Raw genomic sequence first — 1,086,404 nt, 5'->3', positions numbered from 1 at the left:
CTACTACCCAGCAGCTTTAACATTATAGCTTCCATCTAGTACTTGGATGGGAGACCACCAATGAATACCATATGTTGTAAGCTATATTTAAAAGGAAGTAACTGGGAGGTCCACTTTCTGAACATTTTTTATCTAAGAAAACCCTATGAAATTCTTGGGGCCATTGTTGACTGGTTACTTGAACCAGTCAACAAACACAAATTACCTGAACCTTGTATCTGAAGGTAAAGGAGGCAATGAGAGAATCTGCTACTTTGGATTGGATCCTAACTAGAGAGACAAATGAGTCAACGTGCGTAAATTGTGTGGTTCTTGACTGCGAGTGACCAGTGAGAGAAGAAATAGGGAGCCAAATGTAGTCAAAATTGCATCCTGTACTTTAAAAATCTAATTTCAATAAAGCTGGTGGAATATTAGGTGAGATCACGTGGTCTAAAATACTCACAGAAGGGAGTTCATTGTGCATAGGGGTTTCTTCAAGGTGAGATATTGAAGGCAGTTGCAAATATTACAGAGAGGAAAAGAACTGGTCAATGTTGAAAGAAACCCAGGTAGATATATCAAGAACTTTTAAATGTAATTAGATTTAAAAGAGAGGAAGAAACAGAAGGGGAAAATCGTCAAAGAGAAATGTATACATATAGCAGGTACATGTAGGGATAAGTCAGGACAGACTTGCAAGAAAGTTTTAAAAGAATGACATTTTTGTGATTCTGTTCAAAAGTCAGTGAAGGAACAAGGAAATGGAAGTCTACTGCATAAAGATGGTGGTGTAATGTTAACCTGAGATAGATGATCTCTTCACACAGGCTGCCGGAATTGCCACACATTGTGGCAAATCCAGCAACCACTGTCTGGGGGCATGGGGAACCCGTTGCCCCACATCCCACATCACCCATCTTACCAGGAAGCTGATTCCATTGACTTCACAGCTTCCCTCCATTGCTTCCTGTACAACACAGGAAGCCTCCCGCATTGCCACCACAGCGACATACAGCAGCTCCTCTCAAGTTGACCCACCGGAAGTTCATCTTCATCATGAGATGGGAGCCGGTGGGCTGCACAGGTCAACTACGGCTGAATTGGCATATGCTGCCAAAGTAAGCCCCATCGGAAGAGGTCATGAGACACAGCCAAACTGTTCAATACATTCTTTGCCTCAGTCATTACCCAATAAGGAAAACATCATTTTGACTGGTGAAAATAGGACAAATGAGGCAATGAGGGAACTTCAGTCCCAGAACAAGAGATAGCTTTTGTGTTCATGTGATACTGGCTGGAGAGCTACCTCACTTTGGACACTTCCAACATTGGAATATCTCAGGGGTTTTTTTATCATCAAGGCCAAGAATGTGCACAATCCCATTTTAATGAACTAATATGAACAACCATGGCAAAGCAAAAAGCACGTACCCTGGCAAGCATGTGTTTATTTCCAAGAAAAATATGTTCAAACATTAAGATTTCTTTCTGGCACATATTCCACCTCAATGTTGACAATCCTTTTTTTTTCTGGAAATAGTCAAATCATAAAGCATAATGATAAAGACACAAGAGGATTGGCAGATTATTTATTTCCATAGATTTTTATAAAAAATAATTATCAAATACAAAAACAAAAATAGCAGCAGCCTCAATTGTGAAGAAAATACTTCATCAGAAAGTGGGGCAAGATGTTCCCATAGTCCCCTACCAAAGAAATAATTCACTAAGATGGCTTTCATCCAAACTGGTATACTCTGTTAGCAATACTGCGCCATCATCCATATTCCTGTACTCAAATTAACTGTTGCTAATCTTTCAACCCTATTTTAAGAGAATGGGTTTGATTGCTAGAATGTGTGTTTTAAGCAAATGTGGAGATCTTCCAGAAATAGTTAGTTAAAAAGAGCTACTAGTCAGTGATCAATATGTTTCTGAAGCCTGAGAAACTCAAATCTATACTCCATGTTAGAATGTCTATTAAGGTATCGAATTAAGCAACTTGATTGAGGTACAAAAGGCATAACAGAAGTTAACATAGGCCACATTTTCCCAAATATTAGAAATAAAATCATAGTTGAGTACTCTGGACCAGTTGTTTGGGCCATTGGACAACACTGGACCTCTTTTGTGGGATAATTTGACTGCTAAGATCAGCTGGCCCTCCATACAAGCATATTCTTTATCAAGCACAGTAGTTTTGAGTTGAAATAAAAACTAGGTTAATTCTTATGTAAGCATCTAGTCAGGGGGGAAACCCCTTTATGTGCCTTGAAAAGGGTATGTGTGCAAAGTTGGTCTATGAAACTTTTTCATTAATTTGTAATTTCAGCTTCAGGAAAGTCACTGAATCAATGGAGCTGACAAAAATGTTGATTCAACATTCAACAGCTGATTCAACAGATCTATTCTACTTGAGATTATCAATAGGATTCAAACAAAATTTCTTCTTAAGTAGTCCAGTGCAGTTGTGTTCTTCTACCTAAATTTATGAGCATTCAAACTTGCACTGCATCTCCTTCCTCCTCTCCTCTCAACTAGAAGAAACAAAATCAATCACATGAATATACATCCTATTATATGTAGCTGAGGTCTTCTAGCTCCCAATCTAGGAGAATGGGTAATACAGGAACATTTGAGTCTTGCACAAAAGCAGAGATCAGAGCAAAGACATTAGAGAACATGGAGTGCTCCATAGTCTGAATGTGGGATAGTGTTTGCAGTGAAGATTTGCAGACATGAAAAAGGTACATTTGTCCCTTAAAACTACTCTCTTGCCACTTCCGCTTCAATTTATCTCCAAAACCAGAATAAACCTGGGTGAGGCTTTGACAGAAAACACACATAGGCAAAAAACATATTCGCCAAAATTTCCCACTCAATTAGTTCTGCTCTCTCTATATATATATATATTGTATTTCTTATGTTCTAAGACACTATTTTCCTATACAAATATTTCTAATAATTGGATGTATCTTAGAGTCTCAGGTGTATGTTATGTATTTGTGTTGGTCATGATGCTACTGAAATTAGGGTGTGTCTTACAATCAGTGATGTCTCACATTTGAAGAAGTATGGTAGTTCTTCTCTTAGAGCCCTAGGGACATGGCTGTACTTTACATTTCTATAGTAATGTTCCCTCCAGACAAAGATATTCCAGAACTCCATTGGGTAATTTTAAGCTGTGTCCTATTCCAAACTGTTATGACAAAAGTGGCCAGTATTCCCGTGTGTTTGGAGGCAACAGGTTTCCATCTTAGAGCACTTTGCTCACCTTTCAGTGTATTTTACAGCAAGGATGTGCCAACTACTTTGCTCAGTGTGAACTGTGTATCTAAAAACCCAGGGGCTGATTCAGAGTTGTGCTGCACCCTTTCAAAAACCTTAAAAACAAGGCTGCTACAGGAAATAAAGGCTCGTGTATTATCTTCAATTACGGTAAGATACTCCCCTGTGAAAAGACTTTAGAATCTCAGGCCATCAATAAACTTGTTTAAGAAATCCCTTTCCCCACTTCTGCTGGAGGACAAGTGGCCTGGTGCAGGAGGGGAACATAATTTCAACATGACATTGACTCTAGTCATGCTGCCTTCAGCCTGGATGGAGTATGTCAACTGAGCTGCTGGTAAATGACCTGGAAGCTTATCAGACATGACAACCAGTGTGATAAAAGGTCTAGAAGCCGTGTACTATGAGAAACCATTTAGGGAGCAGGATGTCTTGAGGTAAGAAGAAATTGAGAGTTGATATGATAGCCATATTTAAATACCTGAAGGGATTTCATATAGAAGATGGACTGAACTTGTTTTCTGCTGCTCCAGACACTAAAACATGAACAAATGGATTAAAATTAGAATAAAAGTGAGTCTAGCTAGCTATCAAAAAGAACAGTTTTATCGTAAGGATTCTTTATCACTGGAAGATAGTGCCATGGGGTGGACCCCCCCTTTCTTTAGAAGTCCTTAACAGAGGTCAGATGGCCAGCAGTGCTTTTAGTTGTGTATTCCTGCATGGCAGGGGTTGGACTAGATGGCCCTTTCAGTCCTATTCAACTCTACAGATCTATGTTTCTAAGCATATCCTGAAATATGCCACCCCTTAATGTATAATAAATCTGCTGTATGGGCCATCTCAATGTTTTTAATTTTTAGATGTGCAGAATTCTGTTGTAGCATTTAACTTTTGTTAAGTATCACTTTGAAATAGGTGGGGGGGGGGGGGCACATGGACATCAGTACTCAGAAGTGCCTAACATGTACACGTTTATACAATGAGCAGAATCAGGTTGTAAAGCTTTTCCTGGACTGTACTAATTCAGGGTGATATTCTCTGCAGAATTATGGAAACTACAATGCTAGACAGAAAGCTGGGTTAGGATTTGGGGATTGCTCTCTACATTAAGGAAAATTTGGGATAGGAGGAAAGGAGCTGAAGGAACAGTAAACATTCAATCGGCAGCCTGAAATAGTACTGTCTGGGGGAGTGGGATGGAGAGTTCTTAATTCTGTTACCAAAAACAGCCCTTAGATTCTCTCGATATCTGGGAATTTCTTTCATTACAGCCCCCAACATTTTCTAATACACTTTTCCTTCACAGCAGCATGGGTCAGCTTAATGAACAGCAAATAAAAATATAATGTAGATTTGTAATAAAATTACGCTTAAATATTTGCAGACATATTACTTTTATCTACCCTTCTTCCTTACTAAATCAAACCCAAATGGCGAAAGGGAGAATACTGACAATATTCAGAGAAAGGATAAGACGGTTGTAGGTAGCAAACCATTGATACAGTAAACGCAGTGAAGGTGGTCCAGAGGCCTGATTTTGAGCCAGTTTATCAATATTACTGACAAGGCTGTGGAGTAGGCCATTGTGGCTTGTATTTCCATTCTGATGGTCACTCGTTTGAACTGAGAGTGTAAAGGTGATCATTTATTTTCTTGCATGCCTCTCCCTCTCTCTGTCCCTTCCCATGCAGCTTTTCTTCATTGTATAATGATGCCTCTCGAGGCATTTTGTAAAGTCCTTTCTGTTAGCCCTTGAAGTTACTGCTCCTCCTCCTACACAAGCCCTTTAAGTTCCAATTGTGGCCCTGTCAACACAAGCCCTCATGGGTGTTGTTACTGGTTCTCTTCTGCTTCTGGGTCCCGGCAGGTGCACTCGTCTTGGTCACATCCATTAGAAAAAAGGACCACCTGAAGGCATTAAAAAAGAGAGACTTAGAGTACAGGAGCCAAGTTGTCAGAAAATGCCCATTACCCTCCATTATGCACTCATTCCATTCAGTTATATCATGACTTCATCACATGGGATATGTAAAACATTTAGTATAATTGGTTTTCCCTTAAGCTTCGCAAAGCCCCGTTTGAAAATTAAATGGTTGATTTACTTGCTGCCATCATACCCTTCTCCTTCTCCACTCTCTTTAGGATTTATCTGTTTGATCTTCCATCACAAAGTTTCCTCTCACTGTCCCTCCCCACTTTCTTTTTTTAGTCTGTTTTAAGTAATCTTGGAAGTTCAATTTACAGCCCGAAAAACTTACAACAGCATATGTAGAGGGGTTATTTTACAGTGCAGAATTGAGAATAGGAGGGAGGGGAAAATGAAGCTTTAGCTCTCTTATGTCCCTCTCTGCTAGCTTTCTGATAGGCAAAACAAAAGCCTGACAGCAAAACAGGATTTTCAGAGAGGCGATTGAGAAAATGGTAGGTAAGAGTTAAAAAGGACTTTTACAAGAAGGGAGATAAAACAGGAAGAGGGGGATAATACTGAAAGAGAAAGATCAGAGACAGGCACAGGATTTGCATGCTTTGCTGTTTTTCTATGGAATGTTTTAATATGTTTGCAATACCTCCTCAGTCCCAAAATGGTAATGGCAGAAAAAAGGAATCAATCTCAGCTCCTCCTTCCACATCCCAGCTCCTCCTTCCATAGTGACATTATTTACAAACAGGTGAGGGGGAATTCCAATCACATGTTAAATTGGACATTTTTACACATCTCTACGTGGGAATTGAGGAATAAGTCACTGGCCAACCAGCTTAGGAATTGTCAGGAAAACCCACACTTTAGAAGCTGCAAGATATCTCTACCCCACATTTGAGGCTTGTGTTGGGTGAAGGGCACCATCAATTGCAGTTTCTTAAGTGTGCAGAAATGCTGATTTTATTGCATGTGATGAAGTCCTCAGTTACACAACCCAACAAAATAATTCTTCATGTCTTGGTTTTTAGGCCTGTTCTTGGAGTTTCTTGGGACACTGATTGATTAAATTGCATTGGATAGACCACATCAAGCTCTAGTTTGTTAGATAGGGTTATCCTGATTTCCTATGGGTGAGCAGATGAAGATACAGAGCATATGTCATCTGCCAATACTAGAGGTGATAGGGGAAAACTGGTGCCATTTTTAGAATCAGCAGGTTTTCAGACTCTTATACACTGTAAGCAGAAACTAACATAGGTTGTGATGTCATTCCACATCCTGAGAAAAAAATCTACAGACTCTAGTCAAATGCTGCAGAAGCTTCTGCATTTCTTCCTGTGTGTCCATGTATCGCTCTCTTGAGAGCAGATGTGTTTAAGAAGGCCACTTGTGGCTCATCAAAGCCCCCTTTCTGGCCCGTAGCCAACTTGCATTACGTAGGAAGTAATCAATCTTTTTGCTGAATTATCACTTCCCTATAGTCATTTCAAAGCCCCAAAGAAAAGTTGCTTAAAAGGGGAGTTAGCCATGAAAATACAAAATGAATTATGGAGAAAGCAAGGTGCTGGGTGAGTCAGAGAAAGGAAGGGATACGGCCACCAGAATGTAGAAACTTGCCCATTGAAGCTTTACATGCTACATATTCTCTTCCTGTACCTTCCCCTCTTGAGAAGAAATTAGCCTCTAAGGCAGGAATGGAAATTGTATTGCCTTCCAGATTTTATTGATCTATAATTCCCAACAACTCTAGCTAGCATGATGAATAATACTGGGAGTTGCAGTTCAGCAAGTTCTAGAAGGTCAAACAATTCCCACCCACTCTAGCGGAGATGATGTATGCGAGGATAAACAATAGAAAATGTGGAGAAATAGGGGACTGGAGCCAAATTTGGCTAACATGCCTCAAAGTACAAAGATTCTGGGTGTGATTATGTGCAGCCAAAATACTAACTGATTAAAGAAAATGGGTTGGGGGTGGAGATGGCATCACTATACAGATATGTTGGTATCAACCACAGTTAAAATATAAATCAAAGTGTAATTTTAAAAAACCCTCCAAGAACATCTTTCAAACCAAATGGACTAAATTCTACATTATGTGTATCTTGGAAGGACTATGCTGTGTTTTTAAGGCTAATACCATATCGAAAAGAGGAGAGGTACAGTGAAAGCTGTGAAGAAATCTTGCACTCCTTCTCAGTGACATGTCAAGGTAACCTGCTGAGAGTTCATTAAGTGTGATAAGATTCTCAGCACTGGTGTTAGAGTGAGAATAAAATGAGCCATTGATTTTTCTGTAAACATGCCCAATGTGTCTCTGTAAAAAGGTACTCTTTACAAAGCAAACAGTAAGGACAGAAGGGCAAGCTGAACAATCAAAAGCATCAAACACTCCAGGCAAAGTATTAATTTTAATAGTCCAGGCAGCAAGGTAGCTACATCATAGTTTACTACAGAAACTACACAAACAATGCTGCAGCATGCAGAACTTCCCAAGAAAGTGATAGAAAACATCTCATTGTCTTACATGCAGAAAGAAAATTTTGGTGTCCATTCTTCTCACAGACAAATGTGTAGTACATCCTTAAAGAGAGCCTATGTGATTATTCCTGCCCTGCCTTTTGTTTTCACTGATGACCACAAGGTTTAGTGCATGAAGGGAAGCCATGTTCATAATAACAAAGGAGTATCTTTATTGGACCAGCACCCAAAGGGGACACAATAGTGATAGTCTGTTAGCCAACCCCCAAATCTACTGCCCAGTGGAAAACATGGTCTGGAATTTCAATTGAGATCAGAGCACATCCTTGGCTAGAAATGTAAAGCTATTATGATAAAGGTGGTTAATCAGAATCTCACTTACCTTCCTGGAGGAGACTGTGGAAGAGCAGCAATCCCCACCATCATACTGACAGTAGGCTCGGTTATTGTTCGTGTCACACCAGCCATCAGCCTGGAAAGGCTATGAAGAGAATGAAACGGGCATTCAAATAAGAAGAAAGGGGTGGAAGAAAGAGGACAAAAACACTGCAGATTTTGATGACATATTGAAGATAAAAAAAAATATTGTGGCATTGGTTTTTTCCAAAACAGAAAAATTGAAAATTCTCCAGTCTCACATTTATCAAATCTGTCCAATGAAATAGGAATCAATAAAGACATATAGAAGGTATTATGTTAATTAGTACACCACACCATAAAATACAGAAATATGTCAATTGCAAAATCTAATTCAAGGAAAGCAATAGTCCCTCTCTATTCTGCTTTGGTCAGACCTCACATGGAGTACTGTGTCCAGTTCTGGGCACCACGATTCAAAAAGGATATTGACAATCTGAAACATGTCCAGAGGAGGACAACCAAAATGATGAAAGGTTTGAAAACCAAGCCCTATGAGGAACGGTTGAGAGATCTCGGGATGTTTAGCTTAGAGAAAAGAAGGTTGAGAGGGGACATGAAATATTTAAATATTTGAAAGGATGTCGCGTTGAGGAGGGGGAAAGCTTTTCTGCTGCTCTGGAGACTAGGAGTAATAAAACTGCAGGACAAGCTATTCTACCTAAACATTAGGAAGAATTTCCTGATGGTAAGAGTTGTTTGGCAGTGGAATATGCTGCCTCTTTCACTTGAGATTTTTAAGCAAAAGATGCTTAAAATTTATGTATTCCTGCACAGTAGAGGGCTGGAGTTGACAGCCTTTATGGACTCTTCCAACTGTATAATTCTGTTCTATAAAGAGAGATAACCAACTGATACGTTAGCTAACACAAAGTAGCATGCCTTTTAAAAAAACTTAAATGACAATCTATAGAGCATTTAATCAAATTCATTTATTACTTAGATTTCAAATCCAACAGTATGCTGTCGTGCCCCATGAAGGCCACCACTGTTTACCCATCGTTAAGCCCTTTTTACTTAGAGGGATTAATATTTTATGTACAGTTTCTGGGGGTCAGTCTAGACAGGCTCTGCATTTGAAGCCTCCATCATCCTACCCCTTTAAGAATCCTTTTGGGGCTGAACCTCTGGAAAGGCACTTCTGGTTCTTGGAAGAGTCAGCCTTTTCCTGACTGGAAGGTGAAGAGAGAGGAAGGCCAGAAAGTCTACAAAATAGCACATCCAGTCGGAACTGTATGAGCTGTATTCAAGTCCAGTCAGAGTTAAATATTGAGACCATCTTAGAGACAGTTGAACACCATATAAGAAAGAGACAATACAATGAAATAAAGATTCAAGAACCTCAGTTTGTCTATCTCTCAAAGACTTTACCTCTCCTCATAAAGACTTTGTGGTGAGACTCGGGAGGAGAGAAAGTCTAAAATTATTGTCAGTTAATACATTTATGTTTGATTCAACTATATAGTCTCCGATCTGTTCCCTATGCAGCCAGCTCACCTTCCAAGTAGTTAAGATAGCATGGGGGGCAAAACAATGCCAATCATTCACTGCCTTTTATAGACTGCTACACAAATACTAGGCATGTCCCAACACACTGAACCTGAGCTTCAAACCACAAATGAACATGATTTCTGCAAACCCTTTTCCAAAGAAGTTAACATCATAGGAAGAAATGGGGTGGAATGTCTCATTGTTCTCCAGCACAAATTAGTTAGCACGTTATTTCCCAGATCACAGTTTAGCTAGCAGGGGGTGGAGGTAACTGTCAACAATAGCAAAAAAATTTTATATCTTAAATAACCAAGGTGAACAGAAACATTCTAAGGTACTGAAATACATACACATTTAATAGAAATAACTCCCAAGGCTGATCTGGTGAAATTCTTCTAACTATAATGACAATCCGGTGGCATGTCTTAATGGGATTGTGGCCTCAGACAACCCTAGCTCTCTAACTAGGTTAAAGCATATTGTTGCTATTATTATTATTATTATTATTATTATTATTATTAATTATTATTTTAATAAACTTTGTTGAAGTTTTACATATATAATTTAAAAGGAAACTATGATAGTGGGTAAAAATTTGGGGAAAAGTGATAGGGAGATATAGGGGAGGAGAGGAAGAGGAAAAGTGAAAAAACAAGAAAGAAAAAAAGAAAAAAGAATGAGATTTTTGTCTTTAACTGCCGATCTTCCTTCTCGTTGATTTATTTCTTTTACAGTCACTTATTTCCTTTGTTTATATGAGCTACTCTATATCTTTCTTTTCTTCGGCCTGCATTTCTTATTTTTGCATCTATTATTCTATTGGATTCTTCTATCTTTCTCTTTAGGTATATATTCCATCACTAGGTTCCAGTCTGTTTCTTTTTTCCATGTTCCTTGGCATCTTGTCATTAAATATGTGAGTCTGTCCATGTTCTTTATTTCTAGAACCTTGGCGAGCCACTGCTTGATTGATGGTATTTCTTTTAATCTCAATTTCTTCATGTATGTTATTTTTGCCGCTGTAAATAATTTAATAATATTTCTTTGTTTTTGTCAGATTTTTTATTTATTATTCCTAGTAGGTAGGTTTCTGCTTTCATTTCTATTTTTATCTTTAAGATCTTCTCGGCTTCTTTATGTATTCCTTTCCAATATTCTCTTGCTCTCTTACACTGCCTATTATTATTATTATTATTATTATTATTATTATTATTATTATTATTATTATTATTATTATATTAATATTACATTTATTCCCTTCCCACACACACAGTGGGGAGATGAAAGCATATGTATTCAGACACTTCAAAATTTGAACTTTCAATTAAAAAGTATTTCGCCCTTATATTTGCAATGTAGAAGTGCGCAAAAATTCTAACATGCCAAATAATCATAGTAGTGATGGCAGAATTCAGCCTTTTCTTTGACACTTGGGTTTGATGCTTATGCTTCCATTGAAAAATTACAGAAAATTATCATTTATCGTGGCACTGATACTTACAAAGCTACAACAAGCCCTGGTAATTTTTGCAATTATTTAAATGAGACAGATTGAAGTTTTGAAATAGTATGCGTACATACATGACCTCAGGGTAATAGCCATAACACTATCTATCTGCTGATTCCCTGAAGTACTGAAAATAAAGAAAAGATAAGCACCATAGACAGCTCTCCCCACAGAATATGTATTCTCACCTTATTGGTAAAATTATGATTATTTAATTTCAAAATCTAGTCTCCCTGCTATTATCACAAACAATGGCCTATTGTCTCAAATGCTAGTGCAAAATGACTTCCAAACCCACATCTGTGAAGAGGAGATACTTGGGAAGGGGAAAACAGTTTGATCTCATGCTGGATATACACAACCACTAATTGCTTACCTCCGAACCACTTCAAGATGCCAAAAAAGGAGGTCAAAACAATGATAACCCTCAAGAAACACGACAGCTCATGTCAAAAGTTATCTTGAGAATTTAAAAAAGGAAAAACAAGATGAATAAAAATGAGAGCTGGCTAACTGGACTAATTGTTTGGAAGAGAAAGCTGAAGATAACATGCTCCAGACAGTTCAGAGCCACAATTTAACAGTCAGCTATCATCAGTGTAACATGAATTCTATCCTTTGAGTGGCAGCTAATCAGAAGCTGTTCTCTTCAGCTTTATGCTGAAGTGTTAAAACTTTTCCTAGGTGTTCCAACAGTAAACTAAAATAAAATCACATTTAACCTCTTAGTACAAATGGTGTAATGTAAACTCTCTTTCAAGAAGGCTGCTTCAATAGGTAAAGTGCATATAGATATGTGCTACAGTAGAGCCCCAGTTATCCAAGTTAAACGGGAGGACCGTGCCTTGGATTGCTGGATCTCTTGGATAATAGGGAGGCCCGGCCCAGCGCCTTTACTGAAGGGAAGAGGAAAGCCTTCCCTTCAGTAAAGGCCTGACGAGGGCTCGCCCCTTGGGAAGCACCCCGCAGCGATCGCAGAACTCAAGAGAAGGATTGGGAGAGGGAGGGGCACCCCCAGCGGCGCCTTGGATAACCCAGAGCCTCAGTTAACCAGAGCTTGATTAACCAGGGTTCTACTGGTGGCAAAGTGTGTTAAAGCACTGAGCTGCTGAACTTGTGGACCGAAAGGTGCCAGGTTCAAATCCCAGGAGCGGAATGAGCGCCCACTGTTAGCCCAAGCTCCTGCCAACCTAGCAGTTTGAAAACATGCAAATGTGAGTAGATCAATAGGTACTGCTCCGGCAGGAAGGTAACAGCGCTCCATGCAGTCATGCATGACCTTGGAGGTGTCTATGGACAATGCCGGCTCTTCGGTTTAGAAATGGAGATGAGCACCAACCCCCAGAGTCAGTCACGACTGAACTTAACGTCAGGGGAAAACCTTTACCATTTACCTACTGTATTTAGTTATTTTGTTCCTAATAGATCTAGCAACACAAAGGAACAGTATTAAAAGGATAAAATATACTATTCCAATACTCAGAAACTGTTGTTTTCAGGGTAGAATACACTGGCAACAAAGGTCGGAATAGTTAAAGCAATAGTATTCCCCGTAGTAACCTATGGATGTGAGAGCTGGACCATAAGGAAGGCTTTGCCAAGGAAGATAGATGCTTTTGAACTGTGGTGTTGGAGGAAAATTCTGAGAGTGCTTTGGACCATAAGAAGATTCAACCAGTCCATATTCCAGGACATAATGCTCACTGGAGGAAAGGATATTAGAGGTAAAGATGAAGTACTTTGTCCACATAATGAGAAGACAGGAAAGCTTGGAGAAGAGAATGATGCTGAGGAATATGTAAGGAAAAAGGAAGAGTGACTGACCAAGGCAAGATGGATGGATGGTATCCTTGAACTGTCTGGCTTGACCTTGAAGGAGCTGGGAGTGGTGACGGCTGACAGTGAGCTCTGGTGTGAGGTCATGAAGAATCAAAAGCGACTGAATGAATAAACAACAACAAATACTTGTCTAATGCTATTCCAAAGTTTGTATCCATCTTTCCTTTCTTCCTATATTTGTGACCTCATCAGATGGGCTAAATTTGGTGGCATATGCCGGTTCCTCTTCAGTTTTGCCACAGAGCCTACTGGCTCCCATCCCATGATGTACATCTACTTCTGGTGGGGCTCTGCAGAAAAACTGGAGAAGAACCAGTGTACGCTGCCACCATGGCAACATGGGAGGCTTCCCTTGTTGCATAGGGATCAACAGGGGAAGCCAGGCAGCAGACACTTCCCCACGTGGGATGAGGTAATGTTCCCCATATCCCCCACCAGGCATTGCCGAATTTGCCACGATAGTCCTTACATCACCTCTTGTGATCACAACTCCCTGGCCCAACCCACCACTTACCATTAGTTTGATGGATGACTTTATTTTTTTTTACTATTACTAGCTGTGAATCCTGCTGTCACATGTGAAAGTCTATTGCTCACAGCAAACAAATGCCGAAAAATATTTTAAAATAAACTCCATCCCTTCTTCTCACCCTTGTCATGTTCTAGAAACAGGAATTACACAACCTTCCTTTCCTCTTACAGTTGCCAAACAGGTTCTCAGAGATACAGTGTTTCTAAAAGAGGGCTGCCGCTCGTCTACATTATAATCAAACAAAGCATCCTTCTTCTTTCCTCTTTAAAGCCCCAGCTTGCACACAGGTACAACTAGCTCCTCATCTGTAGCAAGGGAGCAAGTAAAGATGTGATGGTTATTATCGTTTTTTTTTCACACAGCTAACCTTAATGGCATTTGCATCTCAAAGTAATATTTATTACAGGCTTAACAGCCCTAATAGACATGTGGGAAAGCTAATAAAGCTACTTTGATCACAAAGTCTGAAAAGAGGAGAAACAGCTGCTAGTGAAAATAAAATAAATTAGGAAAAAGCTTCATTCCTAAAAGCAAACTTTTTATCTTTATCACTCAAGTAGATTACACACCCAGATCCCTTTGCAAACATACTTGATGTGTTTTGTTGTAATAATCTTTTCAATTGTGGATCCAGGGCCTGTCTTAGTCTATTTTTATGCTCCTCTTTATTTAGCATTCATCTCACTGGTGAATGGCTGCAAAAGAGAGTGTGCTTGGCTCGAAGACCTTGAAAGAAAGCTCATTGATTTAGAAGTTCTAATTCACTTCTCGGCAGTTTACAGAATCAGTGTAGTAAATACCAACTGTCACCACATGATGGTGCATTCAAATAATGTACTGAATGCTCCAAACCCGATGTGAAAACTCTGTATGACAGCTTTAGTGCTAAAGGATCTCATTTATTACTTTTTATGTTGAAATGAGTGATTATGAAAACACAGTAATATGATTGTTATAGGGAGGGGGTTGGATTTCACGGTTCTATAAATATAATGGCCCATTAATGAGTGAAAACAATAAAGAAAAAAACCTGCATTTCTACATATCTTGGTTGCCAATTTTTGGTTTTAGTCTGTGCTGCGGATCACTTCTGCACTTTCTGGTGGGGATGTGTATGCAGATCATATAACATGTAAATAGGGTCTTTACCACTTTGGAATTAATTGCATAGCAATAATAGTGAAGCCATGGTGAACCCATGCAATGTTAACAAGCAGTGAAACTTGTCAAAAATACAACTTTCATGAGGTTCACATCTAGTGGGATACTGAAATTGTCATTTTGGATAAGATTAAAATTGTACACATTTCCTAGAACAAGAATAGCTTTACACAAACAGTTGTGAATTATGCACCTAAGATAAAGTGTGAGAAAAGTAGAACAGCAACACAGAGAGAAAAGAGAAATTGAGGGAATTACCAACAGAAGCTTGATGAAAATAATAGAATCATAGAACAGAATCACAGAACTAATGTCATTTCAGGGTATCAAGCTTTTAGCATGGTGATATTGTAGTATTGCTCTGTGGTCGTCTTCCCTTTCTTATTGTGTGCATGGACATTCATGTGCACACACCCACATGCCCAGAAACACACCTCACAACCTCTGAGGATGCCTGTCATAGATGTGGGCAAAACGTCAGGAGAGAATGCTTCTGGACATGGTCATAAAGCTCGGAAAACTCACAGCAACCCAGTGATTCTGGCCACAAAAGCCTTCAACAACACATTGAACACAGACATCATATCCTCCAACATTTCACAGGTGAACATGAGGACATTTGTGGTTAAGAAACATAGGATTGTGGTCCAGGAGAAAAAAGTTATTAATGGAAGAGAACATGCAAGGTAGGAGAGGGCAGAGTACTTTGTTTTTGTCTGAACCTATTAGTAGTAGTAGTAGTAGTAGTAGTAGTAGTAGTAGTGGTAGTAAGCTTTTATTATGGTCAATGACCAGCTCATATCAAGGGTACCCAGTCCCGTACATCCAATCAATCAGCAACAACAATAATAATAACCATTATAAAATCATTAACAAAATTTAAAATCTAGGCTAAAGACCACATACTATTAAGACCCAACTCAGGCCACTTGATCATCCGGGGGGAGTCTGAAGGGAGGGAATGGGGATGGCACCGGGGGTAGGGGGAGCACCCATAACTGTAAATAAAAGTCTATAATTAGGAATATCAGTCTATTTCTGATTTCCCATCTATATAGGTGATGCTTAGATCTTTTGGCCTGAACCTATTGAAAAGAGCAAGACTAACCCTGTACCTCTTCTGTCCCAAAATGGAATTCATTGAATGTAAACTACATTTGTATTTGCGTCAACTGAGGATGAAGGGGGAAAGAGACAGGGAGGTGAAAGAAGCGTGGACATTTTGAAAACAACTGAAAAAGTGGGATTAATTGGAACTGTCCTTGCTTAATCAGAAAAGTTGGAGGGTCTGATGGCCGAAAGTGAGGAAGAGCTGAGGAGCCTTATGACCAAGGTGAAAGAAGAAAGTGCAAAAGCTGGGTTGCAGTTAAACGTCAGGAAAACCAAGATCATGGCAACTACACCTATTGATGACTGACAAATAGGAGGACAAAATGTGGAGGCAGTGACAGACTTTATATTTCTAGGCGCGAAGATCACTGCAGATGCAGACTGCAGCCAGGAAATCAGAAGTTTACTTGTTGGGAGGAGAGCAATGGCCAACCTTGACAAAATAGTGAAGAGCAGAGACCTCACACTGGCAACGAAGGTCCGCATAGTCAAAGCAGTGGTATTCCCCATAGTAACCTATGGATGCGAGAGCTGGACCACAAGGAAGCCTGAGCAAAGGAAGATAAGACACTTTTGAACTTTGGTGCTGGAGGAAAATCCTGAGAGTGCCTTGGACTGCAAGAAGACCAGTCCATCCTAAAGGAAATAATGCCCGGCTGCTCACAGGAGGGAAGGATATTAGAGGCAAAGCTGAAGTATTTTGGCCACATCATGAGGAGACAGGAAAGCTTGGAAAACATCACGATGCTGGGGAAAATGGAAGGAAAAAGGAAGAGAGGCTGACCAAGGGCAAGATTGATGGACGGTATCCTTGAAGTGACTGTTTTGACCTTGAAGGAACTGGGGGCGGTGACGGCCGACAGGGAGCTCTGGTGTGGACTGGTCCATGAGGTCACAAAGAGTCAGAGACGACTAAACGACTCAGCAGCAGCATGATTGATATATATATATATATATATATATATATATATATATATATATATGGCTAAAGTAAGTTGTCAGTTCCATGGACTATGAAACTACTGTTTCTGCTCCACTGACAAGGTGATGTGTGGCAAAGGCAAGGCAACTAGTGATTTATCCCTCTTCTCCACACCTCCCTCAGACTTTCCACATTTCGTGGACAAGACATGTTGAAGAACCATGGCTGGGATGAGACTAAAGGCGCTTCCACACAGGACTAAAATCCATGCTGAAGCAGGTTTAAATAACCTGCTTCAGCATGGGTTTCAGGCCCCATGCCCAAACAAAATCCTGGACCTTCTTGGGGGGGGGGGGGGGAGGTGACTACATTAAAACTGGGATGGCATAAATCCACCTCAATGCCCCTAAATTTCCCCCTAAAATTAAAAAAGATACCTGGCCACAATAAATCCCTCTTCACCCCCCCCCTCCAGTCTCCTCGCACCAGGGGGATGCGAGGAAGGAAGTTATGGTGGCCAGGGACCTTTTCTTTAACATTAGGGGGAATTTGGGCGCTTGGAGTGAGGGTGTGGGCGCCATCCCTTTGGGCTCCAGGAGACCAAAAAGTGCAAGGTGGCAATGGAGACTCACCCCTGGGTCTTTCAGGAAGGCCTAGATCTAATGGGGTATATAATTAATTCAGGACAAACCAAAGAAACCTCTGGTAAAAATTGAGACACATCCCGGTTTTTGGGTCTGTCTGGATGGGCCCTGAGGAGTGGGGAGAGACAACAAGCTGTGGAAAGGATAACCACTTCTCATTCTGTGTTTCCTTACCACAGAATACCCACTCACTTTTGGGCAACAGAGAACATATAATTATTATACCTACTACCACTCAGCAGCTGTTTTTAAGAAGATGTTTTTCAACCACTCAGTAAATTTTTTATGGATGCTCTTTTTTATTAATTGTATATGGTGCTACACAAAATTATTGCATATAGTGCTTTACAAAATTATACAAGCATTCAAACCTTTTTCCATTGGTAACACATGCGAATTTTGTAACTTGAAAGAGTTAATGCATCTCTTCTCTTTCCTCATTTCCCTTATGCAGACCTTTTGAAATCTGCTTGGCCATATACCTTTTCCAAAGCCCCTGGCCTTGATGCCAAACCCACATGCTATGGCCTCCATGTTCCAACTGCCAGCTCCCTGCTAACTTTCCCATGGTAATATGCCAAATACTTCTTCTCTGCTGGAAGCTTATTCAAGTATTTTCTATTGCCTTTCTGTAACAAAGGAAAAAATGGAGGAAGGGAAGGGCAGGGTGGTGGTGGAATGGACACTATGCAAGAAATGACAATTTCAAATTGAGTAGCAATCTATTGATATCTATGAGACCCTACTATCCAATGTTAGATTATAATTTAGGTAGAGATAAGCTGGATCAGTCCAAATGCCGACTTAGGGCAACATTCGGTTTCTACAATGGACAACCAGAAGCATGAAGGAAGCCAATATGGATGCATGGACAGATGCATTCCAACCAGTCTGTAGTAGCAGTTAATATTCAGCAGCCAGTGTTCAATAGCATACTACTTCGGATACTGGAAATAATATACAGCAATCACAACTAGTAGCTATTGCTAGCCTTAACTCACCCACTTGCAGGGGTGCGGGGACAGCATGAAGCCTGTATACTTCAACTGTCCTGATTTTCCCTGGGTGTGGTCTCAGTCAATCCTTTGCCACTTGCTTCTTCAACTGATTTTAAAATGTCTTAGGATCTTATCACATTCAACTGGATAGTTAGGAAAATTTCATGAGAACATAATGAGAACCAGGATCTTGTTGCGCATTGGCAATGAAAATAGTTGGAAAAGAACACTTCTGGATATTGGTCCTCCAAAATAAATGTACAATCCATAAAAATCAACTGAAATGCTACAAATATTATATATTGGCTTCAAAATGCAAAATTATATATAATTTTGCATTTTGAAGCCAATGTGTTTATAAAATACCATTAAGCATTTGAAACATCTTTGTTCAAGATTCTTTTTTTCTTGATGATTTTTTTTTCTTTTTAATGACACCTGCTATTTGCGAGCATAGATCCATGTTCCTGGCAGACAGTGAAAATCTTCCAGTGGTTGATTCAGACATATGAAGGCGAATATAATTTCTACAGGCCAACATTCCACTGGTGACAGATGTACAAGTTAAGTGTGGTTTTCATACACACACGTTTATTTTCAGATATGGCATAAAAGACTATTCTCATTTTTTTCATTTTTTATAGAAAACCACATCCCGAGGCAAGTGGAATGCTCTAGGAGGGCTAGCTATTATGCTTAATAGTAGAAGGCGGAGGGAAACGCAGTTCAGATGATGCTCCGGGTTCCAAATGCAGGTTAAGTGAGAGCACTCTATTCTCTAAGTGAACCCTCCTTTCATTCCCCTTCCAAACTAGAGCTGTTGGAAATAACCTTCTACACTATACTAGTTATTTGTTATGTAAATAATTGAGTTTGCTTACTATATTGTATGTATATATTGGTGTGTATTTTCCCTTAACTATATGTTATTAGAGGTTATGGGAGGGACTACAGATCATGTGACCCTGATCTTAAAATGTTCAGACTGAGACTCCATTTTAGAATGTTAGTTGGAGTCAGATAAGTCAGTAAGCAGTCAGTTGATGCTTGAGTCAGTTGGAAGTTAGACGTCTGAGGTCTGTTGATGTCAGAGCAGGAATATAGTCAATATGCTGCATTGAGATGTTCAGTTAATATAGGAGTTTGTTTGCAGCAGATATATAGTACAGTATACAATGTTCCCTCACTTATTGCTGGGGTTAAGTTCCAAGACCACCCGCAATAAGTGAAAATCCACGAAGTAGGGGCGCTATATTTATTTTAATATTTATACACTATTTTAAGTCTTTATCAACCAACTGTGTGTTGATAAATTGCCTCCTTCTCCTCCAGTTGCTGCTTGTGCTCCTTTTCTCTCCCTTTGGCTTCTCCTTCCTCTCTTCCTTAGGCTGCAAATTGTAATTTTTTTATGATTTATAATATTGTTTTAGAGTTTATTGAAAAACCACAAAACAGCGAATCTGCAAAAAGTGAACTACGAAGTAGTGAGGGAACACTGTATTACAGTCAGTTGAAGTATAGTACAGTTTTAAGTATTATTCAATTAACATGAAACCAATAAGCAATGTACCTGTATGTTAAATACATGAAGTTTGTAGGTAAATCAACTATGTTAACTTTTAACAAAGACTACTTAATTTAGGTCTTTTGAGAGCACGATTTGAAAGCAGTATATTTTATGGGAGAGTAGATGTTAGATGTTCTTTTGGGCAACTGAAATAACACTTCTGAAGATCTGCTATATATTTTGTGCATTAGCATATTTTTGTTCCTAAAAATTCAAAGAGATAACCAGGGATTTCAGTCTAACAAGTGAGAAACCTAAATTGCCTTGCATGAATACTAGTGGATTATTTACCACTAAGGAGAAGGCTACCTCAAGCGAGTTTTTAACTCTTCTCAGGAAGATCATACTTTCCAAAAGGTCATGCCTTTCCAAAGGTTATGATTATTCCAAATAGTGTGAATTCCAATTAATCTCCAAAAGGGCCACCCGTCCAAAAGTCTGGAGATTCCTGGTTTTCCCAAAAAGAGCAGATTGCAACCTCCTATCCCAACTAGGAACCAAGAGCAACAACACCTAGTTGGATGTGATAGCTTCAGCAGCTAGGGAATTGCAAGGAATTTTGCAAGTATTGCATTCAGCCTGCTTGATGTAGGACCTTAGAAAAAATGTCCTTAACTCATTTTGACTGAAAAAAAATGAGTAGCCAGGTTTTCAGACTGCAGCAAGATAGGATACTGAAAAAATACAGTTGCAACTATCAATTGGACTACATGGAGACTTCAAGGGAGGAGCTAAAGAGTGGAAGTACTCTCTGACTTCAGCTCCAAGTGAGAGAGAAAAAATCTGCAGAAAAAAGCTGGTTTTGGGATTCTAAAATTAGCTAAACTGTTTTTTAGGAAAAGGAGAAAGTGATAGTATTATCCACATGTCAGTATTTATCTCAGTGCCTCATAATTCCAATGGGGAGAAATGGACACAGAAAAGACAAATGGCTCGACTGCCATATTTCCCTGCCTGCTGATTTGCCACAGCATATGCTGTGTAAGCCCTAAGAGCCCTCCCTTCCACTGGTTTCATAAATCATTATAAAAGAATGAAGATCGGGAACCTCATTAAATTGAAGACAAACTGACTGGAAGATTGATGAACCCTTAAGGTAATATTAACAATCTTCTCATAAATCTCATAACCTCTGAGGATGCCTGCCATAGATGTGGGTGAAAAGTCAGGAGAGAATGTTTCTGGAACATGGCCATACAGCCCGGAAAACTCAGTGATTCCTACCATGAAAGCCTTCAACAACACAATCTTCTCCATGCTATGAACTATTGCCTCTTAGTCCTCATTATGGAGAACAAAATTACTCATTATTATTAACACTTACTAATACTTGTATAACACAACAAAAATGGAAAGAGGAAATATTCAAGACTATAAAGACAAGAAAAGGTATATGGAAAACAACGGGAAATAGTTTCACATTGCAAGCAGAGATAAAGACATTACAACAACTACAATAATCTATAATGTCCTCTGATGATGATGTCCTTCTGGTTCTTCCAGTTCCTGCTTTCATTTGTGTATGAAGAACACAGAAAGATTTCAGAAATAATTGTTTTATTTTTTAACTTTATTTTACTTTATTACTTTATTTACAAGGATATTCCTCTTTTATAAATGGGTGAATATGAATCCTCCTGTCTTGTTAACAAGCAGATTAACATTCCCAGGGGGTTTCCAGACAAGCCGTTCTCTTTAACCGAATCAGGAAGGAAGATGCTTTCCAGTCTCAATGGAAGGGAGAAGTTATTCTTAAAGGTGATGAACTTTTACCATTTTCTTCATGACAGTAGAGAATATGACACTTAATTATGGGCTGTGCAACCTTTTGGGGCAGTAAGTCCTATCAAGCTCAGGAAGCTGGCCTTTTTAAAGCAAAAAGTATGCAAACCTTCATGTAAAATCAAAATGTCAAAATACAGATTGGATACCTTATTTCTCAGTAGCAGGTGAGTCATACACTCTCAGCCCAGAAAACCTGTGATACTACTATAGGCTGAGTACAACTGTCTTGACGGTACACCACAACAACAGTTTTGTTACAATAAAAATTATCTATTGTACTTCTTGTTAGAATTTTGAAACTCATATTAAAATGTTCAACGCATTTGTGTTGTCACAGCAGGAACAAGAGTTCAAAAAGAGAACACATCTTAGGGCCTCATCACAAAGGCCAGGTGAAGTGTCCTGCTTCACCTGGCTTTGGGGAGAAAAGAATGGGACATCGGGGTGAATCTGTCAATCTGCACACAGCTCCCTCAGTGATGCTTTCCCTATCACACAGGGAAGTGTCACCCTTCTGCGGAGGACCCGAGCTGGCTCCATTGGAGCCAACACAACATGGGAAGCCCCCCATGTTGTGGAGGAAGTCTCCGGTGCCACTTTCACCCCAGTTGGGGGCCGGGCTTCCACCAGAAGACACGCAATGTCATGTGATGGCTGGCATAGGGCTCTATCCAGAAGACATCCTAGAAGCTTTTTAAAGTGAGTGTGATGAGGTAATGTATCAGTACACTGAAGATGAGTAAGTCTAGTATTCTTCAGGAGTCTTTTTATTTTCCAATTAATTTCTAACTCCCACTCAAATTTCCACTCTATTAATTTTGTGGCACAATATAACCACTTCACAGTCAACGTCCATGTTCTAAAAATGGTATCACCTGACAGTTATGGAGCAAATTCACTAAGGCATGGTCCCATGCATTTTAAAAAAACTTAAACAGAGACAGTAGTTTTAGAATATCTCTGCTTTTCAGAACATTTGAAAATTAAAAGTTAGGTAGCACATAGTACCTCCAGGTATGGTATAGCTGATTCAGAAGATGTGATTTCAAATTGTATGCCATAACCATGGCCCAAGGGGATAAATCTGCCCCTTCAGTCTGAAATAGTACTAGCCAGCCATCGATTTTCCACCTCAGTGAAAATTAAGCCTGCATCTCAGGTTTACTTTACAGAACCATATAATCACAGACTCATAGAATCACAGAGCTGGAAGAGACCACAAGAGTTACAGTCCAACCCCTCGCCATGCAGAAACATACAACCAAAGTACCCCCAACAGATGGCCATCCAGCCTCTACTTAAAAATTTCTTGAGAGAGAGAGACTACACTACACAACTTCAAGTCACACAGCTACCGTGATAGTAACATGGGACTCGTAAAACCATAGAGTTGGAAGAAATGGCATGGACCATAAAATCCAACCCCTGCCATGCAGAAAAAGCATAAAGTACCTCTGACAGATGGCCATCCAGCCTCTATTTTAAAAGCTTCCAAAGAAGGAGGACATGTATACCACACTATGCTTCTTGTGATAAAAATGCAATTCCTTTTCATTTAGTAGGATATTAGGAAGGGACAAATGAAATTTCTTTCCAAGATGGATTTGATTCAAATGTTTTCAGCTGGCTATTTCTGGTCTAGTTACCTGTTCCAAGTCTCTGAAGTGGAACAGGCAATAAAGCCAATCCATTCATTCAATCAATAGTCATCCAGGCAAAAGGACACTAACTACTAAACTATATCAGGAACTGTCAACAGCTTGTGAACTTGTTCTCTGTGGTTTCCTTTCATTCTTCTCAAGCAAAGAGGTTCCAGGTCATTCTGTACTCATGCTATTTCCCCCCCCCCCCCCCAAACCCCATTCCACATTAGCTATTTTTGCTACCTGTTTTCCTCATGGTGCCACAGGGACAATCTGCCCCAGCAGTTTCTGTAATATACATTTCCCTTCACCACAAACTGTTTTCCTGATGAGTATTCCACATGCCTTATTCTTTCCCCTCTTGTGCACCACTCTTGCTGTGTCTTAATCTTCACGACATTCAGCTCTTGGTAAAGGGCAAGGATATAAATCTTCATATTCTTCATACAAAAACAAATAGTATCTGTTTCATTCTTCCCAGAGTGTGAGAAACAGAAGGCTTCTGTGTAGTTCCCTTGATGCACTTGCATCTACAATTTCTTTCAGGGTATTATTCTGCTGTCATAAACATTGCAAAATCTAACCGATTGACATTGCAAAATCTAACTGGTCTTATCAATTTAACTGTTATGGATTCATGCTATGAAGAATTCTCAAAACTGTAGTTTCATGATAAGGCAAATAACTGTTAAGATCAGGCCTGCACAACGTGTCAGTAATTAGAGGCCAAAATTAAAATAGGATAAACTTCAGGCTGTAGGTAGGTTTTTAGCACCTCACTTTCCCAGTAAAGGTATAATGAATCATTAAATTATTTTGCAAATAAACCATATCATTAAAAAGGAAATTTCAATTAATTACATTTATTACTTAAGATTTTCACTTATCATGAAATCACATTCGTATTTAAAAATTACTTTGCTAAGGGGTACAAGTTGGAATACATTTTTCAGGTTTTCTTATCTTAAAGTTAGAAGCAAAAAGTCTCCACAGTAACTGCTCATATACAAAAAAAAAAAAAACAACTTGACTGAGTGTCCAACCTTGGAGAGAGTGTCAGACACACATATAACGTGATGGGCCACAGGGCAGTGAGGGAGGGGAAGAAGCTTTCAGTTGTTGCTGCTAATCACATAGTGGGTGTCAGCTGTCTTGGTGTGTGACTTGCACTCACTCTATTCCTGCTCAATTCCAGTAATGACCAAAAACACAGAGAAAGGATAGAAGGATATTTTAGGTATATTTTTAGTGTAACTCCAGATATATATACATACACACATACACACACACACACACACACACACACACACACACACACACACACACACACATACATGCTTTAGATAGTATAGGGAAGGGTTATTTTTTGCTGTCTGTGCCCGTATTCAGATTTCACCTCACTATCTGTCCCTGTGATAATTGGATTTTGAAAATTTTGGCTTGTTGTGGAAACAAGGATTGGTGATAAAGCTTCAGTGGAAACACCTTTCCCCATGATAGCTTTTTTCGGGAGTGAATTTCCCTTCAGAGGGGTAGATTTCTCTCACTTCCTTTTGTTTCACCCCCATTCTTAACTATGAGTCATTTGTAAGTCAGATGTTTGTAATTTGAGTACTGCCTGTACTTGCATTTCCCAAACTCTGGTCAGGAGAGCCAGTCTTGGCTCACTTTCAGGTAGCTTTCAGTGCTATATCATTCTATTATGTTTTTGATTCACTGTCCCAGACCATTTCAGTTGGGCAGATGCTAGCAATAGGTCTCCTCTACATAGACACAGGTTGGGAGAACTGGTCAGAAAGCAAGTTGGTAAGATTCAAGCAACAAAATATTGGAATATGATTCATGAAACATCCCAGAAGATCCTAAAAATAAAATCTGAAAAGAAACCAGAGCTTTACCTATTAGGCATGACAAATTCAGACATGAATTTAAACAAAAACCAGGACATCTTATTCACATACCTTACAACAGCGACTAGAATGGTTTATGCCAAAATATGGAGACAAAAAGAAACCCCATCAAAGGAACAATGGTTGGAAAAAGTTTCAGAAATAAAAGATATGGACAAATTAACTTTTTTATTAAAGAAAGTCACAGGTAAACAAATAAGACTAACGGACTGGAAATACTATGAAGACTATATGCAAGGACTAAATTAATTGTGATAGGAAAGAAAGAGTATTAAAAGAGAAAAAATGAAGAACAGAAGGAGACCAAACATAAGAATTCCAACATAATTCTTATGACGACATAAGATATAGAAGAAATAGATTTAAAGAAGAGAAAATATTCGCGAAGAAGATGAATGGAAGTTAAACATTACCCTCCCCCCTTTTCCCCTTTTCTTATCATTTTCCCCTTTCTGTCTCCCCCTCTTTTTTCTTCTTTTCCTACTTTACTATACAAAGTATTGTTCCCCCACTTTTATTGTATTTTTTTTAAATTGTAAATAAAACATTTTAAAAAAAGAAAGCAAGCTGGTAAGATTCAAAGAGGAAGGGAAAGGATGATAAGGTAAGGGAGAAAACAGATGCCAGATGAACCAAAAAAGCCAGCGGAATGTGAGGAGAAGAGAGAGAAAGAATAGAAGCACAAATGTGAAAACTTAATTGAATCTTTCATTTGTGCCTTCCTTTTGGAGTATAAAAATATTTTATAGAATGAAAAGACAGATGGAAACAGCAGACAAGGATATGCACTTGGGACTGTTAGGGTGGCTTATTGGAGCTGTGACAGCCACAACAACTGTCTCAGAAGAAGAACCCGGAATTATGCAAGGGCACCATGTGTTTCTGTCTGCATGTGAAGGAAGGGTGAAGATATGAAAGAGGATGGGAGAGATAGCGACTGGGGAAGCAGAAAGGGAAAAATTCGTGAAAAGGATCAAAAGCCTTGGGAGGAAATTGGAAAGAGAGAGGGAGGTTTAGTATTTCAAATAATGAATAAAATGAACACTGTCCCCAAGAAATTGCTGTGGTAAAGAATTAAACCATTTTCAAAGTGGCTGAAATTTTCAAGTAGATAAAGATAAATACTAATATAAAAGATATCTGTAATTTTAACTAGGGATGGAATGAATATTCCAAGACTCTTGGTTAGGGGTTAGTTCCTTGAATGCAAAACCTTGATAAAACTCCCCTTAAACACTTTTATCTTTTCCCCTAGTCTTAAAATTGACTCTAAAACTACTCCTTACTGTCTCAGCCCAAATTCATTTATTTGTGCCCCGCCTAACAGTTTCTGCCAACAGAAGGGGGGGGGGGAGGCAGACAAACAAGGAGATTCAACATGGACTATATTCTAATAGCTGATGAAAAAATGACAATATCCAAAACAGGCAAAAGAAGAACAAATAATTCTGCTGTTGACAGCTTGAATGGCATATATGTATGTTTTAATGTAAAATAGAAAATATCAATTACCCAGAATTCTTAAATATTCTGAAATCCAACATTGTTCACATGAGCGACTGAGATAGTTCAATGAACACAATTTTTATTTTATGGACCAAATTATTATAAAATATATTGCATAAAATTACCTTCATGCTATGTGTATATTGTGTGCATAAAACATAAATCAATTTTCTGTTTAGATTTAGGTCTCATTTTCAAGAAACCTCATTATGTTTGCAAGTAGACAATCTGGAGGGGAGACATCCTAAATCCAAAACACTTTGGGGTCAAAGCATTTCATATAAGGGATACTTAATCTGTAGTGTGAACTATTTATTTGTAGAAATATGTGTTATGCCTCTTTTCTAAATATTGACACTTTCATTTATTATTGTCATTTATATTTATTTTAGTGTAGCCCCTGAACTCACAGCAACCCAATTATATAAGGACCAAAACCCTTTGGGTCTTTCACTAAACAGTATAATCATAAAATCTTTTCAATATGAATAAAATGCAACCATCGATAAGCACGTGAATTTGTGGCTCATTGCACTTCTAGCCACAAGAAGAGGCGGGTAGTACATTTATTTATAATGATGATGACTGGGTCAAAACAGCTATGAAAACACAGGCTTGCTGTTTACATAGAAAGCATCTGTAGAAGCCCAATTTGAGTGATAGTCTGGAAATATCTGCTGGGAATGTCAGTTCGATGGACAGTTATCTCAGCAAAGGTTCAATGTACGAATGACTTCTTGTACATGTTTCTGAGTCCCACTCACTATTATAATAATAAATGATAAAACTTTATTTATACTCTGCCACCATCTCCCCATGGGGACTTGGGGCGGCTCATAATGCTACAAAAGTAACAGCGCAAATACATTAACAATATACACAGTTTAAAACACAAGAAGATGATAAAACAGAAGTTAAAACAAAGGTTTATACAACAGTAATAATATCATACAACCACTATTGCTTAGACACAGAGATCAGATAATTATGTCTGCAGCACAAAGCCTAAGTAACATGATCGATGGTAGGGTGGCACAAAACTAAATACTGAATGTTATTACTGAATTTAACCTAATCTGAACCAAAATGCTGCACTTTCCATTCTTCTCTGCATGATGTTACTGAAACAGTTTATTACAGATAGTATCCAACACAAAAAGGCACAAGAATCTAGTCTTTCATGTCTGCTGCTAGTTAAAGATGCACTTGAAAGAAATATTTGAAATTTTCCTAATACATTTTCAAGAAATGGCATTTGTACACCTCAAATCACCTTGTTGTGGAATTTTCAGTTACAAAACATTTTAAAACAGAAAACACTGCATTTCATGCAGAATACAGTTTTATGAACAAAAAATTGTATTTTTGACAAATAAGAGGAGGCTGTACAAATGATTTCTTCAAACACATAAAAACATCCTGTGTGTGTGTGTGGGGGGGGGGGGGGGGGGAATCATCCAGAAAATGAACAACTGCTCTCATCTAGTGAAGAGAAGACTTTAGTTATTCAGTTTTGCATGGAAGAACACAGTAACCAAAGATTTACATCCCTCTACTTGACATGTACACACAGAGATAGAGACAAACACACAAATAGCTTACCTCACAGGAGGCAATGCAGTGAATGGCTTTTGGATCTGGATGCCACTCCAATCTTCCAGTACACACAATACTCTGAAGAGAAGAAAAAGATTGTTTTACCTGACCCCAAAGGCAAGATGTTAGCACACTACTGGATTTAATTTTATTTGCTTAATGTGTTTTTATACCACATTTCAGATATTGTCCCCACTCTCAACCTTTAATCTACTTCTTATGTATTGGAATCGTCCAGTTATGCTTCATGCTATGGGTTCCAAAGTGAAAGAATATATTTTACACTTTGCATTCTTTTCGCTATGTATGCAAAGTGCAAAATATATATCTTCTCATGTGGGGCAATTAAAAGTCTACACCAAACAATTAGAAGTCTACACCAAACAAAACCAGCAAATGTCAGACATAACTCAGTATGTAGATATTATGGCAGACAATATTACTTCAAATATTATCTCCATTAATATGGTTTAGGGGTTTGGAAGTGCATAAAGTAGTCTTCTTTCTGACTTCAGACAAAGAAAACTAGTACATATTCCAAAAATATTCAGTTTTCCTTCAATATTCTACAGGAAATACCTCCAATTTGGGTTAAAATTTTCTTAATACTGGAAAATGTTTTCACTTAGTCATGTTGTCCTCACTCCTTATTGCCATCACTCAAACTATCACATAGCCAAACCCATTGGCTACATGTTATTGTAATATCATCCCATTTACATAGCAATCCCTGCTTGGGCCAGATCACTCAAATGACCGATCCAGAGAACATGAGAAAGTAGCAGCCAGGGTAGAAAAAATGAGCCAAAAAAGACAGAAAAAGATACAAATCTGAATATTCAAAGTATTTTCCTTGGCAAATTTATATTCCACTTAAATTGTTAGCTTCTATCTAAAATCAAAAGAAGACTATTCACAGGAGTACTTGAAGTTGAAGATGATGTATTCCACCCTTCTGTACCCAGACCGATGCAGCTTATGTTAGTTGCCTCATCAGACTATTCTTTGTATAACAGGCACGTCTTGCATATGAACACAGAAACACCATTAAATCTCATAAACAGTCAGGTTCAGATTGAAGATCAATAATGTAAAGAAGAAACAAGGAGATTTTAAAAGGAAAAAAGCATATATTTTGTCACAGTTTTTGGCAACAAACTCTTCTCTGCATACTTGTTTCTGTTCTTCGCTTCTTCCCAGAATGCTTCCACCTCACAAGATTTGGAGAGAATTCCATAAAGAACCAGCACTAGGGAATTCATCACATGGGGGAACTCCCCCCCCCCCAATGCCATTTTGCCAACCTTCATGGTGAAATGGCAGGGTTGAGAGGTGACGCTTTCCCCATCACATGGGGGGAAGCATCACTGAAATGGCACGGATCTGTGCTGGCTCCCATGTTCGAGGGAAGTTTCCTAGAACACTTCCACTCTGGTTGTGGGAAAGGCCTCCGCCAAAAGTCCAGTAACATTGTGTGATGGGCAGCATGCCCATCCGTCACTGGACTGGTGGGAAAGTGTCCTAGGACACTCAAAAAACTCTGTGTGATGAAGTGGTAGACTAACTCCAACTCGAGGTCTTTTTCCATTTCCATGTCTGTTCAATAGCTACCATTTCTCTTTCTGAAGTATTTTTCTTAACAGACCCAATTTAGAAATAACAAAGAAGTTATCAGAGTTGACATATTTTAGCCATCAGCTAGGTGAAACCCAGGATAACATTTTCCAAGTTTGCAGAGTGCAAGAGACTGATAAGAGGGTGAAAACGATGGGAAAGTACCTGTGCTCTTTCCTATAATGTTTGCAGTTTTTTTGAAGCTATTAATGCCTCACCATGCTTCTCTACTGCAGTTCTGATATTCAATTTTTTTTTTGTTTCCACAAGATACTGATTTGTGGAATAAATGAGCAAAAAAGAAATGAATGAAATCCATTTGAGTTGTCAGCAGCAGCAACTTATGCAACAAATGGGAGGGTATCTGAAATCATGGAAGGAGGTGGTTTCAGCTTATTCCATGAACCCCCAGTGTAAATGAGATAAATGCTTCCTCTACTGACCACTGGGATAAGGGTAACCAATCAGGCACCATTCTTTAAACTGAAGGGCCTTTATATTTTAAAAGCCTCATGTTTCTGAAGTAAATGATTGTATTTACATCCAAATAAAAATTACAGATTTAATTAGAAATTGCTGACTGACATATGATTGGTGTCATCATTACATTTTTATTACTTTCTGATGAAACATTGTTATAGACTGGAGAATATTCTGTTGTCAACTTCTCAGCCCAATTTTTGGAATTGAGGCCAATGTCACATTTGGCATGCAAGACATAGCATGTGATCTTATTCAAGCTGGTAGTTCTGTGAGAATATCTTTGTGTATAATTTACAGTATAGTCAGCAAGGAAAAGGCTACAGCCTGAGACAAGTGGCAAATGCTCTGGAATGTATGTAAATAAAAAAAGAAGATAAGCTTATCCACAACTGTACACTAGGTACTAGATATCAGATGGCACTAGGAAGAGGCATTAAACACTAATATGAAGTGTGGTCACTAGAAGAAATATCATCAGACAAAGGGACAGACGGTGACAAGGTAAGGGATAAGCAATAAGATAAAGAGCTTTGCTGATTGGTGAACAGATAGCTGGCTGATAAGAAAAAGATATCCTTAAAAAATTGGGAATGCTGTTAGATCTGTATACATTTATCAACCAGATGAGAAAGGATACCTGAATGGATTATAGCCTAAATTGTTTTGTTAAAAGGATTATTAATATGATACAATGGACAGAATTATGTACAAGGGAAAGCTGTTATGAAATTATGAAAGAACCTGAGGACGATGATGATAATGATTATGGATAAGATATTTATATTAATAGCTTACAAGGGTTACCATATGTATTTTTGAATAAGTTGATCTCCTGTATAAGTTAAAGGCAAGTTTGGGCGACAAAATTATGGATTTTTTAGAAGGTATTAAAAGTGATTCTAGTTATTTGGCTTAATTACATCATGAGTTGGACACTCTACTGACCTGAAGCTGATAGATGTGACCACAGAGAGAAAATAGAATTAACTGACAGGTGGCAACAACCTTCAGTCCCTCTAGCTAAGAGATAGAGGTGGGGAAGCACACTTACTTAAACATGCTGAATTGCAAACCCACAGGCCTTTCCACTCCCTTGAGCCTTGTTTTGAGTTTTCACAGAATTAGGGTCCTAACCAGTGGCATGATTAACATGATGACAGTGGCTTCTCAATCTGTTGCAGCCTTCTTCCGCCTTCACAGCCATTGCAACATGTACCATGTTATCTTCCACCTGATCTGCCACTGAGGTCTTCCTCCACACATTAAAAAAACTCTCACACAGGTGTCTTCCAAGAAAAATAACCCTTGGAAAGCCATCATACCCAGACAATGAGGAATTGCCTAAGTAAGTTTTCTGAGCATATCTCATTTTCCGCATGCCCATTCATTTGCACTTCACTTAGCACCCCCTCCTCTTTTATAGAATCATAGAGTTGGAAGAGACCTCACGGGGCATCCAGTCCAACCCCCCTGCCAAGAAGCAGAAAAATCACATTCAAAGCCATCCAGCCTCTGCTTAAAAACCTCCAAAGAAGGAGCTTCCACCATACTCCGAGGCAGAGAGTTCCACTGCTGAACAGCTTTCCTTACGGTGAGGAAGTTCTTCCTAATGTTCAGGTGGAATCTCCTTTCCTGTAGTTTAAAGACATTGTTCAATGTCTTCATCTCCAGGGCAGCAGAAAACAAGCTTGCTCCCTCCTTCCTATGAGTTCCCCTCAAATATTTATACATGACTATCATGTCTCCTCTCAGCCTTCTCTTCTGCAGGCTAAACATACCCAGCTCTTTCAGCCGCTCCTGAAAGGGCATGGTTTCCAGACCCTTGATCATTTTAGTTGCCCTCTGGACACATTCCAGCTTGTCAACATCTCCCTTAAATTGCAGTGCCCAGAATTGGACACAGTATTCCAGGTGTGGTCTGACCAAGGCAGAATAGAGGGGTAGCATGATTTCCCTGGATCTAGACATTGTACTCCTATTGATGCAGGCCAAAATCCCATTGGCTTTTTTTTTTGAACTGGTGGTGTAGGTTGGGGAGAAAAACATGCTCTGCTAATTTTACAAGCATGAATCCCATTGCCTTTTTTTGCTGCCACATCACATTGTTGGCTCATGTTCACCTTGCTGTCCACGAGGACTACTGCTGTCAAGCCAGTCTCCTGTTCTGCAACTTTGCATTTCATTTTTTTCTGCCTAAGTGGAGTATCTTGCATTTGTCCCTGTTGAACTTCATTTTGTTAGTTTCAGCCTCTCTCTAATCTGTGAAAATCATTTTGAATTCTGCTCCTGTCTTCTGGAGTATTGGCTATCCCTTCCAATTTGGTGTCATCTGCAAACTTGATGATCATGACTTCTAACCTTTCATCTAAGACTAAGTCATTAATAAAGATTTCCTTGCTCCTAATTTTTAAAACTGTGTACTCCTGCCAAAACTGAGCTGAAGGGATTGAAAAGTACATCTGCTCATTTAAGAACTAAAAGCTTTATAACACATTTGATTGATGGAGAACAGAGGAGACTAAAGAGATTTTTTTTAACGTAACCAATAAACGTAAGTCTCAAGTTGAGGGAACTCCTCCCCCACTTTACCTGGACTCTGATGGGCTTCAATCTATGTTCCATGGTATCAGCAGTGACATTTTCAGGTAGCAGCACAGGATCTCTTGGAAGCATCAGACAAGAAGGGGTGCATACAGCCCCTGGAGTGGGAGAGAAAAGGCAGTAAATGATGTTTTCCTCTTCAAACCTTTGAGAAAATCTTAGGTATCATGGACCCCTATACAGGCAGTCCCTAAGTTAAGATCAAGGTAAGAACAGATAAGAACAGGTGTGCTCAGCTGCAGTATTTTAAATGAATTCTTGGAATCTTCCAGCATATACTACTTGAAAATGAACTGTAATCAGCAGTGGAAGACAAATTTCCAACAGCTTGTATACAACTATTGCTTCCCTAAGTAGAATTGTGTCTATGGTATGGATAAAAAGCAATTAAGAGATGGCTGGATAAGTCAACCTCATCTATAAATCAAGACAGGGTCGAGGGCCCAAATTAATCGAAGCATTCCATAAAAAGGGAAAAGTGTGAAGACTGCCTCAGAGAACTAACTGCCCCAGCTGCCGCCACCACCGTTTTCTCATCCACGCATTCAAAAAGGCTGTTACCACTCTATCTAGAGAAGGAGACAGATTTTTTTTTGATGGGAGTAAAGATACAGTATTAACTCTTACCCCCCAAAAAAGGAACTATCATGCCCATGAAAGGAAACACCAAAGAGCCACTGCCACCATTTTCTCACCCAGGCATTCAAAAAGGCCAGAAGTGGTGCCACAGGATAGAGAGTTCTGGGATCAGTACTTCTATTAGGTTCTTATGAAAATGGACTAAGATCTAACCTTTCACCATTCTACTAAGAGAAGAAGATGGTCCCAGTTTTTGAGAATAGGGGAGGTATAATACTTACACTGACACACTGGTAAGTCAACCCAGGTTTATGGGATTGATTTGCACTAAATCTTCTAGACATGTACACAAATGTAAACAGCTGTCATTTTGGAGAAATTCTATGAAGGACAATTAAAATCTATACATTCTCTGCATGATTGTCTTTTCTGGAGATAGAACTTGTTAGAACTAGTAAACCGAATAAACTAATACAGTCTCTGCAAGAACTACCCTGTTTCCCCTAAAATAAGACATCCCCAGAAAATAAGACCTAGTAGAGGTTTTGCTGAATTGCTAAATATAAGGCCTCCCCCGAAAGTAAGACCTAGCAAAGTTTTTGTTTGGAAGCATGCCCAACGAACAGAACACCAGAGCACGCAGGATCGGTAAATGTACGTACCATAGAGTGTTGTGCATGGAAATATTGGTAGTAACAAGAAATTCTTGATAGGATTCACAGTTTGTCTGGTTATGCTGGTTTGTGATGACAACTACTGTACAGTATAGAATAAATGTTCATTTTTTTGGTTCAACAATAAATGTGAATTCTTCTTCATGGAAAAATAAGACATCCCCTGAAAATAAGACCTAGCGCATCTTTGGGAGCAAAAATTAATATAAGACACTGTCTTATTTTCAGAGAAACACGGTATGGGTACTGAACTGCAATTTTAAGTTATGTCAATTGCAACCCTACATTGAAAGTATGAACTTTATTACGGTGCCATTTAAAAACAGGGTTTTTTTATTTAGGGTCAAAATATTTCATATTTTTAAAAATCCATGTCTACACACATAAGAAGATCAACACATCGGATTTGTCCCTCTTTCATTCTTCCTGAAGTGTTGTTCTCAGTAGACTAAAGCACTTTTCTCCCTTTTTTTGAGGATTTTTTTGGAGCTACAGGGTTTTCCTTAGCTACTAGCTACCAGCCAAGGGAAATCCTGTAGCTGCAAAGCTGTCCATGTGCCTGACAGCAAGAGCTACAAAACCTCAGTTAGCTGCCACCAACTGAGGGAGGCCTTGTAGCTCTTGCTGACAGGTATAAGGGCAAGCTCTCACTGGCAGGCGTGTGGGCAAGTGCATCTCGCAGCTCCAAGGGCAGGCGCGTGGACAGGTGAGTGCAACTATTATGTGATGAGGACAATTTTACCAATTTTGGCACCCCAAAAATGGGAATGCAACTTATATGTGATGGTAACCATTATGCAGTGAAAACACGATTATTTGCCTCCTTTTCTGAAAACTCTTATTTTGCCTTTATGGCAACATAAAGCTAAAAGGAAATGTGAAATGTTTAAATATATTTAATCATTGCCGACTAATTAATGTTCTTTTAATCTGGGCAACACTAACAGGCTTAAGTGAGATGAGGAGTTTTGTTAGAGGACAAGAAATAAAAAGTTGGAGAAGATGAAGGAAGGAGGATGACACTTACCAATTCCATAACCTTGCTCACATTTGTACTCCAATGAGTTGAGCTCTTGGGGTGGTGAACATTCTCCTTTTAGCTCTTCACACAATTTAAATTCCTCTGACCACAAACCATCCTTAGTGCAAAGGACAGGAGGCTGAAGCAAAACAAGAACAGAGCAATTAATGAAAACTAAATGCAATGATACTAATAATCAACTACCCAAAACGACTCCCACTAAAATTTCACAAGTGCTCTGCTCTGATTTTGGGGTTGCCAGTATATTTTTTGGAACCAGTGGTGTAGGTTGGGGAGAAAAACATGCTCTGCTACTTTTACAAGCATGAATGGAAGGGTGGAGGGAACATAGTAGAATTCTACTATGCCGGTTCTGAACTTCAAATGTCTTAACTGGAATAGAACTCTATGGATAGGTGTGTTCTTCCAATTCATACTCCTTACAAATTATTAGAAGTGTAGGATCAGTGATAGCAACTAATCCAGATGAATCAATGAACAGAATAATTATATGTTTTGTATATCTATGGTGCAAGAAAGTAGGAAAAGTAAAACAAAGACAATTTCTCATTCCCTGTGTTCCTGTAGAGGCCTGGATACTTGCAATCTGCCTACTACAGATAAGCCAAAATTCACTAGATATCAGCAAAGACGGCAAATGTTGACAGCCAAAATCCTGCAGAACTGAATCAGTAATCACTATACATTCCCTTCAACAGAAATCTTAGAGCCTCTCAGCTAGTTGGAGCTGGCCACATTACTAAATAGCTGTTACCTTCTTGATCTGTGGGCTGCAGCTGATGACACACTGGCTGTCAAGCTCAAAGCCATTGGTGCAAGTGTACATTCCCTCAAAGACGGCTGGGGGTGGCTTACACACCACAGGAACACAGCTGCCTTCCTCCCAGAAGCCACTTTCAAGACACTGGATATTTAACAGCTTTCTGGATAGGGAATGGTTAAAAACATGATAAAACTCCAGTCACTTCACTGTATATCTATATTGGAATGCTTTCAAATGGTCCCATCAATTGCCCAGCTTGTGATCAATGGTAAATGTTACTAGTACAAGAAGTCTGCAATGGGAAGTTACTGTGGAGGCAGCTACTGCCTCTGCTTTGAACCCAGCCAAAGTGCAGGAGGCGTGCAGCTATTTTTGAAAGTTCAGGAGGTTGTGGAGGCATTCTGGGGGGAAGTGACTAATGGAGTGCCACAGGGCCCAGGTATATAAAACATCTTTATCAGTGACTGAGGCCCCATCTAAACTGACCATTTAAATCAGTGTGAATTTGGATCAGCCTACAGGAGGCCACAAAAAAGAACAGGGTGAGAAATAATTAGTAAAGAGAAGAAAGAGTCGCCAAGACATGATAAACTATCAACAAGAAACCAATGGGAGCAGGTAAAAATGGAGGACAACAGCGATTTCACAGGCAGGAGTACAGAAAGAGCCAAGGAAGGCAAGATGGTATCTGGGGCAAGAGAAAAACAACATGACACAACAAAGCTAGAGATGAGAAAAATTGTAAATAATGGACTATCTAAAACAACTAAAACCAGAATCCAAACTGACCTAGCTAAGGAGATAAGACTGCTGCAAGAAAAAATGAAGAAAATTGCTGGTAGACCCAAGTAAAACAGCAGGAGAAGCTTTGAATTAAGTCATAGGATCTCATCACACTAGTGTATCTATCCACTTTAAACCATGTTGCTGCCTCCTGTAGAAATCTGGGGTTTGTACTTTAGAAAGGGACATTTAAACTGCTCAGCCAGATAGGTCCTGGGCCTCTCTAAACTACAACCTCTAAACAATTTTCAAGAAGGGATTAAACAACTGCAAAACAAGATGGAATATCAACTAAATATCTAAATATCCATATTGGAATATCAACAAATTGCCAATGGGATTTTGGCCTGCATAAATAGGAGTATAGTGTCTAGATCCAGGGAAGTCATGTAACCCTTCTACTCTGCCTTGGTCAGACCACACCTGGAATATTGTGTCCAATTCTGGGCACCGCAATTGAAGGGAGATGTTGACAAGCTGGAAAGTGTCCAGAGGAGGGCGACTAAAACGATCAAGGGTCTGGAGAACAAGCCGTATGAAGAGCTGCTTAAAGAGCTGGGCATGTTTAGCCTGCAGAGGAAATGGCAGAGAGGAGACATGATAGCCATGTATAAATATGTGAGGGGAAGTCATAGGGAGGAGGGAGAAAGCTTGTTTTCTGCTGCCCTGGAGACTAGGATGTGGAACAATGGCTTCAAACTACAGAAAAGGAGATTCCATCTGAACATTAGGAAGAACTTCCTGTTAGAGCTATTTGGCATTGGAACTCTCTGCCCCAGACTGTGGTGGAGGCTCCTTCTTTGGGAGGAGATACAAGGACATACTGAGAAATTAAAATAGCATAAAAAACAAGGAGCAAGCAAACATGGGCAGAATTATGCCAAAGAACTAGAATTCCTAGAAACATAAAACACATTCTGCCCTAACATATTTTTAAATGAATTTAGCGACAAAAATACAAAATTGCTCTCCAATGCTCTTAAAAAGAAATTTGCTAAAATAATGTAAGTGCTATTAAAATTCAAAACAATAACCACATTTTGAATCCAAGCAAAATAAGTAATACTTTCAAAGTTTTTTTATGCTGAGCTATATTCCTCAGATATAGATATGGGTATGAAAGTTAATGGCTTTAAAAGGGAACTATCTATTAAATACATTTAAAATGTTCATAGGGATCCACTGTATGTCCCAATAACTATTGAGGAAATAGAAATAAATAAAAAATATCTTCCCTCAGAGAGCCGTTATTTTAGGGGAAAGGCAGAAGAAGAATATTAGAAAACCTTGGTTTGAAGAAAATGAAAAATTCTGTTCAGAAAGATGGTGTCAGTGTTAACAGGCACCTTTGTTCCCAGGAGAAGGGGGGAGATGGCCAGGGAGCATATGGCAACTTCCAATTGACCTTTGTGGTTTTGAGCCAATCCTTTGGGATTCCCCAAAAAGCCCACCAAGGGTAGTGAAGTTTAATCAACTGGTTCGCTGGGAGGAGGCAGACTGTCCAAGGGGAACGTCAATCCACCTTCCTCTCCCCGTATAAAATCATATTGCTCTATTGTCACAATTGGAATTTTGGCAGTCATGAATCAAGTTATTTGCCAGTGAAAATAGGCACTGACAGTTGTAAAGTGGTTCCCAGTCAGGGCTTTCCTGGCCAAAGATGTGGTACGGCCCAGTACACCCAGCCAAGGAAGTCACAGTGCATCATATTATGGTTTATCCTGAGAGAGACTATGGCTGGGGTGTCCCAGCTGTTGTCTCAAGATAAAAGGTATTATTCCCAATGGCCAGCAGAATTGTAAACCTGGTCAATTTCTATCAGAGCTTATAAAAGTTAATATTTTAGACTGCTAAGTGATTAGAAGAACTGTGGTACAAATAATTAAGGTTTACAAATTCTGGCTTATATCCAAATCAAAATAAAAACTTGCGGGAAAGAAGTTAATTTTAGAAGTCATTGTTCCTCCTCCTCCACTCTTCTTCAACCTCAGAGCTCGTAACTCTGTCCATCCCAGTCCTGGCCTCCCATTTGTGGCCCCACCCACCTCCCCCTCCCAGCCCTGCCTCTTGGACTGGGGAGAGGCTCAGCCCCGCCCTCTTGAGCAGAAACCACGCCCCACCCCTCTAAGCCACGCCCCCCTTTCCAAGGAGGCGCTGAGTAATATTTTTTCTGGAAAGGTGGCAGTAGGCCAAATAAATTTAGGAACCACTGTTTTAAACTGAAACACAGGAAGTGTCATAGGATGCTTGTGCCCCCGTTGAGCCATGGAGCCCCACCAGAAGTGAGCCTGTGTCGTCTGATGGGTGGCATGGGGCTCCGTGGCTGAACTGTGGTGAAAACATTCTACAACTCTGCTGAAGATTTGTCTGATGAAGTCGTAAGACTACACCTTGCCAACTTTCTGTAACAGCTCATTTTTACTTTCCTAACCTTCCTAACTGCAACACTTTTTTTCAGCCCTCTCTTCAAGAAGTCAGAGAATTTCAGAACTTAAAAGTCAAATAAGAGCAGCAACCATTCACAAAGCATATTGAGGCCCTAAACATTGTAAGAGAAGAAGATGAATTATTGAGCTTTTCTGAACTCACAACAGGCATGGAAAAATTCGGCCCTCCAGGTGATTTGGATGTCAACTCCCACAATTCATAACAGCCTATTGGCTGTTAGGAATTGTATGAGTTGACATCCGAAACACTTGGAGGGCCAAAGTTTTTCCATGCCTGGTCTATAACCTCATTTGTGAAGTTTGACACCATGAACTGCCATGGCCCACTGCTATGAAATCCTGGGATTTTTAGTCAGGTGAAATGTATTGTTTTACAGAGAAGGCAAAGACTCTTGAAAAAGTACAAGCGCTGAGCTATGGCAGTCAAGGTGGCATCAAGATGCATCTATGTACTATGTTGTGAACTGCTTTGAGTCCACCTAGGGGTGAGAAAAGCGGTATATAAATAAATAAATAAATAAATAATGTAGATGCATCCTTGGTGTGATCTAAAGCAGGTTTGAGATTTCACTTTCCACTTATATTCTTGCAAGACTAACCAAACACTTTTTTAAAGGAAAAAAAATCCAGGTAACTGAAAAATATGCCTATCCTTACCTAACCCGAAGCAGTGTGTATGAGGAAAGGAAAGGCAATATTAATTACCTGCTCGGAGAGCCAGCTCAAAAGCTAATTTACTAAGAGGCACCAGGAAACGATGGAGCAAGAGTTCTTTGGGAGAGAGAGAGGTTTTTACGACTCACTCTAAGCCTTTCTTTGTAACAGAGCCACTACTACTTCTGATTCTACAAAACTGACATTTATTTAGGATTAGTGGCAGGGCCAAAACAAAAACAAAATAAAAATCAAGGGGTTTTTAAAACCACCTGACATTTAAAGGGCAAAATCTGCAAGCCACAAGAAGTTGTAGGAGGCACTGGGAGAGCTGTGTTTGATGAGCAGGACTAATCCTCCCCAAACATACTCTCAATTGACAACTTTTGATGCCAAGGAAGGTGGCAATAATTTAGCCAGAAGCTCACATTATCTGCCCATGGCAGGGAGTTTGAAGATGTGCTTATTCTGGATGGGGGGATTAGTTACTGAGGTACCATCCCAGTCCATCATGTTTTTCACAGTGAATAATCAAAGCATTGAGAGTCAGCATAGTGTAAATGTTTCATAGCTTAACCAAGGCATTGGGATACCAGAGTTTGAATCTCCACTCAGCCATGGAACTCCGCTTGGTCAAGACACACTCTTTCAACTTCAGAAATAGGGAAGGAAAACCCAAACATTAAGAGACATACCTAATTCTTTTTCATATGTAATTACTTTGGACCTATGCCAAGATGGACAGCTTGTGGTCCTCCTGACAAAGCTGCATTACAGTCCCCATCAGGCCCAGCCAGCACTGAAAATGTTGAAGGAAAATGGTAGTAGCAGTAAACAAAAATCTGAAACACCACAAATTCACCATCCCAGGTCTATGACAACATTCTCTTCTTTTGTGATTGGCTTATACAATGTGCAAAATGTGTGAAGATCTTTAACCTATCACAAAATCACAGAGTTGAAAGAGATGATATAGACCATCCAGTCCATCCCCATCATCCAGAAAAAGTACAAAGTACTCTAGATAGATGGCTATCCAGCCTCTGCTTAAAAGCTTCCAGAGAAGGAGTCTCCACCTCACCCCGAGGCAGCAGCAGTTTCTACTGCTGAACAACGCTTACAGTGAAGAATTTCTTCCTAATGCTCAGGTGCAATCTCCCTTCATGTAATTTGAACCCATTGCTCCGAGTCCTAGGTCCCATTTACACTGTCATATAATCCAATTCAAGATCTTTTTCACATGTACTGCTGTTGAGTCAGGTGTCGTCGATCCTGTTGCGGTGCATTTCCCTTACTGCCTCATCTGTTCTGTATCATTGTGTGCTAATTAACTTCAATGTATGCAGATGATTATGAAAATACAAGTATGTGTGAACAAAATATTTCTAATTAAAAATATTTCATGTATCTGTCACTTTCAAAAACACCAGATGGAGATAAAGCCAATCAGGATGGGGATCATGCTGTGATGGGAAGTTTTTAGATACTTCTAAAATAGTTTCCCCAGTTGGTCAGTCCTGGTAACCCCACTTCTGCCTTGGTCATCTTTGGAAGTTTCCCCCATGCATGAATGAGCAGCAGCTTCAGAAGAAGAGGGGAACAGTAAACTGCAAATAAGGAGGCCAGGTTTTAACAGATGACTTGGGCTTGGCATTCCATCCAACATTTAATGGATGAAAATATGGACACATGTGGCCAAGCCACATCAGAATGTTGTCAGGATGACAAAATTATTAATGAGGAAGAACACACAAGCTTGAGGAAGCTGCAGGGCAAAGGCTAGATTTTTCTCTGTCCTGTTTTCTTTCCCCTTCCCCTGCTATTTTTTTTTACTCTGAACTCAGTTTGTTCCAATTGAAGTCAACTGAGAATAAAGGAGGAAAGATGGAGGAAGGGAGAGAAACTGGTACATTTTCAAAGCAACCAAGAAAGAGGGACAAATCAGGACTTTTCCTTGCCAAATTAGGATGGAGTGTGTGTGTGTGTGTGTGTGTGTTAAGGAATAAACTGTTCCCAAAAGTGCATGAGCTCATTTCAAACATCATATCGAAGTGATACCTGACAAATTACGTTTGTCGCATTACATGCTACCAATTCAAAGAACTAAGACTGTAGTTAACCTTAACCCTAAACCTAAAATTACATTCAGAAATGACACAATTCACACACACACACACACACACACACACACACACTACATCCACTGCCCTTTTGCATTACAAATATAGGAGTGATGACAAGTAGAAAACTGAAGTTTTGACATATGGTCTGTTGAGCTAACTGAGAAAAATGAAAGCAGGCAAACAGTTCTAAAACAGGTTTGTTTCTTTACATCAAAGGTGACAGCTAAATTATATTTAGCACAAATATATCATGGATCTGTGTATGTGCATCCAGTTACCACGTGCAGCATTAAAAACATGGTTCAATAGCACTATGAATAAAATTTGAAAAATCTTCTGTTCCTGGTTTGAAAGTATTACTTCCTGTTTAATTGTGCAGAACTTTGAAAGTAGTCGTTATACTCTGGAAACTTCAGTTTTGTTTTTTATCTTTCTATTACCTGAAGCCCGAAAGTTTTTAATTTTCCTTAATGAAAATATGCACAAAAACATCTTAAAGTTTTTTTAGTTTAATAAACCTTTTCCATGTTTTTATAATAGACCCAATTAGAAAATGACATTTATAACCCAGGAACAAAAATTGTGTTACATAGTGTAATTGTAGCAAGCCAACCTATCATGCCACAATGTTTTTCTGGAAGTAGGACTGGGACATCCTGATCCACTGAATCTTTGTCTGAGTCTAATCCTTGCCTGTTTTCAGCCAACTTACACTTGCAGTGACAGCTCAGCTACAATGAAGACTGGCTCATTCAAAGTGCAGAGATGCAACATACGGTAATTAATCACCTGCTAAAGGGGCATGCCCAGAACATTAAGGATATTTCAGGAGAAGTCCTCTGCTAAGATTAGGCAGCTCTCCTTCTTACACAGTTCAAAAGTTAATATTTTGGAGTATAGTGTTCCCTCGCTACTTCGCGGTTCACTTTTCGCTCCCTCGCTGTTTTGTGGTTTTTAAATAAACACTAAAATAATATTATAAATCATAAAAACTTATGATTTACAATGGCGGTGGTCTCAGTTGGGTGCGGGCGGCGCGGCGGAGAAGGAGCCCAAACAGCGAGAGAAGGAGGAGGTGGCACCATGTTCCCTTGCCTCTTTCTTCCCTTCTTCTCTTCCTTCCTCCCTCCTCCCTCCCTCTTTCTACTTCCTTCCTAAGGAGAAGCCTAGTGTCCCTATTTCGTGGATTTTCACTTATTGCAGGTGGTCCTGGAACGTAACCCCAGCGATAAGTGAGGAAACACTGGGCCTTTGCTCTAATAAAATAGTCTGCCTCAGCTAAAATTGTTTTTTGAAACAACATGAAATACTGGATGAATAAATCCGAATTCTCTGTCCTTGTCCATCTGAAGGTTAATGAGATTATACATGTAGCATGTTTTCAGAGGTCCTCTCTGAAGTGGTGAAACTCTAAATGTCTGTTTGTCAGAGTATGTGATGCTGCTTATCACTGTATCCTACATTTAGCTTGCTTTATTGTTTTACTGTTAACTGGAAGATAGGCTCATCTACACTGCCATATAATGCATTTCAACTGAACTGAATTGCATTACATGAATCTACACTGTATACATTGCAGTTCAATAAGTTAAATTTCATTACGAAACTCATTATAAGGCAACTAGCTGTGCCCGGCCATGCGTTGCTGTGGCAAAGTGGTGGTGGTATTGGTTAAAAATTGTTGTGTAATTTTTATTTGATGTTATTTGTATTTTTTAATTAATTTTATTGTAAGTTATCTTTTTATTTATTATATTTTATTATTTTCTTGTATTATTTTTAGTTATTTTCTGTTATTATAGTATTTTATTGTATTAATCTTTTAGTGTTTTTAATTATTTTTTAGTGTTTTTTATTATTTTATTGGGTTGCTAGGAGACCAAGTTGGAGGAGCTTAGCCTTCTAACTGGCAGCAATTGGATAAAAACAATTATTCCTCTCTCTCTAATTAGGACTTTATTTTTCTTTTCTTTTTGTTGTATCAACCTAGAGGCGTGGATGATGGGTTGTGTTCTCAAATTTCGAGGTTGGGGGGCCTGTAGTTTTGTTGTTTTGTCGGTCGCCGTGATGCCATCACTCTTTTATATATATAGATGTAGATGGGGCTATAAACACGACTGCAAAACACAACAGCTGAAATACATATTCTTGAAGATACCCTCTTGTGTGAGAGAGAAACTGCTAACTGCAGGGAATACACATTCTCCTTAGTGTCTGTTTGGACCCTATGATTCATTTCTCTTCTATCAATTGGTGGTAAAATACAGGTTCGATCTCTCTTTGGATAAAATAATCAAGAATCTCAGGGATATCATTTTAAAAAAGTGACTGTGGGGATATACTTGGATTTGTAAAATTGTTTCATCTTTTTGGAAAATAACCTTTGTCCCCATCTTTGCAGATCTCTTTCTGTCTTATGGACTCTTTCATGTTTTGGCTAGAAAGCTGAATATAGGTGTGTGATAATTCATAGTTTTCTACCAGCCTATGGTTTCTCCATGGCTTAATTTCTTGGTTTATTCTAGTTTGTTCTTTGTTGGGGAAAGTCCTCAATTCTAGTTAATTTTTTAATTTTTATGATCTATCTGATTGTGGTATAAAACTGGCAACAGGCTGTGGATGTAGGAGAGGGCAAGAGGTGAGCTGGCTAAGTCAGCTTCTGCTACTTTGCAACTTTAAAAAGTATTGGCAGGGTCTCTAGGATGTGACCCAGCAATTCTAATTCTATTAACATAAATTGTAAAAAGCAGGCTATGTTTACTTTGCAACAAACAAGCAAACAAAGAGGAGGCTTTCATCCTTTCGCCAGACTGCAGCTTTCTGAGTTTGCAGGGCAAAGAATTTGAGTTTACTTGGCACAAACTCTGGAATTATTTTGGTGCAAAAATATGTACAGCATACATTTCCCGTTAACGTTAGGTGGACTCCTGCCAAGCTACACTCTTGATCATCCTAGTTCTCTTCTCATTCACCCACAGGGCCTTTCTGAAGGTTTTCCAGTCCCCACCCTGCTGATTATTTCCATTTTCCATTTTCCTTCTCCACATCCACCTCTTTTATGATCTTACTTCAATCTACTGGACTGTTTGGATAATGCGGGACCTACTGGGGGAAGTGAGGATATGGAGGGATCAAACATCTTTACCACTCTCACTAAGAAATGGAAGGAAGGGATGTCAACATGAAGACTGGCCTTTCAAGAAAAGAGAGGTGGACAACATGTGAGCTGTTCAGGGTGGTTTGTTATTCATGTACCTCCAGTTTCAAAGACTCAGCTCTGTCTCTGTTTTTATTCATGTGAAGTCTGATGTGGGATAGAAATATTGCCAGGAAGCAAAAATATATGCTTCTAGGCTCTCAAGTGTTGGTTTGTCAACTTGCCTTGGGAAATCCTCATACGTCTACAAAAGGAACAGACAGATAGCAAAACATTAGGAATCAGACACCCAAGCAATGGAGAAATGTGACTGATAGGCTACGCTGTAGAAATTTCTGAAGGCACTCACTAGCAGAGTTCCTCTAACTGTGCCTGCAAGGAGAATTCAAAATGTAGGCAGTTGTATTGACTCAAACTAGTTCGGGCAGTTTCCATCAAAACATGTTTTTTAAAAGCTGTGTGTATATTTCTTACAGTCACTTGTCAACTATGGCAACCCCATGAATTTCAAGGGTAAAGAATATACTCAGAGGTGGTCTTGTCAGTTACTACCTCTGAAATATAGCCTACAGCATCTGGCATTCATTATTTGTCTCCCATTCAAGTCTAACCAGAACTGATCCTGCTTGGTTTCCAATATTAGTTGGTATCTTGTGTCTTTAGGATTAATTGCCAATTCAACACATTCTAAATGTGTAAATACACATGGGATGTCTCCAAATAGTATATTTTTGCTGGGACAACATATTTTCTCTCCAACTATTGTAGATATGATAAACAGCTAAGAGGGAAACTGGGCAGATAATCCCTGCCTGTTATAGTTTTATGATGGAATGCAGCAGCATTAGGGCTCATGCTTGAGCACCAAGGAGTCCTGGTGATGGAGGGAAAAGGACCTGGTGGATGCTCTCCTCTAGTAATGTATGTTGACCTTCTGCACAACAGATGCAAATATGTAAGAATGACAAGCAATGCCAATGCAAGATTAGCATTTACGTACTTTTTAGCATTTCTGGGCATTACTATGGGGAGTCTAGAATTCTGTACTCCTTTCAGCCCACAAACCCAAAATGCAGCTTAAAGGTGCTATTCTGCCATTTATATATTTATACGAACTATGATAAATTCAATTAAATTTTAAAACCAATTCCTCCCAGAATGTGAGTTGTTTGAACTAAAATAAAAGAAAAAGAAAGGATGGAAATTTCAGGGCCCTACCAGATACTCTGTGCAGTGAGACACAGAGAGGAAGAGAGGGGAAGATCTTTGTGTCCTTTTGTGCCATATTACCCTTGACTGAGTGGACATTTCTGATGCTTTTCCCACAATGGTGAGAGCAACTTACTTACTCTTTCCAAGCACTTAAGGCCCAATCCTGAAGGAAACATCACTTTGCTCAGCTAAAATGCAGTTGCTCATCCCAACATAGTGAAACAGGCATTCCACTGTACTTGGCCAATCCATCATAAAGGAACATGTATAGAATTGCTGTCCTAAACGGAAAGTCTCTAGATTTTCATAGAATCATAGAATCGTAGAGTTGGAAGAGACCTCATGGGCCATCCAGTCCAATCCCCTGCAAGCAGCAGGAAAATCTCATTCAAAGCACCCCCAACAAATGGCCATCCAGACTCTGCTTAAAAGCCTCCAAGGAAGAAGCCTCCACCACACTCCGGGACAGAGAGTTCCACTGCTGAAGTGAAGCTCTCACAGTGATGAAGTTCTTCCTAATGTTCAGGTGGAATCTCCTTTCCTGTAGTTTGAAGCCATTGTTCCATGTCCTTGTCTTCAGGGCAACAGAAAGCAAGCCTGCTCCCTCCTCCCTATGACTTCCCCTCACGTATTTGTACATGGCTCTCATCAGGTCTCCTCTCAGCCTTCTCTTCTGCAGGCTAAACATGCCCAGCTCTTTAAGCCGCTCCTCATATGGCTTGTTCTCCAGACCCTTAATCATTTTAGTCGCCCTCCTCTGGATGCTTTCCAGCTTGTCAACATCTCCCTTCAACCGTGGTGCCCAGAATTGGGCACAGTATTCCAGGTGTGGTCTGACCAAGGCAGAATAGAGGGATAGCATGACTTCCCTGGGTCTAGACACTATACCCCTATTTATGCAGGCCAAAATCCCATTGGCTTTTTTTGCTGCCACATCACATTGTAGGCTCATGTTTAACTTGTTGTCCACGAGGACTCCAAGATCTTTTTCACATGTACTGCTGTCGACCCAGGAATCCCCCATTCTGTATCTTTGCATTTCATTTTTTTCTGCCTAAGTGAAGTATCTTGCATTTGTCCCTGTTGAACTTCATTTTGTTAGTTTCGGCCCATCTCTCTAATCTGTCAAGATCATTTTGAATTCTGCTCCTGTCTTCTGGAGTATTAGCTATCCCTCCCAATTTGGTGTCATCTGCAAACGTGATGATCGTGCCTTCTAGCCCTTCATCTAAGTCATTAATAAATATGTTGAACAGAACTGGGCCAAGGACAGAATCTTGTGGCACTCCACTTGTGACTTCTTTCCAGGATAAAAATGACGCATTGGTGGGCACCCTTTGGATTCGTTCGCTTAGCCAATTACAGATCCACCTAACCATAGTTTTGTCTAGCCCACATTTGACTAGTTTGTTTGCCAAAAGGTCATGGGGGACCTTGTCGAAGGCCTTACTGAAATCCAGATAGGCTACATCCATGGCATTCCCCGCATCTACCCAGCTTGTAACTCTATTGAAAAAAGAGATCAGATTAGCCTGGCATGATTTGTTTTTGGTAAATCCGTGTTGACTATTAGCAATGACCGCATTTGTTTCCAAGTATTTGCAGACCACTTCCTTAATTATCTTTTCCAGAATCTTGCCTAGTATTGACATGAGGCTAACCAGACGGTAATTGTTTGGGTCATCCTTTTTTCCCTTCTTGAAGATAGGGACCACATTCACCCTCCTCCAATCTACTGGGACTTCTCCCGTTCTCCAAGAACTCTCAAAATGATTGCTAGTGGTTCCGAAAAAACTTCCGCTAGTTCCTTCTTGGGTGTAGTTGATCCAGCCCTGGAGACTTGAATTCATTTAGAGTGGCCAGATATTCCTAGACAACTTGTTTCCCTATTTGGGGTTGGATTTCCCCTAATCCTTTGTCCATTCCATGTTGCTGAGGTTGAGGATGGCTTTCTGTTTGTGAGAAGACTGAGGCAAAGAAGGCATTAAGTTGTTCTGCCTTTTTCCTATCCCCTGCCAGCATTTCCTCATCTTCTCCTCACAGAGGCCCTAGCGCCTCCTTGTTCTCCTTTTTCCTACCGATGTAAGCAAAGAAGCCCTTTTTAATGTTTTTAATGTCTCTGGCAAGCCTGAGCTCATTTTGCGCTTTAGCCTTGCAAACCTTTTCCCTACAGGAGTTGGCTATTCGTTTGAATTCTTCTTTGGTGATTTCTCCCTTTTTCCACTTCTTGTTGCATGTCTTTTTTTAGTCTTAAACCAGTTAGAAGTTCTTTGGACATCCATTCTGGCTTCTTTGCACTTGGATTTTTAAAAAAATTATATGGCTTCAGGTTGACCTAGGTGGCCCTATCCTAGAATTTCATTGCCAAGAATAATTCAGTAAAGTTTCCAATTGCCTTCTTATTAAGCTGAGAGTGTGTGATTTGCCCAAGATCATCCAGCAGAAGTCATGGCTGAATAGGAATTCAAATCCTGTTAGCGCTCGAATCACTATACCATGCTGGCTTTAGAGAGATAGATAGATAGATAGATGTATTGTCTATACTACATCTTTTCACAAACTACAATGGCCAAGATATAGATAAAGCTTTTATATTCAAGGAGCTTAAATTCAAAAAGATCCTGCTTAGGATCTCACCCCTACTATGAATGTAACAAGCATATTACTGTTTCTCAGTATCAGCCACCACCCCATCTAAAATGCAAAGGTAATTTAATAAGCAGCTGCAGGCTTTTTAAAGAAAATGTTGATAAGCATGTTGATAACATGCTGAAAAAGAAGCATCTTCTTCAAAGATGCAAATAAAGGAGAAATGCTAACTTAATGGGAAGTCCTCCAGAAAGGTCTTTTTTGCATTCCACACAGAACAGCGTATTGCCTGCCTTGAAAATAATCAGATTACACATTTTCTATCAATTTCTCCACACCCATTGGGGACCAACCTATAGCTCAGTGGCAGATCAAATGATTTATTTATTTATTTACAACATTTATACCCCACCCTTCTCACCCGATTTGTTGGCTAGTATCAGATCTAAGGAACTTTTCTGCTCAGCTTCAGCATTGGTGAGAGCAGCAGCACTCGCCTGGAAGTAGCATTTCACACCCTCCAACTGTTTAACAGGGATAAATCAATTAATCCTCAGCTATCCCTTTTTTTTTCTGGATACTTTCAAAATGTCGCAGTTTCCTCTTTCCGCCTTGGTTCCCAGCTTACTTTAATTTGCTGCAAATTGTCCAAACTTTAGCAAAAAGCTTCCTTTCTTACCAGCTGGGAATTCTGGATAAGCATTTTTAATCTAAATGGACCTGACGAGGCAATAGGAAGGGAAAGAAGAATAAAGGAAACTGGCTAGGCTGTTTGGATTTTTGTCTAGCATCTTGGAGTTAATTTTAATGGCTACAGGCTTAAGTCACTAATATAGTGAATAACAACATACACATTTGTTAGGGCACTATCCCACTCTGCCCCCCCCCCCCCAATTCTAGACACTTTTAAAAAGAGAGATAATTATGTATGATGGAGCCCTTCTGCAAGGGGACCTCCTCTCCATACCAGTCATAAATCATTACAAAAGTGTCTCAGAAGTCATTGAAAATGGAAGGGAAAGAAGATGATCATCTTCTGAGCTCAGAATTCAGTATATAACTGGAGAAAACAGCCAAAAAAACAACATGTGGGATGGGAGCTGTCGAATTTGCCCCTGTTGAATCAATTCAGTGATGTGGATTAAGGCAGTCCCCTACCAAGCACTGACATTTCTCTCCCAAAATTCTGTTTCATGAGCCTGACATGGTAATTTTTTAAAAAAATGATGTAATCATTAGAAATACCAACATTCGAAAATATCTTTGTTTTGCATGTCTGTACTGCTAGCTTAAGTTTTGGACTTCCACAATGGCGAGTACGGAGATACTAGGAAAGCTTAGTATCCTCCAGAGTGGGGCCTCTTTAAAATAAATGCCTCAGGTCCATTCCAGAACACCAGGACTGGAGGAAGGAGAAAGCCTAGTATGCCCAGAGATTTTGTAGTGAGCAGGAACTGCACTCACTCGTGTGATAAATATGAAAATGGATGATTTCAGGAGAAAAGGCAAGAAAGAACAATGTATAATAAGGAATGACAAATGGAACTACAGTAGAGTCTCGCTTATCCAATGTTCTGGATTATCCAACACAATCTGCCTCTTAGTAGACAATGTTTTTGTAGTCAATGTTTTCAATACATTGTGATGTTTTGGTGCTAAATTCATAAATATAGTAATTACTACATAACGTTACTGTGTATTGAACTGCCTTTTCTGTCAATTTGTTGTGAAACATGATGTTTTGGTACTTAATTTGTAAAATCATAACATAATTTGATGTTTAATAGGCTTTTCCTTAATCCCTCCTTATTATCCAACATTTTCGCTTATCCAACATTCTGCCGGCCCGTTTATGTTGGATAAGTGAGACTCTACTGTATGTGCTTTGTAATGCTACAGGACCAAACGCCATGGTAATATGATACTCCCCCGTTCCCCATATGCAATAATGTCCTTAGTATCTTCTTTCGGTTCTATTGGTGGATTTTTTTTAGCAAGACAGACTGTAGTTGCTGGAATTGTTGAGTATGGCACTGCATAACTATGTGCTTGTAGAGTTTCTATCTGTTAGAACAACGTCAAGCACCTAGATATTGTCAAGAAAAAGGAAGCAACCTTATGGCAATCCAATTGCTGCAATGCAAAATTATTGCCAATTATATCGCACTTTGAAGTAGTTAGCTATCATTGGGAACTGATAATTAGCTATCATTAGGAACTGCAGAAACTAGCAGGCAGAGGTCAATGTGCTAATTTTAAAACACATCTTTGCATAATAGCATACACATTAGTAAGAAGAAAGTAATGTAACTGAACAAATAAACCAAATGAAATGAAGTATTAATTGAACAAAGCTCAAAGAAGACTAAGTTTAACAGTAATGTATAGGGGGAGCTCACATTTGTAAGACAAAATCTCCAGGATGAGTCAAGGTAAATGTTCACCACATAAATCCCCAGGAGCTTTCCCCACAGGTTCCTGATTTGTTTTGCCTCCCCAAGGCATGACACACACACTCAATGACAGTAAATTACTGCTCCCAGAGGTCTCCAGGAATCTTTACATGAAAACAGTCCTCCAATTCCCTCAAACCCTGTAAAAGCTGGATATGGGAATCAAATGCTGCTTACAATTTGATTTTCACCTGAAAATCTGTTCAAGACAGGGTGGTGAAGCCTGCAGCAAGAGTGAAAACTGTCCAGTGCACCGACTACAGTCCCCCAAACTTCTGCTAAGGGCATTTCTTGATAGAAAATGGAGATGAAGGAACTGTGCCTGGATTACATTGTGTTAAGTCAGGAAAAAGGCAGAGTAAGCATATGACTGCTTGTTATTTCCCACTGAACATGTGCTGAAGAAATCATAAGGATATCTGTTAAGGCATTTTCATCCTACAGTTATCCTGTGAAAAAATGCATCTCGAAAGATTCATAACTATTTACTCCCTTATCTTAAACAGAAAATAAAATGTTGAATAGCTGAAAGGACAAGATGGGCACCTGCCCCCAAAATAAGAAGACAATGTGCAGAAGAGGCTGTGCACATACAAAAAGAAAACAAAACCCTATTTGAAAAAAGCAAGTTTAACACAAAAGGGTATTATAGCCAGTGATCCAGATAGACTGAAATGCTTCTGCTGAGAAAAGGGGTATGCCAAGGAAAATATTGACAGGAAAGAAACATTCTTGGTTTTACTCACTTCCTGGGCTTCTCAGCAATTTCTGCTACATAGTATCCAGGTTTACATTCATAGGTGCAGACAGAACCCACATCATGATTCTCTTTCAGGCATTCGGGCACCTTCAACTCAGCATTAGCAACTGGGTGTGGAGTGTCACACTCCAGCTTGCAATACGCCTCTGGAAGTGACCATAGTCCATCGTCTAAGCAGGTCAGCCACTGACTCATTCCTAACTCCAAGCAAGAGAGGGAAAGAAAGAGAAGTAGAGCCTGCTCAGAATAGGGGGGCAGAATTAAATAGGCCAGGAATGGCCAACTGATTGCCCAAGTTTCTCCACATCTTCCCAAACCTTGTACTTCATACTAGATGCAATTTTGCCTGATATTTTCAGGAAGGTGCCAGTAAGGTAAAAGTTCATGTTGCTGCTCTCACTCAGAAACTCCTATGGAAAGGAATCTTTGTGGTCAGCCAGGTGAGAGTGAATTATTGAGAGCATAATGACCCTAACTGAACAGGATATTCCAACTAGTATATTAAAGTTCTATCCACCTACATTCAAGAGCAATCAATCTTGTCCAAAGATTTACCAGTCAATGTCCAGACCCCCCCCCCCCCCCCGCAACAATGGCAGCTAATTTTAAAATAAGGAAGGAGTCTTGTATCACCTTAAAATGAATCAATTCATTACAGCATAAAGTTTCATGGATTCCAGTCCACTTCTGCAGATGCAAGAAGGCTAGCCTTAATAACTAGACATATATACAAATAGGACTGGTGAGGTGAGTGTGTGAAAAGTAACAGAAATCCAAACTATTCCAGCATGATGGTGGGGTGAGAAGTACAGTCAACAATGGTGGTGTAAGGAGCAGTGAAAGGAACACAAGTGTGTTCTAAAATTTAAAAAAAGTTAGACTTAAAGGTGCCACAAAGCTCCTTCCTTTGTTTTCAAATAAACTAAAGACCTAATTGCACTAGAGCATAAATCCACTTTAAATCTGGTTGCTGCCTCCTGCAAATTTACAAGTTGCAGGCTCAGTTCAATCTAACAGTATTTATTAATCTTCCTGGTAGATGCATGTGCAAATATATCATTCATCACTTCAGGGAAGATGGCAGTGTCCCCCCTTCAGACCTTAGCGCAGTAGTTCTCAACCTGTGGGTCCCCAGATGTTTTGGCCTTCAACTCCCAGAAATCCTAACAGCTGGTAAACTGGCTGGGATTTCTGGGAGTTGTAGGCCAAAACATCTGGGGACCCACAGGTTGAAAACCATTGCCTTAGTGCAAAGACCAGAATGCAAAGACATAGACTTTATGTTCTGAGACTCTGGCATGTCATCTAATGCTGCCCTGAGAGATAAAGAATACTCAGCAGCATACCTTGGAGCTTTGCTGGCTTGATGCAGGAAAAGGAACATTGCTTCAGGTAGGTAGTTCCTTTGGGGCAAGAGAACTCAGCATAAAGCACATGTGATGGATCTGGAAACTGGCAGTCGACGGGATCACAAGTCACAGATCTGTCCCATTGCCCAGAGTTACAGGTCAACAGGATATTTTTCTGAGAAAGGAAAAGAAAGCCACTCCTAAATTCTGTTGTTTGCTGGAAGGCTGGCATCGTGGCATAGTGTCTTAAAGGCTGGTATAACACAACAATATCAAATACAAGGAATAGAAAAGGGGCCTAAAAACATGGTGAAAATGTCCTTCAAATCCCTTAAAGGGCTTGGATCCAGGTTATTTAAAGGACTCTCTTTTTCTCTGTGAGGAGCAGCTTAGGGAGCTGAGTATGCTTAGCTTAGAGAAAAGAAAGATGAGAGGGTGTCATAAGGGTAAGCTTGTTTTCTGCTGCTACAAAGCAATGGGTTCAAAATGCAGGAAAGGGGATTCCACTTAAACATTAAGAAGAATTTTCTGATGATAAGAGTTGTTGAGAGATGATAATAAGATGATAAGAGTGTGGTGGAGTCTCCTTCTGTGGTGGTTTTTAAGAAGAGGCTGGACAGCCATCTGGCAGGAGTGCTTTGATTGTGTCTTACTACATTGCAGAATGGGGTTGGACTGAACGGCCCTTGTGGTCTGGTCCAACTCTAGGATTCTGTTTTTCTATGAATTAGACTAGAATGATCATTCACATTAGTCCCATGGATTCAATGGGCCTACTCTAGTTGATATTAACAACTAGATTTAGCCATCAATGTTTTATCAGAGATTAATTGTACCCAATGTATTACTAAATATAAGCTGCATGACAAGGAAACCACCATTTGGCATGAAAACTCTTATTTATTATTGTCCAAGTAAATTCTGCAAATAGCTGTCATTTGTAGAAAGTTGTTCTGTTTCCATCTCCATATTTCAATCATTATTGCCAAAAGTTAAAATATTTTTGGCAAGGAATAAATTGGTAGCTGGAGAAAATGCAAAGGAATGCAAGGGAGTAAGGAGGCAAACAAAAGCCAGGATCATAACCACAGGCAGCTGGACTACAGTCAGCGATCCAGTCCACATATTTATATGGCTGAAGATTTGCATGGCTTCTGAAATGCAACTATTCTTCAGACATTTTAATACACTGATTGAAAACAAATGTTTCAGACAGTGTCCCCCACCTTCCTATCCTGCCATCACTCCTTTCTTCATGCTCCTTCATCTCTTACAGAATGACCTGGGCAGGATTAAGATGGCTGTTAAGGTGGCTCAGGGCCCTTCCAGACAGGCCTGTTATCCTAGGATCTGATCCCAGATTTTCTGTTTTAAACTGGATTATATGAGTCAAAATTTTAAAAACCCTGAATCCTTTTGCTCTAAATTGACTGCTAACATAGAAAGCATGTGATCCCCTTACAAACTGACCAGATTATAACAATTGACTCCCAACTCACCTGTCCTGGACGCAACAATTTCCCATGGTTATCATGGAGTACAAATCCATTTTCACAAGAAATTGTACATTCCATGTGTCCTTGATGGTTGAGAGTGCAGTTGTCAACACTACCATGATGAATATGGGGGAACACACAGCTCCCTTGTTCTCCACATGTGTGTTGGGTGCAGCTGTGGAGAGAGAGAAAGAACCAAAATACAGCTTTGTTCATGGCAGGAAACAGAAAGAGGAGTTATATCCAAAGAGTGAGATGCCAAGATTCCATGAATAATGGTATCAAAATACATTGAAGGTCTAGGAAGGTCAAGAGGGTAGCACTCACCTTTTCTTTCCTCTGGAACAGGTCATTAATTAGAGCAACTAAGGCAATTTCAATGATGTATACTGGCATGAAACAAGACTGAAATTGATCTATATAATTTTTTCTTCCAAGAGCACCTGAAATTGTTCAACCACTATATGCTCAAGCATCTTGTCCAAAAAGGGAATATTTGCAATCTAGTAATAGTTTTCATCTATCTCTGTATCCAGGGAGGCCCTGTTCTGAAGATGGCACCCCACTGCCTCCTTCAATGCAGCAGGTGCCTGGCCTTTGACACAGGACTAATTGACACTCTCCCTGCCAAATTGAAACAATTGGAGTGCAGGTGTCACTTTTCTCATTATGTGGTCATAAAATAATAGATAGTTCTAGTACCAGGAAAACAACAAAACAGTTCTTGAGGTGGGAAACTTCCAAAGGCCTGCCCTAGATCAGCTTACCAATAACTATCCACAATGAAACTTCCATAGATCCAAACCATATGAATGAAAAGAACTTTGCCAAGTTCTGAAGATGAATACAGTGCTGAAATAGGCAAACTTTAGAAGGGGAAGAAGACCTGTAAAACTGGTAAGAAAAGGGCCTACAAAGGGGGAACATTCCTTATACAAAGACATGTTTATGAAGTGAGAAATGATTTCAGGGCAGTGGATAGAAATTCTTTCACTAGCTTAGATTTCCACATAATTCTTTTTAATATATGCTTTGCAAACACATGTGTTTGTCAAATCATTTAGCTACTTAGTGTGTCACTATCAACAACTCTAACACAGACTCGCATATCCCAACCCATTACACACACACACACACACACACACTTGCTGGCATCAAACCAACCCTCTCCTGACATGTAAACACAAAAGTCCTGAACTGTCCAGTTCCTTGACTACATCTAATTGAATTCAGTTCAACAATCCCAGATTAAATGTTTCTTTCCTTGTTCTTCATGTAGGTGTATATTTTTGTTAGGAAGGCCACTTCCTTTTGCCATATATCCTGATGTCCTTTACTTTGGCAGCAAATAACTGCAAATAGCAATCACTATGGCTGGGGCTGCATATAATAGGTCAAGAGGAAGAGCAGGAAGATGAAACTCACTGTGTACTGCCTTGTGGCGAAGCATACATATGAGGGAAGTAGCAGCAGAGTATCTGGTGGGGGGAGGGAGGGCAGATGCATAAACAAGGATGAGAGACAAGAAAAAGAGTGATGGACAGGAATGTCAACAGAGAGACAGACAGGGAAGCCAGAGAGTGACACAGACAAAAGAGGAAATGAATGACTGGAGCTCCTGAACAATGTACAATTTCAGAAAAGCATCAATCTATGACCATGATAAACTGTCAAAGAGCTACGAAAAGAAAGACAGATCAATCAGATTCTGGAAACAGGGCAGCCATGTTGGAAATAATAATGAAACAGATATTGTCAAAATATAGCAGTCCTCCACATTCACTGCGGTTAGGAGTGCACAATGAAAAAACTACATTTAAAAAAGTATTTTTTAAACCAGAGGAAACACTTCTTTTGGGATCTCTAGGTCCTCCAGTGAAACTTTAGGAGCCCTCAGTGGTGTAGTGGGTTAAAGCCTTGTGACTTGACGGTTGGGTTGCTGACCTGAAAGCTGCCAGGTTTGAATCCAACCCGGGGAGAGCACGGATGAGCTCCCGCTATCAGCTCCAACTCCATGCAGGGACATGAGAGAAGCCTCCCACAAGGATGGTAAAAATATCAAAACATCCGGACATCCCCTGGGCAACATCCTTGCAGACGGCCAATTCTCTCACACCAGAAGCTACTTGCAATTTCTCAAGTCACTCCTGACATGAAAAAGTGGAACTCTATGATCCACCTCTGCTGGAAGCTGATGAAAGACTCGTGCCAGAGTATATACAAATATTTAGAGAAGTGTTCTCTCTAGGAACCTCTAGGTCCTCCAACACAACTATATGATAGATGTTGAACACATTGTTGGACCTAGGGATTCCTAAAAAGAATCCAGTGAAATCAGACAAATGGGTTATTCTGCGCCTGTACAAAGCACTCTTAGAACCTTCTACAGCTATAATAATAATAATAACTTTATTTTTGTATCCTGCCACCATCTCCCCGTGGGGACTCGGGGTGGCTTACATGGGGCCAAGCCCGATGACACAATTAAAATAGAGCAAACAAAAATATAATGTACAATTCACAGTATAAAACAGATAAAAACAGCAGTACAGTATATAACAGGAATATTATAAAAGTGGTTAATGATATCAACCAAACACCAGGCACAGTTTATATCGTCTTCATGGGAGGGGAGACTAAGGCAGCAATACAAAATAGGATGATGGCTAAAGTGCATAAAAGATAAGGACCTAATAAGGTGCAGGATAGCTTATCAATACCATCTGGAGCTGGTTATCTAATGACTGTCTCGCCAAAAGCCAAACGGAACATCCAGGTCTTTAGTTCTTTTCTGAAGGTAGATAGGGAGGGAGCTAACCTAATTTACCTCGGGAGGGAGTTCCAGAGCCCGGGGGGGGGCACAGCCAAGAAGGCCCTCTCTCTCGTCCCTCCCCCCAGTCGTAACTGTGAGGAAGACGGAAGCGAGATGAGGGCCTCCTCAGAAGAACTTAGAGATCACGAAGATAGCCAGGTCCCGAACCAAACCCGAACTATAGAGATACAGTTTTTGTGGTAAACCTGTCCACTCTCCAAGCTCATATAAGTAGACATATCACATGAAAACTCCAGTCCTAGGCCACATGTGACAGTAGCCAAAGGGCACTGAAGATAGCAGGACAGAAAGTAGGTAAGATGGGCATGGTTGTATAATTTCACAGATCAACACTTGATGAACCACAATTGCAGGTGGGCAACCTGTCTTTCTTCTTTGCCGTCTCTGAGAATCACACAAATGGGTCACTGAAAAGCTACCAATCTAGGGGGCAGGTGTTATGCCACATAGGAAAACAGACTGAAGTCATACCACACATGAAATGAGACTAGCTCTTCTAAGAGCAATTTCCCTTTGAGTACTACAATCCACTCTGTAATGAGAAACAAAAATCAGGGGCTGTGTCCAGGTAGTAGCATGTTGATGCAAATAGAAGTAGGGTTGATCAACCTGAAGGACACACACCTGCTCACCTATTTAGCAGAAGTAACTCCAAAGAGAAAGGCTGTCACAAGATCTACATGGAGTCACTGACTTGAAAGGTTTCTTCGATCACTGGGAGAGGATAGGTAAGTGGGATAGATAAGATAATCTGTCCTTGAAGCTAGAGCAATTCTGAGTTAGAGGCTGAGGGAGAGGAGCGTGGACTAGGTGATATTGCAAAATGATAGATGCTGTGTCTTGAGCTCACTTTCAGGCTCCAGACCTCAAAGACAATCAAAGGTAGAGTGAAGGACTACTCCCTAAGGGCTGTTAACAGAAGGTTGACCCAAGACAGGCAATCCCCAAGTTACAAACAAGATGGGCTCTGTAGGTTTGTTCTTAAGTTGAATTTGTTTGTAGGTTGGAACAGGCACATTTTTTAAGTATAACTCCAGCCAAAAATATTTATTAGTTTTGGATAACATAGGGAAAGGTTAACACTCCTGTGGTATTTTTTTTTTTTTTTTTTGCTGTCCGTTGCCTTGTTCAGAAGATTTCAACTCATTTCCTGTCCCTCTGATAATTGGATTTTGAAAAACCGGCTTGTTGTGAAAACAAGGATTGGTGACAATGCTTCAGTAGAGACACCTTTTCCCCACGATAACTCTTTCAGGAGTTAATTTCCCTTTCAAAGGGTAGATTTCTCTCACTTTCTGTTGTTTCACCCCTATTCTTAACTATGAATTGTTTGTAGGTCAGATGTTTGTAACTCAGGTATTGCTTGTAAAGACAGTCACTACAGGGTGGTCTGTAGATACCATGGAGATGTGGGGGGCCACCGGTGTCTTTTTCTGCTTGTCTTTCTCCTCCTTTCACTTGTGTTTCTTCTTAGAAACAGATGGCAGCATGGCACAACAAGGCAAGGGGGGGGGGGTTAATAATATTTATATCAAAGAAGTATTTTAAAATCAAGTTATGTATGATTTATTATCAGTAAATATCTGATTTATATACCATTTTATATATTTATATACTCAAGGTTGCAGAAAAGGGGTCATGAGAGGAAAACATTTAAGAAACCCTGCTGTAGATAATATTTCTGAGGAAGAAATGGCCTCAAAAGAAGGCAAAAGCAAACACCATCTGAAAAATCTTGCCATGAAAGCCCTGTGACAGGTTCACTTTAGGGTCACTATAAGTCAGAAGCAACTTGACACAACTTGAAGACACACAACAACAATCTGCAAAGGCTATAGCTAACATTTGAAAATTTGGCTTTAGAAGATCACTTTTAATTAAACTCTCTCAAATTCATTGCCTATGTACGCAGGACACTCATAGTTCTTTCCGTTTCTCCACCAGATCAAAGTTTTGTTAAGCTTTCCCTTTACTCAGTCCATTAGCACAATCCTGACTGCAGCCAATACATTCAATACACATTTATAATTCCTTTATCTAATCTCCTTCAAAAATCCTGCAGTATTAAAGCAGTATTAAGCAAGTCTGTATCCCATCACAATACTTTTTTACATGACAGCTAAGATCAATACATACACAGTTCCTTAATTAAGGGATTAATGGGCAGTTGCTAAAACTCAATTTCTTAGTATATGAGTCATTAATTTTTGATGTCATTAATTCATTTTCTAAACTCTGAGGCCTGAGGTCAAGCAATAGCCTTAAGCAGCACTGTTTTATCTGCTTAATTCTGAGCTATTGCTATGATGCAATTGCATGCAATTACATGGAGTGAGCTTTTTAGATAAAACAAAGTACCCCTTCTTATGTCCCTCTGGAACATACATCAGAAGTTGTTGAGGCATGCAAAAAGGCCTTTTCAGATTCTTAGTGATGAGGCTGCCCATGCATGAGCAGCCAGGACTTTAACATAAAGGAGGAGGATGGAGCCAGCTGGATCAGGAGGCTTTGCAAGCCATATGTGTGCTGGACTCACAGCAAAGTCCTTGGATGCCTTCAGAGCCCCACACTGCACTGCAGTCCTTTCAACTAAGCTAGCACATGAGTGAGAACAGACCACTCTAAAATGAGTTCAGGATCTGACATGTAGCACTACTTACAGTAGGGAGCAATAGCAAGGATGAGTTTACAGGAGGCAAAATGACAACATCAGCCTCCTCCCCCAAAATCAGAATTCTGCTCCTACCCCACCATGAATTTTTCCTCTGTCATCAAATTTCTTTTCTTGTAATAATTTAAAACTTTAGTTGAACTTTAGAAAATATAGTTTAGCCATCCAAAGAAAAGGAGCAGGCAAAGTTAATAAAAGAATGGAAACACAACAAATATAAGAGTTCTAGGTATGAACTATTTTCAGTTTCTTACTCTCTGCTAGAAATTTCAGGACTGATGGAAAATCTCAAAGAAGAAACAATATTCTTATTTGGAGAGCCAATGCCCTCATTTTGTCTCCCCTGCAGCTATGCCCCTGACTACGTATTTACTCTGTATGTGTAAGTTTATATATACTAAATTACATATATGTATAAAGAAAGATGCACTTTATACAGCTCCATGGACAAAAGTAGTTCCATCAGCCAAACTATCCTATCTATCTATCTATCTATCTATCTATCTATCTATCTATCTATCTATCTATCTATCTATCTATCTATTTGACACAGCTATTGCCATTTGTATGGCAGCTTCTTTTCTGCGAATGGATGACATACAGCTGGGGCTTTCTCATCATGATACATTGATCAAAGAAAATGCCAGACTTGTCCAAACTGCCTATCTTACATGACTGGGGAAAAGTCCAAAGGTTATTATAGTTTGATTATAGTTTGTGTAACAGCTTGTCAATACTAAAAATTATACATTTTTTCTGCATGCCCAAATGACCTTCTGGCTTGTATTTTTCAAACAACAGGCTGGTTTTAAGTGAAAGGTAGTGTGGTGATAACAGCAACAACAAGCACAACTCATCACCTAAGCTGCTGTTGAAACTGAATGGATCTGCACCATCAATTTGTGACAGGACAAGAGTGATCATCTGTGTCTTCTATTTTAAGAATTTTAAATCCTACAGATTATCACAGTCCTTCAGACCCAACAATAAATCCATGCTTTATATTTTAACATTTAAAGCATTTGCAGTATGTGTCTGAATTACATAATACTGGTATGTAAACAGGCGCTACATTTTTTTTCTCTGGACAACATATGGGTGACCCATAAAATGTTTAACACCAACTGCACTATTATTAACCAAATACATCCAATGTGCTGTTCTCTGAATGATGAAGAACTTAGACTTCTCTAACTGTCCCAGGTCTCATAGAAAAGAGAACCAAAGATCATGATCCTCCCCCCCCCCCTCAAGTTCTAATTTTAGTGTTCCCTTTGGATGATGTTTTCTGTTCTTGTTGCCAGTGTTCTATGGGAACATGATTCCTTTCTTCCTTTGCAGCATTCTTTCTTGCTCCACAAACAACTCAGTACTGCTTCCATTAAGTGCAAAGCACAAAGGTTTGTGTGGGCAGAGAAAACCACAAACAGACTAACTGCACTGAGAACTGAGAATCTAACATGGCATTCAGTGCAAGGCCTTTCCCTTGTCACAGTTCTAGAATTGCTTGGAAACAGCTCTTGGCATTTAGTGGTGAACACAGAAAAATACAACTCTGATATAGAGAGTCCTTTCCTTGTGTTTCTTTCATTTTGATTTTTCACAATGTAATAGCGCCAAACCTAGCCTTGGGATGTTCCAGTTCAGTAACTCAGCATGTTATTTAGTACTGGCATGTCCGAATTCAATTTTAGTCCAGTCTCAATGGCCCTCAGTCTCACAACTTTTTTATAATAACAGGTTTCCTTTCTGTCATTTCTGCCATGGAATATTACATTCATTTGCATTTAAGTGTCATATTGACATTTTTGAAGCCCACCAACCTTCTTCAAGAAAACATTGACTCATGGATTAATGGTATGCAAAGCAGCATACACCTTTCCTGGGAAAGAAGCTTTCAACCAGAAAAAACATGCCCCTGCTGTTTTGCAGTTTCCTGAATTACATTTGCAACTCTATCCAGAACTTTTGGTTCAGGTCTCTCATCATCTACATAACTGACAACCCTTTCAACATTTGGCTGTGTGGCATGCTGAAATCAACTTTTATTTGACATTTATTATTAGGACATTTGCTTATCTTTTCCAGATTGATTAATGTACAGATTGATTCTCATAGCTGTATTTTCAGTTATGTGCTAGTTCATTAGTTGTCTTTCTTTTTCTTCACAATATTATTTTAAAGAAATCATTCACATGATGCTCTCCTCAATCTCTGGGCAGGTTTCCTGTAGCCTTCTAAAACAGCACAAACTTCTTGGTCATACCTTTCAAACTGCCCATGGCTTGCCCTTTCCCTTGTGTTTCTGTTTTTATATTCCAAGACATCCTCAACCATGATTATTTATTCCTCTAACTTTATCAGCTTTAGCTGCCCAAAAGTCTCTTGATTTCCAACAACTCTGCACTTGGTACCTCTAAAGTCTAGAGCTCGTTCTTGAACTTCGATTGTAGCACCATCAGTCCTTTCCTCTTAAAAGAAGTCTATGCACTCTCAAATATTGTTTCAGGACCTTCCTAAATGTAGCTAAATGTATTGTCTTTGTATCAGTTTGCTCCATACAAAGGAACATTGACTCAAGTAATTTCTGAACGTATGCCTTAAGAACCACAGTTTTTCTCAACAATGTTCAGTGCTTACTTTAATTTTTTTCCTCTTCCTATATCAATCATTAATCTCATTGTTTACTCCAGTATATTTATGTGAGAACTGAAGAGGACTCCTTTATCTTTAATGGTTGTGCAGAAGAGGGAATTTTGGCAACTATTGCTTGTTATCTGGCTGTGTTGAAATTAATATCTGTTGAAATTCTCTCTTCTGTGTAATCATTAGAGCTAGAGGGGTAACTAAACTTACTTTTGGTACATTTGGAGCAATTGTTAATCCTAGAACTTACTCTGAGGCCCCTTCCACACAGCTGTATAAAATCCACATTGAACTGGATTTTATGGCAGTGTGGACTCAGAAAACTCAGTTCAAAGCAGATATTGTGGATTATCTGCCTTGATGTTCTGGGTTATATGGTTGTGTGGAAGGGCCTGAGGTCCCTTCTACATTGATCCCAGATTATCTGATTATCCTGGATTATATGGCAGTGGAAACTCATATAATTCAGTTCAAAGCAGATAACCTGGGATCGGATTCTGGGATATAAAGACAGTGCAGAAAGGGACTGAGCTTCCCGGAAAAAATGTCCAATGTAAGCACTATCAGTCTTTTTCCTTACTACAACAAAAACACACTGTTACACATAGTTTATTGATTTTTAAAAGGATTTTCCTATATTTTATTTCTGATGTAAGAAAAACCAGATCCCGTGTATTCATTCATTAAAAATCTTGTTACCTGAGTCTCTCGCAGCCATGACCCTCATGCTCTGGGAGGCAGTTGCTCGGGCTTGAAGAGTCTAATGGCAAATGTGTCCGCAAAGCCACTGCAGATATGCCCACGGAGATGGAAGAGAAGTTTAGCAAGGCAGAGGTGATTTGGTGGAAAGCAGCATTTTCAGTTACGTTGATGACCAGTGGGTTCTCTTGACACGAAAGTTCATATGTTGCTGAGGAATAAAATAACTAAGTCCAAGTTAAAGTCCTCCTAAATTAGAGTGGCCTCTTGGGTTGGACTGGGATTTTTTCACATTCCTGGAGGGTTTTGTTGTGCAAAAACAAAATGATCAATTTTGGAAAGATATTGCTGCCTGACTCTGCAACCCTTTCGCCCCCTTCTCATACCTTGCATATAACATACTTGTCACTGGAAGGGAAATGTGGACTTAATTTGCGCATCTGATGGCTAAAGCATTGATTTCTGAAGAAATTTCATGGTGGTGGGATGGGTTAATCATAAAGAACACAGTCTCTCTTTAACATCTAGAGCAGTGGTTCTCAACCTGGGGGTCCCCAGGTGTTTTGGCCTACAACTCCCAGAAATCATAGCCAGTTTATCAATTATTAGGATTTCTGGAAGTCGAAGGCCAAAACATCTGGGGACCCACAAATTGAGAGCCACTGATCTAGAGAGAGTGAGGAGTGTGTTCAGAAGGATAGCACGGAATTTGGAGCATGAAAGAGGCTGCAAGAAATCCAGGAATTATTGTATGACCAATCAAGACATGCTCTAGAAAAGACTGTGTAAACTTATTTAAGTTTTCAGCAGACTGTGAAAAAGGATAATTTTCATTCTTTTATAATTCTGGGAACAGATTTTCTGGGAATTCTGTTTCTAATTTTGAGGTGAGTTTTTAAAAGCCCTGCAAATCTTTTCCCATCTAAGAACTTCATTGGTATCTCAGTTTTAGGGATTTTCACCCTTTCAATTCAGGTATTTTCCTGTGGTAGGTAGCATAACAAAAACTGCTAAAATAATGATGTGTCTAAATGTATTTACAGCTCTATATTGACTTCTTCTTTTTTTTTTAAAGGAAACATTTTCAGCACAATCTGAATATCAAGATTGTATGTACTGGAAAAAGCTTCCTCGCATGAACTCATCCAATAGGTGACTGAATATTCAGTAATATTTTTAAAGTCCTCAATGCACCCTAAATGGAGTGGTATGTATGTTCTTCAAGAGTCACATCCACATGGACACAATCCCACAAAGACAAAGTTTGAAAACTGCCATGCTGAAGAATTTTAATCACATATAAAATGCTGAAAAACGTGTTCACTGAAGATGAAAACAGAATAAACAACACTCTACAAGTGGTTATGAAATGTTATGCTCTCCGAGAAAAGAAAAACAACTTTGCAAACAAGGTTGTATGGTTATTTTATGCATTTTGGTTTGCCCAGAAAAGAATCAATCACTCTTTTGTGGGTTTTGTTGTATTTTGCTCTATGGCTAACATAATTCCCTTTGAATATTCTTTCCATAATTGCAAATAAGCAGTGAAAAGCAAAGCAAATGTTATTTGCAAACAGTAGACAGGAGTTTCTATGAAAACCCACTAACATTCCTTCTGCACTCACCAATAAAATGGCTGTGCCCACTGGTGTCTACCAAGTGAACCGTTACAGTAGATGTGGGCTGGTCACTGGTGGATGCGCCAACAGATGCCAGGAAAACAAAAAGCGAGGTCGCTGTGCTGGGTCTGTTGAAGCACACCTGGGCTCCAAGATATAATGAAAGGATGAACATGTTAAGCCAAAACAACAGATAACTCACACACCTCCCAAAGCATTACATTGTCTAACAAACTTTAGAATGTAGACTATTGTTGTCCTTAGCTGCATAATTATTCATTGAACTGGGCAAGCATGTCTGGAAAAAACTTTGTTGCTTGCTATTACTGCTGTGCCTAGCAGCCAAGTTTTTTTTTTTTGTCCTCAAAAACGTCCAACCTTTAAGGGATACATGCAACATAATACAACTCATCCTTCCACATGGCCATATAACCCAGAATATCAAGGCAGAAAATCCCACAATATCTGCTTTGAACTGGGATATCTGAGTCCACACTGCCATATGTTCCAGTTCAAAGCAGATATTGTGGGATTTTCTGCCTTGATATTCTGAGTTATATGGCTATGTGAAAGGGCTCTTAGCCAATCAAATCAGAAAGCAGACGTGGGTCCTCTGGATACTACTGTTCTACAATTTCTGAAAGGCCATACAAATCCCACGTGCATTTTAAGCAATGTCATAGTGCCACTACTGCCAAAATAAAGCCTGCTATTTGGGGACTCATGCCTAAAGAAGCAAAGTGTGCTGATTCATCCACATATAAAGACTATCTCATACATGTGTCTGGGCACCTGTGTTCTAGAGTGCCATCTCTTGGACATTTCCGAAAATGCATATGAGCCATACAGGTTCTCATTTATACTTTTAAATCCTCTCCCTCCCAAACCCTAGCAAAAAGAAATGCATGTTTTAAAAACTTCTGATATAGAAAGAAGGAGCCAGTTTAATGAGCTACTATACTGTGCTTACTAAGAGTTTAGAAATTAAGTATTTGTAGAATATGTTAGAACAAGTGGAGGGGGGAAAATATGACTCATGCTTTATTGGCAAGATAGAAGATGGGCTATAAAAGCATCAAGAAGCTGCATTCCATCAGCTGTATCACTAACTACTTGATATACCCCCGACAATCTTCAGGGCCCTCAGAATTTCCTGCATGTTTTCCATTTATGGCTTGAACAACAACATATGTGTGTTTCTGTGTTACTGTGCCCTGAATTACTTGTTGACCCCATGAATTTAATGGTATTTTCTCAGACAAGGAATATTCAGAGCTGGTTTCCCATTGCTGTTCTCTGAAATATAACATGCAGCATTTTGGTATTCATTGGGATGGCCCTGCTTGGCTTCCAGGATTAGATACGATTTACCAAAGAGTAAGACCCAATGAGCTCAATAGTACATGCATCTACCAGCAGAGTACTTGAGGATCGAGATATTCATAGGGATACAAAGATGCTTGTTTATAAAGCTATTGTCCTCTCAACTCTACTGCACACCTGTGAAATATGAACTGTCTACAAACATCACTCTTAACTTCTGGAATGATTCTATTGGTGTTGCCTTCAAAAAATACTGCAACTCCCTTGGGGAGACAGGCGGACAAATGTCAGTAGGCTGAAAAAAGCAAAGACTTCCAGCAAGGAAGCAATAATTCTCCACCATCAACTTTGCTGGACTGGCTACATTGTCCAAATGCCCAATTCCCATCTTCCAAAGCAATTACTTTACTCTCAGCTCAAAAACAGAAAACAGGATGTAGGTGGACATCAAAAGAGATTTAAAGATGGGCTTAAAACTAACCTTGAAAAAAGGTGGAATAAACACGCAGACTTGAGAAGCCCTTGCCCTTGAGCATCTAACTGGAGGTCAGCTGTTACAAACATTGCTATAGATTTTGAAAAGGCACAAATAGAGCGAGAAAGGGAGAAATGTGCCAAGAGGAAGGTGCATCAAGCAAACCCTTGTCGGGACCACCTGACATCTGGAAATCTCTGTCCTTACTGTGAAAGATAATTGGATCCAGAATTGGTCTCACTTACGAACCTACCGTGAAGACTCTACCCTTGGAAGATAATTATACCTGGCCTCAAGTAATCACCTGTGATTATGATATGTATCCACCAAAATTTCACAGGACTGAGCTGTTTAAAAAAATATTGATTTAATATCTTTTAGCTGTTTTCATGTTTTTTGTATATTTGTGTTATACTATACTAGCCCTGAATCTTGATAGGATGAGGAATAATGTAAAATATTTAAAATAAATAAAATAAAAGGGACAGAGAGAGGAGAAACTGACATCTTTATTGCTTGGCCATAAATAATTTTATGGCTGGAAAATAATAAAGTATGCAAGTAGTGCCAGAAATGAGAGCTTTTAATAAAAACATCTATGAAGGAAGGGAATTGACCACAAAATGCAATAAAATTGGAATGCACTTTTGATCTCTGCTGAAGAGTGGGAAGTGAACCTCACTCAAGTGGTGTAGAAATGACTACTCTTCTCTGTTACTGTAGTTAAGTAGCAAATGTAGGGTAGCTGCCCTAACATTAACAGCAGAGAAAAGCAGAACAGCTCAAAAGAATTAAGAGTGGGAGTGGGAGAAACAAAGCAAAGTTACTGTTTGGAATACGTGCTGGCTGGAGCTATAGTAGAAAGGGGTAACTTGGAAAAGGGGTAGCCTCCACAAAAGCCATGATGACAGATGACTGATTGAAGAATGGAATGGTCAAGCCCTCTTAAATGTGCCGGGATAACTAAATAGAAATGCAGTTATTGGTGTTTTTTTATAGTTGTCAATCTATGTAGTCACAGAATGGCTTTATGTCTGCATAGATTATCTACAGACATTTTCGAGGCTCCCAAATTGGACAGATTGCATTAGGAAATGGGGAAATGCTTTCCCAGTCAATTCCTTCTGCTATCAACAAAAAAATTAAACTAATAGTTGAAAGTCAGCTCCAGAAATATGAAGGCAACACTTCTCTGACAGGCATATTGCTGAGGAAATGTCTGAAAACATATCAGCCCCTTAAGTTGAATGAATCGTGATGCTCACAGAAAGAGGCTAGTTTTCAACTGGTAACACAAATCACTTAGCACTTATCATACTTAGGACTTGCAGAAGGTGAGGGGGTGTCTCCTTAGCAAAGCATATAATCCCCTTTGTTTTAAAAGATGTTTTGTTTTACAAATCTCATCAGATGCTTTAGGTTTTCCCACTCTATCTGCATTCTGTACCATCACACATGCGAGTGCTGTCCCCACCCACACTACATTCTTTTTGAAAATAAAAACAGGAAAAACTTCAATATCAAAAGCCAAGATTACTATGGACCTCATCCCATTGGGGGGGATTTTTAGCCCCCTTTGTCTTTCCCATGCCTTTCTTCCCTTCATTATACCAGCATAACTGTAAAACACTTTGCCATGATCCCCATTTGGCTTTGCTTCCCTCCATTATACTAGTGTTATGTTAAAAAGCTAGCAATAGCACAATTTCTATGAATGAGAAGATGCAGCAAATGATTACATTGATTTATTTAAAAAATGAATCCACATCACTGAAATGATTCAACGTGGGTGAATCTGACAGATCCCATTCCATATGCTTTAATCACTTTTTCTCATTTCCATGCGCATTGGGAGCTCAAAAGATGGTTTCTCCCCATCTCCTGTCCACCCCCCACTCCACACCCCTTCTCTACTACATTTCAGGAATAAAGTGCAACGGATGACAACCAGAAGTATTTTATGTCATATGAAGGACTCAGTGGCTCTTCGTCTCTGAAATGTTTTAAAAGTGTATGGAGATGTAAGAGGACTTGTGTCTGGTGAAGTCCTTATAGAAATAAAAGAAGGGTCTTCATAAACATGTACAGTAGAGTCTCACTTATCCAACACTCGCTTATCCAACGTTCTGGATTATCCAACGCATTTTTGTAGTCAATGTTTTCAATACATCATGATATTTTGGTGCTAAATTCGTAAATACAGTAATTACTACATAGCATTACTGAGTATTGAACTACTTTTTCTGTCAATTTTTTTGTTAAACATGATGTTTTGGTGCTTAATTTGTAAAATCATAACCTCATTTGATGTGTAATAGGCTTTTCCTTAATCCCTCCTTATTATCCAACATATTCGCTTATCCAATGTTCTGCCGGCCCATTTATGTTGGATAAGTGAGACTCTACTGTATCTCCCTTTATGATAATGCTTTTTTTATATTTCAGAATTCTGTAGCTTTATGAAGATGGAGAGCTAGTTGTGCAGAATCAAAAGTGTACATTCTTCTGGTGTAGGCTTCCAGAGATGGAAGCAACAAAGATCTTGACATCCTGTCACCTAACGTCTCTCAATAGTCTTGACTAAAGAAGACCCAATGGATGAACTGAATTTACCTATGTTTTCATTCAACAGTTGATTGGATGGGTGTATTCTAATTGTGAGTATCCAACAGGCTAGTGGCAAGTAACATCAAGAATATCCAGCAGAAGGAAATTCAGGCCAAGGGAGATGAGTGGAGAAGAGACACAATACTTTTTTTGCATTGCATAGAGCTAGCTTGCTGTATATGTCTGATACTAATACATCTCTGCCAATTCAGACTTCATTAGTGTATACATGAAATTTTATTTGACACTTGGTTGTCCAGTCAGTAGTTTTGAAAATACTTTTTGAAATTCTCCATTGTACACCTGAAGTGTCATCTAAACGCAGTCATTCAGTATCAACCTGCTACTAGCCAAAAACAAAACTTTCTTGCACTTTATTTTGAAACAAATGATAAAATAGTCCTCTGAACTACATGCCATGCTCAGAAGATATTCTTAACATCAGATGTCAGGAAAAGATTGTTGCCTCTCTTCCCCCTTTGTGTGATGTCCTACTGAATGAATCTTCTAGTTGTCTGTCAGAATGAGTGACATGAATGGGTGCTGAATGGGTTACTCAAATTCAGTAACAGTATAGAAGGTCCATAATGGTATGTCACTCATTTTTGTCTCATTGTACTTGTAAGCCCTGATGTACTGCAGGAATCATAGCTATAGTGGTTCCAAATGATTTCCGAATTCTACTTCTAGGAGGTGTACTATCACCACCTGTTACATCCATAATTATAGTAGTCAACAGGTCAACATCTTATTTTGACAACTCACAATCTAGCAATATGGCAAGGAGTCATCTAAATTAATTTTCCTACAATAAATGTGTGCCAAGCATCATAAATAGTGGCAAACTGCATACACAAGACACTTCAATGACAATGTAGTTATGGCCATTTAGAAACTATAAAAAGCAGTGACTAGATTCTTTGTTTTACTTACATATATCATCATAAAATTATCAAATAATGTAAGCAGTTTGGCTGGGTTTTCACTGTGTATCATGATTACTTAAAATATGTTTAGGCATAATTGCAACTGTCTTTCACTTGATATATGTTTGTCTAACAAGACACTGGAAACAAGATACTAAGGAAGTATATAAAATGAGAGGAAGATTTATTCAAGGAAGAATCAATTGAAGATTAACTCATAATTTTAGAAAGTGAAGTGGAAGCTGCACTCAGAGCACTAAGAAGAAATAAATCACGAAGAACAGGTGGCATACCAAGAGAGCTGTTTCAAAATACAGAGGCAGAATCCACTTAAAGTATAGCCAAAATCCACCAACAAATAGAAAACAAAATTATCACTAATAAATTGGAAATGCTCAATCTGATCCCCTAAAACTGTTTGACCTTTGGTGAAAAAATATAACAAATAGTAGCACACAAGTCTAATTTTAAAATATGATCAGTTCTATCAGAATGGATATGAATTCAGAGGAACGATCAACAAAGCTACTCTTTGCATGTAGGGAAAATCTAATGAGTGGATTTCATATTTTGACACTCTTTGAGCATTGGTGGCTGAAACAAAACTGTTAAAGATTCACCTTGTAGTTCTACTGTGATCTATGGCTTCACATCTTCCTTCCCAATAAATGCCAATAGCTGTCAAATATGGATATCATTGTAGTTGGTCTACAACTATAGAATGTCCTTTTGTATGGAATCCCTTGGCAATCTGGGATATTTTATGTTTGTTCACAAAACTGTAAAACATTTTTGTCATTTAATTTAATGAGTCACTGGAGTAGCACAGAGAGAAAAATTTGGGTATAGTTGAAATTTTAACTGACACAAAACTGCCCAGACAAGATAGATTCAACTTGGATTCCCTTCATGAATCATCTTTAAATTGGAAAAGGGCCATATTGTAGTCAAGCTTGTTAGGTACTGTCAAACATTTTTAGGAAGGCAGATGCCCAGATTTTTAGTAAAGCAAATGTCATGGACATTTGCAAGGTTTCTCCTAGCATCAACAGGAAGTTCCACACCTTACATCTCCAACTTTATGAAAATTATTTTTAATTCAGCCAGCACTTCATAAGCATACAGCAATTTCATCACCTCCACAGCCTCCATTCTGTTTTGAAAGGAATAACATCATCTTGTCATTGAATAAGTGGATAAAGTTTTGCTGCTGCCTATTTTTTCTTTGCTTTTTTAATTTTAAAGCAGAAGTGTTCAGTCAGGGGTTCTAGAGCCACTGACTATAGTAGGGAAGACAAGGGGTAGTCCTGTTTGGTGCCTTTGAAACACCTCAATTTTATTATGTTGTATAAACATATGACCACATTGAAGCCATTCAATCAAATTACAAAATCAGTTTACATTTTCTTCTGGAACTTGAAATATGAAGTTCCCTTACAAACAATCAATGCTTTCATAGTATCTAGTGATGTAACAACTAGAGGCCTCAATCTGACTTTGCAATTATGATTTACATTCTGTGATGTTCTCACAGCTATCTGTTCAGGAAAAAAAAAACATCCTGGTCAAAGTGAAGGCAGTTAAAGACTAAGATTTAACCTAATTGTCATTATCATTGAAGGAAACTTGATGTTCTTATTTACCCACACAATAAATGCCTCATGAATGTCCTTCCCAGGCTTAGGAATTAGGACTATCTACAGTGATTTTCATAATAGCAGAATTATTCCTCCTCCTAACACATCAATAAAGAAAGCATTTCAAATGAGAGCAAGCAGAGTCTTTAGTTTCCTCAGTTCTAATTCCACCTACATCTGCTTTGCGCCTAGAGACACTTTATTTTTACTTGCCGCTTAGTTGTTTCTCTATTCATGACTATTCTCCATTTATTTGCTTAAGTGCCATAAAGAGAAACTGCTCGGAATCAGCAATACCAAGTTTATGGGCACATTCTCTGGTTGTAAAGCATTGAATTTTGGTTGAGATGATTTATAAACACTTTTATCAATGCCTCTTCTTACAAAACCTCCAAATCAGTTAAAAACAGCAGCCCCCGATGTGCAGTGGGTTAAACCCTGGTGCTGGCAGGACTGCTGACCAATAGGTTGGCAGTTTGAATCCAGGGAGAGTGGGAGCGTTCCCTCTGTTAGCTCCAGCTTCCCATGCAGGGATATGAGAGAAGCCTCCCACAAGAATGGTAAAACATCAAACATCTGGGTGTCCCCTGGGCAATGTCATTGTAGATGGCCAATTCTCTCACACCAGAAATGACTTGCAGTTTCTCAAGTCACTCCTGACATGAAAAAAAAATTAAAAACAAGCAAGATGATTATGTAATAAATCAATTAAAATTAATAAAGTTGAAACACATAAAACTTCTGTAAATTAGAAATAAAATCCTAAAAAGATGCAAGGTCTAACTTTCATTAAAATGTGAATAAAACACTATTTTGATATTGTCGGCTAATGGAGATGCCAAAGCGAACAAGCCTGGGGTGCACATTCCTAGTTGAGGCAGCTTGACTGGGGGCAGGCCTGTAGCGAGGGGAGGGGGGGGGGTTTAGGGGTTCAACCCCCCCCTGAATTTTTTCAGGTTATTAAAAAAAACCTGGTTTACTCATGAATTTTAACTGGTTAACCAAATCCCCATGCTAAATCTATGAGACACAGAACATTAAGAGTCCCTCCAGGCACTATCTCAAGCAGATATTGACAGGTTTGTAGTGGGGGTGGGGGTGCTAGGGGTTCAACCCCCCCCCCCCCGAAATTTTCAAACCCCCCTTTCCCCCCCCCCCCCCCCAATTTTTTTCTGTCTATGGCCCTGACTGGGAGGATGTGAATATGCTGATTGCTGGAGTCATTGCTTTTTTCCAGATATCAGCTAGGGCTTCCACAGACACACCAGCTACATCAGCAGAAAAAGTCCAATGTGAACTTCTATATCTATACCAGGTATGGGCCATGGAGGCCCGGTCACCTTAAAGCTTGGCCTTCCCTCTCAGAATAGTGACAGAAAGGCTAATTAACTCATCAAGCTGAGACTGATCTGCCCCCAAGCATATTTATATCCTGATGGAGAATGTGAAATCCATTTAATCATATAGTTCCATTAATAAAAATAGGGTTTTCACCCATTTGTTACTGCATCATGCAAAAACAATTAGATGGATTTTCACTAAATTTGGGATAGTCTGACATAGAACATAAGCTATCTGGCACATATGAAATTCCTTAGGGGGATCTGAGAGGCATGCCAATTTTATATTTTATTTTTTGACCATAAATGTGGTGCATCATTAAAAGGTGCTGGCAATTTGTATTTTGAAATAACACTTTTGAAAGATTCATCATAATTAAATAAATACAAGCTTTTTATGTTTATCTCTGCATCACACGTAAGTTTCTTGATGAATTTTCTGCCAATTAAGAGGGGATATCTGGGTGTTCTGATTTGAAACATATGCTAATATTACAGAATTCATTTTGGGAAAGCCAAATGAGACCCAATCTTTTTTATAATTTATTAATTGGAACCCATGGTGCAGACAGTAAACATGTGAGAATGTGGAGCTGAAGCTATTAGATCCAAATTTCAAAATCCATTTCTGATCATTTTTGTTGCCAAGAAATTTTCTAGGAATTCTGAGGAAAGTTTTAAAAAGGGCTGCTCTAAGACTAAGAAAAATTTGCACATGACTAGAATCAAATCTTATTCATTTATATTTCTGAGAAATGTGCATATTCTCAAGAACTAGGGTGGTGCCATAGGTTCAGCTTTAATTTCCAACTAGATATCAGGGCTCAACTCGCCACTCAACCACAGGAACCCATGGGATGGCACTGTGCAAGTTATACACTCTCAGCATTAGGGGAAGGCAAAGACGAAACCCCTCTGAACAAATATTACCAATAAAACCTCATGATAAGTTACTATAACCCGGAAAAGACTTGAAGACAAGCTACAATAACAATGCATACTATCTACCCCTTCCACTCCAACTGCTGAGAACCAAAATCACTTACTTTGAGCCAAACTCTGTCATCCAAAAGCATTTTCTCTCTCTCTGGATCTTGAAAAACATCATGGCTCACACAAGGGAACCAAGCCATGTGAGGCTGGTTTTCAAGAATGTCCTGTGGATGAGGACTGCACACCTTGGAAAATGGAATTTTCAGTGTGAGATGGGAAATGGAGCAAGAAAGAGAGATGATCAGGATTGTGGAGAGAAGAAAATTACAGAGTAACAATGGTAACTGAGCAATACTAATAACAAAAAATATTCCACTCAAAATGCCTCCATTCCATTCCAAGGCAACACTAAAGGTTAAGGAATTTCACCAAATATTATAGCATGGTGATGAAATTTTTATTCATATTCAGGAAGTACAGAGCCAACCTGTTTTCCGAAACAATTTAAAGTACTGGTTTTGAGCTATAAAGCCCTATATGGCTTAGGTCCAGGTTATTCGAAGGACTATCTCTCTCTCTCTAGGAACCTGTTAGAAATTTACCATTATTTGGGATGTTCTTCTCTCTGTACCATCACCTACCTGAATGCATTTGATGGGAACAAGGAAGATGGTCTTTTTGGTGGAATACCCTTCCAAAAGATGGCCTCATCCCTGCTTGCCTACTGCAAGCAGGTAAAGATAATTTTTTGCTGCCAGGCATTTGGGGGAGGATGAGGGGCTCACTGCTGGGGAGGTTGTGAGTAGGGTGGGGTGGGGGAAGGTAGTCTATGAATGTAATTTTAATGCCATTTCTTGTATTTTAACTGTGTTTAACATTTGTATCCACCCATAAATGTTTAATTGTTTTTTAAATTTTTCATATTTGCTTTATTTTAAATTTTCATTAGGTGTGTTATATATTAGCCGCCTTGAGAAAAAAATGATAATAAACATATTATTTCTGGATGAAATTTGTTCTGCATAAGGAAGTAAAATTTCCACACAAATGTGGTTTTTTTTTGTTTTGTTTTTTTTGCAGAAGTCAGTTCATCACTGTTTAGAGCAAGATGACATGTTGAATAGACCTGGGAAGATAACAGAGATCTGGGACATGTTCCTGATACAGAAATGAGAGGAAGGTTCCTACACAGGCAAACCCTCTCTCCTCACCCTCACAAGAGGTTCTCCGGTCACCAAGGAAACTGGGCATGCTTTTTCATCCTGGTGAGACGCATAGGCCTCTGATGCCCACTGGTCTGTATAGTCTTGGGGGGTATAGAGGCCACAGTCCACAAAACTGCTGTTTTTCTCAAATGGCTCACAAATGCCATCTCCATCATGGACATAGCACATACTTGGTTCACCTGCAAGATAAAATAAATGTGGGATTGTGAACCCTGTACCAGCAAACTGAATTTCATTCAAAACATTTTGATCCAAGTATAGTTTAGATCCAATGCTGTAACAATACAGATTGGAACCAATATATCAAATATATTTCACTGGTGAAAGCTGGGACACATGTGACCAAATAACATTAGATGGTGGTCAAAAGTTTGTAGCCTTCCACCTATCACTTCAAAGACTCCTACCTAGCATCCTGAATGCCACTAATTTATTATTAGGGCTGCTGCTAATTAGATATCCCATGGCATGGTCTGCACCACACTACATCATACTATCACATTTCTAAATACTTACTAAACAAACTATGACAATCATCTGATTTTCTGTTTATTAATGGTTTAGGAGAAAGTCATATTCCTTCCTATAGTGCTAGGGTTCACAGTCCCATCACATTTGTTATCAAGAGTGGCAGTGAGTAATTTTCATATCAGTGGGATATAGTTAATCTATTCTGGGTTTTAGTCCAAATTTCCTTATCTCACTAATATGGGGGCAACAGATGGCTACTATTGCCATCTACTGGCTTCATCACAATGATACTGATTCAGAGGTGAAATCTAAACATAGAAAATAACCGTGCTTAAAACTAATCAGTCCAAATGAAGCACTTCCCCTGTGCTACCCCACAATTATCAAACTTTTCCTTGCTACCATACTGCTTTTTGTGTGATATTCATTACGAAGTTCAACAAAGTTTGAAATGTTGCATTCAAAAATATATACACAAATACAACAAGTTTGTGACATAATCTGGCTAAGATAAGTAACAGGCATTCAAAAAGAGAGCATGTGATAGCTTTTCTGGTCTCACCAACACAATGGAATCCTTTTTCTTTTTTACAAGTTTTAGAACAACCGTCACCATCTAACAGGTCTCCGTCATCACATTCTTCTGTAAGAGCCCTAGGGAGACAACAAGAACAAAAAGAATGCCAACAATTCTTGGTATTTTTTATATAGCACAATTGAAAAAGAGGAAAAGCTCAGCATACGTCTGGGGAAGCAAAACCTGGCAGCCTCCATGGCTATTATTTTCAGGTGAGAGTTTCCTGAAAAGTCCTTTACCTTTTCTGGTCCCCAAGTGAGATGAAAATAAAAAGAACAAGAGAATGCTGATCTGCTTTGCCAGTGGGTAAATTAATCTAAGCCTGAATACACTTAATGCCTGCACCATGAATCAGTTGAAAATCAGAATACTGGAAAAAATTGTTATGAGACTATTTCATTATCTGATGGCCTTAAAGCCCAATGACTTTTTGCAATGATTAAAATGAGTCAAGGCAGCTCCTATGCTCTAGAACTACAAAATAATTTGATATAGAAATGATAAATGTTGTGATAAATAAAATAAACTGAACTAATGGTTAGCCAAAAACTTGTAGGCTGTATACATTAATATTGTCCATTATTTAAAATATCAAAACTCTAAACCGAGGCCAAATTCCATTCTGCTCAAGCAAAAAGTTCAGATAAGGTTATGTGTTCTGGTTATCATAGCAATTTTCTGGGAGAACTTCTTCACCAGAAAAGAAATTAAAATGTTTCTGCATTTCTTTGCTATAGGCTCATTTTGAACACGTTCTTCTATGAAAACAGAGATTGATAAAAGCATATGGAGAACTATATGAGGAAGTACTGGCTAGTTTTCAAGGAGACAATCTTCTCCAGTTTGAATTTGAAGCTGAGCTGGCGAAGAATTCAGAGACTTAACAATTTCAGCTCTCCTTTGTGGCGAACAGAGAACTCACTTCTCTAATCCTTTGTTTCAAATGTTTTAAGTATTCTCTCTGCTACAACCAAAACTCCAACTTCCCATCAACAATACAAGAATAATAATGCTGAAAGGGTTTGCCAAAGGTGATAATCGCAGAAACTTGTAAAGCAAAGTGAGCCTTATCAGGCAGCATTAGTTCCAAACAAGGAGTTTCCAAAAGCCAAGAGACTGAGAATCCACAAACAGGAGCTAGTTTTTACTCTGTTTTAACAAGAAACAGAGAAAAGGCAGAACCACTCAATACAGGGTGTTTGAAAAAGAACTCCCTAAATGGTGAATAGGGAGCTCTTTTTCAAACACCCTGTATTATCTTTGCCTCAGTCTTCTCCCAAACTTCACCCAACTTGGGGATAATGCAGCCAATGATGAAGTAGGAAAAATACAGCACAGAATAGGTAAAGGGACAGTATAGGCATATCTGGAATCTTGTGTCCTGTTCTGGACAAAATTCAAGGATATTGACAAGCTGGAAATTGTCCAAAGTCAACCAAAATGATAAAAGATCAGGAAACTAAGCCTTATGAGGAATGACTTAGGTAGCTGGATGTGGTTAGCTTGGAGAAAAGAAGGCTGAGAGGGGACATGACAACCATGTTTAAATATGTGAAAGGATTGAGGAAGGGACAAGCGTACTTGTGCTGGTTTAGAGACTAAGGGCCATCCACATTGTGGCAAATCCATGGGCTCCTGGTTGTGGGGGGGGGGGCATTGAGAAGCCATTGCTCTATGTCCCACATTGCGCAAATTAGCTTGCCCCTCATCCCATGGAAGGAAATGTCACCGTCTGGCTTCCCCCTCCCCCGCCCCCATTGCTGGGAAGGCTCCTGTGTTGCTGCCATGGCAGTGTGCACCGCTTCCTCTCCTCTTTCGGCATGAAGCCCACTTGGAATTGCCTGTACATCATCTAATGGGCTCCATGCTGAAAGTGGAGCGGAAGCAGCATATGATAGGCAAATCAGTCCATGTAATGAGGTGTTTTTACATGGAGTAATTAATTCAATTTGCAGGAGAAGAGATTCCACCTAAACAACAGTAAGAGCTGTTTGGCAGTGGAATATGTTGCCTTGAAGCAAGATAGACTCTTCTTTTTTGAAGATGTTTAAGCACAGGCTGCATGGGCATTTGTTGAGAGTGCTTTAGTTGAGTTTTTCCTGCATGGCAGGGAGTTTGAGTGAATGGCTCTTGTGGTCTCTTCCAAATCTATGATTCTATGGTTCTATCTAATAAAATGAATATTAATGATTTGTAAGGATGAAATGATAATCTAGCAGGTTTGATTTCCAATAAAAGTATTAAAATTCCACATGTGTAACCAAATTACACTATATTAATCTTCTGTCTAATTTCAAGGTGCAGTGAATGAACATATAAACTCTTGCATGAGCCACATGTAGAAAACGGAGATTAATTAATGAATAGGGATGTTTGTTGAGTGGCATATTTTACTGAAAGTAAAAAAGCAACAAAGGCATCTAAATGCAAATTTCACTGAAAGCAGCTGGTCCCATATGCATTTAGATATTTCTGAAAGCTCATTCAGTTAGTATTACAATTCCATAAACCGGCCATTCTAGATAAAATAAGGACTTTTGATGTAAATCTCAGATAACTGAGTAGTTAAGGGGGAACTGCAAAGAAAGGAGAAGGGTACCTACATGTTGCAAAGAAAACATTATTAAAGTTTTGCTGATGTTCATGTGATAAGGTGGAAAGAAAGTATAAAAATGATATATGGGACAGTTAAACTGTCCTCTAGAGTTTGGCAAAGATTCTTCTTCAGACTACAGTTGCCTTCAGGCAGTATGACCACAAGTCATGCTACCCAGAGGACTCTAAGATCAATAGTTATACAAAATTTCCCAAGCTCTGATACTAATGCATCATAACAATCACTTTAAAAATGGCAGCAGCAACAACAAAGGCATTGTTACTCACATGTTTATTTTTCCATTACCACAATAGGGAGATCCATGGATATGGAGCAAAGGTGGGGAGGCTTCTCCTACAGTGGCTCCTGCTACAGCTTGTACCTGATATTGATATAGCTGGCCAACTATGACTTCCCTAGAGAAACAAGCAGAATCAGACCTTAAGATAGAGCAAAGAGTGTGCAGCAAAAAGGCATTTTCTGCCTCCAACAATGTTAAAAAAGAAGCTAGAAGCTCAAAAGCTCAGAGAACGTTCTCTAGGGCTTTCCACTTGACCTTACATATGGCCCCAGCTTCTAAGCACTTCACCTTAAGGACTCACTAGGGGCTATGTGATAACACTAGAAATTTAGGTTCTTAGAGCAGTTCCCTTTTAGGCTTCAGGTCTGTGGTTGCTGATGTGCATACTAATAAACAGGCAGATGGATTATGGCTGTGAATCAAACTAAGCATGATATGGACGTTCTGTGTTTGGGATTCTTAAACCCCATTTCTCTGATCCAGAATGGCTGTTTTTTCCCACAAAGATGAAGATATTAGACTCTCTAAACCAGTGGAGCTTAACCTGTGGGTCCCCAGATGTTTTGGCCTTCAACTCTCAGAAATCTAACAGCTAGTAAACTGCTGTGATTTCTGGGAGTTGTAGGACAGAACACATAGGGACCCACAGATTGAGAACCACTGCTCTAAACAGAGCTTACATTGTGCCCAGTGTGACCCAGGAGAAGATGAAAGATATCATTCCCCCATTTATCTGTATTCTCTATAATAAAAATGCAAACATGTTTGTTTATATGATGTGTGTATACTTGTTTGTGTGTATGTATGTACCCACATCCAGAGAGTTCTGTGACTCTGACTGACAACAGATCTGAACCTTGGCATACAGATCCACCAAGACCGGTTTTGAGCACTAGCAGGATTTGGCAGGAACTGACCTTGGATGTTGGTAGCTACCCACAACCAAAGAGCAATGTGAACCCAACTAATGATGGATCTAGACCAAATTTGGCATACATACCCAACCTGACCAACAGAAAATACTAGAGGTATTTTTTTGGTGGGGAAAGGGATGTCCCTGGGTGTTGGTAGTTATAGTCCCCGTGTAAACAAAAAGCACTCTGAACCCAACTGACAATGAATTGGAACTAAACCTGATACACTGATTCAGAAAACTGTATTAGATAGACCATACCAGCCCTAGTTTCTTAGATATATTTGTTATTATTATTTTCTATGGGCGAGCAGATGACGGCTGGTACATGGCATATGTTTTGTATTTCAAAAACTATAGCTAATAGGACAAATTGGTGCCATTTTTGGAATTATCGGGTCAAATATATACAGGAACAGATGCGTTGGCCAGTGGAACTGATAAAGGCCTTTGTCTGTTGCCAGGCAAGGTGATCTTCTCAGGTTTGGAGACACTAAAACTAATGACGAAGAAAACACGTAACATTTTAGAATACGAATACTACAACCTATGCATCCCACCTCAAACCCCTGCATAACGAACCTCCATGATGAGACTAGTGTTCCATTTGTACCCAAGAACATCCTGAGATGGACCAACGATAAGTCATCCAATTAACTAAAATGAGGCCAGAATGCCCTGCATACACAATTGGCGATGATGCAGGCATTTCTTTATAATGCCCAATAAATGTCTACAAAATGTAAACGCAGTTGCGCTGGTTAACTAATAAAAAAAATCAAGCAAGAACTGCAGTAGAAAAATATATTGCAAATAATAATAATAATAATAATAATAATAATAATAATATTTTTGTACCCCGCCACCATCGTCCCGAGTCCCTCTGGGGAGATGGTGGCGGGGTACAAAAATAAAATTATTATTATTATTATTATTATTATTATTACTATTTGTAATATATTTTTGTCTCCAACTGGGAATGTTCCCTTCCAACAGTGTTGGTAAGCAGACTTCTCTAGCACACGTGGGGAACACAAAGGGGGCATTCAATTCCATTGTTCAAACTTCCAAGTTTTTCTTTCAAGCAAAAACACATGATCACTGGGAATATTCTGTTTTCATTGAGCTGTTTTGGATGGACTATTCTTTCTGCCCTGCATATGTTGACCACTGGGCAGATCCTCTGCTATTAAAGTATGGAGCAATTTCCATATGAGGACTTTTAACAGACTTTTAAGCTGAATACTCATCTGACCTTGAAGCAAAGCGGAAGTGGGCAAAATATAGCTCAGGCAAACCTGGTAACCATTTGGGAAGTTTCCCAAAGGCACTCCTGCCTGAGAACAGTGCAAGTGAATTTCAGGAGCAAGTGGGGGCAGGGGGCAGAGAATGTAATGTAAGCATTTTGTCGGTAGCTATTCACTACAAGTAATTTAAAACAAGAAAAATATTTGCTTTAAACACTTACTAGATTTTTCCCTACCAAAATTCAACAATGCAGTAGTGGTAGAGGTGTAGACTACATTGGGTCTTAGAGGAACCCAACTGGACACCATAACCACCAAAGATACCTATACCAAAACTAAAGCAAGAGCAGTGGCTTTGCGCATTTCCACATTCTGGATTACAACACATACGATCCCACATCACTATTTATGCTGACTAATGCTTGTGGGAGCTGCAGTCCACAGCATTTGGAAAGCCACGTGTTCATTAACCCTGGTCTGATGACATCCCTGTAAGTACAAAACTGCATTCATCTTATAGTTTGCTTCCATCAGAACTTGCTTGAGAGACTCCCTTAATATCCTAGAAATTGGCAATAGAAGGAGACCTCCTATCCAAGATTCAGGCAAGCTGCATTAATTTAAAAGAAGAACTTGGACAAAGATATGGCTAACGCATGACATATTTGAAATCTTAGGTGTAATTTTTGTAATTCCATGCATCTTATTATGAGATCACCTTTGTCTTTGGAAAGAAGAACCCAGAGGTTATAGCAAGAAGACCAATCTTAAGAAATGTTTATATTTTATCTATTAGCATTCCCTCTCCAAAATGGTTCTTTGGTAATATTCCATAAAAAATACAATCCAAATGCAATACAAGAACAAAATAAAATAGAACTGAATTTTTAAAAATTGAATCCAAAGCACGATATATAGGAATTCGTTGTGTGATTTAAAAACACATTAGTAAAGAATACATGCAGTTCTATCCACAGCCTATGCTGATTCCAGAGGAACTGAAAAATTAGGTGATTGCTCAAACACCACTTCAATGGATCCAGGCCAAGCTTGCATCTCTTGTAAAGGAGTATAAGGCCAAAAAGAAAGCCATTTCATTTGTATCATTTGTAATGTGTCTACAGTGCTTTAAAACACAGTGATTTTTTTTAAAAAAATTAAAACATCTGTAGACCTCTCAGCATCCAACAGAGACTAAGCTAGTGAAAAGCAAGAATCAGAAACGTGGGATAAAAACCAAATCAAACAGAAGCAGCAATACATGTTCCTGATAGAGGAAACATCTAGAGTCTTACTTTCTAAACAAAATGAAAGAAAAAGAAAAATTCAAAATGACAAAATTGAGGATAGTGCTTGGAAAAGTTACTTTTTTGATTCAATGTGGGATCTGAAGAGTTGCAGTCAACAGAACTAACTTTTCCAAGCTCTAATTTAGAGAAGAGGCATGAGGTCTATCTGTAAGACTTGAAAGCATCAGATTGATCCCTTTACTCACTTGTCCACAAACTTCCGTCCTCGTTGGGTTACTATTGCTGGGGATCCATCCAGAAATGGAGGATCCCGGAGAACCCTGTACCTTACAGGTCTGCAGCTGGAACAAAGCGAACTGTGGGGTTTGGAGATTAGTTGAGCAGCATCTATCTCCATTTTTTCATCAAATGTATAGAGCTTTATGCCAGATACCTTCTTATTTAGATTCAGTTTAACTGTGAGTGGGATATCACAGAATGTGTTCATGGGACCCAGGTGTACAGAGTCCCCATGCTCTGTCAGGATCTCAATATCTGACAGCATCTTGGAGTCTACAGAGAAATTAGTGGTCCATATCCTTAGAGAGTCTGCATACACGGGATGCAGGAAGTGCAATTCCAAAATACACCCGAGTGGCTGGAGGCAAGGGGTGGTCATGCTCATATTGAACAGATTGAATTCAGGGCTCCAGGCCTGCAGACTGGTCTCACAAGGCTGGCTCACATCTGGAGGCCCTGGAGAAAAAAAGAGAATGGGAAAGTCACTATGTTCAGCTGGGCAGCTCACAATCTCTAAGACTAATCTATGCATTCCCCTTTCTCCTTTCACTCCACTCTCCCCAGCACCACTTTCCTGGCAGAGAAACATTTCCACTGTCCCCACACCATTGAGGACAATGCAGTTCTGGCCCACTTTGTTGGAGTGCACACTGAACTTAAGAAAGGCTCTGGGTGAACACATGCTGCTTTATGTGCAAATAAAATCAAAATTCAATCCCAGGCATCTTTTTTCAAACTCTGTAGATACTGAACTTTATCACTTTAGGTTATTCTCTATTTCTGAGCCCCTTTACATGCAATTCCCAATTCCCACGTGACATTTTCCCCCTTTCGTCAGCATCCCATTGGAATCAGTCAGCAAAAGGTCTCAAAAACAAAATGATTGCACACGGGATTCTAACCATGTTTTTTAAAAAAAATTAAAACCATTCTGAGGCATTGCCTTTTTAGTGCGATCATAAAAACAGTATGCATTCCATCAGCTGTGTTGTGACGTCTCCTTTGGGAACATGTCTGGGAACTGACCCTAGGAGTCTTTGTGAAGGAAACAGCCACCATTTCTCATTCGGTGGTTGTTGGAGAAAGACCTCCAAAATCAGCACATCAGTAATTGAGGAACTTACTTGCATTTTTTTCTTAATTTTACTAAAATCTGTGCAATTTCTTCCCTTTGTTGTATCACAACAAAAGGTAGCATTCAGGGAATATGATTACTGCTCAGATACAAGATCTTCTAAAATCATGTTAGAACAATAGTTTGAGACTTCCAGACAATGTCACTGCATAATATTAGGGGGGGAAGTGACATAGGGAGGCATTTGAACAGATTGGGGAGAGACAATCTTCTGTGTGAAGTAGAACCACATACATGATCAAATGTACAACTTTAAAAAAATGGAAATGAAATATGCAAAATATCTTTATTGATGGGATAACAGTTCACAATTTACAATCTCTGTATTAAAGGGCTGGAGCCTTTACCTATTGCTTCCTTTGGAGTCCAATAGCCAGAAGAATCACAGATGAGAGGGGAGGAGGCCTCATGTACATATTGGCTATATGTTCCATCTTCATCACAATCACCACAAAGATTCCCAGATTCTCTAAAAAAAACAGAAAAGGCAGATAGGATATAGGCTCTGCTCACTCCCTTCTATCAATTACTTTGTTTACATAACTAGTTTCAGTGTGAACTATCACGATTTTCTTACATGGCACATTTACCTATTTTAAACTACAAAAGCAAAAATGGCTAATGAAGAGACCAGAAATTTAACCAGGAGAAATTTAATGTTCAAAACAGAAAGAAAAAAAAGCAATATCTTTAAAAACAGCAACAACCCTTTAGGCTGGGTATTTTTATTTATCATATCAAAAGCAAACTGGGGGTACAATTGTAATGTATTTAAAAACACAAAGTTAAAACTTAGCATTATACTAAATGTCTTTGAACAGTAGCTGGCCACTTGGAGTGCTTCTGGTGTTGCTATAAGAAGGTCCTCCATAGTGCATGTGGCAGGGCTCAGACTGCATTGTAGTAGGTGGTCTGTGGATTGCTCTTCTCCACACTCGCATGTCACGGACTCCACTTTGTGGCCTCATTTCTGAAGGTTGGCTCTGCATCTCATGGTGCCAGAGCGCAGTCTGATCAGCACCTTCCAAGTTGCCCAGTTTTCTGAGTGTCCAGGGGGGAGTCTCATTCGGTATCAGCCATGGGTTGATGTTCCGGTTTTTAGCCTGCCACTTTTGGACTCTCACTTGCCTAGGTGTTCCTGCAGATATCCCTGTAGATCTTAGAAAACTATTTCTTGATTTAAGGCATTGGCATGCTGGCTGATATCTGAAAAGGGGGTGGGCTGGAGATGTCACTGACTTGGTCCTTTCATTGCTGGCTGCTACTTCCCAGTGGATGTCAGGTGGCGCAATACTGGCAAAACAGTATAATTTCTTCAGTGGTGTGAGGTGTAGACATCCTGTGATAATGCGGCATGTCTCGTAAAGAGCCACATCCACTGTTTTAATGTGGTGAGATGTATTCCACACTGGGCATGCGTACTCAGCAACAGAGTAGCGAAATCCAAGGGCAGATGTCTTCACTGTATCTGCTTGTGATCCCCAGGTTGTGCCAGTCAGCTTTCCTATGATACTGTTTCTAGCACCCACTTTTTCCTTGATATTCAAGCAGTGCTTCTTGTAGGTCAGAGCACAGTCCAGGGTAACTCCCAAGTATTTTGGTGTGCTGCAATGCTCCAGTGGGAGCATAGCAGCTGAGTGAGGAAGGGGGACTGTTGGAAAGACCCCAGCAATACATCTGCACTTCTTGACCATATTACCTTCTTCAGTTCTACAGGAAATAAAGCACCACTGTCTTTATCAAATAAATGTGTTTTGTTTTCTTGGAAGTGAGCTCTTCTCTCTTCATCCATCCCAGAAAGCCAGAAAGGATTTGAAAGTGTGCATGCAATACACACATATTGCAACTTAAAATCCAAGGGCAATATGGAGTTACAGCTCACTGACATTTAAGGAGGTGGTCTTTTACTGAAAGAGGAAGCATTCCTGCAAGATGTCCAGGACTCGCTGCTTTCCCCCCTTCTACACAAGGAGACCCCCCCATGGAGAGAAGAGGGTTTCCCACCTACTTATTCAAGGAAGGTAAAACATTACACACTTGAACAAATCTGTGATGAAATACAGTGGTGAGAATCAGGTAAAGATATCCAGGGGCACAGGAGACAGCAATCTGTTGCTAGAATGCTATATCATTATCCTGACTAAAAAGGAGCCCTTGTGACCATGTCATGGAGGGGGGGGGGGATAGGGATACATGGTTGTAGTGTATGTGTGGGGGCCATCTGGCAGGAACCCTAAAGGTATCCCCAGGAAACAACAGAATTGATCCAAGTTCTTGGGAAGGGAGGAAATATCTTCTCTCAAAGGGTACAAGTAGATGAGTGTGATTTATGATCCTAGGGACAATTGATTAATCTTTCTATAGGCAATCATAGGGAGAGCTTCCTGTCTTGACATACAGAAAAATGTATAGTAATGGCATAATTTCTCTTTGTTAGCAATGAAGTTCCTTTGGAAAGAAAGGTATTCTTCATTGAATGACAGCTGATATGCCAGGAATCCCAATAATCATATAGCTAAATAGTGTCCTTTTAAAATTATATTTTAATCTTTATTTATTTTAGGTATCAGTTTATTCATTGTGCAATTTTAATTTTTTTTGCTTTGTGTCTCCTTGAGAGAGAAAATGGGATACAAATACTATTACTGCTAATGACAAAAACAACTTGTTATAAGCAGTTCTATGCTTGCTTGTTTCATTACCTTTTGGGTGCACCATTATTCCACCCTTTAAAAACGAAGTAGTAGTACCGGAGTCCCGGTGGCGCAGTGAATTAAACTGCTGAGCTGCTGAACTTGCTGACCAAAAGGTCGCAGGTTTGAATTTGGGGGCGGGTGAGCTCCCACTGTTAACCCCAGCTTCCGCCAACTGAGCAGTTTGAAAACATGCAAATGTTAGTAGATAAATAGGTACCACTCTGGTGGGAAGGTAACAGTGCTCCATGCAGTCATGCTGGCCACATGATCTTGGAGGTGTCTATAGACAACGCTGGCTCTTTGGCTTAGAAATTGAGATGAGTATCAACTCCCAGAATTGGACATGACTAGATCTAATGTCAGGGGAAAAACTTTATATTTATCTAGCGACAAGTTATTGTCATCTCTAAGTACAGATTCACAAGGTTTGGTACATATGATGGATTTTGTTGTCATACGAGAGGTGAATATTATTCACTTACCTTTTGCCTTTACACACATAAGGAACTATGGAGTTTTGCAACTCCCTAGCCAGTGATGGCAGAAAAGAGAACTATTTCAATAATATTGGCAAGGAAGTAAAAAAAGCATCAATCATGCAAAGATGTATCTAATTATAGCATAAGGACCAAAGTCGGGAGTGGGTGTGTTTGTTCTATTTGTAGAGTTTAGGTGGTGAAAGCTTTTTGTGAACAAAGAATTCCTCATCAGCAATGATATACAACATCATTAACATGGGTTTATATCTAATGTTACCTTTTGCAGAAGGACCAAAATCCTTCTGCAACAGCTGTGCAAATAAGTGTCTATCCCTCAACTTGATTCAAAAACAAGGCTCCAAGAGAACAGTTTGCCAACTAGTAAACAGCTGGAAGGGACCACCAGCTCATCTTCACCACCTTCTCTATTTTCTGAAATTCCTGGATTGGAAGCCAAATAAAGCTTTTCCAAGCCAGCTGTGGCATGTTCAAATAAACATCTTTTCCCCCACTGAAACATGTGTGAGTAGTGGAAGAGAGTAGCAGAAGAAACACCACACAGAGACAGAAAGTATGGTCAAAAGCAACTCTATCTAAATAATGCATCTCCCTTGGTAGGTGCTATAAACAAGATATTTGCAAATGGGAAAGTCTTATTTGTGCAGTAACATTACAAAAATATATATACAGAACCACACAATATGTTATGAAATGGCCTCAGGTAGCAAAGAGTGGTTTTCATTTAGAGGCAACAAATTATGTTTTCCCACATAGAATACAAATGCCCCTTTTGTTTTTTATGCCATGATTGAAAGATCAAAAATTTCTACTTCTGTTTTAGATTAACTGTCATTTAGCATTTAGAGGTGACATGATAGCTATGTTTACATCTTTGAAAGGATGTTATAAGGAAGAGGGAGCAGGCTTTTCTTTTCCCTGGAAACTAGGACATGGAACAATGGGTTCAAATTACAGCAAAGGAAATTCCACCTGAAGATTAGAAGAACTTCCTGACCAGAGTTGTTCAATGAACTCTCTGCCTCGGAGACTGGTGGAGGCTCCTTCTCTGGAGGCCTTGAAACAGAGGCTGGATGGCCATCTGTTAGGGGTGATTTGATCGTGCTTTACCTGCATGGCAGAATGCGGTTTGGACTGGATGGCACATGTGGTTTCTTCCAATTCCATCCTTCTGTTATGTCAGAACCTTAAATGCAATTAATCTTAACTAAAGTTTATAGAAACAAGCAATTTTAGTAAACCACAGTTTGAAGCTGTCTTCTTTTCTAAAACCAGGGAGAGGAAGTATCTGCTCCATGTATAGATGAAAATAATATTTGCCATTATTTGTGAAAGATGAGTTTCTTAACACTTGGGTGTCATGGAGCCAAATCCCAGGGCTGGATTTCCAAGCCCTGAATCTGGCTTCATAACATAAAACAACCCTGCAAGCACCTGGCGGGAGAAGATAAAATGAGCCTGGGAACTCAGGGTTGAAAGTATAAACAATTATAATTGATGTAGTGTGTGGGAATGGTAGTAATGGTAGTAATGTGATCCAGAGGGTGGGGTTTGATGATGATATTTGCGTGTACTATTACGTTGCATCAGAAGTGATAAAATTGAATGTATGTAAACATTAGGTCATTCTCGACTTTTCCAAAGTCATGTATTCTTCAATAAAGATTGGATTTGAGAGCAGCTATCTTTGATCTGCGTTCAGACTGGTCCTTTGAAGTGAGCCTGACATTTAAGTCGAGAAACCCGTTCTCACCCTCCTGCGGAATTCGCAGTGAAGTGATAATGAGTGGAGAAGGAGATCAAAGCCCAAATGGAGCAGGGAGGCCTTTGCAAGGGGCCCGGCCGTTGGGAGAAGAGACGCTGCAAGCCATAGCTTCCTCTACGGGGTACCCCAGGCCGGACGGCGTGACCCAGAGGATTCCCAGGGGAGGAAGAGGCGTCTCTGCGGCTGCGGAAACCAGTTGGGGATCTGGAGGAAGCATGCCGGAGACCGTGGCCCTGCGGTTATCCATCCTGGAAACAAATTTATCCAGGCTGTCGGAAACCGTGGGGAGGTTGGTGCCACTATTGGAAGAGAATCTCCAAAAGGATCCCATCCGATATGGCGCCGAGAGAGAGCCAAGTAAAGAAGGAGATTGGAGCCAGAGGGGCCAGCGAGCATCAACGCAGAGTCCCGTGGCGGCAAGGGGCGAGGGAGATGAGGAATATTGGCAGGAGCTGGAGTTCCGAGACAGAATGGCACGCGAAGTGGAGCGCCAGCGAGCTCTGGGAACTCTGAGGCCGCCATCTCCAACAGAGCTCCCAACCCCCCGAATGGGCGTCGGGGTGGAAAGACCACTGGGGCCAGGGATCGGGTCCAGTGGATTAGCAGACGAAGGCGGAGAGGAGCAGGAGATCCAGGAAGAGGAGGAGAATGTGCTGTACGACGAGGGAGGACGAGATGCGGGGGCTACAGCGAGGCCCGTATGCGGATGGGTGGAAGGGCCGACAGCGGCGGCAGAATTTCGGGAGCCGCGCAGAATGACCACCGGAGTGGGGCGCGGCGTGTTCAGAGGGGCCGTCCAAGGAAACCCGATGCAACCCTTCCCCATGCCTCCCAGACAGCACCAACGGGCCGCAGAATGGATGCCAAGGAGGGAAGATCTCAAACTAGAATACGGAGGGGAATCAGCTGAATTGAACTTTTTTCTAATTAGCATCAGAGGATACATGGAAGACAACGCACACACATTCCCCTCCGAAGCAAGCAGGGTTCGAGCCATCGGCAACACACTAAAGAGAGGAGCTGCAAGCTGGTATGTGCAACTACATGCCAGACGCGACCCATGCCTGAGGTCAGTGCCCCGCTTCCTCGCCGCACTGGAAAACCGGTTCAGAGACCGGCTAGAGCAATTGAGGGCTCGAGACCAGCTTAAAGGAATAAAGCAGAGGGACAAAACGGTGCCCGAGTACGCAGAGGAATTCCTCCACCTCGCGGAAAGGGTACCAGAGTGGTCTGAAGTGACCAAAGTGGAAATATTTAAAGAGGGACTACGCCCCGAGGTTTTCAGCTGGGCAGCGCACAGAGATGACCCCGAAACGCTCCAGGGATGGATTCAACTAGCGGGGCGCGTTGAGTCCACCCTGGCCCAAGTGAAGCGCTTCAGGAGCAGCGGCAGCCAGCAAAGACCGGTGGCAAGAGGCCGAGGAGAAACGAGGAAGCAGGAAAGGTCCGGAGGGAGGCCGGGGATTCCCTCCAGAGGAGACGACAACAAACCTAAACCGGGATGCTTTGTGTGTGGGAAGACGGGCCATCGAGCAGCAGATTGTTGGGCACGGAAGGGGGAGCCGCCAAAACCCTCAAAACCCAAGCCAGCAACCGGGAGGCGTGCGGAGGAGGAGGTGCAAGCCCCAGAATCTTCGGAAAAACTGGTGAGTCGGGACAAACGCATGATAGTAGTGCCAATCTGCATCTCGGGGCTAGAGAATCGGGCCACCTGCAAGGCATTCGTGGATTGTGGTTGTTCTAGGAACATTATAACTCCGGAACTAGCAGGAGCGCTGAAGTGCCAGCAGATGGCGCTTGACTCCCCAATTGCATTTTCGCAGCTAGATGGATCAGTTGCTGCTGGGGAAGTATCTACAAAGGAAATACGGGGGGTCCCATGTAAAATAGGCAAATGGGAAGGAAGAATATCCTTTGTGATAGCCCCTATTGCCACATACCACGTAATATTAGGGATACCATGGCTCGAACAGGCTAATCCTGAAGTAGATTGGAGAGGAAAGAGCCTAGCATTTAAAGAACAGCAGACGCAATGGGAGATAAGCAAAATTGCAGAAGAGGAGGACGAGGGAGATGAAGCAGGTGAAATAGACCCACAGCTATTGCCACCTGAATACAGAGACTTTGTGGATGTTTTCAATCAGAAAGAAGCAAGTAAATTACCTCCCAAAAGGAATATAGAAGTAGAAATTGAAATAACCCCAGGAGCAAACTTACCAAAACCAAAAGTGTATCCCATGTCTGTGCAGGAGAAGGAGGAATTGAGGAAATATATTGATAAAAACCTGGCGCGAGGCTTCATTATGCCATCCAATTCTCCTCTCGGGGCCCCAGTGTTATTTAGGAGAAAGAAAGACAACTCCCTAAGATTGTGCATTGATTATCGAAATTTAAATGCAATTACTAAGGACAATAAATACCCTATGCCCTTAGTAAAGGATTTAATTACCGTATTGAAGAAAGGGAGCATATTTACTAAACTGGATTTAATCGAAGCATATCATAAATTAAGAATCAAACCGGAGGATACTTGGAAAACTGCATTTTCCTGCGCATTCGGCCATTTTGAATATAAAATTTTGCCTTTCGGACTAAAAAACGGAGGCGGTTGCTTTATGCAGCTTATAAATGAAATACTACACCCATTGTTGTACAGAGGGGTATTCATATTCCTTGATGATATCTTGATTGTGAGCGAAGATAAGGAAAAGCACGTGAAATTGGTCCGGGAAGTGTTGCAGAGACTAAGAGAAGCAAAGCTGTACGCAAAACTGTCCAAATGTGAATTTAATAAAACTCAAATTGACTTTCTGGGGTATCGGATATCTCCAGAAGGGTTAGCTATGGATCCAGCTAAAGTGTCAGATGTAAAAGAATGGGGAGTGCCTCAAACAAGGAGGCAATTGCAATCATTTCTGGGGTTTGCAAATTTTTATAGATCCTTCATAAAAGGCTTCGCGCAAATAACCGCACCCCTTACTGAACTTTTAAAAACAAAAGGGAAAGGGGAGACAGCAAAAGTAAAAGCTCCTGGCGCCAAACTGAGTTGGACGCCAGAATGCCAAAAGGCATTTGAAACCCTAAAAGAATGCTTCACAGAAGGACCCATCCTAAAACATCCCGATATCAGAAGCCCTTTCATAGTCCATTGCGATGCCTCAGACTGTGCGTACGGGGCAGTACTATTGCAAAAAGATCAAAATGGGAACTTAAAACCCTGTGGATATTTGTCCCGGAAGTTCAACGAAACTGAAAAATGTTGGCCAATATGGGAAAAAGAGGCATTAGCCATATTAAAAGCCTTAGAATGCTGGCGACACTTCCTCGAAGGAAGCGGAATCCCATTTGAAATTTGGTCTGACCATAAGAACCTCCAGTATTTAAAGTCTCCTCGAAAATTGTCCCCCAAACAAATTAGATGGGCGCAATACTTCAGCAGGTTCGATTTCCAATTAAAATTTTTTCAAGGGAAGCAAAATGTCTTGGCAGATGCTCTTTCACGCATGCCTCAACACGAAGGCATAACCACAGCAAAAGAGGGGACAATATTCTCTGATAAACAATGGGGCTTAGCTGTCAGGACAAGAGCGCAAACCCAAAAGGAGAACACGGCTATTGTTGAACTCGACGGGGAAGATAATTAGGGAAAATACACCCAGTATTCCATCGCAGCTTACTGAAAAAGTATATGGGGACTTTGGACAAAATGGACACATAGAGTTAGTGTTTGATTTGTTTCAGGACTATGATGAAAGAAGAACCGGAGAGGAGGACGAAGAAAACGAGGGCGCCATATCATGGAGCCAAATCCCAGGGCTGGATTTCCAAGCCCTGAATCTGGCTTCATAACATAAAACAACCCTGCAAGCACCTGGCGGGAGAAGATAAAATGAGCCTGGGAACTCAGGGTTGAAAGTATAAACAATTATAATTGATGTAGTGTGTGGGAATGGTAGTAATGGTAGTAATGTGATCCAGAGGGTGGGGTTTGATGATGATATTTGCGTGTACTATTACGTTGCATCAGAAGTGATAAAATTGAATGTATGTAAACATTAGGTCATTCTCGACTTTTCCAAAGTCATGTATTCTTCAATAAAGATTGGATTTGAGAGCAGCTATCTTTGATCTGCGTTCAGACTGGTCCTTTGAAGTGAGCCTGACACTTGGGTAGCTTACTCAGGTAGAATAACACACAGGTCAGAATTTTTCTACAGCTTTTACCTGGGACTCACCTGTCCTAGTATTTTAGGAAATTCTTCTGTGCTGTAAGACCTGTTTAACAGCAAAATAAATTGTTCAGGAGGATTGTGGGTTTGCCTTCTTTGGTGGTCTTAAACAGGAAGCTGAATAAGTGTGTATTCCCACACAACAAGCTGTTGGACTAGATAGCATTTGTGGTTCCTAACAACTTTAAGATTCTATGATTTTATGATACTATGAAATGCATGTGGAAATTATATTACTTCATGTGAAAGGTATTTTTAATGCCAAAAACCCTGTTAACAAATATCAATATTTTTGCACATAAAGAAAAAAATTATGTGAGTTTTTGGGGAAAAGTTTACGTGGGGAAATTGTGGTTTTATTCAGAAACAGTTTTTATTTAACCCCCCCCCCCCCTCATTGTTTCAAGAAACCCACATGGGATTTTTGTGCAAAATTTGTACATTTTGCATAAACTAAATTATATCCTTACCAGAAAATAAACTTCTGGAAATTGTTTTGGGGGCTGTGGGGAAGGGGAAAATATAACAGAATTTTGAATACCTGAAACACTGTTTCAAGAAACACAGGTGAGGTTTTCATGGAATATTGCTGGGTTTTCAGCCCCAAAATAGGAATTCTGCAGAAAATATGTGTGGCTATCTGGGGAGTAGTGTTTTTGTCAAATAATGTGGTGTTTGCACACACATACCCCCCCCCCCCCCAACCTTTCAATTAGATAAGTTTGTTTTTGGGCAAAAATGCTGGGTTTTTACAGCAAGCAGAAGTTCTTTACAAAACAGTGGGGATTTGGAACTAGTGTGTTTTGAAAAAAATGGGTTTTCTTTTTACAACACTCCACAATTTTTATTAAAATAAACTCTCCATGTTTATTTCAGCACAGATTTTGGGAATATCAAACTAAAAACTCTCTGTGTGTGTGTGTGTATATATACATATATTTGTTTTCTCCTACAGTGAGGTAGAAATTATAATTGCAAAAATTATTTCTCCTTACATTTGAGGACTAAATAATCACACTTCTACATCCCTGGGCCCATTGCCCTCATTGTCAGAGAAAATCTGAAAAGGATAAATTAGACAACAAGGACATTATTTATTTACATATTAAAATGTATATTCTACTTCATGGCCTTAAAATGTGTTCTCAAGGCCAGTGAAAATATTTTGATTGGCCAAATGAGAACTCCACAGTCCCCTTTTAGCCAAACAAGAATGGAGAACCAAAAATTTTCAATACGGTGGGCAGGAGGAAGATAAAGACTCCGACTGTGAAGGTGATTTGGCTACAATGATTAATGCAACCTCAAATGGAAGGATTTGCTATGTGAAATTTTGGTTGAGTTTATGTTTGTGTATGTGTGTGGAGGCAGTTTACAGGTTGTCATGCCTTGTAGTGCTGCATTAATAAGCCAGGTGATTCAGGGAGATTCTCTCTCTCTCTCTCTCTCTCTCTCTCTCTCTCACACACACACACACACACACACACACACACACAGAGTGAGTTGAGACCACCCTTCTCCCAGTCTCCCCCAAGATTCCTGGGTTACCTTTCATAGACGATGCCACTAAGGGGGGGCAGCCAATGTATGGCGAGAGTATTCTCACTCTGGCCCGCAATCACAGGAGGCATGGGGATAGGAGTGGGCTTTCTGCCCTGAGTCCACTGCTGGTACACCAAATCCAGATAGCAATGCATCCGGGCCACTTGATTTGGTGTGAAGCTGTTAGTGCAGTTATCGTCTATGGGAGAAATAGAGTTCCCAAGTTATGAACAAGTCAGGTTCTGTAGATTTGTTAAGTTAAATTTGTATGTAAATCAGAACAGATACATTTTTAAGTGTAACTCCAGCCAAAAATATATGCATATCAGCTTTGGATAGCATAGGGAACAGTGAACACCCCTGTGGTGTTTGTTTTGCTGCTTATGCCCCAGTTTAGAAAATTACACATCACTTTCTGTCCCTGTGACAATTAGATTTTGAAAAAACTGGTTTTGTGGAAACATGGATTGGTGATAAAGCTTCAGTGGCGGCACCTTTTCCCCATGATAACTCTTTGAGGAGTGAATGTTCCTTCCTAAGAATAGATTTCTCTCACTTCTTGTTCTCTCACCCCATTCTTAACTATGAGTCATTTGTAAGTTGGATGTTTGTAACTTGGGGACTGCCTATATTGACTTCCTTTCTGATGTTAAATATTAGAGATACAAGGGGCATGTGGATAAAAGAATGCTAAAGTAGTATTAAATGGATATCTTACCCAAAAATTGTATCAAACAAAGCTAAAGATAGCAATATTGTTATGACAGAGCCAACCCAGTTCTGAAGACCAGAGGAAGCTATATGCATGAGATCCAGAAAGCTGAGTCAATCAGGCACATGACTGCGCTCAATGCCCCTGACAGAGAGAAGCTGCCAATTCAAATGCAGATTTTTAACATTAAACAATCTATAGTTGCAAATATTAAATATGCAGGTATATAAACTCTTGTTTATATTTCCTTCAGATTTCTCCTTTACAAAAAACAAGATCACTGTCCTTCCTCCATGTTATCTTAACTACTTCGAAGGTGAATTGGCTGCACAGGGAATAGATCAGAGATTATATAGTAGAATCAAACATGAATTTATTAACTGACAAGAATTGTAGACTTTCTCTCCTCCTAAGCCTTACTATGAAGTCTTTATGAGGAGAGGTAAAGTCTTTGAGAGATAGACACAGTTCTGGGCAAACTGAGGCTCCTGAATTTTTATTTCTTCTTATTGTCTCTTTCTTGTGTGGTGTTCAGCTGTTTCTAAGATGGTCTCAATATTTAACTCTGACTGGACTTGAATACAGCTCCAACTGGATATGCTATTTTGTAGACCTTCTGACCTTCCTCTCTCTTCACCTTCCAGTCATGAAAGAGGCTGACTCTTCCAGGAACCAGAAGTGTCTTGCCTGAGCCTCCGCCCTTGAGGGGATTCTTAAAAGGGCAGGATAACAGAGGCTTCAAATGCAAAGAGGCTGCCTAGACTGACTCCCCATGAACTGTACATAAAATATTAATCCCTCTAATTAAAAAGGGATTAACTAGGGGTAAACGTGGGGCACAATAGTCACCTTTTCCATCATGCATTTCCTTATATCTTATGCACCTTTAATCTTTATATATAACTATCAGGGTTGATGTGAAAAGCCTCACCATTGATTCCTACAGATCTGATTACTGGTGAAAATATAGGAAGTATAGAAATTTCAATACTATACATGGGCACTTGCCATGAGGATGGAGAACACTTGTCAGGTTAGCAAAATACAAAAGGCCAACACTTATTTGTTATTTTTTAATTTGAATTTTTTTTTTAATTTCAGCAGCAAACCATGAAGTCAGGGTTTTTTAAAAATAAAAATTGTGATCCATTTGGAGACATAAAGCACAAGAAAAAGCTTAGATCTACATATGGTCCATGGGATTTATTCTGCTTAGCTCTAGCATATAAAGAAATAAAGCAAGGTGTTTGATATCCTCTTGGCAATCTGACTGTGATGTCTCAGGGACCTTTGACCCATGATCCCGCAGCCATCATAGATCAAACTGAAGAGGATATGGGTTTTTTCCCATCTCAGCAAGATTCTGTTCCATTCCAGATGTCCCCTGTTGACATTTTGGTGCCAAAGCCAATTATGGACGCCCTAGAAACAGAGCCTGGTTCCCTGGAAAGTGTTGTGTTTGATAGGAAGTCCTTTCTCAAAACACATCGCTCCCATAAGGAGTTTCTGAGACGAAGTGCAAGATTAGCGGAGAGAGACGATTATAATTAAACTGTTTCCCTTGGGAAGTTTCGGGGAGGCAGGCATGTTGAAACAGCTACTTTCTCTGGGAACAATTGGGGAGTTAAACACCTGTTGGGGGAACTCTTGAATATCCATAAAAGTTCTGCACTGAGCTCTCCCTATCGTGGTGTCAACGTAACTAATCAAAGAAAAACATCGTCCCTTGTTTCCGAGCTCCTAAGCGGCCTTTCGGTACGCTTACTCAAGAGTAGACCGGGAGTTGCGTTTTCTCTCCTGTTCAAGTTTGGACTGCATTTCAGATCCACCACGAATTACCTTGCCTAGCCTCGAATCCTTGTCTGGACTTTACTTCAAGAATCTCCCAGTGAATCCTTGCTCTTTCCCCACTCAAACTTCCAAAGAGTTTGAGTGTGTTTCGGTTATTGGATTGTAGACTTTGGACTCTAATACTGGACATATAGCTTAATTTATTTGGACTATTTTTGATCTTTCTTATAAGGACAATTGCTTGACTATATACTCTGCATACTTTTGTTTTATTCTTTTATGGCATTAATAAAGATATTAGATTGTTTATTGGCCTCCGTGTTGGTTTCCAGTGCTCACGCAGCCTAGAGGTGTTACACTGACCAAACATAACCAAGCAGCTTAGTAGAAATATGTGTAACTGCATTTTCTACCCTTCATGAGTCTTGCTTACATTTACAAGCAGGATTATAAATTCCTGTGGAACATATATCTATATTTTGTTAGTGTTCAATGATCTCAGTAAAGAGCCGTGAAAACGGAAGGTTCTGTATCTAATATAACAATGTACAAAAAGATACCAGTTTTGTTTCACTTGACTGTGTTCTAAAGTCATGAAGCCTCCACTAAACTCCAGTTCTGAATCTACATAGATCTGAGGCTCACAGCTAAACTTTAGTTCTCTCTTTCCAACAAAGTTGATGGATTGAATGTTTCTCAGACTCTCTTGAACTTCTGAGCAACGGTGTAGCTCTGTTCATGGGAACTTCATATGCCTGGAATGTTGCCCAGATGCAGACTTTGTGAAATTAGGATTACATCTTAAATGTGATGTCAAAGCAACTGCTTTGCCTAAAACTCATTTGTTCCATTCTTTTCATTACGAAGGGCCTCACCTTTGTTGTATCACTATGTCAGTCTGAAGTATATAAGGAGCTTATCAGTAACATTCAAAGTAAATCAGTAATTTATTAAGATATCTGAACAGACTAGAATCTGTTTTTTTATTTTTACTAGCTTTGTTCCTATGACTTTGACAATCGACTAATAAACACAAATAATGGTTTCCCTCATGAACCTACAGTGAGAACCTATACGTACGATTCTCCATTGGGATGAACTGTTGAGCATTTGAGGAGAACATTGTATTTTAAAAGTCATTTTATTTAGTAGAACAAATATAACCACATCAGTAACTTCTTTAAGAATTTTGTCAAAAATGCCTCTTTAAAAAAGTAACATGACCACTTTCACTTTTAAATAAGATTTTCAAGCACTGAATGCAGGTGAAGAAAAAACTGAGATGTTAACTTTCTATGTCTGACTGCCTTTAAAGACTCAGAAGTAGAGCTGATAAGGAAAATTGGAGGAAGGCACAGTTCTGCCTCCATTTTTGAGGGATAGATGCACAGTCCTATCAACGGAAGTAGTTGGGTTGGCATTCTACAAGATAGGGCACAGAACTCAACAGAGCAAAACATCCCACTTATGCAGGCTCTCCCTCTGACCTAAATCATAGAATCATAAAACTGGAAGAGACCATAAGGATTATCCAGTTCAACCCCCTGCCATGCTTTGAGGCTTTATCCGAACTTCCTCAATGTACTAAAAGTCTATTTCTACAGCATAAATACTGCTGTGTTGGTCAAACATTAAATGCTTTTTTCCCTGGGGATAAAATTCATACACCTCCTGTGATGAAGATGAAATTTCCATTAAAAAATGTGAAGATTTCTGGGCTCAGATAAAGCTGGGAAAATATTTTAAAAAGCACAACATTCATTGAAATATGTATATGTATACACACACTGGGTTACAGTGAAAGTTTGATGCACATTTCCTTGTTGCTTGCCATTGGATCCCATCTTCATGTTGATACATTTGCTTACAAGGTCATTAAAACATTGTTAGTTTTGTGGCTATGCAAATAAGATCTGTTTATGAGGACAAGGTTTAAGGTAGTCATTAACAAAGATACAGACAACTCCCCAAAGCAGTGGTGCCCTTTTTACAGTTTCCTCTGAGAGGATCTCTCTCACAGAAAATGTCACAATTCTCTCAAGTGTAGTTTGTTACCTTGTCCCACATCTGCCTTGCAGAGATTTTCAAGAGAAGACTAAGCAGATAGGTAGGCAAACTAATAGAGACAGGTGTTCATAGCAAAGTTTAAAATCCTAGATAGACAAGAATCAAATATTAGGAGCTCTCCTTTTCCACATGTTCATTTAAATCTTATATAGTCCTTTCTCTACATCCCATCAGCAACAAAGTTCTGGCTGGTGAGCAAAAAATAGAGAATTTTCCCAATGGTGCTTCCTTCTTTACCTGACAGCCTTTTATTTCTTTTTAGGATTTTCAGTTACAGTTATGATCTCCAATCCTAGCAAAATAATTGGCTGAAGTAATTTCACAACTAGGTGATTTTTTTTCTGTAAATGGGGAGATTCAGAGAATGCAGTTTTTAAAATTAATACAACACCAAGGGCCGTGGTACAGATAAGCTCTTTCTCCTGCTGAGCCTTTATGCTTGGAAAAGTGACCACTAATACCTATAGCCCCCAAATGATTACAATTATTACTTGATTCCTTAGAATTTTTTAGCATTTGGAATTTATGAAATCTGAAAATATAATAAATATTATGCCCTCAGGTTAATGAGAACTTCCAAATATTGCCTTTATGGTTTTCTCTAAACCTATCACTGAAATCATTGAGGCAGGTAGAAACTATTGTGTCTATGGAGGTATTTTCATCATATTAGGGTTTCTAAATGTCTATAGGCCCACTGGTGCCAAGTCCAGAACATATTAAACACATTTATTACCTGTGTAACTCATGTAATTCTTGAAGGGTGTTCCAGAAAAGTGGGTTTGGCCACATATGTCATTGTTGGGATCTGGATCCCGACAGAGTTTGCTTTTAGGAGTAGGTGCTGTGTCAGCACAAAGGTCTCCAGTCTCCATAGATGGTGTTGTTTCTCGACATGGGTCATCACAGGAATCCTTTTCATCCACCCCCTTGAAGACATGGTAGAGTCCCAATACATGTCCTACTTCATGGATCAAAGTATTTGTATGACCTGGCACACCATAGTAAACTGGATTGAGAACCACGCCACCTGAAATTGCAGATACATTCAATGTCATTCAAAAGAAATTGGAGGATGCCTGGAATTCTGATCACTACAAACTTTTGCAAAGGCAACTACTTCTTGGAAAGTTCTCTTTCCAGAAGAGGACCTGAGCAAATTAACAGGTGAGGAAAATAATCCACCTTATAACAAAACCTATTTAAATCTGCTTATCTAGTTGAGTCTCACACCATGTGGAAGATAAGCTATCCAAGAAAGCTCCCCTACTTTTGGAGAAGCATGCTAGATTTCTACTTGCCAGCAGATCTACGCATAAATGGCCTGAGGTAACTATATCTGCATACAACAACAACAACAACAACAACAGCAACAGCAACAGCAACAGCAACAACACTTTGTTTATATCCGCACCATCTCCCCATGGGGACTCAGGGTGGCTAAGAATCTGAATTGGAGTCTTTCTCAGCTAACAACCCTTCTCCTGGCAATGATTTTCAGCTATGTGCTGAATTTTCTTACTGAAGAATACCAATTCTAGCAAACTGGAGGTATGCATGGGGAATTCTGTTCTTGATCTTTGTTTGTGGGTAATAGGAGACCTCTCAAGGGGGTGAAAGGACAGAGCAGGTAGCTTGCCTCCCTTCATCTCTGAAAAGGATTGGATGATCCAAAAGCAATCCAAAGTCACCTGTTGTTTACTTGATATGCAGAAAATGCAAGACAAAGTGAGAAAGAGAAGAGTCCTCACAATGTCATTTGACTGCAATTCCACTCAGCATTAGCCAGCACAGCTAGTGCAGATGAATGTTGTGACATGCAGTTCATCATCATTCTAGAAGACGGTACTTTGCCTGTCCTTGCTTTAGAGCAGTGGTTACCAACCTTTGGTCCTCCAGCTCCCACAATTCCTAACAGCTAAACTGGCTGGAATTTCTGAGAGATGAAGTCCAAAATACAAAGAGGACCAAAGGTTGGGAACCACAGCTGTAAAAGTATAACACCCATCACAGTGCTACTATTATGACCCAAGAAACTGAACATCTCACACCACTTCTACATTGCCATATAAAATCCAGATTATCTGCTTTGAACTAGATTATATGGCAGTGTAGACTGATATAATCCAGTTTAAATCAGGGAATGTGGATTATCAGATTTGATAATCTGAATTATATGGCAATTTTGAAGTGGCCTCAGAGGCTACGGCACAACTAGGCAATGAGAGGCACAACAAGCATCTGCTCTAAATCTTCTTATAGAACATGCAGTAGGGCTCAAGCTGACACAGTAATTTCAGGCATTGGTGGCTGGGGGATGGCATGTCAATAGGACAGTGAATTTACTTCATGGTTTAATTCACAAATTAAATGATGCTGAACAGTATCCAACTGATCCAAAGTGGTGAAAATACAATCAGCATACTGGATTGCTTCTTGAAATTATTCCAACTGTGGGGTGGATTCAACACCCATCTTACAGTGGCAAATTAATCAGTGACCACCACTTATTGCAAGGATGAAAATGTGAAGGATAAATATTGTTATTTAGCTTTCAGAAGCCAGGTTCTTAGCTCTCTATTTCAGAACAGAATAGGCATAAGTATTTTAAGTGTTAAGTATTTTGAAACTTTTTTCCGTTGTGACAAAACATGCCACAGCTGGTACAGATATTTTCCCCTTTCAAAAGAACATTAAATAAGGCACAATATACTTCCATGAGGGCATTATGGAAGGAAATGATCCCAGATCTTGCTATGAGCATGTTGGCAAAATAATGTAAGGAATCTGCTCAAGTGGACTAAAAATCAAAACACTCTCAAAGCAAACAAAAATGCTCCACACATAAAAAGGGACTGCAAAAATGGACAGATACAATTGCCTTTACCCTTGATGAGGTAGGTTTCACTTCTGCAAGTTTCTGGAATTAACTTTCTTTGCTTTTTCTAAAAAAAAAAGCCTAGCATAGATATCCTTGGGTTTTTTTTGTAAACCACAATTATTTCATAATATTTAATCATGTTTAAACTAAAACTTTTTGACAGTTCAAAATGATCAGGCTATTTCCTCTTTAAGGCTACGATTTTCATTTTACATGCAAAATTCTAAATGGGGAATTCTCTAACCAAAAAGCCAAATTTAAGGCAAGGAAACGGAACCTAAGCCTGATTCCTCAGCCAAACCCCAGTCTGACGTAGCAGACTCCCTTGCTGAAAGCAAAGGGGAGGAATGCAAGTGAGTGAAGAATGAAAACCCTGCTAATAGCTAAGTTAATGGGATGTTACAGCAAAGTCATAATCCCAGTGTGTCAACCACTAACAACAAACAACAAAGTGAGCCTGATTGCTGAGGACACAAGGGGTTCCATCTTTAAGGAGAAACATGAAACCCTTCATACTGGAGAAAATATGATAGAAAAAGCCACTGCTGAGAAGTATCTTGGCAACTGGGCACCTAGTCCTCTCAATCTCTGAGACTGCTAGCCTATTTTAAAAACAAGCAAGGACATAAAAAGTGCATCTGATTGGGGGGGGGGGGGGAGTAGCCTACTTTCCCGCCAAGATCCTTCTCAAAGTTTTAGTAAATGGCTCAAATTGTTTAACCCAAATCAAGATCTGTGGGAAAACAGAAAAGTCCATTTGAATGCCTCCAGTGCTGGAAAGCACCCATTTTGGGTACCAAGGTCTTAATGCTCCCATTGGGCTTACACACAGATTCTTCTGCCCTTTCACCTATCAGTTTTCACCCAAACCTCTTAAGTCACTGGCAAGTGGCTTCATACAGGGCAGGACCTTCACTTCAGATATAAAAATTAAGAAGAGTGGAGTGACTCCACAAAGGCGTCTGAACAAACTAATCATCCTAACTTCTCAAAGGCCAACACTTGGGCACAACTCCAATAACAAAATAAAGGAAAACAGTATTACCACATAGGAACTTAGACTTTCATAAAAAGCTCAGCAGGTTACAAATCCTTGGGCAGAATTTCACCACATCAAGACAAATTGATCTCCTAAACTTTTGGATCTAGCCAAAGTAGAAAGGTCAACTCTGATGACTACAATAATGAGTTACCTCAATGTGAGTTGCCTCATGAAGCAAATTATCCTCAACTGGATCACCTGACAAAGATATTCAGCACTGATGATGGAAATGGAGAGAAGATGGGGGGGAATGAAGGTAGTTATACTTATTTCACAGACTGTTGACTGACCAAGGAATTGGCAGAGAAAGAGATAAGGCCAAAGATGTGAAGCACTTGACCAGTTGGGACAGCAGAGGGTGCTATAGATATATTGTTCATCAGTTAGGGAGGCCCAAAGTCAATATAGCACTGAACAATTCTAAGGTGAAACAGGGACTTAAATATAATATCTTAAACACACAAACAAACAAAATATTTTCAGGAGTTCTTTTATCCACATAGCAAGGTGGAATTCAGAAGTATATTCTGCCAGATGAATTGATACCTCTAAGAAAGAGGTAGGAAAGCTGTTTGGATTATAAGCCATCGGTAATTATTTGGGAAATGTAACATTCAAATAAAACATCACAAGCAGGAAAAAGAGAATATTTATAGATGTGTGGGAGGAGGGGGGCAGTGGGGTGGCAAAACAATGATGATTAGAATTTATATGCTTCCTTTCTTCCAATTATAAGATTCAAGGTGACTGATTACATACAGGTTCAAAACTATCCAAAAGCTTTAATATATATAAATACAAGCTATTTTAAAAGCATTCAAGTTAAAAACATTAAATTTATAATACACAATACACAAATCATGAAAACAGCATTGTTTCTAAAATGACAGCTTTTAGGAGGAGAGCAAGGAAGGAGCCTTTCTGGCCTCTTACGGAGGGAGTTCCAAAGCCTGGGAACATCCAATGAGAAGGCCCTCCCTTCCTTCCCAACAAAGGAACGTGAGAATGTTGTGGGACAGAGAGAAGAACCTCTCCAAAAGATCTCAGAATCCAATGAGCCTATACATGGAAATCATTGTGCCTTCCAGTCATTTCTGAAAGGGAGATACCACCTTTACTAGCACCTTGAATTGTGCCCAGAAACAGACCAGTAACTAGTGATCCTATTTCAACAAGGGGGTTAGCCCAAATTGACAATCTAACTAGTTTTTGGAGAATGGAAAAAAGACAAAACACTGAGATAGACATTCCTAGCTAATGAGTGACCAATCATAGCTTTGAAACCGATAAGTGCTCCAACACAAAAATGGATTATTTTCACAGTTCACTTGAAAAACAGACTGACTCTCAATTTATTGATCACAAAGGGGCAGAAATTAGGATGGCTGCAATAGTTCTTTGTTAAATTAAGGGTGAAGTGCCTCCACCTCCCTCATCCTTTAAAAAAAACCTGGGCATATCTTTTATCAAGCTTTTCATCAACATTTCATGGAGTATCCAAAAACCAGGCAAAATATTGTTGGTCCTGGAGGAATTCAACATTCCACAGGCCAACAGTTGGTGATCCTTGCCAAAATAAGTCCCCCACAAACTGTCAGCAAACACTGCTAACACATTTCTTTTACTTCCCCATGGAATGAAAATGACAACTTTGGTCATTATATTAAATACTTGGAAGTACCTCTGATTATATGAAAATCATGCTTTTTTCCCTACTCAGCATCTAGCAATACCCCTGAAGTCAATATGACTTCCCTGCAAATAGACACTTTCCTCAACATTCATGGGGCACTGAAAATTGATCTCCATACTGTTACTCAGCATTTACATGAATGTTTATGTACATGAATGATCTATATCAGCAGGAGAGGCGGGGGAAGGATGTAATCATGTAAAAGCAACCAGAAGACTTATTTATCATATTTTTGAATTGAAAAGAGAATTTACTGTCTATCATCAGTTTCATGGATGAAATTAGACTGAAATGTTTTCACAGCAGACCCACTAGATAGGGTTTCCCCAATCAAGATTGCATCCAGACTCGCTTACCCAGGTGGCTGAGGGCATCTTTGTCCCATGGCCAGGTACCAGCACCTGCCAGCTCCTCCTGCACAGAGGTGGCAAAGTAAACATTGAGGAAGTGGGTGCTATTCAGCTGCAGTGCCTCCTTCAGCTCTTTCACACTCATGTATGCCCTGCAGAAAGTGTGAAAGGAAAAATGGTGAAGTTAACAATGTCAAAGAAGATGCATGTTTAGCATTTATATAGTTCTTTTCATAGGTACACAGTCTGAAGGCAGAACATGCATGAGGTCCCAGGTTCTGTCCCTGATATTTATACTTGAAAAGGATCTTTCCTCGGAGCTAATCTGAAAGATCTCTACTTACCAATGTGTGCAGCTAGTTGCCATTCAGAACAAATATAGCATACTAGGTGGACCAACCATATTTGTTCCTATACAACAGCTTCTTAGCAAGGCATTTCAGGCTTATATGTGATACTGTTCAAAGCTAGATATTACCTGAGAGCAGACCCAGTGATCTAGGATATCCCACCTCCATGGAGCAAAGTGGATGGTTGGAAAAAAATACATCAGGCAAATGTTCTCAGAGCTAGAACAAATTAACTTCTAAGAACAACAGTCTATATTAAATATTATTTACTTCACTTAGAGCCTACAAAATCTGGTTGCATCCCAAGCAGTTAAATGCCACCGCTCCCATATTCCCAAGGGATGTATCTTTTCGGGCCTGACAGACACCTTCCTACTTGTGGATTTTAAAGTTAGTAAGTTCTGGGAAGAAAGTAAAATTGGTAGTAGTTTCCCAAGTGTCCTGGAAGCCATATTTGGGAAGATGGATATGTCCCAACACTACCTATTATCTTGCACAGGATGGAGAATCTAGAAATAGAGAAATGTCCAATCATAGTTGCACAAATAACTATGTGCCTCTGTAGGTAAAAAGAGGCAGAGATAGCTATTTTCAGTAGTTCTCTGTTGAAATCCTTCTTTATATCTTCTACTGTGGTTCTTCATCAGCAATAGATTGATATTCTCAGACTTGCTTTCATACCTGCTCTCCCCCCCCCCCTCTCTCTCGTAATCATGGAACTAGTAGTAGAAGACCCCATCTTACTTCTCTCCCAGGATATGACTCCTTTACACTTGGCAATTGGTAGTGGACTGCATGAGGTGACTGCATAAAAACAAACTGCATTTTGAGTGTATGTAAAGATTGCATTTGTGGAGTGTGATCTGTGACAGAAATATGTACATATACAAACCACCACTACATATGGTTTCTTGAAGTGATGAAATGGTAAAATGGAAAAGTACAAGACACAATACTGGGCAGACAAATAAAATGTGATTCACAGAAGAAGAAAACTTACTCAACAGTCTACTACTTGGTAGACTCTAGTTTTAAATGTTTCAAAATCTACATTTATCTAAGAATTACCACTCCAATGCCTTTTTAAGTAATTCAAATTTCACAGACTGAGGTTAGTCATGTTTGAAGGGATATTCCTGCTGCCTCTCTTGAGGAGACATTTTTTCCAATTGCCGCCTGCAGGTCCCTTGACATTAGTAAAATGTCTACTCCTCTATGACTTTAATTTCATTGCAAATTAACCCAGGATTTTTTCCATACTACTTAGACCAAGCAGAGTTGTGCTGATCCAAAAAAGAAAGCAGCTAAGCGAGAGGGGAGAAGTATTCTTTAACTACAATGTAAGAGCAACTTGCAGACATCCACTCATAAACACACACCCCCCCCAAACACACACACACACACACACACAAAGAGACCAAATGACTATGTCAAGTCTGGATTGGATAGCTCCCTTGGGCGTCTTCTCTTGCTGGTGTCTCCACTGGTGTTTTTATCTGCCATAAACAAGTATCTGTGCCAATATTATATATCAGTCTCTTCCTCAAATTTAGTTCTCATCCCTCATGCCTTCTGGATGTGTCTCCCACCCACCCATCCCCAAGAGTACTAAACAAGGGATTCCATGGCAGATTATCTGTGTATTAATAGGAGGTTGGAATACTCTGATTCACCATTACATTGAGAGACAAACAATAAGAAGAGAAGCAAGTTTATTTCCATAACATGTGCAAGATAACACCAGTGGGAACCTATTAAGTGTGCAAACCCCTTTAAAATATAGAGCCATATAGAATAAGTCTACCAATCAAGACAAGATGTAAGTAAGGTATTCATCATCATGGTCAGATAAGCCATCCCTTAGAGTGGTTACAGCTGGTGCACAAGTTTTAACCATAAAACATGCACCCAGTAAGAGCTATGGTGCCACTAGTCATGTTCAGGAATAAATATAGATACATATTCAAGTTGTGAACCTTCATGTTCAGGAAACCAACACCATCCAGAATGGGCTGATTCCTAATATTTGGCCCATCTTTCAACTGAGTAGGAGCACAACTTGTTTCATTTGGATTAAGTTTGCATTTATTTGCCCTTACACAGTTCATTAGTGACATGAGACACTGATTCAGTCCTGAAATAGCTTCCTTTAATTTAGATGGAAAGGGAATATGCAGTTGGAAATAATCAGACCTGAAAACTCCAGACTGGCCAGTCCTTTGCCAGCTCCCTTTCCACCCTGACCACTGTATCACATCCTATTTTCCCTCTTAAGGTTGTGGAATGAAGGTGCTGCCCACTTCACTATAAGATTCCATCCATTCTCCCCACATTCCAATTCCCTAAGCAAGAGCAAGAGCAGAGTAAAGTAGACCAATTTTGTGTAAGATAGCTCTGAGGGAGTTTTTGTGAGAGATGCACTGCAAAAAAAAAATCCATTGTGGAATACAGTATTGAAAGTTATGGAACCAAAAGACAAAAACGGATCTTTAAGTACAAAAAAACCCATTTAATCTCAGGGGTGCTTGGGCAATGAAGAACCATCACCAGGGTTTCAACTATGTCAGACATCCTGGAGAACTACAGATGTGCTAATACACACTTGCAATTGCTGCTATTATGTCTGGGCATTGTTGCTTTTTGTTTAGTCCACAAACTGAACACAGCTTGTCAGGTCTCATCCTCTGATACCAATGCACCAGTCTCCTCCAAGACATACCCCATTCCCCTTTCACCTGCTTCTCCATAGCCCTCTTTGTCCCACTTCTTGGCTGTTTCCCATGGATCAGCTGAGAAGTGGGATGTCCTGTTTTGCTGATACCTGGAAGACAGTTAAGAAGGAAGGCAGGATAGGTGAGAAATCCTAAGCTGCTGATCTGAAAAATGCACACTTAACTCATGAAGGTCTCGTTTGGTATAAGCTGCTCCATCACATTTTGCTTCCAGCTGGATGATCCACATGACAAAAAGAAGTTCAACTCAAAAAAAGCCTGCAATAAGTCAAGTTTTTTGCAGTATCCACCAGAAAACTGTCATCACTAGCTTCGTGTTTAGTGGAGTGTCTATTTTTGTTATACCTGCTGAGGAATAAGTAGCTCTTAGTTTTTTACAAGACTTTACTGGGAGTTTTAAAAAATGCAAGCTGAGGCTCTCCAGGTTCCCCTTCCCAGAGAGGAGTGTCAATATGTGACATTGGCACCCAACCCAACATATATTCCAAAGGGACAAACTCCTCAACAGTAGGTGTTTTCCTGATTTGCAGAACAACAACTCCTTCAATAATGTCAGGGCAACAGTTTTGGTTTTGGAACTATTAATGACTGCTAACAAAAGCCCCTTCCACACTGCCCCTATATCTGATCCCAAATCATCTCTTATCCCAGATTGTCTTGGAGTGGAGACCCATATAATCCAATTTAAAGCCAATAATACTTTTGCACATGTGGTGACTGCAGCAAACTGGCCCTGACCAGAGTGGACATTCATATTGACTTCATGTCTGGTTAGACCACCACAAGAAATGTTTGATTCCTTGACACCAGTCAAGCTGGCTAATTTGAGAACTCTGAATTTATCAGAGAATGCCTATCATAGATGGTTTAGAAAAATGCAAAATCAGTCTGGATTGCATCAAAGTGCAGTGGCTAAGGAACTGAGAGCTAGTGGGCTGAAGTGGTTTAAACCAGCTGTGAGAAGTACTATATGGGTAGCAGAGCAAGTAATGCTGGAACAGTTCATTAATATTCTGCTGCTGGAAGCTCGAAATTGGATGCAGTGGTGTAGGATGGATATGCTGGAGGCTGCAGTGGTGCTGATGGGGGCTTTTGTAGGGGTAGACGCAGAGAGAAAACCAACTCAACCGGAACATCACAAGAGCACCTTGAGAACAAACTGGTAGTCAAGGAGTAAGGGGCTGCCAAGAGCCAAGGGGTTTTGAGAGACAGCCCACACTTCCCAGTTATACATCCAGGATACCAGGATGGGGCCATAGACTCTAGGACTCACCCTATCAGCTTTCAAGAGTGCCAGAAGGTAATGGAATTGGGACTTCTTCTCCGCTTGTATATTATAAATGTGGGCAAGGAGGATATGTGTGCCAGGATTGTCCAGTTATGGAATATGAGCTGGCAAATGCATGGGTGGCTTCTCAGGTAAGACCCTGTCCCCAAGCAGAATGGGTGGTGCTAGCAGAGCTGGATGGGGACAAAGTGACAGTGCTGGGGGATATTGGATGTGGGAGAACATTAGTACATAAAGCCACAAGCCCACCCTTGCGGGAAATTCCTATGGTTAAATATATACATGGGCATGTGAAGCTATATAGGGCTGCACTGGCTGTGATAAAAGTAGCAGGGAAGAGTAAACACCTTAAAATGGGAGTGGTACCAGGACAATCAAAAGGAGCTGTATTGAGGCAAGACTAGCCACATCTAGCTAATCTAATGACCACAGCATGTCTAGAGGAGTGGGAGGAAAGCTCCCATAGTGATAATTTCCTCATAGGGGATGTGGCCAATGTAGCACAAGCAGAGTTAGTAACCTGGCAACAATATGATTCCTCCTTGACCTATGTATTAGGTCAGGCTCAGGTCCATGGAACTGCTGACTCTGAATAATTATAATTATACTTATTTTATTATCATAGAAATCATATAAAACACCCATATAAAATGTATTTCTACAAAATACATATATTAAAATACACAGAACAATATAGTGAATATAGGGAAAGCAAGATGTGAGTTTAAAATTCATGATTAAAACTAACTGACATGCCAGAAGAGAACTTCAGATGTGTTTTAAATCCTGAAATTTCATTTAGGTATCAGGTCTCTTCTGGCAGGTCATTCCACAGTCTTGGGACGGCTGAAGAAAAGGTTCTCTGGGTGCTGGTTGCCAGTTGGAAGTTTGGAGTAGCCGCCCCACAGAGGACCAAAGTATTTGGGGCAGATTGTACAGAAGAAGGTAATCCTTTAAGTAACTTGGACCCCAATCATGTATATCCCTAATCTGAAATGGCAGGACATCTACTGAGTTTTGGATAATCAGTGACTTCTCAGCAACAATTCTATACCCAATCCATTAAAAAAGTTCCTGTTGCAGTTAGCCAATCTCAACAGTACACCTTCTGCCACTTCTGTCCACTCCTGCTATGTACAATGTCTGGCTCTGAATGGGCAGATAAGTGGGTTAGGAGAGAATGGGTACAAATCATGCAAGTGGCTAGGGAGAGTTTAGTGGTTGCATGTGGAAGCGTTTTGCTAAAGGGAGTGGCAGATAAGGATGCTGCCACTTTGAAAAGCCTGTTGGTCATGCTATTGACGCAAAGCTGCTGCTGCTCTTCATGATCCAGTGGCTCAGGAAAGGGCAGGATCTTCTTCCTATTACATTCCTCTTGCCACCATCTCTTCTTCCTCTTCCTGCCCTGGAAGCCTTCCAGAGTAGCCTGATGTCTCACTTGTCTGAAGCCTAGAACTTTTACTGTCCATCATGACAGTGGCATCATGTGTTTTGCATTCACAGCAACTTGCTAGTGACACCACTACTAAGACAAAATATAGGCCTGGGACTGCAACATCATTTTCTTATTTTTAATATCTTTTCCCTGATAAGGAAGCCAGGAGAGCTTTGAATGCTTATAGGATATGTTTTGTGCACTTTGGTTGGCCAATAAAGGTATACTTCTTTTGTGGTTTTCAGATTTTGTTTTGTTCAGAAACCAAATGGTCTATTTTAAGAGCATTTGTTATGGTCACAGGGAAACTTTTCATTTTTATTGCCATGTGCCCAGGATGTTTTTTACTTCTTAATAGCTGGAGTGTGCTTGGGGGGGCGGGGGGGCAATCTATTGACATTAGAATCCTAGCTGTGGAAGGAAGGATTGTTTCCCCTCCTGAGATGCTGTCATTCTACTGAGACACATAATTGCTTATATGTGTTTTCTTAGGCAAAAAAAAAAAAAAATACACGGGGAGAGGTTTTGACAGTTCCTTATTTCCAGACATTGTATTCAAGGTTAAATAGTAACCAGGTATTGCATTTGAGATCAAAAAGGATCCGACGCCTTTACGACATTTAGGCCACTATCACTGCCCATGTTGAGTATTAAATAGATTTCTTTCAAGCAGACATGCTTGCTAATATACAATTTAACTAATTTTTCATTTGGTCCAGAATCAGCTTGTGGTCTCATGAAAACCCCTGCAGAAGAATCTAGAGAATCTGTGGGGCAGTGAGGGAAATCATTGCCCCATGCCCCACATCATCCACTGCACAACTTTCTCCATCACATAGGGGAAAGTGTTGCTGCCCAGCTTCCCCCCGTTCTATCTAGTGAGAACCTGGGAAGCTTCCCATGTTCTCTGGGCAGTGTCCTAAGACACTGCCAGGATGCTTCCGATACAGAGCCCCACCGGCTGTAGCCTTGTGTTGTATGATGGGCTCCATTGAAGAAACATACTGAAAGCATCCTAGGATGCTGTCCAAAGATAACGTGATAAGGTCCCTAGTGATTCTTCTCAGCCTTTGCCAGAAATTAGACAACAGATAACAGCATGTGTCCAGATGCAGACCTTGGGTCCAGAATATTTACTAAAGCTGAGATCATACATTGTATTAAAAAGGGAGCTCAAAGCACATTCTTCCAGTATGCTGCCAGCCCTTCCTTCACAGATGGACTGATAAAGACAAACATAACAGCACAACATGCTTCTACAAGATGTCAGCCTTAGCCCTTCTCAGCTGCTCCATCTGGGAAAAATTTAAAAAGCAACCAGAGGCAAAAAGCAAGGCTGCCATACCTTTAATTGTCATTTTAAGAAGAAATTTCAAAATAAGAAGTTCCTTCCAGAGACACTGTATTTATTTGGCCGGTATTTGTCTTTGTGAGACTGTGTAAATTATACTAAGATTTGCACTTGGTGCACTGGTGTCCCAAAAAGGACAAAAACGATATAAAATTATTTTTAACTGAGATAGAACAAAAAGTAAATTTGACTATAATTCATAGTCTTGTTGCCAGCCCAGAGTGCTTTCCTGATAGAAGACTGTATAATTTCCAGATGTACAGTGAAAAACTGGGAAAAACCTCCTACCAGTGCAAAACATCTGTTCAAAGGGAAAGGGAGTGAACATCTGGAACAAATTAACAACATGCCTTCTTAGATTTTCTTTCCGACTTCACCTCTGAACTATGATAAGCAATACACTGTGCACATGAATGTACACACATGCAAGCTTGTTTTCTCTCATTCTCTCTCTCCCCCCCCTCTCCCCCCCCCACCCCGCGGCCTCATACAAACACCTTCCCTTTGCTATTCCAGTCATGTTGCACACAATTTTATTCTTTCTTCATAGGAGCTCCACCTCTACTTTTGGCATTGAGTAGAGGAAGCAAGGTATGATGACCAAGTAGAAAGGAACACGCAGCATCCACACCTTCAGATAAATGTATTGAATAGGACATTTCAGAGTACAGCTTTTCTTATGCCACATGATAAGCTAGCCCTGACAAAATCACACAAGTCCTGTTGTCTTTGTAACTGGAAATAACACTCTAATATCCATTTAAGGAATGTTCCATTTGGTGGGAGCACCTTTCTTAAAGACAAAATGCACCAGGCCTTCCCCTCTGCACAATATTCTTTTCTCCACATACTTATGCACCCCTTGTATTTTCCACATCTTATGGGTGGTTAGAAAACAAATGCAGCATTAGAGATAAATTCAGGGTAGAAATGGGACAAAATGGCACGCAGCTAATATTCAAGATCCCCCAACTAGTCCACTTCTAAACCAGATGATGTTTGCTTACTTGTGCCGGCAGGGGCAACATTTAGCTAGAGAAAACAAAGTGAGGGTGCTGAAAGGTTATAAACTCATACAAATGTAGCTACAGTTGAGCAATATTAAACATGCTGGAAGAACTCATCATGGTTCTCACACCATATTTACACATGACAAGCCTTGTTTTGTGCTGAGCACAGTGTGTTGCTTAAGGCACAACCTTCGCAGAAGAAAATTAAATTAACTGTAGCTTGTTTTTCCTATTACTTCCTTCCACTTTGGTCAACTCTTGTTTTAGTGGAGTCAACTGGGGAAACAAATCAGAGGTACATATTACATCAATTCATTGTTTAAACAAGATGAGTTTGTATACCTACAACAAAGCAGAGGTTTTCAGGCTGTGGATTTGTGGGAAAATTTTACTAATTAAGAGTTGTTATCAGAGGCACATGACAAGCCACATTTTGAAAAACTACAACAAGTTTTGCTCCTGACATGTAAATAAGGGCACAGTTAATCTCAAGTCCAGTAGTTGGGATACTCATGCCTTTGCCCTATGAGCAGACTAGTTGATAGAAAAACTCTTTCTCTTACTTCTGCTCACGCTACAACTCAGAAACATTTCTGTTCTTTGATCCTTGTGCTCACCACAGCATAATATGTATCTTGCTACATTATCCTCGCACTTGCCCTTCCATGTGCCAATACCCTCATGACTTTACAAGGAACAGATGGATTAGGCATTCATCAGATGCTTGGATCTCTGAATAACATGATTATTAAGTATGACTTAATTTCTACCCACCCACCAATAAAACCAGATTGATAACAGCTTCCAGACCATCCTCTTTTTTTGCTGTCCTGGGCTCCTCAAATATAGGCGTTTCCAACTATCAAGAAACAGACAGTGCATAAGGCAGCCCACATGGACATGAGTCAGAGGCTGGGCTTGGATGAAGAAGATCCATCTGGTTGTCAACAATTCAAGGATCAATGAAGTGTCGTAGCAGATAACTCAAGCAAGAGTTTGTAATCAAAGAAAGCAACACATAAATCTGGACAGGAGCGCAGGTACAAGAAGGGAAAGAGTGCAGACAAGGGGAGTGATGTTCAACAAGCAAATACAGTAGAGTCTCGCTTATCCAACGTAAACGGGCCGGTAGAACATTGGATAAGCAAATATGTTGGATAATAAGGAGAGATTAAGGAAAAACCTATTAAACATCAAATTAGGTTATGATTTTACAAATTAAGCACCAAAACATCATGTTATACAACAAATTTGACAGAAAAAGTAGTTCAATACACAGTAATGTTATGTTGTAATTACTATATTTACGAATTTAGCACCAAAATATCACGATGTATTGAAAACATTGACTACAAAAATGCATTGGATAATCCAGAATGTTGGATAAGCGAGTGTTGGATAAGTGAGACTCTACTGTAGTACAAAGAAAAAGGCAGGCAAAGAGGTTGGGAAGGAGCAAACCAAATATTAACCAAAATTCCTGTGAGACAAGGTCATAAGACTAATGCCCACTTTACCAGTTTTACAATTCTTTCATATTCAAAATAAAGATAGTAGGGGAAAGTGCCAACTACAGTCAGTCCCAGAGTTACAGACATCTGACTTACAAACAACTCATAGTTAAGAACAGAGGTGAGACAACAGGAAGTCAGAAAAATCTACTCCCAGGAAGGGAAATTCACTCCTGATAGAATTATCATGGGGAAGAGGTGTCTCCACTGAAGCTTTACCACAAATCTTTGTTTTCACAACAAGCCAATTTTTTCAAAATTCAATTATCACAGGAACAGAAAATGAGATAAAATCTTCTGAATAGGGGCACAGACAGCAAAACAAACACCACAGGGGTGTTAATCTTTCCATATGCTATCCAAAGATAGAAAGATCTATCTATAGATATCTATAGATAGATGATAGATAGATAGATATGCCTAGAGTTAACTTAAAAATGTACCTGTTCCAACTTACATACAAATTCAACTTTAAAATAAACCTACAGAACCTATCTGCCTGTATATCCAATATCCATTGCAAGGGCCTAGTAGGATTTACCTTAGTTCATATGTGCATGTCTTGCACACAGACGCACCCCCTACACAGGACTACATTACATATTTATCACTGGACTGCCACCAATCCAGTAATCCAAAGCACCCCTGACATGCTATATACAGTTTCCATGTTATTCCTCAACCCGGTTAACCTTGCAAAGTTGCTCTGAAGATTCAAAAAAGCCCATGTGATATCCTAGGGTACCAGATCATATCTGTACTTGGAAGCTAAGCAGCATACAAGTTAGTACTTGTATGAATAACTAGCTAGACTGAGCTAAAGTTATTCAGTAGACAGACAAAACTCAGAGTATACTGACCAATGGTAGTTCATCATGGAAATAAGGGTCAAGTGGCGAGGGGGGGGGGGGGGTTCAAGGATCTGGCCTGGCCTGGCCTTGTTTAACATATTTATATAAGACTCAGAGGATAGAATGCAGATTATTCTATGATACCAAGTTAGAGGGTAGGGTGTGCAGCTGAAAATGGACCGGGTAGGACTCAGTCGAAGTCTTAACTGGAATGGATCATGAGCAGCTGGATCTTTTGGCTAATGGGGTCGATGAGGCTGAGCGGCAACTCTACCTGAGGCAGATGCCATGGCATGTGGGCAGCCTCGCAAATCAGGCAAGACTGGGTGCCTAATGGTGGCAGCTCCTCCTCTTCTTTCTTCCTGGCAGCCTCCTCCATCTCTTCCCAAAGGCACCCCCCCCCCCAAACTCCAGCCGAGTGCCTGCTTGAGGCAAATAAGGCTGGAGAGAGAGAGGGAGAGAGGGAGGGAGAGAGGGAGAACTTTGCGGGCATTGAAGGAGCCTCTATTCTACCTTCTGGGGCATGATGGGAGTTGAAGTTTCTCTCTCTCTCTCTCTGCGTCTCACATTTCTTTCTCAGCCAATTAGAAGCCTGGTTGACCATGTTCATTCTCCTCCCCTCTTGTGGTGTGTACTGGTTGGGACTTCAATTCCCAGCACCCCCTCTTGTGGGTTTTAAAAAAATGGTATGGTATAAAAACTTTCCAAAAACTCAATGGATTAGTGAAACTTTCTGAAACTTGGCAGGTTTGCAGTTGTAACTATAGCCTACAAATTAGGCAGGTTTCATCTTGACAGCCCTTAAAATGATGAAGAAACGGCCCTCTAAATTTTCCCCATTGGCACCAATGGACCAAATCTCACCAGAACGAAAATTGGATCCCCTTCCTGATTTCAGGAATTTCCCGGAAAATGGAGCCAAAAACAGAACTGAAAACAATACAGCTCTGGGGCATTGTGCACACTTCTATTAGAGGGAATAGCTAATACCTCAGAGGATAGGAACAGGATATGAAATGACCTTGACAGATTGGAGAGTGAGACAAAGCCAATAACAGGGCTAAACATGAAATAACAACATAGAATCATAGAATAATAGAGTTGGAAGAGACCACAAGGGCCAGTCCAACCCTGTCTCGGAGGGTGATGGACATTCAGCCTCTGCTTAAAAACCTACAGAGAAAGAGAGTTAATCACATTCTGAAGAAGCATATTCAGAGACAGCTCTTATAATAAGAAATTATTCCTAATGTTTAGGTGCAATCTTTTCCTGCAATTTGAATCCATTGCTCCATGTTCTTATCTCTAAAGCAGCAGAAAACAAGTGTGTCTGCTCTTCAACGTAACATCCTTTCATATACAGTAGTCTCGCTTATCCAACCTTCGCTCATCCAACATTCTGTATTATCCAACGCAATCTGCCTTTTAGTAGTCAATGTTTTTGTAGTCAATGTTTTCAATACATTGTGATGTTTTGGTGCTAAATTCATAAATACATTAATTACTACATAATGTTACTGCGTATTGAACTACTTTTTCTGTCGATTTGTTGTAAAACATGATATTTTGGTGCTTAACTTGTAAAATCATAATGTAATTTGATGTTTAATAGGAACGGGACGGATGAACAAATAGACGGATGACGACCACATGACTCTCCCCTCCACTCGTGCTCACCCCAGTCTTCTCAATGAGAACACAGGATGCCTCCCATGTTCTTTTTTCAGCATCCTAGCATGCTTGAAGGATGCTGGAAGTATGGGGCCCACCAAAAGTAGCCCAAATTCATCTGATGGGCTGTGGCAGACTCTGTGCTTCTAGTGCCCTGCAAGTGTGCTAGAGTGTTGAAAATTGTAAATGTGATGAGGTCCCTAGTCACTCTACTTCTACTGATGCAGCCTTGAATTGTATTGGGTTTTTTAGCTGCCTTATCACACTGTTGACTGTTCCCAATCCACCTAACAGAAGCATTGTCTAGCCCACATTTTACTAGCTTTTTTGTTAGAATGTCATGGGGGACCTTATCAAAGATCTTACTGAAATCCAGATAGGTTTGCCTTCATCTGCCAAGAATATAATACTACCGAAAAAAAGTGAGAGGAAGAAAGTTCATCTGGCATGATTTATGTTTAGAAACCTGCATTGACTTTTTGTGAGTATAATATTCCTTTCTAAGTGCTTACAGATTATCTCTTTAATAATTGTAATTGTTGGATCCCTTTTCCCCTCCTTTTTGAAGATAGGGACAACATTTGCCTTCCTCTATTCTGCTGGAATGTCTCCTGTTCTCCAGGAGTCTCAAAGAGTTTTACTTTTGGTTCTGAAATTACTTTTGCCAGTTCTTCCAATACCCCCAGATGTTATTCATCTGGCCCTGGAGACTTGAATTCATTTAGATTAGCCAGATATTCCTGTATAGCATCTTTACCTTTTCTGTGCTGCATTTCCCCAGCATCTGCTCCATCCACCCCAAGTGGAACATGATTAACCTTTTGGGACAAGACTAAGGCAAAGAATGTCATGGGATTCTCACATGTGGAATCTCACATGATTATTACTCATACATTTCTGTAATCCCCGCAGGTATTTCATCATTCTCCTCTCAGTCATTCCCCGGGTGTTTATCACATGTCCATCAGAACTGTATTTTACACATAGATTAAATGTTAAGGCATTTCTATTCAACAAAGAAGGTGTTGATAAGTTCTGCCTTTTCTCTGTTTTCTGTCAACATTTCACCATCACCTGTACGTGGGCCCTACCATTTCCTTGTTATTCCTTTTGCTATGGACATAACAAAAAAAAAATCCACCCTTTTATTGTTTTTTTTTTTTACCTCTCTAGCATGCTGGAGCTCATTCTGCACTTTGGCTCCTTTAACTTTCTCCCTATACATGCTATTTGTTTGAATTCCTCTTTGGTGATGTCTACCTTTTCCCCTTTAAATCTTAGCTCAATTGAAAGTTCCTTAGGCATCCATTCTGGGTTCTTTACGCACCTTCTATTTTTCCTTTTCATTGGAACTCTTTGAAATTGTGCCTCGAATATATCTCTTTTCAGAAACTCCTATCCATCATAAATTCTTTTCTCTCTTAGTATTCCTGACCATGAGATCACATTCATATGGTAGTCAGGGATAGTTAGTTAGACCTGCATTCTGGACTGTAAAAAAGCTGACTTCAGAAAACAAGAATGTGATATCATGGACTTTTTTACAGTCCAGAATACAGGTCTAACTATGCATGACTACCCTTTTCCACTACATAGCAAACTCTAGAAGAACATGGTCACTCTCACCTAAGGAACCTGCCACTTCTATGCTATTTATAAGGTCATCACTATTAGTTAGGATCAGATCTAAAGTAGCTGATCCCCTTGTTGTCTCTTTCACATTCTGAACAATGAAACTTTCTGCAAAAGTAAGGAATTTGTTGGAACTGATACTTTTGGAAGAGTTTATATTCCAACAAATATAAGGATAGTTAAACGTTCCCATTACTACTACATTTCTCCTTTCTAAATAAATAAATGTTTTGAACAACATTTATTTCTAACAGAAACATATGCAATCAAGAACAATGAAACACTATAAATATATACTACACCAGTTACTAACCATATTAGCAACCTCAAACACAACTCAGCAACTTAATCTGGTTCATCAAAGAGGAAGGTCTTGATCCCCTTATAAAAATGGGTTGGATACTCCTCCACCTAGAAAACCAAGGACAGCTGCAGAGCAAGATCTTGAAAGGCTCACAGCCTTTCAGAACTTTATGCATCAGTGGACCACATCTAAGCAAGAAAAATGAAATGTACCAATATGGATTACACTTGATGTGGAAGCAGGTGCCTTGAAGGCACATACACAAACTCCCCTGAGCTTCTTGAAACTAAATTGGGACAAAATGTTTTGTTAATAATCATAGCAATAATGATTCCAAAGGTGGTGTGCACCTTAGATTTGATAGTGCATTACATTCATTGGCTTGGGGAAGGGTTAACTATCTTATTTTATTTATTTATTTATTTATTTATTTATTTATTTATTTATTTATTTATTTATTATATTTCTACTCCACTCCTCTCAACCCGAAGGGAACTCAGACCAGCTTATAGTTATGGGAAAATTCAATGCTGTATAACAAAATACAAATACAAGACAATAAGCAATAAAACAGATAAAACATATACATACAATTAGAACAGAGTAAAAACATAGTTTCTAACCCAGTCGTTGTTTGTGCTGCTTCATTTAAGCCAAATTCCAAATCTTACTTCTGAGAGAGGCAGAAGAAGAGGTGTGTGTGTGCGGGGGGGGGGGGGGGGGGGGGGATCCAGCCACAACAGCTCTGACAGCCCCCACCATTTTCTCCTCAGTTTTGGCCAGACTGCTGTTTACATCTGGATGAGCTAAGCACCACTTCTACTGCCTCTGCAACTGACCCATACATTTAGCAAAAAAGACTCATGCAGACAAGTTGACTTCTGGGTTTCTTCACACACTCTCCTCATACCACAGGAAAGAATGCACTACAAAATCAATTTGAAACATTAAAACATATTGTGCATGCAGAGGAAATTCTAAAGAAAAATTCCAAGAAAATTATTTTTGAGAAAACCAAAACTTCAAAAATGGGTTATGTCTTACATTCAATGGCACCTTAGATTCAGAAATGTGGTAATAACAACCAATGCATTTGTATTCATGTGACAGTAAGATAGAACTTTAAATTTTCAGCGGCATAAAAGTATATTGTTTTCCTCGATTGATAAATCTAGCCCAATCTGCATCTGATTGTTCTGTCTCTCTGGGGCTTGTTTTGTTTGCTACTTTAAAAGGCGGGGGGTGCTTGTAGACAAAATCAATCACACAAGCAGTAATACCTTGGAAATGGAACTTAATAGATTTTTGAAAGGGCAGTCTATTGACCCACTAGACCTTAATGGCTCAAAAGCCGCATGAGTCTGGCACACAGTCTCACCAGGAGACAGTTTATAAATCCACACAAATGGAATCAGGTAGTAAAAATCCTTTTAAGTGGCAGGAACTCCTAAAACACAGCAGAGAATTTCCAGCATTAGAGCCATTGGTATTTACATTAGACTCTCTCATGGTTGCCTGCCTAAGATACTGAATGGAATGGGAAATCAACAGGGAGCCAGCCTTTTCAGGCTGCGAATGAAGAAAATGACCTCACCAGAAAGCCAAGAAGCCAGGATCCTGAAAGGTTCTGTTTTTTGTTGTGTACCTTCAAGTTGTTTCTGATTTCTGATATCACAGTGATTTCTTGGCAATATTTATTCAAGGGCAGAATGTGGTATCATTGCCTTCCTCTGAAGCTGAAAGTGGGACTTGCCCAAGATCACCTGGTGGGTTTCTGTTCAACCTGATGTCTCCCTTCCATTCCTGGGTGGAACAGACACTTACAGCATAAAGTTAGAGGGAAGAGTCAGAATCCATAAGTAAATGAAGTAACACATACCATTAGGTCCTCCTCCTCTTCCCCATGGATCATGGTGGGCTGCTCCCTGGGGACTGCAACAATGGTGCCCCACTCCTCCATCCCCTCCCCCAAATATTCAGTTTTTCCACACAGCAGAGGAGCTATGCTCATAACACCTGCAAAAGTAGAGGGACAGCTGTATATGCAAATACAGGTATTTCAAAATCTGAAAAAATCCCAAATACACCTGGTACCAAGGATTTCAGATAAGGGATGCACAAGTTTCCTTCTCCCTCCCTGATTTTTTTTCTCTTTTGCTTTGAGAGTCTAAACAAGCTTGGAATACAGGTGGGACATTTGGAGTTTAAATGTTCCAGGCACTGAAAAAAACCAAAGTATTTCTACCTTACTAGCTCTCATAGTTTACAGCAGGAATAAAAAAAATAACGCATTTTGAGAAATGGGAGAGACTTCAAGACCTTGCACATTGCATGTTTTTTGGATGATTTCAATTCTACCAAAAACTGAAGGTAAAAGGCTAAATGTGTTCCATCCATCTATCACTGACTCACTCAGAGGCATGTGAGCTTGTTAAGATTTGGGGACTGCATTTCTAGGAATTTGGAATAATCATTCCTCACACAACTCTCAGTCATTAAAGTCTGTCTCTTGATCTTAGGATAATGCAATCATTTCCCATTGCCTGACAACAGCATTAAAACATTTTAAAATTAAAAATGCAGTAATCTATGCTATGAAAATTATTGCAAGAGTTTGGATCATTTGCAAAGTGAATTACCAAGGAAGAATTTTACATCCATGAGTGCATACTGGCTGTTTATGAGAAATACTGAGAAAAACAGAATGTAGTCATTGAGACACAGCCTCTCAAAACATCCTTTCATATGTGATGATGAGCAAGAGGTAGAAGTTTAAAATGAATAAAACTTGAAGGTAAACACAAAAGGCTGACAGACAAGATCAACAAGCCAGGCGTGAGTAAAGGAGGGAAGAGCAGTAGGCTACAGTATTAGGTGGACTTTCACTGGCTCCAAGCAGAACACCACTATATCTCTGGGAACTTCCTTCTGCAGTCTCAAGTTTCTTACCACAAACATTTGTAGATCGCAAACCCAGAAATCATTTATTCCAGAAAAATAAAATGATAATATTATTTTATCTCTCAAAATAGCATTTAATATAAAAAGTAGAAGATCTGGATGTTCCAATCTATAAGCAATCATTTGCGTTTTAATGTCAACCATTTTGCCATTGCATATCTCTGGCAATAAAAGCTTTTCTCTCCTCTTTTTTTTAAAATCCAAATACAGTAGAGTCTCACTTATCCAACACTCGCTTATCCAACGTTCTGGATTATCCAACGCATTTTTGTAGTCAATGTTTTCAATACATCATGATATTTTGGTGCTAAATTCATAAATACAGTGATTACAACGTAGCATTACTGCATATTGAACTACTTTTTCTGTCAAATTTGTTGTATAACATGATGTTTTGGTGCTTAATTTGTAAAATCATAACCTAATTTTATCTTTAATAGGTTTCTCCTTAATCTCTCCTTATTATCCAACATATTCACTTATCCAACGTTCTGCCGGCCTGTTTATGTTGGATAAGTGAGACTCTACTGTATTCACTTTATACCCAGTGCTCTCTTGCTCTTCTGAACAGGAGCAGGCAATGTCTATGTGCTATCTGTCAATTATGGCAATACCTTGTAGTTCAGAGCTTTCTTAGGCTAGGAATATACAGAGGTGGCTTTACTACAGTTCCTTTCTCTGAAATATAGCCTAAAGCACCTAGTATTTGTTGGCAGGATATTCTATCCAAGTATTAGCCAGGACTGACCCTGCTTAGCTTGACACGATACTCAGTACTGACAATTTATTTGGGAGTATTGTAATATGAGATTCACATTTTAAACTTGCCATCAGATTATTATTTAAATAGTTAAAATTAAAAATCCAATGCTACTCCACTTCCCACAGTATTGCCCTTGGCAGCTCAGGGTATCTGACATTGGGAATTCTTTCTCCCTTGGCCTCTTTTGGTCTTGTAAGGACTGCAGGGCATTGGAGACTCCACTTCCAGGGCCTCCAGTCTTTCCCCCACCCCTGAACATGAACAATCCTATTTCCTAAAATAATGCCATGCCTTAGCCAAAGAAAACTGAAAACAATATACTCATTTAACAACACTAACAATTTCAAAGTTATTGGCCAGCTGATATCCTAACTGAATCATTCTGGAAAGATTTTCTACTAGAGCCAAAGGAATCCCAAAAACTTCCCTTGCTGACATTAATCTTTATTTTTGGATCTTAGTGGGGCCCAAGGCTAGGAGAGGGATGAGTTCAAAATCAACAACACCAGGAAGGAGATTCCTTTGTCAATCTTTGGGGGAAAACTGCACTCACACAAAAAAACCAAAAAGCCCTGCATTCACAGACATGCCTCGAAGCAAGCCTTTTTGAACAGTGTCAGCTTGTGTTTCCCATGTCAGCAGGGTGGTGAATCTATACTTAGTCTGAACTTCAATGGAGCCATCTGATGGTATGAATCCTATCCCTCTGCGCCCCCCCCCCCCCAAAAAAAAAATCTGCTTAAAAATTCAGAATTTTAAGCATGGGTTTGAATCTCGAACAGTTTCAAAAAGTCTCAATATTCAGTGGCAATGCCCATGAACAACTGCTTATGAACTATATCCATACTGCAGGCCAAAAAGTAATTGAACAGTTATTCCTGTGGGCACCAAGCTATGCGGTGGTTCAGTGGTCTTAAATATGGAATGAAAACTCTTTTGATAATTTTAGGCTTATATCTATAAGATATTAGTTGACCAAGGATCACCAGAAGGTTGAACCTCTTCCTGTCTTTGATAAAAACAGCACTGCAGCAATCAAGGCCCTTCATCAGGAAGAAAAGGAATTCCTGCTGCAGTGTTTGCCTTCCCTCTGCCTTCCCTTTTCTTTTCAATCATAACTATTAGATTGCGAGGCTGTCAACAGATACTTTGACTTCTAATATCTGCAAAAAGGAGTGACTTTAGAGGGCATTTTTAAAGTTAAAATATATCTAACAAGCAGAAAACATAAAACAGCTTTTAGCCACGCAAAGAAATACCAGCATGGAGGGATGATGATACAATTTTAATTACTAGCTAAAAGTATTTCAGAAGACTCCAAATATGTAGACCCAGAATCCATCCTGACTTACCGTTGTGGAGAATCTGGGTCAAAGCAAGTCTTTCTTACATTGGTTACTTTGGGGTTACAACAGTCTCCATCATCAAAGTTGTGGAACATATTGTTGCATTCCATGTTGCAAACCCCATCCCGACGCTGCCAAGAATAGCAGCGCCCCGGCCGACGGCAGTCTCCACCATCATAACCGGTTAGAGGGTGCTTGCATTCTGGGTTACAAAATTCATTGGCAATCTTGCCAGGGTCACAATTCATTAGGACCACACGGTGGCGGAGCAAAGAACTGCGCACTTTGTGCACATGGAGTTGCCAAGTGATATTATAGTGGCTAAAGGCTTCACTGAGCACTCGGTGCTGGTGAGTAATCTGCTCCTGGCTGACAGTAGGATGGAGACCATCATCGTCATAAATGTTAACAACACGGTAACGTACTACCTTCTCATTCCGCAGTGGCCAGTGGTTGTTGTAGTGAGAAATCAGCTCCACATTATCACAGGCAGTCTGTCCACATAGTGGGGGTGTTAGTGGTGACAAAACTGGGGGCTCTAGAAGGTGAAATGACTCCACCAGGGGATATGCCCCATTCTGGAAGTGTACCCACTGTTGCTCCAAGTGACTGAACCTCACATTAAGCAGTATAGCAGCTTCATACTCTTCAGCCTTTCTTAGGAAGGCCCTCTGGAGCTTCTCCTGGGGTAGAGCAATACCCCAAAGGGTTAACGATGTGAGGTGGCCACGGAAGTTATGCCCACCTGAGTTGTCACCACCCAGAATCAAGGTGCGACAAGAAGCCATGAAGCGACTGTGAAGGTCACCCCACTGCTGGGTACTGCGAGCCACCCGCTCTCCATTCAGGTAGAGCAACATCTGGTGCCCATCATAAGTGGCAGCCACATGAACCCATGCATTGAGCTGGTAGCGATGGTATGCCAATATGGTAGAGGCCTTCTTGATCCGGTCTGTCCGAAGTGAAAAGAAGAAGCGAGCATTCTTTTTCCTAGGCTCCTGTGAAGTGATTCCCAATGTCCATCCCCTGTCACTGGTAATGTGGGAACAATTGTCAAACACACCTGAAAAGAAGGAGTAAAAGAAAGGTAGAGAAGGGTAAAATATGGAGTAATGCAATGCTAATAGAAAGATGACAACATCCCCCTCCTCAACAAAACACATACTTAAAGTGAACTCACAGTAGACATTTAAACTGGCAGTAAGCTAGGCAGAACTTTCCTCAAATAATCCTGAAAATTAGAAATTTGTAAACATGTTGAGAGGTCAAACTGCACATTACATTTATTTATTTACCACATTTATATCTTACCCTTCTCACCCTGCAGGGGACTCAGAGCGGCTTACAAATTATATGTACATACAATATATTATATTATTAGCATAGCACAATATTAGCATTATATATTACTATATTGTACTATACCACTATACTACAATATTATTAGTAATATTACATGTAATATATAATATATAATTAATATTATCGTATTGTTTTATTATTAGTAGTAGTAGTATTATATTGTATGACATTATAATATTATTATCAATATTATATGCATATACAATATATTATATTATTAGTATAGCACAATATTAGTACTGTATTATATAGTACTATATTGTTGCTGGGGGGAGGGGCCCCCAACTGATGGCACAGGAGACAAGATGGCACTGTCTTCCCAGCTTCCCCTCTTCGCTCTGGCCCCAGAGCAGCAGTTGGTGCTGGGGGGAGGGACTCCCAACTGATGGCACAATAATAGTTTACATTAACTCTATACATTTGAATTGCCCCTCTGTTTTTTACTTTCTCATTTGCCATTCAGGAATAGACAAATAAGGCATTCCTGAAAGATGCTAATCCAAACTCTATTTAAAGACCTCCTAAGGCGGAGAGTCTACTGTTCTCCAAGGCAGCCTGTTCCACTGTGAAACGGCTGTTACAGTACAAACCTTCTTGCAAATGTTTAGGTGGAATCACTTTTCTTGCCACTTGGAACCATGGATTCCTGTTTTAGTCTCTAGAACAGCAGAAAACAAAACTTGTTCCTTCCTCCACATGTTAGTCCTTCAGATATTTACAATATGTCATATCTCAGCCTTGCCTTCTCCATGTTGAACATACCCAGCACCTTAAGTCATTCCTTAAAAGGCTTTGTTTCCAGAATTTTTATCATTTTGATCATTCCTCCCTGAATGTGTTACAGATTGTTGATACACTTCTTAAATTGTGGTGCCCAGAATTGGGCACAATATTCTAAGTGAGGTCTGACTAAAGCAGAACAGACTGGCACTACTACTTTCTTGGTGTGGACATTATATTCCTTTTGATTCAATCCAGAAGTTCCTTGGCTTTTTTGGATGCTACATTAAACTGTTGGGTCACATTTATCTTGTAATCTGCTAAGACTCCTTGCTCCTTTTCGCACCAATTGGTTTCATGCCAGGTGTCATATATATATAGCTGTATTTGATTTTTCTTGCCTAAATGTAGACTTCACATTTATTCCAGCTCTCCAATCTGTCAAGGTCATTTAAAATTAGCTACTCCCCCTCACTAGAGGTGCATTGATACTGCAGATTTAATGCAGTTTGACATCACTTTAACTGCAACGGCTCAATGCTGTGGAATCCTAGGAGTTGTCATTTTGCAAGGTCTTTTGACTTCTCTGTCAAAGAGTGCTGGTTCCTGGATTCCATAGCATTAAGCCATTGGCAGTTAAAGTGTTATAAAACTGTATTTATAGCGTAGATACACCCTTAATGTAATCTGCAACTTGGATAAGCCTGCCTTTTATACCATCATCTGAGTTTATCTAAAATGTTAAACAAAACCATGCTGAGAATGACCTTGAGGCACCCCGCTCAGCATTTCTCTCCATGATAAAGAATGACTATTGGTGAGTATGGTTTGTCTGTGTCAACCAATTTATCCACTTCACTGTTGAACTGTTTAGCCAATGGCTCATCAGTTTATCTACAAGAATATAATGGAAGCCTTTGTCAAAAACCTTTCTCACGTCAAAAAAATGCTACATTCACAACACTCCCCTGATCTGCCACAGCACCCCCCCCACCCCACCCCCTTCAACCTGTTTGATCTGAACAGAGATCAATAGCAACATGAATGGACTATTGTGGGGGGCTGAGCTAAAGCCAAGCAGTAGTTGCCATTTTGAGGGGATTTTTGAAGGGAAAAAAAAAACTAATCAGAACAATCCTGTCTGGTCATCAGTGTAATGTAGGCCACCCTATGCTAACAGTGGTGCCATCAATGGAGACTTATGGGAACTCACAAATGGCAGGTCCCCCACAGCATCATCAGAGATTTTACAAGATTTTCCAAAGAAAAAGGAAGGCTTTGCTTGTATTGTGTGGTGAACAGGAAATAACAGGGTCACTTTGTAAACGTACTCTCATAAATTTTCTTTTCTTAGATTGAGTTCTGTAAGAAAACTGGTCTCTAAAAATGTATGGCAAAAGCCACAAAAATATGCCAGTTCAGGGGTGGGGGGGAGGGAGGGAGGGAGAGGAGAGGAGAGAGGGAGGGAGGGTGACCCTCTATTTAAATATCCAGACTAATTCTGAAAGTTTACTTAGAATGTTTCTTTTTTAAAAAAAAAAGTGTGAAAAAGTGAATGTGGAGTATAGTGGGATGGGTAAAACTGATGTCTCCCATCCAAGTATTAAGCATGGCTGACACTGGCTTGCTGTGAGCTTTTCGGGCTGTATGGCCATGTTCCAGTAGCAGTCTCTCCTGATGTTTCACCTGCATCTGTACCTGCCATCATCAGTTGGCTGACACTGTTTAGTATCCAAGATCAGATGACATCTAGTGCCTTACATATACGTTGTCTCTAGCCCAGGACTTTCCAAATTTCTGGTGTAGCCAAGGCACACATGTTCTGAATGATAACTGAAGACACATTTCAGTCTCACATCAAATTAAATTTCTGTTTCAAGTATTCTTTTTAGATCCCATAGGATTGTCTCCCTTTAGAGAGAACTCACCATTAGTTTGTGTGAGTCACCATTCACAGTAAAATTTGGAAATGTCGAACTTCCAGATTCTTCCAACTAAAGTGGACACTAGCCAAGATGCTAGGGGATTTTGGAAATTCTAGCCCCCAAAGTAATTTTTCCATAATCTGGTTCTTGGCATGCACTTGATTGAAAGGAAACAATCCTGATCAATGACTTATGCTGAAACAGCACACTGTCTCCTCAGAAAATGGCTTTCTAGTATCTAGAAGGACTGTGAGATAGCCATATACTCCAATGCAGACACAGCAAACATTACTGAGATAGTCACCATTGCAATGGCTGGAAAGGAACAATCCAGAGGTAATCGAGATACTTTTCTGTGGACAAATGCACTGGGTTCCCAGAAGACTTTTGTCACTAGTGTTTTATTTATTTATCCCAGTCTCCATTTTGGTCATTCTTCACCTGGACTTCTGAAGAGGTTGCTACTAGACTGGGCTTTTGAAGAGACATGGAATTGCTCCATATTCTGGGCAGCCTGTGCTGGGATGACAGCCTCTTGTCACACTGCATTGGGAATTAGAACCTGCATTGACGAGGCTTGCTGACCATCGTGTTCCCAACCAGAGGAGCTATCCAGACAGTTGGTGCTGATTGAGCAACGAAGCCCCCAAAGGAGTATCACAGCAGAGGGCTCAAGCCAGCCACTCTTGGTCTCACTCCTGCCTATATTTCTTCTGACAGCCTTATTATTTACTTTTCAGCAGAACAACTGTTTGTTTGGTTGCTGGAAGAGGTGGGTATATCCTAAAAATGTGGAGAATCATATATTCTGCACCAGGACACAGATATATTGCAGATTAAGTACCTGAATGCACTTTGCAGAGAGCCAACATAGTGTAGTGTTTGAATGCTAGACTCTTGGAAGACCAGTGTTCAAATCCCCACTCAGCCATGGAAATCCACTGGGTGGCTTTGGACAAGGCACACTCTGTCAGTTTCAGAAGAACTCAATGGCAAACTCCCTCTGAACAAATCTTGTTCAGAACCTTCCTGCCAACTCTTAAATTTCCATACTTTCTTACTACCAAGCACTCTGGGACCGCAACTGGGAGCTTCATGGAATGAAAGTGCATTCTGGTCTAGTTAGGGCAAGGCATACTAAGGTTCCAGGAATGAAAAGATAACGATAGGCAACACTGGCTCCTGCAGCTAGTGAGCAGTATGGAGACTTTAAATCCTCTAATTAATAATGTGCCCTTCAGTATTTAACTAATTAGCAGAACAAATGCCCTCAGCAGAGCTAATAAACTGTCTGAAACTTCAGTCTTCCAGCTAGCACACAAGAATTTTAAAAGTATTTTTTAAAATAATTTTTAAAAGTAATTTTCTTAAACACTTTCATGAATATTATTACCAGTCTGATCCAACATTGACCACAGGGCAGGCTACAGTGTTAAGTGCTTACAGAAATTAAACTCAAAAAGCAAAATCCACAACAATTTCCTCAGATTCATTAACAAGGGAAGGTACATCTGGAAATCTATACATTCCAGAACATTCTCCCTACCTGCCTTCCATACTTACACAAAGCATATCATGCTAAAAAGTAAATTAGAGGCTGGTGCCATCCCTCAATGCAAATTAATCTCTTCAGATCTTCTAGAATGTAGTGATTGGATGGAGGGATAACCGGGGATCCACATACTTTGGCTGACATTGGTAACCAACATGTATGATTTCCAGAGCTTCACTTTATCCCCAAAAGTCAAAGCACAAGCAGAAATCCTGCCTAGGGCATCTTGAAAGCTAAGTGTGAAAAGAGAAAACCCCAACCCCACTCTCAAGATCCCAACTTAAAGGGACATCATTCATATAATCCTACAGGACATCCTAAGCTCTTAGAACCCTTCAGAAGGAAAGCACTTCTCAGGAAAAGACTAACATACTCACCCCATTTCCAAGCTTAGAAGTATAACTGAATGCTGTTTTGTTGTATCTTATGCTTCAGGGGAAAGTTATTTTCCCTACTTATCTATCTTTTTAAATTTTTTAGTATTTTATTGTGTACTGTGTATATGAAAAAAGAAAAAAAACATACATAAAGAGAGGGGGAAAGTAAAGAATTATAACAAAACATTGTACAGCAGTCAAATGCAAATCATATACTAGTTATTAATAACTATACAATTATCACTTTTTAACAAACCCATAGCCCTCTTAGCCTTCACCTGTGAACCCACCACCAAGACCTCTAACACCACTCAACATGGATCTCATATCTCTCAAGAATCTACCCTTGTATCTTGTTTTAATAAATTCCCTTTGTGTCTGCTTTAAAATCTACCCTTTTTTTCCAGATAGCCAAATGCCAGTCTCCATTTATTTGCAAATTCCTAATTATTTCCTCCCCTAATACTATTTGTTAGCTTGTCCATTTAAATATACTTTAACAGTTTATCTCTCCAATCTTTAACGAATAACTCTTTTCCCCCCTTCCAGGATTTTGCTATTATAAATCTTGCAGTGACAAAGCTGTATTGTCAAATTTCTTCGTCTCCTTCACTGATTCTCTTTCTGAATAGTCCCAAAAAGCACATTTCTGGGTTTTTCTTAATCTTTTGGTGATGATATTATTTGTTTCTATAACTACTTTTTTCCACACAAAAAAGTACTATATTGCAAGTCCACCAGACACGAAACAAAAAACCTTTCTGCATCCTGTACTTCCAGCATTCCCCTCATCAAGTTTTATCTATTTTAGGGTTATATAGTTTCTATAAAACATTGTATACATATTTTCTCGAATTGATCCAGCTATTGAAAATTTAAACCCTCTTTTCTAGAAATGCTCCCAGTTCTTCAAATCAATATTTCTCCCCAAATCCTTGGCCCATAAAATCATCAGTTTTATTTGATTGCATTCTAAGATATATTCTAAAATGTATTTATATAGCCTGGATATTAAGCCTTTTGTTACCCTTCTTAAAGATGCTCTCTAACACCGATTTGAGTATTGAGACTAACTAGTCATGTACAATCATGAACCTACAGGGAATACCTAATTAAAGAAAAAAGAGCAGTGGAAACTCAAAGGGAGAGAGGAGTTAAGAATAAATTATTGGTTTTGTTTCTATCATTTACATGATAGATTTATGAAAGATGCGAGGGTAGGGTTTTCAACTCCCCTATTTACCTCTGCAGCCAGGAAAATTGAAGTTTATTCACATTCTCCATATAATAAGGTACTTGCATCTGTGAAGGAAGTGAATGAAACCATAGAGCCCTAAAAAGACCCAGATTCTATGATCATAACTGTGTATTGATTTTTAAAATCTTGGAGTAGGGACCTACTATTCTCACTTAATAACAAAAAATAAATGAACAGATTTCCTTACATGTTGAATTTGGAGGCTTATCTTAACCACATGCTTTTGCGTGTTTTGTTTCCTGTGAACAATAGTGTGAGTTTTTTCCATTCTAATTTTCTTTTTCCTCAGGCTCACAAACTACCACTACTATAGCAGGCACATGAAAAAGATTGATAAGAAAAAAAGACAATCTTAAGAACAGCAAAGCTATTAGCATATCTTTGCCATCACACAAATCCCACCAGAGGTGTAAGCATTTCACTCTCCAGATAGTCTCAATATCAGCTCTCAGAGATCCCAGCCAAAATGACCAAATATTAAGAAAACAAGACAAGTGCAGTCAGAACCAAAACTTTCCACTTCTGTTTTAGCAGTAGCCACCCTCAAGTTTTCTCAGTCAGCATGAACACTGTAGAAGCTATATCAATATTCCATGGGGAGAACCAGTTTCTCTCAGAAGTCCACAAAAAGTCTGATCCAAGGATTTCTAGGGCATCTCTTCTCATAAGTCGTGCATCACAGACTCACATTTGTTCAAAGGCCAAACATTTTTCTTGACTATGAGCTTGTTTATACTAACCATGAAAATGATTTTTTTCTCCTCTCCTAATTATTCAGAGCATACAATTTTGCATATTAAGGCCCCTTCCAAACAGGCCCTATATCCCAGGATGTGATTCCAGGTTTTTTGTTCATCCCAGATTATCTGGCAGCATGGACTCATATAATCCAGTTTAAAACAGAAAACTTGGGATCAGATCCTGGGATATAGAGCCTGTCTGGAAGGGCCCTATATCTCATCACTAGCACCTGCTCAGTAATGTTCTCAGAGAACCTCAATATTCTGGGCTGCATTTGGCACTGACAAATATGCTCCCTGCTGTTGCTTCATTTCTTCACATGTGCCCACTACTATGCTAAACTTCACACAACTAGAGGCCCAGCAACTACTCCTCTGGAAAAGCTGAGAACCTTTTCTGGGCCCCTGTGTCAGAAGACTAGCCAGCAAGTGGGAATAGACCCAGGAATGTGTCTGAAGCTGGGAACAGAGAGTTCCACTCCAGCACCAGTTTTAAATGAGCAAGTAGTTCCCATGGTCAGGAAGCCAATACGTGGAGCCATCAACTGAGGAACAGGTAAACAGGAAATGGAGGCAAAGGAAGCAACAGCTGGTGGATTCAGCCAATGGGGTAGATTTATAGCTCACAACGATGAAGATAAAGCCAAAAGTGGAGGAGATGGTTTTCCTTCTCAAATATAGACATAAGTTTCAAAGTTCTTCTCATTCACATGCTTTCCTTCCTTCCATATCACCTGTTCATGCTTGCCTTAGCTAAATCCTCTTTGACTTTCACAACTCACTCTATGCAGCGCTATCTTTGAAGAGTTTTCAGAAATTTCAGCTCATCCAAATTGCTCAGGGCAGTTCCACACAGCTGAACAAAATCCCACATTTTCTGCTTTGAACTGGAATATATGGCAGTGTGGACTCAGGGCCCTTCCAGACAACCCTATATCACAGAATATCAAGGCAGAAAATCCCACATTATCTGAGTGTGGACTCAGATAACACAGTTCAAAGCAGATATTGTGGGATTTTCTGCCTTGATATTCTGGGATATAGGGCTGTGTGGAAGGGCTATCAGGCCCCTTCCACATAGCTGAATAAAATCCCACATTTTCTGCTTTGAACTGGAAAATATGGCAGTGTGGACTCAGATAACCCAGTTCAAAGCAGATATTGTGGGATTTTCTGTCTTGATATTCTGGGTTATATGGCTGTGTGGAAGGGCCCTCAGTCAGACTAAACATATTAGTAGTGCATACAATCCCCATTCAGAAACAGCTTCACTAGCAACTGGTGTGTTTTCATGCACAAATCATAGTCCTGGTTAAGTCTTATAAAGTCCTATACATAGCAGGCCTTCATTATATAAATGATCATATTTTCTCAAATGAGGCAGCTCTGGCTTTAAGACCTTCACAGGTCCATCCACTATTCTCAAAGGTACATCTAGTGGACATGCAAGAGAGGACATTCTCATATTCTGGGATCCTCTTTCAAGACAGTCTGGACAGGGTTCCTTCAGGGTGCACTTCTTGCAGCAGGTGAGGACAGGCCTTATGCCAATAGAGAAAGGATTTTTGATAACTGTACTTCTTTTTTTTTGTTTTAAAGATGTTTTTAAAATTTCCATTGATAGGTGAACAATATTTAAATTTTGCGTGTTCTATTGATTGTTTTACCTTTATCTCTATTAATTTTGTGAGCCACCTTGAGTCCCAGAGATGGGGAAAAGATAACATATAAATGCATAATTCATAACAATAACCCATTGAAACCTTTCACTTTTCTCTCTCCCAATCCCTCCAGGCCAACTCTCACTTCGGGCTCTTCCATACAGCCATATAACCCAGAATATCAAGGCAGAAAATCCCACGATATCTGCTTTGAACTGGGTTATCTGAGTCCACACTGCCATATATTCCAGTTCAAAGCATAAAATGTGGGATTTTATTCAGCTGTGTGGAAGGGGCCTACTTTTCCCTCTTTCTCTCTGTAACCCACTTCTCTGCCTGCCTTGCTTTCAGAGAAATTTGTGTATTTCTCTTCATCCATATTCACATCTTTTCCTATTCACACTATTATTTTGTAATTGCATTTACATGTATCTCAATTGAGTTGAAAGCAGTGAGGTAGTCCTGGTGAAAATGGTGTGACTGGTCTAGTGTCACCCAATGAGTTTCAAAGGTCAGTGAGCACATCAACCTGAGCCTCCCATACTTTCATCCTACTCTCTGACCACTGCAAATGCAGTCTAGCCATATTCACTTCCCATATGGCTTTCCTCCTGAGTTGGTGGGTGAGAGAGAGGGCACGCAGTGGGCTGCCAGGGACAAACAGAGCACTTTGTTCCCCCATTGGAAGCTTTCTTTCTTTCTGTGCTTCTTTCTCTCAGCATGCAGCATGAAACACAATAGGCTGCAGCTGAAGAAAGAGAATGGTTTTTACCTCAAGTGGCAGACTATTGTGTTTCTATGCCGAGCTTTGAGAGAAGGCTTCCTTTCAACAACAACAAAAACAGGAACAGAATGCCTATTAATTTACAGGGGTGGCAAGGGACAATACAAGGAGGTGAGGATGCCAGCAGGACAAGAAGAGCCTGCAAAATTTTCTTTCTATGACTAGAATTCTAAAAATCCTTCTGCCAGCATATGGCATTAAATGTAAACACAACAAAAGAACAAAACCCTTTCCAAGGTCTGTCCATGAATTGCATCCAGCCCACAGACTGGGCATCCCTTAATCCAACTTTAACATCTTCAGAGAAGACATGCTGATGGTTTGCTTCTTTGTGGAGACACAGGCAGAGGATTGTAGCACTCTCTTTTACATATTTTTTCCAGGAAAACATACCCAGACAACTCATAGGCAGAGTCTGGCCTTCTAACAAATATTTCCCAATTTAGAGAGACCATTGGTTTAGAACTCTTTGAGCTGTATGATATTTACTGTGCTGAATCTGTAAACATAAAATTATTGCAGGAATAAAAAAGGCTGGCTGAACAATTTTGGGAGAAATTATCTTTAAGATAATCAGTCTTTAATGCTAAACCTTAAGAACCTTTGTTGGACAGATTTAAAAAAATTATCACTGAATCCAGTGGTGTCAAATTTGTGGCCCTCTGGGTATTTTGGACTACCAGAATTCTTGGCCATTGGACAAGCTGGCTAGGGCTCTTGGGAGTTGAAGGCCTAAACATCTAGAGGGACACAAGTTTGACACTTTGGAATTAATCCCTTTTCAAGAGAATAACCATTTACAGGCCATTGGTGCTGCCTTACCTAATTCATCTAACACCGTTCCTTTCCCATCAGTTTTCCATTATCATATCTATCAGGTTGGTTTTCTCAGCACTCCACCTGTTTCCAGGACACTGTGGTAATTACTTTTGCAGATGGAAATAGGAATGAGAGAACTGGTCTCTGGCATAAGATGTAGTGGTTGGTCCCTGCTTCTGATCTGGATAATTTATGTTTGCAATTTTAAGAAAGCCAAAAATCTCTCCCTCCCCACCCCCTTAAAAGAATTTTTTTAAAAGGAGATCAAATGTGGTTTGAATTACTGTTACTGGTGCTGTTCTCTACATCATACATTTTAAGGGATGGGCTAAACTCCTACCAGATCTAAGTGTATTATTCCACTTGTATGATTCCCTGGATGGGATCTTGTTGACTTTCCAAGCTTCACTGTCAGAAGGCCTCTTTGCCATATGTGAGAGAGTTTTAACAGTTGTGCAAAGGAGAATTTCTGCAGGTGAAGAATTTGTGGCATGTAAACAGTAAAGCATACTATATAAAATTATTGTAATTTTCTGGTCATAAAAACCATGGGAACATGGCTTCTATGACCAGAAAGTTACAATAGTTTTATATAGAATTAAATATAGAATTATATTGTTTACATGGATGGTCTCCAAAACAGCTGTCCTGAAAAGAAAACTAAACCAATCTGTCTTTGCACTGAACCTGCAAGTATGGCACTTTCCTAATCATTCTGACTTCAGGTAGAGTGATCCTTCTCAACCTGGTGCCATTCAGATATTCTGGGTTACAGCCCCCAGGATTCTTAGGCCCCTTCCAAACAGCTGAATAAAATCCCACATTTTTTGCTTTGAACTGGAATATGTGGCCGTGTGCTCTCAGATAATCCAGTTCAAGGCAGATATAGTGGGATTTTCTGCCCTGATATTCTGGGTTATATGGCTGTGTGGAAGGGCCCTTTGACACTAACCATGCTAATTGGGCTGGTGGGTGTTGAAATTCAGAACATTTTAAGAACACCAGATTGAGAAAGGCTAAAGTAGGAAACTCAAGTGTTCACAACTTTCTTTTGAATTACTCGTGATTGCTGCTGTTTCTTTGTCTAAATGTCTGATATGTATAAGTTGTAAACATGCATCCTATGGAAGCATAGAACAGAATGACTTTGCCAAGTATTTGTAAGTTGAATGTTGCAATTATGTCTGATTTTTAATCAATAAATATAAGGGAAACAATCTCAAAGTTCTCAGTAGTAGTGCATAACATTATTAAGATTTACCTTTATACCTTTCATGGGAATGTCCAACAATGTGGGAGTTCTGGAACATGATTGCTGAATACTGCCAGGAATTTCTCCCCATTAAACCCAAGAAAATTGTTAAAACAATTTGTCTTCATAATTTTAAACCCAATGAACCTGGATTCTTATATAAAGAACTTCATAAATATCTGTATACATGGCAAACTCCCACGCAGTCTTCTAAAGAACAGTTAATAGATAAAACATGAAGGATCGCAAACGTGTATGACCTTATCCTGCAGGTAGAATAAGCAAGGATCCCCAACTCCAAGGGTTTCTGGGTGAAATTGATTTTATAGATCAATTTCACTTTGGTTTCAATTCTGGTTATGGGACAGAGGCAGCTTTGATCACCTTGGTGGATGACCTACACTGAGAACTGAACAAGGGGAGTGTGTCACTGTTGGTGCTACTGGCTTTCAGCACCATTGACCATGGTATCTTTCTGGGCCACCTTGTTGAATTGGGACTTGGAGGCACTTTGTACTGTGTTTCACAGTTTTCTATTCCTTCCTGGAGGGGTAAACCCAGAAGGTGGTGCTGAGGGACTCCAGCTAGAGTACATGGCTGTTGACCTGTTTTATCCCCCATGTTATTTAACATATACCTGAAACTGCTGAGAGAGGTCATTCAGAATTTTAGGGTGCGGTGCCATCAAGAAATGAGATCAGAGAATAAAGATTCAGCCTGTGCTAATGAGATTACACTCCTCCTGAAGACCCATAGTTTGGGTGTACTCCTGGACTCAGTCTTGAACCGAGAGGCCCGGATTTCTGCAATGGCCAGGAGTGTCTTCACACATTTAAAACTTGTGCAACAACGGTGCCTGTTCCTTGAGATGACAGGTCTGGCTACAGTGATACACGTCTTAGTTACATCCCATTTGGGTTACTATAACATGCTCTACTTGTGGCTGTCTTTGAAGAGTGTTTGGAAACTTTGGCTGGCCTAAAGAGCTGTGGCCAGGCAGTTAATCAGGCGCCAGTCTGTTTCCAGACACAATTCACCTTTAAAGTCTTATATGGCTCAGATCCAGGATCTTTGGCAAATCATATCTCCTGGTACAAATCTGTTTGGGCTCTGAGATTATCAGAAGAGAGACTCCACCAACTGTCCTTGCGCAGGCTGCCCCTGGGCTCCAGAACTCTCTTCCCAGAGAGGCTAGAATGTCCCTCTCCATGTTACCCTTCTATCTGCAAACTAAAATCTTTTTATTCAGGCAGGTCTTTAAGACAAAATATTTTGAAAAAATCAGCCAGGAGGTGCTGCATACTGTTTTAATTATTTTTAGGTTCAATGGCTTTATGTTATTTTACCTGATTTATTTTCACAATTCTAGGTTTAATTCTGCTTTTAATATGTATACATTGTAGATGTTTTAATTTAATTGCTTTTATTGTTATGAGTCATTCTGTGGAAATGAGAGGAATGTGGGATCTAAAGGCATATAAGTAATCATCATCATCATCTCCTGTATGGAATCCTTTCAATGAACTACCAAAGAAGATGACCTTATATTTTCTGTGATCTCGCACACATCCAAATTGTGATCTGTGAGTGTCTCCTGGCTGGATCAGTTTATTCAACTTGTCCCAAAAGTTCATATTTAATGTCCTAGGGAAATTATTTTCCTCTCAATTAACAATGGGGTTGAAATCGTTACATGTGTTCATCCCATTTATTTCTATTTTTAATCTTATTTCAAAAATTCAACCCTGTGCTTTAAAAACTGGACCCTAAATTGAACAGCTCACTTTCACAAAGTCCTAGATTTTGGAGTGCTGACCTCACATTCATTCATTCATTCTGGCCAGTGTCTGAGGCGATTTTTAAATTGTCTTGGCCAACAAAATCCTTATTAGACTTTCTCCTGTGTCACCAGGAATAATACTTAGTCAGTGTATTAATACTAGCTATTTATCAGGATCCCTTTCAGACATATACACATATTGATCATTACATGTGATGTCCGATACATATGAAAATTGCTGCATGGACCTGAATCTCTTGATAGCTTGCAATAATCTTTGCTCCAGTAGTTCCAGAAAAGCAAATGTGATGCAGACAGGACAACTCTTTTTTATAGGACTGGCTACTGAAGTTGCTGTGGAAGCCCAAAGACCTGACAAGTAATAATCAAGTGGGAACCTCTCAAACCCTTCCCAGGTTTGGAAACAGGGAATCCTGTCTGATAAAGTATTCCATGTTACTTGAAAATCCACAGACCTTGGTCAGAAGAGTCCACATACCATGCACGCCCATATTACATTAGTTACATTAGACCACGTGGCTCAAGGCCTGTGAGCCAAATCCAGCCTTTATGTTATTTTACATGTGCCTCTAGATTGGTAGTTCTCAATCTGTGGGTTTGTTTTTTTTTTTTTCCTGTCAGGAGCAACCGGAGTTGCTTCTGGAGTGAGAGAATTGGCCGTCTGCAAGGACGTTGCCCAGGGGACGCCCGGATGTTTTTGATGTTTTTACCATCCTTGTGGGAGGCTTCTCTCATGTCCCCGCATGGAGCTGGAGCTGATAGAGGGAGCTCATCCACACTCTCCCCAGGTGGGATTCGAAACCTGGCAGCTTTCAGGTCAGCAACCCAACCTTCAAGTCACTTAGTCCACTACGCCATCTGGGGGCTCCAATCTGTGGGTACCCAGATGTTTTGGCCTTCCAGAAATCCTAACAGCTGGTAAACTGGCTGGGGAAACACCTGGGGACCCACAGTTTGAGAGCCACTGCTCTAGATGCTGGACTCCTGTATTCCTCATCATTAGACATCATGACTAGAGCCGATAGGAACTGAGATACAGTGATATCTGGAAGGCTGCAGTTTGTTCTGTTTATTCAGGAGAGTAGAGTTTGAATGTAGATACTTTTTTTCCATGTCAGGAGCGACTTGAAAAACTGCAAGTCGCTTCTGGTGTGAGAGAATTGTCAGTCTGCAAGGAAATTGCCCATGGGACACCCTGATGTTTTGATGTTTTACCATCCTTGTGGGAGGCTTCTCTCAGGTCCCTGCATGGGAAGCTGGAATTGACAGAGGGAGCTCATGCATGCTCTCCCTGGATTTGAATTGGCAACCTTCAGGTTGGCAACCCAATTTTCAGGTTAGCAGTTTAACCTATTGCGCCACCAGGGGCCCCTTTGTAGATACAATGCTTTGTAGATACAATACTTGTGCATGTCTGACTTTGCAGTGTCCTTTGATCTGTCCCCATCCTCAGAACCACAAGTGCTGTTGCCTTGCAAGTTCCATTATCCACAGTCCGCATGGCGGATAACACTATGTAACATGTGTTGTCGAAGACTTTCAAGGCTGGAGTCACAAGGTTGCTGTGAGTTTTCTGGAATGCTTGCTCCAGAAGCATTTCTTCCTGACATTTCACCTGCATCTATGGCAGACATTCTCAGAGGTAAATGAGGTCTGTTGGAAACTAGTCAAGAGGGGTTTATATATCTGTGGAATGTTCAGGGTGGGAGAAAGAACTCTTGCCTATTTGAGGCAGGTGTGAATGTTTCAATTGGTCACCTTGATTAGCAATGAATAGCCTTTCAGCTTCAAGGTCTAGCTGCTTACTGCCTGGGGGAATCCTTTATTGGGAGGTGGCCCTGATTGATTCATGTCTGGAATTCCCCTGTTTTCAGAATGTTGTTCTTTATTTACTGTCCTGATTTTAGAGGGTTTTTTAAAAAATATTAGCAGGTTTTGTTCATTTTTCATGATTTTCTCCTTTCTAATGAAATTGTCCACATGCTTGTGGATTTCAATGGCTTCTCTATGTAACATGATTTTTGTTCCTGGGTTATATATGTCATTTCCTAATTGGTTCTAGCTTAAAAACATGGAAAAAGTTTATTAAACTGCAAAAACTTTGTTTTTGCAGGACACCCTGCAGAACATTTTGATATAGGTTTGCAATGAATATTTTATTTATTTATTATTTAAGAAATGTATACTCCACCTTTCTCTGAGCACAGACCCAAGATGGTTACAACAGAATAAAAACATACAATCCAAAAGTTAAAACTACCCATTAAAACATAAATATTTGAAACAGCAAACACAATTAAAACTTTGTGAACATTAAAACCAAGATTTTTTTATTGTGTCAGAAGCAACTTGAGATCATACTGCAAGTCTCTTTTGGTGTAAAAATCCAGATTGGTGTAAAAATTCCGCTACCACTTGTTTGGCTTAATTAAACACTTTCACAAAAAGGAATGTCTTTACACCTTTCCGGAATGCCATTAAAGAATTTCTCCTAGAGCAGGGGTCCCCAACCTAAGGCCCGGGGGCCACATGCAGCCCATGGAAGCCATTTATCCGCCCCCCACGGCAGTGGCTCCCTCCTCCTTCGCTGAGGAAAGTGCATGTGGCATGAAGGAGGAGGGAAAGAAGCACGCCTTTGCTACCTCCTACCATGCCTGGTGCGCGGCTTCCAAAGCTTTACTGCTTTATAATGGTATTTTAATTATTATTTAATTAATTATGAATTATTAAGGGGTACTTTGCTAGTGCTTTTGGTGCACAAAGGCAGAAGGGGGTTGGACTAAATGGCCCAAGGGGCCTCTTCCAACCCTCTTTATTATTTTTATTATGCTTATGATTATTATTAACATTGAGGCTGTATTTGTTCTTGTTTTTTTTTACTTCAAAATAAGATATATGTAGTGTGCATGGGAATTTGTTCATAGTTTTGTTTTGTTTTTTAAACTATAGTCTCGCCCTCCAATGGACTGAGGGACCGTGAACTGGTCCTCTGTTTAAAAAGTTTGGAGACCCCTGTCCTAGAGTCTTAACCAATTCAATGTAGTTTGTGGCTGCCACAAAAATGAAATTTCTGGAGTATAACAACTACTTTAAAAGTAAGTACTGCATGATTAAACAGGAAATAAAACTTTCAAACCAGGAACAATTTTTTCCCCCAAAAGTGATAGGAGTTGTCGTGGAACAACATATGGGGACCCAAACTGGGTAAAAACTAAACAGCACCAACCAGCTATGTAAAAAAAAAAAAAGTTGGCGTTCTGTGTCCATGGATTTTTCATCCATGACTTCAATGGTCCTTTGGAGACAACCATAAGGCTGGTGTAGCCCTCAATGAAAATGAGTGGGACACCCCTGAATTAGACTGTTTCTATTTGCTAATACCTCCCATTTGCATTGCTATTATGGGATTATCATAAGGAAGTATTGTTCCTTTAAGACATTATGGGAATCACCTGTTCAGAGGTTCAGGGTGGCCTCTCCATAAGCGTGTAAGGCAGGATTGCCAGGATAATTATTCCCAGGTCCTCACTCTTGTGCCCAATCTCTCTACATCACAGTCTCTGAAACCACCCTATGTAACCTACTCTGGGCTCAAAATGACTAGAAGACGAGCTTTAAAGGAATAGCAGCCCCCCAAAGAGAAGCGTCGGGACGTGTCCTGTTTCTCAAGCGCACACAATCGCTGCACACAAATGAGGAGGACGGGGAGAGGCTCTCTTGCCGGCTAGCCAGCAGATCTGCCTTGGCTCACAATTAGAGGATCTGGCCAAGGTGCTGAACCTGATTCCCGAACAGATCCCAGCCCCGGAGTACTTCCTTCAAAGTTTGGACTAAAATCACACAGGAGAGTCGCCCTTCACTACGGTTCTCCCTGTGGGGTCTGAGTAACCCACTCCCCCTGTTTTCCTTCCTTCAGAAAGCCTACAACAGGCACTGTTGGTTTTCTGAATTGGAAGAAGGTTCTCAAAAGTTGAAAGGTGGCTATATAGGGACATTCGGAGGGAACAGTCCGTTGAGAAATGAAAAACAACATGTGAGACTCTTAGATTAGAAAGACTGCTTGAGGTGGAGTTTGTTACTTGTTTTAGGTCTGTGGTTTATATTAAGAAAAATGTTTTATTTTTGCAAGGGGGATAGGGTCCTTTGGTTTTGAGAACTCTGTTGTGAGTTGTTTTATGTCTGTGTTTTATATTATTTATTTTAGCAAGGGGGATATGATTCTTTTGTCTTGTAAAATCTGTTTCTAGTAGTTTTAGGTCCGCGTTTTGATATGAAGAAGAAAAAAAAGGTATGCTGTATTTCTTTCAGAAGGATATGCTGCCTTTTGTGCTGTGAAATCTGTCTCAGATTTGACTCTGACTCAAATAAATTAAATGACAAGGCCAACACAACTAAATTTATTCAGACAGTAAGAAGTTAATGAATAAGGCACAATTCAGCATATGTCCTTATTAAACAGTCTAGAATATCACTAGAAGTCTATAGGTGTTTCTTTAGGGGTTGTACAATAGCAATTAGAATGTGGAAGGTGCTTTGTTTTGTCATTTTACATATATAATGTGTATTGGGCATGGCATTTAATGTCGTACTATGATGTACAATGACAAGAAAAGTGATTCTGGAGTATTGTGTGATTTCCAGGCTGTAGGGTTTGGGGGAGAATAGACTCTGGACAATGGGATTTGCAGTAACTTCATCCACATCCTGAAACTACTGAAAACTTTATCACCCATGGATATAGAGCATGGATCCCTCATGACACACTATGTTCTGCAGAGGTTTGGGGGAGGATGGATCATGGATGATGGGAATCAAAGTACCTTCACCCACATGCAGAAACTAATGAAAACTTTATCAGCCATGGATATTGACCAAACTTGTCACACAGACACACACACACACACACACATACACACTTTATGTCCTGCAAAGATTTGGGAGATATTGGACCACACATGATGGGATGTGCAGTACCTTCACCCACATCTGCCGTCAGTTATGGATATGGACCAAACATGGCACAAACGTGGCTCATCCCATCCCATGACACACATTATGTCCTGTAGAGGTTTGGAGGAGGATGAACCCTGGACAATGGGATTTGCAATACCTTCATCCACATCCAGAAACCATCAAAAACCTTGTCAGCCATGGATATGGCCCAAACTTGGCACACAGACTGCCCCCCCCCCCCCCAATATGACCTATTTTAGATCCTGGTAAGGTTTGGGGGAGGATGGACCTTGGTCAATGGGATTTGCAGAACTTTCACACACATCCAGGAACTACTGAAAACCCCATCAATTATGCATATGGACCAAGCTTGGCACACAGGAGCCTCTCCCATACCATGACACACTTTATATCCTGCAGAAATTTGGGCCGGGGGGGGGGGGGGAATGGACCACATCTGCAAAACCCATGGATCTGAGGACATGTTGAATGGCTCCATTCACAGCATCCAAAAACATACAATGCCTTTTTCAAATGACAGGGGTGTGGTGGGGTACAAGCTAGTTAATAATAATAATAATAATAATAATAATAATAATAATAATAATGGGTTGCTGCGAGTTTTTTTGGATTGTATGGCCATGTTCCAGAAGCGTTCTCTCCTGACGTTTCACTCACATCTATGTCAGGCATCATCAGAGGTTGTGAGGTATATTGGAAATCTAAGCAAGGGAAGTATATATATCTGTGGAAGGTCCAGGGTGGGAGAAAGAACTCTTGTTTGTTGGAAGCAAGTGTGAATGTTGTAATGAATCACCTTGATTAGCATTTAATGGCCTTGCAGCTTCAAGACTTGGCTGATTCCTGCCTGGGGGAATCCTTTGTTGGGAGGTGTTAGCTGTCCCTGATTGTTTTATGTCTGGAATTCCCATTTTCAGAGTATTGCTCTTTATTTACTGTCCTGATTTTAGAGTTTTTATTTAATACTGGTAGCCAGTAATACTCACAACCTCTGAGGATGCCTGCCATAGATATGGGAGAAACATCAGGAGATAATGCTTCTGGAACATGGCCCTACAGTACGGAAAACTCACAGCAAACCAGTGATTCCAGCCATGGAAGCCTTCGAAAACACAACAGTAGGTTTTGGCGGTGGCCAGGGGAGCTTTTGCACAATTAAAACTTGTGCGCCAGTTGTGCCTATACCTTGGGAAGTCAGACTTGGCCACAGTAGTCCACAAATAGATTACTGCAATGCACTCTATGTGGGGTTTCCTTTGAAGACTGCTCAGAGGCTCCAAATGGTCCAACGGAAGGCAGCCAGATTGCTCACTGGAGCAGCGGACAGGGAGCATACAACCCCCGTGTTACGTCAGGTCCACTGGCTGCCAATCTGCTACCAAGCACAATTCAAAGTGATGGCTTTAGCCCATAAAGCCCTAAACAGTTCTGGCCCAGCTTTCCTGTCCAAACATATATCTCTCCACGAACCATCACAGAGTTTGCGATCATCTGGGGAGGCCCTGCTCTTCGTCCCACCTTCTGCACAGGCACATTTGGTGGGGACGAGAGACAGGGCCTTCTCAGTGGTGGCTTTTCGGCTATGGAACTCCCCAGGGATATTAGATCAGCCCCCTCCCTCTTGAGCTTCTGTAAAAGAGTAAAAATGTCACTCTGTGACCAAGCCTTTGGTGAATCTGTGCAATAAACAAATATGGATTGACTGACGTGTATTGGCTATAGGAAAGGTCTGGATTATGCTTGGAGATTATACGATTCTTTGTGATTGTTTAGTTTTAAAGGTCTCATTGTTTAACTCTATTTTATCATCCCAGTTTGTCTATTTTTAATTTGTGTTGTTTATAGGCATCAAATTGCTGCCAAGAGGTAAAGCCACCTTGAGTCCCCTTCGGGATGGAAAAAGTCGGGATAGAAATATTGTAAATAAATAAATACTTTATTTATAATCCAGGAGCCCCCGGTGTCGCAGCAAGTTAAACTGCTGAGCTACTGAACTTGCTGACTGGAAGGTCGCAGGTTCGAATCCGGGGAGCAGCATGAGTTCCTGCTATTATCCCTAGATTCTGCCAATCTAGCAGTTCGAAAACATGCAAATGTGAGTAGATCAATAGGTACTGCCCCAGTGTGCCAGCCACACAACCTTGGAGGTGTCTACGGACAATGCCGGTTTAGCAATGGAGATGAGCAGCAACCCCCAAAGTCAGACAGGACTAGACGTAATGCCAGGGGAAAACCTTTACCTTATTTATAACTTGCCCTATCACCGTAAGGGGACTCAGGGCGGTTATATATTCCTAAGGGGTGCAATTTGTAGAGGGTTATGGGTCCCTTTCGTTCCCTCTCTCCTCCTCGATGGCAGCCCCCCCCCCCCCCCCGTCCTTCTTACCTGCGATGATGGCTGGGTTGCTCTGCCCGCCTTCAGGTCTGAGCCAGGCTTCCACTGTGAACGTCCCGCGAGGCAGCTCAGCCAGGGCGCCCGGGCGGAGAAGCAGCTGCTCCCTCCGGCCGGAGAAATATAAGGCGAGGGCAGAGGAGGAGGAAGAGGGACGCAATGTGGGGTTCCGGGCGCGCCTCCGCCGCCAAGGAGGCCACGACGACACCCCGGTGCCCATTGCCGCTCGCGGGTAAGAGGCGTAAGGGTTGGGCGGGCGCGCCCCCGTGGCCTTGGTCCCGCCCAGCAAGCAGCGCTGGTCTCCGGCGAGGGGCTCGGAGCCCCGCAACGCCGCCAAAAGCAGCAGCAGCAGCACTGAGGCCGCCGGACAGAGCCCTCCTCGCCGCATCCTCAGGCGAAAGAGCCGCCTCCTTCTTCTTCCTCTTCTGCTTGTTCTTCTTCAGGGGGTCCCCATCCTTCGCACGGGCGCGCCGTCGAGTCTTCGCCTCTTTCCCCCTTTCCCTCAGGAGCTCACCTCTGAGGAGAAGCGCTCCCTCGCGCCTTTATTGGATTGAGGAGGACGGGAGACGGGGAAGCGGCTCATACATTCTGCCCAGCCCTAAGCCACGCCCCCTCCCCCTTCCCCCCCCCTCCCCTCGCGCTCTTCTTTGATCCCTCGCCTTTCCCGCCCAGAGGTGCTTCCCTGCGAGGAAGAGGCGGGAAGAGCCACTCTCACTCACTCTCCCCCCCCCCCCCCCGGCTTTGTAGCCTTTTTCTCCCTGCGCGCGCCCCACCACGCGCGAGGGACTTTGCTAAGGACGCGCTGCGAGCCGAAGTTGGGAGGTCTTTTCTGAAGCAGCACGCGCCCACTTCGGACAGGGAGGGAGGGAGGGAGGAGCACAGGTGCACGTGCTCTTTCGCCACCGCAGCCGCTTCAAAGGACTGGAGCAGGAGTCCTCAAACTTTTTAAGTGGAGGGCCGATTCACAGTCCCTCAGACTGCTGGGGGGGCGGACTATGATGAAATAGTAAAAAAATTAGGATTGTTTTTGTGTGCCTTCAAGTCATTTCAGACTTAGGTCAACCCTGGTGGCATGGTGTGTTAAAAGTGCTGAGCTGCGGAACTTCCGGACCAAAAGGTCCCAGGTTCAAATTCCGGGAGCGGAATGAGCACCCGTTGTTAGCCCCAGCTGCTGCCAACCTAGCAGTTCGAAAACATGAAAATGTGAGTAGATCAATAGGTACTGCTCTGGCGGGAAGGTAACGGCACTCCATGCAGTCATGTCGGCCACATGACCTTGGAGGTGACTACGGACAATGCCGGCTCTTTGGCTTAGAAATGGAAATGAGCACCAACCCCCAGAGTCAGTCATGACTGGACTTAACGTCAGGGGAAACCTTTACCTTTTAAGTCTAAAGTTTAGGACAGAGGCCAGGTAAATGACCTTGGAGGGACTTAGTTTAGGGACCCCTGACCTAGACGATCTCATAAGACCATCGGTAAGGAAAGGGACCCTCAAAGGCCATCTAGACGGTCTCATAGGACCATAGGTAAGGAAAGTGACTTCCAAAAGCCATCTAGATGGTCTCATAAGGCCGTAGCTAAGCAAAGAGACCTCCGAAGACCATCTAGATGGTCTCATAAGACCATCGGTAAGGAAAGGGACCCGCAAAGCCCATCTAGATGATCTTGTTAGGCCATCAGAAGACCATAGATAAGGAAAGGGACCCTCAAAGACCATCTAGATGGTTTCATAAGACCATAGGTAAGGAAAGGGGTCCCCAAAGGCCATCTAGACAATCTCATAAAACCATAGGTAAGGAAAGGGACACTCAAAGGCCATCTAGACGGTCTCATAGGACCATAGGTAAGGAAAGTGGCCTCTAAAAGCCATCTAGGTGGTCTCAGAAGGCCATAGCTAAGCAAAGAGACCTTCAAAGACCATCTAGACGATCTCATAAGGCCATAGATAAGCAAAGAGACCAGATAGGTCTAAAGTTTAGAACACGGGCCAGGTAAATGACCCACAGGCCTTAGTTTGGGGACCTCTGGCCTGGAGGAAGGGCAGAGGCAAGCCTGTAGCCAAGGGGGCGGTTTAGGGGCCATACAGAAAAAATTCAGGGGGGAGGGTTGAAACTTTTTTAAGGGATTCATGAAGTAACGCAAAATAATTCAGAAATCTGGCTGCATAAATAAACTTCAGAGGACACTCATGGGGATTTGGTTAATCAGTTAAAATTCATGAGTAAACCAGTTTTTTAAAAAATTGATATAAATACAAACAAGCTATTTGTCTCCTTTACGACTGCCACGAGGATATGCCTAGCCAAACTATGGAAAGCCCAAGAAATCCCCTCCACCAAAAAATGGATATTAAGAATTCTAGATATCTGAAATATGGACTCATTGACACAAATGTTAGCGCAGAATAGACCACATGGACAAGCGACAGATTGGAACAAATTAAGACTATACTTGAAGAATGGGAAAATAGAACTCTACTAAAGATGGACTCAAAACAATCCTTGGACAGATAGATTACAAAGTCCAATGTTAGCAAATGAAAAAGATTAGGAAAACATGATCTGCAACTCAGGAAATCTGGAAGTACGACATATCTAATTATATAACTCTTTTTCTTTCTTTGTTTGTTTCCTGTCCCCCCCCCCCCCCCCCGGCCCTTTTCCCTAGGGATAGTTTTTTACCTATGTTTACTCCGACTATCTCTTTCTATAAATTGTTCCACCACTTTTATTGTAACTTTAAAATCAAAAAATAAAATTTAAAAAATGGAAAAATTATCCGGGAGGGTGAACTCCTCCCCCCCCCCCCCCCGCCCTTGGCTACAGCCCTGGGTTCAAACCACCCCCCCAAAAAAATTTAGGTCGAAAAGACCTGGTTTGCTTGTGAATTGTAACTGCCCTGTTAACAATACCCCCCATGCCAAGTCTATGAGAAGCAAAAATTAGAGTCCCTCCAGAACTACAAGCACTATCTCAACCAAATTTGGATTATTCACACTATCAATAATAATAATAATAATAATAATAATAATAATAATAATAATAATAAAACTGTGTTTATATACCGCTCCATTTCCCCGAGAGGACTCAGTGTGGTTTCCAACATGAATAGAAAAAGCATTCATGTGTCAAAAAATCATACAACAAAGTTAAGCATAGTAAACATAATAAACAACATCATAAGACAGAACCCAAAACAATTATATTAAAAAGAGACAGTTACAAATCCCAATCAATATACAGTGTTCCCTCACTACTTTGCGGTTCACTTTTCGCGGATTCGCTGTTTTGCAGTTTTTCAATAAACTCTAAAAGACTATTATAAATCATAAAACATTACAATTTACATCCTAAGGAAGGGAGGAATGAAAAGCTGAAGGGAAAGAAAAGGAGCCCAAGCAGCAACAGGAGAAGGAGGTGATTTATCAACACACGGTTTGTTGATAAAGATTTAAAATAGTGTATAACTACCAAAATAATGTATAAACATTAAAATAAATATAGCGTCCCTACTTCGCGGATTTTCACTTATTGCGGGTGCTCCTGGAACCAAACCCCAGCAATAAGTGAGGGAACACTGTACTCCATCAAGTACCAGTAAATAAGACTTTGAGTTAGACATTGTCCATTATAAGGAGTAGGTAAAGACAGTATCATAGGACCAGGGAGTGGATAAAGTGCAGAGCAGGGTCATTGGTTGACCAACCAACTAATCTTGTGCAAAAACCTGCAGGAACCACCAGGTTTTCAGTTCCCAGAAGAAAGAGGACAAAGTGGTCCTTGCCTGTTCTCTCTGGGGAGGGTTCTTCAGAGCCGGGGGGGCCGCCACCGAGAAGGCCCGCTCCCTCCTCCCCACTAGCCACAGCAATCAGAGCCGGCCCTAGGTATTTTTCCAGTGTAGGCGAACAGAATTTTGGCGCCCCCCCCCCCCCCAAACCAATAACTGAAAAAGAAAAGCGTTGGATAAACGAAAATGTTGGATAATAAGGAAGGATTAAGGAAAAGCCTATTAAATATCAAATTACATTATGATTTTACAAATTAAGCACAAAAACATCATGTTTCACAACAAATCAATAGAAAAAGCAGTTCAATACTTGGTCATGTTATGTAGGAATTACTATATTTGCGAATTTAGCACTAAACATTGAACAGGGATATAGGGCAGTGTGGACTTAGATAACCCAGATAGCCCTCAGTATTAAAAAAAACCCTCTAAAATCAGGACAATAAATAAAGAACACACTCTGAAAACAGAAGAAATCCAGACAGTAGACAATCAGGGACAGCTAACACCTCCCAAAAAAAATATTCTCCCAGGCAAGAAGAAGCCAAGCCTTGAAGCCACAGGGCCATTAAATGCTAATCAAGGTGATTAATTACAACATTCACACCTGCTTCAAAGAAGAGTTCTTTCTCCCACCCTGGACCTTCTACAGATATATAAACCCCACTTACCTAGCTTCCAAGTTCCCACAGACCTCACAATCTCTGAAGGCCCCAAAGGTGGGCTCGCGTGGTGCGAAGGCGAGTTTGCGCTGGACAGAAGGCCCAGCGCAGCCGCCGGGAGGCCCGAAGGAGAAAGAGGCGGAGAGTGGCGCCCTCCTCCCAGGACAATGGTGCCCCCCGGGACGATGGCGCGACAGGCGAGTGCCTAGTTTGCCTTATGGTTGGACCGCCTCTGACAGCAATGGAAGCGAAAGGAGCACCTCCCCGGCTGATCTTAAATCCCACACTGGTGTTTTAGACCAAAAGTGGGCAACAGCGACCACATTGTCCGTAGCTTTAAACAACTGCTCCACCGTACATGAGGCAGGACATTGTGGACAAGCATACGTATGAGGAGTTGTTTGTTCTGCTCCACAGTCACACAAGGTGGAAGATTCCTCCAGGTAGTGCCATCTTGCCAAGTTGTCTTTTGATCTGCCCACTCCACTTCTAAGTCTATTTAGGGACTTCCAAGTTGCCCATTCTTGGTTTGCCCCTGGAGACAGATCCTCATGGGGGGCCATCAAGTTGGAATTGCCTGGTTTATCTGCCCAGAGAGACACTCTTGCTGTTGCTGGAGGAACATTAAGAGAAGTAGTGGTTCTCAAGAAGCTTTTCCTTGATTTGAGTCTAGTGGGAGGAGGCTGATAGTCATGCAGTGGGTGGCTTTCACAATGTTCAACCTTATTTCTCTCACAGTTAGCAGCAACTTCCTGTCGCACATCAGGGGGGGGGGGGGGCAATGCCAGCTAACTTGTAGAGTTTATCAACAGGTGTAGGTTTAAGGCATCCTGTGATTATTCTGCATGTTTCGTTCAGTGCTATGTCCACCTGCTTTGCATGGGCAGACTTGTGCCAAACAGGACAGGCGTATTCTGCAGTTGAGAAAGACAAGGCCAGGGCTGATGTTCTTATTACTTGTGGGTCTGCACCCCATGCACTCCCAGTCAGTTTCCGCAGGATGTTATTGCATGCAGCTACTTTGTGCTTGGTGTTCATGCAGTGTTTCCTATATGTTAGTGTTTGATCTAAGGTGACACCAAGATATTTAGGATGGAAATAGTGTTTGAGCTCTTGGCCTTCCCAAGTAACTTTCAGTTTCCTGTTGGCTTCATGGTTACGTAGGTGGAAAGCACACAGTTGTGTTTTGGCAGGGTATTGGAGTGACTGTGCTGTAGTGGTTCTGGTCATACTTCTCAGGCAAGTTCCAGATGATGACAGTTGGGAATAGATGCTCCTCAGAAAAGGAACTGCTATGTGGTATCCCACATTCTATCCCCAATGCTCTTTAATATTTAAATGAAATCACTGGGAGAGATAATTGATAGGCATGGGGCAGGGTGGAAAAAGGAAGGAAAAAGGTACCCTAAAAGGTTTTTGTTTTTTGCAAAGTAGAAGAATTATGAGCTAGCTTACAACCAAACCTTCCTGTTTGGGGAGCAAAAGGAAATGCTGGAAATTGCCCAAAAAAGTTTATTTTGACTCCTCCCCCAATTTCTCCTCCCACAAATTGGATGATTCTAATCTGAGAGCAACGAGTGCTACTTCATTCGAAATTTGGCAAAACATCTGGGGTTTGGAGAAAAATCCATTTTCTCACCTCTTCCTGATACGTTGGAAAAAAATGTTGCCCTCCACGTTTAAAAGACTCAAAAACTGCACTTTAACCAGTGTCTTGTATTAATTTTTGCTCCCAAAGATGCGCTAAGTCTTATTTTCAGGAGAAGTCTTATTTTTCCATGAAGAAGATGTCACGTTTATTGTTGAACAAAAAATGAACATTTATTATATACTGTACAGTAGTTGTCATCACAAACCAGCATAACCAGACAAACTGTGAATCCTATCAAGAATTTCTTGTTACTACCATTATTTCCATGTACATTAATCTATGGTACGTATATTTACCGATCCTGCATGCTCTGGTGTTCTGTTCGGCAGGCATGCTTCCAAACAAAAACTTTGTTAGGTCTTACGTTTCGGGGGAGGCCTTATATTTAGCAATTCAGCAAAAGATCTACTAGGTCTTATTTTCAGGGGATGTCTTATTTTCGGAAAAACAGGGTAGTAGGACTCAATGGAGCAATGGGTTGAAATGGCAGGAAAAGGAAATTCCAGTTGAGCATTAGGCAGAACATTCTGAGGAAAGAGCTGTTTGACAGCGGAACTGTCTCAGAGTGTTGTTGTGTGTTTTCCAGGCTGTCTGGCCATGTTCCAGAAGTATTTTCTCCTGACATTTCACCCACATCTATGGCAGGCATCCTCAAAGGTTGTGAGGTATACTGGAAAAACGAAGCAAGGAAGGTTTATATATCTGTAGAAGGTCCAGGATGGGAGAAAGAACACCTGTCTATTGGAGGCCAGTGTGAATGTTGTAATTAATCATTTTGATTAGCATTAATGGCCTCCTTGCCAGCTTCATGTCCTGGCTTCTTCCTGCCTGGGGGAATCCTTTGTCCAGAGGAGTTAGCTGCCCCTGATTGGTTCATGCTTCTGTTTTCTGACTGTTGTTCTTTATTTACTGTTCTGATTTTAGAGTTTGTTTGTTTTTTAAATACTGGTAGCCAGATTTTAAGGAGCCCCGGTGGCGAAGTGTGTTAAAGCACTGAGCTGCTGAACTTGCAGACTGAAAGGTTCCAGGTTCAAACCCTGGGAGTGGCGTGAGCGGCCGCTGTTATCTCCAGCTTCTGCCAACCTAGCAGTTCGAAAACATGCCAATGTGAGATTAATAGATACCGCTCCAGTGGGAAGGTAACGGTGCTTCATGCAATCATGACCTTGGAGGTGTCTATGAACAATGCTGGCTCTTTGGCTTAGAAATGGAGATGAGCACCAACCCCCAGAGTCAGACATGACTGGACTTAACGTCAGGGGAAACCTTTACCTTTACTAGAAGGTCCAGGGTGGGAGAAAGAATGGCTGTCTATTGGAGGCCAGTGTGAATGTTGTAATTAATGTTGTAATTAGGCTGGGCTGTGGCGCAGGCTGGAAAGCCTGGGAGAATCTTTTGTTCGGAGGAGTTAGCTGCCCCTGATTGATTCATGTCTGGAATTCTTCTGTTTTCTGAGTGTTGTTTTTTATTTACTGTTCTGATTTTAGAGTTTTTTAAATACTGTTAGCCAGAGTTTGTCCATTTTAATTTCCTTTCTGTTGAAATTGTCCCCATGTTTGTGGATTTCAATGGCTTCTCTGTGTAGTCTGACATGATAGTTGTTAAAATGGTCCAGCATTTCTGTGTTCTCAAATAATATACTGTGTCCAGGTTGGTTCATCAGGTACTCAGAGTGTGGAGAAGACTCCTTCCTTGGAGGCTTGCTTTTAAACAGCGACTGGATGGGGGTGCTTTGATTGTGCTTTTCCTGCAGGGCAACATAGGGTTGGACTGGATGGCCCGTGTGGTCTCTCTCTTCCAACTCGCTCTGTGACTCAGAACCCAAGCTGGCTCTTTCCCCAGCTCAACATGCAGCTCCCTTGTCCTTGTTTGCCCCGCCGTGTGGTGGGGCCTGCCTCTCCCCCGCCTGTTTACCCAGCGTTTCCTCTCGGGGCTTTTTTCTCCAGGGGTTGGTCTGCCCCGCGTTGAAGCTCTGCCTCGCCTCTCTCTTGGCTTTTTCCTGATATCTCAGGAAACCCGCCTGAAACCTAGTCGCTTCGAGGGGCTGGTTTCCCCGCTTCCCTTTTGAAAGCTTCTCCGCGAGAAGAGTCCTCCCAGGCCCACCTTTTCCCTGGCAGACGGGCTCCCTGACCCGCTTGGAAGGGGGAGAGGAGGGGGTTGTATTGGTAGGGCTTCCAAGGAGAAGGGAGGAAAAGTCATTCTCACCCAGGGCCCTTCCAGACAGGCCCTGTATCCCAGGATCCGATCCCAAATGTTCTGTTTATCCCAGATTATCTGGCAGTGAAGACTCCTATAATCCAGTTTAAAGCAGAAAATTTGGGATCAGATCCTGGGATAGAGAGCCTGTCTGGAAAGGCCTCTAGGATCATTCAACTAGAGCAGGGGTCCTCAAACTTTTTAAACCGAGGGCCAGTCCACAATCCTTCAGACTGTTGAGGGGTCGGATTATCATTTGAAAAAAAAAAATACAAACAAATTCCGATGCACACTGCACATGTCTTATTTGTAGTGCAAAAACAACAACAATAACAAGAACAATGAAAGAACAATACAATATTTAAAAATAAAAACAATTTTAACAAACATACATTTATCAGGATTTCAATGGGAAGTGTGGCCCTGCTTCTGGCCAATGAGATAGTCAAGTTAATTAGGGTTGTTGTTGTTGTTGTGTGCCTTCAAGTCATGTCAGACTTTGGGTGAGCCTAAGTCTAAAATTTATTTATCTATTATTTATTTATTTACTGCATTTATTTACTACATTTGTATCACACCCTTCTCACCCCAAAGGGGACTCAGAGTGGCTTACAAATTATATGTACATACAATATATTATATTATTAGCATAGCACAATATTAGCATTATATATTACTTTATTGAACTATACCACTATACTGTAATATTATGAGTAATATTATATGTAATATAGAATATATAATTAATATTATTATGTGGTATTATTATTAGTGTTATATTGTATTACATTATAATATTATCAATATTATATGTATATACAATATATTATATTATAAAACTGAGGGCGGGGGCCAGGTAAATGAGCTCGGAGGGCCGCATCCAGCCCCCGGGCCTTAGTTTGGGGACCCCTGAACTAGAGAGACCGCAAAGGCCATCCTTGCACCATCAAATCAGCCCCTATAAATGGCCATCCAGGGTCTGTTTCAAAGCCACCAAAGAAGGAGATTCCACCACAATATGAAGTAAAGAGTTCCGCTGCTGAAATGCTCTTACAGTCAGGACATTCTTTCTAATGTTCAAGTGGAATCTTCTTTCCTGTCATTTGAACCCATTGCTCCATTGGGTCCCAGGGCCCTTCCGTATACAGTAGAGTCTCACTTATCCAACCCCTACGCCATCAACTCCACTGGACTGGCCACATTGTCCGAATGCCCGATCACTGTCTCCCAAAGCAGTTACTCTACTCCGAACTCAAGAACGGGAAACGTAATGTTGGTGGGCAGGAAAAGAGATTTAAAGATGGGCTGAAAGCCAACCTTAAAAACTGTGGCATAGACACTGAGAACTGGGAAGCCCTGGCCCTTGAGCACTCCAATTGGAGGTCAGCTGTGTCCAGCAGTGCTGCGGAGTTCGAAGAGGCACGAATGGAGGGCTTAAGGGAGAAATGTGCCAAGAGGAAGGAGCATCAAGCTAACCCCAACCGGGACTGCCTTCCACCTGGAAACCGATGTCCTCACTGTGGGAGAATATGCGGGTCAAGAATAGGTCTCTTCAGCCACCTAAGAACACACACCCAAGACACCAAGGATGGAAGACAATCGTCCTCGAGCTACGGATCGCCTAAGTAAGTAAGTAAGTACTTATCCAACACTCGCTTATCCAACATTCTGGATTATCCAGCGCATTTTTGTAGTCAACGTTTTCAATATATCGTGATATTTTGGTGCTAAATTCGTAAATACAGTCATTACTACAAAGCATTACTGTGTATTGAACTGCTTTTTCTGTCAATTTTGTTGTATAACATGATGTTTTGGTGCTTAATTTGTAAAATCATAACCTAATTTAATGTTTAATAGGTTTTTGCTTAATCTCTCCTTATTATCCAACATATTCGCTTATCCAACGTTCTGCCGGCCCGTTTATGTTGGATAAGCAAGACTCTACTGTAACTCAATAGAGAATGGACTCCCTGACGTACCAAAACACAAGACCACTACAAACAGTAGTACAGTAGAGTCTCACTTATCCAAGATAAACGGGCCGGCAGAACATCAGATAAGCGAAAATCTTGGATAATAAGGAGGGCTTAAGAAAAAGCCTATTAAACATAAAATTACATTATGATTTTACAAATTAAGCACCAAAATATCATGTTTTACAAGAAATTGACAGAAAAAGCGAGAAGATGGAAGCTGAGAGTGGTGACATTAATGCCATTAACAAAATCCAAATTTAAAATTTACCATGGACAAGCTACTGGTTTCACTTACCCTTGCCCCCCGTTCAAACCTTACCTTAAGGGAATAATTAATTTTAATCTTTTTATTCTTTATTTGCTCAACTACCTAGGCCTGCAGGCCAGGATGCTTTGTATCTATACATGGTTTTATTGTATGTGTACGTTTTGTATGTTTCACATGTTTTGATATGATCAAAATTGACTAATCAATAAAGAGTTGTTGTTGTTGACAGAAAAAGCAGTTCAATACACAGTAATGTTATGTAGTAATTACTGTATTTACGAATTTAGCACCAAAACATTGCAACATTTACTACAAAAACAATGACTACTAAAAGGCAGACTGCCTTGGATAATACAGAACCTTGGATAAGTGAAGCTTGGATAAGTGAGACTCTACTGTATATCAATAACAATGTTTTTTTAACCCAATATTAATAAACATATACAGTAAAACATTAATCTGTTATATACATGAAGTCTTACAACAATTATAGCCTTCTGGCAGGCAAAATGTATGTTCATTCAATAAGAGTCTCAAATAAGCAACCCTATATGATTTGCAAGAGGTTTCTCTTTGAGGGTGCAGAGTCCTTACTCTCTTGTAGAAAGAAGTTTGGAAGTTAGTAGAATCCCAAAATCTATAAGTAGGTAATTCTCTACTGAGACTAATATGTGGAGCTTCCACTTCCTGGAGAAGGATTTCCACGTAGAGGATTTCCAATTCCCAGACTGGTTTAGACTATCAAAAGTCTTCCTCAAGTGGAAAAATATGAAAGTCACAGAATTCAATGGACATCAAGTTCTCCATATAACCCTGAAGAGCAAGGCAGATCATCCACAATACCGGCTTTGAACTGGATTATATGGCAGTCCACACTGCCATATAATCCAGTTCAATGTGGATTTGATACAGCCGTGTGGAAGGAGCCTAGTCTCCAGGGCAGCAGAAAACAAGCCTGCTTCCGCCTCCTTATGACTTCCTTTTAAACATGGCGATGATATGTCCTCTCTGAACCTTTTGTTCTCCTGGGGAGAATATAGTTTATCTGCTAGCCTATTTACCAGGATAAACAGCACTGGACAAATACCACGTAGATGGAAAATTGTATGTCCCATTGAAAAGAAAGATGGGAGGAATGAGCCTCAAAACTATCATACACTTAGCTCGCTCAACATCGCTTTAATGCTATATGCTCAACACCTAATTCTTAAAAGGACAGACTGGTTGCTACAAGAAAAACAATATATACATAAAGAACAGGCAGGGTTCAGAAGTGGATATAGCACTATAGATCAATGCTTCACACTAAGGTCCCTTCCACACAACTGTCTAAAATTCACATTAAACTGGATATATGATAGTGTGGACTCAGATAATCCAGTTCAAAGCAGATATTGTGGATTATCTGCCTTGATATTCTGGGTTATATGGCTGTTTGGAAAGGCCATAAATCATATAATAAAGAAATATACTAAGGGAAAGAACAATCATGTTTTTGCTCCTTTCATTGATCTTTTGCTCCTTTCATTGATCTTTGACTCCATAGTTAATCTAGCAGTTCAGGCCCCTTCCACACATCTGAATAAAATCCAACATCATCTGCTTTGAACTGGAATATATGGCCGTGTGGACTCAGATAACCCAGTTCAAAGCAGATATTGTGAGATTTTCTGCCTTGATATTCTGGGTTATATGGCTGTGTGGGCCCTCATCCTCAGGCTGAATCTACACTGCCCTATATCCCAGGATCTGATCCCAGGTTTTCATCTTTAAACTGGATTATATGAGTTCGCACTGCCAGATAATCTGGGATAAACTGAAATCCTGGGATCCAATCTTGGGATATAGGGCCTGTCAGAAAGAGCCCGCATACACACAAAGTCCCTTCAGGTGGTTCTTCATCAGACCTTATTATAGGAATAACACTTTCCAATTATTATTATTATTATTATTATTATTATTATTATTATTATTATTATTATTATTATTAGCCACTTCTCCTCATGGCTCAAGGTGAGTTACAAAACCATTAAAATACATAAACACAGCAAAAGAAACTACAAATACACACACTAAAATGTACCTCCATAAAAGTTACATACCAAAATATATCTCTATGTAATACATATTAAAATAGACAAAACAGAGATTGAACAAAGGACATGCATTAAAATTCATTTTTATGTTTAAAGTCTGTCTGGGTAGGCTGGCTGGAAGAGACAGATCTTCACTTGTGTCTTAAATTCCAACAGCTGATTTAGCTGTCAGAGCTCTACTGGCAGGTTGTTCCACAGCCTTGGGATAGCTGATGAAAAGATCCTCTGATGGTGGTTGCCAGTTGGGTTCTGGCTGGTTGGAGCAGAAGCCCCCCAAAGGACCTCAGTGTTCTGGGCAGATTGTATGGAAATGTAAGGCTTTAAAGGTCAAAACCAACACTTGGTACTTTGCCCAAAACTAATTGGCAGCCAGTGGAGTGACTTTAGGATAGGTGTGATATGTTCACTCTGGCTGTTGTATTTTGAACCAACTGGAGTTTCCAAACTTGGTACAAAAGTAGCCCAATGTAAAGTGCATTGCAGAAGTTCAACCTTGAGGTTACCAGTGCATGCACTATCATCTTAAGGTCCTCCAAATCTTGGAAGGGGTGCAGCTTGCGGATCAGCCAAAGCTGAAAGTAAGCACTCCTGACTGTCACATCTACCTGGGCTCACATTTGCAGAGACTGATCCAAGAGTACTGCCAAGCTCCTGAAGTCTGCACTTTCAGAATTGGTTGACACACTTCTACCCCCAGATTAGGACCCTTGATGACAAGCAGCTCTGTTTTGTCTGGATTCAGTTTCAATTTGTTTTTCCTCATCCAGCCCATTACCTCCTCCAGGCATTCCTTCAGAGGAGACACGCTATCCTTAGCTGAAGCTGTTTTGGAAGGCATGGAGAAATATATTTGAGTGACATCAACATACTGATAACATTCCACTCAATGCCTGCGGAGGATCTCTCCAAGTGGCTTCATGTAAATATTAAAGAGCATTGGGGATAGAATGGCACCTTTTTTTGAGAAATATTAATCCTCAAGCAGCACCACCTGTCTGAGATGTATGACTGGAACCACTGCAACACAGTGCCTCAGATTCCAAAACCCTCCAGCCATTCCAGAAGGATACCATGGTCAATGTCATCAAATACTGCTGAGAGGTCTAAAAGTGCCAAAAGAGACACAACACCCTTGTCAGTGTTAAGACAGAGATCATCCACTAAGGTGGCCATAGCAGTCTCAACTCCATATCCTGCTCTGAAGCCAGTTTGAAATGGGTCAAGGAGGTGTGTGTCATCCAAAACTGCCTGGAGGTGGGGGGCAACTGCCTTCTCAGTCACCTTGCCCTAAAAAAGGAGGTTAGACACTGGTCTGTAATTATTTTTTTATTTTTTTATTTTTTGTATATATATGAAATAAAACAGACAATAAAAAAGAAAAGAAAAAAGATATCATCTGTAATTAACATTCTTTCAGATATTTAAATCGTGTCTCCTCTCCACAACAAGGCTAAACAAACAAAGCTCTTTATGCCACTCCTGGAGGGCAATTCTCTCTTTTAAAGCCAGTGTCCCTGTCCCCTTTCAAATCAAGAACCCTAGACCCAAGCATATGCCATGCTGAAACCAACAAGTCATCCAGGTGAATAAGGAGAAACACTTAGCAAAACATGGCTGTGACATCACCTGAAGTGTACAGAGCATCAACAGATGTCTAAACTCATCCACTCTCTGAGCCTCACACTCCTATTTGCAACATGGGATCATCATATTGCCCTCAAACACTGGAATCCCGTGTCACAATGGATATGAAGCAGTGCTAATGTTCTGTGGTGCTATCCATGGTGACTGGATATAAACTGAAGGTTTCCTACAGTTCTTACTCAGCCTCACACGAATACCGATGACCGTCAGAGAACATGAGCTATTTTCATGACTGCTCCTAAAATCTTCTTTCCCATAATTTGAACCCATTGCTTCATTGAGTCCCAGTCTCCAGGGATTTGCGGAGTAGAGAGTGATCCAGGCATTTCCACACACATGAAACTTAAATCAACATTTTCATGTTTTCTCCTCTATGGTGTGTATGTAAAGCCTTCAGAGCCAGACATGTACCTCTGATTTCATCAAAATCAGCATCTTGTCTCTCATTACATGCCCAGCTACAAAGAGCAAGAAAGAGTAGCATCTTGTTGTGAAAGAGTCCTGGGCTATGTGGGAAAGCTCTCTTGGCCAGGCCGGTGGTTTGGTTTCTAAATGGATCTGTTTTGTTTTCTGCAAACCATCAAAAACATTCAGGAGTGAAGCATGCCAGACTTACTCTTATCATCACTTATACAAAATGCTTTCTGTCTTCAAGGCACAGATTCTTCGTTTGCAAAAATAAATTAGTAAAGATTTGTCTCTTCCAAATTGCTTGGCAGGACAAAGTCCATCAAGATAGCAAAGAATTCTGCATGTCGGGGTTGGAACTTTCCATAAATAATTTAAGAATCATAAGAAAGAATGCAAGATCTGAGATGCCATTTTTGGACTCTCAGTATCCATATATAGAATAACACATCCTTGTGTTTTGTCTGCTTTTGCACTGTACCAACATTCTTGTGTAAGAAGGTATATCAAACCCAAACTACAATTTTACAAAAGAGAGTAGTACATTTCTCGTGAAATGAAGTATGACTTGTTTGCCTTATATTTTATTCCTGATCTCATATTGTTAGTCATCATCTTTCTCTTAGTCGCCATCTTTCACCACAAGAAACAAGGACAGTTAGATCTCATCTGACATATGGCTGGGTTTCTTGCATATGCATTTGAGTGCAATATCAAGAGATGACTAACACAGGTCCACAGACTACTGCAGGTGGGCATCACATTACATTTAAATCTTCTATAAAGCTTCAAGCACAATGCTTTCTCACATATCAATCTCTAAATCATAATAAGTAGAAAAACAGCCTATAGATTTGGCTTTTTGAGTCAAAAACATGGTTGTAGTTTGTGGCATACCAAACAGTTTGATATCTTTTATCTTCCATACACATAATAAAAATGAAAATATGTATGTATGTGTGTTGATCTGCCTTTACACAATAAATTTTTTTTTTACTAAAAAGCTTCTTAAGACACTGTCATAAACATACAACACAGCTTTATTGATTTTCCTTTAGTCCCGATGCATTTTGACATGCAAGGGGTGGGGGCTGTGCATTACTCAAATAGCAAAACAATTTGGAGACACACACAAAACTATAATGCCATTAGATGAGGTCAATTCAAGCTGTAAATGATAGCTTTTATAGGAAACTGTGCTACAAACCATACATGGCAATATAATTTATTACATTTCTATTCTGGCTAGAAGAAAAAAGATTTCTGGATAGTTCACTAAGTAATAATTAAAACCATGCAGTATAAAAATAATACAAATCAAAATTAATGGCTTAAAACAACAAAATTAAACTACTATAAAATTCCAGCACATAATCTAGGACAGCGCACTATTTTTAAAGATTGAACTGACCCCTCCTAGTGAGGATTTGTAAAAGAGGCACCATGGTATAAAATGAGTTGACTGGAAAAGCATGTGTCAACAGCTGATTGGCTGAGCCAGCCAGGAGCCAGAATTCCAATTGGCTGCTATGTCTAGCATGGTGCTGAGACAAACGGTTTTAACTGTCACTTTCATCTCGGAGTGTGAGGAGAGTAGCGGACTGAAAATGGTCAGGAAGGAAATGGATGCCATAATCTTCGAAGCCTGATTATTTATAAGGCAAATGAGGCATATTTAAAGACTATGTAAAGGGACTGTTTATTCCCTCTGTTCTCTGTGTGAATTCAGAGAGACTGCTGTATATATATTGTTGTGCTGTTTGATCTTTCGAACTGAAGTAAAGATACTGTTACTTGTTACACAAGCCTGAGTGACACTTTATTATACTGCAGGGTTTATCTTGATTCAGAAACTGTGGTAAAGCTTCTATTTATTTATTTCTACAACCTTCAACACTCCTCCCAAATAGAATAAGAAAATTTTCACCAAGTGCTCAAAAGACCACAATGTAGATGCCTCTCCATGGAGGGCATTGCACAACTAGGATGCCTCCACTAATAATGCCATCATCCTAATGCCACAGTAGCCACATCCCTTCTTTTATTAATACTAGTTCTTAGAGGAGGGCTTATGAAGCCTGAATCAATACAATTTAAGCCTTTGAATGTTAACTATCATTTTGAATTAGGCTTCAAATCAGTACACATCTGGCATAATATGACTGTATACACTAACTTCTCGATTCAAAACCAGCAGAAGTTTCCAGATCATTTTCAAAGACAGGCACATGTGTTGCAGTACCATCTCCACATCTGTCCCACTCAGTCCAACTGCTGCTGCAGATATGACAGGAGCCTAGATGAGAGTTTCAGAGTGTGTGTATGAGGAGAATGTTGTTCATTCTCATGTGGGTGTGTGCTGTGCTGCCTCTGCAATGTGTGTAAGCACTTTAGCAGCTGCAACAACTCGGGGAAGTAGTTTCGTCCACTGCTTTAGCTTTGCTACCAGAAATTGCTTTTGTTTCTATTTATCTTTAGGTAGCCTGCACACTGCACAACATCTAATAGCGTGATTGGTATGATACAAGATGTTCAGAGCCACTGTGACTATGGGCCCTTCCACACAGACCCATAACCCAAAATATCAAGGCAGAAAATCCCACAATATCTGCTTTGAACTGGATTATCTGAGTCCACACTCAGATAATGTGGGATTTTCTGCCTTGATATTCTGGGTTATATGGCTGTATGGAAGGGCCCTCTGTGTGCCTCAAGTAAGAGGAAAACATCCAAGTGTGTGCCTCAAAGGGGGAAATATCCTCTAAAATCAGATCTTTCAGTATAAAGCCCTCTAGAATACATTTAAAATCAATCATATGGGTAGATGATTGACATATTAAAAGTCCCACCATCTGATCTGAGTCGGACACTGATTGAAAATGCCCATTCAGGACCCTATATCCCAGAATATCAAGGCAGAAAATAATAATAATAATAATAATAATAATAATAATAATAATAATAATAATAATAATAATATATTTATAACCCGCCTCCATCTCCCCGAGGGGACTCTGAGTGGTTCACATGGGGACCGAGCCCAAAAACCAAACAGACAAAAGCAGAACACAATAACAGCATATATAATTAAAACAATTAACAAAAAAAATAAACATTCATAAAATACATCAGCAGGTATCAGAACAAAAAGTGGAACTATTAAAAATTGAAGGGAAGGGAGACATGTGCAAAAACGTAAGGTAATAAAATTAAGGATAGGAATAAAGTGCTGGAGATTAGGGCAGTAAACAATTAAGATCGGGTGGTGATAAAAACTGACCTACACAATATCTGGGATTTTATTCAGCTGTGTGGAAGGGGCCTCATCCACATGAATTTAATTGGGTGGGGGAGAGATAAAAAAATGTATGTCTCCTTCAACTTGATTACATCACTATCCAAATTCCTGGATAGTCTCACCCAGTGGATTCGTTTAGATGTTGAAAAGCCAGGATTGCTGTTTTTAAATGAGTCCTCTGGAGCCCTCCATAGAATAACTGCAAAGGAACTTATTCCTCAACATTACCTTCATGAAATAGCCACCCAAGCAGGGACAGAACTGGTAGAATGCAGTAACCCCAACCCAGATAAACCTATCAAGAAGGATACATCAGTGGTATCAAAACACCTGAAAAGTCTAGGAGACTGAACAGGATCACATCCTCCCTGTCCTGTCCTAAGGAAGTCTAAGTAGCTTCCATTCAAAAAATCAGTTTCTTGAGTGAAATACATCTAGATGCTCAGTTTACTCAGTGTGTGAGAACAAGCTTGTGAAAATCATTCCCCTCCCACAAAAAAAATAATAATTAGCAAATCAACAAGTGAGACCTATATTCCTAAGGTCACTGATGTCTCTTATTCCATTTTCACCATCCCACCCATTTGCCTACATACACACCCCACCTCTCTCCTTGTCCCCTCTTTATAGCCACTTTTAGTTTCCATGTGGAGAGAAAGGTAAAAAATAAAGGTTTCGCCTGACGTTAACTTCAGTCATGTCTGACTCTGGGGGTTGGTGCTCATCTCCATTTCTAAGCCGAAGAGCCGGCGTTGTCAGTAGACACCTCCAAGGTCATGTGGCCGGCATGACTGCATGGAGCGCCGTTACCTTCCCGCCAGAGCGGTACCTATTGATCTACTCACATTGGCATGTTTTCGAACTGCTAGTTTGGCAGAAGTTGGAGCAACAGCAGGCACTCACTCCGCTCCCGGGGTTTGAACCTGGGACCTTTCGGTCTGCAAGTTCAGCAGCTCAGTGCTTTAACACACTTCGCCAACGGGGCTCCGTGGAGAGAAAAGTTAGAGTATAAATAAACATAATAATAATAATAATAATAATAATAATAATAATAATAATAATAATTACCATCCCTTCTTATTCCTGCTCGCCATGTCTCATCCCATTCCAGTTCATTCCACCACACTTTGTTGTTTATTCATTTAGTCACTTCCAACTCTTCATGTCCTCATGGACCATCCCATGCCATAGCTCCCTGCCGGCCATCACCATCCCCAGCTCCTTCAAGGTCAAGCCAATCACTTCAAGGATACCATCCATCCATCTTGCCCTTGGTCAGCTCCTCTTCATTTTTCCTTCTATTTTCCCCAGCATCACCATCCTCTCCAAGCTTTCCTGACTTCTCATTATGTGGTCAAAGTACTTCAAGGTAAGTTCAAAATACCCGCAACAAGGTAACAATCCTTTGCAGGAGTCCACCACACATTGAAAAAAGCCAGGATTTTCAAATAACTTTACAGAAGTTGTTGTATGAATAAGGAGGAAAAGGTCTTCCCTCCTCAGTCACCTGGAGCCTGGTGAGCACAGTCCTCCTTCCTACCTGAATGAGTGAATGGGTGAGTGAGTATTATAGTCTAATAAGCAGACTCTCAATTCTCTCAGCATATAAATTCTCTCTCTCTCTCTCTCTCTCTCTCTCTCTCTCTCTCTCTCTCTCTCTCTCTCTCTCTCTCTCTCTCTCATTCACACACACACGCATAACACGAGATGGAGAAGCTGTGGGGTTTCAGAGGGAAAAGATAACAGAAGCAGGCAAGGGAGCTCAATGAGGAAGCCCTATTCAAGCCAACCAACAAGAGTTTAGGTGGGTGATCAGAATGGCACAAACACAAGAAAGGCTGTTGGTTAATATGAAAAGATGCACGCTGAGAAGAAGAAAAAAATGTAGTCTCTGCAATAATGCGACCTAAAATGATTTGATACAGTGAACAAGGAACCATGGTAGCAAACTCTTTTATACCATTATGACTTCAGGTGGAGAACATGTGCAACTGTCAATAGCAAAATCTTAGTTTGGATTAAAATAGGTTATTGTGACGTTAATAGGATCAAACCAGGTCAGGGCACTGTACACTGGAACTGAGATATAGTCCCTAGTGTGTATTCAGCCAAAGAGGACTTAGTTGGTTCTGCCAAGTAGCTGAACACTCTCTCCGTATTAGATTTTAAAGTACATAAATGACCAGGTTCGACACACCAGTGGTTAGTCATCATGAACTTTGTCTCCAATTGAAAATAATCCAATAAAGCTAGCCAGTAGATTTTCTAGAATCCTCTACTAATGGGATTATTTTAATGACGAAGAGCAGGTTTATTGCTAGAGTGATTCTTAAGTGATTCATAAACTTGCCCCAGTGTGCTACCAAGGTTCCACAGTCCCAATCGCTGTATTGCTCCATCGTGTTTTTTCATTTTTTTTAATATCTTTCTTGTATACTGACCTTTTATGACTGTTTTTATCAATATTGTTGTTTATCATTGATTGTTTGTTTTATTGCATTGTTCACTTTTATATTGTTACGTCCGGGCTTGGCCCCATGTAAGCCGCCCCGAGTCCCTCCGGGGAGATGGGGGGGAGGTATAAGAATAAAGTTGTTATTATTATTATTATTATTATTATTATTATTATTATTATTATTATCCCCCCTTATATATTAATAGCTGTGAACCAGTTAGAAAAGCTCCACTGAACAATACCAAGAACATGTATGGTAGCCTCTTACTTTATCAGAAGAGATGTTTTTACCATCCTTGTAGGAGTCTTGACACGAAAAAAAAAATCAAAACAGATTCCAATAATGAACATCAAAGTGTTTTGATCAGAGACAGTGCGAGTCTTTTCCAATAATGTTCTAGCCATCTCTCTATTGACATGACTTGGTCATCCCAGCCTCATGGATAAGAAGGAAATAAGTGGCAGCTTGCAATTCACTACCACTGAAAGAGGACAAACCAATGATATATCCAGAATTCTTGTTCTCAGAGAATCCTAATCATTCAGCCTCAGAAAAAGAGGCTTCTGACTTAGGCCCCTTCCACACAGCTGAATAACATTCCACTTTATTTATTTATTTACAGTATTTATATTTCTCCCTTCTCACCCCGAAAGGGACTCAGGGAGGATCACAATGCACAAATACATGGCAAACATTCAAGGCTATTAGACATACAACATATATAGACAGACATAGACAGACACAGAGGCAATTCCAGCTTCTGGCTTCATGAGGGTATGCTCAATTCCGGCCACAGGGGGAGCTGCTGCTTCATCGTCCACTTGTGACACCGAATCCTTGATAGAGTACTTCCTCATTCTTCCGCACACTTCTGGAAGGTTTTATGGTGTCGTAAATTAGTTAAATTAGCCTCTCTGCATAAAGCGGTATCTAAATTTCCTATTCAGCAGATGCAACTGTCTTTCAGGATGCATAGGTCAACAGCAAGCTATTTAATGGTTGGAAGCTCACTCTGATCTGGGCTGTCTTCAAACTCATGACCTCTTGGTCAGTAGTGATTTATTGCAGCTGGCTACTAACCAGCTGCACCACAGCCCAGTGGAATATATGGCAGTATGGACTCAGATAACCCAGTTCAAAGGAGATATTGTGGGATTTTCTGCCTTGATATTCTGGGTTATATGGCAGCAGCCAGCCAGAGTTCCAATAAATTGTTGATGTGCTAAGAAAAGAATTGACTGATACTTTAGTAAGTAAATCTCAGTGCTAGGCTAGGAAGAAATCCCCAAATGGAAGTCCTATTAGTTAATATGACAAATAGCTGTTGTGGCTTTATAAAACATTTTTGTCAAAACTTTTTTTAAATCCCTAAAATCAGTAGATGTATGAATATTTCTGAAAGTTGGGGGAAATGTTCCCCTATTATCTTGTATCATTTCAAACAAAATTCAAGGAGATAACTCTTGCAGTTTTTTTAAAGTTTATAAAAACTTTGGAAATTCCCCAAAAATCCATGGATACATGAAATGTTCTGAAACTTGGTGGGCTAACAGTGGTAAATGTGGTCTACCACTGTAGCAAGTTTCACCCCAATAGTTGTAAAAATGAGGAAGAAAGAAGCCCCTAAAATTTCCCCACTTGCACAATACTATAACGAAAAAGTAACTCAATTTTATTTCTCTGAGTATAGTAATGAAATTTTCATTAACAATACTTTAGAAACACTTTAGAAATGAAATGCCGGAACCCCCTAATTCTGTAACGAGTTTTGAAACTTTTTTTCATGGATTGCACAGCCCTAGCAGGCATTACTGGGATTGGAATTAATTGGTTAACTTGGCATCTTTTGGAAAAGATTTGTGTGTGTATTAGGTCAGCAAGCCCTTGACTACTTGCTTTGTCCTAGCAGTCATAAAACATATTTCTAGATGTTATTAAAATTCAATATTTTTATCTGTTTTACTGTACAGTTGTTGATGAAGTTTGTCATCGCATACACTCAGTAAGAATCCGTGTTGCCCAGCAACAGCAACATTAGAGACGCTGCCTGTTCCGACTGGTGGAATGGGGGCCCTGGAAGGGGAAGGACAGGCCTGCTTAGCTTCCCAGAGTCAGATTGCTGATGCATTGGGATCTGTTCACCACACATTCTCTTTCAAGTTGTAGTTGCCTTTTTGTTTGTCTGTCTCAGGGTGCTTCCAGACAGCACTAAATTAGGGGTTTTAAACAGGGGCAAAAATCCCAGGACTTCAGAAGAGGTCCACATACAGACCTGTTAGTCCTGAGATTTCTGCTTCGGTTGTCCAAACTTTCTGCTTTGTTCCGAGATTTAGAGGCTCCCAAGGTGGCCACCACGAGACTTCCGCTGGAAACCTCGGCAGCTTTTTTTTAAAAAAAGTCACGGGATGCGGATATACGGATATGTGGATCTCTGCAAAAGTTCTGTTCTTTGTCCTGGCCAGAAAAACTGTGCCCTCCAGACGTTTCATGAAATATCTGCCACACAAACAAACCTAATGGGATAGGACCACTTCTGCCCAAGTCAGCACCACACAATGAAACAGGAACCCACACATTCAAGCCAGGAACAGAACTTTGTCATTATCGACTATTTTTACAGCCTGGCAGGCTGGCCATCTGTCCAGACAGATTTGGTTGTGTACTTGTGGCATCGAACAATAGGGTGTTGTTCCTGGGTTATACATGGCTGTTCCTATTAGCTAACTGCATGACCTTGGCTCTCGGTATTTCCATTTGTCTCCAGCACATCCATGTCCCAACAGCTAGTAGCAAGTTTTTGCCATTTTCTAAACTGTATCCAATCCATGGTGTCAGCATACATCCAATGAGGAACCACATGTATAACCTGGCAACATCATCCTATTGTTCCCCAGCACAAGTACTGTACATCATAAAACCTGCCTGCAGAGATGACCATACAACAAGGTTTGACTAACTACAGTAATGACGACATTCTTTCCTGGTTTGAAAGTTTCTGTTCATGTTTCATTGTTTACTACTGAGTGTGAGAGTACTTGTTGCACCCCAGGAACTTCATTTTTCTGCCACAAACTTCATTAAACAGGTGAAGGATGTTTAATGAAGTTCCTCTTTGCCTTCTACTCAAGTGTCACTTTCTTTTTAGGAACTGACCAATCAGGAACAAACATCTAAAACCTGGAAACAAACCCAGATAAAAAAAAAATCCATGATTTCTGATTGTAGGGACATACAGACATTCGAAGATCCAAATATTCAGCTAAAAACCATGATATTTCCACACCTGGAAATCTCACGTTTTTTGCCTTTTGTAGCGATTGCTTCCAGGTTTACAGGGAATGGCATCTGGCCACCCTACTGATTGCTGTGGGAGCTCCTGGGATAAAGGTACTGTCTGGATGGGCTCTCAGTAATTTATAAAACGTAGTTTGAACAGACAATCAATATATGCAGATACAAGAGATGTACTAGGTAATATTCATGTTCAAAACAAAACTCACCAGATTTTTCAACTCTGTTTTCTGTTTTAAAAAATCAGCCCCTTTAAATGTGAATCCTTATCCTTGCAAATATTGTGTGAATTCTTACTTATGATTTCTTTTCTTGTTCCATTTCTCACTTTCAGTTTAAGTCTGCTTGGTTTGAGAGAGGTGTAGCAATAATGTTTTCCAAATGTAGCAAAGTTCTATTAATAAAAAGTCCAATGCATTTGCAATGTTCAAAATCAAATCCGTATCTTGACATTACCATGATAAATGTGAATTTTAAAGTATTTCTAAATCATTAGGTCAAGAAAAGGAATACATTTAAGAACAATCTATTAATATGATAGCAGTTAAATTTGAAATTGTTATGAAGATTTCAGTGCTCATAGAATCATAGTTAGGACCTTGTGGGCCATCCAGTCCAAACCCCTGCCAAGAAGCAGGAAAATTACATCCAAAGCACACCCATCCAGCCTCTTTTAAAAGCCTCCAAAGAAAGAGCCTCCAGCACTCTCTGAGGTAGAGAGTTCCACTGCTGAACAACTCTTCCCCATCCTTGCTGTATAAGGATGCAGAGGGCCTTATTCCAAGAAGATAAGGAAAATGAGGAGGGTCTGAGGTAAGCACTCAGAGGCCCCTGCCTCTTAGTTTGCCCATGCCTGATCTAGACACTATACTCCTATTTATGCAGGCCAAAATCCCATTGACTTTTTTAGCTGCCACATGACATTGTTGGCTCATGTTTAACTTCTTGTCCACGAGGACTCTAAGATCTTTTTCACGTGCACTGCTGTCAAATACCTTGACACTGCAATGACAGATGTGAATTTTAAAGTATTTATAGATAATTAGGTCAAGACAAGGAATAAACTTCAGAACGATCTATTACTATGACAGCAGTTAAATTTGTCATTGTTATGAAGATTTCAGCGATAAAGATTAATGTTTTGCTTACAGTATTTTTATTTCAAACAGTACCAGTGATGAGTACCTCTTGAGTGATAGCAGAAGGATTTGTCAATGTTTATATGGCAAGGGAAGAAATATATAATAATAATAAAACTTTATTTATATACTGCTCTGTCTCCCCGAGGGGACTCAGGGCAGTTTCCAAAATAAATGCAAATGCAAATGCAAAACAACATACAATAAAATATAACAAATAATACATCATAGATAAGTAAGGTTTCCCCTGATGTTAATGTCTGACTGACTCTGGGGGTTGGTGCACATCTCCATTTCTAAGCCGAAGAGCCGGCGTTGTCCGTAGACACCTCCAAGGTCATGTGGCCAGCATGACTGCATGGAGCGTCGTTACCTTCCCGCCAGAGCAGTACCTATTGATCTACTCACATTTGCATGTTTTCGAACTGCTAGGTTGGCAGGAGCTGGAGCTAACAGCGGGCGCTCAAGCCACTCCCGGGATTTGAACCTGGGACCTTTCGGTCTGCAAGTTCAGCAGCTCAGCGCTTTAACACACTTCACCACCGGGGCTCCAAACACAGCAATTTCAGTTAAAAAACAATCACAGTCACAGCCTTCGTTACTAAGGAGCGGGTAACATTGATCAGGGCGAGAAACACAGATATAAATAATGTGTAGACAAGATATAAAACAAAGAGGGGTGTCAATTTTGAAGATCACATCAGTCTTGGGTATAAACAGTCTTTTTATGGCTTCCTCAGTTCTTTGGTTCCATTAACCAAATGTATGGACAAGTGGTCTGCCCTAAACTCTGTATGTTACTCTATAGACCATAACACAACAATTATATGTTCCATGTTGATATTTATGACATGATATCTAATGGAGTCATGACATTCTGCTCCTCCACAATCACACCCGCCCCCTAAACTTTATCAACCCTTGTTGAGGTTTAGGCTTATCTGGATATGTGACATAAAAGCCCCAATTAGCAAAGTTGTTCTAATCCTTTAGAATTCACCCATTTGCACTCACTGAAAGAAAAATATGTTCATTTAACAAAATATTGCCAAATGTTATGAAGAATTTTAGAGTCTAAAATTTCTGACACTTCAAAATACTGTTTTCAATCCATTTTTAGTGCAGGTTGGGTGGGATCCCACTAGCTGTTCTCTGGCCCTGACTTGAGCAAAATTGAAATGGTATAAATTTCTATATATCTTTAGCAAGCTTACTTCAACAGTCACATCATTTATCAGTCTTTTGAACTGAAAAGACCCATTATACTTTGAGGCTAATTTTTTGGCAGGTTGTCCATTAAATATTTTGTGGCCAGATAAACTATGGTTTTTGCTAAGGTTTAATGTCCCAAGCAATGGCTCTGACCAATGGTATACTGACCAAGCTTTTTAAATCTGTGGCACGCATTCTGCCACAGTCACAGGATCAGTTTCAGTGATCTCAAGAGTTGGCAAAGTGTGGAGGCTTTTTCCATGCACAATCTCAAAAGTTGAAGGCCACTTGTAGACCATTTCTGTGAATAGCAATAACTCAATCCAGTCATCCTGCTGAAAACTGATACAGCACAAGTACTGTTCCCAAATCTGATTAACCTTTTTTGTCTGCCCATTATTTTTAGGACTTGTTTTGTTCCCAACAATCATACAATACTTTCCAAAATTTAGACACAAAAACGGCCTCTATCCTATATAATTTTTGAGGGATAGCTATGATATTTGTCACAATTTTCAATGAACATTTTCCTTAGCTGGTGGGCATTTGGCAAATTTTTTACATAGAATGAAATGAGATTGCTTTGAAAGCAAATCTGTGATTACCCAAATGACCGTTTTCCCATTGTTTGTGGGAAGATCTAAGATAAAATCCATTCTTATATTATTCAAAGGAATTCTTTCTGGTTTCTAATGGGTTCAGCAATTCTGGAGGTTTGTCCATCATTCTCTTGGACATATCACACACAGGATATTGAGACCTTCACATCCCACTTAAGGGAGAGTCATCAATATTTCTTTCTAATGCAGTGGTTCTCGACAGGCCCACTGGTGGGCTGCGAGACCTAAAATAAGGTCCGTGAGACATGCGGGGAAAATTGGTGGTGGGGGATTCATGTTGCCGTAGGAGGAGAGCAAGAAGAGAGACGGAGAGAGAGAGGGAGAGAAGGAAAGAAGGAAGGAAGGAAGGAAACACCAGCACATTGCCCTCATCCTTGGTCAAAAAAAGGTTGGGAACCACTGTTCTGATGAAATGCAAGGTCTTTACGAAGCCAAGAATGTCCTGTTTCATTGCCATGTAATTGTTGCAAAACCTCCCACTCAGCTTGTCAGGCATGTAAACCATGTTCCCTTTCAACCACATTCTTTTGGTTGGTAAATTCCCCTTTGTGTTCCTGGAACAAGATGTTGGAGTAATTCTTCGATCTAAGTTTTTAGTCTTAGGACCTCATCCCATGAAGGGGGGGGGGGGGGAAGCAGGGGGAATCGTCTTATTACCATAGTGTTTGGTTCTAATCTATTCCATTTTTAAGAAAAACGTATTTTCAATCCCATCACACATAACATATTTTGACCGTTTCTACTGTAATCTTCCACATTCTGAGCTATCACATGGGGAAGTGTAGTTCCCACCCATTCCACATTCTTCTTCTTCTTCTTCTTCTTCTTCTTCTTCTTCTTCTTCTTCTTCTTCTTCTTCTTCTTCTTCTTCTTCTTCTTCCTTTAGGAAAGGGAAAACTGCAGAAGTCTGAAATGTATATCTAAAGGGGGGGATATAGCCACAGCAAAGTGGTGATATATCAAAATTGTGCCATTCCTGACAAAGAAATTAATTAAAAATTAGCATAAAAGTTTCATGAAACAGGAGTACTAGCAAGAAAGAGCATATCTAGGCTCATTTCCAGATTGCCCACATATACTGGACTTTCTGCTTTTAATATATTCAATTTATGCTTTTAATGTTGTTGTTTTTTTTAAAAAAAAACCTCTGGTTTTAATATTTTAATGTTTTACACTCCTTGTCTGTGACTGTTATAATAACATTCATTCATTCTATCCTTGTGTGAGAGAAAAAAGCTAACTTGTCTGGACCTCTGACAAAAGATACACTCAGTTTTATCTCCCCTTAGTTCCTGGGGTCTCTACTTCTCCTCTTCACTGGTTGATTGTTGGGGTGGGAGGCAAAACTGAAATTGGACCCAGGCTAGATCCTTCTCTCCTGTAGCTGCTGTCATTCTTTATTCCCATTGACATGATCAGCTGGCCAGGCATAAATTTCCATCATCTGGCCATTGCCTGTGATACAATACGGTGGATCAGTTTCTCCAACCAGATCTTGCTGTTTGCTTTCAGGGCTTTTGGAACTTTTGTCTGAAAGGACAATGACTTCTTCCCTCTCCTTCTGTATGTTTGCTGAGGTAGAAGACTGGGGAAGATAACCAGTGAGTTCTGACACCCTATCAGGATTTCTGCAGATTAACCATTATGCTCCAAACAAAATGTCATTGATTTGCAGATAGTACATACTAGTTAAAGGTAAAGGTTTCCCCTGACGTTAAGTCCAGTCATGTCTGACTCTGGGGGTTGGTGCTCATCTCCATTTCTAAGCCGAAGAGCTGCCGTTGTCCGTAGACACCTCCAAGGTCATGTGGCCAGCATGACTGCATGGAGCGCCGTTACCTTCCCGCCAGAGTGGTACCTATTGATCTACTCACATTGGCATGTTTTCGAACTGCTAGGTTGGCAGGAGCTGGAGCTAACAGCGGTCGCTCACGCCGCTCCCGGAGCTTGAACCTGGGACCTTTCAGTCTGCAGCTCAGTGCTTTAACGCACTTCGCCACCGGGGCTCCTTAGGGCCAAGGCAAACTACACATTCAAATTTTAAACATATTTTATTTCCTACTTTAAACATATCTTTTAGTATCACTGTAGGTGGAAGAGAAGGAACGGATTTTAGAAGAAAATAAGTAAGAAAGGTTAACATAATCTATTATATGAAAAAATGATATATATCACAATGTGTACGTGGAATACTTATATGAAAAATTAAAGATAATAAATATATTTCAAATAAATATGTTTGAAATATAAAGACACATAAAGATATTTTTAATGTACAAAAAGAACATTTTACCATGTGTGGTGCACATGAACAAAAGCCAAAAAAACATTGGGCAGAAATACAAATGTCATTGCAGAGGATTTGAAAGATTAATATTTTTCTAAAACCATCGCTTTTTCTTTTGGGATTCCTGGCTACAAAGCTGCAGAAGAACTATGGAAGCATTGTTCACTTGTGGCAAGTCAAATTACACACAGATCTGATCCAGAATAATGTGGGGGCAATGCCATCTCAGATGCCTGGGGACACAAGCGCCCCTTCTCATTCTCCATGTAGGGGTGGTCTCCAGGCACAACATGAGTCCTACTGATCAGTCTTTGCCTGCAGTGGCATCAGCTGTGGTGATGAGACTATTGAGGAAGGGAAAGAAAAAGGAAGAGGTGATTTATTTTCTTCCCCTGCTGCCTCCTTGTCGCCCCACCACCCTGGCTGATATCACTGCAAGCAACAGCTGGCTATCAGAACTGATGTCGTAGGACCATGTCTCAGGACCTTATCACATTGGAATATACTCTGTTTCTGAGACTGTTTGAACACGATTCCAAATGGGTCCTATCACATTATGTTTGCTCTAGATTCCGCATTGGGAGGAGCAAGCTTTCCATGGTGTGATGACTCAAAGTGCAGTATTTTTCAAACAGTAAGAACTGTAATAATTGGGTGTGATGGGAAGAGTATGCATCCTATCTCAATACAGTATGTATCCAATCCTTAAAAAATACAGGATGCTTACTGAGATATGTGTGTGTGTATGTGGATTATATCCCAATGTGATAAAGTCCTCAGCCAGAAATTGCTATGGCACAGAGAATGGAAAGGGATGGTCAAGTTGGCAGTTTGACTGGGGCAAACCAGGTCCAGTCCCACTGGACTCCCTTGCACTTCTGCAGCAGTTGGAGGGAGGCTGTGTAAACCAGAGTTTCTCGAATTGTGCTCCTCCAGATTTTTTTGGACTTCAGCTCCCACAATTCCTAACAGGTAAGATGACTGGGATTCCTGGGAGCTGAAGTCCAAGACACCTGGAGGAGCACAGTTTGAGAAAGACTGGTCTAAATCATCTGGCCAATATAGATCTCCCCTTTGTCTCCTCCACCCTCCTTGAGGGCTGCAAGAAGGAAAAGGCAGAGTTTAGTCCCTATTTGCCAACAGAGCCGGCCCTAGGTATTTTTCAAGTGTAGGCGAACAGAATTTTGGCACCCCCCCCCCCCTGAAACCAATAACTGAAAAATAAAAGCGTTGGATAAGTGAAAATGTTGGATAATAAGGAGGGATTAAGGAAAAGCCTATTAAACATCAAATTACATTCGGATTTTACAAATTAAGCACCAAAACATCATGTTTTACAAGAAATCAACAGAAAAAGCAGTCTTGACTGCGCCCCCGTAGGTTTTGCGCCCCATATGACCGCTTAATTCGCCTCATTGTTGGACCTGCTCTGCTTGCCAAGAAAATATTCAGGTCCATCAGTGAGTTACATATGAGTGGAGGGCTCTGTGTTTTAGTCAGAGTGTCAAAGAAGTTATGCAATCATGCCGAGCCTGTTTTAGCAATAGAGTTTGGAATCTGGCTAGGTTCTTTTGAATTCAGATTAGTGTACATTTTGGAAGTAATAAGGTGATGTCATTAACTTGATGCTGAAATGAAGCAACAACCTCATCACATTAAAGCAGAGGAGCATTTCCTCCTCACCTCTCTACACTGCTGGCATAGAGTCCCCTGCCGACCATCACATGACACATGGCTACTTCCAGTGTGGCTCCATGACGTCAGCATGCTAGCAGTGGAGCCCAGACAAGTTGGGTACACCTGGTTCCTCATCCAAAAAAGGCAGTAAAGCCAAAGAAGAATTTTTGGGGGGGGGGGCAGCAAGGGCCAGCGGGGAAACATCATGGGAAGGCAGAAGACAGACCCCAATGGTAGGAAACACAGTCAGGTGACTGCCCCATGATTCCCCCCACTGTGTCCTGCTTTACAAAAGGGCCACCAAATGAGGTCCCTAGTGTCAGTACCAAACAGAGGGGAAGGCATTCCACAACTGAGTAGCCACCGCCAAAATATGAAGGGCTTGCAGGCCTGTTTTTCGCACACAACTAGATTTCCCCCCATGTCATTCAGCAAAAGTTTCAACTGTGGTTCCTTGGTATACACTGGGTTTTTGATGGATGCTTAAGTCCCATTATATATGACAGCATGGTAAAATTGTGTCCCTTATCTCAATGACAAAATTAAAGTCTGCTTTTGTGGATTTAAATATATATATTTTCAAGCTGTGATTTATTGAATCTGTGGATACAGACTCCATAGATACAGAGGACCGAGAATATTGGAACTGTATTACTGAGACTTAATAGCAACAAGCACTTCAGCAGCCCAAGTCTGAATGCTGGGAACAGAGCCAGCACTAGGTATTTTTCAAGTGTAGGCAAACAGAATTTTGGCGCCCCCCCCCCCCCAACCAATCACTGAAAAATAAAAGCATTGGATAAGTGAAAATGTTGGATAATAAGGAGGGATTAAGGAAAAGCCTATTAAACATCAAATTACATTAAGATTTTACAAATTAAGCACCAAAACATCATGTTTTACAAGAAATCAACAGAAAAAGCAGTCTCAACTGCGCCCCCGTATGTTTTGCACCCCAAGCGACCACTTAATTTGCCTCATTGTTGGACCGGCTCTGGCTGGGAAGAGCTTTCAGGTTGTAGGTGGCCTGGAACAAAAATCTATCCGTCCAATGCTTCACTGGGTAAAGTGCCCACCCACCACAATCACCCATTGGTTGACTATTCTGGAAACAAATGATGGCATCAATATAGTGGCCCACTTCCATGTGATACCATACCTGCAGCCTCCAAACAAGGCTGTAGGTGAGTCTTGAGCCCCCATTTTCCCCAAGCCTTCTAACTATTTCTTTGAAATCCTATCTCTATTTTGCATATGCCAACATCTGAGTAAAATATTTATTCAAAGTGTTTTCCTTTTGGCAAAAGCAGAAGCAACCCACTTTATATCCATTATTTGTTCCAAGTACTCCTCAGAGCCAGAAGGAGAAACCTTTACCTTTATCAGTGTTTGTTGTTTCTAGGCATTGAATATTTGCCTTGTGTCTTTGTTTGCTGGAATCCGCCCTGAGTCCCCTCAAGGAGATAGCATGGAATACAAATACATTATTATTATTTTATTATGACACAGCAAACAAGATAGATATGCTGGATTTTGTATCACAAAATCACAAGTCGAACACTTCCCAAGCGTCTAGGACTGTGTGATGTATTATGGAAGTTTATTATTAGCATTATGGAGAATCAAACCAAAACAAAGTCTATACTGGCTTGGTCGTCGCCCAGGATAAAAAGAACTGCGGTGGATGCTGCTGATTCTGGACATCCATCGGCAAGTGGGCTACGGAATCAAAATACAAATGAACAGTCACAGAAGCGGCAGAAATATACAATGCCAGAAAACCGCACTATTATTATTATTATTATTATTATTATTATTATTATTATTATTATTATTATTATTATATCTTGGTACTGTACTATGACACCAGCCTTCTGACCTCATTAACTATGCCGTGTTTTTAATTTTCTCATAACTCTATGTTTATTTGCTTGATACAATTCTGATTTCAGAAAATCAACCTGCAAAGCTGTCTCCTGCTTCAAATAAACTACCAATTCCTTCAGCTAGTGTTGTGCCTCTTTTAATTTTGTCACATCTATTTCATTTTTATGTAATTAAGTTCAAAATTCTTTCAGATTGTTATCCATCTGCTGGACTTGAACACCCATATTTATTTCCCAGTTTGGATCTTCCATACATCATGAATTACTGTATTTACTCATGTATAAGTTGAGGGCAGGTTTTGGGACCAAAATTATGGATTTTTATATGATCTGAGGATAAGTTGAGGGTCATTCTGCAGAAAGCACCAATGCCATCTTAGGAGATCAGTTGCCCTTGACCAACACTGCCATTTTCCCACCCATGCATTGAAAATAGCCAGAGGTTGTGCCATGGCAGAAAGAGTGCTTCTTTTATGTTCCACTCAAATACTCTATTTGAAAATGAAGTGTGTCTAGGACTGTCCTCTCATAAAGCAGCATCCACTATACCCAGCATGCCATTTCACTTGTTGTAGCCATTATTCATCTAGGAAGGTAAAGGCTGGACAGATAATTGATAGGTCATACTTTATCAAGAACTGTATCCCCGTGTTGAGGCTACAATATTATTATTATTGTTATTATTATCATTGACACAACAACATTGTATGACACAGCAAACAAGATAGATATACCTTTTTCTTTTCCACAACTGTGAGGTCTGGTGTGTTGTGTTCCAGAACTTTGTCAGTCTGGATTCGGAAGTCCCACAGTATCTTTGTGTGCTCATTCTCCAATACTTTTGCAGGTTTGTGATCCCACCAGTTCTTTACTGCTGGGAGGTGGTACTTGAGGCATAAGTTCCAATGAATCATTTGGGGCACATAGTTGTGCCTTTGTTTGTATTCTGTCTGTGCGATTTTCTTACAGCAGCTGAGGATATGATCTATTATTATTATTTTATTATGACACAGCAAACAAGATAGATATGCTGGATTTCATATCACAAAATCACAAGTCGAACACTTCCCAAGTGTCTAGGACTGTGTGATGTATTTTCGGATGACGCGTGCAGATCCCAGCAGGGTGGCCTTTTGCAGTTGGCAGATCGTAATTTTGTCAATGTCTATTGTTTCCAAATGCCGGCTGAGATCTTTTGGAATGGCACCCAATGTGCCCATCACCACCAGGACCACCTGCACTGGTTTCTGCCAGAGTCTTTGAAGTTCAATCTTGAGGTCCTGATAGCGGCTGAGTTTTACCTGTTGTTTTTTGTCAATGCGACTGTCACCTGGGAATTATTATTATTATTATTATTATTATTATTATTAACTTTATTTATACCCTGCCTTCCTCCCTGAGAGGACTCAAGGCGGCGTAGAGGGGTAAAGCCTTGTGACCTGAAGGTTGGGTTGCTGACCTGAAAGCTGCCAGGTTCGAATCCCACCCGGGGAGAGCGCGGATGAGTTCCCTCTATCAGCTCCAGCTCCATGCGGGGACATGAGAGAAGCCTCCCACAAGGATGGTAAAAACATCAAAACATCTGGGCATCCCCTGGGCAACATCCTTGCAGACGGCCAATTCTGTCACACCAGAAGCGACTCAGGTTGCTCCTGACACAAAATAAAAAGTGACACAATTTGGAACAAAGCAAATACAAAAAATTAAAAAAGAATTAAACATTATTTTGAAATAAGGGAGCATGACCATACGCCCGAAAAACTCACAGCAACAGATTATTTTGTGTATGAGGTTTAAAATATAGTTAAAATATAATAAATACAATTAAATGCATTTTAAAACCCAATTCCCCCCCCCCCCCAAATTCCCACCTACAACCTCCTCAGCAACATGATCCTTATCTTTCTCCAAAAGCTTGCCTGCAGAAAATGTCTTGACCTGCTTGCGGAAGGCCAGCAGGGATGGGGCCATCCTGGTCTCTCTTGGGAGGGAGTTCCACAATCTGAGGAAAGGCCCTCTCCCATGTTCTCACCAAGCAAGCTCGAGCAGGTCCTAGGACAGAGAGACAGCCTTCCCCATTTGCTCATAAATATCTACCAGGTTCATAGAAAGATGTACAGTCATACAGATAATCTGGACCAGAACTGTATCGGACTTTGTATGTCAAAACCAGCACCAACTGAAATTCGTTCTGTGAAACAGGTCTACACCACAGTTGGGGAAATCATGGTTCTCCAGATGCTGTTGAACTTTAGGTGCTATTTCCTACCTGAAAATTAGGAACACTAGTTGGGGATTTTTGTTGATTGGCATATAAAGTTCCATAGGTTTCCCGTCCCTGGTTTAGATAGTATTTTAAACACATCCATCAACTGAAGGGCATAATGACCCATGTTCCAAATGAATATGAATATCTTTGAAGTACAAGGTTACAGTGAACTTCCCATAGTTTGGCAGGTCACATTGAAAAAGCATATGAACCACCCAGAAAAGCTCTATTCAATACAGATGGAGGGTAAAGAAAACTTACGACTTTCTTTCTGTCATCACCTCTGCAGAATAGGCGATGGAGAAATATTACTTGTTTGCTGTCATTGCCAACATAGAATAGGATTCATGATTTTTTCCCCCTCTGTCCAGCCAAATTAAAAGCTTGGAAAAATTCTGCACTCAGAAATTTGCAGCAAAAACATGGATGGGGAATTTGGGGAGTTGTAGTTCAAAAAACTCCAACAATAACCATTTTTGGCATGCGCATCCTTGGACTTTTTCTAATTAATTTGTAGTATAGAATCCTTTCTGAAAAGCAGCTAGCTTGGGGTGTATCGACACTGTAGAATAATGCACTTTGACACAACTTTGACTGCCATGACTCAATGCTATGGAATCATGGAAGTTGTGTTGTTGTCAGAGCCGGTCCAACAATGAGGCGAATTAAGTGGTCGCTTCGGGTGCAAAACATACGGGGGCGCAGTTGAGACTGCTTTTTCTGTTGATTTCTTGTAAAACATGATGTTTTGGTGCTTAATTTGTAAAATCTTAATGTAATGGGCCTGGGCTGTGGCGCAGGCGGGAGAGCAAGCCAGCTGCAATTAACTGCAATGAATCACTCTGACCAGGAGGTCATGAGTTCGAGGCCCACTCAGAGCCTATGTTTGTTTGTCTTTGTTCTATGTTAAAAGGCATTGAATGTTTGCCTATATGTGTAATGTGATCCGCCCTGAGTCCCCTTCGGGGTGAGAAGGGCGGAATATAAATGCTGTAAATAAATAAATAAATAAATAATGTAATGTTTAATAGGCTTTTCCTTAATCCCTCATTATCCAACATTTTCGCTTATCAAATGCTTTTATTTTTCAGTGATTGGTTTGGGGGAACAAAAAATTCTGTTCGCCTACACTTGAAAAATACCTAGGGCTGGCTCTGGTTGTTGTTCATTTGTTCATTCACTTCCAGCTCTTTGTGACCTCATGGACCAGCCCATACCAAAGCTCCAAAGCTCCCTGTCAGCCGTCGCCACCCCCAGCTCCTAGAAGCTGTGGTTTTACAAAATCTTTAGCCTGCTGTGCCACAGAGTACTAGTGTCTTACAAAACTAAAAATCCCAGGAGTCAATAGCATTGAGCCATATCAGTTAAAGTGATGTGAAACTATAGCAAGCAGCTGGGGGGGGGGGAGTGAGCAGGAGGCAGTTGAGTAAGCAGAGAGTGGGCAAGTGGGGGTGAGCAAGGAGGCAAGTGGGGGGCAGGCAGGGTGGGCAAGAAGGGATGGGTGAGTAAGCAAGTGAACATGGAGCAGGATAGCGGGCAGGTGGGCAAGCGAGAGAGGGGACGGGTGATGGCACACGTGCCAGAAGAGAGGGCTTTGCATGCTCCTTCTGGCATGCATGCCATAGGTTCACCACTACTGGTAAATATAAAACAAAACCATTGTAGATATGTTCTTGCATACACTTTTACTTCACATGGAACAACAAGATGCTTAACAAAATGTCTCTTGGTCTAGTCTCAAAGCTATTTTGATTTGATGCTTCAGAGACTCAACATTCACCAGCTTACACCCTGAACGTGACCCAGAATCCCATACATTTCATTAGGTCTTAGTAGTAGATATATAATTGGTTCCTCAGTGAACACATACATATGCAGAGTGTTCCCTAAAGGTTGAAAAAGTCCAAATTATTAATTTTTTTTGTCTTCAGGCTCTGTCTTGAATATGTGATAAAAATTAAAGCCACTTTTATCTTCTCCCCAGTAAAGGTAAAGGTAAAGGTTTCCCCTGATGTTAAGTCCAGTCATGTCTGACTCTGGGGGTTGGTGCTCATCTCCATTTCTAAGCTTGGGCTGTGGCGCAGGCTGGAGAGCAAGGCACCTGCAACCAGCTGCAATGAATCACTTTGACCAGGAGGTCATGAGTTCGAGGCCCGCTCAGAGCCTATGTTTGTCTTGTCTTTGTTCTATGTTAAAAGGCATTGAATGTTTGCCTATATGTGTAATGTGATCCGCCCTGAGTCCCCTTTGGGGTGAGAAGGGCGGAATATAAATGCTGTAAATAAATAAATAAGCCGAAGAGCCGACGTTGTCCGTAGACACCTCCAAGGTCATGTGGCCGGCATGACTGCATGGAGCGCCGTTACCTTCCCACCGGAGCGGTACCTATTGATCTACTCACATTTGCATGTTTTCAAACTGCTAGGTTGGCAGAAGCTGGAGCTAAGAGTGGGCGCTCACTCCGCTCCCGGGATTTGAACCTGGGACCTTTCGGTCTGCAAGTTCAGCAGCTCAGTGCTTTAACACACTTCGGCACCGGGGCTCCCTAGATTTGGATATATTTTTAAAATCTCAAGATGCAACCCAATTTTTCAGCATGCAGGTCATCTTCTTCACAGTGTTTCCAGGAGAAGGACAAAAATCTTTTAAGAACCACATTCAAGGGATATATGGGAAGAAGTGGCTATTTTCAGAAAAGCTGCTTCCCAGTTTCTATCTGCAAATAAGTACGTGTATGGGTTGTATGTAGGCAAGGGAGCTCAATAGATGCAGCAAGCACATGCTGGCCCCAAGGCAGAAGATATGGTTTGGCCTGCCGATTATTTAAGCAAGAGTGGTTCTACTGCTTTAAAGCAGGAGTTTGTTTACAAAGTGCTTTCCAACCTTGAGTTCTCGCATATCTTTGGACAACATTGCCTATTATCCCAAGGCAGCTAGGTCAGATGTCTAGCTACAATCTGAAATGTTTTAAGTTTCTGCTTAAAACATACAGGTTCCCCCACGCCACTTTTGTTTTTAGGTTGGGTTTTTTTGCTGCTGTTTTTTACTTGGCCGAGACAGTGACATTTCACATTGGGTCAAACACAATTCTTCCTTCCCATCATTCTGAGGCATCAAGTCTGAGACCTTATCTTATTTCCTTTTGGCTCTTTCGTGGAAAAGAAAAAAGTTTCCATGGCATGTATGAAGTAATGCTGGAAGGCCTCATAGCCAGTTCCTTATTAGTGCATCAAGTGCCTGGAAGTCCTCCAGCCCTGTTGGTAATATTTCTTCTAGCATCGTGGAAAGGATTAAGAGGCAAAAAAAAGGCCAAAGAAATATGGCACAACTGGCAAACGTAGGCAAAGAGGAAAAGGGATAGAGTGGTTGCAGTTAATGCTCTGGCTGAATGGAAAGTGACCGCTCAGTGTGGTGTTATGTAACCTTGTGGTAATGGATTAATATGAGTCTCTTTCGTACTGAAAACAGATCTTTCTCACTCTTATAAAGGGCATGTGGGGGCAATGTTAAGGAACTACATGCTGCAAAAGGTGCTTTCTTCACAAAGTGGCTCACTCTCCACCTTTCATCCTTATCCCAATCTCACTCATTCACAGAGGACAGCCCACCTGATATGGTCACAAAAACTGTTGAATTAGAGAGTTAGCCACAGTTGACCTGACAATGGCTTAAATTCCAATTACTACTTATAGCAAGAGTAAAGATCACTGCTTCAGTGTGTCTACTGTGATTAGCCAATGGATTTAGTCCAGTATTCTTACTTTTAATTCTTCTCCCAATTACTTTTCTTTTTCCTTTAACCATTCTCAAGTACCTACAATTCTTCATTAAATATTACACTTCCACTTTCCACTATGAGGGTGTAGTTAGCTCATTTTCCATTGTTTCCATCCCATTTCCAGTTTTCATAATTACTATTTTTCACCACGGAATTGTCGCACCCTGTTTTATTGAGTTCAAAAATAGAATTCCAGCCTTTCATCATGTAATTGCTACATAGTATAATTTTGTTCATCATGCCACCTAAAAGATAAACAAAGCAGCAATGTATTCACCAGTATTTGTCATGCATTGTGAGCTGTGAGCCTGGAATTCTCGGCACGCATGCGTTGTCAGTGTAGAGTTTAGCTAGCATAAAAAAATGCAAACTTAACCATATCATGTGATTTACCCATGGCAGATTCACCGACCCACCCACTCCCCTTGCACCTGTAGCTTGACACTGGGTTGAATGACAACCCAATAGAGAACTCTAAGCATAACGGGAAGTGAAGATGCCATGCAACTTCATTTTCAATAACTGCTCTTCCTGGGATGCATGCCAACGAGAGGAGCCAAAGTCTGCTAATTGGAGTAGTCACTTGAGGGTTGACCAACCTCTTTTAATTTTCCCCAATTTTTAAGAAATACTGGTATATTTTTAATAAAAACCTTCACATAATGGTGTCACCCCTACTTTTTTTTTGCAAAAAAAGTATAAAATCTGAGACAATTATGTGGTGACATACAATATATTTGAAGAGTGTTTTCCACCATATTAAATAATTATCTGCTTATTCAGAAGAGAAATATGTGCAGCCCACAGGCAAAAGGCCGTATGTGGCCCAGACATATGTATGATCTTCTAAAACAGTGGTTTTCAACCTTCTTAATGGCGCAATCCCTTAATACAATCCGTCATGTTGTGGTGACTGCCAACCATGAAATTATTTTTGTCTTTTGTTGATACTTCATAACCGTAATTTTGCTACTGTTGTGAATCATAATGTGAATATTTGATATGCAGGGTGTATTTCCAAATACCCGATACGCCCAAATTTGAATACTGGTGGGGTTGGGGCGGGATTGATTTTGTCATTTTGGAGTTGTAGTTACCGGGATTTATAGATCATCTACAATCAAAGAGCATTCTGAACCACACTAACAATGGAGTTAACCCAAACTTGGCACACAGAATTCCCATGACCAACAGAAAATACTGGAAAGGTTTGGGGGACATTGACCTTGAGTTTGGAGTTGTAGTTCACCTACATCCAGAGAGCACCATGGACTCAAACAATGATGGATTTGGACCAAGCTTTGCTATTTTTTAGTTGGCTGATGTCTTTGCTGACGTCCTCCAAACTAGGTAGTGTCATAAGCTCATCTCTGGTTTGTTGTTGAGGAATATGAGAGATAGCCTCTTCAGCCATGTTTGAACTGTGGTTAAGGAGATGATGATACTGCTCTATCCAATGTAGTGCAATTGATTTTTTGTTCTTTAGAAGTTTGGTTCAATTTGATTAACATAGAGAGTATACGTCATGATTTGTTGGGCTGTTGATGACCTTTGTGACATTAAAGAATCCCCATTCATCATTGACATCTGCAAAGTGCTGGATTTCTTGAGCATTTTTGGTCCACTAGATGTTCTTAAGTTCTCTAGTCCTTCTTTGGACCTCAGCTTTTGCACTAGCGTAAAATTTTTTCTTAGCAGCACAGCTGGTGTCACTCTGCCATATTTGGAAGGCTTTCCTTTTCTTATGGATTAACTTATCTTGTTATCATTTCTATCAAACCAGCCTTGATGTTTCTTAGTTTGGTATCAAATAGTTTCTTCACTGGCTGTGATGATAAAGGTCGTCAAGTTTATTCCAATGTTCTTCAACATTTTCAAGGTGTTCTATGTGTAGATAATCCTTGAGTGCTGTTTGGAGAAGGGTTTGTCTGGAGGGCTCTTGAAGGACATGAGTGTTTATTTAATGCCTTATCTTTCTTCCTTGGAGTCTGTGTTTGGGGGCAATCTTGATGGCCATTATGGAGCAAATTAACCTATGGTCTGTCCAACAGTCATCAGCACCTGTCATGACTTTTATGAAAAGCACATTGCGGCATTCTCTGGCATTTATAATTAGTTACATAGTCTAAGAGGTGCCAATGCTTTGACCGGGATTGCTTCCATGATGTCTTAAGCTCGTTTTTCTGGTGGAAGAGCATGTTGGTCATGACAACATTGTGTTCTGCACATTTGGTGAGAAGCAGGATGCCATTCAAGTTGCTGTTTCTAACCCCATCTTTTCCTATGGTTTCTGGCCACAGGTCAAAATCTCATCCAACGCTTGCATTAAAATTCCCCAGGAGGATTATTTTGTCCTCCTTACGTATCTCCAATAGGATGGTTTCCAGCTGACAGTAAAAAAAATTCCTTGATGTCTTCATCAGTATCTAGTGTTGGTACATGAGCACTTATGATAGTTGCCTGCTGGTTTTTGGCAAGATTAATTTGGAGGGTTGAGAGTCGTTCATTAATGCCAATTGGTGCTTCAGACAGATGCTTCACCAAGTCATTTCTGATAGCCAAGCTGGCTCTGTGTTTTCTTCATTCTTGTTCAAGCAGTCCCTTCCAGAAGAAAGTGTAACTTCCTTTTTCTTCCTTCAGCTGTCCCTCTCCTGATCTCCAGATCTCTTGAAGTGCTGCTATATTGATGTTAAAACATCTCAGCTTCCTTGCAATAATAGCAGTTCTGGGTTCAAAGCATTTGTTGTCTGTATTACCTAAAATGTCCATGCATTTCACATTCCAAAGTTCATTTTTCTTCTTTGGCTCCAAGGTGGTGAGTCCTCTGGATGCGGCAGTCCAGTCAGGGATAAGGGAGGCAGACTATGTTTAGGGCACATTTTCTAGCCCCCTCCCCATATGGGGAGAGCAGAGTGGATCCTAAAAAGTGCTGTTTAGTTGTGGATAAAGCTGGCGGACTACTCAACTGCCTCGGACCTTGAGGTAGAATGACTGAATCCATATCCAACGCCTATGTGCTAGTTGGTGACTAGGGGCTTCCAGATTTCACAGTCCTGCCCCTGTCACCACTCACTGATCACCATGGGACTTTTGTTTGTTTTGTTTTGTTTTTCTTGGAAGATGCCTGTGTGTGAATTTGTGCTTCATCTGGTTCCTCTCCTGTGTCCCTACTTCCCAGGGGTACCCTCCTGGAAGCACATGACTCTGACTGCTTCACCTGCACATTCACTGGAACACACAAGCCCTCTCATCATGACAAGGTGACAATCCACTGCTCTCCAAAAGTGGGTAGTTTGGTGGTTTTAGTGATTATTGAAAAGAGCCTAGTACAGACAGATTATTCTCTGAATGTAAAACTAAGAGAAGAGGAAGGATGCACGGAAACAGAACAGAAGCAAGCAAATCAGCCAATAACTTTGTATTCATCTCGGGCAATTTAGCATGAACATGTGCTCTCCCATCCAATTTCTGTGATGCCAAGCAGTCAACTTAAACCAATGGCTACCCTATTGAGTCAGGCAGAATGTGATGCAGGCAAAATATATACCGTATGTATTGCAACTTAGTGACTACCGGTTCCTTGTTTTGTGGAAATAACGTTACAAAGAAAAATGTTACTCAGTTCTCTCTGTGATTTTAAAATTTCAGACAGTGACTTCAAGTCTTGAGACTGGAACTTAACTCCTGGGCCATTGGATCTGTTTGTGCTTGAATCTGAGCATAATGTTGCTCACAAGAGGACAACAGAATGTTCAGCACCAGCTGCTGACCACAAGACAAAACTTCTGAATTAGCCAGCTTTGTTAAGTATCAGATGATTGTTCCTTTGCAGCCAGCACAGATAGCCTTTCTCCTGAATTGAGAAGGTATTGATTTGCTCAGCCAGAAGCTGCATTGGCTGCAGCAGCTGAAAAAAGCACTTTTCTTAAATCTGGATGTCAATCTTGCCAGTAATTCAGCAAATGCCCCCATAGCCTACTGTCAGATGACATGAAAATAACTTCTCAATCAGTTGGAATGATACAATTTTCTCAGGCAGTAAATTTAGAGAGATGGCAACCTGGTGTGGAAAGAGAACCCTACAGCTCTTGAAACTAGCCTGATGCATGTGATGAAGGATGCTGCTCTATAGAGAAGTAAAATTCAAAGTCCAGTTTGCTTTTGAATATGGAATACAAAGGGAGTGTTCCCTTGTTCCTTGCCTTAGGCACCAAAATACCTCAGGCAATAAAATGTCTCTTTCCTTCCTCTGTTGTTATCCTCAGTTCCGTCAGGCAGAGAGAGATGTCTCTGCATTTGGGGAGATCTGTTATCTGAGCTTATTCCATGCACCAGTTGGTTCAAAACTTTCTGTTAGCAGAAAGAAATTAAACTTGACAACTGAGCGCACTTCCAGACAGCACTAAATCAGCGGTTTTAAACAGGGACTTCAGAAGAGGTCCACATACAGACCTGTTAGTCCTGGGATTTCTGCCTCTGTTGTCCAGACTTGCTGCTTTGTTCCGAGATTTAGAGCCTCCAAAGATGGCTGCCATGGGACTTCCGCGATAAACCTCAGCAGCTTTTTTTTAAGAAGCCTCGGGATGCAGATATATGGATTTTTGCAAAAGTTCCGTTCTTTATCCTGTGCCCCCCAGATGTTTCATGAAGTATCTCCCACACAAACAAACCTCATGGGGTAAGACCACTATTGCCCAAGTCAGCAGTACACAAACAGAAACACACAATTTTAAACCAGAACTTTGTCATTATCAACAATTTTTACAGCCTGTCTGCCTGGCCATCTGTCCAGACAGATTTGGTTGTGTACTTGTGGAATGGAACAATAGAGTGCTGTTCATGGGATATACATGTCTTTTCCTATTAGCCACCTGCATGACTTTGGCTCTCAGTATTTACATTCCTCTCCAGCACATCCATGTCTCAACAGCCAGTACTAGGTTTTTGCCATTTACTCAACTGTACCCATGTTGTCAGAATACACCCAATGAGGAACCACATGTATAATCTGGCAACACATCCTGTTGTTCCCTGGCACAAGTACACCACGAAATCTGTCTGCACAGATGGCCATACAACGAAGTCTGAGTAATTATAGTAACGATGGCATTATGTTCCTGGTTTGAAAGTGACTGTTCCTGTTTCATTGTGTACAACTCAATGTGAAAGTACTTGTTGTACCCCAGGAACTTCATTTTTCTGCCACAAACTTCATCAAACAGGTGAAGGACAAAGTTCCTCTTCCCAGGACAAAGTTTTTGCCTTCTACTCAAGTGTCACCTTCCTTTTAGAAACTAACCAATCAGGAACAAGCATGTGAAATTACCTTCCCCATTTCGGCCCATTTCAGCACATGTTGCACCTTGCCTGGGTTCTATGAATTAGTCTCCAGTGTTACTATTGTATGTTTTATGTTGATTTAAACTATTGTTTTTACTGAAATTGATGTTTTTATTGGATAACTGTTTTATTGCTGTGTTTTGATATTTGATTGTTTTATCGGGCAAGGCCCCATGTAAGCCGCCCCGAGTCCCTTCGGGGAGATGGGGCGGGGTATAAAAATAAAGTTATTATTATTATTATTATTATTATTATTATTATTATTATTATTATTATTATTATTAAAACCTGGGAACAAACCCAGATAAAAAATTCCATGATTTCCTATTGCAGGGACATACAGACATGTGGAGATCCTGGATATTCAGCTAATAATCACAACATTCCTGCACCTGGAAATCTCATGTTTTTTGCCTTTTGTTGCAATTGTTTCTGGGTTTACAGGGAACGGTGTCTGGCCACCCTCCTGATTGTTGCAGGGATAAAGGTACTGCCTGGACAGGAAGTCAGACTCAAGTGGAAGTACAGCAAGAAATTATTATCTTTTTTCCAAACAGCTCAATGGAAGGATCAGGCACTGTCTGGATGGACCCTCAGTGTCTGTGAATTGGGTATTTAAGAAGCTAAGGACACCACTAGTTAAAGAACTAAAATAATCTTTATTAAATAATCTTTATTAATGCTTTTGACACGAAATAAATAAATCTTTATTAAGAGAATTCCATTACTGATAAAAGAGGTACTGGACGTAAGCCTGCACTAAATTCTAAGGAAATGGAAGTGGGAAGGGTGTGAGAAAAGCTTGAGAATACTGGTCTACGTTATACACAATGGGGGCAGAATAGATTAAAGCATTCAAGTTACCCTAAGCTTCCAAACCCTGTCTTTCTGAGGCATTGTTCTTATGCAGAATATTGGTACATTCCAACACTTTCTTCCCACAATGAAACCTATTATTGCTATTATTGGGTATACCTCACAACCTCTGAGGATGCCTGCCATAGATGTAGGCGAAACGTCAGGAGAGAATACTTCTGGAACATGGCCACACAGCCCGAAAGACATACAACAACCCTGTGATCCCGGCCATGAAAGCCTTCGACAACACATTGCTATTATTGTTTATAACAGATCTGTGAGTGTGCACTGTCACTATGGTTCTCACATCTTTTTCTCCGGGTGTTTGGGACCTCGTCTCCCACTCAGTTTAGTCAATGGGCAGGGATTCTTGATGCTGAAGTCCAAAACATTTGAAGAACTAAAGCTTGAGAACCACTGTTCTAGAGTACACACTGATATTGACTGGGAGGCCTGGGAAGACTCAATATTGCCCTTCTCTAGAAGAATGGACTGGTATGGTAGGAGAAGATTTGCTGTAGTTAGCAAGCCTTTGTCAACATTGCAAATCTTTTAACTCACCCACTCCCTAGAAATGCCTAAGGAACCACTGAAGAATGCAACTTGAAAATAGGTGCAATACTCTATTTCTCATACAGACAGAACAGAGGAAAGGGCACAAATCTGTTAGCTGTATCTCATTCCATAGTAGGTATGGAGCTGCACGAACACCTGGGAAATGGGCAGATACCCAGAAAGTAAGAACAGTATGATGTTATTCACTCCACTGAGTTACTTATCAAAGCTAGTAAAGGTAAAGGTTTCCCCTTGACATTAAATCTAGTCAAGTCTGACTCTGGGTGGTGGTGCTCATCTCCATTTCTAAGCCGAAGAGTCGACGTTGTCCATAGACACCTCCTGGGCCAGATTACTAACTGGAGCTAGTTATAGGGAGCACACCACGCCTCTATTAAAGCAGCTCCACTGGCTGCCAATGAGTTTCCGGACCCAATTCAAAGGGCAGGTTATTACCTATAAAGCAATTTACGCTTCGGGTCCAACTTATCATCGAGACCACATCTTTTTCTATGGACCGGCACAGGCTTTAAGATCTACTGGGGAGACCCTTCTCTTGGTCTCACTTCCGTCTCAAACATGGTTGGTGGGGACGAGGGAAAGGGCCTTCTTGGTGGTGACCCCCTGACTCTGGAATGCCCTCCCGAGGGAGATCAGGCTAGCCCCCACCCTCCAAACCTTCCCCACACAATTAAAGACCTGGCCTTTCCAACAAGCCTTCGATCATGTTTAGACTCATAATACATATGAGGACCTGTAGACTCTTTTTTAGCACTTTACAATTCTGAGGCCAAACACTGCTGTTTTATCTACAGCAATTGCTGTATTTTATTGTTTTTACAGGGGGTACTGTGAAATTATGATGTTGTATTGACTGTTTATTGCCTATGTTTTGTTTTGCACTTGTTGTATTTTGTATTTTGAGTCACACCTTGAGTGTTTTATGAACCGCCCTGAGTCCCTCTGGGAGATGGTGGTGGGATATAAATATAATAATAATAATAATAATAATAATAATAATAATAATAATAATAATAATTGCACACAGCAGCTGGATTTCGTTTCACAAAATCACAAGTTGAACGCTTCCCAAGTGTCTAGGACTGTGTGATGTATTTTCGGATGATGCGCGCAGATCCCAGCAGAGTGGCCTTTTGCAGTTGGCAGATCTTAATTTTGCCAATGTCTATTGTTTCCAAATGGCGGCTGAGATCTTTTGGCACGGCACCCAGTGTGCCCATCACCACCGGGACCACCTGCACTGGTTTCTGCCAGAGTCTTTGAAGTTCAGTCTTGAGGTCCTGATAGCAGCTGAGTTTTTCCTGTTGTTTTTCATCAATGCGACTGTCACCTGGGATGGCAACATCAATGATCTAAACATTTTTCTTTCCCACAACTGTGATGTCTGGTGTGTTGTGTTCCAGAACTTTGTCAGTCTGGATTCGGAAATCCCACAGTATCTTCTCCTTCTCCTTCTCCTTCTCCTTATGTCATGTGGCCAGCATGACAGCATGGAGCACCATTACCTTCCTGCTGAAACAGTACCTATTGACCTACTCATATCTTTTAGTTAATTTTGACTTGGTATTAAGTTTATAGTAATGGTTGTTCTATTTTCATTAATGTGTCTTGTTTTGATGTAATTTGTTACATGTTTTTTGTTGGCATTGAATGCTTGCCATATGTGTTGGAACCCATCCTGAGTCTCTTTGGGGGAAAAGGGCAGTTTACATATAAAAAAGTTTTATTATTATATTATATTATTATTACTCACATTTGCATGTTTTCGAACTGCTAGGTTGGCAAAAGCTGGGGCTAACGACAAGAGCTCACCCTGTCCCACAGATTCCGGCAACTTTCCAGTCAGCAAGTTCTGCAGCTTAGCAGTTTAACCCACTGCGCCACCATGGCCTCTTTTACTTATCAAAGGAAGACATTCCCAAATTTAGATTCTTCAGCCTGGCCAGATTCAATGTGTTGTTGTCAACATTATTGCAGGATAGGTTTACAAGTATCTCCCACCATGAGCATATATGCTCATGTGGTATGGAGAATGTCCTTTTACAATGTCACTTCTATCGGAAAGTTCAATCTGTTTTTATTACTCCTATTGTGCAGCAGATCCCTGGTAGAAATGAGGAATATTATCTAAAACATCTCATAGAGGCTGGGGAACCATTGGTCACTTATAGAATTGCTAAGTTTTGTGCGGCAGTTATGACAATAAGGAGGTAGATTGTGGATGATTTTAGGAAATAATGCTTTAACATACTCATTTTATTATCTATTCTCATACATTTTATAAGCGTCATACAAGAAACCATGTAGGTTAACTCCATATGATGGACTTTCAGTTTTTAATGTTTCAAATCTCTGGTCGTAATGTTAGTGCTTTAAAAAAAAACAGCTCTGTTTTTAATGTTTTAAAGCTTTACGCTCCTGGCCTGTGACTAATAATAAAATCCATTCATTATTCCATAGTGTGTGTTCCTGAAATAAACATGCCATTATTATTATTGAGGCCTCTCCTCGCGCTGCATGTGTGTGCCAGTTGACTACTTATGACTCATGAGAGGTGCTGCAGAAAAAAACCACCAGGACCAATATCTGCCAATAGAAAATACTGTCAAAGAAAACACAAAGTCATATGAGGAGATAGATTCTACAGCCTCATGTTGGCACCTGAAAGAGATCTGGGGACCTCACAGTGAGTGGAAATTGAAGCTGCTAATCAAGTTGTTCTAGCTGCGAAAATTACCTGGCTACATATGCTTTACAGAGTGGATATGTTCTAGTTGATTGGCTGGGGAACATCTTGTGCAATGTGAATAATTGCATCTTCTGTTCCAGGGTACCCACTGTACACCAGGAGTTAGCTGTCTCTGGAAGAAATACTATCAGAAGATTGCCTTTCATTAGCAGAATGCAAACCAACGTTAAACACAGTGTGTTGCTTTATGTGTTCCATGGATAAATGCTGGCACTGAAAACAAATTCTGAGACTGAGGCCTGATGAGTCTAAACTAAAACTCACTCCAGCTGTCCTACTGTGGTTAAGTTGCTTTAGTGCCAAAGCATTTCCTTGGGTGGAATGTAGAGAGAGGCATTGTTTAACTTGGGCAGCACAGTGAGACTATTAGATAGATATACCAAATTGGCATTGAACATTCACATTTTTCTCTACCCTCCCATCCTTACCTCCCTATTCATGCAGAAATGTATAACTACGAACTAGAAAAGATAGCCAACCTGGAAATATGCCCTCTTCGAAGCCAGTGTGTACTAATGTAATTGTGTTACAAAAACTTATCATTGGCCATTGGATAGGTAAAGGTAAAGGTTTCCCCTGATGTCAAGTCCAGTCGTGTCCGACTCTGGGGATTGGTACTCATCTCCATTGCTAAGCCGAAGAGCCGGCAATCTCCGTAGACACCTCCAAGGTCATGTGGCCGGCATGACTGCATGGGATGCCATTACCTTCCTGCCGGAGCAGTACCTATTGATTTACTCACATTTTGCATGTTTTCGAACTACTAGGTTAGCAGAAGCTGGAGCTAACAGTGGGCGCTCACTCCGCTCCCTAGATTTGAACCTGGGACCTTTCGGTCTGCAAGTTCAGCAGCACAGCGCTTTAACACTGAGCCACCGGAGGCTCTTGACCATTGGATACAATCCACATTTGTTCTGTGGAAGACCAATTACCAAATTTTGCCATATTGGAAGAACCTGCTCATCAAATCCTTGTGAGACTTAATGTGCAGTTACTGTTTCCACAACTTGCGCAACCCTTTTCCCCTTTGTGAATTAAATCTAACAAACATAAGAACAATTATCTGACTCATGAAACAAATTGATAGATGAAAAACCTTTGAAAAAGACTTACGAGCCAGAAAGTCTGACAAGAGATATGCAGTTGTCTCTCAACATTTGTGGTTTTGACTTCTGCAGATCTAATTATTCCAGGATTTGATTTAAAATATTTTCTCGAGGAATATCTAGGTTCTCCTGTGTGACTCTATAGTCAATTTCCTCCAGTCATGCTGGAAGACCTGGACATTTCTACAGGAATTTCTAAATTCCTTTGTTTGTGGTTTTTCTATTTCACAAAGATGCTGTGTCCCCAACTTCAGTGAATGTGGAGGGCTGACTATTTATTTTATTTATTTACAGTATTTATATTCCGCCCTTCTCACCCCGAAGGGGACTCAGGGCCGATCACATTACACATATAAGGCAAACATTCAATGCCATAACATAGAACAGAGACAGAGACAGACGCAGGCACTGGGCTGGCCTCGAACTCATGACCTCTTGGTCAGAGTGATTTGTTGCAGCTGGCTGCTAACCAGCCTGCGCCACAGCCCGGCCTTACTATGATTGTATTGTGTTGTTAGCCAAGTTCACAGCCAGTGTGTGTGTGTGTGTTACAGTTTCAAACTCACTCCCCTGGAAAATTTCAGGTTAAAAAAAAACTGATTTACTCATGAATTCTAACTGGTTAACCAAATCCCTATACTAAATCTATGAGAAGTGGAAATTTGAGTTCCTCCAGAACTTCAAGCACTATCTCACCCAAATTTTGATAATTTTTTAGCACTATCATTACCCAACTTTCCATGTATTTACATTGCAATAGCAGCAATAGTTGACATACAGGGTGTGACCAAGCTGCCTTGCCAACAGCCAAAGGATTTGGCTAGAGGCAAGCAGCTGACGCCTCCATGTGAGACCAGTTTATGATTCATAGACTGGTGTTTCTCACCAGTCTTGGCAGGTAGGAGGGGTCTGGGCAGGCCCCTCCCTCCTGTTTCAGATGTTCATCCAGCAACCCACTCGCCCACCCTTGACACATTATGTGTGAATGCTGGTCACCCTAGGGGGCTGGGTAGGAATTTTTCCCTCTCCTGGGAGGCGGGGTTGCCTACACCATATTGTGTACATTGAAGGAAGGAGTTTATTTGGGCGGCGCTGTTAACTAAGTTTCCAATGGCAGGAACTGAGGAAATAACATTGTTGGTGTTCACTTTGGCACCCTCAATTTGAGGGTGAAGGGGGATATCTGGAATGGCCCCTCTAAATTTCGGGGCTTGGAGAGGCATCTTGAATTTTTTTTCCTTGGGGCTGGACCAGGGGGTTCCTGCTATCTTGTATAGAGTTCTGGAGCTCAGGATGGAGCGCCCCTGGAATGGCCTTTCAGTAATGACTGTCTGGGCCAGCAAGCCATTAAGTGGACTGCCCCTGGGGTCTGTTAGTGTTTTTGTTAATATAGAATGAAATGTTCAATCTATTGTTTGGATTGTGTGTTTCGTTTCGGCAAGCATTCCAGCAGCCAAGAAGTTAATTGTGGCCAGCCCTGATTGATTGCTGGAAGGGCAAATGGCAAGGACTTCCGTTTGTGCTACGTGACAGGAAGATACATCACAAGCTGCAGAATGCAGAGGAGATGCTTGGTGCACAGTGAACAGACTTTTGAAAGAGATGGTCATGCAAGGTGTGTCAGGATAGCTTTGGACAGTAAGCAATTTAAATATTGTAAATAAAGCTTTCGGTACTGTTGGCTTCAGCAGAGATAAATCAGCGAAGCTGTCATCTTTGTCGGTGACGCTTTCGCCATTTGCAGAGTGGTCTGACGTGGAGAGCTGATTCTGAAACAACTGCATTGGCTACCAATAGAAGATCGGATCTCTTACAAGATACTAATCTTGACATTTAAAGCTCGAAATGGCCAAGGACCATTATATCTTAGGGACCGCCTCATTCCTTTTTTTCATCAGTGGTTACCTCGATCCTCCCAGGAAAATCTCCTATACGTACTGGGCCCTAGGGAGGTACACCTGGAAGCTACAAGGCGTACAGCCTTTTTGACCTATGCTCCAATTCTGTGGAACTCATTGCCTCCATATGTTAGAGCAATGTCGGAGTTGTGACCTTTTGTAAAAGCGCTCAAGACTTGGCTGTTTGGTTGTGCATTTAAGTAAATCAGATCTAATTTGCCAAATAGTAACTGTTGAATGTTTTTATGTTGAATGTTTTTATATTGTGGAATGATATTTTAAATTGTAAGTCGCTCGGAGCACTCTGGTGGAGAGCGACTAATTAAGAAATAAAGTGAAGTGAAGAAGTGAAGTGAAGTGAAGAAGCTGAGGTGGGACCTAGCTCATCAATCAAGTTGGGGTCGCCAATTCCCTGACAGGGTCAGGTGTTCATCCAGAGGTAGACAAGGAGGTAATCATTGGGTAATACCTGTTCCTCCACCATGACCTATTTCTCCAGGTTAGTTTTACTGTACAGGATTGCAGTTTAAATAGGTCAATAAATGTTCCATATTTTGTTGTCTGGTCTCTTATTTCACTGTGTTACTCCAATTGATGCTGTGGATGTTTAATCAATATTTTTGACAGTTGCTGAAGATGATGTAATCTACAGAAACTGACATCAGAATCGGACTTCATGGGTTAAACTCCATAAGAAAAACTTAAGTTTAAATACAATTTACCATGTATTTCAGAGTATACAACAACTATGACGACTAGAACTTGCTTTAAAAGTTGACACTTTAATTTCTCCTAAATTATCAAGTATTTTTTTAATAAATAGGTTCCAGATTAAAGGCATTTTAACATAGTTTCCAAAAAGGTCATAGACCCTGATTTTAGCTATTCTAATTTAAAGCAAAAATATATGTATAAGAGATCTTTCAAAATGCTGTACTCTGATGCTAATCAACATTTTTTGTGAAATTAGAACACCATTATAGATTTTATGTAGTTTAAGTTTTACCCCATTAAATAGCTTTTTATTTTATTTTTTAAAAAACAGAAAGTCATGTCATTTCTCTCTTGCTCTTTCCCCTTTCAGAGCTCTCTCTTACATCCGCCTTCTTGCTCTTCCCACTGGGGTATAAAAAGAAGGCATAAAAGCAGTCGTGGGATATTCCAAACACAGCTTTCTTAGGGACCTTCTACACAGGCCCTAAAAGCTGAGAGAAACCAGGATAAAAGGAGGGGGCTAGATGACTCTTGCCAAAAATGTGCATTGAATTTCATCAATGGCTGAAAATCACAACTTAAAAAATCTAGGATGGGCTGAAAAATATGCATATATACATTACTGTATATCCCTGCACTCAATGGGACTTCATTGCAATACACTGGTGTGGACTGCTCCAGCACATGTGTGCATTTTTAAAAATGCAAAATCAGTGGTGGAATCTATAGATGGAGAAGTTAGGATTTTTTGTATCACTTCAAGGCAGATTTGTAAAAGCAACATCCAGGTAACTTCAGCAACATCTATGGAATATTATAAGTTAAATGTGTACATCTCATTTCTGGACCTTTTCTGCAATCAACTTCAAGAAAGGTTTACAAGACACGGGAAAGTAGTTCAGGAACTGCAAGTATTCCTCCCTATTAATTGTGGCTATTTAAAATCTAACTTGAACAAGTCCACAGAACTTTACAATGAATGTCCTCAAGACAGTGACATAGTGATGAAAGAGTTTGACCTGTGGTGTGGAAAACACCTGCAGAAAAACCATCAAATTCATTGGAAACATATCTTGTCTGCGATAGTTTTTTCCAAATGTCAAGAAACCTCTAGATTCCTGTAACATTGCCAGTTTCAACAGCTACAAATGAAAGGTTGTTTCCAACGCTTAAACATTTAAAAACATACATAAGAAGCACAATGGAACAGGAAAAATTGAGTGTATACCGAAATTTATCGATGGAGCCTGATTTCTGTCAAAAGTTTTCACATGGTGGTATTCTTTTGTAACCACTAAATTACCAATTAAGAGTCATTTTCAGGGTTTTTTTTTAAGACTTGAAACAGTTTGGTGCATCGGTGGAGTTTGTGCATACACACCCCCAAAACATCCTTCCAAATTCAGGCACACCTAGCAAAAAGGATAAGAAACATCTTCCTGTTGCAAAGATAAAAATCAAAACTGTTCTCAGGTATAAGAACAAAAGAAACAGATTTACAAGTGTGATACACAATACTCAAACACCACAAAGGCAAAACAATCCTGCTGTGTTTATTCATTTGTATCAACTGATATCAACTGATGTTGGTGATGTCTATTGATGCACATGTATAATCACATTTGATTTCAATTTGTTGTTTTAAATATTTCCAACCCAGGATTTAAACACACTGTTACAATGTCTCACGGCAAAGCAATCTGTACAAAGCCAGTTAACTTTCACCAGCTTTTTTTACATACACGCAGACACACATGTGCACAAACAGGACTTCCAATTTTCTGACCCATCCCTCTTGGGCTAGTTTTTCTACTGCATGGGATGGATATACAGTAGAGTCTCGCTTATCCAACGTTCTGGATTATCCAACGCATTTTTATAGTCAATGTTTTCAATACATCATGATATTTTGGTGTTAAATTTGTAAATATAGTAATTACTACATAGCATTACTGCATATTGAACTACTTTTTCTGTCAAATTTGTTGTATAATAGGATGTTTTGTGCTTAATTTGTAAAATCATAACCTAATTTGATGTTTAATAGGCTTTTCCTTAATCCCTCCTTATTATCCAACATATTCGCTTATCCAACATTCTGCCGGCCCGTTTATGTTGGATAAGTGAGACTCTACTGTAATAATAATAATAATAATAATAATAATAAGAAGAAGAAGAAGAAGAAGAAAACAAAACTATTTATATGCTGCTCTATCTCCTTTAGAGGACTCAGATTCCCGTTTGCTTAATTCACTGCCTTTTTATCAAATGTCTGCCACTAATTATCAGGCAGCAAAGAAGGATTCAAGCCCAGGAGTAGCCATGGACACTAAATTTAGGACATAATAAAAGAGCAGTATGTGTGTATGTATGTATGTATGTATGTATGTATGTGTGTGTGTGTGTGTGTGTGTGTGTGTGTGTGTGTATGTATGTGTATATATATATATATATATATATATATATATATATATATATATTTTGTTATTATTGATTTTTGTACATCTAGAGAAGGAAAAAAATGCTACTTGGTTGAAGTTAAAAGATGCCCAGCTGCCTTCTCCAACAGGGTCGTGAGCATGTGTTGGGAAGCATTTTGTTCCATTTTTCAAACAATTATGTCTTTTGTGCTTTAAACTTGATAACCTGTAATTTCACTCTTATCATGATTTGAAGAAGGAAGCTAGTTTAAAACCATAACTGATATTAGCTAACTAAATTGTCATTGCTCCCAGTTTGAGTCAGGTTTGGTGGGTATTGTTGGCCTTCTCCAAACCCACCCACCTCTCTAACATTCAACAAATGTCAAATCAGCTATGGGATGTCTGTGTGATTTTTCATTTTGGCAGAATAATTTTGGATGGGGGTGTTATAAAAATCTGGGGACTACACTGGAGAACGATGCCTGGTTTAGGATTTAGATGCCATGCTAGTCTGAACAGAATCAAAACTTTCTAATATCCAACTAGGTATGCAAGAGAAGGGGAAGAAGAAGTGGAGATCTCCCAGAGTGATTGTGGCTGATCTCAAAATGCCAAACCATGGATTATAAGTATAAGCCAATTGGCACATTCATTTAACTTTGGATGAAACCTTATTTTTTCATTTTGGATTAAACCTGAGTTAACGGAGCAGTACAGAAGCAGCCCCGACAATATAAAGAAAAGGCTGCTTAGCTCGTGTTTCAGCAGGGCCTGAAAACCTGCATCTCCCCACCCTCGGCCTCCCTCAAATGAATAAGAGGCAGCTTAGTTTCCATTTGTTATGAATAAACCAACAGATGATGGAGGCTTCAGGCTTGTAAAAATATGCATGCCTATTTCACCTGCCTTTCTAGGTTTTTCTAATTCATGTTAAAAGCATGAATGTGTCTGTCACAGAAAAACAGTCTGTTCTCATGAGTTATTGAAAGAACATGCTGCTCACCCCAGGATAGAAAGCACAAGAGGTACATTGGAAGAATCCCTTCTCAATTGTTACTTTTTCATACAGAGAAACCACAGAGCTGTTGCACTGACCTTTTCTGGAAACAAAAGGCTGTTGAGAACAAACAAGATTCAGTAAGGCAGTTCTAGATGGTCTGCATTGTAGTCTAGGCCACTGCTCCTGAAACTGTGGGTCTCAATCCCAAATAAGCTCCCCTTAACTCAGTGTTGGGGTCCCCAAAAGTTGACAACAAAAAAGCTTCTGAACATGGCTGTTTTGGACATTTACATTTTAAAATTTGTTGTGGAGTGTTGATGCTTCAGCTGTACTTCATATAAAGGAAAATCAGCCTGTTTAGCAACTCCTGCAAATGCTGATTTGTTATCAGCAAATCATTGATTTTATACCTCTTGTATATATACTCAGGGTCACACAAAAGCCTTTTCTCTTTTTCTCTTATTTGAAATCTTAGAATGTCATCATACCACATAGTTATAGTCAGGACCATAGTCAGAGGGATGGGGTTAAGGTTTCACCCCCTCCCCCAAGTGTATCAGGTTTAAAAATCTGGTTTATTCATGAATATTAACTGTTTAACCAATTTATGAGTAAACCAGGTACTTTTTTTAACCTGGCACATTTTGGGGGAGGGGTTGAACTTTTAACACACACACACACACACACACCCCGACTACGGCCCTGGTTATAGTGTTTGACAGTGATTTAGTCTTGCTTTCATTTTAGCCTTTTCACACAAGATCATGGTTCCTGCGTGCTGTTGTACTGTGCAGTTGATAGGAATGCAATTGCTTTCTTGCTTGAAATTATCCTTTAATAATCCCCTTCACACCACAATTCAGTAGCTACTTTGAGCACAGCTATTTCATTCTATTTCATTTTGGAAATGGTGAGGCAGTGGGTGCAACTTGGTTGTCCTTCCTTTGGGGGATTCCAGCAAACTACTTTCCGTGCTTGGACAAGAGGACAAGACTTTTCAAAGAAAAACTGTTTTTTCTATGGTCTGTGCTATTCAAGCCCTTTCCAGACTTGCTCTATTTTTTTTTTAAAAAACATATAAACTGTTTTTCCAATATGTGTTTACTCAAATGCCTCAAGGACGTGCTTGCATTGTATCTTCCTCTCTTGCAAGTCTGCTTTAGTAGGCAAATAGAAATAACCTATTTGCCATCCTTTGCCATTTGAAGAGGATATAATTAGACACAGTAAGTCCAATTTAATACACACATGCACGCGCACGTGCACGCACACAAACACGTACTGTTGGCTGTTATAGTGCAATTTTGGTGCCAGTCTGAACTGTTTGTTTACCATTGAAGTCAATATTCAGGTACCTTTACTGTGTGGGAGTATTTTCTAAAGATCACCATTTATTCTGGACAAGATTTGCCTTTGCCTTTCACCTGAGACTCAGAGAGAATGACTTAGCTCATATATTCCAATTCAAAGCGGATAATCTGGATGATCTGCTTCGATAATGCGGATTATATGGCAGTGTAAGAGGGGCCTTGGATTGTAGGCAAGATAAATCAGGACTTCAAGATTGAACTTCAAAGACTCTGGCAGAAACCAGTTCAGGTGGTCCTGGTGGTGTCGGCACATTGGGTGCCGTGCCAAAAGATCTCAGCCGGCATTTGGAAACAATAGACATTGACAAAATTACGATCTGCCAACTGCAAAAGGCCACCCTACTGGGATCTGCGTGCATCATCTGAAAATACATCACACAATCCTAGATACTTGGGAAGTGTTCAACTTGCGATTTTGTGAAATGAAATCCAGCATATCTATCATGTTTGCTGTGTCATACTATGTCGTTGTGTCAATAATAATAATAATAATATGATGGAAGATGGCAAATGTTATAAAGTAAGAAGAATACACAAGCTAGGAGATGCTCTAGCAGTTTGCTTTTGACTAATCTTACTGGGAAGGGCAAGATCTTGCCCTGTTTTCTCCTCCAGCCAGGTTGAGTGCAAGGAGCCATAGTGGCGCAATGGGATAAACCCTGGTGCCAGTTGAACGGCTGACCTGAAGATCTGAAGTGTGGTGGTTTGAATCTGGAGACAGGGTGAGCTCCCGTCTGTCAGCTCCACCTTCCATGCAGGGACATGAGAGAGCCTCCCACAACATGGTAACATATTCGAGCATCCCCTGGGCAACATCTATGTAAATGGCCTATTCTCTCACACCAAAAGCGACTCTGTTGTATGTTCTCAATTCGCTTCTGACACAATTTTAAAAAACTGAGTGCAAATTCCTTCTACAATTTGAACTTGCAATATGCAGCAATTTAAATGAGCTGTGGATCAAAGGGGAACGAGAGGAGGAGTAGAAGAGAATCTGGGACAATTTAAAAGTATCTGGAAAAAAATGAGAGAGTTAACATCAAAAGATATGTGATACCTGTAGCAGCTTGTGCCTCTTCCAGGGCAATCAAAATCAGCCACCTGAAGCAGCTAGCTCATGGCAGGGCCAGTCCTGAGCTGCTCAGTAGCTCAGCATCAAGCTGTTTTGAGAGATCGTTTTATGGAGTGAAGCCTGGCACACGAATGCAGGCGGTTGCCCTGACCCAAAGCCTTTCCTGGAATCCTCAGGCAGGCTTTTTCAGTCAGGAGCTAATGCATTTTCAAGCTCTATCAGCTATCTATCTCCCAAAAATGTCTACCTTTGTTTGTGCCTGAAGACCACCCTGGTTAGACAGATCCGTAGAGCGCTAAGTGTTGGGTGGCTCCAGCAGCCAGCCACTGTGACCTCATTGCCGATGCGAGCCCTGAGCACTTGATGGGAATGAGCTCGAGGAGCCAAAAAGGCTCTTTGAGTGGTGAAATTATTTTCTCGCACAGCTTAAATCAAGTGATGAAATATTCATAGGGCACTAAAGTGAGTGGACTGGCTGGCGGGCGCTTTCTTATGGGAATATCAATAAGACTGGAGACAGGCTTAATCCAATATTCAAAGTGCGCATTCCCCACTGTCACTCAGGGTTCAGGGTGCTTTTCGGAAACCTTGCTTTTGCCTCCCCTTCCCCTCTCCTCCCTCCCCATTAGAGGAAACAGGTACAGATGGCTGGAAGGGCATCAGGAAAAGGAGGAAAGAAAATGAGGAGGAGAAAGAAATCAGGGCTGCATTAATAGCATACACAGAAGACTGAGAAAACCGAGGGTAAGAAGAGCTTTGCCAGATCCACTTCATCCAGCTTGTTGTTCTAAAAGCAGACATCAGTGTGATCCGGGAAGTTTACAGGCAGAACATCAAGGCTACAGCTCCTGCTGAAACTGGAATCCTTCCCTGTTGATTGCCTCCAAAATTTATTTATTTCTTTTCTTTTTATCTTGTCTTGCTTGAGATGGCATTGAAGACAACTTACAACATGGTTAAAGTGAGATAGAACCCAAAATCTGGTAATTAAAAAAAGTTTAAATACAATTGAACAAACTAACATCTTAAAACACCATTAACAAAAAATGACATAAAACACAACCATGATCTTAAAAAAGCCTCAGGCCCTCCCCATAAAAAGGCCCTTCTGTACAACTCATCATTAAATTTTTGTGTAAATTAAAAGATCTTTACTTGCCAGTGAATGGAGTTCAGAGAGCAAGCTGGGTTAACCTGAAAGGGAGTTCCACAGTCTGGGGCCCCTTCTACACTGCCATATAATCCAATTTATGAAATCAGATAATCCACATAATCTGCTTTGAACTGGATTGTATCAGTCTACACTATCATATAATCCAGTTCAATGAAGATAATCTGGATTTTAGATGGCAGTCTAGAAGAGGCCTGAGGGTGCATCTCCACTGTAGAATTAATGCAGTTTGACACTACTTTAGCTGCCACAGCTGAATGCTATGAAATCAAAGGAACTGTAGTTTCGTGAGATATCAGCATCTGGAAGACATGGCTCAGGACAGTGCAAAACTAAAACTCCCAGGATTCCATAGAATTGAGCCATTGTAGTTAAAAGTGGTGCCAAAGTGCATTAATTCTATAGTCGAAATGCACTCTCACACAGACTCCTATTGAAATATGAAATCTGGATATGAAGGTTTTGTTTAGCTGTTGTGGGATACTGATCCCGCAAACCAATCACTGAAAAATAAAAGCGATGGATATGCGAAAATGTTGGATAATAAGGAGGGATTAAGGAAAAGCCTAAATAAAGAACAACACTCTGAAAACAGGGGAAATCCAGACAGGAAACAATCAAGGCCAGCTAACACCTCCCAACCAAGGATGCCCCAGGGAGGAAGCAGCCAGGCTTTGAATCTGCAAGGCCATTAAATGCTAATCAAGCTGGCCAATTGCAACATTCACACTAGCCTCAGACAAGAGCTCTTTCTCCCACCCTGGACTTTCCACAGGTATATAAACCCCACTTACCTAGCTTCCAACAGAACCTCTGAGGATGCCTGCCATAGATGTGGGTGAAACGTCAGGAGAGAATGCTTCTGGAACATGGCCAGGCAGCCCGGAGACCTGGCCTCGAGGGTGAAGGCCAGAATAGGCCACAGCTGCAGAGGCAGGAAGGCCTCTTACCTGCCGGGGCCTCTGGTGACCCATCCCAAAGCAGGCGGTGGGACCAAGTGGCAAACTGGAGCTGAGATGGGTGGTTGCTTGTGCCATGTGGCCACTTTGCCCCGTCCTGTATCCTTCGAGGATACAGGGCGGGGCCAAGTGGCTGCATGGCGCATGTGCAGTGGTCGGAGAGGGCGCTCCCCCATCCCACTGTTCGGAACGCCTCTAGAGAATGGCACCTTCGGCAACCGCCTAACTCGCCTAACAGTTAAACTGCCCCTGCCTCCTTGCCACTCACGAAGAGTTATGCAAGACTGAAGCTCTGAGGCCTAGCCATGGAAAAGGTGTCAGGAGTGACTTCAGAAACAGCAAACCACTTCTGGTGTGAGACAATTGACTGTCAGCAAGGATGTTACCCAGGGGACACCCAGGTGTTTTACCATCCTGTGGGAGGCTTCTCTTTATATATCTTTGAAAGGTCCAGGATGGGAGAAAGAACTCTTTTCTGCTACAAGCAAGTGTGATAGTTGCAATAGGCCAACTTGATTAGCATTCGATAGCCTGGCTGCTTCAAACCCTGGCTACTTCCTGCCTGGGGGAATCCTTTTTTGGGAGGTGTTAGCTGGCCCTGATTGTTTCATGTCTGGTATTTCACTATTTTCTGAGTGGTGTTCTTTATTTATTGCAAGAAATGTTGCAATTGGGCAACTTGATTAGCATTGAATAGCCTTGCCACTTCTGATGTGAGAGAACTGGCCGTCACCAAGTATGGTGACACCTGCATAGGGGACACTTGCATTTTTACCATCCTATGGGAGACTTCTCTTTATATATCTGTGGAAGGTCCAGGTTGGGAGGTAGAACTCTTTTCTGGGTTTTTTTCATTGAACCAGACTGGGCCACAGCAACACGTGGCCGGGTACAGCTAGTTCTCTTATAAATTTGTCCTTATTCTCTTTTTGAGTCTCTTTGTCACTGAGACAGAAAAGAAGGAGCATGTAAAATTGTGTGATTAAAAAACGCCCACAGATCTGTTTTAGCCAAATAAACAATACAAACAAATTCTTTGATCTGAATCAACATCAACAATAAGCTCATAGTATTTTTAATTTTAATGATTTGTAAAGATTCTTCCAGATGCACACTTTTTCCTTTGCTGCTGAGATTTTTTTTTTTTTGCTTTGTGTAAATTTTAAACATTTTTGTCTCAGCTGAGCAAATGGTTTTTTGGTTCATATATAAAATATGTTGTTAAGCACATCTGTCAACATCTGGAAAAAATAAAATTTTAGACTCCTTTCCCCAATCCACATTCGTCTATCCACATAGCCAATAAAGATGGGCTTGGCTGAATTAATTTTGGATCACATTCCTACAAGTACTTTCCAAACAGAGCTTGGGATGGAGTAGACACCTTTTTGGACTACAGTTCCCAGAATCCCCAGCCAGTATAGTTGCTACGGACTTATAAAACTATAACGTTTCCAAGCTTGGTCCCCAATTCCCCTTTTCCTTTGTGTTCTATGCAAAACTCTCATTGTAAGCACTACGGAGGCTATTTCGATATTTTCAGACTTAAAAGAAGAACAAAGATGTAATTCCTTCTCCTTTTCTTTCTCCCGCACACAACTTACACAATGAGTTACTAATATAATTCAGTCAACATACAGAATTGAGGTTTTACAAGAGACTTGTGGATCAGGCCATCATCTCATTGCTAAACTGCATTGCATAGTTTCAATTGTTCTGTGATGCGGAAAAGCACACTACCTTGAAAAGTCATTTCTTCCTGCAGAGCACAGGGATTTCTAAGCTATTTCTCAGCTGGTAGGCATGATCAAAAAGAGGACTCGTGCCACAGCACTCAGGCCCCATTCATTGATGTGTCTCCAAGATATATCTTAGAAGAAGTTATGGTTCAGGTTATGATCAAGCAAGAGAGGATAAGGATGATCCAAACTAATACAGTCATGTATTTCAGTAGATGTTTGTGAGCCATATCTGGAGAGATACTGGAGGATCCACTTCATTCGTCTTTCTTAATTTTTCTTCATTGCCCATTTCCTTTTTCTAGGTGAGTAATCAGACACTTCAGATGTTCCATCCAGAATGGTTCTCTGTAGATGTGTATTTTCCCACCTTTCACGTGGGAAATGGAACTTGCCAAAATCACATTTTCTAGGCAGTATGGCAGAAAGTATATTATTGTTCTACATAATTTGACCAGATTATAGCAAGCAGTTTTGTGGTGTCATATTTTCTTATTTTGATTGTGATGTATCTGTTCCAGTCCATCCTTGGTGTCAAGGCTGCACAACTAAAACCTGAAATCAAGAACTTGTCTAAACTTGTTTAAAAAAACCATACTTAACTCAAGTCCAGTGCTGATAATGCATGGGTACTTCCAGTTAGTATCCCAATTATTTAGCCTGAAATTTCTTGCATTCTGCACTCCTGGTGGTGCTGTTTAGGGACTTGATCACATGGGCTTTCTTACCCATCCTAGGACACTTTTAGCACAGTTCAAGGATGGAGCCCACCACATCCCATCAAATGACTCACAGCTACTTCTGTACTACAATGGAGCAAGAAGCACCCTATGATGGAGCAAAGAGAACACGGAAGGCTTCCCGTTTTCTCATTGTCAGTAATGGGAACAGTGTGGGGGGAAAACCAAGCAGTGACACTTTCCTCTGTGTGATGGGGAAGGTGTTGCTGAGGATGATGGGGGTGACAGATTCTCCCGCTGCCCCACAGATTTGTCACGATACCCAGCGAATCTCCTGACTGTTGCCTGCATTAGGGCACTTAATGTGATGAGGTCCTAGGGCTTTGTGGAGTTTCAGTTCAGCAGTATCTAGACTGATGGCCACTGATGTATTTCTCTTCTAAATTCAAGTGGTTGGTAATACTATATGAAGCCCTAGGTGGCTTTGGACCTCAATACTTGAGAGAGTGCATCTCTCTTTCTCTTGGTATATATATATTCTTACCTGAGAATATCACCCATCAGTAAGGGAAATATATTTTAGGAAGAGGGTTTTTTTTTTCCTGTGGAGGCACCCTAGTTGTGGAATTCCCTTTCCCTGGAGGCCCAGTTGGCACCAATTTTAAAATCATGTTGGTACCATTCAAGATGGTTTAACCAGTTCTAACTTTTTAAAATGAAAACGTGTTTGAAACACTTAGAAATCTTTTAAATTTTTGTAATAGTTTATTATTTTAAGTTAGTGTTATTGTAAGCAGCCCTGAGATCTTTGGATAAAGGTTGGATATAAATATTGAAACCAACAAACTTCTGCTCCTTTTCTAACATTGAACAAGCTAATGGAAAAACCACTGAAGACTATGCAGAGTAATAAACAGCCTTGTATTGTTAATTTTTTATGTGTTTCCCTTTTTTTGAATATAGCTTTTTGGGAGTCATGTAGTTTCTGCTTTTCTTTAAATACAAACCAAAACTGAACCGGTGCCTGGCTGCTGTGTCGGACTGGATGAGGGCGAACAAATTGAAGTTGAATCCAGACAAGACAGAGGTCCTCCTGGTCAGTCGTAAGGCCGAACAGGGTATAGGGTTACAGCCTGTGCTGGATGGGGTCGCACTCCCCCTGAAGGCACAGGTTCGCAGTTTGGGTGTCCTCCTGGACTCATCGCTGAGCCTGGAACCCCAGGTTTCGGCAGTGGCCAGGGGGGCCTTCGCACAACTCAAACTTGTGCGCCAACTGCGCCCATACCTTAGGAAGCCTGACATGGCCACGGTGGTCCACGCTCTGGTTACATCTCGTTTGGACTATTGCAATGCGCTCTACGTGGGGTTGCCTTCAAAGACTGTTCGGAAGCTGGAACTAGTCCAACGTTCCGCAGCCAGGTTATTAACTGGAGCGCTGTACAGGGAGCATACAACTCCTCTGTTGAAGCAGCTCCACTGGCTGCCTGTTAGCTTCCGGGCACAATTTAAAGTGCTGGCTTTGGCCTACAAAACCTTAAACGGCTCTGGTCCAACTTACCTCTCCGAACGTATCTCCCCCTATGAGCCGCCCCGCAGATTAAGATCTTCCAGTGAGGCCCTGCTCTCGGTCCCGTCGCCGTCACAGGTGCATTTGGCTGGAACGAGGGACAGGGCTTTTTCGGTGGTGGCTCCGCGGCTGTGGAACTCCTTGCCAAGGGAGATTAGGGAAGCCCCCTCACTCATGTCTTTTAGGAAGCAGCTGAAGACCTGGATGTGGGACCAAGCTTTTGGCCCATCCTAAGATACGGTCGATATAATCTGATGTATTCGCTGGATTAATGTGTAATTGAATACAGACTGGCTCTGACTTTTGGCCCAATGCTACTGGCCCTGTTGTAATGGCCACACAGTGCTTACTGTTTTAAATGGGGTATAATATTGGTTTTTAAGTGTGTTTTTACGATCGTTTGTTTTACTATATTTTGTATTATATGGGGCATTAATCTTGCCATTATGTAAGACCGCTCTGGGTCCCCCTGGGGGAGAAGAGCGGTATATAAATTAAATAAATAAATAAATAAATAAATAACTTTTGGGTCATGAGATTAGAATGATGTTCTCAAGGTAATACTGGAGTAATTTCCACAAGGGCAGCATCATAAAGAAGATGAAAGTGGTCCAGCTTAAGAACAGTGCCAGTCTAGTTAAATTGTGTACATTTGGAGCCTTGTAAATGAGGCAGGTAGGCAGAGCAAGTGACATGAATGAAGAAAATATCCCCTCAGTTCTCTCATTTGCCACATAGTATAAATGGCCACAACAACAACAACAACAACAACAACAACAACAACAACTTTATTTTTGTATCCCACCTCCATCTCCCCAAAGGGACTCGGGCGGCTTACATATGGCACAAAGTGTCTAAAACAACACATAAAATGAACACACAGTACAATACAAAATAAAACCACTAGTATATAAAACAACAATTTTAACTCAGAACAGCACAGTTTGTGAAAAAGCTGTTATGATTTTCAAGATGGCATTCTCTTCTCTAAGTGTTGGAAAGACACTTTAACACCTTATTGGAAAGCATTACACTGCCTCAGCTCTTGATGGCTAAACTGCCTTCCAAAGAAATAGACAGGCCCCTTTATTTCTATGACATTAAAGAAAGGATATATAAAAGTGTTTGGATAATATTGATTTTGTAAACCACAAGGAGAGCCCACCCTAAGTCTTGCAGCAATGATTAGGATGCATCCTATAGTCTCCCATGAGTTGGTGACCTGCTTGCCCCAAGCAATCCCTGGACCCTTGGCAAGCTCCATGACAGAAAAGAATATAACAAATGAATCTGTACTTAAGTTAAAGCTGGACTATGATGGGCACTTTTGCTTTCTGTTGTATAAGGCATATAGGCATTGCATGATGAGTGACACGATACCTCGTAAATGCCTTTCCTTTTCAAGATCATTTAGATCCCAAAAGGTGTTCAGTGAAAGCCTTTGCTGTGCTAAACAACCTCTGTGTTTTTGGCAGCTTAGCATAACTGAAGGCATAGCCAAATGCATAGCCCATGGTACATCTTCATACACAATGATACTGCATACATAACTCCACTTCCACAATCTTAAACTGCAAGCAGACATTCTGCATTGGACAAAACGTATGCATGTGTAAGACATCAACAGGATTCTAGCCTGGCGTTAAGGAACGGATGGAGCCCCCGGTGGCGCAATGGATTAAACCAGTGGTTCTCAACCTTCCTAATGCCACGACTCTTAAATACAGTTTCTTGTGTTGAGGTGACCCCCAACTACAAAATTATATTTGTTGCTACTTCATAACTGTAATTTTGCTACTGCTATGAATCGTAATGTAAATGTCTGATATGCAGGATATATTTCCATTTGCTGGAACAAATTTGGCACAAATACCCGATACGCCCAAATTTGAATAATGGTGGGATTTGGGGGCAGATTGATTTTGCCATTTGGGAGTTGTACTTGTTGGATTTATAGTTCGCCTGCAATCAAAGAGTATTCTGAAATCCATCAACGATGGAATTGAACCAAACTTGACACACAGAACCCCCATGAGCAACAGAAAATACTGGAAGGGTTTAGTGAACATTGTCCTTGAGTTTGGGAGTTATAGTTCACCTATATCCAGATAGCACTGTAGCCTCAAACAATGATAGATCTGGACCAAACTTGGCATGAATACTCAATATGCCCAAGTGTGAACACTGGTGGAATTTGGGGAAAATAAACTTTGACATTTGGGGGTTGTAGTTGCTGGGATTTACAGTTGATCTACACTCAAAGAGCCCCTTGAATCCCACCAACAATAGAATTGGGCCAAAGGACAGGAAGAGAGATCTTCCGCCTTCTCTGCCAAAGGGGTCGCCTAAGACCATCAGAAATATGTGTTTTCTGATGGTCTTTCGCAACCCTTCTAAAGCCTCCTTGCGACCCCTCCCAGGGGTCCTGACCTCCAGATTGAGAAATGCTGGGTTAAAGCCTTTTGCTGGCAGGACTGCTGACTTAACGGTCTGAATCCGGGGAGCAGGGTGAGCTCTCATCTTTCAGCTCTAGCTTCCCATGCGGGGACATGAGAGAAGCCTCCCACAGGATGGTAAAACATCTCCTGAGCAACGTCTATGCAGACAGCCAATTCTCTCACACCAGAAGCAACTTGCAGTTTCTCAAGTCGTTTCTGACACGAAAAGAAAGGAATTGATATGGAATTTAGACTATAATTATATGGGGGAATAGCCTGGCAAGCATTATACTAACCAAAATTAATAATCATAGTTCCAAATTAAAGACTCACCAGATGTGAAAACAAAGGGCAGAGACGTTTAATGCATTGTGGCCAAGAATTGATGTATGTGGTTCCCTGCTCAAAAGTATGTACAAGCTTAAAGGATATAGTGTTGTGCAACCACTTTTATAACATTGTCAAGTTTGAATTTTCCCTCCCTTGTCCTCAATTGGCTGAGTTCCAATGATGTGGCTAGAGATCCTCTCCCAGCCAGGCAGGGGAAACTCTGTCGGTGGAGAGGAGTCTTCAGGAAGTGCTGTCATTCCAGGTAAGCAGGGGTCCAGGATGGGGATAATGGGATTATGAAGCTTATGCTTCTGGGAACATGAAAGCTGATCTTTGTAGTATGGTTTGGGTTGGGTAAACAAAAGGAGACTCTCAAGATGTCTATTGAGGTGACTGATCCTTCAGTTGAGCTATTTGAGGAAAAGATAATAATTTCTAGCTGCACCTCCACCTGAGTCTGAGGGCCCAGTCCAGACAGTACCTTTATCCCAGAAGCTCCTGCAGCAATCAGGAGGGTGGCCAGATGCCGTTCCCTGTAAACCCAGAAGCAATCACTACAAGAGGCAAAAAATGCAAGATTTCCAGGTGCGAGAATATCATGGCATTCAATCGAATAACCAGATCTTTGCATGTCTGTATGTCCTTGCAATCAGAAATCACAGAATTTTTTATCTGGGTTTGTTCCCGATTTTAGATGTTTGTTCCTGATTAGTCAGATCCTAAAAAGAAGGTGACACTTGAGTAGAAGGCAAAAACTTTGTCTTAGGAAGAGGAACTTTGTCCTTCACCTGCTTAATGAAGTAGGAAAAATGAAGTTCCTGGGGTGCAACAAGTACTTTCACATTGAGTTGTACACAATGAAACAGAAACAGACACTTTCAAACCAGGAACAGAATGTCATCATTACTGTAATTAGTCAGACCTTGTTTTATGGCCATCTGTGCAGACAGGTTTCATGGTGTACTTGTGCCAGGAAACAACAGAATGATGTTGCTGGGTTATACATGTTGGTTCCTCATTGGGTGTATGTTGACAACACGGGTACAATTGAGTAAATGGCAAAAACTTACTACTGGCTGTTGGGACATAGATGTGCTGGAGTGAAATGTAAATAATGAGAGCCAAGGTCATGCAGGTGGCTAATAGAAACAGCCATGTATAACCCAGGAAGAGCACTTCATTGCCACAAGTACACAACCAAATCTGTCTGGAAAGATGGCCAGGCGGCCAGGCTCTAAAAAGTGTCAATAATGACAAAATTCTGTTCCTGGCTTGAAAGTGTGTGTTCCTGTTTCATCGTGGAGTGCTGACTTGGGTAGAAGTGGTCCTACCCCTTTAGGTTTGTTTGTGTGGCAGATACCTCATGAAACATCTGGAGGACACAGTTTTTCTGGCCAGGACAAAGAACGGAACTTTGCAGAGATCCGCATATCTGTATATCTGCATCCTGGGGCTTAAAAAAAAAACTGCCAAGATTTCTGACAGAAGTCTTGTGACAACCATCTTGGGAGGTTCTAAATCCCGGAACAAAGCAGCAAGTATGGACAACCAAGGCAGAAATCCCAGATCTGTATGAGTTGACCTCTTCTGAAGTCCTGGGATATTTTGCCCCTGTTTAAAACCCGTGATTTAGTGCTGTTTGGAAGCGCCCTGAGAAACATTCCTGAATGATGGCCCTGTTTTGAGTCAGGCAGTTCAGATAGTTTCTTATACTTGGTGTATTTCAGAATAAGGTAGAATAAAAGTATAGTTTATACATTCCATAAATCTATGGAATGGATAGTGTACAGAAAAGTTATATGAAAAATCCTGAACAGCAATTGTAAGTAAGTATGGTAGTTGCTGTTGGGTTTTGTTTTGTTTTGTTTTTTTGTTTTTTGAGAATCAAGCTTTGGATGCTAGTTCAGTCTCCATGTAAGACCTACACAGTGAGTCTTTAGGCCCTATATCCCAGGATCTGATTATAAACTGGATTATATGAGTCCACACTGCCAGATAATCTGGGATAAACAGAAAACTTGGGATCAGATCCTGGGATATAGGGCTTGTCTAGAATGACCATTTGTTTTATGATTATTCCACGCTTAAGAGTTTAGGAAATCCCCTGCTGGGGCCAGTGAAAGGTGACTGATCCTGGTGATTTCCCGCAGAAATAATATACACATTTTGCTATAGATGTACATATAAAACCTTTTGGCTCAGATGTGATGTTCTCTGGTGGCCTTTGCTTGGGTTCCATATATCAGCTTAACTTACCTCACTGGGTTACTGTAAAAGAAAAAACAAGACAATAATTTTACATATGTGAAAAATAAATCAGTGTGCCACATTTATCTTGGGCAAAGGATCAGAGTAACTTCAGAGGTTGCCAGAATGCCAGGCTAGGCCAGGCCAGCGCTCCAAGTGCCTTTGCTGTGTTTGCCTTATACCACCAGCATGGCCCGAGGAAATCAGCCCAGCCTCTTTGGCAGACTCTCGAATGAAATTGCACAAGGTGCATTCCTGTGAAACCGAGTATACTGAAAATGGTGCCAAGTTCACCTCTCACTGAGGTCCAGTTTATTTTGGACAATTTTCATTTGTCATTTCAAAATCCTCATTTGCATGGATCCTCATACTCTGCTTGGTTTGATGTTCAAAAAAGCAAGGTTTAATGTTCAAAAACAAAACAAAAAAATGTGAGAAGGCGTAGAAGAAAGAAAGGGTTCCTTTGGGACAGTGTCAGACACAGTGAAGTCTGGGCTTGTTATACTCTTGCACATTTTCAAATGCTTCTTCGAGGAGGAACGTAACCACTATCCAAGGCCTTTAGTGAAGAGGGGAGCCAAAGTCATTGCTTTTAGGGAGGGAATAGTGGGGCGAGGGAAGAGAAATTTGGAATTAGAAAGAATTTTTACATGTTTGTGAAATGATAGATTTGTTCCATTCGTATGGCCCCATTTCCATATCCGTCTGCAGCTTCCGAGACTGGCACTCATCTGAATGAGCTATTTTGTTTCACCATCCGAATATACAATGCATTTGTCCCATTGGCAGCAATGGGCGGACTGCCCAGGCTCCCCTTCCGCTGAGTTTTAGGGCCAGAGGGGTGAAAATAATCACACATAGAGGGCACATCTACCACCTTCAGCCCTCCAAGGCTTGCAAGGTTTGGGTCATACCCTGAATTTTAGAGATTTTTTTCTTAGCATTTAATGGTGGTGTTGTTAAAGTGCGAAGTATAGAACCCTGCGCAGACAGTCGGTCAATATGACTTAAGCGACGTGCAGTCATTGAATTCTTGACAGCCGAAGGTGTCACCCCAAAGGGGATTCATCAGAGAATGCAAGCTATTTATGGTGATTGTGTTGATGTGAGTACTGTGCGTTGTTGGGCGAGTAAGTTTAAAGATGTTGAGGTGGGAACATCTGACTTGTGTGATAAACAAAGAATTGGATGTCCTGTGACAGCAACCACTGAGTTTCACAAGCAAAAGGTTGACAGATTGATTCAGGACGATCGTCATATCACTCAGAGAGAAATTTCAAGCATAATCAGCATTTTACAAGAATGTGTGGGTCACATTATTACTTTGCTCTGTGCACGATGGGTACCCAAGATGCTGACGCCTGAAATGAAAGTGCACAGACTTGAAATTTGCCAGGAACTCCTCTCACGTTACGAGAATGAAGGTGACGCCTTTCTCCATTCAATTGTGACGGGAGACACAATGTGGGGTACACCATTACAACCTGGAGACGAAGCTTCAATCAATAGAATATTGACCCAAAGACTCGCCCCAAAAAAAGAAATTCAAGACATAGTCCTCAGCTGGAAAAGTCATGGCAACAGTGTTCTGGATGCAGATGGTGTTATCCATGTTGATTTCCTTGAATGTGGAACAACAATAAATTCAGAGTGTTACATCACAATGCTGCGAACTTTGAAACGACGGCTAACAAGGGTCCGAAAGGAAAAGGGAAATGTTTTCCTGCAGCATAACAACGCCAGATCACACACTTCACATGCCACCACAGGAGAACTTCAGATACTGGATCTCACCACCGTACGGCATCCTCCATACAGTCCAGATTTAGCACTGTTGACTTCCATCAATGCCATGTACATAGCATTAGGTGCTATGTACGTGGGCCCTGGGTGATCATAAATACAAACCTTGGGCCCAGCTCTGGTGTCAGGGACAGTGGGGGTTTGGATTTTGGGGTTGACAACGGGATTGAAAGGACTGAAGGGAGAAGACAGCTAAGACGGATAAGGAGCAACCAAGTTAAAAAAGATGGAGCCACAAGGAGGGTACATTCATGGACTGGTGGGAGAGGGATATGAAAAGATAAATACCAAAAAAGGGAAAGAAAGACAAAAAAGGGAAGTTGGGAGAAGTAAAGTGCAGAAAAGATGGAGAGCGGTGAGATGAACTGGTGTCATGTAAGGGGCTGCAGTCAAGATTGAGCACAAAGGAAGGGGGAGGAAGTGTGGCCCAAAGAAGTTTAAGGTAATGGTAAAGGTTTTCCCCTGACATGAAGTCTAGTCATGTCCGACTCTAGGGGTTGGTGCTCATCTCCATTTCTAAGCTGAAGAGCCAGTGTTGTCCATAGATACCTCCAAAGTCATGTGGCCAGCATGACTGCATGGAGCGCCATTGCCTGCCCATCAAAGCGGTATTTATTGATCTACTCACATTTGCATGTTTTTAAACTGCTAGGTTGGCAGAAACTGGGGCTGGGATCTCACCCTGCTTCCCGGATTTGAACCCCTGACCTTTCAGTCAGCAAGTTTAGCACCTCAGCAGTTTAACCCACTGTTAAGTTAAGCTGATTTTAATTTTGTTCCCCAAAAGTACCAAATTGTATTACTCCATCTCGCTCGTTGCTTTCACTCTGATTGGCAATGCATTTCAAAGGCCTCATATGCGTATCTTTCCAAAATCTGAAATCCTGGTAACTAGAAAGAATTTCATGTAAAACTTCATATATTCTTCTGTCAAGCTGTGGGAACACCATTCATTGTATGAAATAAAGCCAATATTAGACAGAATTTCAAGGTGTGAAGGTGACAGCAAAATGTAATCTATACTACGTACACAGAAAAAGATGTGAACAGAAAGATCCCAAAATGTGGCAAAAAGAGATGCACTGGAAGGAAGAAAGGGTGGATGTGTATCAGACTTTTGGCCATGTGTAGTTGTTGATGTGAGTATTTTTGGTCTTGAAACTCCTAGTCTTGGAATGGATCAGACTCTCATAATAATAATTTCAAAAAAAATGTTAAGCATTTGGTCGTCAGGCAATCTGTCACCATTAATAACAAAAGTAGAGGTTCCAGTTGGGGTGGCAGCATGATTATCCCTTCCATTTCATCTCTCCTCTTATTTCAACTCCTCAGTAAGTATGATCCTAATTAGGTATTTGCCATTTGAACTGTCTCTTGTTTTATTTTGTGGTGTCTCCTTCAACATTTCTCCCCACTCTGTGTTAATTTTTCCCTCCTTCTTTGTTCAAGAGATTAGTTTCAGTTTTCACTCAATTTGAGTTCAGACTCAGGAAACAGTTTGTTTAAACTGTAGACATAATTGGAGAAAAATTCTCAGAGAGTATCATGTTAATTAGACCTCAGTTTTGTTTTGTCTCTTTGCTTTCAGCTTAGTTTGGGTTTTTAAGTCTTGAAAAACAGTTGCGTCCACAGCTGTTCTGTATAAACTTAATGGTAGAAGATTTTAAAATAATGAACCCCTTTAGAGATGCTTACACTAACTGGATTTTTAAACCTCTTTTGCTTCATCTGGAAGCTTAGTTTCAATTCTAAAGTTTTTCTTTGGTTGGAATTCAGAGGTGCAAAGCTTGGGAAATCTGAAAGTATCTCCATTCTACCAAATCTACCTTATGCCTCCACCTGCGAAGAATCAGAAGACAAGGACATGGATCAAATGTATATTATGCTACAGGTATGAATGCACAACTTCATGAGCTGAAACTACTTGTGCTATGTATGCAGCCTTTGGTTATTTCTGTTAAGGAAATTTCTTCAATGGGAACATTACTAAGCGCTATACTGAGCCTTGAATTAATAATTTTATTACGATCAACAGACAACACAAGTAGAAGCGAACAAATAATGTTAATAACAAGATTATATAAAAAATAAATATCATTAAAAACAGGTAAAAATTCCCTTAAGTTTATGATGTCATTTTTTTGCTGACAAGCAAGTGCTGCAGTGCAAAAACTGGCCACTTTGTTACCATTAGATTCTGATCTGCCAGCAAATAGTGTATGTAAAACTCATCAGTTCTTCCGGGAATTGTTATACCTTCCCTCTAATAAGGCTGAAGGTAATATATTAAATTTTGCTAGGGTGAATGCGTTTCAGTATTTTGGAAGGGTTAAAATATTAAAATTACTTGCTAACATAAAAGACTGACCACTGTCTCTGATTTTGAGCTATACAGTAGCTCAGTGGTTCTCAGGTGTTTTGGTCTACCCAGGTGTTTTGGTCTACAGCTCTCAGAAATCCCAGTTGTTAGGATTTCTGGAAGTTGAAGGCCAAAACATCTGGGGACCCACAGGTTGAGAACCACTGCAGTAGCTGCACTTACATGGTACTGCAACTCATTATCTATAATTTGCTGGTATATTTCCTTTTTTTCCTTTTGTATATCCCATTGCTAAAATAGTGGTTTGTGAGAACCTTAAATTTAAAACCAAGGTCCTAGAAGACAGAGTTACAGCTCATGGAATGACTATGACGGTTTTGCATAGCCTTGTCTGCCCAGGTGTCTCAGTCAGAGTCTCTCACCTGATGTGTTAGTTTACAGATCACTGAGCTGAAAGGCTTTGGACATTTTCACACACTTTGCAGCCTCTTCACCCCAGGTAAAAGCAAATTCCAATCTTTTGTTGGAGATTCATAGGCAGAGTATAGGTGAGAGCTCACCCCGCTCCACAGATGTGAACTGCCAACCTTTCGAACAGCAAGTTCAGCAGCTCAGCAGCTTAACACACTGCACTATTGGGGGCTCCTATCTGCTCGTATATACAAAACTTATGAATTAGATACGATTTATGATTTTAAAATAAAAATTTGCACACCCCTAGTATTTACCACAGGTTTACCACAGGTTTACTATCCTTGTGCCAGCTGAACTGCTGGTCTGAAGGTAGCTAGTCTGAATCCACAAGACAAGGTGAGCTTCCATCTGTCAGCTCTAGCTTCCCATGCAGGAACATGAGAGAAGCCTCCCAGCAGGATGGTAACACATCCGTGTATTCCCTGGGCAATTTCTCTGTAGACGGCTGATTCTTTCACACCCGAACCAACTTGCAGTATCTTTTCAAGTCGCTTCTGACATGATTTAAAAAAAAACACAGGAAAACCTGTTTTAGGAGGTATCGGTGATAACGTCCTTGGTGTCTGAATGCATTTCTACCTGAAATTTGCCATCTGAGGGCCCTTCCACACAGCCATATAACATAGAATATCAAGGCAGAATAACCCACAATATCTGCTTTGAACAGAAATATCTGAGACCACACTCCCATATATCCCAGGTCAAAGCAGATAATGTGGGATTTTATTCAGCTCTGTGGAAGGGACCTGACTGTCGACTAGAATTTGAAGGAACCTATCAAGTTTCCAGCATTAAACGTGGTTTGAGTCTACTCGGTTTGTTCCATTTCTCTGTATAGGATGCTATCTTTTGCTTTGAATTGGTAAGTAGTGGAGAGAGCTGCAGTGGAACTCAGATGAGGTAATACTTTTTCCTGGCTATATGGAGGAGATAAGTGAATGGTTGAGACAAAGCAAGAATGCTAGCAAGGCAATTAGATTTCAAGTATTGTTACATTAAGTATCCAGCTATATTCTTTGTCTTTGTGGACAAAAGATTTAAAAAATCCGTTCACTGAAACAACAGAATTTTTTCTGACTTGTCGTAAAAACAGGTCTAAGACTCAGTCCCAGGACTAAGGTCACAGTTCTATATCTGTTTGATGAAGTTTTCCACAATCATGCTGATGCAACTTATTGAGAAAGTCTCAACAAAACAGCTACCCAACTCACTCCAGCCTCAGACATCAGCCTAATGTGTATCCATTGCAATCTATGGACTAATATTCTTCCTTTCATTACTTCTTTTATATTATTTGCTTTTCCCTGTATTTTATTTCTTCTTTGATGTCTTCTATTTCTTCTGCTTTATTCATTTTATTGCATTCTAATAATTTAATATTTTTTGAAATATTTTTATTGAAAAAGTTTTCAGGTGTGGGGGATGGGGAAGGGGTAAAAAGGGAAGGAAAAAAGGGAGAGAGAAAAATAATAGATTAAAATGGGGAGAAAAAGAGAGAAAAGAAAATAAAAGAAAAAGAAAAAAAGGAAGAAAAATAGTGCTTCTTTTCTTCTTTATAGTGGGGTAGTGCCAAAAAAAAAAAAAGAATGTCTGTTATACCTGTCTTGTGCTTTACCCTTCTGTATACTATTCATTCTTCTCTCATTTTAGATTATGATATTCAACTTGTTTTCTTTCATCCAGTCTTTAAAAGGGGTCCAGTCAGTTCTATTTCTAATCTTTCCCTGTATTTTGGAAATCAGGGAGGACAATTTGTCCATATTCATGATGTCCATCATCTTTTCAATCCATTCTTCTTTTGTTGCTATTTGTTTCTGGCTCCAACCTCTTGCATATACGATTCTTGCGGCTGTTGTGATGTAGGTAAAGAGTTTGTCTTTATTTAAACTCGTCTAGATTCCTTGTTCCTAGCAAGAAGCATTCCGGTTTTAGGGGGATTTTAGTTTTTCATATTTTTTGGCTTAATTTATGTATTTCTTTCCAGTACAATTTCACTTTGTCACATGACCACCAAAGATGGTGGAAGGTTCTTTCTATTTTGCCACATTTCCAACAGTTGCGTTTAGGTCTTTTGAGATTTTTGCCAGCTTGTGTGGCGTCATATACCACTGTTGTGTGATCTTGATCAAGTTTTCTTTCAGATCGTATGAATATATGTAGTTCATTTTTCTTTTCCAAATTGACTCTCATTCTTCTAAAGTTATTGTTCTACCTATGTTTCTCGCCTAATTTATCATGCACTGTTTGACAGCTTCTCTGTGCTCCATTGGAGTAGTATTTTGTATATTCTTGTTATTGTTTTCTTCCTTTCTTTCATTATCCCATCCTAAGGTGTTACTTCTGTTATGAACCCCGTTATTTTATCTTTTTTGAAGTATTCTTTCATTTGATAGTATTGAAACCATGAAATGTTGCCGAACTTAGTGCCAAATTCCTCCTGAGTAATGAGTTCCTTGTTTTCTCTTTTCAATATGTCCATATAAGTTGGCCAAACATTCCAACCCAATTCTCTTCTTTGGCAAGATACTATGGGTGAGATCCAGAGTGGAGTCTTGCCGTAGAATCTATTTTTGTATTTCTCCCAAATCCTGAGTAGAGCAGACCGAACAAAATGATTCCCGAAGTTCTTCTCAATTATTTTTCTTCTGTACCATAGGTACGCGTGCCAACCGGCCCTTAGGTCAAGGCCTTCTAACATTAGTAGTTTTTTTAATTTTTGAGGGATGTTCAATCTCTAATCCAATCTAGGCCACATGCTTCAAAGTATAATTCCAAAATAGGAAGGCCCATGTCTGCCCTAAAGGTAGGAGATTCTGGAAGTCAAGCAGGGCTCGCTCTGTAGAGTCCTTGAAGGAGAGCCAGCCAAGGCTACCTTTCAGAGGAAGGAAGTGGCAAAGCTCCTCTCTAGTTTTCCTTGTACAAAAGAAACCCTATAAGATCCATGGGGCTGCCATTGAACTGAGAGGTGAATCCCGTCCATAGAGAAACCTGCCAAGTCTGCTTCTCCTGAGGGCTTTCTGTTTCCCTCAAAGGGGGGGGGGGGGGAGAAGGGGGAAAGGAGAAAGGGCAAGGAGGGAGGTTTGCGGGAGAAAGGCTCTGACCATGATGGCCCCTCAAGTGCTGCTGCCTGGCCCCGCTCCTCTGAAGCACACCCACACCCAGGTGAGGATGGACGTGGCTACCTTCCCGCTGAGGATTGCTTGCTGTCACACACACACAGCCGGCGCCTTCCCCGTCCTCCTCCTCTGGGCTCTGACTGACTGAGGAGAGGAAAAGAGAGAGAGGAGAGCCCAGCATAATCCTCAGTAGGAGTCACTGCAGGCAGAACAACAGGAAGAGGAGAAGGGGTAGGAGGAGAGCCCCCTCTTTACGTTGTGAGTAGGATGGAGGGAGAGTTCTGTCACACCAGACGTGGCCTGGCTGCTGTTTCAGGCAATGACTGTCTCCTTGGCAACTGATGGTTGTTTCTTTTTTTCTCTCTCGCAAAGGTGTGTGTGTGGGGGGGGGGACATTTGCACATGCGCTGTTAGGTATTCTCGGTTTTGGGGGTTTTAAGGTCTTTCTGGTTAATTTGTTTAGGTTTTTTCAGTGTTGGTCATACCTTGGATGTGTTTGTGTATTGTGACCAAATTTGGTGGCATTTGGTCCAGTGGTTTTGTTTTTTATTCGGTCCTACAAGCAGACAGTACATACATATAGATATAGATTTATTTTTCGTGTCAAAAGCATTGCATAATAAATAAATTTAAAAGTGATGAAATAAAGGAAATCACAAGCAGCTAAATAGTTTTAGACCAAAAGCGGGCAACAGCGACCGCATTGTCCGTAGCTTTAAACAACTCCTCCTCCGTACATGAGGCAGGACATTGTGGGCAAGCATACATATGCGGAGTTGTTTGTTCTGCTCCACAGTCACACAAGGTGGAGATTTCCTACAAGTAGTGCCACCTTGCCAAGTTGTCTTTTGATCTGCCCACTCCGCTTCTGAGTCTGTTTAGGGATTTCCAAGTTGCCCATTCTTGGTTTGCCCCTGGAGGAAGACCCTCATGGAGGAATTGCCTGGTTTAGCTGCCCAGAGGGACACCCTTGCTGTTGCTGGAGGAACATCAAGAGGAGTGGTGGTTCTCATGAAGCCCTTCCTTGATTTGAGTCTGGTGGGAGGAGGCTGATAGTCATGCAGTGGGTGGCTTTCAAAATGTTCGACCTCATTTCTCTCACAGTTAGTAGCAACTTCTATTTATTTTATCTATTCTGTTTTTCGCCCACCCTTCCCCCTTCTATTGAGGATATGAAACTATTAACAAGATCCCCTTGGATCAAAACATTCATGTCAAATTAATGTATGAACTCTTATCCAAACACTTAAGCTCTCTTATCAAATATGGAGAAATCATAACACATTGGATGTCTGGATATTACATGTGACACTTGAATACGAAATCTGTTGTCTAATAGAATGTAGAAGGGAACTATTTCTCACAAACTGACAAGATTTTCAGAGAATAATAACAATAATTAATGGAAGATTGCAACAAGCAAAATGAGAAAGGAAAAAACAACACTTTGGAATTCTGGAAAAGGCAAACAATCTTTAGAATATCTTGAAAAGCAAAAAAAGGAAGAATTGCATAGTGATATTGCCATTTAGGACAGCTGAATGGGGTTTGAAATATTACAGTTTTACACTAAAGGGGTGTTCACACTGACTATTAAACAATTGAGAATGACAACCTATTTAGACATGAAACGTATTAAATAGGTCCCGTCTGTTAAGCAACTGAAGAGTGGGGAATAGGACCAATTTTGTACCAGTACTGGGCTCTTTTCAGGCTGCTCCCCATTCAGAATATGGTGTCTATGTCCTTACCTGGGAATAATAATAATAATGATAGTTGATATGCCATCATGAGAAATAGCAGAACCAGCTCTCAGGATCATGTTGGATTTCTACTGAAGAATGTACATGCTTCACACTCTTACGTGGCTGTATAATTTTGTTGGTGTGTCTAAGATTGCTCAGTTCCTACAGGAAAGCACATGCGTTTCTAGATCAAAAGTATGGAAACTCTTTGTCAATGTCATAGAATGACCTTTGCAAAATTGCGAGGTTGGATAGGATTGATATCATCAAGTGCAGTAGGTTGGCATTTGGATCATGTAACAGGAGAGCAAGATAACAGGCCAAAGGGAAGAATCAGCCATGTATAATCGAAAGGGATTAAATGTTTGGATGAGACAGAAATATCATAAGACAAAAAACATTTTTTTCACTGGACAGACTAAGCTAAAAAAATATGTGTGTCACTGTTAAAAATATATTAGAAAATAGGATGTATGTATTTAAAATATTCCTATGCAGCATCAGTGGTTCCAGGGCTGTTTACAAAATGTCATTTAAAATGCTAATAATAATAAATCGTTATTTGTCACTATCTCCTCAAAGGGACTCGGGGCGGCTCACAAAAGCACTTCAAGTGCTGCATATAAACAATACATAGGTATAAACAACAGCACATATAAAATCCCACTAATAAAATTGTAAGACTATAAAATTATAAAAAAATCCTAAAGTGCAGTAGAACCTGCGAATAAGCCGGTTATCTGCTGTAACAATCAAAGTGTGGAGCAGTACAATTGGTGGCTCATCAAGCTGACAGTAGATTACACGAGATCAAAGGCCTCTCTGAAGAGCCATGTTTTTAACCTTACCTGAAAGGGCTTGAAGAGTGGGTGCTAATCTAATTTCCTTAGGGAGGGTATTCCAGAACCGGGGAGTCACCACTGAGAAGGCCCTCTCTCTCATCCCCACCAACTGTACTTGAGACAGTGGTGGGACCAAGAGAAGGGCCTCCCCGACAGATCTCATTGCTGGCGCTGGTTTGTAGAAGAAGTGGTCTTGAAGATAGGTTGGACCCGAAGTGTAAAACTCATGTAAAACAACAAGGGACCCTCACAGTTGTTCAATATCTTTGATCATCTAGATTTGTAGAAACCAATCCCCAGCATCTCTGATCACTGGCCATCTGGAGACATTTTGCAAAGCCAATGTGACATACTTATACTGAACTCTTCACCAAGGCCAGGCCACCCTAGAGCAAGCCAGAGATGGAGGTGGCCAAGAGGAATTCCATAGCCTCTTCTCAAGTCACTTTGGAGGAGGAGAAATGTTTCTGTTTCCAGCAAGGAACTAGGGGTCCATACTCACAGAATGCAAGCTGCATTTACTAGTCTGTATATAGATTTTTTTTTTATTGTGTCAGAAGTGACTTGAGAACAGTAAGTTGTTTCTGGTGTGAGAGAATTGGCTGTCTACAGACTCATTGCCCAGGGGATGCCCAGATGTGTTACCATCCTGCTGGGAGGCTTCTCTCATGTCCCCACAAGCTAGAGCTGACAGGCAGGAGCTCACCATGTTTCACGGATTCAAACCAGCAACCTTCAGGTCACCAACCCAATCCTCAGGTCAGCAATTCAGCCGGCACAAGAGTTTAACTCATTGCGCCATCGAATATAGATGAAGACAAATAAATAAGTATCATTTTCACTGCTTAAAACTCCCCACTATCAATTTATTCTACTTTTCCATAAAAAAATATGAGGCAATATATATACATCTGTTTATTCTGCCAGAAGAACTCTAGGAAGTATTTTACATGGAAATGAGTTCTGGTTCACATAGCCACATGCCATTAAATGTATGTGTTCATTTCAATGGGAATTTTCTTAACAAGGAACTGACATGGTTTACTCTAAAGATTAAAAAGACCTGTCAGTCACCTGTAAGATTAATTTATCTCCTAAAAGGGGTAGGAAAACATTGCTTTTAGGATAAAAATGGACACCATCCAGTCAAAGTTGTTATCTTGTCCATTTCAATGTGATTAACTCTCCTAGCACGGAGCTGAGATATCAGGAGTTGGATCTTATCATTGGGTGCACTTTTCAGTTAGCATTTAATAACTGTGCTACCTGAATCCTTCTTTCTTCAATAGCATAATGCAATGTTCTCTCTTCTTCCCTTTCTAGAAAATCGGTGTACAAATAAGGGATTTCTTTCTTTTTGAAAATGGGCTGAAAATGTAGAGGCCACTTTCTCGAGCTAAGACTGCTCTCTTGTGCCCAAAGGCAATATTGCAAATACTCAGTAATGGCTGGCATTCCCATAGTACAAATCTTTGTTGAAAACTAATCCGAACGATCCTTTTGCTACTTTTATATTTTAGTGTAATTACTATTCTCTTTTTGTTACACATTAGTAGTAGTAGTAGTAGTAATAGTAGTAGTAATACTTTATTTATATCCCACCACCATCTCCCAAAAGGGACTCGGGGTGGCTTACAAAGCACGTAGTAGTGCCAGAATACACAAAAAATAGTAAAATACATATAACACATAAAATTATTGTCAGAATGTTGCCTTCTGACTACTTTTGTATTTTACTATAATCTTTGTTTTGTTTGCATTGTTCTAATTTGTTCTAGTTTGCATGTATTCTTCAAAGAATACACTGATGTGTGTGAGCAATGTGAGAGGATACTGTCCCATTGCTACTTCATATTACAGCTGTTTTGTTGGATTAGAATTGGGGAAACCAGGGTTCAAATTACTATTTGATCTTAAAGTCATTGAGTTGGGCATACTAATATCTCACAGCTTCTATTTCTGATAATTCTAGGATATGTTCTTTCAGGAGGAAATTAGGATTATCCGCTAGAGGACTTTAGTCCCTCACCAGTCCACAAATCCCATGATATAGCTATAATAAAGGGAAATCAAATTGTGTAATTATGGCCCCTGGAACAGAGGAGGCAGGGGGTTCAAGGAATTCAGGAATGATCAGTCATACTGTACTGAATTGTAGGGGTGTGCAATTTGGTATTTGGCAATTTGGGATTTGGAAAAATTTGGCGGTCTGGCAGCCAGGTCACCAAAAACAGACCAAGCAGAATCCAGCTGAAGCCTGAACTGGAACGGATCATGAGCAGCTGGATCTTTTGTCTAATGGGGCTATGGGTCTGAGCTGCACTCTTCCTGAGGAGGAGGCCGTAGCGTGTGGAAAGCCTCGTAAATCAAGCAAATGTGAGTGCTTGGCGGTGGTCAGGGCTGGCCCTAGGTAATTTTCAAGTGTAGGCGAACAGAATTTTGCCCCCCCCCCCAAAACCAATCACTGAAAAATAAAAGCGCTGGATAAGCGAAAATGTTGGATAATAAGGAGGGATTAAGGAAAAGTCTATTAAACATCAAATTACATTATGATTTTAAAATTAAGCACCAAAACATCATGTTTTACAACAAATCAACAAAATGCAGTTCAATACATGGTAATGTTATGTAGGAATTATTATATTTGCGAATTTAGCACCAAACATTGAACTCGGATATAGGGCAGTATGGACACAGATAACCCAGTTCAAAGCAGATATTGTGGGTTATTCTGCTTTGATATTCTGAGTTATATGGCTGTGTGGAAGAGCCTTGAGGGTCCTTCCACACAGCTATATAACCCAGAATATCAAGTCAGATAATCCACAATTAAAAGGCCACCAAAAGGGAATCTGGCCCCTGGTATTAAAAAAAAACTCTAAAATCAGGACAGTAAATAAAGAACACCACTCAGAAAACATAGGAATTCCAGACAGGAAACAATCAGGGCCAGATAACACCTCCCAACAATGGATTCCCCCAAACAGGCTTTGAAGTTGCAAAGCCATTCAATGCTAATCAAGGTGGCCACTTACAACATTCACACTTGCCTCAAGGACTGACATTCTACATACATTAGAGTCTCATCCAAGCTAAACGGGCTGGCAGAACCTTGGATAAACAAATATCTTGGATAATAAGGAGGGATTAAGGAAAAGCCTATTAAATGTCACATTTCATTATGATTTTACAAATTAAGCATCAAAACCATGTTTTGCAACAAATCCACAGAAAAAGCAGTTCAATACACCTTAATGGTAATCCACTCGCCCGCCCGTGCCTCGGCTCCTTCGCCACGTCGGAGCCGACAGCACCAGCAACCGGCGTGGTGAAGGAACGAGCAACCGGGTGAAGGGGGAGGGCCTTTGCAGCCCTCCTCCTTCACTTGCCCGCCCGTGCCTCGGCTCCTTCGCTACGCCAGGGCCGGCACCACCAGTGCCCGCCGTAGTGAAGGAGTGAGCGAGCGGGTGAAGGGGAGGGTCTTTGTGGCCCTCCTCCTTCACTCGCCCGCCCATGCCTCGGCTCCTTCGCCACACCAGGGCCGGTACTACCAGTGCCAATGGACCAAATCTTACCAGAACAAAAACAGCTGCCCTCTCCCAATTTTGGGAATTTCCTGGAAAACGAAATTGGGGGGGGGGGGGGGCAGCTGAAAATGGTACTGAAAATTGTGTGATTTTTGGGCATTACACAAACCCCTACTGAATTGTATTAAATTATCAGTTTATTCAGTTTGATGTAGTAAATTAAAACAGCTGTTTTGAGCCCTCCCACAATAGCAAAGATTGTAAGCAATAGCCTGCACACACTTACTTAAAAGTAAGTTACATTGAGCACCTCCAGAAGAAATCTTGGTACAAATAATAATAATAATAATAATAATAATAATAATAATAATAATAATAATAATAACTTTATTTTTATACCCCGTCCCATCTCTCTGAAGGGACTTGGGGCGGCTTACATGGGGCCTCGCCCAATACAACAATCAAATAACAATAACAGAGCAATAACACAATTATCCCAATAAAAACATCAGCATCAGGAAAAAAACAACCATTAAAATCAACATGCAGCCAGGGCCGGCCCCACTCATGCGGCAGCTGACGCCGCCGCCTCGGGCGCAGGCCCGGGGGGGCGCCGTCAGGCTGGGCGGGAGGCGGGGCACCGCCCTGACGGTGCCCCGCCTCCCGCCCAGTGCGCCCTGGCCCGTCTGGCCTGCTTGAAAAGGCCAGACGGGCGAGCGGGAGTAGCGTGGGAGGCGGGGCCAGCTCTGACGCCGCTCCCCCCCCCCGCCCAGCGTGCCTTGGCCCCGCCTCCCACGCTGCGTGGGAGGCAGGGCCAAGGCACGCTGGGCGGGGGGGGAGCGGCGTCAGAGCTGGCCCCGCCTCCCACGCTACTCCCGCTCGCCCGTCTGGCCTTCCTAGAAGGCCAGAAAGCAGCGGAGGTCCCTCCAGGCCGCGATTGCCTGGACCTCCGCTGCTTTCTGGCCTGGTAGGAAAGGCCAGACGGGCGAGCGGGAGTAGCGGAGGCGGAGCCAGCTCTGACGCCGCTCCCCCCCCGCCCAGCGTGCCTTGGCCCCGCCTCCCACGCTGCGTGGGAGGCAGGGCCAAGGCACGCTGGGCGGGGGGGGGAGCGGCGTCAGAGCTGGCTCCGCCTCCCACGCTACTCCCGCTCGCCCGTCTGGCCTTCCTAGAAGGCCAGAAAGCAGCGGAGGTCCCTCCAGGCCGCGATTGCGGCCTGGAGGGACCTCCGCTGCTTTCTGGCCTGGTAGGAAAGGCCAGACGGGCGAGCGGGAGTAGCGGAGGCGGAGCCAGCTCTGACGCCGCTCCCCCCCGCCCAGCGTGCCTTGGCCCTGCCTCGGGAGGCGGGGCCAAGGCACGCTGGGCGGGGGGGGAGCGGCGTCAGAGCTGGCTCCGCCTCCGCTACTCCCGCTCGCCCGTCTGGCCTTTCCTACCAGGCCAGAAAGCAGCGGAGGTCCCTCCAGGCCGCAATCGCGGCCTGGAGGGACCTCCGCTGCTTTCTGGCCTGCTAGGAAGGCCAGACGGGCGAGTGGGAGTAGCGTGGGAGGCGGGGCCAACTCTGGCCCCGCCCCCCCGCCCAGCGTGCCCTGGCCCCGCCTCCCACGCAGCGTGGGAGGCGGGGCCAGGGCACGCTGGGCGGGGGCGGGGCCAACTGTGGCCCCGCCCCCTCACTAATCGCCATGGCCCCGCCTCCCACGCAGCGTGGGAGGCGGGGCCAGGGCGCGGGAGGCGGGGCCGGTGGCGGGGGCGCTTTTCAGCACCCCCGCTTCCCATTAAAAATTATCTCCGGCCGGCCCTGCATGCAGCATACAATGTTAAAAACAGGAGACTAATTCATAGATCCCGGGCAAAGTGCAGAATGTTCCGGAATGGGGAAAGGCAAGGTAATGCATGTAAAAGGCGTAATACTGTAGTAAAGGCTGATAGAAAGATAATGGTTATGTAGTGGTTAGCTAGGACTATGGATCAGAAGATCCGTGCCTGGCGAGTACATTCTAAATCAGAAGGGCCAGGATACAAAAACAACTCACCAGCTTAAAGACACGCCACAGAGATTTTATATAATTCTGCCAAAAGGGATGCAAGTACAAGCAATATGCTTTAAAATGTACAAGCATAAACATACAGAGAAATGTGAGACTTCTTATACAGTATGACAGCTATTCAAACCTCCCACATTCTTTTCTGATAGGCTGAAAAAAGGGCTGATCAGGATCTGTGCCGGCTGGCTGGGAGCTTCACTGACATTACTACTTCCAGGTAGGGGTTTCCTTTGGTGGGGAAATGATGGCTGGGGATTGACCGAGCGAGGGACCAATCAGCTGGTGTGATGTCCCCCTAGGGGGAAGCAATCTGGGAAGGCAATGTCAAAGAAATGTTAATGACCTTTTCATTAGTTCAACTGTCCAGTTCTGTTTTCAATAAAGATATGATCTTCCAAGAAATAAAGGTGTGAGACTCCTGGAATAAAGGAGATTATCTTGGGCCATCTGGGCTTGGTTGTTAAATACGAGTTAATAAATATACATGCTCTTAAGTCTGTTTGCGCAGGGAGCAGTCTCTCAGCCTTGAGTGGACCATATAGCTACACCAACAGTTTTTGGACTTATCTGAGCGGGCACAGGAAGTCACCTATCTTTGTATATATGCGAACAATGGACCCTGTGATTATCTGGCTTGGGAAATGGCCAAAGGGGTTTATCTAGCCTTATTGCTCCCATGATATTTTCTCAGCAGGGTCACAGAGGACTGACTGTCTCTAGGCTACATCTTGCTACATTTTATAAGGTGGTCTATAAATTTGATATAAGAAATAGATACAGTTCATAGTCAAAGGATTTAAGTTACACAGAAATTCATGAAAAATAGATACAATTTCTTGGAGTGTGAGATACAAGTCTTTAGAGCAGGGGTCCCCAAACTTTTTAAACAGGGGGCCAGTTCACGGTCCCTCAGACCGTTGGAGGGCCGGACTATAGTTGAAAAAAAAAACCTCTATAAACAAATTCCTATGCACACTGCACATCTCTTATTTTGAAGTAAAAAAAACCAAACGGGAAGAAATACTGCCTCAATGTTAATCATAATCATAATAAAAATAATAAAGAGGGTTGGAAGAGACACCTTGGGTCATCTTGTCCAACCCCCTTCTACCTTTGTACACCAAAAGCACAAGCAAAGCACCCCTGACAGATAGCCACCCAGCCTCAATGTTGTTAATAATAATAATAATAATCATCATCATCATCATCATCATCATCATTATCATCCATCACACAGTCCTAAATGCCCGGGTTCAACTTGTGATTTTGTGATACGAAATCCAGCATATATATATATAGTTTGCTGTATTATACTGTGTCTTTGTGCCAATAATAATAATAATAATAATAATAATAATAATAATAATAATAAAGAGGATTGGAAAAGACCCCTTGGGCCATTTAGTCCAACCCTCTTTTGCCTTTGTGCACCAAAAGTCCTGGCAAAGCACCCCTTAGTAAATTATTAATTAAATAATAATTAAAATACTATTATAAACAACCAAAGCTTTAGAAGGCGCACAACAGGTGAGGGAGGAGGAGGGAAAGGTGGAGGAGGAAGGAGTCGCTGTCACGGAGGCCGGATAAATGGCTTTGATGGGCCGCATGTGGCCCCCGGGCCTTAGTTTGGGGACCCCTGCTTTAGAGAGTGACGCTGCCTCTGGTCTGCTCCCAATTCCTTGAGCTTTTGAAAGTCCAGAAATGATTTTAAAAATAAGAAAAAAAGTCATATTTATTTCTAAGCCCTTGGAGAACTATACATCTTCTGGGGGAGGTGTACTGTGGCTCAATAATAGTTGGGAGAAATAACCTGAGAAGTAACTTTGTCTTTTTTTGATACATTAACAAATTTTCTAGATGAAGGGAATGCCATGGATGCAGTACGTGTTGATTTCAGTGACATTATCAAGATCTGTGATATTCTCACAAAGAAACTAGTAAAATGAAGGCTAAACAATGCTACTGTTGGTTAGATTAGGAATTAGGTTGACTGGATGAACCAAAAAGGTGCTCCTCCTCATCATGGAGAGAAGTGACCAGAAGGGTGTGCGGAGATGTAGGTGTTTTTATTAATTAAATATATTATATATTATATTATTAACCGCTGCCACCAAATGTAAAGATGTTTATAATGCGACCGCCAGATATAAAAGGGGATTATCCACCTTGCCACCACTATGGGAAGATGTAGACACTAGCTACTCAGAGAGGAGATATTTTAAATTTTGTTTTTCTTCTTTTTTCTTGTTTGCTTTTGATGGTAATATATATGACAGAAGCTGAGATGTTTAAAAGAACAATAACACGTTTATTCAAGCATAAAGCTTAATGGTTACAGTAACTTTCTCTTTAGAGGCACTTTAGTTAACAGTTGCAAAGCTGGAATGAGGTGTTTCAAATTCCTTAAAATGTCACTTCTTTCTTTACTGCTTTAACCTGCAGTCACCCTGTGAATTACAATCACAGATTATCTGTTCCTTATCAGGAGACAGACTACCTTAAAATAAGTCACCAAACCTATTTTAAACTGACTCAAAAATAAGCACTTGAGCCTCCCTGATCCCTTCAACTTAGGGTCAGTCTTCACTGTACCTCATCAGGGCACAGACTAACTGCTTCTTTTTTAAAACTGCACTTCTCCACCAAAACAGCAGTTGGCTCTGCCCACTTCTCCATGGCAACCAACTCTTGAGTGCAGAGTAACTGAAATATTGACCCTTTTAAAACACAATTAAACATGACATCTGTAAACAAAAAAAATCACAGTTCATTACACCTCCCAACCCATAAAGATTATTTTTGACTTTTCAACAACCCAGAATAGTAAAAAATAATATGGATTGCATTTAAAAAATATACAACAATACATGTTAACATACATTTAACATATAATCTTAACATACTATCATGCAACACATAAACCATAAATACAAACCTTCAATGTCGCAAACTTTAATATATTCTGGAAAGTGAATTGGCTGCATTATTGTGTTTACCTTTTACATGTCTGATGTTGAAGGAGTAATCCTGTAATAACAGGCTCCATCGGAGAAGCTTGTTATTGGTTCCCTTGGTGTTATCTAGCCATTTTAATGGGGCATGATCCGTTTGGAGGGTGAACCTCCTCCCCCATAAATAAGGCCGCAGTTTCTGTATAGACCAAACTATGGCCAAACACTCCTTTAATAATAATAATAATAATAATAATAATAATAATAATAACAACAACTTTATTTTTATACCCCGCCCGATCTCCCCGAAGGGACTCGGGGCGGCTTACATAGGGCCTAGCCCGATAAAACAATCAATATCAGTAACACGACTATAAAACAATTATACCAGTAAAACATAGCAATAAAACAATAGTTAAAATCGGCAAGAAGCATATGAAAAACATACAATATTAAAACAGGAGACTAATTCATAAAATCCAGAACAGAATGTGCCGGTAGAAATGGACAATAAAGTGCAAAATAGCATTGGCAACATCTCGAAATGGGGGCTATTATAAAATGGGCAGCTGGATCAGTCCAACATCAAATTAGGTATCAAAGGCCTTTTGGAAGAGCCAGGTTTTTAAGCTCCTACGAAAGGAGAGGAGGGTAGGGGCCTGCCTGATCTCTCTAGGAAGAGAGTTCTAAAGCCGTGGGGCCACGACGGAGAAGGCCCTCTGTCTCGCCCCCACCAACCACAACTGCGAGGGTGGTGGGAGCGAGAGAAGGGCCTCCCCCGACGAGCGAAGAGAACGTGTGGGTTCGTAGGGGGAGATGCGGTCTCTAAGGTAGGTGGGTCCCAAACCTTTTCTATAGTTGACATACTACACTCCCGGGGAAGTAATTTTTTACTCAAAGGATTGGGCGACTTTCCCCTTCTGAATCGACTTAGGACAGCTCCCAAACCAGTATCAGAAGCGTCACAGGTCAAGATAAAAGGTGCGTCAAAATCCGGGGCTTTTAAAACAGAGTTTGACGTAAGGGCTTGTTTCAGTTGTTCCATGGATCTTTGACATTCAGGGGACCAAATCACTTGATTGGGACAGTTTTTCCTGGTGAGATCGGTTAGAGGGGCTGCTAAGGTGCTGAACGATGGTATAAACTTCCGATAATAACCCGCCAAACCAAGGAATGATCTTATTTGCTTCTTGGTTTTTGGTATGGGCCATTGGTGGATAGCCTCAACCTTGGTAGGTTCCGGTCCAATACTCCCACAACCTACTGTATGTCCTAAATACTTGGTTGTACGGTTACCTATCCGGCACTTGGAAGCTTTGATAGACCTGCCTCCTTCAACCGACTCAACACTTTATCTAGGTGCTTCAAATGATCCTCCCAGCTCGCACTATAAATCCCTATATCATTCATGCAAGCCACACAGAAATCTCCCATACCACTAAATACCTTGTCCACTAGATGTTGGAAAGTGGCTGGGCTATTCCTTAACCCAAATGGTAAAACCCTGAACTCATACAGTCCCCCATGAGTTCTAAAAGCTGTCTTTGCCTGGTCCTGAGGTGCCATAGGTACCTGCCAAAATCCCTTAGTTAACTCCAGGCTGCTGATAAACTTAACCCTTCCCATCCTCTCCAACAAATCATCTAACCGTGGCATAGGGTAGGTGTCTGGTTGGGTTACCTTGTTCAGAAGACGATAGTCTACACAGAATATTATAGTGTTATTGGGCTTCTGAACCAAAACAATTGGTGAGGCCCATGGGCTGCTTGATGGTACAATAATACCCATGTCCAGCATTTCTTTCACCTCCTTCTCAATACATTTAATTACCTTGCCTGTAACTCTATATGGAAGGGATGCTATGGGTGGAGTATCACCAGTTAGGATTTGATGATGAATCCCCTGTGCTCTCCCAGGAAGATCAGAAAACAACTTATATTTACTTGATAATTTCTTATTCTGTTTCTGTTGGGTCTGGGACAACTCTTCCTCTATCTTCACTTGATCACTACTTCTATAGGCTTTCCTATTTCCTTCCCAAAAGGAAAAAGTACCTGTTTCCTCCCCCGAAATTACCATATATACATTTGCAGACCTGTTCACATATGGTTTTAACATATTTACATGCACCAGCTTTTCTACATTAAATTGTTCATCAAAAATAGAATAGTTCACGCCGCTGTGTCTTTTGATGACTTTCCATGGTCCAGTCCAGTCCAATTGGAGCTTGTTGGTCTTGGCCGGTGTAAGATACAGGACCTCATCCCCTATATCAAAGTTTTTGCATCTTACAGTTAAATCATACTGAACTTTCTGTCTTTGCTGGGCTGTTGCTAGATGTTCCTTGGAAGTGTTTCTGGCCATCTCCATAGTTGACTGAAGATCTCTTAGGTACTTTGTTACCGAAACCGGTTCTGGTCTTGGACACACCTCCCAGAATTCTCTGACCAGATCAAGCGGTCCTCGCACTCGCCTCCCGTATAACAATTTGAAGGAGCTATGGCCAGTGCTGTCTTGGGGAACTTCCCTGTAGGCAAACAATAACTGCTGGAGCTTGATGTCCCAGTCATGCGGGCTGACTGTAAGACTTAATCATTCTAACCAAAGTCTTATTCAGGTTTTCAACAAGGCCGTTGGTTTGTGGATGATAGGCTGAAGATGTCAGATGCCTTATACCACATAATTCCAGCAATCTCTCCATTAACATGGAAGTGAACTGGGTTCCCAAATCTGATATTAGCTCCTTAAGGTAACCTGTTCTTATCCATATAGAAAGCAGTGCATTGGCTATGGTAGTTGTTTCGATGTTTGAAAGGGCTACAGCCTCAGGATAACGTGTGGCGTAGTCGATCATAGTGAGAATGTATTTGCATCCTCGCCTACTTGGTTTCGGGAGGGGACCGACTATGCCCCCTCTGGAAAAAGGTTCCCCAATTATTGCCATTGGGACTAATGGAGCCTTAGTTTTGTCTCTTCCGGAACTGATTCTCTGGCATGTGTCACAGGATAAGCAGAACCCTTTAATTTGCTGGTACATGCCAGGCCAAAATAAATTTTTGGTGATTCTTTGAGTGGTCCGTTGTGGGCTGTCATGTGCTACCTTCATTAGCTGTTCTCTATACTTCTGAGGTACCACAATCTGCGTATAGGAAGCAGACATCTCTGGGGATTTTTGATTGAAAACCTCCTTGTATAAAACTCCATTTTTAATAATAAACCTAGTGGGCTTCTCTAAGGTTAAATCCTCCTTAGCATTTTGGGCTTGATCAAACAAAGGCTGCAAAGTGTCATCAGACTTTTGCTCCTTCAAGATTTCTCTTTCCCCCTCTATCTTGTCTACTAAATCAGCCACCACAGAACTTGCCTCTGGATTTTCCCCCAAGTTCTGCTGGATAGGCAAACAGACAATTTCTTTAACAGATTTTTCAGTTATACACTTACCCTCATCAATTGTCTTTTGCATCTTTTTAACCTCTCTGGCAAGGTAATTACCAATTAGGCATTTATATGGAATGTCAGAATTGATAGCAAAGTCCCACACACCTTTCCACTTGCCATATTCAACAGATAGGGAGACCATTTTACTTGGAATCATGGGACCCAAACCTTTCAGATTGACATTCCACAGCATTACTGGTCACAGCTGACCTCCAGTTAGAGCTCTCAAAGGCCAGGGCTTCCCAGTTCTTGATGTCTATGCCAGTTTTTAAGGTTGGCTTTAAGCCCATCTTTAAATCTCTTTTCCTGTCCAGCAACATTCCATTTTCTGTACTTGATTTGGGAGTGTAGTAGCTGCTTTGGAAGAGGGTGATTGGGCGTTTGGACAATATGGCCAGTCCAGCGGAGTTGATGGTGTAGGAGCATCTCTTCAGTGCTGGTGGTCTTTGTTTCTTCCAGCATGCTGACATTTGTCCGCCTGTCTTCCCAAGAGATTTGCAGGATTCATCGGAGGCAACTCTGATGGAAACGTTCCAGTAGTTGAGTATTACATCTGTAGACGGTCCACGTTTTGCAGGCGTATAGCAGGGTTGGGAGGGTAGCTTTATAAACAAGCACCTTGGTATCCCTACGGATATCCCGATCCTTAAACACTCTCTGCTTCATTCGGAAAAATGCTGCACTCGCAGAGCTCAGTGTTATATTTCAGTGTCAATGTTGACTTTTGTGGAGAGATGGCTGCCAAGGTAGCGGAAATGGTCAACATTTTCTAATGTTACACCATTAAGCTGTATTCCTGGTATTACAAAGGGATGGGCTGGTGACTGCTGGAAGAGTACTTTGGTTTTCTCCACGTTCAATGAGAGGCCGAGTGTCTCCTATGCTTCTGCATATTAGCCCCAGTTCTGCCAATCTGCTGCTGCTCAGTCGTTTAGTCGTCTCCGACTCTTCGTGACCACATGGACTAGTTCACGCCAGAGCTCCCTGTCGGCCGTCACCGTCTGCCAATCTAGCAGTTCGAAAACATGCAAATGTGAGTAGATCAATAGGTGCTGCTCTGACGAGAAGGTAACATCTCATGCAGTCATGCCGGCCACATGCCCTTGGAGGTCTCTATGGACAACGCCAGCTCTTCGTCTCAGAAATGGAGATGAGCACCAACCCCGAGTCAGACACGACTAAACTTAATGTCAGGGGAAAACCTTTACCTTTACTTATACAGTAGAGTCTCACTTATCCAACATTCTGGATTATCCAACACATTTTTGTAGTCAATGTTTTCAATGCATTGTGATATTTTGGTGCTAAATTCATAAATACAGTAATTACTACATAGCATTAATGTGTAATGAACTACTTTTTCTGTCAAATTTGTTGTATAACATGATGTTTTGGTGCTTAATTTGTAAAATCATAACCTATTTTGATGTTTAATAGGCTTTTTCTTAATCTCTCATTATCCAACATATTCGCTTATCCAACGTTCTGCCGGCCCGTTTACGTTGGATAAGCGAGACTCTACTGTACTTAGAAGCACTGTAGAAGCGAAATGCCAGCGTCCCCTAATTTTGTAAATGACTTTTGAACCATTTTTAACGGATGCCACAGCCCTAAAAAAAACACAAACGTTCCCGCACGCGCTGCCCAAATTTGATAGGCCGCTGAGGTTGCTAGGCTACCGCTGTCTAGTCTTCTTGCGCAGGCGTGTTGACCTTTGCCTGCTCCGTGCGATTACGACGCAAAAAAAAACAAAAACAACAAAGCAGACGGGTTGAAGACGCTGTTGAGGATGCGCATGCGCAGGGCCAGCCCGGAGGAGAGGGGAAGGTGTTTGGAGCCTTCGCCCCGCCCCTTCGGTTTGAGAGCGAGCACAGGGGCCAATCAGGTGCCGCGCACGCGCTCCGGGGCAGGCGCCTGTCCTCCTTCCTCCTCTGAGAGGAAGCTTTCGTGCGGCCCGCTCCCCTCTCGGAGCGCCGGAGCCGGGATGTCGGGGAGCCGGCAGCCGCCCCAGCACTCCGCGGCCGGGCCTCCTCCCCCGGGGTCCTCCTCCCCTTCGGTCACCACCTCGGCCTCTTCGGCCACGGCTGCGGCGGCTCCGGGCGCATCTTCTTCCTCCTCTTCCGCGTCGGTGGGTCTGGGGGCCCCCGCGCGGCCTGTCTTGGTGGCGGCCGCCGCCTCGGGCTCTTCCTCCAGCAGCGCGGGCCTGGCTCGCCTGGCGGGGGGAGGCCGGGCTGGGAGCGGCGGCGCAGGCAGCGCCAATAGCAGCAGTAGCAGCAGCAGGAAGAGGCCGCTGCTGACGCCGCTCTGCAATGGCCTCCTGAACTCCTACGAAGACAAAAGCAACGACTTCGTGTGGTGAGCGAGGGGTGCCGAGGCGGGGAAAGAGAGAGGGGGAGAAAGACCCGGCTTTGGTTACCTAGCTAACAGGGAGACCCCTCTCAGACTCAGACACACCCTTCTTGCAGGTCATTGCTATGCGCCCCACCTTTGGTCCTGTAAGGGTCTTGGACTTCAGCACCCAGAATTCCTCATGATTAGCCAAGCTTCCTGTGGTTTCTGGGAGTTGAAGTCCCAAAGGCCTGGAGCTAAGTCAGGACTTCTCTATTCCCCCCCCCCCCCCCCGTTACTTATTTATCGGGTCAGAAGTGAATTCAGAATACAGTTATAATGTATTTAAAAAACCACCCAATTAAAAACCTGACATTATACTAAATTTCATTTGACCAGAGTGCTTGTGATGTCGCTGTAAGAAGGTCCTCCATTGTGTATGTGACAGGGCTCAGGCTGCATTTTGGCAAGTGGTCCAAAAGCCAAGCCATCCTCTGCCCTGCTCAAAGCCCCTTACATTAAAGGAGACTGACATAAATTAAAAATCATTGTTTTCCATGGGTTCCAATGGTTCTTCACCAAAGCCCATAAGGAGCCCCAGATGGCGTAGTGGATTAAAGCCTTGTGACTTGAAGGTTGGGTTGCTGATCTGAAAGCTGCCAGGTTCGAATCCCACCTGGGGAGAGCGCGGATGAGCTCCCTCTATCAGCTCCAGCTCCATGCGGGGACATGAGAGAAACCTCCCACAAGGATGATAAAAACATCAAAACATCTGGGCGTCCCCTGGGTAATGTCCTTGCAGACGGCCAATTCTCACACCAGAAGTGACTTGCAGTTTCTCAAGTCGCTCCTGACACGAAAAAACAAAACAAAAACAAAAACCCATAGGATACAAAAGTCCACGATCCAGGTTAAAACCATTTCTTTTCATGGGATCCTATGGTCCTGCACCAAAGCCCATAAGGAACAAGTGATCCAGTTTAAACTATTGCTCTCCATGGAGTCTTATGGTTCTGTATCAAAGCTCACGGGATACAAGAGACAGTGATCCAGGTTAAAACCATTCCCGATAGTCGGGCAGTGAAATAAGTTAACAGTTAAGTGGAGGTAACTGTTTTAATGCTTATATATTTATAGCTTATTTAATGTTCCGGCATTGAATGTTTGCTATATATATGTTGTGCTCCGCCCTGAGTCCCTTTCGGGGTGAGAAGGGTGGAATATAAATGTTTAATAAATAAATAAGACGGGAAACTCAGCTCCAATTGTACCTGTTTTTCAGTTGCAAAGATGGGAGTAAAGTGCAATAAGAGGTAGGAGCTCTGAACATGATTGTTGGCCTGTGTTCAGAGTGCCCTTCAGGACATTTTTGCCCCTTTTCCACTCTGGAATGTGATGAGCTCTCTACCTCTCCATGCTAGAAAATAATAATAATAATAATAATAATAATAATAATAATAATAATACTTTATTTATAGACCGCCCTATCTCCCTGGAGGGACTCATTGGTTGAAAAGAGATTGAAATGTCCTATGAGAGGGAAGTCTACTTTCAAGACACTTCTGCTTCTTTTCAACCACAAAGGGCTATGTGTGACAACCAGAAGTAGTTTAACTCATGTGATAAACTCAGTGCCTCTCCATGCTTGAAAAGAAGCTGAAGTGCCTTACAATTGGGAAATTTCTCAATGTGATAAGTTGGATAGAGTTTCAACCAATTCAACATAGTTTGCAGCAGCCACAAAAATGAAATTTCCAGACTATAACAACTACTTTCAAAGTAAGTATTGCACAGAAAATAACACTTCCAAACCAGGAACAGAACATTTTTCAGATGTTACATAGTGTCAAGATATTGGCCTTTAATTGTCTGGATCATCTAGATCAGGGCTTCTTGAACTTTTTAAGCTTTTGACCCTTTCCACCTGAGATTTCTTTTGCACAACCCCAGGTATCTAGGTACATAAAATTGGTATACAAATTAAACATTTGCTGATAACAAATCAAAATTTGCAAGGTTGCTAAACAGGCTAATTTGCCTTTTTGTGAAGTACAGCTGAAGCATTTTCTACAGAGTGGCATAAACACTGCAGATGTGTATAATCTGCATTCTGCACTTTGCCTGGGTTCTATGAATTAGTCTCCTGTTTTAATATTGTATGTTTTATGTCGATTTTAACGATTGTTTTTACTGATATTGATGTTTTTATTGGATAATTGTTTCATTGTTGTGTTTTGATATTTGATTGTTTTATCGGGCAAGGCCCCATGTAAGCCGCCCCTAGTCCCTTCGGGGAGATGGGGCGGGGTATAAAAATAAAGTTGTTGTTGTTGTTGTTGTTGTTGTTGTTATTATTATTATTATAAACGGGTGGCATTCAGAAGCCTTTTACTGTTGGCAAATTTTTCATGATCCTAATATTTAGCCAAGGGGACCTCATTTAAGGACGTGATCCACAGATTTTGAAGTAGTACACTATGGCACTACAGGTCCAAGAGCGAGAGGGCTTTGCCTGGATTCACCCTCAGGACTTCAGGATCGAAGTTACTCTTAAAGGAGAGACTTGGTGGTAGTAGTTGCTTTGGTATGCTTACAGCTCCATTTGTATAGGTAAAGGTAAAGGTTTTCCCCTGACGTAAAGTCCAGTCATGTCCGACTCTGGGGGTTGGTGCTCATCTCCATTTCTAGGCCGAAGAGCCAGCGTTGTCCAGAGACACCTCCAAGGTCATGTGGCCGGCATGACTGCATGGAGCGCCGTTACCTTCTTGCAGGATTGGTACCTATTAATCTACTCACATTTGCATGTTTTCGAACTGCTAGGTTGGCACACGCTAGAGTTAACAGTGGGCACTCACTCCCCTCCCCGGATTCGAACCTGTGACCTTTCGGTCTGCAAGTTCAGCAGCTCAGCGCTTTAATACACTGCACCATTGGGGGCTCCCATTTGTATATATTTCATCAAATACTTTTAATGGACACACCTGATTTTATTTACTGGCAAACATCTTTAGAACTGCAACTTTGACGGGTAGAAAGAGTCTGTAACGTCAGTGTTACCTCATTTTTGTCAAAGCTCATAGCAATATATTAGCTTCAATTGTTGCTTTCTTTAAAGCTGCCTGAGGTTCATGTATTTGACTGGGGATAACTTACTTGCAGCTTATGCCCTCAAAACCAGTACCTATCTTCGTGACCACATGTCTTTTTACGAACTGGCACAGGCTTTGAGATTGATGGGAGGCCCTTCTCAGTCCCACCACCATCTCAAGCGCAATTGATGGGGACGAGAGAGAGGGCCTTCTCTGTAGTGGCCCCTCGGCTCTGGAATACCCTCACAAAATAGATTAGATTAGGCGCCAGCCTTCAGTCCTTCCATTCCAACCTGAAAGCATGGATGTTCAGACAAGCCTTTGACCTTGAGTAGGCTGAATGGTCCCACATGAAGCTGAAACTTGGCACTTTGTGAATTGATGGCAGTTATCTACTATTTTTTTTAAAATTGTATTATTCTGGTTTTATACTGTATGTGTTGTCAAGGGTTGTTGTATAATTTTATGTGACGTATTTTATACCTTTGTACCTTTTTACTTCTTGTATGTTATATGTGCACTCTGGAGTGCCTTGTAAGCCACCCCGAGTCCCTTTGGGGAGATGGTGGCAGGATATAAATAAAGTTTGTTGTTGTTGTTGGTGGTGTTGTTGTTGTTGTTGTTATTAAATGAGCAATGTCACTTGATTTCTTTACACTTGATGCTTTTAAGGACCGGTACGTATTTATTAAAAACATTCCAGGTATATTAAAACTCCTTGCTGTTGGCTCTGTGAAAGGTGCCTCATACATGCTAATTATGGACTATTGTGATTATGAACTAGTAAAATGTGTGTGTGTGACCATGGAACAATAGGAACAGAATAGTGTTCACTGATACTTCTAGTCCTGTTGCATGCCTCTTTTTTTGGATAGGTATTTCCAAATTAGGAAAGTAACCACGTTTACATGTAAAGTGTAAACATTTTTGATGCAGATCCAGTGTCTTTGTCAAGAAGCTGCTATATGCCAGGTAGCCTCAGTTTTATTTGAAATGTTTGGATTCTCGAAGTACATACTTCTCTAGTGTATTAACTGAATCTGTACAAACCATGTTGGAGTGTATAGTTTGGGCTGCAAATACATTTGCTTTGGACTAGTATTCCATTTTCAGAAATGTCACATAAAGGGTGCAAACTGGATGATCATATGCTGGAATGCAGCCAGTTCTCGCTTCCTTTGATAATGATATTGTGTGCAACTTTTTTTTGAAATTATGGCAACTTTAAGGTGAACCTATCACATGGGTTTCTTGGTTAGATTTGTTTACAGGGGGGTTGTTTTTGCCTTCCTCTGAGGCTGGATCTACACTGACCATATAATGCAGTTCAAACTGCATTATATGGCAATGTAGCTCCATCCTGGGAGTGTGTTAGCTTGCTCAAGATAATCCAGTAAATTTCTATGGCTTAATGGGGATACAGACTCCTCAAATCACTGTAGCACACTGGTTCTCACAATCCCTTCTTGGTGTAGCTGAATGCAGTGCATAGGTTTCTAGTTATCCATAGATTTCAATTTTAGGAAAATTGGGGAACTATGGTTACAAGCTTTGCAATCAGCTAAGAAGAGTGTAAACCAACATTATTTTAAGATGCTAGCTCTTTCTTTTCTAGCCTAATTCATAGTATTTCCTGATGAAATATGCCAGTGAATTTTGTATGATTCACAAAATTCAGAAATCCCATCTTTCAAGAACAGCAGCAGCACAGCAGTGCTGTGTAACAGACATTTAACTAGCAGATGTCTAACTTACTATACACAATGTAGCTTTACGTTCTCAACATGTACTGCTGTGTCTCACTTCCATATTGCTTCACCAGCTAGTGTAGGATATTTACCTTACGACACTATTTCAACACTACCACAATCTTCTGGGTGGACTATAAATACATTTTCATTTTGCATTTGGGATAGTTAAATAAGTTCTGCTTTTTTTCTTTTTTTTCTTTCTTTCTTTTTTTTTTTTTTGCAGAATAGCACAGTTTTTAAATACGCCAATAAAAGTTTTAGCCTGTAAATGTTTTTTTCTTCCTTGTGGGGGGCTGGCAAGATTTAGAGAGAGCTGTATTTCAGGGTTGTGTAAAGATGACCGATCTCCCTAGTGACTGTTCTCAGGTTATGGGACGTATTTCCAAGGGAGAATCTAACTAGCTCCCTCTCTGATCGCTTGCCAACAGGCAAAGATATTTTTCTTATGGCATCTTCCACCAACTGCCTCACTGATACAGTTAGAGGATTTACCAGTAGATGAATGATGCAGATCTTCAGTGTTTTAGTTCTGTATATTGTTACTGAGATGTTTTAAGAGATTTTTTTTGAATGTATAAATCAACTGATTCATTTGAATCCATGTTTTAGTATGACCTGCTTAATTTCTACTTTAATATGTATAGCTTATTATGTGTTTGTTGCTTTTTCAGTTTTCTTGGAAACAGACTTGCATTCCACTTATGGAAGACAGGTGGGGTATGAATAAAATACAGTAGAGTCTCACTTATCCAACATAAACGGGCCGGCAGAATGTTGGATAAGTGAATATGTTGGATAATAAGGAGGGATTAAGGAAAAGCCTATTAAACATCAAATTAGGTTATGACTTTACAAATTAAACACCAAAACATCATGTTATACAACAAATTTGACAGAAAAAGTAGTTCAATATGCAGTAATGCTACATAGTAATTACTGTATTTATGAATTTAGCACCAAAATATCACGAAGTATTGAAAACATTGACTACAAAAATGCGTTGGATAATCCAGAATGTTGGATAAGCGAATGTTGGATAAGTGAGACTCTACTGTAAATGCATAAAGAGTCTTCTTATAGGAGTCCTCTTGGTTCCTGTGTGCGGTCTCTCTCCTCTCCAGCTAGCTCAACCACTTGTATGCAGATGTGAGTGCTGGGTTGGTGCTTTAAATACAAAACTAGACTAGACACCATTTGTTTCAGCAACTGGTAATGAAAGATTCGAGGACTCTGACAATTAGTTTTTTAAAGGCTGGTTCTTTAAGTTGCTAACTGTTAATTTTTTTAATGAATATAATAAATATGATACAGAAGTAGTATACAGTTATAATTATGTTTTGCAAAATTAGAAAGTAATTAGAAAGAATTGGCAGAGATCACAGAGATGTTTGTTTCTTTTTTTCCAAAATATTTTTTATTAATTGAGACTAATTACAATATCTTAAAAAGAGAAAGTAGGGTATAGGAGATGTGAGGGTAGGGGAATACTACGCATGTGAACAGACAGAAAAATATTCTTAAAAATAAAAATAAAAAGACTACAAAATTATAAACTCAGTTTTCTAAGGGACTGGGGAAGGAAAGGATATAGAAGAAAAGAAAAAACAAAGAAAAAATTGACGTCCAGTCTTCTCCACTGTGGTCAATATTGTGATTTGTTGATTTTTTATATTATTACTCACCCCTCTTTGGTATCTCTAATAGGTAGCAATTTTTCTCTTTATTTTCAATATGATTCTATTATCAATTTTATATTTTCCTGTTTCATATAGTCTCTTATTGGTATCCAATCTGTTGTTTTCTTATAGCCATCTAAATGTTTACTCAATACAGTAATTGGGTTAGTTTATCTATATTCATCACATCAATTATTTTCAATACCCATTCTTCTTTTGTAGGTATTTGTTTTGTGTGTCAATGTTGGGCATATATTATTCTGGCCGCTGTCACTAAATAATGCAATATTCTATCTTTATTTTTGTCCATTTCTATGTTTATGATTCCCAGTAAGAAGTATTCCAGTTTTAACTGTAATTTTATATCTAACATCTTCTGAATTTCTCCTTGGATTTCGTTCCAGTAATTTTTGGCTATTTTGCAGGTCCACCACATGTGTATAAAAGTTCCTTTATGTTCCAGCATTTGTCTTGAATGTTTGGATAACATTTCACTAACTTCTGTGAAAGAATGTACCATTGGTACATCATTTTGTACCAGTTTTCTTTTAAATCATAGGAATAAGTAAATTTTAATTTTTGATTCCATATCTTTTCCCATTCTTTTATTTTTATTACATGTCCAATATTTACAGCTCATTTGATTATACAGTCTTTTACTAATTCTGTTTCAGTCAACCATTCTAGTAGTTTTTTTAAAAAAATCTTGTGATTAACTTCTTCTCGGTTTTCATTATCTTATCCCAAAAGGTATCTTTCTCTGAAAATACTGTTTCCTTATCTTTATTATAGTATTCTATTACTCGTCTGTATTGGAATCAGGATATATTCTTGTCAATCTGATTAATTTCTTCTTGTGATTTTAAGACAGTATTTCCATTCTGTTCTTTCAGTGTATCCCTTTAAGTCAACTACTTGACCCATTTCCCTATTATATCCTGCTTCAAAGGGAGGTATCCATAACTGAGTCTTTGTGTATAGTCTGTTTTTATATTTTTTCCATTTCTTTATAAGAGCCGACCTTATAAAATAATTTCCAAAATTCTTTTTTACTTTCTTTTTCTCATTCCCAAGATAGGAATGCCATCCCATTCTTAAATCGAATCCTTCCAATATTAAAGATGCTAGTTTCTAAGCTACAAAATATTTGGGTTGTTGTATGTCTTTCGGGCTGTGTGGCCATGTTCCAGAAATATTCTCTCCTGACTGAGAGAATACTTTTGGAACATGGCCACACAGCCCGAAAGACATACAACAACCCTGTGATCCCGGCCATGAAAGCCTTCGACAATACAAAATATTTCATTATTTGGTTCCATCCTCTGCCACACCTTCAACAATTAAAAAACAGAATCCTTGTCAAAGCTACTATGTAATATCACAAGTTTTCTGCAGATCTTTTATACTTAATCAGAATTTGCTTTGCTTGTGGTATCCTTTTTAGGTATTAGGATGAGAGTGCATAAATCAGCTGGCTAGCTTACTGAAGCTGAGCAAGTCTGGGTCAGATCAGTGTTTGGCTGGTAGGCATTTTGGAACACCACAGATTGCACTGAGTTTTGTGATAAAGAGAGCAAAGATGTACTGTATAAATGGTAAAGTGGCTGCTTTCAGGTCTGTGTTCTCCTAGGAAGTGACTTAATTTTTGCAATCACCAAGCTGGTGTTAAGAATCAATGTAGAGTCATGGTTTGAGTGTTGTACTAGGAGACAGAGAGATTAAGCTTTGAATCCCTACTCAGCCAAGTCACATGCTCTCTGTGTCAGGGGCAAACCTACTCTGAACAAAATCTGTAATTGATGTATTCACCTGAGGGTAAACATATATTAGAAATATCTTGATGGCACATAACAAGAACATCATCATTATATTTTACTGGGTGTCTGTCAATCACAAAATTCATTTAAAGATTGTTCTGTGGCTTTCCACCAGTTTCATTTTCAATTTCACATTAAACATTAATTCTTGGAGGAAACACAAACACAGTTTGTGTAGGTACTACTGAGGTACATACTGTAGTTAAGGTAATTCAGTAAATTCTTATATAGTCTCTTAAACCAAATCTCTCTTTTGACTCTCAAGATATAGCCTTTGCTATTGCTACACCATAGATTAGTGTGTTCTCAAACTGGGCTCCTCCAGGTGTTTTGGAATTCAGCTCCCAGAAATCATAGCCAATTTACCAGCTGTTAGGAATTGTGGGAGCTGAAGTCCAAAACATCTGCAGGAGCACAGTTTGAGAAACTCTGGCATAGATTATTCTCTAAGGAATTTGTCTATCCTTTTTAAGGGAGCTGGAAGCATACATACTACCATTAATGTCAGATTTTTTTAATAGAGAGAAAGTTATTTACTCCTAGCAAACATAGGTAGTTATAACATATGGGGTATTAATAATAATAATAATAATAATAAAACTTTATTTATACCCCGCCACCATCTCCCCAACGGGGACTCGGGGCGGCTCACATGGGGCCATGCCCAAGACAATACAATAGACAAAATATAAAAACAACATATCAGAATGCAATTAAACAATGCAACAATAACACTACACAATACAGAACAAAAAAGCAGAACGTAGCATAACATAACAAGGGCGGGCCGCATGGACACAAGGTTAAAAACTCGGGGTAAGAAGAGATAAGAATAAAACCATGGGGAACAGGGTCTACAGAATACATGTTGGGGAGAGAAACACAGGAGGTATAAGGTATATTAAGTTATCTACAGATGAGTAATTAGACAAATAAGATGAAAGAGATAGTTTGAATAACTTCACAAAATCTGGAGATAGCAGTGAACATTTTCAACTTACATATATTCTGAGAGAAGGTATCTGAACGTCACTGCGATTAGTAAAGTATTGTTTCTCAGATATAGCTTCATTGAAGTTGTTTTAGGTGAAAATATTTTGAAGGCTAATATAAGATGCAGTTGCTATTTCCTGTTTTTCCTCCTGACCCTCTCAATGATCAAAATGCACACTTTGTTTATGTCTGAATTTTGATAATGGGGAGGTTCAATGGGGTACAAAACATTTGTGAAATCTTTACAGTATTTAGTTGCTTTTTTAAAAAAGTGTTATACGCTTCCTTAAGCCCCATACTAGGAGAAAAGCAAGATGATAAATAAATAACATCAGAGTTTGCCATAATGATGAAAATATGCTGAAGAAAACTGAAAAGACATGAGAATGCACTGTAGAATTAATGCAGTGTGACACCATTTCAACTGCCATGGCTCAGTGTTTTGGAAACTTGGGAAGTAATTTGGTGAGGCACCAGCACCCTTGATAGAGGCCTGCAATTCCCATGATTCGAAGGTAATGGGCAGGAATCGGGGTTAATTAAATCAGGGCTTGGAGGAAAACATGCAGTGCATGTGCATTGGGGGTGGGGGTTAAGGGAGGCTTTTGTAAAGAAGTTGGAACCTTCCTGTGGAACCACATTGATAAAAGGGGAAGGCAGGGAGTTCACTGTTACAAATGCCTAATGAATTTGGCAAGGTTTCTTTTGACTTCTGCCCGAGAGCTGTGAAGAGTGTATTTGGATACCCAAACATGTTTCCTTACTGGGGTCCTTTAGACTAAATTTGATTAAAGTAGCTCAGTGTGGCCTGTAAGCAGCAAATCAGTATGAAATAATTTTTTTTTAGGTAGGCTCAAGTTGCATTCAGAAATGTAATGTAGGTTCTGTCTTCAGTGTATATAATGTTACTGCAGAATGTGTACAGTGACATATGCTGCTTTAAGACAGAGGCCGGTGTGAAACATAGTCTTTTGCTTTTTAGAAAATATGTCAGAGTGAGTCACTCAGGACTTTTTACAGTTTCTACAATTTAATTTCTTGTATATTTAACTGTCCAGCAGTTTTATTTGCTTCTAGAGGTTTGATCAGTTTTTTACGTTCCATGCATCTATAAAAATGAAGAGAAAACACTTAAACATGAGTTTGTATTATATGAAAATGTAATGTTCTCATGTAACGTTTCAGTTAAAATTGATCAGTATTGTTGTCAGTTCATGTGTGACCATTCTTTCTTCACCTACTTTTACACGTTTTAGAAAAGTTTACTGTGTACCCTTTCCATGTTAGTATTCAAGAAAATCTGCCTTTTATTTATATTCAAAAAACCTCTCTGATTTGGTGCACACTTTTTCTTCCCAGCAAATTTAAGGATGATACTAAAGGAGAAATCACTGTATTAAGGGGTTTTCCCCATTAACCAGGAAACAGTCAGGTCATTATTGGTATATAGGCATATGAAGTTATCTGTGTAATTCCATATTTTATATTAGTTTCTAATGATGGCATTTAATATGTTTCTTACCTACTGTTAATTCAGTTTTTTTTCACTCCTCTTTTCTTAACTAGAAAAATAGGCTGACTATTTTGAACGTATATGTTGTGATATTGAAATGCTTTTTCTTTTTTCCAGCCCTATCTGTTTTGATATGATTGAAGAAGCATACATGACAAAATGTGGACACAGCTTTTGGTAAGATTTCTTCACAAAACTTCCAGTATAAGACTTATTTATTCAGGCAGTCCCCGTGTTACAAATAAGAAAGGGTCTGTAGGTTTGTTTTTAAGTTGAATTTGTATGTAATTCGGAACAGGTACATTATTAAGTGTAACTCCAGCCAAAATATATATTATTTAGCTTTGGTTAGCATAGGGAAGGGTTAACACTTCTGCTGTGTTTGTTTTGCTGTTTGTGCCCTTGTTCAGAAGATTTCACCTCACTTTCTGTGCCTATGACAACTGGATTTTGAAAATTTTGGTTTACTGTGGAAACAAGGATTGGTGAGGAAGCTTCAGTGGAACCCACTGGACAAGATTGACCAATGGTATAACTCCTTATGAAGAAGCTTTGTGTGTTCATTTGTGGAACTGATTGCCTAATTCATACCTTGGCTCAACCTCAGCAGTAATGCTTGTTGTGGCTCTTTGTAATTTTAAATCAGCATATCCTCAGATACGCTTATATATGATCAGCAGTACATTACAAAAAACTATATGTTTGTTGATATTAAGGAGTGCTCTAATTTACTTTTGGATCTGAGAAATTTATATGCATATAAATGTTTCTTCCTTTGAAGTACAGTAATATGAATTGCCATAATACACATCATGTTCGCAAAGTAACAAGATTTGGAATAAAGTTACCTTTTTGGTATAATTTGATACATTGTAATCAGATAATAATTACAGATCTATTTGCTCTATGCTCTCACACACATATAGTTACCAGGAACAGTACTTGAATTTTAAGCAACCTCTGTTTCTTCCAGATTATAAAAAAGTAGGCATCAACATCAACAAGAATAAAACAAAATAATTTTGTCTCCTCTAGGCCTTCATAGCATGAAACAGACATAAGACACTCCTTCTGAAATAAAGAATTGGCAAAAATAAACTATGGCTAAGGATTATAGTGATCTGATACTGTATATAACCTAACATAATATTTTCACTAAGTTTTTCTTTCATAGTTTTTGCAATAATATTTTGAGTCATCATTCTGAAAAGCAAATATTATTTAATCCATTTTCCTAGGAAAAAATGAGAGAAAAGCCCTGAATTTTTCAGATGTTTTTCTGGGCCTTCACACCTCTAGGCATTACAACTGTTTTCTCCAGAATCATATGTATGACGTTGTTGGTAGGTTGCAGACCAGAAATATTTCTGGAAAATATTAATTTTTCCTATGTGGACCTCTGCCTGTATCTGGGTTGTGTTTGGTTTTTGCCCTTTAATTACAGAAGACACTTTGACAACTGAAGATTTTCTTGAGGGAGGAAATATTCCTGATGTTTTCATCCTACAGCAAACCTTTGTATCCCTCCAAAATTATATCACATAGTTTCAATGCTTTTTGCTATGATAGATGGGAATGAAGACTTTTCCATCCCCTCTCCTCTTCAATCCAGCTGGACTGAATGCCTTCTTGACAATTTGATATAACCCAACGTCAATAATAAATTGTACTTTGAATATGAATGATAATGTCTCTCCACACAGTCTCTTCTTTGGCAAGTAGTGTTGTTGTAACTTCGAGGATTAGAACATAAAGTTGAGATCTGTTTTAGGAACCTAAAGCTTTGACCAAGCTCTGCCACGATGTTCTCTCACAGCCTTGCTTTCTCGTGATACATTAGCACAATAATTACATGTGCAACTGAGCTGATAGTCCATTGTGCAGGCTGCCATTATTTTCTGTGGTTCTGATTTGTTTATTTTTTTCATTGAACAGTTATAAATGTATTCATCAAAGCCTGGAGGACAACAATAGATGTCCAAAATGTAATTATGTTGTGGATAACATTGACCATCTTTATCCAAATTTTTTAGGTAAGTCTTCTTACACATTTCGGCTAGAATTTCCATAAGCAGATAGTCAAAAATTGAATAATCTAAATGACTGCTGTCTTATTTGGTACTGTTGTTGACTTTAAATGTAGGATGTGCTTAAAAACATTTTATAATTTAACTGCTAGGGTGGTGGTACATGATGCACTGTTCTTAGGCAATATGTCTGCTCTCACAATACCCTTCAGTATTCATAATGATGTCATAGAAGCAGTGATCCTCTTAGGAATACTTGGGTAGGGTGGTAGGTTTGAGATGGGGTAGAAGGAAACAAGGTTGCTTTTTGTTCTGTGCAAATATCAGTGGGATCACACATTTAGAAGCTCATTTGGTGACCTAAATCACAGATCATCATTGTGATTTGCAGATAGCCAAGAGTAATTCACGCCATTTGTGTAAAATCATTGGTTAACTATAGTCTTAGTGAATCAGTGCAGATTATAGATTACAGTAGAGAAAACTTTATCAATCTGTGTCCTATTTTGGTGGCCAGTTTTGAGACCTGGAATAAATCTTGACAAGAAAAGTGTAGATTGTATTTTTTCTCACACACATTTCGGCACAGGCAGAAATCAGATACATTTTAATGCACTGTGAATGTCTAGAATGTATGTACCCTTTTCTTTAGTACTTAAAAAAGAAGAAAAATACCAGATTTTTACATTATATCAAGATGTTTTAAATGGTTTGGGCCCATTACTATTGTGATGACCCATGGGCCTTGTAGTCCTGCTCATGACATTGTGATGCCTGATGAAGAAGAAAACTTGGGTTTTTTACCTTCCCAGTCAGAACTGGATTCTTCCCAGACAGATTCTTCCCAGCCAGATCTGGGAACCTTGCACCTGCAAGAGGGTTATGTTCCAGAAGTATGTCAAACAAACACTGAGGCTACATCTCCTGTGTTTTCTCGCCATGAGTTTTGCAAACAACAGAGAGGTTTGGAAGCGGCCTCGTGCAGGAGTGCTAGAATAATTGCTAAGAATTTAGCCAATTAAGCCTGCTTTCCATGAGAATCTTTAAGGAGTCAAACATCTGGTCTCAGAGATTAGCTTTCGTTTCTGGTTCCCAGAGAACTGCTCTCGGCGGGAAAGTTAGACTCTATATAGGTGTTTTACCCGCGGAGTAACTTTGCGGAGTCAATTCGTCAGCCTCCGGAGCGAGTTGTGTCTGGACAGCGCGCTCCGATTCAAGCCTCGTTCCTGTTCAAGCCTTGTTCTTGTTTTCAAGCCTTCGCTCCTGTTTCCCAGCCTTGTTTACCTACGGACCTTGCCTCGCCTTTCAGGAATAAACCTTGCCTTGTTTCACGGATTTTACCAAGTAATTCCACGGATCTTGTTCTTGTTCCTTGTTACCTTGTGCCACGATTCAAGCCTTGCTTTCAAGTATCAAGTTAATTCCTAGCCTTGCTCAAGTTCATGGACTAAAGGACCTTGTCATCTCCCCTCACTTTGCCTGGCAAAGTGAGTGTTTCGGTTATTGGATTACAACTTTGGACCTTAATATTTCATATTGGACATTGTTTCTTTGGACTAATTTTGACCTTTCCTGAAAGGTCTGCTTCTGGACTAACTTTTACATTTGCTTTTATTAACTTTATATATTTCCTTAATAAAGATATTAGATAGAATCTGGCCTCTGCGTATGGTTATTGGTGCTCTGTAGCCTGGGTCGTGACAGTTTGACTCCGCCACCCTAAGCACCAATTAACCTCGGCCAGAATGTCTACCGGAGCCGGACCTGGACCGGGCGGCCAGCCGATTACCTACACCATCGACAAGGATGAGGTGGACCGAATCCGTGATAAGCTCAATGCACAGGATGGGGAAATAAAGGGTTTGAAGGAACGCGGAATCCGTCTTCCGGCCATGGCGTTGCCAACCAAGTTTACTGGAGAAGCTTCTAAGGTTCATGTTTTCCGTCGCCAATGTCAAGCTTATCTAGAGGCCCGTGCTGCCGAGTTTCCCCAAGAAGACATCAAGGTGGCGTGGGTTTACAGTCTTCTAGACGGGCCAGCGGCCAACTGGGCGACGGCACTGTTCGACCAAGCCTCTCCACACCTAAGATCAGTGCAACGCTTCTTGGACCACCTTAAGGAGACTTGGGGAATCGAGGACAATTTGGAGGCAGCCGGTCACAAACTCCGCCGCCTCTTCCAAGGAGACAGACCCATGTCTCAGTACATAGCCGAGTTCCGAGTGCTGGCCCACAACACCGGCTGGAACGATGTTGCCCTCAGAGGACAATTTCGGGAGGGTCTCAACATTGAAATGCTGGAGGAAATCTCCAAGGTGGATCCTCCCCAAACGCTTGAAGCACTCATCGATCAATGTTTACGGGCCGAAGTCATGATTGCCAACAGGAAACAGTGGGTACGAGGCCAGAGCGGTAGAGCTGGGGCAAAACCCCCCGCTCCCGCCAGCGTTCAGCCGCGTCCAGTGTGGAGACCCCCACCACCATCCCCATACCCCAGAGGGAGCGAGGAGGTGCCGATGCAGTTGGGCAATGTGCGTCCCAGATTAGATGCCGCCGAGAAGGCCCGCCGCCAACGCCTAAATCTCTGTTGGTATTGCGGAAATGGGGGCCACTTCGCCAGAGAGTGCCCAGCCAAAGGGAAGCCCGCCGCCCGTCTTGCGGCGGCGTCCTCCACGGAGACGATGGTGTCTGAGACGGCTGGCACACAGCCGGCGGGGGAAGCCAACGACCGGGCGTAGAGAGGCTCGCCAACCCGGTCAAGAAACCCATTCAAGAGCCGCCAACCGGGGTCCTGTTCCTTCTAGTGGTCACCTTATGGTCAGCAAAAAAGGGACCCGTCATGATCCACGCCATGATAGACTCAGGAGCTACCAACAATTTCATTGATAGAGAGTATGCCGACTCTCTGGGATTACAATATCATGACTTCAAGAATGCCCGTGTGGTGCAAGCCATCGATGGCCGCCCTCTCAAGACGGGCCCCGTAAGCCAGTGGTCGGAACCCACCAGGATGTGGATAAGGGAACATATGGAAGAAATTTCCTTCTTTGTTACTGAGGTTCCCCATTTCCCTGTGATTTTGGGGATTCCATGGCTGACACTTCACGACCCAAGCATCTCCTGGTCCAACAGAGAACTGCAGTTTGCTTCAAAGTACTGCCAAAACCATTGCCTCGTAGCCAAGGTCTGCCATGCCACAGACACCGAGCCCATTATCACCTTGCCAAAGAAGTACTCCGAGTATTGGGATGTATTCAATGAAAAAGAAGCCGAAAAATTACCCCCACATAGACCTTATGACTGTGCCATTGACTTGGTGGAGGGGGCCCCGATCCCGCGAGGGCATCTCTACTCCCTGACTGAACCAGAGCAAGAAGCTCTCAGGGAATTCATAGAGACAAACCTTCGCAAGGGATTCATCAGACCCTCTCAATCCCCAGCCGCCTCCCCAGTGATGTTTGTGAAGAAGAAGTCAGGGGAATTACGTTTGGTGGTGGACTATAGAGCATTGAACAATATCACTAAGCGGAACAGCTATCCCCTGCCCTTAATCTCGGATCTACTAGACCGACTTCGAGGAGCCAAGGTCTACACCAAGCTGGACCTGCGGGGGGCTTATAATCTAGTTCGCATCAGAGAAGGGGACGAGTGGAAGACCGCCTTCCAGACTAAATTCGGATTATTCGAGTCCCGAGTTATGAATTATGGTTTATGCGGAGCTCCCGCAACGTTCCAGCATTTTGTCAATGACATTTTTCAGGACTATCTAGATCGGTTCTTGATCATCTACCTGGACGATTTTTTGGTGTTTTCTAGATCACAATCAGAACATGAGAACCACGTTAAAATGGTGTTACAACGATTGCGGGATCATGGACTTTATGCCAAGCTGGAAAAATGCGCTTTTGATCTACAAGAGGTAGATTTCCTGGGGTACCGCATCTCGCCTCTAGGGCTCTCCATGGACCCGACAAAAGTTTCAGCAGTATTGGAATGGCGGGCGCCAACCAACAAGAAAGAGGTGCAGCGATTCTTGGGGTTCGCGAACTATTACCGCAAGTTCATTCCAGATTTTGCCCGCTGGTCTGACCCAATCACCAGCTGCATCCGTGGAAAACAGCCCTTCCGCTGGACTGATCAAGCAGAGAAAGGGTTCCAGCAACTAAAGAAATTATTCACATCCCAGCCAATCCTTCAGCATCCAGATCCTGAAACCCTTTTTGTGGTGCAAGCGGACGCCTCTGATGTGGCAATTGGGGCTGTGCTCCTACAACCGGTGGGAGATCACCTTCATCCTTGTGCCTATTATTCTTGTCAACTAACCGCACCAGAGAGGAACTATACCATTTGGGAAAAAGAACTATTAGCCATAAAGGCAGCTTTTGAAACTTGGAGACATTGGCTAGAAGGGGCCAAATTTCCCATTGAAGTCCACACTGATCATCGGAATCTAGAACATCTAAGAACTGCCCGCAAGCTAAATCAGAGGCAGCAACGTTGGGCTTTATTCTTTGAACGTTTCAACTTCCAGATTCATTATGTGACCCCAGCCCAAACCAAACAAGCAGACGCCCTGTCACGTAAACCGGAATACGCTGCAGGACGCAAGGAGACCTTTGAATCCCAACTACTACAACCCGAGAACTTTGCCACGCTCACAGTGGGGAACACCAAATCCACTCCCATTGATTCAACCCCCTCTACTCCAGGACCCATCTGTGCTCAAGAAATCAGGGCTAGTCAGCAAGCAGATGCCTGGGCGCAGGACCAACTTCGTCAAGGTCTGCATTTTCCCTTTTCGCTTAAAGATGGACTGCTTTGCTATAGAAATCATGTTTATATCCCACCCGGACCGGGCAGGGAAAAAGCACTTCGTCTGTGTCATGACTGCAAACCAGCAGGGCATTTCGGACTATTTAAAACCATGCATCTGATCCTAAGAGATTTCTGGTGGCCCAAGATCCGCAAAGATGTGGAAAAATATGTCAACACCTGCCCAGTATGCCAGCGCTCCAAGATAAGAAGGGAGAAGCCCTCAGGGCTTCTACACCCCCTTCCTACCCCATCTCGCCCATGGGAAATAATTTCTGCGGATTTTATCACTGACTTACCACCTTCCTGTGGATTCACCACGATCCTAGTGGTGGTGGACCTTTTCACCAAGTTAGCCCATTTCATTCCCTGTGAAGGCCTTCCCACGGCCCAAGAGACTGCAGATTTATTCCTCCAACATGTTTTCAGACTACATGGATTGCCCAAGAGTTTGGTCACAGACCGTGGATCCCAATTCACCTCTCGTTTCTGGAAGGCACTACAAAAACTATTGGGCATAGACTCTCGTTTATCTTCAGCTCATCATCCCCAAACGGATGGGCAAACGGAGCGCACCAATGCCACTTTGGAACAGTACCTTCGCTGTTATGTAAACTACCAACAGGACAATTGGGCTTCTCTGTTACCACTGTCGGAGTTTGCCTACAACAATGGAGTCCAGGCTTCTACAAAAGAAACGCCGTTCTTTGCAAACTACGGCTTCCATCCACGTTTCTTTCCCCCTGTCATTGAAACTTCAGAAGTTCCCGCAGCAGAGGATTGGCTGCAGGAACTCACAGCGGTGCAACAACTTTTGCTCCAGCAACTGGAACAAGCCAAGGAGGACTATAAACGTCACGCGGACAAACATCGCCAGCCGGGCCCCGAAATCAAGGTAGGAGATCGGGTTTTTCTGTCCACTCGCTTTTTGCCCTCCCATCGCCCTTGCCGGAAGTTAGATGCCCGTTTCATTGGCCCCTATCCAGTGGTGGCGCAATTAAACCCCGTGACTTTCAAACTCCAACTTCCGCGTTCAATGCGCATTCACCCAGTGTTTCACCGCTCCCTGCTCCTTCCGGCGGATGGTGTGCGGCCAGATGTAGACCGGCCGGCCCCCGTCCCTATTTTGGTGGATGGGGAGGACGAGTTCGAGGTTCAGGACATTTTGGATTCTCGCTTTCACCGCCGCCGCCTGCAATATCTCATTGACTGGGTGGGTTTTGGCCCTGAGGAACGCTCTTGGGAAGACGCCTCCACAGTCCATGCTCCTGATCTAACCCGTCGCTTTCATCAGACCTATCCCGCCAAGCCGCGACCTCGCGCCTCGGGGAGAGAGTCCCAGTTTGGGAGGGGGCTTGAGGAGGGGGATAGTGTGATGACCCATGGGCCTTGTAGTCCTGCTCATGACATTGTGATGCCTGATGAAGAAGAAAACTTGGGTTTTTTACCTTCCCAGTCAGAACTGGATTCTTCCCAGACAGATTCTTCCCAGCCAGATCTGGGAACCTTGCACCTGCAAGAGGGTTATGTTCCAGAAGTATGTCAAACAAACACTGAGGCTACATCTCCTGTGTTTTCTCGCCATGAGTTTTGTAAACAACAGAGAGGTTTGGAAGCGGCCTCGTGCAGGAGTGCTAGAATAATTGCTAAGAATTTAGCCAATTAAGCCTGCTTTCCATGAGAATCTTTAAGGAGTCAAACATCTGGTCTCAGAGATTAGCTTTCGTTTCTGGTTCCCAGAGAACTGCTCTCGGCGGGAAAGTTAGACTCTATATAGGTGTTTTACCCGCGGAGTAACTTTGCGGAGTCAATTCGTCAGCCTCCGGAGCGAGTTGTGTCTGGACAGCGCGCTCCGATTCAAGCCTCGTTCCTGTTCAAGCCTTGTTCTTGTTTTCAAGCCTTCGCTCCTGTTTCCCAGCCTTGTTTACCTACGGACCTTGCCTCGCCTTTCAGGAATAAACCTTGCCTTGTTTCACGGATTTTACCAAGTAATTCCACGGATCTTGTTCTTGTTCCTTGTTACCTTGTGCCACGATTCAAGCCTTGCTTTCAAGTATCAAGTTAATTCCTAGCCTTGCTCAAGTTCATGGACTAAAGGACCTTGTCATCTCCCCTCACTTTGCCTGGCAAAGTGAGTGTTTCGGTTATTGGATTACAACTTTGGACCTTAATATTTCATATTGGACATTGTTTCTTTGGACTAATTTTGACCTTTCCTGAAAGGTCTGCTTCTGGACTAACTTTTACATTTGCTTTTATTAACTTTATATATTTCCTTAATAAAGATATTAGATAGAATCTGGCCTCTGCGTATGGTTATTGGTGCTCTGTAGCCTGGGTCGTGACAACTATCAATATGTGACCCACCTCTCAAAAACTGGTTATGACAACTTTTTGAATGTTTCTTGGGACAGCCAAACAAAAGACATGAAGAAATATGTTCACTATGCTTTCCACATATCCATGTGCTGAACACTTTTGTCTAAATTGTGAGATTAAGGTTATATTCCTATAGGTTTATCCTGGATGATGTTCCACTGAAGTCAATATAGTTCAGTTTTGAGTGTATATGTACAGGATATGCACTGTAAGTCATACATACACAACTCCCAGGCGTATGCTTGCAGATGTGTTCCTCCTCTTTAAAGGTATGATGACATGAGTTCGAGAGAGGAATCCCAAATACAAATTCGAGAATTTTCCATTGAGCTGTTGAGCTGTCTGAGTAAAAAATTACCTTCTCTAATCAGAGTGTTGGGGTTAATATAAATAAACTATGTACAACTAAAGCTAGACTTCTGGTTGTCATCCAACCAGATTGTATTAGTGAATTTATTGCATCAGCCATCCTGGCACCTCCTGTACCAATTGTATAGATATGCTTTTAATATAAGCCGTTTTGAGTCTCCTGGTGGAGAGAAAAATTGGATATAAATAAACATAATAATCATAATCATGCATACAGAGTACAATCTACAGACTATAAGATATAAAGCAGGCCTGCGCAACATGCGCCCTGCACAAGCTGTTGGTGTGGCCTACAGAGTGCCACCGCCCCTCCATGCCCCCACTGCTGCATGCCCTTGCTCTCATTGGGGGGGAGGAATAAGAGGTGTGAAAAAGAGGGAAGAAGAAAAGTAAGAAAGACAGGTAGGTAGAAAAAAGAGAGGGAAGGAATTCAGAAAGTAGCATGTAGTAGTTTGAACCTTGGACTATAGCTCTGAATTCACTGGGTGACACTCGATGACTTTAGGCAAGTCACATTCTCACAACCTCATAGGAATATAAAGGCAAATCCTAACTGAATAAATCTTGGCAAGAAAAGTCTAATAGAGTTGTTTTAGAATTGTTCTAAATCTGAAATGACTTGAAGGCACACAACAACAATCCTAACTAATCATTAATTTTACCTTGGAAAATGAGGTGCTAAAACCTTATTTGTGGCCCCAAAGGGTTTAACCTATTTAATTTTGGCTCTTTATGACTGACAACTTGTGCAGGCCTGATATATAGTATAAGACAGAAATCAGCAAGCCTTGTGCATTAGGGAATGTATGTGTTACCAGGAACAAAGAAACAAACTAATACCAGGCAGTATACCTGCTCACGTGTAAGAAGATAAGAAAACATTCCCTAAACATGACCAATAATAAACTCACAGGAGGTGCCAGGATGGCTGATGCAATAAATTCACTAATACAATCTGGTTGGATGACAACCAGAAGTCTAGCTTTAGTTGTACATAGTTTATTTATATTAACCCCAACACTCTGATTAGAGAAGGTAATTTTTTACTCAGACAGCTCAACAGCTCAATGGAAAATTCTCGAATTTGTATTTGGGATTCCTCTCTCGAACTCATGTCATCATACCTTTAAAGAGGAGGAACACATCTGCAAGCATACGCCTGGGAGTTGTGTATGTATGACTTACAGTGCATATCCTGTACATATACACTCAAAACTGAACTATATTGACTTCAGTGGAACATCATCCAGGATAAACCTATAGGAATATAACCTTAATCTCACAATTTAGACAAAAGTGTTCAGCACATGGATATGTGGAAAGCATAGTGAACATATTTCTTCATGTCTTTTGTTTGGCTGTCCCAAGAAACATTCAAAAAGTTGTCATAACCAGTTTTTGAGAGGTGGGTCACATATTGATAGTAATGGGCCCAAACCATTTAAAACATCTTGATATAATGTAAAAATCTGGTATTTTTCTTCTTTTTTAAGTACTAAAGAAAAGGGTACATACATTCTAGACATTCACAGTGCATTAAAATGTATCTGATTTCTGCCTGTGCCGAAATGTGTGTGAGAAAAAATTTAAACTGAAAAGTATATGTTCTTTTTGATCCCTTTCCTAGACAGGAATTTTTCAGACAGTGTTCAGAGATGTTGGATTTTTTCAAACACTTGGCTCCCTCAATAAGTGGTTATCTCTGTGGTCTGTCTATTTACTTCATACCTGCAAACATTTTACACTAGAACAGTGTGAATCTACTGGTAGATATTAGCTTTAATTCTCTTTATTCCTAGCTAGAATAGATCTCTTGAATCAAGTGCTAAATGTTGAATCAACACATAAGTAAATCCTATTGATTCTCTGAATTTACTCATGTTGGTACTTCCACCTCGAGTAAGAACCAGGATAGTATTAATTAGAATTATTTGTTAAGGATTTTGAACCTTGGATGCATGACGTACAACTACCAGTGAGATAAAGTGTTTAGTGCTTTTCACAACCATTTTCCCACAGCTCCAAGAAACCATATTAGCTTTACATGATGTAGGAAAAGTATTTTGGTAGCATTTTGGATACACTTTCATGGGTCTGCCTGTTACTATGTGGCACTATAGCAGTTCCTCACAAGTGAATTGTGTAGTTTCATTCACCACCTTTTCCTTAAAAATCAGGTAGTCCACATGCCCTTGTGATAATGTCATTGTTGCTGTGACAAAGTTTTAATGGTTGAAAAATGTTACTTCAGGCTGTTCAGTAGTTGACTCCATAATAAATGTGACTTTGCCAGTAATTTAAACTTAGCCTTATCAAAAGAATAAATTCAAGATTAGGAAGATTCAGTTGTTTAGTCTTCTCATTAGAACTCAATTCCAAAATAATGTACTTACCGTGTTTCCCCGAAAATAAGACAGTGTCTTATATTAATTTTTGCTCCCAAAGATGTGCTAGGTCTTATTTTCAGGGGATGTCTTATTTTTCTATGAAGAAGAATTCACATTTATTGTTGAACAAAAAATGAACATTTATTATATACTGTACAGTAGTTGTCACCACAAACCAACATAACCAGACAAACTGTGAATCCTATCAAGAATTTCTTGTTACTACCATTATTTCCATGTACAGCTGATATGTACATTTACGAATCCTGCATGCTCTGATGTTCTGTTTGTCAGGCGCTGGGCATGCTTCCAAACAAAAACTTTGCTAGGTCTTACTTTCGGGGGGAGGTCTTATATTTAGCAATTCAGCAAAACTTCTACTAGGACTTATTTTTCGGGAATGTCTTATTTTCAGGGAAACAGGGTATTGACTTTACTTTTTCCCATTCGTTCACTGCTTTTCCCCATTGTTTTTTTAGTGAATGAACTTATTCTTAAACAGAAGCAAAGATTTGACGAAAAGAGATTCAAACTGGACCATTCAGTGAGTAGCACCGTATGTCCCAATTTTCTTACTCTCTTTTTATTACTCGTTTTAAAGGGAATATTTTTAAGTTTGTGTGTGCCTGTGGGTTATGATGATAAGGTTGAAGATGTATATTTCTTTCTTCCAAGCAGTTAAAGGAATATTATAAACACAAAGGACACTGAGGTGCTCTCAAAGACTACCGATTCCTAAAATAGATTATAATTCAGAAGATACTTGGCAGTATGTAATATTATCTTCTTATCAGATCACTAAATAAGAATAATTATAATTATAAAATGTTCCTGTACTACAAATTCTGTGGATTTAAGTAGTTAAAATGGCAATTAAACCTACGCAGACTAACAAGAACAGGGACTGAGGATAGTGGAAAAGGCTAGTGGTTGATCTTGTGTAGGCCCTTCTTTCCATTGTCTTGCCGCAGTGTGCACTTTCCTTTAAAATACAGTCCCTCTGTTTTTCTATGGGATGCAACTTCCCTGTGAAAATAGAAAAACCATGAATGCCTATGGTGGTGATAGGGAATGAGTTGCCACCAGTGTGGTCTCTAAGCGGGGGAAGGAGATCCTGCATGCCATTTCACTTACATTGTGCATCCCGGCTCCTATTCTTCCTCTATGGTACATGTCTCTTTTTCTGGAAAAGAGAAGAAAGGACCAGCAACATGCCTCAGAACAGAAGAAGAAGAGGAAACAAAACCCTGTGGATTAGTCCCTCCTTTTCTTATATGTTGTTGAGTGTCTCTGTTCTCCTAGTATGCTCCTTCATTTTCCTGGTCGAAACAGGCTCACAGCAAACAGGACAAAGAGAGGGAACCAACTGTATATGTGCTTCACTTACCTTGCAGACCAGTTCCTCCTCTTCCTCTATGCTGGATGTTCCTACCCCACTCCCCTCCACTCAGTATTCCTCTTCCTTTGCTTGGGCAGAACAGAGATTCACATAATACAGGAAGCTGGAGAGAGCTGGATCTGTCAGGTAAATACAGTGGTGCAGAGCCAGCTCATTCTCTTTTTTGTATGCGGTATTTCTCTGTTTTGCCTAGAAAAAGAAGGGAGATACCAGATAGAATAGAGATTCCTGGCATGTATGTCTTCTGAAAAACCTCCTTGCTCACCAACCTAGGGAGGCAGCAGGTTTCAAACTCACAAATAATCAAAACTTTGAAACCCATGAAAGTGAAGGGCTGACTGTATATATTTTAGTACATTTTGACGTTTGGGTAGTGAAATCACAAAATTTTGAAATCTGCAGGTTTCAGAATATAATTGCATTTCAGTTTGAATGTTGGCTAAGGCAGTAGAGATTCCATAAATTATAATGAGAACCAGATTACTTTCTCCTCAGTTTGAGACATAAGCCAAACATCAAATGCCATGAGGTAGCAAGCTTAATTATAGTTTTAAATCTAATGTAATATTAAACTCACGGATATAAATATGTTCAAATACTGTTGAATTTAAAATTTCCAAACGCCGTCAAATGGTAGACTCAATTGTTTTAAATCTTAAATGCTATCACATATTGATTCTTGTAATTGCAATTTCCCAGGGGAATTGAACAGGATGGTGAAAAAAACTTTTCGTAATAAAATTATTGTACACTAAAATCATTCTGTTATGAAATTAAGATGGTGATATTCCAAGTTGCAACTGAAATTTGAATGTTGGGTTTCAGTACATGAAGGAATGCAGCTGACGCTAGGGGAAGTTCATGGACCCTCAAAAACAAGTCCTGCATTTGTTCAAGTACGCATTCAGAATACAAAATGGCATAAGGTGGATGAGCCATGTGTTCCCGTTTGTTGTTGCTGTGAGTGGTGCAAAACCAAATGAGCCTTAGGAATTTGTGCAATGTATAAAAGAACTGTAATATTACTTTGGCTCTTTGTTTTTGAATATGACTTGACAATTTGTTTTTCTTTCAGAATGGTCACAGGTGGCAGATATTTCAAGATTTGCTGGGAACAGATCAAGACAACCTTGATTTGGCCAATGTTAACTTAATGTTAGAACTCCTGGTCCAGAAGAAAAAACAGCTGGAAGCAGTAAGTTAGTTTTTTTTCATTCTTAATAAAAAGTCAAAGACACGTTTTGTTTTACTTAATACAGTTCTACTTCAGAGTTGACTTTTCAACGTTTACCTTGCATTGTGTTGCCACAATTTACATAAGTAGTCATTTAATATACCAATTCCATAAACTGTATGCATTTCCAAAAAGAAAAAAATATTGTGTAACATTTTCTCACAAAATTCTCATTTTTACTTGTAAACGTTCTATTATAGGAGTCCCATGCTGCCCAGTTACAGATTTTGATTGAATTCCTGAAGGTTGCCAGGAGAAATAAAAAGGAGGTAGCATATTTTGTTTTATCCTACTACAATAGAAAACATTTGTGTTACACTGTTTTTAATAATGTAGCTTGGAGTATCACTTTGCGTTTTTAAAGAGATGTATTTAGGAGGTAGCCTTGCAGATTTGAATATTTGAATAATGACAGGGATTTTTAGAACACAAATTAGGTGTTTATTTTAACTCTACTGTCAGGAAGAAGATTTTATATAGAATCATAGAATCAGAGCTGGAAAAGACCTTATGGGCCAACCCCCTGCCAAGAAGCAGGAAATCGCATTCAAAGCACCCCTGACAGATGGCCATCCGTCATAGTAAATGAAATTGTTGGAAATTGCATCATCATCATCATCATCATCATTATTATTATTATTATTTAAAAGCTGGAGTTGGGTCCAGAATGCAGTTTAAAAATCATTGCTCACCGGAAATCCCTCTTGCAAATGAAAATTTTTGACAAAGCTCCTACTTCTGACTATTTCCAATTTATAGTTAATATCTTAAATTTCTCCTTGCGGAATGTTGTTTTGTTAGTTTTGGTCTCTCTGAGACCTGAGCACATTCCGAGCCTTAACTTTCCCATTTTCCCCCCACAAGTACTGGCTGTTCATTTGTATTAGTCTCTGGTGATTTTCCATTCTTCTGTTTCTGTTTCAATTTGGATTTAGCAAAAAGACCAGGAAGCAAGAATTGGCGATAAAGCTTCAGTAGAGACACCTTTTCCCCACGATAAATCTACCCCTTCCTAGAGGGTGATTACTCTCACTTTCTGCTTCTCACTCCTGTTTATAACTATGAGTCATTTTTAAGTCAGATGTACGTATCTCAGGGACTGCCTGTATTTACTTAGGTGATCCCTCGTTGTCTGGGTATGATGGCCTTCTGTAGTGTCTTGGCAGTTAGGTACATAGGTGACTGTGGAGCCCTATTCTTGATCCTCATGTTCTTCTACAAAGAGGACATCCGTTTCCAGATGATAGGCAGTCCCAGTCAGGGTTGGCTTGACATGTCTTCCTCTTGGCACGTTTCTCCCTTTTGCCCTCCATTCGTGCCTCTTCGAATTCCATAGCACTGCTAATCACATCTTACATCAAGTTAGAGCGCTCAAGGGCCAGAGCTTCCCAGTTCTCAGCGTCTATGCCACAGTTTTTAAGCTTAGCTTTAAGCCCATCTTTAAATCTTTTTTCCTGTCCACCAACATTCTGTTTTCAGTTCTTGAGTTGGGAGTATAGTAACTGCTCTGGGAGACGGTGATTGTGTACAACATGGCCAGTCCAGTGGAATTGATGACGTAGGATAATTGCTTCAGTGCTGGTGGTCTTTACTTCTTCCAGCATGCTGACATTTGTCCGTCTGTCTTCCCAGGAGATTTGCAGGATTTTTCAGAGGCAATGCTGATGGACATCTGTAGACAGTCCATGTTACCTAGGCATATAACAGGGTTGGGAGGACAATGGATTCATAAACCAGCACCTTGATATCCCTATAGAGGTCCTGTTCCTCAAACGCTCTCTGCTTCATTTGGAAAAATGCTACACTCGCAGAGTTCAGGAGGTTCTGTATTTCAGTGTCAACAGGCATATAGCCGAGGGGGGGGGGGGCTTGAGGGGCTTCAGCCCCCCCCCCCCCCGAAATTCTCAGGGTGGTTCGTGAGAAGGCCTTACATTTATTATTTAAACTGTGTTTATTCATATCATGATCTGATCACCATGCTCAATATATCCGATATGCATGGGAGTATTGGGATAACGATACAAAAGGTTTGCTAGGGTAGATCCCCTCTCACTCAGATCCCCCCCCCCCCCGAACCAAAATCCCAGCCCCCCCACCCCCAAATCCTGGCCACAGGCCTGAGTGTCAATGTTGACCTTTTTGTGGCGAGGTGGCTGCCAAGATAGTGGAAATGGTCAACATTTTCTAATGTTACACTATTAAGCTGTAATTTTGGCATTGCAGAGGGATTGGCTGGTGACTGCTGGAAGAGCACTATGGTTTTCTCAATGTTCAGTGGGAAGCCGAGCTTCTCATATACTTCTGAAAGATGTTTAGAGTGGCTTGTAGGTCTTCTGAATGTGCACAGACTAGGCTATCATCTGCAAATTGGAGTTCTATAATAGATGTTGTTGTAAACCTTGTTTTGGCTTTCAGTCTGCTGAGGTTAAATAGCTTGCCATCTGTCCAATAGTTGATTTCCACCCCGGTGGGAAGCTTCCCATCAACAAGATAAAGATGGAGAATAAGGCTGGGACAATAACACATCCCTGTTTGACACCTGATTCTACCTTAAATTGGTCACTTTGGGAGCCATTGCTGTCCAAGACTGTTGCTGTCATGGAGGAGTGGCTGGATATTCACAAATCTCTCAGGGTATCCGATTTTTTGGAGGATGATCCAGAGACCGTTGTGATTCACTGTGTCAAATGCCTTTGCAAGGTCAATGAATGCCATGTGCAGAGTTTGATTTTGTTCCCTGCATTTTTCTTGGAGCTGTCGTGCAGTAAAGATCATGCCCACTGTTCCTCTGGAGGGACAGAAGCCATTCTGAGATTCTGGGATGGTGTCTTCTGAGACAGGTAGATGGCGGTTTGTAAGGATTCTTGTGAGGATTTTTCTAGTGTAGGTTAAAAGGGAGATACCTCGATAATTTCCACAGTCTGTTCTTTCCACTTTTTGAAAAGGCTGATGATGGTGGCATCCTTGAAGTCTGCTGGGATTTTCTCGGTCACCCACACTTTTTCAATGAGCTCGTGAAATTGTTGTGTCAGCTCAGATCCACCCTCTTTAAAATTTTCAGCAGGGATCCCATCAGGTCCGCTGGCTGGCTTTGTTATTTATTTTTTTTGTTGGCTGATGGCATTGTTGACTTCCTCCAAACTAGGTAGTGCTGCAAGCTCATTTCTGGTTTGTTGTTGCGGGATTAGCGAGAGAGCCTCTTTGGCCAAGTTGGAGCTACAATTCAGGAGGTTGTGGTACTGCTTTTTCTAACGTAGTGCAATTGATTTTTTGTCCTTCAGAAGTTTGGTTCCATCTGATGAGCGTAGAGAGTATATGTCATAATTTATCAATCCGTAAGTGTCCTTTGTGGTTTTAAAAAATCCCTGAGCATTATGGGTATCTGCAAAGTGTTGGATTTTGTCAGACTTGAGTTCTCTGGACCTTCTTTGACCTCAGCTTTTGCACCAGCGTAGATCTTTTTCTTAGCAGCATAGTTGGTGTCTCTTTGCCATATTTGGAAGACTTTCCTTATCAATTACCTTGTTGGATTACTTTATCATTTTCATCAAAGCCGTCTTGATGTTTCTTAGTTTGATAGCCAATGGTTTCTTCACAGGCTAGGAATATGGAGGTCTTCAGTTTGTTCCAATCTTCCTCAGCATTTTCAGGGTGTTCTGTGGCTGGATGATCCTTGAGTTTTGTTTGTAGAAGAGCTCATTTGGAGGGCTCTTGAAGTGCTTGGGTATTCATTTTGCGCCTTATCTTTCTTTCTTGGAGTCTGTGTTTGGGGGTAGTCTTGATGGCCATTGTGAATCGGACTAACCTGTGGTCTGTCTAGCAGACATCAGCGCCTCTCATGGCTTTTTGTGAGAAGCACGTTGTGGCGGTCTCTGGCACATGTTATTACATAGTCTAAGAGGTGCCAATGCTTTGACCAGAAGTGCTTCCATGATGTTTTGAGCTTGTTTTTCTGGTGGAAGAGCGTGGTGGTGATGACAAGGTGGTATTCCGCACATTTGGTGAGAAACAGGATGCCATTTGAGTTGCTGTTTCTAACCCGTCTTTTCCTATGATTCCTGGCCACAGGTCGAAGTCTTGTCCGACTCATTTGTTAAATTCCCCCAGGAGGATGATTTTGTTTTTCTTACATATCTCCGATAGGATGATGTCCAGCTGAAAGTAAAGCTTTTTTTGATATCTTCATCAGCATCTAGTGTTGGTGCATAGGCACTTATGTTTTTGGCAAGGTTAATTTGGAGAATTGAGAGTTGTTCATTAATGCTGATGGGTGCTTCAGACAGGTGCTTCACCAGAACAGTTCTGATAGCAAAGCCAACTCCGTGTAGTCTTCATTCTTCTTCAGGCAGTCCCTTCGAGAAGAAGGTGTGGCCTCCTTTTTCTTCCTTCAGCTGTCCCTCTTCTGCTCCTCAGGTCTCCTGAAGTGTTGTCATGTCAATGTTAAAGTTTCCCAGCCCCCTTGCAATAATAGCAGTCCTGCGTTCGGGGTGTTCACTGTCTGTGTTGTCCAACAATGTCCATACGTTCCATGTTCCAAAGTTCATTTTTCTTCTTTTTGGCCACAGAGTGTTGACCCCTCTAGACGCAGCAGTTCAGTCAGGGATAAGAGAGACAGACTATGTTTAGGGCACCTGTTCTAGCCCCTTCCCAATGTGGGATTAGCAGATTGTACTCTTTTTCTGACCCTAAGGTCCCACCAAATACATTTTTCTGAAAATTCTGGTTAACCTTTCAGCCAAAATCTACCCCAAACCACTACAAAACATGACTGTTGAGAGTTTGCCTTCTATCTTTCATTTCTGTTAGATGTGTGTTCGCTTATTGTAAGTAAGTCATTTTTCTGAGGCATGCATCCTACTTTTCTGTGCCTTGAGGCAAATATGGTGGCCGGAAAGTGAACCTATTAGAAGGGTTTGTTTGGAAAGATTTTTTCAGTGGGATTTGTCACCACTGTCTTCCTCTGAGGCCAAGAGACTATGACTTGCCCAAGGTCACCCAGTAAGTTTCCATGGCTGAATGGGATTTGAACCTGGCCTCCCAGAGTCCTCCACCAGCACTCAGATCATGTTGACACCCTTGGTACTCTTGCAAGTTCTCAAATAAACAGAATAATTATTGCTGAGTGAACTCACTTTCAGTTGAATTAAAGTTAATTATGTTTTCTATTTTCCTAAAAAGAATGAATGGACGAGTTGTTGTTGGCTAGATAATTATTTGGGGGTATAATTGTTTTTAAAATAACTTACAAACCATGACTATTACCATTCAGGATTCAACATCAGAATGTAATAATGTGCAGTCAATTTATTAATGCTTCTTGGATATATTTTCCTTTTGATGATGCTCTTAATGTAGTTTATATTTCCAGTGTGTGTGTCAGTATCCAACGTTTTGTACACAGTGGCATCTGGAATATGTGGTTTAGAATAAATTTATTCTAGTGGTAGTATTGCCATTTCACATTGCTTTAGGTTTATTTTGATCATTTATTTTTTTTCATCCACAGCAACTGGAACAGATCCAGAAAGAGCTGAGTGTTCTGGAAGAAGATATTAAACGGGTGGAGGTAAAGTATTCAGATTTTTCACTTTTGTCTAACTTTCTGGCTATTGGTGAGCTGCTTTGTTAAATTTATGGTGTTTGCTTCAGGAAAGTCGAACGTGAACAGATTAAACTCTCTGTTTAATCTATTCACTTGAATATGTGTTTTTTCTTCCTTTGGGAAAAAACCTTCTGTACCTTCACAATGGCTAGTTAATTTAAATAATCCATTATATGTTTGTGAGTGCTTGGGAACTGCATAATTAAGTCGTTTTCAAGGAAACAGCCATATTAATCTGCTATAGCACAAAAAGGGTGAAAGGGAGTGGGAAGAAAATAATCTAGGAGCACCTTTGAGACAAATAACATATTTTATCATAATATTTTGTGGATATCAGCCCACTTAATCAAATTCAATGATGAAGTGACAGTAGAAGTGCAGGTTTAAAAGATGCATATTGTGATTCTGGCCATAAATCTTCAAAAGAGCTATGTGAGGTCTTTGAAGATTTACAGTTGGTCACAGTGTGTCTTTCTGATTATTGCATTCTATCCTATTTCTACAACTCTTCAAATATGTTTTAAAATCTGTGACTTCAGTATTGCTTCATCAGTGCATCCGAGAAAGTGGATTGATGCTCATGAAAGTTCATGGTAAAATATAAATTAATTAGTCTGAATGTTAATAATAATAATAGCAATAATAATAATAATTTTTATTTCATACCTGCCTCTCCTGCAAATTCCATCAAAAATTCTGAGCTGTAAATGAAATACATAGTCTTATCTCAGAATTCTTGTCTTAAAATAATCTTGCTAGTGGGTTAACATTTAGACTTTTTGAGAAGTAGTAGCTGACTTTCTCTTTTTGGAATGATTTTAATATTTTTTAGAAAATGTTGAGAATGTTTGGTTAAAGTTTCTGAATTAAATTAAAAATTGATTAAAGTAATACGATCTTGAGGGTCCATGTTGTTAATGTGAGATATAAATACTGTAATGTGATTGTGTATATATTCCAGGAAATGAGCGGCTTGTATTCACCTGTCAGTGAAGATAGCACTGTTCCTCAGTTTGAAGCTCCCTCACCTTCACCCAGGTACTCAATCTATCAGCAAAACCTGCCCTACCCCTTATCTTCTCTCCCCTGAATCCAATATTCCACATTTAATGTTTTACTAATGTTTCTGGTAGTAATGATCGTTTGTACATGAGTGATGTTCGATGGATTACATATCCCAGTGTCCTTCATTTGGGATGATAGTTAATACAGTTGGTGACAACATGATATTTGTGTGTGTGTTTGCACATGTATAACAGTGGAGGAGTAGGTGATGAAGGGGTAGAATGCCAGGAAAGAAGGGTCAGAATGACTAGATGCAAAAGAGCATTGGGTGAGTCAAAATAAAACTGATCTATAGGGGTCCTATAGCTGTAACAGTTCTGTGGAAGAGGGAATCTTGCCAGATGCGCAAGACTTTTAAGAGCACTCCATGTTGGAACAATGGGAGAAAATGTGAAATAAAGGACTACAATTCACATTATGTTATAATTTGAAAGAGAATGTCTATAAAATGATGTACTGATGGTATATGACACCCGAAAAGCTCTCTAAGATATATTTAAAAAGCTCCAATATTTTCTGGAAGTGTAAACAACAAGTAGCGTATATGTAAACATGCCAAGAAATATTGGATTCAAATACAGAAAATTTTAGAGGGAAGCATCCAGCTAAAAACAGAGACTTTTCTACTTGGTCTGACTGATAAAAATAACCAGGATAGACTATGGCAATATATGGCCACAGCAGCCAGACTACTATATGTGCAGAAATGGAAGAGTACAATACCAACAACGGAGGAATCTGTATAAATATAAATGTCTGTTCAGAACCTCAAATCTCCTGAAATACTTCACCAATTACTTTGAAATTTTGACACAAAACTTAAGTGTAAGCAAGATATTGTAAAATTGAAACAATAAAAAATTGTAAAAAAAAAAGAAAAAGCACTCCAGTGGGTCTGAGATGCTATCAGGGATGGTCTGTCCATTTTAGTAGTAGTAATCTACCATTAGCAATATTCTTGCCATTGTCTGCTGGTGCAAGTCCCCCAAAATTGGTGTTTTGGGAGAGCATACAGCCAGAACCCAAACCCTTTCCAGTCCTCATGTCCTTAACTTCGTCAAAGCTTTTAGAAAATTATCTTGCCTAGGCTAGCTTGGTTCTGACATATTAAAGGTATTTCTCCTTGCTCCAGAAATTGTTTTTAATCCAAGCAATTTTTTTTTAAAAAATTGCCAGTGCCACAAAAAAAGTCCTGTCCACCGTGCTTCGTATTCTGACTAGTCCAAGCTGGCTAAACCTGGGGGGGTAGGGGGGGCTGGGTGGGGGGGGGGAGAGGATGTAGCACTGCCTCCCACATTTTCAGCTTGACATTGCAGTATTACGTATTTAAAGCTTATCATCCGTGTTTTGTTATACCAGTTTTAAAAACAAATTTTGTTGGTATACTTATGCAGATACTCCTTTTTTTTACAGTAGCATTATTGATTCTACAGAATACAGTCAGCCTCCAGGATTCAGTGGCAGTTCCCAGGTAACAAAAAACAAAAACCTGTGGTATGTGAAGATACGGAACATAAGATTTTTGTTTTTCAGGAGCTTGATCTGGCTACTTTTAATATTTTCAGGGATGTGCCATAGTTTGTTCATGGCTTTTAACCCCTATACAAATTGGTAAAACTGGAAGCATGTAAAGGTCAGAAATGTTGGAGTAGAGTCTGTTCTCAGATCTGTATTCTTGAGATTAACAGTGATCTCCAAGAACTGTTTCTGACTGAATCCTGATGTATGGAGGGAGGGGAGGGTGGATCACCCTTTCTTTCTGCATTATTGTCCCTGATTAAATTGCCATTTCTCAAGCTAATTGTCTTATGGGACACAAATACCATATTTACTTGAGTATAAGGCACCATTAAATGTAGTGTGCACCTCCATTTTGAAAGTGTGCATTACATAAAGGATTTGCCATCGAATGTAATGCGCCATGCCCCTTCACTCAACTGGTCTCACTCTTGAAGCCTTCAAAACCAAGAGGGAGGTTGGTAGTTCCTTGCTTCCTGTTCTCTTGCTTCATCTTCACTGGCACAGCCACTTCTAACTCCTCCTCCTCCTTTGGTTGGACACTCACACAGCAGCCAATTCACCCCACCCAGCTCCATCTCCTTACATCAACGCAGCTTCTTGAGAGCTCATCTGGTAGGCAAGGGGAAGCTGCACTCCTCCATCAAGTCAAACTATTGAGCTCCTGGGTTGAGGCGAGGAGAAGAAGAGGGAGGAGGTGACAACAGTGGCTGCAAGGCACCTGCATCCCTCAGGGCAATGTGAGCGGGAAAGTGAGGTTTGCATGTGTGATTCTAACACATCATCAAATCTAATCTGCACCTCAGTTTTGGTTATATAGTTCGGCACAAAAAGGTATGCATTAGATTTAAGTAAATATGGTATGTACAGTAGAGTCTCACTTATCCAAGCTAAACGGGCCAGCAGAAGCTTGGATAAGCGAATATCTTGGATAATAAGGAGGGATTAAGGAAAAGCCTATTAAACATCAAATTAGGTTATGATTTTACAAATTAAGCACCAAAACTTCATGGTATACAACAAATTTGACAAAAAAATAGTTCAATACGCAGTAATGTTATGTTGTAATTACTGTATTTACGAATTTAGCACCAAAATATCACGATATATTGAAAACATTGACTACAAAAATGGCTTGGATTATCCAGAGGCTTGGATAAGCGAGGCTTGGATTAGTGAGACTCTACTGTATGTGTTTTCCTATAGGACAAATAGCAGCTGGGGGGGGAAATAGGCTTTTTAGTTCAGAAGAAATTAGGTGTCCCCGTGGTGGGAAATACAGTTATGATTCAACTGGGGCTTTCTGTGTTGCTGTTAATCTATTGAAATTCTTTAGCAGATCATCTTGCATTTAATTTGGGTTCAACAGAATACTTTATTGTGGGTAATGAATATCATTCATTTCACACATATAATAATTAACAAGATATGAAAACAAGGGAGTGGACAAATCACGGTAAGATGTGAAAGAAAAGTCATTGTCATGTTAATTTCGTCAAAGACCGGTCATTCCATTAGGTAAAAGCATGAAAGGCAACTCCCAATTTTTTTGTGGTTAAGATGCAAAAGGATCTTCAGTACATCTATGCAAAAGATAGCTTCACTGAAAGTCCACTGAAGGTTCTTTACTCTTAATGTAGTATCATATGTTTGTCTTCTAATGTTGGTTAAGTTTTCTGCGACTGTTTGTATTAACACTGTAACTTAAAGGAATCAAAGGGTTGATCTGATTCTCTATTTTATGTTGGAAGGAAGCATTAGAGTTACATACTGAGCTGAAAGAAGTCTTTAACACTTACCATGAGAGGATGTAATCTTCCTGAATGCTTCTGCTGATTTATATCCATTTTTTCTATCTAAAAAGAGACCCAAAACAGTTAGCAATATTAAAAACAATACAATATACAATTTAAAACCTAAAACATATAAACACTAAAGTAGAATTAAATATAGGTATTAAAATAAATAGTTAAAACTGCTAAAAGTATTAAAAACTGATTAAAATAAATAAAACACTACTTGGCACCCACTGGCATGGTCTTAAAAACTTTCTTTTTAAAAGCTTCCCTGAATAGAAAAGCTTTGGCCTTGTCACCTGAAAGACAGGAAGGAGTGGGGCATTCTGTCTTTGACTAGGTAAGGAGTTTGAGAGTCATAGGGCAGCTACTGAGAGGGCATCCCCACCAAACATGCTTGTTTTGTTGATGAAACTGACATAAGGGCTTCTCCTGAGAATCTCAGAGCCCAAGCAGATTCAGATAGAGAAATACGATCTGCCAAATAGCCTAATTCTGCACCATGTAGGGATTTATAGGTGATAACCTACCCTGTGAATTGTGCCCAGAGCTGTTGCAATGGAGTTGTGTGCTCCATGTAGCCAGCCCTGGTTAGCAATCTGGTCTCAGCTCGTTGGACCTGCAGAGTTTACAAACACTTCAAAGACAACCCCAAGTAGAGTATGTTACAGTAGCACAAACAGGATGTAATTAAAGCATGTACCAACATGGCCAGATCTGATGTCTCAAGGAACGGGCATAGCTGGCACACCAGTTTTAAATGTGCAAAGGCACTCCTGGCCCCACAGAAATCTAGGCCTCCAGGTTCAGTGCCGAGTCTAGGAGAACCTCCAAGCTGTAGACTTGTGTCTTCAGAGGAAGTGTAACCCCATCAAGCACAGGCTGAATCCCTATTCCCTGGTCTTTTTTTGACTGGCCAGCAGCAACTCTGTCATGTTTGGATCAAATTTCAATTTTTTTGCTCTCATCTAGTCCCATTACGACTGAAGTATAGCTTACAATTCTGCAGCATTTGACTGCAATTATTTGCCATAAGAAAAAGTTTTAGCTTATGAAGAAAATTTATAAATAGAAATAGATAAACACCATTTAACTGTATATATAACTCAGAGCTATCTGGGGTTTTAAAAGATAATGCAAATGAGTCTCAGAACTGTTGCTATTGGTTTAAATCTCAGTCCGTATGGATTCAAATAGTTTTTGGAAAACATGCAGATCTTACTGTATTTTCCCCTTCTTATTGGAATCATGTAACATAAAACTGCTAGACTCTTCTGTGAAATTCTTTTGAATTTAATCCTTTGTGTTAGGAGACTGGAAGAATTGTGTTTCTATACCCAACTCTGAACTTACAAAATAAGGTTTGCATTGACAGAAATTTTATGAAGCTGGATATAGGAGCACTTGACTGCCAAATCAGTATTACATTGTTCACACTAGACCTGGTTGAGATTAATGGTTTTGTTATTTTACAAATTTTACAAATGCTAAATAAAAACATGTTAAGGATATGAGCCCCTTTAAATTTCTAGTTCTGAATCTGCATAAAAAGTTCTCAAGTTAACAAATAATACTCTTGAATATATCATTTAAATTAACTGTCATACTTGAAGGTATTTTGAAGTAGAGATATATCAAAAAAGGGGTTCTAGGTCATTTATTTTTAGATCACTATCCTCAGCTTAGAGAGCTGGATGCCATTTCTTTTTTACTGAAACAATGGAGAGCTTAAAAGTTTCTATTTTGTTCATTCATTTGAATACTTAGCACACTGTATGACACTTACCTTCTTAATCATATGTCTGTGGAATTACTATATATCTATTGCATTTCCTACCAACAGAAATGAGTATTACGTGTGAGTAATTCTTGGCCTGTAGATCACATGGGAGAATCAGAAAAGAAATTAGAAATATCACTGTTGGTTTTGACATTTTTCATATCTGAAAATGCATAGCCTTTGTTTGCACATTGGACACTATGTATCTGCTTTTGAAGAATTGTACATGTCTGTGCATTGATTTTACATACTGATTCTCCTCCCTCCACAATTCATTTTAGACTAAAAAACAACCGTGGTATAATAGTACGTTAGCATCAAGGCGAAAGAGGCTTACAGCTCATTTTGAAGATCTGGAGCAATGCTATTTTTCTACCAGGATGACTCGAGTATCAGGTAGAATATATCTTAGCTACTAAATGAGGTGCTATGCCTTTATCATGCTTTCATTTCCTAGTTTCATTGATCCAGAATCCACCATGGCAATTTACCATACACTGAGTATGGTAAACCATTTCCTAAATGAGCAAGAGAAGATACACACAATTGTAACACCACTCTATTTTCTTGTTTTTTTAGTTTGTCTGAATTCTAATATTACTGTTACTTTGATTTTTCTTTCTTGGTTATCACCATCCTCTCTGTTATTGTACACTTTCTTTGATTCCTCCCTCTGGTTTTGTTCCTAGTATTTAACTTCTCTCAAAAACATGTAGCTTTTCCCTTCCCTTTGCCTTCTTTAATATATATCTGTAGTCTGTGGTATCTTCTTCTCTTGCTTTGACTGCTGCAATTTTCCTTTATTCTCTTTTGGTGTTTCTTACATGTTAGGGTCACTCAAAGGTTAATGTGGAATCATCATGGAATAAAAATGTCAAAAAATCCCCAGTTCTATCCTTCATATTTGCCTTTCCACTCCTGCAATTATTCTCCTGTAATTTACATTTACATATAGTAGCTGTCCCTGAATTCCTACTCAAACTATATGTCCCCTTTTGCATTTATTGTACATTTCTTTCTCTTATTTTCAAAATTCTAAGAAATATTTCCCCCTTTTATTTGCTCCTCCTGTAGCACCCTTCACATGGCCCTTGCTTCTATGACTATGTGGTACTCTGATTATCACTGTTTTAAATAATTTTTCTTTAAACTAGGGACAAATCAACCAGATTTATAGAAGCTGCAAATAACTTCAGATCAGAATAAATTCTAGAAGTGTGTGATGTGAGGTCGTTCACAATATATTTTATTCCTATTTTATAGATGGCTTTGAGATTAAATGTATAATATTAAAACTTTAATATTACAGTAGAGTCTCACTTATCCAAGCCTCGCTTATCCAAGGTTCTGGATTATCCAAGCCATTTTTGTAGTCGATGTTTTCAATATATTGTGATATTTTGGTGCTAAATTTGTAAATACAGTAATTACAACATAACATTACTACGTATTGAACTACTTTTTCTGTCAAATTTGTTGTATAACATGATGTTTTGGTGCTTAATTTGTAAAATCATAACCTAATTTGATGTTTAATAGGCTTTTCCTTAATCCCTCCTTATTATCCAAGATATTCGCTTATCCAAGGTTCTGCCAGTCTGTTTAGCTTGGATAAGTGAGACTTTGTAGAAGAAATATAATTGGCTCTTGTTTTGTAAGAAAAATTGCCAGCAGGCAGTTAACATGATAAAAATGGGTGTAACTTCAAATTTGTTTGATTTGCATTTAATTATTACAGTTTTAGATTCATTTTGGGGGGTTGTCCTGATTTGTTTCTTTATAAAAATAGTGGAGTGATAGAATCTCCTCTCCCCCAAATATGCTACTGCTAGTCTTCTTAACTGGTCACATGCATACTGTAAAGCTTGCTTTGTATATGTTATTCAGGTATCCTACTTCTGAATTAAGTTAATACACAGTGGCATATATCAGAACATGAAAAGACATTGATAAATAGCATAAATGACCTTTTCCAACAGAACCTTACTGATTTAAATATTTGTCATTGTATTTAATTGAGATACAAACTGAGAATGATAAGAAATCACTGGTCATTGGAAGAGAACTGAAAGTTTGTGTTTTGTAATATTTGTCTTTTGGTTGTGGTATTAAAATGCTCATTTCTTACTCCCTTATCTAGATGACAGCAGAACCTCAAGTCAGTTGGATGAATTTCAGGAGTGCCTTTCCAAATTCACTCGCTACAATTCTGTCCGACCGCTGGCAACGTTGTCTTACGCTAGTGACCTCTACAATGGATCCAGTATAGTATCCAGGTAATAAGAGGAGTATCATAGAAGTACAAAATATTTTAGTAATGTTAGAAAAACTATACATATATATGTAAAAGTCTTTTACTTGCAGTGCTTATTTAGTTTAAAAACTTTGATTAGATTAATATTGCCCACAGTAACATCATCTTGGTTGGTTTCTAAAGGTTAGTTAATTCACTCCCAATGATTAGTGTGTCCCACCTTTGCTTATATGATTTCTTACCAGTATCCTAATCTAAATTCTGAAACAATTAAGAACTTTTAAATCTGGAAATCTGGTTTGAATCCATTTTATATTACTTAATTTTTCCTGGATTTTGTGTTATAATATATATTAATATCACCAGATAGGCCCTGCAATGAAATATTGTATTATTACATGCTGGGTTTTTTTTAGCAAACCATCTGTGCTCTTTTTATGGTATTCTATCCATATTTTTTGGATTGCAGGTGTTGTTTTCCTAAATATGCTGTTACCTTCCTTTTGTACGTAAATTATGCTTTTTTGCTTGAGGAATATCAGGAGAATACGCGTGGTATTAGGATATATTCTGTTCACATTTCTATTTAATGCTGTATCTGAGTGGTACTAGATTTGTGAATTTCTTGCTCTATCTTGTTGATGGGATCTTGATATTTGTGTAGGTATAAGTACAGCTCCCACTCAGGAATACTTGTTTGAATAACAGAATGGTTCTAAAGTGATATTTTCAACCTTTGCTATCATGGCTGGAATTTTTGGGAGCTGGAGTAAACTTAGAGGACCATAGTTGAGCTCTAAAACATACATTCTATTGGCTTGACAAAGTTAAATTCTTGTACCATGTTCTGGTATATTCTTCTTGTGTTATATGGTTATTTGAGGCTTTCATTGAGGTTATTTATAGTTGTTCAGTGATGACTTAGAAAATAGCTGCATTATGTATGCTTGAGTGAGTTTTAATTTTTCAGAAACACATTTGCATACTTTGATTTTGGGAAGTTAATAAAAGAAAGTTATTGTGCTGCCAGTAGGATTCTTTTATTTAGCTTTAGCTGATAATTTGTAGCTCCTGTTATTTTTGAGATGACATCTCTTATTAAAACAGTTAATGCTTCAAAGGAATCTCCATCTGTAAATATTTATATGACTATTTTAATTTAAACTTAATTTGTAGCCAGTTTAAAAACATACTTCAGAAGCTGATTAAAATTTTGTGGAGGTTATCTTTTTCATTCTGAAGAAATAAGTTTGTGCTTGTTTCTTTGGTTTACCTATTTGCATAAAACTAAAAAAAAATCAAAATCTGACTAAAGTCTTAATGTTTTGCGTGCCATGCTACTGCAGCATACAGCCCAAAAAACTCACAGCAACCCAAAACGGAGACTGTTATACTTTAGACAAATCATGAGAAGATCTGATTCACAAGAAAAGAGTAAGGTAGAAGGCAACCAGAAAAAGAGGATTATTATCTATCTTTTCTAACACACAAAGCTTACTATCTGTGACAAAATGTTGGAATTCCACCTTAAGTATTCCACTTTTCCATTTCTTACATTAGACAGATAACCACCTATACTTTTTAAAGGGGTCTTGATTTGTTTATATATCTGTATCTATATCTATCTATCTATCTATCTATCTATCTATCTATCTATCTATCTATCTATCTATCTATCTATCAATTGCAATGAATAATCTACATAACAAAGTTGTCATTACAAGTGTTGTAGTGGGTCAAATTATATTTTTTGTCAATATAATTTGTATATTCATACATTTTGGAAGTGTATGTGCTGTATCGGTCTGGCTGAATTCATCACAGTATTTGTAGGTCATGCTTCCTACATCAGTATTCACTAAAATATGTTTGATATTTCTAGTTGTTTTAAAAAATCTGTGTTTTTGTTTGTTCCCTTGTTTGTGGTTTTGGTTTTCTGACCTACAAGTAAAAAATGAAATTGATTGGTAGTCATGTTCTTCATTATGTTTTTAAAATAATTGTGACAGTCTATTAGCTTTTAAATGCAAATTAAATGATGATGTAGTGTTGGCAAGTTATTTCTTATTACGAAGCATGTATTGTAACTAATCAAAATGTATGTGACAAAATAGTAGTAACAAATAATAACACAATCTCAGGTAAGAAGGTCTTTTCTAGTAACATGGAATTTTACTAGACATAGTAAAGTTTCTCTTTGAGCAACAGAAGGCTGAGGGTGTAAATTGAATCTCAGTCGATGAATAGCTGGCATGAGTTTAGTTATTGTATAGTGCAATCCATAGGGCAACGAAACAATAGCTGACACAGCATTTCAATTAGGTTTGTGGTACAAATCAATTCTTTGTGGTAGAATAAGTTCCTGGTTGTAAAAACCCTTTCTTTTTTTTGAGACAGAATGAGTTGACAGGCAGCACACTACAAAGCAATCAAGCGCACCATGAAATGCAATTCCACTGGCAACCTTTTAACAAATTAATCCTGAAAGCATACCTTTCTCTTAAATTTTCCCTGAAATGGCACTGAACCATAATCATTGTTATTTCTGCACAGCATTTATCTGTTCAGAAAGGACACCATTCATCTTCTAGAATCATAGCCCAGAGAACAAGTATTTCAACAGAGTTTAACACCCCAGAGTTGTGGGTATCTGCATAAGAAATTATACAACATTTTACATCCTGGACCAATGCTAGCGGTATTGGGATTTGGATCTTTCCAGGATTTATTGGCAAACATTTGTCTCTGGACTCTGCCAGCTCTAGCTAAAGTTTAGGAAAGTTTTATGTTTTGGTTACTCCACAAATGTTTTTGAAAGAATTTTCAGACAGTCTTATGAAGAATCTTGTAGTCTTTTGACACTTTTCACCTTTTAAAGGACACAGGACAGATGTCTTTTTGCCTATATTAGCAACATTTTGCTCATAAGAATTCAGTTCAGTCTTTGTGAAGACTAGAGATGCAAGAGTCATGTCAAATTGCATAGATGAAAGCAGCCATCCACTATTTTTTCTTTGGGCAAAAGTGCAGTTTAGGGGACTAGATGAACTTGATAAGAACTGATGGATATAGGTTCCACATGATTGTTTTAGAGTCCTTTCTGCTTGAGATTTGTTATGTGCTTTTTGGTCATTTCTGACTTATGGTAATCCTGTCATGGAGCATTCTTGGCTAAACTTGTTCAGAGGGGGTTTACCCTTGCCTTCCTTTGAGGCTGAGAGAGTGTGACTTGCCCAAGGTCAGTCAATGGCTGAACAGGGATTTGAACCCTGGTCTCACAGTGACCTATTTAACACTCAAACCTCAACACCAGACTGGTTTTCCTGCTTGAAATAGAAGGGCAAATATACTAGCAGACTATTACACTAACAGAAAGTACATAAAACTAACATACATTAACACACTTTTCCTTTGTAATGTACAGTGGGGGGAAAAGTATTTAGTCAGATACCAATTGTACAAGTTCTCCCACTTAAAAAGATGAGCGAGGCCTGTAATTGACATCATAGGTAGACCTCAACTATGAGAGACAACATGAGAAAACACATCCCGAAAATCACATTGTCTGATTTTTCACGAATTTATTAGCAAATTATGGTGGAAAATAAGTATTTGGTCCATAACAAAAGTTCATCTCAATACTTTGTTATATATCCTTTATTGGCAATGACAGAGGTCAAACGTTTTCTGTAAGTCCTCACAAGGTTGGCACACATTGTTGCTGGTATGTTGGCCCATTCCTCCATGCAGATCTCCTCAAGAGCAGTGATTTAGAGTAAACCAGTGACCAAAGTAAAAACTGCAAAGGGGTATCACATAAACATGCACTGTTATTTATATTAGACATTATGTGCAATATCTTTATGTTTATCTTGCTACCAGTGGCCAAATTACACTCTCAACCCCAACAAAAGGCCACGGCAAACCCTCTTTGCTGATAAAATGCCTAATAGTTTTGCCTTATGGTCTGCATAAGTTAAAATGATTTGAAAGCACACAGCATATTATTTCTTCACTAGTTAAATCTCCTTAACACTCTACTCATTTGTGGGCAGTGTTTTCCTAAAAAGGGGGTATAAGTGGAAAGAATATTTTGCACAAAGCAATTTTTGAGGAATTTTGATGAAAATGTATGTGATAACAGCAAAGTCATAAACCAGCTCCCATTTTCCATTTAAAAACTTACACATGTATTCTTTTCTTATTTCTTCTTGCCTGCCTGCCTGTGATCTTTGTTTCTTAGTATTGAATTTGACCGGGATTGTGACTATTTTGCCATTGCTGGAGTGACCAAGAAGATTAAAGTCTATGAATATGGCACAGTCATTCAGGATGCAGTTGACATTCATTACCCTGAAAATGAAATGACATGCAATTCCAAAATCAGGTATGTATTGCCACTTAATGGTTGTGTGGATATGCCACCCCATGTCCACCCTTGGGAATTTCTTATTGGTCAGCTCAGTGAATTTGGAACACTCAAAGGAACTATTAGATTATGACTATTATAAACAAATCAAAGAGCCCATGCCTCAAGTTCTCATGCGAAAGGTGTGAGTTCTTTTGCTACCGAAAAGAGTTACTCCAGAAACTTCATTTTTGTGGCTGCCACAAACTATATTGAATTGGTTGAGATTCTGTGAGATGTTCATTAAAAACTGTAGCAAAATGTGCTGCAAGATGTCCCACAAAAAAAGTTTTTCCAGTTTAATAAACTTTTCCCCATGATTTTATAATATAACCAGTTAGGAAATAACATTGGTTAGACCACACCTGGAATACTGTGTCCAGTTTTGGGCACCACAGTTAAAGGGAGATGTTGACAAGCTGGAAAGTGTCCAGAGGAGGGCGACTAAAATGATTGAGGGTCTGGAGAACAAGCCCTATGAGGAGCGGCTTAAAGAGCTGGGCATGTTTAGCCTGCAAAAGAGAAGGCTGAGAGGAGACATGACAGCCATGTACAAATATGTGAGGGGAAGTCATAGGGAGGAGGGAGCAAGCTTGTTTTCTGCTGCCCTGCAGACTAGGACACGGAACAATAGCTTCAAACTACAGGAAAGGAGATTCCACCTGAACATCAGGAAGAACTTCCTCACTGTGAGAGCTGTTCGACAGTGGAACTCTCTCCCCCGGGCTGTGGTGGAGGCTCCTTCTTTGGAGGCTTTTAAGCAGAGGCTGGATGGCCATCTGTCGGGGGTGCTTTGAATGCGATTTCTTGCTTCTTAGTGGGGGGTTGGACTGGATGGCCCATGAGGTCTCTTCCAACTCTACTATTTTATGATTCTATGATTTATAAACCCAGGAACAAAAATTGTGTTTATTGTATTATCTTTGTTTTTTTGAAAAACCACAAACCCCTTTCTTCAGTAAATAACATTGAATTTCTCAAAAAGTCTGAAAAACTTTGAGATGTTGTAGAAGTAAAACTTTCCAATTACAGTCCATATAGAACAGTGTTACTTTTGTTGGAGGTACAACCCTCAGACGGAAGTCCTAGTTTTTAGCTTCCTATTATTTATTATTCCTCTGTTGCATCTAAATTCAGTATTGTGAGTTCCAGGAAATGTATTCAGGAGTCGTTTGTGTTGGCTATGGAACAAAATATAGCACATTGCAATATTCACAAAACGCAATATCTTTATTTCACAAAATTCACCATGCAAGCTTTCAAATTTTTACTGGTTTCATCAGGCAAAAATGGTACAAAAATCAAATACAAGACGAAAAGTAATAATGATTGAGTCACACGCCTATGCTTTGTATTAGATCCTGTAGTTCACTTCTTGTTGCAGGGACAGGCCACTCCTGTTCTTGGCCAGGTTTGGACTGTTCTTTTGGTCTGAATCAGTTCTTTTGGGTGTGACACAGGGCTCTGAAATAACTTACTCATGAATTCAAATAAGGGAAAGGGGTTTTCATAGCATCTTTCACTCATTTCAAAACTAGCACATAGCTGGCATTGCCCAGGGGTTGGAGGGGCTGCCACCTGGCTGCTTTCTCCAATTTCTAACTCATGTCCATGTTCACCTGGCCGTCAGAAAAGGCCTCCCTCACAGTGTTTCCATAGCCCTCTGATCGGCTCTCTTTGTTTATTGCTTTTCCCCACGTATGCCTTCCCCAAAGGCTGATTTTGTAGTTCTGACCTCATAATTATTTTAAGTTGGAGAATGAAGGGTACATATGCCATGTTTAGTCCATATCCATCAAACCATTTAGGCACCTTTGTGGCACAAACCAACCAACCAGCAAACATACACACTTAAGATATATTTGAATCCAATTTGTGTGTGTATAAGCCGTCAAGTCAAGTGTTTATAGTAGCTGGGAGTGGCTACTATAATGTGGAAGCTTTTCCCTTATTTTATATATTTATATTTATATTCATTTCTTTATTGAATTTATACCCCACTTTTCTCCTGGAGTGGGATTCATGATTGTTTAATGTATATGTTAAATGTTGTCTGTTTTCAAAGCTGTATTTTCCTGAAATTGCTAAATACCTGAATCAGCCAGTGCATGTTATATGGACAAAATCATATCTTGATGCAAAGGCAGCTTATGTAAAACACCTTCTAGGCTTTTTTGTTGATGTAATGAAAGCAGTTCTGTAAGCTATCTGAATAAATTGTTTTCTAATTAAAATTCACTCCACATTTAGCTGATAAAAGAAAGATCAATAAGTGTGAATTAAGGTGCTTTGTTTATTGTGGTAATTGGATTTAAAATAAAAATTGGTATTAAAAGTTTATGTTGTGTGAAAAACTTAAATAGGCGTTAATGGGCCTCTTAGGAATTAGGTAGTATATTTTTTTAATGTGCTATTCAGATATTTAGATAGTACTCTGGCCTGCATCTTAGCTACACTTGGGCTGTGCAACAAGTTATTTGGCCCTCTTTCTTGGGAGCCCAGCATTTCTTTTTTGGAGAACCTGCATCCTGTCTCCTCTTCCTAATATTCAGACTCCAAGCAACTTCCCTTTCATTGCTTTGACTTCTGTAAAAGGACAGAAAATCTGTAACTGAAATACTGTTCCTTAGAACACAATTCAGTGGTGAGAATGTTTTATCACTTGTTTCTTCCTTCCACTCATGAAGCGGTTGGTGAGAGTGGGAGGAGGAACTTTAAACTTTGGCATAAACTTACAAATCGCCTTTCTGTAGTCAGACTAGCAGTCCATCTGGCCTGTAACTCTCTACTCTGGCTTAAAGTGACTCTCCAAGATTCCAAGTAGTTCTTTACTTTGCCTATTTCTTTGCTGACTGTAGATTCCAGGTAATGCAACTGGATTTTTCTGGATTTTTGCTAAAAAAAAAACAAAAACATACTGCTGAGCAATATCCTTCAATCCTTTTGGTTGTTTCATAGCTCAACCAACCTTAAAAAATCCAGGGAGGTTGTTGGTAACTTCTGTATATTAAAAGTGGATAACTAGACCTTTGGTTTCCCTTTTTAAAGCATAGCAGTGTGAACTCTGTTTTAATTTTCCTAAACTTCATTCTTTTTAAAAAGGTTTCCGAATCAGAAAGAATTCTTGACATAGATCTCAGCTTGTTCTTGGTGTGGACTATGAGAGACAGCTTATACTGTATTCTGATATATCATACTCATTCAGTCTTTTGATGTGTATTCAAATTATTTCAAATTCAGTGATGACCTCAGGTTGTTTTTGAACTATGGCTACTCTTACTTAGGCTTGCCCAAAGTCTGAAATGACTTAAAGGCACACAACAACAACAACAACAATCCTAATTAACTTGACTATCTCATTGGCCAGAAGCAGGCCCACACTTCCCATTGAAATCCTGACAGGTTTATGTTGGTTTAAATTGTTTTTATTTTTAAATATTGTATTGTTCTTTCATTGTTGCTTTTGTTGTTTTTTTGCATTACAAATAAGACATGTGAAGTGTGCATAGGAATTTGTTCGGTTTTTTTTTCCAAATGATAATTCAGCCCCTCAACAGTCTGAGGGGCCATGAACTGGCCCTCCACTTTAAAAGTTTGGGGACCCCTGATCTAGATGCTATACCCCTATTTATGCAGGCCAGAATCCCGTTGGCTTTTTTAGCAGCCGCATCACATTGTTGGCTCATCCTTTAACTTATTGTCCACGAGGACTCCAAGATCTTTTTCACACGTTTTCCTGAAGGTCAGGAGATTTGATCTCACTAGGGAGAGAGTTCCGTAATTGAGGGGCCACCACTGAAAAGGCCCTGTCTCTCATTCCCACCAATCACGTCTGTGAAGGAGGTGGAACTGAGAGCAAGGCCTCCCCAGATGATCATAATCTCCGAGATGGCTCATAGAGGGAGATACGTTCTGATAGATAAGCTGGACCAGAACCATGTAAGGCTTTATAGGCTAAAGCCAGCACTTAGAATTGGATTATATATAAAATTAGTACCATATTTAAAGTCAAAGTTAGAATTATTATTTTAAAAAAGAGAAGTTAGAGCTAGTATACCAATAGGAAGTAACCTTTCACTTCTGTTTACTTAGTGTAATAGGTGTAGTGGCTGTAGTTGTATTTAAAAGAAATTTAAAGGAAATTGTTTTCTTACCTGGGGATTATTTCTCTCTTACAGCTGTATCAGCTGGAGTAGTTACCATAAAAATCTATTGGCCAGCAGTGACTATGAAGGGACCGTCATCTTGTGGGATGGGTTCACAGGGCAGCGGTCAAAAGTCTACCAGGTAAAAACAATGCTGCTTTTCAAATCTCAGAAAACAGCTCTTGGTAATGCAAATTCGTAATGCAAATAGATGTTCACCATGATCCTTGCATCCATTTTGAAAATAATTCTCAGGAATCTGCCTTCTCTAATACTTGTTAGTAGATCTTAAGAACCATCTCCAGAAACATTTTGTACCTTAAGGCTGTTTATTAATAAATACCATTTATCGGTGTAGGGATGAGAGCTATCTAAGACTATGAAGAAACAAATGGCTTTTTGTCCATGTATTCTGATTTCACTAAAAGGATTTCAGCCTTATAAACATACCCCCATGAATCAATAGTAATAAATAGATATAAAATTCAATACAGAAATAATTACAATGCAAGAGATGAAAAAGGGAGTTAATTAGTGCATATCAGTCTGTTTCTTGATATACCTGAAGGGAGGGTTGACTGTAGAAAAGAAGTACTTGTGGGTAGAATTCTAATACGATATATCCATTCCAGGCTTCCTTTTTTTTAAAAAAAAATCTTTTGATTTTTGTTGAAACACCTGTGTAACAAGAATGGACCATACTTTAGAATATTTCCTCAGTTCTTTGACCATCTTGTGTCAGTCATTCCTTGGGTCTTATTTTGCATTAAAAGCTGTTGACCACAACATTTCTACATGAGTGTAATTAATATATGTAGAAAAATACAGTATGATGAAGTTGTTACTAAAGGGTAAATGGGATTCTTCTAGCTTTCAAAAATATTGATATCTAGGGAACAATACTACTTGGAATGTCCTATCAAGAGATTAATATATTCATTTATGAGTAAGATATATGAGTATTTGTTGATTTTCTTCCAGTATAGAAAGACATCCCCGCCAGGGAGCAATAATAAGACAAACTACATTCTTAACAAGAACAATTTGAGCTCTTTGTCTTACAAGACGCAAATAAGTAGTGTTTTTTTAGTGAAGCATTCTTCTAATTCCTTTACTGTCTTCTCTGGGGGCTGCTTTCAAATACCGTAGTACAGAATGCATTTTGTGAGGGAGAGAAAACAATCAGTTTCATTAAGTATATAGTAAATTATTTCATTTTAACTTAATCAAAGCTGCATCATTTTTAATTAATGTATGTCTGAATGGGAAATAGCTTGTGTTGATTTTTTGTTCCCCTCTCTCGAAACAGGAGCATGAGAAAAGATGCTGGAGTGTAGACTTTAATTTGATGGATCCTAAACTCTTGGCTTCAGGTTCTGATGATGCAAAAGGTTTGTTTGTTTCTAGTTATTGCTATTCCAGTATTTCTTAGTAGAATTTGACTCACTTATTCCTGTCTGACGTTTAGTTAGCAGATAGGGAATATTATTTTTGTACCAAGTGTTCAGCTTCTCTTGGTAAGAATTATGATGCAGCTTTGCTTTCTCAGTGATATTTGTTTACATGGAGACAAGTGTTGGAACTACTGCTTTATTCAATGCCAAGAGCCAAGCTACATGCAGTCTCAGAGTTTTTGAGGAAGAGAGGAGCTGTTAATTTCCACATTTCTGCCATTAATTATCCAGAAAGAGGTTTCTGCATTGTAAGTATTTTGATCACCAGTGCTGTGCAGCGTTCAGCATTGCAAAAAAAACCTTTCTGGAAGAACTTACAAGAAAGCTGTTATTGTGGGTCACCCACAACTAGAAGAGATAAATTCTCTCAGAATGAAATGACCGTCTTCTCAATTTCCCAGTAGAAGCCATAGGGATTGATACCAAAATGCCTAACCCTGATACATTGAGGGCTTCCCGAAATTGAACAGACAGACAATTTGTTCCACTGTCACAACCACCACCTTCAGCTACAATTTCCTATCTGCCTTCAAGCCAGTCCAAGTAGCAGTCTCCACTTCAGAATCCACACTGCCTGCTACCTTCATAGCAACAATACCAGCTATTATTTCAGTTGTTTTGATGGTTATCCTAGTTCTGTCAGCTCTTCCATCTCGTCTTCTGTGCCTGCTTTCAAGAAAGGAAGAAACAGATGTTGCCAAAAGTCACAAATTTGGTACTGGTTGAGGCACATTAAGAGAAAAATGCCAGCCCTTCATATTAGATACAGCTAAAATAATGTTTCCTAACTTATGTGGTTTGTCAAGAAATTTGGACTTTATGCCAACTGCATCATGTCTCAGTTACACCCAACTAAATAGATTGATTTTACTGGATTCCAAGGTGATAAAGGCTTGACAGGATTCATCTTTTATGAAACAGATAAAGACAGTCCCATATTACAAACATGTGTCTTACAAATGACTCATAGTTAAGAATAGGGGTGAGAACAGGAGGTGAGAGAAATCTACTCCTAGGAAGGGAAATTCACTCCCTAAAGAATACTGTAATCATGGGGAAAAGGTATCTCCATTGTAGCTTTCTCATCAATCCTTATTTCCACAACAAGCCATATATTTCAAGATCCAGTTATCACAGATACAGAAAGTGGGGTGAAATCTTCTGAACAGGGACACTGACAACAAAACAGACAGGGGTGTTCGTCCTTCCCTATGCTACCCAAAGCTATATATCTGTATGTGTGTGGCTGGAGTTACACTTAAAAATACCTGTTCTGACTTACAAACAAATTCAACTTAATAGCAAACTTACAGAACCTATCTTGATCCTAGGTGATCACTCACGGATGAGTCTGTACTGTGAAATGTTAAATGTTCAGAGGCTGGTTAGTCTTTTGGCATCCACAAGTAACTCAATTTTTCTGGCCAGATGTTTTATACAACCAGAAGTGGTTACTTCCACCATTAGTCTAGAGCAGGCCTGCACAACTTGGCACATGTAGATCATAGGTAATCACTCACAGACGAGTATAATTGTCTTCGGAGGGTAGAGTCATGGCAGTGGCCAATATTTTTTTAAAAAATTTAAAAATCTGCAGGCCACTCTCCCTCCTTGTCTGCCTGATCAAAAGTCAGGCAGTGAAAGGGCCCACCAATGAAAGAGAAGCCTCAAAGGGCGTCACCATGGGCCTCAGAGAAGTTCTTTATTGGCCACATCTGCCCACGGGCTGCATGTTATGCAGGCCTTTTTTAGAGTTAAATTCCCCACCAAGGAGATTGTGAATACATGCAACAATTTCTAGAGCTCTCTCAGTGGACAATGTAAAACAGTTCCATGAAATGCCTTTCAACCAACTTAGTCCAGAAACTGCACTTCCAGTAGACGCATCTCTCATGGTATGTGGAGCTTGCTGCTTTTGTTTGGACATACATGTGAAGTAGTCTTCTTTAATGTAGTAACTACACAAAAATTCAAGACTGGTCTCTGGAGTTAAGATTAGATAGTATTCAACCATCCTGCAGATATGTAGTAGGTCAGTAAACAGGGATGTACTTATGGATGTACCATACCTTTAAACTGCACATTTTCCCTTCATTAGCTGTGTTTTGAAGAGTCACGTATTTCCTTAGAATAAAAATAGAAAAGGCCACATATTTTTTACTGTTATACTCTGTACTTCACTGTAAAGCAATAAAAAGGTTAATATGGCATGTGAATAAGTTCAGAAATCTTCTTTCGTTTGTTTTTCTCCTGTTGTCCCTTAGTGAAGTTGTGGTCAACCAACCTGGACAATTCAGTAGCAAGTATTGAAGCCAAGGCAAATGTGTGCTGTGTGAAATTTAGTCCATCATCAAGGTATCATCTCGCATTTGGTTGTGCAGGTAGGTGGATAAAGTGACATTTTTTATTTTGGACAATATGAACAGGATGAAACAGGGAGAAAAATATCTTCAGTAGTTGAGCTTTGTTGTTTTGGGGTTTTTTCATCTAATTATAAATACAAGGTAAATTAAATTTAAAATGTTCAGTTGCTTCCTAAGTTTTCCTGTATTCCTTCCATCCATATCAGGCTGGCAAGTAAAAAAAAAAGATGAATGCTGTTTTAGCATTCACTCCACATTGCTTTTTAAAATTATCAAAACAAGGAGAAGTCTCCACTTTTCAGTTGTCTGCAATATTAATTACAAAGAAAATATGACAAAAGGCTGACCAAAGAACCGAAATACTTCTCCAGCTAGTTCTTAAGGTATGCCATTCTAGTGGAATTGTCTTATGGGAGAGTTTTCTAGGTTTCTTCAGTGGTAAGCAACATATAAAACACCTAGCCCATGTTCTAGAACTTATGTGGCATATATACTAGTCATGTGCATTCGGGGCAAACCTTGATCCATTGTGTATCCCTGCTTTCGGTGAGGGCCCTGATCCGTTTTGATTGAGCCTCCTGAAATCGGGAGGGTAGATATTTGTTAGTTATCTTTCAGCATCTGTTCAAGACATTTCAGAGGTTTTGGAGATATTTCCATTTTTAGCTTTGTTTTAGTGTGTTTATACTCCTATAGCTTAAGATTGTTTTAAGCTGTTAGTGACCTGTTCAGTGAAAATGTGGGATAGTAATATGTTGAACAATATAAGTCTGTTTTTCAAAAATTCATAATTGATAAATTGGCCATACATGTTTGACCATATTAAGCACTTACTATATGTTCTGGCCCAATCATGTGTAATGTTTGCATATCAGTGATACACCAGCAGGTAACTCTGTGGGAAATGGATTTCAGACTCACATGGGATATTTTCCATTAGCAAAGAGAGAGATTTAGCTGTTTACTTATAGCCTCTTATAATTCTGGATTATTATAATTTTGCATTTTTCCCAAAAACTCTACACCCCTAATAGGATTAAAGATTTCAATAGGAGAAAAGTGCCTTGCTTGAATGAGTTTGCAACTCTGTGTTTTGAGAATGCAAACAGTGCATTGCTGCACAGGGATGACAATTTGAACAAGTGTTATTTAAGATGGAATTTGTAACTCCAATGTAATCATTATAAAATTTGTTCTAGAATGTATGCATCTTGGAACACCTTGTATTTTAAAAATTGAGAAGTGTAATATGTGGAAATTATTTTAACCTAAAATAATTTTTAAAAGATTCAGTCTGTGTGATTCAAACAGTCCTCTTCCAATGATAATGTCACATGCATTATTGCTTCTCACGTTGCTTTGCCCGTTTATTTTCTCTCTAACATTGCCAACAAAAGATAGAAGTAATAAATAATAAAAGCATACAGGGAGTGTTGGCAAAGCACTGAGGGACAAGACTAGTAAATAAAATAGCATCGTTCTGCCTTGACTACAGCAGCTGGGTAGACAAAGCGAAAGCAAGAGAAAGTTACTAAAAGTGCCAAATTGCAGACTACTTCCTTTGCCAGGAAAGATGAACTGTTATCAGCTCATTTTTAATTTTTTCTCCTAAACTGTCTCCAGAAAAGTAGATGCAGAAAAGGTAAATAGATGCAGCAGCCAAGGGAGGTTGGGGTGAAAAAATAAAGACCTATGGGCCTGCACGTTTGCCGGACAGAACTAGGAAAGCAGCCGAGGGAAGCCTCCTAGCTCTTGCACCTTCACCCACCAATGCTCCTGCTCTTTGGAGCTATGGGGACTGCTTCAAAGTGCAGTCTTGTGGTCAGGGGTACAATTTCTATGTGAAGAATTATAAAAGACCAAAGCTGCGACTATTATGCTATGCTGACTTTTATGTGATGAAACACAGTATTTCTAAAGTTCTATGAATCCTTCCTACGCCTAGCACTCAAAACACCTTTGTTGTTCACTTCCTTCTTTCGGTCCCTTGTCATGTTCAGAACATGTTGAACCTCTTTCTATTATAATTAGTTCTTACAACTTTAAAATAACTCCTTTGTTAGATATTCTTTTTCATACAGAAATACAGATTAAAAGCATTGAGGAAAAAGACTTTTTATCTTACATTTCTTTTAATGCCCCAAGCTAAAAATGACAGGAGCAGTTTTATTTTTAACTTTACCCTTGTTCTAAGGGCATAGAATTGGCTTTACAGTGTTCCCTCATTTTTCACGGGGGTTACGTTCAAGGACCACCCGCAATAAGTGAAAATCCATGAAGTAGGGACACTATATTTATTTTAATATTTATACTTTATTTTAGTAGTTAGGTGGCCTTTTTCTCTCTTGCAAGCCTGTTTTGCACTGTAGTTGTTTCAGTTTGGTGAGGCGGGCAGCAATTTGGCAGAAAAGGCTGTAAACCTGCAACTCCCAGGATTCCTGGGGAGCCAGTGAAGCCTTCCTGGAAGAGGGGGCGGGGCAAGAGCGCATGTGCAAAAGACAAGTGCCGCTGTGGCCTAGTCCTCTGTGAGTTGCTTTGTGTTGTTTAATTGGTTAGTTTGATATATAGATACCACTTTTGATTGGATAGCATTAAGTTCCAAGGTATTCTGAGAGTGCCTTGGACCACAAAAAAACTCGCAAATGAGCGAGGGCGCGAAAAAGCGAACCGCGAAGTAGCGAGGGAACACTGTATTCCAAGATAACACATTTTCCAAAGACACCTACAGTGTGGGCGTTTCATGCCTTTTTCACAGGGACAGTAATGAACAGCAAGTCCAAATTTCAACCTCTTACCAGATACATTTTTATGTAAAGAAAAGAAAAAAAAACACAGCTGGGTCAACAAATATTCCAACAAATTGATTCCTTTTCCATATTGTGGTAATGTTTTCAATAAATCGTGATATTTTGGTGCTAAATTCGTAAATACAGTAATTACTACATAACATTATTTTGTATTGAACTACTTTTTCTGTCAAATTTGTTGTATAACATGATGTTTTGGTGCTTAATTTGTAAAATCATAACCTAATTTGATGTTTAATAGGCTTTTCCTTAATCCCTCCTTATTATCCAACATAATTGCATATCCAACATTCTGCCGGCCTGTTTATGTTGGATAAGTGAGACTACTGTATCTCTTATTCCTCCAACTCGCTTCCAAAATATTTATGTGGTGCCACATCTTTTCTTCCTTACGAACCTTTCTCAAAATGCCGTATTTCTCTTGATTTATTTTATAGAGCTTTATTTATAGCTTTTACAACTGTGTAAATTTCAAAAACATTTAGGTAATAAATGTGTGGTGCTAAAAGTTTTGTTGGGAAGGCGACATACTACAATCCTCACTCATTGCTTATTCACCACTGCAGCAGTAGTGTCTTTCACTTTTCATTTTCACATTGCTCTGTTTCTGAGTAAGCTAGTGCTAGAAGACCCTGGAGGAAGCTATGACTTCCTCTGTTCTCTTTCCAGTGACTTTGTTGTGACTTTCTGATAACAACGGTATAGTCAGATGCTTCTTTTTCCCTTGGTCTTTGGTCTGCCATGATGCTGCACATTGACTTATACATGATTATATATGGTAATATCCATATGTAGTTGAAGGTGCTCCAGCCCTAATTTAATGGTCACTATTACTTCTGTAGAAACCTTTCATTGGTGTTAATGAATGTATTCGGTTAAGATGAGAGGCCTCTGTTGAGATGTTATATTGCAGGACACACTCCCCCAATCTGGAAGGTAATTTAGCCTCTTTTCTGGAATGTATAGTAGGGCCTATATAATATGCACCTTTTACTCTCAGTATATTATTATTATTATTATTATATTTATACCCCCCCTTTATTTCCCCAAAGGGGACTCAAAGCGGCTTGATGTAAAAGAATTAGCACAGATTTTAAAATATGCAGATATGCAAACATTAAAACAGAATTAAACACAAACAGCACTAAAAATTCAGTTAAAATCCATCAAAATATATTCAGAGTTAAAACCGCAGCACTCCCTGACTAGATCTTAAACACCTTCTTCTTTAAAAAGCCTGCCTTAATAAATATATAGCACACATTGAGTACAGGGCTGAGGAGGTAAACATTTAATTGAGAAAACAAGAATAAATTGGAAATGAGATGGTAGTTGTTTGATATTAAAGGGACCTCTCGTGTTTCTCGTGATTGTTGTAACCCCTCTTGTATCATTCCTATACGTTATGCCGGGAATGAAGCAACACTGTATCTGACAGATAAGCATTAATGGAAGAGGTTCAATCAGAGCTTATCCTCTAACAAGACTTAACCAGTGTTCAGTGTAAAGGGTAGAATGAATATTGCTTCTTTGATGTGCATGTAGATAGAGTAGTGATTATATAGCCAGCATGTCTCGTTGACTAATAGGAAAGAGGTGATGAAATTGAAGGTTCCTATTTAGTGTTCTGCAATTGAGGGTGGTTAGGCTTTTTGTTACATTTTTGTTTTTGTTTTTTTGCTAATTCCAAGTCTAAAAGCAATGTTGTTTTTTCCTAGTTTAAAAAGTTACTTTTAATAAGAAGCCTATGTGTAAAAAAAACAAAGTCATTGATGTATGAGTAATGTTTAAACTTCATTCCACTTCATTCCCCCTCCCCTAAATGCAAAATTACTGTCACTGGCTGCTATTGCAGATTCCATTAGCGAAAATAATGTCTCACCACTTCAAGAATTCCCAAGGTTGCAGTCATGTTTGAGGGCCTCCTAATCATTGACTCAAAAAAATTGCTTGATGAAATTACACTTCCAGTTACCTGTCTGAACAGATGATGTGTCTGGTGTTTTAATGCTTTGCTACATAGACTTATGCATATCATAGAATCACTGATCCAGGTTTTTTTCTGCCTTCCTCACTGTCCTCCCACTGCTGCTTGTTATCATAGGAAAAACAGTCCTTTATGCACTGTGGCTCAGATTGCAATTTCTTTCGTGTTTATGCTACTTCCATAGTTTATTTCCAATATTTATAAAGGCATTGCAACACTATACATTGATAATTTATAGTGAATGAGTGAAAGATTAGAATAAAATTATTAAATATTTTATAGAATGTTAAGATACTTTCAAGCACAGTTATTCTAATCTTAACAAAATATTAATTGCAAAATTATTTTGTACTAGCAACTTGTATACTTCTTTACCAACCAAAGTGAATGTGTTCTGAGCTTTTGAGTTAAAACTTTCCAGCATTGGGGATACTTCAACATCAAATGTGGGCAAACATATAATTTCAGACAGTCTCTGTTGAATTGTTTTAACAGCACAGTGCTATGCATATTTCATCAAATGTCACACTATGATGACAGGAATTCACTAGTATATGTGTTTAGAATTTCAGGGCAAGCCCGATTGCCTCTAGCACCTATCCTGTGCTCACTTTGGTGTTGTATGAGCTGCTGTGATATCACATTCTAGCTGCAGAACATTATGACTTTTAATTTTGACTACTTAGACATAGAATACTGATGTCCAATGTAATTGCTACGGTATGAATATAGTTTTTGCTTAGATGAGGTTTTAAGCTTTATGGAGTTTCATCTGGGTTTAAACTCACACTCAAGAGTGGATCCTCATTCAGCCAGAGACATGTACAGTTGTAGTACACAAACAGCACAGCTTCCACCCAGTTTTTCCTGTCACACATCTGGACAGCATGGGACTAGGATGGAACTGCTGTGTCAGGCTGAGAAAAGTGAAATAAATACTTCTCCTTGCCTGCCATGTCCCTGCTGCAAAGATTCTAGTTGTATCCCCGCCATTAACAGAAATAAAGTACCAGGGATCGTTGTATACATATAAACTATTGTGTTCACACTTTTACATTTGTCCCTAGATCTCAGTAGCCTGTGAGGTTAAGTCTAAATCTGCATGCTGAGATGTTGAGGGGAGAGTAAATACACTCAGTGCATGAATGTGTGGTGCCTGCCTCCTTCCTCCAGCCTTCACAGGATGTAGCCCTTGGGGCCAAAAATATTTGCATAACTAGTGAAAAGTCCGTGTCCTAGATTTTAGGTACACTTTATGGATCAGCCCTGTGCATAGTGAACATGTTAGACTAAAATCTGACCACTAGATCCGGGGGTCCCCAAACTTAAGGCCTGCAGACTAGATGCGGCCTTCCAAGGTCATTTACCTGCCCCCTGCCCCAGACTTAGGGTTGACCCAAGTCTGAAACGACTTGAAGGTACACAACAACAGTCCCAATTAACCTAACTATCTCATCAACCAAAAGCAGGTCCACACTTCCCATTGAAATACTGGCATGTTTATGTTGGTGAACAGTGTTCTTCATTTTAAATGTTGCATTGTTCTTTCATGTATGTTTTTGCACTACAAATAAGATATGTGCAGTGTGCCTAGGAATTTGTTCATGTTTTCTTCAAACGATAGTCCAGCTCCCCAACACTCTGAGGGACTATGGACTGGCCCTCTGCTTAAAAGGTTCAAGAACCCCATGCACTAGAAGGTGCAGTTTGCAATTTATCTTGAGTTTTAGTGCTATTTATTTTAGAGATCAATCATTGAGGACCCAGAGAAAATTGTCTTTATACTTTCCCAAAAAGAAGATGGCTATTAAGAAGTTGGATGGGGAAAATGTTTGAAAAAAGCAGGGGGTATGATGTGGCATAGCATGGCATGAACAGGAGTAAGAAGTGAAAAAAAGAAGATGGGAAATCCAAGAATCTTGAATGTAGACTTTTGAAAAGATGGAGCAGCATGGACCTAGATTTCACAGGCCTGTAGTAATATCTTGGTAATAGGTCTTCAATCAGAAATTGGGCCACGGTGATGCAATGGATTAAACCCTTGTGTCGGCTGAACTGCTGACCTGAAGGTTGCTGGTTTGAGTCTGCAAGACAGGGTGAGCTCTTCTCTGTCAGCTCTAGCTTGTGACGTCATGAGAGAAGCCTCCCAGCTGGATGGTAACACATCCAGGCATCCCCTGGGCAACATCTCTGCAGACAGCCAGTTCTCTCACACCAGAAGCGACTTGCAGTATGTTCTCAAGTCACTTCTGACATGATAAAATATTAGAAATAATCTTTCATAAATTGAAGTATTATTAATGTTACTAAAGCAATCACAAGCTAAAAGTGTAAAATTCTCTTCTCTTTATCTGACTTGTTAATCAAATCAAATTCCTTAGCTCAAAGTGCAAGGTCTTAGTTCTGTAATAAACAATATGACTCCATATAATATCACATCCCAGAAAACCACTATACTCATGGATTGCTTCTGCTGATTCATTGTAATTAAAATTTGAGTATTATTGCTGTTCTCCTAAGCATTAGGTGAGCATCATACTGTTCTTCCAAATCAGCAGAAATTGAAAGTTTGTGAAGGATTTCAGTATCAAAAGGACAAAGCATTTGAGAAAAGAAAGAACTGAGTACATTATAAGGTTCATTTAGGAAGGATGATGCAGGTGGCAGTCTTTAAATGCTAAAAAGAATTTGAACAAGAACAAAATAACATATGTTCCTGAAAAATAAGTCTACGGGTTAATGCTATAATAATACATTAACCTCTAAACTTATCTGTCCAGCATTATAAATTCATTTCAACAGAGCGTAATTCAAAGGAAGTTATAAAATTAACTTTTATTCTTATAAAGCGGGAGAAAGAGAGTTCTTAAGAACTCTATACACTTGTTGATTGGCTCCCCCCCCCCCCCCCAACATATTTGAAAAGTATTGCATTTCACCTGAAGAAATACTCCCCAAGATTTACATTTGTAAACTGATCTGAACAAATGAAATGAGAAATACTTATCTTGCTGGCAGAACAGTAGAATACTTGTTTGCTTTGCCAGTGTTAATGAAAATGAACATTGTTACCTACCTACAGTAACTGCTTGCCAGCCACATTCACATTCCACAGATTTCCAGTAGTAATCCTCTTTTTAAAAGCTATATTCATGATGGCACCACTGATCACATAAATATACAGTAGACTCTCAGACAAGATAATGGAGAAGCAAGGACAACCACATGCATCCTCGAGCCCTGCCCATCCTGGCTGATAAAGGAAACCAGAGAGGGTTTGGCAGAGTGGGTGAAGGTGGTGGTTAATGCCTCCTTACAAGAAGGCAAAATTTTTGTGGGCCTAAAGGAGGCCCTCATAAAACCACTGTAGAAAGAAATAATCACTGGACCCCACTCTATTAGACAACTTTTGGACAGTTTCCAATCTCCTCTTTTTGGGCAAAGGCCTGAAGCCAGCATGTGGTGGCCTCACAACTCCAAGTATTCTCTGGATCCGGCGCAGTCTGGCTTCAGGTCAGGACATGGAACTGAAACAGCCTTGGTTGCCTTAGTAGATGATCTATGCCAGGAAATGGACAGGCAGAGTGTGTCCCTGTTGGTTCTCTTGGATCTCTCAGTGGCCTTCGATACCATAGACCATGGTATCCTTCTGGGATGCCTCGTGGGAATGGGTCTTGGGGGTACTGCTCTACAGTGGCTCCGGTTCTTCCTGGAGGTCCATTCCCAGAAGATGTTGTTGGGGGACACCTGCTCAGTCCTGCAGCTATTGTCTTGTGGGGTCCCTCAGGGTTCAGTACTGTCCCCCATGTTGTTTAGCATTTACATGAAGCCGTTGGGAGAGATCATCCAGAGTTTTGGAGTTCATTGTCATCTGTACACAGATGACGTACAACTCTGTCATGCCTTTCCACCTGCTACTAAGGAGGCTGTTCAGGTACTGAACCGGTGCTTGGCAGTTGTGACAGTTTGGATGAGGACAAACAAATTGAAATTGAATCCAGGCAAGACAGAGATACTCCTTGTCAGTCAAAAGGCCGAACAGGGTATAGGGTTACAGTCTGTGCTGGATGGGGTTACACTCCTTCTGAAGGCACAGGTTTGTAGCTTGGGAGTGATCCTGGACTCATTGCTGATTCTGGAACTTCAGGTTTCAGTGGTGGCCAGGGGAGCTTTCGCACAATTAAAACTTGTGCACCAGTTGCGCCCATACCTTGAAAAGCCAGACTTGGCCACGGCGGTCCACGCTCTTGTTACATCTTGTATAGACTACTGCAGTGCGCTCTGCGTGGGGTTGCCTTTGAAGAATGTTCAGAAGCTTCAAGTGGCCCAACGGGCAGCAGCCAGATTTCTCACGGGTGGCGTACAGGGAGCATACAACCCCCCTGCTGTTACATCAGCTCCACTGGCTGCCAGTGCTACCAATCACAATTCAAAGTGCTGGCTTTAGCCTTTAAAGCCCAAACTACATTTATCTGGCATCTACTAATCCCCATGGATTCCGGTTTACTGAGAGTCTTCTGTACAGCTAAAAATATTGAGCAGTTACAACAATGAAAAATCCTCTTCTTCATGGTTTTTGTGACTCACACAAATGGGTTAGATGTGTCTATGCAGTACAGTGTTCAGGATATGAGTTTTGATTTAATTTCGATGTACAATGACAATAAAATTATTCTATTCTATTCTGAGTGATCTAATTTTCAGCAGTTATTGTAGTGGGCGTTATAAGTATAGAGTGTATTGTAAGTCAGTTGATGGTACTTTCATTTAAAGTTCCTTGCTGGCATGATGGGAAGACTAATAGGGTAAGCTCAGTGAGGATTCATTATTTTCTTGATCTTATTTGGCACTCATTGTTCCTGGAATTGTCTGAATATTTTGGAATTATTAAAACACAATTCAAGATGGACAAGATTGGTAGGAGCTATGCCAGTTGTGAGCAGCTTCAGACTTTCGTAAATCAATTCGAGATTGATGTGATTTTCTCTCATTTAGCCTGCTTTAAGACCTTGGCTTCCTTAGCAGATAGTACTTTTATCTTGTTCAATGAAAGGTCCATATGGTGTGAGAAAGAGAATCTCTTTCATTAGGAAACATGGCCACCTGTTCAGTCATTAATGAATGTGATGAGCATTATACTTGATGCAGCTGCTTTAAAATTATGTCTTGGGATTAATAAAATCATGATGAAACTTCAGTTGGGCATAGAGAATAGCTGCTGAAATAATCAGTGAACCGGTAGCTAATTTTAGAACTCGCTCATCGTACTGTTCCCTGGATTCTTACTGACCAGACCAGAAATTGATTGATCATATCGACTATACAAACTGGCATGTCGAGCTGTGGTCATGTGCCATCAGGGTTTCGAATGTTTATTGAAGAATTTGGAAAGTTTATTCAAAACTGCAAACAGATGCTTCTGCCCCACTCCACCTTTTCCCTGTCTACAACAATCCAATAGCTTATTCATGTCCTCCCAATGTCATTGGTCCTGTTACACCTTGATGCATGAGATTTCGCCTATTCTGAATATGACTCCTGTTATAAGTACAGTAGAGTCAGTAGAGTCTCACTTATCCAAGCTAAACGGGCCAGCAGAAGCTTGGATAAGCAAATATCTTAGATAATAAGGAGGGATTAAGGAAAAGCCTATAAAACATCAAATTAGCTTATGATTTTACAAGTTAAGCACCAAAACTTCATGTTATACAACAAATTTGACAGAAAAAGTAGTTCAATACGCATTAATGTTATGTAGTAATTACTGTATTTACGATTTTAGCACCAAAATATCATGATATATTGAAAACATTGACTACAAAAATGGCTTGGATTATCCAGAGGCTTGGATAAGCGAGGCTTGGATAAGTGAGACTCTACTGTACTAGGCTTTCTATCTAGAAGGACAAGTGGTTTTCAAATAGAATTCAGTTAATATTTTAAACATAAAACCTACTACTAAAACCATTTCCCATGCTTAATTTTTGTAACAAAAACATAGCCTGTAAAAAAGGAACTAAGGATTTGCTGCCATAAGCTGTAATGATCTAGAGCAGCGGTTCACAAACAATGTTCCATAGATCCCTAGGATTCCACAAAAACGTCGTAGGAATTCCGTGAAAAATCTTGAAAATAAAATTTATAATAGAATTTAAAATCAAACCAAATGAGGCCAACTGTTTCATTAGTCTCCTTAATAACAAATTTGTGCTACAACTGTTGCCATGAGATTTGTAGTTACCGACTGCACATTTCATCATTTTACAAAAAGAGCAATTCACACATAGTTGATTTTTCACATTGAATCCACATTTTTTAATTTTTTCCTTGTACAGTTTTAGGATATTGGGATATTCATAAAACAGACTAAAATTTCCTCAATGTATATAGGAAATTGGGAGATGTATTTGAATTAGCATAAAATGATATAAAAATTATATTTTGAGTATACAAATCAGGGATACAGTTAGGGTACTGGGTCTTCTGCGTCTTCTGGAGAGTTCCATGACCAAAAATAAAATGGGGAACCATTGATCTAGATATGACTTTCCATATGATCCACAGATCTCTTTCTACAAAACATAGGTCTTTTTGCTTATATTCAGCATTTCTGCCCCCTATAGAAATGTCTAATTAAACCTGGCAAAGAAATATGAGTACGGGAGGGTGTTATATACTTTATGGAAGATAACTTTCCAGGATTCTGTTGTCTAGCTTCTGATTTTGGTTTATTTTAATAGAAAATAAAATGTACTGGAAGTTCTGTAGTACATGTGGTAGTAGCACTTTAAGTGCAACTGTGAAATAATTGCTTTGGGGGAGTTATGAGTTGAACTGCTTTTATAATAACAGAAGTGTGTTCTGATTAGGAAGGAAGAATTAGAAACAAGTAGATAAGAGCTTACTTGACCAGGAGCTAGCTGCCCACCACAGTAGTCTTGATACTTGACTAGCAAAACTGTGTCTAGAACAAACTTTGACTTGGATCAATTACTCTGTTCTTCGTAGTAATATTTGATAACCAGACAACTAATAATGTTTACACCTTTCCTTTTTCATATATCCTTCTCCAGATCACTGTGTTCACTACTATGATCTTCGGAACACTAAACAACCAATTATGGTCTTCAAAGGGCATCGCAAAGCTGTTTCATATGCAAAGTTTGTTAGTGGAGAGGAAATAGTATCTGCGTAAGTATTTATGTTTATGCTGGAAGAAGAACTGGAAAAAGTCATTTCAGAACTACAGATAATCATCTTTGAGAATTCTTGGAGAATAGAAGATATCCTGGGTCATTTGGTGCTCCGCTTCGGGGTCTGGCGCGCACACGCATTTTGATCCTGCTCGCCAGACGCATTCTCTTCGGAAAAAGACTGTGTCTGGCAAGCAGGCCAGCAAGCAGGCCCTGAAGTAGAGCTCCAAAGTAGTGCATCTTACTTGGTACTCTGCTTCAGACTGAACGCCAAGCGCATCTTCAATAAATATTACTTGTATACTTATTTATAGTGTGACAGGTAATGCTATTCATAACATCTTATTGAAACATGTTTAATGGACTATTGTATAAACTCTAGAATATATTGTGGTGGTTAGAAAAGACGTATCACAATTCTGTGGTGAAGGCTCCTTCTTTGGAGACTTTTAAACAGAGACTGGATGGTTATCTGTCAGGAGTGCTTTGAATGCAATTTTCCTTCTTTTTGGCAGGGGATTGGACTGGATGACCCACGAGGGTTCTTCCAACTCTATGATTCTGTATGATGATCTTAAGCCACTCTTCTTCCATTTATGAAAATCGTGAAAGCACATGGCCATTCAAATATTGCTAATATTCTGATCATTTCATTCTGTTGTTTTGTTGCAGTGCTGCTTTTGATAGATTTGGATATTCTGTCCTCTGATAATCAAAATAGATTCTCCAAAGAGAGACAGTGAATTTGTGGGTGCAAATCACACTTTTAAAGAACTCCGGCAGATGAATACAATAAAAATAAAACTGCCTTGTTCCATAATGGAATGGGCAGATCATGTTGTAAATCTGCTTTCTGATTCACCCACGGTAGACAGCGATACCTATCAGTGTAATGATTATCTTGCCAATACATGTCTACATATTCTTTAAATACTTTTGACACACCATAGCAATGCATACATAACCCAGAGTTTGTACCTGTCTTTTCTTAGGTCAACAGACAGTCAGCTAAAGCTGTGGAACGTAGGGAAGCCACACTGTTTGCGTTCCTTTAAGGGTCATATCAATGAGAAGAATTTTGTAGGTTTGGCTTCTAATGGAGACTATATTGCCTGTGGTAAGTGACATAGAGAGACCAATAATCTTCTGCATGTTTCAAACATTGATTAAGTTCTGGCTCATTGCTTTGTAGAAAAATTTCTACCAAGTCACAATGAAATGAAATTGTGACTTGCACCCTGTTAAAAAAAAACATAAGCCTTATGGCATCACTGATTACAGACAAACCAACTATGAGTGTTGGCTTATCAAGGCTGCCTGGCTTAGGGAATACAATGTTCCCTCACTTATCACGGGGGTTCCGTTCCAGGACCTCCCACAATAAGTTCAAATCCATGAAGTAGGAACACTATTTTAATTCTAATATTTATATATTATTTTAATAGTTATGTGACCTTTCTCCCAGTTGCAAGCCCCGTGAGCTAATGAACCCTTCCCTACCAGCGCCTGCTGGGTCCTTGCTCCAAGCCCTCCATGTTGCCTTAGCTGCCTCTGCTCCTGTAGCCAGGGAAGAAGGAATGCTGCTCCTGCCAGATGAGTGAGGGTGGGTGGGTGAGAGAGTGAAGGTCGGCGGTGGCAGCAAGAGCCTGGAAAAGGCGGCCAGGTCCGGTTTCTGCCGCTGCTCCAGCCAGGCCATGCTGGGAAACTCTCATGGAGGACTCGGAAGAGGGGATGGGACTCATGGAGGTAAGGGTTCTCTAGCTCCCCAGGGCTTGCAAGGGGGAGAAAGACCACATAATAATAAAATAATGTTTAAATATACCCCAGTTTACCTGCAGAACTGTGAGTCTACGAAAAGGAACCGCAAAGTAGCAAGGGAACACTGTAATAAAGTCATGTACTTGGTATTAGAAATCCAGTGTAGTCAATGCTTCAGACTATTTTTGACCACAGTGTTTTAATGTATTCCTAACAAATACCTATCAACCTGATTAAAAAAATATGGGAGGTTTACAAGCCCAGATGCATTATCCATGAATAGCCCAATCCTCTGCCATGCAGAAAAAGCACAAAGTCCCCCTGGCAGATGGCCATTCAGCCTCTGTTTAAAAGCTTCCAAGGAAGGAGCTTCCAACACATTCCGAGGCAGAGAGTTCCACTGCTGAATAACTCGTACAGTCAAGAAGTTCTTCCTATGCATTCAGGTGGAATCTCCTTTTCTGTAATTTGAACACATTGCTCTGAGTCCAAGTTTCCAGAGCAGCAGAAAACAAGCCTGCTCTCTCTTCCTTATGACAACCTTTCACATATTTATGCATGGCTATAATGTCTCCGCTCAACCTTTTCTTCTGCAGACTAAACATGCCCAGTCCTTTAAGATGATCCTTGTAGGGCATGGTCTCCAGACCTTTGATCATTCTGGTTGCCCTTCTCTGGACATCCTCCAGCTTGTCAAAGTGTTGGTATTTTGGAACACTCTTCTGGAAGATAATCTAAATCATTCAGTCTAATCTCATAGGTCGTCTATTAAGATCTCTTAGCACTTTTATAGCTTGCCATGACATTATTTTCAGTTAGTCTACATTTTCCTTGAACTCTGTTATCTAGAGCAGTTCTTCTTAAACTTTTCCCACTTGCATCCCTCCCCTTCTTGCCCGAGAATATTTTCCATGACCCTGGGTATTAAAGGTAAAGGTTTTCCCCTGACATGAAGTCCAGTCGTGTCTGACTCTGGGGGTTGGTGCTCATCTCCATTTCTAAGCAAAAGAGCCGGCGTTGTCCATAGACACCTCCAAGATCATGTGGCCGGCATGACTGCATGGAGCGCTGTTACCTTCCTGCTGGAGCGGTACCTATTGATCTACTCACATTGGCATGTTTTCAAACTGCTAGGTTGGCAGAAGCTGGGGCTAACAGCAGGCGCTCACTCCGCTCCCTGGATTTGAACCTGCGACCTTTTGGTCCACAAGTTCATGGGTATATAGGTATCTAAATAGGTATACAAATCAAAATTTACTGGTAATAAATCATAAAGAAATATATTTTAAAACAATTATTTGGTATACTTATAATTATACCAAATTTACCATTCATTAAAGATGAAAACAGATTTGAATACTAATGAGATTGATATGTTTGTGGATTTTAAGTAAAAAAAATTAAATCTTAGCTAAATATTGGATACTGCAGGATATAGAGCATCTTACTGGCTGGCATGCTTGGTTTTTAGCCTCAAGTGGCAGAATGTTCTCCTGTTTGATCTCTTTTTCTCTCCTGGATTCATGTAAATGTCTAACACAGCCACTAGGTGGCAGGATGCACAAATTATTCACAACTCCCAGATTCAGGGGACCCATTGGAGGTTGTGATCCACAGTTTAAGAAGTTTTGGGTCATAGCAGAACATAAACACTGCATAGGAACTCATGCCATTACATAATAGCGTAGATATTCTTGGATTGTATGCACCATAAATCTGTATTGTCCTTGAAAGCCAATGCCTTTCACACTTCCTTAATAATTCACTATACTTCCTGAATAATGCATTTCTAGAAGAATTGACGGTAATAAGTTTTAGGTGTGTTATACAACCATGGTCTTACTCATTCCTGCCTTTGAGTTCTCTGTTTCAGCAGTTTATAGAACAGTTAAAACAAATATTTACAGGTCTATGTATATTGTCAACCTGCATCTATATTTTTTTACTTTTGATTATAGGAAGTGAAAATAATTCCCTCTACCTGTACTACAAGGGCCTCTCAAAGACACTACTAACCTTCAAATTCGATACTGTCAAAAGTGTCTTGGATAAGGACCGTAAGGAGGATGATACAAATGAATTTGTCAGTGCTGTGTGCTGGCGGGCACTGCCAGATGGGGTAAACATTTTTTTTCCTGATTTCTCTCCCAGTTGTATATATCTGAAAGATAGTTTTCTTAATACAGCTTTGTCAGGCCATTTATTTGGTTCATCTTGAGTTCAGTGATGAACAGGTACTTGAAATGTCTTATGATACTGAAGATTTCCTTTCAGTTCAGGTAGCGACATCAGTTTGGATAATGTAAGGCAACACAATGGTGACTTCTGTGCAGAATACTAAAGAGTCATATCTGTGGAGGAAGCAAAATGTGTAATTACATATAGCAGTTGTGTAAACATTACTCAACTGCTATATGGGGGGCACTCCTCATTGAAGTAGTAAATCTGTGTATGGGCTTTGCCACTTCAAACAGTTCTCTTGAAAACATTTCACTTGTCATTTGAAATCCTGCCCCCAAATAGTAGCTTCTAAATAGGGAATAAACTCAGGCAAATATGATTAGGAGGAACAGAAACAGTGAAATAACCTCTTCCCCCATGTTTGGTTTCTTTCACTTTTGTTGTAACAAATCTACACCATCAGCCACAGTCACTTTTTCTTAAAGGTTAAAATGTGAAAACTTAATAAGGGCCTTTCTAATGGTGGCATTCTTTTATCATTTCTTTAGTTGTGGTCTGAATGTAATCTAATAAGTGGTACTTGTTTGATGCAGGTTAAAAGCTTTCTATTCTTATTGTTAGCATCATAGGTACTTCAAATGATGCCAGTAACTCTGTTTTGGTTGTTATTTTGTTTTCTTATGTGGTTCTGCAATCTGAATTGTGGTTAAAACAAAAAGGGGTTTAATATTTTAACTGTGCAGCCCACTGTACAGCGGGAAGATCTTAACTACAGTTGAATGATTCCTACAAGAAAGTCTTTGGAGACATTCAGTGGTAGTTCCAAGAGTTTGTTGTAATGGAAATGTCTACCATTTGTAGGATTATGGTGAATGACTTAGTTAAGAATGATGGAATTATTGTGGAGCTGTAAGGGTAAAATATCATATAGGTATTTATTTATTTACATCATTTTTACCTCACCTTTCTTACCCCGCAGGGGACTCAAGGCGGCTTACGAACTCTGGCAAAATTCGATGCCACATGGGCAATAACAATAAAACACCCCATCAAATTATTAAAAAGACATATGAGCAATTAATGTTGAAAAAGCAGTAGAAACAAGATGGAATTTGTGAGATGTCATAATATAAATAGCCAAGTGTCCAATTAGCATTTCCCTGTCACTGCTTTCTGGGGTTGATTTTCTACCTAAGAGTAGAATTGTCAGAACTCTGGTTCTATTTTTTTTCCACAGGATAAGAAACCTAAGTCCTGTGTTTGTTTATCTAACTTTCATGGAATAGATGCAGTTGTATTATAAATCAGCATACTTTCTGGAGAATGCAAGGATTTGTAGTGCAGCAAAGGCTCTGGCCAGAACAACAAAGTCATGCTGCAACCTTATTAGGGGATGGGATGCAGAGAAGGAGGAATCAGATGAACATATTCCAAAACCAAAATCTTTTTTTCTATATTAACATCTAATTGAGGGATAGCTCATCTTATGCTTCTGACTTGCTTGACTTTCTAAAGTTGGTTCTGTTCTAAAATATGATGCTAGAAATCTAGGGTCAGCTCTGTCTACTTAGATGCCAACACATTATTATTATTATTATTATTATTATTATTATTATTATTATTATTGAACATACAAGCAATTTGATTACATAAATTAGGCCAGATACATCAAGAATACTTTTTGGTGATTATATCAAAATCTGATTTGCTTAGAAAATAACTGCTATTGCTAAAAGCCTCTAGTTCATTCCTCTGAGTATGGTAATAATTACCTGCAGTATGAAGTATGTGTTTTGTGATAGAACATAGATCTCTGTGTCAGAATATATGAAATGAAAAAAACAGTAGCCTTTGTTTGGATCTACATTATGCCTATGCCATGATTTAAAATTTCCAGTGGATGGAAACCTAGAGCAGAGCAAAATGTGTCAAATTACGCATTTTCCACTGGCCTACATCTCAGTTTCCTGCCAAATTTGCTTGCTGCAAGTAGATCAGCATGCTTCTCCATGCCCCCAATTTTTCTCCTTGAAAACTAATGGGAGATTATATGGACAGCAAAAATATTGTTCATAAACAAGAATGGCTAACAGAAACACCTTTATGTAACACAATAAGACAGACATACTGCTATACCACAAAAACGAATGTCTCTTGTCCCCAAGCCTGCCCGCATGACAAGCCCATTTCTCTGCCAGGAAGAGCTAAGATTAAAATGTATCATCAACCAATTCTGAAGAATATCGGGGCCATTTCACAAGGCCTGAGATGCAGGTCTTCATTGGCATACACTCTACATTGGAAAGACAGAATGGTCTCTATGCAAGAGGATTAATGGATACAAATTTGACATTAGAAATTGCAGTATCCAAAAACCAGTAGTAGAACATTTACATCTTCTTGGATACACAGTAAATGATTTATAGGTTACAATCCTCGAACAAGGAAATCACAAAGGAAGACTCAAAAGAAAAACGGTTGAATAGAAGTACATTTGTAAATTCCAGTTCATTAGCAGAGGCATGAACAAAGTCAATGGCTTCATGGGACACTACATATACGTATTGATGGAGTTCTTATTTCATATATAACAAATGAAATCGTCTCTGAAAGAAGATAGCCTATATGACCTTCTTAGTTGTTCTAGAACAGAGTTTCTTAAACTTTACTTACCCCTTTCCACCTGAGAAATGTTTATGTGACCCTAGGTATATAGATACCGTATATACTCGAGTATAAGCTGACCTGAATATAAGCCGAGGCACCTAATTTTACCACAAAAAACTGGGAAAACATTGACTCCAGTATAAGCCGAGGGTGGTAAATTTCAGAAATAAAAATAGATACCAATAAAATTACATTAATTGAGGCATCAGTAGGTTAAATGTTTTTGAATATTTACATAAAGCTCAAATTTAAGAGAAGACTGTCCAACTCTGATCAAATCATTATTCGCATCTTATTCAATGTAAATGTGCTTATGTATCCTTTTAATAATAATGGAGTAAAATAATACATGTGATGATAATAATAATAAATACAGGAAAATAATAAATGCAATAATAATAATAATAATAATAATAATAATAATAATAATAATAATAATAATAATAATAATAAATAGGGTAAAATAAATGTAATAGTAGCAACAATAATAGAAAAAAAAAATAAATGTACCATATATTCTCGAGTATAAGCTGACCCAAATATAAGCCAACCAGGACCCTCACCCGAGTATAAGCCGAGGGGGGCTTTTTCAGTCTTTAAAAAAGGGATGAAAAACTAGGCTTATACTCAAGTATATACAGTATATAAAATAGATATAAAAATCAACCATTTACTGGTAATGAATCAGCATTTGCAAAACTTGTTAAACTGTCTGATTTTCCTTTTTCTTTTTTGGAGTACAGCTCAAGCATTTTCTGCAGAGTCCACTGTAAACACTGCACATTGTTCCTAACAGATTTGTGTAAATGGTTAGCATTCAGAAACTTTTTAATGTTGCCAAATTTTTGTGACCCTAGCATTGAATTGTGGGGGGATCCCATTTGGAGTCAGGACTCACCGTTTAAGAAGCCATGTATTAAAAGTATGTTGATTGAGGGCAGAGGGAAAATCTGTGTGCCCTGTTCTAGAAGAAGTATGTTGATTTCAAGGCAGAGAGAGAATCTGTGTTTTATGTTGCATAATACTTGTTTGTTGGGTTTTTTAAAATTGAGTTTATATCCTACCTTTCTTCTTTCACAGAAGCCAGGGCATCTTGCATCCAATTTAAACCACAGTACAGCTTGAAAAGCTATTAGTACAAAAGATTTTTTTAAAATTAAATAAACCATTCTATTAAAGCACAGTGTGAAAACCATTTAAAACACATTTAAAGTGTAATAGAAAAGACAAAAGCACAGCTGCAATAAAAATTCCTTGTGCTACATTAATTATCCTGCCTCAATGAAAACGCTTTTGTCTGCTAGTAGAAAGAGGGGAGAGAAGGCCAACTGAGCCTCTTATAAGGACTGCGGAGAAGGTTCTCATCTGTTTTTCACCAAATCTGCTTCTGGTGGTATTGGTCCAGAGAGAACGTTTTCTCCCTCAAATCTTAAACTCTTGCTGGCTTATATAAGGACATATGTACTCAAACTATACAGGGCTTTCAAGGTTTCATGTGACCAGGTCAAGTTCCGGGTCACATTTTGGACCACTGACATTTCTAGTTTTCGAAGGTAGCCCCATGTTGTGTAGCTTACAATAAACCAGCTTAGGTGTAATCAAGGCATTTGTTAACCTTGGGCAGATCTTAGATTTCTAGAAATGGGCACAACTCGTGTACTAGCATAAGCTGTGCAAATACAAATTGGCCACTGCTGACCTGGGCCTTTTGACTCAGATCTGAATCCAAGAGTACACTAAAGCTCTAAACCTGAGATTTCAGAGGGGGGGAGTATAACCCCATTCAGGAAAGCCAAATCCATATTTCTTTTTTCTTCGTCTTGATTTGCCTAATTGACTGGCTGGGAACACCTCTGAATTATACTTCAGTTTATTCAACATTCTCCAGTCCATTACTCACAGAAGAGGATGATTTAGCACCAAATTTACTTTCTTGGAGTTTAATGGAAAGGAGAGAGAATTGGATGTCATCAGTATATATACTCCCAAACCCTGGATGACCTCTCCTAGTGGTTTTTTGTAGGCATTAAATCAACGTGATGGGACAAAACCAAGGAATGTTGTCAGATGGTATCAGTTTACATAATTAGTAGCCATTGGAGGATTTTAATAGATGATAGCAATTCTATCAGATCCCATTTTTAGTGACATAAAAAATTAAATATTACACAATTTTCATTTATGTGTGCACAGGAATAATTCATATGGACCGTAGAATCGCATGAGAAGTATGCAGAACGTAAATGCTCAGTCTAGGAATGTGAATAAAGTATATTCTCATATTTCTGAAATTTTTCATTTAAAAGAAATCAGGTTTCATCATTTGAAGCTTTAAAAATAAATGACATTCTGATTTTAGAGTTAATCAGATGTATCCAGAAGCTTGTGTGTAACTCTGTGCTACCCATTAAACAACTCCTAAGTGCACTCTTGAGTAGTTCTTAAAAGAAATGTAGCCTTGAGAATCAGGAAGCAAATTGGAATAACATTTACCTGTCTGAAAAATCAATCCAATTGGAATATTGTATAATTAAAGCATTTCTGTTGACTAATATTTCTTCAGATTCAATTTAGCAGAAGAAACCTGAATTAAACAAACTTCCTCTAAATTAACTTAATGGTAAAAATGCCCAAATTGCTCAGAGTATTGCTGATGGTGGTGTTTATATGCATTTGTTCTTGAAGAGAAAATTTTGCATGAGTTAACAATAGTTGTGACCTGATTTAAACTTGCCTCCTTAATTAATTTTCCTCCTCGCTCTTTATTTTCATTAATGTGTGTTTAATTTGACATGGTGCAGTCAGGAGCTTGGAATGAAAAGGGGAATGTAATGTGTGGGTTCTTAATTATGGTTATTAGTGAAAGTGTAAGCTGAATAGACCTCCAGTGCAAGGAATTTTTTTCTCTGTCCTTTCAACCTTCCTAAAGTGAAAATTTGTGTATAAATGAAAGTGGTCATATCAATCAGTAAGCATTTTTTGGATCTGCAAAATTTTGAATTCTGCAATCATTGTTACAGCCAGTTGATGACAATAAAACCACATTCTTTGACTATTAGGACAAGATAATTTTGGTTTTAAATAACCAAATGTGTAGATTTTTTTAAAATGCTATAACCATAGGATGAGTCCATACTTTTCTTCAGGAAGACTTGCTGGATTTACACTGACAGTCCAAAATAATCAAGAAGCAGCATGATGATGATGATGATGATGATGATGATGATGATGATGATGATGATGATGATGATATGTTGTATTTGTTACTTCTTCCTTTGGCTCAAGATGGGGTACAATAAAGTGAAAAACATATCAACATAAAATACATATTTCAAAACAAACTATTATAATAAAAAGGCATCCCATAGACCCAGGGTACAAAGATCAACATAAAGGGGCAAAATAATTATTCAAAGTGGACTGGTTTAGCCTGCAAGAAAAGATAAGGATTGCAACAAAAAGGTTGGATTAGCTCAAATATTTTATCTCTCAGTGTCCACTTAAAGTATTTCTTAATGATTTTTTTACTAAATTTTGACAAATAGGGCTCCCCTGAAATATTGCAGATTGTTACTAACTTAAATGGAAGTTAGCAGGGCTAAGAACTGGAAACCTTCAGTGTTCTGCAGGGGGGTTAATACTTTTTCATTTTGGTTTGGGTTTTTTGTTGTTGTTCGACTGAAGCCATTCTTGTTGTATTATGTATCACTAAAGGATTGGTTGCAACTTTAAATTGGGATATTTTGCAGCTGTTTTGGGGCAAGTTGGAAAATGGGAGAGTGTTATTTTTACTGTCTTTCAAGAAACATCCCAGTTTAGCACAACAGGAAGTCATTCAAATTACAAGGCATACAGCTCCCCAAGTCCATGACTACTTGCAAAAGCTGTTGGGTATTTACGCAGACTGATTCTGTGCCAATTCAGAATCAGATCTGCTTGGGAAAGTATGTAGTGGTTTGAAAAAAGGTAGGCCAGGGGTTTTAGGATTACATAGGATTTCCTGTCTCTACTAATAAAACTTTTGCTTTGCTACTACAATTAGAGTTGATATTCTGCCCTCTAATGAGGATGGTGGTAGAGATTCTCAGATGATTTAACCTTTAATTATTAAATTTCAATACCATCATGTCAATCAGTCAGTTATATAAGCATACCTAATTAACTATCCATTCAGTAAAAATAATACTTCAAGTTAATGCAGTATGTTTAAGAAAATATCCATATAAAGATATTACAAAGAGCAGTAATATTAGGTCTTCACACATCCGTGAGTGAGACACTGTGATTGTATGTCTTGCCCAAAGGTCAATTGCTTTGCCAGTGTTAATGTTAGCAAGAAAATCCTATAATTTCTTTACAGAATTCCAATTGATAAATATATTGACTAAATCTTTGAAAGCAGTATGTAGAATGAAAGCAAGCAGTAGCACCACCTCAACAGTTGCCTCAAAATTTGACTCTATGGTTTGATACAAAACACAGTCTAGCTGTAAAGTTCAAGACATCCTTCCTCATATGATTTTCTCAATTCCTAGCTTCTTATTTACTTGGAAACTAAATCAAGATTTTTAGTTCATAATCTTACTTGTAATCAATCAATCCACTAAATAACATGTAATTAAATTTGACTTAATTTTGGAATATCCATATTTGCAGTCTTATTGAAGGAAGTATGGAAGAACACGAATAAAAAATCATTATTGGAAGGGAAGTGTTTTTTCAAAAAAATAAAAATTTGGCATTGTAGTAAATCTTATATAGGGACATATGTACTCAAACTATACGGGGCATTCAAGGTTTTATGTAACCAGGTCAAGTTCCGGGTCACGTTTTGGACCACTGGCGTTTCTAGTTTCCAAAGGTATCCCCATATTGTGTAGCTTAGGTAATTTGATTCAGATCCTTTGGGAGCAATGACTTCGAAACAGTAACATGTGAACAGATGTACTAGGCAACCTGGTTGGTAGTAGAAATGATATAAACCTCAGGCTTATCTCTGACAAAAGAAAAATAGGGGGAAAATGGCCTAGACACAGCGAAAAGCCAAGAGAATAAGTAAATAAGGCTTTGCAAAAGTTATGAATAATGAAATAGTTCAGAAGTTAATGTATTCTCTAAATGTGTCCTAATAACCTTATTTGTTCCTTTTCTCCAATTGTGCTTACCTGTTCCTCCTAAGTTTGATAGGGGGTTTACTTGTGCTTACCATAGTGAACCCACAGAATAACACATTCACTGGTCCACATAGAGAGGCCAAAGTTCCCAATCCAGGAAAGGATTACCTTATTTACTAGTCATAAGCATTCGGGGCAAACCTTGCTCCGTTTCACATCTTGTCTTTCGGTGAGGGCCCCAATCCATTTTGATTGAGCTTCCTGAAATTGGGAGGGCAGATATTTGTTCTTCCGTCTTCTGTGCCAAAAGATCCATTTTCTTTTGGCCCATTATTGGGGGGGGGGCTTTACCTGGACCTACATGTGCAGGCTTTTGGCCTACGCGCCAAGGCCTGGCAGGGCCTGCAGTTGAGCGCCGGGTATGTAGTGCTCCTTACTCAGCGCTTGGCTGCAGATTCTCTAGCAGACCCTGCGAGGCCTAGGGGTGTAGGCTTTGGGCCTATGCACCTGGGCCTCACAGGGCCTGCAGCCAAGTGCTGAGTAAGGAGCACTATATACCCGGCGCTCAACTGCAGGCCCTGCGAGGCTGGGCCTGTAGGCCCAAAGTCTGCACCCATAGACCCAAAGCGCTGGGTTGCCTGCAGTCCAGTGCTTTGGGTCTATGTCAGTCTGAAAAGTGGGCTTGGAACTAGTACCCGCTCCAGCCTGCCTTTCATATTGAGTTGATTTTTGTTTTAGGAGGGGCCTTCCCATTCCGTGCCATCAGAATGGACGGTACGAAACAGAAACACAAATCAAACTGGCGAGACAAATTTTGGGCCCATGTCTAATATTTACTGGATTCTAATACATACCATTTTGAGCTAAATTATGTCGCCTAAATTAGGGTGCACATTAGATTTGATGGTTGCCAGGGGTGGCTGGCCGCTTGAGTCAACTTCAATGCTTTCCTCTCTCCATGACCCTCATATCAAAAACCATTATTTGGGCTCTTGACTTATAAATGAGCTCAACTTATCCAGGGGGTGTGAGAATGTCTGTATGGAGTTTTCCTACCTTGGTTAATATTTAAGAATCAAACATGTGTCTGTGATGTAGCATTGATGTGTTTCCTTCTTTTGCAGGAGTCTAATGTGCTAATTGCTGCTAACAGCCAAGGTACAATTAAGGTAAAATAATCCATAGTGTTCTTTTAAAAAAGGGGGTTTTAGTAACTGCAATGTTACAAAAAGTTTTTCTAAGAGATCCTGGAAAATGTATGAGTTACCATATTTCTTCAGTTGTAAGGCTCGTGTGCACACACACACACACATCATCCATTTCAACATCAATAAGAAGAAGACAGATATGGGAGATACACCTGTGATTCTAAGACTCATCCCATTTTTAGAGATGTTTAAATAGGAAAAAGTGTGTCTTAGAATTGAAGACTTGGATTTGTTGCACATTGCCAAACTGGAAATCTGCAACATTGAGTAAGGAAAAAGATGAAGAATGTGGGTGGATTGAAATGTTTAATATGCCTAATAGCATGTTGGTGTCTCCCTCTTTCTGTTGATGTGATGCATAAAAGGTTTCATCTTTCATTAATACCTATAGTTTTTCTTTATCCCTTTAAGAAGCAATAGTGTAAGTTTTTCTGCCTTTTCCATCTTCTGTGGTGGCTATTTCCTCTTAATATAAATCATAGCTTCTGTTCTGCCCTTCCACATTCTGTGACACATTCCTTTTCAAATTCCCTTCTTCATCATGGACAATTTTCTGGCCGAAGAATGCATATGCCTCTCCCAAGATCCAGGAAACCATATTGTGAAAATAGCAGCACCTCCTGGTTCTTTCCCATTGTAATATCCTCATTTGTTCACTCCCATGTTTTCTTACCCGCTTGAGTAGGAGACAGGAAGAGTACCTTCTCAATGATGGATAGAGTAAGTTCTAGCTTAGAATCATATAATACTAGAGTTGGAAGAGACTGCAGGCATGGGCAAACTTTTTTGCCTTGGGGCCGCATTGTGGGCCCAACCAAGAGGGCCAGGCTGGGAGGGAGAAGGCCTGTGAAAGGGTGGGGTCGGGCGGGGGCAAAGCAGGGCTCAGGTCCTTCTCAGGTTGTTTTCCTGGTTGCTCACCCATCCTTATGTGGTAAGAAAAATGAGACATGCGGCAACTGCCCCAATCCTCCTCCCTGATCCCCTCCCCCAATCTTTGGACTGTCCTCTGAAATGCTCCAGAGAGCTCTTAGCCACTGTGTGCCTTCCTCGGGCTATCCTCTTAGCCGCTCGTCCCGTCCTTATGCCGGGAGGAGGGTGAGACTTGCAATGGCTGAGAGCTCTCCAGAGCGCTCTCAGCTACTGTGTGCCTTTCTCCCCTGTTCTTCCTTCATAAGGATGTGGTGGGCCACCATTTCCTTATGCTGAGAGGGCAGGGAAAATGAGGAGGGTCTGTGGTCAGTGCCCAGGGGGCCAGTAACCACGTCCAGCCCCCAGGCCTTACTTCTGAAGACTAAACATGCCCAGCTTTTAAGCCACTCCTCATAGGTCATGGTCTCCAGGCCTTTGATCATTTTAGTTACCCTCCTCTGGACACGTTCCAGCTTATCCATATCCCTCTTAAATTGTGTTGCCCAAAATTGGACACAGTATTCCAGGTGAGATCTGACCAAAGCAGGATAGAGAGGCACCATGACTTCCCTCGATCTAGACCAGTGGTTCTCAACCTGGGGTCCCCAGATGTTTTTGGCCTACTACTCCTAGAAATCCCAGCCAGTTTACCAACTGTTAGGATTTCTGGGAGTTAAAGGCCAAAAACACCTGGGGACCCCAGGTTAAGAATTACTGATCTAAATACTATACTCCTTTTAATGCAGCCGCTGCTGCATCACATTTGCGCAGACGTTACTTCAATTGGGATGGTTTAATCTAATTACGAAGACTCAATCCTGACGCTGCCACCAATTGTGATGGTGCTAAAGCCAATTGGGAAGACTCAAGCCAATTGTAATGGTGTCAAAGCAAATTGTAAATGCTGTTTCCACTGCTGAGGGGATTTTTGAATCTTTTAATCCATCTAGATTATATATATATCACCTTTATATGAGGGGAAGGATTACAGGGGGTGATCTTTATTTCAAGATCCCAGCCTCTTCTCTGTAGTTAGGGATTTCTGTGTTGTTGTTCCCTTTCTGAGGTAATTGTAAATATCACTCTTCCCCAATTAGGTGATTTATTAAGGTAACTGCCACCAACGTGAGGCTTTTGAATTATCACCGATGAAATTTGGCTCCACAGACGCAGATGAGATGAAATGAGTCCGTTGTTAACAAAGAACAACAAGTTTATTGCGTACAAAGCTTATGGTTGCAGGTTGATTGATTTACTTATGGAACTTTAGATAAACAAGTGGTTTAATAACTCTTATAACCACCACACCAGTAGTCTCTGGTGTAATTCCACTCTCACTCTCCTACTGATGATATAAATTGTAGTGAACTCTAACCTCAGCTGAGCTCCTTAGTGAACAATGTCCCAACTACAATAAAAGCCTTTAATTTGATCTACTACCAATCAAATTCCTGATAACTAGTCTTTCCCAACTAGAGATCTTGACTAGGCTCCCTTTAGTCTGCCTTGACTAAAGATTTTGGCCAGGCCTGTCTCCTCAGCCCTTCTTGACTGAAAAGCCTCCAGCCACGCACTCCCTGGCTTCTTTTTAAAACTCCCACTTTTTCCTTTTCTTGGCTCCGCCCACTTCTCCCTCTGGTGAGCTAGCCAGCTCCATCTCCTTGGTAACAGCACTACTGTGGATTGAAACAAGATGGCTTCTGTTTCAGCTGCTGTGTCAACTAAACACAAATACATACTCTAACAGTCAAAATCAAACATAATAACTATGACTTCTCCACAACAATGTTGGCTCGTGTTCAGTTAGTTGTCCACTAATATCATTTTCACATCTACTGATGTCAAGCCAGATGTCACTCATTCTGTATCTGTATGTTTAAATGTTTCCGCAATATCCTATACTCCTTGTTGAAATTCATTTTGTTAATTTTAGTCGGCCTCCCTTATCTGTTGGTGTCATTTTGAATTCTGACCCTGTCTTCTGTAGTATTAGCTATCCCTCCCAATTTGGTGTCATCTGCAAACGTGATAAGCACACAGTCTAAAACTTCATCTAAGTCATTAATGAAGATGTTGAATAACACTATCCCAGGGACAAACCCTGCAGCATTCAGTCACTTTTTTCCAGGATGAAGTGGAACAATTGGTGAGCACTCTTTGAGTTTGGTTGTTTAACCAATTTCAGATCTACCTAACAGTAACATTGTCTAGTTCGCATTTGACTAGTTGGTTTTCCAGAAGATCGTGGGGGACCTTGTCAGAGGCCTTAGTGAAATCACAATATGCCACATCCACAGCATTCCCTGCATCTACCAAGCTTGTAACCCTATCAAAGAAAAGAGATAGAATTAGTCTGGCATGACTTGTTTTTAAGAAATCCATGTTGACTCTTGATAAAATTTGGCTCTCTTTCTTGCTCCCATTTTATACATGTAGCCTTCTGAAGAACAAATATGTCTGTAGCTCATTTGCCTCTAAGCTACATGTTTATGGAGAATATGTGTTACCCATATATTAATTGAATTCTTCTTTTCTTTTAACCAGGTCCTGGAATTGGTATGAAAGGTGTTCTGTCTCTCAAGGCTTTTAATACTTGATCCTGCTTTCATCTGGGATTCTCAGTGGGGCACAGAACTGAAGCTAACTTGCTCTTCCTTCTGAGAGCAATCATCTTTCGAAGAGGTTTTTTTTTTTCATTGTGGACACTCTTAGGTTTTCCTGGGACTTGGAATTACCAGTGGAATCAGTACCATCAACATTAACCCCACAGACTTTGCTGCTGCTGACTCTGTTGCTTATCTAATTTTTATGAAAGGGGGGAGGAGAAATGGTTCTTTTAAATAAAAGCAGATATTGAATAAAGAATGATGACACCTCATTGAGCCACATATGGAAATAAGACATATTTTTGTTGATAGGCATGATCCCAGGTTTGCCCTTGTAGCAAGGCTATGTTCAAGAGCTGGTTTGGAGTTATCTCCTTGATTACTACTACTGAGCTTTTTTCTTCATTTCCACCAGAGACGAAGAAACTCACATCACAACTGGAAATCCTTGAGCATGTGTCTTCTAGTCCGAGGCCCTCAAGTAAACTTTATTTTAGCTCTTTGTTTTTATTTGTGAAATGAATTGTGTGTTCAGGCACGTTTCCCACGAAAAAATTGAAGCCCTTTCTACAATCCAATAAGCAATGATTATTTTATCCTGATGTGAAAGGACCACTTCTCAGGACATGCAGACAACTTGATCTCCACCTGCTCCTTGATGTACATCTCTTGCCTACCAACTGAGTAAGAGTGCTGTCTGTGATGCAAACGTGGTGATTGGAAGCAGATCTGACACTACTTAATTATTCCCTTATAGGCCACCAAACTGTCAATAAATAATGACTACTTGTCTCTTTCATTCTGAGTAATGCTGAAATTGTTTGACTGGAGGCAAAAACAAGAATGCCTATACACACACAATCCGATTTGTTCACCCCTAATGACCCCATTCCCCATCTGTGTCACTTGTAGAAGCCAAGCATTTTCCGTGTTGTAATATACTTGGGAAGCACATTATGGTAGCCTTATTTTTTAATAAAACTGCATACAATTAGTTGTACCAGTGGTGAGAATGGGGAAATAAACTGTGATTCCAAATACTCCATATTGTTAATTTGTCATCTGATAAGAAAAGTCTTGTTTGTGGGGAGTGCTTTGCCCTGTTTATATTGAACTCAGGAGCACTACTATTGCCATGTCTTGGAAGAATTTGCATCCTGAAAATATGGGGTTGTAATGTCTAACAATCACTTGATTGTATCAGTCTCCTCCTTGTTATTTATTTTGCATCAACACTCAACATGACACTTTATAATTAAAAAACAGAACAAAAAGATGTTAAGAATGCTATTAATGAGGGAGAAGACAATTTCGTACAAGGATCCATAAATCTGCAATGGCAAACCATAAAAATAAACATTCCCCTTTCTCTTACATAGAGCAGAATACCTCTTTGAATATGTGCATAAAAATGAATGTTGCTTATTACAAGCATTTTAAAAAGTATGCTTTTTGCTTCAGAAATATTGGAACTCACATGCAAATTGAATTCCAACTTCTCTAATTGAACTGCAGGTTAAATGAAAAGGCATCAACATGCAGACACCATGTAGCACCAAAAGCACTCTTCTTGGCCTGCTGTGACTAATATCATTCTGAGAATTACAGCTTTTCTTTTAAAATAGATGTTTTTCAAAGCTGGAAGAGGTTTTTACACATGTGATCTTGTATGCTACCTATTATTCCTCAAAAGAAAAGAAGACCTCTACCTCTCTAGCTGACTTTACTTTTTCTTAGTTTCATTAAAAATTATATCACTGCAATTTTCAATTTGTTTTTCACGATGAATATTTTTGCATCATCATGAGTGAATTATTTTTATTTAACCAAGTGGCTAAAAGATTTGCTCACATCAGAATGGGCAAGGGCTCTACCTCCTTATTGCCACTATCTTAACTTTCTAGTTCAAAAAATAGTAAAAAAAAAAATGCAAGAAAGGCAGTCACATCACCAACCAAGCATTATATAAGGAACCTTTTTAAAAATATTATCAGGTGGGAGGAAATTCTACCATGTTTTAAGAAGTATGAAAAAGCTCCCCTCAATCAGAGCAGATTTGCGTACATGCATACATACCAATATGATAAAATGGCCTCCATAGAAGAGGAACAATTTTTTACAAAATATTTTTATAGAGGCATATGGGGACTTGGATCAGCCACAGATACCCATGAAGGAACATGTGCACATTATAAGTTATGCTTTGCTCACCCCTGTCCATATATCTAATTGATGGGCTTAGAAACTCAGAGTAGGTTTTTTCTTTATTCTGTGTAATTACTGTGGAGGTAGAAATGTTGTAATAAGAAAGACTTTGTGGAAATCTCATGAATTTACTTGATTTAGTATTTGGAGTAGAGATAATGGCGACTTCACTATCACTACCATTTTCTGGATTTTATTTGTTTTTTCACAGTGCTACTTTTAAAATACTCGGTTCTATATACTTTTAATTTTCTTTTTTTTTAAGAACCGTTATGTGTTACCATTAAATATTTTACCAACGGGAACTGAAGGGCTGGGAGAATGCAACTTGTTAATGTACAAAAAGGGTCTGGGAACCTGGATCTTATTTAATTCTGATGATGACGTTGCCAAAAACTCTTGTGAAAAACATTGGTACCAGCCTTATAGAGTACCAGTAGAGTACAGTGTTCCTTCACTTATTGCGGGGGTTAGGTTCCAGGACCACTAGCAATAAGTGAAAATCTGCAAAGTAGGGACACTATATTTATTTTAATATTTGTTCTTTATTTTAGTAGATAAACACTATTTTAAGTCTTTATCAACCAATCGTGTGTTGATAAATCGTCTCCTCCTCCCGTTGCCGCTTGGGCTCCTTTTCTCTCCCTTTGGCTTCTCCTTCTTCCCTTCCTTAGGCTATAAATTGTAATTTTTATGATTTATAATGGTCTTTTAGAGTTTATTGAAAAAACCGTGAAACAGCAAATCCATGAAAAGTGAACCGCAAAGTAGTGAGGGAACACTGTAGCTGTACCTTTGTTCCTTTCTGTTGTTAGCATGAATAGCCTTGGGATGACAACCTACAATTGGCAATATGGTGCTCTCTCCTCTCCCCCCCCCCCCCCCCCCGGGCAAGATGTGAGTGTTAGCCCATGGTTTTAAAGTTGGGAGATGAACATAACATGATCATAGTTCTAAATTTAGTATAATGTTTTTAATGTATTTATTTCTTGGTTGTTTTGCTATATTTATAACCTGCTTTGCCTCCAAGGAGCTGAAAGTACCTTCTCCTGATTTTAATCGTTCTGGGAGACTTCAACATCCATGCTGAGACTGCTCTGTTCAGAGTGGCTCGGAACTTTATGGCCTCCATGACAACCATGCGTCTTTCTCAAGTGATGTCTAGTTCTACTCCTGTTGCTTGGCACACACTGGATCTTGTTTTCTGTGTAGGATAATGATGTGAAGTGGAAGAACTTTCCACGGTTCCATTGTCATGGACTGATCATTATCTCATCAAATTTAGACTCACTGGGAGTCAAAATCTCTGCAAGCATGGGAGACCAATTAAAATGGTCTGTTCCAGGGGGTTGATGATTGGATGGATCAAAGAGGCTGGAGATTATCAAGTCACAAGAGGCCAAAAACTCTTAAAAAAAAAAACAAGGGTAAACACAGCCATAGGTTAGAACATTAATACCAGTCAATGATTAACTGAGTGCATACTATTTAAGAAACAGACACGCCGCCTGTCATAAACATGACTGATGATTAGGACCTATGTCCAAACACACTTGCTGAAATGGGTAAGCTAGCCAATGTCAATAGTCCAATGTCAGAAGTGCTGGATACAAGAGTCCTTAGAAAACAGCAGAATATCCAGAAGCCTGATCCAAAATCAGAAACGCAAAGTACAAACTTCAACATGCCAATTCACAGTTACAGAAGTTGAAGTCAGAAGTCCTTTGGGAACAAACGGGGAAGCAGGACAGTTAGGTCCAAAAGGGTGTTGGACTCAAACCAGATAATTATGAGGTAGGGAGGGGAAGGGAAGGGTTGCTAGCCCCAGCATGTTTCAGCCCACTATGGCGGTAGCAGCAGGGTCCAAGCTCTGCTTCTCCATCGAGTCCTTGGAGGGCAACAACCTGCTTTTAACTAAAAGGGCCCAACAGCTGGCCCTGAGCTACCTCCCTGGAGCCTGGAAGTCACCTTCCCCGCTGGCACTGCCTTTGCACCCTCAGGGCCCCAGCCCACATTGTATGTTGTCCTGGCTGCCACCAGGCTGCTCTTCACAGAGAGCCCCAGTGGCAGCATCATCCCTGCCCTTCTGGGCCTGCCCCACACTCCTCCTTCGCTGTCCCACTTTTGACGGCTGTGCTTTTGGTGGTGTGTGCTTCTGCCACTTCTGCAGTGGGAGAGCAACCAGCCAAACAGTGCCTCCTTCCTGCCACCGTGTGCTTGGAGGGGGAGGAGGGGGAAAGCACAGAGCCACTGATCATGCTTCACGGAGCCCTAAAGCACAGTTTGAAGTCTGCTGCTCTAAAGATATGGGTATGTTTAAGCCTAGTTAAAACCTCCAATTATTATAATATATCTCCTTTGTAAATTGTTGGGCATCTATTCTTGGAAAGCATTGTCCAGATCCTCAGTCTGGCTTGGAAGTCTTGTAGTAGACCCCAACAATGAAATCCCTGTTTTTCTTTCCCCCTTAAATTCTATCCTGTTACTCTCAATCTGGCTTCCAAGGTTAGTATGCAGGACTGTAGCCAAGATTGGGGGGGGGGGGGGGGGAGGGTGTTAGGGATTCAACTCCCTCCCCCCATGAGTAAACCTGGTTTGCTCATGATTTTTAACTGGTTAACCCCCATGAGTGTCCAATTAAGTTTATCTGCCTTGAGTGTCCACTGAAGTTTATCGATGGAGCCTGATTTCTCTATTATTTTGCTTTATGGAACTTCTCTTCATGATTTGCTAAAGAAAAGTTTCAAACACCCCCCCCCCCCAAAAAAAATTCTGGCTATGGCCCTGGTATCATGGACTTCCTCACAAGTGTAAAAATCTTTGATATACAATGTTACTCCACCTCTTTTCCTGTTTGGTCTATTTTTCAAAAGTAGGTTATATCCCTGTATTACAACATAACACGAGACTCATCCTATCAGGTTTCAGTGATACCAATGATAACGTATTTGCTTTGTTGTATTATTTCAGAGTAATAGCAGCACAGCAGTAGTTGGATGGAATCAGTGGAATGCAGAACGAAGAGACACCCAGAGACGTTAATAAAGCTATATACAAGGTTTTACTATATGTAGTAATAATCAAGACAAACAGGCTTGCAGACAATAGACGAACACAGGACTTGACTCTACTCAAAACAGAACAGAACTGAACTGATGCAATCAGTAATGCATACACACTTGTGCCTGGACACTCCCCAGCTCCAGCCACACATCAAGGTCATCACAGCTTCTTAGTAATTAACTCTTTCCAGACTATGGTACACTCTGGATGATGCAATCAGTATGCAATACTGGCAAGACACAAATTTCATTTAAACACTATCTATACACAAATCCTACATTAACATATTAAATCCTCAAGTTCTTGTTTATTTGTGCATTAGTGTAGTAGAGACACCAAAGACTATGGGTCATCCCACCTAGCTGCTTAAAGTTATTTTCCTTTTCTTTATAAAGTTCTTGTTCATTTTTGCCCAATGCTTTCTACAACTGTTGGAGTATTCTCTCCCGATAATCCTTCCTACTCAAATACAGTTTCTCTCTTGCACATAACTGTTTAAAGCCCTCCTGATCAGGTTTATGACACCCTTTGAAATGTATTTTCCCCACTAAAATAGAGGCTTAAAATTTGTGTGCATCTTTCATTCGATGGCACCTTAGAGTCAATGAAATACAGTAAATTTTGAGTCATAATGGCAATATCAATGCATTACAGTGGAACAGAAGACTTGCATATTACCTTAAGGACTAATGCATTTTATTCAGTACAGGTGTTCATGGAGTCAAGCTCAATTCAGTGAACAGTGTAGGTTCAGATGGCAGAAACCTATACACATACTGGGAGGAAGGGGAATGAAAATCCAAATGATGTAAGTGAAATATTTTCCTGTTTGGCTTCCAGCTATGGATTGATAGTGAATCATATGTCATGTAGCTTAAAGGTGAAATCCCCAGACTTGTGGATAGATTAACCAACATTTCATTTATGCTTTTAGTGAATCTATAGGTTTGTATAGACCTACCAAAAATCTCATTACTCTGATAGACCCACCAAAACTTCATTATCCTGATAGATCCTCTTCAAATATGTTGCAAGGGTATATTTTTACTTTAGGCATTTCAAAACTTGCCACTTTTTCATTTATCCCCATTAATGTTTATATACGTCTGCTTTACATGCCTTCTACCACCATGTGGAAAGCCATATTTTAATGCCTCTAGTTTTGGAGGGACTTTATTTTTGCCCAAATACTATTTTCTTCAATAAAATGGTGGAGCTTTACCAATGTATATGTGTGCATTCATAGAACAATAAGTGTTGTTTTCCAAAGACTTTGTGCTTGATGGAATTTTGTTGAATTTTGTATTTGTCAGTGTTTTATGTAATGTTCATTTTTAAGAAGGTTTTGAAATAAAAGTGTTATAGAGGCATTCAAATGAAATGGAAAGCAATTTTACATTCAATTCCATTTCTATTCTCTGTCAAGCTATGTTCAAATTTCATTCTTGGCTTTAATTAGAAATGTAGCACTCCTTGGCCAAAGGGATAACATTTTTAAAGAAGGCAAGTCCTTAATTTACATCTCCTTAATTTCCTTCCCTTCAGGTAAAGGCTTTTATGAAGGTATTGTGCATTGAAGTTACTTGCTCTTGAGATACCATTGAGGTTCTTGCTAGTTTCCCTTTTTGCCTTGTGATTTCTCTTTGAATAGGATCATTAGCTTTTTCTGTTGCTTTCACTAGATATATGCCTGATGCTTAAAGTTTACACCAGCATTAGATATGCTAATGGAAAATAAATATTTGGGAGAGATAGAACTACACCAAATATTGTTCTGATGTTAACATATATGGAAAAATAATCAAAAATAAATTGCCAAACATTTTGTTCCTTTGATGCTATTCACCCTCCATCTGCTCAGATGGCTATTGCTTCTTCATGATTCTACTGTTCCTTATTCCATTGTCTTCTGCCTAATTTGTTTTCATTGCTGTAATATTAGCCATACTTACCATCTTTTAGGCTCCCCCCCCCCCCCCATTCAGCATCATTGTTGTGTCCTGGCTTCAGTGCATTTTTTTTGGCTTCTGGCTTGGCCTCTCTCTTGAATAGTTTTAATTTTCCTGTATTTCTTGATTATTTTTATTTAGTGGGACTGACTGGGAGTTGGGACCATGAGGAATGGGTGGGTGGGGTGCACGCACACGTTTGCAGGCTTGGAGAGTCACCCTTTTAGCTTCTTTTTCTCCTCCCATCCTCTCCTTCAGAAAATACTTCTAAAAGATTATTAATAATAATAGTAATCCCAGCAAACGAAAAGAAAAGCCTCATTCTCAGAACACTACTACCACCTAGTTTCCTCTAGAGTAGAAAGCAGAAACAGCTTTAAGGAAACATTAAACCTGAAGCAGAAAGGCGCGGGGGGGGGGGGGGGGGGAGGTACCACTAGCCAGAGCTTGCACTGCAAATCAAGAGAAAAGAGAGGATTTTAAAAAGGAAGTTCCTCTCCCCTTTCTTTCCTCCCTTGTTTTCCCCTATGTTTTTACTGCTGTATCACCTAAACCTTTTACCCTCCCCACTGTAACCCTCACTTGTAAACCTTGTTTTTATAATGCTTTTGTTTGTTATACACTCCCCCTTTAATAAAATCAATAAAAAAAATTAAAAAGGAAGTCCAGGGTAGGATAGCTTCAGGTCATCGTTCTTCCTTCCCTAGTAAGTGGGAAGCCGCCTTAAAATGCCTTGGAAAGCTGCATGCAGATAGAGAGCGTATGTGCCTGCAGCACCTGTCTTCTGTACAGTAGAAACAGATTTAACAAGCATTAAATCCAGGTCTCCTCTACAGACCATAAGGGAAAGGATCGCAGAAAGAGTGGTATCTTAACTCTGATACTTTTTAATCCAGGTCTTAATGAAAGATATTGTGATGTCTCAGGGACCTTTGCCCCATGACCCCGCAACCATCATAGATCAAACTGAAGAGGATTTGGGCTTTTTTCCATCTCAGCAAGATTCTGTTCCATTCCAGATGTCTCCTGTTGACATTTTCGTGCCAGAGCCAATTAGGGACGCCCTTGAAACAGAGCCTGTTTCTCCGGAAAGCTTGGTGTTTGATAGGAAGGCTTTTCTCAAAACACATTGCTCCCAAAAGCAGTTTTTGAGGCGAAGCGTGAGATTAGCGGAGAGAGACTATTGTGACTAAACCGTTTCCCTTGGGAAGTTTCAGGGAGGCAGGCATGTGGTATGATGTTGAAACAGCTCCGTTCTCTGGGAAGATTTGGGGAGTCAAACACCTGCTTGGGGGGAGTTCTTGAACTTCCATAAAAGTTCTGCACTGAGCTTTCCCTATTGCGGTATCAACGTGGCTATTCATAGAAGAACATCGTCTCTTGTTCCTGAGTTTCCAAGAGGCCCTCCGGTGCGCTTACTCACGAGTAGACTGGGAGTTGCGTTCCACTCCTTGTCAAGTTTGGACTGCATTTCAGATCCACCACGAAATACCTTGCCTAGCCTTGAATCCTTGTTCTGGACTTTACTTCAAGAATCTCCCTGTGAAACCTTGCTCTTTCCCCACTCAAACTTCCAAAGAGTTTGAGTGTGTTTCGGTTATTTGGATTATAGACTTTGGACTCTAATACTGGACATATAACTTCATTATATTGGACTAATTTTGATCTTCTCTAAAAGGTCAACTGCTGGACTATATACTCTGCTTATTTTTGTTTAGAACTTTTATTGCTTTAATAAAGATATTAGGTTGTTTATTGGCCTCTGTGTTGGTTTCCAGTGTTCGCGCTGCTTAGGGGTGTTACAGATATAAGAACAAATGATGCAATTGCCTAAATTGGCTGGAAGGGGAGCCTGAGGACCCCCCCCCACACACACACACACACACACTGCCTCCAATGGGCCGGAACTAGCTGTATTTTCCGGCTGCTGTACAAAAATGGCTATCTGGCTACCCATCCATTTTTGGGAGGCGTGCGAAAATGCACACAGAGGTCTACCGATATCCAGCCAGCAGAAATAGATTGACTGTTCAGCTGAAATGCACGAGCATAATATTTTGTATATACAAAGAAATATTAAGAAACACCGGGCTGGGGGGGGGGGGACACCCATGCAAAAACTTAATCAAAACTCATCTAATACTTTTTCGTTTGAATTCTGTAATGCTTTGACACCAATCAAAGCCAGTTTCATTTTCAGCACAAGTGAGGGAAAGCCAAAAAGGTTTCCATTCCTCTTTAAATTAATGGCCGCTCACCGTGATGAGAGGAAAGAAGCTGGGTGAGACTAGCTTAGTAAGTTGGGATAGAGAGTGAGAGAGCACACAATTCTGGAAAATACAGTTTGGGAATGCAAGGAGCCCTATGGGAGAGAATTCAAAAGGCCCTGCCCTAAACTACATTTCCCAGAATTCTGCTCAACATCAGAAATCCCCGATTAGGATAGGGGAGAGCTATATTCCTTCCATAGCAACAGCCAGACAGCCACACAATTTATAAACTGCAAAGAGGACTGACTGATACTTCAATACTAGTAAGTGAATCTGTGCTGGGCTTAGAAGAAATCCCTAAACTGAAGTTATGTTGGTTAACATGAGAGACATTCAATGAGATAGCTGTTGGGTTTTTTTTAAAAGTTTTTGTCAAAACTTTATAAAAATCCAAAAAAATAGTAGATGTATGCATATTTCTGAAACTTGAGGGGAATGATCTGATACCTTGTGTCATTGTATAGAAAATTCAAGGAAATTGCTCTTGTAGTTTTTTTAAAAATGTTGTTTTGAAAATTCCCCATAAATCCATGGTTGAATGAAATGTTCTGAAACTTCATGGACTAACAGTGGTAAATGTGTTCTATATTTGTAGCAAGTGTCATGCCAATAGCTCTAACAATGAGGGGGGAAGGCACCCCTGAAGTTTCCCCATTGACATAATCAATTACTTAACGAACAATAACTAAAAAGAAGTTAACTCGCTTGACCTTGAAAGAGCTGGAGGTAGCGACGGCCGAAAGGGAGCTCTGGCGTGGGCTGGTCTATGAGGTCACGAAGAGTCGGAAGCGATGGAGCGAATAAACAACAACAAAAATTAACTCATTATAGTTATGATACAGTCCCCATCTAATTTCATAAACACCCCCTACTTTTGTAATGAGCATTGAAACATTTTTTCATTGATCACACAGGCCTAGTGTTTGGGCTTATATTCTATTGTTGAAATGCTATTGCCCTTCAAGTCCTTGAAAAAACAAACAAACATGTTTTCCCATGGAATAAAGAACTGTGAATTCGTTCAGTGTCCCACAGCCTTCGGTGACAGAATTTATATAAACCAAAGATGGCAAATTTTCCTCCAATTCCTTTTTCACTGATTGGTGGTATAGTAAAGCCATGGCTGGAAGGGTTGACATGCCAGGAGTACTTGATTGAAAGGGATAATTCCATCTTCTCATGCGGTGTCACTCTAGATTTCTTTGTTTCCTCTTAAGTTTATTGCAATTTTCACAGTCATTGGAGAAATTGAATTTTCCCAATAATAATAAATACTTATAAGCAATACATGTTGCAAGTGTTTGTGTATGTCCTTATCTTGAAAGGACCTTTAAGACCCATCTGCTTGAAAAATGACCTGCTCCTGGTGGAAAGGAAAATTACTACCGTAAGACCAATTTCGTAATATAGATCAACCCAGCCATCTGTATTGTGGGTTCTGATGGGGGCATAGTGGTAGACCCTGTTATGGTGAGCAGTACTTCAAAATGTACAGTTATACCACTGGCAATTGGAAAATACGTTATCAGTCTATCATTCTATATTACATTTGAATTCCCCTCCCCCCCATAAAAATCCTGCTCATAGATAAGTAGCAGTTTAGTCTAAAACGCTTTGTTTTCTTTTTGGAGTTTTGTTTTCAATGAAGAAGAATTCAGTGATGTGAATCCTGAATTTTAGAAAAGGAGAATAGCCAAAAGGAGAGACTTCAATAATGGAAAGAAATGACACCCACTGAATAGCAGTGTGTAGCCTCCGTGTTTTTAGCTAAATTTGAATAAATAAGGTTTTTTGGATTGTATCATGCCTACTCTTTTAAGATCACCATAATTCAAACTGGCAGTAAAGCAGACCGGAAAAAAGAAAAGAAAGCAAGAGAAAGAATGTATGGTATAAAGTTATCAAGATTCCATGATGATGAATCGACAATGGCTATGGAGTCAGAAATTTACCAGAAAATGAAGTATATTGACAAGAGTTTAATAAATAAGAATCATAATTATAAGGCTTCCCGGAGAGTTATAGAGAGAAGATGAGTGAGTGGTGTGGCTCTATCATATGTCTATAATTTCAGGGTATGGAAGAGAGAAATACCTCAGTACTTCACATTCACTTGGAATTGGGGACACTGATCTCTCATGAAAGCGAAAATAATTTCTAGGTCTTCCAAAACAACTCTATGGTCAACTTCTACTGGAAGACATAGAGATTCTTATAGAGGTGTTCTCTCTGGAAATGTCTAGGTTCTTCAGCACGACAAGAGGATGTTGGCCATAGAGTCACCCAAAAGCATCTAGATCAGGCCTGTACTGAAAGGGGTGATTTGGGAGTCCCCCAATCACTTGAAAATACCGGGCTCTTGCCAAGCTGCTATGAGAACCACTCGGAGCCCAAAGGGTTGAGGACAAACACCTTTATTGTAGCTACAGACAGACAATAGCCTCACGCTGCAGTGAAGCGAGCAAAGATTGTCTGCCCCGAACGAATCTGCCCGGGGTCATATATACCCTACTTGTTTATCACAGTTTAGTTCCTTGGAAAAACCACCAGCACAGTTTGTGGTGGGCAGGCACATCCTGACCTGTACACAACTTCAGGATGTAGCTCACCACGAACTGTAGAACATTTCAACAGGTTAGGCAAAGGTACATGTATTGCATACATTTCTCAGAATCAGCTTCATCACAAGCTTAACCACAACTGATTCTTGCTAAACATACAGGACACATGCTGTTTTGTAACAAGACAGCAAGTTGCAAATTTTAAGATCATTTCTGAAGGAGAGACTAATTAATGATTTCAAACAGACAGGCATCCAACATGGAGTCACTCTGGTTCAGTGACCCCTTCAGTACAACCTGTAGTACTCCAAGTGTTTTGGACTTCAGCTTCCAGAACTGGCTAGGTCTTATGGGAGTAATCTGTGAATAATCTGATTATTCAAGGATTATTCAAATCCATGAGTATTCAAATACATGAATAACACTCTGTAACAAAATTTGAATTTTTTTCTGATTCTGGTTTGAAAGTATTATTTCTTGTTTAATTGTGCGGTATTTACTTTGAAAGTAGTTGTTATACTCCAGAAACTTTGTTTTGGTGGCTGCCACAAACAAATAATAATAATAATAATAATAATAATAATAATAATAATAATAATAATAATATAGTTGCATTGACGAAAAACAACAGGAAAAACTCAGCCACTATCAGGACCTCAAGATTGAACTGCAAAGACTCTGGCAGAAACCAGTGCAGGTGGTCCCGGTGATGATGGGCACACTGGGTGCCGTGCCAAAAGATCTCAGCCGGCATTTGGAAACAATAGACATTGACAAAATCACAATCTGCTAACTGCAAAAGGCCACCCTACTGGGATCTGCACGCATCATCCGAAAATACATCACACAGTCCTAGACACTTGGGAAGTGTTCGACTTGTGATTTTGTGATATGAAATCCAGCATGTCTATCTTGTTTGCTGTGTCATACAATAAAATAATAATAATAATAATAATAATAATACACTATTTATATCCCGCTTTATCTCCCCAGAGGGACTCAGAGTGAGTTACAGTGTACACATATAAGGCAAACATTCAGTGCCTTTTACACAGTGAACAACAACGACATATAATGCACAGACAAAGGTAAAGGCCTTTCCCTTTCATCTCCGGTGTCTGGAGGCAATGCTCAACTCTGGCCATGGGGAGGTACTTTTGTTCCATTTTTCCATGCCGAGGAGCCTGTTGTCTGTAGACATCTCCAATCATGTTTTAACAGCATGTCTGCATGGGACGCCCTTTTACCTTCCCGCCAAGGCAGTACCTATTGATCTACTTGCATTGCATTGCTTTCAAACTGCTAGGTTTGCAGAAGCTGGGGCTAATAGGAGTTCACCCCGATTTGCGGCTTTGAACTGGCAACCTTCTGGACAACAGATTTCCTGCAGCTAGCGGTTTAACCCACTGCACAACCACGGCCCCAATTCAATTATGTATGTTGAATTGGTTGAGACTTGAGATATTCATTGAAAAACTATAGCAAATTGAGCAGCAGAATGTCCTGCAAAAGCAATGTTTTTGCAGTTTAACAAACTTTTTCCATGTTTTGATTATAGAACCAATTGGAAAATGACATTTAGGAACACAAATCAGGTGACATAGTGTAATCAAAGCTTCTAAAGTCAAAATTCCAATTGTGGAAGGATGACTGTAGTTATGTGGGCCATACAGCAAAATGTAAACAAAATATATACAAAACCCATAAATAATATTTGATTGACTTCCATTAACATCGGAAAAGTAATTTCCCTTGAAATCTAGGTTGTCCCTGTCCTGTACAAAACTAACTTTCCTTGCTTAGTCAGAGAACATTCTCAAGTAAATCCCATTACTGTTACATCTGAAAAATATTTGATGTTATCCTGTGGACAGAAACACTAAAATGGAATACATTTCATGGTGGGTGGAACTTTATTAAAAATGAGATAATGAAAGCACAATTTCAAGCCGTTCCAGTGAAGGAGAAAATAGGAGATGTTTAAAGAAATTGAGCTAAGATTGAAAAGGGACATATACAAGAAATGGAAAGAGGAGGGAATCGCCAAAAAGGAATTCAAACAAAGAGCCAACACACATAGGGAGAAATTCAGAAAATCTAAAATGCAGAATGAACTCAGATGTGCTAAAGAGATCAAATACAACAAAAGGGGCTTTTTTGTTAAATCCATAGCAAAAGAGAGGAAATGGTAGGATCACTGCATGGAGAAGATAGCAAAATGCTAACGGGACAGAGAAACGGCAAAACAACTCAATAACTTATTTGCCTTAGTCTTCTCTCAAACTGAAGAAAATGAAGCAAATAATGTAATAGGGGAAATGAAGTGTAAAAGCAGTAAAGAGGTGGTACAGGAATATCTGGCTAATCTAAGGGCGCTTCCAGACAGCACAAAATCATGAGTTTTAAACAGGGGCAAAATATCCCAAGACTTCAGAAGACGTCCACATGCAGACCTGTTAGTCCTGGGATTTCTGCCTCCGTTGTCCAGACTTGCTGCTTTGTTCCAAGATTTTAGAGGTTCCCAAGATGGTCGCCACAGGTATACAGATATGTGGATCACTGCAAAAGTCCCGTTCTTTGTCCCGGCCAGAAAAACTGTGCCCTTCAGACATTTCATGAAGAATCTGCCACACAAACAAACCTAATGGGGTAGGACCACTATTGCCCAAGTCAGCACTGCACAATGAAACAGGAACACACACTTTCAAGCCAGGAACAGAACTTTGTCATTATTGACACTTTTTAGAGCCTGGCTGCCTGGCCATATGTTCAGACAGATTTGATTGTGTACCTCGGTTCTCAGTATTTACTTACATTCCTCTCCAGGAACTTAATTTTTCTGCCACAAACTTCATTAAACAGGTGAAGGATGAAGTTCCTCTTCCCAAGAGAAAGTTTTTGCCTGCTACTCAAGTGTCACCTTCTTTTTAGGAACTTACCAATCAGAAACAAACATCTAAAACTTGGAAACAAACCCAGATAAAAAATTCTGTGATTTCTGATTGCAAGGACATACAGACATGCGAAGGTCCGGATATTCGGTTAAAAACCATGATATTCCCACACCTGAAAATCTCACGTCTTTTGCCTTTTGTAGCAATTGCTTCTGGGTTTACAGGGAACGGTGTCTGGCCACCCTCCTGATTGCTACGGGAGCTCCTGGGGAAAAGGTACTGTCTGGACAGGCCCTAAATGAATTCAATTTTCCAGGACCAGATGAACTATACCCAAGGGTATTTTTTTAAAAAACTGGCAGAAGTAATTCTGCGATCCACCGGCTATTTTAATTTTGTTAAAACTCTGCTGCAATCATAATTTTGCACCATCTTCCATAACCTTTCACAAAAAGTGTTGCAAATTTCTGCTAGTCAGATGGCATAATCTGCATATTTTAATTAAACATGGTATTTTCTGTTGGAAGCAAAGCAGCATCAACACTTGCATATATTAATCAGGGTCAGAGGGGACTCTAGAATGCATGTGTATTTTACAGAATCGCTTTGATATGTATCTTATATGGAACTTCATTTTAATATGTGTGTTTATAGAATTTGTATAGTATTTGTGTGTTTTTGACTGCGCTGTGACCTGCCTCAAACGATTGGGACAGGCAGGTAAGAGATAAAATAATAATAATAATAATAATAATAATAATAATAATAATAATAATAATAATATATTATTATTATTATTATTATTATTATTATTAATGCCCTTTTGTTTTCACCTCTCAGTTTCCTTGATCTGTGCTCTCAAGTCTTTTTGCTACTTTTCTACAAAAGATAGTCTTTTATGTTTTGCAGTTAGATATATACACGTATACATTAAGAATGTGTATATGTGTGTGTTGCAGCAGAGCAAACCCTATGTCTCAGGCAAAATGCAAAAAATAGCCAGAGCAAATAAGAAATTAATACAAATTTATATGAAACACATTTTTGTCAGGGAACGAAGACCTGTTTTTTTGCCTGACTGACATGCAAGTTAACTGTGTCCCACAGTAAAACAATAGTAGGTACTCATAAACACCATGAGTGTTCCTGTGCCTACATTTGAAAACATTTGCCCAGAGGGTTAAACAATGTTAATCCAGCCTAATATTTTAAATGTTATGCATGCATCCTTTGAAGTTGCAATGACCTATTTTGCATGCATAAATGTATATAAATTTCAAACACATTATACATTCAAAGTTCTTTTTTTTCAGGGTGTTTTTAAAGCTATGAATCAGATGCACAACAAAATTACATTCAGTCTATCCAGTGTGGACTTACATGGGTTCCATGAAGTGGTGCTCCAGATATTATGAGAATTGCAACTGGGACAAATCTGTTCCATGGAATTATGGCTATTTAAAATCTGATTTTGAATATCACCAGATGTTCCCTAACGGTAGGAAAACTCACTGAATAGCCACATTTTTGCTATCTGTATTTGCTATCTCTATCTGCTATCTACTCATGTCTGTGAATCAAGTCCGAGAGCCCTGTTCAATGTATATATATGCATTTGTGTGTAGTTCCAGAGTTTTTTCTTCCCCTGGATCTTGGGATTAACTCACACATGAGAATTGCACAACAAGAAAAGCAACAAGAGGCAGGCCCATAGCGAGAAATCAAATTTAGGAGGGGTTGAAACTTTTTCCCCCCGATATGACTTTTTAGGTCTGGCACAAAATCTCAACATGGCCCTGAAATTACCATCATCATGCAAAGTTTCTTCACAGGTAACAGAGATCCTGAATCATTGCTCCCTCTTTAAGCCATTCTTGTTGGCCAAAAAGGACAACAGTTTCCACGATTGGCAGAAGTATCTTTCTGTTTTCTTCCACTTTCTTTTGTCATGACAACGGGCTATATCAAAATGTTTTCCACTGTGAATTAGGAAGAAGTTTTCAGCCAAGCACAAGTTGTTCTGATGGTACTGTTTTTTAGTGTCCATTGTGGACTTGTATTGCATCTTTCCATCACACAAATGGTTTAGCAACCAATGTACCAAGCTTCTGTTGACCAGCTTTACCCCAACTTCTCTTCCAAACACCACACTGTATTTCCAGAGTACACCTTGTACATGAAATGAGTAGGCTAACCAAAGGAATATGTTGAACCATTTGGGTTGAAAACTTAGATGCCTCTTCTTATCCACAGGAAATACATATCCTGGCAATGGAGTCTGTGGATTATGCACTAACTGAACTTTCACTTGCTCTTCTCAAACAGTCTTGTTCATATAAAGTCCAAGGTCTAACAATGACACAGCTTCTTCTCTTTGCTCCTGTTCCATGGTTTCTTTGGCAGGGCTTGGATTAGATGAACCAGTGGGAAACACCTCAGTTTCCACAGTTTTTTCAGTTTTCACCTGCAGTCCAGGTCAAATCCCCCCCGCCCATACACACCCAGTGACTTAGGCTTTGGCTGCTGACTGCGGGTAGACCAACTTGGTCGCTTCCACTATGTCAGTATTGCTGCTATTGCAATGTAAATTGGTGGAAAGTTGGCAATGATAGTGTGAATCATCCAAATTTGGTTGAGATAGTGCTTGTAGTTCTGGAGGGACTCTAATTTTTACTTCTCATATATTTGGCATGGGAATTTGTTTAACCAGTTGAAAAAAAATTTAGCCTGAAAAATTGGGGGAGTGGGAATTGAATCCCTACACTGCCCTTGGCTATGGGCTTGACTAGAGGTATATGTAGATGGAGCATTAAGATCCTGTCAATTAATGTCATATGACACTAATTATGTGTGTATAGTGTTCCCTCACTACTTCGGGGTTCACTTTTTGTGGATTCGCTGTTCCATGGTTTTTCAATAAACTCTAAAAGACTATTATAAATCATAAAAAATTACAATTTACAGCCTATGGAAGGGAGTAAGGAAGGAGAAGCTAAAAGGAGAGAAAAGGAGCCCAAGCAGCAACAGGAGGAGAAGGAGGCGATTTATCAACACATGATTGGTTGATAAACACTTAAAATAGTGTATCTATATATATAAAAGAGTGATGGAATCAGGGCACAGGACAAAACAACAAAACTATAGGTCCCCCAACCTCGAAATCTGACAACACAACCCATCATCCACGGCTCTAGGTTGATACAACAAAAATAAAAGAAAAATGAAGTTCTAATTAGACGGAGAGGAATAATTGTTTTTATCCAATTGCTACCAGTTAGAAGGCTAAGCTCTGCCCACTTGGACTCCTAGCAACCCACTCAGCCCAGGGGACAGGCAGACTTAGGCCTCACTTAGGCCTCTTCCACAGATTATCTAATTTGCACTGGATTATATGGCAGTGTAGACTCAAGGCCCTTCCACACAGCTATATAACCCATTTAAAATCTTATATTATCTGCTTTGAACTGGATTATCTTGACTCCACACTGCCATATAATCCACTTCAGTGTGCATTTTATACAGCTATGAAGAAAGGGCCTCATATAATCCAGTTCTAAGCAGATAATATAAGATTATCAATATACAGTACAGTCTCACCATACTTCGCCACAGCAACGCGTGGCCAGGCACAGCTAGTAACTATGCTAGTAACTGGAGCCTAACCCCAGTGATAAGTGAGGGAACACTGTATAGTAAAATGACTGGGATGACCTGATGGTATTCTCCTATCTGTAGGTTAGAACATCCATCCTGTGCTCATAGGAGAAGCTCTATTAGAGGTTCCCAAACTTATTTGGCTTACCACCCCCTTTTCCAAAAAAAAGCCTCAGTGCCCCTCCTGGAAATCTTCCTTTTTAGTAAACAAACAAAAAAGATCAGTGAGAAACGTGTGCTCTTTTATATTCCTACCTATGTTCTAAAACATAGTAAAGAAATATGGTATTGTAAATAAGACACCTCGAAGCATGAAATTATAAAATTATTTCTTAAAATCAACCATAGTAGCATTCACAATACACACAGAATATAAAATAACAATTCCCAATAAGTAATTCTAATGAGAAGGATGAACTTGGTGCACTACTATCAATTTACGTATTAATGTTCTGCTCTCTTTTTGTCAGCAGGATTCTTAAATTACAGTGATTAGCTATTTGCAAGGTTTCCTTTTTAGTTAGATTTGTGACTACACTGAACCCACATTCCACTAAGCATGATAAAGGAATACAATGTAAAAATTTGAACTATAGACCGTAATTCATGATAAAGCGTAGGCATTTGCTTTTGCAGCCAGAACTGTTGGCCCCATCTTTGAATTTAAATTTAAATTTCTCATTTGTTGTTACTTCTATCAGCTCTTGTCATAATTTTGCAGATTCTTTTGTGTTTGTACTTGAAAAAAGCTCCAAAATCCAATGAGGTAGCTTCAAATTGTTGAGAGCATCCAAATGATGACAATAAGTAAGCAAGTCTTCATCTTTTTTTTCTACTGTTGATACATTTGAAAACTCACTGAATTCCCCTTGTCTTAAAATTTCTTTGTATTGTTTTGCCACAGACATGGAAATAGCAGTTTTTTGTTTTGATTAAATTCAGCTCATTAACTTGGAACCATAGATTTGCTTAATTTATTAAACAAACCTGTCAAATAAGCTATGTCATTTTTCAAGTTGGCTCATAAAGCATCATCTTTGTTTTTATTGTTGTGAGCCACTTTGCATTTCAGTCAAGACATAAAAATGGGATACACATATAATAGTAACAATGACAATTATAATAATATAATTTATATCATCAAAAAGTGCCAGAACAATTTTTTTTATAATAGTCGTGTTATTAGAATAGCACCAATGACAATGGTTTTGGTATAAGATGGCAGAGAACAAACTAAAATGCTAATTACACTAATAAACTGGGTTTTGTTCTTTGTTCAGCGTTAGCTATATATATTTTATATTAAACTAGCTGTGCCCGGTCCGGTTGCTGTGGCGTTGTCTGGTGGTGTTGGTGAGAAATTGTTGAGGTAGTGGTGGTATTGAATGTCTGTTGTATGGTTGTCTTTATGTTTAGTATGCACACTGAAATGGATTATATGGCAGTGTGGAGTCAAGATAATCCAGTTCAAAGCAGATAATATAAGATTCTAAATGGGTTGTATAGCTGTTTGAAAGGGCCTTGAGTCTACACTGCCATATAATCCAGTTAAAATCTGATAATCTGTGGAAGAGGCCTAAGTGAGGTCTAACTGTGCCTGTCCCCTGGGCTGAGTAGGTTGCTAGGAGACCAAGTGGGTGGAGCTTAGCCTTCAAACTGGCAGCAATTGGATAAAAACTATTAATCCTCCTCCTGTAATTAGGACTTTATTTTTCTTTTCTTTTTGTTGTATCAACCTAGAGCCATGAATGATGAGTTGTGTTGTCAAATTTCGAGGTTGGGGGGCCTGTAGTTTTGTTGTTTTGTCCACTGCCCTGATGCCATCACTCTTTTATATATATAGATTGCCAAATATCAAACTAAATTCATCAAAAAAGCAATATATTTTAAAAATAGATCAGTATATAATTAAAAATCAGTTAAAAGTTTTAATTTTGTTTGCCCTTATTTAAATAATTGTTCCTTATTTATCAATTAACTGTTGGAAATAGCAACCTTCTACAAGCCTCCTATGCTAGTTATTTGTTATGTATATAGTTGAGATTGCTTACTGTATTGTATGTATATATTGGTATGCAGTTTTCCCTTAACTCTATATTGTTTAAGGTTGTGGGAGGGACTACAGACCATGTGACCAGATCTGGAACTATTCAGACTGAGACTCCATTTTAGAAGTCAGTACAGTTGAGTATAGTATAGTAGTCAGTATGCATTGTTCAGTCAGTGCAGTATGTGATTGAGTTGGGTATGCTGCAGAAGTCAGTCAATATGCATTAGAAACTAGTTCAGTATAGTATCCATCAAAAGAGAGAGTTAGTCTGTATGCAACAGAAAAGAGACTTAAACAGAATGCTTAAAGAACAGACTGTTTAAACTTTGAACCAATAAGCAATGTACCTGTATGATGAATACATGAAGTTTTGTAAGTAAATCAACCATGTTAACTTTAACAAAGACTACTTTTTTTTTAGTCTCTTGAGAACATGATTTAAAAGCAATATATTTTATGGGAGAGTAGATTTTTGGGGGGCATCTGAAATAACACTTCTGAAGATCTGCTATATATTTTATGCATTGGCATATCTTTGTTCCTAACAGTTCAAAGAGAAAACCAGGAATATCAGTCTAACAACTGAGAAACCTAAATTGCCTTGCATGAATACAGTAGAGTCTCACTTATCCAAGCTAAATGGGCCAGCAGAAGCTTGGATAAGCGAATATCTTGGATAATAAGGAGGGATTAAGGAAAAGCCTATTAAACATCAAATTAGGTTATGATTTTACAAATTAAGCACCAAAACATCATGTTATACAACAAATTTGACAGAAAAAGTAGTTCAATACGCAGTAATGTTATGTTGTAATTACTGTATTTACGAATTTAGCATCAAAATATCATGATATATTGAAAACATTGACTACAAAAATGGCTTGGATAATCCAGAAGCTTGGATAAGCGAGACTCTACTGTATTAGTGGATACATTTACAACTAAGGAGAAGATTGACTCAAGATTGACTCAAGTGAGTTTTTAACTCTTCTCAGGAAGATCATAGTTTACAAAAAGGTTATGATTATTCCAAATAGCTTGAATGCCAATTGTTCTCCAAAAAGGGTCACGATTCCATATGGCTGTGAAGATTCTGGTTTTCCAAAAGGTTACGATCTCTAAAAAGGACATGCCTTTCCAAAATTAATGCATCTGGTTTGATAGCTAGAAATAAATGTGAATGTGAATGATTCAGAGTTTTTAATGATTTTATTCTTCTGTATTATCAATATTATGATAAAATGTAAAAACATACTGACGGTACACTTCAAACAGTAATGTACCAACACAAGCCTGCCATGCTTTTATTATTAGCAAGCACTAGAAGACTCAGAAATGTAAGAAAATGTATAAAATAGTATTGGATGAATTGCTGTTTTATTGAAACAACAATAATACAATTTGTTTTGTATGTGATCTGTAATCCGTAAAGATTGATAGTATCAAATATGAATTAAAGATATAAATACCCATTGCGCTTGCATTATTGTTAACTGCTTGTCTTGTGATTTTGAAACAATGTAAATCACATTTCATGACATGTTGCCTATTTAGAGTTTTGTATTGTAAACACGTCATTATGCGCACTTTATCCTGCATGCTGATGTTTGGACAATGTGTGATATGCTTATCTGCCAAAACTTGCCTGTTAATACCTGTCAGTGGACGGCCACTGAATGGTTATGACATGCATTCTGTGTGTATATTTGGAAAATAAAGTAATCACTACGCCTTTAACTCTATGTTATACAATAGATGAAACACATAGGAATGTTTTTTCAACCTTCTTTTCTTTTTGTGTGATTCCACCTTTTTATATTTATTCACTGCCCTACAATAGCACCACCAGGATCATTTCAGCACTTCCCAGAGGGCAATATCACCCACTTTATAAAGCCTTATGTTAGAGTAAGGGAAAGCTAGCTATGCATGATTACATTTGCACCATGCAAAACATTGGCACAACAAAAATCAGTTTTTAATTGCCCCTTCTACCAGTAAAATAACACACTCATATAACATCTTGCTGGAAGTAAGCACACACAATTCCAAAAAAACAGCTTTATTAGTGCTGCTGTTATCATAAATTTTTCAGAGAGGACATTGCGGACAGCAAGAGTAATAAATGATATATCAAAAATTGATTAAATAGGTTGTGCAGGTGGCATGGCAGAGAGAAGATACTCTAATGAAAAAAATTAGATGATCAACCTGGGGAAAGACAGAAAAGGCGACAAATGAACGTTCAGGAATATGGATTTGTCTGCAAGGACTTTGCTTAAATAACTAGTTTGTCTTGATTATAGCATCCAATGTAAGTTGTCAAAATCCCCATAAAACAATTGAGGTGTTTAAGGAGGAAAATAACAATCATGCAGTTGCATGAAGTTGGAGTCATTTGTGAGCTATTGCTCGGACTATATAATAGGGGTGTGCAAATCTTCATTTGTAATTCGTTTTTCAGATCTATTTCATAAGATTCGTACATATGACTTGATTTTAAGAAATGCTAGGGGCCCCCATGCAAAAAAACTTAAGATTCAAAACATTGACCTATGACTCTCGGATAAATTATGTAAGTTTTATCAATTATCTGGCACTGCTGGTAAAGGTAAAGGTTTTCCCCTGACATTAAGTCCAGTCATGTCCGACTCTGGGGGTTGGGGCTCATCTCCATTTCTAAGCCAAAGAGCTGGCATTGTCTGTGGCTGGCATGACTGCATGGAGCGCCGTTACCTTCCCACAGAAGCTGTACTTATTGATCTACTCACATTTGCATGTTTTCAAACTGCTAGGTTTGCAGAAGCTGGGGCTAACAGCAGGAGCTCACTCCGCTCCCCGTATTCAAACTGCCAACCTTTCAGTCAGCAAGTTCAGCAGCTCAGCGGTTTGACTGCATGGAGTGCCGTTACCTTCCCACAGAAGCGGTACTTATTGATCTACTCACATTTGCAGGTTTCAAACTGCTAGGTTTGCAGAAGCTGGGGCTAATAGCAGGAGCTCACTCCGCCCCCCAGATTAGAACTGCCAACCTTTCAGTCAGCAAGTTCAGCAGCTCAGCAGTTTAATCTGCTGCGCCACCAGGGGCTCCCTGACGCTGCTGACCTGGAGGCAATTCAGCACCTGCATTTTAAAAGTGACTTATCCAACTTTGAGAGAGAAAACCCCAGCCCTGCTGATCTGGAAGCAATGCAGCACTTCTGTTTTAAAAGTAACTTCTCCAACTTGGGGAGGGAAAACCCAAGTGCTTTAACATGGGAAGCGAACGAAATTCTGGGAAATATAGGTTAGGGTGGGTTTTTTGAACAATCTGCCACAGGGGTCCTCGCTTTCCCAAACTTTGTTTCCCAAAATTCTGCTTACCGCCTTGTGCTGCCTCTTCTTCCTCCTCCCCCTTCTCCATGTTCATTCTCTAAAGAGATTTCGAGATTAAAAAAAAGATTGTTAGAAGTTGAATCAACCCTGTGAGGTAGGCAAAGTTGAGAGGCAGTAACTCCAAAGTTTACCTAGTAGGTTACCTGTTGTTGTTGTTGTTTCAAAAGCTGGATGGGCATCTGCTGGTTTGACTGTGTTTTCCCTATCTGATAGAAGGGGGTTGGAGCCTCAGGTGGCTCAGTGTGTTAAAACACATGAACTGCTGAACTTGCAGACTGAAAGGTCACAGGTTCGAATCCGGGGAGCAGAGTGAGCGCCCATTGTTAGCTCCAGCTTCTGCCAACCTAGCAGTTCGAAAACATGCAAATGTGAGTAGATTAATAGGTACCGCTCTGGCGGGAAGGTAACAGCGTTCATGCAGTCATGTCGGCCACATGACCTTGAAGGCGTCTACGGACAATGCTGACTCTTCGGCTTAGAAACGGAGATGAGCACCAACCCCCAGAGTCGGACACGATTGGACTTAACGTCAGGGGAAACCTTTACCTTTTAGAAGGGGGTTGGACCCTCCTTGTGCAATTACTTAATGAAAAGTAATGAAGAATTTGTTATAGCGTTATAGTTACGATACGGACCTCTAACAATATTTTAGAAACAGTTCAGAAACAATTCTCTGTTCCCTCCTAATTTAGTAATGAGTATTGAAACATTTTTTTTCATTGATCGTACAGGCCTACTATATAATATAGGTATGTATTTATAGGGTTACTGCCACGACTCCTTCCATCTCAATGCTCCTCTGGAGTTGAGTGTGTGTGTGACAGGGATCTGTGAGTGAAGGGGCAAATGACATAACTGAACTCCTCTCTGTGCTAGCACAGGGATAGATAATATGTGGCTCACCAGCTTTCCTCTGGGGCTAGAAGAGTGTGACTTACTCAGGGTTACCCATTGAGTTTCCATAGTTGAGTGGGGATTCAGACTTTGGTCTTGAGTCATAGTTCAATTCTCAAATTAGTTCAGTATATCTGTTTTCTACCTCTACCCCAGTGGCGAAGTGTGTTAAAGCACTGAGCTGCTGAACTTGCAGACTGAAAGGTCCCAGGTTCAAATCCCGGGACTGGAGTGAGCACCTGCTGTTAGCTCCAGCTTCTGCCAACCTAGCAGTTCGAAAACATGCCAATGTGAGTAGATCAATAGGTGCCGCTCCAGTGGAAAGGTAACAGCGCTCCATGCAGTCATGCCGGCCACATGACCTTGGAGGTGTCTACGGACAACGTCGGCTCTTCGGCTTAGAAATGGAGATGAGCACCAACCCCCAGAGTCAGACATGACTGGACTTAACGTCAGGGGAAACCTTTACCTTTATCTTACCTACCTCTTTGCTAAAAACCTCCAGATGTATGCACATGCAGAAATAGCATGCTTTAGTCAAGTGTCGCTAGCATGACTGTACAGATATGGGGGTGTGATTGTGGGCTTTATCTAACAAATATGAGCAGTTTAAAAAAACAACAAAAATGCTTTGTTGCATAAGTATTAATATACTGAATTCAACTTCACATAATTTTTAAATGCAGGAAAAACAGGTTTATCAATGTGTATTAATCATAACAAAAGCCTTGAGTATCCATGTATAAAAGCCATAGAGAAGTTGTTCTGACTTTCATGACCTTTCTGTTTATTGCCTCATGGCATGTGATTAAGAATGGTAAAGTCATACAACCAGGGCCATAGCCAGAAAAAAAAATTGGGCGAGGGCGGGTTTGATACTTTTTAAAGTGAATCATGAAGAATAGTTTCATAATGCAAAATAATTTAGGAATCAGGATCCATCAATAAACTTCAGTGGACACTCAGGACAGATAAACTTCAATGGACACTCATGGGGATTTGGTTAACCAGTGAAAATTCATGAATAAACCAAGTTAAAGAAAAACTGATTTTTTTTTGGGGGGGGGGGGGGGGTTGAATCCCTAGCCCCCTCCCCTCCGGCTACAGCCCTGCATACAACCATAAAGTTGGAAAAGACCACACACGCCAACTTGTCTAACCTCCTGCCATGCAGGAACACAGTATAAAAGCACTCCAACAGATTGCCATTCAGCCTCTGATTAAACATCTCAAGAGAAGAAAACTCCATCACAGTCTGAGACAACAGCATATCCCATTGTCGAAGAGCTCTTTCCGCCAAGAAATTCTTCCTAATGTTAAGATGGAACAATTTTCCCTATAATTTGAACCCACTGATCCAAGTCTTATTCTCCAGAGCAGCAGGACACAAGCTTGCACCCTCCAAGATGGTCTTTTGGTCTGTTCCAGCATTAGCTTCTAATGTATGTTTTTAAAAGCTTCTTAGTTACGTTAATGTTCTAAGTGAGCCTGATGGGAGCAACACATAAATGTGTGTCTCTACCGTTAGAGGTTTTTCCAATTTATGTCCTTCCCAGTTTTATGAACTACTCTGTGAGGCCAGAAGGGAGGATCCTACCAACACTAGCAAAGTAATAGAAGCTCAGAGCTATAGATAACAATGCATACTCAATGGCTTTCTTTTGTTCTTCCTATTTCAAGTTCTCCAATAAAACAGAGTGCTTTACAGATAATCAGCAGACATCTAGGCAATGAACTACTGAGCTGGTACATATAACCACCTTTAATATCAAGCTATGGAACAAGTATAATTGACCTATGTAGGTGCTTGGTCTTTATTATTTCTATGTTATAACACTTTACTGCCTGCTTTCCATCATATAGTGGCACTCAAAGTGACTTATAGTTAGAAATAAATGCATTTTACATAATTCTAATAACCCAAATCAGTTAATAAAATTACATAGTAAAATAGTAACCCCAGAAAACAGACATCAAACATGAATTCTTTAACCATTAAAAATGGAAAGTGTCTTTGATGACCGTGACCCCGGCTTTCAAATTGATTTGAACCCGCAGCGGAGAGTTCCGCAGATCCATCACCAAAAGGAACGGAGCGGGACCGCAGCAGACTATTATTAAAAGATCTTTTTTTTTTCTCACTTTCCCCTTCCCTGAACTATGTAACAAATCCCCCAATAAAAGTAGCATTCATTTTTAACAGTAACACTCTCTACCTGGTTATTTTGTGTCTTTCCTTGACTCCTTCTTTTGCACGCAATCTCTCTCTCTATCTAACCCGTCCGTCCCTTTAACTCTGGCTGAGGCTCCTCCGCCATAGATTAATACGGCGGGCGATACAAATTGGCTCATATCTTTATCAAAATTACCCCTAGCACGCTCCTCTTTTAGTCCTAACCCTTCCTAAGGCTCCTGACTCAAGGACCACCAGCGGAACCAAAATCGGTCCAGTTCTCGGCACCTCATCAGCTGACTGTCAAACGGAACCGACTGCTCTTTTCAAGCCAGACTGCTCTCTTCCAGCCTTATCCCAGACTTTCCTCTCCCCGCGACCCGCGGGATGGTTTTAGGAGATCCCTGGTCCCTTTCTGTGAACTGGGGATGGGGGGATCGCTCTCCCGCTGGGGAGACATAGTTCTCCAAGGACCTTCACCCTCTCTACAGCTGCCAGGAGGGTGCCTGGACGGGCGCCCTCCACGTTTCATTCATACCTTCATAATTTTATGAAGGAGAAGAACACTCTTCCCCAGACCTATCCCTGAACTTATGAAATCTTATACTTCCAAAGACTGCAACCCACATGTGCCTCTTCCCCATGCCATCTCTATGAATTCCTTCCACCACAGATGAACTCTTTTCCTCATGTATCCGTGAATTTTCATATTCTATGTACCTGGACACCCTCATGAATCACTGTTGTATGAATTTCTAATCGTTGGGCTAACTTCATGAATTGTGAGATCATGCTGCTAGAACTCCACTTCTATGAATTTCCATATTGGGTTCCCCAGATGTTGTGAACTTCGTTCTTATCAAATGTTTTCAATTGTTTATATCATTCATGATTCCCCTTTATGCAGTGTAACCCACCTCTATGGATTCTCCCTTATTTCCTTGAAATCCATCTATCTGCCTATATGTATTTGTACTCTTTGGGATCCCCGGAAAATATGTATTTTTCCCAGCTGGGTTTATATTCCAACTTTATTTTATTTTTCATTTTATTTCATATAATTGTCAAATCATGAAATCAAATAGGAAATATTTTGAACTCAACATGAACCCCAGATCCTATGACCCAGGCTTCCCTTCCCAAAAACAAAAGGATAATCTGCCACAGCTTAACCCAATCAAATTCAGATTGCATGGACAATATAGGGCTTGAGTCACCGAATTCGGAGTATTGACCTAAAGGTGATTCGCCCTCAAGGCAAACATTGTCATATCTCCTCCAAAAGGAAATCCAGGACACCTCAGGAAGGCGCCCTGCTGAGCCCATCACCACCCATCCCTACTTCCACCTCTGACACCCCAAGGCATATCTGAAATCTGTATACGTGACAGGAACCCTTGATTGCTGTCATTAATCCCTTTAGAATTCGGCCGGGCAGGAATTAATCCGATCTTTCCTGCTCAGTCACTTCATTGTTTCAATAACTCCTGCCTTCTCCTCCCTGATTGGCTCGAGTGGGGACAAAAAGCAGCTCCCTATTGGGCCAGCAGAGCAAGGCGGGAAACGAAAGCCCGCCTCGTTCAACCCTCTAGCCTATCCGCGATCAGATGGGCGGGGGAGCGGGGCGGGAAATTCAAGGGGCTGTCAGACTGAAACACTGTATAAATATGGCTTTATTTTGATTATATGGGACCCTAGTAGACTGAATGATCACTACTAGAGTCCTTTTCAGCTGAATCGCTCAATAAAGACTCCTTGGCGGATTTTCCTTCAACTTTGGCGGACATTCTTCATTTCGGCTTCAGGTTGTATTGCAGCTCATATTTTCCTATTGGCTCCGCCAAGGTCCGTTCTCTCAGGACCGGATCGGGACTCTCCTTAAGGGCCCGATCCCCTAAAGCGCGGTCGACAACATCTTCATGAGACTCCAAAATCGTAAGGAGGCTTCCTGAGGGAATTTCAGAGTTTAGATGCTATGACAGGAAAGATTTTTGACCTTATCAGACAGGGTAAATTTCAGCGGCAACACGGGTTCCTCTTTAGTTTTGTGATGGAGCTCAATGGCTCCCATCCCATGACATACAACTACTTCTGGCAGGGCTCTGTTGCAAGACTAAAGAGGAACTGGAATATGCTGCTGCGGCATTGGAATCAATGGGGAAACTGGGCGCCAGACACTTCACCCTGTGGGATGAAGTAGGAGGGAATGGTGATACATGGGTTCACCACACCAGACACCACTGGATTTGCACCAATATGTGCCAATTCTGGCAGCACATATTATGAGATCCTTTGTCTTGCATTCTCAGTGGCATTCAAGATCCGGCAGCTGTATAGCTCTAGCAAGATTGAGAACTAAAAATAAAAGTCTTGTTTGAGGTATAGAAAAGGATGAATAGCCAAACATCTACATTTGTATAGATTCAAAGTACAGTCAAAGAAAGCACTGAGAATGGAGCAAACATCTATTCACAGACCAAATAATCATAATTGTAGCAATATATGTTACTGCCAAAAATACAGATTTCCTTGAGGTATCAGAATTGGGAAAATTAACTATTCATTGCATCTTCAAATTGATGTTGACTGGGAAGTTGTTTGCAGATGAAAGCAAGCACAACTAATGCTAACAAGAAGTCAGGACTTTATCTTGCAGTACATCAGTGTCATCAAATAAAGGCTTCACAGTAGTAAGGATAAAGAATAAAACCTTTGCAGTTATGATTTCCATGTGCAGTACTTTGTTGCATTACACTAACATGCTGATCTGAGTTTCCAGAAATATCATTCAGCCCAGGGCAATGTCTATGCTACCCTGTTTCCCTGAAAATAAGACATCCCCCGAAAATAAGACCTAGCAAAGTTTTTGTTTGGAAGCATATGTACCATAGTTTGTAGAACATGGAAATAATGATAGTAATAAATTCTGGATAGGATTCACAGTTTGTCTGGTTATGCTGGTTTGAGATGACAACTATTATTGAACAGTATATAATAAATGTTCAATTTTTGTTCAACAATAAATGTAAATTCTTCTTCATGGAAAAATAAGACATCCCCTGAAAATAAGACCTAGCACAACTTTGGGAGCAAAAATTAATATAAGACACTGTCTTATTTTCAGGGAAACAGGGTAGTACCGTAGGCAATACAGTAGAGTCTCACTTATCCAACATAAATGGGCCGGCAGAACGTTGGATAAGCAAAAATGTTGGATAATAAGGAGGGATTAAGGAAAAGCCTATTAGTCATCAAATTACATTATGATTTTACAAAATAAGCACCAAAACATCATGTTTTACAACAAATTGACAGAAATGCAGTTCAATACACAGTAACAGTATGTAGTAACTACTGTATTGGAGCCTCCGGTGGCCTAGGGGATAAAAGCCTCATGACTTGAAGGTTGGGTTGCTGACCTGAAAGCTGCCAAATTCGAATCCCACCCAGGGAGAGTGTGGATGAGCTCCCTCTATCAGCTACAGCTCCATGCGGGGACATGAGAGAAGCCTCCCACAAGGATGGTAAAATATCAAAACATCTAGGCGTCCCCTGGGCAACGTCCTTGCAGACGGCCAATTCTCTCCAGAAGCAACTCCGGTTGCTCCTGACGCAAAAAAAATAAAAATAAAAAAACTACTGTATTTATGAATTTAGCACCAAAACATTGGAATGTATTGAAAACATTGACTATAAAAACATTGACTACTAAAAGGCAGACTGCGTTGGATAATACAGAACATTGGATGAGAGAACGTTGGATAAGAGAGACTCTACTGTAATTCCTTTTCTTCCTGGCTGTTTAAAAATGGCCTTATATTTCTGATGTTTAAAAGTCATCAGATCTAGCCCTGGGCAGGCCAGATTTACTCATGCTAATCCATTGTAAAAGTGAGCTCCTGCATTTTGTAAAATCCAACACATTTTTCACATCATTGCCTCAGCTCCCCTTAAGAAATAGTAGCCAAACTACTGAGTAACCTGTAAAGGACTACATATTTTACTTATGCCAAAGTTTCTCCCTTTTTCTTTCTCAATCCAAAACTTGCTGATATTGATTGAGGAGATGAGCTGAAAACACAATTCCCCACTTTCAATTAATCAGCGGGTTCAAAAATATTTTTAACGGAGAGATGGGAAAAGTTGGCATAAAGAATTCAAAGCTAGAATTCGGTGTCCTTTGGGCAGTAATTTCCAGACTGTAGGCTAGAGCACATCAGTGTGTTCTGAGGGAATTACTAGTGAGCTATGCTCGATAAATTTATGAAATGCTCTTACGGATCTACATTTGCTACCCCAAGAAGGGTCTCTCTGATACACTGCTATATGAGTCCACTTCCTTGTCCTCGTCTTGTAATCAGCTGCCATAGGGCATTCAATTCTAGCTCCACAGTGGCTTTGGAGTGGATCAGTCAGCTCCTCCAAATGCAGAGCCATAGCAGAACAATTTGCCCATAGCGTTTCTACCAACCTATTAAAAGCAAAAGAAAAGCAATTATCCCTTTCGTGAGGAAAAAGCAAAACTTTCTCTTTGACACTGTAGGTGTTTTTTTTTTTAACTCTGGAATGCCTCCCGCCTTTCCATTCCAATTGCATGTTTTGGTAGTTTTAAACTCTAAATTTACTGGCCTTGTAGAAGTTAACCCCAAATAAGAGAGCAAATAGGAACCCCCACCCACCTATGGAAATCTATTGGGTGACCTTGGGCAAGCTGTGATCTTTTAACATCTTTGAGGAAGGCAATAGCAACCCTCTCTGGAATAAATCTTGTCAAGAAAATACTAAGAGAGGGCCACCATAAGCCAGGGTCAACTTGAAGGGATATGACAACAACAATATCAGTAATAAATCAGTGGCAAACTAGTGCTGTTGTGTTGTCGAAGGCTTTCTGTTGAAACTGTGGACAATTTCAATAGAAAGGAGGAAACCATGAGAATGAACAAAATCTGGCTACCAGTATTTTAAAAACTCTAAAATCAGAACAGTAAATAAAGAACAACACTCTGAAAACAGAGGAATTCCAGACATGAATCAATCAGGGGCAGCTAACGACTCTGAACAAAGATTCCCCCAGGCAGGAATGAACCTGGCAAGGCCATTAATGCTAATCAAGGTGATTAATTACAACATTCACACTGGTCTCCAGCAGATAAGAGTTGTTTCTCCTACCCTGGACCTTCCACAGATATATAAACCTCCCTTGCTTAGTTTTCCAATATACCTCACAACCTTTGAGGATGCCTGCCACAGATGTGAGCGAAACGTCAGGAGAGAATGCTTTTGGAACATGGCCATACAGCCCGGAAAAATAGATGTGAGTGAAACATCAGGAAAGAATGCTTTTGGAACATGGCCATACAGCCTGGAAAATGCACAGCATCCTAGTGCTGTTGTATTCAGATGCCATCAATCAATCACATAATTTATAACCACTGTTTTTTCACAAGGCTCACAAGCTAGCCTGTTCTTAATACTGAGATGACAGTAGATCACACTTCTTATTTTTTCTGCAAGGTATGCCTTTTTGACCAAGACATTTCTACGTGATCCTGGTTATATAGGTATATAAAATAAATATACAAATTAAACATTTGGACGATGGAGTAGGGGAAATCCAACCCCAAATAGGGAAACAAATTGTCCAGGAACACCTGGCCACTCTAAACGAATTCAAGTCCCCAGGGCCAGATCAACTACATCCAAGAGTACTGAAGGAACTAGCGGAAGTTATTTCAGAACCACTGGCAATTATCTTCGAGAGTTCATGGAGAACGGGAGAAGTCCCAGCAGATTGGAGGAGGGCAAATATGGTCCCTATCTTCAAGAAGGGAAAAAAGAACGACCCAAACAATTACCGTCCAGTCAGCCTCACGTTCATACCAGGCAAGATTCTGGAAAAGATCATTAAGGAAGTGGTCTGCAAACACTTAGAAACAAATGCAGTCATTGCTAATAGTCAACACGGATTTACCAAAAACAAGTCATGCCAGACTAATCTGATCTTTTTTTTCGATAGAGTTACGAGTTGGGTCGATACAGGGAATGCTGTGGATGTAGCGTACCTGGATTTCAGTAAGGCCTTTGACAAAGTCCCCCACGACCTTCTGGCAAACAAACTAGTAAAATGTGGGCTAGACAAAACTACGGTTAGGTGGATCTGTAATTGGCTAAGCGAACGAACCCAAAGGGTGCTCACCAATCAGGGCCGGCCCCACTAATGCGGCAGCTGACGCCGCCGCCTCGGGCGCAGGCCCGGGGGGGCGGCGTCAGGCTGGGCGGGAGGCGGGGCACCGCCCTGACGGTGCCCCGCCTCCCGCCCAGTGCGCCCTGGCCCGTCTGGCCTGCTAGAAAAGGCCAGACGGGCGAGCGGGAGTAGCGTGGGAGGCGGGGCCAGCTCTGACGCCGCTCCCCCCCCCCCCGCCCAGCGTGCCTTGGCCCTGCCTCCCACGCAGCGTGGGAGGCGGGGCCAAGGCACGCTGGGCGGGGGGGGGGGGAGCGGCGTCAGAGCTGGCCCCGCCTCCCACGCTACTCCCGCTCGCCCGTCTGGCCTTTTGTAGCAGGCCAGACGGGCGAGCGGGGGTAACGTGGGAGGCGGGGCCAGCTCTGACGCCGCCCCCCCGCCCAGCGTGCCCTGGCCCCGCCTCCCACGTTGCGTGGGAGGCAGGGCCAAGGCACGCTGGGCGGGGGGGGGGGGGAGCAGCGTCAGAGCTGGCCCCGCCTCCCACGTTACCCCCGCTCGCCCGTCTGGCCTTTTGTAGCAGGCCAGACTCAGCGGAGGTTCCTCCAGGCCGCAATCGCGGCCTGGAGAAACCTCCGCTGAGTCTGGCCTGCTACAAAAGGCCAGACGGGCGAGCGGGGGTAGCGTGGGAGGCGGGGCCAACTCTGGCCCCGCCCCCCCGCCCAGCGTGCCCTGGCCCCGCCTCCCACGCTGCGTGGGAGGCGGGGCCAGGGCACGGGGGCGGGGCCAACTCTGGCCCCGCCCCCTCACTATTCGCCCTGGCCCCGCCTCCCACGCAGCGTGGGAGGCGGGGCCAGGGCACGCTGGGCGGGGCCAGGGCGCCGGTGGCGGGGGCGCTTTTCAGCACCCCCGCTTTACATCAAAAAATATCTCCGGCCGGCCCTGTCACCAATGCATCGTCTTCATCTTGGAAAGAAGTCATGAGTGGAGTGCCGCAGGGCTCCGTCCTGGGCCCGGTTCTGTTCAATATCTTTATTAACGATTTAGACGAAGGGTTAGAAGGCACAATCATCAAGTTTGCAGATGACACCAAACTGGGAGGGATAGCTAATACTCAAGAAGACAGGAGCAGAATTCAAAACGATCTTGACAGACTAGAGAGATGGGCCGAAACTAACACAATAAAGTTCAACAGGGACAAATGCAAAATACTTCACTTCCGCAGAAAAAATGGAAATTAAAGATAAAGAATGGGGGACGCCTGGCTAGACAGCAGTACATGTGAAAAAGATCTTGGAATCCTCGTGGACAACAAGTTAAACATGAGCCAGCAATGTGATGCGGCTGCTAAGAAAGCCAATGGGATTTTGGCCTGCATCAGTAGGGGAATAGCATCTAGATCCAGGGAAGTCATGCTCCCCCCTCTATTCTGCCTTGGTCAGACCACACCTGGAATACTGTGTCCAATTCTGGGCACCGCAGTTGAAGGGAGATGTTGACAAGCTGGAAAGCGTCCAGAGGAGGGCAACTAAAATGATCAAAGGTCTGGAGAACAAGCCCTATGAGGAGCGGCTTAAAGAACTGGGCATGTTTAGCCTGCAGAAGAGAAGGCTGACAGGAGACATGATAGCCATGTACAAATATGTGAGGGGAAGTCATAGGGAGGAGGGAGGAAGCGTGTTTTCTACTGCCCTGCAGACTAGGACACGGAACAATGGCTTCAAACTACAGGAAAGGAGATTCCACCTGAACATCAGGAAGAACTTCCTCACTGTGAGGGCTGTGAGGGCTGTTCGGCAGTGGAACTCTCTTCCCCAGACTGTGGTGGAGGCTCCTTCTTTGGAGGATTTTAAGCAGAGGCTGGATGGCCATCTGTCAGGGGTTATTTTTGAATGTGATTTCCTGCTTCTTAGCAGGGGGTTGGACTGGATGACCCATGAGGTCTCTTCCAACTCTACTATTCTATGATTCTATGATTTACAGAAAATGAATCATGAAGGAGTTTATTTTGAAACAATTATTTGGTATGCATTTAATTTTATGATGAAAGCAAATTTGCATACTGATGAGATGGATGTGTGGCAAATGCTGCCTATACTTTGCTGCCTGAGCCATCTTACAGAGAGGAAGAGTGAGCAAGGAGAGTAGTGCAGCCGTGCAGTCTGCGGGGTGGAAAGTCAAGGTACACTTCCTTTCTTCTGGTCTAGGGGTACTTTGAAGGGCTCTGAGGTGGGATGACAAATCCGTCAGAGTTATTTGTGTAAACTCTTTGGCAGAACAATGTCTCTTATGTACACAGTTGCTTGCTGGGAAGGACAGAGAATTTCCTGAGAGAAATATGCAATGCAAATGAGGCTTATTTGGAGCTGCAGCCTGTCGTGTTTCTAAGCATGCATCAGGAGCCTGCAAAGAGGGAGGGAGGGAGAGAAGCATTTATTATTATTATTATTATTGCTGTCCTCCTTTCTCTCTGCTTCCATTTCTACCTTAAGAGATTAATGGCGATACTTTGTCTTCTGATATGACTGTGGTTTATGAATTCCCCGACTCAGCCTCATCCTTTAAATTACCTGCCTAATAAAATATGTATTCGGTGATTTCAGGTTATAATTTGATCTACTTAGGAAGAAAAACGGGCTGGGCAGGAGTGATGGAGCAGGTGCTACTATGGATGACTCCCTCCTATTTGTCTCTCCTCTCTTACCTTTCTGAAACTGTGTGTGTGTGCATGCCTTCAAGTTGCCTGTTGACTTTTGGCAATCCCATTAATTTCACTGAGTTGCCTAAGGTTTTCTTAGGCAAGAAATCCTCAGAGGTGGTTTCATCAGTCAACTGGAAAGCTGGGGAAAGCAGCCCCAGTTCTTGCCCCAAATCAGATGCAGAGAGAATGGTGCCTACTATTATTGTATGTACTGCTAAAAAGTATCAATACAGACCTGAAAGTGAATAGGAGTGTTGCAGTGAAAATGAGTTCTGTGGGGTGCATTGTTACATCAGCAGCATGAATAAAAATGTAATTCTGCAGACATCATGTAGAAACACCTACAGGAAGTTTGAATCAGCCAAAAAGTGAAGTTCTTCAACCATCACAGCTATTTAATATTTACAGCTTACATTATGGATATGAGAAGACCCCCATGAATCAGACTAAAAATAGTAATAGTTGTCCATTCCTGATGTTACTAATGGGGTTTCAAGAAAATCCACAAATGCAGGACACAAAGTTAACAACTCTGTCTAACCCCAGCCCCCATTTAATCTGTCCCAACTGATAGCCAGAGTATATTTGTCAAAAGTCAGACGCCAATTAAAGAGCAAAACAGAGTTTATTCAAGAAATAGCCCAAAAACTAGTCACAAACATAAAAGATGGCTTAAAACACTTAACTTTCAGTGTTATTAAGCAGTCCAAACAAAAATATGTTAAAAAACACGCTTTAACAAATAAACCGGATTATTCAAGCAAATAATCTAGATTAAACTAAAGGTTCTTCAATTTGACTCAAAACGTTCTGAGTTGGCTTGGAATAAGCAGCCAAAACAAAGCAAAGACTTGGAAACTCCCCAAAAACTCCCCAAAGTCCCAAACTAGCAATGTAAACTTAAAGTCTCAAACAGGAACCCAAACTGGGCAAAGGTGATTCCCGCTGAGAGCAGCTTGTAAACAAATTTGGAAGCTGGTGCGAAAGAGGAGAACGGTTCCAAGCCGCTGCAGAGACAAACACCAGGCTATGGGATTTAAAGGGGCAGAACAAAGAAACGTCGTCAAACCGGTCCGGAGTCAAAACAGGAGGAGCAGCAATAATCCGCTTCAAGAATGCAGGCAACGCCAGGAGCTCAAGGAACGAAGCGAAGAGACATCGTCGGGTCGGTCCAGGGTCAGGAAAGGAGGCAGCGACAGGGTTGAGAGGCAAGCCAGGAGTCAAGAGCCATAGGAAGACACAAATCAGAGAGCGACGCCGAGAGGCTTTTAGGAGCGGAGAAAGAAGCAGAGTCAAGTTCCAGTCCAAGATCCAGGGATTGTAGTCATCAATTCAAGGTCCACGAAATGGAATGGCACAAAGAGCCAAGGCAACGGAGGCAACAGCAGGTAATGCAAAATAGTAATAACAGTGCAGTCCAGGAAAACCCACACAGTTCCAGCCCTCCGTTGCAGAACAACCCAGATTAACTTACATCTGAAGCAAAGTCCCAGTCCAGTCTTCAGTAACACGTACAGGAGTCCCAGTGGTGCCCAGCAACACCTTGCCACATGCAAAGTGAAGTGGCTAAACATTCCCAATTTATCTCAATCCCCCTGCGCATTCAAACACCAACACCCAAAGAGCAGGTGTCCCCATTCCTTAATCCGAATCAGAACTCCACACAGCTAACGCCTGTGGGTCGGGTGTCCCGAATTCTTCATCAGAATCCCAATCAACCTGCCCACGCCCAGCTCCATGCACACCTGAGGATCCATCCTCACTCCTCCAAGCAGACCAAGTGGGGTCTGCTTCTGAAGATACCCAAGCTTCCCCAGTGTCAGCAGTATCCATGGGCCCCAATTCCTCCACAGGTATCTCCAGTGCCCGTGCCCAGTCAGTGCCCACTTCTTCAGCCACCACCTGTTCCCCAGCATCCATTTCTTCCACAGACTCCCCATCTGAATCTTCCTCAGAAGACTCCCCATCGAGGTCCCTAATTCTCTTTCTGTGCAAATCCTCCAACGAGCCCTCCTTGCGAGGGTTTTTCCTTCCTCTCCTGATCCCACCACTATCATTCACAGTCCCCGAAGGCGCAGTCACAACAATATTACTTTGAAATTGAAATCTTATGCTAGTGCCTTGTACTCAACATTATTCACTTTTGACAATTGCCTTACGTTAAGCAAATGTTTTGAATACAGATCATTGTCGGACTTTGGGTATTACAGTTCCCAGAATCACCTGATCAATATGGCAGTGTGCCTTATAATCCAAAAAGTAAACTTTTCCAAACTTTTCCTTGGTGCCCTCATACAAAAGCTCCTAGGGAATGCTGTTTACATGACAATTGTAGTACTTTACTTTTTTCCTCAAAAGGTAGGGAAGGAATGATGGAAGAAATGACAGGAAAGCAAAGGCAGATTACGAGAGCAAGATGATATTATCAGGACACACGACACAAGCATACCACTCTGACCCAGAAAAATCCTAGAGATGAGGCAAAGCAGTTGCATAACATGTACTCTTTTAAAATCACCCTTAATCTTCCCCATAGAGAGAAAAAGGAATGCTATAGCTTCAAGAGAGGACTGTAGCTGAAAGACTTTATCAATCAAAACATCCCAGAGGGATTTTTAACCTCTACTGTTTTGTTATTTATGAAATGACTATATATCTTCCCCTGGGAGTGTGTTGTACACAATTGGTTATTCTGAGGAGACTATCTTTAGACCTCAATTTTATTCATACAGTCTACAAAATGTTATTCAGTAGCTGGGAAAGAAGCTGAAAGCAAAGACAAGAGATCAATGATTGTTACCGTTTTCTAGTCTTTTCTCTCTTTCATCAGAATAAGTGGTTATGCAAACAGGTAGGAGTCGTATGCAGTTGTATAAAACATCTTTAGAGCTGTAGTGAGTAGTTTCCTGTTTCAGGATTCAAGGAGCAACTAGCAATTACTGGAGCAGACATTTATCTTGAAAAATATGCAGACTGTGGTAGCAACCTTTCCTTGCATCTGTTTTTTACAGTTTAGATGACCATCAGAGTGCGACATCATCCCCTGATGTCATGAAATGCCCAGTTGAATTCCTGGGGAAACATTCACCCATGGCACCTCTGCAGGGAACTAGCCTCTTGCTAGTGGGTGAAAAGGGAGAGGAACAGCACTGATATGGTGCTATGGATTTTGAAGAGGCATGAATACAGAGCAAAAGGAAGAAACAAGCCAAGAGGAAGATATGTCAAGCAAATCCTTGACTGCCTTCCAGTCGGAAATCTATGTCCTAAATGTAAAAGACCACGTGTATCTAGAATAAGGCTTCACCGTCACTTGTGGATCCACCGCTAAGACTCTACTATTGGAAGACAATCATACTTAGCCACGGATGATTGCCCATGATCATGGCACCTCTGAAAAGTAAAATGGAGGAGGATCAACATAGAAACTTCCTCAGTTGGCATTTCCAGGTATTGACTGAGCCCTCGCTAATGGTGGTGGTTCACCTCTGCTTGGGCAACTGTGCCACATGACTTTGCACCTCCTGTCTCCACTTACCAGTACAGTAGAGTTTCACTTATCCAAGCCTCGCTTATCCAATCTCCTGGATTATCCAAGCCATTTTTGTAGTCAATGTTTTCAATATATCGTTATATTTTGGTGCTAAATTCGTAAATACAGTAATTACAACATAACAGTACTACGTATTGAACTACTTTTTCTGTCAAATTTGTTGTATAACATGATGTTTCGGTGCTTAATTTGTAAAATTATAACCTAATTTGATGTTTAATAGGCTTTTCCTTAATCCCTCCTTATTAGCCAAGATATTCGCTTATCCAAGCTTCTGCCAGCCCATTTAGCTTGGATAAGTGAGACTCTACTGTATTTCCAAACAGTGGTAGTGTTCTAGAATTGTTTCAGATTTCTGAGGTGGGACATGGCTAGTGTTGAGGCCTGTGAAGCCTCTGAGGATGAGGATTTTCTGGTTGAGCCTGGTGTTTCTGTAGGGGAAAGCAAAAGTATTTTTTGAGATGATGGGAATGTTTTGGGGGACCAGGCAGTGATTTTCATGAGAATCAGCCAAGGATTGACTGTGAAAGGAATGTGGAGGAGACAGGAGAGTTGCAGATAACCCAGTGTTTACAAATCAGAAGAAATAGTGCAAAACAGAGACAAATCCGGTGTTCCTAGAGACTGAAAGATAAACAAAGGGAACCCAGGTGTGAGAAAGAGTGATGTCATGGGCCAGAAGGAGTATTCTTAAGGAATTGGAGTCAATATTCAGTGGAGAGATCAACGTTGGATTTTCATGTGTCAAGTTGCCTCTCTTGGGTGCTCCGAGTTATGAGTTCAGCTCTTGGGTTTGTATCTTGTTTTCCTGTTTAAGTTCCATGCCTCCTGCTTGGATTACAAACCTTGTTTCAAGTTTCAAGTCTCTCTTATAGTTCTCAAAGAAAACAAGGCTAAGACAAAAATGAATACATTCATCTTCTGAAAGGACAGCCAAGACTCTGGTTACCCAGGATTGTCACCTTTTGCTTTCTGTGCCTTGCACCTTTGTCTTCTTGGAACTGGACACTTGAATCAATCAAGGAATAATCTGCATACCCACATAATCATTCTTTCTGTTTCACGGCCTCCGTGACAGCATCTCTGCAATTGACTGGACCTTTAAAATAACCAATTATCTGTTGTTCTCCTTCCTGTCATGGGGATCCCCTTCTCCTGTCCATGACCAGCCAATCCTCACAGGTCCATTTCTCAGCCAATCAAGAGGAGGAACGGGAAGTCTGAATAGCTGTCAAAACTGTATAAAATGTCTTGTACAGTGAGTTTCACTTATCTAACACTCACTTATCCAAGGTTCTGGATTATCCAACACATTTCTGTAGTCAATGTTTTCAATACATCGTGATATTTTGGTGCTAAATTCGTAAATACAGTAATTACTACATAACATTACTGTATATTGTACTACCTTTTATGTCAAATTTGTTGAATAACATGATGTTTTGGTGCTTAATTTGTGAAATCATAACCTAATTTGATGTTTAATAGGCTTTTCCTTAATCTTTCCTTATTATCCAAGATATTCACTCATCCGACGTTCTGCCGGCCCGTTTACGTTGGATAAGTGAGACTCTACTGTATTTTACTGTGAAGATGTTTTTGTACATTTTTGAGCAGTGACTCTGTACTTGCATCCCTTCTGGCCAGATTGTAATTAACTTCTGTAATTTGCCTTCAATACAGGGGTGTTTTGTCCTGGCTGATCTGGTTTAGTGGAAAATCACCAAGCCTAGACCTTCTTAACCGTGATTCTAGCTGAAATAACTACAAAGTCATACCTACCAAAAAGAATTGACAGTAACACAGTCACAGATCCACATTTCAGTGGTCACCCTGAGGCTCAGGAACCCAATTCAAGATGGGATTAAGTGGTGGGAACAAGGACAGTGTGAGTGGTAGAATTCCAAGGGCTGGAACTGTGGGGCTAGCTTGGGAAAAGGGATCTGTCACAGGTGGCTTTAGAAAAACTGCAGTGCCTCACCCAGTTCCATTGCAATATGGTGATAATAACCAGAGCCTGGATTTGGATTAGGTTTCTCAGAATTCCATAATGATAATACTGGCCAACATACATTTTAGTGCCGTAAATGTTAGACCTGTTTCTGGATATATTTGACCTTATGATTCCAAAAATGGTACCAACTTTCTCCTATCAGCTCTACTTTTTGAGATAAAGAACAAGTGCCATCTACTAGTTGCCATTTATTGACCTATAGAAAATCATGATAAACATATCTAAGAAACTAGAGCTGATGGGTGTATCCAATGCAAATTTCTGAACCATTGCTCCAGGTAAACCCAGGAACAGGCCTAAAAACCAAGACACCGAGATTTTTTTTTTGTTGGGCTGTGTGTAATTGCAGTGGGAATCTGAAACTTTTCAAAGTGTTTATAAAGACTCCTAAGATAATGATGAATATGAAATGCAATTGATATTTTAAATGTTTTTTTTAATATGGCAAGTGTTTGTTTGTGTTGTTTGTTCTATTAAGTATCTTGTGTAGCTGACCTAACACCCATCCTGGGAAATCATCTGGGAAACCACAAGTAGACAGTGCCAAGCTAGATAAGTTGGCACTTTCTGGTGTTGTATGCGTCATTGACTCACTGCCTGGTCTTATCTGTGGTGCCACTGTGTCCTTATGCCTGAAGAATGCATTTATAACTTCACCCATCCGGGATTGTCAATTTTTCATTTCTTAATATTGGATTCAGAATCTGAATGCAGGTTTTAATTGCTCTAATATGCCCTTTAATAATGTGGTAACATTTCAATGAATTGCTCTGGATAATAGCAGGACTAAAAGGGTATGCTGGTACTTTTGGAAATGAATTTATCACACCCTGCTGAATATTGATGGTGCTGTGGGGAATCTTAGTGAAGTCTGAACCTGTTCCTTTCAGCCACCATTTTATATGAAGTCATTGCTTAGAAATGTTACAAAGCTGAGTTTCAGTCATTTAATAGTTTGCAGACATGGTTTCATCTTGGCACGTCCATGGGATGTTGAAATAGAACTCCGTAAAATTAAAAGCAGTTGGTATAATTCATTAGGAGGATCTCCTGCACAAAATCAATTGATCTGCATGATAATTTTGGGACTGTACTTAACATTTACTACTAGGTAAAGGTAAAGGTTTCCCCTGACGTTAAGTCCAGTCATGTCCGACTCGGGGGGTTGGTGCTCATCTCCATTTTACCTTTACTACTTAACATTTACTACTATAAGGCATTAAATACTTCACCTTTCCCCGGAAACAACTGCACAATGTGTTAAAGCGCTGAGCTGCTGAACATGTGGACCAAAAGATTGCAGGTTCGACTCTGGGGAGCAGAGTGAGCGCCCGCTGTTAGCCCCAGCTTCTGCCAACCTAGCAGTTCAAAAACATGCAAATGTAAGTAGATCAATAGGTACCGCTCTGGCGGGAAGGTAACAGTGCTCCATACAGTCATGCCGGCCACATGACCTTGGAGGTGTCTACGGACAACGCCGGTTCTTTGGCTTAGAAATGGAGATGGAGTCAGACACGACTGGACTTAATGTCAGGGGAAACGTTTTACCTTTACCTACCTTTACTACCACTTTTGACTAACACAAATTAATGTTGGCTCTAACAGTGAAAAGGATGTAAATAATGTTAAAGCTAGCTATTTATCTTTTCTTTATTCTTGTGCACCACTAAATTTTCTTGTCCTTAGGTCTGGGTCCTCCCTCAATCTTCTTAAAGGTAAAGGTAAAGGTTTTCCCCTGACATTAAGTCCAGTCGTGACCGACTCTGGGGGTTGGTGCTCATCTCCATTTCTAAGCTGAAGAGCCGGCGTTGTCCATAGACACCTCCAAGGTCATGTGGCCGGCATGACTGCATGGAGCGCCATTACCTTTCCGCCGGAGCAGTACCTATTGATCTACTCACACCGCAATAAGTGAAAATCCACGAAGTAGGGACACTATAGGTAAAGGTAAAGGTTTTTCCTGACGTTAGGTCCAGTCGTGTCCGACTCTGGGGGTTGGTGCTAATCTCCATTTCTAAGCCGAAGAGCCGGCGTTGTCCGTAGACACCTCCAAGGTCATGTGGACAGCATGACTGCATGGAATGTCGTTACCTTCCCACCGGAGCAGTACCTATTGATCTACTCACATTTGCATGTTTTTGAACTGCTAGGTTGGCAGAAGATGGAGCTAACAGCGGGCGCTCACTCCGCTCCCCGGATTCGAACCTGGGACCTTTCGGTCTGCAAGTTCAGCAGCTCAGCGCTTTAACACACTCAGCCACCGGAGGCTCTTCTCAGTCTTCTTACACTGACACTTTAATGCAGTTTAGAAGCAGTTTGGGAAGAACTGGTTTAGCTTTGGAGGTGATAATATTGACAGATCTGGAACTGCTTTGATGCCAGTGGGGTGATTACATTGAACACAGAGCTTTAGCCTCAAACTGCTCTACAGGGCCCCCTTCGTTCCAGGAGAGAGGCACATCAGCACTCTGGAGGCATGCAGGGTTGGAGGATGCGGAGGAGAAAATGACAGGCAGTAATAACAGAGGTAATCAGTTACCCCACCCAGGAGGTCAATTAGTCCCCTACTTCCCAGCCATAATCCTGGGGCACTTTATGGCAGCCCCTGTTCTGGAATCGATCATGTGTTTTAGCAGGAGAGGGTGTCTACAATACACTCCACATTTTGTGAAGCCAATTTCCCCCTGGATCTGGAATACACTGGCTTCTACTACAGCATTATATTTGGCTGAACTTGGACTTTCCTTTCAATGATTTTACAAGTGCATTGTATGCATGCTGCAAGTGTACATTGGCAACAAGCATGTTGTTGCCACTGTGCTTTTAAGTTGTCTCAAAGACACAATATAGTGTCAGTATAGATTGTAAGACTACACAGAGAAGCCATTGAAATCCACAAGCATGTGGACAACTTCAACAGAAAGGAGGAAACCGTGAAAATGAACAAAATCTGACTACCAGTATTAAAAAACTCTAAAATCAAAACGGTAGATGGGAATCAACACTCTCAGGGCAGACGACAGCTAATGACTTAACAAAGGATGCCCCCAGGCAAGAGACAAAACCTTTCCAATGCTAATTAGGGTGATTAACTGAAACATTAATGCTGGCTTCCCAGTGACAAAGGACTCTTGCCACACCCTGGACTCTCCACAGATATATATTTTTTCCTTTCCTTGCCTAGTTTATCCATATCTCACAACCTCTGAGGATGCCTGCCATAGATGTGGGAGAAATGTCAGAAGAGAATACTTCTGGAACATGGCCACACAGCCCGAAAGACATACAACAACCCTCTTAGACTTTTCTTTCTGTAAGACTCTGTCTAGAGCTCCTGGTGGTGCAGTGGGTTAAACCGCTGAGCTGCTGAACTTGCTGACCAAAAGGTCAGCAGTTCGAATCCAGGGAATGGAGTAAGCTTCTGCTATCAGCTCCAGCTTCTGCCAACCTAGCAGTTCGAAAACATGCAAATGTGAGTAGCTCAATAGGTACCACTCTGGCGGGAAGGTAGCAGCACTCCATGCAGTCATGCCAGCCACATGACCTTGGAGGTGTCTACGGACAATGCCGGCTCTTTGGCTTAGCAACAGAGCTGAGCACTAACCCCCAGAGTTGGACACAACTGGACTTAATGTCAGGGGAAAACCTTTACCTAAGACCCTGTCTACACTAGACATCGAAGAACATGGTTTCACTGTGCAGATGTTTACATAGGAAATCCTGGAACCAGTTTGAAGCCCGGATGGTGATTACTCAAATCATAGAGCATTTAAGCACATTAAGGGCTTTTTTCATGCACTTTTGTGTGAGTCTCTTGTCTGGCTGCAACAGGGTGAAGCTAGCTTCAAACTGCATTAAATGATCAGTGTAGATTGGGTCTAACTTCTTTTTCCTCTTCCCACAGTCTGCAAGGCTCATTGCCATCTAAGCCTCTTAATTGTTTTCATCCTCTGCCTTCTCTGTCTATCCATCCTTTCCCCTCGTTGCTCATTCTCCTTTCCTCTTGCTCAAAAAAAATCTCCTGCTCTTTCCACTTACCCTTTTTCAGCCTCTTGTTCCTCACTGCATTGCTCTTTTGCTTCATTGCTCCTAAACACCCCTCTGTCACCCAGTCTTCTCTGTGACATCAAAGCTGCCTAACAAACGTCAGCAACAATCTTGCACCAGCACCTTCATGACCCAATAAATAAATAAGCAGAGCCTTAGTACACACAGTATTACTGTATTGACAACCTGAAATGGCTTTGATAACAAGTGAAATGGAAGTCAATTATTTTATCAAGAAATTAAACACAAATGAACAGAGATGAATGAAACATAAATTTGTTTTTTTTTTAACCAATTTTCAATGTTGAAATTCTGCTCCTCTTCAACTCTGGAAAACTCTGGTCACCTATATTTCCTCTTGTTTGTGAAATCCACCTTTATGAATTATATAAATTATATCCAATCAAACCCTTGGAACTGCAAATCTCAAACCTTGGGACTCGAAATGGGTTAAGATAGCTAATGTATGCAAGCCTGGAGGTGCCCAATCTCACTGATGGGATATCTATTGTGTTTATGTAAACTACAACTGCCTTCCATTGTCAAACCTCTCCCCCATTAGTAAATATGCTTACATGTTCTGGGAAACTTCTTAGCTCCCATTGATGGAATCAGAGCCATCAGCTGATACATGCCAGCAGATTTGCTGCAGGCGAGACCAGCCAATTGTTTCATCAAATAATTTCAATCACCCTTTTGTGTTTTCCGGACTGACTCTTTGTGTTTACCTCGACTGGACATTATGTTAATCACGTGACTATTTGCATTTGATGTCAACACATTCCTGAACTCCCACCTCTCATGGATCTTTAAACAGACTTGGACTTCGAATTTACTAACCGCAACTGTTTCTTTTGCCCTCCAACCGGTGATGTCAGGAGGAATCGCCAGCCAACAGGAGCCCAGATCCAATCCGGGCTGTCTTATCCACCAATCAGGGAAGGGTGCAGGTATTTTGAATTGCTATCAATGTGGATTACATGCTCTGTACTTCTCTGTATGCCTTATGTCAGTTCTTTTTGAGCACAGATTCTGAACTGACATCCTTTCTGGCTGGAAACAATAAAACTTCTGTTTGTTGCTTTCAAATTCAGTTAGTGTCTTGATCTGGCCTTTTGGAAATATCAAAGTGTGCCGGACTTCATACCCATATTTCGCAGTTAGCTGAAATCACTCAACATTATGACAGGGGTGGAGAAATTTGAGAGGTAATTCAGGATATTTGGGGTACATTTCTCTCTCTTAGTTTAGCAAGAGCCAGGATGGTTTGAGCATTAGACTATGGGCAGCTGTACACAGGCATATAATGCAGCTCCAACCAAGAAGAAACATACTAGTTTAAGGGTTGTTGTATGTTTTGTAGTTGTTGTGTTGTATGTGTTGTAGTTAACTGGCATACAAAACATGCAGGGCAAGTAATTGATATGGCTGACTCTGTCATCCACATGTGTTTGTATTTTATCTGCCTGTAGGCACATTAATTTAACACAGGTGAAATGGCTAGAAAAGAAATTCTGTTGATATTGTATGCAGGTGTAAATGCTATGACTCAAATAGTTGTGCCTAATCATACACAAGGGTGGAATTCTAAGCAAGGCTGTGCAGGCAGAATCACATTGGTTTAACCATAACCAAAGTGGCTGTGTTGCTTAGGAAATACTTTGGCAGACTCTTGCATAGACCTGTAATTTGCCACTACTCATGGCTCTGAAAGTACTTGCCACATTTTTGCACATGAAGAGTAACTTTGACGTCACTGTAATTTTAGCCCAAGGAAATGTGGCCTAGGTTTGAAATGCTGTCACCTCATCCACTGTCATCTCAGTTGAATTGGGATTACCACGTCTTGCTGTCTGTGCAGACCAGGCCCAAGGCACAATATAGAAGGAGGGAGTGATTTTAGCAAGGAGTTTGTTTATTTCCCATTACTTATTTTAATATGAGCCATTAACATGTTCTTAGTAGATTAAAGCCTTCATTAATCCAGAGGTAAGGAAAGTAACCCCCCACCACCACTACCACCACTGCCCAGCCTAGTTAAGGATGAGAGAGAGCATGGGAAGTCCTTTACAACATCAATCAGAAAAGCCACATATCCCCCATCGGTGCCACAACAAATATTCAAAATAGCAGAATCATGAAATTAGCTATATTAATTATGCAAATTTGTGCAAACAGATCAATTTCCCAAAATATTAAAATATCAGGCTTTAAGGGGGAAGAGAGGGGCCCTTGATGGCGCAGTGTGTTAAAGCGCTGAGCTGCTGAACTTGCGGACCGAAAGGTGCCAGGTTCAAATCCTAGGAGCGGAATGAGCGCCCACTGTTAGCCCCAGCTCCTGCCAACCTAGCAGTTCGAAAACATGCAAATGTGAGAAGTTTAATAGGTACCGCTCCAGCGGGAAGGTTACGGCGCTCCATACAGTCATACTGGCCACATGACCTGGAGATGTCTATGGACAACGCCGGCTCTTCGGCTTAGAAATGGAGATGAGCACCAACCCCCAGAGTCGAGCACGACTGGACTTAATGTCAGGGGAAACCTTTACCTTTACCTAAGGGGGAAGAGAAGGGGCAAAAAAGCAGATGAATTTTTTCAAAATATTAATTTACTAGGTGAAGTTCAACAAATCTTTTTGTGCTTTTCACAACAACAAATTCTAAAACTCGTTTCAGACTCAAACACATCTTCTTCCCTCTCTGATTCACTACAGTTTGTATAATAAAACAGCCTCACTCATAAACTATTGTTGCATGCCTTCCAGTTGTTTTGGATTTATGGCAGCCCTAAGGTATTATATCACTGGATCTTTTTGACAAAATTTTGTTTGAAGTTGCTCTTTTCAGAGGATGAGGAAAGTGTGATGTGCCCAAAATCGGCCAGATGATTTCCAATGTCTCTAGAGTCTTAGGGCAGTTCTACACTGCTATTTGATGAGGTGTGGGTTCACATCATCCTGTGCATGCAAGCTGATGTGAGCTAACATGGGGTAAATGGATTAATGCGGCTGCACTCCTAGCTAAAAAAACACAGGGAGAAGTCTGGATCCTGCTCCTTCAGGATGTAATCCTGGGGCAATACAGATACCGATCCCAAGTCCTTATGTGGGATTCTGAATCATGTCCCCACATTTATCACATGCTCCCTGGGCTCAGGCAGCCTGGGGAGGTGGGATAGATGTCTTCCTTGTCCTCTAACATCCCACACATTAGCACATTCCCCAATACAGAAAATTGGCACAGGGCTTTGTACAGTAGAGTCTTGCTTATCCAACGTAAATGGGCCGGCAGAACGTTGGATAAGCGAATATGTTGGATAATAAGGAGAGATTAAGGAAAAACCTATTAAACATCAAATTAGGTTATGATTTTACAAATTAAGCACCAAAACATCATGTTATAAAACAAATGTTACTGAAAAAAGTAGTTCATTACATATTAATGCTATGTAGTAATTACTGTATTTATGAATTTAGCACCAAAATATCACGATGTATTGAAAACATTGGCTACAAAAATGTGTTGGATAATCCAGACATTGGATAAGCGAGTGTTGGATAAGTGAGACTCTACTGTACTTTCTGGTTGGTGTCATTTGACTGAGCAAGGCAGTTTGGGAGAAGTGAGCCCCTTCCTTCTCCCCACAAGCTGCCATGCTTAGAGACCTTGCTTTGATATGTGCAAATTTTCTATCTTGGGGAGGAGTGGATTTGAGGTGCTAAGGGGGTAGACTTCTGACCCATTCCCAGCCATGCTGAACTGGTTTCTCCACCTTGGAGGCAATTGACGGCACCCTCTGTGTGTCCATGTCCATAATGCACCCTTAAACTAGTATGTGTTGTCGAAGGCTTTCATGGCCAGGATCACAGGGTTGTTGTATGTTTTCCGGGCTGTATGGCCATGTTCCAGAAGTATTCTCTCCTGACGTTTCACCCACATCTATGGCAGGCATCCTCAGAGGTTTTGAGGTATGGAGAAACTAAGCAAGGAAGGTTTATATATATCTGTGGAAAGTCCAGGTTGTGAGAAGAACTCTTTGTCAGCTGGAAAGCCAGTGTGAATGTTGCAGTTAATCACGTTAATTAGCATTGGAAAGGTTCATCTCCTGGCTATTTCTGCCTGGGGGCATCTTTTGTTCAGAGTCATTAGCTGCCCTTGGAACTCTTCTGTTTTCAGAATGTTGCTTTTTATTTACTGTTCTGATTTTTTTAGTTTTTTTTAATACTGGTAGCCAGATTTTGTTCATTTTCATGGTTTCCTCCTTTCTGTTGAAGTTGTCCACATGCTTGTGAATTTCAATGGCTTCTCTATGTAGTCTGACATGATAGTTGTTGGAGTGGTCAATCATTTCTGTGTTCTCAAATAATATACTGTGTCCAGGTTGGTTCATCAAGTGCTCTGCTATGGCTGATTTCTCTGGTTGAATTAGTCTGCAGTTCTTTCTAATGAATGTTCATGTTCTTTGTAATGAGTCAAAGAACATGAAAGGCACTGCAGACTAACTCAACCAGAGAAATCAGCCATAGCAGAGCACTCAATGAACCTGATATTTTAATATTTTGGAAAATTGATCTGTTTGCACACATTTGCAGCATTTCAAGCCTAGGCCACATTTCCTTGGGCTAAAATTACAGTGACATCGAAGTTACTCTGTATGTGCAAAAATGTGGCAAGTACTTTCAAAGCATGAGTAGTGGCGAATTACAGGTCTATGAAAGAGTCTGCCAAAGTATTTTCTGAGCAACACAGCCACTTTGGTTATGGTTAAACCAATGTGATTCTGCCTACACAGCCTTACTCAGAATTCCACTCTTGTGAGTCATAGCATGTACACCTGCATACAATATCAACAGAATTTATTTTATAGCCATTTCACCTGTGTTAAATTAATGTGCCTACAGGCAGATAAAATACAAACACATGTGGATGACAGAATCAGCCATATCAGTTACTTGCACTGCATGTTTTGTATGCCAGTTAACTAACAACAACTAACAGCAGTAATAATAATATATTACCTGTGGCTTAAAATTCTTTAAACCAGAATTTTGATATTTTGTCCTCCCCCTTTCCTGCTGTTTGTGCAAATAATGCCAAGAAAGCCATCATCATCTTTCACCAAACTCATCAACCATTGGAGTGAAGGTGAGTGGACATTATTACTCAGTAAAAAAAACATTAGATATCTAGTTGCCCTTATGGTCTTTATAGGTCTCAGGATAAGAAGCTTTTTATAGAAAAGGTTATAGTTAAGGCTGTAGCGGGGGGGGGGGGGGGGGTTAAGGGTTCAACACACACAACACCCCTGAAATGTGTCAGGTTTAAAAAAAAAACTGGTTTACTCATGAATTTTAACTGGTTTCTTTTAACCTGACACATTTCAGGGTTTTTTTTTTGTACTTTTAACACCCCCCCCCCCCCCCCCCCCCGCTACGACCCTGGTTATAGTATCAAAATCTGTTGTATCAAGGGGATTGCAGAGTTAAACTGAATGAGCAATGGGAACTAAAGAGATATACTTTCCAGTTCTCTGCAATTATCAAGAAGATTTAAAATGAAAAAACAGTCATGGATGGACAAAATAAGTTAGAATTCAAAGTTAATTTGTGTACTAATAGTGAATCTGTAAATCTATAAAATGTGCAAACATGTGTTAAAATTTGAAATGTAAGAAAAGGTTCAAGGAATGTATGATAAAATGGACTAAGAATTTTGGCTATAATATACAGATGGAAACATATATGGTTGAAAAGACTGAAGTTTACGTTATATTATGTTGTTGAAAAGAATTTCAACAAAATTATGTACTCTTGGTCAACAGAGAAGTTGTTCAGAATTCAAAAAGAGTTTCCAAAGTACAGTAGAGTCTCACTTATCCAACACTCACTTATCCAATGTTCTGGATTATCCAACACATTTTTATAGTCAATGTTTTCAATACATTGTGATATTTTGGTGCTAAATTTGTAAATACAATAATTACTCCATAGCATTACTGCGTATTGAACTACTTTTGCTGTCAAATTTGTTGTATAACATGATGTTTTGCTGCTTAATTTGTAAAATCGTAATCTAATTTGATTTTTAATAGGCTTTCCCTTAAACTCTCCTTATTATCCAACATATTCGCTTATCCAATGTTCTGCCGGCCCATTTATGTTGGATAAGTGAGACTCTACTGTACATTGAAAATGTGAGCAACATGAAGGCACATTTTTAATATGCTAGCTTGGGTACCCTGCATTGCCCAGGTTATTTGAAAAAGTCAGTTTTTAATTGTACAAAATGCGTAAGGTTGTGGGTCAACTACAACTGACATCATGCCAGGTGAACCCCGAGAAACTCCATCAGTAATTATAGTTTGTTATGTTGGGCAAGTTTGCTCTAGATGCATCATCAGTGGGGTTCAGTGTGCTCTCTGGCTGTAGGATAAACTACAATTCCCACTATGGTGAGTCAGTCCCCTCAATCCCCTCCAGTAGGTTGAGTTAGTCATGGGGGTTCTGTGTGCCAAGTTTGGACCAGATCCACCATCGGTGGAAGTCACAGTTTCTCTGGTTGTGGATAAACTATAACTCCCAGAAAGGAAGATCAGTTCCCTCCAAATCTCTCCAGTAATCAAATGTTGGCACATCAGGTATGTGTGCCAAGTTTAGTCCAGATCCATTCGTGTTTGGGTTCACAGTGCTCTCTGGATGTAGGCGAACGACAACTCCCCGGAGTTAATTTCCTCCAAAGACCTCCAGTATTTTTGCTGGTCATGAGGGCTCTGTGTGCCAAGTTTGGTCCAATTCCATCTTTGGTGGAGTTCAGAGTGCTCATTGATTGCAGGTGAACTATAAATCCCAGTAGCTACAACTCTAAAATGTCCAGGCCAATTCCCCATAAAAACCTCCAGTATTCAAATTTGGGCACCTCAGCAAATGAGAGCCCTAAAACCTGGAACCTCAATCAGTGGCTGATTCCAGATAAGAAACTGGGTGAATTGGAAGGCACTGAACAGTCTGCACTCTGGCACCACGAGATGCAGAGCTAACCTTAAGAAATGGGGCTACAAAGTGGAGTCCACGACATGTGAGTATGGAGAAGAGCAAACCACAGACCATTTACTACAATGCAGTCTGTGTCCTGACATATGCACAATGGAGGACCTTCTTACAGTTACATCACAGGCACTCGAAGTGGCCACCTTCTGGTCAAAGGAAATTTTGTCTAATGCCAAGTTTTTAACTTTGTTGTTTTTCTATACATTATAACTATATTCTGAATTTGCTTCTGACACAATAAATACACAAAATCTAGATTTTATATGGCAGTGTTGAAGAGGCCTTTATCTCTAGACCTTGATGGCTTCAACAGAAGTAATTTAAATGCTTAGCTCATATGCCTCTGATTCTGGGCATCAGACTTCAATTGTATTTTTCATGGTTGATGATAATTCAGTGGGTGGTTTTACATTTTCCATCTCCTGGTTTTTGTTACAGTTCCTCTTTCTAATACACATAATTATTATAAAAATTTCTTCCTCACAAATTCAGCTTTTTGACTATCATCTTTTCAAGGCCACTTCTCTGAGGATACTCCAGTTTGGGCTCTATGCATTTTGGCACTAGAGTTTCCCTTGACAAAGCCAAATCTCTCCAAAGCACCCCCCTTCGCCCTCCCCTCTCCTTCCTTCTGGCTGTGGGTGACCTTCAGAAAGTTCAATTGATTGTTTGATGTCAGTCGTGAAGCCTTTTATTATTTTTGTTTTAGCAAGTCCAATGTGGATTTATTGACAGAGTGGAGACCACCCCAGGGCTTTTCCAGCAACCTGAACACAGCGTGTGGAGAAATAATTAGTTGTTGAAGTGTCAGGAACAGATGTCGAGCTGACATCTCCTCTTTGTGGGTGTCAAAGCTGGCCATTCTCTGCTTTACCATAAATTACCACTGCATCCCTGGTGCTATAATTTTGTGTCATTAACATTGGCACTAGCCACCACTGAGAAGGAACATAAAATTTCTCTTTTCCTTTCTCCAGTGCCCTTTGCTACCGTACCTCAATCTCCCCGAGTTGTTATCTGAATTTTATGCATTTTAACTTGGAAACTGACATTAGCTTAACAAAGTTCAAAATTAGTATCAGTGTAATACCTTTATGAGGCCAACTCCAAAAATATTACAAAGCTGACAAGCTGCAAAGATCTCCAGATCTCTTCATCAAGCAAACCTTAAAAAAATATTTTGGGATGGAGGTGAGGAATAGAAATGAGGACGCTGACCTGATATTGAAGGCACGATATCTGCATAATTGGGGCCTTAGCCAAACTCGTTTGCTTCTCTTTCCTTTCCAGCTAGATCTGAGATGATAGTTTCTAATGTTTTCTCACACTGCCATAGCAAAATATTGAAGTATTTGCACCATGCAGAGAATATATAGAGAAAGTGTCGTAGCCAAACATAACACTCTGACAATCATGTGTTTTTTGTCACATCCTCTTTTCCAAATTTTTGCTTAGTCACATTCACATCTTTAAATCTATGGTGGGTGAACCTTGGCTTCAAAAGAGTATATATGAAGAAGACCTAAGGTAAAGGTAAAGGTTTCCCCTGACGTTAAGACCAGTCATATCTGACTCTGGGAGTTGGTGCTCATCTCCATTTCTAAGCTGAAGAGCTGGCTTTGTCCGTAGACTCCTCCAAGGTCATGTGGCCGGCATGACTGCATGGAGCGCCGTTACCTTCCTGCCAGAGCGGTACCTATTGATCTACTCATATTGGCATGTTTTCGAACTGCTAGGTTGGCAGAAGCTGGAGCTAACAGCAGGCACTCACTCCGCTCCCGGGATTTGAACCTGGGACCTTTCAGTCTGCAAGTTCAGCAGCTCAGTGCTTTAACACACTTCGCTACTGGGGATCCATTTATTTATTTACAGTATTTATATTCCGCCCTTCTCACCCCGAAGGGGACTCAGGGCGGATCACATTATACATACAGTAGAGTCTCATTTATCCAACATAAACGGGCCAGCTGAACGTTGGATAAGCAAATATGTTGGATAATAAGGAGGGATTAAGGAAAAGCCTATTTAAAATCAAATTAAATTATGATTTTATAAATTAAGCACCAATATATCATGTTATACAACAAATTTGACAGAAAAAGTAGTTCAAAATGCAATAATGTTATGTTGTAATTACTGTATTTACAAATTTAGCACCAAAATATCATGATATATTGAAAACATTAACTACAAAAATGCGTTGGATAATCCAGAACATTGGATAAGTGGGCGTTGGATAAGTGAGACTCTACTGTATAAGGCAAACATTCAATGCCTTTAACATAGAACAAAGACACGACAAACATAGGCTCCGAGCTGGCCTCGAACTCATGACCTCTTGGTCAGAGTGATTTGTTGCAGCTGCTCACCAGCCTGCGCCACAGCCCGGGCCATAAAGAAGACCTAAGAGCCTGAAAAGCCCACAAGCTAAACATGAGTTAGCAGCAGCCCCTAAAGCCAATGCAGTTCTAGGTTTCATAAGCAGCAGTATTGTGTCTAGATCAGGGGTCCTCAAACTTTTTAAGCAGAGGGCCGGTCCACGATCCTTCAGTCTGTTGAGGGGCCGAATTATCATTTGAAGAAAAAAATGCAAACAAATTCCTATGTACACTGCACACGTGTTATTTGTAGTGCAAAACAACAACAACAACAATAACAACAACAAAAGAACAATACAATATTTAAAAATAAAAACAATTTTAACCAATATGAACCTATCAGGATTTCAGTGGGAAGTGTGGGCCTGCTTCTGGCCAATGAGATAGTCAAGTTAATTCGGACTGTTATTGTTGTGTGTCTTAAAGTCATTTCAAACTTTGGGCGAGTCTAAGTCTAAAACTGAGGGCGGGGGCCAGGTAAATGATCTTGGTAAATGATACGTAGGTGACTGTGAAGCCCTAGTTTTGACCCGCATGTTTTTCCACAGTGAAGACATCAGTTTCCAGGTGGAAGGTGGTCTCAATCAGGGTTGGCTTGATGAGCCTTCCTCTTGGCACATTTCTCCCTTTTGCCCTCCATTCATGCCTCTTCAAATTCCACAGCACTACTGGTTACATTGGACCTCCAGCTAGAGTGCTTAAGGGCCAGGGCTTCCCAGTTCTCGAAGTCTATGCCACCGTTTTTAAGGTTAGCTTTAAGCCCATCTTTAAATTTCTTTTCCTATCCACCAACATTCCATTTTCCATTCTTGAGTTGGGAATATAGTAACTGCTTTGGAAGATGGTGATTGGGCATTCGGACAACGTGGCCAGTCCAGCAGAATTGATGGCAAAGGAGCATGGCTTCAATGCTAATGGTCTTTGCTTCTTCCAGTATGCTAACATTTGTCCACCTGTCTTCCCAAGAGATTTGCAGGATTTTTGGAAGGCAACGCTGGTGGAATCATTCCAGGAGTTGAGTGTGACGTCTGTAGATGGTGCAAGTTTCACAGTTGTATAACAGGGTTAGAAGCTTTATCAACAAGCACCTTGGTATCACTACAGATGTCCCGATCTTCAAACACTCTCTGCTTCATTCGGAAAAATGCTACACTTGCAGAACTTAGGCGGTGTTATATTTCAGTGTCAATGTTGACTTTTGTGGAGAGGTGGCTGCCAAGGTAGCGGAAATGGTCAGCATATTTTAATGTTACACTATTAAGCTGTATTCCTGGCAGGCCTGTAGCGAGGGGGTGGTTTTAGGGGTTCAACCCCCCCCCCCCTGAAATTTTTCAGGTTATAAAAAAAAATCTGGTTTACTCATGAATTTTAACTGGTTAACCAAATCCCCATGCTAAGTCTATGAGACACAAAACATTAAGAGTCCCTCCAGGCACTATCTCAAGCAGATATTGACAGGTTTGTAGCGGGGAGGGGTGTGTGCTAGGGGTTCAACCCCTCCCCCCTGAAATTTTCAAAACCCCTCCTGAAATTTTTTTTCTGGCTACGGCCCTGATTCCTGGCATTGCAAAGAGATTGGTTGATGACTGCTGGAAGAGCATTTTGGTTTTCTTGATGTTCAATGAGAGGTTGAGCTTCTTGTATGCTTCTGCAAAGGTGTATAGAGCGGCTTGTAAATCTTCTTCTGAATGCACACAGACTACATTATCATCAGCATATTGGAGTTCTATAACAAATGATGTTGTCATCTTGGTTTTGGCTTTCAGTCTGCTGAGTAAATAGCTTGCCATCTGTCCGATAGATAATTTCCACTCCAATGGGAAGCTTCCCATCAACAAGATGAAGTATCATAGTGATGAAGATGGAAAATAAGGTTAGGGCAATAACACATCACTGTTTGACACCTGATTCCACCTTAAATGGGTCACTTTGGAAGCCGTTGCTATTGCCATCATGTCATCATAGAGAAGCGCCAGGACATTCACAAATTTGTCAGGGCATTTTTGGAGGATCTTCCAAAGAGCACTGCGATTCAGTGTGTCAAATATCATTGCAAGGCCAATGAATGCCATTGCAAGGTCAATGAATTGCTTTTGTTCCCTGCATTTTTCTTAGAGTTGTTGTGCAGTGAAGAGCATGTCCACTGTTCCTCTGGAGGGTGAAAGCCATTCTGGGATTCTGGGAATGTGTCTTCTGAGACAGGTAGAAGGAGGATTCTTGCAAGGATTTCCCAGTGGAAGTTAGAAGGGAGATACCTCAGTAATTTCTGCAGTCTGTTCTATCCCCCCTTTAAAAAAAAAAAAGGGTGATGATGGTGGCATCCTTGAAGTCTGCTGGGATTTTCTCCATCAGTCACACTTTTTCAATGAGCTGGTGGAGTTGTTGTCACAGCTCAGGCCCACCCTCTTTAGAGATTTCAGCAGGGATCCCATCAGGCCCACTGGCTTTGTTTTGTTGTTGTTGTTGTTGGTTTTTTTTGTTGTTTTTTTGGCTGATGGTGTTGCTGACTTCCTCCAAGCTAGGCACTGCTGCAACCTCATCCCTGGTTTGTTGTTGCAGGATTTGTGAGAGAACCTTTTCGGCCACATTGGAGTTGCGATTCATGAGGTTGTGGTAGTGCTCTTTCCAATGTAGTACGACTGATTTTTTTCGTCCTTCAGAATTTTGGTTTTATTCTAATGAGTGTAGAGGGTATATGCCATGATTTCTTGGTCAGTGTACCATCTTATTATAAGAATGATACTAGAGAGCCTGTCTGCAATTGATTTTATATCTGTTCTTTCCTCACAGCAAGACTCTATTCAACAAGCTCTTTTTTCTAGCAATGAGCTAATCAGGAATTTCAGCAGTCACTCCTTTTTAGCTCTTTCTGATTTGCTCCTTGGATCTTTGTGCCCCGCTCCTTTATTTGTTTGTTTGTTTATCAGCGCATTCAACTGCCGTGGCTTGAATAAATGAAAACTCATGTCAGTGGTGGGCAGGCTGGCTCCTTTTCCTGTATATATTCTAAAGAAGTTACTGTTGATTGCCCCCCACCCACACACTCCTATTCCCAAGACTTGACGAAGTAGATATTAAAAAAGCTGACATTATCAAAGAAGATAAATTATATTAAAGATCAGGGAAAAGCCTTGTTTGTCAGCACTCAAATCTTCATTTTGAATTTCTCACTTTAAATGTGTTCTTTGGAAAGCAGCATGGGTGACTTTTTTAATCAGTCAATCTTGTTTGCATTCTGAAAGTGCCTCTTTTATATCCCCAAGTGATTTGCATAAAGATAACTGATATGATTCAGAGAAGTCTAGAAGAAAAGTGGTGGAGCAAAAGGAAATATTTAAAAGTATTCCAATGAAGTACTTGATTCCAGTGTCTGATTTTAGTCACTTCTAGATAGGTATTGAACCACTAACAGTGTCTTTCATAAACCTGTCTTCCTCTGTTCTTTTCATTTGTGAAGGCATCAGTATTTTTAGCAGAACTGGACTTGAGGACTGTATGAAAACATCTTCCAAATGAAAGCTCAAAAGTTTATGTCTACTTTTTTCTGGCCACTAGGGATTTGCGATCCATTTAAAAATATTTAAAAAGTCATTATAAAACTGGGGGCACTGGCATTTTATTTCTAAAGTGTTTCTAAAGTATAGTAAAGGTAAAGGTTTCCCCTGACGTTAAGTCCAGTCATGTCTGACTCTGGGGGTTGGTGCTCATCTCCATTTCTAAGCCAAAGAGCTGGCGTTGTCCATAGACACCTCCAAGGTGATGTGGCCGGCATGACTGCATGGAGCGCCGTTACCTCCTGCCGGAGCGGTACCTATTGATCTACTCACATTTGCATGTTTTCGAACTGCTAGGTTGGCAGGAGCTGGAGCTAACAGCGGTGCTCAAGCCGCTCCCAGGATTAGTGAAAAATTTGTTACTATAAGGAGAGTAATGAAATTTCATTACAGTAATTGCACATAAATTACTATAATTGGGGACATTTCAGGGGCTCCTTTCTCCCTCATTTTTATGTGTTCTCCCAATGATAGAACACATTTACCACTGTTAGCCCACCAAATCTCAGAACATTTTGCTTATATATGGATTTTTGGGGAATTTTCAATTATAAACTATTATAAAAAAGCAACTACAAGAGCTATCTTTTTGAATTCTCTATACAATGACAGGGGATAACAGGGGATCTTTCCCCAAACTGTCAGAAATATTCATACATCTACTGATTTTAGGGATTTTAAAAAAGTTTTTTTAAAAAAAAAATCCCACAACATCATTCTCATTGAATGTCTCTCATATTAACTAATAGAAACTGATATTAACCAATTCTATATTTTCATAGTATTCCAGAGTTAGAGGGGACCCCAAGAGCCATCTAGTTCAATCCCCTTCTTCTGGGCAGAAGGGCGCCATCAAAACTCTACTGGTCAGATGGCCATCCAGCGTCCAAACTAATTAATATGCTTCCCCTATAGCAGGGGTCCTCAAACTAAGGCCCGGGGGCCGGATGCGGCCCATCGAAGCCATTTATCCGGCCCCCACGGCACAAGGGGTTTGGGCTAAATGACCCAAGAGGTCTCTTCTTCTCTTACAACCATTATTATTATTATTATTATTATTATTATTATTATTATTATTAACATTGAGGCTGGGTGGCCATCTATCAGGGGTGCTTTGCTTGTGCTTTTGCTGCACAAAGGCAGAAGGGGATTGGACTAAAAGGCCCAAGGGGTCTCTTCCAACCCTCTTTATTGTTATTATTTTATTGTATGACACAGCAAACAAGATAGATATGCTGGATTTCATATCACAAAATCACAAGTCAAACACTTCCCAAGTGTCTAGGACTGTGTGATGTATTTTCGGATGATGCGTGCAGATCCCAGTAGGGTGGCCTTTTGCAGTTGGCAGATCGTAATTTTGTCAATGTCTATTGTTTCCAAATGCCGGCTGAGATCTCTTGGCACGGCACCCAGTGTGCCCATCACTACCGGGACCACCTGCACTGGTTTCTGCCAGAGTCTTTGCAATTCAATCTTGAGGTCCTGAGAGCGGCTGAGTTTTTCCTGTTGTTTTTCGTCAATGCGACTGTCACCTGGGATGGCAACATCAATGATCCAAACCTTTTTCTTTTCCACAACTGTGATGTCTGGTGTGTTGTGTTCCAGAACTTGGTCAGTCTGGATTCGGAAGTCCCACAGTATCTTTGCATGTTCATTTTCCAATACTTTTGCAGGTTTGTGATCCCACCAATTCTTTGCTGCTGGGAGGTGGTACTTGAGGCATAAGTTCCAATGAATCATTTGGGCCACATGGTTGTGCCTCTGTTTGTAGTCTGTCTGTGCAATTTTCTTACAGCAGCTGAGGATATGATCAATGGTTTCGTCGGTTTCCTTGCAGAGTCTGCATTTTGGGTCATCAAAATTTATTATTATTATTTTATTATGACACAGCAAACAAGATAGATATGCTGGATTTCATAACACAGAATCACAAGTCGAACACTTCCCAAGTGTCTAGGCTGTGTGATGTATTTTCGGATGATGCGCGCAGATCCCAGAAGGGTGGCCTTTTGCAGCTGGCAGATAGTAATTTTGTCAATGTCTATTGTTTCCAAATGCCGTCTGAGATCTTTTGGCACAGCACCCAATGTGCCCATCACCACCGGGACCACCTGCACTGGTTTCTGCCAGAGTCTTTGAAGTTCAATTTTGAGGTCCTGATAGTGGCTGAGTTTATTATTATTATTATTATTATTATTATTATTATTATTATTATTATTATTATTATTATTGGGGCTGGGTGGCCATCGGTCAGGGGTACTTATTGCTCGGTGGCCAACTATAGTCCGGCCCTCCAACAGTCTGAAGGATCGTGAACTGGCCCCCTGTTTAAAAAGTTTGGGGACCCCTGCCCTATAGTATGGGGTCCATCCATTTAACCCAGCACAGAGATTTACTTACTAGAAGTCCCCATCAGTCCTCCTCTTTGCAGATTCAACCATTCATTGGAACTCTTGCTGGCTGCTGTTAGGGAGGGACAAATATCTCTCTCTCTGCTACTCTGATTGGTGCTTTCTGATGCTGATGCATTCTGGGGAATGTAGTTTAGGGCAGGGCCTTTGGAATTCTCTGTCATGGAGCTTGGTCCTTCCCAAACTACATTTCCCAGAGTTCTGTGCTATCCCTAGCAAACCACTCCCTCTTTTTCCCACTCCTAATGCTGAGACTCCATTGATTTAGATAAAAGGCAAGGCACTAATGCAGCCTTTTGGCTTGGCTTTGCTTCCTTGCACTGAAAAGAAAACTGACAAGATTTGCAAAACTAAAATGAAAAGGTATGGGGTAAGTTTTTATTCTTAAATTTTTGGCACAGGCCATATTGTCTCATAAGTCAAATTTTAACAAATTTTATCCAAATTAATGGCAAACAAAAAAAAATGCTCACCTCTACTCACCACATTTTGAAAGAAGCCAAAGAATGCAAGTTGCTTTCTATAGAGGAAGCAACCCTTTAAGCCCATGACTGAAAATTACCTTATTGCATCAGTGTTTTCTCACTACAGTAAACATTTTACAAATTAGACTAAAACAACAACATAATTATTCCGGTTCAAGTTTAGATCAATATCACACCTCTTCGAACTCTTAATTCTAAGTTGCAAATTTGGCATTTTCTCAACAAAGAAAGAATCCCTTCCTGCCTTCCCACACTTCCATGTTTGCTGACACAATAAGAAATGACAGAACATGGAAAAATTCATAACATTTGCAGAATCTGTAATTGTGACATCTTTGGACAACTAAAACAAGGACGGGAAGGAGTTAATTATAACTTTCTAGCTAATGGTGCCCTAGGTGGCGCAGCGGATTAAACCACTAAGCTGCTGAACTTGCTGACTGAAAGGTCAGCAGTTCAAATTTGGGGAGTGGGATGAGCTCCCGTTGTTAGCCCCAGCTTCTGCCAACCTAATAGTTTGAAAACATGCAAATGTAAGTAGATTAATAGGTACCACTCCGGCGGGCAGGTAATGGCACTCCATGCAATCATGCTAGCCACATGACCTTGGAGGTGTCTACAGACAACGCTGGCTCTTCAGTTTAGAAATGGAGATGCGCACCAGCCCCCAGAGTTGGATATGACTAGACTTAATGTCAGGGGAAAACATTTATATTTACATTAGCATATGGTGAATATAAAATAGTTGCTGTTGAAATAACAGATAGTGGATTTTTACTTTCTGGCAGCATAGGTCGTTAATTATGATATACAGTAAGTACTCTTGCAAGTGGCTTATCTCCTCTTGGAATGTAGAGTATTAATTACAAACTTTATAGTTCAGAGTTATCTTTGGGGATTGTCTAGAAGTATGGACCAGTTGGCAATAAATTGTTTTTAACTCAAGGCTAGCTGACCTTTTCCCTTCCACCCAACACTCCAAATGGAAGAGTCCCGCTTCCAATATCAAAGAAAAAGAAGGGGAAATTCTTTTCCAGTTAGCAAATGGAGACGGTCAATTCTCTCACACCAGAAGGGGCTTGCAGTTTCTCAAGTCGCTCCTGACATTAAAAAAAAAAAACCCAGTTCATCCATGGAGCCCCGCCAGAAGTGTGTATGTAATGAGAAGTGTTGGACTCCGTGGATGAACTGGGGTGAAAGCATCCTATGAAGTTCATCTGCAGCCCAGTGAACAGCTGGTTGATATAAGAAGATGGAATGATCTCCCACTAAGATAAACATGTGCTCATAGGGAACCATTAATATCCAAAAGAAAGCTAGGATAAGCATTCTCTTTGATTTTCTCTGTGGTGGGATTCTTCTGTGTATGGAGGAACATTCTGCCATGAAGACTCTCTGTGATCTTGATAGAGTCTGGACTGATATCTGCTTTCCCATGCTTCTGTTGTCCCTTCCATTGTTCTGGCTATGGATCGGTTTGATAATCTAAGCCTTTCAGGAGCAGACATCTCTTTCATTGTTCTTTTTAAAACAACATGTACATATACAGCATAAGAATCACTGAAAAACAGACACTATTTACTACATGAATATAAATGAGACCTTGGTCTAGGTCTGTTCATTGCCCTTTATGTACTTTTGAACAAGATGCAGCCTTGATGGCATTTCATATAGTATGGAACCTTGTTATAGTATTTTACAACAATATCAAAACCTGACAAAACAGTGATACCTTTATTGGGTCAAACAAAAATGCACAAAATACATCAGACAAGCTTTTGAAACTCTTAATGTGCTCTTCATCAGACAAAGATGTTAAAATCATATCAAAGAAAAATGATAATATTAGAATCGTACATCTAAACTGTGCCTGACACTTCGTTGTTGCTGTTGTTGTTGTTTGGAGGGATATCAACAAATGCAAAGGTTACTCTGCTCTTTGGACAAATGGGCTCTGGGAGACAAACAGTCATAAAATTCAGGCAATGAAATTTCAGCTACATTAGAGACAGAAAAAATAATTTTTTGTTACAGTTTTTGTTATCTCTGGAAGGGAGGTGGAGTCCTGGAGCCAAACTCTAATGCATACCACGGACCCACTCTGTGTTTATGTATGTTCACACACAGAGAGATAACAGGAGTGGCTGCAGACTACTAGCATCTAATATAAAAAAGACAATCTCAGAAGCTAGGCAAAATGTAATTGAACATGTAAAGTTAAAAACCTTGCAAACCTAACGTAAGCAAGTTCTACAGCAGTGGTTCTCAACCTGGAGTTCCCAGATGTTTTTGGCCTTCAACTCCAAGAAATCCTAACAGCTGATAAACTGGCTGGGATTTCTGGGAGTTGTAGGCCAAAAACATCTTGAGACCCCATTGAGAACCACTGTTCTACAGGATCACCTTCTCCTGTACAATAAACCCTGAATACTTATGGGGATTTGGTTAATTGGTTAAAATTCATGAGTAAACCAACTACCACCCTTATATTATATCCAGACCCCACTGCAAGCTTCTTGGCCCCAGCCCTTAATTACTAATTGAAGCAGGCAGGCTGAATGAAAAGCATGCCATATTGTTGTCCTTTTTAAGATGGGATTTCTTGGCATTTCTCATTTTTCAGCTTAGAAATGTTGATAGATGAAACAAAGAGCAACTTGCAGTTGCCATTTTAAGCCTGTGTCATGTCTCCAGCCTGCAGCACTCAGAATAAAAAGCATTAGTGGCTTGTGTTTCAAATCTTATTAACTGAGACAGAGCACAGTCCTTGTAGAGTGACAGGGAACAAGGAGAAAAGAGGCATGGGATACCAAAACTAACAAAGAAAGAGTCTCCCATGAAAAGTCTAACCAAGGGGAAATTCCCTGCACCACAAAAACTATAATAAAAACTCATGCAGATCAGTCGGAGGGCCCTTCCATGCAGCCCTATATCCCAGAATATCAAGGCAGAAAATCCCACCATATCTGCTTTGAACTGGATTATCTGAGTCCACAGTGCCATATATTCCAGTTCAGAGCAGATATTGTGGGATTTCCTGCCTTGATATTCTGGGATGTAGGGCTGTGTGAAAGTGTCTTAAAGTTATTTTCACTTCTTCATGAGTTAAAATAACTAGAAGGTGATATGGGGGGGGGGGGGCTGTGGTGCAGGCTGGTAAACAGCTGCTGCAATAAATCACTCTGACCATGAGGTCATGAGTTCGAGGCCAGCCCGTGGCGGGGTGAGCACCCGTCAATTAAAAATAAAATATAGCCCCTGCTCGTTGCTGACCTAGCAACCCGAAAGATAGTTGCATCTATCAAGTAGGAAATAAGGTACCACTTATAAAAGTGGGGAGGTAAGTTTAACTAATTTACAACGTTGGAATGAGGAAGTGCCATCAGAGTGGATGATGAAGCAGCTGCTCCCCCCTGTGGCCAGAATCGAACATCCCCTCAGGAGAAGGTTAAATTGCCTCTGCGTCTGTCTGTCTGTTGTATCTGTCTTGGTTCAATCTGTTTATGGGCATTGAATGTTTGCCCTATATGTACATAATGTGATCCGCCCGGAGTCCCCTTCGGGGTGAGAAGGGTGGAATATAAATACTGTAAATAAATAAATAAATATGGGAGAGATGAGGAGGCTGGGACTGAGCTTCAGAAGTTACTTTTAAGAAATATAAATATTATGACATGCCCAACTGATATCCCAAACTGAACAGTGAGAGGAGGAGGCTGAGTGACCCAGCTTGCCATCCTACCATAGCTCAATTAGAAATGGCTTCATCACGTCATTGCATTCAGTTTCTTAAAAATAGCTTTCTAAGCTCTACCCTAGAGCATTCTAAAATACTTTTCAGGTTCCAAAATAAACCAGCTTAATACTCAGCAGCTTTCTTTGGATGATGTCATTTAAAAATAAGTGAGATAAAAGAAATACAAGATACTTGTAATGTAGACTGAGGCCATGTGATAGAAATAGCCATATGTTCCATGTATGGAGTTTTGTTATGTGTGTGTGTTTCTGTTGCTCTGCTCAGGTAGGATGTGCAAGGCATCTCCCCCCCACTCCTGGCCCTGTTTGCTTCAGCCACAAACATATAAGGCAGCATAAGAAAAGCTACAGCCCACATCATCCTGTCTGCACAAAGGTGATACTGAAGCCACATTCTTCGCAACATAGTCCCAAAGAATTTCTGAAACAATATTTGTGACAATGTATAGGTCAAAGATCGATGAGAGTCACCTTCTAATAGGTTTTCATGGTGTGGCTAATGCTGGAATTTAAGAAGCTGTTTTATTATTTATTTATTTCCCGTGTCAGGAGCGACTTGAGAAACTGCAAGTCGCTTCTGGAGTGAGAGAATTGGCCGTCTGCAAGGACGTTGCCCAGGGGACGCCCGGATGTTTTGATGTTTTACCATCCTTGTGGGAGGCTTCTCTCATGTCCCCGCATGGAGCTGGAGCTGATAGAGGGAGCTCATCCTCACTCTCCCTGGGTGGGATTCGAACCTGGCAGCCTTCAGGTCAGCAACCCAATCTTCAAGTCACAAGGCACTACTCCACCGAGGGCTCCTGTTTTATGATTAATCAGTCCATATGGCCATTTAGTCTGGTAGCATTCTCCTGGGAGTCTTTCGTAGCACTACCTGGAGATCCCTAGTGGTCTCCCATCCAGGTATTGACCAAACTTGAAACTACCTAACTTGCAAACTGAGTTGAGGTTGGTTCTGATGTGACATGATATGAGGGTTAGCTCAGCGTTTTAATTAATTGACTAAACAAATTCTGTTGGTTCAATAAAGCAAGTGTATATTTTAGAAACTTGCTTTATTGAAAGTTACTTATTTTTATGCAAAAATGACAAACAGTGCCCTGCCTCTCTTTCTCAAAGGAGAACAAAGGACATCCAAATGGGGTTTTATCTTCTGGGTGGTCATTTTACCATAGTAAGTAAAGGTAAAGGTTTTTCCCTGATGTTAGTCCAGTCGTGTCCAACTCTGGGGGTTGGTGCTCATCTCCATTTCTAAGCCAAAGAGCCGGCATTGTCCATAGACACCTCCAAGGTCATGTGGCCGGCATGACTGTATTGGTGCGCTGTTACCTTCCTGCTGGACCAGTACCTATTGATCTACTCATATTTGCATGTTTTTGAACTGCTAGGTTGGCAGCTAACAGCTGATGCTCACTCCGCTCCCCGGATTCGAACCTGCGACCTTTTGGTCTGCAAGTTCAGCAGCTCAGTGCTTTAACACACTGCGCCACCGGGGGCTCCCATTTTACCATAGGCAAATATAAAACACAAATTCCAACATTGTGGGAGCTGAAATCCAAAACACCCGGAGGGCCAAATTTTGCCTATGCCTGCTCTATTGATTGGGGACAAACAGCTGTGCATCACATCTTTTCCCATTGGAAGCAGTAATCTTTTTCTCTCCAACTGCTTCTCATCCTTCTTTCTCATGCTTTCATTCTTATTAAGAAATTAAAACTAGCAAAAATACCTAGCTGTCAGGGCTGCCAATCTAGAGCCAGGTAAAGTTGCAAGCCAGAATATCCAGTCGAAGGGCTGATCAGTCAATTCCTCGTAGTGAGCTGATGGAAAGATAAGCTTGAGCCAGCAATTTTGTAAGACCAGGTAGGAACTTACTGGTTTCTGGGGTTGTTGTATGTTTTCCGGGCTGTATGGCCATGTTCCAGAAGTCTTTTCTCCTGACATTTCGCCCACATCTATGGCAGGCATCCTAAGAGGTTGTGAGGTATGGAGAAACTAAGCAAGGAATACAGATATATATATATATATATATATATATATATATATACACACACACACACACACACACACACACACGCACGCACACACACACATACACACACACACACACACACACACACACACACACACACCTTCGTTGGTTAGTTTCTCCATACCTCACAACCTCTGAGGATGCCTGCCATAGATGTGGGTGAAACGTCAGGAGAGAATACTTCTGGAACATGGCCATATAGCCCAAAAAACATACAACTGCAATGTGATCCTGGCCATGAAAGCCTCCAACAGCTTACTGGTTTCTGTTGTCACATGATTCTCATTGAGTTGGTTGCAGTAGGACTTCCATTGGGCACCAAACAACTGAGGTAGAAAAGACAGGTAGATCCTCCTTTAGCATTCTGCCATGGTGGTGCAGAGAAAAAGGGCACTTCGCTCTTGTTGCTGGTATCACAGCACTGGGATTGACACATATCCACATAGAAGCTGGTAAGAGATTTAGTGCTTCCCTGAAGAAGTCCCCTTCCGGGTGAGAAGGGCAGAATATAAATACTGTAAATAAATAAATAAGCTTGTTTCCCTGCCTTTCAGAAGTACAATAACTAACTACAACAGTTTCCAGACAATGAACAAAATCTGGCTACCAGTATTAAAAAAAACCTCTAAAATCAGAAGAGTAAATAAAAAACAACACTCTGATAACAGAGAAATTCCAGACATGAAACAATCAGGGACAGTTAACACCTCCAAACAAAGGATTCTCCCAGACAGGAAGAAGCCAGGCCTTGAGGCCACAGGGCCATCGAATGCTGATCAAGGTGATTAATTACAACAGTCATACCTGCCTCCAACAAACAAAACTTCTTTCTCCCACCCTGGACCTTCCACAGATACATAAACCTCCCTTGCCTAGTTTCCAACATAACTCACAACCTCTGAGGGTGCCTGCCCCAGATGTGGGCAAAATGTTAGAAGATAAAGCTTCTGGAACGTTGCCATACAGCCCGAAAGACTCACAGCAACCCAGTGATTCTGGCCAAGAAAGCCTTCAACAATACAGTTTCCAAACTACTCAATAAGATATATCTGCATCCTCAAAAGTTGATGGGGCCCAGGAATCTGGTACATGACTTTTGAACATGATAATTCAATTTATTTGTGCCAGAGAATAGTCCTAGAGAATGCCCTCTAAGCTAGAGATGAGGAAAGTGTCCCACCAGTGCAGGACTCCAACAATTTATTTCCATTAACCAAGGTATCTGGGTTTTCTGTGAGTAGAAGACCAACAAATATGGAGTGCCAAAGTTTCCTCCAGTTTGTAAAGCCTCCCTTTCACTCCAGGCATGTTGTAGATTGAATGCATTTGTTTATGCCAGGCCTTCATTGAGATTGTCAGATATTTGGAAAGCCTTTTTTGGGCAGAAGGGGGACTACAATGCCCCAAACCTACCTAGCCAGCCTTGGAGATTCTAGGAGTTCTGGGTTCCAAAACTAGTGTTTCCAAGTTCTAGAAATTCTGGACTTCTCCATGATTCTGCTTTTTGTGTCCCACAGAAATCCTGCATGAACTGGGCATTTCTGAGTGCATGACTGGGAGGAATAAAATATCTACTGTCAGGTACCCTTGACTTGGCCTTTTTGCTTGAGAAGTGATGTCCTGAACTGTGATCATCATCACTGCGATGGCTTCCCCTCTCTGGTGTCACTGCAATAAAGGGTAAGTCTTCCCTGAGGGATATGTTCTGTTCCACCTGCTAAATTTAGCTTTTCCTGTTAGAGGGAAACCAAACAACCATATAAACATAAATTCCTGTCAAAAACTCCTACGCACATACCGTGTGCTGAGCAGCTAGAGAACTTTGAGAACAGAGCTCCAGAAGTCCTTGTTAACCTTTCCTCAGATACTTGAGTGATTCCTATATAACCCCAAACGTACTTCCTTGGGTGTGTCGATCTTTTGAGTTCCTGTTGCCATTCACATGCAGTGGTGGCCAATGCCTTTCACAGCAGCAGCATGGTGAATTTGCTCCAGATTTTAGTATCTATGGCTCTTTCCACACAGCTATATAAAATCTACATTGAATTGGATTATATGGCAGTGTTGGACTCAGTTCAAAACAGATATTGTGGATTGTCTGCCTTGATATTGTGGGTTATATGGCTGTGTGAAAATGCCCTGAAATGCTAAACCTTACTTGCCAAATAGATGCAGCAATTTGGACAGTTCCTGTGAAGTTTGAGTGTGTCCCAGTTCTGGAGGAAAGGGCTTTTACGAATGCTAAGAGAATATGGGACTTAGCTGAATGCGGGCACAGAACTCTCTTGGACAACCTCCAGCTCAAACAGCCTCTCAAACCTGGGTCTTGCCATGATCAGAGGCTCCATAAACCATTTCTTAGATGGAGTGTTACTCTGTCATGGCAGGCAAAAGTATATGGTTGATAGCAATCTTTCAGTTTGGTGGATCACAGGTTGCTCGGGTCTAATGCATTTGAATACTGTAGGCTGTGGCTTGCACCCGGTCTCTATCACTACTCTACTTCTCCCTTCCTAAACCCACAAGCAAAGCATTTACCTTGGGGAAGAGGGATAGTTGGAGAAGCAAAAGTGCTTCTGGGAGGACTTTGTTTAGCTCCCTATTGTTATTTGTAATGGTAAATAAAGCATTTCAAGAGCTTATCTATTCCTCATTTGGAATTTTCCCAGACTAATTAACAACGGTCTTTAATCCTCTCCGTAGTGTCTTTAGCTGACCTTGGAAAATGTATTCCTTCTCTGCCAATAATGTTGGTGTCTCACCAAACTACAGACCTCATCACAAAGGCCCATGGATTCACCACACATTATGGTAAATCCATGGGCTCCAAGCAGGGGAAGTGGAGAACCCATCACTCCATGCCTCACATTGCCTGTCTTACTGTTACCCCCATCTCATGGGAGAAAGTGCCCAGCTTTCTCCCATTGCTGGTAATGGGGCGGGGTGTGTGTGTGGATCCCATGTTGCTGCCGTAGCAGTGTGCCCCATTTCTTCTCCTCTTTCATCATGGAGCTTGGGTGGAGGTCCCTGTGTGTCATCTAATGGGCTCAGTGCTGAAAGTGGAGAGGAAGCGGCGTAAGCTGGGCAAATTGGCCCATCTGATGTGGTAATACAACTCCCATGATTCTATGGCAGTTAAAATGGTGTCAAACTGCATCAGTTCTACATTGTAAATGCACCTTGAGAGTTGTAGTTCAAAAAAAAGGAACATTTCCAACCTTTGGTCTCATGAAGACATTTGGTGATGTAACAGAAGGAATGTCTTATGTTTCTTGAAATTTTTGATTGCCACAGAACCAGCTGCCCAGATGACATGTTCAATCACAGCTGGAAAATTCACTATTGGAATATTCAAAGTTGCCATGTTCAAAACAGAACAATACTTTTGTACTAGCAATTGTGGTAAGAGGGGATAAAATCCTGAAAACACCGCTTCTCTAATTGTAAGATATAAACATTAGAGAAAACAGCAGCTTACAAGACTCTCCTTTTACATGATTCTTAAAAATATGCTATCTCCTGTTCCAGGCTGAATCTGGAATCCCTGAGCAAATAGCAAATGGCTCCTTGCTCCATTTGGAATAGAAATAGTAATGATGGTGATGGTGATGATGACAATAACAACAAAAACAATAACAACAGACTCAAAGTAGCTACCAATGCAGTTTGACATTGTTTTCGTCAAGATTTCTTGGCTTATTGTTAGTGGCCAGCTGAGTCGGTTTAAACCAGGCAGGGCAAACTAAGGCCCGGGGCCCAAATACGGCCCTCTGGGTGATTACCAGAGGCTCTCCTCATTTTCCCTGTCCTCTTGACATAAGGACATGGTGGCTTGCCATGTCCTAATTCCAAAAAGGTAGGGGAATAAGGCACACAGCATCTGAGAGCTCTCTGGAGCGCTCTCAACCACTGTGTGTCTTGCCCTTCTACCGGCATAAGGACGGGGTGAGTGGCCCCATCCTTCTGCCAGGAGGACAGCTCAAGGAAGGCACGTGGTGGCTGAGAGCCTTCCAGAGCACTCTCAGCCACTGCCTGTCTCACCCTACTCCTGGCAGAAAAAATGGCGGGGGGGGGGGGAGTTGAAACCTTTTTTTTAGCAAATCATGAAGAGTAGTTCCATAATGCAAAATAATTTAGAAATCAGGCTCCATCGATAATGGCCCCCCTCCCTCCCAGCCAAGCTCTCCTGGCCGAGCCTGCAGTGTGGTCCCAAGGCAAAAAAAATTTGCCCATGCCTGGTTTAAACCTATACAAGCAATTTGTATATTTTCAGGCATACATTGTTACCTGGCTGGTTTGTGCTAGTTTTTCAGGCACATTAAAGTTACATGCAAGAGCATGTTGATGTGTGCAATGGCCAAGGTGTTTTTATTTGTTTGTATAGCTTGAACTGTTTGAGTCTTTGATTTTGACATGCTCCTTTGTGGACTATCACTGATAAAGGAGACGGGAAGATGAGGAGGAATAAATAAGAAACAAGCAAGCAAAAGAAATAAAGTGATATGAAGAGAGGAGCCAAAGACAGCAGAGAAAAAGAAAAGCCTAGAAGCTGAATGAGATGAGAAAAAGATGGAAGGAAGTGTAGGGACCATAATTCAGTTGCGTGAGGATGTGCGACACTGCTCCTGCTTCAAAGACCAGAAATGACACAGGACCAGGGTTGGAGGAAAATTGGCCACAACTTGTTTATTGATTACAGAAACAGCAGATGGGTTGGCTGCCCTGCATGGGTTCTGGATCCAGAGATCAGTCAGCCCAATGCTGACCAATACCAAAACCGAACCAGAATGCAACCGGGTCAGAGTTAATCCCGCATCCCTGGCAACCACCGTGCACTCCCCCGCCATCCGGTAGGGGGGGGGGAGGCAAACCAGATCCAGGGCCCATGCCAAACGCCACAAAAAGGGGAGTGGGAACCCACTGCCCTTGCTGCCAACCCAAGCTTACTGCAACCAATGAACTACAAAATAGCAATGTCTACCAACCCTTCTTAAAATAGTAAACTATTGCCTATGTAGCTTTGTTGTTCATATGCCCCTCCCTTCCTGTGAGCTGGTGCCTTTCTCCAGGAAGTTCCAAAGGAGAAGAAAGCTCAGAGTAAACAAGTTAGGTCATTGGTATCACTTGTGCCAAGTAGGTGTGGAAGGTGAGGAATATTACTGTATATGCATGTATGTGACTAAGTTTCTGTGTGATCACTACTTGTGTAAGTGTGTGTTAAGAGAAAAACACCTGGTTAATTACAACTCATGGTTGAGTAATTGGAACAATCAGGGCTAACAGGCTTGAGCCACTCCCTGAATGGGGTATATCTGGGAAATGTTTGTAATGTCTTTTGGGGATTTACTGGGGGACTTACTGAATGCTTGCTGAGAGCCTACTATGAAGATGCATGAATTTAATGCAAGAGACTTTATGTGAGTTTTTTGTTGCTGGAAGTTTTATTATGATTTATGACTCTGCTACTTAAGAGTAAATTTTGATTTTCTCTTCCATTTTCGTGGCTTGTTTTTCTTTTGCTCATTGTGGATACAACAAAGGACTGGATAAGTCTGGACAGGACTGCACGCAGTTTGTTTTTCTACAAACCCGTAACAAGGAAGACCCTCAGCCATTGGTCAATTTTAGATAAGCCAAGATATAAATTCTTTGTTTGCTATGCACATGTTGCGATGGCCATTTGCATGGTATGGACCTACTAGAGTGGGTACCTGTGGCTGTTTTGCCTTATCATCAGCTATGATAACAATAAAAGGCTTGTTTTATTGCTCTCCTGGAATTCTCTCCTTTACTTCCCCTCCTGGCTAGTCTCCAACAGAATAGGTGAAGCAAGAAAAGGGGCACACATAGATACAGATATCCTGATTGGATGAGTCCTATACCCTGAGAGCCATATTGTAACTTTAGGTAGAGATGGGACTACCTTCTTTGCCGTGAGCCATCTTTGCATGTCTTGCATGTTGCAGGCATTGCTGCCTCCGTGCACAACTTGCTCAGACATTCCTCTGTGCCAGTGGAATGAATGGATCCATTCCGTTGAGTCACTCGCTGGCAGGCAGCCCGTGTGTTAGCAACAGGAGGTGCCAAGTCTCAATGTATTCACTTGGCTAATGAGCAGAGCGCATGCAATTGTGTGGCTGGAGTGCCACACAATTGCCTCCATTGGCCTGGTTCCTCGGTGCTTGGCTCTGAGCTCTGAAGCGCACTGTGTGTCTTTATCATTGTGGGCTCTATTAGCTTGACACAGAGGGATCTCTGTGCGGGAACATCATTAGCAAGCTCCTAGAATTGCTCCACTCTGATCATCCAGTTAGAACCAATTTTGTCCCCAGTTAAAGCCAGGGGAGTTGCAACTGGTCAGTGAAGAGTTGGCTATGTAAGTTGTGCGCTGATTGAATGTTTTGCCACATCGGAGCCTTATCACACTCCTAGCAGCTTGCTTTTTTTTAAAAAAAGTATTAACAGTTCTTCATGACAGCAAGCAAAAAGTTGAGTGCATTACTGACAATATCAAAACTGCATGAGGGAATACAGATCAGGCATACTTTCCTCAAACTGGTGGTGCTCTCCAGATGAAACCAGGACAGCAAAAGTGGAATTGTAGCATTATAATTGCATAGCATGAATGGGTCTCAGATCCATTGGGCTGTAAGTGCTGTCATCCACAGCCACCACATGCAATGATTGTGTTGTCAGGTGTGATGGGGTTGTCTGACAATCTGGAGGGCGCTGGGTTGGAGAAGACTGGAATAGCCAGGTCAGTAGAATTAACAATGGACCTGCTACCAAATAATATTACCAAGAAACAGCTCCATGCTTTCATTCTGCCCTTTGCTCTATCCTCCTCTCTCCTGTACAATTAAATTAGTGTGCCTTCTGAGGCAAAATTGTACTGTCTCTCTGCCTTGGGAAATTGAACATACCTTCAGGGCAGGCAGAAGAGACTGAAAAACACAACAGCTGGATTGATGCTCATCACATGGAAAGAAACAACTTGGAACAAAACAGGTGGAGGTCCAGAAATGTGGAATGCGTGGCATGCATGCAATACAGTAATGGATTATATCACATCCGAGTGCATGCTGCAATTTTCATATACTTCCTCTTATAAAACATTTCCTGCAAGGAGGGAAGTGTATATCAGGGAGAGCACATTCCACTCTTTTTTTTTTCTTTGTTGCTTTGCAAGCTTTTTAGTTTCAAGAGGGGAATGACCGAAATGCTTAGGAACACCAACGGAAAGGGATTGCCGAGAACACCAAACAGGGAGGGAAAAAGCCCCCTCCTAAAAGCTTACCTTTCACATTAAAACATCTAGGTAATGAACATTTGGCATCGCTCCAGGTTTAATCCAATCAAAAAATTCTGCTTACATTTCAAACTGGACAAAGAGATATGAATCAAAGGAAGCTTTTTTTTTTTACATAACAAGCACTACATTACGCAAATTCAGAGCATAAACCAACACAGCATTCTTATTTGTGTTTGTATTTTGTTGGCCATTTTTGAAGGTTATATAACCAAACATTTTTTCAATATTTACATATGTGGCAGGTTGTACTTCTGGTGATATTTTTTCTCTGTGTTTAAAACACAGTTTTGCCCAAAGTTGTTTAAAAGCTTTTTCTAAGCCAAGGATGGGAATCATATGCTTCCCTAATATTGTTGGTCTGCAACTCCTAGTATTCCTTGCCACTGGCTCTGCTGGCTAAGACTGCCCTACTTTATTTATTTATTTATTTATTTATCGAATGCCTTCTGGGGTGGAATCCAGGATATCCTTCAAACAATGAAAGTACTCTATAAGTGCTAAATCTCATTCTGGTTTGTTGCTCTACTATCCAGGGCTGTATCCTATATGAACTTACAAGGTGGAAGATGCGGCTAAGCTGTCAAAAGATGGGCTCCCTGATACATTTGTTGTTGTTCTATAATCTGCCTTTTCTTTAAGTTAATACCAGGCTTCCTGATACATTTTTATTATCACATTTTATTATTATGTATTATGCATTATTATTATTATTATTATTATTATTATTATTATTATTATTATTACTATTTTATAACCTGCCTCTTCTTGAAGTTAATATTTTTTAACTTCAAGAAGAGGTGGGTTATAAAATATTATTATTATTAATATTTATTTATTTATTTATTATTTAAACTTATATGCCGCCACTCCCCTAGGGCTCGGGGCGGCTTACAAGAAAGGCTAAAATCTAACAATTTAAAAACATCTTTAAAATATCTTTTAAAAACATCTTAAAAACACTCCCCCAGGGCTCGGAATGGCTTACAAAAACAGCTAAAATCTAAGCAATTTAAAAACAGCATAATATAATAATAATAATAATAATAATAATAATAATAATAATAATAATAATAATAATTCTTGAGGGGAGCAAACATTTTCCCTGGAAATTGTCCAGCAATGAATTCATCCCACCCCCCGATGTTGCAGTGTGTCAGCAGAACTGATGACCTGAAGGTTGGGTTGCTGACCTGAAGGTTGCCAGTTTGAATCCAACTGGGGAGAGCGCGAATGAGCTCCCCCTATCAGCTCCAGCTCCATGCGAGGACATGAGAGAAGCCTCCCACAAGGATAGTAAAAACATCAAAACATCCAGGCATCCCCTAGGCAACATCCTTGCAAACAGCCAATTATCTTACTTGCAGTTTCTCAAGTTGCTTCATGACACGAAAAAACAAAACAAAATCTCACTGATGTGATGTCCTTGAGGCAATGTTGCTAATTGCTTCAAGTGGCAACTTACTGCTGTTTTGTCTACAGAGCAGTGTCTGGAACCTCTTCTGGGCTTTGTACATGAGGGATATTGCAGCACATTTTCTCTTGCAATGAAGTGTGAAAATGTAGAGGAGATGAGTTGCAACAGGGCATCATTGCCAAATAGCCCATTGTAAATTTACAAAGCTCTTTGTAAAGATGCCTCTGCAGCAAGGAATGTGGGTGCAGTAGGATGGTTAAGATACTGAGCTATCAATCGGGAATGTTTGATTTTGATTTTTGCAGTGAGCTGAGCCTTGCTGCAAAAACTTACCAAGGCAGATGGGCTTTGAAGTCCTTGTTAGCATCATGGCCAAACCTCCTGAAAAAGAGTTTGCATAAGACCTCTCAAGTTTGGCTTCAGTAAATGTTTTCTTTTGGGAGTTTCTAAAATTCTAAAATTGACGTACATCATACAGCTGTTAAATTATTATTATTATTATTATTATTATTATTATTATTGACACAATGATATAGTCTGACACGGCAAACAAGATAGATATGCTGGATTTTGTATCACAAAATCACAAGTCGAACACTTTCCAAGCGTTTAGGACTGTGTGATGTATTTTCGGATGATGTGCGCAGATCCCAGTAGGGTGGTCTTTTGCAGTTGACAGATCGTAATTTTGTCAATGTCTATTGTTTCCAAATGCCGGCTGAGATCTTTTGGTACAGCACCCAGTGTGCCAATCACCACAGGGACCACCTGTACTGGTTTCTGCCAGAGTCTTTGCAGTTCAATCTTGAGGTCCTGGTAGCGGCTGAGTTTTTCCTGTTGTTTTTTGTCAATCCAACTGTCACCTAGGATGGCGACATCAATAATCCAAACCTTTTTCTTTTCCTCAACTGTGATGTCTGGTGTGTTGTGTTCCAGAACTTTGTCAGTCTGGATTCTAAAGTCCCACAGTATCTTTGCGTGTTAATTTTCCATTATCTTTGTTGTTGTTGTTGTTATTATTGTTATCAACAAAAACAACTTTGTTTATAACCTGCCCTATCTCCCCAAAGGGACTCAGGGCGGTTTCCGACATAGGATGGCAAACATTCAATGTCATAAAATAATACAAAATGAACAAATAGCCCCATAAATAAAATATCTATAACAAATTATAACAGCTCACAAAGTTTAAATAAAGCATCTATTAAACCTACAAAGTAACAACATTAATCAGTTTAAAGACCATTAAAATGGTTAAAATAACAATTGTTATATAAAATATCTGTAGCAAATGTTCTTTGCAAACACAGCAAGCTAAGAGCTAAGTTGTGTCATTCTTCTTCCATTGGAGCTTTCCCAAGGCCCTTCCATAGTGCCATATGACCCAGAATATCAAGGCAGAAAATCCCACAATATTTGCTTTGAACTGGGTTTTCTGAGTCCACAATGCCATATATTCCAGTTCAAAGCAGAAAAGGTGGGATTATATTCAGTTGTGTGGAAGGGGCCCCAGGCACCAATCTTTTTACGTTTGTCTTCTTCCCACTGGAGATCTGATCTTGACCTTTTACATCTCAGATGGGAGGGGGGGGGGTAAGAACTCAGCTATTCCATGTTTCCATGCACACATCTTCCAGTTGGAATGTGAAGCTCACTTGGAGATTCACTTGGAGAACAGCTTCATAGAATCATAGAGTTCAAAGAAACCACAAGGGCCACTCAACCCGCTGCCATGCAGGAAAACACCATCAGATGATCATCCAGCCTCTGCTTAAAAACCTCCAGCGCAGGAGACTCCAAAACCCTGCGAGGTAGCACATTCTATTGCCCAACAGCTTTTACCATCAGGAAGTTCTTCCTAATGTTCAGATCAAATCTCTTACCTGCAATTTGAATCCATTGTTCTGTGTCCTAGTCTCCAGCGCAGCATAAAATAAGATGACCCCCTCCTCAGTGTGACATCCTTTCAAATATATAAACATGGCTATCATGTTTCTCTCTCAGCCTTCTTTTCTTCAAGCTGAACATACCCAGCTCTCTTACCCATTCCTCATAGGGAATGGCTTACAAACCTTTGATCATTTTGGCTTCCCTTCTCTGGACATGTACCAGCTTGTTAATATACTTCTTGAATTGTAGGACGCAGAACTGGATACAGTATCCCAGGCAGAGCTGTAACCAAAGGGGGGAGAGGGGTTCAAAACCCCCCTGAAAAATGTCAGTATTTTTAACCTGGTTTCCTTATGAATTTTAACTGATTAACCAATTCCCATGAGTGTCCACTGAAGTTTATTTGTCTTGAGTGTCCATTGAAGTTTATAGATGTAGCCTGATTTCTAAATTATTTTGCGATATTGAATTACTCTTCATGATTCGCTAAAAAAAAAAAAGGTTTCAACCCCCCGCCCCGAATTTTTTTTCTGGCTATGGCCCTGATCCCAGAGTAGACTTCTTGATCTCAACATTATATTCCTATTGATGTAGCCTAGAATCACATTGGCTTTTTTAGCTGCCGCATCATACTGCTAACTGTTGATCAGCTTGTTGTCTATTAAGACTCCTAAATCCTTTTCGCGTGTACTGTTTTCAGATCAGGTGCCACCCATCCTATACCTGTGCATTTAATTTTTATTGTCCAAGTGTAGTATGGAACATTTCTTCTTGTTGAAATTTATTTTGTTAGTTTTGTCCCAGCAATCTAATTGGTTACAATGTTCCCTCACTACTTAGCGGTTCACTTTTCGCTGTTTTGCGGTTTTCAATAAACTCTAAAAGAATATTATAAATCATAAAAATTTACAACTTACAGCCTAAGGAAGGGAGGAAGGAGAAGCTGAAGGGAGAGAAAAGGAGCCCAAGCGGCAATGGGAGGAGAAGGAGGTGATTTATCAACACAAGATTAGTTGATAAAGACTTAAAATAGTGTATAACTACTGAAATAATGTCTAAATATTAAAATAAATATACTGTCCCTACTTCGTGGATTTTCAATTATTGCGGGTGGTCCTGGAACGAAACCCCCGCGATAAGTGAGGGAACACTGTATATTCATTTTGGATTCAGCTCAGTTAGTTCTGAAGGAAAATCCCTTTTCCCCTGGGAAATGCCAGAACTAAACTGAAATGGCTTGGTTTGGCCCATCTGAATTCAATGCATATCCATGTGGTTCCTACAAAACTTGAGGGCAAGGGAACTAGATTAATTGTCCTCTAAATCAGTGTTTCTTAACCTGGAGATCAGGACCCCTGGGGGGGTCATGAGGAGGTGTCAGAGGGGTCACCAAAGACCATCAGAAAACACATATTTCTGGTGGTCTTAGAACCCCTTTGGCAGAGAAGGCTGAAGATCTCTTCACCTGTTCTTCTCATCCTTTTTGGAAACAGACATCGAATTCTCCCAAATTTTCTGCCAAATTTGGTCCAGATCCATCATTATTTGGATTCACCGTGCTCTCCAAATGTAGGTGAACTACATCTTCCTGAAGTCACAGTCAATTCCTCACAGATCGATCAGTATGTTGGTCATGGGGGTTCTGTGTGGGAAGTTTGGCCCAGTTCTATCATTGGTGGGGTTCAGAATGCTCTTTGATTGTAGGTGACCTATAAATCCCAGCAACTACAATTCCCAAATGACAAAATCAATCCCACCTTCACCAGTATTCAAATTTGGGCATATCGGGTATTTGTGCCAAATTTGGTCCAGTGAATGAAAATACATTCTGCATATCAGATATTTACATTACGATTCATAACAGTAGCAAAATTACACTTATGAAGTAGCATAATTTTATGCGTGGAGGTCACCATAACATGAGGAACTGTATTAAAGGGTTGCGGCATTAGAAAGATTAAGAACCACTGCTCTAAATAATGTTACATCATCAAGAGAGGGCAGTTATCTTCATTCCCATCCTGTGAGCTTTCCAGAGGCTAATGTACGGCCACATAGACCTTTCCTCTACAGAGCAATTAATGGTGTATTTGAGAGTCTCCGTGTACATAAAGTGTCTTACAGTGATAAAAAAAGGAGAAATGGAAAAAATATATTTAGGTCTAGCTTTTAAAATGTTGAGATGATGCTGATGATGCTATCACATTCAAATCATTTCAGAATGTATCGTCTCATAGAATCATAGAACGGGAAGAGATCATAAGGTCCGTCCAGTCCACCTCCCTACCATACAGGAACACACAATCAAAGCACTCTCAACAGATGATCATCCAGGCTTTACTTAAAAACCTCCAGAGAAAGAGACTCCACCAAACTCCAAGACAGTTTATTACACTAGTGAACATCTCTTACCATCAGAAGGTTTTTTCTAATGTTTAGGTGGAATCCTTTCTCCTGCAGATTGAATCCATGTCCTAGTTTCCAGAGAGGCAGAAAACAAATGTGTCCCCTTTTCAGTGTGACATCCTGCCTTGGAAGATGCTCGATGCATAAACAAGGAAGGTGTGAAAAGTTGGCAAAGAGTCGTGTACCGGAACAATATTTCAAAATGTCATTACTCACCACACACGTGATATCAGATATTATGCGATACTGTTCTTCTTTCTTGATCTATCTATGACAATGTAATTCAAATTTAATAAAATATGAGGAAGTGGGGAAAGAGACTTTTGAGAATATATGCACAGGTCTTCCTTCTGTACTACAAGCATTTGTCAGAAGGCCTGTTTAAACATTCAGAAGGATCAGGTTTTGATACATAGAATAATGTTCAGCTGAGGAAAGAGTCCATGATCTCCAACAGGCAGGGTTTTTGAAATATCAACCTGAGAGATGTCACTGTTGGATTCAGCCCCGAGACCCTGACTATTCTTGCCAACGACAAAAACAGCAGATGGACCAGTTAAAGCAGTGGTTCCCAACCTTCCTAATGTCGCGACCCCTTAATACAATTCTTCTGTTGTGGTGACCCCCACCCATAAAATTATTTTTGTTGCTATTTCATAATTGTAATTTTGCTACCGTTATGGATTGTAATGTAAATATCTGAAATGCAGGATGTATTTTCATTCACCTGACCAAATTTGGCACAAATACCCGATACATCCAAATTTGAATACTGGTGGTTGATTTTATCATTTGGGAGTTGTAGTTGCTGGGATTTATAGTTAACCTACAATCAAAGAGCACTCTAAACCCAGACCACAATGGATTTGCACCAAACTTGGCACACTACCAACATGGTTTTACTGTATGTATGGGTAAGTGTGTACATTTTGTGTGTTTCACATGTTTTGATATGGTCAAAATTGACTAATAATAAAGAGTTGTTGTTGTTGAATAGGCTTGTGCATTTTGGCTGAACCTTGTAGAATTGTTGTTGTAGAATACTGGTGGGGTTGGGGGTAGGCTGTTTTTGAATTCTGGGAGTTGTAGTTCATTAACACTCAAGAGAGTACTCTGTATCAAATTGGTGATGGAACTAGTAAACTTTACTAGTTTTTCAAGTAAACTAGTAAACTTGGCACACATACCCATCATGCTAAACTTTCGAGGTTTCGAGGAGACTAACTTCAGAGGCTGGGGATTATAGTTCACCCACATCGACAGAGCAGTGTGCACCCAACTGATGAATCTGGACCAGAGTTGGCACAAATACCCAATATGACCAACTTTGAACACTGATGGGATTTGGGGGGAGGCTGACCTAACATGATGATAATTGTAGTTCTCCCTGCATCCAGAGAAACCTATGACCCTCCACCCCACCCCACCGATGATGGATCTGAACCAAACTTGGCACACAGACTCAACATGGCCAATTGTGAATACTGGTGGGATTTGGGGAGGATTGACCCACGATTTTGGAAGTTGTAGTACACCCACATCCTTATGCTTTTTCCTAATGGGAACATTAATTTAAAAAACAAAAGGAAAGACTGACTTTTTCTAGTAAACAGCGTTACAAATTATCTAAACTGCTTCTGCTCCTCCTCCTGATGCTGCTGGGCCACTCTCAGTTCCATGTCACATTGGTGCTTTCCCCCGACCTTGAAGGGACTCACTGGCAGGAGCCTCCCTCCAGCCTCATGCTCTCTCCCTTTCCTGCGCATGTGCATTGTTCTGCTATGTGCCAAGCACACCTCCTCTCCCCTCCCCACTTGGAGTCTCAGAAACTGCCCTCCCCTTTGCTGAGAGGCTGGCCAATCACAGCAAGAGAAGGGTTTTTGGTGGGAGGATTTGCCTTCCAAAAGAAAGAGAAGGACTGGCGGAGAGATCTTCAGCCTTCTCTGCCAAAGGGGTTCCTAAGATCATCAGAAATATGTGTTTTCTGATGGTCTTTGGTGACTCCTCTGACCCTTCCCCAGGGGTCTTGACCCCCAGATTGAGAAACATTGATTTAGAGGAATCTCTTATGAGCCATGTAAATCTCTCTGGCACAAATAAAAAGTCTGCTTATTGCACTGAGCAGAAAGGACAGGGGGAGGAATATGTGGCTCCCAGAGTTTGCAGGACTGAAGCTCCCATCAGCCCTAGCTGCAAAGCCAATGGGAATGGGAGTTGCAGTCCAGAGATATGTGCAGGGCCACAAGGTGCTCACCCCTGGGGCCTGCTGCATGTCTTTGGCACAGTGTTATTTTGTCCAACTGAAGCATGTATTTTTTGCACCCAAATGACAACATAACAGACATGGGTTCATTTTGTCCAAATGAAGCATGTATTTTTGCACCCTCACCATTCAAAAACAGCCTTTTTGCTTGATTAAGTTAAAGTTGGAATAAGCATAAAGCAGCATTCCCAGGGCCATCTTAACAGTGTTGCAGACCTTTAGGCAAAGCAATGGACTGGGCCCTGCTTACAATACTATTCACAGGAATATAGATGTAAGTTATCAATAAAATAAACCTATAGGATTGTCTTCTTCACTTCACTTTATTTCTTAATTAGTCGCTCTCCACCAGAATGCTCCGAGCAATTTAAAATATCATTCCACAATATAAAAACATTCAACATAAAACATTCAACAGTGACTATTTGGCAAATTAGATCTGATTTACTTAAATGCACAACCAAACAGCCAAGTCTTGAGCGCTTTTACAAAAGGTCGCAACTCCGACATTGCTCTAACATATGGAGGCAATGAGTTCCACAGAATTGGAGCATAGGTCGAAAAGGCTCTACGCCTTGTAGCTTCCAGGTGTACCTCCCTAGGGCCCAGTATGTATAGGAGATTTTCCTGGGAGGATCGAGGTGACCACTGATGGAAAAAAGGAATGAGGCGGTCCCTAAGATATAAGGGTCCTTGGCCATTTCAAGCTCTAAATGTCAGGATCAGTATCTTGTAAGAGATCCGATGTTCTATTGGTAGCCAATGCAGTTGTTTCAGAATCGGTGTAATATGGGATCTTATAGATGATCCCGCTAGCAGCCTGGCCGCCGCATTTTGGACTATTCGGATCTTCTGGGTTTTTGTCTTTGGAAGGCCAGCGTATAAGGCGTTACAATAATCCAACCTAGTGGTGACTGTTGAATAGATTACCTACAATCTTCTGGGAGATGCTTACTCTAACCAGCTAGAAACCTACTAGCAACCATCACCCAGAGGACCTTTTCACTGGTTGTCCCAGGACTGTTGAATGATTTGCTGGAGGGAATCACATAGCTAAATTTATTTATCATGTCAGAAGTGAATTGAGAATACTGTTATAATGGATAAAAAACCCACAAAGTTAAAAACTTGGCATTGTATTAAATTTCCTGTGACCAGAAGCTGGCCCCTTTGAGTGCCTCTGGTGTTGCTGTAAGAAGGTCCTCCATAGTGAATGCAGAAGGGCTCAGTCTGCATTGTAGTAAGTGGTGTGTGGTTTGCCCTTCTCCACACTCACATGTCACTTTGAAGCCCCATTTCTTAATATTGGCTCTGCGTCTCATACCAGAGCATAGTCTGTTCAGCATCTTCCAAATCACCCATTCTTCTGTGTGCCCAGGGAAGTGTTTCTCATCTGGTCTCAACCACTGATTGAAGTTCTGAGTTTTAGCCTGCTATTTTTGGGCTCTTGCTTTGTTGAAAATAGCAACCTTCTACAAGCCTCCTATTTGTTATGTAGATAATGGAGATTGCTTAATATATTGAATGTGTGTATATATTGGTATGCAATTTCCCCTTAACTCTATGTTGTTAGAGGTTGTAGGAGGGACTACAGATCATGTGACCCATGTGACCCTGATCTATTAAAGGCTGTGACTGCGATTGTTTTTTAACAGAAATTGCTGTGTTTTATCTATGATGTATAATTTGTTATATTTTATTGTATGTTGTTTTGTATTTGCATTTGTATTTATTTTGGAAACCGCCCTGAGTCCCCTTGGGGAGATAGAGTGATATATAAATAACATGTTTTATTATTATTATTATTATTATTATTATTATTGGAGAATGTTCAGAGTGAGACTCCATTTTAGAATCCGTTTGAGTTGGAAGTCAGTTAAGTCAGTTGATGTCAGTTAATGAGTCTGTTTGCATCAGAAATCAGTTGAATGTAGTTAATTGATGTATGAAGTCAGTTGAGTATAGTTGAGTTCAGCAGTGGAACTCTCTGCCCCATAATGTGGTGGAGGCTCCTCCTTTGGAGGCATTTAAACAGAGGCTGGATGGCCATCTGTCGGGGGTGCTTTGAATGAGATTTTCCTGCTTCTTGGAAAATCACCCATGAGGTCTCTTCCAACTTTATGATTCTATGAGTATAGTACAGTATGCTGCATTGAGTAGTCAGTTTATATTAAGTCAGTGTTCAGTTTAAACTATCAACCAATAAGAAATGTACTTGTATGCTGAATACATGAAGTTTGAAAGTAAATCAATTATGGAAAGGAGATTCCACCTGAACATTAGGAAGAACTTCCTCACAGTGAGGGCTGTTCGGCAGTGGAACTCTCTACCCTGGACTGTGGTGGAGGCTCCTTCTTTGGAGGCTTTTAAACAGAGGCTGGATGGCCATCTGTCGGGGGTGCTTTGAATGCGATTTCCTGCTTCTTGGCAGGGGGTTGGACTAGATGGCCCATGAGGTCTCTTCCAACTCTACTATTCTATGATTCTATGATTCTATGATTAACTTTTAACAAAGACTACTTTTTTTTCGTCTCTTGAGAGCATGATTTGAATACAATATATTTTATGGGAGAGTAGATGTTAGATGTTCTTTTGGGCTACTGAAATAACACTTCTGAAGATCGGCTATATATTTTATGTATTGGCATATCTTTGTTCCTAACAGTTCAAAGAGATAACCAGGGATATCAGTCTAACAGCTGGGAAGCCTAAATTGCCTTGCATGAATACTAGTGGATATTTCCCACCAAGGAGAAGATGGACTCAAGCGGGTTTTTAATTCTTTTCAGGAAGATCATACTTTATAAAAAGGTTTCACTCTCTAATACGGTCATGCCTTTCCAAATAGTTATTATTATTATTCCAAATAGTGTACATGTCAATGAATCTACAAAAGGGTCACGCTTCCAAAAGCCTATGGAGATTTCTGGTTTTCCAAAATGCCTGCTGAGGTGTTCCTGCGAGTATCTCTGTATATCAATGTTTCTCAACCTGGTGGTCGGGACCCCAGGAGGGGTCGCAAGGGAGTTTCAGAGGGGTCACCCAACGACCATCAGAAAACACATATTTCTGATGGTCTTAGGAACCTAAATCCCTCCAGTATTTTCTATTAACCATGAGGTTTCTGTGTGAGAAGTTTGGCCCAATTCTATCATTGGTGGGTTTCAAGGAGTTCTTTGATTGTAGGTGAATTATAAGTCCCAGCAACTACAACTCCCAAATGTCAAGATCTATTTTTTCCAAACTCCACCTGTGTTCAAATTTGGGTGTATTGAGTATTCATGTCAAGTTTGGTCCAGATCCATCATTGTTTGAAATCCACAGTGCTCTCTGGATGTAGGTGAACTACAACTACCAAACTCAAAGTCAATGCCCACCAAACCCTTTCAGTGTTTTCTGTTCATCATGGGAGTTCTGTGTGCCAAGTTTGGTTCAATTCCATCATTGGTGGAGTTCAGAATGCTCTTTGAGTGTAGGTTAACTATAAATCCCAGCAGCTACAACTACCAAATGACAAAATAAATCCCCCCCCCCCCAAGCCCACCAGTATTCAAATTTGGGCATATCGGGAAGACCTATGAAAGCAACTGACTAGAGACAGTATGAAACATATATAAATATTTGAAATTGATAAAGAAAGAGTCTAATATGAGGACGACAAAATGGGGACAAGACAATATATATTTTATTTTTTAAATAAGGAAAGAGAGTAAAAATATTTGACGTGAACTTAAGGAAGAAGAATGGAAGACAAAACTTTTTCTTTTTCTTCTCCTGTCCCTCCTTTCTCTCCCCCTTGCCTCTCTCCCCTTTTCCCCCTTTTTCCCTCCTTCCCCTCACTTCCCAACCCTTCCAGAATCCTCACCTTTCCTACCTTGAAACCCCAACTTTTTAATATACATATAACTTGAAACTTCTTTAATAAAAATTATAAAATAAAAAATTGGGCATATTGGGTATTTGTGCCAAATTTGGTCCAGTGAATGAAAATACATCCTGCATATCAGATATTTACATTACGATTCATAACAGTAGCGAAATTACAGTTATGAAGTAGCAATGAAAATAATTTTATGGTTGGGGGTCACCACAACAGAAGAACTGTATTAAGGGGTCGCGATATTAGGAAGGTTGAGAATCACTGCTTTAACTGATCCATCTGCTGTTGTCGTTGGCAAGAATAGTCAGGGTCTCAAGGCTGAATCCAACAGTGACACCCCTCAGGTTGATATTTCAAAAACCCTGCATGTTGGAGATTATGGACTCTTTATTGATTTAAGACGATGGCATACTGGCTGACAGAGCCATAGCAAGAAAAAAAATGGGGGGGGGGGGAGGGGTGTGAAACATTTTTTAGTGAATCATGAAGAGTAGTTTCATAATGCAAAATAATTTAGAAATCAGGCTCCATTAATAAACTTCAGTGGACACTAACAGGGATTTGGTTAATCAGTTAAAATTCATGAGTAAACCAGGTTTTTAGGAGCCTCCAGTGGCTCAGAGTATTAATTAATTAATTAATTTACAGTATTTATATTCCGCCCTTCTCACCCCGAAGGGGACTCAGGGCAGATCACATTGCACACATATAAGGCAAACATTCAATGCCATAACATAGAACAGAGACAAAGACAGACGCAGGCATGGGCTGGCCTCAAACTCATGACCTCTTGGTCAGAGTGATTTGTTGCAGCTGGCTGCTATCCAGCCTGCGCCACAGCCCGGCGTGTTAAATCGCTGAGCTGCTGAACTTGCAGACCAAAAGGTCCCAGATTCAAATCCGGGGAGCGGAGTGAGCTCACACTGTTAGCTCCAGCTTCTGCCAACCTAGCAGTTTGAAAACATGCAAATGTGAGTAGATCAATAGGTACCGCTCCGGCGGGAAGGTAATGGCGCTCCATGCAGTCATGCTGGCCACATGACCTTGGAGGTGTCTATGGACAATGCCGGCTCTTCAGTTTAGAAAATGAGATGAGCACCAACTCCCAGAGTTGGACACGACTGGACTTAACATCAGGGGAAACCTTTACCTTTACCTTTTACCAATTTTATGAAAATTCATAAAACTACAGTAGAGTCTCACTTATCCAATGTTCTGGGTTATCCAATGCATTTTTGCAATCAATGTTTTCAATGCATTGTGATATTTTGATGCTAAATTTGTAAATACAGTAATTACTACATGGGATTAATGCGTTATGAACTACTTTTTCTGTCAAATTTGTTGTATAACATGATGTTTGGGTGCTTAATTTGTAAAATCATAACCTAATTTGATGTTTAATAGGCTTTTTCTTAGGTAAAGGTTTTCTCCTGACGTTAAGTCCAGTCATGTCTGACTCTGGGGTTTGGTGCTCATCTCCATTTCTAAGCCGAAGAGCCGGCGGTGTCCGTAGACACCTCCAAGGTCATGTGGCTGGCATGACTGCATGGAGCGCCGTTACCTTCCCGCCAGAGCGGTACCTGTTGATCTACTGTTTTTGAACTGCTAGGTTGGAAGGAGCTGGAGCTAACAGCGGCTGCTCATGCCGCTCCCGGGGTTTGAACCTGGGACCTTTCGGTCTGCAGCTCAGTGCTTTAACGCACTTTGCCACCGGGGCTTTTTCTTAATCTCTCCTTATTATCCAACATATTTGCTTATCCAACATTCTGCCGGCCCGTTTATGTTGGATAAGTGAGACTCTACTGTATTTCATAACTGTAATTTTGCTACTGCTATGAATCATAGTGTAACGATCTGATATGCAGGATGCATTTTCTACAGCCCTGCTGGCTGACACCCGAAGAGAGGATGGGCCGAAGAGAGGATGGGCCGGAGATGTCTTTTCGACTTGCAGAATGTGCTGGGAAGAGAGAGCCTGTTTTCGTACCGGGGTGCCGTTCCCCGTTTGGCCACTAGGTGGCTCTTGGCGGGAGCCTGAAGGTGGGAGAGTCTGCTGCTGCCGTTGGAACTGAAGGGAGAAGGAAGGGCTGAGGGTTGAGGGTCCGCAGCTGCGCCAGGGGGGACTTGCCGCGGGACGAGAGCGGCCAGGCTTCCTCTCCATTGCCCTGCCATCCCATCTCCCCGCCCGCAGCGCTGCTCCTCGCCGGCTGCTCCCTCCTTCCTCCGCCGAAGACGGGCGGGGGTTCGCCTGGCAGAAGAGGACCCAGCCGTCGGGGGCTGCAGCGCCGAAGAGAGGGTCCCTTTTGCTCCCTTGGCTCTGCGAGGAGGACGGGGCTGAGCCCGGCTCTAGTGCTGCTGCTGGCGGTGAGTGAGTCCGGCGTCACTTCTTCCCGGCCCGTTTCAGCACCATGGAGAGCGGCGCCAGGGCTGGGCTGTGCTGTGCTGAGAGCTCCCTTCTGGGACGCTGCCCTTTCTCTAGGGCAGGCGAGACCCATAGAGAAACCTCTTTGGTTTCCCAAGACACTCCTGGGATCCAGAAGGTGGGCTTTGGGGGCGTCGCAGGGCTTTTCCTCGCAGGCGGTTTCATGGCAAGCTGCCCTTTGATAGCAAGGCTTGTTAAGAGCAGGTTAAAGAGAGTCAACTTCCTCCCGGTGCCTGCGGAGAAGGAAGAAACTACTGGGGAAAGTGGGTTCTTGTGATTTTTCCTGGCCATGTTGCAGAAGCATTCTCTCCTGACATTTTGCCCATATCTGTGGCAGGCATCCTCAAAGGTTGTGAGGTATATTGGGAAACTAAGTAAGGAAGGTCCAGGGTGGGAGAGGCCAGTGTGGATGTTGTAATTAATCACCTTGATTAGCATTAATGGCCTCGCCAGCTTCATTCCTGCCTGGGGGAATCCTTTGTTCGGAGGTGTTAGCTGCCCCTGATTGATTCATGTCTGGAATTCCTCTCTTTTCGGAGTGTTGTTCTTTATTTACTGTTCTGATTTTAGTTTTTTTTAATACTGGGGAAAGGTCCCTTTCTTGCTTGCTCTGGGGCCAATCGGAAGCTCTTCATTTGCTAAGCCTCTCTGCTCTCATGTTCCAATCTCTGGCTTTGTTCCTTTGGGCCATTTCTGGGAAAAGGTGTCCTGTTTAGAATCATAGAATCATAGAGTTGGAAGAGACCTCATGGGTCATCCAGTCCAACACCTGCCAAAAAGCAGGACATTGCATTCAAAGCACCCCCGATTACTTTGCACTGACAAATGTAGATTGGACCCTTCTTCTGCTTCTGCTTCTTTCTTACTTTTCCCTGAGTCCCCTCGGAGGACTCGGGGGACTCGGGCAGAATACAAATAAAGTTGATTATTATTATTATTATTATTATTATTATTATTATTATTATTATTATTCTAATCTATCTCAGAGCTTCCTCCTCCTCCTCTCCTTATTCTCCTTCTTCTCCTTCTTTTCCTGCTTCTTCTGATTCTTCCTTATCATCTTTAAGGGGATGTGCATATGCTTTATGTCCCCCCCCCCCCCCCCAATTACTGTCCTTATAACCCTTTGCTGGATGCTACTGAACAGAGGCTGCTGTTCAAGAAAAAAACCACACTGTTGGTCTTGTGAAAGCAGTTTCATTGGTTTTAGGTTATCCGTTTAGGTTTCTGTGAGTTTTTTTGGACTGTGTGGCCATGTTCCAGTAGCATTCTCTCCTAACGTTTCACCTGCACCTATGGCAAGCATCCTCCGAGGTTTGTTCAGAGGTCACAGCAACCCAGTGATTCTGGCCATGAAAGCCTTCAAGAACATATCTGTTTATTTGATTGGCACATCTAGTAACTAGTAGGAGTTTCCCGGATCTATTGGCTTTGCTTGGAAATCGCTTCCACTTGTGGGTTAAATGTATCAGGAAGCCTGATATTAACTTCAGGAAAAGGCAGTTTATAAAATAATAATAATAATAATAATAATAATAATAAGTAATAATAATACCAGCTGATATATTATTACTATTACTATTACTATTATTATAATAATGTAATAACAATAATACAATGTATCAGGAAGCCTGGTATTAACTTCAAGAAGGGGTGGGCTATAAAATAATAATAATAATAATAATAATAAACAATAATAATAGTAATAAGCCACCTCTTCTTGAAGTTAATACCTCTCTTCCCAATACATTATTATTTTTATTATTTAAATTTAAATCCTAATTTGTATGCCTCTGCTTAGGCTGGATCGACATTGTCCTGTGTCCCAGGATCTGATCCCAGGTTATCTGCTTTGAACTGGATTATATGAATCTACACTGCCAGATAATCTCGGATGAGAAAATAATCTGAGATACAGGGCAGTGTAGATCCAGTCTGGGTGAACAGTCTCTTTCCAAAGCCATCCTGATGCTTTAGCCTTCTCCAGCAGACTCCCTTTATCTATATGTATTTTCAGATGGATTAAGTCTCCTCCATAATTCATGGTTATCAGGCCAACAAATTATAAGGATGGTATGACAAAATGCTGATTTGTTTGAAAGTATTTTAAAAAGTGTAAGTTGTCAGAAGTCCTTCACATTTTGTTTGACCTTATGTCTGTGTTATTGAAGTAATCTGATGTGGTTGCAAAATCTGTTTCTTTACCAGAAACAGTAAAAATGATCCTGGTCCTATCTATATCTTTCATTCTGCTTTAGATAGTAGTAGGTAATAGGCTTCTGGATTGCAATTGATTATATAGTTCTTCTTTTTTTACATTTCCACATAACTTTTCTTTCTACCTGAACTGTAGTTATGTGTGTTTCTGAATGTAGATCATACGTTGCATTCTGAAACACATACAGGTAAAATTTAAATTGAAAGAAAAGTTATAAAAAATAACTTGCTGCACTATTCTGTCCCATTCTGAAATGTTTACAGTGACAATTGATATTGCATTCAGGACTTCAGTTGTGGTTCCAGAAGGCAACAGGTATCGTTCACATTGTGGTCACTTTTCTGATGGGCACCACTTTACATTTTATCAGTATTGCTTAATGTATGGGCTAAGTGTTCTCATTTCTGCGAGTGGTTAATACAAAGCAGACAGGGTCTAAGGAACAGCCACTGTATTCATTTGCAGAAAAAAAGGAGAAGTCTGTAATCAAAAGATGAACAAATATATTCTGACATAATCTTCCAGAGCAAGAGAAAGCTAGAGAACATGATTCTGCTCCAGATCAGTAGCTTATGCATAGCGACAGTGTGCATCCTTTAGGGCTTCCTTTTGCTTCTTGGTTCGGGGCACAGCATTTCATCGTCCCTCTCTTTGCTAACTTCTTTTTAAGTTTGTATCTAAGTATCTGAAACAATAGGAACGGTTGCCATGAAAGCATATATTGCAGCAATATTCTGAAAGCCCATAGCTAGTAGAAGTCAGTACAGAAATTGTAATATTTTTAATAAATTGGGATGGTTTTTAGAGAGGGAGGGGGTTGTCACAGTAGAGGAAGGAAAACAGACATGATTATTAGCATTCTTTTCTCAATCAAAAAGTCTGAACTGGAAGCAGAAAACTGGATGCCACAAAGACAGAATTCAAATTTTGAAAGAAGCAATCAGGTTTTTTTCAAAATAAGATAAGATTTATTCATCTGTAGTCATGCAGTAGCTTTCTGGTTGTGCTTCTACAGAACAATAGGTTGAATCCTTGTAATGTCCCATATATTCCTTCTGTGGAATACCTGCTGTGTAGTGTGCGGATGAGTAATTAACTGATATTGATTTGTCTGCTTCATAGAAATGCTTTGTTTACTTAAGATGTACGAGAGTATGTTTTCTCCCATTGTTTGATTCTACTCCTCCTGTCTCAGTATGTTTCTTAAAGTATCTCCTTTCACTGAAATAAGGAAAAATGTGAGAGAGACCTGTTAGAGGTCCTATGCATTAAGCAAGTTGTGCTACATGGAATATTTTGACGTGCTGATTGTCTAATACAGAGATATTTGTCTTTTATGTTATGTGTGTATATTTGTAGTATAGGGTTTTAATTGCTGCAGGCCATTGTGAGATCAATATTTAGCCAGACAGTGGGCTTAAAATATAATGAAGTCGGTAAAGGCAATCAAACTTCCCTGATAGACAGTTTCTTCACCATAGCCAGCATGTATAAAATAGTAAGAAGGGACTTGACAAATTCTGGGGTTGCTTTCTCAATGCACATATGGCAGCCGAAGTGCAATATTCTCAACCAGTTCTCCGCATGTACTGCAGAAACACTTTTTATGCTAATTCATGTTCATATTCATGTGGAATCCATGGCAAAGGTTTCTTGGCCAATCAGCAATATAGGAAAATGTTCTCCTGAAAGCAAAAGTTTGGAAAACTGCTGTTGGTAACATATAGTAATGTGACTCATTCCAAACACATTACTAGGCATTGAAATCCTCTAGGTAAGGAGTAGACTTGTGCTCGGATCTGTATTTAGCCATTTCCTTTGGCCAATCCAGCTTCTTCGATTTGTTCAGGTGCAAGAAATGGCAAGGGCCCACCCATCATGGATTCCCCTCCGTAATGGAACCACCTGGCAGTCAATCTCGGCTCTTCCTCCGCTATTCGGCATCACAGTTTAACTTTTTTATTAATCCCAGCAAACAAAAAGAAAACCCTCATTCCATGAAAACTACTACCACCTAATTACCTCTCTTCTACTAGAAAGTAGAAACAGCTCTAAGAAGGCACTAAAACCAAAGCAGAAAGGATATTGAAGCGTGCCAAGAAAAAAAGAGGGGTTTTTAAAGGAAGTCCAGGGAAGATAGCTCCAGGAGGTCATCGCTTTTCCTTATCTGGAAGTTGGAAGCCTCCTTAAAATGCCTTGGAAATAGTGTGTTGCGGGGTGTAGGCCCGGGAGAGAAAGTACATGCACTTGCCTACAGCACCTCTCCTCTCATCCTCTAGAGTAGAAACAGCTTAAATGCCTAAAATGATGGGAAGGGGAGCTGGGAAATCCCCCCCACTCCCATAATGTACCTGATAGAAAACAAATCTTTCAGCTCCCCAAAGCAAAAACAGATTTCTGCCCTCCTAATTTGGGATGCTCCTGAAAAAATGGATTGGGGCCCCACCAAAACCCGGGACACCAAAACGGATTAATGTTTACATGGACTGCGCAAGCCTAGTAAGGAGTGTAGGGGCCCTGGTGGCGGCGCAGTGTGTTAAAGTGCTGAACTGCTGAACTTGCAGACTGAAAAGTCCCAGGTTCAAATCCCAGGAGCGGAATGAGTGCCCGCTGTTGCTCCAGCTCCTGCCAACCTAGCAGTTCGAAAACATGCCAATGTGAGTAGATCAATAGGTACCACTCTGGTGGGAAGGTAACGGCGTTCCATGCAGTCATGCCGGCCACATGACCTTGGAGGTGTCTACGGACAACGCCGGCTCTTCGGCTTAGAAATGGAGATGAGCACCAACCCTAAGAATCGGACACGACTGGACTTAACGTCAGGGGAAACCTTTACCTTTACATTTTAGTAAGGAGTGTAACATGGAAAAAGCTTGCATAAGTATAGTATGAAATGAAGGATGAGTTCTCAAAAATCCATCCTTCTTTGTATTATAGTGGCCATCAATCTCACCATTGGCACCTTGAGAAACATTCTGAGTCTTTATTTGTTTTAAACTGCTATGGACAACTAGCTCTTGTAGCTTCATTGGGCAGTTCTAAAGCCAACAAGTTGTAAAAAAAAGACCTAGAGGATCATTTTCTGGTATGTATTACTTTGCCCTTTCAGCATCTCTAGTGGGACAATTAAATATCAGCTGTCTCTACCATAGGATATCCAGATATAATAAGAAAAGGTTCCTGAATGTGCTTGTTAAGGAGGCTGCCTAACTGAATTAATGTTAAGATCTTCCCCAGTGGTGAATTCGGAAGATGAACATGTTCTCATCATGGTAACCCCAATAGGCTCATCCCAAGAAGAATCCAGAAATGGTGTACAAGAACAAATGAATTATAGCAGTTATCATCTGCATCAGGACCTTTTTTTTAAAAGGAAGCTAACATAGCTTTGTTTCTTGCTTAAAACTAAGCAACTTCCCAATACTTTCATTGCAACCATGGGATCTTACAACGGTGCAATTGCTGAAGAGATATCTTCCTCCCACAACCCACTTCAGTTATCATGGAGACTTTAATTAAACTTGGCTAGATACAGGCTAGATCAAAGCAGATAATCCAGATTATCATCTTTGAACTGGATTATATGAGTCTACACTGTTGTATCATCCAATTCAAAGCAGATAATCTGGATTTTATATGGCAGTATAGATGGGGCCAAAGAATCCCATAGGGCAGTGGTCCTCAACCTGGGGTCCCCAGATGTTTTTGGCCTACAATTCCCAGCAATCCCAGCCAGTTTACCAGCTGTTAGGATTTCTGGGAGTTTATTTATTTATTTATTTTTATTTACAGTATTTATATTCCGCCCTTCTCACCCCGAAGGGGACTCAGGGCGGATCACATTATATACATGTAGGGCAAACATTCAATGCCCATATACACATAGAACCGAGACAGAGACAGACACAGAGGCAATTTAACCTTCTCCTGAGGTGATGTTCAATTTTGGCCACAGAGGGGAGCAGCTACTTCATCATCCACTGTGACAGCACTTCCTCATTCCAACGTCGTAAATTAGTTAAATTTGCCTCCCCACTTATTAGTGGTACATTATTTCCTACTTGATAGATGCAACTATCTTTCGGGTTGCTAGGTCAGCAATGAGCAGGGACTATTTTTTATTTTGTTAATTGACAGGTGCTCATCCCGCCATGGGCTGGCCTCGAACTCATGATCTCATGGTCAGAGTGATTTATTGCAGCCGGCTGCTCACGCCACAGCCCGAGTTGAAGACTAAAAACATCTGGGGACCCCAGGTTGAAAACCACTGCCAGAGGGGATGGCAGGCAAAGTCAACATCCATGCTAATCACCAATTCCCGATGTTCCAAATTCTACAAGCCCTGATGCACTATTGTGTTGGTCTTACCTCTTTATTTACACACAGAGATTTCTCTCCTGATAGAAAACAGTGCAAGAAGAAATAGTGTCTTAAGACTCCATCTACATTGCCTTATAATGCAGGTTGAAATTGTTTTATATGGTCAGTATAGACTCATATAATGTACTTTTAACTGCTTTACATAAGTCTTTGCTGACTGCACAATGCAGCTTCAAACAGTATAGCTGGGGTCTAAGAGGCTGGCCCCATTTCTTTACGTCAAGTGAAGAGACTTCTCAATTTTACCTGTTTAGTTTTCAGATTCTTGTTGATTGAAAAAGAGGCACGTATGGAAAAGTGGAGGTGCTGAGGATTCTGTGTTATAAATGCCAGAGTCGCACACTCTCACACACTTGGCTATTAGCTGATTGCACTCTTGGCAGGGAACATCTGAGTGTAAGGCAACTCTCAGAAAAAATAGAAATGTTGGCACCAGATGCTCGGTAGTTATGTGTAGACATATATTCAGACTCCCTTCAATCTCATTTTAAAAAATGAGTTTTTTGCAGCAATAGTTGTGGGGGTGGGGGAGACACGTTGTCTCCTAGACTGACAGTCCCAGCAAGGCTGAAAAACATTATATACCCAATGCTTTAATAGAGGAAGCCTCATCTCCTCTTGGCTAGCAGCTATACTTTCTTTTGACATCCTGTAGAGACCTTTTGCTACCTCTGCCACACTTCCCTCCCCTTCCTCCAGTGATCCATCAATATCAGATATTGTAGATCTCCTGTATGAACATTCGTTCCACACAGAAAACCTGATACATGCAAGGCATCTATTTCAGTCCAAGTACTCACTGTGGGAAGCTGCAGTCAACAACCGGCTTCTCACAACCGGCTTTCTGCCCAGAAAGAATTATGCCTGAGTGGTTTGCTTGGAATTTCTGAAATGGAAGTGCAAAGTGGATGCAAAATTACTGTCATGTGTGAAGGGACTCTTAGGCTGGGAGCAAGATGTGAGAAAGAAAAACAATTATCTCCACAGGAATATTGGCTGGCTACTTGCTCCGTTCAGTTTGAGCAGGAAGTTACCTGTATAGACTACAACTCCCAGAATGCACTGCTCAGGATCACAAGAGGATTTTCCCCCCCTGAAAGTTGCAATTCAAAAAATGTAATGTTTCCCCGCAAAAAGGAAAAAAACAGTTATGCAATGAATGATGTCCTGTCGACCCATAACTCTGTGTCTATCTAAAGCTTTAGGTACAGCTTGAATTTCTCCTCTCTGTAATGCTTGGGACCATAAGTATTTTGGATTTCATTTTTTCAAGATTTTGGAACACCTGTATTTGTCTACATGATGAGATCTCATGGAGATGGGACCCAAATCTAAACATGAAAGCCATTTATGTTTCATATATGTTTTTAATTATATTGTGCATGAAACATTTACTGTGTACAATGAATTAGCAGAAAGCAAAGATGTCACTATATCAGCTACCCATTTGGACAATTTTGAATTTTGGAGTATTTCAGATTTTGGAATTCCAGATAAGGGACGTACAATAAGTTTTCTAGGATCATTGGCTCAACATGACAGGAGGAGTGGTTGTTTGGTAGACCACAGTCTATTGTACTAGTAAAACATCCATTGTGTTGTTGAAGGCTTTCATGGCCGGGATCACAGGGTTGTTGTATGACCATGTTCCAGAAGTATTCTCTCCTGACGTTTCTCCCACATCTATGGCAGGCATCCTCAGAGGTTGTGAGGTATCCATTGTTAGGGAGAATTTTCAAGTCTGTCATGATGATGATGATTATTGATGATGATGATGATGATGATGATGATGATGATAATGGTGATGTTGAACTCTTGTGTATCCTTACCTATGGCTTTGTTGCATGGCCACTGGATGTGCTCCACTTTATCAAGGGGCATATGTGTGTGTGTGTGTGGGGGGGGGGACGGGACTGGGTGCCCCATGCCCTGCATTGCCTGGCTCCAGCTGAGGTTGATCAGATGGGGGGAAGCATAGAGTGCACATGGAGCTGCAGCTTTCCCCCATGAATTCCAATGGCAACATGGGAGGCCTCCTGTGTTGCCCTGGCAGCAGCATGCACCAGCTCCACCCTCCTTTACCCACGGAGTCACGCCAGCATTGTCTGATGAGAGTCGGTTGGCTCCATGGGTGACCTGGGTTTAACTGGTACATGCCACCGATTTTAGCTCTGTGTGAAGAGGTCCCTGAAGACTTCTCATTCATGTCATTCTTTTCTAAACTTGGTTCAAACAGGACAGTTATATCTTTCAGGAATGAGCTCCAAATGGAAACTTTACAATATTTACAAACTCACTGATTTTGACCAAAACATCCCTCCAACTTCCTTGCTTTGTTTGTAATGGTCAGTGTTCTTCCTTATTCAGCATATTTTCCAACTCATTAATGATGCTTTATTATTTCTATGCAATTTCATTACTTTTTTCTACACTCCAGCTTCTGTGGCTTGTATATTACAAGTGGTCTTACTAAGAACCTCATCATGTTGACGTCCTGAAACTAGGGAACAGCGGGGGCATTCATTGGGCAGTGGAGCAAATCTGACAGACAACATGGAAAACCATTGCACAACATATCCTCCTTTCCCATTCCATGGAGGGAAGCGTCACTACTCCCCACACTTTCCTCATTCTCCCATGTTCTCAGGGCTCCATCATAGGATGCTTTGAACACGAAGCCAGGACAGAGCTCCGCTGAAAGTGGGCCTGTGTCATGTGATGGACTTTGTTCTTGGTTCCATGTAGAAAATATCCTACGGCAGAGCCCAGACCTTGTGTGATGAGGTCATAAGAGATGGAATGATATACAGGGATACCTGCACTGGTTACCAATTGAGCACCGGATCACTTTCAAAGTGATGGTGCTTACCTTCAAGGCCTTACATGGTCTAGGGCCGATGTACCTGAGGGACCGCCTCACTCCCTACAAACCCCAGAGGTCCCTCCGTTCTGAGGACCAAGACCTGTTGGAAGTCCCCAGTTTTAAGACCTTGCATCTAACAACAACTAGACGTAGAGCCTTTTCAGTAGTGGCGCCATCTCTCTGGAACACCTTGCCACCTGAAGTTCGTGCCTTGCAGGACTTGTTGGCCTTCCGCAGGGCATGTAAGACACATCTGTTTCGACAGGCTTTTGAGTTCTGTTGTTGATGTTTTAAAAGGTGCTTTTAGGATGTTTTAAAGATGTTTTTTAAAGATGTTTTTAAGATGTTTTTTAAATTGTTGATTTTAGCCGGTTTCTTGTAAGCCGCTCCGAGCCCTAGGGGAGTGGCGGCATATAAGTTTGAAAAATAAATAAATAAATAAATATAACTCAGCCTTTTCTTAGCATGTCTGCAAAGACAATTTCTTCCATAGATCACACAAAACAAGTTGTGCCAATGCATCCTATATACCATTCATAAAACAGCTTTTGAAAGCTACTATTTAAGATTACAGATGCCAGAATTCTGTGTGCCATGTGGAAAAAAAAACAACTTTTACAAGTCAGCTTGGAATAGCTTTAAAATCTAGGGCTGAGCTCCTGTGACGTTTTCTTTGGCATCCCTTCCCTCTGAACTCGGTTGACTATCAGAGAATTAGGAACTAAAGACTACCCCTGAGGATTAGGACAGGGTTTCTTTGGCTGTACTTCTCGAACCTTACAAGTATGATATCAATGAAAGCAAAAGGTGTGTTGCCTCTCTACCTGCTATTAGAGAGCTATCTTACTAACAGTCATTGATAGGCCTGTCCAGTATCATTATAGTCAGTACAAACAAACTGATTAGTACATGCAGGCTACCCAAGTGTTGCGACAGCTACAACTTCCTTTGCAGCTCCTGTATCCAAGCAGATGGAAAAATCAAAGAATTGAAAAGGGCCACCCCCTCTTTCAACAATGGCCTATTAGGCAATAGCTTTTCCTTGTACCAAAATCTACTGCTGCATTACAAAATTGTGCCAGGGTCTAAAATGCCGATTCTTATAAATGGCCAGAGGTGCTTCTGCAGCTGCAATCCATGTCATCACCACAAAAGAGATGCCTGCCTACTGATTGTCATGCCTGACAATGCGAAATTAACTTGTGAAGGAAAATTGTCGTCTGTGAACCAGCCCAAGCTTTCTTTAATCAATCCTTTATGTCAAACAGCCTATTCTGCATGTTTGTGCTCAATCCCTCCTTAATTGCCAAAGATAAATGCAAGAAGCAAATGCAGAAAGAGGTATAATTAAGGGAATAACAATGTGCAGTGCTGGGAGCATATTATATAAACCAAGCAAAGACAAAGGCACAGAAGGCACAGACTTGTTGCTAAAATGTCCCAAGAAGTGAGACAATCCTGGAACATGTGGAAATGGAGGCCATGGACAATGATATCCTGCCAATTTAACTCATTTCCACTGTACTTAGAAAGAAAAAAAAACCATTTACATAGAGCTGTTTCTTTTTTTCTCCAGAATATCAGTTTACTTTTTACTGAAGTGGTCAATCAATTTTTGGACTCTATCATTTCAAACTGCAGATCATAGCTTGCATTATTAAATGTTTCCCCATGTGAATAACACATACTACTGCATGCAGAAAACACTACAGAAAACAGAACAGAAAATACATATTTTTAATGCTTGCTTTCTATGTGAAGGGTTTTTCAACAATAGCTTCTGATCTATCTGATGCCAGTCAAATACTTACTTTTATTTTACTTACTTAGGCAATCTCTCATTGTCTGAGGATGATTGTCTTCCAGGTGTAGTGTTCTGGCAGTGGGTATGTAAGTGACTGTGGAGCCCTATTCTTGGCCCGCATGTTCTTCCACAGTGAGGAAATCGGTGTACAGATGGAAGGCGGTCCTGGTCAGGGTTGGCTTGATGCTCCTTCCTCTTGGCATGTTTCTCCCTTTCGCCCTCCATTTGTGCCTCTTCAGATTTCACAGCTAGAGTGCTCAAGGGCCAGGGCTTCCCAGTTCTCAGTGTCTATGCCACAGTTTTTACGGTTGGCTTTAAGCCCATCTTTAAATATCTTTTCCTGTCCACCAACATTCCGTTTTCTATTCTTGAGTTGGCAGTATAGTAACTGCTTTGGGAGATGGTGATCGGATATTTGGACAATGTGGCCAGTCCAGTGGTGCAGGAGCATCGCTTCAATGCTAGTGGTCTTTGCTTCTTCCAGCATGCTGACATTTGTCCACCTGTCTTCCCAAGAGATTTGCAGAATTCTTCGGAGGCAACGCTGGTGGAATCTTTCCAGGAGTTCAGTGTGACGTCTGTAACGGTCCATGTTTCACAGGCATATAGCAGGGTTGGGAGGACAATAGCTTTATAAATAAGCACCTTGGTGTCCCTATGAATGACTTGATCCTCAAACACTCTTTGCTTCAGGGTTGTTGTATGTCTTTCGGGCTGTGTGGCCATGTTCCAGAAGTATTCTCTCCTGACATTTCACCCACATCTATGGCAGGCATCCTCAGAGGTTGTGAGGTATGGATAAACTAAGTAAGGAAAGGAAAGAATATATATCTGTGTAGAGTCCTGGCTTCATTCAGAAAAATACTACACTCGCAGAACTCAGGTGGTGTTTTATTTCAGTGTCAACGTTGACTTTTGTGGAGAGGTGGCTGCCAAGGTAGCGGAAATTGTCAATATTTTCGAGTGTTACACTGATTGGGATGAGGAATCTCTATCTTCCTACTCTGGATCATTAGCCAAAATTTTAAATCTGTCATAAGAATTTATCACACCAATCTATGGATTAATTGAAATCATGTTCTTTAAGCAAATGGAAAAGTACCGTTAATCAAACACTCATTTTCAAACCTGCCTGCAGTTGCACAACACTAGCATTTTGTTCATGCAGAATCCTACATCTTTGCTTCCTACCTATGTTTGACCCAACCAACACATGCAAGTATTTTTCCATTACAGTAGAGTCTCACTTATCCAAGCCTCACTTATCCAAGCCTCTGGATAATCCAAGCCATTTTTGTAGTCAATGTTTTCAATATATCGTGATATTTTGGTGCTAAATTTGTAAACACAGTAATTATAACTTAACATTATTGCGTATTGAACTACTTTTTCTGTCAAATTTGTTGTATAACATGATGTTTTGGTGCTTAATTTGTAAAATCATAACCTAATTTGATGTTTAATAAGCTTTACCTTAATCCCTCCTTATTATCCAAGATATTCGCTTATCCAAGCTTCTGCCGGCCCGTTTAGCTTGGATAAGTGAGACTCTACTGTATATCAGTTATATCTACCTTCCCTCTATCTTGCTGCAACCAAAGAGTTGTGCAATGTTGGTATTCTTGCAAACCTTCATAAGATCAGAACTGAAACAGGACATTATCACACAAGGAGCAGTTACGGAAGAAATGCAATATGGGATTCGTTGATGAATTTCTCTGTCAATGAAAAGAAATGATCCAATCATGATTCAAGCACAATATGACTACAGGTTCCATTGAAAGGTTCTTCTATCCTGCCATAATTGTAGTTTATCAGCCTTGAGTGATAAAGTCCTTAGTATTTCTAGAGCAACCCCTTCCATCTCAAATTCAGTTTTACAGGACTGCTGGAGCATACTGTGACCATAGTTTTATGTTTAGATGTAAGCAAAGACATGATAGTGCTACCAAACCATGGGATTTATTTTTTTCCGGCACTGTGGCTTTAATAAAATTAAATCTTATCTAGTCCAAATGCAAGGGAAACAGGAGCCTGCCAATTGTTCATTCTGATTTCTGGATCAGTGCTGTGGAGCATGAATGCATAAGTAGTAATGTTGCTTTCCTGATTAGCCAAAGAGCAATTTGCAGTCAGGGGAGTGCAGAACAAAGGTGTGGCCAGCATCCATGCTAAGCTTTCTCTGAATCTCATGGGAACTATTCAGAAAGGTGAAGAAATGCTTGCATGTGAACAAAACAATGCCTTTACTGTCATGCCCTTGTAAAAAAGATAATGATTGCAACATGTTTCTGCCTTTTGATTATAATTGGCATGTATATTTAACTTTTGTTGAGGAAGCCCATGGGCACAGTATAGTAGTATACACAAACACAGAAGCAACAGCACAACAATTTTCAGAGTAAACTGGAAAGTAGGTAGTGATGATTAAACCAGATTATGATGATTTAGACAATTTCTTTGAAAGTATCATTAAAATGCCGGCTGATAATTTGAACTTTGCATCTTTTGCTAAACTGGGGCAAACAGCCTTTCTTTTCTTGGTGACTGGTATTCTCTCATTGCCACCACCCTGGTGGCTTACTTTATCAGCCTGAGAATGGTACCATTCCAATACAGTCTATTGCCTGTGGTTTAGAGGGTCAGCCAGCCTACATGGAAGGGAAGTGTGTGCATTCATGATAGCCAGAAATCTTTTATGTTCTTACAGCAAGGTTAGTAGCTTGTCAGGTGGATCACAAGGGTTATCAGCTGACAACTGACGAAGGTCTTGCCGTGATATCTCCTGTGGCACACTTTCATTTCAAAAGCCCCCCAGACACTGAATATAGACGGAGTGGGAGTTAGGTTATACTGCCTTTTTCCAGGTCAGTATTAGTTACTTGCAGAACATGATTTCACTGAAAAGGAGTAGACTGATCCTATCATGAGACAGAGTGAGACAGCTGTTTCAAGCAGTTGGTTAAGAATACTATGAGCGTACAGCAATATGTTTATTATTAGGTTTGATAGTGTTCTATTTGGACTGCTAGAGATTGTGGGAGATGGTGCTTCAAGGGCCAATATGAACTGACATGCTTTGGGGACTGTGTCATGAGTGGGTTGTGTGAGGGTGGGATATCTGTTCTCTTCTTCAGACAGCAACATTCCTTGGCCCAGCCTCAAAAAAGTTAACCTAACACTTTAAGTTCCTTCACGTGGACTTTAAGTTTCTTCCTTTGATCTCCCTGCAAAATATGGTGGCTGAAGAGAATACAGAAGAAGTGACCAGAGATAGTAACAATGAGCAGTCTCTCAAAGCACAGCTCTCTAGTTAGTCCTCAGGACACTGAGCTTTGTAATTATGTTGTGTACAGCTTACATCTTGATAAATACAGTGTTTTAAAAGTAATCCCAGAGTTTCAAATGACAATTTTATGTGATCTTTATTTAAAGACCATAGCTCTTCCCTTTCCCCGCTGTTTCTCCTCCCCTAACACTTCATTTCAGTAGAATGCAAATCATAGCAGTGCTATTCTGGAATATAAGTAGGCAGAGATCTTGTAGTACCGTCAAGACTAACTGAGAACACATCTACACTAAGCACGTTTGTGGAGGATATGGCATCGTTTCCTAGTGTTCTACCCCCCCCCCCCCCCACCATGCTGTTTTGCCAGCCTCCGCAGAGAAAGGGCAGGAATGAGTCACCCCATGCTTGACTCCATTTATTTACTTTGTTTTATACCCCACCCTCTCTACCTCATTGAGGAGCTCAGAGCGGCTAACACTCAGCAACAATTCAATGCCATTCGAATCTAGAACAATAGAAACTCACAATACATATAAATCAAGCACACAGAAATTTGAATGCCTCATATAAAACAACAGTACATGATAAAAACAGTACTAAAAACCAGTTATATTAAGAACCAGCTTGTTGCAGTGACACTTTCCCATCACATGGGGAAAGTGTCAGCAAAGCCACATGGATCCATACTGGCTCCAATGAAGCCTCCCATGTTGCAAGGGAAGTGTCATACAACATTTCCACTCCGGTTGTCTACCAGAAATCCAACGTCATGTGATTTGTGACTTGAGTCACTTCTGGAGTGAGAGAATTGGCCGTCTGCAAGGACGTTGCCCAGGGGATGCCCGGATGTTTTGATGTTTTTACCATCCTTGTGGGAGGCTTCTCTCATGTCCCCGCATGGAGCTGGAGCTGATAGAGGGAGCTCATCCGCGCTCTCCCCGGGTGGGATTTGAACCTGGCAGCCTTCAGGTCAGCCTTCAAGTCACGAGGCTTTAATCCACTATGCCACCGAGGGCCCCTACGTCATGTGATGCCCATCCATCGCTAGACTCGCGGGGAAGCATCCTAGGATGCTAAAACAAACCCTGTGTGATGAAGTGGTAACTAAAATGCTCTTTGAAGATTGGCAATAAAGCCCTCTTCGTTTCACTGAAAGAAATGTGCTGAGGAGGAAGGCTGGGAGAGGCAGAAGAAACCTCTGTGGCATCCTGCAGGAACAAATTCGTGATCAGAAGTAACCAAGGAAAGATAATAGCCAAGGAAGAACATGCCTCTACTTTCATGCTCACTTGTCTGGGCCCAGAAATGAGCAAGAAAGAAAAGGAGAAAGTTGGTGAAGTTTCCCCGCACTTCCTTATGGCTGGATGTCGTTGCCTTTTTGTGTTCCTGGCCAGTGGTTACTACTTATGCACAAGGCATGGCTTACAGGGTATTAAAACTCCAGCTGGTAATGGTACTGGAGTCTGGCTGGCATTTCCATCTTCTTGCTATAGCTAATGAGGCCGGCCTGGTATTGTACAAAACCGTGCCATTTCCAAGCTGGCCTAGCTTGATTTCTGTTTGCATGGCACAAAGGCCTCCCTAATGACATTTTCCTATTTTTTTTATACAAATAGGCAAAGTTGCTCAACACTTCTTCAATAGTAAAATTCATCTGATGGGTGGGAGAGCAAGGAAGGGCAGCTGGTGGCTGGTAGATGCTTTCTTGTTTTTCTATACCTCATTCTCTTCCAGGGTCAGTCAAGGATAGCAAAGTGACCCATAGAATAGGAAACAATCAGTGAATATTATGGTGAATAATATTAGTCATGGAAAAAAAATGTTTTTAAAAAACTAATACATATAATGACTTATGTCAAATATGTGTAAATATCCAGAAAATGCAAACATTGGAGAGAGCAATTTTAGTAGCATGGTTGTTTTGCTGCATGTGATAGTCTGCTAAATAAAAATAACATTCATATATTTAGAGATACCTTTCTGAGGCTGAAGTCTTGTCAACCACTTGTTCTTAGCATGCTCCTACCTGTGAGAATCTGATGAAAACCATAAACCCTCTACTCAGAAAAAAATGTAGTTAAGAGCTATTTTCAAAGTAACAGGATAGAAATGTAAGGCCCGGTTCATGGACATCCTTCTATACACATATAAGAATCTCTGCTAAGTACATGTCCCTGTGGTCAAGCCTACTCAAACTCAAAATAATGCATTCCTGAATTCAATAGGAACTCAATGTATTTATCCATTATAGGAACTTCAATTCTAACTTTTTTTTAAAATAAAATTTTATTAGTTTTCTTAAAATACATCACTACCTCAGTACATTACATATTCTTCTATTCCATACATAATTCATTGCATCAACAATATATGTACATGTATCTTGTATGTTGTTTTGTTCACCTCTGTGCCCACCCCCCTCCGAGCCATTTCAATTTGCATTCTCTTTCCAAAATACCATTTCTTCTTGTGGAGGTAATTTCCCATCTACTTCTTTTAAACCATTTATCCATTATAGTAACTTCAATTCTAACTTTTTAAAACCAACCAAGGTGGTGCACATGTAATTCAAACATAACAATAACCTGTTTCTGTTCAGATTATTGATTGGAATCGAATATATGAAGTAATTCCACTGAGGGACTTTTCATTTCTGAGAATGTGAGGTGATACTTGAGGGGTATATTTAGTGTTGTATATTTGATGTTCCATTTCATACAATCAAATCACAGAATGATGTGCATATTTCACAACCAATTGGTCAGAAAATGCCTACATTTCAGCTGACAACATTAGTAAATATCCAATGATATGGCCCAAGGGCCAATGTCTACTGACCATGCTGAAGCTAAGTAGGTCTGGTTCTAGTTCGTACTTGGATTAAATATCTCTCAGGAATCACGGGAACACTTCATTGAATTCTGTGTTGTAAGCATGGAAGGCAGGGTATGGAGCAGTAATTTACATAAATAAAATTTTGCTGGTTATAGTCAATAAAAAAAAATGGAATGGTTGCTTCTTTAAGCTATAGCACCCACAGTATAGCACCATCCAGCATGGTCATTCTGCAAAGTTTGCTCCAAAATGGCAACTTTTTCAACCTGTGATGCAAATATATTTGCTATGAAGTATTTTAGTCTTAGAATAATAGAATAATAGAGTTGGAAGAGACCACATGGGCCATGTAGTCCAACCTCCTGCCATGCAGGAAAAGTGCTATCAAAGTACCTCTGACAGATGTCCATCCAGCTCTCTAATCTGTTAAGGTCATTTTGAATCTTGTCCTCTGGAGTATTAGCTAACCCTCCTAATTTGATGTCATCTGCAAACTTGATAAACATGCCCTCTAAACCTTCATATAAGTTATTAATAAAGATGTTGAACATTACTGGGCCCAGAACCGAACCCTGTGACACTCCGCTAGTCACTTCTTTCCAGGATGAAGAGGAGCCATTGGTGAGCACTCTTTTGGTTTGGTCACTTAACCAATACACTTAACAGTAGCATTGCCTGGCCCACATTTGACTTGTTTGTTTGCAAGAAGGTCACGGGGGACCTTGTCAAAGACCTTACAGAAATCAAGATATGCTATATCCACAGCATTCCCTGCATCTACGAAGCTTGTAACTCTATTGAGTTGGGCAGCACCTTTTATATGAATTGATAATGTTGTTCTGTGTCCAAGAAAGTCTGGATAATTGCAAATTAATGAACACTTTATCCTGGATTTAGGATCTTTCCTAGAGAAGATAAAGTGCTTGGATCTCGGTAGTTTATCATGAAAAATTGGAAAGGATTCAAAAGGAAAACCATGTTGTTGATACATGGTCTGGAAAGCAATTGGTATCATTGGCTGCAAAAACAGCATCCACTTAGTTAATATGAAAGGAAGTCTAAAAGAGAAGAGAACTTCTCTGTATTTTCCAAGTGTTGTTCACTGTAACTACTTTACTAAGGAGAAGAAGCCATGAGAATGAGCCAATAAAAGCAGTTTCTAGTCCATTTGATTGTCACTGGAAACAAATCAAGGAATTACATGAGTCCTTCATTTTTAGTAATGGCTCAGAGTCAATATTTTTAATCTTGTAGACTGCCTTGAATCCTTTTCTAGAATGGTGAAATACCCTACTGGCTTTCTTTCCCCCTATAATCAGCTGCACATGCTCTGCTACATAGTTCTGGGCTATAGGGGAGAGTTGGTCATTTACCCTCAATCCTCACAAAGCAAACCTTTAATTTCAACTCTAGTACATATATTTCATTTTTCTTGCAGCACTTCCACATTGCTTACCAAAACTTTCCCTCCACATATAAGTGGCTGCTTCTGAGAGAAAGTGGCAGGTGCTTGTCCATTCCAGGCCTCACAAACTGCCTGGAAAGGGCTGTCCAATTTCCTTTCCATCTCAAGTCAGATAGGTTGCTATAATGAGCAAGACCTTCTCTGTAGTAGCAATGTCCCTATAGAATTCTCTCTCTAAAGATTATTGCTTGACACAAATGAGCTGACATTTTGTTAATGGCATATAGCAAGATAATTCATCCTTACACATGTATGTCCCCCTTTTTTGTCTTTAAAATTCATATTCCCTTCCTGCCTCTGTGAAACCCTGATTTACCATAGAATTGCTACAACCTGCCCCCTCCCAAGCCAATGATTTCATGGCTGGTGGAGAGGGGGGGGGGGCTAAGGATTTCATCACATGGAGGGCCTTGATGCGGGGAATGTGTAGGACAGTGGGCCAAATACCCTGTTTCCCCGAAAATAAGACAGGGTCTTATATTAATTTTTGCTCCCAAAGATGCACTAGGTCTTATTTTCAGGGGATGTCTTATTTTTCCATGAAGAACAGCTCACATTTATTGTTGAACAACAAAATGAACATTTATTATATACTGTAAAGTAGTTGTCATCACAAACCTGCATAACCAGAAAACTATGAATCCTATCAAGAATTTCTTGTTACTACCATTATTTACATATACAACAATCTATGGTACCTCTTGCAGTTTAGGTTTCACAAGGTTTCCACGCTGATTTCTCTCTATTCTAGTTTCAATGTAGTCATGAATGATGAATAATATAATATACTATAATAATAATATGATAATATAATAATAAAATAATGATATACAATATATTAATGAGATAATATAATAATAGGATATAATAATAACAGAATATGATAATATGGTATTAATAGGATAATATAATAATGGGATATAATAACAGAATAGCATAATAATATAATAATAATAGGGTAATAGAATAGAATAATAGTATAATAGAATGGAATAGAATGATATAAAATATATTAATAGGATAATATAAAATGGAATATAATAATAACAGAATATGCTAATAAGAATAAAATAATAGAATAGAATAGAATAATAGTATAGAATATAATGATATAAAATATATTAATAGGATAATATAAAGTGGAATATAATAACAGAATAATAATATAATAATATGAAAATATAATATAATAATAATAGAATAATATAATGATATAATAATAGAAAAATATAATAATAACAGAATATGCTAATAAGAATAAAATAATATAATAGAATAGAATAATAGTATAGAATATAATGATATAAAATATATTAATAGGATAATATAAAGTGGAATATAATAATAACAGAATAATAATATAATAATAAAATATAATATAATAATAATAGAATAATATAATGATATAATAATAGAAAAATATAATATAATGATATAAAATATATTAATAGGATAATATAATGGGATATAATAATACTAACAGAATATGATGATAATAATATTATAATAGAATAATAGTATAAAATAATAAGTTTCATGGCATAGGATAGGAATAAGGATGAGAGGAGAATCCCAATACGGTTGTACCTTTAAGAAGCAGAAAGAGCAGGACGAGTGGAAAGGGTGTTCAAGCCCTCTTCCCTCCTTCCCACCCTCCCTTGCCCTGGCTCCAGGAGCCAATCAGAAGCTTTGGGGGCGAAGGGAGCATGGCCAGGACGGAGCCTTGTCTCGGAAGGAAGAAACGGCAGCGCAGCAGCAGCCATGGAGGCTGGGGGACAGGCAAGGCAAGGCCAGCAAGCACTTTCTCTCCCTCCCTCCGGTGTGTATGAGTGCTGCTTCTGCCCTGCAGCCATGCTTCCCAATGGAACTCTGCTGCAGCCTTAGTTGCTAGGTCTTACTTTCAGGGGAGGCCTTATATTTGGCAATCCCCCCAAACCCCTACTAGGTCTTATGTTTTGCGGAGGTCTTATTTTAGGTGAAACACGGTAGTGTGTTATCAGGGTGAATTCATTGTCCAGCACCCCACATCACCCGCTTGCCCATCACTCACCAGAAAGCATACCTTCCTGGCTTGTTCCCATGCTGCCCCCAGCATTTCTAATCTGAACATGGGTAGTCTATCATATCCCATCACATGACGCACAGTTACTTCTGATGGGGCTCCATACTGGCTGTGTTAACATACTGTTTCTAGGATGGGGAACTCTGAACGCAGGTAGTCTCCTGTGTTCAGAGTTCCCCACCCTAGAACATTACGCCAACACAGCCAGCACGGAGCCCCACCAGAATTAGCTCTGCGTCATGTGATGGGGTCTGGCAGGCTCCATGTTGGCTGTGTTGGTGAACTGTTCTAGGGTGGGGAAATCTGGCAATGTGATGAGGCCCTAAGATGATTTTGGCTACATCCCTATAACCAGATGTGAAATTACTACATCATCTGCTGAGACCTCCAGACTTCCGCCGAGGGTCTAATCCTTGTGTGTATGGCTTTGGGGGAAATTGGGGGCCAGAAGCCACTCTAATCCCTCCAATTCTTCACCAGATATGGAATGGTAATAGTAAGAGGCTACAGCAGCTCCATGATAAGTTCAGAGTGGTGCTGAATGGCCAACTGTTCTGTAGATGGGTATGCAAAACCACTAGCTATGCCAATGCATAAGGATTCTGGTCACTGTTCCTCTCTCTTAGTGATTGTAGTGAAGTGGTCTAGAATCAAAAACACTTCTGTGGCATGAATACAACTAAGACCAGTGCCACCTAGTGACTAACCTATATAATTTGTATTATTTACACATCTACCAGTACTTCTGTCTCTCTTTTAGAGGGCACAGGCAAAAGAAGAAACAGATCGTTATGTGTTTATTGATTGCTATATTTACTTCTTTAAAAAGATTTTATGGTTATCATGTTTTATTAATAGCCTGATGCATTTTGGCTTTCATATATTAGATTGGTCTTCTTCAGGGGCTATACTATATATATACATACATACATACAGTAATACATTAGAAATAAAAATTTAGTAAAAGAACAAGACATATTTCCATTTATATATAAAATCCTAATGGTTAACATTAATTTTATCTAATATTTCAAAACATATACATACTGTACAAGTGTGGAAAATCTCTCCATATGACTAGAATAAGAAAAGAAATGGTCTTATAACTCAGCAGATGGTCAGGAAAAGAAGGCGGGGGGGGGGGGTATAGAATCTGTGGTGAAACAACTTTCAAGGACATCTGATGTGATAGAGTGAGAAAGTCGCACCATTTATGAAGCAGGACATTTTCATTATATTAAAGGGAGGAACTCCAGGTTTTCATGATGACCTACTGGTATCAAAGATTTTAATTTCAAGATTTAATCTGTTTATTTTCTCAACAAAGGGTTTTCGTATCATTTTACCACCTTTTCCAACATTTGATACAGACTGTTGAAATTCTACAAATTGACTTGCTCCCCCACCATTGAAATAATGAGACCAGACAGCCATATGGGAATAAGTATGGGCAACTTTATTAAGGTTATCTATTTAACTTTCTTCATGATCTGCAAACAACTTGTTAAGGGGTATAAACTTGCTGTGGGATAAGCTGAGGCAGTGGCCATCCCAGACCTCCTCCTCCTCAGCTAATTTGGGCAAGACACCTGGTCCCTTGAGCACAACCCATCTGCACTGCCATAAAAAATCCAGATTATCTACTTTGAACTGATTATATGTAGACTCATATCATCCAGTTCAAAGCAGGTAATCTGGATTATAAGGCCCACAAAATCATTTGGTCTGTCCCAGCATGGAGAAGGAGGATGCCTCCCCCAGTCTGACTACTTTACACAGTTCCTGTTGTTCCTACAAGCTGCCCCACTTATTCTTCTGTGGGCTGGGTGCCACTTTCTGTCCAAACCTGAGCCACTCCCAGGCTCCTCTCCTTGCACAGGCACATTCTTCCTTTCTTGGTTTTGCTGGCTGAGCCAAAGCAGGTAAGTGTGTACAAATGCAGGTAGCTGCCCATGCCAAAAAATATATATTTTATAATTTATAATAATAAAAAATTATAATTATTTTAAATAAATAAAAAGGTATGACCCGTGAATTATGTGATACATATCCAAATGATTTTTGGCCGAATAAAGGCTCCCCATCCTTCTATTAGTCAAATGTTTTTTGCGTCTTGATGTTTTCTCCACATATATTTTGTATTTACACAGACTGGCATATACAGTGTTCCCTCACTACTTTGCGGTTCACTTTTCGTGGATTCGCTGTTTCACGGTTTTTCAATAAACTCTAAAAGACTATTATAAATCATAAAAATTACAATTTACAGCCTAAGGAAGGGAGGAAGGAGAAGCCAAAGGGAGAGAAAAGGAGCCCAAACGGCAAGGGAAGGAGAAGGAGGCGATTTATCAACACATGATTGGTTGATAAAGACTTAAAATAGTGTATAACTACTAAAATAATGTATAAATATTAAAAAATAGAGTTCTTACTTCGCAGATTTTCACTTATTGTGGGTGGTCCTGGAACCTAACCCCCACAAGAAGTGAGGGAACATTGTACACAGCAACTGTTGTTACATATATATATACTCCAGTGAGTCACAGTATATGTCTGTTTACCAATAAAAATGATAAACTCAGACATTTTAGAACAGGGGGTCCCCAAATTAAGGCCCGTGGGTTGGATGTGGTCCTACAAGGTCATTAACCTGGCCTCCACCGCAAACTTCAGACTTAGGGTTGTTTTAAGGCTCAGACAACACCAATCCTAATTAATTTGACTCATATTAATTAACTTGATTCATGGAGCCCCCAGTAGCACAGTGAGTTAAACCCTTGTGCCGGCATGACTGATGATCTGAAGGTTGGGTTGCTGACCTGAAGGTTGCCGGTTAAAATCCAACTCGGGGAGAGCGTAGATGAGCTCCTTCTATCAGCTCCAGTTCCTTGCAGGGACATGAGAGAAGCCTCCCACAAGGATGATAAAAACATACGGGTATCCCCTGGGCAATATCCTTGCAGACAGCCAATTCTCTCACACCAGAAACGACTTGCAGTTTCTCAAAGCACTTCTAAGGAAAAAAAACTTGACTCCTCAGCCAAAAGCAGGCCCACACTTCGCATTGAAATCCTGATACGTTTATGTTGGTTAAAGTTGTTATTCATTTTAAACATTGTATTGTTCTTTCTTGCGGGTTTTTGCACTACAGATAAGATATTGCGGTGTGCATAGGAATGCGTTCATGCTTTTTTCAAATTAATCCAGACTCCCAACAGTCTGGAAGACCATAAACTGGCCCTTTGTTTAAAAAAATTAAGGACCCCTGTTTTAGGGTTATAATTGCAATAAATGTAGTGGCCATAAGGTTGATGACCTATGGATATTTATGGGTATGTTTTAATTTTGTTCCCCACTGAGTATTCACCACAATGTCTGTAATAATTCAAGTCTTGCAAGATAACTATGGCTTTTTCTAACAAAGTACCAGTGCTGTTTTACATCCTTGTAGTTTTTTTGGTGCTATAACTGTAGGTAAAAGAGAAGTTAAGATGGTTGGTTTGTGCTTTAAGTTGTTTTTATGTAATAATTCTGAACAAGGAATCACATTTGCTTTATTCAAACCATTGGCTACTATACGGAGTGGATAATGCCTTCCTATAAATTGTTTTGATAATGTACATTACTCCTTTTTGGATTTTTCCTCCTGAGAACAATTTCATTGAAATTTTCAGAATTGGCCATAGGGGAGATTGCATGTCATAGTATTAGTATGGGAGTTATAAAAATTTAGAAAGGTTAACATCCATATGACCTTACGTCCTTTTTCAAAGGTCAACACAAGCTCTGTTCTAAGGGCATGATGTGTATGGAGTGCATATGTGTATGCTCATATGCACATGGATCTTCGTTCTGTGTTACAAGCCAGGCTCTTGCTAAAGATTCCCCAACTCCAGTTGATGTGATCCTCCTCTCCCACTGCATCCCATTATCCATCGTGGAAGGCCCCGGTCTCTGTAGCTCTTTATCCATTCTAACATTTTTATGTGACAGAAAGTGTACTGTGGGGAGAAAGAAGGGTGGAATGGGGGGCAGGAGCCAGGAATTTCATTTTCTTCAGCACCTAAATCTAGACCCAAACTGACATATAAGGAACATGAACCATTCCAGCATTTGCTCACAGCAGTTCTCTTTAGAGATTACAGGAGTGGGAGAGGCACTGGGGGTGCTGGGAATCACATTTTGTGCATCCTGAAGCTTTGGATTTCAGAGCAGAGAATGAGAATTCAAGGCAGTCCCACCTACCTATATTCATATAATAAAACGATACTTCTGGCCACTCTCTACGATCACCAGATATCCCATCATACTTTAACAAGCCCAAATAAATGAGGATGGACATCCTTATTAACTTTTCTCTTTGACTTCCTCTCACATAAATTGTTGTTGTTTATTCGTTCAGTCATTTCCGACTCTTTGTGACCTCATGGACCAGCCCACGCCAGAGCTCCCTGACAGCTGTTGCCACCCCCAGCTCCTTGAAGGTATAGCCAGTCACTTCAAGAAAGCAGCACTTGGTCTCATTCCAGAAGACATAATGTGCTTAGAGCTTGTGGAAAATGGATTTAAATAAACCCCTTAAAGTGAAATTTTTGTCTATTTGTTTCACCGAAGACCACATCTTCAATTTCAGGAAAATCCTACCTGTGGGAATGACTTTGTTCTAGAATAAATGAGAGAGAGAGGAAGGTGACGTTTCTGGAAGAAATAGGATTTGGTGTATGGGGAACATGGGCAATGTTGTTGTTGTTTATTCGTTCAGTTGCTTCCGTCTCTTCGTGACCTCATGGACCAGCCCACACCAGGGCTCCCTGTCAGCCGTGGCCACTCCCAGCTCCTTCAAGGTCAAACCATTCACTTCGAGGATACCATCCATCCATCTTGCCCTTGGTCGACCCCTCTTCCTTTTCCCTTCCATTTTCCCCAGCATCGTTCTCTTCTCCAAGCTTTCCTGTCTTCTCATTATTTGGCCGGAGTACTTCATCTTTGCCTCTAATATCCTTCCCTCCAATGAGCAGTTGGTCTTTATTTCTTGGAGTATGGACTGGTTGGATTTTCTTGTGGTCCTCTAACACCACAGTTCAAAAGTGTCTATCTTCCTTTGCTCAGCCTGCCTTATGGTTCAGCTCTCGCATCCATAGGTTATTACAGAGAATACCATTGCTTTAACTATGCAGACCTTTGTTGCCAATGTGATGTCTCCACTCTTCACTATTTTATCAAGGTTGGGCATTGCTCGCCTCCTAAGAAGTAAATGTCTTCTGATTTCCTGGCTGCAGTCTGTGTTTGCAGTAATCTTCATGCCTTGAAATACAAAGTCTGTCACTGCCTCCACGTTTTCTTCCTCTATTTGCCAGTTATCAATCAGTCTGGTTGCCATAATCTTGGTTTATAAGTAAAGAACAATAACAATAATATAATCTATATATATAAAAGAGTGATGGCATCAGGGCAGTGGACAAAACAACAAAACTACAGGCCCCCCAACCTCGAAATTTGACAACACAACCCATCATCCACGGCTCTAGGTTGATATGACAAAAAGAAAAGAAACATAAAGTCCTAATTAGAGGGAGAGCAATAATTGTTTTTATCCAATTGCTGCCAGTTTAGAGGGCTAATCTCTGCCCACTTGGTCTCCTAGCAACCTACTCAGCACAGGGGACAGGCACAAGAGTTTGGAGAGACCCCTAAGGGCCATCCAGCCCAACACATGCACAACGTATAAATATTATACAATACTACACAGGGACATAGACCCCCTCTACCCTCACCACTTTCACAGTGCACAAACAACCAAATGCATACTCAACATAAAGACAACCATACAACAGAATTCAATACCACCACTACCTCAACAAGTTCTCACCAACACCACCAGACAACGCCACAGCAACGTGTGGCCGGGCACAGCTAGTATTATTATAATATAATAAAATATCATTTAACGTAATAATCTTGGTTTATAAGTAAAGTAAATAACTATTATTATTATATTATAATAATATAATATAATATAATATAATATAATATAATATAATATAATACTCTTGGTTTATAAGTAAAGTAAATGACATTATTATTATTATTATATTATAATAATATAATAAGCAAAAGATTATTATTCTACCTAATGAAAAATGTAAAGCACTGGGGATCATCCTGAGAAATGGAGGGGACAAATTCCACTCAATGTTGGTGGCTCTGAGTAGTTTTATCCTCCCTTCGGTGGGGAAAAGTGTGGTGTTTCTTTCTGTAGAGTTCCTGCAGGTCGCAGGCTGTTTCAATGCACACCCCCTTTTCTTTGTAATGATGTCTATTTCACTTGTGGTCTATAATAGGCTGTCTTTGCAGTGAAGCAGAATTTGTATCCCAAATGGATGGAGCTTATGAAAGGAGCAATAAAGCCTCCCATTCAAAGTCACATATATATTTATAGACGTATAAATGAGGTTTAATGCCGTTGAGAAGTCACCGTAAAATAGCAAAAGACTTCATCCAGGTCTATACATCATGTGCAGATCAATGTAGCAGGCGACGCGCTTGCATTTTGGCAGCAGATAATGTGGATGCCTGCCCTTTCTATATAAATGCACACAATGAACAGAGCAAATAGAGCCAGGACAGGGAGAGGGTGAAAGGTTTTTATTGCATACGGTGAAATGAGGATGCGGACGTATCCACCCTACTGAGAGCTTGCAAAATGAGACTTTGGGAGAGGAATCACTTTGAAACAACACAAATTTTAAATGTGAATAACATGAAAGTTCATGTTGCTTTTTGTGATTCTTGAATGTAGCAATTGTATGGCACGAACACAAGACGTGACTTACCTTATTGTGCTCAGACTAAAGTAGGAAGACTTAGAGATAGCGTATGGCTTGTTAAACTTTTTCCTCGCACAACCTCACTTTATCGGATACATTTTTTGCATTACCCCAGACATATAGGTATATAAAATAGGTATACAAATCAAGCATTTAGTTAATAAATAATAAAGTAATTTATTTATTTTATTTACAATTTATTTACAACATTTATACATTGCCCTTTTCACCCGAGGGGACTCAGGGCTGTTTTAAAACAGTTCTTTGCTATACATATAATTCTACCCTTTTTGCATATATGTAAACTTTTTGCATACATGATCCCCCGTGGAGCAGTGGGTTAAACCGGTGAGCTGCTGAACCTGCTGACCAAAAGGCTGGCTATTTGAATCCAGGGAGTGGAGTGAGCTCCCGCTATTAGCCCCAGCTTCTGCCAACCTAGTAGGTCAAAAACACTTCTGCGGGAAGGTAACGGCGCTCCATGCAGTCATGCCAGTGGCCACATGACCTTGGAGGTGTCTACGAACAATGCCGGCTCTTTGGCCTAGAAATGGAGATGAGCACCAACCCTCAGAATTGGACACGACTAGACTTAATGTCAGGGGAAAACCTTTACCTTTACCTAACAAAAGTGAAAATATGTTTGTATGTATTTATCTATGTTTGTGGGCGATTTCCAAGACAGTTCCCACATCCAGAGAACCCTTTGACTCCTGCCAACAACAGAGCTAGATCTCCCATGACCAACAGAACATACTGGAGGGAATTGGGTGGGGGTGATTTACCCAGTCTGACTTGGCCAGGTCCACACCTTGGTTACATCTAGATTGGATTACTGCAATGCGCTTTATGTGGGGCTGCCTTTGAAGACGGACCGGAAATTGCAATTGGTACAAAGATGGGCGACCATGCTGCTACCCTGTTTTCCCGAAAATAAGACATCCCCAGAAAATAAGACCTAGTAGAGGTTTTGCTGAATTGCTAAATATAAGGCTTCCCTTGAAAGTAAGTAAGTAAGACCTAGCAAAGTTTTTGTTTGGAGGCATGCCTGCCAAACAGAATGCCAGAGCTTACAGGATCTGTAAATGTACATACCATAGATTGTTGTACATGGAAATAATGGTAGTAACAAGAAATTCTTGATAGGATTCACAGTTTGTTTGGTTATGTTGGTTTGTGATGACAACTACTATATAATATATAATAAATGTTCATTTTTTTGTTCAACAATTAATGTGAATTCTTCTCCATGGAAAAATAAGACATCACCTGAAAATAAGACCTAGCACATCTTTTGGAGCAAAAATTAATATAAGACACTGTCTTATTTTTGGGGAAACGCAGTAACAGGAGCTAGCTATAGGGAGTGTACAATGCCTCTCCTGAAGCAACTCCACTGGCTGCCGATAACTTACCGGTCCTAATTCAAAGGGCAGGTTATGACCTATAAAGCCCTAAATGGCACAGGTCCTTGCACATGCCTTCCTTCCCTGTAATTTTGTAATAGCCCCACCGTTTAGTCCTGATGCTCCCTATACATTTTATGAATTTTATTTTACTGCTATTGTTTTAATTATATATGCTGTTGTATTGTTTTATCTGTTGATCGGGCTTGATCTCCATGTGAACCACTCCGAGTCCCCTCAGGGAGATGGAAGCGGGTTATAAATAAATTATTATTATTATTATTATTATTATTATTATTATTATTATTATTATTATTATTATTATTATTCCCCTTCATCCAGAAGGACCTGTGGCTTCCACTGATGATGGGGCTGGACCACACTTGACACACATACTTCACTTCACTTCACTTTATTTCTTAATTAGTCGCTCTCCACCAGAGTGCTCCGAGCGACTTACAATTTAAAATATCATTCCATAATATAAAAATATTCAACATAAAAACATTCAACAGTGACTATTTGGCAAATTAGATCTGATTTACTTAAATGCACAACCAAACAGCCAAGTCTTGAGCGCTTTTACAAAAGGTCGCAACTCCAACATTGCTCTAACATATTGAGGCAATGAGTTCCACAGAATTGGAGCATAGGTCGAAAAGGCTCTACGCCTTGTAGCTTCCAGGTGTACCTCCCTAGGGCCCAGTACGTATAGGAGATTTTCCTGGGAGGATTGAGGTGACCACTGATGGAAAAAAGGAATGAGGCGGTCCCTAAGATATAATGGTCCTTGGCCATTTTGAGCTCTAAATGTCAGGATCAGTATCTTGTAAGAGATCCGATGTTCTATTGGTAGCCAAGGCAGTTGTTTCAGAATCGGTATAATGTGGGACTTGACACACATACCCATCATGACCAACTTTAAATACAATAGAGTCTCACTTATCCAACATAAACGGTCCGGCAGAACGTTGGATAACCAAATATGTTGGATAATAAGGAGGGATTAAGGAAAAGCCTATTAAACATCAAATTAGGTTATGATTTTACAAATTAAGCACCAAAACATCATGTTATTCAACACATTTGACAGAAAAAGTAGTTCAATACGCAGTAATGCTATGTAGTAATTACTGTATTTACAAATTTAGCACCAAAATATTACAATGTATTGAAAACATTGACTACAAAAATGCATTGGATAATCCAGAATGTTGGATTAAGCGAGGCTTGGATAAGTGAGACTCTACTGTACTGGTGGGATTTGGTGGCAATGACACATGATGATGATGGGAGTTGTAGTTTACCTACATCATTATGCATTTTCTAATGGGACCAATAATAAAATCCCAAAACAAACAATGACTTTTTCTAATAAACAGCATTACAAATTACCTAACCTGAACCTTGCCGAGTACATAAGCTAGTGAAAAATGAAAGTCAGTTTGGATAATAATGAGATGGATGTGTTTGTTTATTTTTACATAAAGAATTAAATATTGGCTAAATATTTGATACTGCAGGATATAGAGCAACATTTTTCATGCCATGGTTTGTAGCCTGACCGTCAGAATATACTGTTGGTTCCTTTTTTCCTCTTGAATTGGGGTGTTTCTCTTGACCAGTGGGGTGTTTCTGGGGTCTATACATCCAACTTTAAAGGTCCCAGGTTGCAGAGTGAGCCATGTTCATGAAATTGATCCATACCCACCCACCCCCTGTATTTTGTTTGTGTAGATCTGATCTAGGGATGAAAAAGCAAATCCACACAATATCTCCTCTGCTTTGTTGTTCTTGTGTGATATTTTTGAAGTCTTGAAATTCAAATGAAATGAAGAGCACCCTATCAAGAGTTTTACTAAACAAATTTAAAAATGGGAAAATGTGAACCACGTGCTTGGCCCTGCCTCCCAGTGTTGTTTGATCTGCAAAGTGCTTAGAGATCCCTACCTCAGCCCCCTTTGACCAACACAATTTGGCAGAAGTAGAGCTCAACAAACCACAACTAATTTATCATCCACGGTTGGTGGGCTTCCTGTTAGTTTGGGGTTTTTTTATGTGTCAGGAGCAACTTAAGAAACTGCAACTCGCTTCTGGTGTGAGAGAATTGGCCATCTGCAAGGACGTTACCCAGGGGAATCACAGGTTTTTTTGGATGTTTTTACCGTCCTTGTAAAGAGAAGGAAGGCTTCTCTCATGTCCCTGCATGGAGCTGGAGCTGACAGAGGGAGCTCATCTGCACTCTCTCCGGGTTGGATTCGAACCTGGCAGCCTTCAGGTCAGCAACTCAACCTTCAAATCACAAGGCTTTAACCCACTACGCCACCAGCGTAGGTCACAGGGTATGTAACCAAAAGGGAACAAAGCTGGTCCTGCCCTGCCTAGGATATTTTTTTCAGGGGTCCTAGGAGTTGTTGCCCAAAAATGAACTTTTCAGGCTTTGCCCAGCACTCCGTGTAGAGATACAGTTGTCCTATTACTAGCTTATATACAGAATAGAACAATGGTAACAGACAAAATATAATTATTACAGGCGCGTGAGTAATGCACAAATGAAAACTGTTTACAACATTACATCAAACATTATATTCATGCTTGTATGTTTTTTCAGTAACAGATAAGTATATTCAGTGACTGAGTTCAACACTAGTAATAGGACAACTGTATCTTTACACGTATCTATAGATTTCTGTGTACTTCAGTGTTGCCCAGCACTCCCCCAAAGAATGTATTTAGCCCTTCCAGTTTTCAAAATTTGACCTTCTTTCTTAGGATCTTCACTCTTTTCTTGAATTTTCAAGGAAAAATAGTAAAATCTGGGTGACGGGGGGAAAGCCAGCATTCTTTTTCCGTAGCTTGAGAACTTTTACTATATAGTGTATATATGTCCCTCTGAATATTTGGAAAAGGGAATGGGTGGCCAAAGATGTTCTTTCTTGTAGTAAATGGGCATAGCCAAGTTCTTAATCTGAGGCTGGATCTACATTGCCCTATATCCCAGGATCTGATGCCAAATTATCTGCTTTGGATTATATGAATAAGCAGATAATCTGGAATCATACCCTAGGATATAGGACAGTGTAGATCCAATTTGGGCCACAGGCTATCATTTTGTACCTCCACCAGGCCACATTTTCTGTGTCTTGAGATTTGAGTTTGCATGGCTGAGTAGTTATGTTGTGGTATACTGCCGGCCTCTATATCTCCCTGCATCAAGGCTGGAAACTGTTGTTCTTGGGCCCCATCTACACTGCCATATACAATCCAGATTATATGCATTGAACTGGATTATATTAGTCTACACTGCCATATACACACTTCAAAGCTGATAATCTGGATTTTATATGGCAGCATAGAAGGAACCTTGGCCTTCCAAGTACAAATGCTCCCAGACAAGAAGTTGAGGGAACTGTCTGTAGTCTTCAACTCTGAGTTTTTTCCAAGGGTTTGCCAAGGTTCAGCTGTCTCTGTGATGTTGACATGTGATGGACATGTCAACTCATCCTACAAGGAAGCCTCTAGACATCCCATCCCACTCCAGTCTTCCGTGTTTAATTTCTAAAATGTCAGCAGCTGTATTCTAATCTGTCTGGAAATCACAGGTAGCAAGGAAACGTAGTCCCTTCTGGGTTCTTAACTATACAAACATAAGAATGAAATTTCTGATCCCCTCTTTTGATGTAGAAGGAAAAAATTAAGGAATTTTATCTGCTTTTGGTTTTTATTCTGTAACAAAGCAGATAGAATTTTCCCTTCCACACTTTCTCAGCCATTTGGGTTCTCTCGTTAAAAAGCAGAGGCAAAATAATGAAAACCAAATGAGAGCAACAACAAATTTCACAATCTCTCCATGCTTAAATCTCTTCTCGTTTCTCTCCCCAAAGTGCCATTTGATTGGCTTTCCTCAGTGTTGAGCACTTGGCATTCTGTGCATTAACAGAGGGGGCAGGGTGGCCAAGCTCGATACCCTCAAAAGGCCATTCTTATTCCAGATATTGATGCATGGATGGTCAGGCTTCATAATAAAGTTCCTATTGAGTTAGCAGTAAAGCCCTAGTGCTGTCTGAATGTTAGGTACTAACAGGGACTAAGAGCTGCAGCCCTTTTGCCAGCCTCTTCCCCCACATCACCAGACACATAGCCAGTGAGTACAAGCAGACTAGGGCGGCAGGTCTGCTTTTTCCATACTTGACCCTATTCTTTCTTTCCCTCAAGTGAAGGGAATGTCTTAATGATGGGACCCCTTTTTCTTACCCAAAGCAGAAGTTCAAACACACCAAGTGGCCTAATTTTTCCTGGGGACACCAGAGATTGGAATAAGGGCAGTTATTGCCCATTGACTTCCAGAAATTCTCAGATAGTATGAGTACATTCCTGTGTTGCCTGGGGAGTTATGGGTGTTACCATTTTTAAAAATATACCATTCCCAAGGTGAACTCATGACCCCATCATTAATATCCTGCTTGAACGGGTATCTCCTGGAGAATCCTCATTCTGAACCATTTCCTGAGGCAGATGCTATATTTGTCTTTATTTCCCTTGTGGTTGGATCCACGTGTATTGAGCCACTCCTGAGTTAAAGGGAAATAAAGAGACCAATCTGTGTATAATACACTCCTTGGAAAAACGATGTACTATGAGGAGGCTACATGCACCAATGGAGCCCCGGTGGCGAAGTGCATTAAAGCACTGAGCTGGAGACCAAAAGGTCCCAGGTTCAAACCCTGGGAGTGGGGTGAGCTCCCGCTATTAGCCCCAACTTCTGCAAACCTAGCAGTCTGAAAACATGCAAATGTGAGTAGATCGGTATATACTGCTCCAGTGGGAAGGTAACGGCGCTCCATGCAGTCATGCCGGCCACATGACTTTGGAGGTGTCTAAGGACAACGGCGGCTCTTCGGCTTAGAAATGGAGATGAGCACCACACCCCAGAGTCAGACATGACTGGACTTAACGTCAGGGGAAACCTTTACCTTTTTTACATGCACCAAGATGAATTAGCACATTTTCCTGGGCTCAGTATTGTGGGAAGGTAAAGGTAAAGGTTTTTCCCTGACATTAAGTCCAGTCGTGTCTGACTCTGGGGGTTGGTGCTCATCTCTATTTCTAAGCCGAAGAGCCGCCGTTGTCCTTAGACACCTCCAAAGTCATGTGGCCGGCATGACTGCATGGAGCGCTGTTACCTTCCCACTGGAGCAGTACATACCGATCTACTCACATTTGCATGTTTTCAGACTGCTAGGTTTGCAGAAGTTGGGGCTAATAGCGGGAGCTCACCCCACTCCCCGGATTTGAACTGGCAACCTTTCGGTCAGCACGTTCAACAGCTCAGTGATTTAATACACTGCTCCATGGGGGCTCCGTACTGTGGGAAAGGTGTGTGATATTCTGACAAGAAACCATTCTTTTGCCTTGTTTTGTGTGTGTGTGTGTGTGTGTGTCAGGAGCAACCGGAGTTGCTTCTGGAGTGAGAGAATTGGCCGTCTGCAAGGACACTGCCCAGGGGACGCCCGGATGTTTTGATGTTTTTACCATCCTTGTGGGAGGCTTCTCTCATGTCTCCGCATGGAACTGGAGCTGATAGCGGGAGCTCATCCATGCTCTCCCCTTGGTGGGATTCGAACCTGGCAGCCTTCAGGTCAGCAACCCTACCTTCAAGTCACAAGGCTTTTATCCCCTAGGCCACCGGAGGCTCCTGTTTTGCCTTGGTGATGAGCTTGCACTTCACTAGGACCCTGAGCAATCCATAGACACATCCTCCTGCCTCTTGCCCATAGATTTAATATTTGTAGTGCACATTTTTATCTCCTTCCAGTTACCAGGCTAAAACCTGGAGAGTGTTCCTGTGCCTTTAATAGGAATTTCAGCAAATGTAGCTACAAGGAAACAATAATCGCCTCTTATACACACATGCTAAACATACAATAGTCCACTTCGGTTCTCCTATGACCTCATCACACACACACAAAATAAGTGTTCTGACCCAGTTCACTCATGGAGCCCCACGGAGCCCATCAGGCGATGTAGGCTGACTTCCGATGGGACTGTATGGCTGAACTGGAGTGGGAACATGGTAGGATGCTATGCCGTCAACACAGTAGCTTCGCCGTGTTCCATTAGAAGCAATGGAGCTACTGCAAGATTAAGCCACACGAAAACGCTTCCCCACCTGTCATGGGGAAGTGTCAGCTGCTGGCTGGGGCACTAGGATTTCCCTGCTACCACCCCGATTCACCATGGAGTCTGTCAAATAGCAACACTGGACCTCATCCCTGTGATGAGGTCCTGGCTCAGTGGTTCTCAACCTGGGGTTCCCAGATGTTTTGGCCTTCAACTCCCAGAAATCATAACAGCTGGTAAACTGGCTGGGGTTTCTGGGAGTTGTAGGCCAAAAGCATCTGAGGACCCCAGGTTTGCAAACTTTGCAAACCATTTAACTTCCCAACAGAGTGGACATTTGTCAATATTTTCAACTTGCAAAATATTTATTTATTTAGAGCCTCAGATCACTGCTTTGCTGTAGGTCTGATTCTGGCCAGGAGAGGCCAGCACTGGTCCATCTCTGCCCTAACCTTGGTCCTTCACCATTCCAAGGATGAATCCAAGTGTTCTTGGCCATATGCATTCTCCCACTTGTTATCAGAAGAATTGAACCCCTCATATCTTTCCTAGATGCAGAGAATCACAGGAAGGTGCCTGCAGACATATTATAGGTGTGAGGCTCAGAACAATTGCGACCCTAGAAATGGCTAAACCCCAACAGTTTTGCAGAGGTTCTTAATATGTGCCCATGATATCAGAGGGGTGAGGCATGCAAGTGCAAATATGCCCAACAGAATGTGCTCCCATATTAAACACTGCCAGGACTATCTGGAGACATCACTGTTGCTGGAGCTAGAACATCCAGATGGCATGCCTGACGCTACCATTCATTACCATTCACTTCCATGATCCAATGAGAATGGATCCAGGGACTATGCTCTCTTTCTCTGTTCTGCTTGTTTCCTACTCTGCCATCCTTAATTATGTCTAAACCCCAAGTATTGCAATAGCCGCCACACTGTGTTTCACAGCCAGGCCTTCCTGTTGAAAACTGAAACAAATGCCTCTGTGCTTGTCTGTCTGCTTTGATGTTTGGAATGCTTCTGTTTCATGCAAGGAGAGGTCGAGAGGCTATATTTTCCTGAGTGCCTCTTATCTTCGGCACTTCTGTATTTGTGGAGTGACCCACCACACGTCAATGGGCAAGAGTTAATTTTCTTATTAAACATTAAAATCTCTAGATTTACCAGTACGGTCCTTGCTATTGTGATCATGTACATGATTATCCTCTTTCTAGGTTTCTTAGTTATTTCATCTATTGTGAAAAAAGTGGAAAATAACTGAAGGACCGTCCATCCATGAAAATAAGAGAAGCAATGGACAAATTATCTAGAATAATGAAGGGTGCAGAAAGAGTGGGAAAATATTTTAAGGAATATATCTTACAACAGAAAGAGTGGAATATTTTTGCCAACAAATAAAATATGGACAGGGAATTTATGGGAAGAGTGAGTAACTATATAAAAAGAAGGACTCTAAAAGTCTTAAAAGCTTCAAAGTTAGAGAAAATAAGGGAGCAGTAGTAGTCTCTGTGAGCAAAAATGAACATTAAGTACTCAAGTTTTCTTTTCACCAAATGGAAAGCAAGAAGATTGAGAAAGAACCTCTACCTTAAAGGGAAGAAAGGAAGTCTAGACAAGACACTGAAGTAGTGTCTTTATTTTTTATAACTCAACTAATTTGGGTACCCAACGCTGCCCAGGCTATTTGAAAAGGTCAATTTTTAATTGTACAAAATGCATAAAATTGTAGATTAACTATAAGTACATCTTGCCAGGTTAACCCCAAGAAACTCCATCAGTACTTAAACTTTATTATGTTGGGTAAGTTTGCTCTAGATGAATTATCAATGAGGTTCAGCATGCTCTCTTGCTGTAGGGTAAACTACAACTCCCACTATGGCGAGTCAATCCCCTCAAACCCCTCCAGTAGGTTGAGTTAGTCATGGGGTTCTCTGGTTGTGAGTGAACTATAACTCCCAGAAAGGAAGGTCAGTTCCCTCTTAATCCCTCCAGTAATCAAATTTCAGCATATCAGGTATGTGTTCCAAGTTTGGTCCAGATCCATCGGTGTTTGGGTTCACAGTGCTCTCTCGATGTAGGTGAACTACAACTCCCCCAAATTAAAGTTAATTTCTTCCAAAGACTTCCAGTATGTTTCCTGGTCATGGGGGTTCTGTGTGCCAAGTTAGTTCCAGGTCCATCATTGGTGGAATTCAGAGTGCTCTTAGATTGCAGGTGAACTATGCATCCCAGTCCCTACAACTCCTATAAATCATGGTGAATTCTCCCCAAACCTTTTTAGTATGTTCTGTTGCTGATCAATTCATCTGTTTGCTGTGTGCCATAGAAAAGAATAGGAAAGGGTTATGGGAGAGGCAATAGGCGGGATCATGCAAATTCCACACCAATGGAGAGAGTAAGAAACACTGGGATGTCCGTGGTGGAGGAAAAACAGAAAATCTAGGATTAAATTGTCCCCGTATGAAAGCCTTCACTTGGGTGATGGGCAGGATGGTGTTTGTCGAGGACATTGGCAGGACTCTTGGACATTTTCACAGTGCTCACTATAACTTGCAATGTCATTGGAGGGAGGGCCATTGGTGTCTCCTTAGCAGCGGGAGCTATAGTTCTTTGTGGAGGTGGGAGCTTGTCTGTGAAAGTGGACAATCCAGTCACACACATACATACATATTTTCAGTTTTATTATGTACTAGCTTGGGGTCCCGGCGGTGCCCGGGTTATTAGTAGTGGGCATTGAGTTGTTTTGGATATTATGAATGGGCCCATTGATGCAGATCTATGGCCGATGGGGTTTGCAGTAGTTTCTGGATGGGGTGAAGGTACTGGAAATCCCATCGTTTGTGGTCAATCCTCCAAAAAACCTCAGCAGTATATAAGAAGAGTCATGGGGGTGTGTGCCATCTTTGGTACAGATACATGACTGAGGGGGTTAGGAATAGTCTCTGGATGTGGGTGAAGGTACTTCAGATCCTATCATCCATGTTCCATTGTTCACCAAATTCTCCAGGGTTGAAAGTCATAGGGAGTTTGTGTTCCAGGCTTGGTCCTAGTCTGTCATTGGTGGGGGTTGTGTGGTCTGTAAAGCAGGTGATGGTACTGCAAATTCCTTCATACGCGGTCCATCCTTGTCCAAACTGCTCCAGATGCATCTTTTATGGGGGGTTGCAGTGGTCTGTGGGAGTCAGATCCCAGGGCGGAAGTATACACCGCCGCATACATACATACATACATACATACAAACATACATACCCACAAACACTGACTTTTATTACTATATACCTGGTTGGGTACCTGGCGATGCCCGGGTTATTTGAAAAGGGATTTTAATTTTTTTTAATGAATTATCCCATTAATAAAATGCATAAGGTTGTAGATGGACAACATCCACAACATCCTGTGGCGCAGGCTCGTGAGCAGCTTGCTGCAGTAAATCACTCTGACCATGAGGTCATGAGTTCGAGGCCATCCCGTGGCGGCGTGAGCACCTGTCAATTAAAAAAAAATAGCCCCTACTCGTTGCTGACCTAGCAACCCGAAAGATAGTTGCATCTATCAAGTAGGAAATAAGGTACCACTTATAAAGTGGGGAGGCAAATTTAACTAATTTATGACGTTGGAATGAGGAAGTGCCGTCACAGTGGATGATGTCTCGGTTCTGTGTGTATATGGGCATTGAATGTTAGCCATATATGTATATAATGTGATCCGCCCTGAGTCCCCTTCAGGGTGAGAAGGGCGGAATATAAATACCGTAAATAAATAAATAAATACATAAATAAATAATGTTGTCTGAGGGGATGTTCGATTCTGGCCACAGGGGGAACAGCTGCTTCATCATCCACTGTGACAGCACTTCCTCATTCCAACGTCGTAAATTAGTTAAATTTGCCTCCCCACTTTATAAGTGGTAGCTTATTTCCTACTTGATGTGTTTTCTGCTGAAACTTAATAAAAACACTAATCCATAAAATCTCTAGATTTATACATGAGTATTTAGAGTAAATAAAATCTGTTTTTATTTTGTTACTTAAGAAATTCAGAGGAATTGCATCTTGAAGGTGTAATCGTGGTGGGTCAGGGCTTGCTGATCAAGACAATGGCATACATGAAAAAGCTATAGCAAGAAATCAGTGTATCCCATTCAATGTTCACTGTAAATCACACCCTTGGATTAGTTATAGCCATGTAGGAAGTTTTACATATTGTTGCTCCGAGCTCACACCATTTTTTTTAGCCAGAAACATATTAAAACAAAAAAAGATGTATCTCAGAACTCTGGGTGGGCTGGTCCATGTGGTCACGAACGGTTGGAAACAACCGAATGAATAAACAACAATGTTTTTTAATGTCATTATGTGTTAATTTTTAATTTGCAGATATTTTAAGCTTATGTTTTATATGTGTTTTTAAGGCATTGAATAGTTGCCACATGTAAGCCACCTTGAGAGAAAGCCGGGATATAAATAGAGCAAATAAATAAATAAATACATTTTGTAAGTTTAAGGGCTAGAGTTTTGCAAAGCTCTTTTAATTTTAAAATTTTGCCATTTGATGACAGTTACCAAATCTTGAATTAAAACTCATAGTATGCATTACGCTGAGAAACTGAGACTTTTAAAATGTATACAATTTTTATTCAGTTTAAATACCATGTATGACAGGTCGTATGTCAAATATGCCTCTATTATAATCTGTATTAGTTCAATATTTGTACTCATTAACATTCAATTATCTAGTCTACTAACCCACATTACGTGGTTCCAGCCAATCAGCAGCAGGTTATTGAATCATGAGCAATGAACTAATCACTTTGTTGAAGGAGCCGGTTCAAGGAATTAGCATTTTTTTTAGCCGCAGAGCTCTTTTGGAAGGGAAAATTTCTTGTGGAGCTCCAAGAAATGTTTCTATATTTTATTATATTTTTTATATATCAGGCATGGGCAAACTTTTGGACACAGGGGCTGAATTGCATTTTAAAATTTGACAAATGGGCTGGGCAAGTGTCAGATGGATGGAGAATGTTTGTGTGAACTAACTGAAGAAAACATGAAGAAATTCCTATGACACTGCACATATCCCATTTGTTATGGAAGAAGGAAAGGAAGGAAGGAAGGAAGGAAGGAAGGAAGGAAGGAAGGAAGGAAGGAAGGAAGGAAGGAAGGAAGGACAATACACTATTTAAAATGAAGAGCAATTTTAACCAATATAAACTTAACAGTATTTCAGTGGAAGACCCTGGGGCCATCCAGTCCAACTCCCTTCTGCCATGCAGGAAAAGAGTTCTGGAAGCAAAGAGGGTGTGGTAGAAAGGATCTATATGGCAAGGATGGGAAAGAAGGAAAGGAAAGCTAGGAAGGGAGGAAGTGGGAGAGGGAGAGAGAAAGGAAAGAAGGAAGGGGAAGGAAGGAAGGAAGGAAGGAAGGAAGGAAGGAAGGAAGGAAGGAAGGAAGGAAGGAAGGAAGGAGAAGGAAAGAAAGGAGCAACCAGTTGATTCCTTTCCCACTGCTGTGCACTTGGAAGGGAGGAGGGGGTGAGGAGAAGGGAAGTGTGGAGCCCCTGACTGTGTGTCATGGAGCAATAAGGGCTGTGCAGAGCACAGTTTGAGAACCACTGCTCTAGAGAAGTGGTTCCTAACCTATGGATCCCCAGGTGTTTTGGCCTACAGCTTTCAGAAATCCCAGCCAGTTTACCAGCTGTTAGGATTTCTGGCAGTTGAAGGCCAAAACATCTGGGAACCCACAGGTTGAGAACCACTACTCTAGAGGATAAGGCTGAGGAATATGTGACCTGTCAGATCTTGTTGAACCAAACTTTCCATCACTGATAGGAGAGCCAATAGAGAAGGATCCATTTTTGTAACTTTTTATAAACAAAACCAAATCACTGTCTGCTCATTAATACTTTGAAGAAATAACTCATTGGCACTATTTGTTGTTCCTTATTTGATAAATGACAAATTAGTGATGCATAGCCATTGTACCATTCTACAATGGTAGAATCAGGGCCGGTCCAACATGGAGGCCAAAGTAAGTGCCCACTTGTGGTGCATTGTCCCTGGGGGCGCCATTGGGGAGTCCCTGTGGCGGCGGCGGCGGTGGGGACCATCAACTCGCTCACCTCCAAACGAGGAAGGCCTCACTCTTCTTGCAAAGTCTCATGAGGTTTTGTGAGGCCTCGCAAGAAGAGCGAGGTCTCATGAGGTTTCACGAAGTCTCGCGAGAAGAGCGAGCCCTTCCTGGAGGCTTTCCTCTTTCGAAAGCGAGCGAGCTCTTCAGCGGCTGGAGAGTGCGCATGCTGCCCGAAAGGTGGGCCCACGCCTTCCAGGTGGCGTGCGCGCCTCGCCCACAGCCGCTGGCGCCACTGCTGCTGGTAGTTGGGGGGGGGGCGCAATTTCGGGGGGGGGGGGTTGCATGGCTACTAGGGTTCACCTACTAGGCAAAATTACCTAGGTCCGCCTCTGCCTATAATATAGCTTTTGCCTTCTGTGAGGCTTAATGGGATTTTTGATGAAAAGAGTCTAGAATTTCAGTGGCTACTATTAAATAGTAAAAAGCTGGTAATCTGAAAACCCAAAGGCTTGTGCACCTTTTAAGCTATTATAGTGTTATTTTATAAGCTACTCTTTATTGCTATATTATTTGATATTAAAACATTGAGGAGGTCTAGACCACCAACATCTAAAGAGCTTGGTGTTTTCTGCCATTGCTCCAGGGCAGGACAACTGGCCTTTTTGCCAGGGAAAGACATCCCTGCTGCTCTCCCATCTGCCCACATTTGCTGCTGACCTTCTTCAGGGAGTTTTTCACTAGTGGATGCATTTGTTGAAGGACTTTATTGGATGAGATGATTACTTCTTCCCCCCAAATTGTTCCTTTCTCCACCCAAAACAAAAGCAGATGGAAGAATGGGGTAATGAATGTTGTGTTTTTTTGGGCAGAAGAGGGAAATTAAACAAACATCTAAAACTTGACTAGCCTGGCAAAATGAAGTTGCCACCTGAAGATATCCAATTATGCATGCCATAGAAAGCAAATATTTTTTTTATTTGTGATTATCGCATTTTTATTTTCAGAGCTGTAATTGCTGCTTGTGGCTTTTCTGCATGATCTTCCCAAATAACAATGTACTATGCTGACTGTGAGTGGAGAGGGACCCTTTGTTCATCTTCAGGCAGAAGACTATCTTATGGCTTGTCTACACAGACTAAAAAAATCGTAGTCACCTCATAGGTGCTGAGATAGTGACAAATGATGTCCATGACAGTTCTTTGGGCTTTAACCCAGTTCAAAAATCCTTGCTTTTTATCCTGTTGTGTTACAAAAAAACCCAGATTTTTTGACACTTGCCAACCGAAGGGCATTGCAGAGTTGGGAGTGAGATTCGTGATGAACAGAACAAGTTGGTGGGAGATTATCATTCCTGCTTTGTTGTTTATTCATTCAGTCGTTTCCGACTCTTCATGACCTCATGGACCAGCTCAGGCCAGAGCTTTCTCTTGGGTGTCGCCACCCCCAGCTCCTTCAAGGTCAAGCCAGTCATTTCAAGGATAACATCCATCCATCTTGCCCTCGGTCGGCCCCTCTTCCTTTTTTCTTCCATTTTCCCCAGCATCGTTCTCTTCTCCAAACTTTCCTGTTTTCTTGTTATGTGGCCAAAGTACTTCATCTTTGCCTCTAATATCCTTCCCTCCAGTGAGCAGCGGGGCTTTATTTCCTGGAGTATGAACTGGTTGGATCTTCTTGTGGCCCAAGGCAATCTCAGAATTTTCCTCCAACACCACAGTTCAAATGCATCTTCCTTCGCTCAGCCTTCTATATGGTCCAGTTCTCTCATCCATAGGTTATTATGGGGAATACCATTGCTTCATTCCTGCTAGGAAGTGTTTTTTTTCCCTGGGTTGATTTTTTTAAGATTATAACTTAATTGCTTTTTTCCTTTAAGTAAGAAGAAACAAGACTATTCTTGAGAAATACTGGATGAAATATTCCCAATATCATTCCTTGGAGGAATGAATGTGGGAGGGGCTGGGACAGGACTCACTCCAACCTCCAAAATTGCTTGCCATGGAATTTATCTTCCCATCTTTATTAACTGAAATCTACCCTATAAGTGCCTTAAGTAGGTTGTGGAGTAAGATGAAGAACCTTCATCATCCCCACTTCCATCTTCTTTATTATCACTACTGTTGCAAACATTAATGTTCCCAGAATTCTTTGAGGAAAGCCATCACCAATTAGTTGAGATCTACAACTAATTACACCCATTAAAAGTGTTGTAGAAATGAACCATGATGTTAATATTCACTTAAAACCTTGCCCTGGGAAGGCTCCAAGGTGTGCTTTGTGTAGTTTTGCTCATATCCTTTAAGACTAGCAAAATGCTTCAAAAAGTAGAGAAGAAACAGTCATGGAAAATGTAATCATTTTTCAACATAGTCATAATCAAGGCTGAGTAGTGCTGTGCTAAATATTCATCAACTTTTTTTTTCACCAAGAGATACTATTTTGGGAAAGGAGAGCATCCAACAAACAAGGGCATTCTACTTATTTTTGAAAATGGTTTTTCGTTCTAACATCTTTGACTCGTCATCCAACACAACATTTCCCCTAATGGCTTCTTCACCCTGCTACAGGAGATCACATGTCCTCTTAATTCAAGATCTGTCTCTCCAAAAATTACACATGATTTACAGAACTAATAAAGCAAGATGTAAGAGACATCAATATGCATGGTTATAGTCTGGAATGTTCATCTGGTGGTGTATTATGTCATTGCATTGATAAGCAGCAAATATCAGTTATTGAGGACTGCTCGAACTAAAAGCAAGTGGTGGCTCCTATATCAGTAGGGCAAGGGGTTTGTGCTTTGGATTTTAGTCTGAATTTTGAAGAACAGCTTTGATGCCAAACCTCGAGAATAGAGTTCAGCACCTTGGATGTCTCTTTTAAAGTTCAGACCAAACTCATCACCCCACTGACATGGGAGCTACCGGCCTGTAATGCAGTGGTTTCCAGTCAGTGGTCCGTGGACCACCAGTGATCAGCAAAAACTGAAATATGGTCCATGAAACAATTTAAATTTTAAACCTTTATTCATTTGAATAAATCCATTGATACATTGGTGGTGCCAGTGAATAGGACATTGGGCGAGCACAGGAGGCCGGGAGGAGGGCAAGCAATCAATGTCATGTGTCATGTACTCATGCCACCCAGTGTCAGTCAGTCACATGCATTCTTTTGTCTTGCTTGGCCATGTCAGTGATTCTGCTTTGCTGTTTAGTGATTTAATGGCTCCAGTAGTCCTCAATATTCATATTAATTGTTGGAGAGGTTGCAGAAGAAATCCAGGAAGAGCTCATTGAATTTCAAAATGATAGAAACTGCAAGGACGTGTTTGCATCTGATTCTCTTGAGGAATTTTGTTGTAAAAAAGCAAAATTTTATACTAAAATTTGAGGAATCACCTTGCGCTATCTTATTCTCTTCTCCACTATTTATGCCAACAAGGGTTTTCTGCTTGCTGGTAATTAAAAACAAGTCCAGGAATTGATTGAAAGTAAGTGAAGATATATGGGTGTAGCTTTGAGCAATAATATTAGCTCCAGGATTACCCAACTTGTAAAGAAGATGCAAGCTCAAAAGTCACATTGATACAAACTGAATTTAATTTTCTATTAAAAATGTTATTTTTATATTATAATAGTGCTCTTAATTCATGTAACTATTAATTTTAACAAATATGTTAAAAGTTTGATGATGATGATGATGATGATGATGATGATGATGATGATAATAATAAAAAACTTTATTTCTATTCTGCCCTATCTCCCTGAAGGGACTCAGGGCAGATTCCAACAAATAACGGCATACATAAAATTAAAGTTTATTTTTAGATTAACACAGTTTATTATTCTTGAACCTTGTGATCCCTGCTAACAAAAAAAAAAAAATCAAAGCTGTCCCTGGTCAAAAAAGGTTGGGAACCACTGTTGTAATGTTTTATGCTGGCATTTTACATCCTTACATTGTAATGACAGTGCTGGCCAAAGACAATGAAAGATTGGCGAATGAAAATAGGTGAGCATTTTAAATGTCCTGCTAAACCAATCCTGAAAACAAAGGTTATCTTGGGGCAGTGATGGAAAGGAATTTGGCAGTATTTTCCTGCTCCGCAGCCAGCACTTCCAGCTCTGCTCCAAGTGCAGTCAACCTGGAAAAATTCATAGAATCCTCTTCTTCCAATTGACTGACATAGTTTCTGCTAGTGGGATTTTTTGTGTGTGGCTTTCTTGGACAGTTCATCTTCAAAAGCTCCAAGATGACAAAGGTTGGCGTTAAAAGACTGAAGAAGCTGTGTTTAATGAGAACAAGGAGAGGAAAAGCCCCCTAAATGCTTGTTCTGCGCAGCTTGACTGCAGAGCTGTCACAAGCTTTATTTAAGGAAATTGTCTCTTCTGTTTATTCAACTCATTTTCATCTGAAAAGAATCTGCATCTCTGAGCTGCTTCCCCTAAAGCCAGGAAATCCACTCTGCCAGATCTTCCTTCTATTGATTTGCGTGTCAGCAGTTCAAATGGGGTATTTATACTGTGGCTGAACACCTAATAAAAATTTAAATGATAGCTTTGCGAAAAAAAGGGGGTGGATAAGAGATAGAGGCGATGGCTGAGCATTGGCAGGGGGGACTGGTAAAACAGTGATAGTCTACAAAAGACGTGAACACACACATACAGAAAAAATAATATTTTGTAAAGTTTAGAAGAAAAATGGGCCCAACATAGACAATGACATACCCCGGGCAATTTCTCCTCCTCTCCTTTATAACCTGTATCTTGACATCATTGTGCTATATCTTTCCATGTTTCTGCTCTACTTTATTGTCTGACTGTCATTGGTAGAGATATATGGTCATTCTAAAGTCATTAGAATACAACTTAAAGTGTACAATAGACATTATGGCAGGAAAGGAGGTTACACAACATGAAAACTGCCATATTTGGACAGCAGTCTTAAGTTCTCACTCTGCCAGGAAATAGTATCCAGCTCTCTTCATGGCAAATATAGAAAATGACCTCCTAACAAGTGAAACCTTTGAGATATCCAGCTTTAGTATCATGTACAGTAGAGTCTCGCTTATCCAACATAAACGGGCCGGCAGAATGTTGGATAAGCGAATATGTTGGATAATAAGGAGAGATTAAGGAGAAGCCTATTAAACATCAAATTAGGTTATGATTTTACAAATTAAGCACCAAAACATCATGTTATACAACAAATTTGACAGAAAAAGTAGTACAATATGCAGTCGTGCTATTTAGTAATTACTGTATTTACACATTTAGCACTAAAATATCATAATATATTGAAAACATTGACTACAAAAATGCGTTGGATAATCCAGAATGTTGGATAAGCGAGTGTTGGATAAGTGAGACTCTACTGTACTTTGTTTGGCATTTACTCCCCCGAGTTTTAAACAAAGATATTTTCCAAACTGGAGATATTGTGGATTGAACCTGGAACTTTTAACATGTAAAACATGCACTTTATGCTCCTAGGCTATTTTCCATCTCCAAAGGTGGAACAGACACTATATACTACTACTTATCATTTTGTTTAACACATCTTGGCATTTGTAGTTTTGCTGTAGTTGTATTGACCATGGATTTGAGGGTGGAAGTAGAAATGTGTTACTCATAGTATAGAGTTAGAAAGGGCTTCATCATACTGCATTGAGTCCAAGCTCCAGAGCTCAATACAGGAACACCAGCTAGCATCCCAGCAGGTAACTTTTCTCACTCTTTTTGAAGGCAAGCTGAGAAAAAATTCTCTCCACCTCTTTAAGTAATTAGTTCCATTGCCAAACCGCTCTTATTGTGAAGAGATTCTTTCTAAGGTTCGGTGAAAATCTAGCCTTCTGCAACTTCAAACCATTAGCAGACAACAAGCCGACCGCCTCCTCTTTGTGACAGCACTTCAAATATTTAAAGGGTGCAATAATGACTTACCTTAACCAGGCTGAAAAGCCTCAATTACCTCAATGTTTTGTTCTACATATACCTTACCATCCTTGTTGCCCTTCTCTGAGATCACTGCAATTTATCTATATCCTTCTTAAAATGAAGCACCAAGAACTGAAAGAACAGTATGGTTTAGATAAGGTTTTACCAGCACAGAATATAGTGGAACTTTTATCTCCCTCAAATCAGAAACTATGCTTCAAAATGCAGTCTAAAATAGTATTTGCCTTCCTTTGTTGCAAGATCACACTGCTGAGTCCTGTTCCATTTTGGATTAACTAGAATCCTAAAGTCTTTCCTCCACATAGTACTGTTAATCTGAGTACCACTACCCCAATCCTATACATGTGCATTTAGTTTTTGTGGCCTAAATGTAGGCTACAAAACTACTTCTTCCCATTTTGATTATCACTACCCTGTTTCCCCTAAAATAAGACATCCTCAGAAAATAAGACCTAGTAGAGGTTTTGATGAATTGCTAAATATAAGGCCTCCCCTGAAAGTAAGACCTAGCAAAGTTTTTGTTTGGAAGCATGCCCAACGAACAGAACACCAGAGATTGCAGGATCGGTAAATGTATGTACCATAGATAGTTGTACATGGAAATAGTAGTAGTAACAAGAAATTCTTGATAGGATTTCACAGTTTGTCTGGTTATGCTGGTTTGTGATGACAACTACTGTACAGTATATAATAAATGTTCATTTTTTGTTCAACAATAAATGTGAATTTTTCTTCATGGAAAAATAAGACATCCCCTGAAAATAAGACCTAGAGCATCTTTGGGAGCAAAAATTAATATAAGACACTGTCTTATTTTAAGGGAAACACGGTATGTAACAAAATTTAAAATAAAATTCTGTTCCTGGTATGAAAATGTTATTTTCCGTTTAATTGTGCTTTGTACTTTGAAAGTAGTTGTTATACTGCAGAAACTTCATTTTTGTGGCTGCTACAAACTATGTTGAATTGGTTGAGACTCAATGAGATATTCATTAAAAAAACTAAAGCAAAATGTGCTGCGGGATGTCCCACAAAAAACAAGGTTTTTGCAGTTTAAAATACTTTTTCCATGTTTTTATGACAGAACCAATGATGACATTATTTTTATAATACAGGTACAAAAAACTTGCGACATCATGTTATGGGTCAGTTACAGCTTGGTTTCCAGTAGACTTGTGCTTTCAGGGTAAACCTTGCCCCATTTCATGTCTCGGCTTTTGTTGGGAGCCTCCCGAAATCAGGAAGGTAGATATTTTTGGTTTGGGGCTCCGAAAATCAGACTTATGGGTAGGACTTCCTGCCCACTGACTTGCCTTCCTGGGGCACGTTTTAAGGAGGCTTCTGTTCTTACCTGACAAATGCCTTTTCTACTGTATAGTAAGGTGCTCGGCTACAGGCACTGGCAGGCTCATACACTTTCCAGGCCTGCCTGCACACCACACCACACACGCACTCTCCTTGAAAAGAGAGTGCGTGTGTGGTGTGATGTGCAGGTAAGCCTTGAAAGCACTCATGCCTGCCAGTGCCTGCAGCCAAGCACCTTTTACTCTAGTCTAGATTAAGAGGTGCTCAGCTGCAGGCATGCTTTGGGCCTGCCTGCACACCCTGTCACACATACACTTTATTTCCATGGCAAGGAGGCAAGTTCAGCTGCAAACGAAAGCAGGCTTTCATGTCAAGAAGATTTTTGTGCAGGGAGGGGGCTTCCCATTTCCTGCTCCCGAAGAAATGGAATACATGAAAGAAATGGTAGGAACGGTAGGAACAAATTCTGCGCACATGTCTAGTTTCCACTTGAAGTTTATAAATCTTTCCTCAGAATATAGGAGAAGTCTATGAGCCATCCATGGCCATTTCCTTCAGCTAACAGAATGGAAGAAATGCCTGGCTATTCATCAACAGGTTTCAACATAGCCTCAGCTAACTTCCTGCTAACTTCTGGCATTTTACTGCTCCCTCTTCATTTCAGTTGGTTTCTTTTTCAGGATTGTCATATTTGTTGACTGAGGAAAATCCTGCTCAGAGATGAGAAAGGAAGCATTTTCTTTAAAAGGAGATGTTGATAGCATAGCATATTGTTAGAAAGTCCAGTATGCTAAACCATGAATCTTACAGTGCAAGCAGTCACAGCATTGTTCAGAGAGGATCATACTTCGAAAAGTCCATGAAGGCCATCCTGTCTCACCTCCACACATAAAGCACTCCCAACAGATGATCATACACTCTCTGTTTAAAAACCTCCAAAGAAGGAGACCCATCTTATTTTGGGGAAACATATTCCACTGTCAAACAGCTCTAACCATCAGGATGTTCTTTCTAATATTTAGGTGGAATCTTTTTTTCATGCAATTTGAAACTATGGCTCTGTGTCCTAGTCTTTAAAGCAGCAGAAATCAAGCTTGCCCCCTCCTTAATTTGATGTCCTTTCAGATATTTAAACATGGCTTTCAGATTTCTTTTCTCCATGCTAAACATATCTGGTTCCCTCAGTCATTCCTTGTAAGTCTTGGCCTCTAGATACTTGAAAATTTGGTTGCCCTTCTCTGAACACATTTCAACTTGTCAATATTCTTTTTGAAGTGTGGTGTCCAGAACTAGACATAGTATTCCAAGTGAAGTCTGATGAAAGCAGGACACAGTGGGCTTTTTTTTAGCTGCTGAATCACACTGTTAACTCATATTCAGCTTCTGGTCTCCCAAGACTCCTAAATTCCTTCCACATGTACTATTTTCAAGCCAGAACTGTGTGAGTCCCTTGAAAAAAGCAGGCGAGAAGGGCAATAGATGAATGGATCAGTGTTGCTAGTTTCAAGACAACTGTATTTCCATTTCCAATTTCTTCATAGTGCCTTCAACCAAAATGTAGCCTGGTGTAGTCACTGTCTAGCTTGGTGGTTTTGCTCATCCCAGACTCTAAGAGACAGTTCTTCATAAAAGATGATCATGTACACTTGGCTATGATGGGAAAGTGCTGGTGAGGGCTGAATTATGATAGTTTTACATATTTAATATATAACGCATGTTTTGATAACCTTGATTTAATTAGGGAGCTGAGTATGCCTGCCTTGCTTGGCACAAGTCTGCCCATGCGAAGCAGGTGAACATAGCATTGAATGAAACATACAAAATAATCACAGGATGTCTTAAACCTACACCTGTTGATAAACTCTACAAGTTAGCTGGCATTGCCCCCCCCCCCGATGTGCGACAGGACGTTGCTGCTAACTGTGAGAGAAATAAGGTTGATCACTGTGAAAGCCACCCACTGCATGGCTATCAGCCTCCTCCCAGTAGACTCAAATCAAGGAAAAGCTTCATAAGGACCACCACTCCTCTTGACATTCCCCCAGCAACAGCGAGGGCATCCCTCTGGGCAGCTAAGCCAGGAAATCCTAGTTGGATGCCCCCCTCCCCCACGAAGGTCTGCCTCCAGGGGCAAACCAAGAATGGGCAACCTGGAAGCCCCTGAACAGACTCAGAAGTGGAGTGGGCAGATCAAAAGACAACCTGGAAAAATGGCCCAGCCTAAAAGAATCCTCCATCTTGTGCAACTGTAGAGCAGAGCAGACAACTCCGCATCTGTACACTTGTCCACAGTGTCCTGCCTCATGTACAGAGGAAGAATTGTTTGAGGCTACAGGCAATGCGATCACTGTTGCGCCTTTTTGGTCAAAAGATACTTAGTTACTTGTGCTCCTTTTATTTTTTATCCGTTTTATACTAATTTATGCAATGCTTTTGATAATAAATAAATAAATTAGGGAGCAAACTTTTATTCCAAAAAAAGGGGGGGGGATACTCTTATTCTGGAAATATATTTGATGATGAATATTCATCAGCACTTCAGGCCTGAGCCTTTGGCAACAGCAAGCTTGAGGTTTATTTTTCTTGTTTCTTCTTTAATGACTTCATCAGATTCATTGCAGAAGTATTCCATTTTAAAATACATTGTTTCATTTTACAAATCCTATCAGACACTTTATTTTCTCCCATTCTGTCCCATATTCTGAACCATCACACGAGCGAGTGCAGTCCCTGATCACTCCACATTCTTTTCAATATACAAAGCCAACATTACTATGGACCTCATTCCATTTGGGGTGGGGTGGGGGGAAGAAAGTGGGGGAATTTTAAACCACTTTTCCATGATCTGTTTTTCTCATGCCTCCAATTCCTACATTATACCAGTGTTATTATAAACCACTTTGCCACAAACCCCTTCTCCCAGGTTTTCCTTTCCTCCATTATACCAATGTTATGTTAAACAGCTAGCAATAGCACAATTTTGAAAGCCTAGATTACTATGAAGGAGAATGCAGTGAAAGCAAAGTGGTGATATCTTACAATACCGCTATTCCATAGGATTACATTAATTAAGGAATTACTCTTCCAGGTTCATACAGAAGGACTTTGTAAAAGAAGTGGAGCATAGGAGACAACCCATAGGAATGCCTATTTCCACGTCACTGAAACAATTCAACATGGGTGAATCTGACAAATCCCATCCCACGTGTTTTTAATCACTTTTTGTAATTGCAGATGCACTGGGAGCTCAAAAGACAGGTTCACCCCATCTCCTTCCTCCCCCTTTTTACTCGTCTACATTTCAGGTACAAAGGGTAATGGATGACAACTAGAAGCCTGTGAAAGGCTCCATGGCACTTTATCTTGGAAATGCCTTGGAAATTTATGGAAACAGGGGAGGACTTGCAACGAATGAGGTCCTAAGACTTCTCAGGCTGCCTTCCTAGGGGGAACTCATGGCAAAGTTCTCTGCAATACCATTTCCAGATCTTGAGTGGTCTTGAAATCTCGACCTGATTTTCTTTCTGGAAAAAATACTATTTATAAATAGACTTCCAACATGATACTTGACAAAGGATATATCCGTATCTATCTATCTGTAAACTTACCATATCTTTTCAGACAGCAGACAGAGAGGTGTAAATGAAGTTTAGTTTCTGTCCCAGGTTATGCCTCTTTCCCCCACAAAAGCACAGGGCTGTAGCCAAGGGGGGAGGAGTTAGGGGTTCAACCCCCCCCTTGAAATTTTTCAGGTTTAAAAAAACCTGGTTTCCTTATGAATTTTAACTGATTAACCAAATCCGCACGAGTGTCCACTGAAATTTATCTGTCTTGAGTGTCCACTGAAGTTTACCAATGGAGCCTGATTTCTAAATTATTTTGTCTTATGGAACTACTCTTCATGATTTGCTTGAAAAAGGTTCACCCCCCCCCCCCCATTTTTTCTGGCTATGGCCCTGCAAAAGTGTAATGTTTTGTTCTTGGTCCATGCACCACAGCTGGCTGAGTTTCCAAGAACACGGAAAGACTGATAAAACAGTATGATGGTGAGAAGAGCAGTTGGAAACAAAATGCATGACATAACAGCTGGATGAAGCATGCTGGCTAGAAACATAAAATTAAAAATAGTACTGCACAAATTAAAAAAGGAAGTTGTATGCTTAGGGCAAGAGCATTGGTGTAAGGGCACCTGGCTTGGAAAACAATTTAGACATTTAGAGATGTGATTTCTTCTCTACAGCATGTTCTCTACACTAAACCCCTGTGAATTGGGTGGATCCATGTTTAGGCATTTTCCCTTTGATTGGTTAAATTGTGTTTTGGCAGAAGAGAACTGACATATCACTACTCTTTATCTCAATCTAGTACTGGGAGAGTCTGACAGCACTGGGTTAAAAAGCTGGAATGTTTCCTTCAATTACAGTAGAGTCTCACTTATCCAAGCTAAACGGGCCAGCAGAAGCTTGGATAAGCAAATATCTTGGATAATAAGGAGGGATTAAGGAAAAGCCTATTAAACATCAAATTAGGTTATGATTTTACAAATTAAGCACCAACACATCATGTTATACAACAAATTTGACAGAAAAAGTAGTTCAATACGCAGTAATGTTATGTTATAATTACTGTATTTACGAATTTAGCACCAAAATATCACGTTATATTGAAAACATTGACTACAAAAATGGCTTGGATAATCCAGAAGCTTGGATAAGCGAGGCTTGTTTTTGACAACTATTCATGTTTGGTAAATCTAGCTTGCATGAAAGATTGTGATGTTTTACATCACACTGAGACAAATGTGGGTCAGCCGGTGAGTATACAATAAACAGAAACCTGAGAGCAATCAATATATTCTGACAAGTGTGGCCATAGGTTTTACACAGAAAGCATTTAGAGTTGGTAGATCATTCAGTAACAATGGAAGCAATGCGGAGAGGAACTATGTAAAATCTGAACAATCTTCAAAGGCTAGATCTAACATCTCAAAGAATGAGTACACTGTGCATGCAATCCTTAATTAGTAGTAGTAGTAGTAGTGTTATTTATATCCCATTTTATCTTTCCAAATGCATTCCTGGCTACTGCCAAAATGTGAGTTGAATCCAGAAATACACCCAAACTGCATACATGCATCATCAAGAGGACTGTAACCCCAACAAAGACTGAATCCCTATTTCTTGATCTGCTTTTTGACCAATCAGGAGCACCTCTGTCTTGTTTGGATTTCAATGTGTTTACCCTCATCCAGTCCATTATTAGTGACAGACATTGGTTTTGGACCAGGGTTTAGCTGGAAAGGAATAAGAGTTTAATGGCATCTATATATTCATGGCTAAGATTGTTCAACTGAGGCTATCATAGTATGAGACAATATGCACATTAAATAGCAATATGCTTTGTAATGTGAGAGGCACTGGGAAAAGAGAAAGACCACACAATAAATAGATTCAACCAATCAAGGAGGCAACGGTCCTGAATTTACAAGACTTGAACAAGGAAGTTGATGATGGCGGTTCTTAGAGATCCCTTATTCATAGGTTTGCCCACTTGGCATAAGTTGAAGATGATTAAATTGTAGGGGCAAACAATTCTTAGGTTACAATTAGGTTAATTTACTTTCATTCTGTTATAAAGTTGGCCTGGGTACCTTGAGCCAGTTGGTATTTTTGACTTAGCCAACCTCACAGACTTTGTGCTGTAGAAATAGGGTGATTCAGAATGTCTTGAGGATAAAGTTTCAAATGAAGCCAGGACTTTTTTGTTGTTAGAAAAGCAAATTTAGAAGACATATGAGAGAATTATATAGTATATAATTATACTGCAGCTAGATTGCAGAGATGGAAGACAACAACCATCTGATCACAGAAAGATTGGTTAATGAAATGGTATGACTTGGCTGAAATGGGTGCATTAACTATTTCCACCAGAGAAAAAGCATCAAGTAGTATTAATAAGGAGTGGGAAAAGTTAATTATCTTTTTTGCAAAAACAACAGGGAGAATTGTCAACAGTGGGGTTTGATGTTGAGTAGAATCAATTAAGTTGTAAAAGTTTATATAAGATGCCATAGGATACAGAAATTAAGAGATTGTAACATAGCTGTTGGGAGGAAAGTTGGGAGTTATTCTGGGGTTTTTTTTTGTCCCCTTTCATTTTTGTAATTTGTATTTTTTCCCTTTTATATCATTCAAGTATATGTAGTTTTATTTATAAAATTATATATATTTTTAAAAGAAATAGGGTGAGATATATATATATATATACACACACACACACACACACACACACACACACACACACTGTCTTGTCCCTTCTGAGGCCAGCGGTATGGCAAACCTTATTAACCATGGCTGTGGAATTCAAATTCCGTTTATGTAAGTGTATATATAATTCTTACTGTATCATTTTGGCTGATATAATTCTGTAAAGCTGCTGCCAGAAGTAATACCCCTGGGGCCTAACACTTTTCATCCCAGTCCCATCAGTGTTATGAATGCCTGTTTCTTCACACCATTAGCCAATTGCTATTTGCAGAGGCAGCAAATGCACAGTGTACTGACATCATGGCATGGCCTATGCATCCTGTCTTTATAACTGCGTGCTCATCGCACCCCAATCACTGCATGCTTTACGGTGTTTGTGCATAATTCACTATTTTGAATGAAAATAAATATGTTCTTATGTGCCTTCAAGTCATTTTCTGAGCTATGGTGACCCAAAAGTGAAGCTATCATGAGATTTTCTCGGCAAGGTTTATTCATAGGGTGTTTGCGGTTTGCGTTCCACAGAGGCTGAGATAATGTGAGAAAAGGCCACAATTGGTTTGTTGGCAGTGCTATATTCATTATGCAATAGTTGTAACTCAAACATACTGAGAAGCATGTATTATCTACATAGGCAGCTTTAAAAGGTGGCAAGAGAGTTAGAGTAGCACACACTAGGCTTGTGTATTTCTGGTGTATTGCTATCATTTTCTGCTTGCCAGATACCGGAAGCCCCCCATATCCATTTTCAAGCACCTCTCAACAACGGGTGTGCTGCCGAATGAGCGTTTTTGTTCCGCATCTGAAAAAAATGGATATGTTCAGTCCTTTGGCAGCAATGGAGAACTTACAAGGATCCTCTTTCCCCTGAGAGCCTTTTCTTTCTTCCCTTCAAGGGAGCCTGCGTGTCAGCAATGGGGTTAAGAAAGCACCCTATCTAGCCCATTATGGGAGGGGGGATCCCCACAGGTGCCCCTTCCATATCCTTTATTAAGACCTGGATTTTAAAAAGCATCAGAGTTAAAATATTGCTCTTTCTGGATCCTTTACCTTTTGTTTGTAGAAGAGACCAGATTTAATGCTTCTTAAATTTGTTTCTACTCTAGAGGAGAGGCAGGTGCACACTTTCTCTCAGCAGCATCAACCAGCATACCACAGCTTTCCAAGGCATTTTAAGGAGGCCCAGGGAAGGAAGAGTGATGACCTGTACTTCAGTGGAGCTATCTATCTTCCCTGGACTACCTTAAAAATCCTCTCTGTTTTTTTCTACTGAATGCTTGTAATCTCCTTTCTGCTTGCTGGTTTTGCTTCCTTAAAACTGTTTCTACTTTCTACTCTAGAGGAGAGGTAGGCTTCTCTTTTTGTTTGCTGGGATTACTATTATTAATAATAATCATTATGTTTTAAAAGTATTTTCTGAAGAAGAGGAGGGGAAGGAGAAAAAGAAGCTAAAAGAGTGACTCTCCAAACTCCCAAATGTGTGCTCACCCCACCCACCTTCCCTCACGTCCCAACTCCCAGTCAGTCCCACTGAATAAAAAGAATCAGGAAAATAAAGGAAAATTAAAAAGATTCAACTGTGGTGCCAAATAGGAGAGGAGGAGCCAAAATCGGCTCTTGCTTGTTTTCTTGTTGGGTGGGTTCTGGTACGAGGAGGGCCCTTACTGTTTTGAGCACACATAACAAAACAGATAAGCCGAATGGCCAAAGGGACTGGCTAAAAATGGATTTGTGCACATGTCTAGCACACACACACCTTTATTTCAGATCTTTGTAGAGATTTGCGGAAACATATTTTAACTATATACAGTATGTATAATACTCCAAATCTCCACAAAAGTCAGAAATAAAGAGACCAAGGATGAATAATTACTAGTGATACAAAATTAGACAACAGGGGTGTGGTAAGTAGGCACACTAAAAGCATCTGACTCAGCCTGTTATTACCCCCAGATCCATGTATGCATTTTTCCACCTTTTCTTTCTTTGGGAAGGTGGAATTCTTTTGTCTGTCCCTCCTTTGGGTTGAAAATGCCATCAAATATTTTCCATGCCAAGGCTGTGAGAGAACTAACTGGTGAAAAATGAATGAGGTTGCTGTTTTATATAGTCTCTTCTACTTTTAATCATTTAAACTTTTCTGAATAGCACAAAGGGGGAATATCTTGTGCTATGAAATTATCTCCATGAAGCCTTTCTCTTTCAGGGCTGGCAGTTGGCCATAGCCCACTTTCTGATAGGGAAAGTCTGATCTTTGCCTCCAGACAAACCTATTGTTCTGTAAGCTCACTAGGCTTAGCATGCTTACAGAGACTGTGAGATCTCATGGCCTGAGCCTCCAATTTGCACAAGTCATCTCCAGGCAGGCGAAAAGTAGCCTCTGCTTTGTATAAGGATGATTGGTGAACTTCCCTGTGCTGATTTGCCAGCCTACATGGTGATTGGTGGGATAGCAGGACAATCTGCATCCCACCGATTTGCCACAGAGGCTGGCAAATGTCCAGCTGGCAGCAACACTTCCCCATCTCACGTGGGTATGTGTTGCTGTGCAACTTTTCCCCATGGTAGCCCTGTTGTTTCAAATGAAACCCAGAGAGGTTCCCATGTTGGTGGTGCAGCATCCTACCATGCTGCCACCCCAGTTGAGCAATGGAGCCCTGCTGGAAGTGAGACTACGTCATGTGATGGGCAGCGTGGGGCTCGATTGCTTAACTGGGGTGGCAGCATCCTAAGAAGCTAAAAATGGTCATGTGATGAGGTTGAAAAACTCTTGTTCATCTGAAATCATAGAATCGTAGACCTGAAAGAGGCCACAAGGGTATCCAGCCCAACTCCCTGCCATGAAGGAATATATTATTTATTTATTTATTTATTTCCATCCTTTCTGTCCCGCCCTTCTCACCCGAAGGGACTCAGGGCGGCTTACAAAACTGGCCGAATTCGATGCCAATATACAACAATACAAAAGAATAAAAGATAAGCAATTAAAAACAGATTTAAAATAATACAAAATACTTGAGCCATTCATCCACAAAACCTTGTACATAAACCTTAGTCCAGACTGAGTCGAAGCCAACGAAACTTATTCTTTGAACGCTTGCTCGCATAGCCAGGTCTTCACTTTCTTTCAATATACAATCAACTTATAGAGCAGCAGCTTATTATGTTTTCCAAAACTTAATGGAATTGTTACTGCAACTTGCAAAGACTCTCTGGGTTTATGGGATTGGGCTCCCAGTGATTGTAGCACCAGGGCTTATTTGCCACATTGCTCTGCATCCATAGCCTGACTAGAAGCAAGCTTGATTGCTTGTTCCTTCTTCCCTCTCCTTATTTAGGCGAGAGTGCCTTATTTGAGATTTCTGTCTTAATTTCAAAAATGAAAATTGAATGATTTAATTATTTTAGTCACCCTCCTCTGGACACTTTCAATCTTGTCAACATCTTCCTTCATTTGCGGTGCCCAGAACTGAACACATATTCCAGGTGTGGTCTGACCAAGGCAGAATAGAGGGGGTAGCACGACTTCCCTGGATCTAGACACTATACTCCTATTTATGCAGGTCAAAATCCCATTGGCTTTTTTTGCTGCCACATCACAATTGTGGCCTCATGTTTTAGGCTTCCTTAGTAACACTTGAGTTTAACATTTGTTTTGCCTGAGATACTCCCACTTATGAGGCAAAGTATGCCCAACAATGAATGTCTTGGAGAAGGGAGGGTAAACAGATACAGTAATGCCATTCCATGGTGAAGTGAAGCCATTCTACACTGGTGAGTAAATCAGGAGTCAAAGTAATACTTCTAGATGTCCCAAATATAGTTATATATCAACTGAAGACTGGAGAAAATACCTACAGTTTTATACTCCTCTGCACTCTATTATGGTCACAAAGTGTATGAGGATTCAGAATCCTGATTCACTCCCTACATCCTTGAAAAGGAACAGAAAACTAGCCAAAATGCTTTTAAGAAATTGAATAAATCTCCACTTTGTCATCACATATCCCTTAAATCATTTCACTTTCCAACATCCCTCCCCTTAACACCACTCTGAAAAGCACTTATACTCAGGAAAATATCATTTGGAGTTTGTAGGTATAGCTGTTATTGAGATCTGATGAGCCACAAAACATTTGAGGAAAATTGTTTGACAGTGAGCTTTGAAAAAGGTACATTTGTAAACTGGAGAAGTGCTATGCGAAAAAGACACCTTTCATCAGTTTCTTGATACTGCACGGTGAATGATATCTCTACAGGAAAGAAAAGGGAGATGGGAAGTCTGAGTGAATTGATGGTATAGAAAATTGGAATTGGTATTACAGAATGTGTGTATTTTTATGGTTAGGTCCAGAAACTGTATCAACAGATATTTCCATTTTGTGAGGAGTGGGGTGGGTGTGTGGGTGGGAGATAATGTTGGAAAACAGATCAACCTTGACTTGATCCATATATATTGTTTTGCATTTAGAGCATTTTAGAATATAATATGCACACTGTCCAGGGGATCTCAGCCAAAGTGCTCAGCTTCTTTCTAACTGCTGCTATTTCAATCTATTTGGCACATGTAAAGCATACTTTTGGCAAGTGTTTGAATACTCCCTCCTCCTTATGATGTAATTTAGTACATTGGGGGGATTTAAAATGTCTGATTCATCACTGTATCTCTGGGTCAGAATGGAAGGAGTTTTCCCTAGACCTGGGCACGATCAAACCTCAATATTCTTTTGCTTTCCTTCAGCTGAACACCATTATTTTGAGTCATCTATGTCTATTTGCTTTGTTTGCAGAGTATCTGCCAAAATATATTCTGGGTTGTGTCTTGGTTCTTTTCGTTAGATGAAAGAGGCTGCATAAGTGAATGGTTGTAGAATACTAAACTGCGTTCCATGATCTGCAAAAGTTATGGCTTACATAAATATATATTTTCCTTCATGTGTTTGCCTACATGAACTAAGACATGGCCCTAGAAGGCTAACATAGTTAATGGCAGAGTCATATTTAGTAGGTTTGGGCTTGAATCCTGTTTCATCTGTTTCATTCGTGGTTTTGTCCAGTCTCATCCAATTGGATTGCACAGAACAGTACAACCCCACGGGAACAAAAGAAACAGTGAAACAAATTTTAAAAAATGGTAGCCATTTGGTTGGCTGATTTTCGTCACTTGGCTGTAGGCCCTGGCTCACTTTCAAAGACTTGCTGAAACCACCTGGTTTTCAGATAACTGCAGAAGGTGGATAGTCACAGGGCTTGCCTTATCTCTTTGGGGAGAGCATTCCAAAGACGGGGCCAACCATTGAGAAGGCCCTCTCCCTCGTTCCCACCAACCACACTTGAGACGGTGGTGGGAGCGAGTGGAGGACCTCCCCGGAAGATCTAAGAGTCCGCACTGGTACATAGGGGGAGATGCGATCGCGGAGATAGATGGGGCCCAAACTGTTTAGGGCTTTACAGGGCATAACCTGCACCTTGAATTGGACCCGGCAACTTATCAGCAACCAGTGGAGCTGTTTTAATAGGGGTTTTGTACGTACCCTATAATTAGCTTTTTGTCTTATCCAACTATGAAATTCCTCACTTTTAGTGTAAAGCATTTTGTGGCATGGATCCCATACTTGAACCTTCTGTGTGGACTAGTTATTTATATTTGCTGCTGAAACTGAAAGGTGAACTATGCGTGGGACATGTACTAGGTCCTGTAATGAAAGATCAAGAACCACATTATTTTATGAAATAATAGACTTAATTCAGAAGTCCAGGGCTTAGAACAAATATGCAAAAGCTTGGTTTCAGCATCGATACTTTCCATTAAAACATGACAGATTTGGCAAAACCTTCAGCTTGAGACGCTGGAGAACTCGTGTAATTACAGAACTATTTTATGGGCCCCTGGTGGCACAGTGCATTAAAGCGCTGAGCTGCTGAACTTGTGGACCAAAAGGTGCCAGGTTCAAATCCCGGGAGCGAAATGAGCGCCTGCTGTTAGCCCCAGCTCCTGCCAACCTAGCAGTTCGAAAACATGCAAATGTGAGTAGATCAATAGATACCGCTCCGGCGGGAAGGTAATGGCGTTCCATGCAGTCATGCTGGCCACATGACCTTGGAGGTGTCTACGGACAACGCCGGCCCTTCGGCTTAGAAATGGAGATGAGCACCAACCCCCAGAGTCAGTTACGACTGGGAAAACCTTTACCTTTATGTCCTTTAGTATTAAGAGTAGGGATTGAGCAAGTATTCTTAGTATTCTGAGCAAGTATTCTGAATGAATATGGAGAAGAGGTTCCCGGATAACAGTGGGCAGGAGAACAGATCTGGAAAGACCAATTTCTGTTAGTAGATCAGCAGACCTGGGCTAACAGATAGTGTGTGGCTTGTCACAAATTGTCAGAGGCACCTGCTACAGACATCTGGGGAAATAGATGGTTTAGTTAGCAGATCACTCGGTGCTGGAGAGAACAGGAATCAACAAAGTAGACTGCTTCGTCCAAATACTTATGAAAAAGACTAACAAATAGATACTTTTACCTGTCCAAACTCATTTCCCTTTACAAAGCTCTGCAAAGACTAACATCTTCTGGAGAGGCCCTGCTATCGGTCATGACACTGGCACAGACATGTTTGGCGAGGACGAGAGACAGGGCCTTCTCAGTGACTGCCCCTGGGCTAAGGAACTCCCTCCCTGGCGAGATTAGATCAGCCCCCTCCCTCCTGTCCTTCAGAAAGATGGTAAAGACCTGGCTGTTGGACCAAGCCTTTGGAGTAGTGCAATGAGGCAATAATAGGAAACCTACTCTGATGACCTGAGCCAGTATGGTGTCTGTCCTGAGTTGGCTTAAACAGCTGATTTTAAAGTAGATATAATTTATTTTTATGTTTGTGTATATTTATAATTATTTTATGTCCCAGCATGGAGTGTGTGCCATATATATGTTGTGCTCCATCCCGAGTCCCCTTCAGGGTGAGAAGGGTGGAATATAAATACTTCATGGAATCCATTGGAGACACAGATCTGGGATACAGAGAATATTGATGGCCAGATCCAAAGCTTAGTCCGATCTCAAGCAGCTCTAACAAACACACAGCTCTAACTTTTTTTTCATGTCAGGAGCAACCTGAGTTGCTTCTGGTGTGAGAGAATTGGCCGCCTGCAAGGACGGTGCCCAGGGGACGCCCGGATGTTTTTGATGTTTTTACCATCCTTGTGGGAGGCTTCTCTCATGTCCCCGCATGGAGCTGGAGCTGATAGAGAGAGCTCATCCGCACTCTCCCCGGGTGGGATTCGAACCTGGCAGCCTTCAGGTCAGCAACCCAACCCAACCCAACCTTCAAGTTACAAGACTTTAATCCACTAGGCCACGGGGACTCCTACAGCTCCAACTGAGGCTTTGACTTTAATTCCTAGATTCCACATTCCTAATAAAAGAAGTTAAGTTCTTCTAAAAAGCCACCTTATTATTATGCAAAATAGTACAACACTACTAATGTGTCGCTGCAACAAGGTGTATCTAATCTATCTATCCAAAATATATCTGAAATGATACCCATACATTGTGGAAACAGAGCAAATCTGTGCCACGATTGTTTTTACTTGCCTGCCTTGTGTGCAAAATATTGCCGTCGACCTCTGAAGTTTGCCCCATTGATTTTCCACTTAGGAATGCTCGGTATATGAAAACAAAAAAGAGCCCAATAAATAATTATAGGAGGGCACTTTGGAAGTGCCGAGTTGTTCCATTTGCATTACCCAGGGCATGTGACTGGGTGACATAATTATTCTTCATTTGTCTGGCTGCCTAGAATTTGAAAATTGATTGCTTGGTCGATAACAGTGCATTTGAACATGAAACACTGGCTGCTGGCAGAATCAGGAGTGCTGTGTCCCTGGTTACGGTAGGTCTTTAATTAACACACCAAGATCCATTAAGTTAAGAGCTAGCAGCACTCCCCCCCCCCCTAGTATTTGCCTCTATCTGGAAGCAGGCACCCAAAATAACAAAAGAAGAGGTGATGGCCATTCTTTAATAACAGCAGTTTGCGACTTCATGTCTCATCTCTATAAAATCTGAAGGGGGCTTGACAACTGTTTCTTACATCTGCTCCAAAAGAAGAAGGTATATTAGAGTAAGGGATAAGCTAGACTCAGAAGTGTGAGCCTCACATTTTTATTACCACACACAGCCTGATCTAGTATATATCCAAGTTTAGTAGATATTCAGATTTTTTTCATGTCCTGGGGAAGACTGCATAATCATATCTGTTGATTAATGACTTGAGAGCAGAAGAACAGATTTCTAGACATCTATTTCTCTCTATCCTTGTCTTTGTCCAAAGAGCTCCAGGCTTTCCAAACACTTTATGATCTCAACAAACATCTCGGGTTGGTCACGTCCAGTGAGAATAGGCCAGGCCAGTGAGTTTCAAAACTGAGTAAAAAAATTCACATGGGCCTCCCTGGTCCTAAGCACCAAGATCTATATCAAACTAGCTCACAAGAAGGGAAGATGAGGTGGATTTGTTCTGTGGGCATCTGTATAATTTAGCTGATACCACAGGATAGAATCATAGAATCATAGAATCATAGAGTTGGAAGAGACCTCATGGGCCATCCAGTCCAACCCCCTGCCAAAAAGCAGGAAATTATATTCAAAGCACCCCTGACAGATGGCCATCCAGCCTCTGTTTAAAAGCCTCCAAAGAAGGAGCCTTCACCACACTCCACAGCAGAGAGTTCCACTGTTGAACAGGACTCACAATTAGGAATGATGTTCAGGTGGAATCTCCTTTCCTGTAGTTTAAAGCCATTGATCCATGTTCTAGTCTCTAGGGCAGCAGAAAACAAGCTTGCTCCTTCCTCCTTATGACTTCCCCTCACAAGATGAGGAAAGCTCTTCAAATTGCTTGGGTTTCCAATAGATTGCTCAGTTCTAAAGAAGGAATTGGTTATTGATAGACAGGATGGATGCACATACTAAGACTTAATTTCTAATTTGAATAACAAATAATGGATTTCAGTGAGGCCAACTTCAATATTTAACTTCTAAATTACTAGATATAGAACACAAGAATATTACGATCTGGGCTAACATGCAACGTAATATGGAAAATCACATCCTTGCAAAGTTACCATGTTTCCTTTTTCAGGTAGACGGTATCAAGTGCTGAAATTCAATTAGTTTGCTGAAAAGTGTAGTTCAACAAATTTATGCCATCATTAGAGATAGGCACAGGCTTTGTCCTCACCTTCTCCTTTGTTTTGCCACAGCATCATGCAGGGAGTCTCCATCTGCCATGGTCATGGATCATCTACAGAGTGTTTTTTGTGTTTTAGCAAGGCGATCTCGTAGCAGCTTTAAGACTAAGTGGGAGAATGGAGCATAGTATTTTGCAGATTTAAGTCTACTTTATCAGATGGACCTAGACGATGCTACAAGGTCCCTTTGTATACCGGTCCAGAATAACATGACCTTCTCGTTGAATTTTACAACAACTGAAGACAGAGCAAACTCTTAAATAAGTTTTAGGGAGTTCCTTTTCTCCTGATTTGAGAGAGTTACACAACTGTTCTGTCATTCAGTGGGCAGGTGGAAGGAGTTCTTGAACAGCAACTGGACAGCCAGAGTAGGCGTTTTGTGCAAGGAGATACCTCTTTGTGCAATGGCCATAAAACTATATGTCCTGATATGATATATATATGGGGGGCATGTTGGCATATGTCAATCTTGATTTCTTTAGATACCTCCCACTTTTCATAAAATCATAGAATTGGAAGAGACCACATGGCCCATCTAATCCAAACCTCTGACATGCAAGAAATGCACAAACTATCCCTGACATGTATCTACCTAGCCTCTGTTTAAAAGCCCCCAATCCAAGGCTCCATTGGGTGATTCTACACCAGTTGAGGAGCTTCCGCTATACTCCGAAGCAGTGAATTCCACTGTTGAACAGTTCTTACAGTCAGGAAATTCTTCCTAATGTTCATTTGGATTCTCCCTTCCTGTAATTTGAATCCAGTGCTCCAAGTCCTATTTTCCAGAGCAGCGGAAAACAAGCCTGCTCCCTCATCCTTATGACAACTTTAAAAATATTTAAACATGGCTATCATGTCTCCTCTCAACCTGTTCTGTAGGCTAAACATACCTAGCTCTTTAAGCCACTGCTCATAGGGCATAGTTTCCAGATCTTTGATCATTTTAGTCGCCCTCTTGTGGATACGTTCCAGCTCTTAATATCCCTCTTGAATTGTGGTGCCCAGAATTGGGCACAGTTTTCCAGGTGAGGCCTGACCAAGGCAGAATAGAGAGGCACCATGACTTTCCTCAATCTAGACACATTGTAGTCCTTTTGATGCAGCTCAAAATCCCATTGGATTTTTTGGCTGCTCTATCACATTGTGGGCTCATGTTTTACTTGTTATCCACTAAAACTCCAAGATCTTTTTCATATGTACTGTTGTCGAGCCAGGCGTCCCCCATCCTGTATCTTTGGATTTCATTTTTTCTTCCTACATGTAGTATCTTACATTTGTCTTCGTTGAAATTAATTTTGCTAGTTTTTCTCCCAATTAACATGTTAAGGTCATTTTGAATTCTGATTGTGTCTTCTGGAGTATTAGCTATCCCTCCTCTCATTTGAATTGTTCACAATTCTGCTCCTATTATCCCAGCATTTAGAAATCCCTGGGCCTAGTTTTTCATGCAGCCCAAATTCCATGGAAGATGCAGAGTTAGGAACCCAACCCCAAATGCCATTTTGGCACCAAGCATGGTGAAACAGCAGACACACAGGGTGACTCCAGTGCAGCAACGCTTCTCCCACCACATGGGGGATGGATGGTAAGCATCTTAAGACACTTAAATTGGTAAGTGTGATGAGATCCTTAGTGTAGTGCAGGGAAGGAGGAAGGGGTTGGCAGTAACTGAGAGGGAGGGAGAGAGGATAGTGCTGTCGCACCTCAGGTTAGCTTCACCTTGCTAGAGATACCAGGCTGCACACAGAATGTAGTCTTTTGTAGTTTATTAGAAAATAAGGAAGAGATAGATCATAAAGATAAAAGTTTGGTTCCAGAAGATAGTTACAAAAACAAGGCTGTAAGAAACAAATCCATGGAAACATTAGGCATGAAACAAGGTCCTTAAAACAAAGCCAAAGTCCCAGAAACGAGGATACAGCCAGACTACAAAATAACACAGGAAAGCAAACTTGGTTCTTGATTCAAGTGAGAAAATTGCTTTGATGAATTTTTCCCTCTCAACAGACTGTTTTAATAGCATAACATAAAGGCGTTTCTTTGCCCTTTGAACTCCCTCTTATTTGCTATTTAGAGACTTCTGCGCAACCCCTGAAATTCCAGACGACTAGCCCAATCTAGAGATGTGGTCTCATCGCTTTCGCTTTCAAGGCCACAGGGTTCGTTAGTGTTCTCAGACAGATGCTGGGAGCTGCTCTCCCTTTCTGCTTCTTGCACCTGAAAACCATCATCATTAACAGCAGCATTTCTTCCCGTGGGAAAGCCTCCCTGCTCCTCATCTCCCATAGCAGGAACACTCTGCACCTGAATCCCATAATTCCCATCAGAGTGATCTTGAAACTCATCCTGAACCTGAATCCCATCATCTTGAAACTGCATCCCAGAATCCTCAAACTGTATCCCAGAATCCTCATCAAAGTCACACAAAGGCTGAGTCACAACAAGTGCTATAAATTCTGAGATGTTGAAAGTTTCACTCACATCTGACTCTGTTTTTACCCATTTGCAGCCATACGGCCCACAGCATAACACAGCAAGGCATTTGTGCTTCTCCAGGAAAAAAAGGTCCTCAATTTCATAGATCACCAAGAGGTACTGTGCCTAAGAAAGGAAAATTAGCTTATCTATGACGGCCACAATTAGGGGTTGTGCTTTTAACCCAAGCCAGTTTTGAGGTGATTTTGAGTTAGGGAATGACTCAGGAATGGCCCTCAGACCATCCTTGTGTCTTCTTCTTTCTCCCTTAAACAAATGCCAGCTGAAATGCTTAATTTCCTGTCTATTTTGGTAACTTCCTAGAATAGAAACATGAAGCCATATTCTGGAACCCTCAAATGGTTCATCAGATGCAAGTCCATTTGCACCTCTCATCCCCAATCCCCCTTCCATCACTGACCCCTTCTCGGTTTCCACATTTCTAGCACAAGGGCAGTAATTACTACCACAGAAACAGTGATGAATTTGAGGCCAGTAATTAAAATACTTATTGATTGCCTACTTTTTGGTTTCCTATCAGTGGAAACAACCAGGTGGAAAGTGGAATAAACAACCTCAGGAATATAATCAGTAAATGGAGGCTTATTCAATTTACATGGCAGCCCAGAATGTGGAGGAGGGGGAAGGATGACACCCTCATTCATCATGGTGTTAGATGCTCAGACTCTGAAAAGTGATCATTGACCTAATTTTTATTTCTACAAAAAGTACCTGTTGATTGGATGGAGTTCAGGGATATCATGCCGCTACATGTCTGGAAGCCTAGAATCCTTTATTTCTGTGCTCCAGTTTTGTTTGTGACATTGAATTCATTTGCCAGGAAGGGAAAATGTTTGGTCCACACGATGCTTCTGAACTACAATGGCCATTATACTCATCATGCCATCGATAACTAAATACCCAGGATGTTCTGGACAATTTTACGTAACCTTATTGCTCTCAGATAGCATCTTGGCTGTGATGTCGCCAAATTCTGCACGGCTGCGATTAAAATCTGGCAGATGATGATTGAGAGCCAAAAGAACTAAGTATCACCTATAGAATAGAGTTGGGAAAACAGATATAGACGGATATTTATATAATAGGAGTTGAAGTCCAACCATATCTTGAATGCCACACTTTTCCCACCCCAATATAAAAAACATTCTTCACATGGATGCCCCTGAACCAAGTGCAAACATCTTGAAAGATATCCTTGAACTGCCATTTTGCCCATCTGGAAACAAAAAACAAACAAAAAAACCCCCACAAAACATTGAAATAACGGTTTAGTGTTTCTGTCAAGAGAAATGTCTTATAGACTGCTTAGGGCTGGAACGTGAAGCCCTGTCATTTTTCACCTGGATGAATAGCTTTGAGCCACTGATAGACATCTATCAGTGGATATTTCACATGGGATGCAGCTGAGGATAAAGGGATTTGGCAGGAAGGCATGACTTTGTATTGGCGATAAAGGCTATTCCACACATTTCATGTTATTTGATTTCAAATGCTTTCAGCTAATAAGATGTAGTTATATGTATCTTAATCAGGAGTCTTGTACATTCTGGAAAACCTAGAACGCTGGACATGAATGCAGTTGCTTCTCTATACTGTTACCCGCCACCCCCACTAACTGGTTATTGCCTTTAAAATGGGACATGGGGCTACTTTACTATAATGACAAATAACTATTGGTCTTACATGCATTTTACAGTAGAGTCTCACTTATCCAAGCTAAACGGGCCGGCAGAAGCTTGGATAAGCAAATATCTTGGATAATAAGGAGGGATTAAGGAAAAGCCTATTAAACATCAAATTAGGTTATGATTTTACAAATTAAGCACCAAAACATCATGTTATACAACAAATTTGACAGAAAAAGTAGTTCAATACACAGTAATGTTATGTTGTAATTACTGTATTTATAAATTTAGCACCAAAATATCATGATATATTGAAAACATTGACTACAAAAATGGCTTGGATAATCCAGAAACTTGGATAAGCGAGGTTTGGATAAGTGAGACTCTACTGTACTTGTAAATAATACTGGGCAACCTCCTCTAAAGAGAACTATGTTGCTTTATGACTCTCCTATAATAGACCTCTGTTGTGTCCGAGCCAGACTTAGTAATCCTTTGGTAAACTTTATTTCCCAGATGCTGTAGAGGCAAAAGAGACCCCTCTCCCACTGCTGATTTTACTATGTTTGTATTGCAATGTGTTTTAACTGATTTATTGTTTTGTATTTCGGGCTTCTAACCCATGTAGCCGCCCCGAGTCCCTGCCGGGAGATGATGGCGGGGTAGAAAAATAAAGTTACTTACTTACTTACTTACTTACTTACTCAGAAAAGTCAGATAAAATAACTACAAAGAGCAGGAAAGAGGTTAGGAGTGTGGAAGTCATTTGTGGTGGGAGTTAGGTGATGGGATGTGAGAAGAAAAATTCCGTGAGACCCTGAGACACATATATTTTTACTGAAAAGGGAAAACTCTGTGACATCTCTACTTATAAAGCCAGCTGTGCTAGTAACCATTGCCACATCTTATGGCAGCAAATGATCATGTTAAGTATGCAGTTTGTGAAGAAGTGTGGACTGAATCCATTCCCTGCTAATTCCCTTGTCTTATCCCAAATCTAGAAGTGTTTTAAAGTCCTTAGCTAGTGCCTCAAAACTATTTATAATTCTTTGGGCGCTGTCACGTTCTCCTTCCCAAATCGCTTTTTTCCTAAGCCAAACATAGCAGCCTGTAGCTTCAGAGAGCAAGTTCTCCAGTACCTTAGGTAAAGGTAAAGGTTTTCCCCTGACGTTAAGTCCAGTCGTGACCGACTCTGGGGTTGGTGCTCATCTCCATTTCTAAGCCAAAGAGCCGAGCTGGCATTGTCCGTAGACACCTCCAAGGTCATGTGGCCGGCATGACTGCATGGAGCGCTGTTACCTTCCCGCTGGAGCGGTACCTATTGATCTACTCACATTTGCATGTTTTTGAACTGCTAGGTTGGCAGGAGCTGGGGCTAACAGCGGGTGCTCATTCCGCTCGTGGGATTTGAACTTGGGACCTTTCGGTCTGCAAGTTCAGCAGCTAAGCGCTTTAACACACTGCGCCACCACCAGGGGCCCAGTACCTTAGTCATGGTTAATGTTATGCGTTTGTATGGAATTGCTGTTTATTTTGTGTAGTTTCATTCATTTTGTCTCATTTTTGTATTTGTTTCCACTAATGAAAATGAGGCGACAATACAATAGAATTTTTGTCTTGCTAATAAAAAAAATGAAAATTTTCATGCCATTGGCGACAATGGGAGGGCTTCGGAGGCTCACGCCCCGCTCAAATTTAGGGCTAGAGGGGTGAAAATCGCCACACACGGAGAGCATATCGACCCCTTTTAGCCCACCAACTTTTAAAACGTTTGGTTCTTCCCCAATTTCTAGTGATTTTTTTTCAAGGGTTGGGGATTACAAACTCCAAAAATGTATTTGCTTTCAAAAATGTAAAATAAACACCAAAGGAAACGAAGAACCAAGGCAGAGACAGGCAACTGAGCCAGTGAGATAAACGAAGAAGGGAAAGGAAACCCAACAAGGAAAGGACATTTTTTAAAATGACGCAAGCAGCAGCCAGTCAATGTCCCCAACCCCAAACCTCCCAGTCCCAGAAGTGTCCTCACCAGAAAGGCAAGGCACAAAAAAAAGGCAAGCCAAGGCAAGCCCAGCAACAGCAGCAGCCAGCAAGCAACCCAACCAGACCCAGCGCCGAGCAGCAGCAGCAATGGCTCTTTTAGGTGCAGTCCTCCCCTTATATACACTCCCTGCCCTGCCTGCCCAGCCTACTTCAGTGATTCCTTGGCCTCCAACTGTCAAATAAAATGGGCACAGAATTTTGGACACAATATTAGAATAAATCAGTGGGAAGAAATTTGGAACAAAAAACTAAAATTTTCCACAGCAATTGACATACGTGAAAATTAGTATAAAATACAATTTCGGTGGTACTACACACCTGTTAAGATCGCAAAATTTAACAAAAGAATGTCCAATAAATGTTGGAAATGCGAAAAGGAAATTGGCACCTTCTTCCATCAATGGTGGACATATAAAAATGTTCTGGAAAGAGATACACAAAATTTCACAAAAAATATTAAAAATCAATTTCAACCTAACTCCAGATATGTACCTACTTGGCCTAACAAAAGTAAAACTAAATGACAATCAAGACAAAATGTTTTTCCTTATGTGCACGGCGGCAAGACTCGTCCTAGCTAAAGTGTGGAAACGGGAGAAAATACCAGTCTTGGATGATTAGACTCTGAAAATGTTATACTTAATACAGATGGACAGTTTGACACAGAAATTAAGTAATGCAACAAAAAAAAATAGACTGGTCGGGCTTCAAAGAATTTATTCAGAGTAGAGGAACACCACTCATTATAAACTTATCTGACGTATAAACGGTAACAAAAAAAAGGAATAAAAACTGGGATAAATAACAGTTGGAAAACACAAAAAAAGGACAACACCCCAAAGAGGACAATGGGAAGTCACAGTTTTAACTCACGGGATGTGTATGGGGTTTTCTTTTCTTTTCTTTTTCCCTCGTCTTTCTTTCTTTCCTACTTTCCTATACCTTCACAACAAATATTTCCCCCCACTTTTGCTGTAATTATCAATATAACTGCAATAAAAATATTTTTTTTAAAAATAATCAACTTTTCCCCACCTCCTTCTCTGGCGCATGAGGAAGTGAATTGCATGCATTGAGGCCATGTGGCTGAAAATGAAATCAGGCACGATGCCTGTGCCGCTTTCATTATCGTATTGCCTATCGTTTTGTACGAAAATGTCGCCTATCATTTCATGTGGACAAACAGTCGACACAAAACGATAGCATGAAGGAAACTAAGGAAAATTTTTCGCGCACAACTCTACATGGTACCTGCCTTTCTGTGCATCTTTTAAAACTCCTCAATATTCTTCCATGCATAGAAGGGGTAGACCTTGGATCATGTGGTTTTAATATTTATATTAGAATGTTTGTAATGCTTTGTCTTAGTGTTTAAGTGTTGTACATGCCTATGTTTTAATTTATATGTCAGTGTTTAGTTATTATGGTTTTCATTATATATATGTTGTCACTTAATTCTTGTCTTTAATATGTTTAAACCACCTTGAATCCCCCCAAGGGTGAGAAAGGCATTATAGAAATATACTAAATAAATAAATAGACCTTAAACACAATATATCCCAAATGCAGCTATCAGCAATTATGGTAGAGGTTGTTCGGAATCATTTCCTTTTCTATATAATCTCCTAACATGGAAGCTTCCTATTGCAACATTTAGTTGCAGGTCCTATGTGTTCTGAATAATTCAGTGATGTGTTACCTGCCAATATTTTCAACTAATTCCAAGTAACTTATTAATAAATTATGTAGCACCAGTTCTAGATCTGTTCAAAAACTACAGATTGTGTGTGTCATAAAATCTTGTGGCCTAAGGTTTCATCTACATTGTAGAATTCATGCAATTTGACACCATTTTAACTGCCATGGCTCAGTGCTATGGTATAATAGGATTTGTACGTGTTTTGTCTTCTCTGCCAAAGAGCACTGGTACCTCACCAAACTACAACTACCATGATTCTATAGCATTGAGCTAGGGCAGTTAAAGTGATGTCAGACCACATTAATTCTACAGTATAGATGCGCCTCTAGAGATGTGAGTCAAAAGTCATATAATACCTGCCAAGAGCTATGTCTTTCCAAAACAGAGCTGCCAATGTATGTGTCAGTGAATGTGGGTCATTAATAAACCCAAGGATTTTTAAACTTAACATTAGTCTGCCAACTTTTTCTTTCAAACATGCCATCCCCGTGGAAGGGCAAAGCAACCATAACTACAGTAGAACCAAAGAACAACTAGAGTAGAACAAAAGAGCCTTTTTCTAGTCTTTGTTTATCTCTGGAACTTTTCCATTCTGGCAGCTATCTCTTCTTATTCCCTCCTTTAAGCTCTTGGAACAATTAGTCAGTAAAGAGAGATCAGATCAGCTGGAATAGACAACATGGGAATCATTATCTATTTTCTATGGCTGTCTCTAGGGAAACATGGGCATTGTTTTACTTCTGCCTAGCTATGAAGCAGTAATGATACTTAGCATGTGGATACTTAGATGAGAGAAATAATAATAATAATAATAATAATAATAATAATAATAATAATAATAATAATAATAATTGCAAAAGGCCACCCTGCTGGGATCTGCGTGCATCATCTGAAAATACATCACACAGTCCTAGACACTTGGGAAGTGTTCGACTTGTGATTTTGTGATACGAAATCCAGCATATCTATCTTGTTTGCTGTGTCATAAAATAATAATAATAATAATAATAATAATAATAATAATAATAATAATAATAATAATTTATATTCTGCCCTATCTCCCCAAGAGTAGCATTTTACTGGAATTTAATGGGATAACTTAATGTGTCACTAGAGGACCCACAATCAAACTATATATTTCATTAGAAAATAGAGATGAGAAGAATATTTGAAAACATTTGGAAGATCGTAAAAAAAAAAGATAATTGAATGTCAGGAAATGCTAATGGAAAGAATCCTGAATTGATGAGAATTCTTGCAGTTTGAGACTAGTTTTGTACAAAATTCATACATGGTTGTTTTGTGTAGAAAATAGAATTTTCTGCACATACAAAAACTGAACTTGAGGGAAGCTGTTTTGTGTAAAAATTGCACATGATTGTTTTGTACATCAAACAGTATTTTCTGTGCAATAACTGAAGTAGTATTTTGTGTAATATTGATATAAGAAGAGGGAGAGAGAATGAAGAAACCAGATCTATATGAATGATCCCCAAACTATCTAAATCATTAGAGTTGGATTATCTAAATCAGTATACAAGTAGTCCCCAAGTTACAAACAAGATAGGTTCTGTAGGTTTATTACTTTAGGTTTATTGAACTGTAGGTTTATTGAATTAGTTTGTAAGTCAGAATGGGTACATTTTTTCAGTGTAACTCCAGCCAAAAATATATGTATAATAGCTTTGGATAGTATTGGGGAAGGTTAACACCCCTGTGGTGTTTGTTTCTCTGTCTGTGCCCCTGTTCAAAAGATTTCACTTCACTTTCTGTACCTGTAAGAATTGAATTTTGAGACACCTTTTTCCCATGGTAACTCTTTCAGGAGTGAATTTCCCTTCCGAGGGGTAGATTTCTCTCACTTCCTGTTGTCTCACCCCCTTTGTAACTATAAGTCATTTATAAATTGGATGCTTGTAACTCAAGGACTGCCTATAGTTGTCTCTTAAGTGTCAAGGTGTGTCTTTCATAAGCCTGAGAAAATAGAAATTTTCAATGGAGATGACAGTGATTAAATCTTTCCATTGAGCTTTGTTAAGTTCACAGATGATGCTTGATTTGAACTCCAAAAGATCCCTACCATCAGAGGTAATGTTAATATCGAATATTGACATTAATATTGCAAACAACATCTGTAGATCCAAAAATGAGATCCTCTACTCGTTGATGTCCTGATTTTACAGAGCCAGGAAGCACAGAGAACAAGCCATAACATAAACCAAAGTCAATATAACTTCTCATGAAATGTCCCTTTTTCATATGGAAACCTCTCCATATGGAAATATGAGCAGCAGTATTTTCTATCTGCAACCATGTGGGTGTTGTTGGTGAGAATTGAGGATTTTCAGGCACCAGATAATCCCAGATTAAATGGATTGGCATTCCATGCTTCAGAAAATTGGGTGCTCTGGTATCTTATTTTAGAAGCAGACACCCAATAATGGAAGCATCCAAATCAATAAGCAATTAACAGAAAGGTGGAAGATAAGATGCCATAATATTTTCTCAATGATTCATAGAGGCCAAGAGACAGTGGCTGCTAATGCCTGGAGCAATTCTGTTGCTCTAGTTTCTAAAGAGAAAATGGTCCAGCTGAGCTTTGTCTGCACACAATGCTTTGAAAGAAGGGGGAATCACGTGGATCAGCTGACTGGAGTGAAATGGGAAGCTGAAGTTCTGAATCCAGCTTTTATTCTGCCTTCCAAACAAACACTTGAGGATGATGGTCCTCCAGGTGTAGTGTCTTGGCAGTAGATGCGTAGGTGGCTGTGGAGACCTATTCTTGACCTGCATGTTCTTCCACAGTGAAGACATCAGTTTCCAGGCGGAAGGCAGTCCTGCCTTCCTCTTGGCACGTTTCTCCTTTAAGCCCTTCATTTGTGCTTCTTCGAATTCTGCAGCACTGTTGGTAACAGCTGGCCTCCAGTGCTCAAGGGCCAGGGCTTCCCAGTTCTCGGTGTCTATGCCACAGTTTTTAAGGTTGGCTTTGAGCCCATCTTTAAATCTCTTTTCCTTTCCACCAACATTACGTTTCCTGTTCTTGAGTTGGGAGTATAGCAACTGCTTTGGGAGACGGTGATCAGGCATTTGGATGACGTGGTCAGTCCAGCAGAGTTGATGACATAGGAGCATCGCTTCAATCCTGGTGGTCTTTGCTTCTTCCAGCACGCTGACATTTGTCCGCCTGTCTTCCTAAGAGATTATGGGGCCACAGCAGATTTGATGAGAAAATCTAACCCTTCCCCATCCCTGTAGCAATCCCAAGGAAAAATCCTTCTTCTGAAGCAGTTCATTGCTGGAGGTCAAAGTGGAATTTCTGATGAATGCCAGAGTAGGGGCACCCTAATACAAATATTACACTTCATTCATATGAAGACTTTTTTTCTTCATTTTCTTCAGATTAAAACCCCAACATGAGAAGAAAAAGTTAAATTCCTTGCTCAATCTGTTCAGTCTGTTCTGATGCTGTGGAATAATTTTCTTTCCTCACGCACCATGGTAATATCCACATTTTAAAAAGTGCTGCAAATTATATGTGAACTGTAATACTGGGAATGGTTTGGTCCTCAATTCTTATCCCTCCCTTACACAATTCCTATGTGTGCATGAATATGCTGCTGAATACACATGCCCAGTGTGGAATACATCTCACCACGTAAAAACAGTGGATGTGGCTCTTAATGATGCATGCTGCATTATTACAGGATGTCTATACCCCACACCACTGGAGAAATTATACTGTTTAGCTGGCAAAGCGCCACCTGATATCTGCCAGGAGTTAGCAGCCAACAATGAGAGGATCAATGCATTGACATCTCCAGCCCACCCCTTGTTTGGGTATCAACCAGCACACCAATGCCTTAAATGAAGAAATAGTTTTCTAAGATCTACAGAGATTCCACACAGGAACACCTCAGCAAGTGAGAGTCCAAAAGTGGCAGGCTAAAACCCGGAACCTCAATCAGTGGCTGACGCTGGATGAGAGACTCCCTCCTGGACACAAAGAAGACTGGGCGACTTGGAAGGCGCTGAACAGACTGCGCTCTGGCACCATGAGATGCAGAGCCAACCTTAAGAAATGGGGCTACAAAGTGGAGTCTACGACATGCGAGTGTGGAGAAGAGCAAACCACAGACCACCTCTTACAACGCAGTCTGAGCCCTGCCACATGCACAGTGGAGGACCTTCTTATGGCAACACCAGAGGCACTCCAGGTGGCCAGCTACTGGTCAAAGAATATTTAGTATAATGCAAAGTTTTTTTAAAAAAAAACTTTGTGTTTTCAAATACATTACAACTTGTACCCTCGGTTCGCTTCTGATCCGATAAATAAATAAATAAATAAATGTACATGTGTATATCTGACTGCAGGCTGATGCGTATGTACTACATACAGTTAGCGAATGCAACAAGCTCAGCAAACCTTTGGATTGATGGCAGTGTCAAAATACACACAGGGACCTGAGACTTTCATGGTTAGAAATCCTCCTTGTGTGTGACTGTAAATATACATTGGAGGACCATTTATCCTTCATAATTATAGTGCTATGATGATTACATGCTATGGAAATCTGGGATTTGCACTTTAGGGATAGGTCCTTAGAGTTCTCAGCTGAAGAACTCTAGTGTTTTACCAAACACAAACCTAGGGATTTCATAGGATGCAACCAGAACAACTGAAAGTGGAATCTAAGTGCAATATCTGTGTATCACAATCAGAGGTGGAAATCAGCTATGAGAGTAGCTGGGTTGGAAATGTATAGTAGGAGTGTGTGAATTAACAGTTTAATGTATATCCCCTTCTCTCTAAATTTGAGGGACCTTCATGACAAAATGAAATAATTATTTAATGCAGTCTAGTGCCTTCAATCTTAAATCTTGGGGGTCCATGACCACAAAAGGTATTTTAAAGGATGTGCATGGTGAAGAAAACGTTGAAAACCATTGCCCTAAATATAAAAAAATAATGATGCCAAAAATAAAGCACAGATAGGCACAAAGTCAGAACTGATTGACATCTATTTGGGTGGTGGTAGTGGTCTGGTCTGTTGCCCATAAAAGTCTCTTTCTAATGATTGGGGGTAGTGACATGACCATTTTGGGGTCCCAGGCTAGGAGAAAGGAATGTCATAAATTAATGAAAAAGTTATTTCAACACTATTTCAATGTGAGCAATATTGAAGTAATCCAGTCATTTCCACATCTTATGTGGTTTCTAAATAGATTAGCTGTTGGTATGGCATGAAGGATGTAATGTGGTGTAGTCATTTCAGCATTAGGGTTCAAATCCTTACTTAGCCATGGAAGCCTTTTAAGTGATCTTGGGCAAGTCTGTTGTTACACCCCTGGGCAGCGAGAGCACTGAAAACCAACACAGAGGCCAATAACAATATAATATCTTTATTGAAGCAAATAAAGTTCCAAAAGAAAATAAGCAGAAAAGTTGAGCAGGCAATTGACCTTTCAGGAAAGATCAAAATTAGTCCAATAAGTGAAAGTCTTGTGTCCCATATTAAGGTCCAAAGTCCAGAAACCGAAACACACTCAACCTCGGTTTGAGGATTAAGTGGGGAAAAAGAGCAAGGTAGCACAGATGAGTTCTCTGGAGTAAATGTCCAAAAGCAAGATTTCAAGGCAAGGCACAAGCTAAAAGTACTGGAGCTGAAACGCCAAACTGGGGCAAGAAGGTAGACCAACGCCTGGTCTACTCAGGAGTAAGCGCGCCGTCAGACCGCTTGGGATGCAGGAGCTAGAGACGATGATATTTCTCAGTGAGAAGTAACGTTGACACCGCAAAGGAAAGTTCCCAGAGCAATACTTTTATTGAAGTTCATAAGCTCCCCCAAACCAGGTGCCTGACTCCCCAATTATTCCCAAGAGAACTGAGCTTGCCATTGTCACCGCGCCAGGTTCCTGACTCCCTAATTCTTCCCAAGAGAACTAAGCTTAGCCATAGTCACCACGCTCCTCTAATCTGGCGCGTCTCCTCAAGCTTTGTCTCTGCGATCTCTCTGTTTTCAAAAGGGCCCTGCGATCAAACGCTAACTCGTCCAGAGAATCTGGGAGAGCCGGCACTGTTTCAAGGGCATCCTTAATTGGTGCTGGCTCAGCAATGTCAATAGAAGGCATCTGGAAAGGAGTTGAATCTTGCTGACTTGGAAGAAAACCAAAGTCTTCTTCGTCCTGGTCAGCAATAGCCACAGGGTCAGGGGCCAAAGGTGCCTGAGGTATCACATCTGTCTTTCCCAGCCTCAGCCACAACCACTAGTCTTTACAAATCCCATTAAGAAAATCCTGTTAGGTTCACCTATAAATCAGGAAATATTTGAAGGCACACAACAGCAAATGGAAGACAACATACAGCAAAGGAAATACAATACATCAAGGCACCAGATCCCATCTGAACTTAGAAGCTAAGCAGAATCAGCCCTGGTTAGTACTTGGATGGGAAACCGTCAACAAATACCAGGAGCTATAGACTATATTTCAAGGAAGCAATTGACAATACCATCTCTAAGAAATCCGTTAGAAATTCGCAGAGTTTCTATAAATCAGAAGATGACTTGAAAACACATACACAGAGAAGAAAAATGGTCAAAGAGAAATAAATGTAGGTACAGAGAGATATGTGGACAGAGTGGGAAAGAAAGGAGGAGGACAATAAAAGGAAGCAGCTTTACAAAGGCACATTCTCTGCAAAAGGAGTATAAGGTGGGCAGGGATGTCAGTAGCCATGGAGTTCTGCCTTTCAGTCTTTTATGAGCACAATATGCTAACTCTCTGAGTCACATTAGAGTCTGAAATGTATGAGCTGATTCCTGAAGAACAGGTGAAAGGATCACTTCATCTCACAGCAGCAAACTTGACTAGAGAGATGTTGGGAGGTCTGAATCTAACTGGAGGTCTATGTGTTTATGCAATGCCTCATGTGCCCTGTTGGAATGAATGAGTCTAGTAAAAGAAAAAATCCAGTTAGACTGTGCCCTGAAACCCATTCACACACTGACATTCCTACAGCGAATACACACCCAGAAAATGCAGTAGCTTCAGCTCCATTCTATATATACTATTTTCATTCTACTTCGACATACACATAAGATGCTTCACCTAGGACTTCATCACACGGGGGACTCCTTCCCCGGTGCCATTTTGCCAACCTTCATGGCAAAACAACAGGGAAAATGGGTGACTCTGTTACCCCGTGCATCATTTTGTTATGGCAACACTTCCCCACCACTGAAGCCATGTGGATCTGTGTTGGCTCCATCTGAGTCACCACAACACGGGAAGGCTCCTGTGCTGCAAAGGAAGCGTCATACAATGCTTTCATTCAGGTTGTGGGTAGGACCTCTGCCAGAAGTCCAGCGACGCAGTGTGCCCATCCATCACTGGACTGGTGAGAAAGCATCCTAGGACTCTAAAAAGGCCCCATGTGATGAAGTGGTAGGACTGTTATATTGCTGCTTGTATTGCTTCTGTGTGTACTTTGAGTGCATGCATCAGAAAAGCAGAACCTGCCATCTCCCTTTGTACACCAGAAGATAAAACCAAACTGAACAAGCCAAATGGGTTGGTTCCCGATTTGGAAAGGCGAAATGCCTGGACACAATGCAAACAAGCATTTTTCAAATGGTGTGGATGTCAAACATGAGATTATCGTTGCTTCTAAAAATGTTATGTGATGTTTACTTCATGATCAGTAACAAGGACTGTGAAAGCAGGGTGCCTGAATCCTAACTCCTAAATTTAAATTGGGTTCATTGGGACTGATCTGGATTATGTGTAATTTGACTGGATTGTTGTGGATCAGGTACCAGGTTATTTGAAGGACTGTATGTCTCTTTATGAACCTTTTAGAACACTAAGGACCTCATTGCCCTAGAGCAGTGGTTCTCAACCTGGGGTCCTCAAATGCTTTTGGCTTACAACTCTCAGAAATCCCACCCAGTTTACTAGCTGTTAGGATTTCTGGGAGTTGAAAGCCAAAAAAATTTGGGGACCCCAGGTTGAGAACCACTGCACTAGAGCATGGCTCCACATTAAATCCAGTTTCTGCCTCCTGCAGAATTCTGGGGCTTGTAGTTTAGTGGAGGGACCTTTAAACTGCTCAGCCAAACAGGTCCTGAGCCTCACTAAAGTACAAACCCCAGAATTCTGCAGGAGACAACAACTGGATTTAAAGTGGATTTGGGAGGACTGAGCAGTTTTCAAGTGTAGTTTTAAATGTATTTTAATATTTTTATCGGCTCTTTGGCTTAGAAATGGAGATGAGCACCAACCTCCAGAGTCAGACATGACTGGACTTAACGTCAGGGGAAACCTTTACCTTTTAATCTTTTTATATTCCATGATGCAAAGATGTGATTGTTTTTAATGTTACATTCATGTTTTAATGTGTTTGCTCTGTTTTAATTGTATTGCGTCATGTTTGCCGTTACAGTAGAGTCTCGCTTATCCAACATTCTGTATTATCCAACACAGTCTGCCTTTTAGTAGTCAATGTTTTGTAGTCAAGGTTTTCAATACATTGTGATCTTTTGGTGCTAAACTCATAAATACAATAATTACTACATAACGTTACAGTGTATTGAACTGCTTTTTCTGTCGATTTATTGTAAAACATGATGTCTTGGTGCTTAATTTGTAAAATCATAATGTAATTTGATGTTTAATAGGATTTTCCTTAATTCATCCTTATTATTCAACATTTTCACTTATCCAACGTTCTGCCGGCTGATTTATGTTGGATAAGCGAGACTCTACTGTAGCAGTCTTGCTTCTCTATATCGGGAGAAAGGGAGGATAAAAATTAAAGAAGTCAATAAATTAATTAATATTATTGTATTATTTTTATTTACTTTATTTATACCCTGCCTTCTTCCCCAAGGAGACAGGTAATAATTGGATTCATTTCAAGCAATTTCAGCCACTTGGGTAATCTGGACATTGAAAACAAGCACATGAAAGGCAGACCCGGTGCCTTCAAAATGTTGGAAAGTAGCAGCATATACCGAAAACATCAAAGCGAGGGGAAGGGTGTAGGAAAATTAGACTTCTTTTGTTGATTGTTCCAGCTTCCAATGAGACACAAGAATCTTCCTGGCACACAACAATCATTGTAAGGTACTTGCAGGGAGGGATGGTGACAAGTGCACAATCAATTATCTTCCCCTCTCTTCTGCTCTTTAGATCCTTTTCTGCTAGCAGCAGGAACCGTTTGGAAAAAAAAGCTTTAGAGTTTGGTGGCAGTTTTGTATTAGCAGATCTATGGTTTTTCATTCTTCACTCTACCCGTAGGTGATCTTAATTTCTTCTTTTCAAATCCTTTTTCAATACAGTCCCATGCCTTTTCAATCTTTTTATAAGCTTTTTTATTTGAATGAGTCTTAAGTGCTGGTCTCAGTGCAGTTGTAGTACACTATGATACTTGTCTTATTAGGAATATAGCTGTCTGGATTGCGAAGGTAAAGGTAAAGATTTCCCCTGACATTAATTCTAGTCATGTCCGACTCTGGGGGGGGTTGGTGCTCATCTCCATTTCTAAGTTGAAGAGCCGGCATTGTCCGTAGACACCTCCTATGTCATGTGGCCAGCATGACTGCATGGAGTGCCATTACCTTCCTGCAGAAGTGGTACCTATTAATCTACTCACATTTGCATGTTTTCGAACTGTTAGGCTGGCAGAAGCTGGGGCTAATAGCGGGAACTCACTCCCCTCCCCCGATTTGAACCATCAACCTTTTGGTCACCAAGTTCAGTAGCTCAGCGATTTAACCCGCTGTGCCATTATGCCTTTATTTTCATTTGGCTATGTAAAGGAAGAACAAGTACCATAAGGTTCTTACTGTATGGGAAGACTTGAGTGGGAATCTGTTCACACATTGATATCACTAGGATTAGCTTCTCAGGAAACATGTGCAGGATCAGGCAAGCACCCTTCCCAAGCTTCCCTTTTGTTCTTTCATTGGGGTGAACTCATTCATTTCCTACAGATTTCTGAAAGTCTCTGTATTATTGGGGAGTGGCCTAGTGTTGGAGAACTGTAATTTCATGGCCAAACTTGTCATTTCTACCACTCGCCATAATTATTGCTTGGATTTGACTTGCTCTTGCATGTGATCAGATGAACAGACTTTAAGCTTGCAGGATACACTTTCTACTGTAGTTAACTACATGAATACCTTGCTAATAGGGCGATTAGATTCCAGACCTCCACTGTAAAACAAATGTTTTCTTAAAATGAGCCACAGAGCTTTTTGTCTCACTTATCAGGACATGTGAAAACCTAAAAACACATTTGCGGTATCATTTATTAAGTGGTAGGATCTCATGGAAAGAAATGGTTTTTACCTGGATCACTGTCTCTTGTATCCTGTGGGGTTTGATGCAGAACAATGGGATCCCATGGAAAGAAGTGGTTTTAAACTGGTGTCAATCTCCTTTAATGTGAGTGGCTTTGGGCAGGGCAAGGGATCTCTTGGTTTCTGGATATTGTTGTTTCTCCGGATTAAAAAATAATAATATTGACGGTTCGATGAATGTATTGCTAGTGTTGGGGACTGGCCCAGAGGGGAAGTAAAGGAGAGAATTCCAAGAGAGCAATAAAACAAACCTTTTATTGTTATCACAGCTAATGATAAGGCAAACAGCCATACATACCCCAAAGGGCTGTATCATGGAAATGGCCGCCGCAAAAGCATGTTGTAGCAAACAAAGAATATATAGGGTTGTTGTATGTCTTTTGGGCTGTGTGGCCATGTTCCAGAAGTATTCTCTCCTGACATTTTGCCCACATCTATGGCAGGCATCCTCAGAGGTTGTGAGGTATAGATGTGGGCGAAACGTCAGGAGAGAATACTTCTGGAACATGGCCACACAGCCCGAAAGACATACAACAACCCTGTGATCCCGGCCATGAAAGCCTTCGACAACACAAAGAATATATACCTTTGGCTTATCTAAAATTGACCAATGGCTGAGGGTTTTCCTCACCTTCCACGCCCACTTGGCATAAGTGATACCTGTGATCTCACTTGTTGATTTCAAGCTAACTTTTGGTCTTGGAACTTTCTGGAGAAAGGCACCAGCTCACAGGAAGGGAGTGGCATATGCAGAAGTGAAGTTTACTATTTTCTGGCTTATGGTCCCTTCACTAGCTCTTAAGTTTCCACATGTGAGTGTGATGGGGAGGCAGAACTTGATGATATAAGAGGGGTGATTCTTTATGCTAAAAGGATGGTCACCCATGCTTTTTCCTCTCAATGTGATGAGGTTGTTAAGTGTGTGTGTGTGTGGGGGGGGTGTAACTCTTTCTGTTCTTACTATTGTTAAATCATTGGCAATCATAACTCCTTGCTGACTCACCAGAGACTCAGATCTATCTGAGGATTGTGCTGTCTTCCCCTGTGAACTCCGGGCCCACTCAATGGCATTGGTTATAGTGTTGTTTTATGTAATAGCAATCTTTATTTCCATCAAGGCTCTTTTAGCCTCATCCATTGCAGCACACTGCTTGAAAGAAAGAGCTATTGAGTTTCCAGATTATGAAAACAAACATATTCTATCACATACTGACACGCACACAATGAGAAATTAATAGCTGGAGAGATCCTAAGGGGACAGTTTCATCTACTGTAGCTGCCAAAAACCATGTTGCATGGATAGAGTGGTTCTCTGTCCTTTCCTCTGCAGGCAGATTTCTTCCTCACCCCAAGGAATACCATAAGTTCTCTAAAATGGTTACAAAAATGGGTGAATAAGGAAATTCTTTATAAATCAGAAAGAGACAGTGAGGGTATGATAGGTTTTGCTGATGTTAGCCAGAGAGGAGTCCCCTGTGGTGGAGACCATCCTGCTCTGCTGAACAATATATGTTGTAAGCCCATAATCGCAAGTTAATATATGAGTCACAAAGGGTTGTGCTGATGCAGCTTTTCCTGCTGTCAATGTCCATGGAGCCACTGTGCTCACGCTATGCAAAAGTTATTTCATCTCTTGCTTGCCTATCTTCCAGTAAGTATTTCCTCCTTTCCCTGCAGGTCCATGTTCTTGAAACTTGCACTGGCAGGAATAGAGATAAGAAATGCATTTTTGTTTCTAAGGCTCGTTTTGAAGTGCTTGTGCTAAATGTACCTCTGTTTACAATGAAATTTAATGAATGGCACTAGCAAGAGAACAGACAAAGCCAAATTACTTGAACGGAGAAAGCACACAAAGAATGACTTGATTTAGCAAATAATTTTAACTTAGGTAACTATTTACATAAAACAGGCCATTATTTACAGAAAACAGGCCATTTCGTGAGTGCTTTGAGAGAGTATGTAGCCCTGTAATGGAGCCACTCTATAATTCTCAATTAATTCTATTATACAAACAAATCATAGTTGATATTGAAAGGTAAAAAAGAACAAAATATCACTTCAGTTATTTTTCTTCCAAAGAAAGACACAATCCTGCACCTAACGGGAATGGAGGGGCCTCTTACAGGAAGCCAAGACAGCCATTTTCATCCCATACAAGCATCTTTGTAGTTGCAAATTGCTATTGTATTCAACACACTACATCTTGGCTGTTTCATCCCTTCAACCAGAAGGAAACTTGGGCATGTTGAAATCAACCCACCCCCCTGCCCTTTCCCCCACTTGTTTCACTTTGTGTTGTAATAATAATAATAATAATAATAATAATAATAATAATAATAATAATAATAACAACTTTATTTTTATCTCCCCAAAGGGACTCGGGGAGGCTTACATGGAGAACAAAAGACAATAACATAACATGAAACAGCATCATCAACCAACAATCTATAGCCGTAATGAGCACTGAAATATGTATACACACACACACACACACACACATATACTGTATATACTTGAGTATAAGCCTAGTTTTTCAGCCCTTTTTTTAAGACTGAAAAAGCCCCCCTCGGCTTATACTTGAGTGAGGGTCCTGGTTGGCTTATATTTGGGTCAGCTTATACTCGAGAATATATGGTACATTTATTATTTTTCTCTATTATTATTGGTATTATTACATTTATTATTTTTATCTATTATTGTTGCTACTATTACATTTATTTTACTCTGTTTTTATTATTATTATTATTATTATTATTATTATTATTATTAATACATTTATTACTTCACTCTGATATTATTATTATTATTATTGCATTTATTATTTTACTCTTATTATTGTATTATTTTCCTGTATTATTATTATTATTATTATTATTACATGTATTATTTTACTCTATTATTATTAAAAGGATACATAAGCACGTTTACATTGAAGAAGATGAGAATAATGATTTGATCAGAGTTGGACAGTCTTATTTTAAATTTGAGCTTTATGTAAATATTCAAAAACATTTAACCTACTGATGCCTCAATTGATGTAATTTTATTGGTATCTATTTTTATTTCTGAAATTTACCACCCTCGGCTTAGACTGGAGTAAATGTTTTCCCAGTTTTTTGTTGGTAAAATTAGGTGCCTCGGTTTATATTTGGGTCGGCTTATACTCGAGTATATACGGTGTGTGTGTGTGTGTGTGTGTGTGTATTAGGCTTGAGCAAATTTTTCGTTATTTCGTTAAATTCGTTAAAAATTCGTTTCGTAAGCAGTTTTGAATTGATATTGAACCATCTGCTCACTGCCCTTACAAATATTACGAATTTGAATAATAAAAGTACCTTTTTTCGTTTGTTTCTGATGTCTTCGGATGAAGCTGTAGCCCCTCTGAGAGGAGAAGCCATGTTGGCATGCCTAAGGGAGAGGCATGGCCATCGATCTGCTAGCATTTTAAAAAAAATGTTGCTTCAAAAATCCCCAAAAATCAGTGGATGGGTCAAACATTATGAAACTTGATAGGCTAAGAGTAGTTAATTTTTGCTTCCATTCTGGCAAATTTCATCATAATAGCTTTCATAATGCAGGAGAACGAAGCCTCTGAATATTGACCATTAATGAAGGAATTCGCCATAACGAGAGAAAAAACTCCATTTCCCAGAAGCCTTAGCAAGCCAATCAAAGTGGAAGGAAGAAGGACAGGGAGGCGTGGCTATCGATCTGCTAACATTTTAAAAAAATGTTGCTTCAGAAATCCCCAAAAATCAGTGGATGGGTCAAACATTATGAAACTTGATAGGCTAAGAGTACTTAATTTTTGCTTCCATTCTGTCAAATTTCATCATAATAGCTTTCATAATGCAGGAGAACGAAGCCTCTGAATATTGACCATTAATGAAGCAATTCGCCATAACGAGAGAAAAAACTCCATTTCCCAGAAGCCTTAGCAAGCCAATCAAAGTGGAAGGAAGAAGGACAGGGAGGCGTGGCTATCGATCTGCTAACATTTTAAAAAAATGTTGCTTCAGAAATCCCCAAAAATCAGTGGATGGGTCAAACATTATGAAACTTGATAGGCTAAGAGTACTTAATTTTTGCTTCCATTCTGTCAAATTTCATCATAATAGCTTTCAAAATGCAGGAGAACGAAGCCTCTGAATATTGACCATTTATAAAAGCATTGGGCTGAAGCAAACGTTTCTCCAATAGTACTATGCCCACTTGCAAACTACAATTCCCAGGTGTTCCAGGCCCTCTCTCTTCTTAACATTCCCCACCCCCTTTTGTCCTCACTTAGAATCATAGCGTCATTGAACAGTAGAGTTGGAAGAGACCTCGTGGGCCATCCAGCCCAACCCCTTCTGCCAGGCAGGAAGACACCATCCAATCCCTCCCAACAGATGGCCATCCAGCCTCTGCTTAAAAGCCTCCAAAGAAGAAACCTCCACCACAGCCCGGGGAGAGAGTTCCACAGCTGAACAGCTCACAGTGAGGAAGTTCTTCCTAATGTTCAGGTGAAATCTCCTTTCCTGTAGTTTAAAGCCATTGTTCAGTGTCCTAGTCTGCAGGGCAGCAGAAAACAAGCTTGCTCCCTCCTCTCTATGACTTCCCCTCACATATTATACATCATGTCTCCTCTCAGCCTTCTTTTCTGCAGGCTAAACATGCCCAGTTCTTCAAGCCACTCCTCATAGGGCTTGTTCTCCAGACCCTAGATCATTTTAGTTGCCCTCCTCTGACCATCTTGACCAAACTTTCATACAGTATGTGAATTCTTGGAAGGTATGAGAAGTTTAGAGAGAAGGAGGGAGGAAGAGGTTTGAATTTTGGACTCCAATTGTGGCTTGATTCCCCACTCTGCCACCCACTTGGGCAAGTCACACACTCTCAGCCCAGAAAAGCCAATGAAACAGGAAATAGCACTTTCAAACCAGGAACTAATTTCCTTATTCAGAGGCTGATGGCCATCTGTCAGGAAGGATTTGATGGTGTACTATGATTTCTGTTCCTGGGTGATAAATGTCATTTCCTAATTGGTTCTGTCATAGAAACATGGCAAAATCTATGACACTGCCTGAACTTTGTGCAAGCGACATGGATGGAACATATTATGGTTTGGTCCACCAATTTAACAAAGTTTCAGCCACAAAAACAAAGTTTCTGAAGTAGAACAATGACTTTCACAGTAAAGACAACCCAATGAAACAGGAACTAAGACTTTCAAACCAGGAACAGATTTCTGCAATTATTAAAAAATGGTTTATTATAAAAGCTATGAAAATTCGCCAAAAATCAGAGGATAAGGGAAACGTTCCAAAGTTTGGTGAGCTATCAGTGTTAAATGTGTTCTACCACTGTACCAAGTTTGAAGAAGATCACTCAAAAAATGAGGGCGGGAGAGTCCTGTAAAATCTCCCCTCGTGCTGTTTTTTTTGGCCACTGCGCATGCGCGTCCGCCATTAACGAATTAATTTAGAAAATAACGAATTTTCGTTAATTTCGAATTTTGGGGGGGGCAAAATTCGGAATTGACCACAGAAACGAAACGCTGGCGCCCCCTACTTTTGAAACGAGTTTAGAATCAATTTTTTCATGGATCGCTCAAGCCTAGTGTGTATACTAGCTGTGCCCAGCCACGCGTTGCTGTGGCGAAGTATGGTGGTATGGGAAATAAAGTATTGAGGAACTGGTGGCAGTTAAGGTAAAGGGTAAGGGTTATCCCCTGACATTAAGTTCAGTCGCAGCAATTGGATAAAAACAATTATTCCTCTCCCTCTAATTAGGACTTTATTTTTCTTTTCTTTTTGTTGTATCAACCTAGAGTCGTGGATGATGGGTTGTGTTGTCAATTTTTGAGGTTGTGGGGTGTTTAGTTTTGTTGTTTTGTCGGTCGCCGGGATTCCATCACTCTTTTATATATATAGATATATAAACACACACACACACACACATATATATATATAAAGAAGGAAAGACAAACTCTGGAGAGTGGAGGAGTCACTCTGTCGTGTGGTAGGAAACTCCACTGGCTTCCTGCACTATAGAGAGGCCATTGCATGTAGTTCTTCATGTTTTTGAAGCAGCGGCGACAGCTCTAAGCTGTCTAGCTCTACACTGCCCTTTATCCCAGGATCTGATCCCAGATTATCTTCTTATCCCAGATTATCTGGCAATGTAGACTCATATAATCCAGTTCAAAGCAGATAATCCAGGATCAGATCCTGAGATATAGGGCAGTGAACATCCAGCCGCAGAAGCATCAGCATAGCAGTCAAATATTAGCCATGGTATAGTGTGTATACAGGGATTGGTGTTACAATGACCTATGACGTTGCCGAATCTGCCTTACAGAATTCACGACTATTTTAGGATTTGGATGTTATTGAACTACAGCTCCCATAATCCCTCATCATCACCACTGCTGGCAAGGGCTGATGCTCCCCGCTCTTGACCTAAGTTTTCCAACTATGAGGTTATTAAACAAGATCATGCTCTTGTTTCACATGAGAGCACCTGTTCCTAATGGCCTAGAGAAGGAGTAGGCTGCTGGAGATATACTAACATGAGGTACAAAAGGGCTTCTGTGTTGTTTGTAAATGGATGGTTCTGCCAAGATACAGTGCATGTTGTTCTGACAGCAGTGTACAAATCACAGAGACTCCCTGGGAAGGAGGAGAGAACGACCATGCCTCTTTCTGGAAAACTGTCCTACTGCTCAAGCCAGAGGGCTGTAGTCGCCCCCCTCCCCCCCAATGATTTCCCATTAATCATCCTTGTAGCAATTTCACAACCTCTTCCTCAAATGCACATACCGATTTCACTCTGGATAAAATTATGTTCTGCTTCCACAAGCAATTGCTTTTCTAGTGCGGGGGGGGGGGGGGGTTGTGTGTGTGAAAAGAAGGTTCCACCTAAATATTAGAATAACTCCTTTTACTGGAAAAGCTGTAGATTCCTTTAAAGGAATAGATTCCTTTAGAGCAGTGGTTCTCAACCTTCCTAATGCCGTGACTCCTTAACACAGTTTTTCATTTTGTAGTGACCCCCAACCATAAAATTATTTTTGTTGCTACTTCATAACTGTTATGAATTGTAAAGTGAATATCTGATATGCAGGATGTATTTTCGTTCACTGGACCAAACTTGGCACAAATACCCAATATGCCCACATTTGAATACTGGTGGGGTGTGGTGGGGGTTTGATCTTGTCATTTGGGAGTTGTGGTTGCTGAGATTTATAGTTCACCTATGCTCAAAGAGCATTCTGAACTTCACCAGTGATGGAATTGAACCAAACTTGGCACACAGAACCAACATGGCCTACTGTGAATACTGGTGGGATTTGGGGAGGATTGACTTCTTATTTTGGGAGCTGTATTTTACCCACATCCTTATGCATTTTCTAATGAGAGCATTAATGTCGCACCTCAGGTTAGCTTCACCTTGCTATATACACCAAACTGCACACAGGTTGAAGTCTGTTTGGTTTATTAGAAAATAGAAGATAAAAGGTTCTTTAAAAGCAAAAGTAAAATTCCACAAAATGGCTACAAAATAAAGCCATAGAGAATAAATCCAGAAATCACGAGGAATAAACAAGGTCCCAATAGAGCATGGCAAAGTCCCAAGAACATGAACACAAAAGCTGCAAGATAATCCGGGAAAATGAGAGCTTGCTTCTTGGTTGAACGAAAGTTGCTTTGACATAGGTTTGTCTCCAAACACATTGCTTTAATACCCTTTGCAAAGCATGAAAGCATTTCTTTGGCCTCTAGCCTCCCTTTTGTTTGCAATTCTCACACTCCTCTGAACCCTGAATTCCAAACGGTCAGCTCGATCTAAGGAACCTGTTTCGTCAAGGTCAGCCTGCTTGTTAGTTTGCTGAGCCTCATTATCAGATTGAGAACTGTCCTCCTTTTCCAAGTGCATTTGCACCTGGCTAGTTTCAGTATCAACAACATCATTCCTGGCTGTGGGAAAATGAACTAGCACTCCCTGCTCCTCATCTTCTACAACAGGGACATTTTGAACTTGATTGTGAACCTGAATCCCATCATCCTCATCAGAGTCAATCAGAGGTTCCAGCTGAGTCAGAACAATTAACAAAAACAAAAGGAACATGTTTTTTCCCCCTAATAAATAGCATTACATTTTACCTAAGCTGCTTCTGCTCCTCCTTCTGATGCTGCTGGGCCACTCTCAGTCCCACATTGTGTGGGTGCTTTCCCCCTGCCTTGAAGGGACTCTCTCTCCAGCCTTGCACACTTTCCCTCACCCGCACATGTGAATCACACTGCCATGTGCCAAGCATGCCTGCTCTTCCCTCTCCGCTTGGAGTCTCAGATACAGCTCTCCCTTTGGCTGAGAGGCCAGCCAATCACAGCAGGAGGATGGCGGAGGGATCTTCAGCCTTCTCTGCCAAAGCGATTCTTTAGACCATAAGAGATATGTGTTTTCTGATGGTCTTTGGTGACCTCTCTGACACCCCCCTCACGACCCATCCAGGAGTTATGACCCCCAGGTTGAGAAACACTGCTTTAGAGGGTGGACTCCATCTCTGGAGGTCTTTAAACAAGGTATGGATGAGCATCTTTCAGAGATGCTTTACTTCCACAGGGCAGTGAAATATCCTCCTTCTCTGGAGGTTTTAAAGCAAAGACAATGACCACCTGTCAAGGGTGCTTTGATTCTGTTTTCCTGCATTGCAGGGGTTTGGACTTGATGGCCCTTGTGGTCCCTTCCAACTCTAAAATTCTATAAGAATGAGTGGGTGACATGATTGCACTCTTTAAATACCTTTAAAAGCAGGAGTGTCCAAATTTTTAAAGCCAAGGGCCGGTTTACTGTCACTCAGCCTGTTGGGAGGCCAGATTATAGGTAAAGGTAAAGTTTTTCCCCTGACGTTAAGTCCAGTCATGTCTGACTCTGGGGGTTGGTACTCGAAAACATGAAAAGTGAGTAGATCAATAGGTACCGCTCCAGCGGGAAGGTAACGGTGCTCCATGCAGTCATGCCGGCCACATGACCTTGGAGGTGTCTACAGACAACACTGACTCTTCAATTTAGAAATGGAGATAAGCACCAACTCCCAGAGTCGGACATGACTGGACTTAACGTCAGGGGAAAACATCTACCTTTACTATATGAAAGAACAATACAACATATAAAAGAATAATTTTAACCAGCATAAACATACTAGTCTTTCCATTGGAACTGTGGGCCTGCTTTTGGCTGATAAGAGAGTCAAGTTAATTAGGATTGTTGTTGCTGTGTGCTTTCAAGTTGTTTCAGACAGTGGCATATGTTGCCACAGAGTCTGGTGGAGTCTCCTTCTTTGGAGATTTTTCAGCAGAGGCAATATGGCCATCTGTTGGGAGGTCTTTTATTATGGCAGGAGGGGCTTATAGTTGAAGAGAGGGCTAGTGGAAATTTGAACAGGGACTATAATTGGCCCCTGGGCCGGACTTTGGATATGCCTGATCTAATGGGTTCCATTGAGAGGAGGGGGCACTCCAAGTCTAATGAATTGAACCTAAAGAACAGTAGATTTGGATTGAATATTAGAAGGAATTTCTTGACCAGAAAAGCTATTTGACAATATAACTAATTTATCCAAAGAGGTGGTTAGGTCTTCTCTCAACTTCTTCAAAAGAGACTAGACAGCTGCCTGCTGGGGGTGTTCTGGATGGAGATCCTGCACTGAGCAGGGCTTTAGACTTGATGGCCCGTGTTGCCCCTTGTTTCTATTCTGTTTCTATTATTAAAGCTGAAAGAATGCTTGAGTGGTTTTTCAGCTCGAAAACATCAAGGAATGACCCTTAGACAAACTAAGCATCCCAATTTGGTAAGTGACTTTCCTGTTGTCTAACTTATTAAGCTGAATAGCCCAGCTATTCTTTTTGGGTTATTTCAACTGCTGCAAACTGAATATAAAATGCAAAAGGAGTTTGCACATTGTTAACTCAGCCAAGAAGAGATGAAAGAGAGAAGCAGAATCTTGCTCTTCCCGGTAGGCTCTAGCAAAATCAAACTGCTGCACCATCCTAGCTTGTGTGTTCTTATTCATTAATAAATTTGGACATCTTGACCACACACTGATATTGTTTGCCCAGATGTGACTCCTTTTTAATGTGAAACGTTGGAAGATGTGAGCAAGATTCAGACACCCTCCCCTTGCAAATATTATTGGAGGAGTGATAATGATTGCTTTCATTCAGTGTCATCAAAAGGCAACAATTTTCTTAGCTGTTCAGGGTAGCATTGTCTCATTTCTAGCAGGCTTTTTTTCATATTACATACTGTATTTTTTGTGTTCAGGAAGGGGGAGAAATGTCAAAATAAGTTAAGCTAAACTGGGTTGAAATGGGTTCATCTCAGATAGCAAAAACAGATAGCTAGAATGGGTTGAAATGGGTTCACCCATCTCAGGTGAAATGGGTTCACCTGAGATAGTTAAAACCTGATATGAACCATTTGCTTGTTCATCTCAGCAATGTTTTTGTGTATGTGCCTTTAAGTCACCTGTAAACTTATGATGACCACATGAATTTTCATAGGGTTTTCATATACAGTGGAGCCTCCGGTGGCTCAGTGTGTTAAAGCGCTGAGCTGCTGAACTTGTAGACCGAAAGGTGCCAGGATCAAATCCCGGGAGCAGAATGAGCGCCCGTTGTTAGCCCCAGCTCCTGCCAACCTAGCAGTTCAAAAACATGGCAATGTGAGTAGATCAATAGGTACCGCTCCAGCGGGAAGGTAACGGCGCTCCATGCAGTCATGCTGGCCACATGACCTTGGAGGTGTCTACGGACAATGCTGGCTCTTTGACTTAGAAATAGAAATGAGCACCAACTCCCAGAGTCAGACACGACTGGGCTTAACGTCAGGGGAAACCTTTACCTTTACTTTTCATATATAAGGAATCATCAGGCATGGTTTTGCCAGTTCCTTCCTATGAAATACAACCTTTGGCACTCAGCATTTGTTGATGGTCTCTCATCCAAGTACTCATCAGGACTGACTCTGTGTAGTTTCCAAGAACAAGTGAGATCTAGCACTGTTTTAAATCAGCTTTTCTGTTAAAATCATCCGATTTTAAGACATGGCTTCAAGTGTCCACATTTCTGGAAATGATGAGGATCCCTGTAAGACACAAGAGCTTTTCTGTTGTGGTGCTTTGCTATAGGATTCTCAGTTCAGACACAATCCATCTTTTGGATACCTAGCCAGAATTATCCTCATCACTTGAGCTGCTGATGGCAAATAATAGGTATCTGCTTGCTATTTAAAATGTTTAAAGGCATCATACTACTGCAATGTATAATATACATTACAATTGTATGATGCCTTCAATTAAATTGTCAGTTCTAAGTTACTTCAAAGCCTATTCTTGGTGGAATGATGTAAAAGGAAAAATAAAGAAATAATGAGGACATCTTTTCCCCCGCTTTACAAAGTAGCTGTTAGAGTCACTGTTCTCTGTCGTATCTCCATACTGAAGCCCTTGGAGACTATCCAGTCACCAAATATAATTTTGCTGATAAAAGATGGAGAAAAATACCAATACATGTCTACATTAAAGTAAGTTGTTAAAATCACATAGAGGAAGACAGCAAAGACATGTTTGTTGAAAATAAATTGGCTGTTTTTATTATGAAATTATAGGCAGCATGCTTTCAATCAATATTTTGTGTTCACTGCATTGTAATGTTAGGTTCATTTTGTCTTCTTTGTTATACCTCCTTTCTAAGATTAAGTGAATTTTCTTTCTTTTTGCTTTCTAAAATATCTGTATTTAATATATTTGGGCCAGTATTCAATAGCAATGTTGTTTCTGTGCACCTTGAAGTCATTTCTGACTTATAGTGTCCCTACGATGAGGACGGTGATTTGCCCAAATCACCCAATGAGTTTCCATGGCAAGTTAAATAACCTCTCCTGGACCAGTATATTTCACCCATTGCTTTCATAGCTGGCAGAAAAGACTTATTTCACCTCGTGCATTAAAATAATTATGCACATATGGGGGAAAGAGTTATGATCATGCCATTAGTGTCATAATCATGATCAAGTAGCAGTCATGAATATGGAACAGTTACCTAGATTTACTCATCCTAAGTATATGCAGTTGAATAGTTGAGGTAGAAAACTGGTCAAGATTTATATGTCTAGAAAAAGCCAAACCTGGCAGGCCAAAGCTGGTTTTGGACAATCGGAGCCACCTGGGTTGTCAGTGATGGAGATGAATCCAGGGACATATTAATATGTAAATGTTGGCAGGAATATTGACAGTCATTTAAGCATTCACTGGTGTATGTCCTAAATTAATGTATGTCTTCAATTTTGGATCTTTACATATATTGCCTTTTTATGTCTTAGTCTCCTATTCACATGGGCAAAAAAGCATACTCATGTTAGACCTAGTTCTACTGGAGTACATGGCATTCCTCCATTTCCAAAGTGAAAATGGACCTTTTTAGGCTTTAATGTGATTTTTAAAAATACTGAAGTTCTGGGGGAGGGGGGGACAAAACAGTGTCCAGATCATTTCCAAAGGTGTGAGAATCTGTGCTTGCTTTGTGATTTATTTTTTGATATTTATTATTTTATTTAAAAAATTTATACAAGTCCTTCACGGTGGTCCAATGCTCACTGGAGCCAGTCTTCGATGGGGATACGTGAATCTGTTCTATTTTCATCCTGTTTTCGTTTTGAATTTAGAGTGCCCCCGTTCTGTTTTCAGAAAAATTCCGGGAGATTAGGGCGGGGGGCATCCGGATTCGTAATTCGTAACCCTGAATTTCATTTCTATTTTGGGAAGAATCTTCCCGAAGACAGAACCGGGGAAAGGGCACCCGAAATTCAGAATGAAAACAGAATGGATTCTGTGCCATTTTGTATACCTCTATGTCAATATGAGCCCTCCTATGTCAATAGGAGCCCCCAGTGGCACAACAAGTTAAACCGCTGAGCTGCTGAACTTGCTGACCAAAGGGTCGGAATGTGCCTTCGTGCCTGGGGCTATAACTCTTAGCGAAAGAGGCATGGACGTGTCATCTTTCCCCAGGGGATTGCTTCTTGCCCTCCTTTAGGGAAGCTGGAACTCCCAAGGATCAAAACACTGTAGATAACTCAAAACTGGTTTTATTGTTTCAAAAGGTTATCCCTTTAAGGCAATAAGCTGGAAGTTTCAAAGGGGTAAAGGAAAATATACATTACAATCTCTGGTTGTCTTGAGTATCAGGAGCTCTGCTGAGAAGGTTTTCCAGGTCCCTCTTTCTCAATGGCTGTGAATGCCGGAGCAATCCTCAGCCTCAGTCCAAATGGCCTATGTTTGAAGACACAGAGTCTTCCTCTGGTGCCAAAGAACTGATCTGAAAATGCTTGAGACTCCTCAACGTCGTCCAAGTTGGCCTGAACATGAAGCATAAGTCTCAAGGGTAAGAACCTCAGAATTGGTGCTGAGAGGTAACTTAATCAAGCACTTTTAGAGCCAAGTCTCTCTCTCACATCCATCTGATAGAAAACTTGATGGTGGAATGAACTTACAGTTCGACATATAGATGGCGCCACTCGCGCCATCACACGGAAGTTCGAATTTGAGGAGCGGAGTAAGCTCCCACTGTTAGCCCCAGTTTCTGCCAACCTAGCAGTTTGAAAATGTGAAAATGTGAGTAGATCAATAGGTACCTCTCCAGTGGGAAGGTAACAGCGCTCCATGCAGTCATGTTGGCCACATGACCTTGGAGGTGTCTATGGACAATACGGGCACTTCGTCTTAGAAATGGAGATGAGCACCAACCCCCAGAGTTGGACACGACTGGATTTAATGTCAGGGTTAAACCTTTACCTTTTTATGTCAATATTAGGAAATAACAGGAGTTTCAGCAGACTTTGGATATTCTTCATAAGATGTTTTATACATAAAACAAAACATACACAGAAATAAATAAAATATGTTTATGTAACATCTATTCCTTAAAATAAGTTTGGATGGTTGCCCAGCATTATTCCCTCATTTCCCATAAGGGGCTGACAGAGAAAGTGACTTGCCTAAAGCTAACTTGAGAGAGTCATTCTCAGGAAAGACATCTTGGTTAATGTCTTAGGCACTTAGTCACCAGCAATTTTTATCTTGTTACCGTCTCTTGGAATTTAATGTTGTACTGAAATCTGTTTCTGTCAGCCTTCCAAGATGAAAAGCTGTTCATGAATTGTTTTCTGCTTTGAGGCTGTCAAAAAACCCTTGCTGCTTCCACCGTGGCTCTTTAGGAAAACACAAGGTGCTGCTGCTAAGTTTTCATGCTTGTCCTTTGTAGGCACATCTTGGCATGACTTTGTGTATAAACAGTCACAACTCTGAGAAACAGTTTTTTAATCTACTTGAAAGCCTCAGTGCCTACCTACAGAAAATTGAGTTCCTCGTAGGTGTAGGGAAAATACTTTATAAGAGCAATCTAACACAGAAAATCTCAGCTCTCCCACTTCATTCCCTCCCTTGCTCTTCCAGCCCCCTTCCCCTTGGAAATACTCTGAGGTTCCTTTTCATATTCTTTGCCCAAATTTCCATTAAGCACCATGAAATGTAAGCTTTTGTGTGACATTCCCTGTCCCAGATGTTGCTATAGAGCATCATTACTAGCAGATTGTGGATGGTTTTATTTATTTTTAGAACATATAAGCCATTTAAACTCAAGTGTGAACTAAACAACCAGCATTCTGCTGCATCAACCATGTGCTCTTATTCCAAGAAAACTCTCAGTTTGAATTCTTTCCTCAAAAAACAATTGTGCCATGAAATTCAGTACAGTGTGGATGTGAGTAATTATTTTGGACCCCAATCATTGATCTTACTTTGATTTTTTTTTTAATTTGGAGAAAAGGTCAAAGTAGTGTTGGGAGGAAGAAATGTAGATAAATGGTGACTTGACCATCTGGCCTCTGTTTAAAAGCCTCCAGAGGAGGAGACTTCACCACGCTCCGAGGCAGCATATTCCACTTTTTTATCATGTCAGAAGCAATTGAGAATATACTGCAAGTCACTTCTGGTATGAGATAATCAGCCGTCCACAAAGACATTATCCAGGGGGGCACCCGGATGTGTTTTAATTGTATTTTATAATTCAATTTAAAATGTTTATTTTATCGTACATTGTTGCCTATGTGTAAAGCTGCCTTGAGTCCAGTTCAGGGTTGAGAAAGGCGGGGTAGAAGTGTCAATAATAATAATAATAATAATAATAATAATAATAATAATAATAGGTTTGGATCATTGATGTCGCCATCCCAGGTGACAGTCGCATTGTCGAAAAACAACAGGAAAAACTCAGCCGCTATCAGGACCTCAAGATTGAACTTCAAAGACTATGGCAGAAACCAGTGCAGGTGGTCCCGGTGGTGATCGGCACATTGGGTGCCGTGCCAAAAGATCTCAGCCGGCATTTGGAAACAATAGACATTGACAAAATCACGATCTGGCAATTGCAAAAGGCCACCCTACTGGGATCTGCGTGCATCATCCGAAAATACATCACACAGTCCTAGACACTTGGGAAGTGTTCAACTTGTGATTTTGTGATACGAAATCCAGCATATCTATCTTGTTTGCTGTGTCATAATAATAATAATAATAATAATAATAATAATAATAATAATAATAATAATAATAATAATAATAACAACAACAACAACAACAACAATAGGTTACCATCCTGTGGGAGGCTTCTCTCAATTCAGCCGGCACAAGGGTTTAGCACGTTGCACCACAGCGACTCCTAGCATATGTTATTCCACTGGCAAACAGCTATTACTGTCAGGAAGTTTTTCCTAATGTTTAGGAGGAATCCTTTTTCCTGCAATTTGAACGCATTGCTCTATGTCCTAAGCTCCAGAGCAGCAGAAAACATGCTCGGCCCCTCCTCAGTGTGACATCCTTTCAAATATCTGGCTAACTGGACCCCTCTCAGCCTTCTTTTTTCTAAGCTAAATATATCCAGTTCTCTAATCCATTCCACATAGAGTGTGGCTTAAAGACCTTTGATCGTTTTTGTTGCCTTTCTCTGGATGCATTACAGCTTGTCAATATCCTTCTTGAATTGAGTTGCCCAGAACTGGACACAAACAGTATTCCAAGTGATGCTTCACTAAAGCAGAACAGAGTGGACTACAACTTTCCTCAATCTTGACACTATATTCTGATTCATGCAGCCCAGAATCACATTGGCTTTTTTAGCTGCCTCATCACATTGTTGACTTGTGTCTACAAAGACTCCCAGATCCCTTTCATATGTACTGTTTTCAAGCCAAGTGTCACCCATCTTATATCTGTGCATTTCATTTTTGTTGCCTAAGTGTAGTTCCATACATTTCTCCCTGTTGAATTTTTTTTTGTTAGTTTTGACCCAGCTCTCTAATCTGTTAAAGTCATTTTGGATTCTGATTCTGCCCTGGGAAAGCTTATTTAATGTAATCTGCAAATTTGTTAAGCATACCTTCTCTTCCATCATCCAAGGGATTGATAAATATGTTGAATAGCACCGGGCCTAGGGTAGATCCCTGTGGCATCCTCTGGTTACTTATCTCCAGGATGAGGAGGAACCATTGCACCCTTTGGGTTCGGCCAAACCAATTCCCAATCCACCTAATAAGTGCATTGTTTAGCCTACATTTTATTAGTTTCTTTGTGAGAGTATCATTGGGAACCTTGTCAAAGGCCTTGCAGAAATTGAGATTTGCTATAGCCATAGTCACCAAAAAGGCTCTCACCAGTTATCTGACCAAAAGTACTTGTGAGGGAGTGGCGCATGGAGAAGGGCTTTTTGAGAAGTTCTCAAGACATGAGAAATTTCATACAGAGAGATATGTGCCTTCAAAAAACTGGTCCTGAGCCATATAGGGTTTTGCAGGTTATATAGCCTGATCAAATTAACAATTTGTCAGAAGTTCTAAGAACCAGATTAAATTTCCAAAGTCTCTTCAGAGTGCCTTATAGTAATCCAAACTGGGTGTTACTAAGTTATGTGTAACCATGGTTAGATCCAAGGTCTCAAAGAACGGCACACAAGCTTTAATTGTCCAAATGAATTTCTAGCCAAACTTGGGCTTCCAGGTTTAAATTGAGTCCACGGAGTACTTCCAAGCTGTAAACCTACTTTTTCCAGAGGACGTCTAACCACATTCAGCATAGGTTGAACCCCTCTTCCTTGATCTGCTTTTGGATTAAGCAAGAGCACCTCTCTCTTGTGTGGATTATGTGAACAGGCATCAGTTTAGAACCAAGACTTTTTTTCTAGGCTGCTAAAGTTATTGATCAAACAGTTTTACAGTTTTGTTGTAGAACACAAATTTCCCACATCTGAAGATACGATGAGTGAGGGAGATCCACCTAGGATTTGATGGGAGGCACTGTCTATTTCTACTGAAACCCAGCAATGACATAGAAATATCTTTAAAAACCCACACAAATAATTTAATCAAGGATGCTTCCAGGCCTTTATGCAATTTCAGAAAAATGACCTATAAAGAGAAAGTAGGTACAGTAGAGTCTCACTTATCCAACATAAACGGGCCGGCAGAATGTTGGATAAGTGAATATGTTGGATAATAAGGAGAGATTAAGAAAAAGCCTATTAAACATCAAAATAGGTTATGATTTTACAAATTAAGCACCAAAACATCATGGTATACAACAAATTTGACAGAAAAAGTAGTTCATTACACATTAATGCTATGTAGTAATTACTGTATTTACAAATTTAGCACCAAAATATCATGATGTATTGAAAACATTGACTACAAAAATGCATTGGATAATCCAGAACGTTGGATAAGTGAGACTCTACTGTATATTCAATAAAATGGCATTTTCTCTTATGAAAATGTAGAGTTACTACAGTCCCTCCTTTGGCACTATGGCTATGGTTTTCCTGTGATGCTTTTTCTGAAATAGCAGCATTTGGAATGTGGGTTGTTCTCTTGTCGCTTGTGGGTGATAATAGTTGCTTTGATTTAGAGCAAATGTCCTAGGAAACCTCTCCACGAGGAAGCATTGCTAATAGTTATTTTTGTAGACTACAGCTCTTTGAACCTCTGTGTTGGCTGTGGGATTCTGTGAGCTGTAAGCTCAAAAATGTAATGTTATTGAGCCCTGGGTGCGCAACACAGGCAACACACTTTTCTCTCAACAAGTGGAGTTAAAAGTAAACATTGTATTTTTGGCTGACATTTCCCAATATCCTAAAAATAATTCAAGTAAATGTTAACATTCACCAAATTTGAAACATCTCATTTCCACCAAAACTGCCATGCTCCCTGGGCAGGGCTGGCTGTAGCATGAAGCATGATACTATGATTGCCTCAGGCAGCACTTGTTGGGTTTTGCAGCTTCAACCTCAGCTTCTTCCTTCTTCCTCCGGACTTCCTTCAACCACCCTCCATCCTCCTAAGGAGACATATTAGCAGAAGTCAAACGGGCTACGAGTTACTCAAGAGAATACCAATAATAATAATAATATAATAAAACTTTATTTATATACCGCCCTATCTCCCGGATGGGACTCAGGGCGGTTTACAGTCATAAAAGCAAACACAAACATTACATAATAACATAATACACATTATTAAACAAAGTAAAATAATACAATTATAACAATTATAACAATAAATCACACTTACATGACCAGATCAAGGGGACAGGAACCATAAAACCAATATATTAAAATGTATCATTTTAGGCTAGGGAAATCTTTTGCAATATATTCGGGCCCAGAAATTGGCGGTAGTCCAATGTAATTACTCAAAAACCTGCTGACACCACCAGGTCTTCAGTTCCTTACGGAAATTGGATAATGTAGGGGATTGCCTGATCTCTTTTGGCAATGCATTCCAGAGCCGGGGGGCCACTGCCGAGAAGGCTCGTCCCCTCGTCCCCACCAGCCGCACTTGAGACGGTGGTGGGAGCGCGAGAAGAGCCTCCCTGGAAGATCTCAAGGTCCGCACTGGCTCATAGGAGGAGATGCGATCACGGAGATAGGTAGAGCCCGAGCCGTATAGGGCTTTATAGGTCAAAACCTGCACCTTGAATTGGGCCCGGCAGTTTATCAGCAGCACAACTTGTGGGAATGCGAGAGGGGCTTCTTGGTGATTGCTCTAGAACAGGGGTTTCCAAAGCATGCTTCGCAGAACCCTTGGGCTCCACAAGTGATTGTGAGGGACTCTGCTTCAGGTGGTGCCATGGTGATTCTCTCCTCCTCCTCCTCCTCCTCCTCACCGGGCCAGCATAAGGGCATGCAATGGGAGTGCTATGTTGCCTCCCTCTTCCTCCTCCTCTTCCCCTCATCTTTCTCCATCCCCATTACGCAGGCTGCCGGACATGTGACATATCCAATGGCCGCCACCCTGGGCTGTCCCTCGGAGCAGATTGGTTGGCAGGTGCAAGTCGCTGCTCAAAAACAGAAAAGCCGACCGCTCCAAGCTCAAAAACTGGTAGCAAAGATCACAAGGGCTGTTGTGACTCAGCAGCAGCCTGAACCTCAGATTGACAATGATGAGGAAAGAGGGATTCAGGTTCCCAATCTCCCCGAAAGGCCTGAAAGACCTGTAGTGTTAGAAGATGAGGAACAGAGTTCAGTTTCAGGTTCCCACAGGAAAGGCTGGAATAGATGACCCTGAAGCCAGCCAGGTGCATATTGACAAGGGAATGGGAGAGGGAGAAGGGAGGACCGAAGATTCTCAGCTTAATGATGAGTCTCAGAGAAATAACAAGCAAGTTGACCTTGATGGGATGGGCTCCTTAGATAGGGCTAAGCGTTTGGAATTCAGAGTTCGGCGAAGTGTGAGAATCGCAAACAGAAGGGAGGAGAGGGGGGAGAGAAATGCTATCATGTTTTGCAAAGAGTATTAAAAGGGGTGCGTTCGGGGAAAAGCCTTTGTCAAAGCAACTTTCTTTCACCGGAGAAGCAAGTTCTAGTTTTCCTGTCATGTCTTGGAATCTATTGTCTTCCATGTATCCATGTTCCTTGGAATTTGCCATGCTTTCTTTGGATCTTGTTTTTGCCTTGTGAGTTACTGACTTATATCTTTGGATTATATTTTATAACTGACTTTTGGTATTTTACTTTTGCTTTGTAAAGAACTTTATACTTTCTATCTTTAATAAACTGAAAAGACTTAAACCTGGCGTGCAGTTTGTGTGTTAGAGCAAGGTGAATCAAGTCTGGGGTGCGACAGGGGCACAGCTGGGATAAGGAGCCAGCGAGCCAAGCAACTCAGGCAGTAAATGTGTTTGAAAGGCAGAAGAGAGAGAAAATAAGAGAGAAGAGGGTTGGAGGAAAACCGAGGGCCCTTCCACACAGCCATATAACCCAGAATATCAAGGCAGATAATCCACAATATCTACTTTAAACTGGGTTATCTGAGTCTACATTGCCATATAATTCAGTTCAATGTGGATTTTATACAGCTGTGTGGAAGGGGCCAGAGTTGGACCTTGGTTAGCTTGGGGAACAATAATAAAGAAGGTGCTCCAGGCATTAAAAGAAGGCATGGTGAGGAGGGAGATTTCAGGGAATATCCGTTAAACTCTGGCAAACTGCTGCAAGCAGTAGGCATATTGTTCACATCAACTTCGGGTGTACATATAACATTGTAACTTTTTCAAATATCTTAACTAGTTGTTATATCATTTGTAGATTTAAATAATGAATTATATTGTCTCCAGTTCTTTTTACTATTGTTTCCTTTATTATTATATATACCTTATTAGCAGTGTGTTAAAGCACTGAGCTGTTGAACTTGCAGACCGAAAGGTGCCAGGTTCAAATCCCGGGAGCGGAATGAGCGCCCGCTGTCAGCCCCAGCCCCTGCCAACCTAGCAGTTTGAAAACATGCCAATGTGAGTAGATCAATAGGTACCGCTCCGGCAGGAAGGTAACGGCGCTCCATGCAGTCATGCCGGCCACATGACCTTGGAGGTGTCTACAGACAACGCTGGCTCTTCGACTTAGAAATGGAGATGAGCACCAACCCCCAGAGTCAGACATGACTGGACTTAACGTCAGGGGAAAACCTTTACCTTTACCTATATATATCATGTGCAACATAGATAGATAGAACTAAACACTAAACATTTCTTGGGGCTCCACAAGAAACTTTAGTTTCAGAAAAGACTCCATGGCTGAAAAGGTTTGGGAAACCTTGCTACCCTGTTTCCCCTAAAATAAGACATCCCCAGAAAATAAGACCTAGTAGAGGTTTTGCTGAATTGCTAAATATAAGGCCTCCCCCGAAAGAAAGACCTAGCAAAGTTTTTGTTTGGAAGCATGCCCGCCAAACAGAACACCAAAGCATGCAGGATCGGTAAATGTACGTACCATAAAGTGTTGTACATGGAAATATTGGTAGTAACAAGAAATTCTTGATAGGATTCACACTTTGTCTGGTTATGCTGGTTTATGATGACAACTACCGTACAGTATATAATAAATATTCATTTTTTTTGTTCAACAATAAATGTAAATGGAAAAATAAGAGATTCCCTGAAAATAAGACCTAGAGCATCTCTGGGAGCAAAAATTAATATAAGACACTGTCTTATTTTCAGGGAAACACGGTATAAAATTCTTGTCCCAGGGAGGCCAGAATGTCCCCTTCCTTGCTGTCATTTCAGTGGCAGACTGAAACCTTTTTATTCAGGCAGGCTTTTAAAACAGAGTTTTAAAAGAACAGTCCAGGGAGTGCTATATTGTTTTCACTGGATTGTTTTAAAGATAATTTTCTTTTTAATGGCACTTTATTTGTATTACCTCATAAGATCTGGATTGTTTTAATAGTGTAAATAGGTTAATTCTATTTTAAGATATTTTTGTATCTTTTTAGCTGTTTGGTTCTTTTAAATTACAAGCCACTTTGTGTCTCAATTTTTTGGGGAAAGCAGGTTAAAAATAACTCCTACTCCTATTCCTTTCAAGTCAGGAGCAATTAGCAAGGAGATATGGATCTACTGCGTGTCTATGGATGATGGAGCAAGAATTTCTTCCACTGACTTGCTTTCACAATAACAGCAATTCCTACTCTATGTTACACTAGAAGAGATCAAGGGAAAAGGCATTTTGCATGGGCGTTTAGTGACGGGAGGCCAGATTACTGTGAAGCTGCCTACATAGAATGACTCAATATTCATGGTGAGGGAGCTGCTGCAGTGACCTCCAACACCTTGTTTTCTTCCTTGAGGATGTAAGGAGCCAAACCTGTAGCAAGGGCAAGCTGGTTACCCAGCGGGGCTTCATCCCTGAACTGTGGTGAAACTGACATAAGAGGGAGCAGTGAGAACATGGGAGGCTTCCCATATTCTCATAGAGAAGAATGGGGGAAGCTGGATGGTGACCCTTCCCCCTATGAAATGAGGTAAGAGTTGATGCAAAGCGCTGGGTTGCCCCCACTAGATTTGCCATGATCCATGGCGAATCCCACTGCTATTGCCCTTGGTGACTTCAATGTGATGAGGTCCGGAATTGTGTAGATGAAGAAGGGTGGTCATCTGCTATATATATATATATATATATATATATATATATATATATGGCTTTCGGTATCACAGCGACTCACAAAACAACAAAACCCAACACCCCCCAAACTCTAAAATTGGCAACACAATCCATCATCCCTGCCTCCAGTAAGATACAACACAATCACACAAAAAACACAATCACAACACCAAAAAAAGGCCAAAACCCACAACAGGCAATATAGGCATGCGCACGGAACTCAAAGTATTTTTCAGGACAGCATGGCTGCCCAGGATCAGCTCACTCCCTCTCTCAGGGCCCCCTCCTTCTCTGCGAACCCATACCAGATGCCTCCTGGCCTTTTCCCGGCAGGCCCCGGCCCCTTCCTTCTGGCCATTCAGGCTGCACCCGGTCTCCTCCCGGGGCCCACACCTTCCTGCACCCATGGGCCTCCCTATTGTCCCTCCACCGCCGGACCTTCTGGCCCCGCCCCCTCCACAGCTTTCCAACTCCCAGGGCCATACCAGCCTTCCCTTCCATGGGCTTTCCGGCCTTCCCTTCCAGGGCCAGAAAAGGAAAAGAAAAAGGTAAGCAAGGGTCTCCCTCCTCCTCCTGCTCTCTCTCTTCCTTTCGAAGAATTACCGCTCCCCCTTCAGCCGCCCCATAGGGGCGAAGGAAGAAGAGGAAAAGGAGGACGAAGGGGAGGAAGAGGGAAGGGGAATGGGCTTCCCGAGCGGGAGGAGGGAAGGGAAGGGGGAGTCACACTCCCTCCCCCTTCCCCCCTCCAAACAAAATATAAACAAAGGCAAGGAAAGACCTGACAATAGAACACAAGGTTGGGAAACAACAAAAAACAGGACGAGGAATTACAGGAGGGTCTTTCTTCGGGAGGGGGCTACCATGGGAGGGAACTTCTACTATTCTTATTCTTATTGCCATGCTTTCTATATTTTGTAACATATATATAAAATACTAAATAATAAATACAGCCAGACATTGGAGCTGCAAGGATATTCAGTGCAATTCAACCACACCAATAAAAGATTAACCTTTGTAAAAGGCGATCAGGCTTTGAAACAGTGATACTACTCTGAAGCTGACCAACCAAAGATTTCCCCTAGGTAGCAAGCACCCAGGCTTTGAACCACCGAGGCTATTCATTACAATTCTACCACTCCAAAAAAGCATTCCCCTAAAAGGCAACTACTTAACCTTCCAAGCAGCAAGCCTATTCCTTTCTATTCTACCTCACCAAACAAGGATTCGCATAAGAAAATGGCCAGGCTTTCAGACTACAAAACTATTCACTGTTATTCCACCTACCTAACAAAGAATTCCCATACACCACAGCAACGCATGGCCGGGCACAGCTAGTATTTACTATTTGTCAAAATGCGACTGCTATGGACTGAGGCTTCAAATGATAATGCTATAATATTTCCAAGGAATGAAAACCTATGATGAATAGAGAGGCTGACAAGACTAATCACTTACCATCACACCTTCACACTTACAGTAGAGTCTCTCTTATCCAACCTTCGCTTATCCAATGTTCTGTATTATCCAATGCAGTTTGCCATTTAGTAGTCAATGTTTTTGTAGTCAGATTTTCAATATAGTGCTAAATTTGTAAATACAGTAATTATTACATAACATTATCATGTATTGAACTGCTTTTTCTGTTGTAAAACATGATATTTTGATGCTTAATTTGTAAAATCATAGCATAATTTGACGTTTCATAGATTTTTTCTTAACCCCTCCTTATTCAACATTTTCGCTTATCCAACATTCTGCCAGCCCGTTTATGTTGGATAAGTGAGACTCTACTGTACCGTTTTTTGGCGGTGGTGATGGGAGTTTACAGCTTCAGCCATGGAGCACGATGGCTCCTATCTCACCCCAGAGAATTACTTCTCGCTGTGTCTGTGTCTGAAGTTGAAAACTCCTGCCACTGCCAATGAAAAAATGGTGGCAATGGACAACGGCAGGCTCCCCATCTTTCTTTAGGGACAGAGCGGGGCATGGAGCAACAGGTCCCACACCCATTGCATGACCACCACCGAGAAGCAGTTAGATACCTTCAATCCAGTGGCATGTCTGACAAGGTAGTAAGACAAACTTAATGTAACACAGTTTTTCTGTATTATATATGTATATTCATTTTAATTGTATTATGTTTGTTGGTTGCTTGAGAGTCCTGGTTGCTTGAGGTCTGGTTAACTGAGGCCATATCTACACTGCCATTATAATGCAGATTGAACTGCATTATGTGGTCCGTGTAGACTACATTGGCCTGAGTGCCTACTGTTGTTTTAAACTGCACTACTTCATTACAGGGATGTATGCACATTATACAGTTGTAGCAGTTTGATTCTAATTTAATTGCTGCAGCTTCATTCTTTTTTAATGGTATTTGTTTAAGTTATTAATTGTTTATATGTTGTGTTCAGAGAGGGTTATTTTCTAAATTGGCGTATGATGGTTTTAGTTGATTATGTATTTTATGTATTGATATATATGTATTTGTGTTTTTTAAACTTTTATATGCTGCTGTGAATCCCATCCACAGGAAAAAGTGGAATAGATATTATTATTATTATTATTATTATTATTATTATTATTATTATTATTATTTTATTATGACACAGCAAACAAGATAGACATGCTGGATTTCGTATCACAAAATCACAAGTCGAACACTTCCCAAGTGTCTAGGACTGTGTGATGTATTTTCGGATGATGCATGCAGATCCCAGTAGGGTGGCCTTTTGCAGTTGGCAGATCGTGATTTTGTCAATGTCTATTGTTTCCAAATGCTGGCTGAGATCTTTTGGCACGGCACCCAGTGTGCCGATCACCACCGGGACCACCTGCACTGGTTTCTGCCAGAGTCTTTGAAGTTCAATCTTGAGGTCCTGATAGCGGCTGAGTTATTATTATCATTATTGTTATTATTATTCCATGAATCTTGGGATTTGTATTTTGGTGAGGGATTTAGCATTCTCTTCTATAGAACTTCAATTCTGTACCTTACAAAATTACAAAACCCAAGATTCTGTGCCATGCAGCCATGAAAAATAAAGTGGTGCTGAAGTGCTGTAAATCTATCATAACCCAGAATAGTGTACAAGGAAATCACCAAGAAATCATTACAACTGTTACAGAGAATAGAAGATTGGACATATGAAGGCTTAACCAATCATAGATCTCATAGCACTTCCAATGAAAAGACTGGTGAGGGAAAGAGGTCTTATATTGCCACTAGCCACAGGGAGAAGATAATACATTTATTATTATTATTATTATTATTAGTAGTAGTAGTAGTAGTAGTAGTAGTAGTAGTAGTAGTGTTTGTATTCATAGCAGCCCTAAAAACATGCAGAGAAAAGGGGGGGGGGGCTTGGAGAGAGGAGAGAGAAAAAGTAAAAAAGAGAGTGTTATTCCCTTTAACATAGTTTGAGCTTTACAGTTCAGCTTTTAAAATTATCATTGATCTCTTTCTTTTCATGCCAGCTTTTAGCCTGAGTGCTTGTCTTCCTGTTTCATGTCTTCTTTGCTTTTAAGAAAATCATGATATTGCACTTTTACTAGCCTCTGCTAGTTTACAGAGGAAACAAACAAACAAAAATGGAAGCAGAGATAAAGAGGGAAAAGGTGATATATTGTTCACTCTACAGTTTGCCCTGTTCTAAAACCATTATGTGTGTTAAATAAAGAGGCTAAAGATTACTGCAGTGGCCAATATGAGTAGCAACATGTGCTGCAAAACTATGAGACATTCTGCAATATTTGATTGATTGGTTTAAAAACTTGATTAAACATTTGCTTGGACTGGCTTTTTAACATTTTCCTGAGAGCTATAGATGCAGCACTTATTTACATTTGTGGAGGCATATACCTATGCTGCTGGTGTCTTTCATTTGGGATTTGTTTGAATCTTGTTTGTGCAAAGTAGTATTTTGTTCCAACACCATCTGGCAGGTTCAAAGGAAATTATTGGCTAGAGCTGTTACCGTCAGTACAGGTTGAGTCGCCCTTATCCAAAATGCTTCAGACCAGAAGGTTTTTGGGTTTTAGATAATTTTTTTTCGATTTTGGAATACTTGTATTCATATATACATAATGAATGAAGGATAAAGGGAAAGGGGGCTAGTCGCACATCCAGTCCCTTACACAAGGCCCCTGTCAAAAGGAGATATCCCAGACACTTCACTGGCTGTCAGTCCTTTTAGTAAAGCAGCTGGGAAAGGACGGGAAAGGTATTATCTCAATCTTTACTGCCCTATATGATCACTAATGGTTTCACCAAGTAAACTGACTCACTAGTTGCTAGTGGATGATCTGCACATTCACCTCAGTCTGTAGAATTGTGCACACTGAAGTCCCATTTAAATTTCAATTCACTCCATTCATGTTAGCCTGAATGAGATTCAAGCATGATCATGTTTGTATGTATCATCATGCCCCTATATATCACATAGGCAATGCTCATCAAGCTGTGTTGTTCGAATCAAATACACTGTCAAGCATAAGTGGCAATCATGGGCTTGCTGTTGTAGGAGCCTCCGGTGGAGTAGTGGGTTAAAGCCTTGTGACTTGAAGGTTGGGCTGCTGATCTGCAAGCTGCCAGGTTCGAATCCCACCCGGGGAGAGTGCGATGAGCTCCCTCTATCAGCTCCAGCTCCATGCGGGGACATGAGAGAAGCCTCCCACAAGGATGGTAAAAACATCAAAACATCCGGGCGTCCCCTGGGCAACGTCCTTGCAGACGGCCAATTCTCTCACTCCAGAAGCGACTTGCAGATTCTCAAGTTGCTCCTGACATGAAAAAAAAAACTGTTGTGTAATATGAAACATGGCTTTTGGAAGATTGCATTTATTTTTGACATTGGTTAGTTATCAGGCTTGGTTGCAGTTCTAATCGAAGTATGTTTTCTTTGCCTTCAGAGATTGCTACATTAGCGTCCTACCTAATAGATTTCAATCTCAAAAAGGTAATGCAATTATCTATCGACCCTCTTTCTTCATTCTTCTCACATTAAATAATCCCCAGGATTCAATTAATGATGTTTCATTTGATTATAGCATGGTTGTTGGGAAATCTTGTACATTTTATAGAAGAAATCTACAAATCCTGTACAGAACATAACTGTACTATCAGATGTTTGGATTTCACCATCCTTCTACATTGCACTAGCCCCAATGCATCTTTAAAATTACGTAAATAAGAAGAAAGAGTAAAATTAAAGTACGTGACCATACTATCAACAAACTAAACACATCTAGAGTCCTAGAGAAGTGCACTTGGAAAGGACCAGGCGCAGAGCTTTTTCTATTTCTGCCCCTGCCTTATGGAATGCCTTGCCGCCCTACATGAGAGCCATGCGTGAGTTAGGGCTTTTTACCCTAGCACTCAAGACCTGGCTCTTTACTAGAACTTTTAATCTATGTTAATTTTATTAATATTTGTATGTATGTATTTTTATCCTTTACAATTTTATCTTGTAAATCGCCTAGAGCATCGTGGATGGAGGGCGATTATTAAGTAATTAAATGATTATGATGATGATCTAGTGGAGTGAAACTCTGGCAGAAGTGGGCTTGGGGGGGGGGGGGGATGAAGAAATAGACCTGAATTTGAGGCTGTGTGTGAGAAAGTGAGTTCTGCAATGCAAAAAAGGGACATTTGAGGATGAGTTGAGAAGACCATCTTCATGCAGAACACCCTGGTGGCTTGTTCCAATAATGCTATTGGTTATGCTGTTCCAATGTACATAAGCCATGGTGTGTTCTCTTCTAATAAAAATAGAAAGACCATAGATAACAGCAGCAAATGAAAGGTTATTGATGTCTGCCTGTGGAGGAGAGCCAGTCCCTGGAATAGAATCCAAAAGTCACATCAAGCCAATTGATTCTTGCTCTCCCCCCTCTCCCCCATCACACATTTCTCTTGGAAGCTCTGGCTAAGAATGAGTTGCTGGCAGGCATAAGTCACTTCATAATGAAAGGGCACCAGCTGCTAGTTTGTTCCAGCCTCTGTACCTTTGCTGTCCACTCTGTTCCATGAAACTCTAAAAAGCACTACAGAGGCTAAGGTAGAGTAGAGCAGGGAGTATCCAGTCCCTTGCTAAGTGCCTCTCAAAGGAAGGACTCATATCTTTTGCGCTTGAAAGAGAGGATTGTTACAAGACATGTGCACCCAAATTCTCTGACAAGAATGAAGCATGCCTGTAAAGTGACATATATGTAAGGATTATTTTGCATTAATAATAATAATAATAATAATAATAATAATAATAATAATAATAACTTTATTTTTATACCCCGCCCCATCTCCCCAAAGGGACTCGGGGCAGCTTACATGGGGCCTTGCCCGATACAACAAGATAATAACAATAACACAATTATCCCAACAATAAAAACATCAGCATCAATAAAACAGTCATTAAAATCAACATGCAGCATAAAATGTTAAAAACAGGAGACTAATTCATAGATCTAGGCCAAAGTGCAGAATATTCCAAAATGGGGAAAGGTAGTTTCACATCTAAAATGGACAATAAAGTGCAATGTAATAATGGCAGCGCATCAACAATGGAGCTATTTTAGAATGGGCAGATAAATCAAACCCACAACAATTAAACATCAAAGGCCTTTTGGAAGAGCCAGGTTTTTAGGCTCTTCCGGAAGGAGAGGAGGGTAGGAGCCTGTCTGATCTCTCTAGGAAGCGAGTTCCAAAGCTGGGGGGCCATGACGGAGAAGGCCCTCTCCCTCGTCCCCACCAACCGCGACTGCTTAGCTTGCATGTGTTCACTAAGAACCTAATCACATTTGGAAAATTCCCAGTCGTAGAACACTTTGCCAGTGCAGCCAGCATGGAGCCTAGTAGATCTCACCACATGATGCACATCTACTTCTGGGGGGAGGGGGAGGGGGGGCTCTGTGATGGCTCCATGATGGCATTGGCAAGTGTTCTACAATGTGGAATTCTGAACACTGGAGACCACCTGTGTTCAGATTAAAAATAATGGGGACAGTGCGGAAGCACGCCGGAAAAGTATGCTTTCCAATGTGTGTTGGGCAAGCAGGTGACGCAGACGATGCGGGGCACTGGGCGATAGATTCATCCCACTGCCCCACAATTTGCCCCCGCTGCCCTACGGATCCCCTCGCTGTCCCCCAAATCCACGTGATGAGGTCCTTTATGTTGTTGACATGAAAGGATTGCAGGGACAGTACGATTTGTAAACTAATGTGAAATTCATCCAACTAACAATGCATTGTGGAAAATGTTCTGCTTGATAATTTGTGTTTGTAATCTCATGCATTGTTGTTGTTGTTTTCATATTGTTGTTTTGTTATTGCTTATTTGCAGTTGTCCTCTCTTAACAGCACTAAAAACAATACAGTTTAAAAACTACAAAGTTGAGACACTATAATAGAATTAAACAGAGAACTATTAAAATAAATAGTTGAAATCACATAAAACCATTAAAAACTATTAAAATACTACACAGCACCCCCCGACCCATTCGTAAAAACTTTCTTCTTTAAAGGCCTGCCTGACAAGAAAGATTTTAATCTGCCACTGAAAGGACAACAGGAAGGAAGCCATTCTGGCTTCCCTGGGCAGAGAGTTCCAAAGCCCAGGAGCAGCCACTGAGGAAGTCTTCTCACTAGTCCCCACCAACCACACTTGCAATAATTGTAGAACTGAATGAAGGGCCTCTCCTGTGGATGTCAGGGCTTCAGCAGGTTCATATACGGGAATACAATCTACCAAATAGCCTGGACCCAGGCCATATAGGGTTCTGTAGCTCATAACCAGCACAGTTCCTTGTAGTAAGCCTCCGTTAACAAAAATAGCTTTATTCAGATATGATGATCAATCAAACATGGTTGTATTCTACTTGCTGTGACCTGGAATAGGGATCATGTGAAAGAGAAAAGTGGATTTGCCATGCCTTGCCATATATATATATATACACACACACACACACACACACACACACACACACACACACACACATATATATATACAGTAGAGTCTCACTTATCCAACACTCGTTTATCCAACATTCTGGATTATCCAATGCATTTTTGTAGTCAATGTTTCCAATAAATCGTGATATTTTGCTGCTAAATTCGTAAATACAGTAATTACTACATAGCATTACTGCGTATTGAACTACTTTTCTGTCAAATTTGTTGTATAACATGATGTTTTGGTGCTTAATTTGTAAAATCATAACCTAATTTGATCTTTAATAGGCTTTTCCTTAATCCCTCCTTATTATCCAACATATTCGCTTATCCAACGTTCTGACAGCCCGTTTATGTTGGATAAGTGAGACTCTACTGTATGTGTATATATATATATATATATATATACACACACACACACACACACACACACACACACACACACACACACACATATACATATACATACATACATACATACATATAAATATATACACACACACACATATTTGTCTCTTGGAATTTTCATCAGTGGTGCAGTAGTGGATTAAAGCCTTGTAACTTGAAGGTTGGGTTGCTAACCTGAAGGCTGCCAGGTTCGAATCCCACCGGGAGAGAGCGCGGATGAGCTCCCTCTATCAGCTCCAGCTCCATGCGGGGACATGAGAGAAGCCTCCCACAAGGATGGTAAAAACATCAAAAAAATCCAGGCGTCCCCTAGGCAACGTCCTTGCAGACAGCCAATTCTCTCACTCCAGAAGCAACTCAAGTTGCTCATGACACGAAAAAAAAAATGCAGCTGAAAATTTGGATTCTCATTTGTACATTGTGTTTGATACATCCTAGTCCAAACCTTTGAGGTATTAACAAATGACCAGGTATATCAGGATTCTCAAATGCCATATTGCACTGAATCTAGGATGCCATCAACCCTTAAAATTTTGAAAAAAAATAATTTTCTTAGGACATAGGCAGTATATGACTTTCAAACAACTCATAGTTATGAACGGGCGTGAGACTACAGCAAGCGAGAGAAATCTACCCCTTGGAATGGAAATCTGCTCCTGAAAGAGTTATGGTGAAAAGGTATCTCAACTGAAGCTTTAGCACCAATCTCTGTTTCCACAATAAGCCATTTTTTCCAAAATCTAATAATCCCAGGGACAGAAAGTGAGGTGTAATCTTCTGAACAGGGGCATAGACAACAAAACAAACACCACAGTGGTGTTAATCCTTCCCTATGCTATCCAGAACATACACTTACACATGACTGGAGTTACACTTAAAAATGTACCTGTTTTGACTTACAAACAAATTCAACTTAATAACCTATGTTGTTTGTAACTTGGGGACTGTTTGTGTTTTAAATTTTTTCTCTTATAACTATGTTTTGGTTCAACACGAAAGTCATCTTTTTTCCCCCTAGCTTCATGGGCAGTTGAATAGGTTGGGAAGCAGGGTGTAAGGCTTCTCTCAGCCAGCCCAGCACACAATTGGCTTGCTGAACTGCTGACAAAATAGGGGAGGCTAGCAAGCCATTGGAGCCGTAGCCCTTCTTTTCTCTGAATCTGAGAAGATCCATACATAGCAAAGTTTTTCCCCACAACACATCATGAGGAGGAACCGGAAATGCCATCATCCTTTCTCAGTGGTGAATCCCATTTGAATATCATCCCAGTCTACTCATAAGGCAGTTTACACACTCTTGAACACTTCTTGTAGTAAAGATTTCCCTAACATTTTGGTGGAATCTGTTTTCTTCGAATTTGAATCCACTGGTTCACTGAGTCCATCTTCTACAGAACATCTCTTCAGATCTATAAAGATGGCTACCATATCACCTTTCAGTCTTCACTTCTCTAAGCTAAACATACCCCCTTCCATTGTCTTGCATAAGATTTGGTTTCCAGACCTTTGATTATTTTGGTCATCTTTCTCTGGAAATGTTTCAGAGAGGAAGAGGCTTTTGGCATGACACAGGGCTATGTTTTGTCTACTGATGCAATTTTCAATGACTTTTAACTAGGGTTGCCAAATGCCCATTTTTTCCAGACGTCATCTGGTTTTAGCATACCATCAAATGACCATTCTTTTCCTTTCCTTTCTTTAATAATAGTTTCCTCATCTTGTATAAGTTGGAGCAACAGCCCTGCCACTCCTTTTGTGCATGTTTAAGGCAATGAGTGAGTCTCAGACCTTGCGTAGGGATAATTTTGGGCAAGAACTGTTGCCTCTCAATAGAAGTCTTCAGTTTCCTGGGTCAAAGTTTCAAATCTATGAGGAATTCTAGCATTTCAAAGAAAGTCGAACTGACATCTGTTTCCAAAAAACATGAAAAGATAGTACAGAAAGCAACTGAACCAATAGCGATAAGGAAGAATACCTTCTAAGAAGGCCATGCCCATCATATGCACAGGAGATAGGAAGGGAGGCATCAAAACACAAAAATCCTGGAGGAACCAGTTTTTTGAACCTGTTCTGCCCAAAAGATCTATGTTGCAGGAAATGGTTCAGAAGGCCAACTTTTCAGTTGGCCACACTATCGTATGCCCCAGTTGTATATCACTAGATGAAAGTAATGATTGAAGCCACAAAAAATCTGAATGAAAATTTTTCTTGTGTCCATTGTAGTAAAACATAAAATCAATAAAGTGAGTATATATTCTGGAAAATACCAGCGTTTTCAGGAAGCCCACATCCACCCATATTATTGCTATGTTCTCCCCACCTCATCTCTGCTTCAGATCCCAACTCCCAACACCTTGTTTTATCTCCCAAAGCTACTATTCTTTTTCTTTCAGGAGAGGTGATACAACTCACTTTACGTGCTTGCTTTCATGCCCTATGTTTAAAGCAGTACTGGTGTCTTTGTATGGCTGCTGCTTCTTTAGATTGTAGGCAGACAGCAGCATAGAATGAAGCTGGAAAGACAGTTGGAGGTTGTATATCAAGGCAGAAACAGGTACAACTGTTTTACATGATTCTTGTTCTGTTATCAATCCCCACTTGCTGAGAGGTCATATGGTAAATTCCAGGACCAAATCGGGTTTGAGCTTGTGCGTCTCCATTTCAAGTTCTGAACTATAAATATTGCACAATTAGATCTGTCAATAGAGTACTTATTGTAGAAAATAGCACCAAGGATGAAACATAGTGGTAGAAATAAATGCAATGATTAATGTGTCGGATTTGCATAATTACAGTGCAATAAATAATAAAGCATAAGTTCATACTATAATTTGCACAATATGCAAATACAGCTACCCTATTTTATATAGCAATCTCATTTTAACTCAGTTGTGTTAGCCTAGTTGCCTACACCAAGCTCAACTGCTAATTTATTCTCATACTCAGTGTGCAAATGGACTGGACCGGTTCCATAGGAGAAGGAAGCTCTAAATCTTGAATCCTGGAAGAATTTTGCTCAATGTCGCTTCCTCCCACTTCTATCTCTATACTGAAGAAAGAAAATAAGTTTATATTGAACCCAGCAACCTCTGGTCACAGAAATCTTCTAATGAACAACTACCTAGTTACCTGAGAATCTGGGCTCTGCTTATTTTGCAAATGTGTTATTCCCTTGTAGTGGTTTTTGCATAATACAGACTAATGACAGGAGAACAAAGATTAACATGTGTTGTTATTTCCTTCTAGATGAAGAGAGATGAGAAACAGCATGTAGAATACGTAGTGTAAATACTAATCATCTCATTTATGTGGTTCCCTTGGGCATAGCTAGTGTTTGGCGTGTGGCTTGAGTGTTGAAAGAGGAAAGGTGGGCTCTTCAGATATAATTACAAATGGAGGTGGGGGAAGGAAATGGAAATTGTATTTGGTTTTGATTGTCAACTAATCAGTAGGCAATCAGCTGTGCCAGTCTCTTCAGCCTGTGTGGGTCAAATGCCAGAATACACATATGTGTGCACATCTCCTTTACTCGGGAGAGAACCTTCGCTATGCCCCATCTACATTGACCATTTAATGCAGTTCGAAGCTAGGCTCAAACTACAGTGGCCAGACAACAAATTCCCCCAAAACCATGCCAAGAAAGCCCTTAATGTACCTCGGTGTTCTGCAGTTTGTGTAATCACCATCCAGGCTTCAGACTGGTTCCAGGATTTCCGATGTAATCATCAGCAGAGAGAAACCACTTTCTTCAATATCGGTTTGAAACGGCATTAAATGGTTAGTGTAGATGCAAACAGTGGCAATGGTTCTCAGAAGGCAGTGCTCAACTGGTTGTGATGTAGGCTGCTTGTCCGAACCTTATATTAAAATTGGGGGGAAGGTGGTGTTATAACACTGACATTGTAGCACTAAAGTCGTATAATACCGTGGTGTCTTATATGGAAAGGGGGCAATCTGTATGTGTATGTGCATGTGTTGTCTTGGGGAAGGTTGGAGCGGACAGCATGGCCTTCACATCCTGAAGGGGTTCTCCAGACCAAGATCTCTGAGGGACCTGACTACTAAAGGGCCTTATCACATTACGTGAGGGATTCGCTGTGCATTGTAGCAAACCTGTGGGATCCTGGCAGGGATAACCTGTTATCCCATGCCCCACATCACCCAACTTACCATCAGTCCCATCCCACAGGGTGAAGCATCCACTGCCTGGCTTCCTCCCATTGTAGCAAAGGCAACAGGGGAATCCTCCTGTGTTGCTGTGACAGCAGCATACACCACTTACTCTCCCCTTTCAGGCCAAATGTAGATCTGCATCATGTAATGGGCTCCCGAAAGGGGAGAGCAAGTGGTGTACGACAGGCAAATTGCCCTGTCTGATGAGGTCATATGATTATAGGCAGCATGATGCTCTACACTAGTGGTTCTCAACCTTTGGGTCCCCAGATGTTTTGGCCTTCAACTCCCAGAAATTATAACAGCTGGTAAACTGTTCCGTCCCCCAGGGTTTTGATTTGCATTGTCCCATAGTTGTAGGAAATAGCACCCCCCTTTTTTGCATTTTTCCCAGGGTTGCTACAGGCTCAGCAGCACCCTGATAGTTAATTATTAACAGAGGTTTGTAACCAGCCTGCAAGCCTTTGCTGCTTTTGGCTTGCAAAAGTATCCTTTTGTTCTTGAGACCGCCCTTTTTCCTGGAGATGAAATCTCCATTTTGAGAAGCCTTTTTTGCCTTTTTACTGAAGAGAAAAGAGCTCAGATGTGCTTTTGTGGTCAAGCCAGGCCAGCTCAAACAAGCCATCGTAAGTACTAACCTCTTGCCTTTAAAACTGGTTCTGAGTTTAGATAGAGAAAGACCTGCTTTTTCTAAAAATAGTAACTCAGCACTGGGGCAGAAAGTATCCCAGGATTTTTCTGCCATTGGAAGAAACTCTAACCACTTCGTCTCCAAACTAATTTTGAGTTTAGATAGGGAGAGACCAGCTCTTTCTGATATAGCAACTCAGGATTAGGGTAAAGAGCATCCCAGGATCTCTTCACCTTTGGAGGAAGTTAACCCAGCAGCTAAAAGGAAAAACAAAAAGGAACATCTGTATGATTTTATAAGTTGACTGTATTTGTAACCTCAACAACTTGTGCCAAGCCTGTTAAGAATTTTCAGAAAATAAAATTTTTGTTTGATGTTCGATTTGGAGTGGCCTTAGTTGCTGGGACTCCTAAGTTTCAAAGTAAGGCCCCCGCAGTTCACCCAGCAAAGAAAGGAGCACATCTTATTTTACCACAGGTGTCCAGGTGTGACGGCACATAAACTATCTGGGATTTCTGGGAGTTGTAGGACAAAACACCTGGGACCCATAGATTGAGAATCACTGCTCTACACTCTACAAGATATAGGATAAAATAAGTCACTTGAGGACCTCATAACACTAGAGTATCTCCACTTTAAATCTTGTGGCTGCCTTAGTCGATGATCTACGCCGGGAACTGGACAGGGGGAGTGTGTCCCTGCTGGTTCTGCTGGACCTCTCAGCGGCCTTCGATACCGTCGATCACGGTATCCTTCTGGGGCGCCTTGCCGGGATGGGTCTCGGGGTACTGTTCTTCAGTGGCTCCGGTCCTTCCTGGAGGGTCGTTCCCAGATGGTGTCATTGGGGGACACCTGCTCGGCCCCACAACCATTGACTTGTGGGGTCCTGCAGGGGTCAATACTGTCCCCTATGTTGTTTAACATATACATGAAGCCGCTGGGAGAGATCATCTGGAGTTTCGGGGTGAGGTGTCATCTGTATGCAGATGATGTCCAGCTCTGTCACTCCTTCCCACCGGTCACTAAGGAGGCTGTTCAGGTCCTGAACCGCTGTCTGGCCGCTGTGTCGGACTGGATGAGGGCGAACAAATTGAAACTTAATCCAGACAAGACAGAGGTCCTCCTGGTCAGTCGCAGGGCTGAACAGGGAATAGGGTTACAGCCTGTGTTGGATGGGGTCGCACTCCCCTTGAAGACACAGGTTCGCAGTCTGGGGGTTCTCTTGGACTCATCGCTGAGCCTGGAGCCCCAGGTCTCGGCGGTGGCCAGGGGAGCCTTTGCACAACTCCGCCTTGTGCGCCAGCTGCGCCCGTTCCTTGGGAGGTCTGACTTGGCCACGGTGGTCCACGCTCTGGTTACAGCTCGTTTGGACTACTGCAATGCGCTCTACGTGGGGCTGCCTTTGAAGACGGCTCGGAAGCTCCAACTAGTACAACGGGCGGCAGCCAGACTAATAACAGGAGCGGCTTACAGGGAGCGTACTACTCCCATGCTGAGCCAGCTCCACTGGCTGCCGATATGCTACTGAGCCCAATTCAAAGTGCTGGTTTTGACCTACAAAGCCCTAAATGGTTCTGGCCCATCTTACCTGTCCGAATGTATTTCCCCCTATGAGCCTTCTAGAACTCTTAGATCATCGGGGGAGGCCCTGCTCTCGGTCCCACCAGCCTCGCAGGTAAGGCTGGTGGGAACGAGGGACAGAGCCTTCTCGGTGGTGGCTCCTCGGCTGTGGAACACCCTCCCCAGCAACATACGGCAGATACCAACTCTCCTAGGCTTCAGGAAAGCCTTAAAGACATGGCTGTGCACACAAGCTTTTAATGAATAAGAACATGGACTTTACATGACCTGTACGAAGAATCGAGGATTCTGGATGAATGGATTTTAATCTTGGACATTCTTAAAATTTTATATAATGTGATTTTATTTTGTAATGGTACTTGTTTTATATGAACTGTTGTTTTGTAGATTGTTTTATATGAATTGTTGTTTTTACATAGTTTTTAGGCATTGAATTTTTGCCTGTTTACTGTAAGCTGCTTTGAGTCTCCTCGGAGAGAAAGGCGGGGTAAAAGTGATGTAAATAAATAAATAAATAAATAAATACTGCAGAATTCTGGGCTTCTGGGAGGGGCCTTTTAACTGCTTAGCCAGAGATGTGCAGGTGGTTAGCTATAAGATACTCTAGTGTGGTGAGATCCAGATGACACAAAAGCAATATTTATTTCTAACTATATGGATTAATAAAACAATAATATCAAATTTATCTCCAATTATATTTTCTAGTTTTTGTCGATGCAGATTTTCCAATAATTTCAATAAAATCAACTTCCTTAGCTAAATCATTTTTGATGCACGAAAATTGCTAGATAATTAGGTTACTCTTGACTTGTTGTGCTTCTTTGCCCTGTTTTCAATGAATTTGAGCTCATGTTATGTTTTAATATGAAATGCATAATCAATATGAGAAAGTTGCTGAAATTGTACAAATAAATTCATAAATTGAAAAAAATGGTTTTCAATCTGATACAAAACAAGGATGGAAAAATATGTAAGTCATATTCAGTGGACTCAGTAAAACAGAGACTGAGAAGCTGATATGTTCCTATCCTATTCCCATTCTTAAAAGGTGCAAAATGGATCTATTTTTACCATGTAAGTGTGAATTCAACAAATTTCTTAATGTAGACCCGGGGAGATAGCCCCTGAGAGGAGCTGACATTCACCTGTTGTCCCTTCTCATGAATGCTAAATCACAGCCTGCCTTGTCCATGTTGAGAACACAGTTGCTTTTCAACAGACACCTCTCTTGATCTATGTGAATTCTTCGGCAGGCTAAAAGGTGGAGCAGAGAATATCCAGGTGGAACTGCGAGGGGAGTTTTGGTGGACAAAATGTAATTAGCTAGATTGGAACATGGCCAGTTTCACTGTTCCAAACATTGATGAAAAGTGCCAAGGATTTTAATGACACACTCAGAAACCTCACAGTATGTTCAGCTGCTCATTGCTAAGACAGTAACTTTCTTGACTTGGTGCCAAGTGGCAGCCCCTCGGGGTATAAAGATCAGCACTGCATAACAATGCATAAGCACTAACAATTCTTATACTGCAGTGATTCTCAAACTCCAGTCCTCCAGGTGTTTTGGATCCCCAGAAGCCTCCGCAGCCTTGGCCAATGATCAGGGAAATGAAGACCCAAACATCTGGAAGACCAGAGACTGGGAAACACTGCTCTACTTTTTTATCATGTCAGAAGTGAATTGAGAACATATTGCAAGTCACTTCTGCCGGGAGAGAATCAACCATCTACAAAGACGTTGTCCAGGGGATGCTACTGTATACTATCATGGCAGGAGTATGAAAATAACAACACTTGTAGGGTTGTTGTGGAAATTATAAACAGAATGTAGATTGTGGACTTAGAACACTCCAAAGTGCAATGTTATTTCCAATTAAAGCACCGAAAGTGCGGTTCTCACATGAGCTTAGAAACGTTACACTTAAAAGACCGACTCCAGGAATCCTGCATTTAAACTAGTAATATCCCCCAGCTTGAATTCTCACACTTTTCCTTTAATTAACAACCCTGATAAAACGTGCTTGTCAAAGCAAGGAAGTGTTTGTATAACTTCATTACTCCTCTAATTTTTTCCCACTTCTGCTTCTGTAAGAGACACTCACTTTTATGGGCTTTTTTAAAAAAAAACCAAGAATCATCCTGTAACTTTGGGAATGAGTCTCTCACATCTCTGCCGCTGTCCCCGTTCCAGATTCCATCTCCTCTGGGCTCCCCAGTCCTTTGCTGTCTCGATTTCCTCGTTTGTTCCCTGTTTGGGGGATCTGAAGGCCTCTATTTATTACATTGCTCACAGTGATATGAAGAGAGTCTCTCTTTCTCTGGTGGCCGCAGATGGGTGCCTTGTTCAATCCAAGTCCTGTTTGCTGCTGGAGAATAACAATGAAGTGGAACATTGCAGGGACACTGCGAAAGAGCATCTCTGTGTTTCAAGAGACATGGCCACGTCTGGGGCCAAAAGAACTTCACTTGTTTTATTTATGAACTGGGAGGGGGGCTGGCAGTGAGCAGAATACAGATGTTGTTGCAGCTGGTGCTGTCGTCCTGGCATGCAGGGCTTCCCCATGATTTCAAGCCCACCAGAAGGGCACTGCACAAGCCCCTTTGACTGCAAAGTTCATTGTTTTCCCACTGACAGTCTGGACTGTTATTTCAAGCCCTGCCTTTACCGTAAATGCATAAAGGGCTCAGTGGCTGGAATGAAAGTCCCTTCTAGTGGCCTGACAGGAAAGCAGAATAAAGCTGTTCCATTTTTTTTCCTGGAAGAGAGCGAATGATTGTATGGATAGGACTGCTTTTGGGCAAAATGTCACACAGCAAGACCTCTTAAATTGGGAATAATGTTACTTCCATAGTCCCTGTAGCCACTACCCAGTATGACAAATAGAAGAGGCCACCCACAAATACTATTAGGACCTCATCAGACAGGCAAAATTGCCTGTCATACGATGTTCCTACTCTACTTGTGCCATAAAGTCCATCCCCTCATGTCAAACTACTTCTGGTGGGGCTCCATGGTGCAAGTAGAGTAGGAACGTCATATGCTGCTGCATCATGGGGGGCTTTCAGTATTGCATAGCCAACAATGGGGGGAAACCGGGCAGCAGACACTTCCCCTTGTAGGATGGGATAAAGGCGAAGCCGAGCAAGCCGAGCAATCCCGTCGGTAATGTGATGAGGTTGTAAGTGTGTATTTATAACCAGAGTTTGAAGAAGTTGTTTTGAATGCACCTCTCAGAAATGGCAAGGATTTTTGGAGTTGCATATCTGCACACACCCCGCCTGCTCCCCAACAGATTCGCCATGATGTGTGGCGAATCCCATCAGTAATGTGAGGAGGTTGTAAATGTGTATTTATAACCAGAGTTCGAAGACGTTGCTTTGGAATGCACCTATCAGAAACGACAAGATTTTTTGGAGCTGCATGTCTCCAAGCTCTAGCGATACTGGAAAACATGGACTGTTGTTTTTGCGTTGAGTGACAACTGCTAAATGAACTCAGCAAGGAGACGAGACTACCATGGACATAAAAGAAGGGTCCTTTTTGTCACTATACATGTGGGACTCAGAGGTTTTTAACAGAAAAATGGTCACTGCTATCACAGCATTTGTGGAGCTCAGAGAGGGCTGTGTGATTAGAAGGTGACTGGCAATCACATCAAAGCAAGGGTGAAGACTCACAGCCACACAAACCTCTCCCATACATATTTTTCTTATATGTTGATTTTTTTTAAAAATTCTCATAAATTTTCATTATACATCTAAATTTTAAAAGTTCCAAATGTCCTCTATAACAAAGCATAAGACACTCTTGCCATCCGATGTCAAGACTAGTAGTCATAATTTCTCATACTATCTGGTATTCTTCCAATATTCTTTTCCACTTTTTTACATGTATTTAATCTAATTTTAGCTATAACTGTATAAAATTATCAAATTCAATTCCCTTTGTTAGTAAATTATATTATACAAATGAGAATTCACTATGTTACATTGTGATATTTTCTTCTTTTGATACTGTTCCATTACCTGGGCGGAGGCCACTAGGGGGCACTAGAGAGAGAAAGATAGTCCATTTTATGTGGCTGAAAGGTGAGTTGAAGAGGAAAACCACCGCCTCTTGTTTTCCTGTTATTTCTCCCACCTATGTTCCCATTGTGGAAACAACCCTCATTTACTAAATAGGAAGTAGGAGGGTGGAGAATAACCAGTGAAAAAGAGGGAAATAGTTTTCCTCCTTCAATTCCCCCCTAAAATGGACTACCCTTTTCTCTCTAGTGCCCCCTCGTGGCCACCGCCAAGATAATAAAACAGTACCCTTCTTTTTTTTACACTACACATTATGTATTTTGTGTGTGTGTGTGTGTACAGTGTTCCCTCACTTATCACGGGGGTTACATTCTGGGGCCACCCACAATAAGTGAAAATCCGTGAAGTAGGAACACTATATTTGTGTTGTTTGCAAGTAGTGTCTCTGTCCCCTCCTCACCTCTCAAGCACATTCCGCTCCCACCTCTGCCGCTGCCTTGTGAGGCAAAAAAAAAGCTGCTTCAGCCTCCTTTTTTCTCCCTTCCTTAGGCTTCTCCTTAGGAGGGAAGTAGAAAGAGGGATTTATAATATTATTTTATGATTTATACTATTATGTTAGTGTTTATTAAAAACCCGCGAAACAGCGAGGACGCGAAAAGTGAACCGCGAAGTAGCAAGGGAACACTGTGTGTGTGTGTGTGCGTGTGTGTGTGTGTGTGTGTGTGTATATATATATATATATATATATATATATATATATATATATATACACACACACATACATACTAGCTTTGCCCAGCCACACGTTGCTGTGGCTTATGGGAATCCTTTGTTGGCCAGATGGAATAGCAGTGAATAGCCTTGCAGTCTCAAAGCCTGGCCGTTTTCTGGAGTAGCTGGAGCTTTTTGTTGTATGAACGTAGAGGCATGGATGAGGGGTTGTGCTGCCAAGTTTGGTGTTTCTGGGATGTGTAGTTTTGTTGTTTTGTCCTAGGCCAAAATTTCATTACCCTTTTATATATATAGATATATGGTTTACATATGCTAATATATGGAGGAAGACCCTTACAATTTTAGATAGGTCAATTATCTAAAATCTCTAAAATCTCTTGAGTGTAGAGTATGTAAACAGTACAAACTGTTTCTATCTATATACTATTAATATTATTTTAGTCAGCAAATCCTGCTGTGGTCATCTTCCTTTGGTTCTTTATACATGCAATAAAGGGTTTCCATTCTTCTTGAAGCTTCTGTGTATTTGTTTGTTGAAAGGCTAAAGTTAATTTGTTCTTTTCAGCCTTTTCAAAAGCTTTTGGAATGGGATTTTGCACTTCAAAATAGTCTCTGTGACATATGTTATATATTGTCTTTTGATGGAGAGAGAAAGGGGCGGGAAGACAATTCAGAGGATGAATCAGCAGCCGGTCCTGATCTGGGAGCATACCCTTATTTCTTTCCCTGTACATGGCTGGAACAGCTGCATCTTGCTCCTGTGAATGGTCACCCTCTCCATCCTGTCCCTTGCAATAAGGAGCAGCTGCAGTTGTCCCTCCCAGGACTTCACAGTTAAGGGAGCCAGAGATGGACTTGGAACTGCACAGGAGGAACCTGCACCCACTTGATACAGAATAAGGGCCTATATCTTCCAGCCATCACTCTGGTTTTCTGTACAGTTCAATTTTCTTTGCTCGTGCAATCAATAAAATTCATCTCCCATAACAATATATAACAAAATTTGAAAAAAAATGTTCCTGGTTTGAAAGTATTATTCTTGTTTAATTGTGTTGTACTTACTTTGAAAGTACTGAATATACTCGAGTATAAGCCGACCCGAATATAAACCGAGGCACCTAATTTTACCACAAAAAACTGGGATAACTTATTGACTCGAATATAAGCCGAGGGTGGGAAATGTAGCAGCTACGGTTAAATTTCAAAATAAAAATAGATAACAATAAAATTTCATTAATCGAGGCATCAGTAGGTTAAATGTTTTTGAATATTTACCATATTTCAAAGAAAAACAATAAACTAGCTTTATAAGTGGAAAAGTAGGGGCAACAAAAACAATATGGTATCAACAATAACCTAATAATAATAATAATAATAATAATAATAATAACAACAACTTCATTTGGACCCCACACTATCTCTCCATGGGGACTCAGGCCGGCTTCCAACATAGCAACAGGCAAACATTCAATGCTTATATAAACAATGCAGAGCTAGATATAGATCTATACTTATAGATACTAATTTCACATATGCATTTCCCCCTGAAACGTTTGCAAATCCCCTTTGTGTGTGCGTGTGTGTGTGTGTGTGTGTGTGTGCATTTCTCCTACAATATTTGCAAGCCATATATATATAGATATAGATATAGATATCTATCTAGACATGTCTATATATATTTGTGTGTTCATTTTCCCCCTGTAATATTTGCAAGCCTTATATATAGATAGGTAAGAATATATTCATATCTATCCTGACATCTCTCTTTATATAGATAATTGTATCTATATTGGATTTGCAGAGACTTACAAACATATGAGGGTAAATTCATATATAAAAATAATGCATATTAAATAAAATAAATAAAAATAATGCTACCGATACATAGGTACATGTAAAAGCCGAGGGAGGCTTTTTCAGCTCATAAAAAGGGCTGATAAACTTGGCTTATCTTCAAGTATGTACGGTAGTTTTTATACTCCAGAAAATTCATTTTTGTGGCTGCCACAAATTATGTTGAATTGGTTGAGACCCAAGATATTCACTGAAAAACTGTAGTAAAATGTGTTTCAGGATTTCCTGCAAAAACAAAGTTTTTGTAATTTAATAACCTTTCCCTATGTCTTTTATGATAGGACCAATTAAGAAATAACATTTATAACCCAGGAACAAAAATCATGTCGCATAGTGTAATTAATTTTCTACATGCACCTATTTCCTTTTATCCTTGGTAACTTAAACCAGTACCATCCTCTTGGCTTCTACTGTTGTTTACTGGTTTAGGGCTTGGGGTTCTGCAACAGAGGGTGTAGTTCAATCCTTTGTTTCCTGGATGTTCGGGGGGTGGGGGGGGGGCGCCTTATAAGCTCTGGGAATCAGTAGTAGCCTACTTTACAAGGTTGATGGCAGCACTAGGAAGATATTTTCTCACATGCCTTCACATTGGGTACTTGGATTCCTGGAAGTGTCTGTATTATAGGAGAATTTTTTTAAAAAAAAACCTTCATGGGTTCCAGTCCAGCCAAGGCTAAGCATTTTCATTCCCATTGGTTGGAATCCAACAAGAGAATAAAGAACATGCTTAATCTCCTCTATTGGAATCAGTGGTGCCTAATATTGCTGAGCACTGAATCATGGCCAGATGCTTTAAAATGAAAGGCTTTTTGGACACGTTTTCAAGGGGAAAAAATAAAATCTGCAATAAGTAATGAAAGAGGCATTTAATAAAACATAATTACCAAGTGCAACAATAACAGCAGGTTTTCGTTTTCCCTGCTATTTAGCATACCTCTGAAGCCCCCAAACTAATTACAATTTATTAGATTGTCTGTTTATACGTACAGTAGAGTCTCACTTATCCAACATAAACGGGCCAGCAGAACGTTGGATAAGCGAAAATGTTGGATAATAAGCAGGGATTAAGGTAAAGCCGATTAAACATCAAATTATGTTATGATTTTATAAATTAAGCACCAAGACATCATGCTTTACAACAAATTGACAGTTCAGTACATGTTAACGTTATGTAATAATTACTGTATTTATGAATTTAACACCATTTACTTTGGAATGTATTGAAAAATTGACTACAAAAACCTTGACTACTAAAACACAAACTGCGTTGGATAATTTTGATTTATCATCTCTCAGACTTGGTGGCCTTTATGTGCCAGAAAGCACTTTACAACAGCAGTCCTGTGTTTTGAATCTGTCCTTCAAAAATATCGTTCTCTCCCCAACCCAGCAACCATGGCACTACTGAGCTTCCCAAACATCCAATTTCTGAATTGGTACACAGATTCAGGAATGCCGCTTTCTGTAGTCATTGAAATAGCAGTGTTAGAACATACAGGTATGGACAGACCTAAAAAGATGTTACTATTCAGGTGCAGTGGATAAAAAGTTCATTATAGCCTGAGGAAGCCTGGGTCCAAAGCCTCAGAGAGTACATGCTGTCCCCTTGCTACACATCTAGGAAAATTGCTATCTTGGATGGGTTGTGCCCTGGATTTATTTTAGTTGGTTGAAATCAGTTGTCATTCCATGTTAGAATGATGATGGCTAGGAATTCACCTACCACTTGTTCTTGTGAGCCAGTGACAGCCAGCTTTTGTGGCTAGTGTGACATGAGAAAAGTATGGCATGCCAATGACATGCTGCAGGAAGCAATAGAGTGAGAGTATTTCCTGCCATCAAAGGCTGGGAATTTGCTACACACTGCCTTATATTTTCATCTATGTCTAGAAATTTTAGTCAAAAAATCAATCCACAAAATTGGATCAACATCCATGTGTTGAATGAAAGTACTGTACTGTAAGGTAAAGGTAAAGGTTTCCCCTGACGTTAAGTCCAGTCATATATGACTCTGGGGTGTGGTGCTCATCTCCATTTCTAAGCCAAACAGCAGGCGTTGTCTGTAGACACCTCCAAGGTCATGTGGCCGGCATGACTGCATGGAGCACCGTTACCTTCCCGCTGGAGCGGTACCTATTGATCTACTCACATTGGCATGTTTTTGAACTGCTAGGTTGGCAGGAGCTGGAGCTAATAGCGACCGCTCCCGCCGCTCCCGGGGCTTGAACCTGGGACCTTTCGGTCTGCAGCTCAGTGCTTTAACACACTTACTATACTCTTATCAAAAAGGGAACCATCCCCTTCTCAAGCTAGAGTGTTCAAATGCCTAGTCCACTCCAAAAGAATAGAAAGGAAGCACCAACCCGCTCTACTTTCTTCACTGTGATACAATTTCTGGCCTATTTTTTAATACCTGGAGAGAGAAATGACAATGGTAATGGTGCTTTCCTTTCTCTGAGATATGAACTTTGATCCAAATGCATTATTTTGGCCCCAAAACCTGCCCTCGACTTATTTATGAAATTGACTTATACATGAATATTAGGCTTGTGTAATCAATGAAAAAAAATGTTTCAATACTCATTATAAAATTAGAGGATGGGGAGAAATAATTTATAAAGTGTTTAAAAATTGGGCATGGTCTGTATCGTAACTATAATGAGTTAACTACTTTTTCATTACTTTTTGTTAAGTAATTGTGCCAATGGAGAAAATTCAAGGGTCCCTTTCTTCCTAATTGTTAGCGCGATTGGCATGACACTTGCTACAATTATAGTACACATTTGCCACTGTGTACTACAGATTTTTTGGGAATTTTCAACATTTTAAAAAGCAACTAACTGTGCCTGGCCACGCGTTGCTGTGGCGTTGTCTGGTGGTGTTGGTGAGAAATTGTTGAGGTAGTGGTGGTATTGAATGTCTGTTGTATGGTTGTCTTTATGTTTAGTATGCACACTGAAGTGGATTATATGGCAGTGTGGAGTCAAGATAATCCAGTTCAAAGCAGATAATATAAGATTCTAAATAGGTTATATAGCTGTGTGGAAGGGTCTTGAGTCTACATTGCCATATAATCCAGTTAAAATCTGATAATCTGTGGAAGAGGCCTAAGTGAGGCCTAACTGTGCCTGTCCCCTGGGCTGAGTAGGTTGCTAGGAGACCAAGTGGGTGGAGCTTAGCCTTCAAACTGGCAGCAATTGGATAAAAACTATTATTCCTCTCCCTGTAATTAGGACTTTATTTTCCTTTTCCTTTTTGTTGTATCAACCTAGAGCCGTGAATGATGGGTTGTGTTGTCAAATTTCGAGGTTGGGGGGCCTGTAGTTTTGTTGTTTTGTCCGCTGCCCTGATGCCGTCACTCTTTTATATATATAGATGTTTTTTTAAAAAAAAACTGCAAGCGTTATCTCCTTGAGTTTTCTATACAATAATACAAGATAACAGCCCCCCCCCCCAAAGTTTCAGAAATATTTATACATCTATTGATTTTTGGAATTTTAAAAAAGTTTTAACAAAAACAATTTTTTTAAAAAGCCACAACAGCTATCTCATTTAACCAATAGAACTTCAATTTAAGGATTTCTTCCATACCAGCACAGATTTACTTACTAATATTGAAGCATCAGTCAGTTCTCCTGTTTGCAGATTTAACCATTTATTGGAACTCTGGCTGCTTCTAGGAGGGAAAAATCTTTCCCCTATCCTGACTTAGCCTTTCTGATACAGAGCAGAATTCTGGGAAATGTAGCTTAGGGCAGGACCTTTTGTATTCTCTGCCCTAGGGCTCCTCGCCTTCCCAAAGTATATTTCTCAGAATGCTGTTCTCTTTCAGTCTCCTTCTCAGCTCATTCAGTTTGTCCTGCCCTGCTGCTTTCCTCTCCTCATGGCGAGAGGCAGCCTATTTCTTCTTAATTTAAAGAGGATGTGCCGCTTTTTTGGCTTTGCCTCTTTTGTGCTGAAAATGAAATTGACTTCCAAGCATTACAGAATTCAAACAAAAAATATATTGGGTGAGTTTTGATTCTTAAGTTTTTGCATGGGTGCCATCCTCCCCCCCAGTGTTTTTAATATCTGTTTGTACATACAAAACGTACGAATTAGAGACAACTTACGATTTAAAAATGAAGTTTTGCACACGCCTAATATATGATGATATAACTTCTATATAACTATATGTTCCGTCCCCCAGGACGATGGTTTGCCTTACCTATTGGTCGTTTGTTTGTTTTCCCTCCTTTACATTTTGTTTGAGCCTCTGGCTGCAAAAGCCTAGGAAAAATGGCTTGGAATCTGCAAGAGCTGGCTGCAGTTTTCTTTGCAGTGATTGGTCAAAGAATGCAACATCTTAGGACCGCCCTTTTTACCAGGGTCTAGTCTCCATTTTAGAGTTTCATTCTGGCTATAGTCTTCCAACGTGCTGGAGCTGTGCAAGGCTAACTGGGACAAATCATCCTCAAAACCAGGCCAATCTAAGCCTATCCAAATTAGATAAGTATTGAATTATATTGATCTGGAATAGGAAATCTAGTTGGAGGAGCAGGGTTATTCTGTCGCTTCTAGAACTAATCTTTGCTGTAAAGATAGGGAAGGAAAGAGTTTCTCCTTCTAATATAGGCAGCGTGATTAGGGTATAGTGGTTTTATAATCACCTTTGCTTTCTGGAACCAGGGATAATTCTGTACCTAAAACCTATAGGAATTTGTTTTATTTTCTGCAACTTTAAGATCTGTGCCAGGTTTACAACCTTGTATGAATAAACATCCTTTTTTGAAGTTCTCCAGACTCAGTCGTTCAATATTTTAGGACAGCTTATAGGGATTTGCAGTTCGCCCGGATAAAGGACGGCACGTTTCAGTTTTATAGTTTTTTATTGTCCGGCGGACGGCACAGTTTTGAGGTAGATCAGCGGTTTTTCCGCTTGAGCTAGCTTGCACGGCTTATAGTTTTTTATAGTTTAGGAAGTTTAGTTTAGGCCGCGGCTTTTCCGCCTGAGCTCAGTCTGCATACCTAAAGACTCTACCAGCGTCTGAGGCAGTGGAGCCCGCTCTCAGACCTGAAGGAGTCAAATAGTGGGGCTCTATTTCCTTGCTATTTGGCTCGCGTGTGCGCACGTGGCCCAGTGGCTTTCTGGGTTTGCACAGGCTGTGCAGTTCCCAGCAACGTCCAGGGCTCCCTCGGCGGTAGACCTCGAGCCGCGGAGCACCAGCGACAGTTCTTTGGCTGGCTCTGAGGCGTGAAGCCCACCAGAACCAGGCTAGAACCTGGACAGGCCTGGCAACGCTGCTGCGAGTTCGGCCGGAGCACTCGGCCGGCTTCGACCTGCCTCATTGACCTGCGGCGGTGACCTGTCGCATCGTCCTGCGGTGGTGACCTGCCTCATCGCCTGGCGGTGGTGACCTGCCTCATCGTCCTGCGGTGGTGACCTGCCTCATCGTCCTGCGGTGGTGACCTGCCTCATCGTCCTGCGGTGGTGACCTGCTTCATCGTCCTGCGGTGGTGACCTCCCTTCACAGCGGGGAGGAGGCGTCTTTTCTCTCCTCCTTTCCAAAGCCAGCCTCGGTGCTCCTTCGGCGGCAGGCCTCGAGCCGCAGAGCACGAGGTGCTTGAAAATTTGGCGAAGTCGCCATTTTGGCAGTTTACGTCACTCGGGCAAGGGAGGTATCAAGTGGCAAGTTGCTGTCAGTTGGCATTTTGCAGCTTGCCCACTAAAATCTGGCGCCAAAGGTCACAATCTTTGTAAAGTATAGTTACTTAGTGATATATATTGCTATGGTTAAGTGTTGTGCATTGTATTATATATTGCATTTGCTTTTATTGTAAATTTACTTGCTGGGATGTTGTATTTGCTTTTGTTGTAAATTTACTTGCTATTAAGAATACATAATGTCTATGCAATTTCAAGATGATACAGATGGTATACCTCCTTCTGAGGCTGAAAGTAGGAATGAAAGGCCCCAAAGGATAAAGCACCCTTCAGCCAAGATGCTAGCCCATCTAATAGATGAAAAGGAGCTCCTCCATGTGAGGTTAGGTTCGGCATGGGAGCGAATTGTAACATTAATGGACAGAATTGAGAGCTTGGGTATTACAAGGGTGCCATCCATATTACAGACAGACCTTGAAGAGACCTTCGGTATTTGGAGGGGTTTGGTGTCTAAGATAGTCCAGGTCCTCGAGCGCATTAACGCCAAGGATTCAGAGTTAGAAATAGTGAGTGTCTTAGCTGACACTAATGAGAAAGAAAATAAGGTGAGGGCAATTCTAGATGCCTTGGAATTTAGTTCTCCATCTGTTAATCTAAGGTCTGAGCCAAAAGGAAATCAGTCTTCCTTATGCAGCCATGAGACCAATCTTTTAAAATCACCTGCTGTGGCACTTAGTCTTAAGTCCAACCGCTCTAGCCAGGTATCTAAGCTAAGGGAGTGTGCATCATCTAAACATAGCCACTCTAGCAAGTCTTCTGCTGCTGGGAGTGCCATCTCTTCCCTAGCTGCCTTGCACATTAAGGAGGCTGCACGTCTAGAGCTAAAGAGCAAGGTAGCGGGGGCGGAGGCTGATGCTAAGGCAGCTGATCTCACCCTTCCCTTTAAAGAAGAAGAGCAACGACTGCAAATAGAACAGGCCCGTAGACAAAGCGAAATGCAAATAGAACAGGCCCGTAGACAAAGCGAAATGCAAATAGAACAGGCCCGTAGACAAAGCGAAATGCAAATGGAACAGGCCCAAAGGCAAGGTGAAATAGAAATGCTTAGAATAAGGATGGATGCTACTGCCAAAAAGGTAAGGGCTGAGACTTTGGCCAAGGCCCTAATTGAGCCACTCACAGAAGAAAATGTAAGTCAGTTGCCGAAGCAGGACCCTTCTTCCAAGGTGCGTGTGCATCTTAATAGCTTAAACAGCCAGTTTTCGGATGAGGAACAGGAAGACTTCTCTCCTTACCCAGAGCAGGGCCCCAAAGTCACTTTTGAGTTTCCTGCAGAGCAGAGCGTCATAGCGGGGAGCTCACCCTTGCCCGAGCTACCTGTGCCTCCTGCTAAATCCCTAGGTCAGTCAATCAGGGCCTCAAGGCCAAGTGCTAGTTGGCCCTTACAGACAGCTGCACAGGGAGCCACCGATTCGTCAGTGGTCGATGTCATCCCTCCAAGAGGCCAAAGGTTGACGCAAGGTGCACGGTGGGAGTCCACTCCACAACAGCAAACTCCTCAATTGTTCCCTTCGACGCCAGAGTCCCAGCTTGTCTCCATCATCAGAAGCCCCAGAAGAGATCTTAAGGACAAGGGTGTCGAAAAGTTTTCGGACAAGCCTGAGGAATTTCTTCTCTGGAAGGCCACCTTCCAGAGAGCAATCAGAGACTTAAAGTTATTGCCTGAGGAAGAACTGACTCTTCTGGCTGCATGGTTGGGCCCAGCCTCATCCTCACAAGTTAAGAAGATCTACGCAGCCCACGTAGCCGATCCCGACAAAGCCCTGGAAAAGGCCTGGGCCAGGTTGCAGCAGAGGTATGGGGCCAGCACAGAGATTGAAGCATCTCTTATGGACAAGCTCCAAAGGTTCCCAGCTTTAAAACTCAAAGACTTCAAACTCTTGTGGGACCTTAGCGATCTCCTTACGGAATTAGAGTCGGCCAAGGAGAATCCAGAACTGCCCGGTTTGAAGTGCCTCGATCAGCACCTGTCCCAGAGGCAGATCTTGACCAAGCTGCCCTTCACTTTGCAAGAACGCTGGGGACAGGAGGTCTTCAACTACAAGGAGGCCCACTCCCAGGCATACCCTCCATTTTCTCATTTGGTCCAGTTCATCACCAGGGCAGCCAGAGAAAGGAATGATCCGCAGACGGGCCTCCCCACCTTATACCAAGGGACCCATCCAGGGAAGGCATCTGAAGTGGACAAGAAACCACCTAGAGAGGCCAATAGACCTGTCAGCGTAAAGGCAGTCGAAACTCAACACAAGACTGATGAACCCAGGTCGGAGGTAAAAGAGTTGCTTTGCCCTATCCACCAAAAGCCTCACAGCTTGGCCAACTGCAGGGAGTTTAGTAGAAAGTCATACAAAGAAAGGCAACAGCTAGTTCAAAAGCAGGGAATCTGCTTTAGATGCTGTGGAGCAACTCCACACTTTGCGTCCAACTGCAAAGAAAACGTCAAGTGTGAGAAATGCAACAGCCTCAAGCATTGCACCGCAATGCACAACTCCAGTGTCATCTCCCACCCCAAAGGGAACGTTTCACCAAAAGAAAAGTCAGCAGTCGAAGACACCGACAAGCCAGTCGTACCAGAGATGCAGGTGGAGGTTTCAGCAGTCGCCTGTACAGAGCTGTGTTCTGACTCGCACCAGTACAGAGTTTGTCATCCTATCTGCCTAGCGGATGTATATCCAGCCAAGAGCCCTTGGCTTAGAAGGAGACTCTATGTGGCCCTGGATTCACAGAGCGACGCCTCCCTGGCTACTCCAGAGTTCTTCCGCATGTTTGACCTTAAAACCAAGATGGTTGACTACACTATGACTACGTGTGCAGGAAAAAAGAAGTTGCAGGGTCGCATAGCATCTGGCTTTGTTGTCTCCTCTTGCGACCAGAAGAGGCAGTTCAAGTTGCCAGACCTGATTGAGTGTTCCTCCATCCCTCGGAACAAAAAACAAATTGTAACTAGAGAAGTTGTGGAGGCTCATCCACATTTGCGACGATTAAAGAATGCCATACCTGCTTTCCGTCCAGATGTGGACATTGCCCTTCTGCTTGGTGCGGACTGTCCGAACTTGTTCTATGTGAACGACCAAGTTAAGGGACCTCCAGGGGCGCCCATTGCTCAGCTGCTACCACTAGGCTGGACAGTTACAGGCCCAGTGTGCATAAACAAGATGCACCCACCATCGTCGTTGGACTCCAATCAAGCACAGGTGCTTAAAGGTGGACGTCCTACACTTGTGCGCAGTTGCCTAAGTCACATCTCAGTCTACTGCCAAGCAATAACTCCAGAGTATTCCTCCATTTTCAAAGTCTCTGAGAGAGACGAAGCCACAGCGCTCTCGAAAGATGAGCAAAGGTTTTCGGACATTATGAATGCTCAAGTCTCACGAAGTGCAGAGGTGAAAGCCTGCAAATCAACCACAGAAATCAAGATGGGCCAAAGATCTTGCCTGGAACCACACCGTTTTGAACGTTTTTCGGAGTGGCACAGTCTTCTTAGAGCAGTAGCTAGGCTTATACATCGTTTAGCTTGCAAAGATAGTGAGCCTTTACAGGTCCAGGATATGATAAAGGCTAAGAGCGTCATATTCAAGTCAGTACAGAGATCTGCTTTCAAGCAGGAAATAGCTAGGCTAGAGCAAGGGCTCAACATCCCTAATCAAAGTCTTCTAAATGAGTTAAACCCATTTCTAGACAAGGAGGGTATTTTGAGAGTTGGAGGAAGGTTAGCCAAAGCTAAACTCAAGGCGTGCATAAAAAACCCCATCATCATACCCCCTAATAGTCACACTGCATTGCTGCTCGTTCGGCATCACCATGAAAGGATCCATCATCAGGGTAGAACTCTAACTGAGGCAGCCCTTAGAAATGAAGGTCTGTGGGTAGTTAATGCCAAAAGGTTGGTCAACAGTTGTATTTTCAAATGTGTCAAATGTCAGCGACTCAGACGAAACTGTCAAAGTCAGTTGATGGCAGAACTACCTCAGGATAGGACTTTGACAGACCCACCCTTTTCCCATGTGGGAATCGATGTGTTTGGTCCTTGGGAGGTTGTCACTAGGAAAACCAGGGGTGGTGTTGTAAATAACAAGAGGTGGGCAGTTTTGTTTACTTGTTTAGTAATACGAGCTGTCCATATAGAAGTCATAGAAGGGATGGACACTTCATCATTTTTAAACGCATTAAAAAGGTTCATAGCCCTCAGAGGGCCAATTAAGTCAATTCGGTCGGACTGTGGCACCAATTTTGTAGGTGCGACCAAAGAACTCAATTGTGTGTCTAGGTTTGGGAGAGACCCAAAGGTTCAGAACTTTACGAATACTGAACAAATTATGTGGACTTTCAATGTTCCTCACGCCTCCCATATGGGTGGTGTTTGGGAGAGGATGATTGGTATTAGTCGCAAAATCCTTAATGCCATGCTTTTGAGTCATAGGTCATTGACGCATGATGTTTTGGTGACACTTATGGCGGAAGTTACCGCAATTATCAACAACCGGCCGCTGGTTCCCCTTACCAGTGACCCTGAGAACTTACAACCACTGACTCCTGCACTTATTTTGACACAAAAGGTGCCAGGATGGAAGGACGTCATGTTGCCAGTTCCGGACGGAACTCACCGTGCCCTGTGGAAACAGGTGCAGTCCTTGGCCAACCACTTTTGGAAAAGGTGGAAAGCCGAGTACTTAAGCCAGCTTCAAGCTAGAAGAATCTGGCAAAGCCCACAGGACAACATTGAGGTTAACAACGTTGTGTTGTTAAAGGACAAAGACTTGCCCCGCCATGCATGGCCCATGGGCATTGTATTAAAGACCTTTCCTTGCCCGGACGGTAAGGTCAGGAAAGTTCAATTAAAGACTTGCAACAGAGGCAAAGTGTCCATTTTGGACAGACCAATTAGTGACCTCGTGTTGCTTATTGGAGATGTTTAAAGTTCTAGTGTTTGTATTGTTGTGTATACAAAGGTGTTTGTATGTTTTTGATTGGTAAATTCCCACATCCTGGGAATTTAGCGGGGAGTGTTCCGTCCCCCAGGACGATGGTTTGCCTTACCTATTGGTCGTTTGTTTGTTTTCCCTCCTTTACATTTTGTTTGAGCCTCTGGCTGCAAAAGCCTAGGAAAAATGGCTTGGAATCTGCAAGAGCTGGCTGCAGTTTTCTTTGCAGTGATTGGTCAAAGAATGCAACATCTTAGGACCGCCCTTTTTACCAGGGTCTAGTCTCCATTTTAGAGTTTCATTCTGGCTATAGTCTTCCAACGTGCTGGAGCTGTGCAAGGCTAACTGGGACAAATCATCCTCAAAACCAGGCCAATCTAAGCCTATCCAAATTAGATAAGTATTGAATTATATTGATCTGGAATAGGAAATCTAGTTGGAGGAGCAGGGTTATTCTGTCGCTTCTAGAACTAATCTTTGCTGTAAAGATAGGGAAGGAAAGAGTTTCTCCTTCTAATATAGGCAGCGTGATTAGGGTATAGTGGTTTTATAATCACCTTTGCTTTCTGGAACCAGGGATAATTCTGTACCTAAAACCTATAGGAATTTGTTTCATTTTCTGCAACTTTAAGATCTGTGCCAGGTTTACAACCTTGTATGAATAAACATCCTTTTTTGAAGTTCTCCAGACTCAGTCGTTCAATATTTTAGGACAGCTTATAGGGATTTGCAGTTCGCCCGGATAAAGGACGGCACGTTTCAGTTTTATAGTTTTTTATTGTCCGGCGGACGGCACACTATATATCTATATAACTTCTACCACCTCCAATGTGTCACAGATGGCCAAACAACAATAAAGTGTGGTCAGAAGAGTGTAGTCAAGCCGCATGAGGAAAATACTTGTCAGTGAGGAAAAGCACACAAGAACTATTGCATGTTGAACATCCCTTATCTGATCCCATGCATTTCATCTTGTATAAGGGATATTCAACTTCTAATACAAGCAGATACTGTAAATCCTATATACTGTATATACTCGAGTATAAGCCGACCCGAATATAAGCCGAGGCACCTAATATTACCACAAAAAACTGGGGAAACCTATTGACTCGAGTATAAGCCGAGGGTGGGAAATGCAGCAGCTACTGGTAAATTTCAAAATAAAAATAGATACCAATAAAATTACATTAACTGAGGCATACGTAGGGTAAATGTTTTTTTTAATATTTACCGTACTTCAAAGAAAAACAGTAAGCTAACTCTGTAGGTGCATAAGTAGGGTCAACAAAAACAATATGGTATCAACAATAACTTTATAATAATCATCATCATTATCATCATCAACAACAATAACAACAACAACTTCCTTTGTATCCTGCTCTATCTATCTCCCCATGGGGACTCAGGCCGGCTTCCAACATAGTAACAGGCAAACATTCAATGCCTATATAATCAATGCAGAGCTAGATATAGCTCTGTAATTATAGACACTAATTTCATATTTGCATTTCCCCCCTGAAAAGTTTGCAAATCCTCTGTGCATTTCCCTCCTGCAATATTTGCAAGCCACATTTATCTATGTTTACATCTATCTAGACATCTCTCTGTGTGTGCATATTTAAAAGACCTATATCTATATTATCTATCTATCTATCTATCTATCTATCTATCTATCTATCTATCTATCTAGACATTGCTCTATATATAGAGAATTATATCTTTATAGGACTTACAGAGACTTGCAAACCTATGAGGGGAAAATTCATATATTAAATTAATGTATTTGTAGGGGGAAATCTATATATTATTTACAAGCTTTGGGGCATGCATTTGCCCAAGAAAGAAATACAAGCAAAGCCCTCCTAAAAACAACTTTGGCCTCTTTTCTCCTCCCCTTTCCCACCTCTTTTATTTCTCCCTCTTTCAAACTCTAAAAGTAGCTAGAAAAGGTTTTTTTAAACTTTCCTCCCTCTCCCAAAAAACCCCACTCCATTTTTGTTTCCTTAGGAATAAAAAGAAATACACACCTTCTGTTGCTCTCTTTTCCCTCCCTTTTGACTCAAACGTTCTTGCAATAATAGTAATAATAATAATAAATCCTGCAAACTTGCAAGAGTCTCTCTTTTTCTTTCCCTTCCATCCATGCAATCTTTTTTTTTTTTTTTGTGGCTTGCAAGAGGTTCTGTCACTCACTCTCCTTTCGCTTTTGAAAACATTCCCTTGTCTCTCTCTCTCTCTTAAAAAAATAAGATAACTCCAGCCTGGGAAGAGAAGCGGGGAAGGGAGGTTTTGGAAAAGAAAATATACTGTAGTCTTCAGGCTCTGCTGCCTGGCTTGATCTTGACCTGATTATAAGCCGGGGGAGGCTTTTTCAGCCCCCAAAAAGAGATAAAAAAACTCGGCTTATCTTCGAGTATATATGGTATACATACAAAGCTCAGGAAAGCCTGAAATGTGGCAGGGAGACCAAAATGAGCTTAACAGAGGAAAGGCAAAATCCAACCCCCTGTTCTTCTTTCCCTCCTGAAGAATTAACTGAGTGCAGACTACTTCATTTTGCAGCAATTGAAGAACGTAAAGAACAAGAGGGAGTGCAGACAATGACATTTTAAAAGTACCTTAGAAAATGGGATACTGAAGGATTAACTGGGGCCCATCCTGAGAAACTGGGACAGATAAATATGCCAAGGTTGCTTCCATGAACTGTTTTAAAGAATTCTTCCCGTTTCTATTGCTCTGTCTATAACTTATTGTAGACAATGTTTGTGCATTGTTTGACTGGTGAGAATTATTTCTCATAAGGAAAAGGAAACCAAACACCTCCCAGTGGACACAAATAAGTTGTGTGAATGCTGAATGCTGATTTGTGTCTTTTCCCAGGAGGCCTTTTCTGTCATACTAGCTTCTGCTGAGAAATTAGACAATCCATCACAGTTTTGGCTCCTGCGCAAAGTGTAATAGGTGGACAGAGAGAATATGTTACCTGTAGCAATATAATGACCATTTGAGAAGGAAAACCATGTTGATTGTTAACTGGAGGTTTACAGCATGGCAAGTGTTGATGCTGAGCATAAAATGTGTCCCGAATATCTTCCAGATATTCATACATCTAGATACTTTTGGGAGAATATTTAATGGCAGAATTTGCAGAGGGAACATCTATGAATGGCACAGGAATTAGTTTCTGAAATAAGCTGTTCTTGTGGTCATTATAGTGATAGCGGCCAATGTGGCACACTAGTTGAAATAGTGTCCAAAGTTACAAACATGTAAAGCTATAGCCACCTACTCTGGAATGAGAGGTGATGGTTGTGGGAGGAATCAAAGATGAGTTACTAAAGCTTGAATAATATCTCTTATCTGAAATGTTTGGAATGAGAAGCATTTTGGATTTTGGAACACCTGTGTTTGCATATACAGTAGAGTCTCACTTATTCAACATAAACGGGCTGGCAGAACATTGGATAAACAAAAATGTTGGATAATAAGGAGGGATTAAGGAAAAGCCTATTAAACATCAAATTATGTTATGATTTTACAAATCAAGCACCAAAACATCATGCTTTACAACAAATGGATAGAAAAAGCAGTTCAGTACACAATAATGTTATGTAATAATTACTGTATTTATGAATTTAGCATCAAAATTTAGCAATTTATTGAAAAATTGACTACAAAACCGTTGACTACTAAAAGGCAAACAGAACCATGGATAAGCGGAGCTTGGATAAGTGAGACTCTACTGTATGTACATAATGATATATCTTTATGAGATCCAAATCTACATTCATGTATGTTTTCTATGTGCCTTATATGCATAACCTGAAGGTAATTTTTTTACATAATGTCTTAAATAATTTTGTGAATGAAACGGAGTTTGTATAGAACAGGCATGGGCAAATTTTTTTGCCTTGGGGCCGCATTGCAGAACCTTAGTTTGCACACGCCTGGTATAGAACCATCAGGAAGCAAACTTATCACTATCTCATCCATCCAAGTAAATAATTTTTGATTTTAGAGTATTTCAGATTTTGGGATTCAGAATAAGGGATGCTCAACCTGTATTAAACTCTTCCTTCCACTACCACCCCCCCCCCCCCCCCATGGGTTCCTCTGGAATATTTAAGAGGTCACAATAACTACATAAATTGGTCACAGTTCCAAGTAGCATTTTAAAAGCCATCACAAAAACATTTTCTGATTGCCTATTGGGTATTTGAGCAGATCTCAGTTCTTTAGAAAAAGTCCAAAGAAATTACTTGACCAATAGCATGAGGATAAAATGAAAATATTAGTTTGTGTGGTGGGGGTGGTATATATAAAGGGTTTAAATTAATAAAATAATGCTTGTAAAGTGTAAGGTGTGTATGAAAAGGATCATCAATGCCATTTGAGAAATAATAATGAAAACAAATCTACAAAATCTATTTGAGTAAGTACACTTTATTCCAGGGTTAGATTCAGTTTTAAGATTCACTTGTAAAAGCTAGAAACCAAGCCTGGTCTTTTGCTTTAGTGTACATTCAGTACAATGGAGCATAAGCATAATTTTAGAGAAATTCCAGCAGAACATTAGTTCTTCAAACAAAACTGAGTTTTCAGATTCTTTCAACAATCCTTCTAGTTGATGAAACATTTAGTACCACAGAATCATGTTTTGTTGTAAAAAGTCACATAGAACCACAACATAAAGTAGGTTTTTTACAAACTTCTCACCTGTACAAGCAGCCCCCGAGTTACAAACATCCAACTTTCAAACTAGTCATAGTTAAGAACGGTGAGTGAGACAACAGCCTTAAAAGTGAGAGAAATCTACCCCTCAGAAAGGAAATTCAGCCCTGGAAGAGTTGTCATGGGGAAAAGATGTCTTCACTTAAGCTTTCTCACCAATCCTTGTTTCCACAACAAGCCAATTTTTTCAAAATCTAATTATCACAGAGACAGAAAGTGAGGTTCTGAACAGGGGCACAGACAGCAAAACAAACACCATAAGGGATTAACCCTTCCTTATGCAATCCAAAGCCCCCCCCCCCCCCCCACACACACACATATCTTTAAGAATGTATCTGTTCCAACATACATATAAATTGAACTTAAGAACAAAGATACAGAACCTATCCTGTTTGGAATCTTTGTTAGCTATTTTCAGCAATTTAGTAAAGGTAAAGTTTTCCCCTCGACATTAAGTCTAGTCAAATCCGACTTTTAGGGTTGGTGCTTATCCCCATTGCTAAGCCAAAAAGCCAGCATTGTCCGTATATGCCTCCTAGGTCATGTGGCTGGCATGGCTGCATGAGCACTGTTACCTTCCAGCCAAAGTGGTACCTATTGATCCACTCACATTTGCATGTTTTCAAACTGCTAGGTTGGCAGAAGCTAGAGCTAACAACGGAAGCTCACCCTGTCCCATGGATTTGAACTGCCAACCTTGTGGTCAGCAAATTCTGCAGCTTAGTGCTTTAACCCACTGAGTCACCACGACCCCTATTTAGCATTTTAGTACCATTTAAAAATAAATAAAAAGTTGCTGGGACAAAAATTGGTGTCAGTTCTGAGATAAGCTAAATCTCCCCTTGCTCAAAGGTAGAAAGATATTACAAGTATGATCTCTTGAACCTGCCTACGCAGAATCCATTGGAGATGCTAATGACATAAGGGATATTGGTGGAAAGACCCAAGGGGAGACTCTCATGGGCTGTTTACTATAATTCATCATTCATGAACACTCTGGGCTAAGGAAGGTAGAAATTATGTAGACTATGGCAGAAACCTTAGCAGAAAATGTTCTTGTGACACAATCCGTGCAACAAATACTTATGTATTTATTTATAGAGAAGACTGACATATTTTTCCAAACATGAGAAGAGTCTTGCCAAAGTCAAAGTGTAGATATCCTCTTGATACTACTGACCTGAAGATATATATTGGGCTACCACTTCTAATGAAGCTGTGTCAGGGGCACCATGAAGCCTTGGATAACCTGTGGCATCTAGTCTTGAGGTGATGCCAGTTGAGAGCAACGATGAGCTCTCATCTGGCATCACACAAGGGGCTTGATGCTCAAGAAGAGGAAACAAAAATGAGTAAATGAAGTGTAACGCCTGCTCCAGAATTATTTGCATCTCAACAATACTGGGAAAATAAGGATTAAATATAGTGATTCTACAACACAAAGTCATTATATCCTCTGAAGGGAGAGATTTCTTAAGTAAGCCATCTGGTGTATCAAGAGGAGGCCATTTTAGTTACCATGTAATGGTAACCATATTTTCTTACTGGACAAAATGTATTGGGATTTTTTTCACCAGCTTAAAACTGGAAGTTCTCTAATGAAGCAGAGAATATCTGTTGGCACCATCTGAAATACCCCCTGAAACATTAATTCAGCTTTAAGTAAGAAAAATAGAAGGTGCACTGCTTGACCATATGTTGGAAATCTATTAGCCAGAAGCACTGGTTGCCTGTAGAGTAACTGGCACAAAAAATGACCCTTCATTGGAGGACATTTTCCTCAGCAAAAGCTATCTTGTTACAGGAATATTCCATGATACCATTAAAATGAGGGCTTCCTGTTACTTTCCTTTAGTTGCAGAGTGAAGGTCTTCTCTCTTCACGCTATAGTTCAAATCTGATTTTTTTCTGTTTGGCTGCCTTTGTGCTGGGAAATGTTGAAGTATAGGTAATTTGGTAACTGGCATTCCTTAGTATTTAACACTATTTTATTTTAATGATACAGTACTATAGTTTCGTGTGTGACAGTATTTCATTTATAAGTCTGTAGCATAAGAGTATTGACATGCAATGATACTTCATAGCTGATAGTATACCACAGCCTGTGTGATAACATTTAGTTATATCTGATTACTTGTTCTTATTCAGAAATAAAATTAGTGGAAGCAAGTATGTCATATTGAAATTGTGCATGGAAGGCAACAGCAATTGGGATTCATATATAGCACTTCAATGCATTCAATGTGTTTTACATTGTTTAAATGCTAACAACAACAACAGCAACAACAACAACTTTATTTTTGTACCCCGCTTCCGTCTCCCCAAAGAGACTCAAGGCGGCTTACGTATGGCACAAGGTGCCTACAACAATACATAAAATCAACACACAGTACAATACAAAATAAAACCACTAGTATATAAAACAACAATTTGTTATTTATAACAACCACAACATTACAGATGCAAAACCGAGAGTATAACCTCAGTCATGATTACTGAGATGTAAGCACTCTATCTTCAGGACTACAACTTGAGAACCTAATGGCATTTAAGATGCACAGAAAACAAATTAGGATCTCCATAAGGGACTTCCTCAGCTGCAGCCCAGATTCTTCACCACAGCATTACAGTGATAGAAGTGATGGATGGATGACACATATAAATTAACATCTAGCAGCAATAGAATGTAAATCAAAACTTATGATTGAAAGTTGACTGGGTTGGCCTGTGGAACAGTTGGATCTTCAGTTGGATCCCATCTATTCCAATAGGTAATTCCACAATCTTGGGATGGCAGATGAAAAGGTCCTCCGAGTGATGATTGCCTGTTGGGTTCTGGCTGGTTGGAGTAAGTATCCGCCAGAGGACCTCAATGTCCTAAGTGGTGGACTGTGCAGGAGAAGGCGATCCTGTAGGGCCATGGCTCACTGATATGAAATCTCAGGAAATGTAGTTTGGAAAGACATCAGAACTCTTTTGGCAGGAAATGCCAAAGACCTTGAAAAAAGACAACTCCCATTATTAGCTGCCTTGAGTTCCTATGGGGAGAAAGGTGAGATATAAAGTTAATAATAATCATAATGATTTCAAAGTTGATGTCCACATTGGCCAGTGGGCTGTGTCTTTTTAATAATACATACCTACAGTTAACTCCATGTCCCTTGTCATTTTCATATGGAATCATCCTGCAAAAAGCACTACCAAGTCACGTATCTGCAAGTAGCTAAAAAAACCCCTATAAGCTGGGGCAAAATCATTCTAAGGGGACCAATTCTTCTCATGTCTTCATTTGAGACCTGTCTCAAGAAGAGGCATGAAATTTTGCCCACTGTTGATCTTCCCAATTCCTACATGTACATGCCCCACTGAAATTATTAACTACAGTGACAATAAAGTGGTTTACTGACATGCCCTGCTCCGCACTTGACTACACACCCTCCCCACTATGTTATATCTGAAGCCCCTTCCCTCATCTCAAGTTCCCACTAGTGAATTAACTTAGTCATAGTCTTAATTAACTGTGCCAGTGCGAGCTCTATTAGGTATTAAATGTTTGTCACAATCCAATTAAAAAATCCCTCTGAACGGGGCAGGTTTTTCCAAGTCGTTGCAGATCGAGGTGATGTTTACGGTCTTTCCTGCTGCCTTCTCCCTCTTCCTTCATAGGAAAGAGAAGTGCTACTGGCAGGCAAGGAGACCAAGTGGGGATTGTAATGGAGACAGGTGTGATGGGTTTCATTTTCCTTCACAGGTCACCAAAGGAAAATACTCATATTTCTTCTTCAGAGTTATCCAAGGCTCTTATCTAGGACCTCATCAGACAGGGGAAGTTAAGCGTCCTAGGACAATTTCACCCTGTCTCCTGGACGGAGCCCCACATCAGCCATCACACAATGTAGTGTGATTTCCTGTGGAGACCCTGCCCCCAACCAGGATGAAAGCATCACCTGGCACTTTCCCCACAACATATGTTGTCCTGGCTCCAACAGGTTCTCTCCAGGAGAGTGACACTTCCTCCGTGTGATGGGGAAAGCATCGCTGAGAGGGAGCTGCATATAGGGCAACTGATTTGCCCCTCTGCCCCTCTCCATTCACCGTGATGCCAGGCAAAGCTAGATGCTTCACCTGGCCTATGTGGAGAGGCCCTTAGGTTTTAGCCTCAGAATATATGTGAAATGACAGCTGTATACTGTCAGGGGTGGCTGAAATTGTGAAAGAGGTGACATAAGTCTAACAAGTAAATTGAGCAGACAAGTGAATTGGCAGCAACTAATGTGCAGTCCCTTTCACATGTACTGTTTTAAGCTAGGTGTCACCCGTCCTATACAAGGTAAAGCAGAAAAGTAATGAGACTGATTTTCTTTTAATCATAAATGTTATTCTGTGTCCAAATTAAAGTTATCCCCTTCAATGCAGTTCCCTTAGGCAGCTACACAATGATGAAGGCATTGTTTCTATTGTTCGTAGCAGTATTAGAAAGTGTTTTCTTCTGGAAAGTGTTTCAGCTCATTAATTTCAACTTTTTTGGATATTATTTATTTATTTATTTACAACATTTATACCCCGCCCTTCTCACCCGAGGGGACTCAGGGCGGCTTACAAAAATTGGCAAAATTTAATGCCCAAATTGCAATCATAAAAACAAAACAATATAAACAGATCTGTTAATAACATTGTTAAAACACATTATAAAAACCTTAAACACGTATATATAATTAATTCCATTCATCCGAGATCCTCATGCTTCATCCTTAAATCAGGCCATGTCAACTTTGTCATTTACTCATCAAAAGCTTGGGCACATAACCATGTTTTCACGGCCCTTCTGAATCCCAGCAGGGTAGGAGCCTGTCGGATATCTCCAGGGAGGGCGTTCCACAGTCGGGGAGCCACCACCGAGAAGGCCCTGTCCCTCATTCCCACCAGCCGTGCCTGTGAGGCAGGTGGAACCGAGAGCAGGGCCTCTCCAGATGATCTTAGTGATCTTACTGGTTCATAGGAGGAGATACGTTCGGACAAGTAGATTGGGCCAGAACCAAAGTATCAAAATGGTTTTGAGCTGGGAGGATGGAAATAAGTCACAGGGACTGAGATTCAGTCAATAGGGAGGATGGGGAATTATAGGAATGTTTTTTCTTGCCAAAAATTCAATGTTGGAGATTGTGGTGTGACATGGGGCATTTCGTGGTGCAGCACCCAAATGTGTGCAATGCCTGGTTGCACATGTGTTCCTGAGCCTTTCAAGGACTTCCCAATTAAAAGTCTGATTGACCCTTTGTTTTGAGGGCAAAAATTCCTCATGGCTGTCAAAAAAAAAATCAAGTGAGCATTGATTCATTCTCACTTTTTAGGGGATGGGAAATTTGTGCATTTTATGTTTTTTTTTTGCTAAAGTGTAGTATTGTACAGTTCTCTCTGTTGAAATTTATTTTGTTCATTGTAGCTCAGCTCTCTAATCAGTTACGGTCATTTTGGATTTGGATCCTGCCCTCTGAGATATTATGGCTAGAAGAGGTGCCCTGAGCCACCTAAGTGGTGGCACACCTGTCCAATTTGATAATAATTTGGCACAGCTGGGCATGGATTCAATTCTCACCCCTCTTGATCCCCTTACCCCCCCCCAATAAAAACAGAGTAAAGAGGGATGTATCTGAGTCTCTGAGAGTGATTGGCAAGGGAGCTTGGGCAGAAGGAGTCCCCTTCCCAATGGATGTGATGGCGATCTGGCTGCAACATCTGTCATCAAAAAGGAAAATGCGTTCCCTGGAACTACAAAGACAAGTATCCACTATTGCAGTAATACAAAAATCATTAGACCTAAATTTAGTTCAATACATCAATATGAAAACAGATACAAAAGGCGTTGCTAAACAATCAAACAAAGGACTGTTACATTCACAGTAAAAACAATATTTTTCTCTTGAAGGATGAATTTACTCCTCTTCACATAAACAATAAATGTTTATTCCATATCAGAATCAGGTGTCTGCATTGCCCAAACACAGAGGAAAGTCTGAATCCTGCTGTAGGAGGAGATGAAAGAAGGAATAACTTTGTTGGGTCACAATGCTTAGTAAAAAAAAAAAAAAAACAACAACAACAGGGGTAGAGTTATGGGCCCACATGGGAAATAAAAGTCTTCTGAAGGGTTTCATCACAAAAACAATTGAGATCGAAGGAAGTACAGTAGAGTCTCGCTTATCCAACCTTCACTTATCCAACGTTCTGTATTATCCAATGTAGTTTGCCATTTAGTAGTCAATGTTTTTGTAGTCAGATTTTCAATACATCACAAAGTTTTGGTGCTAAATTCATAAATACAGTAATTATTACATAACGTTGTCATGTATTGAACTGCTTTTTCTGTTGTAAAACACGATATTTTGGTGCTTAATTTGTAAAATTATAACATAATTTGACGTTTAATAGGCTTTTCCTTAATCCCTCCTTATTATCCAAACATTTTCGCTTATCCAACGTTCTGCCGGCCCATTTATGTTGGATAAGTGAGACTCTACTGTATCTAGAAAACTGCATTGAAGCTCCTATTACACTATATAACATGATTTTTGTTCCTGGGTTATAAATGTTATTTCCTAATTGGTTCTATCATAAAAAACAGGTTTATTAAACTGCAAAAACTTTGTTGCAGCACATTTTGTTACAGTTTTTCAATAGGTCTCAATGAGTCTTAGCCAATTAAACATGGTTTGTGGCACATATCAGGAGAGGTGATGAAAAAACTCACTGTTCCAGCTTCAGTGAAAATAACAAGTTTCTTTTAAATTGAGCAGCACCATGCTAATGGCTAATCCAGAGTCTTCTAGAGACTTGACTGGGTTGCTAGGTTGCTAGTTGTTCTGATGTTCGTTTTCATATTAATCAAGAAAATGAGTATTTGAGTGGCAAATTTTCTCTGCCCATCATAATCTTATGCCTGTTATTATTCTACAAGAGTACACATTCCTTCTATTCTGTGTTCAAAGGAAGCAGAAAAGGCACTCCAAACTTTTCCCTTCTGCATTTTTCATTTATTATTCCACCATTATGACTTTACATCCCATCTGTCTCCTCTTTATAACATGGTTGTCTTGGTTCTCCCATGTGGGGCCCATAATGTTCATTGCCTTTCTGTCATCCTATTCCATTTCTGCCATTTCCTTTGTCACAGAAAGAGTGGAAGGGGAGAGACGATGGACCACTTTCACAAGCCGCATTACAGAAAACGATGCTCTATTGATTTATGTAATGTCATTCTGCTCCTTTTCCATTCCCTCCATGGATCCCAAACCGTGCTTTGCGTTGCCAATCATTTTTTTCTTTCTTCAAGTACGATTAATTTAGGACCTCATCTATGAGGATTACACCTTGCCTGGCATTTGTGGCATTACATTACATCTGCATTACATTACTCTGTTTTTGGCTTGCATTAGATGTCTTGTGACACCCCTCATAATTCTCCATAAATACGAATGTCCCATATAATACTGCATTTTTGCCTACACTCCGGAGACATTTTGCTGTTCGCCCCGAAGTGAGAAGCATCTCTGGTTCCTCTCTTTGATTCTGAACTGTCGCCTTTCCTTCTTCTCTCTACTAGCTTCATTGCAAACCAGTAAAGAACTTGGTGAGTGGCCTAAGGTGACAGAAGCTGTTATTCTCCAGCTTTTATAAGACTACCAATAGAAGTCCTTCAAGCAAAGTTGTCCCTGAAATTCTGCTTAAAGCTAAATTCAATGGAGTAGGCAGGTTTCTCCTCAGGCAAAGCATCGACAGAATTTTGAAGGATGTTAAAAGCATTTTGATCAGACAAGCAGATTTGGGAGGGGGAATCTGGCAGAAAGGGAAAAGCTTAGTTTTGTCCCTGTAGATTTGTCCTGTAGCAAACTATTTGGCTATTTGGACTAAATACAAATTTTATTTCCGCTTAGTGCTGATAATAAATTAGCAAATTTGTAAAAGTTTTTGGGCATAGTTTGGTGTTTGTGGAATTTGCATGTGGCTAAATCAGATTAGCTATGAGGATGTATGAGTTTTTTTTTCCCGGTTTGGTGTTGATTAGGGTTGTGCATGAATCCATTTTAAAAAATGAGCTCCAGCTGGTTCAGCTCATTTGTACAACTGTAACAGCATGGGCACCACCACCATTTTTTTTCTGGCTGCAACAGATCATGCGGCTGCCGTCCATGGTTACTTTCGGTTTCATTCAGCTACAAGCCCTGCCTGTTGAGCCCATCAGAACAGAAGGAAGCTATGATGTGCCTTTAACCAAGCTGGGCCTCCATTTTTGTATGTGTGTGTGTGTGCGAGCAGGCTTCTGAGACAGACAGATCATGCTCCAGTCCACTGGTGATCTAAATTCTCAGTGCGGCTCGCAGCTCTGCATCACTTGCCTTGCCTTTAGACTCAAATAGTAGTGTTTACTTTCTACACACTTAAGAAACTGCCACCAATGGTGCCCTTTACTTGACACAAGCTTCAAATATGGGGTATGGATATCTTGCCATTTCTAAAGCTACCATAAAATGAGAAGGTAATTTATATCTTTTTTTAAAGAATGGCTAATGCTCCTTCAGGGCCCCTGGTGGCACAGTGTGTTAAAGCGCTGAGCTGCTGAACTTGCAGACCGAAAGGTCCCAGGTTCAAATCCTGGGAATGGAATGAGCGCCCGCTGTTAGCCCCATCTCCTGCCAACCTAACCGTTCAAAAACATGCAAATGTGAGTAAATCAATAGGTACCGCTCTGGCGGGAAGGTAACAGCGCTTCATGCAGTCATGCCGGCCACATGACCTTGGAGATGTCTATGGACAACGCCGGCTCTTCGGCTTAGAAATGGAGATGAGCACCAACCCCCAGAGTTGGTCACGACTGGACTTAATGTCAGGGGAAAGCCTTTACCTTTTTTTTAATGCTCCCTCAGGTGGTGTGTCTCCCACTTAAATAAGTGTTTTAAAAAGGTACCTTAACTCAGCTTTATTGAAAGGGTGTTGAGGAGAAATAATGCCAGAAAAAGTGGTTTCTTAAGTCTGACACCTTAAACCCAGGTGTTATTGAAGGATGCAGGGAGACAGGATCCCAGAAAGGGTGGCTTCTTAAGTCTGATCCCTTAAACCCAGGTCTTATTAAAGAATCTGAGGAGAAACGATACCAGAAAAAAGTGTTTTTTAAAGACTGCTGCCCTGAAAATGATGGAAAGGGGAGTCTGGGAATTTCCCCCATTTCTGCCAATGGACCCGATATTACTGGAGCAAAAACAGATCTTTCAGCACCCAGATGGAAAATCTGAATTTTGGAGGCTCCCGAAAAACAGATCGGGGGGTGGGGGGGGGCACTGAAATCCTGACACAGAAAACGGCATGAGGTTTAGCTGAATTGCATACCCCTAGTGTGATAAGAACTTACCAGAATTTGGAACATTCTTCGTATTTAGGATGAGAAGGAGGTTTTGAGAATGTAAAAGTTGCACGATTTGTCCAGTCAGGCCAAGAGCTTTCTGTACTTGACTCTTAAAAGTCTGTGCTAGGTTAGTAAGATACCCAAAACTGACACATATTTCATCCCTTATTGGCTGCATAGTAGGCTGTGCATTGGATTTGGATGACTCCTGAATGATGAACTGATTTAATTTGGAGAGATTTCCAGATTTTTTTCTAAAGGAGTATGTAGGTTCTTTAAATCAACCCCCTCCACTTCAATATTGACATCCTGATACTTTGGAGGGGAAGGCAGAGGGGTGCAAGGAGCGTGGCAACAAAACTGACACATTTCTCACCATGCTTCCTGTGTGAAGAAAACATGAGGGAGGTGAGCAAAAGTGAGGGTGGGTGACTGGACTGACAGGTCTAATCCCAGGGAATAATATTACTACCACGTGCTCTCCAATCACCACCCTTTGCAGGTGGGGCATTGAAGTAATAGATCAAGCTGACTGATATGTCAATACAATAGCTTGAGCAGAAATGGCGACTGTATCATTGTGGGAGTATTTATGAAGTTTTCAGCTTGCATTTCATATGTGTGCACATCCTACCTATACACAAATGGTTTTCACTCCTTATCCCAACCCACCTTTTCCTACCCTAAAATTCTAATTGTTTCTGAAATCAAATCCTTATTACTTTTGCTCAAGTCTGTCTCTAGTGTTAGTTGTTCTAAGGTATGTATTGGCAGCATTATGTTGTTAACTGCCACTAGCCATTTTGGTGCTACAAAGATCTTGCTTCTCTGTTTTTGTCACTTTATGACTTTCATTTCTAGTTACTGTGATTCTTCACTTTCTTTCGAATTCTATATTTGGTAGTGTATGTGTCTATTTTTTAAAATCACATAAACATATAGAGAGTATGTAATCTATATTTTGCTATCTGCTATCAGGCCAGCTTCAATTCATGGTGGCTAATAAGAAATCTCCAAGACACAATGTCATCAACTATCCTACTCAAAGATGTGGCTTCCTTGATTGAGTCAATCCACAATTCGTCCTCTTTTTCTACGGTGATAAATCATTTCTGAATGTCTTTTATCACAAAAAACCTCTGTAATGAGAGATATAATTAACATTAAAAACATTAAATAGTTTTGCTTCTGGGGAAAAGATATTGATGATATACACATTTACCAAGATTCCATATTTTTGGCCGCATAGTAGTAACACATTGCATAGGAAGTTACACGTTGAGTTAAATTACAGTGCTGTGTAACATACATCCTAATGATGATACATATCCTCACCCATACCTGCATGCACCTTTACATCTTCACATTCAATGCCACTCACTACATGCCCAAGTATGTTTCTGCATATTTGAACCAGGAACAGATATTCTGTGCAAGACAAAAAATATCCAGCTTCAAGTGTAGAAGTTAGGACCATGACAGGATTGCAACCATTAATTCATTAATCAAATAGCCGATGATGATGATGATGATTATTATAAGAATATTATTTATTTATTTATTTATTTATTTATTTATTTATATTCTGCTCTGTCTCCCCGAAGGTACTCAGAGTGGATTACAACATACACAGGCAAACATTCAATGCCTTTAATACAGTAAAAATAGCAATGACATACAAATAAACAGAACAAAGGTAAAGGCTTCCCCTTTCATCAGCTTTCTGGAGGCGGTGCTCAACTCTGGCCATGGGGAGGTGCTCTTGTTCCATTTCCAAGCCGAGGAGCCTGTTGTCTGTATACACCTCCTGGTTGTGTTGTTGGCATGAGTGCCTTATTACCTTCCCGCCAAAGCAGTACCTATTGATATATTCACATTTGCATGTTTTCAAACTGCTAGGTTGGCAGAAGCTAGGGCTAACAGCAGGAGCTCAACCTGACCTGTGGCCTCGAACTGCCAACCTTTAGGTCAGCAGATTCAACAGTTCAGTGGTTTAACACATTGCACCAACGCAACACTCCAGCCCAGTGGTTCTCAACCTTCCTAATGCAGCGACCCCTTAATACAGTTCCTCATACTGTGATGACCCCCAAACATAAAATTATTTTTGTTGCTACTCCATAACTGTCATTTTGCTACTGTTATGAATCGTAATGTAAATATCTGATATGCAGAATGTAATTTCATTGACTGGATCAAATTTGGCACAAATACCCAATACACCCAAATTTGAACACTGGTGGAGTTTGAGGAAAATAGACCTTGACATTTTGGAGTTGTAGTTGTTGGGATTTATAGTTCCCCTACAATCAAAGAGCATTCTGAACTCCACCAATGATAAAATTGAACCAATCTTGGCACATAGAGCTCCCATGACCAACAGAAAATACTGGAACGGTTTGGTGGGCATTGACTTGGGTTTTGGAATTGTAGTTTGCCTACATCCAGAAAGCACTATGGACTCCAAACAATGATGGATCTCAGGGTTGTTGTATGTCTTTCGGGCTGTGTGGCCATGTTCCAGAAGTATTCTCTCCTGACGTTTCGCCCACATCTATGGCAGGCATCCTCAGAGGTTGTGACTCTCCACAGATATATATTTACCTTCCTTGCCTAGTTTATCCATGCCTCACAACCTCTGAGGATGCCTGCCATAGATGTGGGCGAAACGTCAGGAGAGAATACTTCTGGAACATGGCCACATAGCCCGAAAGACATACAACAACCCTGTGATCTTGGCCATGAAAGCCTTCGACAACACAATGATGGATCTGCACCAAACTAAGACCATCAGAAATATGTGTTTTCTGATGGTCTTTGGCAACCCCTCTGACACCCACTCATGACCCTCTCAGAGGTCCCGACCCCCAGGTTGAGAAACATTGTTCTAACCACTGGGTACAATATTTCAGTAGTGTTATAGGTTATTTATGGTGTCCATAGAAATGTCCCACAAAATCATAAACAGAACCAAAACCTTTTAAATTCCATCTCCCAAACAATTTCAGAGGCACTTGAGGCTGGTCAGTGATGTCACCTTATTCATTGCATGGTCCTTGACTGACTGGAAGGAATGCAATGTCATAACCTAGGGAAAGATGGTACCAGAATAGCAATAAAAGGAACAATTGTGATGAAGGAGCAAGGATGCATATTTGAATAGTTAAGGTGTTTGGGTGAAAATGTTCCTCGTACAACCAAGCACTACTTACAGCCTCCACATCCAAATGGGTGAACATTTAATGCAGCTCCAGGCATAGTAATATGTAAAGTGTTTCACACCAAGGACGTCCCTGACACATTTTGAAAAGCAAAATAAATGGACTTGAGTCAAAAGCAATCATCTGAGAATGTTTAGCTTGGATGTTGAAGAAGCAGATGGGGACAAAAGGATTTTGTGAAATGTCAGCTCGGGGGTTGTCATTTTGTTTGCAGGGTGGGACCTTTGGTAATGCTGGCTGGGAGGTTCTAAGAGTTACAGTCAAAAAGCAATTTTCCTAATCTTTTGATACCGGCAAGGCTTCCCTCTTTTTTCTTTCTTTCTTATACGAGGTGGCAAGATACAACTGCAGGTCTGACTTCTGGATGCCACCAACTGCTTCTCACAATTCTTTCTTCCAATGATAACATGCAACCACCACTTGTGTCCTATTGCACCCTCAATATCCAACAAACAGTTGCGGATTTCCTCATGATAAGAATCTTTGACATTTGCCACCTCTACATGGGTGGTGTATTTAACGGAAGCTGTTTTTGCTGCGCCCCAAAGGGAATGGAAAAAGAACATCACTCATCTCAGTGGGGCTCATATGCTGTAGAAATTGACAATAAATTGTTCTTCCTATCTTTTCTCCACAAAATGAAACTCAATAGCATCTCCGGGCAATTTGTTCCTATGCTTAGGCAACAGCTAGGAAGTGTTTTGTGAATACCTGATCTAATCGGCATACATTTGAGTCCACACTTCTTTGGCTACTCATAATAGCTCTATTGAAATGCTTATTGTGATACTGTAATCTTGAAAGCTGTGCTGTAATGCAAACATGCAGTATTTCACACTGGACATGTGTTCTAAACATTATCATTATCATTTGGTTTTAGAGCTGTGCTGGAAAAACAGTTTCCTGTAATGTGCCAACATGGGCATTTATTCTGAAAATATTGACATGCTTCTTCACTCGTGAGTGCCCTTGATGCCATCATAAACTAAGGATATTGACTAGGCTACATTGTATTGTGATATCATCATGATTCCTGAACTTTTGCAGATGGAGTCAGATAATCCAGAGTATCTAATCCAGGAAAGAGGAAGAAGCAGAAGCCATGGGGAAATGATAGCATTTTGAAAATGTTGTCAGTACATACCGTATATACTCGAGTATAAGCTGAGCCGAATATAAGCCGAGGCACTTAATTTTATCACAAGAATACTAGGAAAACATTGACTCAAGTATAAGCCAAGAGTGGTAAATTTCAGAAATAAAAATGGAAACCAATAAAATTACATTAATCGAGGCATCAGTAGGTTAAATGGTTTTGAATATTTACATAAGACTCTAATTTAACATAAGACTGTCCAACTCTGATTAAATCAATATTCTCATCTTCTTCAATGTAAATGCCCTTATTTATCCTTTTAATAATAATAAAGTAAAATAATAAATGTAATAATAACAATATCAGAGTGAAATAATAAATGTATTAATAATAAAAATAGAGTAAAATAAATGTAATACTAACAATAATAACAGAATAAAATAATAAATGTAATAATACCAATAAAAATAGAGAAAAATAATAAATGTACCATATATACTCGAGTATAAGCCAGTCAGGACCCTCACTCGAGTATAAGCAAAGAGGGGCTTTTTCAGGCCTCGAAAAGGGCTAAAAAACTAGGCTTATACTTGAGTATATACAGTAGCTTTGTTCACACACTTTGCCTCTATAGACCTATACCGAAAGGGGAATGTTTTAAAGGCACAGCCTGCATATGGACAATGCATTCTATTTAAACATAATGATGACACATTTTCAAGAACATAGATGTACAGCAGGGGTCGGTAAATTGTGGCCCCACTTTTGTGATTCCCGAAGTCCCCATATGAAAATAAAAGTTATTTGAAAGCATATTTTGCCCTCGTATCCGGCAAATACCTCCAAACCAATGGAAACATAGAGAGAGATTGCCATTGGCATTGACACCAGTACAGTTGCCCAGCCCTGAAATAGTCACATTTGTGTGTTAAAGCACTGAGCTGCTGAACTTGCAGACCAAAAGGCCCCAGGTTCAAATCCCGGGAGCGGAATGAGCGCCCGCTGTTAGCCCCAGCTCCTGTCAACCTAGCAGTTCGAAAACATGCAAATGTGAGTAGATCAATAGGTACCGCTCCAGCGGGAATGTAACTGCTCTCCATGCAGTCATGCCAACCACATGACCTTGGAGGTGTCTATGGACAATGCTGGCTCTTCGTCTTAGAAATGGAGATGAGCACCAACCCCCAGAGTTGGTCACGACTGGACTTAACCTCAGGGGAAACCTTTACCTTTACTATGGGTTGCTGTGAGTTTTTTGGGCTGTATTGCAATGTTCCAACTGCATTCTCCTGATGTTTGGCCTGCATCTGTGGTTGGCATCTCCAGAGGTCTGTTGGAGGTGAGGCGAGTGGAGTGTGTGTGTGTGTGTAATGTCCATGAAAATGAACAAAATCTGGTTACCAATATTTTAAAAAATGCCAGTTATTCAAGACAATAAATAAGGAATACAACTCCGAAACGGGGGAACTCCAGACATCAAACAATCAAGTGCCTGTTAACACCTTCCAAACAGAGGGTGCCTTCAGGCAACAGAGACATGGCTACCTCTATGCAGATACCTTCACTTTGATTTTGCAGCTTCATGGCTACTCAATGCTATTCAAGCTTGCTAATTGCAACATTCATACTTGCTTTAAACAGACAAGGGTTCTTTCTCTCACCCTGGACATTCCACAGATATATATACACTCCACTTGCCTCACTTCCAACAGACCTCTGAAGATGCCAGCCACAGATGCAGGTGAAACATCAGGCGAGAATGCAGCTGGAACATGGCCATACCGTCCAAAAAACTCACAGCAACCCAGTGATTCTGGACATGAAAGCCTTCGACAACACATAGTCACATTTATGGTACCATATATCTTTTCAAAAAGGATAGCATTGGCAGACTATTTCTAATAATAGTGTCAGAATGAACAATGATGGAGGCAAAGCTATTTTGCCAAGTATGGAGCAGGGAGGTTGCTAGGAAAATAATGAGATGGTAGTTGGAAGGCTAAGAGCAAATGTCCCAAAATGCCCGAAGCTTAAGTGGCATGTAATAGGCCAAATGAGGGACAGAACAGACAGGTTTATGAGGGACCGAAGAGACATGACAGGAGGATGAAAGAAAAATAAAATCAAAGTGATGTCGTATTTCAGAGGAACACAAAAGAGCTTTCTTTCCCTAGTTAGTCATAATCACTTGGAAGCCCGTGGTGAGCAAAGGCTATCCAGACTTTTCAAGAGTTCTGGTCCTGAATTTGAACTATGATAATTGCCTGGTTTTTAAACAAACATTCAGAGAATGAGTTTTACCCTGAAATAGGTATAGGACACCACAGGTAATAGCATGGGGAATCACACTATGCGGGATGCAGTTATAAACATCAGATTTGGAATAATAAGCAATTAAGCTCTCCAGGTCCCTGACTAGTTCAAGGTATGTAATAAACCTGGAAAGCAACCAAAGGAATGAGATGGCGGGAATCAAAGAAGGGAACCTAGCTATATGTTGTATGCTCCTGGTCTGGGATCACACAAGTACCTAGCACAGTGTCATATCTTCCAACAATTTTGATTTACAGAAACAGTCCTGATTCATCCTCTGTTGCCCTCTTTTTCAGCTGCTTTACAAGTGCCCAGGTTTCACTCCCTATTTTTATCTTTCCCTCTTTATCCCCAGCTTGCTTCAATTGCTATAAACTGAATTAAAAGTGTGAAAGATAATTAGCACTCAATTAACACAGGAGAGGGCAAAGGAAAGGAGTAGAAAGAATACTGTAGGCTCAGGAGAAAGAAACAGCTGTAACCTTCCTGACTTGTGTTTTCCTCCTCATTAATATATTTGCTATCTGGACCACATTCTGTTGTTGCCTGGCTACCTGTGTCTTGATTTTCACGTGTGACATGTTGGGTGGGTAATGCCCTTGCCACTCACCTTAAAGGGTACTGAGCTCAAAGGGCCCATCCAGACTGTACCTTTATCCCACAGCACTCAGGAGAGTGGCCAGATGCCCTTCCCTGTAAACCTAGAAGCAATCGCTACAAAAGGCAAAAAAACGTGAGATTTCCTGTTGCGGGAATTTCACAGTTTTTAGCCGAATATCCAGATCTTTGCATGTCTGTAGGTCCCTGCAATCGGAAATCATGGGATTTTTTATCTGGGTTTGTTCCTGGGTTTTAGATGTTTGTTCCTGATTGGACAGTTCCTAAAAAGAAGGTGACACTTGAGTAGAAGGCAAAAATTTTGTCATGGGAAGAGGAACTTCGTCCTTCACCTGTATAATGAAGTTTGTGGCAGAAAAATGAAGTTCGTGGGGTGTAACTACTTTCACATTAAGTAGTACACAATGAAACAGGAACAGACACTTTCAAACCAGGAACAGAATGCCATAATAACTGTAATTAGTCAAAACTTTTTGTATGGCCATCTGTGCAGACAGGTTTCATGGTGTATTTGTGCCAGGGAACAACAGGATGATGTTGCTGGGTTAAACATGTTAGTTCCTCATTGGGTGTATGCTGACAACATGGATAACGGTAAAGGTTTTCCCTGACCTTTCACATTACACGGTTATAGCACTATGAATTCACTTATCATGATGATCATAGAATCATAGAATAGTAGAGTTGGAAGAGACCTCATCGGCCATCCAGTCCAACCCCCTGCTAAGAAGCAGGAAATCGCATTCAAAGCACCCCCGACAGATGGCCATCCAGCCTCTGCTTAAAAGCCTCCAAAGAAGGAGCCTCCACCACAGTCCGGGGCAGAGAGTTCCACTGCCGAACAGCCCTCACTGTGAGGAAGTTCTTCCTGATGTTCAGGTGGAATCTCCTTTCCTGTAGTTTGAAGCCATTGTTCCGTGTCCTAGTCTGCAGGGCAGCAGAAAACAAGCTTGCTCCCTCCTCCCTATGCCTTCCCTTCACGTATTTGTACATGGCTATCATGTCTCCTCTCAGCCTTCTCTTCTGCAGGCTAAACATGCCCAGCTCTTTAAGCCGCTCCTCATAGGGCTTGTTCTCCAGACCCTTGATCATTTTAGTCGCCCTCCTCTGGACGCTTTCCAGCTTGTCAACATCTCCCTTCAACTGCGGTGCCCAAAATTGAACACAGTATTCCAGGTGTGGTCTGACCAAGGCAGAATAGAGGGGGAGCATGACTTCCCTGGATCTAGACGCTATACCCCTATTGATGCAGGCCAAAATCCCATTGGCTTTTTTGCCGCCGCATCACATTGTAGGCTCATGTTTAACTTGTTGTCCACAAGGACTCCAAGATATTTACTTGGATATGTACTACTGTAATTCTCTTTGGTTTTACAAGCAAGTAAAAAGGAACTCTGTCTTGAAATGCTGGTATGGCCAAGGGGCATGGAGGTGTACCTGAGCAACAGATCACAGGGAATAGTCACCATGCTGAATGATATTCAACATGGAGAGACTTGGGAATGTCTGAAAGAGGAATGTTAGTTCTCAGACAAGATTATAGTTCAGGCTAAGAGACTGCAGAGGCAATCATTTTAGGTGTATACTCAGGATTGGGGCAAAATCATAATTCCAGTATCTTGACTTTTATAATAACTCAAGCCAATGAAATTATGTTCTTACTTCCAGTCCCAGGCACCCTCCTCCCGTCCAAATTATTGCCCCCTTTTTACTCTTAGAATGAAGAAGAGCATTCAAGAGATTCATTATATTTTGATTGGATTTGGTCAGAGAATTAAGCCTGACAAAAGATAGACTTCTCTAGGACAAACATGTTCCTAAGGTGGTGTTTTAATCTGGTGACCTTTCACATTACACGATTATAGCACTACCGTATGAATTCATTTATCATGACGATTGAACAAAACAGTTGTGAAAAAAAGTATTATGATTTTCTCTGTAACAAAATTAATATTTGGATTCTATCTATTGATGTTCAGAAATGGAGAAAGGGGCAAATTTCCCAAATGAAATAATACTTGTATCTTTTGTTTGCTTTAACGGCATTTCATAACTACTACTCTTTGGGTACAATTTTCCAATTTCATCTGAGTGTAAGTTGCCAAGAAAAGCTCTTGATGGTGGGATATATATTTTGGCATTCTGTACTGTCTAGTTTTTAGTCTAGGTGCTTTGAGGTCTTTTCTATGTTTTTCTGCTGCTGAGGCGGCAAGACAGCTACTAAATCTGCAAAAAAAGCTACCTCCAGCAGAGATTAGTTTAGCATGGTCTCGGCAGCAGAGCAGAGCTCTTCCCGGTGCCCTTTGCCAGGTTCTCATTATAAAGCTGCTACCAGTAGATTACAGTAGTCCTGATGTGATCCGTTCACACCTCTTTCCTTTAAACTGAGTCAGCTGTGGCTTCTCTTTTGCAGTGAAACAGATATCTTCTTCCCCTTTCTGATCTCCAAGTGACTTTAAGATTGCTGTGCTCTGATACCAGTTACATCATGGAAAATCTCTCTTTTCAGCTAATAGTGCCTGTGCCACCTGCTGAAACTGAAAATGCTAAATCCAACTTCCCTTCAACAATCTAACTTCTCTTCAAAAGATATATATATATATATATATATATATATATATATATATATATATATATATATATATACATACACACACACACACACACACACACACATATACATACAGTAGAGTCTCACTTATCCAAGCCTCGCTTATCCAAGCTTCTGGATTATCCAAGCCATTTTTGTAGTCAATGTTTTCAATATATCATGATATTTTGGTGCTAAATTCGTAAATACAGTAATTACAACATAACATTACTGTGTATTGAACTACTTTTTCTGTCAAATTTGTTGTATGACATGATGTTTTGGTGCTTAATTTGTAAAATCATAACCTAATTTGATGTTTAATAGGCTTTTCCTTAATCCCTCCTTATTATCCAAGATATTCGCTTATCCAAGCTTCTACCAGCCCATTTAGCTTGGATAAGTGAGACTCTACTGTATATATATACATACACACACACACACACACACATACATACACACACATATACACATACACATACACACACACACACTCCTACCATACAACTGAAAATATTGTGAGGGATGCTCATTTGTTATAAAATTCCATAATCCTACATTCAAGGAAGATAAGTCAAAAGAAAAATATGCAAATTAACAGATTATGCAAACATTTGATTTTGTGATTTAATATAATCCATTTAATTGACTAAGCTTTGGGCAAGAGATACCATTCTATCCACACGCAACACTTGCAGGCATCCTATCATGAACAAAAAAGAAGCATATATCCAGCCAATTTTGACAGCCTCCAGACTTCTGCTCAGCCTGTGGCAAACAGGTTTCACTAATGGAATAATTGACAACCAAGTTCTTGATTTTCTGACAGCATTAAATTTTCCACACCCGAGTTACAGGCTCGTTGAGCTGGAGAGCCTGTGCTGAGCCACAGAACAGTGCGGGTGGGCCAGTGACACAACCAGACACACCTAACTGCACTTGTCTGGGCCTGGGCAGCCCCCAGCACAGAACCAAGGGATGGCTGAAAGGTGAGATGGCAAAATAAGATGCAATGCCTTACACTCCAGGTTGGGAGGTGAATAACCACATTTCATAATACAACAAAATCCAAAAGCAGTAATGTCTTGAATGGTCCAATTCCAAAGTATACAGCACATCATGCGAACTTTCTAAGGACCTCATCACATAGACCTTGAGAAGCATTGGGGACCTTCTGTCTAGCAAAGGCAATTGCACTATTAGATCTCCAATTGTCTCATTTCAAGTTCTGTCTTCCCATCACACAAGTTTATCTCTTCAGGTTTTTGCCCATTGTTGCCTGTGTTTGGAACCATCACACAGGGAATCCTTTTATCCACCATCTCTGTATAACTTTTTTAAAATCAGGAAAAACTTCACTATCTAGAAGTCAAGAGATCCCTTGCTCTGCCCAAAGCCTCTTACATTAAAGGAGACTGATGCCACTTTAAAAACTCTTCTTTCCATGTGATAAAATTTCTCTGCCCTAAGCCCCTTACATTAAAGCAGACAGGACACAGTTTTAAAAATCCTTCTTTCAATGGGGCTGGGCTGTGGCGCAGGCTGGTTAGTAGTCAGCTGCAATAAATCATTATGACCAAGAGGTCATGAGTTCGAGGCCAGCCATGTCGGCGTGAGCACCCGACAATTAAAATTAAAAATAGTCCTGCTCGTTGTTGACCTAAGCAACCCAAAAGACAGTTACATCTGTCAAGTAGGAAAATTTAGGAACCGGTTATGCAGGGAGGCTAATTTAACTGATTTACAACACCGGATGAGAAAGTACTCCATCAAAAAGAACTCATCACAGTGGATGATAAAGCAGCAGGTCCTCCTGTGGCCGGAATCGAGCATACCCCCACAAAGCCAGAAGCTGGGAAGTTAAATAACCTCTGTGTCTGTCTGTCTGTGTGTTGTTTATCTAATGGCATTGAATGTTTGCCATGTACATTGTGATCTGCCCTGAGTCCCCTTCGGGGTGAGAAGGGTGGAATATAAATACTGTAAATAAATAAAATAAATGGGATCCCTTGCCTTCCCCAAAGCAATGTCTCCGCTCATGTCACAGTTTTAAAACATTCCTTTCAATTGGATCTTCCCCTCTTCTGTTTGAATTCCTCCCCTTGAGTAGATAGTATAATTATAATTCCACTTTTAACACTTCTTTTGATTTGGTGGTCTATCTCTAGAAAAGATCAGCACATTTTAAAACACTTTTTTCAATAGTACCCACACTGTCTTTAAACTACTTTAAACAACAGAAGGATCATGAAGGAGCACTTCATAAAACAGAGTGTAACAGAGAAATCCGCCACTTCCTATGGAGCCCAGATTACTGTTAAGGAGAAAATGCAGTGACAGCAAAGTGGTGAGGGGTGCCCATTCTTCCACATCACTGAAACACTTCAACACTAGCAAATCTGTCAGATCCCAACATGTGTTTTTCTGTGTTTGCAATTGTTCTGATGTACGCCAGGAGCTCAGAACATGATTACTTGCCTGTGTTCTGAACTTCCTCCTTTCAGCATGCTTCATCTCCATTTCAAGGACGAAGGGCAACAGATAACAGCCGGAATTATTATAATAATATAATAAAACTTTATTTCTAGACTGCCCTCTCTCCCCAGAGGGACTCAGGGCGGTTAACATACATATAAACGGCAAACGGCAATTAGGCAAATGTCATGTGATGGGCTCCATGCCTCTTCATCCTTGAAATGGAGATGAAGTGTCCTACGATGGGGAAGGGAACCCCCAGTGGAGTAGGTTCGAATCCCACCCGGGGAGAGCACGGATGAGCTCCCTCGATCAGCTCTAGTTCCATGCGGGGACATGAGAGAAGCCTCCCACAAGGATGGTAATAACATCAAAACATCCGGGCGTCCCCTGGGCGACGTCCTCGCAGACAGCCAATTCTCTCACACCAGAAGCGACTTGCAGTTTCTCAAGTCACTCCTCACACACACACACACACACACACACACAATGATGGGGAAAACGCTCCATGTGATGAGATCAAAAGAGTCACTGGCTTCTTCATCAGGAAAAATGTTAGAAATCACATGAGAAAAAGGTGACAATATTAGAGGCCCCATCTGCAAGGCCATAATTCAGTTTTAAAATGCTGATTAACTGCATTGAACAGGATTATATCGGTCTACACTGCCATATAATTCAGTTCAATACAGTTAATCTACGTTCTGAAACTGCATTGCATGGCAGAGTAGATCCAGCTAGAGCAGGCATGGGCAAACTTTCTAACTTTGGGGCTGCATGGTGGGCTGGACCAGGGTGGACGGGCTGGGAGGGAGGAAGTTCTCCCTAAACCCCCTCCCTGCCCTTTCCTCTCCTCTTTTGGAGGCAGAAGGAAGAATGGGAAACATTTGGATCCCAAAAAGAGCTGTCCTTGTTCAGGATGAGATAGTGTATAGGAGAGAAAAAGTGTGTCCAATAGACCCTATATTACCTACTCCTGATATAGAATCCTAGAGCTGGAAGCGACCCCCAAGGGCCATCCAGTCCAACCCTCTGCCATGTAAGAGGACACAATCAGAGCACTCCCAATAGTCAGCCTCTGGAGAAAAGCCTCCAGAGAAGGAGACTCCACTACTGTGATGACCCATGGGCCTTGTAGTCCTGCTCAGGACATGGTAATTCCTGATGAAGATGAAAACTTGGGTTTTTTACCTTCCCAGTCTGAACTGGATTCCTCTCAGCCAGATCTTTCCCAGGCAGATCTGGGAACCTTGCACCTGCAAGAAAGTTGTCTCCCAGAAGTATGTCAAACAAGCCCAGAGCCTACTTCTCCCGTGTTCTTGCGCCGGGAGTTTTGTAAACAACAGAGAAGTTTGGATTCAGCTTCGCGCAGGAGTGCAAGAATTGCAGCTAAGAATGTAGCCAATTAAGACTGCTTCTCGTGAGAATCTTTAAGGAGTTTAACATCTGGTCTCAGAGTTTAGCTTTCGTTTCTGATTCCCAGAGAACTGCTTCGGTGGGAAAGTTAGACTCTATATAGGTGTTTTGCCCGCGTAGTAACTTCGCGGAGTCAATTCGTCAGCCTACGGAGCGAGTTGTGTCTGGACAGCGCGCTCCGATTCAAGCCTCGCTCCTGCTCAAGCCTTGCCTTGCTATCCAGCCTTCGCCTTGCTTCCCAGCCTTTGTTTATCTACGGACTTTGCCTTGTTTCCCAGGACCAATCCTTGCCTTGTTCCACGGATTTTACCAAGTTATTCCACGGACCTTGTTCTTGTTCCTAGTTACCTTGTTCCACGTTTTAAGCCTTGTTTCAAGTATCAAGTTATTTCCTAGCCTCGCTCAAGTTTCATGGACTAAAGGACCTTGTCATCTCCCCTCACTTTGCTTGTCAAAGTGAGTGTTTCGGTTATTGGATTACAACTTTGGACCTTAATATTTCATATTGGACATTATTTCTTTGGACTAATTTTGACCTTTCCTGGAAGGTCTGCTTCTGGACTATCTTTTACATTTGCTTTTACTAACTTTATATATTTCCTTAATAAAGATATTAGATAGAATCTGGCCTCTGCGTATGGTTATTGGTGCTCTGTAGCCTGGGTCGTGACAGTTTGACTCCGCCACCCTAAGCACCAATTAACCTCGGCCAGAATGTCTACCGGAACCGTGCCCGGTGGGCAGCCACTGAGCTACACCATCAGCAAGGACGAAGTGGATCGCATCCGCGACAGACTCAACGCCCAGGATGGAGAAATAAAGGGCTTGCGGGAGCGCGGAATCCGCCTCCCGGCCATGGCGTTGCCTACCAAGTTTACTGGAGAAGCTTCTAAGGTTCATGTTTTCCGTCGCCAATGTCAAGCTTATCTAGAGGCCCGTGATGCCGAGTTTCCCCAAGAAGACATCAAAGTGGCGTGGGTTTACAGTCTTCTAGACGGGCCAGCGGCCAATTGGGCGACGGCACTGTTCGACCAAGCCTCTCCACACCTAAGATCAGCGCAACACTTCTTGGACCACCTCAAGGAGACTTGGGGAATCGAGGACAATTTGGAGGCAGCCGGTCACAAACTCCGCCGCCTTTTCCAAGGAGACAGACCTATGTCTCAGTATATAGCCGAGTTCCGAGTGCTGGCCCACAACACCGGCTGGAACGATGTAGCCCTCAGAGGACAATTCCGGGAGGGTCTCAACATTGAAATGCTGGAAGAAATCTCCAAGGTGGATCCTCCCCAGACCCTCGAGGCACTCATTGATCAATGTTTACGGGCTGAAGTCATGATTGCCAACAGGAAACAGTGGGTTCGAGGCCAGGGCAGTAGAGCCGGGGCAAAACCCCCCGCTCCCGCCAGCGTTCAGCCACGTCCAGTGTGGAGACCCCCACCGCCAACCCCATACCCCAGAGGAGGCGAGGAGGTGCCGATGCAGTTGGGCAATGTGCGTCCCAGACTAGATGCCGCCGAGAAGGCCCGTCGTCAACGCTTAAACCTCTGTTGGTACTGCGGGAACGGGGGCCACTTCGCCAGAGAGTGCCCAGCCAAAGGGAAGCCTGCCGCCCGTCTTGCGGCGGCGTCCTCCACGGAGACGAAGGCGTCTGAGCCGACTAGCACACAGCCGGCGGGGGAAGCCAACGACCGGGTGTAGAGAGGCTCGCCAACCCGGTCAAAAAATCCATTCAAGAGCCGCCAACCGGGGTCCTGTTCCTTCTCGTGGTCACATTATGGTCAGCAAAAAGGGGACCCGTCATGATCCACGCCATGATAGACTCTGGAGCTACCAACAATTTCATTGATAGAGAGTATGCCGACTCTCTGGGATTACAATATCATGATTTCAAGAATGCCCGTGTGGTGCAAGCCATAGACGGCCGCCCCCTCAAGACGGGCCCCGTAAGTCAGTGGTCGGAACCCACCAGGATGTGGATAAGGGAACATATGGAAGAGATTTCCTTCTTTGTTACCGAGGTTCCCCATTTCCCTGTGATTTTGGGAATTCCATGGCTGACTCTCCACGACCCTAACATCTCCTGGTCCAACAGAGAACTGCAGTTTGCTTCACCGTACTGCCAAAACCATTGCCTCGTAGCCAAGGTCTGCCATGCCACGGACACCGAGCCCATCATCACCTTGCCAAAGAAGTACTCCGAGTATTGGGATGTATTCAATGAGAAAGAAGCCGAAAAATTACCCCCACATAGACCTTATGACTGTGCCATTGACTTGGTGGAGGGGGCCCCGATCCCGCGAGGGCATCTCTACTCCCTGACTGAACCAGAGCAAGAAGCTCTCAGGGAATTCATAGAGACAAACCTTCGCAAGGGATTCATCAGACCCTCTCAATCCCCAGCCGCCTCCCCAGTGATGTTTGTGAAGAAGAAGTCAGGGGAACTACGCTTGGTGGTGGACTACAGAGCATTGAACAATATCACCAAGCGGAACAGCTATCCCCTGCCCTTAATCTCGGATCTACTGGATCGGCTTCGAGGAGCCAAGGTTTACACCAAGCTGGACCTTCGGGGGGCTTACAACTTAGTTCGCATCAGGGAAGGGGACGAGTGGAAGACCGCCTTCCAGACCAAATTCGGATTATTCGAGTCCCGAGTTATGAATTTCGGTTTATGCGGAGCTCCCGCAACGTTCCAGCATTTTGTCAATGACATTTTTCAGGACTATCTAGACAGGTTCTTGATAATCTACCTGGACGATTTTTTGGTGTTTTCTAGATCACAATCAGAACATGAGAACCACGTCAAAATGGTGTTACAACGATTGCGGGATCATGGACTTTATGCCAAGCTGGAAAAATGCGCCTTTGATCTACAAGAGGTAGATTTCCTTGGTTACCGCATCTCGCCTCTAGGGCTTTCCATGGATCCAGCCAAGGTTTCAGCAGTATTGGAATGGCGGGCGCCAACTAACAAGAAAGAGGTGCAGCGTTTCTTGGGGTTCGCGAACTATTACCGCAAGTTCATTCCAGATTTTGCCCGCTGGTCCGACCCCATCACTAGCTGCATCCGTGGAAAGCAGCCTTTCCGCTGGACTGATCAAGCAGAGAAAGGGTTCCAGCAACTAAAGAAACTATTCACCTCCCAGCCAATTCTACAGCACCCAAATCCTGGAACCCCTTTTGTTGTGCAAGCGGACGCCTCAGATGTGGCAATTGGGGCTGTACTCTTACAACCGGTGGGAGATCACCTCCATCCCTGTGCCTTTTACTCTCGTCAACTAACCACACCAGAGAGGAATTACACCATTTGGGAAAAAGAACTACTGGCCATAAAGGCAGCCTTTGAAACTTGGAGACATTGGCTAGAAGGGGCCAAATTTCCCATTGAAGTCCACACTGATCATCGTAATCTAGAACATCTAAGAACTGCCCGCAAACTAAATCAGAGGCAGCAACGTTGGGCTTTATTCTTCGAACGTTTCGACTTCCAGATTCATTATGTGACCCCAGCCCAGACCAAGCAAGCAGACGCCCTGTCACGTAAACCGGAATACGCTGCAGGACGCAAGGAGACCTTTGAATCCCAACTACTACAACCCGAGAACTTTGCCACGCTCACAGTGGGGAACACCAAATCCATTCCCATTGGTTCAACTTCCTCTACTCCAGGACCCCTCTGTGCTCAAGAAATCAGGGCTAGTCAGCAAGCAGATGCCTGGGCGCAGGACCAACTTCGCCAAGGTCTGCATTTTCCCTTTTCGCTTAAGGATGGGCTGCTTTGCTATAGAAATCATGTTTATATCCCACCCGGACCGGGCAGGGAAAAAGCGCTTCGTCTGTGTCATGATTGCAAACCAGCAGGACACTTCGGACTATTTAAAACCATGCATCTGATCCTAAGGGATTTTTGGTGGCCCAAGATCCGCAAGGATGTGGAAAAATATGTCAACACCTGCCCAGTATGCCAGCGCTCCAAGATAAGAAGGGAGAAGCCCTCAGGACTTTTACACCCCCTTCCTACCCCATCTCGCCCATGGGAAATAATTTCTGCGGATTTCATCACTGACCTACCACCTTCCTGTGGATTCACCACGATCTTAGTGGTGGTGGACCTTTTCACCAAGTTAGCCCATTTCATTCCCTGCGAAGGCCTCCCCACGGCCAAAGAGACTGCGGATCTATTCCTTCAACATGTTTTCAGACTACATGGATTGCCCAAGAGTTTAGTCACAGACCGTGGATCTCAATTCACCTCTCGTTTTTGGAAGGCGCTACAAAAACTATTGGGCATAGACTCTCGCTTATCTTCAGCTCATCATCCCCAAACAGATGGGCAAACGGAGCGCACCAATGCCACTTTGGAGCAGTATCTTCGCTGTTATGTAAACTACCAACAGGACAATTGGGCTTCTCTGTTACCACTGTCTGAGTTTGCCTACAACAATGGAGTTCAAGCTTCTACAAAAGAAACGCCGTTCTTTGCAAACTACGGCTTCCATCCACGTTTCTTTCCCCCTGTCATTGAAACTTCAGAAGTTCCCGCAGCAGAGGATTGGCTGCAGGAACTCACAGCGGTACAACAACTTTTGCTCCAGCAACTGGACCAAGCCAAGGAGGACTATAAACGCCACGCTGACAAACATCGCCAGCCGGGCCCCGAAATCAAGGTAGGAGATCGGGTTTTTCTGTCCACTCGCTTTCTGCCCTCCCACCGCCCTTGCCGGAAGTTAGATGCCCGTTTCATTGGCCCCTATCCAGTGGTGGCGCAATTAAACCCCGTGACTTTCAAACTCCAACTTCCGCGTTCAATGCGCATTCACCCAGTGTTTCACCGTTCCCTGCTCCTTCCGGCGGATGGTGTGCGTCCTGATACAGACCAACCGGCCCCCCCTCCTGTTTTGATGAATGGGGAGGAGGAGTTCGAGGTTGAGGACATTTTGGATTCTCGCTTTCACCGCCGCCGCCTACAATATCTCATTGACTGGGTGGGTTTTGGCCCTGAGGAACGCTCTTGGGAAGACGCCTCCACAGTCCATGCTCCTGAGCTAACCCGTCGCTTTCATCAGACCTATCCCGCCAAGCCGCGACCTCGCGCCTCGGGGAGAGGGCCCCAGTTTGGGAGGGGCCTTGAGGAGGGGGATAGTGTGATGACCCATGGGCCTTGTAGTCCTGCTCAGGACATGGTAATTCCTGATGAAGATGAAAACTTGGGTTTTTTACCTTCCCAGTCTGAACTGGATTCCTCTCAGCCAGATCTTTCCCAGGCAGATCTGGGAACCTTGCACCTGCAAGAAAGTTGTCTCCCAGAAGTATGTCAAACAAGCCCAGAGCCTACTTCTCCCGTGTTCTTGCGCCGGGAGTTTTGTAAACAACAGAGAAGTTTGGATTCAGCTTCGCGCAGGAGTGCAAGAATTGCAGCTAAGAATGTAGCCAATTAAGACTGCTTCTCGTGAGAATCTTTAAGGAGTTTAACATCTGGTCTCAGAGTTTAGCTTTCGTTTCTGATTCCCAGAGAACTGCTTCGGTGGGAAAGTTAGACTCTATATAGGTGTTTTGCCCGCGTAGTAACTTCGCGGAGTCAATTCGTCAGCCTACGGAGCGAGTTGTGTCTGGACAGCGCGCTCCGATTCAAGCCTCGCTCCTGCTCAAGCCTTGCCTTGCTATCCAGCCTTCGCCTTGCTTCCCAGCCTTTGTTTATCTACGGACTTTGCCTTGTTTCCCAGGACCAATCCTTGCCTTGTTCCACGGATTTTACCAAGTTATTCCACGGACCTTGTTCTTGTTCCTAGTTACCTTGTTCCACGTTTTAAGCCTTGTTTCAAGTATCAAGTTATTTCCTAGCCTCGCTCAAGTTTCATGGACTAAAGGACCTTGTCATCTCCCCTCACTTTGCTTGTCAAAGTGAGTGTTTCGGTTATTGGATTACAACTTTGGACCTTAATATTTCATATTGGACATTATTTCTTTGGACTAATTTTGACCTTTCCTGGAAGGTCTGCTTCTGGACTATCTTTTACATTTGCTTTTACTAACTTTATATATTTCCTTAATAAAGATATTAGATAGAATCTGGCCTCTGCGTATGGTTATTGGTGCTCTGTAGCCTGGGTCGTGACAACTACACTCTGAGGCAGCCTATGCCACTCTCCAACAGCTCTTACTCTCAGGAAGTTCTTCCTAATCTTTTCAGCTGAATCACTTTCCCTGCCATTTGAAAACATTGCTGCCTTGTGCTGTGGTCTCTGGAGCAGCAGAAAGGTCAGTTTTCGCCCTCCCTCCTCCTCAATGGGACATCCTTTTCAATCTTGAAACATGGTTCTCATGTCCCCTCTCAACTCTCTTCTCCAAAGGTAAACATTCCCCAGGAAGAAGGAAAAAGAGGAGAAGGGAGGGAGGGAAGAGAGAAGAAAGGAAAGACAAAAGGGAAAGAAGGAAGGAAGGAAGGAAGGAGAAAGTGAGAGAGGGAGAGAGGGAAGGAGGGAGGAAAGAGGAAAGGGGCTGGGCTGTGGCGCAGGCTGTTGAGCAGCTGCAATAAATCACTCTGACCATGAGGTCATGAGTTCGAGGCCAGCCCGTGGCAGGGTGAGCACCCGTCAATTAAAAATAAAAAATAGCCCCTGCTCGTTGCTGACCTAGCAACCCGAAAGATAGTTGCATCTATCAAGTAGGAAATAAGGTACCACTTATAAAAAGTGGGGAGGCAAGTTTAACTAATTTACGACTTGGAATGAGGAAGCGCCGTCAGAGTGGATGATGAAGCAGCTGCTCCCTCCTGTGGCCAGAATCGAACATCCCCTCAGGAGAAGGTTAAATTGCCTCTGCGTCTGTCTGTCTCGGTCTCTGTTTGATGTGTTTATGGGCATTGAATGTTTGCCCTATGTGTGTATAATGTGATCCGCCCTGAGTCCCCTTCTGGGTGAGAAGGGCGGAATATAAATACTGTAAATAAATAAATAATAATAAAGGAATGAAGGCTGAAAGGGTGAAGAAAAGAGGGAGGGAGAAAGAGGGAGGTAAGGAAGAAAGGAAAGGATGGAAGGAGGAAGGAAAGAGAGAAGGAAGGAAGGAAAGGATGGTGAGATAAAGGAGGGCCTGAGAAAAGAGCCTAAGGGGCCTCATCCAGCCCCCAGGCCTGGCTTTGCTCATACCTGATATAGAATTATAGGCTTAAATTCTGTCTCAGATATTTCTCTCTGTTTGGTTAAGATGGACTGGAGGCATCTCACTGCAGGCAGAGATCACATCCCTTCTTGGCCTGTATGATTTTAAGCATTTTTCCTGATGAAAAAGCCCATGACATTTTACAAGCTTGCATAATGTATTTTATGTTTGGAGTTGGTCCAACAAAAGTATTACTGCTTGGAGATTTTGAATTTTGTCATATTATGCTTCATGGCCAAAACAGCAATCCCTGAATATGTTCCCCACATTTCTTAATTCCACTTGCAAAGAAAAAAAAGGGTATCCAACAAACAACCATTTGAGGTCAAATCATTCGTCCCCAGAACTGATGATGTTGATGATCATGACAATGATTCAAAAAAAGCTTTTAAAAGTTATTTTTAAGGAAAATGCAATCCCCACCTTTAGTCCTTGAAAAGGGCCTCCAAGATACCCTTGAAGTTTAAAAACCAAAAAAGAATGAGAAAATAAATTAAAAATGAGATAAACATGAAACAAACAAAATGCATCATTTAGATTCATTAAAGCAACAGCATGGGAGCAACATAAAACAACTGTTTAAAAAATGCCCTGTCAGAGCAAGAATGCGAAGGAAGATTCGAAAATGCAACTCCATCTGTTGTGCAGGAGGAATGATGTTTGTGACCCATAATGGTAAAGCCCAAGAATTTCAGCATCCCGTTGTGCTACCAGGTGAAAATGCACCTTAATATTTCACAATGGATTGTTGTAAGCAGAAATGAGTGCATGAATCACACGATGAAGGATGTCTTGAAAGGGATTTGGTGCACTTGCCTTTCAAAAGGAACACACCTGATCTGTCCCTTCCTGGATTAAGGTGCAGAGATGACATCTGAAATCCTCATGGTTCTTCTATAATATGGATTTAGTTCTTGCCTTTTGTGACTTTACTGAGAGATGATAACTTTTAAAATGAAACGTCCACTGACCTGTGGATAAGTCAACTCAGTTTTGGAGGTCAATGTTTTGATTTCAATTTCTGGAAGTATACATGAATATATAGGATATATCCCTGGGAGTCCCCTGGGAACATAGTACAATAATGGCAGCTTTGAGTCCCATCCTTCCTTCATGGTTTCCTGGGGTGGATAAAAGCATCCCATCATTTTCAGAAGCTTTTGCAGCCACGAGGCAACAAGTGTGTTTTCTAAAAAGTATCCATTCTTTTTTTTGTAAGGAGAGGAAGTTATGGTGTGTGCGCCTACAGATTGCCTGTTGATTGATGGTGATCCTATGAATTATCTTAATCCAGGAATACTGTGCTCAGATGTGGTTTTGCCAGTTCTTTCTCTGAAATATAGCCTGCAGTTCCTGGCATTCACTGGTGGTCTATCATCTAAGTCAGGGGTCCTCAAACTTTTAAAGCAGAGGGCTGGTCCACAATTCTTCAGACTGCTGAGGGGCCGAATTATCATTCGAAAAAAACAAATTCTTATGCACACTGCACATATCTTATTTGTATTTCGAAACAACAACAATAACAATGAAAGAACAATAAAATATTTAAAAATGAAAACAATTTTAACCAACATAAACCTACTAGTATTTCAATAGGAAGTGTGGGCCTGCTTCTGGCCAATGAGATAGTTAGGTTAATTAGGATTGTTGTTGTTGTGTGCCTTTAAGTCATTTCAGACTCTGGGCGAGCCTAAGTCTAAAATTATTTATTTATTCATTTGCTACATTTATTTACTACATTTATATCCCTCCTTTCTCACCCCGAAGGGGACTCAGAGCAGCTGTATGTACATACAATATATTATATTATTAGCATAGCACAATATTAGCATTATATATTACTATATTGAACTATACCACTATACTGTAATATTATATATAACATATAACATATAATTAATAGTATAGTATTATATGGTATTATTAGTATTATATTGTATAAAATGATAATATTATTATCAATATCATATGTATATAAAATATATTATATTATTAAAACTGATATAAAAATATTATATTATAAATGAAGGCAGGGGCCAGGTAAATGACCTTGGAGGGCCGCATCCGGCCCCCGGGCCTTAGTTTGAGGACCCCTGATCTAAGTAATAACAAAGATTGACTTTGCTTAGTTTCTAAGATCAGACTGAATTCCAAGCCTTTAGGGTATGGACCTCCATGTAAATGCTTTGAGTGGGAAACAAAATGCAAAGGAAGAAAATTTCGCAATGGTTGCAAATGAAAGCATAAATAGAAACTCTGAAGGAGAAAAGGAAGAGAAATGGGTACACACTGCAGTTTGACTGATCCATTTGTTCCTACCACAAATTCTTGGACTTCTATAACAAAGAAGCCGGCATATATTATGAGCCTTAATTCCCGTTTTGGGAGATAGGCTAGAAACCAAACAAACAAATAAATTATCACATGCCAGCCTCTTTGAGAACAGCTACTCAGCATTGTTTTAGTGCTGAGAACCATTTCAACATGTAGGCATCTGAGAACAGGACCAGTGACATGTCTAAAACCTGATTTGGTTTGATTGTCCTATAACTGTGTAATGCAGCAAGAATATTTTAAGCAATAGCATCAGAAAAGAATTCCATGCTCACTCAAAGTTAACATGGGTTTCTTAAAAATACATCATGCTAGGTTAACCTTATCTCTTTTTACAAGCTTGGTAGATGCAGGGAATGCTGTGGATGTAGCATATCTTGGTTTCAGCCTTTCACAAGATATTCTCACAAAGAAACTAGTAAAATGCAGGCTAGACTAGGGCTTCTTAAACTTTTTCCACTACATATATATCACATTTACTGATAATAAACCAGCATTGCAAACCTTGCTAAATAGGTAGACTTTTCTTTCTGTGAATCTCTGCTTGGTCACAGAATTCCACATAGAATTCCGCTCTCAGCCTCAGAGGAAGGGAAAGGTAAACCCCTTTGAACAAATCTTGCCAAGAAAACTCTATGATACGTTTGTGTTAGGTTCGCCATTTGTCAGAAATAAATAAGTCACACGCAACAATAAGAAAACTAAGTCAATTATATTACAGCTAACTTGGAAACTGCCCTACCGGGAACTGAAGTGTCCATTCCCTTTCTAGCTCATTTCCTTTCTAGCACGCAGCAGACACCATCAGCTCCTTTTGTAGTGCTTTTGAATGGGTTGATTTATGGAAACAGCTGGGGTTGAGGCAATCAGACTGAATCAATAGATCAAAAACGTGATTTGTAGGTTTTTGGCACCAGACTACTAATTGAAATCCTACCCTTGTCCCTCACTTACAAGTTGTTTAACATTTTTTTTGTATGCTTTAAATTGTCATCAGTGCAAATTCCACATGCTGAACAAAGTCATGTAATTCTGATTTTGGAAGTGAAGCAGGGTCAGCTCTGACTAGTACTCGGCTGGGAGACCATGAATGAGTAACAGGAGCTGTAGACTATATTTCAGAGGAAAGATTCAGCAAAACCACCTCTGAGTACTTTATGTCTAAGCAAACTCTATGAAATGTATGAGGTCACTATAATGGACGGGAGAAAGTATGACAGATACATACACAAGTGTCCCTGTGTTAGTGCCCCTAGTATAATTATTATTGTTACACTGTGCCATCATTGTACAGCACACTTTACAAGTAAAATAACAATATACCATAATAGTTTCCTTCCCTTAGACCAACATTCTAATTAAGATATGACACATGGAACTGGAATATAGATTAAGTCTAGCAGATCCTGCCTCTTTCTCTCTCCCTCCATAGCCAAGGCAATGGCACTTGGCATAAAAGGGGGCTCTTGATCTTCTTTTTGGTCTAGGAACAATGGACTTGTACCTGTCTTTTCATCTCTTCTTCCAACGTTAGGACCGTGGCTGTTGAGATGGATGGAAGGCCTTTCTTCTGCTTCTGAACCTAGACATGGTGGAATTGTGCCTTCCTCTTCTTCTCTCTCTTTGAGGCCAGGGGAGTGGCAGTTGGTATGGGGTGGAGGAGGCTTCCATAGCTATCTATCCTCTGTTGCTTCCTTTATGTTCATTTTTGGACATGAAGCTATTGTCAGAAACCTCCTGGTAGTATAAGGCATGGTGGAACTGTACCTTCATCTTACTTTCTTCCTCTGAGTCCAAAGCAGTGGCAGCTATTAGAGGAAGGGCCTCCATCAACTGGCCCATTCCCAGAATATATTGTTTGGAGGACTCCTCATTAGACATGTGTTATCTTACCTTGACTTCCTCATGCCTATACAGCATTCTTCACTCAAAATCATTGGACGTACTTGCTCCCAGTATAATAAGATCAAAAGAGCATGGGACTCTTTTAAGAATGACACGGGGAAAGAAATTTGCCCACCTTAGTGTCACAGGTCAAATGATGCCCTCCTTAAATCCCTACAGTGACTTCACAGCTTTTCCCAGAATCTGCACAGGTGTCTTTTTCTCACCTTCAGAGTCTTCCATGGCCTTGCCACTCTTATTTTTTTGCTCTTATATCCCAGCCCATCCTTGCTCACTATCCTCTACTCTCAAAAGTTGGCTTCCTTCCTTAAAAGACTTGAAACGTTCTCATTAGTTGGCCCTCCCTCTCCTCCCTATCCTTGGAAGTATCTCCCAGAATATTTGTGTGGTATTACCATTCTTCTTCTCTATCCTTCCCCACAACTCAACTTGTTTTGAATTGCTTTGGCCCATGGGCTGTATGTTGCATGTATGTCTATGTGTTAAATGTTTTGATATGGCCAATGGGCTAATCAATAAAATGTGATTGATTGATTGATTGCTTTGGCACATCTAGAGATTTTAACTTTTAAAACCTATAACTTCCAGAAGCCTGGCAGGTTGAAGGGTTCTGGCAGTTTTCATTCAAAAAAGTCATCATCATCATCATCATCATCATCATCATCATTTATTTGTATCCCACCACGATCTCCCTAGAACAGTGGTTCTCAACCTGAGGTCCCCAGATGTTTTTGGCTGTCAACTCCTAGAAATCCTATCAGCTGGTAAACTGGCTGGGATTTCTGGGAGTTATAGGCCAAAAACATCTGGAGACTGCAGGTTAAGAACAACTGCCCTAGAGAGACTCGGGCGGCTCACAGGAGGCACTCAATAGTGCAACACAGTACAATATAATAGAATACAAGGAGATAAAATTAATACAGTAGAGTCTCACATCCAACACTCACTTATCCAACGTTCTGGATTATCCAACACATTTTTGTAGTCAAATGTTTTCAATACATCGTGATATTTTGGTGCTAAATTCATAAATACAGTAATTACTACATAGCATCACTGTGTATTGAACTACTTTTTCTGTCAAATTTGTTGTATAACATGATGTTTTTGGTGCTTAATTTGTAAAATCATAACCTAATTTGATGTTTAATAGGCTTTTCCTTAATCTCTCCTTATTATCCAACATATTCGCTTATCCAACATTCTGCCGGCCCGTTTACGTTGGATAAGCAAAACTACTGTAACAATAAAAATTAACCCCATTATGTCAGAACCCTGCTACTAGAGCCTGGATGTGGCTCTGAGTTTCAGGGTCACTGACATTGATAAGACACCTGCGTCCCAGGACTCGGAGGAGAAACGGCTGATGGACTTGGCGGGGAATTTGCGCGGGGTTTTACTGAGCGGGAAGAGACTGTTCAAATGAGGGGGAGGGTATATAAAGGAGGGTTGGCCGGAGCCTCCCATTCTTGGCTTTTCTGATGTTCATGTTTCCTACAGTAAAAGTTCCTGGTGATACCACAGAGAGTCTCGTGTGTTCATTCAGGAGCGGCTGTGGTGAGCTGACACTAAGCCAAGAATACGGACACCATCCCGCTGTAGCGGTGAGGTGTAACATGCAAGTGGAGGATGAAGAGCTCTTGGGCGCCGGAGGAGGAAGGTCGGAAAGGGCCACTCCCGAGACGGACGCTGAGTTCCACCAGCTGGCGGCCCTGGCGTCATCCACCGCTTATGCCCAGCCAAATGGGGTAACCCAGAGGCGCGGAGTGGTGCGGGGAGATAGCACCGGAGGAGAGGAAGGTTCACCTTCCCCAGGCCCGCAAAAGATGGTGTTTCTGGAGGAGAGGATGTCGGCGATGGAGACCACCCTGGCAGTGATGTCGAGGGCGATGGAGCGCCTGGCGGTTTTGGCGGAGCCGGAGCGAGGAAGGGAACTCCGGGCTAGCTCAATGTGGGACGTGAGCATGGGAAGCAGCCAGGGCTTTGCAGACCTCCCAGCACCGAAGGGAAGGGAAATGCGAAAGGAGCCCGGTGCCCGGCCCAAGATCCAAACGAGCCTGACGCGGGTGGAGGAGAGTGACGACGAAGGGGAAAAGCCTCCGAGAATCCCGGCTACGCTCCCAACTGAGACCCTGGTGCCCCTGGCGAATGCCGGGCGTGGCACAGGACAAAGGGAAGCAGCAGCGGGGCCCACTGGCCCGCAAGGGGGCTTGCGACGGGCGGAGAATTGGGGATTGCCACCACAGGGACCCCTACCGAGACGAGAGGAACTAAGGATCGAGTTTGGGGGAGAGTCCTCTGAACTGGATTTTTTCCTGACCACGGTGAGGGGCTATATGGAGGACAATGCCCACACTTTTAGAACGGAATCCAGCCGGGTACGGGCCATTGGTGCAGTGTTGAAGAGGGGAGCGGCCAGCTGGTACGTTCAACTACACGCGCGGCGCGACCCATGTCTGGGGTCACTCCGACGCTTTATGGGGGCCCTGGAGACCCGTTTCCGAGATCCACTGGAGCAGATCCGGGCGAGGGAGGAGTTGAAGACCGTCTCCCAGGGGCAGAGGTCGGTATCTGAGTATGCGGAGGAGTTCCAATGCCTCGCTGAAAAGGTGCCGGAATGGTCTGCAGTGACAAAGATAGAACTCTTCAAAGAGGGGCTCAGGCGGGAGATCCTCTCCTGGGCGGTGCATCGTGATGAGCCTGACACACTGCGCGGATGGATTCAGCTGGCGGGGCGCATCGAGACATCGCTGGCCCAGGCGAGGAGGCACCGAGGAGGGCTACAGCAGCGGCCGCAGATGAAAGAGGGGAGCCGGAAGGAGGGATCAACCCCAGCCGGGAGGAGAACGGAGCCGACAGGGAACGTGAGCACCAGCAGGAGGGGCTGCTTCGTGTGCGGCCGTTTGGGCCACAGGGCTGCCGAGTGCTGGCAGAGAAAAGGGGAAGGCGGAGGCCCGCCCAAACCAAGAGCCGTGGCAGGGAAACGCGCCGAGGAAGAACCACCGATGAGGCACCACTCGGGGGGGTTGGTAAGTCAGGACAAAGCCATGATAGTGGTCCCCATTCAGCTGGAAAGTGGCAGCAAACAAGCAACCTGCAAAGCATTTGTGGATTGTGGATGTTCCAGGAACATCATCTCCCCTGAATTAGCCGAGGGATTGGGATGCGAAAGAACGAACCTAGAATCCCCAATAGCTTTTTCGCAGTTGGACGGATCCACAGCATCGGGATCATTAGCTAAGTACAGTGCCGAAGATGTAAAGTGTAAGATAGGGAGTTGGGAAGGAAAGGTGTCATTTGTGATATCACAAATAGCCAGCTATAATGTTATACTAGGCATGCCATGGCTGGGGCAGGCCAACCCGCAAATCAACTGGGAGGATAAGAGCATGATCTTCAGGATGAAGTTGGAAGGAGGGAGCCAGGAAGTGGAAAGGGAGCCGGGGAAAAGGGGGGAGGAAGACTCTATCAGGATAGCAGAACTGGCAGATAAATTACCCCCAGAGTATCGGGATTTTGTGGACGTATTTGATGAGAAGGAAGCAGACAGTTTCCCACCGAAGCGGAGAGTTGAAGTGAAGATAGAGCTAGTCCCAGGAGCAGAGCTTCCTAAGGCAAAAATATACCCAATGTCGGCTAGGGAAAAGGAGGAACTGAGAAAATACATTGATAAAAACCTAGCGAGGGGTTTCATAGAGCCTTCAAATTCCCCTCTAGGGGCGCCTGTGTTGTTCAGGCGCAAAAAGGACCAAACGCTGAGGCTCTGCATTGACTACAGGGGCCTGAATGCAATCAGTTCTGGAAATAAATACCCCCTACCTTTAGTGAAGGACTTGATCGCCCAGTTATCGGAGGGACAGATATTCACTAAATTGGACTTAATTGAAGCGTACCATAAATTGCAGATTAAACCAGAGGACAGGTGGAAGACGGCCTTCTCCTGTGCATTCGGATTATTCAATTATCGTGTGCTCCCTTTCGGTTTGTGCGGCGGAGGCGCCGCGTTCATGCAATTAATCAACGAAGTGTTGCATCCATTGTTGTACAAGGGAGTCTTTGTTTTTTTAGATGACATATTGTTAGTATCTCGGACTAAGGAGCAACACATAGAACTAGTCAGGGAAGTCCTGCAAAAGTTGAGAGAAGCAAAACTGTATGCGAAGCTTGCCAAGTGCGAGTTCAATAAAGACCAGATAGACTTTCTGGGGTATAGGATTTCCTCCCAGGGAGTGGCGATGGACCCTGCGAAGGTAGAAGACGTGAGGGGGTGGGAAGCCCCCAAAACACGGAAGCAGCTGCAATCCTTCCTAGGGTTCGCAAACTTCTATAGAACATTTATCAAGGACTTTGCGCGCCTCACTTTGCCATTAACGGATTTGTTAAAGACTAAAGGTAGGGGAGAAACAGCCAAAGTGAAGGCCCCAGGGGCCAAACTGACCTGGACAATAGAATGCCAGGAAGCTTTCGAAGCCCTTAAAAAGCGTTTTACTGAGGAGCCTGTCCTACAGCACCCTGATATGTCTAAAGCCTTTGTATTACATTGCGATGCGTCAGACCGGGCATATGGGGCAGTTCTGCTACAGAAAGACGAGGGGGGGAACCTGAAGCCATGTGGCTATCTGTCAAAAAAGTTTAGCGATACAGAAAAAAACTGGCCGATTTGGGAGAGAGAAGCCTTAGCGATTCTAAAAGCACTAGAGTGCTGGAGACACTTTCTGGAAGGAAGTGGAACACCGTTTGAGGTGTGGACTGACCATAGAAATTTACAGTATCTAAGATCCCCTCGTAAACTATCAGCGAAGCAAATTAGATGGGCCCAATATTTCAGCCGTTTTGATTTCAGACTCAGATTCTTCCAGGGGAAACATAATATACTCGCTGACGCTCTCTCTCGGATGCCTCAGCACGGGGGAGGAATTCAGGAATCTGAAGGGAGTATTTTTCTTGATAAGCAATGGGGCCTGGCAGTACTAACTCGAGCACAAGCGGCCAAAGAAAACAAACGTACTGCCATTTCCACGGGGGGAGGAGAAATATGGGAGGAAGAGTTGAAGCGAGCGTATGGAATGGACAAATGGTTACAAACAAACAAAGAAAAGGGAGAATTGTGTGGGGATTTGGTGTTTGTAAATAAGAAATTGTATATTCCTGAATGTTTAAGACGAGAAATGTTAAGGAAGTACCATGATAACAAGGGTGCGGGTCATCTAGGCCCCACCAGGACTATTAAACTGTTGGCCAAACAATGCTGGTGGCCCGGAATGAGGAAAGACGCCAGGGGATACGTCACGCAGTGTGAATTATGTGCAGAGGGAAAAACACCACCGGGGAAGCCCCAGGGGCTATTGCAGAAGGTGGTGGAGCCCATGAGGCCATGGGAATGCGTAGCCATGGATTTTGTAGGCGAACTACCCCCCAGCAGAGGCCACAGATACATTTGGACAATATTGGACCTATTCTCAAAACAGGCACACTTTGTGGCTCTGCCAAAACTCCCTTCAGCTGAAAAACTTGCTGATTTGTATGTGAAGCATGTATATCGCCTACATGGGTGTCCCGACAAGATAATTAGTGACCGGGGAGTCCAATTTACTGCAAAATTTTGGGGAAAATTCTTACAGCTGTTAGGAGCAGAAAGGAACCTGAGCTCGGCCTTTCATCCCGCGACCAACGGGGGGGTCGAACGTACCCAACAGACACTGTGCCAATTCTTAAGGATGTACACCAATTATAGACAGGATGATTGGGCGGACCTTCTTCCGTTTGCTGAGATGGCTTTTAACGGGGCCGTACATTCGGCCACAGGTCGTGCCCCATTCGAAATAGTATACGGACAGGAGGTGGCACCTTTCCCCAGGCTACCCGAATGGAAGGAAGGGGAGGGCCAGACCGACGAGGAATGGCCGGCCAAAATCAAGCAAGGGTGGCAAACCGTGGTAGAGGCATTGCGGGAAACACAAAAGAAGTACAAGCTCTTTGCGGATCGTAGGCGCCGAGAGGGGGACAAATTGGGCGAAGGAGATCTGGTTTGGCTGAGCACAAAAAACCTGAAATTGGGGTTCCCATCCAAGAAATTGGCTCCACGCTATATAGGGCCATTCAGGGTAGCAAAAAGAATAAACGAAGTGACCTATGAGCTGAGGCTACCAAAGGACCTAGGAAAGGTACACCCGGTATTCCATTGCAGCCTGTTAAAAAAGTATAAAGGAACTCTGGACAGCGGAGAACAATAGTTGTGTTTAATCTTTTCCTTCCAGGACGAAGGGGAGGAGGACGCCATGTCAGAACCCTGCTACTAGAGCCTGGATGTGGCTCTGAGTTTCAGGGTCACTGACATTGATAAGACACCTGCGTCCCAGGACTCGGAGGAGAAACGGCTGATGGACTTGGCGGGGAATTTGCGCGGGGTTTTACTGAGCGGGAAGAGACTGTTCAAATGAGGGGGAGGGTATATAAAGGAGGGTTGGCCGGAGCCTCCCATTCTTGGCTTTTCTGATGTTCATGTTTCCTACAGTAAAAGTTCCTGGTGATACCACAGAGAGTCTCGTGTGTTCATTCAGGAGCGGCTGTGGTGAGCTGACACCATTACACATAAAATGGCTAGCAATTAAAGATACAAAAAACCCCAATCTATATAAAAGAGTGATGGCATCACGGCGACCTACAAAACAACAAAACTACAGGCCCCCCCAACCTCGAAATTTGACAACACAACCCATCATCCACGCCTCTAAGTTGATACAACAAAAAGAAAAGAAAAGTAAAGTCCTAATTAGAGAGAGAGGAATAATTGCTTTTATCCAATTGCTGCCAGTTAGAAGGCTAAGCTCCTCCAACTTGGTCTCCTAGCAATCCAATAAAAAATAATAAAAAACACTAGAAATTAATACAATAAAATACTATAATAACAGAAAATAACTAAAAATAATACAAGAAAATAATAAAATATAATAAATAAAAATATAACTTACAATAAAATTAATAAAAAATTGCAAATAACGTCAAATAAAAATTACACAACAATTTTTAACCAATACCACCATCACTTTGCCACAGCAACGCGTGGCCGGGCACAGCTAGTGGTCTATAAATTAGTGGCTATGTACAATATCTGTTCTCATAAAGTGCAACAGTGGCCACTCACTAAGTCTTTAAATATAGTGATCATAATCCTTAAACATGGTCAAAAGCTTGTATAAAAGCCATGTTTTCAGGTGTTTCCAAAAAACCTGGAGGGTTAGAGCCTGCACTGGTTCGTAGGGAGAGATACAATCATGAAGATAAAGAGGACCGTAACCGTTTAGGTCTTTGTAGGTCATTACCTGCATTGAGAGAAGGGCCTCCCTGGCAGATCTTAGGACCCGCATCAGTAAAAAAAGTAACTGTTACAAGTTTTGCATTTCATTGAGTTCCCATCCCTGACTACATAACCTTTTCTTGTGGACAAGAAGCTATTGCCAGAACCCTTCTAATGACTCACACCAGCAAAATGCACTTTTTTGAGCAGTAGCAGTGTGGAGACGGGAAAAAGATTCGTCTCCACCTCCAGAGGAAACCGCCCTGCCATCTCTTGAGCAGCTTGGAAACCAGCAGGGCAGCTACCTCTTTTAACGGAGACAATTTCCTCTGCTACTTTCTCCTGCCAAGGCCCTGGTGTCCACATCCAAACAGGGAGGAAATGCCTCCACACCCACTAAACAATATTTTGGGACAGTTTTTGAAGAGAAATTGACCCCTAGGGAGCCATATGCAGTCCATGGGCACACATTTCCCACCCCTGCTTTAAATGAACCATGCATGATGCAGAGCCTATTTAAAGTATGAATGGATCCAGCAACCCACTGAGATCAGAGTCACCAGCTGCCAGTGTTTCAAAATATGTTGTGATTGTGCAAGTGCATTCCATGTTTGCTGTCCAATTATTTTGTTTTAATATCTTCTGACAACTGATAGACAGAAATCAGTAGAGACAATGGGGACATATAGAATACTTCTGTAACCAATCCAAAGTAGGAAATATTCATTGCCTTGCTCTGCAACAGGGGAGTGTAGGCCTGCAAGAGAGAGATTTTTTTACTGGCAGGGGTCCTTGGTTTTACTGTCCTCTTCACCTGCACTTAAAAATAAAACTACCAGCCAGATGGCATTGAAGACACTTTGGGGACAAGTCACAGGAAATGGTCAGTAACTGACATATAAAAGATTTGAGAAAACCAATGGCCAGAGACAGAGACAGAGAGAGAGAATTTCATTTGTAACAGAGGTTGAAAGAGCATAATCCCTTTAAATTTCTCTTTATTGATTGAGATTTTGCAGTTAAATCACTTTAGAAATGCATTTGCTCTCTCATTTTGAGGGCATTAACAGGCTGAAGGCGGAAGGGACAGGGTTCCTTCACTTCAGTGATGGCATGGTGGCTATGGGATAGGAGGGCTGGCTTTAGGCTTTGGGAAGGCATAGCATGTGGCCTGAAGGAAATTCCAGAAAATATCAGCCAAGCCTGAAAGGAATTAGTGGAATGTGAGAGCTAAGCCTAAATTTATTTACTCACAAAAGGATTTCATTTCCAAAGTAGCTAAAATTGGGAACATCCAGTTAACGGATGGCCTTGGCTTCTGTTCGGGAGTGCCCTCTCCCCTGATATCAGAAAAAAACCCAAACCTACTTATATTTGGAGGGTTGTATTCATCATTTTTTAAGTGCAGAATAATTTCAGCATACTTTTCAAGATTCAAGAAAAAAAAAGTCAAATGCATAACTTCAGGCAAAATGACAGCCAGCATTGACGAGCAGTGAAGGACAGCAAATTGTTGAATTTCTGTACATCATACAATCTCCCTTTCACCTCCCAAAATCACTTACTGTCCTCAGGTGCAGTGGAGCATGCTGTTTTATTGTAGGTTTCTGCAGAGGCTTGGAAGGAGGGGGCCATTTCCCCCTGAGTTTCAGGTAAAATAGATGGTTAAAAACAGGTGACCCCACTACACTTCTGACAGCCTGATATTTGGGCAACCTGGAATGACCTAAGACGTTTGGGTCAGGCTAAGCAAAATGTCAGTATTCCCAGAGCCAATGCGAGTACTGCTTTCAATTGTAAGATTTGATGGTTTCAAGCTAAAAGAAAAAAGCATATTCGGGCCTCTGTGAATTCAGTGAGGATTGAATTATCCCCACTCTAGCTAAAATTTACTGATAGATTTATTCTTATTTGGGCAACCCCTCTCAAAACCTTGTCTGCATCTGACCAATACTAAATCAGTGAATTTCTGTCATGTCCCCTTTCAGCCTCTAAGCTAAACTTTCCCAGCTCTCTCAGCCCTCCTCATAGGGCTTGTCTTCCAAACCATTGCTCACTTGAATAACACTTTTTTGGACATGTTCCAGCTTGTCAATATCCTTCTTGAAATTGTGGTGCCTAGAACTGGGCACAGGATTCCAGGTGAGGTCTGCCCAAAGCAGAATAGAGTGGGACTGTCCACCTCATCACATGGGCCGATTTGCCCATCGTACACTGCTTTTCTTCGACTTTCAGCATGGAGCCCATCCCACGATACACAGGCACAGGCTGGACTGTGCCAAAAGAAGAGAGGAAGCAGTGCATGTTGCCACTGCGGCAACACTGGAGCCTTCCCATATTGCCTTCCCAGCAATGAAGGGAAGCCAGGTGGTGACGCTCCACCCCATGGGATATGGGGAATCGGTGAGCAGGTGATGTGGGGCATGGAATGATGGGTTCTCCACACCCTATCACCTCATTAGACAAAATTGCCTGTCCTGGGACAATTGCACCCCTCTTTAGGAACAGAACCTGCCAGCTCTCATCACACAATATCAATCTACTTCCGACAAGGTTTCGTGAAATCATTTCAGGAAGCAGCGACAGCAACATGCGTGGCTTCCCGTGTTGCATTGAAAACAATGGGGATGGACCTGGGTGGGTGAGTGGCAAGGCGGACGATGCAGGGCAATGGGTTCCCCATGTCCCACACCGGGCACTGCCAGATTCGCCACGATCTGTGGTGAATCGGGGGGGGGGGGGGGGTTGAATGTGATGAGATCCCTAGACATTATTCTTACGTTGCTGCAATGTAGAATCTCATTGACTTTTTTAGCTGCCACATCCCACTGTTGACTGATGTTCAGCTTGTGATCTATTGAGACTCCTAGATCCCTTTCACATGTACTGTTCTCAAGCCAAGTGCCACCCATCCTATATCTGTGCATTTCTTTTGTGTTTCCTAAGGTTTTTGTTCATGTCAGGAATGACTTGAAAAACTGCAAGTTACTTCTGGTGTGAGAGAATTGGCCATTTGCATGGATGTTGCCCAGGGGACGCCCAGATGTTTGATGTTTTACCATCCTTGTGGGAGGTTTATCTAATGTCCCCACATGGAGCTGGAGCTGATAGAGGCAGGCCTGTAGCGAGGGGGCGGGGTTAGGGGTTCAACCCCCCCCCTGGAATTTTTCAGGTTATTAAAAAAACCCTGCTTTACTATGAATTTTAACTGGTTAACCAAATCCTCATGCTAAGTCTATGAGATGCAAAACATTAAGAGTCCCACCAGGCACTATCTCAAGCAGATATTGACAGGTTTGTAGCGGGGTGTGTGTGTGTGTGTGTGTGCTAGGGGTTCAAACCCCCCCCCCCCCAAATTTTCAAAACCCCTCCCGAATTTTTTTTCTGGCTACGGCCCTGGATAGAGGGAACTCATCCGCGCTCTCCCCGGGTTGGATTTGAACTGGCAATCTTCAGATCAGCAACCCAACCTTCAAGTCATCAATAATATTATCTTACATATCTCCTTGTTGAAATTCATTTTGTTAGTTCTGGCCCACCTCTCTAATCTGTTAAGGTCATTTTGGATGCCAATCCTATCCTCTGGAGTTGGGTCTATCCCTCCCAATTTGGTGTCATCTACAAGCTTGATAAGCATTCCATCATCCAAGTCATTGATGAAGATGTTGAAAACCACTGGACCCAGTGCAGTTTGAAATTTTAAAAATTCTAAAAGATGTTGAACTGCTCTTCTTTTTGATGGTGTAGCAACCTATCCCTATTCTTTCCATGTGATTTCTAACTCTGGGAACAGAGTTTCTGTTCAATAAATGAAGCTCAGGAATACATCTGCTTTGTTAACTGAGGCTTATCTGAACAACATTTATTTTTTTCAGTGCCTTCTCTAAATATAGCTGTCATAGAATTAGTTTCTTTAGTTGTCCTGCACTGAGTTGTCCTATTCATTTAGCTATTCACATGTGGTTTCTGTGTCAATGGGGTGACGTATTTGCTCCAGATTTTAATTAGAACTTTCAACATGCTGAACCTTTAGCAACTAAATTCTGTCTCCAAAAGGTTTTCAGCACATCGCTTAGTTCATTTGATGTTCAGGCTAAAATCTAGAGTGGTTTCATCACCTCACTGAAATGGGAGCTGCCAACTGCTAATGGCTCTCTCCACCATGACCTGATCACACAGGAATATTTCAGGCCAGTGGACTGTTGAGCAGAGAAATTACGGCCAACCCACCTGTTTCCCTTTTTGAATCACTAAATGCGTAGAACATGAAGGGCTAAGTGTAATTAAGTATAATTCAGAATATCGAGAATCTATATTTTAATTAAGAAGTTACAGTGCTGGTAAACAGGCCACTAATGTTTAATTGTCATAATAGCCCATTATTATCTAATGCAGCAATTTCCTTTTCCGTTTTCAGGACAACAGTCCTGAAATTGCTCCACTTGATTCCGAACAATAGTTCTAAACCAAATCATGTATTCTTTTCCTCTTTTCTTTTAAAGTGCAGACATTGTGCTAACCTCCAAGTTTCTTTCTGATGTAGATATCATAGTTGTGTTATCCTGAAATCATCTTCTGTCTGATTCCATCCAGTTTATTGTCATGAGAAGGATGGGGGAAATGTTAGTGATTGACTACATATCCAAAGGTACATTCCAATAAAAGCAATAGATTGAACAACTGTGGGATATATAACCTTAAAGATGAGCAAATCTGTCAAAGTCTACTTTGCTTCACATTTAATTCTCACCCCATTTATGAAGACATGAAGAAGTTGTTATCAATAACTAATCAAATGAAATTCTTATCCAGCTGCACTTGCAGATTGAATAAGTATTCCCAGCATGGAAGGATCACGTTGTATTGGTCTGCCATATTGCTGTTATAAATTAAAAGTCCATTGAGGGTAAGGAGAGATAGCAGCCCTAATTCATTATCACAGATAAGGTTAAATGTCCAGGGATTGAAACCAAGACTTTAAAATGCTAAGTATTTCAAAGCCCTCTGCTTGTATTTCTTCTACTATCACGTTTTTAAGTGTTATTTCTATTATATTTTAAATTTTCTTTTGGATTTTGTGAAGTCCTTAGCAAAAAAAACAAAAAAAAAAAACCAAATTCTCATTTGCCCCAATTGCATTTTTTTCATGCTCACAATTCATTTAAGCAAGAATATTAGCTATTAACATGGATAATTGACTCTTAGACTATAAAACACTCCATCGTCTGACTTTGCACATCTGAATGATTTACTATTTTTTATTTAAAAAGCTGGCATAGTTATGTGTAAACTGCAGAAGCATACTTCTTAGAGATGTGCGCGAAAAGTTTTCCTTCGTTTCCTTCATACTGTTGTTTCGTTTCGACCGTCTACACAAAACGAATGATGACATTTTCGTAGGAAATGAAAGGCGACACAAAAATGAAAGCCACACAGTCATCATGCTTGCTTTCATTTTCCTTTAGTTTCTGCCCCATAACAACAAGCAGGTACTGGCAGAGAGCTGCTTTCCCATTACAACTGATGTGTACCAATGGGTGAGATATATCAATAGCTACTTTGGGAATCTAAGCAGAAACTGGGAAAGGAATGCCTCCCCATTACATCTGATGTGTGCCAATGGGTGTTATGTGTGTGTGTGCATATATATATATATATATATATATATATATATATATATATATATATAAATGATAGCTTCTCTGGGAATCTAAGCTGAGTCTGGGAGAGGAATGCCTCCCCATGACAGCTGATGTGTGCCAATGGGTGTTAATAATAATAATGATATTAATAACAATAGTACTCTGGGGAAGAGCCAAATGTTTTAAAAATTGGTGGGCTAAAGGGGAGTGAAATGCCCTCCATGTCTGGTGATTTTCACCCCTCTAGCCCAAAAACTGAGGGGGGGGGGATGAGCCTCAGAAGCCCTCTCATTGCCACTAATGGCACAAAAAATTTCATGTTTTTCTTTAGCCAGATGAAAATTCGTGTCGTATAGGCTGCCTATTTTCATTAGCGGGAACCAAATATGAAAATGAGATGACATGAATGAAACTACACAAAATGACTAGCAATTCCATACAAAAGCACAACACTAATACACCTCCCAAAATGGATTTATACAAACTTACTTTTGAAGCAAATTCAAGAGTGAATAACTGGTCCTGAACTGAGCTATTATTTTCTATCTGCCTCAGAACATAAATAAAAAAATAGACATTCTCCATCCACAATTAGTTTTCTTATTTTTTTGGACTTTGTGAGTAGTTGTCCATCTCAGACCCGAAAGGGTTATGTTTATATATTTTATTTGTAAAACAACTGCTTTAGCCCAGGACTCCAGCAACCCAGGGATGGGTCTGGTGATGCCACAAAGCAAGGTTTGGTGATTTCATGAGGCTGGTCTCTAGTGATGCCACAATAGTATGGAGTCTTGAAAGTTAAAATTTTAATATGACTGCAGGGACTTAAGCATTGCCCAGTAGTAAATCTATAGTTGAGAGGTAAAGAGATGGTGATTCACAAACAAACATATGCTCCCCAGCATCATGTGAAAGAAAAGAGAGGCAAATGTAAAAATAAATTGGAGAGTATCCCCCCCCCTCCCAATTTTCTCTGAGTGGTATTTAATGGAGTAACGTATTGTATTTCATCACGTAACAGTCACATTTTTTATCCCTTTTTTGAGTCAAAAAAGAGGGGCGCAACTATTACATGGGGAAAGAAATTCCAGCTACGGGGCTTAGCTTAGCTGGCTGTCAAATGAAGCCTCATAGCTGGGAAGGGAGCAGGTGCACAGGCAAGTGAATGAAGGTTGCAACTGTTAGGCAAGAAACGCAAAATAGCAATTTTGCCATCCCCCAAAAAATGAAGGTGTGACTATTATGTTATGGCGAATATTATGTGATGAATACAGTAATAAAAATAACAGCTTTGAAAAGCTTGTATGATATATTTTATGCTTTTAGGCTGGTCAATAAAGGTGTCACTGTTATGAGCATTTTGGGTTTATATTTTGCTACATGACCAACACATCTACCCCTGAATAGATCTTGGTCTCATTAACACAGATCCCTTTTTCTTCTGCTTCTTTCAGTGATGGGAGAAATGCAGCCTATACTCTGGACCTCACTTTTGTCCCTCCACCCCCACATTATTTTTTATCATTTTATTTTCCCCAAACCAATCTAAAGATCCTCCAATGTCTGTGGTTGTGGTAATTTAGGCCTCTTCCTCTCCAGAACCCCAAATGAAGACATGGTATCCGGAGGTGTTGTGCTCCATTATGTTCCATATCCAGACCCAACCCTCCATGCAGTTGACCACTCCTGCTCTAACCAAACACCTTATTCAATAAACAAAGATGGCACTAAGGCATTAAGAATGACTGCTTTGGAGGGTGGGGAGTACTTGTCTCACTGTTACAATTATTTTTCCTATGGCATTATTTTAGTTTTAGTGTAGACATGGGAAAAGATTGCAATTGTTCTTTGAAAGCATATACTCAGGAGAGCTGTTGGTGATCCTCCCTGGGGACTGTGATGTTTGAGCTGAGAGCCAGGTTTTGCCCCCTGCACCTCATGCCTCCTTATTGTATCTATGGACTGTATCACTGAGACTAAATCCTGCCCTGATTTGCACAGAGCCACATGGTTTCACCTGCAGTCGGCCTGCGAGAAGCATTTTGCTTGCTAAGGGAAGACGATAGGGAGAATGCCCTAGAGGGGAATGAGGTAGAGAAGGGGAAACAAGTGGTTTCAGCAACTTAATCAAACCAGACAGTTTTTCTATACAGTATCACTCCGAGTAAAGAGAGAGCCAGATAGCCTACATGTTTATCTAACAGGGCGCTATTGATATTCTTATGATTCAAAAAGAGACACAATTCATCTCCTTTGGCTCATCTGCACTTTTCTGAATGAGAAATTACTGTTCACTAACCAAGAAGGCATCTGAACATTAGGTCATAACTAAACCCGCTTCTTTCTCTCCTCACTACAAGCAAGGAGAAACCGAGCCAGAAACCGGGCTGTGGCGCAGGCTGGTAAACAGCTGCTGCAATAAATCACTCTGACCAAGAGGTCATGAGTTCGAGGCCAGCCCGTGGCAGGGTGAGGACCCGTCAATTAAAAATAAAATATAGCCCCTGCTCGTTGCTGACCTAGCAACCCGAAAGATAGTTGCATCTATCAAGTAGGAAATAAGGTATCACTTATAAAAGTGGGGAGGCAAGTTTAACTAATTTACAACGTTGGAATGAGGAAGTGAGGAAGTGTCATCAGAGTGGATGATAAAGCAGCTTCTCCCCCCTGTGGCCAAAATCGAACATCCCCTCAGGAGAAGGTTAAATTGCCTCTGCGTCTGTCTGTCTGTTGTCTCTGTCTTGGTTCAATGTGTTTATGGGCATTGAATGTTTGCCCTATATGTACATAATGTGATCCGCCCTGAGTCCCCTTCGGGGTGAGAAGGGCGGAATATAAATACTGTAAATAAATAAATAAATAAATAACAACCTCATCACACGGCCACCAGAATCAGCCAACCCTCATCGAGGAGTATGGGGAACCTGTTGGCCCACATCCCACATTGCCCGGCTCGTGAGGAAGCTGATCGCTTGGGGGGGGGGAAGTGTTGACCGTGCTGCTTCCCCCCCCCCCCCATTACTTCCTAGACAACATGGGAAGTGTCCCATATTGCAGCAGGAGTGGCATGTGCCGGCTCCACCCTAGATAATCCATGGAGCCCCGCCAGTTCATTTGATGAGAGCTGGCAGGTTCCATGGATGACCTAGGGCTTAACTGGCATACGCCACCAGAAAAAAGCCCTGTCTGATGAGATAGTTACTAGCAATGAGATACAAAATTGTACACTTCCTTTCTTACTGCCTCCACTGCAGAGGAAGACACAGAAAGATACATACTCATATATTAATTCTGCAATGACAGCCAATTATTGCAACAGTGCCAGAAAATACCATTACAGTAGAGTCTCACTTATCCAAGCCTCGCTTATCCAAGCCTCTGGATTATCCAAGCCATTTTTGTAGTCAATGTTTTCAATATATCATGATATTTTGGTGCTGAATTCGTAAATACAGTAATTACAACATAACATTACTGTGTATTGAACTACTTTTTCTGTCAAATTTGTTGACAGAAAACATGATGTTTTGGTGCTTAATTTGTAAAATCATAACCTGATTTGATGTTTAGTAGGCTTTTCCATAATCCCTCCTTATTATCCAAGATATTCACTTATCCAAGCTTCTGCCGGCCTGTTTAGCTTGGATAAGTGAGACTCTACTGTATTTACAAAAGAGACCTGTAGCAGAAACTGTGAAACTCTGCAGCTGCCTGTTGTGAAGAGGGCATGACTTTTCTTCACTAACTACTCTGCTTTCCTGTGCCTAGGACATCCCTGTGTTGGTGAAATTGGCTGGAAACTAAAGTAGGTTTTTTTTTGGGGGGGGGGTGATACTGGTAGATTAAAATACAGGTATAGTTAGAGACATATAATCATAGAATTGAAAGAGATCACAAGAGCCATCCACTCCAACTCCTTGCCAAGTGAGAACACATACATTCTTATCCACTGTAGTAGCTATGCCTTCCAAACAGTATGTTGGCCAATGTGCTTTTTCTTTTTAATGTTGTGAAAAAACACACATGGAATACACAAAATTAGTCATGATTTGCCTACCAGTTCTGCCGCCCGCCCCCCACGCGCACACACACATACTTTAAAAGTAGTTACAGGGTTCCTAAGCATCTGATATAATAGTCTAATCCAAAGCTTTCCAAACATTTCATGTTAATGACACACTTTTAGACATGTATCGTTTCGAGACACAGTAATTATGTTTTAATAGCAAATTAAAGATTAAATCAACCTCTTATAAGAGATACGGACACATACATAAATTGTAATTATGACATATGTGGGGAATTTAAAAATATATGAATTGCTTATTTCACATAGACTCAGAAGCTTCTTGTTTCATTCACGCAGCACACCTATACACTGCAGATAACACACTAATGTGTCATGACACGCTGTTTGGAAAACTCTGGTCTAACCTACTATTTCAGGATATGGTTGGGCAGATTTGTCCATTTTCAGTCTATGTCACTGTTACATACATGCATCCTTAAATCCATAGTCTCCTTTTCCTTCATTGTTTTGCAGTTTTAAAAAAACGACACGTGCATGTACCCACGTGACAGAGTGGAGAGGATTAACATTTTTGGAGACTATGCATACCTTTAACATTAAAATGCCTGAAGAACCATTTTGCATGCCTTTTAGTACACATAAAAGTTTCCCCTTGACATTAAGTCTAGTCGCATCCAACTCTGGGGGATGGTGCTCATCTCCATTTCTAAGCCAAAGAGCCGGCATTGTACATAGACACCTCCTAGATCATGTGGCCGGCATGACTGCATTGAGCACCATTACCTTCCTGCCGGGGCAGTACCTATTAATATACTCACCTTTGCATATTTTCAAACTGCTAGGTTGGCAGGAGCTGGGTCTTACAGCAGGAGCTCACCCTGACCCACAGATTCGAACTGCCAGCCTTCCGATCAGCAAGTTCAGCAGCTCAGCAGTTTAACCCGCTGTGTACATATAGTGAGCTGAAAAATGTATCACAAATGTGGGGAAACTGCAAAAACTGAAAGATAAAGCAGGACGTGTGTATTATTCCAAGAAGTATGAATCAGGTCAAATGAAACTGAAGACATACCTTGAGCAGAGGATGTGGAGAAAAATCTCAAATTACAGTACTTCTCAATGATACAGACTGTCCTGACACATTGAGACAGCCTGTCAAAAGTTAGTTAAACCCAACGAGATTTCTCACTTCCAGAATAAGAATGAGACAATGGAGGTTATTTTGCAGGGAGGGATGTCTGTGAAAATATATATCTGAGAAAAACAGGTGTCCTATTCACGCACACACAAAGCAAGCACAATGGGTTGAAAAGATGCAGACAATGCTTGTAATGTATAAAGTGATACATAAAGCAGAAGATTACTGCTAGTGATGAAATTTGTACAGCTGGCTCAGTAAGTGGTGTGCATTTGTATGGAATCACTGTTCATTGTGTTTAGTTTCATTCATTTTATATCAATTTTGTATATGTCCCAGTTTTTGAAAATGGGATGCCTAGATGAATAGAATTTTTCATCTCGCTTACGAAAAAACGAAAATTTTCAGACCATTTGCAGCAATGGGAGGCTTCCGAGGCTCACTCCCCCCGCCTCTTCCGGGCTTGGTTTTTGGGCTAGAGGGGTGAAAATTGCCTCACATGGAGGGCATTTTGACCCCTTTTAGCCCACCAACTTTTAGAATGTTTGGGTCTTCCCCAGAGTATTTGTTGTTGTTGTTGTTGTTGTTGTTGTTGTTATTTATTATGACACAGCAAACAAGATAGATATGCTGGATTTCGTATCACAAAATCACAAGTCGAACACTTCCCAAGTGTCTAGGACTGTGTGATGTATTTTCGGATGATGTGCGCAGATCCCAGTAGGGTGCCCTTTTGCAGTTGACAGATCGTAATTTTATCAATGTCTATTGTTTCCAAATGTCGGCTGAGATCTTTTGGCATGGCACCCAGTGTGCCCATCACCACCGGGACCACCTGCACTGGTTTCTCCCAGAGTCTTTGAAGTTCAATCTTGAGGTCCTGATAATGGCTGAGTTTTTTCTGTTGTTTTTCGTCAATGCGACTGTCACCTGGGATGGCAACATCAATGATCCAAACCTTTTTCTTTTCCACAACTGTGATGTCTGGTGTGTTGTGTTCCAGAACTTTGTCAGTCTGGATTCGGAAGTCCCACAGTATCTTTGCATGTTCATTTTCCAATACTTTTGCAGGTTTGTGATCCCTCCAGTTTTTTGCTGCTGGCAGGTGGTTCTTGAGGCATAAGTTCCAATGAATCATTTGGGCCACATAGTTGTGCCTCTGTTTGTAGTCTGTCTGTGTAATTTTCTTACAGCAGCTGAGAATATGATCAATGGTTTCATCTTTCCTTGCAGAGTCTGCATTTTGGGTCATCAGCTGATTTTTTGATCTTGGCCTTAATTGCATTTGTCCTGATGGCTTGCTCCTGGGCTGCAAGGATCAGGCCTTCTGTCTCCTTCTTCAGTGTCCCATTTGTGAGCCATAGCCAGGTCTTGTCCTTATCAGCTTTTCCTTCAATTTTGTCAAGGAACTTTCCGTGCAATGTTTTGTTGTGCCAGCTGTCAGCTCTAGTTTGTAGTGCGGTTTTCTTGTACTGGTTTTTTGTCTGCTGTGCTTTGAGGAGTTTCTGATTTTTGATTATTATTATTATTATTATTATTATTATTATTATTATTATTATTATTATTGGCACACATTAGCTGTCATGGGGAAGCAGTCCTCTCTCAGACCCAGCTTAGGGTCCCAGAGTAACTACAGTAGAGTCTCACTTATCCAACATAAATGGACCGGCAGAACATTGGATAAGCAAATATGTTGGATAATAAGGAGAGATTAAGAAAAAGCCTATTAAACATCAAAATAGGTTATGATTTTACAAATTAAGCACCAAAGCATCATGTTATACAACAAATTTGACAGAAAAGTAGTTCATTACACATTAATGCTATGTAGTAATTACTGTATTTACGAATTTAGCACCAAAATATCACAATGCATTGAAAACATTGACTACAAAAATGCATTGGATAATCCAGAATGTTGGATAAGTGAGACTCTACTGTATTGTTATTATTATTAATATTATTATTAACACTCATTGGTACACATCAGCTGTCACGGGGAAGCAGCCCTTTCTCAGACCCAGTTTAGGGACGCAGAGTAACTATTGTTATTAATAATATTATTAATACCCATTGGCACACATCAGCTATCATGGGGAAGCAGACCTCTCTCAAATCCAGCTTAAGGTCCCAGAGTAACTATTATTAATAATATTATTATTAACACCCATTGGTACACATCAGCTGTCATGGGGAAGCAGACCTCTCTCAAATCCAGCTTAAGGTCCCAGAGTAACTATTATTAATAATATTATTATTAACACCCATTGGTACACATCAGCTGTCATGGGGAAGCAGCCCTCTCTTAGATTCAGCTTAGCGTCCCAGAGTAACTGTTATTAATATTAATATTATTATTAATGCCCATTGGTACACATCAGCTGTAATGGGAAAGCAGCTCTCTGTCAGTACCTGTATATTGTTATGTGGCCTGAAATGAAAGGAAAATGAAAGCAAGCATGTCACTGTGCGTCTTTCTCTTTCGTATCGCCTTTTGTTTCATCTAAAAATGGCATCTTTCATTTTGTACATCCGGATGGATGATACTAAATGAATAGATGAATGAAACAGATGAAACAAATACTGCACATATCTGTATTCAATATAAACAATACATGCAATCTGCACAAAAATCATTCTTGCAATTGGGCAAGTTCTCATCAAGACAGATAGAAAACTACTCACTGCCTCAGAGGAAAATAAAAAATGTTTGTTTTTTTAAATATAAGAATTAAGAACAATTCAAGGATTTGTATCCTTACATTAAAACGCCCTGTTTCAGGACTTCACTGCTGCACATGTTGCCCTGGCCCAAGTTCCTAATCCAGAGATATCTATTACTGCTGCTTGCCTGGACTTTCCACAGTAGGCAGATATTTCCGAGGTTTATTGTTCAATAAGATGATTCCTCATTCCTAATACAATGCAGATTTCTACACAGCGGTCCTTAATGTAGCCTCCCTCATGCTAACCCTGTGAGGTGAGTCATTATCATGCCCATTTGACAATCTGGGAAGTGCTGATGCTGAGCAATTGATTTGCCCACAGCTACCCATTAAACCCATGTCTGAGCCACAACTTTCAAATTGAGAATTGATTTATTTCATCTGAGTTTAGGGGCCTGGTGGGTGATAGGAAGCTCAGCTTTGCATCGCAAGCCAACTTTCTCTCTCTCACACACACACATTTTTAAACGCATGATTCAATAGAAATGTGTGAGTTAAAATTTATATTCATGAACTTCACTTCACTGGAAAATTTCATTTTGGCCATTTCCTAATAAATACTGTACTATAAGATGCTGTGGTATATTCTTTATAATTTCATATTCATGATTATGTGAAACACTTAGACAATGATTTTATAGTAATGGAAGCATTTGAAATTCTTTATGTACAAGATTTTGTAGTTTCCAAACTGAGAACTTTATTAGAGCTCTCTTCTGTTAGCAGCTTTGGGGAGGGACAACACTTTGGAAAGTAATTTATTTGGATCAGAACTCCTAAAATTCTCCAGCTCATATAGCCATCAACTTTGTTGCCTGATGGATCGTTAGAAATGCAGTCCAGATAGTAATTTTGCCAAGGTTTCGGGAAAAGGTGAAAGTAAACAATTTGAAGGCATGCAACATGAAAACACTATTCCATGTGTTCAGTTCCCTAAACTTTGGTTCTTCCTTAAACAGGATGGTCTGCACCTCCTCCATATTAAGCCTTTTTTTTTTTTGCAAATAAGTTTTTATTTTGTTTTCAAAAAAGAGAAAAAATAATTTAAATAAACAATTAAAGAAGGGGGAAAAGAAGAAAAAGATGGGAAACATCACACAATATAGTAAATAAGTTTCAGAGCCATGTTAGTTAAATAGTTCTACACATGAGTCTATTGTATCATCAAAAACATAGTGAGGAAGGCAGTATTGTTATACATATTCTTTAGTATAGAGAGGAAATAAGTTAAAGAAAAAGTTCCAATTATGACATCTTCTCTAACAAGAATAACAGATTGTCCTTAAGGATTCACGTTGATTTCTTTTATCTTCTTATATTGTCCCTTTCTCCGTAGTATTCCTTCGCCTTATTTTATCCATTGACTAATTCAAGCTCTAATTTTTTCTAATCTTGATGACAGCCGACTATATACACATCTTGAAGTTAATTTCTTTGGATAGTAGATTAGTAATATACATGTAAATATTTATTATAATTATCTGTCATTCGTGTAGGAGCTACACATAATAAATCTTCTTATATATCAACCTTCTTGAAGTTATAATTTGTTTGTTTATTTATTTACAGTATATTCCATCCTTCTCACCCCGAAGGGGACTCAGGGCAGATCATAGAACACATATAAGCCAAACATTCACTGCCAATTATAACAATGACAAGACAGACAACAGATAAATGTAAAGGTTTCCCCTGACTTTAAGTCCAGTCGTGTCCGACTCTGGGGGTTGGTGCTCATCTCCATTTCTAAGCCGAAGAGCTGGCGTTGTCCATAGACACCCCCAAGGCCATGTGGCCGGCATGACTGCATGGAACGCCGTTACCTTCCTGCCAGAGCGGTACCTATTGATCTACTCACATTGGCATGTTTTCGAACTGCTAGGTTGGCAGAAGCTGGAGCTAACACCGGGTTCTCACTCCACTCCCCGGGTTTGAACCTGGGACCTTTCAGTCTCCAAGTTCAGTAGCTCAACGCTTTAACACACTGAGCCATCGGAGGCTCCACAGACAACAGATAGAGGTATATATATATATCCTTTCCCATTTTTCGGCCACCGGGGGGGGGGGGGGTTGCTATCGCTCCATCTCCTTGTCAAAGAGCTTTCTTTGTTCGCAAACTTCCTCCTTTTTCTGATCAAACACCAAGCCTAAATATCTCCCCGTTTTAATGCAGTTCTTGTTTGTATACTCACATTTATTTTCAAACTGCTATATAGGCAGAAGCTTGAGCTAAAGGTCAGGAGCTCACCCTGACCCAGGCTTCGAACTCTCAACCTTCCGGTTGGCAAGATTTATTGCAGCTTGGTGATTAACCTGCTGTGCTAAAGCCCAGTTATGCACTTTTCTACTTTAATTCAGAAGTATTAACTCATCAATTTTCTAAAGCTTACATAGTTGCATAGTTTATAGGTAAAGGTAAAGGTTTCCCCTTGATATTAAGTTTAGTCATGTCCAACTCTGGGAGGTTTCTAAGCCGAAGAGCTGGCATTGTCTGTAGACGCCTCCTAGGTCATGTGGCTGGCATGATTGCATGGAGTGCCGTTACCTTCCCGCCGGAGTGGTATCTATCAATCTACTCACATTTGTATGTTTTTGAATGGCTAGGTTGGAAGAAGCTGGGGTTAACAGCGGGAGCTCACCCTGCTCCCCAGATTCGAACCACCTATCTTTTGGTCAGCCGAAGCGGTACCTATTGATCTACTTACATTTGTATATTTTCTAACTGGTTGGTTAGCAGAAGCTGGGCTAACAACAGGAGCTCTCCCCGTCTGCAGGTTTGAACCACTGACCTTCTAGTCACCAAGTTCTGCAGCTTAGTGATTTAACCCGCTGTGCCACTGCGACCCCTTTTTTATATAATTTACACACATGTATTATTTCATAATACTTTTAGTTCACAAATCCTATTACAATAATCTTCATAAAATCCATAAAAGGTTTCAATTCTTCTAGCAGTTTTGCATATTATCTTGTTGTAGAATTAATGTAAATTTGTCCATTTCACCTATTTCAACAATTTTGAAAGCCTTTTTAATCCCACTTTAGCCCTTTTTGTCACAATGTGCTGAATGCAAGGAAGGCAGACCCAGCAAGCATAACACCCTCTCCATGTAAAGGCAGTCCCCAAGTTACAAAGATCAGATTTATGTACATCATTGTTTGAGTCTGGATGTACGTGAACTATAACTCCAGAATTCAAGGTCAATGCCCACCAAACCCTTCCAGTATTTTCTGTTGGTCATGGGAGTTCTGTGTGCCAAGTTTGGTTCAATTCAATTGTTAGTGAAGTTCAGAATGCTCTTTGATTGTACATGAGCTATAAATCCCAGTAACTACAACTCTCAAATAACAAAATCAACCCCCGCAACCCCACTAATATTCAAATTTGTGCGTATCGGGTATTTGTGCCAAATGTGGTCCAGTGAATGAAAATATATCCTGCATCTCAGATATTTACATTATGACTCACAACAGTCGCAAAATGACAGTTTTGAAGTAGCAACAAAAAAAATGATGGTTGGGGGTCCCCACAACATGAGGAAATGTATTAAGGGATTGTGGCATTGGGAAGGTTAATATTGGCACTTTGTCTTGACTGCCCCTATTACACCATTTTAACCATTAGTGATGGAGTTGTTATATGTCATTTTATCATATTATTTTATTATGACTGAGTTATATTGTTTTGTTGTGTTTTAATCTGCTTTATTTTATCTGTTTGTTGATACTGTTTATATATGCTTTTAATCTTGTTTATATTTTGTCTTTGGGCTTGGCCCCATGTTAGCCGCCCCGAGTCCCTTCGGGGAGATGATGGTGGGATATAAAAATAAAGTATTACAGTAGAGTCTCACTTATCCAACATAAATGGACCAGGAGAATGTTGTATAAGAGGAAATGTTGGATAATAAGGAGGGATTAAGAACAATCCTATTAAATGTCAAATTACGCTATGATTTTACAAATTACACACCAAAACATCTTATTTTACCACAAATTATCAGAAAAAGCAGTTCAATACACAGTGACATTATGTAGTAATTACTATATTTACAATTTAGCACCAAAACATCGCAATGTATTGAAAACATTGACTAGAAAAACATTGACTACTAAAAATTAACTAAAATAAAGATAGAATTGCATAAAATGAACTTACAGTAACAACATTGTCGGAAATTAAATCTGTAAAAAGTTCAGTCCTTGCTGCCCAGAGAAACAGCTGTGGATCTGGGTGGGAGGCAGACTGCGTTGGATAATCCAGAATGTTGGATAAGCGAGACTCTACATTATTATTATTATTATTATTATTATTATTATTATTATTATTATTATTTTATGACACAGCAAACAAGATAGATATGCTGGATTTCATATCACAAAATCACAAGTCAAACACTTCCCAAGTGTCTAGGACTGTGTGATGTATTTTCGAATGATGCTTGCAGATCCCAGTAGGGTGGCCTTTTGCAGTTGGCAGATCGTGATTTTGTCAATGTCTATTGTTTCCAAATGCCGGCTGAGATCTTTTGGCATGGCACCCAATGTGCCGATCACCACCGGGACCACCTGCACTGGTTTCTGCCATAGTCTTTGAAGTTCAATCTTGAGGTCCTGATAGCGGCTGAGTTTTCCTGTTGTTTTTCGTCAATACGACTGTCACCTGGGATGGCGACATCAATGATCCAAACCTTTTTCTTTTCCACAACTGTGATGTCTGGTGTGTTGTGTTCCAAAACTTTGTCAGTCTGGATTCGGAAGTCCCACAGTATTTTTGCATGCTCATTTTCCAATACTTTTGCAGGTTTGTGATCCCACCAGTTCTTTACTGCTGGGAGATGGTACTTGAGGCATAAGTTCCAATGAATCATTTGGGCCACATAGTTGTGCCTCTGTTTGTAGTCTGTCTGTGCGATTTTCTTACATCAGCTGAGGATATGATCAATGGTTTCGTCGGTTTCCTTGCACAGTCTGCATTTTGGGTCATCAGCTGATTATTATTATTATTATTATTATTATTATTATTATTATTATTATTAAGGTTGAGAACCACTGCCTTAAGGAAAGAGTTATCTATTTCTCTGGTTTTCCTTTCAATTGCTGGAAGCTTTGGTGATCAAACACTTTTGTTTTTAAAGAAGGAATTCAAAGCAGACAACAACTATAATGTGCACCTTTTGGGGGACCAAATTACAAAGAGTGCACTTTTGTTGCTGAGATACTCCCCTCGTGCACCAGCTAGCAGTGCGAGTGGGCCTATTCCGACTTACACAAAAAATCAGCTTAAAAATGAACCTATAGAACCTATCTTGTATCTAACTAGGGAACTGCCTGGACACTTATTAATACATGAGTTAGGAAAAGTATGAAATGGGCATTAGCTTCTATACCACATCGGAGCACAGATCGGTTTGTTCATTTTAAGCACTCCATTTGCCTGATGTAACAAAATGTGTGAGGTCTGCAGTTATCTGATTTTTTTTTAAAAAAGGAATATTAGATATAATCCACTGGAAAGTTTTTTTTCCTGCACAAGCCCCATCCAAATTAATACAAGCTAGCTGTACGCAGCAGCCATATATGTAGCGTTCCTCCCAAAAATATCCCTGAGCAGTTTATTTGAATGATTCTTCATCAACTGGCAACCGAATGTAACCACTTCTGAGATGAGATGGCATGCCTGATTAGAAGAGCAGAGCCACACGCCGCAGCAGATTAAGGCAGGGGAGTGAATAATACTGTATCTATTTAAAATGCAAAGGGAATTTAAGCAGAGTATGTAGTTAATCCAACTGGCTTCAAGCCAGCTCTCCAAGGTGAACATCCTGGCTGTTTGCAAATGCATAGCAAGCCGCAGAGGCATCAGTGGGTAATGAGATTTCTAGTTCCTAAAGTCTGCATTCAAATATTAATTCAATATGGATCCAGAGGAAAAAAAATGGAACCGTTCAGAGCTTATTCCTTGTAAGCCACGAACATTTCCATTCAAATTCAGTTGGTTGGTTAGTTAATCAATTAAAAGGGTTGCCAGTTATCTTTTTAAAAGGGATGTTGTAATGTGTACACTTTGGAATTAAAATTTGAAACAAGAAGGGAGTTAATGTCATTGGTTTATGTATTTATTTATTTTTCCCAGATTTTCCCCAGTCTAGGATTCAGGGTGCATTACAAAAGTTAAAGCAGAAGCAGTTCAAAATTCCCAATTAAAATACAATTAAACTATCCATTAAATATAAAGCAATCTTTCAAAAGTAGAACCTACTTAGACCCCTTCTAGACTTGCCATATAATCCAGATTATCAAAGCAGATAATCCACATTATCTGCTTTGAAGTGGATTATATGAGTCTACACTGCCAGATAATCTGGTTCAAAGCAGATAATCTGGATTTCATATGGCAGTGTAGAAAGGGCCTGAGAAAGTCCTCTCCCATCTTCAAACCAGGAACAGTTTGAGGCTCCACTGAAGATCGATCTCTTAGGGCAGACAAGCCCTATATCCCAGGATCTGATCCCAGATTATCTGGGACTCATATAATCAAATTTAAAGCAGAAAACCTGGAATCAGATCCTGGGATGTAAGGCCTGTCTGGAAGAGCCCTAGGTCAGCAAAGAAAACTTGCTTAGTTTGGGTATTTTAGATAACTAAGAGAGGAATCACTTTGTGCACATGTATTACACATTTGAAGCCCCCGGTGGCACAGTGGATTAAACTGCTGAGCTGCTGAACATGCTGACCAAAAGGCTGGCAGTTCGAATCCAGAGAGCGAAGTGAGCTGCCACAGTTAGCTCCAGCTTCTGCCAGCCTAGCAGTTCGAAAACATGCAAATGTGAGTAGATGAATAGATACTGCCTCTGTGGGAAGATAACGGCGCTCCATGCAGTCATGCTGGCCACATGACCTAGGAGGTGTCTACTTTATTTCAATCATTGTTCTTCCTTTGTATGGTGGCTTTTATTTCATTACTATGTTATTGTGTATACTGTGTTTTTACTTTGCTCTAATTTTATTTGTTGATGGTGTGTTTTATGTATGTATTTTATTCTGTTTTATTGTGCTTATCCATGTTAGCTTGGCTTGGCTCCATGTTAGCCGCCCCGAGTCCCTGCGGGGAGATAGAGGCAGGGTATAAACATAAAGTTACTTACTTACTTACAACGCCGGCTCTTCAGCTTAGAAATGGACATGAGCACCAACCCCCAGAGTCAGACACGACTAGACTTAATGTCAAGGGAAAGCCTTTACCTTTACCTATTACACATTTCCTTTCTGACACTAAGCACTTTAAAAAAAAAAACATGGAAAGTATATGTGCACCAAGTGTCTGTTACTATGAGGTTTTAGATCTCCTGATTGAAAATCAGTATTTTAAGAGGTGGCAATGCAGTAATTTTTGTCCGCCCAAACATAATGGCCACACCATCATCCAAACAAAAAAATTCCAACTAAGGAGAAGCAAATAGAAAGAAAGATATCCTCAATGAACCGGTCAGCTCCCTTGGCTTCTCAGAGCACATCTGCAAATGTGGCTTTGTTCCTAGCATCATCCAAAGGAATTCAGGGATTTGTCATCCATGAATGTTCTTTGAATAAATGCATTTTTTTCTCTTGCATGAGGTAATCTCTCTGGGAAAATTGGAGTATCCAACTCCAGGGAAGGGGTGGCAGGTTTGCAGTAGACTGTCAAAGAAAAATGAGAGAGCTGCAGGCTTATAGCGGGAGTTCCCTAAACATCAAACTACAGCTTTGGAAGTGGCTGCAACAGTTGCTCTTCGGATATCTGGAGCAGGATTATCAGCCGTGTTCCCTTCCTGTAATTGTCTCCACTACGCTCTGCTTGTGTACCTTTTAGAGACAGCAAATATTACTAAGATACCATGAGCCTCTGGTGTACTCTTATCTAGCCATGTTAAAAACCTTGTAGTAGTGTTGCAACAATTCTCACCACCCAGGACATTTATTTTATTTGCTATCTTTATATGCCAGTAATGACAGCTCTCTAGGCAGCCAGCAATAAAAGTAAGACAGTTACATATAAAAAGCTAAAACTATAAACGTTAAATACAGTATAAGCAATAAGAGAGGATAAAACCTCATCCAATTAAAGTTTCACATATGTATAAACCATGGGTATATCAAAGATCTATAGAAAACTGAAAGTGAGGTTTAATTGTGCTTTAAAATCCAGGAAACTAGTGTGTGGGTCACGTAAAAATATATTCAGTTACTAACTGAAAAGAGGCAAGGAAATAATCAAACACATTTTTAAAATCTTTATGTATACACAACACAAATCTCAAAACAAATGTGGCAATTTGTCTACTTTGTAGCTCTCAACCTGCTTAATCCTAACCCCCACCACCCATCTTATATTACTTACCAGATAAAAGGTGGTGAAGTGTGTTAAAGCACTGAGCTGCTGAACTTGCAGACCGAAAGGTTCTAGGTTCAAATCCTCGGAGTGGAGTGAGCAGCCGCTGTTGCTCCAGTTTCTGCCAACCTAGCAGTTCGAAAACATGCCAATGTGAGTAGATCAATAGGTACCGTTCCGGCAGGAAGGTAATGGCCCTCACCTGGAATACTGTGTCTCGTTCTGGGCGCCACAATTCAAGAACAATATTGATAAGCTGGAATGTGTCTAGAAAAGTGCAACCAAAATGGTGAAAAGGTCTGGAATACAGGTGAAGAATGTGTTTGTGATCAATCTGAAGGGTTAAAAAATTAAATTAGTCAGTTTCCTGCTTTCAATTTTCCTACAGTCCTTGATTTTGTTCTGTTTCCTACCTTCAAGTAACAAGGAATCCTGTTTTGGTGTGTGATCAATTTCCTTCTGGACTCTGTCATAGAATCTTCCAATTTCTTCTTCTACTTTTGTAGCTGGAGGATAAACTTGGATTAAGATTATATTGATGGGTTTTCCATGGAGATGCTGAAAAAGTGCTGGCGACAGCCTTTGCTGTAGCTTTCCTCACTATAAATGCCACCCAAGTTCATTCTAATTTTCATTTGTTGGGTAAAACACTGTAATTATCTCACTCAAAATACCCCACTTTTAGTTCACTCACCCCAAATATTGCAATGTTTATGTGTTCCAATTCTTCCTTTGCTGTGTCTAGAGCTCTCCCTCACTCTATATTCCTATAATACAGTGGTTCTCAACCCGGGTTCCCCAGATTTTTTGTCCCAGAAATCCCAACCAGTTTACCAGCTGTTAGGATTTCTGGGAGTTGAAGGCCAAAAATACCTGGAGATCCCAGGCTGCGAATCACTGCTATAATATGTGTTGTGCAACTTTTGATTTGACTTTGACTTCTGAGCACAGCAACAGCTGAATGTCTTTTCAGCTTGAATCTAGTTGCATCATTAGCCACTGAGGTGTGCAAAATTTTGTTTCTAATTAGTAAGTCATATCTCATGATGGTGGCACAGTGTGTTAAAGCGCTAAGCTGCTGAACTTGCAGACCGAAAGGTCCCAGATTCAAATCCCGGGAGCAGAATGAGCGCCCACTGCTAGCCCCGGCTCCTGCCAACCTAGCAGTTCGAAAACATGCAAATGTGAGTAGATAAATAAATACCACTCCGGCGGAAAGGTAACAGCACTTCATGCAGTCATGCCAGTCACATGACCTTGGAGGTGTCTACGGACAATGCCGGCTCTTCGGCTTAGAAATGGAGATGAGCACCAACCCCCAGAGTCGGTCACGACTGGACTTAACATCAGGGGAAAACCTTTACCTTTAATCTATCTAATTCGAAAGTTTTGTATATACGAATAGATATTTTAAAAACCTACAAATCAAAACTCATCCAAAACTTTTTTGTTTGAATTAAGTATCAGTTTCATTTTCAGCACAAGCATGGGAAGTCAAAAAGACTGCCACTCCTCGTTAAATTAATGGCCTCTCGCCATGAGGAGAGGAAAGCAGAAGACGGGATAAGCTGAGTGAAAGATACTGAGAGAGCACAGAATTCTGGGAAATGTAGTTTAGAAAGGCAAGGAGCCCTATGGTAGGGAATTCAAAAGGCCCTGCCCTAAACTACATTTCCCAGAATTCTGCTCAGCATCAGAAAGGTCCAATTAGGATATGGAAGAGATTTGTCCCTCTTAGCAGGAGCCAGAGTTCAAATTGTTAAATCTGCAAAGAGGAGGACTGGCTGATACTGCAATACAAGTAAGTAAATCAGTGCTGGGCTGGGAAGAAATCCCTAAAATGTTCTATTGATTAATATAAGAAACTTCAAATGGCATAGCTGTTGTGGCTTTTTTAAAAACGTTTTTGACAAAACTTTTAAAAAATCCCAAAAATACAGGAAATACATCTGATAGATTATTATTAATAATAGTAATCCAAGCAAACAAAAAGAGAAGCCTACCTCTCCTCTAGAGTAGAAAGTAGAAACAGCTTTAAGGAAACAAAACCCCAAGCAGAAAGGATATTGCAGCCTTGCAGGCAAGTGAGGGGATTTTTAAGGTAGTCCAGGAAGGATAGCTCGACTAAGCTCAAGGTCATTGCTCTTCCTTCCCTCGGCCTCCTTAAAATGCCTTGGAAAGCTGCTGGTGCTGAGAGAGAAGGAAGTGCCTGTGCCTGCCTCTCCTCTAGAGTAGAACAGGTTTAAGAAGTAGTAAACCCAGTCTTCTCCTCTACAAACAGAAGGGAAAGGTTCCAGAAACTTAAGAGTTATAACTCCGATGCTTTTTAACATCTAGCTCTTAATGAAGGATATGGAAGGGGAGCCTGTGGGAAGTCCCCTCCATAATGGGCAGGATAGGGTCTTTTCTTAACCCCATTGCTGATACCCAGGCTCCCTTGAAGGGAAGAAAGGAAAGGCTCTCAGGGGTTCGGGGGCCTCATAAGTTCCCCATTGTTGCCCATGTTTGGGTATCAGCCAGCACGCCAACGCCTTAAATCAAGAAATAGTTTTCTAAGATCTAAAGAGATACTCGCAGGAACATGCGAGTGTGGAGTAGAGCAAACAACAGACCACCTATTACAATGCAGTCTGAGCCCTGCCGCATGCATAATGGAGGACCTTCTTACAGCAATACTAGAGGCACTCCAAGTAGCCAGCTATGTTCAAAGGACATTTAGTATAATGCCAAGTTGTTGTTGCTATTGTTGTTTTAAAAAAACTTTGTTTCTGTTTTCAAATACATTACAACTTGTACCCTCACTTCACTTCTGACATGATAAATAAATAAATGCCCACCATTCCTCAGGTCCCCAACTCACAGTCAGTCCCATTAAATAAAAATAATCCAGAAAATATAGGGAAATCAGAAAGATTAAACTGTGATGCCAAATAGGAGAGGAGGAACCGAGATTGGCTCCTGCTTGCTTTTATGCCAGGTGGGTTTTTGTATCGGGAGGGTCTTTACCGTTATTAGCTCCCAAAGTACTGAAGGAAATGGAGGAAATGAAATATGCGCACAAGCCTAGTGTTAGCATAGTCTTTTGCTGCACAGGAGTATGTAATCCCCATAACCACAGAAAGGCGAGCCATTGGTGATCAAGAATGGATGTGCACAAATTTTTAAAAATGTTGCTACATGATATGGAAACAAAATGGACAGGTAGCCATGGCAGCTGGCAAGTTCTTTCAAAAATCAAGGAAATGTCTCTCAAGGCACTGGCGCATGTTTGATATCTTAAGTGCCTAACATTGCATGATAAGATCAATTACAAAAGACTCTGATTTCGATTCAAGTAAGATCATAATGATACCATCTGCTCTGAATATTACTCATAACTTGTAAGTTGAAAATAGTAACTAAAACATCTTTCTTGGAACATCCCACCCGCCTCCTCTCACTCACAGAGAGAGGTGCTGCTGTCATATGCTCCCTACTTCAACTCGCTCCTCATGAGCAAGAGAGTGCTTTTAAAGAAAACCTTTCCCTGCATCTTTCAGCCTTGAAAAGTGCTGGGAACTTTGTCATTACCTTTATTCAACTCTGTCGTGATGGAGTCAAGCATCCTGCTCCCTGCCGCGTACTTTTAGCATTTTCTGAAACCCAGTTTCCACTTTTTTCTGCAGGCAGTCTCCCCATGTCCCAGTGTTTTGCTGCCACCATAAACTCCATATATCTTCCTTTCAACCTTGCCAAAGTCTTTAATAGCTTGGCTAGTGATCAGGCATGGTTTGAACAAACAAATATTTCTGAGCAATATATAATAATAAGTAAGATATCTCAGAGTGTGCTCATAAAGCTAGTGGGGTCCATTACTCTTCTTTGTTACTTTGTATTGTGGTTCCCAAAGCTTATACACAACTTTAAATCATATTCCTGCCTATGCTGTTCCCTGTTCCCAAAGGCGCGCACACCAAATCACCTCCTTCCTTTCCAGCTCTCACACTCCAAATGACTAACTGCCAGGATTCCACCCACCGAATTACCAAACATCACGGCTGCTATGCAGGTTTCTACACAATACTCTCCGGGCAGTTATTTTGTTGCAACTGTCTTAGGAGCAAGGGAATAGAGCAGTGAGTTTAAACTAGAGCAACGGGTAATGCAGAAATTTCCCCCATTTTGAACCAGTGATGAAGTTTGGTTCTTTTCATCCAGAATATTACATGAATGTTAGTTCCAGAACCTGCTGCGTTACAGCACGATAATTTTCACATTCCTGGAGATATTTAGTCCAGCACTGGCTCATTTTCATCACCACACTCTTGCTGTCTCAGAGGCTATGGAAAATAAACATCTGTATGGCTTCGGGGCTTCCTGTCTAACTTTATTTTGAGTTGAAGGCTTCAACAATTGCTCTGCCCAGTTGCCAGCTCTGGCTGCATTTATTTCAAGGTCAGGGACATCATTACCTTACCTTGAAGCAGATGTCCAGAATCCAGATAAGACACTAAGTCCTCTTTTACACTGTCACATAACCCAGATTATCAAAGCAAATAATCCACATTATCTGCTTTGAACTGGATTAAACAAGTCTACACAGCCATTTTGGAGCCTATAAAGGACGAGCTGTGTGGGGAGGCTAGGCTGAGAGGCTAATTATAACAGATTTTCTTTTAAAATGGTAGCTGCCACCAACCTAAAATGTCTTTAGGATTCTTGCTGTTAAGTGTGTCTGAGGCAAACTTCTATTTCCTGCCCACACTGTTTCTACCCCTGGTGATGTTCAAACTGATGTTCACTATGAGGCTTTTCTGTGGTATTTTATTGTTGTATTGCTGGAACTTTTATTAAGGCTTCTTGATGGAAAATGTATACTGTGGAGGCTTTTGAAAGTTGAAAATAGAATAACAATTTATTTTCTTAAAAACTGGCAAATGATTACTTCAGAGTGGTTCATAAGTGTAATGGGTTACAGACGTTCTTCAGCTTAACTTAGTTGTATGTTTCAGATTACTTCACTTAGTTTCAAACAGTTCCAACCAACCAATCTATCTATTGGTCACAAAAATCCTTGCTCTATTTACTGAGAATCGACACGAGTTCCCCTGGGTTGTTAATTAACTCTAACCTAGAGTCCTTCTATTAACCAGCCCAGTAGTGAGAGTCAATTCCTTGAGTTATCTTCCCTTCAAGTGATCCAAACTGCCTGACTTAGCCTGTCAGTTTCCACAGCTTTTAGTTCTCTCTCACACACACACTCCACACTCCAAACTCCAAAACCCAGCTGCTCTCTTCAAACCCTAAAACAGAACTCTCTTCTTCAAACCCCAAAACAGAACTGCCTGGAGCTCTTTTTTTCCTCTGCACTCTAAGATTTGGCTCCTCCCATCTGCTCTGGTTGGCCAATCCTAGGAGTCTCTCTCTAAGCTCCTCTCCCTTTCTAACCACACTCAAGATGGCTGCTTGGCATTCCTCAACAAAATTGAGGCTTGCCCCACTCATTGTTACCCAGGCTTCATCCCAGGCCTAATAGGTAAGGTTCACTACAGAGCCCTGGTGGCGAAGTGTGTTAAAGCACTGAGCTGCTGAACTTGCAGACCGAAAGGTCCCAGGTTCAAATCCTGGGAGCAGAGTGAACGCCCGCTGTTAGCTCCAGCTTCTGCCAACCTAGCAGTTCGAAAACATGCCAATGTGAGTAGATCAATAGGTACCTCACCGGCGGGAAAGTAATGGCACTCCATGCAGTCATGCCGGCTGCATGACCTTGGAGGTGTCTACAGACAACGTCAGCTCTTCGGCTTAGAAATGGAGATGAGCACCAACCCCCAGAGTCAGACATGACTCTGTTTTCAAACTGCTAGGTTGGCAGAAGCTGGAGCAACAGCAGGCGCTCACTCCGCTCCCAGGATTTGAACCTGGGACCTTTAGGTCTGCTCCAGACATACTTGTGAGGAATTTTCAGGATGGAATAAAATTGAGAGAGAAAAAGAAAAGAAGAAAAATATATCAGTTCTGGAAGTTCTACACTTGGTACCATCAGACCTGAACAGAGTATGTCTTAACCCATGCACAGCCCCTGAGTCCTTTGGCCAAAGGATGTTTTCCTTTAGTGCTTCAGTTCTATCTCAATGCTCTTTTGTTGCAATCGTATTCCAGGTCTATTAAGGGGAAGATACAAGTGAAAGCTAAAGTGGCTCCCCTGCTGGAGAAACAACTGGAGAACAGAATTCAGTATTCACAGTGAAGTTCCACATCAGCACCCCTGCACATCCATCTCTGTCTGATCTTAAATTTCCATGACAGTGTTTCCCTTTGAGCTAAGCAATGCCTATACGCTGCTGGCAGGTGGAAGACACACACAGTGCCAACTTGCGCAACGTTACCTCACAAAGGGAGCTTTTCTAATGGCAGGATAAATAAGTTCTTAATACAGTAGGAGAGCAGCAATGCCATTTCTCATTGCTTAAAACCTTCAGCCAGGCTGGCTCCTGCTTGCTCAGCCTTGCTTAATTACACTCTCCGGATATCCTTCTCTGCAGAATCCCGGGTTGATGAGCTCCATGAAGGAACCCGCCCCTTCCCATGCACCGATTGCAGATTTAATTTGTGTAGGAAAACATGAAAGTTATATAAGAAAGCAGCACTTGGTCTCATCTCAGAAGACATAATGTGCTTAGAGCTTGCGGAAAATGGATTTAAATAAACCCCTTAGAGTGAAGTTTTTGTATATTTGTTTCACTGAAGACCACATATTCAATTTCAGGAAAATCCTACCTGTAGGAATGATTGGGTTCTAGAATAAGTGAGAGAAGGAGAAATAAGGTTTGTTGTATAGGGAACATGGTCCATGTTATTGTTGTTGTTTATTTGTTCAGTCACTTCCGTCTCTTCATGACCTCATGGACCAGCCCACACCAGAGCTCCCTGTCGGCCGTGGCCACCCCCAGCTCCTTCAAGGTCAAGCCAGTCACTTCAAGGATACCATCCATCCATCTTGCCCTTGATCGGCCTCTCTTCCTTTTCCTTCCATTTTCCCCAGAATCATTCTCTTTTCTAAACTTTCCTGTCTTCTCATGATGTTGCCAAAGTACTTCATCTTTGCCTCTAATATCCTTCCCTCCAGTGAGCAGTCAGACATTATTTCCTGGAGTATGGACTGGCTGGATCTTCTTGCGGTCCAAGGCACTCTCAGAATCTTCCTCCAACACCACAGTTCAAAAGCGTCTATCTTTCGCTCAACCTTCCTTATGGTCCAGCTCTCATATCCATAGGTTTCTATGGGGAATACCATTGCTTTCACTATGCAGACCATCGTTGCCAGTGTGATGTCTCTACTCTTCGCTGTTTTATTGAGATTGGCCCATATATACTGTAAAATACTAGACTTGTGCATTGATCCATTTTAGCCATTTTCCTTTAAGTTCTTTGGCTTCTTCGGCTTCTCTGGATGGCCATGACAGCAACGGCTCAACTGCCATATATTTTCACCTGAAACGGCCTACATGGCTGCCTTCTATTCGGGAGTACGCAGTGCATGCTTCCTTAACATCGTTCCTCAAACCCAGGCTTCCTTGAAAAAGAGAAAGAAAAGGAGCCCAGGAACCCTGTTTCTCAGACCCAGACTCCCTTGAAAGGAAGAAAGAAAAGGAGCCCAGAAATGGAAATAAGAGCTTTGTAAGTTCCCCATTGCTGCCAATTGGCTGGCTCTTTCCAGATCTTTCGGCTGCCTAGGCGAAAACAGATTTTTCTATTAGCCGATTTTCAGGAAGCTCCCAAAAACAGATCTGGGTACCCAACAAAATTTGGATAACAAAAACGGATCACCCTCCAGCCAAATTGCACAAGCCTATAACATACATTTCAGAAACCTTCATCAATTTTAGTATGATTGGATTACACCGTATAGTTTAAGAACATTTGCATATATTGGTGCTGCTTTCCCTAGAAATTGGAGACAAACAAGTTGTAATTAATATAGCATATTTCAAGTACTCAAAGCACTTCACATTCATTACACCTGTTGTTGTTGTTCTCAGACTGCATAAGGACATCAAAGGATAAGAGAACAGAGACTCGCTAAAGAACAATTTGAAGGGCTTCCTTCATTGCATAATAGTCACAATGAGGGTGCAGCCACATGGGTAGGTGACAGTTCACCCAGCTGTGTGGCTGTGCCCTCAAAGGAAGCACCCATGCGGGTGGGTGGAGCTTCACTTGCCCATGTGGCTGTGCCTTTAAAGGCCCTCAAAGGGGACAGCCACATGGGTGAGTGATAGTTCACCTGTCCATGCCAAAAGGGAAAAGAGGGCAGGAAGGAAGGGAGTGAATTTACCCCCCCCCCCCCCCGGCGCTTTGGGCTTGATTCAACTGGGAGCCAGGTCAAAAGAGGACAGGCGGCGGGGAGGGGTGAATTCAATCACCTACCGTGCATGCCCTCTCTCCGTTTTGACAAGGGGGCAGCTATGCGGACAGGTGAATCATAACTCATCCACGTAGCTCTCCTCTTGAAAGTCCTTTAAAGGTGCAGCCATATGGGTGGGTGACGTTCCACTCCCCAAAATGTTGCCACTTTCCCTCAGGTGAGTAAACAAAGTGTGTGACTATTATGTCCCATTTTACTGTCCCTAAAAGGGATTTATGACTATTATATGGTGGCGACTATTATGCCATTAAGTAAGTCCAGTCATGTCTGACTCTGGGGGTTGGTGCTCATCTCAATTTCTAAGCCGAAGAGCCGGCGTTGTCCATAGACACCTCCAAGGTCATGTGGCCGGCATGACTGCATGGAGCAACGTTACCTTCCCGCCGGAGCGGTACCTATCGATCTACTCACATTGGCATGTTTTCGAACTGCTAGGTTGGAAGGAGCTGGAGCTAACAGCAGCCACTCACGCCACTCCCGGGGCTTGAACCTGGGATCTTTCGGTCTCCAGCTCAGTGCTTTAACGCACTTTGCCACCAAGGCTCCTATTATGCCATTAAAAGCAGCATATTTTTTCCACATATAAAGAGCTTGGGGAAAGTGGGGACATAGAGCCTTCCTCCAAATTACTCACCCCTGACAAGGTAATGTCCAGCCATTTATTTAGCTATCATCTGAAGCCAAATATTTACTGCCATCGGTAAGGGTGTGTCTAGGTAAATGTAAAGGTTTTCCTCTAACATTAAGTCTAGTCGTGTCCAACTCTGGGGGATGGTGCTCATCTCCATTTCTAAGACAAAGAGCCGGCGTTGTTCGTAGACACCTCCAAGGTCATGTGGCTGCCATGACTGCATGGAGCACCATTACTTTCTCACCAGAGCAGTACCTATTGGTCTACTCACATTTGCAGAAGCCAGGGGTAACAGCGGGAGCTCACCCCGCTCCCCAAATTTGAACGGTTGACCTTTCGGTCAGCAAGTTCAGCAGCTCAGCGATTTAACCCGCTGTGCCACCAGGGACTCCAAGGGTGTGTCTACACTGTACAATTAATAAAGTTTGACACCACATTGATTTCTGTGGCTCAGTGCTGAGAACTCATGCAAATTGTAATTTTCCAAGGTCTTTAGCCTTCTCTGCCAAAGAGTGCTGGTGTTTTACCAAATTACACTCCATAACTGCATAACATTGAGCGATGACAGTTAAGGGAGGGTCAAATTCCATTAATTCTACAATGTAGATGTATCCTGAATCTCTCAAGGGAAGAGAAGAAACTTTGTTGGGACCAAGTATGCACTGGACAACTTATACGGATATAGAAGCAACTCACAAAAATAATATAGTCAAGAATGTCCAAGTTGAAAGATATACGAAAGCCCCTTCTACACAGCCATATAATCCAGATTATCTGATTTGAACTGGGTTACATGAGTCTACACCACCAGATAATCCAGTTCAAAGCAGATAATCTGGATTTTATATGGCAGAATAGAAGGGGGCCAAGACTCATTCAAATGAGTATTTTCTCTAGCACTGCTTTTCTATCCATATGCTACTTGCTGCAATGCTCTACCCCACTTAATAAGTACTTTACTAGAAGAATAGGGGACACTAGAATTGTGTCGCAATTTAACTGTATTTTAAAAATAACTTTTGTGTTTGTTTTATTTCTTACCTTTTTATAATGTCTTAACAGTATATGTTTTAAATTTTGGTAGGTACTTTTTATCCCAGTAACGGGAAGAAAGCAAGATGTAAATGAGTAAGTGAGAGTAGCCTCCATTAAAGCAACAGATGGCCTAGTGAACCCTGGAAGGACCGTGGCTTGCCTAGCGAGTTTCTAGTAGCTACATCTTAACACAGTGGTTCTCAGCCTGTGGGTTCCCAAATGTTTTGGCCTACAACTCCCAGAAATCCCACCCACTTTACCAGCTGTTAGAATTTCTGGGAGTTGAAGGCCCAAACATCTGGGGACCCACAGGTTGAGAACCGCCGTCTTAACTGTCATTGCCACTGTTTGTATATGGCACAAAAGGTCACAAAACCATGAAGGATTATTGAGGGCAAAAGGTTTTACCAAGTGAGCCACTCTATTTGATTCACCAGTAGATTGCACTTTATAGATTGCATTTTATAGTGCAATCTACCATATGTGCTTATAGTGCTGGACTTCCTCAGTCAGCAAGGACTTTGGAGTATCTGGTAATTCTCATCCCTGAGTTTCCTTCAAATTCCATTGTTAAAATAATGTTGTTTCTCCTATAGGAAATGTGTAGTCTTTGCTCATTTGTATACGCCAGTATAAAACTACCTGCTCATCTGTTTTGAAGTTGAGGCCTTTAAAAACATTCAAGAGAAACCAATCTAGATGTTGCAACCAATTCTGAGATAATCTAAGAGCCCAAAGTGCTGCATTGTTTAACAACCTTCAGCTGCTGAAGACCTTTTGTTTGCTAGCTGCCACATAATACATATTTTGTTTCTTTGCAAGTGTGCATAATTCATCTTCTGTGTCTGTAAAACAATTACAGTATTTGTCAGATGGACTTAGAGCAGGAAGGTCTCTCCAGAGTGTCAATAAGTGCTTGTTTCTGGTTTTTTCCTAATATTTTAAAGGTTTTATTATCTGAAGAGATCCATACTCCCACTGATATGCTTGCACGACCCATTGCAAGGTCAGATTTCAACAATGGAAGGCATGGGGTAAAAGCTATACTATTTGAGAGTAGAGCATTGTAACTTCCTGTAAATGACCTAGTTTTATTTTTAACTAGCTTAGGTTAGTTTAGCTCAGGAGCCCCTGATGGTGCAGCAGGTTAAACCTCTGAACTGCTGAACTTGCTGACCAAAATATTGGTGGTTCAAATCTGGGGAGTGGGTTGAGCTCCCGCTGTTAACCCCAGCTTCTGCCAACCTAGCAGTTCAAAAACAGACAAATGTGAGTAGATCAATAGATACCGCTCCGGTGGGAAGGTAACAGCATTCCATGCAGTCATGCCAGCCACGTGACTTGGAGGTGTCTATGGACAATGCCGGCTCTTCAGCTTAGAAATGGAGATGAGCACCAATCCCCAGAGTTGGACACGACTAGACCTAATGTCAGGGGAAAACTTTTACCTTTACCTAGCTTAGGTACCTGGCATTACTGGAGTTAGCTCTTTTGTAATGCTATTTATTAGAAATAGTCATTATTTGTTTTCAGATTTTATGAATGGTCTCATACATATGGTTTTCTGGATGTAGAATTATATATAGGTCTTCAGAATTGGGTGGACTACAGCTCTCATGTCAGTCTTGAAATTTCGCCAGTATTTTAAGTTGTTCATAATGAGTATGTGTCCCAAGTTTGGTCCAGATCCTACATTGGTAGGATTTACACTGCGCTTTGTATATGGCTCAACTACAACTCCCATCATCATTGCTCAGTCCCCCAAACCCCACCACTATTTTAAGTTGGTTATGATGACTCTGTGTGCCAAGTTTAGTTCAGGCATGGGCAAACTTTGGACCTCCAGGTGTTTTGGACTTCAACACCCAGAAATCCCAGCCATCTTCCCAGCTGTTAGGAACTGTGGGAGTTGAAGTCCAAAACACCCGGAGGGCCGAAGTTTGCATTTGACAGGTTCTAGATCCATCATCAGTGGCCATAATGTGGCTCTTTGTATGTGGGTGGACTGTGAATCCCATCATCCCCTGTCATGCCCCTCAAATCCTGCCAGTATTTTAAGTCGGTCGTGATGGATATGTGTGCAAAGTTTGGTCCATATCCTTCATTGGTAGCTATGGTGCAGCTTTTTGGATGTTGGTGCACTGCAATTCCCATCATCCTTTGTCATTCTATTAATTCACTGTCTTATTATAGTATTATATTGCATTGCTATGGTTTTATTGTGTTTATTTTATCTGCTTGAAAATGTTTTTATATGTATTTAATTATGTTTATTATTTGTTCTTTGGGCTTGGTCCCATGTTAGCCACCCCGAGTCCCTGCGGGAAGATGGAAGCGGGATAGAAAAATACAGTATTATTATTATTATTATTATTATTATTATTATTATTATTATTATTATTATTATTATCCCCTCCAAATGCAGCCATTTTTAGGTTGTTCATGGTGGTAATAATAATAATAATAATTGTATTTTACTTAGCTCTCGTCATGGCTCAAGGTGGGTCACAGCACAATCAAAAACACACAAATAGTATAAAAATTCTACAAGCCCACATATTGAAATAAACTTATACATACATATCAAAGCATTTCTATAAAATACACATTAATCACACAGGGCAGAGACCCAAACACAGGACATGAGTTTAAAATTCATGGTTTCAACTGGCTGGGTAAGCCTGCCAGAAGAGATAGGTTTGTAGATGTTTTTTTTAAATTCCAACAGCTGATCTATGACAGCTATATGTCAAGTTTGGTCCAGATCCATTGTCGGTGGGAGTCACACAGTTCTCCAAGTATGGGTGGACTACTATTTATTTATTTACAGCCCGAGGCTGTGGCGCAGACGGGAGAGCAATGAATCACTGACCAGGAGGTCATAAGTTCGAGGCCCGCTCGGAGCTATGTTTGTTGTTTGTCTTTGTCCTATGTTAAAAAGGCATTGAATGTTTGCCTGATATGTGTAATGTGATCCGCCCTGAGTCCCCTTCGGGATGAGAAGGGCGGAATATAAATGCTGTAAATAAATAAATACTACAACTTCCATTATTCTGTGTCATTCCCCCCCTCCCAAAAAAACCCTCCTCCATTGTTTTATATGGGTATGTGTTCCAAATCTGGTCCAACTCCATCATGGGTAGGTTAGTGGGAACCGACCTGGAAAATCCATAAGTATGTAAATAAATATTTTTTTTACTTTTATTATATAAAAGAGTTTCCAGATAGCAAATCTAGTTTGAAAAAGGGCTCAGGAAGTTGGTGCTTCACTGGCTGACCTATCTATGCAGCAAACTGTACACTAAAACCCAGTCCAGTTCATCACTCAACCCAGGTAGCTATCTGGACAGTTTGTTTACTCACATTGGAGGCCTGCCCATCACTGGCTCCGTATACTGGTTCAGAATCTTTGCTACTGATTCCTTATCTTGGATCAGAAGAATAACAGAGACAACCCATGTTAGCTCACTGAAGAAGTTAAGCATCCACAAGCCCCTAATACCACACACCAAAGGCCACTGGGTGCTCTTCATACGCTTAACAGATGACTACAGCCCTTTCTACACTTCCATATAATCCAGATTATCAAAGCAGAAAATCCACATTACATGGATTATGTGAGTCTACGCTGCCATATAATCAATTTCAAAGCAGATAATCTGGATTTTATATGACAGTGTGGAAGTGGCCTAAGGTAGAACGCTACCTTGGTGTGGTCAGTGCTCAGTTTCGTCAAAAGCTATATCTTCAAAAGGTCTTTAATAATATGCATCCAATGCCGAATTACCAGAGCCACAATCCAAAATGCTCAAACACTCGTGTCAGACAAAATAACCTTTCTTTGAGCAGGTCGGGGAGCTCGACATGGTTTATGACCCTCCATTGGGCCATTGCTGGCTCTGGGCATATCCTGTTAAATTGCAATAAGACAATAACACATCAAGCTGAAACTCTGCCGATTTATGCAAGAGATGAATAGGCCAAATAAAGGGCAGCAGACAGGCTAAACAAACAGCAGGGATAAGGAAACAAGACAGAGAAGAAGTGAGCTGAGAGGCACCCTCAGTTGGATAAACATGTTAAGAGGCAGAGTGGATGAAGGATAGATGGGTACCAACTCAAAAGTCATATCATTTACCATACAAAACTGACATATCTTCATCTCACACAAGTGAGGACACATTTGATAATTCAGCAGGATTAGCTCACAGGCACTTGATGTGTGTTTGTCATTTTTGCTTTGAAGGTATCTTTTTCTTTACTGCCAGGAAAATAATCTTAGTTCAATTTCTTTTGCTTGTCACATTGGATATATGAATTGTGAGAGTCTGACTAGAGATGAATGGAAGACTTGCTGGTCTCGAGGCATTTGGTGAGAACAATTGTCCTTAGACATAGAATCAAAGAATAATAGTGTTGGAAGAGACCACATGGGCTGTGTAGTCCAATCCCCTGCCATGCAGGAAAAGCACAATCAAAGCATCCCTGACAGATAGACATACTCAACCACATTTGCGTATAAAAGATACTTCCATTGCGCCAACCCTACTCTTAGGCTCCTTCTACACTGCCATATATTCCAGGGGATCAAAGACAGACAATCCACATTATGTGCTTTGAACTGGATTATATGAGTCTACACTGCCATATAATCCAGTTCAAAGAAGATAATCTGGATTTTGTATGGCAGTGTAGAAGGGGCCTAAGTGGAAAAATTAAGCTGGTGAAGATAGTTAGGTAAAGGTAATAATACTAGTAATGGGGATGTGGTGGTGAAACCCTCAGGATATCTTACTTTAATTTTTTTTGTGGGTTTTAGGTAATGATACTTACTGAAACTTACTCCCACGCTGGGAAATGTCGATCTTATCAAAACTCCTCCAGCTTTGCTTAAAATCCTACAGCTATTATTATTCAGTACAAATGCCCAATTCCTTCAAACTCCACTTTAATTAATTAATTAATTAATTTACTTACAGTATTTATATTCCGCAACTCTCACCCCGAAAAGGATTCAGAGCGGATCACAATGCACATATACATGGCAAACATTCAGTGCCATTAGACATACAACAGATATACAGACACAGAGGCAATTTTAACATTTTCCAGCTTCAGGCTTCATGAGGGTATGCTCGATTCCGGCCATAGGGGAAGCTGCCACTTCACCGTCTAATTTGTGACACCGAGTCTTTGATGGAGTACTTCCTCATTCTGTAGCACACTGCTGGAATTTTTTTATGGTGTTGTATATTAGTTAAATTAGCCGCCCCGCATCAAGTGGTACCTAAACTTTCTACTCGACAGATGCAGCTGTCTTTCGAGCTGCACAGGTCACCAGCAATCTTAGGCTATTAATAGTCAGGAGCTCAATTCGACCCAGACTTGCTTTGAACTCATGACCTCTCGGTCAGTAGTGATCTATTGCAGCTGGCTACTAACCAGCTGTCCTCTTGAATACTGTGGTATTTTATTCCTCTCTGGTTACTTGCTCCTCTTCCAGCAACCTAAGGGCCCTTCCAGACAGGCCCTATATCCCAGGAACTGATCCCAGGTTTTCTGTTTATACCAGATTATCTAACAGTGCGGATTCATATCCAGTTTAAAGCAGAAATCCTGGGATCAGATCCTGGGATATAGAGCCTGGAATGGCCCTTAGATGCAAGTAGCAGCTCATGTATCTGGAGATGAGTGCTCTGTGCATTGTGTGTAATGCAAGTCAGCAAAATGTGTGATCCGCCAAAGTGAACAAACTTGACAATGCTGTGTTGTATGGCCTCTCAAGTCTGACAACATTTGCAATCACAGAAAGGCATTAGAAAGATGATATGATGATATGTGGGTGTGCTTGGTGTGTTCCATCACACGTTTGTTTACTTTAACTCATAAATATTGGGGATACCTTACTTTAATATGTTCTGGCTTGCCTTGTCTGCTGTGCCTGCCCAAGTTTTTGCTATTTATGCTGAGAGAGAATTTTGCCAGGATATTCACATCCTGAATGAATTACCCAGATTTCTGGTTGTGAAGGTCTTAGGGTATTGCTATTAGATGAATCATCACAAAGTGATTCTTTTCCTGGTTGGAGGGCAACTGGAGACATTCGCCATTCCATTATCCCTTTCTGCCTACTTGAAATTCTCCTGGCCTTTTCAATTAGCTTTGTTATCTGCTTTCTTCACTTTCTGTGCTAAATTCTTCTAAAGTCTCTTCCAGATGGTACGGCACAAAGAGTCGGTTGCACTTTATTTAATACTGAACTTGCTACTGAATTCACCTAAAGCAAAATGCAAAGTGGATTTATTTGAAAAAGGGCCATTGCTTAGGTAAAATATACAGGGAATTTTGCAGAAAGTGAAAAGAGTTTTGATAAGACGAGCAGTATATTTTCAGAGCGCTTCCACATAACCTTATTTCATATGGGCTGTAATGATTTCTTACTACTCCCAGTTATGCAGCTGGAATTGATCATATTTGATGATCTCTCAAAATAAAAACTGCTAAAATATCTGAGATTGTGGCATTTTTGGCAAAGTTTTAACATGCTGCGGCATGAAAGAAATCCTTATGATGGGAATACTAACATGAGTGAATTTGATCTTCTCCTGGTGTTCCCATAATTATCACCAATACTGGTGTTGTTTAAACTTTTTTAGTAAAAGGTTTCCCCTGACCTTAAGTCCGGTCATGTCTGACTTTGGGGGTTGGTGCTCATCTCCATTTCTAAGCTGAAGAGCCGGCATTGTCCGTAGACACCTCCAAGGTCATTTGGCCGGCATGACTGCATGGAGCGCCGTTACCTTCCCGCCGGAGCGGTACCTATTGATCTACTCACATTGGCATGTTTTCGAACTGCTAGGTTGGCAGAAGCTGGAGCTAACAGCGGGCGCTCACTCCGCTCCCGGGATTTGAACCTGGGACCTTTCGGTCTGCAAGTTCAGCAGCTCAGTGCTTTAACATACTTCACCACCGGTTTACTCCAGGTTAGACCGGATTTGCCTGAGGCATCATTTGGGTGCCTGTTAACTGAGATTCTGCTGTATTTTAAGAACAGAAAGCTGAAATGTCCAAAATAGAGAACAGAATCAAGAAAAACAAAAAGACACACCCTATAGTATCCCCCCCATGCTGTCAAGGACCTTTGTTCTCATGATAAATGCAACATAAACAGAAATTTATCAGTACTGCTTTGAAACAAGGAATAAAAATGTGGGTTTAAATGTTGAATGAGAATCACTTGCTACCAAACCTTAAATTCCATTTGTAAAGCACTTTTGAAAAGTAGTTAAATAATTAATACATGTATTATGATGAGTTGATCAATGACTATAAATTGCTCTGAAATTTTGTATGGAACTTAAGACCATCTTTAGCATGTCAAAATGATGAGCGTATTATGTGTTCTGGTCACACAGCTTTAATATGCATGAGCAGGTTTAAATTAAACTGATTCAAAGGCAGGTAGAGATCTGCTGTTGGTGGCATTGGGCAGTCACCTTTTAATGCAGGAATGCCCCCTCTTAAAAAAAAACTTCATACAGATTTTCAATTGATTTATATCCAATTTAACAAGAGTTCTCAAAATCCTTTAGACATGATTCATCCAGCAGAATATAAGGGCAGATATTCTTATTATCCACATCAACACCAAACTTCTTACAGAATCCTAGAATATTCTCAGCAATTAAGTGCAAGGATATTGATGCTTGTATACAGTAGAAGTCTCACTTATCCAACACTTGCTTATACAACATTCTGGATTATCCAATGCATTTTTGAAGTCAATGTTTTCAATACATCATGATACTTTGGTGCTAAATTCGTAAATACAGTAATTACTACATAGCATTACTGTGTATTGAACTACTTTTTATGTAAAATTTGTTGTATAACATGATGTTTTGGTGCTTAATCTGTAAAATCATATCCTGATTTGATGTTTAATAGGCTTTTCCTTAATCTCTCCTTCTTATCCAACATATTCGCTTATCCAACATATTCGCTTATCCAACGTTCTACCGGCCCGTTTACGTTGGATTAGTGAGACTCTACTGTAATTTGTTAGAAGGAAAGAATTTCTATCAATTCTTATATTTAGGTTGACTCTAATAAGAAAAAAAAATACTGCACAGCTATGATACAACGGTAAAACTTATTGCACACAGCACATAAAAATCTCAACTTTCTTTTAAAAAGAACTAAAAAAAAAACAAAAAAGACCTAGAAAATCTAAACAAGTCTTCAAAAAGCCTAAGGGAAGGAGGCTTACTATAGATTTCATGAGGGGCCAGATTTAACAAAATGCGAAATGTAGTCAAAGTAGGAGGCATTTTCACAGACAGGCAAGCAAGTGGGGTGAGGCAAGAATCTTGGCATATATAGGGCTATATGTATGAATATCCGGTTTGGAAAATATGTTTTTTATAAGGCCTGGTGTGTCTCTGTCACCATGGGAAATCAAATGGTCATTTACCAACTGGGGTACTGCCAGTACTGTGGCCTTTGGTAATATCTCTCGGGTTTTGTTTCTCCAGGCATTTTGACGAACCGAACTACTGGTTTAGAGCCTGCCCTTGAGTAATTTACCCTAGTCTAGTATATGTATGTATGTATGTAATTAAAACATTCTGCCCTTCTCATCTCAAAGGGGACTCAATGAAACACAATATAAAGACGGCAAACATTCAATGTCAGAACATAAAATAAACCATAAATATACATAAATAATAAATCAGTTATCTTGACATTTAAACCATTATTTAAAACCATCACAAGTCAGCCGCACTGTATTCGGTCAGCAGGGTGAAATTTCCTATTGTTGCCATTATTGCACTGCCCCAAAGGCTTGGTCCCACAGCCAGGTCTTTACCATCTTTCTGAAGGACAGGAGGGAGGGCTCTGATTTAATCTCACCAGGGAGGGAGTTCCATAGCCCTGGGGCAATCACTGAGAAAGCCCTGTCTCTCATCCCCGCCAGTCACTCCTGTGATGGTGGTGGGACCAAGAGCAGGGCCTCCCTGGAAGATCTTAATCTGCATGGTGGTTCATAGAGGGAGATGCGTTCGGACAGGTAAACTGGGTCAGGGCTGTTTAAGGCTTTATAGGCCAAAGCCAGCACTCTCAATTGTGCTCGGTAGCTAACTGGCAGCCAATGGAGCTGACGCAACATGGGAGTTGTGTGCTCCCTGTATGCTGCCCCTGGCTTAACCTGGCTGCCTCTCGTTGGACTATTTGAAGCTTCTGAACAGTCTTCGAAGACAACTCCACGTAGAGCATGTTGCAGTAGTCTATCCTAGATGCAATGAGAGTGTGGACCACCGTGGCCAAGTCTGACTTCCTAATGTATGGGCACAACTTTTATGCACTTTTATGGCCCAGTTCTTTTTAGGAGCCAACCCAGGATTTTATCAAGCATGTTTGTTTTATGTGACCTCATTTGTTTTATGACTTGCTTTATTGTTGATTGATTTGTTTTATTGCTGTGTTTTATATTGTCTGTTTTGCCTGGGCTTGGCCTCATGTAAGCTGCCCCGAGTGCCCTCGGGGAGATGGGGTGGCGTATAAAATAAAATAATAATAATAATAATAATTATTATTATTATTATTATTATTATTATTATTATTATTATTATTATTATTATTATTGGCACACAAGTTTGACAACTCTTTTCTAGCTTGTCCTTTTGTATAACATGGATTTACTGAAAACTGGTGAAGAAAACTGGAATGCTGATTTGAAAGCTCTCCCTCCCTCCCTCTCTCCCTCTCTCCCTCTCTCACTCTCTCCCTCCTGCACAGAGACACACTTCATAGACTTGCCTTTAAATCCTATATCTTTTCCTACAGATATCTACCTCACTGGATGCCAACATTCTATCATATCATTCCTTCTGCTTCTACCTCCATAACATCCTACACTTAGAAAGTATAGTTCCTGCCACTTGAGGCTGAATCAAACTTCTGTTCAAAAATGCATAAAGCAAGTATTAAAATATAGATGGCCATGTAATTTGCCTTGTTATTGTTCACAGTGACCTCTCAGAAAGTGACCTGATGTGTAGCACATCCCTGGGCATATATACTCAAAGGATGACATCCTGCTAGGTTCAGTCAGTCTTGCTTCTGTATAAGAGCACATAGGAGGACAAGCTTAGTTTTTTTTTTTGGCACATTGTGAGTCAAACGCTTTGAAAAACGGTCATAAATACTTGCTGCTTTTTAGATTGAGGCATAAAAACAAAGACCTCAGAATTATGTGTTTATTGACTACATGTATTTCCACAACACCTGTTTTGGTCATTGAATGTTTTGTTCATTCTGCAAGGTCACCTGGCTGCTGCATCTTGCCCTGAGCACAAGTTCAATTCCCATGAATTGATATTCAAACATCCCCAAATAGTTTGTTACACTTTAAAATAAGGCCCCATCTACACTGCCATATAAAATCCAGATTAGCTGATTTGAACTGGATTATATGGCGGTATAAATTCATCTAATCCAGTTCAAAGCAGATAATGGACCTCATCACATGGATGAGATCTAGTGCAGTGATTCACCAGCCTCTGTGGTGAATCATGGTGGCAGTGGGGCAGCAACTGGGCAATCCCAGCGCCCTAGCTGCTTGCTGATGCTTCCCCATCCCACGTGTCTGTCAAAGCCCCGTTGTTCCTTATGGAACACAGGGTGGTTGGTGGCAGTAACCTTTTACCAAGCTGCTGTCCCAGTTCGCCCACTGAGCCCCATCAGAAGTCACCCTATGTCATTTGATGGGCAGCATAGAGCTCTATGGATGAACTGGGGCAGAAGCGTCCTAAAATGAATGTGGATTATCTGCTTTATTCACCTGAAATATAGGTTAGTGTAGATCCAGCCGAAAATTTTCAAAGTTCTTTGTTTCCAATTCAACTAAATTATGTATTCTTGCATGCAAGAACATAATGGTCAAAGATTTGTCTCTCTTCAAAAAAGATCAAGAACCTGCATCTCCCAAAACTTAGCACTGTATAGTACCCACTAGAGCAATGGTTCGCAACTTGGGGTTCTCAGATGTTTTTGGCCTTCAACTCCCAGAAATCCTAACAGCTGGTAAACTGGCTGTGATTTCTGGGAGTTGTAGGCCAAAAACATCAGGGGACCCCAGTTTGAGAACCACTGCACTAAAGCATAAGTTGGCAAAAACCTGTCCACAACCTGAGACTATTCAAATGAAAGAGTATGCTTTCCGGTTTCCTGCACCAGTTTTCAGTAAATCCATGTTATACAAAAGGACAAGCTAGGAAAGAGTCGTCAAACTTGTGCGCCAGTTGCCCCGTACCTTGGGAAGTCGGAGTTGGCCATGGTGGTCCACACTCTCATTACATCTAGGATAAAAAGGTAAAGGTTTCCCCTGACGTTAAATCCAGTCATGTCTGACTCTGGGGGTTGGTGCTCATCTCCATTTCTAAGCCGAAGAGCCGGCGTTGTCCATAGACACCTCCAAGGTCATGTGGCTGGCATGACTGCATGGAGCGCCGTTACATCTAGGATAGACTACTGCAATGTGCTCTATGTGGGGTTGACTTCGAAGACTGTTAGGAAGCTTCGAATAGTCCATCGAGAGGAAAAATATTGAGGCTCAAAGCTGTATCTACAATTATATAATGGAATAATCTTAATTTGTCTGATTTGTACCAAGGCAGGTTCCAGGTGCAATTAGATATTCACTTTGGGTTCTCCTCTTTAGATTTTCTAGTCAAAACCATAAACTTCAATGCTTCAGTGCTTTCATAAAATATTTAGACATAACATTTACTTTTCCACTTTGAAAAATCAATTGACTTGATATGGATTGTCCTGATGTATTTCTTAAGCACCTTAATTTCTCCCTCAGTTCTTTCCTGAGATCATGCCTAAGCAGGGACCTATTCATACAACAGAATCATTGCACTAATATTTCACTTTAACTACTGTTGCAACATCCTTGGTTCACTAGAACACACAAGTTCCCTCACCACAACAAGGTGAAAATCTATCAAAGAGGTACCTGGAATAATATTCTTCTTACATGAAATAATAACATGGAATAACACTGTTCTAATTCTGTAGTGTGAATGGGCCTCAGCAAGCATGCACTGAACAGAAGGAAATCACAATGGTACACAGTAGGCATGTGCAATATGGGTAAACCTTGATCAGCTTTATTATCCTGGATTTTGGTGGAGGCCTCGTTCTATTTTTCGAGAGCCTCCCAAATTCAGGAGGACTGAAATCCGTTTTCGATCCAGGAAGCCAAAAGATTCATTTTCAGTCCGGTCCATTGGTGGCAATGAGAGGGGGGCTTCCTCTAAGGCAACGGTTTAAGAAACCCCCTTCCTGCTATCCTTTCCCTTCTTTCTTTAGAGGAGATCCAGATCTAAGGTAAGAGCTTAAGAAACACTCCTTCCTATGATCCTTTCCCTTCTCTCTTTAGAGGAGACCCAGGTTTAAGGCAAGGGGTTACGAAATCCCCCTTCCTTTCTATGATCTTTTTTTCTTTTTAGTGGCTGCCTCTCTCCCCGCACTTCAAAGAAATCAAAATCAAATGGGTTTTGACAACCACTGTTCTGTTGTGGCAAAAAAAAAATTTGACAACAGAGCCCATGCTGTTACAGACCTTTGAATCAACCGAACCAACCAGACCAGCCAGAGACTTTTTTTGAAAACAGATCCGTGCACAAGCCTAGTGCACAGCCAGTTGGATTTGATTTACAATAGATCACTGAAAATATCAGAGTATTTTCAATAATGGGGGCAAATGTGGAGAATTGAAAGTAAGATAACTTTATCAAATGAATTGCTAAAAAGTCTTCAAAAAGAAGAGGCATTTATGAAAAAAGTTTTAGTTCAGCACCAGGAACTGTCCCTTAACATTAAAAAAATTACTTATGGCAGAGATGAAAATCATTAGAACTGCTTGCTTATATGGAGCTACACATCAGTCTGCATTTCTCGGCAGTATTAGAAGTGTGGTCATAATGATGCATGCAGTTTACAATATACCACAGCACAACTAGTTCTGCTATTGTTGTTGTGAATCTTCAAGTCATTTCTAACTTAGATAATCCTATCACAGGCATTCCTTGGCAAACTGCGTTCAAAGAAGGCATAGCCAATGCCATGGCTTTCCCTGAGGCTGAGAGAGATTTGCCCAAGGTCACCCAGTAGGTTTCCATGTCCAACATCCAGGTTACAAATTGCTCTGGAACTTTGTTTGTGACTTACAACAATCTTCAGCATGTCAAAATGACGTGCTGCTAATTATGCATTCTTCTCACATAGCGTTAATATGCATGAACCGCTACACCACACTGGGGCTCCAGTTAATGCAGTTTACAAAATGGAAATTCTGAGTGAACATGCATAGAGGGAGCACTATTTGTTGAAAATATGTTATCCTGATAATTGTTGATTTCCTGAGCATTAGCAAGAAATCATTTTATATTTTAGAGGCCTGAATCAGCACAGCAGTAAATTACTTGGGTGCACAAACACACACACAACACACATAGGACTAAAATTAAACAGAGGACTGAAATTTGAGACAAACTTCCCCCTGATCTTTGTCTCAAACTCTCAATTCTGCCCCCTCTCTCTTTCTCCCTCTCCCTCTCCCCCTCTTTCTTTCTTTCTTTCTTTCTTTCTTTCCTTCCTTCCTTCCTTCCTTCCTTCCTTCCTTCCTTCCTTCCTTCCTTCCTTCCTTCCTTCCTTCCTTCCTTCCTTCCTTCCTTTCTTTTCTTCATTCCTTCCTTCAAAACTTTTGAAGTGATCTCTCCCCCTCCAGTTTTTCAGCATCCTCATTAAGTCAGCTCAGCTACTGTGGAAAGCCCCAGTAATTAAATAATTTGGGTTACAGAATATTTAATTAACTGCAATTACACAGGCCATCATCTTGCCAGCCTCCCACCTCAACCCCGGCTGCATCAATGCTAAAAAGGCACATGACAAAGCCTTCCCTCCCTTTGCCGATGGTGTGCCCATGACAAATGTAATGGGAAATTAATCCGACAGGCCTCAGTAGCAGCATTTTGGCACAAGGACCCCGTGGAGTCTGTTTTTGCACTTTCTGAAATTAATTTCAGAATGGGAGTGAGATACAAATGAGATTTAGTGATACATTCCACCAACTTCTGTTCGTGCAAAAAATGCAGACTTTGGAGTTATATAAAATCATACAATGTACTTTCATGGTGTCAACATCTCACTAAGTGGTAAGGTAGGTGAAGTAGTAGAGTGGAGGAAGTAACTGCAGGTTTCTAGAGAAAGGGAACAAGTAGCCCTCCAGATATAGTTGAAGTGTACTCCTATCATTCTTAATCATCAGTTATGTTGGCTAGGGCAGGAGAGTGTTGTAGTCCAGCAATATCTGGAGAGCCTCAAATTTCCTCTCCTTGTGCTATTTCAAATTACTGCATATATATTAGTGGATGCTTGATGCATCTCTGCCTTCTTTCCTGCTGTTTTCTCTGGCCTTGACTCTTTTCATTTAGCCTCAGAAAGGACAGGAGGCAGAGAGAACCCATAATTCTGTTGTCCCTTTGTATAAAATATAACTGGATCATTCAATCACTTCTAATGCAAAATATGGGAAAGGAATCTTGTAGTACCTTTGACATTAACTATCCTTGAGAGAAAAGGGTTAGTTGCACAAGCTTCCATAGACATTAAGTCTGTTTCATTAGTTGCAGGGAGTGAAGTGGGAACAGATTCTTATAGCTATGCATTAGGTGATATGTGTGAATAACAATCAAAATGCAAAACTTGTGGGTATGTGGGATGAGGTGACAAGTTCAATTTCAATTATGGTTCTTGGGGAATAAATCAGGAGGCAAGATATTTCCTAAATCCAAGGTGAAGAGGTGACCATATGAGTTATTGGAATATAGTGTGATGTTGACTCGGAACCGGAAAGGATATGTGATAAACTACCAAAGAGCTTTGCATCACATCTTTCTGCCAGAATTGGGTGGCTGTTGTCTATGCATGAGTCACTACTCTGCACTTTTAATTAAGAGATATGCCCAGACGAATGAGTTATGCAGAAACACTCATGTGGGAATTGACTATTTTTACTCCTGAATATCTGATAAACAAGCTATATGTATGTGTAAAAATAATAAAGGTGTTTCTCAATTTTCATAAAGCTGGAAAATATATGCCTAAGCATTCTACAAGAGCTGTATAGCAATTTATTCTATCCTCTTCATGCAAACACAGACATGAATTAATTGAGCAAGGAGAGTTTTTGAAACTACTCATGGCATAGTGGTGATCATAAGATGAAGTAGGATAGGACAACTGTGCATTGCCTAATTAAAATAGACAAGAATTGGTCTATGGGCATATAAACCAAAAAGCTGCACATTGCCCAGTGAGGATCATATCTTCTCTAGTAAAGAGACTTTCCAAGTTGAAACTTCTGGCTTCACAAACAACTGCGGACACGATATCAAGTAATTTCAGCACCACTCATGTTGTGGGTTCGAGGGCTCATCATGTCTAGCTTCCCATAAGACTTAATGAGACATAGACAAGGCCAATCAGAAATTTGTTCTCAATGGCCAAAGAGGATGTCAGTGGAGAAGCATTACAAAGTACTTACATGCCACAATTGCAAATAAACATAATTTTTAATTAGATTTTAATTAAATTTTATTACAATTAAGAAACCCACACTTACTCCTGATTAGTTCAGAAGATGTCTATCTAGGATTTGCATGCTGATTGGTTGAGGACTCCATGTGACATCATAGCTAGTTGGCTCTTCCTTGATGGCAAGAAATTTAATGAACTGTCAAGTATTTGAGGTGTCAGTATGCTTATTGATCTGCCACTGAGAGGTGCATGGTCAAAAAGAAATGTGGTGTGGTATTGGATAGTTGGTTCATGATGAACTTAATGGTTGGGCTGTGGTGGAAACAATAGAGGAAGTCCAAAGTACACAATGGGTTCTTGAAGAAGATGACCATTTATGTAAGTTAATTTTTAACTGATTTATAGTGTATTGTACAGGTTCTATATGTGTGTTTTATTGTAAGCCGCCCTGTGTCCCCTGTTGGGTGAGAAGGGCAGGATATAAATATTGTAATAATAAATAAATAAATAAATTTCAGTAAGTGGGGCTATCTTGTAACATAGAGGATGGATCCTCCCACAGTCCCGATCTTATCAAGCAAAGCAGGAAATGAACCCAGGAACTCTGACATCAAATCATTGTGTGCTCCGCTTACATCTTCCCATTCATTGTGAAGAGATTATGGAAATTGAAGGAAGGGGACTGGGTGTGTTCAGACAGCATTCCAGAGATGATTCATAACAAAACGGTACTGTAAGGCAAGCATGTGTGTGCTTCCTATGAGTCCCAATGAATTCTCGATATTAATCCAGTGAGACCTTGGTATGCTGGAGGCAACAAAGAGGGAAGCACAACTGGCTCTGCAGTGTGGACTTACAACAGTTCCTTTGTTGCTTCATAAAGCCAGTGTTCCTACTGCTAGAGTCATTTGGTTCATGAACAAGACAAATAGATCAGAGATAAAGCAATTAAAGCTAGTGCTGGCCAGCTAGTGCAGTGCCTTTTCTCTCTTTCTTTCTATTAAGTGAATGCCTGACACCAGGTTAAATCTGTTGAATGAAAGCTGCAGCACATAGGCCAAGGTTAGGAGTGTTCTTCTGTGTTTATTGCTTCTCCATACTCCATGGGGAAAGCTAAAAAACAAACTCAAAATGATTGCCTAATGGACAGAGGACTGAAAAGCGCAAAGAAGGTGACACAGGATCAAGTAAGAGGGCAGCCAGAGGTGGGATGTGAAGCACATCTTATGAAAAAGAAATTGCCTCTTCTCTGTCATGTTTGGTTATCCACAGGCTAACAGTTGCTTACTAGTATAAACATAGATTTAAAATCTGAAAGACCCCTGAATTAGAGAAGGGCAGCTTTGTGCTATTCTTTTTTTCAAATGCAACAAGGTCTTGCAGTGTCTGAAAAACAAATTACCTTGTCAGGCAATGCTGTGACCTTTAGCACATACCTTAAGAACAACTCTACTGGGACATATAAAAAAATCCATCCAACCTAGCATTCTTTCCTCAATAGTTATCAGTCATGCAAAAGGTCTCACTATCTCTCTAGCCTTACTCAGATGTTTTATTATGTAGTTTGAGTCAACATGCAAAAAGGGGAGTGCTGTGGTTTCATCATATCCATTGTTCTTTATGTGTGATGATTCCCAACCACATAGAAAGCTACCAAAGATTCCTTCTCAATGTTGTCCTCCCTGCATATGAAGAGTAATGCAGTGGTGGTGGTGGTGTGTGTGTATGTGTGTGTGTGTGTGGGGGGGGGATAAAGTTAATCTGCTCCCTTCTTCACGTGTTTACTTAGGACTTTATGAGAAAGGCCAGTGGATTTGCCCAGCATCGGGGTGAATCCATGGGTTCCCGGCAGGGGGCATAGAAAAGCCATTGCTACATGCCCTGCATCGCCTGCCTTACCTTCCTCCTCATCCCATGAGGGGAAAGTGTTACCACCTGGCTTCCACCCATTGAAGGGAAGGCAACACAGGAAGGCTCCTGTGTTGCTGCAGCAGCAACGTGCACAGCTTTCAGAGCCGGCCCAACATAGAGACCAATGTAAGTTGCCGCTTGTGGCTCATTGTCCCCTGGGGCGCTGTCGAGGCTCCCCCGCCGCGGGGACCATTGGCTCCCTTCTCGCCGAACGTGGAAGGCCTTCCTTCCTCAGTTGAGGCCTTCCACGTTTGGCGAGGAGGGAGCCGATGGTACCTGCCACCGCCGCCGCTGCTGCCGGTATGTGCGGCGCCTTGGGGGGGCACAATTTTTTTTGGGGGGGGGCGGCCACTAGGTTCGCTTACAAGGCGAAATTACTGACTGCTTCACCTCTTTTTTCTACATGGAGACTGGCTGGAAGTTCCTTTACATCATGTGAAGTGCTCCATGCCAAAAAGGGAGGTGAAGCAACATACATCAAATCAGCTCATCTGATGAGGTTGTTTGACTAGACAACACACTACCTAAACAGAGTTTCTCTCTTATATTAATCTAGGGACTTATCACACTTGCCTTTTTTAACATTCGAAAATACTAAAGGGACAGTCCTGCGATGGATGGGCACACTGTCCATTACACAAAGTTGTTGGATTTCCTATTGAAGCCCCATCCCCAACCAGAGTGGAAGTGTCGTAGGATGATTCCCTACTAACACAGGAAGGCTTTGCTTTGGCACCACTTCTCACAGTGGCATGCAGGGCAACGAAGGCTGGCGAAATGGCAAGTGGGGGAGGGCGTCCATGTGATGAGGTTGTATCACTATGTCTTACACACTCATCACTTTCCTTTATCACAGAATCCAAATCTGCGTAGACATAAACCTGGAAACCCATAAGGATTCTCTGCCTAGATTGATATTCTACTGGCCTCTTGGAATTCACCTTACTTGGCTGAGTTTTATGTGTGTATTCCTGAAGGGGGAAAGTTGGAAAATGACAGAGGTTTTTTTGGTGGGGCATACCACATGTTTTGGCCAAGCTGGCTGTGGTAGCCTTGTGGATGATGCTGATATGACATGTTTTAGAAAATTGGGAATGTCCTTGTAAACCAGGGTTAATCCCAGGTTTTTGGAACTCTCTGATACTGTTTAAATGTATTTTCTTTCCTTCTCACACCCACATGCACACACAACAACATAAGGCTCAACTGTAAGGCTCAACATAAGGCTCAACAACATAAGGCTCAATCGTTTTGGATAATTTGTGCTTGTTTCATTCTTTGATGTTTAATGTCACTCTTTTTCTTCTCCTGTCTCTTGCAAAAGATGCTACATTTTCTACTTGACTTTTGTTTTAACCTCAATAGATGAGGTTAAAGATGACACTAGCTGAATTGCATACCAAAATATCTAGGTATTTTAAAACCCATTTCAGAATAAACAAAAAAAATCCAAATAGATCCACTTTAAACTAGTTTCTGCCTCCTGTAGAATTCTGGGGCTTGTAGTTTAGGGAGGCGCCTTTAAACTTTTCAGCCAGACAGGTCCTGGGCCTCACTAAACTACAGACTCCAGAATTCTGCAGCATGAGTGGCCCTATCATTATGCCGGGATGATAGCTCGAAGAAGACATGTGACAGCTGAGAGCCCTCCAGAGCACTCTCAACCACCGCCTGTTTCACCTCCTCCCAGCATAATGCCAAGAGGACAGCCCAGAGGGAGGATCGGTGCAGTTGCCATGTGTCCACCCTTCCTCCTGGCATAAGGATAGGGCAAGCAGCCCCATCCTTATACTGGGAGGACAACCTGAGGATGACCCAGCCTTTGCCCTGCCGCCTCCTGGCCTCGCCCTCTCCTAGACCCTTCCCCTCCCAGGCCCACCCAACCTAGCATGTGCTCGGCCCCCTCCCCACTGGTCGGGCCTGCAATGTGGCCCCAAGGCAAAAAAGTCTGCCCATCCTGCTATAGACACATCCTTTCTGTTGGGCTGATCAAAAGCACTGGGTGGCCATAAATTAATCTAGCCTTCTAGTACCTCTGAAGACCTCAGGTTGACACCAATGTTTTAAGATGGAAGGTGGGGTTCAGTAATTAGAAGCTATTGATTAGTTGATCAAGCACATAAGTAGAGTCTCACTTATCCAAGCTAAACGGGCCAGCAGAACCTTGGATAAGCAAACATCTTGGATAATAAGGAGGGATTAAGGAAACGCCTATTAAACATCAAATTAGGTTATGATTTTACAAATCAAGCACCAAAACATCATGTTATACAACAAATTTGACAGAAAAAGTAGTTCAATACGCAGTAATGTTATGTTGTAATCACTGTATCTACGAATTTAGACCCAAAATATCATGATATATTGAAAACACTGACTACAAAAATGCCTTGGATAATCCAGAACCTTGGATAAGTGAGTCTTGGATTAGTGAGATTCTACTGTACAGGCCTACACTACTATGCCTGGCCTATCCAGAAACTGATACAGTAGACTGTATTCCGCTTTGAATTTAAAGTAGCTTCTAAAACACTATCCACTGTAGCTCCTTAAGGTACACCTCAGTCCTTACCCTCAAGATTTCCAGGCTTTCTAGTGATTTCCAGGCTTTCTAGTGATTTCCAGGCCTTCTAGTGGTTTGTGCTTTAGTTAAGAGGATAAAGAGGTCGCTCACAATCCCATCAAGCTGAAATTTGGGGGGACTCAGGGGAGCTCTATTCTGCTCGCAGTGCCTTTTGTCTTGAGAGTGTGATGTTTTCAAGCAGAGTGATGCCACCCAGTTCACTTAGCTCTGAGAAAGAAGCACTGGATGAACCAGGAACATACTGAAAGAGAGCTAATTTTGCAGTTAAATTTGGTGTGAAATAGATCTGAGAGTGTCGCGGATGGACTCTGTTTTATTTACAAAAAGAAGGCCAGAGCTCAGAAGTCAGTGCTTTGGTGGAAAGAAAGCTGCAAATCTCTGAAGTCATAATTTTCAAAACAGGATATGGGCCAAACAACAAGGAGGACAACTGGAGAGATACTTCCATGACTCAGAAGGCAAAACCAAATGATGCTTATGTGTAGTGTTGTCAAAGGCCTGTAGCCTTAGAAGGGAATCTGTAAGAAGCAACATGATTTTTTTTCTTCTTCCAAAACCAATTGGCAGTTTTCAAATGGATGTCGGGTTTTAGGAAATTTTACTGAAACTGGTGCAAAAACAGAGACATGAGGACTGAAATATAATTACCTAAACTGTCCATCCATTTGGAAGGCAAGCCAATATAGGCTGCCAAGGAGCATCACCAGGGAAGGAAATTTACTTAGTTTGAAGATGAATTTGGACAGCTTTATGAAATTGAGGACCTCAACATCCTCTTGGATAAGATCTATAGTTTGGCAGTGATTGAAACAAGCGAGATAGTGACTGGAACAAAACTGTCAGAAAACATGTTGGTAGAGACTTACACAGTGACAACACAGCCATCTAAAAACACTATTCTCTGTTATTGTTGTGTCTGCAGAAAGCCAGCATGTAAGTTTTCAGTGGTATTTATTTTTATTTATCGTGTCAGAAGCAAATTGAGAATACAGCTATAGTGTATAAAAACCACAAACAAAATTAAAAACTTGGGATTATGCTAGATTTCCTTTGACCAAAAGCTGGCCACTTCAAGTGCCCCTGATGTTGCTGTAAGAACAATTGTGTATGTGGCAGGGCTCAGACTGCATTGTAGTAAGTGGTCTGTGGTTTGCTCTTCAGTGGTCAGAGGTCTTTTATATCCTGACCCAGAGGAGTTTTTTACGCACTGACCACTGAACAGCATGCTGTGAACAACTTACCTGGTACTTTGCAGATAAAGTCTCTTAGTTCCACTTTGACTTGTATTCTATAATTAATAGAGATCAAATGGATGGAAATTTATTCCCAGCTTATTCACTGATAAGGAAAACATTTCCATGCGAACAGCCTTAGGATGTGGACAGGTTTTTTTTTGGTTTTTTTTTTTGGAGAGGTAAGGGTCAACTTTAGATCCTGGCCCTTCCTTGCTTATTAAAAAAGAAAAAGAAAAAGCAGGGATAACAATGAACATAAGAGCAAAGTCAAATATAGGCTCCAGAATAGGATCTACAGAACTTCAAAGCAAGGCATCTAATGCTTTTCCAAACAAAAATGAGAAGAAATGCAAATGATAAAAAAGAAATTGAAATCGGATCAAGAAACCATGTTATTGTCTTGGAATACTATGAAGAACGAATTGAAATCTAAATTAAGAGATGTGAAACCATCACTGTGTTGCACCTCAGCACTAGGTCACCTTGCTACCACACACAAACTCCACCACAGCAGGCTTGAGTCTTTTCAGTTTATTGAAGAAAGATAGCAAAACTTATTAAAAAGCAGTAAAGAAAGTAAAAACCAATTGCAAGTGCAATCCTTAAATACAGTTCAATGATTTCGTAGATATTAGTCCAAAGTCCCAAAAATAGCACAGTAGATCCAAGGTAACATGAATACATGTGCTTCAAACGTAATCCAAACACAGATTCTAGGCATCAGACGAGGCTTGAACCAAAAACAAGGCAAGAGTTGATTCGCCAAAAGCGAGGTTGCTCTGACTGGAATCTTTCCCAAATTACCACTCTTTTAACCCTCCTTGCAAGACACAAACACATTCCTGTGCACTCTTGTTTCCCCGCGTCTGTCTGCAATTCTCACAGAGTGACAAAGGCCTGTTTTCAACTTTAACCTGGAATCCCTGTCTAACAAACATTCATCCCCCTCACTACCATCTGAGCTCTGTTGACAATTCTCAGACTCCTGTAGAAGGTCATCCTTATCTTTGCTCAACTGAGAACTTTCCACATTCCCTTGTTTCGTCTGTTTTCCCAAGTCATCCACAGCTCCCGAATCCACCTGCCTTTCTGAATCAACAACATTCCCTGGGAACCCAAATCCCGTTTCATCATCATTAGACTGAACCACAACACACTGATTCAAGTGATAATAGAAGTGAAATTCACAGTGGAACGAGTTAATAATTTGGAAAAGTTGGCTGATGGCCTACATCTGTTGGACCTCTTAATGGCTTTTGTTTATGACCCTGTTATTTCTGTTGGACCTCCTAATGGCTTTTGATACTATCAACCATAATATCTGTCTGGGGTGTTTTGTTGAGATATGGTTTGGAGACATTATTTTCCATTAGTGGCATTCCTTTTTAGATGGCAAAAGTCGGTAATGACAGTACTAGGTGATGTTCAGTGGGCAGTGCCAAGTAATGTTTTAGCAATGAATATGTTAAGGTTTGGCATGAACAAAGACTACAGTGCCAGAATAATTCTGAAAGTGCAAATACAGCAGCTCCGATTACATAGTGCTCACAAAACAGTGCAATCCTTGTGCGATAAGGTCCTTAACCCAAACAGAGATTTTATTCAGTCCAAAGGCAGATTTGGGATAGAGATTCAGCCTATCCCAATGGGACTATAATTCCCCTCTTGGCAGCCAGGATAAAAACATCAAAACATCCGGGCATCCCCTGGGCAACGTCCTTGCAGACGGCCAATTCTCTTACACCAGAAGCGACTTGCAGTTTCTCAAGTCGCTGCTGACATGCGAAAAAAAAGCTGGGATGTATTTCTAGATTCTATTTTAGATTTAACCCTACACCTGGAAGCTCAGGTTTTGGCAATCGCCAGGAGTGCTTTTCCACAATTGAGACTTGTATGCCAGCTGTGTCCACTGCTTGAGATGTCAGACTTCACCACAATGGTATATGCTTTGTCACATCCTGATCTATATGGGGCTGCCTTTGAAGAGGGCTCAGAGACTTCAAATGGTCCGAAAAGCAGCAGTCAGATTGTTAATTAGGGCTGGATGCTGGAAGCATACAACTCATCTGTTGCAACTGCTCCAATGGCTGCCAGTTCATTTCTGCAGAAACTACAAAGTGCTTATTGATCTAGGCCTTTAGGTCTAGGCTATATCTTCACATACAAAGTGCTTGTGTTTTGCGATCTTCTGGGAAGACAATTCTGTCTTCTCTTTTACCCTCTACCATCTGAAGTATGGTAGAGAACCTTCTCTGGTGTTGCTGCTGGGTTTTCCCAGTCCTTTTCTGGAGAGGTTACACTGGTGACCTCCTCTCTTTTGTTCCCTAAGCAGGCAGAAGATTTGTTGTTCTGGCAGGCCTTTCAGAACTGAGTTCTTAGGTAAAAGACTTTTATGAATGTGCTATATTGCCTATACTTGTGTTGTTTTAACTTCGTTAAGATGTGTATTTTTATCTGCCTCTATTTTGATTTTTGTAAGCCAACTTAAGTTCTAGGGCTGGAGAAAAGGGCAGGAAAGAAATAACAGGAAGAGGACAGGGAAGAGGATGAGAACGAGGAGAAATACAAATGAGATTTACACACGCACAGCAGATAACTACTGGATAGCAACCCAGGCCCCATCCATACAGGCACTATACATCTGTCTGAGGTTTATAAAACATCCACTCCCAATGTGATCGCCAACCCACATTCAACCAGAAACTGCCTGTTAAAAACTCACCTGAAATTCCAGATCATGCCATAAAATGTGCTGAAGTTATCACTGTATAAACAGTGCAGTGCTGCAAAGCTGAAGCATTTGGAACACTTGTCAAGACAGGATTAAATTCCAGGAGTCACAAGCAGAAGCTGAATTAAGAGTTTGGCATGAAGGTAAACAAATGCCTCCCCTCCTGAAAGAAAAGGACAGCAGTCCTATGGGACTGCTGGATTTCAATGCCTTAGCTTCCTCTGTTTTAAGTCAAGTTCTGATCAATTCTTTTCAATGAGCGCTTTTCACCAGAGAAGCTAAAAAATAATGGAGCTTTACAGACTCGATTGCAGCTTTAAACAGGTTTGAGAAGTGCCTGCATAGGCACTCTGAAGTGAATCAGATTTCTTATATCCAAATCCTGCCCAAAATTAAATGGTTGTGTGAAAGGGCCCTTTGGCCCCTTCTACACTGTCATATAATAAAGATTATCAATGCAGATAATCCACATTATTCCCTTTGGATTATGAGTCTACACTGCTATATAATCCAGTTCAAAGAAGATAATCTAGATTTTATATGACAGTGTAGAAGGGACCGTAGAGATCTACTCCCTAGTTTTAAAACACTATTCAAGACACTGCTTGATTCCCTTGCACATCCTCAACGGATCCGTAGACCAGAGAGTCTATGGAAAGATTTCAGGGGGTCCGTGAGCTTGAATTGAAAAAAAAAACCTTTTTTTCTTTGACTTCTAAAATGTAGCATTTCCTTCACTTATAAACATATGCAATAACTTACAGTAGTATGCATTTCATGTCACATTACATTTATTGCATATCTCGAAAAATCGCCTATACTCATCCATACTGTTGAAATTACTGAAGATATTAGCCCTGATGCCAGATCATACATAATCATAATCACAGTCCTGCTGTGTACAAACTATTGTGCAATGTAGTTGGCCAACTATCTGGCAACACAAATAGGTAATAAATATGCCAATGTTGAATGTCATAAAAGTATCTGCCACTACATTCTGAGAAGGAATCCCTGATTTTCACCTGACTAGCAGAGGAGTTTGTGGAATAAAAAAGGTTAAGAACCCATGCTGTACAACATCCATGTTAAATTTTAATTGTAGTAGGTCTTCAAAAATGAAGGCTAATAATCAGAAGTGATGAGAAGGTTTTAATTTTTTTAAAGGATATGTAATTCCTTGAACATTAGGAGAAAGGGGTCTAGCTATGTACTAGTTTTCTGTTTGCAGAGAGATTTTGTTCTTTTTTCTATATTCAATTATCCTTACATTCAATTGTACATTCTGATGTGGTGTGGTGCCAGTAGGACTCTTACACATGATATTCCTGAATATGTACATATTATTTATTGATTTAAAACGTTCTGTCCTGTCTTTCCAGTAGAGTATTCCTAAGCCAGCTAACAATTAAAAGAAAGCTCTTCCGCTTTGACTAGATGCCTGTGGCGAATACCATGGGTCAGGACAGGGGTCCTCAAACTTTTAAAGCAGAGGGCCGGTCCACAATCCTTCAGACTGTTGAGGGGCCGAATGATCATTTGAAAAAAAACCAACGAGCAAATTCCTATGCACATTGCACATATCTTATTTGTAGTGCAAAACAACAACAATAACAATGAAAGACCAATACAATATTTAAAAATGAAAATAATTTTAACCAACATAAACCTATCAGGATTTCAATAGGAAGTGTGGGCCTGCTTCTGGCCAATGAGATAGTCAGGTTAATTAGGATTGTTGTTGTGTGTCTTCAAGTCATTTCAGACTTTGGGCAAGCCTAAGTCCAAAATTATTTATTTATTCATTTACTACATTTATTTACTACATTTATTTCCCACCCTTCTCACCCCGAAGGGAACTCAGAGCAGCTGTATGTACATACAATATATTATATTATTAGCATAGCACAATATTAGCATTATATATTACTATATTGAACTATACCACTATACTGTAATATTATATGTAATATATAACATATAATTAATATTATTATATGGTATTATTATTAGTATTATATTGTATAAAATGATAATATTATTATCAATATCATATGTATATACAATATATTATATTATTAAAACTGATATAAAAATATATTATAAATGAGGGTGGGGGCCAGGTAAATGGCCTTGGAGGGCCGCATCCGGCCCCCGGGCCTTAGTTTGGGGACCCCTGGGTCAGGAGCTAGAGGCAGAGCCCATGTGACCTCAGCAATCTTCAGCACTTTCTTGCTGCTCCCTGTGGCGAATCTGCATTCCCCTGAGGGCCTTGTTTCTTTGAACTGTAACAGGAGTGTTATAAAGCTGCTCTCTCCAGCTAACTCCAGTTGGGAACCCTTATATCCACAGGGCTTAAAACACCCATGTCTCATGATGTTGAATGTGGTTGCATGTCCACCTGAGCAAAAACAGAATTCTGGCAGCTCAGCAGCAGAACAAACTACAGCACCAAGAAAGGGGGAGTTAGGAGAAGAGGTGACAAAAAAGGCTCCAAGTCTAGTAACGATGTGTGTGCATAAACCTACCTGACTATTCATCTTCTAGACTCCCAATGTGGTTCAATAAATATATAGGCAAACAATGAGGAATTCTCTACCCTTTAAAAAGGAAGTCAATCTTGGTAAAAGCTTAACCCCTCTTGTGACCTCACCACACTTACCAAATTCAACATCCCAGGATGCTTCCAGCCTTCTTTGGTGGTGGCGCAGTGTGTTAAAGCGCTGAGCTGCTGAACTTGCAGACCGAAAGGTCCCAGGTTCAAATCCCGGGAGCAGAATGAGCGCCCGCTGTTAGCCCCAGCTCCTGTCAACCTAGCAGTTCGAAAACATGCCAATGTGAGTAGATCAATAGGTACCGCTCCGGCGGGAAGGTAACGGCGCTCCATGCGGTCATGCCGGCCACATGACCTTGGAGGTGTCTACGGACAACACTGGCTCTTCGGCTTAGAAATGGAGATGAGCACCAACCCCCAGAGTCGGTCACAACTGGACTTAACGTCAGGGGAAAACCTTTACCTTTTAACAACAACAACAACTTTATTTTTATATCTCGCCTCCCTCTCCCCAAAGGGACTCAGAGCGGCTTACATGGGGACAAGCCCGATCCAACAAAGATTAAAACCAAACATAGATTAAAACATATCTCAATAAAATCAACAACATTGCAAGAAGACAATAACATAAAAACAGCATCATCAACAGCCAATAGTCTGGGCAGTAATGGGTACTGAAATCTGGGGGGAAGAGAATTGTGCAATAGAATTTCGGAACAGGGCTAGTGGACAAAAACGCAAGGGCCAATAATAAATTAGAAGTAAAAGAGGAATTTCAGTTTAAAACGCTAAACCTATAGGAGGAAGGACAGGGATAAAGTGCGGGAACTGCTGGTAGATATAGTTGGAGGCCGAATATCTTGTGAACTGCTTAATCGAAAGCACAACGGAACATCCACATTTTTAGCTCTTTATGTAACGTGGACAGTATGGGTGCCAGTCTAATCTCCCTGGGCCACCACAAAGAAGGCCATCTCCCTCGTCCCCATCAAACGTGCTTGAGATAGAAGTGGGAGCGAAAGAAGGGCCTGCAGATCTTAGAGCCCGCGTGGGTTCGTAGGAGAAGATGCGATTGTGAAGATAGGCAGGTCCCAAACTGTTTAGGGCTTTGTTGATAATTGCCTGCACCTTGAATTGGGACCGGAAACTTATTGACAGCCAGTGGAGCCCCACAACTGCCATCACACAATGTTGTGTGACTTCCAGCAGAGATTTTGCCCCCAACTGGGTTGGAAGTATCCTTGGAAGCTTGTCCGCAAATCTGTATGGGCGATGCTTACCCGTGTGATGGAAGAAGCGTTACTGCACCAGAGAGGAGCACAGGTGATGGCGTTGCCCCTTGCACCTGCTGTTTCACCATGCCTGCTGATAAAATGGTATGGGGAGTCTCCACTGTGGATTTTTTTTTACACCAAATGATACAGCAGTGCTCCTGTTAGAAGTGAAGATAATCTGATAGCTATTAGAAGTAAGCAAACAGCCTTTCTCCTCTTCTCACTCGCCCCAGCAAATATTTGTCATTGTTCTGTGCCTTTAAGACATTTGTGATTAATGATTACCAAATAGTTGAATCTAATGGCCAAAACATTGAACACACTGCTTGGTTTGATTCACAGCAGAAACATTGCATCCCACCATTAATGTGAGCCATGAGGATGCAGGATTTACCCCGGAATTTCCAGGATGTTCTGTAGTGTACCTGGACTTTTAGGGTAGTTCTACACAGACACTGTAATGCAGTTCGAAGTTGGCTTGAGGGTGGGGTACCCACAGTATGCATCAAGCCAGAAAAACACGTAAAATTGACTAGGAAGTATAGAATAAGATAGATAATGTACTGTAGTTAAATTATATCCCATGCAGAGACTGAAACTGGGGTGATCCCAAATACACATTGATATGTGCATCAGTGTATCTCAGCGGATTGGTTAAGAAAAAAAAAAATCTGAATTTTCCAATAGCTGTCTAGTGGTTCCATGGGTTTATTCTGATCTGGAACCAGCAAATAATATGGCTAGTGTCCCAGCCTGAAATCGGTTCCTGGGGTATTTGTGTCACCCCAGGCCTGCACAACCAGTTTCTCAGACTCCAGTTTCCCAAAGTGTTAGCCAGCTTGTCCAATGGTCAGAAATTATGGGAGCTGAAGTCCAAAACACCTGGAGGGCCACAGGTTGGGCAGGCCTGGTGTAGGTGCTGCACAGTGAAACTGATTTGTTTTACCACACTTCCAAACTAGATTATAGTGTCTGTGTAGAACCACCAATAGAAATGTGGACAGTTGAACTGAGCTGGATCAAGCCCAATCCACTGTTTTCACCTACATGGAACTCACTGCTTTACAAAGCAAACAATCTGGGATCAGATCCTAAAATATAGGGCAATGTAGAAAGGACCTCAGACTGGCTTTTAAAAACCAAATCTCTAGCCCTTGTAAGAGTAGAGTTATTGAACAAATATACAGCCCATTTTCTGTCCAACAGTTTGACAAGAAACAAAACTCATCCTGTATTTGAGAGTGTTTAGCCAATTAATGAAGTATCACACTGACAGTAGAGCTAACACATTAACCAAGATGGTCTCTCACTACAGTTCTCTAGTTTCCTGGATCAATGTTACAAATCTACAGAAACATCTGGTGTTTTAAGGAGATTCTAGCCGAAGCCTGTTCCACAGAGATCCTTGTAAAGCCTGATAGTGTAACCACATTCAAATCAATATACTTTGAAAGCCAAATAATCCTCAGTTACATAATCTTGCTGTCCCCTTAATATGTTTCTCAGGTTTCAGGTGTATAAAACAGGGATGTAAATTAAGTTACTGAAGAAAGCAAAAGTTATTTTAATGATTTGTTCCAGAAGATATTTGAAAACAGCACCATTGTTGAATACAGTTAGACGTTCTGGACTTCTTTTACACAAAACTCACATATGGCTTTTTGCATACCAAACAACATTTTATGCAATATGTTTGAACAAAAATTTGGAAATATTCTGTATAGCAATATGGCTGGCCTTCCACATTTGCAGTTTTTAACTTTTGCAGATTTGAGAAAAAGAATTATCTTTGGGGATCTCTACCTCCACCAGGGCAATTTTTTGGAAAACAATGAAAATCACACTGGAGGAGCTAGAGATTTCTTAGAGATAACAATTCTTCAGTGATTCCTAAGTTTTCCAATTCTGCTAGAAGGTGACCATAGAATCACACAGGAGGATTTAGGGTCCTTCCAGACAGCAACAAAATCCATGCCAAAATGGGTTTAAGAAAACCACTTTGGTGCGGATTCCCATTCCTACTCCCGCCAAAAACCCAGATTCTCCCAGGAAGGGTGGCTGCTACATGCTATCCCAATAACTACAAAGGATGGAATGCAATCCTTAAAAGGTTTCTTTAAAAACTTGCCTAGCTGCTATTAAGGTGCTCCTTGCATTCTCCTAGCACAGACACACCAGGAGACCACGGGGGCGGGGAGGGGGCAATTACCCTCCCCCGTCTCCTAGTGCATCATATTTTTGTGCCAGGAGGATGCAAAGAGCATCTTAATGGGGCCTGGTAAGTTTTTAAAAAAAGTTTTAAGGGTTGTTTTGGGGCCTGAGGGGGGGGGGGGAGTTGGGCAGTGGGCACCATCCTGGACCGCTGGGCTCCAGGAGCCCAAAAGGTTTGGGATGGCAAATGGGGATTTTCAAGAAGGCCTGGATCCAATGGGGTATTTTATTAATTCGGAATAACCTCGGTTATTCTGAATGAATTCATTTTTACCGTGGATGTTGTTTGGATGCTTCCAGTAAAAACCCAGACAGGTCTCAGTTTTAAGGCCTTTCTGGGTGAGCCCTTAGATTTCTAATGTTTGTGGTGTGGACTGCTTCCTCAGCCTCAATTCCAAAACTTCTTTTTCTGCATACATTTTGCATTTCCTGACCTGCTGTTTCATAGCCTTTACACAGCTGCAGGTGTTTTCTTGGTCTTCATATTCTTCTGATATCACCAGTCAGGCCACAGTAGTGACATCTTTCATTCAGTGGTTTGGTGTATTATTTCTTCCACAGCTGGAACGTTTTTCCAGAGGTGTATCTACTTTTATTTTTTTTCAAGGAGAAATATAATGTGTTTGTGTCATCCATGTACCCTCCTTTTCCACAGTTCTCAAAGTTGGCACTTATCACATCTATGTGCTCTTATTTGTAGAACCTATATCCAGGGCAAAGCAAAACTAAAGGTTAACTGTGGCCCAGACAGTAGTCTTGTATTGCATTTTCTCTTAATTAATTTCAAAATAGCACATCCCTTAGCATTTGTGTCAGAGTTGCACCATAATTGCCATTCTGAGAAGGTTTGCTCAGTTCTGCTGGAAATGCTTCTCCTGTCTTCTCAGATCTGTGTGATTGCAAATTGAATTTGAATTGTTCTTCTACTTCTCTGGGAGGCTGGGGTCAAATGGTCCTTCAGAAGACTCACTAGTTCTCCAAAGAGAACTAGTGAGTCTTCTGAAGGACCAAAGAGAACTAGTGAGGTATAGTAGGATTGCGTAACAAACTGTAACACCTTTTGAGGAGAACTACTTTCTTCTTATCTTCCTCTCTTAGGTATCTGGTGGGCGAGGAGTGCTAAGACATCACAGTGCTATCACAAGCTTTCAGCTGTTGATGAGCCTCTGAGAAACATCTGTTTTTTCATAGCAGCAAGATCCACTCATCTCCATCTCCAAAGGATACCTCTTCCTTCTTAAAGGTTTGTTCTCAGTCCCATGAGGCCTGCTTTGTACACATTTCACAAATTTCAGTTTCTCGCTAAAAAGCTGTAAGAGAACATAGGTCCTAAATTATCTGCATGAGGACTGGCATTTTTTACAGTTGAGGTGAGGAATGATATGGCCACATTTGCTGATCACATCCAGACACATCTCATTTAAGCATGGGTCTAAATACTCTCACAAACCTATTGTGCTCTTTTCAGTAGCTACTTTAGGTCTAAAATTAAACTTGATAGATGGTTCTCACAGAGCCATTTCAGATGTCTGAAAGTCATAAATAATTGTTTATATTGATTGTAAACAACACAAAAATCTTCATAAATCAATAAGCCAGTAAATTTGGTAAAGAGCTTCAGAAAAAAATTCTCCAATGTGGGGTTGAGAGAAGGGAATTTAAAATGCAACTATGGTTCAATATAAGCCTTTGAAAACATTTTATAAATCCAATCTTAGACAATTTACCTGGAAGATCTGTAAGGTTTTATATTGGTTGCCTTCTGACCAATCAGCACCCCAAAATTACTGCCAAAGTCGCTAGCTTTTCTGCAGCAGCATTAGCTTGTTGGCACAAGATACTGTCAAAGTCTTAGAAGGTTTTAATACTTATTTTAGTTTTTACCTTTGTCATTGAAGTATATAAATGTTTAATACTGTTTTAGCTATCACATTCAATACTGTTTTTTAAACTCTGTTTTTGACAATGTTTCCTAATACCTAAATACATGTCATGTTCTTATTTTGACGTTTGTTCTTTTTTGGTGCTGGTTATTGACCATAATAATAAAATATATATAATTAGATTCTCTCAACCTCTACTGGGTAGCAAGACATGGTAATATAAGCAAGTGTTTGGTTTTTTTGTAAAAAAAAAATGCAAAGAAGGCAAAAATAATATCCCAATTTCCTATTTGTATATACAGTAGAGTATCGCTTATCCAAGCCTCGCTTATCCAAGCCTCTGGATAATCCAAGCCATTTTTGTAGTCAATGCTTTCAATATATCGTGATATTTTGGTGCTACATTCGTAAATGCAGTAATTACTACGTAGCATTACTGCGTATTGAACTGCTTTTTCTGTCAAATTTGTTGTATAACATGAAGTTTTGGTGCTTAATTTGTAAAATCATAACCTAATTTGATGTTTAATAGGCTTTTCCTTAATCCCTCCTTATTATCCAACATATTCGCTCATCTAAGCTTCTGCCAGCCCGTTTAGCTTGGATAAGTGAGACTCTACTGTATGTAGTAATAATGAACCTTGAGCTGACAGTGACTGCCAAGGAAAGCATATTGGGGTAAAAGATAGCTTGATAATGTCAACTAAGTGTTGGCTGTTATGAAAAAGGCAAAATTCATGTGAGCAGTAATTATGAAAGGGATGAAATCATACATTTGATGAAATGTAATAGTATATCATGTGGGCTTGACAGTGCTACTGATAGGTGGATTTGTAATTGGTTGAGCAACTGAACCCAAAGGGTGCTCACCAATGGTTCTACTTCTTCCCGGAAAGAAGTGACTAGTGGGGTGTCACAGGGTTCTATCCTGGGCCTGGTGCTGATCAACATTGTTATCAATGACTTGAAGATTTAGAGTGCATGCTTATCAAGTTTGTAGATGATGCCAAATTGCGAGAGATAGCTAATCCTCCAGAAGACAGGATCAGAATTCAAAAAGTCCTTCACACATTAGTGACTTGAGCCAAAACTAACAAAATGAATTTCAATAGGGAAAAATGCATGGTACTACACTTAGGGAGAAAAAGTTGAAATGCAGCAATAAAAGGTGGGTGACACCTGACTTAAAAACAGTACATGTGAAAGGGATCTAAGAATCTCAGTAGACCATAAAGTGAATGTGAGTCAGCAGTGGAATGCGGCAGCTGAAAAAACCAAAATGGTTCTAGGCTGCATCAATAGTTTTATAGTGTCTAGATTCAGATAAATAATACAGTTGTCATTCCGCTTTCACAGGAGTAGTGTTGCAGGACTCTCACAAAAATGGGAAACTGTTAATATCTCCCCCTCCAAGAACCCCCCCCCCATATTTACCATACATCATTATGTACAGTAGAGTCTCACTTATCCAACACTCGCTTATCCAACGTTCTGGATTATCCAACGCATTTTTGTAGTAAATGTTTTCAATACATTGTGATATTTTGGTGCTAAATTCGTAAATACAGTAATTACTACAAAGCATTACTGCGTATTGAACTACTTTTTCTGTCAAATTTGTTGTATAACATGATGTTTTGATGCTTAATTTGTAAAATCATAACCTAATTTGATGTTTAATAGGCTTTTCCTTCATCCCTCCTTATTAGCCAACATATTCGCTTATCCAACATTCTGCCAGCCCGTTTATGTTGGATAAGTGAGAGACTACTGTACCTGTGCTGATGGGGTGGAGGGAGAAGAAGATGGGGGAATGGGAAAAGGGAGGGAGGGCGATTCTTTGTGTGATTCTTTGGTGTGAATGGAGAGAGTACTGTTGCTGCAAGAACAGTTGCTGCAGCCCCTTCCCACTAACCAATGCTTTCAAATGAATTACTATTCAGTACAGACAAGAGAAAGTGTTTGTTTGATTAAAATATTTTATATTGCTCTTTATCTTTCCAATTACTAGATAATATATAATGACAAAGTACCTCTTCACGTAACACATACGTTGTGAAATCAATTTCTATAAGATATAGTTATGGGCCCCTGGTGGTGGCGCAGTGTGTTAAAGCGCTGAGCTGCTGAACTTGCAGACCAAAAGGTCCCAGGTTCAAATCCCAGGAGCGGAATGAGCTCCCCCTGTTAGCCCTAGCTCCTGCCAACCTAGCAGTTCGAAAACATGCAAATGTGAGTAGATCAATAGGTACCGCTCCAGCGGGAAGGTAATGGCGCTCCATGCAGTCATGCCGGCCACATGAACTTGGAGGTGTCTACAGACAACGCTGGCTCTTCGGCTTAGAAATGGAGATGAACACCAACCCCCAGAGTCGGTCACGACTGGACTTAACGTCAGGAGAAAACCTTTTTACTATGGCTACCAATCTGTTTTTTTGAAAAGGAAATAGGCAGATTCATAGAGAAAACTGTGATCAATGACTACTTGTCATAACTGCACTTTCATGCCTTTGAATACTACAGTGGGAAAGGGACTCCTCTTCCTCCTGTCCTGCTCCCAGTCTTCCCATAGATGCCAGCTTGATCATGCTGGGAATTGGGATTCATCATCCCGCCCAGCCAGAGTAGAGGCAGACAGGCTCTTGTTCAGTTCCTAAAGAAAGCTCTCACTGTGAACTTTGTAAGAAAGCATGGATAAACAGCTTTCCCCACCTATTCCCTAACAAAAGCCTAGGAAAACAGAAAGCATTCATTTGGCAAAGCTACTTCCACAACCTTTTTCAAAGCAACCCAGGAGATCAGCAGTAATTGAGCACCAAATTACTATTGGCCAAATGTGGATTATACTGCCGCAGGGCACATCCTCTCGCAAACCCGAAGTCAAGTTCCAGGTGAAGAAGGGCAAATGCCTGCCTCTTTCTTCAGCACTGCAAAGAATGATCACACTTAATTGGAGGCAGTTTGGATTACTGTTGTTTTAATATATGGGAGAAAGGCCCTAATATGTCATTATTGTTCAATTACACTGTAACTACTGATCTGTTACTCTGCAGCCCACCACTTAATGCCATCCTAATTACAAGCTCCTCGCCATTCTTTGGGAAAGAATTAGTCTGATGACAATTTCCCCTGTAATTGGATATTGCAGGTGCATAAGAAGGAGTGAACGTCATGCTGGCTTTGTTATTGCTTGGCTGGTTACCCTGTCATTATCTCCAGGTCTTTCCAGTGCGAGGGATTTGGCATTTCATGAAATGATGGATGGTTACCTGGCAAAAACCAGAGCTCTCTCTGGATATCTGCCTGCCTTTTTATTTGTTTGCTTGATCTTGTAACTAAAAAGGGAAGCCATTCATTGGAAAGCATGGGAGGGATCCCAAAACGCCTTCAGGAAGTTCAAGCCACAGAGCATACTTGGGCTTGAAATGTGCCTCCTCTCCTTTTGGCCGAGGCCAGTCTGGTCTGCTTAGCTCCTTGACAAGTAAGAAGTTTGTTACTGTTGTCAGCACTGCTGAGCCCAGAACAGCTGGCAGAAAGAAAAGTGCTGTGTCCTGTGTTCTTATTCCAGGATAGTGTCATAAATGATGTGAAGAAGCAGACAAAGAACAGCCTGATTTTCAGATAAAGAGACCGCAGGGGATGGTTATATATTCCCTCTATATTCAGCCTTTTAGTGAAAGCTGAGCAGATGCAATATGGAAACCAAAACTAGAAAGTAAATGCAATTTGCCAGGATGTCATCTTTCCAATTGCTTAAGTGGTACGCATATAGAAAAGGATGAGTAATGCTTTGGAAGAAGAGAGATACTGAAGGCAGGTTTCATTCCCGCTTTCTGATGCCAAAAGCAAATTGATGCTGTGGGGCATAATTGCATGTATGGTATAAGTCAGCAGCCCTATTCATGGTCATAGGATAAATATAATATGTGTGCATTGTATAAAAGACTCCCATTTCTACAGGGCTCACAATCTGTATGCCTGATTGACAATGGCAATGCGAAATGGACCTCAGTTATAATCACTTTCCCCTCCACAACTCACACAGGGCTTGTCTACACTAGAAAAAATCACATTCACTCTGTAGGATGAAACACAGTGTTCTTAACTACAGTGATCCCTCACTTATTGCGAGGGTTATGTTCCAGGACCACCCGTGATAAGTGAAAATCCACGAAGTAGAGACATTATATTTGTGTTGTTTACAATCTCACTGGCAAGTAGCATCTCTTGCCCCTCCTCACTTCTCAAGCACGCGCATCCGCAATTGAGGTGAAAACAAACTGCTTCAGCCTCCTTTTCTCTCCCTTCAGCTTCTCCTACCTTCCTTCTCCTTAGGAAGGAAGTAGAAAGAAGGATTTATAATATTATTTTATTATTTATACTATTATTTTAGTGTTTATTGAAAAACCGCGAAACAGCGAATCCGCAAAAAGTGAACCGCAAAGTAGCGAGAGAACACTGTATTCACTTACAATATGTTTTTTTAGGCTTTAATCTGTTTTTTTAAACTTACCTTTTACCCCACAGAGCCCTTCCACACTGCCACAAAATGTGGCTCGAACCCAGCGAATCCGCAAAAAGTGAACCGCGAAGTAGCGAGGGAACACTGTATTCACTTACAATATGTTTTTTAAGACTTTAATCTGGTTTTTTTTAACTTATCTTTTAGCCCACAGAGCCCTTCCACGCTGCCACAAAATGTGGCTCGAACCGGCACATGTACTCTCTCTCTATATGTAGTTCCTGGCCTCTCTCTCTTTTTCTCTTTCTCTGTTTTTTTTTTTTCTTGAACAGGGGGTCCCAAACTGACCCTCTAAATGTTCGGATTTTATGTCAGCCCACTAGTATTGAAACCCCACCACATGAAGCTTTCAAGAACCTTTAAGCACTATTAATTTCTAGAAGAAGCATAGTTCTGATACTTTTATGATGTAGCCAAGAACTGAGTCATGCAAACAATTACGAATCCATTCAAGGGTAAGCTTTCCTCCCACAGACAGTGGCTTCCTGCATGTGATGAAATGGCAAGGCTATTACTTGGTAATTGTCCTAATTCCAGAGTAACACCCTTGTGATGCTAATTGTAGCTGTGTCACTTAAAGTGCAGCAAAATGCCCCATAGCTTTATGTAGCTAGTGAATATGTACAGAATATGAATTCCTAAATACTTGCCAGTAACTTGGAAAGAAACAGTCTAAAAGCCAAATGTGCCAATTCTAGATTTCAGAAAAGTAAAGTCTGGAGATATATTGAATTTTTGTGCATTTACTAGGCTTGCTCAAATAATTCGATTTCCCCGTTACCCGTTATTAATTCGTTATTTTCGTTTGTTTTGAAGCAATATACGGCCTTGATTGTCCACACGTCTGGATATCGCGGTTTCGAATCGCGAGAGGCCGTTTTTTCTTATTTCTTCGTTTTTTTCGTTAGAAAAAAAAAGCTTTTGCAAATCACCCAAACTCCCACCATTCAGGCCCTTTCCTTTTGCCCCTCAGCAAAAGGGGCGTCACGGGCTCAGCCAATGGGAGGGGGCGAGGGGGAAGGAGGCCGAGGAGGAGGAGGAAGACGGAGGGGGGAAATGGCCGCTGCCGCCGCCGCCTCGCCTCAGCTCAGGCCTGGTGTCTCTCTGTGAGGCGGGAAGGCGGCGGATGGAGCCGGGAATGGAGACACCGAGAGAGACAGAGAGGGGCCCGGCGGTGAGGAGGAAGAGGCCCGGGATGCGAGGGGGTGTGGGCCAGGCCCGTCCTCGGCTGCTCCCGGGGAGGGAGGGAGGGAGGGAGGGACTACGACTCCCAGGGGCCCAGATTCGCACCCTCCCTCCCCCCAATACAGGTCTCCATACCACGCTACATGAACTTGAATGGATAGTATACTGTGGTTGTGTTGTCGAAAGCTTTCATGGCCGGGATCACACTGTTGTGGTATGTATTCCGGGCTCTATGGCCATGTGCCAGAAGCATTCTCTCCTGACGTTTCACCCACATCTGTGGCAGACATAGAGGTTTTGACGTCTGTGCGAAGCTAGGCAAGTGGGGTTTATATATCTGTGGAAGGTCCAGGGTGGGAGAAAGAACTCTTGTCTGTGGGAGGCAAGTGTGAATGTTGCAATTGGTCACCTTGATTAGCATTGAATAGCCTTGCAGCTTCAAAGCCTGGCTGCTTCCTACCTGGGGGAATCCTTTGTTGGGAGGTATTAGCTGGCCCTGATTGTTTCCTGTCTGGAATTCCCATTTTCTGGGTGTTTCTGGGAAGGTAATGGCACTCCATGTAGTCATACCGGCCACATGACCTTGGAGGTGTCTACGGACAACACTGGCTCTTGGGCTTAGAAATGGAGATGAGCACCAACCCCCAGAGTCAGACATGACTGAACTTAACGTCAAGGGATACCTTTACCTTTACCTATATACACACACACACACACACACACACACATATGCAGGGACTATATATATATATATACACAGTATATATCACACACACACCAATTTAACAAAGTTTCAGCCACAAAAACAAAGTTTCTGAAGTAGAACAATGACTTTCACAGTAAAGACAACCCAATTTAACAGGAAATAAGACTTTCAAACCAGGAACAGATTTCTGCAATTATTAAAAAATGGTTTATTATAAAAGCTATGAAAATTCTCCAAAAATCAGAGGATAAGGGAAAAGTTCCAAATTTTGGTGAGCTATCAGTGTTAAATGTGTTCTACCACTGTACCAAGTTTGAAGAAGATCACTCAAAAAATGAGGGTGGGAGAGTCCTGTAAAGTCCTCTCCCTCTGTGCTGTTTTTGGGAATTGCGCATGCGCGTCCGCCATTAACGAATTAATTTTGAAAATAACGAATTTTCGTTAATTTCGAATTTTTTTGGGGGGCAAAATTCGGAAATACCTTCAGAAACGAAACGCTGCCCCCCTCTAGTTTTGAAACGAGTTTAGAATCAAATTTTTCGTGGATCGATCAAGCCTAGCATTTACACTGTAGAGTTAATACAGCCACTTGAACTGTCATGGCTTTGTGGGATTTATAATTTGGTGAGGCACCAACAACCTTTGATAGGAAACACCAAAGATCTTGTAGAATTACAACTCCTATGATCCCATAGTGAGCCATGGCAGTTAAATTGGTTTCAAATTGTAACAATTCTACAGTGTAGATGCAATCTCGGAATGCAAAGAAGATGCTGTTCATATCCTCAACCACTTCGCTCTACAGCTATTGTTCTTCATAGCATCTGCCACCTGACCTGTCACTGTTGGCTAACGCAGTCCTGGTTTCATATCTGCTAGGTTATTTGGACTTTTAATGAAGAGCTTGACCCAAAACCCTTTGAAAGTCCCAGCTGAAAAATAACCATTGGTCTACTCTCTCCACATGCTTCTTGACATTCTGGACATCCATCTACACAAGCTGTCAATTGTTTCTTTTCCCCAACAATGGTCTCTCCAGATCCCATTGTAATATAACAAGGCTGTAATGTCCAAGATCCCTCTTGAAAACTGGCATATTGGCAACTTTGCAGTCCTCATGTACACAGACTAATTTTTCCCAGGATCTCATCATATGGAGGTTTTCCTTCTACACACTTCAAAGATGGAATCCCACAGAGCCTATCGAACAATGCAGGACTGCTTCTGGCGTTTTTTCATGAGACTCTGTCTCTGCAGCATGTAGAAATGGGAGGATTTCAAATATGGGCAGAAATCGACTCCACTCCTCTCTCTGTGTACAGAAATGCTTAAAAAGGACTATTTTGCCTTGGGATGGTGGATCTGTCCGATTACTTTTTGACATTTCAGTGTGGGTATTCATGTGGGCTAATGCTCCTTCTGTTTCCATTAGTGGTTTAAAGATGGTGTGAGTCCTATTGAAAAAAAGTATTTTAAAAAGTGTACTGATCTCCTTGAGAGTAGAGATTTAATGGGGACAATCCCATGGAATGTGGTGTTTCACAAAGGACACCTGTCTCCTTTAGTGGAGGGGTTTAAAGGGGATGATGCCATGGAAAGAAGTGTTTCAAAAGGGATGTTTGCCTCCTTTAGTGTAAGGATTTAACAGGGACGATCCCATGGAAAGAAGTGTTTAAAAAGGATGTCTGTCTCCTTTAGTGTGCTGATATCCTTGAAATGGTTGAACTAGAAACAGGAGGAGGCAATCCTGTTATGGGGGTGAGTAAATTTTCTGCCTTCTTCAAAAACAGAGCACCACGAAACACCATGCAAAAAAGATAATTCCACCCGTTTCCCCCCCTCTTGTGAAGTCCTTAGACTAACAGCGCTTTTACATTTCAGCTCTTTAAGAGGTTGAAGTAGACAGCGTCTACTGATCTGTTTGCTCTCAATTTCTCAATAAGTCGTCATCAGCCTCCTCATCACCATTGGTTTTAATTCTTCATGCTAAACTAGATTGAATCCCAAATATTGAAACCAAGCATAATATGACTGAGATCCTGCATAGCGTAAGTGTAGTGAGTGTTTCGGAGACTATGATTCAAATACCTGCTTGCATGTGGAAACCCCTTGGGATACCTTGGGCAAGTACAGTAGAGTCTCACTTATCCAACACTCATTTATCCAACGTTCTGGATTATCCAACGCATTTTTGTAGTCTATGTTTTCAATGCATTGTGATATTTTGGTGCTAAATTCATAAATACAGTAATTACTACATAGCATTAATGTGCAATGAACTACTTTTTCTGTCAAATTTGTTGTATAACATGATGTTTTGGTGCTAAATTTGTAAAATCATAACCTATTTTGATGTTTAATAGGCTTTTTAAAAATCTCTCCTTATTATCCAACATATTTGCTTATTCAACTTTCTGCCAGCCCGTTTATGTTGGATAAGTGAGATTCTACTGTAGTACTATCTCTGCCTCAGAGGAAAGCATAGACAAAACCCATCTGAACAAAGCTTGCCAAGAAAACTATGATAGTGTCACTTTAGAGTCACCATAACTTGGAAACGGAGGCACTTAACACACACATAATATGATATGACCTTCAAGTTTTAGATATTCCACAAATAGCTGGCAAACTAGCACACCCATTGCACTATGGCAATTTCACTGCAGCAGCTGTTTGATATTCTTGTGTTTTATTGAAATTGTGTTTTTAACTACAGTAGAGTCTTGCTTATCCAGTGTTTTGGATTACCTAACACAATTTGCCTTTTAGTAGTCAATGTCTTTGTAGTCAATGTTTTCAATACATTGCGATATTTTGGTGCTAAATTCTTAAATACAGTAATTACTACATAATGTTACCATGTATTGAACTGCTTTTTCTGTTGATTTGTTGTAAAACATGATGTTTTGATGCTTAATTTGTAAAATCATAACGTAATTTGACGTTTAATAGGCTTTTCCTTAATCCCTCCTTATTATCCAACATTTTTGCTTATCCAACATTCTGCTCGCCTGTTTATGTTGGATAAGTGAGACTCTACTGTATTTCATTACTTTTATTGTTTTATTTTTTCCTATGTTTTTTTTGTTTTTGATGGATCATTTGTATTTGTATCTAGGGGCACTTGCCCCATATGTAAGCTGCCCCAAGTCCTAGTTGGGAGACGGTGGCGGGGTATAAAAAAGTTGTTGTTGTTGTTGTTGTTTTATTGTATGACACAGCAAACAAGATAGATATGCTGGATTTTGTTTCACAAAATCACAAGTCGAACACTTCCCAAGTGTCTAGGACTGTGTGATGTATTTTCGGATGATGCATGCAGATCCCAGTAGGGTGGCCTTTTGCAGTTGACAGATCGTAATTTTGTCAATGTCTATTGTTTCCAAATGCCGGCTGAGATCTTTTGGCACGGCACCCAGTGTGCCCATCACCACCGTGACCATGGAAAATCAGAGGATATTTAGAAGATCAGGGAGAACATTTCTTTGGGCTCTGGTTCTCTTAGGCATGGGTGCAATTTCTACTTCTGCATGACCCGATCAACACCTTCTGAAATCAAATTAGCCACCAAATATATTTTATCTGCGAAGTGTTTATCTCAACAACATCTTACAGCAGCAGTTTTCTTTTCTGCTATGGTGTGTGTGCATGTTTTTTTCTCTTTTAAATTCTGATTGGGAGACCTTTGGCTTTTCTGGCCTGACAAGCACAGGCATATCTGAGTGGGCAAAGAAGAGCTTTGACATCTTTTTAACTTGCAGAGATAAAAGCCAAAGCTGTAAATTCATTCACCGTTAGCAATATTTCTCTCTCAAAACTCATTAGTGAGATGGGAATTTTGGAGACACCCGCTGAAAGATTAAAGGGAGCCTGGCGAGGCTGCAAGGGCAACAATCTGTTGAATCCATTTGCAAAAATCAATGCTATTCTTTATCCAGGAAAGGATTCTTCCCCAACAATTAATAGATTAAATTAGATAGATGCCAGCAATGGGAGAAGTCAAAGGAAGTCTTATGTCTCATTTGAAACTTCCAAATGGAAACCGCTTCAGGTTGTGGTTCACTCCCCCTCCCCCTCCCTCCTGCGATGCCATAAAATTGCTTTTTATTTCATTGTGTACACAGTCAGTTCCAGCTCAGAAGATTTGATGACTGGGCACAGCACCACCATGTAAAAAAGGGACTGTATCCTGCCCACGGGGGGAAATCTTCAGCACTATCCTGTCAACATTTATAGATATGGTAGAGTGAATTGTGCATGTCTGAAGGATTCCAGTGCTCCTGGGCTCTAGTAGCTGATGCAGCATTTTGGATCTTTAGATTCTGGATGGCAGGGATGAGTGGCTGTGGCCCATTGCGTTTTTTCTTAGCCTGCAGTTTCCTTACGCTCTAGCCAACATCAATCTCGTCTATACAGGCAGGTTAATATGGGCTCCAAAGCCACACACACTGTTACCAACACATTGTGGCAGCAAGCTAGAGAACATATTAGAGGTGTGCATGGTATTTGTTCCATTTGTTTCATTCGGGTATTTGATTCGTACCGTCCATTCAGATGGCATGAAACAAAACAGCCCATTTTTGGATGAAACAAAAAGTTAAACAAAAAAAAGAAAGTTGCACGGTTTCTGTTTCTTTGTTTGGTTTTCGGACTACGTGGCTATCTTCACAGAGCCCAGGGAGATCTTGTACATGTGTTAGAGGAGGAAGAGGTGATATTTGGGGCTTTTGGCCAATCAGAGGCCAAGGAAACTGTGATGTCACCAGGGTATTTAATGGGGCGACCACCCCAAAAACGCCCATTGTGGGTGCGTCCTTTGTTGGTGCTGGCTGGCTTGCTCCTACTCGCTCAGCTCACTCAGTCTCTATACTAGTGTGCTTGCATGCTTGCTTGCTGCCTTGCCTCTTGCCTTGCCTTGCCTTGCTGCCAGGGGAAAGAGATTTGTTTGTATTTAATTTTTCCCAAGCTTGGCTGCTTGGCTTCTATTTTTTATTCTTTCTTTGAAGGGAAGGGGGCTGGGATTTTTGAAGGGGTGGGGTTAGGGTGAGTTTAGCTAGGGAGCACCTGCGTAGCTTCGGGGTGGCGGAAAGAAAGGGATATCTCTAGCTTCTATTTGCTGTACTGTAATATTTTTAAATCTTTAAATCTTTTATCTTAATTCTTTGTTTTAAACTCCCCTTTCCCCTCCCCCTGGAACTATATGCCCTTCATGAATGGCAATTTTCACCCCTCTAGCCCTAAAACTGAGGGGAGGGCGAGCCTTGGAATCCTTCCCATTGTCGCTAATGGTCCGGAAATTTTCAATTTTTTTTCCGGATGCAAGACAAAAACCCCATTCGGATAGGGTCCCATTTTTGGAAGCGGAAAACAAAAATGGAGCGGAATGAATAAAATAAAACAAAACAGATAGCGATTTCATACAAATACACATCACTAGTACAGACAACCCATATGAGTAATCTTACTGCCCATCTCACTGTCGCCACTTCTTGATGGCTGCAGAGCATCTTCATGGAGCTCTATGGCCATCTGGGAATGTGGAATGGAAGAAATATGGGCCAATCCATCTCCTTTTCCCTGCACCAATGAGTTCAGGGAAATGGGGATTGTGGCAGTGGCACATGTGAAATTGGACCCAATCCTGCTGTCGATGATATTTCAAAGTTGTGCGATTACTCTGGAGTTTTGGACAAACTCCAGGGCATTTCCCAACTTTTCTTAACATGGGGCTAAACCAATTTAACCCTGTTTATCCCATGGCAACCACTGGACGTTGTTGGGACAGCCAGGAGCAATTGCGCAGTGAGTATGGGTTTTAAACCTGTATAGACAAGCACATAGCTGATTATAGGAATCACAGTCTGGAGGTCCACCATAGTCAATCCCTTTTCAATGGGGATCCTGATGGGTAAGCTTCATAACTGAATCCTGTGTGCAATGACTTAGAAGAAATCTCACTGAGAATAATAGGACTTATTTCTAAACCAAATAGAATATGCTTGAGTTGTAACTGGGGCAGGTAATCTTTCCCTTTGCCTTCCTCTGCACGTGGCCTCATTCTACAATGTACTTATCTTGAAATAGCTCCCCATAAATATGAAACTTTAAAATCCACTATTGAAAACTCTTGATTGACTATTACTTAATATGTACAAGAAGGAAAAAAACGCTCTATCTCCCTCTCCTTGTCTCCTTCCCTCCTGCCATTTTCAAGTTAATCTCAGCAAGCTGTGAGCTAGGATTCCAACAATAGCTGAAGATCAAGAGCTTTATTCAAATCTCTCTCACAAATACACCCTCACTGCTTCTGTTTGAAGAGAGGCTATGCAAGATGCCATACCTCCATGGCATAGTTCATGTCTTGCATCCAGAAACATTTTGGACTCTCTACCTGAAAAAAGGATTCTGGGTAGTAGGTCTGGGAAAGCATCCAGGCATGAGCTCCTGGGAGGCCAATACCAGACTCTGTAGGTGGTGCTGAGTCAGATGGTTACCAGCTTTTTCAGTGTAAGACAGATGTTCCAGAGCTTGCAAAAGTTACTCTTTTGGATTAGAGCTCCCAAAATATAGTGATGATCATGTCTGGTCAGAGATTCTGGGAGTTGTCATGAAATGACAACTATTTAGAGTTATATTCTAATGTTCCGCCTTCATGCCTTAATGTCTCCAGATGCCCCTACTACGCTGTGTCATCATGTCATTATGCTTTTTGAGCATTTTGTTAAATTCTAGATTGGACATTCCTTGGGAGAAACACCTACATTTCTCCTTTTAGTGCTCTATAAAACTCCACAGCCTGAGTCCTATTAGTCAGTCAAAACTAGAGAGACCCATTGAATCAATTGATGAATGATGAAGCTGTTGATACAATAATTCCAGTGTTGTCATTAGGGTTGGTGTCACCCGGGGCGGTAACTGATGGCATCACTCCCATGAACCAGACCGGACTATAATAGTGTAACTAAAATACCAGAAAATGTGACAAAATCAGCAACTATAAAAAAGCAGCAGTGATTAAAACAAGTAGACATGTTTGTAGTGAGGGCAGATGAAATCACATGATTCAAAATGCAATTGTAATTAGGTAATATTTAATGTGCATGCTCATTTGAAGATTCAAAAAACAATTTAGCACCGAGTTTTATTGTGTTTATAATTTGTAACTACGGGGATTTTTTTTTAATTAAATGGTAAATCTCTGCTGAAACAATATGAAAAAAAATAAAGATCATCACTGAGGTTGGCCCACAACTTCAACAACAGACTAGCTTACATTGTGAAGTAACATGAATTGCCAAGATGTCTGCAGCTTTTAAACAGACCTATGCTGCAGACCTGTATCTGTTTTATATTAGGTGGTCTGCCATGCCTTTTCCTAAAGAAACCTCAGAACCTCAGTTTGGTGATCATAGTGAGCATTGTTAGAGATCAGTCCCTACACTCACTGACGCCTCTTCAAAATTCCTCTGGCAGGGTTCTCAAAGTTGTCAATGCAATTGCTATTAAACCATTTTAAAATTGCAGTATTCTTTCACCTTCAGCTCTGAATCTTTTTGTCCAGATCTTAGGTTGTGCAGACATCAGTTGAGACTGTTTGGTTAGACGAAAAGCTTGGGCTGAGCCTCAGTATAAAACCAAGTTCCCTGACATGGGCTGTTGGCTTACATTAAGCCACCAAAAGAAGACATACTCTAAGCACTGCTTACTAGAGGGCAATTGCTACTCACCCCAAAGAACTAGGGAAATGGCATTTATCAAGCACCACTAAGTCCTACAGCCAACTTAGCACAGTTGTTTACACAGCCTAATAGGGGGAAACTGGAGGATGAAGAAATGGATGTGATTGTTTACTGGGAGAAAAAGATTGGCAGGGGTCACTACCACAGCAGAACTTTATTGACACAGAGATCAACTCACTCAAAATCGATCTCTAAGTCATCTGAGAACCTCCTTAGGAAAAATGTACAGCAAATGTTCTTAAGCTGACACCTCTGGCAGCAGCAAAATAGGTTGCCTGTAAGAAAACAGAGAAAAAACTGTGTCATTGAAACTCTAGGGATATTTTTAATTGGCCACCAAAGACAGATACAAGATGAGATGTAAGAACTCCTCTGTGTCTCACTTTGTGTGTGTGTGTGTGTGTGTGTGTGTGTGTGGTCACAGTATTGCTAAGACCTTCCCGGGATGTGTAGATTCTGACTGCTGATGTCTCCATGTTTGCTTCTTTGTTTGCCAGAGTCAGGACTTTGGATCTGAGGTTGTTTAGTAGTCTTGTACTTTTCCAATCTCATCTTCACTTCCATAACTTGTAGAGCAGTCATTGAGAAGATTGTTTTTTCTTTTCAGCACTTACAGAGTGCTTTTCCTGACCATGGGCTCTGAATGTCATGTCTATGTATTTTTGATATAAAAAATAGGGTCTGAGCTTTTCTTGGGGATTAAAATAGAAAATGCAGATCAAACTGAACTCACCGTTATCTGCAGCTAGATAGCTGCCCGGAAAATGCAGAGTTTTTTTTTTCTTAATCTGCTAAGATACGCTGAAGCGCATTTCCATGTCCGTTTGAAATCAGCACTGAGCCACGACAGGATGCAAGAAGTGAGAACAAGGAAAAGTGAGAATTCCCATGGGAATGATGTGGTTTTATCTCTCGCAGGGTTGGGGGTGTATTTGGTTACTTTATGGCTAGGTGTGTGCCAGTATTTTTAAAGTGTCTCAGAACTATTTATTTATTTACATCATTTCTACCCCGCCCTTCTCACCCGTAAGGACTCAGGGCCGCTTACAAGAGTCGGCAATTCCATTGCCCCAAAAACACATTCAATAAACAACGGCAGTTCAATAAAACAATAACAATACCAAAATCAATTAAAAGTTATATTAACTCTATTAAAACATGAATTATAAAAAATATTAAAATGCGTGAGTAATTAGATTCATTTGCTGACACCTTTCGCGTACACCTTGATTCGGCCATATCATCTCAGATATTTATTCCTCAAATGCTTGAGCACTAGTGATTTCCTGACAAGCGCACCTTACTTTTTGGTTGGTCCCAGCTTCAAGCCTTGCATGGGATCTACTCTCATCTGTGGCAACACATTTTTGGGTATGTTCTGGACTTTCTGGTGATTTTTTAAAATGGGTTGTTTCTGGTTTGATGCATGCTACAGTAGACATTGGGGGTGTATATTTTATGGACAGCACACCCACGAGCTGTCTTCAAACTGGATTATAGTGTTTGCATAGAATGGCTCTCAGACAAATATTGGCACATGGATAATCCTTTCACTTCTGTTATTAGAAGATGTCTTTTGGTGGTTTCAGAGCCCCAAAACCAGGTTTTCTCTGTGGGTTGCTTCTCTCCTATATCGAGCTTAAGAAAGAGGGAACTTTTGCTCTTTTTATCTTCCCTAAGGTTTATTCAAAATGCAACATGACAGAATTTTGACTGCAATTCCTCAACTCATTTTAACATCCCTATTAGAGAAAACATGCATCAGATTGTGCTCTACACTACCTCGTCTCTTATTGCCATTTTGAATCCCAGTCCAGGTAGAATTCAAAAGTAGATAATACTGGTATCGCCTTTCCTAACATACTGTGTTTCCCCGAAAATAAGACAGTGTCTTATATTAATTTTTGCTCCCAAAGATGCTTTAGGTCTTATTTTCAGGGGATGTCTTATTTTTCCATGAAGAAGAATTCACATTTATTGTTGAACAAAAAAATGAACATTATATACTGTGCAGTAGTTGTCATCATAAACCAGCATAACCAGACAAACTGTGAATCCTATCAAGAATTTCTTGTTACTACCAATATTTCCATGTACAACACTTTATGGTACGTACATTGACCAATCCTGCATGCTCTGGTGTTCTGTTCGGTGGGCATGCTTCCAAACAAAAACTTTGCTAGGTCTTACTTTTGGGGGAGGCCTTATATTTAGCAATTTAGCAAAACCTCTGCTAGGTCTTATTTTCTGGGGATGTCTTATTTTAGGGGAAACAGGGTAGTTGCTACCATGCTAAGAAGGCCTACGACATGCAGTGTCCATTGTCCATACAACAAAGTTATTATTTTGAAAGATGCCTGTAACTTCTATATTAAATCAATGGCAAATACACATTTTGTATGCTATTGAATGCCCTGGGTTTTTCTGGCATACTTGAATGATAGCCCAACATATCCCTCTTTAAAAGTTAAAACACTAACATTTGGTACAATTTGTCACACAATTGACAAGATTTCATGCACAAAATGCAATGCCCATTTTGAATTCACTTATAGCTCATGCAGTTCTATTATTTTCTTTTTTTCAGTCTGCCAGCCCCAGGCAAATTTGTAGACAAACTCAATCCAACTCCCACCCCAGTTCTGAGCACCAACAATCAGAAGCAAAATGGAAGAAGCTCTCTAAGAGAATGAACAAGAGTCCTGCTTGCATCCCTTAGCAAGCAGCCATCTAGGCTGTTCATCAATCATCCACACCTCTGAGGGGAGAAAAGCAGATCTGAGGTACAGCTGGTTAGCTGCTCTCAGCCATTCTGCCTCTGCCACACAACGCTTTTTCTTTCCCCTCCTACTAGATCCCTGATTCTCCCCATCTGCTTCTGAAAAAGATAGGGCAGTGAATCCAATATCTGCTCTCGCTGGGAGCAAGAGATAATCAGCCCAGATGCACCGCTCCGGAGTACAGCCTGCTCGCTGTCATGTCACAATGAGGAAAACACGAGCAAATGCCACCATAATCATATTGCGGTTTTCAAGTGAAACGTTTCTCCTTGCTTCTCTTGCTGTGGCTGGTGTGGCAATCCAAAACAGAGGGGGATTGCAGAACTTGCATTGCAATCTCTTTTGCCATTTCCTCATCAGCCCACCGCACCATTCACTGCTTTTTATTTCAGGGGTCACAGACCTTTTCCCTGGTGCAGACCGACACAAGCATTTCTCATTACAGAGCTTTCAAAGTCTCATCAGCTATTCACCTGCTCGACTGCCTGGCTGACTGCCTGTACCTATACAGCCGTGTCATATAGAGTTCCTTTGCACATTGAACAATTCCACACATGAGCGGCACATGCATGGAAGGTTGTATTGGGTGTACTGCGGGAAATTGGGACTCAATATCTTGGCTATCTCAGATTTCATGCAATAGCACATGTCTTACTATATTGATTGAGCGATTCCCGGTGTTGTTGTTTGACTGAAGCTCCCAGCATAGCAAATGATCAAGGCCAATGGGAGTTTTCAGCTTAAAACATTGAGGGAAGGTAAGTTTGATGCCACTGGCTCATGGTAATTTCATGGGCAAGGCCAGCATCACCAGTGGCCAGACGTGGGCTTCATAAACTTTCACACCCCTCTGTACCTCCCATACTCTATTTGAGCAAACTGAATCAAAGAAACGCATGCAAACTGAGTCTATAGTACAATCCTTTGATGTACAGCTGGCATGTGTGGACTCTCCGCATAAAATTCTAGCAGTCTTATGAAAACCTGAGTTTGCTTCTCTTGGAATTAGATTGCTTTTTCTCTTGAACAATGAGAGATAGGTTACTTGCCACAATTGGCTATATATGATGTTATTCCCCATTGTAAAGAAAATATAAATTTCCACAGAATTAAAAGTTACTATTCTTTCTTGATAGCTTGAAATTCATTTGCCAGGAATTCATAGATGTGTTTTTAAAGCAACAACACAGCAAATTCTGCATTATATTAAGATCCCTTGTTTTATTGCAATATGACGTTCCATGCACTAGATCATATCTCAACAAATCCCATTGTCCTTTTTCAGCAGATATAAATGCTCACTTCAGTAAAAAGAAACAAGAAAACAGTGGAGGCAGGGGGCATGGGATACAAGGGAACTGTAGCTGTGTGAAATTTTAATCCAGATTCCAGTCATGCCGGCCACATGACCTTGGAGGTGTCTACGGACAACGCCGGCTCTTCGGCTTAGAAATGGAGATGAGCACCACACCCCAGAGTCAGATATGACTGGACTTAACGTCAGGGGAAACCTTTACCTTTACCTATTCATAGCAGCAGCCATGCTAATTTAACAATGACAAAAAACAATCCAAAGTCTGTTACTTCCAAATAGAATAAAAACAAATTTACCAATTATTTCCTTTTCAGCAGTGTCATGCTGAAACCTCTTTTGCTAAAGCCAACTGTATAATGCTGTAATAGTCTGAAATTTTTCACTAGTTGTGATCATCCTTAATTTTCATTTAGTCTCCTGTCTAAAGAGTCCTGGGCTGCAGCTTTATACTGAGGAGTAAGTATATTCCATTTAATTCAGTAAGACCTCTGATTTTACATATATAAGACTACCGTATTCAGAAACTGCCATACTTTTGCATATATAGTAGGCTTGTGCATAGATTCAGTTTGGTCAGTATACTTCAGCCAATCCGGCTTGTTCGGCTGGCCATAACGGTAAGGGTTCAGCCACCAATTTTTTTGGCCAAAACAGGCCACGCAGCAGCCAGTCATAGCTCCTCCATTTCTATTCAGCATCAAGCGGCATGCAAAGAGGCTCCCACATGCTCACACGGGGTTTCCCTGTGAGCCTTGCCTGTTAATCAAAATAGAAGAACACCGTGACGTGTCTTACAGAACCTGTATCTATTTAATGGGGTGAGTGCCTCCACTACTTGTTCCGTCCTGGCTCTAGAGAAGTGCTTCAGTCCGATTGCCTTTTCGCTTGCTCTCAGCTTTATTTTTTGGCTTGGCTTGGCTTGGCCTCTCTCTAGCATTGAATCTTTTCAAATGTCCTTAGTTTTTATTCTTTTTATTCAGTGGGACTGGGAGTTTGGAAAGTGTGGGATGGGTGTGTGGGGTATATGCATGCTTTTTCTCCTTCCCTCATCTCCTTCAGAAAATACTATTAAAAGATGATGATGATGATGATGATAATAATAAATCCCAGGAAACAAACAGAAAAGCTTCATTCTCAGAAAACTACTACCTAGTTACCTATCTACCTATAATTCCATTGCTTTGTAAAGAAATTCTCACTGTTTATATTTCTCTCTGTACTTCTAGTAAGGTAAAGGTTTTCCCCTGACGTTAAGTCCAGTTGTGACCGAATCTCGGGGTTGGTGCTCATCTCCATTTCTAAGCCGAAGAGCCGGCATTGTCCGTAGACGCCTCCAAGGTCATGTGGCCGGCATGACTGCATGGAGCGCCGTTACCTTTCAACTGGAGCAGTACCTATTGATCTACTCACATTTGCATGTTTTCAAACTGCTAGGTTGGCAGGAGCTGGGGCTAACAGCGGGCGCTCATTCCGCTCCCGGGATTTGAACCTGGCACCTTTTGGTCCTCAAGTTCAGCAGCTCAGCGCTTTAACATACTGTGCCACCAGGGGCCATCTACCTATAATTCCAGGGACCTATCTACCTATAATTCCAATGCTTTGTAAAGAAATTCTCACTGTTTATATTTCTCTCTGTGCTTCTAATGGTCAGTAAAAATCTACCCTCCTGAAATGCAAAACCAATAGACCTAGAACTATTCTCTGCGGCAGCATAGAACAAACCTATGCCCTCTCTTTATGGCAATCATTATTTAAAGAGTTTGACCATGTCACCCTTCAGTGTTCTCTTCACCATGCTGAACATGCATAGTTTCTTCAGCCTCTCCTTAAACGTTTTTTCTCTTCACCTCTTATCATCTTCATTGTCCTTCTCTGAACTCATTCCAACTCGTCTATATTCTTCTTACAATAAGATGCCCAGAATTGAATGCATTACCCTAGAGGTGGTCTGAACAGTGCAGGATATAAGTAGACGGTTACTTCCCTTGACTTGGAAACTACATTTCTGTTGAAGCAGACTCAGAGAGCATTTGCCTATGAAGATGATAATCCCAAGATCCTTTTCAGGATCCTTTTGCTGAGCCATGTTTTCCCCAGCTTATGGTGTGCATTTGGTTTCACTGTGTGTGTGTTGGGGAGAGGGTGTTAACTGTAGAATTTTCCACTCATTTTTGCTAGATTCACTTTATTATTTTCAGTCCAGTTTTCTAGTTTATCATAGTCCTTTTAAATGCAATGCAACAATGGGAGAATCATTTCCATCTTCCAGTGTATAGGTATTCTTCCCAGTTTTGTATCATCTTCAAATTTAATAAGGATTACCTCCACTCCATCATGTAAATCACTGATAAAAAATATTGAAAAGCATTGGTCCTAGGACATCTTTCAATTTGAAGCTAAGCCACTGGTGATAACTCTTTGATTGTGTTTTTCAAGCAGTATGGATCCATTTGATAGTGTTTCCATCTATTCCATACCCAGTTTGCCAATCAAATCATGGGGGACCTTATCAAACGTTTTGCTGAAATAAATGAATACCAAAACATTCCCACTATCTCCTAAACACAATTTGAAAGATATAAGGCTAGTTTTGCAGGATTTAGCCTTGAAAAAACCATGCTGACTCTTACTAATTACTGCATTGTCATCAAAATACTTGCAGACAGCCTAGCCAATCTAATTTTTTTTTTCTGGGATATTGAGATCAGGCTGACCGGCCTGTTATGTAGTCCATTGTTCCTGGGAAGTAAAGTCATACACATGGATTTTCAGACACAAAGGACTTTATCACACAATAGATTTGTTGCATGATTACACTGAGTTAGTTCTGTGTTTGATTTTTCCTTTTCACATGACATTGTGATTCTTTCCATTGTTATTGGATCACATCTTTTCATTGACAGGGAAGAACCTATCATGGGTCCAATATTGCTGCTAGTCAGCTATTGTTTCTGGTGTAATTGTTTTCAATATTCCAGGAGTGAAATGGCATAAGTGGGCATGGTTCTCCTCATTGCCCCCTCCCTGTTCCCAAGCAGAATGAGGTCACATTGCTTTAACAGTTCCCTGGGTTTAAAAAAAATGTTTTACTGTAATTGCACAATTGCATTGCCAGGGGGATCATAAGTATGCTGCAATTATGCAATTACAGTTGTGCCCTCTATTTGTGAGAAATATTGAAACTGTGAAATTGCAGCACAAAAGAAGAAAAATTAAAACAGTGCTCAGGCACTATGTAGAGTGGACAGCAGTAGGGAGGCTGGTTCAAATGAGGTAGTTTTTTTTTTCCGTGTCAGGAGCAACTTGAGTTGTTTCTGGAGTGAGAGAATTGGCCGTCTGCAAGGACGTTGCCCAGGGAACGCCCAGATTTTTTAAAATGTTTTTACCATCCTTGTGGGAGGCTTCTCTCATGCCCCTGCATGGAGCTAGAGCTGATAGAGGGAGCTCATCCGCACTCTCCCCGAGTGAGATTCGAACCTGGCAGCTTTCAGGTCAGCAACCCAACCTTCAAGTCACAAGGCTTTAGTCCACTATGCCAATGAGGTCATGGGGAAGATTGATTCCTGGAATGTGCAAAACTCGTACTCAGTGCTTCACCTGATTCCATGGGTATGCTCACAAAATCTCCCACAATACCATTGGCCATGATATCCTTCTAGACATGAGAATTAGCAGCCCTGTTATGCAGTGATTTCATTTTTTCTTGGAGAGAAAATCCATGTAGGTAGGGTCATTGGCCTATGGGGTCCATCAGTGTTCTGTTTTGTCCATATTTTAATATCTCCATAAAACAGCTGGGAAAGGTCATCTGGTGTCTTAGGATGCAATGTCACCAATATTCTGATGACACCCAACTCTATGTCTCCTTCTACTCTGGTTCCAAGGAAGCTGTCTTCATTCTGCACCAATGTCTGTTGTCAGTAATGGACTAGATGATGGCAAACAACTTGAAACTTAATCCAGACAAAATAGAATTTCAGTTTAAAAGCAGATAAGGGAATCTCAGTTTAAGTGTTCTCCTTGACTCAACTATGAGCCTAGATGTATAGGCCCTTTCTACATTGCCATAAAATCCAGATCATCAAAGCAGATAATCCACATTATCTGCTTTAAACTGGATTATATGAGTCTATACTGCTATATAATTCAATTCAAAGCAGATAATCTCAATTTTATATGGCAGTGTAGAAGGAGCCTCTGTTTCAGAAGCGGCCAGGAGTGTAGTTGCATAGCTAAAACTAGTGCATTAGCTGTGTCCATTTCATAAGATTTATTATTTATTTATTTATTACATGCATTTATACCCCGCCCTTCTCCCCGAGGGGACTCAGAGCGGCTTACGTTCTGCCACGAGGGCCAGCAACAAATATACTATAAAAACAAGATGTGTGATCTGGCTTTAAAAAATTTATTATTATTATTTTATTGTGGAATATATATATATGGATATATACAGTAGAGTCTCACTTATCCAACACTCGCTTATCCAACGTTCTGGATTATCCAACGCATTTTTGTAGTCAATGTTTTCAATATATCATGATATTTTGGTGCTAAAATTGTAAATATAGTAATTACTACATAGCATTACTGTGTATTGAACTACTTTTTCTGTCAAATTTGTTGTATAACATGATGTTTTGGTGCTTAATTTGTAAAATCATAACCTAATTTAATGTTTAATAGGCTTTTCCTTAATCCCTCCTTATTATCCAACATATTCGCTTATCCAACGTTCTGCCGGCCCGATTACGTTGGATAAGTGAGACTCTACTGTATATATGTATATGTATATGTATATGTATATATACATACACACACATAAAAACATGCCATCTTAATATTCCACAATAAAATACAAGTATTTTTCCCCAGTCCCGCCACCTCCCCATTCCCACCCATGAACCCCCACCCTTGACTTCTCCTTACGTAATATGATGGTACGGGGTGGATGTGTGATCTGGCTACAGATTACATTCTGTTTGGATTACTATAATATAGTCTACATAGAGCTGCCTTTAAAAACTGTTTGGAAAGTTCAGCAAGAAAACAAACAAACAACCAACATAATACATACAAACATAAACACATACTTGGATTTTTACATATGTAAGATTCTTTTTAATTGTGGACCACCAAGATAGATTTGAAACTGCCTGGTGTGGCAAGGAACAATCTGTGAAAAATTTACTAAAAGGGCAGTTTTCCCTTCCACTGGAGCTGGTTATAGTTAATGCTCAGTTTCTACATTGTCCTTGTGGTGCAGATGTTGGCGCACTATTACTTTTTCTGATACCATAAAAATAACAAGGGAAAATCAAAAGATCAATTGAACAAAGAGGAGAATCAGGACCATGGCTCCTGTTTTTGCTGCCAGCCCCATGAGGTGCCATTCTGTCCTGCATTTCTTTCTACCATTTTATAAACCTGTCAAAAGTCAGTTTATCACATTGCTTTCTTATGGTAGAGATTCTTATGCTTGCAAAACTATTTTAGGTCATTTGATCTTGTCTCCACCATCTGTACCGACTGGTTTTATTGTCTATATATTCTTTTCAAATGTAGTGTCTGCTTTGGAGTTTTACACATTTGTAGACTCTGGGCTAAATTGCTTTGTCACATTTTGAGTACAGCCCATGTATCCTCAGTGCTGTTTTATTATCTCTTAGGAAAATTCGTTTTACAACTGTGATGTAATCAGGAACCAATGCTATGTGTTTTTACACACCTTGGGGCATAGATACATGTACATATGAGCAGAAAGTATCAAATACTGCATAGAAAAGAACATGCCTTATAATCTTTCTTCTCAGCTGGAAATACTTGACACCTCTGTGAATCTGCTATTGGAAAATGTGCAGTTACATCTGAGAATGACTCCATCCCATCCCACCGCAAAACACAGAAATAGCTCCCAAACAGACTTTAGATTCATATTCAAGATCCCAATCAATATAGAACTTTGCACTTCATCCATATTCCTATTAATGGGATAATTGTTCTACTAGAAATTTAGGGCTTGTCTACATTGACCTTTCAGTGCAGCTTGAAGCCAACTTCAAGCTGCAGCAGCTACAAAGCATATGCTGCCAAAACACATTGCAGCATCGGTTCAAAGCGCAACAAGTAAAGTCAGGGGAAAACCTTTTTTAAAAATGTAACTCCAGCCAAATACATACATCTTTTAGTTTTGGATCACCTAGGGAAGGATTGACACCCCCCTGATGATCGTTTTGCTGTCTGTGCCCCTGTTCAGAAGATTTCACCTTACCTTCTGTCCCTGTGATATTAGGATCTTGAAAAAAAGGCTTGTTTTGGAAACCAGGATTGATGATAAAGCTTCAGTAGAGACACCTTTTCCCCATGGTAACTCTTTCAAGAGTGAATTTCCCTTCTGAGGGGTAGATTTTTCTCACTTCCTGTTGTCCCACCCCCATTTTTAACTATGAGTTGTTTGTAAGATAGATGTTTGTAACTCGGAGACTGCCTGCCATTAATTAAATGTTACTTTCCGTATTTTTATTTATTTAATTTTATGCCTCTTATATCTCTGGAGCACTCAGAAATGAAAAAAAAAATACTGCAGATTCTGTAACTGGTTTGAGACCAGCTATTGTGGTTAATGTAACGCCTTCCCGAACTATTCCTGTCATGCCAATATAATAATTGGCACAGATAAATTGGTTTCTGCCAAATGAATTCCAAACAAACCCAAGTGGTCAGTGTAAACATGTCCTTAGAATTTGAAGAGATTCTGGGAGTTGAAGTCCAAAACACCTGGAAGATCAGTGTGTGGACAACACTGAGTGTTACCAGTAGAGAACTGTCCAATAAGGAGATCCCCACCATCTCTCTAGGCAGTTAGTTCCATTGCCAAACTGCTCTTACTGTCCAGAAGTTCCTTCTGATGTTCAGTTGAAACTTGTCCTGCTGTAACTTCAAACACTGAGCTTGGTCTTGTTCTCTGAGGCAGTCCTTGGGAACATCTGGGAGCACTTTTACTCTAGGAATGCTACCTAGTTAGATATATGTGAAAGAGTCTTAAAATGTGTGATTTAATTGTGGCATTGAATGTTTGCCTATTTATATGTATGTAAAATTCTGGGTCTATTTGCCCAGACTGCTCATCATTATCTCTTGGACAGCAAACAAAGCAGATAGACCGTTCATCTGGTTACAGCCCCTTATGGTGGAATTGCCTGAATTAATATGTAAGTACAGTAGAGTCTCACTTATTCAACATAAACGGGCCGGCAGAACGTTGGAGAAGCGAATATGTTGGATAATAAGGAGGCATTAAGGAAAGGTCTATTAAACATCAAATTAGTTTATGATTTTACAAATTAAGCACCAAAACATCATGTTATACAACAAATTTGACAGAAAAAGTAGTTCAATATGCAGTAATGCTATGTAGTGTATTTACGAATTTAGCACCAAAATATCACGATGTACTGAAAACACTGACTACAAAAATGCGTTGGATAATCCAGAACGTTGGATAAGTGAGTGTTGGATAAGTGAGACTCTACTGTAAATGCAATTATTTCTATCCAGAGGCCTAAATAAAAATCCTAAAGTCCCCATCTGACTTTGGAAGCTAAATAGGGGCAGCTCTTGTTAGAACATGGATGGGAGACTGCCAACAAATACTTAACGTTGTAGAAAGGAACTGGAAAAAAATTCTCTGAGCATTTTTTTTCTACAAAAACTCTATGATAACCATGCCCCCCCTATAAGTTCACACACACACATACCTTTCGAAATTTATATATGCCCATTAGGATATGTACATTTTATACACAACACTACCCTCTATTCTTGTCTTTGCGTGATACATACATGTCTATTATAGTTCTACAAGATATGGGATGACAGCCAAACTAGTTAGAAATATAACCTACAGTACCTAGTATTTCTCAAACATTGGGTACTTTGTTCTGCTCTACAATGCAACCCTGTTGCTCCTCCATATAAAAACAATCCCTGCTGGACATTAAAAAAGAAGAAGGAAGGGGACGGGGAGAAAATTAAAAGTAATGTGGCAACAACTTTAGAACTCACTGGTATTTAATTTTCACATGAGCTTTCATGAATATAAACTCACTTTCTCTGATGCAGTAAAGAGTGAGAATAAATGCTCAGGTATAAAGTATATTTACATACTTGTGAGAGCGGAATGGAATGGAATATGATCCAGAAAGATGAAAATCCTGTCCCTTGCCCTACATTTTCAAAGGGCCTTGTGATAAGATTTTTGAGTCTTTACAGTGGTCAGTTAGTATTAATTGGGGAGGGAGTATTGGTGTACCAGAGGTCAGTTTCCCAGTGTTCAAAACTCTCCCTGAAAATATTCCTTTTGTTATATGTGCAAAAATGAGGGCTCTTATCTTAATAAATGTATGTAGTGTGCCATAAAGTTATTATCTTTGTTCACACTTCTGCTAATGGTTTGCAATTTGTGAATACATTAGAGTCTCACTTATCAACATAAACAGGCCGTCAGAACGTTGAATAAGCAAATATGTTGGATAATAAGGAGGGATTAAGGAAAATCCTATTAAACATCAAATTAGATTATGATTTTACAAATTAAGCACCAAAACATCATGTTATACAACAAATTGACAGAAAAAGTAGTTCAATGTGCAGTAATGCTATGTAGTAATTACTGTATTTATGAATTTAGCACCAAAATATTACGATGTATTGAAAACAAAAATGTGTTGGATAATCCAGAATGTTGGATAAGTGAGACTCTACTGTATAATTAACGTCAGCAGTTTCACTTTCTATTCTTTAAGATTTCCTTGCTCGGGGACTGCAACTTGTAAATCCCTTAATGTATGTCCAAGAAGGTTAAAATGTTCTGCAATAAAATATTACATTTGTTTCCATTGTGTAGAGACCATTCTACTATGGTCTACTATATACAGTAGAGTCTCACATATCCAAGCTTCACTTATCCAAGGTTCTGTATTATCCAAGGCAGTCTGCCTTTTAGAAGTCATTGTTTTTGTAGTAAATGTTGCAATGTTTTGGTGTTAAATTCGTAAATACAGTAATTACTACATAACATTACTGTGTATTGAACTTCTTTTTCTGTCAATTTCTTGTAAAATATGATGTTTTGGTGCTTAATTTGTAAAATCATAATGTAATTTTATGTTTAATAGGCTTTTTTCTTAATCTCTCCTTATTATCCAAGATTTTTTGTGAGGGGTGAAATGTGGTTGTATCGGATGCCTTGGCTGTAAACAATAGATTTGGTCATGTTTTCTGGGTGAAAACTATAGGCATGTAAGTACATGTAGTGATCAGTGGATTCTTGATAACATGTTGTGCTTTGAAGGCTATTGTGGAGTTGAATAGTGGCGTCAAGAAAGAATGTGTGTATGTGTGAGTTATTCTAGGCTTAGGTTGCTATGATCCTGGCAGCACTTCTCGTGATTGCTTTCCATATGGCCAAATTACAAAGATGACATCAAGAAACTGTAAATAGAGGAGGTTTGGGTGCACACATGCTAAGGAAATATTGTTGCAAGTCATCTATCATGCATGTACCCATGGCATTACTACTGACTTAAAGGTACATATTATTCCTCATAGTGGAGTAATTATGAGTAAGTATAAAGGGAGAAAGTTTGGTGTCTAGGTCTGCTGTGGCCTCCTTCCGGGTGGTATTGTTTTATGGCTTTTCGTGTAGCATGTTACTATATAAGAATTCCACATCCATGATGGTGAGAGTGGTGTTCTCTGAAAGTTGTGGATAGACTTATTTTGCTCAGGAAGTCAGTTGTATTCTTCACATAATATGGAGTGTTGATGACATATGGCATGGGAACTAAGTCTGTCAACCTTGTTACATGATGAATTTTTAGCATCCTAGGATGCTGCTGCCTCATACTGCCCATCACACAATGTAGCCGCACTTCCAGCAAGGCTCCATTGCTCAACCGGGGTGGCAACATCCTAGGATGCCAACATGGGAGCCTCCTCATGTTCCATTTGGAACAATGGAGTTACCATGGGGACATGGCACGAGGCGACACATCCCCACATGTGATGGAGAAGCATTGCTTCCAGTCGGGTGCGGCAACAAAACTGCCATTCTGCTCTGCCAATTCGCCACAGAGGCTGGAAAATCAGCATGGGGGACCTCATCAATATGATGAGGTTCTATATGACCAGATAACCCAGCAGTCTGGGTTATAATGCTTGAAAAATAGGTCTTCCAGGATTGCCATACAGTGTTGTATTTCTTTAATTCTAAGACTTCAATGATTGTAAGATGCACCATAATTTCGGTACCACCACCAATGACAAAAATACATATTTATTTCTTTATTTAAAACATTTATATCCTGCCCTTCTCACCCCAAAGGGGACTCAGGATGGAACACAATATATATATGGCAAGCATTCCATGCCAGCACATAAAATAATTATAAATACGGTAGAGTCTCACTTATCCAACATTCTGGATTATCCAACGCTGTCTGCCTTTTAGTAGTCAATGTTTTTGTAGTCAATGTTTCCAATACATTGTGATGTTTGTGTACTAAATTTGTAAATACAGTAATTACTACATAGCATTACTGCATATTGAACTACTTTTTTGTCAAATTTGTTGTTAAACATGATGTTTTGGTGCTTAATTTGTAAAATCATAACCTAATTTGATGTTTAATAGGCTTTTCCTTAATCTCTCCTTATTATCCAACATATTTGCTTATCCAACGTTCTGCCGGCCCGTTTATGTTGGATAAGTGAGACTCTACTGTATTCACAAACATCAAACATTAAACATACAAATCAGTTATATCTACTTTAAAATCATCTGTTTAAACCAACTCAGGACACCATGCTAGCACCGGCACACCCCATTTTAGAGATGTTTATATAGGGGGAAGTGTGACTTAGAATGGGAAAAATACAGTATGTACAGTAGAGTCTCACTTATCCAACACTCGCTTATCCAACGTTCTGGATTATCCAACACATTTTTGTAGTCAAAGTTTTCAATACATCGTGATATTTTGGTGCTAAATTCGTAAATACAGTAATTACTACATAACATTACTGCGTATTGAACTACTTTTTTCTGTCAAATTTGTTGTATAACATGATGTTTTGGTGCTTAATTCTGCCGGCCCGTTTATGTTGGATAAGTGAGACTCTACTGTATGTATTTTGGATAGTAAATAGAAGAAGCCTGGATAATGTTTCTGGGGGGTGTTCATTGGAATTTGGTTCTATACACCAGTAGAGAATTCTCTGAATAATTTGTGTAATTTCTTCAGATATCCATCACTGTGATTTTTGGAAAGGATTCTGTAAAATGTAATACTGGGCCATTGTCACTCAGGCTCCTGTATGTTCGGTAGTCTGATCATAGCTCTCCATTTGTCAGCCTGTTCTTAAAATTGTTCTGAGACTGTCGATGGCATCTCATTCTGCGTGGCTAGTAAAGCTAACATGTCAAAGAAAAGGTACAGGGAAACCATTCCCACAATATCTAATTCACTTTGTAGAAGAATTGGTTTTTGTTCAAACAAGGATGGTAGGATAATCAGCCCTAGACTGAAGTCTGAAAAGATAAGTAAAGAGACATGCCATCTCATTTGCCTTAGCAGATGAGAGTTGGGCCTGAGAGTGAACCACAGCTAATGCTGGATCCTTCTGGGGCCCTACATAATATGTGATGAGTGAATGTGATTTTGGTCTCTGGGTTTTCCTTGTCTATGAAAACCCTGTAAAATTTATGAGGTTGATATGCGACTTGAAAGCACACATACAATAAAGCTTTAGTTGTCCTGGCCTCTGACTCTCACCTTTCCCTGCCTCTTATCCAAAGTGTCTTGCAGTGATCCTCTGCCCTGACCTAATGTTTTTCTCTGCTATTTGTAATGGAAAAGCAAAATGCTGGCTGCGCAAAGAGCTTCTGGCAGGACTGCAGCCTGTCAGAGAGCTCACACCGGAGCAAAGACTTCCAGCAGCAGCTATACAGCAGCACTATTAAGTTTCTTAATTTCTTCTAGTTGCAAATGGAAGCAAGCTAGTACAAGTATTGAACTTGCATGATGACATTAAAATAGGCCGATACACGAGAAAGGACTTCAACTGAATACATTTTGCAATCCTTGCAATGGCTACTGTAAGTTGTAAGTTGTGTGCAGTTACAATAATTATAACGTCAGCAGTCTGTAATGAAAATGTTCACCATACCAGCCTAATAGAACTGATGCCTTTTTGGCCACAGAAAGTAAGTGGTACACAACAAGAAAGAAATCATGCGACCTGACTATATATAGATGAGAAAATCAGTCAAGGCCAGACCAAATGTTAAGGGAAATATTTATTCCTTTAAAAAATTGGACTATAATCCTTGTGATTAAAACATTTTCCCCATCATAACAATGATTTCTCAAAGCTGAATGATTCAGAGTTGCAAACGATGCTTATACTCCAAGGATGAATAACAAGGAGATCTGATGAGAATCATCAGGTGCTATGACAAATTGATGTCTTCCACCACTTGAAAGAGCACGGCTTCTAAATGCTTACAACTGGCTTCACTCTTACAATGCATTTACACCAGTGTTTCTCAACCTGGGGGTCGGGACCCCGGGGGGGGGGGGGGGTCACAAGAGAAGTTTCAGAGGGTTGCCAAAGACCTTCAGAAAACACATATTTCTGATGGTCTTAGGAACCCAAATCCCTCTAGTATTTTCTGTTGGTCATGGAGGTTCTGTGTGGGAAGTTTGGTCCAATTCTATCGTTGGTGGGGTTCCAGGGCTCTTTGATTGAAGATGAACTATAATTCCCAGCAACTACAACTCCCAAATGCCAGGGTCTATTTTCCCCAAACTCCATCAGTGTTCAGATTTGGACATATTGAGTATTCATGCCAAATGTGGTCTACATCCATCATTGTTTGGAGTCCATAGTGCTCTCTGGATTTCGGTGATCCACAACTCCAAAACTCAAGGTCAATGTCCAACAAACCCAGTATTTTCTGTTGGTCATGGGAGTTCTGTGTGCCAAGTTTGATTCAATTCCATCGTTGGTTGAGTTCAGAATCCTCTTTGTTTGTAAGTTAACTACAACTCCCAAATGAAATAATCAATCCCTCCTTACCCCACCAGTATTCAAATTTGGGCGTATCAGGTATTTGTGCCAAATTTGGTCCAGGGAATGAAAATACATCCCGCATATCAGATATTTACATTATAATTCATAACAGTAGCAAAATTATGTTACAGTAGCAAAACAGTTATGAAGTAGCAATTATTTATTTATTTATTTACAGCATTTATATTCCGCCCTTCTCACCCCGGAGGGGACTCAGGGCAGATCACATTACACATATAGGCAAACATTCAATGCTTTTAAACATAGAACAAAGACAAGACAAACATAGGCTCCGAGTGGGCCTCGAACTCATGACCTCCTGGTCAGAGTGATTCACTGCAGCTGGTTGCAGCTGGCTTGCTCTCCAGCCTGCGCCACAGCCAGGGCCTATGAAAATAATGTTATGATTGGGGATCACCACAACATGTGGAATTGTATTAAGGGGTCATGGCATCAGGAAGGTTGAGAACCACTGATCTACACTGTAGAATGAATGCAGTTTGACCCCACTTTAACTGCTTTGGCTCAATACTATGGAATTCCGGGGTTTGTAGTTTGGTGAGATGGCAACACTCTTTGGCACAGAAGGCTAAAGACCTTGTCAAACTACAACTCCTATGATTCCATAGTGGTGGTTAAAGTGGGGTCAAATTGCATGCATTCTTCTGTGTAGGTACACCCTCTGTTTAACTGTTGTTGGGAATCACCCTGGACTACTCAAGTCTAAATGTAGTCAGATAGATGATAGAGTTAGATTGAGGGGATCCTTTCCCTGTTTCCAAAGCATGCCTAGATAGGCTTTACTGTGTTTCATTCTGTCCTGTTTACATCACATCCCTTACTTTGAAGTTAGTAGAAATGTAAATCTTCAGGACACTAACTTCTCATTGGTCAGAATGTTTTATGGCCCCAATAAACTGGACCATGAGGTTGGAACCATTTTGGTTCTCCTCTTCTCCATTTGTTCTTCTAGCTAACAAGAAGCATCTCACCATCTCTCCTGGCAAGATGTAACTATTTAGATGTTTGTTATTTTTCCTTTCTTATTTTTCCTTAGAAACCAGTCTAGAGTAGACTAGACAGCTCCTAAGCCTTTCTACCTACAATGGAGTTCTTTTTACCTGAATAAATACTTTTTGAACTTTTACTGAGACTCTGCAGTCCATTGCAATCCTAAATGGTCAAAGGCTTCTCTTGCTCGCCCCGTGTAAGTAACTGCTGCATTTGAAAGCTTTGCTTTTGCTACTCTGCTGATTTTTGGTGGAATCTCTCCCAGAGATGGTTAAATTGAGTCTAACCGCTCAGAGATTACCACAACATCCCTCATATTTTGATTTCCTGAACTTCAGGTTCTTCTATCCCAAACATTTATTTAATTATTTAGCTATATAGGTAAATTTAGGTAAATCCTTTAAAATCTTCTTCTTTGTCCTCTTTTTTATCTTCCTATTTTATTACTGCTGTCATCATCACCATTAGTTATTTATGTTTCAGGATCACTGAACATGGTGTTTTAAAAGTAAAAGCATAAGGAAACCAATTCCCTGTCCCCAGAGATATAATATAATGTAAGACATGACGGAAAAGGAAAAGAAGATAGCAGTTACTAGAGGGGACTAGGTCGAGCAGGTACTGCCTTTTCTTCTCTCCCTCTGAGAGCCACCCATCTGACTCTGAGACTAGGCATTATAGAGGTATGCCTGCCTGCTCTCTCCCCACCTCCCCAATCAGGGTAATGGCAGTTGGGATGGAGGGTTGTGCCTTTCATCTTTTTCTGAACTAAGGCATAACGGAACTGTCCCTGCCTTTTCTCCTTCTCTATTCCAAGGCAAAGGCAGTTGTCTCCATCTGAGCTTGGAGTCAGACATGAAGAAAGCTGCCTCCCACTCTTTTCCCCAAACTCAGAGCAGTGACAGTTAGGATGGAGGGTGGACCCCCACCTCCAAACTTTCCCATCTCTGGGCACATCTACACTGATTACTAGGCTGATGCGCAGATAGATCAGCCCTGTGGTGGCTAAACAAGGCTTTCCCCCAGGGGAAAACTGCAATCCTGATCCAGGATTCGGGTTCTCCCCCAAGATCAGGGTTGTCAAGAGAGATGTGCTTGGTCCTAAGCAGAATCATGGAGCTGGCTTGACAGTCAGCCTGGAATCACCAAGCTCAAGGACACCCAGGAGCATAGGGTCACCATCTCCTTACTTCCCCTATCCCCATGTTACAGTTATCCCAGTTTTGTCAAAACCACTACCTTACAGCAGTGGTTCCCAAACTTATTTGGCCTACCGCCCCCTTTCCAGAAAAAATATGACTCAGCGCCCCCTGGAAAGGGAGGCGTGGCTTAGAGGGGTGGGCATGGCTCTGCTCAAGAGGGCAGGGCTGAGCTTCTCCCCTAGTCCAAGATGCAGGGCTGCGAGGGGAGGTGGGCGGAGCCACAAATGGGCGGCCAGGACTGGGATGGGCGGAGTTACGAACTCTGAGGCAGGGCAGAGCTTCTATCGCTGTCTTGCGGCGCCTGCCAGGACACAGGAGGCATGGCTAGAGGAGGGGGAGGGGCCACTTCCCAAGTGCCTGACAGGGCTGAACCTTTATACTCCACCCCTGTGTTCTAACAAGCGCCTCAGGGGAGGTATACAGAGGCTCAGCCCTGTCTCGCCCTCTTGGGAAGAGGCCCCGCCCCCACCCCTACCCCCACCGTTTAGTCCTAAAAGGCCTCTCAGGAGAGGTATAGAGGCCCAGCCCTGTCTCGGGCTCTTGGAAAGAGGCCCCACCCCCTTCCCTAGCTCCGCCCTCTGTGTCCCAACAAGTGCCTCAGGAGAGGTATAGATTCTCAGCCCTGTCTCGGGGTCTTGGGAAGAAGCCACGCCCACTCCTCTAGCTCCGCTCCCTGTGTGTCCTAACAGGCACCTCAGGTGCTCAGCCCTGTCTCTGGCACTTGGGAAGAGGCCCTGCCCCTCCTCTGGCCCCGCCCCCCTGGATCGCTCCAGCGCCCACCGGGAGGTGGTAGCACCCACTTTGGGAATCATTGCCTTACAGTTAGGGGTACAGTAGCCTTCTTCCAGGTTGTGGACCTCACTAGGGAGGTTGAGAGGGGTCTCCTTAGGTCTGCAATGAAATGTCTGAAAAGCACAGTTTTTCTGGCCAGGACAAAGAACAGAACCTTTGCAGAGATCTGCATATCCGTATATCCACATCCCAGGGCTTAAAAAAAAAAAAGCTGCCAAGGTTTCTGTCAGCAGTCTCACGTCAGCCATCTTCGGAGCCTCTAAATCTCGGAACAAAATCAGCACAACAGAGGTAGAAATCCCAGGACTAACAGGTCTGAATGTGGACCCCTTCTGAAGTCCTGGGATTTTTTGCCCCTGTTTAAACCCCGTGATTTAGTGCTGTCTGGAAGCACCCTTAGTTGGAAAGTCATAGAATCTTCAAGTGACACCATTACTTCTGTTGATTTGCATCTATATTTGTGTGTGTGTGTGGGGGGGGGGGGGTCGTCAATTTGCCTGTGGATGTATGGAAACTTCAGGAATTTAATAGAGTTTTCTTAGGCATGGAATTCTCAAAGGTAGTTTTGGGCCCAAGGTTTGTTTAACTATCATAAGCTGCGTTGGGTGGTGGATGACACTATACAAAGCACTTCTAATGCCAACATTTATTTAAGTTTAATGACCAAAGTTGCTTTAAAACCTCAAAAAGGGGAAAGAAGTGATTCTGTAATAGCTAGCTTCTTCACTCAATTATTTGAATGGGTTTTTTAAAGTGAGAATAACAAAGTGATGATTTCTTTCTTCAAGCGATGCAATTATTTTTTCAACGTACAAGCGCAAATTGTGTTTTTATCAGGTCTAAAATTAAATGTAGACATTTTTGACGAATCATTGGACAATGTACAAAGGAGAACTTTGGTCAAGCATGGCCAGTCAGCCTTAAATGGGAATGTGGAGCTTGTTCACAGCTTGGCAGCACTCCATCCGGTGACTGCCTGCAAAGCCTTACATACCTTGGACCTGATGTACTTTTGGACTCATCCTTGCCTTTGAACAATTTCTGTACTTCTTGAGTTCTTGATAGTTCCCTCTACACATATTAAATATAAATATTAAATACACAGGTGCACAGAACAAAAGAATTGTATTCGGAAAGGTTTCTGACTTAAAAGGATCTATAGCCAGTGTCAACATTTGCACTCTAGTCCCTTCCCCAGAATCATGTAAGTGCTAATACGTCTGGCACATTAATATATAATTCACTGGGAGGGATAGAATAAGTGGTTTTAAATTCTGCAACAGGTAGTTTAAGGTGCTGCTAGGCACACACACACACAGGATTTTCCTATTTAATGTGAAAAATTGTACGTATTAATTATAGACCTTGGAAATGTTTATTGCTGTCATTTTTTTGACTGCAGCTTTTAGAATTTCACAGGCAGCATGGCCAGTGGACAGCACCCATATATTAACATGCATGATTGTACAAAGTTGTGGATGCGAATGCTCATTCCTTAGGGGATAATGCAGTTTTGACAGGTAATCCTATTCAAATGTGCATCCAACATCTCTCCTGTCCATCTTCATGTTCCCATTCTCTGCTTATTGAAGACCCACACATTCTGAAACTGGTAATCCACCGTCCCCAATCTGGACATGAATCATACATTAGGGAAATTTTGGAGCAGTTTTTCATACCAGTGGAATAAGAATAAGGAACTGAAGCTGTGTAAAAGTAAAAATAGTCCATTATCTATATGGAAATGTATGATATCCCTGGTTCTCATGTAGATACAGTTCAAAATATTATCATGAGATTTGCTGTCAGATTACTGCAAATAGGACTATCGTTTTGTGGTTTGTCTTAATTGGTCAGGATCTTGGCAAGGAATTTTTAAAAGCCCAGAGTGTGAAAAAGGAGTATTAATAGCAAAGCATTTCCTTGTGAGGTTGCTGTGACCATTTCGGGCTGTATGGCCATGTTCCAAAAGTCTCTCCTGACGTTTCGCCCACATCTGTGACAGGCATTCTCAGAGGTTATGAGGTATACCTCACAACCTCTGAGGATGCCTGCCACAGATGTGGGCGAAATGTCAGGAGAGAAAGCTTCTGGAACATGACCATATGGCCCAAAAGATTCACAGCAACCCAATGAATCCGGCCATGAAAGCCTTTGACAATACATTTCCTTGTGATATTTTTTCCATTTCCTTATGATATGTTTTCATGAACAAAAATAGCCACGTAATTATTGAGTATAGACATCATCACATTTGCCACTGGAATCACCATGAATTGTGGTGAACCTGTCAGTGCCGAGGCAACATATGCCAGTTCTGCTTCAGTTTTGCTATGGAGCCGCACCAGAAGGAGCTGTATATTGTAAGATGGGAGCTGGTGGGCTCCATGGCAAAACTGAAGAGGAACCCTAACCCCAATCCTGACCTGCGCTATCACCTGTCTGATGAGGTTGTATATCTAGAAAATACTTCACATAAGGAATGTTTTTTTTCAGTTTCTAGCTATTAATGATGTTTTTTTCAGTATCTTAGTTTTAGTCTTACTCCAGTGGCGCAGCAGATTAAACCACTGAGCTGCAGAACTTGCTAACTGAAAGGTCAGTGATTTGAATCCAGGGAGTGGGGTGAGCTCCTGCTGTTAACCCAGCTTCTGCCAACCTAGCTGCTCGAAAACATGCAAATGTGAGTAGTTTAACAGATATCGCTCCAGTAGGAAGGCAACGGCACTCCATGTAGTCGTGCCAGCCACATGATCTTGGAGGTGTCTATGGACAACGCCGGCTCTTCGCCTTAGAAATGGAGATGAGCACCAACCCCCAGAGTCAGACACAATTAGACCTAATGTCAGGGGAAAACCTTTACATTTTAAATGCTAGTTTTAGCTAAAAATATTGCTTCAACTTTGTACATTAACAGCATAGGGAAGGGACTCTATTTGGATTTGGCTTACCTATTTTTTATTACATTTTCAAAAAAAATTATCCAATTAAAATAAAAAACAGACAGACACTAAAATAAAACAAACCGTACAATACTAAATGAGCTATGTTTTGCAGCCATACAACAGAGTTTTATAAACAAGCATCTCAGCTACACATGTTCTGATCCTCAAATACTCTCTACTTCATTAGAAAAAATGTTGCACTTGCACACCCCAGACAGTGTCGTATTTTGGCGTCAATTTCAACTTTTGTGGAGAGGTGGTTGCCTAGGTAGCAGAAATGGTCAACATTTTCTATTGTTACACCATTTAGCTTCATAGCTGGCATTGCAGAGGGATTGCTTGGTGCCTGTTGGTATAGCACTTTGGTTTACTCAATGTTAAGTTAGAGCCAAGCTTTTCATATGCTTCTGTGAATGTATTTAAGATAGCTTGTAGGCCTTCCTCTGAATGAGCACAGACTACATTATCATCAGCATATTGGTGTTCTGTAACAGAAGTTGTTGTGACCTTACTTTTGGCTTTCAGTCTGCTGAGGTTAAAAAGCTTGCCATCTAGAATGTTGTGTGGTTTCCAGGCTATGTGGCCCTATTCTAGCAGCATTTTTTCCTGATTTTTCTCCTGCATCTGTGGCTGGCATCTTCAGAGGATCATGCCAGCCACAGATGCAGGCGAAACATCAGGAGAAATGCTGCTAGAACACAGACACATAGCCTGGAAACCACACAACACCCCAGTGATCCTGGCCTTGAAAGCCTTCGACAATAGCTTGCCATCTGTCTGATATGTGATTTCCACAATGAGGGGAAACTTCCCATCAGCAAGGTGTAGAATCATAGCAGTGGAGGTGTTTTGGCAATAACACATCCCCGTTTGATCCCTGATCCACTTTAAATGTGTCACATTGTGAACAAGTGCTATCCAAGACTGTTGTTTGCTACAAATATTGTTTAAAACAGATAAACCTAATTTTTAGCCACAATTCATCACCAGAAACTGAGCACATTAAAAGCATGTTCTTAATCAAAACTGGTGCTGCCATTTGTTCAGGTGAGGCAGCTGCCTCAGTAGATCTGGACTATCACAGGAAACCTGCAAATTATTAAATATTGATTTGCTATTAATATATATGTAAAGGTGAAGGTTTCCCCTTGACATTAAGTCTAGTTGAGTCTGACTCTTGGGGGCGGGGGTGGTAATCATCTCCATTTCTAAGCTGAAGAGCCAGCATTGTCCATAGATGCCTCCAAGTTCATGTGGCCAGCATGACTGAATGGAGCGCCATTACCTCCCCACCAAAGCAGTACCTATTAATCTACTCACATTTGTATGTTTTCAAACTGCTAGGTTGGCAGAAGCTGGGGCTAACAACAGGAGCTCACCCCATCCTGCGGATTCGAACTGCCAACCTTACGATCAGCAAGTTCTGAAGCTTAGTGGTTTAACCCAATGAGAGCTGGCCCTAGGTATTTTTCAAGTGTAGGAGAACAGAATTTTGGCACACCCCCCCCCCCCCCAAACCAATCACTGAAAAATAAAAGCGTTGGATAAGCGAAAATGTTGGATAATAAGGAGGGATTAAGGAAAAGCCTATTAAACATCAAATTAGATTATGATTTTACAAATTAAGCACCAAAACATCATGTTTTACAACAAATCAACAGAAAAAGCAGTTCAATACATGTTAATGTTATGTAGGAATTACTATATTTGAGAATTAACACCAAACATTGAACAGGGATATTGGGCAACGTAGATAACCCAGATAGCCCCCGGAATTTAAAAAAACTCTAAAATCAGGACAATAAATAAAAAACAACACTTTGAAAACAGGAGAAATCCAGACAGTAAACAATCAGGGACAGCTAACACCTCCCAAAAAAAGATTCTCCCAGGCAAGAAGAAGTGGGCACCCCGGGCAATGCTGATTTACAGGTGATTTTTTTTTTAAAAAAACTACTCTTACAAGGTGGGAGTTTTATACTGTAAATTCAAAGACTCTGAAAACAAAAGGGTAAATCAACAAAGAATTCTAATTTTATATAGTGAAGCATGGTGAAAGCATGCTTGGTGAAAGCTCACTGCAGACAAGAAACCGAACTTGTATTCTTACTGGCTAGATGAATATAGGACTGTGGCAATAAAAGTGAAAAGGGAGCGAGGAAGACAGCATGGAACGAATAGGAAAGAGGATTGAGAAAATAAAAAGTTTGAATGGACAACTTATATCCCTGTGAAATAGCATCACTCCTCATTATAGCATTTATCACCTGGAAATATTTGGTTCTTGCAAACAATATCCAGCACTTCAAAGCCATATGTCGCTGTCAAGGAGGGTGGAGAGATGAGGACAATAACATCCAAGCTGATGTGCAGGTAGGCTTAATCTTTTCCTCCGAGGGCCATTTTTCTATTTAAAATTCTTCAGATGTTTTTATCCCTGCAAGGAAGAATGTGGGTATACAAACTTGGTGCAATTTCTAGTGAAGCTGGGAAAGCAGATGGAAGGCAGACAAAAATATTCTGCAGGCAATAGGTCAAGCATCTTTCCCTGGGTCATTCTTCAGATCAAATTCGGGGCCTCTCACAACTGCCATTTTAGGTTTTTAAAAGAACGCATTAATAATAATAATAATAATAATAATAATAATAATAATAATAATAATAATAATAATAAAGCTTTATTTCTAGACCGCCCTCTCTCCCCGGAGGGACTCTGGGCAGTTAACATACATATAAACCGCAAACATTCAATGCCACAACTACTTCACTTCATATCAAAAGTATAAAATGACAATAACATGCTCATTATAATAAACCTTCAAAATTAGAAAAAACAAATTTAAACATGACATTCAGTAAAGACATTATTGCACAGAGCAAGCATATACCTGGAATGAATTAAATGACCAAGTTGCAGAAAATATTCAGTATTTGTTGTAGTTTCACTTAGATCATAGCTGCTATGGGGTGACAATTATGTTAATCCTCCTCCTCTCCGTGTGCTAAGTCGCATAGATGTGTCTTTAACTGTTTCTTAAAGAGAGGAGGGTGGGGGCCTTTTTATTTCTTTAGAGAAAGAGTTCCAGAGGCAGGGGAGGAGATCACGGATAAGACCCCCTCTCTCGTTCCCACCAGCCACGCTTGTGAAGGGGGTGGGACTGAGAGCAGGGCTTCCTCTGCTGACCAAAGTGCCCAGGATGTGATTTGACAAATCACTAAGAGACATTGTATTTGTTCCACTTGCTATATCAATTTGCACACTGACCATTAGTCCCTGAATCTTCTGCACTCTGAAGGACTTTCAAGGTAGCCATGCTGACGGAATATACATTGCTCTACTACAGAAACTCTGTTGAGTTGCTTTTGCGAAGGGTAATTGCTGTGAAAAACAGAGAGTCCAATAAAAAGAATTCAGTGCCAGTGTCAACACAGCCTTCAGTGTGAATTACCCTTACTCTCTCTTTCTCCTTGCCTGGTGAGAAAGGGAACACAATATTTCAGGGGAGGGGATTTGGACTGAAATGCTCAGCTGATGACTTAAAAGACCTGTCTATCCACCCACATACTTTCGGAACAACAGTTCAAACTGCATTTTAAGTTATGGAGCATTTGTCACAGCAATTGGGTTTATTGCTGTCAGATTTCAGGCATCAGTAATAGACTCTGAAGTCCCTCATCTTTCCCCAGACACACACTCTTTCTTTCATTCATTCTCTTTCAGTCTTCCTAACCCAGTTCTCTCCTTAGTTTTTTTCTTTAAAAAAAATCTTTTAACATCTCTGTCTTCAAAGATAAAACCAGAGGAATGCATCAAGAAGCTACAACCAAAGCCAAGTGATGCTACATCAAGTGACAGGCACGCATCTTAGTTTGCTTTCAAGGATTTTTGAAAATACAGATTTTCTGTATTTCTAGTTCTGATGGATTTATATTATTATCCCTATCTTTAAGCTATAAGGATTATATTACTATATAATTATACTACCAATAAAGAAACAATCAACTTTAAAGAGTATACTCCTGGAACTTATCACTTCCTAGAGTATGGAAGTTGAGCACATCAGTAACAGAGGTCTCACTAGTTTCACGGTACAATTGAGACCCCTTCCACACAGCCTTATATCCCAGAATATCAAGACAGAAAAATCCCACATTATCTGAGTGTGGACTCAGATAACCCAGTTCAAATCAGATATTGTGGAATTTTCTGCCTTGATATTCTAGGATATAGGGCTGTGTGGAAGGGCCCTTCAATTGCACTCCACAGTCACCTTGAACTGGAACAGAATTCGACCAAATCAACCTGACATCTCATTCTCATTTTTTTACACTGTGTGTGTTATAAAATGTTGTGGATATGGCTAGTTGTTACTGGTCACTTCTCTCCAGGATAAGGAGGAGCCCTTGGTGAGTATCCTTTGGGCTCAGCCAACTAACCAGTTCCCAATCCACCTAACTGTAGCATTGTCTAGCCCACATTTTACTAGCTTCTTTACAAGAATATCATTGTCAAAGACCTTGCTGAAATCAAGATTTGCTACATCCATAGCTGTATTGGCTTCCTCTACCAAGCTTGTAAATGAAAGCCACAGCCACTGGTCCATATGAGATTCCATATATGTACAAACATTGCTAATCTTTCATTAAAAGAGTTGCTATCTCTTCTGGAATTCAGGTCTAGGCTCCAGAACCTAGCAGTAAAAGAAATGGCGTAGCAGCACCTAGCAGGACAAGGGCAAAGTAAAAGGCATAGTCACAGTGGCAGGGTTTATTTCCATTTCCTGGTCAAACATAGAAAAAGTAGAAGATGTATGTCTAAAGCAAACTACAGAAGCTCTCAAGCCAACCTGAAAATTAACCGCTCAACTGATTCAAACCTATCAGTGTGAGATTTTAGTCTTTATCCTGTAAACCAGCGGTTCTTCAAGTATGCTCCGCAGAGCTTTTGGGGCTCCGTGAAGCATCCTGAGGTGTTCCATGCTTCCCCCCTCCTCCCTCTTTCTCCAGGATCTTCCACTGAAATACTGTTTTTGTTGGTTAAAATTGTTCTTCATTTAAATATGGTATTGTTCTTTCATTCTTTCCTTCCCTTTTTTGCACTACAAATGGGATATGTGCAGTGTGCATAGGAATTTGTTCATGTTTTTTTCAACTAGTTCACACAAACACTCTCCATCCATCTGCCATTGGCCCGGCCTGTCTGTCAAATTTTAAAACATAATATGTTAAAAAGTTTGCCCATGCCTGATATATATACATTATATATAATATAATATATGAAATAATATATAAACATTTATTGGGGCTCCATGACAAACTTTTGCTTCAAAAAGGGCTCCGCAACTGAAAAAGTTTGACAAGCCCTGCTGTAAACAATTGATCTGAATATTCAAGTTAGCCCAATACCCGAAGAATCTCACTCTAGTTTTGACACAGTCTATCAACAAGGAGCCCCCGGTGTCACAGCAAGTTAAACCGCTGAGCTGCTGAACTTGCTGACCGAAAGGTTGCGGTTCGAATATGGGGAATGGAGTGAGCTCCCGCTGTTAGCCCCAGTGACTGCCAACCTAGCAGTTAGAAAACATGCAAACGTGAGTAGATTAATAGGTACTGCTCTGACAGGAAAGTAACAACACTTTGCAGTCATGCTGGCCACATGACCTAGGAGGTGTCTATGGACAATGCCGGCTCTTTGGCTTAAAAACGGAGATAAGCACCATCCCCCAGAGTTGGAAACAACTAGACATAATGTCAGGGGAAAACCTTTACCTTTACCTTATCATCAAGAGCGCCAAACAAATAATTGGTATGCTCTACAATTTCTACATTTATGCTATGCCCTATGCTACGTTCTCCTGACCAGGACTTCTGTGAAGGATTTGGTTTCATTTTCACACAAACATTTTATCATGATCTGACAGGTTCTGCTCAATATAGCTTAAAAGGACACACACCCTGTGGTATAACTGCATCTCAAAGTACAGCTCACAGCTTTATTATGACAAATAAATGGGGAACAGATGCAGCAACAGAAAATATAAACAAAGAAAGTATTTCGTGTCTGTTTTGTTGAATTCTGACAGATGATCCTTGGGTTTACAGTGCTTTAATATTGTATTGTTCTCTTAGCTCGTATTGGACATTTCATACAGTAGAGTCTCACTTATCCAACACTTGCTTATCCAATGTTCTGGATTATCCAACGCATTTTTGTAGTCAATGTTTTCAATATATCATGATATTTTGGTGCTAAATTCGTAAATACAGTAATTACTACATAGCATTACTGCGTATTGAACTACTTTTTCTGTCAAATTTGTTGTATAACATGATGTTTTGGTGCTTAATTTGTAAAATCATAACCTAATTTGATGTTTAATAGGCTTTTCCTTAATCTCTCCTTATTATCCAACATATTCGCTATCCAATGTTCTGTCAGCCTGTTTACGTTGGATAAGTGAGACTCTACTGTATTTACAAGCGAATGCACCAGTTTCTTGAGACTGGAGCAAAGGAAGGAGTTCCTAGGTGGGGGTTATAGTCTTGAACAGGCTAGGATTATTTTCCTCTCTCTCTTTTTTTAAACAAATTAAAATAACATCCATAGCTTTGAGAAGGGTGTGGTCCCCCACCCCTAGGCCAATTTAGGAAGATTATTCCCCTTCCCAGAGAGAAAGGAAGGGAGAAGGTTTAGGCTGACACGGTGACATTAGTTGCATTTCTATTTCTATTCATACATAAAGCCTGAATATATGAAACTATGGTCAAGGTGCAACTAAATCTATGAAACAATTAAAGTGAACCTTAAAGCCAGTCAGCGTATCTGCATTTGGTTGTGTTAGAACAAATGTGAAAAGATGAATGACAAAACACAATTTCTGGACTCCTTGCCAAACTTTCACAAATCCAACCCATGACATATTTATATATACAGCATGAGAGAGATATTAATCTGCCCACAGCGTTTTGACAGACAATGTGGAGTCTCCACCTTCTTAGCTGTCACTCGTCTCCATGAGAGCTGCCCTGAAGCTGCTTGCAAGAGGGCCAATCACTGACGCGTTGGACACAAGCCACCAGGATCTAGCAATGGGGTGGAGGTGTATTCAAGCAGGCAACCAAGGAGCTTCTGAGAAGAGCTGTGCCAGAAGACAGCAGCTCAGGAAGCTGGCAGTAGCCCCTGGGGTGCAAAAGGAGTAGCTTGGGCACTCAAGAATGCACAAAAATCTGTAAAAAATGTAATTTTAAATCCAACACTTTGCACCCAGCCCAAGAAAGATTTAATCCACCAATATATTATATGCAGCAGAATATATCAGGGAAACTGGAGAACAGAGAGGGGTGTTGTCAGGCAGACAAACTCCTTGCTCAAGCTGTCTGGCTGACTGGTGGTAGTTGTTTCTGTCGGTGTAAATGCATATGACCATTGGTCGAATCATTAATAAATTTATTGGGTATTATTGGGTGTTGTGCTGGTGGTTGTCAACCCATCAACACAGCAGTCAATCCATCAGCACAGCAGGAGAAGCCAACAACAATTGTTACTCTGACTAGGGAGAAACAGCCACTCTGAGGGCTTTGAATTCCCACAATGAAATAAAGAGACCAGACACAGGAAAATGGATCCAGAGGGCCATTTCCTGACCTTTTTATTTTAGGAACTCCTGGAATAAACTGTGAAGGAAAAAAAAACACAGTTAAGCGGATTTAATCTGTAAAAAATTAACTCATGGTAGTTATATAGGAGCTCATCACATAAGGGATGTGATTCGCCATACATTGTTGCAAATCTGGTGGGGCCTGGCATGGGGTTTGGGGAACCCGTCGCCCCATATCACCCACCTTACCCCTCACTCCAACGCCTAGCTTCCCCCCATTGTCGTCTACGTAACAAAGGAAGCCTCCCATATTGCTGCCATGGCAGCTTACCATGCTTTGACTTCACTTGCACCACGGTACCCCGCTGGAAGCAGATCAATGTCGTGAGATGGGAGCCGGCAGACTCCATGCTGCAAATGAAGTAAAAGTGTCATACGATGGGCAATTTTGCCATATGATGAGAACCCTAGTGAAAACTGTCCCTGGACCAGGTGTCACTCCCTCTGACCACCTTCAAGGACACATGGGCACCAAAAATCCCAAAGACTAACCAAAATTCAAGCTGAAGCAAAGAGGAGAGCATAAGGGTGGTGCAGCCTTAAATAGCCTGCAGCTCCACCCCATCACATGATTAAAATCCCCCCCCACCAGAGCTGGCCCTAGGTATTTTTCAAGTGTAGGCGAACAGAATTTTGGCACCCCCCCTCAAACCAATCACTGAAAAATAAAAGCGTTGGATAAGCAAAAATGTTTGATAATAAGGAGGGATTAAGGAAAAGCCTATTAAACATCAAATTACATTAAGATTTTACAAATTAAGCACTAAAACATCATGTTTTACAACAAATCAACAGAAAAAGCAGTTCAATACCTTGCGGAGGCAGGGCGCAGGAGACAGGAGTTGCCTCAATGGTGCCCCTAACAAGATGGCGCCACAAGCAACTGCCTAGTTGGCCTCGTGGTTGAACCGCCTCTGCCCCCCCCACACACACACACGTGCCTTAGGCTTTGCCTGCCGGCTGCCAGTCGCCTTATAGCAGAACATAGCTTTGGTTGGATATCTGATGTCACCTGGTTGGGAAGCCAGGAGGATTATGAGTTACTGCATCTGTGCTTCCCTCCTCAGAATAGGAACCCTATTGAACTACCCTGTTTCCCTGAAAATAAGACATCCCCTGAAAACAAGACCTAGTAGAGGTTTTGCTGAATTGCTAAATATAAGGCCTCCCCTGAAAGTAAGACCTAGCAAAGTTTTTGTTCGGAAGCATGCCCACCAAATACAACACCAGAGCATGCAGAATTAGTCAATGTATGTACCATAGATTGTTGTACATGTAAATAATGGTAGTAACAAGAAATTCTTCATAGGATTCACAGTTTGTCTGGTTATGCTGGTTTGTGATGACAACTACTGTACAGTATATATAATAAATGTTCATTTTTTTTGTTCAACAATAAATGTGAATTCTTCTTTATGGAAAAATAAGACATCCCCTGAAAATAAGACCTAGTGCATCTTTGGAAGCAAAAATTAATATAAGACACTGTCTTATTTTCAGGGAAATACGGTATAGCTCAGTGGTAGAGTGTACATTTAATATGCAGAATGTCTCATGTCCAGTTCTCAGCACTCACCCAAATTGTAACATTAACACAGAGGCTGGGAGAATTTCAATTTCAATCCCACTGATTAATATTGAAAGACGACAAGCTTATTTCTTCCAAAACAAAAGGACTGCACTTGTTCACTTAAAAAGCTAGAGGCTTTTAAAAGACTGCACATGTGGGGATGTGACTCTTCCCATTCTGTGCTGCCCTCGCCTTCTTCCGTGCCCCCTACGCAACTAGGTTTGAAGCTGCACATCTCCTGAACTCTTACTTTCAAAACTCCTGTCATACACATCTTAAAATATTGTTTAAAAGCAATTTGCCATGTAAATACTTTTGACATTGTCTTTATTTGGCAAAGGGGAGGTTACTGTGAACTTTTGAAGCTTTTGTGACAAGGCAAAAGTATACAGGAGTGGGAAGTTCTGTAATATGTTACTGCTTTTCAAGAAAAGGAAATGTCCAATTAACAGGATAAATGGCTTGGTGCAGACAAAGAACATCATAATTCCTGTGTTTATTTATATTTTTTAAGAAAGCAATTGGGATGATCAAGGAGAGGAAGGGATCCGTTTTTCTTTTTCAGCCGAGAAGGACAAAATGAGGAGCTTTAGGTTTTCTCTTACCATATTGTAAAATGTGCTTTCTAAGGCTGCTTGAAAGTATGCTCAGAAGCCAAAAGATAGAGGAAACTAGTTTTGATTAAATACAACTTTGACACAACTGAAAGCTTAGTTTGGGATGACGCGCATTAGGGATTTTATTCGTGTCTAGCGAGCCTCCAACACAACTTACAGCAGTGGTTCTCAATCTTTCTAATGCCGTGACCCCTTAATACAGTTCCTCATGTTGTGGTGACCCCCAACTATAATATTATTTTCATTGCTACTTCACAACTGTAATTTTGCTATTGTTATTAATTGTAATGTAAATATCCAATATGCAGAATGTATTTTCATTCACTGGACCAAATTTGAGACAAATATCCGATACGCCCAGATTTGAATACTGGTGGGGTTGGGGAGGATGGATTTTGTCATTTGGGAGTTGTAATTACTGGGATATATAATTAACCTGCAATCAAAGAGGATTTTGAACTCCATCAAAGATTAAATTGAACCAAACTTGGCACACAGAACTCCCATGACCAACAGAAAATACTGGAAGGGTTTGGTGGGCATTTACCTTGAGTTTTGGAGTTGTAGTTCACCTACATCCAGAGAGTATTGTGGACTCCAAACAATGATGGATCTGGACCAAACTTGGTACAAATACTCAATATGCCCAAATATGAACACTACTGGAGTTTGGGGAAAATAGACCTTGACATTTGGGAGTTGTGGTTACTGGGGTTTATAGTTCCTACAATCAAAGAGCCCTTTGAATCTCACCAACGATACAATTCATCCAAACTTCCCCACAGAAACCCCATGACAAACAGAAAATACTGGAGGGATTTGGGTTTCTAAGACCATCAGAAATATGTGTTTTCTGATGGTTTTTGGCGACCCCTCTGAAACTCCCTCGTGACCCCCCCCAGGGGTCCCAAACTCCAGGTTAAAAAACACTGGCTTACAATCTTATGTGATAATGTCCTAAGCTGGCCATGTTACATGCCAACAGTAGACAGGATCACAGATGAAGGCAGTAAAGCTGGAAAAATCAGAAACAGGATCAAGAAATACAACAAATGTTATACACGAAAAGCAATTAAAGAGGTAATAATATAGGGCCATACTGGAGCTTGGGATGGCTTGCTTTCTTTCAACAAGACTTACATAGAAGATTAATCTTTTTGTAACACTCCTTGTCCAGATTGGTTTGGATCATCTCAGGCCAAATCTGAAAATATTAAACTACCTATACAGATGCTGCAGTGGACAGCTCTGTGCCCCTTCACATGGAGCAGTTAATTACAGAGCCAAAGGCTTGCAGTTTGAGCTCCAGAAATGTTCAACAGCAACAAAGTAATACAGCAATATAACAGAAACGGAACATTCTAAATTGGCTGTTAATTTCTATGCAGCAGCTGGTCTAGGGCTTGACCTGGAGGGAGCACCTAGTGCGCTAAGAATTATGTGGCGGCAATATTTTATTCAGAATGTATCCTATTTTAGCTGGGGTGATAGTCTACTCAGTTTTGGGCACCATCAGCTTGTAGGTTAGCTCAAAAATATCAAAAGTGCTGAACAATTTTCTGGCCACAATTCAGCAACAGCAGGACCTAGAATGGCTCCCAAAAACAGCAGGAGTTGCTCCAGCAAGACTGAATCCCCAGCCAAGTCCTTATCAGAGTTGGAAATGTGTAGAAAAATTCTTGCTAGAACCCCACTTTCAAGTTGCAAGGGTCGTAAAACAAAGGCTCTTAATCTAAGACTCTTGAACTGTATAATGAACTTTGCCTTCTCAGAAACAATGGCTTGCCCCCTGTCTTTGTCTTTTGAAAGCTTTGAGGCAAGCACATTGTTTGCAAGTAAAGCAATTCTGTGCTAAATGTGTATTAGACTTGTGCATTACAGGTGAATCCCTATCCATTTCTGCTTGCTGGATACTGGAAGCCCCCATCTCCATTTTCCAGCACTTCCTGAAAACAGGCATGCTGCCACGTTCGAAAAACGCCGTTCTTTTCAGCCCATTAGCAGCAATGAAGAACTTACGAAGCTCCCCTTTCTCCCAGGAGCCTTTCCTTTCTTCCCTTCAAGGGAGCCTAGATGTCAGCAACGGGGTTAAGAAAACACCCTATCCAGCTCATAATGGGGTGGACTTCCCATAGGCTCCCTTTCCATATCCTTCATTAAGACTTGGATTTAGAAAGCATCAGAGTTACCTCTCTTAAGTTTCTGGATCCTTTTCCTTCTGTTTGTAGAGGAGGAGAGGAGACGAGGGTTAATGCTTCTTAAAGATGTTCTACTCTAGAAGAGAGGCAGGCATGCACACTCTCTCTACCAATACCAGCCACACACCACACAACTTTCCATTTTAAGGATTCCCAGGGAAGGAAGAGCGATGACCTGGAGCTCAGTGGTGCTATCCTCCCTTGACTACCTTAAAAATCCCCCTCTTGCCTGCAAGACTGTAAACTCATTTCTGTTTGGGGTTTTGCTTCCTTAAGGCTGTTTCTACTTTCTACTCTAGAAGAGAAGTAGTCTTTTTTTGTTTGCTGGGATTACTGTTACTAATAATTATTTTAGAAGTATTTTCTGAAGAAGTGGAAGGGAAGAAGAAAAAGAAGTTAAAAGAGTGAAAGTCCCAAACACATGCACCCCACCCACCTCCCCAACTTCCAGTCAGTCTCACTAAATATAAAGAATCAGGAAAATCAAGGAAAATCATAAAGATTCAACTGTGATGCCGAACAGGGGTGGAGGAGTCGAGATTGGCTCCCGCTTGCTTTTGTTGTGGGTGGGTTTTCCTACCAGGAGGGCCCTTACTGTTATAGGCTCCCAAAGTGCTGAAGGTACCAAAGGAATTGGAGGAAATGGAAGAAATGAAATCCGTACACAAGTCTAATGTGTATTAATGTGCATTACATGTGAAAATCAAGTGAAGTTACTGAAAGTCAACAATTACAATTAAATGGCTGGGAAAGTCATAATATGAGCGATGACCATGAATTGAGGGAATTATGTAAATAACATATATTATGCAAATATTATTTAATTGTGGACACAACTGCCAGCCAGCATCAGTTCAGATATTTATTCAGCTTGTTAGACACAATGCGTTGTCTTCAAAATGGGAAGATAAGACAAACAATAGGTAAGGGAGGAGAGATGACTAGTTCCTGGGAAGAGGAATTTTTCATATTCCACAGAAACTACATTTTCATATTTGTCAACTGACTTGACTGTACCTAAAGGTCACAAGGGGAAATGTATTTTAATTCCATTCAAAGAGCCTTAGCCAAACCTACAGAGTCAGATGAAATAGTATGTAACCACAAATTTTCTATCTGTCTTGCGAATGAAGGATTTTCTTAGATGTTTGAAACTCATGAGTGTGTTTGTGTGCATCTGCAAAAGTGATGAGATAAGAGGAGAAAGTACAGAAGAAAGCAAGATCAGTACTCCAACAAAGAACAAAGGTGTTTAACCACCAAACCTGGAATATTAGGGTCCAGCAAAACTGGAATATCAGATTTCAGCAATGCCTCCAACAAGGGCTAATACAAGTTCCAAAGACCATTGCTTTCCAGAAAATCAAATGCATACCATCAAGTTTCTTTACCTATTTCATTCACAAGCTTATTGGCTCTATTTTATTACCCCCAAAAGTTCAGTTGACAAAACTACTGAGCCAGATTTCTGAGCTCTGGCTGCTGGCTGTGTGAAAGAAAGTACTCTAGTGGCTCTCCTTCCTATGTTCCATCTGTCAATCTTTGGGGAGGTGGTATTATAAATAAACACAGTGGTCAATCATTAAATCTTTAGGCTGTTCCATGGGCACTGAAGGAATGTATTTCCATCATCTGCACCCAGATGCCAATGTCCTGCTAGTGAGAAGACAGATACATTTACCATGACAGAGCAATGTTAGTGGGGGAGCAAAAAGCACACACTGTAGCTAAACTAATGAGTTATTTTCTGCTAAGTGGGCAAGGGCTCCAGGATTATCCACTGTAAACTTGATAAATGTTAATAAAGGAACCCATAAATTTCCAACCTTAAACCTGGCAGAACTGCGGATGGATCATAGTCTGCCGTCTGTGAGGTTGGCGCAGCTCCAGGTCTGGGCAGTGCAAACGTTGATGCTGAAATTGGCATGAAGCTGCTTGCTGGCTGTCAAGTACAGATGGTGAGGCTGGCATGTTGCCAGCTGGAATGAAACCAACTTGAGACAGCAATAGAATTCACTCAAGCTATAAAGATTCAATGGCAGTGTGGCAGGTTTGGGAGGAGGGCTTAAAAAAGAAATCGACATACAGGTAGCTCTCAGACAAATATTGTCCAGTTTATACTTTTCTGTGGGGTGAAATTTTTTCCTGAAAAACATCTAGGTTTTTGCATTCTATTTATCTCTTATGGCCTCATCACAAAGGCCAACCTAAGTGTCCCGCTTTGCCTGGCTTTGCTGAGAAAGAAGAGGGACAGCTGGGTGAAACTATCACCCCACACACTGCTTCCTCTCAGCAATACTTTCCCCATCACATGGGGGAAATGTTGCCCTCCCGGCAAGCCTTCCTTGTGGTGGAAAAAGCATCCAGCAATGTTTTCACCCTGGTTGGAGGTGTGGCCTCCACCGGAAGTCACATGACATCATGAGATGGTCAGTGTGGGGCACCATCCATTCAACGGAGGGAAAGCATCCTAGGATGCTTGTAATGAAGTACAAATTTTGGTTTACAGATGTTATGTTTAATTGTGTGTTTATGTTTTAAAAGGGTAAGTATTACAGTTATTGCATCTCAGCACTCAGAGGCTGGTTGCCATGGAGAAGTAGGTGGAGCCAACTGCCGTTTAGTGGAAGAAGTGCAGAGTTTTTAAAACGTCAGTCAGTCTGTGCTCTGATGAGGCACAGGGAAGATTGATTCCAGGTTGATGGGAGACTCAATTGTTCATTTTGAGTCGGTTTTAAATAAAGTTTGGTGACTTATTTAATGTAGTCTGTAAGGCACAGAGAATCTGTGATAGTATATCACAGGGGTGACTGTGGTTTGAAGTCACTGGATAGTCCAAGTTTCAGACTTTGGGAACCAATCCCAGCTAGACTCACAGAGATCCATTAAAGTAATGGTTTAAAAGTGGCAAAGGAAGAAGTTTTAACTACTTTAAGTAAAAGAAGTGATACTTTAGAGAGTTGATTCATCTCATTCTAGTATTGTAACTGTTAATAAGAATACCTCTAATTGAGAAACACCATTGTAACCACTAAGCTCTGTGCCTGAATAAATTTGTTATTGTTCTTCTAACATCTAAGCCTCTGTTGCATATATTCTAAACCAAGTTACGCTACCCTTTAAAGTAAAAAGGTCTCCTCCCTGAGTCTTTGGTGGTTGCATCTTTCCAAACTGGTGTTAGTCGATATTAGTCCTTTACAAATTGGTGGCAGTCGTTATAAATTCTTTACAATGCTAAATTCCCCCTGTCTGATTATAAAGTTGTTGGTCTTAGTTGGCTCTGTTGTTTCTCCAAGTAACTGGTGCTGCTTCGGGGTCATTGCCTTCTCTCCTTTCTGCCCTCTCCCCCCCCCTCCACATCTCTTTTAAAAAGTCATTGATTGCAAAACCTAATTAAGTAAATTTTTGCAAGAAATACCCATTACCCAAACATTGATAGCTAGGAAAGGAAAGCTGCATTTATGTTTGTTTGTTTTGTTTTTGGTTACTCACGAAAATGTGTGAAAAACTGAATTGTTTCAGTACATTTCTGTAAGTAGTCAATCCAGATTCCAGAAGACAATGCAGGGTGCGGCTCTGCTGGACCATCTCATGAAGGTGAGGAAGGGTGGTCCTATTAGAGTAGCCTTCCTAGTTGGTACTCTCCAGTATGGTGGGTTTCCAACCATATGGGCCTTTCACAGCCAATAATGGCATTTCTGTCACTGTCTGCCCTGTTAGGGAAGTACCATTGGGAAGAAGACAGACTGGAAAGCTAGGTCAAAAATAGCAAATGTACCTCTGGAATCTGCGTAGAGGAGCTGGGGATTAGCCCTGGGTTTTTATGGTGCTACCCATAATACTTAGCCTGTTTCAGTGGAAGGGCTCAGTTCAAACTGCAAATCAAATTTACAGCTCCACTGGCATGGAAACTACTAGCTGTCATTGTTGGAACCACTAAAAGTTCAGCTCACTGACAAAACACTAGGCTTGTGCATTTCGGCTGAATCTTGATCCGTTTCTGCTTCCCAGATTTCAGTAGACCCCCGGATCCATTTTTGTGTGCCTCCTGAAAACGGATGGGTAGCCAAATAGCCATTTTTGGTCTGCAGTCAAAAAATGTGGCTAGATCTGGCCCATTGGTAACAATGGGGTGATTTCTCAGGTTCCTCTTCCCGCCATTTTTAGGGCTATCGGGATAAAAATGACCACACTTAGAGGACACATCAATCACTGTTAGCCCACAAAGTTTCATAACATTTGGGTCACCTCCTGATTTTCAGGAATTTCCTTTCTTTTTAGAAATAAAATCTCCTTAAAAATTCCTCAAAACGTATTCCCCTGCTTGCCCCTCCCTGTAACAAGCCGGATTGGGAACCGACCAAACCAAATCCATGCACAAGCCTACAAGATACAGGAGTGGGGTAAAGATAGAGAGAGCTAATATGAATTAAGAATGTCTTGGGGTTGTTATGAGTTTTTCAGGCTGTATGGGCATGATCCTGTAGCCTTCTCTCCTGACATTTCGCCTGCATTTATGACAGGCATCCTCAGAGGTTTGTTCACTGATCTGTGGGGTGTATATGTATCTGTGGACTGTCCAGGGTGGGAGAAAGAACCCTCGTCTCTTTGAAGTGTGAATGTTGCAATGAGCCAGCTTGATTAGCATTGCGGACCCTTGCAGCTGCAAAGCCTGGCTGTTGCTGCCTGGGGGCTTCCTTTGTTTAGGAGGTGGTAACTGCCACTTGTTTGCTGTCTGGAATTCCCCTGTTTCTGAGTAGTGTTCTTTATTTACTGTCTTGATTCTGGCTTTCATGAACAAAAGTCGTGGTCAGAGTCTTCTGCTGATGCCCTTCTGCTGTTTCCTCCCCTATGCCTTCATGGCTTAGTTCTAAGGGTGAGTAGTTAATTTGTGAGATATAATAATAATAATAATAATAATAATAATAATAATAATAATAATAATAATAATAATAAACTTTATTTATACCCCACCACCATCTCCCCAACGGGGACTCGGGGCGGCTTACATGGGGCCATGCCCAGAGCAAAACAATATAACAAGTATAAATACAACATAACATAGAGCAATTAAACAATACAATAAGTAATAATATACAATATACACTACAACGCAAATCAAATCAGATATGATCAGAGCCTCTCTTGCCATTCAGGGTGGGGCAGAAAGGGTTCCCTTTGACTTCACAAATGGGAAGAAACCCTTGGTCTTCCAGATATTTTGTACGAATCTTTTAAAATTGGCTAAGCTAAATAGGTTTGAAGAGAGCCAGATACAAAATATCTAGAAGAGAAATATCTAGTTTTTTTCTGTTTAGTAAAGATAATGGGATTTGAATTTAGGTACAAAGCTTGTGGATATGATATCTTACTTTAAAATGTCATTTAACCTTTCCCCAACATCAGAGCCACAAGTGCTGTTGGGCTGCAATTTCCATTATCCCCAGACAGCATTGTAGATAATCAAAAGTTGTCATTCAATAACACCTGGGGACTCAATCTGATTAAAACTAAAGAGCACTGACTACTATGTCAAAAGATTATAATTGGCCCTCTGTATCCATGAATTCTCCACCCATGGAAAACAACCATAAGGCTGATGTCGCCCTCAATGAAATTGGTTTGACACCCCTTATCTAGAGGACCAAAATTCCCCGCTTTTACTTTACAGTAAGTGACTGAAAGAGAAACTCAATATTGCTCTTATGTCTTTTAGAAAGAGTGGCGAGAAGGCTAGTTTTAACTATAATGGCACATTAATCCTTTCATCCAGTCTGAGTTGAAATTGTCCTGTTCCAATAGCTGGCATTTACCTGAGGAGGCAAGCTCCCATTGGTGCTTCACATGTTTAGGTGTATGCTCAAGGGATATTAAATGTGTGCTTCAAGCACATCTTGCATAAGCAACTATTCAACTTCTATGCAGAACACATCATGAGATGTGTGGGGTTTGATGAATCCAAGGCTGGAGTTAAAATTGCTGGAAGAAACATTAACCACCTTAGGTATGCAGATGATACCACTTTGATGGCTGAAAGCGAGGAGGAGCTGAGGAGCCTTATGAACAAGGTGAAAGAAAAAAGTGCAAAAGCTGGGTTGCAGTTAAACATTAAGAAAACTAAGATTATGGCAACCAGACTGATTGATAACTGGCAAATAGAGGGAGAAAACATGGAGGCAGTGACAGACTTTGTATTTCTAGGCACAAAGATTACTGCAGATGCAGACTGCAGCTAGGAAATTAGAAGACATTTACTTCTTGGGAGGAGAGCAATGACCAATCTCAATAAAACAGTGAAGAGTAGAGACATCACACTGGCAACGAAGGTCCACATAGTTAAAGCAATGGAATTCCCTGTAGTAACCTATAGTTGCAAGAGCTGGACCACAAGGAAGGCTGAGCGAAGGAAGATAGATGCTTTTGAGCTGTGGTGTTGGAGGAACATTCTGAGAGTGCATTGAACCGCAAGAAGATCCAACCAGTCCATATTCCAGGAAATAATGCCCGGCTGCTCACTGGAGGGAAGGATATTAGAGGCAAAGATGAAGTACTTTGGCCACATCATGAGAAGACAGGAAAACTTGGTGAAGGTAATGATGCCTTGGAAGGCATCATTGGAAGGAAATGGAAGGAAAAAGGAAGGGCAAGATGGATGGATGGTATCCTTGAAGTGACTGGCTTGACCTTGAAGGAGCTGGGGGTGGCCACAGCTGACAAGGAGCTCTGGCATGGGCTGGTCCATGAGGTCACGAAGAGTCGGAAGCAATTGAATGAATAAGCAACAACAAATCCATCTTTTAATTTTTGTTAGCATCCTTTTTCCACAAGAACTCAGGAATGTCTATTCCATCATATTTGAAATAGCCCTAAGAGATCAGTCCTTTTAGCTCAACCACATTTTCAGACTAGTAGCTCGAAAGCCAGTGCCAAGCAGCCCTCTAATAGCAACAGCCAACACTATCAAATTCCTGGCAGTCTACATTCTAGACTAATGGGGACTAGAAGGGGCAACTCCTCCTTTGCCTTCAGCCTACGTATGACTGAGCAGTGAATAGCAGCCCTGGAGACTGTTTAAGCAGAAATGTTGGCTCTTTTAATGGGTAGCCCTGCGGATGTGGGCAGCAGAAAGGCCTGGAGAGAAAGGATGGATGTGCATTTTTACTAACAAGAGAGCCCAAAGAGTGGCAGGGAGAGTAAACAAGATTGATAAATGGATTGGCGTGTCTGAGGGAGGCGGATGAGTAGGCAAGGGACAAGAATATAAATAGGGAGACTGGGGAAGGTGGGAAATATGCTACAGAATGCTGGATATAAAAGGAGGCAAACAGATAAACACAGTATGGGAAAGTGACAGAGATGCAAGATGGCTACGTAGCAAGACAGATAGAAAACATTCACAGGGGAGACTCGGCTGCCAAGAAGTATAGGAAGTGGAGCAACCTGTGTGAAACAGAGTGATAGACAATAAGCAAACATAAACCCTCAAGAAAACAATATCCTGCTAGAGATACATAACTCGTAATTGAACAGCACATAGTTGGATTATTTATTAGCTTCTTGGAATAGAACTAAAATAAAAGTGGCAAAGTAGTGAATGTGGTCTCTTCCCTTCTCTACTTCAAGTCACGATAGAACATGCAACTTTGAACTGGTGTCAAATGCACCCTGATTATTCATCGAGAAGGCATTTCCACTGCTTTTGGTGGCGCTTCTATCCAAGCATGTGTACATAGGGTTGCATATACATACTACAAATATTTCTCAGCTTTACAGTGGTTAGTCATGCCCTGTCAGAAATAGTATTGGTAAGTGGAGTGTTGTATGGTTTTCAGTTTGTATGGCCGTGTTCTAGCAGCATTTTCTCCTGATGTTTCGCCTGAATCTGTGGCTGGCATCTTCAGAAGATCTGAAGTATTGGAAACTAGTTTGCTGAAAATGGAACATTTATAATAATAGCTCTTTATCTCTGAAATGCAATCTGTACAAAGATTTAGTGAGGATTCTGGATGAATGGATTCTAATCTTGGACATGCTTAAATTTTATATAATGTGATTTTATTTTGCAATGGTATCTGTTTTATATGAATTGTTTTGAAGATTGTTTTATATGAATTGTTGTTTTTACATTGTTTTTAGGCATTGAATTTTTGCCTATTTATTGTAAACCCCTTTGAGTCCCCTCAGGGAGAAAGGCTGGGTAAAAGTGATGTAAATAAATCTAGAAAGTTTACTAGCTTCAAAGGCATTACAGTAGAGTCTCACTTATCCAACGTTCTGGATTATCCAACGCATTTTTGTAGTCAGTCTTTTCAATATATCATGATATTTTGGTGCGAAATTCATAAATACAGTAATTACTACGTAGCATTACTGCGTATTGAACTACTTTTTCTGCCAGATTTGTTGTATAACAGGATGTTTTGGTGCTTAATTTGTAAAATCATAACTTAATTTGATGTTTAATAGGCTTCTCCTTAATCCTTATTATCCAACATATTCGCTTATCCAACATTCTGCTAGCCCGTTTATGTTGGATAAGTGAGACTCTACTGTAATTGTTAAGGCAATGTCAGGTTGACATGGACACAGCCATGCGGTGATATTCCAAAGCAAGTGCCCTGAAGCAACACCATGCATATCTTCCTTATGCGAGTGCTTGGATGTGAACATGCAGTGAACTTGATTCCATTGTGTTTATAACAATTATGACAATGGAGTAGGGCTGACTGGGCTCTTGTTTTCAGATAGAATGCGGGCATTGTATCTGAAAACAATAACTCACTCGGTCCTACTCTATATTACCATTATCTAGAGTAGACAAATCAGAATAATCCCAGGCCCTGAAATCACAGGGCCAAAACCTGAGATCTAGGGATACCACTTCTGATGTCATAGAAGAGAGTGATGTTACATGGCAATACATGGTACACTTCACATCAATCACAGCTACAGATAGTAAAGGTAAAGGTTTTCCCCTGACATTACGTCTAGTCATATCCAACTCTGGGGGTTGGTGCTCATATCCATTTCTAAGCCAAAGAGCCAGCGTTGCCCGTAGATTACTTTCTACGTCATGTGGCCGGCATGACTATATGGAGCGCCATTACCTTCCCTCAGAAGAGGTACCTATTGATCTACTCACGTTTCCATGTTTTTGAACTGCTAAGTTGGCAGAAGCTGGGGCTAATAGAGAGAGCTCACTCCACTCCCCGGATTCGAACCACCAACCTTTTTGTCAAGGACAGAACGCCACGAGATTCAAAGTAACAGAGTTTATTAGGTTACAGAACTCAAAACAAGCCCGTAAAACACAAGGGCCAGGCAGTATTTGCCTTTAGGAGCAAAAAGGGGCAAAATAAATGTTCAAAAGATAAACCGGATTAAACCGGAGTTTAATCCGGGTAAAAAACAAACTGCTTGCTTCAGCCTGAATATAAACAAAATGAGAGCCAAGAACAAAAGATACAAAGAATGCAGCTAATTGGCAGCAGATTCCTCTCTGCTGCCAACACAGTGTTTACAGTAACTTGCGTCGCTCCCACACACACACAGCAGACAGGATTTCCAGCACGAACAAATCAGCCAGGGAATGCAACAGTAGAGTAGACCAGTTCCGTTCCGTAGTTCAAAGCCAGAAGCAGACGTTTGTAGTTTTCCCAAGTCCAAGAAGGGGATGAAGCCAAGCCGTGGTCAGTTCAGTCCGGGTATTCAAAGCAGGAGATGGCGTCCGTCAAGAAGACGACGGAAGGTCAAGCTAATAAGAGTAAGCACAGGTTTGCACAAACAAATGCCCACACAATCCCTCCCGCCGTCTGACCCTGGATTCCAATCAACTTACGTCTCAGCACAGGAAAGCACACAAGTCTTCAGGGAAGCGTCCCACACACACACGGATCCCAAGCGTTTGCCCAGATTACCTTGCCCAACGCAATTTGCAATTGCTCTCAAGCCCCATTTTATGCCAGTTACAAATCTTCATCACTGTCAGCTGTCCTCCTTAACCCGGGCGTTTCCTCATCACTTTCCTCGTCAGAGCTGGAACACCTCTGACTACGCCCAGCAGCATCTCCAGCTGTGGATCCCGTCCCATCCCTCCAGCTAAGCCATGGATCTGATCCTGAAGGTCCCCATTCATCTTCTGCCCCATCATGGCCAGTGGCACCCAATTCCTCCCTTACCCGAGTCCAATCCATCTCATCCTCCTCCGAGCTAACCTGCCCCTCCTCCATTCTCTCCGTAAACCCCTCGAAAGACTCTTCATCAGATGGTGCTGCAAATATGTCTCGCAGTCTTTTTCTCTCTCGCTCCTCGAGAGTATCTGACTCTCGAGGAGTCTTACGCCCACGCCTGTCAGTAACAGAGCCACGAGGCTCAATCATAACACTTTTGGTCAGCAAGTTCAGCAGCTCAGCGGTTTAACCCGCTGCACTATCAGGGGCTCACACATAGTATGCTATTTAATTTTGTTAAATAACACAAAGTCTAAGTAATGAGGAAAATAGAGGTACAGTAGAGTCTCACTTATCCAAGCTAAACGGGCTGGCAGAAGCTTGGATAAGCAAATATCTTGGATAATAAGGAGGGATTAAGGAAAAGTCTATTAAACATCAAATTAGCTTATGATTTTACAAATTAAGCACCAAAACATCACGTTATACAACAAATTTGACAGAAAAAGTAGTTCAATACGCAATAATATTATGCTGTAATTACTGTATTTATGAATTTAGCACCAAAATATCATGATATATTGAAAACATTGACTACAAAAATGGCTTGGATAATTCAGAGGCTTGGATAAGCGAGACTCTACTGTACATGTAGTTTTCAAGTGTTCTCACCCTGAGATTCCTCCCTATAGGGAATAGGGGCCAGGCATTGAGATCTGGAAACCCTATAAGCACGTGATTCTTGTTCGGCAAAATAAAAGTATGCCAGAATGTGAATTAAAATACAGGTATTGTACATTGTATTTGAATGCATTCTTCTTAAACTCCATTCCATCTAGTTTATGCAACACCGTGGATGATATTTTATGAGAGGAAGTATATAGAAGAGAAGCAGGCAGAAGGAGCTTTCAAGATAATTGTCCATAGCAGGAGAATAACAACTGCCAATTTAAAAATCAAATCTGCCATATTATTGTGGCGTCTCTGCTTTTTGGTATTTTTTTTCATCAGGAACTTGTCTTCTTTCTTGATGGAAAGACCATGCTGTCACCCACAAGGTTGTATTGTTTGCTGTGACAGCAACAAGGCAGAGGGACAAGGTTGTCAAAATGGGTATAGTTGATTGCTGCAAAGATATATTGGAATGACAGCTGCATCACATTTTCTTGATACACATTATGTTTCTCCTCCATTGATTGCAGTGGCCTATGGCTAATATATGTGATACATTGTGACTGGCTGGTTGCACTGCACACAGAGCCTGAACACAAAGAAGGTAGCATGGCTGGGGTTGAAAAATCCTAGGCACTTGAAAACTCCACGCTAAGAAAGTCACAGACTGATACGCATTACAGGATAGACAAGCACATGACCATTTAGAGGAGCCAGAAAGGCACTCAGAATGGTATGGTCTTCAATATGACAGGAAGGTCAGAGTAAATCCAGGCAGTTCCCAAGTTACAAAAAAGATAGATTCTGTAGGATTGTTCTTAAGCTGAATTTGTATGGAAATCAGAACCAGTACATTTTTAAGTGTAACTCCAGACACACACACACACACACACACACACACACACACAGGCTTTGGATAGCATAGGAAAGTGTTAACACCTCCTGTGGCATTTGTTTTTCTGTCTGAACCCCTATTCAGAAGATTTCGCCTTACTTTCTGTCCCTGTGATAATTGGATTTTGAAAAAATTGGCTGCTGAGGAAAACAAGGATTGATGATAAAGCTTCAGTTGAAACATCTTTTCCCCATGATATCCCTTCCAGGAGTGAATTTCCATTCCTAGGGGTAGATTTCTTTCACTTCCTGTTGTCTCAACCCATTCTTAACTGTGAGTAGTTTGTAAGTCAGATCTTTGTAACTTGGGGGCTGCCCCTAAATCTCTTGGACAGTTTAAGAAAATTACCTTTGCAACTACAACTCATTGAATTCTGCATCCAGCATGGCCAATGCATGGCTAGGGGGGATTCTGGGAGTCGTAATCCAAAAGAGTAACTTTTCCAAGCTTTGTCCTTTTGTACTGCTTCCAACTTCCCAGTTAAAACAGTGCTCTATTACATGCAAGGTTATCCATTTGTTTAGCTCCTCTTCAGGGGCGGTTCAACCGCAAGGCAAATTAGGAAGTTGCCTGTGGCACCATCCTCTAGGGGTCGCAGTTGAGGTGCTTCCATGTGCATGTGCACCTTTGCGCGTGGGCCCGCCTTCGGCCTGTGGCCGCCTTTGGGGCCTGGCCCAGGGCTAGGCCCACGTCCGGAGCCAGGCCCGTCTTAACCTACACCTATGGCAGGCATCCTCAGAGTTTCTGAGGTCTGTTGGAAGCTAGGTAAGGGGGGTTTATATATCTGTGGAAAGTCCAGGGTGGGAGAAAGAGCTCTTGTCTGTTTGAGGCTAGTGTGAATGTTGCAATTGTCCAGCTTGATTAGCATTTAATGGCCTTGCAGATTCAAAGCCTGGCTGCTTCCTCCCTGGGGGCATCCTTGGTTGGGAGGTGTTAGCTGGCCCTGATTGCTTCCTGTCTGGATTTCCCCTGTTTTCAGAGTGTTGTTCTTTATTTACTGTCCTGATTTTAGAGTTTTTGTTAATACCAGGGACCAGATTCGCTTTTGGTGGCCTTTTAATTATCTGCCTTGATATTCTGGGTTATATGGCTATGTGGAAGGACCCTCACTGCTCTTCCACACAGCCATATAACCCAGAATATCAAAGCAGAATAGCTCACAATATCTGCTTTGCACTGGGTTATCTGAGTCCACACTGCCCTATATCCCAGTTCAATATTTGGTGCTAAATTCGCAAATATAGTAATTCCTGCATAACATTACGATGTATTGAATAGCTTTTTCTGTCATTTTCTTGTAAAACATGATATTTTGGTGCTTAATTTGTAAAATCATAATGTAATTTGATGTTTAATAGGCTTTTCCTTAATCCCTCCTTATTATCCAACATTTTTGCTTATCCAGCACTTTTATTTTTCAGTGATTGGTTTGGGGGAGGGGGGTGCCAAAATTCTGTTTGCTTACACTTGAAAATTACCTAGGGCCAGCCCTGCTCCTCTTCCAAAACATGTACTGTTTCTGATATAAAAAGAAGCAGCCGTGTGCATCCAATGCATTGCTTTTCTCTTGCTATATTCCCAATGTTCTGCCATTACATTGTTCTTCCATGGCACTGTTAGAGCATGACAAAGGATCTTATCACATGAGGCTTGGGCTTCATCCTAGGATGCTTCCAGGATGGAACCTGTCGGAGTTCATTACATAATGCAGGGCTAGTTCTGGCATGGGTCCATCCTTGCACCATCATAGGACAGAGCCCTGGGAACAGGGTGACTACTTGAGTTCTCATTAGGTAAGGCAACGACAGTGTGGGGGGAAGCTGGGCAGCAATAGTTGCCCCGTGTGATGGGGAAGGGGGCGATGCAAGGCACTTAAGGGCAGTTTCCCCCACTGCTTGATGGATTCCCCCACTTGATGGATTCCCACGAGGGGGAGGAAAGTGTAGTTTCAGTAGCTCCAATGAAGCTACCCATACTTTCTGGCCCATTTCACCAAGTGATGGCAGAAAGGGGGCAGGGCAACACGTGTTGCTGCCCTTTCTGCCATGTCAAAGCACCCTCCCACACCCTTGAGGGTAGGAGGGAGGACACACAGGGCACCATGTGAAGAAGTCCCATGTCCACCTATCTCCTTTCCTCTTCATCCTTTCTGGTGTGTTTTTAGCAATATTGGCACTGAGAGGGTGGTAAAGGACGGCTGGAGAAACACAGACTTTTGATGCTGGGTTACAACAGGATATCTTCAGTAAATGGTGGAATAAGAAGAGCAGGCTTCTATTCTAGCTATCCTACTAGCTGTGTGTGTTTGCCTAAAACAGGCCGGGTAAACAACAGCTGCCTCAAGTATCTTTTAACAAATGTGCATAAAGAGCAAAACAGGGAAAATGGAGAGAGATAAGCCTGCCTCATCAACTACCCCTGGCATGTTAAAACAAACACATCATAGATCTATATACAGTAGAGTCTCACTTATCCAACATAAACGGGCCGGCAGAATGTTGGATAAGTGAATATGTTGGATAATAAGGAAGCATTAAGAAAAAGCCAAGTAAACATCAAATTAGGTTATGATTTTACAAATTCAGCACCAAAACATCATGTTATACAACAAATTTGACAGAAAAAGTAGTTCAATGCGCAGTAATGTTATGTTGTAATTACTGTATTTACGAATTTAGCACCAAAATATCACAATATATTGAAAACATTGACTACAAAAATGCGTTGGATAATCCAGAACGTTGGATAAGCGAGTGTTGGATAAGTGAGACTCTACTGTACCTTGAAATCATAAGAAATGCGGACGCTGCCAAAAGAAAAAGTCAGCCCTGGATTCATTTTATTTTTTTTATTATCATTTTTATTGATGCTTTACATGCAACTTTGTTCCACTTATATCTTTCTCCACTATTAATTTATACTTTACAATAAAAGTAGGTGAACAATGCATAATAAAAAAAATAGGAGAGCCCTGGATTCATTTTAGAAAAACCTTCATGTGCTCCATAGAAGGTACAAAATGTATTTGTTTACTTGTGTAAGATTTACCTGATCCAGTTGTTTAATTTCACACGTTCATATTGTCAGTTTTGAACAACAGATTTGCTGGAACATGTAGAATGGCTCTTCTTTTTTGCGGTGTCGGAATTTTTCCCTGTTTCTGTAGATATGTTTTCCTGGAACTAAGGTACATCAATAAAGTGAGAAAACCGTTCCCAGCATCCTCTCTCTTTGACTTACTCTAAGGCTGGATCTACACTGCCCTATATCCCAGGATCTCATCCCAGATTATCTTCTTATCCCAGATTATCTGGCAGTGTAGATAATCTGGGATCTGATCCTGGGTTACAGGACAGTGCAGAAGGAGCCTAAGAGTGTCACAGAAGAGCAATGTCATGTTGGAAAATGAGGGACATGGCAGGAGCAAAGCAAAGCATTGGAGTCATACTGGCTCTCTCTTCATACATCAGAGCCAGATTGCACGTAGTCTTATTTACTCCTCTGTTGATGTGAGACAATACAAGCTGGCTGGTGTGGGTTCACTGAGAAGGAGGAAAGCAACAAGGAGTCTCTGAATGAAAGCACTGAGAAGAACCCAGCTACCAGTTGAGCGGCCTTTCTCTTTACACTCAGAATTGACATATTTTGTAGGACAAAAACTTGCCTTGTCAGGTGATATACCTAAAGGTGTTTTTCTCACCTCTATTCATTGTCACCACATGCCTGCCAAGACTGCATTATCATTACTCCTTCTCCTATAGCTTTATTCTAAGGGAATGGGAAGGAAGAGAAAGTAAGTGGAGATTTCAGGAAGAGATTGCTTGCCAATATTGCAGAGACAAACCAATGCACAGATGGGTCTCTGTATCTCAGTTCCAATCAGCAGACAAGAAATTACTCTTTGGCATGAATGCTGAAGGCTCAAGATTGTATGTAATACTCTTGGAAAGTGACATCTGTCAGGAAATAGAATGGTGGTTCCATGCTGTCAGTGGCTCTGCCTGACACGAAGAGTGGCAACATTGCCTGGAGGGCAAAAATATCATTCCTTTCCAGTCCGTTTCTATATAGGGGTGTGAAGGATGAATGCACCCACATATCCATCTAAAATCTGGTTCCTGATATTCTGTCTCACATTAAGAGGATATCAGGTGCAGTGGAGGATGCTGCCAAAAGTTAAATAAAGAAAACGTTTTCCTTCTTATTTTCCTTACACGATGAAAAATATTGTGCTGGCCCTGACTGGGGGGCAGCAACAGAGCTTGATTGTACGAGCAGCTGCATCCATCATTACTGTCAATTTATTTGAATACTGCATTTCCCAGAAATATATTTATGCTGAAAGCAGTTCCCAGAATAGGCCATTTAAATAAAATACAGCAATTATAATACATCACAGTATAACATCCACTGCTTAGCAGTTAGCTTATTTATTTGCAACATTTCAAAAATTTGAAGGAGAATAAAATATGCCAAGATTATTATCAGTACCCATAATGCTGACGTTATGACCACTTTGTTCCACCGTTCGTATCAAGAAACCTAATAGTGAGAGATGTCAGCCATATCGAGCTAGAAGCAAAAAGGGAGCACAAAGCACTTCAGGCAGCTTGTCTTTACCTTTCCACTTCCCACAGCAGAAAAAAAATCCTACTCTTATCTTCACCAGCATAGCAATGCCCCCTCTAGCTCCTCCAAAGAGCAGGATACCAGAGGAAGCAAGGTCTGGGAAACTCTTTCCTCACGCCTATGCCCTCACTAAATTGCATTGTGGCAGGAAAGCACAAACACTATCAGACTTCAAAAGAAATAGTCCTGAAGCGGGTGCAATTAGTCCCTAATGAGACACTGCACCCCTGGCTTTGGTATTTGCACTCATAGTGTTGCCAGACTGAAAGCGTCTGAGCCTTTAATGGCTGTGTATAGGAGGGAGTTTCAGTAGGATCAGCTTACCATGCAAGCAGCTAACAAGCAGACCTGCTGAAATTCCCTCTTCTAGACAACATTTGAAGGTACAGAAGCCCACTCCAGTTTTCAATCTGGCTCCCCTAATTGCAAAACATCTAGACCAAACTTTTTAAGTGGAGGGCCGATTCACAGTCCCTCAGACTGTTAGCGGGCCGGACTATGAAATAGTCCAAAATTAGGATTGTTGTTGTGTGCCTTCAAGTCATTTCAGACTTAGGTCAACCCTAAGTCTAAAGTTTAGACAGAGGCCAGGTAAATCACCTTGGAAGGCCACATCCGTCCCATGGGCCTTAGTTTGGGGACCCCTGATCTAGACGATCTCATAAGACCATAGGCCGGGCTGTGGCGCAGCCTGGATAGCAAGCCAGCTGCAACAAATCACTCTGTCCAAGAGGTCATGAGTTCGAGGCCAGCCCGTGCTTCTGTCTCTGTTCTATGTTATGGCATTGAATGTTTGCCTTTATGTGTGCAATGTGATCTGCCCTGAGTCTCCTTCGGGGTGAGAAGGGCGGAATATAAATGTTGTAAATAAATAAATAAATAAATAAATAAGCAAAGAGACCTCCAAAGACCATCCAGATGGTTTCATAAGACCATAGGTAAGGAAAGGGGCCCTCAAAGGCCATCTAGACGGTCTCATAGGACCATAGGTAAGGAAAGTGACCTCCAAAAGCCATCTAGATGGTCTCATAAGGCCGTAGCTAAGCAAAGAGACCTTCAAAGACCATCTAGACGATCTCATAAGACCATAGGTAAGCAAAATGACCTCCAAAGACCAGGTAGACTTAGGTCAACCCTAAGTCTAAAGTTTGGGACAGGGGCCAGGTAAATGACCTTGGAGGGCCGCATCCGGCCCCCGAGCCTTATTTGGGGACCCCTGATCTAGACTATCCCACATCACATTTTTTGTTGGTAGCGGCCAAAGATATGCAGATGAAAATGGCAAAGTTCTATGGTAAGCAAAAAATACAAAACTTGTGGCAAGACCCATTCTGGATCAGACTAAGGTCCCATCTAGTCCATGTGAAGCAATCGAAAAAGACAAAATGTGACACCAAGAGCAACACAGACAAACATACATGCTTCCCAGCACCTGAGCTAACATTCAGTATCATAGTTACAGATGCAAAAGATTTTTATTTACAGTAGAGTCTCGCTTATCCAACATTTGCTTACCCAACATTCTGGTTTATCCAACACAGATTGCCTCCCGCCTCGATCCACAACTGTTTCTCTAGGCAGCAAGGACTGAACTTTTTATGTATTTAATTTCCAACAGTGTTGTTACTGTAAGTTCATTTTACGCAATTCTATCTTTATTTGTAGTCAGTTTGTTAGTACCTAATGTTTTTTAGTCAGTGTTTTCAATATATTGCAATGTTTTGGTGCTAAATTCGTAAATAACGTTACCATGTATTGAACTGCTGTTTCTGTCAATTTCTTGTAAAACATGATGTTTTGGTGCTTAATTTGTAAAATCACAATGTAATTTGACGTTTAATAGGCTTTTCCTTAATCCCTCTTTATTATCCAATATTTTCGCTTATCCAACATTCTGCCGGCCTGTTTATGTTGGATAAGTGAGACTCTACTGTATTTACAGTTTTTGTATTCTGCACTTCTCATCCCAAAGGGGATTCAGGGCAGATCACAGAACATAGATATGCGACAAACATTCAATGCCGTTAATATACTGACAAAACAAACAATTCTACATAGATAAAGTGATATATAGGTTTTTCCCATCTTCGGCATCTTGGAGGCCTGTGCTCGATTCCGGCCACAGAGGGATGCTGTTGCTCTATCTCACTGTGAAAGAGCTTTGATTGTAAATTTCCTCCTTTGATTGAATTGCTGGCATTTTTCTGGCATTTTCTTATGGGTGCCTTAAAATACCTCCCCGCTTTTTAATGTATCTATTTATCTAGATACATTTTGCTTTCGAACCGCTAGGTTGGCAGAAGCTGGACTAAAGGCCAGGAGCTCACCCTGACCCGGGCGACGAACTGTCAACTTTTTGATTGACAAGATTTAATGCAGCTGATGGTTTAAATTGCTGTACTAACGCCCGGCCCTTACTGTTAAAACTGGACCCTGACACTATTGCTGCACTATTGTCACTGTTAAAGTTTGGCAAACTACCTGGCAGATTCATTGTTAATTGTAAAGTCAGGTGTAACTAAGCAGTACATAAGTTCTGAGTAAATCACATGGTAATGAATGGGACCTATAAGCAATTAATAATAGGCTGCAGTGGAGATTATGTAATGCAGCAGGTGATTGGTTAAGGGGAATATAAATTAAGCAAGCAACCACAGCATATCAGCTTCCCAAGGATTGTGGAGTTTTTCAATAATAGAGATTGTGGACTTCGCTGTAGTGGAGTTTTTTTGAGTTTCCCTATAGAAGAGAGTTTAGTGTGTTTGATTTGATTCTGTGAAATTGTAGATCAAATGTTGCTTTAAGACTGAAGACACATATGTAGTAGAAGGAGGAGAGACTGTGTATATATATTGTACAAACTGTATGTTTTGGTTTATGGAACTGTAAAGATTAAAAGCCTTCCTGGTTGGAATAAAAACAATCTCTGCTTATTTGTTTAATGTACTGCAGACTTACTAAGGATATCAGTACTCATTTCTTCTGTGTTGCCTGAAGATTGACTAGGATCCATCCATATTTGGGAGAGTAGGTTTACCATTCAGCTTAGACATACTCGATTTTGAAATTAAATGGATGATTTTTCTACTTTCACCACACACTTTTCAATCTTACCTATTTTACTTTGGACTCCTCCATTGATTTACCATCACACAGTTGAGATTTGTCCCTGGCCACTTTTCCTCTTTGTGGGGGAAAAAAAACCTGGAGAAAATTGCTGACAGTTAAAGATAGCTGCTATTATGGAAAGTTATGTACCATTACAAACATTTAAAATCCACCAGTCCATAGCATTGATCCATGGCAGTCAAAGTGGTGTCAAACTGCTGTAAACCCTCTCATATACTTACCTGCCCTGATTCCCCAAACTAAATTAACAGCTAAGAGCTATGCCTACCAGCAGAAATCAGTTGTACTAGTGATTCTGTTTGTTAGTCAGACAATCATTTGTAAGAAAGGACTAGAATCCATATGGATCAGAACCAGAATCACCAGCAATACAGATCTCTTTCACCCAGTGTAGCTCTGTGCTGTTAAAATGGATGTGAAGAAGGAAGAGATAGGCCTAAAGCTATGAAATATTTTCAAGAGTTTTATTCATTTATTTACAGTATTTATATTCTGCCCTTCTCACCCCGAAGGGGACTCGGGGCAGATCACAATGAACATATACATGGCAAACATTCAATGCCATACGATATACAGACAGAGACAGAGACACAGAGGCAATTTAACATTTTCCAGCTTCCTGCTTCATGAGGGTATGCTCGATTCCGGCCACAGGGGGAGCTGCCGCTTCATCATCCACTGTGACACCAAGTCCTTGATGGAGTGCTTCCTCATCCCTACCGCATGCTGCTGGATGATTTTATGGTGCTGTAAATTAGTTAAATTAGCCTCCCCCTTAAGCGGTACCTAAATTTCCTACTTGAAAGATGCAACTATCTTTCGGGTTACTTAGGTCAATAATGAGCTGGGCTATTTTTAATGGTCAGGTGCTGAATCTGATGCGGGCTGGCTTCGAACTCTTGACCTCTCAGTCAGTAGTGATTTATTGCAGCTGGCTACTAACCAGCGACACCACAGCCCAGTTCAGTGTACTCCCCAGAGTGCCCTTCTTGGAAAAGAGGGGGTTTGTCCTCACTCAGTGAGGTGGGACCCCTCCATGGCTCTGAGAAGCCTCTATTCAACCTCCCCATCTTTCCTTCCCTCTTGGCTCCATCCCTGTTCTGAATTTAGCATCTGAAGCTCTTTTCAAACCTCAGCTCTTTCTCTGTATAGCAACCAAAGCTCTCGGATGCAACACAATGACAATGGAAAAGCTCAAGTGAAGCCATGTGTATGTTTTTCAAAGAAAGCACAAAAGAATGCCTGTAATGGCACTGTTTTGAGATCCAGCCAGGTAGAAAGATGTGAGAAGGAATACAAGGATGAAAGAAAGGATGGAGGAGGGAAAGAAGGGGTAGAAAGAAAAAGGGAAGGTATCAAAGAAAGAAGGTAGGGAAGGGGGAATGAAAGAAGGAAGGCAAGGATGATAAAAGGGTTGGAAGAGGTAATGAGGCTAGAAAATTACCCAACAGGCACAATTATCACTGTCCTTCCAAATCTACTTTGCTGGGCATTAGCTGTTCTCCGGTCAATCAAGACATGAGTGGATGCTTCCTCCATCTTCTACATAACATCCCTTTAGATATTTCAAAGTAATGATCATGTCTCAGATTTTTTTTATCCGAGCCTAATATACATAGCTATTTAAAGTTTCCTCATAAGTGTTGGTTTCCAGACCTTTGATCATCTTGATCGTCCTTCTATGAATACATTTCAACATCTAAATATCTTTCTTAAGTTGTGGTGCCGAGAACAGGACACAATATCCCAGGTCAGGTCTGACTAAAACAGAAAAGAGTGGGACTATTACTTCCCTTGTTCTGAACATTATATTCAAAGGAAGAGAATATTATGGGACACTGTATCACACTATTGACTATACTTTAGCCTATTGTCTACTAAGACCTCTAGATAGTTTTTGCATGTACTGCTTTTAAGCCAAGTATCACCCACTCTTATTCTAAATCAGATAGGGAAGCCATTGGGTAGTATAAATATTCCCGTTTTGCAATTGTGAGATCTGTTTGCGTGAGTTCTGCTTGTGTGATCCTGCATGGCAGAGGATTGGACTGGATGGCCCTTCCAATTTGATGATTCTGTTATTCTTTTGCATGTATCTGCTCTTTAAATTTCCCCCTGTCATTTTAGCACTTTTTAAATTTGCTAATGTAAAGTGCTTCATCTGTATTCCTCAGCCAAGTTGAAATTTATTCTGTAGGCATTTATTTTATTTTATATAATTTTTAGAGCCATCTACCTTGACATTTATTTTACCGCCTGAACCCTTCTACAAGCAAGATTCACATCATCCTAATTTTCTGCAATAGAAGGATACCAAGCATAAACAAATCCTTCCTCCTTCAAATAAATGTGGTCTGACCACTTGCTTCCTCGGTACTGCCATTTGCACAAAGGTCTAGATATTAATTACATGCCCTTTCAATGGATCAGACCAAACCTCTCTTAGCTCCAGATGGGGGTGTTTTGTGCTCTGACAGCCTACCAGTTACAGCTAAAACTCTACTATGGCAACAGAATATACAGCATAGAAAAGCTGCTCATGGCTAACAACAACAACAACTTGGAATTATACTAAATGTCCTTTGACCAGTAGTTAACCATCCAGAGTGTTGCTGCAGGAAGGTCCTCCATGGTGTATGTGGCAGGGCTCAGACTGCATTGTAATAGATGGTCTGTGATTTGCCTTTCTCCACACTCACATGTCGTGAACTCCACTTTGTAGTCCCATTTCTTAAGGTTGGCTCTGCATCTTGTGGTGCCAGAGCGCAGTCTGTTCAGTGCCTTCCAAGTTGCCCAGTCTTCTGTGTGTCCAGGAGGGAGTTTCTCATCTGGTGTCAGCCACTGATTGAGGTTCTGGGTTTTAACCTGCCACTATTGGACTCTTGCTTGCTGAGGTGTTCCTGCGAGAATCTCTGTAGATCTTAGAAAACTATTTCTTGATTTAAGGTGTTGGCATGCTGGCTGATACCCGAACAGGGGATGAGCCAGAGATGTCACTGCCTTGGTCCTTTAATTGCTGGCTACTACTTCCCGGCGGATATCAGGTGGTGCAATGCCGACTAAACAGTGTAATTTCTCCAGTGTTGTGGGGCGTAGACAACCTGTGATGATGTGGCATGTCTCATTAAGAGCCATATCCACTGTTTTAACGTGGTGAGATGTATTCCACTTTGGGCATGTATATACAGCAGCAGAGTAGCAAAACACAAGGATAGATGTCTTCACTGTGTCTGGTTGTGATCCCCAGGTTGGGCCAGTCAAATTTCATACAATTTCTAGCACCCACGTTTTGCTTGATAGTCAATCAGTGCTTCTTGTAAGTCAGAGCACGGTCCAGGGTAACTCCCAAGTACAGTGTTCCCTCACTTATCACTGGGGTTAGGTTCCAGGATCACCCGCAATAAGTGAAAATCTGTGAAATAGGGACACTATATTCATTTTAATATTTATACAATATTTTAGTAGTTACACACTATTTTAAGTCTTTACTAATCAATCGTGTGTTGATAAATCGCCTCCCATTGCTGCTTGAGCTCCTTTTCTCTTCCTTTGGTTTCTCCTTCCTCCCTTCCTTAGGATGTAAATTGTAATTTTTTATGATTTATAATAATCTTTTAGAGTTTATTGAAAAACTGCATAACAGCGAATCCACGAAAAGTGAACCGCGAAGTAGTGAGGGAGCACTGTATTTTGGTGGGCTGCAATGCTCCCAGGTAATCCTCAGAGCTTGAGATGCTTGTCTGTTCTTAAGGTGAAAAGCACACATTTGCATTTTAGATGGATTAGGGATCACACTGATTAACTGCATTTAAATGGTTGGATGGCCATCTGTCCGTTGTGCTTTGAATGTGATTTTCCTGCTTCTTGGCAAGGGGTTGGACTGGATGGACCGTGAGGTCTCTTCCAACTCTATGATTCTATGCTAAGGATCAGCAGTCCCTAGATGTTGTCTGAATATTCAGGTTTGACTTTTGTTCCACTTCAAACTTCCGTAGAAAAACCCTGAGACATACTCTTGTTCACTGTGCAACCTTCCAGTATTTTCTTGCAGCTTATTCCATTTTTTTCCTTGCCAGAAGAAAGCCACTAAAGAATGTGCTCTATACCTTTTAACTGCTAAGGTTAGAAGCTCTCCATTTGGAAGCAACACTCATCCTACAAGTACTCAGACAAGAAAGGTCCTATTCATTGCAAATGAAGTGCCTCTTCAGGGGGCAGGGGTTTTTCTCGACAGGTCCCTCTGTTCTTCATTCTCTCATCTAAAACAGAGATCCTCTCCCTTTCCATGTAATTCAGAAGTCCACTTTTCTAGTGTCGCAATTCACATTGGAACTGTTCCTCTTGATGTTTTATTTGCATATGGATAGAACTAAAAAGTTGCAGTATTGAATGCTCCTCTCTTGAATTTGGTCATAATTTCAGTTCCCTCTCCTTCCATGTGTCCCCTAACAGCAATCCACTCACCATGTTCAATCCTCACTGGGGATGGCAAAAGGGGGCAGAGGATTTTAGAGATAACCATCAGTTTTGTACACATATGAAATATGTGGAGAACCCCAAGCTATGCTGATATTTCTCCATACGCTGAGAATAAATGTGTGATTAATATGTGGAACAGAATATTTTGGAGACAACAGATTTTAACTAATAGCACAGCCCAAACAAAAGAAATTCTTTGTGTTTTGGTTTTAGGCCTGTTCCTGGGGTTATTTGGGGTGATGACTCAGAAGATTGCATTAGATAGACTGCATTAGGTCTAGTTTCTTAGATATAGTTATCATGGTTTTCTATGGGTGAGCAGATGGCGATTAGTAGATGGCATATGTTCTGTGTCTCAAAACTAGAGCTGATAGGAGAAAACTAGTGCCATTTTTGGAATCAGCAACCCAATTATACCCAGAAACAGGGCTAACATTTGAGGCACCCAAATGTCTGTTGGCCAGTGAATATAACTGTAATGTGTTGTAAGAAAAATTTTAACAATATTTCATGTGGGTCAGGAAAACAAAGCTCAAGCCTACTTTTGCGCCAAGAGGAAATTGAACATCTCCTAAAGCAGAAAGAGGGAGAGAAATGCTAAGAACTGATATTATATCATTATCCTCAGAGTCACCCGACTCTGTCTGCATTATGATTAGCACAAGCGAGACTTCAGACTCTGAATAGTTGGGTAATATGTCATCAGGGCCTCTTTTTAGGAAGAATTTTGTACATGGCAGAATTTTGAATGTTATGAATCTAAAATGATAATTATTTCTTTGAAAAACCACTATTAATGCTCAAACCACATAGGTTTTATGACAATTTGGAATTACAATTTGTCTGGCAGTAGGAGCCAAATGACATATAAGATACATTTAAACATGAACATATAACTAGCAGGTTTTATTCTGGGATAGGAAGCAGCTTTGGTGCTCTGATGTCAATGGAATACAGTAATGTACAAATTAAGGCCAGCACTGTTTTGCTGATACCCACTGCTTACTTTCTGGCTGCCAAAAACAGTGGGTTTATTCTTGATCAGCAGAAAACAGGAGACACATTTCAAGGTGTTCAGTGGATGATTGATTGATTGAATAGTAAAAAGCCCATCAGAATTCAGCTTGTACGTGCTCTCAAAGCCATTCCTCGGGGGATATAAAATATCATAGAAAGAAAAACAACACATGCATACATAATAAAACAAAATATGATTTTCCAATGTATGAAATCATTACTATATTTGTACATTGCCTATGGCTTGCACATACTTGTTTGAAATATAAATCCAGAAGTTCTGGAACTAAAACTAAACACAATTTACTGGACAAAAAGAATTGTGTGAATGAAGACTAAAAGGGAATTTTTATGTCAGCAGTTGCAGGTATCCAACAGAAACAGTACTTCTAAAGCTTCGTTCTTAGAGGTTTGCAGCAGTTAGCTCAGAGGCTGGCAGAAGCAATCCAAGGGCCAAGACCCGGGGATCAAGCAGTGGGTGATATTGCCTACCAAGTAACTGCTTAAAACTGCTTCTATAATTTCTGCCTATTTTCCAAAGACTTAAAAGGTATGCTTTTACAATTTGTCTTTCCGGTTACTTAAGTAAATTTATACCAATTTTGGCAAAATAATCATAATCATAATAATCATCATCTTTATATTTCGCTCTATCTCCCCAAGACTCAGAGCAGAGAATACATATACAGCAAACAGTCAGTGCTATTGTACAATTAACAACAAAGACAGACAGTACATAGACAGAGGCAAGGCTTCCTTTTTTTTTCATCTCCGTCATCTGGAGGCCGTGCTCGACTCGGTCATGGGGAGGTGCTATTATTCTATTTTCCACATCGAGGAGCCTGTTGTCCATGGACACCTTCCTGATCAAATTGCCGGCATGTCTCCAGGGTGCCTTTTTACCTCCCTGCCAAAGTGGTACCTATTTATCTACTCACATTGCTGTATTCAAACTTCTAGGAAAGCAGAAGCTGGGGCTGATGGCAGGAGCTTGCCCCAACTTGTAGCTTGAACTGCTGATTTTCTGATCAGCAAGATTTTCTGTAGCTGGTGATTTAATCCGCTGTGCTAAATGTATTTTGCCAAGCATTTGAATGGGGCTCGATCTCTCATTAGCTCTTTCTTGCTGACATTATGAAAACTCATATCCAAGGTTGGCCATGCAGCAAAATACAACAAAATTTAAATTGACAAAATAGTTATACAAGTATTTCGTCTCTTATACAGAAACACTTTGTTTCATACGGAAATCTAGTTGCTGTAGCAGAGTGATTGTGAGTGTCAGGCTATGAGCTGGAAGTTTTTCGTGGCAAAGATTGTCTCGGCCTTAAAATTGGTGGCCTGAAGCAACTTATTATTATTCTTGTGCTTCCCCAGCCCCAAATCTGCAATACACATACATTAGGTCTAGGTAATATGGTAGGTAACAGAAAGAAAAAAGAAAAGAGACAAAAAATCACACAAATTTACTCATAACCTTCTGGTATAACCCATGATCTTAAGTTAAGGGTTTTCCCCTGACATTAAGTCTAGTCGAGTCTGACACTGGAGGTTGGTGCTCATGTGGCTGCATGGAGTGCCGTTACCTTCCCGCTGGAGCAGTACCTATTGATCTACTCACATTTGCATGTTTTCAAACTGCTAGGTTGACAGAAGCTAGGGCTAACAGTGGGAGCTCATCCCACTCCACGGATTTGAACCGGCAACCTTTTGGTCAGCAACTTCAGCAACTTCAGCAGCTCAGCGGTTTAATCCGCTGCATCACCAGGGGCACCTATCTATAATTTTTTATTTTGTAGGTTTTAATGTTTGCAAGATTAAGACTGGTAGTCAAATTAAGCATGTACACATTTATAAATTAAATAAACACCTTGATAACTCTGCCTAATCCCCCAGCAAACACCTTGTAGTCTCCTAATCATGCTTTGCATAAGACACAACCAATATTTTACAATTTAATAATTGTGTTTGCTATTTTCTGATTGTGAAGCTTGCTTTTTTTAGTAAGCAAAAACAACGTGGCTTCATTTGAATGACAGCTAAACCCTGGATCCCGGGATTCTGCTGTACAACATGAATGTCTTTGAATATGGACAGCACAGGTGTTGTTGTAATTTGCCTTCAACTCATTACCAACTTATGGTGATCCTATCTTGGGTTTACAATACTGCCTTCTTTCTTGGTACATTCTCTCCATCACAGTTTCTGTGAAAGATATTGACAGAGAATTGGATACCCATGCAGGTACATGCATACTGAAAATATGTATTAGGGAAATAATTCTGGGTGATAGGCTAGTTACTGAGAAGATTGAGATCAGATTTCAAATGCACAAAATGATACTACAGTAGAGTCTCACTTATCCAACTTTCTGGATTATCCAACGCATTTTTGTAGTCAATGTTTTCAATATATCGTGATATTTTGGTGCTAAATTCGTAAATACAGTAATTGGTACATAGCATTGCTGTGTATTGAACTACTTTTTCTGTCAAATTTGTTGTATAACATGATGTTTTGGTGCTTCATTTGTAAAATCATAACCTAATTTGATGTTTAATAGACTTTTCCTTGATCCCTCCTTATTATCCAACGTATTCGCTTATCCAACGTTCTGCCGGCCCGTTTAAGTTGGATAAGTGAGACTCTTCTGTACTAAGAACATTCCTTATTCTACCTTGCATTCAAGCCATCTTAGAAGCCCCCCCCCACACACACACACACACATCTTCACCAAAGGCAGCTCTATCTTCTATTACAACAGTGAGATAAAAATGAGGGCATTGCCAGTGGCGAATCAGTCAGTGTCAGCTTGCCCAATGGCAAGTGGGCCTCCTTAACCATTAGAAATATGTTAAAATGTGAATGACCTTTTCGTTGCTTGAAACTATAATAGACATTCCAATGTTATTACAGTATGCAACTAAAATTCAAAACGACCTTAACAGATTAGAGAGATGGGCCGAAACTAACAAAATGAAGTTCAACAGGGACAAATGCAAGATACTCCACTTAGGCAGAAAAAAATAAAATGCAAAGATACAGAATGGGGGATGCCTGGCTCGATGTGTCCTTAATCTCAAATAAGTAACTTACCTGTTCTCCTCTATGTTCAACAGAGACAAATGCAAGATACTCCACTTAGGCAGAAAAAATGAAATGCAAAGATACAGAATGGGAGACTCCTGGCTCAACAGCAGTATATGTGAAAAAGATCTTGGAGTCCTCGTGGACAAGTTAAACATGAGCCAACAATGAGATGCAGCAGCTAAAAAGCCAATGAGTATAGCATCTAGATCTAGATCCAGGGAAGTCATGCTACCCCCTATTCCACCTTGGTCAGACCACACCTGGTCCAATTCTGGGCACCACAATTTAAAGGAGATGTTGACAAGCTGGAAGGTTGGGTGAGGAGGGCGACTAAAATGATCAAGGGTCTGGAGAACAAGCCCCGTGAGGAGCGGCTTAAAGAGCTGGGCATGTTTAGCCTACAGAAGAGAAGGCTGAGAGGAGACATGATAGCCATGTATAAAGATGTGAGGGGAAGTTATAGGGAGGAGGGAGCAAGCTTGTTTTCTGCTGCCCTGGAGACTAGGACGCGGAACAATGGCTTCAAACTACAGGAAAGGAGATTCCACCTGAACATCAGGAAGAACTTCCTCACTGTGAGGGCTGTTCGGCAGTGGAATTCTCTCCCCGGACTGTGGTGGAGGCTCCTTCTTTGGAGGCTTTTAAGCAGAGGCTGGATGGCCATCTGTCGGGGGTGCTTTGAATGCGATTTCCTGCTTCTTGGCAGGGGGTTGGACTGGATGGCTCATGAGGTCTCCTCCAACTCTATGATTCTATGATTCTAAAATGTGGTGAGTTGTATTACTACATTAGTTTTAAAAATTAATAAAATCATTATAGCTGTGGGAGTGCCCCTTTTGTCTCATGGCAGCCAGTATTTTTAGACGCAGTCTGCACTTGGCACTGCTCCTGTATCTTTAAGGCATATGAATACAGCCATGTATCAAACATGTATTAATAACAGATTCAGACTTGCAAGACTTTCTAAACAGCTGAAGCGTCTTCTGCAGAGTCCACTGTAAACACTGCACAATAGATTCATGTAAATGCCTAAAACAGCCACTAGGTGGCATTCAGACAAGAGGATCCCATTTGGGACCAGGACCTATAGTTTAAGAAGCAGTGTTCTTTTTTAAAAAGATATTTTTATTTATTTCATCATAACTCCATACACTTGTTATACATGATTTGTTTTACAGCAGACACATAATATTCTTTATTTATTTATTGTTTAAGATGTTTTATTTACATACATTAACAGCCTACAGGGTAAACAAAACATGAAACAATGAACATTTTACAAACACATAACCCCACCACAAAGGCCTGAACAAGTATCATTTCCTTTGCCATAAATTTATGAGTAAACCAGTAAACAAATGTCATAGCCAAAATTCCTGACCAACAGAGTTGTATTGTTTTCCTTTTTCACTCTCTAAAACCTATTTAATAAATACTGACCAGTATAAATCAAAATCAGATCCATTAGTTTCCTCCCTGAACACCCCCATTTCCATTGATAATTTATCATTTAAGGCTATTTTTCATACCTCCAGTGTGAGATTTCTTACTATCTTCCAATTCCTTGCAATTATAAGTCTTGCCATTGTGAGTAAAATAATCAGCAATTTTTTTCTTTTCCATTTCTAAATTTATTATTTATTTATTTCCAACATTTATATCCCGCCCTTCTCACCCGAAGGGACTCAGGGTAGCTTACAACAATGGCAGTAATTCAATGCCTACACAAAATCAAAATCACACAGTACATAATTTTATTTTATTTTTGTGTCAGGAGCAACCGGAGTTGCTTCTGGAGTGAGAGAATTGGCCGTCTGCAAGGACGTTGCCCAGGGGATGCCCAGATGTTTTGATGTTTTACCATCCTTGTGGGAGACTTCTCTCATGTCCCCGCATGGAGCTAGAGCTGATAGAGGGAGCTCATCCGCACTCTCCCCGTGTGGGATTTGAACCTGGCAACCTTCAGGTCAGCAACCCAACCTTCAAGTCACAAGGCTTTTATCCCCTAGACCACCGGAGGCTCCAGTACATAAAATCAATTAAAACTATTAAATACAGTATAAAAAATTTAAAACATATAGTCAGATCCATTCTTCCAAAAAAAAACCCTTGTGCTTTAGCCATAAGTCAACTTTGTGGCGTTCGTTAATAATGCTAACCTAGAATCTGAGTTGATGTTTAATCCTATAATGTTATCGATTTCTATAAACATGTTCCAAAAACTCTTCAACTGGGGGCATTCCCACCATAAATGAAAATATGTCAATACAATTTACTGTACATTAACTTCTGGCATCTACTGTTATTTTTAAGCTTATACATATTTTCTATCCCTCACCAGTGTTCTAAGGCCCCATCAACACTGCCATATAAAATTTATCTTATTTGTTTTGAACTATATTATATGTCAGTGTAGACTCAGGCCTCTTCTACACTGCCATATATTTCAGTTCAAATCAGACAATCTGGATTTTAAATGGGGCCTCATATAATCCAGTTCAAAGCAGAAAATGTATAGAAGGGGCCTTGAGCAAAACCCCAGCCCCGTTCCTGCCCAAAACTGGTTTTTTGTTTGTTTGTTTGTTTTTTTGGTGGGGGGGGGGAGGGTTAATGTCTCCTGCTGGGCTTATTTAACAATGACCAAGTTTGCTTATTAAACATATATCTACTGTTTGAAAGAAAAGCAAATGTTCATCTTTCAGATCTTCAAGTGATGGCCAGTTTGGTACTATTAAATAAATTGTAATGATACAACTTTTGGAAGAAACATCAGTTTCAAGCAACTTCAAAAGCAGCCCATGTCTTCTGGGAACCCAAAGTGCTGACTTGCATTCTGGCAACTCAAAACAGAGCCTGCTGGTGCTGCATCAAAAGCTGCCTCCCCTCCGCCTATTAATTATTTGCTGTTATTGTTAGTCTCACAATAATGAAAAATGCTGTAAAAACTGTCCCCATGCTGGCTGATCTATTCCCAGTTGTAATTAGCTGTGGTGCATCAATTAGAATCCCTTAAACTACATGGTAGAATACATCTTTTTAAGGAAATGTAGCTGGCACTTATCAGCAGGCACATTGTGTTTGTACATGAATGTCAAGTTGTCCCAATTGGCCTCCAAATGGGAAGACTGGGAGCCAGTAATCTAATTCTTTAGGTCCCTGCGTAGAAGGTCAGTTTCGGTACGCAACCATTTACAACCTTGTCAGCTTGCCACTGCAGTGGTTTTTACATTGCCTTCTGAAAGATCCTGGGCTTTCTTGGAAGTTGCTAATCAAGGGATAATGAATAGTGGTATACATTTATATGGAATAGCTGTTTGTTTTGTTTTGTTTCATTCATTTTGTCACTGTTTCCGAAAAAGGGCACCTATACGAATAGAATTTTTGTCTTGCTTATGAAAAAACGAAACATTTTGGACCATTGGCAGCAATGGGAGGGCTTCAGAGGTTCACCCCCCACCCCCAAGTTAGGTTTTTCAGCTAGAGGGATGAAAATCGCCAGATACAGACGGAATTTCAACCTCTTTTAGCCCACCAACTTTTAAAACATTTGGGTTTTCCCCAGAGTACTATTATCATCATCATCATCATCATCATCATCATCATCATCAACACCCATTGGCACACATCAGCTGTCATGGGGAAGCAGCCCTCTCTCAGACTCAGCTTAGGGTCCCAGAGTAACTCTTGTTATTAACATTATTATTAACACCCATTGGTACACATCAGCTGTCATGGGGAAGCAGCCCTCTCTCAGACTCAGCTTAGGGTCCCAGAGTAACTATTGTTATTAATATTATTATTAACACCCATTGGTACACATCAGCTGTCATGGGGAAGCAGCCCTCTCTCAGACTCAGCTTAGGGTCCCAGAGTAACTCTTGTTATTAACATTATTATTAACACCCATTGGTACACATCAGCTGTCATGGGGAAGCAGCCCTCTCTCAGACTCAGCTTAGGGTCCCAGAGTAACTATTGTTATTAATATTATTATTAACACCCATTGGTACACATCAGCTGTCATGGGGAAGCAGCCCTCTCTCAGACTCAGCTTAGGGTCCCAGAGTAACTCTTGTTATTAACATTATTATTAACACCCATTGGTACACATCAGCTGTCATGGGGAAGCAGCCCTCTCTCAGACTCAGCTTAGGGTCCCAGAGTAACTCTTGTTATTAACATTATTATTAACACCCATTGGTACACATCAGCTGTCATGGGGAAGCAGCCCTCTCTCAGACTCAGCTTAGGGTCCCAGAGTAACTCTTGTTATTAACATTATTATTAACACCCATTGGTACACATCAGCTGTCATGGGGAAGCAGCCCTCTCTCAGACTCAGCTTAGGGTCCCAGAGTAACTCTTGTTATTAACATTATTATTAACACCCATTGGTACACATCAGCTGTCATGGGGAAGCAGATCTCTCTCAGACTAAACACCCATTGGTACACATCAGCTGTCATGGGGAAGCAGACTTCTCTCAGACTCAGCTTAGGGTCCCAGAATAACTCTTGTTATTAATATTAACATCCATTGGTACACATCAGCTGTCATGAGGAAGCAGACCTCTCTCAGACTAAGCTTAGAGTCCCAGAGTAATTATTGTTATTAATATTATTATTAACACCCATTGGCACATATCAGCTGTCATGGAGAAGCAGACCTCTCTCAGACCCAGCTTAGGGTCCTAGAGTAACTATTATTAATAATATTAATACTATTATTAGCAACCATTGATACACATCTGCCGTAATGGGAAAGCAGCCCACTGTCAGTACCTGCTTATTGTTACGTGGCCATATAAAAGCCAGATTATCTGGTTTGAACAGGATTATATGGCAGTGTAGACTCATATAATTCAGGTCAAAGCAGATAATGTGGATTTTCAGATTTGATAATCTGGATTATATGGCAGTATAGATGGAGCTTGTGTTCACTATTGCGAAGCAGTAAAACATCCTTTCCTTACATGGGACTTTCCAAATGTGTTATGGGGGAATCCCATGAATTAGAATGTGAGCTGGTTGTGGAAAGCTGCTTTGTACCTTGAAGGCATTATAAGGATGAGGGAAAGCGACTTAAATTCTAACTGTGGGGGGAAAGCCTTCATGTCACATTCTGAGCTGAGCCCAGGCCCCACAGGTTTGTGCCTTTGGTTTGCACATTTTTGCAGGGACAGATATAGATGGACGAACTGATGACACACATGTCTGTTTTTATCACCATTCAGTGAATGAAACATACAATGATAGGTCTTCATGCGGTTTATTATTAATTAATTAATTATTTACCTTATTTCTACCCTGCCTTTCTCTATCCCAAAGGGGACTCAAGGCGGCTTACATATGGTAACCATTAGATGCCTTAAATATATCATTAATCCATATTAAACATTTAAAACATTACATCTGATATTAAAATTACATCATCTGAAAATCATAGTCCTAGGCCATTCCGTCGTCAATTATCCATAATTCCAATATTACTCTCCCTATTTTTTTTAAAAAAAACTCTGGGAAATAAAATTTAAAATATCAAGAACAAATGTTTTGTCTTAATCTATGATATGCTACATTAGCTTTCTTCGTGCAAGATTCTTTTTATTGAAGGGAGCATTACAGCTGTGGCCTGGCCAATCCATCTTTTCTTATTCCGTCAGCTCTAATACTGGTCCAAGGGTACGATGATGTTCTGGCTGAGTCCACAGAACTTAAGTTTTCCCTGTGAGTCCCTCGTATTGCAAGGACGACATCAAAATAGGAACGCATTGGACCAATAGATATTTTGACTAACAAACCACACAGTACATTACAATGGTTCACATTGGATTTCTTGTGGCTTCATAAAATGTGCTGCTTCCCATTTACTCTGTGCTGCAGCACACATTGCACAGCCCTGAGTCATTCTCAGCTGTTTCCTTTTCTAGACAGAATTCAATAAAGTTTCCAAAATAACATCATGCTCTTTTGAAGAAAGAAATACCAAACCTCCTCCTTTCAGAGTCCTTTATTTAATAGCAAAACTCCTGTTCTTTTCTTTATTAAGGTGCAACACCATTTTTCCACACCACAGGAGAGTGTCATATTCAGTAGGGTTGGTAATATACAATCTAGGGATATAAACATTACAGATTTTCTCATGCCTAATTTAAAAAAAAGCTTGATCTCAGTGCATCAAGCCAACTCACTGAGAAAAGGGTCAAGTACTGTGTAAATATACTTTTAAAAATATTTTGTTTTTATTAAGAAATCATTATGTAAAACCACATCTCCTGTGCAACCTTGGGTTTTTGTGAAAAATGAACCACAATATTTTTATGTCAAAGGCACTGTTTTTGCACAAGAATATATTTTGAACAAAAGGTTTGCAGTTTTCCTTTTGCAGAAAGTCCCACAATACAGTAAAATAATTGAAAAATGTGAAAAATCTTCTTACCCATCAGGGGAGAAAACATGTATATTGTTCATTCTCACATGAAAATAAAAGAAAAAACTTAATTCTAGTCTAGTCATCATATTAGCATTTTAAGATAAGTATTTAAATTTTGAAAATACTTAGGATATTTTCGCTGCTTAAGGAAAGATATCCTATCCCTCAATGGAACAACTATTTAAACCTCAAATCTCATGTATTCGTAATTAAGAGAATAGAGGATGGACCTGTCTTTCTTAAAGACACTGATAGATTTCTCTATTTTATAAATTTGAAAAAAATCATTGACATGTTTTGTTTCATTTTAAAGATTCACTGTTTTTCAGTCTGTGAATCAAGGTGATCAAACAACCCATAAACTAATGTTGTAATTCTATACTCTGTATGTGTATGTGTTTTAAATTGCCTGTCAACTTATAGTGGCCTCCTGGATTTCATAAGGTTTTCCTAGGCAAAGAATACTCAAGGTTGGCTTGTCTAATTCTTTCCTCTGAAATATAGCCTATGGCATGTGGTATTAGTTGCCAATCTCCCATACAAGTACTAACTAGTGTTGGAACTGTTTAGCTTCCAAGATCAGATGGGCTCTGATCCCTTTGGGATATTTAAACCCTCAAAGTAAATACTTGTGAATTAAGTGGAACTTAATTCGGATAACACTTATATAGGGTTGCATTGTAAATCCCTTGGAACGTCTTGTCATTCAGGGATATGATGAAATACTGATGAATTTGTATTGTTGCTGTAATATTTTCAGCAAGATTTAGCAATGCAACAATGATATTTTCCTACATGCTTCCAAAAAAGAAATGCAGATGTTCATTCAGATTTCTCTTAGAAAGTGGTTAAAAGGTCAAGCAAAAAAAGCCAAATGCACGTCTGAAAAAATAATGGTGATAATCGAGGCAGTGGTGATGGCTGTGATGATGCTGATAATGTTGATCATGATAATAATGATAATATGCTTTTTGGTATTTCTGATAAATACAGGACAATACCTTTATCCAAATGCTTGCAAGGAAGGCGCTCTTCTAAGGTTTTGTGAGAAGCACACCTTTCGTGTCCCAAAAAACCTTCCTTGCAAGCATTTGCAAAACAGAAGAGCAATCCAGGAAGATTGTGGGGAAAGCTGAGCACAGCACATGCACAGCTAAGGGAAAGGAAGCCAGCCTGGTTCAGGACGCAAGCCAGGCGGGATTGTTGGGGGGGCGGGAGAGCTTTCCAAACACTTTCATCGCTATGATAACTGCCTAGATTTCAATTGGGACTATGGTGAGAACTGGTATTTGGGTCTGGCTTTCAACTGAATATGGTAAATGTTTTCTCCTATACTTTGTTTATTTTTAATTCCAAAACGTAATGAACTTTCTGGATAACCCTCGTATATTATAATATTATAATAATATCTAATGATAATGTAATATAATAGTAATAATATAATTTTACTATGATACAGTTATAATATGACATTATAATAAAATAATTTAATAATAATAAAATAATGTAATACAATTATAATAATATAATAAGTAGTGGTATCTCTTGCTCACATTGCTGGGAGCCACAAAAAGGATTTTCATGTTCAGTATCCCTCCTTTCCGTGGCTAGGCCAAAGAGCCTCGGCTTTGTGTTATTCACCAAGCCAAACTGAGCGGTGAGGAGGTAGGCTGTCCTTTGCAGCCACGCCCACACCAGTTTCTAAAGGGAGGAAACTGCTTAGCTATTGCTAGCCGCATTGCTAAGGGGAGAAGCCATCTGTTACGACAGTTGCTAAGGGAGGAGACTGATTACCCGTTGCTAAGGGGCATAGTTTTACCTGTCTCAGGTGTGACAGGTTTGTCATAGTAGGTATGTGAATACCTTAAAACGCTCGTCAGTTTGAATGCTACATTGTGTCCAAATTTTGTAGCAATTGGTGAAGTAGTTTGGGAGATATGAGGTCCTCACAAATGGACATTTTTATTTATATAGATAGAGTGGAGCTATATGTGTACCAGCTGAAATAATTCAGAGTATCCTGCTTCATAGCTGCCCCTGATACAGCATGGGAGTGCCCTAAAAGCCCTTTTGAAGTCCAGGAGACTGGTTAGGCCAACAGCACATTGGGACTGCCACCTCCACTAGTACAGTAGAGTCTCACTTATCCAACATTAACAGGCCGGCAGAATGTTGGATAAGCGAATATGTTGGATAATAAGGAGAGATTAAGGAGAAGCCTATTAGACATCAAATTAGGTTATGATTTTACAAATTAAGCACCAAAACATCATGTTATAAAACAAATTTGACAGAAAAAGTAGTTCAATATGCAGTAATGCTATGTAGTAATGACTGTATTTACGAATTTAGCACCAAAATATCACAATGTATTGAAAACATTGACTACAAAAATGCGTTGAATAATCCAGAACGTTGGATAAGCGAATGTTGGATAAGTGAGACTCTACTGTATTTCATCTGCCAAAAACAGCTCCCCAGCAGAGTCTTATTTATTTATTTATTTATTCCCAATATTTCTATCCCGCCCTTCTCACCTGAAGGGACTCAGGTGATGTTGCCTCTGATGAAGTTACAAGAGGGTGCTTTGCCAGGTGGTATGCAGAAGCAGCATCACCAGAAAGATTCTGCTGGGGAGCTGATTGAAGCTCCTGGATGGTGATTGCCACAATTCTAGCTAGATCCAGGAGTCCAGAAAGTAGGTGGAAGTATTGTGGCTGGCAACAGCCACAACATGGAAGAAGAGGGTCACATAGGATAGTTGAACTCTCTCCAAGTCATTTCAGGGAATCCCAGTTGGACACCGGATCAGGCCCACATTTTTTGCCTGTGTAGATCCAGCAGAGGCCCACACCAGAAAAGCTAAGCTTCCACATTATTTTCATATATTTCTCCCTTTAAAAATTATTTATAACGTGTGTTTAAGAGAGAATTCTAGCCTTTCAGAGGTTGCATTGTTTTTCTATAAACATTTTCTCCCCCCCAAAAAAATACAATTCATTTACGGAGATAACCATGCAAAGCAGGTGGACATAGCACTGAACGAAACATGTAGAATAAGCACAGGATGCCTTAAACCTACACCTGTTGATAAACTCTATAAGCTAGCTGGCATTGCCCCCCCTCCCGACGTGCAACAGGAAGTTGCTGCTAACTGTGAGAGAAAAAAGGTTGAACATTGTGAAAGCCATCCACTGCATGACTATCACCCTCCTCCCACCAGACTCAAATTAAGGAAGGGCTTCATGAGAACCACCACTCCTCTTGATGTCCCCCCAGCAACAGCAAGGGTGTCCCTCTGGGCAGCTAAACCAGGCAATTCTAACTGGATGGCCCCCCATGAGAGTCTGCCTCCAGGGGCAAACCAAGAATGGGCAACTTGGAAGTCCCTAAATAGACTGAGAAGCGGAGTGGGCAGATCAAAAGACAACCTGGCAAGATGGCACTACCTGGAGGAATCTTCCACCTTGTGTGACTGTGGAGCTGAACAAACTACTCCGCATATGTATGCTTGCCCACAATGCCCTGCCTCATGCACGGAGGAGGAGTTGTTTAAAGCTACGGACAATGCGATTGCTGTTGCCCGCTTTTGGTCCAAAACTATTTAGCTGTTTGTGATTCCTTTATTTTATCACTTTTAAACTTATTTATTATGCAATGCTTTTGACACGAAATAAATAAAGGAGATAACTAACATTTTGACTTTGATAAAGTTGTTGAATTGATTATGCAAGATTTGGTTAATACAGCTGGAGTATACATGCAAGAATAGCAGTGGTTCTCTCTAGGCCATGATTCAGAGAGATAGACAGCCCTCCATTTCTCATCAGTATTGACTAAGCTGATTAGGGCTTATGGGATTCACTGTCCAACTGCAACATTAAAAGTCCTATATATTTAATAGACATAGATAAAAATGAGTCCTGAACATAAATGTTTGAAATGGTTTCCCCTCATTTTCTGTCCTGTGCAAGTTCTATGCAAAAATGTAGTACAATAGGGCCTTTGATTACTATACCCTTTGCTTTGAACGTTTCTCCAAAGACAACCACAAATTACTTGGAAATGCACATAAAAAACAAGGAGTTATTAAAATGAAAAGCAGACTCGGGAAGCTGTGCTTTTAAAGCACTGGTGGGTGGGTAATTTTCTACTAAGTAATTATTGGAATGCCACATTTAAAAACTGGCACATTTCAGATTCAGTGCTCCTGTACAAATGATTCTAGTGTCACACCCATCTTTAAAATGTTAAAAGGAGAGGTGCAAAAATTCCAGCTCTTTGTAGGCACTTGTGATAAATATTCTATCCCACACATGACATCAAGCAGCAGAAGTTAAGGAGAAAATTGGCCTCTTATAGAAAATGGGATTTGTGTTCCTTGTTGTATGGATTGCAGGGCAAAATAAATTTTTAGGAGAGCTATTTAATAGGGATGCACTGGACCTAAACCAGCTGTCAAAATAGCTGCAAAACCCTAGGATACTCCAGAGTTTCCTGAAAACTCTGGATTTCCTACAATTTTGCTTAGTGTTGAATAAAGTCAGGTAAAATACTAAATACTAAAAATGCTGGAGACTTAGTGGAAGTCCCTGTGTGTCATAAAGACTGCCAGCAGCAGATTCAGGATGAGTTTGATTTTTTCTCCTCCTGTATATACATGGCCTCAGTATATAAAATAATCAATTTAGAACACCTAGGATGCTATCCCTATCAAATCCCAAGTCCTCAATTGCAAATCAGTGGTGAACATCTCCTGGATGTTGATCATAGCAGAACCGGCCCTAGGTATTTTTTAAGTGTAGGTGAACAGAATTTTGGCACCCCCCCCCCAAAAAAACCAATCACTGAAAAATAAAAACGTTGGATAAGCGAAAATGTTGGATAATAAGGAGGGATTAAGGAAAAGCCTATTAAACATCAAATTTCATTAAGATTTTACAAATTAAGCACCAAAACATCATGTTTTACAACAAATCAACAGAAAAAGAAGTTCAATACATGTTAATGTTATGTAGGAATTACTATATTTGCGAATTTAGCACCAAACATTGAACAGGGATATTGGGCAGTGTAGATAACCCAGATAGCCCCCGGTATTAAAAAAACTCTAAAATCAGGACAATAAATAAAGAACAACACTCTGAAAACAGGAGAAAGCCAGACAGTAAACCATCAGGAACAGCTAACACCTCCCAAAAATTCTCCCAGGCAAGAAGAAGCCAGGCCTTGAAGCCATAGGGCCATTAAATGCTAATCAAGGTAATTAATTAGAGTTCTTTCTCCCACCCTGGACCTTCTAAAGATATATAAACCCCATTTACCTCACAAGGCCCCAAAGGTGGTTCCGGGGAGGGCCCCCGGGCGATTCCGGGGCGGGCCCCTGGGCGGTTCCGGCGCGGGCACCCAGGCAGCACCCAGTGAGTGCTGGATTGCCCGGTGCTCGCTGGAGCGCTGGGCAGAAGGAGAAGGCCTCGCCAGGAAGGCATTTGGCGGCTTCTCTGCTCTGCAAAGCCCCGAATACATTCCTGGCGAGAAGGAAGGTTTTCGGGGCTTTGTGGAGCAGAAAAGCACTGCTTCTCTGCTCCCCAAAGTGGTGACCTCGGCTCCTTCCTTGCGGAGGGAAGCGCGGCAGCAGAGGCAGGCCGCAGGATACAGGAGTTGCCTCGATGGTGCCCCCAACAAGATGGCACCACAGGCAACTGCCTAGTTGGCCTGGTGGTTGAACCGCCTCTGATCATAGAGTTGTGCCTATGATACTAGATATTTCTAGGACCTCATCACATGGCATGGAAGCATCCAAAGATGCTTCCTCGTCAACATGGGAAGGCTCCCATGTTGTGCTGGCTTCCATAGAGGCAGCACACTACTGCCCCGTTTGGGCAATGCTTTCCCCGTGAGATGTGGAAAGAGTCTCACTGTGTGCTTGATGTTTCATCACACTTGCTGGCAAAATGACACACGTGTGTGTGTGTGTGTGATAAGGTTCCTAGAAAGAACATGGAAATGGCCATAGCGTCATGTTAATTCACATAGATATTCCTAGATAGTGCTATCTCAGATTTTAAATTTTTGATTTTTGATTTTTTTTTAACTTGTAGGGGTCCTATTACCTTAACCCCGGCAAGTGTGGAGTGGTGTCAGTAGAAGCATTTATGTTGCTAGAGAAGGAAAATGGAAGACACATACCCTGTTCTCACTGGGAAGTTGTTTGTAAATCTAATGCGTGCAGTTAGGCAGAGCAGTCATGATATTTTATAAATCATCACGCAAATATCTAACCTTTATTACTGAGCATCTCTAGGGGCTGAACTGAGCCCACACATACATACTAACCACCAGGCGATGAAAAATAGTCTGCCTTTGCAACATCTAGAGAATGTCGGCATTACACAATTATTTATGGGCAGCTCTCCTTCCAATCTATCAGATAAAACTGGTAAAGAGATGCTTTTGCACAAGCTTTATTTATATGAATATCTCACTTTCACTTCAACTGAGCATGTGCCCACGAGAGACCTCTGGAGAGCTATGCCCATTTTCTGTCTCATTCTGACTCAATCAAGTCATTTTCTTTTTCAGTATAACACCCTTTCCTTTTGTTCCTTTGTAAATTATTATAAATATGCTGATAGCCCTCAACTGAAATGACTTTAAAAGGGGAATGAGATAAATACATGGATGGTGCATGGTCTATCAGTCACTGTTGTTCTGAAGAAGGATAACTGGAAGCTCTGTAGGCAGGTAGTACCCTTGTGGGTATCTGGATATCTGGAGAACAAATAAAGGAAGCCACCTCCACTCCCACACATTTCCTGAGAGCTTTTCACACACAAGCACTTGCCTTCTTTTGGAAACTGGATGCTGGAGTAGGTAGGCCCAGAATCAGATCCATGCTAGGGTGGCATTTCTTAGTTGCTTTTATTCATTGTCTCTGTTCCTTCATGCTTTACAACTACCTTTACTAGAGCTATTTTGAAGCAGGTTTGGATGGTGAGAGACCAGACTCCAACTAAGAAAGGTTGATTGATGTGCTCAAGAGGCAGGGTTATTGATCCATGGAAGCTGCTAGTTGGTGTGCACGCAGCCTTGCACAGTAACAGAAGTAGATGTCCCAAGATATTTGATGTCTTAATTGGGCCAGTACATGGTGTTAGACATTTAAACATTGATCCAGCACTCCGGGAGGCAGGATTTCAAATCCCCATTCAACCATGGGAATCCTCTGGGTATGCCTCAGAGGAATGCAGTTGGAAACCCCCTCTGAAACAATGATGGCAAGAAAATTCCATAAGTTATGATAACATATAAGTTATGATAACATAAGTCAAAGCTGCGTGTAGCAAAAACATTAAGGAATGAATTGGGATATCACCAAAGTTTGCAATGATCTAGTGCAGAAAACAGTTTCTGAATAAATTTTAATGTTTGTTAAATTATGAAGCAGTATCCACCCAACCACATTTCTTCCACAAGTTGGAATAATAAACGACTTCCTGTGTATGCTTACTGCCTGCAGTTGGCCCACCATGTGCCCAGGCATATGGACGGTTTTTAATATAATCCTTTATTCCCATTTAAACATCAATTGACTGCTGTGAATGATATGACTGGACTATCTAGGAAAGCAACATTTACTATTTGAGCATCCCCTTGATTGTATCCTCATAACATTTCATTTGGAGATATGTTTCGATCTCAAGAGAGGAGATCAAAACACTATGCAGACTTAGGAATTTGTGAAAACTCAATAAGTTTTCTGGGTTGTTGTATGTCTTTCGGGCTGTGTGGCCATGTTTCAGAAGTATTCTCTCCTGACGTTTCGCCCACATCTATGGCAGGCATCCTCAGAGGTTGTGAGGTATGGATAAACTAAGTAAGGAAAGGAAAGAATATATATCTGTGTAGAGTCCAGGGTGTGGCAAGAGTCCTTTGTCACTGGGAAGCCAGCATTAATGTTTCAGTTAATCACCCTAATTAGCATTGGAAAGGTTTTGTCTCTTGCCTGGGGGCATCCTTTGTTCAGTCATTAGCTGTCCTCTGCCCTCAGAGTCTTGGTTCCCATCTACTATTTTGATTTTAGAGTTTTTTAATACTGGTAGCCAGATTTTGTTCATTTTCATGGTTTCTTCCTTTCTGTTGAAGTTGTCCACATGCTTGTGGATTTCAATGGCTTCTCTGTGTAGTCTGACATGATAGTTGTTGGAATGGGCCAACATTTCTGTGTTCTCAAATAATATCCTGTGTCCAGGCTGGTTCATCAAGTGCTCTGCTATGGCTGATTTCTCTGGTTGAATTAGTCTGCAGTGCCTTTCATGTTCTTTGACTCTTGTTTGGGCGCTGCGTTTGGTGGTCCCTATGTAGACTTGTCCACAGCTGCATGGTATCCGGTAGACTCCTGCAGAGGAGAGAGGATCCCTCTTGTCCGCTGACCGTAGCATTTGTTGGATTTTCGTTGTGGGTCTGTAGATAGTTTGTAGGTTGTGCTTCTTTATCAGTTTGCCTATGCGGTCAGTGGTTCCCCTCCTCTGGGTGGATCTTTGTCTTGACTCTCATGGCTTGTTCTTGGCCTTAGTTTATCCATACCTCACAACCTCTGAGGATGCCTGCCATAGATGTGGGCGAAATGTCAGGAGAGAATACTTCTGGAACATGGCCACACAGCCCGAAACACATACAACAACCCTGTGATCCCGGCCATGAAAGCCTTCGACAACACAATAAGTTTTCTGTTTTGCTTTCCCACAGTTTCAGTGTCTGTCTCTTTCTTGATCTCTAATCTAAACATACTTGTTCACAGAGACAGAGTGTGCCATGTGTGACCTTCTGGTGGTCACTAAGCATGGCCATTTTTTGTTTCAGGGCACAAGATGGCATGCACTCCAAGTTTCACACAAATAGACCTTATGACCGTGTTTGTGGCCACAGAGTCTGGTATGTTTGTGATTTCTCTTCCTTTTTCCTTCTGCTTCTTTATGTGGTGTGGTATTTTCCATTTTACACAGCAATAATCTAGTAATGAGGTCTCAAAAGTGCAACCTCACAGAAGTCAGAAATTGTTTTCATCCCAATATTGCTATACACCTCCAAGGGGGCACGAAGGCAATTTTGCCATTCTCTTTTTGTCCCTAACCAAGCCATTTTAGTCTCAGAGTAAGCCTTATTTTTACAACTGAAATGACCTGGTTAGTGAATTCGGTGTCATTTCTTGATAGAAAAAAGTCCTATTCTAGGACCAAAATGGCCCAGGGCTGGTCAAAAACATGGCGAAATTGTTCCCCATGTATATATTGTTGTTGTTGTTCTACTTTCCTCTTAAACAAGTCTCAAAATGGCTCACAACACTGAAAACAATGCACATTACAATGTAAAACCTACAACATGTGGACATTAATAATAATGATGATGATGATGATGATGATGATGATGATGATGATAATAACCAGCATATCTATCTTGTTTGCTGTGTCATACAATAAAAATAACAATAATAATACTTTATTTATATACTGCCCTATCTCCTCAAGGGACTCAGGGAGGTTTCCAATAGAGCTGGGTGTCAGCTTAGGAGATGTTTGGAGGCATTGGGGGTGAAAAGGAGATTTTTTAAAATGTGTATGTAGTAGGGAAGGCCAGCCAGTTAATGTGTCTCTTGAACCCCTTATAGTTGCCCACCCATGGTCTACAAAGATAACATCTACATTACACAATCAATACAGTTTGACGCCACATTAACTGCCATAGCTCAGTGCTAAGGAACAGTACATGTGAGCCTCTAAAATCTAAAGTTTATGATGAATACTAGAATTATTTATGTACTTCAGTGTTCTATATATTACATATCAGAATGGAAATCTTAATTCTCTCTAGGGGTAGAAGAGCATGTTCAAATACTGTAATACCTCCAACATGTTCAAGGTTCTGGATTTTTAGTGACATAAATAAAAACCTTGAGCCATTTCATCATACCAGCAAAGTCACAGAAAAAGGGGCTCCTTTAAATCTGGATTTTCATAACATTTGTTTTCATTAGCTGAGAACACTAAGGGAAGGCTTGAATATGAGGAAATAGATGGTTTCTACTTTCAGTACTATCAATCCTGCACCTATTGTCAGCACTAAATCCACTACAAATAATAAAAACAAACCTTCCGTGCATTAAATCTGGAGCAGTCCATTAAAAACTGTGTACACAGTGAAACAAATAGATGATTAAACAAGGCCTGTAACAGTATTTCTATAATATACCTCTCTAAATAACATAATGGAAAGGGCCTATTCAGCGCTGATTAACCTTGGTTCAGGAAGATCATTTATATCAAATCATTATGCTTGGCTGATTAAAAATGAATTAATTCCTACAGAAAACCATTTCCAAACATTGTCTGTCATCATAAATCTTGCCTGGAACTCATAGAGGGAGAGAGGTCTTACAATCTCATCAGATGGGCCAAATTGCCCGTTATATACCGGTTCCTATTCATGTTTGCCACGAAACCCACCAACTCCCATCTCACAACATACATCTACTTCTGGTGAAGCTCTATGGCAAAAGTGAAGAGGAACTGGTATATATCTCTGCTGCCACAGCAACACAGGAAACTTCCCGTGTTGCATTGCCCATCATGGGAGGAAGCCAGGCAGTGGACACTTCTCCAAAGGGTGGGTTAAGGAGTCATAGAATCATAGAGTTGGAAGAGGCCTCATGGGCCATCCAGTCCAACCCCCTGCCGAAAAGCAGGAAATTGCACTCAAAGCACCCCCAACAGATGGCCATCCAGCTTCTGCTTAAAAGCCTCCAAAGAAGGAGCCTCCACCACACTCTGGGGCAGAGAGTTCCCCTGCTGAACAGCTCTCACAGTGAGGAAATTCTTCCTAATGTTCAGGTGGAATCTCCTTTCCTGTAGTTTGAAGCCATTGTTCCGTGTCCTAGTCTCCAGGGCCACAGAAAACAAGCTTGACCCCTCCTCCCTACAACTTCCCCTCACATATTTATTCATGGCTATCAAGTCCCTTCTCAGCATTCTCTTTTGCAGACTGAGGAGGAAGGAAGGGCAGTGTGGGATGGAGGAAGCCAGGCGGTGTGGGATGTGGAACAACGGGTTCCTCCTGCCCCCCGACGGATTCGTCACAATCCCTTTACTTAAAGTGATACAGTCCATATATGCAAAATCTGCATGGATCAGTACAAATCATGGATCAGCCATGAGTCATACATCAATACAAAGGGTGGCTTAGGAAATGGTCTGGTATAATGGGTCTGTTCCATGCCTGGATGGGAAATTATTAGGAACTCCTGGAAATATGAACCACACCCTCCTCATTGCAATGAAGAGTGGAATAGAAACAGAAACAGGAATGCTTTATGGAAAAGTCACCAACCGTGCCATATTCCTTCCTAAATCAAGAGTTCCCCAGTTTTCACACAGCAGTAGGTACTTTTTCCTAGAAGCAGAGTAAACCAGTACAGAAGAATCACAGAAATGACTAACTAGAGTTAATACCCAGTATTGGTGAATTGATTAAATACTGGGCCTTGGCAGAGGAGGCTGAATTCAAAAAACTCTTCACTCATGAAGCCTGGTGGGTGACTAGGCAAGGCTATCCTGTTTCCCCGAAAATAAGACATCCTCTGAAAATAAGATCTAGTACAGATTTTGCTGAATTGCTAAATATAAGGCCTCCCCCGAAAGTAAGACTTAGCAAAGTTTTTGTTTGGAAGCAAGCCCGCCAAACTGAACACCAGAACATTAGCATAGCATTAGCATTAGCATTAGGCGATCCCTCATCGTTTGAGGACGATAGTCTTCCAACCTTGGTATCTTGGGCGTGTGTTCTTAGGTGACTGAAGAGACCGATTCTTGACCCGCATATTCTCCCGCAGTGAGGACATCGGTTTCCAGGTGGAAGGCGGTCCCGGTCGGGGTTAGCTTGATGCTCCTTCCTCTTGGCACGTTTCTCCCTTAAGCCCTCCGTTCGTGCCTCTTCGAACTCCGCAGCACTGCTGGTCACAGCTGACCTCCAATTGGAGCGCTTAAGGGCCAGGGCTTCCCAGTTCTCAGTGTCTAGGCCACAGTTTTTAAGGTTGGCTTTGAGCCCATCTTTAAATCTCTTTTCCTGCCCACCAACATTCCGTTTCCCATTCTTGAGTTCGGAGTAGAGGAGCTGCTTTGGGAGACGGTGATCGGGCATTCGGACAATGTGGCCAGTCCAGCGGAGTTGATGGCGTAGGAGCATCGCTTCAATGCTGGTGGTCTTTGCTTCCTCAAGCACGCTGACATTTGTCCGCCTGTCTTCCCAAGAGATTTGCAGGATTTTCCTGAGGCAACGCTGATGGAAACGCTCCAGGAGTTTGGTGTGACGTCTGTACACAGTCCACGTTTCGCAGGCATAGAGCAGGGTTGGGAGGACAATGGCTTTATAAACAAGCACCTTGGTCTCTCTACGGATGTCCCGGTCATCAAACACTCTCTGCTTCATACGGAAAAATGCTGCACTCGCAGAGCTCAGGCGGTGTTGTATTTCAGTGTCGATGTTGACTTTTGTGGAGAGGTGGCTACCAAGGTAGCGGAAATGGTCAACATTTTCTAATGTTACACCGTTAAGCTGTATTCCTGGCTTTGCAGAGGGATTAGCTGGTGCCTGTTGGAAGAGCACTTTGGTTTTCTCGATGTTCAGTGAGAGCCCGAGCTTCTCGTATGCTTCTGCGAAGGTGTTTAGAGTGGCTTGTAGGTCTTCTTCTGAATGCGCACAGACTACGTTGTCATCAGCATATTGTAGTTCTATAACAGATTTTGTGGTGACCTTGGTTTTGGCTCTCAGTCTGCTGAGGTTAAATAGCTTGCCATCTGTCCGATAGATGATTTCCACTCCGGTGGGAAGCTTCCCATCAACAAGGTGAAGTATCATAGCGATGAAGATGGAAAATAAGGTGGGGGCAATAACACATCCCTGCTTGACACCTGATTCCACCTTAAATGGGTCACTTTGGGAGCCGTTGCTGTCCAAGACTGTTGCCATCATGTCATCATGGAGGAGCCGCAGGATGTTCACAAATTTGTCAGGGCACCCAATTTTTTTGGAGGATGGTCCAGAGAGCGCTGCGATTCACTGTGTCGAATGCCTTTGCAAGGTCAATGAATGCCATGTACAGAGGTTGGTTTTGTTCCCTGCATTTTTCTTGGAGCTGTCGTGCAGTGAAGATCATGTCCACTTTTCCTCTGGAGGGACGGAAGCCATTCTGGGATTCTGGGAGGGTGTCTTCTGAGACAGGGAGAAGGCGGTTTGCAAGGATTCTTGCAAGGATTTTCCCGGCCGAGGTTAGAAGGGAGATACCACGATAGTTCCCGCAGTCTGTTCTGTCCCCTTTCTTGAAAAGGGTGATGATGGTGGCATCCTTGAAGTCAGCTGGGATTTTCTCGGTCATCCACACCTTTTTAATGAGCTGGTGGAGTTGTTGTATCAGCTCAGGTCCACCCTCTATGAAGATTTCAGCAGGAATCCCATCAGGTCCGCTGGCTTTGTTGTTTTTTTGTTGGCTGATGGCATTGCTGACTTCTTCCAAACTAGGCAGTGCTGCAAGCTCATCCCTGGTTTGTTGTTGCGGGATTTGTGAGAGGGTCTCTTCGGCCACATTGGAGCTGCGATTCAGCAGGTTCTGGTAGTGCTCTTTCCAACGTAGTGCAATTGATGTTTTGTCCTTCAGAATTTTGGTTCCATCTGATGAGCGTAGGGGCTGTGTACCATGGTTTCTTGGTCCGTAAATGATCTTTGTCGCTTTGAAAAATCCCTGAGCATCATGGGTATCTGCAAGGTGTTGGATTTCTTCAGCCTTCTTTGTCCACCAGATGTTCTTGAGCTCTCTGGTCCTTCTTTGGACCTCAGCTTTTGCACTGGCATAGATCTTTTTCTTGGCAGCACAGTTGGTGTCTCTCTGCCATGTTTGGAAGGCTTTCCTTTTGTTATCAATCAGCTGTTGGATCTCTTTGTCGTTATCATCAAACCAGTCTTGATGTTTCTTAGTTAGGTATCCAATGCTTTCTTCGCAGGCTGTGATGATGGAGGTCTTCAGTTTGTTCCAATGTTCCTCAACATTTTCGGGGTGTTCTGTGGGTAGATGATCTTTGAGTGTTGTTTGGAGAAGGGCTCGTTTGGAGGGCTCCTGAAGGGCTTGGGTGTTCATTTTGCGCCTTGTTTTTCTTCCTTGGAGTCTGCGTTTGGGGACGATCTTGATAGCCATCGTGGATCGGATTAGCCTGTGGTCTGTCCAGCAGTCATCAGTACCTGTCATGGCTCTTGTGAGAAGCACATCGCGGCGGTCTCTGGTACGTGTGATAACATAGTCCAGGAGGTGCCAATGCTTTGACCGAGGGTGCTTCCATGATGTCTTGAGCTTGTTTTTCTGGCGGAAGAGCGTATTGGTGATGACAAGGTTGTGCTCTCCGCATTTGGTGAGAAGCAAGATGCCATTCGAGTTGCTGTTTCCGACCCCGTCTTTTCCTATGATCCCTGGCCACAGGTCAGAGTCCCTTCCGACTCTTGCATTAAAGTCCCCCAGGAGGATGATTTTGTCCGATAGGATGGTATCCAGCTGACAGTAAAAATTTTCCTTGATGTCTTCGTCAGCATCTAGAGTTGGTGCATAGGCGCATATGATGGTTGCCTGTTGGTTTTTGGCAAGGTTAATTCGGAGGGTTGAAAGTCGTTCGTTGATGCCAGTGGGTGCTTCAGTCAGGTGCTTCACCAGGTCGTTTCTGATCGCAAAGCCAACTCCGTGTATTCTTCGCTCTTCTTCAGGCAGTCCCTTCCAGAAGAAGGTGTAGCCTCCCTTTTCTTCCTTCAGCTGCCCCTCTCCTGCTCTCCGGGTCTCCTGAAGGGCTGCTATGTCGATCTTAAAGCGTCCCAGCTCCCTTGCAATGAGAGCAGTCCTGCGTTCGGGGCGTTCGCTGTCAGTGTTATCTAACAATGTCCGTACGTTCCATGTTCCAAAGTTCATTTTTCTTTTTTGGCCGCAGAGTGGTGACCCCTCTGGACGCGGCAGTCCAGTCAGGGTAGGAGAGGCAGACTATGTTTAGGGCACCTTTTCTATCCCCTTCCCCGTGTGGGGTGAGCAGAGCGGATCCTAAAAAGGGCTGCTCAGTCATGGATACAGCTGCCGGACTACTCAACTGCCTCGGTCCTTGAGGTAGAACGACTGAGTCCATATCCACCGCCCATGTGCCAGTCTGTGACTAGGGGCTTCCAGATTTCACAGTCCTGCCCCCGTCGCCACTCGCTGATCGCCATGGGACTTTTGTAGGTTTGTTTTTATTTTTGTTGGAAGATGCCTGTGCGTGATTTTTTTTAATGTGTGGAGGTCGGTGCACGGCCGGTCAACACACAGTCTTCATAGAGTGAGGTTCCAGCAGTGGTGTGGTTAACACAACGACAGTGGCTTCTCAGTCTGTTGCAGCCTTCTTCCGCCTTCACAGCCGTTGTAACATGTACCATGTTATCCTCCGCCTGCTCCGCCGTTGAGGTCTTTGGGTCTTCGGATTGTGCTTGGTCTGGAACCTCCCCTGTGGCCACTCCTGGGAGTGCATCACTCCAGTGGTTGTGCCCACAGGTTCATCGGAACACGCAAGCCCCCTCACCACGGCAAGGTGACAATCCATCGAGGGGGAACACCAGAACATGCAGGATCAGTAAAGGTACGTATTGTAGATTGTTGTACATGGAAATAATGGTAGTAACAAGAAATTCTTGATAGGATTCACAGTTTATCTGGTTATGCTGGTCTGTGATGACAACTGCTGTACAGTATATAATCAATGTACATTTTTTTTGTTCAACAATAAATGTGGATTCTTATTCATGGAAAAATAAGACATCCCCTGAAAATAAGACCTAGCGCATCTTTGGGAGCAAAAATTAATATAAGACACTGTCTTATTTTCAGGGAAACATGGTATAGCCTTATGACAAGCCATCCTATCTCACAAAGAATAAGCACACACCTATGGCAGCCCTGCGTACAATGAAGGCATAACAAACATGATCAATACCATGATGGAAGTATTCCAGAGCTTATACCCTCCATTCCAAGCAGCATTTATTCAGAGTATCTGAACAAGTACATTAAACATGCTAAGATTGGAGGCAGATTGTCTCCTTGGGAAAAATCATCATTGGCAAAGCATGTGTTTAGTTTTCTTCTACTGAGCAAAGCATATGATTCCGGATGGTAAATTGCCCCCCGACTGGTATATAATGAATGTAATTAAACTGCATGTAAGTGCTCTCTGAGGTCTTCCCTTTTTTCAATGTGGCGTTTCCAGTTTTGCAGTCTTGTAACCACTTTATACCAGAGGGTTTTTAATGCAAGAGAGAGCTGGATCTCATAAAACTGATTTTTGAAGCATGCTATAGCTTGAGATGAGGTCGAGTGGCAGAATATTTGTTGCCACTATCTAGGGAGCTGAGAGACAAAAATGGACAGAAGTAGGAATCAGATGTTTAGAACCATTCCCAAGCTTCCAGTTGAACTGCGCAGATATGACATTCAACAGTCCAACAGATTTACAGAAACTGATAATGAAAGCAATTTTGTTGGGTTCATGAAGCCCATTTAAGCTCCCTGTAAATTATCTCTAATTTATCAAAATCTGTATGTAATGGAAATGGCCTACTGGAAGGGGATACAGAAAGTACTGTTCAGTACTGGCCAGCTTGATAGAGTAAATTAGTATGCTGGAGGAGATTTATTCAAAATTTAAAAAATATATAATGCAAACTGTGAAATAGGAACAGAAAGAAATTATGTTGGAGCTGAGATCTTCAATTCAAGTATCTACTTTTCACCTCCGAGATTTGCTGCCGGATAACAGGTGCCTTGTCTCAATCGCAAGGCTGGCGATATATTTTAAACAGATAAAATAATTTAAATGTGAGTAGCTGAAAATGCCTATAATCAAGAAATATATACATTGACTAGGGCCAATGTGAAAATTTGTACAAAACCCTAATAGGGAATCCCACTTCTTTTACTAATAAATTGACACTCCTGGAAGCTCACATGAACAACAATTCCATTTTAAAACAGATTTCAGTTCTCTATGTTGTGCAGAATTTTAAAAAATAAAAATAAAAAGTCAATTTTTGTTTCTTTTTGGTATTCCATGAGATTTCTGGAATTTTTCAGGAATTGGCTCCTGGACCCAAAAAAGTTGCTAATCCCATCTTAAGTCTTTGGAACGTGTTGAACATGTAACTGGACAGAATACATTACAAGTGAAGTATGAAATTATGATGTCTCACTCACATCCTAGGATATTGTTCGTTCTTCTGGGAGAAGACTCATCCAGTCTAGATGCAAAGCAAACATTAATGAGCACAAAATATTTAAAATCACCAACATGTACATTTAGCTGGATAAGCGCAAGTGTTATAAACTACAATAGTTTTCCAGCTACACAGGTCACTCACACTTTTCTTTCCTGCTTGAATTGTATCCATGCTACCTAATAATCAGCTCCAACATCCTTTCCTATCTCCTCATCACACATATTTAACCAGATCTTAGAATCATAGAATCCTGGAGCTGGAAGAGAAAACAAGAACCATCCATTCTAACCTGATTCTGCCATGCAAGAACATATAATCACTACCAACAGATGGCCATCCAGCTTAATAGCCTCCAGAGAAGGAAACTCCACCACACTCCAGGGCAGCATATTCCATTGCCAAGTATCTCTTAGCATCAGGAAGTTCTTCCTAATGTTTAGGTAGAATATCTTACCCTGCAATTTGGATCCATTGCTCCAGAACTTAGTCTCCAGAGCAGGGGAAATCACTGTGACATCTTTTCAAATAGTTAAACATGGCTCTCATGTCCCCTCTCAGTCTTTTCTCGTACAAGCTAAACATGCTCAGCTCTTTAAGCCACTCCTCATAGGGTTTGAATGCCAAATCCTTTATTATTTTGATTATAGTATTCTTTGAACACATCCACCACATTCTTAAATTGGAGTGCCCTGAACTGGACACAGTATTCCAGGTGAGGTCAACCTAAATCAGAATAGAGTGGGACTATTACTTTCCTTGATCTCGACAGTATACTCCTATTGATGCAGACTAGAATTGCATTGGCTTTTTTAGGTGCCGCAGCACACTATCACCTCAGGTTCAGATTGTGGTCTACTTTTTCTCCTAGATCCCTTTCACATGTATTGTTTTCAAGCCAGGTATCACCCATCCTATAGCTGTGCAAGATAAACATGCTCAACTCTTTAAGCCACTCCTCGTAGGGTTTGATTGCCAAATCCTTTATTATTTTGATTATAGTATTCTTTGAACACATTCAACTTATTATTGAATTGGGGTGCCCTGAACTGGACACAGTATTCCAGGTGAGGTCAAACCAATACAGAATAGAGTGGGACTATTACTTTCCTTGATGCAGACTAGAATTGCATTGGCTTTTTAAGCTCAAGTTCAGCTTGTGGTCTACTTTCTTCTAAGTCCCTTTCACATGTATTGTTTTCAAGCCAGGTATATCTGTGCATTTTATTTTTATTGTTGAAGTGTAGTACTTTACATTTTTCCCTGTTGAAATGCATTTTGTTATCTGGGAACTTACATCAGAAGTATGCCAAAAGTAAGAGGTATGTATTAGTACATCAGAATTTAAGTGGCTCTTGAAAATTTTATTTTGCAGATGTGAAGGGAAAACTATATTTCCCAGATATTGTGACCATGACATGGCCTACTAGCATAGTGCCATGTAGAGCCTCAGTTTCCCAAGCAGGGAACACATATACCAGCCTTCCCTTGTTTTGTAGTTTTCAACTGCCTTTGCAACCATTAGGCTGGCACCAAATCCCAGCTGGTGAAACTGGGATAATGGGGAGGAGGTGCATCTTCTGGAAAGGGTTTGTATGCTCAGGAGAGGAGAATTTGGTGTGATCTGGAAATGAACTGAATCCCTTCTTGAATTGGGATTCACTTGCAAAATCTATGCCAGACATAGGTTGTCTATCGCTTCATCTGAATGCTCAATTTGGCTGGTTCATTCCCCACATTCCCTTGCATCATTTTGCCTGCACAAAAGAAATTTAGCTTTAGAGCTACAAAACATTTGCACATTAGGTGATCTATATTAAAAATCAACATTCCAAGGATGTTAATTCATTGTCAAAAGGTCAAATTTGCAAAAACCTGAATTAAATCTAAGCAAGGTATGTCAGAGTAACAAGGTATCAAGATCTCTTTGTTATGTTTACAGAATCCATTAAAACTACGTAAGCCAGAAAATATCAATATTCTAAAAATGCATCAAAGCATACACCAAAGATACCAGATCAATATGCCACAAATGAATCAGATGTTGCAGTAGCTCAAGGTGTTGAATTAATCATCTAATGAAATCTATAAACAGTGTACAACCAGTAAGGAAATCCCATAAACCTTATGCCACTCCAGAAAATAATGAGCAGAGTGCAATTTTACAGTGATACCAATTGCACTCTGATCAGACACTTTATTCCGTCACCTTCCCAGAATCTTAGCTTTCAAAAATTGTTAAGACTGGGACTTAATTTTCCTACAATAAAAATGAAAATAACTTTGGTCTTTTCAAACACCTTTCACTGCTTTCCGTTTAGGTGGTACGTGTTATCGTTGAAGAAGAGTTTGGAAGTAACTGTTCTGAATTGCTTGGTGAATTGCTCTCCTCCCCATATGAGACATTACAACTGTAACTTATCAAGTGGGCATTTAACTTCTTTTTTGATGTACTTGTAATTTTCAATAATAATAATAATAATAATAATAATAATAATAATAATAATAATAATAATAATACTTTATTTGTATTCCACCTTAGGGTTGTTGTATGTCTTTCGGACTGTATGGCCATGTTCCAGAAGTATTCTCTCCTGACGTTTCGCCCACATCTATGGCAGGCATTCATACCTCACAACCTCTGAGGATGCCTGTCATAGATGTGGGCGAAACGTCAGGAGAGAATACTTCTGGAACATGGCCACACAGCCCGAAAGACATACAACAACCCTGTGATCCCGGCCATGAAAGCCTTCGACAACATATTCCACCTTATCTCCCCGAGGGGAGTCAGGGCGGATTCCAGCATACAAAAACACAAAGGCAAACATTCAATGCCTAGAAACAACAAAACACAGATAAAGGTAAAAGCTTCCCTTTCTAGCTCTGAGGGGTGGCGCTCATCTCTGGTTGTGGGGAGTGGTGCTCATCTCCATTTCTAAGCCAAAGAACCTACGTTGTCCGTAGACACCTCCTAGGAGCGCCGTTTACCTTCCCACCAAGGTGGTACCTATAGAGCTACTCACATTTTTATGTTTTCCTGTCCCGTGGATTTGAATCACCAACCTTCCGGGCAGCAAGTTCAGCAGCTCTGTAGTTTAATCCGTTGCACCACCACGACCCCTATAACAGTATAAGCCTGTTACAAACCTCAACTCAGTGAAGTGATTTTTCACATATCAAAATATTTTTGCCCTGAAATTCAATGATGGACAAGACTCCTACCACTTTGGTATCCCCTCCATTATATCAGCATAAGTCACCAAGAGGTCTGTAACCTGTCTTCTATTATATAGTGGACTCTTAGTATCTACTGGGATTTGGCTCCAAGGCCTTCCATGGATACCAAAATTTGTGGATGCTCAAGTTCCATTATATACAATGGTGTACTAAAACACTATCTCTATATATAAAAGGGTAATGAAATTTCAGCCTAGGACTAAACAACAAAACTACACATCCCAGAAACACTAAACTTGGCAGCATAATCCCTCATCCATGCCTCTACATTCATACAACAAAAAGAAAATAAAAATAAAGTCCTAATTAGAGGGAGAGGAATAATTGTTTTTATCCAATTGCTGCCAGTTAGAAGGCTAAGCTCCACCCACTTGGTCTCCTAGCAACCCATTCATCAGGGGATAGGCAGAGTTAGGCCTCATTTAGGCCTCTTCCACACTGCCTATAAAATACAGATTATCTGATTTGAACTGGATTATATGGCAGTGTAGACTCAAGGCCCTTCCACACAGCTATATAAAAAAAGCCTGAAAACATGAAAAAGCCCTGAAAACATGGCTATGAAAAGCCCTGAAAACATGGCTATGTGCCCAGGCTTTCGAAGATTAAATGATAAAGACGACCCGGATTGATTTACGGCTACAGCACGAGGATTTTGGATGAATGGATTTTAATCATATGTTTTATATGTTTTATATTGTATTAATTGTTTTAATTGGATTTTCATTGCTGTTTTAATTATGTGTAGGCATCGAATTGTTGCCAATTTTGTACGCCGCCCTGAGTCTCTTCGGGTGAGAAGGGCGGGATATAAATGTTGGAAATAAATAAATAAATAAATATATAACCGATTTATAATCTTCCCATACCCATACTTCGCCACAGCAATGCATGGCTGGGCACAGCTAGTCCTTTATATAAAATGGCAAAATCATTTTTTGGATTAAAAAATATATTGTCAAGCTATGGGTGGTTGAATCCAAAGATGACGAATGGCGATCTGGCTGTATATGGCATCAGATCTTATCCTCTCCACATGCTGAGTCTCATGGGGTCTTTGCTTTGCTTTTCAAGGATACAGTGAGTGTTATTGTAGTTTCCTGGTGTCACTGGCTTTTGGTTCACACCATTCTGCATGATAGAGAAATGTTTTAGCTTCAATTTCAGATCTTCCCATAGCTCGCAGCTACAGTACTCACATCTGGTGACATTAAAAGCCATAGTCCTTAATAGAGCACGTATTATTTTATAGCTCCAATCTCTATTTCCAAGATCCTCTCACACCATAACCAGACAAGCATTAACTTTTGGCTAAAATCTACAGTGTCCTTGAAAAGTCTTTGTATAGTGTTTATGTAGCTGGTCATATTATAAAGCTCCAATCTCCCAGTCCCCCACCTGACAGATTGAAATAGGCGACCAAAACAGGTAGCAGAAAATATGAACTGTCCTTGGTAAAGAAGGTTTTATGGTGCAGCTTCGCTTACTAACATGGTTCTGTTGACAGACTTACTATCAAAATAGTCTTCTTTTGACAATAGAAGGTAATTTCTAGCCATCAAAACCACCTTGTTGAAGTCTCTAATTGTAGACAGACGTCATCAGGGTTATTCATCCAGAAACCAAAAATGTGTCATTTCTGTTTTTACTATAAATTATGATGAAGGGAACCATGACAGGACTGAATTTTTTTCTAGTTACTAGAGCTGTTTTTAAAAACGGGCTCCGATTGATTCATCATTTTTGTTTGCCATTTCAGCCGTAATAGCACGGGTGCTGTTACCTTTTTTCGTCCATAACAAATCACGCGGCTGCCAAAATCAGCCGGTTTCACTTTCATTTGACAACCACGTCTAAGCCAATCACGATTTTCCAGTGGTGTCCTGGCTATGTGTGAGAGAGGTTGCTTCTTTCAGTGCTCTGCTTTTCTGCTGCCTAGCCTTTCATTGGTTGTATCTATCTCAATTGGATTGCTTTTTTGCCTTGCTTTTTGTTCCAATACTTTTCCTTTATATCAGTTCTCCTTTTTCCTATTTCACTACAGAGCTGAGGAGGGTGGGCATGCATTGGGTGGGGGGCTTTTTTAAAGGACTTTTAAAAAGGATTTTTGGGGTGTTTCTTTAAGTCTTAATTTTGTGGTGTGACATGAGAAAAGGTTCCCACAAAGATGGTAAAACATGAAACATCTGGGTGTCCCCTGGGCAACATCCTAGCAGATGGCCAGTTCTCTCACCCCAGAAGTGACTTGCAGTTTTCAAGTCGTTCCTGACATAAAAGGAAATTTGTGCTGGGGTAGTAAAGGGAAGGGAGGGGTCTCCCTGGCTCCCTTGAGTCCCCATGGGAGAATTTATTTCCATCTCTTTTCCATCCCTCCTCAGCCCTATCGATCTTTCTCTTAGGCTTGGGCCCAAATTTGTTTGAACAGGAATGATTTGTCATTTCCAGTGGGCCTTTTTATATAATATCCGAAAACAGAATGGGAAGAGGGAAACAAAAAGCCCAGCGAAATGGGTTAACAGAGCCAGATTTTATTGGTTCTGGCGAGGAAGGGGTTAAGTCTGCAATATACCTGAGGCAGGGATCTGCTGTCTTTTCTCTCTCCGCAGCAGAAGTAGCCTCCGTCCATTTCTTCTTGGTAAGTTTCCTCCTCCTCAGAGTGGGCCCTGGAAATTCACTTTCCCAGCAGCACTTGCATAGGACGTTGTTTGTAATGTTCACGTCTTTGACTCATCACAGTTTCTCTCTGCCCTGCTGCTGCCAGGGGATAAAAGGAGGAGCTTTGGGGGAGTGAAGAACATTTTATTTCATGAAACAAAAAAATAAATAAAATAATGGGATGACCCAAATTTTCTGAAACTTGAGGGACTTGCAGTGGTAAATGTGTCCTCTTAGTGTGGCCATTTTCATCCTGATAGCCTAAAAAATCACAGAAAGCCACAGAAAGCACGTAAAGCCTCCCCATTGCTGCTTGTGCCCATATCACTCCCAAAAATCTGGCTGCCATCCAAACAAATTGTTACAGTAAGTAGTAACAGGATCAGGTATATATGTGTGTGTGTTAAAGAAAACCTTATGGTGTTACTTATTATGAGCAGCTGCTGATATAGGTCAGCAAGCAAGCTTGGACCACACCCGGTGGGGTATAACTATATGGGTTTTTTTAGAATACAGTTTGGTGATGCTGAGTTAATAATGACTTAACAGCGATGCTCTTTGCTATGATGGAATAGCTATTTGTTTTATGTTCTACTCTTTTGGATGAAGAAGCCTTACTCTGTGCTACTTACAAGGACTATGTAAGTTTGCTGAGCTATTTGATTTTGTATCTCTGCTGACAAGAGTAAAGATTTTTGTTCCTTTTCCTCTTGTTTGTGTGTCTTTGCATTGGACCTGACTGATATCTGCTTATGTGCAACAAAAATGACATATTGCCCATTCCAAAAAATGAAAGTGCCTGGGAAATGGATGGGGGGGGGGGGGGGGGTTAGAAAATGGCACAAAATTGGGAAGGATTTATCCCGCAATGCACATCCCCACTAGTTACGGTGATAGTGTGAGTGTTTTTTTAATAAAAAAATCTCTTCCAAAATGCAAATTTTATTCTTTTGACTACAAAGATTTAATCTTTCCCCTGTCTTTTTGCTCTCTCTAGGTGTCTCAGAAGTGTTGACTTGGTAAAGAGGCTTCTTGCTTTGGGGAAACTGCATCAAGGAGTGTGTCAGAGAGGTGAACATCAAACAGGCCATTTCAGCAGGTACAGAGCCTTCTTGATTTTCCTTTCTTATCCTTCAGACTTTGCACTGACATACCATTTTAGTTCAAGTAAAAAGTCCTAACAGTACATGTGGAAGACAACTCTGGTCTCTCTGTACAGCTACTGCACTTCCCTACAGAAAACGCCCCCCCCCCCATCGTTTTAGCTGCAAGATTCATGTTCCTTTGGTGTTTTTGTATTTTGGGATGTTGTGAAGGCTTATCTGTGCTTAAGAGCTTTGTGCACCTTGTGAGACATTGAACACAAAGAGCCAAGGATATATGACAATGCAGTTGCAAAACTGAAAAAAAAAAATGGGAATGCAATATGGGATGGCAAGCACTTACAAATGGCCCAAGCTTGGAAAAATACTTTAAAAATAATGAATAAGTTTCATGCTCCCCCATCTGTTAGGTGCTAATATAGTAATAATATTTTGAGAAAGAATCTCCTAATTTGCCACTTCTCAAACGCTACTTTGAGAAGAACATTTGAATGTTATAAAGCCTAAATGAAGGCACAAAAGATACTCTCCTCCTGTCTCCAATCTCCTCTGTTTCCCTGGCATCCGGCTTTATTACATTTATATCATGATTGTTGTTGGAATTGTTTACAAAGAACTACTTTACTTTAGAGTTGTTAGAGTAAAAAAAACCATCCTCTTCATAAGCATTAAAGTGATAAAAGTCACCTCTAGTTTTCAATTTGGCAACCCTAACTTACTTTCAAATTTTGCAAAGACCAAAATGCATACCTGGAAAATTTGCATTTAGAAAATTCTGCCAGAATGGTATTCGAGTCATAGTGTCCTCCTTCTCATCTTCTGCCACACCAAAACAAAGGCGATATGATGATAAGAAAATGGCCAGATTAATTTTCATGGAGACAAAAACTGAATGTCAGTATACATTTAGATCACCAGGCTACAGGAGCTAATTCTGCTAAGACAAAATTGGTAAAGACAGCTGTTCTCCATAGTCTTTCTGTCTCCAAATGCATGAGCAAGTACGCCATTGCATCCTAAAGGATTCTAGGGAACCCTTAGAGAAAGCTAGAACATCAGCAGCAGTTTTCGCATTGGATTTGGCTGAGATTAAGCTGGAAAAAGGACTCACTCTGCTAACATCTGGAAGCAATAGTGCTAACAATGTTGTTTTTAATAAAGTACCTAAGGATGGCAATTTTATGTAACTGGTAATAAAAGCATATTATTGTGCTCACTCATGCCAGGTGGTGCATGCTTTATTCCTGCTTTACCTGCTCTCTGATGGACTGGCACAAATCATTTTTTGAATTATTTACTAACCTAACTGAACATTTCCCGAGCTTCAAAAGCTGATCATAAAACATAGCCACATCCCTACCGTGCTCACCATAATTCTTTGTGCGGTGGAAGTAGAAACAAATCTGAGCATCCTTTTAATTTCTGAGGTTTCCAGATGTTCTATATTTCTTTCTTGCCTGTGTGTGATGCCCACTGTAGATATGATAAATGGCTGAAACGGCGCAAAACTCTTCTTAGCATGAGTTATTTTGCTGGTAGGTTTTCTTCTTTTAAATATTCTCCATTCCCTCCCCCACCTCACCACCCCCTGCTGCCACATTCTGCAGAGAAGCTTTTTTATCACTTTACGAGGTTTCAATGATGAAATCCACTGCAAAGTGATGTTAAAGTTGGTGCTCATATCTCACCTTGTTCATAGGGCAAAGGTGGCATTTGCCCCAAACATTAGTACTGCATAAGCAAATATATGCCTACTCCCTGGGTTGGTATGGATGAAACATTTTATAGGGCACTGAAACCAGTAGAATTCAGAAATGGGGTATTGGAAAGCTGACCTATGGGGCAGTTAATATTATTTATGCTAACTCAGCCTATAAGTATGGGCTTTCCAGAAGCAATTCAAGTCTCACCTTTGCTACAAATGCAGAAAGTTGCCAAAACGCATAGTGGTTCTCAACCTTTGTCCCTCAAGATATTTGGACTTCACTTCCTGGAATCCCTGACATCAGACCATGCTGTGTGGGGCTTTTGGCAACTCAAGGCCAAAACATTTGGAAGACAACAGAAAACTAAAATATGTGATATAAAAGCCAACTCCTGTTACTATTTTCATTATGTGTAATTCTACCATGTTATATTTTAAAGAAGGAATGCAATCTATATAGATCAAAACATAGGGCTTATCCAGATGAGATAGAAACACCAGATAGGCGATAGTTTTATTCCTTTGTGTTTTTCTTGTGTTTTTGAATTTTTAAAAATAGCTACATGGCATTTTCCCCATCCTGAAATATTCCCAGGGAATTCCCAGCTCTTTCAATGACTTTTTATTTTCACTTTCCAGATCAAATTAAATTTATTTATTTATTTATTTATTTTTCAAACTTATATGCCGCCACTCCCCTAGGGCTCGGAGCGGCTTACAAGAACCGGCTAAAATCAACAATTTAAAAACATTTTAAAAACATCATTTAAAAAAAAATCTTTAAAACATCCTAAAAGCACCTTTTAAAACATCAGCAACAGAACTCAAAAGCCTGCCGAAACAGGTGTGTCTTACATGCCCTGCGGAAGGCCAACAAGTCCCGCAAGGCACGAACTTCAGGTGGCAAGGTGTTCCACAGAGATGGCGCCACTACTGAAAAGGCTCTGCGTCTAGTTGCAGTTAGACGCAAGGTCTTAAAACTGGGGACTTCCAGCAGGTCTTGGTCCTCAGAACGGAGGGATCTCTGGGGTTTGTAAGGGGTGAGGCGGTCCCTCAGGTACATCGGCCCTGGACCATGTAAGGCCTTGAAGGTAAGCACCATCACTTTGAAAGTGATCCGGTGCTCAATTGGTAACCAGTGCAGCTGCCGTAAGATTGGTGTTATGTGGCATCTTATGGGGACTCCCGCAAGGAGCCGGGCAGTATTTTCTGAAACAAAATATACCTCCCTATAGCTAGCTGGATGTGTTAAAACTAGCTAATATGGTTTCTACCAAGGAACATAGTGAATGTTTCCAGGACTGCACATTCAACAAGATCAAGGAAGGGAAGAGGGAATGCTAGCAATAAAGGTAAAATATCCCAATATACTAGAATAATAGAAGAACGGCAGCCAGTGGTTGGTCCAGTGCAGGGACACCCCCTGGGAGACCACAGCCCATGAGGAAATAATGGTGTAGATATGCTGGTGTTTCTGAATAATTCAAGTGTCCAGTTCTGTGCGAGACAAAAGTGCAAGACTCAAAAGACAAAATTTTCCAGACAATCAAGGGCTTGGCTGTCAGCACAGAGAAGTTAATGAATCTGCCTCTATTAAGCCCCCTCTTCTGCACAAGTTGCAGAATCTCAGCCTGAGCATATGTTGTTAACAAAGGTGGCCATCTATCTACATATACACAAAGGTCCTGACAATTATATGGTTTGGGAAATGGCTAGAGGTATTCTGGCCATGGTCCCCTTTTCCAAAAGATTAGGTAAACTGGGTCATGGAGAGGTGGCTGTCTTCAAATTACATTTTGATACATATGTTAGAAAGGGCTTATATACTTCATATAAGGAATTGATAAAGTACACAGTATATACAAGCTACACAAAATCATCAAATTGATACATTTTATTAAAAGGTTAGAATTGATACAGTTTGTAAAGTACAGCTGCTTCTAGGTCCATTCTGGAACCTCTAGCACTTCAGAATTTTGCAACTCCAACCCCCTGGAAAAAATTATAATAAAAAGTAAAAAATAATATATTTGCTTCAAGACTCTTGATGAACTATACATCTTTGGAGCGTATCGTGGCTCGATAACAAAAGCAACGTACGTGGTTCTTCACTCTCCACTCCTCAATTGGATTAAGGCCACCTAGTAAACTTCATTGCCCAAGAAGATAGTTGACCATGTATGTCAGAAAGTCTATACATTTGTTAAGCATGTCAAATTCACATGCCAAACCAGATAATTACTTTAGCTTCAGAACAGACATTTTAGTTAATTAACTAAGGTTATAGAATCAAGTAGCAACTTCAGATTTCCTGAGCATGAATCAAACATCACAATGATTTTCTACTCCTTTTCCTGTAAGATTGTTTACCATTGCACTTTCCCATTAGTGGAAAAAAGCATAAAAATGATTTGACAGAGAAGACAGAGTTTTTTTATGACCACTAACTGTAGACGTTTCTAGGGTCATGCTGTCTGTTTCCTTTGATACACAAAGTATTTATGACATTGAATTGCAATAGAGAGAAGAGCAAATGATGAAACTTGAGCTTGAAAAACTCAAAATTAGTATAGGCATGCAGGGGCCCAATACACTATAAAATCCTCAGTTGCTCTAACAGCAATGAGAGGGATGAATGGAGAGTGCTTGGAGTTCCAACATCTCCATGTTGTTTGTGGCCAAGAGAACAGTATTTCAAAACCAAAAATGACAGAAGAGGCTTTGAAAAAGGCTCTTCTGGGGGCATGCTTAATCTACTTCTCCCCTCTTATTAATAATCAACTTGAAAAGTGATAAATTGGAACAGGAGGAGAAATATTCAGGAAGAAAAAAAGCAAAGATGCCAAAACATAATAAACCATCAATAAGATGCTGCCACCGGGAGCAAGTAAATAAAAGAGGATGAAAGCAATTTCGCATACAGGAGTGAAGAAAGAGTCAAGGGAGGCAAAAGGATACATAGAAAGGGGGAAAAGCAAGATCCAACAAAATGAGAGATGAGAGAAATTTGGGAATAATGGACTATTCAAAACAACTAAAACAGGAATTCCAAGTCGACCTTCCTGGAGAGGTAAGATACAGTAGAATCTCACTTATCCAACACTCGCTTATCCAATGTTCTGGATTATCCAACACATTTTTGTAGTCAATGTTTTCAATATATCGTGATATTTTGGTGCTAAATTCATAAATACAGTAATTAGTACATAGCATTGCTGTGTATTGAACTACTTTTTCTGTCAAATTTGTTGTATAACATGATGTTTTGGTGCTTAATTTGTAAAATCATAACCTAATTTGATGTTTAATAGGCTTTTCCTTAATGCCTCCTTATTATCCAACATATTCGCTTATCCAACATTCTGCCGGCCCGTTTATGTTGGATAAGAGAGATTCTACTGTACTACAAGAAGTAATTATGAAAATCACTGCTCAGATGGCAAACATCAGTAAAATAGCAGGAGAATTATTGGAATTACAGTAGAGTCTCACTTATCCAACATAAACGGGCTGGCAGAATGTTGGATAAGCGAATATGTTGGATAATAAGGAGGCATTAAGGAAAAGCCTATTAAACATCAAATTACATTATGATTTTACAAATTAAGCACCAAAACATCATGTTATACAACAAATTTGGCAGAAAAAGTAGTTCAATATGCAGTAATGCTATGTAGTAATTACTGTATTTATGAATTTAGCACCAAAATATCACGATATATTGAAAACATTGACTATAAAAATGCATTGGATAATCCAGAACATTGGATAAGCGAGTGTTGGATAAGTGAGACTCTACTGTACTTCTAAGACATGAAGAAAATCTAAACAGATTACAAAAGATCAAACATCTACAAAGTTGGAAGATCAATAAAATAGGGATAAGTGTTGAAATATCCACATTCACAACTTCTTGGAGAAACACCAAAACAATCTCCTTGAGACATTTTTGGCGTGGTACAAAAATTAATCTTGATATTTTGATTAAATAACAAATAATAACATAACAATAATAAAGAATTAACAGCAACATGTGCCAAGATGAGAGTGAAAGTTCCTGGTTATGGAAGAATGGAAGCTGAAATGACTGCCAATGTGAACTGGAGAGAAGTGACAATCAGGGTCATAAACTACTCTCTTTTACAAGAATACAAATTAGTAGTTGATGCTTAGAAGAAATTACATCCAAAAGAAAGGCATTATACATTCTATTCAGGGAAGCTACACTAGAAGAGATTATATTCTAATAACAGAAAACATTACGCCAGAATTTCAGAAATGTCCCTTGTGGCTGTCTTATGGCCTGGTCACTCATTAATAAGTACAAGATTGAGTCTAGCAATCAGAACAGGTAATACAACCTGGAAGCTAAATAAAACACTGCTCTTGAATAAACAGGTGGTAGAGAAAATGAAAGAACGTTTGAAAAACGTATTTGATTGGAATGATAGACCAGAGTGTAATGAAAGCAGTCACAAGAGGCAATTTTACAACTGAAGGCTCAAGGATGAATAAAAAGAACAAAGAGAAGCAATACAAGCATGTATTGAGGAATTATTGAAAGAACATTAAAAAGAAAGTATGGGAACATGGAATTATGCCAAAGAAGATGAGAACTGGAATCTCTAGAAATAGATAAAACACATTCTGCCCTAGTATATTTCAAAAGGTTGTACTATGATTTTAACAACAAAAATACAAATTTACTGGCCAATGCTCTTAAATTTTGTTAAAGGTAGTACAGTAGAGTCTCACTTATCCAACATAAATGGGATGGCAGAATGTTGGATAAGCGAATATGTTGGATAATAAGGAGGCATTAAGGAAAAGCCTATTAAACATTAAATTAGTTTATGATTTTATAAATTAAGCACCAAAACCTCATGTTATACAACAAATTTGACAGAAAAAGTAGTTCAATACGCAGTAATGCTATGTAGTAATTACTGTATTTACGAATTTAGCACCAAAATATCATGATATATTAAAAACACTAGCTGTGCCCAGCCACGCATTGCTGTGGCGAAGTCTGGTGGTATGGGAAATAAAGTATTGAGGAATTGGTGGTAGTTAAGGTAAAGGGTCCCCTGGGCTGAGTGGGTTGCTAGGGGACCAAGTGAACAGAGCTTAGCCTTCTTACTGGCAGCAACTGGATAAAAACAATTATTCCTCTCCCTCTAATTAGGACTTTATTTTTCTTTTCTTTTTGTTGTATCAACCTAGAGGCATGGATGAGGGGTTGTGCTGTCAATTTTTGAGGTTGTGGGGTGTTTACTTTTGTTGTTTTGTCTGCTGCCGTGATGCCATCACTCTTTTATATATATATAGATTGACTACAAAAATGCGTTGGATAATCCAGAACCTTGGATAAGCGAGTGTTGGATAAGTGAGACTCTATTGTATAAGTTAGATTAAAGATCAAAACAACACCCTCATTTCAAATCCAAATGGAATAAGTAATCCCTTAAAAATTATGCTGAGCATCAATGTTAAGGAGTTTCTAAAGGAACTGCCTATTAAATGTATGAAAAAGTATTAGCAGAGGGATCTATTGAATGCCCCTATAACTAATGGAGAAACAAAAAAAAAATTGATAGATTAGAAGGAAATAAATCCTCAGATGGCCTTAATACGAATTTCTACAAAATAAATTGTAGATGACCAAATACCTCAAGAACGGTATTCAATAACAGTGCTCCATGCAGTCATGCCGGCCACATGACCTTGGAGGTGTCTATGGACAATGCCGGCTCTTCAGCTTAGAAATGGAGATGAGCACCAACACCCAGAGGACAATGCTAGCTCTTCGGCTTAGAAATGGAGATGAGCACCAACCCCCAGAGTCAGACACGACTGGACATTAAGCCAGGGGAAAACCTTTACCTTTAAATACATCAATTACTTGGTTTTTATAATGGTAATCCGCCAAAGTAAGCTGAGATATCATAACATTGCAAGACAGACATTTTTATACAGTAAAACCCTTTGAAATTCCGCCCCAGCTGGAGCCAGCTTCACCATGATTGGCTGGGCTTTGTTGATGTCAGGGAAGATTCCCTGCAGAGGTGGGACTGCAACACCTGCCAGCCAATCAGGGAGTGTTCCCTGCTTCCAATGCAGATTTCTGCTCTCCAATAGCTGACGGGGTAGGATGACCATTCAGGCAAAGGAAGACATAGTTCTATGAATGGATTACATTTTCCAACTTCGGGACAATCAAAGTGGGGCCCTCAGGTCCCATGAGTTCTATTGTTGTGATGATTGTCTTTATGAGCCCTGACTGCATGAGTCTGGTGACTCTGCACCAATGTCAATTGTATTTCAAAACAGTATATTTTCTATGATGAGAGGATTATGAATCCCTTCCTGGGAAAAGGGAAAATGGCAATATGAAAAGCAGGGCAAGTCATCCCAACATCAGGGAAGAAAATTCCTAATTAGAAATTAGACAAAATAGGAAGTTGGATGGAACAAATAAAGGAGAAAAACAACATAAAGGGAATCTTAAGTGACTTAAATATATCATGGGTCCATTGGGTCCAACTAGACAGATGGTTCCAAAATTTGCAAAGAAAGAGTTCGGGAAAATTTGAAAATATAATATTAAAAGAACAGACTAAAGAAGAAAATGAGTATCCGAAAGGGATAACCAGTATGATATATAAAATATTAATAGAGATTAAAGGTGGGGGGAAAGGGCTATTAATAAGGGAAATATGGGAGGAAGAACTGGGAATAAAAGTAGGAGAAAGAGATTGGGAAAAATTATGGAAAGCAAGATATCTCAAAAAATTATCTATTAGAATAAAAGAAAACTACTACAAGATAGTATGGAAATGGTATTTGACCCCAACAAAGATACATAATATGGATAAGAGCTGCTCAGAAAAATGTTGGAGGGGTTGTCAAGAAAGGCGGACGTATATTCATATGTGGTAGGGATGTAAATATGTACAGAAGTTTTGGGGAAAGGTCATTGTAGAGATAGAAAGTATCATGAAGAAAAAAATCAATACAAATCCAGTGACTATACTATTATCTATTTATAATACAGATGAATGGAAAGAAAATGAAAAGAATTTGATAACAATGTTGTTAATGGCTGCATGATTATTAATAGCAAGAAATTGGAAAGGAGAGGTGGAAATTAAAATGGAGGAATGGTACAAGGAAATTTTGAAATTAGCAATAAATGATGAATTAACATGTAATTTAAATGTTTAAAAAGGATGCTGTCTCGTCAACATGGGAAAGTTCCAGTGCTGTGCTGGCTCTAATGGAGCCAGCATACTTTTGGTGTAGTCAGTTGACGCTTCTCCCATGTGATGAGAGAAGTGTCACCGTGTCTGCCATTTCTCCATGCTTGCTGGTGAAATGGCACCAGGAAAGGGAGGGGAGCTGTGATATGGTCCTAAGCAAAGGTTGTGGGATACTTGATGTTAGCAGGAAACAGTGGAATGTCTTCAGAGTTTGCAGCCATCTGGACAGCTGGATTGAGTCAATTTCATCCCGTTGCATTGCCGACACACACACCCTTTCTCTCTGCTGATCAGGGAAGGGAATGGGTCATACAAATATCACTGCCATTACTCCTCACCATCCACAGAATTCTCTGTCATGGTTGCATCTGCTGAAATCATAACACAGTGCTCACATGATTAGCCAAAACGTAGGTCATTATGACCTCAGCAGACACAATCACAACAACTAGGCAAGGAACTCTGTGTCTGGCAAGGAGCAACAACACATGTTATCAAACACAGCAGACTACATGTGTGTATATGTATAATTCTATGCTTATGTCTTTATATAAAAAGTATTTCTGATGCCAGCCACCGAAGGCGACCTTTTGCCGATATTTTTCCTGTCCTGGAAAGACGAGTCACAGTCGTTTTGGGCCTCATTTGCATTTGATCAAGGACTCAATCACCTACATATGACTCATAGACTGGGCTGATAGGAGAGTTACAGGTCCCCGGGGGGTCTGCTGACTCCCTGAATAAGCCACATGGACATGCAAAACTGCTTTTATTGTTGGCATAACAAGTTCCCCAGAGAGTCAGTTATGCCCCGCTTCCAAAGGCAATGCCATTCCCTTTTGTCATTTTCCCCAGCCATAGACTCATTTTTGCACAATATTTTGTTGCTATGGAAAAGCCAGGAGAGCAATGCCAGGGGTGTTGGAAAGCAATCACCTACATACTTACATCAATATAGGTTCTCTCGGGGCTTTGTAAGGCCCTTCGTCATCCAGCCTGGGACTTGCATAATCCCATTACCCCTAATCATAGGGACATTTCCAGCACTTTTGTTTCCTGAACCGCCAGCTCCTCTCCTGTCATTGGACAGAGGGAAATTAACTTCAAGAGTGAAGCACGCTCTATCATTGGCCAGCAGGGGCCGAGCTCCCGCCTTCGCTGGGAGCTCCTCTGGCATCACCGGGAGCTCAGCCATTCATGGCAAAGCCATTACAGCTGGGCAGGGGCAGGAAATTTGAATGTGCTCTGTATAAAAATTGCTGCTTTTCACTACACTGTATCTCAGCTTATTTTTGTGAATTATCGCTTTGTTGACATCACTTTCAGCTACCTTAGTAGCTTCATCTTCAAACTTGGTGAGACTTATTTTGAAACATTGGCTTCCTCGCTCGCCAAGTGCACAGACTCACGCCAGCTGAGCATCGGGGCCGCTCGCCGCTTAACGGGTCCGGCATCCGTGACTCAGGTTCCAGTATCCACAGCCTGGATCTCACTATCCACAGTCATTTGAAATTGCCCTATTTCACACAGAGGACAAGGCGATGGACCAGTGAGGTCTATGCAGTTGGTCCCAAATGGAGTGGCTAGCCACCAATGCAATATCACAAAATGTTCATCCCAGTTTGCTGTTGCTGTTGATCTGGAGCAAGTCTGGAGAATAATTAAGTTGTCAGTATAGACACAACATTAGTTACACCTTCATTTCTAGAAAAAGGAACTAGTACAAGGAAATCATTAGTTGCAACCAGTTACTTCCAAGCTGTGTCACAATATAGCTATGTAACTACTGATGAGCACACAAAGAAGCTTTCTATTGAAGTTAAATGTACTGTATGCAGCTCTGAAGTCTTGCAGTGAATGGCTGCCTGCAAGCAGGCAGGGAAGCAGATAGGTTGGCTTTCTTGTGACCTGTAATTCCTTTTGATGGCAGAGGCCAGAGATACAAACCAGCGGTCTTCTGTGAAGTGACAAAAGAAAGCTGCTCAGGGGAATGGAAAGCTCTGAAGAAAGGTCAGAGTTTTCCCAAATCTGATTGGTTATGTGTCAGTGTAAATGACCTAAGAGCCAGGTAGATGAGAAAGGTGATAGTTTTAAGGCAATGGTGGACATTTGAGAAGCCAGATTCTCTTGAATATACTAAGAATTAGGGCTAATATTAGGCACAAATACATAGCAACTTGGTGTCTGACAGACATATGCAATTAAAAGTGCTAAGTAATAAAAGAAAATTTGTTGAAGATGTTTATCACTGCAATCTGAGACAAATACTAACATGGGTATTAATGAAAATAGCATTGTAATAGCATTGTCATGCAGGAGCAGTTAATTACAATCAGACAATGAGGAAATGGAATGGCAGTGGTCTCATAGTCAAGGCCCATTGATTACTAAACAAATGGCTTTGTGACACAGAGATGGTGGATGGGCCTCTCTTGTTGCCCCTGCAGAAGAAGTTGGCCGAAAGGAAACACAGATTATTGAGAATGGTAACATTTGCCACAGAGATAAGAATAGGATAATGGAAGGATAATGGAAGGATAATGATGATAATTACAACCTTAATAGAGGTGATGATAATGGTGGGTTATGGTGAGGATAATAATATAGAAGAGGAAAGGATTATTAACATGGAAGGAATGCCAAAAAGGACTGGTATAAAATGGATAAAATGCCCTAACATCTATCACACCAATCCCCATATACCAGAGTGTAACTTACTGAACTGCGATGGATGAAGACAGCTCTGACAATGATAGGCAATGATGTTACAATAAGAAAATAATTACAAATATGAATGAATACTGGACTTGAAGTCATCACGGACATAAGAAACATACCTGTGTTGTAATGGGATGGCCATAGAGATGACAGTTATTGGGGCTTTTTAAAATGAAGTCCATACAAAAATTACAAAAAGGAAGAGACAGCAAAATGATAATGGGTATAATTAGGGTTGTAAGAGAGTAGTGATAAAGATAATACGATGGTAATTGTGGTAAGGTGATTGCAAAAGAGGAGGTGAGGATAACAACTGCACAGGAGATGATAAGGAAGATAATGGATCGTAAGGCAGTTGTTGTTAAGGGTAATGGAGCTCTGATGCAGCAAGGTAATGGAATTATAATGAGGTGGTGATGGCCATGCTAGGAAAAGCAGTTATTTTAATAAAAGGGCTGACAGGGAGATATCAGAGTTACAATACATCCCATGTCAGCGGATGGTGGAGACAATCATTGGGGCAACACAAAAACATTTCTGGCAGTGTAGCTTCAACTAAACAAAAAGTAGTAGCTTCGACTGGTTTTTGTGCCCAGCAGAAGTACTATGTCAGCATTTGCAAATGTACACTTATCTGAGTGAATCCTACCTGTATATTCTAAAAAATGAACATTTTCAGTGATATGTTACTCCCATTTTAATTCAGAAATTAGGGAGGGAGAGATTACGATGGACCAAGCAGAGTAGGTCGTCTTGCAGAAGAATCACACAGAGGTACAGTAGAGTCTCACTTATCCAAGCTAAACGGGCCGGCAGAAGCTTGAATAAGCGAATATGTTGGATAATAAGGAGGGATTAAGGAAAAGCCCATTAAAACCAAATTAGGTTATGATTTTACAAATTAAGCACCAAAACATCATGTTATACAACAAATTTAACAGAAAAAGTAGTTCAGTACACAGTAATGTTATGTTGTAATTACTGTATTTATGAATTTAGCACCAAAATGTCACAATATATTGAAAACACTGACTACAAAAATGGCTTGGATAATCCAGAGGCTTGGATAAGCGATTAGTGAGACTCTACTGTATTAAGAATATATTCATAACCTGTTAGGATTATGATACCATTATGATTAGATATTGGTGCAGAGTAACAAAAATACAGTCTAGGAGTTCCTGTGAGCAGAGGTGAGAAAAAGCAAAATAGCCGGTCTCCCTTTCCTTTTAAAAAATCATGCACATAAAATAACCACCAGAGACATCAAAAGTAAAATAGTAAAAATATGGTTACTCACAATCTTGTATGATGATGGTCATACAGGTAAAAACATCTTAGTTCCAAAAGAATACAGTTCAGGATACTACATATCTCTTAACAAGAGGTAACATCAGCATGGCAGGATCAAGAAGAAGGAAGAGGTGAAGAGAGAGAGAACAAAAGAAAGTCTCCCCTTTTATCCCCCAAATTCTAAAGGCATATGTAACTTAAAATTAAAAGTTCTCTCCAGCTTCAGTGATGATGCAGAACAGCAAGAAGTGTAACAGTGCTTGTCCTCAGAGAATGTGCAAGTGTTCCTGGAAGACTCATCAGAGGAAATGACCCCACCAAACCTCCAAGAAGATATGTGGTGATGTTAGTAGACTCCCTGCTGAAGAGAACAGAAGAAGTAGCTTGTAACCCTGACAGAATGATTCAAGTGTGTGCTATTCCCTGGAGTAAATGTCCCAGATGTAACAGAGAGAATGACAAGGTTTATCAAGCCCACAGACCATTACCCATTCCTCTTAGTCCATATGGAACCAATTACACTGCAAGGTGTAGCCTATGGGAGATTACGACGTTATAGGCAGGAAGATGAAGGACGTGGGACATCATTTCATCTCTCCACCCTGTTAAAGGGTGCAGCCCAGGAAAGATAAAAAGGATAATAGAAGTGAATAACTGGCTTCACAGTAGAAGCACTATGTATTCAGATCAGAGTGCGACCTAGGCATGGAAATGTTACTCTTTACATGCTGGAGAAGTAACATGGTGGAGCGGAGGGGTTAGAAAATTAACATTTTAAAACTGATCTAGTTCAGAATTGTCTCCCAATCTGAAAAGCGCATTGAGAGAATATCCATACTCTGCTACCTTCTTATGACCTCATCACACGGGCTTTCAGCCCCATCCCAGGATGCATCCTGACGGAGTCCATCCCATGATGCAGAGCTACCTCCAGTGTGACTCGGTGCCGTCTCTGCGCACGCTGTGTCTCTGCAGTATGCTAAACATCAGTCCTGAGTTCTTGTAGAAAACGCCCGGGACAGTGTGGGATCAAGTTGGGGCCCGAATGATTTCAGCATGGGATGGTAAGAAGGCGATGTGGGGCACTGCCCGACGATTTATCCCATGGCCCAACAGATTAATCAAGCAGTCTAGCAGATGCTCCCACTGTCCGCCAGCTTAAAGACCTCTGTGTGATGAGGTCCTTACTCCTCAGCTTCAGTAACTGATACTGAGTTTCATACTGTAGATAAAATGTACATACATTCAGGGATGTAGCCAAGGGGGGTGGTGGTTAGGGGTTCAAACCCCGCCTGAAATTTTTCAGGTTTTTTTTTAAAACTGGTTTACTCATTAATTTTAACTGATTAACCAAATCCCCATGAGTGTCCACTAAAGTTTATTGATGGAGCCTGATTTCTACATTATTTTGCATTATGGAACTACTCTTCATGATTTGCTAAAAAAAGTTTCAACCTGAATTTTTTCTGGCAATGGTCCTGCATACATTACTTTCAGTGTTTAATTTTAAGTTACCTGTCGGTATTATGCACTAAAGGTGATAGATGGAAGAATGAGATATTTGTTTGTTATACATGTAATACATATATACCACTTGCTATAAGATCTTAAAGGTGAATACAGAAATAGATTTCAATTAAGTACAGAAAGAATCCCATCAATCAGCACAAGAGAAAAAACAGTATGGATATATGTTGTCAAAGGCTTTCTTAACTAAAATCACTGGGTTACTGTGAGTTTTTCGGGCTATATGGCCACTGGAACATGGCCATACACCCCAAAAACCTCATATCAACCCAACTGTAAGGATAGTTGCCAACCAGGAATACCAATGAATACATGCAAAAAAAGATTTAAGTTCTTATTCAAACACTTAATGTTTTTAAATAGGTACTTAATGTTCTTGTTTCTATATCTGTAACCTCCTGAGGGGTTAGAGGGGACCAACATATGAGCACCTCTGTAACAGTGGTCTGTGTCTGTGCTCTCATTTGATAGCATTGTATTGGTTGTAGTAAAATCATATGATCTCAGTTGAAATTGATAGGGAAAAGGAGTCTATAGGTAGACTCTCAAATGTTTTGGCAAATTAGACAATCTTGAACATCACTCCATAGCTAACATGCAGGAAATACAGATCTTTAAGTGCAATAGCAAAATTCCTTCTTGGAGCTAAATGTTAGGAACTGATCCAGGACCATTTCACAGAGCCAAATAACCAAAACTATCAAGGCAGATAATCCATAATATCTTATTTGAACTGGATGATCTTTGTCCACAGTGCCATATAATCCAACGTGGATTTTAGGAGCCCCCGGTGGCACAGCGGGTTAAACTGCTGAGCTGCTGAACTTGCAGACCAAAAGGGGAGTGGGGTGAGCTCCCGCTATTAGCCCCAACTTCTAGCAGTTTGAAAACATGCAAATGTGAGTAGATCAATAGGTACTGCTCTGGTGGGAAGGTAACAGTGCTCCGTGTAGTCATGCCATCCATGTTACCTTGGTGGTGTCTATGGCCAATGCCGGCTCTTCGGCTTTGAAATGGAGATGAGCACCAACCCCCAGAGTCGGACACGACTAGACTTAACGTCAAGGGGAAACCTTTACCTTTACTATGGAAGGGGGCCTAGAAAATGTGGAATTAAAAGACATATTAAACAAACGCACTAAAGCCTTAGTTCAGCACAAGTAATATGAGAGCTGAGTCATCCATATTGCCTGCTACCTACTAGGCAATGGAGCATATCCTTCTTGTTTAATCAGAATGTAGTAATCACTAAATACATCATGTTCAATTTGCAGAGGGAGGAGAATGGCTTTCTACTCACTCCAGCTGACAATGTAGGCAGAAGGGACGTTGCTGCCAAAAACAACTGCAAAACACCAATGTGTCAAATTACGCTCTCCCTTTAGTCACCCCCCTTCTCCAAGTACCAGAGAAATGGGTCAACTAATTAAAAATATGAGAATTAGATGACATTTCTCTGTATGCTTTTTTTTCGATACCTCTGGCATGTTGGATAAATTAAAAAAGGATAACACAATTATTGGAGGCAAAGGTCTATTCTAATGTACTCCTTCTTTCACAAATGTGAATTTGTATTGAGTAACACAGTGGGGGGAGGGAAGACCTACAATGAATTGTGGCAGAGACAAAACAATATACCCTGTTCTAGGAACACACTACTTCCCATTTGGATGACTATTTGTTTATGACTATATTGCACTGTGATAGTATCCCATCAGTGTGATGATACCTGATTGTATGGGTACACAGACATAACTCATTCAGAAGGAACAAGAGGACAGCAAGCAGGAAATTGTACCCAACAAAGGCTGTGGCGCAGGCTGGTAAACAGCTGCTGCAATAAATCACTCTGACCATGAGGTCATGAGTTTGAGGCCAGCCCATGGCGGGGTGAGCACCCGTCAATTAAAAATAAAATATAGCCCCTGCTCATTGCTGACCTAGCAACCCGAAAGATAGTTGCGTCTATCAAGTAGGAAATAAGGTACCACTTATAAAAAAGTGGGGAGGAAAGTTTAACTAATTTACAACGTTGGAATGAGGAAGTGAGGAAGTGCCATCAGAGTGGATGATGAAGCAGCTGCTCCCCCCTGTGGCCAGAATTGAACATCCCCTCAGGATGAAGGTTAAATTGCCTCTGCGTCTGTCTGTCTGTTGTCTCTGTCTCGGTTCAATGTGTTTATGGGCATTGAATGTTTGCCCTATATCTACAGAAAAATTCCCTATAAGACCCAAAGTTCTTACGTCAGCGGGGGGGGGGGGGGGGGGGAGGCAGACAAATAATTTCCCGGTGTGCCAAGAGACCCATCTACACATAGGGCAAACCTGTTTACCAATTAGCATTAGCACTTTGCACAGATTTTTGTATCACTCTTTAAAAGAGAGAACACACATTTTGCAGATGCTGTTATGCTGTCTGGTACTTGTTTGGAGCCACTTAGCAAGATTAAGGCCATGCCATGCTGAGCCTCTTAGTCATTCATTCACTTGCTCACTAACTCATTCATTCCTTCCTTCCACCTGCAGACAGCAGATAAATATTTCAGGAGCTGCTTCCGCATACCAAGGCTGTTGGCCCCCCATGTCATGTAAAAATAGGTGTTGGCACACTCATTGAAAGGGGGGGTGTTATGAATACAAAAACATGCAACAAACTGTGAAGTACAAAAAATGAAGCAGAGAGGAATGCTGAGGGTTTTTGGTTTTTTTTTGAGCTGTAACAGAGACCTTTTTAGTGTAAGAATAAGCTGTCCCTGATAAGAATTAAGCAACAATTGGTTTTAGGTGGCTCCAAAGAGTATTGTAAAAAATAAAATATCCTAAGAAGGGATATAATGTGAAAAGAGGTGTTGTGCCAGGACAGAGCTGCTTAGTATTCCTGTTGTATGTAGCATTCAAAAACACAACAAAACCAAACCAGGCACAATAGACTTAGTGCACCAAACCAGAGGATGAAGCAAAGCCAGATAATTCTCATTCAATCCTGTTACGGCTTTGTGTACCATCCTCATTGACCCACCCAGCCTTGATTTCAGCTCTCTCCCTTAGATTCCATTATCCTATATAACAAAGATGTTTGTGCCCCAGCATTGTTTGAACAAGCAGGGAGAAATGTTTCAATTGGAAAATGGGAGCAAAGCCAAGATCCAGGTTATATGGAGGAGGGCAACTGTGGCAAGGAGACAAAAATCAGTAGGCACTAGGGTTGGGCTTGAATCCTGTTTCATCTGTTTCATTCATGGTTTCGTATCATTTTGTCCATTCAGATTGCACGGAACATTACAACCCCAGAGGAACAAATGAAACAGTGAAACGAATGACAGAGGGGAATAGTAGCCGTTCCCTCTGCTGATTTTCGTCACTTGGCTATAGGCCCTGGCTTGCAGGGCCTTCAGCCAAGCACCAGGTGTTCGATGCTCATAGGCCCGGCTCTCAGGGCCTACAGTTGAGCGCCGAACACTCAACTGTAGGCCTTGCAAGCCAGGTCTATGAGCCATCGATTGCTCGATGGCTCAGGCCCAGCTCGCAGGGCCTGGCGCTTTGCCACCCAAGGTCTGAAAAATGTTTGGTTTTTCGGACCTTGGACAGAAAAGCCCATTTGTATAGGCGCCCATTTCCATCAGCGGCAGACGGAAACAGAAATGGGGCCATATGAATGAAACTAACAGAATCTATAAGTAATTTCATACAAATGCACAACTCTAGTAGGCACCTCTTTTTGAGAAATCATGCTCCAGTTCTGAGTAGCTATTATTCTGGGACTTTGGTTTTATGGTATTGGCAGAGTTCCTATTCTTTCCTTGCAACCAGTTTTAGTTGTACTAAAGACACGATCCACTGAAAAATTATTTTTTTATTTTAAATATTTTTTTATTATAAGGTTTATAAGCAACTTGCACCTTTCTTGTTACAATAATAATTCTCTTTTTCTCCATATAATAAAATACATACATGAAGTCAGGGTATTGGGGGGAGGGGGAAATAGAGGGTAGGTAACATCAACATAAAGGGTAACATTGACATAAACGGTGAATGACAATATTGAGGCAACAAAAACAAAAACAAAACAAGAAAAAAACCCAAAATAACCCCCCCCCCCCCAAAAAAAAGCAAAAAGACCCACTACAACAACTTAGGATATATATGTATACAGTTGCTTTAATGTCCTTGTTACTCCCAGAGCTCTGGATATGGTCCTTTTGCTTTATTTTTCCTGTCTTTTGGTTTTGTTGTTACATATATTTAACTACCTTCACTTTATGTTATTATCCCCAGGAGTTTCCTTAATCCAACTTTATACAAAAGTTAATTTTCTCTTTTTGCAAGTATTCGATCATGGGCTTCCAGTCTGTTTTGTTATCTGGTGCTCTCTCCTGTGCTAGTTTTTGTGTTAATATATCCATATTCATCACGTCCATTATTTTATTGAGCCATATCTTCATATTGGGTGTATCTTCTGATTTCCATAGTTGTGCCAGCACTATTCACACAGCTGTGGTGAGATAGAAAAATTATTCGACACACATCTCACCCACAGCATATTACAGGGCCAAACATTTTAATCTGAAGTTAGGAACAACAATATATTTTTAGTCTTGGGTTCTCATAGAGTAGACATTTTTTTTCTCTTATCCTACTACCAACTTTGGTCAATCAGCATACACAGGTTTTTGAAACACAACAGCACATCAGATGCATTTTGCACAAATCTCATGGTAAGTATTACGGATTCAGGGAGCTGCACTTCAAAAAAAAATAATAATCTCCCTACTGAATAAGGTTTTGGTGTGAAAAACTCTCTCACACGCATAATTGTAAGAGCAGAATAAGATTGAATAGAAATGGTGGGTAGGAGCAGAAGGTGAGGTTACAATGGGAACAATGTAAGCAAATGACTCAGAACTTTTGACAGACAAAAGGCCAAGAGAGCAAGGCCCTTGATAAAAGTCTTGTCCTCCTTTCGCAGCTTGTGCAGCCAGGAGCTCCTGCCATTTGCCTCCTGCCTCATCATCCATTGTTGACTTTCTATTAGATAGATGGAACAGATTATGCTCTTGGAATTTCAGAGTACATGTGTATACTAATTAAATAAGCAGTTTCCAGGAAATTCTCACATGTGACCAATTTTTGAGCTCGTTCTAAAATGATACATACCATGTTTCCCCGAAAATAAGACAGTGTCTTATACAGTAGAGTCTCACTAATCCAAGCTAAACGGGCTGGCAGAAGCTTGGATAAGCGAATATCTTGGATAATAAGGAGGGATTAAGGAAAAGCCTATTAAACATCAAATTAGGTTATGATTTTACAAATTAAGCACCAAACATCATTTTATACAACATATTTGACAGGAAAAGTAGTTCATTACACATTAATGCAAAGTAGTAATTACTCTATTTACAAATTTAGCACCAAAATATCACGTTATATTGAAAACATTGACTACAAAAATGGCTTGGATAATCCAGAAGCTTGGATAAGTGAGGCTTGGATAAGTGAGACTCTACTGTATTAATTTTTGCTCCCAAATTTGTGCTAGGTCTTATTTTTAGGGGATGTCTTATTTTTCCATGAAGAAGAATTCACATTTATTATTAAACAAAAAAAATGAACATTTATTATATACTGTACAGTAGTTGTCACAACATAACCAAACCAGACAAACTATGACTCCTGTCAAGAATTTCTTGTTACTACTGTATAAATATAAATAATATAACATTTTAATATATTATTACCATTATTTCCATGTACAACTGGCATATACATTTACCGATCCTGCAAGTTCTGGTGTTTTGTTTGGCGGGCGTCGGGCATGCTTCCAAACAAAAACTTTGCTAGGTCTTACTTTCAGGGGAGGCCTTATATTTAGCAATTCAGCAAAACCTCTGCTAGGTCTTATTTTTTGGGGATGTCTTATTTTCGGGGAAACAGGGTAGCAGCAAATGCAACAAGAAAGAAAAAAAATAATTTTACTGGAGCGGTAGTTCTTTTCCACTCCTATGGCTGTAGCTTGAACAGTTATAAAACAATTTAACAACCTCAGGATGGAAGTCTATTCCCAACAGATCCTAAAACCCAGAGGTGGGTAATATGCAGCACGTAGGCCTCATACAAAAGTGCCTTCACAATTGAAGATACTGGTGGGTGCTGCCAACATCAACACCTGTGCTTCCAAAATTGTTGTTGTTGTTGTTGTTATTGTTACTATTACTACGACTACTACTATATTTTAATGGAAAGAAAGGAAATGCTTTCCCCTGTAATCTGACAAGGCTGTGTGGCCCAGGAGGGCCTTCTGTTATTGTCCTGGATCATAAAGGTTAGGTAAAGGTTTTCCCCTGACATTAAGTCTAGTTGTGTCCAACTCTGAGAGTTGGTGCTCATCTACATTTCTAAGCTGAAGATCCGGCGTTGTCCGTAGGCATCTCTAAGTTCATGTGGCCAGCATGACTGCATGGAGCACCGTTACTTTCCCACCAAAGCGGTACCTATTAATCTATTCACATTTGCATGTTTTCAAACTGCTAGGTTGGCAGAAGCTGGGGCTAACAGTGGGAGCTCAGCCCACTCCCTGGATTCAAACCACTGACAAGTTCAGCAGCTCAGCAGTTTAACCCATAATTAATGTCTTTTCATCAAACAAATGCAATACTGATACAATCGTCCTGGGAACGTCTTATAACATTTTACTAGGAGGGAAAGATATTATTGGATACTCTTGGAACTAGGACATTATTCTTCATATCATGAGATTTCTGAACATTGAAACATGAGCTGTGCAAATGATTTGAAACACTTATGAGTTCTCATTCCAAATATCTCAGTTACATTGCCAGAAAATATAGGCATTCCACAAGCCATCCACAGTGACCATTCTTCCATGAGAATGCCTCATAAATCCCAGTTACGTTTATCCCGGTCTGTCTAACACATGTTCATGATGGCATACGTACTGATGAAGGGTGGAGATACGAAGCATTTTTGTTGTCTGCTTTTCCTTCTTTTTTCAAAGCATTCAGTAAGCTTTCTTCTGGTCTTTCTTCATCTTGTCACAAAGCTTTCATCTGAGGGCAATAGCATTCAAATATTTTGTAAATGTGTCAACCCAGCTGAAGTAAAGCTTCTATTATCTCCAAATTCCCACTAGCTGGAATTTGTGAAACAGTCTGAACAGATTTTTATCTGTGTATGTATAAATGTTAATTTGTATAACTACAACATGGGATTTCTCTTCCTTTATCTCTGTGATTGAGCAGCAGTGTGTTTCTTTCTAGGGTTGCTTTCAATGTATACTTACCGTGTTTCCCCGAAAATAAGACGGTGTCTTATATTATTTTTTGCTCCCAAAGATGCGCTAGGTCTTATTTTCAGGGGATGTCTTATTTTTCCATGAAGAAGAATTCACATTTATTGTTGAACAAAAAAAATGAACATTTATTATATACTGTACAGTAGTTTTCATCACAAACCAACATAACCAAACTAGACAAACTGTGACTCCTGTCAAGAATTTCTTGTTATTGCCATTATTTCCATGTACAACTCATATGTACATTTACCAATCCTGCATGCTCTGGTGTTTTGTTTGGCGGGCACCGAGCATGCTTCCAAACAAAAACTTTGCAAGGTCTTACTTTCAGGGGAGGCCTTATATTTAGCAATTCAGCAAAACCTCTGCTAGGTCTTATTTTTTGGGGGATGTCTTATTTTCGGGGAAACAGGGTATTGCAGTAATACTTTTCATTTTGATATACATGTTCTGCACTTCTTGGCATTTTTGTTTCCTTGGCAGCTATGTCCCACTGTATCATGGCAATGTTAACAGCATGTACAATGTTAATAGCATTGTTCAGGCCAGCTTTATCATACACGCTTGATTGGTTTTATCACTTCCATCTTCACGTATTATGTTGTTTAATGTCAGGTCACCGAATGGAAATACCAGTGTCATCCAGGATCTGATTCTGGATGAACATGCTGACCTGGCCTGTATTACAAAGACCTGATTGGATGAGACTTGGGAGGGTTTTTTTTGGTTTTTGTTTTTTTTTGTGTGTGTGTGTGTGTTTTGTTTGTTTGTTTGTTTTTTGTCAGGAGCAACCGGCTCTGCCCACCAGGTTTTTCAGTACAGCAGCAGGCAAGGCCTGGGGCTGTGGGGAGTGACAGTGATCTATAGAAATCACCATTATCCCGTCACACAGATAACAAGGCCCAGAATGTGCTCAACGGCTTGAGAATTACCTCATACCACTTGGGATAGACTCATGGTTGTCATAGACTCATAAAGTCCTGCACCACTCCTAACAGAGAAGTCTCAGTATCCCAGCACTATTAGCCACTGAGACTCCAACAGCAACCCCATGATCACCTTCAGAAAGGGAAAGTATTCAGCAGTGGGACAGCAACAGAATCCCTATTCTCTCCCTACTTATTTTTAAGTATACCCACTTGAACTCTGCAGACAGTGAGATGGGGCACCAGGTCAGGGGACGGAATTGTTGTTGAAGTTCCGATAATTACTTGGCCACACTTAATCTTCCTGGAACTCATCATAGGCGATCCCTCATGGCCAGGTATGATTGCCTTCCAAGTGTAGGGTCTTGGTGGTGGGTCCGTAGGTGACTGTAGAGACCTATTCTTGATTTGCATGTTCTTTTGCAAAGAGGATGTCAATTTCAAGATGGAAGGCGGTTCTGACTGCTTGGCTTGATGTGCCTTCCTCTTGACATGTTTCTTTTGCCCTTCACTTGTGCTTCTTCTAATTCCACAGCACTGTTGGTAACAGCTGTCCTCCAGCTAGAGTACTCAAGGTGTCTATGCCACAGATTTTAAGTTTGACTTTGAGCCCATCTTTAAATCTCTTCTGTCTATCAACATTCTGTTTTTTGTTCTTGAGTTGACAGTATAGTAACTGGTCAGGGAGACAAAGATAGGACATTGGGACAATGTGGTCAGTCCAGCAGAGTTGATGGCAGAGGATCATAACTTCAGTGATGGTGGTCTTTGCTTATTCCATTACACTGACATTTGTCTGCCTATCTTCCCAAGAGATTTGCAGGATTTTTCAGAAGCAAACCTCTGCATGGGTTGGGGACCAATTAAAATGTTCTGCTCCAGGAAACTGATGGACCCAAATGGATTCCTGGTGGCTCTTGGGGATATTCCCGTCACCTCAGCAGGTAACTGTTGAGCTCTAACTTATCTCTGGAATCAGGAAATGACCAGGGCGATTTTCTAATGAGCTGGCAGCAATGAAGCATGTGAGACAGACTAGAGCAACATTAACAGAAGACTCAAAACAAATCTAATAGAACACAGGCTAGAACTTATTTAAATACCTTCAACCTTATCCCGTTATCAAACGCAGGAAGAGCGTGGATGAGCTCCCTCTATCAGCTCCAGCTCCATGCAGGGACATGAGAGAAGCCTCACACAAGGATGGTAAAAACATCAAAACATCCATTCTATCAAACCAGAAGCAACTTGCAGTTTCTCAAGTCACTCCTGACATGAAAAAAAAAACCTGTGGTATTCACCACACGTTGTGGCAAATCTGACAGGGCCTAGTGAGGGGGGTGGGGAACCCATAATAATAATAATAATAATAATAATAATAATAATAATAATAATAATAATAATAACAACAACAACAACAACTTTATTTTTATACCCCGCCCCATCTCCCCGAAGGGACTCGGGGCGGCTTACATGGGGCCTAGACCGATAAAACAATCAATATCAGTAACACGACTATAAAACAATTATACCAGTAAAACATCAATAGCAATAAAACAATCGTTAAAATTGGCAAGAAGCATACAAAAAACATACAATATTAAAACAGGAGACTATTCATAAAATCCAGAACAGAATGTGCCGGTAGAAATGGACAATAAAGTGCAAACCCATCACCCTACGCCCTGCATCGCCCAGCTTCCTCCTTGTCGCATCCCGCAAGTAGAAGTGTTTGCCACCCAGCTTCCCCCCATTGTTGGCTATGCAACACGGGTAGCCTTCCGTGTTGCCACCATGGCAGTGTACAATGGTCCTGCTCTACTTGCACCGTGGAGCCCTGCCAGAAGTAGTTTCATGTTGTTGGATAGTAGCCGGTGGACTCCGTAGGACAAGTAGAATAGGGCCATTGTACGACAGGCAATTTAGCCCGTCTTATGTGGTTCATACTCCTCAGCAATGAGGGCAGCAAAGAAATAATTTCTGCTGCCACTTTTGCATCTGCAAAGAACTGAGTAACAGATCTATTTCAAGTGGTCAGAGTGCTATTACATACTAGTCAAGGAGGCCGTTGTTGATACAGTTGAGTTCTCCTGTATGTAGTCTTGGCTACATACAGGAAATGGATATTTTTCAAATTGTGCAGCCTGAAGAGGTGAGATACACCACATGTGTTCTAGATCCTTGTCCTTCCTGACTCATTGAATAGGTCAGAGGACGGAGTCAGTAAGACAGGTAATTAATGCCTCCTTGCATCAAGACAGAATCTCAGCATGCTTCAAGGAGTCAATGATAATGGCCCCCATTATACTCTCCTATCCTCGATTTGGGGCAAGCTCCTAGAGCAATGGTTCTCAACCTGTGATCCCCAGATGTTTTAGGTCTACAACTCCCAGAAATCCTAGACAGTTTACAAACTGTTAGGGATTTCTGGGAGTTGAAAGCCAAAAACATCTGGGGACCCCAGGTTGAGAACCACTGTACTAGAGTGTGTGGTATCCTCCCAACTCAAGAGAAGACCTTTTCAATGGCTGCCCTTAAGCTTTGGAACTCTTTTCTTCCCAGGGATGCTAAAATGGCCCTTGCCTTGCTGTCCTCCTGGTGGCAGACTAAAACTTTTCTATTCAGGCAAGCTTTCAATAGAATAAGCTTTTAAGACAGACAGGGAGTACTGAGTAGTATTTATACATTTTAATAGGTTTTAATTATGTAATTGCTTTGACTAAATAATATATTTTCATAATCCTATGTTTAATTCTATTTTAATGTTTGTATGTTTTTAAATTGTACAATGCATTGTTTTAAGCATTGTTAGCAGTTTTGAGTCTCTTTTCGGAGAGAAAAAGCAGAATATAAATTAATAGGATTATGATGATGATGACAACAACAACAATAACCCTAATCCCCCCCCCAAATTTGTTTAAGGTCTTTTTTACCCATTTATTTCGTACTCCTTTATGGTGTCTGGAAACATGCCTTAAAATGTGCCTTAACGCTATGAAATTACATAACTCATTCTGTAATAACTAATAATACCACTTATCTTTTGTGGGCAATAACTTTTACTTGATACTAAACAAGATATACTTAAAATTGTAAAAAAATATGTGTATCTGTGACATCATAATCCACTATATACGGTCATGATTGCAGACTTGCCCTCAAATTTGTTTCAACTGATTACTGTCAGGACCCAGGCTGCAGAGCACCAATAACCATACGCAGAGGCCAGAATCTATCTAATATCTTTATTAAAGAAATATATAAAGTCAATAAAAACAAGTGTAGGATATAGTTCAGAAGTAGACCTTTCAGGGAAGGTCAAATATAGTCCAGGGAAACAATGTCCAATATGAGATATTAAAGTCCAAAGTTGTAATCCAATAACCGAAACACACACTTTGCCAAGCAAAGTGAGGGGAAATGACAAAGGTTCTTTAGTCCATGGAACTTGATGCAAGGCTGGAGAAATAACTAGATTCTTGGCAACAAGGCTTGATTCAAGGTAACAAGAAGCGAGAAGCAAAAACAGGGTCCGTGGCGAAATCCGTGGCGAGGTCCGGGGAACAAGGCAGGGCTGGAACGAGAACGAGGTCCTGGAACTGGAGTAGCGTAGTCCACACACAATCTACTCCCGAAGCTGACGAATTGACTCCGCAAGGAATCCTTTGTGGCCAACATCTATATAGGATCTTGTTTTCCCGCCAAAGCACACTTTCTCTGGGGAACAAGAACCGAAACCTATACTGTCCAGATGCAGGACTCCTTAAACTTTCCCAAGGGAAACAGACTTAATCATCTAATTGTCTGGCAGCTATCCTGGCGCTTCTGCGAGTCGCCTCCCTAGCGTGTCTATCTTGATTATAATAAAGGCGGCGAGAAAATGGGGGAGATTTCGGCTCAAGGCTTGTTTGGCTGTCTTCTTGTGGGCAAACATCCTGCAGCTGCAAGGGCTCCAAATCTGGCAGAAACGGTGGGAAACCCAAATTTTCCTCTTCATCTGTCACAACAGTACTAGGAACGGGACTACATGGCCCATGAGACATCACAATTACAGTATTTTGTGTTGCTTGCTGCCAAGTCAGCTTTGATTTATGTTAACCCTGTGAATGCAAGATTTTTAAAAAACACTCAAACACACACTTTATTAACAACCTTGCTCAGGTCTTGTATTCCATTTTGCCTAATGCCTCCTAGTTTACCAAGCATTATCTTTTCCAGCCTTAAAGGATGAAAGGCTTATTTCAGTCATGATGACTTCTACAGAGTTTAGACTTAATGTGCTCTAAAACCCATTTATTTGTCTTTTTGGCAATTCATGGTACAGTAGAGATCTGGTTATCCGATTTCCAGTTATTCGACAGTCTGTATTATCTGACGTTTCGGCCGGGTCTCGCTCTTGGAGAGGCCTGCTGTGCTTTGCTGAGAAACAGCTGGTTTTTTAGGCAGCAATGTGCAGTGGGCCTCTCCAAGTGCCGGGTGCTTCCTGGGAGGGCCGAGACCTTTCCTTCCCGGCAAGCACCTGGGGCCTGGAGAGGCCTGCTGTGTGTTGCTACGGAGCAATGCGCAGTGGGCTTCTCAAAGCTGGTTGCTTGCCAGGAGGAAAAAGTCTCATCCCTCCCAGCAAGCACCCGGCACTTGGAGAGGCCCGCTTCACATGAGCAAGAGAGGGGGGGAGAGCAGGCTGCAAAAGCGACAGTGGCAGCAGAAGCAGGAGCCTGGAAGAGGCGGCCAGACTCCTGCTTCTGCAATCACTGCTGTCTTTGCCATCCTCCCTTGCTCATCCGCCCTCCCTCCCTTACTCCTTCACTCACCAGGCTGGGTCCTGGTTCTGCCATCGCTGCTGAGACCCACCTGGTGAGTGAGCAAGCGAGGGAGGGCGGATGAGTGAGTGAGAGAGGGAGGGAGGGATGGACTGCAGACTGCAAAGGTGACAGCAGTGATAGAAGCAGGAGCCTGGAAAAGGTGGCCAGGTTCCTGCTTCTGCCACCGCTGCTACTTTTGCCACCCTCCCTTGCTCGCTCACTCACTTTCCAGGCTGGGTCTTAGTGGGAAAGGCAGAGATGGCAGCTGCAGCAGAAGCAGGACATGGCCTGGTGAGCGAGTGAGTGGGGGAGGGAGGGAGGAGGCAAAGGTAGCAGCTGCTGCCTCCGCAGGTTTTTCCCGCAGGGACAAGCAGGGTAGGGAACCGGGGCCTCCCTATTATCCGACAGTTTCGCTTATCCAACATTCCGCCCGTTTATGTCGTATAACCAGAACTCTACTGTATCTGTAGATCTATCCTACAACAACATATTTCAAATGAGTTTATTTTATTTCTGTCAGGTTTCTTCACTGTCCAGCATTTACAATGATACCTAGAAATGTAAGCACGATGTCATGAATGATTCTAACTTTGGTATTTAATTATACATTTTTACACTTGAGGATCTCATTTAGTTGCTTCATAACTGCTCTTCCAAATCTCAATCTTCTTCTGATCTCTTGACTATATACTAATGCTATATCAACATTTTACAGAGTTTTCATAAATATATACATAGGAATATTTGCAGTCACAGGGATATTAGGTTCAATTCTAGTGCGTATCCTTTGCTACGCTCAGTAGTTTCACCTTGAAGCTCCTTCTGCCACAGCTAATATCCAGGCTATGGAAAACTACCCTATTTACTCACATTTAACTATAGAAATTTTAGTCAAAAAACGAACCCCCAAACTGGTTGACTTATCCATAGGTCAATGTGTACCTTAACTCACACACACACACACACACACACACACACACACATACATACATATTTGTTTCAGGAGCAACTTGAGAAACTGCAGGTTGTCAGTTTGAATCCAATATATACACGAGAAACCATCTGCTTCTCTGTGAATCTAAAAGAAGCACCAACCCCCCCTGCTCTTGCTATCAAACACAGGACCACCCCCAATAGCAATGGCTATCATATTTATATCTATTACTTTCTATATAACTTCTGTCCTTTTATATAATGTATCTATTTCCCAAATCTAAAATGTATAAGCTGTTTTATGAAATGTATCAAGGCCGCCAACTCTACATGATCCTGAAGGTGAAACAAACCCCTCTAGATCATTCTTCCAGAGCCATCAGACAGCCTCATTGTCTCAAAGATATGGTAATATTATCCTAGCCAAACCTGTTCGTTTGCTTTCAGAACCAGGGGCCTGGAAAGTACCTGTTTTGTCAGCATTCATGCCTCTACCCAAAATGTCAGTTTTACACCTTTATTTTCTAAAAACTCTGACTTTGTTTAATATAAAACTCAATTAGAAGCCATCAGAATATCTTTACTCTGTATTTCCAGGCTGCGCCCTCCCATGAGGGCAGCTCTGCAGCTGACTGGTCCTTCATTCTAGACCAATCCCCAGCTGCCCTTCTCCCTTGCCTATCAATCCCAGCATGGATCCTAGCCAGCCTCTTTCCTGGCCAACCAAAGAAAGGGGAGGGACAATTCAAACGTGGACAATGTTAACTTGATTGAATAAAACTAGCACATGTTCTTTTATTTTTGTACTTTTTGGGCAGGAGCCCACATGCATCCATTCTTGGCCAAGAATGCATTAAAAGCCTCTGTCTTTTGTCTTTGTTTCCTGGTGAGTTTTTAATCTGGAACTCTGATTATTAATTTTGGTTAGCATAATGCTTGCTAGGCAATTCCTTCATAATTACAACCTAAATTCAGTATCACTCCCTCTTCTATGGTGCTGCCTCTAGCCTTTTTGAATGCCTGGGGAGGGAAATTGCGATGATGGCAGCCAGGAACATCTGGCCCTGAGTCGGCATTAGTATTTCCTTTCTCTGTGGAATGACTCTCCACAGGGGGCTCTTGCTGTATATCTTTGAATTAAGAGAACATTTTAGGAACAATTGTACCCTTTTTCCCAGATAGTTATTTATGCCTGAAATGGGCATGATGCCCTTTCCCATCATAGTGTCTGCTACAAACCCAACTGTCCCAAAAGTTAGAATCATAGAATCAAAGAGTTGGAAGAGACCTCATGGGCCATGCAGTCCAACCCCCTGCCGAGAAGCAGGAAATCGCATTCAAAGCACCCCCCACAGATGGCCATCCAGCTTCTGCTTAAAAGCCTCCAAAGAAGGAGCCTCCACCACACTCTAAGGTAGAGAGTTCGACTGCCAAACAGCTCTCACAGTGAGGCAGTTCTTCCTAAGGTTCAGGTGGAATCTCCTTTCCTGTAGTTTAAAGCCCTTGTTCCGCATCCTAGTCTCCAGGGCAGCAGAAAACAAGCTTGCTCCCTCCTCCCTGTGACTTCCCCTCACATATTTATACATGGCTATGATGTCTCAGCCTTCTCTTCTGCAGGCTAAACATACCCAGCTCTTTCAGTCACTCCTTGTAGGGCTTGTTCTCCAGACCCTTGATCATTTTAGTCATCTTCCTCTGGACACTTTCCAGCTTGTTAACATCTCCTTTCAACTGTGGTGCCCAGAATTAGACACAGTATTCCAGGTGTGGTCTGACCAAGACAGAATAGAGGGGTAAGATGACTTCCCTGGATCTAGACACTATTCTCCTATTTGTGCAGGCCAAAATCCCATTGGCTTTTTTAGCTGCCACATCACATTGTTGGCTCATGTTTAACTTGTTGTCCACAAGGACTCCAAGATCTTTTTCACACATACTGCTGTTGAGCCAGGCGTCCCCCATTCTCTATCTTTGCATTTCATTTTTTTCTGCCTAAGTGGAGTATCTTGCATTTGTCCCTGTTGAACATAGAGGAGACCATGTAAGTTACTTATTTGAGATTGACACATCTACACTGCCTTATAAAATCCAGATTCTCCACTTTGGATTATATGAGTCCAGTCTACACTGCCATATAATCCAGTTCAAAGCAGATAATCTGGATTTGACATGGCAGTGTAGATGAGGCCTAGGAATGAGAATGGAGTGTCAGCATTCATAGATGTGATATGAACAAATGGGGAATACATCTTTTCCATCACATTAAGTTGTTCCAAGACACCCATCTCCCTAGCAAAACCCTAGCAATCTAGAGTTGATCTCAGGGATTTAAAAAACTTGCTTCAGAATGCAACAGCCAAAGAAAGTTACAGTCTGTACCTGCCTTTGCCTCTTAAAGTGGTGGTCAGTCTGACTAGAGCTACTTCCCACATGCTTAGCATAACAGTAAGGCGGCTGAACAGTTGAGCTCCAGGGTAACACAATATGCTCCTCATTATAACCTTTCTCCAGGGCTGCAGGCTCACACAGATTTTATGCAATTTACTGCATTCCTCACATCATTCTGTGGAACTGTGTATGTCAGTAATTTATTCTTTCCCTGCAGTCTTCCGTTTACAGGCAGCAGCTGGTTCTCAGTAAAGGTTGCTCTGCTTTAATATAAAAAATAAAAACAGAAGAAATCTTTAGCCAACTTTAGCCAAGGAGTTTTCAAGCAGGTTTTCTAATTAGAGAAGAATAATGAGTGACCATGAACACTTTTTCAAGTCTAGAATTCGCTGGTATACAAACTTGTATCTATGCTCTTTTCCACCATAGACGCTTAGGAATGTTCATCTATTTGCATTTACCTTACTTACTTGACTAATTATTATGCAGGCAGTTTTGATGCAATGTGCCAAGCCTATGTGTGTTTGTCTACTTACAATATAATGTATTCTGGATTAAATGTTCCCCCATATAGAAAAGAAGTCCTATAAAGAAATCGGTATGTTTAGCATGGAGGGGGGAAAAGACTACAAGGCGACACGACAACACTTTCCAAATACCTACTCATAGAGAGCAGGTCAAAATTTTATTCTCAGGGGTTCTAGAGGGCAGGAATAAATCTTATGGACTGAAGATGAAGGATGATACATTTGTTTTGAAGATTATCAGAAACATACAGAGTCGGCCCTAGGTATTTTTCAAGTGTAGGCGAACAGAATTTTGGCACCCCTCCCCCCCAAAACAATCACTGAAAAATAAAAGCGTTGGATATGCAAAAATGTTGGATAATAAGGAGGGATTAAGGAAAAGCCTATTAAACATCAAATTACATTAAGATTTTACAAATTAAGCACCAAAACATCATGTTTTACAACAAATCAACGGAAAAAGCAGTCTCAACTGTACCCCCGTATGTTTGGCGCCCGAAGCGACCGCTTAATTCGCCTCATTGTTGGACCGGCTCTGCAAACATCATAATGATAAAAGCAGTTTGGCAATGAAAGCAGTTCCTTGCTGTGATGGAGGACTTCTCCTTCCTTAATAGAAGTTTTCAAGCTCAGATGAAACAGCTTCCCATAGAAAATGCTGGATTTTCACTCTTAAACTACATGGCCAACAAGGATCCTGTGGATTAGGATTGCCACTCACTTGGTTTGGCTAGGTTTACAGAAAGAGGTGTGCTTGTGTCGTATGAAGGGATCTGTGCTACTTTATCTATTAACTGTTTTGGAAGTATGTGGAAATGGTGGGGGGGGGTCTTGCATGTGATAATGTCCTTAGTGAGAACATGCAGTGTTTATAGTAGGCTCTGCAGAAAATGCTTCAGCTGTACTCCACAAAAAGGAACATCAGCCTGTGTAACAAGCTGTGCAAATGCTGATTTTTTATCAGTAAATGCAGAGCCGGCCCTAGGTAATTTTGGGGGGTAGGCAAACCAAATCTTTCGCCTCCCCCCGAATTTGGCGCCGCCCCCCCCCACACACACACACAAACCAATACCTGAGAGCTGGGCTGGCGGGGACCATCACTCGCCAAATGGCTGAACGAGGAAGGCCAGGCTCCAGGAAGGCCAGGCTCTTCTAGGGAGACCTTGCGAGGTCTTGCAGTCTCCTGAGGTCTCCCGAGAAGAGCCTGGCCTTCCTGGAGCCTGGCCTTCCTCGTTCGGCCATTTGGCAAGCGATGGTCCCCGCCATCGCCGGGGACCATCGCTTGCCAAATGGCCGAACGAGGAAGGCCAGGCTCCAGGAAGGCCAGGCTCTTCTCGGGAGACCTTGGAAGAGCTCGCAAGGTCTCCCTAGAAGAGCTAGGCCTTCCTGGAGCTTGGCCTTCCTCGTTCGGCCGTTTGGCGAGCGATGGTCCCCAGCGGCAGCGGCGACACCTGGACAAACACTGGCACTAAATTTACACAGAGGCGCTGTTGAGGCCTCGACAGCGCTCCCCCCCCCTTGACGTGCGCCCAACGCAGCGGCTTAATCCGCTTCCACGTTGGACCGGCCCTGAGTAAATGTTTAATTTAATGGTCATGGGGGCTCTTGTGTGCCAAGTTTGGTCCAATTCTATCTTTGATGGAGTTCAGAGTGCTCATTGATTGTAGGTGAACTATAAATCCCAATACCTACAACTCCAAAATGTCCAGGCCAATTCCCCTCAAAACCCACCAGTATTTAATGGAGAGGCTAAGAAACACTGGGATGACTGTTGTGTAAGAAAAACAGAAAATCTAGGATGAAATTGTCCCCGTTTGAAAGCCTTCACTTGGATGGTGGGCAGCATGGTGTTTGTGGAAGACATTGGCAGAATTCTTGTACATGTTCATGGTGTTCACTATAAACTGCAATGTCATTGGAGGGAGGGCCACTGGTGTCTCCTGAGTAGTGGGAGCTATAGCTATTTGTGGAGGCAGGAGCTTGTCTGTGTAAGTGGACACCCCAGCCACATACACATACATATTTTCACTTTTATTATGTGTAATAGATATATCAGGTAAAAATCTCTCAGGCAGAAAAAGTTTGCAAGTGAAAAATATTTAAGAAGCCCTGAATGCAAGATAGGAAAAGTGCAAGAGAAGGAGGTAATTTTATTACGTTTGACCTTAATTTCCTCTGCATTTCACCCTGCGAGTCACATGGCATCCACTTTTTTACTTTTATTGCAAGCTGATGATAATAAAATATAATTAAAAGTGCCTATGCATGACAAATTGTTGTTGTTTTTGTTGACCATATGAGAAACTTTAGGTGTTTCTTGTCCTGTTATTAATCATCACCAGATGCCTCTGCTGTGGATTTGCTGAGAAATAGTAATAGTTCATGGTCACATGATAAATTCAGTGAACCAACAGGAATTTGAATTTGAGTCTCTGTTTCAAGTCCAACCCTATGAACATTATTATATTAGTTCTCTCAGAAGAGTAGCTAAGGGTTTTAAAATGTAGCAAGGCTGAAATATAATAGTATGAAATTTCAGTGATTAATGTGTTGAATGTATATAATTAGAATGTGAATTTGTAATATCCATTATTATAATAATTTGCATAATATGCAAAATACATGTCTGGAATATTTGAAGAAGTCTCACTATTACCAGTATTCCAGGGGAAACTGGGTATCTCAGTCAGAGCAAGTGAACACTTCAAAAGCTCATCTCCGGTACTAGACTAGGAGTGCATCAATATTACAGAACTAATGCAGTTTGATACCACTTTAACTGCCATGTCTTAATGCTATGAAATCATGGGAATTGAGGTTTTATAAGGTCTCTGGCCTTTTCTGCCAAAGAGTGCTGGTGCCTCACCAAACTACAACTCTCATGATGCCATAGCATTGAACCATAGCAAGGTATTATCAGATTGCATTGATTCTATAGTGTAGATGACATTCTGTAAAGTAGGTCACACCCAATGTCCCCCAATAGTTTCTGCAAATTGTACAAAATATTGTGCAATACTCCTTTCTCTCAAACAGCTTCTTCTTCTGTTTGTGAAACTCCCTACAAAAATACAATATCCCTAACAAGAGGGGCTGATCATGATGAAAACCCAAACAAGCCATCTGGTGATATTTACCTTTACTAAAAGTCAGTATCATATTTTCCAATATTGTGCATTTTACAGAAATGCATTAAAACTGATAGCAAAACTGCATTTTCTCCTGATACCAAAAAAAAGAAGATAAAGAAAAACCTTGCAAAGGCTCACACCGAAGTGATTCTCCCTTTAAAAAGCTCTTGCTCACTTCCAAGGATGAAATAAGAAAGGATTTCTATCTTTCAGTGGTAGGATTGTATGTGATTTATTTATTTATTTATTTATTTATTTATTTACAGCATTTATATTCCGCCCTTCTCACCCCGAAGGGGACTCAGGGCGGATCACATTACACATATAGGCAAACATTCAATACCTTTTAACATAGAACAAAGACAAGACAAACATAGGCTCCGAGCGAGCCTCGAACTCATGACCTCCTGGTCAGAGTGATTCATTGCAGTGATTCATTGCAGCTGCTCTCCAGCCTGCACCACAGCCCAAGCCCAACAGATATATTTATCTGTATATCTAGATCAATCTGCAGAAGGCATTCCAAATCTGCATTTCTGCTCAGTATTAAAAAACCACGAGACTCTGTCTTTTGCATTGTCAAAGGTTTTCATGGCTGAAACATTGGGGTGGTGTGTGGTTTCCGAACTCTTTGGCCGTGTTCTTGCAGTATTTTCTCCTGACATTTTGCCTGCATCTGTGGCTGGCATCTTCAGAGAGGATGAAGACACCAGCCACAGATGCAGGCGAAACATCAGGAGAAAATGCTGCTAGAATATGGCCATACAGTCCAGAAATCACACAACAGCCCACTCTACATTTCCTTCTTCTTCTTCAGTTCTAGTTCCTTGGGTGTTGGAAAAAAAATAGCAGAGAGAGATTTGTTATATAAAGAAGCATGAGAAATATCCATTCTGCTTCATACTTATCGAGCAATATCAAAAAGCAATCCATTAATATCTTAATTTTTATATCTCAGAAAATGTCACACATGTATCAACGCTCCAGTAAATCAATCCCTATGTTTTGCTTCTTCTAGCACAGCTTATACAATATTAACATTTTACATTTTATACATGCCAGCATTTCTAATGCCCCAAATCCCTACATGCTCCATAAAAATCATTCAACTCTTACTAAAAAATGCAGCACTTCCACTGCAGAGTCCATCAATTGTAAAAGAGCATTTTCAGCAACATTATACTTTGAAATTGAAAAGCAAAGTACAGCATCCGTTTGGAAAACTGAAGCAAGAGAGGTTAACACTGACCAATACATAATGTCACCTACTCCATCCCTTTCGTCAGCTCTACAATATACCTCAATCTCAGAGGGGACACTCATAGAATATTGCAGCAGTTAAGGCTGCCAGGTCTCACTGTTTGACTGAATTCTGTACTTTAGATTCCGTTTCGTTCTCCACTAAACTTTTAACACAGTATTATATCAGCAGAAGATTGCAACTATCAGGTTGTCTCACACTATCTACTTCAATGACTGAAAAATGGCCAATGATGAGGTTAGTATGACAGTCAGATATGTGTGAATGTACAGTATGCCAGAGCTTGAATGACTACCTAGGAGAATGATGAAGAGAAAAAGATGTAAAGGGAGCTGGGAGATGAGCCCTTTCACAGAAAAAGTAGGCAAGTTGATAAGGGTGGTAGATGCTGATCCCCCTTTTGCATCTCCTCAATTACTTTCCCACTATTGGTTTTCTTGTGCTTTGGCTTACTCCCTCTGATTCTGAGGCCTAAATTCTATTGTTAGGTCCAACAAGAATAGACCAATTGAATTTACTTATGTCTTGATTTACCATGCAACAATTGACAGAATAGTAGGGTTGTGCATTCGGGGTAACCCTTGACCCGTTTCATGTCCCGGGTTTCAGTGGGGGCCCCGATCCGTTTTTTGGAGCCTCCTGAAATGGGGAGAGTAGATATTTGTTTTCGTTCTGAGATGCCAAAAAATCCATTTTCTATCAGCCCATTATGGTGGGGGGGGGGGGGCTTCCCAGACTCCCCTTCTTGTCATTTTAGGCATTTAAGCTGTTCCATACTAGCGGAGAGGTGCTCAGCTTCAGGCAGACGTGAGAGCTTTCTCTCCTGGGCCTGCACGCTACACGAACTCTCTTTTCCAGGCATTGAAAGGAAGCAAACAAGTTCTTAAAGCTGTTTCGAACTCTAGAGGAGGCACACGCACACCAGCAACCACGCACTCTTTCCATTCCAAGGTATTTAAAGGAAGCAAGTAAGTTCTTAAAGCTGTTTTTTACTCTAGAGGAGACGCATGCACACCAGCAACCACACACTCTTTCCATTTCAAGACATTTAAAGGAAGGAAGCAAGTTCTTAAAACTGTTTCTTACTCTAGAGGATACACACGCACACCAGCAACCACACACTCTTTCCTTTCCAAGGCATTTAAAGGAGGCAAGTAAGTTCTTAATGCTATTTCTTACCCAAAAAGAGATGCACACCCACCAGCAACCATGCACTCTTTCCATTCCAAGGTATTTAAAGGAAGTAAGCAAGTTCTTAAAGCTGTTTCTTACTCTAGAGGAGATGCATGCACACCAGCAACCACACACACTTTCCTTTCCAAGGCATTTAAAGGAGGCATGCAAATTCTTAAAGCTATTTCTTACTCTAGAGGTGATTTACGTGCACCAGCAACAATGCACTCTTTCCATTCCAAGGTATTTAAAGGAGGCAAGTAAGTTCTTAATGCTATTTCTTACTCTAGAAGAGATGCACGCTCATCAGCAACCATGCACTCTTTCCATTCCAAGGTATTTAAAGGAGGCAAGCAAGCTCTTAAAGCTGTTTGTTACTCTAGAGGAGAGCCACACACACAGTAACCACACACTCTTTCCATTCCAAGGCATTTAAAGGAGGCAAGCAAGTTCTTAAAGCTGTTTCTTACTCTAGAGGAGGGACTTGGCTGTAACCAGTGCATGATGAACCAAAGGGATGTCGAAGCACTTTCAAGCATTATTTCTATCAGAGTTTCTTCCACGGGAGAGAGACAAATTGTTATATTTACAAGAAATTCTAGTGGCACTGGGTTGATCTAAGGATAGGAAACCGCCAGAAAATAATCCCCCCATTACATGTGATATTCATCCCTGAAAACCTCCTAGTGGAAGACTATCAGGATGCTTTTGCGAATGAATATCACATTTAACCAACAACTCATACTTTCTCTACCCCAATTTATACAGTACTGTCAACCCTGTCTGGCAGCAGCTCTCCAAGGTGTTGAGCTGTATACTTTGTTAATCTACATGGAGATCCTTTGTATTTCTTGGTGGTCTTTCATGCTAATGCTGATTTGGCTTTGAACATGAGATTAGCTTCAAAAAGCAGAGATCCAATGTCCTTAATCCTAAATGTTCCATGTTTTCTTCTCCCCACCCCATTTCCCTTTTTTCCTACCCAGTCAAGGTTCATGTAATATATAAAATGGCATCACATTTCCTTGAAGTCAATTTGATTTTGATACATGCTCTTAAGCAAATACAAAGAAAGAATGGTAGAAATACCTCCTGCATTGGTCATATGAGCAAACCCAAGCAGTCTCATGGATCACTATAATATTCAACCAGTTTCCCAGCACTTTAGCAACTGTTCCTGAAAAATCAAATATTGATTCCCCCTTCAGGCCAATGCTAGTTACTTGTGTTGTGATCCTAACTAGAATGAGAGACACCGATTGCACTGAAGAAAAAATTGAGAAAGGGAGAAAGATAGATAGATGTAGTAATATTTTTTAAGTGAATGTCATGATGGCATTAGATTCTATGTGATTTTGGGAGTCACCAAGATCAGGCCTGGTTACTATTGGATGGGGAGCACCATAGAATACCAGGTGTATTAGGCTACTGCTTCTTAAGCTATCTGATGTGGATGACGGGGTACCACAGACTGGAAACATATTTGTGTCCTCTAACTACAACTGTTTCCTGCTAACCCTCCAAGCACTAGTGGAAAATGGTTTGAAAACTGGCACCAGTCCACTTTGAGTAGCAGTGCAGTAGGCTGTATTTCAGAGGAAAGCAATGACAAACTACCTCTGAGTATTACTTGCCTTTTAAAACCATATGAAATGTGTGGGGCTGCCATAAATTGACATCTACATTGCCATATATAATCCGGATTATCTGCTTTGAACTGGAATATAAAGCAGTGTAGACGACTATAATCCAGTTCAAAGCAAATAATCTGGATTTTATATGGCAGTGTAGATGGGGCCACTGGCAAATATAAGATTAAACCAGCTTCCTGTTATTAGGCTTGTGCAATTCGGCTGAACCTCGATCCATTTCTGCTGGCCGAATTCTGGGAGACCCGCGGATACGTTTTTGCGCGCCTCCCAAAAATGGGCAGGTTGCTAAATTTCTGGTCTGTAGTCGAAAGATCTGGGAAGATCTGGCCCATTGGTGGGAATGGGGAACTTACGAGTCTCCCCTTTCTGTTCCCGTTTCTATCTTCTTTTCAAGGAAGTCTGGGTTTGAAGAAGTGGGTTAAGGGAGCACTCCTCCTAGGACCCTTTCCTTAGCTTGCGAAAGACACGCCACAGCTTTCTTCTATTCTAATTGGCTCAACAGGCAAGGCTTACAGGGAAACCCCATGCAAGCAGCACACAACAGACTCTCCGTGCCGCGTGGTGTGGTATAGGGCTGGGCTGTGGCGCAGGCTGGTAAGCAGCCTGCTGCAATAAATCACTCTGACCATGAGGTTATCAGTTCGAGGCCAGCCCGTGGCGGGGTGAGCACCCATCAATTAAAAAATAAAAATAGCCCCTGCTCATTGCTGACCTAGCAACCCAAAAGCTAGTTGCATCTATCAAGTAGGAAATAAGGTATCATTTATAAAGTGGGGAGGCAAATTTAACTAATTTATGACGTTGGAATGAGGAAGTGCCGTCACAGTGGATGATGAAGCAGCTGCTCCCCCCCTGTGGCCAGAATCGAACATCCCCTCAGGAGAAGGTTAAACTGCCTCTGCATCTGTCTCTGTCTCTGTTCTATGTGTATATGGGCATTGAATGTTTGCCCTATATGTATATAATGTGATCCGCCCTGTGTCCCCTTCGGGGTGAGAAGGGCAGAATATAAATACTGTAAATAAAAAATAAATAAAATAAATAGGGGAGGAGGAGCCGTGACCGGTTGCCACGTGCTCCCATAACGGATGAAAAATGTGATGGCTGAGACCTTACCGTTACAGCCATCCAGCCAAGCCAAACAAGCCGGATTGATCGAAGGGAACTGACCACTCTGAATCTGTACACAAGCCTACCTGTTATAAGTGGCTCTTAAAATTCTGAAGAGTAAGGACTACCTGTTTAAACATTTTATCTAAAGTTAAGTTAATTATCCTGATGAACGCAAACAACAGCTGTGAGTGGTGTTTCTTGAGTAGCAGGAAAAATTGTGTTGCCATTGTATCTGATATCATGTGGTTGTGAGGAAATGTCCATCTGTCCCCTACAAATCAATCTTCCCACCCTAACTACATTGTAGCATAAGTGCACACTGGTAATAGTCTGTTGTTTTGATCGCCCGCTGCTTCCAATGAAGAATTTGAAAAGCTTCTCAGCTGAGACTTGCACATGCCTATTGCCATTTCCATATCTCTATGGTAGCAGCATGCGAGTTTCTAAAAGACAGCTTCTTGCCGCGAAGTATAATAATATATTAGGTTGATGATAATATTTGCTCTTACAGAGAGGCTTCCGACAAATTTTCCATTGTATTCTCTTCCTCGTTTCTGCTCCCCTTCCAGCCTCATAATACTTTATGAACAGCAATATATAATCCTTATAATTCTCCCTCCTGAGATTTACAATGAAAAAAGAATTTCATGGGCTAGAAAACTAAATGCAGAAGTTAAATGCCAATTAACCTTGGCTACTGTGGTTCTCTTGCATCCTAATGCTTTATCTCCAATAGATCGTTAAAAGCAGTCTGCATGTGATAAAAATGGAGTGTTTTGCAAAAATAAAAAACCAAACAAATCTAAAACTAGTTCATGCTCAGTATATATTGCATCCTTATTTGATTCATTGAATTGCATTTTCTTTAATGATGTTTAATTTTATTTAAAAATGGGAAGAGGGAGTATTTAGAGCACCATCTTTTGCACTTTCTAAACTCTGGAGACCTTTTCCATATTGATTTTTTTGGCATTTGCAGAGTATTCTGCCTCCAGGCTAGTCTTTTCCATGGACACTGGAAAACAGTGACCATTAGACTTGTGTGTGGATTTTGTTTCTTCCGTTTCTTCCGTTTCCTTTGGTACCTTCGGTACTTCAGGAGCCCATAATGGTAAAGGACCTCCCGGTACAAAAACCCACCTGCAACTAAAGCAAGTGGAAGCTGATCTCAGCTTCCCCTCCCCTATTCAACATCACAGTTGAATCTTTTTGATTTTCCTTTATTTTCCTGGTTCTTTTTATTTAGCGGGACTGATTGAGAGTTGGGGACCTGAGGGATGGTGGATGGAGTGCTCATGCACATGTTTGGGGGCTTTCACCCTTTTAGCTTCTTTTTCTCCTTCTCTTCCTCTCCTTCAGGACATATTTCTAAAAGATTATTATTACCATAATAATAGTAATCCCAGCAAAAAAGAGAAGCCTACCTCTAGAGTAGAAAGTAGAAAAAGCTTTAAGGAAGCAAAACCCCAAGCAGAAAGAAGATTGCAGCCTTGCAGACAAGTTTTTTTAAGGTAGTCCAGGGAGGATAGCTCTACTGAACTCCAGCCATCGCTCTTCCTTCCCTGGGCCACCTTAAAATGCCTTGGAAAGCTGCAAGTGCTGGGAGAAAAGAAAGTCCACACACCTGCTTCTCCTCTAGAGTAGAACAGCTTTAAGAAGCAGTAAACCCAGTCTGTCCCTCCTCTACAAACAGGTGGGAAAGGATTCAAAATTTAAGAGTGGTAACTAATGCTTTTTTAAATATAGGTCTTAATGAAAGATATGGAAGGGGAGCCTGTGGGAAGCACCCCTCCCCCCAATAATGGGCTGGATAGGGTGCTTTCTTAACCCCGTTGCTGACACCCAGGCTCCCTTGAAGAAAGGGAAGGCTCCCAGGGGAAAGAGGAGCCTCATAAATTCCCCGTTGCTGCAAATGGGCCGAAAAGAACGGGTTTTTTCCAGATGCAGAACAAAAACGCCCATTTGGCAGTGTGCCCGTTTTCTGGAGGCTCTGAAAAACAGATATGGGGCCTCCCGGTATCTGGCAAGCAGAACCAGATAGCGATTCACCCGAAATGCACATGTCTAGTGACTATTATTCTTGACCCAGAGTGAATTCTGTATTTACTCATGATACTAGCTTCTGAATTTTTCTGAATTTTTCTGAATTTTTCGAAAGTTCACTCAGTACTGAAATATGAACGGTGCAGATGTGGTTCAGCTCCAGTCATCAGCATTCTTCACCATTAGATGTGGCACAAATCCTGCCCTTGCCTTAAGCATTGCATTGCAGTGAAAGATGAAATTTGGGGCAAATAAATTGGCATACAGGGCCTGTTCATTGTGGCTGTCATCCTCCTCCCCCTCTTCCTCCTCCTCCTCCTCCTCCTCCTCCTCCTCTTGTTCCTATTTGTTTTCAACTGGACATGTTTAAAATTCATGATTAAAACTGGCTGGGTAGGCCTGCCAAAATGTGTTTAGTAAGGAACATAGGACAGGGTCTGCTAGAAGGAGACTTGTCAATAGCCGTGCCTTCAGAGTTAATACCTCTGTGACCAAGGTGTTAATAAATGCATTTCTTCTGTAATTCATCTAGCTTTTCATACCTCCTCAGGGACAGCTTTACAAACAATAGCATTCTTCTATCACTGCTTAATGTAATGATTGCATACTGTGGTACGTAAGTACTTCCATAACAGATCAAACAGCCACTTCAGTTGGAAATTAATGAGCTCGCTCAAAAACACTACCTTGAATGGCAAGTAAAGATGCCCCAGAATTCTGCCTAAAGAGAATTTTTGAAGTGAATTTGCCTTGCTGTTATATTACCCAACACATATTTTGTTGCCTCCAATATACTTCCTTGTCTCAACTTTGTGCTTCTACCATTTTAAAGTTGATCTTTGTTTTTATTGTTCCATGTGAATGTGCATTTATACATTATTTGTTATTTATAAAGTACATTTTCTTATTTCAAAACACGTAACAAAATAGGGGGGGGGGGTCGGTAGTTGAAAAGTAGTTGAAATTCATGTAAGCTCATGCTAAAGCAGAGCTTCTTAATCTTTTTCCACTTGAGACCTCTTACTACCCAATACATTTTTACATAACCCCTAGCATATAGGTATATTTAAAAGGCATAACAATACAACATTTCCTAATAATAAATCAGCATTTGCAAGGCTTACTAAACAGACTGATTTTTTGGTTTGTGGAGAACAGCAGAAGCATTTTCTGTATAATCCACTGTAAACACTGCCAATTGTTGCTAACAGATTTGTGTAAATGGGTGGCATTCAGAAACTTTTGCTATTGCTAAACTTTTCATGATCTCAACACTTGAGCCAAAGGGACTCCTTCTGGGGCCAGGACTCACAATTTAAGAAACAGTGTGTTAAAGTATCAGTTTGTCTTAAGGGTGCTGCTAAATGCATTTCCCCTTCATATTTTTCCTTTGGCCTATTCTATCTAGAATTACATCCTCCTCCTCCTCCTCCTCATCATCATCATCATCATCCAGCATATATATCTTGTTTGCTGTGTCATACTCTGTCTTTGTGTCAATAATAATAATAATAACAACAACAACAACAACAACATTTTATTTATATTCTACCCTTCTCCCCATGAGGACTCAGAGTGGATTACAGTGTAAACAGATACAGGCAAATAATCAATGCCTTTTTACAATACAATGAGACACACATACACAGACAAAGGCAAAGGCTTCTCCTTTCATTTCTTGCTTTGGAGGCAGTCCTCATCTCTGGCTCTCTGGGGGAGGTATTCTTCTCCATTTCCAAGCTCTGGAGCCTGTATTGTCACCTCCTGGTCGTGTGATCGGCATGATTGCTTGAAGCATCTTTATGCCTTTCCCGCCAAAGCGGTACCTATTTATCTACTCACATTCGCATATTTTCAAATTGATAGGTTTGTAGGAGTTAGGGCTAACAGCGGGAACTCACCCCATCCTGTGGATTCAAATTTCCAACCTTCAGGTTAGTAGTTCAGCAGCACAAGGGTTTAACCCATTGCGCCACCACGACCCTTGTAGGTAATTCACAATGATGCCATTGATATGCCAACCAGAACTGCGGATCTATGTGTGTGATTCTTCTAGTTTTGAAAGTACCTTGAAGTATCTTGGATGAGGGAGAGATTTTCCTACTCTGATGTGTTCATTTTATTCCTCAGTGGGAAATAATGAGAAGTAACTCACCCAAAATTTACATAGCTCCATCCAGCACTTTTTAAACTTAAGAGTGTGCCAGAACCCAAGAACTTGCATAGATATAGGTTGCTTTTATTGCAAAAAAAATGAATCCTGTGGCAATTTGCTTCAATTTATAGGCTCATTATGTCCTCCCTGAAACAGTGTGCTCAGCTATACCTCCATCGCTACCATGACATTTAGGGAAAACTGGCAAATAATGCTGCTGATGCTATCCTTTCTATTTGCTCACCTGGGTTGGCTGCTATGAAGACTTGGCCATAGTGGGCACCCAGCTAGATTGATGCCTAGTACCAACCCTGAACAGAGGAATAACAGATATTAAACTGGCCTGCAGCCATTTACCCATTTGGCCTCATTGTCTCCCTGTCTTTTTTTACAGATTGCATCTTCTCATCCCTCCTCTGCTTATCGCATTCATTAAACAGACATAATGAAATATAACCATCCAAAAACCAAAGCTTGCTATCATAATATAGTGCAGCAGCTTTAGAACAAAACTCTCCAGAAATGAATACTAGGCAAAACAAACACACACACACTACATGCTTATTAATCCTTCTGCACAGTTTTTGTGCTAAAAGAGCATTCTCTCCCTATTGCTCCATTTACTATATTTCTTCAATTGTAAGATGCTGTTGGTTGTAAGAAACTCATACACCCTTAATTCAGTACCAACAACAATAACAAAAATACATACGATATACCTGTAATTTGAAGATGCACCCCATTTTTAGATATGTTTATACAGAGGGGTTCCATGCAGTCATGCCGGCCACATGACCTTGGAGGTGTCTACGGACAACGTCGGCTTTTCGGCTTAGAAATGGAGATGAGCACCAACCCCCAGAGTCGGTCATGACTGGACTTAATGTCAGGGGAAACTTTTACCTTTTCCTATACAGAGGGGAAGGTGCATCTTAGAACTGAAAAATATAGTAATACTGGACACACATTTGTACTTTAGAAGAAGGGGAGGATAATCAAAGTTGATCTGATTTTTCAGAGGTCAGCCTGTATGGTGGACTGATGAGGGACCTCCAACCTATGGGAAGGAGCCTGTTAGCATGCCCTCACCCGCCCCACTCCAATATAAACCAAAAAGACCTAGTGAAGGTTCCCTCCTTCTTTAATTTCCCAGGATAGGGAAGGAGAAAAAGGAAGCCAGTTCCATTTTAAGCACTAAATAATGGTTTCTGGGGTGCCTTCAAATTATGATCAGGGTGATAACGGGAGCTGGCTATAGGGAGCGGTCAACCCCCCTCTTCAAGCAGCTCCATTGGCTACCAATAAGTTTCCTGGCCCAATTCAAGGTGCAGGTCATTACCTATAAAGCTCTAAATGGTTCAGGACCTGCTTATCTCCATGACCGCCTCCTCCCCTATGAACTCACCATGGCCTTGAGATCTTCTGGGAAGGCCCTTCTCTCACTCCCGCCTCCATCTCAGGCGCAGTTGGTGGGGACGAGGGAGAGGGCCTTCTCTGTGGTGGCCCCTCGGATCTGGAACTAACTCCCCAGAGAGAACAGGCTGGCACCCTCTCTGTCCATCTTTTGTAAGGACCTTAATATGTGGCTATTTCGATGTGCTTTCAAATGAATAGTTGCAGTTAGATCCTCAGGTTGTCACAACTACAACTCACCCTGTTCCTCACCCTTGTTTGATTTAATCTTTAAATGAGACCTAATTAATTGTCCTCCTTGATCACCCTATATTTTATCCTTGAGTCTCATGTAGAGTCTGTACAATTTTACCACTACATATTTTGCACTATGCTCAGAATCAAATGACTTGAAATCAAATGCTTTATGCAGTTTGTGGCGAAGTGTGTTAAAGCACTGAGCTGCTGAACTTGCAGACCGAAAGGTCCCAGGTTCAAATCCCGGGAGCAGAGTGAGCACCCACTGTTAGCTCCAGCTTCTGCCGACCTAGCAGTTCGAAAACATGCCAATGTGAGTAGACCAATAGGTACCACTCCGGTGGGAAGGTAACGGCGTTCCATGCAGTCATGCCGGCCACATGACCTTGGAGGTGTCTACGGACAATGCTGGCTCTTCGGCTTAGAAATGGAGATGAGCACCAACCCCCAGAGTCAGACATGACTGGACTTAAAGTCAAGGGAAACCTTTACCTTTACCTATATTGTTTTTATTGTTTTATATTGGTTTAAATTATGATTTTGTTTTAATGTATGTTGTATTGGGCTTGTCCCCTTGTGAACTGCCCCGAGTCCCCTTGGGGAGATGGGAGTGGGATACAAATAAATAAATAAATAAACTTATTACAGTAGAGTCTCACTTATCCAACATAAACAGGCCAGCAGAATGTTGGATAAGTGAATATGTTGGATAATAAGGAGGGATTAAGGCAAAGCCTATTAAACATCAAATTAGGTTATGAGTTTACAAATTAAGCACCAAAACATCATGTTATACAACAAATTTGACAGAAAAAGTAATTCCATACGCAGTAATGCTATGTAGTAATTACTGTACTTATGAATTTAGCACCAAAATATCACGATGTATTGAAAACATTGTCTACAAAAATGCGTTTGATAATCCAGAATGTTGGATAAGCGAGTGTTGGATAAGTGAGACTCTACTGTATTATGTGTCCCAGAGATTTTACTCATGGCAGCAGCTGAAAACAGAGCAGCTTCCTCTTTGCTGCAGCTTATTTCTTTCCTATCACTTTCCTAGGCAATTGTGGGAGGATGGGGTGTGTGGGGGCAGATTAAGTTTAAGTAGCGTCTTCCAATCTCCACCACCACCACATTTCCTAGTCCCTGCTCCTCTGCTGTAGCATAGTAATTCCTAATTAACTTTAACGTAAACGTTGGTTGATCACAAGAGCTCCACAGGCAGCCCCTTGGGATGTCTGCAAGTCCTTTAGGAAAAGCTCAAAGTACAGGCGGCTCAGACAGATTTATGTATGTGTGAATTCCCCCCTGCGTATGTGTTTGAGAGAAAATGAATGAATGGGATTGAGCACTTTTTTCCTCCAGACTTATTCCAAGACACTTATGGCACCCAGGCTTTCCTGCTGCCCTCTACAATGATTCGTGCATGGGGAGGGAGACATGTGGAGTCAACAATGCGAACTGGCCAAGGAGGTTGCCAATAGTCCACACAAAGGTTGAGGCAGGGAGGACTTTATTTTTAGATGCTTTACACAAATTGCCCTGGTTTCCTCCCAAAGCAGTGCTTTAACCCCTCTCCTGGCAGAGCGTAGCCCTTGAGATCTTGACTATGGATACCCTCAACCCTTGGGCTCAAAACATAGCTGACAGATAGGATGAGGAAACCTACTGTGTCAACCAGTTCTGGATGAGTTTACACTCCCCCTGAGAGACTGAGTGTTCCTGGATCCGTCTCTCAAAATGTTGGCCCAGGTAGATGTGACAGATAAAAGTGCTTACTAGTGTTGTGTGTGGTATTTGTTTCATCTGTTTCATTTGTTTATTCATTTCGTGCTGCTTCCTTGCCTTGCTGGTGAGGGCACTGGGCAAAGATTTGGGTTTTGTTTTTTGCCTGGCTGCTTGGCATATTTTTATTTTATTTTTCTTTGAAGGGAAGGGGCTGGGATTTTTGAAGTGATAGGGTGATAGGGTGGCTTTGGCTGGGGAGCGTGTGGGGTTTTTTCTTCTTTATTCTTTGTGTAAAACCCTCTTCTTCCTTCCCCCTATTGGTTTTTTTTAAAAAAATATTTTTCAAGGAGGGAAATTGTTGAGCTTCCCTTCTCTGTTTAGAAATCAAATCTGTCTCTCTCTATAACTGCCCTTGGAAAAACTACTCTTTTATTTCTCCGTATCTCTTTATATTGCCCATGGCTTGGTCTTCCCTCTCCTTTGGGCTATATAGAGAACAAATACAATAGGATAGTCTTATTATTTGTTATAGATTACATATATTTTTGCATGCAAAGACATTTTTGGGCTCATGTCTCTATTCAAACCTTCAGTCTCTCTTTAAAACTGGCCCTTAGGAGGACAATAATTATTTTCTACCAATGGTCTGAATTTTTTTGGTTTTTTTCGAACACAAGACAAAAATCCCATTTGGATAGACACCCCATTTTTGGAAGCGGAGACAATAATTTTGTCAGTGCCGATTGTGTTTAAGTGCAGGCCAAGGCCTTTAGGCACTGTACCCAGTGTGCCGATCACCACTGGGAACACCTTGACTGGCTTGTGCCAGAGTCTTTGTAGTTCGATCTTTAAATCCTCATATCGTGTCAACTTTTCCAGTTGTTTCTCCTCAATCCTGCCGTCACCTGGGATTGCGACATCAACAATCCATACTTTGTTTTTTAACACGATCGTGAGGTCAGGAGTATTGTGCTCCAAATCCCCGTCTGTCTGAATTCGGAAGTCCCAGAGTAGCTTGACATGCTCATTCTCTGTAACTTTTTCCAGCTTGTGATCCCACCAGTTCTTTGTCGCAGGCAGATGGTATTTGTGGTACAAGTTCTAATGAATCATTTGAGCAACGGTGTTATGCCTCTGCTTATAGTCTGTCTGTGTGATCTTCTTGCAGCAGCTGAGGACGTGATCTATTGTTTCATCTGCTTCCTTGCAGAGCCTACATTTGGGATCTGTTGTCGACTTTTCAATTTTGGCTTTGATGGCATTGGTTCTAATGGCTTGTTCTTGGGCTGCCAGAATCAGGCCCTCCGTCTCCTTTTTCAGAGTTCCATTTGTGAGCCACAGCCATGTTTTTTCTTTGTCAATTTGACTCTCGATTTTTCCTGGGAACTGTCCATGGAGAGCCTTCTTTTGCCAATTTTCTCTTCTGCTCTGGATTGTGTTTTTACAGTATTCACTCTTTGTATTTTGAACTTGAAACAGTTTACAACTGTTGACTTCCCTCAATGTTGGTTCTTGACTGCCTTTCACTTAATCTGCCAGGGCATGTTTCTCTTCCTCTACCGTTTGTTTCACTTGCAGAAGCCCTCTGGTTCCTGATTTTCTGGGCAGGTAAAGTCAGTTGACATCACTACGCAGGTGTAATGAGTAGTGGATTGTCATCAATAATAATAATAATAATAATAATAATAATTATTATTATTATTATTATTATTATTATTATTATTATTATTATTATTGGGATGAGCAGGAACCAAACCAAACTCCTTCCTAAATCTGAAAACATACAATTTAATTCACTCAGATATGAAAAATTACACAACCATCAAATCTAATCTTTGCTGAACAGTGCATGATGGAGAGATTGTTAACTTTTCTAGCTGATTTTTTTTTCATCAGAGTAGAGCGGGTCTTTTATCTCATATCTACTTTTTCCCAAAGACTGGTTCTACACCTGGTAAATAAGGGTGTGTGTGCAAAGCACAGCTTGTGAAAATCAGAGTTTGCTTAAGATTGCAGCGCTTCCTCCTCCTCTCAATGAGAAGAAATCACAGTATGAGGAGTTGCAATTTTACTGAAGCATTCCTCCAAAAGACGGGGCTGCTGATACAAGAAGTCAGGTAATGTGATGAGTTAATCATAACAGTATGCCTGTGTCCCGCAATATCATCTTATCTACTTCAATCTGGAATCTGATTGAAGCTCAGGGTTTGGTATTAACATTTTTTATATATTTGTCTGAGGAGATATATTCAAAAATGCAATCCCTGGCTTTCACTATATAGAAGTGTAGTATGCAAGTTAACCCTTTACACTTCATAATATTTGTCACTGTGGAAACCAATTATTTAGATAAACAAAATTCTGTCTTGCTATAGTTAATTTTTTTCACTCGTAATAATAATACCGCCTCTATCTCACCAAAGGGACTTGGTGCCTAAAGCAACTCATAAAATAAACAGACAGTACAATACAAAATAAAACCATGAGTATAGGAAAACAACGATTTGAACTGTTCTGACTGTGGCCAGTTCCCCACAGTGAATTCAGAGGTGCATCCATCACTCTGGGCCCATCTAAACTGCCACTTAACATGTGATAGTAATTGCATTAGCCTTGGGAGACCAAACAACATCCCAGTCTAATGTGATGTAACTCAGGATAAACCTGTTACTGCAGGTTTAGCCCAGGTTTAATAAAAACACTAGCAAAGGTTCAGATCTTCCAATAAAATCTGGTCCTTTGCTGGTGCCATGGCTGTGGAAACTGCTACCAGGGATCACCATTCATGATCCCGGGCAGCAGTTTCCACAGTCATCCCATGCTTCCCAGGCTCAGGCAGCCCAGGAAGGTAGGATGGCAATGTCACCCTTCCCTCATTGCCCTCATGTCACCCCAAAACTGAAGAAGTTACCCATTCAGAAGACTTCCCTGTAGCTCCATGATACTCAGAAATGACACAACAAACTTTTGGAAAGAGAAGGGGGATTCCCTCTTCATAGGTCTACCACATCATTTCTGGACACCATGGAGCTACATGAAAACTTCCTGCATTGGTAAACATGCTGATCCTTCATCTTTGGGGGTGAAATAGGGCACAGGGAGGGGAGAGTAACACTAGCCATACTTACCTGTGCTGAGAGTGCATTGACACAGCAGATATGTCTGGGCACACACACCCCACCAATGAGGCAGGGTTTTACCCACTATGTGTCTGCAAAATGTGGCATGAACCAGCATTTTTAATGCCGGTTCATGTCACATTTTCGCCAGTGTGGAAGGGCCCTCTGTGGTCACACAAAAGGCCACAGGATACAATCCCAAAACCTTTGGAGAATGGTGGAAATTTTGGATTCTTCAACAAGCTTTCGAAGCCATGACTTCTTCATGGACAGAAACCTAAGGTGGACAAGATTTGAATATACTGTAAGACCAAACTACCCTATTTAGAAATAAAAAATAAAAGTGTTTCAGCTTCCTTCCCTCAAAAAAGAAGGATGGCCAAGTGGATAAGGCCAAGGTTTGGCTCAAGTAATACACATTGCATTGATAATTTTATTTATTTATTTATTATTTTGTATATTTATATCCCGTTCTTCTCACCCCCGGAGGGGCCCTCAGGCCGGCCTCACATCTGGCAGTCATTAGATGCCAAAAAACACAATAGTTATAAAACAATTACAATCAAAACAGCTAATTAAAACATCCATTATAAAAACTCCATTTAAAATTACACAAATTCAAATCATAATCCAGAGTCTGTCCATTATCAATCACATAAATATTTCTTACTATTATTGCTGTGTCTGAATTTCCTCCTGGATTCTATTATGTAATCTTTCCGTTTCTTCTTCATTTGCATTTGTAGTAAGAGCATAAACTTGGATCGTGGTTATATTGATGGCTTTTCTTTCAGGCCCCATGTACACAGCCATATAAATTCCAGATGATCTGCTTTGAACTGGATTATATGGTGGTGTAGACTAATATAATCCAGTTCAAAGCAGATAATTGGAATTTATATGGCTGTGTAGATGGGGCCTTATTTATATTATTTGGTCAGAATTTATATTATATACCCTGTTTATTTGTGCAATATCTCTCCTCACTATTAACGCCACTCCATTTCTTCTTAGATTTTTATTTTCTGAGTCAAATATGACTGAAATTATTAGACTGAAATCATTCAACTCCTGGGGCCCCTGGTGGCACAGTATGTTAAAGTGCTGAGCTGCTGAACTTGTGGACCAAAAGGTCCCAGGTTCAAATCCCGGGAGCGGAATGAGCACCCGCTGTTAGCCCCAGCTCCTGCCAACCTAGCAGTTTGAAAACATGCAAATGTGAGTAGATCAATAGGTACCACTCCGGCGGGAAGGTAATGGCGCTCCATGCAGTCATGCTGGCCACATGACCTTGGAGGTATCTATGGACAATGCCGGCTCTTCAGCTTAGAAATGGAGATGAGTACCAACCCCAGAGTCTGTTACGACTGGACTTAACGTCAGGGGAAACCTTTACCTTTACCTATTCAACTGCTGTCCACTATAGCTCACTCAATGTTTTTGTTTTCTAATGTCTAGCTTTCACTTCCCACATTCCATGTTCCTATAATATAAATTATGCAGCTTCAGTCTTTCCTTTCATCTCTTAGCATGTCAACATCTTTTCAGTCTCAGTCCAGTTGTATCATTAGCCACAGTGCTACCTGTGATTGGCACCTGCACTTCCCCAGTAACACATTGAGTGCCTTCCGACCTCTTGTGCAGATCCCATGAAAGTATCACTCCCATCCTACTATTACTATTGTCTAGTAGCAGTTTGGTCCACTGAGTTTGGCTCCTTAGCAAAAGCCTATTTGAGGTGAGAGACCTTATCATCAACACTACAGCCTTATCATCAACACTTCATGCATCCCACCACTACAAAAAGGTTAGCAGAATGGTGGTCATTGCCAATATTCTTGAGAAAAATTCTATTCCATTTAATTGCTTGAAAAATGTAGCCACTGTTTCAAATAGCCAGCACAGCGGGGCCATTTCTGTTTCTAGACCCATAGCGTGAGTTTTGTTTAATTTTGTTTTGTTTGCCTGAGCTTGACAATTCCATCTTTCACCCAACACATTGCCCTGTGGCAAAAGAAAAGAAAAATATAGAACTTAATTACAGTATTTAAAATCAAGTCAGAGCAAAAATGTTTCTTTTTATTAAATAATTTGTCATATCTTTTTTTTTTCTATGCCGCGGCAAGAAAATGCAAAAATTATCGGATGTGCATTGCTCTCTTAATAGTAGAAAAGCAGCAACTGATGATGTTAGTGGTGCAGGCAGAATAGCTAGATGAAATCACAGTGACAGAGAACCAGCAAGAGTTGCAGGCATGAGTCTACAGCCTTCAGGCAGTTTACAACCCTTCTGCTTCTCCCAATCTTCTCCCCTTCAGAAATGATTTTGGTTACATGTTAGTTAGTCTTAGTTCACTGGATCAATTGTTGAAAGGCGAGTCAGTCCATTCTTTTTCTTTATGCATATTCCACCTTCTCTTTTGTCTCCCATATATTGTAGTGGTGTGTGTTACAGATAGATGATGATAAATAGAAGCTCTTACTTGTGTCTGCGATCCAGAGTCACCCGCAGAACAATAACATGCCACTCAGGTTTGCAGAACAAAAATACAGGAACGTTACTAATTCCAAGAAATAAAAAAGTAGTATTTACAATGATCCTTCTGATCAGTTACAGAAGTCCATAGTCATAAATGGTCCTTTCTCAGGCCTCAAATCTGCTTCAGAGAAGAATACAGTCCTGGTTCTTCCCCTCCTTTCTCAGCAGCAAACAGGCCTCAAAACACCAAGGCCTCTTAGCAGTACTCAATCAGCACTGAAAACTTATTCAAACTGGTTCTGGAACAGCAGAACAGAAACAGTATCAAGTCAATCCCCAGGTTTTTGCAGGCTCAGCCAATCAGCTTCATGCACTTCATTTTCCAGTTAACACACACAACATAGTGCCCTTTGCAAATGCACTCAAGCATTTCTGCCTTATGCCATCTCTTAAGACTAACCTTTCACAGGATTTCCTCACAGGAAGTTGCCCATACCTTTCTCTGAGATTGGGAGAATGTGACTTGCCCAAGGCCACCCAATGGGTTTTTCAGTTTAGTGTGGATTCAAACCCTGATCTCCAGAGTCAAAGTCTACACTCAAACTACTACACAACACTCTGTAGCTCAACTGTAATTAGATCTAACAATAAGATCTAGGCCTTTGTCTTGTAATATAATTTGCTCTTCCTATATTGATTCTGTGTTCTGCCCCATTGATGCCAATCACTGATGATCCTCAGTGCAAAGATAACAGTTCTACAAAAAAAAACTCTTTAGAGACCTGAAGGTCCTTATTTCATGCCATCTTTATACAATCTCAAAAACTAATTGGAAAATGTGGCATGTTACAGTTCTCCAGTTCTCTTTCTCCATGCCTCATACCTGCAAATTTGTTCTCATTTTCCTTGCCTTGCTTTTAACTAATCCATTGTTTAAAACAAGCACTGTGACAATAGAAATGGTGATACATTTCTATGCCTGTTGTTTCTCATTGCTGACATGTCTAGCCAAAGCTGATAGCAGCTAGAGCTCACCAGCACCTAGACCAGGCCTGTACAACCTATGGTTCTCCAGGTGTTTGGGCCTCCAACTCCCAGAAGCTCTTGCTAGCTGTTCCAATGGCCAGGAATTCTGGGAGCTGAAATCCAAAATACTTGGATGGCCGCAGGTTGCGCAGGTCTGGCCTAGAAGGTGACTGGCTACCCTGATTAGACTTAAAGCAAGCCAAAGAAGCACATTTGTGCTTTTAACAAGCACATCTATGCTTTCAGTGATTTGTGACAAGCAATCCACTCATGACACCTTGTACTTGCCTCCAGTTATCTTTCCAGAAAAAGGCAGAATTTCATTTCTCAAGAAGATAAAGTTACTGGTCATTACATTATTGCCTTTCTTGGGAGGGGCTTACATCCTCATAGTGAAGACTCCTGTTTTTTGCAAAGGCTGTCAGCTCAGAAATTACAGCTTTTCAAATGTGCTTTTCTGATCAATGTCTAAGAATCATTAATTCTTCAAACTTTCAAATTATTGAATTTGAAACTTTTTTAACATTTGTCCAATACGCTGTATTCAAATTCTCAATTTAGTATGTTATCTGTTTCAAAGCTATACTGAAACCCTGGGAATTGGAGAGGCAAGTGGAGGAGTAAATGTTCCCAATGGTTCAGACTGGGTTAATATGAAGGCCAAGCTAGAAGCAAAGCTCTAAGCCAAAGAATTAAAAACATGCCTTAAGATCGTTCACTCTCAAATTGTAGCTCTTCCTTTGGTGAACATGTAAAGAATGCCTAAGGATTTGAATCTTAAATTGTACAATTTGTTTTCATGCTTTTTGTCAACTGGCCTGCCATCTTTGATATAAGGCAAGGTATAAATAGCTAAATAAATACATGTGGGAGTTTTTTTGTGACAAAACAGGCACACAAAAATACACACATGTAACTGAGGACTTCTGAACTGTTCATTGACTATAAACATGAAAACTAGGTAAGCTGATATCATTTAGATCCAAGATCTATGCTCATGCAGGGTCCGGTAGGTACTGTAGGAGGTCATGTATATTGTATATACTCAAGTATAAGCCTAGTTTTTCAGCCCTTTTTTTAAGACTGAAAAAGCCCCCCTTGGCTTATACTCACGTGAGGGTCCTGGTTGGCTTATATTTGGGTCAGCTTATACTCGAGAATATATGTTACATTTATTATTTTTCTCTATGATTATTGGTATTATTACATTTATTATTTTTCTTTATTATTATTGCTACTATTACATTTATTTTACTCTATTTTTATTAATAATAATAATACATTTATTATTTCACTCTGATCTTATTATGATTGCATTTATTATTTTACTCTATTTATTATGACTTGTATTATTTTCCTGTATTATTATTTATTATTATTATTATTATTATTATTACATGTATTATTTTACTCTATTATTATTAAAAGGATACTTAAGCACATTTACATTGAAGAAGATGAGAAGAATGATTTGATCAGAGTTGGACAGTCTTATCTTAAATTTGAGCTTTATGTAAATATTCAAAAACATTTAATCTACTGATGCCTCAATTAATGTAATTTTATTGGTCTCTACTTTTATTTCTGAAATTTACCACCCTCAGCTTATACTGGAGTAAATGTTTTCCCAGTTTTTTTGTGGTAAAATTAGGTGACTCGACTTATATTTGGGTCGGCTTATACTCGAGTATATACGGTAACTATAATACAACTGATATAGGTAATCTAAATGTATATTGTTAAAGCAGCAATAGGAAGAAGTATCTTGCTGTTGCCTAGGAGCAATGGGTATGCATCCCAATACCAGGCTAAACAGAAGTAGAGGAAGGATCCTTAATGATTTCTAGGAAATAGCAAATACGTTCCTCACACTTTTTGTGAACCCGGGGCTGCTTTAAAATCATAGCCAGCATTCTTACTCAGACTCTTGCCTACAATCTCAGCAATAAGAAAAGCAATAGGGAAAATCAGGAAGACTCAGATGGAATTGTCCTTCCCTCACAATTCTGGAATCAGGAGCTGCAAATACACCTTTCCTGCCCTTCTCTCACAGAGGGAATGGCTCTAAAGGCAAGTCCAGGAGATGGAGAGGATAAGGATGCATAGAAACAAGGTTTTCAGTACCATGGACAGATCAGTGGGGACCAGCAAAACTGATCTGTTGCAGTTAAGTGTCTTTCAGTATTAATTTCTAACATCAGAATCAACTTGTGGCCAAGATGCTGACACCCATGCCCCATTTGAAAAAAAAACACGTTATTCCTAGGCTTGAAATGATTTTCACATGCAGGGAAAATCTGATGTGAGAAACCTATTAGACATGATTGGAGGCATCTCTTTGTAATTAACACATTTCTGGTTCCATCTCTCACCCCCAAAAGTGAGAAAAGGTATCTTCCTCTAGACAGTCATTGCTCCTGGTTGAGGAACTGAATTATCATCTATCCCAACCAACAAAGAATGCAAGTGATGGGACTCCTGTGCTGGAAATAATGTGCCTCAGAATTCATATAAGCTTCTTATCTATACTGTTATCGTTCATTTTCCTATATGCCTATTCTTCTTTCTGTTTTGTTGTCTGCCTTCAAGTCATTTCTGATTTATGGCAATTCTAGTGTGAACCTGTTATGTTTTTTTTCTTGGCAAGATTTCTTAAGAGGGAGTTTTCTTCTGAGACTTAGAGAGCGTGATTTGCCCAAGGTCACCCAGTGGGTTTCCATGGCTGAGTTGGGATTCAAATGCTTGTCTTCAGAACTGTAGTCCAATCCTTAAACCATTGCAATATGCTGGTTCTCATATGCTCTCAATTTGGATTCTTTTCCTGTCTATTACTTCCAAATTGGACTCTGTTTCTTTAATTTATTTGATGCCTTTCTTTCAGAGTGAGACTCAAAAAGGTGACCTCAAAAAACAAAAAAACATGTTTTAATAATACTTTATTTTAAGCATGGTTACAGTTGCAAATTTATGTGGTGATAGTCTATAGTAAAGGTAAAGGTTTCCCCTGACGTTAAGTCCAGTCGTGTCTGACTCTGGGGGTTGGTGCTCATCTCCATTTCTAAGCAGAAGAGCTGGCATTGTCCGTAGACACCACCAAGGTCATGTGGCCGGCATGACTGCATGGAGCTCCGTTACCTTCCCGCCGGAGTGGTACCTATTGATCTACTCACATTTGCATGTTTTCAAACTGCTAGGTTGGCAGAAGCTGGGACTAACAGCGGGCACTCATTCCGCTCCCCGGATTCGAACCTGCGACCTTTTGGTCTGCAAGTTCAGCAACTCTGTGCTTTAACACACTGCACCACTGGAGGCCCCCTGAGTCCCTTTGGGGAGGTGGTGGTGGTGGTGTATAAATAAAGTTTATTTATTATTATTTATACCTCACCCTCTCTCCTTGAAGGGACTCAGAGATGTTCGGTGATGGAAGATAAGGTTGGGCAGGGGAGCTGCCTCTAGTGGATAGAGGTGATTTGACTGTGTTTTTCCTGCATGTCAGGGGGCTGGACTGGATGGCCCATGTGGTCTCTTCTAACTCTGTGATTCTACTATTAAAGGTATCAATTCAATTTTTACTCTAGCGATGCTACTGACATCCTCATTTGGGAGTAATTGATCCGAGAGACCCTTGGCTCCCTGGCTAGGTATCAAGATCCTTTTTAGGTCTCATCCCTTTGCTGTTGACAATGGTGAACTAGATGTGACCTCCTTCTGTTCCTCTCCCTCCACCATGTCTGAGTCCTGGCTAGCTTTTTTTTGGCTGGACTTGGGAAAGTTAAAGCTACTCTGTCATACAGTAAGTATTGATAAAACTTACAACCTTGTCAGATGGTTGCCAGAGGTGCTCCGCTTCATACAGAGGCATGGGGAACCCCAACTACCTCTCCCCATTTTGAAATATTCTGCACTTTGGCCCAGATCCATGTATTAGTCTCCTGTTTTTAACATTTTATGCTGTATGTTGATTTTTATGACTGTTTTATTGATGCTGATGTTTTATTGTTGGGATATTTGTTTTATTGTCTTGTTGCTGTTGTTATATTGTTGTGTCGGACAAGGCCCCATGTAAGCCGCCCTGAGTCCCTTCGGGGAGATGGGGAGGGGTATAAAAATAAAGTTGTTGTTGTTGTTGTTATTATTATTATTATCGGCCAGCTCCAGCCAATGGCGATCAGATGAGGAGAAGCATAAGCATGCGTGGTGCACACAGCTTCCCCCCATGCATTCCAGTGGCAGTATGTGCCAGCTGCACCCTCCTTCACCCACAGAGACGTGCCCACATCATCAGATGGGAACCAGCCAGTGACTGGGGCTAAATCAGCGCATACTACCAAATTTGGGCTTGTGTGAAGAAGGTATTTTAAAAAGAGCAATATTACATACCTCCAATACATTTCAATGAGCTTTGTTCAAGAGAATATCCCCAGGATAATATATGCCAGATAACAGGTTGTCTTGACTCCCATTCATTTTGCTATCCTTAACAGCAAGGGCCCCATCTTGTCTCATGATTGGACAACCTCTTCTTTCGAGAATGACAGTTGGTGATGAGAGAGCCCATGCTGCAGTTCTCTATCTATTTTTGCTTTTGCCTCATGTCTATATAAAGTAATGAATCCTGACTTGGATTTTCAGTGTGTGGGAGTCAGGACAATGCCATTGACTTTACCGGCTGATGATCTGGAGGGCATATAATAAAGGGCCGAGCTTGGTCCTAATTGTTACAAAGCACTATGAAATGTTGATGGATGAGTACAGCTTACTCATTGCTCTGGGAGATCAGTAGACCAAAGTCTTTTTCCTCAAGGCTTGCTTGAGCAAAGATATTTTTCACCCAATTGCTTCGACACTAAAAGCTATGAAGTTGTGATAAAAATATATATTTAAGGCCGTCCCCTGAAGCATTGCTTGATTAAGGTCATTTTAGTTCAAATTCCGCAGGAGAATTGTTCTTGGATTTGCAATTTAGCTGGGCAGTCTCAGGTTATAATGGGGGATTTGGAGTGGGAGGAATTTTCAGCATCTACAAGAATAGCAGGAGCTCCTCCATTCCTATGAGGCACTCAGGCTTTGCTTATTAGATTGATTCAATTCTTCAGGAGATACTGGTACACTGTGGTTCAAATCGTCAGTAAGACTCTAATGAAACATTTTCTGAATGTAGAGAAGTCCCAATGGCTCTTTTCTTTTCTTTAAAGGAGAACTTCTTCTCTCCCTTTTCTCTCTCACTGATTTGTTTCACTTTCCCTAACATTTCAAAATATATTTGGAAGGACAACATGCATTTGAAGGCCCTACAGAGACAAAACACAGTAGTTCAAAGTGAAAATATGGCAGGCAGAGAAAAGGAAAGCATTCTCCTCTGGCTGCTACTTCATCTTTCAGAGTTGTCTGCTTTTTCTCTAAAACCATGATGGATAACCATGGCCTTCACCTGTTGCTGGACAAGAAGTATAGTCACCTATCCTTAGCTATTTTGGTTGCAGTTGCTAGTGTTGTCGAGCAAGAATTTGGAGGGCCCTGCTGTAGGCAGGACCACAGAAAGCAGAGGGAAAAAAACCCTCAGAAGGGAACCTTCAGCTGGAGACAGCTAGATCCGCAACACCTGGCAAGCCGCAAGAAGCAATCAAAGGTTTTCCTATTCCCAATAAATAGCTCACCAGTTGAAGAAAGAAAGCCACTGAGGTTTATTGCGATTCCAGCTGGAATGGATGATGAATGCAGTAATTTGCTCAGAAGACGCCATATAGAGATACACCGAAATACAGTTTACATACACTTTTCCAGTTTGAATTTCCCATGCTCAACCCTGAGCCGGCTTTATTATGATTGGTTTGTGAGTTCTGAGGCAGGAGGAGTGACCGGAGGCTCCAGCATCTCAGCCAATCAGCGTGCGAGCCCCGCTTTGGTCACTCAGCCAATGGTGGGAGAGGAGGCGGTGCTTGGATGCAACAATGGGTTTGTGAATGAATGATTGGTTTTTCAGTTGGCTCACCTTGGGCCATTATCTGTCAAGTAGATTTGAGTGATAGCTGTCATAGCCCTCAAACTCTGTCCCGGCTATGGAGACTAGTTGAATATGCAAGAGAGTCTAGCAACACAGCACCAGTCCTTTGTTTAATATGCAGCACCTTGAGAGTTTTTGATGGGATCCAGCTGATAGCTGATCCAGTTTCCTGGGAAGAGATATGTTGTTGTGTGAAAAGATGGCGACACCTCCCCTCCCTCCATAGAGAGCAAATGTCCATTGTGAGGTGTGGTTTAACATGTCCAAAGTGGCTCATCTCCCCAGCTAGTTCTTGTGGCAATGAGTCAATAATCTATTGTTCATTTCTCTGAGGCTCGGAAGTTCTTTGTCAAAGTGATTATCTGGGGGCAGCCGGAGAGCCTCCAGATCTTGGTGTGCTAATTGAAAGTTCATCCGGAGTTCATCTTTCTTAATAATTTTATATAATATGCAACGTATAATTTATAAAAAGAGGGGTTTTCGGGGTTGCAGGCAAAAAGTCACCTGGAGACACCGAATACATAAGGAGAGAGGCGCAAGGGTGGTCTTGGGGTGCATGCATGGTGGGAGAAAGGAGTCCCTAACACCAGAGATTCATAAAAAGACATTTGGAGTTCAGCAAGGCAGCGATTTGTCCGTGTTCATTCATAAAAAGGCAGAGTCCATTCATAAAGAAACAGGATTCATTCATTAAAAAAGGGAACTCAATTCATAAAGGGTTGTTGTATGTTTTCTGGGCTGTATGGCCATGTTCCAGAAGTATTCTCTCCTGACGTTTCGTCGACATCTATGGCAGGCATCCTCAGAGGTTGTGAGGTATGGAGAAACTAAGCAAGGAAGGTTTATATATAGCTGTGGAAAGTCCAGGGTGAGAGAAGAACTCTTGTCAGTTGGAGGCCAGTGTGAATGTTGTAGTGAATCACCTTAATTAACATTGAATAGCTTCATCTCCTGGCTTCTTCCTGCCTGGGGGCATCCTTTGTTCGGAGTCGTTAGCTGCCCCTGGTTCATAAAATTCATAAAAATAGTAAAAACAACTTCCTGAGAGTCAGGGTTGGATGAAAAGCACGAAGGAAGGTCACTGGGGTTCCTGGGACCATTCAGGCATTCCCTCCAGATGGCCCTTTCATTGACAGGAAAAAGAGCACCAAATTCAAAAGAAATCTGGAACCACAAAAGGTTCCTTTTGTTTCAATTGAGGTTTCCAATGGAGCCGAAAAGGGTGAATCTGAAGGGGTTAGAAGTAAAAGTAGCAAAATCTGAGATAGCAGTTAATCTTAGAATTAGTCAGGGGTTAAAATGGCATTGGTCCGGTGGAGATTGGTGAACCGCAGTTACGGAGATTCAGAGCAAGGAACTGATATCCGCGGTTTGAAAGACTGCATTTTAACTAGACTGTTAGTTAAGCGTCCCTGAGGAGCCTGTGGCAATCCGCAGCTCAGAAAGGAGTAAATTCACAGTTTAGAGTCAGGAAAGATACAATGTTGCCAGATAGGGTTAGAAAAGGAAGATACATTTTATCAGAGAGTTTGTTACAAAGTGGCCAAAGGGAATTAGAGGAGTGAGAGATAGCGATTTCTGCTTCTGCTGGGGCTGTCGCTTGTGTCCCTAATCCCATTGCTAATTCCAAGTTGAAGCTGTTCCTGTGGGACCTGTGGAACGCCTTGCTGCAGCATGCTATGTCAAATGAATTAAAAAACGGGGGTCTCCCTGCTCGCCATCATTAGGAATTGAAGTCCAATCATATCTGTTGGGCCAAGTTGTCCGCCCCATTCTAAAATAAAGGCCTTTGAGGCATTTGCCTTGCTGAGATGGACTGTCTGAGTAAAGAGGGTGACTCATATGCTGCTCCATTCAAAATAGTTTCCCTACCAAGGAAAGTTTTATTTAAAAACTACCGTTACAAGCTACTACAACAAGGTATTGTCAGAACTAACAACTTCTGGTAGGTTACAGAATTTACAGGCTTTACAGTTAAATGTTTTGCCCGCATTAATGCTATTGGTTCAAAAGTCCCGTTTGTTACATTTTTACCTGTCTTTATTCCCATAGGTCAAATAATCAAAACATTACCTAATTCCCCATGCCCCTTGTTCACATGAGAATGGCCTTGGCTGTGAAGACATTCACAACACAAAACTATAGCTCCATCTTCAGCCTTATCAACAGGTGCCCTGTTAATGTGATAAACTGTACCAGTCTTTGTATAAGGGATCAGCTGCAGCTGGCACACTTTAAAACTATACCAATTCCCATTAGCAACTATATTCAAAACCTATAAACCTATTGCCTAAAAATGTAATCAATATGACATCAGCAAGAATAATACATCATAATCCCAAACATTATTTTACCTATATCCCAGAATCTGATCCCAGATTCCCTGCTTATTGCAGATTATCTAGCAGTTCAAATCCAGTTCAAATCAGGTAATCTGGGATCAGATCTTGCCATATAGAGCAGTGTAGGTCCAGCCTGACACTCTGTTAGAGACTGATTTATGAGATTATCGCATGAGGGTTGAAACATGTGTTAGTGGCTTGTTAATAATGAGTCGAATGTTCTTTCCCCCAACGTTGTTTCAAATTAATTTAAAATAGCCTTTCTCTTGCTATTTGACTGCATCTTTTAATGAATCAGGAATCCCATCAATAGCCTCCTGAACTCACTTTGTGCCAGTATTACCAGTGATGTAATAAAATACTGCAACAAGATTGAGAGAATCCAAGTGTTGTTGTGGACATGTTGTGGGTGTCACTTCTTATCGTTTCACTTTCCTGTTCCAAAGCTGTAATTATTCCGTTTCTGGTGAGCAAACTAAGAGGAGCTGTAGTTTTATAGCCATTACTTCCCGCTTTCTCTCCATTGTAGTTTGGTGAGATATAGTGCAATATAGTAATATATAATACTAATATTGTGCTATGCTGATAATATATTGTATGTACTTATAATATTGATCATAATATTGTAATACAATACTAATAATAACACAATATAATACAATAATTTTATATTATATATTACATCTAATGTTGCTACAGTAGAGCCTCACTTATCCAAGACTCACTTATCCAAGGTTCTGGATTATCCAAGGCATTTTTGTAGTCATTGTTTTCAATATATCATGATATTTTGATGCTAAATTCATAAATACAGTAATTACAACATAACATTACTGCGTATTGAACTACCTTTTCTGTCAAATTTGTTGTATAACATGATGTTTTGGTGCTTAATTTGTAAAATAATAACCTAATTTGATGTTTAATAGGCTTTTCCTTAATCCCTCCTTATTATCCAAGATATTCGCTTATCCAAGGTTCTGCTGTTCTGATGTTTTTTACTGGGATAATTGTTTTATTGCTTTGTTACTGTTATTTGTTTGTTTTATCAGGCCAGGCCCCATGTAAGCCGCCCCGAGTCCCTTTGGGGAGATGGGGCGGGGTATAAAAATAAAGTGATGATGATGATGATGATGATTATTATTATTATTATTATTATTATTATTATTATTATTATTATTCTGCTGGCCCGTTTAGCTTGGATAAGTGAGACTCTACTGTAATAATATTGCAGTATAGTGGTATAGTACACTATAGTAATGTATAATACTAATACTGTGCTACGCTAATAATATAATATACTATATGTACATATAACTTGTAAGCCACTCTGAATCCCCTTCGGGGTGAGAAGAGTGGAATACAAATGTCGTAAATAAATAAACAAACAAACATGCATCAGCAGGGAAGACTAAAGACCTGGTAAAACTACAGTTCCTATGATTCCATAACATTGAGCCATGGCTGGTAAAGTGGTGTCAAATGGCATTAATTCTACCATGCATAATATGAATGATTTGTCCATTTAATTGCCTAGCAATTTTTTCCCATGTGGTAGCTCTGGAAGTAGAGTAGCAAGTTTACATCCCAGGGAGAATGGCTTTTTCTGCTAGTCCTTTAATAAAAAGCTACACTTGACAGCAGCTTTCATAAATGCTGCTTGTAATAGCTCATAGCATGCTTTCATATAAAGCTAGAGCTTATAGTTTACTCCATGAATTAATTCCCTGTGTAATAATTATTCCTTTTGTTTATCATCTTCACTGAGTGACCCCCTCACCTGAGTCCTCTATTGTGGGGGAGGGAGAAAACGTGCCATTATCTCCACTTCTTCCACACATTTTCCATTCCCAGGTGCAAAACTAGATTAACCTACCTGACATGGACTAGAATGTTAATAGCCTGCTTTCCCCTTTCACAACTTGGGATACAGCTCCAATCATTCATTGTCTGTTAGGAGAAATACATACAGTTTGTGTCAAAGCATACCCCTAACCAGCTGAATCGGAAAAGAACAGTTATTACGGCAAACTCTGTATACATTATTTATCAAATGAAGTCTCTGCAGCAGGAATACAATTTATTTTCTCTTTCCGATCCCCCACTATTATCTCTCATCCTCCCTTCCCTTGGTGCCACTGTTTCAAAGGAAAATGAAGGAAGCATTTTGCAGCAATTTGGAGAGGAGCACCTGACCCTAGAGAGGCCACACATAGGGTACTTTTGCCCAAGTTCCCAGACCCTAGAAAGCCCAGGTTCCTGCTGCCCATGAAAAAGTGGCAAGAACTGTGCCTAGGAGGCTTCCAGGGCGACATAAACATTCAAAGGTCATCCAGGGGAATTGCCTTGGAAGCTGTTTCAAAACAAAACAGAAGAAACATATCTATATATATAAAAGAGTGATGGCATCAGGGCAGCGGACAAAACAACAAAACTACAGGCCCCCCAACCTCGAAATTTGACAACACAACCCATCATTCGCGGCTCTAGGTTGATACAACAAAAAGGAAAAGAAAAATAAAGTCCTAATTACAGGGAGAGGAATAATAGTTTTTATCCAATTGCTGCCAGTTTGAAGGCTAAGCTCCACCCACTTGGTCTCCTAGCAACCTACTCAGCCCAGGGGACAGGCACAGTTAGGCCTCACTTAGGTCTCTTCTTATTTAGAATCTTATATTATCTGCTTTGAACTGGATTATCTTGACTCCACACTGCCATATAATCCACTTCAGTGTGCATACTAAACATAAAGACAACCATACAACAGACATTCAATACCACCACTACCTCAACAATTTCTCACCAACACCACCAGACAACGCCACAGCAACGCGTGGCCGAGCACAGCTAGTGTTTTAATATATATGAAATGACTACATTATTTTCACGATGTGATGTTTTCCTCTTGGGCTGCAAAGGAAGTAGTAGTACAAACAAACAGCCTCAGTACTAGCCTACACTGTGTCATAAACAAATGGGCATTTTCTGCAGGGTCCAAGTGTATCATTTGTAGATTTCAAACCCCATGAACTGCAAAGGCTGACTTAAAATCTAGAAGCTATTTTAATTAACTTTTCGGTTAGCTGAACAGAAAAGTGTCCTCTTTTTCTATGATGTCTCAGTCTTCCCCGTAAAAATATTTGCTCATTGTTTAAATTGCCCTCATGCGGTCTCGGTGAGATCAATTTCATTGGTTAATTTAGGACTGTAGGATCATCATTCACTTATGTGATTCCTAATTGGGAAAGAGCGCCCAAAGATTACTCCAAGGAGGAGCAAGATGTAACTGCCAAGAGGAAAATCGTGTCACAGCAGCAAACAAGAGCACCAAATAGCACTCTCACCACCCTTGGAGGGTAATAAATAAATAATAATATTTTTCAAAATCCAAACTGGGAGATTTGTTTGGGTTCCTCCAATATCTGGCATCACATCATAACAAATCATTATCTTAGAAAGGGAATGCTAAAAGCCTAAGTGGGCTTACAATATAGCATATGAAGCAGAAGTACTACATCAAACTGCTGGTCTATCTAGACACTTTGAAAAAAACAGAAGATAGTGTAAAAGAAATAAATGAGCTTGGTACTTTAGATATACAATCAGCATGTGCTTGGCAAGTAAGTTCTATCCTCTTATATGTTTTGAAGGATATAGTCCCCTCTAGGTTCCTTATATAATGTGGCTTTGACCTGTAGAGTGATCCTAATTTAACATGGCTATCAGAAACTTGCGTCCTTAGTTATAAGGAAACAATTTTGGGAATGACTACCATGCTGAATGAGGATGCCCTTCTGGCTCACTCTACTCTCTGAGAATCTTTTTCTGTTGGTAGTCAGCATGCAGGAACATACATCTTAGAATGCCCTGAATGCTAAATTTCATTGCATGTGAACTTTTGCACTATCCTCAGTATTTGCGACTAGATGTAAAACTGACTTTCAGAATTAACCAGGAATTCAATCTTTCTGCAGTAGTAACTGCCAATCATATACAAAATGCCATACTCTCTGTACCAGCCTCAAACAGATTTCTTGAAGTAGTCTCACTGCATACCGCATATGAAATAAGAAAAAGATATTTTAAGTGGTGGAAGACTATTTGTATCTTTGGCTCCTTGTTGGCGTGATGGGATGAATGGCTATAAAGACAGCAGGCTTCTTCTTCTTATTATTATTATTATTATTATTATTGTATGACACAGCATACAAGATAGACATGCTGGATTTCATATCACAAAATCACAAGTCGAACACTTCCCAAGCGTTTAGGACTGTGTGATGATGCACGCAGATCCCAGTAAGGTGGCCTTTTGCAGTCGACAGATCGTAATTTTGTCAATGTCTATTGTTTCCAAATGCCGGCTGAGATCTTTTGGCACGGCACCCAGTGTGCCCATCACCACCGGGACCACCTGCACTGGTTTCTGCCAGAGTCTTTGAAGTTCAATCTTGAGGTCCTGATAGCGGCTGAGTTTTTCCTGTTGTTTTTCGTCAATGCAACTGTCACCTGGGATGGCAACATCAATGATTCAAATCTTTTTCTTTTCCACAACTGTGATGTCTGGTATGTTGTGTTCCAGAACTTTGTCAGTCTGGATCCAGAAGTCCCACAGTATCTTTGTGTGCTCATTATCCAATACTTTTGCAGGTTTGTGATCCCACCAGTTCTTTGCTGCTGGCAGGTGGTACTTGAGACATAAGTTCCAATGAATTTATTATTATTATTATTATTTGAAACACAACAAGATGAGTCCACAGCAGACACTCTGCTGGTTGTTGTATTGGTTCACACGTCGGACACTTCCCAAGTGTCTAGGACTGTGTGATGTATCGACGAATAATGCAAGCAGAAGGTGGCCTTCTGCAGCTGGTAGATGGTAATTTTGTCAGGGCCAATTGTGTTTAAGTGCAGGCCAAGGTATTTAGGCACTGCACCCAGTGTGCCAATCACCACTGGAACCACCTTGACTGGCTTGTGCCAGAGTCGTTGTCGTCGTCATCTTATAGAATCATAGAATCATAGAATAGTAGAGTTGGAAGAGACCTCATGGGCCATCCAGTCCAACCCCCCGCTAAGAAGCAGGAAATCGCATTCAAAGCACCCCCGACAGATGGCCATCCAGCCTCTGCTTAAAAGCCTCCAAAGAAGGAGCCTCCACCACAGCCCGGGGCAGAGAGTTCCACTGTCAAACAGTTCTCACAGTGAGGAAGTTCTTCCTGATGTTCAGGTGGAATCTCCTTTCCTGTAGTTTGAAGCCATTGTTCCGTGTCCTAATCGTCGTCTTCTTCTTCTTCTTCTTCTTCTTATTATTATTATTATTATTATTTACTTTATTTATACCCCGCCTTTCTCCCTGTGGGGACTTCAGGTGGTGAACACCCCACACTTTGGTCATAGTTTAAAAAGTGCAATATTTAATACAAAAATGAAAATAAAAACTATTAAATAATACAGTGTGGATTAAGATAAAAAGACAGATTAAAATATAACAAATACATTGAAAATAGCCTTTAAAACTCACAATCCCCCCCCCCGCCCAAAAAAGAAATCCCACCCACACTTCAAAGCAGCATACCCGTTATTCTTCTCCAAATGCCAGCCAACAGAAGAAGGTCTTGGCCTGCTTGCGGAAGACCAGCAGGGATGGGACCATCCTGGTCTCTCTTGGGAGGGAGTTCCACAGCCTGGGAGCAGCCACTGAAAAGGCCCTCTCCCATGTTCCCAAAAGTGCATTTGAACAGGTAGTGGGACAGAGAGAAGACCCTCCCAGGATGATCGTTGATGCCTACCAGGTTCATATAAAGAGATAACCTGGACCGGAGCCAAATTGGGCTTTGTAGATAAAAACTGGCCCTTTGAATTGAGCCCAGAAATGTGTTAGTATCCAGTTGAGTTGTTGCAACAGAAGAGTTGTACGCTTCCTGTAGCCAGCCCCAGTTAGCAATCTGGCTGCTGTTCTTTGAACCAGCTGAAGTTTCTGAGCACTTTTCAAAGGCAGCTCCACATAGAGGGCTCGGGCTGTGGTGCAGGCTGGAGAGCAGCTGCAATGAATCACTGCAATGAATCACTCTGACCAAGAGGTCATGAGTTCGAGGCCGCTCGGAGCCTATGTTTGTTTGTTCTATGTTAAAAGGCATTGAATGTTTGCCTATATGTGTAATGTGATCCGCCCTGAGTCCCCTTCGGGGTGAGTAGGGCGGAATATAAATGCTGTAAATAAACAAATAAATAAATAAATAAATAAATAAAGCACCTTACAGTAGTCCAACTAGGATGTAACAAAGGCATGTACGACCGTGGTCAAATCCGACTTCTCCAGGAATGGGCGCAATTGGTGCACTAGCTCTAACTATGCAAAAGCACTCCTAGTCACTGCTGATACCTGAGCTTCCAGGTTCAGAGCTGAATTCAGGAGTAACCCCAAATTGCAAACCTGCGTTTTCAGTGGGAGTATAACTCCATCTAAAACAGGCAGAATCCCTATTCCTAGTTCTGTCTTTCAACAACTAAAAACACCTCTGTCTTGTCTGGATTAAGCTTCAGTTTGTTTGCCCTCCTCCAGTCTATTATAGCTGCCAGGCACGGGTTTGCATCCATAGAATTAGGTGGAAAGGAGAAGATGGCACTCCAAAACTCCAGATGACTTCTCCCAGTGGTTTCATGTATATGTTAAATAGCATGAAGATAAAAATGGAGCCCTAAAGAACCCCAAAGGTCAGTGGTCAAGGAGTTGAACAGGAGTCTCCCAGCACCACCTTTTGGGAATGTCCCTTCAGGAAGGAATGAAGCTACTGAAGAACAATATATCCAAGCCTCGTCCCAAAAAGGTGGGCTCAGAACGATGTCATGGTTGATGGTATCAAAAGCTGCTAAAAGGTTCAGGAGAAACAACATTATGCATGTTATGTGGATAACGCATTTGCTTGCATAACATATTTGGTATAAATTGTGCAATCATACAAATGGTGGCAACGGGGGAGGGCGTGGTAGAAAATTCACATTTCCAAACTGATCTATTACAGCACTGTCAAATCAAGAAAATATTCGTACCTACTGCCTTCTTTTTCTTCAGCTTGAGTGACTGGCATATCGCCCTCACCCTGTGGATAATACATACAGAGATAGAGTTGGAAGACATCACATGGGCCATTTTGTCCAAACCCCTTCCATGCAAGAACACACAATTAAAGCATTCCTGACACATGGCTATCCAGCTTCCATTCAAAAACCTCCAGAGAAATAGACTCCTACAACCTACACCAAGACAAAATATTCCAGTGTCAAAAACTCTTATTGCCAGTATGTTTTTCCAAACATTTAGGTGGAATCTCTTTTCTTGCAATTGGAATCCAGACCATCTGATTTGCTTGCTGTATGCTGCTTGCTTTCCCCTTTTGCCATGGAGCCCATTAGATAATGCACAGTGACTTCCATCTGGGCTCCATGGCAAAAGGGGAGAGCAAGCAACATTTGACGTCACTGCAGCAACATGAGAGGCTTCCCATGTTGACTTTGGAGCAATGGGGAGAAGCTGGGCAGTGACACTTCCCCCGTGTGATGAGGGCAGAAGTGTGCCATCGTGTCTGGGGCTATAATTCTTAGCGAAAGAGGCATGGATGTGACATCTTTCCCCGAGGGGATTGCTTCTTGCCCTCCTTTAGGGAAGCTGGAACTCCCAAGGATCAAAACACTGTAGAGAACTCAATACTGGTTTTATTGTTTACAAAAGGTTATCCCTTTAAGGCAATAAGCTGGAAGTTTCAAAGGGGGTAAAGGAAAATATACATTACAGTCTCTGGTTGGCTTGGGTCCAAGGAGCTTTGCAGCTGAGAAGCTTTTCCAGGTCCCTCTTTCTCAATGGCTGTGAATGCCGAAGCAATCCTCAACCCCCAGTCCAAATGGCCTATGTTTGAAGACACAGAGCCTTCCTCTGGTGCCAAAGAACTGATTTGAAGTCGCTTGAGACTTCTCAACATCGTCCAGGTTGGTCTGAACATGAAGCATAAGTCTCAAGGGTAAAAACCTCAGAATTGGTGCTGAGAGGTAACTTAATCAAAGGCTTTTAAAGCCAAGTCTCCCTCTCACGTCCATCTGATAGAAAGCTTGATGGTGGAATGAAAAAGGAAACACTGTCCTACTCCAGGAAGAGGTGGAGCCAAACAATTGAGCTGAGGGAGCAATATACCTGGTGCAAACAACATTGATTGACAGCTATAAATAACCAATCAATCCAACTACATTTACAGGGTAAAAAGGCAAAGTCAGGCATGATACAATTTAAGTCTTGCAGCTTACAGTTCCACATATAGATAGCGTCACTCGCGCCGTCACAAGAAGTCGGGCAATGCAGGGCAAATCCATAGGCCTTTGTGATATGGTCCCTAGTTTATCGAGCAGCATCTTCATTATACTATACTTTCAAATACTTAAACATGGCTATCAGGTCACTTCTTACTTGTCTTGTGTCTAGGTTAAACATATCCAGGACCTAAACTGCTCTTCATAGAGCAAGGCTTCCAGACCTTTTGCCAATTTGGTCATGCCTAACTATGTTCTAGCTTGTCAATATCCTTCTTGAAGTGTCTTTTAATGAGAAAGGCTATCTTTATGCATTATGATTTTGTGCATTGTCGTGATTTTTTTCTCACTTTGGTACATTTTTGTGAAAAAATTGTAACATTTTACAAAAAATATAACACTTCCATACAAAATACAATTGTGAAACTTCAAAGGTCTTTGAACAAACGATTGGTATACTTAGATCTCATCAAACATATATAGAACTCTCATAATCTCATCCAACAGGGAAAACTCTTTTATTTTATTTATTTTTTTAGGTCCTCGAGTGCAAGAGTGAAATAAACCAATATTTATATCTCTATTTTCTCAGACTATAAAATATGCAGACAAAACCAATGTTTTTGTTTTTCGCTTACTTTTTACTTATGTCCTGGATTATCCTCACATTATGGACTGAACTGAGCAAGCATACACAGATTTTTTTTTTTTACTTTCAAATAGTGATTTTGCCTGTAGAAACTAACTTTTCCCCTTTTGACAGGGAATGTAAACACTGAGGGAGAGACTTGTATGTGAAGTGTCCATCAAACAGGACAAGTAGGAAAATTGCTATCTGCAGACGTCTTCTGAGTTGAGATTAGAAATGAGGAGGAGAGGCAGCTGTTAATGAAAACTGATATCCTACCAGTTCTCCAAAAAGATAGTGTAGTGGGATCCTTACCATGTACCAAAATACATATAAAAGTGAAGAAACACAAAAGACAAACAACTTTCTTGATGTTGACGTCTAGAGAAACAGCCCAGTTTGTATGAAAGTGGAATTTTGTTGTGCAGTGATTAGACTGCCTACCTTTTTGGTGCTAATTGATTGTCCTGGGATCTCCTTGCTATTTGTATTATGAGACATTAAATGTCCTCCTGAGAAAGGAAGAAACAGCAAGGGCTTTTTTCATGCCTTATTAGGATGAGGGGTTCTTTTTCAGAGTCCTCTTTCTCTACTAATATCTAGCTTTCTAGCCCCTCTATCCCTGTCAGAGCTGAATCAATCAATTTATCTCGGTATCTTTTCAGCCACCATGCTTTAATTTACAAAGAGACTTGCAAAACATAAATAAAGATAGTTTCCAAATAAAATATAACTGTTATAGACATGGCTGCTGAGGGGTAAATGAGAAATATTTACGTAGATGTTAACTGCTTGAAACATGTTCTGAGATATCCTGTTTTACAGTGTACCTCTGTTTCAGCCCTTATTACAGAGGTGTCACTTGGCTACCAGACACTGTATTAGAAAGAGACCCAGAGCTTGGCAATGCTTGTCAGATTGGTCTAGATTGGCTATTTAGTTAAGAAGAAGTAACTAAGTAACGTCATCTGGCGCAACCTCCCGCCATTATCCCATCTTAAGATCCATCCTTCGGATCATTTGCCTGATCCAGAGCTGTTTCTTAAGGTGGATTGAGGTGCCATTTATGTAGTTAACTACATAGTCATACTGAGTACGGATCAGTTATGAACCCATAACCGTGGGTTACAAATTCATAAGTGTAATACTAAGTAGCAGCCATTACCTTAGGGACTCTGAGATTGGAAGATACTGGTAATCTAAGAAAGTAACTTTTCCAGGTTCTTTTGATACTCCATGTAATCATTTGTCAGGGGCATATACTGATATCTACAGTCAACTCATTCAACAAGTTCTATTTACAAGTGCTCCCCACTAAAAGCTCACACACTACCTTAAACAGATCTTGAATGTCCAATCATGTGAAATATCCATGTCCTTATAATACTTATAATCATAGGCTATGTTGCACCTAGAGTGGTCTCAAAAGGACTGTCTTGGTTTTGTGTACCATATACAAAACAATCTACTGATGTGACAAAATCCCAATGTGCCTTCCCAGATTAATAGGAAATCTCCAACTCCAAGTCCCATAAGCACTTTATTAGAACTAGATCGTATATCACACTCTGCACTTGCCCTAGAAGCCTTATATATCACCTGTCACATCAGCACTTTTAATCTTGTACCCATTACTCTGGCCCGGCCCAGTTTTATTGTGTTTTAGCGTATTGTTTATTGCTTGTTGTTTATACTGTTTTAATTGTTTTAATTTGCCTTTTGTTTTGTATTGTTATATTGTGTGTTGAGGCCTTGGCCTTTGTAAGCCGCATCGAGTCCTTCGGGAGATGCTAGCAGGGTACAAATAAAGTTTAATAATAAAAAATAATAATAATAAAGTGAGGTCAATGTACACACAGTTTCTCTACCACTGTGCGAACTCTAATTTGACCCATGCTCATTTGTTTTGACTGTGAGGTAGCACATCATTTAAGGCTTGCTTGGATGTGTGAACTGTGCGAACTCTAATTTGACCCATTCTCATTTGTTTTGACTGTGAGGTAGCACATCATTTAAGGCTTGCTTGGATTTTCCCCTCTGGCTATGTTACACTTGCCACAATAACAACGTTTGGTGTTTTTGATATTTCCAGTACATTTCATATATTGCTGTAATTTTTTTTTTTAAAAAAAAGCAAAGCTGAAACATGCTGTTAGATTTGAGCTGACACAGCGTGTGTTCTGCATATGGATAATAGATGATAGTATTTTGATGGAGCCTGGAATGAAGCACCATGAGCTATGTAATTTGCTTCTGACAGGAAGCACACTGTCTGGGTTAAGTGGAAAGGCCCCACAGAGGTCTAAGATGCCTCAAAATATCTAATGAAACATGACAACCATGCATTAGATACGTGGGAACAAGGCTCTGTTACACTTACCTGTGTTGAATAATAAGAAAGCAAAAGAGAAGGAAATTCTCTCTTAAATTCAGTCCTAGCTGGAAAACCATGAGCACAGATTAATGGCTGGATGGTCACCATGTCTGCTGTGTCATTCACTGTTGGCAAATTTTGTAGAAAAAATGACATAAGAAGCTGCACGTCAAACCATTAGGCTGTCGAGACAATAGAGGCTGAGCATCCCTTATTTGGGATTCTGTAAATTGAAAGTTGACAACATGAGTGGCTGAAATTGATTCATGCACAAAATGATTACAAATATTGTGTATAAAATTACCTTCAGACAATATGTACAAGGTATATGCAAAATATAAATGAATTCAGTGTTTAGTTGATCCTTGTCTGTAAGATATCTCATTATATGAATTTATGCAAATACAGATATCTGAAAAAATCCAAAATCCAAACCGCTTCTGGTCCCAAGCATTTTGGATTAGAGATACTCAAGCTGCCTTGTCTGGTTAACGGTGATAGATGAGAAATCAGAATTTACTCCATGTGATTAACCATAGCAAGAATGGAGAAATTCCTTAAGATAAAAGATTCCTTATCCATGGTAACTGAAGTGTAATGCTGTCATTCTAATTGGCAGGCCTTTACAACGTATGGCTCATGGGACACAATAGGTTAATGGCTCTGCCAGTACTTGGTTGAATCTCAAGGCTCCATTAAAAGATAAAATATCTCAAATATGAAGTTGATGAATGCTGGTCTACTGTAGGTGACAGGGGTATGTGTCATATAGCCCTGAACCAGGAAATAAGTTCTGAATTATTTCCTTAGGATTCCCTTTCCCCCCCCCCCCCTACTTCAAACAAACTGTGGGTCCCGACCCCAAATGGTGTCCCCTTAATTCAAGGTTGGGATCTCAGAAAACCTGGCAACAGTAAAAGTTTTCTGAATGTCACCCATTTATACAAATCTGTTAGCAACAACGTGCAGTGTTTACAGTGGACTCTGCAGAAGATGTCTCAGTTGTACTCCACAAAACGGAAAATCAGCCTGTTTAGCAAGTCTTGCAAATGCTGATTTATTATCAGTAAATGTTTAATTTATATACCTATTTTATATACCTGTATACCTTGGGTCACATAAAAAATTTCTCAGGAGAAAAGGGACGAGAGAAAAAAGTTTAAGAAGCCCTGGTCTTGGAGGAGACACCAAAGCCCAGTGTATTTTTGGAGCTACAGTAGAGTCTCACTTATCCAACATAAACGGGCTGGCAGAATGTTGGATAAACAAATATCTTGGATAATAAGGAGGGATTAAGGAAAAGCCTATTACACATCAAATTAGGTTATGATTTTACAAATTAAGCACCAAAACATCATGTTTAACAACAAATTTGACAGAAAAAGTAGTTCAATATGCAGTAATGCTATGTAGTAATTACTGTATTTACGAATTTAGCACCAAAATATCACGATGTATTGAAAACATTGACTACAAAAATGCGTTGGATAATCCAGAACGTTGGATAAGTGAGTGTTGGATAAGTGAGACTCTACTGTATGTAAGAAATTGTGGCTAAAATTGCAAGATAATGTTGGGATGTGTTTATTCTAGGTCCTAAGTGCCATATATAATTGCATAATAGTTTCCATCACGTAATAGTTGTACATTGTTTTTGTTTTGTTTTGTTTTGTTTTTTGGCTTTCTTTGCATAATAGCTGCATCCTTGATTCATCATCCCAGTTTACTGCTAGCACACAGTGAAGTCAGCAGAGAAAGACAGCCTTCCTGCTGTAAAAAGTCTGCCTAGGCTTCTCATGCTGCCTGACATAAACAACAGCTTTGCTCACCCACCTGCCTGCCCACCTTTCAGACAAAGTGCCTCCCTCCCTCTCCCATCCACCCAATTTCAAACCAGTACTTTCAAACTCAGCTGTGTAAAGCACTATGCCTAAAAGGCAAGTGGGTAGGCATGGGGGCGAGATAGTAAATGAATGAATGAAGTGCCATGCCTGAAAGGGGGCTGGCGAGTATGTAAAGATGTTGTTTATGTAGTCCAGCAAGACACATAGAGAGGGAAGCCTAACTAGTCTGTTTATATCAGGGAAGCTTTCTTTTTTTTTGGACATAAAACTGTTTTAATTTTTTTCACCATGTTATAGTTTTTGTTAAAAAAAAGAAAAGAAATGAACACTGGGCCTATTTTGCAATGAAATAAGGCATTTCAACTGTGAAATTACCTTTCCCCATTTTGTCACATTCTGCACTTTGCCCGGGATTTATGATAGTCTCCAGTTTTTAACATTGTATGCTTCTTGCTGATTTTAATGATTGTTTTTACTGATGTTGATGTTTTTATTGGGTTAATTGTGCTTTTGCTTTGTTATTGATATTTGTTTGTTGTATCGGGCAAGGCCCCATGTAAGCCGCCCTGAGTCCCTTCGTGGAGATGGGGTGGGGTATACAAATAAAGTTGTTGTTGTTGTTATTATTATTATTATTATTATTATTATTATTGACACAACGACGTTGTATGACACAGCAAACAAGATAGATATGCTGGATTTCGTTTCACAAAATCACAAGTCGAACACTTCCCAAGTGTCTAGGACTGTGTGATGTATTTTCGGATGATGCGTGCAGATCCCAGCAAGGTGGCCTTTTGCAGTTGGCAGATCGTAATTTTGTCAATGTCTATTGTTTCCAAATGCCGGCTGAGATCTTTTGGCACGGCACCCAGTGTGCCCATCACCACTGGGACCAACTGCACTGGTTTCTGCCAGAGTCTTTGAAGTTCAATCTTGAGGTCCTGATAGTGGCTGAGTTTTTTCTGTTGTTTTTCTTCAATGCGACTGTCACCTGGGATGGCAACATCAATGATCCAAACTTTGTTCTTTTCCACAACTGTGATGTCTGGTGTGTTGTGTTCCAGAACTTTGTCAGTCTGGATTCGGAAGTCCCACAGTATCTTTGCGTGTTCATTTTCCACAACCTTTGCAGGTTTGTGATCCCACCAGTTCTTAACTGCAGGGAGGTGATACTTGAGGCATAGGTTCCAATGAATCATTTGGGCCACATAGTTGTGCCTCTGTTTGTAGTCTGTCTGTGCAATTTTCTTACAGCAGCTGAGGATATGATCAATGGTTTCATTGGTTTCCTTGCACAGTCTGCACTTTGGGTCATCAGCTGATTTTTCGATCTTGGCCTTGATTGCATTTGTTCTGATGGCTTGCTCCTGGGCTGCAAGGATCAGGCCTTCTGTCTCCTTCTTCAGGGTCCCATTCATGAGCCAGAGCCAGGTCTTCTCTTTATCAGCTTTTCCTTCAATTTTGTCAAGGAACTTTCCATGCAGTGTTTTGTTGTGCCAGCTGTCAGCTCTAGTTTGTAGTGCAGTTTTCTTGTACTGGTTTTTTGTCTGCTGTGCTTTGAGGAGTTTCTGATTTTTGACTTCAATCAAAGCAGGTTCTTCACTTTGTTTTACATATTCTGCCAGGGCATGTTCTTCTTCTTGGACTGCTTGTTTTACTTGCAAGAGTCCTCTTCCCCCTGATCTTCTAGGCAGATACAGCCGGTCAACATCACTGTGAGGGTGCAGTGAATGATGAATGGTCAGAAGTTTTCTTGTTTTTCTGTCCAAATTGTCCAGTTCCATCTGTGTCCAGTTTATAATGCCAGCAGTATATCTTATGACAGGTATGGCCCAGGTGTTTATGGCCTTGATGGTGTTGCCTCCATTGAGCTTGCTTTTGAGAATTTTTCTGACCCTTTGTGTGTATTCTTTACTGACCACAGTTTTCACATGTTCATGCTTGATGTTGTCCAGCTGTAATATGCCCAGATATTTATAGGCCTCTGGCTGGTGACATCTTATTGTTTGGCCATTGGGCATATTGATGCCCTCACTTTCAATGATTTTTCCCTTCTTCAATGCCACTGTCGAACATTTGTCCAAACCAAACTCCATGTTGATATCAGTGCTAAAAATTCGGACAGTGTTAGTCAGAGACTGGATTTCAGTTTCCGTTTTCCCATATAGCTTCAGGTCATCCATGTACATCAAATGTGAAATTTTGTGAGAATTCTTAGATGTTTGGTAGCCGAGATTTGTTTTTTGTAAGATTGTTGACAGAGGGATCATGGCAATAATGAAAAGCAGAGGGGACAATGAGTCTCCCTGGAAAATTCCTCTCCTGATGTTGACAAGTCCATAACTTTCATTTCCAACGAACAGTTCAGTTTTCCAGTGCTCCATCATGTTTTCAATGAAGGTGCCAACGTTTTTACTAATCCCGATGGCGTCCAGGCACTTGATGATCCAACTGTGTGGGAGTGAGTCAAAGGCCTTTTTGTAGTCAATCCACGTCATGTGAAGATTAGCTTTTCGGCTCTTACAGTTCTCCAGAATCATTTTGTCAATCAATAACTGGTCTTTTGTGCCCCTGCTTTTCCGTTTGTTGCCTTTCTGTTCATCTGGCAAGATGTTTTTTTCTTCAAGATAGTCTTGAATTCTGTCAGCTATGATGCCAGTCAGTAGTTTAAACATAGTGGGCAGACACGTTATTGGCCTGTAGTTTCCTGGTGCTGCTCCTTTTGCTGGATCCTTTTGTATCAGGTATGTTCTTCCAGTTGTTAGCCATTCACTGATACTTCCTTTCTGCAGCATCTCATTGAATTGTTGGGCCATTTTTCCATGTAAACTAATCAGATGTTTGAGCCAAAATCCATGGAGTTGATCACTACCAGGCGATGTCCAGTTCTTGACTTTTTGCACTCGTTTGCTGATCATTTCAGTTGTTATTTCCATCAGTTCCATTTTGTTCTGTGAGAATTTTCCTTCAAACTCCTTTATCCACCCAGCGTTTTTGTTGTAGTTCTTATTGTTTTCCCAAAGCTCTTTCCAGAACTTCGTTGTTGCAGTTTTCTCTGGCTTTATAGTTACTGTGTCTGTTTTTTGGTTCAGGCTCGGATAGAACCGTCTTTGGTCTGATTGAAACAGTTGATTTTGTCTGTACTGGATGATTCTGGCTTCATACCTTTCAATTTTTCTGGCTGTTGCTGTAATTTGTTCTTTCACAATTTCCAAAGCTTCTTCAATTTTTCTGGTGTTCAGCCAGTACTTTCGGATCAGATATTGCTTGATTTTGTCATTCTTCAGTTTCTTCTCTTTCATATTTTTCAGGTTACTTGCATCTGATCTAAGCTTTTTGATTTTCAACTCTAGCCTGACCTTCCACTTTGGTTTTCCAGTCGATTTTCTTTGGGACTGCCTTGGTTGTAGGAGCCCAAGCTCTTCTGTTACTATCATTGCTGCACTGTAGGCATACTGGTTTGTTTGTTCAATTGATGTTATCTGGACAGTGGAGAGTACTGTATTCACATCTTTCATGAGAGGCGCCAGGTTTCTCTTGGGCACTGTTTTTAGAGTTGGGAGTCGCTTTCTTATTGCATTTGCTGCAGCATGAGCCATGATCTTATCCTTGAGCTCTTGTTGTCTTGCTGTCAAGGTTCCTGGTGGTTCAGCAGATGTTTCAAGTGCTGGTTCTTCAAATTCTTGCAAAAGTGCCACACTTTCTTCTGGTTCAATCTGTTCCACCATTCCAAGTGTTGCTGGAGTCTCTGCTGCTGTCTGTGCTGTGGTCTGATGGTAATTTACTTTGCAAATTTTCTGGATTTCTTCAAGTTCAACTTCACTGAACACTTTGTTTCTGATTATGAATCTTCGTTGGTCAGCCAGTCGGGGTTCTGTTATCTGTGAGTCAGGATACTCTTGTTTCCACAGTTGATGCATCCTTTTTTGGTAGCCACGCCTTTGAGGTTCAGATTTGTAGTAGCATTTCATAATTGTGCGGTTTTCTGGCATTGTGTAATTCTGCCGCTTCTGTGACTGTTCATTTGGGGTTTGATGATTCCGTAGCCCACTTGTCAATGGATGTCCAGAATCAGCAGCATCCACCGCGGTCCTTTTTATCCTGGGCGACGACCGAGCCAGTATAGACTTCGTTTGGGTTTGTTTCTCCATAATGCTAATGGGTTAGGTGCTCTTAGTTCTGCTCCTCAGCTGAGGCCTCTCTGGCTTGGTTGGACCTACCGGTAGTTACACTACCGCCAGCACAGCCCTCAGTCATCATTGGAGCAGTTAAGTCCCCCCACCACGTCAAGGTGGCACCTGCGGAGGGGATTATTATTATTATTATTATTATTATTATTATTATTATTATTATTATTATTATTATTATTATTATTATTTAAGGCCTGGTGCTTTTTTCAAGGTCCTAATTCTATGAAGCCTTCCATCAGAAACTGCCCTTACCATCAGCCAGAGTCAGATAAGCATTATAAAAGAAAATGGTTAGAGCAGTCATGGGCAAACTTTTTTGCCCTGGGGCCTCATTGTGAGCCCGACTGGGAGGGCCGGGCTGGGAAAGAGGGGTAGGCAGGTACACAATAGGTGGGATGGACCTAGGAGGGGGTGGGCCTGGGAGAGGGTGGGGCCAGGAAAAGGCAGGTCAATCTCAAGTTGTGCTCCTGGCATAAGGACAGGGCTGTTCACCCCATACATGTGGAGACTGCCCCGATCCTACTCCCCGATCCTCCTCCCACGGCATTATGCTAAGGAGGAAGGTGAGACAGGTAACATCCAAGAGTGTTCCGGAGGGCTCTCAACTGCTGCATGCCTTCCTCAAGTTGTCCTCCTGGCATACAGCCATGGCTGCTCACACCGTCTTAATAATAATAATAATAACAACAACAACAACAACAACAACTTTATTTTTATACCCCACCTCTATCTCCCCAAAGGGGACTCAGAGCGGCTTACATGGGGCCAAGCCCGAATAAAAACAAGAGTAATATAAAACACTACAATAGACAAAAGACATGTACAATTATAAAAATTTAAACATTAGCCAATAAAAACAAATGACAAGAACTAATAAAAACATGGATTAAAACGGAGAGGTTGTAAAAGTAGACTGGGTAAGGTGCACCATATAAATATTGTAAACACAAGGTGACTGATAAAGTGCTGCAAATTCTTGGAAGTGCAAATTGGGATGGGAATAGCCCCTGTGTCTATATCAAGTTGACAAAGGTAAAAAGTGCAAACCGGAACAAGAATGGTCACAGATAACAGGATTGTTATGGGGATGAGCAATCTTTATCCAAAGGCCTGAGTAAAAAGCCAGGTTTTCAAGCTCTTTCTGAATGCTACCAGGGTGGTAGCATTCAGAAAGAATGCCAGGAGAAGAGTGAGACAAGTTGTGGCTGAGAGCACTCCAGAGGGCTCTCAGCTGCTGTGTGCCTTCCTCTCCCATCCTTTATTTATTTATTTATTTATTTATTTTATTTACTATACTTTTACTCCGCCCTTCTCACCCCGGAGGGGATTCAGGGTGGCTTGACAATGTGGCAGTAATTCAATGCCTTTAAAACAAAATACAAAGAAAGTCATTTAAAATACACATAAAAATACATTAAAAACACAATTTAAACCATTAACATCACGTGATCCAAGAACACATAATCCTTTCTGCATAAGGATGGGGTGGACTGCCACGACTTTATGCCAAGAAGACAGAGAAAATGAGAGGGACCTGAGTAAGCGTCCCGGGGCCATATCTGGCCCGCAGGCTTAGTTTGCCCATGCCTGTGTTAGAGGCAGTAATTGTAGCCCTCAGCCAGTCCTCCTGAGCTCTCTGTCCTTTTTTAGGGCTTTTATAACCTCTCCTACACCACATAAATTGTCCCACTGCCCTCAAGTGTGGTGTAAGATCTTTTCCCATCACCATAACCAAAGTAAATGCTCAACTGTCAGCCCATCCAATGTTTGCACACAGAGAATCTAGGAAGGAACTTCAGCTTGCCTTTTGTCTTATGCAGTCAAGTATCTTGGATCAGCTGCTTCATGGATTATTCCAGCCTGTTCTCACATAAGAATTTTCTATTTTGTAAGGTTTCTTCTTTTTCTTACCTGCATTCTGATGCTATACACATTTAACTTAGAAATCTGTCTGGCTTTTAACAGAGCTTATTTTTGCTATTAATGTGTGTAGCTTTTTGCACTCAGAATTATTGCTGGTCACTGGGCAAATGTAAATTAATATTTACTAGAGTGAATTAATATATGCAAATCGGAATGTTCCAATCCCCCCCCCCCCCAATGATATTGTAACATATTCTTGCTAAGCCGTGTAAGTTAATCATTTGTAGCACCGTGACTAAAAGATTTTGGCCAGCAGACATTTTAATATAATGCCATGCCTAGAGTTCTTGGAATGTGCTCTGTAAATTGTAGAAATTACACCATAAATTTATCATGTTAGCATATATACAGTAACTAGGATATTTAACCCATGCTGCTGGTGTTGTTTTTACTTACGATGTCAAGGAAGCAAACTACAATTTTTTACATGTGTTTCATGTCAAGTTCCAGGCAAAATTGACCTACAATAACTTCTATCATTGAAAAGATGAACTTTTCTAATCAGTCCTGAAAGTCTCTTGAAATCAGTCCTGATATTCGCTTGAAAGTGTGCAGGATGTCAATCTAAGTCTTGATATGAGGTGCAATCAATATCTAATTCAATGTGAAATGTACATTCAAGAGCTGCCAATGTTTATGTGTGTACACATACACACAAATGCCTATGCACATAAGTGCCTCTCTCTATTAGACTCAACATTTCTCTAGGCCAGTGGTTCTCAAAGTGTGCTCTCCAGAATACTTGGGGCTCTGTGAAGCATGCTGAGGGGCTCCACGGTTCTCTTACTCTTCCTCCCTCCCCCTCCAACTCCAAGGGGGTTGGACTGGATGGCACCTGGGGTCTTCCACTGAAATATTTTTAAGGTTATGTTGGCTAAAAATTTTCTTCATTGAAAATATTGCATTGCTCTTTCTTTTCTTTTTTTGCATTACAAGCAAGATGTGTGCAGTGTGCAAAGGAATTTGTTCATTTTTTTTTCAGTTCAGCAAACACTCTCCATTCATCTGCCCCTGGCCTCGCCTTTCTGTCAAATTTTAAAACACAATGCATCAAGAAGTTTGTCCATGTCTGATACATATACATTATAGATAATTTTTGTTGTTGTTTATTTGTTCAGTCGCTTCCGATTTTGTGACCTCATGGACCAGTCCAAGTCAGAGCTCCCTGTCGGCCGTCACCACTCCCAGCTCCTTCAAGGTCAACCCAGTCACTTCAAGGATACCATCCATCCATCTTGCCCTTGGTCGGCCCCTCTTCCTTTTTCCTTCCATTTTCCCCAGCATCATTCTCTTCTCCAAGCTTTCCTGTCTTCTCATTATGTGGCCAAAGTACTTCATCTTTGCCTCCAATACCCTTCCCTCCAGTGAGCACCCAGGCATTATTTCATGGAGTATGGACTGGTTGGATCTTCTTGCGGTCCAAGGCACTCTCAGGATTTTCCTCCAACACCACAATTCAAAAGCGTCTATCTTCCTTCGCTCAGTCTTCCTTATGGTCCAGCTCTCACATCCATAGGTTACTACAGGGAATACCACTGTTTAACTATGCGGACTTTCATTGCCAGTGTAATGTCTCTACTCTTCACTATTTTTTTGAGATTGGTCATTTCTCTCCTCCCAAGAAATAAATGTCTTCTGATTTCCTGGTTGCTTACTGCGTCTGCAGTAATCTTTGCACCTAGAAATACAAAGTCTGTCACTGCTTCCATGTTTTCTCCCTCTATTTGGCAGTTATCAATCAGTCTGGTATAATATATACACGCTTAACAACTCAGGACCTGCCTATCTTCGTGAACGCATCTTCCCCTATGAACCTACACAGGCTTTAAGATCTGCTAGGGAGGCCCTCCTCTTGATCCCACTTCTGTCTCAAGCGTGGTTGGTGGGGACGAGAGAGAGGGCTTTCTTGATAGTGGCGCCTAGGCTCTGGAACTCTCTCCCAAAGGAGATTTCACAGGATGTTCACAGGTGCCTTCTCGTACTTGATAATTAATTGTCCATGCGCTTTACTTAGGCCTTGGCAAAACCATGCACTTTAGTCACTCCCATCCCTAGTCACGGAAGAATATGCACTTTCAGGTTTCCATTTCCCCTTAAAATGGCCCGTGTCCTATGGTGCTTGACTACTGATTGGGATTACTATCTATGTTTTAAGTTATTTTAATTTTTACAAGATATAAAATTATACTGTGATTTTATTGTGTTACTGTTTTTATTAATGTAATACTGTTTTGGGCCTGTCCCAGTATAAGCCACCCCGAGTCCTTCGGGAGATGGAGCGGGATATAAATAAATAATAATAATAATAATAATAATAATAATTATTATTATTATTATTATTATTATTATTATTATTATTATTATTTCTTGGGAATCCATGAAAAACTTTTCAAAAAGGGCTTCATGGCTGAAAATGTTTGAGAACTTCTGCTCTAGGCCATATCTACATGGCCCAGAGCACATTTTACTTCTGACTCCTTGGTTCAATCACTAGCTTTCAGATGTGTCTGTCTGTGCCTCCTGTCCTGATTGCTATGAATGAGTACAGTGTTCCCTCACTACGGTACTTCGCAGCTCACTTTTCATGGATTTACTGTTTTGTGGTTTTTCAATAAACTCTAAAAGATTATTATAAATCATAGAAAATTACAATTTACAGCCTAAGGAAGGGAGGAAGGAGAAGCCAAAGGGAAAGCAAAGGAGTCCAAGTGGCAACAGGAGGAGAAGGAGGCAATTTATCAACACACGATTGGTTGATAAAGACTTAAAATAGTGTATAACTACTAAAATAATGTATAAATATTAAAATAAATATAGTGTCCCTACTTTGCGGATTTTCACTTATTGTGGGTGGTCCTGGAACCTAACCCCTGCAATAAGTGGGGCATCCTTAACCTTAATATAGAAAGAAGCTACAGTAAACTATCTTTAGAGATAAATGAATGTGAAGTAAAAATGACTAGTCTGTGTGATGACCTGTTAACATTCTTGGACCCTGAGCTTGATGTCATTGCTCTCTGGAGCCAACCCTGAACTTCAAGCAGCGCCTTCTGCAAATTGCTTTGTTGGGTTGCTGTGAGTTTTTTGGGCTGTATGACCATGTTCTAATAGCATTGTTTCCTGATGTTTTGCCTGCATCTGTGGCAAGCATCCTCAGATATTTTGTTGCTTCCTGTTGCTTGCAACCCAGTGCAGAAATACCCAGAGAATCACCTATTGCAATGCAGCTTAGATTTTTTACCTATACTCCTGTGTTTCCCATGTGTGCTTCCCTACTCAAAAAGCAGCTTTAATCATAAAAGCACATTATTTTGGAACAGGATCGTTGACAAACACATGGGCTGTTGTTACATATAATTGATTCATGTGACTCAAACAGCTAATTTTGGCACTTGATGGATACTATTCTGTTTCCCCAGAATTTAATTAACATTGCTTCAAGCAATTTAAAGGGGAAATAAAGGATCCCTCCATGCCAGCCACCTTCAATTTCTACAGAATGAACCATGCCCAGAGCATTTGGGGGACACGGAATTGTGTCCCCCAGAAACAGCTATTCTGTGGAAATGGGGGAGTGGAAAGATGTTAAAAGAGGACAAAGAAGTAAAGCAAATTTGATTGTTTGAATGAATGTGTTTCTAACAAACAAGTAACAAAAGGAAAAGAGTCTTTAATAATACAGACAAACAAAATTCTGGAGGAAATTACAGGTCTTGCACATTCATTATACACATACACATACACAGCTATTTTAACTCTGCTTCTCCTCTATTGTATGGAGTATTCACAATTGCAACCACCCACACAGAAATAAATTTGATGTAATTTGTCAAAGAAAAAAAAAACAGAGAGAAATTCATGGGGGACTGGTGAAGTTGTTCATCTAAAGAAGGTAAAAGAGGAAATTATCGAAGTTTCCATTGCAAATGCAACAGTGCGTGATTTCTGCTAAAAAGGAACATTTGAAAGACCCCATAATGAGGGCAATGGGTAACACTACATAACACTTCTGCTGAGATGTAACATAATAGCATCTAGTTATAGCGTCTGTTGACATTAGCTATTCTTCTTCATTCACTGCTTGAAAGCAAACTGTTGGGGTGGAAGTGTGAAGTGAGGCTCCAATCTTAATCTGAAAACAAGCATTGACAGAAAATATTGAGAAGTGAGGTCCAACAATAAGAGATGTTGAGAAGCAGCAGCAGCAGTACCTCGCTTTTACATGAACACCAACAACAGATTGCAGACAACTATCAGCCTGAGTGCCAAAATAGACTTGATGCTAAACATGTCTTTCCATTTCACTTACAGAATTTAACAACGTACTTTGCATGGTGATGGATTGGGTAAATCAAAGCAGAATTTAACCAAATCTTCCTCTGCTGTATTCTTGAGAAAAAAAATCTTCCTTTGAAGCTTGCATTTACATTGGGACAGAAATTACCCTTTGGGGAAAATGGGGGAAATTCCAACCAAAAAAATGCAGGTATGAGAAGGGTGATTTTTTTTCTAGAGATAACATCATGGAAAGGAGTTAAATTCCTGTCACCATAACATTTATGCAGAGAAAAATTAGATGTCTTCCCAACATGTTGTATGGGGCAAAAGTGTTCATTCTTTCCCTGGCAATTGCTGAACTCTTCCTTCCTGTATATTGCTCCCTGATCCTTTCTGTGAGATGACCACCGAGGACTGATATGCAAATCAGCTGCACTCTAAAGATGTTGTTTCTTTCAGTACAAAACCCGTACTTCCTTCATCTTGCTGGAACTCAGTGAACTTTCGAAATGGATAGCACAACACACACACACACACACCACACACACAGATGACCAGCCTGTTCACACCAGCCTGTTCACACCAGCCTTCCAATTCATCTATACTACACTATCTGCAAATATGCCTAAATGATGACAGGGTGTTCATTTTTTAGGAGTTGCTAAAACGCTGGCATTAATTTGGATAAGGTAATAATTTGTAGGGGTGTGCAAGTCTTCATTTTAAAACCGTTAGTCATATCTGAATCATAAGTTTTGTGTATTTAAACAGATATTAAGAAGCATGGGAGGACACCCACACAAAAATTTAAGAATCAAACTTACCCAATACTTTTTTGTTTGAATTCTGTAATGATCAGAAATCAGTTTCATTTTCATCACACGTGAAGCAAAGTCAAAAAGGCTGCCATTCTTTGTGTTGTCGAAGGCTTTCATCCAGAGGCGGTTCAACCACCAGGCCAACTAGGCAGTTGCCTGTGGTGCCATCTTGTTGGGGGCACCATCGAGGCAACTCCTGTCTCCTGCGGCCTGCCTCCACCTCCGTGCCTTCCTCCGCAAGGAAGGAGCCGAGGTCGCCGCTTTGGGGAGCAGAGAAGCAGCGCTTTTCTGCTCCGCAAAGCCCCGAACACCTTCCTTCTCTCCAGGAAGGCGTTCAGGGCTTTGCAGAGCAGAGAAGCCGCCAAACGCCTTCCTAGCGAGGCCTTCCCGGTGAGGCCTTCCCCTTCTGCCCAGCGCTCCGGCGAACCCCTGGGCAGCCCAGCACTCACTGGTGCCCGCACCGGGCCTGCCCGGGGTGCCTGCTTATTCTTGCCTGGGAGAACTGTTTTTGGGAGATGTTAGCTGTCCCTGATTGTTTACTGTCTGGTGTTCTCCTGTTTTCAGAGTGTTGTTCTTTATTTATTGTCCTGATTTTAGACAGGGTTATCTACACTGCCTAATATCCCTGTTCAATGTTTGGTGCTAAATTTGCAAATATAGTAATTCCTACATAACATTAACATTATTGAACTACTTTTTCTGTTGATTTGTTGTAAAACATGATGTTTTGGTGCTTAATTTGTAAAATCTTAATGTAATTTGATGTTTAATAGGCTTTTCCTTAATCCCTCCTTTTTATCCAACATTTTCACTTATCCAACGCTTTTATTTTTCAGTGATTGGTTTTTTTTGGGGGGGGGGGTCCAAAATTCTGTTCGCCTACTCTTGAAAAAGACCTAGGGCCGGCTCTGCCGGGGTCACAGTGTTGTTGTATATTTTCCCGGCTGTATGGCCATGTTCCAGAAGAATTCTCTCCTGACGTTTCGCCCACATCTATGGCAGGCATCCTCAGAGGTTGTGAAACAATTTAAGAAACAATTGAAAACCTGGGTGTTTGGACTGGCCTTTGGAGAGACAGCTATTGGATGACCAGCCTCATTATAATTCTATTCTGAATGTTATTAGGTTCCTTTCATTGGGGTATTTTAATCTAATGATTTTATCTTATATTGCTGCTTTAGTCCCCCCCACCTTTGAAGTTGACTAAATTGCATTGGTGGTTGTTTGATATTATTACTGTTGTATAAACCTTTGTTGTAACTTCTGTTTTATTATCTTCTTGTGTTTTAAACTGTGTATATTGTTAATGTATTTGCGCTGTTACCTTTTTAACATTGTGAGCCGCCCTGAGTCCCCACGGGGAGATGGTGGTGGGGTATAAATAAAGTTATTATTATTATTATTATTATTATTATTATTATTGTGAGGATGCCTGCCATAGATGTGGGCGAAACGTCAGGAGTGAATACTTCTGGAACATGGCCATACAGCCCAGAAAATATACAACAAGAAGAGATAGGCTGCCTCTTGCCACGAGGAGAGGAAAGCAGCAGGGCAGAATGAACTGAGTGAGCTGGGAAAGAGACTGAGAGAGCATAGAATTCTGGGAAATGTAGTTTGGGAAGGCAAGGAGTCCTATGGCAGAGAGTTCAAAAGACTCTGCTCTAAACTACATTTCCCAGAATTCTGTTCTGCATCTGAAAAGTCCCAATTAGGATAGGGGAGAGATTTGTCCCTTCAAGCAGCAGCCAGAGTTCCAATAAATTGTTGAATCTGCAAAGAGGAGGACTAACTGATACTTCAATATTAGTAAGTAAATCTGTGTTGGGCTGGGAAGAAATCCCTAAATTGAAGTTCTGTTGGATAAAGACATTCAATGAGATGGCTGTTGTGGCTTTAAAAAAAACGTTTTTGCCAAAACCTTTTTTTAAGTCCCAAAAATCAGTAGATGTATTAATATTTCTGAAACTGATCCCCTGTTATCTTGTGCTGTTGTATAGAAAAATCAAGATAGCTCTTGTAGTTTTTTTTTAAAAAATGTTGTTTGTAAAAATTTTTGAAAATTCTCCAAAAAATTGTGGATGAATGAAACACTCCAAAACTTGATGGACTAACAGTAGTGAGTGTGTTCTATAATCATAAGTTTCATGCCAATAGCTCAAACAATGAGAGAGAAGGGCACCCCTGAAGTCTCCCCATTGGCACAATTACTTAAAGAAAAGTAACAAAAAATAGTTCAATACAGACCCCGTCCAATTTTGGAAACACTTTAGAAATGATTTTCCCCGTACCCTCCAATTTCATAATGAGTATTGAAACATTTTTTCATTGATCACACAGGCCTACTATTTATGCACTGAAACATAGAAACAATTCACAGACAAGCAAACCATAAGCCATTTTGAATATTGGGCACAAGTCAAATATTTCAAGAGCTGAGCAATCGCACTTGTTAAAGCACAAATGAAATTATATCATCCAGAACCTTTGTTATTAAGCCACCGACTTCTTTCCTGTGGGAATACCCAGGTCCTTATTGAAGTGTGCAGTGAAAATTCAATAAAACCGTGAAGAATGTACGATGAAAGTAACATAATGCACAGCTCCCATCACAACAGCAAGCATGAATTATTAAACCAATGGGATTTACCATCAGTCAAGTGAAGTACAGCTTTCAGCCTCCATATAAATGAACTCTAATCAGCAGAGCCTTTTACCCTTGAATTTGCAGCTAGTGTAATGACATCAAAACCCAGATATGTAATGTAGCCTGCATATCCCAAATTCCTGACAATAAAATTTTCATGGTGAAAAGATTTTCCATGTGGTCAAGTTACTCGGTAAAAGAGTAAATGGATAAAAAGTAAACTACAAGTGATGCAAAGGTCGGCAGCCACGTTGCTAACTGGAGCTAATTATAGAGAGTGGACGACGCCCCTATTAAAACAGCTCCACTGGCTGCCGATACGTTTTTGGACCCAATTCAAAGTGCAGGTAATCACCTATAAAGCCCTAAACGGTTCGGGCCCTGCCTATCTTCACGACCGCATCTCCTCTCCCCCCCCCCCCCCCCCAGATACCTGCGTGAGCATTAAGATTTGCTAGGGAGGCCCTTCTTCCGGTCGCGCCACCGTCACAAGAATGGTTGGTGGGGACAAGGGAGAGGACCTTCTTGGTAGTTGACCCCCAGCTTTGGAACGCCCTTCCCAGGGAGATTAGGCAGGCCCCCACCCTATCCTCCTTCCAGAGGGAATTGAAAACTTGGATGTTTAGACAAGCCTTTGAGAATGTCTAGTCCAATGGTCTGCAATTATGATACAGCCCAGCACTTTCATCCCATTCCCTTGTTCCTTAACTACAACTTGCACTATCCCTTTCCTTTCTTCTTGTTTACAGTTGGCCATGTTTTTATGACAGATGGCCATGTTTTTATGACAGATTATTGGCGCTGTTCTGAGTTCAAATTGTTGTTTTCTTTACTAGTAGTTTTATTTTGTATTGTACTGTGTATTTATTTTATGCACTGCTCTAGGCACTTTGTGCCATATGTAAGCCGCCCCAAGTCCCTTTGGGGAGATAGACATGGGGTACAAAAATAAAGTTGTTGTTGGTATTATTATTATTTTATGACACAGCAAATAAGATAGATATGCTGGATTTCGTATCACAAAATCACAAGTCGAACACTTCCCAAGTGTCTAGGACTGTGTGATGTATTTTTGGATGATGCGCACAGATCCCAGTAGGGTGGCCTTTTGCAGTTGACAGATCGTAATTTTGTCAATGTCTATTGTTTCCAAATGCCGGCTGAGATCTTTTGGCATTATTATTATTATTATTATTATTATTATTATTATTATTATTATAGACCCATGCTGAAAAAGTGTGTGAGTGTTGCTTGAATACTCTAGGAAGGTGTACTATTTGACTAGGTGAAAATACAGGAATTCAGACGTACTCTTTTCAGAAGGTATAGGGATCATGACGACGATTCCAAGGCCAGAGTTAAAATTGCTGGAAGAAACATTAACAACCTTAGATATGCAGATGATACCACTCTGATGGCCGAAAGTGAGGAAGAGCTGAGGAGCCTTATCACCAAAGTGAAAGAAGAAAGTGCAAAAGCTGGGTTGCAGTTAAACACCAAGAAAACCAAAATCATGGCAACTACACCTATTGCTAACTGGTAAACAGAAGGAGAAAACATGGAGGCAGTGACAGATTTTATATTTCTAGGCGCAAAGATCACTGCAGATGCAGACTGCAGCCAGGAAATCAGAAGACATCTACTTCTTGGGAGGAGAGCAATGGCCAACCTTGACAAAATAGTGAAGAGTAGAGACATCACACTGGCAACGAAGGTCCGCATAGTCAAAGCAATGGTATTCCCCATAGTGACCTATGGATGCGAGAGCTGGACCGTAAGGAAGGCTGAGCGAAGGAAGATAGATGCTTTTAAACTGTGATGTTGGAGGAAAATCCTGAGAATTCCTTGGACTGCAAGAAGATCAAACCAGTCCATCCTCCAGGAAATAATGCCCGGCTGCTCACTGGAGGGAAGGATATTAGAGGCAAAGTTGAAATATTTTGGCCACATCATGAGGAGACAGGAAAGCTTGGAAAAGATCATGATGCTGGGGAAAGTGGAAGAAAAAAGGAAGAGAGGCCGACCAAGGGCAAGATGGATGGATGGGATCCTTGAAGTGACTGGTCTGACCTTGAAGGAACTGGGGGCGGTGACGGCCGACAGGGAGCTCTGGCGTGGACTGGTCCATGAGGTCATGAAAAGTCAGAAACGACTGTGCAACTGAGCAGCAGCAGGGATCATGAATAGTCAGTCTATTCTGGGAAGGATGTGGTTATTGATGACAGGCCTCTGGGCTTGTGAACCATGTATCACCCAACTGTCTTGATTTGGCACGGCAGACTTGATTAATCCTCTGTCATTCCACTTTTTCAACTGTCAATTTCTCTCTCCTATCCCCCATTTTCCCCCTTGGTCCTCGGCTTACTCCAGTGGCCACAAACTAAGTTCAAAATGCAAAACTAGTCTGCACAAAACTGGCTCAGAAGCAGTGAGGGGTCAGGAAGGGCGTGGGATCTTGCCCTTTCCTGTAAGTTCAGTCAAAAACAAATTACAGTCGCCCCTTCTAGCTATTCTGTTCATCCTCATTAATATGCTTTGTCATTTTCATCATTCATTTTATTGTAGTAATATACAGGCAGTTCCTGAGTTACAAGCATCCGACTTACAAATGACCCATAGTTACAAATGGGGGTGAGACAACAGGAAGTGAGAGAAATCTACCCCTTGGAAGGGAAATTCACTCCAGATAAAGTTATCATGGGGAAAAGGTTTTTCAACTGAAGCTTTATCACCAATATTTGTTTCCACAAAAAAACCAATTTTTTAAAATCCAATTATCACAGGGACAGAAAGTGAGGTGAAATCTTCTGAACAGGGGCACAGGCAGCAAAACAGGGGTGTTAACCCTTCCCTGTGCCATCCAAAGCTGTGTGTGTGTGTAAAACTATCTTATTCATAACTTGGGGACTGCCTGTAAGCATTGTTACAGAATAAAAAATCAAAATGTGTAGTCCCCACACTGCCTTGCGAGAGAAAGAAGATATGTGCCACGCAGGTGAACAAGAAAGAATAAGTGGTTTATTCTTCTTAAATGCAGAACAACATATGTACAATGTAATCAGTTTCACCAACTCACATAATGTCCTTTCATGAGAGGTTTAAAATAGTCTTTCCTTTGTCCATGTGGAGAAATTCCTTCCAGCAGTTCATAAAGCAATACCGGTAGCACACTTCAAACTCTGTGCCTCTCTCCTGCTTCTCTCTTCCAATTGTATCTCTGCATCTACTTAGCTCAAGCCTGAACAAAATTGCAACAGTATCAAAAATGCCTAGGCTTAACCAGCTCTCCAGACATGGCTCAACCAATCAGCTTCATGCATCCTATTTAGCAGTTGACACACACAAATTAACTTTTTTTTACATATCATAACAAGCATAATGTTAGGTTAAAGCAATGACGGCTCTAATATACCACAAACATATACTGATAGCTTTAGTCTGGTTGCTAATATTTTAGGTCTGTCTGTCTCTTTCTTTCTCTCTCTCTCTTTTTCTCCATCGCCCAATTTATCTGTCCATATATACAGTAGTCTCACTTATCCAAGCCTTGCTTATCCAAGCTTCTGGATTATCCAAGCCATTTTTGTAGTCAATGTTTTCAATATATTGTGATATTTTGGTGCTAAATTCGTAAATACAGTAATTACAACATAACATTACTGCGTGTTGAACTACTTTTCCTGTGAAATTTGTTGTATAACATGATGTTTTGGTGCTTAATTTGTAAAATCATAACCTAATTTGATGTTTAATAGGCTTTTCCTTAATCTCTCCTTATTATCCAAGATATTCGCGTATCCAAGCTTCTGCCGGCTCATTTAGCTTGGATAAGTGAGACTCTACTGTATAAAATTCTGGCAGATAACTCAGAGTTGCAAAATGGCAAAACTATTTTCCAGTAGCATTCTCTCCTGATGTTTCCCCTGCATCTGTGGCTGGCATCTTCAGAGGTCTGTTGGAGGTGAGGCAAGTGGAATATGTGTGTGTGTGTGTGTATACATATATATATCTGTGGAATGTGCAGGGTGGGAGAAAGAACCCTTGTCTGTTTGAAGCAAGTGTGAATGTTGCAATTAGCCAGCTTGATTAGCATTGAGTGGCCTTGCAGAGGCAAAGTCAATCAGTGATTTTTTTTTCCATGTCAGGAGCGACTTGCGAAACTGCAAGTTGCTTCTGGTGTAAGAGAATTGGCCGTCTGCAAGGACATTGCCCAGGGGATACCTAGATGTTTTTGATGTTTTTACTATCCTCTTAAATGTCAATATCCATTTTCCCCAAACTCCACCAATGTTCACATTTGGCTATATTGAGTTTGGTCCAGATCCATCTTTGTTTTGAATCTACAGTGCTCTCTGGATGTAGGTGAACTACAACTCCCAAACCCAAGGTCAATGCCCACCAAACCCTTCCAGTATTTCCTATTGGTCATGGGAGTTTTGTGTGCCAAGTTTTGTTCTATTTCATCATTGGTGGAATTCAGAATGCTTTTTGATTGTAAGTGAACTATAAATCCCAGCAACTACAACTCCCAAATGACAAAATCAATCTCTCCCCCAACTTCACCAGTATTAAAATTTGGGCGTATTGAGTATTTTTCCAAAATGTGAGTGAAAATACATCCTGTATCACAGATATTTACATTACGATTCATAATACAGTAGAGTCTCACTTATCCAACATAAACGGGCCAGCAGAATGTTGGATAAGCGAATATGTTGGATAATAAGGAGGGATTAAGGAAAAGCCTATTAAACATCAAATTAGGTTATGATTTTACAAATTAAGCACCAAAACATCATGTTATACAACAAATTTGACAGAAAAAGTAGTTCAATACGCAGTAATGCTATGTAGTAATTACTGTATTTACGAATTTAACACCAAAATATCACGATGTATTGAAAACATTGACTACAAAAATGTGTTGGATAAGCAGGTGTTGGATAAGTGAAACTCCACTGTAGTAGCACAATTACAATTATGAAGTAGCAATGAAAATAATGTTATGTTTGGGGGTCACCACAACATGAGGAACCATATTAAGGGGTCGTGGCATTAGGAAGGTTGAGAACCACTAGCATAGAGGCACCCTGACTATTGTACCTGGAGGCATCCTTCCTTTGGGTCAACTGGCACCTGATTGTTATCTGTCTGGAATTCTTGTTTTTAAGTGGAATTCTTTATTTATTGTCTTGATTCTGGTATTTTTTAATGCTGGTAGCCAGATTTTGTTCATTTTCACTGTTTCCTACTTTCTGCTGAAATTGTCCACATGCTTGTGGATTTCAATGGCTTCTCTATGTAGTCCCATAGATGTGGGCGAAACATCAGGAGAGAATACTTTTGGAACATGGCCATACAGCCTGGAAACCACACAACAACCCTGTGATTCTGTCCATGAAAACCTTTGACAACACAGTCTGACATGATGTTTGTCAAAGTGGGCCAGCATTTCAAATAGTATTCTGTGTCCAGGTTGGTTCATCTAGTGCTCTGCCAGAGCTGACATCTCTGGCTGAATTAGTCTGCAGTGCCTTTCATGTTCTTTATTTTTGGGCGCAGTGTTTGGTGGTCCCTATGTAGACTTGTTCACAGCTGGATGGTATATGGTAGACTCCTGCAGTGGCGAGAGGATCCTTCTTATCCTTTGCTGAACATAGCATTTGTTGGATTTTCTTGGTGGGTCTGTAGATAGTTCGTAAGTTGTGTTTCTTCATCAACTTTACTATGCACCCAAGGTTTGTTTTTGTTTTTTAACAGATCTGTTGGCAACCCTACTATAAAACCACAGAAAGTTTATGCATGGTTAGTAACTAAAGTCTGATATAGGGGCAGCATATATGGTGGCATTACATTTGGACATAGTCTTAGAAAAAAATCACATCATAAACATACTTTTTGATGGTGCTAAGAACACATTAGAAATAAGATGGAGATCTTTCCTGAGGAACTACAAATGGCTGCCCCACATGGGGGACAGTGGAAAAGGGGAGAAATCACCAAAGAAGAATTCAAACGTATAGCCAACTCCTGTAGGGAAAAGGTTCACAAAGTTAAAGCACAAAATGAGCTCAGGCTTGCCAGCAACATTAAAAACAACAAAAAAGGCTTTTTTGCTTACGTTGGTAGAAAAAGGAAGAACAAGGAGGCGATAGGGCCTCTGCAAGGAGAAGATGGGGTGATGGCGACAGGGAACAGGGAAAAGGCAGAACTGCTTAATGCCTTCTTTGCCTCAGTCTTCTCACAAAACGAAAGCCATCTTCAACCTCAGCAACATGAAATGGACGAAGGATTTGGGGAAATCCAACCCCAAATAGGGAGACAAGTTGTCCAGGAACACCTGGCCGCTCTAAACAAATTCAGGTCCCCAGGGCCAGATCAGCTACATCCAAGAGTATTGAAGGAAATAGCTGAGGTTATTTCAGAACCACTGACAATTATCTTCGGGAGTTCTTGGAGAACAGGAGAAGTCCCAGAAGATTGGAGGAGGGCAAATGTGGTCCCTATCTTCAAGAAGGGAAAAAAGAACGACCCAAACAATTACCGTCCGGTCAGCCTCACATCGATACCAGGCAAGATTCTGGAAAAGATCATTAAGGAAGTGGTCTGCGAACACTTGCAGTCATTGCTAATAGTCAACACGGATTTACCAAAAACAAGTCATGCCAGACTAATCTGATCTCTTTTTTCGATAGAGTTACGGGTTGGGTCGATACAGGGAATGCCGTGGATGTAGCGTACCTAGATTTCAGTAAGGCCTTTGACAAAGTCCCTCATGACCTTCTGGCAAACAAACTAGTAAAATGTGGGCTAGACAAAACTACGGTTAGGTGGATCTGTAATTGGCTAAGCGAACGAACCCAAATGGTGCTCACCAATGCATCGTCTTCATCATGGAAAGAAGTCACGAGTGGAGTGCCGCAGGGCTCCATCCTGAGCCCGGTTCTGTTCGACATCTTTATTAACGACTTAGACGAAGGGTTAGAAGGCTCGATCATCAAGTTTGCAGATGCCACCAAACTGGGAGGGATAACCAACACTCCAGAAGACAGGAGCAGAATTCAAAACGATCTTGAACAGACTAGAGAGATTTATTTATTTATTTCGTGTCAAAAGCATTGGTACAGCAAATACATTTCAAATAATGGAAATAAAATAGAAAAGAAAAGAAATCACAAGCAACTAAATAGTTTTGGACCAAAAGCGGGCAACAGCAACCGCATTGTCTGTAGCTTTAAACAACTCCTCCTCCGTGCATGAGGCAGGGCATTGTGGGCAAGCATACATATGCTGAGTTGTTTGTTCAGCTCCACAGTCACACAAGGTGGAGGATTCCTCCAGGTAGTGCCACCTTGCCAGGTTGTCTTTTGATCTGCCCACTCCACTTCTGAGTCTGTTCAGGGACTTCCAAGTTGCCCATTCTTGGTTTGCCCCTGGAGGAAGACCCTCGTGGGGGGCCATCCAGTTAGAATTGCCAGGTTCAGCTGCCCAGAGGGACACCCTTGCTGTTGCTGGAGGAACATCAAGAGGAGTGGTGGTTCTCATGAAGCCCTTCCTTGATTTGAGTCTGGTGGGAGGAGGGTGATAGCCATGCAGTGGGTGACTTTCACAATGTTCAACCTTTTTTCTCTCACCGTTAGCAGCAACTTCCCGTTGCACGTCAGGAGAGGCAATGCCAGCTAACTTGTAGAGTTTATCAACAGGTGTAGGTTTAAGGCATCCTGTGATGATTCTGCATGTTTCATTCACTAGAGAGATGGGCCAAACAAAATGAAGTTCAACAGGGATAAATGCAAGATACTTCATTTCGGCAGAAAAAATGGAATGCAAAGATACAGAATGGGGGACACCTGGCTAGACAGCAGTACATGTGAAAAAGATCTTGGAGTCCTTGTGGACAACAAATTAAACATGAGCCAGCAATGTCATGTGGCTGTTAAGAAAGCCAATGGGTCTTCTTAAGTTCGTCCGTGAGGAAATAGTACTTCCTTCTTCTGTTTAATGTTGACTTTGGGTATTCTTTTAAGATAATCACTTTCCTCTCCTTGTACCAGATTGGGTTCAAACTACAGGAAAGGAGATTCCATCTGAACATCAGGAAGAACTTCCTCACTGTGAGGGCTGTTCGGCAGTGGAACTCTCTCCCCCAGACTGTGGTGGAGGCTCCTTCTTTGGAAGCTTTTAAACAGAGGCTGAATGGCCATCTGTCGGGGGTGCTTTGAATGCAATTTCCTGCTTCTTGGCAGGGGGTTGGACTGGATGGCCCATGAGGTCTCTGTTAGGTTTTACTGAGTCATGCACTGCTAATGGGCTTCTATTGGGAATCATTTGGGGAATGTGTTTGGGCCTACTCTAGGTGATTGTCAATGATGCAATCCTGAGTTTGGGTTGGGTTAATTAGTTGGTAACCAATCAGTGATTACTATGTGTATGTATTGTATATAAGGAACCATGTTCAGTGTATTTTCTCTCCCCCTTTCCTTTCCTTTTGATGTCGTGACGTCTATATGTAATTAAACCTACTACTACTTGGACAAGATACTACGTTCTGTGGTGAGTCTGTAATATCATCTAGACTAGGGGAAAGACAGTAGTAAAAACTGACAATGGCCGGGCATGTGCTCAAGAGTCTACTATGGAAGCAGACTGAAAGTACTGAGCAGATGTAAGCTACTGGAAGGCGCTGAGACTCTGCAAGCATAAAGTTAAGTCTTAACAGGTTATGGGCCCAGAAGAACCAGAAAAACCAGAAGAACCAGAAGAACCAGAAAGCTGTCTCTGCTACTATGGTCTCTGCTGCAAGTCCAGGTGGAATCTCTTTGGGCTAGATTGTCTGTGTTTTGTCAGTTTTTCTATTTGTTTTTTTCCTTTTCTAGTGGTATTACATTCTGCTCAGACAAGCAAATATATTATCTTGTCTAGATAGGGTTGTTATTATTTTTTGTTACTAACCTTATCTGACGATGGCGTTACCAAGCCAAGGAGGGGCTGGAGCTGCTCTGTTTTCTTTTCAAAAGCTGACTTCGGAGAATTACCTGTTGTGGGCTGAACGGATGCAGTGCCTACTGATTAGAGAAGGATTATGGAAATCTGTTCAGACCAGACCAGATCCAACCAAGGAAGAAGAAGTCGAGTTGGATGAAAAAGCAAGAGCTACTATTATTCTCAGTTTGAGTGATCGAATGCTCTGCCATGTGAGAAACTTTAAAACTGCAGAGGAGACCTGGAATGGTTTAAAGGAGCTGCTACAAAGACCGTCAGCTGGAGCAAAAGTTACCTTGTGTAGAAGGCTTTACAGCATGAAGCTAAATGTTGGGGAGGATGTGAAACTGTTTATTGATAACATGATGTGTTTATTTAATGACTTATCTGCTAGAAAACTAGAGTTTTCTGAAGAGCATAAAGCTATGGTGTTACTTTCTGCTTTAAACAAAGGCTATGATACGCTTGTGGGTTCGTTAAGTGTGCTGCCAGATGATCAACTTACACCTAATCTGATTGTAAATAAACTTTTGGAATTTCAAAGCTGCCAAGAGATGAAAAGGAAAGACTTTTCTGGACCTAGTTCTTCTCAACAGTGTACAAATACTTGTGCTGCAATTAAAACTTGTTATTTTTGCAAGCGTCCAGGGCATTTTGCCAAAAACTGTCCGGCAAAAGATAAGGGGAGAAGAAAAACTTTTGTCAAACCAGCTGTAGAGGATAAGGATGCTTCGCGTCAAGGTTTTTCAAGGCAAAGACTAATGTTAATTGATAGGATGAACAGTAATCAGAATGGTCTCATTTTCATTGTGGATTCTGGGAGCTGTTTTCACATTGTGAATAAAGAAAATGTTTTGTTAGATGCTCATTCACCCAGTATTAATTATGTATGTTTAGCTGATGGAAAAATTTTAAATGTTCAAATGCAAGGCAATGTGTTTGTGAACAGTTTAAAGACAATAATTTCTGATGTTTTGTTTGTAAAGGAGATAGAACACAATGTGTTAAGTGTTTCTCTGTTACTTAAACAAGGTTTTGATGTGATTTTCAAAAATGAAAGTAATCAAATTGTGTGCAAGGATAATGGAATTGCTACAAAGTTGGTTGAAAAGAATGGTTTATTTTTTACTAATGGGGATTTTGACAATGATTTAAATTGTTTAAAAAATGTTCCTCTGCATATGAATTGTATACATGCATTCCATAGGACGATGGGACATGTGGGTTACAAAGCTCTAAAGAACACTGTGCTTTCATGTGGGTTAAAGCTGTCTAACTGTGATAATTTTCTTGATTGTAACATTTGTAATAGAACAAAATTGAAGAGATATTCTGTGACTAGAAAAAGTTTAAGAAGGACTAGTGACATTCTTCAGTTAGTTCATTGTGATGTTGCAGGCCCAATGCCTTTGAGCTTGGGAGGGGCTAGATTTTTCCTGATAATAGTGGATGATTTTTCTCGGTTCAATTTTGTTTATGTGTTAAAAGGAAAACATGAAGTTTTTGAAAAGTTTAAACAGTGGCTTAATCTGGTTGAACGGCAGTTCCCAGGTAAGCGTGTGATGAAGGTGCAAACTGACAGGGGAACTGAGTTTGTTAATGAAAAAATGGATAAGTTGTTCAAGGATCGTGGTATGATTCATCAAAGGAGTAATCCGCACAGTTCAGCAGAAAATGGAGTTGCAGAGAGGTGGTTAGGACTCTTGGAGGGGATGATGAAGCGGATGCTTGAAGATGCTCAGATGAGTAGTGGTTTTTGGGCGGAGGCCATTAATACAGCTAGTTATGTTCTGAATCGTGTGTGGTCTTCCAGTATTAATGATACCCCATACAGTCTGTTTTTTGGGAAGAAGCCGGATTTAAAATTTCTTCGTGTGTTTGGTAGTTTTGCACATGTGCTTGTGCCAGTGCAGCAGCGTGCTAAGAGGAGCCAAATTTGGAGAAAAATGAGGTTTTTAGGGTATGAAGCTTTTACTAAAGGGTACCGTTTTTTGGGTCCTGACAAAAGAGTGGTTGTTTCAAGGAGTGTGAAATTTGATGTGCACTCAGGATGGGATAGGATTCATGCGAATGAAGAAGTGTTTTTGCCCATGGGGCATCAGTTAACCACAAACATGGAGAATGTGAAAAGAGAGTTGATAGATGCAGAAGATTCATTGGAAGGTGGCAGTGATGTTTCTGAACAGATTAGTAAGAGGAAAAGATATGAAAAGGGTGAAAGTTCTTCCAGTGAAGAAGACGAGTCTTTAAATAAAAGGAAGGTTGTAAAAACAGAGAAAATTGTACCAGTGGTTAGGCGAAGTGAAAGAAAGAATAAGGGAGTACCGCCTAAAAGATTTCAGGTTGGTCAGGTATCAGGACAGTGGACTGAACCTCTAAGTTATGCTGAAGTTTTGGAAAGGTCTCCAAGTGAGCAAGAGTTGTGGAAAATGGCAATGAAGAAGGAGTTTAATTCGTTAAAGAGACTTAATGTGATGTCAGTGGTGGAGCCACCAAAAGACAGCAATGTAATTGGCTGTAGGTGGGTTTTTCGTAGAAAGGTAGTGGAAGATGGTAGTTTTGTTTATAAGGCTAGACTTGTTGCAAAGGGTTTTCAACAAAAGTTATTTGAAGATTATGATGAAGTGTTTGCTCCTACGGTCAAGTGTGAGACACTCAGGTTGGTTTTGTCTGTGGCCTGTGCCAAGCAGTTAGTGGTAAGACATTTCGATGTCGAAACTGCATATCTAAATGCAAACTTGGATGAGACAGTGTTTATGTCAAGAATTCCTGGTTTTGAGGATGATTCTCCTACTGGTACATACAGATTGAATAGGGCATTATATGGATTAAAGCAATCAGCGAGAAATTGGAGCCATCATTTGCATGGTTTGTTGTGTGGTTTGGGTTTTACAAGAAGCTCTCAAGATGCGTGTTTCTATATACGTGGTTCTGGTAATGAACAGGTGTTGTTAGTTGTGTTTGTTGACGATGTACTTGTGTTAGCACAGAATCACGATGTTGTTGACGAAGTTCATAGAAGTCTGAGTAAAAAGTTGCGTATCAAAGATTTAGGAAATGTCAGCAAATATTTGGGCTTAAGTGTAGTCAGAACTGAGCACAGAATTTTGCTAAGTCAGTGTGATAAAATAAGCAAGTTGTTGGAGAAGACTGGTTTGTCTGATGCTAAGTGTGCAGCCACACCAATGGCAGTGGAGTTTTTAAAACAAGTTGCTGGTGAGAAGTTTAAGTTTCCTGAGTTATATAGGTCTATCGTAGGGAGTCTCCAGTACATTGCTGGATTGACTAGGCCTGATATTTCTTATGCTGTATCAGTTTTGAGTAGAAGAGTTCAAAGTCCAAGTTGCACAGATTGGAATGGTTTGAAGAGAGTGTTGAGGTATTTGAAAGGATCGATCAATAAGGTTTTTGAGGTGAAACCTTTTGATAAGAGTGTTTTGTCGGTCTATAGTGACAGCAGTTTTGCTGATGTAGAAAATCACAAATCTGTGAGTGGTTTTGTGATTAAGTTAGGAGATTGTCTTTTGAGTTGGAAGTCTAGAAAACAAGCGGTTGTTTGTTTGTCAACTTCTGAAGCTGAGTTTGCCAGTTTGACGGAAGCATGTAAGGAAATGATGTGGATCAAGAAGTTAGTTGAAGATGCTGGTATTAGTTTGGAAGATAAAGTTCAAGTTTTTGTAGATTCACAAACGTGTATAGATTTGGCAAAAATGGAGAGTCTGAAAGCTAGGTCTAGATATATTGGTGTTAGACATGCGTATGTAAGAGAATTAGTTAGCAATGGTGAGATGTGTTTGAACTATGTAAGAAGTGAAGAAAATTTTGCAGATGTGTTGACAAAAGCTTTAGGTGAAGAAAAGTTTCTAAAGTTTTCAGAAATGTTGGGTTTAGTCAGTGCATGAGGAGGGGTGTTAGGTTTTACTGAGTCATGCACTGCTAATGGGCTTCTATTGGGAATCATTTGGGGAATGTGTTTGGGCCTACTCTAGGTGATTGTCAATGATGCAATCCTGAGTTTGGGTTGGGTTAATTAGTTGGTAACCAATCAGTGATTACTATGTGTATGTATTGTATATAAGGAACCATGTTCAGTGTATTTTCTCTCCCCCTTTCCTTTCCTTTTGATGTCGTGACGTCTATATGTAATTAAACCTACTACTACTTGGACAAGATACTACGTTCTGTGGTGAGTCTGTAATATCATCTAGACTAGGGGAAAGACAGTAGTAAAAACTGACAATGGCCGGGCATGTGCTCAAGAGTCTACTATGGAAGCAGACTGAAAGTACTGAGCAGATGTAAGCTACTGGAAGGCGCTGAGACTCTGCAAGCATAAAGTTAAGTCTTAACAGTCTCTTCCAACTCTACTATTCTATGATTCTAGGAGATCCTTTTGCCTAGGCTGTGACTTTTAAGCAGGATTGAGCCCCAAGAGCTCATCTTTAATGTCTGACCCAAAAGAAACAGAGTATTTCAAAAGGAGCATTCATGTTATTTGCAAACTATCTCAAGCATATTTGCAGTTGCCCTTGATTATTCTGGGCACAATAGCAAAATTTCTGACAGATAACAGAGTGCCATTGTTATTTGTGTAATGTACAGCATCCTCACAAGTCTAAATCTAAGGTGATTAAATTGCTTTTATTAATGTATGCCATTTAATCTTTTTAAAGAATATGTTCCTCTTGAAAAATAAGTGCTCAACAAAGCAATGGGTTGTCAGCATGAAATGTCACATAAATCTATATGGGTGAATATTGCTGCTGTCTTCACAAACCATTGCACTCCTATTATGAGCTTTCAAAAAGAAAGGCCATTTTTCAAGAACCAAAATATGAACCTATTTTACACTCGCTGTCCACGGAAAGTGATTGCTCATGTATGGATACTCTTTCATTCACACATAGTGTACGCACCACACCTACAGTTTTATTTGCCTTGGGCATGATTAAAAGTGCCTCAGTATGAACTCTGCTTCCACCATTCATTTTGCCTCCTCAGTCTCGGAGAAAACTTCTGCTCAGCATAAATTCTCATCTGAAGAACAAAGGAATGTTTTGAGTGAGACATCCTGAATAAACGGATTGGCAGATTTCCTGACGCAGATTCCCAGAGCCAGCTCTTCCCTGAGCTGTGCTGAAACTCCCACTTCCAAGGCAGGGAAGGAAGGGTAACAGATTGCAGCCTTTGGCATTGCTGGCATGGCCTTCCCCACCACCACAGCCTCCAAGAGATGCTATGGCACCTGATCAGGAGCAAATGCCATAATAGAGTGTGGCGGGCAGCCCAAAACTGCCATCTACCATATTCCTCATTCTGAAGAAGTCTCTGGTAGGGGTGTACAATTTGGTTAAACCCCATGCTATTTTCGGTGTCCTAATTTCAGTGCCACCCCCACCCCCAATCTATTTTTGGGGAGCCCACTGAGCTGGAGACCGAAAGGTCCCAGGTTCAAACCCCGGGAGCGGCTTGAGCGGCCGCTGTTAGCTCCAGCTCCTGCCAACCTAGCAGTTCGAAAACATGCCAATGTGAGTAGATCAATAGGTACCACTCTGGTGGGAAGGTAACGGCGCTCCATGCAGTTGTGCCGGCCACATGACCTTGAAGGTGTCTACGGACAACACCGGCTCTTCGTCTTAGATGAGAACCAACCCCCAGAGTCAGACATGACTGAACTTAACGTCAGGGGAAGTCTTCACCTTTTAAACAAATTCAGGCAGGCCAAATTTCATTTTTTGATCCAGCAGCCGAAAGATCAATTTCCGCACTGGGAAGATTTGGCCCATTGGCAGCAATGGGAAAACTTCTGAGGCTCCCCTTTCTATCATTTTGAAGGCATCAGTGTTAAGAAACCACCTTTTCTGGGATCCTTTTCTCTAATATCCTTCATCTAGACCTGGGTTAAGGCATCAGACTTAAGAAACCACCTTTTCCGGGACTGTCTCCCATCATGTCCTTCAGGGGGAAGAATTAAATTCTTCCCGCAGGGACTCAAGGGAGTCCGGTTATCCCCTCCCAGAGCTGTAGCCAAGGGGGGAAGGGTTCAACACCCCCTGAAAATTTTCAGGTTTAAAATACTTGTTTACTCATGAATTTTAACTGGCTAACCAAATCACAATGAGTATTCACTGAAGTTTATCTGTCTTGAGTCCACAGAAGTTTATTGATGGAGCCTGATTTCTACATTATTTTGCATTATGGAACTACTCTTCATGATTCACTAAAAAAAAGTTTCAAACTCCTATTCCTGATTTTTTTTTCTGGCTATGGCCCTGTCCCCTCCTTTCAGTAAACCACCCCAATATTTAAACACACACACACACCAAAATGCCTTTCACACACCACCAAAGGCACACATACTCTCACTTCTCTAGCAAAATAGTTTAAAAAACAAGGGATGCAAGATAGTAAACTATCAATTCAGTTTAATTCAATTTATTAATGCTCCAACCAATGGTCATATGCATATACAGAAACAACATCAAAGATAGTAAACTAAGAAAAATAAATGAAATGGCCAAAGGAAAAGATTTGAACTGAGTCCAAAAGCAAGCAATGCGATACTAAGGACAGCAAAGCTACTGAGATAAAATACGGAGCCAGCTAGCACATGAGAGGCTTTCTTTTTCTGATTGGCTCAGATAGGTAACAGGACTCACAGTCTCATTGGGAAACCCATGTGGGACATGTAGGTGCTTCTCCACGCTCCATGTGTAGCCAAAAGAAATGGAAAGCAGCCGTTTTTAGCAGCCGTGTGGTCTGTTGTGACTGAAAAAAATGGTGGTGGCACCTAAAAGAACCCAAACATCCGACTGACTTGAAAGAGCCAAAACAGCCAAGACAGCAGAAAAATTGATCTTTTGAAAAATGGATCTGTGCACAGCCCTAATCTCTGGTCAACTGAGAGAAGAAGCTGGGTAGACAATGCTGCAAAGAACAAGCATTCTCAAGCCAAGCAAGACAATAATAATCCACGACATTCTCACTCCCCTACTCTTGATTTTGCCCCCTCAGTCTGGGATTCTCTCTTAGAAAATGTGAAAAGGAGACTGAAACCCTGAAATTACAACTCTAGTTGTGATTGGAGGGGGTTAAACAGTTCCTACCACCAACTGTTTTTTCTCTTTCTCTTTTCTCTCTTTTCTCTGTGCCTCTCTTCCAAATAAAATGCCACTACATCTGAGAGCTACTTATCCCAGCATGAGCTTTCATACACAGGCTGTTTCAACCAATATCTGAAAATGCTCCTTAAAAACTCCCTTGTGGTATGTTGGAAAACAGAGTTAATAGAGAGTAAACTATAGATCACATACAAATGCAAAAACTGCAAGCTACTAATAGGTATAGTGGGAAACTGGGAGTTCAAGTAGTTGCTTAGTAGATCAAGAGGCCCTAATGGCATCTAGTACCAGAAAAGGCCACTTGGCACCTGGTAGGTCAGAGAAGTGAGTGCTGTATTTGTTTCCTCAGGTCAGAGGAAGTGTTAGAAACCATTCAAGTTAAAGTTGTGATCCTTTCCAGGGTTCCAGCCATTCAGCCTCAACTTCTCTCCACTCCTCCAGCAGATATTCACCATGCCGTTGTTGTAGAACATGTTTCCATTCAAATGTTTGAGGAACAGTACCCCAAATCTCCAAATTAAAGTACCATATATACTCGAAGATAAGCCGAGTTTTTCAGCCCTTATTTATGAGCTGAAAAAGCCTCCCCCAGCTTATAATTGGGTCAAGGTCAAGGCCGGCGATGGAGCCTGCAGGCTATTGCTTGCAATATGTGATCTATTTCTCTCTTCTCCTCCCTTATCAGTGTGTTTTCTTCTGCAAAGCCTCTCTCGCTCTTAATCGAATGTTTTGAAAAGAGAGACACCCTTGCAAGTCAGGAAGAAGAAAAATATATATTCATTAATCTTATTAAAGCATTTCCCCCTGAAATATTTGTTAAACTCTCCTACAGATATATAGGCATTAACCCATTGCAAGCCATCTCTATGTACCTTTATATGTGTATCTATCTATATACATTAATTTTATATATGAATTTCCCCTCATATGTTTGCAGGTCTTTGCAAATCCTTTATACATATAGATCCATGTACCTGTGTATCTGTAGCCATACATATACATTAATTTTATATATGAATTTCCCCTCATATGTTTGCAAGTCTCTGCAAATACCGTGTTTCCCCGAAAATAAGACAGTGTCTTATATTAATTTTTGCTCCCAAAGATGCGCTAGGTCTTATTTTATGGGGATGTCTTGTTTTTCCAAGAAGAAGAATTCACATTTATTGTTGAACAAAAAATGAACATTATATACTGTACAGTAGTTGTCATCACAAACCAGCATAACCAAACAAACTGTGAATCTTATCAAGAATTTCTTGTTACTACCATTATTTCCGTGTACAACAATCTATATTACGTACATTTACCGATCCTGCATGCTCTGGTGTTCTGTTCAGCGGGCATGCTTCCAAACACAAACTTTGCTAGGTCTTACTTTCGGGGGAGGCCTTATATTTAGCAATTCAGCAAAACCTCTACTAGGTCTTATTTTCCGGGGATGTCTTATTTTAGGGGAAACAGGGTATCTATATAAAGAGAGATGTCTGGATAGATATGAATATATTCTTACCTACTTATATATAGGGCTTGCAAATATTACAGGGGGGAAATGAACACACAAATATATATAGACATGTCTAGATAGATATGAATATGTATATGTATATATATATATATATATATATATATATATATAGAGAGAGAGAGAGAGAGAGAGAGAGCTTGCAAATATTGTAGGGGAAATGCACACACAGAGAGAGATGGATTTGCAAACGTTTCAGGGGGAAATGCATATGTGAAATTAGTATCTATAATTATAGATCTATATCTAGCTCTGCATTGTTTATATAAGCATTGAATGTTTGCCTGTTACTATGTTGGAAGCCGGCCTGAGTCCCCATGGGGAGATAGGGTGGGATCCAAATGAAGTTGTTGTTGTTGTTGTTGTTGTTGTTGTTATTATTATTATTATAAGGTTATTGTTGATACCATATTGTTTTTGTTGCCCCCACCTTTCCACTTATAGAGCTAGTTTATTGTTTTTCTTTGAAATACGGTAAAGATTCAAAAACGTTTAACCTACTGATGCTTCGATTAATGAAATTTTATTGATATCTATTTTTATTCTGAAATTTACCCATAGCTGTTGCATTTTCCACCCTCGGCTTATACTCGAGTCAATAAGTTATCCCAGTTTTTTGTGGTAAAATTAGGTGCCTCGGCTTATATTCGGGTCGGCTTATACTCGAGTATATACGGTAATTTTCCCTGAAATAAATCTTGTAATTATGCATAACATAGATAAGGCAAGCTTGCTAATTTATGCCTCTTTTCTCCTCCCCCCCCAACCTCACCCTCACCTACATATTTTGTTTCCCTGTCCCTCTGCCCTGTATGTGACTAGCGGTTTCCATGAAGCAGCACTCAGAAAGTGGAAATGCTATTAATACAGCAGATAAAAATTGGCATTGCCTGATAAGATGAGAAATAGCTTTAATATGCCTTCCTTCTATATTTATTTGTTGTTCTCCAGCCGCAGAAATTATCACATATCGAAGGGAAAACTCTCATTTCAAATGGAATGTATTGAAAAATAACATGCGAGAAAGCTACACATATCATCAATTTCGCAAAGTAATACCACCGATTCCACCAGAACTGACAATCATTCTGTGGCAAATGTTTAAGGATTCTATAGCAGATTTAAACAGTGCAGAGAATGTGTTGAAACAACTGAATTGGCCAAAGTAATTTGATCTAATTCCACAAAAACCACTTAAAGGCTGCCAAGACTTCCAGGCTTTGGTCCTTGCTTTAAGGGCACTATCCAAGGTGCTAAGCCCTGTCCTCCAAATAGGCTTAGCAGTTTGAAGAACTCTTTTAAAGTTTAGACTAAATCCCACCAAAGATCCACTTTCCCATTGATTTGAGGGCCTCAAGCTACCACCAAACATGACCCAATTGTTAGAAATTCCTAGATTGTGGCATGATGTTCTCATCTATAAGTAAAGGTAAAGGTCTCCTCTTGACATTAAGTCTAGTTGAGTCCGACTCTTGGGGGTCGTGCTCATCTCCATTTCTAAGCCAAAGAGCCAGTGTTGTCCATGGACAACTCCTAGGCCAGCGTTTCTCAACCTGTGGGTCAGGACCCCTGGGTGATCTTGAGAAGGGCATCAGAGGGATCGCCAAAGACCATCAGAAAACACATTTCTGATGGTCTTAGGAACCCAAATCCCTCCAGTATTTTCTGTTGGTCATGGGGGTCCTGTGTATTTTCCCCAAACTCCACCAGTATTCACATTTGGGTATACTGAGTATTCGTGCCAAGTTTATTCCAGATCCATCATTGTTTGGAGTCCACAGTGCTCTCTGAATGTAGGAAAACTACAACTCCAAAACTCAAGGTCAATGCCCACCAAACCCTTCCAGTATTTTCTGTTGGTTATGGGAGTTCTGTGGTTCAATTCCATCATTGGTAGGGTTCAGAATTCTCTTTGATCCCAGCAACTACAACTTCCAAATCTCAACGTCTGTTTTCCCCAAACTCCACCAGTGTTCAAATTTGGGCATATCAAATATTTGTGCCAAATTTGGTGAATGTAAACACATTCTGCATATGAGATACTTACATTACAATTCATAACAGTGGCAAAAAGACAGTCATGAATTAGCAACAAAAATAATGTTATGGTCGGGGGTCACCACAACATGAGGAACTGTATTAAGGGGTCATGGTATTATGAAGGTTGAGAACCATTGTCCTAGATCATATGGCCAACATGACTGCATGGAGCATTGTTAACTTCCCGCCGGAGCAGTACCTATTGATCTACTCACATTTCCATGTTTTCAAACTGCTAGGTTGGCAGAAGCTGGGGCTACTGACGGGAGCTCACCCCGCTCCACAAATTTGAACTGCCGATGCTTCAGTCAGCAAGTTCCGCAGCTCAGGAGTTTAACCCGCTGCACCACCATGGCCCCTTGTTCTCATCTATAACTGAAGTAATTAATATGAGATTACTGTTAGTATTGTAGTTTAAGAAATAGAGATTTCAAATGCAAGGTTCCAATAAGAAAAAGCAGGTGATACATTATTAGAGTAACACCTTTGTTTTATCGGATTGTATTGAAACCCATTGTTTATACATGTATGTTTTCTCCACCTGTCATTTTCCAGAAAAGTAAACATAAAAGTAAAGAATTGTCATCTGCGACACAAAATTATCTGCTCTTCTGGAACAGGGGATGGAGTATGCTTGCATTGACTTGAAAGCTTTTCCGATCAGTCATTAGAAATGGAGATACTACATTTTCAAGAGGTCCTTTTTATTTCAAGAAGTAGGCACACTCCTGTTCAAGAGGGAAAAAAACATATTCATATATTAGATATCCGAATGAGTGGGATGGGGAATGTGTGGATTCATTTGTAAAAAATGTGATATATAACAATGTGTGCAAGATATGCTTAAGAGGAAACTCTCTGCTTCTATTTTATAAAAGTAACATCAAACACATGAATGAAAATGAAGACTAACAACTAGTCTGTGTAACATATTGAAGAGATAACAAAAACAGCAACACTATGATGTGTTTCTTTAGTCTATTCTCAGCAGGCACAGATGATCATAAGTAACTGATGTTATTTGATAGTTTCCAATTTTCCTTCCACTTTTGACCCTCTACAAAGAAGCATGGATCTCTAATGGACATGCTTAAAGACTCTTTCCCTTATGGGTTAAAACAGGATGCCAGATTTCCATAAATAGATTACTCTCTGTTGTCCTGCTATTCAATCTACTTGGTGTGACAGTATTTCTGACAATGCTATTTCAATTAATCATCAGAATTGCCAGGCTTTTGGTACATTCAAAGCAAATGAACCAAGTGAACAAGGCATACTGCTCCTCTGAGCCGATTAACTTGTACAACCAAAGAGATTGGCATGGTCTTATTCTCTTGGGCACAGAACCTCCTGATGGTATGAGCTGTTTGGCAGTGGAATATACTGCCTTGGAGTGTGGTAGAGTCTCATTCTAGGGAGGTTTCTAAGGAGAGGCTGGATAGTTATCTATCAGAAGTGCTTTGATTTTATTTTCCTGCATGGCATGGAGTTGAACTGAATGACCCTTGTGGTCTCTTCCAACTCTAGCATAATCTGTGCAACCATGCTTCATGCTTTAGTAGCATCACCAGCATCTGCTTCATGTGCTCTACCATTGTCATTCTCAATATCCTGTGACATCACAAGGGGCTGTTCTTGCATCTCAGGTTTGTCATCCCAGGGCTTGGAATAATCTGGCAACCTCGGAAGAGTTCAATCTTGATTCTTATTAAGAAGAGCAACCTAATTAAGAATAGAAATTCTTGATGAGCCATCCTTAGTGTGTGTGCGTTAGGCATGTGCGATCCATGGAAAAAAATGGTTCAAAACTCGCTTCAAAAGTAGGGGGCTCTGGCGCTTCGTTTCTAAAGTCATTTTTGAATTATGAAGGCAAAAAGTTCAGAACTTTCCAAAACTTCTGATTCTTCGTATGTACCTCGTTAATGGCAGATGTGCATGCGCATGAAGGAAAACATTATCGTCAATGGGGAAAATTGAGGGGCTTATCTCTCCCTCATTTTTTGAGCTATCCTAATGAAATTTGCTACAGTGGTACAACACATTTACCCCTGTTAGCTCACCAAATCTAAGAACATTTGACATATCCTCAGATTTTTGGCAAATTTTCAAAGTTTTTATATAAAAAAACATTTTTTAATAATAACAAAAATCTGTTCCTGGTTTGAAAGTGTTATTTCCTGTTTCATTGGGTTGTCTTTACTTTGAAAGTCATTGTTCTACTTCAGAAATTTTGTTTTTGTGGCTGAAACTTTGTTAAATGGGTGGAGAGAGACTCAACAAACTATAATGTGCTATTTTTTATAGGACGATGTCCCTTGCTCAAAGACAATGTTTTGGCAGTGTAATCAAGTTTAGCCATGTTTTTATGACAGAACCAATTAGGAAATGACATTTATCAACCAGGAACAGAAATCATAGCACACCATCAAATCACTCCTGACAGTTGGCCATCAGCCTCTGAATAAGGAAATCCGTTCCTGGTTTGAAAGTGTTTGAAAGGCCTGCTGTTGTGCTGCAGAAGAGGCCAGAAACATCTCCAGCCAGCCTGCCTGTTGCTGCCTCTGGACTCCTTGTGAGTAGACTGCAGCCCCAGGCCCTTTCCATCTGGGTGTGACTCAGCACTTCCTAGGAAGGACCATCTATAAAGCCTGAGTCCACAAGGCCCTGGCAGGGCTGAGAGGCCTGCTGTTGTGCTGCAGAAGAGGCCAGAAACATCTCCAGCCAGCCTGCCTGTTGCTGCCTCTGGACTCCTTGTGAGTAGACTGCAGCCCCAGGCCCTTTCCATCTGGGTGTGACTCAGCACTTCCTAGGAAGGACCATCTATAAAGCCTGAGTCCACAAGGCCCTGGCAGGGCTGAGAGGCCTGCTGTTGTGCTGCAGAAGAGGCCAGAAACATCTCCAGCCAGCCTGCCTGTTGCTGCCTCTGGACTCCTTGTGAGTAGACTGCAGCCCCAGGCCCTTTCCATCTGGGTGTGACTCAGCACTTCCTAGGAAGGACCATCTATAAAGCCTGAGTCCACAAGGCCCTGGCAGGGCTGAGAGGCCTGCTGTTGTGCTGCAGAAGAGGCCAGAAACATCTCCAGCCAGTCTGCCTGTTGCTGCCTCTGGACTCCTTGCCTACTGCCCCCCTCCCTTTTTCCCAGCGCTGGTGAGTGGACATAAGAAGGGAGGGAAGACTTTTAAAACTCCAAAGCCATCCGGAGGAAGAAGGCAGAGGAACTGACTTTAAAATCATTCTGTCTCTTGCTGCAGGCCTACTGCCCTCCTCGCTTTCCCCAGCATTGGCTATTGAACTAAGAGTCTGTCTTACTGAGGTCCACTCATTATTTATATATTGCTGCTATAACAATCTTTAAATGTTGTTATAATAACTATTATGCACTGTGAAGCCTGGTCCCCCTGACTAGTTTACTAAGTCTATCATCTCTAATTGGTCCTGCCCTGGCACCTTATAATACCATATTGCACCATATTGAATTAGTTCACCATCATAATCCCCACTGCCTGCCTTGCACTTTAGTCAGCTCAGACCCCTATACCTATGCTGCTCATGCACCCTCTGCACTTTACAACTGCATTTGCACTTTGTATTGTTGGAGGGGGGTGGGGGAGGCTGGAGGGTTATGGGGACTGCAGGGTGGGGGAAGGGAATGGGTGTGAAAGGATGCCAATCTATAACAGAAAACTAGTAAACCAAATAACATCGTTTGGACCAGGGGAAGAGAAAGGGAAAGGACAGTGTGATAGGGGAGGAGGGTGTTCTGATGGGTGGGGAGCCCCTATAGAGGTGGTGTCTGGGAGGGGGAGATACGGGAAAGGGAGACCAAATCATTTAATTCGGCCTAGGGTTTTTGGTAGGACATTAATAGTTCCAAAACGGTCTCCTGACATAGCTAATCTGGGTAGCCAGGATGGCGGTCCCTCCAGGTTAAAGGTGGTGCTGTTTAATGCCAGGTCAGTGAACGGAAAAACATCTTTCATCCAAGATCTCATCTTGGATGAGCATGTAGACCTGGCATGTATTACGGAGACCTGGCTGGACGAGATGGGAGGAGTTAATCTTACCCAGCTCTGCCCGCCAGGTTATTCCGTACAGCACCAGCCGAGAACTGGAGGGAGGGGAGGTGGGGTCGCGGTGGTCTATAAGGATTCCATCCCCCTGACCAGGTGCCCCGTCCCACAGTCGACCATGTTTGAATGTGTCCACCTGAGGGTGGGAGACCGGGACAGATTAGGGATTCTGTTAGTGTACCGACCACCCCGCTGCACTACAGTCTCCCTGCCTGAGCTAGCTGAGGTGGTCTCGGGCCTGGCGTTGGAGTCCCGGCGGCTCATAGTGCTGGGGGACTTCAATGTCCATGCCGAGACCAACCTCTCAGGTGCAGCTCAGGACTTCATGGCCGCCATGGCAACCATGGGGCTGTCCCAATTAGTAACAGGCCCCACCCACAGTGCGGGACACACACTGGACTTGGTCTTCTGTCAGGGATGGGAGGAAGGTGGCGGTGTGGAGGAGCTCACCATCGCTCCGTTGCCATGGACCGACCATCACCTGATCAGGTTTAGACTTACTGCGCCCCCCAACCTCTGCAGGGGTGGTGGACCTAAAATGGTCCGCCCCAGGAGACTTATGGATCCAGAAGGATTCCTGACGACTCTTGGGGAATTTCCCGCCTCCTCGGCAGGTGATCCTGTTGATGCTCTGGTCTCTCTCTGGAATGGAGAGATGACTAGGGCAATAGACACGATTGCTCCGGAGCGTCCCCTCTCGAGTAACCGAGCTAAACCAGCTCCTTGGTTTACTGAGGAGCTGGCAGCGATGAAGCGAAAGAAGAGGGAACTAGAGTGCGTGTGGCGATCAGGGTATAACGAGTCAGACCGAACACGGCTAGGCTCCTATCTTAGGGCATTTGCCGCGGCAATCAAAGCTGCAAGGAGAGCCCACCTTGCGGCCAACATTGCGTCCGCACAGAACCGTCCGGCGGCGCTGTTCCGTGTCATCAGAGGGTTGTTAACTCCCACCAATCAAGGTGGGAGCCCTGATAACTCGGCAGCCCGCTGTGAAGCATTTGCTCGGTTCTTTGCGGACAAAGTCGCTCTGATCCGTTCCGACTTTGACACCATATTAACGGCAGTCTCTGAGGATGTAACGAGTGCACCTGCTTGTCCAGTTTTGTTGGATTCATTTCAATTGGTTGAGCTCGAGGATGTGGACAAGATCCTGGGAGAGGCGAGACCGACCACATGCATCCTAGACCCCTGCCCATCCTGGCTGGTGAGAGAAGCCAGAGGGGGTTTGGCCGAGTGGGTGAAGGTGGTGGTAAATGCCTCCCTTCGGGAGGGCAAGTTTCCAGCGAGCCTAAAAATGGCTGTGATCAAGCCGCTGTTGAAAAAGCCATCATTGGATCCCACTCAATTCGGAAACTTTCGGCCTATTTCCAATCTCCCCTATTTGGGCAAGGTCTTGGAACATGTGGTTGCTTCGCAGCTCCAGGGTTTCTTGGTTGACACTGATTTTCTGGATCCGGCACAGTCTGGCTTTAGGCCGGGGCATGGTACTGAGACAGCCTTGGTCGCCTTAGTCGATGATCTACGCCGGGAACTGGACAGGGGGAGTGTGTCCCTGCTGGTTCTGCTGGACCTCTCAGCGGCCTTCGATACCGTCGATCACGGTATCCTTCTGGGACGCCTCGCAGGAATGGGACTTGGAGGTACTGTCCTGCAGTGGCTCCGGTCCTTCCTGGAGGGTCGGTCCCAGATGGTGTCATTGGGGGACGCCTGCTCGGCCCCACAACCATTGACTTGTGGGGTCCCGCAGGGTTCTGTACTGTCTCCCATGTTGTTTAACATCTACATGAAGCCGCTGGGAGAGATCATCAGGAGTTTCGGGGTCCGGTGTCATCTGTACGCAGATGATGTCCAGCTCTGTCACTCCTTCCCACCTGTCACTAAGGAGGCTGTTCAGGTCCTGAACCGGTGCTTGGCCGCTGTGTCGGACTGGATGAGGGCCAACAAATTGAAATTGAATCCAGACAAGACAGAGGTCCTCCTGGTCAGTCGGAAGGCCGAACAGGGTATAGGGTTACAGCCTGTGCTGGATGGGGTCACACTCCCCCTGAAGGCGCAGGTGCGCAGTCTGGGGGTGATCCTGGACTCATCGTTGAGCCTGGAGCCCCAGGTCTCAGCGGTGGCTAGGGGAGCCTTCGCACAATTAAAACTTGTGCGCCAGCTGCGACCGTACCTTGGGAAGCCAGACTTGGCCACGGTGGTCCACGCCCTTGTTACATCCCGTTTAGACTACTGCAACGCACTCTACGTGGGGCTGCCTTTGAAGACTGTTCGGAAGCTTCAATTAGTCCAACGGGAAGCTGCCAGGTTAATAACTGGAGCGGCGTTCAGGGAGCGTACTACTCCTCTGTTACGTCAGCTCCACTGGCTGCCGATTAGCTACCGAGCACAATTCAAGGTGCTGGCTTTAGCCTATAAAGCTCTAAACGGTTCCGGCCCAGCTTATCTATCCAAACGTGTCTCCCGCTATGACCCACCTCGAAGCTTAAGATCGTCGGATGAGGCCCTGCTCGCGGTCCCGTCAGCCTCACAGGTGCGGCTGGCGGGGACGAGAGACAGGGCCTTTTCAGTAGTGGCTCCCCGCCTATGGAACGCCCTCCCCATTGAAGTCAGGCAGGCTCCCTCCCTCCTATCCTTCCGTAGGAAGGTAAAAACTTGGTTGTGGGGCCAGGCTTTCGAATAAGAATCAGCAGCATTAATTACTATTATGTATACTGGAACTCAATTGACAGACCCAGTCTTTTAAACTTGTACACGCCTATCTATATTTTATAAATGCATTTTATGAATGTTATATGTAAGTTAATTTTTTAACTAATTTATAGTGTATTGTACTGTTTTTATATGTCTGTTTTATTGTAAGCCGCCCTGAGTCCCCTGTTGGGTGAGAAGGGCGGGATATAAATATTGTAATAAATAAATAAATAAATAAATAAATAAATTTCCTGTTTCCTTGGGTTTTCTGGAGCTGAGAGTGTGTGACTTGCCCAAGATCACCCAGTGGGTTTCCATGGCTGAGTGGGGAATCAAACCACAATCATAGTCCAACTTTCAAACTAGTACGTTACACCATGCTGTCTTAAAACGGGCTCTTATGCCCCATTCTATATCCAGGAGTGAAATGGGCTCGAATGCCCCAATGCTATATCCAGGAGTGAAATGGGGGCTAATGCCCCGATGCTATATCCGGGAGTGAAATGGGCTGTGGCTTCCTCTTCCTCAGCCAAGGAAGTCGAAGGAGAATGAGGGAAAGCTGGTGCTTGATTCAGATTGAGCTGCTTCGGGAGTAAGGAGGAATAGGAGAATCTCAATTGGGAGCTTCTATGGGGCTCTTAAGCCCGATGCAGGAAATTGGTTGAAAACCCTTTCTCATATATCTGAAGGCATTCTGAAGCTATTCTAAGGATGGGCTCCAATGCTTCAAATTGGAAGGTTAATTCAGAAGCGCCAAACCACCTCGGAACCCCGTTCGAATGTATTAGGATTAATGAATGTATTACAATTAAAGATGATTCTGATTAATTCGCCCATGCCGTGTGTGTGTGTGTATTCCCAAAAACCTGTTAACCTTCTCTGTTACTCTCACCTAGCTACAGAGAGGCTTGCAACTTGTTTCCCATGTCAAGAAATTGATTCTTATTTATTAATTTACTAGCTTGGGGACCTGGTGGTGCCCAGGTTATTTGAAAAAAGGCGTTGTTTGTTTTGGGGTATTAGGTAATATGACTTAGTTAATTAGTAAAACTATTTATTAGAAAAAATGCCAGCCTTTGATTTCCTTTTTTACGAATGCTCTCATTAGAACATACATAACAATGTAAGTGAACTACAATTCCCAGAATTGTGGGTCAATCCTTCCCAAACTAGGCATGTAGGCACAGCTGGCCATGTTGGGTCAGTGTGTCAAGTGTGGTCTAGATCCATCATCAGTTGGATTCAGTGTTCTCTGGAGAAGGATGAACTATAATTCCTATATGTCAAAGTCAATCACCCCCAAAGCCTGCCAGTATGCAAATTTGGCCATGTTGGATCTGTGTGCCAAGTTAGTTCCAGGTTCATCATTGGTGAGGTTCAGAGTGCTCTTAGATTGCAGGTGAATTCTATATTCCAGTCCCTACAACTCCTATAAATAACTAGCTGTGCCCGGCCACGCGTTGCTGTGGCGAAGTATGGTGGTATGGGAAATAAAGTATTGAGGAATTGGTGGTAGTTAGGTAAAGGGTAAAGGTTTTCCCCTGACATTAAGTTCAGTCATGTCTGACTTTGGGGGTCTCCATTTCTAAGCGTTGTCCATAGACTCCTCCAAGGTCATGTGGCCGGCATGACTGCATGGAGTGCCGTTACCTTCCTGCCGGAGCAGTACCTATTCATGTACTCTCATTTGCATGTTTTTGAACTTTAGGGTTGGCAGAAGCTGCCTAAGTGAGGCCTAACTCTGCCTTTCCCCTGGGCTGAGTGGGTTGCTAGGAGACCAAGTGGGCGGAGCTTAGCCTTCTAACTGGCAGCAATTGGTTAAAAACAATTATTCCTCTCCCTCTAATTAGGACTTTATTTTTCTTTTCTTTTTGTTATATCAACCTGGAGGCATGGATGATGGGTTGTGTTGTCAAATTTCGAGGTTGGGGGACCTTTAGTTTTGTTGTTTTGTCGGTCGCCAGGATTCCAGGACTCTTTTATATATATAGATTGTGAATTCTCCCTAAACCTCTCTCTCCAGTATGTTCAGTTGCTGATCAATTCCTCTGTTTGCTCTGTGACATAGGAAAGGGTAGAAAAGGGGTAAGGGAAAGGCAGTGGGTGGGGTCACTTGAGAGAGTGACTTGGTGGCTCCTCAGCACTGGGAACTATAGCCTGTTTGTGGAGGCCAGAGGCTGTCTGTGTGAAAGGACACCCATGCCACATACACACATACAGATTTTAACTTTTATTATGTGTATAGATATTATAATAGTGGAGTATTCATTGAATGGAAGAACAGGTGGTAAGGCAACTTCTAGCCCACCACAGCCAAACATTTCTGGTTCACTTCCTTCCTTTTCAAAGTTTTTCAGATCCATATTTTCTTTTCAGACACAGCAATTGGCAGCTCAATAGAGGAGCAACTGCCTCTTTGCTTCCTTGGGCTTCTTGACTTCTTGGTCAGAGGAGGTTATGCCAGGTGGGATGTTCTTGCCACAGTTCATAATCCTCTTATCTTTGAGAGCCAGGTGACTCCGGGCAGACAATCTTATGACAATGAGTAAGACTCACAGATCTGTTGTCCCTCACTATGGTTAGGCAAATTCTTATAAAAGAGTACACCTGGCTCTCCTCTGAGCTTCCAGTCAAGCATTCAGCCAGGATGCCTGCTTCCCCAACCACCAATCTTGATCTTACCTGCTGCTCTTTTTCCAGCTTCAGAATTGGCCGAGGTTGGCTGGCCAAGCACGGAGCAACAGAAAAGGATTTTTTCCAAATATGTTTGAAATAAGAGAATAATGAAGAAACAATGGGGGCTAATGCTCAGCGAGGGTGGTAGAATGCTAACAGATCACCATACTTATTTTTGATTCAGTTTGTCCTGTGTGCTTCCATGCATCAGTAGAGACCTTGGTAAGGAATCTAGGTTGCCAAGATTGATAAGGAATAGCCGAGAATCAACTAATTAACCTAAATGAGTTCAAATCTTCAGGACTAAATGAACTGCACCCCAGGGTATTGAAGGAATGCCCTGACATATTTGCAGAATCACTTGCCAGGATTTTTGAGAAACGTTGAAAGGCTATTGAGGTGCCAGATAACTGGAGACAACCAAATTTTGTCGGTCTCTTCAAAAATGTGAAAAAAAAGGAAACTACAAACCCGTCAGCCTGAGCTCAATATCTGGAAAATATTAGAACAGATTATAGAATTTGCAAGAATCTTCATGACAATGCAGTGATGAGTTGAAGTCAGCGTAGGTATGTCAAGAGCCAGTCTTGCTGATTTTATATCTTTTTCAAATCAGGTCACTGATAAAAATAGATGATGGAAATGCTGTAGATGTAATCTGTCTGGATTTCAGTGAAGCATTTCAAAAGGCCCCTCATAATATTTTGATTAAAACAGATTAAAATATGGATTACATGGAAATATCATCTGATGAATCAGCAATTAGTTGGAAAACCATGCTCAAAGAGTTGTCATTGGTAGCTATGCTTCAAAGTTGAAGGAGGTCTTGAGTGGAGTGTTTTGTCCTGGGACCAACACTCTTCAATATTTTTATCTGTCAGTTAGATGATGGGGTGGAGGGAATCCTTTTCAAATTTACAGATGTTATAAAAGTGGGAGGTTTAGCTAACGCATTGGAAGATAGGGACAGAATTCAAAAGGACCTTGATAAACTTGAAAACTGGATGGAAATTAATAAAATGCAATTTAAACAAGAAAAATGCAAAATTCTATAATAAACCAAACATTTTTAAATGCACAGCAATAGGATTGGGAATATTTGTCTCAGCCTGTGAAAAAGATGTTAGAATTATTGTCGATCATAAGTTGAGTTGAAAGAAGGGTGTGTGGTGTGACAATAAGAAATAAAGTCAGCAATAAAGAGCTGTGTCATAGAACCGAGGTACTTTGTATTATTGTACTAATTCATTTTATATGAAAATAAAATAACAATATTTTTAAAAGAACTGGGGTATGTAACTTGGCCAATGAAATCTATGAGGCAAAAAAGAAAAGGAGCATGGCATATTACAAACAAAAGACAACCGATTGACATGTCAACTAATGAACTGGATACCAAGAGATCACAAGTGACCCTTGGGCAGACCTCGTATTTGATGGGACAAACCAAGGGTTAAGCTATTCGGCCAGAAATGGAAAAGAAAAGCATAGGATTGTATATTTTGGCATATGGTAAATTTGTGTGATGCACAAAGGTATGGATCTATGACAAATTGGATAGGATAAGTTGAACTTGAGCCTGCAATGTGATGCTGCAACAAAGAAGGGAAATTTTGTCTAGCCTGCATTAATAGAAAGATAATTTCCAGGCTGTGGGATGTAATAGACCAGTGGTTCTCAACCTGTGGGTCCCCAGATGTTTTTGACCCTTACAAATCCCAGAAATCCTAACAGCTGGTAAACTGGCAGGGATTTCTGGGAGTTGTGGGCCAAAACACCTGGGGACCCACAGGTTGAGAACCACTGTAATAGACCCACTATTTCATCTGCTGTTCAGGCCTCATATGGAGCATTCAATTTTTGATGTCTTGTTTTAAGAAGGATATAGACAAGTTGGAGAAAGTTCAGAAAGGTGCAATGACAATAATAAGATGCATGGAGACCAAAACATATAAAAAGAGGTTAAAGGAGCTGGACATGTTCCTCTTCCTAAAGGGGAGGGTGTAGGTTTGTTCCCTGTTTCATGAGATTGTATTATTATTATATTTATTTATACCCCGCTTTATCTCCCCAAAGGGGACTTTGGCCCTCCAGGTGTTTGGGACAGCCTGCTGTTTGGAGGTGAAGTCCAAAACACCTGGAGGGCCGAAGTTTGCCCGTGCCTGGTGTAGAATTTGGTCTAATGGTTTGAAGTTATTGAACATTAGTAGGAGCAGAGGCAGTCGACCTGCAAGGCCATTTAAGTGGTCGCTTGTGGCGCAATCATTCCAGGGGCACAGTGAGGCTCCTGGGAGGATGGCGCCACCCCCTGCCTCCTTCTTCAGGCCTTGCGGGCCTTCTTCGGGCTGCCCAGCCCACTGGAAGGGCCTACGCGGGCTCCGGAATGCCAGACATGGGCTCCAGAAGGCCCAGCACAGGCTCCGGAGCCCGCGTCAGCCCTTCCGGTGGGCCGGGTGGGCCTTCTGGAGCCCCAGTCGGGCACTCAGGAGCCTGCGTCGGCCTTTTCAGTGGGCCAGGCAGGCCTTCCGGAGCCTGCACTGGGCCTTCTGGAGCCTGCGTCGGGCACTCCAGATCCCGCATCGGCCCTTCCAGTGGGCCGGGCGGGCTTTCTGGAGCCCGCGCCAGGCACTCTGGAGCCCATGTTGGCCCTTCTGGTGGGCCAGGCGGGCTTTCCGGAGCCCATGCTGGGCCTTCTGAAGCCTGCTGCCATCTGTTGGAAGCAAGGCAAGTGGGGTTTATTTGTCTGTGGAATAATATCCAGGGTGGGAGAAAGAGCTCTTGTCTGTTGGGAGGCAGGTGTGGATGTTGTAATTAATCACCTTGATTAGCATTTAATGGCCCTGTGGCTTCAAGGCCTGGCTTCCTCTTGCCTGGGAGAATCTTTTTTTGGGAGGTGTTAGCTGTCCCTTATTGCTTCCTGTCTGGATTTCCCCTGAGTGTTGTTCTTTATTTATGCTTTTCCTTAATCCTTCCTTATTATCCAACATTTTTGCTTATCCAACGCTTTTATTTTTCAGTGATTGGTTTTTGGGTTGGGGGCGCCAAAATTTCTGTTCGCCTATACTTGAAAATTACCTTGGACCTGTTCTGAGTAGGAAGTACTCCAAAGCCCAACAGGAAAAACAGGCAGGGACAAACCTACGCCAAAATGACACTTTGCCTTCTGCAAAGGATCCCCATTTCAGACCCTACTTTTAACTTACACATCATTATCTGAAGATGAGCTGGCCTCCACCCCATCGTCATCTCCCACAGCTGTTCCTGTCATCACACATGAATCCCGGTTATCATCCCTCCAGTTCCTCCATCTCCTATCAAGACTTAGGTTTCCCCATGACCCTGGTGTATCAGCTGTTTGCCAATCCTCCTGTCCCGAAAACCCCACAAACGTATCACTAGAAGTTGGCTCTCACACATATCCCTTATTTCTTGTACCCTAGTCCAGTCCGATGTGCCCTCTACATTTTCATCACTCTCAGACCCATCATCCCCAGAGAAACCCAAAAACGACTCCTCCTCTGTGGGAGCAGTAAGTATATCCCGGAGCTTCTTCGTCTCCCGTTCCTCATCTGATTCCTGCTCCCGAGTAACCCTCTTAGTTCCTCTATTTACATCCATCCCGTCTCCTTCTTCAGTCATTTATTCCTCATCACTTGAAAACCCTTCAAGCGTGTCTTCCTCAGAAGGTGCCATAAGTATCTCCCAGATCCGTTTCCTTTGCTGTTCTTCATCTGGCACCTGCTCAAGATTACCCCTTTTCCTCCTACTAGTACTTCTACTACCATTTGTAATATTGCCAGCAGATTCAACTACAACAGCTAGACAGCTACCTGCTGGAGATAGAGGATTGGACTTGATCACCCGTGGGGCCACTTCAAACTCTATTCTTTAAATATGTGAAACAATTTACCATGGGATGCATTCTTACCTTGTCTGAAGGGCTGAAACTCTATGGAGAGGGAGATCGGGGGGGGGGGGGGGGAAGGGGTCTACGTTAATTGCTGCAATAACATGTTTCATGCATATGTCTATGTTTGATGTTTTTATAGTTTTAATGGTTTAATCTACAGTTATATGCTTTTGATTTAGATATGTGATATATTTTTATACATATGTGAGCCATTAAATAATAGTAATAATAATAATAATAATAATAATAATAATAATAATAATAATAATAATAATAATAGTTTTTCCTTATAAGACGGAAAAGGAGATGGGGTAGAGACTAATAATTATATTTCAACATAAGCTTTCACTCTTTAAGAATTATTTTTCAGCATAAGTTCTCACTCCTTAAGTGCATTTTTTGTCCTTTTCCCCTGCTTCTTCAGTCGTCCTGTTTGTCCTCTATACATGAGATACAGATAAGTAGGGGGAGCATGCTAAGGAGAAATATCCTAGTGGGGTTTGGGCCTTCACAAAATTTCACAAGAAGAAAACAATCTCTGAAAACTGAGTTGTTTTGCGGGCCTTTTCAATCAGTTTTGATACATTCTTGGACCTCAAATTCTCAGGATGCAATTCCAGTCAAAATTTAATGTAAACAATTTGAACGTTTCCTAGAGAAATGTAATAAACAGCTATGCTTTTTTAAAACTCACAAGAGATTTCCTTGAATGATGGAAAGAATACAGATCTCACCACGAGCAATTCATGCCTAGCTCCAAGGATATCCAGGGAGCAGTATTAAAAATATATGTCACTGCAAACCGTTTGCATCTTGCCAGAGGCAAATGAAAATCAAACTTCAAACTTTCTGCATTTTTCTCTAAAGCTAGAAGCCTTGAATTTCATAGGGAATGTAAATAGGCCAGAGTGAGCTTCAACAGTCCCATCTCAGATGCTAAAGGAAAGGCCTCTTGCCAAAGTGAGCATCAATAGCCCCAGCTGAGAAGCTAAAGGAAGGCAAAACTGCCTACCTTTCTTGAGCTTGAGTTGCTCATTTGGCAAAAAGAAGAAGAAGAAGAAGAAGAAGAAGAAGAAGAAGAAGAAGAAGAAGAAGAAGAAGAAGAAGAAGAAGAAGAAGAAGAAGAAACAGACAGAGAAAACTCTACAAAACAAAAAATGTCAGTTGAATATTGATGTGGGGAATCAATTTCTGCATGATTCAGATACTAATGCAAAACTGGTTCACTAACAAAGTAGACAAAAATAAATTTTATTTATTATTTATATAGTCCACTTATATTTTTATATAGCTTGGTAAAGAAATAAAAAGGTCTTCATTTAGCACCAAAAAAACATGTTTTTGAGAAACCCATGTTGACTTTTCAAGAGTATGGCATTCCTTCCTAAGTGCTTGATATTGATGTCAGTCAGACTGGGCTTAATTGTTTGAGGCCTCTTTTCTCCTTTTTTTAAAATGGGGGCAAAATTTGCCTTCCTCCAGTCTGCTGGAACTTCTGTTCTCCAGGAATTTTCAATGATGATTGCCAGTAGTTCTGTAATGATTTCTGCCAGTTCTTTTAATATCCTTGGATGTAATTCATCTAACCCTAGAAACTAGGGTTGGGCTCAAATCCTGTTTCATCTGTTTCATTCGTGGTTTTGTACTGTTTCATCCATTCGGATTGCACAGAACGGTGCAACCCCACGGGAACAAATGAAACAGTGAAACAAATGGCAGAGGGAAACAGTAGCTATTCTCTACTGCTGATTTTCATCGCTTGGCTAAAGGCCCTGGCTTGGTGCTTGATTGTAGGCCCTGTGAGCCGGGCATACGAACATTGAGGTTCGACGGCTCGTAGGCCCTGGCTGCCGGGCATACCACTGAGCGCTCGACTGTAGGTCTAGCAGCCAAGGCCTGCAAGCATCAAGCATTCAATTGCAGGCCCTGGCTGCTAGGCCTACAAGCCATCGAGAGCTCGATGGCTTATAGGGCTGGCTCGCAAGGCCTGGAGCTTTGCCATCAAAATCCTGAATTTTTTTTGTTTTTTTAGGACCTTGGTTGGAAAAACCCATTCATATAGGTGCCCATTTCCATCATACAAAATAATTTCATACAAATGCACAACCCTACTAGAGACATTTAGAGTAGCCAGATATTCCTGTACTGCCTCTTTATCTATTCTGTGCTGCATTTCCCCTACTGCATCCTCTGCTCTATTGACCACAATTTCAGCACTATTAACCTTTTGGAAGAAGACTGGGGCCAAGGAAGCATTGAGTAGGTTCATATTCCCTGCCATTTACTTGTTCTTCCTTTTGCCACAGACATAACTTCTCTAGCACATCTGAATTTATTCTGAGCTTTGGCTTACTATGCTGGCAATTCATTTGAATTCCTCTTTGATAATTTCTCCCTTTTTTCATTTCTTATAGATGTCTCTTTTAAATCTTAGCTCAACTGAAAATTCCTTAGACCTCCATTATGATTTTTTTAGACATCTCCTGTTTTTCCTTATATATTCCCTGTTCCCCATCTTCATTAATAGCCTATCAAACAGCTGTAGGTTGAACTAAGCAGCATTTCTGGGGGGTTTCAAAAGTAGTGCCACATTTAATGCATTTCATGAATCCAATGTAGAAATTATTAGGGCATGGACGATGGACAGGTTACCTGTGTCCATGCAGATCATAATGCCACATCATCTGAAATGATACAAAGAAAAAACAGAGTTTAAGTGTCATCAACAACATTCATGGCAAACCTTGGATGATTTCCCTCATTATATAATAATAATAATTGTATAATAATAATTGCCTTACTTTTGGGGGGGGGGGGGGGAATGTCATTAAGTGCATAGGCCTAGTGTTTAGAAGCAGCAAGTCATAGAGAAATCAGACTCTGGTAGGATAAAGCAACAGTAGGAGTGTCAAGCTATATGCATTTAATGTAAAAGGAGTTTTTAAAATAAGAGGAGGCATAGTAGCAAGGTCACAAATGTTCCAAAATCATTGTAAGTAAGCAGTCTTGATTGACAAAATCCAAAAGAGAAGAAGACATTATATACAACTTAAAGCCAGTTCAGGGGTCAAAAATCTAAGTAATCCGAGAGCATTTAAAAACTTACACCAGATTATAGAATGGTTGTCCCCAACAAGAACTACACACAACTGCTGAGAGATTTAAAACTTTGACATGCCGGCTGATTAATTTCCTACTTCAAAGAGAGCTTAGGATGAATGATGACGCAAACTGTCTACAGAAACTGTGGAAATCCTATCATACCGACATCTGCTCCAGAATACATATGTGTTACAATGGTTCTGAGGCATCTTCTAGGAAGATCATTCATATGAATATTACATAGTAGTTATGGATCTCACCATATAAAAGTCAGACTCAGGAGAGAAATAGAGGTCCCATCTACACTGCCATATAATGCTGGGCTGGGCTCCTGTAAAAAAAAATCTGTAAAAGGAGTTATTTATCAGAAGCTTTGCTAACTGAGATATGTCTGTATATGAAAATGTAACATTTTTTTTGTAAAATGAACTATATAATATCTCTAGGAATATCTGAGGAACTCTGGTGTTCTTTAAAATACAGTTTGAAAGCCAGTGCTCAGAAGTACAGTAGAGTCTCACTTATCCAACACTCGCTTATCCAACGTTCTGGATTATCCAACACATTTTTGTAGTCAATGTTTTCAATATATCATGATATTTTGGTGCTAAATTTGTAAATACAGTAATTACTACATAGCATTACTGTGTATTGAACAACTTTTTTTGTAAAACTTGTTGTATAACATGATGTTTTGGTGCTTAATTTGTACAATCATAACCTAATTTGATGTTTAATAGGCTTTTCCTTAATCTCTCCTTATTATCCAACATATTCGCTTATCCAACGTTCTGCCGGCCCGTTTACATTGGATAAGCGAGACTCTACTGTATAATACGACCCTGAAACTCAAACCCAACCTAGAAATAATCGCCTCTGGACACATAGACTTTGGATTGTGCCATGCATGTGTTATTAGTTTAATTCTACCCTTCTGTTGAAGTGTTTTTGTTGCTTTATGCATTCAAGTAGTTTACATGATTGTGACTCTAAATTGATGCTGTCGCGCGGTTTTCTGGGACTGGAAGTGTGTGACTCAGCCAATGTCATTGCATGGCTTTCCATGACCGAGCAGGAATCAAACTCTGATCTCCACAGTTGTAGTTTAACATTCAAACCACTATACGACACCAATTCTGTTGTGTACCAACACATAATTTTTTTTAATCTGAAGGCTATTCAGGGCAGACTTTTCACAACAGCAAATGTCAAATGGTATTTGTTTATCACCAGAGCAGAAAGGTATTGGAAATATTTTGAGCCTTTATCCCTAACCTGGACACAAGATTAGAAAACCTAGTCTCGGGATATTTGGAGATACCTTGAAGCAAAACCACATAATCAGTTCACAGGAGTAAATCCCTTGTCTGCACACAAAAGAAGGTAACAGCAGATCAGGCTTCAGGCATAAATGTTCTGTTCTGGATATTTACTAAACTACAATTCAGGTTTCAAATTTTCTGCCTTACAGTATAATCACAGCAGCACCTGCACTCAACAAATTGCTACCATGGGTGTCTCACAGCACTTTGTTAACCTTTCCAGCCCTCCATTAATTTTAAAAAATGAGGCTTCATTGATTGTAGTCCGCACAGCTTAAAATAGCCATAGGGGCGAAGATCAATGGAACTAAGCAGCACCTGAGCACATGGCAACATTACTACACAACTCGGCCTTGGGCAATTTGATCATATCAGTCATTTATTGATAAATCATGATGTTAAGCCTAGTGATGCAGCAGAAATACAAGAAGCATTTCAGAGTGCATCTCTGCATCTCCATGTGGAACGTTTGTCTAGAAGATTCTAATTTTATTCAAAGAAAAATAATGTAATGTATTCTGTAAAAAAAATAGGCTACATGGGAGTCCTGATCCAGTAATGTCTAATTTTGTTCCATAACAATAAAATCACGTGCCATTTTTATTAGCAAAATTATATGGCACCCATAGCATTCTTGATAGCGCGTGAAGTCTGTGTCCAGGAAGTAGTCAAAATGACAATCCAAATTAAGGGAAAATAAGACACATTCATCAGTTGAATCCTGTTTTAGATTAGCAGAAATCGGTGTAGTCAATGACATTGAACTTAGTCCTGTCAAATATTTTACATTGATTTTTGCTGGACCTTAGTTTAACAAACCTCCTTGAATCCTCTCCTGGATTTTCCTGCTTATAGCTCTAGAGCAGTGATTTAAAACCTGGGGTCCCCAGATGTTTTTGGCCTTCAACTCCCAGAAATCCTAACAGCTGGTAAACTGGCTGGGATTTCTGGGATTTGTAGGCCAAAAACATCTGGAGACCCCAGGTTGAGAACCACTGCTCTAGAGCTTTCCGCTATTTCGGTGGGTCTTGTAAAGGCATTTGAACTCACAGACAGACCTTTCTGGGCAACCACCACCATCACTTGAATATACAAATGATCCTTAAGACTAGCATAGAAATGTTTAGGGGAACAAAGTTAGACAATGTTGACTGTATCTTCATTATAGTCCCTGTCTGAAAGCAGAGAGGTCATGACTTAGATCCATTTCAATGGGTTTCACACCTGGCATGGAACAGAGACAGTTTTGATCACCTTGGTAGATGGTCTCCGCAAAGGGCGAGACAGAGAGAATGTGTCCTTGTTGGTTCTCCTGGACCTCTCAGTGGCTTTCAATACTATTGACCATGGTATCCTTCTGGGTCGTCTTGCTGAGATGGGGTTTGGAAGTACTGTCTTACAGTGGTTCTAAAGATTATGGTGGAAGAAAGGATTCTATACTGCCCGTCTCAGCCCCTCCCCCCATTACGACATCATCATTTATGATGTCATGGGGAAGGGGCTGAGATGGGCAGAATAGAATCCTTTCTTCTGCCATAATCTATAGAAATGGCTCTGGCCCAACTTACCTGTCTGAACGTATCTCTCCTTATGAATCATATCAGAGATGAAGATCATCCAGGGAGGCCCTGCTCTTGGTCCCGCCTCCCTCCCAAGCGCGATTGGTGGGGATGAGAGACAGGGCCTTCTCAGTGATGGCCCCTCTCCAGCCCCCTCTCTCCTAGCCTTTAGAAGAAAGATTAAAAAAAACTGGTTTTGGGATCAGGCTTTTAGTGAATAGGGCAGTGCAATAACAGATCTGGAAATATGGAATTGACTATGGAAAGACCTGGATTGTGATTATGGATGGCGTGATTTTAATGTAATGTTTTTAAATGTTTAATATGGCTGTTTTTAACCTTATTAAATGTTAATGTCTGTATTATATGTTTTTAAGGCATTGAATTAAGCCATGTAAGCCACGTTGAGTCCCCTTTGGGGTACAGAAAGGTGGGGTAGAAATAGAGCAAATAAATAAATAAATTTGCAAACAGGCAAGGAGGATTGCAGGGAATTGAAAAATAAATCAATTGCCAATCAACTTGGGAATCATGGAGCAACCCCACATTTTAGAAACTATGAAGTACCTGAAACCCACAGTTGAGGCTTGCATCGTGTGATGAGCTTCATGGCTTGCCGATTCTAATATGTGTTGAAAAGCTGATTTTATTGCATGTGATGAAGTCATAAGAGTTTAAAATTACCAGACGAAATAGTTGCTGCAAGAGACAGTTCTAGAAAGGAAGGCAGAAATCAAACGGTGATTTGTGCCAGTTCAAGTGAGGCTTGGTGACTCATGTCTTCTTCTGACAGTGTCAGGTGGAAAGCCACTTAAGAACCTGTTATAGAGGATGCACGGCCTGTTTCCCTCAAGCTGCAGGTGATGATATGACAAATTTTATTTATACCTTACCTTTTCCCCAAAACTGAGGTTCAAGATGGCTTACAAATTAAAATGATTGCAGTACAACAGAGAAGATGACACCTTTTCTATAAATCATTGAGGAATTCTACCTTTATGTGGTCAGCCTTCCACATCCATCAATGTTAGAGAAGTCTTGGCTTGATTCTCTCTCTATTGCACCCAGTTAGTGCTGACTTGGTATTGCTTTGTTCTGAGGAGCCCCTCATCCTCAGACCCCTATATAAGGCAAGTGGGACAAGGTTCTCTCCATGCCAAGGAACAGGGTCACTTGTTAAATTTTGCTGGTGCAAATGAGGACGGCTTCAATTTCAATTGATTTGTATTTACTTCCATCTTTTTAAACCATGATTCTCCATATTTGAGATGCAAAGCACTTGAGGTTTAAAATATTTGAATGCAGATTACAGGAAACAAAAAATCCAATTATTCAGTAAAATTCATATTGAAAAATACTGTAAAAGCAAATATTGCAACAGTTGAGTGTTTCAACAGATAGAATACATGACCATGGCATTCCAAATATACATCTAGATAAACATCAGCTTTTATAAATCCAGTATCAGGTGCTGGTGTATATTAAATTTGGTGATTCTTCTTTGTCTTTTTTCAGCTATAATGTTTATATTCAAACAAAAAACTTTGGATAACCTCACTAGTAGCTCAGAGCAATATTGCTGCTATATCTGTCACACAGAATGAAATATGCTTAGTTAATGTACTTTTGGGTGCTCTAAAATGCCCTTCACCCTGAAAGATAAGAGGGAATTTTAAGATTAAAGTGTGAAACCATGAAGCATGTCACAAAAGCAGGAAGTTATACAAATAGGAAACCTGACTTTGTTCTCCTTACCAATGTCTCCTTTTCTTCATCCACTTTGCTGCTGCTGTCAAGTCTTGCTCCTAGTGCCCACGCCACATTCCCACTGTGAGGCTATCTTCACTATATATCAGGGGTCCCCAAACTAAGGCCCAGGGGCCAGATGCGGCCCATCGAAGCCATTTATCCGGCCCCCATGGCACAAGGGCAGAAGGGGGTTGGGCTAAATGACCCAAGGGTCTCTTCTTCTCTTAAAGCTATTATTATTATTATTATTATTATTATTATTATTATTATTATTATTATTAGAAACACAACAAGATATGTCCACAGCAGACACTCTGCTGGCTGTTGTATTGGATCACACGTCGGACACTTTCCAAGTGTCTAGGACTGTGTGATGCATCGGCGAATAACGCGTGCAGATCCCAGTAAGGTGGCCTTCTGTAGCTGGCAGATGGTAATTTTTTTAGCGCCGATTGTGTTTAAGTGCAGGCCAAGGTCTTTAGGCACTGCACCCAGTGTGCCGATCACCACTGGGACCACCTTGACTGGCTTGTGCCAGAGTCTTTGTAATTCAATCTTTAAATCCTCATATCGTGTCAGCTTTTCCAGTTGTTTCTCCTCAATCCTTCTGTCACCTGGGATTGCAACATCGACAATCCATACTTTGTTTTTTAACACAATTATGAGGTCAGGAGTATTGTGTTCCAAAACCCTGTATTATTATTATTATTATTATTATTATTATTATTATTATTATTATTAACATTGAGGCTGGGTGGCCATCTGTCAGGGGTGCTGTGCTTGTGCTTTCGGTGCATAAAGGCAGAAGGGGGTTGGACTAAATGGCCCAAGGGGTCTCTTCCAACCCTCTTTATTATTGTTGTTGTTGTTGTTGTTGTTAATTATTATTATTGCTCGGTGGCCAACTATAGTCCGGCCCTCCAATGGTCAAAAGGATCATGAACTGGCCCCCTGTTTAAAAAGTTTGGGGACCCCTGCTATATATGTTAAAGCCTGGAGATAGCTACAGTGAGCATGAAATAGAAGCAGTTCCTCCACTCTGCCTCTTACCTCTGGTATTGAAGGGATTTTGTTGCTGGAATTCCCCCTAGTTCACCTTCTAGTCACCTGGCATTCCCATTTGTGGAGAATGGTATTGTCCAATGAACTGGGTGCCTGTATAAGTAATCTAAGAAACTTAGATTGTACTCTTTCTAGTGTACTCTTCTTTAATGATAAAGAAGTAGATCCTATGGACTAGCCCTAGGAGTTGGGAGTTTTATAAGATCTTTCTCCTTTGTCAAAGAATGTTTGTGCCTCACCAAACTATAACTCCCATGATTCCACAGCACTGGGCCATGGCAGTGACAATGGTGTCAAACTGCATTAAACCTACAGGTGAAGCTATTCTGACGTGCAACACACACACAAAAAAAGAAGTAGATCCCAGAAAATAATGATAAACTAATTGCGGGATTGTTTCTGCTTTAAACAATTTAAATACTGTGGGAACAAATAAGCCTCCCCTAGTTTGATAGAACTTTAGGATACTATTACTATTAGGATACTCACGTTTGCTTGCCATTGAGGTATATCAGGCATTGGCAAACTAAAGGCCCAGGGGCCAGATGTGGCCCCTTGGGCGCTTACCTTGGGCCCTCTTTACTTTCCCTATCCCCTTGGCATAAGGATATGGTGGCCCACCACATCCTTATGCCAAAAATATGGGGGAAGAAAGCACATTTCAGCTGACAGCCGTCTGGAGTGCTCTCAGTCACCATGTGTCTCATCCTCCTCCCGGCATAAGGATAGTAGGCTTGATCGATCCACGAAAAATTTGATTCTAAACTCGTTTCAAAACTAGAGGGGGGCAGCTTTTCGTTTCTGATGGTATTTCCGAATTTGGCCCCCCAAAAAATTCGAAATTAACGAAAATTCGTTATTTTCTAAATTAATTCGTTAATGGCGGACGCGCATGCGCAATTCCCAAAAACAGCACAGAGGGAGAGGACTTTACAGGACTCTCCTACCCTCATTTTTTGAGTGATCTTCTTCCAACTTGGTACAGTGGTAGAACACATTTAACACTGATAGCTCACCAAAATTTGGAACGTTTCCCTTATCCTCTGATTTTTGGCGAAGTTTCATAGCTTTTATAATAAACCATTTTTTAATAATTGCAGAAATCTGTTCCTGGTTTGAAAGTCTTATTTCCTGTTAAATTGGGTTGTCTTTACTGTGAAAGTCATTGTTCTACTTCAGAAACTTTGTTTTTGTGGCTGAAACTTTGTTAAATTGGTGTGTGTGTGATATATACTGTGTATATATATAATATATATATAGTCCCTGCATAATGTGTGTGTGTGTGTGTGTGTGTATAGGTAAAGTAAAGGTATCCCTTGACGTTAAGTTCAGTCATGTCTGACTCTGGGGGTTGGTGCTCATCTCCATTTCTAAGCCCAAGAGCCAGTGTTGTCCATAGACACCTCCAAGGTCATGTGGCCGGCATGACTACATGGAGTGCCATTACCTTCCCGCCAGAGCGGTACCTATTGATCTACTCACATTGGCATGTTTTCAAGCTGCTAGGTTGGCAGAAGCTGGAGCTAACAGCGGGCACTCACTCTGCTCCCGGGATTTGAACCTGGGACCTTTCGGTCTGCAAGTTCAGCAGCTCAGTGCTTTAACACACTTCGCCATCGGGGCTCATGTATATATAATATACCTACACATACACACAATGTGGAGAATATGTGGAAAGGTAGATAGATAAGTTGGGAGCCACAGCGAAGGCACCTTCCTGGGAGCAAGGTCTAATAATAATAATAATAATAATAATAATAATAATAATAATAATAATAATAATAATAAAAAATCCCTTACAATATCCAAGATGGCTCACTGCTACAGAATCTTGGGAGGTTTAGTTTGATATGGTACCATTATTGGCAGAGAAAGCTAAGCTGTAGGAGTTGAAATCCAATCATTTATCCTCCCTATAGAATCAATTTTATATGCATTTTTAGCTACAGAAAAGCTAAAATCAGGACAGTAAAAGAACAACACCCAGAAAATGGGAATTCCAGACAGGAAACAATCAGGGCCAGCTAATACCTCCCAACAAAGGATTCCCCCAGGTAGGAAGCAGCCAGGCTTTGAAGCTGCAAGGCTATTCAATGCTAATCAAGGTGACCAATTGCAACATTCACACTTGCCTCCCACAGACAAGAGTTCTTTCTCCCACCCTGGACCTTCCACAGATTATTATTATTATTGCTAATTGAGAGACCATGAAGGCCAGTCATATAGAAAAGGAGGGTGACTTTGTTTTTGCCGTCCTTTTTCCCTTGGCGCCTGGCCAATGGCCTTTTCAACCGGTACCGTGGACTTCATCTCCCAGAATCCCTGGTCTTTGAACCATCCACGAGGGTTTCTGGGAGTTGGAGTCCCGAACGCCATCCATTGGCATTGCTGGAAACCGCTTGGGTCTTCAACTCCCAGAATTCATAGCCATTGAAGAAGCTTGCAAGCGTTTCTGGGAGTTGGAGTCCAGAATGTTTTGCTGGCTGAGGTCGGAGCACAGCCACAGAGGGTGGTTTTCCTCTGTCGCCATCCTGCTGCCTTGGGCTTCCGAGCGGCTGCCCTTTGCAGGAGGGAAAGGTGGAGGAAGGGTTTGGCTGGGCCTGCTGCCTGAGAAGGGAGGCGAGGCCTAGCCAGGCGCCAAGCACTGGCCTCACATAGGACGCCGTCCCAGGAAAGAGATGCCCTCCCGGGAAGGGGCGAGGAGGTAGCGGAGGAGGGCGGGTGTACATGGATATGGAGATGTGTGTGTGTGTGTGTGCGTGTGTATGTATGTCGGCTGTTGGGGAAGGGCGGAAATTGAGGCCTGGATGTGCAGCGGCCGCCTGGAGCCTCCGCGGCCTTTCCGGCTGCCGGGGAAGGCGGCAAAGTGTATGGGTCCGTGGGGGGCACCTGGAGGCCCGCAGAGAGTAGCCACCTTTCGGGTGGCTTTTTTTTTTTTTTTTTTGCAAAAGCTTTTTTTTCCTAACGAAAAAAACGACGACATAATGAAAAACGGCCTCTCGCGATTCGAAACCGCGATATCCAGACGTGTGGACAACCAATGCTTCAAAATTGCTTCAAAACAAACAAAAATAACGAATTAATAACGGTTAACGGGGAAAACGAATTATTTGAGCAAGCCTAAAGGATAGTGTGAGCAACCCCATCTGTATGCTGAGAGGACAGCTCGAGGAAGTCATGTGATGGCTGAGAGCTCTCCGGAGCACACTCAGACGCCACTTGTCTCGCCCTCCTCCTGGCATAATGACAAAAGGACAGCCCGTGGATTGGGGGAAGAAGATGGGAAGGAGGATCGGGCCAGTTGCCATGTGTCCCACCTTCCTCCCATCATAAGGATGGGATGAGCAGCCCCGTCCTTATGCTGGGAGGATGACCTGAGGATGACCCAAGCTCTGCCCAGCCCCCTGTCCCTGTTCTTTCCCGGGCGCTCCCCACCCAGTGTGTTCCTGGCCCCCCTCCCTCCTGGCCCGGCCCACAATGAGGCCCCAAGGCAAAAAAGTTTGCCCATGCCTGAGGTATAGTGAACAGATTTAGTACATGTAGTTTGAAGTACCACCCCTAAGTACAGTAGAGTCTCACTTATCCAAGCTAAACGGGCCGGCAGAAGCTTGGATAAGCGAATATCTTGGATAATAAGGAGAGATTAAGGAAAAGCCTATTAAACATCAAATTAGGTTATGATTTTACAAATTAAGCACCAAAACATCATGTTATACAACAAATTTCACAGAAAAAGTAGTTTAATACACAGTAATGTTATGTTGTAATTACTGTATTTATGAATTTAGCACCAAAATATCACAATATATTGAAAACATTGACTACAAAAATGGCTTGGATAATCCAGAAGCTTGGATAAGTGAGACTCTACTGTACTTAAAACTATGGACCTGCTCAATCTTATTTCCTAGTAGATGCCAGTTTCTGGATCTGGGATGATTACCAAAAGCAAAAATCTTGGTTTTCTGGAAATTAATTTTAAGATGCTCTTGCTGACAATAGTTAGCGAATCTACTTAGGGCTCATCTTAGGCCGGTGGGTATCCTTGAGAGAATTACAGCATCATCTGCATACAGTAGTATGGAGATGTGCTGGTTTGCCAGTTTGAGCGAGTGAAACCTTAGATCTTCCAGATAAGAAGCTAAGTCGTTTAAATAAAAGTTGAATAATAAAAATAATAAAATTTCGTAATAAAATGGAGTTTTCCCCTACCTTTTAATCACACTGTTTAGTGCACTCAGTTGTCTTGCGTATTTTTCAATGAAGAGGTTTCCCATCCACCATCCCTCTCGGTGCTTTTTGGTACTTCAACTCCCACAATTCCCAACAGCAGGGAGGGAGAGAGAGAAAAGGGATGGGAGGGAAACAATTTGGAAAGGCAATAGCACTGGCCCTCCCAACACAGGACACAGACAAATCATGGAAGGAAGGAATAAAGGTACCCAAAAAGGCTTTTTTTTTTTTTTTTTTGCAAAGTAGAAGCGTTATGAGGGAGCTTACAACCAAACCTTCCTGCTTGGGCAGCAAAAAGAAATTGCCCAAAAAAGTTTATTTTGACTCCTCCCCCAATTTCTCCTCCCACCAATTGGTTGATCCTAACCTGAAAGCAGGGAGCCCCAGTGGCGAAGTGTGTTAAAGCACCGAGCTGCTGAACTTGCGGAACAAAAGGTCCCAGGTTCAAATCCCAGAAGCAGAATGAACACCCGCTGTTAGCCCCAGCTTCTGCCAACCTAGGCGTTCGAAAACATGCAAATGTGAGTAGATCAATAGGTACCGCTCCGGCGGGAAGGTAACGGTGCTCCATGCAGTCATGCCGGCCACATGACCTTGGAGGTGTCTATGGACAACACCGGCTCTTCGGCTTAGAAATGGAGATGAGCACCAATCCCCAGAGTCAGACATGACTGGACTTAACTTCAGGGGAAACTTTTACCTTTTTCAACCTGAGAGCAACGAGTGCTACTTCATTAGAAATTTGGCGAAACATCTGGAGTTTTGAGAAAAATCCATTTCCTTACCTCTTCCTGATACGTTAGAAAAAAATGCTGTCCTCAATGTTTAAAAGACTCAAAAACTGCACGTTAATCAAAACTAATGTGGTGAACCCAGTGGAATACCAGATTTTAAGTGTGGAATTCAGTGGAATTTAAGTTATGTGATGAAGTGGTTAGTAAGATTTGTTCAAAAAGATTTGCCATTGCCTTCTTTTGAAGCTGAGAATGTGTCTTGCCAAGCAGAGATCTGAAGCCTGATCTCTAGTGTTGTAGTTCAAAACTCAAACCATGACGCCACACTGGTTTTCCAAAACACATTGCTGCTACTCAGTCATTTAGTCGTCTCCGACGTTTCATGACCTCATGGACCAGTCCACACCAGAGCTCCCTGTCAGCCGTCATTGCCCCCAGTTCCTTCAAGGTCAACCCAGTCACTTCAAGGATACCGTCCATCCATCTTGCCCTTGGTCGACCTCTCTTCCTTTTTCCTTCCATTTTCCCCAGCATCATGATCTTTTCCAAACTTTCCTGTCTCCTCATGATGTGGCCAAAATACTTCAGCTTCGCCTCTAATATCCTTCCCTCCAGTGAGCATCTGGGCATTATTTCCTGGAGGATGGACTGGTTGGATCTTCTTGCGGTCCAAGGCACTCTCAGGATTTTTCACCAGAGTTCAAAAGCGTCTATCTTCCTTCGCTCAGTCTTCCTTATGGTCCAGCTCTCGCATCCATAGGTTACTATGGGGAATACCATTGCTTTGACTATGTGGACCTTCGTTACATTTTGTAAACAGATACAGCTTAGATTGAGACAGTTCCAAAGAAATTTGCTTCAACACCAGGTTCCAGAATGGCTTTCTTAACATCTACATTATTTCAGTAACTTGGTCACTATTTATAAAAAGCAAGTCAGTTATATCTTCTAGGGACCTCATCCCAGGAAGGAGGGAAAGCGGGAGAAAGTGGAGTCGGGTAGCACCCAATTCCAGAATATTCAGTCTTTTCTCAATTTCCCTGTGCTGCTGCAACATACAACCACCAAACGTGGTCTTATGTCATCTAATGGCTTCCATGGGACTCCATTTCAGCAGTGCAGAGAAACAGAGTGCAAACTGCATGTGATGAATGAAGTCCTATGTATAGAGAATAGTGGGTTGCACCACACTAACTATACTTTCCACAAAAATATTTGTGATTAAACCCTAAACTTTTGTCCAGAAAAGACTCTTAATGAAAGGCACTTTGAAGAAGAGAACTGTGACCCTGTCACACAGGGATATAATTTCCACTTCTTTCCATGTTTCCCACATTAAGACCTGCCCACAGTCCTCATACTGACTAGAAAGCACAAGGCACACTCAGAGCACCTGCTGTATTTGTTGCTTCTGGGCAGTGAGTTCATTGCTACTCTTTCTTTCCAAATCCCCCCTCCGATACTTTTTCCCTGCAAAGGTACAGACATCTATATACATTTACAAAGTCCAAGTACAGTTTGATCTCAATAGTTCATTCTTAGCTATTGCAATATCCCAGCTTTAAAGTGATTGCGGACAAATCCCCGAGATTCTCTTACTGGCAAAGGCAGCAAATACAAGGAAGAGAACTGAAGGCAAGCCAAGACACTAGCACACCCAACTCCAGGCGGGTCTCATTTGCCAGAACAGACTCAGCAAGAACAAAGGGTCTTGAGCATAACAGGACGGTGTGTTTCTGCTGCCTGCAGCCCCCAGTTCACCTCATTAGCACCATGGCAAATAGAGTAGTAGGGGGAGTCCATTATCTGGTGTTTATAAATTACCATAGGACATCATTACCTTGACTGTTGAAGGTTGCCGGATAATTATGTTGATAAGGGGGATGGCGTTTGCCATGCAGTTCCGATCCCCAAAGTATCTTTTTGTCAATTTACTTTGTCTCTTCCATCTAATTTATGTGACTGCTGGCTAATATGTATATTGTCAGTGATTTCTCTGTCCTGTATCTCTTGTTTCTACAGCACATCTATCCTACTGTCCTACTGAATTATCTGTATCCTTGCATTGTTAGGCTGTCTCTCTCTCTTTCTTATCTATCCTTATTTCCATACACACACGTTCACTGTCATTTCCTCAGCTAGTCAATCTCTGTTTGCTCTTCCAAAAATGTGATTCTTCTGTTGCTATTGAACTGGAGAAGCATTTGACTCCAGAGAGAAAAGAGCAGGGGGATATCCATATTCATACAGTCTGTAATCTTCACAATGCATCAGGTTTGCTTTCAAGTGCCTTTCTTTCTTTGTTCAGCTGCCTTGGAGCTACACTTGCCACCTCACATTTCAGAAAGGGACATGAAAAAGGCCAAGGAGGAGGTGGTAACCCTGCCTTATAATGCCTACATGAGAACTGTCCCATAAAAGCAGTGGCAACTCATAGGTCATTAATGAATTCTTGGTACACAGCCCTGCTATTGCTTGGGACCAGCTTAGAAGTGCAGGTTATTTATTTTATTTTATTTTATTTTATTTTATTTTGTTTTATTTTTCGTGTCAGGAGCAACCAGAGTTGCTTCTGGAGTGAGAGAATTGGCCGTCTGCAAGGACGTTGCCCAGGGGACGCCCGGATGTTTTGATGTTTTACCATCCTTGTGGGAGGCTTCTCTCATGTCCCCGCATGGAGCTGGAGCTGATAGAGGGAGCTCAACCGCGCTCTCCCTGGGTGGGATTCGAACCTGGCAGCCTTCAGGTCAGCAACCCAACCTTATTTATTTATTTATTTATTTATTTATTTATTTATTTATTTAAAACATTTATATTCCACCCTTCTCACCCCGAAGGAGACTCAGGGTGGAGCACATCATATATATGGCAAACATTCAATGCCAGAACATAAAATAAACCATAAATATATATAAACACTAAAATCAGTTATCTTCACATTAAAACCATTATTTAAAACCGTCACAAGTCAGCCGCACTGTATCCAGTCAGCAGGGTGAAATGTCCTATTGCTGTCTTTATTGCACTTCCCCAAAGGCCACAGCCAGGTTTTTACCATCTTTCTAAATGACAGGAGGGAGGGAGTTCCATAGCTGAGGGGCAATCACTGAGAAGACCCCGTCTTCTCATCCTCACCAATCGTGCTTGTGAAGGTGGCGGGATCAAGAGCAGGGCCTTGAGCAGGGAGATGCTTTTAGACAGGTAAACTGGGCCGGAGCCATTTAGGGCTTTATAGGCCAAAGCCAGCACTTTGAATTGTGCTCGGTAGCTAACTGGCAACCAATGGAATTGATGCAACATGGAAGTTGTGTGCTCCCTGTACACCACCCCAGTTATTAATCTGGCTGCCTCTTGTTGGACTATGTGAAGCTTCCTAACAGTCTTCAAAGGCAACCCCATGTAGAGCACATTGCAGTAGTCTATCCTAGATGTAATGAGCGGGTAGACCACTGTGGCCAAGTCTGACTTCCCAAGGTACAGGCGCAACTGGCGCACAAGTTTTAAGTGTACAAAAGCCCCCTATCTACCACTGAAACCTGAGGTTCCAGGCTCAGCAATGAGTCCAGGAGGACTCCCAAGCTGTGAACTTATGCCTTCAAAGGGAGTTTGACCCCATCCAGCACAGGCTGTAACCCTACATCTTGTTTGGCCTTACGACTGACTAGGAGGACCTCCGTCTTGTCTGGATTCAACTTCACTGTGTTCGCCCTCATCCAGACCATCACAGCAGCCAGGCACTGGTTCACGACCTGGACAACCTCCTTAGCATCTGGTGAAAAGGACTAGTAGAGTTGGACATCATCTGAGTACAGATGACATAGAACTCCAAAACTCTGGATGATCTCACCCAGTGGCTTCATGTAAGAAGCCTATTTGGGACAGGAGAAAATATTCTCTTGACAGACTAGAGAATGGGCTGAAACTAACAAAATGAAGTTCAACAGGGATAAATGCAAGATACTTCATTTCGGCAAAAAAAATGGAATGCAAAGATACAGAATGGGGGACGCCTGGCTAGACAGAAGTACATGTGAAAAAGATCTTGGAGTCCTTGTGGACAATAAGTTAAACATGAGCCAGCAATGTGATGCGGCTGCTAAGAAAGCCAATGGGATTTTGGCCTGCATCAATAGGAGTATAGCGTCTAGATCCAGGGAAGTCATGCTCCCCCTCTATTCTGCCTTGATCAGACCACACCTGGAATACTGTGTCCAATTCTGGGCACCACAGTTGAAGGGAGATGTTGACAAGCTGGAAAGCGTCCAGAGGAGGGCAACTAAAATGATCAAAGGTCTGGAGAACAAGCCCTATGAGGAGAGGCTTAAAGAACTGGGCATGTTTAGCCTGCAGAAGAGAAGGCTAAGAGGAGACATGATAGCCATGTACAAATACGTGAGGGGAAGTCATAGGGAGGAGGGAGCAAGCTTGTTTGCTGCTGCCCTGCAGACTAGGACGTGGAACAATGGCTTCAAACTACAGGAAAGGAGATTCCACCTGAACATCAGGAAGAACTTCCTCACTGTGAGGGCTGTTCGGCAGTGGAAATCTCTCCCCCAGACTGTGGTGGAGGCTCCTTCTTTGGAGGCTTTTAAACAGAGGCTGAATGGCCATCTGTCGGGGGTGCTTTGAATGCGATTTCCTGCTTCTTGGCAGGGGGTTGGACTGGATGGCCCATGAGGTCTCTTCCAACTCTACTATTCTATGATTCTATGATTCGGATCTAATTCTTCTCAGACTGACAGCTCACCCTGTAGCATTATCCAAAGTGCGAATGCAGTTCTTGATTTGCTTTTGTTTGTTTTTACATACAGGCTCATTAGGCACAAGGAAAGCTGCTTTACGGTATATATAAAAAAGATATTTGGGAGATGATAGGTTAAATTTCATGACACCCAAGAATCCACTTTTATGTTTGTAGGGGATTTATCTTGCAAGGAGAGTCTAGATTCCAGAATGAGTTAATATATTCCAATGAGAGCATGAGCTGATTGTCACTGGTTTTCAAGCAGTGGATTAGGATCCAGGAGCAAGTCATGGCCAGCACCAGTTGGGACCATTATTGTCTTTTTAATTTGGTTTTATTTGGGAGAAATAAGAAAAAAAGGATTTTACAAAAAGAATAAAATTTGCACAAAAGTCAAGGTAGGTAACTCACAACACTTCATGTTCTGGGGCAGCATGCAAATGACACAGCAAATTAATCAGCAAACCAATATGGGTTCAGTGTCTCAGATTGGTATGAAAGGTATAAAAATGCATTTATTGGCTCAGATTAGTAATTACAGGAAAGGAGATTCCACCTCAACATTAGGAAGGACTTACAGAGGAGGGCGACTAAAATAATCAAGGGTCTGGAGAACAAGTCCTATGAGGAGTGGTTTAAAGAGCTGGGCATGTTTAACCTGAAGAAGAAAAAGATGAGAGGAGACATGATGAGGGCTATGTATAAATATGAGAGGGGAAGTCATAGGGAGGAGGAAGCAAGCTTGTTTTCTGCTGCCCTGGAGACTAGGATGTGGAACAATGGCTTCAAACTACAGGAAAGGAGATTCCACCTGAACATTAGGAAGAAATACCTAACTGTGAGAGTTGTTCAACAGTGGAACTCTCTGCCCTGGAGTGTGGTGGAGGCTCCCCTTCTTTGAAGGCTTTTAAGCAGAGGCTGGATGGCCATCTGTCATGGGTGCTTTGAATGCAAATTTTCTGTTTCTTGGCCGGGGGTTGGACTGGATGGCCCACGAGGTCTCTTCCAACTCTATGATTCTATGATTCCTGACCACAAGAGCTCTTTAACAGTGGAAGCCATTGACTCAGAGTATGATGGATGCTCCTTCTTTGGAGGCTTTTAAGCATGGTCTGGATGGCCATCTGTCGGGGGTGCTTTGATTGTGCTGTTCCTGAATGATGAGGGTTGGACTGGATGACCTGTGTGATCTCTTCCAACTCTTTTATTCTAAGTATCTTAGATCAATTGTTTACATACATACACATGCAGGCAGGCAGGCAACTAAGTGACATTATTACCGTCAGCCATTATTACTGTCAGGCATCCCCAAAAACAAGTCCTACTTTCATGTCACAGAAGAACTTCACTTTTGCTATTGTCTGTACCCAGAATTTGAAGACCCATCCCTTGCCACCTATGCTATTCAATCATCTAGCCAAAGGCACTGCCATTTATTTTCCCCTTTGTAGCAGAGATAGAGATGGCAACCACAAATGTCACATCAAAAAGGAGGTATTATTCACCAATTAAAGAGGCAAAGGAAGGCAGCAATTTTAAAGAAAACGTTAAGATAATGACCGAGCTGAAGAAGCACTTAACATGTTTTCAGGTATGTCGTAGGTGTGTTGGAAAAAAATATTCTAGTAAACAGCTGCTTTAACATCAAAGATGGGAGGACAAGAAGCTACTTCATTTCCCATGAGGAATTAAAAGATGGGGCAAGGTACATAGAATAGTTATGAATTATACAGGCAATTTCACATTGTCACTGCTGCAGTGTATGTTCTGATCAGAGCAGAGAAAAGTTATTTTTGGATGATAACTCAAAGAATCTTATAGCATCGTGTCTGGTGGCAGACAGCAATACTAGCAAGAAGGTTGTTGAAGTTGTCCCCCCAAAAAGGAACTCTTTGAAGCTCTGGTTCTGATACTATTCTTTTTTTTTTAATAAAGAGTAACTGTGTCAGACAAGTTGTGGTATGAAACAAATTATTCAAAGAACAAGTTTATATTGTACTTGTAAAATAAAATGCCAACAGACTGCTGCAAAAATGTGTGTGTGTGTGTGAGAGAGAGAATGTTACCACACAAAACACTTAAACGCCTTACCATGAAAGGACGACTCTCATGTTGTAGCAGCTCCTCTGGCTGCCAATCTGCTTCCAGGCTAAATACAAAGTTCTGGTTATTACCTATAAAGCCCTAAACAGTTCGGGACCAGGATATTTGCAGAACCGCATCTCGGTACACAAACAGGCTTGAACTTTGTGAAATGCAGAGGAGGCCCTGCTCTCAGTCCCACCCCCATCACAAGCATGGCTGGTGGGAACAAGAGATGGGGCCTTCTCCATGATCACTCCCCGCCTCTGGAACTCCTTCCCAAAAGAACTAAAAAGTGCATCCTCTCTCCTCACCTTCAAAAAGCTGCTAAAAACCCATCTATGCCCTCTGGCATGTGAAGAAGAGGAAGACTAGCATCCTTGACCTACATAGTCGCCTAGATATGCTAAATCCTGTCTAAATCCTGTCTAAATGCTAAACCTTATCTAGATACTGGAATTGATTTCAGCCTGTTGCTTGTGGCAAATCACCTCAACTCTCTTTAGGTTTTAGTCACTAACTTCTAGTTGTTTTACCTAGTGATGAATTTACATTATGTGTTTGTTTATATGGGATTTTAAGTTTTATCTTTGCTACGAGGGTTGAATGAAAAGTAATGCCTCCACCTTCGTAACTCCTCAACAGATGGTAGTACTGGTATGCGGCAGGTACTGGCTTGTTCAGTAGACTCTCCTCTACAGTTCCATTTGGCGAGAAGCCTTAGCATTGAACAGTTCTGTTGTTAAAGTGCAAAGTATGGAGCCCTGCACAGACGGTCAGTCAATGCAACTTAAGCAACGTGCAATCATTGAATTCTTGACAGCAGATGTTCCCACCTCAACATCTTTAAACTTACTCGCCCAATGACACACAGTGCTCACATCAACACAATCACCGTAAACAGCTTGCATTCTCTGATGAATCTCCTTTGGGGTGACACCTTCTGCTATCAAGAATTCAATGACTGCACGTTGCTTAAGTCTCATTGACTGACCGTCTGCGCAGGGTTCCATACTTCACACTTTAACAACACAAGTTCAATGCTAAGGCTTCCCACCAAATGGAACTGTAGAGGAGAGTCTACTGAACAAGCCAGTACCTGCCGCATACCAGTACTGCCATCTGTTGAGGAGTTACGAAGGTGGAGGCATTACTTTTCATTCAACCTTCGTATTTTGTTTGTTATTAAGTTTTAAATTTAGGTTGTTATATATTGTTTGATGTAATCTGCTTTGTTGTAATTTGTATGTTTCTCCTTGCTGGCATTGAATGTTTGCCATATACAGTAGAGTCTCATTTATCCAAGCTAAACGGGCCGGCAGAAGCTTGGATAAGCAAATATCTTGGATAATAATGAGGGATTAAGGAAAAGCCTATTAAACATCAAATTAGGTTATGATTTTACAAATTAAACACCAAAACATCATGTTATACAACACATTTGATAGAAAAAGTAGTTCAATACGCAGTAATGTTATGTTGTAATTACTGTATTTACGAATTTAGCACCAAAATATCATGATATATTGCAAACATTGACTACAAAAATGCCTTGGATAATTGAGAACCTTGGATAAGCGAGTCTTGGATAAGTGAGACTCTACTGTACATATATATGGCAAACATTCAATGCCATTATACAATTGACAGAGACAGACAATACATAAACAGAGGCAAGGCTTCCCTCTTTCCGGCATCTGGAGGCTTGGATTATCCAGAAGCTTGGATAAGCAAGGCTTGGATAAGTGAGACTTATGTATGTTGGAAGAGGAGATAGGGCACTCTACAAATAAAGTTTTATTAGTATTATTATTATTATTAAGTTCATGGATGTATACAGAAGAGACAGCAAGAACACAGTCCGTACACAATTCCAAACAATGTTCAGCCTTTATAATAAAGGTGAAACAATAAGACTGTATAGTACTCCAAAGCTTAAAACAAACAGATACAGTATTGATTAGTTCAAACTAGAATAGACCTGTTGAAACAATAGTTGGCTGATACATCAACATATAGATAAATTGCATTCATTTAAGAGATCTACTGCGGTTGGGACTGACAATAGGAATTAGAGCAAGGAATATATTAAATAAGGTTCCATGGGCAGAATTGCAAGATATGCAAGGCGCAGTTACTTTAACCCAGGGGAATGTTGTGTTAAACCAGGTTAATCTGGATCAATCCCGTGTAATGTTTAGATGCCATGGGACTGATCGCAAGTCACATCGATCTAAGTGGTCCCCATAGATATGCCCTCAGTCAAGGAGTCATATCCCCAAGTGTGCAAGAGCAGGGCTGTTGATAATGGGATGACATGGAGGTCTCTCATTAATATGGTTGCCATATGTCAAAATCAACTTGAGGGCAATTAAGAACAACAATGTAAGCACCATTACAATATTGTAGAAATGGCATAGAATGTAATAGAATATACATTCCGATCCTGCCCACAATACACATTATGATCCTGCCCACACATTTTCAAGGAGATTTGTTGATTTGTTGATGTATTTATATTTTTATTATTTATATTTCTCTTTTCTCCCTGGGCAGGATCTAAGAAGATCAAAAGAATTGTGTATGTTGATACACGTCTTCATAGTGAACTGCGAAAGCAATAAGCCTGTTTGCAGAACGTAAGTTAAAACTTTCTCTAAGATTTCTTTTGTTGTATGTGTATAGTCCTAGATTAATACGTGTAATATATAAAAAATGTTTCTATCTATACATCTGTTAATGGGTTAGAATTTGTAACTATATCCCATTTAAGTTGTGGTTTTTGTTGTTTTTTTTTGTTATTATACAACTACTGCTTGTGAAGTCAGGGATTATCTGTCCAGGGCATTGAATGCATGTCTTCCCTGGGCATACAACCTCTAGCTTAACAGGTATCAGTTTGTAGTTGCATCTTTTTGCATACTCCATCAGCTCATCCTGAAAGAAATTAGTTAGTGTCAAAAGTACTTTGAGATTCTTTCTTGCCTCCTCCACTCTGTTTTTTTCTCTTTTTATCCTGAAGATGACTAACATGTTGTTGTTGTTGTTGTTGATGTTGATGTATGTATGTATGTATGTATGTATGTATGTATGTATGTATTCCGGGCTGTACGGCCATGTTCCAGAAGTATTCTCTCCTGACGTTTCGCCCACATCTATGGCAGGCATTCTCAGAGGTTGTGAGGGATGGTGCAACTAAGCAAGGAAGGTTAATATATATCTGTGGAGAGTCCAGGGTGTGAGAAGAACTCTTTGTCACAGGGTTGTTGTATGTCTTTTGGGCTGTGTGACCATGTTCCAGAAGTATTCTCTCCTGATGTTTCGCTCACATCTATGGCAAGCATCCTCAGAGGTTGTGAGGTATGGATAAACTAGGAAATGAAAAAATACATATCTGTGGAGAGTCCAGGGTGTGGCAAGAGTCCTTTGTCACTGGGAAGCCAACAGTAATGTTTCTGTTAATCACCCTAATTAGCATTAGAAAGGTTTGTGTCTCTTGCCTGGGGGGATCCTTTGTTCAGTCAATAGGTGTCCTTGGGGCTCCTCTTCCTTCAGAGTGTTGGTTCCCATCTACTGTTTTGATTTTAGAGTTTTTTTTTAATACTGGTAGCCAGATCCCGTTTATCCTCATGGTTTCCTCCCCTCTGTTGAAGTTGTCCACATGCTTGTGGATTTCAGTGGCTTCTCCGTGCAGTCCAACATGATAGTTGTCGGTTGGTGTTCTCAAATAATATACTGTGTCCAGGCTGGTTCATCAAGTGCTCTGCTATGGCTGATTTCTCTGGTTGAATTAGTCTGCAGTGCCTTTCATGTTCTTTGACTCTTGTTTGGGCGCTGCGTTTGGTGGTACCTATGTAGACTTGTCCATAGCTGCATGGTATCCGGTAGACTCCTGCAGAGGAGAGAGGATCCCTCTTGTCTTTCGCTGACCGTAGCATTTGTTGGATTTTCCTTGTGGGTCTGTAGATAGTTTGTAGGTTGTGTTTCTTCATCAGTTTGCCTATGCAGTCAGTGGTTCCCTTGATGTTTGGTAAGAACACCATTCCTCTTTGTCAGTTGGAAGCCAGTGTGAATAATGCAGTTAATCACCTTAATTAGCATTGGAAAGGTTCATCTCCTGCTTGGGGGCATCCTTTGTTCAGAGCAGGAGATAATACTTCTGGAACATGGCCATACAGCCCGGAATACATACAACAACCCTGTGATCCCGGCCATGAAAGCCTTCGACAACACGTTGTTGTTGTTGTTGTTGTTGTTGTTGTTGTTGTTGTTGTTGTTATCACCATCACCATTTATTTATATTATGCTGTTATTGGTGCTTTACAAGAAACAGGATGAGGAAAAACAGTTCCCTGCCATCGGTCTTAAGACACGAAACAAAAGAACATGAGATGGCAATGTGGGCAAGTAATTACGTCCAGCAGATACTGCCTCTTCTCCTCTCCCAATGAGACTAGGGCAGTGGCAGTCTGGATGCACAAAGGGTCCTTCATGGCTAGGCTTCTGGGTTGTTCCTGACTCTCCATTCAGCAGGACAATCCCGATTTCTGATACCTTGTCCTGCTCAATATGGAACCCATTTTTTCATATTCTTCTTCTTCGGATGTTGCTTTGTTAACTTTTGTTAATTTGAATAATAATAATAATAATAATAATAATAATAATAATATACTTTATTTATATTCTGCTCTATCTCCCAGGGGGACTCAGAGCAGATTACGGGTACAGTACATATATATGGCAAACATTCAATGCTATTATACTATTGACAGAGATAGACAATACATAAACATTACATTGTTTTCTGCTGCCCTGCAGACTAGGACACGGAACAATGGCTTCAAACTACAGGAAAGGAGATTCCACCTGAACATCAGGAAGAACTTTCTCACTGTGAGAGCTGTTCGACAGTGGAACTCTCTCCCCGGGGCCGTGGTGGAGGCTCCTTCTTTGGAGGCTTTTAAGCAGAGGCTGGATGGCCATCTGTCGGGGGTGCTTTGAATGCGATTTCCTGCTTCTTAGCAGGGGGTTGGACTGGATGGCCCATGTGGTCTCTTCCAACTCTACTATTCTATGATTCTATGATTCTGAGAGGCAGGCTTACCTCTTTCATTTCCAGCATCTGGAGGCTGTGCTTGACTTGGCCATGGGGAGGTGCTGTTGTTCCATTCTTCCACACCAAGGAGCCTGTTGATCAAACTGTTGTCATGTTTTTCAGTGGCGCCTTTTACCTTCCCACTAGAGCAGTATCTATTTATCTACTCAAATTGCTGTTTTCGACCTGCTAGGTAGGCAAAAGCTAGGCTGACAGCGGGAGCTCACCCCACCTGCGACTTGAACTATTAACCTTCCGGTTGGCAAGATCTTTTATAGCTGGCAGTTAACCCACTATGCTATCCGCAACCCTGATTTGAAAGGCTAGGACTCAATTTTTTCATGATTTCTTTCTCCTTTTACTGTAGACGCTAATGTAGGATGGATTCATTGTGACTTCAGTGTACATGAATGCTCATAACACTAGATGGTTCATTTTGCACTCTGCAGCTATTTAGTTATGTTTCACATTGTTGGTGACACATTGCAGGATAATTATGGTAGACTCCCCCAACATACATCTAAATGAAACAAAGAAATGCCCTTTTCTGTTTATTTCATCACAAGACAGGCTTTGACAAGTAAGTTAATGCAGCATATAAAAGGCAGAGTAGAGCCTTAAGCATTGTGGAGCACTGAACAGGAAGTAGGCAATAATACTTATGGTGTGAAGTGGGGAGTTACATGCATATTCCTATTTTCAGTTGGAAAATGTTGGAAGGCATGTGTAATGAAGTGAAAATAAGAACCAAAATGTCCCAAAAGTGTATGTATAGCAAGAGGCATTTCTAGGAAACACTCTACGGAAATAGTTAATAGTAAGATTGCCTAATACCAGCTTCGTACTATTAAGTGAAGTTTGTTTGTTACCCATTATTGTGACAACATCTTAAAAATAGGCCAGCAAATTATTATGCACCACAAAAAGGAAGAGGAAATGTATCTTTCATTTCAAGGAAAGAGATTGTTTAAGGAATCCAGTACAGTAGAGTCTCACTTATCCAACATAAACGGGCCGGCAGAATGTTGGATAAGCAAATATGTTGGATAATAAGGAGGCATTAAGAAAAAGCCTATTAAACTTCAAATTAGGTTATGATTTTACAAATTAAGCACCAAAACATCATGTTAGACAACAAATTTGGCAGAAAAAGTAGTTCAATACACAGTAATGCTATGTAGTAATTACTGTATTTACGAATTTAGCACCAAAATATCACAATGCATTGAAAACATTGAATACAAAAATGCGTTGGATAATCCAGAATGTTGGATAAGCGAGTGTTGGATAAGTGAGACTCTACTGTAATACATTTGTGACCGAGGGCACATCTACACTGAGCAGTTTAGGTAAAGGTAAAGGTTTCCCCTGACGTTAAGTCCAGTCGTGAGCGACTCTGGGGGTTGGTGCTCATCTCCATTTCTAAACCAAAGAGCCGGCATTGTTCATAGACACCTCCAAGTTCATGTGGCCAGCATGACTGCATGGAGCACCGTTACCTTCCCACCGGAGCGGTACCTATTGATCTACTCACATTTGCATGTTTTCGAACTGCTAGGTTGGCAGGAGCTGGGGCTAACAGCGGGCGCTCATTCCGCTCCCAGGATTTGAACCCAGGACCTTTTGGTCTGCAAGTTCAGCAGCTCAGCGCTTTAGCACACTGTGCCACCAGGGGCATAAATCTGCCTCGGATGAGCCCTGGATTCATCACATTCATGCTAAGTCCAGGGACATTATCTAGATGACCCAGTGGTGTACCTGTTCCTCTGAGTTATGACCTCCCCCATGTTGCTGCCACTGCCACCAAGCTCCATCCAAGTGCCTGACCACTATGGTCACATCTACTGATGTCACAATGGTGTGTCTGCATGGCTCTCCTTGCTGGTTGTGTAAGCACCCAATTCTGACGACAACTGCCATGAAATCAGATGGAGCTTCATGACTAATTATGAGCAATGGCGGTGACAAGGCGCGATCCACCCCATTTCTCTGTGCTAATGAGAATAAGGAAAGAGTTATACTGCCAGTGTCCAATCTGGACAGCAGATTAGTCCGAGTCAAAACTGTTCCCACTCTCCTGACGTCCCTAAAATACTCTGGAGTTTCGTAGAATCATAGAATTAGAATATATCACATGGGCCATCCAACCCAACTGCCTGCAATGTAGGAAAAAGCACAAAGTACCCCTAACAGATGGCCATCCATCTGAAGCGTCCACCAGACTCTGAAGCAGAGAGTTCCACTGCTGAACAGTTTTCACGGTCAGGAAATTCTTTCTAACATTCAGGTAGATTGTCTTTTCCTGTCATTTGAACCCATTGCTCCAAGCCTAGTCTCCAGGGCAGTAGAAAACAAGCCTTCTCTCTCTTCCTTATGACATTTCTATCAAATATTTAAACATGGTGATCATGTCTTCTCTCAGCCATCTCGTCTGCAGGCTAAAGAGACTCAAATCTTTAAACTGCTCCTCATAGGGCAAATTTTCCACCAAATTCCAGACTATCCCCTGAGATTTTGCTAAATTTGGACAGCGAGCAATCAATTCAGTGTGAGTACAGGGGTTTAGATTCATATACACAAAACCTAACTGGGGAGAAGTTTCCAACGTAAATTTTTATGGCCCTAATCCATTTCATCAGATGTAGCCTAAGTTTGGCATAAATTTTATGTAAGTACAGTAGAGTCTCACTTATCCAACATAAATGGGCCAGCAGAACGTTGGATAAGCGAATATGTTGGGTAATAAGGAGAGATTAAGAAAAAGCGTATTAAACATCAAAATAGGTTATGCTTTTACAAATTAAGCACCAAAACATCATGTTATACAACAAATTTGACAGAAAAAGTAGTTCATTACACATTAATGCTATGTAGTAATTACTGTATTTACGGATTTAGCAGCAAAATATCACAATGCGTTGAAAACATTGACTACAAAAATGCGTTGGATAATCCAGAATGTTGGATAAGTGAGACTCAGAGCCGGTCCAACAATGAGGCGAATTAAGCGGTCACTTCAGGCACCAAACATACAGGGGCCCAGTCGAGACTGCTTTTTCTGTTGATTTGTTGTAAAACATGATGTTCTCGTGCTTTTGTAAAATCTTAATGTAATTTGATGTTTAATAGGCTTTTCCTTAATCCCTGCTTATTATCCAACATTTTCGCTTATCCAATGCTTTTATTTTTCAGTGATTGTTTGGGGGGGGGGGGGGTGCCAAAATTCTGTTCGCCTGCACTTGAAAAATACCTAGGGCCGGCTCCGGTGAGACTCTACTGTACATGTATATTATATATAAACTCACACTAAAATAGATATTAATATATATTTCACCATAGTGGGGAAGACAATCACCAAGCAACCAGTGGCCTTCTCATCTCCTCTCAGATGCTCACAGCTGGTGGGCAAATGCAAATCTGGTTCCCCTCCTTGTTCAGGATTTGAACTGCTGCAGTCCTGCACTTTAAACAGAATGTGAGAGAGGAATCCTATGCTCTCCAGTGATTCTTAAGCTTTGCTCTTCCAAATGATTTGTATTTCAACTCCCAGTAGTCCAGTGAAATATTACTAATGGTCAGGAGTGCAATCCCAAAGATTTAGAACTGCTGTGTTCTGATCAGCATAGCCAATGTTGAAGTATACTGGGTAACTACGGAAATATAGTATATGTTTTCATTGTAAATAGGACACAAGGTAACTTAAACTGTAATGTCTGCAAATATCTGTGAATTATATAGAACTGTGAAACAAATTTAAAACACAGGTTGACTAGAGTAGAACCTTTTCAAATAACACTTGAGGCTCCTCCTAGGATGCATCTATACCAGGGGTCCTCAAACTTTTTAAGTGGAGGGCCTGTTCATGGTCCCTCAGACTATTGGTGGGACAGACTGTGATGAAATAGTCCAAAATCAGGATTGTTGTTGTTGTGTGCCTTCAAGTCATTTCAGAGTTAGTTCAACCCTAATTTTAAAGTTTAGGACAGAGGCCAGGTCAATGATCTTGGATGGCCGCCTACGTCCCATGGGTCTTAGTTTGGGGACCCCTGATCTAGATGATCTCATAAAACCAGAGGTAAGCAAACAGACCTCCAAAGACCATCTAGGTGGTCTCATAAGACCATAGGTAAAGAAAGGGACCCTCACAGGCCATCTAGATGATCTCATCAGGCCATCAGAAGACCATAGATAAGGAAAGGGACCTCAAAGACAATCTAGATGGTTTCATAAGACCATAGGTAAGGAAAGATGCCCCAAAGGTCATCTAGACAATCTTATAAAATAATAGGTAAGGAAAGGGACCCTCAAAGGCCATCTAGATGGTCTCATAGAACCATAGGTAAGGAAAGTGACCTCCAAAAGCCATCTAGATGGTCTCATAAGGTCGTAGCTAAGCAAAGAGACTTTCAAAGACCATCTAGATGATCTCATAAGATCATAGGTAAGCAAAGAGACCTCCAAAGACCAGGTAGACTTAGGCTGACCCTAATTCTGAAGTTTAGGACAGGGGCCAGGTAAATGACCTTGGAGGGCCGCATCCGGCCCCTGGGCCTTAGTTTGGGGACTCCTGATCTATACTGTAGAGTTAATAAAGTTTGGCACCACTTTAACTGCCATGGCTCAATGTTATGGAATCCTGGGAGTTGTAATTTTATAAGGTCTTTAGCCTTCTTTTCCAACATGCTAGAGCAGTGGTTCTCAACCTGGGGTCCCCAGATGTTTTTGGCCTTCAACTCCCAGAAATCCTAACAGCTGGTAAACTGACTGGGATTTCTGGGAGTTGTAGGCCAAAAACATGTGGGGACCCGAGGTTGAGAACCACTGTGCTAGTGTCTCACCAAACTACAAATCCCAGGATTCAATAACACTGAGCCATAGCAGTTAAGCGGTATCAAACTGCATTAAATCTACCATGTAGATGCACTATTGACTTGAAAGTCCTTAAGAATCTTTTGCTGTAGTGGGTGGTATGCTTTTGATAGTTGGTTTTATCCGGATGTTCTGCACTCATGTTGAACAAGTAGGAATTTACTGCTATTTATTTGCCATAGTTCTGTTACTGCAAACAGCTTCTAGTAGTTTTTAAAAATGTGAAACATCTGTTTTTTACATGAATGATGGCACACATATCTTTTAATTGTTCTCTTCCACTTATCCTTGCTGTTTATAACACAAACTAAAAGTCCATTTGCTATGGCACAGTGAACCTGAAAGTTTTATCACGTTCATGCCCAGGAGATAGTGATATGGACAAAAGGAGCATTCCTCTTATTTCAACTCAACATAAAATGGCTGATGGCCTTGATTTTAGTTCTTAGCTGGTATTTCCCAAAACCATTTCTTACCATGAAAACTCTCACAGAACAATTAGATTCCTACTAATAATATAGGGTCATCCTGTTCATCTTGAGGGCTTGTCTTGATGCAACTTGTTTGAGCATTTGTATTTCTTTCAACATCGCCAGACTGCCCATTGATTTGGGTGATGGTAACCTTTTGCTGGATAATGGAGGAAGGTAGAGAGTTTCAGAAAAACATCTATTTATGTTTTATTGACTACTCTAAAGCCTTCGACTGTGTGGATCATAATAAACTGTGTTGTTCTTGGTGGTATGGTGATACCAAGTCACCTTGTCTGTCTCCTGAGGAATCTGTATAACAACCAAGTTGCAACAGTAAGAACAGACCATGGAACAACAGACTGGTTCAAGATTGGGAAAGGAGTATACGACAGGGCTGTATATTCTCACCTTACCTATTCAACCTGTATGCAGAATACATCATGATATACAGATGGTACCACTTTGATGGCTGAAAGCGAGGAGGAGCCGAGGAGCCTTATAACCAAGGTGAAAGAAGAAGGTGCAAAAGCTGGGTTACAGTTAAACATCAAGAAAACAAAGATTATGGCAACCAGACTGATTGACCAGCTGCTTTCAGTGAAATTTGCATTTAGATGCCTTTGTTGCTTTTTTACTTTCAGGAAAATATGCCACTCAACGAACATCCCTATTCATTAATTAATCTCCATTTTCTATATGTGGCTCATGCAAGAGTTTATATGTTCATTCACTGCACCTTGAAATTAGACAGAAGATTAATATAGTGTGATTTGGTTACACATGTGGAATTTTAATACCTTTATTGGAAATCTGGAAACATTAACAACCTTAAGTATGCAGATGATACCACTCTGATGGCTGAAAGTGAGGAAGAGCTGAGGAACCTTATCACCAAGGTGAAAGAAGAAAGTGCAAAAGCCGGGCTGCAGTTAAACATCAAGAAAACCAAAATCATGGCAACCAGACCGATTGACAACTGGCAAATAGAGGGAGAAAACGTGGAGGCAGTGACAGACTTTATATTTCTAGGTGCAAAGATCGCTGCAGATGCAGACTGCAGCCAGGAAATCAGAAGACGTCTACTTCTTGGGAGGAGAGCAATGGCCAACCTCGATAAAATACTGAAAAGCAGAGACATCACACTGGCAATGAAGGTCCGCATAGTGAAAGCAATGGTATTCCCCATAGTAACCTATGGATGCGAGAGCTGGACCATAAGGAAGGCTGAACAAAAGAAGATAGACGCTTTTGAACTGTGATGTTGGAGGAAAATCCTGAGAATTCCTTGGACTGCAAGAAGATCCAACCAGTCCATACTCCAGGAAATAATGCCTGGCTGCTCACTGGAGGGAAGGATATTAGAGGCAAAGTTGGAGTACTTTGGCCATATCATGAGAAGACAGGAAAGCTTGGAGAAGAGAACGATGCTGGGGAAAATGGAAAGAAAAAGGAAGAGGGGTCGGCCAAGGACAAGATGTATGGATGGTATCCTTGAAGATACTGGCTTGACCTTGAAGGAGCTGGGGTGGTGATGGCCGACAGGGAGCTGTGGCGTGGGCTGGTCCATGAGATCACAAAGAGTCAGAAGCGATTGAACGAATAAACAACAAAATCCTTTGGCTTTCAACAGATACTACATGTTGAGCATCTTTTATCCATAATTCTGAAATTTATATTATTGTACTTCAAAATCCGAAATTGTCCTCATGGGAGACTGTGATACTGGACTTTACTGCACGAAAGAGGCAAAACTGCATTGAAGCAGAACACCATGTACAACTCATTGCCATCTCTGCTAATGATAAGGTCATCCTCTGCTAATGATCAATACCTCCTAAATGCACCATAGTTCTTGCACTTAACTTGTGTGATGAAATAGGATCTGCTTCTGGGCTGGCATGCCACACTGAAGTTACACCAGGTAATGGGATTCTCTTCCTTTTCCACAACCTTCCCTCATTATTTCCAAGGCAGTATTTGCTTTCTTTTTAGTAGTATTTAATTTTTTATTAACAAAACCTGCAAATTGTGATATTGCTTTTTAAAAATTTATTTCATCTTGAGTGCTTCTGGCCTTGATGAAGCTTAATTTGAGCATATGTTTTTCTTTCCACATTGCCAGACTTACCACTGATTTGGGAGCAGCAGAAGTGGGGGATAGTTGGGATCACAAGTGCCCACAGAAGTAAGTGTGTGGGAATAAGGATCAGCAATAGTGAGGGCACTCATGCAAGTACAGTAGAGTCTCACTTATCCGACATAAACGGGCCGGCAGAATGTTGGATTAGCAAAGATGTTGGATAATAAGGAGGGAATAAGGAAAAGCCTATTAAACGTCAAATTATGTTATGATTTTACAAATTAAGCACCAAAAACATCATGTTTTACAACAGAAAAAGCAGTCCAAAACATGGTGACGTTATGTCGTAATTACTGTATTTATGAATTTAACACCAAAACGTCGCAATATATTGAAAACATTGACTACAAAAACATTGGCTACTAACAAATTGACTACAAATAAAGATAGAATTGCATAAAATGAACTTACAGTAGCAACATTGTGGGAAATTAAATCCATAAAAAGTTCAATCCTTGCTGTCTAGAGAAACAGTTTTGGATCGGGGCAGGTGGCAAACTGCGTTGGATAATCCAGAACGTTGGATAAGCGGATGTTGGATAAGTGAGACTCTACTGTATGATTTTTGACCTCATCAGATGGGCTACTTTGCCTATTGTATGCCACCTGTTTTCCTGTATCGGCACAGAGCTCATTACATGACACACGTGTACTTCTGGCCAGGCTCTGTGCCAAAAGAGGAAAGCAAGTGGCATACACCACCAACACGGCAACACAAGAGGCTTCCCATGTTGCCTTAGAATGAGTGGGGGGAAGCCAAGCGGCAAAGCTTCCCTCTTTAAAATGGGGGTCAAGTTAAGGCGGGCGATGTGGGACATGGAGCATTTATTCTCCCTGTCCCCCGCTGGGACCCCATGGATACACCATGAATCCATGGGCCTTTGTGATGAGGTCCTGTGATGAGGTCCACTTCTGTGGAATAGCAGTTTTGTGCAATATCATCCACTGACATTTTTGCTTTCTAGTGGTTGTTTGTATACAAGTTTTGTTTCATGCACAAAATTATTTAAAATCTAAATCTAAATCTAATCTAAATCTAAATCCATAATAAAAGTGAAAACCCATATGTGTGTATGTGGCATGGGTGTCCACTCACGCAGACAGCCTCCGGCCTCCACAAACAGGCTATACTTCCCAGGGTTCAAAATCTAGCAAGTAACTCTTTTCCACTGACATTGAGGTTACAGCGAGTGCCATGAACATATAGCCCAGCCCCTGCCAACGTCCTCCCCAAACACTACAGCCCTCCACCCAAGGAATGCTTTCATTTGGGGACAATTTCCTCCTAGATTTGCTTTTTCTTCCACCACAGGCAAGCATCCCAGGGTTCTCCATTGCTGTGGAATTTGCATGGCCTCGCCCACTGCCCTTTCCTTTCCAATCTCTCTGCATAACAAACAGAGCAGAACACAGCAGGAACTAAACTTACTGGAGGAGTTTTGGGACTGACTCCACATGGTGGAAGTTGTAGTTCACCCTGCATCAAGTCAGAGTACTGTCACTCCTACTGGGGAATATACAAGAGTTGTAGTTCACCTACAGATTTGACTACTGGTGGGTTTGGAGGGGAATTGGACTGGAAGTTCAGGAGTTTATAGTTTTTATAGAATTTATAGTTGACCTGTAATGAATGAGCATCACACTTGGCACACAGAGCCCCCATAACCAGTACAACATATTGGACAAGTTTGGGGAAAAGGGAGTTATAGTTCACCTGGAACCAGATAAACACTGACCCCCACCGAAATGCACTAGGACCACACTTCACACAGAGAAGCCTCATGACCTACTGAACATACTGCAGGTATTTGTGGGTAGGGGCCTTGATTTTAGGAGTTGTAGTTCACCTCCATCCAAAGACCACTGAACCCAGCCAATGACAAATCTAGACTTGGCACACAGACTGAATATTGCCTGCTGTGAATACTGATAGATATTTCGGGACAATTATCCCAGGAATCTGGAAATTGCAGTAGTTCGCCCCCATCCACAGAGTAGTTCACCCACTCCAAACAGAATACATAACATTAAAAGACAAATAATATCATTCTCAAATGACCCGGGCATCGCCGGGTCCCCAAGCTAGTATTATATAAAATTAACTTCAGGTGATTTGTATAAGGCAGGCCTGCACAACTTGTGGCCCACACTAGCCATTGGTGCAGATCGCCAAAGGCTGCCCCACGCCCGCCAACACATGCGAACACCCCACTGCTGCACACTATCACTCTCCCCCACTGCCCATCCCTGCCCTCATTCTTTTTATTCATCGGCTTTTGCAGCTGCAAAGCACCCCCAACAAGCTGCAGCTTTAGTAATTTCAAAAAAGAACAAAATACTAATTCTCCAATATTCTTCCATCAAAAGTAATAGAGGCTTTATCTCACAAGCCATCAAATCTCATTGTACCATTGATGCCATATGATGACATTGCCCTCACTTTAGGGGTCAAAATAGTGCTTTGAGGATCAAAATGAATTCTCATAATTAGAGGCAGTTGCCATATTTTCCATTCCATAACAGATTTTTTTTAGAAATACACGTCCAGGCAGTCTGACTTGCAAATTAAGCCCATGTTTACCTAAAGTGAGAGCAATGAACAATCTCATTTCTTGAGGTAAGCTCCTCTGAGAATCCTATAATTCTGTAATCATCTTTTTATCTGTTTATCAGTCTCAATGGGATTTTTCTCTATAGACAATATTTTTTTCTCACATTTGAAATTATGTGGGTTTTGTGTGTTCTGTATGGTTATCTCTGCAAAGACAAGGAAGATATAAAGTGCTCAACTATGAATCCTCTCTCTTACACTTTTAATAGTAAGGAACATTTTTCTCTAATCAGAGTTATTGAGAATACATGGTGGGATGTAGATGGAGGGACTGCACTTGTTCTCTGCTTCACATTGTAATGGTATATGATCAATTAATATTTACGTATAGTTTCCTTTGTCTTCTACAGAAAATAGAAGTATGGGAAATGTTCATTTCCTTGAATTAATCAGTTTCTCCCTGCTCAATAGAAGCTAACATGAGGCAGACAGGAGGATTGCTCTTTTGCTTCTGGAATAAATATGGAGTTCTAAGGATATAAATAAAGAAATTCCGCAATTATGTTTAAAAGGAAGAAGGGGGGGGGGGGGTAAATAGTTTTAATTTTTAGATGAGCTTCCGTGGATATAAACTCACTTTTTCAGATGCATTATAGCAGTGATTCTCAACCTGTGGGTCTCCAAATGTTTTGGCCTTCAACTCCCATAAATCCTAACAGCTGTAAACTGGCTGTCAAAGACAGAATGCTCCAAGTAGAATGCAACACAGTTTATTGAGGTTACAGAACTAAAAATTGCCCGTAGGAAACAAAGGACTAGGCAAACACTTGTCTTCAGTGTGAAAAGTAACAAAAATAACTTCGTTTGAGTTTAAACAGTTCAAAAGAATAAACCGGATTAAACAGAAGTTTAATCCGGATTAAATCAAAGGTGCTTACTTCAGCCTGGCAATTAAACAAACAAAAACTGGTTAACAAAAGGTCAAAATGAACACAAAACCCAGCAGCAGATTCCCCTCTGCTACTCAAGAGCTACAGAAGTAACTCGGGCTGTTGCTCCTCTGTGCAACGGGCGAAAACCAGGTCCAGGCACATCAATCAGGGTAACGACGGTCAGTGGGGTCCCAATCCGGTCCGAGGTCGAAAGCCAAACGCAGACGATAAGGTTCCACAAGTTCCACCGATAGCCACAGAAGGGTTAGTCCAGAGTCGTAGTCAGTCAGTCAGTCCAGCGTCAATCCAGAGTTGGCAATAATGTCCGTCAAAAAGACGACGGAGGTCCAAGCTATCAAGATTAAACACAAGTTGCACAGGAAAAGCCCACACAGTTCCTCCCGCCGTCTATGCCCAGTGTCCTTGGTAACTTACGTATACAGCAAACGAATCACACCCGTCTTCAGGAAGTTCCCCAACAAGAGCCCAAGCGTTCGTCCAGATTACCTTGCCCAACGCAATTAGCCATTGATTCTAAACCCCATTTTATGCCAGTTCATAACTCCTCATCGCTGTCAGCTGCTATCCTAATTCCAGGTGCCTCCTCATCATCCTCATCAGAACTAACACCCCTTTGACTACGCCCCACAGCATCCCCAGCTGTGGATCCCGTTCCATCCCTCCAGCCCGTCCACGGGTCCGATCCTGCAACCCGCCAGTCGCCTCCCATGCTATCATTGCCAGTGACACCCAAATCCTCCCTCACACGAGTCCATTCCATGTCATCCTCCTCTGAGCTAACCATCTCTTCCTCCATCCCCTCGGTAAAACCCTCAAAGGAGTCTTCGTCAGTTGGTTCTGCAAATAAGTCCCGGAGCCGTTTCCTTTCACGCTCCTCAAAAGAGTCTGACTCTCGAGGAGTCTTACGACCTCGTCTCCTAGTATCGGAGCCAGAAGGCTCAACCATAACACTGGCTGGGATTTCTGGGAGTTGTAGGCTTCGGGTATAATGCATACTGAAACAGTCCTGAGAATGAGGCAGAATATACAGTGTGATACAGGTCTTTCAGAGCTATACAGTACTCAATAAGGACCTCATTAGAAAGGACAGGCGAAGTGTCCCGCTTCTCTTGGCATCATGGCGAAAAGAGAGGGGCAGTGGGGCAAATCTGTCACCCTGCACGCAGCTCCCTCTCGGTAATGCTATCCCAATCAGATTTGGGAAGTATCGCCATTTTGTAGAGGACCTTTGCTGGCTCCATGTTGTGTTAAAGTCAGCACAACATGGGAAACCTCCTGTGTTGTGGGAGAAGCCTCCAACGACGCTTCCACCCCAGTTGTCACGCAACATTCTGTGATATCCGGCGTGGTGCTCCATCCCTAAAACAGGGTCAGAGAGTCCTAGGACGTAAATTTACCCCATCCTTAGTGCTGTATTGACTTACAAAAAGGCCCTGGGTTTCCTTGTTCGGTTTACAAGATGAGACTAGCTAGAGAAACAGCTCAGTTGAATGATACCTACACATTCCAGTCCATTAGAAGGAGTATGAATAGAGACAAAGGCTCCATAGCACACTACAGATATACTGTAAACACAATCGTTCTCATTATTGCACATGTAACTAAAGGAATCTTCTCAGAGTCTTGAACTCAGGGAAACTGACTTTTGCCATGCAAATTTATTGCTTTCACACATCAACATGAATTGACTACTGTCAATATCAGCCAGACCTCATGCAGCCTTTCTGAAAATGTAAGGCAAGGGCATAAATTGCATATTTCTGGATCACATACTACCCCAATCTCACAACTGTAAAAATACGTTTTTACCCTGAGGCCTTAATGCCACTTGTACTGTATTCAAAAAAAATAGTTTTATATCAGTGAATGCTCACGTAAATATATATATTTAAAAACCCTGTCTTAAAGATGCTGCCACCTTTCTTTCTCCCCTACCTTCCCCTTCCTTCTTTTTATGCTGCAAGAAAGAACATGGCTACTTCTTTGAAAACTATTGCAATGATGGGTTGTCGGAGGCTTTCATGGCCGGAATCACTGGGTTGTTGTGAGTTTTCCGGGCTGTATGGCCATATTCCAGAAGCATTATCTCCTGACTTTTTGCCTACATCTATGGAAGGCATCCTCAGAGGTTGAGGGGTCTGTTGGAAAATAGTTTCTTGACAGACCCCTCAACCTCTGAGGATGCCTGCCATAAATGTGGGCAAAACGTCAGAAGAGAATGCTTCTGGAACATGGATATACAGCCCAGAAAACTCACAACAACCTATTGCAATGATATTGTGTGCATTAAGAAATAATCTATTCAGATTATTCAGATTTTTTTCGTTGTGTAAGCCTGTGTTCTGCCTGTGTTCATCCACACTCTTTCACTATTGTACTACTCTTTACATTGAGAGAGGTTTAATCCACCCTTGAGAGATGTGTTCATCAGGATCTTACAAATAGACTCTGAATCCAAACCACAGCCCTAAATGATGTAGTAGGTTAAGGGTAGGTCTTTCAGCCTCTGACCCAAATCCTATATCCCTCAGATTTTTGTGAGTTAAGAATTCAAGGTATTTGCCAAAGAATGAGGATTTGAACAGTGTTTTAGTAGTCTGGGGTATCCACAATCTAATAGTATGGTAGAACGAGCCATTCAGTCCGTAAAACAACTTATACACAAAGTAGGAAAGGCAAGGGGTGATCTGTATGCAGATGATCTGTTGTTGGAGTATCGGAATACACCTGTGACAGGATTATCATACTCTCCTGCGCAAATATTGATGGCCAGAATGTTGGCAGTAAACTTCCCATAACAACTGAGTTATTATGTCCTAAGATTCCCATTAACGTGCGTCAAGATCTACAAAAAGCTTAGGAAAGACAAAAACATTTTTATGATCGAACAACAAGATCCCTAAGAGAGGGAGATTTGGTATGGATGCAATCCAATGACCGCAAAGAAAGATGGCTTCCTGCCATAGCGAAAGAAAAATGTAAACAACCTCGGTCATATCTAATGAAGAATTTGGATGGTCGCATATATCGGCGTATTAGGCGTCAATTAAAACGAAACCAGACACCCAAAACTTCCATTCACGGAAATACAACACATAATGGTTCCAAAGGGATTTTTGTGAACAAAAGTGACGCACATGTAACAGCAGATAGACAGCCAACATATGTGACATTGCATGGCAGGCCTGTGTTTGAACCTGTAAGGTACACTCCTTAGAAGGATGGTGGTGAAAACCATCCTCAATGGTGGGCTAAGTACTAGTGACCTCTGGCCCCAAAGAAGACAATTATATTTTCTTATCTGTCTAGTGATGTAATGAAGTTTGCAAGTTTAATGAGAGATTTCTTGTAATTTTGATATGTATGTTTTTTAACCCTTCTATAATTTTTTTTGTTATGAGATGTGTAGTTATTATGTATGAAGGGGACATGTGGTATACTGTGCCTTTAAGCCACACTCTGGTTGTTACACCTGCAATGTATTTGAACTACTGATGGTATGGGATATAATGCTTGTGCAGCCAAGGCCTCAGTAGTTGCCTTCCTAGTGCTTGAATAAACACCTTACTACAGGACTCTGCTGTTTGGTGAGTTTGCTATATACGAAGAATACTACACTACCGTCAAATTGACTGTGTATGTGTGAAGTCGCCACTCCAGGAAGAAATATTTTGTTTTACAAAGAAAATAAAAAAGGAGTGCCACTAGAATAATTCTCTGTCAGTGTGCCTTGACAAAAACTAGGTTGCAGCAATATGGCCAGAAGGACAGGGGAGCAAGCTGCTCTGTTGTTTAATGCTCTGCTAAGAACCTGACATACAGCATTGCCAGAGCATAGAGGTGAACCAAAGTCTGGGGGATGCAAGCTGTGTATCTGAAAGCAGAAGAATGCAGCTGCAATTAAATATAAGGGAAAGAAGGTACATTTATAATCAAATGGTCTTTTACCATTCAAGTGAGCAATGTTTCAAATATGACTTCAGTATCTCATGCCTTTTGACCCCGGGTTAGCCAGGAATTACATGAGTGCGATATCATGATGCTGTAAAGCTAACCATATATGACAATGGGTCCAGGTTATATGAACGACTTCATCTCTCTGTGTGAACCTGCTAGAAATTAATGGTCACCTGGGGTGGGCCTTCCCTCTTTTCCACCACTTGCTCAAGTGCATTTTGTGAGGACAGGGGAGAGGACTTTTTGGTGACTTTGAAACTCCCTCTATTCTGTCCCCTAAGTCTCTCAGGTGCCTATTCTTGGCAGGAACAGAGTTGGAAACTCACAACAAAAGATGTAACAATAAACAAAAAAGTAATTTAATTGTATTGAAGATCAATACCCTAACTCCTCCCAGCGTCTGAATAACAATTACTCGAAAGAACGAAAGGTCCCAGGTTCAAACCCCGGGAGTGGCGGGAGCAGCCACTATTAGCTCCAGCTCCTGCCAACCTAGCAGTTCGAAAACATACAAATGTGAGTAGATCAATAGGTACCACTCCAGCGGGAAGGTAACGGTGCTCCATGCAGTCATGCCGGCCACATGACCTTGGAGGTGTCTACGGACAATGCCGGCTCTTCGGCTTAGAAATGGAAATGAGCACCACACCCCAGAGTCGGACATGACTGGACTTAACGTCAGGGGAAACCTTTACCTTTATCTTACTCAAAAGAACAGATGGAAGCTCAGAAATTAACTGGGTTTCTGTTGATTTCTTCCAAAGAGATCTTTCTGGTCTCTTTTCTGCATTCTTTATCTGACTTTGTCTTCTGTTAACACCTCCTGATAAGTCTAATTTTCTTATTTAAATTGAAGATTTGGTTCCTTAATACTTCAAGCTTGCTTCTCCAAGTCTTGAACTTAGTTTCTTCATCTTTTGGCGTCTTTGACTTAGTTTCCTAAACCTTAAACTTCTTAAACTGGTTTACTCAACCTTAGACTGAGTCTCATCAACCTTAGATGTGAAAGATATTGCAGTCTCTAGGCTCCTAGACACCCTTAGACTAACTAACTGGCTACTAAGGAGTTGCTGAGAAGAATTGCAATCTCCACCTCTGGGAGGTTTCTTAACGGGACAAGATCTACTTCATGTTCCTTCCCACAGAAAACAATACAAAAAGGAACTGAACCCATTCTAACTAAGCAGACAATTCGGGCTTAATAAGGAAAACAGTAAAAGTCTCTTTGAGGACATGACACCCTCCCAGGAGAAACCAGAATGGCCCCATTCCTCTTGTGAAAGGCATTTGGGGGAGAATGAGGGATACATTGTTGGGTGGGATTTGAGTGTAATTTTAGTTGAATTTTGTGTATTTTAAATGCACTTTAACTTTTACATCCACCCACAAATGTTTAATTCGTGTTTTTGTATCTATCTTATTTTTAAAATTTTATTAAGTGTGCTTATTTGTCAGCCATCTTGAGTCCCTATAGGGAGAAAGACGGAATAGAAATAAAGTTAATAATTATAGTACAGTAGAGTCTCACTTATCCAAGCCTCGCTTATCCAAATTTCTGGGTTATCCAAGCCATTTTTGTAGTCAGTATTTTCAATATATTGTGATATTTTGGTGATAAATTCATAAATATAGTAATTACAACACAACATTACTGTGTATTGAACTGCTTTTTCTATCAAAATTGTTGTAAAACATGATGTTTTGGTGCTTAATTTGTAAAATCATAACCTAATTTGATGTTTAATAGGCTTTTCCTTAATCCCTCCTTATTATCCAAGATACTTGCTTATCCAAGCTTCTGCCGGCCTGTTTAGCTTGGATAAGTGAGACTCTACTGTAATATAATTTGGCTAGGCAACAACATAATCTTAGGGAGATGAAGCTAATTCGGAACCAAGATTTTCTTTCTAATCATATTACCTGAATGTGTGAACACTTTCCCATGCATTCAAACCAACCCTCCTATTAATGAAAGAAGGGGAAATTTTTCAAGACATATACACCAACCTCCATTTTTTTTACTGAGCATAATGCCTTACTGCTGTGAAAATATGCAATAGTAATGCTTAATTTAGAAAGCAAATGAGAAACAGTTTATATGAAGGGGTGGGGTGCACAGGAAATTACATCTAGAGTAATTACTCAAGCGATCAAAACAGAAAAATATACAATTATTCCAGTTAAACAACAAATTTGGCACCAATTCCCAAGCTGTTTATCTTTGAGAGGACTGCATTCAAAATATAAAGGTGTCTTTCTACCAAGAGCTTACATTTCAATAAAAACTAAGTGCAAGACAAATTTCCTAGCAACAGGTAGGCAATAGACATTCAGCTTGACCCATGTACTGCTCAGGGAATAATGAGGCTCCTTTGGCTGGGAGTCACGGCTCTGCCCATCTGCTGGGTACACAGCCTCTGCTGTAATTCTGCAAAGACAATATATTGAGAGAAATTCTGATCAATGTACAGCTTTGTCAATCCCCCCTTTCTGCAAGTCAAGAACAACAATAAAATACAATCAGCAGGTCTAACATCTGGTATAGCAATACTGAAGAAAAAATGCTTTCCTTGCAGTATAAATTTGGCCCACAGTTTGGATTTACCACCCAGAGACTGCAGATCAATACCAAAATGGAATGTTGCCCAGTTGCAAATAAAGACACTTTACCACATAATTCTCTGTGTAAGTGGGGGAGTGAAATGACTTTAAACAAGCAATATTTGTGCATCCTAGGCACAAATGTAAATAAGCCTAATGCTGTGCAGTGTAGTTTATTTAATACACTGGCACCGGCTACAACATCCTACCCCACCTTCTAACTTACTCTACTTTTCTAGGGAACATTACATTAACTGGAATAATAGCTTATAGGTATTTGAAACTACAAAGACAACCAGTGCACTTGTAATTATCCCCAAAAAGGAAATTACTCTGAAACTCCCAAGTGCTTTTCAAGAATGCCTGGCATTTTGTAAATTAGCATTATTGCGATTATTTTTAGATTTTTTAGCTATTAATGTGCACGAGATTTTAAATATTCAAATTAAACAGAAAGGTTTCTCCTGCAATGACTTTCAACATCTCAAACATGCCTGCACAACCTGTGGCTCTCTGGTTGTTTTGGACTTCAGCTCCTAGAATTCCTGGCTATTGAAATAGCTGGCTAGAGCTTCTAAAAGTTGGAGGTCCATGGGCTGTACAGGCCTAATCTAAAACTGTGATTCGCCTTGAATGTTTTAATATGGGTATTTTAACCTAATAAATGTAATGCATTATTATTGTTGCATTGTAATTGTTTTTATATATTTTGTTTATATCTGGTTGTAAGCCGCGCTGAGTCCCCCTTCGGGGATGAGAAGGGTGGGATAGAAATGCTGTAATAAATAAATAAATAAATAAATAAATAAATAAATAACTTCAGTACAGAGGGAGTAACAGACAGAGGGACAAAGACAGAGGAGACTGTAAATAGTGGGAGAGTATATGTTCAGATTGCACCAACTGAGGATTCAGATTTAATGACTTCCACGCAAAACCAGCCTGTCTCTGTTTGATCACGTTCACAGGAGATCTCTGGCACACTTAAACTTGTAAAATATTTTTTATATTGGATGAGGCATTATGACACCATGGGCAGTCAATAAGGAACTCATCACATGGATCATTTTCCCCATTGTAGGACACTTCATCTCAGTTTCAAGGTACGGAATCCATCATATGACGTTTGCCTATTTCCGGCTGTCATCCATTGCCCTTTGTCCTTGAAGGAAGATTAAGTGTACTATAAGGCGGGATCTCAGAATACGGGCAAGTAATCGTGTTCAGAGTCCCTGGTGCATGCCAGAACAGTTACTAATGCCAAAAAGCACATGTGATGGGATCTGACAGATTCACCCATATTGAATCATTCCAGTGACATGGAGTAATGGGCGTTCCTCACTGCTTTGCTTCCACTGCATTTTCTCCTTAATAGCGATATATATATATATATATATATATATATATATATATATATATATGTGTGTGTGTGTGTGTGTGTGTGTGTGTGTGTGTGTGTGTGTGTATAACTTTTTTTCTTTCTTCTCTTCTTCCCTTCATCTCCTTTTTGTTCGTTCTCTCACTCTTCTTTTCTGGTTATTGATCTTCTGTCTTTATTGTTTTTATACCATATCTATGGGGCCCGCCTGTGTGGTGCAGTGAGTTAAACCACTGAGCTCCTGAACTTGTGAACCAAAAGGTTGCAGGTTCGAATCTGGGGAGCGGAGTGAGCCCCCGCTGTTAGCACCAGCTTCTGCCAACCTAGCAGTTCGAAAACATGCCAATGTGAGTAGATCAATAGGTACCACTCCGGCGGGAAGGTAACTGTGCTCCATGCAGTTATGCCGGCCATATGACCTTGAAGGTGTCTACGGACAATGCTGGCTCTTTGGCTTAGAAATGGAGATGAGCACCAACCCCCAGAGTCGGACATGACTGGACTTAATGTCAGGGGAAAACCTTTACCTTTACTATGGAAAATATTCTCTTTAATAAAAAAACAAAATTTAATCATAAAATTGGTCTAAGGGGGAAATAAAAGGTTAGCAGGAGGGGATTACACCAAAAAAAGTTTAAAATTACACTGGTCTAATCAAGGGAAGGAAGGCATGAAAAAGACTTATCATGGCAAAGGGGTTTAAAATTCTTCTGCTTTCCTTCCCCAAAATGGGATGAGGTCCATAGTAATCTTGGCTTTCGATACTGAAGTTTTCCCTGAGGATTCTCCATGTGATGGTTTGAATGTGGGCAACAATGGGAAAAAAACTGAAGAGGGAACCATGTGTGATTAGAAGACAGCACTTTAAATGGGATGACTGGGGATCGCTAGACAGAGGACCCTCCACACTTCTCAAGGTCCATGTGATGAGGTCATAAGACAAATAAATGTGTCCCAGAGCAAATCAAGCCTGAACTGTTCCTAGAAGCCAAGATGACTAAATTGACATGGTAGTATTTCAAGCATATCATAAGAAGGCATGGCTCACTAGACAATACAATAATGTTTGGTAAAGTGAAGGGCAGTAGAAAAACAGAAAGATCTCATTCCTGATGAATAGACTCTATCAGGGAAACCATATCCTTGAGTTTGCAATACCTGAGCCAGGCTGTCAAGGACTGCATGACTTGGAAGTCTCTCATTCATAGGGTCACCATGAATCAAAGTCAACTTGACAACAATTAGCAACAAAGTAGCAATAGAAGTAACATCTGCTGGTTCCTATTTCACTTTCCTTATTTGAGGAATGGGGAATGGAATAAAAACTGATGTTAATGCTTGGCTAGTTCTTCCACTGTTGTTACAGACAGGGCGGTAGCCAGAAAAGGATATCTGGGGGTGGGGGTGGGGGTTGAAACTTTTTTTAACAAATCATGAAGAGTAGTTCCATAATGCAAAATAATTTAGAAATCAGGCTCCATCGATAAACTTCAGTGGACACTCATGGGGATTTGGTTAACCAGTAAAAATTCATGAATATACCAAGTTTTTAAAAAAAAATCTGAAAAATTTCGGGGGGGGGGGTTGAACTCCTACCCCCCCCCTCCCCTCCGGCTACAGCCCTACTTACAGCGCAGTCCTATGCTTGATAACTTGGAAGCAAGTCTCCATGTCCCTAAGTAGCATTTACAGGATTGGAACTACAATCTAATTTAAAACATTCATTCAGGCCTCTTCTACACTGTCATATAATCCAGATTATCAAAGCAGATAATCTACATTATCTGCTTTGAAATGGATTATATGTGTTTACACTGATACGTAATCCAGTTCAGATCAGCCAATCTGGATTTTATTTGGCAGTGTGAAAGGGGCCTCAATATTCATCTCAAACACGTGTATCCTAAACTACCTTTTTGCTTTGTTGTTGTTTCAGATTCTACCAGAGCTCTCCTTTCCCAGAACGGCATCGAAGCTTGTTCCTGTTCTTCTCAAGACAATGGGGGTGGATGGTGAAAATGCCATTCTAAGGAATATTCTGGTTGGTTTCAACTTAATGCTGCTTGGCTCCATCTTTAGGCCCTTTGAGTGCCGCCTTGAAGTGATGACAGAGAGAGTCAAAAGACAGGTGGCTGATGAGGACGGCAACTTTGTCAACTACACAACACCTATCAAAGAACAACCTATGGTCTTCAGCCATATATATAACATTAATGTGCCTCTGGACAGCCTCTGTTCAACTTCACTAGAGGCTTCATCTGGCACAGAGGTGAGTTCAGAAGACGACCGGATGACAGAATACACGGAGCAGACTTCTGACAGTGAGAGCCAGGTCACCTTTACGCACAGGATTAACCTTCCCAAACAGACTTGCAAGTGTGTCGCCTCCTCCCGGGACATGCAGGAGCTGCTGAGCAGAATTGAGATGCTGGAGAGGGAGGTGTCCATACTCCGGGACCAATGCAACTCCAATTGCTGCCAAGACAATGCAGCCACAGGTAGTAACTTGGGCCTTGGGTTCTTACTGAGAACTAGGACATGTCAGAGGAAGAATAATAACATGGGGTCTTTTGCTTAGTGAACTAAAGTTAGGTTGTGAAATCATAATTTGTCTAGGGATAGAAAGAAAAAAAAAACGACTCAACAATTTTTGCTGAAAGTAGCACTTACGCACATCCCTCAAGCATCTATAAATTTCCAAATGTGTTAATTGCAGGAAAAGTACACACAAAATAACTTTTATCTTTTAAAATCTGAATGGCTAAAATGTGTATAACTGGAAACAAATATTCACAAATCATTTACTCAGTGAGGGAGAAAAAATAATAATAATAATAATAATAATTATAATAAAATTACGATCTGCCAACTGCAAAAGGCCACCCTGCTAGGATCTGCACGCATCATCCGAAAATACATCACACAGTCCTAGACACTTGGGAAGTATTCGACTTGTGATTTTGTAATATGAAATCCAGCATATCTATCTTGTTTGCTGTGTCATAATAATAATAATAATAATAATAATAATAATAATAATAATAATAATAATAATAATAATACTTTATTTATAACCCACCTCCATCTCCCAAGGGGACTCGAAGCAGTTCACATGGGGACCAAGCCCAAGAATCAACAGATAAAAAAAGAACACAATAACAGCATATATAATTAAACAATAAAATAAACATTCATAGAATACATTCATAAAATACATCAATAAAATAAACATTCATACAATACATTCATAAAATACTTCAATTAAATAAACAATAAAACAAAATACATCAAACTCCATGAATTAAATAAATTGTGCAAAATCAATGTGGCTATTGGGAGAAAAGCATTCAAGATTTACAAATGTAAGTGCTGGAAGAAGCCACAATGCTTCATAAGCCTATAGAAAACAAAAGGGGGGATTGCAGGTGGAATTTGGTGAAACTGAGCATGATTGAAACAGATATTTTCACATCCCCACACAAATTGTATGATTCAAAGAAGACTTAGGTTAGAAACATCTTACTTACATACGACTCCTCGTTACATACAGAGGTGAGACAACAGGAAATGAAAGGAAATCTACCACTAAAAAGGCAAAATCACTCCTGTAAGTTACCCATGAGGAAAAGGTGGCTCCACTGAAGTTTTATCTCCAATCCTTGTTTCCATGCCAACTCAAAATTTTCAAAAACCAATTTTCACAGCAATAGAAAGTGAGATGAAATCTTCTGAACAGGGGCACAGATAGCAAAACAAATGTCACAGTAGTGTTAACCTTTCCCTATGTTATCCAAAACTTTTTTAAAAAAAATAATTGGCTGGAGCTACACTTTAAAAATGTACCTGTTCCAACTTACATGCAAATTCAACTTAAATACACCCCTACAGAAGCTGTCTTGTTCATAACTCAGGTACTGCTTGTACAATACTTCTTATTTATTTTGAATCTGGAAACTAATAATAATAATAATAATAATAATAATAATAATAACAACAACAACAACAACAACAACTTTATTCTTATACCCCGCCCCATCTCCCCGAAGGGACTCGGGGCGGCTTACATGGGGCCATGCCCAGACATAACAATATAAAAGCAATAAATTTTGTATGAGATACAGTGAACTGTGCATATGCAACAGGTTCGGATCTTTAATCTTTCATATCTCCTAAAAATCAAGGGTACACATGTATGTATGTGTGTGTATATATATATATATGCTTTAAAGACTCAGCAGGGTACATGATGCAGCTAACAAAAAGAAGACCAAATCCAATTCATTATCATATTTACAGGCAAGTTTGGGTAGGGACAACTTTCTACTGCCAGTGATGGGTATTTTCTCCCTACTATATGCCTGCCCCTTTCCCCTAAATGTTCCAGTATCACCCCGGGGCATCCCTGGGGAAATATGGTAGCTAAAAAACACCACCCCAATATGTTACATCCAGGCCATTTGCAATTGTGAGAACAAGTGGGTAACAGTCAAAGCAATGCAGAATTATAAGTCCATAAACCCTTCCCATTTCTCAGCCTTCCCAGAGTTCTCCATCACACAGACTATTGAAGCTGAAAGTTCTGAAGCAAGAATTTTATGTCTAGATCAGCCTTCATTTTGAACCCAAGTATTCCTTTGTGTATGGAAAGTTCTTGCCAAGTTCTTGCTATGTCTGGGAGACAGAGATTTGAAGATGATTCAAAAACATTTGAGAAACACAGCACAAGAGACGATGATCCATTACAGAAGGCAGGTGTTAGAGAAATAGGTCCAAGGCAACCATAATACTGTCATTGCAGTTGCCGTTTTTAAATCCAGCTTTTTGCCTTTCTTGCAATGTTAAGGTTATTTTTAAAACTTGAATTTCACAAGCTACTGACTAAGGACTTCATCACATGGGGGAAATTCCCCATCGCAGAACACTTCGCTCATGCAGCCGTCTCATCTACTTCCGGTAGGCCTCATGTCGACTATGTCGGCAATGTCTACTATGAGCAAGAAATCTGAACACTAGAGACAACCCGTGTTCAGGTAGGAAATCATGGGGACAACGCAGGAGCATGCCGGAAAGATATGCTTTCCAGCAGGTAATGGGCAAGCAGGTGATGCAGGCGATGAGGTGCGCTGGGTGACGGATTCACCCCAGTGCCCTACGATTTGCCCCGCTGTCCTCCGCATCAAGGAACTCGATGTGATGAGGTTCCTAGAGTTCAAACACACTTTCTCTTTGCCCATCACTGTCTCAACAACTTCAATAGGTCAGCTGCTTGAACCAAAAACATTTGGTCTGTGATGTATTCCTTCTCAACTAAGGAGGTAACACCTGCATGTCTCTAAAAGGAACTGAAAATTTAGAAATACACTGTAAGAAAGTAAGGAATTCCATCCCCAATATACCTTAGCTACTGATATCAATGCATTGGAAGTAATTAGAATCAGAGTTGGAAGAGATCACAAGGGCCATCCAGCCCAACCTCCTGCTAGTTACAGGGATATCTCACGTGGGCCCTTCCACACAGCCATATAACTTAGAATATCAAGGCAGAAAATTCCACAATATCTGCTTTGAACTGGGTTATCTAAGTCTACACTGCCATATATTCCAGTTCAAAACAGAAAATGTGGGGTTTTGTTCAGCTGTGTGGAAGGGGCCTTAATAGAGTAGATGTGTTCCTGGCCATTAACAGAGGTAGTAATCACATGAAAAAAATAGGAAAAGGCATTCAAAAAATTAAAGTTCAACATGTTTCAGCCAAAAAAAGTTTCCAAAATTAATATATACATGTGAAATGCAATATCCTGGTCAGATAAGATTTGCATAAGTAAAGAAAAACATTGGGACCTTATAGAGACCCCCTGAAAACATCTTCCAAAATGAATCCAGGAGTGATTTTTCTTTCTTTGTTTGTTCTTATAAGTTACAGTTAGTTGGCTAAACTTCTTTATCCATGCTTGTTTAACATTCAGGGGGAGGTAGGGATACAGTCTTACCTGCTTTCACATTTTGTCTCCGTTTTGCTGTCACACATGTTAAAAGGGATTATTGAAGTACTTGCAGTTTAGTTTGTCTGTTGCAGGTAGCCACACCTGGCTACTAAGGGAGTGACATACTGCATTTCAGTACCAAAGGACTATTTCTCCAGCTCTCCCTTCACTTTTCCCAGTGCCAATGCTATTGAAAACTTCCAGATAGATAGAAGACAAAGGGGAAAAGACATTTCTTTGTTAAGATAAATAAGCCTGTATTTGTAAATAACTACTATCGAAAACTGCTTCATGAGATATTTCCCTACTTGTTGCAAGACCAAAGCAAAGCCACACCATAAAATTAAGCAACAACAGGACTAATGATCAAAATTGCATGACTTAGTGCGTCTCATGTAGAAAAATGAAATGATTTTACTTATTCTCGGGAGATTGCATAGGATTACAGTGCCACTGTCTGTAAAATTCCGACATGCATCTTTGCAGTTGTATATGTGCTTAAAATGCCCAGGAAGAGATCTATGCAGTCAGGAGGAATGCTATCAGCCAGATCTTTTATAATGAAAACAGACTATCTGCACAAGTTTTCATCTGAATAACAAAGAGCAAATCTTTGTGGAACTCACTATAAACCTTCCATCAAGTTTAGTCTTTCAAAAGACACGGTTCAGCTGGTCATCTTTTCAAATCTGCTCTTCAAAATCAAAGAAGCAGCATGTTTTTATAATAAGAAGGGGTTTAAAATGGTTTGTTGGTATAAATGAAACTTAGTCCCCAAAGAGAGAAGCAGAACATAGAAATATTTTATACCAGAGGGAATGTCACAAAAGAGAGAAGCATTCTTCAAAGACTCTCTGCTTGCTGGTTTGACCTGCTATTATGATGTGAAGACAGCCAGCAGGAGAACTGTGGCAGGATATTAAAATACATCCTCACTTCCACACTGGAAATTGGAGTTCCTGGACCACACAATCCACCTCCACAGCATCGATCTCATCAGACAAGGGTTTATATGGCAGCATATGTCGGTTCAGCAATAGCTCAGCCACGGAGCCCGCCAGCACCCATCCCACAACGTAATACTACTTCCAGCGGGGCTCCATGGCTAAACTATCATGGAACTGATGTATCCCATGTTGCACCAGCAACAATTGGAGGAAGTCAGGCAGTCAACACTTCCCCCCGTGGGATGGGGTTATTGGTGAGTCTGGCAATGCGGGTCGTGGGTTGACAGGTTCCTCATGCTCCCCAATGGGCACCACCAGATTCACCACGATCTGAGGCAATTCCGGCAGTCTATATGATAAGGTGAAAAGTCAGCTCCTGAATCACAGGGAAGGAGAACTCCTTTTCGCTGGCAAGAGTGTGCAGTAGTGTTTGCTGAAACAACTTTTGTTAAAGGATGAAAATATTTCCACGTCAGATGAAAAAGGTTGCAATTTGTAGTTCCCAAAACATTTCCTACTTCAGTTTTCCATTCTTATTGACCACTCTAGTTCAGATCTTTCCAAACATTCTTTTAATATTGGTGACAGATATTTTTTAAGATATGCATTGTTTTGTAATTCAGTTTTAGTAACAAACCAGAATTTAAAGCAACCCCTAATAAGAGATATAGACACATACATAAATTGTAATAACAAAATGTATGGGGATGCCACATATCTCGTGAAAACCTTTTATTTATATTTTTAATATATAATTTGTAGTTATTTCACATAAACTCCAAGGTTCCTTGTTACATTTGTGTGACACACCTACATACTGCAACCAACATACTAACGTGTCGTTAAACACAGTTTGGAAAGCTCTGCTCTAATTCATGCTATCAGTACAGATATATTTGACCTAATTTATATCCTGTGCCTTTAAATTATTTCTAATGTATGGCAACCGTGAGATAAACCTATCACAGGTTTTCTTGGCAAGCTTTCTTCAAAGGCTGCAAAATTCACACTGCAAAATTATATCAGTTTGATACCACATTAATTGTTGTGGACGTAGCTAGTTTTGTGAATTACCCTTCCCTGTTCTTCAGAGAGCTCTGGTTCCACAACAAACTACAAATCTCAGAATTCAATAGGAGCGTTAGCAAATTTGTGTCAAACTGCTATGATACTGCAGTGTGGATGGTGTCTGAGGCCCCTTCCACGCTGCCATATAAAATCCAGATTATCTGCTTTGGACTGGATTATATGGCAGTGTAGAGTCATATGATCCAGTTCAAAGCAGATAATGTTGATTATCTACTTTGATAATCTGGATTATATGGCAGTGTAGAAGGGGCCTGAGAGAGTGTGTAACTTGCTCCATGTCACCCAGTGGATTTCCATGACTGAGCAGAAATTTAAACCTTGCTATCTCAGAGTCATAGTCCAACACTGTTATACCATTTCAGCTCCCTTTCTCTAAATGTTTATGGAAAAATCAGTGGCAACCCCACAACCTTATTTGCTCCATACATATATTGAGAGGCAAGAGCACAGTCTGTTCAAAGGGCTCTTATTCAAAGTATGGAAAGGGAATGGAAAAAATCTCAGTCTAAAAATGTAGTTGTCACCCGGGGAACACAGAGGACCCTTCTAAGTAAAAGCCACGACCTTAAACTACTGACAATATAGCTCTCTTTCTACCAAGCCAATGTTGGCTTCTGAGTCAGTCTCCCACAAGAAGAAAAAAAAAGCAGCAAGGAAAGATGGAATGGCTTTGCCACCTTCCCTGCCACAATTCTCACCTTCTTACCCAAGCTACCAATTATGCTCAGAAGTGTTGAGCAAGATAATACTATTGTACATTTTGAGTCCTTGAGTGAAACCTGGAGAGGTCTCCTGCACACTGAACAGTTGTAGAAGAGAGAATCTCAGCAGATCTTGCTTCCTTGTCAGCAGCCTGTTATGTCCCATGGCCGGTGGGCTTAATTAATTCCAGTGGATTCACATTTTTAATTTTTTTTTCCATTGCCTAATATTCAGACTGAGCTTGAAAGACATTCCTGCTGGATCAAATCCCAGTCCGCACCAAGATGCCAATCCCCACCATTAGATAGATATGTGTAAGCTAATTAAAATTAGTGCTTCAGAACCTGTGTTGATACATCAGATCAAAACACCATGCAAAATTGAAGCTCTAGAGCAAATCTTTATTTAGAGAATATATCTCCTCCTGGGTCATCATGCCACTAAAATTCATCAGATGAGAGTGGCTGAACAGTAGGTTCAGGTCCCTAAGAGAAGCAACAACACACTCTACCCCAAAGTCTTTCTCACATATGTGTGTGTCAAAGTCTGTCTGCATCACAAATGTTGTTGCTAGGTGAAATGGCCCTCTGTGTTGTCACTGGGAAAGAAGGGTGACAAGTATAGAATCATAGAATAGTAGAGTTGGAAGAGACCACATGGGTACAATTCTGGTAAAGCATGAGCCGGCTTTTGGTGGGGGCCCCAATCCATTTTTAGCAGCCTCACAAATGCGGGAACGCAGATATCTATTTTCACTCTGGGGGTGCCGAAAGATCTGTTTTCTATTGACCCGTTATGGGGCGGGGGGAGGGCTTCCCAGACTCCTCTTCAATATCATTTTAGGCATTTAAGCTGTTTGTTTCTACTCTAGAGGAGAGACACTCAGTTTGCAGGCAGGCGCGTGTGCTTCTTATCTGTTTCTACCCTAGAGAAGAGGTGGCACACACTTTAAGGAGGCTTCCTGTTTAAAACTGTTTTTCTATTCTAGAGGAGAGGTGCTCGGCTGCAGGCAGGTGCATGCTTTAAGTAAGATTCTTGTTCTTAAAGCTGTTTTTTCTACTCTAGAGGAGAGGTGCTCGGCTGCAGGCAGGTGCATACTTTAAGTAAGCTTCTTGTTCTTAAAGCCTTTTTTCTACTCTAGAGGAGAGGCGCTCAGCCACAGAAAAAGCAGGCACGCATGCTTTCTCAGTCTTAACAGCACCAGCACACCACACACCTTTCCAAGAGGCATTTTAAGGAGGCCCAGGGAAGAGCTATGATCTGTAGTTCAGTAGAGCTATTCTCCCTGGACTACCTTAAAAATCCCCTCACTTGTCTGCAAGGCTGCAATCTCCTTTCTGCTTTGGGTTTTGCTTCCTTAAAGTTGTTTCTACTTTCTACTCTAAGGGGGGGGGGGGTAGGTTTCTCTTTTTGTTTTCTGGAATTACTATTATTAATAATTATTATATTTTAGAAGTATTTTCTGAAGGAGAGGAAGGGAAGGAGAAAAAGAAGATAAAAGGTGACTCTCCATCTCCAAGCCCCCAAACTCATGACAGAGTGGGGTCAGGGTACGTGCTGGGTGGGTTTCTTCAAACACCATCAATCATCTTCTCCAGCACCCTGATGAATTGGTTGCAATTGTCTGCCACACCAATTCCTCTGTTCAGTGTTAGACTCAAAGACATCTCTAGTCTAAAGTCCAAACATTTATTTAATATCTACAAACATATTTACAAAGCATAGTAAAAGCCATCACCCTGAGCTGGCATTCTTCTATAGCTTCTTGCCTCGGCAAGCACAGCTCAACACTCACAGAGATAAGAAAGCACATTCCTCAGTCCGAAGGAAGTTCCCGGTCTCCAAGGCCGGAAATCATGCCTGATAGGTCAACAGCAGTCACAACAGGCTGTTAGTCAAAACTAGCCTGCTGTTAACTGTTTCATTGCTGAAACACACACTCTTGCACAACAGCAGAAAAAACACTTGATTTACATTTCATACACATACAACCATAATCCAACAACTTACACACCCCACCCACCATCCCTCAGGTCCCCAACTCCCAGTCAGTCCCACTAAATAAAAAATCAGGAAAATAAAGAAAAATCAAAAATATTAAACTGTGATGCCAAATAGAGGAGAAGGAGCCAAGACTGGCTCCTGCTTGCTTTTGTGTCAGGTGGGTTTTCATACTTTCATACATGCTTCCAAAGTACTGAAAGTACAAAAGGAAATGGAGGAAACAGAGGAACTGAAATCCACACACAAACCTAGTGACAAGTGTATGAGAGTAAGAGAGGAAAGAGCCACAAAGAGAACCATGTTGAGCTGGAGATGGGAACAGGGGGAAGGGATGAAAGAGAAAAAGAAGAAGAAAGGTGCAAGGGAGGGGCAGAAGGAAGGAAAGAAGGGAGGAGGGAGGGAGGGAGGGAAGAAAAGGTGTGAGGAGAAGGAAAGAGAAAGGAAAAATGTAAGTAGGGAGACAGCCGCCCTTCTGACACTGGGCAACGGCATGTATATACCCTTGTTATTAATATAGTTAAATTACTGCCTATTGCAAGCTCTGGAATCTGAGATGGAGCGACAATATCTCTGATAAATGACCATTCAGCTCTTGCTTAAATACTCCCAGCAAAGGAAAGTGCATCACTTCTTGAGATATCTTGTTTTACTGCTCTCACTCATAGTCCATTTATCTTAATATACAGTCAACCTCTTCCATCCTTCAATTTCCACCCAGTAGTTCTCCTGCCCTCTGAAACAACTGGGAACATGTCTGCTCCATCTTCTGTGTGACAGGCGCCTCAGATATACTAAGACCATAATGGTATCATCTCTTAATCTTCTGTTCTCCAATCTAAACAGATCGAATACTTTCAAGCATTTCTTTTGGGACTTCATTCTCAGACCCCCTTCTCTCACAGCCATTCTTCTCTACACATGCTCTAATTTGTCAATGGTCTTCTTAAAAAGCAGTACTCAGAAGGTACTCCAATGCAGCCTGAATGGTGGGATGGGAAATAATTATTACTTCCTGAAACCTGGACCCTGTGTTTCTGCAACATTTTGCAAAACCTACGATAGTTATATCACACTGCTTCTTCATTTTCAGCTTGTCACCTATGAAGGCAACTAGAGCTATTTCATATCTATCATTGCTGTATGTCTTCAAGTCATTTCTGACTTATGGCAACCCTAAGGCAATCCTGTCATGGAGTTCCTTGACAGGATTTGTTCGAATAAGTGTTTGTCATTGTCTTCCTCTGCAGCTGAGGGAAGTGCCTAAGGTTAACCAGTGGATTTCCATGACTGAGCAGGGATTGAAACTGTGGTCCCCAGAGACATAGGTAGGATCTACACTGCCCTATATCCCAGGATCTGATTCTAGATTATCTGCTTTGAACTGAGTTATATGAATGTACACTGCCGCACCCAAAGTGACCTATTTAAGGTGAAATTAGGTGTCAAACAGGGATGTGTTATTGCCCCAATCTTATTTTCCGTCTTCATTGCTATGATACTTCATCTTGTTGATGGGAAGCTATTTAACCTCAGCAGACTGAAAGCCAAAACCAAGGTCACAACAACATCTGTTATAGAACTCCAATAAGCTGATGATAATGTAGTCTGTGCGCATTCAGAAGATCTACAATCCACTCTAAACATTTTGCTGAAGCATACGCTTGGCCTCTCATTGAACATCAAAAAAACTAAAGTGCTCTTCCAGCAGTCATCAGCCAATCCCTCTGCAATGACAGAAATACAGCTTAATGGTGCAACATTAGAAAATGTTGACCATTTCCACTACCTTGGCAGCCACCTCTCCACAAAAGTCAGCATTAACATTGAAATACAACACCTCCTGAGCTCTACAAGTGCAGCATTTCTCTGAATGGAGCAGAGAGTTTTTGAGGATCAGGACATTTGTAGGGATACCAAGGTGCTTGTTTATAAAGCTATTGTCCTCCCATCCCTGCTGTACGCCTGTGAAACATGGACTGTCTACAGACGTCACACCTCACTCCTGGAGCGATTCCATCAGTGTTGCCTCCGAAAAATCCTGCAAATCTCTTGGGAAGACAGGCGGACAAATGTCAACGTGCTGAAAGAAGCAAAGACTACCAGCATTGAAGCAATGCGCCTATGCCATCAACTCCGCTGGACTGGCCACATTGTCCGAATGCCTGATCACCATCTCCCAAAGCAGTTACTATACTCTCAAGAACGGGAAACATAATGTTGGTGGACAGGAAAAGAAATGTAAAAATGGGCTCAAAGCCAACCTTAAAAACTGTGGCATAAACACAGAGAACTGGGAAGCCCTGGCCCTTGAGCGCTCTAACTGGAGGTCAGCTGTGACCAGCAGTGCTGCAAAATTTGAAGAGGCACGAATAGAAGGCTTAAGGGAGAAACGTGCCAAGAGGAAGGTGCGTCAAGCCAACCCTGACCGGGACAACCTTCCGTCTGGAAACCGCTGTCTTCACTGCGGAAGAACATGCTAGTCAAGCATAGGTCTCCACAACCACTTACACTCCTACCGCCGCCAAGACACTACACTTGGAGGGCCATCATCCTCAGGCTATGAGGGATCGCCTTAGTAAGTAAAACACTGCCAGATAATCTGGGATAAGCAGATTATCTGGGATCAGATCCTGGGATATAGGGCAATATAGATCCAGCCATTATCCATCACTTAAACCACTACACCATGCTGATTCTCTTTCACATCTACTGCTGCCAAATCAGTTTCCCACATTATTCACCTGTGCAATTGGTTTCTTGCCCTCAGGATATTATCTCTCCTAATTCTTATCTTCTTAGGTTTTTTTACTGCTGTAAATATTGATCCTGTCTTTTACTTGTCAAAGGGGGATTCTTCATTTGCATTATCACCCCTTCCAATAGTACACTGAGATGGATGAGTGCCTACTATCTGGAAGTGAATTCAGACTTCCCAGAAGTAAGGCAACAGAAATGCTCAAAGTACTCCCTAGATATGCAGGAAAAATGTGAATAGTTTCCCCAGAGGTTTGTCAAAATTCTTTGTGCTTTCCTCTAGTGATAAGACAGTAATCCACCTCATTATCTGCAGAGGGATGCAGTGGAGAACAAAGGAGGACTCCCTTCCTGCCTTCACTTTAACTTTTGGGAAGAAGAAACATAATGCCACCCAGTGTGTTAACAAACCATCTTTTCTATTCATTTCTGTAGCCTGCTTTCACTTCACCCCTGGAAAGAGGGGGAAAAAATTCTTAAAGAAACAGAAGTTGGATGAAATATATGCATCTAGCCATTTATTCAAGAGTTCACAGCCGCATGGCAGTGCCCTGTCTGGCTTCTCTGCAGTTGTAATGTTCAACTGGGCTGCCGTGATTCACGTTGGGATAGATGGGGAAATAGAAGCTGTGTTGTCGAAGGCTTTCATGGCCAGGATCACAGGGTTGTTGTATGTCTTTCAGGCTGTGTGGCCATGTTCCAGAAGTATTCTCTCCTGACGTTTCGCCCCCAGGCAAGGGACAAAACATTTCCAATGCCAATTAGGGTGATTAACTGAAACATTAATGCTGGCTCCCAGTGACAAAGAACTCTTGCCACACCTTGGACTATACACAGATATATATTATTTCCTTTCCTTACTTAATTTATCCATACCTCACAACCTCTGAGGATGCCTGCCATAGATGTGGGCGAAACGTCAGGAGAGAATACTTCTGGAACATGGTCACACAGCCCGAAAGACATACAACAACCCCGAAAAAGAAGCTGCTTGCAGAATTAAGCTAGGAAACTCTGGCCCTGCCATATAAAATCCAGATGTTCTGCTTTGAACTGAACTACATGGCAGTGTAGACTCATATAATCCAGTTCAAAGCAGATAATATAGCAGTGTGGAAGGGGCTTCAGTCCCCTATCTGAAACCAGTTATTTAAGATCAGACAATTTAAAGGCACTTTGAAATCCTTCCTCATAAAACACATTAAAAATCCAGTACACTTAAAAAGGCTGTGGTTTGCCTATACTTGGAAGGTATCTGGTACATAGCAGTACTGTGTGTTCATTTGTAATTTTTAATGGTGTGGGTGGAAGAGAATTACAAATCCCAAATGGTCTAAGGATCTGATTGCTTTTAGGATTTATGGAACATAAATTAAGTCAAGCTTCAGAATATCAGCTTTGCAGGGGGTAGAAGAGAAAGTGGGGCCGTTGAGGCCCAACATCACCTGGGAGTCAGGATTATGATTAGAAGTACAGTATATGGGCCATATCTATCTGTACTATATGGAGGTGGGGTGCAAGAAGGAGGATAGGAACTTCCTCTTCCCAGTGTAAACAGAAATGTGATCAGATCTGGGGCTGTATTTTTAGCTTTCTGTTTAGCATTAGATGGTATCACAGAGGACAGCTCTAGGAGAGTGAGAAAGAATGAAGGTGCATTTCTAATATTCTCCTGAATTGAACTCTCTACGCTTCTACACTGATACTAATCCAGTTTGGAACTGTTTGGAGAGAAAAAAAATGATAGTTAAGAGTGGAGGTAATCTATTACTCCTACCAGGGGTCAATTTAGCCCCATGCTGCCCTTTGACAGTCCCTGCTTAGGATTCTTTTCTGCGCCTCAGCAGGGGAAGGTGTCCACAATGTGCTCCATACTTTGCGGAGTAAATTTTGCTGTGAATCTGGGATATACTTTGGGCCTCATCACATTAGGGATTTTTAGCATCCTAGGATTCTTCCAGGACACTTGGAGGATGGAGCCTGCCAAATGCTATCAGACAATGCACAGCTACTTCTGGCGGGGCTCCATCCTTCCAGGATCTTGCAAGCATCCTAGGACGCTGAAAAGATAACCCGGGAGGCTTCCCATGTTCTCATACAACCTTATCATAAAGGCCAGGCAAAGCAACCTGCTTTGCCTGGCTTCCGGAGTGGAAAGAACCACGGGGTGAATCTATTGCTCCACATGCAGCTTTCTCTCACAACACTTTCCCCATTATATGGGGAAGGTGTTGCCCTCCCAGGGAGGCCCCTGCTAGCTCCATTGGAGCCAGAGCAACATGGGATGCCTCCCATGTTGTCTGAGGGAAGTAACATAATCTGATGGCTATAGTGGGGTTCCGTCCCTGAAGCTGGCTCAAAGCATCCTAGGCAGCTTATTTGGAGCTGTGTGACAAGGTAGATAGAGAAGAATGGGGCTAGCGAGGAGGGAAACTGGGTAGTGATGCTTCCCTCCATGGGATGGGCAAGTTAGAGATGCAGGTGATGTGGGGCATGGGGTTACGGGCACACACTGTTACCCGTAAATTGGACCTCAATGTGATGAGGTCCTCAAATCTGTTCCAGTGCTTTATATGACTTCACTCAAACTTCGGTGCAAGTTTTTAAAATATTCTGTATCTCCTGTAATGCATGCCATAATAAAAATTGGCATTTGATGGCTGTAATAGTTTCACGTCATCTTGAAAACAAATTATAGTATCAACTAGCTTTGCCCGGCCACGCGTTGCTGTGGCTTATGGGAATCCTTTGTTGGCCAGGTGGAATAGCCTTTCAGTCTCAAAGCCTGGCTGTTTTCTGGGGTAGCTGGAGCTTTTTGTTGTATGAACGTAGAGGCATGGATGAGGGGTTGTGCTGCCAAGTTTAGTGTTTCTGGGATGTGTAGTTTTGTTGTTTTGTCCTAGACCGAAATTTCATTACCCTTTTATATATATAGATGTATACGAGGGAGCTGCGGTGGTGCAATGGGTTAAACCCTTGTGCCGGCTGAACTGCTGACCTGAAGATCAGAAGGTCGGAGGTTAGAATCCACGAGGAAGGTGTGAGCTCCCATCTGTCAGCCACAGCTTCCCATGTGGGAACATGAGAAAAAGCTCCCACAGGATGATAACACATCTGGGCATCTCCTGGGCAACGTCTCTGTAGATGGCGGATTCTCTCACACCTATAAGATCCTTATCATCAGAGCCGGCCCTAGGTATTTTTCAAGTGTAGGCAAACAGAATTTTGGCATCTCCCCCCAAACCAATCACTGAAAAATAAAAGCGTTGGATAAGCGAAAATGTTGGATAATAAGGAGGGATTAAGGAAAAGCCTATTAAACATCAAATTACATTAAGATTTACAAATTAAGCACCAAAACATCATGTTTTACAAGAAATCAACAGAAAAAGCAGTCTCGACTGCGCCCCCGTATGTTTTGCGCCCCAAGCGACTGCTTAATTTGCCTCATTGTAGGACCAACTCTGCTTATCATGGGACTGTATTTTGACAGCAAAGAGGATTTGTTCCCATTACCAATAACAACATACATTCCCTTCTGGTGTCACGCCTCTAATTCAATATAATAATATTGTAATGTGCTATTTTGATTGTCTGTTCCCTTCCTTGGGAATATGGAGACTTTTTGTAAAATAGGTGCACACGCAAATAGAGTGGAGCAAAAGCATTCATCCTCATCAAAGTGGCAGGCAATTCTTAGCTTTTGCAAAATGGAAGAAAGACTGCTGGGTTGCTCAGATTTTGAGCAAAAAAATAGCCACCTCCCCTTGGAAGCAATGATATTTTGGAGAAATGTTTGTCCTTCCTGAAAAGGTACATTTTGCTGTAAAGCATACAAAGAATTGCCAAAGCCTAAAGATCTGGCATAAAACCCTCAGTATAGTTTTTATTCAGGAAAATGTAAAGAAGGAATCAGTTTTTTGCACAGCCAGTTACAATTTCAGGCCTGCATCACATTCCTGCAACACACTCATGATACAGTTTGAAAACTCACCCTCCCCACGAACCCTCCAAGCCTCCTGGGTCCTCCTGCCCATTCCTTTCCCATTTATCAGAATCTGGCAGCAGCTCCTGCAAGGTTTTGGAGGCTTTTTATGAAGCTGTATTTGTCCTGTGTTGCTTCCTTGAATATGGCAATGGCAATAGTCCAAGCACCACAGGCCTTGGGAAATTTCATTTTCCAGGGTGACTCGGCATGGACATTCAGTGGCCTGGAAAGTACAAGTCCAATGGTTGCTTGTGCCTGCAGTGCTATTGAGCATGTTTATGACAGTTTTCTCTGACATAAAAACTCCTGGGACACAAAGTTTCTTATGTTTATTTCAATGAATTGGATTTCTCAGACTTCCCACCACCAACAGTCATCTATTCTAGTATTTTAAGCACAAAAAAGAGAAGGGGAGATAACACAGAGAAAACTTACTTTAAAATTTGAGCTACGGATGAACCCAGAGCAGTAGCTCTCAATTTATAATATAAGAAGCCATTATAAGCTGGCCAGGTTTATATTATGACAGGAAATATGAAAACATGGGTGACGAGTTAGTTCTGAAAATCAAAACTGGGATGCACAAATTATTCTAATATTAAACCGATAGAGAAATTAATATGAGCCAATAATGTTGAATTTTCAAAATTCATAAGTGTTACCTCAAAACTAGCCAATCTGGAACAATTTAAAGTAAGCCCTGGTTAGTTTGGGAACTTCCCTTTCAACTGCAGTAGTAAAAGAAAAAAACCTATATACCCTATATCGTCATGATGAAAGGCAACTTCCAGTAGGTAGTTGAGATTTTAACCCTGTACCTAATTTTGCTCTGTAATAAGATACTCCAGAGTTTTTGCAAACTTGGACTTTGCAGCCATCTGAATCAGGTCCATTTCAGCCCATTTCATTGTCTACATGCTCATTACTGACATCACTTATCCCATGTGTTAGGGATTCCTCTTCTTCAGAAGAGGAAGGGGAGCAGAAAAGTGTTCATGAATCTGAAGGGGAGTCGGAATCTGAGTAGGAGATTTTGCAAGTACCCACATTTCAGGAGAGGCAAAAGGAAACAGAGCAGAGATGTCGTTAAGCTAGAATAGCTGCCAGAAATGCAGCTGAGTAATTGGGAACCGCCCTAGCAGCTGTGAGGGAACTCAGGACTATAAAGCGGAAGCAGGTGCAGTCAGCTTTTGCTGGTAACAAACTGACTCTAAAGCCTAAGCCTTCGCTCCCCTTGTGCCTGCTTCGAGTCTGCATCTGGAAAACTGCTCCTAAGGATTTATTGCTGTTTCTTTGTCTGAAGTAAGACTGCTACTTGATTTGGGAATTGATCAGAGACTTAAGAATTGTGTTTGCCCTTAGACTTCTTTGCTTTCTTTTGCATTACACCACTGAGTGTGTTGTTCTTTATGTTTTGCTGAAGTAAAGCAGTTTTCATTTACTTACCACGTTGTTTTAAGGCTGTTCTTGAAAGACAAAACAGGACACCATGTTGATAAGTGCAGGAATCATCTGTGTATCCCCAACACTGCTCCTAGCCAGCTTTGGAGTTCCATGCACATCCTTGCCATCATGGTCACATCTACTGATGTCAAAATAGTTTGCTTGCACTATCAGTAAGAAGGATGGAGCTTTTCTACCTCTTCCTTGCTGATTGCAGAGGTGCCCACTACATTTCTGAGAGACACAACATGCAATGGATAGGTGCTCACAGGGAGCTCTGCCACAATGCATGGACCTCGGGATGGGCCAACCAGAACACAGACTGGATCATGTGGACACATGACCTTGCATTCATCAGATATATGCTGGGACAATCTGGAGCACAAAAGACCCAGATTTATCTGCCCCATGTAGATGTACCCATAGACTCTTCAACACTAGTTCGCCAAGCACAATGGGGATTAAGACACATTATTCTCCAAGGTGCTAAGGCCATATACTGGTATGCTGGTATCTATGTTTCCCAAGTCCACTAATGCATAGTACGTAGCAAAAGCAATGTTCCAAGTCCAAGAAGTTCTGCAAAAATGCAGTTTTCTTAAGCTATCTTAAGCTATTTGACTTCATCAAAAACTGGTTTTCCTGTGTTACTGCATACTTTATTTTAAGACTAACGACCTCATCACATTGATCCTTGGCAGCAGGGTGATTCACCAGCTTTCATAGTGAATCAGCGGGGCAGTGAGGCTATCCCTGCACCCCACCTTGCCCACACAATGCTTCCCCACCACACATGGGGAAGTGTCACCATGCAGCTTCCCCCCCGCACTGGCCTCACTGCTCCTTATGGAACATGAAAAGCTTGCACCACAATTGTTGTATGGAATGACTGTGCATTGTGTGATGGGTGGTGTGGGGCTCCGTATAACAGCTGTGCTCCAAGCATCCTGTGATGCTTACAGCCTGGATGTGATAAAGTCCTCAGACCCATGGAGTCCATCAAATGACACAAAAGTACTTCCTGTTGGTTCCCCGTAGAACTTAGTTTCTAAAGTTTGTAGAAACTGAGATTTTTGAAGCCGGGGAACAATTGATTCCAAAGCTCTTCATTCTCGTAGAAATGACTAAAGATGCTTATTTTAAGGTTGAATGGAAACTGTCGGATTTCTCCATTTTAGAGGGGTTTAGTGACATGAAAGTGTAGGTGATCTTGTGGACAGTATGCTAATGCTCCTTCAGATGGTGTGGATCCTACTGAAAAAAAGTGTTTTAAAAGGGCACCTTAATTCTTAAATTAAAAGTGTTGAGGGCAAATGACCTCAGGGAAAGCAGTGTCTCAAAAAGGATGCCTGTTTTTAAAAGTGTGCTGGTATCCTTGAAATGGGAGGAGACATTGCCTGCCCGTGTGATGGGAATTAAGCGGGTAGTTGAGCTAGAAGCAGGAGGAGGTGATCTTGTGTGATGGGGTGCATAAATTCTCAGTCTCCTTTAAAGACAGAAGCCCATGAAATGCTGTAAAACCATGCAAAAAAAGATGATTTCCTCGCTTCCCACCCCCAAATAGGATGAGGTCCTAAGTCTTTATTAGGAGAACAAATGCCATTCAGAATCACATATCCCACCATTCTGACAGCTAGGATGCTGTCCTTAGAGCCTTCTAGGTGCAGCTCTCCAGGGAGGAAATGCAAGTTTTACTCAAAGGCATTCAGAAATGCCTTTCTGCTGATCTGCCATTTCTTCCAGGTAAGAAATAGGTAAGTGCTTAGGAAAAAGTCTGGAGGCACAGAACAGAGTTATAGGAAAAATTATGGAGAATTGGAAAGGGGAGGTATGCATACACATGCACCATAAGGTAAAGGTTTCCCCTGACGTTAAGTCCAGTCATGTCTGACTCTGGGGGTTGGTGCTCACCTCCATTTCTAAGCCGAAGAGCTGGCGTTGTCCATAGACATCTCCAAGGTCATGTGGCCGGCATGACTGCATGGAGTGCCGTTACCTTCCTGCCGGAGCGGTACCTATTGATCTACTCACATTTGCATGTTTTCAAACTGCTAGGTTGGCAGGAGCTGGGACTAACAGTAGGCTCTCATTCCGCTCCCGGGATTTGAACCTAGGACCTTTTGGTCTGCAAGTTCAGCAGCTCAGCGCTTTAACACACTGTGCCGTCAGAGGCCCCAGTGCACCATACTTCAATTTTATGCGGTTGTCAGCATGGTTCGGTCCCTTGCTCATGAGGACCAAGGATAGGCTACCCTGGCACTAACCGTGGCAGGCAGCAAGAGTGCTCGAGATAGCATGAGGCAGTCGACTTTTGCTCCCATTTTCATTCTAGGCTGTTGATCAATACAATGCAACTTTGGGAGCACTATCGAATATTGAAAATGGCTTGAAACAGCTTTACAGCATGAGGGAAAGAAAAATTGAACAAATGGGAGGCATTAGGGGCAAAGGCCGTAGTATTAGGGCTGTGATAGCCACCCAAGGAAGATAGTGGCATACTGGTCCTAATATGGCCCATTTTCAATATGGAGAGACTATTGCCCACATTCGAGATATTCTAAGGATTAATATGGTGAATCATACAGAACATGCAATGTGTGAACAATAATGTTTTTATCTCACTTTTCCAGGGCAGCTGGATTACTTCCCCCACTGCAGTGGCCATGGAAACTTTAGCCTGGAATCCTGTGGCTGCATTTGCAATGAAGGCTGGACTGGGAAGAACTGTTCAGAGCCGCTCTGCCCCATAGGCTGCTCCAGCCGAGGCGTGTGTGTGGATGGCCAATGCATCTGCGATGGCGATTATAGTGGGGAGGATTGCTCCGAGGCACGCTGCTCTACCGACTGCAGTTTCCGGGGACTCTGTGTGGACGGAGAATGCATCTGTGAAGAGGGCTTTGCTGGTGAAGACTGCAGTGAACTCAGATGTCCTGCGGACTGCTCAGGGAAGGGAAAGTGTGCCAACGGGACTTGCATCTGCCAGGAGGGGTATGTGGGGGAAGACTGTGGGCAGCTGAGATGCCTTAATGCCTGCAGTGGACGTGGATCCTGCCAGGAAGGCCTATGCTCTTGTGAGGAGGGCTACCAGGGCCAAGACTGCTCAGCAGGTAAGCTGGGATTTTGATATTAAGGTACATGTGCTCAGAGACCCGGGAACAGGCTGTATTTCCTGACAAGTGACCCTGCTAAATCACAGTCTCCACTTTGCCTTGCTGGAGATTTTGGGGATGTCTTTCTCAAAATGTAGTTTCTGTATGAGCAACAAAATAGACTGCTGTAGTTTTCCTTCAGTCGCCCTTAATTTACCACACTGGCCAACACACATTCTAGTGCCTCAAATATTAGCCCTGTTTCTGGGTATATTTGACCCAGTGGCTCCAAAAACAGCTCTAGTTTTGAGATATAGAACACAGGACATCTACCAGTTGCCATCTGCTTGCCATAGAAAACCATAATAACCATATCTAGGAAGTTAGAGCGGACGTGTTCTATCCAATGCAATTTTCTGAATCAGCACCCCAAATAACCCCAGTAATAAGCTTAAAAACCAAGACACCAAGATTATATTTATATATATACAGTAGAGTCTCACTTATCCAACACTCGCTTATCCAACGTTCTGGATTATCCAACGCATTTTTGTAGTCAATGTTTTCAATACATCATGATATTTTGATGCTAAATTCGTAAATACAGTAATTACTACATAGAATAACTGCGTATTGAACTACTTTTTCTGTCAAATTTGTTGTATAACATGATGTTTTGGTGCTTAATTTGTAAAATCATAACCTAATTTGATGTTTAATAGGCTTTTCCTTAATGCCTCCTTATTATCCAACATATTCACTTATCCAACGTTCTGCCGGCCAGTTTATGTTGGATAAGTGAGATTCTACTGTATATATATACACACACACACACACACACAGTAGAGTCTCACTTATCCAACATAAATGGGCCGGCAGAACGTTGGATAAGCCAAAATGTTGGATAATAAGGAGGGATTAAGGAAAACGTATTAAACATCAAATTACGTTATGATGTTACAAATTAAGCACCAAAACATCATGTTTTACAACAAATCAACAGAAAAAGCAGTTCAATACATGGTAATGTTATGTAGTAATTATTACTGTACAGTAGAATCTCACTTATCCAACATAAACTGGCCGGCAGAACGTTGGATAAGTGAATATGTTGGATAATAAGGAGGCATTAAGGAAAAGCCTATTAAACATCAAATTAGGTTATGATTTTACAAATTAAGCACCAAAACATCATGTTATACAACAAATTTGACAGAAAAAGTAGTTCAATACGCAGTTATTCTATGTAGTAATTACTGTATTTACGAATTTAGCATCAAAATATCACGATGTATTGAAAACATTGACTACAAAAATGCGTTGGATAATCCAGAACGTTGGATAAGCGAGTGTTGGATAAGTGAGACTCTACTGTATTTGCGAATTTAGCACCAAAGCATCGCAATGTATTCAAAACATTGACTACTAAACATTGGCTACTAACAAATTGACTACAAATAAAGATAGAATTGCATAAAATGAACTTACACTAACAACATTGTCAGAAATTAAATCCATAAAAAGTTCAGTCCTTGCTGCCTAGAGAAACAGCTTTGGATCTGAGCGGGAGCCAGACTGCGTTGGATAATCCAGAACGCTGGATAAATGAATGTTGGATAAGTGAGATTCTACTGTATATATATGGATGGTCTAGCTGTGTTACTATTTATCTAAACCGTAAAGCTTTTTGCTGAAGGTGTTGTATCAACAGCATTAGCACATCCAGACCTAGTCTGAAATTAGACATTCTATTACTTTTTTAAGGAGACTGTCACAGCCAGAGCACTCAGACACTCTGATAGCAGAATTAGCACAGTAGAGATGCCTGTGATTTATGTTCACTCTGGTTTTTAAATGAACTGACCTCATTTCCACTTCCTAGACTTATACACCAGCTGTGATGAGGTAATATTTTGGTTTATGCACTATTTTGTACTGAAGTGTGTACAAAAGGCATGGTTAAGATCTATGTATAAAGAAAAAAGGTTCAAAAATGTATTTGTGTAATTTCCAGACAGCCAGTTTTTTTAGTTCGCAGACTGACACAGAAATAGAAAGAAAAGAACCCATGCAAAATTAACAGAGGGAAGAAGGAAACCGATTCTTTCACCAATAATGAAACATAGTCAATTACATTATGAATGGCTACAGAACTTGTGCAGAATTAAGAGGAAGAAGATGTAGATTGATCCTCTTACCAATAGTGAAACGTAGGTAATGGCAGTATAAATGGCTATGGAATAAAGAGGAAAGGCAGTCTTAGCAGTACATAATAGTTAAGGAACATGAGCAGGACTCTCTATATGGGGAAAAAGGATTTTAACACAAATATAGAAGTGTGAGCTATATCAGTAAGATCTTATAGGGATATTAACCAATTGTCTTTTTTTTTTACTCTGCCTTTTTTCTTAATCAGTCTACTTACTGAAATACACCTGGATGTCAACAACACTTCAGTATAATTCACTAAACAAAGTTTGCCCCTGAAGTTACATGTACCCCTAAAACTATTTTTGACAGCCTCCAAGCCTCCAAACTAATAGGAACTGCCTTGTTTCTGGCAATTTATCTTTTAAATTGGTTGGAGGGGCTTCAGTGCTGGTTAATATTAGAATACAATCCCTTTCTTCAAAGACAGAAGAGGATTTTTGGCTATATATAATATTACTTTTTGTTGGTGCTTTGAGGAGTCTGTTAAGCTCCATGGGCTTTGTTGGTACAGTAGAGTCTCACTTATCCAAGCTAAACGGACCGGCAGAAACTTGGATAAGCGAATATCTTGGATAATAAGGAGGGATTAAGGAAAAGCCTATTAAACATCAAATTAGGTTATGATTTTACAAATTAAGCCCCAAAACATCATGTTATACAACAAATTTGACAGAAAAGGTAGTTCAATATGCAGTAATGTTATGTTTTAATTACTGTATTTACGAATTTAGCACCAAAATATCACAATATATTGAAAACATTGACTACAAAAATGGCTTGGATAATCCAGAGGCTTGGATAAGTGAGACTCTACTGTATTTTGTCCAATCTATGAAGCTCTCATGGATTCTGGACCCAGATTTGCTACCATGCAGGAGGAACTAGAAGGTGTATTATAATGTTTATTTTATTGAACAAAAGTTAACACTCATTAGTAAAGGTGACGGCCACCTATAATATTTTAAGCCCCTATATAGCAATATACTAAAAGAACCTTAACAAACAAATCCTAGGATTCTCACCGGAAGTAGCTATGAATCATGCAGACAGCTAGGCTTTTATTCTGCATGAGTCTGGGAGAGTTGGCTAATGTAGTCAAGTTCACAAAGGACAACTGCTGCAGCCTCTGCTAGCTTGTGTTGTTCCCCAGCACTGAGGCACTTGTTTACCCAGCACCACACCAGAGGCCAGTATTCCAATAATAAAATGTTTATTAAAGAGAGAATATAAAAGGGAGGAAGGGTTACATCCAAAAGTGACAGTCAGGATATAACTTGCAATACTGTATATGAATTAAGCCAGAGTTCAATAAAATGATTTCAAAAATGCCAAGGAAACATCTCAGCAGTATAGAAATAATCCAAGGTAAATTCCATGAACATGAACACAGGAATCTCTCCAAGGCAAACTCTTCGAAGGTACATAGGCAAAGACAGGAACATAAAACAAGCATCTTGACATTGCAAGAACCAGGAACTTGGAAACTTAGAAACATGAACAGAAGACTGTTTCCCCTTTAGCAATGTTGTCTCCTCTGAAATACTTGAAACAGAAGCACCTAATTTAAGCCTGGCCGGTTTCCCATGAAATCATGTCTAAGGCACCTGGACCTCAAGGCCTTATCTTAGAGGCACTGGGAAGATCTAGTTTGCCTACTTTTCACGCCCTGCATTCTGAGATCTAACATACACTCTCTTGAGACCTCCTCACCCTTCCCGTCTTCCCAAGACCCTTTCTCCAGAGAAATGACAGCTTCACTTTTCCCAGTTGCTAAGGAATGATCTAAAGTATGCAAAGCATCAGACAGGTCAGCCTGACCTGTCTGCAATTCTCCCTGAGCACTCTCTGATTCTCCCTGAACACTTTCAGACATTCATTTTGAAACCCCTCATCCTCAGAATCCTCTGGCTCTTGCCAGACTACAACAGCTTGTTTTTTCTATCTCCCATCTTGACTATACATTGATGTTGCTTGACCACAGAAGTCTTGGGTCCCATCTACACCATCAAATAATGTAGTTAAAACTGCATTATATGGTCAGTGTAGACTTATATAATGCAGATTGTGTCAGAGCGCGCGGTTTGGATAAACACACATGCAGCGGAAGATCAACGAAGAATCTCTGGCACCAATAACGAGGCTGAAGCCTGTTTGGCTTTCTACAAAAGATTTACTAACAAACGGAAAACTCTCAAGACGATATATACATACAGAGTGTAGAGAGGCAGAGAGCAGAGGGCAGAGGGCAGAGAAGGGAACAGATAACACAGGGAGCTATTTATAACCACCTCTGCTGTCTGATGCAATACACAGTTAACTCTTTACACACTCGCATAGTGGACAGCAGACAGTGCATGATGCAATCTCTAGCTCACATTGCATCACTATAACTCAATTACATTTAAACAACTCTATATACAATCATTCCCACTTCAACAGATTGAACTGCATTGAGCTGGATTATATCAGTCTACGGGCCCTTCTACTCAGGCCCAAAAATGTGGAAGTTACCAGGCTAAGAGGGGGGAGGGGGGCTAAATGACACTAGTGGTAAATCTGTGCTGATTTGCAGCAACGGACAAAAACACATGTTAAAAAGGTCTGCTTATATCCTGATTCTGGCCAAAAAATGCACATATTCACATAACTGTATATCCCTGCATTCTGAAAAACACATGTTTTCCTTCCTTCCCCCCGTGTATACTGCCCAAAACCACTTATCAGCTGACTGAGCTCTCAAATGGGCACACAGGTGGCTCAAGGGAAGCATAGATGGACATTAAATAGAACTCTCCTAACCTCTTTCTTTATTAATTAGAGCTTAAATTAACAATTGGGGGGAAAGAGAGATCTGGCAGAAGTTTTTTTTAAAAAAATTATTTATTTATTTACAGTATTTATAGCCCACCCTTCTCATCCCGACGGGGATTCAGAGTAGCTTTACAGAACACATATATGGTAAACATTCAATGCCGATTATACAGTTAACAAGGACAGACAACATAGAAGAGGTAAGGGCAGTTTTTCACATCTTATTTCCAGCATCTTGTAGGCTGTGCTCGACTCTGGCCACGGTGGGTGCTGTCGCCCCATCTTCCTTGCCGAGGAACTTCCTCCCAATCAGTGTTCTTAAAGGTGCCTTTATAACCTCCCTGCTAAAAGCAGTACCAATTTATCTACTCACATTTCTGCTGTCGACCTGCTACATGGGCAGGCGAGCTGGGACCAATGGCAGGTGCTCACCCCCAAACCGGGCTTGAACTGCTGACTTTTCTATCAGCAGGATCTTTCTGCAGCACAGCAGTTTAGCCTGTGCTGTGATAAGTCTCATATGTGCACATGCAAATCTGTTTATATTCACATGTGCGCATATATAGTCCAGCCAGATGTCTCCCATTCACCCTCCATCTTGTTTCAATACAGAGAAAGCCTGTGAGGACAGCGGTGGACCCAATTCCAGGACTAACAAGTCTGTGTAGGGACCTGCACTAAGGTCCCGGGATTTTTTAAAACCCCATTCAAATTGAGGATTTTGGCTCTGTCTGGAAGCACTCTACATTGTCATATAATCCAGTTCAATCTGCAAGGCTGAATAGCCTCAGTTTTCATCTGTGAAACATTGGAGGGTATAGGTAGATTTAGGTGCTGCATTAAGGGAAAACTCCAAACCATAAAACTAATTCAGTTATAGAACAAATTGAAAGAGAATCACAACATAATATTATATTATCCTGAAACATATTCTATTGCATCATCAGCATCACAAGACATAGAACCAACAGTGTATATGATGCTTTTTTCTACATAATAGTATAAAGTATATGTGCTGGGGAGGGGAATAGAGAAATATATCTGCTCTACTCTAAATGTTGAGAGCCGAAGAAACAAAGAGGGAGAGAGGCATGGTTAACAAAAGACGCCTAGAAGTAAAAGCATTTAGGATTAGAGCTAAGCTCTGGCTGCTTTTTTAGTTCTTTGTCATGATGTTCATGGTTGTCAAAAGGCGTCTCAAGTTTCTGAGTGGTTTCAGCTACCTCCTCAAAATACCATCTATCTTTTATTCAAGTCCCAAAAATATATCACAGCGCAGACACAGCTGTCCAAAGGCATAAAGGCTGTTTTTAAGGTTTTGGGGGACTGTGCAATCCTGAATAATACTTTAACTGAGGGAGGCTTCTGCATCATTGAAGCAAAGAAACTGTATAGTCCCCCAGAGCCAAATGAGCTCAAGGTGAAGTCATTCTGGAGAAGCCCTCGCCTATTTCATGTGCCATCCATAGCCCGTGCCCAATTGCAATGAAAGGAGGAAAAGGGGTAAAGAAGAAAGGCTTTATATAAAAGGACATTTTCAATCAAAAGATTTGCCTATGCTTTAAATTAGTGGTTCTCAGACTCTGAAACCATGCATATCTGCTTGCACATAACAATCCACTCGAAGAAGGGTACAGATACCACTACATGATTCCAAGTTTCATACTCAGTAATCTGGGATTGTGGTCCCTGATCTTACATATGTGAAATGCAACTGTAATGATACTGACCAGGAAGGACCATGTGGAGTCAGGGCCCTTCTACATATGCCTAAAAACCCGGAAGAATTGCTGTAAACATTCCAAGTCCTCTCAGGGAGATGGGGCGGGATATAAATTTATTATTATTATTATTATTATTATTATTATTATTATTATTATTATTATTATTATTATTTATACACAACAAGATTAGTACACAGCAAACAAAATCACTATGCTGGCTGTTGTATTGGATCACACGTCGAACACTTCCCAAGTGTCTAGGGCTATGTGATGTATCAGTGAATAATGAGTGCAGATCCAAGTAGGGTGGCCTTTTGCAACTGACAGAAGGTAATTTTGTCAGCAGTAATTGTTTTTAAGTATTGGCCAAGGTCTTTAGGCACTACACCCAGTGTGCCAACCACCACTGGGACCACATTACTGTCTTGTGTTGTTGTTGTTGTTGTTGTTGTTATAAACCGGGATAGAAGGGGAATAGAAAAATAATGTTTCAGAAAAGTGTGCATGGATTCAAGTTAACAGCTGAAAAGCACGTGTTTAAAAGGTGCACTTAAACCCGATTCTGGCAAAAAATGTGCATCGTCACATGACTGTCCCTGCAGTCATGGAAGCCACATGACCTCCTTCTGATCTCCTAGCCCAAAGCACTGTTGATCAGGCTGTCAAAAATGGAGTCTAAACAGAAGCACATTTGGAAAGCAATTACAATAAGAACTCTCTGCAACAATTCCTTTATTCTGATCTTTATAATTTTAAACAGGGCTTGAATTTACATTTGGGTGAGGAGAGAGAATAAGAAGAAATCTGCTCATGTGTACATTTAGATCTCTGCATGAGCGCATATGAGATCCAGCTCATCTTGGAGCGGATTTTAAAAAACAACTTCTGATGGATGTCCCCATCCATCTTGTAGATTGGTAAAATCCTCTAAAAAGGAATGTGTCAGGACAGTGAGAAACCATTTCCCAGGACTGACAGGTCTGTGTCTGGACTTGTTGTCAGGTCCTGCAATTTTTTAAGCTCACTTTTTAAACCCGCATTTTGACACTATCAAAAGCAGCTTCGGAGGCATTTTTGAAACAGTTTGATAGGAAGCAAACGGTTAGTGACTTATGGCTACTTGCTGTTGCTCCTAGGCTAAAATGAACTCCAAATACACCAAAGGACTTTTGGGAGCAAAAATAAAATAACATTTATTTTCAGTGGGTGTACTGAGGGGTGCAGCCCCCCAATGCCTTCTGATATGCCCCTCTCCTCAGCCTCCCCCAGCTTCCTACCCCAGCACATTCTCCAGCATTTCACAAATGACAATTGGGACATATGTGGCAAATCAACATAGATGATCAAAGCAGCCAAAGTTATTATTGAGAAATAATAATAATAATAATAATAATAATAATAATAATAATAATACTTTATTTTTCTATCCCACCTCCATCTCCACGAAGGGACTCGGGGCAACTAACATGGGGCCAAGCTCAAAAACAGAAACAAAGTATGGCAAGTTAAAACAAGTATAAATAACTAAATAAACAGTATCAACACAACAATCAAATAAAATAAACAGATTAAAACACAGTAATACAATGTAACACCATAATAACCAGATAAAAAATAAAATTATAAAAACAAACTTCACCATTAATGGATAAAATGGGGGCAGTCAAGTCAGAAAGTGCATAGTTTCAAGACTGTTTAATAACGTGCCCGGACAGAGTGTCAAAAAGTTGTCTGGGATAATTTGGGATAGGATGAGGTAGAGAGAAAAATAAGGTGACGAAAAACAGTATGTATATAAGAGGGGTCTGTTATGTCATTGATTATTCGAATGCACGCTGGAAAAGCCATGTTTTTAGCCGTTTAATAAAGGCAGACAGGGTTGCGGCCAGTCTAATCTCCCTAGGGAGGGAATTCCAAAGCCAAGGAGCCACCACAGAGAAGGCCCTCTCCCTCGTTCCAACAAGCCAGGTCTGTGATAGTGGTGGGAATGAGAGGAGAACCTCCCCAGAAGATCGAAGAGATCGTGCAGGCTAATAAGGTCACGAAGCTAGGCAGGTCCTGAACCGTTCAAGGCTTTGTAGGTGATTACCTGCACCTTGAATTGGGACCAGAAAGTAAACAGCAGCCAATGGAGCTCCTTAAACAGGGGGGTTGACTGCTCCCTGAAATTAGAGACTGAGCACTAATATTGTAAACAAGAAAGGGATTCTTTACTCTTTTAAAAACTCAGTTGGATGAAAGACCTAAATTCAGAGATGCTCATGGCTATCTAAAAGTCCTAATCCTAATCCTTTATTCCTAATCTGATATATGCAGCGATTTTGAGGTATTGAGCAATGAAAGCTACTTGATGCTATTGAGATTCATTTTCGTTGTTATGACATTATCCATGACTGAGCCATGTTTGAGAAAAGAGTTTCTGGGGAGAAGAATCCCGAAACAAGTGGATCAAGGAAAATGCTTTGGGAATGCAAACTGCAGAGATGGCTATTATGTTGTTGGTCTTCCAGAACCATCTCTGAGTAGAGTAGTAAAAGATGAGAACTTGCTCCCGTCTAGAACCTAAAAGAAGCATCAAGCCCTCTATGTTCTCTACCATGGCACCATTTCTGGCCTTTTTGAACACCTGGATGCAAATGTGGCAGTATCAAGGGGCAGCACTGGTGCTTTCCCATCTTTGCAGAATGACCTCCAACTTGTCCACAGGTTGCATCTAAATCCAAAACCTGCTATTGACTTACAACATTTACACAAGTACCTACAGTGGTTAAACCCCTTTCATTCAATGAATCTTTTCAAGTTGGAACTAGCAATTGAATTGAGGTCATTGTCACTTGAAAATATCACCTAAAGAGTATGACTTAAAAACTGTTGAGTTTAACTGATATTACATGTAGTCCTTTGTCTTATTATTGGGTTTGACAATGCAGTTCGTTTTTTGGAAATGGCTTTTTCCTGGGATATTGCAGGACATATGTTTCTCTGTCAATTTATGACAGAGAAATATATCAAACCTAACTGTGTATGAAGAAGCCTTATTTGTTGTTCAGTAACTGATGTACAGGTTGAATGAGACCAGAAGTTTGGAACAAGGTGCTTAGGACCAAAAGGCTTTTGAATTTTGAAATTTCTTTTAGATTTTGGAACAATTACATATACAGTAATGTCTCATTTATCCAACATAAACAGGCTGGCAGAATGTTGGATAAGCGAATATGTTGGATAATAAGGAAGGATTAAGGAAAAGCCTATTAAACATCAAATTAGGTTATAATTTTACAAATTAAGCACCAAAACATCATGTTATACAACAAATTTGACACAAAAAGTAGTTCAATACGCAGTAATGCTATGTAGTATTTACTGTATTTATGAATTTAACACCAAAATATCACTATGTATTGAAAACATTGACTACAAAAATGCATTGGATAATTCAGAATGTTGGATAAGTGAGAGACTACTGTACATAATGAGATATCCTGGAGATGGGACCCAAACCTATGCATACAATTCGTTAATGCTTCATATATACAACATACCGTACATGGTCTGAAGGAACTTTTATGCACATTATTTTAAAGAATATTGTGCATGAAACAGAATTTTGTGTACAGTACACTGAACCATCAGAAAGCAAAGATTTCACTATTTCAGCTACTTACATGAAGAAGATTGAATTTTGGAGTATTTCAGATTTTAGAATTCTGTATAAGGAATGCTAAACCATGGTGCCTCTTTGGTAAAGTGGCCTGGAGAAATTATTGTCTGATATAAAATTGAGATCTATTGTAAGGATTAGCCAATTGCGCAGTCCAACAAAAAAATCTTGCTGTCTTGGTTTTTAGGCCTGTTCAGGGGGTTATTGGAATGCTGATTCAGAAAATTACATTGAACAAATCACATCAGCTCTAGTGTCTTAGATAAGGTTATCATGATTCTTTATGGGTGAGAAGGTGAAGACTATTGTAAGGCATATGTTCTGTATCTCAAAAACTAAAGCTGATAGGGGAAAACTAGTGCCATTTTTGGAATCAGCAGGTCAAAAAATACCCAGAAAGTGGACTAACATTTGAGGCACCAAAATGTGTGTTGGCCAGTGTTATCAAAAATGTGTGTGTGCGTATTCATTCAGGGGGAGATACACATAGCTCTTGTTTTGAAAAATAAAACATCAATTCCATACAACAGGAGTGTTATACACGAGACGCATCAGGCTCTTCAGCCCTTCCCCTCCCACAGCCCACCCTAGTAGTAAATTTCTGCTCCAGAGAGTTTCTGAATCCGCCCAGGCTTGTAGGGTGTGCCTTGGGGCTACAAGGGGGAAAGAAAAGTTTTATCCCTCCTATCAGCACCCACAGAGCCATTTCTGGTCCATTTGCATGTTCACACTAATTTGTGCATCTATCACAGCAACACGCCTAGAGCTCATGTTTTCTAAAGGTCCCAATATACTGTATTTCACGGCGTACTAATCATACTTCCCTCTTCTTTTTTAGGCCATTATGTGGTGAAAAAAATTCCAGCTCTGGGGATTCACTCAGCTGTCAGCCAAAGGGGGCAAACATTAGACTTAGTCCCATCCTTGATTCAATTGTCCAAGCAGATGTGCTGGCGAATGAATAAAGGGTGCAACTATTATGCAAAAAACAGCAAAATATCAACTTTCCAACCCCAAAATGGGGGTGTGGCTATTATGTGGTGGGAAGTATTATGCAAGGAAATATGGTAGATATAGGGTGGTTAGAAGCTAAAGTTCTAGACTTGGAGTTGATAACTGATAGTTTTCACCATTTGGGGGAGGGAGGTTTTCCCTCCATTTGGGCCGTGGGCTGTATCTAAGACTTGAACGATTCACAAAACCTTCTGGATCACCTTGGTCCACTTTGAACCTATCCTACCACATAGGGTGGTTGTGAGAATAAAACGAGGAGAAGATCTATGTATGCCAATTTGAGCTCATTGGGGGGAAAAGGGTATAAAGGTAACTAATATAAGAAATAATATTTCTAAGAGTGACTCATCCCCGAAAAGGTTCTTTGAAAAGTCATACCTGGGTTTGGAGCTGTTTAAAATATATATATTGTAACTATTCTCCCATATGTCAGTGTATACAGATCTCATTAGCACATTAGATCTAGATGCTTTAGCAAATTTCATGTGACTCATACTACTTCCAACTGACTTTTTTGCTAGTCCAACAAGATACATATCACTATGTAATTGTTTCCTTAGTGGTGTAATTGTGAAGGAGAAAGTTAGAAAAAGCCTTGCACATCTCAGATAATCTCCCTTACCTTACGAATTTTGCAGAAGTACATACTCAATATGTACCCGTGGCCATCACCGCTCCCCTGGATTGCTGCAGAGCCCACCAGGGGACGGTAGCACCCACTTTGGAAATCACTGATCTGGATTCTGCCCCACTACTGCTATGGGATAGAGACAGACAGTATAGCTGCCCCCTGAGGCCAGTCCAGTTTCGGATTTGGTTGTACATATACGAGGGTTATCCAGAAAAAAATATTACTCAGCGCCCTGGAAATTAATTTTTTATTGTTTTCATACCGATATGTCATCAGTATGTTTCCATTACTGCAAGACAACAGGAGAGGTGTAATATGTCTTTTAATAGTGTTTTGAGCTGGCAGAAAGGTCAGTGATTTGAATCCGGGGAGCGAGGTGAGCCCCATCTGTCAGCTCAAGCTCCCCATACGGGAACATGAGGGAAGCCTCCCAGAGGATGATAAAGCATCAAACATCCGGGTGTCCTTAGGCAACGTCCTTGCAGATGGCCAATTCTCTCATACCAGAAGCAATTTGCAGTTTCTCAAATTGCTCCTGATATTTTTAAAATCTCTTGTTTTAATGATGTTGTATCCCACCTTGAGACACAGGGAGAGGTGAGTAATATTATTATTACAGTATTATTATTATTACTACTATTACTATTATTAAGTCCAAAGAGGCTGCCACTCTGTACTTGCATGTCAGTATCTTTTCATCATTGTAGAGTCTTGCACAATTCAGTAGTCCTATTGCTGAGTAGGCACACCGTATGAAGTCACATATGGTTCCATTTTATTCACTCCATAAAGACCCCTAGAAGCAAAGGCCTTTACCTGTCACAGAAATGACAATGTTACCGAATACAAAGAAAACCTCAGAGGCTTCAAAAAGATCTAAGTCATTTTGAGGGTCCATGTTAGAGTAAAAATAAATCTGAAAGGTAACAATGGGACAGATTCTCTTCCCTAATGAGAATATGATTATGGGAGCCAATGCCATGAGCAAAGAAGTGGCATGGCTTGAAGTTTATTGTGACAAGAGTAATTTGTTCTAGCTAATTAAATAACCTGTAGACTTCATAGTTGACAATGACATTTTGATATTTGCTCTCCTGCATGTGCAAGGCAGAATCAAGAAAGGCAATTCTCTTCCATCTTATTATTTACAGTATAGGATTGTATTATCCCCAACGCCCATCGCTAATTAAAATTAATCCTTGTTGTGCCAAAGGTTTTTCCAAAGAGATAAAGTTCACTTATTTCTACATGTCCTTCTTAAATTCAGTTTTTGATGCAAAGACTTTTCCAAATCACAGTCTTGTTTCTACGTTTCTTGCAACTACATATAGATAATATTCTCTTTATGCAGAAATCTGCACTCAGTTCCATATCTTATTTATGGACAGAGAAACTGAGGAGAGAGGAGTATTTCACAGGAGGGGGAATTTATCCCAAAATCTAAAATGTAGTGATGACCAAAAAAGTGGTTGAAAATTATATAGAGCATGCAATACATTAGTTAAGAACAGAGGTCAACCTCAGCTCCCTTGATGGGAAATTCAGATTGGTTACACTGTAAAGCATCATATGGTATATTTTATAATTTATGTTTACTTGGAAACACATCCCAATACATTCATTGGAACTTACAGATGATGGACTACTGGATTCGCTGGAGAAGCATTGCATCTAGCCATTCATTCAGTTCAAAAAGACATGGGATTTACTCTGGAGTTTCCAGAAAGATCCTGAGTGATACTAGTGTTTTGAAGGTGTGGTCACCTAGGTTGTTGTATCTGACCCAAACCACTTTCTACACCTCCAGTGTACCCACCGCTGCATCACTGCCAACAAGGAGCTTCCTCCCAGAGGCTTTCTGTGGAGATCACCTTCCTGGTGATGTTACACCAGGGTACCCAGCTAAATGTCCAGGACTGTGAAAGCACCAGCAATGTTCCCTCCACCTGGCTGGCCATTTGATAATGACCAAAAATCAGGCTGCATTGGAACTGCTCCAGAGTACTTTAATCCAACTTATTTGGATTAGTGTACACACTGCCTAGGGTGCAGAGCAATGGATTCAAACTCTAGAGCATAATAATAATAATAATAATAATAATAATAATAATAATAATAATAATAATAATAATAAGTTCTTAACTGCAGGGAGGTGATACTTGAGGCATAGGTTCCAATGAATCATTTGGGCCACATAGTTGTGCCTCTGTTTGTAGTCTGTCTGTGCAATTTTTCTTACAGCAGCTGAGGATATGAAGGAAACCGATGAAACCATTGATCATATCCTCAGCTGCTGTAAGAAAATTGCACAGACAGACTACAAACAGAGGCACAACTATGTGGCCCAAATGATTCATTGGAACCTATGCCTCAAGTATCACCTCCCTGCAGTTAAGAACTGGTGGGATCACAAACCTGCAAAGGTTGTGGAAAATGAACACGCAAAGATACTGTGGGACTTCCGAATCCAGACTGACAAAGTTCTGGAACACAACACACCAGACATCACAGTTGTGGAAAAGAACAAGGTTTGGATCATTGATGTTGCCATCCCAGGTGACAGTCGCATTGAAGAAAAACAACAGGAAAAACTCAGCCGCTATCAGGACCTCAAGATTGAACTTCAAAGACTCTGGCAGAAACCAGTGCAGGTGGTCCCAGTAGTGATGGGCACACTGGGTGCCGTGCCAAAAGATCTCAGCCGGCATTTGGAAACAATAGACATTGACAAAATTACGATCTGCCAACTGCAAAAGGCCACCTTACTGGGATCTGCACGCATCATCCGAAAATACATCACACAGTCCTAGACACTTGGGAAGTGTTCGACTTGTGATTTTGTGAAACGAAATCCAGCATATCTATCTTGTTTGCTGTGTCATACAACGTCGTTGTGTCAATAATAATAATAATAATAATAATAATAATAATAATAATAATAATAATTTTATTCTTATACCCCGCCCCTTCTCCCCGAAGGGACTTGGGGCGGCTTACATGGGGCCAAGCCCGAACAGAACAATATAAAAACAAAACAATAAAACCTATCAATCAGACAATAAAAGCAAGTCATAAAAAACCACATACAAGATAAAGTGTTAAAATCATGGATTGGGGTCAAAACATCTAGGCCAAAGTGCTAAAAGTGCAAATATATCATCAAGAAATTCTACCTAAACATTAGGAAGAACTTCCTGATGGTCAGAGCTGTTTGTCAGGGGAATACACAGAGTGTGGCAAAATCCTTTTTTTCTGGAAGTTTTTAAAAAGCAGCTGGATGCCCATCTGTGAAGATTCTTTTGATTGTGTATCCCTGTGTGGCAGGGGGCTGGGACCTGATAACCCTTGGCATCCTCTCCAACTATATTATTTTAATATGAGAGGTACAGGAAACATCTCAATGACATATTGCTTGGGTTTTTGTTTTATGATATTGGTTTATCGCTTTACCTTATGCTTTGAATCCTGCCTCTTCCTATAGTTGCTCCACCTGAGAGTCTGCGTGTGGCTGCTATCAGTGACCGGTCAATTGACCTTGAATGGGATGGCCCAATGGCAGTGACCGAATATGTGGTTTCCTACCAGCCAGCGGTGTCTGCAGGCCTGCAGCTCCAGCAACGCGTCCCTGGTGACTGGAGCGCTGTCAGTATCAAGGAGTTGGAGCCAGGCCTGATCTACAATATCAGCGTCTTTGCTGTTATCAGCGAAGTGCTTAGTGTCCCTGTCAGCGTCAAAGTGGCCACACGTACGTATTGCATGATTATTCTGCACTGGGACACGCCACTTCATGTGGGAGGGTTGAGCTGGGAGGGTTGGCCCATGGGGGCAAGGAGATTTTGTGGGTCAGAGACAAAGATTCACATTTTTTTAGAGGGCGGCTTGGGACTAAAATTCAAAAAAGGAGTGATGCAGTGTTCATTGAAGTTCATTGTTATGGACAAGTTTCATCTCATAAATAATCAGAGACAGATGTACTCCTGAGAAATAATAATGTGTGAACTGTAATGAGCCAGCGAGTTGAAGAGGAATTGCTGAAAAGCAGCTGTGTCTTCACTTGCATGGATGGAGGTGTTTTGGTTTATTTGGAAGAATGCAGCCCATCAATCAAGAAAACCCTCTTGGCAGTTCGGTTTGCTGGGCAGCACTGGTAGGTGGCAGGCTTTTGTGCTTCAGGCTTAGTTGTCAGCAAAATTTTTGCTAAAGTCCATTTGGAAGATTCTATTCAAGAGAAATACTGGTAGGGATGGAAGATCTAAAACATCATCTTCCAAATTCACCAAATTCAGCAAAATATCTCAGGGTTTGAGGCATGGGAGCAGGCATGTAGCCCGGGGGGGGGGGGCTCAAGGGGCTTCAGCTCCCCCCCCCCCCCAAATTCTCAGAGTGGTCCATGAGAAGGCCTTACATTTATTATTTATGTTATGTTTATTCATATCATGATCTGATCACAATGCTCAATATATCCCATATGCATGGGGATATTGGGATAACGATACAAAAGCTTTGCTAGGGTAGATCCTCCCTCGTGCAGACTCAGCCCCCGACCCCCCGGAACTAAAATCCCAGCTCCTCCCAAATCAAAATCCTGGCTACAGGATTTTGGGCCGGGCTGTGGCGCAGCTGGCTAGTAACCAGCTGCAATAAATCACTACTGACCGAGAGGTCATGAGTTCGAAGCCCGGGTCGGGTTAAGCCCCCGACCATTAAATAGCCCGGCTTGCTGTTGACCTATGCAGCCCCGAAAGACAGTTGCATCTGTCAATTAGGGAAATTTAGGTACGCTTTATACGGGAGGCTAATTTAACTAATTTACAACATCATAAAACTGCCAGCAAAACAAGAGGAATGGAATGAGGAAGTACAGCCACTACTGGACAGTGAAGCAACAGCTCCCCCTCTGGCCGGAATTGTGAAGCTGGAAAAAAAATGTTAAATGCCTCTGTGTCTGTCTATATATGTTGTTTGTCTGTTGGCATTGAATGTTTGCCATATATGTGTTCATTGTAATCCGCCCTGAGTCCCCTTCAGGGTGAGAAGGGCAGAATATAAATGCTGTAAATAAATAAATAAATACAGGCCTAAATGGGAGTGTACAACTTTTTCTCACTTACAATTTTAGTGGTTGCTAAACTCTTCCCTTCTCTTTTGCTTCATAACTCTTTTCTTCTCTCCCATCAAAGCCAGCCCTGCAATGAGGGAATTCTCCTCATCTCAGGGTCCTCCCACACAAACACATAATGCAGCAGGGAACCAGCCTGAAAAGTGCAGATTCTGAGGCTCATTGAGGCCGCACAGAAGTGTAGTGAGCCACCTTGGCAGCGGAACATTGGCCCGATAGCCAAGCTATTCCAAAGCCGGTTCAGCAGGGATGTGTGTGAGCATGGGCATGGTTTCCATCTACCCTGAACCCCCATTTTTCTCCCATAGACAGAAAAATCATCTACCACATGATAGGTAAAGGTAAAGGTTTCCCCTGACGTTAAGTCCAGTCGTGACCGACTCTGGGGGTTGGTGCTCATCTCCATTTCTAAGCCAAAGAGCCGGCATTGTCCATTTACACCTCCAAGGTCATGTGGCCAGCATGACTGCATGGAGCGCTGTTACCTTCCCGCCGGAGCGGTACCTATTGATCTACTCACATTTTGCATGTTTTCGAACTGCTAGGTTGGCAGGAGTACCACATGATAGCAGCCCTCTTTTCCTGGTTCTGAGCCATGTGACTGGCAAAGGAATTTGGGAAGAGCAATCCCCCCTCCTTCACTTTTCAGATTTCTTTGCCAGCCACATGGCTTTGAACCAGGAAGAGAAGACTGCTATCATGCAGTAGGTACTGTCGTAGTTTTTCTCCTACAAGGGAAAATCATGAGTGCAGAGGGGAAGATGGGACTGCCATCCTACCTCCCCATGCTTCCTGAGCTCAGAGAGCATGGAATGGATAGCTGTGGGAACAGCGATTCTGGATCCTGTATATCTGAGATGGCTGTCTTTACTGCCTCAGTACCAGAGAAAGTCCAAATCCTGTGGTGTAGCCTGGGTTAATTCTCACTGGCCTCCGTGCATTGTGTGGATTCACACAGGCTAGTGCGCATCCATACTGCAAGATTTGGCATTGTAGATGCACCAACAGGCTGGGTCTATGTTGCCATATGTTGTAATACAGTTTGGATTCGAATTATATGGTCATATAATGCATTTTACTACAGTTAAAATGCAGGTCAAAATGATCAAAAGCTTTCCAACCTGATCTCAGGAGTTTGAGGAAAAGCTACTCTATTGCCATTGGTGCAGTAACAACACTTCGTTTCCAGGCCAGTAGAAAAGCATGGTTGGGCAAAAAGATCAAAAAAGTACATGTTTTCTGCCACAAAAGTAGATATTGGTATGCATTTTATATACATTTGCACATACTATTAGGTTAAGCCATTGCTTGAGAAAAAGGAAGTCACAATCTGGGGAAAATGAAAATTCACTGAATAGAGAGTCAGTAACATAGAGGAGCTCCATCAAGAATTTAGGATTACTATGAACAAGGATAAATTGGCTTTAAAACTTCATAGCACTTCAGCATCGGAAGTCATGGTGAAGGGTACACAGGTGTGGGGAAGAGTTTTTATTTTGTGTGGGATAGGGGGTTTGGGTGTGTGTATGGTCTGTTGTGTATAATACGTCGTGTGTTTGTCGTTTGAATGTTATGGTGAACTCTTATTTTTTTAAAAAAATTTAAATGAGTAGATAGCTTAGACTGAAAATAGTGGATAACATCTAGAAAAAGCAAGACTATATGTTTTAAGTTAGGTTACTGATAATAATATGCCCTCAATGTCAGAATTAACTGGTTGATTGACTAACATAGATATGAATGTATACATCAAAATTATTGTACCCTGACTATGTCTGCTATGATTTGCTGCTCTGTTATGTACCATAACTATAATAAACTGTGTTGTCAAAGGCTTTCATGGCTGGGATCACAGGGTTGTTGTATGTTTTCCTGGCTGTATGACCATGTTTTAGAAGTATTCTCTCCTGACGTTTCGCCCACATCTATGGCAGGCATCCTCAGAGGTTGTGAAGTATGGAAAAACTAGTAGCTAGTAGCCATTCAATGCAAATTAGGGTGATTAACTGGAACATTTACGCTGGCAAGAGTTCTTCCCTCACCCTGGACTTCCCACAGATATATATAAAGATTCCTTGCTTAGTTTTTCCATACATCACAACCTCTGAGGATGCCTGCCATAGATGTGGGCAAAACGTCAGGAGAGAATACTTCTAGAACATGGTCATACAGCCCGGAAAACATACAACAACCCTATAATAAACTGTTTACCCAAAAAGAAGAAAAAAAGAACATTGAGGCGCTGCCTTCTCCCGGGCATTCGAATTTGTAATTCTAGAGATGCTAGGCTGTACCTTTCTATGGTATCCTTTCCATAGATGGTAAAGACTTTGTTTTGATAGGACTCAGAGTACTGGTTATTTATTGAGGAAAGGCTTAGAATTACTTTGCTGCATTATTTAAATAGATTTATTTTTAGCATTGTTTTTAAATGTGTTATGATAGTTTAATTATATCTTACCTCCTTATGTTTTTACTGATCTGTATCTGTTTTAATGTAGTTAGCTTTCTGGTCCTGGGGCTGAGACAAAGTTGAGATGTAAATAAGCAAAATGGATAAAAATCATTATGGGAAGTCAGTGAAAGTCAGAATCCCCTCCAAGCCTATTCTAGAAGATGCCAGATATTTTGTGCGGTTTAGATAGGTGTGCCAACTGTGGCTTTCACAGCAGGTTGTGCTACAATAAATCTTTCCCAGGTGTGGTGACAAGCATTGCCTTCTCTGCAATCTAAATATACATCAAGCTGCTCTTGAAGAAGACAAAGCCTTAGGGGTTGGTTAGAAAGCTGGCATCGCTAAGCTTTTTAAATACCTTCCCTGTTCAAAGACTGGAGATATCTCTTGTGAAGCAACAGGCCTGAAAATTTCTTCATTATTGAAGCAAGTTTTCAACTGGATAAACCAGGCGGGAGGTATCAGGAGGTCAGCAGCATGCAATTTGTTTTGCTTTTGGTTGCACCTTAGAATTCCCAGTACCTTTTTGTCCCTAAATTTCCTCGCTGGGAAGAATTACTGGCAAGGTAGCAGAAAAGGGTCTCAGCTGACATCTGTTCAATTCACTCAATTAAGCCAACACAAAAGCAGACAATGGCTTCCACTCTCAGAGCAGATTCACACATTACACTTGAGAGGTTTTAAGCATATGTTTGAAAATGTAAAGTATAAACACAGGCAGGGAAGTCTTGAATATACAATTATGTGTATACTCATTAGGGAGCTAAGATGGGTTATTGAAGTCTATCAAAAATATTTTCAGTGGAAAAAAAAGTATGTGACTGTTGTGGGCAGGGGAGAGGCAAATTCCTTGTTGGCCACATTTAGGAAAGCTAGAAAATAAAATAAAGCAAAATCCCTAGTATCATATTATCCTAATAGAAATCTACAGGCAATCCCATTTGGAATTACTGTGCACAGTCATGGTCACTGACTCTAAAAATTGTATTATAAATCTGACAAAAGTACAAAAAAGCCAACCAAAGCAATCAAAGCTTTTTTTAGCATAGGACAAAAAGATGCTAGTAAAAGGAGACAAGATAGAAGTATGGATATTATGCATGGAACAAAGAAAGTGGACAGGGATATTTTTATCTTTCTCTCTTCCTCTCTCGTGATAGCAGAACCCAATATCATCCATATATGTTGGATGGTGAGAAATTTTGGACAAATTAAATTTTCAAAAATGTGTGCACTATACCATTAAACTATGGGAATCTTTACTACAGGAAGTAGTAAACCTACCTACCAACTTGGATGATTTTAAAAGAGGATTCGACAATTCATGGAAGATACAACTATCAATGATTCTTAGTCCTAATATCATCTGTCCAGTATGTAATATGCCGAAAGGTCCCAGGTTCAAACCCCGGGAGCAGGGGGAGCGGCTGCTGTTAGCTCCAGCTTCTACCAACCTAGCAGTTCGAAAACATGCCAATGTGAGTAGATCAATAGGTACCGCTCCGGCGGGAAGGTAACGGCACTCCACGCAGTCATGCCGGCACCAAACCCCAGAGTCAAACATGACTGGACTTAACATCAGGGGAAAACCTTTACCTATGCTTCTAAAAACTAGTTTCTGGGCAACATGAGAGTAAAGGCACTATTGTACTCATATAACCTCATTAGATTGTACTGAATTCAGTGGCATTTGCCAGATCCCCTTCTCTTTTGCCACGGAGTCCGCCAACTCCCATCCCACGATGCATAGCTACTTCCGGTGGGGCTCCATGGTAAAAGAGAAGGGAAATTGGCTTATGCTGCAATGGCAGCAATACAGGATGCTTTCTGTGTTGCATAGAGGTCAGGTCTAGATAGGTCTTTGTGTGATCCACCCTGAGTCTTTTCGTGGCCATACATTAACCCTAGCTTGTTATATATCACATGTAAAGAAGTCTTGTGCCCATCCTTAAAAACTCACATGTGTTGGACAGCGTATTACAGAAAAAGGATGTGGAGGTTGTTAGCCATGATTGCTTTGATATCATTACTACTCAGTGAAACCAAGTGTGCAGCAGCAGAAGTAGGATATCAACAGCTTGTACAATTTGTACATTCCATTGGGAGTTATGTTTTCTCCAGGATCAAAAGAAGCTTCAGCAATTTCTGCCTTCAGGAAGTAGTTGACTCCCAGTATATATATATATATGTGTGTGTGTGTGTGTGTGTGTGTGTGTGTGTGTGTGTGTGTGTCATTGGCCATGCTGGCTGGTGGACATTTGAGAACTCTGCATCAGCAGTATTGGGAGTATTACATTCTGGTAACCCCTGTCTGATGAACCTGGGACCTTTCGGTCTGCAAGTTCAGCAGCTCAGCGCTTTAACACACTGTGCCACCACCAGCCCCAGCTCCTGCCAACCTAGCAGTTTGAAAACATGCGAATGTGAGTAGATAAATAGATACCACTCCGGCGGGAAGGTAACGGCGCTCCATGCAGTCATGCCGGCCACATGACCTTGGAGGTGTCTACGGACAATGCCGGCTCTTCGGCTTAGAAATAGAGATGAGCACCAACCCCCAGAGTCGGTCACGACTGGACTTAATGTCATGGGAAAACCTTTACCTTTACCTAATCCCTGTCTAATTGGCATGTGACAACCCATCACAGAGGACTTTCAAGGCAGTTCAGGGACATCACTTGATTGGACAGTACTGCATTTTTCCTTACAGAACAAAGATTCATGTTCTCATTCTTCCTTGTGGTTTGACTCTCACAGATAGTCCTGTCTTCTTCAACTGGCATCTTACTTGAATCATAGAATCATAGAATCATAGAACAGTAGAGTTGGAAGAGACCTCATGGGCCATCTAGTCCAACCCCCCGTTAAGAAGCAGGAAATCGCATTCAAAGCACCCCCGACAGATGGCCATCCAGCCTCTGCTTAAAAGCTTCCAAAGAAGGAGCCTCCACCACAGTCTGGGGGAGAGAGTTCCACTGCCGAACAGCCCTCACAGTGAGGAAGTTCTTCCTGATGTTCAGGTGGAATCTCCTTTCCTGTCGTTTGAAGCCATTGTTCCGTGTCCTAGTCTGCAGGGCAGCAGAAAATAAGCTTGCTCCCTCCTCCCTATGACTTCCCTTCACGTATTTGTACATGGCTATCATGTCTTCTCTCAGCCTTCTCTTCTGCAGGCTAAACATGCCCAGCTCTTTAAGCCTCTCCTCATAGGGCTTGTTAAAACAGAAGGTTTTTCCCTGAGTCCTAGACAGCAGGGAACCACAAATACTAAAACTAGAGTAGATATGTATTCAACATGTGTGGATTTTTTTAAAGTATACCTTACTTACTCTTCAGAAAGCAGAAATACAGTATTGGTTATGTGTTGGCAACTGAAGTCCACCTAACACAGTATCTCCTCTGCACCTCATTCCCTTCTTCATCACTCTGTTCCAGAACTGTCTACTCCAGAAGGGCTGAAGTTCAAAACAATCACAGAGACCACCGTGGAGATGCAGTGGAAGCCCTTTGCATTCTCGTTTGACGGCTGGGAGATCAGCTTCATCCCCAAGGTAACAATGTGGTGTTGAGCTCTCCTCTCTGCTCAACATTTGGGGTCCAAGAGAAGCAGGCAGTAATGTTTCAGGTGAACGAAGCACTGCTAACTACTTGGTTGCATATGAAAGTTGCCTTAGTCAATGGCAGCATCATTCAGATCAGGTGGATATAGGAGAGTTCAGAGGTTGACAAGCAGAAGTTCCCATGTTAGAAAAAGCAATCTGAATGTGGTACTTGTGTCGCCTAGATACAATATGTGGAAGTCTGATGTGCTGCTGGTCCAACTTGACTATCATGGCTTCACCAAACAGCCTCTTGATCCCGTCCATCTGGATGGATCTAATATCATGAAATTTGGACTTTGCATTGTTAGCAATATTAAGTGTCAGAATTATTCTGCTTCCCCACCCATAATGTATTTGTGAAAAATATCAAGGCTTACACGATACCAGCACAAGTCTCCCATGAGGGAAATGTTTTTTAACACAGTTTGTTAACAAGGTGATTTTTACTCTCATGAAATAGTAAACATGGTCAGATGAATTAATGCAAGACTGAAGTATCATTGCCCCCAGATTACATGTTCACTTTACTCATTTAATACATTGGTTATATCTTTTTTCTATGCAAGCATGTCCATCTTCTTTGCAACCATTTGACACGTTCAAAATGACTGATAAAAAGTTATCTTTATATTCCATCTTACCTTGTGAATCCAGGATGGCTTACAGAAATTTATTCAGTGCCTGCTTTTTTGTTGCAAAAAGGACTTACAGTATAAATGTTAAGTCTGGATGGTATGAACAAAGAAATGAGGGCAGACTAAAAATAATAAATTCTATAAACTTCCTAACATGTTTTTTAAATCCCTCTGTCCGCATTGATCATCAGTTTTTGGAGCTCGTGGAAGTTCTACACAAGTCTCTTTTATCTGAGTGAATAATAAGTAGGCAGGGTAAAATGAATGTGCAAACATGCAGGCTTCAGGCACCGCTCAGTCATTTAGACTTCGTTTTTTTATTGCTAAGAATATATTTATCTGCCTAACTCTAACGTAAGATTGAGAAACCGGGGCTACTTCAGTCTACCCCACAATAGTAACTCCAACTGATGCGTTCATTACACGAATTGCCATTATCACATTCTTTTTCTGCTGTGGGATGGTAGCAAAAATGGCACATTCTGTGTGAAAGATCATTTAGAATGCATTGAAAATGGCTAGTATTGGAATGCCTTTATAAAAAAAAGACACAGTGCAATTATAATTGGAATCCTGGCTGACCTTTCCCAAAAGAGTGCATTTCCACTATGCATTAGACAAGCCAGTGCTACAATTACATTTTACATGCAGAGATCCAATCAGTTCATTATAAAAATATATATACTGAAATAAAATAGGATGACAAAAACATCCTCTGCAATCTCTGGAAAAATTAGTGAAGAAAAAATGTCAATTTCAGGCTAAATTGATACGTCTGGATCTTTACCACACTGGACAGTTTTGTAGCCATCCACCCCCCATAGTAGTAGCCAACAATGGGGAACTGGGAGAGAAACATTTGTGAGGTAATAACAGACCTTTGTGTTTCCCTTTATTGCATGTTATAATTAAGAGAAGAGAAACAGTATAGGAGTGCTGGTTTTGGCTATTGTAGTTCGTGCAATTATACTCATGCATAAAGCCAGTTCATCCCATAAATTCAAATAATGTGTTAAATAAAAATGAAATTTAGAAACACAATTACTTATTAAGCACAATACATGAAATTTTTCCTGTACAAAACTTTTAGACAAGACCTGTTTTGTTTGCAGTGAGGAAACATGGGTTGATACTAATGGTGTTTGAGCTAGAAATGACCAGCATAGCCGAGACCTAGGCTGCATCTGAACGGGGCAAGTTATTCCAGTGTAATAACTAATCTGTGGCCAATGTTGGGACCACATTACCACTGCTGAAGAGAGGTGTGCAATTCAGCCAAAAGGCATGCCATTGTCGGCTGACCACATATTCTGTTTACCGGGAAGTTACTCGGCAAAGATTCTGCCCATTGGCTATAATGGGAAACTTTAAGGGCTGAACCCAGGGCTGTGGTGCAGGCTGGTAAGCATCCAGCTGCAGCCAGCTGCAACAAATCACTCTGACCAAGAGGTCATGAGTTCGAGGCCAGCTCGGAGCCTGTGTTTGTCTCTGTCTTTGTTCTATGTTAAGGCATTGAATGATTGCCTTATATGTGTAATGTGATCTGCCCTGAGTCCCCTTCGGGGTGAGAAGGGCGGAATATAAATACTGTAAATAATAATAAAATAATAAATAATCCTCAACCATTTTAAGGCATAAAGCCTACCTCAGTTTTAGACCCCATTTACAACTGCAGGCCTGCCAAGTTTCAAAACAATTCACCAAACTACTAATTTTTTAGAATTATTTTAAGTTTTAACCATAACACGTATTTTCAAAAATAAGACAAACCACAAGAGAGGGTTCTGAAAATTGTAGTCGCCGGTTATGTCCATTCCCAGAAAATCAGAGTAAGGATATCACCAGGCTTTTTATTGGCTGAGAAACAATGAGCAAGAAAAACTTCAACTCTCATCATGCTCCGAGAGGAGGTTTTCAATGCCCGCCCTATGGAAGTGCTCCTGGGAAAGCGATTTCCCAGGACCCTCTCTGGAGGAGGAGCCTAGGAAACTCCAAAAAGAAATGAATACTGCCGCCGCCGAGGAGAGAAAAGACACGCAGATCCCTGCCTCAAGTATATGCAGACTTAACTCTATCCTCTTCAGTACTAACTGATAAAATCTGGCTCTCTTAATCCGATTTGCCAGGCTTTTAGTATCCCTCCTCCCCATTTTCAGATATTATACAAAATGGCCCACCAAAAACTACAAATCATTTTTGTTCAAACTGATTTGGGCCCAAGCCTACTGCTGAACTGTCACTTCATCCTTGTGTCACTGCCACTACTTCCCACTGGCCACAAAGCTCACTGTGAGTGATTGGCCATTGTCTGTTGTATCTGCTGATGTCAAAATGGGGTGCCCATATGATCAGCATGGTTATGCAGACTCTCTGTTCTGATGTCAGGAGATGTGACCATGATGGATAGGTGCTTGGACAGACCTCCATAGCTAGAGGAGAATGAGGCTAACCGCCACATAGAGAATGAGCATCCCCTTCCCCTGTACTCATCAGGAGACCTCTGACTTTGGGCGCTTCCAGAAATAATGTAAATCTGTGCCGAAGCAGGTTTTAAAAACCCGCTTCTGCACGGGTTTACGTTCTCTCTCTCTCTCTCTCTCTCTCTCTCTCTCACACACACACACACACACACACACCATAAATCCACCGACATAGTTTCATGGTGGATTTGTCATGAGTCTGGATTGCCTTGGTCATACAGATAAGCCCCCAGAGGTATGAAAACCTACAACACTATTAGCAGTAGTTTTAAGACTGAAAGGCAGGCAAAATCAAGAGGATGAGACCCTGATGAAGGCAACCTGACTTTTAAAATGATTTTTCAATGGCTGGAGAATGGGATGGGTTGGAGGCATTTTGCATGTTGATTGCTTGTTCATTTGGCATTTTGTCTTGCGCTCCTTTCTCTTTTTTACACACACAGACACTTCTTATAAGGGCATTTTTGGTTTTTTAACTATCTGTAAGACTCAAGATAGCATTCTATTCAAAACCCAAGATACATTCATGCTAGATAAGACAGTTTACAAAGAACAAATTATAATGCAAATCTTGTCCCGGTATTCAGTAAAATGCACACCCATTTGCAATTAATGGAACAAATTTGTAAGAATGGGAAAAGATATATCCATTTTATATTCTAATAAGAATGGGAAAATACACTAATAGCTTGATGCTAAGGGCTGGGTAGAGTTCCCAAATGTCTAGAAGATGAGTTTGACCATCTCGTCCAACTTTAACATCCATCTGAGTAGTAAGAGTTAGTCTTTAACTCCATTAATCTTGGCATGTCAAGATAGTATTAAATGGCATAGCTACAGGAACAGATTGAAAAATTGGTAACTCCATTTGGAATATTACAGAAAAGCAGCAAAATAAAAAATAATAATAAATAATAATAAACGTTTATTTATATACCGCCCTATCTCCCGGATGGGACTCAGGGCGGTTTACAGTCATAAAAGCAACACAAACATTACATAACAACATAATAATAATAATAATAATAATAATAATAATAATAATAATAATAATAATAATAATAATAAAACTTTATTTATACCCCGCCACCATCTCCCCAATGGGGACTCGGGGTGGCTAACATGGGGCCATGTTAACACATTATTAAACAAAGTAAAATAATACAATTATAACAATAAATAACACTTACATGACCAGATCAAGGACATGAGCTAGTGACACAAATACACCAACTTCCTGCTGTGCCATTCACTGCCCAACTGTCTCTTGCACTTAGGGCCCGTCCAGACAGGCCCTATACCCAAGGATCTGATCCCAGGTTTTCTGCTTTAAACAGGATTATATGAGTCCACACTGTCATATAATCTGGGATAAACAGAAAACCTGAGATCAGATCCTGCGATGTAAGGCCTGTCTGGAAGGGCCCTTAAATATAGACATGGATCTGATGTGGATGCCACCTGACCATGAGAGAATAGTCAACTATTTGACTTAATTATGCCCTGTCCTATACCAAAGATCACAGGCCAACTTACAAAACCATTAAAACGAGTTACATGATTTAAAACAGTAAATTCAATACATTAAAAACATATTAAATTGCAAAATAATTTTAAAACAGATGTTAAAAATTTATTCAAAAAAAACCTTTTTGTGAAATACGCTGTATTTTTGATGAGTTCACAACGCACAAACAATCAGGTTTTAACTAGATGCTTACATGACATGAGTAGCTGCCAGAGGGAAGGACCTTCCACAGTTGGGGCACCATGACTGAGAAAGCCCTTTCCCATGTCCCACTGGCATGATATGCTCTCTCTATGGTATTTCAGTCAGCAACTGAGTTGCTACATTTTGCACTATCTAGCTTTCGAATATTCCTCAAGGGCAGCCCTTCATAAAGCATATTACTGTTGGATGAATTAGGAGGCTACCAGCTACTGTGGCCGGGCTATCTCTGTCCAGGAAAGACTGTAACTGGCTCACCAGTCAAAGAGACACCAAGCATTCTGAGCCACACAGTCCATTTGAGCTACCAGTGACAAGGATGAAGCACCTTCTTCCTTCAGGGGTAGTAAAACCCCATCCAGGACATGCTAGTTCACATCTTTAAATACAAAGAAAGACGAACGGACAGAAGGAAGCTTCATATTCTACCTAATCCATACAAGGATAAGTTGTAGAAGTTATTCTGTACAAGTACAGCTCATATAGGATCAGTAGATGCTTAATCAGGAAGATTGCATCCACAGATAGGGATAATGCAGTGGTTCTCAATCTGGGGTCCCCAGATGTTTTTGGCCTTCAACTCCCAGAAATCCTAATAGCTGATAAACTGGCTGGGATTTCTGGGAGTTGTAGGTCAAAAACATCTGGGGGCCCAGGTTGAGAACCACTGGGATAAGGTCCAACCTACAATCTTTAACCTAGCAAAGATTGAGGCCCCATCTACACTGCCACATAATGCAGTTTAACTGTATTGAACTGCCTTATGTGAGTTTACACTGCCATATAAAGCAGTTAAACTGTATTTTATGGCAATGTAGATGAGGCCTGAGATTCATAGAATCATAGAATAGTAGAGTTGGAAGAGACCTCATGGGCCATCCAGTCCAACGCCCTGCCAAGAAGCAGGAAATCACATTCAAAGCACCCCCGACAGATGGCCATCCAGCCTCTGCTTAAAAGCCTCCAAAGAAGGAGCCTCCACCACAGTCCGGGGCAGAGAGTTCCACTGCCGAACAGCCCTCACAGTGAGGAAGATCTTCTTGATGTTCAGGTGGAATTTCCTTTCCTGTAGTTTGAAGCCATTGTTCCGCCTCCTAGTCTGCAGGGCAGCTTGCTCCCTCCTCCCTATGACTTCCCCTCACGTATTTGTACATGGCTATCATGTCTCATCTCAGCCTTCTCTTCTACAGGCTAAACATGCCCAGCTCTTTAAGCCGCTTCTCATAGGGCTTGTTCTCCAGACCCTTGATCATTTTAGTTGCCCTCCTCTGGACGCTTTCCAGTTTGTCAACATCTCCCTTCAACTGTGGTGCCCAGAATTGGACACAGTATTCCAGGTGTGGCCTGACCAAGGCAGAATAGAGGGGTAGCATGACTTCCCTGGATCTAGACGTTATATCCCTATTTATGCAGGCCAGAATCCCATTGGCTTTTTTCGCCGCCGCATCACATTGTAGGCTCATATTTAACTTGTTGTCCACAAGGACTCCAAGATCTTTTTCACACGTACTGCTGTCAAGCCAGGCATCGTCCCCCATTCTGTATCTTTGCATTTCATTTTTTCTGCCAAAGTGAAGTATCTTGCATTTGTCCCTGTTGAACTTCATTTTGTTAGTTTCGGCCCATTTAATTGACCCAGATTGACCATGATCAAATCCTACTTAGCCATGAAACTTACTTGGTGACCTTGAACCAGCTGGCCACTCTTCCTCTCAAGGAGAAAGGGAGATGGGAAAACATAAAAAGGCTTTCAGCCTCATCAAATGAAGGCAGAGAAACACTGCAGGAGTGGAGACAGAGTTCAGAGGAGTCGGGTGTACACCCAACTCCTCATAGAAAAAACAAAGATGAGCCAAAGAAGAAGTGGGCAACAGCGGGGAAACATCGTGAGAAGGGGATGATACAAACCCCGACGGTAGGGAACACAGTGTGATGATTCTCTAAGCTGCCCCACGGTTTCCCCCGCTGTCCCCCACTTTACAAAGAGCCATCTGATGAGGTCCTGAGTCAAAAGAAACATATTTGTCAGAGACTTAGTTCACTGAGGTATGCCTGTATTTTGAACAGAAAGTAGAGAAAAAAACCTCTTTATGCCGTTTGAGTTCTTTCACAGAAAGGTTGTGATTAACATGGCAAACTGCCATTTGTAAGAGAAATTGGTTTCATTAAACACAAACAAAGAGACACTTTCTTCCACTCCACAGTTCATTGGCACCCTTGATTCACAATAAATAAAGAAATAGAACAGAACTTTTGGATACATTTAGGAGGGGTCAAAACCAGAAATGTTTCCTCTCTTCCGTACACAAAGAAATACTTTCCCCTTCTCTCTTACACCCTTCTCCCGCCCACCCGCCCGCCCCCCTCTCTCTCTCTCACACACACATACACACACACACTACAATCCCACTAAAAAAGAGACAACTCACTCTTCTCAGGGGTTTGAATAGAAGGCTTGCAGAAGGATTTTGAAATTAGGCCACAAGAAACTATGGCATCTGAGATACTCCTCTCTAGTTTGCCCACCATAGCTTTAAACTTGAATATCTAAAGAGATCTAGATGCATTCATGCATCTCTGTCATAACATGCAGTTTGGCCCCAAGGATTAAGAAAAATGAGTCATGTTCAACAAACCGGGTATGTTTGAAGAAATTAATCAAAGTGTGAGAAGTCTTTGGGCTTGTTTGACTTGCATATAAAAACAGAACATCTCAGCCATATGTGGAAAGGAGAGAAGAACAGCTAGGATTTGTATCACTGGCAAAAGTTAAACCCACGTATTTTATGTTTTCAGGACAATGAAGGGGGTGTAATTGCACAGCTCCCTAGCAGTGTGACAACTTTCAACCAGACGGGGCTGAAACCAGGTGAGGAGTATACAGTCAATGTGGTAGCCCTCAAGGAACAAGCCCGAAGTCCACCTGCCTCAGCCAGTGTGTCAACACGTATGTAACTTGAAGCTATTTTTTCAAACCATCAGCTTGGGAATGAACACCATTTCCCCTCCATAATAGGTTTAAACTCTGCTGAAGGCTTTTCACAAACAGCTAGAGCTTGGAAGACTCCAGTTACAGACAAGTTACTTTTAATCCTTTCCTTTTTCCAATGCTGAAGGTATAATTTAAGTCACTTAACATAGCAGAAGTTGGCTTCACGGCTCTTGTAGGGTAACTCTTAACTAGGTTCATAATTTCAATCAGCAATAGAGCGAGTATTGTGTGACACAAAATAAGGTCATTTTCTATGCTGAATTCAGGTGCTTGGAAGGCAACACTTGGGGGAAATTAAAAGAAATCTGGGTACTGTTCCATTATCCAGGCAGAGGCCACAAGGGGGCACTAGAGAGAAAAGGATACACCATTTTATGGAGGCGGAGCATGGTTTGAAGGAGGAAAACAATTTTTCCCGTTTTCACCCATGTCCTTTAGTGGAAACATCCCTCATTTATGATCAGAGGGATACTTAGGTAATTTTCCCTAGTAGGCAAAGGTAATTTTGGTGCCCCCCCCCGTGGTGCAGGGGGTGGGGCCACGTGGCACGGGGGCAGAGCCACATAACTTGGGGTGGGGCCGCGCGGGGGCAGGGGTAGGGCCGCATGGCACGGGGGTGAGGCCACGTGGAGCAGGGGGTGGGGCCAGGGCCGTAGCGGGAAGGCCCAGCCAGACAAGGGAATGGGAGGGTGCACATATGCATTCTCCCATGGAATCACAGAGCCAGGCAGAAAGGAGGTTGGCTTGGGTGGAGTATGAGGAAGGAGGGTGCACCCACACATTCCCTCCCTCACTTACTCAGGCAGGATTGTGGAAAGGGGATGGATAGAGGAGCACAAGGAGGGCGGGTACATGTGTTTTCCCCTGGCTTCTTCACTTCCACTTCCTTGAGTGGGCAGGAAGAAAGAGAATAGGATGGGAAGCCTGAGAACAGAGTGTACATTCCATCACATACTTGCTTGCTCAGACAGGTGAGAGAGAATGAGAGGCCTGGGCTGGACCTTCCCGCCGCTTGGCCTGTCCCCGCTCCCATGCGGCCCTGCGCCGTGTGGCCCCACGCCACGCGGCCCTGCCCCCTGCGTGGCTCCGCCACCTGCGAGAAGGCCCAGAAAGGAGAAGGAGGCAGGGGTGGCGCCATCCTCCAGGGGCCTCAACAACACCCCCCGGACGATGGCCGGGCTGTGGCGCAGGCTGTTGAGTAGCCAGCTGCAACAAATCACTCTGACCAAGAGGTCATGAGTTCGAGGCCAGCTCAGAGCCTGCGTTTGTCTCTGTCTCTGTTCTATGTTAAGGCATTGAATGTTTGCCTTATATGTGTGCAATGTGATCCGCCCTGAGTCCTCTTCAGGGTGAGAAGGGCGGAATATAAATACTGTAAATAAATGTAAATAAATAAATGGTGCCATAGGCAAATGCTTCCCTCGCCTGGCGGTTGGACCACCTCTGTTTATGATATGGGAAGGGGGCAGGAGGAATAACCAGCAAAAATGGGGGAAATGGTTTTTCTCCATCAACTCCCCCCCTAAAATGGACTATTGTTCTCTCTCTAGCGTCCCCTTGTGGCCTCTGCTCGGATAATGGAACACTACCTAAAATTGTTATTACCATTGGAACCATAGACATAAGAATTTCTTCAGACTTCAGAACTATAACCAGTTACTTTTTTAAAACAACTTTCTATGTTTTGCATACCCAAAGGATACCTCCATGTTTAGAGGCACTATACCTCTGGATATGAGCTGTAGACAAACACTGGTGAAGTGCTACTTACTTTATCTTTGTTTTATACTTTGAGGTTTTCCACAACTGTCTGTATGGTCTGGCCACTGTAGAAGCAGAATGCTGCTCTAGGCTGACCTTTGATCTGATCTGATGGTGCTTGTGATATGACTAGCAAACTAATTCCAGCCCATATTTTTGATAGCTATGTGGCTGAACAAATTATGACCTCTGCAGCAAAGAGGATTTTCTTCGTGCCCTCTAGTCCTCATAATCACATTTAATGGTTCCAGTCATTAAAACCTGTCTTTAGGAAACCAAAGTGTCCAAATAGCTTTGCAAAGCTGTCATAGAGGAGGTGCATCCACAAAGCCGATAATTATAAAGCAGTCAATGGGCTTTGGATCCACAGCCAGAAATGCTTACCAGCCTAGTAGAAGGGGGGCTGTCCCTTGGACAAAAGAGGATGGAATACAGTCTGCAATCCTGAAACAGATCTTGTTCATCCTCTATTTATTTCAGCCAGCAAGCACAAGCATCCCTCCTTTCTTCCCCAGCCTTTTATTTTTGTAGATAAGTCTCTATTACTATTTAGGAGTTGTGTATAGTTTACTGCTGACATCTACAGACCATGCCAAGCAATGGTCCAGATTTAAAGTGGGTCCATTCACAGACACGTTCCCAAGCCTTTTGGGGAACACTTAGGCCTCATCTGCACTGCCATAGTGCAGTTTCGTAATGCAATTGAACTGCATTACCTGAATCTACACTGCCACATAAGGCAGTTAAATTGTGTTATGAAACTATATTATATACAGTGTCTATGAAGCCTTATTTGCCCTGAATTGAAGGCCATCTATCGTGTTAAAAATACTGTAGTAGAAACATACATGCAAGAATTAATCATTTTCAGTGGAAGCGCCCTTCCTGTATGAGTCACTTTTCTAGCCTTGTCTCCTGCATGGAAGGAGTCTAGTTTCAGAAAAAAACGATGCATGCAAATTACCAGGAATTACTGGATAATCCATATGCTTTAGATGTAGAAAGGGATCAGTCCCCAGTAGCAATACATGAAAAGATCAGAGCAGTTCATCATGCATTGATGCAAAAGTCAGCCTACTCTCTAGGTAGACTTTGGATACTAAACATTTGATTAATCTCTGAAAGCACAAAGTTAAGATATATATTGGGCCAGGGCACCTTGAATTGTTTTGAGTTTGCAGGACTCAATATGAACAGGCAGGTCATTATAAATGTAGACTACTTGCAGTTACATTTTTACAAAACACAGAACACAACAACAACCATCTATTTGAAGCAGGTCACCATGTATCTACAGTGAGAGCAATTGCAAAATAACAAGGGAAATATTACACAACTAAGTCCATAATTTTAGTGAATAAATATGAACTGATCTATTAAGTGAATGAAAAATGGCCCTATTCTAACATTTTCTCCCTTCCAGTAAACTACTTGAGTTGCGGAGATACATTAGAAGAGACAACACTGGAAGAGACAATATTGCGGACAAAATAGGCTCAAAAGTGTGCATAACATATATAAAAACCAAGTCTGAAATGGGGAAAGCCAAAACATGTTTTACCCCAAACACCTGCTAAAATAATGAAGCAAGCAATTTTGGCATGCTCAACCTAAGAGGCATTTTAGGCCTAAGAGAAGCTGTCCTTACCAGACTGGATCAGCTGGAGGATATAAAATCCAGGAAAGGAGGGGTGGGGTGCATTTTCTGGACCAAAGTAGGCCAGACAGGGATGAAAAACCGTTCTTTAGGGACATGAGGGACCGACCAAAAACTGCTTATATGTTGACTCATCAGACAATCACTATGATCACAGCAAAAAGGATTTATGCATAGTGCATTAATGACTATCTTTGTACAAAATGTGGCTTTAAGAGCAACCATGGAGGATAGTGAACTGACAATTGGTGGCGATATCTAAGCAGAAGACAGGTAGCCAACTTTTAGGCATGCTCTCGCACTCTTTCGTATTCAAATGTTTTTAATGTAAGCCACTTTCAGTTTCCATTGTGGACAGAAAAAGCGAGGCATAAATTTGATGATGATGATGATGATGATGATGATGATGATGATGCACTGGCAAGAGATGGGACTACATGATCTTTGGGATCCTTTCCAATCCTGTAATTCTCTGATTTAGATCTGAGCCATCAATGTCTTAAAGCTCAAAGTACTGAGAGAAAGTAGCTCCTGGGCATATGTACTGTACAGAAAATTATACAAAAATTTTGTCATATGTGGACTGCCTATTTTTGTGAATAGGCAGTCCACATATGACAGGTGGCCCATCTTTGGTGTAATTTCCATGATATTAAAAATGGGATGAAAATTTTTGTGAATGCTGTTTGCTCAGATGACACGTAGGCCCCTTCTACACAGGCCAGTTAATGCAATTTGTAGTTAAGCACCTTAGTGTTCTTATATAGTCCGTTGTTATATAATCAGTGTAGACTCATATTAACTGCATTATATGAGTCTACACTGATCATAATGTTTCAAACTACATTATGTGGCACTGTAGAAAGGGCCAAAAAAATCTGTGATTCTTACTGGCAGCTGCTTATTCTTGTTCTGGTGAGAAACTGGTGACTAGATGCAGAAAGTTTTGTATAAGATGGTTTGAAATTAAAGGCTCTGTGCTGAACCCAAATGCACACCTCCCTTATAAGTATTGGTATAAGCCATGGAATAAGTAGCACATACAGTAGAGTCTCACTTATCCAAGCTAAACGGGCTGGCAGAAGCTTGGATAAGTGAATATCCTGGATAATAAGGAGGGATTAAGGAAAAGACTATTAAACATCAAATTAGGTTATGATTTTACAAATTAAGCACCAAAACATCATGTTATACAACCAATTTGATAGAAAATGTAGTTCAATACACAGTAATGTTATGTTATAATTACTGTATTTACTAATTTAGCACCAAAATATCACGATATATTGAAAACATTGACTACAAAAATGCATTGGATAATCCAGAACCTTGGATAAGCGAGTGTTGGATAAGTGGGACTCTACTGTATATTCTGTTACATATTTCAGTATGCAAATTATTATTCCTCAGTCTTCTTAAAACAGTGAAAAACAAAGTATGATCTTGATTCAGAACCTGATAAATTTTCCCTCCCACACATACAAGGGTGCCCTGGGGAGAATAAAATGTTGCATTTTGCAGCCCATGGGTCACTTCCCTTATTCCTACCCCATAGTGTGTGAAGAGGCCAAAGCATCATTAGGGTGGCAGGGATGCCCTAGACTAGAGTCATCAAAAATGGCCTGGAAGGCCATAGGCAGTCCACATATGGCAGGTGGCCCATCTTTGGTATAATTTCCATGATATTAAAAATGGGATGAAAAATCAGGAAATAGAAAAAGTGAATGCTTTCCCACATCTGTAGTGAAGATTCTGTCCCACTAAAGCCATTCTTCATGTGTGTCTGTACCTCTTGTAATTTGCTTCTCCCCAATCACCTCCATTTCTTTATGGATCTATCATGTTTAGTCATTGATGGGCCGACCCAGATTTTGGTGCGAGATGTCTCAGATACAGTGGCCTTTGTTGAATGGACTCCACCTCGGGCCAAAGTTGACCACATCCTTTTGAAGTACGGCCTAGAGAATGGGGAAGGGGGAAAAACCACCTTCCGGCTCCAGCCTCCCCTGAGTCAGTATTCCATGCAGGCCCTGCGACCGGGTTCAAAATATGAAGTCTCTATTGCTGCTGTCCGGGGCACTAATGAAAGTACAGCTGTATTCGCCCACTTTGTAACAGGTAAGTCCAAGATAAAAGTGTTCATGAATACATCAATACCTTGCATATGAAGATTCCTAACAGTGAGAAAGTCCATAACAATTTTATATATATTGATTTTTATTCAAAAGTACAAAGATACAAAAATGCAAAAAGAAATACAGAAAGAAAAAAAATAGAGAAAACAGAAACAATGCCAAGAAATCAATTTTTCATCATACAGAAAACTGAACTACAATAAATAACTCAACTATATCTAGGACAATCACTCTAATATAAACAAATTCACAGTATTGAACATGTTCTAAACACATAACTATTAATTTATAAGCCTCACCCTCGGTGCCTGTTGATTTTCATTTCTTATTTTCTGTATCCACCCATAATGTAACACTTCTAAATCAGAAAACCAATATTTGCTGTAAAAAAGGGATAAACGAGTCCCAGCCTTTCTTAAATTTAGTAAAGGATTTCTCCTGTCAGTTTGTTCATCTCAGCTTATTCACAAATCTTTGTCAGTCATTCTTCTTGTGTTGAGACATCTGGTTCTTTCCATCTCTAGGCACAGTAATCATATGTATAGTAATAATACTCCATGTTTCCTTTCTAGTTGATCATCCAGCATATCAGAGCAACCTATTTTTCATTGCGAGTGTCATGATATTCTGAAAGGTCCAAAACACACCTGGACATTTCAGAATATCACTTAAATGTTTCTTTGGTAAAAATCCTGCTTGGTTGTCGTGTATTAAAATCTTTAAAAACTTTAAAACTTTATTCAATCTCTTTGCTAAAATTGCAGCAAACATGTTATATATTTATTACCACCCTCTTGAATGCTACCATATTTAGTACCACCCTCTTGAATGCTAAATTCTTGTACAAATGGTTATCCTTGACCGGTTGCATCCGCATGGGTAATTTCTCTATATAGTCTCAGGGTTCAACTCACTTTTGGGTTCTCCCCAACGTTCTTATAGCACTTTTAACTTCCTCTATGTTTACAAGTCTCACTTAGTGCACTTTGATCAGCCCATCATGTTTTTATTGATGTGTTTTGTCTTATTAATGGCTTGATTTTAATCGTATGTTTTAATTTTTCATTTGTGTGTTTTCGGTATTTGATGTTTTTGTATGTATACTCTTTTGCATTTGTAAGCCGCCCTGAGTCCCTGCGGGGAGATAGAGGCGGGGTACAAGAATAAAATTATTATTATTATATTATTATTATTATTCAACAAAGATATAAATGAGCCTCCGGTGGCCTAGGGGATAAAAGCCTCATGATATGAAGGTTGGGTTGCTGCCCTGAAGGCTGCCAGGTTCAAATTCTACCCGGGGAGAGCGCGGATGAGCTCCCTCTATCAGCTCCAGCTCCATGCAGGGACATGAGAGAAGCCTCCCACAAGGATGGTAAAAACGCCAAAACATCCGGGTGTCCCCTGGGCAACGTCCTTGCAGACGGCCAATTCTCTCACTCCAGAAGCAACTCCGGTTGCTCCTGACACGAAAAAAATAAGATATAGGCCTATAATTTTTTGGATTCTCAATAACACAGGCTTTCTTAGGAATGAAATGTACGTTTGGCTGTTTCCAAAATCTGGTATTTTATTTGATTCCTTAATTTGTCATTCATCATTCGCCGTAGAGCAAGCATCCTGAAACTGAGACTCTCCAGCTGTTTGGGCCTCCAGCTCCGAGAATTCCTAACTATTTAATAATATGGCATGGGCCTCTGGGAGTTTGGAGGCTGGAGGGCTGCAGTTTGAGGATGCCTGCAGTAGAGGTATACATAGTGATCTTGTGTTGACTTATAGTATTGTGTCGTCAATCCATTAGGACACAGTGCTTTTCCCATTTTCATCTCTTGAAATGCCTCTACAAGTTCCACCATTGTTATTGTTTCACCAAGCCTCTTTTTTTACCTTCATTTCCAAAACATCATTAGTGAATTCTTCCTTCCCCACTTAGATCTTTGGTGTTAATTTATTCTTTCTTTCTTTTCTCAGTTTGCATACTACCCATCTTCCCAGTTTGTTTAGTGTTTCAAATTGTTTCTGTTTTACATATCTCAGCTTGTTTTCAGGGCAGTTCCAGGCAGCTCTTTAACCCGGGAACAATCATGTTTTAAAAACAGGATGGTTCTTGGGTTGTAATCCACATACACACACACTCACACTCACACAGAAAGCACTTGCACAGGGACATGAAAGAAACCCCCTTTTAAAAGCCTTCTAAAATGGAAAATAACTGACCCACCAAGAGAAAAGGGGGAGAAAAATTGCTCCTGCCCCTCCTTCTCTTGACAAGTTATTGGTATGAGACAGCAAAATTCTTTGGAGGAATTTTGCTTTCAAAGTCACTTTCTCATCAATGGTTAATTAAGTCTCCAATTAAGTGTCCATTTTCTATTGGTCAAAACCAAAGTGACAGTAATGTGATCTGAAATTATGGCAGATAGAGTGGTCATACCTTCAATTTTATGACTTATAGATTTAGATATCAAAGAACATATCAATCTCTGCAAATAAATTCTGTCTTTCTGGGGAAAAAGGTATATTCCTTTGATTGGCAATTCCATAACATCACAATGTAAAATCTGTTTAGATTTCAGAACAGTTTGGTTTAAGCCTCTAACATCTCTGCTAAAAATAATCCCCAGTATCAGATCTTGTAGAGATCTCTACCTGAGAGCCTAGAGAGCCTCTAGTGATCAGAGACAGCAAATCTGACAGAGGTGATCTTTCATAATCTTTTTGTCAGCTGTACCTTTCCCTTACCATGCACTAGCAAAATCTACCAGTGCAACAGATAGGACTGATTTTTTTTCCTATTGGTGGCTTGGAGGAAAAATATGATTTGTGCTTTTTTAAAAGAAAGGCATGCAACAACTCCACACCTTATTTTAGAATGCAGTTGTGTTTCTTGAAGGATTATGGAGTGCAGTTAGTTAGTCTTCCAGAAATTAATTAATGCACTTTCCTTCATTTGCTGCCACACCACTACAGTTCAGTGGGCAGGGACAACAAACATGTATAAAAATGCAATGTCTGATTTGTCAACCACTTGTTGTTCACCCATGAGATACATCAAACAACTATACCAATATTCTGGATCAGATATAGGTATCTTTCAGATGGCAGACATCATGCTGAAGACATGCTAGTGCTTCTATGCCTGCTGCATAATAATTCTCGCACACATCTTGTCTACTGGAGGGTATCGCCTGGCAGCATCCTTATTAAGAACATGTATCTATTTCCTTAATAAAAGAGGGATAATCGAATCCATAAGGTGCCCAGGGAGAGAACAAATATTAGATAGAGGGAACACCTCATTTTCCATGCTTTGAGTTGAGAAAAGAAGAGAGAGATTTTTAGAATCCAAGTAGTGGTACATGCACTTTCCATTCTTTTATCACATATGGGTACTTCGGGAAATTTAAATACGTCAAACCCTATAGACAGTTAAGAGGTTTAATTTACAGTTACATAAAGGGGAAAGTAGGACGCAGATTTTGGAACTGTTTTATGACTTGGATATTGCCTGTCATAAAGATTACAGATGGATACTACAGCTTTCAGTTATCTGTATGATAATATCTTGCTGACTGTACTTAAGAGTAGGGAGGGTGCACTTATTGATTTGCTGAGTCTTTCATTGCTGACTTACTTTGATGAAATGTTATAATAAAAAAGCAAATAAAGCAGTAAAACTATTGTATGTCATTCCTGTTTTCTACAGCATGAGGCTGTTAGTTTAAAAAAATAAAATACGATCCTTACAGAAGTATTGTGGTGGGAGTGCACTTTGTTAGAATTCAAAAGAAGGTGACCTCAAAACAAAGGGCAATATCTTGCCCAATGAATCAAGTTGCGATTCTTTGACTCTGTTCAGCCCTTTTCAAGGAAACCTACACTGCCTTATTGGAATAACTGCATCAGAATCAGCCCTGATCTATTGGGCAGTACTGCAAGTTCGCCAAACTAATTAGTCGCATTGCAAATCAATGGGACAGGTTAGTCATGGTTTAAATCTCATTGATTTCAGTGGAAAATAAGTGAAGCTAATTTGTACCACAATTTTAAATGGGTATTTTCAATTGTATGCCCCACTATCTAAGTTACTATAGGATTGCATCTTAAGTCTGGATCCAATCCATTGTCTTCTGTGTTTTCATTCGTCTCCTTTTTTGCTTTTGTTTTTGGTTCTTTCTCTCTTTTTTCCCTGCGTTGGCACTTCACTTCTGTTGTGCATAGAAGCATGCAGTGTCAGTGACCCTGAATGCCATCTATTGAAATCCCAATTAGAGATGTCTGGCTACTTCTGTAGTGAAAATGTACACACACATTGAGAAATAATACAATTCAAATGCAACTTCTTCATGGCTGTAGCTTTTTGACAGGATATCCATTTGGATGTGGAATCTGTTATTTCACTTTCTCAGACCTTCCATTCATAGGAGCCCATCTTCAGTGTTAGATGCTTTGCTTATTCAATGTCCTGGTCTCTCAATTTTTTTAAGTAACTCAGGTAACTAGGCTGGAAAATCCTTCTGCTGGTGCTCTGCCAGTTACAGCAGACAGCGTTGAGCTAGAGCAGAAGTGTCAAACATGTGGCCCTCCAAATGTTTGGACCTCTAACTCTCAGAAGCCCTAGCAAGCTTGTCCAATGGCTATGAATTCTTGGAGATGAAGTCCAAAACATCAGGAGTACCACAAGTTTGACACCACTGAGCCAGAGGAATCAATGTGCTGATGTAACGCAGGGCAACTTCATACAATATAGCTCATTAGTTTTTTTGGGAAAATAAGGCTCAATAGTACTTTTCATGTAGACCAGCTTAATTCCTAAATTTTCAAGGCATTCACGCAGTAAAACTAGGAAAATTCTTTCTTTCCTGCGACCAGAGAGATACAGTGTTAGTCACAGTTGACCAGTCCTTTCAATATTGATGCCATCCCAATGAATTGGATTACAAATCCAAGTATCCCTAGCTTTCATAGTCAGTGGATGAGCCAGCTGTGGGGAAAGGGTAGTGTGATCTGCCACCTCATCACATGGGGGTTTATTTGGCTCCTTACTCCATGGATTCTGCTGAATGCCATCACATGACGCAGGCTGAGGTCCTACCCCATTGACTGAAGTGGTGAGGAAACATTGCAAGTCGCTTCCTCGCCAACCACATTAAGTGGATTGACTTTTGGGTAGCTGCAATGGAGCTACCCACAGTTTTTGGCCTTTTCCCCCATCTGATGAGGGAAACGGCAATGCGGCAATGTGCATTGTCACACTTTCCCATATCTGATGGGGAAAGGGACAGGGAGCCAATGTGCCTTGCCCCGATGCCCCCATGAGATGGGGGAAGGAGGGACAGCATGGGACTCACCACAAGGCGCCACACGCACCTTCCATTTTTCTGGTAATTGCTGACAAATGGAACAAAAGTGGGGGGATCAGTATGATGAGGTCCCTGGAAGTCATCCAGTTGGGGACAGCAGACAGTCTGTTAGTGGATGGACAAATGTTCTGGCCCGATACAGGGGAACTTCATGTAAAGACCTATTTTAAACTACATTTAGGCACTTGTGCATTATCTCCTTTAAATATGAGTCAAACATGCTTCAGTTTTAAATCTAATTACTTGGATTTCCATCACTGAATTTAATTCCAAAGCAATTAACCATTCAAAAATTATGGGGGAATACATAAGATTTGTTATCATCTAACCTGTATATATAAAAAGCATGCAAAGCATTCCATGGTCTTTACCTAATTAGAATTTAGGGAACATTGTTCGGTGAGATGTCCAATATATATATATATTGGACATCTCACTGAACAATGTTCCCCAAATTCTAATTAGGTAAAGACCATGGAATGCTTTGCATGCTTTAATGCATTACATAAATGATAAGGGATTATCATTAGTATTAGTTAATGAACAAAGTTACTTGGCTCAGTGCAAAAATTACTGATTTACGTTCTCTGCCTGGAGTTGCAGAAGAGATTATAGCACTAGAGTGGCTTACCCACTTGCAGGGCATTTTTTCACCATTTTACTAAATATTCAACAATATTCAGCTATAATTATCACTTGGGAAGAATTCGGGAGTATATAGATTGCAGTTATAAAAAGGAGAGAAAGAGAAGCAAGACCACTGTTTCTCTTCTTTTTTTTTTCAAACCCAGAAATTGATGCTCCCAAGAACTTGCATGTAGTCTCTCGGATGTCAGACCGCCTGGAACTTGAATGGGACAACAGTGAGGCAGAGGTGAAGACCTTCAAGGTGGTGTACAGCACCCTGGCAGGCGAGCAGTACCATGAGGTCTTGGTGCCGCGGAGTCCAGGCATCACTACCAGAGTCACCCTCACAGGTAAACCTTTCTTTCAAGTGGCACGGGCACTTTTTCTTGTCAATTTTCAAACAGGAAAATATGATAACTGAATTCAAATCTATGTATGACTGCTTATTTGATTATTTAAATCATGCATTTCTAAAATCTAGTTTTTAATTTATTGTCCCCTCCTTTGTGATTTATACAGTTTATAAGAAAGATGTTTCTTTCTCTTTTTTGATAATTTTTATTGATAGCTGTAAAGAAGTGTGTTTTTATTTTGATTTATAGATGTCATGTTTAATTTCGTTTTAAAAGTCAGGTTTTACTATGTTTAAAAGGGTAAATATTAGTCACCAGTGCGTGGGGGATGGTAACCAGCTCAGCATTCTGAGGCAGGTTGCCATAGTAACAAGGGCGGAGCCAACCACCGTTTGAAGAAAAAGGAGGGAATGTTTTAAAAAACAGTTGAGTCTGTGGTCTGTAAACCACAGGGAAGGTTAGTTTTAGAGTCGGTGCCCATATGAGGTACCGAGAGACTGATTCTGGTTGAGGGATCAGGGTGGCTCAAAGGATTGGACATTTTGGGTCAATTTTAAAATAAGTGGTGACTTATTTTAAGTCAGTCTGTGATTTTAGTCACAGGGAAGACACTTGGTTCCAGGTTAGGGAAACCATGGGAACTCAGATCTCTAGTGGTGTTAAATTAGGCAAGTTAGGTGACTTGTTTAGGTTTATTTGTAGAGTCTGAGTAGGAAGGGAAAGCAATCCCAGTTAGATCCAAAGTGATCAGTTAATAACTTTGCAACCATTATCTAAGTGCCTTTAAAGAAGTTACTGTAACCACTAAGCTCTGTGCCTGAAATAAACTTGTTTTTGTTCTTCAATATCCAAGTCTCTGTCACTTATATTCAAAACTAAGTAACGCTACCATCTAATGTGAATAAGAGTAAGAAAGAATAAGAGAATAAAAGAAAAAGATTTCCTCTCTGCCTGAGATCTCCACATTTGGTGGCAGCGGTGGGATAAAAAGATTCCTCCCTGCTACATCTCCACAAATTGGTGGCAGCGGTGGGATAAAAAGATTCCTCCCTGCCACATCTTTACAATAGCTTTTAAATACAGATTTAAAGTCGGGGGAAATCACTGTGTGTGGGGGGGGGGGGGGAGGGAATAGGTTGGAAAGTGGTTGGGAAGGGGGGGAGTGCATACGAAAGGGAAAGGAGGGGTGGAGAGGGAAGAGGATCTGTGGAGTGGTTTGATTTGTAGGTGGAGGGGTATCATTTCATGGTGGTTCCTGTAATTAGATGTGAAAGATATCTACTGGCTCTGTGAAGGAGGGTCTTCTCTTCTTTGGATGTTATTTTTGTGGTTGCTTGCGTTTACTGGGTTTCCTATTCCTTGAGTCGCATCTTCAGCTTGGGCCCTTCTTATTCTTGTATATTCCTCGAAGATTGACCAATCAGTTTCTTTTATTGGTTTTCCTTGATGTTTCTTCATCAAGAACGTCAGTCTGTCCATGTTCTTTATTTCCCATATCTTCAATAGCCATTGGTCTATGGTTGGTATCTGATTTGATCTCCATATCCTGGCAAAGATGATTCTGGCTCCTATGACCAGATAGTTTCAAGATCTTTTCCCTCGTTTTCGTCTAATTTCGTGTTTGTTAGTCCTAGTAGATATAGTTCTGGTCTCATTTGGAGTTTCTTTTATTTTTATTTTCAAAGATGTTTCTTTAATGGGCGCTGATGACCAGAAGATGCCTTTTCTACATAATACTTAGTTTTTAATAGCTAGTGGCTCGTTAACTATTGAATATTCCCCACCAATTTTAGTGGAAGGCAGAGAAAAAGCAGCTTGGCAATTGAAATTTAGCCACCAGGGAAACAATCCTGTGTTTTAACAGCAGCTTGACAAAAATAAAACTAGTGATGGCAATTAATTAAACTCTGTTAAGTTAACAGATGTATTAGACATTTTCTAATACAAAGTGACAGGTTGATTTATTTTTAACTTATACTGTATTAAATGCAGAGAGTCACTTATCTGAAATACTAGTGACAAGAAGGACTTTGGATTCTTTGTGATTTTGAAATACTTGCATATGCAGAAAGAGGTATCTTAGAGATGTGGCCAAGGACCTCATTACATTGAGATGGGAAAGTATGGGTGACCGTCCTTTCAGCGTAAAGAATTGCCCTTCTAGATCGTAAGCCCTCCCGTTTCGAGTTCTGCCTTCCCATCACACTCACACATGGAAACCTAAGAGTTGTCAAAACATTTATCCTACATTCATCACATTTTTAATCAGGGAAAAACTACACTATCCGAAAGGCAAGACACAAAGCCCCCTACATTAAAGGAGATTGACACTACTTTAAAACCTCTTCCTTTCATGGGATAAAATTGCCCTGCTCCAAACCTTTTATGATAAAAGCTGGAACTATGGGAGTAATACGCGATAGGAAGTAGGAGCTTTGAATAGGATTGCTGGCCCATATTCAGAGCTCCCTCCTTTCAGGACATTTCTGCCTCTTTTCAACACCTGAAGTAGTTTAACATTATGTGATGAGCTCCGTGCCTCTTCAGGCTTGAAAAGAGGCTGAAGTGTCCAACGACAGGGAAATTTCTCAATGTGATGAGGTCACAAGTCTAAACTTGAAATGTGTATGTTTCATATACGTCTTATAAATATAGCTGTGAGATAATTTTGAGTACAATAAAGTTTTTTGTGTATAAAGCTAAGTTTGTGAACACTGAACCATCAAAAAGCAAAGGTGTCACTATCTCACCCACTTATGTGGACAATTTTGGATTGGCAGGTAAAGGATACTCAGCCTGTATTAACTAGCGAACTACTTAGATAAATAGCCAGTTAGTTAAATGAGGGACAATAATGAAAAGCTAATGAATGTTACCGTCCCAACTGTTTCTTTCTCTTGGATTTTTGAAAACTCCTTACTTTTTGTTAGCACTTCAGTTACATTGTTTTGTGGCTCACAACAGTGAAACCACTGCAAGTGCAAATGTTTATTTTAATTTATGGTTAAGATGCAATTGATTAGTTAATTCTAATGTTAAAAGATTTTAAGCCCATAAGTAGTAAGGGCATCTCAGAGGGTGAAATCAACTTTATATCCAGTTTGCCCTCCAGTTTTGTACGCTGAACTTCCAATAGAGACACTTTATCTGTCCCCGCACACTGAATATTGAGGCCATTCATTCTGAAGTCTTTTGCTGGGATCCATGTGAAAATAAGTTAACTAAACAAAGAGAGGAGTATAAGAGGATGTGAGATTATAAGGGATACAGAAAGGTAAAGCAAGAAAGGGGTTTTTGATGGGGGTGCACAGGAAATGGAATTTTCCCAAAATCCATGCAATTGTTTCCTTCACTCAAAACAGGAATAAAAAGAGGTGGAAAGTAAAATAATAGAAGGCATTTCTGAGTTCTGTCATGGTAGGTAATGTTTTAAATGGGGCCCCTGGTGGCACTGTGTGTTAAAGCGCTGAGCTGCTGAACTTGCGGATCGAAAGGTCCCAGGTTCAAATCCCGGGAGCAGAATAAGCGCCTGCTGTTAGCCCCAGCTCCTGCCAACCTAGCAGTTCGAAAACATGTAAATCTGAGTAGATCAATAGGTACTGCTCCGGCGGGAAGGTAACGGCATTCCATGCAGTCATGCTGGCCACATGACCTGGAGATGTCTATGGACAACGCAGGCTCTTCGGCTTAGAAATGGAGATAAGCACCAACCCCCAGAGTCGGTCACGACTGGACTTAACGTCAGGGGAAACCTTTACCTTTTTTATGTAATGTTTTAGTGCAGGTTTTTAACTTAAATCCAAATAGCAATGTAATATGTATGCACAAATAAATTTCCCCCTTTCTAATGTAAATTGAGTTTATATATATATATATATATAGAGAGAGAGAGAGAGAGAGAGAGAGAGAGAGATGCATACATACATATGACAAACAGAGAAGTCTCTCTCTCTCTTTTTCTCCATCTCTTGTGTGTGTGTGTGTGTGTGTGTATTCATCTCTCTCTCATGAGTTGTTTTCTGCTAACTTGCTTGTCTCTGATAAGAGAGGTCTGTATTCTGGCCAAGATGCCTAAGTTCAATTGTGCTTTCTTCCAAGTATGCATAGGTTTGCAGCCTATTGCTAACATCAGAGAAGAAGAAAAGCTAGGATCAAAGGTAGAAACATTTTCCAGCTTCTTCTTAACCTCTTCTGAAAGCTGCTGTTTGCAGTGATTTCATGGCTGGGTTGTGCTACAGAGGACCATGAAACAGGTTTTCCTTAATTCTACCAGCAAGGACGTTCCGCCCTAGAGGGAGGATTTCTCTTTAGCCTGTGCTTTGTCTGCCTCCTTCTACCTCTGCTGCAAATTTTCATGCCCAGATAGGCCCTATTTTTCTGGGCCCCCAACGGCTACAAGATGGATGCCCTGTTCTGCTAAGACCCTGGCACTATTTCCAAGGTGCTGCCTTAAAATCCGATCCTTCAAAGAGCTTGACACCCAGTTAAACTAACTTTGGTGTGCCTGAGGTGCTGAAACGTGCTCTGGATTTTTAGTTCAAATGTTAAAGGAATAATCCACATGCTGAGCTTGATTCCCAAAACAGGTTTAGCACCATGGATAACTCTTTAAAGTTTACACAATTTCCTGGAGTGGATTCACTGTGCCACAGATATGAAAGTTGTGAGCTACCACTGGAGAATGTGGAACAAAGCTGCTATGGAACAAAGCTGCCTGTGCCGTCCGCCGGACAATAAAAAACTATAAAACTGAAACGTGCTGTCCTTTATCCGGGCGAACTGCAAATCCCTATAAGCTGTCCTATAGATATTGAACGACTGAGTCTGGATAACTTCAAAAAAAGAATGTTTATTCATACAAGGTTGTAAACCTGGCACAGATCTTAAAGTTGCAGAAAATGAAACAAATTTCTATAGGTTTTAGTCACAGAATTATCCCTGGTTCCAGAAGGCAAAAGTGATTATAAAACCACTATACCCTAATCACGCTGCCTATATTAGAAGGAGAAACTCTTTCCTTCCCTATCTTTACAGCAAAGATTAGTTCTAGAAGCGATGGAATAACTTTGCTCCTCTAACTAGATTTCCTATTCCAGATCAATATAATTCAATACTTATCTAATTTGGATAGGCTTAGATTGGCCTGGTTTTGAGGATGATTTGTCCCAGTTAGCCTTGCACAGCTCCAGCACGTTGGAAAACTATAGCCAGAATGAAGCTCCAAAATGGAGACTAGACCCTGGTAAAAAGGGCGGTCCTAAGATGTTGCACTCTTTGACCAATCACTGCAAAGAAAACTGCAGCCAGCTTTTGCAGATTCCAAGCCACTTTTCCTGGGCTTTGCAGCCAGAGGCTGAAACAAGATGCAAAGGAGGGAAAACAAACAAACGACCAATAGGTAAGGTAAACCATCGTCCTGGGGGACGGAACACTCCCCGCTAAATTCCCAGGATGTGGGAATTTACCAATCAAAAACATACAAACACCTTTGTATACACAACAATAAAACAGTATAAAACTTACACACTTTGGACAGGCAACACGAAATTGCTGGTTGGTCTGTCCAGGACAGACATTTTGTCCTTACTATGAGTCTTTACCTGAACTTTTCTAACCTTACCGTCAGGGCAAGGAAAGGTCTTTAGTATAATGCCCATAGGCCAGGCATAGCGGGGCAAGTCTTTGTCCTTTAGCAACACAAGGTTTCCCACCTTGAAATTGTCCTTTGGGGTTTGCCAGAGTCTTCTGGTTGGAAGCTGGCTTAAGTATTCGGCCTTCCACCTCTTCCAGAAGTGGTTGGCTAAGGTCTGCACATGCAAAATTGGTGCCACAGTCCGACCAAATTAACTTAATTGGCCCTCTGAGGGCTATGAACCTTTTCAATGCGTTTATGAATGATGAAGTGTCCATTCCCTCTGCAACCTCTATATAGACAGTTCGTTTTGACAAACAAGTAAACAAACCCGCCCATCTTTTGTTATTTACAACACCACCCCTGGTTTTCCTAGTGACAACCTCCCAAGGACCAAACACATCGATTCCCACATGGGAAAAGGGGGGGGGTCTGTCAAAGTCCTGTCCTGAAGTAACTCAGCCATCAGCTGACTCTGACAGTTACGTCTGAGTCGCCGACATTTGACACACTTAAAAATAACACTGCTGACCAAACTTTTAGCATTTACCACCCACAGGCCTTCATTTCTAAGGGTCGCCTCAGTCAGAGTTCTACCTTGATGATGGATTTTCTCATGGTAGTGACGAACCAACAGCAAAGCAATATGGCTATTGGGGGGTACAATGATGGGGTTCTTTATACACACTTTGAGTTTAGCTTTGGCTAACCTTCCTCCAACTCTCAAAATACCCTCCTTGTCTAAAAATGGGTTTAACTCATTTAGAAGACTTTGATTAGGGATGTTGAGCCCTTGCTCTAGCCTAGCTATTTCCTGCTTGAAAGCAGATCTCTGTACTGACTTGAATATGACGCTCTTAGCCTTTATCATATCCTGGACCTGTAAAGGCTCACTATCTTTGCAAGCTAAACGATGTATAAGCCTAGCAACTGCTCTAAGAAGACTGTGCCACTCCGAAAAACGTTCAAAACGGTGTGGTTCCAGGCAAGATCTTTGGCCCATCTTGATTTCTGTGGTTGATTTGCAGGCTTTCACCTCTGCACTTCGTGAGACTTGAGCATTCATAATGTCCGAAAACCTTTGCTCATCTTTCGAGAGCGCTGTGGCTTCGTCTCTCTCAGAGACTTTGAAGATGGAGGAATACTCTGGAGTTATTGCTTGGCAGTAGACTGAGATGTGACTTAGGCAACTGCGCACAAGTGTAGGACGTCCACCTTTAAGCACCTGTGCTTGATTGGAGTCCAACGACGATGGTGGGTGCATCTTGTTTATGCACACTGGGCCTGTAACTGTCCAGCCTAGTGGTAGCAGCTGAGCAATGGGCGCCCCTGGAGGTCCCTTAACTTGGTCGTTCACATAGAACAAGTTCGGACAGTCCGCACCAAGCAAAAGGGCAATGTCCACATCTGGCTGAAAGGCTGGTATGGCATTCTTTAACCGTCGCAAATGTGGATGAGCCTCCACAACTTCTCTAGTTACAATTTGTTTTTTGTTCCGAGGGATGGAGGAACACTCAATCAGGTCTGGCAACTTGAACTGTCTCTTCTGGTCGCAAGAGGAGACAACAAAGCCAGATGCTATGCGACCCTGCAACTTCTTTTTTCCTGCACACGTAGTCATAGTGTAGTCGACCATCTTGGTTTTAAGGTCAAACATGCGGAAGAACTCTGGAGTAGCCAGGGAGGCGTCGCTCTGTGAATCCAGGGCCACATAGAGTCTCTTTCTAAGCCAAGGGCTCTTGGCTGGATATACATCCGCTAGGCAGATAGGATGACAAACTCTGTACTGGTGCGAGTCAGAACACAGCTCTGTACAGGCGACTGCTGAAACTTCCACCTGCATCTCTGGTGCGGCTGGCTTGTCGGTGTCTTCGACTGCTGACTTTTCTTTTGGTGAAGCGTTCTCTTTGGGGTGGGAGATGATATTGGAGTTGTGCATTGCGGTGCAATGCTTGAGGCTGTTGCATTTCTCACACTTGATGTTTTCTTTGCAGTTGGATGCAAAGTGTGGAGTTGCTCCACAGCATCTAAAGCAGATTCCCTGCTTTTGAACTAGCTGTTGCCTTTCTTTGTATGTCTTTCTACTAAACTCCCTGCAGTTGGCCAAGCTGTGAGGCTTTTGGTGAATAGGGCAAAGCAACTCCTTTACCTCCGACCTGGGTTCGTCAGTCTTGTGTTGAGTTTCGACTGCCTTTACGCTGACAGGTCTATTGGCCTCTCTAGGTGGTTTCTTGTCCACTTCAGGTGCCTTCTCTGGCTGGGTCCCTTGGTATAAGGTGGGGAGGCCCGTCTGTGGATCATTCCTTTCTCTGGCTGCCCTGGTGATGAACTGGACCAAATGAGAAAATGGAGGGTATGCCTGGGAGTGGGCCTCCTTGTAGTTGAAGACCTCCTGTCCCCAGCATTCTTGCAAAGTGAAGGGCAGCTTGGTCAAGATCTGCCTCTGGGACAGGTGCTGATCGAGGCACCTCAAACCGGGCAGTTCTGGATTCTCCTTGGCCGACTCTAATTCCGTAAGGAGATCGCTGAGGTCCCACAAGAGTTTGAAGTCTTTGAGTTTTAAAGCTGGGAACCTTTGGAGCTTGTCCATAAGAGATGCTTCAATCTCTGTGCTGGCCCCATACCTCTGCTGCAACCTGGCCCAGGCCTTTTCCAGGGCTTTGTCGGGATCGGCTACGTGGGCTGCGTAGATCTTCTTAACTTGTGAGGATGAGGCTGGGCCCAACCATGCAGCCAGAAGAGTCAGTTCTTCCTCAGGCAATAACTTTAAGTCTCTGATTGCTCTCTGGAAGGTGGCCTTCCAGAGAAGAAATTCCTCAGGCTTGTCCGAAAACTTTTCGACACCCTTGTCCTTAAGATCTCTTCTGGGGCTTCTGATGATGGAGACAAGCTGGGACTCTGGCGTCGAAGGGAACAATTGAGGAGTTTGCTGTTGTGGAGTGGACTCCCACCGTGCACCTTGCGTCAACCTTTGGCCTCTTGGAGGGATGACATCGACCACTGACGAATCGATGGCTCCCTGTGCAGCTGTCTGTAGGGGCCAACTAGCACTCGGCCTTGAGGCCCTGATTGACTGACCTAGGGTTTTAGCAGGAGGCACAGGTAGCTCGAGCAAGGGTGAGCTCCCCGCTATGACGCTCTGCTCTGCAGGAAACTCAAAAGTGACTTTGGGGCCCTGCTCTGGGTAAGGAGAGAAGTCTTCCTGTTCCTCATCCGAAAACTGGCTGTTCATGCTGCCAAGGTGCGCAAACACTTTGGCAGAAGGATCCTGTATTGGTAACTGGCTTACATTTTCTTCTGTGAGTGGCTCAATTAGGGCTTTGGCCAAAGTCTCAGCCCTTACCCTTTTGGCTGCGGCATCCATCTTTATTCTAAGCATCTCTATACGAGCCTGTTCTATTTGCATTTCGCTTTGTCTATGGGCCTGTTCTATTTGCATTTCGCTTCGTCTATGGGCCTGTTCTATTTGCAGTCGTTGCTCTTCTTCTTTAAAGGGAAGGGTGAGATCAGCTGCCTTAGCATCAGCCTCCGCCCCCGCCACTTTACTCTGCAGCTCCAGACGTGCAGCCTCCTTAATGTGCAAGGCAGCTAGGGAAGAGATGGCACTCCCAGCAGCAGAAGACTTGCTAGAGTGGCTGTGTTTAGACGATGCACGCTCCCTTAGTTTAGATACCTGACTAGAGCGGTTGGACTTAAGACTAAGTGCCACAGCAGGTGATTTTAAAAGATTGGTCTCATGGCTGCATAAGGAAGCTAGGATTGCCCTCACCCTATTTTCTTTCTCATTAGTGTCAGCTAAAACACTCACTATTTCTAACTCTGAATCCTTGGCGTTAATGCGCTCGAGGACCTGGACTATCTTAGACACCAAACCCCTCCAAAGACCGAAGGTCTCTTCAAGGTCTGTCTGTAATATGGATGGCACCCTTGTAATACCCAAGCTCTCTATTCTGCCCATTAATGTTACAATGCGCTCCCATGCCGAACCTAACCTCACATGGAGGAGCTCCTTTTCATCTATTAGATGGGCTAGCATCTTGGCTGAAGGGTGCTTTATCCTTTGGGGCCTTTCATTCCTAATTTCAGCCTCAGAAGGAGATATACCATTTGTATCATCTTGAAATTGCATAGACATTATGTATTCTTAATAGCAAGTAAATTTACAACAAAGGCAAATGCAATATACCTGCAAGTAAATTTACAATAAAAGCAAATTCAATATATAATACAATTCACAGCACTTAACCATAGCAATATATATCACTAAGTAACTATACTTTACAAAGATAGTGACCTTTGGCGCCAGACTTTGGTGGGCAAGCTGCAAAATGTCAACTGACAGCAACTTGCCACTTGATACCTCCCTTGCCCGAGTGACGTAAACTGCCAAAATGGCGACTTCGCCAAATTTTCAAGCACCTCGTGCTCTGCGGCTCGAGGCCTGCCGCCGAAGGAGCACCGAGGCTGGCTTTGGAAAGGAGGAGAGAAGAGACGCCTCCTCCCCGCTGTGAAGGGAGGTCACCACCGCAGGTCGATGAAGCAGGTCACCACCGCAGGACGATGAGGCAGGTCACCACCGCAGGACGATGAGGCAGGTCACCACCGCAGGACGATGAGGCAGGTCACCGCCGCAGGTCAATGAGGCAGGTCACCACCGCAGGACGATGAGGCAGGTCACCACCGCAGGACGATGAGGCAGGTCACCACCGCAGGACGATGAGGCAGGTCACCACCGCAGGACGATGAGGCAGGTCACCGCCGCAGGTCAATGAGGCAGGTCACCACCGCAGGACGATGAGGCAGGTCACCGCCGCAGGTCAATGAGGCAGGTCACCACCGCAGGACGATGAGGCAGGTCACCACCGCAGGACGATGAGGCAGGTCACCACCGCAGGACGATGAGGCAGGTCACCACCGCCGGACCATGAGGCAGGTCACCACCGCAGGACGATGAGGCAGGTCACCACCGCCGGACCATGAGGCAGGTCGAAGCCGGCCGAGTGCTCCGGCCGAACTCGCAGCAGCGTTGCCAGGCCTGTCCAGGTTCTAGCCTGGTTCTGGTGGGCTTCACGCCTCAGAGCCAGCCAAAGAACTGTCGCTGGTGCTCCGCGGCTCGAGGTCTACCGCCGAGGGAGCCCTGGACGTTGCTGGGAACTGCACAGCCTGTGCAAACCCAGAAAGCCACTGGGCCACGTGCGCACACGCGAGCCAAATAGCAAGGAAATAGAGCCCCACTATTTGACTCCTTCAGGTCTGAGAGCGGGCTCCACTGCCTCAGACGCTGGTAGAGTCTTTAGGTATGCAGACTGAGCTCAGGCGGAAAAGCCGCAGCCTATACTAAAACTTCCTAAACTATAAAAAACTATAAAGCCGTGCAAGCTAGCTGAAGCGGAAAAACCGCTGATCGACCTCAAAACTGTGCCGTCCGCCGGACAATAAAAAACTATAAAACTGAAACGTGCTGTCCTTTATCCGGGCGAACTGCAAATCCCTATAAGCTGTCCTATAGATATTGAACGACTGAGTCTGGATAACTTCAAAAAAAGAATGTTTATTCATACAAGGTTGTAAACCTGGCACAGATCTTAAAGTTGCAGAAAATGAAACAAATTTCTATAGGTTTTAGTCACAGAATTATCCCTGGTTCCAGAAGGCAAAAGTGATTATAAAACCACTATACCCTAATCACGCTGCCTATATTAGAAGGAGAAACTCTTTCCTTCCCTATCTTTACAGCAAAGATTAGTTCTAGAAGCGATGGAATAACTTTGCTCCTCTAACTAGATTTCCTATTCCAGATCAATATAATTCAATACTTATCTAATTTGGATAGGCTTAGATTGGCCTGGTTTTGAGGATGATTTGTCCCAGTTAGCCTTGCACAGCTCCAGCACGTTGGAAAACTATAGCCAGAATGAAGCTCCAAAATGGAGACTAGACCCTGGTAAAAAGGGCGGTCCTAAGATGTTGCACTCTTTGACCAATCACTGCAAAGAAAACTGCAGCCAGCTTTTGCAGATTCCAAGCCACTTTTCCTGGGCTTTGCAGCCAGAGGCTGAAACAAGATGCAAAGGAGGGAAAACAAACAAACGACCAATAGGTAAGGTAAACCATCGTCCTGGGGGACGGAACACTGCCAAAAGTATTATATTCCACTTTGTATTGAGAAAGTCCACTGCTATTCTGGGTGAGGTTTAAAGCAGAAAAAGCCATTATTGTTGTTGCATGAACAGCCTTCCATCTGGCCCTAGGACCGAGCTAAAGAAGTAATGTGCTTTGAAATGTAGAATGATGTATTTACATTCAGTTTTTAAAACAACAACAGCAGGAAGACTATGCAGTCAGTTCAGTAAAAGAACAAGTTAGTAGGCTTGTGTATTTCAGCTGAACCTCGATTCGTTTCTGCTGGCTGGATACCGGTAGACCCCCATATCCATTTTCGCACGCCTCCTGAAAACAGGCACAAAGCCAGATGGAGTTTTCTTACCACAGCCAAAAAATAAGGCTAGATCCAGCCCATTGGCGGCAATGAGAGGCTCCCCAGGCTCCCCTTCCTATCATTTTAGGCTATGGCGTTGTTTGTCCCTATATCCTTCATTAAGGCCTGGATTAAAAAGCATTAGGCTTCAGATACCACTCTTTCTGTGATCCTTTCCCTTTGGCTTGTAGAGGAGACCTGGGTTTAATGCTTCGTTAAAGCTGCTTCTACTCTAGAGGAGACAGGCGGCAGTGCTCACGCTCTCTCCCTGCACGCAGCTTTCCATTAAGGCATTTTAAGGAGGCTTCCCACTAGGAAGAAAGAGCGATGACCTGGAGCTATTCTCTGGGCTTCTGTTGCACCCCAAGACAGCGTGAGCACCCGAAAACCAGGCAGGAGCCAATATAACACCCAAAGTGTTTATTGAAGCAGAATATATATATATATATATATATATATATATATATATATATATACACACACACACACACACACACACACACACACACACACATACAATAGAGTCTCACTTATCTAAGCCTCGCTTATCCAAGCCTCTGGATAATCCAAGCCATTTTTGTAGTCAATGTTTCCAATATATCGTGATATTTTGGTGCTAAATTCGTAAATACAGTAATTACAACATAACATTACTGCGTATTGAACTACTTTTTCTGTCAAATTTGTTGTATAACATGAAGTTTTGGTGCTTAATTTGTAAAATCATAACCTAATTTGATGTTTAATAGGCTTTTCCTTGATCAGTCCTTATAATCCAAGCTATTCGCTTATCCAAGCTTCTGCCGGCCCGTTTAGCTTGGATAAGTGAGACTCTACTGTATATGCATTTAAGGTGGAACAGTCAGAGTAAGAAATAGTCCATAATATGTCGTCTATTGCAATTCAGAAAGAGTTTATCAATGTCCAATTTGTAATCCACAAGTGAAGCTCGATAGCTTCCTGTAGAAATCAAAGTTTATCCATGAAGCAATAGCAGAAACAAAGCACTGCAAATCCACTTGAAAAGTCCCATAGCAAAGTCAAGGAAGCAAAGTAAACAAAGCAGAGTCAATCTCGATTCAGGAACAAGGAAGTCGCAGTAACAAGGCAAGGTCTACTTGGGAGTCGCGGCTCGACACGGCTCGCCTGGAACTGGGAACTCAGCATGGATTCAGGAGACAAGGCAGGAGCTGGAAACTGGAACCTCTTCCGAGGAAAGGCAAAGTTGTCACTTCAATCAGAATAGAGTGAGGAGTACTTTTAACAGAATCCCAAGTCTGCAAGAATTAGGGAGTACAGGACCCACAAAGTTCTCATGAGAAATTTAATCATTATCCAATTTGAGAGCGAGTCTTTGACTTCTTCTCACACCTTGTTTCCTGCTTATATCTTTTGTAACAAAATCTCTCCGATTAAAAGTTCCATTCTCCCCCTAGTCTGTACCATCTGCTACGGGTAACACTGGAGAGACTTTGGAATGTTCGTCAATTAACGGATCCTGTGATTCCACAATATCCGGCACCTGCAAGGCCATGGGGCCTGGAACTGAAGCAGGAGTGCCCTCGAAATCCATCGCCTCATCTGTTTCTAACTCTAACTCTCAATGAAACCTGGGCCATGATGGCTGAGCCACAACAGCTTTCTTTAAAAAGCCCTCTCTTTTCTCTTGATTTGCACTGCAGGCCCTGCCTGCCTCTTTCCCCCCTCACACCTTTCTGCTTTGGGTTTAATGCTTCCTTAAAGCTGTTTCTATTTTCTACTCTAGAGGAGAGGTAACTAGGTGGTAGTAGTTTTATGATAATGAGATTTTTCTCTTTTTTGCTGGGATTATTATTAATAATTATTTTTATTATTTTTAGAAGTAGTTTCTGAAGGAGAGAAGGGGAGGAGAAAAAAAAAATCTAAAAGGGTGACTCTCCAAGCCCCCAAACGTACACATGCAAACCATCCACCTGTCCCCCACATTTCGAACTCTCAGTCAGTCCCACTAAATAAAGAGAATCAAGAAAATTAAAGAAAATTAAAGAAGATTCAAGAGAAAGGCCAAGGCAGAAGCCAAACCAAAAAATACACTGTGATGCCAAATAGGAAAGGAGTAGCCATGATTGGTTGCTACGCAGTCCCGTTATGGACAGGAAAATGCAACGGCAGGGCCCTTGCTGTTAAGGCCATCCGGAAGAGCTGAAGAAGCCAGTTTGGCCTGAGTAAACGGCTGAAATGGATCCATGCACAAGTTAGACAATCGCTTTTTGAAGACTAATCAAAGGAATGGAAAAGAAAGTGTGTGACACATTGATGCTGGTATGCTGGTGATCCACTGGTGGATCAAGCTGCCTGAGGCCTTCTGGCTTAAGATGTTTTTCAAAAAATGCAGGACTGGATAGGTGTTGATCTGATCTATAAGGTTACTCATTAGGGCTTTGATTAATCATCATCACAACCACAATGGATGAGGAAAAAGATGGACCATTTTTTCCCTCACTGTATTCCTGATTCCCCCAAGTTGTTTTGGGTATTCTCATTTTAATTGATTGCAGCTTCTCTTTCTTCCATCATGTAGAGTAACTAATACTATGGTCAAAGTAGGGTCCGTGGTCTCTTTTCTGCCCTGCTAAAGGTCCCCTCATTCCTACCCCCAATTTTCCAGAGTGGAAAAAATCCAACAAAAATGTCCAATTTCCTCTGTCTTCTCCATTCCCAAAGTTGAGAGTAAAGTTTATTTATTTATTTATTTACAGTATTTATATTCCGCCCTTCTCACCCCGAAGGGGACTCAGGGCGAATCACATTATACACACACAGGGCAAACATTCAATGCCCATAAACACATTGAACTGAGACAGACAGACAGACCCAGAGGCAAGTTAACCTTCTCCTGAGGGGATGTTCGATTCTGGCTACAGGGGGGAGCAGCTGCTTCATCATCCACTCTGATCGCACTTCCTCATTCCAACGTTGTAAATTAGTTAAACTTGCCTCCCCACTTATAAGTGGTACCTTATTTCCTACTTGATAGATGTAACTATATTTCGGGTTGCTATGTCAGCAACGAGCAGGGGCTATATTTTATTTTTAATTGATGGGTGCTCACCCCGCCACGGGCTGGCCTCGAACTCATGACCTCATGGTCAGAGTGATTTATTGCAGCAGCTGTTTACCAGCCTGCGCCACAGCCCGGCCCCTCACAAAGTTCACAACATGCTTTGCCCCACCTCTGAATACATTTGAACTACATTAGGAGCCCTGGTGACGAAGTGCGTTAAAGCGCTGAGCTGCTGAATTTGCAGACCGAAAGGTGCCAGGTTCAAATCCCGGGAATGGCTTGAGCGCCCGTTGTTAGCTCCAGCTCCTGCCAACCTAGCAGTTCGAAAACATGCAAATGTGAGTAGATCAATAGGTACTGCTCTGGCGGGAAGGTAACAGCGCTCCATGCAGTCATGCCGGCCATGTGACCTTGGAGGTGTCTACGGACAACGCCGGCTCTTCGGCTTAGAAATGGAGATGAGCACCAACCCCCAGAGTCAGACATGACTGGACTTAACGTCAGGGGAAACCTTTACCTTTACCTAGAGCCTCACTTATCCAACATAAACAGGCCGGCAGAATGTTGGATAATAAGAAGGGATTCAGGAAAAGCCTATCAAACATCAGATTAGGTTATGATTTTACAAATTAAGCACCAAAACATCATGTTATACAACAAATTTGACAGAAAAGGTAGTTCAATACGCAGTAATGTTATGTAATTACTGTATTTACGAATTTAGCACCGAAATATCACGATGTATTGAAAACATTGACTACAAAAATGCGTTGGATAATCCAGAACATTGGGTAAGTGAGTGTTGGATAAGTGAGACTCTACTGTATAGTGAGAAAAATATTTTTTATTATTCTGGATCTCTTTTAGCGTCAAGCAATTGCCAACATCTTTTCACTGAAGAAATAGATAAGTGTTTCAATAAAGAGCCACTGGTATCTGCTTTGATCCAATAATGATAATAGATGATAGATTGGCTGGAAATTAAGTAAATTGTTGCCTCCCCTGATGAGGCAAAAACCCCAGGGCATGCTCCCTGCAGGCGGCTGAATACTTGCAGCTCTGTGGCAGGCAAAGAGAAGCTGGTTTCTTTCATTAATTATTCAATGTTTCATTTATGCCTCATAAATAAGAAACTCAAATGAAAATGTTAGATGTCAAATCAGTTTGGTAATGAATAAAGATACCTTGGATGCTCTCTCTCTCTCTCTAAAGTTTAGCTTTATTGAAGGCAATTGCAAAAAGAAATTTTAATAGCCAAGAAAGGGCAAATACGGGTTGGAAAAAATAACACAGCTTCCACAGTATAAAGTGACTCACGAGAATCACTAATTGACAGTTTAATTATTATTTCTTAAAATCTCTGAATGATGAGCTATGGTAATTTCAGGGCAGGCTTCAAAAAGGGTAGCTAGCTATGCTTAAGATCATCATCGAAAGCATTTTTTCCATATAATGTTTATTGTGAAGATATGGGGAACGGTACAAGAGTGGATATAGAACAGGGACATTTTTAACAATTTACATCATCCTCTTCTTCCATTGTTAAACAAAAAAGGTTTCTATGACATTTAAAAAGAAAAAAAGGGATCATTTATTTTCTAATCTAAAACAGAAATATATAAAAGCGGGTGAAACAAATGAGATAGAAAAGTTGAGAAATGGAAAATAGAAAGCCCTAACTACTAACACTTCCTAACCTGTCTCTGCTGTCATCTTCATAATCACAAAATCTATCCTTTTTGTCATACATCTTATTTTTGCTAGATTAACTTTCCAGGATCCTTTGGATATCATTGGGGATCTTGTTATTCTTATCATTCACTTCACTCTATTATTTTCTTCTTATTCCTTTATCCCTGTACTACTAATTTTCCCCTAATGCTGTAAAAATCTCAGTATTTTCATTTTCTTTTCTTCATATATTCACCCAGTTAGTATGTACTTTAATCTGTTTGACAGTATTGCAGCAAATATTTTATAATCAGTGTTCAGCGATGAAACAGGCCTGTAATTCTGGACTTGTAGGGGATCCAGGCTTTTTAAAAACATTTTTAACAACTGTGTATAATTCACTAATGGTAGCTATGCTTAAACCATCATTCAAAGCATTATTAAATAGTAAAGCCAAGGACACATATACAGTATAGCAGGGGTCCCCAAACTTTTTAAACAGGGGGCCAGTTCACGGTCTCTCAGACCATTGGAGGGCCGGACTATAGTTTTAAAAAAAACTATGAACAAATTCCTATGCACACTGCACATATCTTATTTTGAAGTAAAAATACAAAATGGGAACAAATATAGCCTTAATATTAATAATAATAATCATAAATCATAATAAAAATAATAAAGAGGGTTGGGAGAGACCCCTTGGGCCATTTAGTCCCCCTTCTACCTTTGTGCACCAAAAGCACAAGCAAAGCACCCCTGACAGATGGCCACCTAGCCTCAATGTTGTTAATAATAATAATAACTCTCTTCCCCGGACTGTGGTGGAGGCTCCTTCTTTGGAGGCTTTTAAACAGAGGCTGGATGGCCATCTGTCAGAGGTGCTTTGAATGCAATTTCCTGCTTCTTGGCAGGGGGTTGGACTGGATGGCCCATGAGGTCTCTTCCAACTCTACTATTCTATGATTCTAGGATATAATAATAATAATAATAATAATAATAATAATAATAATAATAATAATAATAATATATCACATAGTCCTAAATGCTTGGGAAGTGTTCGACTTGTGATTTTCTGATACGAAATCCAGCATATATATCTCGTTTGCTATGTTATACTGTGTCCTTCTGTCAATAATAATAATAATATTAATAATATGGAAAAGATCATTAAGGAAGTGGTCTGCGAACACTTAGAAACAAATGCGGTCATTGCTAATAGTCAACACGGATTTACCAAAAACAAGTCATGCCAGACTAATCTGATCTCTTTTTTCGATAGAGTTACGAGTTGGGTCGATACAGGGAATGCTGTGGATGTAGCGTACCTGGATTTCTAAGGCCTTCGACAAAGTCCCCCACGACCTTCTGGCAAACGAACTAGTAAAATGCGGGCTAGACAAAACTACGGTTAGGTGGATCTGTAATTGGCTAAGCGAACGAACCCAAAGGGTGCTCACCAATGCGTCGTCTTCATCATGGAAAGAAGTGACAAGTGGAGTGCCACAGGGCTCCGTCCTGGGCCCGGTTCTGTTCAACATCTTTATTAACGACTTAGACGAAGGGTTAGAAGGCACGATCATCAAGTTTGCAGACGACACAAAACTGGGAGGGATAGCTAACACTCCAGAAGACAGGAGCAGAATTCAAAACGATCTTGACAGACTAGAGAGATGGGCCAAAACTAACAAAATGAAGTTCAACAGGGACAAATGCAAGATACTTCACTTCGGCAGAAAAAATGGAAATCAAAGATACAGAATGGGGGACGCCTGGCTTGACAGCAGTGTGTGCGAAAAAGACCTTGGAGTCCTCGTGGACAACAAGTTAAACATGAGCCAACAATGTGATGCGGCTGCTAAAAAAGCCAATGGGATTCTGGCCTGCATCAATAGGGGAATAGCGTCTAGATCCAGGGAAGTTATGCTCCCCCTCTATTCTGCCTTGGTCAGACCACACCTGGAATACTGTGTCCAATTTTGGGCACCACAGTTGAAGGGAGATGTTGACAAACTGGAAAGCGTCCAGAGGAGGGCGACTAAAATGATTAAGGGTCTGGAGAACAAGCCCTATGAGGAGCGGCTTAAAGAGCTGGGCATGTTTAGCCTGCAGAAGAGAAGGCTGAGAGGAGACATGATAGCCATGTACAAATACGTGAAGGGAAGTCATAGGGAGGAGGGAGCAAGCTTGTTTTCTGCTGCCCTGCAGATTAGGACGCGGAACAATGGCTTCAAACTACAGGAAAGGAGATTCCACTTGAACATCAGGAAGAACTTCCTCACTGTGAGAGCTGTTCGACAGTGGAACTCTCTCCCCGGGGCCGTGGTGGAGGCTCCTTCCTTGGAGGCTTTTAAGCAGAGGCTGGATGGCCATCTGTCGGGGGTGCTTTGAATGCGATTTCCTGCTTCTTAGCAGGGGGTTGGACTAGATGGCCCATGTGGTCTCTTCCAACTCTACTATTAAAAATAATAATAATAATAATAATAATAATAATAATAATAATAATAATAATAATAAAGAGGGTTGGAAGAGACCCCTTGGGCCATTTAGTCCAACCGCCTTCTGCCTTTGTGCACCAAAAGCACTAGCAAAGCACCCCTTAATAATTAATAATTAATTAAATAATAATTAAAATACCATTATAAACAAGCAAACTTTGGAAGGCACGAACCAGGCTGCACGCGCCTTCCTCGGTGGAGGAGGAGGGAGCCGCCGCCGCGAGGGCCAGATAAATGGCTTTGATGGGCTACATGTGGCCCCCAGGCCTTGGTTTGGGGACCCCTGCAATAGAGTGTCGGTTATCCGACATAAACAGGTGGGCACAATATCGGATAAGCGAAACTGTTGGATAATAGGGAGGCATAAGCCTCATCTTGCTCACCTGCCCTCCCATGCTTGCTTGCTCACTACAGCCTATCCTCCCTCCCTCTCTCACTCACAGGCCTGGTCTTAGCGAGGAGGAGGGAGAAGGAAAAAGAAGGCAGGTGAGTGAGTGAGTGAGAAAGGGAGGGAGGGCAGGCTGCAAAGGCGACAGCGGTGGCGAAAAGAGGAGCCTGGAAGAGGCAGCCAGGCTCCTTCTACCACCGCTGTCATCTTTGCAGCCTGCCTGCCTCCCTCACTCACTCACTCACTCACCCACCCTCTTTTTCCCTCTCTCTCCTTCTCACTAAGACCCGTTGGATAATCCGGAGTGTTGGAGGAGCAGAAGTTGGATAACCGGGGCATGACTGTACTTTCTTGTGCTCCTCCAAACCCACTTTCTCTGTTGTGTACTTGCTTTGCTGGAACTATTTTGGCTAGTGTTCAGCTGTTGTGATTAATTCACATGCAAACCTAGGAACTGTTGCTTTAATAATGCTTAACAAATCAGAAAAAATGAGTGGTCATGATATTCTTCTTCAGAGATTTTGGTGTTCAAAACAGGCAGTCCTGCCATGACATAAGAATGTTCATTCCAAAACCAGGCTGCAGAGAGCATGCCATAAGGATCAGTCATTGTCACAGGTTGCATGACCATATTAGAGATTCATACATGAGCAGACTCTGGTAAACCTACTATTGGACTAAAACTCCCAGAATCCTCCTTCCAGAAAGGTCAGTGGTCATGGTGACTTGGGAATTCTAGGAGCTGTAGCCAAAAAGTTACACTCAGAAAAGAAGGCCTCCTCTTCTCCAGCAAGCACTCATTACACCTTTTACTTTCTTCGCAGGCTGCAAGCAGCCAACGAGCCGTATATTGTGCAAATCCGGTCTAGATTTAGAACCTTATCACATTAGGAAATACTACATTTCTAGTACGGTGGCTCAGTGTGTTAAAGCGCTGAGCTGCTGAACTTGCAGACCAAAAGGTCCCAGGTTCAAATCCGAGGAGCGGAGTGAGCGCTCGCTGTTAACCCCAGCTTCTGGCAACCCAGCAGTTCGAAAACATGCCAATGTGAGTAGATCAATAGGTACCGCTCGGCAGGAAGGTAACAGCGCTCCATGCAGTCATGCCGGCCACATGACCTTGGAGGTGTCTACGGCCAACGCCGGCTCTTCGGCTTAGAAATGGAGATGAGCACCAACCCCCAGAGTCAGGCACGACTGGACTTAACATCAGAGGAAACCTTTACCTTTACTAATACTGTTTAATAATATTTTCAAATGGATCCTATCACATGACATTTGCCCCATCCCATCAGTATTGCGTCGGAATCTGTCTGCAAAGCATCGCAGAAACAGATTATTTGCAGACAGAACTCTAATTATTATTATTTTTGAAATACTACAGATTCTTCCATTGCTGATTGCTGTTTTTGTGTGTGATAGGAAAATCAGCAACTATACTTTTTAAAAGGCTATAGAGTGATATAGGGGGTGTTTTGAATGGATTGGGAGGAGCCTTCTGTGGTGTGATGAGTCAAAGCGCAGTATTTTCAAATCATAAGAATTGTAATAGTGTGGTGAGGAGAGTATGCATTTTGTCTCAATGCAGTATGCATCCATCCTTAAAAAATATGGGATGCATACGGATATAAACAGATTATACTGTAGTGATAAGGTCCTTAGAGAAGTAATAACATTCTATTATGTATTGATCAGACCTCACCTGAAATACTGTGTCTAGTTTTGAGCAACACAATTAAAGAAGGATATTAACAAGCTGGAATGTGTCCAGAGTAGGGCGACTAAAATGATCAAAGGTCTGGAACTGAGCCTTCTAAGGAATGAATTAGTGAGCTCTGTGTGTTTAACTTAGACAAGAGAAGACTAGAGCTGGAAAGTGGTATGATCACAATCTTTAAATATGAGGGAAAAAATGCAATGTTGTTTTCTGCTGCTCCAGAAACTAGAACAGCACCAAAGGAGTCTAATAAAAATCAAACTATTCCATTTAAACATTAGGAAAAGCTTCAGTAGTGGAACAGATTGTTTCAGAAGGGGATAGACTCTCCTTATTTTAGGGGGGGGGGGGGGGTATCTTTAAACGTGTCTTTATGCGTATCTTCCCTAATGGTGTATGTATTCCCAAATGCCAGGAGTTGGACTATTGCAGCCTCGTTCTGTGAAAAAGCTGTGGTTCTTCATTGCATATCTCTTTGTAGAAGGACTGATGCTGCTTTGTCTTGGCCTTGCCTTAGCTACTTAGAGTTGCTTAGAGGATATTATTTTGGTCACCAAAAGGTTATTATTTTGGTCATGATTGCAAACACAACCTCCCTTAAAAACGTTTTTGAATGTCTGGGAGATTTTTGTCACAGAAAAATAAAGATGCATGTCTGGGATCTGCAGCTGTATTACGATGCAGCTGCACTCAGCTGGGTTAAAGACTGGTCCACATTAGAAAAGAAGAAAACACTGGCACTGGAGGGGCATGGCTTAAAAAAAGGTTGGCACAGCTACCTTTAGAGAGGTCAAACCAGTAAGGAAAATAATTTCAAAAACCATTACATTAGGGCAGCGCTTATAAAAACATGGGAAGCATATAAGATAAGATTCCATATGGGAGTACCACTTTAGTTCTCTCCTTTTGAGGCAGAATATATGAGAGAGCTACCAAGAGAAAAATGGTTGACATGCATACAAATGCTAAAATTGGGACATCAAGAAATAAGCCTAAAAACGCAAGAGGAGATTAAACAAATGGAACCTACCATGACATGGTTGAACTACTGGCAAATAAAGGAAAACTTCATAGAGGACAAAAAGACAGGTTTTGAAAAAAAAGACACAAGCTGGGACAGAATACTCACAATGGAAACAAAAGTAATAAAGGTACTGTATCAACAGCTGCTAGTATGGGATACGGAAGAAGAGCAAGTCAAAGAGACAATGATAACATGGGCAAGGGACGTAGGCCATACAATAAGTTTTGCTGATTGGGAAAAGATATGGAGGAAGAAGCTAAAATTCACATATGCGATCAAACTAAAAGAGAACTGGTATAAGATATTTTTCAGGTGGTATTTGACACCGGAAAGACTAGCGAAATTCAGTAAAAGGAAAGGTGATGGGAAATGCTGGACATATGGGAAACATAAGGGAGACTTTATACACATGTGGTGGGGATGCAAGAGGATCAAAAAGTACTGGCACGAAATCCATAAAGAAATGGAGAAAATACTACCAAAAAATTGACATAAAACCTGAGTATTTCCTATTAGGAATAACGGACTTTCAGATGGACCTCAATATGGAAAAGCTCTGTACATATATGGTCACAGCAGCTAGGATATGCCTAGCAAAAGTGTGGAAGATGCAAGAAATTCCCACAGTGGAAAAATGGATGTTGAAACTATTAGATATAAGAAATATGGATCTATTAACACAAACTATTTCACAGAGTAATCCGCCAAGAAAATAAACAGACTGGACATGTTTAAAAACAATTTTTGGCTCAAAGAAATAAATGGGCATTCACAGGTAAAATGCCCTGATGTAAAGGAAATTGATTTCGAAATGCAGGAGATCTGGAAGGGTATGGGGTGGGTACCCGTTTTTTTTTTTTTCTCTTTCCTTCTTCTTTTTCTTTAAACACTCTTGTATATTTAATCTTTTTAACTTACCACAATTGTTCCCACACTTTTTATGTATTCTGAAAACTCTAAATAAAATATATATAAAAAAGAAAAATAAAGATGCATATATTTTTATAATTTTTCTATAAATTTATTATGTAAAACAACTAGTTTATGCAATTAGACTTCTTGTGGAAATTTATCATATCACATAGAAATTTCCATTCGTCATACATTCTTTTCTTTAGACATTACATTGCCTAGAAACAGTACCCTTCTAAAGGGAACATTTCTCAAACTTGTAAGGCATGTGGTACTCGTAGCACATTACTATGGTAAGAAACATCTTACACAATATTTGTAGTGCCCAAGGCATCATACATCTCACATTTCAACACTTGAGGAATGGCACTTCTCACACAAAGCATTTACATACATTTATGTTAAGAATTATTAACTTACTGCTATACTATAAACATTGTTTCTAGTGAGTATTTCTAACTCTGTCAGTGAAGTGGCATTCTATTGGTTAGTAACATTCCACTAACATTAGCAAGCAGCATATAAGACAGTGTCTTCCGGCTCAGTCCATCAGACTGTGTTCAGAAGCACAATTCAAAGCTATGAGTTTAATTTTTCCCTGTCTTTTACACAGACAAGTATCTCTTTAAACATTAGAGACCGTGGTGGCACAACAGGTTAAAACATTGAATCTGCCGAACTAAAGGTTGGCAGTTCAAAGCCACGGATGAGGGTGAGTTCCCGCTGTTAGCCCTAGCTCCTGCCAACCTAGCAGTTTGAAAAAATGCAAATGTGAGTAGGTCAATAGGTACTGCTTTGGAAGGAAGGTAATAAAGGCACCCATGCAGCCATGCTAGCAACATGACCAGGAGATGTTTACGGACAACAACCTCCTCGGCTTGGAAATGGAATAAGAGCATCTCCCCATGGCCAGAGTTGAGCACAGCCTCCAGAAACTGGAGATGAAAAGGGGAAGCCTTTACCTTTGTTCTGTGTACTTGTATGTCATTGTTTCCACTGTATTAAAGACAGTGAATGTTTGCCTATCTGTGTATGTTGTAATCTACTCTGAGTCCCCTTGGGGAGATAGAGCAGAATATAAATTGATTGTATTATGTATTATTATTACAGTAGAGTCTCACTTATCCAAGCTAAACGGGCCGGCAGAAGCTTGGATAAGTGAATATCTTGGATTATAAGGACAGATTGAGGAAAAACCTATTAAACATCCAATTAGGTTATGATTTTACAAATTAAGCACCAAAACATCATGTTATACAACAAATTTGACAGAAAAAGTAGTTCAATAGGCAGTAATGTTATGCTGTAATTACTGTATTTACGAATTTCGCACCAAAATATCACGATATATTGAAAACATTGACTACCAAAATGGCTTGGATAATCCAGAGGCTTGGATAAGCGAATCTTGGATTAGTGAGACTCTACTGTATTTGGTTTCTAAAGTATAGGAGCACACAATGCGTATTATTATTATTATTAGCAAATCATAATGAATTTCCCATTACATTTTGTCCATATGCAGATCTGATACCAGGAACAGAATATGGAGTTGGGATTTCAGCTGTAATGGATGGAAAGCAAAGTGTTCCCGCTACTATGAATGCAAGGACCGGTGAGTGACATACATTCAGAGTAACGTCATTAGTAAAATGTTGTATGATGGGTTGCTTCCATCTGGAGTTCCAGCCAATCAGCCTGTTATCTTCAACATAGGGTGGTTCTACACAGACATTATAATCAAATTAGGAAGTAAGTTAAATTGTACCTGTTCTGCTGCAGAAAATCTTCACAATCACCCCAAGAAGTGGTTGGAGCCAGAGGCAGGGGCCACAGAATCTATCAATTATAGATCAGAATTGAACCTAGGAATGTTTCTTCTTACCCACTCCACTGAAATGTGCTGATGTGCATCTCCATGTCCATTAAGAATCAGCGCTAGACTGTGGCAGGGCACAGGAAACTAGGACAAGGGGGTGGAAAGCAAGAGCTCCCATGCAAATGTAGTTTCCTCCCTTGGAGTGTATTGGTTTACCTTCTGGCAAGCACTGTTTCAGTGTTTTTTAAAGTGTGTCAGCACTAGCAGTGTCCTGATAAGCACTCTGCATTTTTTGGATTTGGATGTGAGGCTTATGTGAGAAATACTCTGATTGGCTGCAGCGCATTATCTGACTTATTACAGACTAACTGGTGACATTTTTTAGCATGCTGTTTCTGGCTTAATACATGCTTCAGCTTGTAAAGAACTCAGGCAGAGGGGAATCTTTTTTCCCTTTCTTCTTCTTATTCACTTTAGATGGTAGCGTAACTTAGTTTAGAATATGTGTGACAGAGGCTTGGATGTTGAAGAACACTAAAAAGTTTATTCAGGCACAGAGCTTAGTGGTTACAATGTTGCTTCTCAGAGTTAAACTTTCTTCAACAGTTGCAAATATAACCTATGATGAATCCACTTTCAAAATACTTTCTCCTTTCCTTGAGCAGTCTAAATCTTTTTCTTCTCTTACAACCAAAGCTATCAACTGATCACTTTGGATCTAACTGGGATTGCTTCCCCTTACCACTCAGACTCTACAAATAAACCCAAACAAGTCACTTAACTTGCTTAATATGACACAACTAGAGATCTGAGCTTCCCTGGTTTCCCTAACCTGGAACCAGTGTCTTCCCTGTGACTCAGATCACAGACTAAACTGTTTTTAAAACATTCCCTCCTTTTCCTCCAAAAGGCGGTTGGCTCCGCCCTCGTTACTATGGCAACCTGCCTCAGAATGCTGAGCTGGCTACCATCCCCCACGCACTGGTAACTAATACTTGCCCTTTTAAACATAGTTAAATTAAACAATTAAATTAAACAATTAAACATGACATCTATAAATCAAAATAAAAACACACTTCTTTACACAGCTCACATTAGGGATGTACTTTTTGAGGGTGGGCTTTAGCACAGCTGGTAAATCACCAGCAGTAATAAGATCTACCAACCGAAAGGTGGCTAGTTCGAAGCTCGGTCGGGGTGAGCACTCAACCATAAAGCCCAGCTCACTGTTTACCTAAGCAGTTCGAAAACAGCTTAGAGCTGTAAGTAGAGAAATTAGGTACCGCTAATTAGCGAGGAAGTCATTTTATGACACCATAAAGAATAAGACCAGAAATGCGATGACCAAAAGGAAGATGAAAGGAGGAAGTCCTGATGGCTCTTCGTCATAGAGAATGGAACAACAACACCCCCCTGTGACTGAATCTGAATTCAACCTCCAAGTCATCAAAACTAGACTTTGAGACAACATACCTCCTTTCTGTCTGTTCTGTTCTGTCCTGTCTGTACAAACGGCATTGAATGTTTGCCATGTGATCCGCCCTGAGTCCCCTTGGGGAGATAGGGCGGAATATAAATATATTATTATTGTTGTTGTTGTTGTTATTATTATTATTATTATTATTATTATTATTATTATTATTATTATTATTATTACCTTGCCCTCAAGCTAGCTTTGAACTTCATTATAGTGTCTGTGTAGAACTGCCCCCAATCCTTCCTTCCCCATTTCTGCCTTTCCCAGGCAACAGTTAGTATTTTGATTTTATGCCCACCTGAACATGCTCAGTCATTAGATTGGTTAGATTTTTCTTTCCTCGCCCTTAATCTCTGTTGTGTTCTTTTTGTTTGTTTGTTGTGCTCTCTTTAAAAAATGTATCCCTCTCAAACGTTGAGGCTTCTTGAAACCTCACACCTTTCTTATGCATGAATATTCAGCTCCCTATGGATTTGCACTTGGCAAACTGTTTCCCTGTTAGTAGATATGATAGGCCATCACTGAGAGATTCCAAGTGAAATAAAATGAACCGTGTAATAGGAGCTTAGGTCAAAGATGAAAAGAAGTGCTACAGTGACAATACATGAATCCAAGTCACAAGTTCATACCATTAACACCCAGCATTCATGCCTTCGGGGAGAAGCATATTTGCTTCCTATTTAATAGTCCTCATTTAAAGGAATGCCCTTCAAATGGTAGATCAGTGTACAGCAAGTTACAGCAGGATATACAAGTAGCCTCAAAAAAATCCGATTTGGGTGATGAATTAAAGATAGTACAGCCCCTCGCCTTCTATTCAGCACTGAATGTGAACTAGCTGAAATGTACAGTGGTACAAATGTTTTTAAGGCCGTTATTTGTGACAATTTAAACACCGGACTCAGTTATTGTCATTAAATGCCATCAAGTTGATTTCAGCTTATGATGACCCTATGCTTGAGAAACCTCATCAATAGTTCTGTTCATGTCTTGCAGACTCGGGGCTGTGGCTTCTCTTATTGGGTTAATTTATCTGGAATGTGGCCTTCTCTTTTTCCCATTATCTTTTATTTTAACAAGCATTTTTGTCTTTTCGTGTGAGTCATGTCTTTTCATGACATGTAGTGACGTAATAAAAGGAGACTAGACTCCACAGGCCATGGATAAAAAAACCAAACACATTTCGGTCACATCACATATTGGCCTTAGTTCCTCCCATAATAACTAGGATCATAATAACTAGGACCCTGTCATTATGGGATAAATATTTTGAGTGCTTCTAGCTAAGCAGTCAAGATTTAGGTCAGGTATTGGGGCTTTCCTACCCTGTTTCCCCAAAAATAAGACATCCCCAGAAAATAAGACCTAGGTTTTGCTGAATTGCTAAAGATAAGGCTTCCCCCGAAAGTAAGACCTAGCAAAGTACTTGTTTGGAAGTATGCCCCCCAAACAGAACACCAGAGCATGCAGGATCAATAAATATGCGAATCATAGATTGTTGTACATGGAAATAATGGTAGCAACAAGGGATTCTTGATAGAATCCACAGTTTATCTGGTTATGCTGGTTTGTGATGACAACTACTGTACAATATATGATAAATGTTCAGTTTTTTTGTTCAACAATAAATGTTAATTATTCTTCATGGAAAAATAAGACATCCCCTGAAAATAAGACCTAGCGTATCTTTGGGAGCAAAAATTAGTATAAAACACTGTCTTATTTTCGGGGAAACAGGGTAATTATACTGTTTGCAGTTGCAATGGACCAGTCCCTTTGCTCTATTAAAGGCACTTAGCTCGTAGGATGCTAACAGACCCAGTTTACGCATTCGCACTGTATGGTGCAATGATGAACTATTTTTTCGTCATTTTGAATTTTAATTGAATCCTGAATCAATTGCAATTGATAAAAAAACATTATGAAGAAAAATTAGGCAAATTGCCAGGATGCCAAGGATAGAATCATAGAATCATAGAATAGTAGAGTTGGAAGAGACCACATGGGCCATCTAGTCCAACCCCCTGCCAAGAAGCAGGAAATCGCATTCAAAGCACCCCCGACAGATGGCCATCCAGCCTCTGCTTAAAAGCCTCCAAGGAAGGAGCCTCCACCACGGCCCCGGGGAGAGAGTTCCACTGTCGAACAGCTCTCACAGTGAGGAAGTTCTTCCTGATGTTCAGGTGGAATCTCCTTTCCTGTAGTTTGAAGCCATTGTTCCGTGTCCTAGTCTGCAGGGCAGCAGAAAACAAGCTTGCTCCCTCCTCCCTATGACTTCCCTTCATGTATTTGTACATGGCTATCATGTCTCCTCTCAGCCTTCTCTTCTGCAGGCTAAACATGCCCAGCTCTTTAAGCCGCTCCTCATAGGGCTTGTTCTCCAGACCCTTAATCATTTTAGTTTGTCATTTTAGATTGTCAAGCATACTTGGGGGCTCCTTGTGTCCAATTTATTAGAGCCTGCTAGGGTTTTAGTTAAAGTTGCTTTCTGGGCAAAGATTGTCATCTCTGGTCTAGAGTGGATGATTTTACCATGCATCCTATCTTAAACTCTGAATGTTGGCAATATTGGCTAACATGCAGGCGATGTTTTAACTCTCCTTCTGTTTTGTGTGAACAGCAGCAGGTGGTTGGTTGCTTGTTTGTTTGTTTGTGATATCACCTCAGTCTGGCATGTAATATAAAACATGTTTAAACAAAGTAGAATCAGACTATATAAAAACAAGACAGTTAAAATCAGGCAAAACAGTTTTATTCAACAGGTTGTCTTTTCTGCATCCCATTTGCTCACTTGTGTGTGCAACCAGGGCAAAGAGGAACAAACAGCTGTGCCAAAACCTCTGTTGTTGTTGTTGTTGTTCACAGTGGTGAAGAACTTCTTAGACCTCTTTGCCTCTGTCTTGGAGGTACATATGAGTAAGGATGCTTTTGTAAGGCCTCCAATACACAGGAAGGGGGAGGCAGATAAAGTTTGAAAGATAGTAATAAAGATCAAACCAACATCCTTTCACTGTCAGTAGAGGAAAATCTGTCAGATTTTATGGACACATTAGCATGTTGGCATTTTGCACACAGAGAGGTATTTACAGCTAGCATTTAAATAAAAATGCAAACAGCATTTGCCTTTATGTGATATTTGTACAGTGATTACAGCTGGAAATATCAAAGTTAGCCTTAGAATTCTGGAGCATTGATTCTTCAAACACATTGCTCAATCATTTATTTTCTGCATTAGTTTTCAGTAACCACTCAGAGTATCTGAGTATTATAAGGATTACTACATCTATAATATGTGTATAGGGCTGGTTCAAGGCCATCTGGGGATACCAGAATGCACTTCCTCATATCCATGTTTTTAAAAAATGCCATAGGGAAGTAAGTCATGACTGCTGGGTATGCCTCGTTCTTTGGGCTCCCCTGTCTCCGGGGAACGCATCAACCACTCACTTCTGCTTTCCAACTCTGTGATTCTGTGATTTTATCTTCAAGGCACAAGGTAGAAGCAACTGGCTGTTGGCCTCCCCAGAGGTTGCAGAAGACCAAACAGTTGAGTGCACCTGGTAGCCAAGGCTTGCCCTATGCCATTTTTGATAGGGACTTCCAAGCCTCATCCATATTTGCGAGGCTTAATGCAGAAAGACTGTGAATGCATGGCAAGGCTTATAAGACCCTATTAAAATAGTGTAGGGTGGCAGCAAGTTCCACCAGTTGCTCTCTTCTGCCTTATGAAGGACCTGGCCTTTCACCTTCAAGTGGGTGGATGGCATGCTCCCCACTGCAGATTCTCATGTAGAGTATTGTGTACATTTGTTTCCATGGTGGGTTGAAATGGAGAGCCATGAATCCATGGATATGGTGAACCCATTATATTCTTTTCAAGAAGAGAGACTAAGAAGGTGATAAAAGAGCTCTGTTGCATATTCTCATGAGCTTCATGCTTGCATAGTGATATATAGAGGCTTACATATCTTAAGATCTATTTGAATTTCCATCAGCAGGGGCTCTTGCACACGTGGAGTCTCTCATCTCAGTCAGCTCCAACTGCTGCTCAGTAATTGCTGATGTTTTCCACCTGCCATTATATAGAACAGAACACATCCTTTAAATGGGAGATTGAAGATACCAATTGTTTTATTTTTGTACTGTTTACTACTATGTGAGGAGAAGGTGCCATTGATTTTCCACATCAGGCTCCAAACTTTTTTTGTCCAACCTGGATGATGGGAGAGAGAGGAGGCAACAGTAAAAGTGGCGACCATGAACCCAGACTCTTAAAAGTATGGGACAACAAACCCAGTTTATTGAGGCACAGTTGTACTTCTATAATAGCAGAAACAAAGAGACATTTTAATCCAACTTCTCAGCCCTAGTTCACATATAGTAGATCTGTTTCAAAGAGTAATTTTCTTCTTGATCCAAGAAAATCTCTTTATCGAAGAAGGATTCATTGTTCCTTTGGACTGATAGGTTTTGTAAAATTCTGACTATAGACATACACACACCCAGTTGTTTCCCACTGTTACAATGTTCCCTCTTAAAATCTCCCTCTGCTACCACAGAGCTCGACAGTCCTCATGATCTCATAGTGACAGCATCCACGGAGACATCCATTTCTGTGTCCTGGACGAAAGCCAAGGGCCCCATTGATCACTACCGAGTCACCTTCATCCCTGCTTCGGGAATGGCATCTGAGGTTACCGTTGCCAAGGACCAGTCTGAGTTTACATTGTCAGACTTGGAACCCGGGACTGAGTACACTATCTCTGTCATTGCTGAGAGAGGCCGTCAGCAGAGCCTTGAGGTCACAGTGGATGCCTTTACAGGTACTGTGGGTCGTCTCAGGTTATTTGAAGATCTGGTGCTACTTTCTGGTGGTTGACTAGGCCACATTAGGAGGGGCATGGGAGATACTGGATTGGGTTCTTCATTTAAATCAGACATAAGCACATACAACTTAATAAGTCCCATTTAGTTGCTCTCATGATCAGGAAAGTGACGCTAAGCTCGAGCTTATTTAAGCCATGATGCCAGGAAAGGAAGAGGTAGCATCATTTTCTGAATCTACTAGCATCCTGAGTGAATGGTAGCTTCTGCTTTGCATTTTTGAGTTGAGGCAAAGCAAACAGTGGAGGAAAAAGCATGAAAGACCTTTCCTCAGAGCCCATAATGTCCTAAGAAGTCAGGTGGGCCTCTTAATTGACAAAATAAAATCCAGACAAACAGGTTTGACAAACAGGTCTCCCAGGACACAGCTGCTATGCCCATAGAGTAGATAAGTATGGCATTTCCTAGAAGCCATGTGCAGAGCCAGCCCAAGTGATGCTGACTGCTTTGACTGGACGCCAGTCCTCATTGTAAGATCCGTGTTGTGCACTCCCTCTGTAGCCACTTCTACTCACTTCCCCACTCCTTAAGATCGACACATACACAATGTCTCTCTTTTGTAGGGGAGGCGGCAGAGGCGGTCCAACATTGAGGTGAATTAGACAGTCGCCTGTGGCACAGACCATGCGGGGGCACTGTCGAGGCGGCAGCGGCAGAAGGCCCAGCCACCCGTCTGCGTGGCTGCCCTCCTGCTCTCCCTCGGACTCTGAGGACTCCTCGCCCACCGCCCGCCCGTCGATGGGCCTGCGCAGACGCACAGGCCCATCGACCATGCTTTTTGGGTGATTGGCCTGTGCACACGCGCAGGCCTGTCAACGGGCGGGCGGCGGGCAAGGAGTCCTCGGAGTCCGAGGGAGAGCAGGAGGGCGGCCACGCGGACGGGTGGCTGGGCCTTCTGCCAACGCTGACATCACTGCCGGTATTTATCAGCATTTTGTTTGGGGGGGGCGTGCTAAAATTCAGGAGGGGCGCCAAAATTCCAGCCACCTACTCCCGAAAATTACCTCGGTACGGTTCTGGGAGGAGGTCAGTAGCAGAAACGTGCTTATTTTATAGAACCAGCATGGGCAATTCTTGGGGGGCAAGGGCCGCATTGTGAGCTGAGCTGGGCTGGGCTGGGCTGAGCTAGGAGAGAGGGGAACAAAGGGGAGGCCGAGGGCAGTTGACGTGGGAGGGGCAGTGACACAGGTAGCAGTTGCCGTGATGGGGACAGTTGGTGCAGGGGCAGTCGGCATCTGCAGGCTGAGAGGAGGAGGAGACAGGTCACTACCAAGAGTTCTCTAGACGGCTCTCACCAGCCTCCATGCCTCTGCCTCAGCCCTCCTGTCAGCCTGGGGACATGGTGGGCTGCCACATCTGCATGGAGGGTTGAGGCAGACAAGGGCTGGATTTGTCCAAGCCTGTTCTAGCAAGATAGGTATTGGAACTGAAAAATTCTTGGCAAATGCATATGAATCTGATTTCCCCTTTCTTTCCCCTTTGCTAACAAGAAGCCAATGGCTCAGATTACTCACTGACTGCTCCTTTTGCAAATACTTAAGACATGCACTACTCACTTGCACTCCATGGCTGAAAAAGGCCTGGTCTACCTTTTTTTAGGCTTGCAGCTTTCTTTCTGCATTCTTATTTTCAGGGTTCCGACCCATCACACAGCTTCACTTTTCTCATGTGACTTCCTCCAGTGTGAACATCACTTGGAGTGATCCCTCCCCTCCAGCAGATAAACTCATACTGAACTACAGTCCCAGAGACAAAGAGGAAACCAAACAAGTGATGCTGGATCCGACCAAGAGACATGCTGCCTTGACTGGCCTGCAACCCTCCACAGAATACATGGTCTCCTTGGTGGCTGTGCATGGCCCCATCAGCTCTGAGCCCATTATTGGCTCCATCGTAACAGGTAAGAGGAGAAGGGCTCTCTCTCATACCATGGTACAGTAGAGTCTCACTTATCCAAGACTCACTTATCCAAGGTTCTGGATTATCCAAGGCATTTTTGTAGTAAATGTTTTCAACATATCATGATATATTGGTGCTAAATTCGTAAATACAGTAATTGCAACATAACATTACTGCTTATTGAACTATGTTTTCTGTAAATTTTGTTCTATAACATGATGCTTTGGTGCTTAATTTGTAAAATCATAACCTAATTTGATGTTTAATAGGCTTTTCCTTAATCCCTCCTTATTATCCAAGATATTTGCTTATCCAAGCTTCTGCCGGCCCGTTTAGCTTGGATAAGTGAGACTCTACTGTAGTTTGCTGCCTATGTTCTCACCTCTTGAACACAGGATATCCTTCATGATGGAATGGGGAAAAAGAAATACAAGTTCAAGCTAGCTGCTGAAACTCAGGGTGAACGTTTGTTTGAATGCAGGACATCATTCTGTCTCTTTAAAAAGTCACATTTGGCCCAAACTCATTTAACAAATGAGCAAAAAGAGAGAAAAGGGGCTTATCTACACTGACCATGTAATGCAATTTAAAGCTAGCTAGATAACGCACGCTGCCAAAGCACACTGCAACACAAGTTAATGATTATTAAAGGGATAAAGCGCATCAAGCAAAGTCGGAGGAAGACCCTGAATATGCATCATGAGCCCCAAATATAAATCATATCACATTGTGAAATCAGCCCCATGGAATGTGAAACGCATTGTAGACATCCGCCAGAACTGAAATGTGTGGGCAGTGAGGTGGGGGGTATCAAAAATGTCCCAAGGGAAAAGCTGTACAACTGTTGAACAGTTGACCCTTTTGGACAGATAATTTATTACCTCCACTGCTAACGGCCACGTTCCTTCTTGTTTTCACCTCTTATGCCTCTGGGGTGCTGGTGCACCTCTTGCCTACAAAAGGGGGAAAAACAACCACACACTGCGGATTCTGGAACCTGTTCAGGACTGCCTTCTGTGCTTAATGTTATCACCTTCCTGGCTGCAAATATATTTCAGAAATGAGCCTAATCATCTGCACAGTGAAGCCAGTTTCTCCCAATCGGTTCCAAATTAACCTAAATGATCAATCTAGATGAGTTTAAGGAGTATCAGTAAGCTCAGTAAGATCAGATACCGTATATACTCGAGTATAAGCTGACCCAAATATAAGCCAAGGCACCTAATTATACCACAAAAAAACTGGGAAAACATTGACTCAAGTATAAGCCGAGAATGGTAAATTTCAGAAATAAAAATAGGTTCCAATAAAATTACATTAATTGAGGTATCCGTAGGTTAAATGTTTTTGAATATTTACATAAAGCTCAAATTTAAGATAAGACTGTCCAACTCTGATTAAATCATTATTCTCATCTTCTTCAATGTAAATGTGCTTATGTATCCTTTTAATAATAATAAATACAGGAAATTAATACATGTATTAATAAATAGAGTAAAATAATAAATGTAATAATAATAATAAGATCAGAGTGAAATAATAAATGTATTAATAATAATAATAAATAGAGTAAAATAAATGTAATAGTAGCAACAGTAATAGAGAAAAATAATAAATGTAATAATACCAATAATAATAGAGAAAAATAATGTACCATATATTCTCGAGTATAAGCTGACCCAAATATAAGCCAACCAGGACCCTCACCCGAGTATAAGTCGAGGGGGGCTTTTTCAGTCTTAAAAAAAGGGCTGAAAAACTAGGCTTATACTCGAGTATATACAGTAATTGTTTTTTCTTCCCCATTAATATCTTTGACTAAATTCTAATGTTGCTTTATCACATGTGCCTCAGTTTTAATCCAGGTACGTAATAGACACCCAGTTCCCATCACCACCATTTCCTTTTTTTTTTTTTTTGCTTTTGCTTTCTTTAAGTCAAAAATATAAAGCGTTCTCAAAGATATACACAAACAAACACATACAATGGGCCCTCTGGATCTGTGGGCTCCAGATACACAAATTCAACTGATCCAGATATTCACCTTATCACAGATCTCCACTCCCCACATTATTAGGTGTCAATGATAAATAAATCTTTATGTATAAATCTTTTGCCTTTTACTAAAGATTTCTGTGGAAAGGAACATTTATGAGTTTGTAAACAATTTTTTTGAGGCTGGGGGCAAACATCATGTGATGGGATACTTTGGAAATCATTTTCAAACATTCTCAGAAACAGAGTATTTCCTAATATGATAAGGTCCTAAGTCCAAGGTGTCAGTTTTTAGCTGCTGCCCGTTCAGTCAATTCCTGTTCTGAGCTCTATATCTGTAGGAGGCAGTGCTGGAGGATAGACTTGAGCAGATTCTAGGAGTAGCCCTTTTGCTGGTCCAGTCTAGGATCTGGCCAGTCTAGGAACTGGGATCTGGGCCCATAACCAAATGTCAGAGTATTAGCAGTGCAGCAGTAGTTGGATGGAATCAGTGGAACGCAGAACGAAGAGACACCCAGAGACTTTGGTAAAACTATATACAAGTTTTACTGTAAGTAATAATCAAGACAAACAGACTTGCAGACGAACACAGGACTCTAGGCAGACAGGACTCAACACAACTCAGAACTGAACAGAACTGATGCAATCAGCAATGCATACACACACTTGTGTCTGGACACTCCCCAGTTCCAGCCACACATCAAGGTCAACACAGCTTCTCAGCAATTAACTCTTTCGAGACTATAGCACTGTCTGGATGATGCAATCAGTATGCAATACAGGCAAGACACAAATTGCATTTAAACACTACCAATACACAAATCCCACATTAACAGGATGAAGTATACCCTGAATGAAAGATGAACTACAGGTAATTTTTCAAAGTTCTAATCCAAGCATATTGACATATCAGAGTAAGCAGCAATCAAGCAAAGCAAAAGTAGGTGGGGATCTATGTCTGTGTGTGATCAGATGTCCCATTTTCTCACCAGGCATCTTGCAAACTCCCATGGCTTATGCTTCTAGTAATACTTTGCCTCAGTCTGGCCATTGACTGGATTAAAGGGATTGTTAGTTTCATGTCTCACCAGGCTATAAATCATGTGCTGTACCTCCTTACCACCAGCAAACAGACAAATTCTACAATGGCACAATAGATTCCAAATTTCCTTTTTTCCTAGCCAGCTCATTTGTCCTGGGCTGTTGCTACAGTAATCTTCCTGTATTTCTTTGTTGTCTCAGTGCTGCGTTTTTCTTTTAGACCATAACTAATTCCAACTGCAGTGCCAGGCAATTATATACATATGCACACTGTTAGCCTCAAAATCCACAAAATAGCCAAAAAGACAGATTTGTACAGTGTACATTCATTCTGAAATCCCCCGAAATGCCAAAAACATCCTTCCAGCTGAAGTATGTGAAGCAAATAGAAGCCTATCCTCTGTGAGGCTATATATCTGCTTCACATGGTTTAGCATACAGAAAGAAAACATGACAGAGAGAAGACTAAGCTAAAATGTTTCTCCCTGACATCTTTCTATGTATAGCTATAGGCCTCTAGCTATGTTTATCCCTCATCTAGATTTCCCATCCTGAGGGGAATAGTACAGAGACTTATCTTGTGGCAATGCCACACCAGTCATTAATAATAATAATAATAATAATAATAATAATAATAATAATAATAATAGCAGTAAAGAACTGGTGGCATCACAAACCTGCAAAGATAATGGAAAACGAACACGCAAAGATACTGTGGGACTTTCGAATCCAGACTGACAAAGTTCTGGAACACAACACACCAGACATCACAGTTGTGGAAAATAAAAAGGTTTGGATTATTGATGTCGCCAAACCAGGTGACAGTCGAATTGATGAAAAACAACAGGAAAAGCTTAGCTGCTATCAGGACCTCAAGATTGAACTTCAAAGACTCTGGCAGAAACCAGTACAGGCGGTCCCAGTGGTGATTGGCACATTGGGAGCTGTGCCAAAAGATCTCAGCCGGCATTTGAAAACAATAGACATTGACAAAATTACGATCTGCCAACTGCAAAAGGCCACTCGAGTGGGATCTGCGTGCATCATCCAAAAATACATCACACAGTCCTAGACACTTGGGAAGTGTTCGACTTGTGATTTTGTGATACAAAATCCAACATATCTATCTTGTTTGCTGTGTCATACTATGTCGTTGTGTCAATAATAACAATAATAATAATAATAATTTATTTATATTCTGCCCCATGAGGACACAGAGCGGATTACAATATAAACAGATACAGGCAAACATTAAATGCCTTTTTACAATACAATGACATACACAGATAAAGGCAAAGGCTTTTCCTTTCATTTCCGGCTTTGGAGGCGGTGCTCATCTCTGCCTCTGAGACAGGTATTCTTCTCCATCTTCAAGCCAAGGTGCCTGTGTTGTCACCTACTTGTCACGTGACCAGCATGACTGCTTGGAGCGTCTTTATGCCTTTCCTGCCAAAGCATTGCCTATTTATGTACTCACATTGGCATGTTTTTGAACTTCTAGGTTGGCAGGAGCTAGGGCTAACAGCGGGAGCTCACCCCGTCTTGTGTTCAGTGAGCCAGATCAGCTTATTCAGGATCCTACACACCCTCCAAAATCACTCAGGATCCCATGCATTCTGTCTAGAACATAAATTGAAGGCAGGGAGTACTTTACACTATTGCAGAATAACTCAACACTAACCGTACCCAAGATCTAGAGCAGATGTAAGCAAAATGTGGCCCAGATCCTATTTTTGTCAAAAATTTGGTGGGGGGATCCACTACAAATTGCTCCATAATGATCTAAGATTGAGGATAATTTTTTGCTTTTTTCCACTATCAAAATAATCCAAAACGCCCTCTAAAAGCCCAGGAAGAACTCCTCCTGAACAGTGGAGGAGTATTAATATCTCTAGCACTAAAAGCAGAAGCTCATATATTTGTGGCTCTAACTCCAAGTTTTTTTAACTGTCTGATAACTACAGTCCTGAGTGATGGGATATTGAAGAAGCTTTCTTGAACATATTGTGGATTCCGTATTTTTCCCTCCCTCTGCTCCCAATGGAGGAGGTATCTCAGGTGCACATGCAGATGTTATGGAGAAGGCTTGCCCCTTCTGCTCTTAGAACCACTGCTGGAATGTTTTTTTCTAATCACGGTCCCTTTGTGGTGTCAAAACCAGCTCCTTAAATGAGGAATGAAATGTATAATCATGTTAACTGCCTTGCCAATTACTATGATAAATGAAGCAAAGCCATTGATATAAGACCTATACAGATGCACACACAATTATGTTTTGGAGCACATTTTAAGGTCTTCTTATCAACAGTGACAGCTAGCAGATTACTTTTGTAAAAAAATGGCAAAATTCTAGAGAGTAAGCTATCACCATGGCTGAAAAGTGACAGTGTGCAAAACTGCTGTGTCTGCCATTTTGGCCTAAGAATTTAATGTGCATGTCAATCATCTATCAAAGCGATTATTTAAGTAGATTTATTTATATCAAGCGCTTCAAAAGATGCATCTGCTACTATCATTGCCTTTTCTTGGTTGTATGATAGTGTCTTGAATAAAACATAACCATATATTTGCATTCCCTCCCCCCCCCCCCCCCCCCCAAACTCAAGGCAGGTTGACACTAGAAGAAACATGGCGCAAACCTGCATCAATCTGCCAGTCTTCTATATCAAAAAGTTCACTAGAACCTCCTCTCTTAATAGAAATTAGAAAGCTTTGTATCCACATTTCCTAAAAGTCCTTTTCCAGATGTCTGAGCAAAAAGTTCATTGCAAGATTAATGAATATGTTCCTATCCCAAAAGCAATGAGAATGAGGGTTTTTGGTGCAGTGCAGAAGGGCCAGGAAAGGAAAGTGGTGGTTGAGACATGTGGAGGGGACCCAGGCATACTTTTTGACCTTCCTCAGTTGAGTCTGCACCTGTCGCACCTCAGGTTAGCTTCACCTTGCTAAAGACAGCAAGCCACACACAGGAAGTAGTCTTTTGTAGTTTATTTAGAAAATAGGCAAAGGACCGTTCATAAAAGGGTAAAAGATCAGTTCCAAAAGATGGGTACAAAACCAAGGCTGTAAGCAATAAGTCCATAGAAACATAGAGCATAGAACAAGGTCCTTTCATGGAAGCCAAAAGTCCCAGCAAAAAGATATATCCACGAGATATTACAGAAAGGCAAACTTGGCACAGGACAGCAGACTTACTTCTAGATCAAGCGATGGAGTTGCATTAACAGAGAGCTCTCTGCGAGCAGACGGTTTTAAAAGCATGACATAAAAGCGTTCCTTTGCCCTTTGAACTCTCGTTTATTGGCTATGCAAAGGCTTCTCCGCAATCCTCTAAATTCCAGTCTCGTAGCCCGATCGAGATCCCCAGAGTCAAGGCCACTGAGCTCATTATCAGGTGGCAAAGTGTTATCCTCCCTTTCTACTCCCTGCACCTGAAATTCCTCGTTAGAAACAACATCATGATTTATTCCCATGGGAACAACTCCCTGCTCTTCATTTCCCACGCTCCTATAATTCCCAGCATCAGAGTCATCCTCAAATTCATCCTGAATCCCATCATTATGCACATATAACCCAGAATCATCATCAGAGTCATGCAAAGGCACATCAGAATCACAAAAAGGCAAAGGCTGAGCCACAACAGCACCTTTGTAGCAGTCAGTACATTAGCAAAGTGCATTGTTGTGTCTTACAATGGGTGAAATGCAGAAGAGTCTGGACCAACATCCTTCAACTTCATAAAATGAAAACAGCATGACTGTTTACGTGAAGGCTCTTCTGAAAGCTTCTCCACCCACCATATGACCCTGACTCGGCTCTGTGCAATATCTTTCCGCAAGCTCAAAACTCACCTCAAAGGACATCCATTTGTCTCATCTCAATGCTTTGAGATGAGACAAGGACTTTAAGCAACATCTCAAGTCAATACTTCATCCACTGCTATGAAGAGTGGCAGCAGCACTGGAATCACTGTATTCGATCACAAGGCATCTGTTTTGAAAGGGGTAGACTATAATTGCATGTTTGTTCAATAAAATAAATAAATCATTCTCATTACTTTTGGGACAGACCATGTATTGTCTCAGCAGTAAAGACAAAGAATTTCCAGTGAGATATAAGAAGAGAGGGGCACATGTGCTCTGATCTTTGGTGTGAGAAGTAGTGCATAAGTCACCCCATGTTTTCAATGTAGAATGTGGGAAACAGTAGTATTTAAATGATAGAAGCATATTATTCCTGACTATAAAGGATCAAATGTAAAACCATACAATCACAAGTACAGTAGAGTCTCGCTTATCCAACATAAACGGGCCGGCAGAACGTTGGATAAGCGAAAATGTTGGATAATAACAAGGGATTAAGGAAAAGCCTATTAAACATCAAATTGCATTATGATTTTACAAATGAAGCACCAAAACTGCGTGTTGACAAGTTCTTTGTTTTGTATGTTGCTTCACATAGGAATTGATCCACCTAGAAACCTGACTATTGATAATGTGACGACAGATTCTGTGACTTTCCACTGGGCCCCTCCTATTGCATCCTTTGACCACTATAGGATAGCCTGTAAATCTGCTGAAGGTAAGTGCTCCACAATACAAAGGCCTATCTGTGCAGAAATGCTAAACTCCATCAGTTAATACAAAAAGGTCTAACTGGAAAAAGGTAAGTATTGGTTAAAAAATAAGATTTTTGTCACTAGTTTGGCTGGCTGTTGATTGACAAGGCAGCATGACTTGTTGTAATGATTTTGAAAAATGCTCCTCCACACCGGCCAAATGCCTTGAGATGAGACAGGAACTGTACTTATTTGGGGGTGTTCTGATATCCATATGATATTCTAGAATCAGTATTTTTCTTGGGAAATTTAAATATACCGTATATACTCGAAGATAAGCCGAGTTTTTCAGCCATTATTTATGAGCTGAAAAAGCCTCCCCCCAGCTTATAATCGGATCAAGTTCAAGGCTGGCAACAGAGCCTGCAGGCTATTGCTTGCAATATGTGATCTATTTCTCTCTTCTCCTCCCTTATCAGTGTGTTTACTTTTGCAAAGCCTCCCTCGCTCTTAATCAAGGGAATGCTTTGAAAAGAGAGACACCCTTGCATGTCAGAAAGAAGAAAAAAATATATTCATTAATCTTATGAAAGCATTTTCCCATGAAATATTTGTTAAACTCTCCTACAGATATATAGGCATTAACCCCTTGCAAGCTTTTGCAATCTCTATGTACCTTTATATGTGTATCTATATACATTAATTTTATATATGAATTTCCCCTCATATGTTTGCTGGTCTTTGCAAATCCTTTATACATATAGATCCATGTACATGTGTATCTGTAGCTATACATATACATTATTTTTATATATGATTTTTTATATATTCATATCTATCTAGACATGTCTATATATATATTTGTGTGTTCATTTCACCCCTGTAATATTTGCAAGCCCTATATATAGGTAGGTAAGAATATATTCATATCTATCCAGACATATAGATATTTGCAGAGACTTGCAAACATATGAGGGGAAATTCATATATATATATAGGGCTTGCAAATATTGTAGGGAAATGCACACACACACAGAGCGGATTTGCAAACGTTTCGTGAAATATGTGAAATTCGTGTCTATAATTATAGATCTATATCTAGCTCTGCATTGTTTATATAAGCAGTGAATGTTTGTCTTTTACTATGTTGGAAGCCGTCCTGAGTCCCCATGGGGAGATAGGGTGGGATCCAAATGAAGTTTTTATTATTATGGTTGTTGTTGTTGTTATTATTATTATTATTATTATTATTATTATCATTATCATTATTATTAGGTTATTGTTGATACCATATTGTTTTTGTTGCCCCTACTTTTCCACTTAAGGAGCTAGTTTATTGTTTTTCTTTGAAATCCGGTAAATATTCAAAACATTTAACCTACTGATGCCTTGATTAATGAAATTTTATTGGTATCTATTTTTATTTTGAAATTTACCCTTAGCTGCTGCATTTCCCACCCTCGGCTTATACTCAAGTCAATAAGTTATCCCATTTTTTGTGGTAAAATTAGGTGCCTTGGCTTATATTCAGATCGGCTTATACTCGAGTATATACGGTAATATAAAGGGATTGTGGATATGCACGCAAGGGCAGATGCTGAGTGTATGGAGGGGATAACAGGGTGGTGTGGGAGGGAAACCAGATCCACATTAGAGCTTAAACATATTTACAACACCCAGTATATTTAGGATACAACTAAATGCAAGAGCAAAAATAAGCTGTTACAAGGTGTGAAATCTGAATTGTTGGTCAGGTTGGAGCAACCCAAGTTGTCACTCAACTTGGGAATAATGGAGCAGGTGGTGCAGTATGGAAAATGCAGTAGAGTATAGGTAAAGAGGCAATATAGGAATATCTGTTTAATCTAAACGTATTCAAATCCCCAGGGTCAGATGAAGTATTAAAGGGTATTTAAAAAAACTAGCAGAAGCAATTTCAGAACTAATCATCTTTGAGAATTCCTGGAGAACAGGGTGTCAGGATTTGGACAGTATGACCATTTTGTTTCCAAAAAAGCCCCATTGCATTGCAGCTGGCACTAACAGTACTTTATTTGTTTAACTAATAACAGGAACAGCCTGTATAGATATCAGTGTCAGAACTGAACATCTGACGACAGATTTATAGAAGTTCCTGTATGTATAATTTGATTCAGGAAAAACACTCGAAACATACATTTGTTCATTAATGATAAATCCCAGCTTTTTTCTCATTCCTACCTATTGTAAAAAGTTCAGTTCCTTCGATCTCATCCAACTTTAGTATAAACCAGTCATCTATAACTTCTTCCATCCCTTTATTATTCTAGCACTCACCCACCCCCATGTTTTGAAGATGGAAACAACATTTGGAGATGAGTTCTCTTCCCCCTTCCCCAATAAATGTCAACATGAGACATACCAATGTTGGGGTGTAAAGAGTCATAACACAGGAGACATTCCAGCAGATTGGAGGAAAGCAAATGTTGTCCCCATTTTTAAAAAGGAGGAAAAAGAGGTCTCAAACCATTCCTGCCCAGTCAGTTTGACATCAATACTAGGAAATATTCTGGAGCAGATCATAAAAGCACTTAGGAATTAACGCCATACTTTCAAAAAGTCAACACAGTTTTGCAACGCTAATGGACTTTATATCCTTTTTGAAAGATATACAAGCTTGGTAGATGAAGGGAATGCTATGGATATAGGATATCTTGATTTCAGTAAGGCCTTTGACACGGTCCTCAATGCCATCCTAGCAAAGAAGCTAATCAAATGTGGGATAAAACAGGGCTTCTTAAGGTTTTCACCAAATTGAGAAGGAAAACTAATATCCCAGAGGACAGAATCAGAATCCAAAATGACCTTAACACATTAGAAAGCTGGGCCAAGACTAACAAAATGAATTAAAACAGGGAGAAATGTACAGTACTACACTACAAATGTACATTACTACTAGATAATAAAAATGAATTGCACAAACATAGGATGGGTGATACCTGGCTTGAAAACAGTCCATGTGAAAGAAATCTTGGAATCATAAGAGAACACTAGCTGAGCATGAGTCAACTGTGTGATGAAGCAACTAAAAAAGCCAATGCAATTCTAGGCATCTATAGAAGCACAGTGACTAGGTCGAAAGAAGTCATGGTCCCATTCTATTCTACTTTGGTCAGACCTCACGTGAAATATTGTGTCCAATTCTGGGCTCTACAATTAAAGGATATTGAAAAGCTGCAATGTGTCCAAAGGAGGGCAACCAAAATGATAAAATGTCTGGAAGGCAAGCCTTATAAGGATTGGCTTAAAGAGCTGGGTATGTTTAGCCTGCAGAAGAAAAGGTTGAGATGAGACATGATCACTGTGTTTAAATATTTGAAAGCTTGATTTCTGCTGGTCTAAAGACTAGGACACAGATCAATGGGTTCAAATGACAGGAAAAGAGAATCCACCTAAACATTAGGAAGAACTTCTTGATGGTAAGAGCTGTCTGACAGTGGAATATGCAGTTTGGAGGAGCTCCTTCTCTGGAGATTTTAAAGGAGAGGATGATGGCCACCTGTCAGGAGAACTTTATCTATACTTTCCTGCATGGCAGAGGGTTGGACTGGATGGCCCTTATGGTCTCTTCCAACTCTATGATTCTATATTTCTAATTTTCAGTTAACTCTACACTGATGGTATTATTTCAGCTGGTTCTAAGATGGTTGGGGGAATATCTGCAATTACCTTCAGAAAAAATAATCCAGAAATGTCTGTGAAATATAATCCAGAAAGTTGCCAAGAATGTGTTAAAATTTCCCCGTTCTCCTTTCAAGGAGAAGGGACCTACCTTTCATAGTTCTGCTGGGCTAATAATCTCCAAGGTATATTCATTGTGCTTTCTTTGAAGGTAGGTGAAAAGCAGGAATCTGCATGTTTACTCAGAAGTAAGACCCAGTAGGTTTAATTTGGCTTATCCCTTGCAAATATGCATAAGATTGCAGGCTTAATAAACTAAAAATATTTTTCGTCTGTTGCTGCGCGAGATTAAAGAGTCCAGATTTGTCACTTCAAAAGGACAGATGGGACATTAAAATAAAGGAAGGGTAAATATTTTTGCAAGAGAGCTTCATTTGCATTTCACAAGCACCTCAAACAAGTGACTTCTGTACCAGATGATATTTTTAATTACTTTGAAATACACATTTCCCAAAAGTTATCCATGATGTATGTGGTTCTGTCATCTCACCTTTATGGAGGCAGGTTTTTAGATATCTGATTGTACCAGAAATGGATCAAAACATGCTTTTTGTTGCATGTGAACAGATTATAAATATCTGGGTATATGCATATGCTACTTTTTTACTGTATACATTTACCTAGGGAAGTTACTGATGTGGCACTGGCCTTCCCACAACAGTCATTGGGCTGAATCAAATTCTGTCTCAGCTAGAGTAGACCCATTGCAATTGATATGGAATTTAGACCACAATAAACGGTGAGAATTCAGCCTGGTGAATTCTTAACCATAATTAATAACCAAAGGTCCAGACTAAAAACTCACCAGTGAGGCAATGTCTTAGGACAGAGGCATTTATTTGCATCTTGACCAAGATGAGACGCATGCAAATTCCTGCTCCAAAATTACAAGCATCAGAGAGCATGTGTTCTGCACAACAGATTTTATGCAACAAGGTCCAGTGCTCCAGTTTGAACCATTCCTCTTCTGTTTCTGGTTGGCTGAGCTCCAATGATCTGGCTGGAAATCCCCTCCCAGTCAGGTGAGGAAAGCTCTGTGAGTGGAGAGGAGTCTCCAGGAAGGGATCCAGGTCCTGGAAAACAATGGAAGCTGATCTCAGTGGTCTTGGCTTGGACTAGCTAAACACAGATGTTAATTGCTTGTTATATTCTTTGCCTAAGGCTGAGAAAGCATTCCTGACTTTAGCTTGAGTCAGGCAGTTTAGTTTCTTATATTTAGTACATTTAAGAATAAGGCAGAATAAAAGTACAGTTTGTACATTTCAGACTTGGGAAATAGATACATTATATACAAGGATAAAAGTTAAAACAGCAAAGAATTGATACAAATGTGGTAGTTACTTGATGATTGTCTTTAGAAGTTTAAGCATGAAGATGATGGGATTATGCAGATTCCTTTTGCCCAGGCTAGCAGAAATAGAGAATGTCAAAATGACTGAGTCGCCTTTGTTTTGGGTCACACCAGGGGCCATTACTCTATGTGAAACAATAGCTGCATAGTGGGTTGTTGTGAGTTTTCTGGGTTGTATGGCCATGTTCCAGAAGCATTCTTTCCTGATGTTTTGCCCACATCTGTGGCAAGCATCCTCAGAGGTTGTGAGGTATATTGGAAACTAGGCAAGGGAGATTTATATATCTGTGGAAGGTCCAGGGAGGGAGAAAGAACTCTTGTCTGTTGGAGTCAAGTGTGAATGTTGTAATTAATCACCTTGATTAACATTTAATGGCCTTGCAGCTTCAAGGCCAGGCTGATTCGTGCCCAAAGGCATCCTTTGCTGGGAGGTGTTAGCTGGCCCTGATTGTTTCCTGTCTGGAATTCCCCTGTTCTTAAGTGTTGTTCTTTATTTATTATCCTAATTTTAGAGTTTTTTAATACTGGTAGCCAGATTTTGTTCATTTTCATGGTTTCCTCCTTTGTTGAAATCGTCCACATGCTTGTGGATTTCAATGGCTTCTCTATGTAGTCTGGCATAGTGGTTGTTAGAGTGGTCTAGCATTTCTATGTTCTCAAATAATATACTGTGTATATTAATATGGCTGATTTCTCTGGTTGAGTTAGTCTGCAGTGCCTTTCATTTTCCTTGATTCGTGTTTGGGTGCTGCATTTGGTGGTCCCTATGTAGCCTTGTCCACAGCTGTAAGGTATACGGTAGACTCCTGCAGAGGTGAGAGGATTCCTCTTGTCCTTCGCTGAACGTAGCATTTGTTGGATTTTCTTAGTGGGTCTGTAGATAGTTTGTAGGTTGTGTTTCTTCATCAGCTTCTCTATGCAGTCAGTGTTTCCCTTGACGTATGGTAAGAACACGTTTCTTCTGAGTGGATCTTTGTCTTTAATCTCATGGCTTGTTCTTGGCCTTGCAACTCTTCTGATGTCCATAGTGGAGTATCCATTAGCCTGTAGAGCCAAGTTTAGGTGGTTCAGTTCACCTTGGAGGAGGTGGGGTTTGCAGATTCTTTTTTGCATGCTTCTGCCAGGGCTTTAATTGTGCTTCTTTTTTGACTTGGATGATGGCTGGAGTTTTTATGCAGGTATCTATCTGTGTGTGTGGGCTTTCTGTAAGTGTGGCTCAATTGTTGATTGGGTTTGCAGATGACTAGGACATATAGAAATGGCAGTTTTCCTTCATTTTCTTTTTCCATGGCGAATTAGATGTTTAGGTAGATGCTGTTGAGGTGGTCCAGGAACTTGTTTAGCTGGATAATTTGCTTCCTGACCCAGGTCAGGTAGAAGTTAATGTTTTTCTGTCCTAGAAGTAAAATAGTAAAATGTTTAATATATTTATAGGAATAAAAGTGGGAGAAAATATAGTTTATGGAGGAAGGAGAGAGAGAGACCTGGGGGTGATGGTGATGTCTGGGAGTTTTATGCAAAAGAGAGGACTATAAATCCCTAACTATAATTTTTTTTTTATTAGGGGTGAGAGTAGTGGTGTTCGATGACGCAAAGAACAAAACTTTGAGTTACCACTTATGTACGTCTCATTTAATTCAGTGGGTCTGCTCCAACTGGAAATAACATTAGGATTTAATCTGTAATGTCCTAACCAGACTCTAGGACATGAAGTATTATGAAACTTCTTGCTTAGGAAGTTTTCAAGTAAGCCTCTGTGCAAATGTTCCAAAATACAGTATGTAATTTGAATTAGATTTGTAGAATAAACAGGTTATTTTCGGTAGTAGTCTCTTTAATGCCTTTCTCTGAGGACTCAACTAATATATACATTATGGTCTTTTCAGTACCAAGTTAAGACCTTTGTGTTTTGATATTTTAATCTTCCATATCATTTTATTTGCATTTCCGATAATTTGACAATGTTTTCCAGCATGACGGCATGTTCTTAACACCTTCTAGGGGTTTTATCCTGTGTCATACTTGTGTAAACCACCGAAATAGCTTAGGTAAGGGGTGCCATAACATAATAAGAAATAAGGGAATAAATTGCTCAAATGATATGGTCTCCTCTCCACCATGGTGGTAGCCAAGGCTGGCAAATCTCTCCTGCTCATGCTGGCTTTAGTCCGACTGTGTTTAGAGCAGCCAACTTTGCTAAGAGATAACAAGGCCTTTTTCTCAATCCACACAGGACGAGTGGACAGCATAGTTGTTGCCAAAGGTGTCACCGAGTACACACTCAGCCACCTACAGCCGGCTACTGAGTATGAGATCTTTCTGAAGACTGTGCGGGGCAGAGAGGAAAGCGAACCTCTTTCACACATCATGTATACAGGTATGGATGGTCTTGAAGATGGAGTTATTGTAGAATGGCAGAATAACCCAGAACTCCCAATTACAAGAGCACAGTACCTGCAAGATTTAACTGTGACCAAGGAAGTCCCTCATTCGGCTCATGCCTCGGTCAAGAACATATTAGTGGGCCTTTAGACAAACCACTGTTCTCTCTTCTTCAGCCTTCCTCTGCTTTCATCACACTTGCAGTATGCAGTCCACTGGGTGTCAAAGCTGGGAAATCATGCAGAGCTAATATTTGGACCAAAAACTTAAACTTTTAGTGTTTATACAAGCTGAAATACTTGGGATTCCCATTTAAAGAGCCGTTGAAAATGTGGCACTGGCAAAAAGACAGATGTTGATATGTCAATTTGAGGATTGCACATGTTGTATTTCAGGAAAGGGTTCTGATTTTCTGGGATAATAAATAATGGATCTTTTAATAGGAACAAAGCCCTGCAAACATTGCTTGCTGAGAAGAAAGTGATAAAGCAAGCAATGGTAGTAAAAACAGGTGATAGGCTGGGCTGTGGCGCAGGCTGGTTAACAGCCAGCTACAACAAATCAGTCTGACCAAGAGGTCATGAATTCGAGGCCAGCCCGTGCCTGCATCTGTCTCTGTCTCTGTTCTATGTTATGGCATTGAATGTTTGCCTTATATGTACATAATGTGATCCGCCCTGAGTCCCCTTCGGGGTGAGAAGGGCGGAATATAAATACTGTAAATAAATAAATAGACCCAAAAGATCTCTGTTCCTTTACATGCTAATCCAAAATCAAGTCAGATCTCTTCCAGTGCCTGTGTGATTGCTACAGTAGCACAGAAGTTATTGCTACAGTAGTACAAATCAAAACACAACAAATTATAGTTATACAGCTAACAAAATATACCAAGCAACCATTTCCCTACATGTGCAAATATATAATTCCATTTTGGATGGACAACAACTATCATAAAGTGCCTTTTAGATCATGCCATGGATTATGTGAAGAAGAGACATTTGAAATAACACATATATGTATCCTATCCTTCACTGTGTTTATTCTGGAAATATTTTCCAACAGAAATATTTTCTTTACTAGTTAGTAAAGCTGGTTTCCTCTTGACATTAAGTCTAATCCTGTCCAACTCTGAGGGGTGGTGCTCATCTCCATTTCTAAGAAGAGCTGACATTGTTCGTTGACACCTCCTAAGTCATAGAGCACCATTGTCAGATAGTCCACGGCTGCATGGAGCACCGTTACCTTCCCGCCAAAGTGCATGTTTTCGAACTTCTAGGTTGACAGAAGCTGGGGCTAACAAAGGGAGCTCACCTCCACAGATTCAAACCACCAACCTTCCCATCAGCAAGTTCTGCAGCTTAATGGTTTAACCCACTGCACCACCACAACCCCGTCTTTACTAGTTACTGGAATCATATTAAATAAACAGACTTCTTTTTGTCTCATCCAGAAATAAGGGACAAGCTAGAGCAGAGAGATGGGGAAAGTCTGTTTGAGTGGACATTCGAGTGACTTTTGCTCTTACCTTTCCACTTTCCACAGCTTTCAGTGTTTCCTTCATTGCCACATGCCACCCAGGAAACAGCTAGTGTCAGAGCTGGACTGGAATAAAAGAGAAAAGCACCTATGAGTGTCTGTTGATGTAAAAAAATAAACACACATCCCCTCCCTGTTATGAATGTTATTGGCGGAAATACGCAGATCCTAAATGTGGATGCTCTATCAATTCTCATTTGCCTGATAACCTTAGGATCTACAACCATAGCAATGCTTGCTTTTGCTGATTCAAAACAGTGGCAACGTTTATTTTCTCCATGTGTAACAGATTGCAGTTTGGATATTGTTGCTGAACGTAATTTGAAATATGATTTTCAGACATTATAAACATTAAACTGTTTGTATGATTTCTTTATCCTGATTTTGAATGATAGATGAAATGGACAAATGACAACACCTTACCATGTCTTTTTGCACCTTTCTCAGCTATGGATAATCCAGAGAGTTTGACTGCCACAAACATTACCCCAACAGAAGCCCTGCTGAAGTGGGAAATACCCACTGCTGAAGTGGAGAATTATGTCATTGTGCTCACACATGACACAGGTTTGTTGGAGCCTCATTGCAACATTAGGAGGGGAGGGCACAGAGGAGCAGCACGAGGACATGGAAAGAGGTAGAAATACTAATGGTGATATCACTGATGAGAAAATAAGCAGGAATGGCAAAAGGATAGCTGTGCTGGTCTGCTCTCCAGAATACCAGTCGATAGATGAGAAAACTCTTTGGAAGAGATGAACAGTCATATGAACTAAGTCCCCACCTACAATGCCATATAATGCCATTTCAGAATGCAGAAAAACTGCATTAAACTTAATTATATAAGCATAAACTGCCATGTAATCCAGTTTAATGAAGTCAACCTGCATTCTGAAACTGCATTATATGGCAGTGTAGATGGGGTCTCAGAGACTACAGTATGGAATTCATTCATTTAAAAAAAAACACTTTGGCTTTCAGGGCTTTCCAAATTGCCTTCACTATTGCCATCCAGTTCTGGTCATAAAATGTTACTGCAGTTATATTGACAAGAGATACAAGAATGACTATTTTGCAGGTGATTAGTAAGCAACAAGCAATTACAGTAGAGTCTCACTTATCCAACGTTCTGGATTATCCAATGCATTTTTGTAGTCAATGATTTCAAAACATCATGATATTTTGGTGCTAAATTCGTAAATACAGTCATTACTACATAGCATTACTGCGTATTGAACTACTTTTTCTGTCAAATTTGTTGTATAACATGATGTTTTGGTGCTTAATTTGTAAAATCATAACCTAATTTGATGTTTAATAGGCTTTTCCTTAATCCCTCCTTATTATCCAACATATTCGCTTATCCAACGTTCTTCCGGCCTGTTTTTGTTGGATAAGTGAGACTCTACCGTATTTGAGTATTTGTAAGCAATTGTTTTTTGATTTAGCACTGTTGTCTCTAAAAAATAAGAATACTTAATCAAGCCAAGGACCAAGTACATCCGACACATTTTCTCCTTCTGTCAGCACAATCCATTGCTCTCCAACACCAAGAAGTTAGTGTTTGCTTTAATCCTAGAACTATGGTTCTCAACCTGGGGTCCCCAGATGTTTTTGGCCTACAACTCCCAGAAATCCCAGCCAGTTTACCCGCTGTTAGGATTTCTGGGAGTTGAAGCCAAAAACATCTGGGGACCCCAGGTTGAAAAGTAAGTAAGTAAGTAAAAGCAAATAAACCGCTCTCTCTCCCGAAAGGGACTCAGGGTGGTTTCCAATATAAAATCAGCATAAAACATTGTACAATAAAACACTGAAAACACTATAAAACGCTATAAGAATTAAAAACAAAAACAAAACATAACAATTGACTAAAACAATCACATAAACAGAAGGAATATAATCACTCAAATAACATATGAATCTGAAAAGAAAAAAGAAAAAAGACCACTGGGATGGAGGAGAGGATGGCCTGGAGGGACCACTAGAACTAAAATACAATGTTATATTCTAAGATGCTTTGGGGCAGAGGAATATAGTGCAATGTTTCAAGTCAAAGAGATGGCCTGTGCAACTATCCCCCAGTCTGTGGCCATCTTCACAATGATCCCAAGTTTAGGAATGGTTAATACAAAGGTTCTATTCATCAGCCAGTATTCAGCAGATCTGATTTTTGAGAATTGTGTCTCCTAAATTTAATGATGCACACGATTTGTGTAAGACTATGATATGCCTGAAGGCTAAGAGCACTGGAATCTCCAGCAACCATCAAAACTCACTTTGATGTCTAGCAACTGCTTCTGTAATCCCACCCTCAGGTGATTCCTTTTCCCAGTGACATATCCATGGACTATCTGACAAGTAAGCCTCTTATTCCAGATGCAACCTACATTACAACATTTTCAGTTGAACATATATCATACTCACCACAACCCATCCTCTGCTTTCAGTTGCAGGAGAGACTATCTTAGTGGATGGTAGCAATCAAGAATACCAGCTAATCAACTTGCTCCCAAGTACCAGCTATGGAGTCACCATGTATGCTACTAATGGGCCTGTCACCAGCAGAACCATCTTCACGAACTTTACCACTCGTAAGTATAGCATACCCTTCTGCTTATGAGGAAATACATTCCTAACTATTTACAAATTGTTTCCAAAGAAGGAGTGTATAGAACAGAATCAAATTAATGGGTGGAATGCATAACTCACTGTTTTGCATTTGGTATCAAATTTTAGGGTGAATAGTGGAACCGGACTGTGGCGCAAGCTAGAGAGCAAGCCAGCTGCAACCAGCTGCAATGAATCACTCTGACCAGGAGGTCATGAGTTCGAGGCCCGCTCGGAGCCTATGTTTGTCTTGTCTTTGTTCTATGTTAAAAGGCATTGAATGTTTGCCTATATGTGTAATGTGATCCGCCCTGAGTCCCCTTCAGGGTGAGAAGGGCAGAATATAAATGCTGTAAATAAACTGCTTTATTGTAAGTGTTATATTTGTTTCAGCTGCACTTCTAGATCAAGAGGTGTGCCACCAAAGAGAGATGCTTCAGAGCAGAACTGGCCAACTTTGGGCCCTTCTACACTGACCAAAAAGCGCAAAGAACTGGAATTTAAAATATCAATTCTCTGTGCATTTTTAAGCCACACAGGGGAACAAAATTCCGTCTTTTCTGACACCCACCCAAGCCAATCTGGTGTTGGCACAGGCCCACCCCTTCCCTCCCTGGTGTCCATTTCACCATTTAAAAAACAAGGAAAGCCCCCTTACCAAGGCTGGAGACTCCTCTGTGCTCCATGGAGCATCTAAATGATATGATGGAGATCGGGGGAAGGGAGGGCAAATTCATCCTTCAGAACTCTGTCACATCATTTAGACACACCACAGAGCCAGCAGAAGCCTCCAGCTTCAGTAAGGACCATGGCTTGGAAATAGAAGGATGGCACTGCTACGCCGTCTTTGTGGGCTGTCAGAGCCCATGGAGGCAGATAGCTGTATCTGCCTATCTTCGTGACCACGTCGTCCCCTATGAACCCACCCAATCGCTGTGATATTCCGGGAAGGCCCTCCTCTCATTTCCACCTTCCTCACAACTGCGTTTGGTGGGGACGAGAGAGAGGGCCTTCTCGGTCGTGGCTCCCCGACTCTGGAACTCCCTCCCCAGGGAGATTAGGTTGGCTCTCTCTCTGTCTTCCTTCAGGAAACAACCGAAGACTTGGATGTTTCAGCAGGCCTTCGGAGATACAGTCATTAATTAATCAGCCCCAGAGGGTTTTTAATAATCTATCCTGTATTTATTACGGTCTTACCATTTATGTGTTTTAAATGTAATTTTTATCCTGTATTGTTGTTTTAATTGATATATTATATTACTGTTTAATCTTTTTTATATTGTGATTTGTATTATGTTGCTTATATTTTGTCCTTATGTTTTTTGGGCTGCTGCCCCATGTAAGCCGCCCCGAGTCCTCACGAGGAGATGGTGGCGGGGTATAAATAAAGTTTTATTATTATTATTATTCCCAAGTATTTTTAACCTTCATTAACCCTGGGATTTGAGGTTTTTTCCAGGTTAATCCACATTATCTTGGTGTGTTGTTTGGATGCTTTGTGATAATGCACCCCCTGCATCACATTAAACAATAATGTAGCTGGGACCACCTTCAGAAATGGAATGGGATTTCTGCTGCTTGAAGCTGAAGAACCAGGCTAACCATTCTTTTGTTCAGAACTTATCCCTCTCTATGCTGCTATTTTGACCCTTCTCCCAATTTTTAAAGTTTTAGATCCTCCATCAAATCTAACAGCAACTGAAGTGACTCGACGGAGTGCACTCCTTTCATGGCTGCCTCCCATGGCTGAGATTGAGAACTATATCATGACCTATCGGACACCTGATGGAAGCCGTAAGGTAAGCCTGTGAAATTGGGATAGAGAGAAATGATCTCTAGGTCTGGACTTCTTCTTTCTTTGTTCTTTGCTAGAGAGTAGTCATTCAGGGAGGACTTTGTCTAGCTGTTCTTAGTTGCTTCTCTTCAAGTCTTGATTTGATAGACATTCCTCTCTACCTGCTTTTCCACTATTTCTTATAATCCTAGCATTAAAGGATAATACATTGGTCTTGATATAGGTACAAAACTAGAAAAGACTGAGCCTCCGGTGGCTCAGTGTGTTAAAGCGCTGAGCTGCTGAACTTGCAGACGGAAAGGTCCCAGGTTCAAACCCGGGGAGCGGAGTGAGCGCCCGCTGTTAGCTCCAGCTTCTGTTAACCTAGTAGTTTGAAAACATGCAAATGTGAGTAGATCAATAGATACCGCTCCAACGGGAAAGTAACGGCGCTCCATGCAATCATGCCGGCCACATGACCTTGGAGGTGTCTATGGACAACGCCAGCTCTTCGGCTTAGAAATGGAGATGAGCACCAACCCCCAGAGTCAGTCACGACTGGACTTAGTGTCAGGGGAAAACCTTTATTTATTTATTTATTTATTTATTTATTTACAGTATTTATATTCTGCCCTTCTCACCCCGAATGGGACTCAGGGCGGATCACATTATACACACATAGGGCAAACATTCAATGCCCATAAACACATCAAACAGAGACCGAGATAGACAGACGCAGAGGCAATTTAACCTTCTCCTGAGGGGATGTTCGATTCTGGCCACGGGGGGAGCAGCTGCTTCATCATCCACTCTGATGGCACTTCCTCACTCCAAGTCGTAAATTAGTTAAACTTGCCTCCCCACTTTTATAAGTGGTACCTTATTTCCTACTTGATAGATGCAACTATCTTTCGGGTTGCTAGGTCAGCAACGAGCAGTGGCTATTTTTTATTTTTAATTGACGGGTGCTCACCCCGCCACAGGCTGGCCTTGAACTCATGACCTCATGGTCAGAGTGATTTATTGCAGCTGCTCAACAGCCTGTGCCACAGCCCGGCCCCCCTTTACCTTTACCTATTTGATAACATCATTAAAATAAATGAAGCCCATTTAGAGGGAAGGTAATTTTGCTGCTTTAGATCACATGGGTAAATCACAAAAAAAAAACCACTTGCACGGCCCTTTTGCAATGACTCCTTTGGGGGCGGGGGGAAGTAGTTAAAATGCCAGACAAAATGTTTCCTCCTCCCCTTTTGGCTGAATCTTATATAATGCTGCAAGATATAGTGAGTACATGCATGGAACTTATAAGGAATGGAATCACAAGAGAAGAATGAAATGTTCATTAAAACCAAGGAGTTGTCCACTCCTTCTACACAAAGTCATGTACATTGAACTCTCTCTGTGTGCATTGGTCACAATCCAGTTTCAGTCGCAGTAACCTAATTGTGCATAATTAGTGGTGATTAAAGATGAAGCTATAATTAGACACATCCAGCCACTAGTGCAGGAGGACTTGTTGAGCATTTCAAGGTAAAGGAAGTTTCAGTATATCTGCACTTTCACTGACCCCATGTGCCCAAATCTTCCTCACTGTGGAACAAATGATTTTGATATAAAGAACAAATAATTTTGAAAGCATCAACTATTAGACAATAGTTTTGTACAAACCTCCTGTGAATAGTACAAAAATGTGCAGGTGCAATATTTCAAAGTATCGTGAGATCATCTTCACAAGATTTCGATGTTTCAACATTGCACAATTTTTGGGGGGAAAGACAAAAAAGAGGGAGGGAGTAACAGGAAGTGACAGAGGGAGGTAAGAGATGGAGGAGAGGAGACAAAAAGCATACAGTGTGATGGAAAGAAGAGTACAGTAGAGTCTCACTTATCCAACATAAACGGGCCGGCAGAACGTTGGATAAATGAAAATGTTGGATAATAAGGAGGGGTTAAGGAAAAGCCTATTAAACTTCAAATTACGTTATGATTTTACAAATTAAGCACCAAAACATCATGTTTTACAACAAATCAACAGAAAAAGCAGTTCAATACACAGTAACATTATGTGGTAATTACTATATTTACAAATTTAGCACTGAAACATCACAATGTATTGGAAACATCGACTACTAAAAGATTGACTACAAATAAAGATAGAATTGCATAAAATAAACTTACAGTAACACATTGTCAGAAGTTAAATCCATAAAAACTTCAGCCCTTGCTCCCTAGAGAAACAGCTGTGGATCCAGGAGGGAGGCAGACTACATTGGATAATCCAGAACGTTGGATAAGTGAAGGTTGGATAAGTGAGACTCTACTGTATCTCGAAAGAAAACTGGAAACAATACAGTGATGGGATAGGAAATTAGTAGTAAACATTAGTAAAGAATGTCAAGTTTAGACAAATTACAGAAGAAAAAAACCTTACAGCTTTAAAGTTCAGCATATGTATGTTCATATTCACTCCGATTATTGGGTCAGAATGTATAATACATCATCAAAATATATTTCACATTATAAATTCAATATAAGAATCCTGATACTCTAAAAGCTTATAAATGCTACTTCCTGATTTCTTACACATACTCTTTGTTTTCCATGTTGTTTGATGGCTTTGTCCAGGAGCTGATTGTGGATGCCGAGGACACTTGGATCCGCCTAGAAGGGCTTTCAGAAAACACCGAGTACACAGTGCGCCTCCAAGCAGCCCAGAATGCTGTAAGGAGTGGGTTCACCTCCACCATATTCACAACAGGTGAGTGGTCTACATCATCCATATGCTCTCTTTCATTATCTCCTGTAGTAATGACTACCACAAATGCTTTCAACTGAAATCCCATATGGATCTTGACCTTGCTAACATATTTATTCACAAGATTTTAAGAAATAATAACTTCACTTATTCCAATTGTGATATAACTGGATAATTTCAGAACAAAATATACATCTCAAACTGCTATGGATCATCAGGTTCCTGGGACAGGCTTAGGTTTTCTCATTGGCATACCTTACACACACACCACATACACATATAGAGACGAAAGGGACTAAGAGTGAGAGCAAAGCAAAAGTCAACAAGGGATAAAAGAGTGGAGTCCAAGCCACAGGTTTACCAATACGGTGGTGATCTAGTGGTTAACCATGAAATTCACATTCTATCTAAGGGAGGTGCTGACGTGGCTCAACTGAAAATTTGTGTAGGTAAAGGTAAAGGTTTCCACTGATGTTAAGTCCAGTCATGTCTGACTCTGGGGGTTGGTGCTTATCTCCATTTCTAAGCCGGCGTTCTCCGTAGACACCTCCAAGGTCATGTGGCCAGCATGACTGCATGGAGCGCCGTTATCTTCCCGCCGGAGCGGTACCTATTGATCTACTCACATTGGCATGTTTTCAAACTGCTAGGTTGGCAGAAGCTGGAGCAACAGCGGGCGCTCATTCTGCTCCCGGGATTTGAACCTGGGACCTTTCGGTCTGCAAATTCAGCAGCTCAGTGCTTTAACCCACTTCGCCACTGGGGCTCCTATGTGTACAAACCACTTATATGTCTTCAAATTTATTTCAAAAGCATGGAGGTTAAAAACATCTGTTTTGTTACTGATTTATTTATTGTTATTTAAAATATTTGTTGCCCACTCTCCACACATGAGTCCAAGATTAAAATGCTATAGAGTCAGCACCTTTAAAAAATCACAGCAGGTGGTAAATATTCAGCATAAAACAAAACAACATGTGGGCAAATTAAATGCAACTCAAAGCAAATCGAGAGAGTTTCAGAAATAGGGTGCCATAACAGCAAAGGCACAAAATAATAGTAGTAGTAGTAGTAGTAGTAAAAGGTATTCCCCTGATGTTAAGTCCAGTCGTGACCGACTCTGGGGGTTGGTGCTCATCTCCATTTCTAAGCCGAAGAGCCAGCGTTGTCCGTAGACACCTCCAAGGTCATGTGGCCGGCATGACTGCATGGAGCGCCGTTACCTTCCCGCCGGAGCGGTACCTATTGATCTACTCACATTTGCATGTTTTCGAACTGCTAGGTTGGCAGGAGCTGGGGCTAACAGCGGGCGCTCATTCCGCTCCCGGGATTTGAACCTGGGACCTTTCGGTCTGCAAGTTCAGCAACTCAGCGCTTTAACACGCTGCGCCACCACCAGGGCCCCAGTAGTAGTAGTAGTAGTAGTAAAAACAACAACAACAACAACAACAACAACAACAACAACAACAACAACAACCTATTTTTTGTACCCTGCCTCCATCTCCCCGAAGGGACTCGGGGCGACTTACATGGGGATGAGCCCAATCAACATATATAAAATATGAACATACTAAGTACATACATAGTACATAGTAAGTGCATAAACAATAGTATAAAAACAGAAAAACATGAACATAATAGCAAAGATAAATCAAACCAGACAATAAAGTTGAAATAAAGGAAAAACACCTTCATATAGTATGGCCCATAGCACAGAACAGGGCCTCAAGAACAGTCTTAGTGCCTGTTCAGGTTCATAGCAAAGTAAACAGTCTCTGGCCCTCCACATGGTTTGACCTCCTACCCAGCTCATCTCTTACCAGTGGCCAGCTTCTATAGCATTGTAATTTTTCTTAAAATGTGGCACACTACAGAACACCAGCTACAGGAAGCAGAGTCCTAGCATCACTTCCTGGAGCCAGCCATGAAAATAGGAGCATAATCCTGCATTAAATCCCAGCTCAGATAGCAAGGAAAGAAGGTGGATAGAAATTGCTACACACTGCTGTTAGGCCAAGCAGTGGCGAAGAATAAAAGGCTCCCATTTCACTTTTCTCCCTTCATTTCACCCCCAACATCTACTTCATTTTATCCCATATCCTGATGTCCCATTAGGCAGTCCCCTGCTTCTGCCTGTAGAGCTGAGGAGTAACATCTAATAGCATAGCATGGGATATGTCCACCTTGACTTTAAAAGGTAGAGTGGGACACAAGCTTTGAACAGCAATTTTGTAGGGGTTTTTTTTTTAACATATGGGGCACCATATAATTCTGCCCTGTTTCAGAAAAAAAACCAGCTCTGTCAACTGCTTCTCCTACCTATCAGTTCATGCCAGATTGGTTATGAGAGCATCTAGGAGTCACCCATAACAAAATCACTGTACTGGTTGCCAATTAGTTGGTTTTGACCTTTATATGGTTGTGTCCAGGTTACTTACAGGATCACGTTCTCCCCTACAATCAGCCCCTTTGGACACTTAGGTCCTCTTGAAAAGCCAAAATCCAAATAGCAACCATCACCCAGAGGACCTTTTCATCGGCCACCCCAAGACTGTGGAATGACCTGCTGGAAGAGCGTTGACAACTAAATCAGCTGTCAAAATTCAACACCTCTCTCTTGCAGCAGGCCTACCCAGTCAATTGTAACTTGTGAATTTTAACCTGCATTTTATTGGTGTTGTCTAATGTGTATTTTAACAGTACTGTGTTTTATCTCTGTTTTAACTCTATTGTATCCTGCCTTGAGCTGCTAAGAGAGGCAGGTAATACATTGATGATGATGATGATAATTTTTTTCATGTCAGGAGTGACTTGAGAAACTGCAAGTCACTTCTGATGTGAGAGAATTGACCATCTGCAAGGACATTGCCCAGGTGACACCCAGGTGTTTGACGTTTTACCGTCCTGTGGGAGGCTTCTCTCATGTCCCCACATGGGGAGCTAGAGCTGACAGATGGGAGCTCACCTCGTTCCCCGGACAAGCCACATTTTTTAAAGTAGTGTTGAACAGCCTGCATGATCCCTTTGTGCTTAAGTTTTAGATTAGTTTGTGGAACAAGTTGTTGTAATTCAGCTGCTGATGCAATTGGGAGAGGCAGATACAGAAAAAAGAATATCTTTGGAGAACACTCTTCTGTAAACACCTTAAGAATATAAACAGCACAAGAGGCTATCCTGGGTGAAATTGCTTCTTCAGAGAGGAATGCTCAAAAAAGTTCGAATCTAATTACTTCTGTAACTAAATTGTTCAAACGAAATGGCAAAAAAAAAATCAGAAAGCATCTGCCCACCCAAACAGCACTGAAATCGCTCTTTCTATTTTTCTATCTCATAGTCTAACAGGGATGCTTTGAATCCAGGGCTGATATACTCTTCACTGAGGCACATGAAAAGGGCTTTTGAAATGCATGTCAGTTAACAACAGCAGCTATCAATAGCCACAAACCCCACTTGCCTCACACAGCTATAGATCAGTGGCTTCTGCATTATTCTTCCTTCCACTTTAGTTAGTGTAAAAGATTACAGTGAGTGTGTTGCAAGAGATGAAAATCAAGGCAGAGCTTTCAGATTGATCTTTCTGGCAGATGAAAAGCTTATCAAACCTTCTTGCAGTGCAGTCAGGGTTATTTTGTTTGTTTGTTTTCTTGCTTGTCTTTACTTAGTTGATATCTTTTGATTTTGCACCTTCAGGGACTACTGTATTTGCCAGACAATATAGTTTGCTGTGGCGAGACCAGGCTTTAGAATAAAACCTTTAGAATAAAACATCATTGCCATGTCATAAAGATCTCAGAGTTATGAGGCACATAACTAAAAGAATGGATAAGCAACTGAATTAAAAATCAGGAAATGTGCCCCCACCCCTATTTAAAATTTGTCTCTGTCATGAACACATCAGGTAGCATTGGGCAATCTATAAACTGTCAGTTTTCACCTTTCATTTGCAATAGGAAGGTGATGATCTTGACCTCTATTGTTAGAGCTGGGAGACAATGTGTACAGAGTGGCTTAGGCTGAAATTTTAAGCAGACTTGCTAGGGAGATGTAATGTGTAGGTTTCTGTTGTTCCTATAAATGTAATTTAAACTATCTGACTATTAACCTTTTGTTCACCTGGAGGAGGCACTATTTTCCCTTGGCTGTGTTATGCTGATAATGGAGATGCATTATCACAGGCCCATCTAACACAAAATAAAATTGTTTTTGGGGCAAGATGGGATCCATGGGCCATTAATCATCTGTCTCAGATTTTGCTCAAACAACATGTATTAACAGATTTTCCATCAGCTTGCTTTCTCCAAGCTGTTCAACTTAAAAGAAATAGCAGTGCAGTGAGAGAAGAACAAACTCTGCATTTTGTAACAAAGAAGAGATCAGGTTTCCCTAAAACATTGTTCCAACCGACATTTTATTTATTTATTTATTTTATTTACAGTATTTATATTCCGGCCTTCTCAACCCCAAGGGGACTCAGGGCGGATCACATTATACACATACAGGGCAAACATTCAATGTTCATAAACACATTGAACCGAGACAGAGACAGACAGACAGACAGACCCAGAGGCAAGTTAACCTCCTGAGGGGATGTTCGATTCTGGCCACAGGGGGGAGCAGCTGCTTCATCATCCACTCTGATGGCACTTCCTCATTCCAACACTGTAAATTAGTTAAACTTCCCTCCCCACTTTTATAACCTTATTTCCTACTTGATAGATGCAACTATCTTTCGGGTTGCTAGGTCAGCAATGAGCAGGGGCTATATTTTATTTTTAATTGACGGGTGCTCACCCCGCCACGAGCTGGCCTTGAACTCATGACCTCATGGTCAGAGTGATTTATTGCAGCAGCTGCTCACCAGCCTGCGCCACAGCCCGGCCCCAAAGGACAGAAGGCCCATGTGAGGGTTGCTGTCTTCATCAATTGTTTTTCTTGTGCTTTGGAGGGGCCTGTTTGTACCCTACATAAAGTCCTCAACACAGCCATGTTCTACTCTCTTTCCCCTGTAGCTGGTGAGCTTTTATAAAGTAAAAGCTCACAGAGTTCAAGACTTTTTCTCTGACCCAAAAACACTAATTCCCTAACTCTCATCTGTGTAATGTAAAGGCACTAAATATAATCCTTTCAAAAGATTAGTTTTAAATTTAAAGTAGAGGTGGGAAAACCTTTGGCCTTCTTGACATTATAGTTCATGACTCCCGTATCCTTGGACATGCTGGATGAGGCTGACGGGAACTGTGTTCAAAATCATATGGGCTGCCATTTGCCCACCTCTGCTTTACACCCTTACTACTATATCTGTGCTTATATTTTGTTTTACTCTATTGACAAGTGTCTTTCTCCTGTGTTTCCCTCTATCTAGAAGGCCCTCTTCCCGCAGTCTGCAAATCCCAGTCTTCTTTCTCATTTCTCACAAGTCTTCCTTCTGCAGGCCTTTCTGAATCAGTTCGCCTCCACTTCTACCTAAGTGGCTTTCCTATTCCTCCACTTTCTCTGCTAGGCAAATCTACTCAAGCCTTCTGTGATTAACAGATTGATACCAATTTTAATTGGTGGCAGCACTTTCTTATTAATACGGCTAACGGATAAGAGCACACTTATTTATCATCTGAGGTACTTTTGAATCCACTATTCGATGTGCTGTATAGTTGAGAACTGTAAGAGATATGTATTTTTATTGAGAATAAAAATATTATTGACCAACCTCGATAAAATAGTGAAGAGTGGAGACATCACACTGGCAACGAAGGTCTGCATAGTTAAAGCAATGGTATTCCCCATAGTAACCTATGGATGCGAGAGCTGGACCATAAGGAAGGCTGAGCAAAGGAAGATAGACATTTTTGAACTATGGTGTTGAAGGAAAATTGTGAGAGTGCCTTGGACCTCAAAAAGATCAAACCAGTCCCTACTCCAGGAAATAATGACTGACTGCTCACTGGAAGGAAGGATATTAGAGACAAAGATGAAGTACTTTGGCCACATAATGAGAAGACAGGAAAGCTAGGAGAAGACAGTGATGCTGGGGGAAATGGAAGGAAAAAGGAAGAGGGGCCAACCAAGGGCAAGATGGATGGATGGTATTCTTGAAGTGACTGGTTTGACATTGAAGGAGCTGGGGGTGGTGACAGCCAACAGGAAGCTCTGGCATGGACTGGTCCATGAGGTAACAAAGAGTTGGAAGTGACTGAACGAATAAACAACAACATTGAAAATAACATACATTCTCTGAGCTTTCACTAAATGAATCAAATGGGAAATGAGATCAGACATCATTAAAAGGAATCCAGCAAAAAAAGCCCTAGATAGCATAAAGCCATCCTTATAGATGGAGGTATTTTGATGTCCTGTATAGGATTACAGTGATGTACGAACAGAGAGAAAAATGTCTTAAAACTGAGTGGTAGCATCTAAAACAGGACTATTTAAAACACGTGTCTATTTTGAAGGACATTTGAGGATGCTTAGATTTATCCCTATGTGATACATTAAGAAATCCATCCGTGTAAAAGCAAGTGATTAATTTTGTGTTTGGGAGAGATTATAGGATTTTCCAGAAGGCGGATTCTTTGACCTTTCGCATATTTCTATGTTGTTGTTGTTATTTGGATTTCTTCACAAGAAAGTTTAGAAGACAACACAGGTGACATATACCATACACACACACACACACATACGCATACACACACATATACATACACACACATTTGCTTAGCTAAAAGGCCGAGAGAGAGAGAGAGAGAATTCCATATATATACTATAATTTATTTAATTGATTCCTTTCCACCTGGATTTTGCCCTTTGCATTCTACAGAGATGTCTCTTATAATAATTACACACTATTCCCTTCAAACCAAGTTAAGAGATTTATATTCATTCCTTACTCTTCTAATTTAAATCTCTTTTCCTGTCCACCAATATTGTTTTCCATTCTTGAGTTGGGAGTACAGTAACTGATTTGGGAGATAGTGATCAGGCATTCGGACAATGTGGCTATGTAATTATACATGCCAGAGACCACCGTGATTCATCATCCATGGATTCAACCATCCACAGCTTGAAAATATATATTTTTAAAAAACCATAAAGCAAACTTTGGTTTTGCCATGTCATACAAAGAACATAATTGGTATTGACTTGGGCATTCTTGGATTTTGGTATCTACTGGGGATCCTGGAACCATGTAACATGTAGTTTGGCCTAAGAAAGCTAGAAATTGAGGCACTGGTCTCATTTAATCATGGTAATGCTTTCCTCGTAGGATGATCCCCAGCCATACAGTGAAAGTGCTGAGTTTGCTCTTTTCAACTGGAGACATAACAAGCTGTTTTCATGCCTTCCTTCATGTTAATAATTGTCTGTCCTTTGTCGCTCACGTTTACATAATGCTCCAGGGAAATTGCAGTACAAGCAACACAAAGGAAACATTATTATTAATGTCGGCCATCACTTACAAGCTCTTTTTAGAGTTTAGAAGATACAAATGAACTGGAACAAATAATCCCAATAGAGCATTGAGCAGATGTGGTTTAGAAACTGAAAGAAGTCCCTTGATGAAGTAAATCTTGAAGATGTGAAAATTGTAAACAAGAGAGAGAGAGAGAGAGAGAGAGAGAGAGAGAGAGAGAGAGAGATTCTGTAAGCAAGACCAATTCTAGATGTTGTTGCTAAAAACTACAGACTCCTAGGGTATATGAAACATTAGGATGTGGCGTGTGGCTTTGTGTTCCTTCATGAAGCTGTTGCAGTGATCTCTGACACAATCTAATGCCACAACACTTTTCATGAACTATGTTTTTCTATTCTCATTTTCACTATTAAAATAGCACTTATCTACAAGAAGGTAATTTATATTAATGCAGGTAATATCTATTAAGAACATTTGCACAGGTGTAGTTATTTGTATGTATTTTGTCTGCTTTTTCTAGCAACACGAGGAAACAAATAACTTTGTGAGAACTGAAACCTTGCCCTGTAACTAGAAAAAGTCTATACTCATGCCTCTACTGTTTCACAGACTTTAGGACTAGAAATCTGATTTTAAAAGAAACAGGAAAATGAGATTCTCATTTGGATAAATGCTGCACCCTGTGCTAGTTTCATGCTTACCTAACAGGCTCAGAAAACTCTGGGATGTATAAATAGTTGCTATCTATGAACATTAAGGTAAAGGTTTTCCCCTGACATTAAGTCTAGTTGTGTCCGACTCTGGAGGTTGGTGCTCATCTCCATTTCTAAACCGAAGAGCCGACGTTGTCCGTAGACACCTCCAAGGTCATGTGGCCAGCATGACTGCATGGAACGCCGTTACCTTCCTGCCGGAGCAGTACTTATTGATCTACTCACATTTGCATGTTTTCGAACTACTTGTTTGGCAGAAGCTGAGGCTAACAGAGGGCGCTCATTCTGCTCCCCGGTCAGCAAGTTCAGCAGCTCGGTGGTTTAACCTGCTGTGCCACCGGGGGCCTATGAACATTAGCCAACAGTACAACAATTAAATATTCTCTGCTAAATGGAGAGGGGATAAGAGGGAATGCCTGTATTAACAGAAGCAGATTTGGAGAAGGACTCCAGAAGAGTCTTATTTCCTTTTCTCTGTGTAAAAAAAATGGGCAAGGATAACCTGCAGGTGAGAATTCGCATGTGTAGTCCATGCATAACTCACTACGTGTCTCCAGATTGATCAGCCCTGAAGACTGGCCATTTGTATGCGTTTAAAGGCCCTCCTTGACCAGAGCAGTAGTTATCCTAGAGCTGACTCCAGGCACTCCTGATGGTATCTGAACTGTGTTTGCAGAGGAGTGAGCATTGATTTGTGCTAGTTATTACAGTCTAATCTGTAAATCAAACAAGCCTGTAGCCAAGGGGGCAGTTTAGGGGTTCAAACCATCCCCCAAAATTTTCAGGTAAAAAAAAATCCTGGTTTACTCATGAATTTTAACTGGTTAACCAAATCTCCATGCCATCTATGAGAAGCATAACTTAGAGTCCCTTCGGAACTACAAGCACTATCACGACCTAATTTGGATTCTTCTCACTATCAGTATCTACTTTTCTACCAGTTTACATTGCAATAGCAACAATAGCTGACATAGTGGAAGCGACCAAGTTGGGCTACCCGCAGCTGGCAGGCAAAGAGGAATTGACCTGGATTGCAGGTGAGGAAACTGTAGAAACTGTGGTGTCTACCACTGACTGGTTCATCTAACCCTGCCAAAGAAACCATGGGACAGGAGCAAAGAGAAGAAGCTGTGTCTTTGTTAGACCTTGGACTTTATACGAACAAGACTGTTTCTGATGACCAAATGAAAGCTCAATTAGTGCAAAATCCACAAACTCCATTGCTAAGATATGTATTTCCTGTGGATAAGAAGAGGCATCTAAGATTTTGACCCAAATGTCTCAACAGATTTCCTTGGTTAGCCTACTCAAGGTGCACTCTGTATGTATGATGCGGTGTTTGGAGGAGAAATTGGAAGTAAAGGTGGTCATCAGAAGCTTGGTGCATTGGTTGCTAATCCATTTGTGTGATGGAAAGATGCAATACAAGTCTTCAGTGGACACCAAAAAAACATAGTATCATCAGAACAACTTGTGCTTGGCTGAAAACTTCTTGCTAATTCACAGTGGAAAACAACTTGATGTAACTCGTCATGAGAAAGGAAATAAGAAAAAAAGCAGAAGAAAACAAAAAGAAATGTCTGCCAATTGTGGAAATTATTGTCCTTTGTCCTTGTGATCAACAAGAACTGACTTTAAGAGAGAGCAATGATTCAGGACCTATTACCTGTGAAGAACGTTTGCATAATGATGGTAATTTCAGGGCCTTGTCGAGATCTCATGCCAGATCAGGAGACACTGGCCTGAAAAGTAATCTCAGGGGGAAAAGGTTCAAACTTTCCCAAAAAAAATTTCTGGCTACGGGCCTGAAATCAAGAAGTGATTTCTCATTGCCTTCTTCATAGATTGAAAGACTTAGGACATTATCACATTGGGATATACTCTGTTTATGCATCCCATACTTTTTTTAGAACTGGATGCACACTGTATTCAGATGGGATGCATACTGACCCATTCACACTTGATACTTGCGTTTTGAAAATACTGTGCTTTGACTCATCACACTACGGAAGGCTAGCTCCTCCCAATTCACCACTTTTTATTTTTTTCCCCTAATACTGTGCAGTGACATAGCCTGGAAGTCTCAAACTACTGTTCTCATGACATTTTAACTGATGGAAGGCATACTGATTTATGAATGCCATACATTGTGTGATGGTATCCAGTGTTCATCAAGGAGGAAGTGTCCTGAAAGCATCCTAGGATGCTTAATTTGCCTCATGTGATGAGGCTCCAGGTCCGGTGACTGGCCCAAAGTCTTCCAGTGGGTTTCCAGGTAGAAGGAAAACTTTGTATGATTCAAGAGTAATGGCTTAGAGCGTGAAAAAGCATAGAAATTACCCAGGTAGTTCTGTGGGAGTGTGGTTCAAACAAGTAACTATTCCAAGCCCTCACGTGAGCATCAGATAGGGTTTACTCTAAGGCATCCCCATCAATAGACCTTGAAAACATCCTCAAGAACTCCAAGAGCTATAACCACTCAGAGTAGACCATAAAATTATGAGACCTACCTCAATTTAGGAAGAGCCAGTAGCTTTACGTGCAGAAACTTCTTTTTAATTCAGAAAGCCTTGATTTAAGAGGATCTTGAAAAGACTTCTCTCTCAGAGCTGTTGATACCTGGAATACTGGACTTGTTGAAATCACTTTTTTCCCCTGAAAAAGTGAACAAAAATTACATATATGTGAAAATGAGGAGGCTCGTATACTTGCTATGTATTGACTGTACCATTTAATTTAGTCCTTTGGTCAGTGTCTCAGGGCCCATCTACACGGGCACCAAAATTTGGTGCTGATTCGGAGTGGCAATACTCCAGATTGTCCCTTAGACAGATACACTGCCTGCCTCTGTCCCAGTGTGGTGACAGGATGGAGTCTCAAGCATCGAATTGGGTCGAACTTACTGGATCTTCCCTTTTCTGTATTTTGTTTCTGGGACAATGGCCATTCAGCTCAGGGCATCTTTGCTGATGTCAGCAAAGAGGCCTGTGAAACTTGTGGAAAGGAGAGGGGAAAAGAGGAGGATCAGATCACTCAGATATCTTTGCTGACATCAGAAAATTGCCAGGTGATGGCCAGGACCTCTCCAGAGCCAGGCTGTCTCCAGGCTGTCATGGTGACAAACCATAAAAAGGTAAGATCTACTCTTTTCTCCATGCCACAGAACTCAGGAGAAATGGAGAACCAGCCTAGTTCTTCACACCCGCCCCGAACTGTGGACTGTTCTGGAGTTTCAGCAAAACTCCACAATATCACCCAGCCTCTGCTAATGCAGAGTAAAATTGGACTGACTGGTTTTACCCTGTGTTTAGGGATTGGAAGTCCCTCCAGCAACCTTTGGCCTAATTCAGGATATGTTGCCTGTGTAGTTACCTCACCTATACCTTACCCAATAAAGGTGATGTGTTTCTGAGCAATATTTCTTTTGATACCAGAGACTGAAATAACAGGAAAAGGGGTTTGAAGCCTCAACCATGAAAAAGAATAAATGTTTCAGTAAAGGAGTTCTTTTAATAAGGATTACTTTAATTTTTTCCTGCTAATGCCTTTGCTTGTAGAATGGCATCTCACACTCTTTCAGCTGTAAGTTTACTCTGCTAATATTTTCAACAACTGACTTTCCTGTCATGTTTGTGGTTTATTGTGAACAAATGTGTCTGCTAGCATGATACGTGACAAGGATCACGATAACCTTTCTGATGTGTTGTTGGTCTAATTTTGCAGGAGGCCGTGTGTTTATGAATCCTCAGGACTGTGCCCAGCATTTGATGAATGGTGACACATTGAGTGGTATTTATACTATCTCCCTGAACAGCGACCTCAACCAGAGAATACAAGTGTACTGTGATATGAACACGGATGCTGGTGGATGGATTGTAAGTGAGCAAACAAGGCTGCATATTATCCAGTTCCTTTCCACATAACTGCATGGTTTAAAACACCTGATAGATTTATTTCAAAATTTCATTCAGATTTTGAAATTGTTTCTGTAAAGGTACACAGCTTTTAAAGGTTTTAAAGGGTTAAAAATAGAATACTGTAGAATTAAAACTACAGAGGACCAGATCTTCGACATACCACCTAAAAAGGATTGTTGTCCCACAACTTTCTGAAGATTGGCAACATACCTTCTATCGCTATTTACCAAAGGCAATCCTGATTTTCTTGTGACCTGTTACTAGTAAGTCACTGACAATACAGTAGAGTCTCACTTATCCAAGATTCACTTATCCAAGGTTCTGTATTATTCAAGGCAGTCTGCCTTTTAGTAGTCATTGTTTTTGTAGTAAATGTTGCAATGTTTTGGTGCTAAATTCGTAAATACAGTAATTACTACATAACATTACTGTATATTGAACTGCTTTTTCTGTCAATTTGTTGTAAAACATTATGCTTTGGTGCTTAATTTGTAAAATCATAATGTAATTTTATGTTTAATAGGCTTTTTTCTTAATCCCTCCTTATTATCCAAGATTTTCGCTTATCCAATGTTCTGCCAGCCCGTTTATCTTGGATAAGTAGGACTCTACTGTATTATAATATGATTATTATATTATTATATTTATTTATCCTCTGCTTTATCTCCCCAAAGTGGACTCAAAGCGGCTTGACATAAAATCATTAATATACGATTTTAAATATATAGATATGTAAAAATTAAAATAGAATTAAACACAAACAGGACTAAAAAAATCAAAGTCAAAATCCATATATATTGCCCTCTTTCTGGTCCTCAAGAATGCCTCCTTACAATGATCTTAGTTTGAGTAAGAACCTCATCAGACGAAGGGAAATTAGCATCCTAGAAAGCTTTTACCCCAGTGTCTGGATAGAGCCCCATGGAAGCCATCACACGACATTATGTGACTTTGGTGAAGTCCAACTGGGGTGAAAGTGTCGACGGAGACTTCCTTCCCCAACTGCGCTGGCTCCAATGGAGCCAGTTTGGCTCCTCTCTGGAAGGGTGATGCTTCCCTCGAGTGTGGGGCAACAGATTAACCCCCTTCCCCTTCTCCTTTCGCCTCGATGTCAGGCAAAGAGGGACACTTCACCTCACCTTTGTGATGAGGCCCTCAGTAGTTCGCTAACCACACTCTGAGGCAGAGAGCTCCACTGTTGAACAGCTCTCATAGTCAGAAAGTTCTTCCTAATGTTCAGGTGAAATCTCCTTTCCTGAAATATAAACTGCTACTCCGAGTCTTAGTCTCCAGGGCAGAAAGCAAGCCTGCTCCCTCTTCCTTATGAAATCCTTTCAAATATTTAAACATGGCTATCATGTCTCTTCGCTACCTTCTCTTCTGCAGGCTAAACATGCCCACCCAGCTCTTTAAGATGATCCTCATAGGGTATGGCCTCCAGACCATTGGCCATTTTTATCACCCTCCTTTGGCCACCTTCCAGCTTGTCAATATCTCTTTTGAACTGTGGTGCCCAGAATTGGACACAGTATTCCAATTGAGGTCTGACCAAAGCAGAATAGAGAGGCACTATGACTTCCCTTGATCTAGACCAGTAGTTTCCAACTTGTGGTCCAGTGGTCTCCAGTAACTAAAATATGGTTTGCAGCCTCACAGTTACTACACCGTTGCAATGAGTGTCCCTAATCTTGTGAAACCCTCTTATAGTGCCGAAGCAACGAGGATGTCGAGAGGGGAGAGGCTGACTACCCACAAAAGGCACGAGAGCAAGCCTCCTGACTGCTGCTTCTCCTCCTCCTTCCCCCGCTCCCCCCGAGCAGAGCCATTCCATGTGGCGCCTGGAAGTTTTGGTGTCTTTATTTTTAGGCCTGTTTCCTGCAGTTATTTGGGATGCTGATTCAGAAAATTGCATTGGATAGACCACATCAGCTCTATATTATTAAATATGGTTTTCTGTGGGCGAGCAGATGGTGACTACTGGATGGCATACATTCTTTATCAGAAACTGGAGCTGATGTGTTCTATCCAATGCAATTTTCTGAATCAGCACCCCAAATAACCAAACTGAATCTAAAGCTGACCAAAGACTGATTCGTAACCCTTTTGTACTAATGTTGGAGAGTGGTCCCTGGTCAAAGTGATCCCTGGTGGTCCCTGGACAAGTGGTCCCTGGTCAAAAAAAGGTTGGGAACCACTATACTCCTTCTGATGTAGCTCAAAACCACATTTGGCTTTTATCACTGCTGCATCACATTGTTGACTCAACTTGTTGTCTCCTAAGACTCCAAGATCTCTTTCACATGAACTGTTGTTGAGCCAGGTATCACCTATTCTGTATCTGTGCATTTCATTTTTTCTGCCTAAGTGTAGTAGTCTATCTTTCTATGTGTTAAAATACATTTTGTTAGCTTTGGCCCAGCTCTCTGATCTGTTAAAAGTCATTTTGGATTCTAATTTCATCCTTTGAAGTATTAGCTATCCCTCCCAATTTGGTGTCATCTGCAAACTTAATAAATATGCCCTCTAGACCTTCATCCAAGTCATTTTTAAACAATTTCAAATAATAACAAGATTGCTTGTGAGAATATACATGAAAAGAACCCATAACATAGCTGCCCCATAGGAGCCGCTCCAGTTCTCAATACTAAGCCCTTTCCCTTTAACTTGTGGGGGGTGATGGCACATAGCCTTTGCTTTGGGAAGATACGGTATGTTTAAAATGTATATATATAAAAGGGTAATGAAATTTCGGCCTAGGACAAAATAACAAAACTACACATCCCAGAAACAGTAAACTTGGCAGCACAACCCCTCATCCATGCCTCTACGTTCATACAACAAAAAGAAAAGAAAAATGAAGTCATAATTAGAGGGAGAGGAATAATTGTTTTTATCCAATTGCTGCCAGTTAGAAGGCTAAGCTCCGCCCACTTGGTCTCCTAGCAACCTACTCAGCCCACCCAGCCTTTCAATAATAATAATAATAATAATAATAATAATAATAATAATAATAATAATAATAATAATACAATCCTAAGGTTAGCAGATACCCCTAAGGGTCATCCAGTTCAACTTCCTTCTACCATGCAGGAGGACACAATCCAACCACTCCTCACATATGTCCATCCAATATCTGCACAATAATAATACACATCAAATCATAGCATCAGACAGTTAGGAGACACCCCTAAAGGCCATACAGTCCAACCCAATTCTGCCATGCAGGACACAATCCAAGCACTCCCAACAGATGGCCACTCAGCCTCTCAATACTAATACTACTACTACTACTAATAATAACAACAACAACATACAATCCTAAGGTTTGGAGTGACCCCTAAGGATCATCCAGATTAACTTCCTTCTACCATGCAGGACGACACAATCCAAGCATTCCTGACAGATGGCCATCCAGCCGCAACAAGTTCTCACCAACACCACCAGACAACGCCACAGCAACGCGTGGCTGGGCACAGCTTGTACATACTAAAGAATGGTTCACTAACATACTCCACCTCCGCACTTTACTCCTTAGGAAACAAAAAGATATGCACAGGCTTACATGTTACACATTCTGGAACTTTTACATTAAGCTTGAAAGAAAGCAAAGGAAAGCCTTGGTTGAAAACCAGAACGATTCTGCCAGAGTGCTTCATTTTCTGTTCCTTGGGGCTAAGTTAATAATAGTTACACTCCAAGAGATTCCCTGTGATTTATTTGACACTTACCTACAGTTCCCATTCAAAGTGAAACTACAGCTGATGCATGATACTATCAAGGAAATTAATTGACGGTGTCTTTTGAAATTTGCATGTTCGCTGGTTAACATATGGCAGCAGCTATGGGGAATTTATGACAGACCTAGGATTGCTGACTTCAGGCCTGAAGGCAGGATTTTGTCATTCTAGAATGAGAGTTTTAAATTATTTGTGTTGTCACATGATAAATACCTGGTTTAAAGGCCCAGCAAAGTTAAACTGGATAATACAACAGTAGGCTTCAAACAGCAGTGCAGCTACTAACTGGAGGAAATAGTTGGACTTCATTATGACAACTTCACAAAAGCATCCTGATAATGACTGGAAACAACAGTTTCTTTGTAGGTATATGCAAGTCTCCCAAGTTCAAACTTACTGGGGTTTTATTTCTTCATCAAAGCCTATTCTGAATCTGGCAGATCTTTGGTTGCTAATTGTTGGCTCTTCTTGTGTCTTTTTTTTCAATCAGGTCACTAATTTAATAGATGGTGGAACCGCCATAGGTTTCATTTATTTGGATTTCAACAAAGCATTTGATGTGGACTACCTTAATATTTAGATTAGAAAACTGATTAAATTTGAAATAGACAGAAGTACCACCAGATGTATCCATAACTGATTAGAAAGCCATTTTCAAACATCATAGTCAAGGCCCTTCTAACCGCCACATACAATCCAGATTATCTGCTTTGCACTGGATTATAAGGCTGCATAGACTCATATAATCCAGTTCAAATCAGATAATCTGGATTATTTTCTTTGATTATATGGCAGTGTAGATCCAGCCAGGATGGTGAGAATCCTTATCAAATATGCAAATTATTCAAATTAGGCAGGATGGCTAACTCATTTGAAGATAGAAATAGATTTCAAAATGACCTAGACCAGTATGGTCCAACCCGCTGGCCATGGGCCTCATGCAGCCCACCAACTCATTTTTGTTGGCCCTTGCCCTTCTTACTGAAAAAATATTTTAATTTAATATTTGGAAAAAATTGTTTACCCTTCTTACTGCTTTAAGTTTTTAAGAAATGGCCATATAACGGCCATATTGAAGCTTCACTCTTCCTATACTAAAGTTTGATTGGCCCTCGGGTAACTAAAGGTTGGACCACACTGGCCTAGATAACTAGAAAATTCTGCAGAAATTAATAACATGAAATTGAATAGAGATAAATGTAAAATTCTACATTTATGCCAGAAAACCCAAATGTACAGGTATAGGATGGGGAATACATATTTCAGCAGTAATACATGTGAAAAGAACCTTGAGATTATTGTTGATCATAAGGTGAGCCAGCGGTGTGATGCTGCAGCAAAAAAAGCAAATTATATTTTAGCGTGTATTAGAAGAATAGTTTCCAGGTTGGGGGAAGTACTCATCCCACTATATTCTGCATTAGTCAAGTCTCATCTGTAGTAATGCATTCAGTTCTGCTGCCTCATTTTAAGAAGGTTATAGCTAAATCGGATCAAGTTCAGAGAAGGACAAGGACGAGAAGAGGTATGGAGAATCAAACATATCAGGAATGGTAGAGGAGCTGGGCTTCTTTAGCTCATGGCAGAGATGACTGAGGGACAAGATGATTTTATGAATACCTCAAAGATTGTCACAGAAATGAGCCCCTTATGTCTGTCTTCTGCTGCCCCAAATGCTGGGACCAGGTATAATGGTTTGAAGTTACAGAAAGATAGATTTTAATTGAACGTTAGAAGGATTTTTTTTGTACTACGAGTGGTTTGGCAATGGAATCATTTGCTTAAAGCAGTGGTTCTCAACCTGTGGGTCCCCAGGTGTTTTGACCTTCAATTCCCAGAAATACTGACAGCTGGTAAACTGGCTGGGATTTCTGGGAGTGGTAGGCCAAAACATCTGGGGACCCAAAGGTTGAGAACCACTGGCTTAGAGTCTCTTTTTCTGGACCTTTTCAGAAAGATCCTGAACAACTAAGTGCTGAGAGATGCTTTAGCTCAGTAGTTCTCAACCTGTGAGTCCCCAGATGTTTTGGCCTACAACTCTCAGAAATCTCAGCCAGTTTACCAGCTGTTGGGATTTCTGGGAGTTGAAGACCAAAACATCTGGGGACCACAGGTTGAGAACCACTGCTCTAGCTGTTGATCCTACATAGAGCAGAGGGTTGGAGGCTCAATGGCCTATGAGACCTTTTGCAACACTCTTGTTGTGCAATTCTCTTATTGTGTCTGCTGAGATGCCAAACATGCACTGCCTTTATTTGAACAGGAGGTTGAACTTGAAACCAAATATTTTGCACTCTCATGGATGAACAAGGATGGTCCCTGTCCAAAATAATATTCATCATCATAGCATACTGGCTCTGGTCCAGCAGAGATTGTTAAGGGGGAAAATCCTTCTACCTAAGAGATATCCCTTATTTTCTAGATTGAGCATGGCAACAAGATCATATTCCATCTGCAAAAAGGTAGTTCTATTAGGCATAAAAAAGAGGAAGGGAGGAGGATGGGGAAAATAAAAATTTCAGTACAATTAAAATCAACTGGTTTGTGTTTTAGCATATCCATGGATTTTTTTTAAAAAAACACACTACTGTATCTGAAGAAGTATTTATTCAATTATTTATTTATTTACAGTATTTATATTCTCACCTTGAAGGGGACTCAGGGCGGATCACAATGCACATATACATGGCAAACATTCAATGCCATTAAATATACCACATATAGACAGACACGGAGGCAATTTAACATTTTCCAGCTTCTGGCTTCATGAAGGTATGCTCGATTCCGGCCACAGGGAGAACTGCAGCTTCATCGTCCATTTGTGACATTGAGTCCTTGATGGAGTACTTCCTCATTCCTTTCTGCACACTGCTGGAAGTTTTTATGGTGTTGTAAATTAGTTAAATTAGCCTCCCAGCATAAAGCGGTTCCCAAATCTTTTACTCAACAGATGCGACTTCTTTCGAGCTGCATAGGTCAACAGCAAGCTAGGCTATTAATGGTTGGGAGTTTAATACAACCTGGGCTTTGATCTCATGACCTCTTGGTCAGTAGTGATTTATTGCAGCTGGCTACTAACCAGCTGCGCCACAGCCAACAAGTAGGTTGTATTCATGAAAGCCCATGGTAAAATAAAAACCAGGTAGTCTTAAAAGTACTGCTAAATTTCTTTACCCCTTCCTCCTATTTATATTTCAGCTCTGTGGAAGACTATGGGCAAAGTCATAATGATAGGAAGGTGTGATTATGACCACCCACTCACCCTTGTGAGATTAAAAGTAAAATAACAGTACAGTAAGGGCAAGATGGATGGATGGTATCCTTGAAGTGACTGGCTTGACCTTGAAGGAGCTGGGGGTGGTGACGGCCAACAGGGAGTTGGAAGCGACTGAATGAATAAACAACAACATCATCATCAACAACAACAACAACAGTACACTCAGCTGTGGGACACAGCTTTACATCTTCATTCTGAAAACTATAAAAATTTCCTTTTTGATTTCATGTTTTTACATGAAAAAGTCACACATCTTACTGCTATTTCACCTGTGATCAAAGCTGCCCGTTGGCACATTATCACTGTACTCATCTGTTGCGGGGATTTCTATACTTCACCTTTGACCATTCTTTCTTTGCAGGTGTTCCAGAGGCGACAGAATGGGCTGACAGATTTCTTTCGGAAGTGGGCAGAGTATCGCACTGGCTTTGGAAACCTAGAGGATGAGTTCTGGCTGGGTAATAAACCTTTGCCCTTTGTTTGTTCCTCGACACCTTCACTTGGAGAGACACACACACTCACCGCTTTCTCTCCAGTACATTCATTCTTTACCGTTTCAGTATCAACAGTCCGCTTATCTGTCTCTTTCACTCTTTCTGCATTATCCATCAATCTGCGTTGTACCTTGTCCAGTTTTTTCCTCCTTTGTTCTGCCTGTGCCCATCATTAATGATGGGTCATGGGGCATCAAAGTCATTTAACTGGGGCTTGGCATCTGTCTCATTTGTTAGAGAGCAGGGCCAGTTTAACTGCCCTTTGCCTCCTCAGAACAGTGGTCATCAAATGTCTCTTTGCTCACAAAAGAAGCTAGACAGAGTCATTTCATTGCATTCCTACGGAATTTTCTGCACCATAGTTATGCTGTCATTCCACATGATTGGCGGTTTCTGGTGAGAGAGATTGAAGCCTACACCTCAAGGAAGAAATTATTGTAGGTAACATCCAGGTTAATGGCAGCAGGCAGTTGTGCAGCTAATCTTGTTGTTTAAAGTATTTATAAATTGATTTCTGGGACTGCCAACATCCCCAAAGTGATTCACAATAAAATTAGCTCTATCCTTTATGCATGAGAAAGATTTATCAGTGCTGCATAATTAAACTCTCAAGGGAACTGACTGAGAATAAAATGTTGGTCTCACAGAATAAAGTGTCCTCATAGTTACAGACCACAGAGCCAACAGGCCCATCCCTGCTTCTTACTCCAGTTATAGGATGGAGACTGGTGTGGTCACATTCATCTGGTACCTCGGTCATTCATTAGATATGCCTTTCAGCATGTCCAGCTCAGTGAAGAGAAGACTAACAGCCCTATATCCCAGGATCGGATCCCAGGTTTTCTTTTTATCCCAGATTATTTGGCAGTGTGGAATCATATAATCCAGTTTAAAGCAGAAAACCTGGGATCAGATCCTGGGGTATAAGATCTGTGTAGAAGGGCCCTTAGACCCCTTCCACGCAGCTGTATAAAATCCAGATTATCTGATTTGAACTGGATTATCTGGCAGTGTAGACTCAGATAATCCACCTCAAAGCAGATAATATGGATTATCTACCTTGATATTCTGGATTACATAGCAGTGTAGAAGGGCACTAAGGGGTGACATGCTTGCCCTCTTTAAACACCCCAGGGACTATCACAAAGAATTCAGAATTCAAAACGATCTTATCATATTAGAGAGATGGGCCAAAACTAAGAAAATTAAGTTCAACAGAGAAAAAGAAGAAAAAATGCAATGCAAAGATACAGAATTGGGGATGCCTGGCTCAACAGCAGTACATGGGGAAAAGATCTTGGAATCCTCGTGGACAACAAGTTGAACGTGAGCCTACAATGTGATGTGGCAGCAAAAGAAGCCAATGAGCTTTTGGCCTGCATTAATAGGAGTATAATGTCTAGATCCAAGGAAGTCATGCTCTCCCTCTATTCTGCCTTGGTCAGACCACACCTGGAATACTGTGTCCAATTCCGGACACCGCAATTGAAGGGAGATGTTGACAAGCTGGAATGTGTCCAGAGGAGGGCAGCTAAAATGATCAAGGGTCATAGAGGTGAATCATAAAATCAAAGAGGTGGAAGAGACCTTGTGGGCCATCCAGTCCAACCCCCTGCCAAGAAGTAGGAAAATCACATTCAGAGCACCCCCGACAGATGGCCATCCAGCCTCTGCTTAAGAGAGAAGAAGCCTCCACCACACTCTGGGGCAGAGAGTTCCACTGCCAAATAGCTCTCACAGAGAGGAAATTCTTCCTAATGTTCAAGTGGAATCTCCTTTCCTGTAATTTGAAGTCGTTGTTCTGTGTCCTAGTCTCCAGGGCAGAAAACAAGCCTGCTCCCTCCTCCCTATGACTTCTACTCCCATATTTATGCATGGCCATCATGTGTCTCCTCTCAGCTTTCTCTTCTGCAGGCTAAACATGCCCAGCTCTTTAAGCCGCTTCTCATAGGGCTTGTTCTCCAGACCCTTGATCATTTTAGCTGCCCTCCTCTGGACACATTCCAGCTTGTCAACATCTCGCTTCAATTGTGGTACCCAGAATTGGACACAGTATGGTCTGACCAAGGCGGAATAGAGAGGTAGCATGACTTCCCTGGATCTAGACACTAGACTCCTGGATCTAGACAAATAAGATATGTGCCGTGTGTATAGGAATTTTTATATGTAAGCATATATAAAGACGTGGTCCACCCAGTGGCACAGTGTGTTAAAGCGCTGAGCTAATGAACTTGCAGACCGAAAGGTCGCAGGTTCGAATCCGGGGAGTGGGGTGAGCACCCGCTGTTAGCTCCAGCTTCTGCCAACCTAGCAGTTCGAAAACATGCATATGTGATATGTAGATCAATAGGTACTGCTCCGGCGGGAAGGTAACGGCACTTCATGCAGTCATGCCGGCCACATGACCTTGGAGGTGTCTACGGACAATGCCGGCTCTTCGGCTTAGAAATGGAGATGAGCACCAACCCCCAGAGTCAGACATGACTGGACTTAACATCACGGGAAACCTTTACCTTTATATAAAGATGTATTATTATTATTATTATTATTATTATTACTATTACTATTATTATTATTGAGTGTAAAATCAGGTTTGGTTAAAATAAGTTTGCATATCTACAATCTAAAACAAAGCACTCTGACAGCCCAGGTTTTTTTTCTTCTTCTATTTTTTGGGAGTTTAGGAATTAATTTGAAATATCAGGACCGAGCTTGATCATACAATCTTAATGTCTTACATAACAGGATCAAAACAGCCTTACTGCGGTCATTATGTAACACACCATGCCCAATCAAGCACATTGATGATAAACACTTTAAACTGTAGTATAGATTACCTGCAGTCATAACCTTGAACATCAATTGTTATATTGTTCACATGTTTCTCTCCCCCGCCCCCTTTCTCTCTCCGTCTCCCTCTAGGACTAGATAACATGCACAAGATCACTTCACAAGGACGCTACGAACTGCGGATAGATATGCGAGATGGCCAGGAAACAGCCTACGCCTATTATGACAAGTTCTCTATTGGAGATGCCAGGAGCCTGTACAAGCTCCGGATAGGAGACTACAATGGCACTGCTGGTACAAACCTTTCCCCACCCCCCTCCACCCTAATGGTTGAGAGCAGGTAGCACATTCCCTTGGCCAAGATCTTGGGAGTACATATCTATCTCCTCTCATCCAGAATGATTAGGTTTCCTCTGCCTTCAGTCACCATTATAGTGTAATCATATCTGATTGGCAACTTGACATCACTTGTTTGAGTTGTGGGTGTCTGAGAAAACATTGTCAATTGAGCAGCAAAAATGCTTTCTACTAGCATAAATTGTATATGTACTGGAAGGGGGAAATCAAATAATATATCCACCCCTCTGAAAGATCCACCCTCTTTTTTCTGCCCAAAATACTATGCTGCAAATCTTTAATACAACAATTCCTGGTCATTTGTTGTGCAATTTGGTTAAATCCCATTCTGTTTTCAGTATCTGGATTTCAGTGGACCCCCAGATCTATTTTTTGAAAGTCTCCTGAATTTGGTCGGGAAAAATCAATCTTTCAATTTGGCAACCGAAAGATCCAGGAAGATTGGCAGCAATGGGGAACTTACAAGGCTTCCCTTTCCATCATTTTTAGGGCATCAGTCTTAAGAAATCGCCCTTTCTGGGATCCTTTCTCATTATATTCTTCAATAAGATCTGAGTTTAAGGCATCAGGCTTAAGAAACCATCCTTTCTGGCATTCTTTCTCCTTATATCCATCAATAAGACCTCAGTTTAAGGCATCAAACTTAAGAAACCACCCTTTCTGGGATCCTTTCCTCTCATATCCTTCAATAAAACCTGGGTTTAAAGCAGCCACATGGTCTGTTGCGGCCGGAAAAACAATGACCATGGAACTCGTGCCATTATGGCTGTCCGAAAGAGCTGAAACAACTGGAGCCTATTTTGAAAAAATGGACCTATTTGTACAAGAAATGTAAGTGTGGTAGCTGCTTGCAATGTAGCCACAAACAGACTGTGCTGCATTGCAAATTATACAGCCGCTCATTTTATTGACCCAGAGGTTGTTGCTGCTATTTAATGTAGCAAAACTCTCACACAGTTCTGAAGGTGCTTGATGAAGACATGCACAGTCAGAATCAGCACTAATTCGCATGGAGTGGCCCTCTTGCTCTCAAGCGTCATGCAAAATCCTTAAGGGGACTAAATCTGTCACTAGCTTTCTCAAGAAATGTTTTGCTATGATCGTGGAGTTAATCACTGATTCACGCATTAGCACATTACTCGATGGGTTGTGGCTGAGCAGGCACAGTCCCTCCACTGAAGCATGTTGTGTCCAAAGTGATGCATGTGGTCTCGCTGTAACATCTGAGCAGTGATTATTTATTTGTTTTGTATCAAAAGCATTGCATACATTCGTATAAAACTGATAAAGATAGGAGGAGCACAAGTGGCAATATATATATTTTTTTTACCAAAAACGGGTAACAGCGATCATATTGTCTGTAACCTCAAACAATACTCCCTCTGTACATGAGGTAGGACACTGCAGACTAGCATATAGATGCGGAGTTGTCTGCTCTGCTCCACAGTCACACAAGGTGGAGGATTCTTTTAGGTAGTGCCATTTTGCCAGGTTTTCTTTTGATCTGCCCGCTCCACTTCTGAGTCTGTTCAGGGACTTCCAGGTTGCTCATTCTTGGTTTGCCCCTGCAGGCAGACCTTCGTGGGGGGCCATCCAACTGGGATTTCCTGGCTTAGCTGCCCAGGGTGATGCCCTCACTGTTGCTGGGCGAACGTCAAGAGGAGTGGTGGTCCTCATGAAGCTTTTCCTTGATTTGAATCTACTGGGAAGAGGCTGATATCCATGCAGTGGGTGGCTTTCACAGTGTTCAACCTTATTTCTCTCACAGTTAGCAGCAACTTCCCATCGCACATCAGGGGGGGGGGGCAATGCCAGCTAGCTTGTAATCAACAGGTGTAGGTTTGAGACATCCTGTGATTATTCTGCGTGTTTCGTTGAATGCTATGTTCACCTGCTTCGCATGGGCAGACTTGTGCCAAACAGGGCAGGCATACTCAGCAAATGAGCAAGGCAAGGCCAGGGCTGATGTTCTTATTAATTTTGGGTCTGCACCCCGTGCACTGCCAGTAAGTTTCCACAGGATGTTATTGCGTGCAGCTACTTTGTGCTTGGTGCTCATGCAGTGTTTCCTATATGTTAGTGTTCGATCTAAGGTGACACCAAGATATTTAGGATGGAAATAATGTTCAAGCTCTTGGCCTTCCCAGGTAACTTTCAATTTCCTATCGGCTTCACGGTTTCATAGGTGGAAAACACACACTTGTGTCTTGGCAGGGTTATGCTTCAAGTAGTTATCTTTGTAATAGCTGGAGAGATTTTTTCAAAGCATTCATAAGTTGGATTTCAACTGTTTCAAAGTCTTTTGCTTGTGTTGTTAGGCCAAGGTCATCAGCATACGAGGGTTATCCACAAAGTAGGTTACGTTTTGGATTTAAAAATGAACAAAGTATAGGAGAAAACATTTACCATATGCAGTTGAAAGCCACACCTAAATACCACATCTCACGTAGTCGCCATTCAAATCTAGGCACTTACCATAGCGATGACTGAGCTTTGCAAATCCTTCCCCACTAAATTCTGCCACTTGCGCCCTCAACCAGCTGATCAGCCCTTTCTGCAGCTGCGCAGCATCGCCAAAACGCTGTGTTGCCAGCCACGCCCCCATTGTTGGAAACAAGTGGTTGAGGGCCCAAGCAGCAGAATTTAGTGGGGAAGGATTTACAAAGCTCATTCATCGCTATGGTAAGTGCCTAGATTTGAATGGCGACTACGTGAGATGTGGTATTGAGTGTGGCTTTTAACTGCATATGGTAAATGTATTCTCCTATACTTTATTTTTAATTCCAAAAATGGATAGCCCTTGTATATTAAGCTCTTTGTGAATGTTGGTTGTGGCTGTCATTAGTAAAGATGTTAAACAAGGTCGGTGCAAGAACGCTGCCTTGGGGTAAATCATTCTTTTGCCTCCTCCATATACTTTTCCTGCCTTGAAACTCCACATAGAAGCTGCAGTTTTCTAGAAGGATCTGGACAGTTTTTGTAGCAGTTGTGACAGTCCCCTTCTGCGTATTGGATATTGTTGCATTCAAACTGAGACAAGCAGGTAGGAATGATGTTGATGCCACTTTGCACAGTAAAGGGATATAGCCTAAGATGATATTTTCTGTTACAGGGGATTCACTCACCTATCATCAGGGGCGTCCATTTTCCACCAAAGACAGGGATAATGATGTTGCTGTTACAAACTGCGCCATGTCATACAAAGGAGCCTGGTGGTACAAGAACTGCCACCGGACTAATCTCAACGGCAAATATGGAGAATCCCGACACAGCCAGGTAAGGGCTGAGTGAATGCAGGACTGTTTATGCAACGCTGCCTTCTCTGTTTATGAAGAATATATTTTTGCAAGATCATTCACTCACACAAAGAGATGTAGTGCAACAGCTACAAGCATGACGTGGAATCTAAATAGTCCCCAGTTCAAATCTCACTGCCATAATGAGCCATTGCAGTCCGTAAACTGTGAGTTACTTACCTTATTGTTGAGGACCCAGTGTAGTTAATGGTTGGAGTTTTGAACTAGCACCAGGAATCAAAACTTTGCTTGGCTAGGGAAATCACCTTGGGCAAGTCAAACACTCTCAGCTTTAAAAGAAAACCACATCTGAATAAATCTTGCCAAGAAAACATAAGTTGGCGTCAACACCAAGGCACATAATAACAGTTATTGTTACAGTGCCATTTGGATTTTCTGCTTCATGTTTTGGGCCATTTTAGTTTATACAAAGGGTCCTGAGCTGAAAATATGATTACCTCTCCTGGACATATGTGTGTGTCTTTCTTTCCTTTTTAAGAAACAGCAACATTAGGGTTTAGAGAACACATGCGTGTATTCAGTGCATGGACTTCAAAAAAGTTCACATTTATCTTTCAGTGTCCTGTCACCAAGAAGAAGCAGGAAGAACACCAGATTTTTTTTATTTGCAAGTACTCATATAGAACTTAAAATGTGCATGTTGGAAAAATACATACAAATAGGCATTAGCCAATACAAAAATATGGAAATTTAACAACAACAACAAAACAACACTTTATTTAAATTCCATTCTATCTCCCCGAGGGGACTCAGAGCTGATTACAACATACACAGATAAGCAAACATTCAATGCCTTTAATACAGTACAATAAGAGTGACATACAAATACAAAGAACAAAGGTAAAGGCTTCCCCTTTCATCTCCGGCTTTCTGGAGGCAGTGCTCAACTCTGGCCATGGGGAGGTGCTCTTGTTCCATTTCCAAGCTGAGGAGCCTGTTGTCCATGGACACCTCCTGGTCGTGTTGCCGGTATGGCTGCATGGGTGCCTTATTAACTTCCTGCCAAAGCAGTACCTATAGATCTACCCACATTTGTACGTTTTCGAACTGCTCGGTTGGCAGGAGCTAGGGCTAACAGCAGGAGCTCATCCCAACCTGCAGCTTCAAACTTCCAACCTTTATGTCAGCAGATTCAACAGTTCAATTGTTTAACCCACTGTGCCACCCTAGAATGCATAGTGATAGGGGAAAGGTTTTCAATCCTACTCTTCTAGCTTTTTGTTTACTGAGTTTTACATGCCCTTCAAAAAATCTGGAGATTGAAATAGAATTTTTTTATCACTTCAGACCACCTCTTATATATAACTGTTCTCAATATATAAAACACCTTGAGGCACGTGAAGTATTTTTAACACTGACCCTTCATCACTCACACAGACCCCAAAATTCCTGCTACAGTATAACCCGTTATCCAAAAGCGCCTACCGGAAGGAGAAGTTTCCTTCCTCCGGCAGGCGCCCTGGCCCAGGGAAGCGCGGGGCGTGCCGGTGCTTAGCGACACGCTTCACTCTTCTCTAAAGGCCCCAGCGCCTACTGGAGGGAGGAAACATCTCCCTTCGGCAGGCGCCCCAGTTCAGGGAAGCAGATCGCTTCCGAGATGCTTCCACCTCCCTCTCCCGGGCTCCCTTTGCGCAAGAGGAGAGAGAGAGGCAGGCCGCTTCCGGGGCGCTTGCTCCTCCCTCTCCCTCTCCTTCTCGCGAGATCCCTTCACTCACAAGAAAGAGAGGGGGAGAGAGGAGCGCCCCGGCGGCGCCTCGGATAATACAGACCCTCGGTTAACCAGAGCTTGGTTAACCAGGGTTCTACTGTATTTTTAAGCTTTCAGCAAAGAGCATTGTGCATGTGGCATTTTTGTTATGGATTGATGATGATAATTGAAAACTCTTACATGTGCTCTTACCCGTCATCCAGAATCACCCGCAGAACAATAACATGCCACTCAGGTTTGCAGAACAAAAAAACAGGAATTTTACTGATTCCAAGATAAAAAAAGTAGAATTTACAATGGTCCCTCTGATCACTTACAGAAGTTCACAGTCATAAACAGTCCCTTCTCAGTCTACAAATCTTCTCAACAGCAAACAGGCCTCAAAATAGCAAGGCCTCTCTCTGAGTACCCCTGGTGGCACAGTGCGTTAAAGCGATGAGCTGCTGAACTTGCGGACCAAAAGGTCCCAGGTTCAAATCCCGGGAGCGGAATGAGCGCCCGTTGTTAGCCCCAGATCCTGCCAACCTAGCAGTTCGAAAACATGCCAATGTGAGTAGATCAATAGGTACCGCTCCGGCAAGAAGGTAACGGCGCTCCATGCAGTCATGCCGGCCACATGACCTTGGAGGTGTCTACAGACAATGCCGGCTCTTCGGCTTAGAAATGGAGATGAGCACCAACCCCCAGAGTCAGACATGACTGGACTTAACGTCAGGGGAAACCTTTACCTTTACCTTTACCCTTACCCTCTCTGAGTACACTGCTCTCTTTCCAGCAGTACTGAAAAACTTGTCCAAATTGGTTCTGCAGGAGCAGAACAGAGACAGTATCAAATCAATTCCCAGGTCTTTTGCAGGCTGAGCCAATCGGCTTCATGCACTTCATTTTCCAGTTAACACACACATCCCAGTGTCTTTGCAAACCATGACAATTTTCACTTCTGACATTTTTAGTTGTGGGAAGCTATCTTAATGACTGAATATATATATATATATATATATATATATATATATATATATATATATGCGCTATAGTAATTACTTTTCCCTGTTTGTCCCACAGGGCATTAACTGGTATCACTGGAAAGGACATGAATTCTCCATTCCCTTTGTGGAAATGAAGATGCGGCCCTACAACCATCGCAACACCTTGGGAAGGAAACGGAGGTCTATGCAGCAGTGAAGCGGAAGGAACGCCCTCTGGACAAGGAGTCCTTTCCTGTCATTTGTTTGTATTTTATAATATGAAAAGGAAAGAACCAGAGTAATTCTGAAGTAGAAGCCTGCTCCATATTGAGTGGCTGAGGGGAAGCCATGATGCCCCGAGGGCTGGCTCACTTTTCTGAGTGAACAACCTTGATGCTTTGCTATCATTCCCAAGTGACTTTATTGAGTTCTGCCCAGCCCCACTTTCATACAAGAAGAGTCACCTTGTATTTTTATTCCCTCCTGAGGCTGTTACAAAATGGCCTTGTTTAAGGTTTTCTTCTTAACCCAAATTCCGTTGTAGGTGCTTCCTTTCACAGGCCAGCCAACTTGCCGAAAGGTACTAAAAGGAAGCTCCCAGAGTTATTGTTGCTCATGTAGCTGCTACACAAACCGAGTGATGGCTTCATACTGATACCTGCCTGTTAATTCAGCCAATGCTCATCAGCCAGGAAGGGGATCCCAAATATGTATGCGTGTTTAAACCACTTTCAGAGGTCATACAAGCATATCCATGTTAAGGCCTCTCAGTTGGCTACCCTAATACATGTGAGAGGAACCCATTCTTTCCAATGCAAGAATCCATGTCCTTTCATGCCCTCCCCACATCTCAAAGTAATATTCTACCCAAGTGATATGCACAGGAACAAATGGAAACAAAGCAAATTATCCTTAAAAAGTAGCTCTATGTGTAAAGGCCTCATTCCAATATTCCCATCACTCACAATTTCCAAAGCATTCCAAAATAGGTTTCCACATAGATTTAATTCATATCAGTGTTATTTTTAACCTTTGCTTCTGAAAAGGTTTACGTGAGAAATAGAATCTTCAAAGAGTTCACATCTATACTCCGCAACTGTCCATTTGTGAAAATACCTCAACCCAATTTACCTACCCTTTTGGAGACAGTTTTATATAGCAGTTGCTTCTTGTTGTATAGGTAGGTACAAGGGCTGTGCAAAATTATCGTTAGTCCTCGTAATTCGGTTCAAATTTGTTAAATTCATACTTACGACACAATATCCGACATGTGGGCATGACCCGTACCAAAAACTTTAGAATCAAAACTCACCAAATACTTTTTCATTTGAATTGTGTAAACCTCAGAAGCCTCCCAAAGTCAGTTTCATTTTCAATGCAAGTAAGCAAAGCAAAGCCAAAAAGGTTGCTATTCCTCATTAAATTAATGGTCTCTCGCCAATAGAAGAGGGAAGCAGCAGGGAGAAAGTAGAGTTCACTGGAAAGCACAGAATTCTGGGAAATGTAGTTTGGGAAGGCGAGGAGCCTTATGGCAGCAAATTCAAAAGACCCTGCCCTAAACTACATTTCCCAGAATTCTGCTCAGCATTGGAAAGCCCCAATCAGGAGAAGGGAGAGATTTGTCCCTCCGTAGCAGCAGCCAGCCAGAGATCCAATAAATTGTTGAATCTGCAAAGAGGAGGATTGACTGATACTTGTAAGTAAATCTCTGTGCTAGGCTAGGAAGAAATCCCCAAATGGAAGTCCTATTGGTTAATATGACAAATAGCTGTTGTGGCTTTTTTAAAACATTTTTGTCAAAACTTTTTTTTTAATCCCTAAAATCAGTAGATGTATGAATTTTCTGAAAGTTGGGGGAATGATCCCGTTATCTTGTGTCATTGTATACAAAATTCAAGGAGATAACTCTTGTAGTTTTTTTTAATGTTGTTTATAAAAAAAAATTGAAAATTCCCCAAAATTCCATGGATAAGTGAAACACTCTGAAACTTGATGGGCAAAGGATGATGAATGTGCTCTACCATTTCAGCAAGTTTCACTCCAATAGCTGTAAAAATGAGGAAGAAAGAAGCGCCTGAAATTTCCCCACTTGCGCAATTACTATAACAAAAAAGTAACGAAATTTTGTTACTCTCGTTATAGTAATGAAATTTTCACTAATGATACTTTAGAAACACTTTAGAAATGAAACAGTGACACTGCCTAATTTTGCAATGAGTTTTGAAACATTTTTTGCGTCGATCGCACAGCCCTAGTAGGCACCACATTGGAGCTGGAGAGAAACCTGGGGCCTACTCACAGCACATAATTATAGTGCTGTTATTCCATTTTCGGGTAGTAATGTGGGACTCAAGTTCAAATCCCTGCACAACCATGGAAACCCAGTGGGTGACCTTGAGCAAGTCATTCTCAGCCTCATAGGGAAGCAAAGGCAAATCCTGTCTGAACACATCTCCCCCTCCCCCCCTCGAAAAAAACTCATAAGAGGAACACATCAACAATAAATGCAACTACAGTAGAGTCTCACTTATCCAACGTTCTGGATTATCCAATGCATTTTTGTAGTCAATGTTTTCAATATATCGTGATATTTTGTTGCTAAATTCGTAAATACAGTAATTACTACATAGCATTAATGTGTAATGAACTACTTTTTCTGTCAAATTTGTTGTATAACATATTTTGGTGCTTAATTTGTAAAATCATAACCTATTTTGATGTTTAATAGGCTTTTTCTTAATCTCTCCTTATTATCCAACATATTCGCTTATCCAACGTTCTGCCGGCCCGTTTATGTTGGATAAGTGAGACTCTACTGTATATACTATTGATCCCTCCAGTGGAAATACTGAGTCATGTAGTTTATCAAAGGCACTAGAGCAGGCACGGGTAAACTAAGGCCCAGGGACCGAATGCAGCCCTTTGGGCAATTACCTTAGGCCCTACTCATTTTCCTTGTCCTCTTGGCATAAGGACACAGTGGCCCGCCACATCCGTATTGCCTTCCTCCTGGCATAAGGATGATGTGCCCATCTTTATGCCAGGAAGACGGCTCGAGGAAGATACACTGTGGTTGAGAACCCTCTGGAGCCCTCTCAGCCACTGCCGGTCTTCCCTTTATCCCAACATAATGCCAAGAGGACAGTCCAAGGATCAGGTGAGGAGGATCGAGCGGAGAATCAGGGCAGTCGCAGTGTGTCTTGCCTTTCTTCAAGCATAAGGATGGGGTGAGCAGCCCCGTCCATATGCTGGGAAGACAATCTGAGGATGACCTAGGTCCTGCCTTGCCCTCTCCCGGGTCCTCTGCTCTCTCAGGCCCTCCCCCTCCTGGGCCCACCCCACCCAGCAAGTGCCCGGCCCCCTCCCTCCTGATCCAGCCCGCAATGCGGCCCCAAAGCAAAAAAGTTTCCCCATGCCTACACTAGACTACACCACACTATCTGGCTGTGAATTCCAAATGGCCCTCCTAAACTTCAAATCCCAGTATTCCACAGGATGGAATCATGGCAGTTAAAGTGGAATAACAGCACTATAATTCCATAGTGGGAATACGCTCCTAATCCTTTGCTAGGAGAAATGAAGTATGCGCTCCAGGGCATGAATCCTAAATAGTATGGCAATATCATGCTTAACTCCTGGTTCCCCCCAGAAAACTCCTTAATATTATGCAACTTTCATTATCTTAGCACAGCATTAGAAGACGAAACTAACATTATCTGAGACATCATAAGTCAGA

General features: G+C 41.0%; 4 protein-coding genes, 4 long non-coding RNA genes and 1 pseudogene across 13 annotated transcripts; 5 read left to right on the top strand and 4 right to left on the bottom strand.

The window, feature by feature from the left end:
- Positions 1-1,410: 1,410 nt before the first annotated feature.
- Positions 1,411-147,463, bottom strand: pappa2 (pappalysin 2). Of its 2 annotated transcripts, none has more exons than XM_003219850.4 (22): positions 146,868-147,463; positions 125,263-126,319; positions 106,058-106,203; positions 100,822-101,115; positions 95,522-95,714; positions 85,134-85,255; positions 83,618-84,107; positions 79,949-80,077; positions 77,051-77,142; positions 76,003-76,196; positions 74,905-75,036; positions 65,557-65,692; positions 63,932-64,142; positions 55,086-55,257; positions 53,584-53,761; positions 52,224-52,434; positions 36,051-36,219; positions 35,282-35,414; positions 32,990-33,099; positions 28,310-28,381; positions 8,058-8,156; positions 1,411-5,181 (listed from the first exon to the last, which is right to left on the bottom strand). In XM_003219850.4, the coding sequence occupies exons 1-22, from the start codon at positions 147,259-147,261 to the stop codon at positions 5,107-5,109; spliced, it is 4,809 nt and encodes a 1,602-aa protein (XP_003219898.3). In that variant the 5' UTR covers positions 147,262-147,463; the 3' UTR covers positions 1,411-5,106. The 2 variants fall into 2 exon arrangements, with proteins under 2 accessions (XP_003219898.3, XP_062833828.1); XM_062977758.1 differs by having other exon boundaries at positions 63,932-64,019.
- On the top strand, positions 67,966-80,734 carry LOC134298248 (uncharacterized). 2 transcript variants are annotated; one of them, XR_010005218.1, is made up of 2 exons: positions 67,966-70,005; positions 75,872-80,734. It is a non-coding gene; the product is annotated as an uncharacterized LOC134298248 (long non-coding RNA). The 2 variants fall into 2 exon arrangements; XR_010005217.1 differs by lacking the exon at positions 67,966-70,005 and adding an exon at positions 75,031-75,525.
- A 92,492-nt stretch (positions 147,464-239,955) lies between the features above and the next one.
- On the top strand, positions 239,956-321,600 carry cop1 (COP1 E3 ubiquitin ligase). 2 transcript variants are annotated; one of them, XM_008108948.3, is made up of 20 exons: positions 239,956-240,326; positions 251,256-251,315; positions 253,074-253,171; positions 263,592-263,656; positions 265,587-265,706; positions 265,946-266,014; positions 271,252-271,311; positions 272,309-272,385; positions 273,826-273,883; positions 277,788-277,902; positions 279,647-279,782; positions 284,004-284,147; positions 288,347-288,455; positions 289,623-289,704; positions 292,032-292,148; positions 303,998-304,115; positions 305,110-305,234; positions 307,834-307,994; positions 316,962-317,006; positions 320,499-321,600. In XM_008108948.3, exons 1-20 carry the CDS (start codon positions 239,956-239,958, stop codon positions 320,514-320,516), a joined length of 2,148 nt encoding a protein of 715 aa, XP_008107155.2. In that variant the 3' UTR covers positions 320,517-321,600. The 2 variants fall into 2 exon arrangements, with proteins under 2 accessions (XP_008107155.2, XP_003219915.3); XM_003219867.4 differs by having other exon boundaries at positions 263,592-263,668.
- Positions 321,601-355,815: 34,215 nt separating this feature from the next.
- Positions 355,816-366,184, bottom strand: LOC134298246 (uncharacterized). Its single transcript, XR_010005213.1, has 2 exons — positions 366,133-366,184; positions 355,816-356,229 (listed from the first exon to the last, which is right to left on the bottom strand). It is a non-coding gene; the product is annotated as an uncharacterized LOC134298246 (long non-coding RNA).
- A 42,804-nt stretch (positions 366,185-408,988) lies between these two features.
- On the top strand, positions 408,989-1,085,381 carry tnr (tenascin R). 3 transcript variants are annotated; one of them, XM_008108947.3, is made up of 25 exons: positions 408,991-409,337; positions 655,985-656,129; positions 764,867-764,968; positions 910,407-910,489; positions 933,804-934,365; positions 953,409-953,885; positions 969,401-969,664; positions 976,926-977,041; positions 984,733-984,883; positions 990,195-990,464; positions 996,636-996,821; positions 1,021,710-1,021,799; positions 1,028,040-1,028,303; positions 1,029,998-1,030,264; positions 1,037,761-1,037,880; positions 1,045,162-1,045,305; positions 1,047,294-1,047,413; positions 1,049,294-1,049,437; positions 1,051,122-1,051,252; positions 1,053,856-1,053,988; positions 1,065,830-1,065,981; positions 1,073,399-1,073,495; positions 1,076,454-1,076,615; positions 1,079,791-1,079,954; positions 1,082,766-1,085,381. In XM_008108947.3, the coding sequence occupies exons 5-25, from the start codon at positions 933,867-933,869 to the stop codon at positions 1,082,883-1,082,885; spliced, it is 4,071 nt and encodes a 1,356-aa protein (XP_008107154.2). In that variant the 5' UTR covers positions 408,991-409,337; positions 655,985-656,129; positions 764,867-764,968; positions 910,407-910,489; positions 933,804-933,866; the 3' UTR covers positions 1,082,886-1,085,381. The 3 variants fall into 3 exon arrangements, with proteins under 3 accessions (XP_062835493.1, XP_008107154.2, XP_062835492.1); XM_062979422.1 differs by lacking the exon at positions 408,991-409,337 and adding an exon at positions 451,082-468,036; XM_062979423.1 differs by lacking the exons at positions 1,065,830-1,065,981; positions 1,073,399-1,073,495; positions 1,076,454-1,076,615; positions 1,079,791-1,079,954; positions 1,082,766-1,085,381 and adding an exon at positions 1,059,348-1,065,798 and having other exon boundaries at positions 408,989-409,337.
- Positions 586,761-592,038, top strand: LOC134298637 (uncharacterized). Its single transcript, XM_062979425.1, has 2 exons — positions 586,761-588,532; positions 591,761-592,038. Exons 1-2 carry the CDS (start codon positions 586,985-586,987, stop codon positions 591,800-591,802), a joined length of 1,590 nt encoding a protein of 529 aa, XP_062835495.1. The 5' UTR covers positions 586,761-586,984; the 3' UTR covers positions 591,803-592,038.
- On the bottom strand, positions 715,401-716,556 carry LOC134298639 (uncharacterized). Its single transcript, XR_010005731.1, has 2 exons — positions 715,982-716,556; positions 715,401-715,897 (listed from the first exon to the last, which is right to left on the bottom strand). It is a non-coding gene; the product is annotated as an uncharacterized LOC134298639 (long non-coding RNA).
- LOC134298638 (uncharacterized) lies at positions 888,539-893,166 on the bottom strand. Its single transcript, XR_010005730.1, has 3 exons — positions 892,912-893,166; positions 890,626-890,710; positions 888,539-889,947 (listed from the first exon to the last, which is right to left on the bottom strand). It is a non-coding gene; the product is annotated as an uncharacterized LOC134298638 (long non-coding RNA).
- LOC134299064 (U5 spliceosomal RNA) lies at positions 1,032,322-1,032,458 on the top strand (annotated as a pseudogene).
- Positions 1,085,382-1,086,404: the final 1,023 nt, after the last annotated feature.

The sequence above is a fragment of the Anolis carolinensis genome, chromosome 4 (genome assembly GCF_035594765.1).
Source record: "Anolis carolinensis isolate JA03-04 chromosome 4, rAnoCar3.1.pri, whole genome shotgun sequence".
In the NCBI taxonomy this organism is placed as follows: domain Eukaryota; kingdom Metazoa; phylum Chordata; class Lepidosauria; order Squamata; family Dactyloidae; genus Anolis; species Anolis carolinensis.
Note: the sequence above shows the minus strand (reverse complement) of the source record. Positions and strands in the feature narration are given on the sequence as shown.

Bases quoted from the DNA above. Each gene is read 5' to 3' on its own strand.
- pappa2 (XM_003219850.4), bottom strand. From the start codon at position 147,261: ATGCGGCGAGGAGGGCTCTGTCCGGCGGCCTCAGTGCTGCTGCTGCTG. The intron at 75,037-76,002 runs GTGAGGAGAGAG...CCATTTTCCAAG, and splicing joins CCGGAGAACCTCTTGTGAGG to GTGTGCAGTCCTCATCCACA. The intron at 55,258-63,931 runs GTAACAAGATTT...CTCTCTCCACAG, and splicing joins CATGGCTGCGAGAGACTCAG to CTGCACCCAACACACATGTG.
- cop1 (XM_003219867.4), top strand. From the start codon at position 239,956: ATGTCGGGGAGCCGGCAGCCGCCCCAGCACTCCGCGGCCGGGCCTCCT. The intron at 265,707-265,945 runs GTAAGTTAGTTT...GTTCTATTATAG, and splicing joins AGAAAAAACAGCTGGAAGCA to GAGTCCCATGCTGCCCAGTT. The intron at 289,705-292,031 runs GTTTGTTTGTTT...GTTGTCCCTTAG, and splicing joins AGGTTCTGATGATGCAAAAG to TGAAGTTGTGGTCAACCAAC.
- LOC134298637 (XM_062979425.1), top strand. From the start codon at position 586,985: ATGTTCATGTTTCCTACAGTAAAAGTTCCTGGTGATACCACAGAGAGT. The intron at 588,533-591,760 runs GTAAGTCAGGAC...TTTTCCTTCCAG, and splicing joins GGCACCACTCGGGGGGGTTG to GACGAAGGGGAGGAGGACGC.
- tnr (XM_008108947.3), top strand. From the start codon at position 933,867: ATGGGGGTGGATGGTGAAAATGCCATTCTAAGGAATATTCTGGTTGGT. The intron at 984,884-990,194 runs GTATGTAACTTG...TATCATGTTTAG, and splicing joins CTCAGCCAGTGTGTCAACAC to TCATTGATGGGCCGACCCAG. The intron at 1,065,982-1,073,398 runs GTAAGTGAGCAA...CTTTCTTTGCAG, and splicing joins CGGATGCTGGTGGATGGATT to GTGTTCCAGAGGCGACAGAA.